This window comes from Macrosteles quadrilineatus, unplaced genomic scaffold (genome assembly GCF_028750875.1).
Source record: "Macrosteles quadrilineatus isolate MER2022 unplaced genomic scaffold, UCM_ALF_1.0 Scaffold_5__1_contigs__length_97177068, whole genome shotgun sequence".
In the NCBI taxonomy this organism is placed as follows: domain Eukaryota; kingdom Metazoa; phylum Arthropoda; class Insecta; order Hemiptera; family Cicadellidae; genus Macrosteles; species Macrosteles quadrilineatus.
Window position 1 is genome coordinate 61,914,767 of NW_026542598.1, and position 1,153,433 is coordinate 63,068,199.

A 1,153,433-nucleotide genomic window follows, 5' to 3' on the forward strand; every position below is an offset into this window, starting at 1 on the left:
TAAATCCAGGGGGTTCATTTAATCAATTATTCATCAATAATACTGCATAATATACATTTCAGAAATGTTTTGTTAAGATACTTTATTAAAGTTTAGTAATTAACGTGTTGATTACAGTGAATGTAATATACTAGCTATCCCGTCTGTGTTTTGTTATAATACATTTATGTAAAGGATCCCCAGTATGAGAAACAAAGCTATGCACACAAACTTACAGTACAATACGATGATGGAAAAATCCAAAATCAATATCATTGCAAATTTGTTTACCGTCGGAAGACACAAAGTTTCGATACATTTTATATATGTTGGACCACTTATTATCAGCTTGAACATGAGTGAATTTTTATTTGATGAAAAAACTACTTATGAATATGCCTATCATAGATAAAACTTCCCGAGTGTTATCTCAGTAGACATTTATGGGTAATTAAGAAATGTCTGTTAGTAACGTACGAAAGTGAATAATTGTAATTTTCAAAAATATTTCAACTATTATGGTTGAATTGTATTTCTATAAAAACATAAAAACTGAAAATCCCTTAAGCAGAAGCAAGGCTGAATTATTTGAAGTCATTTTTCAATACCCCTCTACCTGTTTCAAATTTCATCGCACTTCATTTGGAAGTATTGGTAAATCGTGTAAACAAAAAATACTCTTTTGCTGTTGTGTATTAGTATGTACTTAGATTAAAATTTAATGTTTTAATATTGGTAAAGACTTTTGTATATATAATTACTAGCTGTTACCCACGGGTTTCACCCCGTTTGCCATCATAAGTATTAATAAAACTATTGATTGGTTGAGTTAACCTGAAATAAACAAAATACTGTAAAAGAAACAAATAATCACAAACGTAATAAATCGAAAGAATAACAAACAAATAAGTAGCCTACTGTACGAGTGTACAGCTGAGGTATGTTTAACATTAGGTATATGAAAAGTTCCCTTTAGAAAGGAATTACGACCTTAAAGGGCAATTTATGACATAATGGATAGTTTTGTGCAAGGTTCTCGTCATGACGAACATTTTAAGTATATGGTTTATGGGGGTGTGACTTGTAGTTTTCTCAAAAGTTCATGGGTACTTTTGGCTTTATATACAGATAATAGTGAGTATTTAATTTATTAACTATCGGATTTTTTATCCTAAATTGTATCCTGACAAATACGAGCTTTCTTCAAATGCTCGTTTCTAAGTCTGTACTATTTCATTAACAATAACAGAAAGTAAATTGTAAGCATTAACTATTATAAATTAACGAGGAAGGTTTCAAGGGTTTATATTCCATAACGTTAACCTATATTTAGTGCTAAATGTTTATTTTTAGGGTCGATAAAAAACATAACACAAGTGTGTTTGAGAACTCGCTGAGCTAGTTTTCCCTTCCGTCAATAGTTCATCACAAGTCGATGAACAACATATAACAATGTTACAAGTTGACAAGCTCTGACCGGCGAGTGGCGAGTTGTAACGTGGTTAGATCGTGGATTTTTGGCCTCCGAAGTTGGCTTCTTTGCAGAAAATAAGTCTTTCGTTCTATTATTTGCTTATAGAATATTGGTTTCTAAAACAGTATGTCGAACATCAATTAGCTTAAAATAAATATTTAAAATGTATTACAAATAAGTAATGGAAAATATTCTAAAATGACGCATGTTTAGGGTACGATGACCAAAAAAATTAGTTTTTTTTAACAACTTAAACACAGCCTAGCTATTTAAATTACTGAAAGACCTTTGAAACACTTTGTACACTGTAAATAACTGTAGAATATTTATGTCTATTGATAAATTTTAATAATTATCACATAGATTTTAGTAAGTGTTGTTCAAAGGTTTATTGCGGACATTTTCCATCACGAATGTAAAAAACAATACACAACGTTTTGGGATCTGGAATCTGATCCCGTCCTCAGGTGAAAAAAACTAAACCCAAAACCAATAAACCAACAACATTGCATTTATTGCAGGTTTGTTGCAATAAACCTTTGAACAACATTAACTCACCATCACCAACAATGAATTTCAAACGTAGTAAGTGTTGTTACCAATAATGAAAAAAACTACCCTTGACTAAAAATTGTTATTATTTATTCTTATTCTGATTATTCTTCTTCCTGTTTTAATAGGTGGACTATACCATTATTAGATTGTTAAAACATCGAGACTGAACGGGTGTGAACCTGGGCCTCTACAATCGGTCTTGCTCATTTTTGTACTAAACCTCAAAACGTGGAAAAATTTGAACTTGGAATGATTATTTGTATTTATTTTATATTTTTGTGCTCATGATACTTACTTAATTTTAAATTTATCCACAAATGGCGTATGGTTAATTGTAAGAAGTAACAATTCCATTCTTGCCATATTTATATTCAACTGTGATCTCGTCTCTTGAGGCGACAAACTTCCAATAACGGTTTCTCTTTACTTCCTACTCTTTCTAATAACATCCGAAATTACTTCCGATACCACCATAAAAACCTACAATTGCATCGTTGAAGAAAAACTAAAAAATAATCGATTACCATTATAGATAAACGTTGTAAGTTCCACATTGTTTCGTCAGAATACACATTTTTTCCTTATTCGATGACTATTTAGTTGCAATCGTTCTACATAGTAGGCTAACAACACAAGCTGAAATATTATATTACTCCATTTTTATACGTCGCTGACATTTCTGGGACAGGCTGAGAAAAACAATGAAATGCTCCTTTGTTTCAGGTAACATATTTTTCAACCATCTACCTGTACCGGTAAGGGACTTGCCTATTTCAAGTTTCAAAGCAGTATTGCAGGACTCGTTGTTAGAGAGCCCTTTTTATAACATATCAGTACTTTTCATGTAGGCCTACCAGTTTTGTAATGTTTTGGTAATGAGTTTGCACTGCACTGCTTCAAAACACAAAACTACATTGTGTATGGTCATTTTGTCATTTGTCAATCATAATAAAAGTCCTTCATTTTACCATTAACACAGGTACAAACCTGTATAAGAGCCTGGTTATAGTAAGTTGCATGGATATTTTTCTAAAACATAAGAGAAGGTGGTCTGGCTACCATCGACAAGACAACAAAGACAGACTCTTCATAAGCATAGGCCTAATATGAGAGGCTGCAAAGATCTGATCATCTTGTGAATTAATTAGTAACTATTGCAAATATGCAAATATTTATTTCTGACCACAACCTGAGTAAACGGGTTTCCTTTTTACAATACAACTAACATATGACAATACGGTGATTCGTTGCAGCTTCTGATGCTAGTTCAGTGCAAAATAGAATGTTTTAATTGCTTGAGTCTTATCATCGATGACAAATCCTTGGGATCAGATTAAGACAATTTCAAGAAACTGCTCTGTTAGGTTCATGGGGTTTTTTGAGATTACTCAGTAGTACTACTAGTACTAGTAATTTAATAAACGTTTATACTAGTTTAGCAAACATATCAGTAATATATATATTTCAAAAGTTGCTTATCCTTTATTATTTGATAGAGGGTGTTTTTACCCAACCCAAATTACAAGTACAATCAAAATTCATATGTTGGCAGCCCTGATTGTTTTACTTAATTTACGATCCACTGATATGCATTTTACCATTTTTGTCAACATGGTTTTATTATTCGTAGTGATTAAATTTTTTATGACTAAGGCTCGACATGGTGCTTTCACCAGCTCAAAGTATAATATGTATCAATCAAAAATCAATCAAAGTATAGTAATATGTATGAATCAGACATTAAAAATAAATGTTTTATGCCAAGAAGTGTTTACAATTAAGTTTCCAAATGATGTTCCAGTACTAATAAATCAAATACAGTATGCCCACGAATATTAGAACAGAAAGCTCTATGGATCATAAGCATAAAAAGTAACGCAACTGCCCGAATCATATACTTAGTATTCATGGTATAAACTAAAAAGATCAATAATACAATAATATACTTTACATTACTTTAATCAGGAATGCCAACTTATAAGCTTCATATGTCTGTAAATAATGACTCTCTATATTGTAATTTGGGTTGTGTTAAAAACACCCTGTATAAAGCACACTACACAGCCTGCTGGTGTACCTGAAATACAAGTTGTAAATTATACTTTAAATATGAGGGAAACATTTTGACGACATTAGCTCACCGACATGATAATTAAATCAACATGGTCTTTAGATTTTAAATAGTAGGACGATAAAGTTTCTACTTGCACTACAGTATTCCATCCCAATGATTACATATTCCTCTAGAATGAACAACCACAACTATCACAACATTGCAGTGGTCTATATTCGTAACAACTTTTACACAACACAGGCTTACGCCCCCTTTTCAGCGAAATAATTTTGTTTGACGAATAATTACACTTTATTTGAACCATGCATATTAGTGCGTATAGAATAATAATTATTCAGTTGGATCATTATTTCATGCTGCTTGTTATATGTGAGGTAGGAAGTTTTTTGTAGTTTATAATTACAGCATTTCCTTGTTATTTGCATATCGCATGCATACGTACGTAAAAAACTTGGCGTTATGTTTATTCATGGTACTATGTAGACCAGTGCTTTACGAGTATGGCTAGACTTCGGATGCCAATTGTTTTAAATTTATTTTTCAATTATTCTTTGCCATACGGTACTGTAGCACATAGGGTAATACATCGCTTGTGGTTAGGTTAATATTTTATATAGTTAAAAATCAACAGTAATTAAAACAGTCTATTTATTTTATCATTTTAAACTTATCGGCCCCAAATTTATGATTACAAATGATACGTATGTTTTCATATCATTGTTTCGTATTGTATCTACCATCATGTCACATGTTTTACCCCTAAATGCTCCAAAACCAACTTTTAGTATGAGTAATGACTAAGCTTGGCCATAAAAAGTTAGAGTAATAACCCCTTTATTCGAATTTCAAGCAATTGATATGAAAAAAAAGGTATTAAATAAAGTCTTCAATTCTTGGCAGAGGATTACCTGTTTCAACATTCTTCAAATGGTAATACGTTTACCATTGCCTGACTGTGTCCTTCAGTAGTATTAAAAGTTAAGAGATCTTGAAGATTGCTCTGGCCGCCACTTGCTTGTGCAATACTACTTCAGTGGCTACAGATCAAAACACAGACCAGTAGTCTATATAGTGACGGTCATTTAGGAAACCATATTAATGTAGAGTATCTCACAAATTTGAACACTACTACTCAACAGTGTCTAAAAACTAAACTATAACGTACATACGACACCTCATAATTAATTAGGTTGTAAGACATGGATTAGAAAATGTTAAAAATACAAAACCATATGCTCAATGATATCACAATTCAACCATTGGGTGCTCAGTGGGTGAAGGTTGTCTTCGATGCCATGTCAGCTACGATAGTGGCCATGGCGTGGATCTGAATCCTGCCTGCCTAGAATGTCTATCACCATTCTATTCTTGGGCTTAACATTGACATATAAATAAGTACTACATAGATTAAGCCAACGCCCTTGTGAATCCAAAGCCTTACGTAAATCAAAAGGTTCGTAAATCAAATACACTTTTACGGTGTGTTTGACTACGTTTAGCTACCTTCATGAAAAGATTATTTTACTAACTTTTAAACTATGACAACAAAATAGATCTAACGTACGTCCCCTGATAATACAACCCAAGAAAACCTTTACACTGTGAACTTTTTTACACACAAAAGAGAAAAAATTTGTATACATAAAATATGCCATTAATTTGTCACTGAACACTTATTAAGCCATTTCAGTCATAATTAGTATTGTTTAAGGTCGGCGCAGCAGATTTTTTTACTTTAATAAAAAAAACTTTTAAGTTCACTGCAGATACGAATTCACTTTAAGTGAATGCATTACTTAATGAATGGTGGTCCGATAGTAATTAAGATTTATCCAGAAAACGTTTGGCTGATAATTGATCTAATGACAGTTAAATATACCATTAGATCAGCTGTTTTCTCTGAGATCAATACCACGTACTGCACTGCTGCAGTCATTTGTTTTGTATTTTTCTTGTTTTGGAGAGAAAAACGTTATTCGAGGATCACTCTTTTTGTGTTCATATTATACTAGTAAATTATCTTCACATATTTTTACGATTTAGGTATCATTTTACAGCCTATGATTTAGCGGAGGGACGAATGTAACTCTAAAAGGTAATTTCATTTAAGGCATTTCATTTATTTCTAGGGTTCACTTTCAAATATCCAGTATTGCTGAACAACTTTCTTCATAACGTGTTTAAATTTTAATTGCAATTTGACAACAGCTTATCCTTCAGTTTAATGTCTAACCACAGTTAGATAGTAAATAAGAGACGAAAAATTTCACGAAAATGTGGTATTGATCACCTAACAACTGTCTTTAAAAAATCAATCTTTGAAAGGACAATGGATTTTTTGGCCTCGAAAACAAGTTTTGGTCTCTTATAAAGTTGCACAATTTGCGCACGGGCCCCCTAGTCACTCACTGTGTATTCGTCATGCCGCAATGATAATTGTCCATACTTTTATTTTTTCCTACAGTTACATAACAATGTACATGTTCTCTCACTGATTTGAGAAAGCAAAGTGGCCAATTCGCTCATCAGTGAGACAATGTTAACATTGTCTCACTCTAATTACTTTGTCTCACTCCAGATTTTCAACGTGAAGGCACGAAATAGTGAGCGCGTAACATGCAGGCAACGTCGTATGCCCGTGAAATACGTTGGCAGCACTGGCTGTAAATCAGCTGGTCAGCTTTTGTACTGTTGTATTTGTCACTTCACAATAAATGTTATATTAAAAGTTCACTTCTGTGTAAAAATAGGTTATGTTTCTTCACCAATTTATTTGTTTTATGGTAACTGTAGGAAAAGTATAATGTGCAACTCGAGTTCAAAGTACAATTGCCTCACTCGAGAAACCATTCCTCACTCGCCTACGGCTCGTGAGTAAGGATTTCTCTCGAGTGAGTCAATTGCTCACTTTTCTCACTAGTTGCACAAATAACTAATGTTATTAGTTTTAATTCTAAAAACGTAGCGTAAACATTAACCGATCCTATTGGGAAATGGGCAATATTAAATTTTGTTACACATTTGGCATTTACTGAAATATGTATGTAATCAAAAGTATACAATATATCACTCGCTTACATGCGTGAAATCTTCCTCCTCGAGGGGTCGAGTTTATTGGTTTGCCTTCAACCTCATAGTTAAGTGCACTGCAAATTGTTCAGTGTTATTTTAATAAGCGTTTTATCATTTTTTTACTGTTAGTACACTTTTTATTAATAAAATCAATAGACTAACCCTATCATAAATGTGTAGTTAGTTGAAACCAAATAAAGTACACTAGCATCAAAAGAAAAAAAAGTAGTGACACTTTTAATGGTTAGTATTTACTTTCATATTGGAAATTAACAAACTTACGAAGTAACTAGTACGTAAATAAAAAACCTTAAGAATGAATTATCGCTAATTAAGATTTTGTGTGGAGGGCAATCTAAAATAGAGTTAGCTTCGTACGCTTAGGAGTCCTAACTTTTAATTTGAAAGATAAACCTATTAGAACCTATAGTCCTAAGTGGGATCCGCTCGAACAGGCTAGAAAATTATCATATAGCCAAAATTCGTTGGTAATTAATGGGATTTTAACAGAGATCCAGAAGAGACTCTTTTTCACTCTAACTTTTAGGACTCGCCACACAGCTTTCATTAAAAATAAAATGTTGTATTTTAAAACTCGTATTCGTCTGCCTGCAACTGCAACACCCAGGTCCACAACCAATATTATTATTTGGCCAAATTATTGTTGTTAAATCTTTTCTTCTCCATGTATTTGTGTGTAAACTCATAATTACTTTTCATAACCCCAGGTACGAAGAGAAACTTGAAAATTAACCTATAGTTCACAAGCAGAGTACATTTAACGGAAAAAATAAATTCTTGATGGCAATCACAGGTGTTTTGCATCTTATATAGTTATAGAGGGCAAGGATAATGCTCTAGAGCAAAGAATACTCTTCAAGTATACTAATATTTTTCACCCAGCGAGGCTCAGTCACTTTAAGACCCCCTTCATTTGGTACGTTAGTTTAAATTAATACAAAGCATACCTATATTTACAACCCCTTAATTAATTACCATACGATTACGTAGTACTTGGTGTTAAGCTGAAACAACTTAAACGTTAAGTTATGTTTGTTAGTAAAAGCGTTGCGTAAAGAAGAGCTTACTGAAAAGTAGTTGAAGATGTTACTTCAATATCTTCTCTTGTAGAGGTTAGCTCAATCACTGAATAATTTACGTTGTTCATATCCAGGTGCTATACAATTTAAAAAAGCTGTCGATTATTTTTTGTCAACATAAAAACTAATACCTTTGACTATTATAATAGTAAATGCTAATACCTACTGAAAATGTGCTATACTTGGTCCACAAATAACTACTTCTATATGAAACTACTCGATAAAGTAATAAAATCTTCATAAAGGCGATGCAGATTTACAGGCATTGCGCTTTTTATCGTTTCAATTGAACACTTCCTGAGTATAAACTCTCGTATTCAGATATTGGACAGGTAACTAAAAACAGGTAATTTAAAAGAACTTTTCAGTTAATATTTAACGTGTGTAAAAGTTTCAACCTAAACTTAATATACTACTTGTAATCTATTTATATTATACAATCTCGGCATTTTCGTTTAGTAATTTTAAATGTTTAACCAGGTAGACACATTTTACCAGAAGGTTGAAGATTAAAAAATTACAAAAAATATCTAAACTATTTACTTTGATAAATCTCGATACAAATATAACCTGTTCATTTTTCCAGTAGTTAATGAAAGTCGTATCACCATTTAAAATAATCTACATCACCACTTCCACTTCCCTCGGGTTCGGTTGACGTCGATGGTTCCGTCACGGGTGTATCAGTGGTAGGTCCTGGGGTGGGTCTCGGAGGAGGTGACGGTCTAGGTCTCGGTCTGGGCCCGGGGCCTGGTGGATGGGTAGGCCTAGGTCCAGGACCTGGTTTGGGCCCCGGTGGACTGGGTTCCGGTTTGTCAGTAGGTTTCGGTCCGGGCCCTGGTTTAGGTCCGGGCCCAGGCTTAGGTCCGGGCCCAGGCTTAGGTCCAGGTTTGGGACCTGGACGAGGGGGTTTCGGTGGTTCTTCCTCACTTGAATCACTTTCCCTGGATTCACTGACACTCAATGATTCTGCGCTGGAATCACTGCTTTCATCGGATCCTTGGAGCAGTTCTGACTGCCTCTCGTTAGGTTTTTGAAATATTCTCAGTTGAGATTGATGCCATCTTCTCAAGTTATCTAAGTTGTCGTCGTCGTGGTTGTAGCTCAGTTTGCTGCTCACTAACTGAACCTGGAAATGTAATGTAATCGTAATATAAATCTATTTACTAACCTAGGACCAAGGAGAGATGATATGGTTCTTAAAATCTACATATGAAAATAGTTACACAAAACCCTCCCAGTATTGTAATAGTAACGTCACTCAATTATACAATTTAGGTTTATACAGCTTTCTTTGGCTAACACGATCGACTTTTGTTAGGGTACAAATTTTAGTAGTAGGGCAAAAACGTAAATGTGATTTTTCTTGTGGAGGCCAATTAAATTTTCTTCCAAAAGTAACTCATCGAAAATTCGAACGTCAATGGATGGAATTAGTACAAAGTGACCGGAGCTACATATGTGGCGGGTTCTTAATCCACCCTTGAATTTCAGCCCAAAAAATTTTGCAGTTTTCACTCTCACCCGGAACAAACACACGGATACAATAACGGAAGACATAAACCATCTCGTCTTCATAATTATACACAGCTGTATTTCTATCAGCGCATCCCTGTATCTGTTTGCGAAACTTTGTTGAATACAATAATTTGAATTCGAAAAACTCACTATGAACAAGGTCAACACATAGACGTGTTTATGTCTCGGAATACACCCACGGACGTTTAAAGTTTCGATGAGAAGCAGTAAAAAGTAAATATTACTATATGACAAAGGTGATAATTTCACTTTATAATATGTTAACCTAGCACTTTGTGGTCAGTTGTTAATTTAGTTTAACAATTCCCTATTGAATCTCAAACAATATTCGCTTATTACAATTCGTTTCAACCATGGATTTGTGAACTACATTGCTATAATGCTACAAATGCATAGCAAACTCAACCAGGTTTACTGTAAAACTCGTATTAACTTAACGTGTATTGACAACTCTGTCTTTACAACTCGAATAGATTTTAAATAAATACACTAGCTTCTTAGCAGCAACATGTTTTGAGCGGGTATTTGGTATTTCTAACCGTTTACTTGTACAAAAACTAAAATTAGTTTTCCTATAACAAAAAATAAGTTATACGGTACACTTTAAAGCAACCTAACTAACTTATTATGCAAAATGAAACATTAATGGACACAACTATTTTATCCTCTAAACCTAACAGTTTTCTGACCTGATTAAAATAGTATACAAGACGATTTTCAAATTATCCTAAAACCTATCAATTGTTTATATAAAAGTGCTTATTTTGTCCTTAGCGCGTAGGCTACTACACCATGAGAACTATGTTGAAATTTTACTGGTTAACTGGTTAACAATGTCTTAATACAACTTTTCATCGTTTACTAATGTAAAACTAAAATCCAACAATTCTGTATGAACATAAATTTTCGTTAATACTCACAGAAAACACTGAAGCGAACACAAAGAAAATCAACAGAGAAACACGCATTTTAGACACAGTTGATTAAGTATTACACTAAAAACTAGCATTGAGATTGGTTTTATAGGCTAACTGAGATGTACTAGAGTCTAGAGTTCATTTTAATCCTTTGATTACTGTGTTTGTTTCGTTCAAGTACAGCTTAACAGGGTTAATACCAGAAAATATACGATTCACGTCATTCTCGGTACCCGAGCAGCTAATCTTATCTAGTTAACCTACAGTAAATTAGAAAGGAATTACTTTTCTCCTAGAACACTCCAAACAGTTTGTTTTCGACGATTGTGTTTTTCCATGCATAACTAAGCCATTACCTCATGTTGATAAACAATGCTTTTAGCGAATTTCCCTATAGGGAAGTAGCTATTACCGTAGGTGGCACGGTAAGACCTAGACCTGGGACCGATTTATTTTTTCATTTTGATGTCCCCAGAGGCCAAAAACACCATTCGTTCAAATTTTTATATATGTATATATATATATATATATATATATATATATAGATTTATATATATATATACGTCCGTGAACGCGATAACTTGAGTAATTTTGGTCCGATTTTGATGAAATTTGGTTTAAAGGTGTAAAGCGAGATAAACTTGAATGAGTTCGCGAACCAGCATGATCGGACCATGGGAACGGGGCTTTAGGGGGGGTTTTATGGGGTAAAAATTGGTTTTTCTCACTTTTGACCCTCAAAACACAAAATTTCCCAATTTCTTTTTAGACCTTTTTAAAGACCTTAAAAAAACAAATAATTTAGTATATAAAAGTATTTTTGTTCGATTATTAGTAACGGAGAAAATTAAAAAAATTGTAAATTTAAAATTCCCATGTTATTCTTATGGAGAATATTGTCAAATGTTGTAATTTGCTTGTTTATGGATATATTTTGATCAAACTTGGCAAATTTATTTATTTTGTACTAAGCTATCAATATTTTACTCAAAAACACACTTTATTAGGTTTCTTGTAGCAGCAAACCTAGGTACTCGTCAAACCTAATGTTATTAAAATATATTTAATTGAAAATCAATTCAGACAAATGGAAATTCGCTTAGTCGGCAGGTTTGCTGCGGCGGGGGTATTTAATTTCTCATTGAACTGGGTGTTGAGGGGGTGGCTTCAGCTTCAGCATATTGGGTTGTAATTAAAAGATAACAAAATAAACTAATCGCAAAAGCATTGCTTCGCCAAAACTAGATAGTAAATGTGTTTCAAATCGCTTCGACTTAAATGTAACCAAACAATTTAGCTCATTAAACTTGTACACACTTACGCAACCACTAATTCCGCTTTTCAATATTTTTTTAGTTTAGTAAATATTTATGGTTTACCTTTCTAATTTTCAACATTTTTACAGGGTCTTAAAACGGGGAATGGTAATTTATTTTTTGAGCTGTTGCAAATAACGCAACCAAGTTTTGTACATCAGTATTTTACTTAAAAACTACGTTTCGAGGCAAAATAAATTTTTCCATTATACTGGGGACGTCCACAAATAGTCGGAAAGAAATAAAGAGCATAGGTATGGTAAGGTAGTTAAACACATTAAAGTAAATATCTCTATTACAATTACGAGGAATATACCAGCTTAATTAGCTTTGTGAAAGAAGTTCAGTTTCGTTAGTTTAAACTTCCACCATTTTGGCTAGGATGTCATGTTTGAGGGACTTCCGTGTTACTAACTAAAGGCTATTTAGTTAAACCATATGTTGAAGTCGAGTCGTAACCATATTTAATAAGCCAAAATAAGGCCAAGCTGTCAGGTCGCGCCTCATTTTCCCTGGGTGAACAAGTAAAAATCTAAGTTTTCAACTACTTATTACCCCCCAATGCCTTAACTTGATGTCACTTGATGTCGCTTGATAGGAAATTATAAATCTAAGCAGAAGTGTTCTAGACATTTTTTTACAAAATAATCCATTTGTAGTAACTTATAAGTAAATTATAAAATTTAAATGGCCACCATATTGAACCAAAAATATATTTGTTCACAAAAATTGTTGCTACTTCGAATCATACACCAAATTTCATAAAAATATACATTTAAAATGCTGTAGCTAAAGAAAATGGTAGATATCTCGCTAACAATGCAGTTTTGGAAAAAATTACATTCTTGATTGTAGTTTTATAAACTTATTTCTACTTTTTTGTATGTACTTACTTACATAGTAAAATTCCAGGGGTTTATTAATCGCAACATATTTGAAAAAATCCGTTTATATATCTTTCAGCAATGTCAAAAGTCTGTTTCTGTGGTGCAATCATACAGTTTGTCAAGTACAACTTGAGAAGTAGCATGTGTAGAGAGAAACTTCCCTTGCCTCGGGGTGGAACAAGTTATCGCCACAGAAATATGCGTCAAAGGAACCAAGCTTGTTTGAGCTCCAGGCCTTGTGGCTACATACCAACTACAAGCATGCTCTACGCTATCTGGATATCGCTAAAAATTCACCCCAACTTATCAGCAGTTTAGCAACTATGAGTTTGACGGATGAAACTTATTTCCTTTATGATTTATTTGATCATACAGCCATGGGCTTCCATTTAACTGTTCCATAAGGGGGGAGGGGACTGGAGGGGTAAGGAATAACCTGCAATAAAAAGAAGGGATCATCGGTTCTACTCCGAAAAATGTTTAAAATTTATGTAGCTGATTTTACAAAAATACATAGATTTGCTTGGTGTATTGTAAATTTATAGTTTATGCATAATTTTAGAATTTGTAAAAATAAGCTAGAGTAGGGTTTTGTAGAGGGACTTGAGCCCCCATGCCCATATTGATGGACCCCTCAACTGATGTCCTCAACTGATGCTTGATAATTATAGCAATGGGCTATGTCGCATTAGATTAATCAAACAAATTATTTTATTTTATTTTATTTTATTTCAAAAAGTCCCTAACAGTTGTAGGCTATGTATATGATTTAAAAACCTATTACCTCTAAAACAGGGAAGCATTTCATTGCTTTGCCCATCCTGTGTCTATTTATAAAAAAACATCAACAATCTGTTTTATAAAATAACATATTCTATCATTCTTCAGACCTCTTATGGCTACTTCACTCCCATACGGAAAAGAACATTTTCATCTAGTAATATCATCGTTTTCGTATTTCCATACATCTCAGTATGGAAATTTCAAACTATTGAAAGGTAAATAAATTGTATAGGTGATTTAAAGTTTTTAAACTGTAATAATTACAGTAATTTTGACAGTTTTATTGGATGTTGAATATTACACAAAGATTAGTTAATGGAATTTGTCATAAATTATTACTGTCAAGCAAGAATATCTGTTGTAAAAAACTAAATACCCCCGCCACAGCAAACCTGCAGACTAAGCAAATTTCCATTTGCCTGATTGGATTTACACTAAAATGTCTACTTAAAAATATTACATTTATTTCCTACTAGCTGTGTACCCGTTCTACGCACGGGGATCTTATAATATTCAGTTGAAACCTTCTTATATAACGAACAGCAGTTGGTTTGCATATTTTAAGATATGCTGGCCAAACTATTATACATAGCTTCATTTTATGTTGTTTTTTGTTGTTCCGGATCGGTATGACAATCAATAAAAGGTTAAATTACCTCTGTGTCTGCCGGTCGATCCTATAACGGTAGGCTTACTTTTATTTTTACTATCTGATCTCGTTTGCATGGCTCAATCACGTCCTGGTTGAAGTTCGTTCGCTACGCTCACTCACCTGTATGTTGGAGCTCGTTCGCTGCGCTCACTTTCCTTCAGGTTAGCTCGTTCGCTACGCTCACTTGCCTTCAGGTTAGCTCGTTCGCTACGCTCACTCGCCTCCAGGTTGCAAATTAGCTGTTGTCATAAATGTAAAAGAAATAATAGTGCTAGTGCTGCACCCTGTTGGTAATCCTTGTAACTTTAATGCTATTGAACATCACAGAACAGAACCAACTTGTTTAATTGAAACAGCTGTTAAGATTCAATAATTTCATTTCTCATAAGGTTAACATGGGCTTCCAGAAATTCCACGTCAAAAATCGACAAAAACTTGATTTTCAAGGGTTTACTGTTAAATATCTAACTGTCTCATATTCGATGAAATACGTCTAAAACCATCTCATATATGTATAGTATTTGGAAAATAAGTTTCAGGCGGGACAGTGCTATAGTTATTGAGGAGTAGTTGTAATAAAGTGCGTATTTTAGCGTTACCAAGAGAATGACAGATAGACAGACAGACAGACAGACAGACAGACAGACAGAAATTGAGATAAGGTTTGATTCGGTTTCTCTGACCTATGAAATGTAAAAATAACCAAAAAGTTCATTATTCTAAGCAATGTACAGACAAAACTCTAATTTTATTTATATAGATTTAAATAGAATTAGTTTAACAAGTACTTAGGTTTGCTGCATCAGGGAGGGTAAAACAGTTTTTTTTTTTTTTTTTTTTTTTTTGTAAAATGTTAATAGCTAGTGAGAAATAAAAACATTTTCCAAATTTGATCAAAATATGTTCATAAACAAGCAAACTACAACAGTTTACTTGTTCTCCATAAGAATAACATGGGAATTTTAAATTTACATTTTTTTGGAATTTTCTCCATAACAATTAGGCGCATAATAACGCTTCAATATACTCCATAATTATTTGTTTTTTTAAGCTCTACAAAATAGTTTGGAAAGAAATTGCTAAATTTTATTTTTTTTGGGTCAAAATGGGAAAAACCTATTTTTACCCCATAAAAACCCCCTGTAAACCCCCGTTCCCAAAATCCGATCATGCTGGTTCGCGAACTCTTTTGAATAAATGTAGGTTTACACGTTCATACCAAATTTCATCAAAATCGGATCATTTTTTTATCAAAATATGTTCATAAACAAGCTAACTACAACAGTTTACTTGTTCTCCATAAAAATAACATTGGAATTTTAAATTTACTTTTTTTTTTTAATTTTGTCCATAACAATTAGGCGCATAATAACGCTTAAATATAATAAATTATTTGTTTTTTAAGCTCTACAAAATGGTTTGGAAAGAAATTGCTAAATTTTATGTTTTTTTTTTGTTGTCAAAAATGGGAAAAACCTATTTTTACCCCATAAAACCCCCTGTAAACCCCCGTTCCAATAGTCCGATCATGCTGGTTAGCAAACTTGTTTGAATAAATGTAGTTTTACACGTTTATACCAAATTTCATCAAAATCGGATCATGTATTATAAATAGTTTACACATAATAAATATATAAAAATATTAAAACAAGATATTGCAATTGACAGGATAAAAATGAATTCATATCACAAGGACAAAGTACAATCAATTTTTCTGAAAGTTTCCTTAGAAAATTATTTAAACTCAAAGACTGGTATGTGAAATAAAATTATAATTTGTTGTAGACTTTTATGCATTGATAATAACATGCATTTTAATGCATTGTGAAACAAAGCTAATATGTGGCTTAGATTCCAAAAGTTGTTTGTGTCTAGTTTCATAATTATGAGTTTTTTTACAATTTTCAAGTAAGTAAATGTTTTTAATGAAAAGTAACAAGTGTAAAATATAAAGGGCAAGAAGGGTCAACAGTTTGATTTTTTTTAAACTGGATCTACATGATTTTCTTGAGCTGATGCCGGCAAGAATGATGTTAAGATGAAACTAGAAACATTTCTGAAATTCGTCTGAGCGCTTTACATTTCTTAATAAAATGGTACGAGTTCCTGCAGCCTTGAGACAGTTGCCAGTTAAAATACCAATGTTGTACCAAAGCACCGAATAGCCATGCCACTCTTGTATCTGACCATGATTTAAAAAAAGGAATTAATGTAAATCTGGATCTCCTTTACCTCTTTACTTAGACTTAGTCAAGACTTCTACCAGAGCAATGTTTCCTTCATGAACAAAAATGTCACTTCAGAAAGATGAAATCTTATATGTGATTTTCTCAGGCGAAGAATTTACATTCTGAATAAATATGGAATTACCATCTTAATGGTGCTTCCCCATGAACACATTTTTGAGGAAAGTGGACGCTTTGGCCAAAGGTGCTATCCAGAAGTGAGGAGGCTGGCGTGGGTTGCCAAGCACCCAAACCCTGCAAAGCCAGTTCCTCCAGGAACCAGGATGTTGAGAAAAAAGCAGGGCGAGGGCGGCACCCCCAAAGCTGACTCTAATGAAGCCTCCAGGAAGAAAGGTGGAAAGAGGGGGCGAGAGCACCTGACACATGAGGATGTCTGGGGCGAGAAAAAGAAGACGGGGACGAAAGAGGTAGAGGGCTCGGGTTTTTCAGAGAGCAACGGTACCCACCTATTCGTTGATACTGTCTGTGGAGAAGATGGCCATCGCCAGATCTGAACACCCGGACAGGAAACGGACGGAGGCTGAAGCCAACAAAATCAAGGGGGAGCTGTCCAGGTGGGCCATTCGTGGCAAAGACATCAAGATAAGCAGCTGCCATCTTGAAGGCAGAGCCTTGGTGGTTGGCTGTGCTAATGCAGCCACAGGAGGATTGGCTGGTCAAACAAGTTCAGGAGCTGAGTCCTTTCGGGGAAATCTTGCTACAGCTTGCTCCAGCCAGAGACCTTGTGAAAGCTGTGAAGGTATCGGGCGTTTGTTCCCATCTCAACGGGGGCAATAACCAAGAATGACGTGATGCAGGGCCTCAAGCTCCAGAATGACCTTGACACGGACCACTGGGCGGTTGTCGGGGGAAACTCAAACCCTGACAGACAATAATTCCTGGTCATGATAATGGCAACATACAGTCAAAGAGAATGCTGCAGACACCTACCGGATGCGACCTGGTGGTTGGCTTCATCAGCGGCCACTGGTTATTCCGCGGACATCCATACAAGGTGGGAATTCAAGTTGAAAGCCTCTTATGTAGGGAATGTGGTGAGGAGGAGGAGACAGCCTTCCGCATGATATTTTTATGTGCCCAGCCCTACAAGGTCTGCGTATGAGTAGGTACAACCATTGTACCTACTACTACTGTAGGCTACAGTAATTAACTTTTCCGGACACCAGCTGATTATAATAATGTTTATTTTAACCCCGGTATTTCATAAACATATATCAAATTATCAGTGAAAAATTTTTCAAAACTAAATCTAATCAACTTTTTTTGCTCAGAAATGTATAAGCCATGGTTTTATTCATGATAAAACCATAGCTTAACATGTTTAACCTAAAAAAATAAAAGATATTCTGTACATAAAAAAATAACACTTGGTAACATGAATGTTACTAATCAAATCACAGTCATTAATTCTAATAGGTCACACTAAGCTTAATTCTAAAGATAAAATCACAAACAAAGTTTGATGATAAGTAGTCTAATGATAGTGTAAGTATGTATAAGCATTGACTAAGGAAACGTATAAGTATTCCAGTGACAGTGAGTGGTTTAAAACATAAACATAACCTGTTGGAGAGAATTTGAGTACCAATAGTGATTGTCTAATCGTCTGGTAAACATTTATTTTTGGAACTATACTCAGTTTACAAAATTAAAATTTACGGTTTTGGTAGAAGAAATCTATTCCCTACGCTTTATCTTAGTCCAACAGCTGAAGTTTGTTTGCCAAACAGCCAATCAGCTGCAACATAGGCATTAAGCAAAAAAGTAGTGAGGGACTTTCCCTCAAATCGCCTAAAATGTGTGAACGGACTATAGTAACGTATTATACTGTTGCTTAGTATCTAAGATGGACACAGTGTGAGGTAAAATAATGAGATCTACAAAGAAAGTATTCTATGTACATTTTATTTCTATATTATTTAAAAACTTCAGAACAATAACTTTTCAGATGCAGATTTATATTGGTTTAGCTTTTCTTCACTTTCCTCTGAAAAAGAATGAGTCGATTAGATAAATTAAATTAAGAGCAACAGAAAGATTCAGGGGGATTCAGGAAAACAGAGTGTATTCAACTTTTCTACGACCAAAGCCACTGTAACTGTACTTCAATCAAGCTCTAATATTCGGTAACAGAAGAATTGTTTCCTTCAATCTTCAAGTAAAAAAATAAGAGTTAGAATGTTGGTTGATGAGGAGATAGTAGGTACTATAATGTCCTTTAAGTTTGGAATGTTACACAATCTGTACAAGGGATAAATCAGCATTTTACAGTGGCACAATATATCTGTGGTTCAATTGAACGAAGTTCTTTTTATTCATGTTGAAGCCTTCCGGAATTGGTAATCAATTATAACAGGTTACGTACCTTGACGTCCACAATTCCTTTGTCAAACTTCTGATGACTAGTTTCGACTACTAAGTAGTCATTTTCGAAACAGAACGTTAAAATATTTCATTCATTGAATGTAGTCAAATCTTCTTAAATACGTTGAACACAAACACAACACAGCCACGGTAGACATTTAACATAGTTGGCCGGCCGGCGCACGTCACTCTTGGCTATACGGAGTCCAAGGGTACTTTGGGATTTTTATAGGCTATGGACTAGCAGTTACCCAACACGCGTTGCTGCGCTAACAACTATTATTTTAAATGGTAATTTGTTCTTTACAATCTATATCTTTATAGGTGTATGAATATATAAGTTTTTACTTTGATAAAGGTTTTTACTTTTTATCTTTACATATTTAATACAGTAGGGGAGAATTTAAACGTTGTTGAGTGCACAGGTGTGCCGCCATTGGGGTTTAATATATTTGGACTTATCTAAAAGTAAAATAGTTTTCTGTACTGCATTCTGTGGAAATATTGTGGCACTATTCCAAATCATGACTAATACAGAATGTTGTGATTATTCAAACCAACAGTTGTTGAAAGTAAACATCTGCTTTCAAATAAATAATCTGCTGATTTATTTGTAAACATTGTAGTTGCAAAAGTCTGACATTGGACCCCTTATAACCCTCTGGAGCAGAGACCGTTCTAACAAGAGAAACACTGTAGCTGTTTGGCTCTAGGTAAACTGTGGTACTAGGTAAGCTAAGAATTCGACAACCTAAACTTACCTCGGCTGTTGTTGAATATATCCTCAATGGCATTTTTATAATCCTTTAATGTGGCGGCGAGCTCCTCAGGAGGGTTCTTGAGGTCAACATCGGGATGTGTTCGGCTCAGAAGATTATTCACGTTCTTGTAAGACTGGTTTGCCTCCCACTCGTAACACTCCATGTCCTCCAGAGTTTTATCCTTCTCCCAGCTTTCGACCCTCTGAAAACACGGAAAACAAACAAATTTGCATTTTCAATACCTGAGAGTAGAGTATGGTCATAAAACTTTGATAGTTGATCAAAATATGAGTAGGCATACAATATTCTTTAACTGTACTCCCAGCCTAGTAACTTCTGAGACTTTTTTTGTAGGAAGAAAGGCACGAGTCTGGGATTTTTTTACATTCTTCAGGCTAGACCTATGGGTTGCATCATTATCTCTTAGAAAATCCATTTTTGATTTGGCGGGATTTGAATTTGGGACCTCTGTGACTCTACCAATAGACAAGCTCGCTCCCCAACACTAGTATAGTGGTCAGTACCCCCCCCCCCCCCACCCCCCTGTCACTTCAAGACATTGGAGATATTGGATTTTTAGAAAAAGTTTAAAAAAAGAACCAAAAACTCAATCGATTTGTATAATATATTTTTTTGTTTTATATTTAGGATCATTTCCGTGCTTTCCTTTAGCTGAACTCACAGTATAGTAAATATTTCATTTTGTTTTAATAAATAAAAAATATTATACTTGGTAAAATTTAATGACGCTGGAATAATACCTCCTTAATTTTAAAATAAACAGTTAGTAGGCTACTGACCCAGCATTCGTAAAAAGGAACAGTTAAAAGGTACCCAGATCATAATAGAGCATATAGCACATAGAGCACAGTCATAATACTATTTCCTGAGTCTCCCTAGTTTTAATTTAAACTAGCTGTTACCCACGGGTTTTACCCCGTTTGACTTCATAAGTATAATGAAACTATTGGTTGGTTAAGTTTTTAAGCTGAAATAAACAAAACAGAATACAGTAATACAAACAAATAATCACACCTGATTTAAAAAAATAACATACAAAAGTACAGCTGAGGTATTTTTAACACTAGGGTGGTCTGCCGTTACACTTTAGACGCATAAATGAGCGAAGCATTATTTAAAGATTGTCAATGGCTAAAGCAGATAACACCCTACAAAATGTTCCCTTTCAACAGATTCACCGTTTGTTTGCCCGATATTATTTAAGTTCTAAAGAATGACAAATTTATCTGATAGTTCATACTGTACCTTTGTAGTGAAACTGGCCATCCTAACCATCTGCTTGTACTTTGTAAATGCGCATAGCGGGATGTACTCGTGCAATCAACATTTGTTCTACAATCGTCAGGTCAGTTAATTCGTTCGGGACACTTGACACATCCATATTATTTAACGCCGTGAATTTAGTTGCATTTGAACGACAACGTGAACAAATCGGTGATTGGTTTGAAGCTGTTAGTTGTTGGCGATGACAGTTAGTGCAAGTGTAAAATTTTAGTGCATCTAATTCATGTTGGAATTGATTAGCTAACTGCCTATAGTAGCACACCTACTCAGTTATCAATCACAAAAATATATTTTTCGTCGTACTGCAGCAAAAACATCCGTTTTAATGCATGGGTTGTTGTGTGGTTGTGGGTGTTTTATCGTATCAGCTTCTTCCGCCACTGCTTTATCTGGTTCTTCTTGTTCACGACGCCACTCTTTTACAATTACAATATTTGCATTATTAGTGCGACGACCAATATTACAACGTGGCCTTTGAGGCGTGCTCAAAACAAATATAGCAAAACTGTTACTTCCATTGATAAACTGTTACATTCCAACTTTAACCTAGGATGAAAGTAAACATTGAAATGTAAACAAAACAGTTACAAACAATTAACATATGTTTATCTTATTTAAATGAAACGAGATAAACCCATATGTCATAAACCCAATATAGTTTTTATTTCAACTAACATTAAAATAACAAGCGAAATTGCGTGACCCGTAAAATAAAATCCAGAAGGAAATTCGCAAATATTTTTTACCAAAACATTGTGCTCAGTATTCTTTAGCTGTTGGCCAAATTTCATATCAATTGGCCAAGCCATTACATTCTGATGCTCTTACAAAGAAGTTACAAAGTGAGGGAAAGTGAGCTTCGCTCAATTAGGTATATGGAAAGTTCCCTTTGGAAAGCAATTACGACCTTATAGGGTAATTTATGAAATAACGGATAGTTTTGCGCAAGGTTTCTCGTCATGACGAACATTTTAAGTAGGCTATATGGTTTATGGGGGTGTGACTTGTAGTTTTCTCAAAAGTTCATGGGTACTTTGGGCTTTATATATAGATTTAACAGTTAATACTGACCCAGGATTCGTGGAATAGAGCAGTTAGAAGGTACATGGCGTAGTCATAGTTTTGTTGCCGCAACGGGCATCTGTCGGCGGTGATTGTGACAACATCCGTCTTCTCATCATAGTGATCTTGTAGCAATCGAAGAATCTTATCTTTGGCATGCTTATCAAGCGGAAGCCTGTTCAGTTTCAGCTGCAATAAACTTAAATTTAGCCAGCTCAGTATTCCTAAACTCCCTTATTTAATACTAACAGATATCCCTCTTATTTAATAAATGTAAATAATGACAAAACAAGGTTAATTACAAGTCTATCCTAGTTTTAGATTTATTAAGGAAATTGACAGGAAAGCAGGCTTACCTTTAAATAAGTCCATAGAGACACACATATATATACAACAAAAAAGTAAATTTTCAGAAATTGGAGAGCTCTTAGGAGGGTTCTCCAGTGTTTGAAAATGTCTACTTTTATGTTGTATAAATTTGTGGATCTACGGACTTCTTTAAAGGTAAGCCTGCTTTCCTGTCAATTTCCTTGATAATTCCTGGAAAATTCCCTATCTTTTAACTAGTTTTAGATTTGTTTCAGGAGCAACATTTTACTCGTAATGACTGGATGAGCTTTTTTCATCTGCATTTAATATTTACAAATCTGTTCAACAATATAATATCTTTAAAATCCTATAGTAATAAGCTTCTACAGATGTAGTAAACTGCACCACCATAGTCTATCGGGATGACTATGCATGCAAACCTTTTGATTTACTACCCCATACTTAATTCATACAAACATAGGGTTCCTTGAAAAGTGTCACTAACAATACTACGTAATTATTAGCAACCTGATTGCTCACTACAGATTCAAGCTACGGTAACTTTAACTCCAACTTTAATTATCCAAACTCTAAGTACCGGAATCACCAATTAATTATCCAAATCACTTACAGAAAGTATTCTAAATCCTAAAACCACAGCAATAAGAATTGTTATTAAAGGAGACAGAAGCTTTGTAGCAACAACATCCTGCTTGTTTCCCATTATCATCGTCTTCCATGATCGCAACTAAATCTTTAATATCTCCCCAAAGTGAGGTAAATAATTGATCACCAATTGCAAACCCAAGGTCTAAATTGTAGGTTGGTTTTCTTGCCTACAGTAAGGGCCGGTACACACACACCGAATTGGACGCATGTGAGTACGACTGTTCGTGTCGTGCTGGCATACGACAAAGTCGTGTTACCTCATGACAGTTGTCGTATCGGTATACGACTTAGCAAACACAACAGCGAACTCTACTGGCTTTAGGACTACTCATTTGTGAGGATGTCGCTGGAGGAAGAGGTTCTCCTTCTCTTGTTAAGGAGAAAGCGTCGACGTAGAAGAAGAAGAATCCAAACAGATCCTTTTTTACTTGAGAGAAGGACAAAAGGACTGTTTGGTGTATCGTTTGACTAATTGAAAAGTGATGGGAAACATTTTTCATTTCCCAAACATGGGAAACAAAGTTTTTTGGATATTTCAGAATGTTGCCAATGTCATTTGACATCCTGTTGGATACTATTAGGGGCAAAATAAGAAAATTAAACACGTAAATCAGATTGGCTATTATTACGTTATGACTATTATTACATGAGATTGACAACCCTAAGCCGCGCAAAAAGCGTGATTACGCGCAAAACGGCAACACTGCTGGCGGGGCAGGGTCTGAGTTTCCCAGCGTGGCGCCCCGCAGTCGTGTCCTGAGACGCATTAGTGTGTATACACCAACGCGACAGCCGTATAACACCATGTCCCACTTCGACTCAAAACAGTCGTGAGCCCATATGACCCGACTTGCCTGTCGGACCCCAAGTCGGTGTAGGGCGCAACTCAAAATTTGTCGTCCACGACTTCTGTCGCACTAGTGTGTACACCCCCATGCGACTTCCATTGCCTACTTTGTTTCTCTACTTGTCGTGCAGATATACGATTTCTTGAGTCGTACAGGGGCACAACAAAAGTCAGTGTGTGTGTACCGGCCCTTAGCACATATAAACAATAGTAGGCGTGACTGTGATTGATGTTTCTGAACCACTGCTAACCCTGCCTCCAATCAGACTAAGAGTGTCTACAAATCTAGAGGGTCTAGACTGTGTACAGGGTAGACTGTATAGAGACAAATGGGTCTATTTTTAATGTCTGTTGTTAGTTTTTAACAAAAAACCAAAACCGAGAATTGATCGAAAATGTTGGTCTTAGTTTATTTGTTGCTATGCAATCATTTTGCCGAAATCATGGAAGACAATTATGTTAGCGATCACCGATCACAGGTACATCCACAACTTTTCCGCAGTATTTCTTCGGGATGGAGGGAGATGATTATGACAGTGCAGCACGATCACATATTATAGTATTGATGACATAATTAAGTTATTTATTATAAATGCACAGATCTAAACAACTTAGAATTAGTGTGGCTTACGCTAAATTATAAGCAGGTAATTTTTATTGTATCCATTCAAAACAAAAAATTATTGTAACCGACAATTGATAAAAATTTCACGGATTTATCACTAGTTTTTCTCTTTTAGGGGTTTGTGGTTTCTTTGAATGTTCCATTTGTCAACAAACATTATTAGTAGTGGATGTGAACAGTACCAGAAAGAATAATACAGGTAAATTATCAGTGACAACACAGGGACATGAACCCACAACATCGCTGCCTTGGTTCTCAAGTATCTTTCTTTATATCATTTTAACTAATATAACCATTCGCTTATTATGATACTAAGAGATACACTGCATATTGTAATAAACAGTACAATATTACACCCTTAATTGCAGTAATTGAATAAATACAATTAACTTACGAATGTACAAAAACTACCTTGATTGTCACAATCCTGGCGAGGGGGTCTCTGATGGTGGGAGAGGAATGGCAGTAATCTGATGATATAACCTCTACAGGGAAATGATCTTCGCACTTCTCATCTGTTTCAAGCCCCACTGGCCATGGCGTACAGAATTTCTTAAGAGCTTCGCAATGCTTCTCGATAGCAGGCGGTGTGAGATGAAGAAAGTTGGGTATTTTCATGAGTTCCGCGTTACCAAATTTGCCAGGTGCTGCCTTCTTCTTGCCGTGGCCTTGGCGGATGGGAAGTGGCACCACAGCAGGGTGAAACGTACGAGGTCCAGGCCAAACTGATGTCCAATCCTGGTCTTCCTTCATCAAGGTTGTTCTGCAAAAAGAAAACTAGCTAGTAAAAAATGGCATGGTACAATTTTAGCGAATTTCCCATATAGGCATAGGTAGGCCTATCCCATATAGTAAGCTACAACTGTGGTGAGAACTACACCAGGGACCCCTTTACTTTATTGTTTTGATGTCCCCAGCGGCCAAAAGCACTATCCGTTCAGATTCATTTATATTTATTTCATATACAGTGGAGTCACAATAATCCAAACTTCAGTAATCCGATAATCCGCTTAATCCAAAACCTAAAAAGGAGTTTTTTATTTTTTTTTTTCTTTTCTTCAGCTGTCATCATCATTTTTTGTTTGTGATGACAATTAGTTGTATCTCGTCGAAGTATTCTGTAGCGTCCGAGCGGCCAGGCGAGATAGACATGTTGTAGTAGGCCAATGGGCCAAGTTAACATTGTGTGTTGTTGTTTCATTATTATGTGTATTTTAGTAAACATCTATATATTAATTTGAAACTGTTTTTCTTTGTGACAGCTATTTTGAGAGAACGGCTGGACGTAGAAACTCGGTAGAGGTGTCTAAAGAAAGGTCCAGGTCTGTAGATGAGCCATCAAAAAAGAAACATGGAGAATTCCCTCGGGGCTCTGCCCCAGTGGCCTTTAAATTCCCATCCCATGTTATTCTTATGGAGGAAAACGAGGTTTTTGTCACAGCTAATTTGAGAGAACGGCTGGCCGTAGAAACTTGGTAGGGGTGTCTAAAGAAAGGTATTGGTCTGTAGGTGAGCCCTCAAAAGAGAAACGAGGTAAATTTCCTTGGGGCTCTATTAAAGGGGGGGCTCTGATCTATTAAAGAGGTACCTAATAAAACTATGAAGGTTCAACAAAAATACTTTACTAAAAAAACAGATTTATCATCCTGTAATCTTACTAATATCTAACAAAAAACCACTAAGTGGTAACACTTCCCCCGCCAAGTCAGCAACCCAAAAAAGACAATAAATCACCACTTTTCCGCCAAGTAAAACAATGTAATGTATGTAAGTTTGGCAACTTGGCGGCAGACTTTTGCTTGTTTTTTTTCATTAAAGTTACGTTGGTGGATAATTTCACAAATCAACTTCTCTAATTAATTAGTCCAACTAAGTATAATAATTTCGAGGTAATCAGTAAATATAAAACCATCACTATTATGATTTTATGAAATGTGACACAAATAAGGTCAAATTTTGTAAAATAAGCTCTCATCTAGCAATGTACTATTGGGAGAGATACTTGCTCAATGAAACTAATTTTATGGTATTTTTTAAAGTGATCAAGCAAAAGTCTGCCGCCAAGTGGCCAAACTTACATACATTACATTGTTTTACTTGGCGGAAAAGTGGTGATTTATTGTCTTTTTTGGGTTGCTGACTTGGCGGGGGAAGTGTTACCACTTAGTGGTTTTTTGTTAGATTGTATTTATTTTTGTAGAAAATTAACAGTTAAAATAAAAATCCTCTTTTCTCTTATATATAGACCAGGGCACGACTACACATAAAATGCATTGGTGTTACATAAGTGTTCCGATAATTAAACCCGTATATCTAAAGACTAGTGTAAATTGAGCCCTTATTAGAGAAGTAAAAATGTAATCAAACAGATTAGGTTTGTTAGAAATAGCATAAGGCAAAACAAATATTGAAAAACTCATTTTTATCCTAAATTTACATATCACTTTTTACATTCACTTTTTTGCTTGTTTAACATACGTAGACGGATTTTCCCGATTGTTTTATTTGTTTTAGTGTATCAAAACATAAAACTAACCTTATTTAGTTAAATAAATTTTGGCAATATTATGAAGAAACAATGTTAAAACTAACCTTAGTACTAGTACTAAGTTTCAAGTTCCTAGGTTTCATATGTTTTGATAAGTAGTATTAAACTGTTAAAAATGACGAGCTGCTGTACCAGTGTACCATCGGTACACTGCATTTTTCAATGGAAAGTATCGGGGAATATCACTGCTCTAAGTAATTTTAAATAGTAAGTAGCTCAAATCATTCGGTATACCTGAAAAAAATACTTTATAAAAGTTTTAAAATAATTTTTCAGCTGATCCTATGAATTTCTCTAACATTTTAAATTAATTGAGATTTAATCGCAGCTGATCCTTCTTTTGTTTTGATTTTAATCCCATGTTATTTAAATGGGCCAAAATCGTACTTTGAGGGCTTGCCAAGGGTTTATGGGTCAACGCACCGACTTGTGACCCTCAAAAGGCACATCTACACGCTAAGGGCTTTCAAACAACATAAAAAACATTAAAATTGAGCCAGTGGTTTGGGCTGTAGGTCCGTCAACATTTAAGGAGAAGAAGGAGAACACGGAAAATTTGTGAATTTTCAAACTAGTTTTTCTTGGCTCAAACACAACCTTTTTTTAAATTCTTTTTTTTATTTTGCCAAGAATGATTGCCCCTATCCAGTGGATGAACAATTATTTTAATAGCTTTTGTTTCTTCAGAGCTATAGACGAGTAAAAAAGCCACTTTGTCACGTCATGTATATATACACTGCAGCAGCTGTGTACCGCTGGGGGACTTGGCGGGGCGGAACGCTGCCGCGTTCCTTAATTATAAATGTGAAAGTTTGTGTGTTTGTTTGTTTGTTTGTTTGAAGTTCAATCACACATTAACGACTGGACGGATTGGGCTGAAATTTTGCATGATGATAGCTCACATGCCCGATTAACATATAGGCATATTTTTCTCTGAAAAATCCTTTCGGGCTCCGCCCCAGTGGCTCTGCAGTTTCCCATGTTAACCTTATGAGTATTCATATTTAAAGGGAATTAAAGAATTTTGTCAGCTGTTTCAACTAAAAAAGTCGGTTCTATGATATGAAAAGCATTAAAAAGTTATAAGATTTACCAACAGGGTGCAGCACTATTATTTGTTTTGCATTTACCATAACTACAGCAAGCAGCAACAAAAACTGTGATATGCAATGAGAACTGTCAAAGTAGGATTGTTTACAGTTATGTTTATGTTTTTAATTTCATGAATAATTTGTGATATTTTGCAAACTTTTAATAATTTATTCTTCTCTATTGTTTAGGTTGAAGTGGTAGAACATTATGACTATGGTAGATATGTAATACTATGGCATAACGTAAATTTAAATAAGCAAATTTTATCAAACGGTGTCCTCCCCCATTGAAAATGCAAATGCAAAGCTCGAGTATAACTGCAATAAGCGTTTTATACTTATATGCCGACCCCGTACGAAGTTCGGGTACTCTGCTAGTATTTTATATATATGTAGCTATATCAACATTTTAAAAATAAACATGGGAATTGGTGTTTGAATGAAAGTGCTTCAATCTGTTATCCACAGTCATGACCCGACCCAGTGGTGGTTCCAAGGGAGGCTACAGGGGCCTCCCCTGTAAAGAAAGTACCAAACGGTTTTTAGGAGGATATGGCCGTAGCCTACAGTATGGTTACAAATTTATGAATGCAATCGTCATAGTTTAAATTTGTATGTACTTACTTATGACGAACAACAGGTTATGAAATGAAATGAAATCAAATCAACTTTATTCATACTTTGCAAACATGTGCACGAATGGCGTCATTACATTGGATCAAAATCATAATGCTTAATCCTAAAAAAGTAAAAAAGATATAATCACTATTGAAAAAGTTCTTATTCTAATATATTATGTAAGAGGAAAAATTTGTTCTTTGAATACAGGGGATTGGTTAAAAAGTATACATTTTTAGATTATTTTTAAATTTTGTAGTCCTTGTGTAGTCCTTTAGTTTTGTTGGAAGAGCATTGTAACATTTTATACCCATATACATTGGTTTTTTTTTCCAAAAAATCTTAATCTATGTGAAGGTGTTGCATAGTTATTTCTGTTTCTGGTACAATATTGATGAGAATCCCCTACCAGTGAGACATTATTTGAATTTTTGACAGTATATAATATACATTGATAGATATAATAGCTATATACAGTCATTATGCCTAGTTCTTCAAATTTTTCCCTAACAGAATCTTGCCAACCCAAATTTAACATAATGCGTATTGCTCTTTTCTGGAGAATTAAAATTTTGTCTAAATTAGCTTGTGATGTTCCTCCATAAATACTTATACCAAAAGATAAATGTGAGTGAATATGAGCAAAATAAACCAATTTTAAGGATTCAAGTTTACAAAATTTTGATAATCGATAAAGTGCAAATAGGCCTGTTGACATTCGATTTGCCACATGATCAATATGATCATTCCAGCTTAATTTACTGTCTATGTATAATCCTAGAAATTTAGTGTTCTCAACAATTTGTATATCTTCACCGGCTAATTTTAGTGCTGGGTAATCTGAATTGGTATTAGTTTTTAGATTAAAGCGTGTAAAATTAGTTTTGGAAAGATTTAGTAATAGCTGATGATCTGAAAAAAAGTTATTGATGTTCATCAAGTTATCGATGGCAGATTTTTCTATCTCATGAACAGATTTTCCGCTTACAAGAAGATTAGAATCATCGGCATATAAACAGATGGTATTCATTGTTGAATTTGAAATAACATTGGGTAATCCATTGATATATGTAAGAAATAGTAGAGGACCCAAAATAGAACCCTGTGGTACACCATGTTTAATTGTTCTCAACTGCGATCTTGTTTTAACCATCTGGTTATGATTGTTTAAGTGTGTAATTTCTACAAACTGTTTCCTATTAGTTAAATATGATTGAAACCATTTTAGTGAAATTCCTACAACCCCTAGTCCTTCCAATTTTTTTAACAATTTATGATGAGATACACTGTCAAATGCTTTGCTTAGGTCCATAAATATTCCAATTACTTTATCTCCCCTATCTACAGAATCAATTATTGACTCAATATATGTAGCAGCCGCTGATATTACAGAATGGTTTGATCTAAAACCGTGCTGCTCTTTATCGAGTAGATCATTACTTTCTAAAAAGTTAACGAGCTGATTATACATAGCTTTAATGGGAGTTTTGATTGGAGACAGTTTTAGGCGTTTAAAATAGCTTTAGAAAGTCACTAATATACTTTTAAAATATTAAAAAAATTTCCGGGGAGGACCCCCAGAACCCCCTCTTATTACCCCCCAAGCCCCCCGGGAGCCCCCCTTGACAATGTCCTAGAACCACCACTGACCTGGCCCCCCCCCCCTGAAAGTTTGTCCTGGCTACGGCCTTGATGATCGGAATATGGGGACAGGGTTTTTAGAAAGTTTTATTTTATAGGATAAATTATTTTTCCATTTTGACCCTCAATTTGACATTTTGGTAAATTTCAAAATTTATTTATTTCATTCAAAGTTACAAATATTTTGCTAAGGAACAAACCTTATAACATTCATTGTAGCAGCATCTAAACCCAAATGTGTTGTGGATGCGCCGAGAATCAAACCCATCCCTCCTACACCCAAGTCTTATCGAATTATGGTCTAATGTTTTTCAGTTAGTCCACAGATTAAGATTTCTTCTGTATGATATCTAAAGTTATGGAATTACATGGATGGATAGTGTTGCGTTTTGGATAATCGTGTTGGACATTTAGCAACCGCAGGGTTTAGAAGCTAAAAAACCGCAATTTGTTTAACTCTAACTCCTATCGTAAGGCCTACAATTTGAATTTATCATCACTATTTTTACTCAGTTCTATCAAGAAGATTTTGCAGTTGTTCACGGTAATGAACATGTTAAACTGGCACATCACTGGCAGATGGGTTTTTTGGATTTTTTGCAGCACTCCAACCATAGGACATATGCTACAATTGAACTAAACAAGGCGAGGGAGTGCCATTTACCAAAGACAGCCATTCAAAAATCTCCTGCATCTACTTAAATAATTTAAAACAAAACATTATTCTAAGAAAGTTGGAGGGATTTAATTTGAAAAATAAGATTTTATAGTACAGTAAGGGTAGCCTTTCATATCTGTAGTCAAAAACAACCGAATCGAAAATATTTATCGATATTTTCATTCGGTTGTTTTTGACAACAGATATGAAAGTCTACCCTACAGTAACACTGTTTGGAAAAAAACTATCAGCAAGCTATAAAATAAATACCTTGGTGGAGGTACCTCAAACTTGGTTCTCTGTTGTCGTGATTGCCGCTTTTGTCTCACAGTCACTTTTTTGAGATCTAATACTCTAAAATCATCTGTGAAAAATATATACAGTTAGGCTTAATCGTTACTTAATAACTAAAATTTAAAATGTTAACTATACAGTGTTGTAACTATTTATAAATAGTAAAAGCTAAATCAAGTAAAAAGTGTATTATTTCATTAACATAAAGAATTGAAACTAACATAAACAATAACGATTCAAACAATAAAGATCATATGATCAGCTGGTAATTAAAATGCAGTCTAATTTATTTATTTCACTAGCTGTACCCGCTGGCTTTGCCCCGTTTAACTTCATAAGTATTCGCATGGCTCATTCACGTCCTGGTTGAAGTTCGTTCGCTACGCTCACTCACCTTTAGGTTGAAGTTCGTTCGCTACGCTCACTCACCTTTTGGTTGAAAATTAGCTGTTGTCATAAATTTAAAAAAAAAGGTTGGAGCTCGTTCGCTGCGCTCACTTGCCTTCAGGTTAGCTCGTTCGCTACGCTCACTCACCTTTTGGTTGGAAATTAGCTGTTGTCATATAAATTAAAAAAAGAATAATAGTGCTGCGCCCTGTTGGTAATCCTTGTAACTTTGATGCTATTGAACATCATAGAACAGAACCAACTTGTTTAATTGAAACAGCTGTTAAGATTCATTAATTCCTTTTAAATATGAAAAAGCATAAGGTTAACATGGGGAACTACAGAGCCACTGGGGCGGAGCCCGAAAGGATTTTTGAGATAAGAATATATGCTTTAATTTTAATCGGGAATGTGAGCTATCATCATGCCAAATTTCAGCCCAATCCGTCCAGTAGTTTATGTGTGATTGAGCAACAAACACACACACACAAACTCACAAACTTTCAGATTTATAATATCAGTAATCCGTGGAATTACCCACTACTTTGTGGGTAATTTTAGGTGCATTGGGTAAAAATTGTGTGGGTAAAAGTGGGTAGTTTGGATATTTGAGATTTAAATGTGTACTTTGATTTTAATCTAGTCAATATACATATATTTTTTTCTATTCAAAAGAACCCATAAATTATTTTAACAATATAGTTATTAACTTATTGCCTATGTGTGAAACTGAAAAGCCTTTCCAGTTTTGATTTTGAAAAAAATGATACTAGACAATGAGCTATTAGAAGTCGTAGGTATATCTAGCGCTTGTACCAGAATGGAGTGTTTAAATATAAAAAAAGTCGTTCCAAAATTAAGGTTGGTAGCGTGGGCATATTAGCATAGTGTCTTAAATGTTTGATTTTGAAACACATAGAAGACATAATATATCTACTATCAGTGGCTGTTCCCAGGGGGGGGCTTTATGGGGTGAAGCCCCCCATGATATACAAAAGCATTAAAAAGTTATAAGATTTACCAACAGGGTGCAGCACTATAATTATTTTTGCATTTATGTCAAAGTAAGATTGTTTACAGTTATGTTCATGTTTTTAATGTCATGAATAATTTGTGATTTTTTTGCATATCTTTAATATAAATTCATTTTTAATTATTGTTTAGGTTAAGTGGTAGAACATTATGTCTACTGTAGATGTGTAATACCATAGTATACCATCAATTTAAAGAAGCAAATTGTATCAAACTTTGTCCTCCCCCATTGCAAATGCAAAGCTTGAGTATAACTGCAATAAGCATTTTAAACTTATATGCCAACCCCGTACGAAGGACGGGTACTCTGCTAGTTTAGTCATAAAAGAAAGGTGGTTTTTGGACACAGTAGACACAAATAGCAAATTTTCCTGGTAAAAAAACCTGACCTTAATAAAACAATACTGGTAACAAAACATACAACTTTAATACAATTAATTACCTAGCTATCAAACAGAAACCATACCAATTAACTTAACTTACTTATGGTACTATTAAAATAAGATAAAATCTACTTGATTACAATCCAACCGAAAATATTAGTTCAATTGGTTGATGCGGACAATTCGACTAACTTATGACAAACGATTCAACCAGTAGTGTCATATAGGCCTATCAAAGTGTTTCCCTAGGATTTTAAGTGTAAAAATACTTAGGGTATGGCCTAGCCTACTTAAGTATAAGCACAGAAGACATACTACTATAACCCAGAATGCTAACCGCATGTTAAAAAGCGTGAAGTACTCGGATGCTGGTGGCGCTGCCTACGAATTGACGGGCAAAGCTCTCTCCGAGTACTTAACGCTTTTTAACATGCGGTTAGCATTCTGGGTTATAGTAGTATTAGTATGTTTTCTGTGGTAAGACACATGGGATGAGTTGATTGGTGTGAACCTGGCAATAACTCCAGCCATAAGTAGTGCGCGCGCCCGAAAAATCTATTGCTGGCCGATTTGCGGCGAAATACGGCCGCGTAACATAATACCGATGATGTCACCAGATAGAGGACAATTTAACGGACACGACAGTATCAATATCATGTACCTGGCGGATAAGAAAGAGGGGGTAAAGTCAGCAATAAGTAGTGGGCTTGCCCGAAAAAATCTATTGCCGGCCGTTTTGCGGCAAAATACGACCGCGTAACATGAAACCGATAATGTCACCAGATAGAGGACACTTTAACAGACACGACAGTATCAATATCATGTACCTGGCGGATAAGAAAGAGGGGGTAAAATCAGCAATAAGTAGTGCGCGCGCCCTCAAAAATCTATTAATGACCGATTTGCGGCAAAATACGGCCGCGTAACATAATACCGATGATATCACCAGATAGAGGACACTTTAACGGACACGCCAGTATCAATATCATGTACCTGGCGGATAAGGAAGGGGGGGTAAAGTCAGCAATAAGTAGAGCGTGCGCCCGAAAAATCTATTGCTGGCCGATTTGCGGCAAAATACGGCCGCGTAACATAATACCGATGATGTCACCAGATAGAGGACACTTTAACGGACACGACAGTATCAATATCATGTACCTGGCGGATAAGAAAGAGGGGTTAAGTCAGCAATAAGTAGAGCGTGCGCCCGAAAAATCTATTGCTGGCCGATTTGCGGCAAAATACGGCCGCGTAACATAATACCGATGATGTCACCAGATAGAGGACACTTTAAACGGACACGACAGTATCAATATCATGTACCTGGCGGATAAGAAAGAGGGGGTAAAGTCAGCAATAAGTAGAGCGCGCGCCCGAAAAATGTATTGCTGGCCGATTTGCGGCAAAATACGGCCGCGTAACATAATACCGATGATGTCACCAGATAGAGGACATTTTAAAGGACACGTCAGTATCAATATTATGTTCCTGGCGGATAAGAAAGAGGGGGTAAAGTCAGCAATAAGTAGAGCGCGCGCCCGAAAAATGTATTGCTGGCCGATTTGCGGCAAAATACGGCCGCGTAACATAATACCGATGATGTCACCAGATAGAGGACATTTTAAAGGACACGTCAGTATCAATATTATGTTCCTGGCGGATAAGAAAGAGGGGGTAAAGTCAGCAATAAGTAGAGCGCGCGCCCGAAAAATGTATTGCTGGCCGATTTGCGGCAAAATACGGCCGCGTAACATAATACCGATGATGTCACCAGATAGAGGACATTTTAAAGGACACGTCAGTATCAATATTATGTTCCTGGCGGATAAGAAAGAGGGGGTAAAGTCAGCAATAAGTAGTGGGCTTGCCCGAAAAAATCTATTGCCGGCCGTTTTGCGGCAAAATACGACCGCGTAACATGAAACCGATAATGTCACCAGATAGAGGACACTTTAACGGACACGACAGTATCAATATCATGTACCTGGCGGATAAGAAAGAGGGGGTAAAATCAGCAATAAGTAGTGCGCGCGCCCTCAAAAATCTATTAATGACCGATTTGCGGCAAAATACGGCCGCGTAACATAATACCGATGATATCACCAGATAGAGGACACTTTGACGGACACGACAGTATCAATATCATGTACCTGGCGGATAAGAAAGAGGGGGTAAAGTCAGCAATAAGTAGTGCGCGCGCCCTCAAAAATCTATTAATGACCGATTTGCGGCAAAATACGGCCGCGTAACATAATACCGATGATGTCACCAGATAGAGGACACTTTAAAGGACACGACAGTATCAATATCGTGTACCTGGCGGATAAGAAAGGGGGGATAAAGTCAGCAATAAGTAGTGCGCGCGCCCGAAAAAATCTGCGCGACTTGAGTGGCTGCGCATAATAGGATTATAGGCCTAATACTTTATGGTAAAAGTTGGTGATACAAAAGGATCGTCAACCAGTCTAGTCGTAAGTTGTCAGTTGTCACGGCTTTGAATGATCAATTTATTAACATAAAAAACGAATTCTCAACTCTAGTTGACCTCTACAGCGACAGTCTAGCCTCCCTTCAACACAAAATTCTACACGATTAATTAATTCACTCCCAATTATTACACTTATACATCCAAATACAGTTTACACCTTAGACTTGAGGAACTACACTACTATCATCAGATTACAGTTAAAACTCAGACATACTACGCTAAATGGTTCAGATATACATATTATTATAATTGTGATTGTTATTAATATTCTTTATGCATTGTTATGGTTATTCATGGTCATTCTGCATTGTTATTGTTATTGTATGTCATAGTTTTATAGCTGTTATTGTTGATTGATTGTATTGATGCAATTGCTGATGAAATGTTGTTTGTTGTATAGTTTAAGTCAGTCTTGGAGCTTATATAATCTTAACTGATTGTATTAGTGTAAATGGCATTACAGTAGACTCCCTCTAGTTCGGCCACCTTAGGACCGGACCACTGGCCGAACTACAAAACGGCCAGACTAACCGGATGTAGTGCATTTTACATAATCAAAATACAAATAATAGTATTGCGCATTCGTGATATGTTAAGTCAATAACCTTGGTTCAGTAATAAAAACTGTAACGTTTAAAATCACGCCTACTCAAGCAAAACAAAAATTACACAACACTGTACGTACAGCAATAAATCACGTAAAGAACAAAACAATAGAAAGTCTAGTACTGCAAGCTACTGCTACCGTAGTCAGAATAGGCTACTACTACATGTTGTTTCAGAACATAAGAATGTCGATAAAAACATTAGACAACTCATAAAACAGCATAAAATCATAGTACTTAGTCTTAAAGATAATAACGACAGTCGTAAAATAGGATAAAGATAACAAAATGGATGACGTAAAACTCCGCTTATTCTTTCTTCTTTGTTCTTCTATTCTTTCTTTGGTTTCTCTTCATCCACAAATTCAACAAGTTGCCATGGTTACTAATCACCCAATCACAAACTGTTGTGAGATAGCAAGTAAGTGCACAGCAGACATCAGTTGTGTAAAGACTAAAGAGCAAATGAGATGATTGTCAGTGCAAGCGGATAGCTTGACCTTGAAGCTAAGATGGCTATTTCTTTGTTTTGCTTTAATTTATTTTTGTCAAATAAACCATGGTGTTTCAAAAACAATAATGGGGGAACCGGGCGCATAAAAAAATGGTCCGAAATATTTAATTATACACTGCATTTCAACATATAAGACCAAAAAAAACTTTTATAAAATGTTCTCGGTATTTTTGAGGTTATGTAACATAGTTTTACATAGGTAATACTTATTGCTTACTTACTTACTTACTTACTTATTACTTATTGCTGACTTTACCCCCTCTTTCTTATCCGCCAGGTACATGATATTGATACTGTCGTGTCCGTCAAAGTGTCCTCTATCTGGTGATATCATCGGTATTATGTTACGCGGCCGTATTTTGCCGCAAATCGGTCATTAATAGATTTTTGAAGGCGCGCGCACTACTTATTGCTGATTTTACCCCCTCTTTCTTATCCGCCAGGTACATGATATTGATACTGTCGTGTCCGTTAAAGTGTCCTCTATCTGGTGACATCATCGGTATTATGTTACGCGGCCGTATTTTGCCGCAAATCGGCCAGCAATAGATTTTTCGGGCGCACGCTCTACTAATTGCTGACTTTACCCCCCCTTCCTTATCCGCCAGGTACATGATATTGATACTGTCGTGTCCGTTAAAGTGTCCTCTATCTGGTGACATCATCGGTATTATGTTACGCGGCCGTATTTTGCCGCAAATCGGCCAGCAATAGATTTTTGAGGGCGCGCGCTCTACTTATTGCTGACTTTACCCCCTCTTTCTTATCCGCCAGGTACATGATATTGATACTGTCGTGTCCGTTAAAGTGTCCTCTATCTGGTGACATCATCGGTATTATGTTACGCGGCCGTATTTTGCCGCAAATCGGTCATTAATAGATTTTTGAGGGCGCGCGCACTACTTATTGCTGATTTTACCCCCTCTTTCTTATCCGCCAGGTACATGATATTGATACTGTCGTGTCCGTTAAAGTGTCCTCTATCTGGTGACATTATCGGTTTCATGTTACGCGGTCGTATTTTGCCGCAAAACGGCCGGCAATAGATTTTTTCGGGCAAGCCCACTACTTATTGCTGACTTTACCCCCTCTTTCTTATCCGCCAGGTACATGATATTGATACTGTCGTGTCCGTTAAAGTGTCCTCTATCTGGTGACATTATCGGTTTCATGTTACGCTGTCGTATTTTGCCGCAAAACGGCCGGCAATAGATTTTTTCGGGCAAGCCCACTACTTATTGCTGACTTTACCCCCTCTTTCTTATCCGCCAGGTACATGATATTGATACTGTCGTGTCCGTTAAATTGTCCTCTATCTGGTGACATCATCGGTATTATGTTACGCGGCCGTATTTCGCCGCAAATCGGCCAGCAATAGATTTTTCGGGCGCGCGCACTACTTATGGCTGGAGTTATTGCCAGGTTCACACAAGTGATGAGTTGTGCATGTTTAACTTACCAGTTCCTTGTGAAATTTGGGTTGTATCTCTGCTGCTACTTGAGTCCATTATAGTTTTGAAACAAATGTCAAAATCTCTCTCATTGGACAAAATACGATTATAATTAATCTTCAACTTTGATGCTGACAGCACTTTTACTGTATGTTTGCTTATCAGACTCAACATTTTGACGGGCCTCCAAGAGTAACTTAACTTAGGCCTATTTTCTACTTGTCACTCTACTTGTTATGTCTCCTACTTGTTACAGTAGGTGTTCTTCTACTTGGTGTGTTGGAAACTCTTCGGTATTCGAATATCAAAAGGCCTTAAGGAAAAGATGTGATGAAATGCCAAAATGGACTAAAAATTGGGAATAAATCTATTCGAAATCAATTTCCTCGACTTTTTTAATCCAAAACAACCCCTAGATCTAAAATACATTTATTAGATTTGATTTTCTATTAGTCCTATCCTCATTCTTCAGATTCAGAATGAATATTCGGAATAGGAGCTAGGGGGCTTAGGGCCTTCACTAACTTTGATTGAAAAAAAAACAGTGAAAACAAACAAGAAAACTTAACCTAGCCTACAAGTTTTAATTCGACGGTCGCACACGGCACAATCACCATCGCCATCGCCACACACTCGGCAGACAGCTACCAGGGCTACCAACCTACCACCATCTACCTACCACTACCACTACCACCAGTCTATTACCATTGTACCAGCATTGGTCCAATGTCCGTACTCACCTATAGACCCACGGACCACGGCCACCTTTAACTACAAGCCGCGGCCTGGTAGAATTGACAACGTTGCAAGTGGTGTTGTCTAGCACTAGACGTCCCATAACATGGCAGACAGGTGACATCATCTCATTAATTCACTTTTTATTGATTTAAATGTATGAACATAAATTTATATTGTAAATAAAACATACATAATTGAAAACCGAACCAATATGAATAAAAAATCCATGTCTGTACATTTTAAGCGGAACAATATTGTCATGGTCCAGTAACCAATCTTTCGTAAAAAACAAAAGTACCGTACCATATTAGCTCATGATGGAAGGAAAATTATCTGCTTCCAAACAAAACAGCTGTTACACCTGCGACGTTGCCACTTTGAATGCCGCGGCCTGAATTTTTTTTATTTTAGGGTCAATTTCATGATTTGCACTTTACTTTACGGTTCGTTTGAATAACTAGAGGACGGGTTATTGTTTATGATTAGATCGTTTTATTCGGTAAAACGAGGTTTTAAAAATGACTGAAATAACAAGAAACAAATTAAACAAAACTAAAACATGACCTCTACAGAGCACCGGGGATAACTAACAGAAATCAGAATCAGAAATATTTATTTGTCATTGGACATTACAAAAAATGCATTGACAATTGTGATGTATATAGCATGGCTACAGCTGTAGTAATAATAGAGATCGATGGGCTACAGAGAGGCCAGATCGAAAGGCCAGGGCGAATGCTACATTATTGTTATGAATTATTATTGTTTCCATCTTGTTTTGTTGTATGAATGTAAAAATGTAGTTGTCCGTTGGTATGTAAAATAATAAAATAATACAGTCAGGCTAGACATTACAAATAACATGTCCAATATGTTAATTTTTAAGGTGTCAGCTCCGTGGATTACCAACAGTATGGAATGTGATTTAACAATAAATACATTTTATAAATAAATATGATAATTTCACAAAGAATCTATATATTAATTTAAAACTGTTTTTCTTTGTCACAGCTATTTTGAGAGAACGGCTGGGCGTAGAAACTCGGTAGGTGTCTAAAGAAAGGTCTTGGTCTGTAGATGAGCCACCAAAAGAGAAACATGGTAAATTCCCTTGGGGCTCTGCCTCCATGGCCTTTAAATTCTCATCCCATTTTATTCTTATAGAGGAAAACGGGGGTTTTGTCACAGCTAATTTGAGAGAACGGCTGGGCGTAGAACCTTGGTCGGGGTCTCTAAAGAAAGGTCTTGGTCTGTAGATGAGCCATCAAAAGAGGAAAGAGGTTAATTCCCTTGGGGCTCTGCCCCAGAAGCCTTTAAAGTTGCCTCTTCAGATTTGTTTACATTACGACCATATGCAAAATTCTACACTACTTTTTAATGCAACAGCTGTTAATATTTAAATTGAGATTTATTGAATTTGTCAAAATGAAGTTCAGTATTTGCAATGGATTTTTTTATTTTAAAATTGATTTTCTTCTGCATCGTGTCATGTTTTGCAATATAATGTTCTATTACCAAATCAGTGGAAAATCCTAATATCACAGTAACTTTTAAAATTATTTCTTATGGAGTTAACTATCTATTGTATGGGTTGGTTTCTGCCTTTTTTACCACTTCTTGGAGATTGTACGTAGGTGATATTCTTTGGCATATTGCATCACAAAACTTGGGTTAATGTAATTATTACAATGGAAAAGAGCGAGATATCCTGGACAATTTGATATAGGCTAAAAATAAAACTGAATTAACACTGTGCTACATTTCTTGAGCAATCATTGAAATACCGATTTGCAAACAATGGAAACATAGAAAAAGTCATAGAACAGAACCAAGTAGAAGAAATAGAAATAATGTTTTTTTACACTAAAAAAACAAGATTAGGTTTTTGAAAAAAGATAAAATATTTACAAAAGATTTTTATTATATCTAACTGTTGTGTAGATCGTGAGTATTTGCATAATCTTTAAACCGCCTGTAATGCATCGCAATTGCTCGAATTCGAGCAACAGGTACACTAGTAAATTATATAAACCAACAACAAAATACATATATTAAGATAAAAATTTCTAAAAATTAACAATTGCAACAGATGTTACAACAAATGAGGGACAATTAAAATATAAACAACAGTAGACAAGGCCCTGCTAACAAGAGATAGAAACAGTATACCACCGCTAATAGACAATTAAAAGATAAACAACAATATAAACTAAACTAGGCTTTGATAATGAGTCTAAAATTGAACTTCCTTTACGGCCATGATGTCGTCAATAAAAAAAAGGGTTTCTTAAGAGCCAGTCATAAAATTTACTTAAAAATAAGGAATGTCTTCCTGGATAAAATTGAACAGTCCTACCATAGATTAAACATACTCCCCTTAGGGAGTATGTTTAATCTATGGTCCTACTCAATTTATTAAATACCTTATCGGACATTATAGCTCAGTGGACATAACAACATGACTTTTCAATGTTGGTAACAATGAATTTGGCTTCAGGTGTTCCATAAGGATGAGAAATTAACTCAGGGTGTTTTATGGTTTTATCTATTATTTAAATCAAAGCCTTAACTTATATGACTAAACGCTTATATATCTCTCTTAGGAAGCTAAGTTACATGACAAATAGTTAAACCTGCGGTAAAAACAAGAAAAATACTGTCTTAAATCAGGTGATTTTTTTAGGGTAGCCGGCAGTGGCAGACAACTTTGACTTATAACCTAAGAACTAAATGAAATTTAAATGAACTAATTAGACCTGTTTGTTTAAGTTACGTAGTTTAATCTAAACTACTCTAATTATTATTGATAGACTATCAAATAATGCCTAAAAACGATTCCAAATCTAAACAATCATATCGGACTGCTTGGGAATCGCTGCCAGACTTCAAAGGTAGGCCTAGGCAAAGTTGTGATGTAAATAGGCCTACAATCAAGTAATTTCAGATAATTTTTTTTTTATTTTATTTGGGTACAGTTTCTTAACTGGGCTATGCTAATATTGATTGAAACTATCGATTCGATTTGTAAACCTTCATGCGATTTTTTCACCATCAGCAAGTTTGGTTGGTTAGGTTAGGTTATGATAGTTTTATTTTATAATAGATATATTTAAAAATGTCGATTATTAATCAATATTTTCAATTCGATAGTTTCAATCAATATTAGCATAGCTCAGTTAAGAAACTGTACCCTTTTATTTTGCTTCCAACGGTCATAAGGAGGTAGTTATGCTCCTTTCATATCATTCAACATTTCACTCGCATTCGTTATTACTTTTTGTTAGGCTAATTAACTTTCAATTTTTCAATATTGTATTATTTTGTATTATCAGCAAGTCAACTCTGAAAAATGGTGTAAACGTAAACAAATAAATAAATAACTAGCTGTCCTCACTGGGGCTGAGACCGAAAGGATTTTTGAGATAAGAATAGGTCTTTATGTTAATCGGGAATGTTAGCTATCTTCATGCCAAATTTCAGCCCAATCCATCCGTTTTACTAATCCTGCGGAAGGGAATTTTGATCTTATTTTGGCACCTTGTATTATAACTGTGCACATCATTCCTTGTAGTGAATTTCTGCTGGTTATCATGGACAGTTTACAAATGAAAAGATGTAATTAGGTACGGTACTGTAATCTGTCAAAATGCCCGTCCGTACTAAAAGCGGCATACCGTGATCCCTTCTACCACTCCCTGTGATAATATGCAAAGCCTTCTTCTGCTGTTGTAGGACCTTGAGGCTGTCAAGTGCATGGCCTCATAGCGACCATATGAGATCCTATGGCTGTGGAACAACGAATGGTATACCACTATCAAATAGGATTCGGGGACAAGTTTAACCTCGCTAACCTCTTACAAATGTTGTCAATATGGTCTACCCAGGTTCATTTTGGATTAAGAGTAAAGCCCAGCAGTGATACATTTCTCGACACTTGTTCAAGTGATGGCGTTAGAGGGCATATCAGTTTCTTTGTCTTATCGTCACTAAGCTTAGTCATGTTATGGTTAAACCATTCTCTAGCAGCTGCAAACAAATGCTCAGATTCTTCTATCGCTTCGTTTGGACTTCTTCCAATTGTTACAAGTGTCATATCATCGGCAAATTTTAGCGCCCTACCCTCCAACTCTATGTCATTGATAGCCACCTTACTTCATCATAGGTTATACATCCTTAACTTCCACAAGTGGTTAAACATTGACTCATCAAAGTAGTTTTGCATGGGACAGTCACTTAACCCTGCGGGGGTCACTTTGTGCGGGCTCTAACTAGGCAATAGCCCATGCCTTTTTTTTTGCTTATTGCTCAGTGTGGTAGCTAGGTGGCTCAGTACCCTACGAATTAGAGGTCACTAAAACCTATTATTGTGCCGCAAAGTGTTGATGAGTGAAGGGGTGCAGTTTATTTGTTCTCATTGTTACATATGCTACAACTGTAGCCAGTTCAAGTGTTTGTGGTAGGTGGTAGGTATGAGTTTTCCTAGGTCAAATATCAATTGAAACCGGCTTATTCCTTGGCTCAGTGAGTTCCATCTCTATCTTACATTTCTTCAGGTCTCGTGGTAAAATTAATTTTTGTTTGTAAAATGTATAACATACCGTATGTGTATCTTTTTTTTTTGAACAAAGAAGATCTAAATAACAGCATTAAAAGGGGAGCGTTTCATAAACTCCAAATTTCACAAACTCCAATGCTTAAAATATTAAATGAACAGAGCGTTTCATAATGTCCAAATTTCATAAGCTCCAAAACTATAACATTCAAATAATCACTGTTTCACAATGTCCAAATTTCACAAACTCCAACAATGATTTCACAAAGTCCAACGTTAATATATTAATTAAACAGAGCATTTCATAATCTCCAAATGTCATAAGCTCCAAATCTATCATCATTCAAATAATCACCGTTTCACAATGTCAAAATTTCACAAACTCCAACGTTTAAATACTAAATAAACAGAGCGGTTCATAATCTCCAAATTTCATAAGCTCCAACAGTACAGTCTGGGCCAGAAGTCTCTACAATGGCTGGCACGGTCAGATAGCAGGCCCAGTAAACCGGGGCTCAACTACTGATTATACGTATATTTTAATGATTGAAGAACACTTATAGCTGTGTGACTCAAATATGTGTTAACACATAATGTAGCCTACAAATTAAAGTTACATTTTTATATTTTTAATATCTTTAATTCAAGCTTACAGCTGAGTTTCTTAACTGTTCTGTCTCTCAATTAAAAATCCATTACAAATACTGTAAGAAGTTTTTTACCAATGAAAAATTTTAAAACATATAAATATATTTTATAAGTACCTATATTTTCTAATAGCTGTTAAAATTTCATGATGATTACATCAGTAGTTTTTTGTGTGTAGAAATAGCCCGTTGTTAGAAAAGTGCCGAAAACCTTGTACTTTATTCATTCTACCCACTAAAAGGAGGAGTTAAAAGTTCATAAAAAGGTAGAAACAAACATACATAAACGCAGAAATACATTTTTATAAATAGGATTTAACTTATACATCATATTGTAAGTATACTGGTCAATACTTACACTGGTATCAATATAAGCTGAAACTCGACTATTTACACCTTTTTACTCGACAGCAGTCTCGTTTTCTCTTTTAGTTTTAACTATAGGCCTACCTATCTATCTTGACACATACATAATTTGATTACGAGTTTGTTTATATATTACAATAATTTGTTTAACATTTTAGCTTTTAGGGACTTATGTCCCTACAAGCTACTAGTTAAATCAACGCCACAATAAATAAACTTGGTAAAATATAATTTAACTAACTTGTTAATCTGTACTAGCTGTGTGATGATTTCTAATATCCTTGATATTACAACTTTGATCAGCTGTCCTGGTTACTATGCAAATTTAACTTGTTTATTTGTGTTGTTCTGTAATGTTGGTTTTTACTCAAATAAAGCCTTAGAATTTGTAAAAGGTTTATTCATTATTTCAACAAGCTGACAAAATTATTTAGTTACTTTTAAAATATGAATGCCCATAATGTTAACATGGGAAACCTCACGGCCAGGAGTCTGAAAGCATTTTTGTGATAAGAATATGTCTATATGTTAATCGGGAATATATGCTATCACCATGCCAAATTTAAGACCTATCCGACCTGTAGTTAATGCATTATTGGACTTCAAACAGACAAAAAACACACAAACTTTCACATTTATAATATTAGTTAGGAAGTACGATTATTAACGATTATCCATGTTGCAATATATAAACTAATAACTTCATTGATACGTAACTTCATTGATAGTGTAAATCAAATAAGGAAAATGGAAATTCGATTAGTCAGCAGGTTTGCTGCAGAAGGGGTATTAATACCAATACTTTACACTCTTAACAAAGCAACTATAGACCAACAATGATGTTTCGTGACGCGCCGCTACAACACTAGAACGTGTAGCGCCTACATACCAAACCACGGCAACCTCTGCAGCGACTTCTGGCAGAGACTGTACCGTTGGAGCTTATGAAATTTTGAGATTATGAATCGCTGTGTTTATTTAATATTCTAATCACTGGAGTTTGTGAAATTTGGAGGTTGTGAAACGGTAAGTATTTGAAAGTTATATTTTTGGAGTTTATGAAATTTGGACATTATGAACCGCTCTGTTTATTTAATTTAACGTTGGACTTTGTGAAATAACCGTTAGAGTTTGTGAAACTTGGACATTGTGAAACGGTGCTTATTTGAAAGTTATAGTTTTGGAGTTTATGAAATTTGGAGATTATGAATCGCACTGTTTATTTAACATTTTAGACGTTGGAGTTTGTGAAATTTGGACATTATGAACCTCACCCATTAAAAGTATTCTCTTCCACGTGCTCTTCCCAATTCAAAGCATGGCTATAGCAGCTTGTCTTCAACTATTATTTAAAATACACAAATCTTTAAAGACTAAAAATAGGGTAGGGCCTACAGTTCCGCAGAGAACTATTAAATATCATCGGATTTAATTTTAATTCAATATACATTTTTATATTCTATATGCATTTTATTGAATGTAAATATTGACTTTCTGTTAGCCTACAGGTCTTTCCAAAAAATGGGCCGCCCACCACTCTTTCAGTGCGCTGCGGCATTTAGGTTAGGTGAATTTAGTTAAGCCACAGAGAAGTAAGGAACAGAGGATGCACTCCATGGTACACTTAAGTGATTTCGTCTAGGGCAATGTCCAACACCACCCCCCTCGCCATCATTTACTACAACACTCACAGTAGAAGAGGACCTGGTGCCCTGTGTGATAGAAATTTCCTCACAGTGCTCACCACTCGGGCTCTTCCGTGCTCTTCACACACAAGTATATTTCCAGCTCAACATACCAAAGGTGAAAGCGCACAGTTGTCCTATAAAAGTGTTTCCTCTGTGTCCTTACTTCTCTATGGTTCAGTTTCATTTATGATGGTGACAAACAAGGTAGGCCTACCATTTACAAAATTTACTTTTTTCAAGTCATGAAAAAGAGAACAAATACAAATTGACAAATTTATCTCTTTATCAATTAGGCCTACAGAACATATCAAATTAGTTTTTATAAATGTTACCTAGTTTGTTATTATCATTAACTAAGCCAAACTGAACCAAACTAACTGCCACGGCACAGTGTGAAAGAGTCTTTTTGAAATGGCCCAATGGATAAAAATGATTGAAAAGTGAAAACTTTATCCGATACGATAAATGTCGCAATAGCCTATTATTTATTAATATGTTGTAGGTTCTCTGCTGAACTGTACCTCCTAAATATATATTTTATGCAATTTAGAAGAGAAGCAGAATTTAGTTTTCTATAAGGCAAAATTAGAATGTTGTACTACTAATTTACGACCATAATTACGGTAATGGTCTTTGGAATGGAAATAAAATAAATTGTATAAGTTAACCTATAGTATAGGCCTAACTTAGGTACATTTCAATCTAGTATCTTGAGGTAGTTTTTTATTTTGTTAGGTTGGCTGCGAGCGGTCCCAGAAAACCCAACCAGAGCCTTTTGCAAAATATGTAACAAAACTTTGTACGCTCATAGGCTTGGCTTACTTCACCACATGAGCACTAGGAAACACACAAAAAAAGCAGAGATACAGTTTACTCAGGTAATAAAAAACTTGCAAAACATTTTATTGGTTTGTAATTTTTTCTACAATATTGGTTTGTAATTTTTTTACAATAGACTACCTATTCACATAGTCTGATCATGCTGGCTCGTGAACTCTTTAAAATAAACGTAGGTTTACACGTTTGAACCAAATGCCATCTATTATACACGCATATATACAAAAAACAAGAAACTGAAGATGAACTTATTGAAATAGATGCAGCACTTAGACTTCAATACAGGGTGACCCAAAAACACTGAACAACTTTGTTGCAGTGTAAATATTTTAATAACAGGCTTATACAAATTTTAATAAAAGTAATGTAACAAAAATATTCTTAAGTTTTTCAGGATATAAATTTAATTTTAAAATGTCAACATGGCTTTCATAGTTGGCAAAAATAGTAACTTATAGGGACATAAGTGGACTTTTAGGGACCCCCTTAAAAGCTCGATAATATAAAACAAATTATTTTAATATCCAAACAAACTCAGAAATATATTATCTATGTGTCAGAGTATAATATCCATATAGGGCCTACACCATTTCTTTTGTGTAAAAAAAGTTTGTTGTTTGTCTTTGTTTGCTTTTGTTGATGTCATTTTTAATAGGTAACAATTTAAATTACCCCATAGGTTTAACCATTGACTATAACAGGAGGTTTAACTCTGCTAAAGGCAGCAAAAATGTAATTGTTTGTGAATAAATATCTGTACTGGTTTATTAAGGTATAATCATCTCATGTGTTACAGAATGAGCAAAACAAGTCCATGGAAGAAGCACAATGTAACAGTGGTATAGAATTAATGCACCCAGGCTTTAACACAGAAACAACTGTTATTAATTCTAGCATGGAAGAAGCTCCTAACCTATGCAATGACTCTTTGGCTAATTCTACACAGCTAGAATCAACAGTCGATAAAGTTACAAAGGTTTGTTGTTAGTTTCTTAAGTTAAGGTTGGAGAAATCGTTAAAATATGTTTTATTAGTGTAAAGACGTACCTACTTCATTTGATTTGGTTAAATGTTAGTGATATTATTTTGTGATGAGAGGTTTAGCTTAATTTCTGAAAGTATCCCATAGCTTGTATCTCAGAGTATATATTACTACATATATATATATATGTATATTATGAAAATTTTTGTGATTAGGCACGGCCACCTTTAACAACAGGCCGCGGCCTGGTAGAATTGGCAACGTCGCAAGTGGTGTTATTTAGTGACAGACGTCCCATAAGATAACATGGTAGACAGGTGACATCAGCTCATTAATTCGCACTTTATTGATTTAAATTTATGAATATAATTTTTTTATATTGAAAATAAAACATACAGAATTGAAAACCGAAACCGAAACAATATGAATTAAAAATCTATATCCGTACATTTTAAGCGGAGTCAATATTGTCATAGTCCAGTAACCAATCTTTCGTAAATACACAAATACCATTAGCTGCTTCCAAACAACACAGCTGTTACAACTCCACTTGCGACGTTGCCACTTCGAAGGCCACGGCCTGGAGTTAAAGGCGGCCGTGGATTAGGGCTACTGATTTGATATAGAAATGCATTATTAAAAATTAAATACCCTTTTTGAAAATCAATGCATTTCTATGTGTATATATATACAGGGTGAGTTTTAAATGAGTTCCCCCCCCTACTTTATTCTACATTTCTTAAGATATCATCTCCGGACCACGTCAGATCATTGTAGAGTAGTAAGTACTTCATTTTGACTGGGGTATACATTTTTGGCCGCCATCTTGGATCCGCCATATTGGATACAAAGTTTTGTGATCCATTATTTCAAACTAGAATTTTACGCTGATTACAATGCCAAAATTAGTTTTTAAATATCTCGATCTGTTCTAAAGTTATGAGGACTCTTTATACCTATTTTTTAGCCCATTTTAACATTGTGCATTTACAAACTAAGACCATAATCTCAAAATAATAGTAACTAGATAAAGATAAGTATACACCACCATTCAACCTATGTCGACCTATTTTCACTTGGTTATGACGGATGTAATTTTTTCGGCCGCCATCTTGGATCCGCCATTTTGAAATGTGACAAATTAATTTAAATATGAAGGTGGTGTTGTGACCCATCGTTTTGAGCTACTTTTTTATGCTGAACTCAATGCCGCAATCCGTTATTCATTTGCATCTTTGGTTTTTGAAATATTGAAATTTTAAATAAGAGTATTTCATCAAGAAAGCTTGGTAACCAAAAACGGATTGCGGCATTGAGTTCAGTATAAAAAGTAGTTCAAAATGATGGGTCACAACACCACCTTCATATTTAAATTATTTGATCACAATTCAAAATGGCGGATCCAAAATGGCGGCTGAAAAAACTACATCCATCATAACCAAGTGAAAATATGTCGACAATGAATGGTGGTGTATACTTATCTTTATCTAGCACTATTTTGAGATTATGGTCTTAGTTTGTAAATGCACAATGTTAAAATGGGTTAAAAATAAAGTTATAAAAAGTCCTCATAACTTTAGAACGGATCAAGATTTTTTAAAACTAATTGCAGCATTGTAATCAGCGTAAAATTCTAGTTTGAAATAATGGTTTACAACCCTACCTTTACATTTGGAAAAAAAACTATGTACCTATCCAATATGGCGGCCAAAAATGTATACCCAGTCAAAATGAAGTACAGTACTTACTACTCTACAATGATCTGTTGTGGTGCGGAGTTGATATCTTGAGAAATGTAGAAAAAAGTAAGGGGGGAACTCATTTAAAACTCACCCTGTATATCTGTCTTTAGGAGGTCTTTCCATTAATTTTCTAATACGGTATGAAATGGTAAGCGTACGCTATTCTACTGTTATCCAAAATGTGTGTGTTGTTCTGTCTTAAATAAAAATAACCTATGTATTTTAATAATTTTAAAATTATTGCTGGAACAGGTGTTTCATTTATATAAATCAATGACTCCATATCTGCTATTTTGTTATCCTACCCTCTCATCATGCCTCTCATTTTGTCTCTCCCATTTACCCTTGTATTAAGTACAACAATAGCAAAAGTAAAACTGTAGGTACTGGTAGTATCTCTGTAATTTTTGAAAATATTCAGAATCCTCTTTCTAACTAATAGACATAGTACGTAAGCTTTATGTAGGTATTGCTTTAAGCTAAGACTGAAGTTTCAAGGATTCAAAATATAAAATCATTTAGTGCTTAAGCTAAGCACCCCAAAATTGTTTCTATAAAAAAACTGCTACAGTGCTAGTGTAATATTATTTAGTTCCATTATTCTTCAGTAATTAAAAGGTCACTAAATTTTTGCAGAGCATTTCACTGCCTCCTATCTCAACACATGTTTTAGATAGTTCAAGAGGAACTCCAGTACCTAATCTCCGTGTCAGCTTATACAAACTTATTAACAGTGGATGGACTTTGATCAGGGAATGGTAAGGAATTTCAATACAGTACTATCAATTTCATCACTTTGTGGTTTTTTCATGTGTTAGACAACCATTTTAAAATAATTTATTTTTCTAGTTATTTTAGAAAAGCTACAATAGTGACATTTTGTTGTATGAGTGTTTGTTAATTAACAATAACAAGAAGGCTATATTTTCATGTAAAGTAAAATCATAGATAAAACATATTCCCTTAGTAGATTTCCCATCCTTATGGAACAGCTGAAGCCAATTTTATTGTTAGTTCTGTCCGGTTTTCTGTAGATGTCGTGTTTTGTTTACAATTTGTTTCTATTATTTTAGGGTTAGTTTCTCATTATTTTGGTCTCACTGTTTGGTTGTATATATATAGCGTATATAGAGTTTATTGTTTATGATTAAGATATTTTTAATTGGTTAAACGAGGTTTTAAATTACTGAAATAACAAGAAACAAGTTATAGACAAAACATGACATCTACAGAAAACCGGACAGAACTAACAATAAAATTGGCTTCAGCTGTTCCATAATGATGGGAAATCTACTAAGGCCAGGGCCACACTTGTAATTTTTATCTAGCGAGACTGTTTTTTCCGTTTTCACGTGCGATGCACGTGGAACAGTTTGACCGGGGCCACACTCGTCTTACGAGATAGGTTTTTGGGCAAACCAGTGAGACTGATAGAGCATGCCACACTGGCAATAAAAATCGTCCGTGTCCGTGTTCCGCCTCCCCCCCTCCACGTACTAAATCAGTCAGGTTAAAACTAGAAACGTCCGTGGAAAAAATTCAGGGAGATAAGATGAGTGTGTTCACTCCCATAAGCCGCAATGCCCCGCGACTAGTTTTACGTGCAACGCCCGTGGAATGTTAGTAGAGATTACACGTGCAAATTCCGTTTGTCGCATTCACGGACGTTTTTACTATAGTGTGGCCTGCCCCATATACCGTAATGTATCTCTCAAACCCACGGGTAACGCCCGTGGAAAAAATTCAGCGAGATAAGATGAGTGTGGCCCCGGCCTAAGGGACCATGTTTTATCCGTGGTAAAATTCTCCAACTTTCCTATCCTCATAAATTTCTATTTTGCTGTCAATAGGCTACTGAATACTTCTTAGTTAACCTTCTTAGAATACAACATAAAAGGTGGTAAGATATTTGGATATAATGTTTTAAAATATGTGTGAGGAGATAAGAATAACTCTGGGACACCACAATTTATTTTTGAATTGTAATTATATTATGCTTATTTAGCTCTTGTGCATAGAATAAAATGGAAAAGTACCTACAATTGTAGCGATAGCTACATTTAATTGTAGCTGTAGTTATAGCTAGCTAGGTACTTATGACCGCAGGAAATTATTTGAATTAAGCTACGATTGAGACAGATGATGATAACTTTACTGTGATTACGGGAGACGATTATGTTTCTGTTACCGCTGAACAATATCAGGATTTTGTCACAACCACGGAAGACAGTGGTGATGTTTCTGTTACTGAGTAAATTTTGTTTCTTTAACTGAGAATTCTCTTTCCAATAACTAAAATAGCGAGCTGTGTTATCGCTAAACAGCATTGCGGGAGTTGGCACAAAACACGTTTGAAATTTTAGTATGAAAAGTACGACCTGAACTACCTGGATCTTTTTTTACTCATGAATTTTTTCTGGTTGGACTGGTGGACACCCTGTAAATACTCAGTATGATCTTATATAATAATATTGGTGAAGTTTTGATTTCAAATTTACACTCAGTATGATGTTTTTATAGGGAACGGTCATTCACTGGAGGATTATAAATCACTGTTGCTCTCACACTACATTATTCTTTTACCATTATAATATTGGAAGCGAGCTGGTCACTATCTGGCTCAAATCCTGCCAATCACCAATATATTTTATCTATGTGATTATGCCGCGACCCTCTCTAGACCTAGTCTGAAGTAATTTGAAGGTTCTGGATTAAGAGTCTAGTGTCCTATTAAAGCTCTGACACAGTAAAAGATTGCTAAAACCTTTCACAATAACTTAGACGTCATACATTTCCAAGAATTTAAACACTCATCTAGGGATTGTTATTTAATCCATGCCTGATGGACAGTTATCAGTACAGCACTGTGCTCACATTGTTTAGGTCAAATTAATTTTCGGTACATTTGAAAAAGGTATTACAATTTTTCAAATAAATAAAAAAACGCTAAATCAAATAATATTCTGTAACAAAAAATATTATTGAACAATTATTATGTCCAATCGCCAATCATAAAATATCACATTAATAAAATGAAATAGCGTATTGTAGACTGGGACGGTAGCGTTGTCCTGTAATCCAGCTACTAGGTCATGAATTGTGGATATTTATAGGCATACACTGAGGATGTGATATTCCCTGGTGTTGATTAACGTCCACACTAGTGAGTACTACGACTATCCGCAGTATTATCCTGACAATTAAACCAATATTCGTTAATTGCAAGGCAAAAATTTGGTTTAGATTCCACTATAGACTACAAGATCGCGCACTCATCCTACACTCATTTCCATTCATACTTGGCTTAAAATACCTACATTCGGATGGTCGTCATTTCAAAGTAAAGTATTTATAGTATAGAAAGTATTGAACAATAATTATTATGTCCAATCAATTTATTTTTCAGTGTTACAAATCCTTTAGGAAGATGCAACGAGTTTATTTCAAAAGAGGAATTCAAGCCAGGACGTTTCAAGCTACATTATGATGTTGACAGATATTTTGAACTTCAGAAGCAAGATTATTTTTTCCCGTTTGTCGAGGTCAGTATGTGTTGGTACTTTATAATCACAAAAAGATAAAAACAGATTTGGCTCCTAGATAATTAAATTATATTATTTAAATTTTAAACTACAACAGTTTACTCATTCTCCATAAGAATAACATGGGAATTTTTAATTTACAATTTATTCAGTTTTCTCCGTAACCAATAACCGCACAAAATTATTCCCGTATACCAAATTATTAATTTTTTTTAAGTAGCCTACTTTGAAATGGCGTAAGGTGAAATTGGGAAATTTTATGTTTTGAGTGTAAAAAATGAGAAAACCCCATTTTTACCCCCATAACACCCCGTTCCCATAGTCCAATTATGCTGGCTCGCAAACTCATTCAAGTTTATCCAGCCTTACACCTTCAAGCAAAATTTCTAGCTACTTCCCCATAGGGGAATTGGGGAATTCACTAAGAGTATAATGATACCATGTATTATCATTTATCAAGCTCGTCTTCCATGTTTATTTTCACTTTAACTGTTGTGCATTTATGATCTTCCTTACCATATACATCTGTTTACAGATAGTTTTTGATGTTCGGTCACCTCTTGAGCACTATCACGTTCCTCTGATCCTGAGCCCTTTTGGATATTCAACTTATCGAGGAAGTTAAAATGAGGAGAGGGACACCATCAAACACCTTATTATTAACTGTAACTACTGTATCAATGAATTATAATAAAATAATATGTAAAATTTTAAGAGTAAAATTTTGAGTAGTTTCTCTTGTATTTATAGCCAGCCAGAAAAGTGTCAACTTCTTTCATTAGGCCTAAAGCAGGGTATAGACCGGGACAATAGAGAAGGCAAATAAATTGCTGGCTGCAAGTACTGTCCATTACGTCACTTGCCACATGTTTTCCTATACACCAGGTAAGTACTATCGGTAAGTGACAATAAAGGACTTGCAGCCAGTCTGCTTTGAGTTCTCGAGTGAATGGTGTTGAAACTTAAATATAATTTGTGTTGAGCATGTCTGATTTTCATGAAGATTTTTGTCAGCATACTTAATATGACGTCTGTTCCACAATAGTTTGTGATTTTGAAAAATCTCTAAAAACCTAGTGTTTGAAAAATCTCTAAAAACCTAGTGATGTCTTCACAGCTCCACTTAATGATTTTTTCATCTCAGCAGGGCCCTAATTGTGACATTTTAAATAAACACACTTTCGCTTCTATAAACACTGATTTCACTTGCCTTTCTGCTCTACTGGCGGCAAGTGCATAGCAAGTATACGTTTTGACAGGAAAGTTCTGGCCGCCAGTGTGACCCACTACTTGCCGCGAAAAAGAAAAAATCATTAAGTGGAGCTGTGATGACATCACTAAGTTTTTAGAGATTTTTCAAAATTACGAACTATTGTGGAATATATGTCATACAGTATTAACTATGCTGACTAAATTCTTTATGACAGTCAGACATGCTCAACACAAATTATTCAACTATCAACACTATTTACTCCCGAACTCAAAGCAGACTGGCTGCAAGTTCTTTCATTGTCACTTGCCGATAGTAGGCCTACTTACCTGTAGGAAAACATACGGCAAGTGACGTAATGGGCAGTACTTGCAGCCAGCAACTTGCTGCCTCTACTGTCCCCGTCCATACGCTCCTTAAACTTTATGACTCTGCTAAATAAAAAGATCTTTTTTATTTAAAGAGTCTGTATAACCTTTGAATATGGATATTATACTCCCACATTAATATGATAATTATTGTGACCAGTTTTAGTATAAATACCCCCGTCGCAGCAAACCTGCCGACTAAGCGAATTTCCATTTGTCTGAATTAATATTTAATTAAATCTATTTAAAATACATTAAGTTTAATGAGTACCTAGGTTTGCTGCTACAAGGAAACTAATAAAGTGTATTTTTTGGTAAAATATTAATAACTTAGTATAAAATAAATAAATTTGCCAAGATTGATCAAAATACGTCCAAATAAGCTAACTACAACATTTTACAATATTCTCCATAAGAATAACATGGGAATTTTAAATTCACAATTTTTTTAACTTTCTCCATTACCAATAACCGTACAAAAACACTTTGATATACTTAATTAATTTGTTTTTTTAAGCTCTTTAAAAAGCTTTAGAGAGAAATTAGGAAATTTTGTGTTTTGAGGGTCAAAAATGAGAAAAACTATGTTTTACCTCATAAAACCCCCCGTAAAATCCCGTTCCCATGGTCTGATCATGCTGGTTCGCGAACTCATCAAAGTTTATCCTGCCTTACACCTTTAAACCAAATTTCATCTAAATCGTACAAAATTTACTCAAGTTATCGCATTCACGGACGTATATATATATATATATATATAAATCTATATATATATATTTAAATACATATATAAAAATTTGAACGAATTGTGTTTTTGGCCTCTGGGGACATAAAAATGAAAAAGTAAATCGGCCCGGGTCTAGGTCTTAACCGTGCCACCTACGGTAATAGCTACTTCCCTATAGGGAAATTCGCTAAAAACATAGTTTGTATATTTTAAGAAACTCGAGTGTGTAAAATAAAATGTAATTTAGCTTGGAAGTAAAAAAATAAAATTTTTGTAAACAATCGCAAAACAGTTAGATTCAAAATTAGATTTTGTAGAGTCAAATTAATGAATTGTGTGGCCAATTGCAGAAATTACTTTGTGCTGATCTTTGGATCTTGTGATCTGAAATGTTAACTATGGATCTTATGATTTTGGATGTTGAGAAGTTCTCCTGAGCAAGCATAGGAAAGCCAGAAGGGAAACGATTATTAGGAAGGCACAAGAAGAGATGGTGGGATAGTGTCTCCAAGGACGTCTGAGAAGTGGGGGCAGCAATGGAAGTGGCAGAAGATAGAGAGCAGTTGTTGGTGCGGCCAAATCCCGCCTTGGGCATGAATGGTCATGGGAGTGAGTGAGTGAAGTTCTCTTGAAGAGAAGGTGTATGTTATTTGTTGGAGGGTATATTTTGTTTATCAAACTATGTAGCGTTATATACAAATATAATGTGCAACTCGTTTTCAAAGTGTCTTTTCTTCAATTTAATAAAATTGACATAGGCCCTACTTGGCAAGTCTCAGTTAACGCTAAGCTCATGTTTAGAAAGGTGCCATTTTGCTCACTTGTTGGACAAATGACAATTTACTAGTGTACACGTTGCTCAAAATTCGAGCAATTGCAAAGTATTTCAGGAGTTATTTAAAAACGAATAGGTCATAATTTCCAATTAGTTTTTAAAAGTGTCAACTCAAAGATTATGTAACTAATTCAGTAATTTTTTTAATTAGCGATACAATTTGTTCACATAACTTAAGAACTACCTGATTTCCTGCATAACCTGTCTGTCACAATTTTACTTGCTTCAATTTGGATTCTTTTGGTTAGTTGCTGTAATTAACATCAATTATATTTATCTGAGAAAATGCTGAGTTAAGAGGCCTGATGTTGTTCAGGTAGTTTTTTGTTTCTCTTAACTGTTAATAGTAATTAAATCCTTCTATGCAAGTTTTAGTAAAAGCTTCTTGGATGTAAAGGTTTCTTGGATCATATTGTTCGAAAACCACTTGACTTTAATGAGAACCCTTGTCGTAGGGTACCAGTTTTATTTAGCTTTAGGGAGGGTTTCCTCTGTAATTATTACTAAGTTAATCCTTGTTTCCTACTAAAAATAAAATGGTAACACTGGCTAACATCCTCATTTATTGTTTTGAATCTTCATCTTGTAGGCGTTCTCCATTATATAGCTAATAACGATAATAAATTCCTTAAAAAAAACATCATCTCTACTTCTTCTACTTGGTGGCATTCTGTCTTTTCTATGATTCTATAGTTTGCAAATTGGTTCTTTCAAGGATTCCTCAAGAAATAAAGTACTGTGTCTATTCATTTTTATTTGGTGAATTATATCACGTTCTCCAGGCTTTCTTGATTTTTTCCAATGTAATATAGTATGTACTTGTGCAAACCCAAATTCGAAAAATTCAAAAAATAAATATTTTATTTTAACGAAATCAGTAAATTTTAAACATAAGTGGTTTTCCTTGAATTCCAAAAATAAATATTAACAGCAATTAAATTATCCAGCTGATCATAATGTAAACAAATTGTTCTTTGTAAGGATTACATACTTTAAAAGCCACTGGGGCAGAGCCCAGGAATAAAAAAAAAATATATAAGGTCAGTTTGCAAATCTACGGGATACGTTCTTTTCAATGAGATGTGAATGGTAAAATCGTTTAAAAAGGGCGAAGTTCAAAGGGCAAATTTCATGTTGGCGTATTAATTATATAGATATAAATCTGTTTTCTTTTTTTGACCAAAGTTTTTTGACAAATACTTAATCTGGAATGTTTCAAAACAATGAGGTGTTAATAATCTTTACGACAAAAAGGCCTTTCTGAGCCTTTTAAAAAGATTAATTATGATTGTAAATCATCATTTATAGCAAATTATGTTATAACACTAAATATGATAGCTAAAATAAATTAGGTACAGGAATAAAACTGAGGTGATATCTCTTTCATCCACCATTCCTTTAATAATCTGACAATATTAAAATGCCCCTTTCCTATTAAAATACAAAAAATTAATAAGTCTTGAATTAATATAAAATAATACCACAACTGAACATTTAAAACCATGTTAGATTCATATTAAACCTTAAATAAACCATTTACAAAAGAAAAAATAGGAAAACTAGAGTATGTCATTGTAAGCTCATAAACATTAATACATTACTATAAATTAGACAAAGAAAATTATATAATATTAAACAATATTTTTTAGTTTTCACAATTTTTTTAATGCATGTTCAAATAATTTGAAGTAACTGCCGTAACTGGGATTATTTTAACACTAACCAATACATGTAAGCAGGTGAGAAAGTATCGTTGTAATCAAACATATCTATTTTCAGAAAAAATTTTATGATGTACTTTGTCCAAATTGATTTTCTCTGTTAGGTTTTCTACAGAATTGAACACAACATTTATTTCAACTAATCAAGTTGGATTGTCAAATCAGGCCTTAAATTATGGAATTCTAAATCAAATGAACACAACATTGTCATTATCATTCTTTGCCAATAGTATCATTAAGAGTCGGCTGGAGTCAATAATTTTGCATTGCTGTTGACCGTCAGGGCATCAGATGCCAGGCGAACAATGGTTGTCCGAGCGCCGATCAGCAAAACATACGTTCACGTTGAAGCATATTAATCATGCACCATAAGCTTAATTAACAAGTAGAAAATTGTATGTGATTCTTAAATATATTTTCTGTGTGTATTATTTTTCGGATCATTTAAACAAGTTTAAGTCAATATACAAAATAAGAACAATTAAAATTAAATACCCCTGCCGCAGCAAACCTGCCGACTAAGCGAATTTCCATTTGTCTGAATTGATTTTCAGTTAAATATATTTTAATAACATTAGGTTTAATGAGTACCTAGGTTTGCTGCTACAAGGAAACTAATAAAGTGTGTTTTGAGTAAAATATTGATAGCTTAGTACAAAATAAATAAATTTGCCAAGTTAGATCAAAATATATCCATAAACAAGCAAACTACATTTGACAATATTCTCCATAAGAATAACATGGGAATTTTAAATTTACACTAGCTGTGTACCCGTTCTACGCACGGGGATCTTATAATATTCAGTTGAAACCTTCTTATATAAAGAACAGCAGTTGGTTTGCATATTTTAAGATATGCTGGCCAAACTATTATACATAGCTTCATTATACATAGCTTCATTTTATGTTGTTTTTTGTTGTTCCGGATCGGTATGACAATCAATAAAAGGTTAAATTACCTCTGTGTCTGCCGGTCGATCCTATAACGGTAGGCTTACTTTTATTTTTACTATCTGATCTCGTTTGCATGGCTCAATCACGTCCTGGTTGAAGTTCGTTCGCTACGCTCACTCACCTGTATGTTGGAGCTCGTTCGCTGCGCTCACTTTCCTTCAGGTTAGCTCGTTCGCTACGCTCACTTGCCTTCAGGTTAGCTCGTTCGCTACGCTCACTCGCCTCCAGGTTGCAAATTAGCTGTTGTCATAAATGTAAAAGAAATAATAGTGCTAGTGCTGCACCCTGTTGGTAATCCTTGTAACTTTAATGCTATTGAACATCACAGAACAGAACCAACTTGTTTAATTGAAACAGCTGTTAAGATTCAATAATTTCATTTCTCATAAGGTTAACATGGGCTTCCAGAAATTCCACGTCAAAAATCGACAAAAACTTGATTTTCAAGGGTTTACTGTTAAATATCTAACTGTCTCATATTCGATGAAATACGTCTAAAACCATCTCATATATGTATAGTATTTGGAAAATAAGTTTCAGGCGGGACAGTGCTATAGTTATTGAGGAGTAGTTGTAATAAAGTGCGTATTTTAGCGTTACCAAGAGAATGACAGATAGACAGACAGACAGACAGACAGAAATTGAGATAAGGTTTGATTCGGTTTCTCTGACCTATGAAATGTAAAAATAACCAAAAAGTTCATTATTCTAAGCAATGTACAGACAAAACTCTAATTTTATTCATATAGATTTTTTTTTATTTCCGCCGTTACTAATAATCGAAAAAAAATTATTTAATATACTAAATTATTTGTTTTTTTAAGCTCTTTAAAAAGGTTTAAAGAGAAATCGGGAAATTTTGTGTTTTGAGGGTCAAAAGTGAGAAAAACCAATTTTTACCACATAAAACCCCCTGTAAAGCCCCGTTCCCATAGTCCAATCGTGCTGGTTCGCGAACTCATTCAAGTTTATCCCGCTTTACACCTTTAAACAAAATTTCATCAAAATCGGACAAAAATTACTCAAGTTATCGCGTTTACGGACGTATATATATATATATACACAAGTCTATATGTATATATATACATATATAAAAATTTGAACAAATGGTGTTTTTGGCCTCTGGGGACATCAAAATGAAAAAGTAAATCGGTCCCGGGTCTAGGTCTTACCGTGCCACCTACGGTAATAGCTACTTCCCTATAGGGAAATTCGCTAAAAGTAGATGGCAAATCACATTTGTGGTTTCAATGGCTTTAAAATGGGATATTTTGCAACTTTTTATCTTAATAAACAATGCCGTAATATGCTTCAACCATAACAATGGCGTTATGGGCAGAAAATCCAAGATGGCCGTCGGTCCTGCCGACTCTTAATTGTTATATATCAGATCTCAGGCATACAATGGTAATAAATTATCAAGAGTTGCTGTCTGACCCATATTCCCTGTACCTTTTTTGAACCATATAAGTTTCCACTCAAATCTGATGAGGTTTTACCTGGTTACATTGACTATTAATAGTCAAAGCTGGTTATCATCAACATCCCCTCTGATGTATTGTCTGAGTTCAGTTTTTGCGATGCTACTATTGTTAATTCGTTTTGGCGAATCACTACTGCAGATGGTGTTTCATTTATAACCAATTTTTCATTTTTTATAGGAATTTGAATCCCTTCCAAAGCCAACAAGAGATCTTTGGCAGCAAATTTACCTTTTCCATCAGGTCCAACACATCTGTATAGGCCCATCGTATCATCTTCAGTCATTTTAACGATTGGGAATATAAGTAATTTCTTTTGCTTTTCTAGTTCTTTTATTTCTGCCTGTAAGAGAAAACCAAGACGAGGAGTATCACTTATAATCTTAAATGCTTCTGCCCAGTAGTGTGCTGTAACATCTCCTTTAATACCCAGTGTAAGGTTGAATGTTTCCACGTTAATTGCATGTCCAGCACCGGCTTTAGCTGCATCAAGCATTTTTGTATACAAATTTATACATTTTAAGAATTCATCTTTCACAAAACCCAGGTAAGCCTCAAGTATGTCTTGTACATCTTTAAGACCTTCTTTTTGTAGCTGGTTAGCTACTTTGTTACTGATTTCCAACAAATCAGAAGTCACTGGATGAATATTTTCATCACTGTTGCCTTTCAACATATTGTTTTGCAAAGCACTTTCAGTTTTAGCATTTCTAAATATCGTGCCAACTTCCGTGTTCACTGTTGCATGTATAGCTGTTGCATCAACAGGGGTTTGGAATTTTTGATTGTTTTTTCGTGACTCTTCCAGAATCTCATATGCCTCCAACTCAGCAGCTATCACTTCACTGTTAACTCGGTGTGTAACAGCAAGAAATTTATGTTGTGCCCATGCTGATGCTTTTTCAAAGAAATGAGAAACCTTTGTCTTGATCCAATTATATATCTTCCATAAAGTATCTTTTATCCATCCGTAAATCATAGATATTTCTTCTTTGAAGTTGTCATTTACCGTAGTAAGAAATCTGAAAAGTTGAGGCAAAATATCTATTAAATCATCTTTGCCTGATTTCAGTTGCTGAACCAGAGTCACTGCTTTCAAAAACATGATTCCGTACTTTCGAATACCAGGAACATACTCATTTGCTATACTTAAAAGTGAGTCTGCCTTCTGAGTGTATCTATCCACAGGAGGAATAGTGAAGAAAAATGATGCCACGACCAATCCGACACCAGCCACAAAACCCAAGCATTTCCAAAAGACATTTACGTTTTGCCTCAAGGCAACAGGAGATGAGGCAAAATCAATCTTCAACTTTTTCCCAACATTGTACAGACCATTAACAGGAAAACAATACTGACAAGGGGGTAGATCATTGTTGTTGAAAAATGCGTCCCAACTGTTGAATAATGTAAGGTTCATATCTATGTATTTTGTTCTCTCATTGGATATTAAGACAAATACCGGCATTTTGCAGAGGGTTCCATTTTGTTTCATGTTAGTGACAATGACAATAAAAGAGAGCTTGATTTCTTCTTCACATTGTTGATTTATGATCTGAAGACTTATCTCACTAGGGGTTGAATGTTTGGTTTTATTCATTTTTGTGTGTAAATTCTTAATCGAGGATACTTCTTCCATTAAAGTCCTTAAATTAGTCAATGATATTCTTTTGTATGGTTCCTTGAGTGATTCAAACACTTTGAACTGTTTTTCAACAGCTTCCAACTGCCATTCATCATCTGCCATCTTGAGTTAATTTGGTTCTTTACCTGAAACAAAACCAACTTTTTAAATTACAGTACTTACAATATATTCTAAAACGCATCGATTTAGAAGATGATTCTCAGAAGCGTCACAACCGACTGTAGATCCGGTTATCTTAATTACTATCGAGTCTTGTCGACCTATCCGTCACTGACAGTCAACACCAGAATCCAGCTGGTGTTAAGAGTCTTGTCTCTCTTAACACCAACATCTTTTTCATCTACATCTACATCTTTTTCGGTAGATTCTAAATGTATCTTACACGGGGTGTTGAAAAGTTTTTAAAAAGAAGTACTTGGAGCCTGAGTAGCCTAAACCTGCAGACCAAGTGAATTTCCAACTACCTAGCTGGCTTTTCTCTGAAATATTCCCTTAAAACTGTCAGATTTACTATCCATTTAAATAAAAATTATTTTTAATGAGTACTTTCTGCAGGGAATGTAATTAAGTGTGTTCTTTATTTAAACAATAATAGCTTAGTATGAAATAACATAATTGGCAAAATTTGATCAAAATATATTCCTAAACAAGCAAAATACAACAGTTTATTTATTCTCCAGAAGAATAACATAAGAATTTTAAATTTTTGAAAATTTCTCTGTAACCCATTTGGCATAAAACGCTAATCAAAATACTAAATTATTTGTTTTATTAAGCTCTACAAAATACTCCAGAAAGAAATTTCAAATTCTATATTTAAGGGGATCAAAAAAAGGGTAAAACCAATTTTTACCCCATTCCTATTGGAATGGGCATAACCAAGGGATCATGCTGGCGAACTCGTTCAGATAAACATAGGTTTACACGTTCGTTCCTATCGAATCTCATCAAGTTATTGTGCTAACAGACATATCATACATACAAAATTGAATGGTTTGTGTTTTTAGTCTGGGGACATGTAAACGAAAAAGTAAATCGGTTCTGGGTGTAGGTCTCATCATGATACTTATGGTAATAGCTTATACGGATTATACTCACACCACACAAGAAACCACCAGATATTGGCTGCAAAGCTCTAAAACCACTCCCACTGCACGAGGAACTTTGGAACTGGCTCTTTAATCGACCAGTGTACGGTACTCAATCAAGGAGTCTTTTGACCTGAGAAGGTAATGGAGAACAGAATAAACTACCGGTACCTAAATTATTATTGTAAAGCAAAAACAATTTTCTATTTTTTTTTTTATTTTGATGCCAATATATTTCTTAAAGAAATTACTAAAAAAGATGGTGTCTAGTCTACTGTATTTATTTTTACAGTTATCTGATGTGCATCCACTTGACTGAAATAATATATTTCGTGCCTAGGGCCGAAGATGAGGTTTTGCCCGCTCGAGATAGTTTTTAAATTTAGGACGAAGTCGAGAACTTAAAATGATTGAGAGAAGTCGAGAACTTAAAATGATTGAGAGCTGCAAAACCATTTCGGTCCGTGGTACGAACGCTATTTTTCACCACACTACTCTATTACCACTATTCACCACAATAATAATGCACACTGATATAGTCAACACAACCACAACTTTAAGGTTATGTGAAGAAACAATTTAAATAATCAGCAAAAATAATAATAAATAGTTGCTAGCAAAGAAAACATACTACTACTAGTAGTACGCTTATTCTGCGCGTAAAGGGATGAGTGAACGTAGGCACAAAAATGGAAGAGTCCACCCACACCTAGCCTACTTACCGGTGTCACTGGTGAACACAATGTAATTTGTTTGAGCAAATCAACCAAATCTCAGTCGACAACAATCCTAACTTCTCGTCCATTAATTAACCAAAGTCATTGGTTGCAGATGCACTAATCTAACTGCCGTCAACGGTTCCCACACTCCGCACTGCTCGCCTTGACTACTTCCTTCACCACTTCCTTCGTCGTGGACCTGTTTCCCTCCCTTCCCATAGCATTTTAGTATCACAGATAAATTAATCTAACTGTCACAAAGGGTTCCCACACTCCACACCTCTTGCCTTGACTACATCCTTTATCAATTCCTTCGTCGTAGACCTGTTTCCCTCCCTTCTTATAGCATTTTAGTATTGCAGATACATTGATCTAACTGTCACAAAGGGTTCCCACACTCCAGTCTGCTTGCCTGGACTACTTCCTTGACCACTTCCTACGTCGTGGACCTGTTTCCCTCCCTTCTCATAGCATTTCAGAATTGCAGATATATTAATCTAACTGTCACAAAGGGTTCCCACACTCCGGACTGCTCGCGTTGACTACTTCCTTCACCACATCCTACGTCTTGGACATGTTTCCCTCCCTTCTTATGGCATTTTAAAATTGCAGATACATTCATCTAACTGTCACAAAGGGTTCCCACACTCCGGACTGCTCAGCTGGACTACTTCCATCACCTCTTCCTACGTCGTAGACCTGTTTCTCTCCATTCCCATAGCATTTTAGTATTGCAGATACATTAATCTACCTGTTACAAAGGGTTCCCACACTCACGGACTTCTCGCCTGTACTACTTCCTTCACCACTTCCTACGTCGTAGACCTGTTTCACTCCCTTCCCATAGCATTTTAGTATTGCAGATACATTAATGTAACTGTCACAAAGGGTTCCCACACTCCGGACTGCTTGTCTTAAACTACTTCCTACACCACTTCCTACGTCGTGGACCTTGTTTACCTCCCCTTTCATAGCATTTTAGTATCGCAGATACATAAATCTAACTGTCACAAAGGGTTCCCACACTCCAGACTTCTCGCCTTGACTACTTCCTTTATCACTTCCTACGTCGAAGACCTGTTTCCCTCCCTTCTTATAGCATTTTATTATTGCAGATACATTATTCCATCTGTCACAAAGGGTTCCCACACTCCGGACTGCTTGCCTTGACTACTTCCTTCACCACTTCCTTCGTCGTGGACCTGTTTCCCTCCGTTCCCATAGCTTTTTAGAATTGCAGATACATTAATCCAACTATCACAAAGGGTTCTCACACTCCGGGCTGCTCGCCTTGACTAGGTACTTCCTTCACCATTTCCTTCGTCGTGGACCTGTTTCCCTCCCTTCCCATAGCATTTTAGAATTGCAAAAATTAGCTGTTGTCATAAATTTAAAAAAATAATAGTGCTGCACCCTATTGGTAAACCTATTACCTTTTTAATGCTATTGAGCATCACAGAATCAAATAATTGTTTAGTTGAACCAGCTGTTAAGATGCTTTAATTCCATTTAAATATGAGTACTCATAAGCATAGATAAAACATACTCCCTTAGTAGATTTCTCATCCTTATGGAACAGCTGAAGACAATTTTATTGTTAGTTCTGTACGGTTTATGTAGAGGTCGTGTTTTGTTTACAATTTGTTTCCCGTTATTGCAGCCATTTAAAACCTCTTTTAACCAAATAATACGATCTAATCATAAACAATAACTTGTCCCCTAGTTATATAACCAAACAGTACAGCACAAATCAAGAAATTAACCCTAAAATAATAGAAACAAAGTTTCGTCGACACTAGCGCCCAAGTGTCACGTACATGAACTAGACACGAAAAACGTGCTTCAAAATTTACAATGGGATGAGAAGTCTACTTGTGATGGTTAGTCTATGTCATAAGGTTAACATGGGAAACTCCAGATCCACTGGGCGGAGCCCTTTTTGACATACTGCACCCAACTTCACACAAACCACCCTTGAATAATGCCATAGATTAAAAATACTCCTCTTGAGGAGTATGTTTAATCTATGATAATGCTTAATAATGTCTGAATGTTTCATTACAATCTGTTGAGCGGTTTTGGAGTCCATAAAGGACAAACAAACAAACAAACATACATTGAATTTTATATATATAGATATTTCTAATGTAAATGTGAATTTTAATACTGAATATAAACTGTATATAACTGCCGACTAATATTGATAAGAGTTCAATTTATTATTCTTATAGTTGTGAAATTATAATGACATATATTCATACTTCATAGACGCCAAACTGTTTACTCCACAAATGAAAGAGTTTAGAGTAAAAGTCGTCCTCTCTGTCTTAAGTAGACAACAAAATTGTTGGTCGCAAAACGTAAACAAATAAAAAGAAGAAGGTAGCTTCTAATGTTATTCTTATGGGACAAATTAAAAAATGTATTTTTAGGGTTTTAAAATTACTACTGAGCGGAATCGTCTAGAATTTTAATGGTGTCTTTACACTGGTGTCCTAGTTATCTGTGCAAAATTTGAACGCTATAAGTGCAACAGTTCTTGATTTTTTAGGTGTGAACACAGTCACACACACACTCAAGCAGACAATTAATCTCTGACTCCGCTATACACGACACATAGATTCGTTCACTTCGTTCACTCATCTATTACCCAGAATGCCAACCGCATGGTAAAAAGCGTTAAGTACTTTGAGAGAGCTTTGCCTGTCAATTCGTAGGCAGCGCCACTAGCGTTGCTATACTGAGTCACGCTGAGTGCATAGCAACGCTGGTGGCGCTGCCTACGAATTGACAGGCAAAGCTCTCTCAAAGTACTTAACGCTTTTTACCATGCGGTTGGCATTCTGGGTTATAGTAGTATGTTTTCTGTGTTGCTAGGCAGGGGTGACAATAAAACAATTCTATTGCAATGCTATGGATTCTGATTGTGTATTTAAAAGTAAGCGGGCAGCTGATTTTGCGGCCTTAGGGATGTAAAAACCTGCTCGGTCCCCAAATGACGACGAAAGCTGGCATGGCCAGCAAAACGTAACTTTCAGCCACTAAATAACGTATGTAAAACAGCTGAAAACATCATCGTGTGGTGAAAAATATTTTTATAATTTTAAAAGTTGAATTGTTACTGTAGTCAATCAACAGTCATTCATCAGTTGTGTTCAAAATGTTAACAATAACTATGTACCTGTGACCTGTGTACACCTTTAATCCGTGGTATTATATACAACCAGTTTTCTTCGTGTACACCATTTTGCCTAGCTGCTGCAAGCTTACTTTGTATTTTTACGTCAAAAATATTGAGTGTGACAAAGTAAAAGAGGGTAAGCAAACTGAAACAACAAACCCAATCCCGAAAAAGCAAAGAAAAAAATGTGTAATGTTAAAATAAAACTTTAAACAGAAACCCCCAGCTAAAGTTTTAGGCAACCTAATGTAGTGTTTATAGTACAACTGTATTAGGGAAATTAGGTAAAAGAGGATGATTAGTAAGAATAACACGTTTATTAAACAAACAGAATAATAAACATTAGGATAATTGAAAGGCACATAATTAGCACTCTAGTTTTACATGTCAGAAGACTTAAATTTGTAAACGTACAGCACAGCATAAATATTACAGTCTTCAATTAAACAATGTGTGTTAATATTTTTATTGTGACAAATCAAATTCATTGAATATCAAGCTAGCATTTACAACCCTAACAGAAATTTCAAAGTTTTAATACAAAATACAAGACATTACATGATATCTGACAGTAGCCAAACAAACTTGGATTTATAATAAAAATAAATGTTTTCATTCAATTTTCAGTTTGATATAAAGTTGTATAAAATAAGTCTTGTGGTTATTGATGGTTCTGGAAACATTACACAATACTTCAATTAAGGCACATACACATCACATTGTTTTAGGTACCTTTTTAGGGGGCGTTTTTTGTTATTTAGACTTAAGCAGTGAGCCACAAATACAACTGGAGGGAGGTAGCACTGAATGAGAGAATTGAGACATTGGCTGCCATTGTTACAATGGGTGAAGTACATTGTTGTACTTAGTGCTGTACTTAGTGCATTGGAACTAGAATATGGAATTGTATTAAAGCCATGAGCCAAATGATTTGGCCGATTACCCTTGTTGGTACTAAAATATTACAATTTTACAGCATGTCTAATTTCTAGCAATATTTCCGTACCAGTGCTACCTCCAGTTGTATTTCTAGCTTAGTGACATAAAAGATTAAAAATGTTTTCTCTAAGTTTTGTCAAAAGTTGTATATGATAGGCCTAGTAGCATTTTGTTCACTTGAATTAGTTTAATTGCAAAACAGCTAAGTTCTTAATATTTTATTTGGCCCACTCTTTGCTCAATGGTAACTGAACAAAACAAAACTTAGGCTACTTATTTATTCCAAGTTACATTTATAGACTAAACTAATTCAGGGGCTACAAAATGGAATTTCGTTACATTTATAAGTTACAGGAAATGGTCCTAGGTAGGTTATAAAAGTTCTAATGTACCAAAAAGATTAAAACTAAGATAAATGTAGTTTTACAATCACACTATTTCCAATTATTGGTTTGAATACTATTCTATTAAATCAAACAGGCCTATTCAGGGCATAAAATAACATGTTAACTGGGTGAAACCAGTGCTGAGATTTTGTCGCCCAGTGACTATGGGTGGTGCCAGCATATTTTTTTAATGATTCACATTTTAAATGTATTAGAATTTAAAAAATAACATTATGTAAATATTTTAGAGTATTGAGCTGTGATTTTGGCCCAAGAGGTTGTGAAAGGAGCCTTGGCCTGTTACAACATTCTAGAATACATAATTAAGTGAGATTATAGGCCTATGGACTATTTACAAGCAAATAAAATTGAAAAATTCATTAAAAGATACGTAGAAATGTTGTGATTTTCACTTAAATTTATGGAAAAATTTTCGGGTGGGACCTTTTTGATGAGGGGGGGGGGGTATTAAGTCCGGCACCACTGTCGCCCAGTGGAAATCCCTTAAAATAAGCTCTGGGCCTATTTGTTATTTTCATTACTGAAGTAAGACTTTTAAGTGGCCAGTTAGAGGGACCTCATAATGACAACTGCGGACTAAATCAAATGTGTTGGTCAACATGTCTTTCCTAAACTCAATAAAAAAGTTGACACACAAGGCTTGCCATGTGTGACAGCATTTTAATCTAAATTGAAATGTCACTTTGGCTACTAGTTGCACAAATAAGTTTACAATATAAAATAGGTACTATGAACACCCCCATTTACAATCACGTGTACAGTTATTATTATTATTATACTTAAGTATTATTACAGTTCTGTATAGATGGAAAGGGGAGATTACTACATCCAATAAATAATACTTAGCAGCACTTACATAATCACATTAAAATGCCAATAAAAGAATACGATAAAAAATGTGAGCTTAAAAAGAATATTGCCATGTGTATGAATATCACAAATACGACACCAAACATTATCATGCTGGCACTTCTTCCCCTAAATGTATTAGTAACACTCATATAGATATATATTTCCCTTGTCTGACTAAAATAAATTGTCAATCAAAAGGTTGTCAATTACTCTTATTCCTCTTAAAATTAAAATAGATCAGACTAGACTCATTCTTTGGCACTTTATATTTTAGTAGTAACTATTATTATTATTGTAATAAATATTAACAGCCATAAATTTTAATAACACTTATTTGTTTTCATGGGATTCACTGATGTAATTTAACACCTAATTAAAACTTGAATAAACTGAGTTTTTACTTACTCAAACAAAATAATTGATATTGTGATAAAGAACACAGATTGTGACCAAATGAATTGATGAACATAATAGACTTTACCCTTTACTTTTCATTTGGTTTTAAATACCAACTCAAAGTAATTATGTGAACAATGGTTTAATTGCTTTGTTATCTAGAACATCTGATTCAGCAGCCAGCATTATTTATTAGTCAGAAGATTAAACGACTAGAATCAAGTTTCTACATCAAAAACCTCTACACTTTTCTATGGATTAATTTTGGGAAAAGCTGGTTAAACCATTCGGTTTAGAGTTAACTAGCTAAGAGTTAAATTAGCACCTGATAGCATTTGATATACATTAATTAGCATTTGATATACATTAACCCATTGACGACAGATTTTTTTTTAAATTCATCCATAATATTTTTTTGAAAATGTCCTTTTATGTTTATAAACGTACATGTATTTCAACAGACTTGTCCATACTTAAAAAAAATCTGTGTCCTCCTCTGTATCAATTTAAAAAGAAGCAGAGCAGATGTTGTGTGCAACCGTTTTGAAATTACTAATGCTGTAACTTCCACCCAAGCCGCGGACACTGCTTATTTAAGGTAGGTCCTCCACTCCATCTAAGCCATACATTAACAGCAGGGTGTCCACAAAAGATTTGTCATTAATTTCCATGACTTTCCATGACTATCCATGACCATTTACCATTGATTTCCATGACTCACGAACTAAACACGCAAATTATAATACAACATACACACACAAATAATACTGCCTGGACATGTTATTTTGCAGAAAATACTGAAATATGTAATAACAGATAACAATGGAGTACAATAGGTACAACAATTAACTAAAACAAACCGAAAAATCATAAAATAATACAACTGTAATAAATTGAATTGTCGAACATCTGTGAAAAATCCTAAAAAATGCTACAACAGTCCGGGTTACGGCTGACTAGAGCATTGAATGGTCCCCTCAAATCCATCCATAATTGGAAATTTCCATGACTTTCCATGACTTCTTGCCTATTTCCCTGACTTTCAATGACCAAAGTTTTTTTCCATGACTTTCCATGACTATCCCTGACTTTCCAGAATGTGGACACTCTGTAACAGGCTCAATATGGATTACATATGTCAGGGATTTGAACCCGTGCATGTAGAAAAAACTTGAACACTACACTCATCAGACTTAGCCAACTGAACTATCATGACACCGTCGGCCAAACGGGTTTAAGCACACGATGACACTAGCGCTTGCAGGCTAGATTCAACATTTAAAAATTAGTTTTTTTTAAATTTGATTTAAAAATTATATGTACTAGAGGGCTGGTGGGTTAGCAGTATGACTATCTCGCGGCGAATTGAGGTGATGTGCTAGACCTGAAAGTCGTTGTCAATGGGTTATATTTGGTATTATAGATTATAACACGCTTGGATCAAATATAAACGCACCTGATTTCTAAAATAAAATCAATTCTGAGCATTGTTTAGGCCTACTTTACTACCATTATTAAACCTGTTGCAGTGTTTTCTTCTGTTATACCACAAAAAACTACAATTTGTACATTTGGTTGATCATTGATTGAAAACATGACTATGTCCTTTTCTTGGATGCGAGAAAGGTTTTCTGCATCAAGATTAAGGCGTTTGTTGTCAACAACAATGGGCCCCACAGCATCTTTTACAACAAGGAGTAACTTATCTAAGGACAATTCACCTGTGCCATGAGGACCGTAGTATTGGTACATTCCAGAAGTTAAAGCTTCCCACACAGGTATAGTGCTTCGATCTTTAGTGTTTTTCATATCTTTGAGCTTGGATTTGATTTTGTAAATAGTACTATCAGTGGTTACTTCACTTAAAATTTCTTTCAATATGTGATTACTTACTTCCCCTCGTACCCCAAGCATGCTATGGAATATTTCAACACTGAATCCATCCCCTGATGCTGCTTTAGCTGCTTTTAGGGATTTCATGTATTCGTCAAGTTTTCTTTTATGCTCGCTTACAACGACATGTTTTACAGAATCTAATATGTCTTCAAAATCCTCAATATCATTGCAACACAAATTACTTGCATCAATAACCTCACTGCAACTTTTCAGAAGGTTTTGAGTTTCTGGATTGAGGTTATCATCATCTAGGCTTTCACATTCATCATTGCAGTCGAAACTGGCGGGGTTGTAATCCAACTTCAAACTCTCATGCAAACTAATAACCGATCCTTCAGCTTCATTGATCAATAATTCCATCTCATCTTCCATATCAATTACTTTGGAGCAAAAAATCTGTTTCAGTTCCTCAGAGGCAGTTTCAAATAATTTGGAGACAAATTGTAAGAATTCATCAATAATTGAACTGAAAAATTTGTTTATCCGGTTCACAACTTCCAAGATTTCATCTTTATGGTTGTTGTACAGTTTTATGAATTTTTCTCCCAGATTTTTCAACAGAACAAAATCAGAAATTTCATGAGTTCTCCAGCACATTACATCATGACCGATAGATTGGCATGTATAAAGAATCTCTTGCAATCTCGGAGAATATGCTTTCACAGCCTCAAACAAAAGCAACTGTAGGGTTCCTGATATTCCCACCGTTGCAAATTTATTGGTTTCCTCAGAAACATTAACTGGTAAACCCTTTGCTTTTCTTTTAGCAACTCGTCTTCTTAAATTTCTTTTCTGAGTCTTGGTCAACTTCTTTTGAGATGATGCTTCCACTACAGCTAGATTCATATTGTTAACAAGCTGTGATGTCGCTTTTGCTGAGGCAATTGCATTGCAAAGAAACAACAACTCACATGATAGGTCAAAAACATCTTTCTTCGAAAGGCTCCCTTTGTTGTACTTATCAGCAAAGTTGAAGAGGTTTTCTACAAAGCCAAAACCGCTGATCACAAGAGAAGATGCTGTTAGTGCGTGTAATCCAAATACACTGAGCTTACCTAAGGATCGACCACTTTCAACTACTTTTTGAGCTCCTCTGAGTGCAGCCATTTGCGACAAGCCAACTGCTGATGATCCAATGGCCATCCAGGCAGATCTGGACTCTTGATCTTTCAGTCCGATGGATTGATCATGTTTATTCCTATCATACAAAGAGCCAACACTCCTAGTTACACTGTACACTCCAGTGCAGAGAGCAGTAGCTCCTGCTGCAGAGAGGGCTACAGGTGCCACAGACACAAATGCTCCTGCAGCAAAAACACCTGCAGCAGCTACGGCTGCCACTGATCCAGCTGTGTCCAAACAGTTTGTAGCTTTGTTGAATAGCTTACTTGCAGGCGAAAAGGCAAAGCCCACAACAAGTTCTTTTTCCATATCATACTCTCCGCCTACTGGGAAGCAGTATTCACATTCAGGTAATTTGTTATTTTCAATAAACATATCCCAGTTCAGGTAAACTCTGGAATTAATATCAATGAATAAGTTCCCAGTGTCAGTTATAATCCTAAAAACTGGCGTTTCACATAGGGAGCCTTTGAGATTGAGGATTAGTATTGTACAAGAAAATTTGATTGGATCACGATCACTCTTTTCTATAATTTTATCGCAGATAGATTTTATGTGCTTCAATTCCTCTTTCTTATACCCCGTGTTGTAATTTGTACTGCTGGGCAATTCTTCTGGTTTCCCACACGTAGCATATCCCACTTTTTTTTTAAGCAGGAAAAGGTCTTTCTTATCAATTTCATCGCAATGTCTTGATCCCAAAGTTTCATAATAAGCAGCCTGCTTTTCAATAGCCAGTTGTTTCCACTCTCCCTCTTCCATGATAAGAGTAACTCCTGAAAAACAATTAATTATAATGAAATTTTCTATCAAAATTGTTTATAAGATAGGTTTTGCCCTATCTTATCCCTATCTTTGACCCTAAGGATTTGTTATGCACTATTTAATTTTATGATTTTAAATGTTGCTATCTAAATTATCCTTGTATAGGATATAAATAATTAATAAATATAGTTGTATTTAGACCACACCACTTGGCAAACACATCCCTACCCTCCATTTACACTTCATGGGTGTACTTGATTTTAAAACACAATCGGTGACACACAGAGTTTTTTTGGGGTCGTTTAAACATTAGAAAAACAATGTTCTTTATATATTTTATTATGATATTCTGTATATTTGCATTACTTTGTAAGATTTCGAGTGTGCCAAGCCTATCTGAAAAATTGAGTTACTTCTTTACAAGACTATAAGATTTGTTTTCATCTAGCATATTTTCAGTTTGCCTGTAATTAGACATCATAAAATAATTGAGATGGGAAATACCATTACTTTGCAGTAATAGTCAGGAACATTCCTTAGCTTTTCGGTAATAGGTGAAATAATACTATTGTTTTTGTTACCTATTACTTCCCTTTCCAGTACATTTCAGCCGGTCGTTCTTTTGCAGGATTATCTTTAGTTACTTTAATTCCTTTTACAAGTCTATTACACCTTGATTATTGTAACTTTCTATTTGCCATGGGACGAAAATAGAATTAAATTATTAAATACAAGACTTGTAATACTGTTTTCAGCATCAAGTAATCTTTTCAACATATGCTTTATCTTTATAAGTTTATTCAAACGATCCAGAGGCCATCATGAAATAAAACAAAACTTCTTTTCCCAGGTAACACGTAAGCTTACGGCAAGCCTTGTCAAAGGCTTGTCTGGAAAGGCCTTTTTATATCAACTTGTGCCAGACTTGTGGCACGCTTGTGAAGAAGGCTTACGGGGAACAGCTTGGGGCCAATTCGTGGAAGGTGTATCACGACAAGCAACGTAGTTGTAATTTTCATCCATCGCAGCGCTAGCGGCGCTAGTCAGTCTACTACACAACAACAAAACAACCGCCATTTTATTTGTGTTTGTTTGGCCGTCTGGCGTCTGCGCTTGTTCTTTCTTGTTTTCGGTTAAGTGTTTATTTTTCCTTAAGTTTTGAGTTTATATTTCGCGTTAAGTTTAAATTTTTAAGTTTATAAAGTTTGTATACAGCCCTAAGTAAATTTATAAGTGCTTTTGGTTAATTAGTAGTTTTCCTCGGTGATAACTTTGAAACCTACTGCGATTTTCAGGTGAGTAGAATAACCTAGATTTAGCAGTAAGTTAATCAGTAATTTTAAATAAGTTAAAGCAGCCAACTTAACTTAAGTTTATAAGTTATTAATATAATGATTTAAGCATCAACCGTTTGATTTAGAGCCTGGGCCTAGTCTAGACATAACTCACAAAAGTCTTACCGGTACCTAGCTAAAAGGCCTGCCCTAGGCTATTTGATTTATGATTTATGTACATCAGATGTACATTTATCACATCTTATACCTTCTTAACTTTTTTAAAATCTGTTTTCACTTGATCACTTGAAAAATTGGCAGTCAATTTAGTGTTTGTTAAAAACTTTTCCAGGAAATGTTTTAATAATGATTCATTATTGGTAGCCCAATAAACCTGAGGGCTGATATAAATGATTTGATATAAAACTGCAGCACATTTTATTCTGTCACAAAGTGTCAAAACACCTAGTAATTTGCTATTGGGAATGTTCATGTTCATTTGTTATGTTAGGGTCCCATAATAACTTAAGCTACTTAGCTAACCTAACTCATGTGTTAATTAGCACCTCGACTGTAGGCTGCTAGCCTTGATAGACTCTACTAAGTCAATCAAAAGGACTAGGCTAAACATAGGCCTACCCTCCCTGGTACTTACAGTTTCACATAGAGCCGTCTGCAATAAGTTTTTGGATGAGTAAGGATAAAAGTTAACTTAGGCCTAAGTTACTTATTATCAAAATGATGCGTATTCTTTTCTCGCACAATAGACTTTGCCCTCGTGGCAAGCTTAGCACTTTTCGGACGAAATAAGTAAATACAGTGGAACCTTGATGACAAGTAACAAGACCCTCGATAACAAGTCACCCTTGATAACAAGTCTCATTTTTAAATCCCCTAGAATTTATTTTACCCCTAATCACATGTTATTGCAAACCTCGATAATAAGACAACCTTGATAACAAGTCTTATTTTATAATCCCCTTGAGAGCCTTTTTATCAAGGTTCTCCTGTAATTCTTACTTAGCCTATAATTTTTTTCGGAACATTCCAAAAAATTTTCTAGCATCGAAACGCTTAAACGTCACTTTGCTTTAGATCAAGTTATGTAGGCCAAAAGATTATTGTCTCCCGCGGTCACATAAAAATCCTGAATACCCCCTACAGTAACGGAACATCATTATCGCCTTTCTCCATTTGTGGAAAATCTTGACATTAGGTAGGGCTACATATATTATAAAAATAGGCTATGTGCCGGAGCGAGCTTTTGTATATAGTTTGCTTGTTTGTAGATATATTATGTTGATCAAATTTAGCAACTTTATTTAGTCTATTTCACCTTAATATTAACATTTGCTCAAAAAAACATATTTTTGCATTCCCCATAGTAGAAAACCTAAGTACTAGCATAGACAAAAAGAATTAAATATAAAAAGACCGTCAGCTGTGCTGCAGTTACCATAGGTTCTGGCGCACACCGCTGGGAGCGCTATGCAGTTACGGCCTACGCACTACGTAACTACATGGCGCTCCCATCATTGTGTGCCAGAACCTATGGTAACCACTGCACGGCTGACAGTCTATATTTAATTCTTTTTGTCTATGTTACTAGTTAGATCTAACTTTATTCAAAATATGCTTTATGGAAATCTTTAAGCATAAATCCAGTTTAAGACGAATTGATAGTCTGCAGGTTTGCTGCTTCAGGTGTATTTATGCTCTGGTACTTTACTCATTTTGTATGTTTAGTGCACCTTTTTCTAATTTATAGATGCTGTCAGGAGAAAACATTGAGAAACATCGGCTGAGAATATGAAGAAGGAACTCAATCAAGAAGTGGCTGCAGCAAGCCACACCCAGATTGATGAAGAGGTATTTTTTCCTATTTCAATTTACGGTACCGTACTTATTTCTTTGTGATAAGAAATTATTATGAGTAAAGGGCGTTTATAAAAAAACTCCTCATTTACTAGCACCCGTCACCATAGCAACATTTTCCGTAAGGCATTGCAGCTCTAGATTTTTTCAAATTTTATGTGCCACAGTGTTGCCAACAAATGCTGACCAAAAATTTACAATTGGTTGGTACAATGAGTTGAACTGTTATTAAGGAATTAACTTCATATTTCCAATCTGTTAAGATATGTATTTGAAAACCCCAAGAGTTCTATTGACACCCTGTATTTAGGTTGCCATTGGAAACTGTACAAAGTTCTTCTGTTAGTTTGGATATTGTACTTAGTAAAAATGCCATTTAGATTATTCTAACTCTATTAAAAACATTAGCCATACCTATAAAACATTGATAGAACCAGTTAAATTCAGGGTTTATTTAACCTTTTTACCTCACATTTGCCTGTCCACATGGGCCTCAGGTTTGTGCATGGAAAGTTTATTTCAGCACTAGTCTAGTCAATTAGATTTGAATTTCAGTTATATATTGAGTTAAGACCCCACTGAGTGTGAAAAAAACCACATGTAGCCTATATGTAGAGTGGTATTGTATGCAACAATTGTTTTTTACCTTTAATGTCTCATTTCTTGCGAAATCGGCATCGTAGACTATCTTGAACGCGCGGCCAAGTCAGTTTACCGAGTAAGATAGAGTAGTGCGGCCGCGCAAAGCTCATTTCGGTGGCAAAATTCCAAGCTGACTATTCTCCATGACTGAGCATTTCGCTTCTTAGGCCCGGTTCACACGAGCAACTTATCTAGCTAACTAGGCTGTAACTAGGTAAGCCCGAATGGGTAGCGGACCAAAGGATACACCGGTTCACACGAGCGACATGTCAACGGACTAGGTCGTAGGTGTGACGTAAATGAATGTGCATCGATAAACGATGTTTTTAATACATCGATGTTTTCAATACATCAATATTTTCGATACGTTGACATATTTCTGGAAATATTTGATGTTTTTGCGTCAATGGTAAGTGAATTTTTTTTTTTACATTGATGTTTTGGACAATAACGATGTTTTAAACAATTATCGAATCATTTCAAAACTAAATTTGCATTGGAATCACCCAACAAACTATCATTTAAACTATTATAAAGTTTGGTTGAAAAAACATCATTGTTTAGAGTGTATAGGGTCAATATAAAATTATATTATAAACCTATTAATCGGTTACAAATTTATATTTAGCTTATTCCTATATTTGGACTTGTAATACTAATAATAGGCCTATAAAGATAATTGTTCCAAAGAAACGGTTGTTGCTTCATTGATTCAATACAAATATCGATATCAATGTTACTCGGATCCATCACTGGCGACAATGAGAACAAAGGGAAGAATGCGAGCTGCAGCGTGACGACCGATCGCTCCCATAGGGGCCATACTGCTAAGCCGCTAGAGCGGGCGACTGGGTTGCTGCCATGAGTGACTTGGAAGCGGGGCCCGACAATAGTTTGGGACACCAAGCTCGAACGCGGCTCGCTAGTCGTCGCCCTACGCTTGTGTGAACGGTTCCATTTAATCCGGTAGTCCTCTACCCAGTCGGGCTTACCTAGTCACAGCCTAGTCAGCTAGATAAGTCGCTTGTGTGAACCGGGCCTAAAATGGTAGTATTCATTAGTCTTAGACCGTCTCTAATATTAACATCACCCATTCCTGTCTCAAATTTCCCAGTCATCTGTTTTATTAGTTAATGATACTAGATCTAGTATAAATTAATGATATTCTATTTTTTTCTATATTTTAATATCATCAGCTGATTGGTTAATTATTTATTGTTTTCTGTTGTGAGTCAGTTGTCCAATTTATTGTTTTGTTTTAGCGTTTGTACTTTTTACAATGTTCAAATATATTTCTAAAACGTTTAAAATTTATTGAATTTTTACTTGAACTCCTTTAAAAAGTCAAACATAGGTACTTTTAAAATGTTTTGAAGCTAATCCCTGAAAGCTATAACATCTAATAAAGGTTTAAACCTACAGTACCGGTATGAAATTTTTCAAGTGTCATGGAAAAAGGTATAGTGATATAGACTTTATAAACTGTAAAAAGCCTCTATTTTCTCATTTCAGTCCGACCAAAATTAAATTTATTTGGAAACCTAAGTAAAGATATATTAAATTTGGAACACCATGCCCATAGTTGTTTTGCAAATAATTGGCTCACATACAAAGCAATATTTGAAACATTTATCTCATCATAGGAATAATAAATATTTTCAGATCTAAAGGAAATTATAATCCATAAATTTGGCAAAGTCACATAATTTATTGAGGGAATACATGTATGGCAACTTAAAAAAATACTACAAAACATCAATTTTATTGAGACAACAAAATATTTTTAATTTCTGTTTTTCAGGTCTAACAGACAGCAAGCAACACCCGCTGCTGAAGAGTGTTCTGATGACTGAATACTGTACGAATTGTAATTTAAACCTGTGTAAATATTTTCAGAATATAAAATGTTAAGTGCACTTTTACTTTGTTTGATTTCCATTGTCAAAACTTCTCTGATTAAGATAATTTCTCAATTAGTTTGAAATCAACTGTAGGTATAGGAATAAATTTGTTTCATTTTTTGTCATTACAGCTTAGTAAAGCTATGTAACTAATACAGTACTGTGTTACTGTTAGGTCTATTATATGGAGTCAATTTAAATTCAACCGAGGAGTTAGCTCTGTTTAGCATTTCTTCTAATAACATTCAAGTTTTTCTATTAGAGGCATTTATATAAAATTTGCTTTGAGTAAAAATTAAACTACTGATTTAGTTCTGAAAGCTGTATTTAGGGCACATTAGACTTCTGATAACAAGTCTGATATTGCCCTACTTTACCTTACAAAGCTATCTTACGGTTAGTTTGTAGGCATTTGACAAAAATAATTTTTAAGTAAAATACCTTTTTGAAACCCATAGCCTACATTTCTTAAAATGATTGTATTCTACCATGAAATGAACAGTTGTCATAAAACATATTTATTTATTGCTCAGTGCTTTATTTTGGCTTTTAGTTAGTAATTAGTTACTTTTATTTTCAAACAGGATCCAACACATTTATCTCTAATTAGCCTACAGTCCCAAGTCTATTTTTAAAACCTATCATTCTCTATCTGGCAAAGTAAAAAGTTTTGTTGGCCAAACAAAATTTAATTTATTTTACATACATTACTATGAAACATAAACATAATGTGCTTCATTTTAATCTGAGCTATATTTTCAATGATTTATTAATTTGTTTTATGGAACAAAATATATCTGTTACAGTTTCTAAGTTCTAATAAAAGGCCTGTGATAAGTTTAAACAGAAGGCCTGTGACAAGTTTGAACAGAAGGTTTGTGTCAAGTTTAAACATAAGGTGTGTGGCTAGTTTAACCAGAAGGCATGTGGCAAGTTTAATCAGAAGGCCTTTGACAAGTTTGTATAGAAGGCCTGTGACAAGTTTAATCAGAAGGCCTGTGGCAAGCTTGTCTGATGGGAACTAGGAGGTTTGCTACAAGCTTGCCCCAAGTGTACAAGCTTGCCGTTATACACTTGTAGCAAGTTTAAAGGTTTGACAAAAAAGGTTTGTGACAAACCTTTCTCAAGCTTTTTTTGTTGCCTGGGTTTTATCTTCATTTTTTTCAAATGAAGATTAAAAATGGATTTTAATAACAAAACTGGTATTTTTTAATTGAAAGAATGTAGGATGACAACAAATCCGGCCTTAGGCTGCTCCTACATTGGAAGTGGAATTTTTTTCAAAATGGGGTGCCGTCTCCCGTCCTACACTAGGGCCTGTTGTGGTGGTGGGAAGGAGACTAAAGTCAACTTCCGGTCTGAAAAAGCCACTTCCGGTGTGATTTTGGATTTGAAATTATCACCATTTGGTAGACTGTACGCCCAATTTATTTAGTTCTGTATTATTTGTTGTTTGTAAGAAAAGGTTTCCCTCATTTTTAAATGGGTGCACGGGTGGTTTTGGACACCCGGTATATATTCCATAAACTAGGTATTCCACATCATATATAGGTTAGAGTTCGCAAACCAGCATGATCGGACCATGGGCACTGGCTTTCATGGGGGGTTTATGGGGTAGAATGGAGTTTTCCAATTTTTCACTCCAAAAATATAAAACTTCCCAATTTATCTCTAAGACCATTTCTCTCTAGACCATTTTGAAGAGTTAATAAAAACAAATAATTTAGTATATTGAAGTGTTTTTGTATTGTTATTGGTAAGGGAGAAAATTCAAAAATGTTGATCAAACTTGGCAAATCTTATTTATTTCATACTAAGCTAGGTAGTCTTTCAATTATGTTTTACTAAAAACGCACTTTATTGCCCTCCCTGTAGCAGCAAACCTAGGTACTCATTAAACCTAATGTTATTGAAATAGATTTAACTTAACCTAGCCTAATTGAAAATCAAATCAAGCTAATGGAAAATTGCTTACTTTACAGGTTTGCTGTGACGATTGTAACTTATTTAGAAATTATGCATATTAAGGTGACCATAGGAACCAATAGTAATTTATATGCCTATCAATAGAAACTAGATTTTTAACAGAAAACAATGTTGCAAAAAATTTTTCTGCGGTGACCAAAACTGAATAAACTATGATCGTTTGAATTTTATTACTGTAAAGTAATGCTTATTGTCTGCTTCTCTGTCACCATTATTAGGTTAAGTGAATTGAATACTAACACAAACATGAACGATTAAAAGGATCGTCTAGGAAAGAAGAAGACGGCAAACATTAAGTTTTTACGAAGAGGACAAAGCAGTAACTTAGAGGCATTTGTAAATGCAACTGAGCGTTGATTAAGTTATTGTGAACTCAGTTCTTATTTACACATGCGAGATAGGTAGGTCGGGTGTTATGTGGATTCGTGACTGTATTAAGTGTTTTGAAGTTAGGTTTAGGCCTATGTGAGATTAAGTTAGGAAGGTAAAGTTTAGGTTATAATGAATCAAGTTGTTGATTTAGGCCTAAATTATAAGTTATGTTATCTCGAGACTGATTTTGGGTTCTATCCATATCAAGTGATCCATAAATAAAATAATTGGTTGCTTCACCATTTTTTTAATAAATATTATTTTTATCCTAGATACCTATATCAATTCTGGGTTAAAAAGTGATTTTAATTTTTTTTATCTCTTTTGTTACTCCTACGGCAGCCATTTTTGTTTTGCGGAACACTCAAATTTTTGCTCATGTAAGGGTTTGCGTTAACTTGCATAACTCGGTAACCATGAACACTAGAGTGATGAAACAAAAAGCATTTTAATCTGGAAGAAACATCCTAAGTATTAGGGTATGTTCAGTTCATATTTATTGAAATGTTTATCAAAAACAGTTTTCAACCCATCTCAACATTTCATAAGAAAACAGAAAAATTTCAACTTTTGAAGGCGTATTACCATTGGAACTTATAAAATCTCAGACTTCTTGATTTTTTTTGTGTGTAGCAACTCAGTAGAACTGTTTGAATTTCAAATATTAACCCTGAGACTTAATTCCATTAAAAGTTATAATTTTTCAAAAACTGAATTTTTTTGAAAAATTCAAATTTTGAGTCTCAATATCTTTGTTGGGACAAAGTTTAAAAGTCTGAAATTTTTACCAAAACCCCACTGAGCCCACTTTTTATGTGGTCATTATGGTTGTTATAGGCCTACAGTAACTGCTGTATGAATTTCATCTTTGAGATTTACTTTTAAGCTAAGTTACAGTATCATGAAAATTGCAATAAATTCATAAGCTCGGCCAACGCGGCTAGTACTGTAGGTAGCTTAAAGATTAATTTATAAATGTAGGTAATTATTTTATTAATGTAAACTTATCTTAATGTATAGGCCCTACATTTCAAAAATCCAAAACAGATTTTCAACTTAAACTTTGTACCCAAAGTACAAATTAGCCTATATGTAGGCCTACGGTACTAAAAATATTTAAAAATTCATAAAAAGTCGCCATTTCATCGAAAAGTATTAAAGTATTAATACCGTAAATCAAATCCTGCAGAATTTTAAGTTTTATTCATCATTCAATTTAAATAAAACGTAGTCAATTCCAATAAAAAGTGTTTATTATGGTATTTTGAAAAGAAATAACTCATATTCTGAGGGAACTGATAAGAGTCTCCAGTCCCCACAGGAAGTCGTAAATGAGTCACAAAACACAGAATTTCATAACAAAATAATTCATTTTCATAACAGATGAAGAAATCACTCAACACTACAACAACAAAATCCTGGACCGATTTGAGAACTGTTTAAAGATTACTGGAACAAGAAGCTTACTTTGTTTTAGGCTTATTCCTGTACAGTAAAACAGACAGTAGTAATGTTAGGTGCTTCATAACCTCACTAGCAACTGAATATGAAGTTCATTAAACATCAAAAGCTGTAAAAATTACACTTCATACAAAAGACTCTATATTGCACGTGTGTATGACAATCAGTGGTGTAAGCAGTTCAAAAATGATAAATACAAACAGTTCTACTGAGTTGCTACACACAGAAAAAAAATCAAGACTGAGATTTTATTTGTTCTAATGGTAATACGCCTTCAAAAGTTGAAACTTTTCCGTTTTCTTATGAAATGTTGAGATGGGTTGAAAACTGTTTTTGATAAACATTTCAATAAAATATGTAGGCTACTGAACATAATATTTAGGCTGTTTCTTCCAGATTAAAATTCTTTTTGATTCATCACTCTAGTGTTCATGGTTATACCGAGTTATGCAAGTTAATGCAAACCCTTACATGAGCAAAAATTTGAGTGTCCCAAAAACAAAAATGGCCGCCGTAGAAGTAACAAAAGAGATTAAAAAAAATGTAAATCACTTTTGAACCCAGAATTGATAGAGGTATCTAGGATAAAGATATTATTTATTTTAAAAATGGTCAAGCAACCCCTGTTGGATCACTTTCAAAAATACTTGATTGGTGTGTAAGTTAATTCTTGTCAGAGCAGAAAATCCTTTGCACCATTTTTTTAAGGTAAAAACTCTAGGTTCTTATGATAGCCTATATAATTACAGTACTTTAGTATTATCCGGAGGCCACCCTTATACAGCACACTAGCGGTTAAGTTATGTTATAAATATAATTGTTGTAGGACATTCCTTGTTTCATTATGAATCAAACAATACCAAATGAGTCATACTTTCGCTCGCTAAATCCCGACCAAGTAGGCCAAGGTGAAGTCGTTAACCGGAGCGGACACATTCACCTGTCATAGCCTGTATCTGGTGTGGCAGCTAGCAGCAGCGACGCCTTCAACTCGATCCTCGCCGACATCGCTGCCTTTTGGCAGGCAGAACTCAAAGGCCGCTAATTGTAATCATGTCACTTATGGACAGTAAGTCAATTAAAGTAGCCTATGTTCTTTTCATTTATGATAACCCAACCTAACATAACCGCCGCAGCGCGCTGTATAAAGATGGCCTCCAGATAATACCAAAGTACCTAAAGTACTATAGGTTCCCATAGTCACCTTAATTTGCATAATATTACCAGGTACCGTAGCCTATTTATTTATACCATACAGTATTAAATTTAAAACTATTACTTTATAGCTTAAGTTTTTAAATATCTAACCAAATAAATATCAATTAAGTTTAACTTATAGCCTACAGTTATCATTACTCATTCGATAATGTATCGCAGGTTCACTGCGGAAAACCCAAAGTTCCAAACATTTTGTTCCACATGCCAGTGGGAAAAATGTCAAAAATCGTGCGCAGACCCTATTTAAATTGCATTATCCTATTAACCAAAATGTAGGCTAAGTTCAACTTATAAGTTGAGTTACCTATAAATAAATAAAAAGGCCTTTATGTACAAGCGAGTTTCATAATCAAAAGGATTTAAGTTTACCTACTAGATTTAGGTTTTAAATAAAAAAATTCAATTTGAATTTTTAAATAAATAGCCTAGGGGATTAAATTAGCATATCAGCGTGAAACTGGCAATAGAACAGCAATAACCCATTCCACTTCTCCTACCGCCCCTCCGACGAATATACGTCACAGTAAAACGTCACAACAATGATGGCGTCACAGCAGGATTCGTCACAAAGCAGCTGACATAACCTCCAAAATATCAAGTGGCGGGAACTTTTTTTTGCGAAACACGGCAAAGATGGTGTTTGGCGGTACACGCACAGCGTTGATTATGAAGGTTGACTAATATGTATGTATAAAACTGTACAATACGCTGAATGAAATTAAACTACTATTTCATTATTTAGAGAATAAAGGACAATATTAAAGACGTTTGAGGTTATTTAAAGTAGTAACCACCCTCAATTTTTTCCAAATGATAAAATTATTAACTGACTACCATAAAAACCTATTGCAGGCATCTCCCCTTAAGTTTTTCTCTCGTTTTTCTTTTGATACATGTTAAACACATGGTTATGAACAAAAAATGACGTAGTATAGGTTAGCTTACTCTTTAGTAGTGAAGCTAAACAGCTTGGAATGGACTTCATGTGACCTCGGTTGCACGACGATGCTATTACTCAAATTTTTGTTTTATATGTCTATTTACATTATGTAGAGCATATTGCACAACACTAAGCACTTTTTAGCTAATTAAGTAGTTACCGCATCGATTTGAATCCAAATGAAAAATTACCTAAAATTACTATTTGACTACCATAAAAACCTATTGCTGGCAATTCCCCTTAAATTTTTCTTCAGTTTTTCTTTTGATACGCGTTAAACACATAGTTATGAACAAAAAATTACCTCTTCTAGGTTAGCCCACTCTTTAATGTAGCTATGTATCCTGGAATGCACTTCGTGTGACCTCGGTTGCACGCCGATGCTATTACAAAAATGTATGTTCTAAATGTCTATTTACATTATTTATCTGGTATTGAACAATACTGGGCACTTTTAAGCTTATTAATGTATAAATCACCTTGATATTAATACAAACTAATAAACTACTAAACTACTAAAATTACTAATTATCGTAAAAACCTATTGCTGGCATCTCCTCTTAAATTTTTTTCTCGTTTTTCTTTTGATATGTGTAAAACACATTGTTATGAACATAAAATGACGTAGTATAGGTTAGCCCACTTTTTAGTAGTGTAGCTATGCAGCCTGGAATGGACCTCATAATAGAATAATAAATTACCATAAATTTCTATTGCTGGCCTATCCCTTTGGCACGATTTTCTTTATTCTTTCAAAATATGTTTATTACATCATTACGAACTAGAAAACACGTCGCCTAGGTTAGCCCACTCCTTTATAGTTGAGATAGGCCATTTTGATTGTAGCTGGTGTGACCTCGGTTCCATAAGAACCTAATGTACTAAAAATAAACTTTTTCGTTTATACAAGTTAGTTACACCTTAATAAACAATCCCTAACACCATTTCGATAAAAAATATTATTATTTATAAATTTAATGCATTATTTAAAATCTGCCTCAATAGAACAATAAATTACCATAAATTTCTATTGCTGGCCTATCCCTTTGGCACGATTTTCTTTATTCTTTCAAAATATGTTTATTACATCATTACAAACTAGAAAACATGTCGCTTATGTTAGCCCACTCCTTTATAGTTGAGATAGGCCATTTTGATTGTAGCTGGTGTGACCTCGGTTCCATAAGAACCTAATTTACTAAAACTCAACTTTTTTCGTTTATACATGTTAGTTACACCTTAATAAACAATCCCTAACACCATTTCGAAAAAAAATATTATTATTTAAATCAATTTAATGCATTATTTAAAATCTGCCTCAATAGAACAATAAATTACCATAAATTTCTATTGCTGGCCTATCCCTTTGGCACGATTTTCTTTATTCTTTCAAAATATGTTTATTACATCATTACGAACTAGAAAACACGTCGCTTATGTTAGCCCACTCCTTTATAGTTGAGATAGGCCATTTTGATTGTAGCTGGTGTGACCTCGGTTCCATAAGAACCTAATTTACTAAAACTCAACTTTTTTCGTTTATACATGTTAGTTACACCTTAATAAACCATACCTAACACCATTTCGATAAAAAATATTATTATTTATCAATTTAATACATTATTTAAAATCTGCCTCAATAGAACAATAAATTACCATAAATTTCTATTGCTGGCCTATTCCTTTGGCACGATTTTCTTTATTCTTTCAAAATATGTTTATTACATCATTACGAACTAGAAAACATGTCGCTTATGTTAGCCCACTCCTTTATAGTTGAGATAGGCCATTTTGATTGTAGCTGGTGTGACCTCGGTTCCATAACGACCTAATTTACTAAAACTCAACTTTTTTCGTTTATGAACATAAACTCTATGAACATAAAATGACGTAGCCTAGGTTAGCCCACTCTTTAGTAGTGTTGCTATGTAGCCTGGAATTGACCTCATGTGGCCTCGGTTGCACGACGACGCTATTACACAACTTAATGTTTTATATGTCTTTTTACATTATTTAGCTGGTATTGAACAATAGTAGGCACCTTTTAGCTTATTGAAGAAGAAACTACCTCGATTTTAATCCAAAATTAAAAAATTACCTAAAATTACTAACTGATTACCATAAAAACCTATTGCTGGCATCTCCTCTTAAATTTTTTCTTGTTTTTCTTTTGATATGTGTTAAACACATTGTTATGAACATAAAATGACGTGTTATAGGTTAGCCCACTTTTTAGTAGTGTTGCTATGCAGCCTGGAATGGACCTCATGTGACCTCGGTTGCACGACGACGCTATGACACAAATTAATGTTTTATATGTCTATTTTCATTATTTAGAGGGTAATGATTAATACTTAGCAGTTTTTAGCTAATTAAAGTAGTAACAACCTTGATTTTTACCTTAATTGAAAAATTGCCTAAAATACTAACTGACTACCATAAAAACCTATTGCTGGCATCTCCTCTTAAATTTTTTTCTCGTGTTTCTTTTGATATGTGTTAAACACATTGTTATGAACAACAAATGACGTAGCCTAGGCTAGCCCACTCCTTAGTAGTGTTGCTATACAGCCTGGAATGGACCTCATGTGACCTCGGTTGCACGACGACGCTATTACACAAATTAAAGTTTTATATGTATATTTACATTATTTAGATGGTATTGATCAATACAAGGCACTTTTAAGCTTATTAAAGTAGAAACCACCTTGATTGTAATCCAAATGAAAAAATACCTAAAATTACTAAATCTGACTACAATAAAAACCTGCAAACCTGCAGAGTAAGCGAATTTCCATTTGCCAGATTGGATTTACGCTAAAATGCCTCCTTAAAAATATTAAATTTATTTCCTAATGGATTAGGACTAATTTCTTATTGTTTTAAGTGATTTATTACGATTCTTATAAAAGTGTTTTAATATAATTAGTTTAACGATTACTTATAATTAATGTACCGGTACCCAATAGGTTTTTATAGTAGTCAGTTAGTAATTTTAGGTAATTTTACTAACGAGGTCACATGAGGTTCTTCCAGGATACATAGCTAAACTATTAAAGAGTGGGCTACCCTAGAATAGGCATTTTTTGTTCATAACCATGTGTTTAACGCATATAAAAAAAACTAAAGAAAAAATTAAGGGGAAATGCCAGCAAGTTATTAATTTTAGGTATTTTTTAATTTGGATTACAATCAAGGTGGTTTCTACTTTATTAAGCTTAAAAGTGCCTTGTATTGATCAATACCATCTAAATAATGTAAATATACATATAAAACTTTAATTTGTGTAATAGCGTCGTCGTGCAACCGAGGTCACATGAGGTCCATTCCAGGCTGTATAGCAACACTACTAAGGAGTGGGCTAACCTAGGCTACGTCATTTGTTGTTCATAACAATGTGTTTAACACATATCAAAAGAAACACGAGAAAAAAATTTAAGAGGAGATGCCAGCAATAGGTTTTTATTGTAGTCAGATTTAGTAATTTTAGGTATTTTTTCATTAGGATTACAATCAAGGTGGTTTCTACTTTAATAAGCTTAAAAGTGCCTTGTATTGATCAATACCATCTAAATAATGTAAATATACATATAAAACTTTAATTTGTGTAATAGCGTCGTCGTGCAACCGAGGTCACATGAGGTCCATTCCAGGCTGTATAGCAACACTACTAAGGAGTGGGCTAACCTAGGCTACGTCATTTGTTGTTCATAACAATGTGTTTAACACATATCAAAAGAAACACGAGAAAAAAATTTAAGAGGAGATGCCAGCAATAGGTTTTTATGGTAATCAGTTAGTAATTTTAGTTAATTTTTCAATTTAGGTTAAAATCAGGGTGGTTACCACTTTAATTAGCTAAAAACTGCTTAGTATTGTTCATTACCCTCTAAATAATGTAAATAGACATATAAAACAAAAATTTGAGTAATAGCATCGTCGTGCAACCGAGGTCACATGAAGTCCATTCCAGGCTGTTTAGCTACACTACTAAAGAGTGAGCTAACCTATACTACGTCATTTTTTGTTCATAACCATGTGTTTAACAAATATCAAAAGAAAAATTAGAAAAAAAGTTAACAGGAAATGCCAGCAATAGGTTTTTGTGGTAGCCAGTTAGTAATTTTAGGTAATTTTTTAATTTTGGATTAAAATCGAGGTAGTTTCTTCTTCAATAAGCTAAAAGGTGCCTACTATTGTTCAATACCAGCTAAATAATGTAAAAAGACATATAAAACATTAAGTTGTGTAATAGCGTCGTCGTGCAACCGAGGCCACATGAGGTCAATTCCAGGCTACATAGCAACACTACTAAAGAGTGGGCTAACCTAGGCTACGTCATTTTATGTTCATAGAGTTTATGTTCATAAACGAAAAAAGTTGAGTTTTAGTAAATTAGGTCGTTATGGAACCGAGGTCACACCAGCTACAATCAAAATGGCCTATCTCAACTATAAAGGAGTGGGCTAACATAAGCGACATGTTTTCTAGTTCGTAATGATGTAATAAACATATTTTGAAAGAATAAAGAAAATCGTGCCAAAGGGATAGGCCAGCAATAGAAATTTATGGTATTTATTGTTCTATTGAGGCAGATTTTAAATAATGCATTAAATTGATAAATAATAATATTTTTTATCGAAATGGTGTTAGGGTTTGTTTATTAAGGTGTAACTAACATGTATAAACGAAAAAGTTGATTTTTAGTAAATTAGGTTCTTATGGAATCGAGGTCACACCAGCTACAATCAAAATGGCCTATCTCAACTATAAAGGAGTGGGCTAACCTAGGCGACGTGTTTTCTAGTTCGTAATGATGTAATAAACATATTTTGAAAGAATAAAGAAAATCGTGCCAAAGGGATAGGCCAGCAATAGAAATTTATGGTAATTTATTGTTCTATTGAGGCAGATTTTAAATAATGCATTAAATTGATAAATAATAATATTTTTTATCGAAATGGTGTTAGGTATTGTTTATAAAGGTGTAACTAACATGTATAAACGAAAAAAGTTGAGTTTTAGTAAATTAGGTTCTTATGGAACCGAGGTCACACCAGTTTAATTCAAAGTTACCTATCTCAACTATAAATGAGTGTACGAACCTAGGCGACGTGTTTTCTAGTTCGTAATGATGTAATAAACATATTTTGAAAGAATAAAGAAAATCGTGCCAAAGGGATAGGCCAGCAATAGAAATTTATGGTAATTTATTATTCTATTATGAGGTCCATTCCAGGCTGCATAGCTACACTACTAAAAAGTGGGCTAACCTATACTACGTCATTTTATGTTCATAACAATGTGTTTAACACATATCAAAAGAAAAACGAGAAAAAAATTTAAGAGGAGATGCCAGCAATAGGTTTTTACGATAATTAGTAATTTTAGGTAGTTTATTAGTTTGTATTAATATCAAGGTGATTTCTACATTAATAAGCTTAAAAGTGCCCAGTATTGTTCAATACCAGATAAATAATGTAAATAGACATTTAGAACATACATTTTTGTAATAGCATCGGCGTGCAACCGAGGTAACACGAAGTGCATTCCAGGATACATAGCTACATTAAAGAGTGGGCTAACCTAGAAGAGGCAATTTTTTGTTCATAACCATGTGTTTAATGCGTATCAAAAGAAAAACTGAAGAAAAATTTAAGGGGAATTGCCAGCAATAGGTTTTTATGGTAGTCAAATAGTAATTTTAGGTAATTTTTCATTTGGATTCAAATCGATGCAGTAACTACTTAATTAGCTAAAAAGTGCTTAGTGTTGTGCAATATGCTCTACATAATGTAAATAGACATATAAAACATGAATTTTAGTAATAGCGTCGTCGTGCAATCAAGGTCACATGAAGTGCATTCCAGGCTACATAGCTACACTAGTAAAGAGTGGGCTAACCTTGAATACGTCATTTTTTGTTCATAACCATGTGTTTAACATGTATCAAAAGAAAAACGAGAGAAAAACTTAAGGGGAGATGCCAGCAATAGGTTTTTATGGTAGTCAGTTAATAATTTTATCATTTGGAAAAAATTGAGGGTGGTTACTACTTTAAATAACCTCAATCGTCTTTAGTATTGTCCTTTATTCTCTAAATAATGAAATAGTAGTTTAATTTCATTCAGCGTATTGTACAGTTTTATACATACATATTAGTCAACCTTCATAATCAACGCTGTGCGTGTACCGCCAAACACCATCTTTGCCGTGTTTCGCCAAAAAAAGTTCCCGCCACTTGATATTTTGGAGGTTATGTCAGCTGCTTTGTGACGAATCCTGCTGTGACGCCATCATTGTTGTGACGTTTTACTGTGACGTATATTCATCGGAGGGGCGGTAGGAGAAGTGGAATGGGTTATTGCTGTTCTATTGCCAGTTTCACGCTGATAATTAGCATTTCTAATTATTTTCTAAAATTTGTAATCCCATTTAATGTTAGTTTTAAGACATGTTTGTGCTAAAAACCAGGCAAGTAATTTGAAATACCCGAAATCAAGAAAAAATTCAAAGTGGTGATCGCTTTTATTACACTCACAGTGTTCAAATTAAATTACAAATATAAAAAGTAAAACATTTTCTTCCCTATTAAGTTTTTGGTTTTTTTATATCATGCTAAGCCATATTTTGAGGGCTTATATTAAGAAATATCAAATAAACTTTGAGTAAAAAGTGAAATCTTTCAGTTCTCACATCCTCTGATGCCACAGTGCGTAAGTTAACTTCCCTAATAATTTTTTTAACAGTTTTAAAACCTTTTAGATTTTTGTTTAAGTTAGGCTACGGTATGCAAAAATATGTTATACCTTTATACCATGTATCCATAGATGACCAGTAGTGACTGGATAGATTTCGTCAAATAAGTTATTTGTTAAAATACGGTACTCATATTACTTTATGATTTGAGTACCTTATTTGATTATAATAGGTATAAGTTAAGCATAATCAATCACAATAATAGCAGGCCATAAAATAAAACATTCATCCATCAACCGTTATATTTGCTTAAAAACATATTAATAGCTTAAACAGTAAGTTACTTATCTTTAATTTAACTAACTTATTCGTAACTTACATGAATAGGACGAGTCGTCCTCTAAGTTGGTTAGGTTTCTAATATTGCGATTCTATTTTAAGTTCTTAATTTTGTTTACATGATGTACTTAGTTATAAATAAATCTTTTAAGTAGGCCTACATAACTGCTAGGCTACCGTATTTCAGTAACTAGATATAGAATTTTCTTACCTATGACATTACATATAGCTGTCCTAATCGGTAAATGTGTTTCGTTGCTGGTTTGGTTAAATGTTATTAGTATAAACACAATGCCCCCCCTCCCCCCGCGATACGGGGAGCGGTCGGCTGGCTGGCTTCAACAAAACTCGAGCGTGTCCTCTCCTTAATGTTTAATCCTCCTATGGCTAGGCCTAGTCACAATAGCACAGGCCTTTAATCTACCATAGCCTACATTTAAGTTAGGTCTAATCATACTTACCCAAATGAAGAAAATAATAAGAATTTGAATGTTCAAGGTAGCCTAGGCCTCGGGAGATGAAGTTAAACTTCAGGTGGAGTATAAAATCGGTTAACTTGAAAGGAATAACTTCATTCACTTGCGCAGCATGTAAGCTCAAGACAAAATGAACTCATTGCTATAAATAGTTCACACAGTACACACAGATGGTCAGCTCAGTTTGTAAATTATCCCAAAACAAAATTACCCACAAAAATATTGACCTGTAATAACATAATTGTATAATGTATAGAAATATTCAATATTCTTAAGCGTACCTATGTTAATATTTTAAGCCCAACGTTTCCTAATCCCTTTCTTCAAGTTTCAAGAAGACATAAAGTTACATGCCGTGTTGTGTTGCACTTGGTATTTGCAATTACTCTACTCCTCCTCTTCTCTACTCTACTTTGATTTTGACTTGACGTTGAAACTTTGTCTCTGTATGTCTGGTGCTGGTCGGTGTTCTCTCTGCTAAGTGCTAATATAAGACAATACTCAATAATAGTCTCTTCGAAAGCTTCTCTTTCTACTCTAGTCATAGTCTACTGAACACTCTGTAGTGAACAGAAACAGAACACGTCCACTTGCAGCCAGGTCGTGGTCGTGGTTTTAGCCTCGACTCACACATCACAAGACAATGACATTCTTCGACAATCTGGTTTCTGTCTGGTTCAACTTGAACCACCAATTATAAACTGGTCCTGGTCCAGTCCCGGTCCCCCAGACTCCCAGTCCTGGTTGGTCCAGTCCACTGAGCTATAACGATACACGTATCACCAAAGTTAACATACATCTCAATTACTAGGTGGCGTTTGCAGAGGCATCCACAAAATTGAGCGGAGTCATCAAGGGACTAGCGTCTGGCCTGGCGGTACAGAGAACCAGCAGCCAACAGAGGTGGGGGTAGGAGCCTTCCCCTCATTTATCTGCTTCATTATTTGCTTTGGCTTTCTGCTTGATGCCCTAGCTAGACGGCGTTGTTATTGTTTGTTTATGCATCATAACTTCATAACTTGTTCGTTCGACTTTTGTCAAGGAATGTGATGTGATGTGAGTATTATAATGGTATCGTATTATTCTATACTTATTTTCTTTAAAGCTATTACAGTGTCTACGATTAAATTTAATATTTTGAGTGTCCTTAATATGTAGGTAGATAAGTGGCTGTAAAACAAAAAGTTCTTGTAGTTTGTGATTACAGTTAAATCATGGAAGTAAGTATACCGATGGTACATTTTTATTTTAAATCAGGTACTTAGGCCCTACCAGCAAGAAATATTTTTCTATTAATGTTCACCTTTTATTTTACCATAATTAACTTATACTTAGAGACATTCTTGTCTAGCTTATTTCCTTCTTGATCTACTGATCTAACGTCATAGGGGTACACTTCCATATCTGTTGGCAAAAACAACCGAATGCAACTGAATATTGATTATTCAATTGTTTAAGTTAATTCGATATATGGTTTGGTTAGTTAGGTTAGGTTAACCTTACCTAACTAACCAAATGATAAGTATATCGAATAATCGATATATCAATCGATATTACTCATTCGGTTGTTTGTGCCAACAGATGGAAGTGTACCCCGTCATAGCTTAATGTTGGTTTATTGGCGGTTTTACATACATGACCAAAATAAACTAACTATAGTAACTTAACTTAAATTTAACTTAGACCTAATTAAAAAGAACATACTTTAATTGACTTACTAACCGAATTTGACATGATTACGGCTAGTGGCCCTTGAGTTCTGCCTCCCAGAAGGCAGCGATGTTGGCAAGGACTGAGTTGAATGCATCGCCGCCGTTATTTAGCTGTCACATGTACTCCACCAAGTAGGGGCAGCATGCTGCGGGGGTTAACTTATGTTAGGTTGGGTATCATAAATAGGCCTATGTTTGTAAGACTTTCCTTGTTTCTTTATAAATCTAACGATACCAGTCATTAACTTACTCAGGACACTGAACGAGCGTGGTGACAGGTCTGGTCAACACCCTGACCTTAGCCTACTTGTAGTGGATTTGGCGGGTGAAAGTATGACTCATCTGGTACTGTTCGACTCATAATGAAACTATATTTATTTGAATAACTTCTTGATCGGCATTGTACGTGTTATTATATTTACGGAAAGTAAATAAAAGAAACGTCTTATAACACTTAAAACATATATTTACGCTTATACTGTTACTCACAAGACGGTAAATATACAAAAAAGATGGTAAGTGGTGATCGATTTCGATTGGACACTCCAATCATCATCAGACCCAATAGGCGAATGCTCGCCTATTGGCGAACATTGGACATAGGCCTATGTCCAATCAAAATCGATCACCACTTACCATCTTTTTTGTATATTTACCGTCTTGTGAGTAACAGTATAAGCGTAAATATATGTTTTAAGTGTTATAAGACGTTTCTTTTATTTACTTTCCGTAAATTTATTTGAACCCAACCGCAGCGTGCTGTATAAGGGTGGCCTCCGGATAATACCAAAGTACCGATCAGGTTAGGTTAGTTTAGTTTAGTCAGTTATTTTAGGTTTCCAGTAAAAATATTTGGGTTTTAAATACTGCTACATGTGCGCCTAACCTAACCTAAGAGTAACGGGAAATTACAAAAATGTCTTGCCGGAAAGCAAGTATTCGGAGGTTAGGTTAGTTTAGTCAGTCATTTTATGTTTCAGGCATAGAGATTTGGGGTAGGCCCTATAAATAGCTATATGTGCCCTATATATAATGCTATATGTGCCTAAACTAACCAAACCTAACTTATGAATAGCGGCTGCTAACAAATTTAACGTGGAACACCCTTTAACCTTCAAATAGTCGCCTGCTAAGAATCCTTACTTTCCAGCAAAAAATGCTTGCATTTCTCAGTCACTACTAACCAGCAGAACAATCAACGGTAACGTGAAAAAATTGAAGATGACCCATACTTGGCTCAGAATTACCAACATAAGTTACTTACTCCCTTAGGTTGCACTTTGTAAGGTTAGATTAATTATGGTATATTATGTTAGGCTGAGTTATTTAGTGTAAAGTCACATCATAGGCCTATTGAGTCATCAAAGGATATAATGCGCTATTTCGGGAAATGATACATTGACTAAATGTTTTTTTTTTTTCAAACAAATAGCCTAACATCATTTTTCTTATTCTTTTTCAGATGAAGGCGTACAAGTGTCTGTACTGTGATAAAAGTTATGGAAATAGAGGTAGTCGTAGTCGACACACAAGAAATGTTCACAAAATTTGTGATAGTGGTGAATCCAGCGGGAATTCTCAAGCGAAGAAGATTAGGCCTACGTGTCAATATTGCAACAAAGTTTTTTCAGACAAAAGCAATTGCAACAAACATATTAAGGCAGTACATAAGAGGAACTTGAATGGTGAAGTACTCCTTGACTCTGAGAAATTGGAGTGTCAGCATTGCGTTAAAGTGTTTAGTTCTAAATTTAATTATACTCGCCACATTTTGACGGTTCACAAAATAGACTTGAAAGATGATTGTAAACTCGAATCGGAGAAATGTTCATGTGTATTGTGTGACAAGCAATTTGCAGATAAGGGAGACCTACAAAATCACATGAATGCAATTCATTTCCCTCAAGGAAATACTATTTCTAAAGGGAAATATTGGGAACAGGCTTCTCTTGAGGGCAGGTTCAAATGTTCTAGGCCTAATTGTATTGCAGCTTTTGCAGAGGAGAGATCTCTGAAATTGCATGTACGAAAACATCACCACAACTTTGGTAGAAAATGGAAATGCCCTCTTTGCCCTTACACTGCAAGGCAAAGAACAAATGACATCCATCGTCATTTCGAAAAAAATCATGACATTCCCCTAAGAAAAGAACACCATGTTTTCAAATCAAGAGAAGAATTCATTTCTTGGAAATGTGAAATGGAAAAAACAAGTGTGTCTACTTACAGAAAAAGATCGTCTAAAGAAAACTATTTATATTATCAGTGCCATAGATGTGGTTTTTATAATTCAGAAGGTCGAGGTAAACGTCACATAAAAATATCAGGGACATGCAAAATTAATGGTTACTGCCCTGCAAACTTAACAGTGAAGATAAAAAATGACACTCTTCATGTTACTCATGTTGTAACACATGTTGGCCACAAAAACGAAATAAAACATAAAAAACTTTCGAGTGAAGAGAGGCGGCTCATAGCGCTTCAGTTGGCCGATAAAAAGCCACACGAGGAAATCCTAAAAAACATCAGAGAATCAATTAGCAATTATCAACTGCAAAGGATACACTTAACAAATAAAAAAGATATAGTAAATATTGAAAAGAGTTTCAATTTACACCATGAATCAGTGAAACACCCATTCGATCCGGTGAGTATTTCATCTTGGGTGAAAGAAATGAAAAACTCAACCACTATAGCACATGTTAGTTTTAAACCTCAGGGTGTAAAGGACCCTCAATATCCTGATCTTCAAGAAAATGATTTTTTGCTGATATTTATCACGAATGCTCAGAAAGCCATGTTGCAAAAATTTGGAGCTGATACCATTTGTATAGATGGAACACATGGTTTAAACACATATGATTTCCAACTGTTTACATTATTAACTCTAGATGAAACGAGGGAAGGATTCCCTTCAGCTTTCATGTTCAGCAACAAAGCCGACATATCAGTAATGAAGATATTTTTTGACTGCATAAAATCAACTGCAGGGGTTATAAAACCAAAAGTCTTCATGTCGGACATGGATGCAACCTTTTATTCATCCTGGAACCAAGTAATGGGACAAGTAGAAAATAGACTTTATTGTTCATGGCACGTCTTGAAAGCTTGGAGAAGAAAATTAGGAGAGGCCATCAAAACAAAGGAAAAACGTGAATATGTTCAGAAAATATTACAAACTTTAATGTACGAACTAGACATTGACACGTTTCACAGACTTCTGGAGGGATTCCTATCTACACTGAAAGCTGACGATGTTTTTCATGATTTCTTGGAATATTTCAGCAAAAATTATTTATCAGTTGGACAGTACAAATCATGGGCATATTGTTATAGAGTACATGCTGGTATAAACACTAATATGTCTCTGGAAAGTTTCAACAGGGTGTTGAAGTATTGTTACCTGAAAGGGAAAAAGGTAAGACGGTTGGACAAGACACTTTGTGCGATATTGAACTTGATGAGAGACAAAATATTTGATCTTCTTATTAAAATGCTTAGAGGAAAGCTGGTGAGGAAACTTCAAACCCTACGGAAATGTCACAAAAGAAGTTTAACTGTTGGAAATAATCAGATAATGGTGAATGAAAATAAATGGCTGGTAACTTCTTCGACACAAACAGAGTTTTATACAGTTAAACGTGTAAGGCAATGTAAAACCTGTCAGTTACAGTGTTTTAGTTGCAATTCATGTTTTCATGAATTTGTTTGTAACTGCATTGAAAGTGCAATTAGGAATAATATGTGTAAACACATACATGCAGTGGCAACAATGGTCCATCGGGTTCAAGAAGAACACAACTATATGAGGTGTGATGGAACCAAAAATGAAGGGTCAATTCACCGTGACCTTGAAAACGATGAAAATCAGTTGGAATTATTGAATGAAGTGAGCAGACCTACAGATAAAAACTTGGCAATTGAAAAGAAAATTGCAAAAGCAATGGAAGATATAGCTACAATTACACACAACGTTACAAGTCTAGATGTGGCCTCTTATTTTGAAAGAGAAATTACAAGAATCAAGACAAATATAGAAGCTATGAATGAGCAATCTATCCATACTTCAACTTTACAGGTAGGTCCATATGTTTTATTAGATACCTGTTTAAGTAAAAGTTTCAAGCTGTTAACAAAAAATTATGTTCGTTTAATCATTGGTAATCTTGTAAATTTTAATAAACTACCAAACAACATCAAAATCAGAGGAAAATAATAATAAATTTAAAAAATTACTGAAGAGCTTTTAACAGAAAATGCCTTTTACATTGTTAAAGATTTTATGAACAGCGAATTTTAATCAACAAAGTGGAAGTTATACGCTTCAGTGTCTAGTAAATTAAATCAGCTGCTTAAGTTATACCATATGTTTCAATAATTATACTATGTCTTGTTGAAGCAAATGAAGTTATTAATGTTGTTACCTCAACCCTCTAAAATAATGAATGACATAGTGGTGGGAATCACCGAATGAAAATAACCGAATCAATCGGTTATTGATGCTGAATAGACTAATTCGGTGATTTTATCCTGGTTCGGTTAAATTAGTCTTACCGAGCGATTCGGTTATTTAGTTATTTAGTTGATTTAGTTTGTCACATCATCAGGTAACTAAAATTTATTCGGCGATTCGTACGACTAAAAATCACCGACTGACGCTAAACGACTAAATGCCATTCAGTTTCCCATAAGCTGAAAATTAGTTGTGGTTTGTGACAGTGAGTAATGACTAAAATTGATTCGGTGATTCATTCGACTAAAAATAACCGATTGACGCAAAAAATAACTGATTGATTATTCGGTCATGGAAACCATTCGGTTATCCCATCACTAGAATGACAGCTAGTAACTAGATTCATATTTCCTACAGATGGTGTTAATATCAGATGATTTGAGTTCAGTTAGTAGATTAGTTACTATATTTACACCACGAAACCAGTTTGCCGATTAGGTTATTTTTAAGTACGAACACAACTACTTTAACAATCAGCTGTTTTGTTAAGAGCGTACAGATAGTTTCCGGAAAGAAAACTAGACTTCTATGTATAGTAGAAGGATCCGCTACATGGTTTTCTTACACCATTACTTAGCAACTGTATAAGTATTTATGAGTCTGATAAATCCTTTGCCTATTTGTTGCAGGTAAAGGGTGTGCTGCCTAATGGCAATGAAAAATTTGAACAACAAAGAAAGTTTTTTCGAGCCAAAAAAAGGACTATGGCAAAAAAAATTCACAAAATTTCAACTGAAGAACGGAATGCTCTTGCTTTGCAACTATTATCAACCAAAGATGCTGTAGGTTAAGAAGTTTCTAGGCTGATAAATGAGGAAGGCTCTCATGAATGAAGGACTTAGAGGTAAATCCCCATTCGTTCAAATTTTAATTTTTTAGCCTATAGCAATATAGGCTAATATAATATACAATAATATATAAAAATAAATTTGGTTAAAATGTTTTTGTGGACCCCACAAAAAAATGCTTGCGGACCCCTATGGGTTTGCGGACCACACTTTGAGAAACTCTGGCCTAAGTTCAACATAATAGTATAGGCCTAAGTTTACTTCAATTAAAATATTTTAATCTGAGTTAAACTTAAAAAGTTATAACTCTACTTTTTTTAAAGTATTTTATGGACAAATAACGTAATCGTAACTTAGGCCTAACTTAAACTTAACTTAATATTTTTTTAAGTTACCTTAGTTAAATTATCGAATAAAAGTTGCATCTGATGATATAACATAGGCCTTTTGTAGGTTTTCAGAACTGTAGCTGGGAGCTTTGACTGGGAGTTTTAACATACATATTTTATAACTAAAATAACATAGGTCTAGGCTTGAGTTTAGACACAGTTATGTAATAAAGTCCTTCTAAGGACTAAAAAGTTGTACACATCGGCCTACAGCTGGATTATTTTTAACCAGAAGCGGTTAAGATAGGCACTGTAGGGGTGGCACTATTTTTATTAAAAATATGAAATCCTGCAGATTCACCTACGGATTTTACCGAAGTGATACTGCCGCAACGCCTAAATAATGTAATTGTGTTTTATACATATTGTGGGAAGATCATATTATTGTACAGTATTTGTATATCATTGTAGGAATAAATTAATTTTCATTAAACAGGCCTACACTGGTTGTGAGTTAAACTGCGTTAGTTTAAATTTTGCTTACTTGCCTATTTTTTTTTTTTTATGCCAGATACAAAATCTATCATTTTGGTTAATTATTCTTAAATTTAATATTGATTCTATTTGTTTTGACTTTTTTCAGATGGAAAAACCTGCCACTGTAGAAAATGGGGAAGAGACGTGGCATTTTCAAATGTAAATGTGTTACCTATGTAAATCTTTAATATAAATCTATTTAGGCAAATTACCTCTTGTGTTTTATTTTTAATTTCAAAGAATTTGGAATTCCACATAGTTACTGAATAGTAATAATAGGTAAAATTGTATGGTTGAAAACTATGATCTACTCATCTTTTCCTGCTCTTTTATAAAAATAAGTTTTTAGATGGTATCTCGCTTTTTTTATTTAGAGAAGTGTCTTGGCATTTAACAACTAGAGGTATTGAAGTTATTAGATTATGCTGTGATTGTGAAAAATTATCTGAAATATTGGAAGATTATATGTGCTATGCATCTCAACCTAAAAAAATTTGAAATTTTTATTACATATATATCAAGATATCTTTGCAAGTGCAACATTTTATACTTTTAAATAAAAAAATTTAACAAGCCTTGAGTGTCATATGCTTTACTTGGATAAGTGAATCCTGGTAAAAGCGTATGAATTGAATTTACAGAAATAAAAAAGAGCTTGTAAGTGGCTAAAAAAGATTAAATTCTTGGACTTTTTAAGTTTTATGTTTCAATTTTTATTCAAATTAGATATTTCAAGTTTTATTAAAATTAGATGATTCGAGTTTTATTCAAACTGGAAGAGCGGGAACATTGACGCATGAGTTTACGAACCCATCCGAGCAAACTTGATTCAAGTTTGTAGATTTGACAATCAAACTTATTTCAAGCTTTAATCAAGTACCTTTTGCTATCTGGGAATGTAACTATTATGAAAGAATAGGCTTGGATTTTGAAAACAAATGCAAAAGTTTTCTTTCCTTCAGCCAAGAATCACTGCCTAACTTAATGAGAATGAGTAATTTTCTTTCCTTAGGCATCTTTCAAATTCAATGGGCACGTCAATAAATACAATTTAATTACTAAGTACAGTAGAACCTCTTTAATCCGAACTAACTGGGACCGCGGGTGGTTCGGACTATTGAATAGTTAGGATTACAGAACATACTGTTGTTTTTAAATAACAATAGCTAAAACAAGGCTAAAATGGATCGTAATTGCTATGGGAAAAGATAAAAAATGCTTTATAAAGTAAAATACAGTGTTTATTTAATACAGTAAAGACAGTGAATAAACAGAACTGAACATTAAATAGCCTATACAATATAGAACTACTGCACTGTGTAGGCCTATAGAGTACACCAATGAGGTGTTCGGATTAGTGAACGTTCGGATTAAAGAGGTTCTACTGTATTCCAAGGGAAGGAAAACCGTGCAAACACAACTGCACGTGCTTTTTAAAGCGCAAAAGAATCCGCCTGTAATAAAAATACCCCCGCCGTAGCAAACCGGCGTACTAAGCATATTTCAACTTGTCTGATTAATTTTTACTAAAATACTTCCATAAATAAATCATATTTATTTCCAATTTAAAAAAACATTAGATTTATTAGACGAGTGCTTAGGTTTGCTGCTACAAGGAAGGTAAAAAGTGTTCATCAATAGTATAGGATGAAATAAAGTAAATTTGCCAAATTTTATCAACATCCGTATACAAGTAAACTACAACCATTTTCATTTTCTCCATAAGAATAACATGAAAATTTTAAATTACACTTTTTTTTAAATTTTATTCGTAACCGTTAGGCATACACCAGCGCTTCAATATACCTACTAAATTATTTCTTTTTTTAAGCCCTACAAAACACTTTAAAAAGAAATTGCAAAATTTTTTGTTTTAGGGTCAAAAATGGGAAAACCCCATTTTTACCCCATAAACCCCCCTATTAACCCCTGTTCCCATGGTCTGATTATGCTGGTTGGCGAACTCGTTGAAATAAACGTAGGTTTTCACGTTTGTACCAAATTTCATTAAAATCTGATCATTTTTTTTCTCGAGTAATCGCAAAAAAATATTATATCGGTCCCAGGTCCATGTCTGAACATAAGTACTACGGTAATAGCTTAGTCCCTATATATGGGAATTTCGCTAAAATAAAAATAAGTTACAATAGGTTAATTTGATTTGTATCTCAAAGTATTCTGTAAGATTTCATGCTCCTACTAGTTTTCACACTAGTTTCTTATAAATATCTATAATTTATCCCAAAATAGGCTTAATAGCCTAACAATTGTCTTGTGTGAATTCTTGTCTTAATAGACAAGACAAGCTGACAAGCAGATGAGACGAGTCGAGTAGATAGACTTGGACAAAGGGGGGGAAACAGGCGAATGAGGGGAAGGCTCCTACCCCCACCTCTGTTGGCTGCTGGTTCTCTTTACCGCCAGGCCAGACGTTAGTCATCAAGGGTTCATATTATATTGTTTTTGTCATACTGCAGTAAAAAAACAGTCGTTTTTAATGCATGCATTGCGGGTCTAAAGTAGCGTGTTTACTCTTTAGGGAGTAAAAATAGTTTTTAGCCTCTATGGAGCAGTGTTGCCACACAGCTTCGGAAGAAATCCGTCCTCACAAGCATAAAAATCCCGCTTTTTCCTCTCTAATCCGCGCACAATACGTTAAAAATACGTGCACAATCCGCGCACTCTGTAAATTAACCTGAGTCTAATAATATAGTTCTAGAAAACAAGTTTTCCATTAATTTTTTCACCTGTAACCACTGAGCTAAAATTATAACTGGAGGTAGCACTGAATGTCAAAGATGCGTGTCGCCAGCCGCCATGTTTGCGTGAGGTGTGAGTTATAAAGAAGCCATGTAATTGGTTAAAAAAACTCACTGCTATACCAGCCTAGTTATAGAAGCCATGTTATTGGTTAAAAAAACTCACTGCTATACCAACCTAACAAAATCAGCGACACGCTTTCCACAGACTTCTGCCATGGCAGTGCTACCTCCAGTTATAATTTTAGCTCAGTGCCTGTAACGAAATGTAACACTAAAAATATTTTACAGGAGGTTTACACTTGCCGTATGTGTGCTTTCAATATTGATTGAAAAGATACAAAAAAAAATATTCCGTGAAAAAATATAATGCTATTATTAATACGAAAATTTAAAAATTACATTATTCAATTAAACTAAACTCATTGTTCTGAACAAACTTTACCTATAGCAGTTAAAAGTTTTTAGAAATCAATAAAATGCAATATTCTCCTAAAATATGGGGTTAGAGTTAAATTAAGGCATTAGTTGTTGGTTTTCTCTTATTTGTGAGCCATACAAACAAACGAAATTGGAAAACAATGTACACAAACCCACAAAAATAGGTACTTTTTGTTTTCAAACTAGCCTTAGCCTGATGGACGATGTTACCTTTGAGAATAAAAGTGCATTATTGTATGTCAATTATTGTTTTCAAAACTAACCTAATACATGAATTGTAATAGTATCAAATATTATAAAGTTGGTTAGTTCGTTTTGTTTCTGTTGGTTGGTACTTTGAAATCATTTCATTTCATTACTTTGTTTTGTTTCTTTGTTTGCCTGTTTTGTTAGGTTAGCAGTGTTGCCACAAACCAACGTCTAGAGGAAAATCACTAGAACGGGTAGTAAAATATCCCTAGAAAACGATTAAATCTCTAGAAGTGACAACCTAAGGACGTATTACCATAGATAAAACATTGGTTAGTCTATGGTATTACGTAGAATTAAAGTGAGTGAAGAGAACAATAAATGTACACAAAAAAGATCATCGATCATTCTTGAATGCACTATAATCCTTAGTTCATATACTCATAAAGTGCTCATCTTGAGTCACAAAGTACAAAGTGTCCCGATTTGCCGTTGAAATTCCCATATATTTTAAAATACTTTACAATTGGACGAAATCCGCGCAAAATCCGCTCACAAGCCTAATCCGCACAAAAATCCGCGCAGCCCCCCAAAATCCGCGCAAAAAGCGTAATTACGCGCAAAACGGCAACACTGCTATGGAGTAAAAATCATCTGTTGTCAACTCGGTTGTAAATTTCGATTGTAAACGATTGCATGTATCTAAAATATGTATCGATTCGCGCTTCGTAATCATTTCAACCTACAGTCTACAGTCTCTTCCCATAGCATTTTAGCATTGCAGATACATAATCCATTCCCACACTCAACACTGCTCACATTTACTACTTCCTTCAACCACCCCACCCCCTACGTCGTGGACCTATTTTTCTCTCTTCCCATAGCATTTTAGGATTGCAGATACATTAATGTAATTGCCAAAGACTGTTCCCACAATTTGCATTGCTAGCCTTACTACTTCCTTCACCATTTCCTACGTCATAGACCTGTTTTCTTCCCTTCTCATATAGCATTTAAGTATTACAGATACGTTTATCTAACTGCCCAAGCGGTTTCCCCACTATGCACTGCCAGCCTTTACTGTTTCTTTCACCATTTCCTATGTCGTACGCATGCGTCCATCCCTTCTCATGGCATTTCATCATTGCAGATACATTAATATAACTGCTATTAATGGTTCTCTCACTATTCTCATACTTTACTACTTCCTACGTCTTTGACCTGTTTCCCTCCCTTTCCATAGCAATTTAGGATTGCAGATATCTAAATCTAATTGTCCTAAACAGATCCCACACCCGGAACAGCTCGCCTTTACTACTTCCTACGTCACGGACCTGTTTCCCTCCCTTTCCATAGCATTTTAGGATTGCAGATATCTTAATCTAATCGTCATAAACAGTTTCCACACTCCGGACAGCTCGCCTTGACTACTTTCTTCACCACTTTCTACGTCACGGACATGTTTTCCTTTCTTCCCATAGCATTTTAGGATTGCAGATCCCTTAATCTAATCGTCATAAACAGCTTCCACACTCCATACTGCTCACCTTTACTACTTCCTTCACCACTTCCTACGTCACGGACCTCAAGCTAGTGCCGTCATTTGATTTATGATCCATACCGATTCTGTTCTTAATCTGTGGAATAATGCTATCAGCTATTTCTTTATCTACTGCATTTAAAAGTCAACAGCTGATCATATATCTTTGTTTATGTGTCAAGTACTGCTTCCATAAGGATTACATTGAAACTTTGAGACCCAGTGGGGCGGATTCCTGAGAGACTTTTTTAACGCCATATAGATGTTGGCACTCACTGATATGGTCTTTATCACCATGCAAAATTTGAAAACGATTGATTCAGCCGTCTAGGGGGAGTTTGCATATTACGAAATGCATAAGAGTCGACGTATAAGAGCTCCCTTTCCATAGCAATTTAGGATTGTAGATATCTAAATCTAATTGTCCTAAACAGATCCCACACCCGGAACAGCTCGCCTTTACTACTTCCTACGTCACGGACCTGTTTCCCTCCTTTTCCATCGCAGTTTAGGACTGCAGGAGTCTTTTTCAGGACACACAATTTCAATTTTGAAAAGATTGTGTCCGCCATTTTGAAGTTTGTTTTTGAGGTGTTTCCATTGTCGGATTTGGTCTGATTTTGGATATGTTATAGAGCTATAATTTCCAAACAAAAAGCCATTGTGAAAGTTTCTGTTGAAATTTTTTGGCGTCGGTCAAGTTTCCCAAACATTCCAGTTGAAATGCTTTTTGAAGCTCGTTAGCCTTGTTAGGTTAGATAGTGGATACTTTTCCATTTAAAGCCCAGCTGATAATGTCGCTGGATAACCTTTAGCCACATAAAACATACTGATACTAGTATACATTCCGGTGGGACACACGGAAAATTTCTCAGGTGCCGTTTGACGGCACTATGCTGCGTCTGAAGAAACAGACAATTTTATAATTTTTCTATTATTAAATTAAACTGCCATAACCTAACCAAACGAGCTGATAATGAACAAATCGAATGAAGGTTTACTAATCTGAGAAATAGTTTTGTCCATAAAATAAAATTATAAATACCTATAATTAAATTTTATAATTTTTTAATTATAAAATTAAACTGTCATAACCTAACCAAACCAACCAAACTTGCTGATATGAAAAATTTTTTTGACAAAAAGCTAGTGCTACCCTGCTACCAGCGGGATTTGAACCCGGTACATCGGATTATCAGCCCGACACGCTATCCACTACACCATTGAGGCCGATGGCTCAAAACCATATCGTTGCGGTAATGGTGTTCCCTCAAAGTGACGACAGCAGTTAGTGACGTCAAATGGCACCTGATAAATCTTCCGTGTACCGTTTTGGTATACATTCTGTGCTTTAGCTGAGCATTTCCTCCACATGTTGAGATGCTTCCCGTCACGAGCAAGTTTACTCCTTCTAACCCACATCCACCTTTAACTACAGGCATAGATAAAACATACTCCTATGTTTTATCATAGATAATTAAAACATACTCCCGTTTTATCTATGCTACAGGCCATGGCCTGGTAGAATTGGCAACGTCGCAAGTGTTGTTGTTTAGTGACGGACGTCCCATAAGATAACATGGCAGACAGGTGACATCAGCTCATTAATTCGCTCTTTATTGATTAAAATTTTAAATTAATTTATGAACATAAATTTATTAAAATATTGATAATAAAACATACAGAATTGAAAACCAAAACAATATCTTACTAATATTATAAATCTGAAAGTTTGTGAGTTTGTGTGTATGTTTGTGTGTGTGTTTGTGTGTATGTTTGTGTGTGTGTTGCTCAATCACGCATAAACTACTAGACGGATTGGGCTGAAATTTGGCATGATGATAGCTCACATTCCCGATTAACATCAAAGCATATTCTTATCTCAAAAACCCTTTCGGGCTCCGCCCCAGTGGCTCTGTAGTTCCCCATGTTAATCTTATGATTTTTCATATTTAAAAGGAATTAATGAATCTTAACAGCTGTTTCAATTAAACAAGTTGGTTCTGTTCTATGATGTGCAATAGCATAAAAGTTACAAGGATTACCAACAGGGTGCAGCACTATTAATTTTTTTTTAAATTTATGACAACAGCTAATTTGCAACCAAAAGGTGAGTGAGCGTAGCGAACGAACTTCAACCTGGAGGCGAGTTAGCGTAGCGAACGAGCTAACCTGAAGGCAAGTGAGCGCAGCGAACGAGCTCCAACCTAAAGGTGAGTGAGCGTAGCGAACGAACTTCAACCAGGACGTGAATGAGCCATGCGAATACTTATGAAGTTAAACGGGGCGAAGCCCGCGGGTACAGCTAGTGAATCTATATATATAATTCCGTAAGTCAAATTTTTGTAAAGAAATTGTGAGTGACTGGATGGCCGTAGAAGGATGGGAGGGGTCTTATTTTAAAGGTCTTGACGTGAATTTTGAGGGAAAACTATTCATTTTTCTTATTTTTTTACCATAAATTCGCAACAGAATAAAACTTTTCCCATTAAAACAACATGGGGTTTAATTTGTTTACATCTTTTGAAATTAAAACAGCTGTGCCACAGATTTGAAAACAGTGATCAATACACGCATTTGGTTTACTTTTAGCCAGTCAACTATGAAATGTATACTATAATAAAACTGAAATATTGAAGATTAGTCAGAAAAACGTCTGCATTCTTTGTTTATACTAGCTGTGTACCCGTTCTACGCACGGGGATCTTATAATATTCAGTTGAAACCTTCTTATATAAAGAACAGCAGTTGGTTTGCATATTTTAAGATATGCTGGCCAAACTATTATACATAGCTTCATTTTATGTTGTTTTTTGTTGTTCCGGATCGGTATGACAATCAATAAAAGGTTAAATTACCTCTGTGTCTGCCGGTCGATCCTATAACGGTAGGCTTACTTTTATTTTTACTATCTGATCTCGTTTGCATGGCTCAATCACGTCCTGGTTGAAGTTCGTTCGCTACGCTCACTCACCTGTATGTTGGAGCTCGTTCGCTGCGCTCACTTTCCTTCAGGTTAGCTCGTTCGCTACGCTCACTTGCCTTCAGGTTAGCTCGTTCGCTACGCTCACTCGCCTCCAGGTTGCAAATTAGCTGTTGTCATAAATGTAAAAGAAATAATAGTGCTAGTGCTGCACCCTGTTGGTAATCCTTGTAACTTTAATGCTATTGAACATCACAGAACAGAACCAACTTGTTTAATTGAAACAGCTGTTAAGATTCAATAATTTCATTTCTCATAAGGTTAACATGGGCTTCCAGAAATTCCACGTCAAAAATCGACAAAAACTTGATTTTCAAGGGTTTACTGTTAAATATCTAACTGTCTCATATTCGATGAAATACGTCTAAAACCATCTCATATATGTATAGTATTTGGAAAATAAGTTTCAGGCGGGACAGTGCTATAGTTATTGAGGAGTAGTTGTAATAAAGTGCGTATTTTAGCGTTACCAAGAGAATGACAGATAGACAGACAGACAGACAGACAGACAGACAGACAGAAATTGAGATAAGGTTTGATTCGGTTTCTCTGACCTATGAAATGTAAAAATAACCAAAAAGTTCATTATTCTAAGCAATGTACAGACAAAACTCTAATTTTATTTATATAGATTTAAATCATATACTCAAGTTTCATTTTTTCATGCTTTTTATTTTCATTGTCGTGTTAAAGGAATAAACGACATAGAATAAATATTCTGTATAAATAATCAAAGAGTCGAAATTAAATCTAACCTGTTTTGTTTTTATTTTTAAATCATATGTTCAAGTTTATTTTAAATGATGTTGTTTTCTTTATATTTCTACACATTTTAAGGTTAAGGTTGTGTAAATATATACAACTAAAATAACCTATAAATGTTATTGGTTCTAAAATGGTGTATTTGCATTCCTTCGTAAGTAAATTTTTTTAGTGCAGTGAATATAACAACGTAGAGTAATCATATTCGATCATACTTTTATAAAATCACCAGGGATTCAAGATGTTTTGGTATGTAGGCTGCTGGATATATATTCTTTTCATTATAAGTACTGTAATTAATATGAACGCCAGGGGAATACCACAAAGGCGGGGAAATGTTCATAGGAATGACAGTGCGCGTAGGAGAGCAAGAGTAGATAATGACGAACTTAATCAAGATATGTTACAACCCCTTTTTAGGAGACCCATGGTAGACGAGAGAAATGTAAAGATCCATGATGCAGGATTACTGGACCAAGAGTGCATTCAATGTAGTGCTCTTCATTTTAGAGAAGAACTAACGAATAATCATTTTATGACATGTTGCCACGGCTCCGTGTTTAGCCCGGACGTGTTTGACGCGGACACCCTCAAAATGGTGGTGCGCGCGGACGGACGCTTTAGAAATCCCCGCGCCAAGGCCGGTTGGGTAATTCGGCACCTTTCGCCCCCATTATCGAGTAAGGACGCTCGGTGGCGTTTACCTCACAACACAAAGATTTATAATTATCTTAACCAGAACTGGCCCGTAGCTACCAGTGGGAGAAAAAACTTTTATTTATTATTAATTCCATTCGGATTTCAAAAATGAAACATTATTATTATAAGACCTGTATAATTGCAAGCACGTTGCAATGTGCAACGGAATCTATACTATTATAAATTATAAATATTGGTTCTAGTAATCACTTTTAAATTTAACAATCTATCTATCTATATATATAATACGCTAAGCCGATTTTTGTGAACAGAACTCCTCCCTCATTTTTGGACCGATTTTGATGATTAAAGTGTCAAAAAAATTTCCCTGATCTGTAGTTTTGCAAAGTGTTTTTAGTTTTTTTTATATATTAATTAGTTTGGGCAGGATCTTCCATCAAAGTTGGATTTTCTCCCATAAGATTAACATGGGGGAATGTAAATATTTATTTGGAAACTTTGTTTCCACTAATTTGAGAGAACGGCTGGGCGTAGAAACTTGGTGGAGGTGTCCAAAGAAAGGTCTTGGTCTCTAGATTAGTTATCAAAAGAAAAACTACGTAAATTCGCTTAAGGCTCTACCCCAGAAGCCTCCAAAGATCCCTCGACAGATTTGTTTACATTTTGGTCATGTGGATAATACTTTTTAATAAAACAGCTGTTAATTTTAAAATTGTATTTTAAACAACACACATTTATTGGAAGTTACTGAATAGTCTAAAAAAAGTATTTGCAATGTTATTTTCTGATTTTAAAATTGATTTTCTTTTGTATCATGTCATGTGTTGCAATATAAAGTTCCATTACGAAATCAGTGGAAAATCCTTTTATCACAATAACTCTTGCAATTATTTCTTATTGAACTATCTTATATCTATTCTACGGGTTGGCGTCTGCCTTTTTCACACCTTTTCCCTATATTTTATCATATTATTCTAGACGGATCATCATAGGTTCTTGAGATTATTGTCGACATGCTTTCAATCATCGGAAAAATCTTCGATTGCGTAATACTAACAAAATAATACAATTGCAGAAGGGCACGGTGCCCATTTGAGCAGTGTCTATATTTTGTTAAATCAATAGTGGTTTACAGCAACTGGACAAAACATTTTACAATCTATGTAGAAATATGTGCATGGTTTAGAAAGTCATTAAGCTGGAAAACTGCAATATACTGCAGACTTTTCACAGAGGTCACTTCGATGTATTCATTCAGCTTAGTGAAAACATAATATAGATATGTATACAAATGAGAACTTGAACTCTTAAAGAGCCTTTGAATGTTTTTAGACTAAGGGTTGTGCATGTTTACTAGCGCTACTCAGCAACAAAAACCATTTAATTTATCTCTAAAATATATATTCTTAAAGTGCACTGAGCAACATCCTAAAAAATCTATGTAACTTAACCATATAATATAGTTACAAAATGCTCAAACTCGCATTGTGACATTTATAATTCGGCTTATATTTCTCCAACAGAAAATTCATCTGCAGAAGAATTTTATTGTGCTCTTACCGTTTCTAATAACATCAAAACACAACAACCTTGCCTAAAATAGAACATATCTTGACAAACTATTTGTAGTGGCCTATATTACCGACCGTGGCCCACTGGGTTGGTAACATTATTGAAAATAACACCACATTTTGGCTGTGAAAATGGCCCTATGAGTAAATACTTTTTAAGCAGCTACTGTCATGACAGATAGGTTATATTCCTTTGAAACTAGATCACATTATCCTTTATAAGATACGTTGATTAACAATGCATGTGAACGTCAATATTTACGTAAAAAGTAATTTACATTGTTTTAGCGAATTTCCCATATAGGGAATAAGCTATTACCGTAGTACTCATGGTAAGACCTGGACCCGAGACCGATCTCATTTTCCATTTTGAGGTCCCTAGAGGCCAAAAACACCATCCGTTCAAATTCATATATATATATATGTCCGTTAGCGCGATAACTCGAGCAAAAATGATCCGATTTTGATGAAATTTGGTACAAACGTGTAAACCTACGTTTATTCGAACGAGTTCGCGATCCAGCATAATCGGACCATGGGAACGGGGGATTATGGGGGGTTTTATGGGGTAAAAATGGGTTTTTCCCATTTTTGAACCTAAAAACAAAAAAATTTGTGATTTCTTTCTAAAACATTTTGTAGAGCTTAAAAAAAGAAATAATTTAGTATATTGAAGCGCTGTTGTATGCCTAACGGTCACGGAGAAAATTCAAAAATAGTGTAATTAAAAATTCCCATGTTATTCTTATGGAGAAAATGAAAATTGTTGTAGTTTACTTGTTTATGGGTATATATTGATAAAATTTGGCAAATTTATTTATTTCATCCTATACTATTGATGTATGGTCAAAAAACACTTTTTACCTTCCCCGTAGCAGCAAACCTAAGCACTTGTTAAATCTAATGTTATTTAAATAGGGAATAATATGTCTTATTTATGGAAATATTTTAGTAAAAATGTAATCAGACAAGTTGGAATTCGCTTAGTCTGCAGGTTTGCTGCGGCGGGGGTATTTTGCTTTTTGGAATTGCCACATTACTATTTTATTCGCATCATTTGTTGCCAATGAAGCTGCACGACCATATAAATGAGGAGGCCCCTAACAGTTCAAGAATAAAAGCCAATTTCACTTCAAGTATATTCCACTACACCTAACATTCCATAGATAGATTATATTGACAACTTTATGTAACTGATAAGGCTGAAACAACTAACTGACATCCCCCATATGTCTAGGAATTCCACCTTTAACAGTAACCACACAACCAAATTTCTCAAAACTGTGCTAGAGGGTTATTCATTGGCACAGAAGTACGATATGAACTGACGCGACGTGACGAAGGAAAAATCAAACTTACACTGTAACGGATGTACCTCCCTTTGAAGATAGTACGTGTCTTCCCAACAAACAGATTTTTTCCAAATAAAATCATAGATTAATCTGCATTACACTGATGAAATCACGGAAGTGTTTAGCTACAAAAGATCCACCAATATAATTTTAATGCTATTTAAAGGTTCTTCCAAAGAAAGAGATACCTGATAGCATACTAACAACGCCGATGACTTGCAATATGGGAAATATTTTATTCATTAAATGATCAACCATATTTTGGTAACTAACGCAATTAATATCATTATTGTTTTTACACTTATTAATCTTCAAACAAGCTAAATGCTCAAATTATGTATAATTTTACTCAATTTATCGCAGTTAGATGAATTAGCGTAAGCCTTGAAAGTATCCGTCGATTTCGACGGGTTTCACCTAGTCTATTATATCTATTATATTATTAAAGTGATACAATCAAATTTTATGTAAACGCTTAAGGCCATTTACCATATAAAAATATAGGCATATAGCATATCAAAATGAAGCTTAGAGTGTGTAGATTTGCCGAAAAGTATTGATATCCATGGACGAATTACCTAAGGGCTCTCCCCCACTGGCTGATTTCCAAAGGGCTACGCCTTGCATGTTTTGGAAGTTAACATTATTCGATTAATTTAGTGAACAACAGCTGGCCAATGCAATTGACAATATAGGTTGTTTGTTTAAATTTTTGTTTACTTATTTTTTATTTACTTTTATGTTCTTAAACGAGGTACGGTGAATGGACAGTCAGTGAAGCTATTTCTAGCTGTTTGTTACAAGTAAGTGATTAAGGTGTTCGAAACACGATGAATATGAGATAAACAAACCATTTATGTTGGGTATTTACTCAGAGGAGGTACAGAAGAGGCTACGATGACAGCTGTGAGCTTCTTATTAGCTGAGGGAACGCCATTACCGTAACAAAACGGACAATAGCCATCGGCCTCGGTGGTCTAATGGTTAGCGTGCTGGGCTGATATACTGTAGGTCCCGGGTTCGAATCCCGCTGGTAGCATTAGCTTTTTGTCCAAGATTTTTTTATTATCAGCAAGTTTGGTTGGTTTGGTTCGGTTATTACAGTTTAATTTTATTATTAAGTCATTATAAAATTTTAATTGAGCAATTTCTAGTTTTATTTAATAAACAGAATTATTTTTCCGATTACTAAACTTTTGTTATATTATTTCTTTATCAGCAAGTTTGGTTAGTTCGGTTAGGTTATGATAGTTTAATTTTATAATTAAAAAATAATAAAATTGAATTTGAGGCATTTATAATTTTATTTTATGAACAGAACTATTTTTGCGATTAGTAAACCTTCATTGCCAAAGTGCTCTCTACTACAGCGCTGTTCACGGAGGAATTTAGAACTAAATGCCTCATTCGTACCTCCCCTAAGTCAGACCCATGTATGTTGTTCGTTCCAAGAGGTTATCACCGATCTTTAACATCAGGTCGCCAATTCATTGAAAAATATTTAATTAAAGTATTAAAGACGTCGTGAAAGAGAGCGGCGAGCTCAGATACAACCGTACCCACCTCGGCCACCTTAGACGTAAGGTATGAAGGTTCCACTGCCTTTGACATCCTTTCAGATGACAATTTCTCGAACTTGGGCCCTTGCAATGAAATGGGGAAATTCAAAGTTGATTAAATTAATTTAGACTTCTGTTTACCCATGAATTCGTGGGTAGAACCTCTTGTAAAATTAAAAAAAATGAAAGTAAAGCCTTTAAATTTTAGTATTACCATAGATAAAACATACTCCTTGTGTTGGTTAGTCTATGGTATTACATCAAATATTGCACATGCTTATGAACAATGAACCTGAGCATGTTCCATAACAATTTACTTGATAATGATTACTTAGGTGTTGTCTATTTTACAATCAAAATTTAAACTTCACTTTTAGTCCTGAACCACGGTTGGGAACAAGACTGTTTCATGATTCTCAGCCTGTATTTTATATACTGCTTTACTGCGGTTCCGGATTCTTTTAATTATGACACATCCATATACTGTATATTAACTAGGTGGTGTTTGCAGAGGCATTTACAAAATTGAGCGGAGTCATCAGGGTTCCATATAGTATATTGTTATTGACCTTCACCATTGAGCTTCATAATTATTTTTACCAACAATTTTAAGTGAAGGAAGAGAACGTTTGTGTAAAGATAGGTATTGATACACGTTGTTCGTAATGAAGGGGAGTAAAAAACACAGATAGAGATGTAATTTTAGACATTTTTCCCTTGTCTGTGGTTCTAGCTAGCTATAACCTAGAAATAAATCCTTAACAGTTTCGGATTCCACCATTTTGGCTACTAATTACTGCATAAGAGGACAGATGGTGAGTACATCAGCGAACCACGAAATATATACGAAAAATATCGTTAAAAAAGTTATATTGACATTCACATTTGCATTGATTCAAGCGTTTAAACCATAACCCATGTGTTCCACGTTTATAATTGTATAAGCAATCGGAGCTGCACGATTTTTATTTCAGCTGCAGTTTTTTAATACGGACAAAATGAGAGTTTAAAAATAAGAAATTAAAAAAAATATTATTGTAGGCCTAAAACTAAAAAAAATATATAATTATTTTTTTAATTAAACTGTCATAACCTAACCTAACTAACCAAACTTGCTGATAATGACAAAATTGAATGAAGGTTTACTAATAGAAAAAATAGTTCTGTTCATAAAATAAAACTATAAATGCCTCAAATTAAATTTTATATTTTTTAATTATAAAATTAAACTGCCATAACCTAACCAAACTAACCAAACTTGCTGATAATGAAAAAATTAAATGAAGGTTTACTAATCGAAAAAATAGTTCTGTTCATAAAATAAAACTATAAATAGCTCCAATTCAATTTTATAGGGTTTTAATTATAAAATTTAACTGTTATAACCTAACAAAACTAACCAAACTTGCTGATAATGCAAAAATCTTGAACAAAAAGTTTGTGCCCCCGATGGGTTTCGAACCTGGTACCATAAGTTTAAATGCCCGGTACGCTATCCACTAGACTACCGAGGCCGATGGTTTCACACAGTTTCATTGCGCTAATGGTGTTCCCTCAGCCAATAGAATGCTCTCATTTTGTTCTTATTAAAATAACTGCAGCTGAAATAAAAATTGTGCATCGGAGCTGGGCTATAATGCCGTTATTGTAAATACAAAATTAATGTAGGTTAAGATAAGGTTTCCGTCATAAATATGACATATTTACGTAAATAAAATATACATGTTGATCTTTAATAGCTTATGTTCTTTATTTTCATACCTACTAATAATTGTTGCGGCACTTGATGCGCCAATGTTTTGGTAATAATACAAACTAACACTTTCAACTAAACTATGATTTTATTGATGTAGATATGATATAAGCAAATTATATCAGTGGACTGTATAGTGAAACTGTAATAAATTAATTTCTATAACGAAACTACTAAATGTGGATTAAGAGTCATAATTTAAAACGAATGAAATACGTGAGATGCTGAAAGAAAACAATGTTACTCGGCTGACACGACAATCAGTAGGCTACTAATCACATAGACCACAGACCACATAGGACTACCACCCCACGGTCCTAGATAGAAAAGGAGTTTTTGTGACCGTATTTGTTCTTTACGCAGAAGGAAGGTCTCAACTGCTTTGTTAAGAAGCCGACTAATTGCCCTAGCAGAACGAATGAGTGGTTTATGCGATCGTAAACAACTCTAGATGTTTGACAATATTTGAAATTTAGAAACGTAACTATCTCCTAACAGCATAAATATAAATATACCCAACAGATTAATTAAATACACTCTCCCCAACAATGATTGTTTCAAGCAAAAAATACTCATAAATAAAAAATGTTTGAATGAACAGTATACAAGTATTTGACAAAAATCGTTTACGCCATCTTTAATTTTGGACTTCAGAGACTCCGATTTCTTTACACCGTTTCACTAGTAAATGCACACAATTCTTAGTCAAAATAACCAATCTTTAATTAAGCAATTTTCTTAGGGTTGCCTTACGGATTTACTCGACTATATTCAAATCTTTGAATTATGTTTCAATTGTTTACTTATTAGTTCAGAATATTTTGAATACACAGAAATGTATGTTGATGACTAATGCTGTGAATACAATTCAGTGACATAAGAACCAAAAATCTATGTAAATAATACACCCGCCTCAACAAACCTGCAGACTTTGCAGAATTTCCATTTACCGGGTTCGATTTTTACTAAAATATTCATAAAAAACTGTAAGCTCTACAAAATGGCTTGGAGGGAAATTATAAAACTTTGTTTTTTTTAGGGTCAAACATAGGAAAAATCAATTTTTCACCCCGTAAAACACCCTAACAAAACGAAAAAGTAAATTGGTCCTGGATCTAGTCTTACCATGAGACCTACTGTAATTGCTATATGGAATATATGGGAAATTCGCTAAAATTAGAGTTTTGTCTGTACATGGCTTAGAATGATATATGTTTCGGATAGTTTCATCGTATGGAACGAGTCATACGATGGGAAAGCAGAAACGCGTGCTTACTCAATTTCTGCCTGTCTGTGACGCACAAGATGTTATTTTACGCTCTCTTCGACGGGAAAACGAACAAACATATCACGATGAAACTATTTTGATGTATTCTCTACAAGCTTGAGAAGGCTTTTAATTACTTGAAACGTGCCAAAATGTAAACAACTCTGTGGAGGGATCTTTAAAGGCTTCTGGGGCAGAGTCCTAAGGGATTTTGCTTAGTTTTTTTTTTTTGATAACTCATCTACAGACCAAGACCTTTCTTTGGACACTTGTAGGCCTACCAAGTTTCTACGCCGAGCCGTTCTCTCAAATTAGTGGGGACAAAGTTTCCAATTAAATATTTAGATTCACCCATGATAATCTTATGGGAGAAACTCCAACATTGATGGCCTGTAGGGAAAAGCCGGAGGACTTTTATTACAGGTATTGGTGAACGGGGTGTCTACACAAAAAATACTTTATTTTGACTCGTCGTTTGTAAAAATCCGTCCATTATTAACGGAGGAGTAGTGTTTCGTAGAAATTGCCTTCACGTATTATACATATAAGGATACTATTATAAAGAAGAGGTGGTGTCTGTGTGTTTGTATGAGATAATCTCAAAAACTACTGAACCGACTGGGCTCAAATTGCACACAACTGTAGCTACAGCTCCAAGGATACATATAGAACTATTCCCGCTTCGATATTGTCCTAGGGCTCTGCCCCGTGGGCTTTCAAAAATTTGAGGTGAGAGATTTAAAAGTAAATATTGATTGATGGTATCCATGGTAACAAAGAACAAACCTACAAAGCTCAAAAATGTAAACAAGCAGAACTAACAAACTGTCAAATGAATTTTGATTTCACAATGCCACACAGCTGGTTCAAACAAATTAAATACTGCACGAATGTTAGAACAGAGAGGGTAAGGATTATAAATTTAAAATAATGATGTCACTAGCCCTATTGTAATAGTAGTTTACGCAACGATTGCGTAAAGACTATTAACGCGAGTTGCGTACACTACTTTACCTACGACCGTTTTTTAATTACTATCAATCTGAATTTAATTACTAACAATCACTACTGATAACTTATTAGAGAGGTTATGTTTTCGTGTATTGTCATTGCCACTGAAAGTGATGCAACGACTTGTTGTATAATCAGTTGATTTCCTGTAATTACGTGTTTGTTAAACTTCGTTAAATATTACATTGCTACCAGCATTCTTACCATAAATAATATTGTATCAGGTACAATTCGGCAAATATTTCATTTATTTTTGGATTTCCACCAACTTAATTAAGCATACACGAGTATCAACATGAACAAGTCGGATCAACAATTAAATTGGTCAACTGATCAGCTGATCAGCTGATTAGTTGACGTTCGAAGCATTACAATTTTAATTCTTTTCTCTCAATACTTGAACCTCATTGGTCCGTTACCTGTGTTGATATGAGAAAAACTATGCTGATATGAAAGTAAACAGCTGTAAAGTGAAACTTTTCAATTCTAAGAACTGGACTGAAATGGCTACTTTAAAAAACGGTCGTAGGTAAACATTATTTAACATTACTTAAATGGAGCTGTCAAACCATAATATGTTAATGTGATTTCATAAGTATATGATTCTTTCAGTTACTTCATTTGTTTATGTTTATGATCTATTATACTGAGTCTGTTCTAATATTTGTGAAATGCTGTAATAATGTTTTACTGGGAAAAATTTGTTGTAAAAAAATCATTTATAGATACCGGTATAGGAACTAATTAATATTCTACAAGGAACCATATAGGCAAAGGCTCAATCATGCTTTTTGATTATTTAAATGAATATCTCTTAATGTATTACAGTACTATCATTAACATAGTGTATAACATTTAAAATATATGCAAAAGTATAATTCATTGGCCACATGGCACCAAGAAACGATTCTCCTTGTAAACAAATAAAATTAAGTAGCTGAACAGCATTCCTGACAACAGCAGGAGTTTCATAACAATGTTTGTTTCCATGTTAATCTTATGGAGAAATACGAAACTTTAAAGGGCCCCAGGCCTCTCTTAAATTATTTCCCTAAAAAAAAGTTTCCTGCACAACTTCACCTTACGCTCTTTTAAATGAAACCAAAAACATGTCAATCGGTTCAGTAGTTTCGGAGGAGTAATTGTCACAAAAAAACCTGCTTGCGTATTAAATAAGTACGAGAGGTCGTCCAGTGGTCGAAACTCGACCAAAAATATGTAATGTACTCACTTCTCTATTTTCACCCCGCACTGTAAATAAAACATGTGATTGGAGTATCTTCCATTTGTTTTGATTTCCTGTTTATATTTCGTTGTTATTTCGTCACCAGCATGGCAACGCATAAGATCTATGTTAATTTTTTCAAATCTTTAAACTCATTTTTTGTGCTTATCTTTGAGCCTATTTAAATTTATAAAGGGATTCTGCATACCTACAGGAAAATAGCTTTCTAACGGTATGCGTAGATTTTCCCTACGATGCACACGAGCTGAGAAAAAAGGTTTTAAAGAAACATGCTTGCCTATTAATATATAGATAGATAGATAGATAATCATTGCCGTATCAACCTAGGCCCTTATCGTGAGTTTTATGAGGTTTATTTCTTTGAATTATTTTGGTGTAAACCAGTAATATATAATCCCCCTGCCGCAGCAAATCTATAGACTGAGCGAATTTCCATTTGCCTGATTATAATTTCACAAAAATATGTTAGAAAATTACCCATAATTTTCCATATTTATTTATATTTTCCTTTTTTTTCTATTTTTTTGTTTGGAACTATTGTGATAGCTTTTCGTTTATAGTGCAAACCATTAAACACATTCTTTTATTATACCTTTAAATCCATCATTGGTTTTGTATCGTAGGTAGGCCGAGCCTAAATAAGTATTAACAGTATGAGTTAACAAAAACGTACTATTATCAAGTTAAGTAATACAGTTAAATTTTGTTTCTAAATTAAATGGTAGGAGTGAAACCAATTGGTATTTTCAAAGAACCTATGTGTATCTTTTGCATACTGACCCCGTTGCAAGGCACGGGTATAGCTGCTAGCAAATACGAATAGTAGCGCTGATTTGCAGTAGTAATTCAATAAAATAACAAGCGACCGGCTGACCGGCACAACTAATTGTGACCAACGGGATTGATTTATTTAGTATCTTATATGCATTAGAAATCATGTACTACCACAAAGTCTTCTATCTACATCAATTACAATTCCATAATACCCCCACCGCAGCAAACCTGCAGCCAAAGCAAATTTCCATTTGTGTGGCTTTATTTTCAATTCAATATAATTCAATAACGTTAGGTTTAACGAGTACCTAGGTTTGCTGCCTACAGGTACAGGGAGGGTAACGAAGTGTGATTTTTAGAAAAATATTATTAGCTTAGTATGAAATAAATAAATTTGCCAAGTTTAAAGAAAATATATTCATAAACGAGCAATATTACAACAGTTTACTTATCCGACTAAATATTATAAGTAAGAAAGTTTGGATTTATATGGATGTATGGATGGATGGATGGATGGATGGATGTTTGTGACAAGTAAACGCGAAGAATACTAAACCGACAAGGTTGAAATTTGGTATGACGATAGCTGACATTCCCGATTAACATATAGACATATTCTTACCTCAAAAATCCTTTCAGGCTCCGCCCCAGTGGCTCTGGCCATGGAGTGTCTCATGTTAACCTTATGAGTATTCATATTTAAAGAAATTAAAGAATTTTGTCAGCCTTTTCAACTGCATAAGTTGGTTATGATATTAAATAGCAAAATAGCATTAAAAAGTTATAAGGCTTGCCAATAGGGTACAGCACTATTATGTTTTTTGCATTTATGACCACAGCTAATTTGAACCAATTAGCAACAAAAAGTTGTGGTACACAATGAGAACTTTACTTTTTTCCATGGCTTAGGTGCAGTGGTAGAACATTTGGGCTATGGTAGATGTGTGTTACACTATAGGATACCGTATAAATTAAAAGACCAAATTGTCTTAAACCGCGTCTTCTCCCATAACTGCAATAAACATTTATACTTATATGCAAACCCCGTACGAAGGACGGGTACTCTGCTAGTTATAGATAAAACATAGTCTCTTAGCTATTAACCTACAAAATCAGAGCTATATTGCTTCGGTAGTTTAGGTGTGGTTGAAAGAACTGGGCGCCGGGAGGCAAAACGCGATAATTCCTCGGACGATTCGGTAACGGGGATATTTCCCGCGAGCCGGGTAGATGCAGGGAGACGTCCGCTCAGTTACCCACCCGAACCAGTTTTGTCCGGCTCACGCACTGTCCGCCTCACGCACGTCCGGGGGAAACACGGCACCGTTGCCACAACGGACTTATTAACCTTCCTCAGTCAAAAACTAATGTAGAACTTAAAAGTTTGTTTGAAGAGAGCCCACAACTGTATAAATTCATTCGACAATGCAACAGTGCGATGGCTTTTGCTTATTTTTCAGCCAGTAAGAAAGATATTCCAGGAAAAGGGCCATACTGTTTCAAAATTCAAAGACAGATTTATCGTTCAATCTCAGATTTGCTGCCTCAACATGATGAAGACCCCGTGTATGGCCAATTGTACATTATTGACACATCAACAGCAACAGAAATTCGTCAAAGGCGTCGAGAAAATAGTGACTTAAAACCTGAAATATTGTCAAAACTAGCTGAAATTCTATTAGAAAATACATTTGCACAAATTTACAAAAGAGCTTCGGAAGAAATGGTTGTACAAGGTGACAGTGAATTAGAACTTAGGTTTGTAGACAGGATGAATATGGATCGTCGTAGGTATAATAAGCCTACTGCAGATGAAATTGCAGGTGTCTTCAATTCATCTGAAGGCGAACCTCCAATGAATTTTTAAAATTCCAAACAGGGAAGCTTTTAATTATCCTCATTAACCACAAGACCAAAGCTACCTTAGTAAACCAGTATTTATTCACAAACAATGATATGTTTGCTGCCTTTTCATGTTAAACCACTGGAGTGATTCAAATTATTTATTGAAAATGACATCAACAAAAGCAAACAAAGAAGAACAACAAACTGGTTTTTACACAAAAGATATGGTGTAGGGATGCCTATTCTGACATAGATAATGTTATTCTGAGTTTGTTTAAATACCGGTATTGCAAAAAGTTGTTTTACATTTGAGCTTTTTAGGGACTTATGTCCCTACAAGCCACTAGTTAAAAATCTATATCTGTACATTTAAGCGGATGCAATATTGTCATAGTCCAGTAACCAATCTGTCGTAAACACACAAATACCATTAGCTGCTTCCAAACAAAACAGCTGTTACAACACTTCTTGCGACGTTGCCACTTCGAAGGCCGCGGCCTGGAGTTAAAGGCGGCCTTGTTCCGACCCAACGGTTTGCTTCCACAAACGAGTCATTAAAGTTGTCACACATACACACTCTACTTGACCATTTAAGTCAAAAAGAGCTTTGTAAGTGAAGTTTGGTCCGACTAAAATGCTGTTCACAAAGATCCTAGTGTTCGAATTTTCTTATATTCGACAGTTCAGCCTATTTCACGTTCAGCGTGTTTTTTGGCTCGGCCTTCGTGGATGTCACGTCACCATCTTTCCTTTGGAGTTTTTCCTCCAGCAGCCCAAGCCCAATTCGATACGTGAGTTCAAAAAATAAATAATCGATGGTAATTATTTCACACGTGGCCTTCTATGTTTTCCTTCAAGCCTCTACGTACAACCATTGACTGTACAACATATCGAACGTATCAACCAATCAAAAACAAGCACGTTTTGTGCGAGTCGAGACCGAGTTTCAAAGTTGAAATACCGGAACCGAACCGAACCGATCGAGCGGCTGTTGCTATGTTTGTGTGTGTATACTGTGAAACAGTGAAACTGAACTGTTACTGTTAGCTGAGCTGGTGCTTCATGATAGGTTGTTCTGTTGTCATTATTAATTACATGCGTATTGTTCAGCAGGAATTTTAAAGTTTCACGGTTTCGGTCTTACTTACTATAGTCTAGAATTTATACATTAATCTACTTGCTTACTTTCAGTTACATCTTACATTTTAGGCCTCTAACGTTTAAGTTAGATAGGCTATAATAATTAATTATTCACATTTCTTTCTAATACAGGCTAGGCCAGTTACCTGCTAGGCCTATACTTGTAATCAAAAAGGAATAGGCCTACAAATTCAGTATTGGTTTTCCTAAATTAATTTGTTGGCTGCTACTTAGTTACTTAGTACTATGACTCCTCTTGATGTGAAAATTGGACAGATGTGGTTTTTTGTGGTCTTTTCTGCTGCATACATTATTACCAGTACACACACATTGAAACGAGAAGACTGTGAAGGTAAGTTAATTTAAATTAATTGTTTGGTTTTGCCTGACTTCCCATGTAAGTTAACACTTTTGAAGCAAAAAAACGTGGTACTGTCTGTTGAGATGGTCTACCGACTAATTACAATGTTCTGTGTCCAGTCAAGTGATGTATCAATCAACCTTTTGCTATGATACTACTGTACATTGATTTTAATTAATAACTTAGCTATTTACCTTACAAATGTAGGCCTAGTAAGAGCGTTTTTACATCACGCAGGTGAATGTTGTGCAACGAGCGGAAGCGAGTTGCATAATTCACCCAAGTGATGTAAACAAGCTCTTGCGTAACGTGTAACGTACAAGATTTTACCTGATCCGACAATATTCAGGAGGTTACGAACAATACTTTTCATTATCCATTTCACTCGTCTTCTAACAGTAGGCCTAACGTTCATTTTCAAACAAAAGCTAGGTTAGGAAAATTCTTCCAAGCATACCAATAAGTGCAGTGAAAATGCTAACTTCCTTAACATTATCACTAAACTTAGGTCTTTCAAACTTATACTTACCATGTGTTTTATAGGCATAAGAATAGGTAGGAATTTACTTAAACATAACTTAGTTAGCCTAAAAGTAAATTTTTTCGTACACTTTTCATGTTTTTGTTTTTAGATACCGTAGGCCTACTTAAATAACTAAATTTGATACAACTTAAGTTCTAAATATTGGATTTTAATCATTAAACCATCAGTTTGCAGGGAATATAGTGCCCTCTAAATATTTAGGTAGTATTATAACACTAGCAGAGTACCCGTCCTTCGTACGGGATTGGCATATAAATTGCTTATTGCAGTTATAAGTTACAACAGAACTTGCAGTTGAAGTTGCAGTTTCAAGCTTTGCGTTTGCAATGGGGGAAGACACGATTTGATCAAATTTTCTTCTTGAAAATTTACTGTATAGCCATAATATTCTACCACTTCACCTAAACCATAGAGAAAAATAAATTATTAAAGATTCGCAAAATATCACCGTAATTCTGAGCAATTACTTGGTCAACCCCAATTTTTTTCATACTTTACTACGGTCATCAGGAGGTTCTCAGAAAGCAAGAAACATATAATTCAAGGCCCGCAAGGCCATATTACAGGTTGCCGAGCGATAAGAAGGTTCAAAGTTTAAGCGATAACAGTGGCTTGCGGGAGACACGCGGAAGGCCAGTTGTGACAGTACCGTTATGGCTATGGCTAGTGGTTCCTCCGACAATCCTCCCGGCGATTACTGAGTTAATTAATAACCTAACTTAACCTAACCTAACCTAACTTATTATGTTTTTTTAGTCTCAAATACATCTCTAAGGCCAATTGTAACAGTACCGTTACGTTACGTTAGGTTAGGTTAATTAATAACCTAACTTAACCTAACCTAACCTAACCTAACTTAACCTTGCGGGGCTTAAATTATATGTTTCTTGCTTTCTGAGAACCTCCTGATGACCGTAGTAAAATATGAAAAAAATTGGGGTTGACCAAGTAATTGCTCAGAATTACCAATATCACAAATGAATCATGAAATTAAAAACATAAAAGTAACTGTAAACAATCCTACTTTGACAGTTCTCATTGCATATCATAGATTTTTGTTGTTGCTTAGTTCAAATAAGCTGTTCCCATGAATGCAAAAAAAGTTATAAGTAGTGCTGCACCCTGTTGGTAAATCTTAAAACTTTTAATGCTTTTGCATAGGTACCATAGAACCAACTTCTTAAGTTGAAACAGCTGACTAAAAACTTTTACTCCCTTTAAATATGAATTCTCATAAGGTTATCATGGGGAACCACAGAGCCACTGGAACGGAGCCCGAAAGGATTTTTGAGATAAAAATATGCCTATATGTTAATCGGGAATGTTAGCTATTAATCATACAAAATTTCAGCCCAATCCGTCTAGTAGTTAATGCGTGATTGAACTTCAAACAAACACACAAACTTTCACATTTATAATATTAGTAAGATTATCTTGATTTAGGCCTACTTATTACTTTTTTATGGGTCATTTTGTAATAGAATCATGTTAGTAGCATAAATCGTTTTGAAGATATATCAAATTTAGTAGTTAAAATGTTAAACAACTGATTAGCGGGAATCGCACGCTTAAAGCTACACGTGGTAGTGTAACCATTGAGATACTTATTGTTGAGTTATAGATCAATTGTTGTTTATGCAAGCATTTTATTATTATTTATTATATTATTATGTTATTATTATTATTACTGAAATAAGACAATGACCGGATTTTTTAAAACTAATTTCCGTATTTTTCTTAATATAGGCTAAGCACAAAAAAAAACAATAGACAAATTTTAAAAATCAATTTTTTGAAAAAGAAAATTCATTAGGCATATTTCACTGCCATATCCCCTTAAGTTACATGGGAAGTCTAAGGGCGGTTCAGGAGCTCGGGACTTAATGGTCCGCGACCAGACGTTGGTCCCGGACTATATAAGCGACGACCGAAAAATGGGTTCACGAGTCAGAGCCTAATGATTTATTGTTGGTCGAGACCAAATCCGTAGCAGAGCCTAATGACAGGGATTCGCAGGGAATTTCTGTTGTTGAGACGTTGGTAACAACCAGTAACAACAGTCTGGAAACACATGTGAAGCCACTGCTGCTGACATACGCACTTCCATACAATAGGATGATTGTGAAAAAAGGCTGAACCAAAACGTCCAAAACGATTATTTTTCTCCTATTTCATTGTCCCAATGCTCACCTATGATATAATCTATCTAAGTTTATTGATTTATAAACACAACAATCCACGTTTGTATGAAATCAGATAATGGAAGTATTTAGTGAAATAGGCCTATATTTTTCTGTGTGCATTATTATAATTCAATTAACCCTTTCAGTGCTATGTATTATATCATTGTTTTAAAAAATCTCTAAGGGATATAGAGAGGAAGGTTATTTAAAAAAAATTAGCAAAACGGCCATTGGTGACCTGCATGTTCATAGGATACACTAACAACCACTTAGCTAAAAGATTCGCCCAATCCGATGATTTCGAGGTGTATGTCTAAACCAAGGATTATGAACACCTCACTATGCCCCAGTGGTTGTAGTATATCGCTACAAACACACAGGTCATCAATTATTTGCCACACAGGACGGGATTCGAACCCGAGCAGACGAATGCCACTGGCCAAGTGACACACGCCCTAGCCTTCTCAGCTATCTGTGCTTGAAGAATGAGGAGTCAAAAACCGGTATTTAAGCTGACGCCACCGATAGCGAACAGATAGCGCTACAGATGGTTGTTCAATGGGTTACTAGGTAGCAGCACCAGTTAGTCACGGACTATTTAGATGATTTTTTTTAGTTTAAACACAACATTGATCATAAATGTGTTCCTGAGACTTTGCTGCAAAACATTAGTTTCCCTAAAATTAAAACTAAACTAAACTAATTAAACTAAATTAATAATTACAGTAACCGGTATTTTAAGTTCATAAGTTGACCTGAGAAGGATAACTTAAATAATGTAAGATTTACCAGTTCCAGGTGTTGATGTGAAGTTGCTTTGCACAGTACAGTTTGCTTTATTTTTTAGGTAGCTTTGTTGAAAATGGTACAAAGGATTGTTTAGAAATTAGGAATGTGATCACCCAATAAACTTGTGTGTGGTTGATCTTGTCTTTAAATTGTCTTCTTTCTTGTTCAACATAACTTAGAATTGTTAACTAATCAAAACATTTAATTTCAGTTTGTATAAATGTTGTGGAGCGATTCAGCAAAGGACTGACAGATGATCTCAAAACAAGTCAAAGAACAATTGAACATGAATTTCGGAAGTTTTGCAAAACCATAAAAGATGACAAAGAAGACAGATTTGTAAGTAGCCTAGATTGTTCTAAAGAAGATTGCAAAAACATTACCTAATAAAGCTTATGTATGATATGAATATAAGTTAACTTATGATTCTAATAGTCAGTTTAATACAGTAGTTTTAAATCTAACTAAGTTAAGTTGATTGGGGTCCGTGGGTCTCTGAAATCTCCTGGGTGGGGTCGAGCCAACTGTGAGCAGCTTAGAAATTGGCTTTCGGGACAGAAATGATTTTTGGGCCAAGATCAGGATAGGTCATTTAGATTATATATGTTCATGTGCGTCTGTGAAGATTGTAAGATCGTAAATTCAGAAATTGGTTGTTATTGTGAGGGATTTTTAAATTTCCTCGGAATTGGGGGAGACAATCAGGATGTCCACAATCGCAAAATATGTTCACAATTTTGTTGTAAACAAGAAGGATGTTAATGATATTGTAATGGTCGCCGGAGACAATGATGAGGTGCCTATGAGCAGACCCCTCTGACCCCACGCTCATGAATTTGCCTAGGCTATGTTTACAATTTACCGGTTCGGTATAACAAGAGACCTTAAGGTCAACATTTTTTTAAAATATTGCTCCATTATATTAAAGAGTAAAAAATGTAGTCCACACCCCTTATAAGTAACCAATGTTGGCAAATTTACCATTTGCTGCCACATAACAATACACACAACAATTCAAAACAATGTACTGTAACCTATTGGGTTTATTGTGAAGTATTCAATCTCAAGTAAATAACGAAAACTTGTATTTCAGTGCTACTATGTAGGTGGGAAAGAAGAGTCAGCCACTGGAATATTGGGAGACCTGTCATGGCCAATCAAAGCTTCAATGCCAGCAGATGTTGTGTGTTCCAAACTCAACAAGAAAGACTCACAGCTCTGCGCATTGAGATACGGTACGTATGTAACTTAGTTACAAAACAACCTATTCCTTGCAAGAAAGTGGTGTAATAACCTACTACATTAGTATACTTGTACTAGTAATTAAACACTTGTGCCCCTTTGAACAAGTTGAAGTTTCGAAAAAGAACACTGGGATTTCAAAAGGACATTCCTTGGGTAGGCTGGTAGGCCTACTATTGAAGATAAGTAAACAATTTATGTTAAATTGAAGGGTAAAGATTAAAGAACAAAGTGTTATCTATTTTGATGACATTCTGAAAAATTTAATGACATTTGGATTGTTATCAATCTTATTTGATCATAAAACTGGCAAGGTCCGTACGTCTAGAGCAATTAGCAAGCTTAATCTGATGTTTTAATAGATTTTTGTAGGTACTAAGTCTCAATATTTGACCAATAACATTGTAGAGTGTCTACAGGAGCACTAATGAATGCATTGTTTCATTACGAAAAAATGTTTTCAAATAGCTGGCTTTTAAACAAATTGTTTAACAAATTGTTTGTTCAAATTAGCTATACAACTTTTAAATTTAAAAAAAAAACCAAGAAGCTTTGTGTATTTGTTTGCATTGATGAAAATTATCGTTCACTACTCGTCATGAAGGATCCATTTCCAGTGCTCGATAGTTGTTTCTATGCTCGGCTTCACCTCGCTCGTAAAGTAATATACTATCATTAACTATAAGATACTGAAGTAGACATCCCATCTATATGGACCAGCTGTCACCAATTTTTTTTATTAATAAAGAACGTAGTTGTGTGAGCCAGTCACAATATGCCCTAGTGTCTGAAAATGCAATTTATAGGCTACCTTATTTTTTGTCACTGACCAGGTTGATGGGTAATACTTGCCATAGCTTAAGCCATTCCTTAAGTTAGGCTCGGGAAAAAAGTTTGTGTAGGCTATTTGAGAGAGTTTGGTAATTTAGATCATCTGTCAGTGGCTCACATCAACTACAACGATTTTGATAAAAGATCTGGCTACAAATTGGGTCTGACTTAGGGGAGGTCCGATTGAGGCATTAGTTCAAAATTCCTCCGTGAACAGCGCTGTAGTAGAGAGCAGTTTGGCAATGAAGGTTTACTAATCGAAAAATAGTTCTGTTCATAAAATAAATGCCTCAAATTCAATTTTATTATTTTTTAATTATAAAATTAAACTATCATAACCTAACCGAGCTAACCAAACTTGCTGATAATGAAATAATATAACAAAAGTTTAGTAATAGAACAAATAATTCTGTTTATTAAATAAAACTAGAAATTGCTCAATTAACATTTTATAATGACTTAATAATAAAATTAAACTGTCATAACCGAACCAAACCAACCAAACTTGCTGATAATAACAAAATCTTGGACAAAAAGTTAATGCTACCAGCGGGATTTGAACACGGGACCTTCAGCATATCAGCCCGGCACGCAAACCACAAGAACACCGAGGCCGATGGCTACAGATCGTTTTGTTACGGTAATGGCGTTCCCTCAGCTAATAAGAAGCCCACAGCTGTCATCGTAGCCTCTTCTATACCTCCCCTGAGTAAATACCCTATAAATTTAACATGAGGATGGAATGTCTAGTTGTATTAACAGTCAAAGATACTACCTTGCCCCCAAATCGGGTGACTAGTAGTATAAAAAATTGTGGTTTTAGGAAGATATTTTTGATTAGTTTCTTGGTATTTAACTAGAATGCATTCTTTACAGAGAAAGAAATAGATCTCAATGCAGTCGATCTGAAAAAGCTGAAAGTTAGAGATTTGAAGAAGATTTTGAACAAGTGGAATGAAGTATGTGAAGGTTGTATAGAGAAAAGTGATTACATCAAGCGAATTGAAGAATTAAAGTCAACATATGTGAAAGAGGAACTTTAAGTGTTTCTTTAAGCTTTAAAGGACTGGATCTAATTTATTTATTTTCAAGACATATTTTTAAGTCTTTTGTTATAATAATAATACCTTTAAAAATATGTGTTTTTTAATGTCATAAGTTCCCAAACACTATTTTAAATACTGCAGTGGAATTGTTGAACATTGATTGGTAAAACATTTACTATATTTTGCCCTAGATGTCGATGATCCAAGGTAATGGTGTGAATAATATAAACCATAGACAAAACATACTCTCTCAGTAGATTTGTCATCCTTATGGTTCAACTGGAGAAAATTGTATTGTTAGTTCTGTCTGGTGCCGCTAGGACCAAGTTTTCTTTACCATTTGTTACTTATTATTTCAGTTATTTAACCCTTCGTCGATGTCTTTGATTTTAAAACACGGTGACACACAGAGTTTTTTCCGGGTGTTGAAACATCAGACAAACAATGTTTTATATACATACATTGATATAAAAATGTATTACAACCATGTATAATAAATTAAATTGTACATTATTTAAATTAAAACACTTACTTAAAATATTTATAAAATATATAGCAAACAAAAACAACAACACCATCAGTGACTCTTGGGGCTTCAACTGATTATCAAAATAATGCTCAGTTCCTAGAAAAATGCACGTGATACTGTTACTCCTAATTTCCTAAAGCTGTTGGCTGACTGGTGATAGGCCTATCACATATTTGTCTATAAAAACAAATGCGCCTGGAGGAAAACTCTGTGGTGTCACCGACGAAGACTTGAAACCACCTTTCACTTAATAAAATTACATATTTTACTATTCATAAACAACAGCTTCTCTTTCAGTTATATAAGAGTAAAATAAATGACAATTAATAAAAAATAAAATTGACCCTAAAATAATAGAAACAAAATGTTGTTGTCATACGCCAGTGCACCAATCTATTTTAGCGAATTTCCCATATAGGGAATAAGCTATTACCGTAGGTCTCATGGTAAGACCTGGACCCGGGACCGATTTACTTTTTCGTTTTGAGGTCCCCAGAGGCCAAAAACACCATCCGTTCAAATTCATATATTTATATATGTGTCCGTTAGCGCGATAACTCGAGCAAAATTGATCCGATTTTGATGAAATTTGGTACAAACGTGTAAACCTACATTTATTCGAACGAGTTCGCGAACCAGCATAATCGGATCAGGGGTTTATGGGGGGTTTTATGGGGTAAAAATGGGTTTTTCTCATTTTTGACCCTAAAAACTTTAAATTTCTTAATTTCTCTCTAGACCATTTTGAAGAGCTTAAAAAAACAAATAATTTAGTATATTGAAGTTTTTTTGAATGTTCGGCTACGACTGTTTGACTGTTCAATGCTGACTACGGAAAAAATTTAAAAAATTGTAAATTTAAAATTCCCATGTTATTCTTATGGAGAATAAATATTTTTTAATATATTGAAGAATAACATGTTACGTGTATTCATAATATTACATCCCTTCTAGATAGTTTTTTCCTCCTTGGCAATGGTCAATCGCTGCAGCTGCAGCTTTGTTTCAGTAGATCTGTGATTAACTGAGTAATTGGTTGTACAGATGACATAACTGAAACTAATATAGCTATAGTCAATTAAAGCCCCTTCACACAGAGCTGGGTTTGTACCGCTAGAAACACACATGAGTTGGTACATCTAGCCGCTGGAGGGTTTATACAGTTAAATATGAGTGTAGAGTGGAGTGAGATGATTTGTATAGCTTCATTTCTGACTAAAGTCAGCTGTTAAATTAGTCAGGACGTAAGGCATGTGTGAAGAGATACCTGATTACAATGAGCTCAGTCATAGCCTCCTTAATAAAAGCCCGCTGCGGTTGTTGTGGCAGTCTGTTGCAATAATAATAATAACAACAAACGTGTGAACATAAACACAGTGCAGGCGCTCCATTATAAATTAGTGCAACAGGTGTGGACTGGACAACAGTGCTTCCACTTTGTCTTGACGTGGCCTTGTATTAAGGAGGCTATGGCTCAGTAGAGCTGAATGCCATGAATAACATACATATACTGTGTGGTTGTCTCCAAAAATAATCTTGTCACTGAAACAGGTGACATCAATCAACACCCTGTATATAGTTCACGGTTTAAGTAATGTAAACTTAACATTTGTCAGTATCACTAATGGCGGTATACCAATTCAAGCTACATTTAGCTACATAATCAAAAATTTTCCTTAACATCAACAGCTACAACAAATTAAGCCGGGTTTTCCTAGGCGGGGAGAGCGAAGTGCGTTGAAGTGATTTTAATGGTGGTCCGCTACGCTTCTCGGAAAATATTACCTATGATAAGAGGAGAGCAGACTCCGCGCCTAGGAAAACCCAGCTGGGACTGGCTAGGTATTGGAGGATATAAAGAAAAGGCCCTGGTTTCGGATTTAAACAAGCTTACAAGCTGAAACTGAGCTAATTGAGACCTTTATTTACAGACAACCAACCCTTGTATGTTCCAAAATACATTCTGGGGTAATAGGCCTAGTTAAGTAACGTATATAAAATAAAGAGTGGTAAAAAAATATTCTGGTAAGCAGTCAGCCAAGAAATGTCTGACATAATTATTAGTGAATGATGCAATTTAAGCATGCATAAGGTTTAAAATTTCAAGGTTTTGAAATTAATTTACAAAGTTTTTACAAAATAAATATTTAATATAAGAGTGAAATTTACAAAAATCAATCAGTCTTCTTGTCGGTCACTTCAAAAACAAAACCTCTTCTTCTCAAGTCTTCTTTAGCCTCAATTATTTGCTGAAATGAATAAAACTTGAGTTAAGTAGTCTAGAAATACAGAAACTCTACAGAAATAAAAAAAATTATTCCTAATAAAAAAGGTGGGTCCAAACATACCATTACACACAAAATTAATTTAGTTTTATTTAATAATAAAAAGTGAACAAACATTTATGTTAAGTACCCCCGCTGCAGCAAACCTGCAGACTAAGCAAATTTCCATTCGCCTGATTGGATTTACACTGAAATGTCTTTCAATTATTATTATAAAAATCAAGCACAATTTTTGTCCGTGGAACTCGTCCGTAGTTTTTCAGCCAATTTTGTTAGTTTACAGCCCATTTGAAAGATTTCATTAGGTAGATGTCATATAAGGTCTGACAAAGTCCAAGGCTCCACTAGATAAACAGGCCATGCTGAAACGCAGGCAGCGCAACAATACATCACATTGGTGGATAGTTGTACTAAATTTGTACCATTAAAATCTCACAAACAGCCAGCTCATTTACCTAAAACTTAAGGGATATGGCAGTGAATTTATACGAATCGATCCAATAGTGTGCCATCATGGATTCTGCAGCTTGGCCTGATTTTTCTAGTGGGGCCTTGCTCTGCCCCGGTGGCTTTTAAAGTTAAAATGTTAATCTTTTTTGTTTGCATAGGTTCAAGCTATTTCTTTTAACAGCTGGTTTGTTTATGTTGTAATGAAAACTAATAATATTTGAGTTATTATATGGCTCAAGTTTTTTTTAAACTTGATTTTACTATTGCCTTCTTTTTTAATACGCACTTCTTTAGTACTCTTCCCTGCTTTTTTTAAGACATGCCACAGTGTCGCCGATCAAATATAGATAATTGTAGCTATATTTAGCTGAAGCTTCATCTGGACTCAGTGTGCTAACTCCAAGAATTAACTTGCGACCTTCTGAAACTATGCTCCCTTTTGCGTAGGAAAGGGCGCAATTCTCTATTATCCCAGCATTTGCAATGACCATCAACAATGCGTAAGGACGGCCAATTGGCAATGTTTTAGCGTATCTTCCGCAACCTGTGTTCGGATACTGACAGCTCTGCCGCCAGTAGAGCAAGGTATTTTGGTGAGCTACGGTTTTTCACAGAAGACACTTCCAAGCAGGATGATTAAGAAATAATCATCGTGTTACACTGAAAATATTGTTTATCGTAAACTGATTTGAAATTAAAATATTTACTGTTAAAGAATGTAAAATGTGTATTTTTTACAACAATGAGCGAATGACTTTGTTCAAGGTTTATTGCAAAATAAAAAAGCTCTGACGTTCACTGATAATTAGAGGTTATGGGAAATTAAGACAAATAACGTGCTTAACGTAATTGGTTGTAGGCAATGCCGTCCTTCAGTAGGCCTATGTTTAAACAGCTACATTTGGAAACTTTTCTACGTAGTTTAATAAACTCGCACTGGGACGTCCTAGTTAGTGATTGTACTGCTAGTCCACAATGTTAATTAACTCACCTTTTGTAATTCTTTTGCTGCATCATCACAATCATTAAAAGTGTAGACTCGCCATAAAACAACAGAAGCTGCATATATCTGGAAGCACATTATAATCCATAATGTTAGGCCTAACTCTGTTCCACATCAACAATCCAGTTATGTACCGGTACATATTTTGTTATAGTTTACACACAGAGAATACGCGTCCGGTAACCTGACGTGGATTAGGCGTCTGGCAGTGAAGTCACCGGGTTGTAGGGGCCCAGAACGCCATTACCACAACGATACGATGTACAGCTATCGGTCTTAGTGGTGTAGTAGATAGAGTGCTCGGCTGATATGCAAGAGGTCCCTGGTTTGAATCTCATCGGTAAAATTAACTTTTTGTCAAAGATTTGGCTTTAAATGTAATTTCTTCTTAAGTTAACTGGACATCTTTTGTTAGAATTTTTTGCATTTATAATTTTATTTTATGAACAGAATTTAACCTTCATTCAATTTTTTCATTATCAGCAAGTTTGGTTGGTTAGGTTATGACAGTAATTAATTGATAGACGCCTAATCCACATCCGGTTACCGGACGTGTATCCTCTGCATATAGTTTATCCAGTAACTTACCTAAGTTTTAGTTAGGCTACAACTTTTTATTTTGTGATTTAAAAACAATTCTGTTTGTTTTACATAGTTTAGGCCTATCTACTGGGTTGAAGCTTCAATTTATTTTTTGGTTTATTAATTAGTTCAGTGAAAACCACAATTTAAATATGTTACAGGAAGTTTGGTTAGGTTAGATTATGGCGCTGGACCCCTAATCCAGTCGGCGTATCCTCTGCATAATCAAACAGTAACTTAAAAGGCTGCACTTTACTTTAGGTCCTACACAAACCGAATGAAAATATCAATTACTCGATTGTTTCATTCGATATATCGTTTGGTTAGTTAAGTTAGGTTAACCTTACCTAACTAACCAAACGATATATCGATCGATATTTTCATTCAAATGAGTGTAGGGCCTAAAGTAAAGTGCAGCCACTTAAAACTATACTGTAGATTCAATCAATAACCAAAACCAAACTTTCTAAACCAATTGTAACAAAACAATGGATAAGTTTTAGTACGTAAGATGGAATAACTTAAGTTAGATAGTAACCTAAGTTACTATGGAGTCAGATATTGGTTAAAGTTTTGCCAATATTTACCCCAAATACTCCGGCTAGTAGCACTGGTAGGGCAACGATGAAGTGCATCCATTCATTGATAAATGTGGAATCGAAAACATTTGTCACAAGTGTTGCCCAAAATCCTAAAAACAAACAACCTCCAAATAACCACTCCAATAACTTGGTCATTTTTAATGAACCTACAGTAACAATAAAACAGCAAGGCGATAGAAAGTAATAATCTTTAATATCTTCCAAGGTCAAAGTGCAAAAACAAAACCTCATCAGCTAACTAAAACGTTAATCTTCACTCGACTTATCTTAAGCTACAGAGGAGCAGAGCACATAACCATAACAACAACAAACTTTCATGGCATGGGCATAAAATAAAATAGATAGACATAACCTCAAACAGGACGGGTCTTTCTCGTCTTTCTAACCATCCGACTGACGTACATTTTGCAACTATCTTTTTAGCGTATACCCGGGCCACGGGGTTCTATGTAACTGCACTGTTTTATCATCTCTAATGCCTGTCTGTCATTGATTATTGAGCACTAAGGTAAAGAATTTGCTTTAGATGGTTTGACTTTTCATGCAAGCTTATTTGTTTGATTATTGTGAGCTTGTACCGCTTGAGTAGCTGACATTGAAACATGTATTTTAATATATTATGATTAATTTAGTTCCTGATTATTGGTATTTAAATAAATGAGTCTGGTTAAAGAAACAGCTGATCTTAGTCAGTAACAAGCTACACAGATCATCTCACATCACTCCACATTCGACACTCATCCTCCACTCATATTTGGACTAAAAATTAAAATACGCACCCAGGTGGTGTCCCCATCTCAATGATTGGTAATTATTGATAATAAATTACGTTTATTTATATCAGATCAAATTCAAAATGCATTATGTTTATTAAGCTTTTGACTTTGTTATCTTTTTTTGTAAGATTTTTTTATATCCAGGGAATTAGAGATTATGCTTTGGCGCATCACTGTTTAACCATATGCAGATTTATTTTTAACTTATTTTAACTTTTAAGCTGCCTTGTTTAAAAGCTCATTTAATCAAGCACCAAGTCAGAACATCGAGACGCTCTTCTATTCTTGCAAACACAAAAAGCGTTTGAGAAGATTACAGTACCCTATTGAAAAATTACAAATTTGCTACAATCGTACGAGACTTTCACTTTGACGGGTGACGATGATGATGTCCCCGCGGTCACGAGAGACGATAACTCTATTTCTCCACTATGAGCTGCGTTTACGATGACATATCCACGATTGGCGGAAGGGCTAACGACTGTGGCAGGTAACATGTATTATTTTATTGAATTATTTTTGTAAAAACCTAGATTAGGTATTTTATTTGTTTCGAAATTTGCCTACTTTCACTTTATAAATTGTAAACCATACAGAATGTAGAAAAACTAGATTTAGCCTCCTTGACCTGTTGGTGTGATATTCTTACACGGAAAAATATAAGAAATGTATCTTAAAAAGAGAAAGTAACGAATTAATCTTATCTGTGCTTAAAATAAAACAGTTAGTTAATCTTTTTTTAAAGCTTAATTATTTCAATAATAGAGTATTACTCTCACTCATATACACACACACAACACGGTACAAGTTTTGCAATAAGTAAAAGAAAAGAATAATGACGTCCATGTCACTGGCCCGGCCATGACGGAATTAGTACATATGAATTATGCTAATATTTAGTACCTATTTCGTACTATTTAGTACCAACAAACAAAAAATTAGTACCCCACTCGGTACCGGATAACTAATTAATTTAGGATTCCGGGCCAGTGATACGCTGGCCCGGCCATTTTCGAATTTGATCCTAATATTTATACCATCATTTAGTACCTATTTCGTACTATTTTGTACCTCCATTAATATAATTTATACCTCAAAGAAAACCAAGCTACGGGCCCATTAACTGTACAGGTCAACGACCCCTCAGCCCGGCCATGTCGTAACCTATGGTTATAAGCTATACTACTATTTAGTACTTATTTCGTACTATTTTGTACCTCCATTAATATAATTTGTACCTCAAAGAAAACCAAGCTACGGGTCCGTTAACTGTACAGGTCAATGACCCCTCAGCCCGGCCATATCGGAACCTATGGTTATAAGCTATACTACTATTTAGTACTTATTTCGTACTATTTTGTACCTCCATTCATATAATTTGTACTTCAAAGATAACCAAGCTACGGGCCCGTTAACTGTACAGGTCAATGACCCCTCAGCCCGGCCATGTCGTAACCTATGGTTATAAGCTATACTACTATTTAGTACTTATTTCGTACTATTTTGTACCTCCATTCACATAATTTGTACTTCAAAGATAACCAAGCTACGGGCCCGTTAACTGTACAGGTCAATCCATTTTTCAAAATCAAGGATAAAATCGTGACTCCTCAGCCCGGCCATATCGGAACCTGTAGTTTTGAGCTATGCTACTATTTAGTACCCTGTTCGTACTTTTTACATATTGTATGTGTAATCATGTTATTGTTAGTGGTTAATTACCCCTCAGCCCGGCCATGTCACAGTTTCTAGTTATAAGGTATGCTATTATTTAGTACTCAATAATTAACAAGTGATGCAGTTATTTGGTGGTTATCTCCAACTATTTAGTTCTTCATATTAAACAATATGCAACACAATACAACAATGCAACAATATGCAATATCATACAACCCAAGTAATCAATGTGTCGAGTTTTAGGCTATTTTGGTGCGAGGGGACTGTGGTGATTTTTTTATACCATTCAACATTAATTAATAACATAAATTAATCGCTGTTGGCCCGTCCTACGTACGGGAATTTAGTAGTCAACTATAACTCATAATATAATATTATCAATATATTATTGTTATATATTGTTTTATATTATTGTTATTATATAGTAATATCAATATTTCTAGAATGTAGAATGTTAGCGTCGGCTGCTAGACTTTTTACAATTTTAAACTTATATTTTAAAAAACTGAAACCCTAAACTAAAATTATGGCTTCAACAATTCCCTAGTTTTCAAAATTATCTGTCTTTCAACACAAAAATCTTGACATTGTACTGATGAGCACAGAAAGCACAGTGACACACATTCTGAGCAAACTACTATATGAACTTCCCGTTGTTGTGGATGAAGTAGATTGCAACTACTGTAGTTCCAGGACATCACAAAAAGGGTTTTGTTTACCTATTTGCCTCACAGCTAACCTACAGGAGTTAAGTACTTACTTAAACCAAACACTTGAAGACCAACGCAGCCAATGCAAGAAATGCCAAGAGTCCAAAATAGTGAAGCGGATCTTATCAAAGACCTTTTTAATTATTGAGCTGGCGGATTTCATTAATACAGACAGAGCAAGTGGCATTTTAAGGGAATATGAAGTAAGTATATACTTTAGTAGTAAAACGTTCTTAGAGGAAAGTATTATTGAAATAACTGAACTGTTCATAATAAATGTTCATGGTTTATCTGAACTAAAAACCTCTGTTCCAGGTTATCCTTGATTTAGATTTGTTAGTATTGCGTATATTCATAGGAAAGCCATGTAATTACCACAATACATTTTATAAGGCGTAAGAAAAATATTTAGTAAGTTTTTAAATGCTTGCAATGCATTATATTGGACATTCAATTATTTTTAAAGGACATCTTTAGCTGGGAGTTTTGTTTTGTACGAACATGATTCATTCACACGACATGTGTTATATAATGTAGGTATTTTATTGTGTCTTATATAATTCACAATATTCGTTGTTTTAGACGAAACCATGTGAACTACCAGCTACCGTAGTAGTTCAAGAAGTTGAATATATATTAAGAGGATTCTTGGGGTTCTGCGGAAGAACAACATCTTTTACAAGTGTTGGACATTACGTGGCATACGCTAGAAGATCTAACGACACATGGGAACTCTACGATGACACCAAAGACTCGAAGAGTTTTGTCTCTCCTAGTAAACCAGTGCCGTGTCAAGTTTTAGTTTACTCCATTTAAATTATCACAGCTAAAGAATCTTTGTTCGATTGACATCAAATGTACAGAAAGGCGTTATGCATACTGACAATAACTCAAAGTAATAATAGTAACATTTTCAATATGTAAACTTATGAAAGTGTAGTGTGATTAACCTTACAAAACTCGTTTTGACTTTAATAAAATGTTTCACTTGGTACTTAAAATGACTTATATTAAAAGTTCATTCAGAATTGTTTTAGGACAAAATGTAAATATAGACAACATAAGATTGTTATTAATACACTATTTTCATGAGTCGTAATCCTAATTCCCTAACTCCATAAAAGGTCAACTTTAATTTGATAATATACACAGAAAATGAAAGATAATTTGTTTAGGCTGCACTTAAAAAACAGGCTGTTGACGTCCCAAACTCATTCGATTCACCATATCGATCGATATATCGATTATTTCATTCGATTTATCAAGTTTGGTTGGATAGGTTAACGTAACCGAATAAAGTAATCGATATACAGTATCGAAAAATCTGTAGCCTATATCGATGTGTTCATTCGAATGAGTGTAGGACGAAAACTAAAGTGAAGCTAAATTTTAAAATATTACACTTTTCCTGTTAGTCTAGTTTAAAATTGTTTGTTAGTTTGATATATTTTAATAGCCGGTGTTAAATAAAGGCATTCCTCATAACTACAGATTGAGACATGGTCGGGCTGAGGGGACATTGGCCTGTACAGTGTACGTGTCAATAGCTTGGTTATCTTTGAGGTAAAGTTTATTTTAATGGTGGTACGAAATAGGTACTAAATGGTAGCATAGCTTATAACCACAGGTTACGACATGGCCGGGCTGAGGGGTCGTTGACCTGTACAGTTCACGGGCCCGTAGCTTGGTTTTCTTTGAAGTACAAATTATATTAATGGGAGGTACAAAATAGTACGAAATAAGTACTAAATAGTAGTATAGCTTATAACCATAGGTTACGATATGGCCGGGCTGAGGGGTCGTTGAACTGTACAGTTCACGGGCCCGTAGCTTGGTTTTCTTTGAAGTACAAATTATATTAATGGAAGTACAAAATAGTACAAAATAAGTACTAAATAGTAGTATAGTTTATAACCATAGGTTACGATATGGCCGGGCTGAGGGGTCGTTGACCTGTACAGTTCACGGGCCCGTAGCTTGGTTATCTTTGAAGTACAAATTATATGAATGGAGGTACAAAATAGTACGAAATAAGTACTAAATAGTAGTATAGCTTATAACCATAGGTTACGACATGGCCGGGCTGAGGGGTCATTGACCTGTACAGTTAACGGGCCCGTAGCTTGGTTATCTTTGAAGTACAAATTATATGAATGGAGGTACAAAATAGTACGAAATAAGTACTAAATAGTAGTATAGCTTATAACCATAGGTTACGATATGGCCGGGCTGAGGGGTCGTTGACCTGTACAGTTAACGGGCCCGTAGCTTGGTTATCTTTGAAGTACAAATTATATTAGTGGAGGTACAAAATAGTACGAAATAAGTACTAAATAGTAGTATAGCTTAAAACCATAGGTTACGATATGGCCGGGCTGAGGGGTCGTTGACCTGTACAGTTAACGGGCCCGTAGCTTGGTTTTCTTTGAGGTACAAATTATATTAATGGAGGTACAAAATAGTACGAAATAGGTACTAAATGATGGTATAAATATTAGGATCAAATTCGAAAATGGCCGGGCCAGCATGTCACTGGCCCGGAATCCTAAATTAATTAGTTATCCGGTACCGAGTGGGGTACTAATTTTTTTTTTGTTGGTACTAAATAGTACGAAATAGGTACTAAATATTAGCATAATTCTTATGTACTAATTCCGTCATGGCCGGGCCAGTGACATGGACGTATCAAACTACTAACATGTCGCAACCAGAGAGCGCATAATATTCGCAACTCGCAACAATGCTGGTCAACAGCTGAGATGTTAAAAACTATATCTGTTTGTTATTCTACTTTATTATTTTCAATATGTATTATTTGTCTGTATTTGATTGTTTAAAGAGCATAAAGTAAAGGCTATGACATGTTTTGTCTCGCAAACCCTTCTTTGAAACTACAATAGCAGAAAACCACAATAATATGTAATGTACAGACTTTTCTATTTTCACACCACATTGTACATAAAACATGTTATTGGAATTTCTTCCATTTGTTATGATTTTCTGTTTATATTTTGTTGCTATTTCGTCACCAGCATGGCAACCCATATAACCCATGTTTATTTGTATTACATTTCAAATTCATTTTGTGTGATTATTTTTTAGCCTATTTTAATTTATAAAGAGATTCTGCACATCTACAGGTAAATATATTTCTAACAGAATTCGTAGATTTTCCTACGATGCACACGAGCTGATAAAAAATGTTTTAAATAAACATGCTTCCATATTAATATATAGATAATCAATATACAATTCATAAACACGCAGTGGACGAACTATACAAAAGAATCCATAGTTTGTATATTTTAAGGAACTCGAGTGTGTAAAATAAAATGTAATTTAGCTTGGAAGTAAAAAAATAAAATTTTTGTAAACAATCGCAAAACAGTTAGATTCAAAATTATATTTTGTAGAGTCAAATTAATGAATTGTGTGGCCAATTGCAGAAATGACTTTGTGCCGATGAGTTTGTTTGTGCTTTTAGCGTTTTATGAAAATCGCAATAATAAATTGAGATGTAAAAATATGAAAAAAACTATATTGTTAATTATATATGCGTTGCAGCAACTCTGGATAATATGGGTCATTCTATTTTTTTCCTAATGGTTAGTTTGAAGTATTTATTTCACTTGTACCACATTGCGGTATAATTTACAATCAGAGCATGAGCGGTCATGGTGTCTGTAATAAATGGCGTTATGATTGACCGTTACATGCGTCGTCATGCTCGAAGGACGTCGGTTCATGCTCCATGGTCAACGAGCACTATGGTCAAAGCGCCCAATCCACCCATGCAACGTAATGGTGTCCGTATGTGGACAGCAATTATGTATACATATAACATGTATACATTAGGTTAGGTTAGGTTGTTTTTAGGGCATTTAGTTAAGCCTTCCGGTTTTTCATAAACCATCAATAAAACAGCATTGCGTTCTATATACCAACCCAAAATGGGAAAAAGGGAGTGTTGCACTTAAATTCCCCTTTTATCAGAGTGTATGAGATTTAACTGTTTCATCGACAAATTGCTTAAAATTATGACGTTGAAAGCTTAATTTTGCCAAATTGACCGGGACAATATTAAAATTTTCAAAAAGGGCTCGCAAAAATGTTTTGCTCCACTCTACGCAGTCCCTTGACTGCGAACAAATACGATTAATATGGATAAATCAGTAATACCAATAATACAGTTACTCAAAGCTACATTTGAATCGGCAAACTTCGAAAGACCTATTATATTAGTATTAAAAATTCCTGACCTTATTTTTTACATGTTCTCAATTTGGTCATGAAGGTTAAGCTAGCTGTTTAAAATCAAGCCAAGAAACTTGACAGTACAGTATTGATAAATAATGACAGTGATAGAAAATAGCTCTTTGTAGCCGAGGAAAAATGGAAGCAAAGCTTGTTTTTTAAGCTGTTGATCTAAAATTCGAGCATTTCAGATATTTACTAAAGAAGCTTGTTGCTCTAAATGTAACCCTCAGTCGGTCTTCCTGTTGGAAATACGCGTTCATACATGTTTGACATGCACTTTTAATTATCTATTCATAAAAGACGCATTGTTAATTTTCACCATCTGCCTGTTATCTTTTCTCGTAAGCAAGACTGTATGAAGTGCTCATGTTTGCTAGCAAATTTCCATGGCTGCACTGTATTGACCGCAACACGAGAATGTACAATAATTCTTTACCAGTTTCGCGTCATTTCGCGTGTCCAGTAGTTCAGTGTGGATGAATTATCATAACAGCGGGTCAGATACAGTACATAGCTATAAATCAGCGAGTTGCCAGCTGTGCGCAAGCGCGCCGGATCAGCTGTGTTATTGATCTACCCGCCTTGGCGCCTTCCCGGACGGTGTTGTGTCACTGGTGTCGATGGGTCACTAGTCACCAGTCCTAGTCCCTATCTAGACACCACTGCACCACTGCACTATGGTGTACCTCGACATCCTGCGATGACAGGTAAATTGTGTAGTGAAATGTGTCTAGCTTATCAAATTTAATCTGGGAATTAATTGTAATTGGTAAAACAAACGTTTTTTATACTGTTGTCCAAGCCTTAGTTGCCAAGTAGTATTGTCAGATGCAGATGAAAGAAACTGTAGCTTAAAGTAAACATATAGGCTATTCTATCCTGAGTAGGACCGTGTCTCTTCAAGGTTTTTTAGCACTGGGCTTTTAAATGTTTTCCAACACGAAATTGGCGTTTGGTAGACCAGGGATTGCACGTTACTTTGAAAAACAATAAGAAACTGAAATAAATGGTATCAACGATATGACACATACTTTCTCCCATTAGCCTGTCAACAAAAACAACCCTTATCATGGGTAAGCACTAAGCAGAGGGATGAACTACTTATGATTTGTCATGTGTAAAATCACCAAAGTTGCAATACCTTGATTAGAACCGTAGTTTTTTACACAAATGGGAGTTGTAAAATTTTTTTTAGTTAAAAAGACTATAACATACTGAATTTTAACCAAAACCGGTCGAGTCTTTTTTAAAATCCGATTTTCCGTTATTTTATGGGTTTTTATCTTATGGGAAAATTGCAAACGTTGCATACACTTTTGAACCGTAAGTTTTACTGCATTAGGAGTTGTACCATTTTGTTTTAAAACTACTAGGACTGTAACATGCTAAACTTTAATCAAAATTGTCGGGCTGTTTGATTGGAAAATCTGATTTTTCATGTTTTGGGGTTTTATTGAAAAAATAACCCCCCCCCACACAAAAATTTAAAGTTAAAAAAACTTGGAGATACCATGGATATGGATTAGTGCCCACATACAAAATTTTGAAAACAATAGTTCTTCCATAATACTATGTATATGTAGAGAGAGTAAAAATGAGTACCTATTACTTTCGATTTATTGCTGAAAAACAAGCTTTATGATTAAGTAGTTTACTTAGAACGGCTTCGATTTCGTCAAGATTACATATTTATAATTGGAATTTTTTATAATTGAACAGCATTACAAACAACAGCATTACCTACATTTAATGTAATTAATTATCATTTATGCTCTAGGTTATCCAAGCATTTCAATAATTATTAATACTCAAATAATCTAAATGGGGGCGCGGAGGTAGATAAGAAAGTATTACCATTTCAAACCACTTTATTATTATATTTCTGTTTAAACTACAGAACACCAAATTATTTTTTGTTTTGGTTTTCAAAATTAATATGAATTTATAATTACGTCCGTGAGTGTGAATTTACATCACAATAGAGATTCTGATTACCTTATAATGAAGTACAATGTAATAGTGGAGACAATGCAAACAAAATACAATAGTAACAAACATACAAAACACCTAGCATCTGAACGTAAACAATGGTAATGCAAATGGTAGCATTGTAGTGCTGGGGCAATGAGTTTTTAAACGCACGTAGTTGAAATATTGGTTGCATTGTCCATTTCTATTGAGGGTAAGTGCACCCAACTACGAATATGATCCTCTGATGTGAGATATTTATGCCTATCCATTCTCATGGATTAATATATAAATGATCTTACTTTAAAATCTCATTTTTGGATATAACATTTCATTATAGTATGAGGTGTGTCTCTCATGAGCTTTCAGTTTGTTACCAGTTAAAGCAAATCGAGTCTTTAAATGTTTTCACGAACATCACATTGTTTACGCTTTCGTCGCACTTTATAAATTCTATGTCATATAATTGGAGAAACGTTTACGCACGCACTTATTCCAAAACGGCTCCAAAACTATTTCCTTTAAATTGCTAGAAATAAAATAAAAGTCGTGTTTTAATTGAATTCTTAACTGGGCAACACATATGTGCGTATGACCAAGGCCCCACTAGATGACGACGGTTGAACGTAGAATGTTGTGAGATGATATTCTGTGTCAAGTCTATGTAGCTTTGTTACTGACTAAGATCAGCTGTTTCATAGCCAGGACCATTAGCCCATTGCTCCACAGCTGGGTCAAGTTTCGATACATAAAAATAGACAGCCTTTTCTCAGAGTCGAACCGACGACCTTTTTGATAACACATTAAAAAATAATCGTTACCGGGACTTTCAGTATTTCGTAGGCAATTTGGAAAGAGGAGCATACTCAAAACTCTGCTAGCTTCTGCTGGTGAAATGAAACCATCAAACAATTCTCCACAGAATCGCATTCGATTGGTTGCAAACAAATGGGAAAGTGTATGATTAGTACTCGCTATGAACAATGTCTCTATGACTTCCTTGTGAAGAGAGGCAGCGTGGCAATGGCCATTATTGTCAGTTAATTAGACCAGAGAAGGTGGCAATGTGATGTGAAGTGGGCCTGGGAGGGGCAGCCCTTTGTTGGTATCTGGGACTCGTCCATACGAGTTGTAAATAAGGAGCAGCCACTCCGATAAGTGTTTATTTTCACTAGATAAGAATACCCTCTAATGCCAATTCCGGTACCATGAAATTCTAGAAATTATGGAATAGAGCTAGAATCTTCTAGTTTCTTAGAATGGCAGAGTTGGATATGTTGCATCGTTGAATGGATATGTTGCATTGGATATGTGATATCGTTGCATGTTAATTTACGACCATCTGACAACGATTCAAATTCAAATACAGCAGATTCGTGAAAATAGTCGGAGCAATCAGGCTGCCTTTCACACCAGATAAGAAAACCTTTTGAAGTCGATATATGAAAATCTATGAATATAAATTGAGGCTTCTATTTATTTATTTATAAACAACTTCTCCATTTTACAGGGAAAATACACGATTTCTGTGTGGCAACTAACTTGTTGTGTTGAGTACATAAGTAGAGAAAGACCTATGCAAGCAACAAGAAAATTAAATTTCTTAGAATTGGTGTTGTTGGGTAATATATTATTATCTTAGCTTTATTATGCATTGTTGCTGTTCTATTCTACGATTTGACAACGTACTATACAGCAGTTTAATGAAAATTAACAAAAATGTGCCTCTGTTGTGTTGTAAAAGTGAAGTATTACTTGACAACAAAGCGTGGATTAAAGTAGTGACGTCAACGTATTGATCTACATTGTTAACTTTGTGTAGGTCAACTTACCACTCAACGCCAGCCTTACCTCGTTTGTGTTACACCTTTCAACTCGTTGAAAAAGATGGGAGTTAGTTTGTTGAAGACAGTTCCAATTAAATCTTTTAACAGATTTAATGTTTAATGTATTGCGAAAATGTTTCTAGTAGCAGTTTAATGTGGACGAAAAAAATGTCACTTTGTTAATTAAACGTACCAAAACAAATTCCCGTCACATTTTTAAAATCAAATTGCTGTATAACACATACATTTTTATCGCTCTCCGTATGTTAAACATTTCTTTATAAACAAAATGTAAGTAGATTATATCAGCAGTTCCACCATAAAAACATCAAATTGAAAGAGTCAGCTGATATAACGATCAGCTGTTATTTATGTACATTGTTAGAATGTGATTTGTAGACAAAATTCTCTTGTCGCATAAAACCTTCGAACTAAGCGTAAGCGAATTTGTTACGTATCATTCAAACAAGTTAATAGTAAAATAATTATTTAACTTACAATATTTACACACGGTTTAACCAAATGACATTGCATCAATGAGTTCTTATGCTTACTGATATCGATATGAGGTAACTTAAACAAACATTATTTGATCAAATTTCAAAATCTTACAATGAAATCAAGAAATTTGTCAATAAATAAGCATCAAGATATATCAATAAATAAGCAGCCTACCTTAATTTTAACGATTAATTGGATACCATTTAAGGATCGATAATAGCTTACTGCGTTTAGCACTAGGTTGCATTCGGTAACCAAATGACGTGGAAAAGGAGTGTTTGCAATATTTATTTTACATATTTTAAGCTGCTTTTAATGGGTTTTTTATGTAAAAATTCAAGTGATAAATTCGTGCTACAATTAAACGTATTTTCTATAGTTGGTTGTGTTCGCGAACCAATGTTTAATAATACAGTCCAAGTCCATATATAATTATTGAATAGCTGTTCTCCCCGCAGATAAATTATATAAAACGATAAAAGATGTAAATTAGTTCTAAAATTTCCCTGACATCTGTAGAAATTCTGAAACTCAATTAATATAAAGAGGATAATGCGTATTCACCATTAAAAAGATGCGACTACTAACCTGCTTGCGTAACAGGTTAATAGTCTACCACATCAATAGCAGTAGCAGAACTTATGCTATTTATTGTGTCTATCATCAATCATCACTATTGACATAATTTAAAAGTTTGTTCCATGTTGATCAGAATTACAGTCCAATCACGTTACACAGTTTTTGTTTTGCTTCCAAATTAGGCTATAATTATTCCATGCTAGTCGTGTGCTAGTGGGTCATGGGAGATAATACACAGCGGATCCGGAAGTTGGAGAGGAAGTAGGAGCCTACAGTTTCCTCCGGCAGATGGCTCTAGCCTCGCGCCCTCTGTTAATTTACACATTATTGTTATCACGCAGTTGCAGTTGTTTGTTAGCGGGCGTTGATCAGTTGAGCTGGTTGGTGCGTAGCGCAACAGCGTGAAATGTAGTTCATCGCGTATTTACTGGTGTCTGGTGTTATTCCCCCTGGGTGTCAGTAGGCTAGTGTTGCAGGCCTAGTGTTTTCGTAGTGTGAAATGTGAACAATACTGTTCTGCACGTAGTAATGTCTCATTTGTTAATATCTGGTTACTTGATGGATCATATTTTGGCCACAATTTGAGATGTCGAGTTTTTACGAGTGTGCTAAATACGGAATGTACGAATTAAACTGGTTAGTATTATTTTGTTGCTATTGCATATTGGAACTAGTACAAGCTATACAGTGTTCTAAAACCGAGTTTAAATTATGTAATTCACTTATAGTATTAAATTGTGTCTTTACAAATGATGGCATTTTTATATTAATTTGAACGGATTGTGTTTTTGGCTTCTAGGGACACGAAAATAAAAAAGTAAATCGGTCCCGGGTCCAAGTCTTAAAATGAGACCTATACGGTAATAGCTTATTCCCTATATGGTAAATTCGCTAACAAATAATTTAGTATATTGCAGTGTTTTGTTCGGTTATTGGTTACGGAGAAAATTGAATAAATTGTAATTATTATAAAATTCCCATGTTATTCTTATGGAGAATAAGTAAACTGTTGTAGTTTGCTTGTTTATGGATATATTTTGATCAAACTTGGTAAATTAATTTATTTTATACTTAGCTATTTATATTTTACTAAAAACCCCACTTTATAACCCTTTCTGTAGCAGCAAAACTAGGTTTTAAACTTATTAAACCTAACATTATTTAAATAGATTTAAATGCAAATCCAATGCTGTACTGAAATGGACATTCGCTTAGTCTGCAGGTTTGCTGCGGTGGGGATATTTTGTAATTAATAATGAAGGTACACCCGTATTATCTACTCTCCATTAAAAAATAACGATTGTAATAAAATCTAAATACCCGCCAAGACTACGTAATCCGTTAAACACTCTATCGTGGTTTATTCTGTGAGTTCTTGTTATTTTGTGAAGCCCAGACGTTGTGCTGTTGAAAAACTTACACAGATTACGGTAAGTTTCCATTCGTTATCTTTTCTAAATGAGGGATGGCATGGTCACCTTAGCGGGTGCACCCTATACCTTTAAGTCCCGTTCACAAAATTAAGGCGGATTTAGAGGAAGGTCCCCCACCATTTTCCTTTTGCTTAAGGCTGCGCTCTACCCGTCTGGCGCGCGCGAATGCAAAGGGTTTAGTTCTTCCTGATTGTAGCCCCAATTGTGAACCAATTTAAAAGATCTTGGTGTCATATTTTTTGTTAAATATTATTGTAGTTTTGCCGTTTTTTTTAAAATTTTGATAGTTTAAAAAATGTTGGACTCAAAGGTTGGTAAAAATGTTAAAATACGCGTTTTTTATCATAGGTTTTAAGTTTTAACGCATACAAATAATTTTTAGATAAAAAAACGGGAAAAGTGAAATAGATTCTTAAAAACAAGAACCTGCCGTTAGTTTACTAAAAAGTTGGAGAATAACTATGTAATCACGCAGACTCGAAAGGCTTGCAAGCGCTCTTCAAGGTGCTGTTCAATGCAATGGTATAGGGACATCGGCGTTCGGCAATCTACGTATTGAGAAATCCGAGATGAGGTAGAGCGCACCCTTAATGTATGTACTGTATAGTTATTTATGTTTGACCAGACCAGATAATACGTTTTTCGCCATACTGCAGCAAAAACAGCCGTTTTTATGCATGCGTTGCCGTTGCGGGTCTAAAGTAGAATTAATTTCTTGCCCATACGGAGTAAAAATCAGCTGTTGTAAACAGTTTAAATTTCGATTGTGGCAATCGTATCGATACAATCATTTAATATATATACAGTATATATAAGTATACACATTAAGTCGGGTTCACTCTTGCTATTGTACAATGTGACCACTCAGATTCTTATAATAGCGTTGGCTAACCTGTGGCTGTGAATGCCAGCAGCTGATTTTGCTAACGGTTCTTCTTCATTTCACTACATTCATTGGTTGTTGAAATTAATTAATGTGCTAATTGCTAGCATGCTAGCTAATGCGCATGCGACAGCAACGCACACACATACACATTTTACAATTCACACAAAAAATACTACTTGTTGTGTAGTAAGCCAGCTGATTTGATTGTCAAATATTATTTATTTACATTTTATTGTTTATGTTTAATTTTGGACGTTAGATAAATCAAGTGGTTTTTGATATTTCTGACTTGAAAGAAGATTGACGTTTGATCATGTCAAATTATGACATGTATGCTTCTCATTTTGCTTAATTAATTGTCATTAATGAATTTAAAAAGTCAACAGGATAATTTTATAAACATGATATCCTAACGATTTAAATTTCTACAAATTAGGGTAGGCATATTCATGCATTTCTGAAAGTACGTGTCTAAAGCAAACTATGCCTAATTTCTTTTCAAAAACTATGAATGATTTTGTAAGCGAATTTAGTTTGCATAAATACCCTTATTTCATAGAGGAATTTATTGTATGACACAGCCGCTAATTGGTAAGTGTAGGCTAAGTTACCCCTATTAGGCTAGCCTACTATAACTTGTAAGTTAAAGGACCTCTTTTTAAAGGGGACTAGGCCTATTCGAAAATGGGAAAGATGCTGAATATCGTGTGTCATGCTTTTGAAGTGTAGATATAGCCTACGATTTGAAGTCAAAAGAAGCCTAGTAAGATATGTGTGATTTAGCCTAAACTTAATTGTTGACTTTTGGATAGGCCTACTGAATATTAATGTCTAACTTAGGCATTAAGTTTTAATAGCTTATAGTTCTAACTTAATAGGCATAATACAAAGGTGTGTAACCTGCTTAAGTAGGCCTACATCTATCTAACTTAGCTTAACTTGAATAAGTAGTTTGCCTTAAAGATGGATAGCTTCACACATCCAAAATGTCGGCCTCTTCTGTGCCTCTAACTTAGTCTCACTCATTCAACGATGCTGTCATCACCCGATGACCTAGATTTGACAAACTTCTTAACATGTTAAGCCTTATCATACTGATAACCAGTTAGTCCTAGCCGCAAACTTCGTACAGTAAGTTAAACCTTCTCTTAACTGACTCTAACATGACCTGACCTGGGTTGGATAACTTAAAAGGATGGTTAAAACGGGCAATCCCTAAAAACTTGAAACGCTGAAGAGCTATTAATTTGAAATTTTTAACTTTATCATCCTATTCTGTAGTCGTGTGTGCATTATTTACAAAATAAACTACACCCGTACCATAGACTACGGCACCTTAGTTTTCATGGTAATTATATCGACCTCCGGACCTCACGCAAAATTAAAAATTTTGTTTTCCAAAATGTTTGAAATTTCACGCTGATTTCAAAAATGATTGTCGTTTTTTTCGGAAACGTCCCGTTTTCCCGGAAAATGGGAAAAACGGGAAAAATATTTTTTTTTCTCAAAACCCATGTTGTGGGTACTCAAATTGTGCGGAATTTCCTCCTGAACAAGGATATGTAAATTTTATTACGATCGGACCACTATTAAGTAAAATATCACCGAAAAACGGGAAAACGGGGGAAATTTTCTTTGCTCAAAACCCATGTTGTAGGTACTCAAATTGTGTGGAATTTCATCCTGAACAAGAATATGTAGTTTTTATTACTATCGCTTTTAAGTAAAACATCACCGACCGGACAGGTTACCTAACCTAACATAGGTTTAGATTAGGTTAGGTTAGGTTAGAATAGGTTAGTTTAAGTTAGGTTAGGTTAAGTTAGGTTAGGTTAGGTTGGTTTAGGTTAGGTTGAGTTTCGTTAGGTTAGGTTAAGTTTGGTTAGGTTAGGTTAGGTTGAGTTTTGTTAACCTTCGAATCTAATCCTGTTTAGGTTAGGTTAGGATAGGTTAGTTTAGGTTAGGTTAGGTTAGGTTAGGTTTATTTAGGTTAGGTTGAGTTTCGTTAGGTTAGGTTAAGTTTGTTTAGGTTATGTTAGGTTAGGTTGAGTTTTGTTAGGTTAGGTTAAGTTTGGTTAGGTTAGGTTAGTGTAACCTAACTTAACCTAACCTAACTTAGGAACTCAGGTTAAGTTAGGTAAGTTTATCAATAACATGAGTATTTTAAGTAAACTAACCTAAACTAACCTAACCAAACTTAACCTAAGCTAACCTAACCTAAACTAACCTAACCAAACTTAACCTTACCTAACCTAACGAAACTCAGCCTAACCTAAACCAACCTAACCTAACTTAACTTAACCTAACCTAACCTAACCAAACTTAACCTAACCTAACCTAACGAAACTCAACCTAACCTAAACCAACATAACCTAACCAAACTTAACCTAACCTAACCTAAACTAAACTATCCTAACCTAACCTAACCTAATCTAAACCTAAGTTAGGTTATGTTAGGTTGGGTAACCTGTCCGGTGATGTTTTACTTAAAAGCGATCGTAATAAAAACTACATATTCTCGTTCAGGATGAAATTCCACACAATTTGAGTACCTACAACATGGGTTTTGAGCAAAGAAAATTTCCCCCGTTTTTCGGCGATATTTTACTTAATAGTGGTCCGATCGTAATAAAATTTACATATTCTTGTTCAGGAGGAAATTCCGAACAATTCGAGTACCCACAACATGGGTTTTCAGAAAAAAAATATTTTTCCCGTTTTTCCCATATTCCGGGAAAACGGGACGTTTCCGAAAAAAACGACAATCATTTTTGAAATCAGCGTGAAATTTCGAACATTTTGGAAAAAAAAATTTTTAATTTCGCGTGAGGTCCGGAGGTCGATATAATTACCCAGGCCTAGGTTGGCCTTAGGCCTACCTATTTATAATACTTCCGTTTAGTATTTGACAATACCTAGGCTAAGTTAAGTACATGGATTGTTGATAAAATTTTATATTGTTTTATGCAAAATAAAGAAATAATTGTTAATACTGGTACGGTATTTCTTTTAGGAGGGGTGGTGGAGGCAAGATGGCAGCCACTTCCATGCGAACACATTCCCATACTCCTCTACAGACCATTAACCGTGGAAACTACTTCATGAGACCGCTCAGATCTTCTGTGCCAGGTAAATCATATGTTAGTCATTTTGTCTGTCTTGCCTCTTAGTTTCTACCATGCATGTGCAAGACCAGGATCCCAGTTTTGCCACTGATAAAAATGGAAACTGATCCTTACTTTCCGATCTTACCTCAGCTTTTCAAAGTGCTAGTGTAGTAAAATTAAGAAAATGACAGGGTATTAGGTTTAATACCCTGTGGGCGCCTGTGGGTTTAATTTAATGTCTCATGCTCGAGATGAGCGTGCAACGCCAATTGTCACAACACAACAAGAAACTTCCCCTCCCTTCTACCCCTGATCACTCTCCCCTCCTAGAACAGAGCAGTACGTTTTATTGTACCGTATCATATTGGCATTGTTTTGATGATTGTTGATAAGTAAATGATTATGAGAGTTTTAGGTTTAATTTATAATTAGTGCAGTAAATAAGAAGAAAGTATTATAAACAGTTGTTAGTGTAAATATTGAGACATTGGATTCGTTTCGTAATCGGAAATGAATGAGTAAAACATTTTGCAAGCCGATACTAAGAAAACAATGGCAGAAAAAATGAAACCGTCGGGCAATTATTATAGAAAGCGTAAGGTGAATTTGGAGGAGGAAGATAAAATACCCCTGCCGCAGCAAACCTGCAGACTAAGCGAATTTCCATTTGACTGATTTGATTTACACTGAAATGTCTACTTACAAATATAATATTTATTCCCGATTTAAATAGAATTAGTTTAAAAAGTACTTAAAAGAGTTTTATGCTGCATCAGGGAGGGTAAAACTGTTTTTTTTGTTTTTTTTTTTGTAAAATGCTAATAGTTAGTAAGAAATAAAAAATTTTCAAAATTCGATCAAAATATGTTCATAAACAAGCAAACTACAACAGTTTACTTATTCTCTATAAGAATAACATGGGAATTTTAAATTAAAAATTTTTTGAAATTTTCTCCGTAACCATTAGGCGCATAATAACGCTTCAATATACTAAATTATTTGTTTTTTAAGCTCTACAAAATGGTTTAGAAAGAAATTGCCAAATTTTATGTTTTTTGAGTCAAAAATGGGAAAAACCTATTTTTACCCCATAAAACCCCGTTCCCATGGTCCGATCATGCTGGATCGCGAACTCGTTAGAATAAACGTAGGTTTACACGTTTGTACCAAATTTCATCAAAATCGGATCATTTTTGCTCGAGTTATCGTGCTAACGGACACATATATATATATAAATATATAAATATATATATATATATATATATATATATAAATATATAAATATATATATATATATATATATAAATATATAAATATATAAATATATATATATATATATGAATTTGAACGAATGGTGTTTTTGGCCTCTAGGGACCTCAAAACGAAAAAAAAAATCGGTCCCGCGTCCAGGTCTTACCATGAGTACTACGGTAATAGCTTATTCCCTATGTGGGAAATTCGCTAAAACAAGCCAAATCAGTGAGTAATAGGCTTTAGGCCTATAAAAACTTATATCGTATCCAAGTTATCCTGTAAAAATTGATTTCACATTTAGAAATAAATGGGCCATTCTTCAGAAAAGGACAGATTTCAATTTTTTATTTTTATTTTTTTAATTTTTTTAGATATTTTAATGTATGACCCTTTTTAATATTTACCCATTGCAATGGTCACACTAAATAAAAATGACTTTCCCAGATTTTTAGTATTTAAAAACTAGCATGTCCATGGAAGTGACTATCACAACTGCAAATTTTACAAATAAAGTTAAAAAACAAATATAGATTCTAGCAAATAGGTTAGGAACAATGTTTGCTCTTATTTTTGTAGAGAAACACATAAACTACTGTAAATTAGTGTGTTAGGTTTAATTGCATTGCATAATTAGCTTTAAAATGTGGTAACAGAAGTGACTATGTTAGCTCGACGATCAATTAAAACTCTAGTTTCACATGGTATAAACAACTAATAACTGTAAAGAACAAAACCAAACAGATTCTATGTTCAAGATGGTTACTTCTTCTCTGTAAAAAATAGTGGTGAAAGTTGGCCAGAGCTGCCTGGTGGATTTTTTGGAACTATTTATGCCTGTCCACAGATGTGATGCAGGCTTTGGTGACCGAGTTTCTTTGTTTTTTTTTTACACCTTTAATAAAATGGAAAAAGTAAAATAAACAAAAAATTATAATATTCAATGTCTAGATAGCCAACAGCAATTGGGTTTCATAATTTTATTTCACATTTGTTAGTAAAATCAGCTAATCTTAAGCTAAACCTAGAGGGGGTGACTGTCCACAGAAGTGATATGTCACCTTCTGTGGACATAAAATGTTCATTAAATTTCATTTAGATTTTTTTCTTCTTTACATTAAGTATAAAAAAAAACTTTTACCTACATATTTAACAAAAAATTATGTATTTATTATCTTAATTTTTATTTATTACTCCTTGGTGACCGTAATCTGTCCTTTTCTGAAGAATGGCCCAAATTGTTTACTTTGGGTTTTGCTAAAGTGTATATGATTAGTATAAGTGTAAAAATGTTAAATTTTTTTGAATAATAAACAGTAGTTGAAAAACGTGTTTTATTGCAGGTATTCTTCTAACCTAAACTCATAAAAAAGTTCTTACAAATTCTTTGGAAAAAAAATTCACAAATATGTAAGGTTAAGCTACGTTCATGGTGGGTTGGGTGGGAGGGAGGAATTCTAGGTGGCGCTGATTCGGGTGTTCGCTTAACTCTGAAAAATTCCTATAACCGGCCCTGTAAGAATATATATTTTCTCCTTTAATACTTTTATTGAAGATTACCTACGTGTATACAAATTTTTTATTTGGTTATCAATTTTAAGACTGAATTTGTTCCAGGAAAACACAAAAGTGCAGTAGAACTGCTTCAAGAGTCAAAATGTCTATATGTGAAATCTGAGGTTGTTTTGGATCAGCGACAGCAGTTGAAGAGTTCCAGTCCAGATAACATCCATTCACCCTTTGTAAAAGGTGGCTGATAATTTTTAAATACATTGACTTTAAGTTTTGCATCATGTTACAGACTGAAAATTATCTTTTAAGGTTAATACTATTAAATAATATCTTTTTCAGTACAATTTTGCAAGGCAGTTTAATTTTGTACGTAACTTACTACAATAATTTATTGATAACTCTGAAGGATCTGTTTTTGTTACTATTGTAGTCCCGTAACCATAAAATAGAGTTTAAAAATTAAAAAAAATAATTGTAAGCAAACTACAATAACTGCTGTTGCTGGAGTTTTTAAAGTTAGATGTTATGGTAGGTAAAATTCTTATAACTGTCTGAACTCCTCCTTGCATTCACATGTTTGATACTTTTATCTCTGATTGTTTGCTAGTGCGAGGCTCGTCCCACCCCACCAGTGCTCAACTGAGACGTTCTTACAACTCAGCTACCTCCACCGACCAGCTTCAAGCCAAGTTACGAAGACTTTTGAATGCGGATTCTAAGGAAAACTTGATTGAGGTAAAACCAGTTGAAGATGTGATATGCATAGCCTGATTTATTCTGATAATTTTTTAATGTTTTTTCCCACTGTTCCACCTTTACATCCTAGGACACTAGGTTCTAGCCCTAGTCCTAGAGGGTCGCGGCATTATCACTTGGATGAATCCATTAGTGATTGGTGGGATTTGAACCCGGGCTCGGAAGCCCCACACTCTACCACAAGATAAGTTCGCTCCCAATATTGGTAGTACCTCTGGATTTCAAGCCCACTAGGACCTATAACTTTGTAGTTCAATGCTTAGAGTGCTTGCAATCAATCAAAAGTTTGCCAGTATGGAGCCTGAGATAAGTCAGTAGTTTTTGATGGTTTATCGGTACGAGCTTTTAATATGAAATGAAATGAAATGAAATGAAATGAAATGAAATGAAAATCCTTCTTTATTGAGGCGAACTTAGGACCTCATGGTCCTTTCTTACAGTTAACCTCTAAATAATAATAGTAATAACAATAATACATGATATGAACAAAAGTAAAATACACATTTCGTAACATAATTAATAATAAACAACATAACATACATTTATTTTCCTAGCATACAGTCACACACACATACACTCTTTGCAGCAGCTAAGCCTAACGCACGCCATCCCGCCACGCCACTACCATCCGGTTGAGATAATATTCTTTCAGTGTCGCCTTCAGTCGGGATCGGTTTTCTATGGATTTAATGGCATCGGGTATAGAGTTCCATAGGCGGCATGCTGTGACTACAAATGATTTATTATAAATAGTTGTTCTGTGACGAGGAATGCGCAACGTAGACGAGCCAGAGCGAGTATCCCTTGCACCTCTTTCATTCAAAAATTCAAAATTCTTTGCAATGTAATTTGGAATTCCAAGATTGATAGCCGAATGAGTGATTGAAAGTATTCGGAGTTTTCTGAGGTCATCTAATTGCAAAATTGATTCATTTATGTAATAAGGTGTGACGTGGTCGTCCTGCCTAAGGTCAAACAGAAATCTAATACAATAATTTTGTGCACGTTGTAGTTTTGTTGCCAAAGCCACAGTCATATCATTAACCACAGTGTTGCAGTAATTGAAGTGTGGAAACACAAGTGATTTGACCAGTAAGAGTTTAATGTGAAAAGGAAGGAGTCGTTGCATCTTCTTCATTGTGTGAATGGCGGCAAATACTCTTTTACAAGTATCTACCACCGCGTCAGTCCAGTCTAATGTGCGGTTCATCAGCAATCCAAGACTTTTGATTTTGTTTTGATATTGCAAAGTAATTCCATTTACAGTGAGTTTTGGTAAATTGTCTTCTTCAAGTTTGTTTAGTAAACGTGAGTGACCTATAATGATTGGTTTTGTTTTGTCAGGATTGAGTCTAAGTCCATTCTGTGCTGCCCATTGAACAATGTTGTCAATGTCGTGATTCATTATGTCTATAGCTTCATTTATATCGCTGACTTTAAAATGAGAATAAATTTGCAGGTCATCAGCATAAAAATGAAACTTTACGTGGTGTAGTACTGTACTAATGTCATTAATGTAAACAGTGAAAAGTAGTGGGCCAAGAATTGAACCCTGAGGAACTCCACAGGGAACATTTCTCCAGTCGGACGTCAAGTTGTCATGACATACACACTGCTTTCGGCTCTGAAGATATGATCTCATCCATTTTAGTGAGTTATCAGAAAAACCTAAAAGTTGGAGTTTGGCTAGAAGAATGCTATGATTTACAGTATCGAAAGCTTTGCTGAAGTCAAATAAGGTTAAAATAGTACATTGGCTGTGATCCATAGCAAATCGTATTTCATCAGTTATATGGAGCATCGCTGTTTCAGTGCTGTAATATTTAGGAAATCCAGATTGGAAACTGTTGAGGATATTGTTTACTGACAAGAATTCGGAAACTTGAGAATGGACAATTCTTTCAAGAGCTTTAGAAAGAGCTGGAAGAATACTAATTGGTCGGTAGTCTTGCGGATGTGATGGGGATGAGATCTTATTCAATGGGCGGACAAGCGCAGTCTTCCATTTTTCTGGGAAAATACCTGATCTGAGTGAGGTGTTGAATATGAAGGTTAATGTTGGGAGGAGAGCAAACAAGATACGTTTAATCAACGAAATCGAGATTCTGTCAGAACCAGTGGCATCAGACGTTATCCGCCTTATAGCCTTCAAAACATCAATCTGCAATATTGGCTTGAAGTTAAATTGAGGAATAGTATTGGGCAAGTGACGTGATTTTAACTGAGTTAAATGGTTCTGTACTACTGTGACGTTTGCATTTGACGAAACTGATAAGAAAAAATCGTTTAAATCATTCAATGGTATTGCTATTGGAACAGGTTTAACTTCTTTTCCAAGTCCAAAACGTTTCAGATTACGCCAGCGAACAGCAGAAGATTGTTTTCCTTCGGAAAACAATCTATGAAAGTACTGAAGTCGAGAGTTGCGCAAATGTTGTTTAACTTGATTTCTAAGCTGGCGATACTGGGCCATAAGCCCCTGGTCTCTAGTTCTTTTAGCTCTGCGATGGACTGAATCCCGCCGAGCCATTAACCTAATAATCTCCTCAGTGATCCACGGAACGGGGCGACTTTTACTAACCCTACGGTTCACAATTGGAGCGTGTTTGTCGTATAATTTTATTATGGTTTCATTAAGTGAATCAACCATATCATCAACTGACTCCAGGGTATGTATGGAGTGCCAAGGTATAGATATAACTTCTGACAAAAACTCTGCTTCATTAAAATTTTTAAAATTTCTGTAAGAGATGAATTTTTGTTTGGGCTTAGGAGCTCTCATGGCAAGGGCGCAATAAATTAGGTCATGTCGTGAAATGGCAGGAACTGGAAGCTGGCCATGGTGGACTGAAAATTCGGGATCACTTAAAATAATAAGGTCTAGTATTGTATCAGCTTCAGCAGTGTGATGCGTCGGGTCCAGTGGGAGTATCGTCATGTTGCAAGAGTCAAACATGTTTGTCAATTGTCTGCAGTAGTAACTTCCAGGTTTGAGTAAGTCACAGTTAAAGTCACCCATGATCAAGACACGACTGTAGCCTGGCATGAGGCGCAAGAGAGAATTTTCAAAGTCGGCCAGATGACCCACTCCCGGAGGGCGGTAACATGCCCCCAGGAGAAGAGCATCTGAACCACACAAACCAATTTCTAAAAAAATAAATTCGGGTTTCGCCAAGTACTCACCCGGGGACTCGCACAACTGCCTGGCTTGCAAACCATCTTTTACATAGACAGCGACGCCACCACCTATTTTTCCCAGGCGATCATTTCTGAAAATTGAATAGCCAGGCAGTGCGATCAATCCAGATGAAATACTTGGCTTCAACCAAGTTTCAGAAACTGCAATAATTTCGAAATTTTGAGGCCGAAAAATTACTCTGACTTCGTCTATGTGTTTTGAGAGTGATTGGGCGTTGATGTGAGCGGCTTTAAATTGTTTGGAGAAGGGAGTGAGGTTGTCGATAAGGATCTGAGCGTTATCAGTAGGGAGTGGAGTGGGCGGGGGAGGGGTGACTGAGGCGACGCTGTGCAGGTCCGCTATCCTGGACCTACAGCTCGGACCCGCGGCGAGGCGCCGACGACGCGCACCGACGCAGCTGCAACAAACACATTCACACGCACACACATTCCACGGACATGCAAGCTTGCAAAAAATAAGTATAAATATTTACATGTAACATTAATCCTTTCTGGCATTACAGTTGAAATTAAACCGCAATGAACACATTTATACTCGGCTCCTGACTATTGACATTAGATAAAAGAAAACAATATTTACTACCCTTAAGGATTTGTTTAAACTCCTGCTAGTAAAATAATAAATTAAAACGATAAATTAATAAATGGTCCTCACTAATAATTAAGCTGGTATTTGTCAGAGCTACACAAAGTGTATCACTTCAACTTTTATTCTTTATTGATAAGCAGGTTAAAATACTACACAACTGTGTTTCTGTTTCAATCTAATGATAACGCATAATAAATGGTAAGATTATGTGGATCGTCCCCCCCCCCACGAGCTTTGCTCAACATTTTCTCAAGAACACTATGTTGTATGTTTGTAGCCCTAAATAGCTATTTTTTCCCATAGATGTAGATCTACATCCAAAAAATCCAATTCTCCCTTAGAATGCCATTTTTAAATTTTTGTTTAGAGCTTGGTTGAGTTCTAAAAAAGTTAGTAGGCCTAAGACCCTTTTTTAGCTCATCTGTAGCTTCTTGCTTATCTCAGGCCCTGTTTTAGGGTAAATATTGCCCAGGGCTGCAAACAGCTGTGGCTACCCCCTGCGGGCTCTGCAGAAATGGGGGCCCTCCCCCAGAAAATGTTTGGAACTAAAGGAGCTAAAAACGAGTTTTAACACTGTTTGGAGGATGAAATACTGAGTTTTGAGAATTTGGTGCTCTAGGATATAGCCTAGTCATACCACAATAAAAACTGTGGCCTGGTTTATCTAACTTTTCATTTCTTCTTCTCCTTGCTCTACTTTAATGTCATGCTACTGCTTAACTTCCCTAACACATTTGAGTGTTTTTGACAGTCATACACCATCTATTGACATCTCAGATGTCTTTCAGGACGGATAATTACTTGTTAATTGTTAGTACAGTGGATTCATGATAACAAAACCCTCGATAACAAGTGTCATTTTCAAATCCCCTAGAATTTATTTTACCCCCAATTGAAACCTTTTTGCAAACCTCGATAAGAAGTCGACCTTGATAACAAGTCTTGATAACGTGTCGATTTTCCTACAGTCATAGTCTATTCATGTTTGTATAGTGAGACGACGTTGTCAGAACTTATGAACCAAATATTAAAATATTAAAGATTAATAAAGAGCAAAATCAACATTGTTTGCGTAGGACACCTGTGTGAAAGAAGAAGTGAGAAGGTCTCCACAGCACTACCAGAGGTCAAACTCTCACAAGCCGACACAGCAACATGCGAGACACAACCACATGTGTCCAGTTCAGCACAAGTCTCTGCCAGACCTACACGCAGCCACTAGCAGTGGCAGTGACTCTAGTGAACCTGCCAGCTGTGAATACGTCCTGTACACCAACAACAGGTGAGGGATCAGAAACAGAACTTGATAAGAAAATGGATTGTTTTGAATCATTACATTTTAAAAGGAAAATGTCTACACTCTTAACCCTGAGATGAAGTCCCCCTAGTCTAGAGCAAAAAAAAGCAGAAGGTCGGCCTTCATATTATTAGGACATTGCCGATTGCACATTTCCAGGTTTTTCAACAAACTCATACAATGCAAGTGCTGCCTAATTGCTCTTCTAATTGGGAGCGTGTTATTTAAAAGTGTGAGAAGGAAAGTTTGGCTGTTTCAATTTTACAAGCAACCCCAAAGCCAAGTGAAATGAAGAACTTTGTCACTGGAATAACATTATATTGTTTACGAGTGTTGTTCAAATAAATTTATTATTTATGGGGGGTTTTACACAGTGAAAACGGGAACTGTGCATACATTTTGATGACGTGAAAAAGTCTGTGAATTGTTTGGAAATTTTGTAATTTAAGATTTAAATAATCACTGCCAATAGCTTATGAAAGAGCGTACATTGATCAAAAGTGTTTCATTGGTAAGAGTTTTGCATTTTTGCCTCATATGTGAAAACCACAACACAGGGATTGAAGACAGAGTTGCTGTGATCACAACAGATCTGTTTCCAAAAGCGGGGGATAATAATGATGCTGTTTTTTCGATGTTTTGAGATTCACTTATTACACATTGGTCAGTAAAAACTTAATGTAACTTTGCACCAATTAACAGATGATTTGGATATATTTACTATCTGACATGCCCCCCCCCCCCCCCCTAACAACTGCAACGTATGAGGCCCGCCATCTTCCTAATGCTGTGCCATGTAGATTAAGCCATCATCAATAGGCATGTGTTCTGTTTACACCTAACAGTAACAATATGTCTCTATATCAGTTCTCTTCTCGGTATCAGTACTTTTCCCAAGAACTTTGCCTTCAGGTACCCACCATTACTAACTCAAATCCAATTTAGATCTGTATTCTGCAATTACGTTTAGAAAAAAAAATTACACTTAATTACTAGTTCATAAAACATTTACACTGATTGAAGCTGAGAGCTTCATTATATACATAATCAGATTAAATTAATTTTTGTAAAATTTACAACATTATATTTTGTTTGTATTGGATGTGGCACATGTCCAAATTTAAACTTTATTTTGTGTAACTGAAATAATTGTTTTTTTCACAGAAAATGCAGCTCGTCCAGACAAAGCACCAATGATGAGATAAGTGTTGAGTCTTCAAACAGTAGATCAAAACCTCTGTCAAGCCAGGTAAAATATTTGAAAATATAAGATCACACTTTTTAGTTCAAGATCAACTTTTTAGTTGAACATATATTTTAGTTGAAAATTAGACAAACTGCCAGAGCCTATATCCATGTCCCAGTAATATTTTCCTTTTTTTTGTGGAGATCGATGAAAACACGTACTAGGTTTTCAGTCTCAGGTCCACAAATTGAGCAGAGAAACAACAAAGAAACAAAGAAACAAACAAAGAAGTAAACAAATAATCTCATTTCTAAATAAAATTGCTTATATAAAAAAGATTATAACATAACAATAAAAAAAATGTAATAATCAATACAATACTTCATCATACAATTATCTAATGTGCATTTACTGTTCTTGTTTATGCTTGTAACTATCTCCTCAAAAAAAGCCTCAACTAGCAAAATGTATGAACCATTTATTATTCATTGTTCTCAGAGAAGTTCCAAGTCATCCCACTCAGGTAGTTGCAGACATGGTTTGGTGTTAGCCTCCCCAGTCAAGTCCAGTGTGAGCTATGGAGGATCAGCCGGCAAAATGGAAAATAGGTATTTATTTGGCACAGAGTGTTTTCAATAGTGTAGCTGTTTTATTGATTAAATAATGGGATTTAAGTAATTTGGACTTAAATGCTGATCACGAATGCTTTTAGCTATAGCTTTTAGCCAGCTGGTGTTAGGAGACATGACAGTCCTGGCATAATCCATCCTGTTATGAGGGTTACACACTGGTGTCGGGGTCAAAGATATTGTGTAGAGTCTGATCAAATTGAATGAAATATGGATCTCTTCGGCGAATCGTCTTATGCCTTTTGAATGTATGAGATATATCTCACAAAAGATGTTACAGGCATAATGTCATAAGATGTTAAGGCATGGTTACACAAGTGTGCATTCATACGAATACGGTACCAGCCTTGCATTCATACGCACAGTACACAAACTACTGAATTAGCACAATCTGACGATAGAAATGAGGTTTTGTACACCTACAACTTTTTAAAAATTATCTAGTTATACAAATCAACATAAAATATATAAAGGTTTAGGATGTAACTTAGAGCTCAAGGAACTATGGAATTAGAATTGGCCTATTTCCCTATTTGTAAGAATAGCAGGTGCACCTGAATAGGAAAGAGCCCAAACCGTCGCAAGAAACACTAAACTTTATACTATACACAAATTAGAATAGCTAAAAAATTAAATTTCCTCAAGTTTTGTGTATAATATTCTTGTTCTATAACTTTCACCAATGAAAAAGTGTTGGCTTCTTTACAATTATTTATGTTCAAAATCAAAAAGTTTCTTTTACTTCTTAGATAAGTAAAAGAAATTTGTTTGAGACCGAGCTTTATGACTATCTGTAGCAACACGGCCAGTTTAGTGGGACTTGTGAGGGTTTCTTTTGAAGGTTCAAACCCTGCTAATCACTATTTTCATTTTGTTATGGTCGTTTGAAGCCCACTTTGCACCCACCTATCAAGCACTGTAATATAGTACTATATTATATACAGTAGACTCTCGCAAATCCGGATGGGCCTTGTCCGGACTCCCGCTAGTCCAGATCGGCAATCGTGTTCTTTTTTTAGTGGCACAGTATTATCAAATAAAGTCCGGATCAGCAATCGTGATTTTTTTGCAGCACAGTATGTATTATCAAATGAAGACATAACTAACTTTACGTTTCAACGCCTTAATTTACTGTGCGAGCAAGCCCGCATCACATTAATGGCATATTTTTTGCGTCATCAGGCGTTCTTTGCAAAATCAATAATCATAGTTACGACGACATGTGCCATTTTGGGAGAGGGAGGGGGCATGTCATTAACCTCTGTCAAACAGTCTGCTACCTGTCAGAACGCTTATTGTGTTCTGTATTGTGATAAAAAGAGTTGTGATAAACGTAAAAAGTTGTTTGTGACAGTTGAAACTGTAGCCGACTGTAATTTATTATGATGAGTTTTAACTTGTTTTAGACGCTCCCGTTTGTATGTCAAAACAGCTTGCCATAACGGCAAGATTTACGAATATTTGCTCGACTTTCAATAGTCCGGATTTTTTATAATCCGGACAAGACGTCCACCACATTAGTCCGGGTGAGCGAGAGTTTACTGTAGGGTAGTTCTATGTGAACAGTCTTTGCACTAGGGATTTACATATACAAAATCCCATACAACACCTTTTGTATGTTTCCTACAGGAGGCCTGAACCACTGTGGGACGAGACCGACCCAGAAGCAGACGACACAGCCAGACTGAGGCCTATTCTGAGGTCAAAGTCAGATGTTGGTCACCGCTACACCAAGCTCACCCCTCCACCCCCCACCCCAGCCAATTTGGACACATTTTTTGAACAGCTGGGACTGAACTCTGCTGATTTTCAGTAGGTGTTATAGTATTTTAACAGCAATTCGTTTTTAGAATATAAACACAACAATCATAATACTTTTCAATGAAATGGCGACCATACAAAGTAGGTATTTTAAGCCAAGTATGAATGGAGATGAGTGGCGCGATCTTGTAGTCTTGTTAGTGACTAGGCCAAGAGGGGCATACATTATTTATACAACAACTCTAGCAAATCATTGAGTAACTGTAACTGCATTAACAATAATTTTGTGGAATGTTTAGCAGTATATTTGTTTTGAGTGCAATGTTGAAATGAAGTACCTAAAATTTTTATTGATTTTTATTAACATTTTAATTAGGCTATTTTTTGTGTGTTTTTACACCAGTGGCATTTTTTACGTTTTGAAAGGGAACGGTCCAAACCCTGGTCTTGTTACTATCCAACGTCAATCTTTTTGTTAGATAGCATCATTAATTAATAGCCCAATGACAAAAATGGCATCTGGGCCTATAAAAGATCTCGCTTGGACTCGAACCAGTGACCTTGAATGGCGATTTTGAGTCATTAACCGATCTTAAAACTAAAATAATAAATCTAAATAAAAAAAATTATGCGTAGCGACTAATCCTTGTCTTATCAGCAAAGATTTTAAGGGTTTTTGTTTTTGATTCCCTTATTAAAAATACCACGGGTTTACACACTTAAAAAATATACATGTATGCTTAAAAACTGATATTTAGGCCTATCCATATTCATAGTCTGACAGATTGAATTGATTTCTCAGTGTGATATCAAAACCGAGTTCCCAGACGTCATCGCCAGTGTTCTTCTCCGACACGAGTTCCGTAGACTCGTTTTGTGCCACCAACCAGAGCTACGGCGGGAGTGAAGGGGCTGCTGGCTCATCGGGAGAACTGCCTTCCATTGTCGAACGCAACGCTCGGATCATAAAGTGGCTTTGCAACTGTCGCAAGGCGCAGCTCTCCCTCCCAGCTAAGGGGGTCAGCTGATCACTACATCAAGTGATTTGCCGGCTCAGATGTACAGGATAAACCGTCTTTCAAATTGTTAACTCATCTGTGTTTAGGTACCGTAGATGTTAGTGAACTGTTTCTTGCAGATAGCCTAACTCAGTTGTGTGTGTAGAGGTATATTCGATTGGAGGTTGAAAGGTGTTATTCTCTGTCAAACAGATGTTATTGCCGTTTTGGTCATCTCTTTGGATTGAAAATGTAATTAGTTTAACTGGAGAGATTAGTTGTGTTTGGAAATTTAGTGATGAATTTTGAATATTTTTTAAATTGATGGACAAACTTAATATTAGGCTACATCCTGTTAATTGAATTTGTCTCAATTTTTTGGGATCTGAATAAGAAAATTCAAACGTATTTTGATTTGGATATTTTTTAATAGAGCCTTCTGATTAAGTAGTATTTAAACTTATGATGGCATGAAATGAAGTAATAAATATAGCTTAAATACAGATTAAACAGTTTGTGAATAACTGACGTGATCCTTACAGTGTCGCTAAATAATGTAAAATATGTTCTTTTACATTGAAAAAAAGTTTTTATTTTAATTTTAAATAGAGAATGTATTACAGTATCTAAATTATCTCGGGTCCAGGTCTTACTCTGCCACCTACGGTGATAGCTACTTCCCTATAGGAAAATTCGCTAACAAAATGTATTTATTGCCTGATTACAATTATTCTTTAAAACTATGGCTAAATCTAAAACACTAAGTGTTTCTGGTATCATGGTATGAAAATAAAAATAAACTGGTTTTGATTTTTGAAATACATGAACCTCATAGCCTACAATGAACACATGGAACTGCAACAATAACAGTGTGGCAACACAACCAAATAAATATTTTTAAATTTAATAAATTTTAATTATAGTAGTTACTCTAAAATCTGAACATGAATGAAATAGGTGAGAATAATTATTTAGCTCGTTAGTGAAATGTTAAGTTACAAGTAGACTAGCATAATAGCTAGGCAAAGGCAAATGATAGTAGAGGTGGGTTAATGTGATAAAATGTACGGTAGATATTTAAAATGTTGTGTTAACTTCTGAAAGATGTTTCTACTGATATATTTAATTTATTTACTAAATGGCCCCTTCCTTTGCTCTTCTTCAAAGGTATATTTTTTGTTTGGGCTGGTTCTGGTTTAAATTTTGTTAATATTAGCTATGAAGAACATGTTAGACATAGTTTATTTATTGTTACCATAACTGCATTTTTTAACTGAATGTGAAGTATTCTGTTGTTGATCCGATTTTTGTTTATCCCTCAATAGGTTTTGTATAATTTATATTATTGTTATATTTGTACATTGTTATGGTTCTGATTTTATATAATTTATAAAAGAGAAGTATTTAAAACTGTACATTGTTTGTTGTCTTGTGTAAAATGATGAGTGTATCATTTTGTGGAACATTCCATGTACTGGTACTTAATTTGTTAGAGATTTTTTAACGTTTGTGTTTAGTTGGTTAGCTAATACAATTTTATCATTAAGTAACATCATATTTACAAATTAATTTGTATATATTTACACACAAACCTACCAGACATACATTATTGCAATTCTATACTTTTGATTTGCAGTCTTTTGCAAGTTCTACAGTATATCTGCTGATTAAACTAGTTTAAGCTGCAACCAACGTTAAATGACAAAATTCGGCTGTCTCCTTCATTTCAGTGCAATGTTATAAAAACTTATTATATTCATATAGGGCCTAAGTACAAAAACATTGTTTCAATAGTGACAAATTTTAAAATAATATTAAGTAGCCTTGTGTGTGTGTAGTCATTTTGTGATTTTAAATTTTAATTAATAACATTTACCTTACAAGTTTTTCTTATAAATCAAGTACGCCTAGTTATTATTATAATTTTGTTTTAATATTAATTTGGTTTGTAGAAACTTTCTCTTAAAAAAAAAAAATAAATAAAACTACCATTTAGTTGATTTATTAATAATTAATGAAATGCATTGATGTAATAAAATGTTTTTACATTAAAACATTACAAATTAGAATAATTTAACCTTTTGTTCATGTTCAATGGAATTAAAAGTGCAAACGGCTAAACAATGAATCTCTAATCTTTGCTTTTAAATGCAATATTTTTAAGAAAATGTGTACAATCCAGGTGATGTGTAAATGTAGTTCTCCTTAGATAAAATTATTTCAGAAACATAAATAGGACTTTTAGCTATAGTCAACTCATCAACATGTACCCTTCTTTCCATTTTAGTTGTGTAAAATATAAAATATAATTAATCCAAGCCTTAAAACTCTAAAATTTACTGTGATAGAAAAATAAAGCTGTAAATAGAATCTCATTATATTTCTCATTTTAATTTATATATTTACTGATGTACTGTATTAGCATTAGCACGTAATAAAGTATTGATTTGTTAATCACTTTTTAATTACTGTACTCCCACTAATTCTAATATGGTGTTATTTATTATTTAGAAAAAAGTGCTTAGCCTACTCTGTCAACTAAATTATCAGAAGTTCTGTTTGAATTGTGCTCATGTGCTAGAGCTTTCAAAAGTGTGGCAGTGACAGACTAATAATTCTCTGTTGAAATAATCAGGCTGGAAATATAACTGTAAAAAAAATACCTGAAGGGATAAGAAGCAAAAGCAAAAGTTGATGGCATAGTGAAAATGAAATATATCAAAGCTCATATTAAGTAAGCTCAAATAATATTAAAATTTGTCATTCGGTTCAGCTTATTGATTTATCTAATGTACTTGAGCATATTTTATTTTAACCAACCCTATATTCTTACATTTCAACTTTGAGCTATGTACGACTTGTCATGGAGCTTATATGATCTGTGACAAGGATGTTACAACTCACAAAGATAAATAAAACTTTCAACCACCAAAAATGCTCATTCTGTCATGATGATAAGTAGTGTGCAAACACCGGATTTGTCAGCACAGCGTATTATTAACTTGTCTGAAGAGATTAATGAGCACTCTTAATGTAACCTGCTGTGTCGTACAACGTGTTGTTGCTTGAAAAAGAATGTAATGTCTTAAGGTGCAATGTCACTGGTGCGGCTGGAATTGCAGTCGTCGGACGATCATCGTTGGACGATTATCGCTCAGCAATAATCGTTGCAGTAGGCATTGTCACTGGTGCGATTATTATACAATCGTTCAGTTGCTTCTTGACTGTTGCCGAGTTGAAGTAGTGATAGTGAATTATGAGTTTATAGGCTTTAAAAAAATAAGATTCTATTCAGATATTTGTTACCTGTATATAGCCTCGGTGAAGATCTAGAAGATGGAGAAATTTTGGAAATAAGTGTTCCAAGACTTAGCACACATAGTACCTATAATTACAATACGATTAGAGGAGGGGCACTTCGAAATATACTTTAATACTTTTCAATTGACCATAAAAAGTAGGTATTTTAAGCCAAGTATTAATGGAGATGAGTGTATGATGAGTGGCACAATCTTGTAGTCTTGTTGGTGACTAAGACCGACTTATTCCTTAGACACAGCTGATAACTAATAGCTCATACAGCTAATGGCTCATACAACTAAGGGACCTACAGTTTATAGTGGAATCCGAACCACATTTTTGCCTTGGTATATACGAATTGGTCTAATTTTCAGGATAGTACTGCGGATAGTCCTAGTACTCACTCGTGCAGACGTTAATCCACACCAGGGTATAAATAGACAAATATTTGCAAGCTGATGAGAGAATGTTTTTGAGTTCTTCAGACTTTCAAAATGCCAGTTTAAGTTTTTGTCTAGTTTGATGAATGAAGATTTTAAGATGACTATTTAAACTACATTCCCTCTCCAATCACAAGAGATGGGGAAATTGCTCTTGGTAGGATAGTTTATTTATAGCCTACTCGTCAAATTTTTGTATTAAGCTTATGAACTATTAGAATGCTTCAGTATTATTTTTTTCAGACTAAAACATGTTGAGTATAATAATATAGTAATACCCCAGTTGCAGCAAACCTGCGTACTCAGGGAGTTTCCAATGCATTTGTGTGTCTTAATACTACCACATAAAACCAATTAGCAAGTATTGTATCATAAAATGCATTAACAACTAAGCGATGTATAACATTGTAATTATTCTCAATAAGAATAACATTGGGGCTGAGTACACTCGGAGCACTTTCTCGAGAAAAAGCTGTGAATGCTCAAAAATCGTCCAACGACTGCGACTCTGACTGCTCCAGGAGACCTGTACGATAGACGTCTTACGACTATGATACGACTGCGGCTACAGTAGCGTCAGTGACAACTGTGCCATTGAAAACAATGCAGCAGGCGCTCTACGATTATCGTTCAACGACTGTCGTCCAATGACTGCAGTTCCGGCCGCACCAGTAACAATGCACCTTTAGTCATTGTGTATTTCTACATAGGCCCTTACGAAACAACTTTATGTGTGTTGAAGACTAATATAGCTGAATTTCCACAATATTTCCTATTAAGCTACATAGTGCAATGTCACAAAATCAATGAAAACGAGGATTGTTCTATTTAAGAACTTTTTAGCGAATTTCCCTATAGGGAAGTAATTTAGCTATTACCGTAGGTCTCATGGTAAGACTTAGGCCCGGGACCGATTTACTTTTTCATTTTGGTGTCCCCAGAGGCCAAAAACACAATTCGTTCAAATTTTTATATATGTATATATCCTACTAATATTATAAATGAGAAAGTTTGGATGTATGGATGTATGTTTGTGACAAGTGAACGCGAAAAATACTGGTCGGATTGGGCTGAAATTTGGCATGATGATAGCTCACATTCCCGATTAACATATAGGCATATTCTTATTTCAAAAATCCTTTCGGGCTCCGCCCCAGTGGCTCTGGAGTTTCCCATGTTAACCTTATGAGAAATGAAATTATTGAATCCTAACAGCTGTTTCAATTAAACAAGTTGGTTCTGTTCTGTGATGTTCAATAGCATTCAAGTTACAAAAATTACCAACAGGGTGCAGCACTATTATTTCTTTTACATTTATGACAACGGCTAATTTGCAACCAAAAGGTGAGTGAGCGTAGCGAACGAACTTCAACCTGGAGGCGAGTTAGCGTAGAGAACGAGCTAACCTGAAGGCAAGTGAGCGCAGCGAACGAGCTCCAACCTAAAGGTGAGTGAGCGTAGCGAACAAACTTCAACCAGGACGTGATTGAGCCATGCGAACGAGATAATCTTGAAAATTAAGAAGTTAAACGGGGCAAAGCCCGCGGGTTACAGCTAGTATATATATATATATAGATTTATTAAGGAAATTGACAGGAAAGCAGGCTTACCTTTAAATAAGTCCATAGAGACACATAAAACATCACAAAATTTTATAAAACATCAGTAATTTTTATGTGTCTCTATGGACTTATTTAAAGGTAAGCCTGCTTTCCTGTCAATTTCCTTAATAATTCCTGGCAAATGCCCTATCTTTTTATAAGATAACCTTAATATATATAGATTTATATATATATACTAGCTGACCCGGCGAACTTCGTATCGCCTAAGTTATAGGTTTCCCCTAAGACAGACCGATGGAAAGAAAGTACCGTTACGTTTAATTTTCAAGATGATCTCGTTCGCATCGCTCAATCACGTCCTGGTTGAAGTTCGTTCGCTACGCTCACTCACCTTTGGGTTGGAGCTCGTTCGCTACGCTCACTCACCTTTAGGTTGGAGCTCGTTCGCTGCGCTCACTTGCCTTCAGGTTAGCTCGTTCGCTACGCTAACTCGCCTCCAGGTTGAAGTTCGTTCGCTACGCTCACTCACCTTTTGGTTGCAAATTAGCTGTTGTCATAAATGTAAAAGAAATAATAGTGCTGCACCCTGTTGGTAATCCTTGTAACTTTAATGCTATTGAACATCATAGAACAGAACCAACTTGTTTAATTGAAACAGCTGTTAAGATTCATTAATTCCATTTCTCATAAGGTTAACATGGGAAACTCCAGAGCCACTGGGGCGGAGCCCTTTTAAGAATTTCGAAATGGGAAATAGTTTACGTCCGATTCGCATACCTACAGAATTTACACACCAAATTTCATAACGATCGGTGAAGTCGTTCCGGAGGAGTTTGCAGACAAACACTGTGACACGAGAATTTTATATATTAGATATGTGTCCGTGAACACGATAACTTGAGTAATTTTTATCCGATTTTGATGAAATTTGGTTTGAAGGTGTAAGGCGGGATAAACTTGAATGAGTTCGCGATCCAGCATGATCAGATCATGGGAACAGGGTTTTATGGGGGGTTTTATGGGGTAAAAATGGGTTTTTCTCACTTTTGACCCTCAATACACAAAATTTCCCAATTTTTCTCTAAACCTTCTTAAAGAGCTTTAAAAAACAAACAATTCAGTATATCAAAGTGTTTTTGTACAGTTATTGGTTACGGAGAAAACTAAAAAAATGGTAAATTTAAAATTCCCATGTTATTCTTATGGAGAATATTGTAAAATGTTGTAGTTTGCTAGTTTATGGATATCTTTTGATCAAACTTGGCAAATATATTCATTTTATACTAAGCAATAATTACTTTACTTAAAACACGTACTTTATTAGTTTCCTTGTAGCAGCATACCTAGGTACTCGTTAAACCTAATGTTATTTAAATAGATGAATTGAAAATCAATTCAGCCTAATGGAAATTCGCTTAGACGGCAGGTTTGCTGCGGCGGGGGTATATTTGGTTGATCATAGGAAATTCCTTTAAAATAAGACATTTTAGAAAATAAGAAATATTTATTTAAAAGCTATGAAAATGACTGACATTGAGGCAAAAACAAATTGTCAAATCAATTGTACCTGACCATTCTTGACATACTCTGACACGGCTTTGTAAGGTAGTATATGTTGTGACTTGTCTTCTAAGCTGACTTCTTCCTCTCTGTTATCACCATCATCAACAATAACACCTTGAACATTAGAGCTAGCTTTTACAAACACATGACTCTCTAGGTTCGGGTTGATCATGATCTGGTTCGTGTCAAGATCTTGGAGACTTTCCGGCAGACCGACAAACAAAGATTTAAAATGCCCATTTAAATTTGTTACATATTCTTTGGCAAAAGAGAATTCACTAGGAGAAAGATACCGGTCACCCGGATCACGTGTACTTTCATCTTCAAGTATTTTCAAAGCGTAAGTCTCAATCTTATCGATGCGAGTTCTCAAGTAGCTGGTAATTAGGTATCGTATCCTGTCTAGTTCCAATTTGTGCAAGCCCACACGAAAATCGTTTTTATCCAATTTCTTTAGGTTCTCTTCCATATGATGAATTTGTTCCATCATGCAATCCACTTGCTCTATTTTATGGGGAAGTATTTCTGGGCTGAGTTTCTCGTTTAACCATGCTTCTTCGAGAGATTTGAGAACACCTGCTGCAGTTACGACTTCATCATCTGATAATGTTTCGTCAAAACTAATTAGGTCATCCATTCTGAAAAAAACACATTTTTTATTTGGTATCAAATGCACTACTAAGTGTTAATATGAAATAACATTAGAATTGGGTTTAAAAGATTATAGGACTACCAAGCCCACTGTATCACTTCACCAACCTCTATACCAATACCTAAAAATTACAAAAGATAGACTTGAAAAATAGTAAAATAAAGAATTTGATTTAAATTAACAGTCTATGAAACAAACAGTGTGGCTAATCGTAAATAAAATAATATAGGTACAAAAGTCACCAATAACCTGCCACACCAGCGTCACAGACTTACTAAGTGCCTACACTTATTCCTCAAAATAATAAATTTTATCTAAGTTGTCCAGAACCTTGGACATCTTTGTCTTTGAAGAATTTTAACAACTGAACTAATGATATCTCTTTATTTTATTGTAAACTGAACTTTTGTTGAAATCTAGTCAACAAATATATATGTTTCTGTATAGAGAACCAATATTGTACTAAATGATTTACACTCGTTACCAAGCGAGAATCGTGATTAACTCGTGGTAACTCGTTACCAATTGATCGTCAGCAAACATAATCAATTTTGAATTTAAGGTCATGGGCAAGTCATTGACATAAACCAAGAAGAGTATGGGTCCAAGAATGGACCCTTGAGGTACACCATCTGTAATTAATCTATAGCCTAATCAGACTTAATCCCAGTGACTGCAAATTTCCCTACACTGTTTTCTGTTAGATGGAAATGAAAACAACCATTTGATGGTCCTGCCCGATATACCATTAAACTGCAACTTCCGAATCAGTATATCATGGTTTACACAGTCAACACTCTTGACGGGTCACAGAAGAGACCAGATACATTCTGCGACCTGTCAAGAGCATCCGCTACCTCAGATACAAAGCTGAATATGGCATCTACAGTGCTTTTACCCTTTCTAAACCCATACTGAATCATGTTAAAGAGTTGACATTTATTTTAATAAGTAGGTAGCTTACTAAGGTTTGCTGCTTCAGGGAAGGTAGGCCTAATAAGGAGTGTTTTTTTTATTGATTGATAGCTTATGAAATGAACAAATTCACCAAACCAAAATTAAATCAGTCCCTGGTCCGAAACTTACCATGAGACCTGTGGTAATAGCTTATTCCCTATATGGAAATTCGCTAAAAGGTGTAAGGGTGGCAATGGGAATGGTGAAGGCTGTAAATACCTGACTTGATACCCCCACCGCAGTAAACCAGCAGACTAAGTAAAATTCCATTTGCCTAGTTGGATTTTCAATTAAATCTACAGTATTTGAATAGCATTAGGTTTAACAAGTAAAGTAACCTAGGTTTGCTGCTACAGTAAGGGTAGGTAACTAATAAAGCGGGTTTTCTGGTAAAATTGTATAGCTTAATATAAAATAAGTAAATGCTTGCGAATTTTGATCAAATACATCCATAAACAAGCAAACTACAATAGTTTACTTATTCTCCATAAGAATGACATGGGAATTTTAAATTACAAACTTTTTGAATTTTCTCTGTAAGAAATAATCTAACCCTAAAACAGAGAAAAGGTTTTAAAATGCTTAGTTGAATTATTAACTTTTGATCACTTCAACTTACCTCCGGTTATTGATATTTCATCCAGTTTATATATACTAATATTTTCAAACGTTTTATTATAAATCACAGTAAAAACTTAAGATCAGTGTTTCCACACGACCAAAAAAATAATCCCGCTTACTGGGTCGAGAAATCCCGTTTTATCCCGCTTTTAAATCAGTGAAAAACCCCGTTTTATCCCGCATGATTTTTTTGGTACAATTCCTAGTATTAAACTTTACGTATCATTTTTATAAGTTGCTTAAACATCACTATTATATTTTGCTACAGTATTTAAACAATTTGAGTTAGTTTTTCTCTAAAATTGAGTAGAAAAAAATAAAAATAGTCGTCACAGCCGAAAATCCCGTTTTATCCCGCATCCCGTTTTAATCCCGCTCAAGGTCTAAAAATCCCGTTTTCGGGATAATAATCCCGCGAATGGAAACACTGCTTAAGATAATAGGCCTATCTTTAGTTGTTTTTGAGGTTAGGTTCTTTCTAGAGGTGGGAACAAAGTACTGGAATCGTTACTTTGTAATCATTACATGGTTGGTGCTAAAGTAATCGTTACTCAAGTATCAGAGTACCGGTTCCGATTACTTCGTTACAGTAGCAAATCGATGTGCCTGGAATCGTTTAGAGAAGATGATTCCAAGCCGTTTCGATTCCGTAAATGAGTCCAGCTACCAGCTTGCTTGACAAGCGAGATAACCCCATTCCACAGTCCAGTCCAACACTTATAAATATTGCATTGAAGTTGATCCCAAAGAGCTTCGCTTCGCTCCGCTTAACTAACTCCGCCACCACCTCGCACCCGTGGGTGAACAGTTGATATTTTTGAATGCGAAATCCAAATCAGTTTATAGGATTAAATTAATCCACTATGATTTTAAAAAAATGTTAGTTAAAATTGTGTTGATTACAATTAATGTGCAAAAACATATCTCGTAGTTTTGCTTATTCTAACCTTCCTTAGAATGATTTAATTGTTACAAATTGCTACAGTAATTGATTGTATAAATTTGTGTAATAATATACAAATTTTAATTAATTAATGATAGATTAGATGATTGATTAATTGATTAATGATTAATAATTCATTAATCCTATATTTTGGAAACTCATTTAAATTGTATTTATTGCGATACAAACCAAAAAAATATTTATTTGGCTTCAGTAAACTTTGATTCAAAAGGCGTTACTGTAACTGGAATACATCGGAGTATCAATACCATGACGATTACGAGTGCAATCGGTCGATTGCGGCTACTCTGTAACGGCGGTAACGAAGTAATCGTTTGGAATCGGAACGGTTACTTGTAATGAGTCCACGAGTGTAGCTGGAATCATTGTAGCGGCTACATCGATGGAATCATTTAGCCCATCTCTAGTTCTTTCATTCTAGGGTTTAGGTTTAGGTTATATTTTTACTTATTCTGAAAAGTGAATATCGCTTCACAAGCGCGGGACTTTTTTTTCTCTAATTTCCGGCTAAAATGTCTTAACCATGCAAATACTAGAAGAGTTTATTATTTTTTTAGCCTATACTAGCAATCACTGAGCAGGATGATTATTTGAATGACTGATTATTATAAGTTATATTATAACATAATACATTATAATACAACACATTATAATATGATACATTATAATACATTATAAGTTATATTATAAGGTAGCACTAATTTGCTTTGAAATTTGACTAATTTAAACTTTATGTGGTTTTATAATATTACTTTTAAGGTATTTTACTGAAGCAAACAACATAAATACACAGGGTGAGTTTTAAATGAGTCCCCCTCTACTTTTTTCTAATTTATTTTTGTAAGTTTACCTAAAAATGTACTAAACTACTTTTTTTACATTTTATTTAATTTACAATCTGTTCAACAAAATAGAACAATAAGCAAATATGATAAAATTTAAATACAGTAGTTAGTATTTATCCAACAATAAAACCAACACACGAACTTTTCATATTGGTACAAAAGTTTAAAGTCCACAAACTCCTAAAAACGACGACTTTAGTTTGGATCCAAAACATGGCATCTTTTCAACTAAGTTAATGTTGCCAAATAAATTTAAAGCATGGTAGTTAGTATGGTACTCTAATTTCTTTAAGTATTTTTGTCACTTAACCTTGAAATTTCTTCTTTGTTGACCGTTGGGGTTCGACTGTCCCTGTGAAGCACTTCGTTATTAACGAACCGTGGTGCCTGTAGAATGTGCCTTAGAACCTTAGATTGGAATCTTTGGACGACGTTCACATTTGATTCACTTGATGACCCCCACAGTTTGATACTATACGTCCACACTGGTTTTAGAATAGTTTTTAATTTAAGCAATTTATTTTCTGTTGTTAATTTTGAATTTTGATTTAATATAGCCAAGAAAGATGATAAATTAAATTTTAAATTTAACGAAATTCTCTTGTTCCAGATGTGGCTTTTCCAAATAAGTATTCTGTCAAGGGTCATGCCCATTTAACCTCATTGCTCTGTGAGATTTGAACGTTATTTATGGTAACTAGAGGACACGTGTCTAATCTTGTAAATATATTGTATCCGGACGCAGATTTACTCTCATTTACTTTGATCCCCCATTTTTAGCCAATCGGAGAGATCATCGAGTCCAGTCTGTAACATTTGAGAAGCTATCACAGGATTTTCATGAGAGGCTATAATAACAGTATCATCAGCGAAGGTTGCAATTTCGACATTAGGATTTTCAGGTAGGTCCACCGTGAACAATGTGTAGAGAACGGGGCCCAATACACTTCCTTGGGGAACTCCCTGCCTGTTTGAATTTCGTGAAGTGGGGTAACAATATCATCAAATTTTACTCTGAAGTGTCGATTGAAAAGGTAAGACCTCATGAGATTGAAAAATGTGTGGGGAAGAATGAGTTTTAGTTTGTAGAGCAAACCAGTATGCCAAACTTTGTGAAACTCTTGACTCGTCAATGAAACGACTTAACAGAATACTTTTCCATATTTAACTACTCATAAGGTTGGATGTAAAAATGTATTATTGTAAACATAAACATTTACCGGTAACCTTCAGTTTTGTGACGTGTCTGATAGGTCTGACACACAGCTGGCTGGCGAAAGGCCTCATGAAATTTAAAATTCATGAAATTTATTGGTGATGTTTTTATTTTAAATTTATATTCATGCACATTATTATTACATCACCGTTAATTTAAGATACCATACTACGATACTACCAAATTTTAAGTCTCTAGCATGTTTCTAAACTGTTCAGATGAGCACACCAAAGTCGACCACTGCTATTCTAATGCTATTCCCCATAAGAATAACATAGGGGGGAAATCAAAGCCCCACTAGAAAAAAAGTGTTTCTAGTGGGGCCTTGGGGAAATTCGAGTTTTCGGGGGGTCAAAATTTAAAAATGTCACTTTTCATAATTTTCCTGGGGGTTTGGGCTCAAGATTTACAAGCGTGCCAAATTTCAACTCCCTAGCACTTCTAGAAGTGCTCAAACATGTGTATACCTTAGTCAGTTACATATGCGATATTTAGTGTTGTATAGTCAATGCTTCTACCTGCCCCTCTCTGGGTACGCCCATGCTGTAGTTGGTGGGAATCTGGGAACTGAACTGCCAAACTGGGAGGGAAAATAGATAGCGCATTAATTTGCCAATTAGCCAATTGCCAGGCCTTTGCCTAGCCAGACGACATCAACAACAACAGGAACAGAGTGAATCAACAGAAGACAGAAGACTGTTTCCGTCTTTTCTTTCTCTACTCTAGTCGTCTAGCCTTTGTTATCCTTTGAAGTGTCGGGAGAGCTTCGTAAAACTGTCTTGTCATTTCATGAACAAGCAGTGGAACAGCCTCTAGTTGTACATCAACACTCTTTCTTGAGTTTCTGTGTCTGCTGAAGGCTTCATTAATTCTGAAAAAATCATAATAGTACACTTGGGCTCGCATAAGTTGGGACGAGGCTGCTACAAAAGGTTGGTCTCTGCTAATAATTCCAGATTTTTTTTTTAGTTAGTTTAAGTATTAAAAATTGTGTTTAGATTTTAGATATACGCAGAGGATAGGCCTACCGGATTAGGCGTACGGCAGTTACTGTCATAACCTAACCTAACCAACCAAACTTGCTGATGATGAAAAAATCGAATGTAGGTTTTAAATTCTGTTCATAAAATTATAAATACAAAAAATTCTAACAGTTAAGAAGAAGGGTACAGTTTCTTAACTGGGATAGGCCTATGCTAATATCGATTGAAACTATTGAATTGAAATTATTGATTAATAATCAATATTTTAAAATATATCGATTATAAAATTAAACTATCATAACCTAACCTAACCAACCAAACTTGCTGATGGTGAAAAAATCGCATGAAGAATCAAGAATCAAGAGGTTTAACTTACTATTCGAATCGATAGTTCAATCGATATTTGCATGGCCCAGTTAAGAAACTGTACCCGAAATGGCATTCAAAGCAAAATCTTTTAACAAAAAGTTAAAATTACCGATGGGATTAAAACCAGGAACCTCTTGCATATCAGCTGAGCACTCTATCCACTACACCACTAACACCAATGGCTATACACCAAACACCGTATCGTTGGGGCAATGGCGTTCTGGGCCCCCACACCACAACCCGGTGACGTCACTGCCGGACGCCTAATCTACGCCCTGTTACTGGATGCGTATCCTCTGTGTTAGATTTAAGAGTGTTGCCAGCAGTAAGTTGATAGGCCTAAGTTATATTTAGCTTGACTTTCATAGCCTAATCCCTAGCCTTGGTCATTTAGCTCTCATTGGATTCAACAGGTTAGGTGAAGCAAGGCCCCACTAGAAAGCAGGCCATGCTGCAGGATCCATGACGTCACACTAGTGGATAGGTTTCATTGATAAATTCATTGCCATCACAATTCCCAATTGTTTTAGGTAAATAAAAAAGCTGGTTGTTTGTAAGATTTTAATGGTAAGAGTTTAGTACAACTATCCACCACTGTGACGTAAATGTTGCATGTTAGTGTTGCGCTGCCCGTGCTGCAGCATGGCCTGTTTTTTTTAGTGGGGCCTTGGTTGAAGCCTAATAAATGGACATTTAACTAGGCTAAATTGAGTGTCTACTAGGGATGAGCATTAATAGTTCATGTTTTGAAAATCAATGTTTTTCTATCATTCGGTTCGATGTTTTTTACATCGATAGTAGCCCAGCCTAGGTTAAGGTACACCACGAACTGGACTAAGTTAGACCTAGAGACAAGTGTAACTAAGGCCTAAAGTTAGAGTGAGGGAAATAGGAAAGTTAGGTAAACTACATTTCTGAGGTTCTTGTTCTAAGCTAACTTACCTAAAAATCAATTTAAGTTATATGGTATTTGTTTACTCTAAGTTAAGGGGCTTCTAACTTAACGAATCTTGAAAAAAATGTTTTTTTTCCTCATTATTTGGCCTAGCCTATTTTCAACACTTTTTACATTATTTGGCACTTTAGGGGCAAACGCCTATTTCACCCTGAAAATCGTGTTAGAAAAATGCTAAAAATCGGCATTAATTTTTACTTTTTATTATTTTTTTAATACTTTTAATGGGTTTTTACTAACTTATTATTTAGGATATTTTAAAGGCTCCACTTCATTAGGCTACCTATCTGTCCTACACAACTTATTCGAATGAAAAATATCGATACGGTATATAGCCTAAGTTAGATTATTCTAAGTTATATATTGATTATTTCATTTGGTTAGTTAGGTTAGGTTAACCCAACTATTCAAACCTCATATATCGAGTGAAGTAGAACAGATAGCCTACTAAAGTGCAGCCATTTTAAACACTTTTCCCCTCTGGCACTTTTTTGGCAGTTTTTTAATGATTTTTCAAAGCTGATTCTGGGTAAAAACAGCAGTTGCTGAAAAAGTGCCAGAGGGGAAAAGTGAATGTTAGTTACCATTAAGCCAATGATAACTAAGGGACCTACAGTTTATAGTGGATCCCGAACCACATTTTTGCCTTGTAATTAATAAATTGTCCTAATTATCAGGATAGTACTACGGCCTTTGTCAAAGTGTTCATAATGGGTCAATAAACTTGCCTAACCTTCAAGCTTATTTTAGCTTCAATGTAAGTTTAGTAGGCCTACCTACTTGAGTGTAGGGCATTAAACATATTTTGGTAACATATAATTTAGGCCAAGTTTATTATTTTTATAACATTGTTTTAAATACCGTAGCCTATAAGTTAAACATTTAAGTTATTAAGCCAAATAAGGAACATTAAATTAGCATTTTGAATTTTCCAGTTTTTCACCAGATATTTATTATATTTGCTTTATAATATATAAATTTGTAAAAGATCCACCATCACAACTGATATTGTTCCAGTTCAGTGTTCACAAATGTCAGTCCAAAGCTTGCATCTGAAACATAATTTTATTTTTTATTTAATTAGGCCTAGTTTAGTGTGACAAATGATTTTACACAATGTGTATGCACTATTACATGTCCAGTAAAAAAATATACAGGCTATATATACACCTGAAGGGGGGGGGGTTGCCCTCTTCGTCCCCTCAGGATCCGCCACTGACTCATGAGGGGGGTAAAATTGTGGCCCGTAAACTACTATTTTAAAATATGATTTGTTCTAGTTAAATTAACTACTGTAAAAATCTAGTCCAGGTAGGCTATACTGGTGCCGGTACAGTAAATCCAAGGTTAGCTTATTCAACTCATGATGTGCAAATAAAATTAAGTTTGAGGGCAAAAGTTTACCCCTGTTGGCTGTGACGTCAGTTTTTCTCTGGGGGTAAGATTCTGCTACTCCACACACACACAAACCACTTTTATTGGGCTCAAGGGGACCCACAAACTGATATTTCCATCCAACACTCAAAAACAAAAACTCATAAATTTTGACTTGAACAATTTGCCTACTTTCTCCATTAAATAATGGGAGGAAGTAAAAAGAAATTGGTAATGTTAAAACAGGATCTTTTTTAAGGTAGCCTAATATAAGATGACATTAAAACTTCATAAGTCAATAAATTTGGGGAAATATATATTTCTCACTTATTGTTAGAAGAATATAAAAATTAACATTTAAGTATTACCTTTGTTTTGATATCAATAAAAGTACTCTGCACTCTTTTTCTTAGTTTTTCACCAACTTCTGCATAGTAAACACTTTCAAACTCCTCTTCACTCATAAACCGAGATATCAATAATTTTGCTTCAGATCTGAAAATAAAATTTTTATTAATAAGACCCACAATAGCAAGTCACCTTTGATAACAAGTGTAATTTTCAAATCCCCTTGAATTTATTTTACCTCTAATTGACATGTAATTGCAAAATCGATAAGAAGTCAACCTTCAAAGATTCAAAGATTTATTTTCCGTTAAATATTTACATTAATACAATAGGCTTCGTCACGCTTATAACTAGAACAATGCAAATTCACAATGCAAGTGCTTCACAAACTTACATAAGAATGACAAAAAAATATAAATATGAACACCTGATTTGGTCAGGGTGGAAGGTACAGCAGTTAGGGGTTTAATAGGGCAGAAAAGGTGTTGAGGTTGGTGTTGTTAAGTTCATTAGTGTGGTAAAAAGGATGCAGAATTAGGTTGCTATAACCTTGATAACAATTTATTTCATAATCCCCATGAGAGTCTTGTTATCGAGATTCTGCGGTAGTTTATTTGTGTTTGAAATAATAATTCCTTCTGTACTGATTTAGAAATGATTTCTATATTGAGGGTGGATGCTTAAGCCCCTTAAAAACCTTAACTTACCGTAGTTGTGAATTACCTGACATTAATGTTGCTGTCTGCCAGCAGCAGTGCCCCAGTTTCAATGATTCGTTTGCACGTATCCCTCAAGTGTGGGTGAGTCAGAATTGTGTTTGGAGTTTTCAGAGCTACAACACAAGATAAGAGCCTTGCCGTTGCTGTCCGCACTAGTGGGTTGTTATGTCTGAAAAAGTTATTCGAGGACTAAGTTATTTAAAGCTATTATGGTTTTGCAAATAGGTAAATATTCATTTAATCACGCCATTTTTTATGTTCTGCCTTCTTATGAATCCAAAATCCTATTTCTTATACAATGATTCCACCCTGGATACTCAAATACCATTAATGGCAAATAATAAATAAATAGCACAAATGCCTTATTAAAATTGCATCTCAGAAAGAGTCCACAAATTTCATCAACTTCCTAATCCTCTAGTTTTTAAAAGGTGGGCCTCCTCCACCAAGCTTAGCCTCACCTACCAAGATGAGATTTGGAGCCTTGATCTTCTCGCTTGAGCAACAATGCCTTAGACTTTAGACTGTTCTGCCATTGATCAAACTAAACTGCACAGTAAACGCAATACACTAGCATAGTGATTCATGTAGGTAGTAGCACATGTGAGATACGATTATTATTTTCTTTGAGTTATGTTTCTCCTAGCTTAACTGTTCCGTAAGTGATATTGTTATGTTACTCTTGTCCGGTCTATCACATTTTAAGAATTCAAGTCTATTGTCACTCTATTAAGTAGGGCATACATTTGTTGAATACATAGGGCATTTTAAAATCAAATTTATTATAATTTTTTTTAGCTTGATCTTAGCAAAATGGTTTTAGTAGCTTTAGCCCTGGTATGAATCTAGAACATTCACCTGCATCAGCACAGTTGAAATACAGTATATCATACTCACATTGGTCCTTTGTCCACAATCGGCCGCACTGCTTGTGTTGTCTGAATGTATGTGACCATTTTATCTAAGGCGTCATTGGCGTACAATCTGATTTCTTTATTACTGTCAGCTGTTCGGGCCAGTAGTGAATGAACAATTTCATCAAATTCCTATAAATAATGAACAAAATGACAAACGAATGAAGCACTGTTAAAAATAACCAAAGAAATAGTATTCTTGTTCTATATTTTTTTATGATTCTCTCTAAACTCCTTCCTTGCTCTCAAATTTGATTGTGTTTTTATTTTTTCCAATTTTTTAAATGTTAACCTTGTAAGACTGAGTTTTGTTAGACTGATGAAACCAAACCCATCTAATTATTCGTTTTGTACCTTTTCTCTATACAACTCAATTTACTTTAAAAACATGCCTACATTACGACTCCAGAATAAAAGAAAAGTTTTCATATAGATACTACCACAGAAGACTTCAAAGTATAATTAATAAAAGAACAAATTTTCTATAACATGAAAAACATTTCCAAAATTGAGCAACCTTGTTATTCTGGCCTAATTGGCATAGGTACCATATACAAAAAAGAACCAAAGAAACAAACAAATCTCTATTAAAAAATGTCCAAACATATTTTTAACTGTGTACAAATAAGGAATAAGTCGTATTTAACATGTACGATCTTTCAGAATTTGCAACAAATTACCATTTCTCAAATGGAAAACTTTATGAAATCATTATTTTGTCGTAGAAAATCTACTAGTTTGACAATTAAGTGTATTTTACTTTACACATCCTACAATAGGATTAAAATAATAAACTTAATTCAGATTAGTGTTGTGACTACTTCTGCAAAACTGGTTCCAACCCATTTTAATGTATATACAAACCGGCCGGCAAGTTGAGCGCATGTGTGCGAAGAACTCGCGTGATGCTTGGCAAGCAAACATGGTGATGTGCGGGCGGTGGCCATGAAGCAGACAGCTGATTGCTCGGTACACAAGGCTCATGTGGGGCTCCAACTCATCTGGATATGAGTGTGCTAGTTGGAGGCATTCCTCCAAACCTGCTTTCTTTGTCTGCCTGAAAAATTATTAAGAATCGTCATTCGTTATTCAGCTTTGACAAATTTGGACTAGCCTGTCAAAGTTCAAAACGACCATTGCCAGCCGCATAGAACTGTGACTTCAGATCATCTGTGTAAAGCTATAGAGAACTAACTTAAAATCATTTAAATCTTGATGTAAAGAAACTGGATGGGGCTTTTAAATGGACGTATAGTAGACTAGGCTGCTTATAGTATGTCTGTGGGAGGAACTGTCAATGTTTGAGACTAATACCCTGAAATTGTTTGTATCACACACTAACTCCTCAATGATCCACTGCCGACCTGGCAAAAGCCTCGCCTCAGTATTAAGTGCTGTGAACAAATATAAAAGGCCTGCAGTGCATATGGACATAATGGTTGCAGTTCTTACCAGTCGCTTCTGTTGAGTTTAATGGCAGCCAGCCTTGCAACATCTTCTGGATGTTTGTCAAGCTGTTTTGTAGTCAGTAGGAGATTACCCATATGAGCGGTTCTGGAACGATAAAACGTTATTTTTTTAACATTAATCTTTATTTGACTTTATTTTAAAAAACAATTTTTTATCATAGTAAAACATAATGTATAATCTTATAAAATGAATCAACATGATTAAAAGTAATTGTGTTTATACCAACAAACTCTATTCAAACTCAGTTTTATGTAAAAAGAGTTATTTATGGATTCCTAAAAAAATGACAAGTAGCCTATAAAAAAAAAACATTTATCCTCCCCAGCCTCACCATTATGTTTTATTCTTTTCTGTTTGTAGTGAATTTTTCCCCTTAATGCCACAATTCCTCCCAAAAAACAGCAATCTTAACAAGTATTTTAATATCGACTTTGACAAAAGAATTTTTTATTTTTGCTCTTCATATTTTGTACTAAAATCCTAGAAGGTCTATCAGTGATTTCTTGGCTGATTCTATAAATTTTACCTAAGCAAGGTTTATATAATCCTGGTATCTAACAAAGATGACCAGACTTCATGTAAAACCATAAAATGTCTGTAAATTCATGACTACATTATAAGTAATTTAAAAATCTCACTACTTTCTTTGCTATTGAAAGACTGTACACATATTTATCTGAATTTGAGTACCTACTTAACCTAAGGACTGGAAGTACAAACATTAATTTAGAATTGGTTTTTGTCTGTGGAAATTTGTTTTTGAGTCTCAGTAGTTTTTAACTTACATATTGCTCTTGGAATGTTTAGTTGAAGATAGTCTTCCCATAGAGTTAGGCACGTGTACTGGGGGAAGTCTTGCCACTGGTTTTGAAACAGTCTGGAACATTACATGCAAACAGCCTAGTTTCATATAGTCAGCGTCTGTCGTATATCAGGGTCCTTAAATATTCTGGGAATGTTTCATTTTTTGAACTATCCTGATAGTGAAACTAAACTTAGCCACATAAGTACCATACCTAAAAATATACTTTTTGGAGAAGCAATTATGAACTTTTTTGTCATTTTGTGGATGTAGGAGTCGGAAGAAAATCTTAAACGAGAGTCTGAAGGCGGCGATTTGAAATTTTGGCTGGGGTGAAACTTTGAGTTTGGGCACAGTGTTTCCCTAATAAAGACCTTTTATTTAATGTTATACTCAACCTATGCTTTCAGTTAAGATTTCCTTCCGACTCCTTGTGGACCATCCCCAGTTTGATTTAAAAAAATTGTGATTTGCTTAAATAGGATAATTTTTATGTATAATTTGCAATACTAAAATACCCCCGCCGCAGCAAACCTGCAGACTAAGCGAATTTCCATTTGACTGATTGGATTTACACTGAAATGTCTACTTAAAAATATAACATTTATTCTTGATTTAAATAGAATTAGTTTAACAAGTACTTAGGTTTGCTGCATCAGGGAGGGTAAAACTGGTTTTTTTTGTAAAATGTGAATAGTTAGTAAGAAATAAAAAAATTTCCAAATTTGATCAAAATATGTTCACAAACAAGCAAACTACAACAGTTTACTTATTCTCCATAAGAATAACATGGGAATTTTAAATTTACAATTTTTTGAAATTTTCTCCGTAACCATTAGGCGCATAATAACGCTTCAATATAATAAATTTTTTGTTTTTTAGGTCAAAAATGGGAAAAACCTATTTTTACCCCATAAAACCCCCCGTAAACCCCCGTTCCCATGGTCCGATCATGCTGGATCGCGAACTCGTTCCAATAAACGTACGTTTACACGTTTGTACCAAATTTCATCAAAATCGGATCATTTTTGCTCGAGTTATCGTGCTGACGGACACATATATATATATATATATATATAATCCTTATATATATATATAAGCATTGTATATAATCCTTATATATATATATAAGCATTGTATATATATAATGGCATTGTTAATGCCATTTATTTATAGAACATATAGTTATATAAATATATATATATATATATGAATTTGAACGGATGGTGTTTCTGGCCTCTAGGGACCTCAAAACGAAAAAAAAAACCGGTCCCGCGTCCAGGTCTTACCATGAGTACTACGGTAATAGCTTATTCCCTATAGGGGAAATTCGCTAAAAATGAAAGGTCCCAGAATTGTTTAGGTCTTTTTAAGCCAGATGTATGTTTTTGATTTTGAATTGTTACATCAAAGTTCTTAACACCTCAAAAATTCACATTTAAGGTTTGTTTTATTTTTGTACTTATTTTAAATTTGCTACATAGCCTTTTGGATTTGCTTCTTTCTGATTGTTTACCAAAGCAATTTATTTTAAAATGAATATCCAATTAGTTAGGAAGTACCTAGTAGCTCTTTTAAGTTCCTTTTAACCAGTAAAGTATAATCACTGATGAATTTGTTAGGTAGGCCTATCATTAGACATTTTAATCATACCGTACTCCAAATAATGCAAAATAAAGATGCTATATTGTATTTACCGATGCAATCACAGAATCTGACATTCTACTGAGTGCTTTGCCATCATTTGCTTTAAACAGCTGTTCCAACTGGTAATGGGGACGGGGTTGTGATATAGATGGCAGAGGACCTGCAAAATAATGAGTTTAACTTATCAGTTAGTTTAAATAACTGCCACAACGGTAAACATTTTTGCATCATTTGTTTGATTCTTTGTCCTGTTCAGCTAGCTTCCAGGTTATGATTGTTGTTTTAGACGTCCCTTCATAAAAGGGAATTTCCTATAGACTTATAATAAAAGGCAATTTCATTTTTTAAATATTTAACTTTTTCCAAAATTTTAATTACAATTCTAATTTATTTTAACACTCAGGTTTATATTTTTAAACTTAACAAGCTTAGGAGCCAATTTCAGAAAAGGGTAATTCTGAACAATTACTTGGTCAACCCCAAACTTTTTCATATTTTACTACAGTCATAAGGATGTTCTCAGAAAACAAGAAACATATAATTCAAGCCCCGCACGGTTAGGTTAGGTTAGATTAGGTTGGGCTAGGTTAGGTTAGGTTGTGATTAACCTAACCTAACAGTACTGTCACAACTTGTCTTCCGCGCGTCTCCCGCAAGCCACTGTTATCGCGTGGACTTTGAACCTTCTTATCGCTCGGCAACCTGTATGATGGCCTTGCGGGGCTTGAATTATATGTTTCTTGTTTTCTGAGAACATCCTTACGACCGTAGTAAAATATGAAAAAGTTTGGGGTTGACCAAGTAGTTGCTCAGAATTACCCAGAAAAGTTTGTCAGGCATTAATTTTGTTCTATATTATAGCCTATTGTTGTGACCATATTATACTGTTTTATGTTCATTGGGCTATTAAACATCTCATTTGTTCATGCCATAGTCTGTTTGATGGAACCTGTCCCCTGACCCTCCGTCTACCCGGGGTGGACCGAACCTTAAACCATTGGCCAGCATCCAGGTAGATCTCCAGTCAGAAGACATGTTCCATCATACAGAGTATAGGCCCTTCAATACTAATATAAAGTCAAATTGTTGATGCCACACATGTAGCCAGATCACATTCATAACATACATGTTTAATTAGTCGTCTTGTCTTAGGTACTCTAGCGATTTAATTCTAGTAATGGTCTCCAAAAAACTTACAGCATTTTCCATTGTTTTCTGAATTTTCTTCTCGCCTCTTACCATCAATGAATATTTCAGGCTTTTGAACTTCTTCATAGTATCCTAAAAAATGTTGGTGAGCACCTTATAAATAACAATAACTATTAACTTATACCTAGACTGGATAAATGTTTACTACTTTTAAAAATTACAATAAGAATAAATGAATAAAGTCAAATAGGATCAAATAGGATTTTAACTATAATATGAAACATTATTGTACAAAAAATATTAGTTTTATGGTGTCTGTGCCTAAACTTTGAATTAATTTCTAGGTAGACAATATACGAAAAAATGCATGTACCGTAAGTTATCTTAGAAGCAGAGTTGTTACTACAATAAAGTATTCTCTAAAGAGAAAAGTCGTCCTAGCATAACATTTTCATTCTGTTTGCTGTTTTTTTTAGCTCTTTTTTGTGAGGACAAAAAACTAATTGTACTTTCAACAGAAAATATGTTATTACCTTTTCCATTACACATAGAGCAGATAACTATCTTTTTTGGGTTCTTGGTACTTCCCATTTCAGTACATGAATTATCCTTTTCTATTTTTGGTTCTCCTTCCCCATTCATTCCTTGGTATCCCTGTGTAATTGCCTGTTCTTGAATGAACTGCCCCTCTCCCATTGTTATTTGCTTTTCACCGGACAACTATAAACAAAATAAAAATTAGTAGCCTAGATAATTAGTTAAATTTCCCGTTAAATTGCTTTCTTTATCTGTATTTGTTAAAGAGAGTTGCAAACTATTTTTTATATCAGAGGTTTGTAGGATAAGGAATTTTAGGTTAAATCTTGACAGTTACAATTACATTTTCTTTATGTAGGCCTATTGTAACTTACTTAAACCTTACTGCTAGATTGAACGTTTTATACGTACCATATTAAACTTTAAACACTAGACTAATAAACTTTAAAAATAATTTAGAACTTTTGATTTTTAAGAAACTTATTAAAACTTTATTACATCAAAATTTTATTTCTCTGGCATAACAATATTATTTTTAGCAACAATCTGAAAATCACACATGGTAAATTAGATCATATGGTTTTGAACTGTAGTATTTAAGTATTTAATTTAACCAATGATTATAGAAATAAAATCATTTCAGTAGTATTATTGTTAAGATTATAATAATGGCAAAAGTAGCATGAAGCCGTGTTATTGTAAATTATTGTAAAATATGTATAAAACAAATCTTTACAATAATGTTAAATAACCAAAACCCACCCATTGACTTTATTTCATGAATTAAAAGCTTAATACTCAGTGACATCTGGTTCCAATTTAAAAATAAGGTAAACATTCAACTCAATATTTTAACTGTCATTTTGTGTCATATTTTGTGTTTTTTGTTTGCATACAATCACATGATGTAAAAATAATATTTTTAGGCTAGGTAACTATATTAAATAATGAATAAAAATCTTTAGTTCCTTAATTCTATGTACAGAATGACAAAAATATTATATGAACTTACTATGTGAAAGAATAAATAAAAGCCTCTAACTAATTTTTGTAATTTTTTTTAGAGATCAGAAATGGAGCCGATGACATTAGGATCACCTGTGGGAAGTCCGGGAACTCAGAATCCTTCGTCTCCGTTTTTGCCAGGTTTTTTGATGGGGGACCCTGCACCTCAACCAACCAGTCCCACCAAGACTCCCCGCCAAGTTCACTTTGCCCCCACCACTGCGGGGTTATCAGCCACATCACCTCTGACTCCGGGACCAATTGGACCCACTTCACTCAACGAGAGTTTTTCTAGGTAAGAGTCATATTGGTACCGTAAGTTTTAATTTTTGGTTTTTGTATCTGTTGCATTTTGTATGAAAGATTCACACATAAATTTCTAAGGGAAATTGGAGAAAATCATTGAACTTTTATACGATATGCTGGGGGTTGAATCTGTCTCTCTTGCTACAAAGACCGAGACGCTAATCACTAAGCATATTCTTCCTCCCAAACAAGTAATTGTAAGCCTTTTACATATTTTTCTATGACTTATCGACGTCAACTACAGTATATATTTTTACTGTGTGATGCTGAAAGTTGTAATGTGTAGTACGGTAACTGATTCAGGCCACTTGTATTGTGCTAACAAAGCATCTGGAACCTATGTATGAGGATTGTCCGTAAATGAAGATTTCCAATGAGGGCCAACTGCGGCCAAGTGAGATATATCAAATAATATGACATTAGTGCTTAATTACTATTTCTTTCCTAACCACTATTCTAGTTCCTAATTACTATCTACTAGTTCTAGAAATATTGGGAGGAAAATTCAATGCTTTTTTCCTTAGCTGAGGTCATTTATCCATTTGTTTAAGGTAGTGATCAAAGTTAGGGAATTTTTGCATAAGGATTAGCCTACTGCATGTGTAACTCTGTCCTGAACAAGAGATTATTGAACTGATAAGATAATAAGACCAATAAGGACAATGGTAAACCGTAGTAGTAGTAGTCTTAAACATGCTGATCCATATCTGTAAGCTTAGGTTTCCTTAAATAAAATTACCGTATGATGGACACCTACTGCCAGCCTCATGGTACAAATGTTTAGGCACAGCCTTCTGTTAACCCTCTAGCGCACCATTTTCACGTCCATACCCTTTTCCCCAAGCACAAAGCCAAAGTGCAACGAGATCATTTGAAACTAAACCATTTTTCATTTACAGGTTTCACAAAAACCAGAGGGAGAAGTCCGGGGGGCCTCCTACTGTAGGGTTGTTTGACACGTTAGACGTGACTGCTTCTGCCCTACCCCCCTCCACCCCCACCACCCCATATGAGCCAAGCGCTCAGCTGATGCACACACCACAACAGAGCACGAACCAATCGTGAGTAACATGTTTTATGTTTGACTTTTGGACACTAGGTAGCCTTTTCATTCCATTGTAAAACCCAAAACCTTTTTTGGTGTTTGTTTTGTGGCGCAGACTCATTTTTACCGTAGTACTCATGGTAAGACCTGTTTTCTCTTATTTTGAGGCTAAATTTTACAGTGTGTGCTGTACTCTCCCTTAAATTTGATCTCTTTGGTTGTGATACCAGAGGACAAGTTGTAGTTAGTTTACTGTTACATGAATAACTTAATGTACCAACTAACTATAACTCAGTCAAATAACTGGCTGTTCCAGACCATAAGGGCTTTGTCATAGATCTAAACAGTTTTATATTACACACCTTGTGCCTTTGTGAAACCATGTGGTGGCTATTTTTGTATGTAACGTCTGCTATGTACTGGCGGGCATGTGTTCAGAGGTAGAAAGTTTGAAACTAAGTATTAAAAATAAAAACAGACTAATAATAGTGATTCAAACCATACTCTTACTTCATAAAACAGGTAGGCCTAACAACAATATTTTCTCTCATTCAGTAACTCTTTTAGTATTTTAAAAACTAATTTCAAAAGGTATTTTAAAATTTTAGTGGTTATTTATTATAATAGGTAAAACCCATAATATGTTGAATTTAAACAATAGAAATACAAGAATACCCCTGACGTAGCAAACCTGCAGACTAAATGAATTTCCATTTTTTGTCTTTTGGATTTTCACTAACAAACTTCTTTGAAATGTTTAGATTTATTTCCTATTTAATTTAATAACATCAATTTTAATAAATACTCAGGTTTGCAGCTACAAGGAAGGTAATAAAGTGTGTTTTTTATTACAAATTTAATAGCTTAGTATCAAATAAACAAATTTGTCAAATTTTAACAAAATTTTATATAGACTACCTCTTAGAAGAAAACTACAACAGTTTATTTATTCTCCATAAGAACGACATGGGAATTCAAAATTACATTGTTTTTCTTTCTCCGTAGTTATTAGTAGTACCGGTACAAAAATGCTTCAATATACTTAATTTGTTTTATTAAAGCTCCAGAAAATAATTTTGGCAAAGAATTGCTAAATTTTATATTTTGGGGGTAAAAAATGAGGAATACAGTACCTATTTTTTTACCCAATAAAACACAGTTCCCCTAGTTCGATCATGCTAGTTCGCAAACTTGTTTAAATAAATGTAGGTTCATCTGTTTTTTGCTTAGAATTAGTCAATTTTTATCTGGGCTATCTCCACAATTTTAAATGCAAAAATTTTCAACCCCAAGCAGGGCTTTCATCCAACCCTATGGAAAAAACAACCCCAGTGATAGCCACTGGGTAGACTTTGAACCTAAATCCAAAATTTTTATGGTCAATCCTGTATGGGATAAGTACACACAGGAAATGGTAATTGACTGGACTATCTAACACACGTGGAGTTTGTTTTGATACTTATTGTTTTTAGTTTTGATTTACCCACTTAAACATTATATTAAGTCAGCCAAACAAAACCCTCTGTTTAACATACTGTTGCTTGTCCTCTGGTACAACCAAAGAGTAAAGTGCAGAATAAAATAACAGAAACAAATTTTATCAACATCACACTCATACATAACCAGATATAAAGCTTTAAATATTACAAACAAAGAGATATCAAATATACTTGCAGAATACAAAGTTCATTGTATTACATAGTGATTTACCACTTACCTATGTTGGAGTATCCCTGCCCTGTAGATGTTTGACCTGTAACGTCTTACAAAGCTTGTTGGTATAATTTATCACTCATTTTGAGGGGATGGGAGGAAGGGTTAAAACCACCCCCCTGCTCTATACAGGCCTACCAGGACACCACAGGGGTAAAATCCATCACTAGGCTCAACCATTTCGAGTATGTTTGTGAACAGTTAAGCTACAAATATCATCATTTTATTAAATTTGCTGCATATTATTTATAACAAATTGTACATGTAAAATTCGTTCTTAGTTATAAACTAGATTTAATTAGGTATTATTATAGTTGTAACTAAATAAAATAATATAATTTTGAAAGTAGTGCTTCTTCACTTAAGTGTTAATTTTTTCTTTAATATTGTACATCGTGTTTTCAATGCTTGAGCAGTTATAATTTATGACATAACTGACTGACTAACTATGCCATGCTTCATTGTTAACGTGTCAAATTAAACTTTCAACCATAGTGGTTTTTTTAGTCGTCTCAAAGGTTTGGAAAAAAACAGTAATACATCTTGTTACACCTACTCATTCCCATTGACAAACAACTCAGTGCAAATTGTACTTAAAATATAGTATATTCAGGTTTGATCACACTTTGTGTCTCTAAGCAATTTTCATGTCCTATTGAGGTTTCTTGCATGACTGTGAAATTTCACAAGACATTGTCACAAACGTAGCTGATTGTTTCCGCAGGAGTGCAGAAGAAGGTGAACGTTGGGTGACAGTTTTTGGGTTTCCACCAGCCGCAGCTTCATCCGTCCTGGGCCAGTTCTCTCAAGTGGGGCACATTATTGAGCACAGGTAAATGTATAATTTGATTTTTTAATGTTTTTTAAAATTTTTGATTACCTGGTTTGAATAATTCTTTGAACATTTGTGTTTATTTATTTTTTATGTCCTTCTAGGAGAGTTTTCTTAGCTTTCAAAGTCTATTTTTAAACCACCAAAACTTTCAAATTAGTCCTATGCCGAGATTTTTGGTAGATTGACATGATTATTATTAGCAAATCTACTTTACTTTCTCACGTTTTAATATTGAGCACTTGAATCCTGCATAGTCTAAAACACCCTACATACACTATACAGGGTGAAACAAGTCCTGGGACGGTTAAGTATTTCAAAAAGTAATATAGATAGAGCATCAAAACTTGTTACACAGTTACTCTGCATTAAATTTTAACACATTATTCAAAGATGCGCTACCACTTCAGGAGGACGGCCCGCTAGGAGTCAGAAGAAAATCTTAAATGTAAGCATAGGTTGATATGCACATCAAATTAAAGAGATTTTTGTTAGTAAAATACAATGCCGCAAAACCAAACTTAAACAGACAACAGAGTAAAAAATGACAGCTGTTCAAAGATGCATTAAAATTGCATTGCTATTATACGCTACCTCGTCAGGGGGGCGCTCGCTAGAAGCTGGAAGAAAATCATAAACGTATGCATTGGTCGATATGCACATAAATTAATTAAAGGTCTTCATTAGTACTGGGTATAAAATGGCTGCCGCTCAAATATTCAAAATGGCAGAATCAAGAAATATTTGAACGGCTGCCATTTTTGACTTGGTTGTCTGTTTGAGTTCTCGTTTGTGGCATTGTATTCTACCAACTAGTAAAAACCTTTAATTTGATGTGCATATCGACCTATGCTTACATTTAAGATATCCTTCTGACTCCTTGTGGGTCGGCCCCCGCTGAAGAGGTAGTGTATCAAGTTTTAAAGTTTTAACTTTATTAATTTTTGAAATATTTAACTGTCCCGGGACTTTTTCCACCCTTTATGTGGACAAATATGTAGTTAGACTAATCAGATTGTTCCTTCTGTCTATGCTATAATATAGATAACATGCACATACAACTTGCAATCAACAAGCAGATTTAAACTAACTCACAGGTACCATAGGGGAATCCTGACAACAAAACTATGCATTTGTCTAGTAAATTTGCTTATACTACTAAAGACAACTACTAAAGAAAACTTAAACTCTATCTTGATAATGCAAAAAAAAGCCATTAGAATTATTCGTAATTTACAACCAAGAACTTCAGTTAAAGATTATTTTAAATTAGAAAACATAATGACTGTTTATGGAATGTATGTTTTTGAAACAGTTTTATCCATAAAAAATAGATTTCAGGAATTGGAGCTAATCGGTAACAATCATGAATATAACACCAGAAATCGGGGCTGTATCGCAATGAGCTATCACACTCTGGAACTTTTCAAAAAGAAACCTAAATATGCTGGTTCAAAATTTTATAACAAAATTCCAAAAAGCATAACAGATGAGGTGTCAACCAAAAAATTCAAAATTAAATTGAAGCAGTACCTCATCAGCAAAGCTATATATTCTTTCGATGAGTTGTAGGAGGTAATGTCAATTTTTGCATATATTGTTAATTCTAAGAAACCTTTGTTTTTTATTTTTCAATACCTGTATATTTGACACTATTTATGTACGGTATGTATTGTATACTACTAACAAATAAAGATTATTTGAATTTGAATTTGAATTTATAAACATTTTACGGATGAAAGGACTGATTTACTCTCAGATTCTATGATCACCACTTGGTGTACTGACCTTTTTTTTTGGTGTAACTAATTTGTTTAACTCTTAACTCCTTTTAGATTTCCCGGCCAAGGCAACTGGGTGAACATCTGCTACGCTAGCAAGCTTGATGCTCGCCGAGCACTGTCGTACAATGGAAAGGTGCTCTCCGGACACACCATGATCGGAGTTGTACCCTGCAGAGACTATGTGAGTAATTATTAATAGAATTATAGTGGTGACACGGCCGGTTAAATTGTTTCAGAGCGGGAACTGAGAAATGGATAAATAAATAAATAAATAAATAAAAATGCCTTTATTTCCGAGCGTCTCTCAGTACAAATATTACTGTTTTACAGAGTAACTCAGGTCAAAACTAACTAAAAATACAATACTATTATAATACAAGACATCGTGTGATAAAATAAAAATCTATATCTATAAAAGAGGAACTATGTATGTATGTATGTATGTGTGTGTGTATATACGTTATGGACTCCGAAACCGCTCGACAGATTGTAATGAAACTTTCAGGCATTATTAAGCATCTTTCAAGGATGGTTCGAGTGAAGTTTGGTGCAGATCCGTCAAAAGGGCTCTGCCCCAGAGGGTTTTAATTGGGCCAATGTCAGACTTTTTGATCTACAATGTTTACAAATAAATATAATTTAAAAGCAGATGTTTACTTTCACCAACTGTGTTTTGTAGGTTTGAATAATCACAACATTCTGTATTAGCATTAGTCGTGATTTGAAATAGTGCCACAGTGTTTCTACAGAGTGCAGCACAGAAAACTATTTTACTTTTTAATAAGTCCAAATGTATTAAACCCCAATCGCAGCACACCTGTGCACTGAACAACGTTTAAATTCTCCAATGTTAAATATTAAAACATAAAAACCTTATCAAAGTATTATAAACAATTAAAGGGCTGACTTTTTTTAAATTTATGACAACAGCTAATTTGCAACCAAAAGGCGAGTGAGCGTAGCGAACGAACATCAACCCGGAGGCGAGTAAGCGTAGCGAACGAGCTAACCTGAAAACAAGTGAGCGCAGCGAACGATTTCCAACCTGAAGGTGAGTGAGCGTAGCGAACGAACTTCAACCAGGAAGTGATTGAGCCATGCGAATACTTATGAAGTTAAGCGGGGCAAAGCCCGCGGGTACAGCTAGTATAAAATATATACAGACTGTCCCAAAAGTCCCGGACCGGTTCAATATTTTCTAAACGACAACAGATAAATCAATAAGATTTTGCACATCAATGCCACACTTATAAATCTACTTTTTTAAGGGACTATCAATTTTCTGTCATATCATGGGGACGTCCCGCAAGGAGTCAGAAGGAAATCTTAAATAGAAGCATAGGTTGACATGCACATCAAATTTACCTTTACCAGTTAAATTAACCTTTACTAGTAGATTACAATGCCGTAAATTCAAGCTCAAAAGAACGCCTGAGTAAAAAATGGCAGCTGTTCAAAGATTTCTTGAACCTGCCATTTTGATTCTTTGAACGACTGACATTTTTTACTCAGGCGTTCTTTTGAGCTTGAATTTACGGCATTGTAATCTACTAGTGAAGACCTTTAATTTGATGTGCATATCGACCTATGCTTACGTTAACAATTTTTTCCCAATTCCCAGGGCTGTGCCCCCAAATGCAAATTAAATGAATCTTTGAACCACTGTCATTCTTGACTTGGTTGTCCGTTTGAGTTCAAATTTGTGGCATTATATTCTGCTAGTAAAGACCTTTAATTTGATGTACATGTCAACCTATGCTTCTATTTAAGATTTCCTTCTGACTCCTTGCGGGACGTCCCCATGATGTGACAGAAAATTGATATTTCCTTAAAAAAGTAGATTTTTAGGTGTGGTGTTGATGTACCAAATCTTATTGATTTATCTGTTGTCGTTTTGAAAATATTAAACCGGTCCGGGACTTTTGGGACAGTCTGTATATACAACTACTTTACAATATTAATAAGTTTTTTTAAGTTTCTTTTAAAAGCCAGGACCCCCAGCTGTTTTAGGTCCAAGGGGAGGTCATTGTAAATCTTTGGGCCAAAGTATGAAAACCCTTTCCTTCCCACTTCCAGGCGCACTTTTTGAAAGTGGAGCAAGGCGTTGTGCCGGGTCTCGCGTTGGGTCATCTCCCCACGTGCCACAAGCCTTTCCACCAGGTACTTAGGCTCTTGCTGAACCAAGACCCGGTGGATGAGGCTACAAGTCTGCGCCCTGCACACGGCACCCATCGACAGCAACCCCGCAGCATCCCGGAATGGGGATACGCGTTCACGCTTACGGATACCGTAAACAAAACGAACGGCGGAGTTCTGCACTTTTTGCAAACGGGACATCTCTTCCCTTGAGATGCTGTTTCCGAATGCAGGGAGACAGTAATGGAGCACTGACAACACTAGTGACTGTACCAGCTGCAGCTTGGCTGTCTCTGGCAGGATGTTTTTGTACCGGTACAGACCACGCAACCTTCCCAAAGCCACCTGGGAAACATAAGTGATATGGTCCGAGAATGTGAGGCCACTGTCAAGTACCACACCCAACGTCTTGACAGTATCTCTCACCATTAAAGGGTTTCCTGTGAGTTGAACGTGCATGTCTCCATTTGCAAGTCTGTGAAGAGTAGTGGGTGGAGCAATATGAAGAACAGTGCATTTGTCAGTGTTCAATTTCAAACCATGTTTGCGTGACCATTCACTTACTCTCACCAGATCAGAGTTCACTCCTGCAAAAGCTTGCGCAGTGGCCTGAATCTCGTACGAGAAATGCAACTGGCAATCATCAGCATATGAATGCACATTGCAGTGCCTCACACATCTGGACAGATCTGCAGTGTACAGGGAAAACAAAATGGGCCCCAGACAACTCCCCTGAGGTACTCCCCTTGATTTCTTAAGGGGAGGTGAGATATCGGTACCCACCCTGGTCACTTGCAGTCTGTTTTCCAGGTAAGATCCAAACCAAGCAATTGCATCACAATGAAAACCAAAATGTTTCAATTTTGCCAGGAGTAAACTATGGCTTATGGAATCAAAGGCTTGCGAGAAATCAAGCATGACTACAGAGCTACACCTGCCTTCGTCCCTTGCCACAAACAAGTCTGCAAACATATTTAGCAATGCAGTACAGGTGCTATGGTTCTTTCTGAACCCTGATTGTAGTTTGGGAAGCAGATTCTCTGCATCTAAAAACTCTGCTAATTGGTGAATTACTAATTTTTCCAATATTTTGGACATAGCTGGCAAGACTGATATTGGCCTTAAATCATTAAAGTTCGAGGGAATCTGCTTTTTGGGCAATGGATGTACCATACTTTTCTTCCACGCCTGTGGGAATTCACTCTTTTCTAGAGATACATTTATTAGGTGAGTTATTGCATCAATCGCAAATGGGCTGACGGATTTAATCATAATAATAGTCATATCTAATACGAACAATTTTGGCTAGTGACCAAGAATATGAGGTTTTGTAAAATAATTGAGTAATTGTTTCAAAATATTAACCCAATTCGAAGTTATGAAATGCTTTGTATGGGAGGAATACCAATTGATCCCTTTGTAATGCACGTACGAATATAAACAGTTCCAATTTATACAGATTACTGAGGTTACCATTGTAATATTACAACCACTTTGTACAAGGGTCGTGACATGCACATGCTGACCTGTTCTGCACAAGGATGTAGGATAAGGATGACATTCTGCGCTTCTTGCTTTACCATTTACCAAAAAACTGGATTTAGGGCCCAATTTACAAAAGAAATGGTCTAATTTTTACAGTTTTTGCCAGAGTATCAAACTCATAATTTTTTGGGTTATGTCTCAGAATAAATTGAACTATATGAATGGCTAAGACGCACGTGCAAATATGCAAATAAACACAAATAGTTATTTGATAATTTTATTAAACTTTAATTCAAATTTCAAGTTTTTTACATTATTCTTGCTATTTTTTTAAAGATCAATTATTCAATGAGAAGACCTGTAGTTCCAAGATACAGCATGAATAATAGGCAGACTTTTCTTAGAAGGTGCCCCTGTACAGTGAGTTTAAATATGGTTTTTAATGGAATTATTGATTATTATCAAAAACTAGTTCAATACATTTTAAAACTTCGATTGTTTCCACAGAATCGTCTTCACCTATAACCCATTGTAGAATATCATTTTGCAAAACTCTCATTTGAATCACTTAGTAAAGTATTCAGCATATCATGGTAAACTAGTGAGAAAATTAGTTAGGCCATGTCCATTTTCTCCTCAGACCTTAGACCTTCATTATAATATAAAGTTGAATATTCTTAGACAATTTTTATATTTTTTGTGCCAGAAATAGTTTAATTTAAACTGAAATTCTTTGCCAAATCTATTTGGCATTCCAAAATGAAAGTTCTCATTGAATTTCAACTGCATGCCTATTAGTTGTTGTTTTAGCAAATTTCCCTATAGGGAAGTAGCTATTACCTTAGGTGGCACGGTAAGACATAGCCTATGCGTGGGACCTATTTAATTTTTCATTTTGATGTCCCCAAGGGCAAAAAACACCATTCCTTCAAATTTTTATATATGTATGTTTTATAATATAGATATAGACATATGTGTCTGTGAACACGATAACTTGAGTAATTTTTGTCCGATTTTGATGAAATTTGGTTTAAAGGTGTAAGGGGGGATAAGCTTGAATGAGTTCGCGAACCAGCATGATCGGACCATGGGAACGGGGTTTTACAAGGGGTTTTATGGGGTAAAAATTTGTTTTTCTCATTCTTGACCCTCAAAACACAAAATTTCCCAGTGTTTCTCTAGAACTTTTTAAAGGGCTTATAAAAACAAAAAACAAATGATATAGTATATAATATAGTACCGTTATTGGTAACAGAGAAAATTAAAAAATTGTAATTTTAAATTCCCATGTTATTCTTATGGATAATTTTGTAAAATGTTGTAGTTTGCTTGTTTATGGATACATTTTGATCAAACTTGTCAAATTTATTTATCTTATACCAAGCTATTAATATTTTACTAAAAACACAATTTATTAGTTTCCTTTTTACAAATTTACTAACTTTTTACATTTCAAGACTTAAATATTTTATCCTACACTTGTGGTTACAGACACAACAAGGCAGTGCGTTGAAGGATATGACGAACATGTTCAGCAGTACTGCCACGCCGACAACACCCAAATCCCCTCAGATGACTCGTCTGTCCCAGCGACGGTTGGTAACATCCCCCACTTCACCGTACGCTCCGTCTCCCCGGGGCGGACGTCCCCTCAACATGACAGCCCAAACGGAAAATGAGGTTTGTGTTAACCTATTTGTTAATTTTGATAGGTTTGATCTTGCTGTGAAAGTAAATGAGGTCACAAGTTCTCGGTGATAAGAAAATAGGTCCCAAAGCAGAACTACGGGCGACAGTGTGACATTGTCGCAGAAAGACGAGGAGGGCTGCAGAAAGCCCAATCTGCCCAACTATTTTCTTGAATTTTTGTTTGTTTTATTTTTTAGATTTTTTAATTGGAATTTAAAAAAATATTTTATTCACAGACAAAGGGCCACATGGCCCTTTCTTACACTTAACCTATAAATGTATACATGTTTTTGCAGAAAATTTTACATAACAAGTTAGAAAATTTGTTTTTTGCAGAAAATATTTCTGTAGAAAGTTTACAACTTTATTTTCTGCAGACAAATTTTCTATTCTACAAACAGCGATGCTCCAGTCCTTCTATAGTTTGCCAGTACATACTTTAGAATAAATAATAAGCTGTTTCATGTTTAAATAGTATTTTCGAACATCGCTGATATCCTCCTCTATCAAAGCTTCATCAGGTATGAATTAAATGAAAATCAACAGTAACATCTTTTGAAAAAATGCCTTGTTAGCGAGATATCAACTTTTTTTGTACTTAAAATATGTTTCTAAAACTAAACCAAATTTCATAATGATATCTTTAATAGTTTTAGAAATATACATTTTAAATACTAAAAATACAAAATGCTGAATATCTTATATGCAAAGCATTTCTTGAAAAAAAGTTTATTCTTAATTTTTGTTTTATTTTGACTCATAAAACCTTTTCCTGGATTTTGGCTATTTACTTACGGGACACCATTTGTGTTCTGGCAGTTCATATAGAACTTTAAGTATTACAGCTGATACTGTCAGAGTTCTATTCATGTTTTTAGTACATAATGACCTCAATACACATGCTGTGTTACTAGATGTATACAAGCTGTTATTAGATAAGTTACTTTTTTACCCATGAGGATTTTCCAGCGAGCATTATTAATTTTATTCTGGAACATTATTGTGCTACCTGGAGATCAAGCAACATCATTATAAATATTTCTTGAGCTCAACCTCATATTGCCTTATTAATCATAGAGCATAAATGTACTAAATCAAATGTAAATTAAAAATCATGCCGATCATAGCTAATATGAATAAACAGTCACTACATATGCCATAAAATTTCTTTCAAAAGTATTTATTTGTTCTTTTAACGCTGTTTAACTCTGGTAATATAAAAATGTTTGTATTTGTTGATAGAAATTCAAGATTTACAATATTTGTTACAGGTGCACGGGTCACAAAATACGCCAACAAAAAGTACAAGTTTTGTGACAAAAGCAGTGGATTATGTATTCGGTTGGTAACACAAGTTTCCAAGTAAATCAATTTCAACAGACTTAGGTATTATCATATTTCAACTCTACTTTCTTGGACATTTTAGCATTTAATGCTGTTGTTACTCGTACTATTGACTTCTAAGTTTTATACACTTAGACCTAACTATTGTTTTGTGATTATGTTTCTTATACTGTAAACCTATTGACGGTTGTTATATTCTGACACCATTGTTATACTGCTTTACATTATATGTTGTAATTTTTTTAAGAAATATACATATGAAAATTATTTTTAATATTTTTTACCCACTTAATTAAGTCGATTATTATATTTTACTGGCTGACATAAAAAAGTCAACTATTTTGCAATACCAACTCTCAAAGTTAAAAAAAAATGCAAAGGTCTGTGTGAAAGTTAAACCAAATTTTAAATGGACGATTCTTGACTAAAGCGGGGTTTTTTCCTTTGTTGTTATGCCTGTGTGATTTTTACAACTAATTCATACAGCAATGCTTTATAGTAGTACCTACTTAATGTTATAGGTTCTTTAGTTTCAATTATTGTTGTAATTGATCTAATTTCATTATTTGAATTATATTTCCTAAGAAGTATAACACATATTTTTAGTAGTATTATACTTGCCGTCATTGTAAGGGTTTCAGTGATATTTATATTTTTATCATAAAAAATCAAATTTTATTGGCCTTAATAACATACAACATTAATGAATTCTGTTTTAACCTAAGAAAAGTCATGGTGGGGTTTTTGATTTGTAAAAGTAGAGGCATCCAAATGTGACATAAATATTGGTTTACAAGATATCAAGAGTTAATGAACCATTGATTAAATTATAAGAACCTATTAATATAGATGGATTTTCACTAAATGCAGAAAAATACCTGATTTTCTATTAAAATTTTTTGTTTTCTTATTCTACATAATTACTCAATTATTAGTATTTCCAATCTTAGTAGAACTAATTCAAACTGAACCAACACATTATCCAACCAACTTCTTGACATGCTTGAATAGTGCTACAAATGATGTGCGGATACTTAGAAATCCCCAGATTGAAAATTATTGAAATGAATCTACTAACCAATGCCTTCAAAATTCCTTACATTCTATTGAAATAAATACTATAAGTTCTTAATTTTACCTCTTTTATACATATATAGAGGTCATTAGAACGTCTGAGTCTCTTTGCCTCCTTTTGAACTATTTCACTCCATAACCCCGAGCCCTGACTATCGTTCACTCCACACCCCCTAAATCAATAATTTGGATTTATACCTAGTTTGGATTTAATCATACTAGTTAGCCGCCCGTGCTCCGCCACGGGAATATTGTCAAATCAAATAAAATCATGTTTATTTCAATAAGTAAATACATTGTTACAATACTTTGTCAGTAAAGATTTCATAGTTATGCAATGATATAAATAAATAAAATAATATACTAACATAGTCATTAAATATGAAATGCCTCACATAGGCTACTACCCGCGCGTGAGAGATTTCCGCTATCAGGAAATAATAATATTAGAAATTTAAAAAATAGATAAAATAAAAGACGTAATAATTAACAAATACTGTTTATCTTTGTATTTTATTTAGGGACTGCTTTTTTATATGAAGTAGAACGGATAGTTGGGCCTGTATAAACTATTTATGTTAATCAAACCAATATATTAGTTTAACCAAATGAATGTTTTAAATTAATTCGAGTTACATTTGAAAAATAAATGGTGTATGAACTGCACAATGCTGATAACCTACCTAATAAGCTACTTATGCTATGGAGATAGGGGGTTATTGTATATTCCTACATTCGTTGTTTTCTTGTTCATTACATTCATTGTGCGGAATAAAGATAGTAATTTAAATCACGCATCAGCAGTTGGCCGCATTTCACGGATCTTTGACCCATTCTATGAGTAACAGCTGCGTATACGTCGTATAGGCTATATCATAAAGTTGGGCATACTTTGGTTCAATGTCAGAGGGTGTTAACGAATCCGATGGTAAACGGAGCCCCGGATCTTAAAATTATATAGACTACCAGAATGATGATTCATCTAAGTCTTATAAACCATTGCAAATGCAGAGTTGTAAGATCTTATATTATTCAAATAGTTTTTTTGTTTCTTTTACTTTATTTATAGCCTATGTTATAGCATGTTGATAAGATTTTCTATGAACTCAGAATGTCGATAAGGAGCTAATTTTACCTTCCCCTTGTGACAACATAAGGAGAAAATACTTGTGTCGTGTCCCTGTTAGTCTGCTCTGACTCTAAATTTGCAGTAGTAACAAATCCAATCTAACGACCCCAATTCAAAAGAGTTGGCGTTTTTTTAAGAACTTCCAGAGCACATTTAACACCATCACTGTTATTTACTTTTTAGTTCCATGGTTCTTCACGTTTTTTCGTTCTGGTTGTCTCTTTACGCACAGTTTCCACCTTTTCTTTTTCTTTTTGTACTTTTCACACCCTGGGGATTATGATAAAGTTGTATAACACTGTAATGACCCGAGTCAAATTTGCCTTTAAACATCAAATCACACACTTTTTTTCGCCAGAACCGAAATTGTAAGTCACAGTTTCTCAAGCAACTTCCCTGTGTGCCTACTGGAAAAAATAGTTAGGGTATAGTTCACTGATAAAGGGAATACATATCCAGAATACTCGCCATCTCGTGAAGGTAAAGATTGGTACTACTGAACGTCAAACACAGATCTTAAGTAAGACTCATCATCACCTACGGTAAAATGTTTGTATGTTTCCCACTCATTAGCAATTATCTGCACAACTTGCAAGTGGATTTCCCCATGATTGTTCTGGTGGGATAAATGATTTTGATCAGAACAAACAGTTTCCGTCCCCTACTTTCAGTATTATTTCTATACTATATTAGAATAGAACACATTGAATTGTATTGTAGGGAAAAAGGGAAAAGAGTTGGGAAAAAGGGAAAAATAATTTGGGAAAACGGGATAAAGGGAAAAGTAAAGGGAAAAAAAGTTGGGAAAAAGGGAAGTATAATTTAGGAAAATGGGATAAAGGAAAAAATAATTTGGGAAAACGGGATAAAGGGAAAAGTGTAGGGAAAAGGGTTGGGAAAAAGGGAAAAATAATTTAAGAATACGGGATAAAGGGAAAAATAATTTGAGAAATTGGGATAAAGGGAAAATTGTAGAGAAAAAGGGAAAAATAATTTGGGAAAATGGGATATAGGGAAAAGTGTAGGGAAAAAGGGAAAAATAATTTGGGAAAACGGGATAAAGGGAAAAGTGTAGGGAAAAAGGGAAAAATAATTTCGGAATACGGGATAAAGGGAAAAATAATTTGAGAAATTGGGATAAAGGGAAAATTGTAGGGCAAAAGGGAAAAAAGTAGGGAAAAAGAGAAAAGAGTTGGGTAAAAGGGAAAAATAATTTGGGAAAATGGGATAAAGGGAAAAGAGATGGGAAAAAGGGATAAAGGGAAAATTGTAGGAAAAAAGGGAAAAATAATTTGGAAAAATGGGATAAAGGGAAAAATAATTTGGGAAAACGGGATAAAGGGAAAATTGTTGGGAAAAAGGGAAAAATAATTTGAGAAAATGGGATAAGGGGAAAATTGTAGGGAAAAAGGGAAAAATAATTTTGGAATACGGAATAAAAGGAAAAGTGTAGGGAAAAAGGGAAAACAGTTGGGAAAAAGGGAAAACAGTTGGGAAAAAGGGAAAACAGTTGGGAAAAAGGGATAGAGGGAAAATTGTTGGGAAAAAGGGAAAAATAATTTGGGAAAATGGGATAAAGGGAAAATTGTAGGGAAAAAGGGGAAAAAGTAGGAAAAAAGGGAAAAATAATTTTGGAAAATGGGATGATGGGAAAATTGTAGGAAAAAAGGGAAAAATAATTTTGGAATACGGGATAAAGGGAAAAAAAATTTGGGAAAATGGGATAAAGGGAAAATTGTAGGGGAAAAGGGAAAATTAATTTGAGAAAATGGGATAAAGGGAAAATTTGTAGGGAAAAAGAGAAAAATAATTACGGAAAATGGGATAAAGGGGAAAAAGTTGAGAAAAAGGGAAAAGTAATTTGGGAAAATGGGATAAAGGAAAAATTGTAGGGAAAAGAGTTGGGAAAAAGGGAAAAATAATTTTGGAATACGGGATAAAGGGAAAAGTGTAGGGAAAAAGGGAAAACAGTTGGGAAAAAGGGATAAAGGGAAAATTGTTTGAAAAGGGGAAAATAAAGGGAAAATTGTAGGAAAAAAGGGAAAAGAGTTGGGAAAAAGGGAAAAATAATTTGGGAAAATGGGATATAGGGAAAAGTGTAGGGAAAAAGGGAAAAATAATTTGGGAAAACGGGATAAAGGGAAAAGTGTAGGGATAAAGGGAAAAGAGTTGGGAAAAAGGGAAAATTAATAAAAAGGGAAAAATAATTTTGGAATAAGGGATAAAGGGAAAAATAATTTGGGAAAATGGTTGAAAGGGAAAACAGTTGGGAAAAAGGGATAAAGGGAAAATTGTTTGAAAAAGGGAAAATAAAGGGAAAATTGTAGGAAAAAAGGGAAAACAGTTGGGAAAAAGGGAAAAATAATTTGGGAAAATGGGATATAGGGAAAAGTGTAGGGAAAAAGGGAAAAATAATTTGGGAAAACGGGATAAAGGGAAAAGTGTAGGGATAAAGGGAAAAGAGTTGGGAAAAAGGGAAAAGAGTTGGGAAAAAGGGAAAATTAATAAAAAGGGAAAAATAATTTTGGAATAAGGGATAAAGGGAAAAATAATTTGGGAAAATGGTTGAAAGGGAAAAGAGTTGGGAAAAAGGGAAAAAAAGGAAAATGGGATATAGGGAAAAGTGTAGGGAAAAAGGGAAAAATAATTTCGGAAAATGGGTGAAAGGGAAAAGTGTAGGGATAAAGGGAAAAGAGTTGGGAAAAAGGGAAAATTAATTTGAGAAAATGGGATTAAGGGAAAAGAGTTAGGGAAAACGAATTTGGGAAAATGGGATAAATTGAAAATTGTATGGAAAAAGGGAAAAACAATTTGGGAAAATGGGATAAAGGGAAAATTGTAGGGGAAAAGGGGAAAATAATTTGGGAAAATGGGATAAAGGGGAAAAAGTTGAGAAAAAGGGAAAAGTAATTTGGGAAAATGGGATAAAGGAAAAATTGTAGGGAAAAAGGAAAAAGAGTTGGGAAAAAGGGAAAAATAATTTTCGAATACGGGATAAAGGGAAATGTGTAGGGAAAAAGGGAAAACAGTTGGGAAAAAGGGATAAAAGGAAAATTGTTTGAAAAAAGGGGAAAATAAAGGGAAAATTGTAGGAAAAAAGGGAAAAGAGTTGGGAAAAAGGGAAAAATAATTTCGGAATACGGGATAAAGGGAAAAATAATTTGAGAAATTGGGATAAAGGGAAAATTGTAGGGCAAAAGGGAAAAAAGTAGGGAAAAAGAGAAAAGAGTTGGGTAAAAGGGAATAATAATTTGGGAAAATGGGATAAAGGGAAAAGAGATGGGAAAAAGGGATAAAGGGAAAATTGTAGGAAAAAAGGGAAAAATAATTTGGGAAAATGGGATAAAGGGAAAATTGTAGGGGAAAAGGGGAAAATAATTTGGGAAAATGGGATAAAGGGGAAAAAGTTGAGAAATAGGGAAAAGTAATTTGGGAAAATGGGATAAAGGAAAAATTGTAGGGAAAAAGGAAAAAGAGTTGGGAAAAAGGGAAAAATAATTTTCGAATACGGGATAAAGGGAAATGTGTAGGGAAAAAGGGAAAACAGTTGGGAAAAAGGGATAAAAGGAAAATTGTTTGAAAAAAGGGGAAAATATTTGAAAATTGTAGGAAAAAAGGGAAAAGAGTTGGGAAAAAGGGAAAAATAATTTCGGAATACGGGATAAAGGGAAAAATAATTTGAGAAATTGGGATAAAGGGAAAATTGTAGGGCAAAAGGGAAAAAAGTAGGGAAAAAGAGAAAAGAGTTGGGTAAAAGGGAAAAATAATTTGGGAAAATGGGATAAAGGGAAAAGAGATGGGAAAAAGGGATAAAGGGAAAATTGTAGGAAAAAAGGGAAAAATGGGATAAAAAGAAAATTGTTGGGAAAAAGGGAAAAATAATTTGAGAAAATGGGATAAAGGGAAAATTGTAGGGGAAAAGGGAAAAATAATTTTGGAATACGGGATAAAGGGAAAAGTGTAGGGAAAAAGGGAAAACAGTTGGGAAAAAGGGATAGAGGGAAAATTGTTGGGAAAAAGGGTAAAATAATTTAAGAAAATGGGATAAAGGAAAAATTGTAGGGAAAAGGGGAAAAAGTAGGAAAAAAGGGAAAAATAATTTGGGAAAATGGGATAAAGGGAAAAGTGTAGGGAAAAAGGGAAAACAGTAGGAAAAAAGGGAAAAATAATTTGGGAAAATGGGATAAAGGGAAAATTGTAGGGAAAAGGGGAAAATTGTAGGAAAAAAGGGAAAAATAATTTTGGAATACGGGATAAAGGGAAAAATATTTGGGAAAATGGGATAAAGGGAAAATTGTAGGGGAAAAGGGGAAAAAGTAGGGAAAAAGGGAAAATTAATTTGAGAAAATGGGATAAAGGGAAAATTTGTAGGAAAAAAGAGAAAAATAATTTGGGAAAATGGGATAAAGGGGAAAAAGTTGAGAAAAAGAGAAAAGTAATTTGGGAAAATGGGATAAAGGAAAAATTGTAGGGAAAAAGGGAAAAGAGTTGGGAAAAAGGGAAAAATAATTTTGGAATACGGGATAAAGGGAAAAGTGTAGGGAAAAAGGGAAAACAGTTGGGAAAAAGGGAAAACAGTTGGGAAAAAGGGATAGAGGGAAAATTGTAGGAAAAAAGGGAAAAATAATTTGGGAAAATGGGATAAAGGGAAAATTGTAGGAAAAAAGGGAAAAATAATTTTGGAATACGGGATAAAGGGAAAAATATTTGGGAAAATGGGATAAAGGGAAAATTGTAGGGGAAAAAGTAGGGAAAAAGGGAAAATTAATTTGAGAAAATGGGATAAAGGGAAAATTTGTAGGGAAAAAGAGAAAAATAATTTGGGAAAATGGGATAAAGGGGAAAAAGTTGAGAAAAAGAGAAAAGTAATTTGGGAAAATGGGATAAAGGAAAAATTGTAGGGAAAAAGGGAAAAGAGTTGGGAAAAAGGGAAAAATAATTTTGGAATACGGGATAAAGGGAAAAGTGTAGGGAAAAAGGGACAGTTGGGAAAAAGGGATAAAGGGAAAATTGTTTGAAAAGGGTAAAATAAAGGGAAAATTGTAGGAAAAAAGGGAAAAGAGTTGGGAAAAAGGGAAAAATGGGATATAGGGAAAAGTGTAGGGAAAAAGGGAAAAATAATTTGGGAAAACGGGATAAAGGGAAAAGTGTAGGGATAAAGGGAAAAAAGTTGGGAAAAAGGGAAAATTAATAAAAAGGGAAAAATAATTTTGGAATAAGGGATAAAGGGAAATATAATTTGGGAAAATGGGTGAAAGGGAAGAGTTGGGAAAAAGGGAAAAATAGGAAAATGGGATATAGGGAAAAGTGTAGGAAAAAAGGGAAAAATAATTTTGGAATACGGGATAAAGGGAAAAAAAATTTGGGAAAATGGGATAAAGGGAAAATTGTAGGGGAAAAGGGGAAAAAAGTAGGGAAAAAGGGAAAAGAAATTTGGGAAAATGGGATAAAGGAAAAATTGTAGGGAAAAGAGTTGGGAAAAAGGGAAAAATAATTTTGGAATACGGGATAAAGGGAAAAGTGTAGGGAAAAAGGGAAAACAGTTGGGAAAAAGGGATAAAGGGAAAATTGTTTGAAAAGGGGAAAATAAAGGGAAAATTGTAGGAAAAAAGGGAAAAGAGTTGGGAAAAAGGGAAAAATAATTTGGGAAAATTGGATATAGGGAAAAGTGTAGGGAAAAAGGGAAAAATAATTTGGGAAAACGGGATAAAGGGAAAAGTGTAGGGATAAAGGGAAAAGAGTTGGGAAAAAGGGAAAATTAATAAAAAGGGAAAAATAATTTTGGAATAAGGGATAAAGGTAAAAATAATTTTGGAATAAGGGATAAAGGGAAAAATAATTTGGGAAAATGGGTGAAAGGGAAGAGTTGGGAAAAAGGGAAAAATAGGAAAATGGGATATAGGGAAAAGTGTAGGGAAAAAGGGAAAAATAATTTCGGAAAATGGGTGAAAGGGAAAAGTGTAGGGATAAAGGGAAAAGAGTTGGGAAAAAGGGAAAATTAATTTGAGAAAATGGGATTAAGGGAAAAGAGTTAGGGAAAACGAATTTGGGAAAATGGGATAAATTGAAAATTGTATGGAAAAAGGGAAAAACAATTTGGGAAAATGGGATAAAGGGAAAATTGTAGGGGAAAAGGGGAAAATAATTTGGGAAAATGGGATAAAGGGGAAAAAGTTGAGAAAAAGGGAAAAGTAATTTGGGAAAATGGGATAAAGGAAAAATTGTAGGGAAAAAGGAAAAAGAGTTGGGAAAAAGGGAAAAATAATTTTCGAATACGGGATAAAGGGAAATGTGTAGGGAAAAAGGGAAAACAGTTGGGAAAAAGGGATAAAAGGAAAATTGTTTGAAAAAAGGGGAAAATAAAGGGAAAATTGTAGGAAAAAAGGGAAAAGAGTTGGGAAAAAGGGAAAAATAATTTCGGAATACGGGATAAAGGGAAAAATAATTTGAGAAATTGGGATAAAGGGAAAATTGTAGGGCAAAAGGGAAAAAAGTAGGGAAAAAGAGAAAAGAGTTGGGTAAAAGGGAATAATAATTTGGGAAAATGGGATAAAGGGAAAAGAGATGGGAAAAAGGGATAAAGGGAAAAGAGATGGGAAAAAGGGATAAAGGGAAAATTGTAGGAAAAAAGGGAAAAATAATTTGGAAAAATGGGATAAAGGGAAAATTGTTGGGAAAAAGGGAAAAATAATTTGAGAAAATGGGATAAAGGGAAAAGGGAAAAAGGGAAAAATAATTTTGGAATACGGGATAAAGGGAAAAGTGTAGGGAAAAAGGGAAAACAGTTGGGAAAAAGGGATAGAGGGAAAATTGTTGGGAAAAAGGGAAAAATAATTTAAGAAAATGGGATAAAGGAAAAATTGTAGGGAAAAGGGGAAAAAGTAGGAAAAAAGGGAAAAATAATTTGGGAAAATGGGATAAAGGGAAAATTGTAGGAAAAAAAGGGAAAAATAATTTGGGAAAATGGGATAAAGGAAAAATTGTAGGAAAAAAAGGGAAAAATATTTTGGAATACGGGATAAAGGGAAAAATATTTGGGAAAATGGGATAAAGGGAAAATTGTAGGGGAAAAGGGGAAAAAGTTGGGAAAAAGGGAAAATTAATAAAAAGGGAAAAATAATTTTGGAATAAGGGATAAAGGGAAATATAATTTGGGAAAATGGGTGAAAGGGAAGAGTTGGGAAAAAGGGAAAAATAGGAAAATGGGATATAGGGAAAAGTGTAGGGAAAAAGGGAAAAATAATTTGGGAAAATGGGTGAAAGGGAAAAGTGTAGAGATAAAGGGAAAAGAGTTGGGAAAAAGGGAAAATTAATTTGAGAAAATGGGATTAAGGGAAAAGAGTTAGGGAAAACGAATTTGGGAAAATGGGATAAATTGAAAATTGTATGGAAAAAGGGAAAAACAATTTGGGAAAATGCGATAAAGGGAAAATTGTAGGGAAATAGGGAAAAGTGTAGGGAAAAAGGGAAAAATAATTTGGGAAAATGGGTGAAAGGGAAAAGTGTAGAGATAAAGGGAAAAGAGTTGGGAAAAAGGGAAAATTAATTTGAGAAAATGGGATTAAGGGAAAAGAGTTAGGGAAAACGAATTTGGGAAAATGGGATAAATTGAAAATTGTATGGAAAAAGGGAAAAACAATTTGGGAAAATGGGATAAAGGGAAAATTGTAGGGAAAAAGGGAAAAGAGTTGGGAAAAAGGTAAAAATAATTTTGGAACACGGGAAAAAGGGAAAAATAATTTGGGAAAATGGGATAAAGGGAAAATTGTAGGGAAAAAGGGGAAAAAGTAGGAAAAAGGGAAAAATAATTTGGGAAAATGGGATAAAGGGAAAATTGTAGGAAAAAAAGGGAAAAATAATTTTGGAATACGGGATAAAGGGAAAAAAATTTTGGGAAAATGGGTGAAAGGGAAAAGAGTTGGGAAAAAGGGAAAAGAGTTGGGAAAAAGGGAAAATTAATTTGAGAAAATGGGATAAAGGGAAAATTTGTAGGAAAAAAGAGAAAAATAATTTGGGAAAATGGGATAAAGGGAAAAAAGTTGAGAAAAAGGGAAAAGTAATTTGGGAAAATGGGATAAAGGAAAAATTGTAGGGAAAAAGTAGGGAAAAAGGAAAAAGAGTTGGGAAAAAGGGAAAAATAATTTTGAAAAATGGGATAAAGGGAAAAATAATTTAAGAAAACGGGATAAAGAGAAAAATGTTGGGAAAAAGGGAAAAATAATTTGGGAAAGTGGGATAGAGGGAAAATTGTAGGGAAAAAGGGGAAAAAGTAGGGAAAAAGAGAAAAGAGTTGGGAAAAAGGGAAAAATAATTTGAGAAGATGGGATAAAGGGAAAATTGTAGGAAAAAAGGGAAAAATAATTTTGAAAAATGGGATAAAGGGAAAAATAATTTGGTAAAACGGGATAAAGGAAAAATTGTTGGGAAAAAGGGAAAAAACATTTGCTTAATTATTCATATACTCTTCTATGGAATATAATACTTTGCACACCAAGTAAGTTTTTAGTTTTAGTTTAAATTTGGAACTGTTTATTTGACACTAATTCTTTTGGCAATTTTCTGAAATAACATGCTCCTTTGTAAGATTGCTTCTTTGTGTTTAGTCAGCATTTATTCAGCAAACCATCATGAATTGTTCAAACGCTTTGAACGTTGTTTATGTATCAATAGTTCGTGGCCTATTTTGGTAATTTTTATTATAAATTACCAATCTAAATCGTCTGTATAGATTTACTGTACTTCATTTCATATAGCAACCCGATTCATATAGCATTTCGACAGAATTTCGGGTCATCTTCGGTCCAAGCAAATATAAATTGTTATGATAACATTTTATGACATTAACAAAGATTTCAAATACTAATTAGTGAATTTCCCTATAGGGAAGTAGCTATTACCGTAGGTGGCACGGTAAGACCTAGACCCGGGACCGATTTACTTTTTCATTTTGATGTCCCCAGAGGCCAAAAACACCATTTGTTCAAATTTTTTTATATTTTTATAAATTTTTTATATACTATGAACATTTTTTATATAATGTCCATGAACGCGAACTTGAGTAATTTTCGTCCGATTTTGATGAAATTAGGTTTAAAGGTGTAAAGGGGGTTAAACTTGAATGAGTTCGCGAACCAGCATGATCGGACAATGGGAACGGGGCTTTACGGGGGGTTTTATGGGGTAAAAATTGGTTTTTCTCACTTTTGACCCTCAAAACACAAAATTTCCCAATTTCTCTTTATACCTTTTTAAAGAGCTTAAAAAGAACAAATAATTTAGTTTATAAAAGTATTTTTGTTCAGTTATTAGTGACAGAGAAAATTTAAACAATTGTAAATTTAAATTTCCATGTTATTTATATGGAGAATATTATCAAATGTTGTAGTTTGCTTGTTTATGGATATAATTTGACCAAACTTGGCAAATTTATTTATTTTGTACTAAGCTATCAATATTTTACTAAAAAACACACTTTATTAGTTTCCTTGTAGCAGCAAACCTAGGTACTCGTTAAACCTAATGTTATTAAAATATATTTAATTGAAAATCAATTCAGACCGGGCACACAGCTAGTGCTTATTAAAATTATCATTTAACAGTCTTCAGATTTTACAGTTGGTTGAGAAGTCATTGCATTACCCCCAAAAAAGAGTTAAATGATATTAAGAATGGTGTGGTTCAGTATCAGCTATTTATTTTTTGTATTCTATTAAAACCTACATGATTAAAATTATAACTTATAAGTGTTTTACATTATTATTGACAAAAGATGATTTAATAACAAAGTTTTATCATTAAATTGTTCTGTTTGAGTGTGATGAACTATGGATTTATTTAAAACTTGTAGATATAAAGCTGTAGATATAAAGCCTGTAGGTATATATAGTCAATGATTAAAGTCAAGTTTGATGGGTCGATCTATAGTTATAAGGAACATGAAAAACTTGAAAACTCTAAAAAATCACTAATAGACTGGCAGAAGGGAATTTAAAATTCGTAACCTCTATTTGTAAAGTTTTCTGAAGAAACGAATACCAAATAGTTTTGACATTTGTTTACATCATTCATATATTTCTTGCAGTATGCAACCTCTATAAAATACAATAAAAAATATCATGAAATCTTCCTAACTGTTAGCTAGGTCTACAGAGCAAAAATAAACACATTCCTCCATGATCTCAAGTGCTGGATAAGAAATTGTTTTGCAAGATTCTAGCAATAAATATTTCCACTTTGGTATTATTGATATGTTATATTAAATTGAATTTTAGCTACAAATTGATTGAAAGCTCCTAACTAATTTGTGGTAGCTGAAAATGTAATAATTTTACATGAAAGAGGTCAACAGATAGTTCTGAAAAAAAAAACCTAAATAACATCCATTAATAGACATTCTTAAGCTAACTCTAAGGCTGTGGCAAGACAACAAAATATTGATATTATTCTCTAGTGCAGAACAATAATTTTCAATTTTTATTGACAGGTTTTGTATATGTACATATAATTTGGTTTGATTTTACTAGCTTTACAAACCCTCTTCTTTGCAACACAAAATGTTTACATTATGTCCATACTCTACTTCTGTGTCCTCATCACACAAAACATAACGTGAGATCATCCTACAAAACAATCACCAGTTGCCCACTCGAGCACAGTTTTTGCCTGGGCAAGTTGCAGTTTGGCCTATTTATGGAACGTCTGGAACATGTTAACTCAAGTGGTACTCCAGTAAGTGACTCATTTCGACTGTTGTATTGGATACAAACACCACTGATGCTGTTACACAATCAATCAGTTACTGATTGTTGATAACATGCTGCTGATTGTTGTGCTGATAGCTATGGTCACTGTGGTAGCTCAGCAGAAGTCAAATGTGGATTCTAGCAGCGGGTTTTTCAATTCCGGTCAAGCTAAAAGACTGAAAGATACTTCAGGAAGGCTGGAGAACATGGTGTTGAAGTCCAAGGTGGAAGTGCTTGGGCAAGTTCTCAAAAAACAATTTGAGGGTCTTGTCGCTGCTGAGAAGAACAATGTGAGTGTTGATTGTTTCTTTACTTTAATTTACTGTTTGATTACTAATATAACTTAAATATTAATTTCAGGCTTTAAGAGTGAAAATTTAAAAACGTACGTTTTCAGGAAAAGCGCTTTGCAAATTTTTTTCCCCCTTTTTCAAAACTTTTATTATTATTTTTATTTCATTAACGTTTGAAGTTTCATAAAATGTCCATGGTAACGCAATATCTTTGGTATTTTTTTAAAAAAAAGAGCATCTTTAGTAGAAAAACACAAAATCCTGTCACGACCATAACAGACGTTTAAATGAATATTAAAAATAGTTAATATTATTTTTATAACTATGTTTTGCTATAAACTAATTTACTTTTATGACCATTATACAATAAAAATGTCACTGAGCTTTTGGTATATTTGGTCTTTCTAAAAAAAAAATAAAAAAACTCAAAAAGTTGAAAAAGTTGAAAAAAAGCCATTAAAATCTTTTTAAGTTTGTATAACTCCGAAAAAACTTACCTGAGACCCGAAAAATCGTTATGTTTGTATAGAGGTGTGCTTCTTTTGTGTATAAAACATTGAAATATGACGATCTTTTAATTTTTGAAATTTTTATGATAGAAATCATATACGTGATGGTCAGGGACAAGCGGTACGGTCGTGAATTTTCTAAAATAATCTAAATCTTTTTAAACAATCCTTCAATTATACTGTTAGTTATAATAAAAATAAGTGTTTCAATTGAACTAAACTGTTCAAATTACAATTATATTCAAGTTATTGTCACGACCAAACACACTAAAATCCATAAGGCTGGATTGGTCGTGAAAAAACCCGCGATGGTCGTGAAACTTTGGTCTTGAAATTTCGTGTTATTTGGCTCTGTTCTGGCGGTAGCCCTGCACCTCATGTTCGAGGATACAAAGTGAACTTCTAGGTTAATCTAGCAATTGAAATATCTTATAAAGAAAATTAACACCATGTCTACTTCATCGAATGACTACGTACGGTCATGGACACACCAAAATTACAAAAAACACAATCTTTCCTTTATTAATCTTGTAATTCCTCCTTTCAACTCGAAACGACCGGCACTACAATCCTGACGTACACCCCGAACTAGTCTCTAAAACCAACTGACTCCATCGACGCCAGGCTTGCCACTGTCGTGCTCCAAAGTTGAAAATTTTTCCCAAATGGTCGTGACGCCAAATCAAGGGACAGACTTATTTTGTCATGGTAGTCAGTTCGCAATGACAATAAAATTATAATATGCTCATTTTTTGTAAGTTTAATAACCATTGATGACATAAAAATATGGCTTTCTATATTTCGGCATGAATAAATAGTATAAAAACAGCGTGAAAGTTGGAAAATGTACCCTAGGGACACGTCATGGTCGTGAATTTCGAGACTTTAAAAATACGAAAAAAATACCTAGAACCTATTTAAAACCAAATAAATGTGTGTAACATGTTGCCCCCGTCCCCAAAAATATTAAAACACATAATAATAAACTACAAATCCAGTATCTACGAAGTAAAAGGCCAGGGACATGAAAACGTACGTTTTTAAATTTTCACTCCTAAGCAGGCTTAACTTATAAATTGTAGGCATCCCACTTGACTACAGTAACACAGAAGAAAACACAAAGAACAGTGTTTTCTTCTGTGTTACTGTAGTGAAGTGGGATGCCTACAATTTATAAGGTAAGCCTGCTTATCATATCGTCTCCTTAATTCTCAGGCAATAAGCCGTTTCCAATCAAACTTAAACATTAATTATTGGTCTTTAAGGGATATTTTCATATCAATTTCTTAAAGATCATTAAAAAAGAGTTAATACATATCCTTGTTTTTGGTGAGTTTTTTCCTATTCAAGCGATTTCATAATAAACCCTGTACTGTTTAAGGTCAATTCAGTGTTTTAGACGGAAATATGAATTATTAGACCAATAGGGCCACATCTGCTATAAACCATACAATATTTAATGTAAAGAGGCCAAGTGAATAGCTAAATAGGTTTGGAGCACTAATTTTTTACTGTGCACAGTAGTTGTAACATTTCAAATCATTTCTTACGTGTGCAGTTACAGAGTATAAACACTATAAACCTTTAAGTAAACATAATTCTAACCATATTCTGTATCACAGTATACATGTCTACAGGCTGGGCTGAGCAATTTCTTTAGAAATTTTACTGATGTATTGGTTTTAAGTTGCCAAATATGAGGTTTTGCTACAAACGAGATTCTGATTCAAAATGAAAAATTAAGGGTTTGCAAAACACTAGTTGACCTACAATGGTATGAACACATTTTTTCAGCTATCTACAAAATAAATAATAAGTTTTCAAATTCAAAATGAATAAAATGAAAAATCTTGTGGAAGGGAAAGTTCTAGGTACGATATTCTAAAAGAGGTAACTAAAAACCAAGAATGTTATTAGTTTAAGGAATACATAGATGATGCATATTGGACATTGTCAGTTATTAAGTCAAATCTGTCTATAAAACTAATTGTTATGACACAAAGGGGGGACAGTGTACAAAGACAATAAACAATAGACAAATTTTGGATTACTCTAAAAGGACATTTCTCTCATGTGCAGCAAAGTGTCACTTCCCACACTAGTTACACAAATAACTATTTCATTTCACTAGTTAAATGGAAAGTACTTGTACTTGTACATTTACCAGTTAAGGAGTAGTCAAATATTTCAAACAATTATCAATCATTGAGATGCCACATAGGTGCATATTTTAAGCCAAATATGAGTGAAGGATGAGTGTAGAATGGCCTGAGATTATCTGTGTAGCTGTTACTGACTAAGCTCAGCTGTTTGATTATCCAGGGTCTTTATTTGAAGCCCAATGATCAGGAACAGCTGTTTCCAGTTTCAAACCATCAAAAAGCTACAGTACTGACTTTTCTTAGGACCAAACCGGTGACCTTTAAATTGCTAGGCGAGCAATAATCACTCGGCTTCCCTACATTTATATTCAGATAGGTACCAATATACAAAACCTTCCAATCTCCATTCTAAGCGTTTTTATTGTGTTTTAGAAAGTAGAATTAGTGTTTCTTGTGGATGCTTCATCAAGCGTTGGTGCAGAAAATTTCCAGTCCGAACTTCAATTTGTTAAGAAACTATTGGCAGACTTCTCGGTATCCTACAACCACACCAGGGTGGCCATAGTGTCTTTTGCTTCTATTGGGCAAGTGGTTAGTACATTAAAATTGTTTGCCATGCAAGTGAATTTTTTATCTAAGAATCTCAAACTCTTTCAAGGGAAAGCCTGAACAATATTGCGTGAGATCTTGCATTACTGTATAATGTTTATTGATGTATTATTAATGCATCATCATGTGCTGGCTAAACTAAGTGGTTAGAGATTAAGACTTGCTGGCCTAAAGGCCTGGGTTCAAATCCCACTATTGACCAAAAGCAATGTAAATTACTCTATGTGATAACAATGAATACAAACCCTTTAAGAAGTGAAATGCTTAAATGGAGAATAGTCAGACTTGAATTTTGCCCCCAAAATAAGCTTGTGCGGCCGCCACTAGGATCGCTCACGTGGCGGCCATGCCACTCTATCTCTCTCTCTGTTGTCTCACTCTCTCTCACTCAGTCAGCTGACTTGGCCGCGAACTCGCGATAGTATACCTAGCGGCCGCTGCGGGAACTAACCAAAATTCAAATATTCCCAGACTGAATTTTTAACAAAGGCATTGCGTTTCTTAAAGGGTTTGTATTCATTAGAGATAATTCCTGTGCACAGAGAAAACCTGGATACTTCCTGGATAGGAAAACGATTCATGTGAATTGTCATCGTATTGGAGATCTTCCACAGATAGAATATTGGATAGTTCAATTTGTATTACGAATATCAATTCATAATTACTTTTTAATAGCAGTAATTAGCTTCATTAGAAATTTCCTTTTGTTTTGTCATAAATTCAATTGGTAAATTTCATTGGTAATTACCAGCACTCAACCAAAAAAGCAAATATTACTATATTTTCGTACTTAACTAGTAAAAAGCCCTTACTTTTTTCCAAACCACTGTTTTATAACTGTGTGTGAGGCAGGTAAGAGAAGTTGATCTGATGAGTGGACCCTCGGAACAAGAGAAATGCAGTGTTTTTCACCACAAGGTCAAGTATAGTGGAGGAGGCACCTACACGCTGGGAGCCATGCTGGAAGCTCAGGTAATTGATGTGGATTCATTCACAATATTTTGGTCCTCTAATATTAGCAGTAGCACACATTCAACTTATTAGGCCTAACTCATAAATACATCCTTGAGTCCATCTTTATCTTTGAGAATGAATTCCAGTATATCCTTCATTAGGGAAGGAATTGTGTTTCGGAAAATGGAAAGGGAAGTCATCCAAGTAAATTTTACAGTGCAAGCAGTTTTGTCAAATTGGGTAATAGCTATTTACCTTACAAGTGTAGTAAGAGAGTTTTTACATCACGCAGGTGAATGTTGTTCAACGAGCGGAAGCGAGTTGCATAATTCACCTAAGTGATGTAATCACGCTCTTGCGTAACGTGTAACGTACAAGATTTTACCTGACCCGACAATATACAGGGGGTTATGTATAGTATTTTTCATTATCCATTTCACTCATCTTCTAACAGTAACGTTCTTTTACAAACAAAAGCTAGGTTAGTGAGTTTTTGAAACTTTACTTCATTCGTGATGTAAAGAAGTTGTATACATCACGCTTGGGATAGGGAAGTTTTAACATGGCGGGTTAGGTAAAAATATTTATTTTTACGTTTCAACTGAATTCAATTAATCATTCTTTCTTATAGGGGTTTTAAGGTGATGGATGTCTTTAAGTACTCAATTTAATGACCTATGTTACCCCCTTTGCCACTCAAACCTAGGTTTTTGGTCTCGCAACAAGTGAATTGACTTTTATTAAGTGTATTAAAAAAAATCTCAAACACCTTATTAATGGCACAATCTATCTAGTACTGCTATTTTCTTCAGAACTATGAAGACAAAATGTATGAAAAACATATATCAAAAGAAAACATCTTCATGTTTCAGGACATATTATCTCACGCTCGTCCAAACTCTCGTAAAGCCCTGTTTCTTGTTACGGACGGATTTTCCAACGGCGGAGACCCTCGCAATGTTGCGAAGTCTCTAAAATCTGATGGGGTGACAATCTTCACCTTTGGAGTTCACAATGGCAACACTGCTGAACTGTTTGAAATGGCCTCAACTCCTGGCGAGGAACACTCGTACATTCTAGACAGTTTTGAGGAGTTTGTGGCTCTAGCCAGAAGAGCTTTGCACAGAGGTAAAGGATTAGTAACCTACAACATTTCAAAAAAACAACTCTAAAATAACTCGCAAATTTCTCTTGTGAAATTGAAATTAAAATTATATTCACTAAAATCTGAGGTAGAGCTGGTACACTGAAGTAGACATCCCTTTTTTTGAACAATCTGAAGCCAGATTTAGAACTTTTAAAATAAACATATCCTAGATTTGGTTTTTTTTTTAGAAATTTGTATGTTATTGTTTGTTGTTGTTTGTTCATTTGATTTCATTGGTTTCAGACTTGACAGCTGGGTCATATGTTCCAGTGGGAGACAGTGCTTTGTGCCTCAACATCTGTGGTCCCATGGCCAGGTTAACAAAACTCATAGATGTCATTTGTATAGATTATTTTACCTAACCCGCCATGTTAAACTTCCCTATCCCAAGCGTGATGTATACAACTTCTTTACGTCACGAGTGAAGTAAAGTGAAACTCACTCGGTGATTGAGTGTTTAACTTAAAAAATATACCTCTATGGAGCTAACGACGTTTAACGCTAGAAATCAGCTGTGCGCTTGAATTTTATTGTTATGCTTTGAAGAATTTTCCTAACCTAGCTTTTGTTTGTAAATGAACGTTACTGTTAGAAGATGAGTGAAATGGATAATGAAAAATATTGTTTGTAACCTCCTGTATATTGTCGGGTCAGGTAAAATCTTGTACATTACAAGTTACGCAAGAGCTTGTTTACATCACTTAGGAGAATTATGCAACTTTGCTTCCGCTCGTTGCACAACATTCACCTGTGTGATGTAAAAACGCTCTTATTTAAGTGTACATACACATAACATATTAATTTACTAGGTATAGGCCTACAGTAGATAGTTCAAAAACCACTCTCACTTCCTGAATGTTAACTTCTTCCTCATACTTAATCTTTTTTGAAATTATTTTTCAAACATCACAACAGTAATAAAAAATGTTACAGGTTGTATAAAAATATGCCAATGAAAATGAAATATCTGGCTGCAATTTTGAAATTTGCAAAATTGAAATAAGTATATTCTCTCTAACAATTTAGTTTAGTTCAACAGTACTGCAGGCACTATCTATCTTTTTAAGGACAGCAAAATTTAATTGAGATATAAGCTTAAACTTGGTACTCTATGATGAATAAACAAATTGTGATTATGGTTTTTGATATCGTATCAAATGTTTGCTAGTGCAACATCTTGCTACATATTAGGTTTAATTTGATCATATTTTTATCCAAATAATAGATTCTCAAGTTCATTAGATCTTAGATGATAAATGACAAATTAATTCAAAATCTTTCTTGTACAATCAGTGAGATATCATATTTTTGAAAGTAATTTATCTATCAAAATATCATGTTTTTGGTCCTCATATTGGAAGATTTACAATAATTATTGTCTGTGGTAAATACAAAATTAACTTAGTATTACAGGTGTTCCTGTGGACTCCGCACAGGACAATATGAGTGTTTGTGTCCCCCAGGACATTACGGTCTCGGAACAGCTGATCAGGAACATCCTTGTCTCCGTAAGTTTTCAGTAACGTATTTGGTAACAAACATTACTTACTTATACTTGCAATATCCTACATTAAGTGCATCGCTGTTTACACACAAATACTTTTTCCTGTGTACTTTAAATTGATAGATTATCTAACTTTCATGTATACATGCAATGTTATTCATCGAGATATGTGTATATTTTGGTCTGACTCAAACAGAACACTGGGATATTACACTACCTTTAGATCTCACATATTAAGTTAAACTAAAAAAAAAAGCTTCTTCGTCCACTTACCAGTAATTGAATGTATGTTGCACAAGACTATTTTTATGTGCCAACCGGGTAAACTTTTTCAGTTTACCTAACCTTTGAGTGATTTCAACAATAAGCACATAAAACCTGCATAGCCTTAAAAATTCATTTTATGTAGTAAAATAGTAGCGAAGTGGTAAGCTGAACTATAGGTTAAACTTACACATTTAAAGTTAACTGTGAAATATTAATTGGTCTTCGGGAGATGATTTCGTGTACAGTTCTACATTTGAATTGTACTATATGTACATAAAACATTGTTGAATTGTGATTGGAATGATGGAATGCCAAAGATGGAATGCTACAGTCCAGCAAATATTTTTGCCAGTTTGCTGTCATTTCCATTGACCTAATATCTTAGTGGTAAGTTGTTAAACAATAATTATGTAGATTTTGTTCATTCTGTACAGGGCCAAAAACCAACAACACACACCCCTGGCACACACCTGGTTAAGTGTTTATTGAGTTGGTGGTATGTTCATACTAGTCGGGAAATTGCTTGTTCAAACCTTAATAAAGTAATTAGATTTTTAGATGGTTTGAAACTGGACTTCTCTGTTCTAGATCATTGGACTAATATTCCTGACTAAATAAATAGTTTAATATTTTTCAGTTACACAAAGCTATCTCACCCATCCTACACTGGTGGTTGTGTTCTGATAGTGATATCTCTGTCATAGCTTGTCCTAACGGCACGTATCACAATGGCAGAGTGCCGGGAGATGTCACCTTGTGCCGACCTTGTCCTGATATCAACCACCAGACACTCGGACCAGCTGCAGACGAGGGTCATTGTGTCTGCAAGCCTGGCTTTGTGGCCAACGGATCGTCTTGTGAAAGTTAGTCTCTGACATTCAATCGTGTGCTGATTTTTATATTTTCTAATTCTCAAAGATGTAAGTTTATTTTTTGAGTAGGTATCTCAGTTGTTAGTGCAAAAACAGATTAGCAAAGTTGTGAATTTCCATTCCTGCATATTGTTTGTTTTGCTCGATGTTTGATTTATTTATTTGTGTTGAGAAATAGGTAAAAATATTTGAGGCTGCCAACCTCTGTTTGTAAAAAAAATATTTTTATAATATTTTAAAATGTAGATAAGGATGTAACATTTTACACTATTGTGGATACCATTTTTATTGATTACCTCTATCACTTTACCTCTATTGAATATTGATTATTTAATACCATCTCAATCATGTATTTCTTGAGTCCTTAGGAGTTGATTAGGACTTTTCACTTGCACATTTAAGAAAGTTTGACTCCATTTTCAATTAACATTACTGAGTGGTGATTGTGAACCTTGCATTCATTCAATGTTAAATAATTCTAGTATGGGTGGGAGTTAAAGAAAGCTAGCTGAACTTTGTAATTTTTTTAGAGCTGGGGTCTCTTTTGACCTTACATTTGTCTGACTAAAAAGGGTTCTGAAGTTTGTTTGGAACTTACCAAGCAAAGAAAGGTGTGAGCCATTAAGGTACAAGACTGAACATTATTGAATTACAAGTAGTGGCACCAGAACGCAAATCCTCAACATCGCTTCCTTGGATTCAAAGCCTGTCAGGCTATCGATTGAACCACTGACTCACACAATTAAGGATCCTAATTTAAATTCTTACACTTTAATATGCAAATCAATAGTATTTTTGATATTACAGTTGTAAAGTGTCCGGCCCTGAAAGTCCCCAAGAATGGCCTGTTTGTCCGAGGAGCTTGCAACAATGTTGTCAACGCAGGATGTGGATTACGCTGCAAAGTCGGTTATTCTCTCATTGGCTCCAGTGTTAGGCTATGTCAGCAGGATGGCAGATGGTCCGGCAAGCCACCAAAATGTGTTGGTAAGTCTAGCCTTTACAACCACTTTTTCCCCTTAAAATCTTCATATCTCAATTTTCATATCCTGGTCTTTTTACTTTCTAATGTCGACTTGTTGGTAGAAAACATTATTAATTGGTAGCAATTTATTATAAATGGCATCTAGAATATGGGTCCAGAAATGGTTTACCCTCAGGATCAAACCAGCAACCTTCAGATTTGAGAAAAATGTCTTTCACAGGAAGCTTTTAAAGGTACGTTTCCAAATTGGCAAGCCATAAACTTAATGTTGCATGTTGATAGTTTTCCAAACCAAAAATCCATTAATGCTGATTATAAAATATTAATTTTATTTTTTTAACAAGTGCTGCAGCCCCTTGAAAATCATGGTACTAATATACTCTCTAGGTATATTAGGAAAGGAAAGGATGTCTGGCTGAATGGGCTGTTGCAAATAAAGACTTTTAAACTAAAACAAAAATAATTCAACTTTAAGGACTTACGATCCTTTGTTCAATAAGTGAACTTGCCTTTAACCATGTTCCCAGTGAAGAGATGCCCCCGTCTCAGACCCCCACCCAATGGCATGCTCACATGCAGCCCCAAGGTGTCGAGAGAAGAAGACTTCCCAGTGGACGCAGAGTGTAGATTCTCCTGTCACCCTGGCAGCCATCTTGTGGGATCTCCTGTCAGGTCTTGCCTTCCCCTGGCTCGCTGGGACGGTCTCCCAACATCTTGCAAACGTAAGTTTACCTTTATTGCTCTAGCTTTTAGATACCAAAGAATAACTCACCTAGAGTTCTCAGATATATTACAGGCTGTCCAGCCAACCTGAAAACAGGAAACACCAGGAATTTTACGTGAATTTTGATGACCAGGAAATAATCTTTAAACTGTGTGCATGAATTTTTGTAAAGAACCAGGAAAACTAGATGTTTGAATAATGGCCGGAAATTCTGCCCGAAATAGCAGATTTGAGCGAATTTCCTTATAGGGAAATAGTATATAGTAGGGAAATAGTAGTATAGTAGCTACAGTATTACCGTAGGTCTCACGGTAAGACCTGGGCCCGGGACCTTTTTACTTTTGAATTTTGATGTCCTTAGAGGCCAAAAACACTATTCGTTCGTATTTTTATATATGTGTATGTATATTATGTGTGTGTGCGTGAACGCAATAACTTGAGTATTTTTTGTCCGTTTTTGATGAAATTTGGCTTGAAGGTGTAGGGTGGGGTAAAATTGAATGAGTTCGTGAACCAGCATGATCGGACTATGGGAACAGGTTTTTACAGGGGGTTTTATGAAGTAAAAATTGGTTTTTGTAATTTTTGATCTCAAAACAAAAGAAAAAACCCAATTTCTATTAGTACCATTTTTTAGAGCTTAAAAAACAAACAATTAAGTATATTGAAGGGGTTTTTATATGGTTATTAGTCATAGAAAAAGTCCAAAAATCGTAAATTTAAATTTGCCATGCTATTCTTATGGAGAATAAGTCAACTGTTATAGTTTGCTTTTTTACGGATATTTTTTGATCAAACTTGGTAAACTTGCTTATTTTATACTAAGGTATCGATATTCTACTAGAAAACCACTTTATTTCCCTGTAGCAGCAAACCTAGGTACTTGTTAAACATATTGTTATTTAAATAGATTTAATTGAAAATCCAATCGGGCAAATGGAAATTTGCTTAGTCTGTAGGTTTGCTGAAGCGAGGGTATTTTTAGTATTATTTAGTTGAAAATCACGACTGCGGGAAATTATCCCGAATAATGGACGTTGATCATTTTAATCATTTCGTTATAAGTTATTTAATATTTTAGTGAATTTTCCTTACTCCTTGAAAGAAAACTTTACTTTTTCAGCCATCAAATGCTTGGCACTTCACAAAGTTCCCAATGGTGTTTGGTATCCAGAAGAATGTTCAACCAACAGGAAACTTCCTTTTGGCCAAAAATGTAAAATCTTGTGCAACAAGGGGTTTGACAGAGAGGGACCAGATGTCCGGGAATGTGGACTGAAGGGATCTTGGACCAATAAGAAAGAAGTCTCCAAGTGTGTAGGTGAGTACTGGCATTGCTTAGTTTAAACATACCCTATTATAGGTTATTAAATTGTAGAAAAAGGAGGATAGCAGCTAGCTTACCTTGAAAGTGTGGGTAGGCCATAGAACAAGTAGAAAAACACTGTGCACACAATATTTTGTCCCCTAAGGGACTATTAATATAGGAACCTATTATAGATTAGGAAGATACTGTAGCAGGCTTACCTGAATGGGAAAGAGTACAATCTGAGACAAAAACAACACTTAACATACATATACAAAAAATTATAATACTTCACTTTCATATAAAAAAAGAGGGAATAGTACTCTGGTCAAAAATATTATGGAGGTTATTACAGAGTGAGTAGTCTGAAGGTTATGGTAGAAAACATTTCATTTGACATCCTAACATTTTTTGAGCATCTATCTAACATTTAATATAGTGAAGAAGTTCTCCCTTTCTTTTACTTTAATAGTGACGTATGTTTAGCTGATGTTAAACCAAAATATATATATGCGGTTTGCATCTATATTGTATCCGTATTGTTCAGAAACAACAATTTGTCTGCATTTAGAAAATTGGAACAACAGTGTATCTGCGTCCAGACACTAAGTGACCTTAGGTGCTTCTTACAATTTTATAATCTTCCCTCATCCTTCGTAATACTCACCAAGATTTCAGAAAATAAAATATATGTCACCAAATGTCGCCACTAGGTGGCCTATCTAATATACAGTATATTGTAGAAATAAGGATTTAGATTATTCAGTTTACTGTACGTACAATGTGCCACACAATGGCTATTTGTCTATAATTTCGACTTTGGGACTTGGTACATTCTGTTTTGAGTTTTTGTCCATGCTAATTAAACCTTTTGTTTCATGTACGTAAGAGTATTATAGGAATAGTCTTTTAAAGTCCCCTTTTTTTATACTTTTAATGTTTAGTTTATCCTATTTTACCTGTGTCACCACTTGAACCAATGTTCTAATTTACCTGTTTACCATGTTTCACATGATGATATTTACAGACACATCACCTCCGATTCTCACTTGTCCAGACAACATCACAGTTCAGACAGACCCAGGAATGAGTTATGCTTCTGTCACATGGTCTCAACCTGAACCTCAAGGTAACCTTACACTTACATTATAGTTATCTAATGAAATCAGGTTGTTAAATTAAATAGACGGGCTTAAAATTACGGATCTCTAATGTGTGTGGGCAAATTTCAATGAGAATTAAAACCTATAGCGAGGGTTGTTTGACTAGTGCATTTATGGAAGGAAGTTGTAAGGTTGGGTATTTTTTCCAAGACTACCTGGTATAAGACAATTAACCAATTTTCGGCAAAAGCCAACAAAGGTATATGTTCTATTCCAAGATACCTCATAAAGTCTTTTGTTTAAAAATGCAATCAACATGAACTCTTTAAGCTGAATTATGTTTTACCCTCAGTGGTGTTTTGATCCTTTTGAGTTAAAATTTTAATGAACCTCTTTATGTGTATGAAAAATTAATAATTTAAAGAGTGATTTTGTGATGAAAAGTTTTAAGGTTTTTCAATGTTGGATATGTATTAGACAACATAAAGCTTTTTCGCTTACCTATTTGTTGTCTTACCCTAACATTGTAGGATGCTAGGCTCTAGCCCCTAACCGTTTTACACATTACTTCAGGCTAGTCCTAGAGTTCGCAGCATTATCACTTCGATAAAGTCCGTTGGTGATACGTAAAATTTGAACCCAGGACATCGGGGATCAAAGTCCCGAACTCTACCACTTGACCAGCTTCTTCCCTTGTCTTCAGCCAACATATATTTTCTAATGAATCTCAAAAAGTCTGTCCATTAAAGTAAAAATGTCTTAAGATCAAAACTGATACACTGTGCTTATTTCTATAAAAATATAAAAAATCAATTATAGTTAGAAAAAGCAACTATTACTATCAGACCATTTTTCATGGAGTCCTCTAATTATATTTTTCCAGATAACTCCAACACCTCTGTTTTGTTGTGGTCTGACCCACCAAGTGACTTTCCAATGAAACTTCCCATCGGCAACACAATCATCAGCTACGTTGCAACAGACTCCAGCTACAATCAGGCAGTCTGTGAATTCTCTGTCACAGTAAAAGGTACGTTAGAGACTGGTTATAATGCCTAGGTCAGGTGTTTTGGGAGTTGAGTACAATACATAAAAAGAACTATGCAACGTGAAGAACAGTACTTCTACATATTTATATTAGTTATTTTTCCAAACTTATTCAATATATTTAGGAGACCGTCAACTATCCAAAAGAATTGTGGCAGAGGAGGTTTGGATGGTAAATTTGTTTTACGAGAAGTGGACGCTCCTGCCGGCCACTCTTGTAATGTTGGCATGGCTGTAAATTTGAATTTGTAGTTTTTGGCAACGATTTTGGTTAACTGACGTTCGGATAATCGGGGCTCTACTGTATTACAATATTTATTGAACCTTTATCTGAAAAATTATATTCAAAACACTGAAGAAATATATAAATAATAATAGGCATACAGCAATAGAGTATTGTGCTGGGTTTGACTTAATTGTTTATGTCTCTATGAACAAATTGGTGTATGCCATACACCGGTCTTAACTTAAACTGTACCGTTCTTCATTGTGCTGTACACATATTGGTTGAATTACATTTCAATGTTTTTCTTAATATTAATCCTTGTAATCTATCAGCGTATTTACTAGAGAAAAGAATTTATTTTAAAAATAAATACGTCTGCCTTAAAAAATAAGGTTGCCAATGACACAGAAAAAAATTTACACTTAAAATATTGAAGGGTTATAACAGCTATAAGACTGATTAATTTTGATGTTACTGACTAATTAATTAAGTTACTGATTTGAATTGAGTTACCTGAATCCTTTAATTTTACAGATACAGAACCTCCGACTATAGAAGATTGTGAGTCACCACCGCCTTTTTACCTGTATGTTAATTTAACTGCCAATTTATCTTCTGTGTGGCCCCAGTTTAGTGACAATTCAATGACAAAGTTGTACGTGAGTATTAATTACATTATAGTATTGATACCATTCTCATAGATCCTTAGTCAATATTTTTCAACTGTCAATAAAAAAATAGAAATATATCTTACCTCTGCCCCCCCCCCCCTGAAACCGAGTCCTAAAAACAAATACTTATTAAGTGAACTTGTTAACACTATTCGTGCTGTCAACATGTTTGAACATAAAAGTTGCATTTATTTCAATGTTAAGCAATTGCGGGAATTCCCGTCATCAGCACCCAACGTGTTAACTGGTACATTTTTGCTCTGTAAAAAATAAAAAAAATAATCCTCAACATTCTGTCAGAATATTCTTTCTTTTCAACCTGTTACAGATAAATTCGTCTCACATTCTGGAGGAGTTGACCACTGGTACTACTGAAGTTATGTTCACTGCTGTTGACAGCTCAGGCAATTCTAATTTCTGCACTATGAACTTTACAATAGTAGGTAATGAAAGTTCTAAATTACTACACACATTTACAAACTTTACAGTTTGTTTAGTTCTTATGAACAATGTAGTTGTCTTAGTATGGCTGTGTTCAACATCTGGATATAGAGTTTACAATTTTTTTTTTTTTTTAAATAAGCAACTACATGCACCCTACTTAAAGATCATACCTCTGGGAAGCAAAGTCTGGCATAGAAGCTTAAGGCACTATTCGAGGCTGAAAAGTTTTAGTCTAGGATTTTCTTAGTCGATGATTTTTATTTGATCGCTTTACCAAGTAGATTGCTCAGTTTCATGATATGAGCAAATTAAGAATCCAATATTCTACAGCATCTGTTATTGAGCTTACGCAGAGGATATTAATCTGGGTTTTCAACACAGTACATTGTACTGAAGGTTTTTTACAACTTTTATCCCCAGAAGCCAACTGAAGAAGCCATGCACACTTCATAGCTTACAAGTTCATCTTGTTACCTTTTGTAACACTTACCACCTTTTATGGCTCTAAAACCAAGTTGGATGATGAAAAGGTTGTTTTTATAACATAAATTAGTTTGCCAAATGTTAACTATTAATTTAATTTCTTCTAAGTGGTATAAGAGTTACAACATTTCCGTTTCCCCTTTTTCATTGAATACATGTGTTCTTTACTCCTAGATGAAGGGTGTAAAAATCTACCTCCCCATGTAGTATCCAACTGCTCAGATGAGTTCTGTGTCCTGTCTTGTGAGGAAGGGTACATGTTCACCACGGCTAACTCAACGATTGAAGTTCCTTATCCTTGTGATGAATCTACACTCCCTCAATGCTCAGGTGATGAAACTCAAGTTATTTGAAATTAAACTTTTTAGTTCAAATTTCATCTCAAAACAAAACTTTAAAATAGTACTTTATAAGTTATCATAAGATTCATAAGAGTTGCATCTTTGTCTGTAGAAACTGAAGTACCTAATCAAATCGTGCAGGAGGGAAGTTTTACTTTCGATCCAGTATCAACCGATCTTTGCAATGACTCTAGCTTTTTGAATCAGGTAAGTTGTTATTTAAATTGTTGATGCTTGAATTATTTATTATTCTTGACTTAACCTATACATTTCTGTATGAATCTATTACACTTAGATATGAATTGAAAAAAACATTGCCTTTTGCTCTCCCCAAAAAAGTCTAATAACTATATTCATCAAAGTGAAAGCTTGCACTTGACAGTTCATGGCAAAACTGATTTTTTCCCACATTTTATTACCATCAATTTCTTGCCACACAGTACATTAGTTCATTACAGAACCAACCAAAAACATTAGAAAAATACTTTGTTTGCTACTCTAACTCTATCAATATATTCATACAATTTTTTTGGTTAAACATTAGATGTGTTTCATAATAATGTGTTGCAAGGTGAAGTCATCCTTCAGACAGAGCTTGGAGGATGTCTGCAACGACGTCAGTAACTGCAGTGTCGGAGTAGAGACGGAATGTGAGGGTGTGATAGAGTCAGTGGAGGAAGAGTCCAACTTGGTGATCGGTAGAAGGAGACGATCCATTCCAGCCAGACACATCAACGTCAACTTTAAACTGTCTGGTGAGAACTTTGTCATTGAGATACTTACAATCTTTATAAATTATCTTTAAATTATCTCATGGATTATTTCATTGGAGAAGTTTTTAACGGGAAGGTTCTCTTTTGAAAGACCTATACTTTTGATATACGAGGGTTGTTTTTTAACAAGGCTCCTCGCTGCTTACTGGTATAATTTGTGAAAAGAACCACACTATTTGCAGCTCTGTAGCTTACAAGTACACTTTGCTGTGTCTGTAGAAAAATTTTAAAATTATTTAATCTCCCACCGCATGCTAGATAAGGTCAGTAATAGGTTTTTTAACATCGAGAAACCTTTCACCTGCAGACATTCATCACGAGATGACTGAAGGGGCCTTATTAGGGCCACAAACCTAATACAATGAGTGAGAGTAAAGTGCAGAAATGGGTTAGTGAGTTTAAAAATGGCTAAACAATTTCCATTTCGGAAGGAATTGTGTTTTTGGAGGGTACCCAGACTTCTCATAGAATATCACAAAGAAAAACGTTGATGGATGTTGCCATGGGATGGTGGTCAAGAAACGTATCACTGGCCTAGTGGCCTTATCTCGCATGTGTCGGAAGATTCAATAATGTTTGCTGCCAGTGTCAGGTTTTATAGATTTTTTTGCATCAGCCGCTTATTCAGGTTGTATATTTAATGCTAATGGAAATAGTCATTGCTGGCTGTAATTTTCAGGTAAGTTCTCTGAGGAAAATACCCCAGAGAAGTTATCCTCGTTGGCGAAGAACAACACAATACTGCAAGGTATTTCTAAAAAGAAGGCTGGAAAACTTAATTTAAAACCAGCTCATGGAGTTTGTCTTCCTGGTTCTATCTACAAGAAGAGCCGATGTGGTAAGTCTCAACTTTTCAACAGTTAGGTATAAATCTTGCGTTTTATCACTTGTACTCATAAAAAAATATAAAAAAAACACACCAACGCAGATAAATAAACACTTTTTATGCATGTCGAGGATTCACGTCTCGATCCCGCCACTAAAAAAGTCATTCTTGTACTATATTTATATATTGATTTGCTTGATACTCATACACAGACTTTTTAGAAGCACATGTGAATAGAAAAATTCAGAGTTAAAAGGATAAAGCCAACCAAAAAAGTTAGAATTTTAATTTATTTTTGGTTTCAGTCAAGTGTCCACCTGGTACGTACTGGAAGGAAGGTAAGCGCAACTGTGTGGCCTGTGGGTTTGGAACCTATCAACCATTACCTGCTCAACTGGACTGCCTTCTCTGCCCCAATAACACCTCTACTAGAAAACTACATGCAAAGAATGTCCTGTCTTGCAGAGGTAAGCTATAATAAAATTATCTTTCTATCAATTGTCTGTATTTTTCTTCAGGTACTAGTCTGGAATTGTTTTTCACATTACTTCAGGTTAGGTTTAGAGGAGGGTCACAGCATTATCACTTAATTAAAATCCATTATTGATTGGTGGGGTTTGAACCCTGGACCTCGTAGACCGAAATCTTACACTCTACCACAAGACCAGCTCGCTCTAATTTTAATCAACGTTAAAAATTGCTTTCAGTGACCCAAACCGTCTCACCATCTAACATTTACTTAGTTTTTGTACTGTATATAACACAGATAGGTAAAACAGGTTAACATGTTGAGTGCGGTTGCACAATGGCCGGCGATGGCCGGTGGCTAATGCGCTGCGAGGTTAAGTGCGCGAAAACATTTAAATTTAGTTTCATCCAAATGAGAGCACATTGTAGCATGTACTGCGTTCTAATCGTTGTGGACATAGTTGAACAAGAACCCAACAGATAACATCAATAAACATAACTGCTATCTGGCGCTCAGTATTGCCAAATGGAGGGGAAAAGCAGGAACGAAAAATCCCAGATATAGCACCAAAAATACCACAAAATAAGAGTTAACCACAGTTTTGAGGTTAGAATGAGTCTTCGAGTGCACACCCTGGTTCTGACCCTATGAGGGGGTTAGCTGCCCCTGCCCTCACAAGCTTATCTGCTTCCTCATTTCCCTGAACACCTTGATTCCAGGGAGTGATAACTTGTTGTTCTTTCCCAACAGGTTCAGACTTTGCTGGCAATTCCCTACCATCTTAGAGCTGATAAGTGACGAGCTCAGTCTTCCAATGGCTGCCTGGCTATCTGAAAGGATAACAATTTCCCTTTTTTGTATCCTCTACTTAGGTTGAATTTGTTACACCTTTCAATAGCCTCAACTTTAGCCTGAAAAACTATTTAGAAAACTAAAGCTATTTAGATTTATTCATAATTAATTGTATTATTTTGTATATTTACCGCTAAATTTCTTCTTGAAAATAGGAAGTTTCTTTTGAAACACCCCATGTAAATACAATTTGTTATTGTTTACACTTGACACTAACATTGCAGGAGTCTGCCCGGCAGGCACCTATGGCTCTGGGAGGGGTCATCATGCTCCGGGACGAAAGGGAGTCAAACCTTGCCTCTCATGTCCTCTCGGCACCTTCCAGCCAAACCCTGGCGAGCTGGCTTGTCTCAGGTAGATCAAAATATAAACATGACTTAGATTTTCGATTTTATAAACGATAAACATCAATAATTTGTAGGGTGTATTATACATTTTATCACGATGATTAGAGTACCTAAAACATAACAAGATTAGTAGACAAACCCAGCCGGTGCTGAAAAACTCTAAAGTAAACATTCAATATTATGATGAATTGTTTAAAACAAGAATAAAAAAATCCCTCCAAAAAAACAAAAACAATTCTTTTTCCTGTCACCATCGCTTTTCCTATTTGCCAAACGTGTATTGCCGGTTTCGCTTGTGCAGACTTGGCCATTGTATTTGCCTACCCTCTATTTGTACTAATTTATATTTCCTTTCTGGGTTTGTGTACTAATCTAGTTATGTTAAGGTACTTTCTCGAACATGAAATCAGAATCAGACTCCAGATCCCGCAAAACGTTGTGAAATTTTTCTTTACTAATTAATTGTGATGGATGTTTGCAAATTATAGCGAATCTGTCACCAACAGAGTGTGATGATGTAAATTACTGATCTCTGGTGAATAAGCAAACTGTTCAACCGAGCCGAACTGGAAAAAAAAAAAACAAATTGTAAACTATGGCATTATGTCAAAGTAACATAAACTAAGGGAGAGTTGTATCACATTCTGTGAGTGGTTTATTTAACTCAGTGTTTTTAAAATATAAAATTCAATTTGCTACATATGTTCCTTATACATTGGATATCTACTTCAATAATACAACTGACCAGTAATATTAAACACCTGACCAGTAAAACACTTAAAATAAATTTTACGTCACACTACATTATTTTGACAAACTTCTCACGCAAGGATTTAGTCCAGAAAACACTATTAGCTGTTTGCCGCCAGCTTATTCAAATGGGGTTTCATTGCCTACTACTGTACTGTAATGAGTTTTAGCGGACACCAATCAGCTGATTATACTGTATTTATAGGTGGCAATCAGCGAAACGGCACACGGAAGATTTCTCAGGTGCCGTTTGACGTCACTAACTGCTGACGTCACTTTGAGGGAACACCAATACCGCAACGATACGGTTCAGAGCCGTCGGCCTCGGTGGTGCAGTGGATAGCGTTGCGGGCTAGTAATCCGAATGTTCCGAGTTCGAATCCCGCCGGCGGCACTTACTTTTTATCAACAATTTTTTCATATCAGCAAGTTTGGTTGGTTTGGTTAGGTTATGACAGTTTAATTTTATAATTAAAAAGTTATAAAATTGAATTTTAGGCAATTATAATTTTATTTTATGAACAAAACTATTTTTAGATTAGTAAACCTTTATTCGATTTTTCCATTATCAGCACGTTTGGTTAGTTTGGTTAGGTTATGACAGTTAAATTTAATAATAGAAAATTATAAAATTGTCTGTTTCTTCAGACGCAGCAGTTAGTGACGTCAGCAGTTAGTGACGTCAAACGGGACCTGAGAAATCTTCCGTGTGCCCCACCGGGCAATCAGTGGTTATAAACAAAAACATAACCTCTCTTAGAGGTTATGACTAGTGTTTTTAAGTCCTTTAGTTGGTGGAAATATATAAGGATTTGTACAGATTTAGTAGTATGGCGTAAACTATCGTACGTAACTCGTTCAAAATGTGTGTACCGGACTCGTATGGTAATCCGTCACACTCATCCGGTAAACACTTATTTTTAGGACTAGTAACTTAATATACTATTTCAGTGAGGTCTTACCAGACTATCAACAGAAAATTCAAATCTATAATATGACAAAAACTTCAGGTTGTTGTACTCTAACTACTTGTGATGTTAACAGTTGTGGTGAAAACAAGACGACCGCTCGGCGAAGGTCCACTAGATCCGAGGACTGCCACCTCCCACCCTCCCCTTGTCTGCCCTCCCCCTGCCACAACGGAGCTACCTGTCTACCCAGAGGCTGGCAGTCCAGCTGTCAATGTCCTACAGGCTTCATAGGTATCGATTATCTTTATTTACATTTAACTCTTTTACTCAGTACAGTTTTAGTTAGTCAGAACTTTCCGTGATTAGTTGCTTTAATTGTACTTCACGCAGAGGTGATGAGGCATTTTAAGTAATGTGGTTATTCAAACCTACTTTAGAAGCACATAACACACCCATAATTGATTATAGAAACAAAAATTAATTTTACCTCTTACTTTTATAACATTCTCTTTATTTGGATTGAATCAGAACAAAATTATTAACTGTACTTATTACGTCAATTATGTAAAAATTTAAATTTGAATACAACATTTAAGTGAACACTGTCGTTTTTGTTGCTAAGGGGTACTTCCAAAAGAACGATTTACTTGGAAGAACCTACAACTTTCCTTACTATTGTGTAAATAACTCTAACCGTTTGCTACTCAAGAATTTACCACTGATGTTGACTGTGATTTGTAACATTTACTACCAATACGATTATTTTCACCAAAAGACTTAATTTAAATTAAATAACCAGTCTTAAGAAAAATTTTGGTAACATTTAACTGTATTTTCAGGGGCTCACTGTGAGATTAGAAGAGATGAATGTCAGTCGCAGCCTTGTCTCCACGGAGGCTCTTGCGTAATAACTGACTCTGGACATGTGTGTTTGTGTGAGCCAGGCTTCACAGGCAACAACTGTCAGGTACTGAGCCAGTGACTCTACCTATGAAGTATGGAGATTACCTGTGTAGCTTCGGTTACTGACTAAGCTCAAATATTTCTCCAGCCAAGACTATTGATTTGCCTAATGATCATGAACGGCAGGGCCATTTTTGAAACATCAACCTTTTTATTGGATCAAACCAGCTACCTTTTGATTGTTCAGTGAGCACTACAACCACTCAGCTACTCAGACATAAGGATAAATTATCTCAAAGCTATCTCGTAATTTAATGCGAGGGGAGTGCGTAATGCACATTTTAATAGGGTTCAAAACATGTCTCCGAGGCTAGACAAATCCAATGCAATACACCATTAGCTTGCAAAGATTGAAAATGAATCGTCCTAAAGAAGATTACCTTTTTGTTACCGTTCGTCCTTCCGCTCGATCATAAGCTTTAGAATGATACATCAGTCGTAAAACTTAATAAGGTAAGATGGCTGAAAAAGGGGCGTTAGATGTCCCTTCTACATGGGATGAGAGAAACCCCTAATCATATTTAGTGCATAGGTAGATTCACATATCACCTTGACCATTGTTATTACATGCTGATTTGTTGTATTTTCCACTTTTCCAGACAGACATAGATGAGTGTGCCTCAAACCCCTGCCTCAATGGAGGAGAATGCACAGATTTGAACGCCTCCTTTAAATGCCACTGTCCTCCTGCTTTTGAAGGTAAATTATTTGAACAAATCTTATTTGAACAAATCTTTTAAATATTAATTTATCAAATATTAAATATTAATCTTTAATAAATGTAATTTAAAACTGTAATGAATAGTAGGAAAGGCAAGCTAGGTCGATAACCTGCAGTTAAGCATTTCATACTAGAAAGTGTCCTGGAAATATAAACACCAAGTTCTTTTTTACTCAATAGCAGATTTGATTACAAATAGACAACGATTTGTAGGGAAAGGAAGTCGGCAGGTCAGAGTAGGGATGTTGATTATACAAAAAAAGTTGAATGTGTTTAGGTTTAGATTATGCTAGGACATGTTAACAGTTGTATGTGATACAATAAGATAATTCAGTTAAAGGGGATTGTGTTAGGGTTTTAACAATCAATAAAATTAGTTATATGGAGTAAGTTTTTGTTTTTGAATGTTGATTTGAAAAGATAATCAGTAATCTAGTTTACTTGTATAAGTGTGTAATTTGTTGAGACATTTGCCTTAGAAGTTGAGGTGTCTACATTAGCCTAGGCCTACAGTATGAATCTTTTAAACTCCTATTTCTACAGCTTCTGAACATACAAGTTAAAGCATTGACTAAGACAAGTACACACCTCATTCCATTATAAAATCTGAAGCCTCTTTTTATGTGTTGTTTTTTTTTTAGGCAATTAGTGTCAACAAATTCAGTTTAATTTCTGGCAAATCCACAACAATTTCAGAGGCTCGAACCTTTTTTTCTTTAAAAGCATCTGAGTTTATTATTATTCCTCAGATAACTAAGTCCTAATTATATTACAAAGGCTTCTTAAGAGCTATGCTTGATGTGTAAAGGTAAAACCGAGGAAAAAATAGTTTGTGCATATCACTAGACATTATCTGATCACAGGTGAGTTATGTGAGGTGGACGTAGATGATTGTGCCACAACCCCCTGTAATGAGGGTAGCACCTGTGTAGACCTGGTAGGCAACTACTCATGCACCTGTGCACCTGGATACACGGGCCGCAACTGCGAGCTCGATCCTTGCCTCAACACTACGTTGTGTCTACACAACGGCACCTGTCACCTTGGCGACAACAGCTCTTTGTCTTACTGGTGAGTGATATAACAGCACCTGACACCTCGGTGAGTCTTTGTCTTACTACTGAGTGGTATAATAGCACCTGCCACCTCGGTGAAAACAGGTCTTTGTCTAACTGGTGAGTGGTATGATACAACCAGCCATCTTGGTGACAAAAGCTCTCTGTCTTACTGGTGAGTGGTATAATAGGCTAATAGCACCTGCCACCTTGGCAACAACAGCTCATTGTCTTACATGGTGAGTGGTATAATAGCACCTGCTACCTTGGCGATAACAGCTCTTTGTCTTACTGGTGAGTGGTATAATAGCATCTGCCACCTTGGCGACAACAGCCCTTTGTCTTACTGGTGAGTGGTATAATAGCACCTGCCACCTTGGCGATAACAGCTCATTGTCTTACTGGTGAGTGGTATAATAGCACCTGCCACCTTGGTAATAACAGCTCTTGGTATAAAAGCACCTGCCACCTCGGTGAAATCAGCTCTTTGTCTTACTAGTAGTTACTAGTGAGTGATACAATAGCACCTGCCACCTTGGCGACAACAGCTCTCTGTCCTACTGGTTTTCTTACTGGGTGTCTTTTATTCTGGTTGTATTAGTGGGATTTTAACAGGGAAGCCAAACAAAAAATGTTGGTTGGTAGAGTTTGTCCCATTTTGCTGGTCAGCCCAGTCAGTAACAAGTCGCTTGATATCAGTAGAGATAAGAACGTCAGATTCTTAAAATAATGACAATAATGATAGTATTTTTTGCCAGACCTTCTTGAGTAATTATTGATAATTTGATTCTAAGGTGTGAGTGTGAGCAAGGGTTCACCGGGAAGCATTGTGAAGAGGAGTTAGACTTTTGTACTCCATCCCCCTGTCAGCACAACAGTTCTTGTGTTGGTAAACCTGGGAGTCAAGACATCCAGTGTGTCTGCAAACCTGGTTTCATCGGGGCACATTGCGAGACTTGTAAGTTTTCTCAGGAGTATTGTTAAATGTTTTCATCTATCAAAGATATATTTTTCTATCAGCCACAGGTTGGATTTTATTTAACAGAAACCTGAGTGGGTTAACAGAAATTATTTTTAAGGGATAAGTTAGGGCGCAGCTGGCTTACGTGAGAAAATTAGAGTCTAGGGTAGGGACTAATAGATTTACAATGATGACTGGTCACAAAACCTAATAGTCTTCATCACTCATCATGACTCTTCATGTTACAGGATTATCGACCTTAATAACACCCTTTATGGCTACAAATTGTCATATTATAGTGTGAATAAACACTGTGGAGATGTATTTACTATCATTTATCTATAATGTAACAAATTGGTTCTTGCTCCAAAAAAATGCTGCTTGATCCAATATCAACTTGAAACCATCGTAAACATGGTGACCAGCTTTTAGCGAATTTCCCATATAGGGAATAAGCTATTACCGTAGTACTCATGGTAAGACCTGGACCCGGGACCGTTTTTTTTTTTAGTTTTGAGGTCCCTAGAGGCCAAAAACACCATCCGTTCAAATTCATATATATATATATATATATATGTGTCCGTTAGCGCGATAACTCGAGCAAAAATGATCCGATTTTGATGAAATTTGGTACAAACGTGTAAACCTACGTTTATTCGAACGAGTTCGCGAACCAGCATGATCGGACCATGAGAACAAGGGTTTATGGGGGCTTTTATGGGGTAAAAATGGGTTTTTCCCATTTTTGACCCAAAAAACATAAAATTTTGCAATTTCTTTCCAAACAATTTTGTAGAGCTTAAAAAAACAAATAGTTTAGTATATTGAAGCGTTATAATGCGCCTAATGGTTACGGAGAAAATTCCAAAAAATTGTAAATTTAAAATTCTCATGTTATTCTTATGGAGAATAAGTAAACTGTTGTAGTTTGCTTGTTTATTAACATGTTTTGCCCAAATTTGGAAAATGTTTTTATTTCTTACTAACTATTAACATTTTACATAAAAAAACACTTTTACCCTCCCTGTTGCAGCAAACCTAAGTATGTGTTAAACTGATTCTATTTAAATAGGGAATAAATGTGATATTTTTAAGGAGATATTTTAGTGTAAATCCAATCAGCCAAATGGAAATTCGCTTAGTCTGCAGGTTTGCTGCGGCGGGGGTATTTAAACTTAGGACATTCTTTTAATAATAGCCTTAAAGCTAGGGTACTGTAGCTTACTGGATACTTAAAAAAACACAACTAAACCAAGTGTATTATTTAACATTGTGACAAGCTGAAGACTAAATTAGCCATGCAGCAACAACCCTGCATACTTAGGGAATTTATATTTACTTGATTTGTTTTCACTAAAATATTTCCTTAGACAAAACATTTCAGATTTATTCCCTATCTAAGTAACAATAGGTTTAACGAATACTTAGGTTTGCTGCTACATGGGAGGAAAAAATTGAAATCTTTGTTAAATGTGAATTTTTAAATACAAATTACTATGGAAAACGTAATTTGCAAAATTGTATCTATAAACAAACAAACTGCAACAGATGACCTTTTCTCTATGACTATTACATATTATCAATTATCAATTACATAAGATGGGGACACCACTATGTGCGTATTTTAACCCAAATATAAGTGTAGGATGAGTGGCGCGATCTTGTAGTCTTGTTAGCGACTAAGGCCGACATATTTCTTAGACACAGCTGTTAATTAATAGCCCAAACAGCTAATGACAACTAAGGGACCTACAGTTTATAGTGGAATCCGAACCACATTCTTGCCTTGGTATTAACGAATTGGTCTAATTATCAGGATATTACTGCGGATAGTCGTAGTACTCACTAGTGCGGATGTTAATCCACACCAGGGTGTATCGCATCCACAATGCATCTATATAAATATCCACAATTTGTGCCCTCCTAGTAGCTGGATTACAGGATGTCGCCACTGCCCCAGTCATAGGAAATTTAAAAGAACAGTTTTTGTGTAAATTTCCTCTAAACCTTAAATTGTACAACTGCTCTTCAATATACGAATTTAATTGTTTTTTAAGCTAGCTTCACAATAAACAATAATGAAATTTAAATTTTTGTTTAAAAATATTTTTTTTTTATGTCAAAACCCTATACCATTTATTGTTCTTGTTAACATATGTTTTATTTACATTTTATTTCTAACATGTGTTCAAATTATTCTTTTGTTTACTTGTTGAATTGTTTATGTTTACTTACAGATTGTGATTTAATAAAAACTTACTTTATATTTTCTTATACAAAATGTGAACTTTTATTAGTAAAATTAGTGGAATCAACATTTTCAATCTCTATGGAAAAGCGATTCTGTATTATATAAACTTTTAAATCCCTCTTGATTAGCACTGTAAATGTCAGTGCATGTGATGTGTCAAAATAGAATCTCAAAACCACCAAAATTTTGAATAGGTTTTGAATACAAGATCAAGAAGGCGTTAAAATCCATGGAGGGAGAAAAGGGTACGCTGCCAAATAAAATCCAAAGGCTTGTAATGCAACTGAGGCAATCCCCGAATTCAACTGGTACATCAGCATACCACTTAATGTTTGGAAGGAGTGTACGAACAAACCTCGCAATAATTGTTCCAAACTTAGAACCGAACAAATTTCAGAACAAGGGACTCCAAGTCGGTATTAAAAGGAATTTCAAAGTTGGAGATAAGGTTCAAGCGCGGGTATATGTCAATGGATCATCCAAGTGGTACTCGGGCTATATAACTGAAAAGCAAGGACATGTAATGTACGTAGTTCAGCTGGAAGATGGGCGAATAACTAGAAGACATGTTGATCAGCTGATTCTTCGCAGAGTGCCTCAGCACAGTAAATAGAGGAGGAGGTGTTAACATATGTTTTATTTACATTTTATTTCTAACATGTGTTCAAATTATTCTTTTGTTTACTTGTTGAATTGTTTATGTTTACTTACAGATTGTGATTTAATAAAAACTTACTTTATATTTTCTTATACAAAATGTGAACTTTTATTAGTAAAATTAGTGGAATCAACAGTTCTCATTACTGGATCAAACTCATTCAAGTGTATCCAGCCCAACACATGGTTAATTTAACAAGATGGGTGAAGTACTGAACTTTTTACAAATGTATTGGTAATGCTGTAACTTTAACACTGAAGTAACAATTGTGATTTCTTAAAATGTTTTGTGCTGTTTACAGATGCTCCTTCAAACTATACCCTGACTTTTCCTACTTCGGGTACCACAAATTATGTTAAAGTAAAAGGACCGGCTGGGAATTTGGAAGAGGTAAGACAATTTATTGCTAATATTTTTATTCTGACAATGAAAGTATATATTTTCTACCTCTAAAATAAGTTAACTGCTTCATTAGTGCTTCATAATTGACAAGTACCATAGTATTTTAGGTACTTTAGGTATATCCAATCCTAAACATCCATAATGTTCTGTAAAAAATATGTTAAATGAGGGCATGGCTGGTCTAGTAGGTGGAATGTGGGACTTCTGGGTTGATATCCCGTTAATTGTCAACAGCTTTTGGTTAAGTTATTACAGTGACCCTCACCTTGTGGTCCATATTAAGCTCTTGATCCACTCTCTGTAATATATAATTCCCTCCACTTGTTTAAATGTAGCATCTAGTAATTTATTACCTTTTCTTTATATGTATATTAAAAGGTGGATTAAATGGACCTCTTTATCTTTTTTTACATTTTTCTAAAAGGTAATTAATATGAAATACTTATACTTTATACTTTTTAAACAATATTTTAGAGTATATTTGGTTTATCTGTTTGAAATTGCAGGTCAGTGTTTGCCTATGGGTGAGAACTCAGGATCATTTCAACTATGGCACAATACTCTCCTATGCAACCCACGATCATGATAATACATTGACTCTCACTGACTACAATGGGTATGTTATTATTCAAGTTACTTGCCAGTTCCTTCATGGGTGTCTTTTATTTGAAAACGCGATCAGTGACTCTTTTTCAGTGAATTTTTTTTCTGAGTATTGAAACATTTTACAAACAATTTTATACATATACTAATACCAAAAGGTATCAAAACCATGTATAATCAATAAAATAGTACATAAAATAAATAAAAACTCTTACTTTTAATTTTTATAAAATATATAGCAAACAAAAACAACAACACCATAGGTGACACACGGAGCTGGGCTCCATGCTAAGCAACTCTTCAGGCTTCAACTGATTTATAGGGGTTTTGCGGAGGAGGTTTGAGAGCAAAATCATGTTCACTCGGTTCTTCGAAAGAGGCAAGTGAGGTACTGTTACTCTTAAAACTGCCGACTAGCAATAACACATATTTTTCTATAAAAACAAACGCGCCCGGAGGAAAACTCTGTGGTGTTACCTATGAAGGGTTAACACTATGTAAATACTTAAATTTCCATTTCATCTTTAAATCTAACTTTAGTCCAGGAGCAAACTGCACATATCCAGCTTCCGTGGGATTTTTTGTGAAGGGAATGTGTGACTATGTGGAATCTCTTTATTATATGTCACATAATGGTGTAGTACCGGGTGTTTACCCTCAAATTACGGGGTTTGGTTTTTATGACGTCTTAAATCCAAGATGGCCGCCATGTGTGACATCTATTCATTTAATTGATAATAACTCTTTCCAGAGTAAAATAATCGAATTTTAATTTATACCATTGAGTTCAGCTCAAAAAATCAAACAATTTGGTGTTTTGAATCATTGCTCTATGACCATTGGTTACCGAGATATTGAAGGTGGAAAACACAGAACATTGTCCCCAAGCAAGACCCCACTACCCCCATGTTATCCTTATGGGGAAAAAATAAAATTGTATATCTAGCTTATTACTCAGCATATCTTAATAATAATTGGTATATGGCTTCATTTAGTAGAGATATACTTGATTATGGCCTAAAATCCCCCATTTTTACATTTCTGTGGCAGCAAACCTGCATACTCACTTCCCATGTTATTCTTATGGAAAATGTTGTGCATGCTTGTTTATGAACATACGTGTTGAGAAATGTTAATGTGTGGCCCCATTTTAATTATTTATTGAAGCATTTGCAATTCGTTGAGTATACAGGTCTGCTGCCACGGGGGTATTGTAGCAATAAAAAAATCTCACAAATGATAGGTATAAAATAAAATAGACTATAGTTATGGGTCATATGTAATTTCTTGTGATTTTGAATTAAGCAATTGTTGTATGAGTGGTGGTGATAGATAGGTAATGACATATAGAATCGTGTACTACCGGGTGTTTTGTCTGAAAGTGTGACCTAGCTAGTGTTTTTGGCCCGCCGTCTTGGATCCACCATGTTGGATACTAATACAAATTTTTAAATCTAATGCTGGTGTTGTGACTCATTAACTAGATGTTTACGCTAATTCCAATTCCGAAAACCGTTTGTAAATATAGTTTTTCGTTTCGAAGATATATTGAAAAGAAAACTCCCCCCCCCCCATACATTTCTTACGGACGTTTCGTACTTTGATTATTTTTCAGATTATTTTTCTCATATATCCAGTTCTTATTATTGCTTGTAATTCGTTCTATTATTAAAGTATTTAGTGATGTAAGATCTTTTATATAAGCTATCGATCATTAAAATCGGACGAGTTAGAGTTGAGCTATGAACCACAACACAATATTAAATTTAACTTTTTCCAAATCCGTTTTTATTAAAATATTTATATCTCGGGTTGTTAATACGTCAAAGGGTTCATTCTAGTCTCAAATTACTCAGTAAATGGTTGGTTTAAAATTTGATTAATCACTAAATGAAATCTGACTAATTGAAAATTAATCATGGACCTTTATTTATTATTAATAATTATTTTTATTTTGAAATTTGTCTTTGGTTAAAGCAATTAAAGACATGCAGGGCTGGTCATCAGGGTTACAACATTTGTTTGGTGTCAGTACAAAGTAAATTATGTGTGATGAGGCATATAAAGACATATAAGGCATATAAGAGGTTCCACGTCTAAAAATTGTAACACTGATGACCTTACGAAACGTCCGTAAGAAATGTATAAAGGAGAGTTTTTATTTGAATATCTCTTCCAAACGACAAAAGATATTTAAAACATATTTCAGCATTGAAATCAGCGTGAAAATCTAGTTGATAATGATGTGTCACAACACTAGCATTGCATAAAAAAAGTAATTAATATCCAATATGGCGGATCCAAGATGGCGGCCGAAAACACCAGCTTGGCCACACTTTCAGACATGTCATTACCTATCTATTGCCAACAATCATACAATTGCTTAATTCAAAATCCTACAAAATTACATATGCCTCACAACTATGGTCTAATTTATTTTATTTTCTAATACCTGTAATTTGTTTATAGTTACAATACCCCCGTAGAAGCAGACCTGTATACTCAACGAATTGCAAATGCTTCAATAAATAATTAAAATGGGGCCACACATTAACATTTCTCAACACGTATGTTCATAAACAAGCATGCACAACATTTTCCATAAGAATAACATGGGAAGTGAGTATGCAGGTTTGCTGCCACAGAAATGTAAAAATGGGGGATTTTAGGCCATAATCAAGTATATCTCTACTAAATGAAGCCATATACCAATTATTATTAAGATATGCTGAGTAATAAGCTAGATATACAATTTTATTTTTTCCCCATAAGGATAACATGGGGGTAGTGGGGTCTTGCTTGGGGACAATGTTCTGTGTTTTCCACCTTCAATATCTCGGTAACCAATGGTCATAGAGCAATGATTCAAAACACCAAATTGTTTGATTTTTTGAGCTGAACTCAATGGTCTAAATTAAAATTTGATTATTTTACTCTGGAAAGAGTTATTATTAATTTAACAAATAGATGTCACACATGGCGGCCATCTTGGATTTAAGACGTCATAAAAACCAAACCCCGTAATTTGAGGGTAAACACCCGGTACTACACCATTATGTGACATATAACAAAGAGATTCCACATAGTCACACATTCCCTTCACAAAAAATCCCACGGAATACAGTTTGCCCCCCGACTACTTTGTACAGCTTAAGATTTACAATTGGGTTTTGCTATTATCTATAACATTTTAAAACCACAATTTTCTCCAGTTTGGTGTTGTACATCAATGGTGAGCGGGTAGTCACTGACATCACAGCCAATGACGGCTACTGGCATCACATCTGTGTAGAGTGGACTTCAGCTGATGGTCTATGGAATGTCTACAAGGACGGGACATTGGAGGATGGAGGAACTGGACTGGCAAACAACAGCTACATACCAGGTAATGTGAACAGACAGTTTGAATATCTTTAACCACAGAAATGCCAAAAAAATTTCAGCATTCATTAAGTGTTATGTGTTTAACAGTTTGTTTATAACTGTGTGGCCTAATGTTCTAATATTTTTTTATTAATTATTGATTGTCAATTATATTGCTCACACACCTTTTTCATAACATTTATTTTTAATGACGAGAGCAACATAGTCAAATGGCAACAACCATTGTTTTCTTAGTGTATTATAGGAATTTATCAATCGTTATAAGTGGGAAAGCTCAAAGCTACATAGTCAATATTTTAATGTTGATTTGAATGATAAGTCGTTACATTTGCTACTTGATTGCGCGTCTAACCAGGTGTACCAAACTTGTGAACTGTGATTTGGTATATCTAACCAGTTCAGCAAAATCACTAAAACTTGTCTGCTAATGAATTTACAATTGGGCATTATTCTATTTTCATTTTTTCCTTTGGATATTACAATTTCTCTCAAATTAAAAACAATATCCTTATAACCGGGAATAGCTTTCAGGCGCAAATGCACCAAATTAAGTATAATATTTAAATGGATGTTGTAATCTGTACATTATACATTACCTCTTATTGGACCCCATGGTGGTTGATTTGTCTAATTGAACTTTGTTGATACTTTTGTAAAGGCCACTATCCCATGTAAACAGTGTTGAGTGTGTAGGAGGAGGAGTGATGGTGTTGGGGCAGGACCAGGATCTTGTAGGAGGAGGGTTCAACGCAGCAGAGTCGTTGGTTGGCCACCTGACAGGGCTACACCTGTGGCGGGGCCGCCTAGGTGGGGACAAGGTGCGCCGCCTAGCCACTCTGTGTCAGGCGCAAGAGGAGGGCGACCTGTACAGCTGGGGACAGTTTCATCAAGGCGTTCACGGCCACGTAGAGGTGACTGACATGATTGATTGTACGTTCTTTGTGTTTCTTGAGTATATAACACTGGTACCTTAAGGTTACTCACAGTTACTTTCAGTGATATTGCTCGGAAAACTTAAAACTTATCTCTCAACCCAACTTATTTATTGGTAACCATTCACTTCTAAAGAAAGTAAACAATGTTAGGGTTATTAAATGACGCGCAATGATGTGGATATGGAACATTTTATTGTCTATTATAGTTACTACACAACAGCACACACATGAAGTAACGAGGACATTACATAACCTCACAACCGACTCCGGACATAGGAAGAATAATACATTCATTCTTAGAAGAAGAAGAAGTCATATAGGCCTAAGTTACATAGACACTTGATAGCCTAAAGATTGGAGCATGTACTATATGACAAGAATATAAATTTATATACTCTCTAACACCACCCCTTAAATTTATATTCAGCAAAATATGTAAAACACACAGAAAAATTTACTAGGCCCCTTTAAGAAAACAATATGTTAGGCCCTAAACTAACTATGCCTAACAATTCCAAAATGTTGTACACAACTCTCATGTTTAACTTTTGTTAGGGGCTTGGTCAGAACATCTGCTAACATTTCTTCAGAAGGTAGATACTTAATACAAACAACCCCTGATTCAACATGTTGTCTCAAAAAGTGATACCTAATATCTATGTGCTTTGATCTAGCATTAGTTACAAAATTCTTTGTCAACTGAATAGCACCTTTGTTGTCACAATATACATCAAATGGGTTCAGAGCACTTTTTGGATCAATTTCTGAGATTAACTGTCTTAACCATAACAATTCTTGAACTGTAAATGACAATGCCATATACTCTGCCTCACAAGTGGACAATGCTACTGTTCTCTGTTTTTTGCTGAACCAAGATATTAAACTACCAGAACATTTTAACAAACAACCTGTAACAGAATATCTTTCATTTATTTTGTTTCCCCAATCTGCATCACAATAGGCTATTACATTTTTATTCCCTTCCCTTGAAAATTCCAATTTAAAATTAACAGACCCTTTTAAGTACCTAAAAATTCTTTTAACTGCTAACCAGTGTAACTTACTGTAAGAGTTATTGAATCTACTTAATAAGTTGGTAGCAAAAGAAATGTCTGGTCTTGTTATTTGTGACAAATACAGTAAACTACCGATAGCTTCTTGGTATGGAACACTCACCATGTCCGTCTCTTCGTCACTTACTGTCGTGAAGTCCAAGCCTGGATCAAGTGGAGTAGTTACTGGCTTCGCTTCGCTCATACCGAATCTCTGTAGCACTTTCTTGGTGTAGTCTTCTTGAGAGATCCAAATTTTTCCAGCTTCTCTGTTTCGAGTGATGGTCATGCCGAGACAATGGTTGACAGGTCCAAGGTCTTTCATATCAAAGTGAGTCTTGAGAGTACTCTTCGTCTTTTCCATGGATTTCTTGTTGTTCGAGAAGAACAGCATGTCATCGACATATAGAGCAATAACTTGTAGGTTATTTCCTTGTCTTGAATAGTAAACACACGGATCAGCTTGAGATCTCGTAAAGTTCAATCCAGATAGCACTTCGTCTATTTTTCTGTTCCAATTTCTTCCAGCTTGCTTCAATCCGTAGACGGCTTTCTTCAATTTCCAAACGTTTCCATCCTTTGAAGTAGCGATCTCTTTGGGTGGTATGACATAGACGTCTTCATGAAGATCTCCGTACAAGTACGCTGTTGTCACATCCATGTGATCTATCTCCAAATCTTCTTTGGCTGCCAAGGATATGAGGTATCGTATGGATGAATATTTCACCACAGGTGAGAACGTTTCTTCGTAATTTATCCCTTTTATCTGGCTACATCCTTTGATTACCAGTCTCGCCTTGAGAGTTTCTTCTTGGTTTTCACATGCAGGCTTAATTTTTAGTACCCATTTAGTTTTCAATGGTTTTACACCTATAGGTAGGCTAGTTTCTTCAAAGGTTTTGTTTTTTATCAAGGAGTGTATTTCTTTGTCAATACTTTGTTGCCACTGTTTTGATCTTTCACCACTTAGGGCTTCTTCTATGGTGATTTCTGTATCATCATTTTTTTCACTGTAGTATATTACATGATCAGGCCAAGTTTTCGGTTTCTTCTGTCTAGCAGATCGTCGTGGTGCTTCACTTGGTACGTCTTCATTTTCAAAACCAAGAAAATCTTCATCATCAGTATCTTCATCTTCATTTGGGAGATTATCTTCTGCATGATGTTCGTTCTCTTCAGGTCCATCTTCACTTGACTCGATTTGTGCTGAAAGGTTTACGTTGTTCTCCTGAACTTGCTTATTTAACTTTTGACTGGTCTCAGGATCCTCTTCTTTTTGGTTTTCCAAAAATATTACATCCCTAGAGATTGTAATCTTGTTTGTCTTAGGGTCGAGAAGTCGATATCCCTTTGTTGATGCACAGTAGCCTACAAAAATAAATTTTAGTGACTTTGGGTCCCATTTCTTTCTTTGCGTTTTTGGTATCTGTACCATGGCGTTGCATCCGAATACTCTCAGGTGAGCTAGACTGGGTTTTCTCCCATGCCATATTTCATAAGGTGTTCTATCTCCAAGGATTGCTGAAGGCGAGCGGTTTGTTAAGTACACAGCTGAAGAAATAGCCTCAGCCCAATATATTTTAGGCAAGTTTGCATCAAACAACATTGTTCGAGCTTTTTCAACTAATGTTCTATTGGCTCGCTCCGCGACTCCATTTTGTTGAGGGGAGTAGGGAGTCGTAAGTTGGTGAACAATTCCTTCAGAAGAAAGATAGTTCTTCATTTCTTCATTGACGTATTCGCCACCATTATCCGATCTGATTTTCTTTATTTTCGCTCCCGTTTGTTTCTCGACCATGGCTTTGAAACTTTTGAAGATTTTTGTCACCTCAGATTTTTCTTTGAGAAAATACACATACATGAGTCTTGAGAAGTCATCAATGAATGTCAAGAAGTATCTTCGTCCGCCGACAGATGCAGTTTCCATAGGTCCACAGAGATCTGTATGTACAAGGTCTAGAATATTTTCAGAGTACATTTTGCTCCGTTTGAAAGGTAAACGTGTCTGTTTTCCCATTATGCAAAGCTCGCATGGATCTTCCACTACAATATTGTCGTCTAAGCCTGTGGATATTTTAGACAGCTTTAACATACCTTTCCTGTTCAGATGGCCTAATCTACGATGCCATAAAATACCTTTATTCTCAGAATAAAAACAGTTTTTTATTTCTGTTGTATTCATACAATAAATTCCATTTTTTAGATGAGCTGTTGCAACTAAATCACCTGTCTCATTATTATGAACATAACCCCCACTTTTGTCAAAGGTTACAGTGTGTCCCTTCTTAACTATCTTACTCACTGATAGTAGGTTAACTGCCGAACTTGGTATGTGAAAAACATCATTGGCTTCTACTTCTACAACTTCACTACCATTATATAGCTCAAGATCTACAGTGCCAGAACTATCTGCAACTAGATCTGAACCATCTGCTGAAACTATTGTACAGCTATTTGGTTTTAGATTGCTAAGCTTATTTACATCGTTTGTAATGTGCGTGGACGCACATGAATCCAAGTACCATAAACCTTCATTATGGGTACGCCGATGACTGTCTACAGCCAGAAAAGCATTTTTCTTACTTGTATCATGGCTATTTTCATGTTTGTACTCATTAGGCCTACTTTTATTGGGCCTATCTGAGAATCTAGATTCATTAGGTCTAAACCTACTGTTTTGGTTAGGCCTATTAGATTTATTGTTACTACCATTTGATTGAGGGCAATTCTTAGCTAGATGGTTAGGCTTATTGCACCTAAAACATTTTAGCGGTGTCGACTTATTAGACCTAAACTGTTTATTGGCATAAAGAGCAGATTCACCGGTCCAGTCCTCGGATTTCACATCCTGAAGGAGCTTTACTTTGATGGAATCACCAGTGATAGGTGTTCCCGAATTTTCTAATGCCATGATCATCGGTTTGTAGTGATCAGGCAAACCTGCGAGTAGCAAGGTACCAATCCACTCCTCACTAACATTAAATTTCATTTCATTTAACTTAAAAGCTGTTGTTATGATTCTATCACAATAATCATCAATAGACTTACATTTTTCAAGCGTGGTTGTGACTAAGGTTTTTAGTAGGCCAACTTTCCTTGTTAAGCCAGAATCCTCAAAGGCCTTTTCCAGGGCGTTCCAAGCTTCTGCAGCCGTTCTAGTGTCTCTGATGTGAGAATAATTAATCTTATCCACAAATAAAACTATTCTTGAATGGGCTTTCTTGTCTTTTTTCTTCCAGTTATCACTGATGGGGTCCGGTGGGGTTTCCTCTATGACATCCCAAAGGTCATCATGTACGAGATAGGCCTTCATTGCAAATTTCCAAGTTGAGAAGTTTTCCCTCCCCTGCAGTTTTTCAACAATAGGTAGACCGGAAGAAGCACTCATTTTTTGTCGGTACTGTCTTCAGAACAAAGAACAAAAGTCTCACGTAGTCGCACACGGCACAACCTATGTGTAGGTTAGGATCAATCGTTACTTGCGAACCCGTGAACAAACTGATATCACAATGTTCCAGTTATTAATATCCATATCCACAAACGGCCTCTGGGCCCATAACCATTGTTAGGGTTATTAAATGACGCGCAATGATGTGGATATGGAACATTTTATTGTCTATTATAGTTACTACACAACAGCACACACATGAAGTAACGAGGACATTACATAACCTCACAACCGACTCCGGACATAGGAAGAATAATACATTCATTCTTAGAAGAAGAAGAAGTCATATAGGCCTAAGTTACATAGACACTTGATAGCCTAAAGATTGGAGCATGTACTATATGACAAGAATATAAATTTATATACTCTCTAACAAACAATAACAAAAAGGTTTAGTAGCGTGGTAGATATTAATTATGAACTTAAATACAAACTCTGGTATGGTAAAATCACGTTGAACCCTAACTCCACCAATGGGAATCTGTCTACTAAAGACTGGTGAGTCGGTGGCTCAGTCGGTAGCGTCGCGGACTTTGGGCCCAAGGCAGTGATGTCGTGGGTTCGGATCCTGGTCACTGCCACTAAAATTTACCAGTACACCTGTACACCTTTGTACTGTACCGGCTCACTCCTTGCTTTGCTGTAAACGATCCACGCACGGGCGCTTAGTGTATGTGGACGGGCAAATGCAAGGTTAAAAGAGGCCGCCAACCTCTTTAAAAAAAAAAAACCTCTAGCTGCTAGTCACAAAATGCCCACCTTGGTCAAGCACATGAGTCTACCAAAATCAACAGCAAAAACTTTGCAAACATGCAAACATGCAAAACTTTCCCAAATACCCCCTCTTTATAATTTGATCCTACTTATCAACCTATAATACCAATAATAACCTGAAACAAAACCTGTAACTAAACCTGTTACCTAACCTGTTACTAAAATCTGTTAGTGTTTACAGAAATCATAGTGGTCAACTTCTAATAATTTATTTTAGGCTTTTAGAGTAGCGGTTATTGGCTTAGAAATAAACTAAGGGAGATGGTATAATGGTTAGCTCATAGTGTGTTAGTTCAACACAACTAACTTACCAATACTCATAAAAAAATCGTTTTATGAAAATAAAAATATTTTAATTTAACCGACTGCATTTTTAATGAAAGGTTTAATAGGCTAGAGAAATGTCTGCAATTCTGAAGGTAGCCAGGAATTCTGTTAATTTATGTGTTTAGTGTAAAGCTTTTTTTTCTTGTCCCAAAGTGGACAGTTTTCCCATTGAAGTAAGCGTGCTATCCTTACCAAAATATTTTGAACCTTTAATCCATCCTTCAAAATTTATAGATCTTTGGCGTGTTCCAGGTCGGTCCGCCGACTTTGTGCCAAGGATGTAGCAAACTGTCTCCTCCACCGTTCACATCAATTGAATTGTCAGATACTGGGGATATCGCCACCTACACTTGTGCTCCTGGCTACTCTTTCAAGTTCTACTTGAGCAAAGAAATCTCAAGAACTGAGAGAAAGTGCTTAGTCAGTGGAGATTGGGAGGGCAAACCTCCTGTTTGTAGCAGTGAGTATAGTGTAATGCATTAACTAGCAATGTTTGTTGTATACCAACCGAGATGTGTAATGGATTTTATTATTGTACCTGTGATGAGAAAGCTGACAAGAGTTGCTTTCATTCTGTTTTTGGAAGTTGGGGAATTCACCTTGCATAATGCTGCATAGCATACATTTTACACAGAATCAAATACTATTGTCAACAAGCTATTGGACTTAAATTTCTTACACAAGATTCAAATGTAATACTATATCACTTACCTTTTCCCATAAAAAAACACTTCCCAGATCAGCAGCATGGCTCAAGAACTTGTATTCAAATTGGAACATGTTTCAGAAAGGAACTGTGGCTTCCCAGGATACTTCCCAGCTGGTTGGATAATAGGAAGATCCTATTTCTATGAGAGCAAGATAGAATATGTTTGTCAAAATGGATACCGGCTTGTAGGTGATAAGACAAGAACCTGCCAAGCCAATGGGACTTGGAGTGGTGATATTCCATCTTGTCAAGGTATTATTTAATTTGTTAATGTACCAATACATTAAACTACAATCTTTATTCATTGGGTTTATCATTAACTTTGGATACTACAAGTAGCTAGACTTGTAAAGGACATTAAAATCCAATCCAATATGGGTCAGTGACGTAGCCAGGATTTCAAAATAGGGGGGGTCGGACCGGGGGGGGGGGTCTGGGGGCCCCCAGGTAAAAGGAGGTCCAGGAAAAATTTTAAAAATATAGGCCCTAAAATGGTATTTTTTTAGCTCTCTTGGCATTGAAAATTATCAACCCCAACGTCAATACAGTATGATTACATAATTTTTCATTTAATTTAACAAAAAAATATTATATTTAAGACCGGAAGGGGGGGGTCCAGACCCCCAGGACCCCCCCCCTGGCTACGTCACTGTATGGGTGTTTCATGTTCAGTTCAAATGTCCTCAATGTTTAACCAGGCCAGAATTGGTATGAGTAGCCACATAAGTAACAGGTATGAGTATGACCCTCATAAAAGGGTCTGAAGTGTGTTAGAACTGTTAGAAGCAATCTGCTGAACATTTTTATAAGTTCTAAAATTATTTGGTTCAACTCCATTTTATTTAACTGATAAGTTTTGAGGTTGAATTTATTTTGCTATGCATGAACTCATCTTTACCTTATAAAGCTCAAAAATAAAATACACAATCCCAATGGTGAAAACACAGTATAACCTCATGCCATTCCCTTCGCAATTTATGTTTTTCAAAATAAAATGAACCTTTCTTTGGATCAACCCAAAACCCAACATTAATACCACTGTTGTGTGCTCCGTTTTTATCTTATGTCTACAAAATATATTCTAGAAACATGTATCTAATGGTAAACTTATCTGTTTAGGAGGAGACTGTCCAGATGTTTTTGTCCCTGATCATGGAATGATGTGGGGAAGTATTGAGGATAGCTTCAGACTGGAGTTTGAGTGCAAATCTGGATATGAACTTCATGGAAGTGAAATAATCACTTGTCTCTCCAACAAAACATGGAATCACGACCCTCCAAAGTGTTTACCAATAACATGCAAATACCAGAACAAGTAATTCTGACTAACTGTATGATTTTACAATAGGTAGTATTTCTAATACTCTAATTTAAAGAGATTTAGTTTCTTTATAAACACTATACCTGAAGTAGTTTTACTTTCTCCCCCTAACCCATAGTACTCAAACATTTTTGAGTTTGAGTTTTGAGTGGATATATCCGTTTTAGGCCCCCCTGAACCCAAAAAAGTGGTTTTCGATGTGATGTCTGTCCGTGTGAGTGTGTGTGTGGATGTCTGTATGTGTGGATGTGTACAGAGCTACAGACCAAACCTGTTGTCCGATTTTGATGAAATTTAGTACCGTATTTAGGCACTAGTTCATGGTATCTTCAGGCGTTTTCTTTTTCATTTTTTTAAAATTTTGATTTTTAATGGCAATTTTACCATAAAACTTATAAAATAACGGGAAAATCATAATTTCTTGAAAATGGCCTGAACGATTTTGATGAAAATTTAGTATGTTGCAGTCCTTTAAAATTTGAACAAATTTTACAAATCCCATTTTCGTATAAATTACGATTCAAAAGTTCCCTATAGCTATGACTAGGACTATAACTTATGTTATTTTTCCATAAGAAAACCATAAAATTACAAAATTGGATTTTAGAAAAAAACCGGTTTTGATTAAAGTTAATGTGTTTTGGTCCTTATTATTCCAAACAAAATAGTACAACCCCCCTTTGCTGAAAAATTATGCCTTAAAAGTTATTGCAACTTTTGTGATTTTCCCTGTAAAATATAGTTACTCCCCCACTTACCCATGATAAAGGTTGTTGGCAAGCTAATGGGAGAAACTATGTGTCAGATTGCTGATACTGTTTATTTCATCATGGTTTTCAGGCATAATTTGGAAAGCATTATTGTAAGCATGCCTGTTCATTGTTACTAGGTACTTAATGTACAGCTTAAATCAAGGCAACTATTTTATTAGTTAGTAGTACAACATCAAAACAGTTTAAAAGCCAGTGGTCATAAATGGCAACATTTCTGCTATTAACAGTCCTTATATTTTTGTTGGAAGATGAATGAATGTACAATAGTATATTACACTAGAAGGGCAGAAGTGTGTGTTTATGGTGGTGTTGAATGTTGCAGTGTGACTGACGCAGTAGTGTTGTCTGGCCCTGGTTTGTTAGAGGCTGGACATTATCAGTTGACCAGTGTTGTGCAACTCAGTTGCAAGGAAGGTTACATCTCCAACACCAGTCTACACAACATGAGCTGCAACTACGGAGGCTGGAGTCCGCCACCTGTAGATCTAGGATGCATATCAGTTGTGTGTCTTCCATTGAACATCACAAACGGTTCTCTCATCGCTGAGTCTTACACTCCAGGTACATTTTAATTAATGATAGTTCATCACAAAAAGTGATAACAGTTTATTTGACTAAAGTATAACTTTCTGGATGTATTGTTGTTTGGTGAGACACTTTTGTATCAGAAGAAATATCAATTGGACTTTTTGTGGGTTTGGCTTTCCCATGGTGCAAAATATCAATAAATGCTACAGCCAAAGTAATTTATTTCAAACAATAAAAATAATTATCTGGTGGGAGTTTAGAGTGCACTAATTACATTCTGAATGTATAAAATTAATTTTGAAAACCTGTATTCTTGATCCAATATAAATTGTTATCGTCATGTCGATTACTTACATCAACATCAGAGATAAGATTATCAGACTTTTTTCCAATCCTTTTTTTTCCTTTTTTTACCAGTGAAATTTAAAATCAAACAATCAAATACGCTTATAAGACAAAGCAGTTCAAACTCCTGAAATATTTGTGGATTTGCCTGTCTCCCATTTAGGGATCAAATCTGTGCCTCCCTCACACCCAGCTGTCTGAGACAGCTCTAACCACTAGGTTAGCTACACAGGTCATTTTTCACACCATACCTCATGCATAACACAATCTATCAGTTGCTGTAACACTAAGTATCAATGTGTAGGAAGCAGAGCGTCAGCGAAGTGTGACAGAGGGTTTGTGGTGAACGTTACTGCTGATGTGTCCTGTCTGCCGAGTGGAGAGTGGAACCCTGCAGTCAGCTGTGTGAGAGTGAGATGTCCGGAGATTGTCACCAAACATCTGACACTGCCCAGCAGTGACTGGGGCAAAGTAGCCATTATCCAGTGTCCCCCCTCCATGCTGCTCATAGTGGGCGGAGCCAAGGTGGCTGAACAAGAAGTTAGGTGGGTTCTGACTGGTAAAAAATAGACCCAAGGTACATAATGTTGTAACAGTATTGTTACAATAATACAATAATTATACATAATACAATAATTGTGTAGATAATACAAAAACAAAATAGGCTAGTCGGAAAACAGGTATTATAAGTTGAGAAAAACTTAGGGATCAAATATTTCTCCCTAAAACTCACTCAACTACTTGAAGAAAAAGAAATGTCTTAGTCCCTAATGATTTATGCATAACTAGCAATCAACAGCAACAAGTCTTTTTAAACATAATTAACTCTTTGAGGTGCAAGCTGCTACCTATTATCCCTAATCTACTGCCTTCAGAATTCACTCCATATCTCCTTCTCAGTAACTTCTTACTTCGTCTTCCCATCCCAACTACTTGGACCCTTAATGTACTATTCTACTCTTGGAGTTGTTTTCTGATAAATCTCTCATTAGAGAGTTATTTTATTTCTTGGAAAGAACTTTTACTAAATATTCTTTATTATAAATGAATACAGCCCAAAAGCTTCATTACTTTCCTCATTATAGTTTTTAATTTACAGTTATTTTTAAATTTTTTGATAACAATTCATCTCTAAGATAAGTTTAATAAAAAGAACAAACATTTGTTTTGTGAACCCCTGAATTTTTATCAGATGGGAATGCAGTGAAGATGGTCTGTGGAAGAATCTAACAAAAGCACCAGTGGATCCTCATATATTAGAATGTGTTGCCAAGATGACGCCCTGTGCCCTACCTGAGGTATTTTTGTTGTGTGTTTTTATACGCCAATGTAAGGGAAAGGTCAATACTCAGGTTATATTAAAACAACTATTCTAACCTAACATTGAATTTTAAAGATAATTCTGTTAACATGTGTAGTTTTAAGCTATGTTTTTGCAACCTAAAGTTGTTTTTAGTTAAATTTTTGAAAGCGAGACTCTAATCAAATATATGCTAGAAATGAATAATGAAACTAGATATGTTTAGAAAATGGTGATACACTGAATATTACTAAAGATGTATGTATACACAATAAAAATTACCAGTGTACTATATTTCGCATATTAGTCCAGGACCTGACTAGGGTTCTGTGTGCATGTCGTGTATAGAGAATTTTGCTTTTGCATTTCAATATAGGTGTCTTAGGAAGTGTTTTCCACTCGGGTGTCAAGTTCGCACCTGGTACGTTTTCGAGCTATGATGTCATAAAGATGGCAGCTCGGCAATTTTTAAATGTGTATATTTCGCAAACCGTTTAACGGATCGGTATGATTCTTTTTTTGTTTGAAAGATATTTTTACAAACTATCTTTTTTGTATTTACACATTTGTTGTAAACTTAATATTCACCGCACAATATTGAAAAACGTCGTTTTTATTGTTATTATATTTATTGTTTTGCTTATAATTTCTTAACCGCTGATAAAATCAAATACCACCCGTGGCAAAAGTTTCAGATAATTCTATACCCTTTCCAATGATACCAAACAATATGTGATTGGACCTAAAAATAAAGCAAAGAGATTGAATAAACCGTAAAAAAACACTGAAAGTGGTGTACGGTCCGGGAAAGATTTAGTCCTGGACATGACTAGGGTTCTGTGTGCATGTCGTGTATAGAGAATTTTGCTTTTGCATTTCAATATAGGTGTCTTAGGAAGTGTTTTCCACTCGGGTGTCAAGTCCGCGCCTGTTTCGTTTTCGAGCTATGACGTCATCAAAATGGCGGCTTGGGCAATTTTTAAATGCGTATATTTCGCATACCGTTTAACGGATCGGGGTGATTATTTTTTTGTTTGAAAGATAATTTTACAGGAAATGTTTTTTGTATTTACACTTTTGTTGTCAACTTAATATTTATCTCACAATATTAAAAAACGTGGTTTTTAATGTCATTGTTTTTTAAATTTACCTCATAACTTGTTAAACGCTTATAGAATGAAATAACTACCCATTACAAAAGTTGTAGATAGTTTTATGCCCTTTCCAATGATACCAAACAATTAATGTTTGAAACTAAAATTAAAGCCAAGAGATTAAATAAACCGTTAACAAACACGTAACATGGTAGAAAGTCCGGAAAATATTGCGGCTGGAACAATTCTTTAAATGCGTATATTTCGCATACTGGTTAAAGAACCGGGATGATTCTTTTTTTGTTTGTAAGATGTTTTTTAAGCCTATCATTTTTGTATTTACACCTTTGTTGTTAACCTACTATTTGTCAAAAAGTTATTAGCAAAAGTAAAATAAAAATAACAATTAAATGTACATTTATTAATATTGTGGGATAAATAGTAGGTTAACAACAAAAGTGTGAAGACAAAAAAGATAGGCTTAAAAAATATCTTACAAACAAAAAAAGAATCATCCCGGTTCGTTAACCAGTATGCGAAATATACGCATTTAAAGAATTGTTCAAGCCGCAATATTTTCCGGACTTTCTACCATGTTACGTGTTAGTTAACGGTTTATTTAATCTCTTGGCTTTAATTTTAGTTTCAAACATTAATTGTTTGGTATCGTTGGAAAGGGCATAAAATTATCTACAACTTTTGTAATGGGTAGTTATTTCATTCTATAAGCGTTTAACAAGTTATGAGGTAAATTTAAAAAACAATGACATTAAAAACCACGTTTTTTAATATTGTGAGATAAATATTAAGTTGACAACAAAAGTGTAAATACAAAAAACATTTCCTGTAAAATTATCTTTCAAACAAAAAAATAATCACCCCGATCCGTTAAGCGGTATGCGAAATATACGCATTTAAAAATTGCCCAAGCCGCCATTTTGATGACGTCATAGCTCGAAAACGAAACAGGCGCGGACTTGACACCCGAGTGGAAAACACTTCCTAAGACACCTATATTGAAATGCAAAAGCAAAATTCTCTATACACGACATGCACACAGAACCCTAGTCAGGTCCTGGACTATATCACGTTACATTATGATCGAATTTCCCATGTTAACAATTTGTTTGTATCACAATTCCAGAGCCCGCAGTTTGGTTACATTGTCCCTGATGATCAGAACACCTCAGAGTTCAATGAGGGACATAAACTTGAGGTACAATGTCGCCAGGGTTACGTGCTACATGGTAGCAACTTGACTGTGTGTAAACGAGACGGCACTTGGACCAATAACACTGTCTGCAGAGGTGATTGCAACCAATAACTTGAGATAAGTTGATAATTATTTAGTTAGGTAGAATCTCTCACCAAAATTGGGATAGGTGACTCCTTAGAATATCTGCTTCTGAACTTACCTTCCTACTAGTGTCCACTTACCCAAGTCTAAAATAAGTTGCTAGTGAAAGTACCGGTATTTCAATTGAAGAAGCAATCGGTTACTGTAAGCTAGTTTATTGTATAGGTTTTGACTGTAAAAGTTTTGCTTCCCACACACTTTATTTTAATACTGAATCATTTTTAAGCCTCTGTGATTATCTTACCTTTTTGTGCTCCAACAACTTAGTTCCACACTTGACTCAATTGAGGGGTTCTATTTGTTATTCTGTTGGTGTATGTCATACAATACAAAGTGTTTAAGTTACAAACAAATTAATTAGTTATACATGAGTAATATTTAGTAGTTGTTATTGGTTATATTTCCGCTTCTTAACAGTGAGTACACATTCACCAAACTAGATCTCCATCTAACTAAATCCATCCTTACAAGTTTTTCCTGCGTTTGAGCTTAAATATAGTCTTAACATATTGCCTAATAGAGTATGAAATGAATAGACTTTATATAATTACCAGCCTGATAAACCACTATAAAATAATTTAGCTCATTAATTTATGTTTGAATGTCTACAGCTGTTGACTGTGGAGATCCGCCTGTGCCTCCTCTCACACAGCTGACTCTAGTGTCCAGCACTCTCTACGGCAGCCTAGCCAAGCTGCAGTGTGACCCGGGCTACCAGGCTTATGGCGAGATGTCCCTGCGCTGCCAGACCAACAAGCGGTGGTCTCGCTTCCGAGGCAGATGTGTTCGTAAGTGCTTATGAGTAGAAGTAACCATTGCTACATGAATGCATGATGTTGATTTTACTGTTAATCTCTTTGAAATGAACTTAATTGACTTTCACCTTTGTGTGTAGATAAAAACCAGACATTCCTATTTCGAGTTGTAGTCAATCTATTCCAACCATCTATTCCATTTTTATGTTGATACAATATAGAGAAATGTTGAGTGTTAGTAGAAGAGTAATATCAACTTTAAACAATTTTCAGGTATTTCATGCGGAAAACCTTTGTTACAAGATGGTGTCAATGTGATAGGAAATGCTTACTTGTATCAAGAAAAGCTTCAAATAGTCTGTCCAACTGGTAAGTCAACTTGAATTAAATTTTCAAACCTTGATTAATAGTTGTTTTTGCAACTAGTAAGCAAAGTGAACAATTGACTCACTCGAGAGAAATACTTACTCACGAGCCGTAGGAGAGCAATTGCCTTGAGTGGGGCAATTGCTCTTTGCACTCGAGTTGCTCATTATATTTTTCCTACAGTTACTATAAAACAAATAAATTGGTAAAGAAACGTAACATATTTTTACACAGAAGTGAACCTTTAATATGACATTTAATTATACAACAGTACAACAGCTAACCAGCTGATTTACAGCCAGTGCTGCCAACATATTTCACGTGCATACAACCTTGTCTGCATGTTATTCGCTCACTATTTCGTGCCTTCACGTTGCAAATCTGGAGTGAGACAAAGTAATTAGAGTGAGACAATGTTAACATTGTCTCACTGATGAGCAAATTGGCCACTTTGCTTTCTCAAATCATTGAGAGAACATGTACATTGTTAGGTAACTGTAGGAAAAATATTTAACGTGGAGTTTAATGCCGCGGTTAATTTTTACCATAGGAAAATAAGATTTCAATTATTTAATTTTTTTAAACTAGCTACAGCTGCTACATATAAATGTGATTTTTACTCAGGAATATCATAAGTCAATAGTACATCAACCATGGATATAGTGTTACATATTGAATGTGTTTGAAGAAATCGTAAAACATAATAAACACATGGCTGTTACAGGTTCAGTTATTTCTGGAGATGAGTACATAACATGTGAAAAAGATGGAAAGTGGAGCAGGTCACCTGAATGTATCAAGATTTAAAAAACTGAAAACAAGAACGTTGAAAGTTGTTAGAAATAAAACATTTTATGTAACGTTTGGACATGTCAGTACCCTTGTTTAGCCAAAAATGTATTTAATGGTTGGTAGTCATGTATTTTATCCAATAAATTAATTTCAATTCAATCAATTCACAAATTTTAATTATTATATGCTTGGTTAAAACTATTTAGCACTTTTTTTATACTTAGAAAGTTGTAGTTCCATCCTCAGAAATGAAGCTTTTTGATGTTTTGGAAAACCAATACTGTCATCATTCATTGGGCACTCACTCCATTTCTACACTCATTTTTTTACTCATATTGTGGTTAAAATATGCACCTAGGTGGTGTCCCCATCTCAATAATTAATTAATAATTGAATCTGTGTCCTTAAATTTTACAGCATGAGTATACTATACAACATTGCAAAAGTAAGCTTAGTGCTTAGTGACCCAGGAAAATCACTTAAAGAATGGTTTAAAATACCTGTCCATCGGTGTTCCAACTGTCGTCTAAATGGAGTCATGACCTCGCATCTACCTGTGCTCTGTCGTACTGTCCTGTGGGATACTGTCCAGTTGTATACACAGTAATATCATTTGGTTCTCTCATGTTGTATGTTTTATGCTACGGTTTGTGTTTAATGACGACCTCAACTTGAAAGATGAGCCATTCGAATAAGCCTAATGATGAGATTTTTATCTTGAAACTGGTTGCCAATGAGACGACAGTTGGAGTACTAAATGGCAGGTAAATTACACCAAATAATCCAATCAAGCAGCTGTAAAATATTTCTTTCTTTTAGTTACTTTGAATTAAATACATAAAACATAAAAATCCCAATTACCTATAGGTTTGCTCTATCAAATTTATTAACCATTCAACTACATGTTGCCATCAATAAGTAATAATGATGGACAGTCTTAGGAGACTGCTGACCATCTAATAATTAAAATACTATTAATAATTAAATTCTAATAATTAAAATCTAACTGCAGATTCTTTGAATGAGGTAAGGGAAAACAACTCTTGGAACCATGTCAACGGATAGACACATGCCTCATTAGGGGCTCATAGACTGGATGCTGCAGTTCAATAAGTAACTCAAGTTTGACATCAGGCACCGAAGGGGAATACTTAGAAAGTTACATAGTAACTAAGTCCACCCTGATTCAATCAATCAATTGATTCATTCAAGTTTATCAAACATCTCAAAATCATACAATGACTAGACAAGCTGTTACTATAAAAAGTACCAAAAGCAGACCAAATATAAAATACGCAATCCACTTCTTGTTTTTCCAGCTGTGGGATATCACAGGTCGATCTAGGAACTGTTGAATCCAAGGTAGGTCCTGGAAGACGTCTTCGTACAGGACTATTCCTGTTCTGTCCATACATGATGTGACTGTACCCTGAGATAAAACTCCATACAATACATTCCCACAAATCAATGGTCCACCCGAATCCCCTCGACATGGGGAGCCATCCGAGAATAAAACCGTGAAAAATGTTTTAACTCTACCTAGAAAACTTGTTGATAAATCCACAGGGATGAGTTTCAAGACATGTGAACCTCCATAACCTGCTGAGAAGCAAGTCTGGTTTGTCGTTAAATGTTTCGCTGGTAGTTTTGGGAACTCTGGTCGTCCTATGGATGTGTGGGTGAGTATTGCCAAGTCGCAACCATCGCTGAAGTTAGGGTGGACGAACACTTCATTGACTCTCCTCACAGAACCCGTCAAAAGCTTGATCCTAACTTCAGTAGGTTCGTACAAGGATTTGTTGCGGAAACAGTGAGCTGCTGTTAAAACTGTGTCCTCTCTGATCAAGGTACCAGTACAAGTGGACTCTACGTAGTAACCAGGCTGGAAACGTAATTCTTGAATGGAAATTATTAATACTACAAATATTGCATCGTGTAGTGTTGTATTAAACATATTTACATGAAGGATTTGTTTACAAGGAATTTTTATTACATTGTTTTCAGATACGATTGCTATAACAACAATAAGAATATTTCACTTGAACAATTGATAAATTTTGTACTGATAGTTTGGTTTATGAAATAGCAGTTAGGTTCAAACCATTGCAATGGTGTACCCCCAACAATGGTGCAATGGTGTAACTCATGGTGTATTCTTCTAATTTGCCCATTGCTACAGCCTTTTGATGGTTTAGACCTCTGCCACAATCCCCCCTTTCCCCAATCTTCATCTGTGACGGAATTTTCAACATTTTTTACTGGTGTACTACTTAGTTAGTAAAAAAGATGTCACATACCCCTTTAGTTCAATTGATAAAATATGTTTGATGGACGGTTCTGTTGATTTACTATACAACCATGTTTTTTCAGGATGTTTTTTTTTTATTGAATGAACAAAGTGATTACTCATACTTGTACTTGATACATCTCATATTTGAACAATTACTCAAGGATGACTTGATTTATCAACTTGATGTATGGTTCCAAGATTCTTTATCATAATATCACGAGTAAGTTAGTTTTTGGAGAATATTTGTTCATTCTTAAAACATCTTTTTAATTTTGGGCCAGAATAAAAACATTAGGAGCTACCTTCTTTTATTTGTTTACTTTGTATGATCTATAATTTGATCTTACTTGAGACAAAGGGGCCGACTTTGTGTCGCTGAACTCTTTTATTCATTGAGTCATTTTATGCATAAGAAAACTTACATTGTAATCTAACATTTCCAGAAATCTATATTGAAACGTTGAGCTGGCAGGAGTAAAGAAATTGACTGATATTCAATACATAAGATAACATTAAATAAGTTTAAGTTATGTTAAAATTAAAATACCCCTGCCGCAATAAACCTGCAGACTAAGCGAATTTCCATTCGCCTAAATTGATTTTAAATTAAATCTAATTAAATAACATTTAGGTTTAACGAGTACCTAAGTTTGCTGCTACAGGGAGGCTAATTAGTGTGTTTTTTAGTAAAATATTCGTAGCTTATAAAATAAATAAATTTTGCAAGTTTGATCAAAATATTTCCATAAACAAGCATAACTACAACATTTTAAAATATTTTCCATTAGAATATCTTGGGAAATTAAATTTGCAATTCTAAGAATTTTCTCCATACAGTAACCAATCACCGTACGAAAACACTTTGATATACTAAATTATTTGTTTTTTAAAGCTCTTTAAAAAGGTCTGGAGAAAAATTTAGAAATGTTGTGTTTTGAGGGTCAAAAATGAGAAAACCAATTTTTACCCCATAAAACCCTGTTCCCATGATCTGATCATGCTGGTTTGCGAACTCATTCAAGTTTATCCCGCCTTACACCTTCAAACCAAATTTCATCAAAATCTGACAAAAATTACTCAAGTTATCGTTCACGGACGATATACAAATACGGATACATAAAAACACACACGGATAAATAAAACTTTGATTGAATTGGGCTTCTAGGGTCATCAAAATGAAATGTAAACGTTGGTTTTTGGTACGGTACTGGTTCTTTTCCTTTTAACCATTGGTAGCAGCAAGAATCATTTTTACGTACCAAAACATCACAGTAATTTACAAATTAGTTATCGTTGGTGTTGCACCTTATTTATTACAGGCGTATTCAATTTAATTGATGTCTTAGCTGTATAAGTTTTGCTTTTTCTGTCTGGATTCCAAAATGTTAGTTTATGCTAAGAAAACGATAACGCATTTTAGTAAATCATTTATCCAGCAAACCATAAGAATTGTTCAAACGCTTTGAACGTTGTTTATGTATCAATAGTTCGTGGCCTATTTTGGTAATTTTTATTATAAATAACCAATCTAAATCGTCAATAGTAATAGTACTGTACTTCATTTCATATAGCAAACCGATTCAGATAGCGTTTCGAGAGAATTTCGGGTCATCTCCGGTCCAAGCAAATATAAATTGTTATGATAAAGTTTTATGACATTAACAAAAATTTAAATACTTATTTTATATGTACTTTGTTATGCTTGTTAAAGCGTAGCAAATTCCCTAATTAAGTTCTGTATTTTTTTGTGTATGTCTGTTGGTAACGCATTAATGTCCTTATTTCTCAGTGTTTCACGGAAACGACAAGAGCACCTTGATAATGAAAATGTCAACCCGAATAAAGTGTTAAATTATGAGGTTGAGGTAGTACCTTAAATACTTTTAACCATTATGTTATAGTCCTTTAAATTCTGAACAAAATTGTACAAATCCCTTTTCCGTATATTTACTCTCACCACTTACACATGATAACGGTTGTTGACAAACTTATGGGAGAAAGTATGTGTCAGAATGCTGATACCGTTTATTTAGTTTAATCATTGGATTTAACATATGGACCAACAAGATCCGGGTGACATTTAATTGCGAAGCATTCGTTTTGGCTGGAAACTGTCAGATACTGTATTTGCGAAGGAATAGTTTTGTCAGCATACCGTATCTGAAAGTATGCAAACCAACTGCTGTGCTTTATATAAGAAGGTTTTAACTGACTATGATAAGATCCCCGTGCGTAGAACGGGCACACAGCTAGTTATTTAAACATAGCTAATTTGAACTAAGCAGCAACAAAAAACTGTTATACGCAATGAGAACTGTCAAAGTAGGATTGTTTATAGTTTTTTTACAGTTTGTTCTTTTATTTCATTAATAATTTTTGATATTTTACAAAATTTTAATAATCTATCTTTCTCCATTGTGTAGGTGAAGTGGTAGAACATAATGGCTATGGTAGATGTGTAATACTTTTGTAATTCTATAGCATACCGTAAATTTTAGGAAGATAATTTTCTCAAACCGTGTCTTCTCACATTGCAAACGCAAAGATCGAGTATAACTGCAATAAGCATTTTATACTTATATGCCAACCCCGTACTAAGGACGGGTACTCTGCTAGTATATATATATATTTAGTTTAAATTTAAAATTAAAAAAATAAAAACTCAAAATTCAAAATCCAAAAGAATTAAAACTCAAACAAAAATTTGAATGCAAATAAATTTAAAAGTCCAAATCAATGAATTCACTGATTGAAATGTCCATGTTCAAGTCCACGTCCGTAACTCCAAATCCCAAAATCCAAAATCCTTAATTTCCATATCCCAAAACCCAAAATTTCTAAATCCCAGATAAAAAAAAAAAAAACACCGAAAAACTAAGATCCATATAAAAATCCCAAAACCAAGATCCCAAATCCGAAATGCAAAAAAAATATTATTTAAAACTCAGAATTCAAAATTCAACATTCATCTCTAATTCTGAACTTAGCATTATTAAATTATAAATTATTAGTTTTTGGGCACTGGCTTTGGATTTTGGATATTGGGTATTTTGGGATTTTGCGATTTGTATAAAGTACAATATCATATGAAATCTATTCTCACTATTACTTATTTTATTTATATCTGTTTTAAAAACTATGATGAATTTTCAAATCTATTTACACCAGAATTGGGGCAACGTCAGATCATTTCTCGCAATAGCGGCTGCATTCGTGAGCATTACTTTTTGTGGGCTCGATGACACCAAGATCGTCTCTTGTGTTCGCGGCAACATCCATGATTATCTTCCGCCATCACGACTACAATTTAATCATCTCCCCCGATCACAGTAAAACCTGTGATATCCCGCAATCACGATTTTCCTACAACTATAATATTATGTAAACAGAGTATTAATAAAACTCACATGAGATTAGACTTGCAGATATTAAAAATTTTCCTAATTTCATACAAGATCCATATAATATTTCTGATATTGCCGGTTTACCGATCATCTGGACACCCTAAAATAACTTTGTGGGTCTGGGCCCACCCCCTAGAACCGCTTCTGGCCTTGTGAAACATTGACTTAATTACCAATAGACAAAATTAAAAAATACCCAACATTGCCATTCACAGAATCATAAATTATAGTTGTTCCTTTTTATAGCCTGGTTTGATTGTTTTAACTTGGAACAGTAGGACAGTTTAGATAAGAAAGGACAATTTAGAATGATAGGATGAGTGATATGTGTACTCTGTCAATCACTGGTATAAACACCAGTAGCTATCAGTTGCAATCAGTAGACCCTAGACACTTAGACTGTGGGAGACCTGACTTGACAAGGACCTGACTTCTTACCATGTAAGTTTGACGAAAAAACTTTAGATACAATTTTTTACCCACATAAAAACATACTTTATCTTATTCTCAATAAATATCTTTGAATGGCATAATAATGGATCCAAACGATTTGAAAATTTAACTATATGAAGTAATTTTATTATTTTTATTTTTAAGTAAAAGCTTATCAGTTTAATTGTAAAAATTGATTTTTAAATGACGTTCCAATACAGTTTGTAAATACATTTATAGATACAATGTCAAGTAATAATTAAACAAAAATAACTTTTAAGGTGTTAAAAAAAATTAGAGTTGGAAATTAGCTTTATTTGGTTAGGCTACCTATGATTAATCCGTGTAAGAACAAAGTTTCTAAAATAAACTTCAAACAAATAATCATGATTACTATACATTTATACTATTAAATAGTTTATTAAGAAGAATACAACATTATCATAGAGGGTTCAAACCAGCAAAGTCGAGTTAAATGGGTGAAACAAGATACAAAATGTTATAAGAATGTGTTTTAACACAGTATAGCCCAAATAATGACAATCATCTAAATTTTTTCTTCTAAAATTTTTATAGAAAACAATAATTTACTCAAATTTCCCAAGCATCAAATTATATAAATTTACAAACAAGCTATAGAAGTGATCCTCAGCATCACATTCGTTCACTTAATAACAATAATTGACAGTAATTTTGATTGTAGCATAGCTAATTTATATCAGTTTCAGATACAATAAACAACTTGCCAAATATCTTTTGAATAAGTACGCTATATGATAATATTATTTCTAACCTGCATTCTGACACAGCAAGTGCCTCCAAGATTTGCAAGATTTCAACATGTGTAGCTTGTGATAATGTGAATTTAATTACCAACTAATAGCAACTGTCTACTCATCCAATTGCGCAATTATATAGACCAAGTTATCTATGTTTCTCAAAGTCGGTGCTCAAGAATAATGCGAGCAAAATACAGAAGCACTACATTTTTTTGAAGGAATATTGACGTTTTTTTTTTTTTTTTTTTTTACTGCAGGTGTTTGAAAAACTATTTTAGCCAGATATGGTAATTTTTTTAAATACAGTACAGGTATAGCCAATAGCCTATAAAATAATCAACAATAGGCGTACAGTTGATTTTAATTAGTAATATTGTGAAATAGCAATTAAAATAATCAACACTATTGTTGATTATTTTATTTGCTATCTGCACGATACTAATAACAATATAAATCAATAAACCCATAAAATAACCCATAAAAAAATAAACGCATAAAATGGGCCTATGCGTGCAGTTGATTTTTATTAGTAATATTGTGCAGAAAGTCGAAAGTGCTAAGAATAAATATTTTCTTCTATATAGTCGACTCTTATGTAGTGCAAAACCCCACACTCTTAATTTACTTAACAAACATCTTCAAACGGACGATCAATCTATATTGATAATTTCTACAATATACGTCAGTAACAAACTCATGATTTTAAGATTTGTTATTCAGCATTGTTGCAACCCTAGTCGCGGGGATTGTAAAACTCGCAACAATGGGATCGTCAAACAACGTGCTCCCGACAGCTGTGCGTCGAAACTACAAAACGTCAATGTCAAGGCTCTTAGTTCAATATTTTGTTTATTGTGTTTTGCTGTTAACTGCTCTACGTATTTAAACAATCAATTTATCCTAACTCACATCAAAAACCATACACATTATGTATATTACCATGATATTACATGATTTTTTAGAAAGAGCATATGTTATTAAAATTGAAATAGAAATATAATTAGTTTTGAAGTTAGGCCTAATAATATTTTGAGACTAATAGGACAATTTGACACCTTCAAGAAATATATTAAATTCTTGAATGTATTAAGGGGCAAATATATTACATTCAATGTAGGTAGTCCAAATTTATTTTGCGGCAGGCATTGGGGGGATGGGCACCCCTGGTATCAGCATAATCTAACACATACATTCTCCCATTAGCTAATGTCAACAACCTTTATCATGGGTAAGTAACTATGATATTTTATAGGAAAAAATCACAAAAGTTGCAATAACCTTTGAACCGTAATTGTTAGAGCAATAAGGAGTTTCACTATTTTGTTAGAATTAGAATTACAAAGTCCATAACACATTATTTTAATCGAAACCGGATTTTTCTTCAAATCCGATTTTTTGTTATATTATGCTTTTTTTATGGGAAAATAACATAAGTTACAAAAACGTTGGAACCGTAATTTTTACGGAATGTGATTTGTACTATTTTGTTCTAAATTTAAGGGACCATAACATACTAATTTTAGTAGAAACCAGCAATTTTCTAAAATCCGATTTTTTTGTCATTTCATGGGGAGATGACATAAGTTGTAATAACTTTGAAACCGCAATTTTTACGGAAACGTGATTTGTACCATTTTGTTCAGAATTCAAAGTACATTATAACATACAAAATTTTTTTCAAAATCGTTCAGGCCATTTTCGAAAAAACTAGATTTTCCGTTATTTTCTGATTTTTATGAGAAAATCACCATTAAAAGTCAAAACTTTGAAACAATGAAAACTCGCCTGGAGATACTACGCAAAATAAATTTGGACTACCTACATTGAATGTGATATATTTGGCCTTTACATTCAAATTTAATATATTTCTTAAAGGTGTCAAATCCACATATAAATCCCAAAATACCCATGAACTTTTGAGAAAACTACAAGTCACACCCCCATAAACCATATACTTAAAATGTTTGTCATGACAAGAAACCTTGTGCAAAGCAAAACTATCCATTATTTTGTACATTGCCCTTTAATGTCGTAATTCCTTTCTAAAGGGAACTTTCCATATAGGCTACCTAATGTTAAAAATACCTCAGCTGTAACCTACTTATTTGTTTGTTATTCTTTCAATTCATCTTATATATTTAAAAAATTTGGTTTTTCTTTTCCGAGTTTGTTTGGCTCTTCTACCCGACCGATTTTCATGATTGAGGTCTCAAATTGAAGTACTGCACGCACAGATTTGCCATCAAGCATCGGCATAAATGTATCTATAATCCCACTCGACATATACGTATATGAAATTTGCTCCCCATGTATTTCTTATGGGAGATAAATTTGGTTTCTCTTTGCCGAGTTCGTTTAGTTCTTCTACCCGACCGATTTTCATGATTGAGGTCTCAAATTGAAGTAATGAACGCAAAGATTTCACATCAATCATCGGCATATACTTACCTACTGTATTACTCGACTAAAACATATTTAGTATAATTTTCGAATTCTTACATCAATTTAAGATGTATTTCACCAGTTATAATTATATAATCCTATATATTTTGGTCTAAGAACTTTCAGTGAAATATCGGCTTTTATTTAAGCGATTAAGATACTGCATTACTCAATAAAAAATCATAAATTTGATTATTTCTCAGATATTATATTTATTTTAACGATGCTGAGCAGCATGGGTCCTCTAGTTGTTTATGATTATACCTTTTTATTTGGTAAAAGGGGGTTTTAAATTACTAAAATAACAAGAAACAAAATTGTAAACAAAACACGACATCTACAGTGCACAGGACAGAACTAAAGATAAAATTGGCTTCATGTTTTATCTATGCTTCAGCTGTTCCATAAGGATGGGAAATCTACTAAGGGAGTATGGTAAAAGTTACACCATTTTGAGCGTTTGGTTTGGAGGATGATGACTTTTTTTAAATAATGGGATCGTGATTGTATATGATACAGTGTAAAACCTCACTAACTCGACTATTTGTGGATCCGGAGATTGTGGAGTTTGGGGGTTGTCAATTATCCAGAAGATTAACATTTTTAATGGTTTTTTTGTAAATGATTTCATAACAGACCAATTTTTACATAGAAATTTATTACTTAAATAAGTATTTTGACATTATTGAGTAAACAATCTTCAAATAAACGACGGAATTAAATGATTAAATGTCTGGAATCCCCCAATTTCCAAATATATGTATTATAACAAATATATAACAAATATTATAACAAATATATATTTGTTATAATATATGGTATATTTGGATTTTGGGGGATTCCAGACAAGTAGTTTTGGTTAGAAACACATAAAATATTTATTAGGTAACCCTTTACGACTTCCTTAATTTATTATTGGTTACAGTAGAACCTCACTAACTCGGTAACTTGACAATCAAAAGCACAGGCGCACACAAAAATCAGCAATTTTTCTAGAACATTTACTGTAGATTTAATTTTAAGTAAAAATTTAATTTCGTCGTTTATTTGAAGATTGTTTACTCAATAATGTCAAAATACTTATTTAAGTAATAAATTTCTATGTACCCCCCAGAAAAAATCTGCTGATGTCACATCAAACCCCCCTCTGTGTGCACCCCTGAATGATACAGTTTATTCATTTTTTTTTAGCAAAATCCAAGAACTGCTGCTCTAGGCTTCCACCAATCAACTTCTAATCTTCCAGCCAAATTGTTCTGATTTTTCGATTAATTTTAACTGAGACAGTCAAACAATCTGATTTCACTAATTATAAAAAACAAAAGTTCACATTTTTTATGAAAATACGAAAATAGAAATTATTTGTTAATCAATCATAATCTGTAACAGTATATCTTAAAAAGAAATCAACAAGCTAACACACAATTTGGTTTGAACATCTTTTCAAAATAAAATGTAAGGAACTTTGCATAACTAAAATACATTACATAACATAACATTAAGTCTTTGAAGACTAGTCATTGAACTAAAAACAATAATACAAATATTGCACAACACTTAAATTGGTCTTGTTCTATCACAAAATAAACAAATAGAAATTATTTGTTAATCAATCATAATCTGTAACAGTATATCTTAAAAAGAAATCAACAAGCTAACTCCCTAGCTACGTTATCAGAGTGTATTTAAACACAGTGACTTGTGCCATCTTTCCCCATGTTTGCAAGATAAGAGCAAATAAGTTGATGCATTGGGTGCTGGTTTAAGTAAATGTTTATTTCCTATCTGATAAGAAAGCTAATTTCCTCTTCTAATGATCAAAACATCGGTTTCTAGGAATCCTCCTCTATTTACCCAGTCTGTGAAAGTTTGAATTTTGTAGGAAGTGTAGCCTACAGTAAAGAAATAAAAAACAAAATGATCAAAAATGCTTTGGTGTTGTAAATGCTATAATAATAATTATTATTTTTTTATGAGTAAGAGTTTGTAGGAAGACCCCAATCACCCCTTAAATAAACTATTTTTTCTTGCCTATGGTTGTAAATAGTTTAACATATTTTGTTTTTCATATTTTATGAGTTTTTTTATTGGCCAATATTCTGTAAGCAACCCAACTAGCCACAGAGAATAATGCTTCCTTTGATACTATGAGTATAAAAAATAAACATTGTTTCACTTTCTTTGTATTTTGTTTATTGTTTTTGCTAACAATAAACAATATAGTTTATTAATAAAGAATATAGTTCTAAAACATTCTCTGCGTTAGGACCCCTGAACCCCCCTTTTTACTAAGGGTGATTCTTACCCTACAGACTCCCGCCCCCCTTATGGAACAGTTAGATGGACACCCATACAAAGGAAGCTTTTTAAGAGAAAGTTGTAGAAACTCAGTAATACTTTCCTGTGAAGATTCCATCTTCCTCCTCAATTAGGTGCAAAATTTAAAATTAATTATTGCATTATGCACGTTTAAGTGCTATCAACTGCTACAAACTCTTTTCTTGGTTGAGTTAGTTGTGTTCCTTCTTTCTGAATGTACTCCTAATCCAAGAAGGCCTACTCTTTCTCCAAAACCCAAAATAAATAGAGATACTAATTAATTGTTATGTTCCAGGCCCCCAGTCCAGGTAGAACAGTCTTACTGCACCAGGGAGCAACAAGCTTACTGTGATGTTTACTCCAACAAGTCCTGCTGCTGCCAGAGCAGTCACACTCTGACTGGGAGAGTATCCAAAATGACCTTGTACGATGAGAACATATCATTCGCATCCAGGGGGTTCTCCTCCATCATTATACCTTCTAAAGGTTACCCCCCCAAAAACACAAACAAATCGTCACTTCCACCTATCACGTCTAAAACATTGGAAAAAAGTTTCAACTACAAAAACCGTTTGAAAGGAGCACCTACACCTGAAGAAAAACTTAATCCTGTATCCACTAAACAGAGAAAATCGAGTGACCTACAACCAAAAAATAAAACCCACGGCAGTTTTGAAATCACCAAAAGGTTGTCAAACATTTTCATATCAAGGAGAAAGGTGGAATATAAACAATTCTCTATGAAGAAGGAAGTTAACTCTTCAAAAATAGAGTGCAAAAAGATTATTGAAAACTCAAGGTCTTTGGACATTGATGTTACAATCAAGGATGAAGTGTTGAACGATAACACGTCACCAAGTAAACCTACAGAGCTTTTACACCCAGGGTGGAGAAGAGTCCCTTGGAAACCTCACTTTGGGTGGACAGATGCACACCAGCAGCTGTGCAAACTCCTCCGCAAAGAGGTAGTTATAAATTTGATTATATTATTTTATGATCCATATTGCTTAAACAATTAAATCAAGGAATAAAACAAACTGCTAGTGCCCTTTATTTAAGCCATTCTGATATAGTTTTGAGTACACAAACCAAACTTTTGACCATAGAAATGTCTAAATATTGGCTGATCACTATACCAATTTTTCTTTAGAATGTTGAGACTTCATTGTATAAATTTGAGCAGCATTAACTAAATGAGTTTTTTGTTGTTGATTCTTTTAAAATGTGCTGTTAGTCTTTATGGTTGTGATTCTTCTCCTGGTGGCCAGTACCCTACCTGAGGATAACATTGCAGTTTGCTGAGAGCTGATAAAGGATATGAGTACATTCGCATACCTGTTTTTTACTTATCTAATATCCCATCAAATCCTTATACACCATCTAACGACAAAAGAGAATATTCCAATGTCTGTTAACAGGATGCAAGTATAGATCCATGGATTTTATTTTGATAAATTGTACGATATTAGTAAAATTAAAAACATATTTTTTCAAGAATTTATGATAGATTTTCAATCTTTGGAGCCAATCTATTTATGATGAGATTTGATTTTGTTTTAAAATTAATTTTTTCCTTCAAGGGGAAACTATTTATTTTTGCAATTTTGGGAACTTCATTCACGTAAAACATAAAGGTGTTCTGTAGTTATAACATTGATCTACAGTATGAAAAGACTATATGTGATCTTATGTCAAATATACAAATAAACTCTTTTGTCTTTTGTATTATGTTTTTTATTGAATTATTGTACCATATTTAAGTCAAGATGTTCTCTGTTGCAGATCACGGATGGCAAAGTACACAATATTTACTACAACACAGGAGAAGAACACGCCTCAGCCAAAGCTCTGCTCAGTGGACCTTCAGTATCTACTGTGTCAGATGTCCTTGAGGTGATAAGGAAAACAGCTGAGACAAGGTCACCTTGGTTTTACAAGGTTACTTCAAGATCAAGGAGCTCCTTGCAAACCTCCCCTTATGATGCTGATGGGGAAGACTCTGTTTGACATCAAACTTACTTACTAAATGCTGTATATTTTGTTTTATATCTTTATAGAATAGTGTGTTAGCTTATTATTTTTTAATAAACAATACGTTGTATTTGCCAATGGCCTTCACTTATAGCTTCACTTTTAAAAAGTTTATGTAAAAGTCGTATTTGAATGATTGATGATCTTGTCAAATTTTATACTGTTTGAATGCTAAGATACCACCTGATGATAATGCAAATTAGTACCACATATTCTGGTGGTACAGAGCACATTTAAATTGTAGTTCCACTTGTCTACTAAACAATTAGCAAAGTCTCTCAGAGCTTTATTTGTTTTACTGGCTTTGACTATTGATACAACGTACTGGGAAACACCCCTATAGAAGGCATAATAGTAACTAAATAAATTGGGAAGTGATAGAACATATTTTTTGTAACTTTTTTAAAAAATGTCATTAAGTCCTTCATATTTAATGAAAAGAAGAAAGTATAGATCAACATGAGCACCACAAATTCAGGTCAGGTACTCAGGTAGTATCGAGTAAGTTATAAACCTGGCTACCAGTGTACTTGCTGCTCTACTGGGAAAGTACATTAAGTTCATTGTCAATGGTTGTTACTTTGCCATCCAAAATAAGCTAGTTCTAATTGTTTTAATTTATGGTGTCATCTTATCATCTCATAACAGTGTATATACTGTTGCTATCACTGACAACACAGTTATTGTTGTGTGACTGTGATGAAAACCGTTTATGTGATTATTTTATTAGTTCCGATATCAATAGTAATAGCTTATAGCTCAATTCACCCACTGAAAACTGCCCTAGATTACAACTCGCTTGATAAAAATATAGTTAAACGTATGACAACGTCCAGCAAAGATGTATGGGAGGGAATGGTGGATGATATTGTTTTTTACACCCATTCTTTGGTAAACTTGGTTGGTTCATTGGAACAAAATGTTACCAAAGATGAATTAAAAGCAGCTTTCGACTTGATGGACGGAGGAAAACCTGCTTTTATAGATACACCAGTAGAAGAGGAGAAGGTGATGAAAAAGTTAAATTTGGAGGAATTTGATATCTACAGGTTCACAACATTACGAATGGATGCAGTGAATCAATGGAATAACTTTGTTTCTTTTGTCAGGGAACTAAAGGCAAATCAAACATATTGGAAAGGCAACTACAGTAAAACATTATAGTACTTAGTTATAGTGGACATTTAGACTTGTTCCAGTCATACTAATAAGGTTTTAAGAGATTGTGTATGGAGCTGGAGCGTTTGTATTGTATACTTTTTATTTTAATTTTCATAATAGTTTTACTTGTTATTCATCATATTATGCTTTTTATTTGGTATGAACTTCATTGACTTTTTAGTTTTAAATATACAGTACCGTTATTTAATTATTAATTTTATATTTGATTGAACCTCAACAGCTCTTGGTTCAATAATAGTTGTATTGTAAATTTATCACCTATTTTTATAAACGGTTTGAGAAGTATGAACTTTATAGTTATTTTTAGATTGGGGTAAATTCCATTAGCTGTTAACTTTTGTGCATATAGTTTGACAATGAATTCTCTTCGTCTTTGTGACCCCATGGAAGGATCGAGCTTGTAGGGAATTCTGAAACATCAGTTTGTAGAGATAACGATCTGTATTGTCTTAAAAATGTCTTTAAACTATTAATTTTTTTTATAGAATTAGTGAATGGTAAAAATTTTAAGATTAGTGGGCAGCATAATGGACTTGACCGATTGTTTAAAATCTCTCATGATCAGTACAGAAAATAGGAGGAGCAACCTGGTCTTGTGGTTAAAGCGTGGGACTTCGGTCCCTGAGGTCCTGGGTTCAAATCCCGCCAAATCACCAATGGATTTTATCTAAGTTATAATGCCACAACCCCTAGGTCTAGTCTGAAGTAATGTGAAAAACAGTCCCAGGGGCTCATGCCTGGCGCCTTAGGACAAAAAGGTACAGAAAATAGAGCACTAAGAGGCATATAAATATATAAATGTATTTGAAATAAATGGTATATCAGTGCTTTTAGGCAGATTGATGAAATAAAAGACAAAATTAATATTTTGATTGCAATAATTTAAACACAGTTGTACAGCGAGAACTAAGAAAAAATCCCTCAAATTTCTTGGGTGGGTATGAGCTAGAAGAAGTACAAAGAGAACCGTAAGCATAAAATTATACCTAGACCATAATTCAATCTTTATGACAATACAAGGCTGTATATACAGGTACAAGAGTTTAAGGTAATCTCAAAATCAATCTTGCTGAAGTGTAAAATATTTTCTAAAATAATTTAGTTTAACAAACAATATTTTTCTTTAGTTGAGTGAAAGAATACCCCTTTTAGTAAAAAATTGCATTATGATTTGATGAATGGATGTTATTTACACTTACAAATTAATCACTTAGAAAACTAAAAGTATTTCGGTATGATTTTTCCTTATGCCCAAACCGTTCATCTATTAGCTGTACGCCTTTGAGAAATATTTCCATGTAAGCGGTAGTGATACTGCCTTTATGCCGATCTGAAAAAAATCCCATAGACCTCTGAAGTTAAAATGATAACCCTGTGTTATTCAGGATACAAAATCATCATAAGGAAAATAAAACTATATTAGCTGTTATAAAAAGGGATGCATAAAAACATTTGTCCAACAACTCTCTAATATGATATATTGAAACCTAAAACTGAATGTCCATTTATAAAAATGTTCACATAACGTTTGCTATATAAAAACCTTTACTGTATATAAAAAGAGTATAGAGATCACATCCAGTCAGACTTAATCGTACCTTGTCTACAACCAACTCACTATAACTTTGATCAAATCTTATTTTATTACTAATGCAGTCCAGTCTCTTATCTTGACAATGTTTACTTCTCCTTCTCCGTTTGATTTATTGATTGAAACAAGCTGTCATTGATTTTAGATATGTCTAATAAGATTTCTTTCCTTCCAGCATGTCTTGCGTTATTCACAGTATTTCTAAATTTATCAAGTGTTTATAGTAGAGCATTTCTTCATTTAGCGGACGACTTCAAGAAACTAGATGAAACATTAGTAAATTTTATACAGAACCCCACTATTGATGGTTGGGAGGATAATTTATTAGAAATGGGCTTCTATGTAAGAAGTCTGCAAAGGATGGTTCGAGACTTGGACGCTGGCCTTACTTTAGGAACGTTCAATGAAGCGGATAAAGTTTATAGTAGCGGAAAACCAAAATTTATAGACAAAGTTATTGACGATGACAAGTACATAACAGAGCTTAGGATTAAGGATGAGCAACTCGAAAGGTTTTACTACATGCAGAAGTTTGCTCGAATAGAATGGGAGGATTTTTGTCATATGATAAACCACAAAAGGTCTATGGCTCAGCTACTGGTTTAAAGAAGAAAAATTACGTTAGAAAAATTTAGTGTTACAAGAGTCTTAAAGAATATAGCCAAAATGCTGGACAGATTATCTAGAATTATTTATAACCTTGGAATATGTAGATTGAATAAACTTCTGCACTCAAATAGATACTTATTATTTTCTTGGATTTTTTTGTAAGTAATGAGTGTATATTTAATAATTGTCAAAGGAAAAATTAAATCACTACATTTTATAAAAAAAATCAGTAATGCATAATAGTCTAGTTAAAGATACCTACAGAATTAAAACAAATTGTATAAACAAGTATAAAAGTATGTAATCAAAATGTTAGAACATTTTTTAAATCTAAACTGATGTTATTTCTGATAATAATTTGTTTCTAAAATATTAAAAAAAAATTCAAACTTCAAGTTAAAGTATGTCATGATAATTTAACGAAATAGGTTTACAGTAACAAATATTAACAGTAAACAGAAACCAATTTTTTATTGTTGCATGACGTACATCTTATATATTTATAAATTTGATTTTTCTTTTCCAAGTTGGTTTGGCTCTTCTACCCGACCAATTTTCATGATTGAGGTCTCAAATTGAAGGTCTGCATGCACAGATTTGCCATCAAGCATCGGCATAAATGTATCTATAATTATCTATAATCCCACTCGGCATATACGTAAAAGAAATTTGCTTTCCATGTAATTCTAATGGGAGTTAAATTTGGGTTTTCTTTGCCAAGTTCGTTTGGCTCTTCTATCGACCGATGTTCATGATTGAGGTCTCAAATTGAAGGTCTGCACGCACAGATTTGCCATCAAGCATCGGCATTTAATTATCTATAGTCTAACTTGGTTTATACGTAAACAAAATTTGCTCTCCATGTATTTTTAATGGGAGTTAAATTTGGTTTCTCTTTGCCGAGTTCGTTTAGTTCTTGTACCAGACCGATTTTCATGATTGAGGTCTCAAATTGAAAGTATGCACGCACAGATTTGCCATCAAATATCGGGATATATTTTTATCTATAATACCACTCGGCCTATACGTAAACGAAATTTGCTCCCCATGTATTTCTTATGGGGAGTTAATTTTGGTTTTTCTTTTCCGAGATCGTTTGGCTCCTCTAGCCGACCGATTTTCATGATTGAGGTCTCAAATTCAAGTAATGCACGCAATCAAGCATCGGCATATACCTACAGTATTATTCAACTGAAAACATAATTTGTATAATTTACGAATTCTTACATCAATTTAAGATGTATTTCACTAGTTATAATTATATAATCCTATATATTTTGGTCTAAGAACTTTCAGTGAAATATCAGCTTTTATTTAAGCGATTAAGATACTGTATTACTCAATCAAAAATCATAAATTTATTATTTCTTGGATATTATATTTATTTTAACGCTGCGGAGCAGCATGGGTTCTCTAGTTTTAATTAATTTAGTTAAAATAGTACATAAACATCTTCAGAACATAGTTCCACATTAATTTTGTGTTTATCAATTTACTCAGTACTGTATACCTTGTGCAATCAATCGCCAGCAATTATTAAGTTAAAAAGAGATAGATAATTAGGGCAAATCACATCCGTTACAATGTAGGCTACTTAAAATATTATTTGCCTTAAATAATATAAATGAATAAAAAACAAAACCAACCATATTTTATACTTTATATTTTAATCAAACATTCAATAAATTCCAAAAATGGAATTTTAATATTCGCATTACATTTATTTACAGCAAATTTTACGCTTAATCTTTTTTCTTGCTCATTAAATGTACAAAAACCAAGTTTAGACAGTTAGTTGTTATCAAAAATGTCCTATGAAAGGAGCCAACAGATCTGATTGATTGTTTAAAGCCCATTGTAGATTGAATTGATATTGTTGTAGTAAAGCAAGCACTATTATAGTGAACATGATGAAGTGTTCAGTTTAAAATCAATAACTGCAACAGTGTATGGTAGTCTTATTGTTTACTTCATTTCGTCTGTTATATAAGTAAAGTATTCATGACTTGTCAAAATTACTTCCAAACGTGTATAATTTTTGTTTTCTTCTTTTCCAAATCATACAGCCAAGGTATCCTCACAGAGCCTGAACAATTGAAAGAATTAGACACGAAAATTACTGTGTTTTTAAAAGATCCCACAAAAGAAGGATGGGAAGATAACTTGAAGGACATTGATATATTTTTGCAAAGTATGAAAAACATGATTATGGTTTTAAACGGAACGTTACCCGGCTTAGACTACACGTTCCTGGGTAAAGTGGAACAGTTTTACAATTACAACAAGCCAGTGTTTATAGATCTCAACGTTGTTGAATATGAACTTCAACCTGTTATAAAAGTGTCTGACGAGGACTTCACAAAACTTTGTTGGGCAAGGATATACTGTGAGAAGGATTGGGAATTGATAGAGGAAATGCTTAAGAATAAGAAGAAGCAGGGCCACATTAAGGGTCAGTGGAGCCCTGGGCAAACCCACGAGCAGCGCCCCCTTTTTTCCTAGTGCTGGCAGGTGGTGGTTTTGGGGGCATCCAGCGGGCGCCCCAAAACCACCGGCGCCCCTGGGCATATGCCCAGTCTGCCCATTTATAAAAGTGGGCCTGAGAAGAAGATTAAAGTGTAGACATCGCTAATTGTTTTAAAATTGCTTTAGGTAGGTAATGTAGCTTTTTCTTCCTTCTGAATTTTAAGACTATATTTTGTCAAATTTATTTGTCAAAAAGTTCTTAATTTGTGTAAGTATTTTAAGCTAACAAATTTTACATTAAAATTTTTTGCACCATTCTGTGTAAGTCCGTCTCAATGAAAATAATTAAATGTCTATTAATTAACACTGTTGTTTTATTTATTTTGTGTGTTATATGCCAGTGTCATTTTTTACGTTTTGAAAAGGAACGCTCCAAACCCTGGTCTCGTTATCAGCTAACGTCGACCTTTTTGTTAGATAGCATCATTAATTCATAGCCCAATGACAAATGGCATCTGGGTCTGGAAACAATTTCACTTGGATGGGTTTGAACCTTAAGATTTGAAGGCGAGCACTATAACCACTCTGCTACCCAGACAATCAAATGACTGAACTGTTGGATCATCGCCATTATAAGATTGCTAAAAATATATGATACTGTATGATCACAAGGGATATAACTTTTTTCAACACAAGATACACTTTTGAGACAAAATGTTTAAAGTAAGAGATCATGTTTATTTTCAAGCAAAAGATTCTTTACAACTATCTTTACAATTGATGTAACCCAATACACTTGATTACCCCAAACTAAGGTACACCAAATCACCACAGTTTAAGGTACTCTAGATCACAACAAACAAAGTTAATTAAATGACCATAACTTCCAGTAGCCAATAGTATACAGGCTAAGGGACACCATATTGAGCAGAGAATCTTGTCATTTATTTGCCTATTGGGTCTGATGATGATTGGAGTGTCCAATCAGAATCAATCATACCTTACCATCTTTTATATGTATTTATCGTCTTGTGTGTCAACAGTATATAAATTAAATATAAACATAAATATAAATAAATGACAGAGTATTTGTTATTCAGTGCTACAATTATACTAAGAGCCAAGGTTCAATAAGATTAAGTAACTCATTACAACTTAAATTGTTCTAACCTTTAGTTTGACCTTGACTGTGATAGTGCACCATGTAAAGTCTAACACATCAACACTCAAATCATCAAACCTTTCAATGATGATAAAGTTAGTTACTGTAGCATGTGCTATCTTCCTCAGTTTAGTATACTGCAAAGACTTTTTAATTGAAGTAGAAGACCTTAAGAAGCTTGATGAAAAAATTGCCTCCTTTCTGAAGAATCCCAATAAAGAAGGATGGGAAGACAACCTAAAGGACATAGACTTTTTTGACGAGAGTATGAAAAAAATGATTCAAACAATGAATGCCACTTTTGATGGGTTGACAAAGTCGTATTATCAAAAAGTAGAGAAGTTTGTAAAGCACGGAAAACCATTGTTTATTGACACAGACGTTGTGGAATATGAAGTTCAACCTCTGATAAAAGTGACTGATGAACAATTGAACCAACTCTATTGGAAGAGGCTTTACTGTGAACAAGATTGGGAACGACTGACAGAAATGGTTATACTGAAAAAGCAAGTAGAGATCATACTTCCACCTTAAATAGCCCTTTTAAACTCAAATAAACATACTAAGTACAGTATGTCGAATATGTTATTTATAGAAAAACCAATATAGGTATCTAAATAACTTGAAATAACAACATTTTAAGTACTTGATGATTAAAAATTTCTTTAGGTAAACATTGTGAATCTCTAAAATTGCATAAGCTACAAGTCGATATCAATACTCACCTTTAATGAACATCATAAGGTTTACCCGGAGAAAAATCTTTACCCATTTAATGAATCTGGAACCAGCTAACGTTAATCATTTGACCTTTACCAAAAATGGTCCAGGCCAAAGAAAAAGTTTAGTTAAAAAAATCTGTAATGCAAAGTGCATCACTCTATTCTAATACATTTATACTTCATTACCGTATATTATTTATATTCAGCAAAAAATTCGTAATCATGTGTCCTGGTGGGTTAATTATGAAGTTTTGCAACACGAGTATAATTTTCTGAGTTTAGGTTGATTGGGTCAGATTAAAATTTACAATTAAAGTTACATATTATTCACATAAATTAATTTGCTTTCTTTAAAAAAGCGTGTTCATATTTTACAAGCTAAATTGTAATTGTTTGTGTACCTTCCACATTTATGTTTCTTGGACTAGATATGAAGTTTAAAAAAATCTAGAAGAGTGAAGCTACCTATTATTGTAAATAAACTTTAACGAATGAAGCATGCCTTTTTTGAGTGGGGAAATTTTGAGGTGGGTAGGTCTTGCCACAGCTCCTAGACTAGACATCTAATTAAATACACAATGAAAACTGCCTTTATTGACAGTGTGTCTTTATAAACTGACAAATTAATCGTTCATAGATTGTACACTGATAGGGGAAAGAATGTCATACTGATATTGCGCCAAAAAAATGCCATGTCTACTGTTCAAGTATTTGTTGTTATTTATATAGCTTCTTTATTAGAATTGACTTTGGCTCACTCCGTAGTTGCTGAATACAAACACCTGGACAAAAAGGTTATGGAGATTTTGTCCAAACTATCGACTTTAGAAGAATGGGAGACAATGTTAAAAACCATTGAGTACTACATCATGAAGTTAATGAACTATGGTTTGAGAATATCGCAAGAGTTAGAAACTGATAAGGTTATGGTCAATAAAATAGTCAATAATGGAAAACCAAGGTTCATGAATGTTACTTTGAACGAAGAGGAACTTAAAGAGACATTATTTATACCAGAGAAGAAGATAAAGGAATTTTATAATCTGCGAGCTGAACTGACCAGGGTTTGGGATGCATTTGTAAAAATTGCCAAGGGAATGAAATGGGTAAAAAGAACTAGAAAACCATATATTGTACAAGGTGCTTTTCATGGAAGAAGATTAGGAAGAAAGAAAGGAGCAAACAAACCTTATATACCTAAAGACAAAGAAGGAAATCAATTGGATTCAGAAGAGATTGACAATAAAAACAGTTTATATAGTAGTAGTAGTTTGTCAGAATCAGAGTATGACTAAAATTCAGTGTTGCTATTTTATAGAAAAGTGGAATAATGTTTGCTAGCAAAGAGCAAGTTTCCAAAATCTCCTAGGAAAACTTTTTTGTAAATTATTTTGTTAGATGCACTGCAATTAGATGATAAAATATCCACAAATCACCAAATTAATTGTGAATGCTTATATTAAATGTTATATTATAGGACTATTATATCAAGAAGAACTGCATGTATGAAATGAATCAATAATTCTTTAAGGTTGGCCCAGATACGGTACTCAGCCAATCAAAAAACTCATATACAATGCTGCTGACTGTTATAGTCTACACCAAGTGATAGAGGATAAGTAGTTTAATTATCCTTTCACCTTGTATAAATATCTAAAAATCCTTTTTTAACGAGGAATTACTTTAAGCTTAATAGTTACTACCATAGTAAGGTCAATAAGTTTATAAATATCCAAAAATTACTTTTTAGAGTCTTAAGCAATCAAAAACATTATATTTTAATTGAGTTGTTAAGCTATTTTTACCCACCAATGATCCATTTAGATTTTTGTGAAGTTGGCTAAATAAAGCACCCATTTAACCATTAGCATTTAGTTGGCAATCCACTTTTACATTAGGTTTGATTGGTTCAACTGATTTGAAGCAGTTTCAACTGATAAGAGAAACCAATGGGATGAATCTATTGCTTGGATTCATAGTTTTTAGTTATGTTTGTATAATACACAGTTTTGAGTCATCGAGCAAAGAGTATAAAAATTTGGACAGAAAAATTGCCAAAGTGATAATGCAACCAAGCAAAGACAAATGGGACAAGATGCTGGAAGCCATGGAATTTTACCTAAATAAACTAAAAGACCCAGGATTGATATTTGCTCAAGATTGTGAAAAAAATAAAGTGATAATACAGGGGATTTTAACAGACGGCTGTCCTAACTTTGTGAACTTGGCGGTGGATGAGGATCAGCTTTTGAATGAGGTGGAAATCTCTAAATCGCAGTTACAACGATTTTATGACCTGAGAAGTGATACCAAAAGGACCTGGGAGGAGTTTATCAGTGAATGTGTGAAACAAAACATGACACAAAGTGATTAGTTTAAGTTCAAAAATATTGTTAAAAGTTTTATAAAAAAAAAACAAGAATGTTGGCTAAACAACTATTTAAAAATTGTTTATTCAAATCTATGGTAAGTAAATTTTTTACTCCCATTTTAGCTGTTCAAAAATTGATAGTTAGGATACTTTTAAATTTCTTTCGATGAAGTTCTACTAGATAAAGATGATATATTTAGGTATACTTAATGCTAGAAAATCAAATTTTAGGAGTTTATAAATCGAAAAACAAGAATTTTGGGTGTAGTGTAATGGGACTGAGATATTTCAACATTAGAACATCTCAGTATTAGTACTTATGTTTTGGTGTTATTAATAATAAATTGTCATCATAACAAGGCATATTTGCTCAAAAATCTTGGGCAAAGTAACACTAAATTTGACGAGACATCAACTCTCTGGACACATTCTGATATATAAGAAGCTCCAAAAACACTCTTCAGATCCCTTGACAAGTGATTCTCCAGATTTACGAGGTTTTTTAAGCAAGGAGATAACTCAAAAAGATCATAGGTATTTGAATATGCTGTTTTGACTGTGACTGCCAATAATTGGGTAAGCGATTGTAAAAAACCGATGCATACATTACATATACAGCAGTTTTACCCTACTGCATTAAATAACTATAAATACTTATTAGGACCATTTAGATGTATAATGTAAATAAGATTGAATTAAGTTACCTAATTAAACTGCATAACATACACTTTAATGAATGACAATTTCAATCCCTAACATTTGCCTATTTGCTAATGTATAATTTGTTTATAATTTTAATTCTACTTACTTCTTTGGGAAAATCCCTGATTGTTGATGATTGGAGGAAAACAGACAACACAATATGTTCAATATTAGAAGAGGTAAAATTTTTTGAATGGGATACCATGTTGCAAAGCATAGAGACTTATACCACACAGCTTAAAAATATAACTTCACTTCTTCCAGCGAAAGTAAAGGAATTATGGCATGAGCTCAATCCTATCATACGTAATGGAAGACCTCGGTTCATAACGGTTCCAGTCTTTGGACCAACATTAAGGAGGAAGCATAATTTGACTGATGTACAAATTTTCCGAGTGTGGTCATTGCGGCATCTCGCTGATCAGGAATATGACCGTTTTATTCATCGTATGACGTGGATGAAGAAGAACAATTATTTGGATTTTTTGAAAAATACCACTCATCCCAAACAGTAAAACACTATAAAAATAAGACAAGGTATGTGCTTTCATTTATTGTATCGAGTAAGTTATAATTATTAATGTCTATAATCCAGCTTTATGGCATTGTAACCACTTCTATCCCTGGATGTGTGGTGAAATCTCTCGTGTGATGCTGTTTATTCTTCCTATCCTTATACTCTTGTTCAAACTGTTCCCACACGGTGTTGGCGTCGGTCCTGAGTGCCGAGAAGTATGAAATGTCGTCCAACGTCCATTGGAACATTCTAACATATCTTTCTGGGTCAAACTTCCAATCTATGAATCTCGGTTTGCCATGGACATGCAGTTCAAAGCATACATCCCACAGTTCTGCTGGCTGCATCGGTTCCACCATCTGCCACACGACGCCAGCCATCTCGCCGGTGTAGAACGTCACAAACCTCTGCATCATACTCACTTCCTCCGATGTAGCAGCTCTGTCCATCAACATGGTTATGTTGTTGTCCAAGCATTTGATTTCTTCAAGCGTAGTCAGAGAAAAGGTGATATGAATAAAATAGGTAAATGTAATTGAGATTTTTAGATTCATGTTAGGTGTGGTGAGTAACAAGAAAGTTGAGAGAGGTTAAAATAGCTGGAGGTTTTGTCAAAGCTATTTTTGGAAATTTCTTTTTAGTTACACATTTTCCAACTATCATTTTGGTGTTATGTCACATTGCTTTAACAGTATAGCTATAAACTTTTATGTTATTTCTGTCATACCTGTTTTTAACACTAATTACCATTAAAAATGTATTTAACAAAACTTTTAAAAGAGTATGGTTGTTATGCTACTTTTTTTAGTAGAACCTTTGACTAGAACGCTTCACTGGAGATTTTATTTATTTGCCTATTTCTTTCCAGGCTTTTTTTATACCTACACTAACAAGTTGTAGGCCTCTTATAATGTGTATGTAAGTTATTACTGTTGGTAATAATTTGAACTTAATACTAAAGATAAAGGTTATGGGAGGGTGGGCCACAGTGGAACAACTATGTTTTTTTTGTATTTGGCTAGTCCACCAACTGCTGCACTCTGTGAATGAACTCCAAAACTGTTTGTCCATCCATTCATTGGTGTAAATGGCTGCCTCCATTTAAGGAAGAGACATTATTCATATTATGATTTTGACACCTTGAAGTTATTTTTCCAGGTTATTTATTCACAACTTTAACTTCTATTTGCAGTTATTAGAGATAAGTGTCACATACCAATATAAAGAACAACTCTTTTTAAAACAATTTTAGACTAGTTAGCATATTTGTATAAAGTTATTAAGTGGAATTAGGCGGGTTACACACCGGTATCGCAGATATAATGTCGCCAATATTTCTGATATCGCGGGCATGATGTCTGCGACATATAACAAAATATAACCATGGGAAGAGGCACGTGCTGGCGACATGACAGTGAAGGAATCACAACATTCATTAGTTTAAATAATGTAATCGTCAGAAGAAGATGATGTGTTTTTGCTGTTGTTCTTTCTACAAAAACATTACAGATAACTTCATGGTAATTTTTCCAAAATACATTGTAATTAATTGTATTACAGTACTTACGTAATTTCCTTATGGTGTCAATTAAAGTATTATAATATCATAATACTACATTTCACACCATAAGGCAATTAAGTAAGTAAAAAAGCGCCAAAAACTACTAGAAACGTGTTTTGCGCATGCACGGGCCCAAGAGACAAGAGACATGTCTGTCCAAACACCACCTGTTGGTTCGCTCGAGACACACGTCTGCGACACGAGTCGCAGGCAACGTGTCTGCGACACTGGTGTGTAAAGCTCCATAAGCTAACATAGGTTGGTTTTCGAGGGGCATGTCGCAGGCACGAAAAATATCTGCGACATCATGTCGGAGATACCGGTGTGTAACCCGCCTAAGGGTTAGTTTTTCTGATCAAACAGACATGGGCCACAATGAAACAGTTGATGCTGGGCCACAATGGAACTGTCCCTCTGTGACCCAACATCATGTGTTTCATTGTAAAAAATATTACCTATTATATGGTAGTTTTAAACCCAATTATGGGGGTTTTCCATTAAATTATCCTTTTTGGAAATTTATCAATAGCCAAAGTCTTGAAATGGCTGTTCTCTTACAGATCAATATGTCAGGAGGAAGAAAGTGAATTTTTACATGCTTACTGTAAACTAATTATGAGTAGAACCATTTGAAAATGTTAGTTTTTACATGTAGGTATAAACTTGTGGTGAATGTACGGTATTTTCAGGGCCACAGTGGAACACCTACATAGGTTTCGTAAAACAGTCCATAAAAATCAGTCTCCATTTAATTATAAATTTTAAAATATATTTAATGTATGTGGAAAAGGTTGTTCTCTAGTACATTTATCTTCTAAAGCTGTTAACCAAACAGGTAAAAAAAACAAAATTGTTTTGTAATTTTTGTTCCCTTGTGGCTCAAACTTTCCTCCATGATAAATATTTTTAATGATGATAATAATAATAACAAGCATATATCCTGACATGAATGTATACTCTTTTAAAAGCTTTTACAATGCTTACGGTATGTATTTTTATTAAAGAACACATGAAGTTGTATACCTTTGTACATTACTTGATTTCACAGCATAAACATTACTTCCGTATAATTCTATCATAATAGCTCTTATATGGTTTTTTTGTGTCTGTGAGAAAACGCATACATTTAGAGACAGTTTAACTTGTAGCTGGTTGGTATAGTAACCATAAAGGAAACCAATTAATGTAACATAGATACTTATTATTCACAGTCATTCATCATTTAATGAAAATTAGTGCTAGAACCAAATAGTAACCCTGTATAAATGGTATGGCTTTACTAACACTATTACCACAATATATATTGATTACAGTTTGGGATCTCTAGTTTGAAATCCTTAGAATGTAGGGGAAACTCTATCCACTAATACCATTGTTATACGATTGCGGTGAAGTAAGTTTTCATTAGTAAACAAAAGTTTTGATCAATATTAAACTAATACAGTAGTTGGATTTTGAATATATATGCATCTTCCAATCAAAGGTTTGAAGTTAAAGGGTCTTTTGAATCCTCACCTTCTTCTGTATCGTCTTTTGGATTCACATGTAACCTCACGAGATCCTTTAATTTTGTAAACTCCTTCACAAAGAAGTCCCACGCTTTGCGTGCGTCTTTTCTAATGTAGTTGAAGTAGTCCACTGGCCCATCCTTCCAGCCAAACCTCGCTTGCATGCTACCAACATCACATTCGTGTTCTATGAAAGGAGGTTTTCCAAAGTTCAACACATCCTCGTACACTTTCCATCTATTTTTCAAGTCGTTATGCAGTACAATATCCATCGTATTCTCGTTCATTCCAACTGTATATTCACTGAAGAGTTTTAACATTTCATCACCGTGTTCTTTCCTAGTACCTTTGTCCATCAGTTGTATTATAACTTCATTTGATAGTTTTATTTTAGCTACGTTGTAACAAGTCTTGTCTTTTTTTGCCTCTTCATTTATTAAACTTTTTATTCTCTCTCCGGATGTAAGTCTTTTCTCCGCAGAATCCATTACAAGCCAGGAAATATTGTAACAAGCACAAAAATTAATGTTTACTACTAAGATCAAAGTTTTGAATTTCATTGTGGGTAGAAAAGAAGGTAGTGTAAAGGAATAAAATAATATATACCTGTCTACATTGCGAAAGAATTACTAGTTTCTGCTAAAACAATGATCAATTTCACCTCATCACCAAAAGAAGAATGAACTATTTGATAGTTCCACTACTGCTTCGAATTTTAATTCAAACACAATATTACAATCAATATTACTTTTAAATAGGGTTGGGCGATTAAATGTTACACAATAAGCAATGAAAATTACATGTAACATCAGTTAAATTGTTTTAACGCAAAATTTCTTTGAAACTAGATTTTTTTGTGCTGGAGTACAATATCTTATAATTTTAAAAACTAATACAGTAGGGTTATCAAATTTATAAAGCATGTGTAACTTGTAAAATTACAAACATATTTACCTCAATGATTTAAGTAGTTGTATAAAAAAAGGTACATTACCTAATTCACCAATTTATGATGGCAATTATTTTTTAATTATTTTTCACTACTAGAATACTTAAGTTTAATTTTTTTGTAGTTCTCAATAAATTCAGCCCAAGCACTTCTTGCATCCAGTAATATATTGCTGAAAAATGCTTCATCCTCATCAGACCATTCAAAGACTTTTCTTTTCCTTGTCAGATCGGTCTTGTGATCTAGGAAATCTGGTTTGCCATACTTGTAAATAGCCTCACAAACTTTCAGTGTTTCTTCTACATTTACTCCTTTGACGATATTCATGGTAAGTTCTATCAGTCCACCAGAGAAGAGTGCAATATCTTTAAACAGTTGAGAACTATCATTTACACTCCTTCCAGTCTCCATGATCTCTATGATTTCATTATTCAGTCTTTCTACATCAGAAATATCAAATCCAAGGCACAATGATAATGTGGACGTCAATAAAACAATCAGTGACAACATAATAAATAAGGATAAAATGTATTTTAAAACTTGCAATAAATTAAAACTTTTTATTTGGCTTTTACTAAGAATGGTAGTTATTGTTTGTGCATATTGAATTGTTTATCAGTGTTTAATTTATTCCTCATTAACTGATCTGCCTCATTAAGAACATACAAACTATCATAGTTGTTGTAACCTCACCATTCAGATTGTAATATATGCCAGGACAGTTTTTGGCCTCTTTCTGTTTAGTTATCCTTGCATATATGTGTGTAGCCGTTTTGTTATGTTTATAACGTCTGATTCATAAACTTTTGGGCTTAAAAGTTGACAAAATAGTACATACTGATCACTTACATAATATCGGCAGTTTTTGTATCGATGGTGGCAAACAGAATATCCATTGGTGGGAAGAGCTGTCTACTATGTTCAGTCACGTTAACCATAGCTTATTGAGAACAAAAAGAATATTAACTTTCAGAACATAGTGTGCACAAACCATCCCTGCTCTCAACCCTCTTTTGAGTATTGAAACATTTAAAATATATTAGAGCTGGTAAAATTTTGTTTTTAATGGCGTTCGGTGTCGTAAAGAACAGAAATCATTTTTAAATGATGGTTAGGTAGCAAAAGCATGTATTGCATGATTAGATTTTACAGCTTAGATTACAAACACTTAATTGCTTCAAAAAACCAATTCTGTTTTAGTATTTTACTAACACACTATTGATACTTGCTTGTAGTGAAAATGAGCAACCGGTTTATCTTTGCACTGTAAGTAAGCGTTCACAAACTTTGCCCAAGTAGTGTTCGCATCTCTCATAACCTTCTCAAAGTACTGAACACCTTCTGCTTCCCATCCACAAACAGATTCTAATTCAGTCACATTGTAGCTTTTATCAATAAACTCTGGTTTTTGTTGGTCTATAATACATTTACCCACCTGTAAACTTAGGGTTTTATTGTAGTAATGAAGAATTTCCAGCATTGTAAAGTGTAGACCACCGATAAAATTCCTCACAGAAGCGATCAAGTTTTCACAATCTTCTTTAGTTTTCAGATTACTCATCAAGTTTACAATTTTACTGTTTAGTTGAGCAACGTTATTCACATCAAACCCACCAGTGAGTTGAACAGTGAAATGTATGACAAAAATAAAAGTAAGTATCATTTTTGATCATTTTTCTGCGTTGACTTTGATCCTTAACAACATTGTGGTAATCTATAATCCACTACCAGTGAAACACAGTTTTAAATTCTAATAATGTGTCATTTAACTTACATTGATGCATACTTAGTTTATACATCATGCAGAGCTTACTATCTCTTGCAATCATATGATGAGAGGTGAAGGACAAGACCAAGGTAGATCTGATAAGAGTTCAGCGATCAAAAAATAATAACAGAGTATCGGTAGTTGTTTCATAGAAAAGGATATGATAGTCCACACAACATGATTCAAGCTTCAGCAAACACTACATTTGCGGAAGACTATTACAAGACTCATTACCTGCAAATACGGCATCAAGAAGACGCGAATGAAGTGAACATTTGATAAAATCTACCAAGTGTTTGAGTTAAAATGAACCGGTAATCAGGGTACTAAGGCTAAGAAGGCTGTTTACAGCTATGTTCATTCTGGATGTGAATTTTGATTGAATAATATTGGGACGCCTAATTTTAACTTATTGTTCTTTGCTTGAAATTTTTCATTGGTTATAGAATAGTTGGTATAATATTTAGAAAAATATTGCAGATATTTTACATTACAATTTTACATGTAGGCTTCTATTTGCCATAAAATATTGTATATTTCTCATTTTATTCTGACACTAAATTTTATTTTGTGTTGTGAATATGGTTGTACTTTAAGCATGGCTGCTAGGGTTTAAATGCCACAGCCCTCCATATAAATTCAAAAATTTACACATTGCAACTCATGGTATAGTTTAGTAGTTGACAAAAAAATCCTATATGTCATTATTTAGGAACCTTTTTTTAAATAACAGCGACCTTTTCAAGATTTTATAATGAACAGAAATGTTACAGTATAATAATTATTATGAACTCTAAAACATAGCATGCACTAATCCAATATCATGAACATTATCTTATCAAGAGAATAGGAAACATTCTGCCTTATAAGAATTTTTTGTAATAATTATAAAAAATACATACAAAAGTTATTTTAGCTTATTATTAGTTTTTCTAACAGTAGCCTGTTGCATATGTGTTGCATATATGGTATTAAAGTACATTTTTACTTTGATATGCTTGGGTGTGGTTGTGGTTGCAATGAATGATATCAACGCACTTGAGCGCTCAGCTGAAGCAATCCAACAAATGCTTATAGATCCACTGTTCCGTTTAGGTGACAAACTAATGTGTGAAATTCATGAGTTCAATCTCAGCTTGGCAGACCTTGTATCAGATTTGAGAGAAGAATCACAAGATGCAGTTGAATGTTCGAAACATTTGTACAAAAAAGGTGAACCCGAGTTTGTAAGTTATAAGTTTAATGCCTTTGTGGTCAAAACAAAATTCGGGTGGACTTCTCTTCAGTGGAAAGGTTTTATAAAACTAAGAGAGAGGACTAAACAAGTATTTAAGTACTTTTGCAGTGTATTTGAAGCTTCTGTTCCTAAATAAAATAATTACATTGAAAATATTGAAGTAAAACACCCACAGAACATTTTAACGATAAAAGAAATTTCTGAGTGTTATCAAACCACAGTCTTAACTCTGGTATTCCTCATAACTCACAAGTTTCCTTTAATGGGATTGGTGAATGATTGGATCAATTTTTTTCCGAAGATTCATCACAAAAATATACTGCATAAAATATTGGGTATGTTGCAAAATTGGTGCTTAGAATCTTGGACTTGTGTACAAGAGGGACACAGGCGACCCCAGACCCCACAGTATACATGGACCATTTGATCACTCTGGATCACTCCCCATATATATTGCCAAAACATATAGAAAATAATTAGAGTTTCTAGAGTTAAATCATGAAGAGAGCTAATCTATCTAGAGGTGTTTAGAGGTGCTAACCATGAATCTTTACATTGATAACCTGTTTAACAATATTAACAAGAGTGCATTTAAATCTGAAAAATAAGAGGTTGGAAAATATTTAAATGTCTTTATTCTATTAACAACATGGAGGCAGTTTAACTGCTTGCGGAAATACGCCTTAGTACTGGGAGGTACCAACCTGAGTTGCAGTTGAAGTTCAGTCAGGCACACTTGTGGTATTATTTTTAAAATAATGCTATCTTCAGGCACGTGTGCCAAGCTGAAGGTGAGAATAAGCTGGACTTTAGTTAAGTAAAATTTAAAGTTCAAGGCAGCTTAATTATACCATTACTTGTACACTGAATACAAATTTTACTTATGAAAGTTTGAATGTGGACACTTTCAGTATCACATGGTATACTACAATCTAACAAATTACAAAAATCACACAATGAAATGGTTATAGTATAGTAATTACCTCTACATAAGCAAACTACTTTTAAGTAATGAAAACTGTGCAGTGTTGCCACGCAATATTGTTGGGGAATATTAATAACATGAACAGTAAGTAAAATGACTATCACAATGTGATAAAAGAAGAGGCCAAATCTTACTCAGACTAACATCAATCATGAAACACTTTCACTGTTTAGTAACTTTAACTGTTGCAATTGTTGTGGACAGTCAATCACCTCACTTTGCACAAGAACTGAAAGAGCTTGACAGACAAATATCTGAGCTTCTAGAAGACCCGACTCTGAAAGGCATCGAAGATTCCATCCACTTTATGAATTTATACTGTATGGAAGTCAGTGGCCTCAGTATGAAGCTGGACAACGATCTCGCTGGACACATGATGAAGGATTTGATCAAGTTTTACAGACAGGGTAGACCAAAATTTGTTGACATTGACCTCAACGAGTATGAAGTGAAAAAGCATTTACTTGCAAAAGATGAATTACTGACAAGGTTTAAAGTTGTACAGTCAGACGCTCGAAGTGCTTGGGATGAGTTTGTGACATGTCTGATAAAAAAAAGTCCTGATCCAATATGACATAAAATATAAGCAGTGTTATTGTTAATTTTTAAAAACACCCTTATGGGTCCCAAAATACTCATAAGTCATGTAGTAAAGTGAAGTGTTGTAACCCATAGTGGCATCCAATACATATACCTATACAAAATGCATTTACAATACTAACATACATTCAAAATAACTATCTTCGGAAAGTATTAAGCTCTATGCCCAAAACTGGTAATGTACTACTCCTTGAAAAATACAAATCTCGATATGTATTTATGCAGCAAGAACAGTGAGGAAGATTTTCTATCCAGGACGTGTATAAGTATAAGCATAGACTAAGCAACACAAGTAGACTCCTCATCCCATTGTAAATTTTGACGCTTGTTTTTTGTGTCTAGTTCATGTACGTCCACACAGATCGCTAGTGTAGAGGCAGGGGCTTCTTCAGAGGTAGAAGGTAGAATGGCAATTACAGTTCTGGGAGTTTACACTGATGCAGGTTAAACAACCTGTCTATATCTACCTGAGGAGAGCTCTATCTGCCATTCTACCTTCTATCTCTGAAGAAGCCCCTGAAAAGGGCGAAATATCAATCATCAATTATTTAAGATGGGGACGCCACTATGTGCGTATTTTAACCCAAATATGAGTGAAGGATGAGTGAAGGATGAGTGTAGGATGAGTAGCGCGATCTTGTAGTCTTGTTAGTGACTAAGGCCGACATGTTCCTTAGACACAGCTGTTAATTAATAGCCCAAACAGCTAATGGCAACTAAGGGACCTACAGTTTAGAGTGGAATCCGAACCACATTCTTTCCTTGGAAGTTAAGGAATTGGTCTAATCATCAGGATAGTACTGCGGATAGTCGAGTACTCACTTGTGCGGACGTTAATCGACACCAGGGAGCATCGCATCCACAGTGCATGCCTATAAATATCCACAATTCGTCACCTCCTAGTAGCTGGATTACAGGACGACGCCACCCGTCCCAGTCAGTTTAATGTGTACTTTTTATGTGTTCAATTTACCTCCTGGGACTCTTTATTCAGGTGAGTTAGTTGTGTATACTTCCTTTCTCCTAAATAATAATTCTAAAGCCAAGTTGTTTTTTTCCCTCAAAACTAACCTTTTAAGCTGTATGGCCATTTCTCTAGGTGTGCCTATTGGAAAGCAACATTAAAGACTCTGTTTATTTGTAATTTGAAATATCTGAAAATAAATTTTATTCAAATTTTGATTTTATATTTTTAAGTGTGTTTCAACTAGGCCTACTACAATTTTATAGGTACATAAAAAAAAAGTTTATTTACTTTTGGCTATAATTTTGTGTTCTATTATTTTGTGTTTTCATAAGAACCGTTGCTTGAAAGCTTTTAGGTTTTAGGGTGAGGTAACATATCAATTTGTTTGCAATTTGTTTGTCTAGTGGTATTTAAGTTATGGTTTTTAGAACTTACTTAGACAGTTTCCTGTTCAATTGAGGGACAGTATGTCTACCAAATATCAGCGATTCAGTAAAATCATTGACTTTTGGCTTTTGGCTATTCAAAGGGAAGATTCACTCAAGTAATATATAATATAAAGACACAAACAAAAACTATAGTAGAGATTAACAAGGTAAATTTTGCAGTGAGCTAAATTTAAGCTGAAACAATTTAAACATAATTTTCCTGTTCTTTGTTTGTAGTTCATTTTTGGTAGTGGGTGTTACTGGTTAAGTTATACAAGAGACTGTTGCAGAGATTTACTATCACAATTATTTAATAACTTTAATAAAAATGTTGTGCGTGTTATCTTTCCCTGAAAAAACATGTTTTCCTTGTTTTGTGTTTAAAGGAGAAGGCTAACGGGAATGAATGATGAGAATCAATTCATTAACTTTGTGTCTTCAATTTATTTGCTTCTAGTGGGCTTTAATGGCTCCAATAAAGTTGTATAGCCTAGTTGTACTAGAAGATATAATTTAATCACATATTGCATACCTACTAGCTAAAGATTCAAAACGAAACAAGTTTTCTCTTTTCTAACTCATTCAATAGTGTGTATACAATAACTTCTTCACAACATAAATGGTATCACATAACATTATGCAATGTGTTTGAACCCAATTCAGCAGTGTTAGTTACAGTGAAAATTGTGCAGTAAGACATTGGTGACAATGAGGTGGCTGCTGATTGTATTGTTAGGAGTGTGGTGTTGTGTTATCAGTTCTGGGTCTGAACACTTTTTTACCCCTCAGCAGTTAAAAAATTTAGATGAAAAGATCATAAGCTTTTTAAACAAGCCGACAAACGCGAGTGATTGGGAAACTTTAGTTAAAGATATGGAAAATCTCGTTGAACAGATAAAAGTTTACAGGAGACTCATGAGGGACAAGAATGACCAAGAGATAGTGCGCAAATCTTACGAAATATACCAGACGGGGAAACCGAAATTTATATATCACACCATGAGCGAACCGGAGATCAGGGATGCAGCTCAGGTTACCAAAGAGGACATGGAACACTTTCACATCCTTCGTGACAAGATTGACAATCTATGGGACGAGTTTTTAGATATTATCAGTGAAAAGACTGGTGAGATCTTGGTTTATGAGAAGCCTCCAGGGTTTGAAAATTACGATAATGGCTATGGGGGTGGCTATGGGGATGATGATACCCCTGGTCATGGGAGAGGATGGGGATGGCAAGGTGGGAGGGGAGGAGAGTATGGCCGAGGTAGAGGCAGGGGGAGAGGAAGAAGAAGAGGTGGAGGGGGCTACGGAAATGACTTTGGATCACGGTACCGGTAGAGTGAAATAAGTAACATGTGTTTTTAAAAAATTCAAAAATTATTAAAAAACTGTCGAAAGACTTGGAATTAACAAAACTCCTTGGAAATTAGGAAAAAGATAATATTTCAGAAAGCCATTCCCCCTGCATTTGTTTGCTGTGGAATGTTAAGTATCCAGCTTTTAAATTAAATGTTACAAGTCACCAAAATTGTAACAGAATACACCATTTACTGAGGTGCAATGTTCAATTTTTGCTGTTAATATCAATGTTTTTTGCGTGAAGGATAAAAAAGGTGCAGATTAACTAAAAGTTAGTCAACAGTTTCATCAGCTAAACTGTCCAGCTTGTAATAAATTTAATCAATATTGATTTACAATATAATGAACTTTAGTTTGCTTGAATGGAAAAATAATTAAAATAAACTCATAAAATGTTTTACTAGCTTTGAGGATGAACTTAGTAACACAATGTGTTATTGATCTATTGCTACAATTGAACAATTAAGATTATGTGTTAGTCATTAATCCAACAGATAACATGAAACTTGCTTTTCTGGTGATACTGTTTTGTGTTTACCAAAGTGAAACTGTATTGTGTGAGTTTACTCCTGAAAAAGCAATCAAGTTAGCAGATTACATGAGGGTGATGATGAGATATCCAAAGTATGAGTATTTGCCTCACATCAGGAAATGCCTCCATATGTACGCTGGGATACTGAGCTATCTAACTCTCAAATTGGAAGAAGAATCAGATGATTCATCAGTTGAAGACTTTTATTTATTTGGACCTCCTAGGTTCATGACAATGCCGATTAAAGACAGGAGAGTACAAGAGTTGAAGAAAACTTACAAATGGGACGATCGAGACCTGAACATATTTCTGGAAGAGTTAAATGATGCTAAGAAAGTGTGGAGGGAGTTTTCTAGAACAATGTTATCCAAGAAGTCGCACATTTCAGCAGAACCAGTACCTCACAATAGTTTAGTAATAGATTGAGTGGACTTTATGATATATCAATTTATGTAAATATCAAACTAGAATTAAAGAAGAAGTTTTATATCTTAACATAGGTCAAACACAACATAAATCAAAAGTCTATAGGTATTTTCTTGCTGAATACTACAACCAGATACAGAAATTTTGTTTAGTTATTTTTTTTTGGGCGGAGAAAAAAATACTGGTAGAATATATAAGTTGAGAAAGTGTGTAAAGTTTGCCAAGATTTAAGTGAAAAGACGAAAAATTTATTTCTTATAATTTTACTCTAAAATCTATACAACAGAAATTCTTACAAAAGTATTGATATTTTCTTATTTTATAAGGATTTAAAAGTTTTTTAAACTTAATGAGGTTTGGTAAAATAGATCTAACTTGCATACCGTAGTTATATCAGTGATATGTTGTTTGATTGTCATTGAAATGAACACTACAAACTGCATCACGATTTGATGGTATAGGAGATGGTTGCGATTCTGCAGTGTGAAATGAATCATTTGAGATATCCAAATCACTGTCCTTACTGTCTTGAACCACAGGCGGTTGATTATTATTGTTATTAAGGTTCTCCCTAGCAGGTTTTTGAACCCTTGTTAAGCTATTTAGTTGAATAAGCTCAAAGTCAACAGCGAATAAAAATCTTAAAACAATCCAAGCCAAACCCAATCCCCAGAAAAGAACCATGAACCACACCGAGTGCCTTACTGATATTAATCCATTAGAAAGTCTCTCCCCAATAGTTTTACTACCAAATTGTAAGCACAAGATATCTTCCAAGTCTGTTTTATATGTACTCCATGCTCGCTTTATACTATTTAAAAACACTTTTAGGCCATTTTGGAAAATAATAGCTGTATAGAAGATCGAAGAGAACGATACCAGGTTTAATATTATAGTTGGGATTACTATTCTCCAAGCGTCTGGTATTTCTCTGCCAGCGCCTCCTCTTCCACACATCCAAAACATAATTGTGAAGAAGCAAGCGAGCGTCGTTAGAATGACTGGGAAAAACATAACTATGTTACAAGACTGGTCGTTAAACTTGGAACGCACAATATCAACAGAACATGGCACATTGACGTCCATTATACTGTTATTGGTTGGGACTAAAAATATCTCTGCATCGAGTACACAGTTGTGCTGCATCACCATAACTACGTCACTGAAGTAAAACACTAACACAAAACTGGAAACTATGCTGCCGATGTAGAAGAGCATTTGACATACTTGCCAGATTAAAGGTATTTCACTTGGATCTTTGGCTTGTAAAATGTGAGGTACACCGTTAATCACTGCTACATTCATCTCATACATGATGTAGTTTAGGCTGTAACCTGTAATGTTGGTTAGAATAAATTATTATTTATTGACATTGTTAAACAACAATTTTTAACAGCTGTGAAGTTTTTTATACAATTGGTTTTGTAATTAACCAGCCAGCATGTGCTTCATGTTTATTTTTGTTCTGATTAACTACATCATGCCAAGTCATGGATTCACTGTTGATCATGCCATGAAACTAAGTAAACAAATTACTGTAATGCTACAGTCTCCAAAACCTGATTATAGACTTAAAGTGACAAAACATCTGAACATATATGCTGGAGTACTTAGTTACATAATTTTGAAATTAGAAGACGTGTCTCTTGACCCAAAAGTAAAGAAATTATACTCATCTGGAAAACCTACATTTATGAAGATACCAGCGGAAGAGAAAAGTATGGCGTTTAAGAACATTTTTCAGTGGAGTGATAAAGAGTTAGACTTGTTTCTTGAAGAGTTTGGACACATAAAGCAGTTGTGGGAAGACTTTGAAACACTAGTGAAACAGAAAGAAGGTGAGGTATATCAAAATCCTAATTGTTAACTTATCATTGTGCATCAATAAACCAAAGCTGATACAAACATACACCATTTTACTACAATATCAATTATAGTTCGGCCGCTTAGAAAGCGACCTCCTCTAGCATCGGTTTAGCATTAGCGTGCAGGTCGTTTTTTAAGCGGCCGAACTATAGTATGTAAAATTGTACAGTAACATATTATTTTGTGTTATTATTTCCAATACTGTAATACTGTAGTTTTGTTTTTATCAATAACTGAAGTGATACATTTACCATACCTATATCTAGCTAACAAACAATTTTGAAGGATATCATAAGACACCTAATTATCAAATTTATGTATATAGTATCGACATTTGGATTCTCTATATTAATAAAAGATTAAGGGTATCATAGCATTATTCAACGTATAAACAAGTGACACATTTTGAATCTCCAGCTACGATCGCTTAAATCTATCTAATTCAACCATGTTAATGACATGCAGACACAATTAAACGAGGTTTACTTCTTAGGCTTGAGACTGATATCTGACTTTTACTGCTAAAAGTGGACAGAAAGTCAAAATCTTTTAGTAGTCTTGAGTTTTTAAAAGAATCTTTTGCTCATGAGCTTCAAAGGTTGATCAGATACAAGAGTAACAAAACTAATTATACTGCTCAATCCACAGTTAATCAATCGTAATTGTTGTGAGTATGACTAAAAACAGTTGTAACTTAGATGAACAAAGCCTGGGAGTTCATGTTGAACGAATGCTCATTGGCTTTGGTTGACCAGTTTTGTGTTTATAAAAAGATGTGGGAAAAAGTAAAAATCTGCTTTATAAGATCAATAAATAATCCATGGAATTTAAAGAGCTAAAGAAGTACAACAAAAGAATTACACAAGTAAGTGAACAGCTAACAGAATGAAGTGATTACCGGTTAATGTATATGTGGAGTCTTTAAAAGGTTATTTAGAACTAAATACACAATGTGTAATTGAAAACGAAATATTATTAATCGTTTATCAAAACAATAAACCCTATAGTTTCACCTTAAATTTATAACATTGCTATGTACATGGATTAATTTATCCTCAGCTTGTGTATAAACAAATTTACAGCATTTTAGAAAATAATCTCACTTGAATTCATGGCCCTGGACCGAGTATTATTTGCTCTTCTGATTGGTTTGTTTTGGTATTTTCAAGAATACGATATTCTTTAACAAATTTCCCCCATAGGGAGTGTGTTAAATCTACAAGCGTGTGAAATTTCAATGACGTCTCGTTGTTAAACTCAAACACTTCTTCACACTTTTCATAAACGTCATTTGGTAGCTTAGCAAACTTTGGCCCCTCTGGTCTTTTATTGATGTAAAACTCTGCAGCCTCTTTGGCACTGTGTCGCAAATTAACCATTTTCTCAATCAGATATTCAAAAAGCTCTACAAACGAGTCCATATATCCGAGAACTAACAAACCTCTCTCTTTCGTTGGTTCCACTATAAGCTTCTTCAAGTTTCTGTCCATCCTCAACAAATGGTTTCCATCATGCCAAGCTAACACTGGCAGAATCAAACACACACAACCTAAAACAAGCTTCATTTCAAATTTATGTTCACTGTCGTATGAAATTCATTTCTGAAGAAGATCAGTTGATTGCCGAGGTCATTTAATTAAAGTATTTTAAGATAAGATTTACAGGCGGCCAAATGTCTTTTCTGTTTCAATGTGTTTTTAAAAGAAGTAATATAAAAATTAGCAATCATTCACTCATTAGTACTTTGTAAGTACGGTAATTAGTTTATCTCCTACAATCAGACATTAAAATATACACATATCGCTTAACAGTTTCTGTATATTGCCTCCATTTCTGTGGTTCACTTCGTAACGTTTCTTCTTATGAATCCTTTTGGATCTAATGAACAAGTATTCTAGCATTCAATTGTGTTAGTTAGGGGGAACAACTAATCAAAAAACTTAGCAATGAGCATTGCTAAAACATGATTTTTTTTGTATTGTAAGCAAAATTTTCAGACCTGCTTTTGTAATGCTCAGCACTTGCATCTGTTTCCTCAAAATAATACTGTATCTTTGTTGCTCCCCAAAAATTAACTGAAGACACGACAATGGTGGTCATTTGTGTTCATATGCAATATACCAGATACCCTACAACAGTTCCTTAATTTTTCCTCTTCTTCTAGGAGGTGATTATTTGAGTTACAGACCAAAATCTTGTAAACATAAATAGGCAAACAATTTGTACAGCGATTAATTTTTCAACTATACAATGATCTCTTCCTGTTCTCATGTATGCTAGAATTTACAGGGTGGCAATCTTTCAACATAGCAAAGGATTATTGTAGGTATTGTACCTGTTTGAATGTAAACTGTACCTAGCAATATTTTAGTTAGCTATTGTTGATGTTATGCAAAGTAATATTTCATCAAGACATTTTTAATTGATCTTTTTCAAGTATGGTACTTATTGATAGATTATTATAGAGTATTGAAAAATACTTATTTTTAGGACCAATAAAAAAGTCAATATTAGGTCAAAGAAAAAATATGGAATATAAAAAAAGGTTTACTATGAGCTTTTTTATTTCATATTTTATTCAATTAAAACATGAAATGGACTTTTCCTATGCATGGTGCATCACTTCGACTATTTAAGGTGTTTATCATGGTTGAGGTCGAGCTGTTAAGCCATTACCCTTAGGGCACAGGGCGGACCCTTTTGGTAAGGGACAGACGATTCCTCAGGGAGCTCTAATAAAGGGGATCTGCATACTTTGCAGATGCTCTTGATAAATGTTGGGTTAGGTGTCTAGAGGTTTTTTTCCAAGTCCAAGTCTGTTTGACAGTGGCGACTTGCGCCACATCTCGTGAAGCCCCTGCTCGCTAGGAGCATATACTTCAGGGAAGCTGTGGGTTTAAGCCCTGGTAGCCCAGCTAGCTACCTATAGACGTCAACGTCGTTCTGGAGATTTACTCGGGGAACATCCTCAGCAACCAGGTCCCTGATATGCTCCCACGGAGAAACATCCGCCGTCTCTTCAAGTCTTGCTCGAAGGCCGTCGATGAAGTCTCGGAGAGTCGCAGTGAAATTAAAAAGAAAACTCATGTGACTGATGATGTACATCAGACTGTAAGGTCATGTCTAATGATGATGATGATGATTAAGTGTTAGTTGTAATTACAAAGGTCAATTGTTTACTACATTGTATTACATCAGATTAAATAACTATTACTTTTTAAATAGCAACACCGTTGGAGTTACGTAACGATGAAATTTGCAGAGCAACCATTTGACAGATAAAGTTAACAAATAAAGGTCCACACTTCAGTGTATTTACAGGGTAATATTTACAAGTTAAGTCATGACTCCAAATCTTTCATTATACATATTCTCATTACTATCATTGATTCCATGGATATTCTCTTCAACAAGACTAGCTGATTTTATGATGCTTCTAGATCAAAATATCACTGAAATACTGTCACATCCAACTAAAGAGCAAGGCGAACCACTTTTGTACAATTTGGATGAATACATCGCTCATCTTAGAGATGTGAATCATTTGCTTAGGTTTAACCCCAAGTTTATGTATCAGACTGCGAAAGTGTTACATGAAAACAGTGCTCCACAGTTCCTGAATGCAGGTCTGGACTTGGAAACTCTTCACAATATCTTTGAGTGGGAAGACTTCAAAACTGATGCCATCAGTCAGTACATTGCGGAGGTAAAAAATTACACAGAAGTTTTCAAGGAATTATTTCCGAAACTAAGTGCTTTTGAATATGGAAAATATGATTATGAAAGTAAAGAATGAATTTTTGTTTGATCTTTTATGACCTTTAATTTCTTGTAAGACTGTGAGATAATGAGAGGATTATTGGTAACTGGTAAATAGGATGAGGACCTTTGTGATTAACATTCCGCATGAAACATAATAGTTTGGGAACATAGCTAATTGTGAGGAGTGGGAATTGCCAATGTGGGGTGATAATGTTATTGGTTTGTGTTGATTGACGAACCATAATGTCTAGTTTTTAATTGTATTTTATTTTACCGGACATTTCATACAATGAAAGTTATTTTACTGAATAAAAAAGGGGGTAAGAGCCATGTTTAGTCCCTAGTTGCTCTCAAAACTCTCAATAAAAAAAGAACATTTCAATGTAAGTTATTTCAAATTGATATTATATTTGATTACAGTACAGTATTGGATTTGTGCTGAAACAATGCAATAGCATGAAGTCATTTTAGACCTCTCTGTACACAAGTGTCATATTATGTTCCAGCTAAAGGAATAAGTAAGATAATAGGTAGTTTTTTACCTTTCTAAGTCAAATAAAACTCTACTTAATGAATAAAAAAAATTTATCATGTTTCAGATTTCTATATTTATTAATTTAGAGGATACTCAGTTTATATTGTGAATTGTACTAATTAACAGTGTTTTATGCTTAATAATAACAGATACAATTGAATTATAAACCTGCTTCAATTGAACCCAAGATGAAAGCCAGATATTCCTCATAATTCCATAAAATAAATTATCGTATTACATTTTTGGTGAAGAGGTTCTACGATACCAAGAAAGTAATGTACATTTTTTTCTTTTAATATTTGGAACCTCCAGGTTCCGGCATTGTCACATATGGTAGAGTAATTTGTGATTGGCGGGATTTGTACCGGTTCCTCTTGGAGGGAAGGGCCATGCTATAACTTGACCAGCCTTGTCTTACACATAACTCCATTATGAAACTAAACAAAGCAATTAAACACACTTGTAGATTTTCCATGATGGAATTATGTTAATTGTTCTAACATTATTTTCATTAATTCATTGTTTACAAGTTTAGTTACGCAACCAATCACATAGACCTATTAAAATGATATTAAGTTGTTATGTGATATTTTTCACGATTCATTTAGTTCAAAGATAAACAGTGGTGTAACTTACAGAAAGTTAAACTTGAAACAGGACTTTGTATACGTTTTACATATGCAGCACTCCTAGAGTTTTCCATAATGCTGTTTCAATATTTTTCTCTCTTTATAGTTCTTAGAGACACTATTGCATTTTCTGCTTTGGAAAAAGACAAAACTGAAACAGAAACTGTGTCTTCGCCAGAAGTTGACGTTAAGGATATCGGAACACATCTGGTGAAACTAGACGAGAAAATATTGAGAATGTTGATCTTGCCAGAAGCAGGCAGAGGAGAAGAGCTTTTAGAAGATTTAGATAGTTACTTCAAGAATCTCAAAAGATTGGATGGACTTGTGGTACTTCATGAGCAGTCTGCTTTTCGACCGGCCAAGTATCTTATAGAAAACGAGTGTCCTAAGTTTGTGTCAGAAGCTTTCGACGTAATCAGCCTCAGAGAGACCTACAACTGGGATGCGACTCAGTTTGCTCAATTCCGGGAGTATCTGTTGCTGATCGCAGGTATAGCATCCAAGTTTCCAGATGATTTCAGCCGGATGAGGGTGGATGTTGAGACGTTGTTTGAAAAACCTTAGCAGAATTGAGCTGTGGTCACACTTGCTATGTAAATATGTACAAAGATATTTTAGACTTGTTTTTTTTAATGTAATCTTTTTTGTACATAAACATTGTGCTCACTCTTTTGGATTTGATATGAATGTTTGTTTTTACTTTATTTTAATTTCAATAGGGATTAAAAATGAAGAACTGAAGAAATGAATCCGGGAGTATCTGTTGCTGATCGCAGGTATAGCATCCAAGTTTCCGGATGATTTCAGCCGGATGAGGGTGGATGTTGAGACGTTGTTTGAAAAACCTTAGCAGAATTGAGCTGTGGTCACACTTGCTATGTAAATATGTACAAAGATATTTTAGACTTGTTTTTTTTATGTAATCTTTTTTGTACATACACATTGGGCTCACCCTTTTTGATTTGATATGAATGTTTGTTTTTACTTTATTTTAATTTCAATAGGCATTAAAAATGAAGAACCACATTGTGTTAATCGTTTCAAATTTTCTATTTTGAATCCAAAACTAGTATATCCAATAGTCAATGCTAGTATTTGTTAAAGAATTTACTCTAAGTAGATTTGTTCAGTGTATCCTTAAATGAAATTGACGATTTTATGTCTCCAGTATTGTTGACATAGATCTCCTTCTTTTAAACAGTGTGAGTTATTTAAGAAAGGAATGTTAGTATTCCAAATATCTAGTTAAGCAGGACTCCACAATGAGTCCTTATAGTAATGGACATCTTAGAACATATACAACACAAAACACAGCAAATTATTATAAACAGCATAACACCTCAATAATATGACAACAATGCTGAGGGTTTGATTTTCTGAGCAATCACTTAATATCATTACCGTTCAGTTTTCATTCATAATTTACTTGCTCCCCTTACGTAGATACCAAGCTAAGGGGGTAGGTCTTCAGTGAATGGAAAAATGGTTCAAAAATATTAATAAGATGAAACGGAGTAAGATTGTTGTCAAGGCAGGCTATGAGTGTTACTATCAACTGTTATTTGCCGTTATTGGAAAATTAAATATTTTTTACTGATTGTATGGATTGACTCATTTTGGACAAATTCAAGAGACACTATTAATCAACAACAAAACTAAAACAATTAATGAGCAGATTTTGTCATGCCACCATTTACCAAAGCTCTAGTTTTGCTTTTCGCGAGATCAAACAATAAAATGCTTTTAAGAGTCTGATGTAAGCAAGTTAAATTTTATTCTTGAGTACAACAATGTGGTTAAGGTAAAGACAAGTCAGATTAGATAATTTTTATTAAAAAAAACTTGTTAATAATAATGGTTGTAGCAGTGTTGTAAGTTCAACTAGTAAATGTCTTCTTGCCACAGAGGGCAATGAAAGAACAATGCAAATTCAAGGGCTAAAAAGTAATGGCTGTTCTCTTTGAGTTCAATAAAATCATCCCCCCTACTGTTAAATATGTACACAAGATTTCTCTTGCAGGTACAGTATAATCATAGTTTAAATTATCTGATATTTAACTTGCTGAGAACCATGCAAGTATACAAAACTTCTGCTAGTGGAAGCATCAGCAAGGTATAAACTGCTGTAGCATGTAGGATGATTTTTTAGCTACTTTCTCGCAAAGCAATCTGTCTGAATTTGAATGGACATTTTGCATTGTGAATAATTAATTTTCAAAATACAAATCACCTTGGCTTAGGTTTGAAGGAGACCCTGGCACGAATAAGGTAGTAGATCTATCTAGAAAGAATCCTTTATAACTATGTTCTGATTTTTTATACCAATCAAGTAGAAAACAAAAGGTTATTGCAGGGTGCAACCTCTGACATTTGTTTGTGCAAATAACATACAAGATAGCAGAAGTTAATTTGATTACCAAATGAGATCAAATGCAATTTTTAAATTATGTCAAAATCTTTTAAAAACTTAGCTTTGAGTTTTACAAATCTAAGAACACAGGAAGGAATAAACAAGTTAGTATGGTGGTAATTTATTTAGTTATCATGAATATATTGTTCATTCAAGAATGTTTGGGTCAGAATGTTAGCGAGGACATAGGCCATTTATTGGTTGACTTGGATAAGAAAATTTTACGAATGTTAATTTTACCAGAGAAGGGCCGCGGTGATGAATTGTTGGACTATCTGGAACAGTTTTGGAAGAACTTTCGTCATCTAGATGGCCTGGTTGTGTGTAACGATCAAAACGCTTTCTGGTCAGCAAAAAAAGTAATGGAGAACGGGTGTCCGTCATTTGTAGAGGAAACTTTTGATCTGACTAACATGAAGAAGACATATAAATGGAGGACAGGCAGATTATACACGTTCAAAGAGTACCTTCTGATGATAGCCGGGCTATCGCAAAAGTTCCAGGATGACTTTGCTAAAATGAAAGTTGATGCTGAAACTTTGTTTCAGCGTCCTTACAATAATGAAAACAAACCATATTGAAAGTGGGCAGGATTCAAAGTACAGTTATGGATTGATGTTTGTGTACTACTACTATTAAAATGTTGACAACTAAATAACTCTCTAAAACACACTACTGTATTAATCAAACGAGTCCAACATGTTGATGTAAAATAAAACTAATAATGCACAGTTATTATAAACATTTGTAAACTCCTTCACACTCATTGTCCAACTTTTAATTTTCACATCCCACTAAATTTAAATCATCACCTGCAACTGAGTACAACTTTGTAGCATTCAGTAATGTCTTAACTTATCTGTCATTGCAGCCGTTAGATTTATACTTAAAGCAAAAATAAACTAAACCTTAAGACAATATCACATGTTAACTAACACTTTAGTAAGTATGCAATGCTATTACGGTTTCATCTTGGTTAGTTTTATTATTGCAATATCATTAATTGTGATAGGAAATTCATTTATATGCAAAGAAGCTGCCCGGCTTGTGTCGTTGGATAAAAAAGTTGGCAGAATACTAAGCTCACCCCTCCCTCAGAAAGATGACGGTGACCGCTTGTTGGCTGGATTAACCAAGTATTGGGACAGACTCAAACACTTGGACAAACTTGTACAATTGAACAAGACCTACTACGAAGATTCAGCTTTCTATGTTTTGGAGCAAGGAATCAATAATTTTGCACGCACAGAGTTCAACATAACCAAACTGGTGGAAAAGTTTGAGTGGGATGAAAATAAGTTTAGCCTTTTTAATGACACGATGAAAAAAATTCAAATGCTAGGAATGATTTTCACTTTCCATTGTAAAGACTTGATTTATACAAGCTTAGCTCTTGATTCTGAATGAACGTAAAATGAATGTGATGTAATTACAATGCAAGATTATAAGAGCATTCAGTTTTAGTTGAGTTTGTATTGTAAACCTTGGTTGATGAAATGTCAACAATTATTTTACGCAACAAACAAGGTATGAGTTATTTTCTTCTTAAGATATTTCAAATTATTTTATTCAGGAGTTATAGTTAACAATAATGAATGTTTGTCTTTGAGACAGCTAGTCCTATGAATTTAAGTATAAAATGTTTGAAATTGTCTGATTCATATTGACTTTTTATTTTTATCCCAAACAAGTATAAACGCATATAAGGGACCAATTAAAAAAACAATTAAACCAATAAAACATAAAGCTAGAACCATCCCAGAGGTGGAGAAAGTGTTGAGTAAATTTTGTGAATTTCCTCAGAATTCAAGTTATCCTTAGCTTACCAGACAACTATACATTTTAAACTAACTTTAAGGCGGAGATCAATACAATACAGATCTATAAAACTTACAAGAAATCTAACACAGAATAGTGGTATAAACAACCTTCAATTTTGGGATTCTAAAATTTTACTATGATATGTGACAAATCAAGCCCCCTTTTTTGGTTGAATATTACTGTATTTTTGTAAGAACATTTTCCTGCTCTAGACTCAAACACACACTTAAATTGAAGGTAAAGTTGTGTTATTCAGCACTAATTAGACATGACTCTCATTTAAAGCAATTTTGGTAAAAGATCTTTTTGTAAGGTAGTCAGTGACTAATAAATAAGTAATGCAAAGTGCTACGCTAAACCTTCACTAAAACAAACTGAAGTTTAGTTTAGCTGGTTCTGTGAAATGTTTAGCTACAGCAATTTGAAGTGTTTAAAGCAATAATTGAATAAAATAGTGGTGGAGAGTGGAAAGTATTATTTTAATAACACATCTAATCCATCTATTATATAACTCTTATCTATTATATAATATTTTATTTATAAAGGGATTTTTAGTATTATTAAGGAAGATTTTCCAACACCTATCCATCTTGATTTTTATGAAAGTGGTTTTTATGGTTGGAATCAACCCTATTTAAGTGATATAAACAGTTACTCACCTTATCTTCCGACATTTAGAACAGATCATTATAAACTATTATCACAAAAGTTCCAATTTAGTCAAAATTAGTAGAACTTTTATCTTATTTATGTGTTTCAGAATTCAATTCTGCTCTTTTACCTCTAAAACTAAAATATTATTTAAAGGGCATTAAAAAACATATAATAATTTACTTTGGCTGTTATACATCAGAGACAACTACGCTGTTTCATTTGTAATGATTGAGTAAAATCAAATTAATAAAAATACTAAAGAGAACTGAAATTATTAAATTACTTACTCGCATGCATTATTGTTTTAGAGTTGATAACATAAAACGTAAAGAGATTATATTATTGAACTAAATATAGGTTTTGCTAATTAACATGAAAAACTTAGGTGAAGCTTTTTCAGTTAGACACATAGGTAAATATGTTTTGAATATTTATTTCTTGATCACACTTTCATTTGCTATCACTTCAAATTCTACTGGAAAAGAGGTATTTTCTTTGCTCAGACTTGATAAGAATATCTCTACAATACTGACTCACCCTACTCAAAATGATAGCAGAAATATTTTACACTACATACAGACATTTTGGGAAAATTACCTCGCTTTGGATAAACATGTACTGGAGAATAATCATTCCGTTCTCAAATCTGCTTATTGTCTGTTGAACCAGAGTATTCCAAGGTTTATTAGACTGAATATTGACGTCCCGGTTCTCGCAAGAATATTCCAGTGGACTGAAGATGACGTAACAATATTCTCACAAAGTTTCTCCAACATCACACGGCTAAGTGCAATGTTCCCAGAACATTTCTTATTGATGGTTGCACATCTGAACAAACGATTTGAAGATTTCTCCTACGACTCTGGTTTAATAGTTGATTCTGATTACTGATATAGCTAGGAGCTAGTTGGTCTAGTGGTAGAGCACAGGGCTTCAAGTCTTCAAGGTCCCATGTTCAAATACGCCACAAACATTGGCTTTCAGCAATGTGATATCATTGACTATTGGTTACTGAAATATCAGTAGTCAAAGGTGATATACTGTGACTTGAAGGCCTAGGCTGAAGTAGTGTGTAAAACAGTTCCAAGCTACAGCCTAGTGCTCTAGGATATGTAGGACGTTAAATACCAGCATCACTTTGTGTTATGTCATTACTTGTTGTGATATGTATATGTATATTTCAAAGATTTCATTTTGGTCAAAAAGGACTTTACAGACTAAAAATGTGTAGATGAACTTCACAACAGATGTTACTTTAAGGTAGAACTTTGCAATATTTTAAAGTTCCTACACTGTGAACTTGAAATATCATCTTAAATAACCTAATTGACACAAGAGCATACAGTCTGTGAGGCACAATTTTACAAAATAAAATACAGTAGTTTTAGGATGATTTAAACTTAAAGAGTAAAATTTGTAATTTTGCTGGAAATATAAAGCTTTATGAGATGTTTAAGCTTGGAATATTGGTGGAGAGATGGTGAGAAGATTTGTGAAAGATATGGAATAACGGAATCCAGTCATATTACTGTTGGGTCCTTAACTGATACATTTACCAAATGACTTACAGAACAGTATTTAATTTCCTTTGGTCAATAGGAAATAAAAATAAACTCTCTACCTTATCAAACTTTACTCTACCTTTTGAAGATTAATTAATGAAAATATATTGGAATCTTTCCACAGACCTTCGGAATAAGAACCACAAAAAGTGAGTGTCCGTAAACCAAATTCTGAAATTGTTTACCTCTTCATTTGTCCATTGAAACACATCCACCAAGTAATTCGGGGTAGGATTGTATTTCAAAAACAAAGGTCCATTATTATCCTTCAAATGCATCACCGATCTAATGTATGCTCGGTCTCTAATTTTTATCTTTACAATAAGCAAGTTCAACTGATGGTTATAACACTCTAAAGATCTTGTTAGATTACAAACATGTTCTTTCAGGGGACATGCTAAAATCTTGTTTATATCAGTCTCCAGTTTGGTTAACTTGTTGTATAGCGCTGAGGCTAGTTTGAACTGATTTGTCATATTTCGCACATTGGGAGCAGTCGACTCACTAGGAAGAAGCATAATATACAGGAACAGAATCATTGCACTAAACACATATCCGACAGAGAGCAGTTCATCCAAATGTAGGTCAACTCACTTTCTAATCAGAAAGCCAAAAAGATTACAATGCATATAATTTATTTCATGAATTTTCTCTCTTATTACTATCCAAATGAGACATTATGTGGGTAACATAATGGAAGCTGGAAATTAATTTGTTGAAGTAAAATACTGTCTTTAAATTAAAACTAAATATACTTTTCACAAGCTATAAATATAACACCCATAGAAGTTTAAACTTGGTGGACATGTTATTTTAAATCACCAGTAATTTATTAGATCACTCTTAGATTGGTGATTTTAATAATTAAAGGTAATACTTACAAAACTATAAATAGAAATTACTTTAATTAACGTGTGATTAAATAAACCTTACAAGATAAGTTCAGATTGTTTTATAAGAGAAGCTTCCCTCAAAACCTATGGATAACCTTACTTGCCTTACTCAGTTGTGATCCTCTCACATTCTGACTGAACAATTTTTTCTTCAATGCTCTGAGTTGGTGTGTACATTTATCACACAGCTTTCCAACCCATACTTAGATTATCTGATGTATTAAGATTTTGAAGATTTTATCCTTTACCCAGCTGCTTCTGTTCGTTGTCAATGATTAATAATCCAGGAAAATTTAGAAGTTGATTTTTGTCCTTCCGTCAATAAAAAAAATATATAAAATCTGTCATAACTATTCATATGTAATTTTTTACTTTCACTTGACCCTAAACACACCTGACATGCATAGACTCCCTCTTATTGGCATCAGTTTGGTACCCAAGTCCACTCACAACAAAAGCAACTCATAAACTGGGTCACACACACCATTGGTATGTCTAAAACCTTGTACAACATGTTTTTCTAGAGTGGTTTGATACTTGCAATGAATATGTTATTGATTCCTATTCCTTTATATTTTTTATTGTAGTACTAAGATGTTTATTTTGTTTAAACTCCTGATGTTTTTTTTTTTAAATTCTGGACAAAGGTTACGTCTTAAGGTATTCTAATAAGATGGAGTTTATTATAGCTATTTTAAGTTTGTGTTTGTAAGGCTTAACATTGTGTAGTTAAATATAGGCTGACTCATTGTTTCTTATCCGCTTTGAAATCACATTCAGTTGTAAACTTGGTTCTAAAGATGAGCAGATACAAACATCAACATAAGTTAGTGAAACATTTAACACTAACAATGTAACATGACATTGTTTTTCATCCTAGCACTTGCATGCATCCCATTTACTTTGCAGATAAACAACCGCACGAGATACTCAAGCTACGTGAGCAGAAGAATCAAACACAACTCTGTAGAAATCTATGAGAAACTTTTCAGTTTAGAAAACTGGATCGACAGTTACTTGTCTTACCCAAATAGTACTTTGTTTGCCGATCTCAACAAATGTTTGGAAACATACAATCAGCTGTTTAATGTGATAGTTGTCAAAGTGAAAATAAAGGACAGAATGTACTGCAGGTCTGTAGAACGATTGGTGGGGCAGCACGGGCCGATCTTCCTTCGGTACGATTACACCTTTAACTTTTTGATACGTTTTTGGGGATGGAGTAAAGAACAAGTAGTGATACTGCGGATTTGGCTTACTGATGCCTACTTCACCTGGTCTTTACTTAAGAGGTTTGTAGTGAAACATTGCTATCCTATCAGACTGTCACATCATTTATCTGAGACTCAAAAAGGTTTGGGTGTGACAACATATAGGAGTAAAGAAGGATGTGTTAATGTCACTAACAATGAGTTTAAAGATAACAGTGATGGTGTTAATGTAACTAGTTGTGTATAGGGTACATTAATTAAACCAAGGTAATGGACTCTTTTATTGCTAAGAATTTATCTTTTTAGTGATTGTTTATGATATAGTGTAAATTATGTCTACTTTTATTGAAATTATTGTTAGTTGTGGTTGTTGGAATAAAAACAATGTTTTCAGCTTATGTTTCATTGGTATAAGCTCTCCTCATACATTGTTTAGTTAATGCAGAATATGAAGGAAAATTAAAGCCAACTTTTTAACACGGTTATTTAAAACTGTCGCCCAAAGAAAAAAACACGTCATATGTAATCTGTTAGGAAAAGTGTATGTGAAAAAGTAGTACAGTAAAGTCTGGTTGATCTTGATTAATGTGGCGGTGTTTAGATCCACATATCCAGGTGAGGCATAACAGAATATATGCAATGAATACAAACCTTAAAAGGAGTGCATTGCCTATGTTTAAAATTCAGTCTAGGAGTATTTAAATTTCGGATAGTTTCCGCGGCGGCCACTAGGTAGCGAAGGCGCTACTATCTCGAGCCCGTGGCCAAGTCATCTGACTGTCACTCAGTCTGGGAGAGTGAGAAAAAGAATCGGCTTAAAAAGAGAAAGAGAGAGAGAGATAGAGTAGCGTGGCCGCCGCACGAGCGCATCCTAGTGGAGGCCGTGTGAAGCTCGTTTTGGTGGCAAAATTTGAATCTGTCTGTTCTCCACAAGCATTTCGCTTCTTATAAGGTTTGTATAAATTTATATATGTCTACTTTGCACTTTTATTTAGACTTACTTGTCTATAGTAGGTATGAGTAATTATTGTATTGTATTGATAATAATTATTGACGATGAGGCAGGTTATATAAGGGAAATGGAAGGGCAGAAACTTAAGGTTTCAGTGCCCACAGAGGTAAAGTACGGTAAGTGAAGGTATGCACTGGAAGGTGGTATGGTTGACTATACACTTCTCAATTGACTATATATTCTATCTACTTGTACCGGTACTTATAATCGGTGTGTGAATCGGCCGCAAATCTCACTTCTACGCTTTCTACATCGACAAAATTGCTGTTTTATTGTAAAATAATCTGGTTTAAAATGCATATTGCATAGGCCTATAAATTATCGAATGAAAAATATTTGGTCACGTGACATCTGACTACAAGATGATTTTTCACGTTAAAACTAACAGAAAATTTGTCAAAATTTATACAAGTAATAAAACCTTGATAAACTTAACTGTTTTGAATTATACACAGTTTTAACTGACCACTCGATTCCTGTACGTAGAACGGACCAACAGCTTGTTAAGTTTTAAGTTATAAAATGTTTAACAGTTCAAGCCTTTTAATCAATCAAAAACACACTTTTTTTAAACTTGTATTACTTTGATGATCATCATTTGTATTAATTTAGAACTGGAATAAATTAGAGCATCTACTACTGTACTATTGAAGTCTCATTATAAAGATTACTTGGTAAAGAGATTTTCTATTCCAACTGTCTCTCGTGATTGTCTAGTTGAGCACGCAGGATTCTCAAGTGAAGAGGTGACAATCGAGAGCTGCTGTAAGGGTGCATTGTATGCACAAAAAGAAATAAAAATAAACTTTCTTTATAATTATTTTATTACAAAACAAAAAGAACACCATGATCTTAAAAATTGTATCCTTATGATAAATTAATTAATAATATAATACTTTCGTTTAATAATAGTAATTATAGTAATACTTATCTCTAAATATAATCTGTCCAAAGTAATTTTAAATAATATTGTAAATATAACAACAAACAATATTGTTGAAGGTGGGTACACATAACTAATTATATTCGTAAATTCGATTTTGTACCTTGTTTGAGTCTCACCATGGACACTTTGGTGACTGACGTGGAACGTTTCCCCCACACCCTACTTACTTATTTACAATAAATCACATTAAAATAACAGCCTCAAAACTACATGTTTCCTATTTATTGAAAATATACGTTTTATTGGAAAACTATTGTGGTAATCTAATCTAATTCAATATCACATCTAACACATAGAACTGAGGGAATAGACGAGTTTTGAAAAAAGACACGAAATAGAAGTGGCTCGTTTGGCACTTGTATTGAAAAGTTCTGACGAATGAAAAACCAAAGGCTAATAAGAAAATTAAACTTACATTGGACAGACTATAAAGACATCTTACACATATACAGTATTCTAAAAAAATGACAAATGCACCATTTTTGTGAATGAACACAACAACTCGGTTTAAGTAAACTAACAACGTGGGGAATACATGGACGGGCTCCGGATCTTCTGTCCCCTGAAGACTTATTACGCAACAAATATGGTTGAGAGTGCACCCGATTCCCAAGCTCTAATCTTACGTGATAGAGGAAATGTAAATTGAATAATAAATATGTTCTCAATTTCAGTTCATGTACAGCTAACTGAAAAACTTAAAATTATATAAAATCGACAATTTCATTTGTCATTAAGTAGCACCACTACCAGTCTTAAAAAAATACATTTTGTGACTAAACTCTTTACACCGAATAGTCCATACTTTTAATTTGTAATTTATGTGACATTTTAGACAAATGTGAATATTTTCAATAGTCAAACCTTTAGCATCAAGTTGACTAATGTTCCGAAACGTGTAAAATCCTTAAAACTTTACCAAGCGTTTGAAATTAAATTTGTATAAGCCAACTTATAGAGCTCTAACATGCCTTACGGTGAAGGTGAGTCGAATGTTGTGAAACACGTATGAGCATGCTTGCAAAGTCAACCATAACTTTGTTCCCATAACAATGAGTGCAGGTTTCTCGCATTCTAGCAAGAAGTGTGACAGAAGACTAAGCGTTTGGGAGCTACATCTTGCCTGTTGTCCGACTTTCTGTTTGATAACAGTTGAAAATCCGTAAACCACTCGTAAGACCACTTAAGCGGCCGAATTAACATGTGCTTCAAAATATTTTTTTTCAAAATGTATCAAAATCTCAATGTGGTTTGGGGATAACGACTTGATTCTTACAAACTTCATCACCAACTATAATATAAATACAAAAAAATTTACTTTAATTTTCTCATAACTGTTGAATATCGATGCAGAAAATATTTCAAACACGTACTATAACCTTTTAATATTAAAAACTTTAAAAAGTCCGATCACACGTGACTTGCGTTATATATATATATTATGTAAAACCGTACAAAATGGCTGTATTTACCTTTACTAGTAATAGATGATGAAGATTCAAACTACAAAAGGTATATTGGAAATTTCAAGGAGCTAGTAACATGCTAGAGACATCAATGTTAGGTATGACAGGTCAAACAGGTCATACAAACTCAATGTAACAATAAGTTTATTTATTTAACATTGGGATTTTCCATCCGTTCTGAAAGAGATGAGATTAGTAGAGATCCGTGCACACATGTAGAGAAGAGAGAGAGAGGAAGAACAATGAATTGTCTTCGATACCAAGCAAGAACTGTCTTAATTTACGGTTTTAGAAAACCGTATTATTATTTAATAAAAACCGTAGATATTATTTGATTTATTACTTTTGAATTACATAATAACAAACATAACGTGGCCATACAATGATTATTAAATAAATTAAAGGCAAGTTTATTTAATGGTGTAAAAGTTGCACCTAACTACCTTTTGAAGTAATAATAAATTACGAATAGATGATCAATGTCATTTGTATTAAAACCAAAGTATAAAGTCAGCTAAAGGGCGACTTTATAAACTGAACCATCTGTTCTTGCTTGGTGCCGAGTGAATTCATAAGGAATATAAATGGAAGTATCGTGAAGAGAAGTAGAGAGAAAGAAAAGAAGAGTAGCAGAAGAAAGTTTATATATTTTGGTTTCTACTAGAATACTCTGTTATAAAGAAAGCTGATAATTTGTGTTACAGATTAGAGATTACATAGCAGACAGAAACTAGACTAAAGGATCAGGCCTCCACCTTCGAACCCAAACCACAACAGACTCAAAGCTCTGTTGGTGGTAGAGTTGTTCAACATATTGGTCCTCGGTTCAGAAGTTGGATGCCTCTAGTCTACACATATCTAGCAGCTACATAGTAGAGTAGGTAACGCACATTCACACAAACACTCTTAATATATTTTCATGTATTATCATTTATAAAAGAATATTGGAAATATATACCTATTATCGTACGATTTATTACAAGCTAGATTGTTTGATATATAGATAAAAGACAAAGTATATCTCTGAAGATGCTTTTAAAATATAGGTAAAACGTGCTAAATGACTTTCTTTTCGATAAAAAGAACGTTAGCCTAGGTTTAGAGTAAAGTTGATCCCATAGAAGACACGAGGCACAGTGATAAAGGGGAGAAATCGTTCAAGAGCTACCAACTAAATATCTAGTAAAGCAATAGATCAGAGATAAGTACAAAATACAACGCAAACACAGTCTGTTTGTGGACTGCAGAGTCATTATTGGCACATGATAACAGTCAAAGACAGTTCTGACCTGTTAAGTACAAAGTTACTACAAAGGTTCACACAGTAACACATAGTGAGGAACTGCAAAGAAATGTACAACCTTGACAGTAAGCAGTTCAGGAACATTTTCATAAATTACTGTGTATATTCTACTCCGTAGTACTGTAGTACTTAAATAACAAATAATTTTAAATATATATTCTTGTATACAAACATTTCCCTTAACAGTACCAAAATACAGTATTTGTAACATAAATTGTGCATACTGATTGAATGTAACTGCCCATCTCATAAAAGCGTTATTGACTTGCGACAGTAAAATATGAGAAAATTGTGCCGCTTAATGTTGATAGTAAAATAAAAATATACAAGAATAAGAATATGGAAATTAAAAGAAAACACGAAAAGCGGAATAATGAATTTTATAAAGCAAAACATCTTAACAACACACAACACACAATTTTATGATAGAGAAATGAAATAATAGAGAGAATCCTTAATATATATACAATCAAATAAAACAAATTGAAGAGGAAAGAGGGATCAGAAGAGTAAGAGAGAAAGAGTAATAAGAGAAAAGGAAAAAAGAGAACAGCAGATGCAGAGAGAATAGGTCTAGAAAAAAAACTGAAATAGCTACAATACATAACAAAATGCTTTAGATGCTGAAACATAAGTGTATAACATGTTAACTTCAAAATACCCTGCGTGTGCGATAAGCGATGAATTGCAAAACTCGTTTTGTGAAGTTTTGCGCAAAAACATTTCTATATCTTGCTCTACAACTGAGTAGAGCATTAAATTGACGTGGGTAGGTTTGTTATATCACTATTAAAAGAACAAAGAATTTTATTTTACAGTAGAGTTCATAATCGAACCGAATTTTAGAAAAAAGCTTTGTTCGGTAATTATTTGCTAGTTTCATGGGAAATAAATACTTTACATGATATGTTATAAGCCTATTCAAGAAACAACAACGATAAACTTGTAATAAAATAATGAATGCCAGAACGAACGAACAATCCTGTCCTACGGGTACTCTGGTGGTCGAATCTGTCTCGCTCCCTGAGTACCTTTTTGGTCCGAATTCAACACTACTAAATCAACTTAGATTATGATAATCCTCGCGGGAACGGGTTCTAATCTAATCCCTACCCTGTTCTCTACAAGCTACTTCATATTAACAATTGTAGGTAAATAGATAATATAAACACACCTAAACTACTACAAGAACTACCCGACGTTCATTATGCAACGACCCCCCTAGAAGCTGGCAAACAAAAAACATTGACAGAGTCTTCGTGTCGAAAAATAGATATAGGCTATGTATATTATAGATAGATATAGTAGGGCAAAGTATGATTGTCAGCCATTGATTAAGATACATCCATGATACAAGCGTAAGGGCTTCTACAAGTATAGATACTGGGTACAAGGTGATAGTATTGAATCGCTTTAGAGCATGTTTATCACAAAATGAAACATCATTAATATTTTGAATGTTAATTAAACAGATCTTTTTAACAATATTTGCAGATTGAGATTAGTTAAAGCTACAGCAACATTGGTCGTATTGTAAAAGAATAGTTACGTTCCCCAATAAGGTACAAATATAAGACATATAAAAATATTTTAACTAAATGCTCTCAATAAATATTTTAATTATCATTTGGTTTTTGTTCATACCTTTGATTGATTGTACGTTACATATTTTTCTTTATTTTAACAATATTTATAACTTGTTCTGACTCCTCTTTCCATAACCTTATCTCCTAAACTAGAGAAACAATTATTTTTTATAACTTTTAAAATACTACCTAAATCATGAATACAGAATGCTCTAAATAATCAAGACTGTATCAAAGAAGCAATAAATAATCACTGTAAAAATTAAAATACTTTAAAAATATATTTTCAAGACAAACATAATATTCTTGTTTTTGCATTGTAACATGTTTGCATTACCGGGCTCTGTTTTACTACACAACAGTTGCGTAAAATTAAGATTACCAAAGTAGAGTCATACATTTTTATTTGGCCCCGAAGTTTGGGTCGTCATATCCCACCACAACTTATAGTACACAAGCCTTCCTTCAACAACTAGGAAAGAAAAATAAATAAATAATAATACAAAATCCTACCAATGTATTGAAACTTAGTGTAAACACAATAAAGTAATGATACGATTTAACAACTATTTGTTGCGTTTTGATCGGTTTGTGTAAAAACTGATAATAAGTACCGGTACACATTTACAAAAATAACTCACTTTTAACAATATTTGATCATAATAAAATCTTCTGTAGCTGAAACCAGATCTCATCAACAAATAGCTGTTACAAACCACTTATAAGTAGGATAAAAATATTAATAATACTTTGAAATACTTATAGTTAAAGATTATTAAGACATGAATAAGATTATAAAAGTTATATCGTTCACCACGGCGACCATAAAACATGTAATCGACAAGTTTAGTGTTACATACACTAAGAAATAGAAATACTTGTTCAGCGTAAGAAGTGAAGAGTTTGTGTAAGTCGCGACAGAAGGCAAAGATAAATACCCCAAAATTACAAACAATACAGTAGTTGATTAATTCAAGATTAAAGAACACTTCTTTGTATTTAATCAAGGGCTCAAACACTTAAATCCATTGCAGAAACACTTATGGAAAATACAATAGAAAAATCTGAAGGGTAATCGCTAATAAGTATTAGTTGATAATTTGAGTAAAGATCGTAGGAGACTCCGAATCAGGAAATTAATCAGGCGTCAAAGCCAACTTTAATATGATCTACAATCTTTGTCTCTACCCTAATCTCTAATCTTTCTAATGATAAAATAATTCATACAAAATACGATATGTATAATCCAAGTTATTTAGACTCTGATCTCGTGGCTCGCTAAGCCGTAACAAAGCGGTTTTGCACATTGTCATTGCGTTCTCGTAGAAAACTCAATTTAATACAAACATTTACCCTAATAAACCTATAGAAACTAATCGACATCTGTGTTGTTGTCCGAGTAAGTAACAAAATAATTTTACACAATAAACGATATAACACAGAAAATGCCCTACAAAACATCTTAATAATTAACCTCACTTCTTTTTACAAACACTCCACTTCGAGTGCCACTCGACTGTCACCGAAAAAACGAACATAGAAACCTGAAAACTGCGGCTTCAGTCCATCTAACATTTGGCTAACGGAATACTGGGAACGTACGAGTTCGATCAAAATAACAAAACTGGTGAAGAAACTCAGAATGTCGATAGGTATGTAACAAGTCCGTAACACGACACGGTTTCTTCAATTACGTCATCTAGATGTTGGATTTGGAGAAAGATACCCTCAAGTGATTCTGTTCACTGAGCTGGTAGTTGTGCATTTTCTGAAACAAGCAAAACAGATGATTATAGTACAAAAAATGCACAAGTGTTTGGTTTGTATCAGAACTTCTCAGTGTTTATGTGCATGATGGTTATAATAGTCATCATCAACATAACTGTTTCATATGCCAATAAAAAGTGTGGTTAGCAGTTAAAACAACCTATTTCCTTCACTGTACTCTTAATGTACTAATTAATTTAACTTGATTTATCCATTTTTACTTCACTTCTTGATTAATATTGTACATGTTGGCGCTGTTATAGGAATGTAATAATGTAATAAAATATATCTTCTAACACTATTTTTGCAGTTGTTTTATATTTTGTTTATCATTGCTACACAACCCAACCAAAAAAATACTGAAGACACATGAAATTTTTGGTGGTTATCATTGGCGTCAACAACTGGGGTCATAACCAAAACCAAACATCTTAAAGGTTTGGTTTTTAATTGAACGGTTACCAATGCTGTACAAATAAAAATTGTACAATTGCATAATTAAGAAGGTAGTCAGTAACATAATTAAAATTAAAAAAAATTAACTTACAATTAGTGCAGCTACAGCATCCTCCATGTTGGCAAGTTGTATTAAAGCCATCCTTTTGTCTTTCCTATACAAACATTTTTTTTAAATTAAACATTGTAAAAACTGAAATAATGCAGCTTTTTTTAAGCAAAATATGTTAAAGAGAATTTTACAGTAACTCTAAATTAATTTAAAGTTTTTTTTTCATTAAATAGTTCAAGTATAGTACAATGTATTTTTTAAAATAATTAGTGCAAAAGAAAATGGAAACGATCTTCCCAATATTTTGCTGACATTTAACATTATTTTACCATAGGTCAGCAACAATAGTTTTAAAATTTTTCAGCTAACAGCTGAAAATCCTTAGAAAATATTGCACACCATTTATACATTATTTTTCCTACAGTCACCCGACAAAGTTGGCTTCCTTGTACTGTTTATAGTACAGAAAGCTGCTAATTGCTGCATATTTATACTTTTCCGTACGGTTTATACTTTGCCGTACGGTTTATACTTTGCCGCACATCAGGATTCCAACGAAACAACACAAAACAGCGTGGTTCTATTATGCACGTAATCCGTGTACGCTTGGAAATAGGTTGGCAACACTTAAAGATAATAATACTATGAGCAGCTGATTGACTATTATAACTACGATTTAACCAGTCATTTCGTGTTTATAGTTTCGGTATTTCTGAACTTTCTGGACTTTTCTTTTAAATGTTTTTAAAACATTCCTACGATCTTAATAAACAAGAAAATACCTTTAAAGCATTTTTTTAGGCACGGAAACCACTTCAAATTACAAAAACATACGGAACTATATTCTCAAAACGCGGAGCACATTTCTTGCCGAGGAAAAATAGCGGAGTGATACGGACCGCGGGTACTACTTTCTCTAGGGCACCATTTGTGTTGCCAGCTGAACCTAAAAACGTGTTGTATAGTGTTTGAAAGACTAATTATTTATATGCTTTATAGTGACTGTAGGAAAAATATAATGTGTAACACGAGTGAAAAAGGCCTTTGCTGCACTCGAGATCATTCCGCACGAGCCGCATTGCTCTCGTGTGCAGCAAAGTGCCACTTTCACCACTAGTTACACAAATAACTATTGCAAAACTCCAACAACAACAAAAACCTAGTAAACAACATTGTGGATCAGTGTTAGTTGTCTATCTTCAAGTGGCATATTGCTATACACATTTTACACGTGATATAGAATATTATATGAATTGCCATAACATAACCCTGTATAATTATGCCCCCTGTATTAATGGAAAACAAATAACACCCTCATTACATTTCTTTTAAATCGGTTTTGTAAAGTTAGTTAGTAATCTATCTTGATTGCCTTCATTTGTTAAAAAATATGCCTATTTTGTCAAACATTTTTGCTTGGATAATATTTGATTCAATAACTTTCATAGTAGAATTGCTAAACTTACGGGAAGAACTTGAAAGCTTTGACAGTGAACCCATGTTTGGTGAATGCCTCCTTCATCTCCTCTTCTGTGACAGTTGACCTAAAACAGATAATTACTCTTATAACAACTAATCTATTTGACAATAGGATCTCATAAGGGTATTTAATAAGAATTGATTTCTTAATGCCTATTGATGGATGGTGAAAAAAACCTAACTACATTATATCAGGTAAAATAGGTAAACACCAATCAGAAATAATTATAATTACAGTGGTTGCAAAGTTCTTTTTGGAGATAAATAGACAAAATGTAATAAATCGCTTTCAAATTAAGTGACCTTCTCACTCGTTTAATGATAACTTTCTCTAATAATAAAATAAAACAGAAATACGTGAGAGATACATAAAGAAATCTGCAATAAAACAAGCCTTTATAATGGTTTTAAATTACAGCATTTGAAAATGTATCTGGCAAGGAGTAAACAATGTAACTGTCAAAATATACAAATGTGTGTTCTATTAAATTAACGAATGACAACTCCCATACGTACGGAATGTTGGAGAGATGCAGGGTTGCTGAAGGAGGGTAGATGTTCTGGTAGTTCTTAGAGCCAGGTTTTTTGAAGCGATGCAGGTTGGAGGAGGTGTAATCCTTGGTGAGTCCTGCATCGGGCTGTCCTTCCTTGGGCAGTTGTACTGTCTGATGTTTGGAGGGCATCACCCTCATCTGCTTGCCGTACAACTTGAGCTTATCGAGGTGAGTCATCGCTGTAACAGACAGTAACTACCTTAGAAGAGAGTTCCAGAAGTTGAAATAGCACATTCAAAGTTCTTCAGAAGGAAGTAGTCCAGAATGTTAATTACTATTTCCCCCTAAAACTAAACAAACATCTTTAAAACGGTGTCAGTTGGGCTATACCATGTAAAAAGCTTCTCTTACATCTTAATCTCTGCTCGTCTATCTTGAGGGCGAGAATTTTTTAATTGGGACATCGAGCATATATAGACTTGTACTCTTTTATGAACTATGTTATATCCTAGATGTCTAACCAGTGAGAAAAAACCCTAAAAATCTTGAGAAAACTACAAAATTAGTAGTCATCTCTTGAATAACATCCGTAATCATTTCCAGAAATCATGGTACAGCCAGTATCCATGACCATTTCCTGTACTGACGACAATATCCGTGATCATTTGCCACAATCAACATCTTTTTACGTAACAGAATTATGTGAAAAAGAAGCAATGTAACACAACGGATGATTGTTTACTACAAGCTATTGGCAATTTTTTATTTTAATTCGCTCTCATGAACAAAAGTATTGTACAAAGCGTTTTACCGGTCTTAAAAATGAACATAATTCCCTATTTCCCAAGTTGGTCATCACTTTGGACACCTTTGCAAATATCATAGCACACTGTCGCAGATCAAGCTGTGACAGTGCAAGTTACCAACACAATTAAAACAGTACTAACCTAGCTGTGCCTGGTGGGGCTCTGCCATCTGTATAAGGGCGCTGTCCTTCTTGTTGTAAAGGATCTTTACCCTCTGCACATCCCCGTACACTCCTATAAGAATGTTAGACACTCTGTAAGACTCTGTGTTTACAAAGGAGCAAATCGCACAGGTAAACTGTATTCATATAATCTATTATATTATTATTAAAGTAATAAATTTAATAATATTTTGACATTGATTTCCAACATAAAAATATTTTATGCTGTCTCACCTTTTGATAGAAAAAAATCTCTTTATGAAACTGTAATTTTTGGCCTTTGTTTTGAATGATGTAGCAGTTACAATAATTAAAGGTTTTTGTATAGATTTTGATATGTGTTACTGGTTCAAAAGCATTATCCATTGACTGTGGATAGAAATATACATTCCATGTCCATGTTCAAGTTGTGGCCATTTTGAAATCAAAATCAATATTGTTGAAATGAGCCTCTGGTAACAAGTGCTGCTGTAAATTTTGTAATTTCTGTTGTAAACTCCTTTTTAACCAAGCCAAACTGAAAGATCCACCTATTGTTAGCAACAGCATATTTTATATCACGTAATCCTCTGTATGTGGCTCATTCAACTATAATCCAAACAAAACGGCAACAACTGGTTAGTATAAATGTGATCTCCCCAATGGTATCTTCAAAGCCAATGCTTCAACTTAATATTTGTCATGTTCTCTTTTTTCCGTGAACAATCCAGCATCCGAGGAACGCTGAATGTTAGTCAAAGTACTATACTAAAGGTTCTAAACATAGAAAGTAGGAAAGCTAGTTTCAAATTGTAGCTTAAAGCTCTAACAAGAACATAAGCGAGCAGGCAACTGTAGAATGGACTAAAAATAAAATGAGAGTAAAATGGAGCTAAAGAGAGATAAAGAAGTGAGTTGTGACGTACCGAACAGAGTAAATAGCGCATCGGGGGTGATGACCTGTCGATACAGCCGCAGACGAGAACAGAGAACAAAACACAGTGTTAAGGAATAAATCATAATAATAGAGTCAAGCATAGCAGGAGTGCCAGAGGACCAATGCGAGGTTATGTTCCTCACAATGAAATGTTTGTTGAGTGTTTAAATGTTAAAAATAGTTCAATAACTGTTTGAAATGTTCCCAAAAATGAAAAACCATTACCATTCAGAACATTTATTTTTCTTTGGACAAAAATTTGTCTTTGAAAAAATATGAATACTGGCAAACCTTTTATTTTTTTATAGGATGGTTTGTTTGAATATTGCTTTAATTTACACACAAAAACCATTAAGTAGTTGCTGAATTATTGTTGTGATATTTTAACCTTCACTTAAGTCTACAAACAATCAAATCAAACAGTGCTTAAAATATATTAGGTACTATAACGTACATAAGTTATATCATGATATGAACGTCAGCATATTACGATTCAATTTTTAAATGGATAAATCTTTTAAATTAAACTATCATTGAAGTAGGCAATAAACTAATAAAATATATTATTTGTAAAGACAATATTGCTTGTGTATTTTTTAAATATTTTATCAGTAAAAACTTTTTATATTTTAAATTATAAATAATTGGTTAGTTTATTAAATGTAGCACCCATGTCATATTCCAAATCCTCTGGCTTTTCTTAGATAGAGTAAAACAGAGATAAAAGTTAAAGCAACAGTATACATAATGTTGAGTGGAAAACCAAATCTAAAATAGCTACAAGGTAATTAGAACCAAATAAAAATTTGAAAACATTTAATGCAGATAAGTAAGATTATGTAGTTTGAAAACAATTAACAACTAAAAAGACAAGAGAATACAGTACATTACTCATTACAACTAATTTATTTTGATGAGAGATTGCCAAGTATTTGCATTGAGAGAATGCACAGAATATCTAGAGCCAGGGCATGAGATAGCTACTCAAGAACACTGGTTTGCTTGAAGAACAAGAATAAAATAAAGAGATGTACAGAACAATTATTTGTAATTCTGGTAAATAGTAAATATTGAGGGTTAAGCTTTATACAGTAAAATTAAAATATAATTTATATTTTACACAATTTTTCCACTATTTGAGCTACCGTATTTAGGTACCCTGTACATTTTTAATTAGGTGGGTGTGATATAAAAAATAAATGTTTCCACGTGACGTAAATCATGGCATTCAAAGATAAACTAATCAACAATTTTAGAGGAACAATTTTTTAACTGAAAATATATATTGTAGCTACTGGTAAAATAATTGTTTATGTTCATAGTATATTTATTCAATGGTAAAACCAAACCGGATTAGGGTTTGGTGTAAAGTTTAATAAAACAATATTGCTAAAGATTAAATAAACGTGTTAATTTCAACGGTTTTTGTCAGAGAGCTTTTGTTATCGCCAATTAACAGACAACTCTTTTTGTTTCCCAGGAGTATTCTAAAGATGTTAAAAGGGTAGACGTAACAGAATCCAGACAAAAGAGTTGAATAGAGGGCGAGGGTTTGTGGTGGCGTAATCCCTAGGGCGAGTTTTCGCAACGCTAAAGCTACCACTAACAACCAAAACGATCCACTGGCACATACATCTTAGCTGGAAACTTTGTATATTAATTACAGGGAGGAAAAGATCCCTTTGGGCCAAAACCTTTCTTTAGCACACCACTCAAACCTCGGCTCTACACAACTTTTACAACGTAATAACATGAAAAGGCCGGAGAAAACAAAGGCTCTCTTTGGTCCCTAAAGATTAATTTTTTAAGTGAGGTTATACAATGAATCAAGAAAACATCCCTGTAAGTTGCTTTGATAATCTTAAAACTGTGGCAATTAAGAATTAGTCTTGTTTTTCAAGATTCCCTCATCTTTCTATTAAAGCTTTCATGTTCGCCTTTCAATGGCTGAAAATTTGAATCACAAAATAAATATATGACTATTTAGTTAACCAAGCATTTAAACTAATATAAACTAAATTTTACATATTGCACTGTCATCTAATTCTTTATGACAGTACTTAAACAGTATTAAAATGTTTAATTGCGTAACGGGGTTAATAATTTTTTAATCCTGAGACTCAAAAATTAATTTTCATTTCTTCGAATGTGTTAACCATAAATCCGTTGGCTAACAACAAGTTTTAAATATTATTACAAAAAAAAGGTTTATTACAAAAATTCTATTACAAGGAAAACAATAAAACGTTAGTAAGAAAAATTCATGTCTTTCAAAATTCACTGCTCTAAATATATCCAAGTCCTTCAATGGACCACATAAACCCCTAACTTATCACCAGGTATCCTCTCATTTGGAAGAAAAAGTTAAAATTACAAGAACCATTCACCTTGAAAGCTTTACACTCAATACAAGTATGTAGATTCTGCTATGGAGTTACTACGCAACTACACTATACTAAAGTTTTATACAATGTCAGGAAACAGTTCTCACCTCCTCATTCAGGTTGCCGATGAGTAGTACACAGGTGGTAGCCATGGCCCCCGCTAGTCTCATGCCCCCCGCAGCAGCCAACGCAGCATTGCCCCCCGCAAGTGGGGTGAACCCCGCCAAGGGTATGCCTCCTGCAAAACAGGTACATGTTCAGCCTACATTGTTTTGTGTAGGACTAACATCATTTGTACCACTGTAATAAGATGTTTTTGGCAGCTTTCATTTCTAAAATGTTTTTTATGTAATTAAAAATAATTTGTGGATGTAAAACTGATTGCAGGTCCTATACCTGATAGAAGTTTCCAGCTTCATTGATGTGTGGATTTTGGATCGACTGAATGATCTAATACATGTTTGAGTTTGAGTGTTTTCTGTGAACGAATTGTGTAGTTAACTGTACTACAATGGACCATTTTGATAGATGACAGATAACTTAAACCTTTATTGTGTGATCTTAGGTAAGTCTGATCTTAACAAAAATCCTTAAAACAAAGATTAAGCTACATCCTTAGGGATTTTTAGTTAATTTGAAGAACATACTTGAAATAGCTACCTATCCAATCAAATCTCAAAATACAAAGCACTTCAGATATTATTTTTACTTTTATTTTGACAAGCCAACATGTTTTAGGGTGAATAAGAATACACAGTCCGCTGAGTAGTTGGGCTGAGTTTACTGATCTGTGAACTGTTGACAAGTTTTTAACACCAACAATAGGAAAAACTGTATTCAATATTTTCAAGAACGAAACAAATTTATTTTGGTAGATAGCAGAATAATATTAACTTTTAAGCCATACAAGTTAAATATGAGATCAAATTTTTGCCCTGCCAATATTAACTAGGTGTAGCTCATTCTGTAAATTTCGTATAACATATATTTTTAGTTTGGATCCATGGATAGCTTTTATTACACATATAACTTAAGCCGTGTTTACCATGTAAGACACACAACTGCCTAATCAGTTTCATAACAGATATTTATAAGAGTATAATCAACAAAACACCCATTCTTAATTTAATCTTCTAGGCCAACATCACTACAGTGGATCATAAATAAGAAGACCTTTGACCTAAATAACAAGCGCCCTTGATAACAAGGCTCATTTTCAATTACCCTTGATTACATGCTATTGCAAACCTTGATAAAAAGTTAACCTAAGTCTTATTATTCTTAAAGAATAAAAATGTAATACGTTATAACATTGAAAGCGTTACATTAAGCATACTGCATGCAATAGAGTACATACAGGTCATGCACAAGTATGGTTACACAGACAACTAGAATGCTTAAACATTTGATACAAATAATGAAACTGCTTTGTATCTTAAGTGTAAAGCAAGACAACTATCTTTATTTTCTTTACCAGTTTACAAACGTAAAATTTTTTTTTTTGACCGGCTATTTTTGATTTTCTTCAAAGCATTAGTGTTGACTAACATCAGTAGGAAATGGTTGATCAAGTTTAAACCCTTGTCTTCTTCCTATTCAACATTGAGCTGTTGTGTGAAAGATATTTATTTATAGACACATCACAAATTGCAACTGGGTGCACAATTAAAAATATAACACAGTTATCACTTTCTAGTTATTTGGCATAAAGAATAACGACTTGACCAAAACTTTGATCTGATGAAGCCAAAATGATTTCTGCAAGTTGACGACACAAAAGCTGCATGCAAGACATGGTGAGGGTGAACTGAAGTGCAATGACTGTGGACAGTGAAACAGACAAGGCATTTCATTGTTCATTGCACTGAAATGTATGTGAACCATGTCTCGTCGGGTTTAGAGTTAGACATAGATTAAGTATTCCACTTAAACTGTTTAAGGGGTTCGGAGGTTTCTTAAATTTGTATTTACCAGCCTGAAGAAACTTAAAAGGCTTGTGCCGACATAATTACCGAGAGATGAGCTTGGATCAGTACAAGAATTAACTGTAGAGACAAACTTTAAGTGACAGCACCGGTGCGCAAGCCCATAACATCACTGAGTCGTTTTTACAATTTATTGCAATAGCATAACCAACACACCATTCATGTTAGATCAAACATAGCCTGAACAAGTTATCAAAGAAACATGGTTCACATCAGCTTGTCATATCTGCTCCAATATCTACAGTCATGTGTACTGTGTAGTGCAAGGATAAGTGGCGGAGTTGTACCTCCGACGGGCGAACCAGCGTAAGGGGCAGCTAACGGGGATCCTAGCCCGTGGAGAGGGGTGAATGGGGACGCAAGAACACCCTGAGCCCCTGAAACAACATATAGTCTAGTCCACCAAATCGCAAGTCGCATATTGTATTTACCCGGGAAAGAAATATTCGAGAAAATTCATCTACAAAATCAGAGTAGGTGGGAAAACAGGGGTGGTAAATGATCTGGCACTAGAAGAACTACTATTGGGGGTTCCACTACAAAAGTATATAATATTTAATGCGTTTCTTATTGGAAAAAGGACGGATGACTGCCTAAGCAACGCATAAGGTTACACGATGACAATTTTATTAATTTGTTGATTCACAGAATAATTTTATATTCTAATTAATTTATGTTATTTTGATCAATGAGGGTAAGACCACAGATTAAACAAAATAATCTTTCAGAATATTTATGTTACGAGATATATTTTGGGATTGAAAACAAATTATAAGTCGATTATTTACAGGGAGATTTGTTGAAAAGGAAGAAAAAGACTACTACATACGATACAGAAGAGAAGAGAGAAGAAGAAACAAGTGAACTAAACAGTAGTTATTAACATAATAATCAATCTATAGTATTTATCAAGACCCTAATTTTTAGAAGGTTTAGAATTGAAATATTATTTAAAGATTTATATGAAAGAAAGTAAAGCAATGGATTATTTATGAGTAGGATGACACCTTCCCAAAGCCGCCTCATGCATTTTCTAATTTGTAAGTAACTTATATACAATTCAGTCGTAGACTGATAACGTACTTTCCAGGTTGAGGTTTGGAGCGATGACGCCATTGTTCATTGCAGCTATCCACGACTGAATTTCTTCACCAACAAAAAACATTAATTTTCACACATGTTAACCCTTACTTAGATGTAAACTTTATTAGAATACAGATAAAGATATTTCAAGAAGATTTGTAAAGTGTTTAAATTAAAGGGGAAACACACAAAACTTTAAAAAAGATTAAGGCAGAAGTAAAGTCAACAGTCTAAATATGTACCATTAATCTTTGGCTACAATTAAATCAGGGTGATATTTTAAATTTTCAAAGAAAACCAATCACTTAACTTTACTTGTGCCTCTCATGTAGTAAAAAAAATAATAGAAAAACAAACAATACTTTTTGTAAGTAACTTAAAATGGGAAATTTAAAACTAAAATACAAAAAAATAATACAAATATGGGAATTTTTATTAATTTTTTAAGCATATTTTAAATATAAAATTACTGGGCTATGATATGAATTAATTGGTAGCTAAACTATAAAGGTAAAAAGTAAACAAAAACAAAAACTAAAACCCAAACACATTTTTTTAGGTTAGTATCAATAAAAACTATATATTATTATTTAGTATAAAAAGGAAAAAAACATAAATAACAAACATCTATCAGTACAGGGTAGTCGTTGATGGTCAAAATATTATATTGCAAGTTTTCAAAAGAGATCCATACAACGTAAATATACAAAAAGTGAATGCAACATGCTATGTGTGTTATGTGCTATGTTGCAACATTTATTGGTTGTTCAAAAAGTGGACTTTCTCATTTTTTTTACGATGACCTTGGATTATAAGATAAGTTCTCTGACCTGCCTAATATTCATTAAGAATTTGATGTACTTCACTTATTTTATATTTTCTTAATTAATAACAACAATGTCCCCTTTAACTTGATACTGATAAATCACTGTGTTCTGATAAACTGGGAATCTCCCTGTTCCCGATTAACTGATAAATACCCATTTTCTGAAAAATATTGTAAACCCCCTCTCTTGAAGAGTTTGTTCTCTTATAATGCCCTAATATGCCCCCCTTTTCTGATATTCTGATTAACCTCCCTGATATATGCATAGTACCCTTCTCCTGAGAGAGCCTACACTCTCTTAATGTACTGACAAGTCAAAGTTTTCTGATAGACAGATAACTCCCCTCTCTTAATAGAGCCTATCCTCTCTTAATATACTGATAAGTCCAAGTTTTCTGATAGACTGATAACCCCCCTCTCCTAATAGAGCCAATCCTCTCTTAATATACTGATAAGCCCAAGTTTTCTGATGTACTGATAACCCCCCTCTCCTAATAGAGCCAATCCTCTCTTAATATACTGATAAGTCCAAGTTTTCTGATTGACTGATAGCCTCCTCTCCTAATGGAGTATATCCTATCTTAATATACTGATAAGTCCAAAAGTTTTCTGATGTACTGATAACCCCCCTCTCCTAATAGAGCCAATCCTCTCTTAATATACTGATAAGTCCAAGTTTTCTGATAGACTGATAGCCCCCCTCTCTTAATAGAGCCTATCCTCTCTTAATATACTGATAAGTCCAAGTTTTCTGATAGACTGCTGATAGCCCCCCTCTCCTAATGGAATATATCCTCTCTTAATATACTGATAAGTCCAAAGTTTCCTGATGGACTGATAACCACCCTCTCCTAATAGAGCCAATCCTCTCTTAATGTACTGATATGTCCAAATTTGTTGATAGACTGATAACCCCCCCCCCCCTGCACTCCTAATAGAGCCTATCCTCTCTTAATGTACTAATAATTCAAAGTTTTCTGATTGACTGATAACCTCCTAATAGAGCCTATCCTCTCTTAATGTACTGTTTAACCACAGTTATTTGATATACTGATCAACCTCTATTTTCTGATACATTGATCACCCAATGTACTGATAGATGTATGTACCAACTCCCCCAGCCCAGCAAACGCCTTGCCTACCTGCTAGTCTGTTGTGGTCGCCCTGTGTGAGACTACGCCGCGCTGCCTGTAGCGCCGGACTGCCCCCGCCTAGTAACAGCTGAGGTAACAATTGCTCGGACAGCGCAACCCCGTCAAGCCCCGTCTCCCCGTTGGGCAGCGAAGGGTTGGTGTAGTCCCTGGACTTGTCGTTGTTGTACTTAACGTTGAGACTGGACAGTTTGGAGTATTCGATGCGCAGTGTACAACATGAGTTATAGATGTTCTGACCGTCGAGAGACTGTAAACAATAAGTGATTTTTTTAAATACACAAAATAGAGAAAGAAAAATAAATGGACCATGTGACTGTATTCTGTGACATTGGTCGGAGTGTAGAATCACCGATGAAGTTCTTAATGACTACGAGGGGGCATGGCTTTGTTTATGCATCAGATTGATCATGAAATGGTTTATTTAACAACCTACAACGTTCATGGCGAGATCATGCACCTCTGGTATTATGAGGACCATCTCCTTTCTCACAATAGTTTACAACTTTTCATGGTGTTATAAGTTAACAATTATTTATCAAAACAAAATTTGACGATATGGTATATTCAAGAAAATTTTGAGTACTGCCACAAATGACAAATAAAAGTCACTATATCATATTGTCAATACATTAACTAATTTTTCAATTGTGGATTCTATAAAATTGTTGAATTTTCCATTTAAACAAATTTTGTTACAGTTAAAATTTCATCTAATGAATTATGTACATTAGCAACATCTCTTCATTTTTGTGAATGATACAATTTTTCTTACTGTTAAAATTATCAAGGAAGATTATCAGGTAACTTGTTTTAAGACAACAATTGAGACAACTAATTATGACTTTATCAATAAATCTAATAATTAACAGCTATAAGAACTCTACTGGGAAATACAGAATAGAAAAGCTCGAAATATTAATAAGGATCTCGTACTTTGAAAGAGACACAATTGAAAACTGTGACGACAATGGGAACAGATGGAGAGGGGAGGGGATGGAAAGGAGAAATGTCTTATTTACATAGAGCCCGAGCAGAGAATCTTCAAGAGGATGCAAATCGTACAAATCCTGTACATAATACAGCAACCCACACAATACAAAGCGGCTGTGAATATAACTTGTAAACACGCCAGGTCAAGCACAGGAAAGGTAAAATTAACAACAAATTAATAAATGAGACAGTAAATGGTAGAGTAATGAGATATGTTTTCTAACAATATGCGACCTAAGCCTTCTTACATCTGCTGCGGGGTTATTATTTTTTCAAATTTTAATCATTTTACGGAGCCGAGTATGTAACGAGGTTCACGAAACCTTTCCCAAACACGGCTTTGAGATATAATCATAAAGAACGTGGCTATTGTTATTATTTAATGCACGGAAATTGTGAGGAAATGAAGGAGGGAGCAAAGGGAGGTAGCGTTCTATTTTTAATGTACTCTTAAAGCGAGATAAAATTAAGAGAAATGAAGACTCACTGGGCAATGTCTTCTTCATTACAGAAAGATATTTTACCTCTCGACTTAGCTTTGGTTGTGTTTATCTCAGAATGTAAATTGTTTTCGTATTTCATTTTAAATTTGCAAATAATTGTAAATGGAAATGGAGGTAAAATTTCTTTCATGAGTTGCAATATTTGTCTTCAAAATATAACTCTTCAGCTTGTAGGGGTTTTTTGAGTAACCAAACAATTGTTTAAATAATAACAGGTTAAAATTTCTTTATTAATCTTTTTAATTTTTCAAAAAGCTATTGAGTCTGAATTATGTCAAGTTACTAAAATACACCTACACATTTTAAGCTCTTGTTGATAAATTAAATCTAATAAATAAGATTTATGAATACAATTATGGAAAAGATTTTTACCCTTACAGGAGAAGATCTGGGGAACATGTAATCACTTTATTTGGAACAATTAGTGTGTTATTGTTTTAAGTTTGTTACACAGTTTCATTGTTTCCAATGAAAAAGGTTATTAAATTCAAAACAACACCACAAACTACCCTAAAACTTATACTCAATTTAAACTAAAATTTATCAACACCATTATTAAAATTCAAAATTAACCCTGACTGGGAAGAGAGAATTAATCTGAAGTAAAATATAAAGATAAAGACAAATTTACAGACGAATGAGCAATATGATTGAATGTACTACTTCAAAAGTTCCCAGTGATCATTCCGTACATTCTCCAAATAAAATATAGCCCTCTATCGCAGCCCGAGCATCTGAATCCTTATTTCCTCCCCTCCCTATTTCGGTTATCATTCATCTCTTATAAAGAAAGCTTCCGAAACAAACCTCAAGCTTTTCAGATTCAATTCTTTTATGAAGTATCGATTTATGGATGTAAATTTAACAGAAAAACAATTAGAGGGATGATGAATTGTTGGAGCCGCTGCAAGGATTATGGGATATTGGAGATTACTTTGGTTCGGAACAGTTACAGTTGACGTAACTTACCAGTTTAGCTGACTGAGCTGTGACAACATCTGGGTACTGGATAAGCACTTGGAACGAATCTGTAACACAAGTAATGTTTACAGTGCAATAAAACTAACTGTAGTGGCACAAAAATAAAATGTACCTACTGAACCTGCAGTACTAAAAACAGGATACAACACTAACATGGTCTTCAGGTCTAACATCTTGGTCTAACTGACGATGAACATCCTAGGAGTAGGAAAGAGCAATTGTACTGCTATCATTGAATGAAATTACTGTGATTTTGGTTTCTTCTACTCATCACAAGGTGTTAGTGATGTGAAGGAAGTATATGGATATTGTTTTTAAAGTGATACAGTTAATTTATTGTTGTGCTAATTCTAGGTTGGGGTGCTAACTTTTACACAGATATTCTTGACTATTTTGTAATACATAGAAAATACATTGTTAATATGAACCCAGAGGAGAAAATAAATAGTTTTATTTTGAGTTTCAAAAATTTTGAATTCTGAAAAAACTATTAAAATGACAAATTAAAAAATACTTTGAATGGAATTATATTGTTTAACAAACTTAGTGGCAGTAATTAGCTTACAATAAACTCAAATCAAAACTGATTCAATTTTAAATCACATTCTCTTCCACATAAACACCTTAGATTAATATTGAAAATCAACTAGGCTATAACAAATATTTAATGAAACCAACCAAAATTATACTTACTGTTTTTGGTGAAGGTTACGATTTTCAAAACTTTTCCAAACCGAGAGAAAATCTGGAACAAACAGTTGCATTAAAAATCGTGAATACTACCTACTAAATGATTTACTTTACGTGTTGGTGCTGCTCATACATAAAAGGCCCACATACATATTACCTTAAATTAAAATGATTACTTATTTTATTCTATACCTATTTTTTCTTTACCATAAGGAGGAAAAAGTAAAACTTGTGAACATTCAAACATTTTATAAACTTTGAGTAACTAAATTTTAATAACAGCAAGATGTTCAAAGTTAATGAACACCTGTTGTCCTTAACAGATTAATTAGCTTAAACAAAGTTTGGCGCTTGAAAAATATCAGAAAGTAAACTGTTACTCGGTAAAAAGTGAAAAGAGCACTTATTGAAATTAAGTTTTACTCAGGATTAATCTGAACAAAGTGAACATGAAAGAAGGGGTGAGAATAAAGGGGAAGGGGAAAGTTAGGTAAACAGGCTACAAACTTTCTGAGGCAACATGTTGTACATTTGCTGGTTATGTTCTCTATTCACATCGTGTAGGCTAATTACTCATTTTATTAGGGAGCAATTCATATGTTAATTTAATTATTTCAACAGAGTAATTTACATGAGAAATTACAGCCAATTCGGTCAGAAGTGTAGGTGTAAAACGGTTTTGCAGTAAATTAGTTCAACTCTAGGACATAAATTCGTACCACATTTTCACTACTGTGGTAGGTTTATGTTGTAGGTGTTTATACTGTATTGCTGATTAAATCTAGTAGAGCAAATTGGTTTTGAGCAGAAGGGTAATACGTATAGTTTAATTAAGATTGTGTGTGAATGTAAACCAATATAATTTTTACGTTTAATATGTACTTGAGAATATTATTGGGAACATATTTTAGAGCATGAGATATATCAATATGAATTAAACTGCTAATTTACAGTATTCAATACTTGTCAATTGCAGATATATGTCATAACGAGGGATGTGGCTTCCTCAAACAGGCTACAATTTATGAAAAAAATTGCCTTTTTAAGACTCACTACAAACGGTTTGGTCTTTTGTTTGAAAACTGACTGTAGTTTAAAATAAAATGAAGGTAATTTATAGCTGTTAAACTGCAATGTTTAAAATCGATGAAAGCAAATTGGGCAGCAGGTTTGGACCTTTCCTTTTTCATAATTATTGTTCTTCCATTTGCTAGATCATAAGCATTAAAATGACACCAATAATAAAAATCTTAAAATGGACAGACGAAAAAAGGATATTAGGTACAGAGAAATCTGTTATTGTATAAAGTGAACTATTCATAAGACATACTTTCACAATGGAGATGGACCCTAAACAATAATGCAACTATAGTGTATTTTTGTTAAGAAATTAATTCTTACATAAATTAATCAACTTATAACAATGCAAAATATACAACTAAACTCAATAAAATTTGTGACGAAATCCGTGATAGGCAGACAATTTTTTATGAACTTAACAGAAACGCTATAACTCAAAACGTGCCAATTAAGACAATACAAAATACGTAAACAGTTTTAGGGAAAGTAAAGCAAGCAAAGGTCGAAAGAAAACACTCGAGACAGTGGAATCCGTTGTTTTAGGGTCACAACAGGGATAAACCCACACTCTGAGGGGATGAAGAACGTTTTAGGAGGAAATTTCCCCCGAGGTTTAAGAAATAAGATGACTGGCCTGGTCACCGTATTGACAGATTTATAAGGTAAGCGGTTGAATCGAATCACCCATTGACTAATCATATGTCCTTTCAAAACATATTGACTAGAGACTTATGGCACAGTTCAATGTGCTTTGGTGGGTGGTTTGAGTAGCTAACACCTTTGGTATTGACATAGACTAACCAACACAAGTAGACTTCTCATCCCATTGTAAATTTTGAAGCTCGTTTTTCATTTCTAATTCATGTACGCCACACTGGGCGCTAGTGTCGACGAAATTTTGTTTCTATTATTTTAGGGTTAATTTCTTGATTTGTGCTTTACTGTTTGGTTAAATAACTAGGGGACAATTTATTGTTTATGATTAGATCGTATTATTTGGTTAAACGAGGTTTTAAATGACTGTATTAACGGGAAACAAATTGTAAACAAAACACGACCTCTACATAAACCGTACAGAACTAACAATAAAATTGTCTTCAGCTGTTGCATAAGAATGAGAAATCTACTTGGGGGAGTATGTTTTTATCTATGGTATTGATTTGTAAGTTTGTTGTGGGAGTTTTGCTCAATTCACCAGGTTTAGGCATACTCATTGCTTTGTACTTGGTGAAGATTTATTGTGACAAATAACAGTGACATGTTAGACTATTACAAAAGGAAAATATATTTCGAACACTGTACCTGAACAAGTTTGGACTCCTATGAAACCTTCAATTTACCTCTCTACCTAACCGAGTAATTCAAAGAATAACCTATTATATTGATAAATTTGAGAATGCCTGTCACTCTGAAAATGTATAAATTAGTCGTGTGTCTAAAATTTAAAATTTGAGAATTTAAATAGTTGTTTTCTTGAGCAAGCAATTAAATATTATCACATACCTTTTATGTGATATAATACAGTAAATTGCTTAATCGACCAGGTAAGTAAATCCATGTTCAATACATTTATCGTGTACCTGTCTCCCCCCCCCTCTCACCACTCAGCACTCCTTGTTCATTACACTAATTAATCCCACCATTTTGAACACTTTATCGATCGGATTCAAAATGTTTAATGACTTGGGTCAATCGACATTGTGTATTTGCCGAACAATATTAATGTAGGACTTGATTGCTTTGCATTAAAATTAAAAGTAAACAGTTTGAGTGAATTTGATTGAAAGTGGACGATCGATGGATCAACCTGTGCGAGTTCACCTGTATCAACATTTAACGTGCCAGTGTGATTCATTTTTTCCTCGTCTATAGTTTTTAGGAAAACAAGACAAAGGTAGTTTTTAAAGGAATTACATTATTACAGTTGTCAGGAAATTCCTTTTTAGTAAAAAAATCTAGAGATTGTCTTGAACAATGTGTAGTGAATGATAATTTCTGATAAAATTAGATTTGAACAGGGTTTTGATGTTCCTTACAAATATTATAAAAAATTCACAAGTGTTGGTGTAGATTAAAATACATTAAAACATCCTTATTCTACTTTGTATTACGTAATGCATTACATCTGAACCTGTTTCCAAAATAAAGCACGTGTTTATTCAAGTGTAGGCCTGTTTTACAATGGTAGGTATGAGTATTTCAATGAGGTGTTAGGCAAAATTCTTTAAAAAGATCCCTAATTAAAGAATCTCCTTCAAATCTATGAAACTTAATCATAAAATGTTTTTATAAATAATTGATAGGTGAAAGATATATTCAAAAAATAAATATTGGAATAAAAAGGCATCAAAAGACTTTGTAATAGTTAATTATATTATTTCAAAAAATTGTTGAAGTTATTATTTGAACTACTATGAACATTATTGTTTATTGAAAATCTTCCTACTCGGTCCACAAACGAACGTACCAGAAAAATAGCTTTACTCCCATTGTAGATAACAAAAGACAACGGCTTGACAATTCAAATAAGAACCGGAATTTTACAAAACAGCAGAAATACTTTTTACGAGGCCACAAGAGGAAGCGAGTAATCCTTTTACCTTCTTCGCTTCGCAGCTTGTCATCTTTTACAAACTTTTTATTTGCTTTTCATTCCCTTTGGCAAGGTAAATATCTGACTCATGTGATTGGCCGTAGGGACGCTCTGCTCTCAGTCAAGACGCTTTAGCTTCCTCAAGATTATTCAATACCAGCTCCAAACAGACTGTATTGAAATCAATCAAGTACATCATAATATCCTGAATCAGTGAGGACAAAACATGATGATTTGTGAAAAAAAATAATTAAAAACAGGGTTAACGATTTTTTTATAAGTAGGTGTAAGGAATCAGTTCGATTTGAGACTTGTGTTAGAAATGGTAAAAAATGATTGAACGGTATGCATTATTATAACAAACTGGACTGTACGGTGGTAAACGTTAGAACGATTTTGTCAGGGATAGCCTATTAATATGGCCAACATTGCAAGCACGACTTTATTATGTTTTAAATAGAGTCCTAGTTCCCTAGCATATTTGAAGCTCATAATAAGTAAGTATAAAAAAATTGAAGGATTTGATATTATTTTTATTACTGAAATACAGACACATACGTAGGTGCGTATTTTATGCTGAATATAAACAAGGTGAGCGTTGAATTGAGCTAGATGATCCATGTCAATGTTGTCACTGACTAGGAGGATCAACTGTTTCGTTAGCCAGGATCATTTATTAGCCCAATAATCAGGAACAACTAGGTCCAGTTTCAAAACATTAAAAAACTACTGACTTTTCTCAGAATCGAACCGGCAATCTTGATTGTTAGATGAGTACTATAATAGCTACTCAGCTATCTAGCCAGTAAAGGATGTGACTAATACACTATATTTGAAAAGTATAAAAAATGCACATATACCCATAAAAAATTCTTTTTAACTTTCTGTAAACTTGAAAAATGTCATATCTTAGCTTGTAGAACCATAATTAGGGTTATATCAAAAGAAATTAAACCAGAAAAAACTTTCCCCGATTATAGAAATCCTCTAAAAACAGAATACCTCCAAAGAGTAAATTTACAAACCCCAGATGAACAAGGGAGATTAATCTCTGGGCCAATGTTGTGATCAAATTTCCCTCTTAATCCCCCGTCCCTGATGAGCGCCAGCCAAAAGGTAATGGATTGTGTTGAGTGAAGACTTACAAACAAACTCCGACTCAACAATTCATCTCGTCTAATTTAGCGACAAGTGACGTTTAAATGTTATCAAATGTGACTACGCCGAGTGAACATCCTTGTATTGTATTGTGTCTGTCTATCTCCTACACACACTTTCTATACAACAGGATAACAGGATACTGCTAAATAGGGAATTATCCAGTTATCAGGGAAGTGAACCTGTGTGAGTTTGGGGAGTGAAAGTTGTGTTGATGTTGTAAGGAACTAACACTGGAGGCGAGTTTATAAAATTATTATAAAATTGACAGATGTATATATTGATGTTTGTAGTAAACTTTGTAGTTATTGGCAAGGTTTACATTTTAATGAGCTCAATGGGAACAATATTTTTTCGTCAAATTAATTGCCTTATGAAAACTTGTACAGCCCCCATCAAGTAATTGTTTATCACAAACTGCAAAGTAAATACAAACTAATTTTACACAGGGAATTCAAACTTATGTCCTCCTAATTGTTTAAGTTTCTAAAACGGACTGCAAAACACTTACAAAATAATTATTTTAGCATTTAATAATCGAAAATACTATTTGCTGTTAACAATTCCATAAAAATACAACTAGATTAAAACCGTTGAGAAATCCACAAAGTGTTGGTAACAAATGCATAATATTGAACATTTTCTAGAAAAGGCTTCACAAAGATGCAAAAACTTACTATCCCTCACATCATGTGTATTTTTATAATCAATAAAACCACAAATTATAAAAATCGCAGAGAAACACCAAGCTATTTCAGACGAAAGTATACCTTTCAGTACTCAAGGTAGTTGAGAAGGTTGTATCGTCGCAGATTTAGTTCAGCGTAACCAATAAATGGCAAAACGTAATGGTAGCAGAGCGTGGTTGTGCCTAAGGTAGATGAAGGGGATGGGGGAAGCTTTTAATGGCTACCCGACCTCAGTCTTAGCGGACCACAGGGGAGGTTTTAAGCTAAAGGAAAATAAATCTCCTGTTTTGATGGAGAAAATATTAAGAAAAGTGTTCCCCAGAGGCGTGTAAAGGCCGCGAACTCCTTTTAATTGTTTAACCACTCGCTGTTGCGTATTCATGACTGGATGAAAAATAACAAAAGTTACGACAAAGACAAATTAAAGAAGGGGTTAAGGTGTTAATGGCGACTGAATTAACATGGAGTTCTGCGATTTTACAGGTGATTCCAGCAATGGGAACAGTTATGGTAATGTTATAGCTTTGTGTAAAATATTGCCGGGGTGAAATATTTATTCGACCTTGTGAGAGGGAAGTTTATTGTGAAGAGATAACACTTTCAGACTATTTTTTGTAGCGGAAACGATTAGTATTAACCTCGAATCACTAATTCGAATGAACATTGTGTTTGTTTTGAATCTATGAATAGGCCTAATAAAACAGGGCTAACAACAAATATAGGATGACTTGAGGAAATTCTTATATCCCTTGGAAAAAATGTAAGGAAACAATCATGATGGGTGAAGCATTAGTCTAAGGTAAAAGTGATTTCCGCAGAAAAAATTAAATACAGCAAAAAGTAAAGTATTTCAATTCAGTTTTCTCACAACATTCGCACTATTAGAAGTCCATAAATGAAATAGGTGATCGAGCTAATCTTTTTTTACAGTAAATTAATTTAACGATTACATGGTTTCTTCTTCACATCACTCAGTGAAATAAACATTGACAAATAACGTTTAAAAAACTATTACTACCACGGTATTTTAGCACTAAAATTATACACACATGAATGCAGTGAAAATTTTTAAACTAAAAAAGTATTGTTTTGTAGTATAATTGTTGGATATAAAATTATAGGTCTATTAATTGTTCACCTATTTTATCAACAGTTGATATACACAACAATCAATTATTTTTCAATCAGAACATCGAAGAAATATAAAATACGAAACCATCCAATCCAAATCAATGTCCTTAAACATTTCGAAAACAACTCTACATCATTCCACCGTTGACGTATCAATATGCGACTTTATTTAGCCCACCTCCCTCAAACTCCCCTTGCATATTTTGCCTCTTGTTAAAACACTCAGCTCCTCTAAGAGAACGCAGGATTTCAATGGGGGAAAGAAACAAAGCGTATGATATTGACGATTCCCAAGCGACCGAGTGTCAAGATAGAGATATATTGTCACCTGCCCTCTACTCTCTACCCCTTCCACCCCCCACTACCCTTCTGTCCGACAGACTTACGAGCACGTTGCTGTTTATGCCCCATCCAGGGCCTATATTTATCCATACGCCACTAAATGACTGGTGCTCCATATTTTCATACGGATTATTTGTGGCTCCCCAACCGGTCGTCTATCAGTGTTCGCGATATGTTATTGAGTACATTTTACTTCTTTCTCCGATAAAATGATGATTTCTTTGGGCATTGATTGTTGCAAAATTGTAAATATGTTATCTATGTGCAAAGAAAATATAATAAAAAGGATGAGAGCTATGTAAATACTGTATTATCATCGAGACGGATATAAATATTACACAACCGTAGGCAACATTGATTACGTATAATATTTTAAATAATTTTCCTATATTTATTTTTGGAATTTTATGATTTATTTTTTTCAATTGGAGAAAGAACTACGGTTATCCTTCCTCACCTTAAAAGATTCCAGTTTGACAACAATCAAGTTATCTCAAAAGACCCAAAACTATGAGGCTAGGATAATTTTACGTATTACGTGAATACACAATGTTTTGTGTCTATCTCTATGCCAATGACATTTTTAGTTAGGGAACAATAACCCTTGTCTTGTTACTTAAGTTGACCTTTTGTTAGGAAGCATGATTTATTGGCAATCTAATGACACACATTTATTTTCCTACTGCGAGTTTAATTAGCCTATTATAATTAATTTTCATTAGCCAACACTTATACAAGGGTAGGTCGGGGCAAGGCGAGGCACCGAGTGTCTGAAAAGTTGGACTCATGGTAGGCTGGGGACCGTTTGGAGTAATGAGATAAAGTCACAGTAGCTGAGAACTCCTTATTGCTCCGAGTCCCGCAGTTTGGTGTTGTACCGACTGTATTATCTACAATCAAGTAGAATAATGTATTCACATACGAAAACGTCATTTGTGATTTATTTGTAGCTGGTCTTACACTGACTATGGGTATCTCTATGGAATGAGAATGTGAAAAAATAACGTGGTTCTTTCTTTATAGCTACTGAAAGTAAATAAAAGAAACGTCTTATAACACTTAAAACACATATTTACGCTTATACTGTTACTCACAAGACGGTAAATATACAAAAAAGATGGTAAGTGGTGATAGATTTCGATTGGACACTATAAACATCATCAGACCCAATAGGCTAATGACTTATTGTCATTATATTGATTATTATATCGATATTGACTTATCGTCATTCGCCTATTGGGTCTGATGATAATTGATCGACAATTTATTGACAGTAAAAGTTTAAGCGTAAATATGTGTTTTAAATATATTATTTACGTAGATATTAGTAAAGCTAATGTACCAACCTTTGTTTTTTTTTCATGTAATTGATTTTGGAAATGCATTTTTTTATGTACCCCTTGAGGGAAAAATCAATAAATGATGATGATGATGTTTTAAGTGTTATAAGACGTTTCTTTTGTTTACTTTCCGTAAATTTAATAACACGTACAATGCTGATCAAGAAGTTATGTATATCTAGTGTAGAGGACAGTTTTTTACATCACTATTGATAATAGAAGAAAACTAAACCATGAAACTTAGTTTCAAAAAAACTGTTCTAAGTGATATTTCAACAATATCTGTACATTTTATAGCATTATCAAATTTATGTAAAGAAATCAACCGCATATAAATAAGTTTTGATCATTGTAGTTTTTTTTGTAAGAATAGAGTGCGATCGTTATATTTATTTATGAAAGGTTTACCTCATGTATTTGGATATCGACGGGGACCTTGGATGAACACCGAGAGAGTTAGAACAAAGACTTATATGCTGGACGAGTTGTTTGAATTGATTAATAGTACTCAAGATGACAGCTTTGTATTTACTACAAATTTATATTAACCATAATAAACTATTTATATGAAACATAATAAACGTGTTTTCAAAATGTATACTATTGTATTCGAGTTCTGTTCGCATCTTAACATATTTCTGCTTCCAACGTTTAGAGTCTTAATGGGTGAATTTATCTTCTAATGGCCTTGCAAGTTCCGATGACTACCTGATGATTCTATAATTGCCAGATACGACATTTATGAGCACACTCGTAGCTGACCTCGGTCTTCTATTTCTCCGTATCAGAGATGATATAAAAGTTAGCGATCCTCCCTAGACGGCCATTACGCTCTCTGTCACTTATAATCATTACTTGGTCTTTCTCACACACCTACTCATCCTCTATCCCTTCCTTTAGTTTGTAGGCAACAGTGACAAATATCTCATGGGTTGAAGATACAATATGTTTGATTTTCGTGTAAAGATACGGAGTTATGGACTTGCGTTTGAGTAAGCTTTTTTATGGAGGCAGGGAAACTTTAAATGTACCATATTCTAATTGTATTTACAACTTGAACCAACGCTGAACCATGAATTTTAAACAAAGATTTCTTAAGTAACGAATTGTCAATTAAAATCAATAACAACTGGTCACTTGTGAGAGAAAATAAAAGGATACACGATCTTAATTAAAATTACATTTTTTCCTACGATTGTTAGAGTTTTCAACTTCACATTCAAGTTTTACCCTAAAAAGCATGAATGAAAACGAGTTGTAACTTACTTCTTAACATTTTAAAATTACTCATTTTCTTTAAAATCTCATTTAAACACATGTTACATTTCCACCTCACAGCATTTAGCTCGCGGTAAACACAGTATAACTTGCATTGAGAGACGTTACAAGTGTACTTCTAAAGTAATTAGAACCCTTTAGGGGAGTGGAGTAGAAATAATAATGAGGAGACTGGAATGCCTCGTATGGGGGACGCTTGGTGTGTTGTGTGTAGTGGTGTGAGAGTGTAAGAGTTCTGTAAGTGTGTAGTGGTGTGAGAGTGTAAGAGTTCTACAAGTGTGTAGTGGTGTGAGAGTGTAAGAGTTCTGTAAGAACGAACCCGTTCAATATAATCCTTGAACCATACATACACATGTTACACATTCAAAATGTTGATGTAGTAGAAGTATCCATAAATAAATATCGTGCATCGATTGGAAGATTACACGGTTAAACATTTTTTAATCGCAGTTATTCACTTTATTCTGAATTCACTCAAGGTTACAGGTTGTACAATTTTGTTTTAGTGATAGTATGGAAAAAACGAATAAATGTATATCGTCACTATGAAGTTGAATGAAAAACAAGGTATTTGGGCACAACATTGGCCTGAGCTATTTGAACTATTTAAAATTCATAGATTTGAAACATGAAAATATTATTACACGATTTAAATAAAAACTACTATGTTTTCACACAGTAAAAACATTATGTTTTTCCCCTTTTAAAATGGTTTATTTTAAAAGGGGAAAACATAAATTTTATTATTAACTAAATAACATAACTAATGAGTGTACATAATTAAAGGTGATTTCAGCGATGGGAACAGTTAAAATGGTTATGTTATAGCTTTGAGTAAAATATTTGGAACATATGGATTTTCAGGGTACAGGATATGTTTGGGGAACAGAGAACAATCGTTCCTACAAAATGTCAGGACGTGTACATGTAATTGATAAAATGGGGGATTGCTAAAAATAGCAGTTGAAAATCAAGTTATGTATATTCTAGAGAGGATTAACTTCCACATTATTAGTGAATAAATTTGATCTCATAAATTCCAACAACACATTGATAACACGAACCAATTACATAGTTTAAATTCCATCGTATAAAACGTAACTATCCAATCCACGTTGTAAAGTCGTATGAAATTTCAGACAATAAGTTCCACCATTAAACCCAATCACAATAAATCGAGTAATGAAACGGGCGGTAAACCATTTAATATTGAAACGGTTTTTACTGTTCATTTGGTCGTTAGGCAAGAATGTCTGTGAGGGACTGACTAACTTTATAAGGTGCTCACATAAACTCAAGATTAACAAAGTTCTCGGTTATGGCCGTGTAAATAATAAATGCGCCTTAACCAGCGCGCGGTTTCGATAAAAGCCAAACACCTGTTTTATCATTATCAGCTGGCTTTATGGCTGAGTTTCTTACAAGTTTAGTATTTCTCCAGCGTTCATGGCGCATGATGCCGAGTTAATGTTTAAAGCGACCCCCCTCCCCCCCTTACCTACCGTGATGTACTATTTACGTGGACCTCCCCGCCAACTGTTGGCTGTTCCCTTTATTGTCTTAACTTGTTGTTCTAGTTTTGCTGTGGAGTTTGAAATGGGAGAGATTTAGGTGATTGTTGAACATTTTTGAGCGTAGCTTACTTGAAATGTTAAAGGTTTTGGGGACCCCAACAGATTCGTACCACTGTTATGAATTTGGATCTCGGCTTGATGTTGTTAAACTGAAGGTACAGCCACCCATGATTTTAAATATCGGGTTTCTCAAATGAGAGTTAAACATCCATTTTCATGAAACATAAATGTTTAGTAATTACTGTACCACCTTGCAGATGAATTTAACATTACATATTGCCAACTCACATAACTAGGTCCGGGTTTTACCCGTCTGTAGCTTCGATCGATTATATACCTGACCCAGCTGTTCGTTTTCATTAGCTATAATGAAGTCTTGGTTTAAAGAAACAACTAATCTAAAAAAAATACATATATCATCTTATTTTATTTTACACTCCCACCACAATAATGCAATTTAAAATTACGGACCTAACTTTGTTTCGATGTCTCAAAAAATCAATTGAATGTACACAATTGAGTCAACTATACACGATTACAAAAACCGACGTAAATAAACAACCTTTTCGCAACAATAAACACTTATATCCACGAAAACACTGCGATATGTTTGAATTTAGAAATGACGTGAAGCCTCCAATGAACCAGAAGTAAGGTTATTCCTTACAAATATTCACGATAGCAGAGAAGTGCTGTCAAGTATAGGAAGTAGCGTCTGGTTGGCGGGCCGTGAATATCTCTCTATCCGCCGTCCCCTTGAATAATCCCCCACAAACCCCTTGCTTTAGGTCCACAGTCCGCTTCTTATCTGTCTTGTTTGCGTTTCGTCAATAGCTTCATTTGAGAGGTAAACACTTTAAATGCAGGTTAAATTTTGATGTAGCAATAGTTTGTAATATATCCACGCAATAATAGGTTATATATTTCAAAAGTTGTATACAGACTAAGTGTTTTAGTGAAATATAAAATTGTGCTGTATACCTTTAATTTTCAAGACTTAAAAATCTGAAAAGGCTTTCCTGAACACGCGTAACTGATCCCGTTTAACTGTATAAACCTTAACTGTAACTTCGTGAATAAATAGTTAAAACATTGTACTATTCTCAAATTACAGATATAATAGACACCTTTACGATGTATCTTCAATATTTAGAAAGTGGCTTGGAAAATAAACCATACTCTGAGGTAATTAAAAAAAAAATTTGATGTAGTTTAATATGGAAGTAAAAATGTAGCAGGTTTTACGTACATGGGATATTTTTTACTGGCTTGTACAGAGCGGAATTAATATTATAGAGTCGTATTGTTAGTTTAAAACTTTTTATTCAAGACTTGGATACGTCTAAAGAATTTTATTTATTGAGCTTGGACGGTATTTATAAATTTACACTACTCTTTAGGTAAGTGTTATAATTTATAGCAACAGTCTTCAGCTTAGAACCGTACCAAACCCGTAACAACTCCGACAAGATGAAAGCAATTTCAAAAAGCCGCTTCAAAGAAATTTGATTTGCAAAAATGAAATTCGTTCCACATTAAACTGCCTAAAGTGGATTGTTTGAAAAGTGTGGAATTAAAAGAGAAACAGGAAAGTTGAGCTCTGAAACTAAACTGGAAGTCGAACAGACGGATTATAATGTAAAATATGCCTCGAGGTTCGTAAGTCAACAAGTCCACGTTAAAGAGTTAAGGGGAATTATCGTCCGGCGTCGGTTTTTCTCTGTTTGTTACCCATTAATGGAGCTTAGTGGCCGGCGATGCTGAAGCAACTAGTTGCCTCTCGCTCTACTGACTTGAAGCTGAGATCAATAAGTTGACTGTTGAGAGTCTTATTGACGGTCAATTTCCTGCACAACTACTGTATGCGTGGATACGAACACAAGTTAATAGGCTGTTTTTTATGGGAAATTGTGAAAAACTAATTTTTTCACATTAAGGGGATTAATATATTCTCTTGTTTTCTGACGTAATTAAATAAACTACTGATCTGATAGGTTTTGAACGACTTTTTGGTGCAAAGGTATTCAGAAGGTACACGGAAAGAATATATTTACGAAGAAGGTATTTAGCAAGGAATTAAGAATGACTAAACTATTAATGTTTCATTTCACCTATTACTATATTAGGATGAAAGATTAATAGGAGATAAATTTGATCATGTTTTGGGGATTGGAAAATCATGTTTAAGTAATTTATTTTGGGAATAAAAGCCGATAAGAAGCTTTGATTAAATTAACGTGTTTTTAGTTCTGTTAAGCTATTTGTTGATTTAAAATCAAACGTTAAATTTTGATAAAACCATTTATTGGATTTAATTAGGAAACGTATTGTAGTTGAGGAAACAAATTATGACTCTAATATGTTTATAAATAAAATAAAAATATTTGTATAAATAAATAGTAAAAAAATAATTTCAAAGTATTAACAGGTTAACAGAATATAGTAGGGGAAAACAGAATGAATAAAATATTTTTAAGGAAAATTACAAACGATCACATTCTATTAAAATAAACACCCACATGGAAATAACAAACACATGCACAAAAAAAGAAGGTAATGTTATTTTGACATCACTACACTATGGTGTCAAAGGGGCTTTGTTTAAGCCATGTTAAGTTTAATTAACAAACAAAGTGTAACGTCAATAAAAAAAAAAACAAAGCCGAGTTTAGCTCAAATGTCTGGCTACGGTTAAGCTTGTCAGTATGAAAACGCTTTGAAACGGCTATAGAGATTTTGGTGTGTGTTTAACTGTTGCAATATTTATAAAACAAGATTACCAACCGGGGATTATATGCGAGTCAGATTTTATCATGGGTTTAGAAGTTACTTTACATTTTGGAGATGTATCAAAGCTGTAGATCCTATCACACAGTAAAAACTTTGGAGGCTTTATGAATATTTTGTGTAATTTTTAACTCATAGCATGACAATGCGCTTAAATGTCTTTAAATAGACGTTTATATCGTACAAACGAGAAAATATTTAGTTGCAGGAAACTGCGCAAGGGAAATATGCAGTAAATTGAGAATTTCAATGCACTGATAGATGATATGATGTACTAAAACTATTTTTTTACGTTTTTAAACAGCTTTATAAAATACATTAAGATGTGTATGATGGAGACATACGATTAACAACGATGAATTTAGAAACTGACTACATTTTCTACCTCATAACATTGAAACAAAATATTATTCACGTTAAAAACATAGTGAATTGTTTGAATATCATTTCAATTATTCGAAATATTCAGAGATGTTTTCGTTACAACGTATTTACGTAAAAATTCTTCCAAACTTGCATCTTTAGTAAAAGGCATGAACTATACAGTTTAATGCTTGCATAGGAGTGTTTAACTTTATTTTAACCTCTATATTTGAAGTTATTATTAGTAAAAATCGGTTGATGTGCATAATATTTATGTTGTACCCACCTGTATATCGTAATTTAACAACTTCGTTTATTTGTATACCGTTGTAATTGTCTAACATAATTAGATACAATTAATTCATTTTTTTTGTAAAATAATAAACGACGAAACAGATCAAAAGGGTGGATTTAATATTTTATTCAGCATTGCCTCCAAGATTGATTTAAGACAATATAAAATAAGATTACGTACGTCGTCAATCCTAGTATAGTCTCAGGCGAATAGTTTCTAAACAGACGTTTCATTTTCAAGCCTTGTCGTCTAAAATTATTTGAACATGATGCCGTCGTCAAAATACACAAATATACCAACACACGGATACATTAACTTAACAAACAACTGATTTAATATATCTTTAATCAACGAGGGCGAATTTTCCAACCAAACTATAAACTCCACACCCTTGCGCTAAAATTTACGATGAATAACCAATGAGTGTTTCACAATATTCGGACATGTCAGCAGGTTATACATTTGATATCATAGAGGCTGTGAGGGGGGAGGGGGGAAGGCAGGTATTAGTCTGGAGCTGGGGGAATCTCCCGTCCTGACAGTCTGGAAATAATTAATAACAGGTGATGCCGTCGGAACGGTCGGCATTCTGCTTCTGCCTTACCCCGCCCTGTATCTCACTGTCTGTAGGCCGACGATCGATGGGGAAACTGTATAGGAACTGAGTATAGAGAAAATGTTACTTTTAAAACACTTGTGATGCTTTTTAGTGTCCTTCCTTCACACTTTAGGACGCTAGAACCTAAAGTGGTTGCGGAACCGTTTTACAAACACTTCAGGCATACAGGGTCGTGAAATGATTAAAATATAAAAACCATTACCTATGACGGGGATTGAACCCGAGACCTCAAAAACCAAAGCACACAACCACTAGACCAGTTTTCTCCCACGGAATTTTAAGTAAGGGTAGTAGCCATCTGGGTAGGTGAGTACTCATAGTGTTAGTCTAGTACCTAACTATATAGCAGCCTTCCTGGTAAAGAGGAGCTTCGATAGTTCAAAACTGAACCTAACCGTAAAGGTACATACAGTACAACCAATAAATGTATTTACCAGATGGATTCATTTTTATAAAAGGGACGCTGAATATTATACAAAATTACTTAACTGTAGAGTAAGGTTGGGGAGCGTAATTCGTGTAAGATTGAGCTTACGTATTAAATGGTCCTGGCTAAATAAACGGTCTTAGTGCAGTTACAGGGCAACAAAAATAATTTTGACATATTCTAAAGACACAGCTGTAAACACTTTGGATCTAATTGAATGCCGTAATTTGATGTGAAAACGTCTCTATTTCAAACCTCCCAAATCGGTAAATGCAAATAAAACTGTGTTGTTGTGCTTTTTTTGCTACGTTATTTTGCAAGGACCAGTTTAAGTATTTTATTGCATTGTAAAATATAGGATGAATAAAAATGTCCACACATGTCAAGTAAAATAGAAATCGTCCAGTGTTAATCTCAGTGAAATACAATGTAAATATTGTATTTTATTATTATAACTACACTAATAGTTATAACGATTAGTAGAACTAATCAATTTGCAACAAAAGTCATCCCTTACCTTCATTCAAACCGTAATACATTGAGAAATAAAACCGCGACCTAATATAAAATACATTGCTGTAGAATAACCAATTACATAGCGAACCCGACTAACCATGCATAATAGAGAAGTAGGTTGCCCGGCGGGACTTAAAAACCGTAACTTGATTACTCAAATGAACAGAACGACTGGGGGGAGGGGGTGTATAAGCACCAACATTTGTTGTAATTTCCAAGATCAACAAGGCTAGAACTGGCGCGTGGAGTCTGAGCTGTGATATTACTGCAGCGATGAAACTTTAACTGTAGGATAATGTGGTTGAGTTGTGGGTATATTGTGGCTGAGATGTGGTTAGAGTGGCAGTTGGATATAGAAAATGCGATTTTTGAAGTGGGTAAATAATTATTTACATTGATCACATTTTTATAGAATATTTATACATGGTAAGCTTTTCATAGGTTTTCGACAGCCAAAAAGTTAAATTATTAATGTTTTTGTGTAGTGGTGTTATAAAAAAATTGCTACCAGGATAACGGGATGATTTATCATGAGGATATATTTTAAGAGTTCTTAATAAAACTAAATTGGAATTTTACGTTATGGTGGATGTATATTCAACATTAATTAAGTTTGCGGAAAATCACCTATATTTAGTATGTTTAAAATATATTTGTCTTACTATATAATTGCTATTCTGTTGTATCATTGATCTAGGTAGGGGTTACAAGACAAACTAATTCCGAAAGAAATAAAAAGCAAAACCACCGATTGTGCAGAAAAAAATTCCGAATCCAATCTTCTGAAATATTTTTACGACGAGGACCATATGTTCGTCACAACCAAACGTAGTTCTTCATATTGAAATTGAAACTGACAAAGTTAATTACTTATTAATTTGAACAACAAAATCGCTCAAAAATGTTATGAATAACAAATTTTATCATCACAACATCGGCAACGTCAAAACACCATTATTTAAAACGATGAACAATACATCAAAGGAAGAGAACAAAAATTCTCCCGTGAGTCCAAAACAAAACACGGTGTACAAATTGGACGATATCTTTTGTCATCGCTGCCTAAACGCTCATGGTCCATGCAGTATTTGGACGGTTCGGACGCTCTTCTCCTGGGACTCAGCAAGCCTTAATCTGGGAGCTCCGCTTGAATATTTCAACTTTGCGAATCCCCAAACAGTCAATTATTCACCAAACTGTTGTCCATGATCACAGGATGAGGGGACATATCAACAGTCTTGTTCTTGTAGGTACTTTTGTTACTTTCCATTATTATTTATGTCAATGCTATTAAGTAGGCCTACAGTAATTTGTTTTAATTCCGGCTTAGTACAGACATAACATCATACAAGAGAAAAACCTAAGAAAAAATTAATTGAAGTGGTTTTGTACATTTGAGAACGTCACAACTTCAAAAACTGAATCCCATAAAAGTATGATCATGTTTGATTAAATAAATGTCAATTCCTTAAATCATGTTTAAATTGAGTACACAGTGCTAACCTAAAAGGGGAATTTGTATAGTACAGACATTTGATTTAAGTTGAGTGTAAATATAATCTTATACGATAATCATTCGTATTAATTTAGTGAAAGCAGTTCTCCCGTAATACAAACGAGTTCTAAATTATCTTATTTCTTTTGTTTTCTAGAAAGGTGGTACTACTACAGGTTAAAGTTGAAACTACCGAACCGCAGCTGTATCTTATAGCTAACAACTAATTGGTGACTGGCAAGATGTTAACGTTAGTTTTCAGATCAGAACACCCGCGCTCTAACCACTAGAAAAACTCTGCATCTATTAATATTTTTAAGGGAATATGTATAGGCTATTCATGAAAGAATGTCCATTGCATATTAGGGTCTTTTAATTTGGGATGTTGGCAATTCTTCAAATGAAATAAGAGCATAAGGTGTTACTGGAAGATATTGACTATGGTGTTTAAATGTACACAGTATGGTAAGTTACTTGTATGCTATGATGTTTACTTACTTGGTAGAGAACCTCTAGTGTGATGGGGTACATCATATGTTCGATATGACCCTGACACAGTATGGTGAGTTACTTGTATGTTATGGTGTTTACTTACTTGGTAGAGGACCTCTAGTGTGATGGGGTACATCATATGTTCGATATGACCCTGACACAGTATGGTGAGTTACTTGTATGTTATGGTGTTTACTTACTTGGTAGAGGACCTCTAGTGTGATGGGGTACATCATATGTTCGATGATGACCCTGAGTACAGTGTTAGGCCCGCCCTGGGTGTCGGTTTGGCCGGAGAGAGCTTGGGCGGCTTGTAGTGCGGCCTGGGCTGACGCGTTCTGTAACAAAAAACAACTTGTCAAAAACCACTCAATTGGTACCATTGAGGGAATTTGTATTGTCTATGTCCTAAAATCAATCATGAAACACATGCAATATGGCAAGGACTTAATTTAGCCTTAAATGATTACATTGACACTTCCACCTTATTTATGTGATATCATTTGCGAAATTGTTTAGCTACTTAAAAATCCGTTATATATTACGATTGCAAGTTATAAAAGAAAAAAATATAAGTTTGCAGCAAACATATACATTTAAAATTTTAGTCAAATTGCTGGATAACCAACTGAAGGCGAGAGGCATGATAAAGGAACTCGGATGCTTTACTTTAGAAGTTTTTGCAAAGGTATCTTTGGAAAGTTAAGAGTTGTTTGCGATGGAAGGTAAGACACTTCTAGAGAGACGACCGTGCCGTGGGGGGAAGGGGTAATTAGAAATTAGAGTGACAATTCGCTAGGCCGACCCACCGCTTATAAATAATGAGATGAAGCCAAATCTGTCGGTGATGCGGCTTCAGGGCACAAGTCTTAACGAAGGAATTTGCTGATGACGATTAGGGTATTTAGAAACATTAGTACCGTGGTTGAAAATAAGTTATACTAAAAAGATATTGTAAAACCTATAGAATAGTTATGATGTTAGATGAGTAGTAGACCGTTGTTCCAGGTATACAAGAGTAGAATAATAAACATCCAAAGAGCTTGAATTTTATGTTCGGCAAAAAAATGTAATGCTCTTACTAAGTACCGAAAGTAAGTGTAGCCTACAAATAATCAAAACAATTTTTTACTACACCCCACTAGGAGCCGTACAAAAAAACATGAATTACGAATCGAATTCCTTTCCAATGTTTTCAACTGAAATACGGTAGACAAATTTTCAAACTTCGAAAAAATCCCAATTAAATTACTTTGGATTCTTCACTTGATAAAAAGCTAAGCTGTTAGGTACAACAGCAAATTAAAATTAATCACATGCTAAAACTTAGATACACCACCTAACGATTGACTTGATATATATTTTTTTAATTATTTCGCATTTTACACAAACAACTTATAGTATAAACAAGCACCTGGTGTATAAACTGTGGTTTCCATGGGAACATCAATGCAGTAATGAGAGGCGAGCAGGTATTAGAGGAGGGCTTAGGACAAAGTATCAATTTGGGGCATCAACTGGGTTCAATAATCAATGCGTTAGTTTCTTGCCAACTACGCTCGTATACTTTGAGTAAGCTCGGAAACGCTTTCACTGGGAGGGGAAAGTTTCAGTTCAGTTTCGTAAATGTCTCTCATCTACTTCCACTTTGGCGTTCCGATGATGAATTAAAATTTAAAATTCATCCAGGGACGTGAAGTTAATAATTCTCGACGAACTGATGCACTCTCCGTTAGCTATTATTAAATCATACAGCATAACTCACTTTATCTCCAGACAGTGCTTTGTTCAGTTTAAATTTACCGGATAACGTAGAGTGACACTAACGTATTTCGAGTAACTGGATGTATTACAATTTACTACTAATACCCTTTGACAAAAGTGTAAACCGGATGATATTCCCTTGGATGCGACTTTTTAATTTGGATAAACTTCTTGTCACTTTTGACGTTCTCTTTGCCGTTTTCACAATTAAAACATCACGGGGAGTTTCGGTCAAGATTAATTAATAGCGATTATTTTTTAATTGTTCAAACGCCAATTTTAATTGTTTTTCACTCGTGTTAAATGGCGAAACACTTACGTCATTGGATGATCTTTAATTTCCCTCAAGCGAGTATTGTCAGTTTCCAGTCAAAGTGATATTTAATTAAAGTCCAACCCCTTTGGTGACCAACACCCGAGAACATGTAATTACTATGGTGTATACAAGCAGTATTGCTTACAACCTGCAATTAGTTGCGGCTAGTAAGACGACCAGCTTCCATGAATAGATATCTGTAACTCAAAACAACCCGAATCCGTGGCACTAATTTAAATTCTTTCTCGAATTAAGTGTTGACTAATTACCAACCTTCTATAGTAGTACATCGAGCGAGCTTTTTAAGATTGATTTGGTTTGAGGCACTGTATTTTACCAATAGAGACGTTAAATCTTACTAAATATCAACCGATGCTTACATTTAAGATTTCCTTGTGACTCCTAACGGGCCGTCCCCCTGAGGAGGTAGCGTACTGAATATGTGTTAAAGTGATTTTGATGCCCAGTAACTTCGTGCCAAGTTTTGTAGCTATATCTGTATTATTTCTTGAAAATGTTTAACTGTCCCTGGCATATTCTCCACTTTGTATATTTGGTAACATATTAACTATTAGGCCTACCACATATATTATTCTATACAATTATTCGTTATTTACAAAGTCAGAAACATTGATCCCTCCCTGTTGTACCCTGACAAACGAAGAGTAACATGGGACCAATATAAAGTCTTCATAGAGGTGTAGCGAGCGGCGGGACCCAGGTGTGGCTAAGTATAATCACGCCACACATCACATTGTGACGACAACGTAAAACTTCCCCATCTTACAGCTCAATCAATTCCTCATGTGTCTTCCGACCGAGCAGAGTGGAGTAACGGTGTGGAATGTAAAAAAAATATTTGAAAATATTTTCTCGTAATAACATTTACTGTTAGTGTAACTTAAATGTACACTACCTGTAATCCCGATTACATAATGGGAGTTCTAGTAAACTTCACTAATTCATACTTGTAGAGATCATTTGAAATTCCCATAGAGAATAATCCGAAATATTATCGTTTTGACAAGCAACTTCATCCTGGATGGATTCTGGAACTAATGGATGGTATTTAAAAACGCGTACGCAGATTTTTTACAGGGTAGATCAAATTTGATATCAGAAAACCCTGAGATTAAAGAGTAATCAATGTCTAGGTACTCGTGATGTGATTAGTACCTAGTTAGAATGTACTAAAAGCGAGTTTCATTTCACTTGTACCTTTTTGTCATCATAACTTATTATTTTTTGCTAAAATCAACACATTATGTTATGTTCATAAGGCCACAAGCACTATGGTAAAAAAGTTCTACTCTTCTTTGAATTATACTTTTAAGTTCTCAATAAATGTTTAATGCAACGACCCTGTAACACCTGCATTTGGCAAAGTATATCTCACCATGTCGAGTTCATCCGCTTCTCGAAACTAGTTTTAGTAGTTTATTGATGCGTTTGGAAATCTAAATTGGAAGCGATCTCTAATTTGATACAGTAAAAGTTAAAACATTTCAAGATGATAACGTTATTTACAAAATTCAATAAATTTCGCAATTTTACACATTTATACTTAACATTTCCGCCAATCATAGGTGATAGGTGGACATGATGCACGATTGATATTTTAGTTTTCATGGCACAACCCTCGTACAGGATTCACAGTATTCACAGCGCCATATGCAACAGCCGTAAACCCAAGTCCCACATTATAAATTGATAGTACCGAGATGGCTGGGGCTTTACGGTGGTTTCAGAAGTGATGGAGAGGTGATTAAACCGCCATCACCTCCTCCAGCCATCACAGCAGAATCAGCTGATAGCAGAACACTACTAAAACACCGGGGTGTATTTAATATCAAGCACAGTTCAATTAGGTACCGAGAGCACATAGAGTTAAATTACCAGGCTTAGCATTGAAGAAACAATCAGTTCTTAAGACAGTTTGCTAGCATGGGTATGCCAAATATTTATATTTTATATAAAATATCACTTTGTTAATTTTCAAACAACAAAAATATATTAGTCCCTAGGTATTTAAAAGTAACAAAAGTTTTTGCATTTTATTAAACCATTTACAAAAATTGATCTTCTTGAAAAAGCTGTTTAAAAAATCTGAATGAAAATATTCACGAATAATATTGTGAACGATATTACAGGTGAAAAATACGTAAAATGTTTTGACTGTTTAGCCGAAACCTATTATTGTACCTAGTGTGTTCATAAAGAGATTCAAATACATTACTGTTCTAAGGGTATTATTGTACTGATTATTAATAGTTAATAGCGAACGGCTAGGTTTTAGACTAGCCATCGAAACAGAACAACCATTTTCGGATTGTTATTTTTAAAATTTCTAATTTCGTCGTAGCATTCGATAGTTTTGCTGACGCCATCGCTTTGGCGTTTTGGTAGGTTTGTCAAGAAACGCTATTTTTATAAAAGGTTTAGTAAAATACAAAAGAACTTTAATGGAATGATACTCACGTGCATTAAATCATAGTCATTTTAATACTTAAAAAACATTTGTAAAGTGAATGTTAAAAGAAAATTGATTCATGCCCAAGCTCAATTAGTATTTAATAGTTTTAACGAGTCGCATAACCATCTGTCCGTTAAACATTCTGCGACGCCAAAGTTGGTGTTTTAATTCTAATGTTGTTTCAAGAGGGTGGGAGGAGATACTGAAAAGAAGTTTATCCGAATTAAAAGTTGTTTCGGGTTTTAATTAAGGAGGATGAAGCCAGCTTCAGTTATCGTCAAAGGGATTTTCATCACGGTTTCTTTTTTATTTGTCTGCCACTGCACTCGTCTTACCTAGTCATTTGCACAGACATAAATATTTTACATTATTGTTGTGTTTAAATAGTTTAGGTTATTTCTTGACTCATACCATTGACTTTATATCTACACGTGTAGATATGAAGTCAATGCTCATACTGAGCAAGTTATCATTTCTATTAGTTTTATTGATAGGTGGTCGTAAGGTAGATGCCAAACCAAACAGTCAAATCGGTCATATACGATTAGCACGATTAGTAATCAACGGAATTTACACCCGGCCCTTTAGGCTTAGAGCTCAAAGTTAAAATTACAAGGCCAGACCACCTACGAAAACAACTTTCTCCCTACACATTTTATAATATAAATTAAAAAAGCAAAATATTATGTTCCCTAATACAAAACTCAACACAGAATGCAGAAGTTTAATTTTTGGGAGAATAATGTAAAATATTGACGAGAAAATGAAACACCACTTAAGGAATGAAGTGTATAAAACTTCCCCTCCCAGCGAAAGCGTTTCCGAGCTTACTCAAAGTATACGAGCGTAGTTGGCAAGAAACTAACGCATTGATTATTGAACCCAGTTGATGCCCCAAATTGATACTTTGTCCTAAGCCCTCCTCTAATACCTGCTCGCCTCTCATTACTAAATTGATGTTCCCATGGAAACCACAGTTTATACACCAGGTGCTTGTTTATACTAAGACATGGGTTTAAAAATACAATTTTCCATATTTAAGTTAAAAAAATTCCAGTTGGTTCACACCAAAATCAGATATGTGCACCGTTTGAATTATTGTCTCAAACCATAATAAACACTGGAACAATTGACAGCTTATTTGGTGTGACGTTCAAAAAGAAAAAATTATATTTTAAAACTCTGGTAGCTTAATCGTTATAACAGTTCTCACCTGTTCAAAAGACCATCGGTACAATCCTTAGACAATTTATAAACTGTTTATTGATTACAAACTGGGCCCAGCAGCTGTCCATGACCATCGAGGTTTTATTGATTGTGTTTAGAGAATGGCCCAGGCTAGTGAAATAACGCAGTATAGTGAGTAAAAAAACTACGTAGGGCATTTCACTCCATGCTATTGATTTGGTTTTCATATTTGGTTGAAATACGCCTTGTAGCACCTCCATCTCAGGAGATCATAGTTCAGTTTAATCTAAACGTAATTAGTTACGTAGGGCATTTTTCTCCATGCTATTGATTTGGTTTTCATATTTTGTTGAAATACGCCTTGTAGCACCTCAATCTCAGGAGATCATAGTTGAGTTTAATCTAAACGTAATTAGTTATGAAAAAGCGAATGAAAAAGACAATGATTGCATTGATAAATAATTTATAAAAATCAGTATATATTTTGTAAATATTACCACAATGAAGGATATTTTACAAAAGTAAGTTTGCCACGCTAAATGTGGCAGTAGGTAACTGGATTTTTCTGCTCGAAAATTTGATTAAAATATCAAATCACACCTGAGTGAAATTTTTCAAAAAAAGCAGCAAAAGTGATATTGGCCGCTAATCTCCGTGTGCAGTGGGTTTACCTCTTTCATCAGTTGAGGCCGCCTCACCGAGCCTCAGACACGTTTCCATCTTCACGTCTTTTCACCACTGATCTCTACTCAATGCGAATCCTTCGCCGCATCACAAGATCGTCAATCCCAAGCGTTAAAGCCTCGTGTAATTATTGGATTTCGAAGCGAAAAGGATACGTGAAATAACCACATCCGATCGGCTTTCGTTGCGCTATTTTGGTGCGAGGTGATATTAGTTGGTAAAGTGTGAATTGAAAGTTTGGGGGAAGTAAATGGGCTTATTTAGTTATTTATTCGTGCTTGAATCTAATTTGCAATTTTTTTATATTTGTCAAGATGAAAGATATGAAAAGTTGCCGATCAATGTAAACAGAAAATTTGTTATTTTGTTCATCGGGGAATTGACAATGGTAATGTAAAAAAGATTGCTTCGATACAGTCGATGATGCAACGGAAATTACTTACAAATGAAATTCACGCAAACAGCACGAACGTTAATTTACAAAACATACATAACAGTAAAAATAATTATATATATTATGCGTAAAATTTTTTAACGAATTCAGACTTTTATAAATAATAAACCATTCACCCAAGGATTAGTAATATTACAATGTCTTATTTTCAACATCGTACATTATAACCATATTATGAAAATCCAGATTTATTTTAATTTATCTGATTTTAAATACATAGAAAGATTTTTTAATATATTCAAAATAAACAGAAGTGGATATTTTGCAAAATTTAAAACCCCAACTGTTTGAGAAACAGGTAGGTAACAACGGCTGAATAAAAACAACTTTATATCCACGTAAAAGTTTGGAAACACAATGCGTCTTGAATGTTAAGATTTGAGCGACGAAGTGAATGATTGAAAGTACAAGTTGAGTGAAATGGTGTTCCTTCGCTCCAAAACGACCTCCCCCAACCCCTTAACACTACACTTTTGGCGGGAAGGGGAGGGGTGACAATAACGACGCTGGAAATGCACCTGACACAAAACGTCTTGCAAACTTGGCTACTGCAACAGAAATGTCCTTGATTCCTAAACAGTAGAATCGAAGTTAAATATAAACTAGATATTCTAATTGGTGATGAAAATTGTTTTTAACCAATATTTTTTCATTACATACATTTATTAAAGAACATACGAAGAATCAGTAAATACATAATGACGTTTGGTAAAGAAGACAAAAATTATTTAACGTTAATTTCGACATCAAACCATGTATAGCTATTTATATTTTTAAGGATATAAACAATCATCTTAGTGTTTCCATTTTACTCATCGAACAGAATTTAATAAAAATACGATTAATAGGTTATAAGTCCATTAAAATATGTACTCTTTAATTATATTTCTTATGATTTGTGAACAAATAAACATAGTGTACAGCACTTATATGCACTTTTGAAATCAGCAAATTATAAATAATTGACACTAACAAAACTTTTAAATGGCTAAATACTATTGAGATAAAATACATTGAACGACGAAACGCTAAGGGGTGTAGTTCAAAAATAAAAGAAATAACTTTATTAATACACTGCTCCTAAGAACGGTCACAAATGTTAAAAAGTAATTATATATGAGTATGGAAAATCAATTTAAAATAAAGTTTTAACAATATAAAGCAAGTTTAAAGAACAACCCCTTCCCCAGCTCAATAAATTATCGAACAAAAACAATCATTAAAATAAGATTAAATTGAACAAGTAATAAAAAAAGACAATATAGACAGTATCGAACGGCGGAAATCCACTCAAAACAAGTCTAAACGCCTTAAACACTCTGCTTTTTAAACGTAATTAGGGTAAAACTGGCGAAAAGGGGAGAATAGCCAATTACCGGCTGATAGCTGTCAATAAACGTTGAGAAACAATTGTTCTAACGACGTAAATAAAGACAATCAGATGGGATGAGGGAGCAAAGTGCTCTCGGTGACTTCAAGTGCTAAATCATTGCGAATGTTGGCGATTTGTTGTTGACTTGGAATCCACCGAAGCTTATTGGAGTACTATTTGTAGCATCATTAGTATTGCCTACCTTTAATACTACGGTTCAGGGACACAAGCACATGAGCCAAGTGGGAATTATCAGAAGTTCTACTATGTTATCGCATATCATCCTAACATCAATCCCTAGTCCATATAGTTGAGAGCAAACTTTGAACCAATTAACGGACATACACGGCCAATTAACCTAATGGCACTACACAAATATTTGAAACAAATTGTGAGATTATATACAATTCTATGAAAACATAAGTAAGCATAAGTATAATAAGTAATACTTATTTTTTCTACCGAGATAATAATTCTAAGAGAAAATAATTTATTTATAAAAATAAACACGTCTGCCTTAAAAAATAAGGTTGCCAATGACACAGAAAAAAATATATACTTAGAATATTGAAAGGATTATAACTGCTATAAGACTGATTAATTTTGATGATGGCCATGTAAAAGATTTCTCATCATAGTCAATGAACCTCTTAATGTTTCATGGATGATAATTTTCGAAAAGGATCTTTCCAAATCATAATATTTCCATAAGTCCAAAAAATACATCAACATATAACGGAACGGTATTCCAAATGTTATATAACTCGGGGAAACAGAATTGTATGATTTTTCTACCAGATATTTAAATAATTTGGTTCCACACGTTATTAATGAAACACAGAGCTTTAAAATTATCACATTTTATTACAGGCTACAATGCTACCTGCCAATAAGTTAAACAATCAAAACCACATTTAAACACGAGAAAAGCCGTATCGTTCAAAGAGAAATCGTTTAAACAGGTAAGTCATACAATAATTTACGCCTAAGCCACCAAATATAAACAATCCTCTTACAAACAACACTTGAAATTGTCATGTTTCGGTACAGCCAACAATTCAACCAGCTAGTGAGTTAAACGTTAAACGCTCCAGACCCACATTTCAAAAACGACCAAAACCGGAGTTGTGTGAAGATAAATTGTCAAAACAGGTGAGTCATACAATCGTTTAAGCCGCAAATGTAAACATACCTCTTATAACGAAGTGAATGTCGATGCAAATGGGCCAAAAAACAAGCATTTTACCGCCCGGGATGTAACCGATTTACAAACGTAAATTAGGTTTGGCCAGCTGTAGCTGGAGGGGGAGGGAGGGTCCATTCGGACGGCAATCGCTGCGAATATTACTGGAGGAAATGACGAAATAACCAGTTTAAATCTTAGATTGCTGCAGTACTCGTGGCGGCCATGGGATAGTAGAATGATCGAAGATCACGTATTTTGTAGTAATTGTATATACAGACTTATATAGGTAAAATAACACAGAAATGGGAAAAATTTTAACTAGAGTAATGCTTCAAACTATTTTGAAGTAATTATTTTTACGATAAAATGCAATAATTAAAAATATTCGAATTCATTGTAAATACATAAATCACTATATTCACTAAACAAAAAAGCTAGGTAAGATATTTTATTTTGCATATAGAGTATATGTTTCCAGGCTAATTTTCTAGCACCTTTTTCAATGGATGAAGTGTGCAACGGCATGCGTTTGACTGAATATAAACAGTTTCCATATTCTTCTATACTTACAACACGATTAACCTTAACAACCCAATATCATACACTCATAGTGGTAACACTAAAACTTAACTAGCATCATGCTGTTTAATAAGAGGTAATAAAATTTTACTTAAATAAAGTAAAAAAAAAAAAAAAAAACTTAAACATAAGCCTACTTTACCTTCAATATTTACCACATTAAAAATAACACAGTAATTAATACAGTATCAAGTAAATCAAAACTGTACATAGTTAAAAAAAACATTACCTTGAGTAATTCTAATTTAAAAAAAAATTGCTAAACATATTAAAGTTTATACACCCAGGGGTTGTTACAATTACCTTGGTAAATCAGAGGTTAATAAAGTACGAGTCGTAAAAATACATAAAACTTTCTAACCGTTATAACATTACCAGAAACGCGTCGCAACTCGGATCAACAGTTTTTACCTCATTCGATACGCGAGCACAAATAAACAGGAACACCCTACGCAGTTACATTAACCATTAACATTGTCAGTTAATTAACAATTTTCGTCTGGTAATTACCTTGGGGAATGGAAAACTCTACTAATTACACAAACCACACACGAACCGCAGATATAGAGTCTGTGGCAACAGTGGGGGGGGGGGGGGGGGGGCTCGCGGCACATTGTACCTTCTATAGCAGAACGCTACTGAATATAACGGTGACACAAGCTTTGGTAAATACGTAAACTAAAATATCGTGCGAGTCTGAATATAACTTAAGTGTTGTACAGGACGTTTCATAAAATGTATGCTAACTTGAATCTGCCATAAAAAAATAAAAAAAAATAAATAAATTTTAGTTACCTCTCCGTTTGACCATTGAAAATGCTACTTGAAATTCGTTAGAATTATTTATCTTAATCAGATATAAATTACCTTTGTCAAACAACATTCGCGTTTACAAAGAAGTTAGATTCAATTTATCAATTGTCACAACTAATATTATTTTTTTTTTAATAGAGGGGAAAGTTTTTGTTTTAGTACAGAATGTAATGTCAACGCAATGGGAAACAACAACCACATTCAATAATAGGAATTTCGTCTCGCATAAATAAATTCCAGCCCGGATTCAAGGGGAAGGAGCCGTGATAATAGGTAGTGTTATAATTAACAAACCATCAAACAAAGGAAACCGGCTTTCACTTGAATAACAACAATAGGATGAATCGGGAGCTAAACAGCATCTGTGTTTTGTTGCTGGACCCCCCCCTCCCACGGCAAGGTACTGATAGCATGAGAACCTACGTGTGAGTTGCGTACCTTGCTTTATATCAATGTTAATGATGATTCAAATATAAAATAAGAAAATAGAACAACGATGTGTGTTAGAACTACTACTAAAAATCCTCCTTATAGTGATAAATCTAATGAATAGTTCCATGTATGAGGTGAAATCTACAGTCAACAGTCATATAGTACGACCTAATATATAAAATACAGAATATTTAACACAGTTGAACATTTTTGTGAAGTTACAAATATTAATGGGTTTTGGCATTTATGTTATAGAAAGCTTATAGAGTTTAACTCCTACAGGGCAACAATAACTCGCCCATTTATTTTTGTGTGTATTTTGTAAGAATATGTGTAATTGGCTGTGTAATAAGATTGCAACGTTTTTAAATTTGGACAACAGGGGTCAGTGAAGGTTTGTAATCGATGGTTTTTCAAATCAAGATATCCTGATGTATTAGTATGCGTCATGTGAGTATAAAGAAAAAAAGTTAATGCAATAGTTGTAACATTACTATCACAAAAGACAATTAAAAGAAATGCAATCAGACTGTATAAATAATAACTTTATCAATAATTAAACTAAAATAAACCAATCAGATGAAACGAAAACAATCAAAACTCTTTGAACTCCAAAACAAGACCCAGAAACAATCGGCCAATTAATATTTGAATCGAAAAAGAAAAACAATTAAACAAATATCGCCTTTGAAAATCGAGGCGAATGAATATCGAACCATAAATAAAGGTAAAAAGGGCAACGAGACAAAGGGGGAAAGGGAGAATAATGCAGTATTTAATAGGAGGGAAACCACAATATGGCATTAAATTGGTGGGAAGAGTTGGGGAGGAAACAATGGACTAATCGGGGTTGGAAAAATACAGTTACACGAGGTTCATTCAGCGTTACCTGGCCACTAATGGCACACATACGCACACGCACACGCACACGTATACATACGTCAGCATCAATCACAGACCGCGTGTATGCTACGTGCCTGGCCGTCATAGTGTTTACATAAACTTGATAAATCTGCGAATATACATTTATAGACTGTGTTGGAGAATTATTTGACATGGTTACTTCATGACCGATGGGTGTATGGACATGACGGATAGTTCAAGAATTAACTTGGTTATGTACGAAAAAATATATAACAAACTATGAACAATGAATCATAATATTGTAGGGATTCCCTAATAATAAGGTCACTGACTAAAATTTATTGCGAACCAACTTCAAGCGGATACAATAAAGAAAACAATTACGAGTAAAATGACATAGACGCAGAAAGATATATAATAATCACTGTTACTAGGTTCGAAAGTTTGTGGAAACCACAATTCGTAAAGCAGTACGTGGATTTCACTTCTCACAGCCGAGGAACGAGTTTCCAACGCAGAATATGTAAATCTAGACGATAAACCATGCAGTTGGTCAAATGGAAATATTACCTTCACAAACTGCCGGGAGTAACCTAGCCTCTTGCCCTTACAAGAACTACCTAAAACTCTCGGCTACTTCGTATAAGATCCTGTAATAATAAGTTAGCACTTATTTTGGTTAAATCTTTTGTAACGGATTTTTGCTCTGCAATTTAAGTTACAGTTGCATGAAATTTGAAAATGCAACTGAATAACAAAACAATACTAGTTTAACTATTTAAGTAAAAAAATCTTAGTTGATATGTGATGAAACTACCTAACTCGCAATTAAATATTTTTTTACTTGTATGACAATTTTTTTATATATTCTGATAGTAGTAAAATCTATCTTTTAGAAAATTACGAATGAGGTTAACGATTTTACCGTACAAGAACATGGGGTGTAAAACCACCCCAGTCTACCACCGTAACAGCCCTCACCGGGGCGGATAACCGATTAAACTTTGCAGCCGAACGTTAAATATAATCCACCAGGAGATGCGATTTATTTATTCATGATCGTAAGGAGGCGAATGAAATACCGTTAAAGACGACAAAAGGAGAAGCGGGGGAGACGGTGGGGGGGGGGGGGAACCGATGGTCGGTATGAAAATAAAACAGATTGAGAGGATCAATTAGCATTTTAAATAGGCAGCCAAAGATTTCTTCCAGCATTCCAATAAAACAACTTAGTCAAAAAGGAAGTCGAGGAGGGGTTTCATAACAAGTAAAAATAATAAGCCTTTAATAGTAAGGGTGAGTCGGCAGTAGGGGGAGGGGGGAGGGATCTTCTCTCTTTGTCGTGACGTCACACGTCGTTTCATTATAGAGGAAACATTTAGTTTATAACTTGGTTGGGAGTTATCATTTTTTTAGTAATGCAATGGGAATATTTCTGTAATCTTGGTAGTATTCTTAACCACGATATCTACTGATTATCTTGTAAAATATACTTCTCTATGACATAGCATAAAGTAAACTGTTTTAGGTTTCTAAATAAAAAAACATGTATGAACTTTCACGTTTTATTATTGTTTAGTTTGAACTGTATCACCAAGTACGAAATAGTTTGAGTTTAATTAAAAAATTATTTCGTAAATTCTGAAGCATATTTAACTTTTTATAAAACATAAATAATAGTAATACAAGTAAGACCTCAATTCAAACACACCTTATTCACAAAAATTATCAAGATAACGCCTGCCATTCTCGTGCGGCTTTAGAAACCATGCAGCTGAATCACGTCTGCCCAATTGCAGGCGTTATTATCCAGTCACTGCGTTTTCTACGATACAAAGAAGAATAACTGCGTAAAAACATATATATTTACAAATAAAAAGCTATTAAAGCAGTGACTATAGCTCTTTCGAATGGAGAGAAAATGTCAAAAACGTCAAGCTAGTCCTTTAAAAAAATTAGGTCGTCATTTAAGTTAAGAAAAATAACTTTAAAACACGATTGTACTGTAGAAGGCACAATTCTAGTTTTTACCACTGTGCAAACGCCATGATTGGCAGTGATGTAGCCAAAGGGAACTGTAAGATTTATGCACAAGTAATATAATATTATAAAAAATTACAAACAAGCTTAACATTTCAAAATGCTAGGTAAATTCTAAATATGCCTAATACGTAATTTATATACAAGTGCATACAATACTAAGGATACTTTTTCTATATGTTTTAAAAACCAAACTAAAATTTACTATATGTATTAAATTAAATTCGTAGAACTAAACGGTGCATGTGGGGTGTGACATATGGTATATTTGAATACCTTATCCATAACATTATTTTGTTGACAGTTAGCTTCATAATATGTAACCACTAACATTTGACAATATTATAGGATAATGTGTATATATTCAAAAACACGTTCGAGACATTTTTTAAATATTTTCTAGATATTTTACATGTCTAGCAAATATTTTGGTAAGTATTTAAGCAAATCCAACTCAGTCGAGGGTTGCTATGGCATGACGTGGCTACATTTGACAAGGGGTTCATTACGTCAGTGGTAGAATTGGACGAGTAAAGTGAAAACAGAAGGAGGGATGTCGAGCCCCGGGCTATGCTTCCACATGATATACCCCTTTGTTGGGCTACAACGCCTAATATACATGTGTTTCGTGCATTTGTTCGAAAATTTCACTAGGAAAATTTATAAATTTTCTCCTAAACACGACCTTAAATATATGAAATTGTTAAATAATATAAATTTATGTTCATTATTAAATATGTGCATTATTGTTCGCAAATTTTACAAAAAATTCCACGTATTTCTTACGTGAAACACGAACTAATATAAAATTATTTTATTAAATTCTTTAGTTCACTTCGAAAATTCACCAATGTTACATGACACAGTATATAATTTTGAAACAATTTTAATTCCCTGCCAAATAATAGCCAACATCGAGCGTACTGATAACATTATTTATCCTACAAATGATCAAAACTGCTTAAGGGTAAGAAAACAATGTATTTACAAAAATCTTATAGTAAGAAAATCTTTCTACACATTGTTAAAGAAGTAGAGTATTTGAACTTAAACAACGAAAACCTAAATTTGAATGGATTAACCTGTGACAAATAAGCGTCTACGATTGCTTACAAACATCACCGATGCTTTCGGAGATAAGAAAAAGTCACTTATTGATGGCAATGGTTAGATTACAATTACCGATTGATGTATATTGAAATTTATTAACCTTTAAGTTTTTAATGGAAATCATCAAAAGAAAAAAAAATAATAATACTTGACTTAACCTTTGAAACATAAAACTTTAGTGTTTGTAACCCAAACTTACAACCGCTCTTAACCTATGCATTTATGTAAGGGGTTAAAGATTCCAAAGATGTAAAGTGTAACGGAATGAGTTATGGCATAGAAAGATTATATAAGGGGTTAAACGTTTCTATAACCATTCACGTGTTAATACTAAAACTCCCATAGCGTATTCTAAGTGTTTTCTAAGTGTGAAATAAATCTAAGGGTTTATGAAGTGCCTATTGTGTGTTTAACTTAGGCCCACCAATAATGTCTGAATAATGAAATCATACAACAACTTAACCAACTTAGTTGGCATTTATGTGAGCTAGAATAAGGCTACGTTAGTACTTTGGTAACATTTAGTACGTTGGTAACTTTAAGCTTTATTGTTACTAACGCACAAGGATACACTGGAAGAGTTACCCCATAACGATGCGTAGATGATGAACATGTTATCAATACCTGAGTGGTCCCAAGGTGTGTACCAGGTGTCCAAAACTTGCCCCTGCATCCCTAACTAGCTTATCAGCTTATCATCCGGCGCAGGGTCATTTAATCGTTTTGGCAAGTTAAAGCTTGTTAATCTACTACCTTTTAAATTAGGCCGCATAATTAGGGTGAATAAATGGTAAATGAGCTTAGAGAATCCTGTTTTATTAACTAGCAAATAAGTTTCCTCTTTTGTTTGTCAAATTTTTACATTATAAGTATTTAGTTTTATTTTTGATATACTAATTGTTTCGGCAGACTCATTCTAAAGTAGTTAGTTTGTTACATAATCTAAGGTGGTATATTGAACATTTTATATTGAGTATCATGTTTCATCTTTTGTTCTAATGGACGAACTTGTATTATTTGAAAAGATACATCTCAGAGCTAAAGAAAAATTTAGACGTACGTAAGGCTTTAATAATGATCTAAAAATATTTAGAAAATTTCGAAAACCAACTAAATGTATCGGTAGAAAACTTTTACTTTACAAAAGTAAATTAGGTTATTTGACTTGTTAGACAAATAAAGGCTACATATTATTGTTAAATGTTAACTTATAGGAAGATTAGGTCTGCGCGATTTAATATATTAAGAACTTTTTACATTTTTAAGAATTGACGAACTTTTATTCATGGTACCTATTAATAAAAAAAAACTAAAACGCAAACGTCTTTTTTTTTGCTTGGCAAACTTGTTTGAACACAATTATACAGTAACTATTAATAGGGCCAAAAACAATGTGTAACACACTACGTGTGTGGAGGGGGAGGGGATATACAACAATGGCAGACAAAGTCGTGGTCGCTCACCCCGCCGATCAAAATTTAAAATTCAATCTAGAACAATCTTACGCACGTCCCCAGCGTATAAGAGCGCGATTGGCAACAGGCCATGAATTATATCCGTGTGAGTTAGTCGATATTTCTCGCCATTTATTAGTTCTGGGAGTTATCTTTGAAAGATATCAATTTTAAAAAATACATATGCAATTTTTTTAATTTTTTAAAAGATGAAAAATGAGATTTGATGAAGGAGGAAATACTTCTATTGATGCACTAAATTCTACGGATTGGTTTTGTTAAACCAATTGTATGTTGTGTTTTAGATTGATAAAATTTAATGCATTCAATGCTGCTGGTCTAACCGTATTGAGTGGAAAGAATGTTCAAAATTGCCTTGAGATGCCTTGAGATGATAACGCAAATTAAGTGTAAAATACATATATACAAATCATTCTAAAACTATGAACCGTCTAAAGGTGCACGAATTTCAAAATTAAATTAAATTAAGGTAACACAGTACTCAAAAATATATTTTTTTTTAATTTTTTTTTATTATTTAGTTTTGTAGAACAGACTTTTCTGAACACGTAGATAATAAAAATTAAGGAAGAAAAAAAATATTTTTAAAATTTTCAGCTACTTTTATAAATATAAACTATTGCAGCCTAATTTAGCATGTCCAGGGTCCTACTACTAATCAAGACGCAGAGGGTACGCCGTCAAATATTAAATTTGTTTAAACATTTTTTATTATTTAGTTTTGTAGAACACACTTCCCTGAACACGTACATACCAAATATTATGGAAGAAAAAATTATTTTAAGCTATACAGCGACTTTTATCCACTCTTACTTTAGCATGCCCAAGGGTCCTACTACTACCCGTGACGGGGGTACTTTTGTCGTTTTCCGAAAGTCAAGTGGTTTTTAGTCAGGTACACTTTTCTTCCTCAATTATAATCCAATTTCAATAAAAATTGGTGTGTGTGTTCCTCATATGATAAGGAAATATAATACGAATCAGTTTCCATGACAACCAAAAACCTTTGAAATAAAAAAATGTTTTATGTTAAAAAATTACAAAATATTTTATAAAATTTTTAAAATCATACTAACAATTTAATTTCGCTCAAAAACTTTTTTTGCTTCATATTATTGTTGGTGATAATGTATTAAACTTAGTACAAAAATTTCAAGTTGATAGGTTAATATTTGTAAAAGTTATGTGTACCTAAAAACTGTCATTTTGACATGGGTGGGATAGGGAGTACTGTGTCACCTTAAATTAATCGGCGGCGTGAAAAAAGAACAAACAAGTAACCTAATTTCACAAACAGGATAATCTAATAGATATATTATTTACTTATTGACAAAACATAATACAAATCAACAAGAATATCTTATCCAAACGTATTCTGAGAGCGAGGCCACGCAAAACCCATGAACGAAAGAGAGAGATAATTGCAACGCTTTTTCTTAATACAGCTAAATTATGAAACTAGTGTTGACGTAATCAAATGAATCTTAGCCAATAAAGAAACATTACTAGACTCATCCGTGTAAAGTCCTAATTAATTGCAAAATATCACACATACTTAAAGTATTTTTTGACAACACACTCCTCTTACTGAAAGTAACAAGTAAAACCCGATTACGATGGAGGTATGTGTGTAAAAATGGAGTACAAAAACATTTGAATAGGTAATTATCAGTCGAGCACCAAATGAAATATTTTTAGATATCATATCGAAGGGTTTGTGGTACAACGGTTTAACGACTAGTAGAATTAACTGTCGTGTAATTCGGTTAAGGATGAACATTTTGGGTAACATTACAGCATATAATAGCAGGGGGGCGGGACGCGCTTACAGCTTATTACGGGGATAAGTTGGGCTTCTGGGGAAGTTTCAATCTCAACTTTGAAAGAACATTAGTCCCTTCCTGGACCCAAGCTTTGTCTCCACATAACAGATAAGCCTGGATGTGATGTAAAATGATTTTATTAGGTTTAATTAGTGGATTATTTAGCTGTAATAAAAAATGTTGTGAACACGTCCAAGTAACTAAGAAGGAAAGGTTGAGGTTTGCTTAGTATATTTTGAAAAGTCCTATAAGTTGAAACATACAGTACTTATAAGTGCAAAACGATTTGTTTACTTCAATGCAGTTTCGTTTTTCACCAAATTCGACTCCACGACAACAATCTTTAGTAGCTAAATAGGAGTTTTTATGTCTGATAAAAATATTTAAATTAAATCGTAACAATGTCGACGTATTCTGGACAAAATGTATGTACAAACCTCTACAAATTAAGACGTTTTCCCAAAATACAAGTCTTCAATAACAATTAAGAATATCGGATACATAAACATTACAAATCAAAATTTTTTCTACAACAAATCTCAATCAAACTCTTCGAAAACTCAATAAAAGACATTCGACCAACAACATGCCACTAAACAGAACATCAACCATCAACAGGTCTACAGCTGCAATCTTATTAGATGAAAGCTGAGTCCATCTACCAGATGTGAATCACATAAACAGTGAAGCACTTGGTAACACAATAAACTGCGAGAGAGAGAGAGAGAGAGAGCGAAGTAGCAATCACTGTAGGATTGACGCTTGTGGCGAGACAGCAACAATGTTGCAACTACGGAGGAATCCGTCTTACTTTGGGGTAACGTGATAGTGTGCAGTGAAGATTATGTAGGACTCAGTACGCTACGTAAATATACTTGTAGCACATTGAGGAAATGTGAGTGAAAGAGAGAGATGCAATCGATTGCTATGGTGAAGCGTAGATTATTACCTTATGTTGTGTTTAACAATGTACGAGTTGTTAAGTTTGTACACAATGCAAGTATTCCTCTAGCACATTTAGTAAGGAAGAATAGCACATTTTAGGAGAGGTGGTGTAATAACTACAGAAAAGGAATGGTGAAGGGCTCGCCTTATTTTTTTCCTAACATTAATTTGTACGGAATACTTAAGAATACAATCCACTGTTATACAATTAGATTGAAATATCAGGGTGTCCACAGAAAATTTGTCATTAATTTTCATGACTTTCCATTACCATTTACCATTAATTTCCATGACTCACGAACTTTACTCGAAAATTATAATATAACATACACACACGAATAATACTGCCTATACAACTTATTTCGCAGGAAATACTGAACTATGTATTAAAAGATAACAATGGAATACAATAGGTACAACAATGAAGTAATGCAGACTCAAAACTCATAAACTAACTGTAATAAATTGAACTGTCAAAAATTTGTGAAAAATCCTGAAAAAATGCTTCAATAGTCGGGGTTAAGGCCGACTAGAGCATTGAATGGTCCCTTCAAATCTATCCATCATTGGGGATTTCCATGACTTTTTTCCTATTTCCATGACTATCCCTGACTTTCCAGAATGTAGAAACCCTGTAATATGTTTTACTTGCAATGCTTGTTTAAGTCTATGACCAACCCCTCTATGGGCGTGGTTGTATTTTAAATTACATCGCAAGAGATACTTTTGATGAAAAAATAGGTTTTTATTGTTTACTGTCTAAAATCTTTAAGTTACTATTTCTAATTATCAAAGAAGAAAATATGATATTGCTATCCAAGCTTTGCTCCAAGCAAATGCAGAGTTGTAAACATTCAGATTCTACTGCATGATGACTACTGAGCACGAACGAGCATTGACAGCCACCAAACAGACTAATGAGGCCTTCGTAAAAATCGAGCTTCGCCAAACAATACAGAGAACGCGTATAATTGAGTATAATGACGAGGGACGCGTAGTTGCGTGGTGTATGCCTACTTGACGAGAGGGTCGCGTAGCTGCGTGGTGTAGTCCTACTTGACTAGAGGGTCGCGTATCGTTCTAGGACCATTGCGAACGAGTACTACAGCCACAGCATACAGCGTGTAATTAATTCCAACAATTATGACCTTACACAAAGTATGTATTAGCTTGGGGCAACTGGGATCTCCGATTTCGGACAGTGGACTTTGTGAAATGAAACATCGCACAATTATATTTCGTCAAAATTAGTAGTAGATTGCATATAGTAGATTGTAGTTTATGGTGAGTTTTCACTCGTGTGAGTTCGTTCATGCATGATTGTGAAATACAAGTTTTTAAGTTCCCTCGGGCAAAGTTTGACGTTTTAGATGTAAAATGAATACAGTATAACGTTTTGCGTCACATGTTTCATACGACTATTGATGACGATTTTTTGTGTCATCAAGTACATTACATAGTTCTACATTTCCATATATTACTGTACATGTTACATGATGCAATTATTCGCATTCCAAAACTTTGTTTAAAGTTTGTAGTACATACACACTGCGTACGTAACACAATTTGCGTCCTATATCGAGATAATAAGCGGGTACAACAGCAAAGGTGTCAAACTGTTGACGAAGCGGATGGCAAGATGACAAAGGAGGAATGTTGGCGTCTGGATTCCTTTAGCCACTTTGTTTAAGATAAATTAACCTTCCGCATAATAAAGCCGTCGTAGACTCATGTAATTAGAAACCCGGGTAAACTTTGGTTACAAAGTCCAATATTGGCAGGAGTGTGCCCAGTTTGATTAACCCAGTTATAAAAGAGGTTAATTTTGCGGAGAGTTTATTTAAAGCCGGTATTATTTCTTGCATTTTATTAAGAGAAGAATGTGCACCAAAGTTGTTTTATTGTGTTTTAAAATAAACGTGTTATATACATCACTTTTGAACCTAAATTTGCAAAACAATTATAATGCTTGCTTTGGTTTAATTTTGACAGCTTTTTAAATATAATAACTACTACAGTATGCACACTATACTATGTACTCATTAATTAAAAATATTATTATTTAACCTCTCTTTTCGTGGTAATGCTAGAACATGGAATTGCAATCCTGCCTTTAATTGTGAAACTTAAAAGAAAATCAGAGAAGATTATGAACATTTGCAACTATAAATATTTGAGAAATACATTACATCGATTGACATTTTCCGAGGCCGAATACGAGCACCTGACATTAAGAAAGGAACGCTCTCAAATTTAGCCGGAGAGTTTAGAGTTATTTCATAATTGTGACTGCACTACAACCCTTTAAAAATGTGCATATACAACCAACGTAAGTAATAAGACGAACCCTTATTTACGTAAATGTTTTTACATTTTAGCTCAAATTCTACTCCAAACATCAAACGGCTTTACCAACAGTAATGATTCGTTAATACCTTATAAAGGGGTTAATGTCAAAACTGCAACACGGTAATTATAATGAGCACTAAAGTCCTAACACGGTGCGAATCATAAACAAAACACAGGGGGAAGGACCACAATGATCGTGCCAATGGATATTTCCATCACGGCAAAACACAGAGCTTGTACATGTTTAATTAAGCCTGTTTAATTACTAATGGCCGTACAAAAATAATTAACCAAGTGATATTATGCAAATAATGATAACGGATATCTAGCGCGATAATTGATTCAGGTGCGAGAATTATGGGATTGGTTTACAGCTGGATTAACATAGGTTGATTGAAATTGTTCACGGACATTTGGAAACGTTGACGTGTGTGTTGAGCGCTGATAAAGTTATAAATCTCGTTCATTATTTGTTATTCACTTCTTATTCTTTGTTATAAAATGATTTGAATCGAATTTAAATTTCGAAAGTAGGAAATCGTTGAGGTTATTTAGTAACTTCCGGATATTTGAAGATCAAACAGAGCCTAAATATTTCACATATTTGGCCTTGAAAACAGTAATATCGTATGTTGAATTTTAAAATACAACAAGACTGCTGAAATATTTGTAATTGTGTATTACGGTTTTTGCTTATTCCAAAATGTTTTTTTTAGTAAAGCTTGTTTAGTTTTACTACAATTAACGAAATACAACGATGATTTTTTTAGTAACAATGCAATGCACAAACTAATAATAGCTTCATAAATAACAGAACAAGTACAATGAAGGACTTATTCAATCTGACACTGGCTAAGGAAATATAAGTGTGAAGAGAGAAAATTTCACTAATAATGTCTCACCTAAATATTAAATATCTAGTTAATCTTACATTACGGTTTTGACAAGAATGGTATGTTTAAAACAAGGATTTAGTATTTCAAAAATTTGATGATGAAATGGTAGTTTTTTGAAGTAACACGAACAAATGTATGCGCAAGATTTTGTGATAATATCCCTCTTAGAAAAGTTATATTCTGAAATGATTCCGAACCATATGGGACGTTCATCTTTAATTTACTTAAAACCAATAAATTTTTAAATCCATCCTCCATATACTCTCTATGAAACATCGAGGCGTTCAGAAGTCAATCTGACTAAGTCCAATTTTTTTTCAAATTGAGTTAATAACACTGTTAGATTGCCTAATGTTGTAGGCCTAGTAGAGGAAATCAGTTTTTCTGACGTTTCAGATATTGAGGTTAGGCCTAGCCCTGAGGACGTTAGGGGCCGTAAACGTAAAAGAAATCCCAGTGATTGGAAGAGAGCACGTCAGAATAAAAAGAGAATTTCAGGCCAAGAATATGAAACAAGATCGGGCCATACTGTGGCTGCTAAGATATTTAGCGATAAAGAATGTAAATGTGCAAGGAAGTGCAATGAAAAAATATCATCACATGACAGACAATCTCTTTTACCTCATTTTATAGCTTAACCAAACATAATGAACAAAACATATTCCTTAACGGTTGTGTAAAATCAAAAAATGTTAAGAGACGTCGACCTAAGAATGAGTCTAAGCCTCCGCGGAACCACACCTTTTCATTTTTCCTCAGAGTTAAGAATGAAGATATACAGGTTTGTAAAAAATACTTTAGGGAAACCTTCCAAGTGTCTGATGGCCGAATACATAATTGTAGCACAAAGAATGATGTAAACAGCATCACAGATAAGAGGGGCAAGTTAGTTCCAGGGAATAAAGTTGACATTTCAGATGTTGTAAATCATATCAAGTCTTTTCCTGCGTACTTTAGCCACTACACCAGGTCACACAACCCTAACAGAAAGTATTTGAACTCTGACCTCACAATCAAAAAAATGTATGATTTATATGTGTTATGGTGTGGTGAAAACCAAAAAACGCCGGTTAAAGAAAAAATGTACTACCATGTATTTTCAACTAACTTCAATCTGCATTTCAAACCACCCCTCAAAGACACCTGTCAAGTGTGTGATGGTTTAATTACCAGACTTTCAGTGGCAACTGATGAAGAAAAGCAAATAATCCAAACTGAGAAGGAGCTGCATTTAAGAAAAGCTGAAAAGGCTAGAGAAAGTTTAAAAGAAGACAAGGATCAATGTTCTGAAGACTACTAGGTGTTAACCTTCGACCTACAGAAAGCTTTGGCTTTTCCGAAACTCTCAACATCGGTAGCATACTACAAACGAAACCTGTATGTTTATAATTTTGGTGTACATGTTTGTAACGAAAAAAAATCCTACATGTATGTATGGCCAGAAACTGAGGGATCAAGAGGATCACAGGAAGTCAGCTCTTGTTTGATAAAACACCTATCTCTTCATGCCAGCAATGCAAAACATGTTGTCATGTACTCTGACTCCTGTGGCGGGCAAAACCGCAATATTAAAGTGGTCCTATCTTTAATGAAACACCTTCAAACTGGAAGTGGATGCACTGAAATTATTGATTTGAAGTTCCTTGTGCCAGGACACAGCTATCTCCCAAATGATTCTGATTTTTCATTTATCGAAAAAAGAGCCAAGACTACTACCAATATCTTTTCTCCAAGGGATTGGTACGACATAATTCTCAGCTGCAGGAAAACAAACAAGTATTTCCTTACAGAAATGAACCACGATGACTTCTTTTCCACAGAGACCTTGGAAAAGTCTGTTACCAACAGAAAAAAGACTATCAACGGCGAACCGGTCAACTGGCTATCCATGAGGTGGATCCGAATTGAGAAGGATGAACCATTTGCATTTAAGTTCAAAAGCACTTTCATGTCAGAGATGCCATTTGCAAAAGTAAACATAAGAAAGAAAAATGAAAACGGACGACCTTTGGCGAGCCTTGCTAGTGTTACACAAGAACTGCTGTATCAGACTTCAAGACCCATTACGATGCCGAAGAAGAAGGACATGATGGACCTTTTAAAATATATACCACCTATTCATCATCAGTATTTTAAGGACTTGAGGACTGAACGAGGGATCTTACAAGGCGAAGTTGAAAGTGACGACGATTGCATTACCTACGCAGAATGAAGGACTTGTATTTGGCTTGAAACCCGTATTTATGTTTTATTAAATACCAGCATTTGTATTTAAATGATTTGAAATAATAATTTGGTCTTTTTATTTGATTGAGTTTAACTTTTTGTGTATTTGTTAAATAAAGTATCTTTTTATTCAAACCACTCAGAATGTTTTATAGAATCTTTTCTGTTGGCATTGTGACTAACTCCATTAAAAGTAACAATTTTTTAAATTTCAAGAAATTTGAATTTTATAATTATGTTAATATAGGTTAAATAGTTGGACATTATTGTAACACATATGTTGAGCCTAATAAAAATTTGCTAAAAATTTCTCAGAGTTTTCCATTTAAACATAACTTTAATTCTCCATACTGCACATTTTCATTGATAGGACTTAGTCGGATTGACTTCTGAACGCCTCCACAGACATTTTAAAAATAAAGCAAACAAACATACAAACTGTTCAAACGAAATAAATACAATTGTGCCATCGCTAATAATTAACCCCAGTGATGGAATATTGGGCAAATAATACCAAACACAGGCAGTGTTAGTTGATTCAGTGGGCAGGATCATTTTGGATTTGTACAGTTGAATTGGCATTGCGGAATATACAGCCGAGTGAGGCGGCTGTGATTAATTATTTTAGTTTGTTCTATGACAATAATCGAGAATATGTTTTTCATATTAAATTGAAATAGCTTTTGGCGAGTTGACGTGTGTGAGTATGGCATTTCAGTAGTCCCTAAAGCGATTTACTATTTCAAGTAAAAATGCCAACGATTAAAAGGTTAACATCTTGTAATATTATAATGACCACCAAACACATATTTATAATTTTCACGCTCTTAATGCTTACTTAAACTACATATTGCTCAAATGATTTGACTTCGAAAATTTGTGTGTATATATATTCAAGTATAAAAGAAATGACTTGACATTTCGTGGGATTCAAACATGACCTGACTTATGTTTAACAAGGTTTAGGTAAAAAACCTCCCGTTTTAACTCATTACGGTTCAAGCTACAAATTAAAGAAATTTCAATTTACCTCTTTATGATATGCATAAAACAGCAATGAAAATTACGTCGTAAACCCGAAACATTAAATAATTATGTGCATTCAGTGAATCACTTACAACGTGGGGCGTAACAATAAAACTGTTAATTAATTAAGTCACAGTAACATAGTGGCTGGCTGTTAGTTGCAATGTAGTTGATATTTTAATTACACTTAAAATTATTTATTGAGTGTTTGCTTTAGTTTAACACCGTAATTAAAAAGAAGTTCATAGTGAAGGCATGTTTCGAAGTACTAAACAAATTAACAAAAAAAATTTGAACGAAAATTATCTGATTATTTATTATTTCTTATGAACTGTTGTACAATCGTGAACAAAATGAAGAGATTTCCACCATCAGCTAAGAAATATATCCCTGTAACTAAAAATAGTAAAAAGTACAGTAGGTTCTATTCGATTCCGACTGGTACATTAAAGTAGAAATAATTTGATTATTTCATCAATTTATGACGTGATTGAAGTAAAAATGCCATACGATCCAATCCTTTCGAGAGCTTCACGAGTAATGTTTCAGTGCACCAATGTCAATTAGTTGGAGGATTTCCTCGATATATTAGGATTCTTTGCGCTTAAATCTTTGGTTAAGCCTATACAAAATGAAAAATTTGGATATTGATTTTGTATTAACATGAAATAGATTTACAATCCAAATCCATGAAATTATAAGAAATAACAGTCGAACGCTCTCTGCGACAACCGGACAGAACAGAGATTAAAACTCTATCCTTCTGATCCATGAAGATGACAAGTCCTTCAGGGAGTTCATGTACAGTGTAACTTATATTTATCTAAATATAATGTAATCTACTCACCGCATTGCTGTGCGTCTGATCAGTCTTTAGTTCCTTGTGGTTGGAGAACTGCACATAGACAGCGCGGCCTCGCAGTTGCGCCATGCATGACGTGAAATACGTCACCATGGTCGACGCGGCCACCTCGTCCGCCATCTCCAGGAAAGCCTGTAAATAAATACAATTATTGAAACTTAAAGAATAAATTTACGTTGTGTTATCTAACACATGTTGGACAGTGATTAATAAATTAAAAACATCAAGTACATCAATAGAGACAAATTGGAAGAATGTAGTGAAGGAAATATCAGGCTGGAAAGACTAATACATATTTTAGTCCTTTATCTTGCAAAATTTAAATATCACTCCCTCGATGTGATGATGAACGCGTTAGAAATAATTTCCAACACTTTTAACCAATAACACCTTGAGAAACTATTAGTACACAGTATTGGTTCAGTATATTTTACTGTATATTATGTAACTAGTTCAGTACAAGATTATTGGTTCTTTCAAATCGAAGGCTGGGAATGAACACAATTTTTTTGAAACCCTCTAGTGGTTGACACAGCTAAAACTATAGTTATTACAACACTACAAAAGAAAACTGCCCCCCCCCTCAATATTATACATTTATTTTACAAATCCATTATAAAAAAATCATCTTTTTAAGTTAGAATCTTTACATAATTTTTTTTACTCGTATATTAATAAAATGATAACTCTTAATTGATGGGATACACGATCTGTTTATAATTGATAGATTCAAAAGCAAGAAAGCGATTTAAACATTTTGATGGTCAGTATAAATGACGTTTTAAATCCACATATTTTGACGTCCTGACGTTTTGGCGACGCGACGAGTGACGTGGTCCAATCACTGTCCAGTTATAAACCGCTCGCTGATAACTTGTCCATTTCCTGCCAACCGTCCTAAATCTGCCGCCAGCGCGGGAACAGACGCTCGGTTCTGGCGGGTTTGTTATCGAGGAGTTAAAACCGGTCATAAATGTACTGTACGTGAAATTAAAATAACGTTGGTCAGTAGAAGTGGGGTCTGCAAAGATAAAGCCACAAATGTAGTTAACGTAAATACAATTGTAACAAATCAGTATATATGTTACTATATAACAGGTAGCAGCGACAAATATTATTACAGGACTAGGCACTCCAATGATTTAGCAGAAGCTCTAACTGTATTTAGAGCGAGATATAAGGTAATACATTATTTAAAACAGCTTAGTAATATTTTTTACGTAAATAAATACAATAACAAAACCTGTAACGATAACGTGACTACATTTCAAACAGTAGCATTTAATATGTAGCATATTGATTTCCTTGCAATTTCACAAAAAAGCTTAAAGGAAATATTGAGGCATTTAGGATTATTACGTCTTATAAGTACAGGAATTGTAAGTTTTTATAAAATTGTTAAATGTACTTCCAGTAAATAAAATTAAAGTTCACCTTAAACCTAAAATTTTATATTTCACCAAATACACTCCATGTTATCATCTCTAATGTAATATTTAAATAGGGACCCTTCATAACTTATATTAAATACAACAATCCAGAAAGGAACAAAGACTAATTAAAAATAAAACACTAATGCCTCCGGGGACATTTGGAAAACTCATTTTCCGTTTCAAATCAAGAAAAATAACCTCGGAAGTACACGTTGAGAGTAACTAAAACAAATTATGTCGCCGAACTCAAACAATGAAGCTCTCTTCAAACAGACGGACTCATTTAGGTGGAAGTTGAAACGACAGTCTCTGCAATTTAGAAAACTCTCTTTATGAATAAATGACCGAGATATTAGCGGAGTTCTGGAATCTCTCGGGGTGCAGAGCCAAAAGTGACGGCGAGATCGAGCGAGTCGCTGCCCGCTCGCTTCGACGAACAACGACACTAATCGACAAAGACAAGAACGGCTCACTTACCCCGGAAACAAAGAGTCAATCGATTCCTGCAAATCCGACGGAGGCTTCTTGTCGAACAAACGATAAGGCGGATTAGGGTTAAAACAATGGCTCTTTATAAGCAGCTGTTATAAAGTTTGGCACAATGAGGAGATTACGTCATCGCAGCGTCGCGGCGTCGTCCGAGTTGACAACTTTATTATCTCAAACTTGGAGTCCGCCGGGGCCGGGATGAATCGTTGATTTGCTCTTGTTGGACCTTCCGATGGGGTTTGAATATTAAAAGTATATTACAACGCATTTACAACTGTATATCATAGCTTTATGGGCTCACAATAATTAAATTATTAAAATCAAAGAACAACGTGGGCTGTTTTTTTTTCTTAGTCAATCGTGTACTAGAAAATTATACGAATAAAATCCCAGCATTTAGGTAAAATGGCTTTTGGAACATCTACAGATTTAAGTATAAGGTTCCATGCTGAAAAACATACTTTTAAACAGTGAATTTTCCGGATTAAAATAAATTTAACACGGATAAATCAAAGTAATGTTGTCCAAAATTGATTGGATCGGAAAAGAAGAAATTAGCAAAATACTGCTTTGCAATGAATATTATTAAATTTATATTTACTAAAAGGTTGTGCAAGGCTAAGGTAATCCACGAATACTAAAAAAGAGCAGGTATGGATCATAAACATTAACAAATGACGTTGTTGGCTCGAAAATAAACATTATTTAACGTTGCTTAAACTTCTAACTGTCTAAACATAATATGTTAATGCTTTAAGTAGAGGATTCGAGCCAGCAACGTATTTATGATCCTCTACCGGTTAATCTCTTTAAGTATCCGTAAGTAATTCATAATTATAATCGAATTTTATGTAAAAATGTGTCTTTTTATCACGCAGTTTGCTCCTTTTGGTAAATATGAATATTTGTAATACTGTATAAAGATATGAAGATATTTTAATGTAGGCCTATTATTGAAAAATAAAGGTTGACTGTATTTAACCAAGGTAATCAATCAAGTGAGTAAGAGTGACTTAAGTAAACTATTTGCAGGTGTAGTGGCTCGACTTGGCTCATTGGCTCTGGAAGGAGGCAAGATCAGGGACATCGCCATTTGCTAAATTGCTGCCCTCTACTCCGACTAATTCGCATAACACGGACATTACAAGATGCTATCTTGCAGAGTTTATAGGTAAAAGAGATTAATACATCTGTTAGACATTACAGCTTGTACGACTACATAAAAAAAGCAAAATATAACAGGGTAAATGCAACAGACACTCGTTTAATTATTTATGAACACAATAATACATCGACACAAGAAAACTTATTTAAATTTTCGATCTTGACACAGTTCTTAACTGGAAAATTTATGAAGTAAAATAATACGTCTAATATTGACTTAGACAAGACATCATTTTGTAGACCCCTCGAGGAATAAAATGCTCCCTACCTTACTTTCTCCCCGCCCAATCTTTCCCAAACATTTAATCATAGCGGAAAAAAGCGAAATCCCATTACGGAAACATTATCTTTAACGACGATGAATTAGCGGGAAATTCAAAACAGAGGGGAGTCTGTAACAAAGTGAATTAGGGGAGTTTTGAGGCGATGTTTTCAGCCCAGACAGTAGCGTAAACCACAAGACAAACCAGCAAGGAGTGGTGGGAGGGGGGACGGCCGCGAGCAAGAAAGCATCATTAGCAACATACATAGACGAGGGCTCGGCTTTTTGAGGGGAGTACTACACAATACTACAGTGGTCGTTTATACGACATGGGTACATCAGCATTCCCCGGCGGGACTATGCTGACGTACCGTTGTTGTGAGCGTAACGCATGGGACGCCTCAATGATAACACATGCTTCAGATGCCAAAATCCTAACAATATTATACCTAATTGATTGTAACGCATCGGCCGTCACTATGCTGACGAGCGTAACACTAGATCAAGCTTATTTTGACGTACTAGTCAACACAATGCTGACACGTACTATTACATTATGCTCAGCATGATAGGTCACAATGTTGGCGTGCAGCAGTATCTTATGCTTCTATCTTATGCTGTGCCAAGGCCGCACTAGATATACCTATATCTAGTGCGGCATTGGCTGTGCCGAAAGGTTTGGACGACTACCATTGGTGTTCATGTAAGTAACGAATGTTTCAAAACATGTTTAACAACCAACAATTAGTCGATGACGAAATGTTTGGTTAGTCCCCTAGCTAATTAATGTAGGCTATGTAGTGAAAATTAAATAATTATATGGATGGGTACCGACATAGCCTAGTATGTAAAAAAATACATATCTGCAGATACATAAAGCTCAACATTTAATGGACACTTCACCAACATACCCATAAAGTCATTTATTAGCAGAATACAAAAATTTTCTAGACCTAGTGTTATTTTAAGTAGGTCTATGATTTGTATGTACAAAAATTATTGAAAATCACGTTAAACTTGGACGGTGCAAATGGTAATTAAACACAATGTGGGGCAATCGAAAATCTATAATTCGAGAATACTTGGTTTACATAAAATGTACTTTTGACATATAACAGAGGACACATCGACGTAGTCTTCAATGATTCAGCAACGAAAGTAAACTCCACACCGCATATAAGCTCCTCCGTATTCTAGACAGGACAGAAGGGGTAGGACGTACATCACCAGGTAAGCCAGCGGGCGAGCACAAATCAAGGGGTGACTGTGAGAAGAGGCCCCCGAGACGTCGGCACGGACGTGTAAATCAACGGGTATACGGTCACCTGCCTTCCTACTCGGCGCAGCTCGGTGGCAAAGAGTGTCATACTTGTTTATTTTATTATTTGTTAACTTCATCTGCTCGCCATCATAGAACATTCATTTGTACAGTAATATAAAGACAGTGAATTTTACATTATGAGTCATACGGACGCTGATGTATACAACTACATAATATGCATGTTTCTATATGTTTAGTATAAGTGATATCGTGCGATTGGTCTAAACAGGTTAAATTTGAGCAAGTTGTGTGAGAGGTGTGAAAACACAAATTTCTCGTGGTTGCACAGTCCTGTGTATTTATTTTTTTAGTCCTCTATATAATAACAATAGTGAACAAGAAAGCTACAAAATGAACCATACTTAGCTCTAAACTCACCCATAATTCATAATTGGGTAAAAAACCAGGAGGTCCATCTTAATCATTGATTGGTAATGACAGCGCCTGATGAGAGCTAATAAAATCACACGACTATACTTCCGTACATAGAAACTAACGTAGGATCTTTAGTGGAGAGAGTGCTCCTCACCATTCCAGTGATATATCATTTATGTTTTTAATTTAAGACCCTAGAGCGTAATGAGGGTTTCGAATCATTGTTAAAAACTAACGGTCAATGGCGATCTTCGGTATTTGAACCTGGGCATTCAGTACTGCGCTCTAACCAAGCAAGTTTTGACCAATTTGCAAATCTAATACAAAATGCAAAGTGGGTCAAAATTTACAAAATACATAATAATATTCTCGTATTCTGAAAAAATAGTTTAGATTAAGCTAAACGCTCACCAAACGAACGAGGAAGTACTCAAACAATTTTTCAAATCGTTGATGAGTCAAAACTTGCAACTAACTGGTATCGTACCTTGTGTATATTTTAGGCATTGGAGGTCGTCTAGCACACTATTTGAAGACAGATTTCAGCAGTTATATATTATTACATTTTACACTGTGTTGTGTAAGATTGCCACAATAAATTAAAATTTATCACAATTACAAATGAATATTGGAAAGAGCAAAAATAAACAACAAAGTAAGAATTATCCATAAAAAATACAAGGCATGTTTGTAGGAACGAAATAATCCACCGAAATCACATCTTAGAAATAAAACTCGCAAACACGACAACAGGGTGGTCAAGCGGAAGGGTTGGAGTCGAGCTGCTGAGGCGAGAGGGTGCGTCAGCAGTGACAGACAAGGTGTTCAGCAGGACATATCGCTGCTGACGGACGCCCGACCGGAAACTACTCTGAGCGCATCGGAAATGAAGATGGCGCTCAAGATGGTTTTTCCTCAGCACTTCACTCCGGAGATGGAAATAAAGAGGTGAAAATTAAACACTGTTGCAATACTAGGGTGAAAGATATTCCACATTCCATCACATATATATTCACATATATATAAGATATTCCACATTCAGTTCCAGCATTGTTGTAATTTATTTGAATATCTTTCTGTCAAAGCACTGTTGCTACATTGTTCCGTGGGTGACTGTTCTAAATACTGTAAGAATAAATTAATATCTTATGGATTTTGTTACAGGGTCTTCTCCAATTCAAGAAACATTTTCTTAACTTGACAGATCTATCTCTTATAGGTAGTATTCATTCATGGGATTACCACAGAGTTCAACTATTAGTTATTAGCGGAATTTGAACGCTTGGTTCTCCAGAAAAGAAGGTCCGCGCTTTAACCAATAGATCAGCCGGGCCTTTTGTCACAAGAGCCGTTATGTATGCTTACCAAGTTGCTATAGGTACTAGTTGCATAAGTATTAAACCAATGTATATTTAATAAAAATGTACCTATTTATTTTTTGGTTTTTTTTTAGAACAACTGTAAATATTTATTAGATCCCCGTTATAGTAAATTTGTAAAACTAAACTTGAATTTTTTAACAGAATTTGGCCACCGAACAAATATTTTTTTATGTTTTCGAAAATGATTAGTAGGGAGTAACCCCTCTCTAAAACCCTCCACAAAAAAACCAACACCCTTCTCATGATCACATCGCGGTGGCAATCACAATCAGATGTTAGTTTACACGTTCGATCTAAATTTCATAAAAAACGGATCATTTGGTCAAGAGTAATCGTGAAATAATATATTTTTTTTTATATATGCGACCCACAAATGTTACTGTACGAGTTACAATATTTGACTAATTAATTATTTATTTGGTATAAGTTGTAATTTGTAATATGTATGTTTTCATAATCGAACACAAAATATAACTAAAAATACCTTTATGTTTGAAACCCTGATGATATTACAAAACAAAAACGACTTACTACACAAATATGATTTGCTTTGTCAAAAACTAAAATAACTTAAACCTCTGTCACGTATGGGAATTTACTGAATTCCACGATATATTTCGCCGAACTAACTGTATTAAAATAGATTAAATCCGGCTTCATAATAACTCTGATATTGCGGGACAAAGAAAATCATATGAACACATTGTTTGACAAAAATATCTAATTAATTATACTCGTTACCCCGGGCACCGTCAAATGAATATTGTTGTTTTAATAACAGTACCTGGGGACCGAGCTTTGCTCGGGGAAAGTCATTAGTTCACTCTGAAAGCAGTCTTAGTATTGGAGATACATAAATCCATTCCCAAGCTCCACACGGCTTGCCTTTTACTGCGTCCTACACCATTTCCTACGTCATGGACCTGTTTCCCTGCATTCCCATAGCACTTTAGGATTGTAGATACCTTAATCTAATCGTTATTACTGTAGGCGAGAGTTAAGAAGTCCTCTGAGCCAAAGCGAACGCAGCAATGTTTGTATGTTGCCGCGCGGTATTTGCAGGTGTTCTTTTGGTTTTAACGCAGTGGATGTGAGCCTTGACTGCCGCGTGGAACATGAGTAACCCGCTCGACCCGCCTAGATCTCAAGTAGCAAGCGCCTGCATTTTTAGAATAGGCCAGGACTCAGAGGACTTCTTAACTCTCGCGGACAGTAACAGATCCCACACTCCGGACAGCTCGCCTTGACTACTTCCTTCACCACTTCCAACGTAGCGGACCTGTTTTCCTCCCTTCCCATAGCATTTCAGAATTGCAGACACCTTAATCTAATCGTCATAAACAGTTCCCACGCTCCATACTACTTGCCTTTACTACTTCCTTCACCACTTCCTACGTTGCAAACCTGTTTCCCTCCCTTCCCATTGCATTTAAAGATTGCAGATACCTTAATCTAATCGTCATAAACAGTTCCCACACTCCGGACTACTTGCCTTGACTACTTCCTTCACCACTTCCTACGTCGCGGACCTCTTTTCCTCCCTTTCCATAGCATTTTAGGATTGCAAATACCTTAATCTAATCATCATAAACAGTTCCCACGCTCCAGACAGCTCGTCTTAACTACTTCCTTCACCACTTCCTATGTCAAGGACCTGTTTCCCTCCCTTCCCATAGCATTTCAGGATTGCCCATACCCTTATCTAATCGTCATAAACAGTTCCCACACTCCGGACAACTCGCCTTGACTACTTCCTTCACCACTTCCTAGGTCACGGACCTGTTTCCCTCCCTTCCCATAGCATTTTAGGATTGTCCATACCCTTAGTTAATCGTCATATACAGTTCCCACACTCCGGACAGCTCGCCTTGATTACTTCCTTCACCACTTCCTACGTCGCGGACCTCTTTTCCTCCCTTTCCATAGCATTTTAGGATTGCAAATACCTTAATCTAATCATCATAAACAGTCTCCGGACTGCTCGCCTTTACTACTTCCTTCATCACTTCCTACGTCACGGACCTGTTTCCCTCTATTCATATATTATTTTATGATTGCCTTTACTACTTCCTTCACCACTTCCTACGTCGCGGACCTGTTTCCTTCCCTTGCCATAGCATTTTAGGATTGCAGATACCTTAATCCAATCGTCATAAACAGATTCCAGACTTCGTACTGCTACCCTTGACTACAATGTATCGAGTAATCTTCAGTATAATCTTTGCTCAATATTAACAAGTGATGTTTTTCCTTTTGTACTGTATTTGTAATTTGCTAGTATACTGTGGGTAGTTGGCTTATTATGAACACATGCTACAACTTCAAGTCTTTTGTTTACTTTTTCCTTGTTATTTAATTCAGCCAACATGGTTACCTAGCAACCCATAAGACTAATGTTAAAAAAATGTGATTTTCAGTTTCATTTTTCTACGTAATTAGATTTTTGTTGGCAGTTCTAACTGCAGTAAACTCGTTTTTAGGACAGAAATAAACTATTTGCAACATTTGAAGAAAATCGTCGGAGCCGTTTTCGAGATCTTGTTTGCAAGCAAGCAAGCAAGCAAGCAAGCATACATACATACAAGCAAACATTGCTCGTATTAGAGTATAGGATAAAGGCATTCTATATTAATATTGTTAATTAGTTTGCGAGAAATGTTCAGCGAAATTGTGTTTTGCGGCGAGCAATGGAAAATGGAAAAAGGTTTATAGGAAATGACAATCGGAGCTTACGTAACTCTAGAAGCATTATATACTAGAACCATAGACGGAATAGAAGAATAAATATTTAGGATATGTAGTAGGTTTATCCTTTTTTTATTACTTTGAAAATAATTTATATACTGTACATACAACGTATTGAGATAAAACGATTTGTATTGTAAAAATTAAACGTAATTGCAGTTGAATCCTTTACAGCTACTTTTGGAATACATACATAGATTCAGATGAGGCTGTAAAAAGTGTACGGTAATTAAAAGTAATATATTTAGTCTTCAGGTTTAGGGGTTGTAGGCAACATTCAATCACAGAGTGTCGACTGGGGTAGGTGAGGGGGAGGGGGTGGGTTTATCGGCAGTAAGCGACAGACGACCAATAAAATGTGGCTATCATTAAACGAGAAGACAGGACACGAGCCTGGAAAATGATGTATCGTTGGTAAATAAAACGGGAAATTCGATCAACGTGAAAATGATTCTCTAGATAAAACACGGCGTATAATAACATAGTGTTTCATGATGAGGTAAAAATTACAAATTGAACACACAATGAACGTGTTCAACTTAATTTAACACAACGTTGTATAACGTCTAATGGTCTGACTAGTATAAACTGGAGATGTAATAAAATTGTAAATTGAACAAACAAAGAACGTGTGAGACGTAACTCAAATTAACACAACGTTGTATAACGTTTAATGGTCTGATAAGTATGAACTGGAAATGTAATAACATTGTAAATTGAACAAACGATGAACGTGTTTAGGCCTATCTCAATTTAACATCACGTTTTTATAACGTCTGTCTAGTATGAACTGGAGATGTAATAACATTAAAAATTGAACAAACAATGAACGTGTTAAGAAGCAACTCAATTTAACACAACGTTGTATAACGTCTAATGGTCTGACAAGTATGAACTGGAGATGTAATAACATTAAAAATTGAACAAACAATGAACGTGTTAAGAAGCAACTCAATTTAACACAACGTTATTTAACGTCTAATGGTCTGACTAGTATGAACTGGAGATGTAATAACATTGTAAATTGAACAAACAATGAACGTGTTAAGTCGTAACTCAATTTAACACAACGTTGTATAACGTCTAATGGTCTGACAAGTATGAACTGGAGATGTAATAACATTGTAAATTGAACAAACAATGAACGTGTTAAGACGTAACTCAATTTAACACAACGTTATATAACGTCTAATGGTCTGACTAGTATGAACTGGAGATGAAATAACATTGTAAATTGAACAAACAAAGAACGTGTGGAGACGTAACTCAATTTAACACAACGTTGTATAACGTCTAATGGTCTGGCTAGTATGAACTGGAGATGTAATAACATTGTAAATTGAACAAACAATGAACGTGTTAAGACGCAACTCAATTTAACACAACGTTGTATAACGTCTAATGGTCTGACAAGTATGAACTGGAGATGTAATAACATTAAAAATTGAACAAACAATGAACGTGTTAAGAAGCAACTCAATTTAACACAACGTTATTTAACGTCTAATGGTCTGACTAGTATGAACTGGAGATGTAATAACATTGTAAATTGAACAAACAAAGAACGTGTGGAGACGTAACTCAATTTAACACAACGTTGTATAACGTCTAATGGTCTGTCTAGTATGAACTGGAGATGTAATAACATTAAAAATTGAACAAACAATGAACGTGTTAAGAAGCAACTCAATTTAACACAACGTTGTATAACGTCTAATGGTCTGACAAGTATGAACTGGAGATGTAATAACATTAAAAATTGAACAAACAATGAACGTGTTAAGAAGCAACTCAATTTAACACAACGTTATTTAACGTCTAATGGTCTGACTAGTATGAACTGGAGATGTAATAACATTGTAAATTGAACAAACAATGAACGTGTTAAGTCGTAACTCAATTTAACACAACGTTGTATAACGTCTAATGGTCTGACAAGTATGAACTGGAGATGTAATAACATTGTAAATTGAACAAACAATGAACGTGTTAAGACGTAACTCAATTTAACACAACGTTATATAACGTCTAATGGTCTGACTAGTATGAACTGGAGATGAAATAACATTGTAAATTGAACAAACAAAGAACGTGTGGAGACGTAACTCAATTTAACACAACGTTGTATAACGTCTAATGGTCTGGCTAGTATGAACTGGAGATGTAATAACATTGTAAATTGAACAAACAATGAACGTGTTAAGACGCAACTCACTGTAACACAACGTCCATAGGTTTGACTACAATAAAGTGCAAGTGTAATAAACAATAATTTCGCTAACAAGTTTTGATAACTGATTTAGAAGTTCTTATGACTATGATTTTTCCGATGGTATTGCTCTACCTAAATAAGTAATCAAACTTGGTATCGGTTTTTGTTGCAATACAAACTTCACTAAACAAATTGCACCAGATCAAACTTCTGATTTTGTCCATTGTTCTTTAGCATACTTGGAAACTGTTTCCACTAAAAACACAGTTTATCTTCTCTTCATTCTGTCCAGGAAATCGATCCATTCGGCGGCAAATGGAATTTTCCAATCAGATAAATGGACGGAAATTGCATTCAATCAGCAGTGTTAGGTGCGTTTTTAATTTTCCATTAACCGTTTGCTTTCCCGCCGGTTTTATCGGGAGCAGCGCGGCGCTCGCACGGAGCAATGTAAACAGAGCTAGTGTGATTGGTTCGGGAACAAACAGGCAAACAGGGGGTGGTAGGTGTCGGGGTAACATACAGTAATGCAAACAGCGGCGGCGAGATCACCGATATAGCCAGTTTGGAGGGAAAAATCCACTAACATACAAGAACTTGCGGACGCAGCGTATGTAACACACACGTGTGTGAGTGTGTGGTCAGCATTTGGACATCAGCTGACCGCTGATGTGCTGATAGTGATTATGTAGAATTAAAATAGGATTTAGCGAAACTTTGAATATAAATATGGACAATATTGAAAGTATATTTTTTCAACGTATATTAAAAAGACTGCACACTTTTTATGCACTATCCTAACTAAACAAAATTCTAAATTGAATGAATGAAACAAGAAATAAAATCTAAATAGGGGTATTAAACACCAAAATATTATGATTACATTTAAAATCTGTATTCTTTCAAGAATTATTCGTTGTGTAAAATTGATTATGGTACACATTCAGCTAACATAATGACCATTTAGCTATTTGAAATCGGTACTGTACCATATACTATTAAACGAACATGAGGCACCTGATAGTATTTTGACCCTCCGTAACATAATTTCGTTCAACTATATTCAGTGAGCAACGGGAGAAGGTATAAAACATAAACGAACGCCAATAAAAGTGAGCTTCGGAAGGCGATTACCGATGCACAAATTGGGCTACAAGATGCACGCGAATCCAATTTCCCCCAGTTTTGGGAACCAGTTTGTCTAATCCAGAAGATTAATAGCAGCAGAAAACATTAGCTGTAATTCCTTCTTTCTGCGGTCCGACCCTTTGCGAATCAATAAGTCGAGGATTGAATTTAACATGCATAAACCTTCCGGGGAAGGGTAATTGTTTTGAATTCGCCGAGATTGGAACGTAAACCCATTCGAGTGGAGTAGTGATGTGAGCTACTGCATGATGATGACGTAAAACGATACAAAATTAAACGTGTAAATACTGTAAGAGTACGAGTGTATGAGAGTATACTATGTAGTTTAACACTGTTTGACAATGATGTAAAACAATACGATACCAAACGTGGATATGTCTGTGGTTACAGCTCATCTGCACAGTATGAGAGTATACTATGTAGTTTGACACTCACTGCATGACGTCGTAAAACAATACGATACCAAACGTTGATATGTTTGTGGTTACAGCTCATCTGTATTGTATGAGAGTATACTATGTAGTTTGACACTCACTGCATGACGTCGTAAAACAATACGATACCAAACGTGGATATGTTTGTGGTTACAGCTCATCTGTACTGTATGAGAGTATACTATGTAGTTTGACACTCACGGCATGACGTCGTAAAACAATACGATACCAAACGTGGATATGTTTGTGGTTACAGCTCATCTGTACCGTATGAGAGTACACTATGTAGTTTGACACTGCATGACAATGTCGTAAAACAATACGATACCAAACGTGGATATGTTTGTGGTTACAGCTCATCTGTACTGTATGAGAGTCTACTATGTAGTTTGACACTGCATGACAATGTCGTAAAACAATACGATACCAAACGTGGATATGTTTGTGGTTCAGCTCATTTGCACAGTATGAGAGTATACTATGTAGTTTGACACTCACTGTTTGACAATGATGTAAAACAATACGATACCAAACGTGGATATATTTGTGGTTCAGCTCATCTGTACTGTATGAGAGTCTACTATGTAGTTTGACACTACATGACAATGTCGTAAAACAATACGATACCAAACGTGGATATGTTTGTGGTTACATCTCATCTGTACTGTATGAGAGTATACTATGTAGTTTGACACTGCATGACAATGTCGTAAAACAATACGATACCAAACGTGGATATGTTTGTGGTTACAGCTCATCTGTACTGTATGAGAGTATACTATGTAGTTTGACACTGCATGACGTCGTAAAACAATACGACACCGAACATCGACAGGCCGTTACATTGTGGATACATTTCTCGCTACTACTTCTCATCTCAACCAAGAGGTACTGTATTCATTAAGCACATTAAAATTTCCGCATGATGATGTCTTAAAACGATACGAAACCAAATGTCAATTTCGAGTGTCTTTACGTCTATTTATATGTTTGTGATTAGATCTTACTTGTACAGGACATCTCTGTACATAATGTATACAACACGGGATACTCTTTTAGCCTGTGTTAACCCATCAATTTCCACAAATCCATATACGTAACGATGATGTCACGCTTGTTAGCAGTCTAATGGAATATATGATGACCGCGCACGCGCCATTTACCCACGCGTGATGTATAGACTGCCTGTTGCCTAAGTGAGAGGGAGTTACCATTCCTCCCCCCTAGCCACGTTAATATATCATGGTCCGACCACAACCCTACAACTCTACAACCCTCACCTTACAACCTCGTCTTAACCTCGCCACCTTTGACTGTTTTAGTCTACGGTTGGTTTCTTTACACATTGTGTCTGTGTAATGTGATTTCAAGAACCTTGCATAACCTTTGACTGTACCAGTCAACGATTGATTTCTTTGTACATTGTATCTGTGGTGTATGATTTTACGAACCTTGCACCCTTTGACTGTTCTAGTCTGCGATTGTTATAATTAAATGTTGGGCCTCCAATGAACAAAATGTTATTGGAAAATTGGGTAAAATTAAAATAATGAGGTAAATTAACTTATTGTCGTCACATAGTGTAATTACTATGTAGACGGGGGCGTCGCTAACACAGTAGTGGCGTATCAATACATTAACTTGAGTGCAATTAGTGGAGTACGCATATGTGTGTTGATAGAGACAGCATTTAAATAGGTAAACAATTAACATGGAGCTGAACTAACGGTTATTGACTAAGCAAATATAGTTAGGCGAATAGAAAACAAGATAAATTCGTCCTTACCACTAAAAATTGAATGGAAAATGTTGAATAATTGTATAACAATAAACAATTAACTATACCACGCGTGATTTACTAAACGGATTAACCGAGGGTGATATTGTAGGAGATGTTTGACAGCGAGGTATCCAAATAGAATTGCATTAGCCTCATCGCAACGGAGCGGATAGGCCTAATGAACACCACTCAGCGTGAGAAGGCACCTAAATACTCACATCTGGGAGCGAAAATATTATGACTACGTTCAGCGAGGATGTATTTGAATTAGAAGTCTGTAATGAAAAAAATACTTTACCATGCATGTTTAGGGGAAGTGACGTATGTGGATATTCCAATGTTTGTAATTTAATTATGTTTAAAATCGCCAGATATGTAGTTAAACTAAATTATTGCCGCAGAAATCATATTGTAAACAATGACCGAATACGTAGTACTGTGATGACTTACTAATACTACATTTACAGCTACAGACCTAGCCTTGACATCAGAGGTACAAGTTTATACTATTAGGACAATAATCTACCATTTACCTAACATGGAAACTAGAATGAACTCATAAATGTTTATTAGCAACTAGATTTGTGTCAAAAGCGGTACTCGTACTTTCTATTGAGAAATTGTTGATATATCCCAGGTTTTCTTCAAATTGGATTGTATGGCAAGACGGTTTAAAAATATTAAACACTCAGTACAAGCAGCAGTATAAAAAAAATCTCAGCTTATTGATTGCAATATCGACGAAAAACGAGTATGTTGTTATTTTTTAAGCAGGCATTTAATTTTGTTGGTAACACTGGTGAGATAACACACCTGCATACGCTTTAGAGAGAGACAGAATCAGGGGTGGTGTTATGGCACATGGTAAATACGCTGACACTACTACTGTGTCCGTACCTATCGATGTTTGCACATCTGACCCACAGTTAATTGTGAGTGTGCGTGTGTGACGTAATTGTAGCGACGTCACCACCAGTTTGTCTCTGTCTTTGCGTCAATTTGCGATCCCCTGTGTTGCCAAACAGCCCCGAGCCTACCTGACAAATCCATTTCCATAACAGTGACGTCACGCCGTAGTCACCGATGTTGCCAGGGAAGTCAGACTCATTAATACCGATTTGCACGTCGCGTTTATCCATTGTGCGCCTTTCAACCGTCTAATACAGGGATCAACATTACCGCTGGTGGTGTTGCTGAGGAAGACTATATTAGTGTTGCGAATTTAAATTACAAAGATGGTTTTAAACAGGCGAAACATCAATAAGTATGTAATGTTACTTTATTGGAGTCATACTTTGTTTTTTCATCCTTTAAAGCTATACGAATTTAAACTAATTTAATCCTAATCTTGTAATATTTAAGACCACGCAGCTTTGATCCTCCATCTATATGGACTAGCAGTGGCATTTGCCGATTTTGAATTCATATGGAACATGGATGGATGAGCATCTGCCAATAAATTTGCCCTTTAATTATAATACTATGATATGACTTAAAAAAGGCTATACTCACAATTTAGACGGACTTAAAGTTTTTTTGTAAAACAATGTAATATAGCAAAGAATGATTAATTCTTTTTCATAAGCGCAATCTGTCGGTGAATCGATTCATGGACGTTAATTGTAGACCTACAATAAAACTGACTACATGGAAATTAGATCCAAAGTATTATTTCATTCCCTGACAAATTCGAATTCTATATAATTTTCTCTTCTATAACAATACATCTTATATGCACCAATGTAGTTTGATCAAAACTATTTTCTCGAGGTACCTTATACGTACTATTCACGTTGATAGTATTCTCAGCTACAAGCTGTGTCTTCTAACGAGCCGTAGCTGCGTGTAACATTATTTACATTAGTAGTTCAATTAGCGCAAGGCCGTGTGAGAGGGTGAGATTTTGTGAGAGAGTGCAGGTGGAGGGGGGGGGGGGGGAGAGGCAACGTAAATCCAAACCGACGCCTTGCGAGAGCGGGATTACAAGGGCCTATCCTCCGAGACCCAAAACGGATTTTGATCACCCGTCTCGGAATAACATCCAAAATAGTATAAACATTCGAGCGGTATCATTTGTGGCTCAGGCGCGCCGAGGTCTCACACGTAGTGTTGTTTACCTTGCGTCTTATCTCCCTTTGTTTCCTCAAGTGTTTATATCGAAACGAGGTAATGCGACATCCTTTTTGTTCAACAACACTTGATCATTCGATAGTTGTTTGCAGAGTAGTTGTTTTCCAAGATTCAAGTTAGATTACATAAAAAATTCGATTAATTAAAAAGATTTCCGACACGATTTTCATTCTTTGGACTTTATAAAATCCTATTTGATTGGATGATTTTTATTTTTGTTTTTTGTTATACATTGGACTAATCATAGACAATAAATTACTAATCATTCTACAAAGATAAGGATAGAAATGCTATTTTAAAAATAGGGAATAACGTGTACAACAGTTTATTTCAAGGCTGAAACCTATGCAATTTCATGTTTTGTATGTACCTATAAATCATTGACAGTTTTGATTTCAAGTTCAACGTTTCGTTTGCTACATAGCTTGTAAATAGTTTCCAAGTGGGTTATGCATTTTTCCTGGTCAGAATGGTTATTTCATTTCAAATTAAATGCGTAAAATCATAAAATATTATTAAAAAAAAAAACATCTAAGCAGTCAAGCAAACATGTAGGCTTTAAGTCACTAACAAGACTACAAGATCGCATCACTCATCCTACACCCATCCTTCACTCATATTTGGGTTAACATACGCACATAGTGGTGTCCCAATGTTAAATAATTGATATATTAATGGGTCAAGATATACCTGTATACCACTGACAAAAATGTCTAGGATTACAGACATATGTAGATCTAAAGCTGTTGATTGGTAGAAACATGTCGTCAAAGGTGGTCAGCCGCCTATAAATGGCAGCAATAGCAATAACACAAGGCTGGGAGGGCAAGGGCCTCTGCATTAATGAATATCTCCATTGACAGCAAGAGAGCTTCATCATCGATATTGCTGTCTGTTTGTCAATAAGTGGGATTGGACACTTGAAATTGGCGCGACTGGCTTTGCTTGTTTAAATATGACAGCTGAAAATGCAAAATGCTTTTAGACGATCCGCAGGTTTTAACATATTTTGAAAAGAAATTCCACCAAAGTAGCGTTAGAATTTGCAGGAACGATAGTTTGTAATGTTTTATGACTCTAACAGGGTTTCATGTTTGTTCATAGGTTAGGTTACTCGATTGAAAATTGTTGTATTTTGAATATTATAGAGACTTCAGGAAACATTAACAGTTGTATTAGCCGTACCTAAACCTAATCTATAAATTTACTATATTCTTCACATTTGTATTTAACCACTGAAATACATTTCAGTATTAGTATGATGCATAATTAGTATAAGATGTTCAAATCCAAATTTTTCAGTAGTTTATGTACAGTACTCTGATTCTCAAATATTTTAAATGAAAAACCGGTTGTAGCATTGTAGTGTATTGTAATCAATTACAACGATTTCATCACAGTAATATGGTTTTCATTCGATAGCCTTTTAAATAACAAAATCACGAGTTATTCCCGTTGACAAAGCATCCAGACAAATAAACTCGCGCGCGTAAAACATCCCCACTATGGCCAACTATCGGGATCCGATGCTTTCAGAGAGAATCGGCTGAAATGAAACACGATAACATCGGCAATGAAGGATGAAAGGCACGACAAAAAGAGTAACGGAAAAACAGATCGAATCAAACGTCAATAATGGAAGCTCTCAACGCAGGTATGGCGGATGGTACAGAAAGAAAACTAATGCGAGCATTCCCGCACTAACGGATTCCGTTTGAGCGGCAACAGCGGATTATCAATAACCCGGCGTATTTCAGCGTATTTGTGCAGATCCGCTGTCATATTCAATAACGCGTTTCAGCTACAAAGTGCATTAATCGCGTCAAAGTCTCTATTAACGAAATCAACAAAGAGGCAGGCACGCGGGGAGGGAGGTTTACAAACCAATCCATCACTCAATGACAACAGATGACGTTGCGATGATTACGAGTGGGGGGAGTTACCACCCCCTCAGATCAGGTAACTGTATTACCTACGTAACATAAATGTTTGTGATCTTGTGTTTGTAGCTTTGTCATGTGGATCGGTGAAATTCCGTTGAGTGGAGATTGGTATTGTTTAATGAATACCTATTTACAAGTCGTTGTTTGAGTTCAAAATATGGATAGAAATCCAATAACGAGTTATCGAAGTAAAATCTTAGTTAAATAGCTTGATTCAAAAGCTGTTACTATTTAAAGATGTTTTGATTGATATTAGAAGAATTGACAAGCAAATAAAATACACTGTGTACTAAAAAAAGTGGGTTGATTTGCACTATTTAAATAAAATTCGGTTTTACATTTAATGAACGTCCAGGGCCATATCTGAATGCTATATTTTTCTTTTATGATAGAACAGAGAGCACACACAGACCTCCAATCCTAAAGGGGAATATTAAATTATCTCCTCAAAGCTCCCGCACACAATAAAGGACAAGGAAGTGGACGGACGATGTAGTGCAGAAGAGGATTTGTTCTAGTCGTTTGTAATCCTGGGAAAACAGGAGATCCCGCAGGATGATGTGGATTGTGTGGTTCGGGACTCCGTGGTCCCCCCTCTCAATGCTTACATGCCGCACACTCGCTCAAGCACTCACTGCTTTCCTTATATGCTTTACAATCACTTTAACACTCACTGCTTTCCTTACATGCTGCACACTCGCTCAAGCACTCACTGCTTTCCTTATATGCTTTACAATCACTTTAACACTCACTGCTTTCTTTACATGCTGCACACTCGCTCAAGCACTCACTGCTTTCTTTACATGCTGCACACTCGCTCAAGCACTCACTGCTTTCCTTACATGCTGCACACTCGCTCAAGCACTCACTGCTTTCCTTACATGCTGCACACTCACTTACGCACTCACTGCTTTCCTTACATGCTTTACACTCACTTAAGCACTCACTGCTTTCCTTGCATGCTGTACGCTCGCTCAAGCACTCACTGCTTTCCTTACATGCTTTACACTCACTTACAAAAAAATAATGCTTTACACTCGCTAAAATTGTATTACTGAAAGCTTTGTTATCATCTACAGTATTACAAATTGATTCAAACTATTAGCCGAATGGTTAGCCATTCCTGACAGATCGAATTTGACGAAAACCTAAACAACGCAAACATTAAAATAATAAACGTCAAATGGAAAATTGAATTGTGAAAATAGCCATTGAATAATAATCACCGTGAACAGTGATTGTGAGCGTAAATGCACGGGTTCAATGTTAATTAAATTGGATCTAATTAACTGAAATAACACGACTACTTCTGTGTATGTTAGTGTAATTAATTAGGTTACTGTTAATTAGCTAATGCACCCTGTAACTTCATTAAACCATAATTTTGAAGGGGTTCATACAGCTAGAGTGGCAGGGTCGAAGTGTTTGGTAGCTAGAGTAAATATAGGACGGTTGGAAGTGTATATTGAAATAACTGTGGGCCGTGTTATAGTTCGAACGCCAATATTAACTTTGGTTCAAGGTACAATACGTCAAGTGGTTTCCTTGTTGTATATTTATGATTGTAATTATCATTTTTCATTACTTTGCACATTTTGACGGATACAATTATATTTTATCTAGATTACGACGAAATGATTAGGAATAAGTTAACTTGTCCTCGTGAATGATTAACCCAACCATTGTAAGTTATACACAATCACAATAGTGCCTGAATACAAAATATTTGAAATACTAACAAATATACAATTATATACAAGTAACAAAAAAATATCCAAAACAAAAAACTGATGATGGGGATAAATTGATCTTTTACATGTTTACTATTTGACAAGAAATTTCACTGTGGTACAACATGAAGTACAGTAGTACTACAGTGAAAAGTAAAAAAAAAAAAAAAAAAAAAAAAAATGGAGCAGCTCTTGTAATGTATAATGAGTGTGAACTTGCTCTCCTTACCTCTACTGACACACTGCCTTCTACACTAAAACATACCCTCAATCATCCCCAAGGTACAAACTTGTAGCGTTGATGGGTTATTGATACCACTTTGGTAAACTATCTACCACCGCATTAGGGAAAGTTATGCATGGAAGCAGAGGGACTTAGCTCTAAGATAAGGAAAAGTTCAAGAACTTGTTATTTTGACATATACTAATTATTATATTTTAAAGTTGTTTTACATAGCTAAAATACGGTAACAATTTCATAATTTTAACAAAAAACACATTTAAGAGGCTAGTAAAATATTTTACGAGTATACAACATTTCCTTGATTGTTTTTAAGTCTGAATTAAATGCAGTTTCAGATATTGTTAACACGAGGACGATAATAAATCCTAATGTATCAATCAACTATTTTTTTTATGTGATACTTGTTACTTTATGTTCTAGTTAAGGAAATTCACTACTGAGAAATTCCTCATGGCCTCAGTCAACTTATCCTTTTATATTGATTGGCAAACGAACCTAAAGCTTAAGGTGGGCTTTAGATCCTATATTATCAAATAGCTGAGCAGTCGGTAGTGGTAGGGTTTAAAACTGAGTCTTCGGGTCCAATAGTCAATAATGGTACTACTTCGTGTTCTAAATCCCATAACCTCATATTTGTTGTTGATGCCAATGAGCAAGTTGATTCCATATTTAAAATATGACAATACAGATTATTCAACCTTACATCTGTTGTAACTCAGTTTATCTATTTAAAAAAAAAGCTAATACTTCTAACAAAATAAAATAACTGAACACCAAGTCATACAGCAAACGAAACGGTTTTACGCTTTAAGTGTTCAAATTGCATCCCAATTAAAACAGTTCCTAAATCCAGGTCGATGTTATAAAACGGGCCGAGTTTTAATTATGAAACTTCTGGCCGTTTAAAATTCATAAAAAGGTTCAAAAGCCATGAACAAGCGTTACTGTAAACACGCGGTCGGTCTAAACAAACACACCAACTGTTAAACGAGGGAAGAAAAAGTGTTGGTGGTTTGGCTAATCAATTAGGTCACATGACAGCTGCGGTCTCTGGGGTAGCAAACTTGCGTTCTCTCCCCCACAACACCATCCCTATCCATCTTTATATTACCTCTATTAATTTGTGAAGTTATTGATGACAGTTACTTTTTTTCAATCCATTATTGCCTTAGCAGAAATTTGATAAAAGTAATTTCACTAGCACTGTGATTTTTTCGATGGTTACTTAAGTGCGTGTTTAATAAGGGAATTGGCGAAAACACAATAAGTGCAGTAGAAAGATCGGTGGTACAACATTTACTATGCCTATGGTTTGGACTGAGAAAGTATATGCCTTATGGTACAGTTTACTACGCAACCAGAGATACTTTGAATAGATATTCGGAGATATTTTGGTTTTTTAATGAAATATTTAGAACATAAAATACGCAATTGCGATAGAACTACTATTATTGCGATAAATAAATATGTTAAATGCTTAGCTACAATCATGACGTCAGCGAACGAATTACACAGTTCACAGTACTGTAATAGATCCGATTCTAGTTGAAGGACAATCAATGTTAAGAGTAGGCTAACAAGTTTGCTGACCGCAACGGTAATTGTGCCATCAAAACGTGGAACTGTTCACACCAGTTAACTGACTACTGTTCGGTTTACAATTCATTGGCTGTGTTGTTGTAATTAGACCAATGTTCTGACAAAAAAATATTTTGATTTGCTGAAGAATTAGTATTTTGGTCTTTAAAATGGCATATTAGTTTGTGTTATCAACATGTATGGGAACAAGCTAGTGTAAAGGACAAGGTTTCATACAACAATTTTTAATGAGTTGTTAAATTAAATAGTTTCGAATTAAACTAAGTAAGCTAAGTAGGCACAACATATATTTTTTTATCAGTGAAGAAGGTGTAATTGACAGAATAGATCAATTTTTACACGTATAAAAGCTGCCCTACCGTATTGGCCATATATTTTGCTTTTCAATATAGTGTCGTTTTAGTTTTTCCAAAGGCAAGTGGAAAATCATGTTTATTAGTATGTGCAGGAAAATAAAATATATGCAAGCACATTGTAAGCTGTGTGTAATATTTTTAAGTGTTACAGTTTATTATGTAAGTTTATCACGCATTGAAACAAAACACAGGTATCTATGTGGTATTTATTATTAATAGGAGTACCACTTGTAGCATTAATTTCAATGACAAAAGTCATATACAATTTAATTTGTTCCAAAAAGGGCTACTAAAACCACAAAAGTGTAGGTTTGGTAAAAGTTTGACTTTTTCTTATGAAATCTTGTACGTTTTCAAACATCCCAACAGATACCCACTCTCCACAGACTATTTTCAAACAAAAAACAATAACTCAACACCCATTAGCGAGGCGAACAGTTTTAAACACAAATAAACATTTTTAACGAGTCGGAGGTAAAGTAAGTTTCTACCCTCACCGTAATCAATTAACACATGACTGATGCGTCCCTCAGGAATCGGCGAATTTGTGTCAACCGTAGACCTCGCTCAATCCATCCTCGTAGATCAAGCGGATTAATTACCTTGTAAAGGCAACCTTTGCTGTAATTACTTTACAAGACGTTCCTGTAAAGCCGGTCCTCCAGCAAACCACGAGTGACGTGTATTTGATTGGTTCTGAGCGGGATTGACGAGATAGAGATTAAATAACACCTGAGCAAACCTGAGTATTTTGGGGTTGTCGTGAGGTGTTTCGATGTTTTTAATATGATTACAAAGTATTTATCAATCAGTGATTGCTCTGGACTGGATTCGTCATGACCAAAAGTGAAGCATTAATTTCGTATACAAAGGGTAAATATATTGAATCTACACACATAATACCTTTTTCTCAGGATAGAAGTCAACATACTATAGCCTACCCATGTTAGGGTTACAATAGATTTTAGAGAAAAATTATTAAGATAGCTTAATTGAGCTACCGTGAGTGTTCAGATTATTTTGCAAATACTGATTCATATCAATTACCCCCAAACTGTTAACATCATCATGCTGAAAATTTAACTCATATAACCTACTGTACTGTAGTACGGACAACCCATAAAAAAGACTCACTTACAAAGTTTAATATCTCAAATTCAATGGTTAAAAAAATTTTCTTATTGTAAATTTCCACCTAAAATGTTATTATGTACATTTAACACTTTTTTGTGTGTGTGAGTTTTTTTTATATATAATGGGTGAAAAGGGTAAAGCTGATATTTACACATAGCAATGCAACCCACTATTCAGATATATATCCACTTCACCCTTACCTATTCTATACAGACTTTACTAACAATTGTACAAACGATCAAGCAATGTTCCACCGACATTAGATCCCCACACGAACAAAGTCTGCCCGATTCCAATCCTATTTGTACGTGCGTGCCCCCCCCCCCCAGAATTAGGGGGTTTTATATCCTAGAAGGATTAACGTCGGGTCAAGACGCAGGTACTCAAGGGCTACTTAGGGCAGAATTACCCATCGTCCCACTAAATCCCATTCGATGGCTGGGGCTGTTTTATTACTTTACTCGCATTTAATCCGACCTGTTAGACAAGCCCTAAGTGCTTTTTGATTACGTGTAACTCTTTACATTTTTATGCTGATAATTTGTAACATTTTTATTTTCCTTTGGGAAGTTCATATTCTCATTTTTCCACTGTCCTTTCCTCGACTAAGGTGTTTTTGTGTCTATATTTATATTGTTTTGTTACTATAAAAGTTCACCTACAGTAATTATAAATCATAATATAAGTTTGTGTAAAGGATGTTCTCAATCACTAGGTAAATGTATACCTAATTAAATTATATATTTAAGTGATGGTATCATAAGATATTAAATTTAAACAAATTTATGGTTAGGATTTTTTCGGAAAACTAAGGCACTCAATCTTCTGCCAGCAATAAAACTGAGGAGGATTAATTACCAGGTGATATAATTTTCCAATTATCATTTCGCAAGTTCTAGTGAAGAAAAGGGAAAATTATATTCCCTAAGGTAGAAGCCTTCCGTAATGAATTTAATTAAGCGCAATGGCTTATACAAGGGATTAAGATCAAAGCTACAAGTCGAGCTTCAACAGAGCGAACGATATCTCGTCTTAATTTAATACATCCGCTATTAAAGGTTCGGATATGCTGATTAATGTGTGCGTTGTTTTTACTGAGAGAAGTATGTTTACAATACTGAAATTATATATCTTGATAATACGTTCAAAAAAGGTGGGGAAATAAATTCACTTAGTGATTCCTTGGGTCAAAATAAAGAGAAAATTAAGGATACATTTTTTTCCAAAATAAGCTCGTTAACCAGATGTAGACCATTATGTATTTTTAACATAAACACTTTTATCGTTTTATCTTTTAATTTTTTCGACTAATCTTTATGTCACTTGGGATGTATGTTAAGGTAGAAGAGACCCATGTTAGAAAAAATAAATCATCTTCATTCAACTTAAAATTTCAAAATGGCGGTCATTCAAATTTTTTAAACTTGAATTACACAAAATTAGCGGATTTTATGCAAAATTTCAAGAACACTTTTATTTAGAATTTTTAACTCCCTATCAAGCGGTACCAAGTTCATAAAGATCGAATAAGAAATTCTATAAATATTACGGCTTTTGTTGAAAAATGGGGCGAACCGGACCATCTTGGCCTTATTCTACCCCATTATACAAATAAAAATCGTAATATTTAAGCTATTTTAATTCGATCTTTTTGAACTAGGTACCGTTTGATAATTAAAACCATTTCAATTTTTTTTGTTGAATCAAGACGATTTTTGTTCTAAACGTATCTTTTCTACCTTAACATATATACCAAGTTACATAAAGATCGTTTGAAAAAATGCAATGATAAAAATGTTTATGTAAAAAATACAAAATTACGGATATCTGGATAACAAGGTGATTTTGAAAAAAATTATTCTTGATTTTCACTTTATTTTGACCCAAGGAATCACTACGTAAATCGTGTCCCCACCTTTTTTTCAACGCTCTGTATTTACACGCTGAAACAAAATAGAAACAAGAGAAACTGTTAAAACATGTATACTGATTCATATATTTCCCGAAAATATAAACCGATGGTGTATTGTATGTAATGAAATAATTCCAAACAGCATTGGAAATAAGGTAGCGATAAAAGCACTCCATCAATAATGGTATCGATCTGGCGGTGTAACCGAGGTAATCCTACGGTACAACATTGCTTTCAGCCACAGTTAAAAACCAGCGTACATTTCTATCAAAGGTTGTTTGTACTATCATTGTAAGATCATACTTGCAATTAGGGATGAGGAAATGGTTATAATGTCTCAGCGAAATTATTATGTGTTCTGTAAATGTATGAAACTTTGGCCGTGTAAGGAAAAATTGCTTTCAAATAACACACTAGTGTTAAGTAATAAATTTTCCTGTGTATATTAAACCGAATTGTAAATAATAATTAGTTAATCAAGTTAACAAACTTGTAACGGGTCAAATGTGTAGGGGGTAAAATAACGGCTAAACCACGAACATTAAACAGCTAAACATAAGTTGTTGAGTAAGCCTAGTCGCGACACTAAACTGACATCGTACCTAACCTCAAATTCCAAGACCGCAGACGACGTTGGTGTCAGTTTGGTTGTTGGGCTGTTCGACTGCGTCTGAGGCCGGGCTACGGGAGAGAAGATGAGCAGCGGGGTCACTTTTGAGCGGTACGCGGCTGTAAGCCTGTTAAAGCTGCCATGCGCCTGCCTTCGCTGCCAGTTTTTTTTCGGTTTCTGTAACTCGTTGACCAATCAGGAAACGTTTTAACTTTCGTCTCGATTCGGAGATGAAGGTGAAGGAAGAAGAAGATTTGTGAAGATTGTCATTCGTATTCCCGGCTTTTTGTTGAGGCATTCGCTAATTATTCGTCCTTTCGTCTTCGATTTGAAGAGTTTTCGTGCTACTACTTCGTCGTAAAAGTCACAATAAGTTCTGTGGTGCATCGAGTGCGCGAAGAATCGTTTTTTGCAGTATTATTACTTCGTTTGGTAAGTTGTATAATAAGACTTAGACAACTTAGGTTTTTCTTTCGGCAGAACTTTGTCGAAGTTCATAGGCTAGGCCTGATTCGCAGACCTCGTCATACGCTTTAACCAACTCATTTAATTAAAGTATCGGAGTTGGTGACAGATCATTTCGATTAACGTTTCGTAATCCATATTTGGGACTTTCTTTTTAAATTCTTAAACCCCTTTGTAAAGTTCACAAACGCCCCGAAGTTGGCCCCAGCAGACAGGTTTCTGCTTGATAATTATTGCAGAAGTTTGCTTAAGTTGAACACGTGGGGAAGTTGAAGTTTTAGTTTTTTTTTCGTATCAGCTCCTGAAGCAGTTTTATTTTTAGTTTCAGTTTTTCTCTCGTTTCGTGTCTCACTTGGACAACTTAAGCCAACTCATTTTCTTGTTTAGTAAATTCAGACTCTGTGGGAGTTAGGCTAGGTTAGGCCTATCTTGTACTAACCTTGTTTGTTTCAGGTTGACGACGTAACTCCGTAGGTAAGCGGAGTGACTACTTAGCTTACTTGTTGATTTGTTAAGTTAGCTAGTAGTGTGTCATTTAGATATTTGCCCACAGAGTCAAGTCAAAATTATTTATTTCCCCACAAGCCCTAGGCTAGAGTGGTGATTTCGAGTAGGGTGTTTAGTAACCCGCAACGTTCGTCTCGAGCTCTGACAACCAGGGCTATCAAATTTAGGCTATCCGAATCACTATCGACTCCTGGGAAACTCCCCGCGACCAGACTAGGGCGAATCCTGGGATCCTCGTTTTATTACCGGTGGCGTAATTTCCCACTTGTCGTCCGCCAGGAAAATTACGTCACAAACTATAGATTTTCATACGTGGCCCCGTAAAACATACAGTTGATAGCTCATACAATGAAGTAAGTGATATCGGAGGCTTAGGTAAGTGCAAAGAGTATATATTTACAACGAATTTATATTATGGGATTGAGTAAATGAAACGATAATAAAATGGGTTCTTTTCATTTAATTCACTACCAATACTTTTTTATTGTGAATTCCGATATTTTCAACAGTTAGCCTAGTTATGAATATATCAATTATAAAATGAAACTATTCTTAACTAACCTAACCAACCAAACTTTCTGATTATGAATAAAATACTGGTAGTGAATAAACGGAAATGCAATAAAAAAGTATTGGTAGTGAATTAACGGAAACGGACCATAAAATGTATTTAATAATATTTGTTTACAATGGGATTACTACCTTAGTACAATAGAAATATGTATTCACAACTGATGCCTTTTAGATGGGGCTTAATGGCAATTGATTGGGTGTACAAAGTGGTGTGAACTAAGTGTAATGCATTGTAATTACAACTAGTGCCTGGAGAAAAGGGTTTAACAAAGTGCAATTGCAATAAGTGTTAACTGGTACATACACAACGATGTAATATGCGCAAGAGCAATTTGTATTTACATCTTGGTACTTGGTGTTATCCAAGTAGAATTGAAACTTAGGGGTTGGAAAGTGTTTAGATTAGTAACATTGCAAATTTTTTTATACTGGTTCCTCAAGATGGGGTGCAAAGAACTATATAATTACAACTAATGGCTGGAGGAGAGCGCTTAAATAAGTTCAATCAATTGCAATATGTGTTTCCAACCGGTGGCCTGAGAGGGCTTAACTAAATCAAATCGCATTTTGTATTACAACTAGTTACAAAAGTGGGATGGCTAATTGCAGTTGCATTGTTCATTTACAACTCATTACAGGATATAGGTAAATAGCTGAAAATTGCATATTTGCCTACAATTGCGTTCAATAGTGCAATGGCAATATCTATTTCAAACTGGTACCAACAGGGAGAGAGCTTAACTAAGTGCAATTAGTAGTAATATATGTTTACAATTGGTCAATAGATAATGCGTAATTCAATGCATAAAATCCATTAAATATCAATAAATATCCATGGTTATATCCATGTAATTTTAGAATACACGAATAACGTTGCCAGATTTGTAGATCTATATTATAAAGAGATTTTAACTACATAACATAACCCCATTTTAAAATGACCACACCATGAGCCTTTATAACTACTATATTATATGAAATTGTTTACACGTTTTCCCTCACATGATCCCCCAGACCAAGCCACTACCCTTACAATGATCGTCTGCTGCAAGTCTGCACACTGTTGCTCACAGTATCACTTCTCGAGCACGTCGCTTTCCTCCCCCAACTAAATCCAATTTCCTCCCTCGCTCCAATCTGCTCCTCACCGGTGTAATCGTTTCTTTCATTTTTTCTTTGACAATTGATACGGCCTTGATGTAGTTAGAGCTACATCAATCCTTTAACTTTTATAGGTAGGCTAAGCTGTAAAAATGTGTTTCCATATGCAACTTTTTATAAATTTTTGACTGGATTATTAGATTTTTATACTGGAATTCATGGAAAATGTAGTTATGTAAATGTACTTCTAACTGAGTTTACCAAGTTATTTTGTTCAGTTATTCATTTTAAGCAGCTGAAATTATTGTTCTGTTTCGCTGTTTCAGTTTCTTTAGTTTAGCTATAGATAATGTTTGGTTGGGCTTAGTGGTTTGAATTGCGCATTTGCTAAGGGCTTAAACTTAATTTCGAACCATATAAAAATATTTTTAGGTACCTAATTTTGTTTTGATGTTAAACTTGAAATCAATGTATCTTTTGAGATATGCAATTCTCTGAAACGATTATACATTTTAAATAACCTGCAAAGTTCTTTTTTATTTTGAGGTTAAAAAAAGTCTGGACGAACTCGAGATTTTTAAGTCCCATAAAAACACATCTATTGTCGACCAGTAAATATTATATTATAAACTAGCAAGAAAGATATCTGGTACATACAGATACAATTTTCACGATATACCACGTTAGTAAATCAATATGTATACTTTCAACTACAAAATATATATTCGCAAGATATAATGCAGGCTACGCAGGCGGTCAGGGAGAGAGGCTTTGCTGCCCCAGAAGTCAAAGCTGGCTTGTTTCACGTACTTAACTGTACCACCAGAGATGTGTTTTTGTACTCGAGCCAAAGTCAGCCTCAATAAATACAAACGTCCAAACCGTTCTTGCTGCTGAACTAGTCTTGAAACTCAAGTTTCCCTCTTGGACTGATTTAGTTGTATAAGAAATGATTGGTTAAGAGAAAGGCATAATATGAGAAATTGAGGACAGTCAGTGGCTCAAAATGTTTAGACGTTAAATTAATTATGTTATCAATTAGCGTTATGAATTTAAACCCACTACGTAATGAATATCCATTATTGATTTAGTAACATTATACACGATCAAGTACCGCATTAAAGTTTTACTGCAAAGTTAAATTGTAAATGTAAGGATGTGTTAGGTGATATATGGTTCTTCAATTTGCATCACACCAAAAATATAAGAAATTAAACCAGTACAACTGCTATACATTTAAAGGAGTGGTTAAGAGTATTTAAACTATTGACAGATGGTTTGGCTATTTAGTAGAAATAAGGTGTATTTCAAAGCAAAAGCAATTCTATAGCACGTGTTATAAGGTCAAGTCCTGGTTATTTTTAGCTATAATATCAGTGGAATATTAAAAAGAGGACATTATACACTTTCAAGCGAAAATTGTCCAAACCTCCGTACCCCTTGAATTTTGTAGATATCCCGAATATCCAACTCCTCTCCATTACCATCTCTTTCAGGCAGTGCAATAACTTTTCTATTTGCTCAACTCGTGTATTTGTAGCTATAATTCTCCATAGGATGACTTTGACTCAATCGCCTCCGCACGCATTGTACGTACTCGTATGCATTAAAGCGCAAATGCGTCACATTATTTCCACTTGTTGGTCAAACGTTTACCCTCGCCTGTCTAGTGTGTACTGACCACTACACGATGACTGGCCGGATACTCAGCGAGCCTGTCAAGTGTCTGTATACAGTCTAGGCTAGGTAATGTATGCATGGGGAATACTATGGGAATAGGAGCAGTTATTTAATTGTTTAAATAGTTACCTGGGAATTTATCGTCTTGGGTGATAAAAATTGGAGACGTTTACGTCAGTGTGAAAAATGTTGAAACTTGAAACGATCTTTGTAAACAGTCAACAAGCACCAAAGGAGGTTGAGGGAAGGATACAAATTCTATTAAAAATTAAAACATTCTTCTATTTTAAAGTAATTCTTTAAAATCTACAGAAAATAATTGGAAACAACACATCTTTTAAATGAAAGTATTAGGGTTTGTGGGCTTTGTGTGGAGAGGACCAATTTTTAAATATTGGTGACTCCGAATTAAAATCTCTGGAATGATTTGTTAGTTGAGTTTAAGTAGAAAACGGTGTTAAGAAAATAGATCAGATAAGGGTCAGTTCCTCTTCAGTAAGAATAAGGAATTTTTCTTCTATATTAAAAATTTTTTTAATGTCAACAACGAGAACCGTCTACTTTGTAGAAAAATGTTGATGGCTTTGAATAAAAACTACGATTGCAAAGAGTCTTATAGAGAAATAATAAGCCATTTTTCTGATTGCAAGTAGGGTAATTCGTAAGAAGGTATATTTCTTGAACTGACAATCATTGATGACTGAGCCAAATTACAATTTTTGACTATAAGGACATTGTTGGGGCATTGGATGAAATAGACCATTTAAATCTCCCTAATCTTAGAGTACTATGGTGATGGGGGTGGGGTATTTCTGCGGGAGCGGTGGTGAAGAATGTTGGCCTAAAAAGAACTTTTGAAGGACGAAGATCACCTCTTCAAGGATAGACGTTTGTGAGGATACATTAAGAAAATATATAGTTTATTCCTACCTGGTTCTTGCCCTTGAGCACCAGGACGTTGGTGACTCGGCCGAAGGGGATGCCAAGGTGGATGATCTCCGCCTCAGTGACCTCATTGGGGATGTTGCGGATATGTATCACCTTTGACGGTTTGTTCTCTCTCGTCGCGCCGTTCGATTTGTCTAGCTTGGCCTGCAAACAAAACAATACACATAAATAAATGGCTGTGTCAAGTAATCTGAGAGCGAGTATGTAGTTTGTGGATTGATGTTAGATAAGACTTGGAAAAGGAGATTGAAGGATATAAGCTTAGGAATTTGAAGAACAGGAAAGGCAGCGCTAGTGGAACGATTGAACCAGAGGAATGATTAAACTTGAATAAACTTGTTTATGTGCGATTTAAAGTAAGTTTAAAACTTACAAAAAACAATTAACACAAGGGATAAGATTCTTGTACTGTATATATAAGAGCATAAAAGAAGATTGTTTGTTTACATGTTAAAGTTTAAAGTATTGCGGTACGTTTACTTTAGTAAAAAGTGTTTTTAAGTAGTAGAATGAATCAGGTTGTCATAAAAAATGTGTGCGTGTTAAATCTATCCGACACAGGCTTTGCAAATTTGTAGCGACAACAATGGGTAGGAAAAGTGTATTAACGCGCAAAACATCAAGTATTTAATTTTACGTACAATATTAGGTGCCATAAAATCACTATGCCACATTATTTTGAATTTCCACCATATATACCTTTCTAGCATACTAGCACTTAATTGTGTGTTTTTATATAGTAATTTAACTATACATGATACTTGTATGATGAAATATTGTATTATAAAGCCGTGGGATTGACCACAAGGCCATCAATGGCCGCAGGATGCGGTGAGCGGTGTACCGCACCCTTAGTAACATACTGACCCATCTCCCCCCCCCCAACTTGTGTATGACGTCACAGCATGGGGTGGGAAATCAAGGGAGATCTGTAGAGCTCCACCGCTATATTGCAAGAACAATACCCCCATTATCACAGGTGTTTTGGAAAACTATAAGAATTGTTACGATTATCAATGCAATTTTTAAACTCCCGTATTATCAGTTCATGTGTTATAACAATTTAACTCATGCAGTAAAAAGCTGTGCTGTATTCTCAAATTCTGTAGAAGTCAAAGTAACTTACTATATTACTCGATTATATTACTATATTACTCGACATCAAACGTATTATTTAAGAAAAATCTTCAAATGCAAATTGTATTGAATGGATAAGCAATTTAAGAAATATTCTCGACTTTCCTTTCCCTAAATGATACAGAAGTTGTTGGTTACGTAAATTATCACACGAAAATTAGAAAAAGTACCAAGCAATAGTACAAAAAACAAGAAAGAAAGTAACAGTCAAACCAAAATTCAGTCATCACTATTATAGCAAAAATCAATACATTAAATACGCAACTGTACATAAAATAAAAACTCCATAATTGAAAACGAAAACTGTATTTTAAAACCAGCGTAAACAGAAGTAGCAACAAAACAATGACGTTAACCAACATATTTACCCAGTTAGCGCGGACAGTTTGCGTTTTGGCGGGACGAGGGGGGAGGGACCACAAATTAACGAGGGATATGCAGTTAATAATGGCGATTGTGGGGAAAACTGTGGTGTTGTCTAACATAACATTGGTTATGGCGGAGCAGAGTGTGGACAAACCCTGATGTTATTGTACGAGTCCCCAGGTACTCCAAACCAAGGGTACGGGGGGAGGGTAGCCCCAGGCTAGTCCATGTTGCCACAACATTGCCGATCCTGCTACATGGCACATGCACAAATATACGTTCACCCTTGGCGAAATTCGGTATTGAGTTTTTCTCATAGGAGTTGTTTTTAAGATTTTTCAATTAATTATTTATTGTCCGGAGGATGTACGGGTGTACTTTTGTCTCTGTCAGAATGTAGAATCAGAGGTAAAAGTCTCGTACTGAATATTTTATTGTATAACCTTAAAAATACATGGACACACCGTATAACACATTTTAAATGATCGAAACAGTAAGGTAAAGTTTAACATAAAGTCTTCTAAATTTCGTGAGGCGTTTGAATGAGTACAAAAACGATTCGGCCAGGTAGTTTAAGAAGACGTTTATACATTTAGGATTAACAAATTATGTTCATCAATTTCTCAATTGCATTTTTTCATCATCACAGAATCTATAGATTTCAATTTGGGATTTTAACATGCTTCGTAGTGTTAATCGATTGTATGTAAAATTTATAATCCTAAACACTATTTTATTGTGAATATGAATAATAATGGGAATAATTCATCATAGAGCAAAAATTAACAACGGCTTCACGTGAATGGTAAAACTTTTAGTTTTGGTACTTTTCGTATTCAAACCCCCTAAAAATTACAAACCACAAAAAGCAATCAAACGTACAAGCAATGTAGCAAGATCGACATAGAATAAACAGATCCGAAACACTTTCTGATAAAATAATCAAACGAAATCGCGAGGATAACTTTTAACGAGGTAACTTGGGAAGGAGAAGGAGTCGAAACTCGAGCGATGCAAATAAGCAGTGGTAGGCTACAAAGCTACGTTTCATTAGCTTTAAGGGGCTTTGGAGTGGAGATCAAATATACAGTCTGTGGTTGGTTGTCATACGCCAAGGACAAATGAAACGATAATGTGATGAGCATTCGATGCGATAATTTTTAGTGCTGGAATTGTGATCTATGTGATACCGTTTCCTACATGTAATATGAAAATGTAATACAAAAGATTATGGTTGGGTGCGATTATTTTAACTTTCGTATATGATATTACGATACCAGTGTTAAGATATTTTGATAAGAGAAGGGACTATACATTATGAGGATGGGTCGGAACAATATTTTTAAGCCTTAGTCACCAACAGGACTACAAGATCGCACCACTCATCCTATGCTCATCTCCATTCATACTTGGCTTAAAATATCTACATTCATAATGGCCGGCCTTTCATAAAAAAGAATAAAAGTATTAAGTAAACAAGATTGTTTGACCGTGTTACGGCACAACGCAACTAAAAACATTATTGAACGGAAGGCACGAAGTAAAAAGATGCATATAGAAAACTAACCCTGTAAATATCAAAGTTGACTATTTAAAATGCGAGGCAGGGAAGGTTCAAGTTGAAGACCCTAAGAAGTTGAGTCGACACAAATCCAGTGTTTCTTTTCAATTTCTGATGACGGAAAAGAATTATGTAAATTAGACTAAGATGACAATCTTTTTAAACATAATACGTGATCCAATCACAGTATAGCTGTGCTCGTGCAAGCAACTATGGAATTTGGGGTAATGAGTAGTGTATTTTAACAGGCTGATCTTGCCAAACAATGTATTAACCCATTATATCATAGCGCGTAATTATAATAAACTACTGAGCCAATCAGATATGAGAAAGAAACCAATCCTTCGTCGATTGAATGCGAGTATTCTTCCATAAACATACAAGGACTACTTTAATGGTTTTTTAAAATTTGAACGCAATACGATACGAAAACTTTTATTGACAATTAATGATCGGGCAACTACACTGCACAATCTAACCTGGTTAAGTTTTAATTTAAAAATTAATACCACTCCATTCTTAACCAACACAATTATGTTTATGTTACTGATATATAAATACACAGTTATTTTAAATGAACAAATAGTTTTTTGACAATTAAAATATACATGTAAACTTCTCTTAACACGTATTCAGCTATATGTGATCACACAAAAGATTATCCACCGTTACAGCTAAACGTTACGTACACTCCATAGTCCATATGTTACATTTAGTTTATTGTTAAAGCGTTATGTACAGTTATGTTTCGCCTGTACTGTACACGTTTACAATATTAATGGCAAGTCCATTGCAAACGACTGTTGACAGTGGTCACGTATATTGTTTAGCGAGTGAATCACGTACACGCTATTCTCGACAATCGGCCACAATTGCTAATGTTGGAGGTCATTTAAATAAACACGATTGATGCTAGCGAATCGGATCATCCCATTGTAAAAAAACAATTTTTTTGTTGGTTACGCACATTGTATTACCGATAGTTAATGAGTTACGAATGTGTATTCCAGTATTAGTGAGTCACGATTTTCGATATAACTTACACTAGTATTAATATATATTTTCGATTTACTTCGAGATTAGTACGTACATCCTATAGTGAGTCACGTAAAATATACGCACATCCCAATGATAATGAGTCACCTAGATTTATTATCGATACAGCAAACCCGATTGGGGAGCGAGCAGGGGGAGCGAGCTGGCGTAGTGGTTAGAGCGCGGGACTTCAGCCCCTGAGGTCCCGGGTTCGATCCCCGCCAAGTCACCAATGGATTTAATCCAAGTGATAATACCACAACCCCAATGTCTAGCCTGAAGTAACGTGAAAATCCCAGGCTCGTGCCTAGAACAAAAAAAGTATACCCTATTGTTAGCAAGTCACGTAGATTACGTTCATTGATTGTTACCGAGTCACGTACTGCATTATCGACAAAGCGTCACGTATGTCACGTGTGCACAGAGTGAAACACACCACATGTCACCCGCTGGCCTCCCTTTGACGACCCCAGTTGTTTACCAAGGGGCAAACAGGCGACGCCCCTATACTGACGATACTCCTCACATTTACCAATTAGCTGATTCCCCAAAGGGTTGCGGCCCAAGGGGTTGGAGCTTTCCTGTGTTTGATTGTTGGGAGCTAAATGAGAAAAATGTATAATGGGGTTGATACCTTTTTTGCGCTAGATCTTGCGGTGACAAGTTTTAGTTTGTCAGGATGATAGAATGTGTCTTTTTCATCTCTATTTAATTACGGGGTTTCCTCAGAGTTATTATTTTTATAGAATTAAAGCTCATATAGCAATTAAAATCCAATCATTGTATTAAACTACGTGTTGACACACTACGATCCAGAAACATTAGATATTTCATTATAAAATCAGACAACAGATCTCATAGCTAAAATAAAATTACTACTAGATTGCAATGCATAAATATATTATTATGGCCGATTTTCATCCAAAACCCAATCAAATAGAATCGAACAGTCGAGTTATTCCCTCTCGCTTCAGTTAGAAGCTTGAAGATTAATGTGTACCTCGAGTCGCGGCCAACTTCTCAAATAAGGTGACTGCAATGAAACTGAGTTCTCCAGGGATCTCGCTTGTGTCATATTTTAAATTCCCGGTACAAGGGAATCCAATTAGAAGCTCGAGGTTCCGCTTCCTTTTCGGAATTAAACATCTTCGTCGCTCCTGCCTCACCTGGACGCTACCCTCCGAAAACCGCGTATAATTGGCGCGGAAAATAATAATAGTCATTAACTATTTTTTGCAACCCATTTTTCTCGGTTTTAATTTACCTCTACGATTTTGATTAATTGTTACGGGAGCGCTGAATTACCGCGGAGGAGGGAACAGTTTATCTTTATTATACAATCACTTCTGTTTTATTAGCACACTCCGCTTTTATTGCGTGTATTTATTTCCATTCGTGCCCCGTTTGAAAATGTTACTGAGCAGAACGGACGTTTAGAATTTGATTTATGAGTTACACATTTCATTAACCATTCGTTGTTTTTTGACAGGAAGCATTTTTTATAGCTGATATGCTGTATAATTTGCATAGGTGATTTAAGTTTTTTTCCGACATAATTCACATAACTTATGATAAATATTCTTTACGCCACACTACATTATTTAGACGAACTTCCCACGCAAGGATTCAGTCCAGAAAACAGCTGTTTGCCGCCAGCTTATTCAAATGGGGTTTCATTGCGTGATACTGTTCTGCAATGAGTTTTACCGGACACCAATCAGCTGATTATACTGTATTTGCGTAGGTAGCAATAATTGGTTATAAGCAAAAACATAACCTCTCTTAGAGGTTATGACTAGTGATTTTTAGTCCTTTAGTTAGTGGAAATATATAAGGATTCGTACGGATTAAGTAGTATGGCGTAAAATATCGTACGTAACTCGTCCAAAATGTGTTTACCGGACTCGTATGGTAATCCCGTACTCGACTTCGTCTCGCACGGGAACGACCACACTCGTCCGGTAAACACTTACTTTCAGGACTAGTAACGTAATATACTATTGCATGAATCATTTCACAAATCTCTCTGTAAGTACATACAAATGCAAGGTAACAATACTCATACTAGTTTACAAAATTCAAGAACCAATAAAAAACTTTTAAACATCAAACTTTTATTGCGAATGAAATTCGACATAACTAAAAATACACGCTTTTACCAAACGTACCGTCAAAATTTAGAAAGGGATTTTTAATTTAAATAACCGAGCACACTTGTTACGGCCACATTGTTTGTCCAAAGTGGAGAGCACTTGAAAAGAGAGATCGTTTATTGAAATCCAACAACAAAGGACCATCGACCCGCCAAGCTGACCAGTAATTAACAGCTGATTGTTGTTTTTGTCGTCGATCAGCTGATCGGCTTTGTAGTTCCCCTAGCGTACAGCATGCGTTAATGTATGAATCATACGTGACATGTTACTCGACCTGACCAAATCACTGGGAAAATAAACAGCTGATTATGTTTTATATTGACAATAAGCTGAATAGCGTTGTTAAATAAAATCATGTATGTGACACTGAAATCGATTATGACAATCGTTCTGAAATTATTTCCTTCAAAAAGATGTTCAACGTTTGGATTGTCTAATTAATGTTTTAGTATTAAAAAGGAAGTTAATGACAATATCCAAATTACTAATGGTCTTTTTACACATAACCCTAGTGATAGAAAATAGTTCAAATATACTGTGAAAATACACTTTGCATCAAATCCCAAATACAGTAGTCGCTAGATAGGAAGTGAAACAGCCCTATGTTGGTTAAACCTCAAGATAAAAATCAAGTGAATAAGTACACATATGTATTGTATAGACTGTTAGATTAGTCAAATGTTAGTTAGCATTACTTAAAAACCACTACAACAACTTAAGAACTGTTTTGCATTTTTTTCTCGAATTACGTGATTTTTAAACTGGGAAATTATCGAACATAAATTGACGTTGTATGTATATTACTTCAAATCCCGGTGCATACTACACGTGAGAGATGAATACATACATACAAACCATCGGAACATTCTGCCATTCTACACGACTTGTATTTGAATTGCTGATTTTAGTTTTCAGAACGCTATTCTTACGTAACCGAACGTCGGTGGATCGACTTGTTCTGTCTACCAAAGTTGCCTTTACATTTAGTTTTTTTTAAATATATTTTTTATTTTTTATAATCAATGGTTAAGTCAGTTGTGACTGTAGCCATTATGTTTTTAGCGACATGTTCCTCAAAATAACACCAATTCGACAATTTTAACCAAAGTATTTTACTATTAGCTGCTTCAGCAAAAGGCTGTACCATAGATAAAAGGAGTGGCTGTACTATGACATTACTCTATAACATAACTACATTCAAACAATTTTTATAATTTTCTCACAGTTTGGTGTGGCGAGAGGGGTTGTAAATTAATATTGTGTAAAAGAAAGCCTGTGTTAGAATTAAGTGGTAAATATGGTGTCTAATACAGGCTGAATGATTACCAATAATAATATCCCCTGTTTTATATACCTGAAAAACTGAACTTGTGTACCTAACTAATTCAATAAACGTTGTTTTATAAGTTTATTCGGCAAGTTGAAAACACAAATTGAAACCTACATAACTTTACAAGAGAAAAAACTTCAAAACTATTCAAAATTGTTGTATCTGGTGTATACTAAGTTAGTTGTATGGCATATTATTAAAAAAAAGTATAAAAGTTTCCAAAGTCCTGCCCACTGCTAGTTAAGGAGAAGTAAGAAGGGAATTGTGTTTCCAAGACAATTAGATTTGTTTCTGAAGCACTTTGTTTTACATTCGTTCAGACGGGAAGACTTTCAGTCAGTGTGTCTGGCCAACGACACTCGGTATCTGAGTAAAATAGTGTAATCATGATGCGCTCAAGAGCACGAGATAACTATGGTCCAGTGCATTCGGTAAAAGCATGTTTAACCATTGTATTCAAACTAGGAAAACACAGACTACATTTAGGATAACAAACACTTAAATTAATAAATAACTAAAACCAAATTAATGAACGAGAACTGTCCCCTGAATTGTCAACAAAAATATAAGTTCTAGATAATAAGCTATGGTCTTTGGAAAAATCTAAAATTCAAGCATTAACATCCATTATTGTGGTTTACTAAGGAGAAACAAAATCAAATTTCAAACAAATTTTAACGATTTTACGATAGTTTGCTAAGCCAATGACAAAAAAGTACAAGTAGTTATCATTTTTAGCAAATTGTAGTGTGAAATTTTATTGTAGGTAATCAGCAATCCACAGATAATTCTAACCTAGGGGGGGGGGGGGGTTCATACGTTAAGCTCATGACTTCCAGGTCACAAAATAATTATTTAGCCGATAGACATTAAATATTGGCAAATTTAAACTCTGACTCTATGTACAAACTCCAACTCTTTTAGAGGTGTGCATCCATTCAACAACACTGCTGTAATTTATCAACCTTATAAAGTGACAAAGTTAATACTTTTAACTAGACCATGTTATAATAGTTTAACTGTGCAAATAGCCGTTGTAGGTTTTAACTTCAGGTACAACATTTTATTAAAATATGAACTCTTTGTTAACAATTTGTTTCAGAGAAAGAAAATGTTCAAACATTGTTCCGAAGGAGAGACGTCACCTGTTAGAAATAAGAACTTCCGAGCGAAACACCTTGTCGCTAAGCTAGCAACTGTAGCAGACATTTAATTTTACTTTCTTTGTAATTCTTGGAACTCGCTCTCCTGAAGGTGTTCAGTCTCCCGAACTCTTTGCGGAGAAAATATGAAAAACTCAGAGTATATACACACAGCTTAATGTGCTTCAAGAGTTTCGATACAACAAAAAAGTGAAGATCCAAAACTCACTAACTGTAAACTGTCTGTTGACTCATAAAATTCAAGAGAAGTTTCGATGACTGGAGTCTGGTTTGGGAATTAACTTTTAGTGAGGAGCGTTTCGATATTGCACCTTGGTAAAATAAATCAAGAAATTTGTAAACTCAAATCATTATACAGAGAATGGCAAGTTATGAGAAGCAATTCAAGTTACAAGAGTTATTTTGAAATATCATGATGTTTGGTAGAGCAGTTAAAGTGTGAGCATAAAAACTCAGGAAAACATCTATAAACATTTTAGCTAGAGTTTAAAAAATGTTGAGATTGGGTGGTAGAGTAATATAAATAATCTGCAGTTTAAAATAACTCTTCAGTAGGTGGTTCCCTATCCCAGACCAGATATGATTTATCGAGAATGACTAAGAAATAGTCATTCATGGTTTTTTAAATAATATTTTTAGTACTGTATTGCTTTCCAACAACGAGATTTTGCTATAAATAATCTACAAGCTACAAGAAGCTACAAGAAATCGTAACACATTTATCCTGTTATATCGCAATGCAAACGATGACCTTCTTTTGCAAAAGGTATTAAATCTTAATTTGTATAGCTTGGTCTTTTAAGTAGGAATGCTATTCCCTTTGGAACGGTTAGTCGTACTATTTATTACACACAACCGTAAACTTTCATTACTATGCACCACTCTTGAACTCGCGTGTAAATGATAACTGCACATTACTATGCACCACATTACTACTAGTCTGTAATTGATTACTAAACATTACTATGTCGCGAGTGTTGGTAATAAAGCTAGTCACGTGAATATCTCTGTAAATGTCAACTCAGTAATGTTTCACAATACCACATCATAATCACGACCAAACTTCACATTACACTGGAAACCTTCGTGCCGTTATACCGTGTACGAATACGAACTTTTATATAATTACTGTATACATTTTCAAATAGTTTTGTGTTTCTAGGAGTGTTATTCTTACCAAGTAATTGTGCCCCTCGTCTATTCGGATAGTTTACCAAACAATTAAGATTGCAAAGCCAACCTATTCACCTACCGTAAACAAAGCTACACCAAACAGTAACATGTGTACAATAGGCAACATGTTAACAAACCGGCCAGAACAATGGCGCGAACTTGGCAAGACAAACACTCAAGTTGGCTACTGCCGACCGATCTGAACAATAACTGAAAAAGATTTCATCGAAATAACACGTGTAAACAAAGTGGGCATGAATGGAATCCTGGAGCCTGTTTACAAAAGTTGGGCATTGGTTTCATCACTCGAGGGGCACGTACGAACAGCCGATTCTCCTCGATTCTACCTCTATCGGTGTTAAACTGTTGGATTTTTTGTGAAAAGGAGCCGTGATTAGATCGTTATTGGTAATAATTTAAAAGATTTTAGTCAAGTTAAAAATTAATTTGTTAGGAACAAGTGTATACATGTTTTTGAGTTTTTTATTGTTATGAAAACTTCCTAGATTGATTAATCCAAGTTAAGTATTGATAATTTTTTAAGTTTTGAAGGTATGTTGAAAATATTGATTCACTAAGAAGTAACTCGACCTAGTAACTCGATGTGTTCATTATAGTTTATCGAACACAGCACACCAGTAGTAGAGTGTTTTAGTGTACATGAGCTAAAGGAATCGCCAAACCTACAACACAAACTGTATAGCGACGTTAAACCAGTGCGGAGTCTGTATACAGCTGTTGATACATAAAAGACAATCCGGCGCTGAGTATCAGCATTGAGTATAAACCTACCTTAGGTTAGGTTTATACTCAATGGTATCAGTAACATAGCCTGTAAAGCTCTCCCAAACTTACAACACAAACTGTAAAGCGACGTTAACCCAGTGCGGAATCTGTATACAGCTGTTGATACATAAAAGACAATCCTGCGCAGAGTATCAGTAACATAGCCTGTAAAGCTCTCCCAAACTTACAACACAAACTGTAAAGCGACGTTAACCCAGTGCGGAGTCTGTATACAGCTGTTGGTACATAAAAGACAATCCGGCGCTGAGTATCAGTAACATAGCCTGTAAAGCTCTCCCAAACTTACAACAAAAACTGTAAAGCGACGTTAAACCAGTGCGGGGTCTGTATACAGCTGTTGGTACATAAAAGACAATCCGGCGCTGAGTATCAGTAACATAGCCTGTAAAGCTCTCCCAAACTTACAACAAAAACTGTAAAGCGACGTTAAACCAGTGCGGGGTCTGTATACAGCTGTTGGTACATAAAAGACAATCCGGCGCTGAGTATAAGTAACATAGCCTGTAAAGCTCTCCCAAACTTACAATACAACAAAAACTGTAAAGCGACGTTAAACCAGTGCGGGGTCTGTATACAGCTGTTGGTACATAAAAGACAATCCGGCGCTGAGTATCAGTAACATAGCCTGTAAAGCTCTCCCAAACTTACAATACAACAAAAACTGTAAAGCGACGTTAAACCAGTGCGGGGTCTGTATACAGCTGTTGGTACATAAAAGACAATCCGGCGCTGAGTATAAGTAACATAGCCTGTAAAGCTCTCCCAAACTTACAACAAAAACTGTAAAGCGACGTTAAACCAGTGCGGGGTCTGTATACAGCTGTTGGTACATAAAAGACAATCCGGCGCTGAGTATCAGTAACATAGCCTGTAAAGCTCTCCCAAACTTACAACAAAAACTGTAAAGCGACGTTAAACCAGTGCGGTGTCTGTATACAGCTGTTGGTACATAAAAGACAATCCGGCGCTGAGTATCAGTAACATAGCCTGTAAAGCTCTCCCAAACTTACAACAAAAACTGTAAAGCGACGTTAAACCAGTGCGGGGTCTGTATACAGCTGTTGGTACATAAAAGACAATCCGGCGCTGAGTATCAGTAACATAGCCTGTAAAACTCTCCCAAACTTACAACACAAACTGTAAAGCGACGTTAACCCAGTGCGGGGTCTGTATACAGCTGTTGGTACATAAAAGACAATCCGGCGCTGAGTATCAGTAACATAGCCTGTAAAACTCTCACAAACTTACAACACAAACTGTAAAGCGACGTTAACCCAGTGCGGGGTCTGTATACAGCTGTTGGTACATAAAAGACAATCCGGCGCTGAGTATCAGTAACATAGCCTGTAAAGCTCTCCCAAACTTACAACAAAAACTGTAAAGCGACGTTAAACCAGTGCGGGGTCTGTATACAGCTGTTGGTACATAAAAGACAATCCGGCGCTGAGTATAAGTAACATAGCCTGTAAAGCTCTCCCAAACTTACAACAAAAACTGTAAAGCGACGTTAAACCAGTGCGGGGTCTGTATACAGCTGTTGGTACATAAAAGACAATCCGGCGCTGAGTATCAGTAACATAGCCTGTAAAGCTCTCCCAAACTTACAACAAAAACTGTAAAGCGACGTTAAACCAGTGCGGGGTCTATATACAGCTGTTGGTACATAAAAGACAATCCGGCGCCGAGTATCAGTAACATAGCCTGTAAAGCTCTCCCAAACTACTCGCGTTAGACGAGTTGCCCAAGTAAGGCAGAAGCATTTACATAATCATCCTCAAACTGTTTTGTTCCATCAGAAATTCATTTTCCTCCCCAAAATCTACCAAGTTAAAGCTTTAAGCCTTTGTAATTGTGGATTCCCCTCTCAAAATTACGTTGCCTTTCGCCGCTTCACTGTTATCGTCAGTCCTTACCTAAATTTTGTATGACTTGTCGAGACTCGGAGGTTAAATAAAAAAAATCATAATGAAAAAATATTTTGCAGACTAATATTATCTTCTGTTGATAATCAATTAATTGTATATTGTATGAAAACATTTTTTATTTGAGAGTAAGAAAATCGTAATATAGTGTTCTTCAAGGCCAAATTAAAATAGTAGGAATTACCAACTTAAATGGATAAAACAGTGTTTTCCAGCATTTATACCTTTTTCAAGGTTGTCAGTTCTGCATTTTCAAGTACGATGGCACGTTTTTAATAAAGTTACAAATGGATAGCAAAAATATTATCTAGGCCTATAATGAGTGATTGGATAACCGAATCATAAATTATATTTGAACGGTTGAACTGCATCTACACAATCTAGCAACCACCCTTCTGAAACCTTTATTGTCCGTTTATCGACGTACGAATAGTTTGTATAAAGAATTGGGCTTTTATCTTGGTTGCCTTTTCAAGATGTATTTGGTACAACACAAGCTTCCAATTTGATTTAAATTGTATTTTCTTCTATATAAACATCGTATGAAAACAAGCTATGCAGTATACAGTACTCCTACGATTTAATCGAAACAACCAAATATACTAATTTTAAAGTAAACTTAAACAAAACTGAAAGCACACAAAAAGACTAAAAATTAAAACCCACCGCTATAAAAAAATTCTATACTTCATAAGTGTAATACCCAATTGATATTCAAAATAAATGTAAATCCTCAAAGCGTTTAGATTGGAATGTTTTGGTGAAATCAAATCATCAACGCTACACACAAACGCTCGGATTACCTCAACATACAAATGAGAAGATTCCTGCACCTACAGTTGTCATTACCCTACTTGTGTTAATGGCTTCTTACCCCCCTTCCGACCCCCTTTTAACCCCCTTCGATAAATCACACGCTCACACGCACGCAACACGCTTCTCTCTCACTTATTACTGCCATCTCTCATGCGTCGTGAGTTGGCACGAGTATCGGTAAAAGGTCCTACATGCTCCAAAAACTACGATTTGTTTCGGTTAGGAGTAATTAATTTAATAAATTTAGATCAGATTTAATAACTGTTGTTTAAGCAAGTCGAGTCCTGTTTGTGTTTACTTAATGATTTATTGGCTTGACAATTTTGATTTAGCTCTGTAAAGGGAGATATTTTCATATGTAGGCTACTCAGACATACGTTTAAAACGTATTATTATTCTCATTTTTTGTCTTCAAAATCTACTATGGCGCCTGACTGTCAAAGTCACACAAGCTAATGGCCTGACAATATTTTGTTTTTTGTTTTGTTTTGTTTTAATTTTTTTCCAACCGCTCAGAAGGATTCAATGTTTGTGTCTTAATACTGGTAACGATAAAATGCAATATACTTATAATAAATCGTTCTATTTTATGATCTAGATCATCCTCCAAAAAAACCTACTCCAAATAAGAAAACAAATTTGACTTTAACGTTGATCTTTTTTAATTTGATTTCATCTAAATCTCAAAATTAATTTAAATCTTAAATTAAAGCCACAGTATACATAAACATATTCAATTTTACCTGGATAAATATACATCCTAGCTTGTGATTCCCCGTATCTACGTGCTTAGACCTTGATCTACTTTATTTGATAACAAACATAACAATACAAAGATAATAATCAAATTAGCAAACATACGAAAGCGGAAATAACGACTTGACATTTTCGAACAGCTCGTCATAATTTATCAGAGACGACAATAATATAACTTTTAAAGGCCAAATTAAGACCTATAACAACGTAACGCCTAATTAGCCCCTTAGGTTTACGAGCGTTACTCTCCTGTAGGATACGATGACCTGCGTCACGGCAGAGAGGGGATCAAACCCCGGAACCTTGATCTGCCCGATAGTGAGGGAGGTTCTGTAGCGGAACGTTACTTCTAATTAACTCAGCAGGCTAAAGATTTAATTAGGTAGTTACAACAATAGTACTAATTGATGTGGTTGAGTTCGTAGTGGGAAGACATTATTTTTAACGATGCTTTCGCCCGCAGAAGTTAATCTTGTTTAAAATATACAGGTATTGGAATTGAGACTTCGATTTGAGCAGCGACTTTATGATGATTTTAGCAGTAAAGAGAAGATAAAACTATTGTTAGAATGATTATGGTTGATTTAAACTATACTGAAGGGATACTGAGAGTAGTTCTGTGGAATCAAATCAATTTAAGTTTTTTTGTGTTATTTAATTGTTTTAAACGAATACCTATATCCAGAATGTTTTGGTCGGATTGTTATAAACAACGTAAGTATTTTGAATATCTTTAGAAAGGGCAATACAATTAATTATGGAAACAACAATAACTGAAGCTTTAATAGGAATCAACACAGTATAGTATATGGTTAGATTTAAACATTAAAAGTATCTTTATTTTATGGAATTTCCTTCAAATTAGGTTGACAATCCTACTAAAATATTCATTCAAAGTGAGGCAATATAAATTATAACAATACAACTATTTTTAAAACATAAATCCTCTGATAAACCCGAATGGGATATAATCCCCACAATTAGTTATCAACCCGATAATTCCCTAATCCGCAAGCAAATGTCAAATCCACAATACAAAATTAAACAGGAAGGTAGACTCGGCATTTAAAAACCAGCATCAGCAAATGCAGAAGAATAAATCGGCTTTCTAGCTCCGGAACAAGCCCGGATCCGACCGGATGGGCCATATATAAACCATAGCTAAGACGACTGCTAAAGTATGCATGTGGGGCGGGAGCGGGCGTTCCACCCCACCCAGACAATACGCGATTGAAACAATGCACGCTGGCTTTTACTACACCTGCATTAACGCACATATATAATGCAAAGGTCCATACTCCATGGAGTCGCCGGCCGGTTTGCTTTTTGCCGCCGAAACTGCACAAACTTCAGTCCCGGGCGGGAGTCGATTGCCACAATTACTTCCACCCCCGTCACTTCCCTCGGCCGAGCTAACTGTTTTCATTTAGAGTTGCTCTCAGTACTGGTCGAGATTGAGTGATTTGTGGAGTTTTGACGTTCCGCAGAGGAACATTAGTATACATTGATGTTTTAGTAATATAACATCTTCAGTAAAAAGCAGTGTTGATTAAATTGTTATTTTAAAGTATCACTGATATACAGATAGGTTACTGTATAATGAGATGAAAGCTGAAGAGAACCCATGAAATGTCGACTTGAAACAAGAATTATGTGGCCCAGTATATTAGGAGTTAAGAAAATGAATACCTATCATGCTCACTAACCTTTACAGGTATTTATTATTCCGATTATACCAAATTCTTAGTTTCTTTGAAATTCTATGTCATGTTCCTTTTAGAAAATATACTTTACTTAAAAAAAAATAAATGACGAAACATTTTTTTTTTCATGTTAAGAGGTTTAGTGGGAAACAGCTATGCATCATAAAAATAGGTTATCATGTTTTAATGTAGAATACCGCTGATTATGAGCACAGTTCAGGCAAAGCAATAAACTTAGGCCCGGTTCACACGAACGACAAACCTAGCAGACTAGGCTTGGACTAGGTAAGCACTAGGTAAGCACGACTGGGTAGCGGACCACAGGATCAAATGGAGCCGTTCACACGAGCCTAGGACGCCGACTAGCTAGTCGTGTTCAAGCTTGATGTCCCAAAACCTAGTCGGGCCCCCCTTCCCAGTCCGTCGTGGCAACTACCCAGTCGCCCAGTCGAACTGCGTAGCAGTACATGTAGCCTTATGGGAGCGTTCACACGAGCGATCGGGTAGTCGAGCTGCAGCTCGCATTCTTACCTTTGTTCTCATTGTGCACCAGTGATGGAACCGAGTGGTTTTGATATCTATATTTTCACCTAGTCCGTGGACATGTCGCTCGTGTGAACCGGTGTGATCCTGTGGTCCGCTACCCAGTCGTGCTTACCTAGTCCAAGCCTAGTCTGCTAGGTATGTCGTTCGTGTGAACCGGGCCTTAGTCGTAATTTATTTTTTACTCAGTAATGTATAAAAACATGAACACGAGATGTAGACTTTTTTGTTTTGGTAATCATTAATGTAGCAATTTATTTTTACCACAGGTATATGAAGTTTTTAATCGAACACACATCATTGACCTGCATTCTCGTTACATCCACTATTCCACAAAAACTCATGTAATAAACTATCTTTCACGTGTTATAAGCAAAGTATCCCATGATTATATGTGTGAATGGTGTTTTACAACACGACATCCACCAATCACATCCTAATGCATCCTATAATAATAGCTTGGCACTAAATGATGATGTTATCCGCTATATCACTTGGCGTTTTTGTATTGTTTCAGTTTTATTTGAAAACACGGAACTTGGACAAAGGAGTGGATACTAAATATTGTTCTAAAGCAAACCATTGTTTTTAATGAAACATTTTAGGCGTGATCGTTCATATCTAAATTATTTTTATCATCCAGAGATTCGTTGGCGATATTAGTCGTATTTTAATGCTATAATAAAAAATCAAGTTTGGACACCAGTTTAATATATGAATTGAATCAAACTAACCAAATAGTATTTTTACGATACGACTAGGGAAAATGATACACCTTAGTCGTGCAAAGGAAATGAAAGTCAGGATTAATTTAAGAAAACAGCATTTTTAGAAAGTGTTTCTGTAGCCGTAGAGCTATTCGAACGCACTATTTTCAACTAAGTTGACAAGCTGCTTTGTACACTCAGTTTCAACTAAAGAACCGCTTACAGAGATGGTGAATTGATGAAAAAGATCACAGTAAACTAAAAATAAAATATAATATTTCTTCTGTTAAAAATAATACCCCACAATCCTTGATTTCCAACAAATCCACCTCTATAACAAAGGCGGACCTCGTCGCCATGTTCGCCGTACCTGGCTGTATTTTCCCTGGCCTGATACACGGTCGTTGTTTACGTCACACGCTGTGCTGCTTGTATGCCTGCAGCTCTGCTTGTTATTATATACACCTGCCAGCTACTCTGCTCCTCAGTACACGACGAGGCGCTCGCTGTCGCCTAGCAACCAAACCCACGCCTCATCCGCCTCACGAGAAATTCTTTAACTATAAATGCTTATATAAACATATTTTGATAATACAACTTATTTTGGTATATTTCTTTTGTAAAACTTCCATATATAAGATCATTTTTGTCAAAGTGGCGATTTTATATTTTAATGTTAAGGTATTAGTGTATTTTGGCTTGAAAATAGTTCATTCCAATATCTATCATCGGGTGGAGTCAGATTAAAATTTTAAAAACTGAAAAATTGAAGCACACGAAAACAACTGAACGTATTTTTCTATTGCTACAAACCTGCTTAAGAACCTCTTATGATCATCGGCGAATTTGCATTAACAAATATTCCCATGGCAACAATGTCAAGTGTTCCAAAGTCTTCATGGATATAATAACAAAATTCAATGCACAATGGAAGTAATTCCGCAAAAGAACCGCAATAACTTAGTTTCTACAAACACACGCAATGTGTGGAAACAATAAATTTTGTTATAATTTTCAGATTCCAAATTACTTAAGAACATTAAAATCTCAACAAGAGGGGAACGGACCCGGGGTCTATGCATCATAGAGAGCGACTTATAGCTCAACTGGGAAATCCCACAGACACCGGCGTTGTATGCCGAGTACTTTCGCTGATAATATAATGAATACATGACAAATTCCGTGATGAAACCCCTGCGGCAAGGTAACACCCTTAATATCACATGAGATTTAATATATAAATATTTGAAATAGTTCTAATTTATAAAACGGGTTCTTAAAATTGTGTACACTCATATTGTGCACAGGGTGAAATGGCCAATAGGAATCGTGCCAGTTTGTACGTAAGCAATGTTAAAATTAGTTTTGTACCAAGCTACTATTCTTACATTATGTATACAATTATTTGCCAAAGCTATTGTTTGATCTCCTGTTGTTCTTTTATACATTTTCAACATACTTTTCTCTTATTTCATTCTGTTAACAATTCTAAAGTAAGGCAAGCGATCAATTACCTTGCTAGATCAAAGCCTGTTGATCAATTATCTCAATTATAGTCCACAAAATATCGTTATTGATATCATTGATATAATAGTCCCTCAATTTCCGTGAATAACCATCTACTAGTTCTAAAATTAAGAACTAACATTTACTCCGCCGATGATTTTACCTTTATCAACGTCCACTTACGATTCTTGTCTACAGGTTTTGATGGATTTTTAATCCACAATTCTTACACATTTCTTTGATTCCTGCTTACTAATCTTTCGACAAATATCTAAATTCAAACTAACATTTTCCACACTATTGACATATTTCACCCAACCCCTATGTTTGCACGTCTTCACGAAGACATAACACTTTAGCATCTGCGTGTATGCCACTGTTCTGCTCAGATGTGTATCTATAATTAATACCTAGTAATGGCTTGTAACCGCCCACCGTACAAGCAACTACAAGCCTTGTAATACAAGTGGCTTGAAACTGGTGATTGTCCCTGTCTTGTTAGGAATCGCCTCGACACTTGTGATTGCTTCAGTAATCAGATACAGTTACTATCATACGAGGAGAAGATGAGTTTTAAGGATCTAATGTATGGATGTGATCGCGTAAAGGAATATTAACAACAAGTTAACAAAACTTTAAAGATGTTCACCAATACCTAAAATAAGTTCTGAATTCTAAAAGATGCAACTATCCTCTAGAAAGGGAAGTGGAAGGACGCGATAAATTTCATCCCGGTTTATGTCACGATAAAGATGTCAACGCGGTGATTTTTGTTTACTGCGCGCCCTTAAATTAAACAGGACGATCATGAGTTTCTTTACAATTTGGATTAACTGTTTAAGTTTACTGTTTAACTAGATTACCCGACCCCTCTCATGAAAAAAAACTTGCCAGTAAAACAAACTGATATTTTCTTGGGATGTAAAATAAATGTATTTTTATTTAATTGATATTAAACACCATTTCAGGCGAAACTCTTTTTTTAAGACTTTTCCTTTATGTAATTTGATATTAATTTACCCCGAATGGGCTAGATTATAAATCGAAGTGTCGCTAAAATATTTCATCAAAGAATTATCTTTCCTTGCGAAATGTTCTCCTTTTTATGGGTACAAGGTCAATACGTACAAAACCTTCATTTATATAATTGTCACTTACAAAACAATAATGTAAATTATTCTTCTGCTATTCTGTATTACCTTTGACCTGTTTTGCCTGATTGTCATACACGATTGTTTATACAATACTCTTCGATAACCATCAAAAATGGCACAGATGAAACGTATGAATTCCCATCAGCTTAGATTGCTTAATTTCACATCCATGTTAACATGCAATTTGCTTCACAATACCCTCTCAAACCTTCCATAGTAAACGAAGATGATTACTTTATATCCAAACTGATTCTTAGAAAAATATTACTAGGTTAAATGCCCTAATACTTTTTGGTGCGTATTGCCGGATAATTATTTAAAGTATCTTAAATTTTAGAAATTTTCACGAATGAGGCGAAAGAGTTGGAGGAGGGGACTTCAAAGCCTGACACCAACCACTCGAAAAGCTGCCTCAATAATTATGATATTAAAAGTTAAAAATCTTATCTCGCTAATTACTTAAACTTGTCCACCTCCCCCCCTTCCCCCCACCTGGGAGAGGCTTCGTCCACGCGGGAGGGATTCATTAGACTTTGATTCGCGATGTGACAATGAGAGGGGAATTGACGGATTTTCCAAAAGCCGAGGCTTTATTAAAGCAGTGAAAATCCAGATTTGATTACAGGTGGGACCCCGGTTTTACTCAACTAATAAAGACTTCAAACGTCGACATTTAATACGGGCTCGCCGGATCGTGGTGTAAAAACAAATTGATTTGGCTTATATGTCGATATAATTCCCTGATAGGATGAACACTACTGCCGAACGTATTGCCTAAAGCTGGGATGAAAGTTAAAAATATGACACAATTTTGTTTTGTGTAGGGCTTACGATATGGATTTTAATATTTAGCTCTTTTACACAATGAAGTAGAAAATGCGAGAATATATTTTTTTATCAAAAAAATTATATCATATAAGAGACAATAGAAAAATTCTTTTTGTATTAATATGTTGTTGTGTAATCTGACGTTCAATTAGGTTTTACCTAAATTAGTATCGGTTAGTGAGGTTTCATTTTCTTTCAAATCAGTAAAAGTAAGACTCAGTGATATTAATGAGGTTGTAACGAAATAATTTTCATTTAACGCAATAAAACTGAATAAAAGGTCTTCAAACTAGTTTAAGTTATGGTAATTATGAACATATTTTTTCTGTAATGCAGAGATAGAATGAAATGTCTTAAGTCTACTAAGTTTTGAATTTGGGGTACTTCAGTCATGATACGATCAGAATTTTCTATATTAATGGGTTCAGTAAAAGTTGAAATCAGTTATATTAATGGTATAACATGGGTTAAAAGACATTTGTTTAATGTACTGATACTAATTTAAGAACTTTAGTCTAAGTTACACTAAGTTAAGTTAACAACAACAAAAGTATTTTCTCTCCCGCACTGATATTGTTTTAAGGGTTTAATCCAAGATACATAATATCACTACATTATTTTTCTGGTCACTACCCTATCCTATAACGCTGAAACGATATAAAAATGTATAATCCTTGTATAGCAAGTGACGAGTATCGGCAAGCGCCTGAAGGAGTTACCATTACACAACACGACGTTCCCTTGTAGCAGCCGCCAGCTTACTTGGTCGATACGATTACATGGAAACAAGGGGAACAGCTTAAAAGTATGTTAATTACTTTACATAAGGTACAAAAAATGCAGTAAGCTTATCAAGTAATTAAAAATTCTGGGTAGATTTAATTAACATTTTCGCAAAATTAATCAGACCTTCACATTTTAGCTATTAGAATATTTTGTAAGAAACATTTTTTTAATAAATGTTAAAGTTTGCAAATTTTTAAAACAAATCACCGTCACGAGGTTTTGTTTTTTTCCATTCAGTGGTTTTTGTATAAAAAATCAAACTCTAGTTCCCTCAAATATTTATGAATAAGCCAGGGAACAAACCCTGCACTCTTACACCGATTACGCTAATAATTTGGAAAGCAACACGTAGAAAAACATATTATACAAGAACATTTTCACTGAAATAATAATGTATGATTTCATATCGTGCGGGTGATACAATAGATTATAGTAAAACAAATTATGTTATAGGGGTTCTCGTTGCGTAAAACATTATACACCCTTTGGACTCTTTGGTCTTCTTTAGTCGTACAACCTTCAACGATTTCAAACTGATAAGTAAATGTATCCAAAATCAGCAACACTTCTCACAACACCCCGCAGCATACAAATCGTCCATAACAAACGTGTATTATACGCGAGCAGCGCTAAAGTGAGAGGTTTCCAGTAAAAAGCCGTTTGTTTTCCATGTCGGGGCGTTTCCGACATCAAACGCGCATTTTGGATGTTCCGAAGACGTATGGATGCATCAGAATGTGATTCCGTGTTTGTTTATGTAAGGGAGGAATGTAGGTAAAATATTATTCAAAGGGACTGGCTCATGTGTTATGTATAGGATAGGGGCCTCAATCAACCAAGTTCCGGCCAAAGCTGGCAACATTGCTACTGATGTCCTGCTACTCCGCTAAGTGATTTGGAAATGTATAAATAATTGAACATTCTTGATATCCAGGAATTATGTTGATTCGATGGGGAAAATGTAAAGCTTGTCAACATACGCAAACATGAAACATGTAGCCATTTATACGCAGAAACAAAAGTGTTTTTCAGAATATTTTTATATTTTGGTTTTCTTGCTAGAATGTATTTAAAAGCTTTTACTTAGAATGTTGTAATTTTACTTCCTTACGCTTTTCGTATTACCAGCGTACAAAAAAGCAAGTATGAGAAACAAATAGTAGATTCGACATAACAATAAATTTGCACGGATTATTGTACAATACGACATTTTTACGAGCCCTTGTTTTCTTTCTACATAACTAGAAGCGATCTTTAAACCCCGCGTATTGCGTTCATCAACTAGAACGCAAACTTAGAACTATTTAGAAGATTCAAACTTCGCACTATAATGATTTAAAATTGAACATGTAATGACAGTTGGAGGCATGGAGCTTAACTTTGCCATGCATTGCGAATTAGCTTATAGCACCATTTTCCCTTTTAGGTTTAGTTCTTTATTTTGTGTCACCTCTGTTTGATGAATTCAATTAATTTATGTGCAATACACAAAACCATAGGGCGAGAGGAGTCCGAAGGAATGTAATGTTTTTACAAGAAACGCCTATATGGAGTTAGCGGTCTTTATGAGGTGAATGACACACAAGACGAGGTAATATTTTTTTAACCCTATTACCATTTAGTTCATACTATGGATCTACTTTTTATGCCCAACCTTGTAATTCATCGACACAACCACTATTTACAAAATACATGAACAAATTATATAACCACTTAAGTACGAAAATTAACAAATCATGTAATTCAATGTTGAACCAACAATAACCTTTGTTAAAATCCTCAGCATTGCACATACTAAAACCGCACCAAAAACGATTGAAAGCCCCATTCTTTACGTTTGAACCCTTCAAAGGGCTACACTAATTATCGTAACATCAATACGGTTCCAACAGGTGGGCAATGGGCATTGTCTTGTATTGCTACAGGGTTCCTGCATTGGCACGATTGATATGTTACAATACCACAGCTGTAGACAATGTGACAATGGTCCTGTCAATGCTGTGCCTCTTTACGCTCATTGTCGCCGAAGCCGGAGTAATTAAATATATCGAGTCGCCCATTGTATACAGGGGTTTCGTTGATGAATATTTGCTTTATTGAGTGTATTAGTGGTTATTTTCATTGCGTATTATTTATTCGGTACAATAGTCATTTAAAACAGCAAATAAATGGCTTTTTAAAAGTTGTCTTACAGTTGCATGGCTAATGATAAAAAAAAAAATATGATAATATATCCCGAGTAACCCTTGCAAGGATACATGAGTATTACACGAGCGTTACGTTGGTATTTTTAAATTGTACGTAGGTTACTTGTGTGGACATTAGGATCTATTAAAGCCATAAGTTAATAAGACTCGTTGATGTACCCAAGCATATAATATTTGGATAAGCGATCACGTTACACCGAGTAGAAATTGACCATTAACATATTTTTGTTTAATATTTAATATTCATAAAGTTAAAAATATTTCACTTACAATATATATATTTACTAAACAGCTACAGTAGTTAAAAATGTTGGAGGACTCACCTTTTTGGCGTCATTGTTGTTGTCTGTGTGGTTGGGCTGAGGGCTCATAGCGCCTCCATTGCTAACAGCACCGCCCGTCTGGCTCAGCAACTCGTCCGAGCCCCTCTGTAACAATAAATATAACTGAACAACATATAACAACTACAACAGCATGAAACAACAGCACCGCCCGTCTGGCTCAGCAACTCGTCCGAGCCCCTCTGTAACAATAAATATAACTGAACAACATATAACAACAACAACAGCATGAAACAACAGCACCGCCCGTCTGGCTCAGCAACTCGTCCGAGCCCCTCTGTAACAATAAATATAACTGAACAACATATAACAACAACAACAGCATGAAACAACAGCACCGCCCGTCTGGCTCAGCAACTCGTCCGAGCCCCTCTGTAACAATAAATATAACTGAACAACATATAACAACTACAACAGCATGAAACCAGTCTAATTTCTTAACAGCACAAGTCAATTTAGGAACTATTACGCACCCCTTTGTAACAAAAAAATATAAACTAAACAACATGTTAAGTTTCATCCGACAGATCCGACACCTTGAGAAGATAGTGATTTTTAAAGATTTTGCTTTCGAGCTTTGAATTCTTCATTCTTTGATAATAGGCGAACATAATTACAAATAACGTAATACATTACGAAGTAAAGGCTGTGTAACTATTATCAACATTACTACGATATTTAGCTACGTTTATAAGCAAATTATGATCGAGGAAGGAGTTTTGTGTGATTCGTTGCGAATAAACGATTAAGTCTTAGTCGTTGTACGCGATTCTGATATAGCTTTCAGTGGGTTCTACAGGATTGTGAATGATGGATGATTCGTTAGCAATAGAACACAATCAATATCACTTTCTAAAAGACAAAATAAACCAAGTTTTAATAATTTGTTACTAATTAAGCGACCCATAAGGAATAAGATTTAGTTTTGTCGTATCATTGTGTAAATTTCTTAAAAACATAATACACGGTGCGGAAAAGTAATCTCTAATACGATTGCAATTCAAACAATTAACTAAGAATTATCCGTACATTTTGTAGTAAAACTACAAATGTCTTACACATATGCAGGCATATTACACAGTAAACATGTAAGCTCAAGGATGGAAACATAGTGCTCAAATGGGAGATAAAATATTAAGACGGGGGAAACAGGAGACGACCGAGAGAGGCCCGGCTTGCTACAGACTTCACCACCAATTACTCCAAGGACTTGCTAATTAGGGCTAATCGGACTACTTTTATAATGCAGGTCGATAGTCATTATAAATAACTTAACCGGTTCAAGAGAGGCTGCGTTGGCTTCTTGTTATCTTCTTATCCACCTCTCCCCTCTGAATTGTCATCTCGTCGAGTTTCAGCGATTTTATCAGTAAGAAGGAGGGACGTTTCAAATTGTGTAGTATTCTTAATATTGACAAGGAAAACCAGCTTTAAAAAATCGCATCATAAATAGGGAAAATACGACAAGTAGGTTCTTTGATTTATGGATGATTTTCGCGAAGCATTTACTATGGTACACATTAGTTAATATGCAATGTAGTAAAAATAAAAATTTACTGCTGTTGTCCTTTACACTTATTTATTAATAATCTTATTTTGTAATTTCAATTAAAACAACGTAATTACAGCCTGTGGTGGCATATTTATCGATTGTTAAAAAGTTTTAGGGAAAATAAAGTAAACTACTCCACTTACATTCAATGCAAGATTTAGCTACAACAAAAGAACAAAAGTTTCACCATATGTGTGAGACAGATTTGTAGAAAAAGAAATCACACAGTAATCTAGAGATCCAAGATCTGATGCTACGAGTGTTAGGCGATGTGAATAAACATGCAATGCAACACGTGTATTTACACATATCGACATGGATACATAGAAGAATTTATCGTTAAATCTATCGATATCGCTGAGACGACAGGCGTGGTTGTATCCCAGGTGAGGCTAAGCCCCTCTTAACCCCGAGACTAGAGTCTTAAGCGTCTTAACGTTTTCTAACCGCTTAATCGAAACATAACACCAAAACAACACTGAACTTTGTAGAATCGATACCTCTTAAGAACCATGTACCAGGTAAGCTTAGAGACTAAGTCTTGTTAACAAAAATGTGTACACACTTGTACGCTTAACACTAATAATTGTGGTAAATTGTGGTAAAAATAGTGTTAAGATTAACTTTAATTATTGAGTGTTCAAATTATATATTTTGTTCATCGTACGAAAAGTGTAGGCCTACACCACAACTAAAACCGATTTAGGAAAAGACAATGGCAAACATATTTTTTAAGAGGAGAGCTGAACGAGCCAAATAATTATTTAGAGTGAGGAAATCGAATATAAGAAGTTAAATATAACATAAATATAAATATAAGATATATATATATAACATCAATTGATATAAGTAGAAATACAACTGCATAAGCCACTGATTACATCAACTGTTAAAATATATTAAAAAATGGATATTAATTTTTGAAGTTGTAATTTGCTTGGACAACCATCTATGCAATGCAAGTGCACCACATTAATGTAATCTAAATTATGAATAGACCCTTTAGGAGAAGAAATCAAATTTACAGACAAACATACTGCAAACATTTTAATTATTTAATACAATCCCCCCGCTGCACAAGTTTAAAACCACTGAACCGGTAAAACGGACCGTACCGAATGGAATAAGACAACAATGACGATGTAAATAATAAATGGCCCTTGACGTTTGTAACCACGGAGCCCCCTCGTAGGGGGGGGGAGCTATCAGGCTGTGTGAGGGTTGTTTATAGACATCTCAACTATTTACAAGAAGGGGGTAAGTGAGGGGGGGCAGGGGGGTGTCAAAGTTGGAAACTTGGCTCACACTTGTGTCACATGTAAACTGGCGTGAATCGTTACTTACACCTTTACTCTGATAAACTCCGCGTGGTTTGTTTGGTTTGCTTTGAATTCATCTGTTTTAGTCGTTTAAAGAGATTTAACTTTTGTTGAATTTTATAAATTTTTTTGTCTATAGAGTCGCAAGAACGTTTTTACATAGTAAACCTACATAAATGTTGTATGATTGATTCCGATCGTCATTCCTTTGGGGGTTGAAAAGGAGAGATTGGCAATGTAATTTATCTTGCGTGCGAATAATAATGTTGTAGTGATGATTATTATAATAAATTGTAAAATGATTGTTGTGTTAGTGTCGTGTTTCTTACATAAAACTAATTATTACAGTCTTATAATATTTTGAAATATACATGTCTTACGACAGCAGTATACAAAGAGTTTGCTCAATGTAACAAGAATATTTAAAAACGTCAATTAAGTATTTTTATTTTAGTGCTATTCCAATAGTTTAACGAACATATGATAGTACACTCAATTCCATAGAGGCCCACACACTTGCAGTAAATGGACCTTAAACACCTAAATAATAATTAAATCAACTAAAATTACTAGATTCAATTAAAAAAAACTTAAACCATATCAGTTCAAAACACTTAAAACTGTTCAGTGCTTGTTGAACACTAACAGCATCATAAGTACTTAAATTAAACAATTAAAATAAGAAAATTATTGTGAACTAATTGTGCGTACAAAAACGAAAAAAAATCATGTTGAACAATAAAAGAAGTAAAATAAAGAAACAACACCAAATCATTGAACGAAGGCTACAGGAGGGGGGGAGAGGCTTTGAATTGCTTTGATTAATATTCCAATGGAGTGTTCTCAATTAGGCCGTTCACAGTTAGCGAGAACGTATCACAGCCACTTGTGGATTATCAGATTCCAGATGCTTATCAGTAATTCAAACAGCCGACGCTTCCTTTCAAACGCGATATGATTTTGTATTCAGCGGTGATGGTTACAGAAGCCACGTGATGTGCGCTGGCAGCGCGCCTGGCGACGCAATCAAGCAATACAGCTACACAGCTCTCAGGCGGGTATTGCCTAGGCGCGCCTTGCCAAATAACGAGGTGAAATAACAATTTTTGAAATGAATTAAGTGCGCGTCATGGGTGTCTTCCACAAAATCACCCAACTAAGTTATTATCCACTTGTCCACAGAATACTGGTTTAGGACTAAGTAGGACAAGGATAATGATTCTATGTTTCTAAGAATGTATGATAAAAGGAGAGAGAGGTTTCTTTATTAAGTAAGTTCATAAATCATACGTTTAGACTTGTAGGTTTAGTAGCAATAGACCCTTCAGTAATGAATTGTTCATGGATAGAAAACACCTAGTCAACGGCGTAATTTCAAGGACATGTTTTGCTACTAAAACGAGGTAGTATGTTTAAATATCAAAATGGAGTATTTTTTTAGAAAACCTTACGCTAACAAGGGTGATGTGCCCTAACACAAAATGATCGATAGCCCACATGAAAAACCACATATACGATATACAACACATGAATGAGTTCAAAAACAATATTCCGTAGTTTCAACGTGAATATTACATAAAATACGTATTAAAATTTCATAAAAACACGTTGTATCCAACCGCAACATTAACCACGCTTCAAAAACCTCGGTCCTACGAACCCAATCTCTAATAGTTTCCATAATCGAGCGGGCAACCATACGATACAAACGCTGACCAAAATAAATACAAACCAATAAAACCCGATACAAATAAACCCAGAGCCGCGATGCGGCGCCATTTTGGTTTGCAAGCTTCCATAAAAAGGTATCACTGGACCGTAATAAAACTGAAATACGCCTGAAGCGAACTTCCGCTGGACTCGATGTTTGCATTTCAAACCGAACTGTGGGCAAAGAACAGAAGACTACAGCTGATCTGAACAATGAATAAATTAACGTGAACTGTATGGAGGTTTTACCCCACCACTGACCACTTATGTGAGGTCGGTCATTTTGTGGTCTTCGATCTACCACGGGGGGAGACTGAGGTTGGGTACTTACTTCTACATCTTCTGAACACTTGTAATAGGTAGGTATACAAACAAATATTAGGCTGCTATTTTACAAATAATATAACAGTGAATAATATTGTGTGATAGGTTTAAGTTTAAAATATATTTTGTATTACTTTCTTATGAATTATACACGTTTTGAAACTACCTTACTGAATAAACATTATTAAGAGAATACTTTTTGCATGTACATAGGTTTTGTAGGATTTTCAATGAATACGAATGATTTTAAATGCATTGATTGTTATTGATGTATGAATTCATTGTATGTTTGGGTGAATTGATTATTTAACCAGATTTGTTGATTATTTGACCAGACAAGATTCGGTCTATTGGGTCTAAGAATTTTCTCTGATAGAAAAAAATCCGCCAGGACAGAAGATCTCTTTTATAACCACAATTTAATGAGCATATCTAACCATTCATCTGTTAATTAATAGGCTTTAATTTTAACCGCATTATAGTCTCAAGAGGTTGGTTCGTTAAACTCGTCTTAAACAACACACAGGTTGACTAATCCCACCTTTGCTGATCTTCAAACCTAACCTAATCCCAGTTTCTTTTGTTTTAAGAGAACCTATGTTACACTTAAGCGTCAATAATTGTATTAGGACAATGAATAAGCAACACCCAATCAGAAGGGATTATAAAATATTAAACTTGTATCAACAATAATTTGTTCTATTAGATTTTCAATATGTATTATGGATAAACTGTTATAAATTTCAAATTCGTCGTGATTTATAATAATGCTCATCAAATACAGCTGGTAACCACTCAAGACCCTCAAAGAATGAGTGAAATAAATCCGAAACTTTTCCACAGTAATTTAAAACTCCGTTTGAACACGAAATCAAAGGAAACAGATCGATTCTGATAATTAAGACAACTGCGACAAAGTACCATCTCGCTTTCATTGAATGGGAGACGACCGTGGAACGGGGAACGGGGGACGGGTTGGGGGAAAAGTGGTTTTGGAACGAATTAGTAGACGGACGTGTGACGCAGCTTGGGAATAAGTGCGAATTGATTTGTCAGAAGGTAAAACTCGACGTGAATAACAACTCACAACCGAGCGTGGGGGAAGTTACGCCTGATTAATTTCAGATCTGACAGCGATACGGAGTCGGGATGTCATTCCTTTAAAACCGGGATTTTACGTGTCGTAAGATGAGACTCGGTGTCGAGCGTCGCGCGAACGTTCTGGAGAAACTGGAAATGTGTGTAATTGAATTGTGTTGAACTTGTAAAAGAAGCGTAAAATATTAAATTGAAAAATATTTATATTTGAAGATGATTTTTCAGGCTGTGAATACAATAAGAAACGTGTGACTCCTTGTGTGGATAAATACTTGTAGTAATAGGCCCAACTATACCCAACTAAGTCTGTGTTTCAATAATACTCATAATGTTAACCTTATTCCTTAAATCTAGGAAAAATATGTTTAGCTCATTGTTGTGGGTAGCATATAGCAATCCAGTAAGAAATTAATGACACGGTTATAGGTTACGGAATTTAATGAATAGAAATGGTTTTATCCGTTCCTAGTACTGACTTCTATTTTTTATATTTTTAATGCCGATAAATTTTAATGTAAACTATTCAGGAATACTGCTCTCACTCAACTTAAACCCAAATAAATATTTTAGAACCTAAACGCAAACAAAATTCATAAAATGTTACAGGACTTTTACTGAAATATAGCCACTAAAACCTAACATAAAACAGCCATATTTTACCACCAACATAAGACACAAAATGTTCACATTTCTGTTAACATCGGAGGTTAAAGGTGACATTCCGTTTATCAACATAACCCCAGGTGTGTAGGATGCGCAGCCTGAGTGGGAACTGGTAAAGTAGAGCTCAAGAGCGATCAATTTGCGGCCAAACTGAATGTACAAACTTCCGACTTCTTTAAAACTTGGACAGTTTTCACCCACTCCAGAGGCAAAACAACAGAGAAGTGCCTCTCGCAGTCCAATAAACAATTTTCTGTTTATCTCTAACCCCGACAGTTTATATCTTGAGTAGACTTTGGTGTCAATGATGGGTCTTATTACGTTTAAAGTCTAGGATTCGACGTTGTGTTTTAAATGCTTACTTGAAACTTGTTATGTTGCAGCATAAGCGTATAGTAATGATAGTGTATAAGATTATGGGATGCATAGCAAGTAATTTTATTGGAGTCTAACATCCAGAAAATTATGTATCTAACCGCAGTCACAATAAGATCCAAATTTCATACTACAGTTATATCTATAGATATATCCAATACTATATATAACAGATGATTTTTTCAAACAAGAAACTGGCTGATCTTTCATCTAGAGACGTGGGTAAACTCACAAAAGAGTTAACATCAGCAGCAACGAATCGCCCAACCAGTGTCAACGAGAAATCCCTGAATCAGAATCAAATTTGAAACACTTATATAGACAAATTTGATTGCTATTAAATTTGTTTTCAGGCACTGAAGGGGAAATCCGATGGATACTACAATACCGTAAACCCACCGTAAACCCTAATAACTAGTCACTCGATGGAAGAACTTCTAATAGTCATCTGTTAGCAAATTAACAGGAGTATATTTTTAAGGTTTTCAATTTCATAACTGTGTGATGTTCTAACACCTAGAACCGGGAGCGAGCTGGCGTAGTGGTTAGAGCGCGGGACCGGAACTTCAGTCCCTGAGGTCCCGGGTTCAATCCCCGCCAAGTCACCAATGGATTTTATCTAAGTGATAATGCCGCAACCCCTAGGTCTAGCCTGAATTAATGTGAAAAACAATCCCAGGCTCGTGCCTAACGTCCTAGGACAAAAAAAAAACACCTAGAACCAATCATTCTATGATAAACAACTTTTAAACTTAAGGCAGCATATTTTTACAATTGAAATTCATGAAATATACGTCGGAATGCGAATTTTAAAGAGAGGTTAAATATTGCATTGATTAAAACAAATTCTAGTCGCTCATAAACCGACACAAATATCAATAAATGAGAGAATAACACAGCCAGTATTGGTAAAACAAATAAACAACGACAATGAGTCGAAAGTCACCGAGATCACCCCGCCAGCGTGTAATACAAGCAGACTAACGACCAAATAAATACATATGAAACATCAGCCACAAAACCAGCGCTAAATAAATAATCCGCGAACGCGCGACGCGGTGCTTCCAACTCGATATTTCGACGGACGGACGAGCGAAATTAAATATGCCGTGTGTACGTAGGATTATTGTGAGCTTTGGGACAGCCGCCATCTTGAATATAATAACATCCTGTGTAGAATAGGTAAAAAATGTATGAGGGATGGGGGTTAATTGTTGGTTTAGTGTAGTTTGCGAAATACAAAATTGTAGAGAATAAAATAAATTATTCACCAAGTTTACTATTCAAACTTATAATTTATATTTTTGCTAGTCGAGGAAAATGTATTGGTTGCATTACTTTCAGCAGCAAAACCTAATTTTATAGGTATACATACATATAAGTATACATTCTTGAATTCTTATCAACTCTCTAGTATAAATAAAAACATGCCTAGTATTAATATTTGTGTTTTGTTTAAACTTTATCTTTTTGGATGAGGTTATTTTTCAATGTGCATCAATGAAATTATGTACACAAAATTGTACTGCTAGAACAAATTTTACATATTTATAAATAGCGTAAGTCATATTCGGACGCAATTTGGATTAGAACTGTACACTTTCTACACAATAAAACCCACAAGTTGTAATACAATGTTTGTTACCAATTAAATATATAAAGATTGGTACTGAAAGATCCAATAGTGATTTTATTGATATTGCCGTTCTGATTGATTTGTCAATATTTTACAAAGCTCCATCACGTATAACATTTTATTTTTTAAGCAAAGCACTTTGATTAATTGTTTAAACAATCAATGTCTGTAATCCGATTGTTCGGCACTCAGCTGTATTACAACAGATCTTGTTCGTTTTGTGAACGTTAAAACGTTGTGACAATATTGCTACGTCTTTTTGCAACATTTTATCTGATGGAATAATAAACTAAGTGAATATGTTGTGACGAAGATGGAAGCATTGTCCGTTGTTTCTTTCAGAAAAATGAATGTTTGATTTTAGAAATTATCAGTTATTCAAGATTGAATAATGTGTTTAGTTGGTACATTGCTGGTTGAAAAACTGTGGGTTGGTTACGCATTTTTGTGTTTAATTCAGTACTAATAGATGAAATATACTTTTTAAGATATTACCTGAAAACCACTATTTAAATTGTTGGAATCAATCCTTAGGTAAATGTTATACTTTTATACTTAAAAACTAGGTAAAATCGTAACAATAATAGACACTTAATTAGTTTAACACATGGTATATTTACATATCATACAAATTGGAATCGGAAAGGTATTTTAAGACCGATCAGCATTTATAATCTTCAAGAGTGTTGTAACACAGAATCTATAATTAACGTTGAACTAATAATAAAGTTTTTCATTTGCAATCCGTGGTTCATTGTGGTATAAAACATCGAATAGGATCAGAAATACCTATATTGTAAATTCCCCAGACTACACGACTAGAAATAGATACAGATTTCCATTGTCTGACAGAACGTGCGTAAATTCTATGTGATGAGGTTTTCGTAATACTAAGAAAATTACTACAAGCAAATAAGTAAGCGAGTATTTTGAGGGCGGTTACAGACAACCAAAGTGAGGAGAAAAAATTAAAATACTTATTCAAATTACTTATTTGTATTTGTTTTATTTAAGGAGATTTTAGTTGGTGGTCTCTTTGACCTTGCACTTGCCCATCCAGATGGACCACAGAGACATGTACACGGAACGTGGCCAGCATCCAGTAAAGCAAGTGGCGAGTGTGTACAATACAAGGGTAAAGTGTTCTGATAAAAGGTAGTCGCAAGTACCAGGATCAGAACCCATAATGTCGCCGCCTTAGGAAGTCCGTGTCGCTACCGAATAAACCAAAGACTCACTCAACATTGGCATATTCCACTTTTATTCAATTTAGAATAATCCATTTATTCAAAAAGCTTTCCATGAGCAATCTTGAATGTTCAAGTAACCTAAGTGAGTTAAATTAACTAATTTTCTGCTCAACAACAACTCATTTACCGCTGTCCAGGAAGGTGTGAGTTATCTATTAGTCATCTCCCCCCCCCTCCCCCACATCACATACAATTGATTATTCGACCGTTATCAGCTGCGGCATGACGTTAGTGCCCTTATCACCAGGACAGATACAAGTAACATGCATATTACCTAATTAACAGATGGCAGTGTGTAGATTACTACGCTGTCACCTAGTAGGTCAATTTGAAACTTCAGACTTTATGGATGAATAGTTTGACATTTCCAGAGGACAAGTTTTAACTTTGTACACCTTGTACGAAAATTAATCTGTTATTAGCAACGTAAGTTTAGGATCGTATTCGATATCCATTTGGAAATTACGCAACCATCTAATTTAATAAACTTGTAAACAAGTAGTAACCAAAAATTATGATTGCATTTTTAACATCTTATCCTACACTTTAGATGTATAACTACTTTATATGTTGAAACAAATAAGTGACCAGTCTTTAGTAGTATGAAACTAACGTTGTGCAGTATACTCACGAAAAACCTCATCCACTCTGTAACACAGAATGACCTACAATACTACGTGTGATCCGAATCCTCGGGTTTCGAACTGTAAGACCCGATCCAAACATTTTTTTGTGCTGAGATAACCATGGCCAAAACAGACCAAGGACTTGTCCTTACTATCCAAGAATCAGTTATATGACAGATCCAGTACAATATATATTTTCATACATGCAATACAATTACACTATCTCAAACAGTTTAGTAAATATTACCAAACACACAAGATAACACTATCCCCTACAAAGGGAATACACTAAACCGCTGATCAATTACAGATCGCTGAATAAAACATAGCGCACATGTCGTTAAAAGCGGAAACCGGGCGTAAAAATCACTTTGCGAGGGTAAAACGAAAGAAAGCAATTAGCAGAAAACACACGGAATAACGATCGGGGCCTTCAGCGTTGTGAAAATGCAAGGTGGCAAAAAGAACGGATCGTGTGGAGTAGGGATTGGGCGTTCGTTAGCGAAGGGCAGATAGGTCCTGTGTTTTTGTGGGTAGCTATGCTAATGTGTGTTTGCTCATCGCCACCTCTACCTCCGTTGCCCGCATACAGGGACATCTGAGCCGGCGGCTTTTTAGGCCCATCAATGGATCGAATTGTAATTTACATTTACTTTTGTGGGCCGTTTGGTATGGGCGTAATTTCGAATAAAATTGTTTAAAGGAACTGTCGATTTTATTTTTCTTTTCAAATATAAATATCTATCTCATTGTAAACGTTAATATGGAATCAATCCAATTCAAAATTGTACAGGGTGTCCACAAAAGATTAGTACAATCTCATACCTACGTTATATAGTAATTTTTTACCGAACGATGCTCTACCTGTGTTGGTAGTTTCGGCCACATAACGACGATTTTTTCACACAATTGTTGGAAAATTTTCTCGTCTGAAGAGATATTGTGACCTTAGATTTTAAGTTTTGACTAAGAGGTATAGATGAGGTTGGCAAACAAACCAACTTCCTTAATATCCTGCAGTACCACTTAATAGGGTTGACCCTTATTGTATGATAAATAAGGGACATGGTCTTCCAGAAAAATATGTCTGTTGATTAGTTAAGGAAGAAAATTATTAACGCATTTCTCTAAAATTAAATATACAAAAAGAAACATTTTTAAACATGAATACAACTGGAAATGGCGTTATTTGGAATCCTGGAGAAAGGCAGTCAAAATTACCCCTCTTAATTATCAACTGAGATGATTTTGACAGCTGTGCAATATCCTTTAATCACCCAACAAGGAGGAATCACACAGAGTGATGTCGAAAACAAAACTAGAAATACAGTATAATAAATTAAATTTCTCATTAAATCTTCATTAAATCATTATTGAATGCTCATGGGTTTTTTTAATATTTTTCCCCTATGTAGTAATATAAAAGTTTGAACCTTAACCTTTGAACCTAAAAGTTTGAAAATCTTCTAGTCAAAGTTTTCTATTTTAAGTTACAATAGTTATTCGAATAAACAAACTCAGCAAAAAATAGGAGTAAAACTAAACGTTAGCATGTAACCGATACAACAAACAAATGTATAACATCGTGTGTTGAAAAGTAACAGTGTAGCTAATGTATGAAATTGTACTAATCTTTTGTGGACACACGGTAGGCCTTCTGTATTTTAACTTACATTAGATAAAACATGCATACAGCTGGAAAATCGGTCTACAACTTAACCGTGTGTGTGGTTCCTATAACCACACCATAGAGAGCTATCAGAATAATTATAAACGGATCATCTCATCAACACTTCGATTAGTAGTGCAGAAACTATTGTGCTATATTACCATTCGATTCCTGTGCAGTTGATTCCGATGATTATTAGACGATTGACTGATTCGGATGATAAAGTAGGTAATTTAGATGGTAAGAGTAGATAAATTACATGATAGAGTTGGGGATTCAGGTTATTGTGTAGGTAATTCATGTCGTTTCACATTGTTTTAGAGTACCTTAGTGTATGTAAAACATTTCCAAAAAAACTTTTAAATGCACCACGTAAACTGAATACTCAGGTTCTTTATGGTTATTTTAAGGTATTATTGTATTGATTTGTTATCGTATCTTATTTATAATAATGGGAATTAAAATGTATTTAAGATCGTAAAATTTAACAATAAATTATTGTTTTGAAATATTTACAATCAATTTGTTTGTAAAATCTGTATATTGGAAAAACTACTATTAAAGTATCTTTACAGAAACAATTTAACCTGAAAGCCAGTCATAAACATTATTCTAGTCACTTGATAAAGTTAAATCGCGCATATTATTTTTGAAATGACAATAATCGCTAGGGTCGAGAGGGATTGGACGTGTGAAGCAATGAATACGAATGAGATTGCAGAAGGGGCGAAATTGATACGACGAATTCTTTCCGTTGCCGATTAAAACTTTTACCAATATTTTTCCTACAATATTGGGCTCACGCTAAAGTTACTGAATATCATGGACGAGCCAATTTAAACGTTTTTTTACTCATAAAAAATTATGCAATTAACTTTTCCAGTTTAAGTGAAGCAGAAAATAATTTATCAGGAGGAATTTGTCCAATTAACAAATCAAGAAGGCGCTAGGCTATGAAACATTCAGATCGCAGTTCCTATGCATCGTGCCCCATGTTGATAACATCATGGCATCACGCTACCAGAATGATAATCATAGTCCGAAATGACACACCATTTGTTGATTTGGTCGTTCATATCCATTAGTATTTCACGTGGCCAACAACACTAAACTCTACTAAACCTTTGATGGTGTAAAGGCAAATTAGCGCGGTTAATATTTTGAAAACTTCATTGGAAGTAGATTTTTTGTGTGAATAGATTCAGTCAGTCGTGATTGTTTTTAGAAATGCCCACTGGGTTGGAACCCACGTTCAAATTAAACGAAATATTATTTATTTGCACGGACTAAATTAAGATATTAGTGACTAAAGACTTTGTAGCTTATTGAATAGGTAAATTAGAAAAATCTATGGTGACATCTAGTACGTATCTTCAATTGCGAAGTAGACTATATACAAAATTCACATCCATATAGTTCCACGATTAAAAATAGTCTAGAAATAAATTTAATTTCAATTCTACCTCTACTGAAACCCGGTCGAGCAAATAGTAAGCACATATCTGGATATTCACATCGAAAAGCGACATTGACATTACAAAGGGAATACAAAACATACAACATGCGGCAAGGAGCGGAGTCGATGTTATGGGAAGTTTGACAGGCACTCGTAAAAGTATATCTCCCGGGTAATAACTTGACCATTTTACGTCAACGGCGGGAAAAGAGATGCTATGAATTTTCTTTGCAGTTGTAAAACGTCTACATGTCCGTCGAAATATCTTTGTAACATCAGACGTCGTGTGTGTTAAGTATATTGATGTTTTATTTGATAATTTTACCTACATATTTACATATGTGTATAATATTTTAACTGTTCAGTTACGAGAAACATTAAGATTAGTCAACTCAATTATGGTGATTATACATAAATCATTGCGGTTTTGTCTGTTTTAACGTTTTGTTGCTAGTATAAATTTTCAAGAGTAATTAAACATCACTACTAGCAGCTCATTCATATATTGCCAAGTTTAGGCGTCCGCTAGGGAGTAGCATCTTGGGTTTCGGTCAGGTACAAAGAGACACTTCTTAGCGTGTGCGTCATTCAATTTATCTATAAATTAGTTTTCCATGTAAGCTATTAACGACAATAATTATTTTTAACTATACTTTTGTAAAATAGTTTTGACATATTTGCCATGTCATATTGTAATTTAGTAATAGCATTACCTAGCAAAAGGCGGACGGTAGTTATCACAACATGTTTTAAACTACGTACAAACAAAGCATTGAGCAAAACAGACAGTAAGTTTAAACATACAACAAATCCTTCAAACACATTGAAGAGAATACTTTTAAATTATCTTTACAACCTGTAATGTATTTTTTAGCTTTCAAAGCTTCCCCATTAAATGGGACGTTGATTTGTATACATACAATAAAAACGTACAAAAAAATCACATTTTTGTATTTTGTAATACGTGGTTTAATTTTTTACAATTTTCAACACTACTTCTAAAAGAAAGTTACGGTAAACTTTGAGCGCCAAACACTAACCCATAATTCAATTGAGGTTCTTCTTGTGATAAAGAACAATGACATACAGAACGGCCAGGTAATCCATTAAGGAAGCGCGTAGCTCGTAGCGTCATCATGTTGTATATGTAAACAATGAAGTTGTGGGGTGTTTCCCCCACAACAAACAACCCCCACATAAGGGTTCACTAATCTCGCACTGGTGTGACAAGAAGACAGTGCAGTGCGACTGAATAAATCAATCCACAAAACGTCCGGGGCAGAGTTTGCAAAAATGTTGTCAAACTCTTGATACTCAATGGAGCGCGAACTTACAAAACAAGTGATTACGTCCCTTGAAGAATTCCCGGCAACTTTTCTCTATTTCCTTTAAGCAATGACGGAAAGGTTTTTACTCGCAGATTGTCTCGAGAGTTTTTCCACCCGGATTTCTTTTTAAGGACTCACAAACTCGGGGGCTTTTTACGTATTATCATCAGTAATGAGGCAATCGCTTATTTATACGCAACAGCCTCTAATAACGTTTCTTTGTAGCGTGTTTCTTTGTTTTGACGCCTTCGTTTGTTGCTGGACTTATTATTGGAAGACGTCTTGGCCTGTCCGCCGTCTTTGCTGAGGAAGTTTACATTTTTGGCACTACAAATGGAGTTTCAAATATTTTTAAATTTAGAATTAAATTTTTTTTAAAGTTGATACATGTGACCATCCATTTAAAACTTAATGAAATTTATACAGCTTAGTATTGTGAATGTACAGCATCACATATAACTTAGACGATATGGCATGATTAAAATTAACATGATTACATAATTTTGGATATTCATAATATTTTTTCAAATACATTAGCCTAGGAATTACGCTCCGATTGTGGTGCTAAATTGTTTCCTTCAACACTCGCTTGAAAAAATAAAGTAGTTAAATCAGATACATCTAGTTTCTACACAAAATAAATTATTAAAGAAAACATAATCATGATAATATACAATCCTAATTATCCTGATTAATTGTCAATCAAGATATCAGGGGATTACAATCGCCTTTGTATCCGTCAGTGAGGTGTCGGGGTGTCAGTAGCAGGCCTCAATTTGGCCAGGGACGGTTAATTGCTATGGCCTGGTTATATGCTGTCCACTATACAGTATACACACTGCCCACTACAGTATACACACTACCCAATACAGTGTACAACATACACAGTACAGTAAACAGTATACAGTATACACTGAGGTGACTATCACATAGTTTTGTTCTGCTATATAGTGCAGTACACACATCGTTCTCTATGGAAGTATGACGAACAAACCGGCGACTAAGTCAAAGCATTTTCAAAAAATCTTCGCTCACACCGAGGTTGTCAAAACATTAAACAAAAACGCACGAACATTTAAACAAGACATACAAACTAAATACGGTACTAGAATACTAAAATACTAGAAATACTTGACTACAATTTAATAGTCGCACACACTTTATGTATTGCCTAAATATTCGTGTGTTCTTGTTAAATGTTTTTACGACCTTGATATGCGCGAAGATTCATTTTTTTTTAAAGGATCCTAAGAAGGACGTTGTCAACGTAACGATCGTCATCCACCCCTAGAGGAGGTATTAAGAATCACTAGACCAAATCATGCTAATTTAATCTATCTTTTATACATGTATGTTTAAGTGATTATTAAGTGACACAAAAATTAAACTGTAATCCCTTGAAAAGTTTACTCAAGAAGCTGTAATATTTATATTATTTAGATCATCATATAATTAAGCTTTGAGATACTTTAAGGTAACCCAGCAGTTAAATATGATTTTTTTTTTTATAATTTAGTTTTGTAGAACAGACTTTTCTGAACACGTAGATAATAAAATATTAAGGAAGAAAAATATTTTTTTGAAATTTTCAACTACTTTTATTAACTCTTGCAGTTTAATTTAGCATGCCTGAGGTCCTACTACTAATCATGACGCATAGGGTACGCCGTCAAATATAAAATTTATGTAAACATATTTTATTATTTAGTTTTGTAGAACACACTTTCCTGGACACGTACATACCAAATATTATGGAAGAAAAAATTATTTTTAGTATTACAGCAACTTTTATACACTCTTACTTTAGCATGCCCAAAGGTCCTACTACTACCCGTGGACAGGGGGTACTTTTGTCGTTTTCCGAAAGTCAATTGGTGTTTAGTCAGGTACACTTTTCTTCCTCAATTATAATCCAATTTCAATAAAAATTGGTGTGTGTGTTCCTCATATGATAAGAAACAATAATAGGAATCAGTTTCCATGACAACCAAAAACCTTTGAACTAAACAAACATTATATGTAAAAAAAATTACAAAATCTATATCTATAAAATAATTTATAAAATTTTAAAAATCATACAAAGAAATTAATTTTGCTCAAAAACTTTTTTTTCTTCCTATTATTGTTGGGTAATGATGTATTAAACTTAGTACAAAAATTTCAAGTTGATAGGTTAATATTTGTAAAAATTATGTGTACCTAAAAACTGCCTTTTTAACATGGGCGGGATAGGGACTGCTGGGTTATAAAAGTATTATTTTACCATAGGAGAACTACAATAACTTACGTTTTGGAGTCAAACGAATCTTACCTAGAACAAAAATAAAACATTAGGAGTACAATTGCATATTCACATTTACTGTAATTGTCATAATAACACAGATAATAAAGTAACAAAGGTCAAACGTTAGATACAGTTATTTTCCTCAGTCGACACAATGGAAACTTACACAAAATAACATACTTTGAAGCTTCCTTAAACAAATATGTATATAAATTACACCAACAGAAAAACATAACATAACGAAAATAAAGTATAAATTACAAGGGTTTGAACGCAAAGCGGGGTATAAACCATTAACATGACGTTGGTCAATCGGTGGATTCGTCCCTCGGTGTTGACCGTGTTAATTGTCGGGACATTGCGAGCTCAATTTGGCGCGTTTAGCCGGCAAAAGCGCGGGTAAATCATCTCACAACGACACGACTGTTTCCCTCGGCGACAACCGTGTAAAAATGTTGTCCTGTTGGTGAAATGTTAACTAATTTTTTAAACCAGATCTTCGTAAACAAAGCACATTTTTTGTTTAAAATATTGCCAAGCCACAGCAGGTTTTAGTATAAAATTTATATCGCTCATGCGTTTAAACGAAAAGCGTTTAATTACAAACAATTCAACATAAAAAGCCGAAAGACATTTTGAAAGATCGGATATACTTGGACATAACCTTCAAAAGACAGCATTTTAATAAAATAAAAGCACTCCCCTGCCATTACCGTTCAAAGCCAAATCCTTTGACAAAAGCCAAATTTGTCCGAGATCAAGTAAGATTTCCTCTGTAGGGGAGACGAGGGGTTACAGAAGACTACATTACTGAGACACGAGGAGTCTCGCTCTGGTTATGCTAATCTGCCGCATAGGAAAACGATCCACACAACACACCGCGGCTTACATTATAAATCCATTACAGCTACACTGACACCCGTGCTGCAATGGTCTCTCTCTAACGTGCCGTCCTACTGTTGTAGTGCTCTCTCTAACGTGCTGTCCTACTGTTGTACTACTCTCTTCTACGTACCGTCCTACTGTTGTACTACTCTCTCTAACGTGCTGTCCTACTGTTGTACTACTCTCTCTAACGTGCTGTCCTACTGTTGTACTACTCTCTCTAACGTGCTGTCCTACTGTTGTACTACTCTCTTTAACGTGCTGTACTACTGTTGTAGTACTCTCTCTAACGTGTCGTCCTACTGTTGTACTACTCTTTCTAACGTGCTGTCCTACTGTTGTACTACTCTCTCTAACGTGCTGTCCTACTGTTGTACTACTCTCTCTAACGTGCTGTCCTACTGTTGTAGTACTCTCTCTAAGGTGCTATCCTACTGTTGTACTACTCTCTCTAACGTGCTGTCTTACTGTTGTACTGCTCTCTCTAACGTGCTGTCCTACTATAGTGCTACTCTCTCTGACGTGCTGTCTTACTGTTGTACTACTCTCTCTAACGTGCTGTCCTACTGTTGTAGTACTATCTCTCTAACGTGCTGTCATACTGCTGTACTACTCTCTCTATCGTGCTGTCCTACTGTTGTTGTACTATCTCTCTAACGTGCTGTCCTACAGTTGTACTACTCTCTCTAACGTGCTGTCCTACTGTTGTACTGCTGTCTCTAACGTGCTGTCCTACTATTGTATTACTCTCTCTCTAACGTGCTGTCCTACTATTGTAGTACTCTCTCTAACGTGCTGTCCTACTGTTGCCTATTGTACTGGCCTACTGTTGCACTACGTTCTTTATTTAACTGCCCTACTGTGTTATGGTTTTTTTTAACTCCATTACCTTTCCCTCGAATTGAAACTTTAAGATTCCTAACCTAAAGAAATGCTCCCCAAACACAAATACTACCAAAATGAAGCTACATCGTGACTGAATCGCAATAAGATGTAGACGTGATGCATTGACTGCTGGCGACGACTGAGGTGAGGGTCTAATGGAATTTCACGGTTATGAGGAGCTTATAGAGTAACGGCTAATGCAGCATCCGATTATACGAGACCCGAGGCAGTACAGAATAGACAACCCTTGGATCACTTGCTGGCTACTGTCTGCTGCCTAATGCACTCCTATAACAGTTCAGGGGAGCCACAACAGCGGATTGTAGAGGGGTGGTAATGAGTATTGGAGATTATGGCAAATCACGCTGCCTTGATTTATTACTACAAGAGTTGTGGTCAAACACTCGACATAAAATAATGTTATGTACAGACTTCACTATTTTCACCCCCATAAAATTAAACATGTGATGATTTTGTAGCAGTCTTCCATTTGTTTTGATTTTCTGTTTATTTATCGTTGTCATTTAGTCACCAAAATGGCGACCCATAAAGCCCATTTCATTTTAACACGAGCTGAGATATTTTTTTTAAGAAACATGCTTGTCTATTCGTATATAGACTATTGTTGAAATCGTTGAGATGGTTGTTCCCTAACATGGTTATACACTTCAGTTTGAAATCTTGACAATTTAATTTTCTCATAGTTTTTAAAGAGTTTAAAGACTTTGCTTTAATATTCATTACCAGGTAGCTCTACTAACACTTGAACCTACTGGAATAAAAGACATTTAGATAGAAAAACCGTACACCAATATTTAACACCCGAAGCCAAACATGGACAAAGTACGGTTTATTTAGGAGTTCAAATTTAATTACTTAAAAAGTATGAAAATCTATTTTTGAAAGATTTTGTATTTAATGACTGTGTTTAAATATTTAAATTTAAATCACTGTATGCAAAAATTCCAACGTTTCGAGTTTGATAGGAACTAATAATTGGAATATCTTCTCGAATATCCATCGTAACTGGCATACCTGTGATTTTGGTTTCCAACCCCCATTCAGGAATTTACAGCAAAACAACGTCTGCTTTTACGGTAGAGTCGCGCAGTGAATACCATCAATAAAAAAGGCAAAATAAAAATAAAATAGCTAGCGGGTCTGTTGCCATTTAATACCAGTATTCCATTATTCAAGAGAGTAAAATATCGAAATCACGCGGAAAATGCCGAGTTGATGGGTGATGGCTTCACTGCTAAAATAAAAACGTAATTTCAGAGCGAAGCTGAAATGAAATACGTCTTTCTAATGAAACACTTGCAATAGCTCGCCCAAGTGTTATAGGTTCATGTTTATTGAAGTTTTCCATGTATAAGTACTATTTCAAACAAACACATAAAGGTAGGAGATACGGCTGTAAAAGGGTAGAGTACAAATTGATTTATTAGACAGTTTCAACTGCAATGGTGTATAAGTTAATTAAGGATTTAGTACTTGTTCTTCCCAAGAGCTATATGAATCCTCGTTATGATTGCCATAACTAGTATATTACAGCTTTTCTGAGTGTTCCGAGAGATTTTGAAGAGCAATTTAACTTTGGTCTTGACCTATGTTTTAATTCGTCATTAAATTTTACTATGGGTCTGGACTAAATGGAATGCTTAGAGATGCATCTTAAGATAACTTAAGGACAATAATGTAGATGTAAGAAATTCAAAGATTTGTATGAAAACAAATTGAGAAATTGAGGTTTCGCTCTGCCTAACATCAACAACTGACATCATAAGCCTACGCATGGTACTGTGGTGTACAAGTACTGGTTGACTCCGTGTGCATTATTTTGGTATTTTCCATATAAATTTAGGAAATTCAGTAACTATGTATTATATTGCTAACTTTTAGACATAGTTTTTTTGTATAAACATAAAAAATCAATAGTAAATGTCGACATATAAAACAGTTCGTCCATATCTGTACTGCTCTCTATACAAAAAAAATACCACCAATTAAGGTTAAAATGAAAATGATACAATTTACCGAAGAGGTTCCCTTTTTCACGGTACAGTTATTTCTTCAATACGCATGGAAAAATATACAGGATACCATAGTTAAAATTAGTTTCGTAATAGGAGATACCAAAGATTCTTCTGTGTTTAACACGACCTAACATAATTGTAGGTCTATGGCTTAGATGATAAATGTGTCTTCTAAATTAAGTAAGAAGGAATTGTAGATTAAACACGAAATTTCATCCTGGAGCCCTTCGTTTAAACATCGCAACAGACTTAACCTTGGGCCACATGAAAATTATGTGACCCGAGGGTTGGAGCCCATTTTAAATTATATATTTGCCCACCAAAATAAGATAGGCCTGTAAGCCAAGGTGAACTCCCCTTGTGTTAGGGAACCATAATCAAATTTCCCGTATGAAGAACTCAAAGCTACGCCAGGCTTACAGACTTGTAAAGGCGGACGACTCTGTCAGTATCTCTGACGTCTATGTTATGACGCTCGGTTACCATCAATCTTGCCAGTTGACGTAGTGAGGGAACGTTAACAGCACCATTTTGTCGCACTCTTACCTCCTGTTGTAGTTCTACCGTTACTTTAAACATTGATTAATGCATTTATTAAGTTCAAAAAATGAACTTAAATGTACCCAGTAGTTACTATTTGGCATCAAACATGGCTAAAGCCAACACACTACCTATACGCTCTTACCCTTGTCCTAATTCTTCTTTTCATTTTTTATATTATTAATTTTATTTATTAAGCAATGAACAACTACAAGGTATGTATAATGTTGGATAACAACTTCTTAGGCTCCAAACATCCTTAATAATTTAGAACCAACCTAGTTTAAAGGTGGCACCCATGCGAATTTGTTTTACAGTTTCTTTCTCCAACAACAATAGTACCAAAAACACAGCACCTAAACGTTGCACTCACACCTGTTCTTATCCTACCGTTAATGGATTTATTAAATCACGACTAACTACAAGATATCCATAATATACCAAGTAGTTACCACTTAGGCTCTAACGATGCCTAAATCACATTGCATACACGTCAGGTCTTACCTTCCGACCGTTTCCTGCAAGTCACTTGAATATAATTTATTAATTTAATTAATTCAATATGATCAACTAGAAGGTATCTATAATGTAGCCAGTTCCTACTTAGCTCCAAACGCACCTAACACGACACAACACCTGTAGAATGCTCGTGGTCGGGGAAGTTATTTCATTACAGACGTCAATCCCTATAACCAGCAACATGTATAAACTTGGGTTGCGTTTAACACACTTGTGCTGGATTGTTTTAAATGGCTCCCTTCCGGAATCTCATAGTTGAAGTTCTGTTATATATTTAATCAAGCTTAAAAATTGCAATTAATTAAAATTATTTAAGCTTTAACTAGGCTTTTTTTTTACATTGCACGATACAAATTTTTAATCCACAAAACATATATGCTACCTTTGCAATAGCAATTATTGTATCATTGTTTAAAAAGATAATTTAAATTATAGTTTAGCATAGGGTATATATATATCATAGCTTTGAATTTATTGGGGAGTTTTAAGCTATGATGGAAGTAAAAAGAATTTAAATGAAACTTTTGAAGAACACGTTCTTTTGTTGCCGACCAAAGAGCTACAAAATTGCCCCCTTCTAATTCGTTAGTAATCATTGACTAGTTCAATAAAAAATCAAAACACACAGGTTAAAACTAAAAATATTGTCCCCTTCAATATGGTTAGTAATTTAAGTAAGACTATTTAAGTAAGAAATAAAAACACACAGGAAAAAACAAAACTACCCGTGGCGCAAACTACAGTGTTTCCAGTTAATATGTTCATTTTCAATATTAGATTAGACAACGCAAAACCTACGAAGTATCTTTATACATGAAACTTATGAAAAACACGTTCTTTTGATGCCGACCAAAGAGCTAAAATATTGTCCCCTTCAACTTAGATAGTAATTATTGACTAGTTCAATAAAAAATAAAACACACAGGTTAAAGCTAAAAATAATGTCCCCTTCAACATGGTTAATAATTTAAGTAAGACTATTTAAGTAAGAAATAAAAACACACATGAATAAACAAAACTACCCGTGGCGCAAACTACAGTGTTTCCAGTCACCATGTTCAATTTTAATATTAGACAACGCAAAACCTAGGAAGTATCTTTAAGAATTTCGATGAAACTTTTGAAGAGCACGTTCTTTTGTTGCCGACCAAAGAGCTAAAATATAGTCCCCTTCAACTTAGTTAGTAATTATTGACTAGTTCAATACTAAATTAAAACACAAGGGAAAAAACCAAAACCACCTATGGCGCAAACTACCAGTGGTTCCAGTCATTGTGTTCATTTTCAATATTAGACAACGCAAAACCTAGGAAGTATATACAGGAAGCATCTTCACATTCATTCAGATTAGAGATGAATCGTAGAAAACAGTAGTGTTTTTTGATTGAAATCAATTATAGGTGGGAAATTTTGTAATAAAGCAATTTTACGGAAATTTCACTAAACCAAACGCTACACCTGCCAAATTTAAATGTATGGTTATCCTCACTTAATTCACTAAGCTAAAAATCACTTCTAAAGTAAAAAATACGATTTTAAAACTAAAAACAATACACAGCGCTTGCAAACGACACTACGTCACGTCCCGCGCTAAAGTGAAAAGATTACACAAAGTAAAAATAGAATTACGAAAGCAATTTCAGCGATAGAGACAGAGGAGTGATATAGAGGTCGGCCCACAAAGACAGGAGGAGGGAAAAGAGAGGGCGAAGGGGTGGATGTCAAAAGGTGGCTCTTGTCAAAATATCGAGAACACGTGAGCTGCAATGACACACAAGCACGATAGTGTGAGTGTGTATGTAGCTGCACGTGTGAGTGAATGGTTCAGTCTGGAAACAACTGCGACACTTTTCACTGTCCACCGTCGACCACTCCTCTTGAGTCATACACTTTTATATGGATATTCTTATGATACAAACTTTATACGTTGTAAGAGATACACCATTTTCTTTAAGTTTGTCAAATGTTTCTGCAAAATGTAGATTATTGACATCACAATGATAACGATACCTTGGTACAATATTTTTTTAGAAACTGAAAAAAGCTTTGTAATATTATCGTCTGTATATGTTGATATTAGGGAATTATTATAGCTATTATAGTAGAATAGGAATTGTACATAAATAAGTTAGTTTAAATGGATATGGATGAAATTTTCCAATATGCAAAGATCAAAATTACAAGAATAACATCCGAATATGTATGGGCGCGTTAACATGGTATTCTGAAAAAATGGCTTTTGAAACATTTCAGTAAAAAGCTATTAAACACTGGGTGGAATATATTTTCACCCCTCAAATTCATTTTTCAGATACAAAGATTTAAAAACCACTGCAAATTCAAATAAAATCTCAAAGTAACACAAGATTCGACAAAAACACTTAAACACATCAAAAAGCAAACCCCCTAAACACGCTAAGGGATGATTCAGTATTTTTTATCCATTGAAAGACGAAAAGCAACACAAGTTACAAGGGGCGAAAGGTTCAACTCGGAACTCCCCATTGAAGATCTTGTAAAGGATCCATTTGATTAATTAGTACAGCAGAAACCAGCGTGAAAGCAACCAGCGCTGACCACCAACAACCCGCATAGAGCACTAAGCATTGAGTACAGAATCAATGATGATTAATTAATTTGCAACAGCCGAAAGTAATGAATAGTGCTCGTTGAGTTTGCTGAAAGATTAGTGGAGGAATATTTTGAAGGTGGAGATTTTCGCCAAGAGTAAATGTTGAGATTTTCTCGTTGTAACGAGTTTGATGAAATTCCGATTTTATTTTTGGTTAGATAATTAGGTAAACATGTTTATGAGTAATTTGTCTTGAATATATTCAAGTTAGGTTGAACTATGCTAATATACAAAGCAGAGAGAATTAATTAATTAAAAAATATATAACGACGAAATAATAGCACAGAGTAGACAGGATATAATGGAAGAAAACTTGTATATTGGTACACTTTACACAAAACAATTTTACATACCGTATATCTTAATTAACCAATGTGTTAGTATAGTATCTATTATTCGCAATCTCTGAACGATCAACAATCAAAGTAGCGAATAGGACTTGAATAATTTCGACTTATATCGCTGGAGTCTTATAATAATATATTTCTTTACACAATTTTAAAACTTAAACTTGACTACAGCCAAAACAAAACTCACAAAACTAAATCTCTAACTCCACATAATCATTACATAGGTTAAAATTCAGAGTGGACAAGTATTGAAAATATTAGTGATCACTTCCTATCACTTCCTATTGTATGTCTACAAAACTTACACAATTTCCCATAAAAGTACTCAAAATCAACAAAAATCTGCATTTCTTAAATCCTGTGTCTCTTGGCGAGAAAAAAACGCTCAAGTTTAAAACAATGAACTATCAACCTAACCGTGGCATGTGTAAGGTTCTGGGAAACGTTAAACATAACATGTCATACAGATACAGCGCTACTGACGTGCGGTGTGCGGGGGATTTGACATCAAAGCGCACTTTTGACGCACAATTTCGTATATTAGCTGTCAGGCCAGTGTCCATTGTTTCGACAGCAGGGGAAGAGGTTCCCCCTCTGTACTAGGGGCGATATGTCCTTCATTATAGAATTACACTAGACCACCGCAATCACAATTATTGTGTAATTGAAATTGTCGATTTGGATAATGATTGGTATTGCATTTATCGATTGGAGCTTTTTGGAAGAAATCGCAATTAAAAATTTGCCACTTTGGATTTATTTATAAGATGAGGCTAGAGCAAAAGTCATTGTTTTGTATTTGCAATCGAATATTTGGATAACGTTTGGTATTGATGCCATCGATCGATAGGATCTCCCTGGTAGAATTTGCAATTAAAAGTTTCGCCTTCGGATGTTTCCTTGAAGACGAAACGACAGGAGTGAACTAATTTGTTTGCTCTCTTTTACTGAATGTTTTACAGATTAGCTTGAGTGTCTGGAATGAAGTCGCTGGTAATTTGAAGAGTATTTTTGCGCCACATTAATATTCAAATTCGGAATATTTGTATTCGGAATTGTAAATAGAGTAAAATTTAGTTTATACATATGCATAAATAAGGCTTTAGAATTCAGCAATGGTTAATGATCTACAAATACGTTACATTTATATCTTATTGGGTTAAGTAACACGTGTCATGTTTAGTTTTTAGTTTGAATTAAAATTGCAGAAAAGAGTCCTGAATTGTATTCTATATTTATTAGCAGTCTTTCTTTATTTTTTTATTATAAATTTTATTTAAGTGCTTGCACCAATAGCACTGTTAATGTTTGTTTAAGGGGACGGTCCAAGCCTTGATATTGTTACTATATTACGTTGGTTTTTTGTTAGATAACATATTATATATATTTATATTGATTTGATTTTTTTTTTATTTGATTTTAACAAGCCATTCCTAATTTCGGATTCAATAAAAGTGTACAACAGGCTTTAATTAATTATTCCTCAACAAAGATTAGCATAGAATAAGGTTTTATCACTAATTCTTTGCATCATATTTTCACGATGATATATTTTAATATAGTTTTGATATAAATTGAAATGCTGTATGGTTTATAGAAAAACATGTACACGGGGTTGTCAGTAAAAGATCTGTACACTACGTTTATCTGTATTCGAGACAAATGTGTTAAAACACCTTATCTTTCTTCGTAAAGTTATTCTTAAAAGTGCGTACCCTATCATAAAACCTAAGAATCTTCTCACTTTACAGTCGAAAAGAAGATGAAACACAAAAATGTGACGATAGTAGAGACTCGGGGATAAAAAGTGATTTTGAAGTCCCCTCAGACCTGACCGGTCACTTAGGAAGAAATTGGTAAAAACCGGGTTATCCAAGCGCACTGTGGCGGGGAAAGAGGAGAGGCCCACTCGAGACTGCCCCCCCCCCTCGGCCCCCAGCCCCCTAGTGACGACCCTTACATGACGCAGATAAAATACGACCCTTACCTCGCTAGGTCTCAGTCTGACTCGCGTTTTGTAGAAATTCTGTAGAATGATAATCGGTCGAAAATTTACTCGTGTTATTGTAGGCCTACCGGTATTTTAATTTTTTTTAATTGTGAACCTTGGTTACAACTTTAAGAATATATTTATAAGTGGTTCAAAGTAATTTCGGTTACCCGTAACGATTCTGAACGTCGTAAGAATTCTAGTTTTCTGGACCCCGTACCACTTTCGATAGGAAAGCAGAGATACGTAGCCATGTCCAGTTATTAATTTAAGCAGGGCATGTTAAAAACTTCTCGACTTAACTATACAGTATAATCACCGTAAATAAGGTTTCCGTTGTCTACAATCGAAATTTAGAAACAAATTTGAAAATGGCATGTAAGAAAAGCTTGTTGAGGTCATTTATTTCATTTAAACATTTCAAGCTAAAACAACTACAAATCAAATAACAAAATAAATGTTAAACCATCTCGTTCGATGTAAAGTAAGAGGAAATCGCTAAAACACATTTTAAAATGTACAGTCTATAAATATTTATATCTTTCGACCTCTTTACAAACGAATGAAATGTTAAAAGAACACGTACACACTACAGTACGAAGTAGCATATCAGGCTAAACTCATTACATCGCCGTAATAAGGTCAATTATGCTCATAACATATTTTATCGGTCGAGACATTAACTACATATTGTTCCGAGACTTGATAAACGCGTTGCTACAGATTACAGACCTTGGTTGCACGTGAAGTGTGTTGTTGCAAGTAGCAACACTGGCGAAACATGTTCAATAATGGAACATGTAGAAATGGGAACTACGTGTTCTGTATTAGTTTTGATTCCGTGATGCTAGGATAAGAAAAAGAGTAGTTTTTGTAGCCATAATACTCAGACATGTTCAATTTAGGATGTGTCAATATTAAAATATTCAAAAAGAAAGAATATTTCACTAACTTAGTGGTCAAGAGTTAAAAACTGGCGTTAAACCACTTTAGGAATAAAGATAATTATTAAAAATCCAATCCATACATCTCTATCACACTATCACTATAACTATCAATATTACTATCTCACTTTATTACAATGCACAAACCACTCGTTCAAAATACTAATGCAATCCATCGACTCGTGTTCTTATTTTACAACTAAAAACCTTTGTGGATATTGAGGAATTAACAACAATATATAGTTAGATTATGTACGAGTGTAGAATTTTGTGAGGAAATAGTATTACATTCAACTTAAATAAACTAAATAGCAAACCTTTTAGAATTCACAATTGTTTGTTATTTGTTTTATTTTCACAAATGTTTGTACTACAACAAGTGCCATGCACAAATCTCTAACAATAAAAGAAAATTAGAATCATGGAAATACTGAAATATATATAACAAATTCTGAATCGTATATACATATGTTTTTAAGTAACTCATACAACACATACGGTGGTTTAAATATTGAATGTTCCTTGGCAGTTTGGCATTAGCGAGAGTAAGGAAAGATAACGGATGAAGTACTGTAGTCCGTCGCACGACATGCCACACACTGGTTTAATGTTTTCTGCTAGAAACAATTACATTTACCCACTAGGCACTAGACGTTAGCTCTGCACGCACAGAGACTTACACTGAAAACAACGTACGATTGTTTCACTATTGTAGAAAATTATAAGTTAGGGTTTTTTTTTTATGACGGTTGATATTCAGTGTATAATTTTGATATTTATTAAACAACGGTATAACAAATCGTGTTCATGTTCATGTTTCGGTCAAGGACATAATTGTTTTAATTCCAATATCAATATTTCCAAATCCCTCATCTTTCAACTTCATGTTTTCAATCTTATAAGCCTTGAAGCTGAATAAAAATGATTAAATGGAATTTTCGTTCAAACTATTAAATTTTTGTTTCCGAAGTAGAAAGACATCTCATTCTTGTCTACGTATGCATCAGCTGAATCCAGTTTGTATAATTGAACGAGTCTCTTATAATTTGCTTATGTCAAAATTATAATATTCTCACCAACGATCACAATTAGTTTTCGTAGTAAGATCGTTGGCGTGACTTAAAATAAGCTATATTTTCCAAAAAGGTTTTATTTCAGTTTGAATAGATGAGAAATTGTGCTCTATCGACAGAAATTATTGCCTGCCTTCAGCATGGTCTGACTGATATCACAGCTTAATAAATTCACTCATACAAATAGAAAATCAGACCACAACTAGCATAGGAATGGGATTTATTCTTGCACTTTCAATAATAAAATCTCAAAACATAACAACACTTCTTTGTTTGAAGTTCATTGTTGGTGATGGTGAGTTAATGTTGTTCAAAGGTTTATTGCGGACATTTTCCATCACGAATGTAAAAAAAACAATACACAACGTTTCGGGATCTGGAATCTGATCCCGTCTTCAGGTGAAAAAACTTAACTAACACATTACAACTAACAATACACAAACGCCCAACCTAAGTTGGAATACACTACCGAGGGTAGTAGTCAAAAAATATGCACTGTATAGCAGTCAAGTCATGATACAACATGCAATTAATAACAAATCACAAAACACTATAATCTATAAAAGGTTTACGTACAAAAAACTCACACAATGGAACACTAACAACACCGTACGCTATGACTCCACCAATGAGACTGAACCTACATGGCTAAAGGATAGGGAACTTAATTGTTCAATAAATAGGGAAATAACGAGTTCTCCTCAAAATTCGCACGTTATGTTAACTCGTAGTAAAACTCGTGATATGAATAAACATAATTAACACCCATCTTGCGGCATCGTACATCGCTCCGCCATTTTGTTGGTTTTACTTTTCCAGGGACCGGAAGCCATTTCTGTTGTCTCCGTGTTTCCGATTGGTCAGCCATGTAGGTTCAGTCTCATTGGTGGAGTCATAGCGTACGGTGTTGTTAGTGTTCCATTGTGTGAGTTTTTTGTACGTAAACCTTTTATAGATTATAGTGTTTTGTGATTTGTTATTAATTGCATGTTGTATCATGACTTGACTGCTATACAGTGCATATTTTTTGACTACTACCCTCGGTAGTGTATTCCAACTTAGGTTGGGCGTTTGTGTATTGTTAGTTGTAATGTGTTAGTTAAGTTTTTTCACCTGAAGACGGGATCAGATTCCAGATCCCGAAACGTTGTGTATTGTTTTTTTACATTCGTGATGGAAAATGTCCGCAATAAACCTTTGAACAACATAACAACACGTCACAACAAATTCCATTCAACAATACAGACAGAAAAACAGAATTGACCAGGACAATAATAGAAGTTCTAGTTGTTTGCTCTCATATACCATCGTACAGAGAACATGTACAAATAGAACAAGATAATTTGTACCGTACAGTGAAAACACAATTATCCCTTGAAACAGATTCGATTATCATTGAATTAGATTCCAAGCCAACTAGAGTCAACACATCTGAACTGAACCGTGTGCAAGTTATAACGTCTGCAATGAGTCCATGGGTTAATAGAGGCGAGATATACGTAATAAACTGATCCAAAACGGTCAAACGGGCAGCAACAAAACGGTCAAACGGGCAGCAACACAACGGTCTGGCATGGGACCAACACAACATAGGGTAGAGAACGCTTTGAACCGAGCTGCCTTTGATAGTTCCGGCGATAGTTCTGTCTTTGTGACAACGGGCGATAGTTCCACTGGGAGCAGAGCGAACTGAACAGAACACCACAGCTGCGGGGTGAACCGTGTTGCATCATGAGAATAAACGAACCCTAAGTTAGTAGTGGTTTGGCTAGAATAGTGCAAAGAAACATTGTATATTAATTATTATAAACTGCAAATTGTGGAAAATTTAAATTACGTCTTTATACCGTATCAAAACAAAAAATAATTGTTAAGACTTTTAAACGAAAATTTTTGCTTAGTAACTACACTGTCTCCCAGGGTACGTACCTAAGGTTAAAGAATACTATTTAATTACGTTTAGCAAAATATCGAATCTACAGTAGCTTTTAAAATACTTGCATTACTGTTATTATCTTATTATTGAATTCGTATGAAGATGTGATGAAATCTTAGTCCTAAATATTTATCTATAACACAAAAAGTATATGTATTCAAACCTCTAGCTTCTAGAATTTTAAGACAAACTACAACGGTTATTGGTTTAATAGAAGTACTCAACATTATAGATACGGGTGAAACTTTCAACTACCACTGTGGCCTTAACAATTAATTCAAATCAATTACAAATTGAGAATGGGCTTGACATGATAAATCTTTCGCGTGGTTATTGTACTAGAAAACAAGAACTTTTACATAGCAACTACGCAAAATGATTATTCCAATGCGACTGATCAAACTGTATTGTACAATAATTATCACACTAAACTAAATATTTTTTTAACTTGGGACATTTTCTATAATTTCAGACATCGTCTGTAAACTGCTCTCAGGATAACTCCACGATCTCGCTGTCAACCATATCTAGACATCACTTGCTAATGAAACACTGGAATTGATTAGGTCGAAACAAACGATTGAAAGCACATTCGCATTACACGCGCTATTAATCAACACTATCATTATCATTAGGGACTCGTCGACCAAATTGATCCTGGGAAAGATGGATATGTCGCTGGAGCCAATTCAATTACGAATTTCATTTGCAACAGTCCTCGATCGAGACATGTTTATCCCGAACACACGGCACTAATTTAGATTAAACCTACGTCCACCTGCGATGTATAAATGTGCGTGTGCGTGTGCGTGTGTAAGTGTACGTATGATATGATTAAGTCCTTGTGAGGGATTAGGCGATGAATGCAATGGTTAGGGAAGTTTGGTCGTGATGAAATACGGGTTTGTTACACGAGTTTGTTCGAGTTGATGGGGAAAACTTTGAAAAAACTCAAAATTAATTATAGTTTAGTATAGACTCATAGAAAGGAAAATTTCTTGGAATAAAAAAATTGTATTGACTATACAATTTTTCCTTGGACTCCATTTATGCATTCTCTTTCACCTTTTACAAGGTTAAAAGAATATTACTCCGAAAGAATTCGGTGATGCTTAAGTAATTCATGTGAGTAATCCCACACGTAATAAATCCAATTGGAATTTTTTTTTTTGCAATTGCAAACAGTTAAATTAAAAAAAAAACACACACAAACACAAGATGTTTTGGAATAAAACACAAATCTTCATTGAGTGGGTTTATATTTCATCCCTTGGACAGACATAATCAGGTTGATTACAATTACATGATCTAAAACTTCAATTCTTTACAGTTTTAACGTCCGAAAAGTAGAATTTGTTCTGTGGTAGTATGGTCTACATGTCACTACAGATGAGAATGAATGATGACAATCTTTGAAAATAAACGCAAACCCAGCTAGAACGTTTATAGAGGAAATAAATTCCTTGAAGCCAAACATGAATCTTTCTCGCTGAGATGCTAAATTATCATCTAGACAAAATTGTAACCGATTCAACTTATTACTAGATCGAAATCTTATTTTACTTTTTACAATCGTCGTACTACGTTTGTAAAATATTCCAACTAAAGGCTTGATGGCAAGTCGTGGAGAGCAGTCCTAGAGTGCTGTACCTGTCCACACTTGGGCTAATTACCTTTGTATAATTGCTTGGCTTTTCGCCAACGGAGTGGTGAGGAGGGGGGGGGGGGGTTGCAGATTCATTCATAGTAAGAATACGTATTGTCTAAGCGAGGGGGGACACTAGAGCTGAGTTTAGCTACTGCACAGATAACAGGTCTTAAATGGTGAATGCATTTTATAAGTCGTATGAATAATCTTATGACACAAAATGCAATTTCGTGTTGTCTAGCATTTTTTGTTTGGGTTTTTTCGTAAGGAAGCGGTCCAAATAGTTGTTTTGATACAATACAATCTAGACCTTACGTCAGATATAATCATAATATGATAACCCAAAAAGGAGGGTTCTGAATCAAATCGAACCAGGAACCTCCACATAAAGGCCAGCACTATAAGCACTCGTCGAAATAAACGTATTTACGCTCTACACTGTATACGATTTAACATAAAACACCATGAAATTTGATTTGTAAAGAAAGATTATGACTTTTCAAAAGAACAAAGGATTCAGACAAAAATAGTATGATGGAAGTACTTTTTAAAGTGCTAAACCGGTGGACTAATTTTGATTTCGAATCGTAAATTGGATGCCCATAAAAAAATTGAATAACAACGTTAAAAGAAAACATAAAAAACTAAGCCCGCGCATGGCACCAAGATTTGTAGACTTCATCTTCGGATACATTACTGGAGACGAGGCACCCGTACTGAGCCTCAAATTTCAGGTAACGCCGAGACCGCGAGTTAATTTCCTCGCTGCGGTTTTGGAGACGAAGGCCGCGGATGTCACGGTCACGGGCGAGTGGTGAACTCTAATTGTGAAGAATGACCGTGGATTGAAGGTGAGGGTCAGCCGACACGCCGCGGTAGTAGAGCTAGAGAGGCGCCGGAAACATCAGATCCATCAGAAATAGTAAAACCTAGAGACACAAGATATCAGAATCAGAAGATTCCTCATAGACGATATGATATATCTATCAAAGCCGCTAAAGATAATAGAGCCATCAGAAATAGTAACACTTTGAGACACAAGATATCAGAAACAGAAGATCCCTTAAAGACGATATTATATAGCTATCAAAGCCGCTAAAGATAATAGAGCCATCAGATTCATCAGAAATAATAAAACCTAGAGACATGAGGTATCAGAGTCACAAGATCCATCAAATACAATATTGCTATCAGGGCCACTGAGGATGATAAGCCCATCAGAGGAACATGGGTCATCAGATCCATCAGAAATATTGAAACCTGGAGACACAATAGGTACCGGAATCAGTAGATCCCTCAAAGCCGATATAGCTACCAGAGCCACTGAAGACAACGGACATTAAATGCACATGGATCTCCAGAAACATCAAAGACGCTAGAACTATCAGATGTAAAGAAAATACCAGAGGCGAAATAATAATCAGATCCAAATAGAGTCATCAGAGAAGCTGTAGTAATCAGTAAAGACCAGCCAATGGTAAAGGTATGAACAGAATCTTCGCAGGCAATATTAGAGCCATCGAAGTCACAAAACCAATAGAAACCAAAACCAATGCATTAAAGACCATTAACCGCCAAACGCAACAGCGTGAACATATCCACCTAATAAACTCCAGCGACCAGTAACAGAAAAATCATTTTTCGTAAGAAATAGTATACTCTTATTCGTAGTTGTTGCCACAGATTAATTAATTTGTGTTCTAAAAAAATTGACATATACATAGGCAAAACCAAAACATTTAAAATATATAAGAAGCATAATAAATTTGAAATATTGCTTACTGAAATAGTAACACCGCAACCGTTTATTACCTGCAACAAAATCATAATTATTAGTTTACTCAATAAAATAAACTATACAAAATTATTAAAACTATTTTAAGACCAATATTGATTTTATTTTATAGTAAAAGTATCTGAACAGACGTTTAATATCTTCATTGAGTATGACTAACTGGATCGCAATTCCATAACATAATTAGACTACCTGTCTGAATGAGCGAACAAGATAGTAAGTAACCATGATCAACCTATTGATAAACACATTTTACGGTAAACTCACACAAACCGGTAAACAAACCACCACTCATCCATTAAATCCATTCAACGCATTCCCTTTCAAACGATAAACATCGTGCACAAAACACGTTGTAAGCACAAACACAGATTGGCTGAGGTACGGTTGAGGTTCCTTTGGCCCAAGAATGATTTCCTACACAAAATGCAGACGATTCCTCAAAGGAAGCACATTTTAATCAAGCGAAACCGTAGCATAGCGAGATTTAAAACCTGCAACTCGGCTTCGCGGCTCCTTGAATGGTTCCAACTGCCAGAAATATATTGAAGCCAGGCTGCTTGTCAAATAAACAAACTGTCAAGCATAAGTGACGGCCAAATCTGATTTCGTACAATTTTTATTACGTTGTCGACGTAGCATTTATTGTCATGTGTAAAATGCTGAATGGATTTTTCAGTTGTTATTTGTAAACGTACATAAGGATATTTTGTTTGAAGGAAGATGCATTTTTCAATACATTAAGAACTACCTCCATTCTGTTTATTTATTTGGTTCTCACACGTAATGGTTACACACAACAATCAATTATGTTCGGTTTTCTATCAAATAAAAAGGTTGGAGTTACTTAAAAACAAAACCGATCAGTTAAAAAAGGAGGGGTTAACAAAGTATATTGTGGAGTGTTTGATAAGTTTAGAAAAAAAGTATCCACATTTTAAAACATGAAAATGGGCAATTTCTATTACAAGTAGAGCTAAACACAAATAATGTTGTATCAGCGTTGTACACTACAATTAAACTTTAAGAAATACTGTACATTTAAAATGTATGAGGCTTGTTTATGGCTATAAATATTCCGATCAAAGTTGGTAATTTACTTATTTTACACCTTTATGGTATTATCGTATTGACATTTCGCCGGGAAACTTTTTCGCCTTTCTTCTTCTTCTTTAACGTAGTTTCTCATCAAGCATATTGTGGTTTAAATAGGGTAAATCCGAAATATTTAAGGAAATATAGTGAAAATTAAATTAGAAAAATTAATGGAAAATCACTTAGTCTTGCTGCGACGGAGGCAATTAATATTATGTTGCCAAAAATACTTGTTTTCTGACATCTGCAATGAAAACATCTAATTCACAATACGGGATAAAATGAAAACAAACACAATTTGTTTGCAAAAACATGGATTTACAATTGTTCTGGCAATTAAAGCAATTAAAATAGAACATTCTCACGAGGTCCCCTACCCAAGCCCTGGAGGCGAAGAGAGAAATTGTGATCAGGCTCAGGCCAGTAATTAAAGCTACAGGCTCATTAACACTGAATGTGTTTCAACTTTTGGGGCTTCGCACAATTATTTTGAGCCTTTCGAGCAACTGAAACATTTACAGGATTAAATTTGATTTGGAAACGAAACGGCTAATTTAAAATATTTAACTTCTAAACAAATTTTTGATCTATTTGAACAATTTTTGAGTGTTATCTAATGATTTTATTTAGGGTATATTAATTTATTTATTTATATAGCGTACATTATTTGGCGTATACATATTTTAAGGAATACTGTTATTTGGTAGGCTATAGTTTTAACGATGTTGGATAGGTATATTATAAATAGCGTGTGTCAATTATTAGATTTTTTAAAGGATGCAAGCCTACAATTTCCTTTTTAGAAAAATATGGATGACAAAGTTTTTGTTTTAAAACACAGTTTTTTACATGTAGAGATAAGAAATTGATCGGTAAATCATTTGAAACAACACATTTGCCAGCGTGTAAACCTTTATGACTACATTTGGTTTAACTATCTACAAAACGTAAGGCTACCAAAACTAAAACTTATAATAGCAAAATTTATTCCAAACATTAAAAACTTACAAATTTATACGATAACAATATTAGGTGAATTTACGATTTGAAACCATTAACTTGTATAGTTTTCTCATCAAACTACATCCTATAAAGGGCTATCACTGATCATTGATGTTTCGCAGAAGATTTGATTAACAGAACAACTCTGTCTCAACAGCATCCACAGGACCAGGATCAAAGCTATTGGCTACGTAAGTATGATTGTTTGATACCAAATAAACTGCCCCCCTCCCCCCCCCCTCGCCACCTGAGAGACCACAGAGGGCGGCAGGCTACCAATATTGAATTGTCCTCCCCCATTGGCCTTAGCAAATTACGGACACCAGTCTATAGTTAATTGTTGTATAGGTTGTGGCAGCGTAAGATGATGGTCTTGATAGAATAGCAATAAGTTCTGGTGTCAATGTGATTGATTTACTCGCAAAATATTATGTTTATTTTACAATCTAGAATTGTTTATAGTGAAGTTATGACTACTTACTGGGCAACCGGTATGGTATATGTATGACTGCAATCATCCACGGATATGATTGTAAATTATGATTTGAAATTTTAGAGGGCCTATTAATAATTTTCTCATTCTATACTTCTGTATATAAGTAAATTAATAGGCAAACTTGTATCTGACTTTTATTTTAGCCAATACCTGTTATTGTTGGATTTGTTTTTAGTCGTAATTTCTGTGAACCCATCCTTAGCTATAAATAATTCCAGGTGTAATGCATTAGGTTTTCTTGTTCTAACCAAATGCATTGATTGCATGTTGAAAAGGGTTTGAACATTTCAGTGAAAAACATGTAAGGAAAAGTTGTAAATTTAAGAATGGGCGAAGGTAGGGGGGAGAAGGGCTGGAATCCAGCAAAAAATCAACTTCCATTGTTAAGATTGTCCTTTAAAAGATAGTACGTTAGTTAAAATTTTTATCCATGCATCATAACCAATTGTCGACTCCTTAATTGTAAATAAATCAAGGTAACCATCTTTGAAGTTATGATTTATAACATTACCAAGTTTTGTCAAATTCATTGCGCACTTTGGACATGGAGTCCTAACAACAAACATATTATTCAACTGGAGTTGCATTCACCGAGCCCACATGCAACATCATAATCCCATTTAACAGTTCCACAGATGTCTATAATAGCCAAGCATACAAAAAGAAACCTGTTACTTTAGCAACAAGTTACAAAAGTTGACCTCTCTCGCCACCGTATAACACGTCGGTGATTGTTGAACAACGAGAAGTCTAATTGCAATATTGTCCACACAAATTTCGTTTGTTTATTTACCGGGCCGGCCGCTCCCACAAATTAGATCAAAATTGGTTTGCATGCGGAATTAGAGCTCCGCCCGCCGCCACCCACTGCACGCGCGCCAAATGTTCCGCGGGATTTATATAAGGGTAAAAACTGCGAGTCTAGGGTAAACTTGATTGTGTTTTTACATCATTTACGCAGGAAATTTGTAATTGTAGAGGAGACTAAGGAAAACAATGGCAGTTTATATTTGGTTAAACAATAATGCTAAACAAACTTTTGATTATGTTATGATGAACCTGAAAACTAGATAGCCTGATGCCAAAGTATTATTTTATACAGCAGGTAAAATTAATTATACTACATAAGTAACAATGCCATTATGTTTTTGTGAACATAAGCTAGCTTTTACTATTTATACTTAAAGATAAAATAAGCGTTCATAAATAAATTGCTAGTTAGGAGAAAAATGCATAGCAAAATTTTTAGAATATTATGGGACATATGGATGTTGCACTGTCAAAATGATGACGATCTATCGTATTAAGTGGTTAAAAGTGACGATAGAAAGTTGTTGATACTGTATAACCAAATGAAATGCAACCAGTAATTCTATTGAATTGTTCAGCTGTTATTGGATGAGCACACTCAAAATAATACTGATAATCAAAGAAGTCCTTGTGATATAATATCGGCTGTTATTTGAAAAGGGGTTTATGTAATATTATAAGTATAGATAATATCATACTATATTTGATGTGCATTATGAGACAGATAAACAAAATAGTACATGTGATTTATATCAGCTGTTATTTAAAGGTCAAAATAAGACAGGAGAAGGCGGTCATCAGGTGATTGAATCTGTTTTAACCCTCCGCCATTAGACGGTGATGGTTATTCCTCCAAATTGGTTCCCACTAACTACGGTATACCGTAATGGCGAGGGTTTCGGGTTAAAAACTCCCTAATAGGATATCCGAACCGGATTCTATTAGTGTTTGTCTCACTAGGGCTGGATTCACTTTAAACTTGTCCAAGTTAGTGAGGTCGTTTCGTTCTTTTTTGGCATCAGAATCATTATTTTCTTCACCTAATTTTTCCATTACCAATTTAATGTTCTGTTTTTTTTATATTTTTTAAACAGGATCTAAATTTATATATTTTACGGATATATTTTATGATTTCTACATGATTGGACGTCCGGAATCTTATAAAGTAAAACGATTATATCAGGGGGTTTTCTTTAGGTAAGATCCTTGACAGTTCCTCGCCTAAGAAACCAACCATGTTTTATTTAAGGATGATCTTCGATTAATGTAGATTCCGTACCACCCTTACAATTATTTCGCAGAAAATCAGCATCTTGGTTGGTGGAATTCAAACCCAGGAATCGAGAGTAAAGGTCCTTTGTTTTAACTTTCAGGTAAGACGCTGGGGAACCGGAGTTTTGCCAACGGGTGTCAGGTAGATGGGGGGTTATGTCTCTCGGCCACCTCTTGGTGCGGAGATTTGCCAACGGTGGTGGTGGGAGAAAGAGTGTGACGGAGGGAGGGAGAGCGATTGTCAGGGTTGTCTACGCTTGGCAGTTATGCACTTGTCGCAGTGGGTTAGGTTAGGTTAAGTTAGGTTAGGTTAGGTTAGGTTAGGTTAGGTTAAAAATTCAATACATTTCCTTTCACAGTCAGAGGTGCATAACTCCATTACTTTGAATACAGTCAGCAACCTGCCTGGTTTGTCCACCCCTAGCGGAAGCCACTCTCACGGTCACGTGTAATTGCTCTCGCTCAACCCACAACCGTTGGCAAAACTCCGCAGTATGTGGAATTCATGGATGGGGACCCTTTCTACCTGATACCCGTTGGCAAAACTCCTACACTCAAGACGCTGTTAATACTGTTAATACTGTTCAATGAAATGGCGACCATACATAGTAGGTATTTTAAGCCAAGTATGAATGGAGATGAGTGTAGGATGAGTGGCGCGATCTTGTAGTCTTGTTAGTGACTAAGGCCGACATTCCTTAGACACAGCTGTTAATTAATAGCTCATACAGCTAATGGCAACTAAGGGACCTACAGTTTATAGTGGAATCCGAACCACATTTTCTCCTGGTATATAGGAATTGGTCTAATTATCAGGATAGTACTGCGGATAGTCGTTGTACTAACTCGTGCGGACGTTAATCCACACCAGGGAGTATCGCATCCACAGTGCATGCCTATAAATATCTACAATTCGTGACCTCCTAGTAGCTTGATTACAGGACGACGCCACCAGTCCCAGTCATATTCGTAAACTGTTATAATAATTACACGTTGCTAACCAGCTTTTTAAATTGTTGACAAAAGATCGATTACATTTAAATGTCTCGATAATTCATCAAACTTACTTTAAGATGCTCAAAGATACTTTGTGGGACAATATTCTATCAATCTAAGTTATGTTGTGTACGTTGATAAAAATCTTCCCAGCCCATTTAAGAAACAGAAACGTTTAAGCAGAGGCTAAGCTGAGAATGTCCTTCACAAAGGAAAACACGACAACAAAGTACCTAACTGCATACAGAAGTAACGAATCACAAGCAAATAAACTAGCCTCAACTCCACAAGAAGGGCGCTTTGTTCCGGTTGTGTATTCCTCTTCAGCTAAGTACCGCCTTCAGTTTTGCGCCAGTTTTTGCATTGTTTCCGGGAACGATTTTAATACAGCTGGATGTGTGTTGGTTCCATTACATGTAGGTGTATTTAAATTGAGTTAATCATTGGTAAAAAATATAATAACAACTACAAACAGGTTTGATTATTGTTCATTATACAAATTTACTTTTAAAGGGAATATGCATTATAGTTAAAGAGTGCAAATATATATTGGCTAGGGCAATGGAATTCATTTTTTGCGTTGTTTAATGCTCGGTTGAAAACAAAACCTAGTCTTGATGTGTTCATTTTAACAAAAATAAAAAATTAAGGTATGATATAATTATTTTGTAAACAAATACTGAAAAATTAACTGAGTACATTTTTACTTTTTATTTATTCACTTATTTTTGTATTCAAAGGGTCGAGTGAATTAATCGATACAATTATATACATACACCTTTTTATCTGATTGGTCTTATCAGAGGGTTTTATAAAAATGGGTTTTGCTTAAGAACCAGCTGGTTTTATTCAGTAACAAGGCAATTCAGTAACCTATCATCCAATCAAAACTTATCTCCGCCTTAAAATATGTAGGCTATGTGTTGAGGCGTCATACAAATATAATCTAATGTTTACATAAAATAAAATAAAATGATGACAAAACAATTAAGTCGGTCAGGACACGAGTGTGCAAGATTAAATGGTCTAAACACCATGCAAAAAATGAGACCATATTTTTTCCATTTTTGGTTTTATAAATAATGTACTCAAAAAAGACCTGTTCTGATATGATGTCGAATATCCTATAAAAGAATACAATACTCTCGAAACAGCCTCTACACACGCGATCTCACGCACAAACTGTAGATTACGCACGCTTCGGAAACTTTTGGTTCCTCTTCACACCAGAATCACTTTCACCTAAACTGGTGGAACATAAGTTGTGTAAACGTTGCAAACTGCTTTCTATCACAGAAAATCATAAACATGATGCCATAACATGTAGGTGAAAAAAAGTTGTAAAATGAACACTCTTTGATGTATTTATAAAAAATGAAAAAGAGGGATTGCGCCCAGAGCAACAATAAAGTATAACGACCAATCAAAAGAACATTACCTTTTTTGTTTTGCCACAATGCTTATGATTCATCTTTTACATTCAATGGGTAAGGTGCTTACATAATTTCCAAACTTGTTACCATGCTAAAAAGGTTTTTTGTCAAGATTGAAGTATAATATGGTACATAGCATGGAAATATATTACTTGGTAATGGAATTCTACAAATATTTTTTCCAGTTTGATTAGTGTTATAGAACATAAGTAAGTTTAGTGAAAGTTATTACAATTGTAAAGGTAGATAGACTACAACATTTAATATTCAGCTGCTAAATAAAAAAAAATAAATAAAAAAAACTGAGCGTATCATAAACATGGATTACATTTTAAGTTTAGATGAATGGGGTTTCCTTGAGTGTATTTGCATCCATTAAACCAATCATTTCAAATAACCATTTAAAAATACCCATCTACCTAACCTTAAACCAATGACAAATTTGACAAAACTGCAAACAGTTTGTATACCACTACAATAGTGAGCAATACGATTGTTAAATGCCGAAAACATTCAATTGGATATGTTCTGGGAAATAATAGTTAAACAACAAAAAGATATCCCCAAACGTCATATCGATTTTCAAACTAACATTCCACAAATTCTTTATACAACCCACAGACAAAAATCAATTGCCTTGACAAATAAACAAATTCACAGTAAAAAATGAGCCATTTAAAAATTAAATCCCCAACGATTTAAAAACCCAACAATGGAGCTCCGGCGCGGCGCCCACCCACACGAACATCTGGCTTGTTTTTACCCGCCTTTGAAGACCAGATGGTGCGATCTGGCGGGTATAAATAGTTGTGTTTGTTACTATAGAGAGATGGAGATAGTGAGGGAGTGAGAGGGGGGAGGAGATCTTAGCAGCTTATCAGAGTATAATTAGCAGATCAGTACAAGTCTGAAAGCAGATTTGTGTTAATTACATGTTGTCTGTTTCAGTATGAATTAACTTCCTATTGTGTTTCTGCTTTTTAAACCCTACATATCCTCAAACACGTGAACAATGTGAATGTAATAAAACTTAGTGATGGTCCTTTTAAATAATAAAATAGTTAAACGATGAGTTGGAAATCAACAGGCTTTTGGTAAATTTAGAAGATAAATTCCAAGCTCATAAAAGAAAATCGTACCTCTCAGCATTACCGGTATGAAGTAGAATGTATACAATGTAATCCTTGAAAAAATTCATAACATTATTTCATGATTTAAATGTTAAGTTGGAATGTTTTTCCGAATTATTTTACCAACCTTCTTTGTTTTTAGCAACCCTCTCCGGGACCATTGAAATTATTCGTTTCATTCAGTCTGCAGGTTTGCTAGTATGGGGTATTTAAGTGCATGTTTCAACAATTGATACACTGTCGGTTGTTCATTGCTTAAACTAATCTAAGTGTAATAAAAATACTAAGCCAGACTGTATCATAAATAATTAATTGATGACTCGTATATAGGACAAGATTTTACTCGTTCCCAACCGTGGGACTCACTCTTCTGAAACTCATGTGACCGACTGTAGACCTTTAACGATAAATTACATTATTAGATTACGAATACATTAGAGTATCGTAACACTAGCATATCATTACATCAAAATTAATTGGTCCTTGACATAGACTGAGCAACAATTCACAACTTGTCTAAAATCATTTTCATCCAATAACCGTAACACTACCTGAATGTCCAAGTGGCCTATGTAATATGCAGCAGTGTCCAAGGTGTCAGGTTCCTAATGGACACCGACCTGGAGTGGTTCTGGACCAGACTTTGGATCTTGGACCCAAGGCTGCTAAGTAACCACAAGTCATCTTGGCTGGGTAATGTTACAAGGCAGTGAAACAATTATCCGTTAGGGATAGTTCAAGTTGGTAGAGTACCTGCTTCAGGGGGATAGCAACAGAACATACTGTACTTCCTTGTGGGCTTATGGTACAAATATAATGCGGGGATGGTTCAGAAAATGTTTCTGTGAAGTATATGTGGAAAGTGTGTAGTTGTTAACTATTTGTATTTTATTTTTAAACTATGTCCTTGATACAAATCAAAGAGCACAAGTTGCAAAACGTCCCCAAAATTACTGTTCATTTAGTCGACATCAAACGCACTCCAACCTATTACTACATTAATCACATATGAAATGGACTTTAGTTTTTAGAAGTTTCAAAATCCATTTATAGCAATAAATAGAAGTTAAAATATGCAAAAACCTAAAGAGCACTATTTAAAGGTATTGTACATACAGCAAGAATAGATATAACTACTTCTACTATTCAGCAGATATCGAAAAGTCATTTAAAAGTAAGCAAATTGAGATGAAATATAATTTTAAGTTTTAAATCAATGTATAGTTTTACAGTATAAGGCAAAATCATCATGTTAGGCTCCTAAAAAAGGGATCTACGGACGAAACCATTGAAGTATGTAAAAATTACCATTTTCCATCAACCTAAGAATATTTTTCATTTTACTACGTTTTATAGGAATGGGAACACTATATGAACTAAGACATTCAACAAAATACGATACATCTGAATTCATACGTCAAAAAAGGTGTACGGCAACAAGAATGAAGTAACATTCTTAAATTTGTGTCAAACGAAATATTTTTTCAGCTTCATGACGAAAATGCAACAGTTTTTTTACCACCGATCATCACAGAATCTGTTTACCAGAGAAGAAGAAGAAATCAGCCCCAGGTTGGGCTGGTGTTTGGGTAAACATCATCGATAAACTGAGTCGTTTATTTGCCCTTAGATTGGCGAGGCTGACTCTTTTGACGGAGACGTATCAGTGGATTGCATTCCTCTGCAGTCGGGGAGGAGAAGAAGAGAAATACCGATACAGGGGATACCCGGCACACCAGCTCTGAGGTACAGAATCGCTAACATTGCACTGATCTTAGGTAGTGTTTCTAGCGAGCAGAGAGTCCAAATGACTAATTCTATTGCTTTATACATTTTTTTGAGTTATTAGAAATTGAAATTTGAAAAAAGGAAAGAGAGACATCTAAAAATAGTGTCTCGCCAACTAAATATTTATTACTCATCAATCTACAGTTTTTAAGGTTTGGACCACTAACCACTATGTGTTTTTCTCAGAGATTGAATCTTGTGTGATCAATAAAATATCAATCTGAAAACTAGAACTCCGAAAGCATTGTTACTTTAATCTAAAACCTGCGTCACTGAAGTACCCATTGTGACATTTAACTGAACCTACAACACTTAAATCACAGACAAGGTAAACTAGATTTCTTGCTCTTGTGTTGAAAGTATTCAGAGTAACATATATCTTAAACATAAATGGTTAAGCCACTATGAACGTAAATATTAAAGATTATTTGCATTGTAAACATGAATTGCAGTGAAATGTCGTCACAACACAGGCACAACGAATGTTATTTACATCAACAGTATCAATATTTGGAGAATAGCTTTCAACAACAATTTGAATAATATAATAATAACAACCGTCACAAAAACATTAAAAGCATACAAATATAAATTAATTTATTTGATCTATTCCTAAAACACCTGTCTAAACATCCATTGTAATAACTATTATTTCAACTCAATCAAGAATCGCAATAAAATAGGTCACATGCACAACGAGTAAAACATATAAATGGATTCGTAATTGTACAAGCACCGTAGGTATTAAGTACAGTTACAGACATGCAAGTATCGAACTGCAGTTATTCGATACTGCGATAATTATATTCGAATCAGATAGCAGAGTTTATGGTTACAGGTTAATTTATTAATTGAAATACACGTTGAGATCAGGATCGTTTACCAAAAATATTGAACATTGGTATATAACTTCCAGGAAAAACTATACAAGAATACAGCAGTCTTTTCACTCAATTAAGTCCCTTTCAAATTTTAAACTTGTCGTTCTGGATTTCGTGTAAACATAAGAAGTATGAGTATAACAGAATCGCCTACTACGGGAGCCTTGTGGGGAAGTAGGTAAAGTATAATCAATAATGAGATGGGCTGGTGTACTTGCATGTTTTATAAGCGCCTGCACTTGAATAGGATGCTACAGTGGGAGCAGCAGTGTGTGTGTCCTGCATACACTAGTGAACAGGCGCTACTCGTACACAATACAACACAACTTATTGCACTACTACTAGGTTTGTTTGTAATATTTTTTTATAATTGTATATAATATCTTTGTAACTTACAGTTGGGTAGAGTAAAGCCAACGGGTACATACCTGAAAACAAACATGTTTGTTAAATTGAGTAGAGTTTAGACGAATTGCTAAGACAACACCGTAATACATAGTTGTCTACAACTACTGTATTAAGTATTGTTAATGACATCACTAATTATAACTTTTAATAATAACTAAACGCTGACTGGTGGCACTACTTATCCTTCCTGGGAATTTAAGCTTATAATAATTCATAATTTTATAAGAATTCACTGTTTAGCCGTTACATTTAAAAAAAAAAACGTCTTTTTGCTGAGTTTTATAAGTAAGAGATTGATAAATAAACAAATAAATATGTTCAATAATGCAAACAAATGAATTTTTTCACACCAGAAAAGTACAGTTTTCAATTTCTTAAATTCTTTTATTTCATCACAGATTTCTATAAATTTTTAAGATATGTTCTAAAATAATTTGAATCTTAAGTATTAAAAATACACAATAATTAATAATGTTTTGTTCGAAAAAAAATTTCTGGTATAGCCTAAAATGGTAGCTTTATACCAAGAACCCTTCCTACTCGTAGAATTCTAAAAAACACCGCAATTGGTCGCAAAATGGTACATTTTTTACAGTCCCTAGATGTATAAAATCGACGGTATAATTTTGCTCGCAAATATTAATTAGTTTTTAAATTACAAAATTAAATCCAAATATGTTAGAAATAAATGTTAAATAGCCCAATCTGCCAATGTCGTACACATATTCCAACTGCGCACGTTGTTAAAAACCAGAAAAGGCATTAAAAGCAATCAGTTTGTAGAGAAAGCATCACACAACAGTTACAAAGCAATAACAAGGTCCATTGTTGTTCAGGTCGATACATATTATTGAAATCAACCGAGGACAAAACCCTCTTGTTTTGATGTTCGAAAACATACATGGAGAACAAACACCATTTTACTGTTTGATATAAATATACATAACGATACATACGGTTCTGTGTACAGTATAATAAACTGTGGATTAAATGCGTGGATATTTTACATAGGTTCATTGGATATTTGACAATGGCACAAAGGATGGCTACAGGTTTGTGGACGACGTAGCAGGTAATGTGGATATCAAAGTAGGATTTGTTTCCTAAACCAAAATTAAGAAAGCCCCAAAAGTGACGACATAATTCCGAATTTTCGCTGATTAGTGTTACACAAAATCCAACAAAATATATACCAGAATCAAATTATAGCACTAAAATAGTTATTCGGTAATATAGTGCATTATCCTCGGCAATCTGGTGCAACATGGCAACTATGGGATTAATGCACAAGTTATGTCAGGTTTACAGTTTACAGTTAAGTGCGACCATCGAGGCACAATCGTAAAAGCGGTCTAAACATGATAATATGTAATACAGTAATGCCGCCATCACTAATGTGGACAGCTGCCAGGGTTTATACACTGGTTATGTGAAATCATAGTAAGCTATTTGTGAAACATATCGAAGGTAAGTGAAATGATTAAGATATAATCAATAGGTGAACCTAGTGGTATCAGAGTATGTAGTCGGATGCATCAACTATAGACCAATTACCATTTTACCATTATTTGAAAAGTATAAACATTTTGTATTTTAGGTTATGGCTAGGCTGCTATTACAATTTCAAGTATAAAGACTGAAAAAAATATTCTTTATTAAAAAAAAATATATATATATTTTAAATCAGCATAAACAGTAGGTATAAACTAACCAAAAGTGAAAAAAAATTCACATCAATTATTTATTACGATTGTAATCAGCTTCCTGAGTCACGGGACCATAGGTGATGTTAAGAATAAAGATGCACACTCTATACTAGTAATTTTTAAGTTTTAAATAAATACATTTAAAAATTTGACAGTTTTCATTTGACACTGAGCTTTTACTTAGCTAACCTTGTCAACAGATCGACGATTGGTACGGACAAGAACAATTTGGACAATTCTTAAGTTAAAAATATGGTAAAATCACGCAAAAACACAAACACCAACATGTAAACACACATCCCAGCGTTATTAACACTCAATTTGGTTCAGGGTAAACACTTTGAATGACAATATTTTGCCAAGCATAACGAAGGTCAACACTACATCGAGCAGGCGGGGGTAGCACGGTTAATCATTCTATTTAGCGGTCATTATGTTTTAGTGTTTGTCGATCGGCTCATTAGCTAAATAGCAAGCCAACGTAAACGACTGTCGTAACACTGTAGTGCGGACGTGTTACTAGTTATATGCAATGTAACACTGTGTTACACGGGTGTACAAGGTAGGGTGTAATATAACATTGACAGTACAATATACGGTGTAAACTAACACGGGCACAGTGCAATATAGAGTAATAGTATCGTAATGTCTTACTAGAGTGCTAGATTTAGGAAGCGAAAATACAATACTGGACTGTACAATGGTGGAGTGGAGTAACTTAACATAGTGCATCACTGGTAGAAAGTTAAGTCAACTGTAACAAAATAATGTCTTGTCAAATATCAATCTTACACCTTGTTGTTGCATATTCATTGCGAAAATATGTACGTCCTTTAAAAGTATTGTACAGTAGTGTCAACAGTCGCAATGCTCTTGAAGAATGTAATAAAACACATTGTTGTAAAACTATGCATTTATGAATTAAATGCGTTGCAAAGAATGATCATAAACAAAAAGCGTTAATACTTGATTATTAAAAGGTTACAAGGTTGTACAAAAACGTTATGGAACGACGTATTGAACGTGTTAAGAAACTAAATATACTTTTGAGCGATTTTGTAATATTTAAACATAGTCATGTTGTATCACAAAAAGAATGTATGAGTCAGGTAATCTACTATAGTCAAAAAATTATCAAAAAAGGATTGTACAAAAATATACGATATTATACTCGGATTAAAGAGAAGTTATTGTGTAAACTAGAATAAGATACACATTTAGTACTATGCTAGCTAATTTAAATAATATCACTTTGTATCTAAGTAATTGATTTAATTTACGACTCCAAACGTTTTCAAATTTAATTATATCTAAAACAATAAAATAATTAGCAAATAACAACTATTTTCCACAATTTGTAATATAAATCTTATAAATGCAGTTTGCGAACACTGTTTACAGTGAAACCACAATGTAATAAGATTTTATTCAAACGAACGTTGTCAATAAAAGAAAACACACGAAGAGTAAATTAAAACGCATAATGAGGTTTTTTAATTAGGTAAATATTAGTTATGGCCGACACACCGATTGGAAGGTTGACCAAACAAACAAGATACATAATGAAGTAGAGACCGATAATTGTTATTTGGGGCTGTGTCACATGCAGTGTTGTACAATTCTTAGGGGATGATTATAACAGTGTAATTAAATATAAATAATTAAGTTTGAATATGATTGAGGGTAAATTATATTATTGTCATTAAAATGTAAATGAATTTATGACAAGCTAGAAATAATATAATTTTAATTACTTTTATACCAACAAAACCGCATAACTAATTTAATTCGATAACATATTTGATTTTGAATTTACATTGTAATAATAGTCACTATTGACTTTGAATACTGACAAGAAAATTCCATAGAGTCAATTAAAAACTAGTCAGGGTGTGTATTTTGTTTCCAAATTAAAAACAAATTCCATACTTTTAATAACTAGTTTTCCAACAACTAGTAATGTCTCGATACCGATAAGTTAGTTTTGATAAGTTCCGTTACTTTTGAGAACACTTAATCACTTGGATATTCTTCTCATATGCTCTATTTCGGGTCATTTTTGCAGTATGCGATCTTCTCTTTTGTTATAAATCCAGAATACAAACAATAGTATATTGATGGATCGTTCATGTAACTTTAATTACGCAAGTCTGTGATATAAAAAAAAATAATCGAAAAAAGAAAAACACAATATATATATGGAATAAATATACACATGGAATAAACTAATCTTAACAATTTCAAAGAGAGTTTGTTCAATCCATGACATTACTTCATGTCGAAAAAAAATAAATGTGGCAAAGGGTAGAACAATGTTGTACATTGATTTGTTCTATATGTAAACTTATTCCTCAACCTATTGCATTACGAACAAATCCTTTTTAAACAGAAACATAGCCCGCAGATTAAGTTAAATAATCTATTTAAGACTGCCCGTGTTTTCTTTAATTTTTTTTTTTTTTTCTAACGATCAATAATTCCCCTTAAAATTGCATGAAAGGTAGTAAAGAACAACAATTGGCCGTCATACGTCGAGCAACATGTCGATAAGGCTGACAATCACACCAGGGGCTATTAGCAGAACATTGTATTTGTTTTGCCAGTTGTGTTTTTGCCTGGACTTGTCTCTGAACCCGCGTTGACAGGTCAATTGTATGTTTTTTACTGTCTAACAACAACACACCCAACCTCAAACTCTGACAGATACGATATGAAATATTTCATAAAGCAGTTGTAATTGTACGTAACGATACATGTTTTCGATATTGTCGGGGTTTTAATTTATCACTTTAATGTCCGTTTTAGCGAATTTCCCTATAGGGAAGTAGCTATTACCGTAGGTGGCACGGTAAGACCTAGACCCGGGACCGATTTCTGAAAATCAATTCAGACAAATGGAAATTCGCTTAGTCGGCAGGTTTGCTGCGGCGGGGGTATTTAATTTCGGAGTATTTACTTAGTAAATAACTTTCACTGTGTATTTTATAAAATTCGGTTTTTATAAATCCAAACTAACATCTGAGAGGGATCTCACAGAAAATTACACCAAAATAAAAAAATAAGCCTTTTATAAAAAAATTTGTATCAAACAAAGGTACCTTTTATCATTTTATTAAATGAGAGGTGCAACTACTAAACGAACAAAACTAAATATCATCATCTAAAATAATTGATAATCGTTAAAGATACGACAAATATATAAGTGAACATGTTTACGGGTTTTTTTGTGTAAAAACTGATAACAAACATTTTGTTCAATGCTAAAGAATCTTTATAGCAAACAAGTTCAGAGATCTTAGCTACTTTACACAAAGTATCCTATAATATGCTAATATTTATTGGAAGAAATATTCTAATATTATTATTCATGTATTATATATTATTTTGAATTATGTATTATTATAAGTCAGACAAGTATTGTGATTACTGGCAAAATCATCGTCATAGAGGCAAAAAAAAAAAAAACAGTACATTTAGAAACAAACATCGTCAAACACACGTAAAGGCGGTCATTGTACGAGCGAAGCTGGGAAATGGCGAACGCAGAGTTCCTTGTTTTCAAAACAATCCGGTCACTTAACAGTTTTGAAAGCGTTTAAAACGTTTTTCCGAGTTGCGGGGAGCGTAGCCCCAGGTGATGTGGGGGAGGGGCAGGACAGTCGCTATCAAAATACATCAATACCCCCTCACAGGGGGAGAGGGGGGCTACTCTCCGCAACTTTTTCAATATCAGTGTTGCACACGTGTTTGTGGGTCCGAGACCCGCGGACGTGCGCCAAAGTTCATTCACTACGTGTACAGTAGCCAAGGGAAACTGAACCGTACAGTAACACGATGTCATGCAAATGCAGTAGAAGTGTTTAGATTGTATAACACAAAGTGTAATTCTATATAGATCGGTGACTGATTTTTAAAAGCTATAACCTATGTAGAAATCATATTTTGCAGATTTTTCTGTGCCAATGAAATATTTGCCAATTATTACGTGAAAGTAATTATTTTCTGTTAATACCATAATTTGTAATAATAGACACTAGCACAAGAGAATGCGTATGTCATAAATTCCAGCCTAGTTTGGTTTCAAATAAGTTTGCAGACTTATGCATTGTCAAACGAGGTGTCTTTAATATACAATACTATAGTTGATAAAAGCTAAATTTATAGCTTTTCTTCGGGGTTTTTTTTTTTTTTGCTCTGTCATAATCTTTATTTGCAAGAATGCGAAGATTTACAGTTATTACCAAGACGATAAAGTTCAGTTTCAAATATCTAAAGTGAACATTTTCTGTTCCTCAGTACAATGGCCAGCGCTGGACACTGGCCAATACCGTGAGTTACTGACTGCAAACCACGTGCTGGCCTGGCACTGAGGCTATATACTACACAAGGTCTAGTGCTACCAGATGTTTTGGTCTTTACACTGGTTTTCATTCACTCTAGAATAGCACGCTTATTTGCACATCTGTTATTAATTAAAAGGGAAAAATAATCGACCTACCTGCTTCCATTTGCATTATTGACTGACAAAAATTTAACGGGATGTCTAAGGGTAAAGTGTTCTCCTTCTAATTATAATGTTTTTCGATCCGTCTCAAACGAGTTATCGAGTGTGAACATAGTTTCCAAATTAGTAAATAGGCCAATAATTAAATGTTTAAACGAATTAACTTAATGTCAAAGTTATATGGTTACAAGATTAGAGAAGGCCGTTCCCTTCAGAACAAATCCCAGAATAAAAAAGTGTCTTAGCTATTTACAAGTTTAAATAAATAGTTCTTATGCTCCTGAAGTTGAGAGGTTTTACCGGTTTGGGAATTTATTCGCTACTGTTTTTACTGACATCAAGATAAAGGATAGTGTGAATGCGTACCGGTAACTAAGATATGTTGATTTTCAATTATACATCTTAAACGATCATAAGCTCAAACCATCCTAGAGCCAAAAAAAAATTAAAAATCAAGCTATGTCGTATGTAGTCTTAAATTTAGAATTATAAAGCTTGTTACACACAATGACAGGTTTCTCAAATTCTTGCTATCCTCAACAAAAGTTGGAACTTAACATTTTAGTACCACTAAGTACCCATAGTCGGTGTCCAGCCATGTGGGCTTACAGAGAGGGAACAAAGCGCGGGGACTGAGTCTAAAATTATCCTTCACCAGTAGCATGTTTATAGCGGGAGTTTACGTTTAACTCTATGTTTACAAGTCTGCATCCGGCCTCCATCTTGTCGACAGTCGATAGCGGGAATAAACTAGGTATTTGTGCGGGAATCGTTTTTTGAACTACGTTAAACGAGGGTATCATTCCATTGTTTTTCAACTTTCTGACAATGATATCGGGAAATATATTGATGGCTTGCTTTGTCGAAGTGCGTCATCTCACCATGTTTAATTTGATTAAATTTGGAACAATATCAATCGCTACAAATCAATGCATTAGTAATTTCTGAAACGTAATGAAATGTAACTTAAAACTGTCGAAATCCCTATGTAACCAGCACTGAAATTCACAAGCATAGCTTTTGTTGAGCATCGCTGACTGTGCTGCACTCCACAGGGATTACCACCTTCTGTCGACGATCATTGGAACTGTTTCTACATGTTCCTGTCTACGATCGACATTTTGTACTTTTCCTTTATACAAGTAACGTTTTATATTGTAAATATCTACAAATACATGCAAACTGTGACCAGCTAAGAAGTTGGCCTTATTTGTACTCAGTGGTTCAAAGAGTAGTCAAATGTCATCTTTAATGGTAGGCCTATTTGCAATAGAATAAGGTAGAACAACTTGGAGATATAATGCATGTATGCGTTTTTTGTAAATGACAGATTAATAAACTATTGACAAATCATGTACAATCTCGTGGTAAAACATAATCTAACAATCGAATCTTTTCTGCAACTAGAACCAAAAATCGCAACGCAACGTACGCGAACAAAGGAGAGCACGAAGAGCGAAGACGTGGTCAATAAACTGATGGCATCTGAGAGCTGAGAGTCGGCAGTGGAAGTCATTCATCTGGTGTGGGAACTGGCGAGGAGTCGCGGGCATTCCGAGAGAGTGGCCAAGGTCTCTGCCCCCCTGGCCCCCCAGGACCATCAGTGTACCGTGAACACGACGTTCTGGCTCTGTGGCTCCCCTTTATCTGACTGTGCTGTACTGCTGTAGTGCTGCAGAAGGTGAAGGCTTCCTTGACGAAAGTCTAAAGGAGAAAGAATGACCGTTCTCTCTCTCCTTTAGACTTTCGTCAAGTCAGCCTTCACCTTCGCAGTACAACACAGTCAGATAAAGGGGGCCATTTAAACCATTATGGAACCCAAATACTTAACGTGAACGTATGTTTCTTTGACCGTGAGCCCAGAGTGACGTGTTGGCTAAACTACCCTATACTTTTGTCAATAACTATTGTAAATATTGTGAAACTAAGCAATTAAAATATTCTTTTTCAATTCTTTCTTGTGCTGTTCCAGTGCAAATAATCAATTTTTCATTGGAGAAGGTTGGAAAAGAGAGGTAGATCATCTATTTTATATCCTTTTATACACTAAAAATGTACCTTGAAATGGAACCATATTTTACCGTAATCTTTATGATTAAACTATACCCCAAAATGAGATTTGATAAGTTGACAACTCCTAAAATAAATGCGCAAATTTAAAATATTTCAAACCATGAGCGGGTGCTAAAAGTTGCATTATTTCTTTAAAAGTTTGAATGAGACTTAAAAAAACCTCAATATTGCTAAGAAAGAAGTAATATTATCAGTAAAATCAGCACCGTCAAAGAAAGACGTCACGATCTGCATTAGTGCCGTCTAAGTCTCATTAGATGTGATATCCCTGAGGCAATCAACAGCTAGGGACGGAGACGCTGACGTCATTAATTTTTCGCCGATAAGTTTCTCTTAGAGCTGTCCAACTGTCCAACCCCTCTGTCCAGTTAATGGATAATAACGCGCCATCGAGCCAACCTCACCTCGCCTGATTTACACTTTCCTTTTTACTAACAATTTACTTACGAAATCTTTGAATGCAGAAAATGTATGCTTATTAATGTATAATTAATAGCAATTTAAAAATTAATTGTATCACTATCTAAAAGTGTTGACATTTAATCAGACCCGTGTAGTCAAGGACCCATGAGAAGACCGATTCACACGCAACTCAGCTACACAAAAAAATTGCAATTCTACGTTGAAAACAGTGATAATTTTGTATGGCATCTCTGATGTATCTCAGTTGTTTGTGAACTAATTTTCAAAAAAGTCCAATTAGTTTTCAATTTCTCAAAGGAGTTCATCAGTTTTTAAATTTTCATAGATTCATTGTAGTTTTTGTAGGATAAAAATTAAAATGGCAACGTATTTGTATTAAAATTCTCTTAATGTCTTTAGCAAAAATGGATTGAATTTGAAACATATAATAGTTTTTAACAAGACTAAACAATAAAGTCTTAATAAAATAAAGACATAAGAACAAACAAAAATACTGTGTGGAAATAAGGAATTGGCCGGCCTGAGGTTCGTAATAGAGACACACGGTGAGTTTGTTTGAAAAAAAAATCAAGTAGAGTTTAAAAGAAGACCAACCAGAGTATTAAATAATTGTTAATTATGTCGTATAGCCGAAAAACAAAGAATATGAATTTTTGGTGGGAAAGGGAGGGAGGGGCTGTAAACTGAAAGTCAGTTGACGAATAGAGTGACATATGAGGATGACGTCATGATGAAGTCACTAAGGAGGTGACTGGCTGTAGTGATGGAGATAAATGAGTGATGTATAAGAAAACAGTAATTTGTAGGGTTACCAGACTGTCTAATATGATTAATAATATATACACGAATAAGTTGTACACAGAAAACAGAATTTACCTAATTATACTTTAATGTAGAGTAATGTAGTCATTTTGTAAGGAGGTTATTACTTGAGTATACATCACTAAGTATCAATAAACAGTTTAAAAACTGACTAATTAGAATTTCCTGACAAGAATATATCATGCCAACACAAAAAAAAAAAAATTAAAAACGCTTACTAAGAGTCCAATAACAACATTTTTCTAACTCGAATGCTGAAATATACTACAAAAATTCTGCACAAATCATTAAACACGTTTCAAAGGTTAATAAACGGTATCAGCAATCTGACACATACTTTCTCCCATAAGCTTGTCAACAACCTTTATACGGATATATAAAGGATATGTCAACTCAAAACTCGAATATTTTGACGAAAACAATACTTTTACCATATTATACACGTATAGGGGGAGAAAGTAAAAATAGTTGAACCTAAATATTTATCAATTCTATCGAAATCTTTAACATTCATAGACTAATTAAGTGCAAGAATTCAAAATATAGCTAACAATAAAAAAATATATCTCCCATGGACACCATAATCCACCCCTATCCAACGCATTTGCCACTTCTCACAACTGTTCCCAGAGTAACATATTCCAAACATATCCCATGACTTCGAAAGTTAACGACAAATTCAACGATTTACGAGCCCAACTTACGCGAGATTAACAACACCGTGTGTCCGTGTTGACGACAGTTACTAAGGCCGGACATCTCAAACTCCTCAGCGATCGCGGCTTACAGGATTACTCGCTAGATGGGTAAAGCTATAGTTGAAAACAGGATTACTCACTTTCGCGCGGAGAAAACAAACAGGGCTTACTCGGTATAATGGGATTTGCCGGCGAAAATCGTTACAGGTAACAATATCTGATTATGAATCCCATCAATACGGGCCAAGTTTGCTCGCTTCGAGTGGTCTTGATACGCTCTTGTTGATTCCGCGGAATTAAATTGTATTGGGAAATTGGGTTTTTGTAATTTTTGAGCTGGTTGAAGGGAGAAAATAAAAATTTACAAGATAAATAAAAATAAAATCGTAGAACCCATAAACAATTGATTCCATATATTTACTTGATTACCAAATTCAATTTTATGAATATCAAAAAGCGATTTTGTAATCCGCAATAGGGCCTATGAATATGACTAACGCTCATATTCGTTAAGTAACAGATAAAAAAAATAATAAAGAATCCATTTATCTTGGGGTAAAAAAACGTTTTAGTTTTTCATGAGTCGAAACAGAACCCATCTAGATACACAGGTCACAGTTGATTTAATAAATTACAGTATTAACATATTTTGGCCTCTAACAAAGTTAGCCATGATTAATTTAACTTTCATCCTTAACCTTCTTTGCTAAAATGCGCAACATAACGGGTTAACGACGTACAAATCAAATATAACTAAACCTATTTTATGAACAGGATAAAGTTCCAGTAATGTTATTACCAGTAAAAAAAGTATTACTCGTAATATTATCCAACCTCACAATTATTCTTAAAATTATTATGAAAACGAATAACACAGATGAGAGAGTAATCTTAATTATTTTACTCTGTGCAAATAATTTGTAGTTTTTAATAAGCCTAACGATTCCTTAGTGTGTTGAAATTGTACTCATACAGGACAATCTTAAATTTATCTTCGTCAACTCAACATGTCCAAAAGCCTTGCAAAAAAGATGTTTACCAAAACAAATGCTAATTATATAAAAGTTATAGTTGCAATGACAACCGATGTACACAACGACAATCCGAATAGTTCTACATCTACTAGCCGCTAGGACGGTGCGGCACCGGGCTCCGCTCTCTGGAGAACGAGTTTTGTCCTTGAGTGTACCAGGTTCTCCACTCCTGAAGGTCAATAAAGGTGAGATGCTGTGCTGGAGTCGCTGGAGTTGCATTGTGTCTAAACTCCACATCCTGCTCCACCGGTGACGTCACAGTTAAATACCCACAGTCACTACTGGAGTTTGGTTACGTCGGTGTCGTGTTACCGGATGATTCTCTGGGTTAGCGAACTTATGAATGACGTTGGAATACCGATATTGTTTGGAATTTTGCAAACTAGACTGTGTAGACATTTTGAAAATTACACTGCTCGTAGTCAAAACTAGAGTTTCGTTTCTTTTGTAGTGTGACCTCTTGATGATTATTATTGTTGTTATTATTGTTATTATTATTTGTTGGTGAACTTAAAAACCAAAACGTTGAAGTAGGAATATAGTTGTAAAACATTTCATAAGTACAACTACTCGTTAGAAATGTTTACGAAGAAATGGTTTTGAATTTAAATGCCCACCACCAATCGAAAATGGACATTAATTGAAAAACATTTCGTAGGCGATTAGAATGCTATATGAATGGTACATTAACATTAATTTTTATTTATTATTTATTTTAGTTATTTTACTAGACTTTTAAATACAAAGCAAAATGTAAATAATGATCGACTCATAATTGTTAGTTGAATTTACAATTTTAATATCTAAGCCAAACTATTGACTAAGGAGAACCAGCACAATAAGAGAATTTCTGAAACCTTTGCGTTTTGTATTTATTTACAACATAGAACAACGTTCATTATAAAAAAGTTCAATGAGTACTACAGTTTTATGATAAAAGAAACATATAAATTTGGGAAAATTCTATAAAAAAAATAAATAATTAACAAATCCTTATTCGGAAGCATTTATAGAAACACCAATCTAGGCTATATTAAATTAATTAATACGTCCAATTCCATCATAACCAATACTTTAAACTCTGTAAGGATAACGTAGAATATAATGTACTGCGGTTATCGAATATGATAGTAGTCTTTAGGCCTACAGTTCATTGAGTAATTTTTTATTTTGTTTTAGGAGAAGCCCCATACAGATTTTTAGGTTGTGCACCACTGGACACAGCCAAATCCACATCCCTGTCCCACGGCGTGCAATGGTATTGTACAGGGGCAAGCACCCGCGGCCACTGGGCAGTGACCGCCCGGAACCACCGTGAAGGGCGAAGCCCCCCGCCACGGCGAGTTAGCGACGCCGATGGCCATGGTCGTTATGTGAGAACCACGTATACATTGTAGTATATGACCACCAAGCTGTGTGTACGTGCTCTGTTGTCTCATTAGTATATCACATTGTAGAACCGGGGCCTACGATTAACAGAGTGGGGAGATGCTTATTGTACTATCCAACTAATGATTTATCATATTGTAGTAAGCCTTGGAAGTGAGATATTATTTAGATTCAGATGGAGTTGCTTTATCGAGTTGCAAATCGTTAAACGAAACAGAAACTCAATATAAAAACCAACTGGAACAGTTATGACTAAGATTCAATTGAATATGGTTGTTATTACTAAATACATATTTTTTATACAGAGTTTTCAGTGCCTCTGACATATATTAATTTTGGTCACAACACTTTAGAGACGGAAACCCCCAATAAACTAAACAACGATGTACGAATGAATTAACTGTTTAAAAATCGTTCCTCCAATAAACTGCGCGAAAATAAAGACGATAACACGGAGAGATAGGGAATGAGTAGCAAGGTGTATATATTTAAAACATAATAAAAAATTAGATTATGTTTTCCACAGAAATCTTTATCTTTTAGGGGGTATTTATACAACACTTCAGCATGTCAGTTTCTGTACAATTTTTAACGAATTTGAAAATAAAACAAAAGAAATCGTTATACGACTATCGATGATAGTGGGTTATGTAAGGAATTTCTATGATTAGGTTAGGACAAATTCACGCTGTTTTCGACAAAGCCATTTCTAAATTTAATATGTAAGAATATTTGTTTTCTCTAATTCAAACGGTGCTGTTTAACTGATTTTTTTTTTTTACTTGGCAACACCATAAAAATGCAAACGTTTCCAACGTAAACGAAAATTTAACTCACGATAAACAACGGATGTGTAATAAACAACTATTTGTCTTACTGAATATCTATATATTATTTATTTATAAAAGAAGACCACACAGCATCATGTGGGGCCTATATAGGTGGGCGCCGGCGATCTTATGGTGGTTCAACATGCGATGTAAACAAAGGGCTTAATAAACTATCGGCCACCACGACATGCATGTCGACCATTTATAAATAAACCTTGTTTTAACGCCTTCAACGACTGGATAGTTAAGATTACAGGTTACCTACTGTGGTATTAAGCACAATTTTCCATAAAAAGGGTTATAATCTTCCATTAAATGGATGTGTAGTAATAGTTTGTGGGGAAAGGTTCAAAATATACCCAGAAAGAAACCAAAGATTATCAAACAAGAAGAAAGAAACCAAAGATTATCGAAGTTGATAAACAATATAAAAATATGAGTGGAGGTACCATAGCTAAAAAAAATGTGTTTATAACTTTCTGCAAACGATTGATGAATTTAGAATATTTGCAAATCTCATTGAGTACCGGGAGGGTTAAAATTTGTACGATTGAAAATTTATAATGAATAATCATTTTTATTACGAAAACTGTAGAATAAATATATAGCCTACACATCATAAAAGAGTGAATTATCTAATAACTCATTACCGGTACTCGTACGACTTAAATTGCACGTAACCAATAAATACATAAAACTGTTTAATTATTTTATTTTCTATACATATAAAAAAATCTAATGATAATTCATTATACAAAGAAATCAGATGAACTTTTTGCAACTACTTACTAAAAAAATACAAATAAAAACCCTAACTGAAACACGTTTACACTAATTTCACAAACCCCAACTTTCAACTCTAAATTTGTCCCGGACGGAACAGCTTTCGGAAGTTTCCGTAAACCGAGTGTCTTACTTAAATCTTTTCAGACAAGGGATTTGACTTGTTTAAAATAACGAGTTGGGTGAAGACGCGGAGTAAAAAGTTGGCAATAAGCGGCGACTCTACATAATAGAGGCAAGTTTGAGACAATGGGCAGTCATTAGAAAAACCGGGACTTGGGAAAATGTTTGGAAAGTTGGAGCAACATCGCGGCGCGATTAGTTTTTAACGCATCTGACTCCAACCATTAACGGAAGACAGGCGTCAACGCGTTATAGTGTCAATTGGAGGACATAAGCCGACAGGCAGACGTTATAGTTTATAGGTATTTGCCAAACCTTAATTACCATTCCTTATTAAATTTTTTAAATAATTTACTGGTTTAAATATTTATACATTTTGTTATATTCGTTACGCACTACTTTTGGTAACGATACAATACAGTTCCAATACAGTCCAATACAGTTGACGAACCTCTTGTCACCCAAAACACCGATCTGTTTATAAACCTACACATTAAACTGGGCTCCGAATCACGTGGTCACGGACACAAGGTGGGATTGGCAAGAGTCTACTTTGCTGCGAGGAAGGTGTCACAGGTTCTATCAAACAACTCGACCATTCAAAGTGTATTTTGTTTACGTTAAATACAATATAAACCAATTTATGGTACAATCTGTAGTTGTTTAGATATACATAATCAAACAAAAATATATTTCGAGCGGAGAAACAATATTTTCCTTCTTATTTAGCACTATGTGATATGTTGGCAGCACATAGTATGTATTACATGCTACTTTAGTTTAATCAAATGATGTTTTGTATCCCAAAATATAGACAGAGCGCTCAGAGATACCGCCAGCGATATAACGCAAATATCGCCGCTGTACCCCAGTCCTGGCGGCTGGCGCATTCACTATTTATCTTGCATCTGTCTTATCTAATTGTATCTTATCTAGGCTTGCATGTGACTTAAACTGAACGATAACCTTTACAGCATTGTCTTAACCGCGCAGGCCATTCGTCTTTGCGAACAGTATAGGGCTAAATATATTTTTTTATCTATCAATGAGGTGTTTATACATTTTATTGACGCCACATAAACTTTTAAAACACTTTTCTAAACATAATTCATATTTCATTGCACAAGCAGGTACATAAGTCAACGAACTATAGAGGTATACACTATGCACTATACAGTGGCCACAATGCACGTGTATGCAGTCATGCATGGTTGACTAATTCCTCCTTGTTTGAGATAATGGCTATGCCACCGCCTGCATGAAACTCATTAATGGCCCGTACTACCGCCCAGTCTGCTAAGTATCTACAGTACTTCGATATAACACTTTTATATACCAATTATTTAACTTTTTCGAAAATTCAAATGATCATAAGAATACCTTTATAAGATATATGGCTAGCTTTACGGGCTTTACGAGTGAGTTTGGCTTAACGGAAGTCATTGTGTTACACTGTAAAATGTAGCACATGTTTATATTTTATTTTTAAATTTTCAGTAAATAACTTTTTTATCTTCTCTCAGTAAGTTTAAGTCATGAATTAAACTTATCTCTGGCTATTAAACTTATGAATCTGCCAAGCCAGAGGATTAGAATTCTGAAAAGTCTCCAAAACCATCGTTGGATACCGTTTAATACTTGGGCTAGGTGTATATGCAGCACATTTTTATATTTGGTTTTTAAATTTTCAGTCAATAACTTTTTCATCGTCTCCCAGTAAGTTTTAGTCATAAATATTTGGCTATTAAACTTATGAATCTGCCGAGCCAGAGGATTAGAATTCTGAAAAGTCTCCAAAACCATCGTTGGATACCAATTAATACTTGGGCGAGATGCATTACGAAGACAAATGATTATGATAAAACATTTGGTATTTAGTATTGTAAAAGGGGAAAATGGCAAAATATACGTTCGCAAGTAGATTTTAATAAATTGAAAAAAATTACACGATGAATTCCGTGATTGCAATGCCATCCTACCTGGATTATTTTTACTGAATAATATTGTGGAAGTATTAGAATATTTCAAATAAAAGATATATTCATCAAATAATATATGAAGTTATCATAATCATAAACATCAAACACGATTGCACGGTGTTTCAAACAAATATCATTAAGAATACAGTTTATTGTGGTGCCTTACCAAATATGACTGGACAAATTGAATAACTTCGTTTACCTGAAACAATAGAAAATATCATTAGAATTTGTACAAATTTTTTAGTAATAACCTAGTAAAAAACCAGAGAAAGTGCATAGACTAAAAATGAAACCAGTTTGATTTACATCCCTATTACAACTATGTTGTGTTCACGTTATAAATTGCATTTTAAATCGCGGTAATTTAAATTATCATATGCCATATCTACGAGCAATTATACACAAAGACGAGAGCAATGAGTGCGACAGAGATGGAAGATAGGCGGCTCCATAGGTGTGACGAGGAGGGAGATAGTAATCTATGTGCGGGGGTGTGGCCCATAACCGATGGACGCAGCCGGAATCAAACTCGCGACCTTGGGTGGTTCGTAGACCCTACAAGACTTGTCATTGTCACAGATTCAGCTCGTATAAATCTTTTAAAGTTGGTGTTTGCACAGACCTAACCTCAATGTTACTTAGCCCTAGCTTTTGGCCTAGTGGAACATTGGTACGTGAATTTTTACCTAGAAGTGCTACTCGCTCTCGTACTTTTTTAGGGAAGGGACTGAACAGTGTAGCCTACTCCTAGAGCCTATTTTGGGTAAACCTGAACACACTGATTTTCACAGACCTGAATATAATGAAATAAAAAAACTTGAGTGTGGCTGTGACTAATCCTGAAGTTAGTAAACCTATTCATTTCAATGTATGTGCTATCAATATCCAGTGTATTAGAAATAAAACTCATGAACTCGAGTTTCTCTCTGATGTGCATAAATTGGATGCTCTCTGCGTTTCTGAACACTGGCTACTGAATGAAGAGACAAACTTTTACTCAAATATCTCGTGCCTTAATCTTGTTTCTAGCTATTGTCGTGTTACTCCCTGGGGTGGTGTTTCTATTTATCTTCATAGAAAATGGGAATACTTACCACTGGATTTGAGTATGTACTGTGAAGAATTGCATGGTGAGTTTACAGGTATCATAATCCCTGATTTAACCCTTATAATAGTCACAATGTATCGCTCGCCTAATGGTAGTTTTGAGAGGTTTTTCTACTTATTTGAATTATGCTTGACTTATCTAGTCACGTTGAACTTCTCTCTCATAATTGGTACTGATCACAATGTAAATCCCCGCTACTACCCCAACGAGGTAAAAGACTTTACAAACATTCTGAGAAGCTTTAACCTTTTTTTTAGTGTGGATGAGGCAACCAGGGGAGAATCTCCATTGGACACTGTCATAACTAATATTGACAGCTGGAATTACAGTGCCTGTGTTAGCTCTGACCAAATATCTGATCATAAGCATGTGTTTTTTAGACTAGACTTGACCAAATTAAGCCCAAAACCTGAGCAAGTGGTTAAACCTACTAGAACTGTCTCTTTCAGGGTACTTAATGACACGAACACAGACAGGTTTTTGGAGTACTTAACAAATCAGGCCATAGTATGGTATGATGATATATTATCACAAAGTTTTACTTTGACTTTTGACAGCTTCTTTAAAAGCCTTAAAGATATTTTTGACTTTTGCTTTCCTCTTGTCTATAAAACATCCAAATCCAAGCCTATAGGTGTAAGTAGAGGTGTTCCTAAGTCAAAGAACTGGTACACCCCTGAACTTGCCCAGTTTAAGAACTTCATTTTAGCTATTGCTGACTGGTCCAAAAGCATGCCCCACCTACTGCCTGAACTCCGGAGATTGAGAAGGGAGTACCGTACCAGGGTAAAGGAAGCCAAGCAGGTAGCAGTGGCCACTTCCATCTGTGAGTCACCCAATCCCTGTAAGGCTGCGTGGGATCACATACGAAGGTTAAAAGGTCCTACTCCTGACCCACCCAGAGATTTTTCTAGTGCAGATGAATTTAATCATTTTTTTGTAGAGTCTGTTGATGATCTGGTTAAAAACTGTATACCTTCCAGACCAAATGAAACCAATCCTGCTAGCCTTGATTCTATACCTATTTCCCAAGCTTCCTTCACCTGGCATCCTGTTAGTCCTGAGACTGTAATTAAGATTGTGAAACGTTTTAAAAGCTCAAAGAGTGTAGATTATTATGATATGAATGTTGAGCTCTTAAAGAAAATTGTATATGTCATTGCTCCTATGATAGCTCATTTTGTTAACACATCTTTTGCAAAAGGTGTTTTTCCTGAAACTCTTAAAATTAGCCGAACAGTCCCCATCTACAAAAAGGGCCCAAAAGATGATCTCAAAAGCTATAGACCAATATCTATAATTCCTATCTTTGCCAAAATTTTTGAGGCTATTATGCTTGAGCAGCTGTATACCTACTTTGAGGAGCATAACCTTCTCACCCCTGCTCAATTTGGTTTTAGAAAGGGAAAGTCCACTGTCCAGGCAGTAGACTTCCTTGTACAAACTATTCTGAACGCCTTTGAAGCTAAGAATTCTCTATCTGTAATGATGTGTGATCTGTCTCGTGCGTTCGATTGTGTGTCCCACAATCTTTTACTGTCTAAATTTGAAAAATATGGAGTGAGGGGTAATGCTCTTTCAATCCTCAGATCTTACTTATCTGATAGAACGCAAACTGTCTCTTGGAATGGAAGCAACTCAGGCCAGCTTAATGTTAAGTATGGGGTACCACAGGGCTCTATACTGGGTCCTTTTCTTTTCATTGTTTCAATGAACGATCTATATCTCAGAGTTGCTGGTAATGTACTGTTGTATGCTGACGATACTACTCTCTTTTCTGGTGACAGTGATTTCGGCGTTTCCAGGGCTGCAGTCCAGCAGTTGTTGGAAACTGCTTCTGTTTGGTTCAGAGAGAACAAACTGACTCTAAATGAAGCAAAAACTCAAACCATTACATTTAGTCTGTCTAAGAAAAAGCCTAATGCTTTTGATCAGCCTGCCAAGCTGCTGGGCTTTGTACTTGACCCGCAGCTAAATTGGACAAACCATATCGAACAAATTTGTAACAAACTTAGTAGGGTAATATACCTACTCCGACGTCTAAAAGCTGACATGCCCCAGGAGTTTGTACGTCTCGCATATATGGCCTTTTTCCAATCCCACCTACAGTATGGCACTAGACTCTGGGGACATGCGCCTGCTGTAGAAAAAGTTCTGCTTTTGCAAAAAACAGCTGTCAGAGTCCTCTGCGGAGCCCAGCAGCTTGCGCATTGCAAACCCTTGTTAATAGAAAACTGTATAATGTCTGTACATAATGTATATATTTATCAATGTTTATTAGAAATTAAGGCTCAGGAAGACACAATGTGTCTGAACAGTAGTGTACATAGCCATGCAACCAGGAGCTCTTCTAATGTACATAGACATAGGGTTAGGCTAACCAAAACTTTGAATTCTTTTCCTGTTGCAGGTATAGCCTTTTTTAACACCATACCTCTGCAAGTAAGAAGGAAACCTGCAAAAGCTTTTGCTAGGTGTGTTAAAGATTGGTTGGTGGCAAACCCATTTTACTCCTTGCAGGAGTTCTGGAATTCAGATACCCACACAATGAATTAGAAAGAAATAAAGAAAACAAAAATACATACATATATTCATACTACCTAAACCTTGCCTACAGGTATGAGTGTGGTTTTTTTTTTTTTTTTTTTTTTTTTTAAGTTTTCCTTTTTGCTTTTTCTCTGCTTTGTTAATTTTTATATTTTTTTCTCCGCTGCATGTTTTACAGTGTTGTTTTGCAGTTTTTTATTTATTTATCTATTATGCATGGTGTGCTCTTTGGACATTTGTACGTGCTCTTTGGACATTGTTTTGTGAATCAAGAGGAATGCATCTCTGTTTTGTATTTTAGTTTAGTGTTAGTGACTTGGCCAATTGTTATAAACTGAACGGCTCAATAAATCTTGAATCTTGAATCTTGAATCTACAGTCTTGAATCAGGAGAGTTTGGTCTCGGTGTAATTTGAGAGATATTTTTGGTGATGTTACGTGCTAGTGGTACTAGTACTCTACGAAGGATATACTTTGTGCTAATGTGTTTTTTTTTTTACTAAAATAACGTTAGCTTGTACGAAGGGTTTTGGAAAAGATGATTAAAATGAAAAAAAGTGATACAAATTTATTACTGAGGTCAATTTTACAGCCTTTTATGATAAGGAAATACAGTTATTATTCTAAACTATAATTTAACAATCCTCAATATCATGATGTCATCTACAGTTGTGTTGGAAATTCCTCTTGAAATAACAATTGGCGAAACACATTCATACATTATAGAAGCAATTGTGCTATTTCCAAGAAGAATAATTGATTTAGCTTACAATTTATATAAATTGAGACGGTGTATAGTGTAAAGTAAAAATATTTGACATTTAATCACACGATGGGAACTATAAAATATTGATATAAACACTTTCCAAAAATATTCTTACGATTATATAAAAAAAATGAAGGGCAAACAAGACTTTTTCCAAAATATTTATGATTTTTTGTAAGTGAAAACTACTGTAATAAGTGTCAAGCAAGCCATTGTTAAAATCAGATGTAAAAAAATAAAAACAATTAAAAGATTAATGGATCTTTCTCTTGTGATGTTTTTAAACAAATGGGAGCTTAATTGTAGACATAACTACAGCAAAAGCTGGCAACTGGAGACGACCCAAAAATGAATGAAGCCTGCCAGGGCTATAAACCCGGTAGACGGTAGACCACCCATTGAGCGCACGACGCCTAATTTAATCAGAGTTTGTATTATCATATCAGACATAAACCCCTTCTGGCCGTAAACAGCAGTTCTCGTTTGGACGGCAGATTTATTGTTAGCGGCCTACGTCTTGTTTTCCTCAGCAAACCTCTGAGCTGCTGAAGAATTATTTGAGGCCCATATTTCACCAATATCACGGATTTTTTTATTTTTTATTTTGACTTAGATTACTTGCACATTTTTTGTTTTACAGACGAATTTAACTTTAAAAAGTAAAGTAGGAAAAACTCAGTATTATATTTTGGAGGTTTGACACATTCATTATGCCAATGGCTTCTTGCGTTCTTGAAAAACTGAACATTAGTGATGTAGCTGTCTACTGTAACTATACCGTCAATGATATTATTTGTAGCATGGTCAGGCCAAAGGGAGGGGGGGGGGCAGTGGGGACTGCAGTACCCCTCTTTAGCGTAATACATCAAATACCTAAAAATAAACATGACAAGGTTTGATTTTTTTACGTCATATCTCCAGATTTCCCTAAATGCAAGCCCATTTTTTTTCAGGAAGGATTCAAGAATAGGTGTTTATGAAATTATTTGAAAGCAGCCCCCCATTTCAACTGCTAGGATCAGCCCATGTACTGGCTATAGAAATAGATTAGTTTTTCTCTTAAACAAGGCCAGTTTCAATCTTGTACATTTGTTGAACATTCCGTTGTACAACTTGAATATCTCATAAACATAACTGAAATCTGGTAACTTATCACAGCCAGCTTAGTATCTGACGGTAATCCGGACAAATCTGGCTAGGTCTATACATTTGTCTGGTGGGTTCCGAGCCACTAGGACACCAGACTTGCATCACAGTTGCAGTAGTTGTACAGCCAGTGTCCTGTCCAGTGCTGACGTCAGCCCAGCATCCTGACCTTGCTGGACCGGTTCTCTGACTCCGCGGCTGTGACATAATGTCCGATCATCTCCACTGCGGCCTAGGGCGGATTCCTCTGTTATTGTAGCCTACCGCGCCGCTCAGCCTCGGCCGCTCGGTACTGTGCTGTGGCACTCGTGGAGGAAACAACACTGTATCGTGTAAACCTTGAGATTGTTAGGTAAAACTTAGGTTATAAGTCAGATAAAATTTACTACCGTACCAAAAAAACTTGTTTATGGTTATGGTAACGGTCTTGGAGAAGCGTTTTTTTAGAATTGGGGTTCAATTATGATAAATTACCTTTCAGGTCATCTATAAACACTTATATTACGACACGTGTACTCTGTTTCTAAACTGTAAATTAAATAGAATAATAATCAATGGAATTCAACTTTGGGTAAATTCACTTTTCAGAACAGTCTATCACGTTTTTGACAACTATAAATCACATATCACATAACATATACTGGAGCACAACCTTTCCCTTTCATCATAAAAATCCACTTGCTGACAATAAATTGCTTGTTGTTTAAATTGTGTTAAGAAAATAGTACCCACATCACAACAACAAAATTCTAAATTAATAAAGATAGCTTAAACGTAATAGATCATTCGATTTTGAACATGTTAGGTTAACAAAAAACTCAACGTGTTAAATACAAATTGTATACGTTATCCCACGCCAATGACTAAAAAAAAATTTAAGTTAACATTCAGGTCTTTAGTTGGAAAGTATAACTGATTGGTAGCTCTTTGACCAGACATATGGGTCTAGCAGCAACCCTTCCTCAGGATCAAATCTCAACCATCATATTCGAAGTCTATAACCACTCAATTACGCCAACAATTAAAGTGTTATGTGATCCATTAACTTCAGTAAGATTCTCTCAAGTATCACACAACACAGAGTCTCTACAGTGATAGCCAGCAACAGTGACCTGTTGAGGAACAGGTCGATGTCGATGCGGAGGAAATCACTTTATCGCCACACGCACGCACACGATCAACAGGTCTTCAACCCTTCTTGGAACCGACTTATCCGGCGATCATCTAGGAAACGAACTGTTGCTTCTCCGCATCTTCCACATCTCTTACAGAATCTGTGGTGCAGCAACGACGCGGCGTATTGTTGATGTTACACAAAGATGGTTAAACTTGGATAGCAATATCGTACGATGAGTTCACTAATCGCGTCGAAGCCTTTGGCAATGTTTGGCCTTTTTGTAATTGAACTGGACAGTTAACAAATTAACCTAACCTAACCTAACCTAACATAACCTAACCTAACCTAACATAACATAACCTAACCTAACCTAACCAAACATAACCTAACCTAACCCTAGTCTCAAAAAATTACACCTCAATATTTTGTTATATGTTATAATAAATTAGTTCAATTTATAGCTCATTGAGACATCAGAAGTAAGGAACTACTTTTTCCAAGAAAGCCGACATAGAATATTGCATAGTTACAGCTGAAAGGAATTATGTGTGATTTTGATTTGTGGGGGCAGCTAACATAAACACAAGATTAACCAGTTTCGTAATATACTGGGACACGCTGCCAAACGTCACGATGCACAATGAAGAGTATGTATGATGAAATAATTCTTTATTGTATGTATTTAATTGAGGAATGATTTTTACAACTTTTACTAGATACAGTACGATCTGTAAGAAAATTAAAGCCACTAATGACATATTATGTACATATACTAGTTTCACATTTATTATTTTCGGGACGTTATTAAACAATTATAGAACAAAAAAAACGTTCCTGGCTAAAGAACCAACTGAACTTAGTCTGTGGTGACAAAGTTAGTTAATGAAGCTCAAAGTACTGTCTGGAAACTAATATTTATTTTTAAACAATCCTTCACTCGTAGAGTTCCCTTCAAAATAATGCAAATTAAAAAAAAAAACTGTACTTGCAAACAACAAACAGGGTTCACCGTTCGTCGACCTCTATCAAAGCACTAAGGCCACAACTAGTCATACTCACGGATGCTAACGTATGCTAAACAGGTAATTTATCTCCAAGCTGGTACTCGGGTACTTTGGCTACAAGTGGCAACTGTACAACACTTCAGTAGATAAAGTTATGTTACAAAGTTGCCCAGACTGGTAAATCGTTTAGAATTATTACAGTCGTTGAATAGGATGATTTAGTTGTTTGTGGATTTGTGAAAGGATATCTAACTACTTATGGGTAATATGTTTAAACATGTTGAAAGTGGACACACAATTAAGATCTTAAAGGAAAAAAATGTTATATTGGATGTGGTTATATAACAGTAGATCAACTACTACGTTATATAAAATTTGATATGCAAGCTCCGGGAAAATGTACTAAAAAATAACGTAAATTATGAAGAAAACCGATCTTTCCGCACAAGAATATTTAGTAAGCTAAAATCCAAAAAAAAAACAATTAAATATTAATCGATTGTAAAATAATTAAACTGGGTGTAAAATTATAGTTTAATCAAATTAATTTTAGTGTGAAATTCGACCCAAAAGCACATTCCGGGTTCAGAAGACGAGGCTACACGTGGGGGTGGTCTTATCTTCACCAAACTCTGATTATTAATTAATAGTTCGAGTTTTGGAGCGGCAACCTTGGAATTATAGGGACGCACTTTGGCACGTTAGAAACCCTACACTTCTGTGAAATATTAAATTAGTAACTTTCGTTTATCTAAAAAATAAATTTAACATCAGCGACTGACATTTTTTAAATGATGAAATTTTCTCTTTTAAGTTTAGACCTAACAATTACCAAAAACATAACACAATTAATTGCCAAATATTGATATTCAAATCAAGCTAGATAAAACTCAATGTCTTATTAAAATTGGTTAAACATATTTTAAAGCACAAAACTAATTAATTAGTTATATATTTTTAAGTATATTAATTAATCATAGTTTTATAAATCGGAACCTTAAAGTAATAAAAAATTGGTTTCGTACAAAATTTAAAAAAATAATTGGGATTAACATTTAACTATTCAAAATTCGGTAAACAACACTGCATCAACTACAGGGCAAAAATGTGTTTGTTTTCTTTTAGTAAGATAATTGAAAAAAATCTATAACATACATTCGAAATGATATAGGTATCCAATAGAAATAATAACGTAAACTAGTGATTTGTATTTCCCAATATAACTAGTGTCCAACATTTTATTTCGTACAACAAACCCAACAAAAAGAGACATAATATTAATTCCGGCAAGTGTCTGGACAGGTTAGTTATGTTAGATTAGCTTTTAATTTTCGAGTAAATCCTTCCCTTAATTATATGTAAATCCCGGGATTAAACGTGGAAGGATCATATAGCGACTTCCCCTGCATTGCCCCCCCCCCTCACAAAACAACCCTTGTCTTCAGGAGGGAGGGTTTTGAATCACCTGACACCAATATATTGACAGCATTGCATACCTTCTACAGACACAATTTCGAAAAGGGTTATATCTAATTAAATTATTTTTCTATTAGTATTAAAATCTAGAGTGTAAGTCATAGTGTATCTCCTTCATCTAACTCTGTCAAAATTAAAATAAATAATAAAATCAAGTAGAACCAGAGAGTAGTTTACGCAACGCTAACCTTTTAAGATTTACAAGGGAGTTCAACGCTCAAAACAGTTTTTATTTATTATTATTATATGTATCAATTAAAGAAATGTATAAATAAACTGTATTGAATTCCAGCTCGTTGAATATAATGTTTATAATTAAAGGAAACTCACAAAGGGACATACATCATTCAATATCTCAATTTCCATAGTACTTCGATTCATAACCTATATTGAGTCGTGTAATAAATTAGCTGATTACAAAATTATAATTGGAAATTTCAAACCAAATCAATAGAGTTATATAGTCGGCTGTATTTAAATGCCTTTTTTGTGCTTTTACGTAATATAACAAATTTTCAATAATAAAAAATAACATTAAAGTTAAATGTTTTTTTTCAGTAATACTAACATGATTTTATGTTTTTTTTAGAATACTTATTACTTTTTAGAATACTGCGTGTATTTTTAGGGATGCCTAAAAAAAGAGTTACTGGCACTATTATCAAAAGAGAAAGTAAAATATTTTGCAATTTCAATTTAAAACGCATAAGTTAGTTTCCTCTTATAGTTTTTCAACCACCCCAGAAATTATTTTCAGAAACAAAAACAACTGCAAGACAAAAAACAGTTTCCATTTCTCGACAAAGCCAATGTAAACGACGCCGGGGGAGACAGAGCGATGAATGTTTGTGTGTCAATAAGATTGAGAAGGCAAACATTGTTGCGAAACGCGGAGACGCGCAAATCGGATAAAAGTTGAGTCAACGGCGATGCTTGCATATCCTGGATAACCTGCAGCTGCGGTGTAGGAATACCAAGACATGGGTGGAGAATATTAGGATAGGAACACTGCAAACTCATTATTTGAGATGATTAGACAGTGTTCTTGATGAAGATGACAAAAAAATAGTAACGTCACTGAGTGTAAAAAATGTTTGATCTGAATTGAAAAAGTGTTACAGTCTAGTCTACTAGCTGAGAATAGTCTAATATAAATTAGTCTACCAGCAGGGCAAGGGTAGGGCAAGATTCCTGTATAAAAATCTCATCTTTTGTTCAGTGAGTACGGCACTTAGCCATAATGTCCTTATATCCATCACCATCTAAGCACTCACTGAAAAAGAAAGAATTGAAATATTTGATTTTATAGTCTTTCCGTACTCAGGGAATTTCGCCATAAACCTGCGATCAAATTTGATATTCATACTGTAACATAAATATAAACATACGTTTGAGTCCTAGTCCATTTACTATTTCGTTTTACAAATCAAGTGCAAAAATACATTATATGAGAATTTAAAGTTAAAACAACAATTAAATAATTAGTTTGTTAATCTAAAACAAACAAATACAATAAAAACATTTCGTAATATTTTCTTTACAATTTTCTTGTAACTACGTTACCCTTTTATCCCGTACTATACTTGTAGCCAGTGAAAACAAAAATAAAAACAACTCTATTCACAACTTAGCGAGTCCAGTCTCTTCACTTAAAATACAAGTTACCGCTCTATGTTGCGCCCTAAAATAGATTTGAACAGTAACTTAAACCATTTTACCTAATAAGCTCAGGATATGATGAGGAAGAAAAAATGACATAGACCAGGTATCACGTATAAGCAATTGAAAGAGCTCTTAAAAGTTTACAGTTGCAATTGTCACAAATATACTTGTCACAAAATTACACAGTAATTTATGGAAATAATAATTTCAAAATTTAGTATTGTCATTATAAGATAAGATTTCTTGCTAATGTATTAGTTATTTTTTGAAAATCTAGTTTAGTTTTTAGTTAAAAAAATATTTGACTAATAAAACTCACTGACATTTTTATATTTCAAAATTTAAGCTGGTAATGAAAAACTTAGGCAATACATTAGCTAGAGGACTTCTATATCTTTAATTTGACATGACAATTATATCTTTACAACAATCGGAAGAGACGTAATACCGCCACAAAGTTAACATTAGTCTTATGGGACTAAGATTCAAGATGGCTACCACTGATGAAAGCTCTTAAAGGTTACGCAGACGTAGGCAATAAGGTAAATTGCAATTTAATACAGGTATTAAATAAGAATACAAATCAGCCAGTAGGAATTTAATCTTACTAAACTCGAAAATAAAACATAGTTAAAACAGTTAACGGTTGGTAAAACTATATGGGAGATTATTTTAGGTAATTTTAACGTATGGACATGTTACTGGAAAACTACCACCCACTATTGAAGATTTGAATATTACTGAAGACTAAGCATTCTAAAATTAAACAGAATATAAGGTAACAAACACATAATGCACATGCGGTTTTACATAAGGTAAATAGAATAACAAAAAATCAAACACGCTAAAACAGAGACAAAAAACAAATCAACAGAATCAATGCGACCAGCATACTCGCTCGATCACACAAAGGGTTAAGATTGAATGTTATACAAGCAAATAACTTGATTAACCTAAGACGTAGTGGGGAAGAAACGGCGCTAATGTTTCGACTGAGGTAATTTAGGGTGAGACTGATGAGTGCATTCCATCTAGCTTTGTTGTCTTTGTGTAGTCTGACTCTGACTGTACTGTGACATCAACTGTCTTCTGTACAAACTATGAGTCAGGGGTAGTAGTATGTGCAATGCAACGGGATAGTATACATCTACAACAATTGTTGCCCTTAACAAATCATAATACGATTTTAAACACATTGTGTTCAATACATTTAAAATGTAAAGCATGTACATATTTTATTCATAGATAAACTCAAATGTATACCTATTTTGCCCATTCCACCACTATCACTTTGAATATACTTGAATCATACTTTTGTTTCCGTTTTCTTTCCGATCTTAAAACCTTATGTTGCCAGAGATTTTAAGTCACCAATATTAGGGATGCTATTTCAAATAACGATACTTGTATTTTTATGGTTTACACATAGCCCACTTACTATTACACAGGTAAACGAGACGCATAAAATATGATATTAATGGATTTTCACTCAAATATGAGAGATGGGATTATAAGATTGTCTATTCTATTTTTTCCATTGCATTTATCACATAATTATAAATGAATGTCAAATCACATTTTCACCGTTTGCTTCAAACGTATTTCATTATTCATACGCCCAGCAAATCAAGGACTTGACTGTAGTTATAATTATACAGTGCCTTTAAACGTTTAGGCTGCTAAACCAAATGTATTTTTGAACACCGAAACAAACGTAACTAATCGTCTAATCATGGTAACTTAATTGTAAACAAAGCAAACTAGAAAGCAATGCATGTAAAATAAACAACTCTAAAAAACAGCTCCAAGGAAAGTAGTAGAAAAAACCATTCGAAACAATGCGAAACATGTTGTAGATTTCTGTTTTAAATTAATAAAGAGATATTGTAGACATTTTCACTTAAAAATGTCCTTATTGAAGTGTCACTACATAAAGTTTGTGATACAACCATTGAAGTAAATATAATAAAACACATTTACTTCGACGGATACAACGAAGAAGAAAGATAACTTGGCAACCCTTTAAAATGTAGCAAAACCACTTTGATCTGAATCCATTTGTAGAGAACAGAGCATGGTTAATCAAATTTTTGTCCTAAAACACTACAATGAAAGTAATTTTTTAGATGAAAATTGGTGGAGGTATGAGGAACATTACAGACAATAGTTACCTTTTCTTCCAAGTAAGAATAACTTAAAATTTATTCCACAAATTAGTAATGGTATTTTAGCCACACACTCGGCCCGTAGTTCAATTGAACTCAAATAATGTTTAATCACCTCAAATTGAGTCCTAAAATAATCAACTTTTTATCCATTTTCTTCACAGACATTTTTCAACGTACATGTTAATTGGCCAGGCACAGTTTAAATGCCTATTCCAGTTTGCACATACCTACAGCTACAGCAGCCCATCTCCCAAACGTGCCTTGGGGTGTGGGAACGACGCTATTATGTACCTGGTAATTTAGCCGAGCCAAGAAAGATGACGACATTCCATCAAGCTTTGTGTTTGTGAGTGTAATCGACCTTGTCTCTGTACCTCCAGCACGACATATGTACGTTACAAAGCAGCATTGGGGGCCGAGCTTTGTGTTTGTGAGGGTAATCTACATTGTGTCTCTGTACCTCCAGCACGACATATGTACGTTACAAAGCAGCATTGGGGGCCAAGCTTTGAAATTTTGAGGGTAAACGACCTAGTCTCTGTACCTCCAGCACGACATATGTACGTTACAAAGCAGCATTGGGGGCCGAGCTTTGTGTTTGTGAGGGTAAACGACCTAGTCTCTGTACCTCCAGCACGACATATGTACGTTACAAAGCAGCATTGGGGGCCGAGCTTTGTGTTTGTGAGGGTAAACGACCTAGTCTCTGTACCTCCAGCACGACATGCAAGTTACAAAGCAGCAATGGGGGCCGAGCTTTGTGTTTGTGAGTGTAATCGACCTTGTCTCTGTACCTCCAGCACGACATATGTACGTTACAAAGCTGCATTGGGGGCCGAGCTTTGTGTTTGTGAGGGTAAACGACCTTGTGTCTCTGTACCTCCAGCACGACATATGTACGTTACAAGGCAGCATTGGGGGCCGAGCTTTATGTTTGTGAGGGTAATCGACCTAGTCTCTGTACTTCCAGCACGACATGCTAGTTAAAAAGCAGCAATGGGGGCCGAGCTTTGTGTTTGTGAGTATTATCTACTTTGTCTCTGTACCTCCAGTACGACACGTGCACGTTACAAAGCAGAACTGGGGGACGAACTTTGTGTTTGTAAGTATAATTGACCTTGTCTCTGTACCTCCAGCACGACATATTTTATTATGTACGTTACAAAGCAGAACTGGGGGCCGAGCTTTGTGTTTGTGAGGGTAATCGACCTAATCTCTGTACCTCCAGCACGACACATATACGTAACAAAGCAGCATTTGGGGGCCGAGCTTTGCTTGTTGTAAACATATTAATTTTACTCTACATAAGTACGTTTTTTAACTCCACTGAGCCCACGAGGTCAAACTTCTATTTAATATAAGTGGTTAATAACTCCCTCCTTAGTATCCAAAAACTCTTTACTGTAAAAATCAATAATCATAAACATCTTTTTTGTTTATGTATAACGCGAATAATCCCACCAGAGTAACGCATTGGTGTAAGTAAATTAAATTTTTAAGAAAGCGTTTTCAAAGCTTCCTTTAACAAAAAAGTTCTTTGTTCAAGTAATGACAGTTTTACACGATTCGAACTACTGTACGTAATACAACATTATTACAGAATTTACAAAATTGACCTAATATAAATTACAATCCCGTAAAAGAAGCGACACGATGTAAAACACTCAACGGTGACTTTGCCAAAGCACTCAGCTCGCGTAAGGGATGACTTTGATGATCCGAAAGTGTCGAAAGCCTGAAAGAATGCCCATAACTCGTACAGGGGGGGAGGGGGGGAAGGTGCACAAAAAGGTAATGGATGATGCGAAATACCAGTTGTGAGGAGTTGATAGTATTGTATCAAAGGAAGGTAATGGGTTTTCCTCCTCGTGGAGATGGTGACTCCAAAACGTTTTCTGTTACATTTTGTCATTTCTAGGTATGAGAGGGAGTTTGAACCATGAATGGATATGGTTTTGTAAAATAAGCCAAGCTTATTCATTTGATGTTATTGTTATGAGTACTATTTAAGGGGGTTTTCCCATTACAATTATATTAAAAATTTGCAGGTTTAAAATCAAAGCAAGAATCGATTTTAGTTTTGTATATTTTCAAACGTTTTAATTAAATGTTTTTAATTTTAAGGTGGTCCTAGATCATTAACAATGTTTGTAAAAAAATATGTATCACTAAAATTATCGTCCTTTACAATTGTAAAGAGTTTGAGTAAAATATGTAACTTTAATACATAAATACAGTTATTTTAAAACTTAATTACACCTATCACATGATAATTCATACTCATCTTCTGATACTCGTGAGGCAATTTTTTGTCAGTGAAAATGAATAAGGATAGAAACGCAGATACAAAGGATTTGCAAATATGCATTAGAATTATTAACTTCGCTTGTGTAGCAGTAATTTAAATAAATGAAACACTACTAATATTCACAGGCCTGTAGTTGACTCACAGTCCACGGATGACCATGAGTTTTCTGATGCTAGCAATGCAGTTGTTGTTGGTAAAAATAAATGCTGTAGGCTTATCGATAGAAAAATGTCGAATCGAAGAATTTGCAGGTTAGCACGAACATGATAGTAAGATTTTTTTCAAAGGAGAGATGCTGATACCAAAATTTAAGGTTCGAATGGATAGTTCTCAAATTGTCTCACTGTTCGATAAGATCACAAAATCAATCGTCTTCTAATGCTTGAGATTTTTTTGTTCGATAAAAAACCCTATGAGAAATATGAAAGTTGGCATAAGCTTGAGGATCTTCTGTAGGGCATCGATAGCAAAATCTTTGTCAAGTTGACTCACTGTTTGCCGCATGATGGTCGTCTTGTGAAGCTCGCGAGGCGGTTTTTGTGGCGGTTCATCGTCCTGTAATAACGCTTCCGCCGGTCGCCGTCACGGCAGCTAGCTCACCTCATACTTCGCCACCTCGCTGACTACGACCGATGCTATCTCTCCGATAATGATTCCTTCAAGGTCGGCCAAAGCCAAGGTCGAGTGTGGAAAATACTAGTGGCTTCAGGAACGCTAGGAAAACTTAGAAGACTTTTTATTGCGATCAGTTAGATGATTTTCAATAGGTTGTCCAATGTCCATATATGTATGGAAACAGTATTTTTTGACATGGTACTATATGTAGGATGATTATAAAAGCAGTGATACTTTTGTAAACAAAAAAGTGGAGTAATAATCGTATTTCCAAAAAACATATACAACGCTGTTAAGGTTATGCTTTGGAAATAAATGCCTGATCAAACACCGTAGGATATTGAAAAACGTATCAATTTTTAAATTTTTAAAATTCAAGATTTACATAGGTGATTTAAATGTTTGTAAAATGAATAAAAAAGTAAGAGAAGATGTACGAAACGAGTGAAATGTTCAATTAAGTTTTAATTGATTGAAATTATCCACTGATCAGAATATTAGACTACTGATTACAGTTCAAATACTGACATCTATGTAAAAATTCACCAATTTGAAGTTATAAAAGTTATAAAAGGTTCAGAGAATTCTCAGCTTCACTCCCTTGTCCCAGTTATTCAGGGCCATCTTCATTTGTATCATGTAATTTTCGTATTTCAGCTTATTGTTGCAAATAAGGATGATAATATCTCTTACGATGAATTCGTAAGCATTTACACATAGTTTATATAAATAAAGTGTTTTCAGGAAGTAAATCAATGAATGAAGAAGGAAATCAATATTAACAATAATGGCGCGCTATTGATTTTCATTTTTCATTTCTTTTATTTTTGTAAGGTTCATCGCACATAAATTGCTTCCGAAAAACTTCTTTACACTCACAGCTCTGAACAAAACTCTTAAAAAACTTAACTGCAAACCTGCCAACCAAGTTTTAGTCAACCGCACATCAAATCTCCACCAAAATAACCTTTAAGAGGAAAACGAAAAATCGACACCGCAAGTATCACATAAAAGGACCGCCCATCCATCATAAATTCAATTCGCCAAGATGTGGCGTTTACAGTATGGGATTACAGGGACTCTAGGGTACATGGGGGGGTACAGGGGGGATACAGGGGGGGGGGCTGGACTCGCCTTACGTATTCAGAGGGTGTTTGGTCTCGTAATCTGACCAGATGGGAAAGTGACTTAGCAAATGGGAAACTCGGGGTTGATTGGATGACTCCCATTCCCATTGCATTTCCCATAACCTCGTGGTCAAGTTGGACAATGCATTGTCACGTGCTGTAGCAATCTTCACTCGGCCTAAGTGCGTCTGGCTACAGATTTGATGTGGATGCAATTTCAGCGATGTTGTTCAAGCGATTTGGGGGGATATAATAGATAGACATGATCAATTAAAAATGTTTTTTTTTAGTAGAAACCGTAAAATCTTTCCTGACAATAGTTCAACTTCTCTTTGATATTTAGGCAACATTTGGACCTAATACACCACAATTGTGTTATAGGTTAAGATAAATGCATTAAAACCTCGTAAGAGAGTCAGTGAATTAGGAAATGTTCAATATAAAATGGGAAATGTATCGATTTAGTTAGATGATTATTGATGAATTTATTCTCGGATATTTAGCTTTTACTTATAGAGAGCTCCAACGTTAAGATGATAAGGCCTAATAGTATTTTGAAAATTTTACTTTTAGCTGCAAAGTATTATAAACAAATTACCTATTACAATAACGTTATTTATTTAAGAAAAGCATAGGAGATGAATAATTTTTTTAGACAGTTTAAAGTAATAAAGTTAACATTTGAGAAAGTCCTGAAACAATAAAACTACATCAGCTAACGACGACAAGATCTTTAAACCTTACATAATTTCAAGTAAACCCAGATGTGGCACAGTACTAAAACCAAGTACCAGACACTTTCCCACAAAACGTCACCTGGCTTGACAGCCCTAAAAGTGCCGTTTAAGCGAGTGATAAATCCAAGATAGCAATATATCAAAGGAGGTCCCACCCCTCCACCCTTCGCGCGCTTATCACATTAACTGCTTGTTAATTGCACTTTATTGTGTTATGGTCTATAGTTGAATAGATACAACTTCCGTATCGGAGAGGTGTGGAGGGGTAGCGAGCAGTGGGGAGACTGCCATTGCGATGTTGCCGCGTTGTTAGTCGCAGTGAGCGGGAACTGCAACTTCCTCAATCCTCACAGACACAGAATATGCGCGCCAGCGCCAGCTTACAACAACGCACGCAGCGTTACACTGAGTGCTGTGCTGTAATTTCGTGTTATCTGTTGATAGTTAGAGAACATCTGCTGATAGGGAAGTGCTGTAAACAGAACAGCTTAGAAGTACAGAAACATTTGTTCCAAAATAAATGATTCCCTATGTTTGGAACGCTCTTTGATATATTTACTGACTTCTGGTGGGAAACAACATTTCTGTTGTAAACCCAAAATATACTGTGAAATACACATGTGATGACTATTCCAACATCAAAAAGTTTTTTTTCTAGCTTAGGGGACTTCTAAACTCTCGCGGACAGTATACTGTACTCGAAGTAGTCACTGTCATAACACTGGAGGAACTGCACATGTGCGTGCGGGCGTGGAGATGCAGTGCGATATGGCAACAGCGCCTGTTGCTATGGAAACCGCGTCAGGCTCTCCTTGCTCTTATTGGTCAGGTAGTCAACCTGGCAGTTCTCCCTCTTACTCGAACGTCAGATCGCCCCACCACGCCGATACGGAAGTTGTATCTATTCAAGTATAATTACTGGAGTCTTGTCGACTTTAACTCTTCGTTTAGCGCCTTCAGACCCTCAGACCCGATCACGATCCCCGTAAACATAATTATCACATAAACCCGCTATCTTCTTTGTACAGTTACGTTTTATTGGTATTTCAAGTGTTTAAACGCTTGAGTGGATTTATAATTGTTTTAAGGTGGGTTTTAAGTTTAGCGGGTTACCTTTTAACGATTATTTTATAGAAACTATTCCATAAAACCTGTGTGCTAAATATTACATTTTAAACATGTAAATTCATGCATTCAAAAGATTAGGCCTACTCCAAAATACTACGGATTAAATATTATCATTAAAATTTTTTACGTAGTCTACTGCCAACTGAGTTTAAGTGGGGCCTACATTATAATAATCGTTTACATATATTTTCACTAACTTTTTACAGGTCCAACAACCACTCTCAAAAGCAATCGCATTTATTATTTAGTACTAAAATGTTTAGAATAGGCCTGACTTACTGATTCAGCTATAATTTTTCACATCTTACCAAATTAATTTATACGGTAAAAAGTAATGTATATGTGTAAACGTAAAAAATCGGTATATTTACTTACATTGTTGATGGTTGCTGTTTCCTAGAAATCTTTACAAATCTGACTCTATATTCATGCTGTTGGTACTGTATTAAATTGAAAACCCTCTACCAGAATAACTCCCGAATTAGGAGAACTTATTTTTGATTTCATTATACGAGTACCAAGTAAAGTTTACATTATTAGTAGTTTATATTAGTAGTTTATAACAAAGAAATATCGTAATAAACGTGTACACGAGAACGCCATGTTAGTGTAAACACAAACAGTAACAACTGAGGTAAAAATAGAATAACATAGCTTATACTGAACAAATTCAGTAAAAAACGTTTCCTCTCCAGCACAGTATGAAGTATCTGTAGCTGCAGCCACCCCACGTGATGGTCTCACCCTGTAGTCCTTTGTTGCTCCCCGTGGCCTATCTCCCTCACCATCCATCACCCCCATGCAAATGCATTCCTCCTCAAACTAGGCCACGATTGATTATTGATTGCTTGTTTAGCAAATCTCCAATCTCTCGTGAATTTATGACATTTTCAATCATAGAAATAAGCACGAAAATCTTTCTCGAATCGATTTCACTTTGAAACAATTATTTTTTAAATTTGTGTTAAAGGTTCCCAACCCATCATGTATATTCATGGGTTTCGTGGTAAACATGTCGAATTGTTTCATAAAATTACAATTTTGTGTGCATATAATTGTTTAGTATAGAAGTCTACATAGCATATGTGCCAATAGTTTCGTGCTTCAAATATACTTTTTTTACTTGAATATACAATATACAAGCTAAAAACACAGCCAAATATACAGCTAAATACTTAAATATACAAATTAAGTATATTTAAGGGGACATTTAGGGTAATGAATAATATTCCAATTAAAATTATAATCTCACCCTCTCTAGGAAACAATTTAGAAATATATAAACAAATAAGAGCTAGTTGAGACGTATAAGAGACACTTATGGTGGAAATTTGATTTATTTTAATTGTGACTCGTAAAACAATAAACACGGACCAACTTGTGTACGATAATACCGATTTCAGGTTAAATAATTTCATTGGACATTATGAACGTACCTACAACAATTTATTATTATAAGTCATGCTTCTACATACGTTCTAATTTGGTGCCTGCAAAACTAGCCAAGTAGGTATATTATACAAAGCGACAAACGGATGCATACTGCACTACACTTTAGTAGGCCACACTTTCGTAGCCATTATTAACAAATAAAACAGAAGCTCACTAACGCACGACATAACATATTTACGGTGATGGCCAGCTCAGTGCCATAAATACAGCTGAGCAGTCCGCACTAAATACTCTGCAGTTTTATTTGTCCATTGTAATATTCAGTTTACACTGAACGCTGTCGCTGTGGCTAGCGACGTTTTTATTTAATATTTTAAAATTACATCGCTCAAAGGGTAGAGTTGAGGGGAACAACAAACGATTCGACCCGTGCCGCTCCCCTCAAACCCGATCTGGTCCATAGGGATTGGGTTTGAAAACCCCTAACTGAAAATAAAGGGTCAAGCTGATGCAACGAGCAGCATTCACTGTTAAAGGGTTCGAATCGTTTGATTGAGTGTTTTACGTATATTAGGCCTATCGTGATAATGTAGAATGGTAGATTGATTTTTAGTTTGACATTTTATGATTTAAATGAGTCGGCTGCATTTTTATAATTAAATGTTTTCTAAGCTATTCCAATTTATTACACCACAGCTATTTTGTAGTTGATCAGTAAACTATTTCAGGACAATTTAATAGAAAATTATCTTCAACAAAATTAGTTTTTTGTTGAATTAGGTGTCAACATATTTCGACTGACATAATTCACCTAGTCCACGAGAAAAATACTTTATCTTACGACTGTATCCTGTTCACTCATCATATTAAAGATTTAAAATGAATCTAAAAAAAAAACTACACACTGCAGATTACGTTTAAATTGCGTGCCAAAACGTATCACCATAAACATTTTAATGTATATAGAACCACGAGACGCGGACTGGAAACTTATTTCTGAACCTCTTCTTTGAAGACGACCTATTTGCAAGCGCTTGTTTATGGCAGACGAGAAAACACAGAGCTGAAATACAGGGATTTAGTCTTATTGTGTTGGTAAAACGTTAAATAGTATGTGTATAAAAATAACTGTATCATAAAAAGATAACTATTTCATCCAAGGATTTAATATAATTATAGTAATAAACCGGTAAACAGGTGTGGATAAAATTTAAACACAAAAATTAAATTAAATTAAAACATTTGCATTTGTTCTATGCAAAGACAAACTAAAGGGATAAGTGTCGGCTTTATTTTTTATAATTCTTTTATTTTATATAGGAATTTTGGACGGTTACAATAACATGTATTACTTACAGATTTAAAGTGCAGTCACAAACTTACATTGCAATTGATTTGAAAAATCTTTTTGGTTTGATTCCATTCGATCTACACAAAATACAAATGATGAATGCGTAGTAATTGTTTCATTGAGTGAACAACGGTAATACAATTATAACTATTACGAACCATTTAGTTATAAAGTTTGATTGATTTCTAAAAATGAACACGAAGCCGTTGCAATAAATTATACATTTTCTGTTGCAGTATTTGGGGCAGCACATGAGTGTAATGCGTAATATGGTCAGCGGGTACGCTCCGACGAGCGTATACGAACGTAAAACCAACGTATTAACTTTTATGAAGCATTAAATTCCGCCGTGAAATAAAACTGTTGCCGGTGAGATAGATATTGAGATGACGTATTAAAATATGGCCGCTATGAGTCGTGTCCGTCTCCACTCTCCACCCGAGCTTGTCGTTTATGGACTGATTCATTATTAGTATATAAACATGGACTTTGCGTTGTATATAAAGAGGTATTGATTATTTTATGTTACTGTAAAATTGCTTAGAGTAGTTAAAAACCTTCGCACATGTGACTATTTTTAGAACATGTACAAACAGTTACTTTACCAATGATTCCTGTTATGATAACTTCACACGTACTTTTCTGTCGATGATCGTACAATGTCTATTGAAACCAGCGACCACAGAATTGAAATTTTGATTCTGTGGTCGCTGATTGAAACGTACTACTTAGCATACACTGACACATAAATTATATTAATTATTATATTCACAGGAATAGAAGAAAGCCTTTGTTGTATCCATCTATGTAAATTATAAAGGTAAATAAAAGTGATTGTACTACTGTATTTACAAAACAAAAATAATCAGGACGACTAGGTTTTATGAAATAAATCGACAATCGGAAATAAATGTGTGTTCATTTTCTTGTAGGTTTATAAATAATACTAGGGGTATTCAAAATGAGTCATTTCGAACAATTGCAAAAGATAACATGTAGCACTACCAATAACATAATTGACTTACATTGAGTAATGAATCGGTATTTGTACGTTTCTGTCTGATATTAGTCCTATTTCCCCGGTAAAAATTCAAGCTTAAGCTTTGAACAGCAAATCTCTTAATTTATCTTCGTGACCAATTAAAATTACACACATACTGAAAAAATGTACAGTATTCACAATGTAAGTTTATGATTCCAAACAATTAAACGTATAATACTAATACTATGTATTATTTAATTGTATTCAACATTTAATTCCATAGTAAAAAGCACAGCACAAAATGAGTCAAGCTGTCAACAAACCACGCATGAAACGCGATTGATAATCAATTAATCGCAACGTCGGGGCTTTATAAAAATTGACGGCAACTGGAAAAGTCCATAAAAACGTCCCTTGCCACTCTACGTGCTCCATTAATAATGCAGAGTTTGCAGCGGGCGGGATCGGCTTGTTTTAACGCCAATCAAAATATTTGTACAATACAGAGGGAGGTAATGAATTGAATAAGTCTCTCTCACTGCTAACTTGACTTAAGGGTCCGCTCTGAAACGTCTGGAGGACTGGTCGAATTCAAGCAAAAGGTGTTACTCTCGGGTTTGGATATTGTGGGTGACAAACCTTATGTACTATTTACTCTTGGGTATCTACATGTGGACGCATTTATTTTCCCTAAAAGACAGCTAAAGTAGGTTTTATTTGTAGTTGTCAATGTTTTTCATTGATTTCATATTATCCACGGGTTTAGAAGTTGACTCATTATATCTGTGTACGAATTAATAATTTTATAATCTGTATTCCTGGATAAAACATGTAAAACGTATTATAATTAACTTTTGTTTAATTGTTGTAGAGACGGTCTTGTCTCCGAAATCCCTTCCACTGACAGTTTGTCAGAGACGGACAAGTTCATTTTGAATACGCGTCAACGTTTCCATATTAAAACTAATTTTGAAGTAAATAAAATACTCTGATTCGGATTAAATACATTTTTTGCTTCCTTCGATTGATTATTTAACAACTATTAATTGTGATAACACAAAAGGTGTAATCTGGGGGTGTAATACGTAAGAAATGAACGTTTTATAGAGACATAAAACAGTTCCCGAGAAGATATACTGTAATAATATAACCGGATATGAAAAAAGTAAAGAAAATACACTTTTAAATAAAATACCTCGTCAAAAATTAAGTCAACGGTATTAGCAATCATAAAAAAAATGTATTCGGGTTCCTCCGAAATAAATCGACATGATCTCAGTACACCAAAATAGTGACGTATGTACATGCCTTAACCCAATCCTATCAATTTTTAACATCAGCTCACATAATTGTGTTTTCCCCTCTATATAGAACACTACTACAACACACCTCCTCTGTCTATCTCTAGCGCCTTTTTCGGACGTACAGAGACGTTCAGCGACTCGCCGCTCCGGCCACTACTCGCCATTATTTTAACATAATAGGCAAAGCCAAGGTTAACCAGTTACCTCTCCTCTCTCTCTCTCTCTCATTCTCTCTCTGTCGCACTTTCCATCTCTTTTTACACAACTTGCAGTACACTCTGTGCTAGCAACGTATCGTCCAATGCTGGGTCCGGTACCCGGTGTTCGGTGTTCGGCCCGAATACATTATCTGACTCGCAGGGGAGTATGTGGGTCAATTTTGATGAACTGTGAGGATATTATGTTGAAAAGTAGGTGATTTTGACGAAATAAATAGTATTTTGATATTAAAAAGATTTTTTGTGTTCTGATAATTGGATTATGATAGATAACTACTGTTTATATCCGTCATGTTTTTTTTAATTCTCCTAGCTTTGTTTTGAGTATATTTTGGTTCAATGTGGAACATTTGCGGTAAAACGTGTAATGTTTGAACAAAAGGTTTTTACTAAGAATGTTGTAACTAAGATGTGGATAGTCACAAATTACTCGTTGAGAAAGTTCGTTTGATTTTGAGTTTGCTTCATACGGGTTTCGTCGAGAGGATTTAAAAACATTTTCCAAGGGTATTTTGGATACAGATTTTTTAATTATTATACTACATCATAATTTACTCGAGTTTCCTCTAATATATTTACGTTCGTTCTTGATCTTCAATAAAATTATATACCCCCTTAAAAATCCCCTCGTAACAACCAATGACAATCCATAATTTTGCGAAATATGGTTATTTTTCTCATCCCCCAGTGAAAACTCTACCGGTTCATCTCAGTCGTTCAACAATTTGAAACAAAAATATGCAAAATAAAGCTAAAACCTCTACCCCATTCATTTCCCTTTGAAGTCTTTATGGTTCAAGCTTACCGTACAAATTTAGAGGAGTTGATTTGGTTGATCATGTTTAAATAATATTACAACGTATAGTTTTATTATTTGCAGAGATCGCCTAATGACCATCAACACTAAAATTTATTTTGACGGTCAATGAAACCCACACCTTAACCAAATAGCCACAAATAAATCATAACTTAACGAAAATTATCACCCCTTTTGTGTAAATCTCTCCAATTCTACCTTACTAACTCGTCATAGATTCACATATCGAAACAATAATAGGCAGAATAAAGTTAGAATAATTTTCTTTATCATTCATTGTGTTATTACGTCATCACATTAAAAGAGTCGAAACTTCAAAATTATCAAAATTTTACTGGAATCCTGTACTTATCAACCAATAAACACAAAAATTTGAAAAATACCATTATATTAAAAAAAATCACAGGTTTGACATCACTCGCAATGGTCTCACATCGAAACAAAATACGCCAAATAGAGTTAGGAACATTTTCTCCACCATTTCGCTTTGAAGTCTTTATGGTTCAAGCTTACCGTACAAATTTAGAGGAGTTGATTTGGTTGATATGTTTAAATAATATTACAACGTATAGTTTTATTATTTGCAGAGATCGCCTAATGACCATCAACACTAAAATTTATTTTGACGGTCAATGAAACCCACACCTTAACCAAATAGCCACAAATAAATCATAACTTAACGAAAATTATCACCCCTTTTGTGTAAATCTCTCCAATTCTACCTTACTAACTCGTCATAGATTCACATATCGAAACAATAATAGGCAGAATAAAGTTAGAATAATTTTCTTTATCATTCATTGTGTTATTACGTCATCACATTACAAGAGTCGAAACTTCAAAATTATCAAAATTTTATTAGAATCCTGTACTTATCAACCAATAAACACACAAATTTGAAAAATACCATTATATTAAAAAAATCACAGGTTTGACATCACTCGCAATGGTCTCACATCGAAACAAAATACGCAAAATAGAGTTAGGAACATTTTCTCCACCATTTCGCTTTGAAGTCTTTACAATACCGTGTCGAAACTTCTCATACAAATTGAGTGGGGTTGAGGGTGATGTATTCGCGTGAAACATAAACACTAAAAGGCTCAACGTCGAGGATGCCGCGCAAAGGGCGGTCTAAGTTAAATATTCATTAAGAACCCCTTACTTATCCTCATCTGCATGCTCTGAGGTTTCGCAGGACACTCTCAGATCTGCTAGGATTTGGGGCTTCAGACACACCTTGTGTACAAAGTGTGGACATGATGACGTTTTACATCGTGTTTTGGTGGGTAAAATGAAGAGTATTGTTTTAAACCATTCTTGAGGTAGCTCTCCGCATAGCTTACTCTTCGTATAATTATAGCCTTTCTGGAACCCTTTAAATTTAAACGAAATGCTGCTGTCATGGTTATGACTGGATCAAACATTTTTATTGTGTAAATTGAATACCTGCCAAATAAACATGGTACAATACAATACCATGGTACAATAATATAATATTTATTATGCAGTTTTTACACAATCAACATTTTAATTGAACTTTTTTGTGAGGTGACTAAGACACGACGTATGACAGAATCAGCCCTCGGCCGCTGACTTTGCCTATGCCATTCGCTTTTCTGCAATAGCACATAGATTATAATGTGATTTACTTTTTATCGTAGTGTGGTTGTTTGGGTTATTCGTGTGTTTATAATAACATTCATCTTCAAGACCATGACTCCTTGCATTTCTGAAGCATAGATTTAAGGACATATCTCGGTGGTGGCCTCTAAGTAGCTTTGTGAGACACATAGCGGACCTTGAGTGACTCACCATATCAGTGGTGTCCTGCGACGTGTCCTGAGGTCCTACCACGACCAGCTGCAGGTCCTGGCAACGCTTGTCCTGGCTCTCGTTGTCCTGGGGGTACAGATATCCCGACGTCCTGTTCAGCAGACCATTCTGGAAGATGAGGACGCCGTTGTGTGTCTGGGGAGGAGGAGGGTCTCTGTTGACGATGGATATGCTGGTGAGGCCGGGGTGGACGTAGGGTGCGGGATGGTAGAGGGGCGAAGACCTGACCAGCTGCAGACTACACGCGCAACACTGGGAGCAACAGCAGTAGGAACAGTTGGGGTTGGCTACGTTGGCGGCCGCGGGAGTCGTCAAGAAGTTGGAAGGGCTGGGGGGTAAGTTGTAATAGGATGAGGGGGAGGGGAAAGAGAAAGAGTGGTAGAACGTGATGATGAAGATTGAAACCTCACGGCGACTTTGTCACAGGTACTGGAGATACTCACTCTAAGTATAAATCACTCTATAGTAGGCCTTATAGAAGAATACGAGAGCGGAGTGTAGTAGAAAAGTGCAGAGTAGAAATATGTATAAAAGTCGAAGGCGAGAAGATACGAGTCTTATAGTTGAACGATTGTCGAAGACGATTGTATAGATCGAGAATAGAGTTAGAAAATAGAGATTCGAGTACAGCTAAGAAGAGGCATCGACTGATTGTCAGAATAAGGATACAGACTAAGAGTTAATCGATACCTAAGCGTTAGAGTTTTCAACTTGTGAAAGAATGGTACATTAGATTAGACTTACGAAGACTTAACGTAATATTGCACTATGTGTTTCACGATCACAGATATACACTGAATCTTTCTGATTCCGAGTCACTAACTATCACAATCGCACATCACCCTGTAGAAGTATCAAAAGTAGAAAAGAAGAAGACACGAAGGCGGAACACTTCAGAGTAGAGAGGAAGTCATAGTAGAGGAGAGGAGGAATCGAAAGGGGTGATTGTCCCCGATCCGAACAGACGACCTTCAGCACCCTTCGAGGGGTCGGAACACTAGAAACCGTCCGACGTCCGACTGTCCTGGATACCGTCCGGAACTGGAGTGACTGTGTGCGGCGGTCCCAGGTGGTTATATAAACTGGGACCGCGCTGAGCCACCATTGGCTGAGCGCACGCACGCGCATCACCGCGTATCGCCCAGGTACAGAGGAGGGGGCGGGGGTACCTGTATACACATACACTCACACACATACACAAACACACCCCTCCCCGGCTTATTTATTGATCATTATTGTTCCCATTTTATATCCGTTTTATAATTTCGATTCGCACACTCGCACTAGGTTAATTGTACGAATTTGTACGAAGAAAATCAATATAAATACTGTAGTTAAGTGGTAGGCCTAAATAATAGTTGAAAGGGGTAAGGGGTTCCCTTTGAAGATTGTTAGACGTAAACGCAAGCGTACATAAACAAATTTCAAAATGAAAAACTTTCAGGGGCATTTAATAAACTGAGGGTAATTTCAATATCGTAAACTGCAGATGCTAGGGAACTTATCTATTAGTTACTTCTGTGATACATTCCTCCTTCTTCAATTTTTTAATTTTGTGAGTCGTAATAATGTCCATAAGATGGTGTAAAGTTTACTACATCCAAAATTAGTTTAAAATGATTAATTTTATATTATGCACCATAGTGAAATCTAAAGAGATTAAATCAAGTTTAGGTGTGGAACTTACGAGATCACACAAATCGGACTAAATAACACATTAAATTACAAAATATCAATGGCTATTGAGATCGGGCAAAGGTAATCGGTTAACACTATTTACTATAAACAATCCATGCATAAAAAAAAGGTGTTACAACATTAAAATTTCTTCCTGACGATGTATCAAGGAATTTCAAACATATTTACCACAATGATTTTTTTTGCCATTTTTGTTAAGGCAGCAATTAGTTGTGTATAGAAAATCAACATTAACTTGATTGTTCGTGCAAATTTAACTTCAACAACATTAAAATGATCCTAATAATGTAGACCATAAAAAACTCTGATATTGTACTAACATGGATACGTAATTTTCTAGAAATAGGTTTACGCTATAACGGTTATCAAATTTACACAGATAAAGCATATAATTAGTTGTAAAAAATGAAATCCATAATGTCAACTTATAGTGTCAATGAAATATTACAATAAGAATAAGAATACGAGGGTGTAGTGATACAATTGATACACAAACACAGAATACTTTCACACAGCTTGCTTGTATACACGATATAGTATAACAACGCATTATTTTGGTCAATAAATTATTATTATTTAACAATAAGGTTGATAAAATCATTTTATAACTTATAATTAAATACGGATTATATCTGGCCGTAGGCCTACTTTTGGTTGATAGGCCAAGGGCGCAAAACGAAAAATATAATTCGCCATAATTACCTGCAGCCTGGATACAGACACATGTTAACAAGTATTTCTTAAAAGTTAAACGAAGCATTTACATTGTTATAAATTACTCATAGAATCATTTCATAGTAATAGTTACTACATATAATGATATAAGCCATGACTCGTCTATTAATAATAGGTTTGAATTTTCTTGATAAATATAACTAACCCTTGGAAATTAAACAGTAGTATTTCAAGAATTGTTAATTTAAAATATTGATCATGTATTAATTCAGCAGGTTTATTTTAAAAATCTATTGACCAGTGTGAAATCCAAAAAGAACAGTGTATTATTGTAGTTTCAAGTATGGTTTACAAGTTTACCACATCAAGTGAGAAATCCTTGTTAAATGAGAAGTTAGCAATCAATATTTATATATTCAGTATATATATATATATACAGTATATATATATATATATATATATATTCAGTATGTAGATGTTTTATCAATATATCAAAATATACAATGACCCAAACGTAAAATAATAACAACAAACAAAAACCCTCAGTATTAAATTATTTAGTATCAAATCGGTATTCAAATCTCCACCACGGCCAGCTGAGAATCAACCACAAGTCATGTTGATGTAGTCAGCTTTTCATCCCTTTTTCACCCCCCCCCCCCCAGGACGGACCGTCTCCCCATCTTACGAAGCTCGCTGGTCTTTTGTTTACACTTCATTATACCCCTCCTAAGCCAGATTTCATTACTTCTATACATTTTGTGGATACCCACTCCCAGCCGGACTTGATGCATTAATATTCTCTCTCATTTCATCACTTCCGTCTCTTCTAGAGAGGTTCTGAGAGAAATACGATGTTTGACGAAACAGACTTTGCATTAACCTACATTTTACCTGGTTTCATTATCATTGCGGTTATACAAAGATTTTATGTTTGTTCACGTTTTATTGCTAGTTCATTTTGTAGGTGGTATAGATTTAAAACAATGTCAGAGGTAATTTGTATGCTTTTAGTTGGATAAATGTACATTGGTATAGTTATGTTTGGATTGATTATAAAAATAAGTATAAAATATCCATGCGTTTGCTTATATTAAAAAATGAATGGCATCGTAGACTAGAGGTTAACTATTCATCCTCATGATGAATATTAAATAGTGTAGAATTAAATTAAAACTTTAGTTCGGCCGCTAATATTGAGTGTACTGACACAAAATGTTCTTTATATTTATTATATTATCAATTATCTTAGTCATTTGACTTATATTGAATTGATTATTGATGATTGATTATTGGTTTTTGCACCTATTGTATAATATGCATGTATATATTATTATTGTTCAATAAATAAATTGATTAATTGATTGATTGATTAAAATTCTTATTTAAGAATAGGCAGTTTTTCAGAACAACATGTCAGTTTATTTACCAATATTGTTTCTTCATATATTAACAATTTATAAAAAATACATGTGATACCTGATCTTTACAAAACGTTGCACAGCAGAAAAGATTAGTCGATGACGTAAATATATGAAAATTGTCATGGACAGTATTTTTTTACACTAACTTTTTGTATCATCCCTATCTTGAAGGGAAGTTGACGGTGAAATGTAAAATTTTAAATGTAACCCTGATGGTACGACAATCTAAAGAAAAAAAATGTAACAGGAGCACACTACTACACCTTGACAACTTGGTCTGACGCATGGTCCACGCGCATGGGTTTTGGTGTTTTGTATTCGCAATGTAGTATGATCAAAACCACACGAGTTTGGTGCTTCGTTTCATCATGGTATAATAATTGTAAAAGTTCACCATAAGTAACCAAATTGAAGCATGTACAATTTGATCAATTATCAAATCAATGACAAATTATCAAACTAACCACCGAAGAAGAATGTGTTAAGTTAAATGTTTACACTATAAAAATACGTTTTGTTACAAGAGTATTACAATCTGTAATCGAGAAAATCAATTATTAAAAAAAGTCTTTCGCTTATAAACGCGCTAAATTATGCAGCATGCAATTTGAAATAATTTATCCATACAAATTAAAGGACGTGTTTAAGTGAAATCGCCAGCTATATACATCATTGGTTAAAACTATGCCGTTCCATCGAAACGGTGAACAATATTTGTTTGTTGATAATGAAATCATATTCTTTAGCAATTTTATTTGTTATCAAACGCAAGTATTATTTCAAAAGCAACACATCGAATAATAGATTTTAATTTATATCCAGTACAGCAACCATGTACAGTACGATGATAAGGTTGCGGCAGTAGATAGTTGAAATATCCGTCGTAGGGCGGCGTTGATGGTCTGTGACAGACTGCAGAGATACATTACGTCAATACACAGCGAACTATGATGATACTTCTTTATTCCTTATTTTCCCTTCTTGATCGAATATTAAATAACAATTAATTTTCATTGAGGAAGAAAATAAATGATGACACCTATTTCAAAGTGGCAACATTAATTTTAAATGGAAACAAAGAAAGCATATAACAATAGAAAATAAATATTACACAGATGGGTGAAGGTACGCAGATTGTATGTGAGGTAACGTAAAGTCATAAGTATTTTTACTCCCAAAGGGATTGGCAAAAATACATACAACCTTCAAAATTTACTCGAAGGGTTTATTCACTTTTGGTAACAAAATTTAAAATAACGTTAGGTTGTACAATATAAATGGTGATAAGAAATACAAATTATTATTTACGCCATACTACACTGTTTTAACGAACTTCCCACGCAAGTATTTAGTCCAGAAAACAGCTGTTTGCCGCCAGCTTAATCCAATGGGGTTTCATTGCGTACTACTGTTATGCAATGAGTTTTACCGGACACCAATCAGCTGATTATACTGTATTTGGGTGGCAATGAGTGGTTTGGTTGTAGACAAAAACATAACCTCGCTTAGAGGTTATGACTAGTGATATTTAGTCCTTTAGTTGGTAGTAATATACTGTATAAGGATTTGTAGAGATTTAGTAGTTATGGCGTAAACTATCGTACGTAACTCGTCCAAAATGTGTTTACCGGACTCGTATGGTAATCCCGTACTCGACTTCGTCTTGCACGGGAACGACCACACTCGTCCGGTAAACACTTATTTTCAGGACTAGTAACGTAATATACTATATCACAAGGAGAATGTACTATACGATTTAAGGAAGCCTTAAAATAAAGTTTTTGGCAGCTATACGGAGCACTTTTATTGTTTAACATTTTAATTCCGCCCTTGATAATTCTCCGAACTATTAAGTGAGTTTGCCTAATACAAAATACTACAATACGTCAACCTATATGAGCCATGACAGGTTTTAATTATTACCTGCAATATTTATACTTTTAACAAATATTTTTTCAATCGTGCCACTAAACTAGTTTCATGTCTATGTTTTATCACAGATTAAATTGGTAATTTGTTTATTTAATGTAACCATAGCTAATCAGTTTTATTATTAAACCAAAATTAATTATATTTACATTTACAAAACGAATCGACAGTAGTTGCTCAACTGTAGTTTTAATATTATTTCATTATTAAAAAGTTACTAAATAACAACATTGGATTTTTTGAATCTATAGTAAATACAACCTACTATTAGATTTATCATTAAGATTAGGTTGTTTATCTTTAATCGTTATATTTTTCATTGATTAATTATTTTCATGATGTACTTTGTTTTAAAATATAATTACATAGAACCATTATTAAAAAGTTCAACATCTAAATAGCTTACTTATCTTTAAAATATTTTACACCCTTAACAAAGAGCTCATAATTTTTTTCACTTGATAAAATACATCCAGTTCCGTTTATTCGTGTAAGAACCTAAATTTATTATGTAAACAAAACAAAACTATGAGACTTTTATTAAAAGAATATATTTATTATTTCTGAAGTGTGTCTTTTATTTTTCTGTCTTATAGGGACCAAAATATTTATTATTTATCAAAACAACACAGAACACTATATCGAAAGTGGTTATAGCTGTAAAACGATGCATTGACTCCTATCATGACATGTAGGTTTATATTAAAAAATAATCGGCGTCTCTCATGAACGAAAAACCCCTAGAACTAAAACACTACCTTCAAAGGAGAAAAATTCTTCCTTAAAATACATTTAAAATAACATAAAACTTTTTTTATTTTCTAAACTTAATTTCCTTATCTGTTTTACCAAACCCCCATTTTAGCCCCCAAAATCCAAACACTGCTACAATATAAACCAAAACCAAAACCGCAACCCCACAGACACAGGGCAATAACGGGGTTTGTAATAACGAAAAGACAAGCGAAATTAACCAAGTTACATCTGGCAGTAAATGTTTGACGAGACAACATTAAAGGATTGGAACCGTCGAGTCGGTTTAAAATAAGAGTTCAAATATTTATGTTGGAATTCCACTCCAAATATGAGCAAGTCGAAGTTATTGTCAGTGTTTGTTCTCTACGATTCTCTGGTCTCTGTACTCGGTTGTTTCATTAATAACCACGTTCATTATAGCAATGGCGATATGAGCAGACGGAGCCGGCTGTGGTACAATACGTGCTAGTTGTGTAACTAGAATGTGTTTTACAAACAGTTCATCGTTATTATATTTGTTGTGTGTATCTTAAGTAGCAGTGAAGTTGAATTGATCAAATTTAGATTACCTACCTTAGTCCAAAAAGGAAATTAAATTTCTTATATGAAATTGGCTTTTAATGTATTTTATGTTATTTTGGCTAACATTAGGGATTTTAATTTGATAATTATTTAAATAACCTTAGCAGTAGAATAAGTCAATATTATACTTCTAACTATGATTTTCATCCCAGATACCTTTTGTCAACAGTTTAAAAGGTTACAATTATTTGCATTTAGAAAAAAGGAAAACCAATTCATAACATTTTGTTAAAATTTAAAAAAAATTAAAATTACCAGAGATTATTTATTTTCTAAAATGAACCTGCTATTTAACTGGCCGGCTGGTAAAACACATTAAGTACAAACAGTTTTAGGAACAAATTCAAAAACGTTATTAGTTTGAACTTTATTTAAAAGAATTGTACATTTAAAACTCATGTCATAGGTTATTTGACTTAATAATAAAAATAAACTTTGAAAATGTTGTCGAGGTACATCTAAGAAAAAGTATAATTCCAATGTGAATAATAAGAATTGAACAAACAATTTATACTTACCAACCTTCTTTGAAGGATAAGAGATAGGGGCGTGCGTACCTGAAAACATAAATAAATTAGCAATTAAAAATATGCAACCAAAAGGGACATTTTACTTTGTTTTGTTTTAAAATCCTTAAGCTAAGAGAACTAATTGCATTAAAAGGTAAAATAAAATATTCATATTGTTGTATGTATTTGACAATTTTCATGTAAAACAGAACTTTGTATCTGATATACGCTAGCTAAATAAAGACGTTGTTTATACATTTATTTTATTCATTTATTTTAACTACATTTACCAGGAGTAATATAATATTCTACATGATAAGGTAAAATGTATATTTATTTTACTTTATTTTCATATACAGTATTAGACTAAAGTTTTCATGCAATGTAATTCTAAAAGTACAAAAAGGCTCAGATATGATTTTTTTTATTTTACAAGCGCTTTCGAAAACTATGTTCATCTTTTAGGCTTTGTTGAAAACTAGAAGAAAACCCCGTTTTTATTTCTAACAGATCTTTGAATTTGATATACGCTGGCTAAATTTCGCGTAATTATGTTGATTGTTTATTTCATTTACTTATATTAACTTCATTTACCATGGATGTATCTCTACAGATAAATCTATAAACGTCTTTAAACGTTTATACTTTGTAGCACAAATACATAACTAAGTTTGGATGTAAAGGTTATTTATAACTGGATAACAACCCAGAAGGTAGAAAACCCCTTGGTAGACCGAAACTGAGATGCTGGTACCAAGTAGAAAAAGACCTCAGACAGCTGAAAAGAAGGAAGGAGGACACAGGATGCAGAGATGTATATCATATGGAGGCAGTGTGTTTAGGAGGACAAGTACTGTACTATTTAGGCCGGGTACCAATGGCCAAAGCAGTAAGTCAGTAAATAAATAATATATGTAATTTATTTCCTAAAGATACCATGAACACATACATTCCGTTTTGTAAAAAGTATCTAGAGTATAACATTTTTATTTTTGGATATTTTTCAGCCGATCTTTATAAAACTCTTAGTAGGCTATGTAGGTTAAGGTAGAAAATAACTATGTAAGAAAAAAACTTCATCTTGATTTACCTTAAAATCTCCAAATGGCGGCCATTTTGGAATTTTAAGTTGAATGAAGATGATTTTTTTTTCTAACATTGGTCTTTTATACCTTTACTTACCTAGATACCAAGTTTTATAAAGATCGGTTGAAAAAATCCAAAAATTAAAATATTTATGTAAAAAATACAAAATGGCGAATATCTGCTTAACGGAGCGATTTTGTCATTCTTGATTTTCTCTTTAGTTTGACCCATAGAACCATTTCCCGGAGTTTAGCTGTTTACTTACGGGACATCATGTATAAAGGTTGTATTAATAACAAACTAATGTACACTACAGATATTCCACAACCAACAGTTTGAGATCACACAAACAAAATTGAACGTTGAATACAACATCAAGTTTTCAGTTTTCATTAGAGCTCCAGTATATTCCTCACACAATTTAGATCTAATAGCACACAAAGCCTAGCACAGTGCACACAATATTTATATTATCTGATATTGCCGGCCTATATGGCTGAATCTAGTAACGGGAGGATATTGCACGGCAAGGGAGGGAGACTATTCACTACGGGTTTGACATTTTATTAATCTCTTTCTCATCTTTGCCGCCTGAATCACATTAGAGCCAACCCGCTTACACGTGCGCGACTTGTTTAACCTTAAAACGTGATCCTGGACAATAACTGATGTTTGTGATTATGGAAACTGGTTAAAAATGATTTAAGAAACCAACTCATTTAGTAATAGGTAAATTCGGTGAAATTTATGAATTAAACAGTTGAATAGCTTGAGTTATAAAGTAGTTTCAACATATCGGTCTTTCGCGGTCGACTTAGGTACGAGTTTTTTTAGAATGACATTTAATTAATCCGAATATGGCTCAGTCTGAGAAATCAAAATAGTAGTTATTTCACAGATTTTCTAGTTATTCCTTGGCAAAACTATTAGTAAAGTGGTATTTGATATTTTTGAACTGTTTTCAATTGTTAGTGTTGAATGTTATTAAGGTGACAATTGTTAATACGCTTTTGTTTGCAATCATGTTTAATACACCATTGCACTTGCTCTAATGTGGACGAAAATAGTTTGTTGTATTTCATCAAGAAAAAGATTGTCTGTTGTAATCATCAGCATTTAAAACTAATAAAACGGAATTACACATAGTAAAATACGTGCAGTACAATACATCATAATAGCTAAGAATAAGCCCGAATAGTAGCTGGCTTGCAATCCCCCTTCAACCCATTCACATTACGCTTCTTCAGCTTAAATATACGCGGTATTTGAAACTGTAGAGAAGTAACGCACGTTAGGAACTGTGCGGAAGCAACTCATATGAAAGGTTAGTCTCAGAAGAATGCGCAAGTTGACCAAAGAAAGCGCAAATTATGACAGTTCTAGGAAACCGTATAGACCTATGATACGGCTGGCTTGTCTACACATAGTGCCGCCGACAGTAGCTGCTACTACTGCCAGTCTGCTAATTGCATCGATGGCTCTAGGCTGGCGAAGTGATGAGAGCGATGGTATATGCCAAAGTGAACAAGCAGGAGAAATTACAAGATTATCAAAATTCGTCGTCAAATAAGAATTGTATGTTTTGAAAACTATTACTTAACTAACACCACAAATACTATTGTTTTAAAGTATTGAAGCGAGTACAAGTCTGTAGTATTGAAGCGATTGACGTTGGTCATTTCAATTAATCTCATCCGTTCGTTGAGTCTGAAACACGATTTGCTGTAGATTTTGAGTAAGATCATTCTAGAGGCCATTGAAGGTAAGTGAGTGTTATATTTTACAACTTGTGCTTAACTCTGATGCTCTCATTCTTCGATTAGGCCACATGATGTCAGGGGTCACTGGTACAATCTATCTCCATTGTGACATATTTGATATATATTGTCTATGTAAATGTTTACAATACAAGTGTAAATATTTCGGCAAGTGTTGGAAGATTTTTTTATATTAATCACACAGCTGCTGCCTTGCTCTTTAAAGACATTGCAAAAGTCAAACTGGTCAAAGATAACATTACAAAAATCGCTTTTCAATTGATTACAGTAGCTTTTAGTAAACAAAAGATTCCAACGTCTAGATTTAGAGATCCATTCTGTATAGTTTCTCGATACGTGAACAAAAACTTGAAGAGGGCTTCAAATCATCGATTTATGGCATTAACATAGCTTAAAGATTGTAGTGATATTTTGGACTTAAACACGAAAAAAAGTCGGAGGTCCACCTTACAAACGACCACATTAACCTCTTCCCTACTCAAAATTATCCCAGTAACAGAACAAATACTGTTATATGTTCTCGTTATGAAAGTTCCACAAGGAATAAAAACTATAAATAGTTTCTGTTATCAACACTAAAACAGCGCTCTTAGCGCTACGATTGTGGTGGCGCAGGCGCACCGCGCGGCAACGCTGTCTGCGTCAGTCACGACACTGCGACGTCGCAGTCACGCCGAGGTACAGTCATGCGCGGTCAACATCGACCTTCTGCAGACCATCGCAGACTCTGTGATTCTTGTTATATAATGGTAAGGGTAACAAATTGTTTGAACTGTTGGAGGGGGCCTCAAATATACTTTACCAGTACCAGTGGCTCAGAAATGACAGAATCATAAATTCGACTATTGCTGGGTGTTTGGTGGGATTTTAACCCGAGTGCCCACAGAGAAGTCCTGTGCTCCTCTTGCCACTGTACCCGCCACGATCTGTATTGAAACTATCATTTTCTATCTCCTAGTTTGGATGCACCTTCTGTATTCCCTCGTTTTCACTAATAAACTCGTAAAAAGCAGTTTTTTATATAATCCGTTCCTAATTGTAAACAAATATCTTGATAAACGTCATAAGACTACTTGAGTAAAACTTATAAACTTACTGTACTGTATTTGTAAAGTACTTTGGTCTTAGTTACATATGCTTAACTGTTACTATACCAAAATCGGTTATTAAAATGAAAATACGACAATGTGTTGTCTTATGCAGTAGTTTTGAAAATAAGTACACGTTAGGCATAATCTGCAGCTTGTACGGCTATGGTAATACACTAAAAAGTACAGAGTCTGCATGTTTCAACCAAATGGTTAGAAGTATTGGACTATAGAGCCTTTTCCTTTGTGAGGCATTGACTGAGGCCCATTACCATGGTCGCACCGCGGAACTAAACCTGCTAGGCACATCGAACTCCCCCCCCCCCCACAGGTACGATGTGCCCCCTACAATTGCCCCCCCCCCTTCATGACTCTCGCTACACATGTCACAATAAGACGACGAAAGACAGTGGAACATCATAAATAACCACCATAATAAGCGTGATTGTTTATAACCTGTTATATACCTCAATTCCCAATATAACGATGAAAATAGTTTTAACTATTATTTCATAAGCGAACTGATAAAAAGTGGTTCTTGGCCTTGCAGAATATTGTTTCTATACCAATTCCACTGAATTCTACAAGTAAAATATCGCGTTAATTACAATTCAAAAGTTAATTACAAAAGTCATTATATTTCATTTAAAGATTTCAATTCAAAGATTCCAACAAAGTAGTACAATATAATATACAGTTTTGAGATCCCGATTCCTACACAAACTACGTTGTAACATGCATTTAAGGGAAAATCTACATTCTAATCATTAATAACACGACTTTAAAATCCAAAGTAGTTTCGATATACCGTACGTATTTTTTGTCAGAAAATCAGTGCACATCAATCTTTTGATTCTTTTGCGTAATTTTTACGTATTTTGCATGAATATGTTATGCATAAGTAGATTAAGGTTTTACAGCCTAACTGTTACAATTACAACCACACTTCAATTATTTCTAATTTAGATACTTTGTATTAATTTTACAATTGTTATTTAATCAAATATCGTTACAAAATCGTAAAAAGGTTTGTTTTAAACTTAAGGATATTCCCTTGGACCCCCTTTAGAGTCATTCAATCCTTGATACATCCTATAAGTACGATGCAAATCTCACAAATAGAATCACGCTGTAACAGTTTACTGCCAAGTCTCGGCAAATCTCTCAATCTGCTAATGCTACACAGCCGCCTTGCGCCACTTGCACTGTATTATCACACAACACACAACAATGGTGCAATAAAGTAAATTGTTTTTCTCAGAATTGCAGACTTGTCGTTTTAACCCCGTCAAAGGGCTTTAAAATCTAATACTACACGCATGTGTTAATGTCTTTCTAAAAACGCTAATGTTAATGCCTTGATTGCTAAAACGTTTTCCGTCTGTTTAATTCATCATAAAGAGTAATAACGAATGGATTCTACTAAATTTACAGCATTTATTACATAAATCGCACAAAATGTGTTCCTTAAAGCCGAATAGAGTTGTGTACGATTGATTCAATTCGCACCAAATCACTTTTTTTCCTTCATTGCTAAATACCACTTACAATCACTAAATTTGAGTTTTGGATGTTTCGATGCAATAGGTTTTTTTCTCTCTTGATCTTGTTAATATTTTGGCGAACTTCCCTATAGGGAAGTAGCTATTACCGTAGGTCTCATGGTAAGACCTAAGCCCGGGACCGATTTACTTTTTCATTTTGATGTCCCCAGAGGCCAAAAACACCATTCGTTCAAATTTTTATATATCTATATATATTAATAAATAATACACCATAGTACCCTTTTTTTAAATTATTTTTAATGACTGATGCATTTCGACACTAAGGTCATGGTCACAGTCTTTTACAATGTTATTAAATCTAATATGTAAACAAAGAAAATAAATACAATCACATGTTTAAATTTTAACTAAATCTATCTTGACTTGGAAAATTATATAATTAAGAATATTGTTATACCAATGGTTTTACTTATTCATTTTTTCTTAATTCTTGGATTTTATCATAAATTGGGTTTAAATTTTGTGTTTGCATTATGTTAAGGATGTTGCTTTCATTTTTTCTTGTTGCTAGATATATGTGTATCTTCTTTTACATTCATCCTTTCTCCTTTTTGTTCATATTCTAAAATTTTGACACTTTCTTCAATATTTCCATAACTATGGTTATGTGATAAAATGTGTTCCGCGTACATTGATTTTTGAGTTGTCATGTTGTTGGATTTTACTGATTGAATGTGTTCTTTGAATCGGCAAGAAATTGATCGCCCTGTTTGTCCGATATAAAATTTAGAACAATCTTTGCAATTGATTTGGTATATTCCTGGTTTTTCATATTTATTGATTGGTAGCCGATTATTGTTGGACATTTGTTGTATTAATCTGAAGGAGTTATTTCTTGTTCTATAACTAATTTTGAATTTTGACTTGTCAAATGTTTTTCTTAATGGTTTATCGATCGAGGTACTGAATGGGAGACATATAAAGTCTTTTTTTCTGTTTTTCTTCTTCATTCTTGAGTTTTTGTTTTTTGATTTTGTAGATTTTCTTGTTTATTAAATTAGGGTTATAGCCATTGGCTTTTGCTATGCTTTCTATGATTGATTTTTCGGTTTCATAGACTTGTCTAGTCATTGGAATTTGGAGCATTCTGTGTATCAGTGAATTAAAACTTGCCATTTTGTGTTGCCACGGGGCGTTGGAATTTATCGGTATAACGAGGTCTGTTTGGGTTTCTTTTCTATAAATTTTGAATAAATGTTTTGAATTATTTCTTGTAATTGTCAAATCTAAAAAGTTGATACTATTAGTTTGTATTTCTATTGTAAATTTTATTTTGTTAGATATTTAGAACCTATATATATATCCATCCGCACGATAACTTGAGTAATTTTTGTCCGATTTTGATAAAATTTGGTTTGAAGGTGTAAGGCGGGATAAACTTGAATGAGTTCGCGAACCAGCATGATCGGACTATGGGAACGGGGGTTTATGGGGGGTTTTATGGGGTAAAAATAGGTTTTTCCCATTTTTGACCCTAAAAACACAAAATTTCACGATTTCTTTATAAACCATTTTGTAGAGCTTAAAAAAAACAAATAATTTAGTATATTGAAGCGTTATTATGCGCCTAATTGTTACGGAGAAAATTCAAAAAAATTTTAATTTTAAAATTCCTATGTTATTCTTATGGAGAATAAGTCAACTGTTGTAGTTTGTTTGTTTATGAACATATTTTGATCAAATTTGGAAAATACATTAATTTCTTACTAATCCACAGTACCTTTTAATATTTTACATTAAAAAAACTTTTTTACCCTCCCTGTTGCAGCAAACCTAAGTACTCATTAAACTAATTCTGTTTAAATAGGGAATAAATGTGATATTTTTAGGAGACATTTTAGTTTAAATCCAATGAGGCAGATGAAAATTCGCTAAGTCTGCAGGTTTGCTGCGGCGGGGGTATTTTTATTTACTGTCATCATTAAGTGTCTTAGTACTCCTGAATGTTTATGGACCTGTGTATGACTGTATCAGCAACTCATTCCCAAACACAGACGGATAGTCTACTTGGGAATTATTTTTCCTGTACACACACAATTTTTAACAAACATGTAACATTAATTCAGGAATAAAGAGATTTTGATTTGATTTGATTTGATTTTACAGTGAACTAAATAATTGCCAGAGTTCATGATAGAGTTGCAGTGCATAAAGCATTCTATGATGAAAATGTGATTGAAATAAAATTGTGTACCTTAGGAGAGTAATTATTATAACTTCAAACTGATAAGACTCGTGGCAATCAATGTAAACAAACAACGTCTGGGTAGTCGAGTGGTGATAGTGATCATCTCCAAATCTGAAAGACGATAGTTAGGTTCGTAACGAGATTGATAGTGAACCCAAAGAGATAAGGGATAATTGATAATTGGCATACTAGGGCTTTAAATTACGGTTGATTTCCAACGAAAATTCTGCGTTAAATACTGCAGTAACAAGATCACAGATTGAACAGTTTTCTTCGGGAAAAACGTTAAATGTGCTAAGCGAAAACCTCTGTAAACAGAAAACAAAATTCACAAAAGATAAACCTAGAAGATTAGTTTAACTACACGAAGTATCGGGCAACAAATATAGCTTACCAAGACCTCAAAAACAACTTACAAATTTGTGAAAACATGGACCGGTCGTTGTCGGTCTCGTGATCACTGTGGGGAACGGCACCGGCATTAACATGTCCACAGAAACAATCGCGGAAAATTGCGAGTAATCCAGCTGATAACGGGTCATTAGGGAATTCCGCGGGAGATTTAAATGCCAAGGTCGCGGGCCGCGGGCTCACTCCGCTGTACGGCACGGGAGGTCCTGCGTCCAGTGTGGATAGTTTTGGGGATATTTTGACTGGTACAGGATAGTGTAAGAAGCAATGATGGTATAGGCCACATCATTGCATCGCACACTATCGAGGTACTTGAGGAACATAAAGAGACAAACCTATTATAAGAGTCAATGATTTACAATATAATTTATAGCAAAAATTGACACGCAGGATGGGTAGCTTTTGGTTTATCGCTCCCAGGGTGACAGAACGTCAGATAATAATTAAGTATGAGAGATGCTTTTGTTTTAAATACGCCTTGTACGACAGACTATAGTCATTTCGAATAATATTAATATTAGGGTTTTGCAAAACAATTAATTATGAAAAAAGGTTTAGAACAATTTCAGGATAAATTAAGATAAAAAAACTCAGGATATTATTCTTTTTAAAATTTATGTATTGAAATTTTACATTCTTTTCCTGTATAATCCTGGGAATTCAACTTTACATAAACGCACTAAAAAATAAAAATCTATATAATTAATACGCTACATGAAACTTTGTCGGTTGAACTCCTCCGCCATTTCTTAACCGATTTTATCCATTGACGTCTCATTGGAAAGAGCGTGCCGCGTAGATTTGCAAACTGGCCTTTTATTTTTGAAAAAGTCCCTTGGGCTCTGCCCCAGTGGCTTTGAAAGTTCCCATGTTATCCTTATGAAGAACATAATTGTTTACATTTTGATCAGCTGTATAATTTAACTGCTGTTATTTATTTTTCAATTCAATGAAACACATTGAGTACGTTTATTTACTATTTGAGTTTGTTTAAACATAACCCCCAAGTCGAATAGTGTTACTATGGTTGTATCTTAAATTTGTGTATTTATCGTTGTTTTGTGTCACTATGACGGATCGTGTTAGCATGATTGTAACTGAAATTTGTGCATTTATCGTTGTTTTGTGTAGATATAATTTGTTTATTTGTTGTTTTTTTTCTTTTAAATGCCTCCGACGCGACGACAACGAAACATAGACAGGAGTTTAATCGTGATAACGACCGCAACTACAGAACAGTGGCGCGTAATAGGTTTAGTAGTATGTTTTCTGTGTTTAACTCAACACATTCAGCACCTGACCCTGGCCCAACACTACCCCAACACGACTTTCCGTTCTCAATTGGCCCTCTATCAATCACCTGTGTTGCCTGTACAGCAAGGTATTTTGAGAAGGAGAAAACCGGCCGGAATGCTTTAGGTTTATCAATAACGAAGATAAACTTGGTCCGAGTTACACACCGGTAATCTTTGAGTTGACTCTTTTAAACTCATTGTAAATATGACTGTTATTCGTTTTGAAATAACTCCTGTAATACTTTGCAATTGCTCGAATTCGAGCAACATGTACACTAGTAATAATTAAAGTGATGTAGGCATAGTGGGAGTTGACACCAATATACGTTCTAGGTCTATTAGAAGTGACGTGTGTTTGCATTGCACAGTTTGACACAGTGTGTCACACAACATTGAACAAAACAAAACGAGCGAAATATGTTTAGTGCAAGAATGCGAGTTGGATTCAAACAGCAATCTATTTACTAACGGATCAAAAATAACACATGAGCAATCGAAAAAATATTTTTCAATGTTATGCTTAAAAAAAAGTATTTATATTTATAACTTAAGTTTACAATATTTAGGAGTAATAAAATTTATATACTAAATCTGTACTGAAACAAAAACTTTGATCTAACACAAATGTGTTATTTCGTACGAATCATACAAGATTGCATCAGAAGACACCCTGCAATGAAAGGCAGCCTCGCCCGCGACAAAGATGTACTGAGGCAGGCATCAGAGTTATTGGAGGCGCTGAAAATCTCACAGCTAACCGTCGCAGTGGAGTAAGAAGTAAATAATATAAAATTACAATTATTTTTGTAAATGATAAAATTCAATACATAAAAATTCATAGGCAAACCTGTAGGCTACTTCAAATTAAACTTCTTAGGAAGATTTCCTATAGGGTTTTCAGAGGTTTGCTCACATATGGCTGGTTAAAAAACGCAAATAATGCTGAGCTAAATTGTAAAATAAAATTAAACATACAAACAAAGTTGTTACACAATGTTCAAAAAGTAACCAGAAAACTCACCTTTTAGCAAAAAATAAAAATAAATAATGTCTAGCGATAATTCCAATTAACATATTATAATTAGATATTTTACTGCATGTATAGAAACATTATACATTGTTTCGAGTACCTCAGCATGGTATACAAGAACGAGCAAAACCGACAAAGGTTTAGCAAAATTAAAAAATCTAAAAAAGCCAAAACAACTTTAGCTAAACCAACAAATCTTTACGAAAGCTAAATCGAGAAAACCGACACAACTTTAGTGGGACCAACAAATCATTAGTGAAATCAACAAATCCTTCGCGAAACCAAAAATCCTTAGCGAAACCAACAAATCCTTAGCGAAACAAAAAAATCTTCAGTAAAACCAATAAGTCTTTTATACAGATACTAGACAAATATTCCATTTCAACAGGATAACAAATATTTGCCTGATTAATTACACTGCAAATACCTTGTTGATGAGTCACACAATTATTAATTCAGTAAACGTCCGCAGACTCCCCAGGTGCGATAATCTTTGAGAGATAACTCGGGATTGGCTGATGATCTCACGACTGCCTCAGGCACAATACAAATACATTGACACACGTATATGTTACACACTCACACAAACGCGTACAAGCACGCACGACTGTGTCTGTCCTTGACTCTGGCGACAAAGGATCAACCTCCTAGATATCCTCTGTTTCCAACTTCTGTCTTTCTCCTTTTCCTCATGGTGTGTTTGGTATGTAAAGCTACTGCTTGTTATGATGCCCAAATCCAAAAGTTGTGAATTCCTTGTCAGCTGGAGATAGTGAAAATGTCTCGGATATAAAACAGTTTAAAACCGTTGAATCAAAAAAATACTCTCTTGCTCTTGTTATTTTTGCTGTGTTCTCAAGCATTCTGTATTCTGTATTCTGTCACCAGTTACCTAAAAAGTACTTCAAAGCGAAATTAGGGTCTACATAAAAGACTATGGATATTGGATATATACTTCCCATCCCCATCCTATGGTGAAATAAAAAGACGGTTATGGTGTGTGATTCATTGCACGGTAGTCCTATTGTTTACTGGCTTACACTTTGATAGTCTATTTAACAGTGTGCTAATTTGGCTATAGGCTAATACTCGAGGACAAGCAAGAGTATGCAAATAATTAAATGCAAATAATAACAATAAATCACCCCCTTTCCTCAGTAGCAGAAATATAGAAATCATCAATCAACTGATGGTATAAATGAGTAATAAATCTTTAAAGCAGTATTTTTGTCCTTATCTCAGGGAGTTTTCAATATTCATAAATATCCTTTCGTCAACTAGAAGAATTTAACGTTTGTCAATCTAGATATCTGTATGAACAATCAAAGTTTAGCGTTACAGAATCAAGTACAACACAGCTTTGATTAGCCGCAATAAACACGATATTGACATATTGTGGTGTATAGTGGTACAGTGGCCAGTTTAGCAGGTATAATTGTATGATTGGCAACTACAATATTGTGATTCTGATTGTGATTGTCAGTGACTGAGTAGAGAGTTTTCAATAATGCAAGCCAATGTAAGCGTGGTCGCCAGGCAACCAGCCCAAACTGACCATAGCTGTGTATGATGGACAACTTGGAGAGTACAAATTGGAGAAAATGCTGTGAAATAGTGGTATGAATACAATCAATCGTTGTCCATTAGAAGTCGCAAACTGTTTGAGAAACAATGATATTTAGAATTTTTTTATCTAACACTAACTGATCACAACTGGTTATGAAGAACAAATTGTAAAGTGAAAATTGAGGAATATTACGTGAAATATTTCTTATTACATGTAACCACGTCAATTCAATTACTTTTCATTAAAAGGTAAAACGGATATTTTATTTGGTTAACGGATGAAAGTTTTCTTTCAGTCACGTAATGTGGTAATGTGCAGGTATCAGAAATGTCATTATGTTTTTAATACCCGCCTAAGCCAAATTAAAACCATAAATTTTAAGTATATATAATTAGGCTTGAATATACTACAAACTATACTTCACATAGCTTAAACAGCTTGCATCTGCAAAAAATGTGGAATTCTTCAGCTGGTTTGTTTCTAAAATCCACACGATTAAGGTTTGCCAATATTTCTTCGCATACCTTTCAAGTTTGCTTTAATTATTACTAATGGTATTTATTTTTCTTATGCTAAAATACAGACTCGCATCAAAACAAATGTGGACAAAATGTCATAAATGTATTTTTCGTCTGCACATTGCAGATAATAAAACCCAGAAATGAGTTCAAGTTTATATAAGTAAAATATCAGTTTCTAGATAACAAAACAAGATTAACAAAAAGATTGGTAATTAGCAATAGTTTTAAAATACATTTACTTATACTGTATTGTAAGTTTGCATTGGATTCTTGAACGGTCACTATTTGATGCTGTGTCAAAAAAGTTAAGTATTAATGGAAACTTTGGATTTCACGAAACGAATATAAATGCACTATAGGTATAGTATTCAGATATTTCACCAATTTAATTCCAAAATAATTTAATTAGTACAATTATCATTTTAATGGAGCTCAAGGATGTAAAGTACTTCCTTTAACAAATTTCAAGGTCTTAAAATAGTTACCTGTAAAACACCGGTTAAGCTAAGGTAAAAAAGTTGGTTCGACGAAAATTGTACAAAGGCAACAGATTTTGTTAAAAAAAAATAAATGAAGAAGCCAAACTGCGCCAACAGAAAATTAAAAGGCTTCGTTATACAGTTGGGTATCAAATACCGACGGTTTTCCGTTTGAACATTTTTTTACACTTCACGTACGAAACGCAGTTACGAATATAACACTTGATTTTGGACAGAATTGAAAATCCTGAAACCTGTAATTGGACAAAAGGTTTTCCTTGAGGGAAAAAGTAACCCAGTATATAGCACATACTGTAAAATACGAGTACACTTTAAACTCAAATAACAGAATACTCGTGCTTAACTCAATAATATAATCAATGGGCGAACAATATCGATTTTAACAATATCAGTAAAGTAGGAACAAAATATTTAGGTGAAGACGGTCCTATGTGATCGACTTGATTAATTAATTAATGTCTGAGACCTAATTAATTCTTCAGAACCCCCTAAATCTATACCCGTTGCATTAAGAGTCTTTTTAATAAATACTTTAGGCCTATTTCCTTGGGGAAATCAGCTAAATGTGATGTTACAATTAGCTAAAAAAAAAGTTACAATTAAAAACAATATGACCTAATTTCTATTCATAGCATTGAAACAAATCACATATGGTATTTTGTAGTACACACAAAAGGCGAATTTGTTTGAACGTACAAATTAAAACATTAAAACACATTTTAAGACGTTAATCTGTATCTGCTTATAGAAACGTTAATATATACGGTATATATAATCATTTCAAAAATTATCAAAAGAGATTTTCAAAGTCAGTAACTGAAAATCAGCATCTTAAGCTATATGATGAAATGTCAATTTTTTACTCCAAATGAAGACTCAAAATGATCGTAGGCACGGATAGTTTGATAAATATTCACAACAAGGGCAGCATGAAATAATCGACCGTCCAAAAGACAAAACTGTTTATATTTCAATTGACAGTGACAATTCAAACTAAACAGAATGACTAGGCAACTCTTCACACGACAAATAATACAGAACGTCGGGAGCTTTCCTGTAAAATATCAACTATACTTGACCATTACCATTACCCTAATTTAAGTATGCTTAAAACACCTACAATTTTGAAATGGTTTGCCATAGTTTGCTCGTAATCTTTAATTAGTACATTTTATTCACTTTTCCTCGTAATTTTTTTTAGGTAACCTATGGCACAATTTTTGAGATTTTAATCATCACAAGTTTAGGGAAAGGTCCATTTTGCAATTAGTTTACGGGACATGCCTATTTTTTACGTTATAATAATAAACCCAAATATTTAAACTATTAAAAAAAAACATAATAACACCATACTCACGTTGAAACTCTATTCCGGGCCTGAACCGCATATTACACGCACTACACTCCACTACAGCACACCTAGCACTACAGTAGTATATGACTACAATCATCACCCTCCCTAGCGGGCCCTTTCTTAACGGCCCCAACTCAGGGAATAATGCCTTTTTGTTATTCACCCAACTCTCTCCTTGAATATCACGGAACATTCGGCGAAACCGGAAATAAAAACTTGACGGAATTAGACCTAGGATGTTCCCTTAACAAACACGTGTATAAGAAAAGCTGGGACGAATCAATGCATATTGTCGTAAAATACTTAAACGATTTTTTTTTTTGAAATTTCAAGGTTATATGAGTAGTTTTAAAAACATATGTGAAAAATAATGAACTTGGTATGAACTAATTGGCACTCTTATGACTTCAACAAATTAATTGAATAAATAGCGTACGTATACTTTGACAGCGATAACCGATGTTTTCTAACTGCTATGTATTATACATGTTGCTTTGTTTGGAAAACACAGCATTAGCTGGAAACCAAAACTACTAATTTAATTGCACTAGTACTGTATATACGACTAAAATATTTTAAATGTAAACCCCCTTCAAAAGACACCTCACTTTGATTTGTTTACAAAACCTTAAAGAACGGTGAAAACTAGATGTCGCTATCTCTCCTCTGTCCAAAGTTGTAGCCCGTCAAATGTTTAGTCCAGGCAACGAAAGGATATAGAGGGAAATGTTTGGAACACAATTTCTGACTTCGTAACTTTGTTTAGTATAGTTAGGAGGTTAACATACCAAAAGTCCCCGCCTCTAGCCCTTGTGCTGTGGGGGAGGGGGGGGGGCTTGAAGGTACAATTTTTCGGTTTTTTGCTGATATCTCGGAAATCATGCGTCCAAGCGAAATTATGCTAATATACAAAATGAAAGCTTATTAAATTTCCAGCAAGTTTGTAATTTACTATTTTTCGATATCTTGTATGGTTTTCGCGTTATTTGCCATCAAAAGTTTGTAAATTTGGAAAAATACAATTTTTCCTCATGTTTTTTGTTCTTTTTGACAAGTTGCCTCTTAAACTATGCACCCTAAAAATAAATGCTGGGCATAGGGTTGTAGAAAATTAAATTCCCTTCAATAATATATATGACTTTACTAGTTTACCTCCTTCCGTTCAGATTTTAAAGCAATTTAACCGTCAGTATATAAAAAAATTAATTTAATTAAAATTTGAGAAAATTAAAATCTAGTGTTGAGCAATGAATTTGAAGTCTTGCAACAGCTGTTGACTACTTAAAATTTCAATTTATCACCTTACACAGCCAACTAATTGGTTCTAACATTCACTATCAAGTAGCTAAGGTGAGTGATGGGCGTCTAAAAATAGCACAGATACCCTATAGAAAATATATACTTGTGGACTGCCTAACCAGCTTCCTCACACTTGATGATCTAGCTAGACTATTGTAATGGGAAAATATTATAAAAGTGTCTATATGACACTGGAAACCAATCACAACCATTAAATTTAAACAAAGATAAATTACATATTTAAATGAATTAATATAAAACATTACATCAGAGCCTACTTTTCTACCCCTTGCTATCTTAGTTTAATAAGGACTACCATCCTCATCATTTTTATCCTTTTTTTCTCCATCGGACCGGACCTATTTTGGAAATGGTATACTGTTTTTCTTTATATATTCTTAGTCATCTTTCCCAGGGACAACATTTTGACATTTTTGGCATACTGATTTTAGGCTTGCTTTTTTGCTCCCTGATTTTGCATGAGTACAGTTTTATGTGCATAGGCAGAAAACAATTTTGAGAATATCCTTCAGTGTAGTTTCATGCTGTGTGTGCTCTGCTACAACAGAGTTTTTATTATTCTTTTCCACTCTTACATAAAGAAGGCAGGTTATTTCCCAGCCACAGCTGAACCTTTTGGAATGTACATGATAGGAAACGATGTTTAAAAGCACCATCAGTCGGAGGAAGACAAGAGATATTAGGCTTGATGGAGACCGTCGATTTAAAAATTGACTTGTACCTGTATAGATTGAGGTTGAAGTGCACGATACCTCTCTCGCTGATGCCCATATCAAATCAAGATGTACATTTTCCCTACCTTTTGTATTTGGGTGGAGTTGGAGAGGGGGCGTGAAAGACATATGATGCATTTTGGGCCACTGGGGAATTCAGATACAACTTCGCATAAACAACCTTGCTTTTCTCAAATGCTGAAGATTTTTTGTCACATCCAGTAGAATCGCGTTCAAAATATCATCTAATCCTTGTTAAGATAGTTTATGGTGCGAGAAAAAGATGTCCCTTACCTTCTTTCTTATAGAATAAGAGGATAAAAACAATTATGAGCATGGTAGTCCTTTCCAAACTAAGATAGCAAGGCTGAATTGATTCAATAGTAGGCTAAGGCTACTCACTAATGTAATGTTTTATGTTAATTCCTACTTAAATATGTCAATTGTCTTGGTATCAATTTTATGGTTGTGATTGGTTTCCAGTGTCATATAGATGCTTTTATATGCATAAACACGGTTATAACACCATATTTTCCCATTACAATAGTCTAGCTAGATCATAAAGTGTGAGGAAGCTGGTTAGGCAGTCCACAAGTATAATTTTCTATAGGGTATTTGGGTATTTTTAGACGCCCATCACTCACCTTAGCTACTTGATAGTGAATGTTAGAACCAATTAGTTGACTGTGTAAGGTGATAAATTGAAATATTAAGTAGTCAATAGCTGTTGCAAGACTTCAAATTCATTGCTCAACACTAGATTTTAATTTTCTCAAATTTTAATTAAATTAATTTTTTTATATACTGACGGTTAAATTGCTTTAAAATCTGAACGGAAGGAGGTAAACTAGTAAAGTCATATATATTATTGAAGGGAATTTAATTTTCTACAACCCTATGCCCAGCATTTATTTTTAGGGTGCATAGTTTAAGAGGCAACTTGTCAAAAAGAACAAAAAACATGAGGAAAAATTGTATTTTTCCAAATTTACAAACTTTTGATGGCAAATAACGCGAAAACCATACAAGATATCGAAAAATAGTAAATTACAAACTTGCTGGAAATTTAATAAGCTTTCATTTTGTATATTAGCATAATTTCGCTTGGACGCATGATTTCCGAGATATCAGCAAAAAACCGAAAAATTGTACCTTCAAGCCCCCCCCTCCCCCACAGCACAAGGGCTAGAGGCGGGGACTTTTGGTATGTTAACCTCCTAACTATACTAAACAAAGTTACGAAGTCAGAAATTGTGTTCCAAACATTTCCCTCTATACCCTTTTTTTAGCATTCGTTGCCTGGACTAGTTGTGGAAAATCGATGGTAAAATTTGTTCGTGATGGTATTATTGGCTACCATTTTGGATAGAGAAGAGATAGCGAACTCTGGTTTTCACCATTCTTTAAGTTTTTGTAAACACTTCAAAATAAGGTGTCAAGGGGGTTTGCATTTAAAATATTTGAGTTGCCCCCCGAATCCCCCCCCCTTTTGAGGGGACATTCAAAAACTTCAAAATCATAAAATGAAACTTCCTGCCAAGATTGTACGACTATCAAAAGGATATCTCTGTATATTTACTTGGAAAAATATTAGAGGATGGGGGGTCTTGACTTTTAATTCACCCTGTAGTATTAGCAAATATACGAACAAGAATGCATCGTCGAATGTTTGGAACTATGAATTAATGTGAGGATTCATCTTCTTGTGTAGGGAAATACTGTATAACCACTTACCCAATTACATTTTTAAAGAAATAGTTTAATTACAAACGGTGACTAATTTATTTTTGATCGAAATTAGTTAAACCAACTTATTTTGGGGAAAATAATTTTCACCCCCAGCCGCCTGTTGATGCCCCCCTTGGAGGGATGGGAAAAGCTCGTAAATCTGGAGGCACGCGAGCCCCCCCCCCCCCAGACCCCTAAGAGGGGTGTGCAACAAGTCCGCCATATAACACGATTTGGACGCGATAGCTGCCGTGCTGCAGCCCATTATAACACAATGCCTAACAAATGACACACTTCTGGCTGAAATATAGCGAGCAAAACCGAACGTAGCAAATCTACAGATGTTTCTCGTCCGTTTATTATGAGGAATCGTCATATTCCTTATGATTAAACCTAATTTGGTAGTGTATTGGGTTCTTTGAACTCTGTTTAATTTTTTGGTAAATGAGAGAGCAAAATTGAGTTGGATTGGATATTAAGTGCTTTGACTAAAATATATATTAGTAAAAAATCAGAATGATTGATAGCAGATTTGTACGTCAAATTATGAATATAAATTGGCAACCTATACGTTCAGCAACAGCACCAGCATACAATGAATTCATAGATTAAAGTTAAAATTGTAACTACTTACAGTCATAACTTTTAGTCTACAGAAAAATATTTTCGTAATTTAATAAACCTATCTGCTACTTATCCTAGGTACTGTAGGTAAGTTTACGCGGTTCCAGATGAAAAGTGTACTGTCATTTACCGGGTCGCGGCATAATGTCATACATAGCCCATTAGTGTTTGGCGGGATTTGAACCAAACTTTTCTGCACTATAGAATCACACTATATCAAATTTCAATACATACAATAGTTGTCATAAACCTCAATAATATCTTTTGACTATTAAAATTCACTCAAACCGTCGAGTCAAATTAAACGAAAATAACAATGTACAAAATATAAAAAATATATGTTGGCATAATTATACGTTATGCTGTGATAGTCTACATTCAATTTGTTTTATTGGCTTTTAGGAAAGGTTTTACCATATTTTCTGAAGTACATGACTAACAGTCCACATGGCACTCGACCGAACACGTGCCCCAAATGTTGTATAAATCCAAACAACCAAATAAATCTTACAAAATGGATTGTGTACGATTAGATAGACGCATGACGCAGGAGTGATAACACGGGCTTATCTCTGTTTTGGCCACAATATGACTAATCGTGTGAGGTGGGAATCTGCTACAACTGAAAGAGGTGAAACAATAGCCTACAATACTATCTCTTATCAATTAAAAAATACCTTAAACAATATTTATCGTAATTGATTGGACACAGCCAAATGAGCACTGACTTTTTATCTTCTTTATATTATGTTTGTTTAAGGCTTCTTCTGTCTCTGCGTTCAGGTATAGCTTCGGAAGGGGGGAAGGGTAGAGTTAAATGATTATTTTACGTTTTTCTTAATGCTTTAGCACAATTCCTTTGAAAGAAAACATACATTTATGTGTGTTTTTAGTTCATCCTTTAGCAAATCAAGACCTCTCCAACATCCAAAAATACCGTTCCAAGTAAACTTAACAGATGAGAGCAGTTTATCCTTACTGCAAAAAAAAACTTAAAAGCCGGTATTAGGTAAGAAGAATGGAAATCAGCACATGTGACTATTTAAAGTGATGGTGTTCTTGGATTGTTGCATCCTCTCTAGCGTTACGATAAAAATTACTGTTGTTCAGCATTTGAATTCCCCTTTCGCTAGGACGCCCGGCAGGTCAAATGTTAGCATTGGACATATTTTATACGTGTAAGTGACATAACTGACCTACGCTCTTATCAAACCTGCAGTCTGGTTTTGTCCGTGGTCGGCCTAGCACGATTGTACATAATTTTTGTAAATCTAAATGCTTCCTTGTGTGTTTATCTGTAATGTATTATTGACAAAGGCAAGTGCAAGAAGATGTGTTTGAAGATTTTAAAATGCGGTTTTTCACCCAAAACTATCTTCATCATGAGAAAATATAGGGTTAATTGACGACAGGTTAGTAACTTCATTTTATGTAAATTAATAAATCCTGGAGGCAAATATGTATAAAGTAAGTAATTAATCTATCGTTTTACCTTTTTCCAGTACACAATTACATGTTCCTGACAAAGTCTCATAGATATGTACACTGTACAGGTGTACTTTGTGGATTGTTTGTTTACAGAAGATAAACAGGACCAGTCAGTTGTGAAAAGCTCAGTAACTGGCCTCATCTCACAGTGATGGTCTCCTACTGGGCGCTACAGGAGGTCTATGGCCATCGTCACGCCTGTATAGCCTGTATTGCCAACTGTATTACAGGCATTGTAACCAGTCAGTGTAGTCGGTAGTTGTGAGAAGCTCAGTAACTGGCCTCATCTCACAGTGATGGTCTCCTACTGGGCGCTACAGGAGGTCTATGGCCATCGTCACGCCTGTATAGCCTGTATTGCCGACAGTATTACAGGCATTGTAACCAGTCAGTGTAGTCGGCAGTTGTGAGAAGCTCAGTAACTGGCCTCATCTCACAGTGATGGTCTCCTACTGGGCGCTACAGGAGGTCTATGGCCATCGTCACGCCTGTATAGCCTGTATTGCCAACTGTATTACAGGCATTGTAACCAGTCAGTGTAGTCGGTAGTTGTGAGAAGCTCAGTAACTGGCCTCATCTCACAGTGATGGTCTCCTACTGGGCGCTACAGGAGGTCTATGGCCATCGTCACACCTGTATAGCCTGTATTGCCAACTGTATTACAGGCATTGTAACCAGTCAGTGTAGTCGGCAGTTGTAAGAAGCTCAGTAACTGGCCTCATCTCACAGTTATGGTCTCCTACTGGGCGCTACAGGAGGTCTATGGCCATCGTCACGCCTGTATAGCCTGTATTGCCGACTGTATTACAGGCATTGTAACCAGTCAGTGTAGTCGGCAGTTGTGAGAAGCTCAGTAACTGGCCTCATCTCACAGTGATGGTCTCCTACTGGGCGCTACAGGAGGTCTATGGCCATCGTCACGCCTGTATAGCCTGTATTGCCAACTGTATTACAGGCATTGTAACCAGTCAGTGTAGTCGGTAGTTGTGAGAAGCTCAGTAATTGGCCTCATCTCACAGTGATGGTCTCCTACTGGGCGCTACAGGAGGTCTATGGCCATCGTCACGCCTGTATAGCCTGTATTGCCAACTGTATTACAGGCATTGTAACCAGTCAGTGTTGTCGGCAGTTGTGAGAAGCTCAGTAACTGGCCTCATCTCACAGTGATGGTCTCCTACTGGGCGCTACAGGAGGTCTATGGCCATCGTCACGCCTGTATAGCCTGTATTGCCAACTGTATTACAGGCATTGTAACCAGTCAGTGTAGTCGGCAGTTGTGAGAAGCTCAGTAACTGGCCTCATCTCACAGTGATGGTCTCCTACTGGGCGCTATAGGAGGTCTATGGCCATCGTCACGCCTGTATAGCCTGTATTGCCGACTGTATTACAGGCATTGTAACCAGTCAGTGTAGTCGGCAGTTGTGAGAAGCTCAGTAACTGGCCTCATCTCACAGTGATGGTCTCCTACTGGGCGCTACAGGAGGTCTATGGCCATCGTCACGCCTGTATAGCCTGTATTGCCGACTGTATTACAGGCATTGTAACCAGTCAGTGTAGTCGGCAGTTGTGAGAAGCTCAGTAACTGGCCTCATCTCACAGTGATGGTCTCCTACTGGGCGCTACAGGAGGTCTATGGCCATCGTCACACCTGTATAGCCTGTATTGCCAACTGTATTACAGGCATTGTAACCAGTCAGTGTAGTCGGTAGTTGTGAGAAGCTCAGTAACTGGCCTCATCTCACAGTGATGGTCTCCTACTGGGCGCTACAGGAGGTCTTTGGCCATCGTCACACCTGTATAGCCTGTATTGCCAACTGTATTACAGGCATTGTAACCAGTCAGTGTAGTCGGCAGTTGTAAGAAGCTCAGTAACTGGCCTCATCTCACAGTTATGGTCTCCTACTGGGCGCTACAGGAGGTCTATGGCCATCGTCACGCCTGTATAGCCTGTATTGCCGACTGTATTACAGGCATTGTAACCAGTCAGTGTAGTCGGCAGTTGTGAGAAGCTCAGTAACTGGCCTCATCTCACAGTGATGGTCTCCTACTGGGCGCTACAGGAGGTCTATGGCCATCGTCACGCCTGTATAGGCGTATTGCCGACAGTATTACAGGCATTGTAACCAGTCAGTGTAGTCGGCAGTTGTGAGAAGCTCAGTAACTGGCCTCATCTCACAGTGATGGTCTCCTACTGGGCGCTACAGGAGGTCTATGGCCATCGTCACGCCTGTATAGGCGTATTGCCGACTGTATTACAGGCATTGTAACCAGTCAGTGTAGTCGGCAGTTGTGAGAAGCTCAGTAACTGGCCTCATCTCACAGTGATGGTCTCCTACTGGGCGCTACAGGAGGTCTATGGCCATCGTCACGCCTGTATAGCCTGTATTGCCGACTGTATTACAGGCATTGTAACCAGTCAGTGTAGTCGGCAGTTGTGAGAAGCTCAGTAACTGGCCTCATCTCACAGTGATGGTCTCCTACTGGGCGCTACAGGAGGTCTATGGCCATCGTCACGCCTGTATAGCCTGTATTGCCGACTGTATTACAGGCATTGTAACCAGTCAGTGTAGTCGGCAGTTGTGAGAAGCTCAGTAACTGGCCTCATCTCACAGTGATGGTCTCCTACTGGGCGCTACAGGAGGTCTATGGCCATCGTCACGCCTGTATAGCCTGTATTGCCGACTGTATTACAGGCATTGTAACCAGTCAGTGTAGTCGGCAGTTGTGAGAAGCTCAGTAACTGGCCTCATCTCACAGTGATGGTCTCCTACTGGGCGCTACAGGAGGTCTATGGCCATCGTCACGCCTGTATAGCCTGTATTGCCGACTGTATTACAGGCATTGTAAGTGTTATGACACCTCTGCCGTGGCAACGATGATACAATCGTGAAATACACTTTGATTGAATTCTACAGCACTTTTTAATAAAAGGTTAATATTGTTGTAGGAAGCGCATCCGCGCACCTACATGACACTGAATTTAGATTTTTAGGTAAAATGCATAAATAACAATCTGTGGTTTTCTTACAATATCCACCCCCAAAAGTTATTTTAAGGAGTTCCTAAACAGAGGATTGGAATACAGCGAATAAAACATGACTTGAAAATATAACTCACATCAAAATGTCTAAGCGTATTGTTGAACCCTTCCGTGGCTAAAATACGTATTGACCTGACACTACCGACTTAAATGTACGATGTTGTATTTTAAACTGAACAATAACATTAGTATTAGTAGGTATAATGTAGGTTAAGGTACAAAAAATTTAAGTACTTTGGATAAATGATACATGAGCACATCAAGTTAGCAACTTAACACAAATAGACTGTTGGCTGCATTACTGTAGTGTTCTTTAGCAAGAATCTATCTTTAATTGAAACAATCAACAGAATATTTGCTGCTTGGTTATTTATTTATTTATAATTAAAGAAATATTTTTTTGTTTTAAACATGTAAATTTGGAATAGGATTCACTGATAGTATACTCTATGTACTAATCGTAAGGGTTACGCACACGTGTTAAATTTATTAGTGCCTTCTAACAAACAAAGCTTTACAAAATTAGGTGTCAGTAAGTGAAAAAAATAAATATTTAAAATTATTATACGATTCCTTTAACAACCTGTCTTAAGAAGCGATATTTTAAAATTATATTTTGAAAAATTACTATAGATTATCAACTAAAAATAACGATGTATTTACTTTAGCAGAATTAAGTATTATAATAGTTTAAAAATCTCAACTCCGTCAAGAATAGGTATTGATTCCAATAAATTGACTACTTAACAGTTCCAAAGTAAAAAATCCATACGTAGATAAAGCTGTATGGGAGTAAATCAACCAATACATATTTAAATATAACCCCTATTACTAAATGTAAACACGATACAGTTAGGGGTCGTAAACGATTATTTTTTTATTGAAACAAACGTATTTACGTTTAATGCTAAATCAGGAATAAAAACCTATAAGCATCAAATAAATTATTTTTTTACCATCCATATTTGTGTTTATTGCTTCTAAAACAATATTTCATTTTAATACAATGCCAAATCTGGTATCATAAGAATGATAAACTGAAATAAAAAACCTCTTATAAAAAGCACAACGGAAATTCCTTCCCTATAAGTGATCAAATCGCCCCTTAACGCCGAGGAGTGCAGGAGGGGGAGGGGGGGGGGGTGAATTTGTTATAAGATGGTCCATGAGCGGCGAAACACAATGGCGCCAATTTGCCATTACCCTGGACGCTGCCATTACATTATTACAGTGCATTCTGTATATTGTGTAGTGTATAGCACACAATACGTTGTATATTGTCAACTAAACTTAGTATACAACTACTTGATACGGTGTACGCCGTATTGTTTGGAATTGTAAACTAGTTTGTGTAGTGAATAAGTGATAAACAAAATCGTGATAAAGTGACTGTAAACTTAACAACCAAATTACGGTTTGTAACCTTTATACAGTCTTTTTTCAGTCTTTTTCTTTTTCAATCTTTGCTCAAAATCAAGAGGTAGTGGGATTCTCTTGAACTAAGAGGCGACATCCATTCCTACAATACACGTAGGAAAAATGTGTAAACCTAACCAAATGTTAGGTTAAGTAAGGTTCAGATGTCAAATGATGTTCTTAGTAACAAGTTTTTTTATTAACTTCCTTTGGTAGTACGGAACCTGCCATACCCAAAATTCAGGAAAGGGGTTGAGGGGCTCCTTTTGGCAAAACCTTTGTACAGGGTTAAAGATTTTTTATCTAAAAGAAGACAATGTAAGTAGATTTTTAACTTCTAAACCGTGTGAAGTGTGCTGTTTTGTTTCTCTGCATGGAGAGTTTCAAATTGTTTTATATTGGTAAGAAACCTTGTACTTTTTCTTGTCTTAAGTTTACGTTTTCTAATAATGTAACCTTTGCATTTTGTGGAAATAAAAAATCTTAATCTTTATACTTGGGGTTCACGCCCAACGAAATTAAATATTTAAAAATAGTTGGAAATATATAAATATATACAAATATATAAAATACATGGATTTATTGTACAAGGTGTCCCGGAACTTTCTACTAATATTTTTGGGTATCGTTACTGGTTAAGAAACATATCTAAATGGTATATTTAAATTGTCCGAAAGTTTTTAGTTACTCACACAGCTGTTATTTTGTTAATCCACTTATTAATTTTTTTCTAAAAAAAGTGGTTAAACATATGAAATTGGAACTATGTGGAAACATTTAGGACAAAAGACGAAGCTACAAAAAGATTATGACAATTTTCGAAATTCATAAAACGAAAAAGCGGCCATAAAATAAAATGTTTGTAAAATCAATGGTTTTTGAGTTATTTAAGAAACAAAATTATAAATGGCCGCCATTTTGTTTTATGAATTTGGAAATCTGTTATAATTTTTGTAGCTTTGTCTAGTTCACTTGAATGTTTCTGCAAAGTTTCTATTTCGTACGTTTAACTATTTAAAAATAAATAAGAATAAGTGGGAAAAATGGCGGTGTGAGTAACTAAGGACTTCCGGACAATTTAAATATGATAATATTTAGATATGTTTCTTACTCAGGAACAATGCACTAAAATATTGATAGAGAGTTCCGGGACACCCTGTTTATGGAAATGTGAAGTTAGTTGCAATTCGTTACATCATATCTACGGCCCAACTTAAAACGTCACTCTCAGCCCTGGTAGGCCCACTTAAAAAAATACGGAAACAACAGTACCCTGTAGATGCAGATGAAAACAGCGCACTTAGCGTTTGACAAACGACACAGGTCTGCTAATGTAATGGGTAATGGAACAAAACACAACAAATGGTGCGTTGTTGGCGTTGTTGGCCGCTTGAGGTACATTACCTTGCGTGTTTTAATTGTAGCGAAACACCCTCGCACCCTCAACAATGATACTTTCTACAGGTCAACGCGAAAAACACGGAGGGATTATAGTAAAAAATGCCCCAATGCATTAACGAAATAATAATACAAATCATTCCAACACATTTTGTACACATGATGTGTTTTATTCTAGCACAATTTACTTGAAAATCCTCTGTAATTTGTATAAGGTTCTACCGTCGTACACCTGCCCACTATAGTCTTTAATTTTCTCCACATAAATAATGTAATTCTATTATTATTTCAGTCAGGATGAATATTATTCAGAAATAAATTACGGTTAATTTCACATAAGACCAAACTTAAGATGGCTAATATATATAGAGAAATGTCAAATTGTGGCTGAATATGTATATTGTGGTCTAACTTTAATAGAAATAATGAAACATCAATCTAGACAAAAAAGAATCAATTTCCAATTTTTTTTTATAACAGATCAAAATAATGGAAACGTGACACTCAAATGATATGTGATATAAATTAGTAAAGTATGGTAGTAAACTGTTAAGGGAATAATATACAGGATAACACTTCTGAAATGTTTTGAGGGTTTGGATTGTTTTAAAACATCAACAGTGTGAAGACAAAACCAATTCAATAGGCCATCCAACGGATAGAACCAATAGACAGAAACTACCTCTCTTTTATAATATTACAGGTTAGTTTTGTAATTTTGATAACTTTTAAAAGATAATTAAATGAGTTGTGTAAAAGTGATCGATGGGTCTTCGGCGATCTCTTGCAGAATGATCGATCTGTTTGCAACTTATAATTAAACTCTCTTCTCTGACAACGCAGTACGCTTTTACTCTATATACGGTTATTGTTGTATCAATTAAATACATATAAGTATGTATTATGTTTACTCGTAAAACTGTAAATTCATAGTTAAGTAAATATTACAGTAGTCTTGTTTTTCTAATAGTCCATCTACATAAATATTATGATTCTATAATTGTGGTTTATAAATTAGTTTTAAACACATAATCCAAAAAAGATCATACATTATCAGTATTAACCATTCAAATTAAACCTGCGATCCAAGCACAATAATTAAGCTTGTATCACAGGTTTGATGTCACTGTAATTAAAAATGTGTTAAAAAATATTTAATGATTACATTTTTATGTGCAGCAGTTTCTTTGCAAATTTAATAAAGCTGCAAAAAAAGAAATCATTAAAGTTTACTGAAAATATTTTTAATTACAACGACACGCTAAAAATTCTCAGTAATTAATTTATCCTGCTCATTATAAGGCAAGGAATAATATTGAGCTAAATTATTTGTTTTTTAGCGTCACATAGCTAACATATCATCTAACTGAGTGTACAACCCCTGCTAATCTCTCATCTCAGAAACTAATTTATAACAAGTAGTTAAGGGAATTATGAAATCACGATCCCATTGTTCAAAATACTTTGGAAAAATTATACTGATCTGTGTTGTATGCTAGTCGCGGGGGTTACCTCCCGCAATCTCCGCGTCCCGCCACCTCCGTGTCCCGCCACCTCCGAATTTCAGAGTGACCCCTATAATCCTCGGTTACTACCTGCGTTAATATTATGGTTAATAATTAGTTAATATTTCTGGTTACTGCTCGATACTTCATTTGCTGATATGCTGAGTTATTTTAATTCTGTTAAAAAAAAATGAAAAAATAAATTGGATAAAAGTTGTAGTTTAAGTATTCGTACTTTTACCTTGTTTTTCTGTGCTTTAAAAACACAAATTTCAACAAATTTTAGGAGGACATACACTATAATGATGAGCAATAATACGGTTACATTTGGAGCACACGGAATATATTTCAAAATTAGACATTGCATTATACCGGACCATGGTTGCCTTATCATTTCATCCCGATGTATCAACATAGAGCACGAAAGGTTACACATCACACTGATAAAAATTATACAATTTTTGCTCCCAATAACAATTAATTACAATCCAATTGAGGTAATTGCACGTATATGAATTCCCTCGTTGTATCAGCGTGGTGTAATAGTAAACAGAGTGAAAGCTAGATATGGACGATATCAATATTAAAGCATTCAATTACCACATCCACCCAAGGGACGTTGCGTTGATGTCGCGTCAATGGCTGCCGCTGCTGTAAGCTTACCAGAATATTGCACATACAGCACTACTAGTAAGGGTAGTTTGGGTGCTAACTATTAACACGTTTAGATTTAGTAACTTGACACTAAATTGCGTAGTTTATCATGACCATGTTGTGAGATGAGTTGTGGCTTCATGTATGATGAATCCTAGTATCACGAAGCTTCCGTTGACTGAAATATCGTCTGGAGAATGAAAAGTATTTTTTTCTTTGTGGTCAAAGTTGTTGCATTAGATTTTGTCATAAAGTTGTCAGTCAAGTTTCAGGAAATATTCGAGTTATACGCGTGCGAGGCCCAAATGCAAGGAGTTCCCGAGCTTGCCGCCAAATCGGCAGTTCTTAGCGTACAAACGCAACAGAAGCCAGCGGCGGTGGTATTGGTTTTAGTTTATAAATAAAGATAATAATTTTTTCTTCACAATTCTTTATCGATTAACTTGAAAAATCGTGGAATAATTTTATCGGAGTACTAGCTGACCCGGCGAACTTCGTATCGCCTAAGTTATAGGTTTCCCCTAAGACAGACCGATGGAAAGAAAGTACCGTTACGTTTAATTTTCAAGATGATCTCGTTCGCATCGCTCAATCACGTCCTGGTTGAAGTTCGTTCGCTACGCTCACTCACCTTTGGGTTGGAGCTCGTTCGCTACGCTCACTCACCTTTAGGTTGGAGCTCGTTCGCTGCGCTCACTTGCCTTCAGGTTAGCTCGTTCGCTACGCTAACTCGCCTCCAGGTTGAAGTTCGTTCGCTACGCTCACTCACCTTTGGGTTGGAGCTCGTTCGCTACGCTCACTCACCTTTAGGTTGGAGCTCGTTCGCTGCGCTCACTTGCCTTCAGGTTAGCTCGTTCGCTACGCTAACTCGCCTCCAGGTTGAAGTTCGTTCGCTACGCTCACTCACCTTTTGGTTGCAAATTAGCTGTTGTCATAAATGTAAAAGAAATAATAGTGCTGCACCCTGTTGGTAATCCTTGTAACTTTAATGCTATTGAACATCATAGAACAGAACCAACTTGTTTAATTGAAACAGCTGTTAAGATTCATTAATTCCATTTCTCATAAGGTTAACATGGGAAACTCCAGAGCCACTGGGGCGGAGCCCTTTTAAGAATTTCGAAACGGGAAATAGTTTACGTCCGATTCGCATACCTACAGAATTTACACACCAAATTTCATAACGATCGGTGAAGTCGTTCCGGAGGAGTTTGCAGACAAACACTGTGACACGAGAATTTTATATATTAGAAGATTTGTGTGCGTGTCGATAACAAATTAGACAATTACTGTAGTAGCTTGTTAGCAGTTTAAAATGTATTTTCAGTTTTATTTCAGACCTAGATAAGAAAAATATAAATACACCCTAAAATCTTAAGATTTATTTTCATTTTAAATATTATTAGTGAACTTAAGAGCTTGTGTACTCCATAAAGTATGAATCCTAGGAGAAACCCACCAAAATATTATATTTTCGGATTCCCGAATTCGATGGGTTCGTTGACCACCAAAAGTAGCAAATGCAATGAGAAGGGGCTAAAATAAAATGGAAAAAGAGGGTAAAACTATATTTTATAGCTCAGCGAACGCTATTACTGCAAGTCTAGATGCAGAAACCCTGCTGTAACGTCACCAACAATACTCCTACAGGGTAACCGCTCAGTCCCTCAGGACTCTGTGTCTGATATCCCACAAACACAGACCACAACCAATGGCGACCCGGGAATTGTCAAACCTCGATGATGTGATTGCTTATGTATCCCGGATATGCTGCTGGAGGAACTTCCTTGAATCATCCGTCAAATATTTACCGACCACAAGACCTATCAAACGTTTGGCTTATTTAACCTCTGAGGTTTGATTGTGTTTGAATGTGTAAAAGGGTTTATTTGGTTGTGGTTGAGGAAATTAATATGTGGTTTGGGTGCTTTGTACCGTACGTGTTTTAGTGGGCATTTTAACAGATAAAATGTTTCCCTTAAAAAAGGTAATGAATTTCGCAAGGAGGTCATGAGAATGTTGAAAGAGTGTAGACATGCACAAACTACGAAATACTGAAAAATACTGAGTCAAAGTCACGCGTGAAACTTTTACGTATATAACCTGATATTTAAGCAAAATTAATGTTTGAGGCACCAATAGAATAATAAATTTCTTCTCCACAAAAATAAAATATCTGTTTGATTACAAGCATAACAATTATTATAAAAATGTGTTTACCTTTATGGGCTGTGGTGACGATGCGAACATTCCATAGGAAGAGTTGGATAGTTTAGGAACAGTGGCCGATGAACAAGCCAACATCGTGTGTTCGTTCAGGCCCCGTCCTACCTGTCAAACAAAAATCACATTAGTGTCACAATTTTACAAATATTTTTACAGGTATATTGAATGCAGATACTTTATATAATAATTCAAGAGAGTACTATTGACAAATCTTTAGACATACCAACTATATAGACTCGTAATTTTGTTTAATCAGAACATGGTTCAATAAGCCCCGGATACAAGTTTCTATTTCTCCCTTGGTTTTTGTTATTGCGATTGTTCATGAGACCTAAAATTGACAGTACTTTACAAAGATGTCCTTTCAGTATCGCTTGTTTACCAGTTGGTGTATTCGACAGAAATCACTTATACATCAACACACTGAGACGTTACTTTTCTATAGATTAAACTTATCATTTAAATTTGATGATAACGTCTTCATTTATTTCAGATTCAAAATATATTAAGCAAATTCGAGAGTGCGCTAACGTAAAATTACTAATTTATGTCGGATATGCCATAATTTCAAGGTTAATTGTAAGATAAAGTGTATTTTATGTCACATTAACTAACCCAGTGACAAAAACTTCGAGAGGAAATAGAATTTTGGACTGTATCGTAACCTGTAAGTGGTTTGCCACACTATGATCTTTTCAATTTAAACATTCTACATCTGGTCCATAAAGAATACATATTATGTACATGTATGTATGTAAAATTCAATAATCATAACTCAGTTCAATTACGTAATTTTTATTCTGTTTTATATGTTTTTTCAAGACTGGCTACAACAACATTGCAATTGAATATGTATACATTATATCCATAGCCAAAGATAGAAGGCTACAATGATAGTAAACGTTGCAGTAAAGACGGTGACACACTATCGATCTTTTTCCCGAACAAGACCCCGAACCGAGCAGGGAGAAGGGAGAAGGGAGGTCGAAGGGAGGATGTTCGATAGTGTGTCACGGGTCCGTACACCGATCAAGACGCCGAACAAGACATCAGGCCGAGCAGGGAGACGAGCGCTCTGGAGGCGGTTTTTTGGCGAAAGATCAAAGAAAAGATCGGTCCGATGTACGGTCCGATGTACGATAGTGTGTCACGGTACATTTTTGCCCCGTACATCGTCGCGAGCGCCGCACCGAGCGGCCGCCTGCGCTAGCATTGATAGTTCTGATTTAATATGACAATTAAACTCTTTAATTGGTAAAATAAATAAATGTTGGGTAATATGTTGCCGTTATATATTATAATCATTTAAGATGTAATGTTTGTGGTTTGTTTGGTCAAGGTTGAAAGTGTAGAAACCGTTAAATCAATTATATCAATAATATTAAGGTTGAATTAAGTAATTGATGTTGACTTAAATTCTTTCAAAAATAATATAAACATTAATATTATTAAAGGCAATTAAAATGATCATTCTGTAACGTTATTTCAGCAAGGTCAATGCACCCCCCTCCCTCTTCCACGGCACTGCCTCCGCGCTCTCACTCGCACACACTCTCTATCTCTCTCCAAACTTCCTTTTGCCGCGCTCGGTAGAATTCGTCTGGTCTTGGTCATGTTCGGGGAAATGTTCGGAGTAAAATTTTGCTGATATTTATCTCCCTTCTCCCTTCTCCCTGCTCGGTTCGGGGTCTTGATCGGGGAAAAGATCGATAGTGTGTCACCGCCTTAAGTGGTAAGTACAGCTGAAGCTGACTCTTGCTGCCACCTAGCGGAGAAGACGTGCAACTCGCAACAAAGAGGGACTCACGCCGCCGGCTGACTCATTCATTACTGGCCATTACTACTGGGAGGGGGGGTATAGTCTCGTGCTCTTGTACAAACATCACCCACAACACTCTGTGGACCTCCATGTACCGCAAGCGCCGAGTAATTGTTATTGGTACAAAAGGATACGAATAATTCAATATCTGGGAAGCAGGCGCAGTTATCAATGACATCTAAGGTGATCTTTGTTCGTTGTTTGTTGGGCATGAACTATATTCTTGTCTAGCATCTTCAACTAAGTTAATTCACCATAGTTACGTAACCCATTGACAGCACGGACATAGACCATCTGCTAATGTTAATTACAACACACAAAGTAGATCGACATGTCAGTCTGACATAAAGGTTGAATGGTCCCACTCACTGTCATCCTGTCATCCCAGCATTACAATGTCACTGATATCAGGCCAATGTCACCGACCACGGCATAATTAAACCTATATTCCCAACCTTCCTCGACCCATCGGTGTAAGTGATTACAATTAGGAAATATATTACTGTAGTTATAAAATTGTTTACAATGTACGATGTTAAGGCCATCGAAGCTGGGTAGCATTGCTTGCCTATAAAAAAAAATAGTAAATAATCAATAGAACGCTAGTTCGATCCTGAGACAAACATTAGCTTATGGATGGTTCGAAAGTAGTCCTATCTGATCTTAACCATGAGCTGAATAATTTGTAAAGTTTAAACAGTTGGTCTAGTTAGTAGCAAAGCTAACATAGTTCATTTCACTCTATTCAACACTACACCTAGTTGCGTATGGAAGATGGAAATTTATAAAGGATCAAAAAATAAATGGATCGTGATACATTGGAAATCAACGCTTGACGTAAAAGAATTTCGTGGAGAACATGAGCGCTCCATGAAACACAAATAACAAATAAAGCAAACATTTTTTATAAAATTAAATTTGTATTGTAGCCATATAAAAACGTCAAATTGAATCGCATTACCTTTGAAAATAGAGTGTAAATAACTAATTACACAGTGGGGTAGGAGCACCGTAATTAAAAATAATAGAACTATGAGCTTTTAAGGATGGGTAAGGTTGGGGATGGGGCGGAAGTAAAATTCAGGATTCTAAGGGGGCGTACAGCAAAAAAGGTTGAGAGCCCCTGCACTAAATGTCAAAATATTACGTCTCTTAAAAACATAACATCCTTTAAAATTTCGTAAATAACAGAGCCTGGGTTCATGTACAACATTGGGATTTTGTCTACTTTACTTTGTTGGTGTATCACATTTGTTAAATTTCAGTAACATATTTTTACTTCTGTCAACGGTTTGCATTTCCTTCTTCGGAATGTTTTTGCCATTACCAACACCGGCTGTAGCCATGAGGCAGAACGAAGACGCATGTAGAGTTCCACTAGGTCCGTCGTTCCACCTACAGACTGCTTCGCCGGAACCACGGACTGTGGGCCATGGGAACCTAGGAACCTGGTGGACTGTCCACTGTTCACCTTGACTTACAATACATCGTAGACAACAAAGGAGTTATAATTACTGTGGTGGAAATGCTATTGAATTTTAAACACATACGCTTCTTATTGAAATTGAGTGAAGACGCTCGACGCGTTCTGGCCGTAAAAATGTAGTCGCTCATAGTGTGGTACTGTAAAAATTGTTTTTCTGTCTTAGCTTTTGATACTTTGATAATTTATGATACATCTAAAATTCTATAGTTTGGTTAACATACGGTAGTTAATTTTAAATAAAATATGTTTTGCTTTAAAAGAACGTGTATACTACATAAATAATAATTGCCATTAGTGCTGTCAAACTGTCTAAAATTCTACGTAGGAACTGACCATCTACTTCACTCCGTAGTTAAAAATAGTAATTATTAACTTGTAGTATATAGGGACTGTGTAAAGTAACTTGTCTACACAGAAAACAGAAAAAAATATTAATGCTAAAAAAGAGTAGGCATTTACTTAAATAACAATGATGGTTTATTTAACACTCATCCTGAATACAATTTATTTTCCTCAGTTAATTTAGTGGTATAAATATTCCCAAACCCATAACAAATCCTGTACGAATGCCTGAAGAAATTTGGAGGGCTACAAGAAAGGGAGATTCTTGAGAGTCTACATAAAAGTGAATTGGCGTGACGAAAAGTTTGTAGAGAAGAGGCAAAATCGCGATAAAAGTTTCTGTCATCCCTAGGAGTTTGAACCGGAGCTACTAAAACGTTTAGGGTGAAATGGTCCTTAACATGTGATGGCCAGGGAGCAAATCCACCATCATGCTTTCAATGTTGTTAAATACGAGTATTTCAAGGGGAAATGTTCTGTTGGAAACCCGATTAGAGATAGATAATGCCAAATTCGTATTGGAATAAAATATAAAACGTAGATATAATATAAGAGTAATGTCAGTAGTTAAAATAGGAACATGAAGTTGGGAAGGTGTTAAAGTTTAAACGAGACATAGATTAATACCAAAGCTTTTTATAATTAAAAAAGTGAATATTGGTCCAACCTGAATTACATGGATGCATCAATGATGTAAAGAACTATACAGGGTGGTAAAAAAGTCCCTGGACAGTTAAATATTAAAAGAAATAATGCAGATAGAGCTACAATACTTGGTACAAAGTTACAGGGCATAAAACTATATTTTAACACATATTCAGTGATCCAATAACTCTTCAGGGGGACGGCCCACAAGGAGTCGGAAGAAAATCTTAAATGGAAGCATAGGTTAATATGGCAGATGTTCAAAGATTTCTTGAGTCCGCCATTTTGAATCTTTGAACGACTGCCATTTTTTACTCAGGCATTCTTTTGAGCTTGAATTTACGGCATCGTAATCTACTAGTGAGACCTCTAATTTGATGTGCATATCGACCTATGCTTACGTTAACAATTTTCTTCCGATTCCTAGGGCTGTGCCCCCTGAGGATAAAGCGTATAATAGCAATGTAAATTAAATGAATCTTTGAACAACTGTCATTTTGTGCAGGGTCAACCTTTTGAAGTGCGGTTTGTAGCATTGTATTCTACTAAAAAAGACCTTTAATTTGATGTGCATTGACCTATGCAATATTGACCTATGCTTCCATTTAAGATTTTCTTCCGACTCCTTGTGGGCCGTCCCCCTGAAGAGTTATTGGATCACTGAATATGTGTTAAAATAGAGTTTTATGCCCTGTAACTTTGTACCAAGTATTGTAGCTCTATCTGCATTATTTTTTTAAATATTTAACTGTCCAGGGACTTTTTTACCACCCTGTATATTATAAAATATATGCAAACTTGTATCTAGTGTGTTTATATCGTTGTGTTGCATAAGTACTTGTTAAGATAGATAGTGAAGTCATAAAACATAAGATCTTTAATACTTTTAGTTACATTGAAAAACAACTTCATACCAATTTGACGTAAGTATTAAAACACATTATTTCGGTTAAGTTAGATTTTCAACCTTTTTCTGCAGTTTGGCTTCCGTTAGAAGGTCTAAATTAAAATTTCAGCCACGATTGTGTTCAAATAAGCGCATATTAAAACTCAAATAGATCTACTAAACCAACAATATCAAGTAACCTAAGGGTTTTGGGCGCCGGGCTACAAGGCGGCGTGGGTGTTAGCACACTCGGCCAAAACCTCCCGATAGCTACTAAAAACCGAAATAGCGCGAGTTAGTACAGATTAAACCAACCACAAGCAGTTTCACTTTATTTAAGTGGTGCTTCGAGCAAAAATAAATAGCCCGGTCGTCTTTCCTTGCGATAAATAAACCATTAGTTCGCCACTTCCCTGTATCAGTTGGTAAATAGTGCACGGTTAGTGTTAGTTGGGAGAATCACTATGCACTAATTATTTTGAATATAAATACAAAATCTTCAGTAGCAATTAAACAGTATCCAAAACATCATACTGACACATTCTCAAATTTAATAAGTTGAGAATCTTTACGAAATATTCTCAATGCAAAATTCATACCACTTCAACGTTTAAGACAGTATCAGCATTGAAACTGTCAATTAGTAAGTAAAATGTTATCAATAACTGGGAGAACACAGGCCTATAGCTATCTAGAGCATGGTATTATTTTGGAAGTATGAAACAGATTACATCAGTCGATATAAACATTTCATACACATAAAGTACCCTATTAAAAGAATTCCTAGTTGAATGAAAACCAGACCAATCTAACATAATATAGCGCGTATAGTATATACTCATTAGCGTTGAGCACCCAGAATATACCAAAATCACACCAAAAATGTGTAATAGAACGAAAGAGGACACAAATATACTAAAAAACCAAACACAAAAATTATTACGAAAAACCCTCTCCTACGATAATTATTGGAAATAATTGCACTGTTTATGCCATGTAAGAAATGTACTGTATAAAGAAAGTTAGGTACTACAACTTATTCACTCGATTAAAATGTTACCTAGTAACAAATCCGGTAGTTAAATGAACTCAGCACCTTGGCGCTCAAAAATCATTTTTATATTGCAGAAGAGTTAAGATCCCCCAAAAATATCAAACCAACCCCCCCCCCAAAATCAAACCCCCCCCAAAAAAAAAAAAAAAAAAAGAACGAACATCTATTTTTCCGCTATGAGAGAAGGAGTAACAAAAAAATTAGGGTTTTCTAACTTACTTAAATTATTACAATGTAACAAAACCTGTAGTTATATCACAACATGCGGTGCATTATCTACACACGAGAGCATTGCAGCCCCGGGCTACAGTATCAGACTTCACTACTGACCGGTGTATTAATTATTGAAGTCACCCCCGGCATCATGCGAGCACAAGGTACGCTGGACCGGCAGCATTCAATTATTGAGTTTTAGTTATTTATAAGCGGTGAATAATCTATCTATTGTCCGATATATTCTAAATTTGCCCTTCCGGCTGGGGGTTTTATTATATTGCTAGTACAATATGGATGAAATGGAATCCGATTTGGAAAGAATGTAATGGAAGTAAAATCGTTGGTGTATTTTGGCCACGAAACGAACTATTGGCTTCTGCAAATTAATTATAGGACTAAAATTGTACGTTCTATGTCGTACTTTTGGGACAAGAATCCAACTATTTTGCCAGTTTACGATCCAAAGAAGTTTTTGAATGGAAGTTTTTGTAAAATTAGAAGTTTGATCGGATAACCTGGGTAGGCAGGACTAGTTAGGTTACTGTCAAGCATCAAGCAAGGAAAAACCTTGTTGACAAGATACAATTAGAAACATTGAGTAATATTATTATATGTAAATGGAAACCCTTTTTTGCATACTTTAGATTTTAATGTGGAAGTTAATATCTATTACTTGTATTTTTTTATTAGAAGGTGTACTATTGACTTATTAAATTACACGGGATTTGACTAAATGGTCAAATACAAAAATTATAACGCTGATAGGTTAACCCAACAATTAAAACGTTTATTTAAAATAGGTAACTTACCACATGAAGCTTCGTCACAAGCTTTCAACAAGGAAGTGGGTACTCAATAACATATCTCCTCAAAATAAATACAAAGTATTAATAATGTGCCGCAATAAAAATATGTTGTGTTTTTTGATAATATAATTAACTGCTACTAACGTTACATATAATATTATAGTACTTCATAGTTTATCTTTTGATACTACATCTTTTTTTTTTTATTAATAAAAGTAAGCATCAAGACATGGGCAATAATAGTTACTCAGCAACAAAGCAATAACTAGGCAAACTAGGCACCTGTCATATCAGTTTGGGTCTGCAATACATCGAGTCAATGATGATATGATACACATGTCACTAGATGACGACCAGGGGGGGTTGATGAGTCTGTATACTATTCTGTCTGTTAGACATTACAGTATATGTTTTAACACATTTTGATATGATACATTCAATAAAGTAACAACTAAGTCATTTAATTTGATAATTCTTTTGTTTTATTTCAATTAAATGCTTTAAATTAATAGGGCAAACTTGAGTGTGAGTGAATGTATATTGGAATGAGATTATCTGTGCATTTCGTTTATAGCCAAGCTGTTTCCAAGGCCAGAGATCAAGGACATCTTGAGCAACTTAAAGGCATCAAAATGCTGCTGTCTTTGCTTGGGATCCAACCAAATACGCCGTGATTCCTAAGGAATCACTGTAAACACTTAAGATGTATTGGTATTTGTATATATTATCGTTTGACAGCGATATTTAGTTTTCATGTACATCTTGACGACTGCCAATACGCGGTGCTTTCTGTCTATGACAAAAAAGATTTTTGATTCTATATGTTAGACTAATACATGCTTATCGTCTTAAATCGTCAGTGCTTGTTTTTCCACTAACTAATAACGAATGCCTGGCTGTTTTACATTAACTATTGAAATCGCTGTTAACTAAAGATAAGTATCAGCTCATACAAATTTCATAATGATTACATGCTTTTCAAGCATGTAATATGTGTATTATATATTATATTTGAATATATTCAAGTTAAGCCATAGAACGAATACAGAACTTCATACCGTTCCGTGTAAAGGCGCAAACACTACATTTGTAAACACTCATCTGCGGTCTAAAAACAACGGAAGTTTGTATAACGCACAAAAAATTTCTATAAATAGTTCATAATTCGCATTCTCCTGATTACGACACAATTACGTAAAATCCCTGGATTTAGCAATAAACTGGAAGAATGGAACATCATAGAGTCACAGCAAAAGACCTGATGGGTTCGGTCAGGTCAAAAATTCATAAGCCATTAGAGCAGCCGACCTGAACACCACAACCCTCCATGTATTAACTATAGGACGGGATGTGATCGGGTATGTGATTGGATGTGCTGCATTGTGATCTTGTAAATGATTCGTCGCAGTAAATCCGATTCGGAAACAAAGCTTCATAAATAGCTGCAGCTGGTTTTCACAATAGCATAACTGAAATAGCTCTCACCACCGTTATATTGACGTATGAAGAATATTTGAACTTTACGCGAACAGTGGTCCATGATAAAATACTTTACCCACGTTATTTTCGCTGATATAAAAATTAGGAGTATTATAAATATGCACTGTACCGATGAAACTTTGCAAATTCCACGTAGCCTAAATGCGGGTACGTAGGAGTTTTTGTTGAACTATTATCACATTGATATTAGCTTTTTTTAAGTTAGGAGGTTGGCAGTAAAGGGACGCTGAAACAATTGGTCATACACGACATATTATCTTACAATGCCTACATTATTGTTTACTGAATTAACATTTCCAACATTTTTTAGATTCTCCGATAGCTGAAAATAAATATAAATTTATGTTTCTTTACACTAATTATGTTTATGTGTCTCCAGAGTTACCGTTATATGAAACCCCTTTATGTCTAAATGTTGTATCTGAAATGAGAAATTTTTTGAGAATCAACTGCCTGTGAACAGACGAGTTACTTCGAAAAGTGACCGTTCTTTCCGACTAGGTTTTACTTCACAAGTTTCCACTACCACAGGAACCGAGGAATGAGGAATCACAGTACTTGATAACGTGAGTTCCTAATAAACGAGCCCTGACATTGTCACACAGCTATAGTGAATTTAAGACAGCTCTTGAAAGAAGTCCACCCTTATCCACAAGCCAAGACCTCTAACTGGATAAGAATTTTAAATTTGCTAAACCGAAACAATCAGAGAAGCTACCAAAACAATACACCTCACTGCCGTATGAAGCGCGATTTTACTTCAAAGACCCACTCGCTCCAGAGATACATCAATTTGAAGGGTATAAACTGATGCGCGTCCGACAAAGTTTTTAATTGAGTTGCCTTTAACGTTTGAGAAATAGTTGTTTGGAAAGAAAGATTCAACGGAACCTGAGTTATTATCCGGTCTCAGAGGATACAACTTTTGTTTAGTCTTTTATATTTCCATTACCATTGGGTAAGGGTAAAATTGAAATATTTATCACTACAGTTATATATGTATATATATATATATATACGCTTGATTTAATAACCGTATGACTGAACTAATTTAACATCAGGCAATGTTTAATTGAATACAAAATTCCGAAATTATTTGTTTAACAAGCCTAAAAATTACCACTGTGGCACGGTACCTAAAGGAATAGCAAAACCCAGGACGAAGGTATATAAAACGAATAAAATGATGATAAAATAATTTATGTAATAATATGAATAATTCAAATCCTCCAGGATAACTCGATTTAGAATAGCACCTTAGAAGGTTTTCTTCTGTCAAACGACCTTATTAAGATACATCACTTAAAAATAATTGTTAACAAATAGGCCTAATGATTTTTTTTATTGTACAGTAAAGGAAAAAGATGCTTTGAAGAAATTTAAAATTATTTTCCTTAAGTGCTCTGTTATTCATTATTTGTTAAACAGTGTCTATATTATAGTATTCGCTAATTCACTAGAGCACTGGCATCAAAAGCTCATCAAGTTAATACGTGTTTAGCCTAAAGTTTAAACGACGTAGTGAGGGAATATTCCACCTAAACAGCAACACCGATAATGTAATCTAAGTAAGGTTACAAGAATATAACAAGATTCCCGCATTGTCTAACGCTGAATTACCGCCCGGGCGAAATATAATTAACCTGGGGGAACACAATGGAACAATGTGGCTGTCTTCTTTGCACCTCGTCGATAATAAGACTGAGCTTTTACTAAGTGACAAAATAAATAAGGTGTGAGTAACTGCATGAAACAGAGAATATAAATAATTTAAATCCAATAAAACATTTTAAGAGTTTCAAAAAAAAAAATTATACTAGATCACATATTACACACCCTACTAGCTCATCATATTTTGTTAATTTGGAAAACCTTAACCATAATGGTAGGGTCAGAAATACCGGGAACTTATTTTTCCCAAGCTCAAATTATTTATTGGTTATTAGTAGATTTTAATGTCCTCCACAAAATCATTCGACTTAACCCTTCTCACAGTAGTTGTGGTAATTAATCTTTTCAGTTATTATAAAATAAAATTAAGTCTGTAATACAAATTTCTACTTGCCAACCAAATTGAAACGTTTAAAATGATCAAACCAACTGCCACTTATACTGATAACCCATTACCATCATCCACAAAAATGTTGTTTGGGATGTATAAAAATACTAGCTGCTACACCCGTGCCTTGCAACGGGGTCAAGATGCAGAAGAGACAATTTTGGTTCCTTTAAAATAATGGCAAGCAGCTTGAGAACGCTAAAGAGAACTATTATTTTGTTCTTTGGATCTGCTGTATGTACATAAACTTTTATTAATTTATTATTAGTGTTAACTGGCTACATAAACAACTGTAAAAAATCGATCCATTCCATGTATTTCAGCTTTTTGTTTCTGCTTGGAACAAATTAGCTCTTGTATCTTTTACTTTGAATTTTAAGCGTTAATGCCAGCAAGAGTTCTATTTCTTTAATATCCACAAAAATGGCTGTTGTTTTAAACGAGCTGAGTAAAAATCGGCATTAGCTACTATACACTAATACTATTCATCGTACTATACATGCAACTTGTCTATAAAAAATAAAGTTCAGAGGCTCGAGCACATTTTCATAATGTATTATGCCTTCCTTGGTCTTCTTTCATAATGTTAGGAATAGTAAATATTTTGACTAATACATTTCACTCTTCAAACTATGCATAAGAAACTATTAAAAAATGAAACAATAAAAATTCATAACTGTAGGTAAAAATTAACAATATTTTAAGCTTATATTTTTGTCTGGTTCTAAATTTTGTTGGACCAATATTAAATATATATTCAACAGTTATTATTGTCAGAGACAGAAGAAAAGTTGCAAGTTTCTTGAAGATTAAATACACTTCTTGTTGTATCTTAATCAATAATTAATACTTTTGTGAAAAGTAAGAAAGTTTTATGATTTATGGTTTCATAAAGTGTGCTACTAGGAAAGGTGATGTTTTACTAATATTAGCACAATCGAAATTATTCAAAATCCGTTGGTGCCATTTTAAACTTGAATTAATAAAGTTATTAATAAGGCTTTTACTTAAACATAATTGCAAAAATATATGTATAAAGTAAAAATACACAACTGAATAAACTGATAGATATTCGAACATTAGTTAAATTAAAAGCATGGATTATCATTAAACACGTCCGAGAAATGACTACCGGTACCAATTATCGTCACCCGTTTATTGAAACATAGTAGAAATAATAAATGAATACATAATGATGTGTTATCATTATAAACAACATGACATTTAATCAACTCAAGTCCGCCTTAGTTTCCGTGTAGCAACCATGATCACTACTACATGTGCAAGCTTGCATTATTAATATGGCCTTCATTTCTCATTCTTTATGTACTGAGCTGTATCTTCTTAGTATCGTTGATTATACAACTATGACGTTTCAGGTAAAAAAATACTGTAGTACAACTAGTAACCGCAGATAGTATAACTTATTATTTAGTGATTTAATATTTCGTCTTAGCCACTTCTCGAATCGTTGATATAAAATCAACTCTACAAAAATTGCATTTAGAAAATTATAATAAAGTAATCTTATAGTAATTCTGATTAGTTGATGTAACTCAATAAGAATAAATCAAACGTATCTTACTTTGTTAAGTGGATTACTTGGTCTAATGTTATTCGTTTGATTGTGTATTATACTAAGAGAGTCATTCCAATTTTAAGGCAACGCTAATTTTGTTTTGATTTAACATTTGGTGTACCACATTTTGGTTTTGATTCAGCACTTAGTTAGTAGCCTACAAAGGTTTGGTATTTATTGAATCTAAATGAGTAAATATAACTTATAAGATCACATTTTATAATTTATTATAACTTTCATTGTTTGGTTTATCTCAATAAGCCTATACACACATTAATTTGAATTTTTAAGCTTTCAAAATTTTTACAACCCAACTACAGTATATAAAATAATGTTGGCTACTTCAAAATGATAACTTAAATAAAAGTAACTGTTTTATAAACTAATACTGTTAATATTTATTTTTTGCACGGTTTGTATTCAAAATTTACGTCTCTGTTATTATATGTATATTATAATTATCATATTGGTTAGTCTTGTATGTTAAACATCTCTTTTGTAATTGTCATTACTTTGCAATATTCAACAATTTGCAATATTCGTTAATTGTTATCTAGTTTTTGTATACGTTATTTTCTGTCATATTATTTCCATGCATGTTATTTACTTATTTTTTTCACTTGATATCATGGTTTTTCTGTTCAGATGTATATTTTATTGTAAGCATTTCTGCGTAGTTGCCATTGCTATGCAAGATAAATATTTATTTCTTAAGAAAGCTTCTACTCTATCACAATCAGATAAGTTTTAATATTGTTCTTCTTTTGTCAAATACTCATACAGCCATGAACATTTATGTATTTGTTGTAATGGTGTTTATCGTGTGAATAAATAAATAACACTTATATATTTCCTTACCAATCTATATTGATAATTTTCCATGTTTTTCACTGAGGTCGTAGCAAGTTTCCCAAGACAAGGTACACCGCCCCGCCGCGCCGCGAGCGCAACTTTAGTTAACAACTTCTTTATCGGAGCTGGGGTTATATACTTTGGCAACTTCATGCGCTACTTGCTTGTTTAACACACCTCCACCGTCGTCAATAGTGCATGTTGCTGCGGCGCATAAAAACAATATTGTTAACATACTGTAGTAGCTGCTTCAGTCTATATACTTGTTTACAAGTTGTATTTTTGCTACCACTATTAAATATAGTTTTTTATTAGTCGTTGTTAAAAAAATATTCCAAGTTTTAGCAATTAATCTTTGATTTAATTTCGGTTTGAAGAAACTACAGTACTATTACCACGGCTGGCTGTTTGGCCCGCTCTTCGCTGAAGTTAATGTTTAACTACAAAAATAAGTTCACTACCTTATAATTTACTTTGTGAAAATGTATAAAATAATAATTGTTTAAGATTAAGATATAATTATTAAAGTACAAAATAAACTGTAAAACAAGTTTTCCTCAATTCTGTAAGGAGGACTTGGGAAGTTAATCTTATTTGTTTGAGAACACGGACCCCCGTCTATCAAGGTAAGACAACTACTCCGCCTTAACCATTTATATGTTTCATGGTAATGATTACCTTGGTCTGCATAATTTTAAGTATTTTTAGTATGCAAAAATTTTCATTTATTCCTTCTCAATATATATTTACACTTCGTGAATACATAACTCTGTACAAGTGTACAGTATAAAAGTTTTTTTTTACAGAATTCTACGATAAATTATATTTGTAATTAACATTCTGTATCCTATGAATAATTTATATAATTTCATTCCATAGATTGAGATATACCGGTACGTAGTTTTTTAAACGTTCTTTTAATACGTAGTTTTTTTTACAACAACTCTGCTAGTTCAACAGTTATCATGTTCCATAGTTATAAATAGACTTTTAAACTATTTTGCACCCTGTTTACATTGACTTGTTCTTCGAAAGTTTTAAAAGTATGCAAAAGGTATTTGCATTTAATCCCTCCCTGTATATTGACACTTTGTGAATTGATAACAATGTTCAGGATAAAGCTGTTTAATAGTACCCAACGACAAATTATATGTTTAGATAATTTTATCTCTCAAATTAAGATAAGTAGTTTCATTCCAAACAATATGATTTCCAAGATAGATGAAGTGTATGAGAACGTCTGATCCTTCGCAAACTCAAGGAAACGCCACGGGAAGTACTGATAGCGCGATAACAACCGGAAGTTGATTAACATTTCATCCAGGAAGACCAAGAGAAACCCTGAGTTACTGAACAACGATCACGTAAAAGTAGGGAATAAATCGTAGTTGTTTGGTTTATTTCCCGTCAAATAAACCTAATTAGGATGTGCCTAAAAGGTAAGGTAGAGAGTTTAGTAGATCAAGCTGTACCATCAAGAAATATAATGCGATAAATTTAAAATCACAGAACTAAATCAAAGACATCAAGCTAATGAACCTTACCTTTAGGTAAACCAGCCTAAAAAAAAATTACAAAAAATCATCTTCTACGTACTTTATAACTTCTGCTTTCCTTAACAACCAGAAAATCGATCGTCGCAAATTAAATAAAGCCCTTGTTTGTATTCCTAATGACCAATTTTACTTAACGTAAGTGTCAAGTTCGCTGCTTCCGAGAATGTTGGATCCGTTTTTCTTGTCTTACTTAAAAGTCATTATTGCGAAAATTACCACCGATTATTTTATTTTTTAGAAAGTTTAACTTATATATTTTACATAGCAAAGTTAGATACGGACATTTATGTTAAATTCAATTGAGAGTATGGTAAAATAGTGATAACTATCACCACTGACTATTCAGCAATTGAAAGTTTGTTGACTAGAACCCTAACTAAACCAATATTTTTTTGCTGTTTTTTTTTTTTTGTAAGGTATTCAGCATACATGGGTGTCTTGTTTATTGTAGAAAACACATCGTACTACGGCTATAGCTTAGAAAAAACTCAAAACACACAATGTGGAAACACTATACTCACGTTCAATCACGTTATGCTATTATCACTCTAACAATTGACTTGACTAAGTATCAACAATTGACTTAAAGCACAAGCACAAAGACCACTAAATGCCAGCTCATACAGTAACTTTATCAGCCACAACACTGGATACTGACTCATGACGATAACTTTTATTAGTCACGTCAAAGAATGAAACTCGCTGATCTCGGCACCCGGACATGTAAAGTAGTGTTACATCGCGAGTGACGTCAGCATTGTCAGTAACAGGTACAGGTTGTCATCAGAATAATGTCCCAGGAGTAAGGGGAGGATCTTAACATTTAGAGGAAGGACCAGAGTCGCATGATTTGAATCGTGTAAGATGGTGTTAATCAAAAGAGTTTTCAGCCAATCATCATACTGTAAAGCATGGCGAAGTGTAAAAAAATCGCCAGGGGTATGAGGAACATGAATCTATCCAAAGGTCTCCCAGCCATCTATAAAAACACAGTTTGTACAGTTGCTCTCGCCTTTCCACCTATCACGTTAATCGATAGTGTATGCAGATAGTATCGATCAGGAATATTACTGGTGAATACGTCAACATTTAAACCAAGCCGAATTGAGTATATTTCATGGCAAACCATAGAAAATACTTTGCGAAATCAAAATACAACCTCCAGTTTAAAGACAATAGAAAATCTAAAGCAGTGCACCTTGTAAGTGGCTTATTTTTTTTTTTAAATTTAGCTACTGCTGGCCGACAAGATATTTACTTAAAAACCAATGGTAAGAATCGAAAGAGACAGAGTGGCGAAACTATAGCCTTGTATCCGATCGTTTTCTATAATAAAGATGTATTAATTGAAAGCCTCATTTTATCACTGCTAATCCATTGACTGTCTTAAGCAGTAGTGCAAAAACAATAGACACTAAACTACTGAATAGCACTTTACGGTTACAGCAAACGCTCAAAGGCTCGTAAAATCACCGACCGTACAATTTTCCCATCAACACTTTAGCAAGCAACTTATTTGTAACTTTAGCAGCAAATGACAGGTTGATCAATCAAGACCAAAGTATTTCACACTTTACTGGATTAGGTACTTCACTACAGAGGTAGGCGGCGCAAGCCAAACACTTGGCGAAACAAAAGAAAGTCAAACTGCAGTCTGCGTGCCTGTTGAACAAGATGCAACAACAACAACGCTGGAGGTTGTAGTTCAACAGTAATGACCAGGTGTCAGGAGTCTTCCCACGCATCGGCAATCTACCTGACAAAACTTTCCCTTCCTTGATGGCCCAGAGATCGCCTACAGTAGATTTAAGTTAGCATTGTGTTTTTCAACCCCTGTGTACCTTGTCATATTTTCCCCAAAGACAAATTTGTGTATTAATCAATGGTGGATTTTTATTGACTTTGTGTTATGTAATTCAAAAACAGAATCGTAGTGTCTGGTCAAATACTCAATTCTTGTCTAATAAGATTCATTACATTCTACTCCCGAACATTATAAACAGTAGTAAAGCTTATATCTTTGACATGAATAAAAGTATCGTAATGAGTCAGATGTCAGTATCCAGTTGTGGCTGATAAAGTTACTACATCAGCTGGCTTGAGCTTGTGTTGAAGCTACCTTTAATTTTGAGTGGTATAATATAACGTGATTGAACGTGGTATCCGATATTTTGCGTGATTTAAGTTTTGTTCTATATTTTTAGTGTTACAATTTTATAATGAGAATTTAAATGATTATTTTTGTGTTTAGGTCAGTTTTAACACTAATTTAGTCTACATGACTATAAAACAGTTTCAGTCCCAGGCTATACTTGTACTAAAGACAACATTAGTTCGCCTGCAGTTGATAAAATTTGACATGATGTCTTGCACCTTATCAGACCCAAAGTAAAAAATGCCCATGGAGCAAAAACCAATTCAAAAAGCGTAATACATATTTTTGCACAGTAAATTTAAGTTGACTTTAGCTTTCTAATCCATCAACAATAATGTTAAAGAGAGATATTTACATAATGTTAAACAAGAAGAAATATATTAATCAAAATTGAAAAGATGCACCATCTAGGTTTTTCACATAGTCAAAAATATTTTATTTCCTAGTACAATAAATGCATCCAGCAATTAGTGTCAGATAGAGATAGTTTTTCTTGCACAACATTTGTTATTTCTATCGTGTAGATAGTTTGCGTTTACAACTCTACCATAATCTTTTACTCCTGATTACCTTTATTAGAAACTTTAAATGTGGAGGCACCAAGAATTCTAGCCTTTCGCCAAATTACACTTGCGCCTTGGTTTATAACCACTACAATATCACAGTGCGTTTTTTCCACCCGACTCATGAGTACAATTTCACCGGTTGAAATACCGTGGTGTCCTAACAATGACTACAATCAAAGACAACACTTAGCATTTGCCGACATCGTGACTGAGGCAAGTGACAAAGTACTTCTTAGGTTGTGATTCTAGTTTTCTTACGAGCTATACTTCTATGTTATCTTCTTGGATAAAACCACTGTTTCGCCTCCTTTGACTAGGTCAGGCTGGGTTGAGATACAACAAAAATAACTTCGGAAAAACACATTTTACTAATGAATTTCACCATTAACTTGGTGTTTATATAGTCAATGATGATACGTACTATTATTTTGTGAATTCAAAACCTACTATTTCTAATTATGTTTTATAAACTATTGTAAAAATGGAAAATTAGATGAAAACCATTTAGATGAGTTTCCATTACGGGATAAAGGGGGCGGTTAAAAAATACAACAATAATAAAAAATAAAAAATATAAATAATAAAAATCTGTAACACGTTAAATTTGGTAAAAATATTTGTCTGGGTTATCATTTTACGATACCATACTTTTCCGAAGTCCAGTAAACAAATATAAGATTTTTTAAATGTGGCTGAGGAATCATGGTTCCCTCAAAAAAAATCCTCAAGGGTTTAAAATCTTAATTTTGGGGTTGAATTGAATCACACAAATAAAACTACTTCAAATAAAAATCTTCTACAATTGTATGGAGCTTTCATAAATTAACGCAATGATTATATTTGTGTCAATGACCCAAAGGCAAAGTTAAGAATCACAACACCACCGGTCTAGTGTTCAGTACGCGGCCCCTTTTTACTGAAGGCCCGGGATCAATTCCCGTGCATTACGAGTAACTTTTAGCATAGATAAAAGGACTCCCTTTAATCTATGCTTTTAGCAATATGGTAATATCGTGTCACCTTGGTTAGGAACCATTAAATCCTGCTCTATGATACGATCTCGTATCTATGATCCGAATTATGGTAGTTTCTGAAACGAAGAGAACTTCCTATGTTTTGGAGATCTCTCCTTCAAGCCAGATGATGATACTTTTACTGAACACGAAAATGAAACAGCACCCTACATTTTGCAACCTAGGAGCCTAAAGTTGAACATGAAAGGGCATCTTTTAAAAAACTTTCAGCAAAGAGAGTTAAGCTGAGAGCCGGCGGGGTCGCCTCTTGCAGCTCCGTGGATTCAATTACACTCAGCTCTTCAAATTTTGCAAAGAAAACAAGGTATAACAGCCCCAAGTATTGTATTCAATTATTGTACCGACATCTTTTCATCCCCCTTCCATTGTATATTAAAAGAGCATCTGATGTATGTCAGAAGCAGAACCTATGTGAGTTTTACAGCTCGATTGTGCCTTTTGGTTGAAATGGGGAATAGTGAATACAGGTTTTAAGGTTGGCTCACTGAACAAGGTGGTTGATTATGATCAAAGTGATTTAAAAAAGTTTAATGATTATTCTTATTGTGTTGGAAGTGTTATATTAGTTTAGAGATTTTCCAAACACCTCATTATGACTGGCACGGGTGCTCACACTATTTGTTGTGATATTGTAGAAATTTCTCAGATGAACAACGGCATAAATGGTTTACAAGTTACAATTATTATTATTATTAACTCCACAACGTAAAAATTACGTTCATGAATGATATCAATTTCACGAGTTTTTAATTTTCATATTCATGGTAAAAATCTGTAGTCCTAATAAAAATTACTTGATGTACTTTGAAAGTACTTGAAATTTACTGTACTTATTGTAGTGTCTTTTAGTGACTCAAAGTTTTGCGCCTTAAAAATTATTAAGGTCACCTCTAGGACAGACTTTTGATTTTTATATCTGTAAATATGATGTTATTTATTTATATTGTGTTCTATTCTTCTTACATTACTTCTCATCATATTTCATTAAAATAATATTTAGCCCGTAGCAATACTTTTTATTACCGGTACTTAATTAATACAAACTAACTCTATACACAGAGCCAAGCACGTGTGCCTTCTCATTTAATTGTTATTAAAGGAAACACTAAACAGTCAATCGCGGAGGCGCGAGGAACAGACAAAGCATTCTATTTTTGAAGTATGTATCCGGGGTCAGAAATAGTGCTCCATTTAAACCACTGGCGATAGAGCGATAAAGCAAATTAGGCAGACATAAAGACGGCGTGTCGGCGCTAGAGCATCACTTGGCATATACAGGGTGTAATGTAAACTTCCTCAGCGAAGAATCAGTATTGGTTAGAGTTGAGACAATCATAAAGCTTTTACTGCTGAATTTTGGAATTTAACCCCAAACGTTTAATAATAACATTGTTATTAACATTACCTTATGTTAATTAAAGTCGAAAAGCGATTAACTGAGGTGGAGTATGACCTGTGTTCTTCTTTTTCCAAAATGCAGCCATATTGAAAACCAGAAAAAGACGATTAATTTTAGCAAATTATTTGGCAAATTTTTTACTATTGTTCACATGATTTCTTCAATTAAAGGTGACTTTTAGTCCGTCACAAAATATTGAACTGAATTTGTACTATACGTATGTTTTTTGCACTAGTATCTTCCAGTAATCGGTTCACTCATAATACTTCAATAACGTTGATATTTTACACATTACGAACTGTTGCTCTAAGATTTCACTTATCTAGATGTCTAAATGGAGCAAGAGAAGAAAGATAGTAGAGTAAGAAGATTTTAGCTGTAGTTATTAACTGTTTTACTTAATTACTACAGTAATAAGTTACTTGAAATCATAAGGAACTTGTAATGGACTTTCTCACACTTTTTAAACTTTCATACGTATAATTAGGCAGGAATTAAAATACAGAGACTGAATCATTCCTGGCTGTAACCGGCTGAAGAATGTGTTACTTTAAGTAAGTTAATATATATGTCTGATCCAATTCGTCCTGCTGGATCAGCGACTCACCCTGACTCCCCACGTCGAGAGGGTCTGCGACCTCGCCAGGAAAGGTCTTGGCGCCATCCGCCCGCTGCTCAGGTCACGGAAGTTGTCAACGGCTGCAAGAGTCCGACTCTACACGGCCCTGCTTCGGCCTGTCCTCACGTACGCAGCCCCTGCATGGTACCACCTCACCTGCAGAACCGCTAGACGGAGGCTGCTCGTCGTCCAGAGCAAGGCTCTTCGGCAGGCGACAGATTCTCCCTGGTACGTGAGGAACTCCGTCATCAGGGACTCCACAGCAGTGACAACTCTCCGAGACTTCGTCGACGGCCTTCGAGCGAGACTTGAAGAGACGGCGGATGACTCTCCGTGGGAACACATCAGGGACCTGGTCGCTGAGGATGTTCCCCAGCTTCGCCCCCGGATCGACGACTAACTCCCAGAACGACGTTGACGTCTACAGGTAGCTGAGCTACCAGGGCTTGGACCCACAGCTGACGAGAAGTATATGCTCCTAGCGAGCAGGAGCTTCCCAAGACGTGGCGCTAGTCGCCACAGCCATATACACCTGGACTGATCCAAATAAATCGAACGGATAGCAAACAAGGATTCTTTAAAAAAAAAAAAAAAATAGTGAATAAAACATATTCTTCATTAATTATTTTTTTCTCATTAATTTGCACACAGTACTTTTCTTTATACCCAGGAAAGCTTTTCCTAATACAGTCTTCAAATTTAATATGAATAATCTCTTCTCAATTAGAAGCAACGATATACAATACCAAGGCAAAAATGTGGTTCGGATTCCACTATAAACTGTAGGTCCCTTATTAGCTGTATGGGCTATTAATTAACAGCTGTGTCTAAGGAATATGTTGGCCTTAGTCACTAACAAGACTAAAAGATCGCACCACTCATCCTACACTCATCTCCATTCTCCATTCGTACTTGGCTTATAATACCTACCTTTGTATGGTCGCCATTTCATTGAAAAGTATAATATAAAAAAGTATAAAAAACACTCCGGAGTGTTGCGTATCGTTGATCAAAAGTAATTTAAAATAATCTAAAGCTTGGAATGTCTCAACTGCCATTGGTTCATCCCGTCAAATACCCTCCGAGGAAAACATACCACTAATGTAGAACTTCTAAAATTAGACACACAGGTAATTTGCGCTTTCTGATTCAAATCAGCCTCACATCCACGTTTACATTAGCAGAACTAACGAGAACTCCTGAGTGGTGTCCACGCGTCTGCTTTCAAAGTCCCACCAAAATTACACCTCATTTCGCGCCAAAAGATTACTTCTCTCATCTTTCATAACAATTAATTACTCGGGTAGTGAAAGTAGAGATAAATGATATTCAGAGCTGCGACGGCGGGTGTTCTTTGTGTCTGGGACGACACCCTTTCATAGCAGGCTCCTGTGAAATATCTCCGCTAATAATACAAAGAATGGACTCCGGGAAGGAAAGACTAATATATATTTAGTAATTTAAATCAGAGTTTATTTTATTTTTTTTTTGTAAAAGAAAGAGCGAAGGTTTCTAAGACTGAACTCCTGTTGTGATTTTGTCATGCGAAGCCAAATTACGACATGTATTCGTAACCAATATAAAAATTAGCTTCCGAATTAGCTTCACACTGTTTTGTTACAGTCGTTACAAATATAATCAACTGTTGGATCTGTTACGATTGCGCCAATCACCTATCAGTGTAGACTGCTAAAATCACAATACCTTTCAACTTTAACACCACCTAACGAAATAGGTATATATTAACTATTAATGTTAGGTTTACTATTAATTTTTGGGGGGTTGGGATAGAGAATTATTTAGTAACAATCGTTAGTCGAACACTTCGCTCTATATCTTGTTCTCAACTATTTGTTTCGTTGTTTTATGCAGCTGGACCGAGCTAAGCTATTTTAAATGGTATTTCAAATACTTTATGAATACAAATCTGAGAAAAACTAACGTTAAACAAACTTTCGCATAAGGGATACACCTAACTAAACTATATTTAAAAATAAAATAACAAATATTTAATCACTCTTGACAAGAAATTACCATAACAGTTTTAAAGACTTTTCACGTGACTTGTAGATATTTCTCTCTCCAGGCGAAATGTTTAAACTGTTCTCTCATTTTTCCGTATCACGCCAAAGTTAATCTGCAAGCACCCTCAAGGATTGTAAACTGTAAATCTCCAACCGCCCAAAGCTAATGAGAATGAGGTTTAACAAGGGCTGATGTGACGTTATGACACCGCTAATGTCCACAAGTTATGATGGGTGAAGAGTTAGCGGACAACGTCACGCAGCAGGTGGCCGCACCCAGACATAAAATCAGGGTTAATTTCGAATACAGAATCTATGCCTTCAAACAAGTTTAAATTTAGAACAGCCGTGCTGTTTCCAGTCAAAAATCTCAAAAATCTTTGAGCCATTATACAACACCTGTTCATCAAGCTCCGGGTAAGAAAAGAGTACAAAAAAACATATTTTATGTATATTTCATTACCAAAGAGCTTGAAGTGTCTCCTTTTGAAGCGATGTTGAATGGCAAAACGATAATCAGGGCGAGGTAAAAAAAACACTACTGGCACACGTAAAAAAAAATTGTTTTCGTCACAGTAGACTTAAACTGTACCAAAGCAATAAATAATGCTTTAACTGAGATATTATTGCGATCAGATATTTGACCTAGTCTCTACGTGCCAAAAGGTATCAAGTAAAACTACAATTGTTTTCACTCGGCATTTGAATTCAGAAATTAGATTTGGGTCATAATTCATCTTCACAAAATGTGCTCGGTGCAGTCAATGTATGCACTAGGAATCTCAAACGAAATCATAATCCCAATAATCCACTTAAAACGTATCTGTGCATAAATCATCTATTGAAATTCCACCTACAAAACAGCTAACCACTTATACTTGAATGGCTTACACCCACCTAAGGATATACATTATTCAGATAGTCTATGGGCTTTTAGCACCCGCCATTGCCAAACTTTAGTGTGTTGTAAAATTACACGGCCGAACACCTGATTGTTTTATCGCCGTCTCAGGATGTATCTTTGATGTACTGACATTGAGGCGTTAACAGCCGTTAAAACTGGAATCTCTGGTCTACCAAAGATTCGGTGAAATTCGGTTGTTTTATTTTACAGAGAACAACAATGTAGCTTCGTCCCGATTTCACTGTGCGATATAGTTATAAAACTATTCATTGTTGGTGAAATCAATCCCCAACTATGGGATTTTTAATTGCTTGTTGTGCACAAGCATTGATTAGACGTTACGTGTGTATTTACAACGATTTTAATACTCAAATCAAAGTGAGCCGATTGAACCGGATGGTTTGAATGAAAATGCAAACCAAAGACTACACTTTCAGTTTTTTTTTTTTTTTTTTTTTTTTTAAGATAACGAAATTCTGCTACAGCTAGTCTTAAAAATTGTTCAAGTACAAATCAATAATTTGGCAAAATCAGATTTTTCTCTGATTTACAATGTTTGTCTTCAGATTCAGTTAGTAATCTATCTTCGATAAGACCTATCATTCAGAATGTGTTTCTGACTCAATATGGACGCATACAATCAAGTATAAATTGGTCGTATATTTTTTTTTACTTTATACTTTTCTTTGAAATGGCGACCATACAAAGTAGGTATTTTAATAAGTATGAATGGAGATGAGTGGCGTGATCTTGTAGTCTTGTTAGTGACTAAGGCTACATAAAACATACTACTATAACCCTAAGGCTGACATTCCTTAGACACAGCTGTTAATTAATAGCCCATACAGCTAATGGCGACTAAGGGACCTACAGTTTATAGTGGAATCCAAACCACATTTTTGCCTTTGGTATATACGAATTGGTCTAATTATCAGGATAGTACTGCGGATGGTCGTATTACTCACCCGTGCGGACGTTAATCCACACCAGGGAGTACCGCATCCACAGTGCATGCCTATAAATATCCACAATTAGTGACCTCCTAGTAGCTGGATTACAGGACGACGCCACCCGTCCCAGTCCTAAATAATCCCAATATATAAATCAGGGGGTTAAAAATTCCAATAATAAACCCAAACCGAAATTAATCAGATCCACTCGTAGTGGAAGGAGTGAGGTAAAAAATGTTTTACCAATCAAATAACGTTCACCCAAGTATTTCGTCTAACGAAAGTATTTGTAACATTTCCAATATTTAAAAGCCTTCGCAGTATGTATTTCAACCACTACATTGACGTAGAGCTTTGTACCCACGTATCAGATCACTATTACCCGAGCAGGGGTTGGTGGAGGGGTGGTTTTTCAAATTTGATTGATTCCAGGTTCATTACCGCGCCCATTAACGGGTTTAAGGGTCGCCCATTACATTACTCTGATCTGTTACACGGCTGTTGTGCGCCGAACACTGTTATGTTTTGTTGCCAGTTTTAATTGTTACGTTGAGGTAACGGTTATGGGGGAGAATAATTTGCTAATATCTAGGGAAAGTAAAAAAAATAAAATTACTAAAGATTATGTATGTGTTCGAAAATATCCACAAGATAATACAGTAATTAGTTTTTTTGTACAATGCACGTTAAAAGGATTTAGTTGAGTTTAACTGTCTTTCAAACAGATGTAGAATATAGTATTTCATATATTTTTCTAAATATAACCTATTAAGTAATAGATTACACAATATTTTATAAAGCAGTAGAAAAGGCAGATACATCAACTTTGGAAAACAATTTTCCAAGGAGTAGGCCTACCACAAGTAAGACTACCACTTGGAGGACCAAGCAGTGAAAGACTTCTCCAGACTGAGATCATCATTAGAAGAGGGAAGGGATAGAAGAGAATGGGGGTTTAAGTGGCCACTGAGGTAAAGTGATAAGTGTGCAATGGAAGGTGGTGTAGCTACTGCATTTAAAACCAGTAACCAGTGTGTGAATCAACCGCCAATCTCACTTCAAGAATTTTAAAATCAACACAATCACTGTTTTATTGTAAAATTATCGGATTTAAAATGCATGTCGTGTAGACATTCGGATAAAAGAAATATATAGTCACGTGATATTTGATTACAAGATGATTTAAAACTGCCAGAATGTTTCTTTATGCGTGTAAACTAGCTGTTCTGAATTACATTCAGTTTTAATCGACTACTTTATTCCCTACGTAGGACGGGCCAACAGCTAGTGTTTAGTAATTACTTGCATTTTGTTTAGTCGACAATTATCATAACGTTTTCGCAATTTTGATTCAATTATACACCTTTAATAAATTTCTGCACCTTTGGCTTTGCAATTCATTCTTAGGACACATTTAATGTAACAGATAAAAATAAGGCAGGAAACATTTTAAAATACCGCAGCCATATGGAAGTTGGGTAATTTCACAGAATAGCTAGAAAGCTGTTGACCCACTAGGAATGCAATGGTAATATGACGGAGGTAAGAGAAGAAAAGTTAGAAAAACGTTAACGCTACCAAGATAAACAAAATCATCTAAGCGATGTATTAGTAGGTAGTTTGTTATAGAATTTCGTTTAATGCATTAAGATGTAGAGGTTATTCCTGCATTCGTTTAGTTTAATCTTGTTACTGATTTAGAAAACTCTTTTTTAAATGTTGTTCTTTTAAATTAAACTAAGGAGACAATCTTGTACAGCTTTTAGCCGTTGTGACAACAAACTCAACTTAGTCGCTAGGCCTACATTAAACAATGTTTACATAGCAACTCCACTTTTGTCTTTATATCACCAGTTCGAGGTGTTAAACCTCACTAAGACCTAATTTCACAAATTCCAAGATAAACACTCAACCCATTTTCCAAGAAGGCCTTGCTAATTGGTGCGATTTTAGAAGATCTCCAAACCACGAACAGCACAAGGCCACAAGTCAATGACTACAGAAATGCCTGTAGAATCGTCCGAACATTTTAGCGACCTTGAATACCTCTGGTAATGACATACTGCAACAGAGTAGCCCGGGTCAGTATTGTAGTATAATAACTGGTAGCTTCGAGCTAGATCAGATTTAGTGCCTTCTATGGTCAAATCGCATAAGAGTGATAGGGCGATGGGAGGTAATGGCACTGAAATTGATTTAACCCAAAACAATGACCCAAAATTGCATTCGTTCTGAATTGGCATCAAACGAGGAAATAGAAGGTTGCAAAAATAAATTAATATGACAAAGAGCATGTATTGAACAGTAAATACTTATTGACTCTGCATATGATGAGGGATCATGCGAAAATTGGCACAATTGCCAGTAAGGTAGGTAGCAGACTGAAAAACCTATTAGCAATTGTCATTGAGATCTCAGTTATCAGTAGTAATAAGTCATAACGTATGACTAAGAATATGAGTCACTAAAATTTCAATTTAATGTAATAAATGTTTAAAATTAGCGTAATGCTAATCCCTTAAATTCATTTGAAGCTTTAAATTACCAAGATAGACAAATATTCATGTACACACTACGGTTTGATGCCAAAACTGTAAATGTGATGCAGTTTAAGGAATTAAAGGGATTTTCATAAGCAGGTGGTATTTACCTATACCACTTTATCTATCCATCGGTATATTTTAAGATTTAAAAGTACACTTTTACTTAACATTGTTAGTTAGTCAAATTATACTAAGATAAAAACATTTGTGAACTATTGCCTGGATTTAGATTTCATAACATAAAACTAAAGCATGTAAGATTTTCCCGTAATTCAACATCAGTGCACCATCACCGCTAGCCATACAATATACACTTAAGATTTATAAAAATACGTTTCCTAGCAATATGAATTGAGTCAATAATATGGACCTTTATCTTATCCAATGTAGATTTAACACAGTATATACCTTGTCACAAGCCCAGGACATGGCGGCCGCAGCGGTAGTAGCGTAGGAAAACAAAACCAAAACGACACTGTATCTGGGATGACATTTGTCGTATTGGCCGTATGGTAATGCCTATTAACACGCCATTATGCTCCACTCCTTGCCATTCTTATGTTAAACACCGGATATGTGAACATGTGGAGACAATAACTCCCGTGCTGTGGAAACGTGATGTACTTGTAGGTGGAATTTTCAATGGTGCTGGTGAGAATATATTTTACGGGTATTGGAGGATGTTTGTAGAAATAAATATGCTGCTATGAACGTGTGATGCAAAAATTTACAACCAAACAACCATTGTTTCACCAGTTTTCTCAACGTCAATTAAGAACGTTTTGCTGACGTAGTTTATAAAATCGCCTGTTGAGTTATTTAGTTTTAACCGGTCTAAAATTCGTGGTTTTAACCGATTCCTAAGGGTTTTCTATTAAATAAGTTTTTTTTTTCTTTTACCTACTGGCTGTGTTACAATTTAATTAAAATTACTGTACTATCGATTATTGATTTTTGTTTTAAATGCACTATGAGAAGGTAAATCTCAGTAATTTTATTTTCCCTTTTAAGTGTGTAATTAATAAGTTGTCTATCAAGAAAATACCCAATAACACAAATGTTGTTTTGCACGTTCCAATGGGAAATTTATTTTATTATAATTTCCATGTTGTAAGATGTCAATATTTGTATTGCAAAAAAGGTTCAGCTAGTAAAATAATCGTAGGTAAATTAAAATTAATTAATATTTTTTAACAATAATTCTGTTTTGCTGTTTTACACATTTATCAGTAGCTAAGTAGAGGAAAGGAAACTTCCTAAACAAATATTTCATTTTCAAATGCAAAGTTTCAGTACAATCGTCAAACAATATGTATCCTACCTATAACATAACCGTAGATAGCCCAGCATTTAGTAAATCTAAAAAAAACAAAAAACGATAACATACGATCAATTAACAGAGTCATAACGATTACTGCGGTTCACAGATCAGCTGTTAGAGCGATAAAGAATCATTTACAGTCGATATTCTCTGACCTGACCCAGGGATAATTGGGGGCACCTCGGCCAATTTGTAACCTGCACCTCACGCCGCTTCTCTGAGATCCCTGGGCGGGGATTTTATACTTTTGGCGGGATAAAAATAGTAAAGTTTATCCACAATACAGAGTTTAGTGCTTTCTCTGCAGGAATTTATGAATGAAAAGGGATTCCATGTGTGTAACAGATTCGAGGTTTAAAAAAATAATCGTTTCCAAATGATAAATCCATAAAATATGTAGTCTATAATGACTACATATTGACTACATATGTTGACTACATATTGACTACATATGTTGACTACATATTCACACCCTTGACAGTACGAAAACCAAACTTGTTACGTATCTATTGTAAGACAAGTCTGTTCAATGGATATACGTATTTGCGACATGTGTTATTTTGACAGAAAGTGACAGAAATTGCAACATGCAGTATATTTTACTATTCTGTCCGAAAGTTTAGTCCATCTATTTCTTGTGTTTTCCGATGGATCCTGGCAACGAAACTGCTTAGATATCTACAAAAAAGGAATCATTAGGGCGTGGAAAGTGATTTTGCAGAAACACTGTTTGGGATTAAAACAAGAATTTCGTTTACATAAAGTAAAATAATAGAGAACGAGATAACGAATGCTGTAGTACTCATCGAGGTAGACTTCTGGAGTGATCGCTAAATGGGGCAAAAACGGTCCGTGCTGGAAAGCGGTGGTAGGCAAGAACGAATTCGGGCGTATGTCAGTATCGTGCGCGCTGCAGTTTACTCGCTGTTGTAGCTCGACGGAAAAGCTCCAGTCAAATAAAACTTATATATTCTTAATCTACATAAACATCGGATTCTGACAGTATAAATATCTTTTATTGTAATAATTATTTCGAATTTTAATAATTGAAAATATAGAAGACTTACCAGAGACTGACATGGAAAAGTCACTAAGTGAGGAAAATTTTTATTTTTGGGTTACAAACAAACTTCTAGCGGGAAAGTTGTAGCCAATGAGTTGATCTTAACTTTCAAATCAACCAATTTGTGATAAAACGATTGGGTCATTATTAAATCGTTTGGAAACGAGCGTGAGACGGTACCGCGCCGCCACCGCGCGGCCACTCCCGGAGTACCCGGTCCCGGTTGTGTAGCTTTGTCGATATGCATTTTCAGAAAACAATCTAGAACGTTTATTAATAAGTATTTGTATAGGATCTTATCGAAAATACATACTTTCCTTTCCACATGTACTTAAGGAGTAAAATTAACAATCAAGTTTAAGATTAAATTTATAAATTTGTTTTCAGCTAAACAAACGACCAATGTTCATTCAAATTAAATTGATTATTTGCCATACTTTAAAAACAAGAAGAATATTTGGAGATTTTAACGGGTAAATTTCATGAATGACAACCCGAAATCTGGGATTTTTCGTGAATGCAGTGGTAGCACTGCCAGGCATTGATAGGATCGAGATGTTTTTTGTTTGTTTACGAGCAGCGCACACTTGAGTTGGGCGTCTTATCATCTCTGCCATCGTTTGTTGATATTTTAATGCACTGGACTTTCAGTTTTAAAATGTTCCCAATGTTCCAAGATGGTAACATCATGTGCAGCTATTAATTGTACAAATAGGCAAGCAAAGGGGACGACCATCGGATTCCACAGGAAAATAAATACAAAGTTTTCGGATATATTGTAAAAAATTATAGGTTTAATGTCTTGAATAATATTTCAAGTGTTTTTGAAACAATTTCCTATTTACTTAATTTAAATTATAGTAGATTGGAAATAATAAGCGTTAATAGCAAATTTTGACCATTACAACGCCCGGCTGTCCCTCGAAAATTGTGCAATCCAAACGGAAAATTTTTATTTCGTTTATTTTTATTATTGTTGTTTTGAGACCAGCTCAAGTAATAATCTACTTGCAATTAATGTAGCTTTTTTCAAAATATACTACTTTTCCCGAGTTTAAGGAGTTTTAAAAACCACCCAGCAAATGGTTTAGACGAAGTAAACCATCGAGTAATGCTAATTAAAGCAATTGGTAGTTATTTTTAAAGGTAATTGGCCATCACAAAGCCAGGGAAGCTACAAGTGCTTCCAACTTGCCTAATCTTGGGTTAAGACAAAAATTAACCAAACTGATTTTGTTTAGAAATGTTTAGGATTTAAGATCTAAAAATCTAGACATAAATGTTATTAAGGTGTTAATGTTTGTATATAATGTTTTTTATCTTATTTGAGTTCAAATAGATAATGTAGCCTATATTTAATAATAATAAATTATTTTGATTCGTTGAAAGTGTTCTTATTGCCTTTTATTTCATTTTAATTTATAAACATGAGACCAATCTCTAATTATTACAGTAATTGGACTGTTATGACCCTCTATCCAAATTTATTTCAAAAGCCAAAAAATGTTTGAAAATATTATACAAATGTGTTAGGGAAATATTCCAATTTGTTTTTAATAAAATAAAATAAAACATGTCACTGACAAGAAAATTACACTAAAAGTTGAAGTTAATCGTGTTTTAAAAATATACCTGATGTGAAAGTAAGAATGAAATTAATTCCGAAAGAACCACAATCTATTAGAGAATACAATTCAATCGTTCATTTGTCCTAAAAAAAATCATGTCGTCTGGAAACAAAATAAAAGTAGGCGCGCGTCGCGATTTTCCCTATCCCGCCCATCTTAGCGCTGGCGTTCTTGCCTACCACGGGCTGCTCACAGCTACTCGCGGCCGGACCGAAAAACGGTTCGCTTCAACACGGGTGCGATCACTCCAGAAGTCTACCTCGATGGTAGTACTCAGTGTATTCTAAAGACCAAATGGATACGATTTGCATTTGTTGAATCAGAGGTCTTCTCTGCTATTAGATAACACGAAGTAATGAAAACTACCCTGTCTATCGAAAAAAATACAAAATGGACATGTTTTTTTATATACAACAATGTAAACAAATTCTAGATATGAACCTATGAGTTAATAAACTAAAAAAATAATACCCCAAGTGCTTTCTAAACTTATGCTAACTCTTTTGTACATAATGACCATAATGTCCAAAACACGAACCAAGACAAACAAATTAATAGCAGTAGCATGAAAAGTATTATATTACCACAATCGGAAACGAAATACAAATTACATAAATAAGTCTTAACTTAAACAGAAACCAGTCAAAAACGAGTTGAAGCGCCGAGGGGTAAATGTATGCAATTCACACACAAAAATCTCTAGACTATTGAATGAAATCGTATAGATGTGAAATTTAGTGGTCTTTAGCCACAATGGTCGACTAACCTAAAATTATAGAGTACATAACTAAATTAAACAGAAACCAGTCAAAAGTGCCGGGGCTGGGGGGCTAATGAATATGTGGCTGTAGTGGTGGCCGCAGCGGCAGTGGTCTCTTTGACTAGCGCCACCACCCGGCGACGGCGACCAAATCAACTAATTAACTCCTGCATAACTTATGGAAACCGACACGTCCTTAGGTCAAACCTGGCTGGGTAATTCACTTTGAGAGCTGAGTGGGTAAAATGTAACGTGATGAATGGTATTTTTAAAGCTGCATTGAACATGTGGCTTATGGTTTTCCGTGAAATTTTATCAGCTACAGGCAGAGGAACTATCGTCCAAGAATTGTGGTAACATTTTTTTATGTTAGTTTCTTTTGGATTTATTGAATTCAAATGTAAGTAGGGGTTTAAAGGCAAGCATACTTTGAGGTTCAAGTTAGATTTGTTTCAAATTAAATCGTAGTTTGAGAATTATTATTACGCGTCAGCACATCTTATACACCGTGTTTATTCACTCTTTAGTAAAAGGCTTCCTTGCAATAAATTAAACTAAATTAAAAGACATATAAACAAACTACGCGTTAAAATTAAGTTTTGTTTCTAAATTGACTGTATTTATTAAAAGCGTATACAATCAAACGGAGCAATCTTGCGCGGACATTGTATGATACAGTAGTACGATCAAAAATTAGCAATAGAATACTCATTATTGTGGTAAATAATGGAAATAGTAAGGTTGAATATTTGAGGATAATGTATACGGTTCTCCATAAACATTATATGTTGTGTCGATAAAACTCGTGAACCACGATAATCGTAGGACGTAAAATGTCAACAAGAGGTGTTTCAGAAATATAATGAAGCTGTTAACTTTGAATCTAAGAAAATATTTACGATATGGGGTTTACCTTTTGAACAACAGATACGATTAGTAAATTGTAAATTCATCGCGAACAAGTGCACTAGTGTTATCTAAAGATATGATTATTTTTATATGGGCTTTGATTTATCATGTAAAAAAGTTCATTACGCATTAACACTCCATTCCAATGTTGTAGTTAAAAGTTTTAGAACTAATAGAATTTAATTTAGTTTAGCTACTGACAGGGGGTGCTACTGCTACTGCTGTCGCATAGAATCTATATTTTTCTTATACTTACAAAAAACATTGTACTGAACTGTGGAAAAATGTAGCTACTGACAGGGGGTGCTACTGCTACTGCTGTCACATAGAATCTATATTTTTCTCATACTTACAAAAAAATTTTTAATAAGATGGTACTATATTTCTTTGCTAGAAAATTATCAAGCATTTCTCGTCAACAATTTACTCTAATAGACCTATTAGAGTAAAAATATGGGAGGAGAAATACGTTATTCAACAAAATCCAGCAGGATCTTGTACGGCTCGTGCTGTCTACCGTGACGTAACAACGATAACGAGATAAAAGATAGTTTGTGTCGTGACGCGTGCCGTTTCCCGCGCTTTTGTCACGTGACACGGGCGGAACTTCCGGTCGCATATGACGCCTACTGGTGACTGGTGAGATTCACTGATGTCGCCGGCCCCTAATGACTGGGCGAGGGGCGACGCCCTGCGACAAGCAATCTCGTAAAATACTCTATAGGGACGTCGACAAAGCAAAATACAAAACCTAATGTTATTGCTGTGGAATCATAAGTATCGGAATAATTTCAAACCCCGAAAAATACGCAGTCAAAATTGGATTGTTGTAGGACGGACATATTATACAGGGTGAATAAAAAGTCAAGACCCCCTCCCCCCTAATATTTTTCCAAGTAAATATAAAGAGATATCCTTTTGGTGGTCGAGCAATCTTAGCAGGAAGTTTCATTTTATCATTTTAAAATTTTTTAGTGTCCCCCCAAAAGGGGGGATTTGGGGGGCAACTCAAATATATTTTAAATGTAAACCCCCTTCAAGTGACACCTCATTTTGAAGTGTTTTACAAAAACTTAAAGAATGGTGAAAACTAGAGGTCACTATCTCTTCTCTATCCAAAATGGTAGCCCGTCAAATGTTGTGGAAAATCAATGGTAAAATTGTTAATATTGGCTGCCATTTTGGATAGAGGAGAGATAGCGAGCTCTGGTTTTCACCATTCTTTAAGTGTTTTTAAACACTTCAAAATGAGGTGTCACTTGATAGGGGTTTCCAATTGAAACATTTTTAGTTGTCCCCCGAATCCCCCCTTTTGGGGGACACTCAAACATTTTAAATGTAAACCCCCCTCAAGTGACACATCATTTTGAATTGTTTACAAAAACTTAAAGAATGGTGAAAACCAGAGCTCGCTACTCTATCCAAAATGGCAGCCAAAATTAACAATTTTACCTTGATTTTCAACAACATTTGACGGGATACCATTTTGGATAGAGAAGAGATAGCGACCTCTAGTTTTCACTATTCTTTAAGTTTTTGTAAACACTTCAAAATGAGGTGTGAGGCCTTGAAGGGGGCTTACATTTAAAATATTTGAGTTGCCCCCCAAATCCCCCCTTTTGGGGGGACACTCAAAAATTTCAAAATGATAAAATGAAACTTTCTGCTAAGATTGTTCAACCACCAAAAGGACATCTCTGTATATTTACTTGGAAAAATAATAGAGGGGGGGGGGGTCTTGACTTTTTATTCACCCTGTATTATATACGTAATAGAGTATATACTATAATAGGGTAGTTTGAGAGCGATGTCGAATCCTATCAATAATTAATTGAATCAACACATAATCTATTGTTCGTTTCGAAATCACTGATTAATTTGAGACTAAACCTGTAATATTCAGGGTTTAACATCGGATACGATTATTTGTCACGTATAAAATATTCAACCCCCAGGAATGGTTGTAGGTTTATCTTTGTAGAACGGTTAAAATGATACTTCTCTTACAATGCAATAGTGCAAAAGTTAATAACTGCAATAGTGCAAGTATATTGATCGTCTTTTGAGTTTGCTACAATAAGAAATCCCTATTTATTGTTTGGATGCTATTTCTTGAGATTAAAACATAACGAACGTGGAAATTTTAAGTAATATGTTGTTATATATTAGACCAATACAGATATTTGAGTGGTGAAAAAAGTTTTAAAACACTTTTAACGGTTGAAATTAAATTTAACAAGGTTTTTTTGTACAATATCATCATTGAACCTCCTATTTATATACAATAGTTTGATCGGCCTGGTTCGAGAACTCATTTAACTGGATGGTAGTTAAAACGTAACCCAAATTTAATTGCATCCACTCATCTTCTAGAGCACAAGATCTAGTTTCAAAACAACTTTTCCCACCACAGTTTGCACGACACTTGAATTATTCTCCCTAAACCTAAGTTATCCCGTGGGAAAGCCGAGTCCTGTCGGCCGGTCACGCCGCGGCGCCTCGTCACTCTCTGTTTCTCAAACTCTGGATGACTCAATCCCGGTCCTAATCCATTGTCCGCGACAGATCGAACATAACCCACTTTGGCAACGAGCTGACCATTGTGCGCTGACAGCCGACTCTACATATTTCACTTTTTTTCACAACAATCTTCTCATCTTTAAAATTGTTCTTTGAATGACTCAAGTCTAGTGAGCACGTAATTCCTATTGTAGGAACATTCGAATCTACGTTTGAGATCTGTTGTACGAAATATCTATCGCAGATGTACATACTATCCAAAGTTAGCAGTTCACTATAGGTTACGAAAGCGTTGCATAATTAATCTCCACGAGTGGGCACTTCACAAAAACACTGACTATTGAAGACGATAAAAACATAGATAAAATAGCATAAACACATAAGGCCACATGGCCAACGCTAGATTATGAGCTCCATAAAATCAACCATCTTGTCTGTTCTTTGCAACGAACACATAAGACCAATTTTTGGTCTATAGGGTCGTTGGTTCTATATGGATGTTACTTTTTAGAGATTTTCTTGGATGGGCCAATATAACGTTCTTGTTCTGTGTCATTTGAGAGTGTGTCTACAAGGCCCAAGAGATTATGGAAGCGTATCTACGATTACCCAGACAATAGATCAAACGCAATTTCGGACTATTTAAATTTTACTCTTGCTTTATCTGTTTATACTATACAGCTTAAATATGACGGGTATGTGTCTCATGATGTTAAAACATAACATATATCCATACATTTCAAATCATCAGCTTTTATTCCTTTGTCACTGTTTATATGAAATGTTGATTGCCGAAATCCAAAGCATGGATTAATAAATTGTGAAGACATGCCAACCATAGTTCAAACATAATTTAGGATAGGTTAACAGTTATGGTAAGAGAATAACGAGTTTTTATACATAAACGTCATTGTGACGTATTTCTCTTACGCCTGTTAACATCGCTCGTTGCTGTGTGTTACGTTCAAACGAAACCTTAAAAAAAATCCACCCCATTCCCTTTATATAAATGTTCACAACACAACACACAATGAAAAACCCGTAAGACGGCGCCTCCGTAAGACTCTAAAAAGTGAGTGAACACATTTACCGAAGAATCCTTTATACTTTTAGTTCCATCTCTTAACACGTCTTTAACTTCTAAAAACGTTTAACCTTGTTAAAAAGACGTTAAACACTGAAAGACTAAACAGTTTTTGTATACCTTGACGCTGGGGTTGCAAGCGGCGGAGCATCCGAGTGCACTAATGTTGTTGATTACAACGGCTTACGCGGTTTAATTATTATTGCAATATGGCGGTCGCACACAAGGCAGGGTCTCTGTTCCGATATTGTTCATTACTGTTATAACCTGCCACAACTCCGGCATGCTACATGCACTGCACAGTGCACATGCTTGGCTGAACATGCCGTCATGCATGTGTTATATGGTCTTTAGTTTTTATCGCGTAGTAAAATTGTGTAGTAAGTGTATTTGGTGTTAGATATGCATGAAGTGACAAGTGAGCATCTTAATTTTTGCGCTGTCAAGGCTTTTAAGTTTAATCTAGAAGCAAATATCAATAAGTATATTGTTTTATTGTGCTTGTAATCATGTACATACAATAGTAAGTTTATTGAGTGTAAGATGTGTATCATTTAAATGTTGTTGTGATATGAAGTTTCCTTGCTGTGTTTTTGTAAATATCTGAGTATAGTATGATGTATTTCTATTCATACTAGGTAATATTTCCAGCTGACAGTCAAAGTAAGCGTGTTCACTTCACCTTTGACAATGGATGTATTACTGTGAAGTATATATTACAATTTAAACTCTAAGGTGTAATTATTTACTTATGTCTATAAAAAATACTGAATCGCCTACTTATTCTACTAATCTACAAAATAAGCATGTTACAGTGTCAACTAGACCAATCTTATTCCGTAGCTCCACTTTCCCCATCTACTATCATTTTCAATCTGTTATTCAACACTAAAATTACCCAAACAAACATTTTAGTCGGCGGCACGGTCCAGTAAAGACTATTGAATTTCTCGTTGGTCACGGTCCCTTGGTCCGCTGTGGATAGCACGAGCCACGGTCGACATTGGACACTGGCTGGTGATAATGGGTATCAGTGGGGCGTGGAGCGACAGACGGACAGACAGACGTCACGGCACATCGGTCGTGTGACACGCTGAAAACCGACGTTACGTCAACGTAATTAACGTAGTGGACGTAGCTGTTAGGAAAGACGTCGAAACTAAGTTGCATAGTTCCGACGTTAGGTATGAGTAGAAAAATTTGAATTTTAAGAAGTGTTCTGTAAAGGGTTTACTAATCCTAGAGCACGTACATAACACCTAAAACCAATTGTACGTATAAAGGACGTAGTGGGCGTAACCATAGATAAAACCTACTATTTGAAATGTTCCTAACTGTATTAAAAAAATATTCCAACGTCTATTTTCAACAAAACATTATCAGTCATGTAGCCAAAAGTAACGTTCAAAACACGGGTGAGCGCGGATCATTACATAATATTCTCGAACATATTGCGGCAGATATTATGTTCTAGCCAAAGAATCTCTACTGAAACATTGGATTAAATGTTATAGAAGAAAAGTGAGAGATTTCTAGGACTTTAAATATGGTCGAAATTTGTATCTACCCACTTTCTACTCCTGTTATGAAATATACTATTATAAGAAACTATGATCGTAATTACAATTACACTAACAAGAAGTAATAATATTAACAAGATAATTCACAAAATACACAATAATTATAAAAAAAGGAACACATGAACAACCACAGCAAAGCTTAAAAACAAATCAGTGCAATTCATTGAACGCCTAATACACGTCATTATCTTTAACAATGTAACTAGACAATCAGCCAATTTACAAAGCAAATAGGCGTCTTTAGATAAACAGAGTAGTGATTAGAGCTGAAAAACACTGCTGGTTGTAGCAAACCTGCATACGAAGCGAAATTATACTTGCTTCATATAATTTTTCATCCCCACAGCAACAAAATACCGTTTATTATTTAAAGCCACGTCCATAATAAAAGAAATTTGTAATTAAAAGATTTTGAAATTGTAGACTATCGTTGATTTTCATTATTGTTTAGACTTCGGATGGCTGGATTAGTACAACATGAACGTTACGTTATATTATCTAATTTGGCATTGTTTTCACAAGTAACATTGCAAATTATTAGGTGTGACAAACGCTAAATTGAAAACAAAGTATAAATGTAATCTAATTAAACTAGTTAATAGCATATCAACTAATTTCATTCAAATGTTATTCATAGCTAAATTGCAAATACAAAATAAATAGTTTCATATGGTCGTTACATTAAGACTTGTACAAGCAAATATAAACGGTTGAGGGATTGAAACTAAACATTAAACAAGTGTTTGAATTTGAATTGTGTAATTAAATCCACTGTTATTAGGAACTGTGCTGATGATCAACTGGTAAAAGCGAATTGTTTTATACGGTTGTTGGTTGTTCAATGGTTTCCTGGCGAAGTTTTAATATAAATGGTTTTGACCTTGGACAAAAAGTCGAGTGAATTTCTGATTATAATCCATATTTTCTAGCCCCTGAGCTGGTTCTATAACTAAATTGAAATTTTACCTTTTTTCATCCAGCTCCTGATTCATTCAACTTGTTACGGCCGTTTCAGCATCACTGTGCCATCGTCGGACTGTTCAGCCAAAAGGCGTCGTTAAAACACAAAAACATATACACGAAACACACACATATTTGTCAAAACGGGGTTTTGAAAACAGGCCTGTTGAGGATAGTACATTCCCGAACTTGAGCAAGTAGCTGAGTCAGCTACTTGCTCAAGTTCGGGAATGTACTATCCTAAACCTGAAACGGCCGTAACAAGTTGAATAAATCAGGAGCTGGATGACAAAGGTAAAATTTCAATTTAATTTCTGATTCTTGAGAATTTTAAATTTTAGCATTGGATTAGAAGTAATGTGTATGTCTGATTTACTAACTCTTATAATTGTGCATTGTATGTAAACATGACTATAGTAGACAAAAATCATGACTTTTTAGTAAACAAAAAAAGGTGAGTCGGTGGCTCAGTTGGTAGCGTCGCGGACTTCGGGTTCAAGGCAGCCGTAGTGTCGTGGGTTCAGATACTGGTCACTGCCACAAACTTTTATCAGTGCAGTTCACCTTTGTACTGTACCGGCTCACCCCTTGCTTTGCTGGATACGTTCCACGCACAGATCTGTAGTCTATGTGGACGGGCAAATGCAAGGTTAAAAGAGGCCGCCGACCTCTTTAATTAAAAAAAAAAAACTTTAAAGAAATTAAATGAAAATATATTTACATTCTTGTCCTTATAACTTATGTTAAATAAAGCTACGGTATAAGCTATATTACGAGCTGTTACGGAACAGGAATAGGCAGGGTAAAAACACCTTTAACACTGGAAAGTAGAATCCATTTTTTAGACAGATTTAAAACAAACATAAGTATAAAGAATAGTGTTTGCTACAAAGCATCTAGTACAGGCTAATAAGCTCCTACCAAAGGAAAGAACCGGTAGAAATATAGCTAAATATTTCATTCTTGACCAAAAAATCTGAGAATTCTCGATAAATCTTTTACTATTGAAAGTGTATACATCCCATTCTAAAACAACCTGCAATGAATTATAAATCATTGTACACTACAATCACAATTTCAGATCAAATTCCACAGTACCAAAAAGAAAAGAAAGTCGAATTTTTCTGCAGCGCACGACAGAATCATTCAATTTACATACAAATTAGCTACAGCCATAGAAAAAAACATACTGCCTTGTGTTGGTTAGTCTATGCTACAGCTAGCTGTTCCATAGGTGGGATGTCTACATCAATGTCTAGACATTGCCTACTCCAACAAAAGGCCGCGGAGAGGGAAATGTGGCAACGTCGCAATTTCGGCCTACCGAACCAGCCGTAAATTAATATGGTGCGTCGGCGAGTAGACGTGGTTGCGGCGTTGCCACATTTCCCTCTCCGCGGCTTTGTATCAGAGAAGGCTTAGGCCCCGGCCACACGAGGCGAATTTAAGCCGCGCGGCTTATCTTCGCGCGAAGTACCTGGCCACACGGGGCGGATGAACCGCTTCCTGTTGGGTTTTCCCAGTTTCAGTACTCTATTAAAGCATAGTTCAGTTCACTCTTTTTAGTCATGGACGAAACACGTATGTTAGTTTGTGCATTAGTAGTGTGTGGTGATCTGAAACCAAATATTAACAGAAATTATTGGGTCCATCCCTTCTAACGGAAAAACCATTTTTGTTCCAAGCACATGCGAAACCATAGTTCGGAGTTTTTTGGTTATTACCGTATGCCTGCATTATCTTTGACCAGTTCAATAAGCTTGTATACACCACACAACCGGTAACAAACACGCAAAACAAACTAAAAAACCACTGGTAATGTCCGAAGAATATCTCCAATAAGCGCGGCTGCCGCGCGGTCGAACCGTATCGTGTGGCCACTCTCATAAGACTACGTGTGTCATCCCCTCCAACGCGGCTTAACTTCGCGCGGTCGAGGGACGACATGGCGCGGCTCAATCGCACATGCGGCTTAACTTCGCCTCGTGTGGCCACTCTCATTTGATTCAGTGTGTTGTCGATCCCCTTAACTTCGCGCGGCTTAACTTCGCGCGGTTAAACCGCCTCGTATGGCCGGGGCCTTAGGCTACGCAAAGTCAATGATGGAACTTATTTACAAGTTGAGAGGACAGAAGTACCTGGCCGTTGTGATCCACCAGATGATCCAGCCGCAGACTACTGAGAGGTCGTTTCATGTTAGTAATAGAGTCAGAGTCAGGTAATGTTTGATAGAAAAGTAGAGTAAAGTGAAGACAGACGAAGGCGACAGTTTGATCCCAGCGGTACAAAGGCACAAGAGGTTAGTCAGCGATCACGTCGAGCTTACCTGCAACAGACAAACAGGGGTGGATTAGAATTATAAAAATATATGATTATAGACAAATAAAAAAATAGCTTTGATAATAAAACTTTAAATCATCTCCAATGGTTTTAATACGGAACTTATCTCCATATATTGGACCCTGAATATCATTGAACAAAGATACTCGAATCATCGTGCACCCAGAAGAAATTGAAAGATAAATCATAACAAATAGTAATAGAATGCATGTCTTCAAATCTTAGTTACAAAAACTGAAACGTCGATAGTTTGGATTTAAATCCAATGTCATGTGTGGCATCTTGCCCAATTTAAGTGTAAAAAATGAGAATAAATACAATGGACACCACTTAGCGTTATATATTTTAACAAGGGGAGGGAAATAAAAAGATTCCGCTAATAATAAATAGTAAATTTTTCAGTATTCAATGGTTAGCAAAAAATAGAAGTAGTTTTTAAAGAAACTTATGTATGATCGATCGATTCTTCGCTGTGGATGATGTTAGTAGAAGGAATAGAATTAGCAGGTATGATTATGTTTAAGCCTGGTAGATGTATTTATTGTTTCAAGGTAGTCGTGGACGTTTACAGTAACTTCGTATTGTTATAATCTTAATATCGAAGTGTTCAGTAATAATCGTAAAGTTAGTTAAAAAGTAACGTAAGTTCAGTTGAAATTTTAAATAACTACACGACAAATCCAAATAAAATATCAGTTCGAAATAGCAGATAGTAGAACACCATTTCCACAACATCCCCCAATTCACCATGTTATCTAGAAAGAAGTTAATTTCTCTTTCGAGCCAAATTTAGATTTGATATTCCAATCTTACACAATTGTTGTTTAATATATGCTGTAACAGTCAAAGGAGAAAGAAGGTTATTGAGTTGACTTCATACAAAATATATGAAATTTAAATTTAATTCTCAACTTACTAGTAATTCTTCTGCCACCCAGATATATTGTAAACATCACTAAAGAATACAATGAAGACGTAAACAGCTACTCCCGTTTCGGATATTAAAACCAGCAAATAGATGTCACAAGGAACCCAATATATATATATATATATATATATATATATATATATATATATATCAGGTGTAAGTAAAACGTCCCCTCATCTACGTCTTATTAGGATCCACAACAATGCAGCCAACTGCTGGCGCATGACGTCACTGTGTAATTGGCACGCCTGTGACAACATGACGTCACAATCACCTGGTAATGATGCTGAAGACTAGAGCCACCTGATACATCACACCTGCCACCTGCCACCTGCTAACTGTCTGGAACCGCACACGCCGACGGGGGGAATATTGAACCGCCACGAGTTTTATGACCGTCCCGAGATACTTGAACCGCCACGATCATTAGTGCGGATTATAAGGGTCAGTTTTGCAGGGTTGAAAAACAGTTGAACTGCCACGCGGGTTCTGCAGGTAGCGAGGGAACTTTTTGAAATATTTATCCCTCCAGTTTTAGATATAAGATGGACTAAGAGTCAAGATTTAAGGAACAATAATAATTCAAGCAACCAACTGTAGTTATTAGTACAGGTTATCATAATACAATAACTCTAGTACAGTTATCATATTATTATTATAGTATAAACCGTGCGACAAAGTAAGTAAATTAAGCAATTAGCAGCTTTTTGTACTATAAACAGTGCAAGAGGAACTAAGGTAGCCAACTTTGTCGGGTGACTGTAGGAAAAATCGTTTTCACCCTTATCAACTATGCATAAAATATATCACTGATTTTGAACTGCAATTATTTTTATAGCTGACGGACAATATGGATAAAATTGTGGACTTAAGAATTGCGGTCAATGTAACTCATAACATGGTTCCTCAATGCATTTAAAGCTAACTTTTAAATAGGTTTAAGTTGGCATAACTAGTACTTAACATGGTTATACAATTTATTAAAAACAACTATCTTATCGAAAGAATTAAATCAGTTTTGTTCATTAGGTCGTTGAATCCTGGAAAATAACTGGTTTGTTATACATTTTAGTTGGCTTATAGTTAGTATATATTTTAGAGCCAAGAATTAAACAAGTCTGGAATAAATATAAAAAATATTACAGTTGAACATTCCATAGTTGATATAAGCTTGTTATCAATAAATAATTCGTAATACTTAAGATACAAATTGTTTGTTGAGGATTTATGCAAAAACAAAGTTTACCTGCTTACTGCATACTTATGTTAACAGTTATGTACAAATGTAGACATACAAATGAATACCACACCGTCTATACTAAGCGTGAATTCTCCAGGTTGCCAGAAGTTTTACCCTCTGTAAATATTTCTAAGATTTCAGAGAAATGGCGATGTACGGAATGGAATTTCAACCCCCCCCCCCCCTCAAGAAAAATTATTTGTGTCGCCAAGTCATAGTTTTACCCCCTGTATACATTACTTAGGTTTCACAAACATGTCGATGTATGAGGAATTTCAGGCCCAAAATGAGGCTAACACAAAACACTGAATTAACGTACAAACATAGAAATAAATAGTTAATATGTTTCTAAAAAAAAAAAATAAATTAAAAATAGGAAGGAACTATGAGAAAAACGAATATCCTTAATACTTACATTGTGTTTCTGTACAATGAACTACATAGTTTTTTTGCTGGCAGTAGCCTTGAATCTCCTAGCTTGCCTCCTAGTCCGTCCTATATCTAAGTGGGAAACTGGAGGGATAAATATTTCAAAAAATTGCAGAACCTGCGTGGCAGTTCAACTGTATTTCAAACCTGCAAAACTGACCCTTATAATCCGCTCTAATGATCGTGGCGGTTCAAGTATCTCGGGACGGCCATAAAAATCGTGGCGGTTCAATAACAGCCGACGACGGGGCGGAATTGGACTGTTTATTTTGACTATAGTATATGATTAGTAGTAATAGTATTATATGATTACTTTTAGTGGTCGGGGAGTTGTCCAAAATATAGTAGATCTCAATAATTTAAACATACGGCGGAGTTTGGGCCCCTGAGATTTGAAGACGAAATTTGCGTACTTAAACCAATATACCTGCCGTTTTCCACAGTAAAAGCGCCAATTGTTCTAGAATAAGAGCAATCGTAGAGGGTTGCCTTAGAGTTGTAACACTAGATTTAGATGTAATGTAAAGTAATGTAATGTAAGAAGCAATATGAAATAAATACATTGTGTCTTTTGGGTGGAAGTACCATATTCAGCAATAATTGAATAACAAACTTAATTTAACTTAATTTATTAAATTACTAATTAGGCTATCTAAATTTACGTTTATAAAAAATTCTGTATTCTGCAAAACAAAACTTATTATAAAATTAGTTTTTGCCAATTTATATTTTATTGTTTTCCATACCTAATACCAGTATCATAAAACAAATTCACGGAGAAGAGCAAAGTTTACACGGGATTGTGTATTCACTCTTCCATCCCGGCAAAAGTTGAAACTGGCCTTAGAGATTATTCCCCAAAAAATCTCAAGCGCGAATGCTTTTCTTTTTTGATGCAGGGAAATCACCTTAGACAGGAATATTTTATTGGTTCATTCACATTCTACGCTGTCCATTAAGAAGAAGCACACACGCATGCGGAGTATGTACACTTCAATAGCACTGATAAATCATTGTATCAAAAACATTAAGGATATTATGGAATTATTATTTATGGAATTACTATTTTTATTTAATTACTGACAATCAGTCCGTGTGATTTAATTTGTGACAAATATGGGGCTCATATAAATAAAACTACATAAAACCCGTTCAGAACATAGCTTACTTGTACGATCAGCTGTTCTCAATCACGATCACTATCAGCTGATTAGCCAAACATTGAGCAGTATCAGCTGTTCCAAGGCCGCAACAATAGTGTTAATGTAGGCTGTTGCTATCAGCCCATATCTCACCCATGTTTGTGGTAGTTAAATGTTTGTAAACCCAATATTTGCTGTCGGTGTGGAAACCGACTTGTAAACCACTTAATTTATCAGCGGTACTTTAGAGCCTCTTTTGTTGGCAATACTGTCTTTTTTTCTTCGCTTATATCAAATTAAAATTATAAATCGCTTATTTATTTAAATTTTACATCGTTCATCAACCTTCGTGGTGGTGTAATTTTCTTTCGGTGGACAATTTATTTATACGAGCTACGAAATTAAGATTTTGTAAACAAACGTACGCATTGTCAACCAAAATAACTATATTGGGTTGACGAGATTTTGTTATTATTCTTCCTGAAATTGCAATGATATAATTGGAAATGAGATTGTCCTTGACCTACGGTGGTCTCCTCGCTATGCAATCACTGGCCGCTAATCAACCTATTGCGCAACACTGTTCATACCTTTTCTACTTGGTGTACGTAAAGTAAAATAAATATATTTAGAAAATAAATCAAACTGTTTATTAAACATTAGGTAAAGTAAGTGACGGGGACCAATGTTCTGTGACAGAAAATGTTATGTACATATTTTACTTGTTCCCAAGATCGTAAGCGTTATTTGCAGTATTTACCTTATAATAAAGAATCACTAACAATAAACAAAACATAGGTGAATTTCTAAAGGAAAATATAAATAGGAATTCAATTCAATTCAATTCAATCATTTATTTTCACATGACGTTTACAAATCGAGCATAGCTGGGAAACATGTAAAATGGTCATAATATGTTTATGTATCATATGTTTATGTATACATAAAATACATAAAACTATAATGACTACAAAATCAAATAAATACATCACCTGAAAAATCATTTACTTTATAATACGCGCTCTGTCAACCAGCAATTTGGCAATCTTCTTTCTTGTATTTTCCCAATGATTCTAGTGATTTAATATTTTCAGGCAGTTTATTATAAAATTTTTCCCTAGATATTGTGGAAGGGTTTCAAGTGAGGTAAGTCTGTGAATGTGATCTCAAACCTAGGGTATAACGAAAAATTATACAGCGATTCTAACAATACCTACACATGGGAACAATACAGTATTTCCATTTATACTACCGACGTATTTTGTGATTTCTTAGAAACGCCCTAGAGCAATCTCATTTCCTTACTTTCCTTACCACCTTTAATAAAATCGGTCTGGCGCCAAATCAGCCCTAGTCCCGCCATAAGGACGTATGCAAATACAGCGCATTTACCGGTAGAAATGTCAACCCCAACCATTAACTTTACATTCCACATAGGTCTAGAGAGTCTATGTACAACAGAGACGCTAGCGTTCATAAGAAGTGTTCTATTTTTACTGTACTTTTTGCAATCTTTGACGTAATCCATTACCTGATAAAATCCTAGGTGCACATAATCCGTCATAATAGTGTTGTCCAAACGACAAACTCCGTTATCTACGATTGATCTGACAGCAACACACGCTACACAGGTTTAGAACGCGGTTATCACAAAATAACGTTACCCTCAACAATACCTCGGCCAAACATTAGCATCACGACAAATAACAATCTACATTTGTCATGGTTGTAATCGTACAAATAATACATCAAGAATTACCCTGAATAACGATTTTGATAGCAGATTTGGTATATTTATCGAATGTGTAACGCCCCACTTAAACTAATATTAATAATCGATGGCTCTTTGGGCCTGTGATTCACGATAAATTGTCTCCTCTGGTTAAATTAAGTAGTTCAGTTGTCGTTTCCTACACGAACGGTTTCACCGTTACAGTCAACCAATCGACAATAATCGCCAATATCGTAGCTTAAACGCCAAAGAATAGTGTTAGTCAACTTAAGGAATTTAAAATTTCATATGTCAAACGTTTACTTGAGTGAATACTTTACCATACTTTTAAGTGGTAAAAAAACTGACTTGAAATAATGCCTGACCAGAAAACTCTCAAAAATCCACATATACATTTTTATATGTCAAAGAAATGTTTGATGCTGGTTCATTTCCTAACACAAAATATGCATTTAAAAAAGTGTTAAATCATTCCCAACACTTTTTGTTGAATTTAGAAAATATCTCAGTAAATAATTCCAGTAGCAGGTCTGAAATTCAACTTAAACTCATCATTTGCAGGCTAAGAAAAACTCCTAACAATCCAAGCAAGGTATGTAAAAGAGTACATCTATCTTTACAGATTAGTTTATTGTATACAAAATTCATAAATAAAATATTAAAAAATAGTTTATAGTTGAAAAATCCAGTAAAAACCATAACCAAATACAATACAGTAACCTACTACTGGATTCAAACCACCTTTAAACACAAGGTTAGTTTTGGTTCCATGGAGACTAAAAATTCAACTACTTCTGTCTCCTAGAAACAAAATCATTTTCTTTTGAACATTTGATAGTAACAGATCAATTCTACAATGTTCAACGTAAAAAGGTTAGTGTGTGGTTTAGGCACTGTATCGACTTGGTGGTTCATCACTCGGAATCCTCCCCCACCACCACCACCACCAAGCGAGAAGAAGTTGAGGCTTTGGGTCCCGATCTGGACTCAGTGAAGAAGAAGAGAAGAGACTCAGTCCAGGGAATAGAAGAGAAAGGCCCTGGACTGGAGATGTGGGAATGCACTTGGGAAACTTATAGTGCTCAGGACTTAAGGAAATTATTAAACAGAAACAACGCCGGAGAGGGAGAACAGAGAGTGCTCTGGCAGAATAATCTACGAAGAGTTGTCACCAACCAATACTTGTGTGTGGGGCTTTGCTGAAGGAAACATCATCACCATTTACTCATTGCACTGTCAGTTTGTAACCAATGCTCAATTTGCAAAAGATTAAAAATATTCTCATACCCAAACTGAGCTTATGAGTTTTATAAGCTAGTTTTAAAACTTAAGAAAATGATATGTAAAACTAGGGGAAATTGAAAAAAGGTAGAATGACAAGGAAATGGGTTACAGTAATAACTCTACCTAAACTCAATTCTGTGGTCACTGGAAACCCCCTTTTTTATTTAATAATGGAATAATCAAATGGGCATGAATTACATGTTTCGATACCTTTACATCTGATTCGCTTGTAATTAAAAATCCCCATGTTATTCTTTATGGAGAATTAAAAAAAAACTGTTGTAGTTTGCTTGTTTATAGATATATTTTAATCAAATTTGGCAATTTTGTTTATTTCGTTCTGAGTTATCAACATTAAAAAAACACCTCAATGCCTTCTCTGTAGCAGCAAACCTAAGAATTCATTGTTATTTAAATGATGTATTTAAATGTGTTCAAGTCATGTTATTTAAATAGAAAATAAATCTGACAATTTAAAGGGAATATTTAAGTAGGAATCCAGCCCGGTAAATGGAAATTCGCTTAGTCTGCAGGTTTGCTGCGGCGGGGGCAATTTCAGTAGGCCTAAGTAGTTTATGGATTGTCGAGATGCCTTTAGGAAATGTAAACTCTCTTATATATGACTATTTATTTTTTTATTTGTTAGACCAATCTGTTTCATAGTTCAGTGAAATCTTTTACAATAAATGAACTGTATACAATTAAAAATAGTGTACAATAATAAAACCTAAAATTGAATTCGTTTCAACCATCATACTTTCAACATGCTTTCAACGTAACAATGTCATAACAATTATTAAAAAACACATTTACAAGTAATATTATTCATTTAGATTGACAAACTACACATACATTATAAATAGAATTATCTTAATGAGAAACTGCAAATATTGCCGAGCATCAGCAATGAAATCTGTTACTAACGTTATGAGGACAAATTCGACAAAAACTTGCAACAATAAATTACAATCATTACCACGATAACTTTTAGGTAAACCCGGTTGGCATTTCTAAATGCTCAACACCGAAGTCATGATATGTCAGAGTTGCAAAACAATATAAGACGCTTTCAATGCAAGGATAACAAGTGTGTGTGACCCAGTGCGCAACAGTTGAAGATAAAACCGGATTCGTTAATTGTTTATTTGCTTGCACAGCACTTACAACAAGTGCTATCCCACGAAAAAACTGCACCTAATCGTTATTTGAATTAAATCGTCAATTACGTATTCAAACACATTTTATGGAACGAGTTTCTTAACCATGAAATTTATATATTCTACGTATGTCTAAGAATCTTAAACGAGTGATGGTAAAATAAAAAAACTAGGATTATTTAAAAAGGCGATGGCATTATGCAAGGGTCTTACTAGTAGGTTAGCCCCTACTAGTAAGATACCCCTCCTTAGTATGTTCATTTGTGAGAGCCCCGGTGTCTTCTGAAAAGTCTCTCATTCCGTGAGGTCTCTGGGCGCAGTCAGGATGTTGACTTTTTTCACTTATTCCCTTCTTAAACTGCAAAATAAGTTAACCTGTGGTCTAGGCATATCATAGAATTTGCATATTCAGTGACAACGCAAAGAGGAAAACTATCTTGGAAAAAGATTTTCTGTCGGCAGGCCTATTCAATTCAATCATTCTTTTGCAGTGCTAACTGCATACCAGGAAAATGTGATGAAACTCCTTCGCCTTTAAGGATTCAAATTTGGAGGAGAACCTTTTCCTGTATCGAACCAAAGCTCCAAAAATTTGGGAACAATTCAGGGTCAGACTGAAAGGACTACTACTATGATTATACGTCTTATCAGTTTGCGATTAACCTGTTGTCAGAGTTAAAAGGTGTTGTTTCAGATATGTTATTTTAGCATAAGAGTTTTCCCCACAACAGTTACTATACTGAAAAACACTTGAAAATTCAAAAATTCATTATCTGTTCAATTGACGTGAATGAATCCTACTTGTTAAAAATACATCATCAATACATCATTAAATACACCAAGTATAAACCCTATTTAAAATAAACAAAACGTGGAATTACAAAAACTTGATACAATTTCCATGCCAAGCACGCTCGCTAAGTGATAATAGCCTATTATCGTGCCTTATCAGTAGCGTGACCGCCCAGTCGCGTCAGCCGCCGCCGCGCCGCAGCCAGCTAATGCGAAATTTGCTAAGGGACTCTAGTATTTATGGATGCTACTTCTTTGTCACGGCACGCATCATTGAGGATGCGAACCACTTTAAATTGTAAGGCCCAATTCACACAGAACTCTAAAGAACTTCATTTTGTAGGTTGAAGAACTTCAGTTTTGATTTGGCTGCTCTATAATTGAAATCTGACGGGAGTGAAAGATATTATACTCACTATGGATAGGTATGCCATCGAATTTTTCATTTAAGATTTAAGTCTTATTTATGATAGTAAATTGAGTTTAGTTAAAACTTGAACTTAAACTTTAATGTGTTTTTCAAATTAACTTAGCACTGGGAGAAGCAGCTGCAGCAAATCGGAGATACCTTGTCAAAAATCATGATGCAGAGAAAAGCACTGGAGAAAGTGAACCCCAACATGCAAACCATGAAAAATGCTTCAAGAGAGAAGACGAGGAATAGTTTGGAGGTTCGGCCATCATAAGTTATTGACGATAAAGACATAATAGTAAGATGATTTGGCTTTGCAAACGGATGAACATTAGATTGGGTTAAATTGATTAAACTGAAGAAAATATATTTGGTTTTTTGTAAAGAAGGTCATGTTTTTGGATTGCATAATTTAGAGCGAGAACCAATTAAAAGTGAATAAAACAGTAAGAAATTTGCGTACATTCTGCATGTCAGTAAAAGAACAAACGTTTGATCTATTGGCCCTAGCTCATAAACTCATCGCCCCCGCTTGTATGGACCGAACTTAACTCTACCGGACGCTAGAAAATAAAACTATTGAATAGCTTGCGTTCTTTGACAAAGTGAATGACCTGTTCTTGCGTAAAATGGCGAATGTATTGTTTAATACATGTGCTAAAACATCCCAGTAGTCATCAAAGGATATTAAAAAAAACTCCCCTACGACGGAAGCTCTTTGCGTATGAACACTCCTTCCACAGAAGCAATAGAGTAATTATTATATCTTCGAAATTGTAAGTTTTCTGGAACAGATTTTCCTTATATTCAAATATTAATTGGTTTTAATGTCAAATTTGTGACAACTGATTTACTTCAAAAAGGTTACAGCACTGAAATCAACATATCATCAATAATAATAAAAGACTTGACTTTTAAGCAAACATACCTAACTGCCACATAACATACCTACATACACATACCTATATATAGTCAATGGTTTTACTGTAAGTATAATATCTTGCATCAATTTAAAATTATTATTATATATAATTATATTTTCTGTAAAAGTACAATTAATTTTTTATTTTAAAGATGGCCAGGGAAAAGTCGATAATACATTTAATTAATAATGGCATTGCACCCAAAATAATAATTCAGTCCTGTCGTGCGTATCTTTATTTTAATTTAAACGTTTAACAATAATATTCTAATTTAAACTAGATGAATAACCAAAATTTTAAAAATTACACCTTTCTTCAGGAAACAATAGTTTGTGCGCATAAAATATTAATTGTAACATAACAGCCTATTTTTACGATTTTTTCCACGATTTTATTCATTTCAGTATTTAGATCACATCCGTAATGTTACCAATTAATAAACTAGTGTGACAAAGATGTACTAGATTATTTCTCTATTTAATTCTACACCAAAATTAAATATCAGATCTAAATACCCACGTTGGGAGGGTCTAGTTGATAAACACAATTTAAAGTTAGTCGATATCACCAATGTAACCAACCTTGCTGAAAATAGCTTCGATTTAACTTGTTTGGTTGCATTTACATGTTTAAGGTATCTAGCTCACTCCTTACCACTTAGCAATTTATTACATTAGAACTTACATCATATGATGAGAAGTCTACTACACAACACTAACCATAGATAAACTTAGACATTTTAACACGATTATAACAAAAGTCAAATAAACATTCCAAACTCGGGATCTATTTCAAAGACTCGAACAAACAATTTAGTTATAGCATTGACTATGAATCCTTAAGGATTCATAGTCAATGGTTATAGTGACACAATGTAAGTCACAGAATGAAGGAAAGATACGACGATCTGGTTTTCAGTTTCGGCCGAATGCCAAATAGCGACGTTTGACTCCGTAAGAAATTACTAGTGGAGAGGATCTATGTAGAACTACGTTCATCCATTGAGGTCAAAAGCTTAGCTAGCATTATCTTGTCTGCATTTATCGTCTGCTCCATACTTACAACTGGACGGGTAGACTAAATAATGAACTACGCGATTATATGAAAGAAATAAATACAATTTTTTTAAGACTTAATATTCATTTTGTCCTATAATGTGTGACTTGTGTTAGAATTTGTTATCCGTAAAAAATATCCAACGATGATTACCAAGTAAACGTTAGTTAGTTGATTTTGTTGCTCAAATGAGGAATACAAATTAGCGATTTCTTCTTTTTGTGGTTAACAAAAGGAATGCTAATTTATTTTATTCAATATCAGTAAAAGGAATATCCAACCTAAAATCAATAAAAATTGCTGATCAGAAAGGAATTTAATTTGGGTTTTAAATAATCGTTTCAATAAAATAGCTTATCACATAACAACGTCTTAAGAAATGATAACCCGTAAAAATTCTTCCACCCGCTCAGAATCGTCTTGTACATAACCAATATCGTCTTGAAGGTTTAGACCAAACATGTGGTGTTGGTGAGAAGGTGCCAAATGTCGTATAATTAGTGTGACACTTGTACCACCTTCCTCCAACTCTGTCGCTGACAGTCTGATCTCACAAGATATTTGTGTTAACCCTGTATTTTGCATACATTTATTAAGCAAGTAAAATTTATTGGCGTAACTCATTCGACAGATTTTTTACTTGGACATAATAATATATGAACACTTAATAACGTCAGCTTTCCGTGTATGTATTGTATTCACTAATAAAGTAATAAAATTTCTATGTTAAAATTATTTTTAAATTTCGATCCCTTTCTGCAACCAATAGCGAACAACTATAGACTAAACATTCTACCTATGATTTTTTTTTATTTAAACTCCCCATGAGTTTTAAACAGTTTACTTATTTCAAATTCTTAAAAGTTGTTGATTTCTTAAAGTTGGTTCTTAAATGCTTGTCCTTGACACCGTTCACGTTTGAATCTTAAAAATACAAAAGCCACCTCTTAAAACTTTTCATACATCTTAATCAATAGTAACAGAACAGTTTTCGATCCGTTCTGGGAATGCTGTGGTCACAGTATTTTGGACATAAGAAAATTGACGTATCAAAAAGTATAGCTTCCCTTGAGTAATTTTATAAACCGTATTTTACATTAATTTAATTCTTACCCCCAAAAAATCTATGCAAATTCGAATAGACTATGCATCTGAGAACATAACATAGAGTTATGCCCCTACAAAGTATTGTATATGCTATTTCCATTAGAAACCAATCGAATGAGATTATAAATATTTTATAGATTTTTAGGTCAATTTTTTTACCAAACACACAACATTTACGACCAATTGAAACCGCATGACCTCTGGATCATCGTAAGGCTTTACTGATTTACTCTGGAATTTGGCGACTTTACAAAGGGAGGCAAATGGATTGTTGAAAGCTTTTAATCATTTGAAACGTTTAATCGTCGGAATGTGTAACACACTTATGATTTGAAGTGTGCCAAAAATGTCATCCTCTATACAATGTCTGGCAGAAAATTTATTAAACTCGATGTCGTTGAATATGATGTCAAACGTGTTTTTCTTTGCTTTATGACAGTTACAGAGAAAAACTTTACGAATACGATTTACCATCTTTGAAAAAAGTGACCATGATTGTATGTTTAAACACGATAATGATGGGTTTACATTTGTTTCCTTGTACGGTGAACATTTTCAGAGGAAAATACAGAGATGGAGTGTGTGTGTGCTATTCAAACACTGACAAGGAAAACTGCCCAAACCCATACCCATTTGCATTACATTCACGAGAGACAGGGTTCATGTGGTTGCAATTTAAACTATGTACAATTACTGATAATCGTGTGCAACTCGTTTTCTACATCACCTGAGTTATAACGCCACAAGTAACAATAAATCAACCACACACTCAACGCTAAGGTCAGGATGGCTTTGATAATCACCCATTGTAAACTAACGGCCTTTTCCCAGCTTCCGCGTTATAGCTGATTGTCTACACTCGCCAATTTATTATTTGGTGGCGCAACACCTACAATGAGAGTTGCAAAATCAGGAGATTAATGGTTTTATAAGATACGTTATTATCCACAGTGGAGGACATCGATAAAAGTTCTATGGAGCCCTCTTAGAAATATAGAAGTTGAGGAACATTTTAAGACCCAATTAAGATACAATATGAAAACAAAAACCTGTCCTGTATGAGTTGGTAAACAATCTGAACCTGATTTGATAAATGTTATTGCTAAGGAAAATTATGACGAAAAATCAAAAGTTCATCCAATTTAAGAGAGGAAAAAGACCTACAGTCAAGTTTTGCAACACTTTAGAAGGTTTAAGGAGTAGGCTCAATTTAATTTGCAATCGTGATGGCACTTTTTACAAAGAAATCGTAAAAAAATTAATAACTAAACCAGACGAATACAACAAATAGAAAAACAGTTCTACATGAATAAATTATTATTACACTATATTTGAAAAGAACTAAGTAACGTCCTAAGAATGCTATTAGACAGAATATTTCGTTGAAAATTACCTTTATTCAAAAATTCTACAGTTGTACACTGTAGACAAATTTTTATACAACCTGAAAAAGTATCAAGCTTAAAAGCTGTATTGTAATGTGATGAACTTGTCTTTTCCAACAGTAAATGATCATTATACACAATTAAAAGAATTTGAGCCAAGAAAACTATTGGCAATGAAATTATCGGAAAATAATCATGAACCACACGAGAAATTGCAGAAAACAGTTACCTTCATCCACCTATCTATCACAATACATCTTCGTACTCACATACCCCTGACAATTTACCCGCCAAAATACAGAATACATACATCCCTGAGGAGCAAACATGGTCCGTCATTCGTCACTTGCAAATGCTGTAAACATAATTTCTAGTTTTGCCGGTTCAGTTGCATCATACGTTCTCGTGTCAACTGCCAAGTGTATTTATTTGTGATATCTAACACCGATAGCTCGTGGCTCGTCGCCAAGGGAAAGACGTTGACGTTATTCGCAACACAGGTGAGTACGGTATACAGTTCACTAAAAAGAAACTAGAATTGTCAAGACAGGGAAAAAGTGCTTCATTTTTACCAATTCAAATACTACCAAATCCTATCCAAATTATTTATATTACGACTAATTGTTCTGCCATTCTTTATTGCGCGATGAGAATACATAAGAGGATAATGAGGTTCTTGTAAAACAGCCACAGTGTCATTTTATAGCCTACCGGTGCATTTGATTCGTACTTATTTTAAATGTTCGTAATACGTGTCCTTGCTGCAAGAGAAATATGTATTTTTTAATTAAACTTTAACCTGACTTAAAGGACAAAATTAAGAGACGTCTATATAATATTTTGTGCAAAAGACAGAATACAGAGCTGCAAATCTGTTTATGCAATTAATTATACATTTTTAGAATCCAAGATGAGCAAAGAACAAGTGTTTTTGATTGAGGTGATATCTTACTGACTAGAGGCTAGTTCCACAGCCAGCTGAACTCGTAATGCCAGATAAACTCGTCTCGTCAAGTCGGTCCGGACTTAAACAAATTTGCAAGTGCAATTTTAAAATACACCTACATCACAACCTATATGACAACGCTCACATAGATGACCTAGTGATAAAAAATCTAACTTAATGCGGTCTTCACAGAAACACCGGGTAAAAAAGAAGTAATAATAACCTTTGTAAAAATAGAACTGGAGGAGTGAGAATCGCTATATCGGCAGCTCACAGATCACTGCAGGTCCGAGTCTTGGTGACAGTGTGGACCGTATATCATCATGTTGGCCTCTAGCCAGCACAAAGGTCGAAGGCCATCCTCGAGCTATCTGCCACAACGCCGCGCCGCATCGCCTCATTGACGGTGAGACACTGACAGCTCACAGATCACTGCTGCAGGTCCGTGTCTTGGTGACAGTGTGGACCGTATATCATCATGTTGGCCTCTAGCCAGCACAACGGTCGAAGGCCATCCTCGAGCTATCTGCCACAACGCCGCGCCGCATCGCCTCATTGACAGTGAGACACTGACAGCTCACAGATCACTGCAGGTCCGAGTCTTGGTGACAGTGTGGACTGTATATCATCATGTTGGCCTCTAGCCAGCACAACGGTCGAAGGCCATCCTCGAGCTATCTGCCACAACGCCGCGCCGCATCGCCTCATTGACAGTGAGACACTGACAGCTCACAGATCACTGCTGCAGGTCCGTGTCTTGGTGACAGTGTGGACCGTATATCATCATGTTGGCCTCTAGCCAGCACAACGGTCGAAGGCCATCCTCGAGCTATCTGCCACAACGCCGCGCCGCATCGCCTCATTGACAGTGAGACACTGACAGCTCACAGATCACTGCAGGTCCGAGTCTTGGTGACAGTGTGGACTGTATATCATCATGTTGGCCTCTAGCCAGCACAACGGTCGAAGGCCATCCTCGAGCTATCTGCCACAACGCCGCGCCGCATCGCCTCATTGACAGTGAGACACTGACAGCTCACAGATCACTGCTGCAGGTCCGTGTCTTGGTGACAGTGTGGACCGTATATCATCATGTTGGCCTCTAGCCAGCACAACGGTCGAAGGCCATCCTCGAGCTATCTGCCACAACGCCGCGCCGCATCGCCTCATTGACAGTGGGACACTGACAGCTCACAGATCACTGCTGCAGGTCCGTGTCTTGGTGACAGTGTGGACCGTATATCATCATGTTGGCCTCTAGCCAGCACAACGGTCGAAGGCCATCCTCGAGCTATCTGCCACGACGCCGCGCCGCATCGCCTCATTGACAGTGAGACACTGACAGCTCACAGATCACTGCAGGTCCGAGTCTTGGTGACAGTGTGGACCGTATATCATCATGTTGGCCTCTAGCCAGCACAACGGTCGAAGGCCATCCTCGAGCTATCTGCCACAACGCCGCGCCGCATCGCCTCATTGACAGTGAGACACTGACAGCTCACAGATCACTGCAGGTCCGAGTCTTGGTGACAGTGTGGACTGTATATCATCATGGTGGCCTCTAGCCAGCACAACGGTCGAAGGCCATCCTCGAGCTATCTGCCACAACGCCGCGCCGCATCGCCTCATTGACAGTGGGACAAGTGTTTAGAAAGAGTATAATTACTCCAACACGGCATAATGGGATTTCAAGAAGTATAAGGTACTATATATTTCATGTATTATGTATATTTTAAACTTCATTTTTTGTATTTTGGAAATCACGACGCAAAAAAAAGAGCCGAAAGAGCTGAGTTCTTATAGCCGAAAGAGCTGATCAAAGTCCTACCCCGAAACCAAGCTCTTTTTAGCATGGAACAGAGATGACTGCGGTTCACTGCGTAAACGTAACAATCACATGATCTCAACCTGTGATGACAAGTCGATCACAAACACGACAAATAACCGTTGATACATCCTAGCTTTTGGGCGGCGATAGTTTGAGCACCAGCCAAACATCTGGAATGATTTTGTGATTTTAGATTCAATGCTCAAGTGAATAATTGTGTATATGGAATAAAACAGAGCACATGAAAAAATAATTGGTAATATAACGGAAACTGGCTTTGGTAAAACGGTAAAGCTAATGGAAGTAAAATTAAATTGGAATTGAAATTAAAAACTTTCTGGGCTCTCTTCGGAAGACCCCAACTGGCAAAGTCAAAAGTGAGGTTTAATAAACAACCCTTTAGGGAAGCAATGCTATGACTTATGAATTAGACAAAGGTTGGATTTGAGTATTACAAAGCACAAACGTGGAAACAAATTTTTGGTAAAATATAAGTTGTTCTTATTTCAACATTACTTAAGGGGAATTTTCCACTATATATACACATGAAACAAAAGCTACAGCATTAAGGCTAAACATAAACTTAACAACATTGCTATACAATAAGGAGAAAAGAAAAGGATGAAAGTATTCCTGAGTGTATGAATGTCACTAACAGTGATTTAACCGTCTGGGAAGATTGTGACCCTCCCCATTAAAGAGATTTAGATTTTCACAGCTGTCGCGATTCAACCTGCTCCCGTTCAAAGTGGTGCATTGTTCAATGTAGGAATCTCTTTAATGTACGTAGCCTTGCCTTGGAGGCACCTGTTTGATTCAAACCCGTTGTTATCAGTAGAAACTATTAACAGAAACTGCTTGTAGTATGTTTTGTGTTTACAAGTTATCATCTAAGTTTATTAGGCACATTTTTATTAAAACCGTGTGATGATCTTTGCATGAAACTACAGTATACGCAGAAACTGCTTGTTTTGTTGTTTGTAAAAGATTTGTCGGACCTTTTCCGTTACTTCACTGCCACTAAATAAGTTGCACGTAACCCAAGCCTAACCCCAGATTATTATAACATTTGAAATAACAAAAATAGTATATTTCGTACCTAGGGCTGAAAATGAGTAGTTGAATGAATGAGTTCATTTTTTGCCGGCTCAAGATGAAGTCGAGAACTTAAAACAATCGAGAGCTGCAAAACCATTTAGGTCCGTGGTACGAACGTTATTTTTCGCCACTCTATACCACTATTACCACTATTCACCACAATAATAATGCACACTGGCAACACAAGTACAACTTTAAGGTTATGTGATGAAATAATTTGAGGAATCACAAAAAAATAGTAATAAACAGTTGCTAGGTAGCAGTGACAATAAAACAATTCTATTGCAATGCTATAGGTACTGATTGTGTATTTAATATACACTAGTGTCCCTGTTGCTCGAATTCGAGCAATTGGTAAGTATTACATGCGTTATTTTGAAAAATCCATAATTTCTGATTACTTTTAAAAATTTGACTCAAATATTATTGAAATACTCAAGATGTACATAACAGATCGACATAACAAACATTTCTTGAAAATATCTGATCATTTTTCAAAAGCTGACGTTGTTTTTTTAGTGTTTTCTACAAATATCCTTACTGATAGCCGCATAAGGTTGTCCATAATAACGATTATAAATTCTAAAAAAAAATATTTCTATATCTTCTTCTTGGTGGTGTTCTATGACTTTCCTATCTTTCCAAAGTTTGCAAATCGGCTCTTTCAATTCTTACTAAGAGTTTTCTTTTTAGTATTTCAAATTATCCAGTCTCTCCCGCTTTTTTCCATTGTAATATTTACGCCAACCCCAATTCAAATAAAAAACATTTCATTTCAATCAAGTCAGTAAAGTTTGTAGCAAACTGTTAAATTAGCAAACTTAATGACTGTTTACAATTAACATATGTTCTTCTTCTCACTTTTAATTTCTGACAACAGCTGGAGTTTCATAACAATTTTCGTTTCCCATGTTAATCTTATGGAGAAATAGGAAACTTTAAAGGGCCCCAGGGCTCCACTCTCTAATTATTTCTCAAAATAGAAAGTTTCCTGCACAACTTCATATGACGCTCTTTCCAATGACACCAAAAACATATCAATTGGTTCAGTAGTTTCGGAGGAGTAATTGTCACAAAAAACCTGCTTGCGTATTAAATAAGTATAGATTCATGTTTTAAGAAAGTTAGCAGGCAGCTGATTTTGCGGCCCTAAGGATGTAATAACCTGCTCGGTCCCCAAATGACGATGACAGCTGGCATGGCCAGCCAAACGTAACTTTCAGCGACCAATTAACGTATGTAAAACAGCTAAAAACATCATAGTGTGGTGAAAAAACATATAAGTAGTGTTTAAACAAAATATGTCCAAATATCTCTAGGAATTCTTTATAGGGACTGTCCTTAATAAATTAAAACATTAAACACAACCACTACGCATTCTATAACAATTCAAACAGAACACGTTAACTTAGGCCTAATATACAATTTATATTTAGATTATTTGATAAGGAATCTTTCGGTATCCTAGCTTCAGCCTGTTGACAAATCAACACAATACTGGCACGATAAAAACAACTATCCATTCCAAGGCTTGACAAATCGCAAGTCTTCCAACGCATTAACGCAAGACCAATCCGACACCAAGACAGCTCTTCTATCTAGAAGGCAGTGCGAAATTAATCACATACAGGAGCAGCCGTCCATGTAATGCTTGGGCTGTGTCCAGCGTACAGCATACGAACCTGCCTGTGTTCAAAGACTCATTGTGTGCTAATGACGTAGGTTCATAGACGTGTTAAGTGTTCATGAGGTTCAGACAGTTGTGTTATGTATGCCTGCATGCACTACTCGCTACTACTACTGTGTACGTATTCAACACTGTATGGTGTACAGAACTCCGGGCCATGTCGCTTTAGGAATTAGACCCAGTTATCAAACGAATCATTTAGTGAAGATACTATAGACTGTATAGACAAATCAACAATTCATGAAGAATATGAATTTTAATAGTGGTTATTACAAGAATTATTATAATTCAATGATTTGTTACGAATTTCCTAAAACAAGTGTGGAAAACATGGCAATATCAGTCCTATATGCAAGTTTGGTTAGTTTGGTACAAATTAGTGCTGCAAGTTTGAGGCAGTTGTAATTGTTTTTGTTTTTTTTCAGTATTTTCATTGTAACTGTAACAATATGGTGAAATTAAGAAACAAAAAGGTCAGAATTCAAACGTCAAATCGTGCAAGAAATCTATTTTACCTGCATATATAGTACAACTACTACTGTAATAAATTATGCTCACCATGTTAACATACAGAGGTTAGTAGGCCTACTTACTGAGTATACAACAAAATAGCAAAGATATAACATACTCCCACGATAGTTGTGTGAGGGATCCTAATGCCCTGCATACACCTACAAATCTTGACTTCTATCATCTATACAACTTTATTGTCAAATAAAAAGGTAACCTCCATAAAATCTTTCGAGCTAAATACAAAAGAGTAATATGTGACAACATATGTGTGAACGTGTTAAAATTGAAATCCGGATGCGATATGTGGCCAGGAGGATTTTATGAGGTGATAAAAATGTTGTAAAGCTATAAATGTAACCGAAGAAATATGACAGGGGCATAAGCCGGCGAGGGGGAGTCGCTTTTGGAACTGCTTGCATGCGTTATTTTTGAGACTATGGTGCTTAAGCTATTTCAAGTGTTAAATGCCAATAGGGTATTACCCTAGAGTAATTACTTATAATGTTACATGTAAAACGTCTTCAAGTGCAGATTGGTTTGTGTTTTTAATAACTTAAATATTAGCGTTAAGCTTTCTTAAATTTTTTTGTTTAAATGTGGGTAACGTAGATATTAGGCGTACAAGTTATATGACCCAGAAACTGTGTATGTAATGTGGTATGAGGTTCTACTAGTAGCAACATGAAAAACTACTGTTGTTATAATTCTGTATCTAAATAAAAAATAAAAAAATGTCCAGCAATGTTTGAATGTATTTTATTTTAAAGTTAAAATGTAGGAACATTAATCAACAAAACCAGATCAGAGGACTTTGATACGAGATAATTTTCGGTTGTAAGCTTACTTTAATTTGGACATCAAAATTTTAGATTGCTATGCTGCAAACAAAACTAAAGACGTCGGATTTTTCTTAATTTTCCCGCTTATAGTTAATTAATTTCAAATGTTTAGAAGTTTAATACAATAACTGGAAAGCACGGTTTTGCTAAAAAAAAAAACATCGATACCTTTTATAAGCAATCTTTAACATTTATTCCATGCATATTTAAAATAATGTAAACCTTTCATTCCGTGAAATTAATTTTATTGGATAACAAATTGATATTTGTAAACAGATCCATTCAAAATCATGCAAAAATAAAGGTTGCATCAGACTCAGTGTATTTAAATAACCCTGTTCGGTTAAGTAAAACTTTGTATTTCAAGAATGATTGAGGAAGTTCTTGAATCAAAATATGTAACGAAGACTTTTTCCCATGAGTGAATTAATGAGTGATAGAATGAAATAGTCAGTTCTACATACCACATGAACGGGTAACATACACTATTCTTAGTAAAAAAAGCTAGTTATACGATTTTAAGCAGATTCCTTTAAAAAGTAATTAAGAATTTTTAAATATTGAAGCATAGTTTATTTTCTAAATGCCGAGTATATATACCATCAGAGATTAGAGATCTACAGGTATCTCTTCCAGTTTATAAACGTTCGGTAAGCAGTTGGCTGTCGGAGATTGGGCTCGATCAGTCTGAGACACTTATCGGTTCAGTATACAATACCTAACAATAATTATACACAGGTACACCAAACAATATTTAGCGTACATATATCAGTAACTGCAACTCCATTCACTCGACTACCTTTTATTTAGCATTAACTGTTCCTGTAGCTGTCTCATAGCTTAGTTGTAAATAGTATTTTGATTAATTTAGTTTTAATTTTTAAGAATATTTCTAATTTGTAATAGAGCTCGTCCCGTGCACAGGTCTTTTACGGCCTATGCGGGACTATTGTTCGTATTTTGTATATGTATATATTGTAAAAATTTTTTGGAAATAAAGCAGATTTGATTTGATTTGATTTGATTTGAGTAACTTTCTGTAAGTACTATCCTTAAGAACAACAAGACCCCGACTCCAGTTTCGTTTCCAGCTTGGATTCAACACGGAGGGGGAGGGGGAAGGGGGGAAGGGGGAAGGTGTCTATAGCGGACAGCCAATAGCTTGTGACATTTATCATCCGGTCACCATTTATCAGAGACACAATCACCGCAACAATTACACGGGACGCTGATATTAATACACTCTGCTTGCATTAATATCTCTCGCTCCCTCTACAACACTACACGAGTCTGGACCACTTAGAGCAAACACACCTACATATCACGGTCACATATCACTTGATTATTTATTAGCATATTGAGATGCTTAGAGGCCAGTGGTCGAAAACTCGACCAAAAATATCCAATGTACAGATTTATTTTCACCCTACGCTGTAAAAAAAAAAAAACATGTGATTGGAATTTCTTCCATTTGTTTTGATTTTCTGTTTATATTGCGTTGTTATTTCGTCACCAGCATTGCAACCCATAAGATCCATGATAATTTTTAATGATTTTTGATTTTAAATTAACTTTTTGTGCTTATTTTTGAGCCTATTTTAATTTAAAAAGGGATTCTGCACATCTACAGGAAAATATCTTTCAAACAGTATGCGTAGAATCTCCCTGCGATGCACACGAGTTGAGAAAAAGGTTTTAAAGAAACATGCTTGCCATATAGATGGTTGGTAATATTACTACAGGGGATTTCGTTACTTGGAAAATAATTTGAGTGACCAATAGATTAATGTACAAAACATGTTTCTAGCTTTTTTAAACTTATTCTTACAAATATATTAAATCTGAAAGTGTGTAAATTTGTGAGTATGTCAAATTGAGATTCACGTGGTAACTAATGACACAGTTGATCTAAAATTTTGCACTAATACAGACAATATACCACAGACGGACATCAAATCAAATCAGTTTTATTTCCACAATATATAAAAAAATTATAATATTTCAAAAAAATAAAATACGAATATATATAGTCTTGAAGCATACAGTACATTGTTTATAACATACATACATACATAGGTACGATATATTTCTATTTTGATGTCCCCCTAGGCTGCTGACGTGCTAATTTTCAAATTTGCCTTGTTTTCTTATAAATAAATTTAACATTAGGATCACCATTTCGCGTTAACTGCAGGTTTGCTGCAGCGGGGGTATTTGTTTGTAATTGGGATAGAGCAAGCAGATTTCGCAACTAAATGCAAAATCTGAAACGTGTTCTAAATGCATTTATTGTTTAGCTCTATGATTAAAGCACGCTTAAACCATAGATAAGACTCCCTTGTACTGGTTATGTATTGGTCTATGCTCAAACGTAGATCTTGTTAGTGTAACAGAAAATCCAATTCACTTCCTCGCAATATTAGCACGTTCAAGCCACATCTTAGTGAATTTTAAGCCCGTATGGAGGGATTTGTTTATTACGACTCAGCTGGCATTACATTGAATATTTTATACACTTCCCCCGCAATACCACCATATCCGGGGGTTAGCTAACTTGAGTGTTCCTTCGTATAGAATGTAAGAAAACATGAAATTTCGTAAATTATCACTTAACCAATGCTAGACTGTAGATGTTCTTTGATTAATACTAGAGGTCATTCAGTGGTCGAAAACTCAACCAAAAACGTACAGACTTCTCTATTTTCACCTTACTCTATAAATAAATCATTTCTTCCATTAGTTTTGATTTTCTGTTTATACTTTTGTTGTTATTTCGTCAACCACATGGCAACCCTTAAACTCCATGTATTTTTTTTCAAATTCATTTTGTGTGTTTATGTTTGGACCTATTTTAATTTATAAAGGTATTCTGTAAATATACAGGTAAATATCTTTCCAACAGTATGCGTAGATTTTCCCTGCGATGCACACGAGCTGAGAAAAAAGGTTTAAAAGAAACATGCTTGCCTATTAATATACAGATTTCATAGACAATGCTCATGAGGTGTATATCCACAACTCTTCTTCTAGTTAAATCAGATTTAAGATATAACATTATTTTCTTTATCACTAGACCTTTAGACCTTTCAAGCTATACAATATGTAAGTAGCTTTATCCTCGATATACGAATTCTGCGATATTTAATTAAATAACCACTAAATCAAAGACAAGAAAATTGTTAAAAGAATTACTGAAGAGAATTTATGTTGAAGAAGTACGACTGATTTTAACAATGGTGCCTCCTACCTCTAAGCCTATATGTAAACAGCTGTATACATTGTCAATGTACCTGACACTTGTTAAAATCTGTATTTATTTACACACAGATTATTTTATTTACTAGGATTTTCGTCACTAGCACTCGGTACCGTCAATTTTTGGAATTTAATTTGCTATGACAACCGATTATAATTTTAAACTATGAAAAACCCGTTATTGGGGAAAAAATCCCAACAAATTAATCTCTAAATAGAAAACAGCAACTTGGCCTCCATCTTGAATAAAATGTGTAAGTAAAATCTGGTTTTTATTGGCATGGACACTTAACAAAGCTTGAACCTGAGCCAAATCTTGGCGATCTAATGTGTTATATCCAGCAACAATGAATGCCAAGAACTGCATTTTTATTTGTTTAATTCATCTTGAGTAAAACTTACTTTACCAATGTCAAAGCAGAGACTTACCTGTAACAAAGAAAATGCATAAGATTATGATTCACATTAGTAAACATTAGTAAACATATACATACGCACACCGGCTTAGACTAGAAATACAACCAAAACAGTATTACAATACCTAAACTATAACGTGGAATGAGTATTAACTTATGTCATTTTAATACGAGGCATATTTTTTAAGTAAGTACCGTTTTTAATCTTCTCCGTTCCAGCGCTGCGATTGGCATTTTGGACATTTGTTCATGATGAGCAACGCACTGGGTACTGGGGACAGTGACGCTGCCCAGTGCGTTGCTCATGATGGACGTTGGTGGGGCCGTCTTTAGATGCCCTTACCCACTCCGTCACCCATAAATGTTCTCGCCATACACCTCACTAAGCTGTTGACAAATTTCAATGGCTTTCACACCTTTATAACATAAAAATCTAATTACAGCGCGCACTTCACAGTCGGCGGCAGTCTCAATTGGCGGCACGATTTTGAATGCTCGATACCGGATGTAAACACGGCCGATTTTTGTCGAATTTCCGGCTAGGGCTTGCCAATAGATGCACATATACAGCGAAGTGTGTCATGATGGTAGTTACTTTATTTTCAAGAATATATAAAGTTAGATACTGTAGTTAAAAACTACTGTTAATTTTTTAACATTTATACAGATAGGCCTACAGTATTCACTTTTCTACATCTCTATCGCACGATCCAAACTAGCTTTTAAGCAGTAATTTATGTTGCATATATCATAATTGTTCTTTTTAGGAAATATCACCTTGAGAAAAAATTATATGTACTAAATTTTTATTAAAAAATAAAAACTATCCTCAAATTCAACAAATATGTCATACTAAAGCACAATCAACGATTTCACCGATTGAATTATCTTTGAGAAAATCAACAGATCAGAAAACACTGGTATTTAAGTCAGGACACGAATATTGCATCGGCAAAAACAACTTTTGTCTACTCTGTGTCTTCAATTTAAATTGGTCTACTGTAATCTGTGGCAACAAGTGGAAGAACTGATTCAAAATTGACACCGGTCTCCAAAATATCAAGTTTATCCGGACGTTAGTTAAAACGTTATCGTAGTGTATGCCTACTACTGATTTATGATAAGAACTAATAAATGTCATTCCACGATATGTGAAAAATACATTATGTATAAATTGATCATGACAAATTGGTTTTTTAAGACAAAACGTTTCTTCATACATTCACACGATGCTACACAAATATGCAATAGAGAAATGGCATTGTACCTAACCAAATTTGGAACTACCTCGTCTTTAAAACATCCTTCAACTGTGAATGTAATTGTATTATGTTTTTGTCTCTGTGTGAGTGTGTGCTGACGTAAACCATAATCTGGGAACGATCTTTGCCGGCAACTTGGCACATGCCATGTATTATTCATGATCAAAGAATTTTCCGCTCTTAATGAAGTCGCGGCGTTATGGCTTTAAATCTTACGATAGGATTTGAACAGAAATAGCTTAGTGATAACATCATAGGAAACCGTCACTGCAGCAAACCTGCGGAGCAAACGGGTTACGGGTAGCTGAGTAGTTACTTGCTTTTGATAACAGATCAATGCCAAATTGTTTATTCTATACGTGAATATTGGCAATCTAAAGTAGTACGGTAACTTACAAGTTTTTATTGCTGCAGTATATAAGACACACACATTTACTGTATTTGTACTTATTGTACAGTAAGTATATTGAAAGATTGGCGATCGTGTCAATCTACTGCAAATTCAATTCAAATCACAAATATTCATCAAAATATGTCGTTGAAGAAGTGCAATAAAGATATAAAAATTTTATCCATGAATGCGTTTATGGTTCTTTATGATGGATTTTATGATAAAATATTTGTACTTATTTTTAAACAAAAAAACTCTATCCAATGAATCTTTTCGGAGTATACAATTTTAGTGGATGATATTTTCCTACTACGCACTAGGAAGGAAAATATTCTGAAGTAAATCTTACTACAGTTCTAAGAATAAAAAATTACGGGGTTGTCCCTGAATTTAAAATCCCTTAAATTAAACACTTTTAGCGAATTTCCCTATAGGGAAGTAGCTATTACCGTAGGTGGCACGGTAAGACCTAGACCCGGGACTGATTTACTTTTTCATTTTGATGTCCCCAGAGGCCAAAAACACCATTCGTTTAAATTTTTATATATGTATATATATATATATATATATATATATATATATATATATATATATATACGTCCGTGAACGCGATAACTTGAGTAATTTTTGTCCGATTTTGATGAAATTTGGTTTAAAGGTGTAAAGCGGGATAAACTTGAATGAGTTCGCGAACGAGCACGATCGGACCATGGGAACGGGGCTTTACGGGGGGTTTTATGGGGTAAAAATTGGGTTTTCACACTTTTGACCCTCAAAACACAAAATTTCCCGATTTCTCTTTAGACCTTTTTAAAGAGCTTAAAAAAACAAATAATTTAGTATATAAAAGTTTTTTTGTTCAATTATTAGTAACGGAGAAAATTAAAAAAATTGTAAATTTAAAATTCCCATGTTATTCTTATGGAGAATATTGTCAAATGTTGTAGTTTGCTTGTTTATGGATATATTTTGATCAAACTTGGCAAATTTATTTATTTTGTACTAAGCTATCAATATTTTACTCAAAAACAGACTTTATTAGTTTCCTTGTAGCAGCAAACCTAGGTACTCGTTAAACCTAATGTTATTAAAATATATTTAACTGAAAATCAATTCAGACAAATGGAAATTCGCTTAGTCGGCAGGTTTGCTGCGGCGGGGGTATTTAGTTCATATGTGATATTGGTGTTTGTTTTTTTAACTGAACAATTCTCTTATGTCATCAATCAGGAATGATTGATATCATTGTTCTTAATAACTATATTAGTACCCAAAGATACAAATTCCGTATACCACCACTAGAGGCTTGGTTCCCCAAGGCAGCGTGATATATTGTAAGCAACTCACTTACGCCTCTCGAGCCTTTGGGAACATTTAGGGAAAATTTACATCCAATTTACTTTCTACACCCAAACTTCAACATGTTACCTCTGCTTAGTATGATTACCAATAACTGAATGATAAAAAATGGTTTACGCGTACAGCAAGTTCGATATTAACGATATGCCACTTAAAATATTAGTGTCTAAGTTTTGTTATACTGATTCAGCAAAAAATTACTTTTTGGTTTTTGCTAAGAAACCTGACCAAATTCAGCTCTCTGTGGACTATGGAGTTAAGCTACCCCACCCCAAACCAGAGAATGTTTTTATATGGCAATCGTTTGTACATGGCTCAGTCACATGACAATTTTCGGACCTTTCTTCCCAATAAAAATTACAATTTACACCAACCAACATCAGTGAATAACATAAGTATTTAATCATTTCGATTGAAAACAACATTATCCCAGTTGATAGTTTTGAAGTTAAAATAACTTAATGGAGTAAAAACATACTACAACCCAAAAGTCCTCAACAGCAAAATATATGCACACAACCTACAGATAAAATTAAAATAAATTTAACCTGTATGGAATTTTAACATTTGATATTTCCTCTGCATCATCAAAGTCAGCTGGGTTACGACTAACTAGTTAGAACCTCAAGAAAGTTTAAACAAATGTCTATAGTAAGTATTAAGCAGGGACCATTTTAGATTATCGGAGGTGCTAAAAACCACGTGGCCAAATATACTGAATCCATCCCTACAGACACGGATGTGCAGGTATAAACATGAATAAACATCTCGAATGTTGACCGTTTAGTGGGAAATATTGCCAATATTAGACCGGTCTCTCACGGGATCTGGACAATTTATCTTCTACAACTTCCCAGCATCTCACTCGCACATCTCACACGTTCCAGCATTAGGCATGAGATGGACCGAGACGGTCAATACATGATGTGCTCTGCAATAGAGGATGAAACATTTCTAAAACCAATCGGTATTAATTTTAGACTTAGTAGCCGAATGAAAAAATCTTGCTGTTAGTTGCGATGGTTTTTGATTCAATCAAGACGATGATCGGCTCTGGGCTGGTTGCCAATGCCAAATATCATTGGGCAGTTGTTTGATTTTGATTTCCAACAATAATTCCATGTAAGAGCTACAGTAATGTTTGGACCGTTCCTTGAAATAACTATTTAAAGATGCCATTCAATTGATAAACAAAATCAATTAAGAAATCCCCTATTGCAATAAGTATTAGTTAGTACCAGTACTTCATTAAAGACATATTTGTATTCTTTACGTTCTTTTCTCGGTAGTAATTAATTTGAAATTAAAATTAAGTGTTATATTTTAGCCACCCTTCAATTGCTTTCAGTTAACCTTCATCCGATTCAGAGATGAAACCCAGTACCTTACTTTTCACGAACGTAAAACACCACACACAAGTTATTACGTTCTGTTGCCACAATTTTTTTTACGCGAAAGTTAGAAAAGGGAAGAAGTTGAAGAAAGTAAACAAATCAGCTTAAAGTGTTGACAAAACAGATTAATTGCGAAAGCCTAGTCGGCGTCACGAATTCTATTACGTCTGGGATTGTCTGACACCACATCAACAACCGTACTTCCTTGGGAGAAACGCGGAGGTTGCTGAATAACCGCTAGGAAAGTGACATCCTTCGGTATAGTAACTTTGGTACTACCTACCTAGAATGCAAGTTTATTACTGCAAGTTATAGCAATGATTGCGGTTAAGAACCATTTCACATAACTAAATCCTTGTGCCTAACGTGAAGGAGAAAGGCAATGATGGAATTGATGGTATTTACGTGTTCCATTCTAGAATGAAGCCAACAAAAAGTTGTATCTTGGAACGGGCAAAACTAAAGATATCAAGGACAAGGACTATAAGAAAAAGATCAAGTAGTGTTTGAACTGTGTGGTGCGTGCATCACATGATATTATCATTTTTAACACATTAACTGATTTAGTTCAAAATTCACTCGAAAGATAAAAATAGGATCAGTGATTTATCATCGGATCTTTGCATATATGCCTCAACATTTAATAGGTACATACGTAATGGCAAAATTAAATTAATATTTTTGCCAGTTACTGGGCGTTTTAACCCAAAAACAAAAAGATGAGTGGAGAATGGAGATGCCATGTTTGGCTTTCTTTAGTTCTTTAGTGAGGATAATTATTTTATCATACAGACCAATAATTCATCATATAGACAAATAATTCAAAACGTCAAAAAGATACTGCGACCTTTCTAAGAATCGAACTGGCGATCTTGCAATAATTATTTATTCACATCTACATTCAAATACAGGTAGAAAAGTGCAATAAGAATATTTACTACTAATAAAACAAATACCAAACACAATTCACACAACATATTCGGGCTGTTCAAAGTGCGGAAAAACAAACAGTCGGTCTAGCAAAAGAAACACACAAGTGTATGTGTGAGGCGGACGATATGATTGTGAGAGCAGGATATTTATAGCTTGTTGTCTGGGCTCTCCTCCCCTCTTTCTCTCCCCCTCCCCCCAACAAATCCACTGACAAGAGGCCAATAATATTTCCTATTTATTTAAACAGCGAGCCAAACAAAATAGGCCACAGACACAGAGTGTGCTAAATATAAGATCTTACGACAACTGGGAAGTCAAAAGATGATACGTTTAATTATAAATCCATATGATAATGTTACACAGGAACGAAAATAAGGTTAGGAAATCGTATCAATAAGTTAGTTATACTTTCAAATTAAATGGATGCTAGTTTTTGTCGTGGGAAAATCAGTTTTAGACCAGGCGGCAAATTAACAACGGGTTAATGAATTTCTATCAAAAAGTTTGAAAGAACATACAATTTTAAGAATTCATGTATGCAATAACTACTAAAAAATGAAAAATCGTATTTCAACCGCACCGCAAGACATAATTATTGTAATTATAAACGTATTGAGCATAAAATCTTAATATGAGTATCAATTTTGTATTTTACGCTCAGACTTTTAATAACGACAATGCATAAATAGATCAGATACTTAACTAATTCAAATGGTATCGTACGACAGAGACAATGCAGGTTACCACGGTCGTGTTTAATTGTCCAATTAAGGGTTTTTACAGTTAACCCAGATTGTAGGTTGAGGTTGAGGTTCCCAGCGTACAAGAAGGTGAATGAACGTGCGCGGGAACGGAAGTGGCAACCGGAGAACTGCTGAACGCGGTCCAAACTACAGAAACAAACATTCATTGTGTCTTCTAGACACTATCCACTTGACTTGGAACACTACAGTCCTTTGGACCATTATCTAATTGGTTAATATTTCCGGTCATCAAGCAAATGGTTTGAAAAAGTTCTTGTATGAAGCAAAGCCGATGAAAAATTAGCGAGGATCGAACTAAGTTGCAGCCTACAAAGTTCGAAGACGCTCTGGTAGTGGATTATATTGTTGTCATTAGCTGCATTAGCTAGTTAACTAGCAAACAAAAAAATTGAAATTTGTATTTGATTTATCATAATGGATAAGCTCAAAGAATTCCGCGTTCTTTGCCACATAGAACAATGTTAACCCTGTTTGGCCCTTTGAAGAAAGTCAGCTGCATCAGATACTAACGCCACAGTAGATTGAAGTTCAAATTCTAACAGTTAAGTTTGTTAGAAAGTATCGATAAAGGATGTTTGCCAAAAGAAGGTTGAGCCTTGACTAGCTAATTGTTTTTCATAAAATATCCTATTTGGCTTAAACTGTCGTGAAAACAGTCGATTCACGACTGTGTGACGGGGAGAAGTTCATAACTGTTTAGTGAATGACATGAATCCTACAGCGGTTGAGATGTTTGAACAAAGTGTTAAGTTATAGGCATAATTTTATTATTACTACTGCACAGTTTGCTGTCACCTATATTTAGCCGCTTGGCACCCATGCTTATTGCAAACACATGCATCTAGTAAAGGTGCAAACCAATGTTATCGCAGGCAAACGATAAGAATGCAGAACTGCGATAAGATTCCACGAATACTGACAATAATCTTTATCTGCTCGCTAGGAGAAGCAAACGTCACCAGTTCATTTATCAGCTGAACGTTACCAAGCAAAATGTTGATGAACAATTAAACTATAGTTTATACGTCATAGTAACGAGAAAAAAATTTAAATCCACTTACGAGAAATATTATATTTTCTTTCACAAATTAAAAATCCGTTTACTTAAATAGTTTACAGAACTAAAATTTTAATGTAGGCTTACTTAGACGATTCCGCTTTTATAAAGGAGTACTCATAAATCAGATGTGTCACCACAATTTGCCTAATAATGGAAAATTGGCAAGAAATCTTACTTAGGTACCTAATAATTAATAAATTAAGATTTATCTTACTATCGTTGTGGTTAACTAGTCAGATTTAGACTAGTACGGATTCACAGCGATCTGCAATCCAGTTTTACACGATCAATATTTTTATATTGACAAAAATATTGAGAGTACTACCTTGAGATTGATGGTTTGACGAGCAATATTGATGAAAATCTAGAAATCGTGAAATTTTGCCATCAATACCGGAAGTTCACGAAGGATATTGACAATAATTGAAGTAGGAAATTAAAGTACATGCATGTGCATCAATATTATTGTCAAACCAGTAATAATGTAGTAAAAAAAAAGATAGCTTTAACGATCGTTGCAAGTGACATAACTGCTGAAAACTTCAGATCTTCAAAGCTTCTTCTAGTAGCTAGATATCGAAGGGTCAAAAAAAGCTTTTCCTCAACAGTTGCTCGCATGTTTGTATTATTTTTGCTAAATATGGCTTTATGGCTATGCGAGTAACAACTAGAACTTGTCTTCATTCTTTCTTAGGTAATTGTGGTAGTCTCCAGGGTCACTCAACGAAATTTCTTCCAACAATCTCAAGTATGTATATTCTCCACGTTTAGCAACCACATCCCACTTCCACTCCTTTACCCACTTCTTACGTTTTACCCTTCTTTTTAAAGCACAGTGTAAAATATTAGCAAGACATGATATCTTCTTGAAGTACATTTTTGGTACTAAGCAAGTCCTGGATTGACATAAAATATTGACAATATTATTGACCGTGTAAATTTTAGCCCGAAATACGACTCAGTTTGTATGGTTTGACTATTGTCTATTGTGTTGACTATTATTGACTCAATAATATTTTATTGAGTCGATCATATTGTCAATAATATTGATCTTGTAAGGTCTGCATAAATGTAGTAATGTCAACAATCTATTAGTTTATATTATTGAGAGTACAATAAATCCTACCCATCTCCAATCATAGAGGCGCGAAAGAGTGAATCTGGTAAATAAAACAACGTTCCCCACTCGGCATCAGACCGTACGTAGCATTGGACAGGTACAGCATGAAGACGTGGGATTCTGAGAGTGTTCCAACCACTGGCACGGTACGTATTTTACTCAACCTGATGAAGGTATGTTTAACTACTTGTTAGTGGACAGCTGTACCTGCTGGTCACAATTTATACTAATTAATTGCGTTCCGAGAACACTCTTACTTCCCGATGTTTGAATGATATTATCGTATTTTATTTTCAACTGCGAATACTGTTACAAAGTTCTTATATTTTTATGCAAGTGTGTATTTGATGTTTTATGAGCTATCTGATTTAGGTTAGTGTGTTTTTCCTTTAGTCCTCGGGAGTATTTTCTATCTAAAAAGAAATCCTCTCTTGTCCAGGTGGTCTTGCACTTCTAGTTGAACTTACTTTTGGACTTCAGGAAATGTTAACCTCCAATTAGAATAAACTTTTATCTTTACGAGTGTTCTCTATGTAATAGTCTCCTTTTAAGTTAAAACCCTCTTCTTTGTGAATGACTATTAATACACATGATAGCAGAAACAGATCGGTAGAGTGCAGCAATATACCAGATGTTTGCACAATTTGTAAACTAATTTAATAAATTTCAAGAAATTTTTATAGGACTTTCCCTACCAGCCTTTGTGGCAGCTGATAAAATTGTACATTCTTTCCCTCCTGTGTTTGTAGTGATTTTAAATCTTCTAACTAAAATGCATATAGTTGTGAAACAGCGAATTGTTCAAACAAAATTATTCGTTAATCGTAACTTAAACTATTCCTAGTATCATTACATATTTTTACTAATGTTAACAAATGTTAATCCAAAGTATGAAGGAGGCGGCGACCAGTAGGGTACAATCGCATTGTAAACGTCTACTTGCACGTCACATTATACCGCGCGTGTAGGAAATGTGACGTTAATGTGACTTGGTAAGGACATCTACTCGGCTTGCCAGATACTCTGCATGATCACGTAGCTATGTGACTCTTCAAACACAACAAACACTTCCGTGTACCCTCGTCACAGCAAACCTGCTTGAAGGGATGAGTTACATGGTTTAGTGTAGGAAATGTGACGTTAATGTGACTTGGTAAGGACATCTACTCGGTTTGCCAGATACTCGGCATGATCACGTAGCTATGTGACTCTTCAAACACAACAAACACTTCCGTGTACCCTCGTCACAGCAAACCTGCTTGATGTGAGGAGTTACATGGTTTAGTGTAGGAAATGTGACTTGGTAAGCACATCTACTCGGCTTGCCAGATACTCTGCATGATCACGTAGCTACGTGACTCTTCAAACACAACAAACACTTCCGTGTACCCTCGTCACAGCAAACCTGCTTGATGTGAGGAGTTACATGGTTTAGTGTAGGAAATGTGACGTTAATGTGACTTGGTAAGGACATCTACTCGGTTTGCCAGATACTCGGCATGATCACGTAGCTATGTGACTCTTCAAACACAACAAACACTTCCGTGTACCCTCGTCACAGCAAACCTGCTTGATGTGAGGAGTTACACGGTTTAGTGTAGGTAATGTGACGTTAATGTGACTTGGTAAGGACATCTACTCGGTTTGCCAGATACTCGGCATGATCACGTAGCTATGTGACTCTTCAAACACAACAAACACTTCCGTGTACCCTCGTCACAGCAAACCTGCTTGATGTGAGGAGTTACATGGTTTAGTGTAGGAAATGTGACGTTAATGTGACTTGGTAAGGACATCTACTCGGTTTGCCAGATACTCGGCATGATCACGTAGCTATGTGACTCTTCAAACACAACAAACACTTCCGTGTACCCTCGTCACAGCAAACCTGCTTGATGTGAGGAGTTACATGGTTTAGTGTAGGAAATGTGACTTGGTAAGCACATCTACTCGGCTTGCCAGATACTCTGCATGATCACGTAGCTACGTGACTCTTCAAACACAACAAACACTTCCGTGTACCCTCGTCACAGCAAACCTGCTTGATGTGAGGAGTTACATGGTTTAGTGTAGGAAATGTGACGTTAATGTGACTTGGTAAGGACATCTACTCGGCTTGCCAGATACACTGCATGATCACGTAGCTACGTGACTCTTCAAACACAACAAACACTTCCGTGTACCCTCGTCACAGCAAACCTGCTTGATGTGAGGAGTTTCACGGTTTAGTGTAGGAAATTTGCCTTTAATGTGACTTGGTAAGCATTTTAATGTATAGCGTATGACTACGATTTATATTATTCACTCCATATACACCTTTATTATAATTATCGTCAAGATAAAAATCGGGTTTTCACAGATAGGGTAAGATTATACTGTATTTATTTTGAGACTACATGTTCATTTAAATACAAAGTATTAATTTGTTCTCCACAAAAAATGACCCCAATTAAAGCAACGCAACTGTTATCGTTCTGCCAGCATAAAAATCTATCAATATAAACTGTAAACGTTGGTTGATATTTTGAATTATAATGTATTCGTATAGTCTTCCATTTACGATTTTTAAGTCATAAGACCTCTATTTTTCAGAATGTTAAAGTAGGCGTCAGAAGTCAAAATTATTAGTAGCCCACTAAGTTATTGATTTTCAAATTATGTTTAAAGAATATGAATTGTATTTCTTGGACTAACGTAACTACAATTTACAAATTCAACTATAATTACTATCACTTGTACATTTAAACTAAAAGGAGAAAAAATGTATACTCATGTAATTCAAGAGTCATTGATGCAACACTGACAAGCTTGACTTTACAACATTCGAAAGAATGATTCAGTATGTTTAGCTATGTGTAATGATTAAAATTGCAAGAAACGACGCAGCAACAGTTTATTTCACATTATAAAACTAACCACAGCATTTAAGTGCATCCCTGAACTTTCAACTAGTAAAATTAAAATTCCTGAGTTATTATGCAATAAAGGACTGGGATTGTAAGTACTTACACAAACTACTTATCGACGATGACTATTTGCAATGCATTATTATTAACATTACTCAAACGCGACATTATTGTGTGACACTATTATGCGTTTATTGTGTTTGTGGTTCTAATAAAAATGCATTTTTATATATCAATCTTTAAAGACAAATTACATGCAATCAACGCAAACTTTTACTTGATAATGGTAATTTCTATGCATCTGCTTTCCATGAATCGCACACAATTTAGTTGAAAACCTATATCTTGGCTAAACCATCATCAAACGCGAAATCTTTTGATCGACCGCCAGCTGCATAAGTAAAAACAGATCTGACGACGCGCTGTTTGATGAGCGAAGCTGTTGGGTAAATATAGAATAGCATAAGAACAACACGTGCACAAAACACATGAGCAAAAAATGTAAGATTTATTACAAGTCGCTATTAAGTGAAGATATGTCTGCTGCCGTAAATATGTTTCTTTTTAGTGTAACCTTTCCTCATTAGTAACTTACATGGAAAGTTATACACCCAATTATCGGCGAATTTCCCTATTTTTTTGGTCCAGATCCCAAAAAAAGGCTAAGGTAAAAAAAAAGGTAAAACAAAGGCTGCTAACATGTCTGCTGAGTTATCATGATGTTTGTCTCTTTGATCATGAAGTTGAAGTGTTTTCTTGCTATTATATCTATTTCCCACGACTTATAAGGGCTAGTGATCAACTCCTATAATCATTCAAATTGGGATTTCAATAATTAAATACAAATTTCTAAAATACTGTAAAATATCATAAAAACTTTAGCTTACTTGGAAAATGGGTTTTCAAATGTTTAGTTAAACGTGAATTTAAATCTGATTTCTATCAGAAATAATATATCATGGTCTTGTTTAAGTTACATGACATTTTTTACAACTGAGTTTTTTTACTGTCTTTAACGTTTTAACTACCAACACGACGTATACACTAAATAGTGTAATTATTACTTGCATAAAACGTAAGTAATAATTACATCTGGTTAGCCCAGTTGATGTTGATCTAATTACCGTTGTGATCATAATCACTACATGTATCAACAGTAACCGTTTTCTTCATATTAAAAGGCAAATGATTTTCGTTTCAGTAAAAAGTTTTAAATAGTTTTTTTTCACTATTCCACTAGATACTTTATGCTAGATGGTTTCCAAAATACCTCTTGGCGCGTTTACCCACTATATTCATTATTCTTTCTGTCTTGTGATTGTTCCACAGCCTCCTAGACTGACAGTGTGACTGTCTCCACTGTTTGTGTTGGACAGTTGACGCCACGGCCTTCTTGATAGTCGTCGACAGTAAACATAACACAACAGATCGCATTACAATATACAGACACATGGACTGTACATGTTCTGGGAACCTCAATACTGTAACAGTCTTCACTGCACGTGATGCCGGTATTTTCTGTGTATTTGTGTAGATGGAAGTACAACCTGAGAATTGAGAAAGGTTATACAGTTTTCGTTGATGATGTATAAAAAAAACGCCCGTTGTCACACAACATGTCCGAACCTAGATTGAAATTAAGATTAGTTAGATCACTCAGCGTGTTTATTAAAGATCCTGCTGATAAGTATGACAACTTTATGCGTCTTTTCTCCAAGAGAAGATAAAGAACATTGATACGCGGATTTAAGCAGTATTCGTGGAATCTTATCAAACTGTAACAATTGCTTACACCACTATACGAGCTTGTGTTTTAAACTGATTAAATTGAAGTAGATCTTGTTTTATTGCACACTAAACTAGCGTTCTTAGAGCCAAGGGGTTTTCTGTAGTTATTTTTCACTGTTTGGAGTTTTGAAGTAAAATATCCTGCCATTGTATCATATTTGCCCATTCATTTAGTTTAATTAATTCTTCGGAGAAACCGGAGGGAATTTTTTCGTGGGCTAATTCAATTTCCATTTGTATTCATAACTACAATATTATTATTTCTGGTTAAACCAAAAAACGAATTACGCATGGGGCTAAATTTGTTTAGCAAGGGGATACGTTTAAATTCCGTTGTGACACTGACTGTACAACATACTGTGGAGTATTGTATTACATGATGTACGTTTGACCGAAAATAGGGAAACGATAATAGTTGTAATTAAACTTTTTACTTGTTGGTGGTTGAACTCAATAGAAAAGGTAACCGCAACAAGTACAAGAATACTTTTCACTAAAACAGCTTAGAGAAGCTATTTATGCTACAATACTCGAAAAGGGCTACGGACCAAGATTGTTTTTTCTCCAAGCGTGATTGGCTGTCAAGCCTTTGACTACTTCAGTCTAGATCTCTGGTAGGATATATAAGGGATGGCAGCACATGGTTCCTTGCAGCCTTAAACCATAAACACATCAATCACAAACCATATACTGTACACTAGTTGTCATCTTGACATGCAAGCTACGGTTTGCTATATAGAGGAGCAAAGGCTGTGCAGGATGATATCAGAAATGAATATGTCTTTCTCTTAACAATTTCCTCGTTGTGTCGAGGTTTTTTGTATCCTCCTGAATTTACCAATATTTAAAGATAGATTTAAGTATTGAATACAGACGTAAAAATATTAAGCTTTGTAGTTACAATGAATATAAAAATCGATTTAATACTCAAAACTAGATATACTGGAAATCTACCCTACTAAATATAACTGTTGAGATTCGTGAATTACGTACTACAGTACTATAGTTAATATATTATTAACTATACTATTGAGTTATTGTGTATTTTAAGCTAAAAAAGACGTTACATTTACAAATTCACGATGTTCGATATGCAATGATATAATATGTGATAGTTACACCACACCTTACCATAGTGCAAAATGTATTACGTAAGTAAAAAATTAAATATCAGAACAATATAAGACGAAGAGGGCATTTGTGTTCGTCTAATATCAAACTACTCCAAAATCATGATATTCATTCAATTTTTCAAAGTCAGGTGTGTAAAATATCATTGACTATAGTACCATCTAGAGGCAAAGCGTATGCCAAATGTAAGGCGAGTGAAGTGCTTCAAGCTTGCGACAATTCAATTATCTACAGCGTAACAACACGCTGATAAAACTAATTAGTACATAACTTACTTACTGTTAACCTATCTAGACAAACAGACCTACTTACAGTATGGTAAACTGGACAATAATTTTCCATTTTAGTTTACACATTTAGTGTATACAAATAGAAAACTATACAGCTAGTACAGAGTTACACTCTGTTGTTAGCTTGAATTTGCGTAAATCTTTGCCATAAAAGCAGCTACTTCATGTTAATGTAATATAATGCTCTTCTTAATTATAGCATTGATTTAATTAAATTCCATAATCAAACACATTTAAAGTACTTAGAGTAGATGTTCCTAGAAAGAGGCGAATTAGATTGTTATGCAAATCAATTCAGAGTACTGAAACACTTCCCAAGCTTGCTCGATTTTGAGAACATTCTTAATCATCAACTACATTTTTTTAGCATGAAACTTTCCAGGAAGGCATATCTCCGAAGTTAAAAATTTAAAAGTTTCTCGTCCAGCATCATCAGTTTTAGAACATGTGTTTAAATGTCACCGCTAAAGCTGTCACCAGGTCTAAATATACACCATCTTCCCACAGCCACGTAAATCAGGTATTCCACTTGACACACACTTATGACCAGATCATATTTTTTTATGTGCGACAAGCCTACCGACGGCGGCCTCCTATCAACTCACCCGAATTGCGCACCTAATCCAATTTTTGCACGCTTGATTCTAGAGCTGTTCTAGCACTTTGTCATCTTCAGTCTCCTTCAGTACCTTCACCAGCTGGCACTTGACCCAGGCTGTCCTTGGAGAGGAAAGGTGCAGGTGAGCCAACAGCTGTGACGCAATAGTGACGTCACTAGCGAGGTCACGTGATACAGCATCTTCTATACATATCTCACCTCACACACAGCTGATGCAAACATGAGGAGAAACTCGCCCACTTCATCATCTCTTGGGAAATTGACTTTAGTAGAAACGTCAAGTGGTGCGAGTTAACTGAATATTTACGACAAACAAGATATTTGTCAGACAAAATTGCAGTATGAGCACTTTTGGAAATCAAAACTTTTAGATCTTTGGTATAAATATTTTCTTTATTTGCTGCCCGTATTATGAAGAACATGTTTTAATAGGTACGGCCTTAGCAATTAATATCAAAACATACGTAATAATATTAGTGCCCTTCTTTCATAAGTTCTTTATAATACCTTCGAATTATGGCTACCTTGTATTAGTTATACCGAGGTAAATAAATAATCCATGAAATTACTAAAACAAAATCATAAATTTAATCATTGGTAAGACTGAACAAGAAATAGAGTACAGTATTTTACTTTGTATGTTGGTAGTTCTAGATGATAAGTAATTCAAGTTTTGTAAGTAAAGTTTACTGGAAGTTGTGGTCTAGAGACAAGTGGTTGCTGTAGAATTTAATATTGTTTTATAATAAGATTTCAGAGAATTTATTGTATAGGCTATAGCACTTGTAGAAATCATTTTTGGATTGTTATGTAAAGTAAAGTATAATTTCCAAATCGTTTTTTAAGTATTTTAACAAGAGTAAAAAACTAGCAAAGTTCAGACAAACCTGTAGATTTTTGTTTTTGAGAAGCACATTTTCACTAAGCACTGTAAGGATCTTAAATCCACTTTTAATTATTAGAATTTATAGAGAATAGTTTTATCACCTTTGTTTGATGTTTCCAGACAGAATTCACCCACTTGGGGTTTCAACCTTGGGGTTTCCACTTTTGGGATTCTAGTTCAACATGCCATTTTGGGACCACTTAATCCAGTTCAGGAAAATTAAAGTAAGATCTAACCACTTTTTTTAGTTTATGACAGTACAGCAATAATAATAAGTCTTTATATAAGACTATTTTGGCCTATTTTGATTTATTAATTTATCTCACGCCTGCAACCAACTGAATATGATTTAAAGTATACCACCTAATTGGCAAACTTTGTGGGGGTATATACGCCTAGTCACCATAAAATTTATTGGAGATTATTTTTTAAAGAGCCATTCAATGGGTTGTTTGAAGGTGGAATGGGAAGCAAAACTTCATTCCAATTTGATAATAGAAAATCATATTATTTGAGGGAAAAAATCTGAACTATTTAAAAGACTTGAGTGACTACTTGACACGAGCTTGCCGGATATTTACATTATTAAGACTTAGGAGTGCTACTTCTATATAAGTGTTCTCGATGTAATCAATACAAGATGCACAATGATTGGATTTGATTTATCCACTTTGAGATGAGTATCAAAATCAAACAATATTGTAAGAGCTTAAAACTTATAATTAGTACAAAGCTTGAGATTCGTATTTGGTTTTAGTATTGCCTGAATTAGTTTTTTTACAGAAATTTACCCGAGAAACCTAACTGGTGTTGTCGTATATGGTGATGAAGATTTCGCCAAAATATACTTTCATTATTAGAAGAAATAACGGTACGTGACTTTTTTTTCAAGGCAATTCTTGATGACTACGGGTTGTCTAAAAATAGTGGTAAACACAACTGGTTTTTATGTGATTTTTACTTTTTATCCATTAAATTGTTAATTTAAAATACCCTTAGTTAATTTAGCCCCACTCTTGAATTTACCTAACATTGAATTCTGCGTGGATTTGAACTACTATACTGGACTATTAAGGTTTAGAAATAATTCCAAAACATAATAATTTATAAACATTAAAATATTATTTTTAGCAAAAACTGAACAAACTCAACGTTTTAATATTTAAAACACACTAAGCAGCCTGTTCTGTTTCGAAGGTCATTCCCTTTATGAAAAAGTTCAAAAGTAGTCTGACAGAGCCTCTCAAAAACAAACTCATTTATTCTCTTAAGAGCGCCCTTTGACTGCGCCAGGGGTCAAGAGGGCGTTATTGAGGCGATCAAGTTATTCATAATTATGCCTCTGCTTTAACTAACAATCCGTTTATGACTATTTTTTCATTTCGAAAAAATCATAAAAATTTTTTTATTATTACATTTTATTAAAAACTTATTATTTTTATTATTTATTTATTTTTTTAATTTTATTATTATTTTTTTATTACATATGTTAATTTTATAGACTAACTCAATAATACCATAGACAAATTGTCTATGATATTACACACATTTGCAGTGGAATTTTTAGTTCTACAGTTGTACAAAATAAGCAAGTCATATTTAGTTACTAGTTAATCCAATGAAAAGTTCATTTGCGACCTCAAAAAATTCCAAAAATAGACGCGCAAAATTTCAATTGTATGGTCAAAACCTGAAGTCATATCAAGATTATAGTGTAATAGGGAAAGATAAGCTTGATTTTTGAGTTCACGTAGGGAACCAGAAACTCCACAAAGCGATTTTAAGGACGTCTAGATGCATTTAAGTGCATTTTTACGAAAGATTTTTTGATTGTTAATGCCAACGATAGGATATAAATTTCGTGGTGTGAGTAAGAGAATTGCTATAAGAATAACTTTTTGATCTTTTGGAAAGTACCTTTAATTTCACAATTAACTCCAACTATAGGTATACCTAATTATTATGCGCAGCGTAGACAAGTTCCATGAGAATTGATAATTGTTTTAACAATTATCTTCAATATCCAAATGTGACAAATACGAAAATGTGTACTGTAACACACGTTTCTTGCCATAAACTATTGAATTCTTTTTACAACAACAGATTTTACGCCATTAAAAAAAAAAAACAAGCTTGCCGGACATAATGGATGACTAGTTGGGTTAGTTTAGTTAATTGTTGTAATTGCAGTACGTTTGACAAATATAAGCCACCAACACAGAGAGTTAAAGTTGTAAGATTTTACGGGCGAGAACCTAATAGTAGAAACTTAAATAAGGTACTTTAAATTCTTCCCGAACTTTGAATCTATAGTATCAAAATTTGATATCCTAGCATTCTTTCCCTAACAATTTATTTCTCAAGATCGAAAATTCAAATTATACTTAATCAAGAGATGTATAGTAAAAAAGGGTAGTTTTAATTGGACCATTCCCTCGCTGCTATAAAGCTTTGTCCGCAGTCGGCTCAATGAAACGATTCCAACATGCAAGTTATGTAGCCTTTGCCCCGACAGCTATTCCTGCGATGCCGGCAATGAATGCACTATTGACTACCTATTGCGCATCCTGCATATTCGCTACGGAGCAGTTTGTATCATAGACAATTATCGAAATTTGATGACGTAATCTCGAGTGTTGAAAAAACTGCTATATTATGCTCCCCTACCAAAAAAATATATAAAGTTGAAAACAAAAATTAAAAAGTTATAACGGGGTGTAAGTACTAAAATATAACTACGATGAGATTGTTCAGTAACACGGAATACTTGTTTGTGTCTATATTTCAATACAGAGGTCAACAACAATTTTTATTTTTAACCACAGCAGCAGTACACAACAGTTAATGAGAAAATATGAATAAGTTTCATGGACTATTTTATCTATTATACAACTGAAAATTCATTATCTTGTTAAATAATATTTAGTTACCCTTTAACAAACTGGAGCCGAACCTCTTTCTGCTATACAAATAAATAAATCCGGGTGGGTAAACAAAAAAATTAAATTTACATAAATTCAAATTTTATTTATTTTGTATAGGTTTTACATTGAGGTTGTCGCGTTTATTGTTTATTTATCTCACTAACAAAAAAACTGAACCATGTTTAATGACAATATAACCAACTTCTTCACGATGGTTTACTACGCAATGATGAACAATTAAACATTGACATAATGATTTACGAAGCGAAAAATACGAAAATATAATAATTAGCCTCGTATTTTCCTAATGATTAACTTTCCCTAATCCAACACAATTTGCATCAAGTTGATTTCTAAAAATAAACGAAAACTTCGTCCACTATTAACAAAAAAAAATAATTAATTGGTTTTAATTGGTAAAGTCGCGAAAGGTTAGAAAAGGAAAAATACGTAAAGCTGTACATTCTACTTATTTCCTTTAGACTAATTTTATCAACCATTTTTCCTAGAGAAAGGCATATAAGCCTGGACTATTTGTCGGACTATCTCACGATTTAAATACGTTTTCGTAGTGTAGTGGTTATCACGTAAGCTTTACACAGTCAAGGTCCCCGGTTCGATCCCGGGCGGAAACAAATTTTATTATATATTTCATCGTAGCTGTATTACCACCTTTCCATGTTTTTGCGAATTTCCCTACAGGGAAATAGCTATTGCCGTAGGTGGCACGGTAAGACCTGGGCCCGGGAACGATATACTCTTTCATTTCGATGTCCCTTGAGGCTAAAACACTGTTCGGTAAAATGTTTATACATGTATATATATTTACCAGCATGATCGGACCATGGGAAAGGGGGTTTATGGAGGGTTTTATGTGGTAAAAATTGTTTGTTCTCATTTTTGACCCTCAAAACACAAAATCTCTCAATTTCTCTTTAAACCATTTTAAAGAGCTTTTAAAAACAAATAATTTAGTATATTGAAGTGCCTTTTTAAGGTTATTGATTACGGAGATTTTTTCAAAATATCGTAAATTTAAAATTCCCGTGTTATTGTTATGGGGAATAAGTTAACTATTGCAGTTTGTTTGTTTATGAATATATTTTTTTATAAAACTTAACAAATTTATTTATTTTATACTAAGCTTTTAATATTTTGCTGAAAACACACTTAATTACCCTCCCTGTAGCAGCAAAACTAGGTACTTCCTAATTCAAATTCAAATTCAAATTCATTTATTTTCTCAAATTACAGTTTTGTATACAGCACAGAGTTGTTTGTATTTTCTTTTAAACAACAAAATTAACCTATATACATATCTTAATAATATACCTGTCTTGTATACAGTGAATAAAACATCTCGTATGCATATAGGCCTAACATATATATTCTTAAACTAATATTTACAAAACACAAAAGACAGAAAATTTCATAACTCTATAATACTTGTTAGAAATAAAAAAAACATTTAAACTGCAACCGAGAAAATATTGGGCCTCTAAGGCAATGCCTGATGAGAGGTTCCTTTAATCTCTATCTAAAAATATTTTGTCAGCAATCCAGAGATAACAAAATTAAACTGAATATTATCGGTCTTTTAGATTGTGCTGGTTTCTTATTTTAATACACCACCACCGGTGCACTTGACATTGTCCAAATACACACACAATTAAAAATTAAAAGTATTTATGGTATCTTTTTGGAGGAAAACTCACATAATAACTATACATAACTAATATACGTATATATATATATATATATATATATATATATATATATATATATACATACATATATACACATACACACATATATGGGCAACTATGTTAACAAAGTAAACAGTAATTAATATGTTACTCTTCATAGTAATAGAAACAATATTCAAACCCATAACGAACTATAATTATTTATTACAATTAGAAAAGAATAGAAATTCAATTTTACTACTTTTGAATACTAAACATAAAATCAACATTCTGTAAGGTTCTGTAAGCCATGTTTTAAGTTTGATTGCAAATATCTTTTTGGAGTTTATTCTTTTGATACTTTCTGGTAATTTATTTAACATTCGAGGAGCTATAAAATTGTAAGACCGTGTATAAAAAGTATTGTTAGGTTTTGGTACTCTATAGTTTTCAACATTTCTTAACTTCTGCTTATACAAATTGGTATCTTCTAGAGGAATACTTGTACCATAAAACATTTTTAAAACTTTAAATACAAAGAGATATTTTAATGGCAAAATCCTTTCCGAATCAAATAAAGGCTTTGAGTGTTCAAATCTATCTTTATGGTTGATAAGTCTCATTGCATGTTTTTGTTGAAGAAAAATTACATTTAAATAGGTTTCAAAAGTACTTCCCCACACCACTATACCATATTCTATTCTACTTTGAATGAGAGCGAAATACAACAAACGCAAAATGTCTTTAGAACTCAAACTTTTAAAAAAGTAGAAACAGCGAAGGACTCCATTAATTTTTTCTCTGAGCTTGCCAATGTGTACTTTCCAACTAACTTCATTATCTACATATACTCCTAAATACTTTAAACTGGAAGCCCCGTCAACAACAGCACATTTCGATCTGACACAAGCAGCTTGTTTTCCTAGACACTCTACACACTTATAATGAATTTGACGATCAAATGATATTGTATTTCTTAAATTAAAATTAATATATTGAGTTTTTTCTGGGCTGAGTAACATATTATTTTTGGAAAACCACCACTGCAACGCTTCTAAATCTTTGTTCATAGAAATTTTTACTGCACTCCAACTTGATTCTACATAGGAAATAGCCGTATCATCAGCAAATGATGTTAAATTACCTGCAAACCTACCCTCACAAAGATCATTTATATAAATAATGAACAGTATTGCTCCCAATACGGAACCCTGTGGTACCCCATTTTTTATTGTACCCATATGACTTGTAACCGAATTAATTTTTACACATTGACTACGACCTAATAAATAACTTTCAAACCAATTTAATGCTACTCCTCGAACTCCACAATCAAACAATTTGACTAGTAAAATATCATGATCAACCGTGTCGAATGCCTTTTTTATGTCCAAAAACAGGCCACTTACACATTTTTTACTATTCAATCCATCATAGATATCTGACATAAAATTAACAAGTGCGTTTTCAGTATTTAGCCCTAGCCTGAATCCAAACTGTTTCTCGCTGAAAAACTCTGTTACTTCCAAGAACTTTAAAAGTCTTTTTTTCATTAATTTCTCAAAAATCTTAGAAAAACAAGACAGAAGTGATATAGGTCTGTAGTTGTTACAGTTAAATCTTGATCCATTTTTATAAAGTGGTATCACTACTGCTGTTTTTAGTTTTGTTGGAAAAACTCCACTTTCAAAGCTAAAATTTACTATGTACACCAAAACGTCAAGTATCTGTTGAGCAATATTTTTAATTAATGTTGTACTTATACCGTCAAACCCTGTTATGTAATGTTATTTAAATAGATTTAATTGAAAATCAGGTTGATGGAAATTCGCTTAGTCTGCAGGTTTGCTGCTGCAGGTGTATTTTATTGTGCTACCTCAGTACATACTTACTTTTAAACGTGTCTGAGCCTTTCTCGTAATTCAAAAATAATAGTTTTGCATATTTTTTTAATATTTGTTTACATCTAATCAAAAATGTTTAATAATTCAATCAGCTTAGTCCTAAAACAAAAAAGCCAATGTTGCCTTAAAAATCGAGTCAGTGTACAAATTATGATATCCTCCACGAAACCGAGTAGCCATAAAAACTTGTAGAATTAAAAGACCCGCCGAAAGCCATATTTTCAATCTGATACTCGAGGCAAGACGAGACAACGTAAAGTTGTACAAAATACAAACTATCAAAGCCGAGTGCGGCCGCTGCCATGTTATTAGCAGAGTACCCGTGGCCAGGAGTTATGACTTCTTTTGGTCTTTAACATTCACAACTTTGCTGATGTTATCGGGATTAAGTAATTACAAAAAGTCTCCTCAACTAGAAGCATGTCATTTTACTTTTAGGGAAACATTACTTGAGTAAAAGTTAAGAGCGAGTGTTAAAAGTTTCTTGTTTTTATGTTCAATTCAAGATTTTTCAGGTAATTTATTGTTTATTACTCCTTCATAGTTTTTCTTCCTTACGGTTTACCTACAGGCTATTTGAAGGAATGTTTATCTGGGTAACGTTCAATCACTACTAAATAAATTACCTATTTGAAGACTACTTTTTTCTCTAGAGTGTTAACCAACAGGTAAACCAAATGATTTTGAAATATATAGTTTGAAATTCCTTTATTTCCGAACGTCTCCCAGTACAAAAAATGGCTTTTCATGGTGACCCAGGTCATTTAGTTCACTCTTGAATAACTGCTTCAATGCTCAGAAAAAATGTACTTCAAATGTGACAATGGGATTATTAGTAAACCTTTTGTATTTTAAGTATACAGTAACAAATTAAGTTCCATTTTGGTAATTTAGCTCTTTTTTTAAACAATTAATTAAATAATTTGACTAGTACAGAAATATTTTAAAAATTCTGATTAATGGCTATTTTACCATACTTATGCGGAAAATATCATCTTTATGCAGTTGGAATCTGTCTTCAACTAAACAAATTAAATATGATCGTACGGTGTAACTAGTTAAACACCTTCTGCGTAAAATAAGTTCAAAATACAAAATGCCGCATACAACCCCCAAAACCATATTAATTTTAAATCACATTAACTAAATTCAAATGAATAAAAAATTATAAAAACAATAATAAAAATAAACTAAATTATAACTAAAATCTAATGTGTAAGTGAATTCAAGCGTATGGTGTTAACGCAGCTACTCACTATGGCAAGCAAGTGACGAAACTGAAGAGATAGAAGGAGATAGAACTAGAGACGTGGATTAGAACAAGAGGAGAGAAGACTGAGAGAAGATACGAGTATCTGAAACTGAGAGCAATCAGTAAATATCTTACCCGCCGTGTGGTGGCGAGCTGCCCGGTACGTCCCACTGAAAACCAACAAACACGTTAACACAGAGAACATTGTAACTGAGAATTAGATACCCGATTATTTACAACTTCAATCAAGGACCACTCACGAGTTTTCTCCTAACATGTACGACGTAAGAAAACAATCCCTTATTCTACACTTTGCAGTTTGCAGAAACCATTGCTCATGTTTTGACGTCCACAACAAACATGTTTTGTTCTAACAAAAAAAACTTCTAAAGTTGGCGGGCTGGTTGACGGCCACGTTAAAACCAGGAGTAGACACTACTCTTCTCCTTTAATGTATGACCTTCTGTATCCAATAGTCAATGGTATGACATAACTTTGCGTTTACTCATCTACATAGACCTCGAGCCTAAAGCGTAAAACGTACCCATTAAAAGCAAGGGATGAAACCAAGACCCCACTACACTACGTAAACTGACTGAGATCAGTTTTGTGAGGAGGCACTCGGGTCAATCGTACGACATGCTGCCTTGCGTTAGTAGGACGTCGTACTACCGATTCAAAAGTGAATAGATTGAACAATCAAGCAGTAAGTTGTTGGTAAACATTTATAATACCAACATCAACATGATGAAGTTTTCTGGTGGGCAACAACTTCTAAATTGAAGTTCTGGTCGATTGATGTCAGCTCCAGGTAGCTAATTCGACACAGAGTCGTGACAACGGCATACAAAGGAATTTTCGGAATAGGCCTAATCAAGCAATTTAAGTATTTCTTATTGACTCTTAAAGAGTCGTAAACTCTTAAAAGAGTTACCGCAACTCTACAAAAACCATACTGATGTCCTATAGAATCTCTTCCATTTTCAATTTCACGTGCTAAAACGCTGAAATGTGATTGAAACATAGTTTTATTACCATTCACAAAACTAATAACTAATTTCTTATGAGTAAAAAATATTTATAATTTGTCTACTACATGTTTAAAAATCATGCTTTTGACATAATACTAAAAAAAAACTCCTTAAAATAGAACGTTGATACGTAGTTAAACACCATTTAAATAACAAGTTTTGTCTGACGGTATTTGTTTTACCGATTTTTATGTTTTTAAAAGGAATGCATGTTTATTCATAGATCATTATGGATATTTCAACATACGCTAGTACGTCGTGTTGAGTAGCAGTGCTGGGTGGTCGCTACGCTAGTTAATGAACTCAGTTTTGGTGGCTCAGCCCACGTATCTCACACGTCCGCGAGTGTCTAGGAGTCATTAGTAAAGAGCTGGTTATAAACAAAACACACGACTGGACCCTCCCACTCAGGGGCCATGCTTACTTCCCGTCTCTGGGAATGAAAACTTGTATCAATCGAACGATCGTTCCTGAATATAGACAATATAAATAAACTGCAAACTTACGCTGTGATGCGATGCCATGAAAAGTTGTATGCAAATTAGAGGTATTTGCGTTTTTTATCTCTTAATTGTTGAGTTCTTGTATTTTATAGGATTCAAATTGAGCTCATTCATACACCAAAAATCTCCACGGTAAAAATAACGAAAGTGTCAATGAGATTAGCCCATTGAAATGCTTAACACCACCGCATTTGTTGGAGGATGATTTGGAGCAACACAACAAATTAAGAATTTTAAAACACTAACAAATTACAACATGTCGTAGCAGACAAAGTCCTTTGGTCTTATGTGATCGCTGGTTGTAAGGTAAGAGAGGATAGCAACGATCTACTAAGTTTCTTTCTAGCACATTTTATCAAGTTGTTGCCAAACACGGTAGCTCAGTAGACCAGTCTTGGACTGATAGACTTTTCATTGCTGATTCATCTGCGTTATTTTTCGCTGCAGTCACTACATTGGCTTGCCCATTTGACTTACATCATAGAATTATTACTGCATAGAACAGGAGCATGGTAAAGCAATGCAAAAGAACGGAAAAAGGCGAAACTTAAGATTATGGGAATCTAGTGTCATAAATTATAGAAAAGTGCTACAATACTCTTCTCTATGGCGTTCCCACCACGTTACAAGCTCCGGTAAAAATTGTACAATTTCCATAACACCTATAGTACAACTTCCAACGTACAAGATGAAGGAAGTATTTAAAACTCCCATTGTTACCAACTAAAATATTCATCTACAACAATATGTTTCTTGAAGGGACCGTATTTTACACGCACAATAGATGAAGACAACAGCGACTCGTCCCGAGCTCAACAATGTGTCGGGGAAACGTGGAAATAACGAATACGTCTAGCGACACGGTCTGGCGACCCGGGAAAATGGACTAATCGTTAGACAATTAATCAATGTTATACTTAGACATGTGGAACTGGCGAGCGTTCAATACTTGTGGCATTTACTTGTACTCTTTAAGTAAGGTATTAACTGCTTCATTACCAGTTACAAGTCTGGGAGCCGAGCTTTGCTTATCAAACATGTGTACCTCCCTAGACATGTGGAACTGGCGAGTGTTCAATACTTGTGATCTGCATGTACTTTGAGTAAGGTTATATTAGCTCCATTACCAGTTACTAGTCTGGGTGCCGAGCTTTGCTTATCAAACAATAATTCATTTGCAAGTTCTTGCAAATTCTTTCGCCAGAAGGTGCCGAGTTAATCCTGGAAGCTCAAGTATTGACATACAATATAATTAAAAATTTAAACAATAGGTGTTTACAAATTTTGTTTTCCATTAATAATACCATAATTCAAAGGTTGTACCAGGAAAATTAGTTTTTTAAACTATCATCAGAGAAAACTCTAGTTATTTACACGCTCAAAAATAAATGTGGTGCCGCAGTAATTACTTAAGGAAACGTTCCGCCAACAAATTTAAAAATATCCCCCAAGAATCCTCACGTCACAGATGATGGGGTTTTAGTTCTAGTCGAAGATTAGGGTGTGTCACCCTCAAAATAGCTCAATTGGTTCCATCCCTGTTCCCCGTCTGCCCCGAAAGATCCCAACTTCCTTTCGATGGACCACAAAAAGGCTGCTGCTACCGACACATAGTATCCAGCAATACACCAGAAATTTAGGAGGATGTAATAAAAAAATATAAATTATAGGTTTCATTTCAAACCACTCCGAAAATTCACAAGACTCGCTGTAAAAATAATATAAGTAAACTGACTAATTACACTCATTCGTAAACAATTTAAGAATGGAAGTGACAATCTTTAGTCATACCGTTGACTATATATGCCTTCACTATATATACATGTAGGTATATATAGTCAATGGTTATACTTAGGGCACCAATACATTCAGGAGCGACGAAACATACATGAATACATACTGTAAACACATACCTGAATCCGTAATGCAATACGTTAGATTTTATAGTCTAAATTCATACATAGTTTTGTAGGTAAAATTAAAATTACCGTATTAAAATACCGATATCAGCAAAACTCTATGAGGTAATCTTTCTCCACTACATTCATGCAATTGGGCATATTTAAATGAAAAAATTGCTTGATTAATTATGTTTATGTTCACACTCCAACGCAAAATAAATCCAAGAGAACTAAGCAAACTCAAAACCCCTAAGCCTAACTTATTACTTATCTCATATGCTTACAATCCTACAAAAACTTCCACATTCCCATTCCACCCCACGATCTACAAAATATCCCACATATGGGAAATATTCCCGGATGTAAACCACTGTTTTGATGTACAGTATCCCGTTCTTCGTCCCACAACAATGACTCTTCCAATGTGTGGGTGTGGGAGAGGAAATGACACTGACCCTCCTCATTCTCAAGTATAATGACTTGCTTGAAGTGCAGCTCAAAGATACCACTTGATGCTCCAATACATACACGCCTTATCATTTAAATATTGTTAAGCTGAAGAAAATCATAGTGTCAGAGGAATGTATTTTATGGTTGATAAGAGCTGCGGCTTGTCCCTAACGTTTGTAGCTTAAGCTTGGTACTTGAGAGTATCGTCTGCACTTGAATGGGATTGCATCATGTACCATATGAGAGATAAGTGTTGACGAGTACGTAGTGCAACTACAGTACAACTAAACTACTTCTTTTAATACATACTTGTACGTCGATACAACTACGGCTACCAACTCAATGCACACATCACTTCTGATTCCATATACAATAATCTTAACATTCAACTTAATCACTGTATACATGTTAAAATGAATATTCTCGTTGAATTTACAGTGCTCTAGAAAAAATACAACTTCCAATATTTGTACGATATACTCAAAGTAACATCTACATTTACAGCTAATTCAACAGATAATTTAATTTTGCAATATTTTATTAGGCCTAAGAAAATTTTTCTAGTTAACTTGCATTTTTTCTCAACTAGCATTACAGTACAGCAATTCATTTTCTATGTGCCTTTGTATATTTGTAGTTCCCTATATCATTTTTCAGTACTAGATGAGTGCAATGACCTATCACACTAAATTAATCATCAAACTCTTTAACAGCACCATTTTGAAAACATTTAATCATCCTATTCTGGACAATATTCCCTTACAACAATAAGGGAAAATCGATTCAACCATTGTGCTGGATGAATATTGAAGCTGATAATGGAGTAAGTATTTTAATAACGACTCAATTAGCGGCTAATTATGCGGTCAATTAGCAATTCAATCATGGAAAAGCACTCAGAGGTGGACAATAAATATTTAAACACAATATCCTATATTGAGAGTGCTGTTACATGGAAGCTTCTAAATTAATAAACCTAATGTCCGATACGATGTTTTATTTTAAGTAATTTCAAATAATTATAGAACTTATGTTTTAAATTACTGTACATTCCTACCATTTAATTTTTAATAACACCTAGTAACTAAGCAAGTGTTTTAGTATTTTTCAAAACCTCACTTTAACTTTTTAGTATTTATGCAATCCAAATTGCATTTCACACCACGACTACTATAACATCGGTGGACGAGGATAACCTCCTACATTGAATTATGTAGCTGGCTCCATAGTAACTTTGTAAATAATAGAGCGTTTAAAATAAAAATACCCCGCTGCAGCAATCCTGCAGATTAGTCAAATTTCCTTTCACCCAAAGAAATAATCTAAGTGGAACTTGGTCCTTGGGGTACTAACAAATTAGGGAAATCAAGCATACTTATACGGTACACAGATAACTCAAACGTTATGTCAACTGCATTCGATTTCAGGTACGCTTTCTGTCAAGTGCATTCGATTTCAGGTACGTTTTCTAAATATCATACTATACAACTCAACTACATAATTTAAGTATTTTTCACATTTCAACTAGAAATTTACACTTTTTATCCCATTTAACAGCGCAATGATCGGTAAGTGGTAGACGAGATGGATAGACATTCAGTTAACGTACATAACACAGTACTGTACCACTGTACTAGCCTGCTACTGGCCGCTTGCACATTAATACAGTATATATCCGACGTTAATCTGTTTATTGACTGGGATGCAACCCTCTGAGCTTCCCGATGTACAACTAGACAGCAACTGTACTTATAATGGACTTATAAATGCACTTCGGAACAAGAGGTAAAATAATACATTTGTTATAAATATTGAAATATACATACAGTAAATGATTCAGTACAGTAGAACCATAGTTTGATATTGATATAGATTTTAGACCGGGTTAACTTACCAAGTGTGAAAAAAGGCTATTTAACTCTAGCTAACGTTATATTACAACCTAATCAATTTCCATTAAACAAAACGAGGGTAAAATGTATGTTAACAGTTAAAAATGTATAGGTTACCCAGAGCACTGCATGCTATTGAGGTCTGTCTGGACACAAGCACAGAATACCTAGTAAATTCATTAAATCAGTTTATGACAGGCTCAATCTTAATTAAAATAATTCGTTGACCCCGTTAGGTTATTACGTGAAACATTTTTTATCAACAATAATAAACATTCATGACTTAAACTAAGAACATTTTTAGGGATGATATATTTTTTGGGAAGGGGTGATAAGTAGCCTAATTTAAGTAGGTTTATAAACGGTTAAGCATCTGTTGAAGTACATAAAATTTATAGTTTAGGGTATTTTATTCATATTCTCTGTTAATAACTTGATTCTAAGAAATATTATCTAAATTCACGACCAGAATTATCCAGGTTAGCATTGGAGATTTGAAATAGCACAACTGTATTGTATTCAATTTAGAATACAAGTCCAACTTCAAGCAAGGCAATAAGTATATTTCAACAAGAGTACTGGAAGTGCGTTTGTCAGGAGGAATGTCACACCCCCTATTTAAATTTCAAAAGTTGGCGCCGCCGAGGGAGAGGAACAGCTGTCTGACGCGCAGGCTGGCCAACGTCGCCAGATGGTAACACAAAATTCCCCGCATTTCCCTACTTACTCGTGTCCATTAAACTAGCGAGTAAATCTGTCCAACAGAAATGAATAGCCCATTGTTTAATTTTCTTCTCAAATTGGAGTTATTTTAATCTTCAAACTGTTAGCAATTCTGGCACGTTTTATAATAAAAGGCAAAGATTTACAGTAATTGTTGTTTCAAACATGTGTTCAAACATGTTTTGAGTTCAAACATTTGTTTTTGTAGGCTATTTGATTTTAAATAGTTAAGTAGTAGTAGATAGAAGTGTATCAGGTACTTCTTTAACTACAGGTTTATTTATTTAATTAATTATTTATTTATTTCTGGTCTTTAAAAAACAGTTTGGCATGATAAAAATTGTTACATTATGTCATTATTTTAATGTTTTAAATTCACTTTTGATTGACTTAGTTTTTGTGCATTACTTGGTGGTTTGTGAGGTCTTAAAAACAAAGTATATAAATCAAACTATCAACCAATTTTAACTACAAATCAACCAGTGGTTTAAATAGCGATAAAAGTAAATAAATTTTACCTCCGTTTAAAACCAACAATTTTAAAACCAAAAGTAAAATGTTTTATTGAAAATAACTCTAAGATTGTAACCAAAATAAAATTGATTACAATATGTACAACCATAGACAAATATTTTTATTCTATTTGTCTATGGTACAACATAATTACCGGTACAACTTAAAAAAAGACTATTTGTAAAAAGTTAAAATTACAATTTTGTATTATAACAGGTTACGTACCTTTACGTCCACAATTCCTTAGTCGGTATTCGTTGACTATAGTTTCGACTACTGCGTAGTCATTATCAAAACGGAACGTTAAAATATTACATTCGTTGAATGTCGTCAAATCTTAATACATCGAACACACAAAACAAACATAACACGAACACGGTAGACATTTAACATAATTGGCCGGCCGGCACACGTTCGTGTTATGTTTGTTTTGTGTGTTCGATGTATTAAGATTTGACGACATTCAACGAATGTAATATTTTAACGTTCCGTTTTGATAATGACTACGCAGTAGTCGAAACTATAGTCAACGAATACCGACTAAGGAATTGTGGACGTCAAGGTACGTAACCTGTTATAATTGATTACCAATTCCGGAAGGCTTCAACATGAATAAATTACAATTTTGCTCTAAGCAATTATCATTTTATGGAATAAATCCATAATCCTATCAGAGATTGGGCACGTTTGTGCGAGTTTACAATGGCGCGATAACAGCGATAAGCGAATGTATAGTGAGCAGGTCGTGTAGGCTACATGTAGGGCCTACCTACAGGATAAAGTGATAACTAACAGAGAGATAAGTGGCAAATGAAACCAAAAAGTGGATGAAACAACAACTTTCATTGTCTACGTTTTCGTTTAGGTGCGTTAGTTCTGCCTAAAGCCAAAGGTTTGCGAGAATCCTGCTTCAAAAATGCAAATTTTAACATTTCATAAATCAATCGACAATTATATGGACCTTTTGTGCAATTGAAAGCTTATTTCGAGATTCCTTCAAAACATTGATATTTCACCAATTAAGTCTAACAGTTGTTTACTAAAATCACTGTCCCTCGAAACAGCCTCTGTAACCCAGAAAATGGGTTTGATATCTTTAACAAATCAGTGTTGTTTCAAAACGATAACTGGTTGCTACTATTGGATTAATTCGTTACGAAAAGTTCTAATCACTTTTGTTGCGGATCTACAATGCTGTAGATTTCGCAAGGAATGACAATTGTGCATATTTATTTCTAGTTAGAGGTCCATCGCACCTTAATTTCGTAACTGCAGACTGAGTAGGCAAGGGGATCTACACCAAACATTACATCATCTGTAGGAGTAAGTGCCGCGGAATGGTCACCAATTGATTAGCATCTCGGTAGTAATGGCTGACGTGGGCTCGAAGATGCATTACACTACTATGCTACTACACACTACAGCATACACTACTACATATACACCAACTACTACACACTACAGCATACACTACTACATATACACCAACTACTACACACTACTACCATACTACCATACACTACTAGCATAGGGTTACACTATTACCATATCCTAAAATCACTCGAGGAAATGGTGTTGATGAGGTAAAAAAAGTTGGATTAGTTGTAAAAAATAGATCTGGTATATTCACCACATCGAAAGATTTAACACATTTATCAATTTAATTTTTTTATGTAAAAGATTGGAAAATGAAATAGGCTACATTCTATTTTTGGTCAGCTAATTGTTTAGTCTTTAAACTGCGTAATTAAAACTTAACGAAGGCAATCGCAATGGTTGTCATACAAAATAAATGCAAACTTTTACTAGTTGTAATTTGTTCTCGCATAATTAGCACTAAGAAGCTCCGTTAATAGAAATATCTTAATTCTAGCTAAATATATCCTTGAAGGCCTAGTTGCTAGGAGGAAGCCTTGATCTGTAATTACAACAATTAATTCCCGTTCCGAGTTCAACCATCAACATGGTTCTGGTGCCTTGGGCCTTGGTGCAGTAGGTGACTAGGTCTCTCAGGTGTACATGCCCTGATTCTTTCTTGTCTTTGGCACTGGAGATTTGCTAGCGTAACCATTACCATTGACTTGAAGTCGGCAGGGTTTATATTAACCTCCGTTTCAATTTTTCCTACACTCATCTCCATTCATATTTCATTGAAAAGTATATAGTATATTACGTTACTAGTCCTGAAAATAAGTGTTTACCGGACGAGTGTGGTCGTTCCCGTGCGAGACGAAGTCGAGTACGGGATTACCATACAAGTCCGGTAAACACATTTTGGACGAGTTACGTACTACATACATACTGGTTTACGCCATACTAATAAATCTGTACAAATCCTTATATATTTCCACCAACTAAAGTACTAAAAATCACTAGTCATAACCTCTCGCCACCTAAATACAGTATAATCAGCTGATTGGTGTGCGGTAAAACTCATTGCAGCACAGTAGTACGCAATGAAACCCCATTTGAATAAGCTGGCGGCAAACAGCTGTTTTCTGGTCCTTGCGTGGGAAGTTCGTCAAAATAATGTAGTGTGGCGTAAAAGAATTTTCAGCCCAGTGAGAAGTTTTGCTGATGTCCAGAAGAAATTGTATACACTAATATACAGATGAGTCAGATCGATTAAACATCATTACACTCAGTTTCACAAATATCCAAGTGTCACATTGTCCATCTACTCAAGTTCCACTCATATTTTCCCACGGACGCGCCAGTCTCGATACAGTTGGTCCACTGAACCCCGGTGTTGTGTTGTGGCTACATACACATTCCATCTCCGACAATCGCCTCTATACCCATGCAAGTTCAGATCACAAACACACGTTCTCCACACTAGACACGGTGAAATGACAGACTAGACGCAATCCTGCTGAAGACAAAGGAACAGCACGTCACGGCGTTGGACGATTAGCAGACTAGCCGTTGAGTTTACATAATACTGTAGTCACAAACTATCAACAGATTAAAGATCTTCATAGATTTATCATACGGCCAGTTGAACACATGGCTATTCTCAAATTTGTATAGAATACCATTTAAATAATGCTCCGAGTCCTTAACCTAGTATCAAAAAGGTTACACTAGTTCAATGATTGTACGTAAGGTTAATGATGGTTTAAATAGTTACGTATGCCATAACCTAACCTAACCAAATTTAGAAAAGGGGGAATAATAGACCATTTACGTTACATAAACTGAGAAAGGGAGTTAAAATTACTTTTGTAACACTCCACGAAAAAAAAATTATTGTTAGAATTTGCAATTAAAATTGTACGGGAATCACAGACTGTAGACCTACCAATGAAAACAAATGTATGAACTAATATCGTATTATAGGCCTTGTACTTTCTTTGATCAAGCAACACAATAAATAATACCCAAGTGTGTACAGAAAATGCCAGATAAATGCATAACATTCTCCAGAAGGCCCGAAGAGAAAGTTTCTATAAAGTGTACATGGGGGATGATTTTATGTTTACTATTTTTTAAAGTTATTTTTTAAATTTAAATACTTTAATATAAGGTAATACATAGGCCTATACAAACCATTGCTTCAATGTCTACACATTGTCAAACACGAAAATTGATCAGTCCAATCACATACGGAATGTTTCCGAATAGCTGAAATCAGTCCAAGCGGAAGTTTCTCACGAAGAACTGTTTTGTGAGAATATTGTATATCTGACTTATAAACTCAACAAATTCCTGACGTAGCATTCAAGTACAATAAATTATCGAATAATTGTAACCAAACTAACGTTATTTTACTTTTATTAATTTTTTCATTGAATTTTTAAATGCCTGTTAACTCTGCTAAAAGCTTTGTACCACTGCATGGAAGCAATTACTGTACTAAACAGTTGCTTTCGTAAAAGTAATCCTCAAAAAAGAAAATCATCCCAAAAATTACTTATATCAGGAAGTAATAATTGCTGGACTATTTTTTTACATTTAGGATGCAATCATGGCCATTGCGAGAGCGGAAGTTGATATCTAGAAATCTTTTTATAACAGCCATGAAAATAGTTTTTTTTTCTTTTTTTTCAAAAAACCTGAAAACAAAGAAATCGTGGATTTATTGTTTTAAGAAAAATGGAAACTAACGTTCATTAATATAACGATGATGATGATGATGATGATTGATGATGACTGACAGCTGGATTCACTAAAATCTATTTTCATCCTTCAGACCTTCCTCTGGATCGAAAACATTAAACTTCCAATTTGCAAGAGACATTGCCCGCATTTAATCTATTTTGTTTTAATAAATTCAACAAATTTGAATACTCAAATTTTAAAATGACTTCTGATGAAAATGCCTCCTGTTAAAGAGCGACTAATAATCTATAGCGATAGTTTACCTACTACTTCTCCAAAAATTACTCATGTAGTCTACTCAATTCATCACCGATGCAATAAAAATGGGACCATAAGAAAAAATCAATATTGAAATGACCAGGGGTTGGCACGACTGCAACCAGATGCTAGGGGCGAATGCAAAGGGAGGGAGAAAACAAAAAAGGCGGGAGACGTCTACACACAGAGTAGTGAGTGAGTAGCAGTGTTTCCATTTGAGGGATAAAAATCCCTTTCTAGGGATATTTAGGGCATTCGAGGGATTGAAAAGGGATTGAGGGATAACTAGGGATAATCAGCGAAATTGAAGGATTTTTTAGATTTTCTAGGGATTTCAGGCCTTTGACATTATAAAATTGAAATATTGATAAAATAATACATTATGGCTATATTTCAACAAAGTTAAGGACCTATTTTGGCTAATTTTGCAAGGTATTGATAACACATTGATTATACTACTTTTCCCTAGGTTTTGGTAACAAACAAATCGATTGTAGCATAGATAAAAGATACTCCTCAAGGAGTATTTTTTATCTATGGTTGTAGGTAGTGGTAGTGACGTAGTGTTTCAAAGTCGGAACACACAAGGGAAAGAGTTTTAACAGTCAACACTGCACGAAACAAGCAAAGGGCTGGAGTCGGTCGGTGGAATGGAATGGCGGATCTAGATTAGGCTACTGTAATTTGTTTCTATCTTAAGCCCTGTGCCCTGTGTCAATGTCGAATGTTTGTTTTCGTTTTGATTTTGTTTGCCGGTGATTTCTGTGATGCTTTTTGGTTAGTAAGTAACTTGGTGTAACCTTTTCACCAAGGCATGGTGGCCATTTTTGAAAAAGACAAGTTTGAAATTTGGACACTTGAGTAATATTTTTGAAACAATTGTAAATACTTATAAATTAAAATTGTTAGGTAGTTTATAAAATTTTAAAAATAATTATTTGTTTAATTTTTTAGTTAATTAATCTTGTTTTGCACAACATAGACAGTTTTTAATCACGGCTACCTTTAATTCCAGGCCGGAGGCCGCGGCCTTCGAAGTGGCAACGTTGCAAGTATAGTGTTGTAAAAGGTGTTTGTTTGGAGAACGCTAAGCTAATGATATTTATGTATTTTTTTAAGAATGCGAAAGCTTGGTTACTGGGCTATGAAAATGTTGACTCCACATTGAATGTACAGAAATAGATTTTCAATTTATATATTGCTTAGGTTTTCGATTCTATATTATGTTATATTATTTCCATGTTAACTTATAGGACGTCTTGCGCTAAACAATACTACGGTACTTGCAACGTTGCCAATTCTACCAGGCTGCGGCCTGCCTGGAGTTAAAGATGGCCGTGGTTTTAATGGTACAAAAATGTGTTTTATATAGTATTACTTTATAAATAATATGGGATATTGAAGAATACTATCACCAGTTACCATATTTTACGTGGCTATACATGATATCATATGATATCCATTGGTATTGCTGCAAAAATAATAAGTTATCTAGATTTGATGAAGAGGGACAATTGGAGGGATTATTAGAACACGGACTAGGGATAACTAGGGATTTTTTGACGTTGGCCCAGGGATATTTCTTTCTCGCGGATGGAAACACTGGTGAGTAGTCTACCTGCGCCCTGCGCCGTTCCATACGAACGAGGGAGGCTCATAAAACCAAACCCAGACAACAAAGCCTGTGCCGTGGCTGCTGAGGTCAAACACCATTGGGAATATTGCTAACGGGTTGTTGACAATGAATGAAAGTAATAACATGCAGTAGTTTACTAAATCGAACAAAATAATCTGTTTTATATTACACCGACAGTCAAGTCAATAGTCGATTACAAAAGTGTAAATTTGTAGGATGATGCAATTCAGTAGGCGGGGACACACTTGTCATACACCCTTCCGATCCGACTCCGATCATACTGCGGTACGACTGTCGGAGAGGGGAATGGTACATAACTTTGAACGCGGTTGTTTACACCTCTCCGACACGCGTCACGTCATACTCCGATCCTACTCCGATTTTGACTCCGATCACGCACCGACACTGCAGTCTATTCGTTTGTCGGATGCAGGACGGGTAGTTTCTTAAAAATAACCTTTTTTCTTAAGGTTTAGGAACAATGGTTTAAGATAAATATATGCCGATGCTTGATTTGAAATCTGTGCGTGCATACCTTCAATTCGAGACCTCAATCATGAAAATCGGACGGGTAGAAGAGCTAAACGAACTCGAGAGAGAAAACCCTATAATAAATGGGCACTTCTGCTTTCCTTCCATGCAGAATGGACCCAAATTCTCCGTTTTCCACTGCCCTCCAGAGATGTCTGACTTTCTTCCTCTTCATCTAGACATACCGCCACCATGGCTAAATCCTGAATACCAAAGTTTTTGAACATACAGTATTTATCACCTTCTGCACGTAGTTTACGTTTACGAATCAGACTGGCGAGTGTTGATATCTAGAAGAACTTTCAACAGTCAAGAGTCAACATGGTATACTGCAGTGCCGAGCAGTGCATACGTTTGTCGATGTCACTCATCATTACGGACTAATAAAATGCAATACTGTACAGTATTTACTGGCATAATAGAGGAATGGGATACATTTGGGATCTTCCTAAGTATCGCAAATGTTGTCACACAATATCAAAAGTATAATTAATCCTATAGTATGTTATTGTAGTAATACTTTCGGACATATCGTTATAAACAGACGTTATATTTAAAGTATTAACTTACAGTACAATCATTATGCTCGCATTACGCTCTTGCTGTGTGATAGTACAATACATACCTTAGATTAAACATTCAATCAATTAAAATAAATACTTATGTTGTAGTTAAATCTTTAGAAATATTTAAACCAAGATTTCAAGCATCAAGGGTATTTCAGACTAGAGATGAATAAAATAGGATTTTCAATGCGAATGGGGTACTGTACTTCATATTACTTGTGTACTGTCATGGTCTATGAAATGTATCTAATTGTAAGATATTAAACCAAGTAGATGGTCAAACTATTTTTCGATCAAGCATGTGGTCCACGGCGCGATTCAAACTGCTTTAACTTTTACGTGATTGAAAGACAGTTCATTCATAGCTTAAGTATTTCTACTACACATGGGATCTATTGCCCATATGTACCTACTATGTACACAAACCTTGCCCACCTTGCAGGTTCTAACCATTTATTTGCGATTCCACTGCATACTTAAGAAAATTTAATATTTTACATTTCAGTAGTGATGGGGATGAGTTTCCCTCGACAATGGGATAAAACGGGATATTTATGGCACGGTGTGGGATTACTGCTGATGACTCGACGCGTCACATTCCTCTAGCGACCTTTGTCCTTGTGCTTGTACACGGTCGTTCCCCCGTCCTTGTGTGTGTGTTACACCTATGTGTGAACGATCTACTAACACTAGTCTACCATTGTGGCAGAATACATGCTTGAGTTGAAAGCTAATGATACAATAAAGTGCCTGCCGTTGTAGTAGGCCTACACACAGTCTCTACGGAATATAGTTAGTCCATAGCATACATTTACATTGTCGGAAATGTATATTACTTGACATAGAGCCTAAAAAAGTAAATTGTGCTGAGAATGAAACGCAACCTTGGCGTTTAGAAGATGTTGAATATTAGGATGTTCTAAAACTTTGGTTTCCTTCGGACCAATTCTAGCTAAGGAAACGTGTTTCATACGAGCATCCTTAGTACATTTTGAAAACCATGTAATATCCCGCTAGGCAAGTCATCTAATGATATTGTGGTGCGTTATTAATGGTGGAATGCGCATATTGGGCTGACTAAAGGACAAAGAGCATTTATTATTCTTGGAATGCAAAGGCGTTTTACAACCCAAAGCGCTCTCTGTCAACATATATTAAAATGCCACTATGACGGGAGTTTTGAATGCAGTATGCTACAGCATATTGTACGATAGTGCGTAGTGCGCGCTGGTAGTGCGTTATCAATGGCACAAGGAAAGCGTAGACCGGAACTTATCATCAACGTTCCAAGAATCCGAACCTAAGCGCACGTGTTTCATATTAGGCTTGGCACATAGGGGGAGAATTCGGTTTCTTCTTTTGCGACTTTTTAGATCTCATTTACGAGAAACCATAGTGATGTGCGTACTCAAGTATATTCCATACACCCACTTCCATGCGTGCAGTTTGTATTTGGTCCCTACCAAAGAAAATAGAACCTAAAGGTTAAAGGTTAAAGGTAGAACCTTTAGGTTCTATTTTCTTTGTCCCTACTCATGTAGGCCTACCTACTTGTGCTGGCTTCTCATGAATATATTAAACTTCGGACCTCCGGTCTATGTACTAATTGTGCAGAAAGATAGTACTATGGAATGGTGTATCATTGACAACATTTAAATACTGTACTCAGACGCGAATTTAATATTCTCGTCTAAAAAATAACATAAAGCCACCTTACTCCATACCTTGCAGGTCATTGTTTTAAGAATTAAAAAGAGGGCGTTGTCAGACCAAGCTATTCTTCGCAAGCCGAGTTTTGTTAATTGCTTAACATCAACATGAGAGTACAAACAATCCCCTCGACTTTAAGTCATTAATTTCATTTACTGGAGTTGTTTTCAGTTATTTATTCAACAAGCGAATTGTTTAAAAAGACACAATTCCGGAAATCAAACACTTTCTTATTATTTTAACAGGGATAAACAATTATGGTTTATACGTTTTAAATCATTATTTTCCAGACAGAACAGAATTAGTGAAAATTTTTAACTAGGGTATTTGTTAAACTAACTACGTAGGAGTAAAATAATGTATCAACTTATCTCTCTCAATTGTTACAACTGAGTCAAAAGTATCAGTAGATTACATTTGGAGACAAGTTACTCTATGGAGCTAACATTGCAAAGAGAATAACAAGAAGGCAGCTGGGGCCTGTCAGCTGATAGGACGCGGCATGGCGGGAGATTGGCAGCCGGAAGGAACAGTGACGTCATGTCCTTCTGATACCACTGTCGCTGTCGCTTCCCGCTGATTCTGTCTGTCTTTGCTTTATTGATTTTAACCTAATTGTGATCATGTCTCTTTTTTAATTAGGCACTACTCAAGTAAAAAACGATTGTTACGTACCGTACTAACTAGGGTGGAAGTTTTAGAGTTCTTCTTTGAAATAAGGAATTATTTATATCGGTGATTGAAAATATATCTCACAAATTTATTTTCACAGAAAAATATTCTTGGTGTTACTCAAACAATATGAAAATTTCGCCATTTTCATTTTAATATTTAAACTCGTCCACGTGACTAGGCTATAGCTAATAGCAAAATGTTATGTACCACTTTTACATTATTAATAGTAAACATTTTCAACATAGATAAATAAACAAATAGCCTACAAAACATTCCCAAACGCAACACATGATATATATATATATATATGCTAGTGTTTTATTGTGCAGCCTAAGTTGAACACGAAAACTTCTGTAAAAATGCAAGTAGACAGATATAAACTAGATTTGAACCCATAATATTAAGTTATTCTAGCTTTATCATTGAATAGGCCAGCCTTGGTTAAAATAATATAGATCAACACGTAATAAGCCTACAGTACTTCAATTTATAAGAAGTCCTTAAATATAACTTATAAAAAATTGCACGTCAAAAAGTAAGGAACTGCAATACTAATATAGGCTATAAGAATGTTATAGAAAATGTCTACTGAATACAGAGTAATTTCTCCAAAACAATTTTAGGCTATAGGCCCTAATAACGCAAGAAAAATCTCTTATATACAACATAATTCTGATCAATTGAAATTCGAACTAAAAATATCCATATTCATCTACAAAAGCCGGCGCTCTTCTAAAAACAACGCGCATTTAACACCAATTTATTATTCAACGTTAGAAATGATCGTAATTTACACACGCGAACAAGTGCATACTGCTACTTTATCTATCTATCTATCTATATATTAATAGGCAAGCATGTTTCTTTAAAACCTTTTTTCTCAGCTCGTGTGCATCGCAGGAAAAATCTAGGCATACTGTTGGAAAGATATTTTCCTGTAGATGTGCAGAATGCCTTTAAAAGTTAAAATAGGCTAACAAATAAGCACAAAAAATTAATTTGAAAACTTCAAAAAATTAACATGGACCATATGGGTTGCCATGATGGTGACGAAATAACAACAAAATGTAAAAAGAAAATCAAAACAAATGGAAGAAATTCCAATCACATTTTTTATTTACAGTGTGGGGAGAAAATAGAGAAGTCTGTACATTAATTATTTTTGGTCGAGTTTCGACCACAGGACGATCACTAGTCTAAATAAATAGGCCTACTGTACAAGGTAAGCAGAGTCATTGCAGAATGGAGAAGCGCGAAAACCGTGGGAAAGGGATAAGCAGACGAAAATATGACAGGCAGGAAACAGCTGGCGCCTTGTACTGTACTACTGTACTAGAATGATTTCTAGATTGAATGTTTGTCAGACTATTTTACACAATTATTCAGTATCGTGTACAGTGTGTAAACCCCTTAATGCCCTTTGCTCACTATCGTGTGGACAACCATTGAGATTTTTCGAATAAAATTGATAACTTGTAAATTTGCTAACTAACAAAACCAAGCTAGAATGTCTTGATTACTCATTTCCCATTTCCTAATCCCACAATAACATTGCAATTCGTAAAAAATATTGTAAAATCGTACAGTAGGCCTAGTATGTAAAAATATAGGCTACATTGTATGGAGAAATTTACACAATACAAAACGCTTTCACAATTAAGTTTTAGATTAAATAGGGGTGGATTAATTAGTGAAACAACCCGTTGAACGTCCAACTTAAGAAACGTACCTAATAAAACGCAAAAACGGTAATAAGATGGTAATTCATTTTTTAACAGTGCATCCAAGATATGCAAGGGAAAAGTCAATAGTAAATGTGTTTAGTGAATGGAATTGAGGGACCCAGAGAAATTTAGAATTTAAAATTATCGTAGTATAACGTAGAACGTAGACCCAAAGTCACTGTACAGTGTACGGTACCGACAATGTTTGAAAAACAAAGTTCATACCCGGTTTGTACCCTAAATGTTTAGACAGATATTAGTGGTTTTCCTAATCAGCCAGACAATATAAGAAAGGTATCCAACAAACAACACGTCAATAACCTAGTACATTTAGCAATAAATGAACCCTAAAACAATAAAACATACTCCACAATCACATTACAATGATTGTCGATTTAGTGCGTAGCCAAGTCGAGACACCCCTTTCCTGAAATGCAGAGAAATGAAAAAGCCCAAGGCCATGTCGTAATGAGTGGCAAACCCCGAGAAATTAATTCCCAAAAGTGGTGATTAACACAGATACTGACAATAAAATAATTCAAAGAAAATTAAATTAGGTGATTTTAACTACTGTACTGAAAACAACAATCAATTAATTAACTTAAAAGTAGGTAAATTATGCTGGTGGAATTAAATGAGATTTTGGGCAACAATAATAACAGTGCACTATTGCCAATTTCGATTGCACAATGTAATAAAACAGTGAAATAACTCAACATCAATCATTAATGAAATCACATTTCATGACATAACTTTACCGCTCAAACAAAAGCCGGCATAACAAAGCGTGCCGCATCGTGCAACCATAACCTAACACAAAACTTACAGAAATATTCCTCGGCTAGTTCCAAAACTGGGGTTCACACAACATAAACAACATTCACACACGCCAGTTAATCCAACAACTGATAACGATACAACGCAAACGCACTAACAACGAAACCAAACTAACTGGAAATATTAAAACAAGTCGCGACCACGCCGGAGACGACACAAAAACCTTGAGTTGCCCCCCTTCTCTTGTTTAGACCCCTCCCCACCCCCCTCCACTAGTTGCACGGCATGTGTTGGTACTACCAACCTACATCGACTCGCAGCACGAAATTCCCGTTGGAGTTTACCATGTGTTTTGCTGCGGGGGATTTTCCTGGTCGCAAAAGTGGAATGGTAGTTCGAGTGAATTTATTGTCCTGCAAAGCGTTGTTTTTACGGAACGTTAATAACCGATTTAATACTGGATATTGATCTAATTTCTACTGTTGGTGACCTATGTTGCTCAACATTTGTTATTTATGCTGAGATGTGTACGTAGATCAATAAAATATTATTCAAAAAATTGTAATCTACACATTGATTTTTAAATCTTAGTTCATAGTTTTAATAAACTAATTAATCGGCAATGTTAATACACAAACACATTTAATAAACTAATTCATCGTGTGTCGGTGTCATAATGCAATTAACATTTGTTTTACATCGAATAAAGCTTTTTAAAGTAAATCACTGCAGTAACATACTCGTACTTTTGAATATGTTTTATTAATTTCATGGAACACCGGTGGTCATCCTGACCTATTTTCCACAATTTAGGATAATTAATTGTTAGTCCAGCGATTTAATATTTCAATACTCTGGAATAAACCTAATTCTAAAAAAGTAACATGGTTATTTTCACAGTATGCCCATATACGCTTTATATTATTTATAGTTAATTAAGTTTAGTTCTATAATAATAGACAATAGTCCAAAATGGGGAGTGCTCATTGTTTCCTATATCATAAGCATATTTTTTAATGATGCCAATATAAAATAAATAACAATGTAAAAAATCAAAAATCCATCCACGAAAACACATTTATTTGTTGTACTGTAGTTATCTAAACATTGTAAAAATACAAATAAAAACATACAAACATAAACGCAGCGAAAACAATATGTAATTTAGATTAAGACAGCATCAAATGGAAGTAGGAAACAAAAATACAAAATTCCCGTACATAAATACTACAATTATCTTTTACTGTAAAAAGGGAGATAGATTTCTCAGCAAAAAGATAATTCCCATGCCGGGAATCGAACCCGGGCCTTCTGGGTGAAAGCCAGATATCCTAGCCACTAGACCACATGGGAGCTGGTGAGAGGGGCCGAATAACCTCATGTTAACTGATTGGAAACATGATATGCTTAAATTGCTTACATTTCTCAGAACATTATTGTTTAGATTTAAAATTACCACGGCCGATCGGTCCTTCCACTCTAATTGGCAACTATTATAGTATCCCTGGTGTTATTTTGTTCAACCATTTAACCTACAAATATTACTGTTAATCACGCATAGCCTAACCAAAAGGTTAACAAACTATATAACGTATATCTGTAAAATGATTTTAATTGTTTCTGTGTACAATTTTAGAGTAAGTTTATAATTTATAACTCAACTATTTATAGTGTTTTGAATGGACTCGAGTAGGTACGCATTTTAATCGTCTAGAACCAACTTCATATTAGCATTCACATCATGCATTTGGTCTACAATAAATTAATTGATTGTATGTATTGAATAAGTAGGCCTATGTAGTGTCATAAGTGCGTTGAATATCATCGAATGAATATTACGCCAATCAATATTTTAAATATTTTACGAATATCACAAAAGATATTGCATAAAAATGCTATGAAAGTATAAATAGTTTTATGATAAACGATGGGACGCGGCTGGTCTCGTAGAGCGCGTGACTTTTGTTCATCAGGCCTGGTTCGAATCCAGTTCATCACAAACGGCTTGTAATTGTTGACCCAGAGGATTGTGACCTGACTAAAGCCATCGGTCCATTTACCCAGAAATTTAAAAAAAACACAATTGGTCTTCAAGATGGGACAGTGAGAACTTTCTCTGCATCAGAGCCTTCTTTCAACTTTTCCCTAAGATGCTATGAACGAGCTCGGAGTAGTTTTAACGAATTTCCCATATGGGAAAAAGCTATTTCACAATACTTCATGCTATAATGTTTATACCTAGGGGTTGCGGCATTACAACGATCACATACGGCATTATCACTTAGATAAAATCCATTGTTGACTTGGCGGAATTTGAACCAGGGGAGTCAGGCACAGAAAACATACTACTATAACCATATTATATACTAGTATAACCATAGGTTATAGTAGTATGTTTTCTGTGAGTAGGGACGTATACTGAATGTTTGGTGTACTGGGTATAACCGGTATAACCATAGAATAATAAACACCATCTATGGTAATATATTACATTACTTAATTTTCATTACTTAATTATATCACTTCATCTTTGGTATAACCACCAGATCCATCCATTGCTAGAAACAATGTTGTAACTTCAACTCCATAAATTCTTCACCTGGCCCGCATGACCCGTATATGTTACTGATCCAGATATTACAACTAAACGTTGGTAGACTATAACATACACCATCACTCAATATACTATATAGTAGACAGGCAGAGCAGACCCGAGGTCTATAGACAATAGACATAAATAATGAATAATAAAAACTATATGTAACATTGGTGATGGGATGCCTTTTGACAGCCCGTCTACACATGCTATTACACTCCTTTTACCTATGATATTACGTCGTCGAAACCCAGGGCTACCGTAAAAGTCAAAGTGCTGGGATCCAGCACTTAGATCTTACTTCAACGAGATTATTGCACCTTTACTGAATTGTGTATGGTGATTACTTTCCCACAAAGTAAAGTAGTACAGTGCAGAGTAGGTGATGGATGAAGATACCTCACAGTACAGTACCAATTATCGGCAGCGATATACCCGATGACGTCACAGGCTCAGCCTTCACCTACTGTTGTGTTTACACAATATGGCTGCATTTATCCTTCGCATCATCCTAGGACCTCTGTTGGCTACACCCTTCACATCAAGGGCCACTCTTGTCAAACATAAAAGAGAGGCTAGGTCTTTGACAGGAAACGATAGCAGTAAATAAATAAGCGTTTGCTATAGTTAGCTAGCCTAATGGGTTACAATGTACATGTTCATTAAGTCCATGAGAACATCTCACTCCCCAGTAAAGAATAGCCACTTAAACGGTTGGCCTCATAACAGCTTCCTAAGATTTCTAAATCTAAGTTATAACGTTTCAAGTTAACTAATTTTATGCTAAACCATACAAGAGTAACCATTGTTTTAAAACAAAATCACAAATACTTACAGGAAAATTTAATATGGTTCCTTAAATTAGACACAAAAAACGTCACCCTTTTCACCACTCAACAGAGCGTGCCACTTAATTTTAACTAGACCAAATATATGTAAAGTACAGGATTCTCTATTTCCACCCCACACTGTAAATAACGCATGTGACTGGAATTTCTTAAATTTGTTTTGATTTTAGCGAATTTCCCATATAGGGAATAAGCTATTACCGTAGTACTCATGGTAAGACCTGGACGCGGGACCGATTTTTTTTTTTTCGTTTTGAGGTCCCTAGAGACCAAAAACACCATCCGTTCAAATTCATATATATATATATATATATATATTTATATATATATATATATATGTCCGTCAGCACGATAACTCGAGCAAAAATGATCCGATTTTGATGAAATTTGGTACAAACGTGTAAACGTACGTCTATTCGAACGAGTTCGCGATCCAGCATGATCGGACCATGGGAACGGGGGTTTACGGGGGGTTTTATGGGGTAAAAATTGGTTTTTCCCATTTTTGACCCAAAAAACATAAAATTTAGCAATTTCTTTCCAAACCATTTTGTAGAGCTCAAAAAAACAAATAATTTAGTATATTGAAGCGTTATTATGCGCCTAATGGTTACGGAGAAAATTCCAAAAAATTGTAAATTTAAAATTCCCATGTTATTCATATGGAGAATAAGTAAACTGTTGTAGTTTGCTTGTTTGTGAACATATTTTGATCAAATTTGGAAAATGTTTTTATTTCTTACTAACTATTCACATTTTACAAAAAAAAACAGTTTTACCCTCCCTAATGCAGCAAACCTAAGTACTTGTTAAACTAATTCTAGTTAAACTAATTCTATTTAAATCAAGAATAAATGTTATATTTTTAAGTAGACATTTCAGTGTAAATCCAATCAGTCAAATGGAAATTCGCTTAGTCTGCAGGTTTGCTGCGGCGGGGGTATTGTGTTTATATTTCGTTACCAGCATGACAAACCATAAGACCCACGTATTTTTCTTTAAATTTTGAATCCATTTCTTGTGCTTATTTTTAGCCTCTGCATATCTACAGGAAAATATATTTCCAACAGTATGCGAAGATTTTCCCGACGATGCACACGAGCTGAGAAAAAAGGTTTTAAAAAACATGCTTGCCTAATTAATCTATAGATTATTATATTGCTGTTGCACAAGGAAACGAGATACACCGTGGTCACACTCTTAAGTTATTGTTTTATTTCTTTTCCAGCCGTCAATTAGATTAACCAACCTTGTCAGAAGTATATCCATTGGACGTATTTTAAACATAAAGATTAGGTTTAGAATTTGTTTCCAGAACCCTTTTCATATCGTTGAAGGCTTGGAATAGAAAGAATCCCGATTTATAATTATGTAATACAGACAGACCTAGATTTTAAAACAGTAATATCCTAGATGAACTAATATAGTTATATTAATTAATTTATGGTACTATACTTAGTTCAATCGACCACAAAGCCTCAACCAAGTCTGCAGTGAGAGTACGTGGTTCTTCTTGGCATTTCCATTCTTGCCTACTACATGTGGATATGGACTTCTCACGACGTAGATTAGGGCCTACTCATGTCACGATTCTAGGGGTTTACTTGTTTACCAAGGATATTCTATTTTATGGTATATTTATTCCACTTAATCCCTACAATCCGCCACCAGCCAAATGTTACCGGTAGGTAAAGTTTGCATAAAACACCATTAAATATATATACCTTAACCACATTCAAACATTCTCTTGGGCATTGGGTTGCGTAAGTACCACATTTTTTACCATTGATTGGTTTTTAATACAAGTTCACTCTCATAGGATAGGATAAATTAAAGCAATATTTAAGAATGCATGATGAACGAAGAAGTAACTCATTGGTAGACGAATCTTAATTAAATACAATCGGTTTTAACGACATGAAAAATTAATAATAATTGTCTGGGTAGCCTAGTGGTTAGCTCCTTCAAATCTGATGGTCGTTGGTTCGAGTCCAAGCCCAAGCGATTTGGTTTCTGGACCCAGATAAAATTTGCAATTGGTCAATCAAATCGTGATGACTAACTAGTAATGAATCAAAACACTTTTTACTAAGACGAACAAATGACCAAAATGTACTTTAACAGTCAACCTCGTCAATAGGTAATTTAAACTAACAATGCATTGATATGACATAAGATAGTACAGTTACAATATCAGGGTTGGACTCTTCCTACAAACGTTAATAAGAACGCTAATTGTGTTGAAAGAAACATAATCGAAAACGTTATAATAATAATCTAACAAGATTCCCGTAGCTTCTAGTTTCTTCCTGAGAACATCTTTTTAATAATCAATACAGGAAAGCGATAACGATTCCTTGAATTCAATGGGAGCGTGGGGACGGAAATGCAAAGCGAGCAAGCAAATAGAAACAAACATACTTAAACATTCAAACAGGAAGTCGAACACAGAGACAAGGGAACGAATACGTGGAAATGGTTTATAGTTCCCGATATGCTTAGCGTTTATGTTTTATTTTATTTATTTTTAAACTTGTCTTCGCTTACCCACACCCCAAAACGCATATCTATATTTTTTTATATAATATAATGTTTGCTTTTGTATCTTCCTATTTTTTTATAGTTTTGTCATAACCAACATTTCAAGAAAAGCAGTTAGTACTCATGACGTTATTCTATGACAAAGCAACAATATAAGTCTGCAAATCAGTCTAAATTAATGAATACGAAGATCAGAAATAGATGTGGCGATGGCTCATGCAACCCAATATTGAGCCAAATGTTGATTTACAAACAAGGCTAACAGCTGTAACTGTGAACCAACTGACACCAATTGTTCTATAGACTACCGGGGGCTTGGACAAATTTATAGTGTACAAAGTAAGTGTGTACTGTAGGTTACACACACACACACACACACACACACATCCCCGGTTACAAATCTTTGTCGGGACACCTGTATAAAACACAGTTGTCGGGACTTTTGAACCAAACATCATTATATACCCACTGCTGTTCGTACATTAACTAGGTAAAGGTAGATTTTCTTTACACTCCATTTAAATGTCAAAAAACCTTAAAACTGACTGTCGGGATGTCCCGACAAACATACAAGTGTGTTAATAGCCCCGACAATAGTAAAAATGTGTTTGTCTGCCCGACAAACATATAAATCAAGAACTTGACACTTTCTGTGTGAACCAACTGCAGATGAGTCATTCCAACGTTGCCACATCGCCTGGTTTCTCAGCGCCCAGGCTACGCACCCCCCTCGCGCTTTCATGAGTGGACTGCCGGCCTCACGTTGCATTCTATTGCGCAACGTTTATGATCAACCCCCTCCCCCAACGTCCTTACGTCATAGACGTGTTTTTGCTTAACGCTTATCGACATACAGCATCTTTGATTGCTGGTTATATTATGTTAGGGAAATATTTATGTTTAAAATCGTTCTGTATGTGTGTCATTTTATACATGTACAGAGTGACCCGTAATTAAACAACAAAACTCCTGGAAATAGTTTTATATGTCAAAACAAGGTGAAAATCAAGAATAATTTTTTTTCCAAAATCGCTTTGTTTGCCAGATATCTACTTTTTCTTATTTGTTTTTAAACATTTGTAGCTTTGGCGTTTTTAGCCGATGTTTATGAAACTTGGTATGTACGTTAAGGTAAACAAGACCAGTTTGAGATAAAAACAATCATCTTGATTCGACGAAAAATTATAAAATGGCGGTCATTTTAATTTTTAAAACTTGAATTACTCAAAAACTGCAAATTGTATGAAAAGATGCCACGTATATTTATATTAAGCATTATTAATTTCCTATCAAACAATACCAAGTTCAAACATTTGGAATAAGAAATGACTCAAGGATAACGATTTTTAATGGTAAAATGGGACAAACAGGAATATTTTAGCCTTTTTAACCCAACAAAAGTATTCTTGGCATTTTTCATAAAATTTTCCGTTTTTGAGTAATTTAAGTTTTGAAAATCAAAACTGCCACCATTTTGAAATTTTGAGTTGAATCAAGATGATTTGTTTTTCTAACATTAGTCTTGTTTACCTTAAAGTAAATACCAAGTTTCATAAAGATCGGTTAAAAAACGTCAAAGAAAACAAATGTTTAAAAAATACAAAATGGCGTATAGGCCTATCTGGTTAACAAAGTGATTTTGGAAAAAATGTTATTCTTTATTTTCGACTTATTTTGACCCATAGAACCATTTCCCGGAGTTTTGCTGTTTACTTACGGGATATTCTGTATACAAGGTATCCACTGACCGGAAAACTTAAAAAAAAAACATTATGCGCAAATTTGTGTTTCAACAGGGAATTTTCAAATTGGTGATTTGCCACATATATTCCGTTCTTGAGCAAACTCGTAGCTGCAGTAAATGTCGCCGCTATTGTTACATATTTTATGTTCTTATCTTCTTTTATCTTTGATCTTCTTTTATGCCTATCGCAATCGTTTATAACTTTTACGTATCTTACGTAACCGCGGAAAAAAACAACGACGCTGTAATTGGCATCAGCTTTTGTGTTTTCTATTGTGATTTATATCGGTGTAAACTAATGATAACGTCGTTGCTGTTATTTTGGTATTGGTCTTTGTGTATATTGATGTCGTTCGTACGTAACTGCTGGAAACGCCACAGCTGTTATGGTATCGGCGTTTGTCCTTGGAATCGTGGAGAAAATGTCGCTTTGACGTCGCTGTTGACTGTTGTTGATAGGCTACTGGGTTTTGTGTTGTCTATCGCGAACGTTCCTAACGATTGCTTGCGCTGGGAAAATTGGTATCAATCAAAAAAAAAAAAATTGTAAAAAACGTGGTCCTTATGGGTTGCCATGCTGATGATGAAATAACCACAAAATACATAAACAGAAAGTCAAAACTAATGGTAGAAATCACAATCGCATGTTTATTGGGTGAAAATAGAGAAGTCTGTAAATTTTTTAATTTTAGTCTAGTTTTCGGACGACCTCTAGTTATATAAACTGTGTGTTTGAAAAGTCCCGGAACTGTGTAATGCATTTGTTTAAATATTGTTTAATGTTATGTTCACTTTTTAGTGCTACTTTGATGGGGGCCCATCAGGAGTCAGACAAAATTCACAATGCCACAAACCCAATCCAAGCGGACAATGGAGTAAAAAATTACAGCTGTTCAAAGATTCCTGTGATTTATGCCCCCGCTAGAAGCCGAAAGAAAGCCATTATGAAAGCATAGGTTAATGAACATAAGCTTGAAGTTCTTTATTAGTAGAATACAGTTCCGCATTATTTTGGGCTCAAAATAACAGCTTGGTAAAAAATGACAGTCGGGCAAAGATAAAAAATGTCCTGTATTTGAGCAAGACAACAGTCCTTTAGCTTATTTAAATTACCAAATTGCAGTATACAGTAGACCCGTCTTACTCGACCCTAATGGGACCGGACTAAGTCGGATAACGCAAAAAGTTGGTTAAAACGGGCAATCCCATTATTTCGAAGTTGTAATTACATTATTATTTATAAAGTAAACTACACTTACCTCCATTGTTTGAATTGATAGAAAAATCACAAATAAACACAAAACACGGTTAAGTCAAATACTTTAAGTGGTATAAATTATACTTGTAGGTAAGAGTCAATAGAAAAAGCTTATTTTAATAACTTTGGTACTCTAGGCTAATATTAATTTATGATTTAGAAATCTATCGTAATACAGTACAGAACTTATTGTCGAAATTGAAGATACAAGACACACCATTTTGTTACGACACACAGGATGATTTATGGCCTCTCACTGGAGGCTCCAGTCACAGAAACTATCTTGACCTTGGAGTTGTTAGCCTTCATCCCCTGCCCTCCATACAAGTTGCATTTTTCGTTTACTCAAGCGATCAGTTAATTAGCTATAAAAATTGTAACACACTCTATGAGTTTGCCTCACAGATAACAAATCAGATGTGTTTGTGCTTGATGACAAACTGGCAACATGCAATATTTTTGGGATGAATACCAAAAAAACTATTCCTAGGCACATCCTGTGGAGATAAGTGTGGGAGCGGAAATCCCCGAGATTCCTAGAAAGTGGTGGTTAAACCGAACTGCTCACGAAGCAAGGTTGGTTAAAAAAACTGTAATATTTTACAATCAAGGGTGGATGATCCGATTATCGGTTAATGCAATGTTGGTTAAGAGGGGTTGACTCTATTAGTGAATAGACATACCTCATTTAACTATTAACAAAATAAATAAGTAATACAAAATTTATAATAGAATATATAGGCCTACAATTGTTGCCTACTACTCTAAGTTTCATCATGTGAGTTGTAAAAAATGTGTGGGAAGAATTTAAAATCTCATCATAAAATTTCAGCCATTCAACTAGTACTTCATAAAACTAGTACAATTTTTTTAATAAATGACCTTTTCATTATATGACCAAAACAGTCATAAAACCACTCAGAGTTCATTTTCCTACTACTGGATATTGAAGATTTGTATACTAAAATAAGATAAACTTGTTGCCTTGTTTACACAGGTAACACCCAACTAGGTAACAAGGTAACAAATATATTCTATTATTATTATTTATTATTATTTAAAGCTTCAATATCCGGTAGTAGGGAAATGAACTCTGGTCAATTTGCGAGCAAATAAAATATTCCTACGATTAAAAAAACTTAAAGTTAAAGTTACTGAACACTATCGAGAACATCAAATTTAACAAACTATGCCTGAAGAACAAAGTTGTGCCTAACTGCGTTAAAGTGACCATTAACAATATTTCAAAATCAGCACAAATTGCAAAATTAAAAGCAGAGACATTATGGATTACAGGAGAAATATATAATCACTTTATGGCAAAAAAGACATGATTAATCAGGAACTATATAGAACACCTAATTATCTAGGCAACATGTTAGATCCTGAGAACACAGTAGGTCTAATAGAAAATATTAATGACAAACTGAATAATATAATCAGCAAGAAAAAACAAAGTCAGAAGAACAAATTAACAAAGCTTATCAACAAATACAACAAATTTAACACTAACAACAATACTCAATGCAAACATGAGTTTTCCCCAAAACTTTTAAACAAAACTGACATATTATTTGAAGACAAAGAGACTAACCTTCTGAATAAAGGGCTTAAACATTGTCTGCCACCTCCCCCAAACGTGAAGAACCTAGTTAATGAAGTCATCAATACAATTATGTATAGTTTTAGTAAATGACAAATTAACCAGATACTGTACATAGTCCCCAAAATTAGACAAAATGCAAAACGTCATAAAAACCAAGACCATCTAATAGCTAAGCTCCCACAAACGTGAAGAACCTAGTTAACGAAGTCATAAATACATAGAGTTTTAGTAAATGACAAATTAACCAGATATACATAGTCCCCAAAATTAGACAAAATGTAAAACGTCATAAAAACCAAGACCATCTAATACCTAAGAATATAAAAAAAACTATCTGAGAACCACCCAATAGTAACCAAGCTGACAAGGGAAATACAACTGTCATAATGTGCGAAAGTGATTATGATATGAAAATAAACCAGTTCATAGCCAAAAACAATATTGAAATTGTAAAAAATGCCCCTACCCCCAAATTTCTTAAAGAAATAAATTCTAACATTAACAGATCGAAACACCTACTTTGTGAAAAAATAAAAAGACAACTCAAAATAACAGCCCCCTACGCACCAAAATTCAAAGGCTTGCCAAAGGTTCACAAGCCAAACATACCCATCAGAACCCTTGTAACTACACGTCAGCACCAGTATATAGAATAGCCAAGAAACTAGACAGAATAATAAGTAAATAGGGTGAGTTTTAAATGAGTTCCCCTCCTACTTTTTCTACATTTCTTAAGATATCAACTCCGGAACCAGTCAGATCATTATGGAGTAGTAAGTACTTCATTTTGGCTGGGTATAAATTTTTGGGCACAATCTTGGATCCGCCATATTAGATACAAAGTTTTTTTTCAACTGTAAATGTAGGGTTGTGACCACAATTCGTTTTTAAAAACCTTGATCCATAGTGCTAGATAAAGATAAGTAACACCACCAGTCATTGTCGACCTATTTTCACTTGGCTATGATGGATGTATTTTTTCGGCCTCCATCTTGGATCCGCCATTTTGAATTGTGATAAATTATTTTAAATATGAAGGTGGTGTTGTGACCCATCATTTTGAATTACTTTTTTATGCTGAACTCAAAGCCGCAATCCATTTTTTTGTTATCAAGCTTTCTTGATGAAAAATTATAATTATTTTATTTACAATGTCAATATTTCAAAAACTAAATATAAAAATGAAAAACGGATTGCGGCATTGAGTTCAACATAAAAAATTAATTCAAAATGATGGGTCATAACACCACCTTCATATTTAAAATAATTTATAACATTTCAAAATGGTGGATAAAAGATGGCGGCCGAAAAATATACAACCGTCATAGCCAATTGAAAATAGTTCAACATTTACTTTAGGTGTTACTTATCTTTATCCAGCACTATTTTTTGATTAAATTGTCTTGGTTTGTAAATGCACAATGTTAAAATGGGCTAAAAATATAGTTATAAAAAGTCTTCATAACTTTAGAATGGATCAAGATTTTTTAAAACAAATTGTGGCATTGTAATCAGCGTAAAATTTAATTTGAAATGATGGATCACAACCCTACCTTTACATTTAAAAACAAAACTTTGTATCCAATATGACGGATCCAAGATGGCGGCCAAAAATTTATACCCAGTCAAAATGAAGTACTTACTACTCCACAATGATCTGTCGTGGTCCGGAGTTGATATCTTGAGAAATGTAGAAAAAAAGTAGGGGGGTACTCATTTAAAACTCATCCTGTATGTTTTAAGTGCTATAAGATGTTTGAGAAAACAAAATACTGATTCCCCTATTTACAAGATTTTAGCTATTTACAAAAATACATTTTCTTTAGTCTGGATCTAAAGGCTGGCACACCCAGCATCTTTAGGTAACAGGGGAGGTCATTGTACATTTTAGGCCCCAAGTACGGAAAACCTCTCTTTCCTAATTCCAACCTCACCTTCGGGAAATGTGTTTGGGATCTCGCTTTGTGTTTGGGGCAAGGTGTCATCTGTTACGCAGATGATACTACACTGTTTGAAACTAGTAATGAACTGGGAGATCTTGAGGAAGCCATGAAACGATCTCTTGAGGGGGCATCGGCCTGGTTCCGAGCAAATCACTTTTTTCTAAATGAGACAAAGACTAAGTCAATAATCTTTAGCCTAAGAAACTTAGAACATAGTGTGAAATCTGTCAAACTTCTAGGCTTACATCTCGACAATAAAGTAGACTGGAATGACCAGATTAGCCATGTTTGTGCTAGACTTTCCAGAGCTCTGTGTCTACTCAGAAGACTGAGATATTTTCTACCAAAGGACTGGCTGAAAACTGCTTATATTGCTTTCTTTCAGAGTATTTTATTGTATGGCCTAAGGCTCTGGGGTGCCGCCTCTGGGGTCAAGAGAGTTCTGCGCTATCAAAAGAAAGCAGTTAGAGTAGTAGCTGGTGCTGATTACTTGGACCATTGCAAACCCATATTTGTAGCTGAGAGCTTAATGACAGTTTGTAACCTCTATATTTTTCAGTCCTTGATCAAAATCAAGAAGGAATGGGATTCTCTTGAGCTGAGAGGCGACATCCATCCCTATAATACACGTAGGAAAAATGATATCAATTTACCACATGTTAGATTAAGTAAAGTTCAGATGTCGAATGAGATTCTAAGTTATAAGTTTTTTAATAAACTTCCTTTTGCAGCTCGGAACCTGCCGGACCCAAAATTTAGAAAAGGTGTTGAGGGGCTCCTTTTGGCAAACCCTTTGTACAAAAACAGAGAATTTTTTGATTTGAAAGAAGAACTTGTAAGTAGTTTTTTTTTAGTTTTTCAACCGAGTGCTGTGTGCTGTTTTTTTCCCCCTTCTCTTTGCATGGAGAGTTTCAGGAATGTAATTCTTTATATTGGTAAGAAACCTTGTACCATTGTCTTATTTTAGTTTTTATTTTTTTAGCTATAGTTGACTGACGTTTTCCAGCAATGTAACCACATTTTATGGAAATAAAAAATTCTTGATTCTTGAAATGAAGCTTTTTGTCTTGTCGGGTATTGCGCTGAGACACCCGATCGCGGGTGATCAGTCTTTCAATGAGGTATAGATTTTATTAGAGGTAAATAGCTTGGCATACGATTAATTATTTTTCGTGATTTTTTTAACTTAACATATGTTATTTAAATACATCCCTGTACCTATTAAAATAAATAATAACACAACATGTAAGTTAAATATAAATATAGCCTATTTACTATTTTGGGTACAGTTTCTTAACTGGGCTACGGAAATATCGATTGAAACCATCAATTGAGAATATCTCTTAGTAATGAATATATTTAACCTACTTATATAAGTTTCAAAATGAAACTGTAATAATCTAACCTAACCAACCAAACTTACCAACAGTGAACAAATCGTTTTGATAGTTTAATATATATTAGCGCAATTAAATTAATTGCAAGTTAGCAAGGCCTAAGTTTAACTAAATTGGTTCTATAAATTACTTAGCCTATCAATTGTATGATTTGCCATAAACGTAAATTACTGAATTGATTTGATTATTTTATTCCATTAGTTTTTCAGTATTTGGTGATCTTTTTGTACGGGAATAATCGGAATAACTGACTGAAAGTTATTAAATTCCTCACCGACATAAACAATAACAATAACATAACCTCAACTAACTTCAGTGAGTTGAGAGTTACTACAGTAGAAGAAAATATATCGCCATTAGGCAGACAACAGCTTCAACTACAACGCTGTCTATGTCAGAGGAGCAACCGCAACATGCAAGGTCAAGTCCGCTCCACTACACGACACGACCGCCAGCAGTCAGCACTAGAGATGATGCAGAAAACGGTTGGAACTTCGAACTGGCAACATTGCATCTCTTCAACATGAAACCTGCATTTGAAGTGAATGTCGGGACAACCACACACTTCATTAGTTCCGCAAATCACCACTGCCGCGCCACCGTACGTGTGAGATATAGGGCCCGACTAAGATAGACATCACTGACTCCGGGGGCGTACATTGACTGTCGGGACATTTAAAACAAAATTTTCTAAGTGTTTCTGGGACCCGATTACGACGTTTCAGGCATTCTTTGCTTGTCGGGACGTGTGTGAGTCCCGACAACCGTGTGTTAGCCCGACTGTCTGGCCGTATGCAGGCGTGTGTCCCGACAATGATATGCAAACGTACGCACACACACACACACACACACACACACACAAATAACTGACAATCTGAATTTCAAATACTAAAATTCAAATAACTTAACTATTAAATTGTCTGGTTTTTTTGTAGATTTTAAATAGTTGTTTAAGGTAAAAGAAAATTGCCTTTGAATACGACTTTCTCTGTAGTTACACAACATATTTCGTATTACACTTGTACAAAATGCATTTTAACAACTGACTTTAGGATAAATTGTTCAGCTTTACTTCACTACATTGGTTGAATCCTTACGTATTTTTCTGGTTATTTATTTTTGGAAACTTAATAGTTGCCCATCTCATAACTTTAAATCATCTTGTGAATAAAAAGTAGTTGGATAAAAAGTAAACCATCTTAAACCAAAAGTATTTCTGCATACACCCGTGCTTTAGTGTAGTTCATAGAATGACGTATTATGTGTCTAACCATTGTATTGTGGTAATCAATCTGAATACATTAGGTAGTTGACGGGTGACATGACAGGTATACATGTGTATTGTGGTAGTGTTATGGGGTAGCCTGTATACTGGGCTATATGGTTACAACACTAACATGTACCGACGTTAAAGTACATTGATGCAACATTATTGGATGAACCGTGAAATTTGGGAGGGTAAAATTTGCAACAAGAGTTGCAAATTTCATCAAACTCGTTAGACAACATGCTCTCTCTTTAGAAAAACATTTAACTTAGTAATTTGAAATTGTCTTAACTTATTTAACCTCTACTCCCTTCAAAACATTTCACGGTCCATTAAAACATGTTATGTATTTTAATTATTGTATTGTACATCTATTATGTGTATAGCAGTATGACATACATGTGATCTATTCTATTGTAAAATTGATGTGGTGTATGTCTGTCTGTCTGTCCGGCTGCCACGACTTACAACTAAAATACTTAACAGACTCAGCCCAAATTAAGCACAAAGATTGTCCATATACCTATGAATGTCATAGGACTATTCACTTCCCTGAGTTCCTCTCTGGCTCCGCCCCTTGGATGTACAAAGTTTTGAGGTGAGGTTATAAAAAGTAAATACTAATTAGTCTCCATGGAAGCATGAGAAAATTCACAATGTTTACCTTTGTGTTTACATTAAATCAGAGCTGCCAAATGCTTACTTCAGACAGCTGATCCAAAGAAATCCTACTAATATTATAAATGAGAACGTTTGGATGTATGGATGTATGTATGTTTGTGACAAGTAAACACGAAAAATAGCTGGTCTGATTGGGCTGAAATTTGGCATGATGATAGCTCACATTCCCGATTAACATATAGGCATATTCTTATCTCAAAATTCCTTTTGGGCTCCGCCCCAGTGGCTCTGCAGTTCCCCATGTTAACCTTATGAGTATTCATATTTAAAGGGAATTAAAGAATTTAGCCAGCTGTTTCAACTAAAAGAAATGGTTCTATGATATGCAAAAGCATTAAAAATTTATAAGATTTACCAAAAGAGTGCAACACAATTATTTTTTTCATTATTTATGAAAACAGCTAATTTGAACTAAGCAACAACAAAAAACTGTGATACACAATGAGAACTGTCAAAGTAGGATTTTTTACAGTTATATGTTTTTAATTTCATGAATAATTTATGATTTTTTGCGAATTTTTAATAATCTATCTTTCTCTATTGTGTAGGTGAAGTAGTAGAACATTATGGCTATGGTATATGTGTAATACTATCGCATACCGTAAATTTGAGGAAGCAAATTTTCTCAAACCGTGTTTTCTCACATCGCAAACGCAAAGATCGGGTATAACTGCAATAAACATTATATACTTATTTGCCAACCCCGTACGAAGGACGGGTACTCTGCTAGTTAAATATATTTTACACAGCTATGTGGTAGGATTATTTAATCTAAAACTTTATCATAGATTATGCATTCTAAATCTATTTCAATGATTATGAAACTGATTTTCGTTGCGAAGCACGGGTACAGCAGCTAGTAAGTTAATAAATATAAACTGTTCTCTATGTTGCACAATTGGGCTAAATCATTATTGGCTTACGAATAGCTGTTAATATTGTACAATGTCAATTCGTTGAAATATTCCAAAAGCTAAATTAAACAGTTTTTAAATCATTCGTAAAAAAAATCTTTCAGTACGTACATTGGTTGTAGCATGTCAAAAAATGTCAAAGTAAATTTAACACTCCATTCACATCATTATGTATTCAATCCATCTTATTTGTTGCATCACCAGCAAGATCATCAGCTTGCAATATTTTTGCAACAAATAAATCTAAGTGACTCACTCACAAAATGAATGTAAGCTTCGCTCGTGTCGTATGATTTAAGCTCAAAGGCATTTTATTGACTACAATGCTATGACGCCACATGCAATCGTTTATCATGTTGAGGTTTTGCTGGTAAATGATGGTGAAAATTGACAATGACAAACGTACAATTCCCATCTGTTAGGTCAAGGATATGTTGACTGCTCAGGTAATTCAATTGCCAAGTTTAGTCTTGCAATTTTGTTCGGTCATTAATTACAACAAATTGATTTGAAGGGTTACAGTATGTGAAAATGGACAACATACTGCAAAGTTTTACTTTTTGTACGAAGAATGAAATGATAATGTATAAGGCTATATGGTTCCGAATATTATCCGAATCAACTATTATACGTTTGAATTGACAACAATTTAATTTTCAAAATGTGCTCCAGAAATAGATGGATTTTAAACTTAATTTTCAATTCATGCGTTTTGGTTCACCCTAAAGTAGTTAAAGGGTGTAGTTTATTTCCAAAATCCTAGGGTTAAATAGGATCAGCACATATGCTGTGCGTGTCCTTACGTAAACTTCGATTGAACAAAATCGAATGTGTTGACATCGATGGTTGAGAGTAGCTATCGATTGTAGTTTGATGTTGCATCGTTTACGGCTACTGTACTTATATGTTTTAACAAAGTACTTGCCAGTTGCCAATGATGTTTATATCATTTAGTTATTAAGGTTTTTTTAACCAATTATGTATCAATATTGGGCTGACAATTTTTCCTGTCTTTAATGAGCATATTAGGCTTTTAAAGCATAGCGTTCAACGACCTTTGAAAAAATTTATTTTGCAATCAGTTTCAAATAAATAAATAAATAAAACATCAAGCAGGTAATGCACATTTCACTATATAATTTCATCATTTCCCATTCATTTGTTCCTGGCTTGATAGGATTCGCGATTGTTTAATTCACCTGGACGCAAATTCCAAATAATTCATCCACAAACAATTTGAGCGTTCGCGATTAGACAATTAATTATTTCTGGAGCACAAAGCAATTTAAAGTTGCGCTCCAGTTTTGTTTGTGCGTTTGATTACTACCTGTGTATGTTTATTAATTAAAATGTCGACATGACGTGAGCGGGGGTGCCTTTGTTTTGGGAATGTAAAAAGTATTTCCCTCTTGGCAATGGCAATGTGACGTTATTAATATGAGAACGTTCAGGTTCTTTGGGATTGGGAATCTATCATTGTGTGATAGAAAGAGAACAGATACGTGATCAATGGTTGTACAGTAAAATGAGAATAATACAGTATGTAGAACAAGGTAGTAATTAAATCTTTGTTACATCAGGGTATAGATCATATCTATATGTTGTTGGCATGGAACATAGTAGTTTAGATCAACTGATGAGAACTGAGCGAGCTACTGTAAACATTCTTTAAAATAAATTTGTAAAACTGTAATATTTTCTTTTTCAGTTTTAATACTAAGGCAGATTAGATACGAAATATGAAGTTTTCGTTACGTGGACGTTTCAGTTTATATTGATGTAAAAATGTTAACAAAGGACATCTTTGATTGCACACTATGTCGGATACTCAATTTACTTACGTCAATTGTCATTCTATTCTAAACCACCACACCACTGTTCGATATTAATGAAGTGTCTAGTTTGATTCATAGTAAAATAAATTGACCATATTTGAGAACGCTCCGCATTATCCCCAACTTATATTTAAGTGATGGTCCGGACTTATCTTTGAACATGGAATAAGACATAATCGAACACATCAACTCGACTCATCACGTAATTAGCTATGTAATAAATACGCAAATTTTGCATAACATTAACAGATTTCTTAATCGTCCAGTGAACCTAAGAGCACATAATAAATTGAAAGAGTTGGTAGTTACAGAGTTTCTCTTGATCTCCACTGCAGCCAAAAAAGGCGTCTCTGAGTTGAGCCTGCTGAGGGTCCTTGGTGAAAGATAATTTTGTAGGCTATATCATGATCATTCCGTCTATATTATACTAGGCCTACTATACCTATAATTATATATTTTTCTCTTTGAACGGCACTTTATTGGTTGGATGTTAACGAATTTCTTTGGTTTACCGACATTTGGTATCTGAATCCATCACTAATACTGAATATTAAATTTACATTTTTAATAGAGAAAAAAAAATGTAAAGATAAACAACGAAAATATACAACTTTTTTAAGAGAGCATTTGACTAAGGTGTTAAAGAGCAACAAAGGTTATTAGGCGCGGAGGTTTTAGCGCAGTTGTAGACGATGATGTCAGCAATGTTGCGCTTGTGCCATATTACGTACAATAAAGTCATTAACCAGCTTGTCTGAGAAGCTGTATTCTTTTACGAGTTGGATTCTTCAGCGATCCGAGGTGCGGTACACTGAAGTAGACATTTATTACAAGATGCTACAAGTCAATACTGTAGTATTCAAGATTTTACAAAGCCAACACTGCCTCAAAATTCTCCCATAGTTTTTTACTTAAAACTGAGGGATTTCATAATAAAGATAGACGATTTTCTGTTAATGCCACAGAGGAGAAGTAGTATTACTTCTAATCTATGTTAACTTTGAAAGTTACTTCCATAGCCTAAAATATGAACAGTTGTTTCTGATTTGTATTCATAATTTTTTTTCACCTTCATATTTTACATTCAAACTACTTCAGTGGAAGCAGGAGGCATAGAACCCAATAACTAGACAGAAATACAATTATTCGCTGTGGACACAGCGACAAAATTGCCGTGACAGGAAATTCCCACCAGCGCGGCGCGGAGTCAAAACTAATGGCAGGTCTCACTATTCGTGCGCTGACACATCCAAAAATAATCAGAACGTTTTCGCCAGCCATTTGTCAAATAAACAAGAAGCCGATTGCGCTGGTGGGATGAGTAATGAACTGTTGCAGTTCTAGGAACCTTCTACAGACGGTGTCTGTTGTCTGTGAGGTATGTCTGCAGCAGCATTTCTGTAGCAGACATGAGTACAAACACCAGCTCAGGGTGTTATAACATTGTTATTCTAAACTCAGGCTTTTATGACGAAGACAAACGTCATAGCTACCAGTCTACAATGTAAGTTAAAAAAAATGGAAAAGAAAAGGCCTTACACAGATAGTTTATATTCCGCTGGTGGTAACAATGTTACCGTCTTTTGACAATACAACACATGAACTAATTAATAACTTTGTATTGGCACTGAATACAATAACTAAGACGAAAACGTGTTTGTCCTGGACATTATTTAAAAGTAGAATTCCTCCAGCTAACATACGAAACCCTAAGACTAATTATGGCTCAGTTACAGCCCAGTTATGAAATAGGGCCATAATGACCAAGAAATACATTTCTTGGACAGGAAAAAACATCTTCAGAGAAATGTCACAGACAATGTTTTTCGAAGATTCTTCTAGGCCATTAAAATACAATAAGACGAGTATTTTCTGATACTCATTTTAGCACAACCATGAACATTAAGAAAATTGACTTGTCATTAACACTACAATACTACGCTTCATACACCACACAAAGGAGTGTTTCATTATATCCGAGTGCCACAATGTCAACTAGTCTCAAAATGACCAAAACCTAAATTAGAGGAAAGTGGCATAACGCGAAATTGTCTCAGAATGTCCAAATTCCATAATACGAGTATATAGGACAGCCGTTGTCCAAATATACGTTTATCCATATTCTCCCTCTGACGATTACTTTTTCATCGCATGAAACTCACTATTGGAACTTGGAAACGTAAAGTGTAATTTCTAATATCTCTAATCCACTTAGCCACTTCACATTTGTCCGTCTGAGGGGCTATGAGGACCTGAAGGACGAAGGGCCCGACTTTAAGAGCAGAGCAAACAGCATTTACCGATCACTACCAGCCAGGAGACCAGGTATACTACAGGAACTATCGACAATCTTATCCTACCGAGATAGGACCAACTTTTGTGTTGCCTCTAGAAATTAATTGGACATAATTAAATAATTTATTGATCAGCATTGTATGTGTAATTGGGCCATTCACCTATTGGGTCTGATGATGATTGGAGTGTCCAGTCGAAATTAATCACCACTTACCATCTTTTATACATATTTACCGTGTTGTGTGTTAACAGTATAAAAGTGTATGTTTAAAGTATTATTTGATGTAATTTTACTTTCCATTGACATAATTGTATTTCAACATGATCCTCTGTGTCAATGACCAAGTCTGTAAAAGTGAACATGCATAAGGTAATCACAAATAATTAGTATAACTTTATAATTCATGTATTAATACAATCGATGTTAAATTTATATATCTTTGTGGAAAAGGGAGTAAAGTTAGTAGTGTTCCTGGATAATACACTCCTACTATGTGTAATTAATTTTAGTTCATTGAGTGTCTCTAATAGGTTAATGTAATTTAATTTACACTTTTATTCTCTATTGAATAGTTTGCTTAAGTACGAAGATTCCTTGTTATAGGATAAAGGAACAAGTTTTGTCCTAGTTATAGAAAAATACCAAACGGACAATCCATTAATTGTCGGACATTGGCCATATTTACAAAATATATATCTACAAACAACCAATATCGTGTTATTACTAACACAATTTTTAAACAAATATTATTTTGACTGGCATGAAAATAACGTAAAATTTGTAATACCGAAATTAAATATCAGTTATAAACACAGAGGTCAAGGTTTTTTTTAGGCACATGTTTCCTCAAAGTCAACATAGCATGCATTGTTTATAACAAATATTATTTGCATACAAAATACAAATAAAATCAAAACCACTATTATTGAAACACTAAATAACACAATTTCAATTCGATCTACCTTTAAAATAACCCAAGCCACTATGTAAAAATATTTGATCACTGCAACTTTATGATGTTTATAACACTTTTACCATAAATTTATTTTGTTTAACCTTATTCGAAGAAGGATATGAACAAATTAAATTTTTGTTTCAAGCCTTTTAAGGGAAATGATATGGTACATGCTACACTGAGAGATTCTAAATAGCTACGTTACATTTCAACAAATTCTTCCAAATAATAAAGAAATTTGTTCAGAGGAGAATACAGAACACTTATCCTCAACCACAAAGATTATACACAGGCTGTATATTTTCAAATATACAGTAATACGAAAAATTTAACAAATATTTCAGAATGCAATGTAATATGTTATACTGTTTCAATCAAACTCTATCGATTCTAGCATAATTTCCTTCAGATCGAACCGTATATTCGGTACAATGGCCATGGTAGGCAGTCTGACGGTCCGACGTTCCGAAGCCCGCGGTGGTTTCGCATTCAAACAACAATGTGCAGTTTAAGGGTGGTTTCAGCGCTGCCTCGAGGGGCTATCAAACTCATTTCCGGCGCTGGGGATTTCCGGTTCGCAAGACTGATGGGGATTTGCATTTTTGTTGGGAAATTCATATTGCATGAAAATATACTTCTATAGCATACCGAGAGCAATATTTGTTTACTCTAAAACCATTTAAAATATACAAATTTAAATCTTCATTTTTGCAATTAGCATATATTTTATACAAATTTTTCTTATTTCTGAATAGTATCTACTGTTGACTGTTACTGTTTATTTGGATTTTATAGTTGTTTTATTCTGTTTTATTCTTCAGTTAGTTTACACACTTCATACACAGTAGTATTCTTAACACACAACAGTTTAAAAGACTTTTGTTTGTCTCTGCATAAAACAAATTGAAAGTAAAATCAAGCACAAAGTCATTTTTTTTTTGTGACAATCTCAAGCTTTCCCCAAGGGGGGCATCCCAAGGTAATAGAGATTTCAACTTTTAATAAATTTTGAAAATGTACATGATACAATTAAAATTTAACGCATCACAACAAACAGAAAGTGATATTTTTATGTAAATTAGATTTTTCAAAGTTTTTCGAATTTTAAATAAATGCGGTGTGCTAAAACTAAATTGTACTGAAATGTTTATAGAAATCGAGTTAGTTTTTCTGCTATGAAACTCAATTCACAATTTACTTACATAAATAAACCATAATTGAAATGGCAGGTTAGTATTATGTTTGTTCGAACCACAAATACAACAATGTAATTTAAAATTTAATACTTTGGCAAAATAAGATAATATTTGTAAGTTATGTGACCCATTTGCAACTTTTATTCAAACTTCCAATCTATAAAAGTTCCAAAGCTAAGCACTATGAAGATAAATGTAAACAACACCTAGCTTAATTTACAGATTTATAAGTAGACTATATAAACAAAACAAAGCCCTTATTTATGTGATTGATTCTTTATAAAACAACACAACAATAGATTTTTGCTTACATCATGCATCACAACGAGTACATTGGTAAGATAAGGTAAGGGTTTTGATATTGTAACATTCTTTAACTCTACAGAGATAAAATTTAACTATCGTTAGTACTAGTGGTTTTTTAAAAATTTAATTCAATCATACACGATCTCACAAATTATCAAGGACCGTCAAATGCTGGTCAACCTGTCCCTTCCAAACTGATGTCGACTAAGCTAGCAACAAATGATGTAACGAATACATTTTGCTCAATGTATTGGATCAGTTTAAAATAATAATATATGATGTATGTTAACTATGATGTGTTGAATGTGCAGCATATGCTTCGCTCTGGAGTTGAGTGGTTCACTACTATCGACCCTCATATCATAACACAACTCCTCATATATGTACCCCCTCCTACCCTTGTTGTATACATCTACTTATTTATTTACTGTTCATTAGCACCACATCCTCCTACAGAAGCCGGCAGCTCAGGTCTCGTGTATGCTTTTAGCTATTTGTAGAGCTTTCAAAATCCTCTTATTGTCAATAATTTACTGTCCAAGTTACCCAACACTTTGTTTAGGAAATAGTTGTAATTTACTTGTTATTAATTAATCTTAGATTTTCAAAGAATAAGTTTTTGCAATGAATATCGAAGTGCCAAAGCTCACTTGTATTCTAAAACAGCGTATTTAGCAATTTAACAACAATTCAATGAGTAAATATAACTTTTTATAGGTGCATTTTATGGGAATACGTAGATTGTTTTAGTCCAGTAAAATTAGACATTTTGGTATGCAAAAGGTCGGGTAGTTCTGATTTTTGGATATGTTGTTAGTATTGGGCCCATAACATAAAATCCAAGTTATCCACCTCGAGATGCTGCCGCTCGCCGCGGGGCGCGCCACTTGTTATCGAAATATAAAAAATATGGCAATTCCTATTGTTTTTCACTCAATCTCGCGAACCACTCATTTTACCGAAAATTTTATATTATTACATTAAAGAAGAATAAATTTGTGCCAGTTTAAGCCCAACAGCAAGTATGTAGCGTAAATAATGGTCAAAATACAGACCATCAAAATAAATAAATTTCCCAAAGACCGATAAAAATTGTGGTTTTTTTCAATATTTCCACAATATAGTTGTTTGAAGCAAACACCGTATTGATTTAGAGAGTATGCCAGTTTATTTGCTATTAATAGAAAATAAATGAAAGTATGAATAAAAATACCCCCACCTCAGCAAACCTGCAGACTAAGCGAATTTCCATTTGCTTGATTTGATTTTCACAAACCTATTTAAATAACATTAGGTTTACTGGTGCCTAGGTTTGCTGCTACAGGGAGGGTAATATAGTATATAAAATAATAATAGTATGATAAGAAACAAATAAATTTACCCAATTTTATAAAAATGTGCCTATAAATAAGGAAAAATCAATAATTAAAAATCTTCGCTATTGGAATAACTTGAGGTTTTTTTTAATTTACATTTTTTAATTTTCTCCGTAACCAATAACTGTAAAAAAACATTTTAATGTAGTAAATTGTTTGTTTTTAAGCTCTACAAAATGGTCTAGAGATACATTGTAAAATTTTATGTTTTAAGGGTCAAAAATACGAAAAAACCGTTCTTAACAAAAAACTCATAAAGCAACCGTTCCCATGGCCTGATCAAATCAAATCAAAATCTGTTTTATTTCCAAAAATTTTTTACAATATATACATATACAAAATACGAACAATAGTCCCGCATAGGCCGTAAAAGACCTGTGCGCAGGACGATCTCTATTACAAATCAAATTGGAAATATTCTTAAAAATTAAAACTAAATTAATCAAAATACTATTTACAACTAAGCTATGAGACAGCACAGCTACAGGAACAATGCTAAGTAAAATGTAGTCGAGTGAATGGAGTTGCAGTTACTAATGTCTGTACGCTAGAACTGATAAGTGTCTCAGACTGATCGAGCCCAATCTCCGATAGCCAACTGCTTACCGAACGTTTATAAACTAGAAGAGATACCTGTAGATCTCTAATCTCTGATGGTATATTCCTATACAAAAAATTCGCAATATAAAAAGCATTGATAAGGTTTGCAGACTCTTGAAAACTCGGGGTACTTGCATACCTACATTTACAGCTTTTGTGGTGGGATAGATATGTGTGATTGGCGTCACTACCAAATCTTGATTGGAGTAGGTATATTAATTTTTTTTTTAATTTTTTTTTCAATAAAAAAAAAATTAATATACCTACTCCAATCAAGATTTGATAGTGACGCCAATCACACATATCTATCCCACCACAAAAGCTGTAAATGTAGGTATGCATATACAAGTAAAGTTTTGATAAAAAGTTGACGCACCGAAAGTAATTGAGTGTTTTGAATAATAAATTTGTAGGGTAACGCCTGTTTGAATTAAAAAGCTATTTTAATAATTTAGTTTTTGTATGACAAACAGTGGCTTTAAAATATTGCTACTAGCTCCTCCCCATACTATAATTCCATATTGAAGTACCGATTGGACAAATGCATAGTATAACATTTTTATTTCATTAATGTTAAGAATTTCGCGTAAGTTTCTAAAAACATAAATTAATTTCCTAAGTTTTGTCTTATACTTCAATGATCATGCTTCGCGAACTCGTTTTAATAAACGTAGGTTTACATGCCGAAAAACAGACTTTCAAAATATACCTTCAACGGCAAAACTACTCTTCCCAAAGCTGTCAAAAGTTTATACATAAACATTTAAGCTAAGCTTTGGGTACAATACTTTCACATGAAAACAAAATAAAACAGTTTAACATAGTTAACAGTTTATTGAGGCTGAAAGATCAGGCAAATAAGATCTTCCAATTACAATCACTCTACAGATTTCCATGCAGCGGGTAATTTTTCCACGCCAAGTGCGCCCATCTGTACAGGACATGCTGAATATGAATTGAAATACAGGATTGATATTGAAGAACACAAAAAATTCACAAAGATCGGAAATTTCACTAAAAGACGTACAGACAAGTTCTGGTGTGGAATTTGGTCTGATTAGGCCATCGAACAGGCCCTCATAAAGATAATGAAAAGCTCTGGTGGATTGACTCGGGGACGAGGGATAACAGACAAAATGTTGTAACTTGATGGGCGCTTGGGATGATCCGTCCTCATCAAATCTGTAGGAAGTTGAAAAAAATGACGTCAGTTGAACATTAACAGTGAGCAACATGTTGACGTGCGCCATTCTCGCATTGCTCGAGACCAACGGAATTGATGAAAAGATTCAATAGTGGTTTCCTCAACACACACCATTCAATATAAATGATATACTGATTATTAGAAAATTTCCCTTATAGGGAATACGCTATTACAGCAGGTCTCATGGTAAGACCTAGACCCGGGACCGATTTACTTTTTCATTTTGGTATTCCAAGAGGCCAAAAATACTGTTGGTTCAAATTTTTATAACATATATAAATATATATATATATACCGGGTGTCCGAAAAAGACTCCATAGTTTTAAACATACCTCACGATACTATTGTTCAAATGGATGAGTAATAATCATTTCGTGCTGTGTAGAGTATACTTCAAAGTTTTAGTTTCGTACGTTGGCAATAAGTTGCGTACACCTATTTGACCTTGAACAAAGTTTTGGTAATAAATTATAATACAAATAATAAAATATTAATGATAAAAATGAGTAAAAATAGCTTGCATGTCTGCAGGGCTACAAATGGTTCGCATATTGAGGTGTGATAGTGTTAAAATAACTTTTATTTTATTACCTTTCATAATGTATCAGCATAGCCTTCTCTATGGTATCAGTCGTTGAACAATAGTTTGTATATAGTACAATAAATATAATAAATTTTCAAACTAGGTAAGTTTTTTGGAGACCCTGTATCCAAAAAAAAAAAAAACTAAAGATTTTACTAAACTGTATCCAAAAAAGTTATTATCGTCCGTTAGCACGATGATTCCCAAAAATTATCCGATTTAGTGGAATTTGGTACAAACATTACTTTTGTTTGTGAATCAAGAGATGGACTATTTATCATTTACTTTGTATTGTAAGTGACTTAGCCTATTGCTTTTGCTTATTGGCCTATATAAATCATTGAATCATGCACACGTACATTTATTTATTAAAACGAGTTCGCAAAGCATGATCGGCATGATAAGGCCATAGGAACGGTTGCTTTATAGGTATTTTGCCGGTAAGAATATTTTTTTTCATTTTTAACCCTCAAAACATACAATTTTACAATTGTATCACTAAATAATTTTGTAGAGCTTAAAAACAAATAATTTAGTACATTAAAATGTTTTTTTACAGTTATTCGTTACGGAGAAAATTAAAAAATGTAAATTAAAAAGCCTCAAGTTATTCCAATAGTGAAGATTTTTAATTATTGTTTTTTTCCTTATTTATAGACACATTTTTATAAAATTGGGTAAATTTATTTGTTTCTTATCATACTATTATTATTTTTTATACTATATTACCCTCCCTGTAGCAGCAAACCTAGGCACCAGTTAAACCTAATGTTATTTAAATAGGTTTGTGAAAATAAAATCAAGCAAATGGAAATTCGCTTAGTCTGCAGGTTTGCTGATGTGGGGGTATTTTTATTCATACTGTCATTTATTTTCCATTAATAGCAAATAAACTGGCATACTCTCTAAATCAATACGGTGTTTGCTTCAAACAACTATATTGTGGAAATATTGAAAAAACCACAATTTTTATCGGTCTTTGGGAAGTTTTTTTATTTTGATGGTCTGTATTTTGACCATTTTTTACGCTACATACTTGCTGTTGGGCTTAAACTGTCACAAATTTATTTTTCTTTAATGTAATAATATAAAATGAGCGGTTCGCTAGATTGAGTGAAAAACAATAGGAATTGCCATATTTTTGATATTTCGATAACAAGTGGCGCGCCCCGCGGCGAGCGGCAGCATCTCGAGGTGGATAACTTGGATTTTATGTTATGGGCCCAATACTAACAACATATCCAAAAATCAGAACTACCCGACCTTTTGCACAGCAACCCCATATTTTCTGACAGATTTACTGGACTAAAGTCCAATCATAAACACATAACCCATTAATCTGAAGATTTTTATTACGATAGTGAAAAAAATGTTTAAGTTATCTCCCATCACTTGTGTCATCACTTTCAGGTTCTAAATTTATTAAAAAACATTAATTTAGTAAAAGTGTAAAAAATGTTTATGTGTCATAAATGCTATCTGTTTTATTTTACTCTTGCATACCAAGACTGACTTTCGGGATTCAAATTTATATAGATCAAAAGATCATTGCTTAGTCATATAGATCCTACGAGCTTAGCCTTATCAATACAATACATACTTAAATTAGACTAGTACATATTTAATAATTCCCTCCACTAAATATTCAAAAAGTCTTTGCTAATAACGTTCCCCATCCATGATTGAGGACTCCCCATATATGTATCTCTTGTTCTTCTTACATACAAAGGCTTGCAGAGGAATGCCCATAACCTCTTCTTCCATAATTATACACGCCCTAAGCTTTGGCCTGAGGACAATTGTAAACAATTACCCATTCACAATTTCACGCAATTCTGCGCTGTTCTTTGTAGCATTTCTAATTAGGGGTGTTATCTTCGTGTGTTACAAATTCGCCCTCGTAGTAATCCTGATTGTTGTTTCTGTCGGCTAATTAAAGAGGCGTTTAGAATCAACCGTATGTGTAAATTAAGCTGTATTGTTTGGTTAAAATATAGTTTTAATTCAGACAAACCCTCCCTAAGATGGTGTACGCATTTTAGGGAAAATTATGGTGTTATAAATCATGCAAATAATTAATTTGACACAACTCAAAAGCAGGTTATCAATCTCAATTCTATTGCTATATACAAAAATTGTACCTAGGATGATTGAATACATTTATTAGAATCGGCCCAAACAGCATTGAATGTCTGCTATACACACACTTTGTGATTTGGTGAACGGTTATTTCAATTATTTTTCTAGTAAACTTGAAATAAAAGCACATAATATATTGTTTACAAAGTAAATGTTGCTATACAACCGTCTTAAGAAGCCATTTGGGTATATTGAGCCAATTTATTTCATAGCTTTAATCCAACTTGATGCAATAAATAATAGTCCAGTCAATCCGTTGTAAAAATTAACCATACGTGGACAAAATTGGCGACTGAGAAATTTTGTCTGAAATTTATGTTTTTTTGGGCGCTGAATCCGAATCTGAAGTTGTTCAAAAAATATTTCTTGAGCGTTCCAAGATATTCGCAAAAAACATCAAAATTTTAGCACTTTTTTCAGTTTTTATATTATAAGTCGAAAACTCTGAATTCTAGCAACTTTTACCCTGTTACAAAATGAAAGTGGGCAAAATTTCCTTCAAAATGCACTATTCACACTTGAAAATCGATTAGAAATAACCTCCGCTAGAGCGCATTGAAAATTGGTTATTTTTCTAACTTTAAAAAAATTCAAGCTTTTGGTATCGTTTTTAATATTACTCAGCAAAAACCCACCCCCCTTCCATCCCATAACTATCTCAGCCCCTTCTATCTTATCAAACGTATATTGGTTGTGTTGCTAGCCTAGTGGTTAGCGTCTCGGACTTCGGTGCGGGAGGGACGGGTTCAATCCCCGGCACATCTACTAAAACATTTATCTCTCGTAACTCTCGTGAAATGCCACTGGCGTTGAAAAAAAAGAAAAAAAAACTCCCCCCCCCTTAGCATAAAATACCCTACCTTACCACACGCTCTCCCCAAACCCACACCGTTCATTTTACTTATCTTGAACGGAATGTGATAAACAATGTTAGAGAGGTAGGTTTCTATGGTAATGATTACAACTTGTTCATAGTTCAGATTCACTATATCTACATAACTAACATTATTTTTAAAATGTACACGTATAATCAAGTGCTCAGGCGGGGGCGTTTAGGCCCTGCGCAAGATGGTCCTGACTGTGGCTCTGGCGATTCTTCTATATCATCTACTTCCAGGTTGTGCTCATCGAGTTCCTCGTGGTAGTCATCAGGATATCTCTGGTCCACGTTGCTGCATTCAGAGGCCTCACAATGGGCACAGAGTCTAGAGCAAAATAGCCCAGCCTTTCTGCAGCTACATACTTTAGTGTTATACTTACTTTTATACTTTATACTTTATACTTTCTTATGAAATGGCGACCATACAATGTAGGTATTTTAAGCCAAGTATGAATGGAGATGAGTGTAGGATGAGTGGCGCGATCTTGTAGTCTTGTTAGTGACTAAGGCCGACATTCCTTAGACACAGCTGTTAATTAATAGCCCAAACAGCTAATGGCAACTAAGGGACCTACAGTTTATAGTGGAATCCGAACCACATTTTTTCCTTGGTATATACGAATTGGTCTAATTATCAGGATAGTACTGCGGATAGTCGTAATACTCACTAGTGCGGACGTTAATCCACACCAGGGAGCATCGCATCCACAGAGAATCCCTATAAATATCCACAATTCGTGACCTCCTAGTAGCTGAATTACAGGACGACGCCACCCGTCCCAGTCTGTTGCAGCCTTTTTGGCATTTACATGCAATAATCGAAAGTAAGCTTTCGGGGGCTGGAGGCTTCGTGGATAGGATGGGCTGGAGTCCATTGACAGTTCTTTTCCAGCCTAGGCTGAGGCTGATGGCCAAGCCATATCTGGACCTGAAGGTAGACCCTCAGGAGGTGAATATGAGAAGCGTTCGTTGTGGGAGGCAGGGATTCCATTTTAACCGAGTTCTTGAAAAATGCTGTTTTGTATACCTTGTACCTTGTATACCTTAGGTCGTCCAGGTGTGTGCTGATAATTCCCCCGTATAAGGCTGCTAAGAAAGACTCTCCTGCCTCTAACATGGAATCCTGATTAAAGGTCGGGTCAGGGGAAGGTGTCCTGAAAAGGGCCAGCTGGGAAGACAGTTGGGGGTGTTTGTCCAGCAACTTCAAACCCTTAGCCTTTCCTTGGCCATATAGTGCGGACGTGGTGTCACAGCCGGTCACTGCATGATCGAAAAGGTTGTTCTGGGCGATCCTTTCACTGACCAGGCTCTGAGGATGGTACCAAAATTGGTTTGGCTTTCCCTCTCCTAGGCTTGGAAAGAAATACGTTGGCTGGTGTAAGCCCACTAGTAGCACCAGAAGATCGATATCTTCTCCGACAACAGTGACTGAACTACTTTGAGCAGACAGATTGATGGCTGTAGTGATGATCAGTCGGTCCGCGTCCTCTTCTGCCTGCTCACACCATATATTTGAATTGGCAAGCTTATCCTTGAGTAGGGATATGAACCGATTCTTATTCATTACCATAGAAACCTACCTCTCTAACATTATTTATCACATTCCGTTCAAGATAAGTAAAATGAACGGTGTGGTTTGGGGAGAGCGTGTGGTATGGTAGGGTATTTTATGCTGAGGGGGGAGGTTTGATGAGATAGAATGGGTTGAGATAGTTATGGGATGGAAGGGGGTGGGTGTTTGCTGAGTAATATTAAAAACGATACCAAAAGCTTGAATTTTTTTAAAGTTAGAAAAATAACCAATTTTCAATGCGCTCTAGCGGCGGTTATTTCTAATCGATTTTCAAGTGTGAATAGTGCATTTTGAAGGAAATTTTCTCACCTTCCCTTTTGGAACAGGGTAAAAGTCGCTAGAATTCAGAATTTTCGACTTATAATATAAAAACTGAAAAAAGTGCTAAAATTTTGATGTTTTTTGCGAATATCTTGGAACGCTCAAGAAATATTTGTTGGACAACTTCAGATTCGGATTCAGCGCCCCAAAAAACATAAATTTCAGACAAAATTTCTCAGTCGCCAATTTTGTCCACGTTGGATACGGATTGACTGTACTATAAATAAAATGGCGTCTGAAGGCTACTTAATTGGGTTCAGACTTGTGTTTAGCAGTTTTATTTATATTTCACAATTTGTCAAAGGAAATAAGAATAAAGCATGTCTCGTATTATATAAACTTCAGCATTTCGTAACTTTCCCAAAGATTAAGTCTAAGCAATGATAGATCTAAGTGTTGAAACTCTCTAATTTTCTCAGAAGAAAGAAGGACAAATAATTAAAGCACGGAGTAAATAATCTATCGATAGATTTCGTTGCTCTGTGATTGAGGTTAGTCATCGCGGAATCACGAGTCAAAACTGAGACTGAACTGAAGACTGAGAACCAACAACTGTCATATAGCTTATTTTGTAAAACGAATGCTTTACGATTTATGTAATATCAAAATTATTGTCAAAGCACGTTTTTGATCATTCTCAAGGAGATTATGAAACTTACTGAGATTCTGTACTTGTCTGTAAACGTCTCTTAACTGGCCGGAAGCTATAGACATTTGACTTAGTTATATTAGTAGGCCTACTGATGCCTAGTAAATGAATTCATACGGGTTAATTCTCAAAAATGGTGCTTATTTGTTATGTTACGTGGACTAAGGAGTAGTCTGATTATTTTTGTGTTTATAGAATATTTCATACAAATTTGCGAAAAAATATAAAATGGTGGCTTTAAATAAGCTATATATTATGTCCAAACTTCGATTTATCTAATTTGAAATCGAATAAGATTTATTGACTACAGTATCATTATATTTACACTCATTTCTCTTTCATGTGATTGTGCAACAGATTTCAGCTTCAAATGGAAAATTTTAAACACAACCAAAATAATGTAAATATTTGAAAAATAACTAGTTTAATGCACAAAATTACTATTTATAGCACAAAACTTACATGAAACATGTAGGAATAATAATAAAGGTAAAAGTGTATACAAATACAATTTTTTAAAAGGAAGTTCTTTGAAGTCAATTTACCATAAATAATCAGAAAACTATAAAACTTCAGGTAGATTAATCTTCTTTCTTAACCAAAGATTTACCACTGAGAAGAGGTAGACCAAAGACTAGCGAACGCATATAGATTTATAGACTGTGGTTTTAGATTTTGTTAACACTTGCGCTAAAGTCGGTGGCATACGCAGGTTTAATATTTTTTGAGGATTCACTTACGATTCGCAAAGTAAATTCCTGGATGAAAACAGTTTGCATAATTTTCATACCCAGAACTGATGTGTGTACGTCGGCCTGATCAAACTATTAACTCAAAGTACTTTTCCCAGTGTAACCCAACCTGATGCCTGGGAACGTCAGTATTTATAGAGATTGCATATCACTGTCAATGGCCGAAGTCCAAAGTCAGCAAGATAATGATATGCGGCAGGCCTGGTGGTTGTCTTTGGCCTAAGGCCAGTGGCAGATGGACGTAGTTCGTCGCATTTGCAATAGTTTTGTAAATAAATGTGAAAATCGTGTAATGTTGCCATTGTCTTTCTCAGCAGGGATAGAGGTACATTAGCGCACTTGGCTCGTACAATGGGCATAGTTGGTTATTGTTATAACGTAATATGAAGTCTGTGAATATGTGTTAGGCAATCACAATCATATTTTAGAAAATATAGGGTTGAACTGAACGATGTTTGGTATGCATTCAGCATTTGTTCGTAAAATGATGTATGGTTAGTTTTTAATCCACCAGCAATCCAAATTAATCCATGATTACGGTACTATAAGATAGGATGTCTGGCTAAATTTGTACTAACATAATTATCTGGACCCATAGTAATGAGAAGAAATAAAACACATCGAAACGTAGTTTTATAAATAGTGATTATAGAATAAATGCTGTTCTTAATATGCATCTGTAGTGTATGTTTATGTCAAATCAGTTAGAATTTGTGGATGTGATTTCCTAATATCACAGAAATAATCTTCTATATTGTTCTATACTTCAAGAAGGGTGAGGTTCATAATGTCCAAATTTCACAAACTCCAACGTCTAAAATATTAAATAAACAGTGTGTTTCATAACCTCCAAATTTCATAAACTCCAAAACTATAACTTTCAAATAAGCACAGTTTCACAATGTCCAAATTTCACAAACTCCAACTTTTAATATCAAATAAACAGAGCGGTTCATAACCTCCAAGTTTCACAAGCTCCAACGGTACAGTCTCTGCCATAAGTCAATCGAATTGGCGGGATACCGAGGCTGACGGGCCGAATGAACCTCTCTGTTTTACACAAACATACATTCACTCATCCTGCTCTGCTACACTTATTTGTTAACATACAAATTTCAAATTGATATATTATTTTTCTGGAAAAACCAGTGCTCATTACTGTTTTTACCTTAACATAATTTTTATAATTTATTTAGGCAAATTAAAACAGATGATGGTTTTTAACACCATAAAAAACATGAAAAATGTAGTAAGCGAGGAACTTTTTTATTTTTTGGTCAGGAAAAAAATTCCTGCGGCAAAGTTTTAGATCAAAGTATGAATTTTATTTTTTATTTGAAGCTTTTTTTGATACGGAGCCTGCTTGTATCATTTTTAAGCGATTAAAAATAGGCATAAAATCGCTTGGCGCGGCATTGGCGCTAGGAGTTTGGCCGGCTCAGCATCAGTTTACGGGATATAGAAACTGAGTTTCTAGCATTTAATTATCATTATATTACATCAAATATGTCATTACATTACGAAGAATGGTAACTTAATTTACAGGCGTATGTTTGTGCATTTTAATGCTTACCGGTAGTCTATAGCCTAGTTAACAAAATTCTTTGATATAAATGCTTCCCCGATTGTAATTTCGGAAATTGTCTTCGTGAAATATGAAAAGGCATATAAAGATGTGGAGATAATTTAAGTTCTTGGTAAAACCCACTGAATTAGCGACCTGGCCCAGTTATTATTTCTACTTTTATTCCTCTTTCGTTAAGGTAAACTAAATTAGTGTAAATGCATCCCTTTGACTAAACTTTACCCTAGATTTGGTTCTGGTCAAAATAATATAAACAAAAATAGAAACTACTCTTATTCTAAGTTTATGTGGTGGAATTCCTGCTAAAAGTGCGATTGACTTTACATTCTATCGAAATAGGCCTATTTAAAACGTTCAGCGGGTTCATAGTTGAGACCACATTACAATACCTATTTATTTGCTTCTTCATCCTCTTTAGCCATTTAGTTGTTAGATAGTATTACATGTTATATTCAATGGATATATTATGATTTTATTTTAAAACATTTAACGAGTTTATATTCATCTATATTTGAAAAAGCTAATCAACGGCTCACGTCTAACATTTTTGCCACTGCAGTGCATGGTTAGGGTTTGATTACCCATTTGTCGAAACCAATCACGAAATTACGTTTCTCCAGCATTGACAAGCATATAAAGAAAAAGAAACTACCTCAAAATATTACTGTTATAGGTTTTCCCTGTACTTTATTCATACTATGCATGCTAGTCTATATGATTTTAACCCCTTTTCCTTTGAGAAACAGAATGTACCTAGTTAAAACCTTCTCCAAACAAAATTAATAAATCCCGCTCACTGGAACTTGTCATAGTAATTGCTTTAGTGAAAAAATATATTGTCTCTACGAACTTTTTTAGTTTAATTCTCAGGTTAGTTCCAGAGTAGTCGTTGAGGTCATTCCACTTTAAACAAAATATTGATTAAACACTAAAGTAAGCGTCAAATGTTTACAGAAACGTTTAGAATATATCATCTCATTATAATGTTTTTGAAATAAAAACAAAGCAGGAGTTTTCCATTTAATATTGAATCCATAATTAATTAGTGAAATTAGTGATTTGTGTTAAAATTTTATTTGGCGTTTTCTGGTATCTTGGTTTTGTTGTTAAAGTTAGTGATGGTAAAAGGCCTAATTGAGTTCGCAGTTTACATGCCGATTTTGCCAATACTAAACGGCCCAATCCACTGTCACCTTTCGTATGTTGTATAATACCGATAATACATGTAATACATGGGATGAAATACATGGGATGGATTGGGCCGTTTAGTATTTTTATTACAATAGGGGTAACCGTCATGAAGTGAAATGTTAATGTAGTACAGAGTTTAGTAAAAAACCTATGCGTGTTAACAGTAACAGTTTTGGTGAAAACGACTCTTTGATATATAAAAAACTAACAGTAAACCGTATATCGATCCTTATTTAGTCCACGCAAAAACTACTCGGATTAAGGATCACCCTACTAAAACAAAGGTTCTACTTACAATTTTATCATTTGTAATCGTATCATTTGTAATGCAGTTGTATTGAAGAATATATTTCCCTCGGAAAAACATAATATGTTACACCGAGTAGTAACTATGTTACATATACTTTTTATACATCGAGTTAAAAGTCGTCCAAAACCCGAAAGGTAAATCACAGAATAAATATAAATTCACAATAGGCCTATAAATAACTTGACGTAATGTTTAGTGTTACGTAACCATTAAAAATGTTAGCAGATCATCCACTATAGTACATGTATACATATTGTCATTTCTTGTGTAATTTAAAACAGATTCTAAGCAATGCGTTCACCTACGATGAAACTTAGCAGCATTTAATTATTGCAATGGTTCTACGCATCATCGACTGTTTTTACTTAAGGTCCATTTCCTATCCTGCGACTGTTACGACTCTAGTCGCGCGGCTCGAGCCGCGCGGCTGAAAAAATTGACTGCTTTAAGGTCCATTTCCTATCCTGCGACTGTTACGACTCTAGGCGTCTAGAGCCGTACGGCTGGAGACGCTTGTCTTATTTCCTATGCCGCGACTCCTGCGACTCCCACTCTAGTGTGACTAGTGCAGTTGCACTTTGACCGTCATGGAAGAAGCTTTGGTAGCGTACATTTTAATGGAAGAAGGGGAAGAAGAAGAACTATTAACGTGCCTTGTTAAAAACAGTGAGCAACAGCAAACTAACCCATTGTTCGTTGCACGACAAAATGGGGGATTCCAAAGAATTCTTATTCAGAGACATCTTCTTCAAGATGAAAGTATGTTTAGGAAGTTTTTTCATGTCAATATATGTCAGTTTAATTACATTTTATCGTTAATCGGAAGTGATTTAGAAGGAAAACCAGACGTTTTCTCGCACATATGCATCCTTGTTTTGGGGGTGTTTGGGGTTAAAAACAGATGGGTGTTGACGAACAAGTTCAATTAACCTTGAATCATCCATGATTTTGAAGGCACACACTTGAAACTCAGTATTTAACTATCAAAAACCACACAATCAAACAACTCAGTATACTATCAATTCGCACCTCAACTCCGTATGTATGAACTATTTCGTTACAGCCGCGCGACTGAGCGACTGAACTGCTCACGGAGCAGTCCAGTCGCGACGGCTCGAGCCGCGCGGCTCGAGTCGCTTCAGTCGCGCGGCTGTAGACGTTCGATAGGAAACGGTTGCATTTACTTTGCATTAAAGCAGTCAATTTTTTCAGCCGCGCGGCTCGAGCCGCGCGACTAGAGTCGTAAAGGTCCATTTCCTATCCTGCGACTGTTACGACTCTAGTCGCGCGGCTCAAGCCGCGCGGCTGAAAAAATTGACTGCTTTAATGCAAAGTAAATGCAACCGTTTCCTATCAAGCGTCTACAGCCGCGCGACTGAAGCGACTCGAGCCGCGCGGCTCGAGCCGTCGCGACTGGACTGCTCCGTGAGCAGTTCAGTCGCTCAGTCGCGCGGCTGTAACGAAATAGTTCATACATACGGAGTTGAGGTTCGAATTGATAGTATACTGAGTTGTTTGATTGTGTGGTTTTTGATAGTTAATACTGGGTTTCAAGTGTGTGCCTTCAAAATCATGGATGATTCAAGGTTAATTGAACTTGTTCGTCAACACCCATCTGTTTTTAACCCCAAACACCCCCAATACAAGAATGCATATGTGCGAGAAATCGTCTGGAGACAGATTTCTAAAGAAACTGATGTACCAAGTAAGTTTAATATTTGTTTATTTATTTAGTTACAAGAATAAAGCTTCTTCCATGACGGTCAAAGTGCAACTGCACTAGTCACACTAGACGTTGAGTCGCAGGAGTCGCGGCATAGGAAATAAGACAAGCGTCTCCAGCCGTACGGCTCTAGACGCGCGGCTAGAGCCGCGCGGCTAGAGTCGTAACAGTCGCAGGATAGGAAATGGACCTTAAATGCAACCGTTTCCTATCGAACGTCTACAGCCGCGCGACTGAAGCGACTCGAGCCGCGCGGCTCGAGCCGTCGCGACTGGACTGCTCCGTGAGCAGTTCAGTCGCTCAGTCGCGCGGCTGTAACGAAATAGTTCATACATACGGAGTTGAGGTGCGAATTGATAGTATACTGAGTTGTTTGATTGTGTGGTTTTTGATAGTTAAATACTGAGTTTCAAGTGTGTGCCTTCAAAATCATGGATGATTCAAGGTTAATTGAACTTGTTCGTCAACACCCATCTGTTTTTAACCCTAAACACCCCGAAAACAAGGATGCATATGTGCGAGAAAACGTCTGGTTTTCCTTCTAAATCACTTCCGATTAACGATAAAATGTAATTAAACTGACATATATTGACATGAAAAAACTTCCTAAACATACTTTCATCTTGAAGAAGATGTCTCTGAATAAGAATTCTTTGGAATCCCCCATTTTGTCGTGCAACGAACAATGGGTTAGTTTGCTGTTGCTCACTGTTTTTAACAAGGCACGTTAATAGTTCTTCTTCTTCCCCTTCTTCCATTAAAATGTACGCTACCAAAGCTTCTTCCATGACGGTCAAAGTGCAACTGCACTAGTCACACTAGAGTGGGAGTTGCAGGAGTCGCGGCATAGGAAATAAGACAAGCGTCTCCAGCCGTACGGCTCTAGACGCCTAGAGTCGTAACAGTCGCAGGATAGGAAATGGACCTTTATCCTAAAATCGACGCACGGCTCGAGTAAATACGGAGTGAGGAACTGGAACTGCTACCAGTGCTACCCGGCCTCGAACGCCGGAAGTGGCGCGGAGGGGGGACGGTCGGTAGTGATATCATAGACTAAGCTATGATTTATCTATGGTGATATCACTGAATCTAAATATCAAGTAGCATTATCCCTCCGTACATCGTTATATATAAACATCGAAAAATAAACAATTCGATTTTAAGGAGTATATTAACAATCTGTTTTCAATTAGCCAATTTGATATCTTGTCTAAATCTTTTCTTATTTTTAGTTTCAGCTACCTTTTATTGAAAGCTGAGCACACAAGAGCTGTGTCATCAGCATAGGCAAATATTTTTGAACATAAATCAAGCTCCAGCAAGTCGTTTATATATATCAAAAAATAATGGGGCCCAAAACCACTCCTTCAGGGTTGTCAAATTGCAAATCAAGCACTTCACTCAAAACATTATAATCAATCACGAGAAAATTTACAAAATGAATGTAATTTATTGTACCGTAAACACCCTTGTTTGTATAATTGTTCTTGCAGTTGTATTGAAGTAGTAGAATATGTTAAATATCTAGGGTTGTTTGTTGATCATCATTTAAAGTGGGAGCAGCATGTAAAACAACTTTCAATTAAATTAAGGAAAATAAATTATGCTTTATATCACTTAAGAGACAACATTAGGAGTGAGCATTTAAAAAATGTATACATCTCCTGGTTTGAAAGTGTGATGAGATATGGAATAGTACATTATGGGGGTACTTATCCTACCATATTACAACCTGTCATCACGAACCAAAGACATGCACTGAGGGCTGTTTTTGGATTTAAAAAATATGATAGAGTAAGTTATCTTTTTGAACATGAAGAGCTTTTAACCTTCAATCAATTGCACGTATACTGTTTGATTATGTTTGTTTTTTAATATCCGTACATGTTTAAAATGAAACCTGTCAATAGAATATCTCGATCAGCACAATATTACTTGTTAGCAGAAAGCTTTTTTAAAAAGGAAACTAGTAGGCATCAGTTTTGTTTTCTTGGTCCAACATTTTTTAATGCGTTTGTAAAAATGTTCGGTAATGAAGTTTATAATGATAAAAGGTCTGTGATAAAGTCAAAAGCTTTGTTGTTTTCTATCAATCATAATATAGCATAACTAATCTGTAACTTATTTTTAGCTTTGTTTTAGATAAATAACTATTTATATTTGCATGTAGAATTTATTGTCTTTCTAAAAACCGTGTTCTTATTAAATTATTCTAATTTGTCTAAGTGTTATTTATATGATTAAAACTGTTGCAATAGGAAATGTCTACTATCTGTTCTGTTAAAGTGACAAAGAAGGAAAAATGAGCTTTTTTCTGCCAGAAACAAGAAAATGAAATGTATTAATAAAAATATGTTTTTCATCCTGCGCGTGCTTTGCATGTCATAAGGGATTATGTATTTAATAAAAAAATTGCATTAATTAAAATTGTTTGAATTGAATTGAATATATACATATATACAAATTTTAACGAATGGTGTTTTTGGCCTCTGGGGACATCAAAATGAAAGAGTAAATCCATCCCGGGTCTAGGTCTTACCATGCCACCTACGGTAATAGCTTATTTCCCTATAAGGAAATTCGCTAAAAATGACACCAAAAATGATTGAAGCAAAAATTTTCAGTGGTAAGTTTAAAGGAGAAATAGTCATAATCCAAAGAATAATGATGATATCATCCGAATTACCCTCTGAATTTAAGAAACTAAAATTTCCTTTTTATCAGTATTTTTACCTTTTTGGTAGCCTAAGGTGTCCAAATTCTTATCTCCTGCGAGACGCGTTTCGCATTAATTACAATGTGTGTGACCATGGTTGAAAAACTGTATATATGTTTGTGTTTCGTGAACTGTACGGCTGTGTTAATATGTTTTATAAACTGTGACAACCATTTATATGGGCAATGTTGAAACCTGTGACAGCGACTGAAGATGCATTGTAATTAATGCGAAACGCGTCTCGCAGGAGATAAGAATTTGGACACCTTAGGCTACCAAAAAGGTAAAAATACTGATAATAAATAGGTGTCTAGGCTAATATCTACAAATTTCCTTTTTGTCTTGCTTTCGCAATAACCATTTTAAGACACCAGGGGCAATCCCTGAATGTCGTCGGTTTAAATTTAGAAAATGCATGCTTTCACACGGACAGCTGTACCTACACATATATATACAAATATAACAATTTTAACGAATTGTGTTTTTGGCCTCTGGGGACATCAAAATAAAAAGTAAATCGGTCCCGGGCCTAGGTCTTACCATACCACCTACGGTAATAGCTACTGTACTTTCTTATAGGGAAATTTGCTAAATAGAATCTAAAAACTATAAAAGGTACCTATCTAATAACTTGTTGAATTATTTACATTGAACACTATTTTTAAATAGAATATGCAATAATCGTTACAACAACAACAACTTCATACCTTAATATTTTTTTATACGACAGTCAAAGACTCCACTGTTTGTGATTACGCATTTTTATTGGTAAATAAAAGGTATACAATGCTTAGCTCTCCACTGAAAAGGCAAATCAAAATATAAATTATCACCTTGTCAAAACTTTAACATTATTGAACTAGCCACATTAAGTTGCAAAGAGAAACGAGACTGCTGTGAGTAAAAAAGTGTAAATACTCGAGTATGAGCTTTTATTGAAACGTGACCAGTATACCTACAATATAATGTATAAGTTAAATCCTACTTATAAAAATGTATTTCTGCGTTTATGTATGTTAGTTTCTACCTTTTTATGTAGTTAAAACTCATCCTTTTAGTGGGTAGAATGAATAAAGTACAAGGTTTTCGGCACTTTTCTAACAAAGGGCTATTTTTGCACATAACAAAAAACCACTGATGTAATCATTATGAAATTTTAACAGCTATTAGAAAATATACTTATAAAACATATTTATATGTTTTAAAAATTTTCATCGGTAAAAAAATCTCTTACGATATTTGTAATGTAATAATTGGCTTTTTAATTGAGAGACGGAACAGTTAAGAAACTCAGCTGAAAGCTTGAATTAAAGGTATTAAAAATGTAAAAATGTAAATTTGATTTACACATTGTGTGCTAACACATATTTGAGTCACACAGCTGAGTGTTCTTCAATCATAAAATGCACGTATAATCAGTAGTTAAGGGTAAAAACACAGTGGAGCAGGGCAGGTAGCTGGTAGCCTGGCTGGTCGCTTACTCGCTTAACTGCTGGTTACCTGGAGGGTAGCTGGGACATACACACAGTGGCGCTCAGTACAGTCGCTTGTCAGTCGCCGATACTAATATTATCACTTATAATATTAGTGGTATAGGATAAACTTTTGTTTGAATCCTAGTTCATTCGCTATTTCATTCTAAAGATCGTTGAGTACGTGACGTTTGTGGTGATCCGGATGATGGGCTTGGTTCCACAACGGCACACGGCTAAAACCTCTGATATTAATTTGTCTACGTCCATTATTGTATTTCATGTAAACATAACAACAACCACCAATTAAATCAACTAAAATAAACAACACTCCATATACAAAGAATGCGCAGTGAAAGATTCTGCGTTGAACCTGCGAACACGTGGCTGTCAAGTTCTGCTATTTGCGCATGCCCCAGTCGAACCTTCCCCGCTTGCAGCTCCCAAACAATCGACTTGGCAATTCTTCTAGCTTGCCGCCTAGCTGCTACCATCTCGGCTACCTGCTAGGCGCGACTGTGTGTGTACCCATAACAACGCGTGCTTTAATTCTAGATCGCAGTAAGCGAGTAAGCGACCCGCCAGGCTACCAGCTACCTGCCCTGCTCCACTGTGTTTTTACCCTAAGCGCTGGCGAACGGTGCCTGCTATCTGACTGTGGCAACCACTGTAGAGACTTCTGGCTCAGACTGTACCGTTGGAGGTTATGAAATTTGGACATTATGAACCGCACTTTTTATTTGGTATCTTAACGTTGGAGTTTGTGAAATTTGGACATTGTGAAACAGTGATTATTTGAATTTTATAGATTTGGAGCTTATGAAAATTGGAGGTTATGAACCGCTCTGTTTATTTAATATTTTAAGCGTTGGAGTTTGTGAAATTTGGAGTTTATGAAAAGCTCCCTTCAAGAATACTAATGCAATATGCAATACATTTCACAGTATGATAACAAATATACAGGGTGTCCCGGAACTCTCTACCATTATTTTAGGGTATTGTTGTTGAGAAAGAAACATATCTAAATACCATATTTAAATTGTTTGGAAGTCCTTAGTTACTCACATAGCCACTATTTAGTTTTTTTCAAAAATTAATTTTTCCTCAAACGTAGCCTAGTTAATGGTACGAAATAGAAACTTTGCACAAACATTTATAAAAACTAGACAAAGCTACAAAAACTATGACAATTTTTCAAATTCATAAAACAAAATGGCGGCTATTTAACTTTTTGTTTCTCAAATAACTCAAAAACCGTCGATTTTACAAAATTTATACAATAATAAGTGAACAAACAAAATGGCGGATGTGTGAGTAACTAAGGACTTCCGGACACTTTGAATATGATATTTAGATAGGTTTCTTACTCAGGAACATTGCCCTAAAATATTGGTAGAGAGTTCCGGGACACTCTCTATACCGACGACGATTGTCAAAGACTTTAACAGTTATGGTTTGATTTATTATTAAATAGGACAAAAATTGGTTTCGAATAAACAAACATTGAAATTAATACCAAAACACTTCCAGCGAGTCATCATCCCTAGATAGAGCTTAGTTTCAGGTTGGTTTTGATGGTTTTGTCGAGCACAAAGTTGTTCCCATCCATCATAGGCGTCTTGTTTGTCTAAAACACCTTTGACCTAAAAACTGTAATTATGATACTTAGTTGAAAGTGAACTGTAAATTCTCGACTGATAGACTGGGTTTTAGATTTAAACAATTAAAAATATTATGTTGTCTAATGTATATTAATTATGAAGACCTTTTATTGTTGTAAGTTGTAAGAAGAATGTGTGTTGTAAAACAAGATTAAGGAAATCGCAATCGTTATCTAGAGTCACCCTAGAAGCAAAAAAACATATAACAATAAACTTTAGTTAAGAAATAGACAAGGATGAAAAAAGATTGATTTTTATAAAGAACAATTTATATTATTTATATGGATTATAGATAAATATACGCCGATGCTTGATGGCAAATCTGTGCGTGCATACCTTCAATTTGAGACCTCAATCATGAAAATCGGTCGGGTAGAAGAGCCAAACGAACTCGGAAAAGAAAAACCAAATTTTTTAATACATAAGATACTATATAATTATCAAATAGCTTTACCGATTAATCTAGCACTTGCTTTTAGTGATTAATAATTGATTGGTGATTGTTGTAATCACATTAATTGTTTTGCTTAACTGATAAAAATATTTAATTTCTTATCATAAAACTTGTAAGTAATCAGACATACACTGTTTTAAAAATTTCAAATAATGTCAACTACGAAAACAGCCATTTTAACAGTTGTCGATGTCACATGACCATTTTAATGTACCACGATTAATGTACATATTCAAGATATTTCATCACACAATTTATGTTTTATCGTTACGGAAGCAAACTAATCATTGTGGTTCACATAATTCACTCACGTTTATTAAAAGATGAAATATTTGCTTACAGGTAGTATTATTCAATTGCCTCACAAGTTTCCCCATAAGGAAGATAAGGACCTGTTCGTCTGAGGATGCGTCGTGTCATCCTTGACCTCGTAATACTTTAACCCTTCACCACTGCCTGACTATGTGTTTATCATCGACAATTCAAGATATCCCGCACATTGGGAGAAAATCCCGCTGTTTCCCATATTTCGCAATTTTCAATCCCAATTATTACTTACCATTCTATTACTCTCTCACTTGTACTATTTGTTATTGGTGGATTGGTTAGGAATAGGTACACACATTATTACTTTAGATATACCGATGTTTCATTTTGTAAAAATTATTTTTATCTTTTGATCACATTTTAAATAAGTTACATTCAACGTATCCCTTCGCACATAGTGGCATCCCCATCTTAAATAATTGATAATTGACGTGGGATTATAGCTGTTTAAGTGGAAAATCCACATTTGCAGTCTTCTTGTCGTTTTGCTTATACTCTGGTAGTTTATATTCGAGTATGCAAGGCACATCTCTAAATGTGAATTTGTTCTATTTAATTTAGAAATGTTAAACCTGCTCGGAATCAGAATCTATGGTGTAGTTTACGTAACATAGTTTAACAAGATTTGTTTACGTTTTTCCGTATAGGCCTACCACATATTACAAAAGTAATTATCAAACATTAGCTAATGTTTAACACAGTCTAATTACACTTTTCCTTAATCTCTTACTGTAGGCCAAGTTTCTTTTTTCTCAGTATTCTTAGCAATCTGAATATTCACCCTTAGGGGTGGTTTGGGAGCTCGAGCCCAGCTAGTACGCGCCTAGTGTTAGACGCGCCTAACTTTAGTCCCCGGACCAAAAACCAGGCTTGGGAGCTCGCGCCTAAGTTGAAATGGTCGTAGATCAAGTATAGTCGCGCCTAAGTTGCAGCGTAGCTAGATGTACAGGGAATCGCGGGGAATTCAGGTTTTGACGTTGGCAACGGCCATTGCAGAACCCGTTACCGTTAACAACAACAAAAGATAAACACTTATTGAAGATGGATACAATTTTATCTTGGTATATCAATGGTGGCTAATTAGTAGACTATGGTGTATGTTTCTGCATTTGTACCATTGCAAAAATGTAGTTTTGTAAGATCGTTGTTTTACATCCCAATGACTGAAGAACCGCAATTGTTTATATTAAATTCTTTTAAGATCTAACTTTATTTACACTTTACGATTTATAATTATTTAATCAATTGTCCTTAAGTACTACTAGTTGTCTTTTAAGTACTACACCTTATAAATACGTACAGAGCAACATAGGATTAACACCGGAAACTCGGTTTCATGCAATAAAAAGCTTCAAAATTAAACAGTAATTTACCAGTATAATATAGGGGTATTGACAAAAAAAATAATAAAAAGTAATTACGGAGGTTATGATTGTGTGAAGTCAAGGTAAATGTAAAAAAAATCTTTTAATACAGTAATTAGAATTTTTTTTGTCAATTTAAAATATTTGTTTACATGACACTCTTTTATCTAATTTTCGTAGGGAAGTATCTATTAACGTAGGTAGCACTTAGTTCCGGGACCGATATACTTTTCCATTTTGATGTCCCTAGAGGCCAAAAACACTGTTCGTTCAAAATTTTATATATGTATAGCCTATAAATGTATTGTATATACGTCCATAAACGTGATAACTTGAATAATTTTTGTCTGATTTTGATAAAATTTGGCATGAAAGTGTTAGGCGCGATTCTCCTTAATGAGTTCGCGAACCAGCATGATCAGACCAAGGGAACCCGGAGATGTAAAGGATAAAAATAGTTTTTTTCTCAATTTTAACCCCTATAACATAAATCTTTGTCTTTAAAATATTTTAAAGAGTAAAGAGTATAAAAAACAAATTAATATCTTAAAATGTTTTGTACGGTTATTGGCTACAGAGACTTATTGGTAAAATTGTAAATTTTAAATTCCCATGTGATTCTTATGGAGAATAAGTTAACTGTTCTAGTGTGGTCGTTTATGGATATATTTTTATGAAACTTGGCAAATTTATTTATTTTTTATAAAGCTGTTAATATTTTGTTAAAAAACACACTTTATTACCCTCCCTGTAGCAGCATACCTACACTGTAGGTAGTTTCAGGTGCTTGTTAAACCTAAAGTTATTTAAATAAATTTAATTGAAAGCTCTATTAGGTTATTTGGAAATTCGCTTAGTCTGCAGGTTTTCTGTGGCGGGTTATTGATATACTGTATATATTTTCTTATACTCCAAATAATCTAGGTACTCCATTTTGATGTAACTAGCACTTGGTCAATGACACTGAACTGAGCTCTATTACAACGCAATTAAAAGATAACGATTATGACTGTGAGCTATTTGCAGTTTTTTATGTTTTGTTTACTATCTCTTCACTCTTTCGTAGGGGGTGAGTGGGGGGTAGGCATGTGGTTGCTAATTATTTCCTTACTAATAAAATATTTATAATTAAGGTACGGGTGCTTATAGCTAAACTCTCAGTTGAAAGAAATTCTATTTAGGGTCCATATGTGTATTGCAGTTAACAGTAAAAACAAAAACCAAATAATCTTTCGTTAAATTTACCTTTCTGCAAGATTTTCGTTTTATTTTGAACAACAGAAAACTAAAAAAAAGTTTTATCAAATATACTTTGAGAGTAATGAAAATGTTCGGAATTTAATAACTAATTCCAATATAACATCCTTTTAGTTAATATGTAAACAATTAACTTGCTAATGAGCTAATACCGGCATGATGTCGACTTAGACCTGCCCCCTGGCAGGACTAAAGTTGGGGACTAAACTCACTGATTTTTATGACGAAAACATATCTCTTAGTCCCGAAATTGGTCTCCCAAACCCACCGAGACTATCTCTTAGGCTGGCGCCTAAGTCTACTTGACTCCCAAACCAACAATATTTAGGCGCGAGATTATCCCTGCACAAGTTAGGCGCGCGCCTTACTGATCCCGAGCTCACAAACCCGTTTTCGAGGCGGCAGCCTAAAATACCGGAAATATCCGGATATAGTCGCGGACTAGCGCTAATACCGAGCTCCCAAACCGCCCCTAAATTGATCTCACACTGATAAGTTCGATCCGATTGTTGTTGATTTTAGACTATGTCAATCATGTATTTTAACCCCAAAACAATCACCAATTTTACATAGAACTAATCCAACAGCTTATAATATCAAAAACTGGCTAACACACAATGCTAGCAGTTGCATCATTCTTGAGTAAAGAATCTAACAATCGAGACAATAAATCATAGATTAAAGGGTAGGCCTAGATATGTCCACTCTTTAATCTATGATTAAATATAACTCGAGTGGCCGAGTTCGCTTCTTTTATGAACAGAACTATTTTTTTCGATTAGTCTTCTTTCAATTTTTTTTCTTAGATAGTTTTTATATTATCAGCAAGTTTGGTTGGTTAGGTTAGGTTATGACTTAGGTTAGGTAATTTTATAATTTTTCTAAAATCGACGTGAGGGGCTCTCCCACAACCCCCCACTCCTTCGAAGAAGAGGTTCTCATCGGTTTTTGACCATCCTCCTAATACCGTTCTAGGGTTAATATGAGTAATAAACTTAATTTACTGCTTAAAAATGCAATTGAATTTCCTTTATTTAGGTTGGAAAACTAGAATGACAAATACTATGAATCTTAAGAACTTATGATATCCTATCACTATATAAACAACAAAGAATATAGAACGTTAATATTAGCACCCCTTGTTAAAGTTTGATTCAATCATTGTATGTTACCGTGTGCACTGCGTGTTTGGCTACAGCTAGTCCAAATATCTGTTTTAGCCAAGTCCAAGTTGTTGTCCAAGTCTGATTTAGAATCTAAAGTCAATGATATTGCAGTAGATATTGTAACAATACATACCAACTAGAGATGAGCTCTTCATAAACAACATACCGTACCGTCCAAAGTGAGAATGCGTTTGTTCAATACCCAAACATTCCGGCAATGATATAGTGTAATCATATCTTCTTTATACATATTTCAATGTCGTTACGTTTCATTATAATACGATAAATTAATTTTGTAAATTTTGTAATTTTGTAATTGGTCGAATTATTCTATTTTAAAAGTTTATAACGAATCATGAAGAACGCTTAAACAAAAGTGGAAAATCATAACAGAAAGACTACCAAAATGATTGTCAGGTAATATTACAATTCTTGTCCATAACTCATTTCTTTGTAATCTTTGAAATTGGTCAACGTGTATTTTTTTATCAATCCCCGTTTTCTAGTTTTACAAGAACAACATTTCCTTATTGTCAAGCGTTTATCCGTCCTTTTAGTGTCTGAATTAACAGAGTAATTCCTCACTAACATTCCATAAACAATAGTGAATTGCCTCTTGGAAACTTGCATTTACGTGTCTTTTAAAAGTTTTACTACCAACGCACCAGAAACAATTGTATGCTTAGATTTCCCTCTAACATGTGGCTGTGTATTTCTCTGAAGTAGAATGTTGAGCTTTGTTACAATCTTTTGGCTAAGTGTTAAACCTATTATCAACATATCTGTTTCCATGTAAAAGGTGCTTCCAAGTCAGAACCATCCATTCATATGTTCTTAAAATGGGTTACATTAAGCTTCAAAATTCAACAGATTAGGTTATTTTTTGGTAAATTTTTGTTAGAGCATTTTCTCTGATACTTAGTACTATATGAATGTAGTAGAGATAGCACAAGTGTTATAGCTCGCTTTCGCCTAAAATATTTGCTTGTAGATCGCGAGGGAAAATCGAGGATGATTGAATAAAAATCTGATCCTACCCCAAAACTTGTTTCTGTGAAAATGAACTGAAAACCTCCACCAGTATTATATCTAGAAGGGAATAGACAGTCTAATTTACAAACGATCAGTAGGTTTATATACTCAGTTTCAAATTACGGTGCTTCTACAATAAATACGTTATTTCTACTTTTATATAAGTTCTACACATAAAAGCCATGCAAATACAACCAGAACATAACACTACATTTATTTGAAGTTACTTACAACTCAGGGACGTAGCGCTTGCTTAGAGAATTCATAATTTACCTAGAAGCAAAGAATATTGGTTATTTAACGATAATTACAGAATTTTTACTGCTAAGCAAATATTACTTTATATCTCCTATGTCATAAGTTTCACTGGACAGAATGTCTGATGGTATCTGCCTAATTTACAGGATCATCAAGTCAATGACAGAGTTGGAAAATTAAACATTTTGGTACTCTGCTATTTAACATATCTTGTACATGTTATTTCTGTGAATTGAGTTTTCCAGTTCTTGATTTCATCATATATTAATGTTCTTTGATTTAATGGCATACACCTTTGTAAATGTGTAGATTTGCAGATAGACCATATTAACTGCAACACAATGTTAATGCAGGCTGAAATGAAGGGGATAATTAGTGTTTTAAAACTGTTTACAGCGTTATGGTTAGTCATAAATTATTTTTATAAAGCATAAAGGAAAGAAGAAGTAAGGGGAAAACCCGGTTATCTTATTAGTTTTTAAAAGTTTACAAAACAGCAGATGAAAGATCAAACATTCCATTACAAAATGAAGTTTTCATATAAAATCCACATCTTATTCACTAACTCTTAAATTTAAAAAATCTTCGCTGAAATTTACCAAGAAACAAGTTGAAGTCTCATCCATCTTAAAAGAAACTTTGAATTCTCTCTTCCAAGTTTACCTACTACGCAACATACGACAAAGTAAAAGTATTAAGAAGTAAGTAAACAAATTGATTTTATACACTACAATCATTAGAGATGGGCTGCAAAACTGTAAAAAAATCGTTTAAAGTTAAAATGTTCTCATTTTATTAATTCAGTCCATGAATTTGCTGTGATTTTGTTTTTCTTTACTTGCATATAAACTTAAATACGATAAAGTATAAGATCTGAATGGGAGTATACTTTTCAATTTGTCCTAGTTATTTTAACAAGTTGGGCCTAGGTTGTTGAAGCTCAAAGTATTAAGTTTTGAAAGTAAATATTGTTTGCCCTCCATGGCAGCAAGAGGCAAACTCGAAATGTTTAAATGTACAAGCACAACTGTCAAATTCACTGTAACACTTTCAGCTTTTTTCCTATGTGGGAAATTCGTTAAGACACATTTTATCAACATTAATGCAATCAGGCGTTACGATTAGAAAACCCTACATTATCTACTATTTTCTCTAACCATTTTTACTACCTATCTAAATAAATAAAAATAAAGTACAATTAAGACTGTTTATTGAAATATAAACAAAAACTGTGGACACATCTTCAAATACTTTGCAATTGCTTGTTTTATAAAGATTGTTCTCGTCTACAATAATCCTATTCTCTTTTTTTATTTGTTTATTTTTCTTGCTTAGGGTAGCTTCAAGATCTTGCAGCTTATCTGAAGATAGGAAAGTTATTTAAGAGGTAGGCTATTTCTTCCTCGTAGTTTTTTGAGTTTTTCAGGTAATAGTTAGTAATGCATCTTGGGTGATTGTGCTCTGTAAAAACTCGTATATTTCTTCAATCATTCTCTTGCGTCGTGTTAACTGTAGTCTATGTACAAAATAACGTAGGCTTGAAACACAATAAAGTATAAACACACACTCCCATGGTATATTCACTTATAATAAACAAATCATCAATTCAAATCAAACCGACCGGATTTGATTATATTTTATTTTAGCCTTGTATTGGCTCCTTCTGAGCACTCCGGGGAAGACATTTTAGTATGGCTGGTTCGAGGAGTAGGGCTAGCCTAGTATACCTATAAAATAGCCAAATAAATTAAACATGTTTTTATTATCGTCTACGAAGCAAAGGTTTTGACACCAATATCGCACGGCTATCAAGAGCCCCGAGTGAAATAAATACAGCAGCTTGTTCTGAATCAACTTGGACAGTAAGAATTAAAAGAAAGGAAATCTTTATAGAGCTTTGCTTCAATGTTGATGTAATGTAGAAAATTGTAGATTTTTTGTTATAGTTAAATACAGGTTTATTCATGTAACGAGAAGTTTATTGTGTTTCCGTTTATATGCAAATTATTGTTCCTACTTCATCTTTCAAGGGTCCTACTGTTACACTGCGTGGTTACAGCAGCCACTGCCATCTATTAGGTAAAAGAGAAACTCACGCAGTACATCGGTAAAGAAGACTTCATCGGTAAAGCAGATCACACCGATAAATTACAGTATATAATTTATTCACAATTTCAATGGTAACTCTACGGGGTTTCTGAGTATAGAGTTTCAATACTACATACTGTGTAGTATATGCTGTATTTATTGGCTATATTATAGTCAATGGTACTATGTATAAGCCTACTGATACTGTGTGGTTTTTCAAAAATTCTTCAAGGCTTTATCCAGGAGTTAAAAACCATCGATATATAACAAAATTAAAATTGAAAATGTACAATGTGAGCAATTTTATATAAGTATAAGGAATATTCTATATGTTGGTACTCTTAAATCTTTTATCTACATAGTTAAAAGGATTTCAAAATACATTTATGGAATGGATTCTTAGGATGTGTGTGGTGTTGGGGTTAATTTAAAGCACCAAAACTAATCAAGAGATGTGACATAACTTGACTTAAAATTACAAATTCGAACATAACTTTCAGTGTCTGATCATGAATCTAGTTGTTCAAGATGTAAACAAAAAATCACTAGAAATAGAAATCACACAACCATGGAATCTTTAAGTCGCTTGGAGATTTTCAATCTATAGTTGTTGTTCACCATTTTCCTTAAACAAAAAATATAGGTTGCAATGACAAAATGTAGATGATCGAAGTGCGATTGAATAAAAGCCCTCCTCACCCGTGAACTTATTGAGTTGGGGTGCAAAACCCGGCAAAATCAAATTTTTGACATCATAGCAGCACAAAGAAAATCGACTGGTAGAAAATTACTGACACTATTAAGTAAACGTTCACACCAATGGCTAAACTTACTAGAATAATTAAAATACCACCCCCCCCCCGCAGCAAACCTGCAGACTAAACGAACTTCCTTTTGCCCGATTGGATTTTCAATTAAATCTATTTAAATCACATTTTGTTTAACAAGTACCTAAGTTTGCTGCTACAGGGAAGGTAATAAATTGGGGTTTTGGTAGAATATAATAGCTTAGTATAAAGTAAGTTAATTTCCGAAGTTTGATAAAGATATATCCATTAAAAAACCAAACTACAACAGTTTACTTAATCTCCATAAGAATAGCATGGTAATTTTTTATTTACTATTTTTTCCATGACCATTAACCGTAAAAAAAACCCTTCATTATACTAAATTATTTGTTTTTAAGCTCTAAAAAATGGTACAGTACTAAGAGAAATTAAAGAATAATCAAAGAATCAAAGAAATAAACAAACTGTTTTAGGATTTAAATACATGATGGTTGTTAAATAAACACTCCATATTTAGTCAGCGACATATATAAATTGTTGTTTTTATTTTTTCGAAGGGGCAATTTCTAGAGAGTTGTTTGATTCTAAGTTACCTTGCATGCAGCTTTTGTTCTTTTAGAAATCTCTACGCGATTTTATTGTATACACGTGTGATTTTCACCCGCGTCCGCGTCCCTACGCACTCCACAAAGCTGCACTTTAAATTTGACGGGCTGTGTATGTGATATAGTGTAAAAAGACGATCTCCTCCACAATCCTCCTGAATATTACCTTTTTGTTTTAGTGATTAAACCCAATTTTGTTTTGTTCATACTGCTATATGGTACTGCACATTCTAATGCAGGTGCTGCTACCTGTTGGCTTCAGTCTACATCAGTGAAAACGCTGGAACTGTCGGTAAGGTAGATCTGACTTGGCAGTTAATGAATATACGAATACATCCGAAACGACAGTAAAATAAATGTGTCTCAAAGCTTTCCTGCTGCTTTTAATTATACGGCTTTTCAACATTAGATTGATATTAGATTACAAAAAAGACCTCTATGGAAATTTCTATTGCAATAATATGTTAAAAATTTTAATTTAGCAAATAAGTAAACAATATAAGAGCTAAACTTAATAATTTAGCATACATGTATCGTAACACAAAATTAGTATATGTCATGTTAGACACTTGACTAATAAATTGACTAATAAAGTTTTAGGGTCTTGTGCAAAGGAAATTTATTTTGCTAAAAATAACACTGATTGGAAATTCAAGTAAATTATTTTATCCATCGGAAATAAAATTACATGTCAACTCGCTTTGATATAACAAAAGTATTGTACATGATATGTACAGTAACATATTAAAATGCTAACGTTTATATGTTATTTACTTATTGCTTTAATTGAAATGTCATGTCAGTAGTACAAACGCCCTGCAATATTACACAATTTGTAAAAAAACTAATTTTGACGTCTTTGTAACAGATTGAATTTGTTATCAATCAAACAATTTAATTATTTCGATTTGTTATACATTTGTTTGCTCACGATAAACTAAACTGATATTTTGTCACTTATAAATCCATTTACCTCTCTATGTCTACAGTACCTATGATAGAAGTATAGAAAATAATTTAGCACATAGTTGTTATCACTGTTTTTACTAATATAATAATTACGGATTCATTACCTTTCGAATACTAATTGCTGTACAAAAATGACGTAGCTGTATAGCTTTAGATTTGGAATGTTAGTTTAAGCAACAATGCTACTGTCATACTGTTTTTGGAATTGTTTTTATTATAAATTATAAATTCATAAACCACTCATGTGTAACGGACATATATCAGAAGATAATGCTGAATTGATATTAGTAACGTACTCGTTCTTTATATATAGTTTCCTTTATATTGAGAATGTATTGGAATTAAGATTGACAAATTGGAGTATAATCTATGAAAATACAAGCAGGATCATGTGCAGGGACAATCGAAGTTACTAATTGTTCTTTTGGTTTAGAAAACGCCTTTATTATTGGGTTACTGTACACATTAAAACATTTTCTCAGTTTGTCAGTTTGTTGACTAATTTGCCTTTCTACCACTAGCATTTAGGATTTCTACCATCTTAATTTAATAATTAAATAATTTACACCACGCATGAACATTACACTAAAATGCCAATATTTCATTCATATTTGTTGCGGCGATTATTTTATTAGATTAAAAGGCATGGACACTAAAACTTTCTTAAGCCTAAAATTTTGTGAAAAAAAAACACTTTCAATAATTTTCAAATTGAAACATTCCAACAGCAGCACATTGCCCCACCCTGCATGTACCGTACAAAGCACACCCCGAGGCTATGCTGGGGAGACATAATTACCTTGTGAAATATAAACAAGTGATTTGATCAAACCAAAACAGATGTACCGGACATCACAACTGTGCTCAACACGGACAGGGATGTAAATGGTCAACGTTGTAATTTTTTACCCCTTGTGCAAAAATGTGTATTACTTTGGACCTTGACTATACGAGGCTATAAGGTTGTTCATTGTCCGATGAAATTCAAACGGGTTAGCAAGACCATCCAGGTGATGAGATTGTTGTTAGTAATATAAACAAAATGTACTTAGTTGTATTAAGCACTCGACAAAGTGTGCTGTTGTACATTACTGATTTTTGTCGAAATCAAAAACTTATAAAGAAAACTAATAGGATGACTTGTACTTGATAAGCTATAACATCTTTTTTGGCAACAAAAAATAATAACAAAAAATAAGGCAGAAATTACACTTTTATACTTTTACGCATAAGTTCTTTTTGTTTCGGTACCCAAAAATCAAAGGTGTAAGCAATTATTTACTGTATCTAATTTTTATATTTATTTCAAGAAAATAGTCAAATTAGAAAAGATATTAAGACCACCAGTTCTTAAACCAATGCTATGAGATTGATATTTGCAAACAGTTGTCAAACTTTATTATTTAATGAATAGATTGTGTTTTAACTGTTCAGCTCAGTTTAAATGACTAGTTCAAACGACTAAACATTGACGTATGATTTTCACAATTAGGGTCTTTACAACTGTACATTAGCTGCAAATAAAGTTTACATTGATAACTTACTACAGTACTATCCTTCTTAAAATAAAAATAATAATTGTAGTCACGAAATGCTAGTAATGGAGTACAACTAAACAATGCTTACGAACAAATTGTCATCGAACGCGAAATATACTCCCATGTTAAAAGACACCTTAAATATTAGCAGATTCATCTCCCTACATAACCAAAAGAACCAATTCAGTAATGGTTTTAATGCCACTGGCATAACTGTTAATACCACAGTTGACCAACACATTTGTGGTTTACCAGAACTGCAAGAGAGCATTGATGGTATACCATGATAATGTCGCCGGTTTACCAAGGTATGTTTGGTTTGGTAGCTTCTGGTATTCGGTTGGTAGTTGTTCTACACGGGAACAGTGGAATGCAGTAGTAGCATATACAGTACGTGCATGCAATGTGAAAAACTGTCATCGAAGCTAGTTACATTTTACTCGTGCTTCACAATGGAGTGAGGATTTAAAAGTAGGATACTTGGACCCAAAAGTAGGATTCATCTTCCACTGTAGAGAAGATTTACAACCCCGCCATTAATTATAGAAACAAAGCTTATCTGTGAATCGTAGTTTTGTAAATAATATAATAAATGAGCTGTGTGGCAAAATTATACCACAACATTTTTTAAATGCAAAAAAGTAAATTTAAATGGCTAGTAAAATATTACATTACAAATTTTCAATATCACTTCAAATCGTAGTGCTACACCCTATAGTATAGGACATTTTCTTACGAATTACACATTTGGTAAGTAATGTGTTGTTTGGACGATACAAACGACCAAATATGAAACATTGTGAAACTTTTATACCAACCAACAATGTGGTGTTCAACATCTTACTTAACAACAAAAACATTACCCGGAAAACAGAGCTGCGATATTTCAATGTTCACAAGACAAGTAGAGGGCGCAGGTGGTGAGCAAGTTTTGTTTTGTGTAAGTTTTAAAACACTCGCAAGACTAAGGGGTGCCATCATAATCCCTCTTGAAGGGTTTCAAATACTTTCTTTTGTGAATTTATTTTCGTAAACAACAGTATTAACGGTCACCTTTTTTGTATGAAACGAAACGATACTTGTATGTTTACTTTCGGACCAGTAACATAATTAGTTTATGTTTATGATCCATACCGTGTCTGTTCTAGAATACCCATCCTCAGTTGATACAACCCGAACAAATATAGTTTTCGAGTAAATTTGGCAGTCATTAAAATATGAGTTGGTGGTAGATATGTACGGTATTTCATTTCCATGCGCTAGGTGGTTTCCTTTGTTAGAGGAAACACAATTTTATCAACCGTTGGGTAACTTTAAACTCATATATACCAAAAATAGTCAATTACATAAAATAGCTTACATTAATATGATAGACTAACATATGTGTTCTAGCTGTATGTGTATGCTCAATTCATTGTTTCAATATCGGCGGTTTTGTGGGTCGGCGTGGTGAGCGGCGGGTTTATAATGTAGTAATATTAATTTGCCCACACACGGTAAACGCAACACCAGATGATTAAGTGGGTGGTGGAGGGGGATGTAATTATTGTGCAAGTGAAATACAAACAGCTGATTTGATCAAACAACAACAGCAACATAGGACATGCAGTTGTAGCCATTGGAATTGGCTAAACACTGTAAGTTTGACAGAGAACATCGGAATATTATAATGTAATGTAACTATAGTAACTGTCTAGATCCTCTCTGTAATATTAAACAATATAGGTGGTTTGTCTGTGTATATTATGTTTGCTGTGGGTGACTGAATAGATAGAGTACTGAACCGACCGGGTTGAAGTTAAAAAAGATTGCTATAAAATACGCCTATTTGCTAGCTTAGCTAACACACAGTCCTACCCAGTGGCCAGTAACCATATCCTGAAACCCTTCGGGATAGGCCATGGTTGCCCAAGCTTAAGAGGTAGAGCCTTTGGAAGTTCATATTTATTTATGTATGCGAAATTTATGGGTTCATGTTTAAATTTTAGTTCCTTTCATGAACAATTAATCAAAGATGACTTTTTAAGACTAAGTGAAACGATTAAGTTTTGTTACCATAAACAACGGACACCTCCGCGCCCCCTCCTCGTTGCGTAGACTACACACTAACACACTATGAATTAATAAACTAATTCCCTTCCACATGATTATGTTATCAGGTGTGTATCGAACATCTGTGAACGTAGAGAGTGTTGGTAGTAATTAACATTTTATAATCGTATAGCGTACTAAGACACAAATTTATCCGACGATGGAAATAAAATAGTACAGCACTTACATTAAATACAAACATTTACAAATGTAAAATAAGCTCCTTCCGTGATCAAATGATGTTAAGTTACAATCAAGAGTAAAATATTTTAATTTAGTTTTTTAGGGTGAATCTAAAAGTGAATATATTTTCAAATTCACCAAATTTTAACTAGAAAAGATCTAGAACTAGAAAAGACTAGCCTCTTTTCTTGTGTAAAATACACTTTCCTTAACCAATGAAACACGTTAGTATTGTCTTGGGTTGCCAATTCTCCGCAAACATCATATGTTAGCAAGTTAGACAGCATTACCACAGTAAGATTAGTTGAGTTTGCAGACTTAAACCTTAGTTAATGTTTTCGCTAACCACGCGTAAGGCACCTGCCTGAGGCCGCCAAACCTAATATTGACAATTGAATAAGACGACAACTCCAACCCTAGTAGTAATATACTGGCTCTGTTGTGATTTATTACATTTGTTCCCCAATTTAAGCATCTCTCGACGTAGCCTACATATTTCGACATTACAAGTTTTGCTTATTATATAAGGAGCGACAGGAAATAAATCTTAAAGCTAAATATTCTATTTAGTAGCAAAATCTGGAAAGATAAGTCAATTTACAACATTTTGACCAAATCAATGTCCTGGATACAGTCTTCAAGCATACGTAACTTCCTAAAATATTTGTGTTTCGGTATGTGTGTTCAAATTTACAGTATAGATTAATGAAATAAGTTTCTACAGAATTTTGAGTGAGAAGTTTTTCAGTTTTAAATTCCAAAAGATGTGTTTTTGCTAGTAAATGGGTAATGTTAACTACACTTATGACTTATGACTTTGTATCTGATTGGATATGTACTTTAATCCCACAATAAAACAATTCGTCAGTTTGACGCACGAACCCAAAAAAACGTAGTCCCTGGTGAAATGTTTTTACATGATGTAAAAGCACAACGCTCCACGTTGATTACCAATGTCACAATCAGGTATAATCTGGTAAGCCATTGTGAACCGTAATCCTCTGAGCAAAGAGTTTAAAGTCGCGTCACCTGTGGAGTGGATTACTGGATGTATTTGGTGACTGCAACTCATTTAAATATTCTGTGTGGATATTAAATAAACTAAACGGCTTTAAAATAATCGTTTCCAGTGTTTTAGTAAACTGTATACTGTTTTTATTGAACTGGCAAACTACTTAAACTGGTGTTTAAAAATTTCCCAGATGCAACAAAGTTGTGATGTTATTACACCATTTTAGTGAATGTAGAGTTCATGGAAATTGTATACATTTTGTGAATCAGTTAGGAATAAAAAGAATTTTGTACATTAAAGGTTTAATCTATACAGGGGTCATAAAATTAGGAAAACAATCGGCGAAAGTTTCAGTTGACCGGGTCAGTTATATTTTAGTTACTCCGATGGTGGTTTGCTGCAGCAGGTGAGTATTTCTGTAAGTTCACCAACGCTGTCATACCGTCGCCTAAGATGTAATTGGCCACAATTAAATGATAATTGCAATGTCAATAGTCAAATCCTGGGCAATGTTGTATTTTTACATGCTATTAACAACTGATAGCTACTGTAAGATAACCTTCTTTGAAGCGTTTCCATCAAAACCTAAAACATTTAAAAAAAAGTATAACAATACGAAAAAAATTTGACCTGCCGTGACCAGGATTCGAACCTGGGTTATTGCGGCCACAACGCAATGTCCTAACCACTAGACGATCACGGCTATCTGGTCATGGTACAAGACAGTGTTGAGGAGGTTTATGGTAGAACGGAACGGACAAACGGACCATGAAGAAGAGGAAACAGCGCACCGCGCGAAGCGAGAGCAAGTGAGAGAGTGAATGGACCAGATATTCTCGGAGACAATGACTTGGTGTACACCACACTAGTTCTTATCTATAAAATATGTTATGTTTGGATTATATAAGCTACTGTACTACAAGATATTGGGATGTATATTTTCATCATACTGTGCACATTGTCACTTTGTGTTTAATTTGTTTCAGAGGCATTGGCTTTTCTTACAATATTCGTAACGGAATAATCCAAACCATGATCTTTAATGATGACACCTTGGTCCAAAATTGAGTTCGCTCAAGATCTAACCAGCAACCTTCAGGTTTTAAGGCAAGCACTATAACCACGTGGCTACCCTGACACACACATTCTCTTTATTGTACACATACAGCTACGTAACACACTAACACAGACTATCCCTATTGAAAGATTTCCAAAGCTGAAGAACGTATCTATATAAATAAAATTAGAGTTTTGTCTGTACATTGCTCAGAATTATATATTTTTAGGTTATTTTTACGTTTTATACATTAAAGAAGCAGAAACGAGTCTTATCTCTATTTCTGTCTGTCTGTCTGTCTTTCCCTCTGTCTGTAACACTCAAGATGGCATTTTACGCAATCTTCTCCGTGAAAACCAGAGTACCTATCAAGATCCAAGTCATTTTAATGTATTCACTGAATTGGCGATAGTGTCTTCAGTGATTAAAATATAGCCTCACTACTTTGTAAATAAAATTACGGACGTTCAAAAATGCAGTTTTGTGCGATTTTTGTCAAATTTTCGTATAATTTTTATCACGTAATCGTCTATGAAATAACGAACAGCTGTTCGGATCAAGATTATTTTTTCTAGCTGTCACTGATATGTTTACAAATGTTGTTTACAAATACCGCAACCATTTCGAATCACGTTTTGAAAGTAAATCCTAACCAAGTGAGATTAAAAAGTTTTTCTTACATAACGGATTTAATTAATCGCAAGTGCAATAATATAGTGTAATAGTGTAACCGTAAATGAAATTAAATAACTAGGCATCATCCAGATCAGGAACCAAAAATTATTTGTGTATAAAATTGTTCTTGAGTTTTGATAACCAGAAAAAAGACCTTGAATCAGTGTTGTTAGGGCTGGGACACTTAATGATCGTCGCACAATAGCTTACAAACAAGGTTTCCACACATTGACGGCGCTTCAATGGCGATTGTAAAGTGTGTAAAGTAAAAAAATCACAACTGCAGTAGGTGATTGTAAAAGAGGTTTACGGATGATGCTAAACTCGCTTTTCCAATGTGTCACTTTCTGTTTCTACTCACCGTGTAATGCAATCGCTGGACCATACATCAAATAGGCACATAGCCCATCTCTTGGGTATATACGCCTACCCATTTATTCATCTAACAACCTATTTTCGATGACGATCCTTGATACCAGTACTTTTCCATAGAATTCATGGCCTACCTACTTAAGAAATAAAATTACAAATGTCCAAAAACCCAACATTGTGTGAATTTTGTCACATTGAACTGACTACTATCAAGATCCCCGTACGTAGAACGGGCACACAGCTAGTTGCATTCTAAAAGAAAACATAGGCCTTAATAATAAACAAATAATATACCTAAGTAAATATTTTGTGAATAATAGTTATTTGTGTATTAAGAGTGCAAAGTACGTCATTGCCGCTCGAGAACTGTAGATGGCCGCAATAAGATTTAGCTGAGTGTCACCATACATTTCGAGAGCGGCAATGACTGTGCTCATAATATACACAAGACTTTTTCCCCCACCAAAATTAGCTTATCATAACACAAAGATCAACTTTTTAGCTGTATATAAAATGTCATTTAAATTATGTTATTAGCTATCACTTGTCAACGTACCGGATTCGCGGCTGTGGTAGGTGTAGAAACAACAATGAAATCAGCTGATTGGCGAGTGGGACTTGTCCATTCCCACTCTAGAGCGGCAATGAGTTATTTTGCGTACTCTTCACAGGTATGGCAATGTGATTATTTCCATACAGGAATATTTAAAAAGCGAAGTAAGAAAATCACTAGTGCCCATGGCACTATTTTGCAAGAATATGCACAAAGCCATGATATTACGCTGTAATAAAAATAATAAAAGAATAAGAGGATTCGTTTGTTACTTAACGAGAAAATTGTTCATCACTGTTGATATTTTTATCGATAGATAAATATAAAGTTTGTACTGTACTTACAACTTTATCACACTGTACGATTACCTGAAACAAAAATCAAACTTAGTCGAGGCTTCCTGGACTGTAAATGTTAAAAAAATTTCAGCTTTTTTATAGGTATAAATAAATAAATTAAACTACAACACTTTCTAATAAGGGGTTATTTTACAACTGTATATCATATACTATTATCTCAAATCTACTGATAGATGAAGTATTAAGATTCTATTAGGGAATTGAATTTAAACATTAGATTTACATTTAAAAACGTCAAAGTATTATCCAATATTAATGGATATTATCCTGAACGGAGGGCTTAGAATTTTAAACAGTTACATGGTAAATGTATTGAGCTTCAAATATCAAGTTCACAAAATATTATTAACTTAAAATTTGAATTAATCATAGTAGGCAACGACACTTTTCCCTGATAAAAAAATAGTCAGTCTATTTTCAAATAGTTATAAATGCAGAATCTAAGTGTATGTATTTCCTTACTGATGATGGATTTCCTTACTGATGGATGATTGTAGCTCCAGAATATGCTAACTGTGGCAATCTGTGATTAGAGTCATAAAATAACATTACAATTTAAAAATAAGCCAGGAGAAATGATAACATTCTAGACAATAAATAAAAATAGGTTTAAAAAACTGGTTGGAATAACAGTTTATTAAAGTATCCGCTTACCTGCAGGTTTAATTCAAAGGGGGTTTAATAACTTACTTAGAAATATAAACTAGTAGATTGAAAAATCACATTATTCCCTTAAATAAAGGAATAACTAGCTATTCCATTGCTAATGTTAAACTTCTTACCAAAAGAATTTTGTTTTTGAAATAGAATAAATGGTTAAATGGTAAAATCAATCGTATTGACTATAGTTGTTCACCAAATTATAAAAAAATTATCTTAAGCGAGAATGTAACAATGCGTTCACACTTTTATTTCAAAACAACCACTATCTTAAAAACATTTGTTATCCTGATTCATTTAAGGCCTATCGAAATTGACGTGTGTGTGTAGTAGTTAAGTGATTCTGACAGATAATAGTTCATTTGGGTATTTTTTTTAATTCAAAAAGTACCTAAGAATCTGCAATGTATGAACGTGCGTTGTATTAGATGCACAAGAGGAAAGGTAAATGTAAGGATAAGCCATGTATTATGTAGGCCCATTAGACTTACTTCGTCATCGCAGAGGATTTCTTGTTCTTAGTTTCTTACAGTAATCTCCATTGAAAGCCCTGGCCTGTTACGAACATTTCGGCCACCTTATATTTGAACAATATTTATTTAGACGAAATAAAGTTGTACAAATAGATTTGAGGACTTATATGTGTTAGTTGTACCTTCGACTCTAAATATTTGGTCAGTAAACCTCATAAAGTCTTTGATTAGGTAATCAATAATCATATGACTTTGAATCAAATTTCGACTTAATAAGTTCTACGGAAGGTTCACCCCTTACACTGTAATAACCATAGAGCTGAAAGCTGAAAGACCTTCTTAAATTCCTCTTCAGATCTAGGTCTGTACTTCTAGTCCTAGTCGGGCTTACAGCATAATCCTGGTTTCATCATAAGAGACGTGAAAGATTCTACGTAAAACTAAAAACATTTACAAAAGTACGAATATCATAAACATTATTAACTTATCAAAACTGATAAAAATGTCCTGTTGTATACAGTTGTTTGAAATCTTAGTCAATTGAACATAAGAAGATAACGTCAGTTATAATCTAGTTACTGATATATTAATTGACAATGGCTATATATTTGTGGGCCTGAAGAAAGAGTTGTATGAATATCAACCTCATAAAGCTTGAGGTTAATCGTGAAGGTTTCATAATTATTGTTAAATTCAAATCCTTAGAAAGATTCATTCCGTATTAAATAAAAAAAACATGACGACTTCACGACCCGGGTGGAACTCACCGAGCATACGAACTTCAGAAAAATAAAAAAAAAACACAAACGAATGTTTGCTAGAAAATAGAGCTGAATGACGGGTTCTATTCAATGGTTCAGTTTGATGAGGAATCACTAGGAAAGCTGGATGAAAAGTCCATGGATCAGAAGAGAAAGAGGCCAATTAAAAAACGTCTTCACACGAATGGATTAATCATCATATGGCTTTTAATAAATGAGGTTCTTCAACACAGAGAAAGCTCATTAACTTACAGTCATATATTTATTTTCTAAATATAATAGATGGACCTACAGTTTAAATTTATCTCTGAGCCATAAGGATTAACGTGACATACACAGCTATTAAACGCCATCGGTAAATGGGATGTAAATTTGGATATCCAGGAGCTATAAGTACCACTGACAAGTAAGGTTCAGCAGGTATACAATCTCATTATAAATAATAAAACATTTAAAATTCTTTTAACACGTTGGGTGCTGATGACGGGAATTCCCGCAATTGCTTAACATTGAAATAAATGCAACTTTTATGTTCAAACATGTCGACAGCACGAATAGTGTTAAATGTGAAATTATAATCTATTTGCGGCACGGGCTGCAGTGGCAAAAGTTATTTTAACTGACCGTCCAGTCTATGATAACAACAAGAGTCTAAACATTAACACAACAAATCTTTCAGCTTTATTCTTTCTCAAAAGCCACAAATTCATCCAAACCCCCTCCAGTTATCAGTGTACAAGTTTTAACGGTAATGAAAATCCCGTTTCGTAACATAGAACTTCTGATTTATTTTCATTATGTGAATCCAACCGTTTGAAGGGGTTCTTAAGCATGAAACAAGCGGCACAAATTAGTTTATGAAACAAGCGAATTACTCTCGTAGCCTGCAGATATGCACTCACACAGACAACGTTACCTTTAACATAACTGAACATTTAGCTACTCAGAGAATATACAGAGTGCGCGCCTTTATAATACACTCTTTAGCAGCACAGAGGTCTGTTTCTTCTTTGTAGGTGAATTTATATTTTCATTACTCTATTTCGTATTTATATAAATTCAAGTGTTTTTTCCCTGTTTTACGTCCTATTTGTTCTGTGTGTTTTAATTAATCGTTTAAATAACTATTAACGTAACGGTCAGCAGTTAAATAAAACAATTAAACATTAAAACATAAAACAAAATATAAAATACGAATGCAAATTTTTCACATAATGATACAACGCGTAACCTGAGGAGTCATGCGGAAAATGCGTTATACAAAACTAAATGTATAGTTTAAACTTTTAATCCTAAACTCGTGACATTAGAAGATCTGCAATTCTATTAAATACTAATCTATCTAGCTGATATTTTTCTCTCTCGTTCAGGGCATGACGAGTACCAACGATACGTCTATTTGGTTTTTGGAAATGTAAAGAAATCATCAAACATTGTATGAAAGGATAAAATAACTTCTTGATCAGCATTGTAGGTGATATTTAATTTACGGAAAGTAAATAAAAGAAACGTATTATAACACTTAAAACATATATTTACTGTTATACTGTTACTCACAAGACGGTTACATAAAAGATGGTAAGTGGTGATCGATTTCGATTAGACACTCCAATCATCAGACCCAATAAGCAAATCGCGTAAAAATATGTAAGATGTGTAGGCTAATACAAGACGTTTCTTTTATTTACTTTCTGTAAGGAAAAGTTAAGATATAAAGTTAACTAGGTGCTAATTTCATCTCTAGCCTTTATTGAGAAACATCACTTGTTAAGAAACTATTTTAAAATTAAATGGTATAAGGAACTTAAATTTCATAACTTTTTAATTCAATTTAAAATATACAAAAATTAACAAGTGGTTTACAATTATGTGTAACAATGTGAGAAAAAATGCATGTAAGAAAAATTTGCTGTGTAAAATTCTACAAAATACAACCTAAAACGTTATCTACAATAATTCAACGCTTTTAGCAGGTCCACCGAGTCCATTCATTATCTGACATTAAGTCGATCAATTAGTTAGGGATTTGACAGACAGCCCACGAGAGACACGACTTTCAACTCTTTGTCAAAGGGATTAAGGCTGACAATGGCATATCACGTGATATCTTGTGGAGCCACTGATAATAATATCAGGTAGAATGACACTTTCATTTTGTCCATTGATGGCAGTATTTCTTTTATTAATACTAATAAATCATCTGTTCATCAATGATTCTATTGATCAATTCATTTAAATCAATGATGATTTGGCGATGACAATATGAGTTAGATTTAAGCCAAATGCAATGAGAAAACAGGTTCCTAGAATTCGTACTCACAATGCGTTAAAAAAAAAACTATACTTACTAAGTATTTACTTAACGAAAACGATTTTTTTCATGTGTTTAGCTTGCAAATATGCACGTATGGTGCAAATAGTATCGCTAAATATGATGGTATGGTATTTTTAAAATTCGTAAAGGTTTATTTATTTATTTTTTTGCAAGCCCTTTTTACGGACACGACGGAAATGGAGATACAGCATTTTATCAACTAGCTACTAAAAAAACATTATGAAACAGTTGGACTTGAAGGAGCAAGGCAACGAAAGTGAGACAGTTAGTAAAAAAATGTGTAATTCAAGAACACAATAAAGAAAATGCATAAAACTTATCGTTACCGAACATAACATCAAACATATATTCAAATCTTCTTCATTTGATTCAAAAGTATAAAATGAACGCATAACATAGGATATTCAAACGTCAAAAAGTTCCACTTTATTGGAAAATGATAAATGGAGGTTTTTAAGCAATTTCTATTTTTACCAAGATAATCACTTCATAAGTTTAAAAAGCCAATAAGTATTGCAAAGAGATCATTTTTCCAAGCAACTCATTATGAAGTTCCTTTTATCTCTTCCTACTTAACAGTTAATTAAAGAAAAAAAATCATTCGTGGATAGTCGACACCATATCCAATGTAATTTAATGCGTTTTGGTATAATATACGTATATATTTTATAGAGTTTTACTACATTCTTTTGAAATAGGCAGCATATTTTACCGCCACTATTTCCGTCTGAACCATAACCACTATAGGGTTCGAGTCGACAATTAACGAAAGACCAAATAGGGAAGGGAAATGAAACGTTAAATGGAAACTACTAACAGTGGCCTTCCATAGGTTTATTATTTACAGGTGCAGCCATTTGGTATTTCGACACTAGTTTATTATGTATGAGGACATAATTGCTATGAGACCGCATGAGCCAGTGGGAATAACGCTTTCAATACATCAGCCAGCCCTAGCAGAACCATTAATCAAAATGGTCTGTAATATTCCGTGCGAGACACTTAAAGCTTTGGGTAACGTGTTTTGTTATATATCTGTTAGATATTTATTTTAGTGTCAGACTAAATGATGTGTTAAAATGTTCCACCTTTAAATAGCTACTTTAATAAAATTTCCTTTAATAATTATTTTTAATCGTTCCTTCACAAAAACTTTTAAAAAATCAATAGCGTGGTTATATATTTAAAAAAATCTCAATTAGCTGAAGAAGTGTAGCTAATATATTTTGTCATCTAAAGGAACATAATAATAACTATTGTCAGAAACAAATAGTAGGGTAACACATTTGACCCTTTCCAACATTTTCTAGATAAAGTTTGGTCAAGCATTGACACACAATTCAAACCATTTTCAATTAAGTTTAAAAAGTACCTAAGAGAATTTAGTTAACATTTATACATATGTAGTACACCGGTTGCTACCAAATATTTTAATTTTATTAAATTTTAGCCTCCTAATTGCATTTAAAAACTATAAATTGGTGTAGACTGTGTGGAGACAAAACCATTTGCCCAATCTCGTCGTGTCCCGCTTAACAACAGTATAAGTTTCTCGTATTTGTCACCTAAATAGTCATGTTTTTATGCGTGTCCTATTTAAATTAATGTTGACGATCTTCAAATGCAGGGACAAGAGACATCTAGTTGCGAATTGAAACCACTTCACATACAGCAACGTTCCATATAGCATAAATGAAGGTCATAACCAGTTAGTTAATAATACAGGGTGATTCAAAAAGGACTTTACAACTTTGAAAATTCATATAATCTTATTAAACAAGGTACAGAGCTGGTTTTGGTGTTGTTTTAAAGGAAAACACTTCAAGTTTTTTTTTAACCTTAAACTAAAGATGTCCCATGTGACTTCCGTTGGATTTGGGGGAAATAATTATTTAGGTATAAAAAAAATAGTGAAACTCGTTGAAAATTTGAGAGAAATTTAAAAAAATTTGAAAGTAGGGTGTTTTTTGACGGTGAAGGAGTGCGATTTAAAAAAAAAAAAAAAAACGCTTAGTCAGTGTCTTGTAGGAAATTTAATTCCGAGCCTACGTTTTTCCCTCAAATCTTTTCTAGCTCTTGCCGTTTTCGAGCTATAGCCGTTTGAAAAAAAAACGTGTTTTGTCGTTTTCAGAGGTCCGCCATTTTGGATTTTTGGGGGGATTAAATTTGAAAATGCAACTTTTTGGAATTTTATGGGTGGTTTGGGACCAAGAACTACAAGTGTGCGAAATTTCAACTCCCTAGCACATCTAGAAGTGGGTGTATCGCACCCACAGGAAAAATCGCAGCTCAGAAGAAATGTCCAATAATAGCCTTGAATTACTGTGTACTACGGATACGTTACGTAACGTACCATGTTACTCAACATATGAAATTTCACCTTTTTTACTTAAATTATTAGTTTATAAGGGTAAATGTCTGCTTGGTTTGAAAATTATCTTTTAAGTTGACAGTTTACGTTACATAACGTACCATGTTACTCAACATATGAAATTTCCATAACCTTTTTTTACTTTAATTATTAGTTTATAAGGGTAAATGTCTGCTTGGTTTGAAAATTAACTTTTAAGTTGACAGTTTAACAACAGTTTTAAACTTTACAAAATCCCAACTCATACCTTCAAAAAACCCAAAATTCCCAACTTTTACACTTTTCAAAGATGATTGGGGGGATGGCTCCCCCCACCCCCCTTGGAAGACGCCCCTGCCAGTAATCAATGAGCGTATATTAGTCAAGAGAAAAACACATTCACGTTCTTCGCAAGTAGTTGTAGTATTTTTAAAAGCGAATGTAACGCTCAACATATTCTATTTTCAGATGCGACATAGGAAAGGTAGCTATACGGAGTAAGCCATGTATTATGTAAGTCCATTAGACTTACTTCGTCATCGCCGGAGATTATCTTGCTGCAAGTTTCTTATATTAATCTTCGATGAAAGGTTCTTCCTATTTCGGGTATTAGTTTCATCCTCCAGCTTTATTTATTTCCAACATAAACGGAGTTAGTCAAAGCTATGTACAATACGTTAAAAATAATTTTGTTCTTAATATTTTTTATGTATTTGTTTATTGAATTCGACTGATTAAAAGCATTTAATTCATTGAGTTAGTACCTCCTGGTAAGCAGCTAACTATTTCAAAAACACTGAAGTAAATAAATTGTAATCACAGTAGTTTATTTTTGCGATAGCATTTTAAAATTCAAGTCTTATTATAACAGTGGTTAACTAAAAAAAGTAATATTTAACATTCCATAGCTCAAAACACTCAAGCTTACAAAAAATGAGGGTGTTACAGTCAAAAAGAGTAAAAAATTATCAATAAATATTTTGGTAAACCATAATTAGAAGACTCTCTATGAAAGCAAGTTTCTCCAAGGTCTCAGGAAAATAAAGATATTTGACTGTATATACTATGAATAAATAGAAATTATACTTGTACAAAAAGCCAAAGAAGTAAGATGAAATGTAAATATTGCATATAAGAGGTTTGATCATAGTGGTATTAGATATAATTGTAGGGGATACACACATCTCTATAGGGACGTCTTGTGACGGGTGAGCTGGAGATTATGTCTACAATCTAGAGATGTATCGATGACAGCACATCTCTAGTCTTGCGGTTTTCTGGGGGTACATAGAACATTACGATATGAGATGACTTCTTCTTAGAATTTTTTATCATACACCACGGAGAGTCTAGATTCCTTACTACATTCAGGGTGATTGATATAAGTGTGCTAGCTGTTTTATTCGAGAACTATAAGAGATATCAAAAATAGTTAAACAATAAGTGTCTTGGATTTTTTATTTTAAAAACTGTAGTCAAGTCAAAAAATATTTTAGCCGCCATTTTTCCAATTCGGCCGCTAACTTTGATTTTTCTTATGCAACATACTGTATTTTATGATGTATTCCGGTAAAAAAGAAAATGTAATTTTAAGACAATTTTACTCTTGTGTTTTTTTCCATAAACCTAACCATTTCAAAGATAACCATTTAACTTTTTTACATATCTCTTATAGCTTTCGAATAAAACAGCTGGCACACTTATATCAATCACCCTGTATAGTCAGGAGATTAGATCTTGTACATATTGATGGAGCTATGTTGGTTTGATGACTCCTGATGATCTCAATAGCCTTCTTTTTTACAGAACAAGTTTTATAGCTACGAAGCTATTTAGAAATAGTTACATGGAAATTGCAAATATGTATTTGAAGATATTTGCCATTTTACCATTGCAATTAGCAGATAAGTAACGAATTCAAATTCTTATTGAAATACCTTTTTTTAAGAATGACAATCTTTGCCAGTCGCATTGCAAAAGTCAACATATTTGTATCGTTCAAGGACAGACGATATATTAAAGTCTTTTTAACTTTGTCTTTTTAACTTTAAAAGATTGGGTCTGTATGGATATCAAGTTCGAAAATTCTTCAGTACAGACTAAAAAGCACTCTCCCCTAAGTATCACTATAACAGTTTTTTAATGAATTGGGAATTCCGATTGCTTTAAATTTTTGGGTGACTTATCAAATAGTTTTGATTTTGGGAAGCTGTTATATTTCATCTATTGCATTGCTCTGTAATCTATAATCTTTTGTTATTTGCATTTTTACTACCTAATAAGTAACTATAAACTTATGCACCTCACTTGATAAAAATTAATCATACAAATGTACATAAACACCAAACGAGGCCTGTTAACTACTGAATAGCATTATGACAAAATGTAATACCGGATATTCGGTCAAATTAACCTCAATGGTACCAACTTAACAGTGATCATCCCCGGACAATAATCCAAACGTCAGGGAAAGCCAGCTTAGCCAGCCTGTATATTACATATCACTTTGAGGATTATTTCTGTTAATTACAGTGGATTTGTAACCCCAGTCCGCGGGATTCACCCTAGACCCTTCTACTGCAGGTTGTTGTGTGAATTTCTCGTACGTCATTTCATATTTAAAATACTCACCAATTGATAATCTAATGGCCAATTTCTCAATAATCGGGAAAATAAAATAAACATGTCATAGCTTAAATTATTTAATTAGTGGTATAAAATAGCTATTTAAGCTTTAAACAGATTTTTCAAATATAAATATGTCTGCTACCTGCGTATCATAGGGTCATTGGTTGACCTACTGTATTAAGAAAATGTATTGTTGTTTTTGTGATTCGTTAAATATCTGATAGCGTCGTTTTTCGGCTATACATACCAGAATAGTACATAATAATACTTTTGACTATTGATAGTACTAAACATTCTATCCCATGTTACAGTTGTCACCAGTTGTAGAATCAAAATGAAAGTTGTTAAAATGACCATCAGAATGTGCTGTTGTAAATTACTGATTTCTGTCAAATATGTCAACTTATTAACCAAGTCAAACTGTGTACAAGACTTGTGGCATCTTTATCTGTAAACTATGTCAAACCAACTACAGTATCTCAGTAACAAAAATAAGAAATAAATACAAATTTTGACGGTTGAGCGACGAATTACGAAAACAAGGAGCGATGTCCACAAAAACTCGGCTCACCTACTTGGTTTGCTTGATACGTTCGTACGGTAATTACTATCTGCAAGAACGGCCCGAGGCCTATGTGGACGGTCAAAATGCAAAGAACAAAAGAAACTGTCACCCTCTTAAAAACTAACACGAAACAAATTAATAATCATCCCAGCCAAAAAAATATACATTAATACATTAACATCTCATCTGCTACTCCTCTCTAATATATGTTAAGATATTTTATATTAAACAACTGTTTATAGACCACATTGAAGTTTGAACTGCACCAAGTTAAATGCACCGAGTTTACAACAATAACCACCAGGTAGGGGTATTGACCTAGTCAGTTCCTCCAGGCTAATCAGCTAATTTACTTGGTCCGTTTGTGCAGCTGCCGCCCTTCAGGCCACATTTGGGGTAGTTTGCAGTAGAACCTCCCCTTACACCCATATACTCATAACTTTTCCATAGCGTAGTTAGTTTTTCGTAAAAAATATTGAATCCTCATTCTTTCCTATTTTTAGGTAGTTTTGCAAAATTTTAGTAACGTAACTTGTAAGAAACATAGAACGATGTTCTCAGTTGACAATGTGTTTGTGTTCCATAAACGTACCTAAGATTCTGTTCGGAAGTTAAATAACCAATCAAAATCATACAATTAACAGCGAATGAATGAGAATGTTTATGTCTGTGGACTCAGATTTTTTTTTAACAACAGATATTTTCAAGAATTATGCAACTTATGTCGTGTGTTGTATGTGTTTGATGGAAGCAGCTCAAAGGAATTTAATGTACGGAGTTGTTTTATTTTCAGTGACATTCTAACATGCTCTTCTATGCTATTGTTCTAACATTCAAACATAGCCTAAATTGTTACCATAAATACAGATAGTTTTTGTAATCCATACAAAGTAATGCTGGAGTTTTGTTATTGTTACAATAAATTTATATGACTTTTGTTATTTATTATTATTATTAATTTTATTATTAGTTATATTATTTAAAGTTATTGTTTGATTAGTTAGTTAGTTATTTATTTTGTTATAAGTTTTGTTATTCGTTATTTATTTTATTAAGGTTTATGATTTTTTTTTCAGAGACTTTCCAGGAGAATACACAGTAGGTTGCTCTTTTAAAGCATGTTCCGTCTTGTGCTAATCCGACTATGTTGAAATTCGTTTCGTACCAATTAATTTGAAAATGTGTATTGATAAACATTTAAACAAAGACTAAAAAGTTGTTCCAATAAGTAAAGTAAAAATTTTATCTACTTTAGTATTGCAGATAGTTTTGTTCATGATCAATTAAATCTTGAGTTTACAAAAGAGTAGAATAGTTTTTTTATGTAACGCCCCTAATCTATGAGTCTGATGTGAGTTCACACTTTTTATCCAAATATATACAGGTGTTCCTAGGCAAAGACAACAAACCTATTGACAAACATAAACCTAGCATATTAAGAGAAAGTCCATAACTGGTGATCTAATACAACAAACAAATCCACTATAATTAACACTAAGCGGATATTTAATGGACTAGGATCACCCCTTTGACATTCGGATGTATTGGTATAAGGGGGTTTGTGACAAGAGGAGGGGGGGGGATATTCAGTGTGGTCGGAGTCAAAGTATTGTTATGCAGGGTAATTAATTTGCAGGTATTAACACTAATGAAAATCTATTGTTATCCTTAAGTTTGCAAATAAATAAAATTGTCACGGTACAATAACGATTACTTTAGCAGGGTTTGAATAGAAGACATTATTGAAATCTAGAATTAAATCCTTTAGTCAGAAGTGGTTTAACGATCACTAGTACTTAACAATGTCTCTAGCAGTCATTAGACAACAGTTAATCCAGACAATCCCAACTACGGTTTAAATGACTAAGTTTTGATACATCGACAAAAGGTCCCAAACACAAAATGGGAGTTCATGCTTCTATGTAAAAAGGCGTTCACAAAATGTATACATAACAATTTTCTGGAGCAAAATCTTTCAACTTTAGCCCCTAATTATACATGTGTTTTAACACTTACCCGTATCTGGTTGATTAAAATCTTTGTTAGAGTGATCAACATTTATTCATAGAATATTTATAGTTTTAAGCTGTTCAACACAATTTAATGTTTATATACTACGACTTTCAGTTAATAAATTCATGGTATACTGTAAATGAGTCAGACATTAAGTAAGATACATGACACACGATTTCTATACTACCAATATAAATTAAAAGTTAGAAATCAAGCTAAATTTTCTGCATGTAAAACATTTCTCCAGAAATGTCTCTCTTCATAAGCTTGCTCTTAGATTGACTGGTCCCAAAAAGCTTCTTAAAAATCAACTTATCATCATATTTATCATGTGAAATTTGCAGGTTGCGAATGGACCAAATTTAGAGTTTCTAAAACCAAGCTACAAAATATGTACTGTCAAACACGAATAAAGAAATTCACCTGCCTCTCTCGCCATTTTGTATGCGTGACATTCTGTTAATGAGTAATTCGTCATGGAGCTAAATGGACGAGGTATGTTTGGTCAAAGTTCATCCATCAATTAACGTACACAACACATCTCTTTTGATGGCTCACCTGGTTAATGACATCTCAAGCTGTAGGCTTTCACTTTTTGAATTTAACCCAATTTCCCAAAGTAAGAGTCGTGTTTTCCCATATTATATTTACATTACACAATATCGACAAATTCTTAAGACATGTCTTATAGTTTACGGGAGATTTCTTTTCAGTTGCATGATTATAATATTTGCGGTTAAGAGAACGGATTTTTTACAGCTGCATATCTTTAAGTAGCGCAGTTCAATTACAGTATTTTTTTATTTTCAATCAAACTACAACTTATAACTGGGAATAAAAACTGTATGTCTAATTTGCGGTATATTTATCCACAGCCAAAACCTATATGGTTAAAAATGATTAGAATATGTATAAAAATTAATAAATCGCGTTGTTTACAAATGACGTTCAGAGCTTCTTCGACATTCAATACAATCGTATACATGTTACGTCTACGAATGTATGATTATCTTCAATTAATGGCTCAGGCTAAATGAAGGCAAGCCGCATTCATTTGCATGAAACTTTCCATTCTATCATAAAATAACATTGATATTTTCGAAAGCATATTTTTGAGTACACAAATTTCATTGTTTTATACGACGTAAATATATGTTTCGATAAATATTACCACAGATTAAAAGAAATCCTTTTATCTATTACATTAATGGCGTAGCATCTATCTACAGTAGTTATACATAGCTCCACAAATAGCTATCAAAGGGAACTATGGGAGTTAAGACGACAATTCAGCCAAGACCATAAAGTGAACAATGGTTCCTGAGGTATTTAGAGCCAAGCAAGTTTTCATGTACAAGCTGTATATTAAATGCCTGGGAGTCTATTCATACACTCCATATTTGAGCTTAGTTGTGTTATTATATTAATAACACTTGACACATCATATTCATCAAGGATTTCAGTAAGATTAAACACCCACAAACTACAAACCTTTTTACATCATTCAACTACTAATGTCTTACAGCTTTGCGTAAATTGTTATTTCTAAAGTACGTTCGTTTAGTACAGTCAATGTAGGAACTCATTCATGTGTAGATTTGCCTACGTAAGTATCATTATATAAATAAACATCGGGCCTAATATAAAAATAACAGATTATAACTCGGTAAAAGTAGTTTACTTAGTTTATCACCTCTATTGATGATGGAAGTTTTTTAAATAAAGATAACTATTATCCTGCAAAGAAATCAAAATCATAATTTGGCTTCCACGTTCTTATGTGTACATTTAAAAATGTGAAAGATTAATTATAACTGAATTTCACTCTTTGTAAGATAATGTAACTATAACTGCAACTTCCTTACCAGAGCCCCTGTAAGTGTTTAATCTTTGCCAAGTTTTCCTTCGTAAGTCTCGTTAATACCCCTTTTGTAAGTGGATGAGAGTGTGGGATTCAAGAATGAAGTTCCTACTGAGAAACTCATACAAGCCATATAACCGAATAAATACCTGAGTTGCTAAGTGGTTATTCAGGTCGCTCATGGGCTAAATGAGGCCCCTCGAGAAGTAATGTATTGACATTAATTCTTAAATAATAATGACATGACACTAGAATTTCAATAAGGCCAAAAGAGTAATTTTTGAACAAGTTAGAGAAGGACTACAATTCACACAGTTAAAACACTTCGTTAAAAGTATATACATATGTCCCACGAAAACTGACCCCGTGTCAATTTAACCAATCTTTCACAACCAAGCAACATTGTGTTGGTAGTTTTTGAAAGCTGTGGCATTCCTTAACAATTTATACTTTTACTTCCTGTGTCAATTTACTACCTGTACAAATTAGTAATATAAAATCGTAATTTTTTAAATCATGTATCTCTAAAATTATTGAAGAAGTTATCTTATATATGAAGAAGTTGATATTTAGGAATGTCCTCTCTGTATTCACTTTCCTAATTACAGCATAATCAAGTGGGTACCACCACAAAACACCATTCACGGGTTACCACTAAGTTTACAAGGCTTGTGGTAAAGTTTCCTATTGTAAAACCTTATTATAATCCTTCCTTTGAAAGCGAAAGCGGAAGCACAAACTTTTAAGGATGGATTATATGGATCAACACACTTATTTACTGATAAACCTCCAAGTTTAACCCGGACAAAACATCCTGTTGTCTTACTCCTACAGATAAAAGTTCATTCAATTCGATTTTTAGTTACAACATAAAGAACTATTTACCCTGGTTTTTGTAGTGAATTGTTTTAAAACATGTACATTCTAAGTTTCCTACTTATGAATCTCTAAACTGACCTACAAAGAAAGAACTTACTCACCTTTAAAATGTGTTACGATTTAACTTTGTATGTCGATGAATTAGAGGAAACATTGAAAAGATTATAGGATGAAATATCGTAACGAAGTAAGCATCAGATCCGAAAACAGAAATACTGAAATAGTACAATTAATGATAGGCGAACAGATGCTTTGATTGAGACACTAACACATAAAAATGCGTTGAAAATGTTCATCAACTTTAAATCAAAATCAGTCAATCACAAGTTAAGTTACGCAAAAACCACTACTATACTGAAACATGCTCAGTTTCTTCAATAATTTACCAACCACAGAACAAATACTTGATCAATGAACTTTTCGTAACGTGCCTATTTATATCTATTTTCCGCACTCAAACCACTATGACAACCTCGTCTTCCTAAATAAACATTATACAGTATTGTTGTATTTTCAACGGCATAAAGCATATGGTCATTAAATACAAAAGATCTGAGTCTGTAGCACAGTTAAAATAAACCTCAAATTTGCTTATTTTAACGGCCCCAAAGTACAATCGCGAAATTGGAAAAAACGAGTATTTACCTTAGTAAGGGAAGGTACTGCGGTTTATATAATCACCAATGCCCCCTCTAAAAACCCAAATAAGAGTTTGAATTCGGTGGTCAGCAAAAATCAGGTGCAAGGGGTTCTGCTCATTTCGTTCACACGAACTTGAGTTATTGTTTAATTAAAGTTGTTATTTTACCTCAGGCCTGATAGCCACTGTGTTGATTCTGTAAATGAGCAAAACGTCAGGTTGTACCTAGAATGATATTATTTTACCAAGAAATATCCGTAACCTGAACATTTCAATGCTGAATACAAACACTCCGGAAAAGCTAACCATTTATCATTCATCGAGATGCTATATAATTATAGATTGTTTAAACGTTATCAATAATTCCTCATGTAATATATCACTAAGTTCATAATTGATAATAATCAAAATTAATTTATCACATCAGCAAACAGTTAAAGTTGTCTTAAATTCTTTGTACATTTTCAAAATGAGATGACTTAGAAATTTTAATTGCGAAAAAATCTCACTTGGATCGAGAATGTAAATACGTGTTAAGAAAACTGTTGAAACAAGTTGGACTATTTTCAAAATAACGCGATTGTTTTTTCTTCTTTTTTTAGGAAGTGTACAATATTCTTGTAATTTAACATTCTCGTATTCACATTCTCGATCCAAGTGAGATTAAGTCTTCAAAATTTGAAACTGTACAAAGAACTTAAAACAACTTTAACTGTAACTACACACAGCACTTTTACAAAATGGTGGTGTGACAACAGGACTGAATTTGACCTGGTCCGTTCTGGGTCCGCAGGCGCAGCCATGCGGATAATTTCAGGGGTGCGACATTAGGACTGAGGGAGATCTCCCTCACCTCGTCGGTTTCTTCCCGTTCTCCCGCGGCCAGCACCCTTCTTCCAACCCTCACAGACACAGGCAAGAGAACTAATCACCCAATGGAGTCGTTCACTAGGTCGCTGAGAACGCATCACCTCATGGAATCGTTCACCTAATTGCTGCGTCGTGTTTTTGAGAGAACTCGACAGTGCAGCATATTCTTTCCAGTTCAAAACTAAAATGTTTAATCACTCTAACAGTTGTTATATCCATAAAATAATGAATAAAATATAGGCTCTATTATTTAGTAAGTTACATAATGTATAGTGAATGGAAAAACGAGGAGTAAATTAAAAAAGCTGTTTAGTTGTACACTGTCTTAAATATTTAAAAAAAATTGGCTATTATTTTCCGAATTCGTTTAGCTCTTCTACCCGACCGATTTTCATGATTGAGGTCTCAAATTGAAGGTATGCACGCACAGATTTGCCATCAAGCATTGGCATATAATTATCTATAGTCTCACTCGGTCTATACGTAAACGAAATTTGCTCTCCATGTATTTCTTATAGGAGTAAAATTTGGGTTCTCTTTGCCGAGTTCTAGCTCTTCTACCCGACCGATTTTCATGATTGAGGTATCAAACTGAAGAAATGCACGCACAGATTTGCCATCAAGCATCGGCATATAATTATCTATTATTCCACTCGGCCTACACGTAAACAAAATTGCTTCCCTTATATTTTTTATGGGAGTTAATTTAGGGTTTTCTTTTCCGAGTTCGTTTGGCTCTTCTACACGACCGATTTTCATGATTGAGGTCTCAAAATGAAGACATGCTCGCCAATAATTGACAAATATTTACCTACTGTATTACTCGACAAAAAACATAATTTGATATATTTTTGAGTTCTTACTACAATTTATGATGTATTTCACGAGTTACTATACAATCCTATATATTTTAGTCTAAGAACCTCCAGTGAAATACCGCCTTTCATTTAAGCTATTATTTATTCAAATCGGACGAGTTTAAAGCAAACGTAAGGTGAACAACCAACAGAAATATTATTTTCCAAAAGGGTTTTCTATGATTAAAATCAATAGCTCCAGTATTGTGCATGTTTTTGTACATGTTTAAAACTAAAAATAATTAGTAAATTATAGGCTTTAATTTGAGCTATTGATCGTTTGAATCAGTTAAGCTCAAGATACTGTGTTACTCAATCAAAAATCATAAATTTGATTATATCTCGGATATTATATCTATCTTAACGCTGCGGAGCAGCATGGGTCCTCTAGTTTACTATTATTATCTGATTGTATAATAGAAGGTGTTCCATAAGTACAAATTAGTTTTAAGAGACATTTTACAATTGATTTACCATCTGCAACTACAAGTGGGAAAGCAAATGCAAATCGACTACAGGCATCAGTTACTGTTAAAATGTATTTATATCTATTGCTAGGATTTAATGGACCAATTATGTCAAGTTGGATTCGTTCAAATATTTTGTTAGTGGGAGGGATAGGATTAAGGAAGCCATACTTCTTCTTCGGAGGGTTCTTTCTTTTCTGACAACTTTCGCAGGTTTTCACGTAGTTTTCGACATCTGTTGACATACCAATCCAATGATATCTTTCTTTGATTTTTCCGAGAGTCTTGAATGTACTTAGATGTCCTCCTGATAACGGTGAATTGTGGTACTCCTGAAGGATGTTGTTGACGAGTTTTCGTGGTATTGCTATAACATGTCTGTGAGGATCAGAATCGTTGTACATTCGGTAGAGTACACCATTCTCCTTCTTGTAATACGTGGCCATTTTCCTGTACTTTTGTTCCACAAGATCAGGATTTTCCAAAGCAAGTAAGATGCATTTTAGGTCATCGTCCTGAGCTTGCAATTTCTTCAAGTCCACGAGATGAAGGGCATTTACTGAAGTAAGGTTGAAAGTGAAATCCTCTTCTATAGTCTTGTCAACCGGATTTCTGCTTAAGAAGTCAGGCAAGACTAAGGATTTACCTGCCTTGTGAGTAATTTCCAGGTCGTAGTCACATATTAATATTACCCGGCGCCTCCACCATGCACCATGCGCTCTCCCATGCCTCACTTTAAGTTTAAGTTTCCTAAAATGATTCACTCGCTTAGCTTAGTCAAGAGGTGTTAGGTTAATGAGACATAAGACTGCTTAAGGGTGTTACTCAACGTGTAATGAACAAGAATTTAAATTTAGAAAAAACAACTAAAGTAACTAAGTGTTACAACAGCAAAAGAAAACTTAGAAAAGACAAAAATCAACAATAATAAGATAAATTAATTTACAACATTAAATTTACAAGAAAAGAAAATCAATTGAAAATTTAAAAGAATTAGTTACTGACAAATTACATGACTTGTATGTTTGACAAAACTTTAGTTATATATTTTATTCTTTTTACATACTGTTAATTGTCCCAGAAGCACACGCACCGATACACGCACTCCCAAACTCCCGATCTTCTTTCTCCGGTGGCCCGTGGTGATCTCCTCGATGTTTTCCTTCAGATCCTCCAGCTCCAAGAGTCGTCACCCCTCCATCTTCTTCATTAGCCCTTCTCATTGGCTGATTACCGATAGGGTGTGTGGCTTATAGGTTAACGGTGTTTCTTGGAAGTCAGCCCTACCGGTCATCGCCTAGCTCACATCAGCTGGGAAAGGAATTTGTAAATCGATGCTCATGCTACTGTTCAACTCTGTTCACACCAACTGGTCGACTAAGTGTAATGTGAACAGAGTGTCTGCATAGATGAGCACCGTGGGTACGGGGTTAATCCCCTTTCTTACAGTAGTTAAAACGACTTGGCAATATAGTTGTATTTTAATTTATTAAGCAATGCAGTCGTGGTGCTTTTCATCATAGGCAGTATGCAAAATAGGTAGATGTTCTTACAAGCTGTTGTTGAAAATAATCTGTACCACTATTGATGGACTAGTGATGGAATCCTGTTTACTTCGTACTCATGAAAATCTTTCTCGTTGCTTGAATAGCTTTTATACGTTTATGTATAGCAGCTGAAAACATTATTATTAGCTAAGAAGGCTGATATTTATTTTCCATACAAATACCTGTATTATCATCGAAACTTTACTATGTCTGAGTGGTCCTAAGCAATTCAGCATATTCCTAAGCAATTATCGAATGATTAAGCTAATTCGATTGTGTAGTTTCTTCACAATGTGGGGAAAATAACCTCACCGCTCTAATAAGTACTTGTACTGCTCTAGTTGTGATGGAAGATTATCTAAAAAGTAATTCCCATTGTAATAATATAAATACTCAGATCATTTTTAGCGAATTTCCCATACAGGGAATAAGCTATTACCGTAGGTCTCATGGTAAGACCTAGACCCGGGACCGATTTACTTTTTCGTTTTAAGGTCCCCAGAGGCCAAAAACGTCATCCGTTCAAATTGATGTATATATTTATGTCCGTTAGCGCGGTAACTCGAGCAAAAGTGATCCGATTTTCATGTGTTTTTACCCTAAAAACACAAAATTTCACAATTTCCTTTGAAACCATATTGTAGAGCTTAAAAAAATGAATAATTTTGTATATTGGAGCGTTGTTGTATGCCTAACAGTTATGAAGATAATTCAAAAAAATGTAAATTTAAAATTCCCATGTTATTCTTATTGGAGAATAAATAAACTGCTGTAGTAAGCTTTTTTATGAATATATTTTAATCAATTTTTCCCCATTTTTATTTATTTCATACTAAGCTAACAATATTTCAATAAAAAAACACACCTCAATACATTCCCAGTAGCAGCATACCTAAGTACTCATTAAAATTAATGTTATTTATCTTAGGAAATAAATCTGACAATTTTAAGGAAATATTTTAGTATAAATCCAGCCAGGTAAATGGAAATTATCTTAGTCTGCAGGTTTGCTGCGGCGGGGGTATATAATATTCTTTATGTGTTCTGTAACTCAAACCTTTAAAAGTTAGTGCTTTATTAACATTTCATCCACTATTACTTCGAAGGATCACGAAAAACGAGGACCGTAAAGCTCGCAAGTGCTTTTACAACCTTTGCGATGTTAGATTAACTACCTTTACTCACCTCTGCACATCTCGGTATCAGATGAATTTTGTACGTAAAATAACGGGGAAACCCCGAAATTCGTAAACGGTATAAAAAATTATATACCGTCCCTGAGAGAAAACATTTTAGCAATTTATACTTTCGTAAAGAAAGCTATACAATTTAACGTATCTTAAAGCCCTGAGATACTGCAGTTAGTAATGGCTATACTTGTATTCATTAATTTTTTATCCTTTTTTAAAACAATCTGGTTGTTTATTTGTTTTACTCTTATCCTAAGTTTCTGGCTTCAGCAGCACTATAACGATTTGGTTATCCAAGTCTAGCTATATCTCTATAGAAATATACATACCAATCATCACTCAATTTTACGTAATAGGCGTTTTAGGCGTAATAGGCGTAGGTTATTGATGATGACCGTATGTTTTGTCCATGCTATTACTAATAGCATGAACAAACATACGGTAATAGCCACTGGTATATAATAACTTTAAATTCAACCACTCTTCATTCATCGGTTTATACTAGATTAAACCATATAAAACATGGAAGGAAGGTGGGTGTTTAAAAAACAAACCGAGTGATGCATTTCAACGTTTGATCGAAACGTAAGACCATTATTTGAATGGGCGTGAATCAGCATTGAGTAGTTAGTATGATAATTCACCGGACCTGTGCTCAAACCATGTGAACCACCACACACAACAGGGAAACTATGTTTAGACAATGAGAACACAAAGATCGCTCTGAAATTACAATCGGTAATGGCTGTATTTGCATTCGTCCAATGTTTTCCCTGTGTCAAACAAACTTTTTCGTCATTATATTTTACTGCGATTCCAAGTTCACGTTTTTCGGAAACCTTTTATTAAAATCCATTTTTAGCCCCTGAGCTGTGATATTAATTAAAAATAGGTATTTACCTTCGTCTACAGCTCAAACTGTTGTAACTTGAGTTACGGCCGTTTCGGCATTATAATGTCATCGTCAGACGTTGAACATTCAGCTGAAGTAACGTCGTCATAGTTAAAACACATAACACGAACACGAATAACATTTTACAATTAACGAAAAGACAACGAACCGCTGTCGCACACACGGTACCGGTTGACATTGCCGCGATCTGAACTGGATGCCTTTTATTATCTGAAGCATTTTAATAAATCCGTTGGTAAAAGATGTTTGACCAAATAATTATTTGGTGTCGTACAGGGTTTAGTGTATTCAGATTACATTTTAAAATGTCCACAATAACATGTACCTAATTACAAAATAAATCGTCGTCGTTGGGTGTGTACTTCTCTTCCTAGAAGCACTAGCTAGTTTAACACCAGAGAAAGCTTTTACTATCAAAACCATAGAAGATTATTTAAATATATAACAAAAGCCAATAATTCTCAAAATCTTTGTTCATAGCTGATTTTTGTTTGAGGAAAATCAAATGATTAGCTGGTGAAAATAACTCCTTGATACCGAATTCTCCTCAAGCAAACTATCAGTTCTATTTCATGTAAAAAATTAAACAACCCCTAAATAAAATACAAAGATAAACAGTATTTGTTAATTATTATTTCTTTTATTGCTGACAATATTCCCGTGGCGGAGCACGGGCGGTTAACTAGTAAATATCAACATTACAGTTATTTTGGTTTCTTAAACACTATGGCTAATTGTATAATTACCGGGTATTTATATACCAACCTTCCATTCGAAACTTTCGATAGGGTTACAATAGTTTTTCCATTATGTTTTTGTATGCATTCATATGTTTATGGCAGTCCACGGAATTCCTCATCTGGATTTTGGCCTTGTTGTGGATAAAGAAATTTCACATAACTATTTTTCACCCTTTGACCTTGATTGCAATTGAAGTATTTGTAAAACTAATCAACGATTACGTTTTGATTCTAAAATATAACCATTTTTTTTAAACTGTTCTCAATTAAGATTGAACCCGACGTTTTAAATCAATATTGTTGAACGCTCTTATTGTAAGAGGAGATCAAAGGTGACCGGCAAGGCATGGTAGGGAATTTATTTAGCGAGCAGCCCAACAAAGAAACGATTTCATTAATGTGGAGCCAGTCAGTTGCAGACGTTGAGTTAACTGATACAACTTTATCAGAGTTTTTCCACCGGTTTTAAGAAAACTCTGAAATTCACTCTGGTTGCTGTAGGTTTAACGTGTAACATTCATAACTAGGTGCTTGCTATTGTAACTTAAAACAGAAGATACTCGATTTTGTGGTTGACTGAGTTTCTCAAATTTGCAAGTCTCTTGAAGCTCTTTTACTCTTTTAATGCTAGGTAGTACACCGTTTATAAGGGATGTGTATGGTAATCATGTAAATTAAACCTATTTAAAATTTATATACTGTTAACAAAATGTATATGTCTACTTTTCCTTTTTCTCTCAATTGAGACGAAATATAGTTTATATAGTATGCAGTTGTTATGTTTCATGTTTTCTATCACTATTGTGATAAACATTTCTGATTTTCGTTTATTCAATTCTTAGTTTTCTGTGAAACCTGAATAATTTAAGTTTTCCTTAGGTTTCTTTTACTAATTTGTTTGACCAACATCTATATTTATTTATTTGCTTGACTTGAGCCGACAACTAACTATTATGTTTTACAGTTTTTCTGTTTTAGAAATATAAAAAAATCTTTGAATGTATTTAGGTGTTATACCTAAAAAAGGATTTTTCATTTTGTAAATTGATGAAAGCTAGTATAATTTATTAATAATATTAACTCTTTATTAAGCATAAAGCCCATGATGACACTGAAAAATATTATTTATGTGTAAACAAAATATGAAGCATGTGTTACGGATTCTTGCCATCACTCGCTCCAATGAGGAGAAAGATATTTTAAATGGTTATTACAAAGTTAAATCGCAACTCGCAAAAATTGTCTATATTTTAAAAATAGTTTTTTAACCACATGGATGTTTTACATTATACTGTATGATTCACGAAGAATTAATGATTATTGTTTTGTTTAGTGAACAAAGCTGCCATACACATTAAAATGAATATACATCTTAACTAAAATTTTACTTGATTAACAGGTAAAAAATCGCGTCTTTTCTTATATTCTTGGCGATCCTTCCAAGCTCGTTTGCATGATAGTAAAGTCGGTGTAAAAACCATCTCATTACGGAGAAGTAAGCTGTCTGCTGCACTAGACAGTTAAACGATAAATGTTAGGGTAAACTCAAACTTAACTCTCCACTGAATGTTTCAAATTCATATTTTTAACAATGTCAACATTTTTGTGAATTCCGAGCAATTTGACATTTTAAAAGAGTTGTTGGCGACTTTAATACCTCACATGCTTATTGTTCTAAGCTTTTAATCAACTTTGAGCTTCGCATGGTGTCATTGGATTGTTTTTGTGTAGATAATCTAGTATTTTCTTAAACGTGGGAAAAACACCGTTAAATATTACCAAGCCAGCTATTATCTATCCGTCTCATTTATTATTTATCACCTTAAACGATGTATTGGAAATATCAGGATTAATCTATTGAAGTTACCGAAAGTATGTGAATTCACACAAAATAAGCATACAGTAATGGCAATTTTAAAATTAATTTTAGTTTTCACTGTATTCTATATTAATCAACCACAGTCTTATATTATAGGAGGGTATTGTTGATTATTTGAGGGAGAGAAAAGGTGGATTTTTGTGAGGGATAATCAAACCATACTTATCTTTTTGCTATAAAAAGGTTTTGTTGTAAACATACGGAGTAGTCTATTTGCACGCAAGTCTACAAATATTGGGGTTTTACACATGGTAAATACAGTGTTGCGTGTAGACCTACTTACACTAGTTGAGTTGGAACTCAAATTTTTTTCAGCATCATAATGCTGTCGCAAAATACGTTTTTTTGCGTCACTAGGATGTTTTCTTCTTTTGTTGAAATGGTTTTATTGACAAAAATTGCGTTTTTCAAACTGTGAAAAAAGAGGTCATTTACGCTTCTTTTCGTCCTGTGAATCTGGAGATTAAGTAAGTCAAAAACGTTAATTTAATCATTTTAAGGTTTGTGTATCACTGTGCTATGTATAATTGTTGTCAGTGCGTAGCAACTAGACAATAGCACATGCAGTGTAAAGATTTCAAAAATTCAAAATTTTAGAGTCCTTATATATCTTACTAGCACACAGCCATTTTCTTTAGTTATCAAAATTCTCTAGTTCAAGAAGTATTAAATTTTAAATTCCTTAAAAAAAATACACATGTTTAATGCATAAGTGAGCTTTTGATTTTATAAGTTTTTATTTTTCTATTGTCAAAATTGGAAGGATAAATAGTATTTGTTCTAAATCTTTTTTACTGTAAGGTCTTTAGCGAGCTTACATATGTTCATTACTGCTACTAACCATTCTTTATCTTAAAAATTGTTTGTAAAACCGATTAAAATTGCTCTCCACGTTCTTTTTTGACATTTGTATGCAAGAATCATGATCAAACCTCATCCTCTGAATGTTCATATTGTGATTTGCATCTAGTTTTTTATATTTATTTTTGCTAAGAGTTTAAATGAAATGGGTACTGTTCAGTTTAGCATGCTCAATAAGTTGTTTCTTGTTCTTGCGTAAATCAAGAGTCCTGCCAAGGATATTTACGACTTCAAGTTGTTCTAAGTTCTTGCAATATTTAAGAGTGTAGCTGCATCAGTGAGGGAATAGACTCTACAATAATTATCAGAACACAAACTGGTACAGTAATACATTTAAACTAATTTTATATCAATATGAAGATGGCATAAATTTGTCAACAGTAATGTCGATAGACACTGTAAGGCAGAAATTGTTTTAGACTACCGTTAGTGATTATTTTGTACACCAAAAGTACCGTAACCTTCCATAATTTTACAACTGTGTAAAAAAAGCTGTAAAAAGTAGTTCTTTAAAAAAATAAATGAAAATTAGCTTGAATTCATGTTTAGTAGGAAGCACAAACCTAAACTACAATTAAAATGTTAATTTATGTTTGACAATAGTTATTTGTGCAACTAGTGAGCAAAGTGAGCAATTGATTCACTCGAGAGAAATACTTACTCACGAGTCGTATGCGAGTGAGGAATGGTTTCTCGAGTGAGGCAATTACACTTTGCACTCGAGTTGCACATTATATTTTTCTCCAGTTACCATAAAACATATAAATTGGTAAAGAAATGTAACATATTTTTACACAGAAGTTAACTTTTAATATGACATTTAATGATACAACAGTACAACAGCTGACCAGCTGATTTACAGCCAGTGCTGCCAACGTATTTTGCGTGCATACGACCTAGTCTGCATGTTACGCGCTCACTATATCGTGCCTTCACGTTGCAAATCTGGAGTGAGACAAAGTAATTAGAGTGATACAATGTTAAAATTGTCTCACTGATGAGCGAATTGGCCACTTTGCTTTCTCAAATCAGTGAGAGAACATGTACATTGTTAGGTAACTGTAGGAAAAAGTGTTTTTTCTAACCTGATAAACAAATCGAATAGAGTTTAGTTTGAAGTACATATTTATAATTGGCTTAAGCTATTGTTTACGTGCAAACAGAACTAGGATGTATTTTGGTTGAATATTCAAACTACAATTAGGGTTTCACTCTGCTATTTGCGTTACCCACAATTCTGCAGCCCAACTACAATAGAGTACCCATGCCTTCCTGTATCCTTCCAATATCCTGTCATTGGGGCTTGTGTGGTCCTATATTGGGCCGTGTGCCACTGTAGGCTACCTATATGTAGGGTGTTCTTATGAAGACAGGTCTTTGCACTATTGCGATATTTCAGGAATAAACTGTATAAGTGCTTAATATGTATTATGATTTGAGATTTTTACGTAGATATTTTAGTTCAATTTTGAGATACTCACAGCTTTATTAATATTACAATTAACTGTATTATAATAATTATAGTAAGGGAGGTAAATATGAAATTAAGATCAAACCCAATTAATCCATCCCTACTAATCTAATTTACCATAATCAATGGTTTGTTGTTCATAAAAGTGATAAATATTTCTGTTTTTACAACTAGATTCTTGTTAAAAAGTGTAAACATATTTCTGTAGAGATATTGAGTAATCCGTTGGCGTATGTATATATTTGCGTTATATATACAGTGGTTAGAGCGTGGGACTTCAGTCTCTGAGGTCCCGGGTTCGATCCCCGCCAAGCCACCAATGGATTTTATCTAAGTGATAATGCCGCAACCCCTAGGTCTAGCATAAAGTAATGTGAAAAACAATCCCAGGCTCGTGCCTAGCGTCCTTAGGACAAAAAATAGTGATATTTGCAAAACGCGTTTAAAAAAAAATCAAATCACTTTATTTTAACGAAAAAACATATTTTCAAGGAATAAATCCGTTTTCTTTTTAACATTTAGCCTATTAAATTATCTTCTCGTTGTGAACTTAAAAGATCATTTATTAATCTTCTCCTTGGTCATCTTTTTCGTAGCCACTTGTTTCCAAGAACCATTCATTTAATAGTTCTACAAAACTGTCAACCATCGGCAATAGTATCTAAAATATTTATACATCTAAGGTTTTATAGTTATTTTATTTTCAACCCTTTTAAGTGCCTTGTTTCTGGCGTTCAGAATCGGATTTGGTAATTGCATTTAAAAACCAATTGCATTTAAAAATTAATTGCATTTGGTAATTGCATTTAAATAAGTACTGTATAGCATTTTATACATGACATCCTAAAGTGAATTTCAATACGCATGTAGGATAATTAAGCTTGTCTATGCCATTTAGTTGAAATTCTATTGTTATTTCAATTAAGCTTGACATAGTTGACAGACAGCCAATTTGCTGCTCATGAACTAATTTCTGCAGCTGGTTAGTCTACAAAGAGACTGCGCAGCCGGGATGTTTAGCCTTAGGGTTTCTGGCAAACCAGTGCCTCATTAAACAATAACGAGATTGCAGAAATGGAAAGGTTTTTGTGTAATTGGGGTTTGTTATTTCAATTGAAATCATATTTGATCCAAGAAGAAATTATTTCTTGGAATATAGAAAGAAAATTATTAGTATACTTTTTGATGGAAGTCGTAAAAGTAAGGATCTATTTTATGGATAACAATTTGAATTTTGTGTATTTATAAGCCATTAAAGTTGCATTCTAATTCGAATTTTCCAAAGCATGAAAATAGAATTCCTATAGATTTATACTAGGAAATATAAAATAAATAGGTTTAAAAATCCAATAAAAACCACAAAGGTTGAAGGTTGATTTTAAAATATCAGTTAGTGAAAGTGATGTTGACGAGATAGAAATGAGAGCACAAACTGTTTGTGCTAATCTTTTGCCACCAAAATCAAAACAAAGGCACCATATGCAATTACAAACCAGCAATTCATTAAATGGACGAAACAAAATAAGGTTAAATTGATAAATGAAAATGTTCTTCTGGTTTGTCTTGAAAACCTCTTAACCACTTTTTCACCCAACTCGTTGTGGACCACATATTCGATGCTAAATGGCATTAAACTAAATGACATTAATAAAATAGGTTTGAAAATCCAATAAAACATTTAGTAAGTACGAAACCAAATATTGATATTTGTCAGTTATGAAGCAACTACCATCTTTGGTTTTGATTGCGTCATAGGTCACTTCAACCACTGATATATGTTTACCAACCTACAACCTTTTACTCTTAGTTAAGGGTTGACCCAGTTTTAACAATTTATTAATTTTACTTTTGAACATGTCAGAACTAAATTCTTAGATAAAAAGAACAAGCGAGGCTATTATTCTATTTTTGTTTGTATGAAATATGTTTTGCCAATTTAGCTGTTGTTTCACATGGACAGCATAGGCTGGATTATTTTGTAAGGTGGTGTGACAACAGGACTGAATTTGACCTGGTCCGTTCTGGGTCCGCAGGCGCAGCCATGCGGATAATTTCAGGGGTGCGACATTAGGACTGAGGGAGATCTCCCTCACCTCGTCGGTTTCTTCCCGTTCTCCCGCGGCCAGCACCATTCTTCCAACCCTCACAGACACAGGCAAGAGAACTAATCACCTAATGGAGTCGTTCACTAGGTCGCTGAGAACGCATCACCTCATGGAATCGTTCACCTAATTGCTGCGTCGTGTTTTTGAGAGAACTCGACAGTGCAGCATATTCTTTCCAGTTCAAAACTAAAATGTTTAATCACTCTAACAGTTGTTATATCCATAAAATAATGAATAAAATATAGGCTCTATTATTTAGTAAGTTACATAATGTATAGTGAATGGAAAAACGAGGAGTAAATTAAAAAAGCTGTTTAGTTGTACACTGTCTTAAATATTTAAAAAAAATTGGCTATTATTTTCCGAATTCGTTTAGCTCTTCTACCCGACCGATTTTCATGATTGAGGTCTCAAATTGAAGGTATGCACGCACAGATTTGCCATCAAGCATTGGCATATAATTATCTATAGTCTCACTCGGTCTATACGTAAACGAAATTTGCTCTCCATGTATTTCTTATAGGAGTAAAATTTGGGTTCTCTTTGCCGAGTTCTAGCTCTTCTACCCGACCGATTTTCATGATTGAGGTATCAAACTGAAGAAATGCACGCACAGATTTGCCATCAAGCATCGGCATATAATTATCTATTATTCCACTCGGCCTACACGTAAACAAAATTGCTTCCCTTATATTTTTTATGGGAGTTAATTTAGGGTTTTCTTTTCCGAGTTCGTTTGGCTCTTCTACACGACCGATTTTCATGATTGAGGTCTCAAAATGAAGACATGCTCGCCAATAATTGACAAATATTTACCTACTGTATTACTCGACAAAAAACATAATTTGATATATTTTTGAGTTCTTACTACAATTTATGATGTATTTCACGAGTTACTATACAATCCTATATATTTTAGTCTAAGAACCTCCAGTGAAATACCGCCTTTCATTTAAGCTATTATTTATTCAAATCGGACGAGTTTAAAGCAAACGTAAGGTGAACAACCAACAGAAATATTATTTTCCAAAAGGGTTTTCTATGATTAAAATCAATAGCTCCAGTATTGTGCATGTTTTTGTACATGTTTAAAACTAAAAATAATTAGTAAATTATAGGCTTTAATTTGAGCTATTGATCGTTTGAATCAGTTAAGCTCAAGATACTGTGTTACTCAATCAAAAATCATAAATTTGATTATATCTCGGATATTATATCTATCTTAACGCTGCGGAGCAGCATGGGTCCTCTAGTTTACTATTATTTACAAAATCGTTACTTGCATTAAAACCAGCTCAGTTTGAACAAACAAATACATTTAAATAGGGTATACAGTTTACCCAAAGACACTTTAAACTTTCACTTTACACTTTTTAGCCGGGGTATTTTGCATGTAGACCTAATGTGAATTTAGGCTTTTCATATTAGTAAATTTATGAAAATTTAATGTTCGTCATGGGCAATATATACGTTTAAAAATAGTTAAAGATATGAAAGTAAAACCTAAAATTAAACTAAAGTAATTATTAGGTTGTTAGTTAATTTTGTAGTACAGTGTTAAATTGTACTACTGTATTGATATAAGGAGTAAAGGTGTTGTTGACGTTAAGTCGTATTAACTGGGTTTATTTATTTAAATAATGCCAACTTTAAATATTTGGTACAACTTTCAAGCATAGAACTCACTACTGTGGACATACACCAACAACGCTCTGATTTTCGTTTCAGTACAGTGTGGTATTGTTAGTTTGTGGAACGCATCTCACGAACTCCCTGGATTGCGGCAAATGCAGCTCATAGAATTAAAATTTGATGTCATAGGGTTTGTTGTGGACGGATACTGATCTGTTATTTTCTGTGAACATATTTCAGAAAGTTCATTGGCATTGGTGTTGTAGTACATAAATTATTTCTCAGTAATCCATTACATACGACCTAATAGCTGGAAGGTCCAGATTACAGAACATTGGGAACTATGAACAGAGGAAAGGGAATGTGTGACCCTTCCTGGAATTCCTAGCTCGACGCAGACGTTTCTCTTTGTTAACTATGCATCAGGTGAACGGGATGTTGGTAAATAATAGAAAATCTCAATAACTAACGGTACCAAATGTTGTCATGGTGAAGTGTTGTTTAAGAAATAATAAAACATTTCTTTACTGACACTAATATATTTCAATCCTCCAGCAGTGCTTGCTAAACAGAGGATGAGGATACTGTCCATCACATTGCTAGAACTTAAGTAAAAAAATATTTATACTACTTGAATTTACATGCTACATCAGTGACACACTTTTGATTGTCATTTATATATTTAGATAAAAAGATACATTTATGATATTATACGTTCCAAACAAATTAAAATATTGTAATTTTAAATTTCATGTAGTTTCCTGCTTCAACGCGAGGTCCGATATAAATTGTCGTTTTCATTCGTTTATGGTTTTCAATTTCGATAACTTGAGTGGAGTGATTGATTACATCATCTTTGAGTTGACTCTTTCAAGTCATCGGAAATTATTACTGTTATTCATTTTGAAATAATGCCTGAAATACTTTGCAATGCTCGAATACGAGCAACAGAAGCACTAGTTTAAAATAATAGTTGTTAGCGCTGCAACGCGCACCCGTAGAGTATTATAGGCCTACATCGATGCGCGCACCGGGTAACTGCTAGTAATACATAAATATTTAAACAAAAACTGTATGGATCATAAACATAAATAAATGGTGTCGCTTGCCGAAATGTAATAGTAATTTTCATTACCCTACACACGAAAGTACCTACACTTTTTGAGGTCGATTCACACATAACAGTTACGACACGTCACAGTTCAGATATATCAGTCACGTCACAGTTAACCAAAATATTCTTTAATGGATTTTCTATTGCTTTATATACACTCATCTGGCGCAAATCCGTCAGTCGCTCTCTCGGCGTCCGTCAGTCAATTCCAGATTTCTTTCTACCAACATTTTTGGTTTTCGGCCTCCTGTCGGACTTGTTTGAGTTGAGATTAGAAAAATAGTGGGGTTTTTCATTTAAATTACCGAGTTTGTATTTTAAGTACTGTTTGTAACAATGGACAAGATTTAGGATGAGATTTTGATAGAATATTAAGTTTTAATTTACCATTTTTCACTGTAACATCACTGTGTAAATATAGTAACGCAGTAACGCAAGTCCGACTGAAACCAAATGAATGATCCTGACAATCCACAACACATTAATTTATGTTACAGTCGATGGTAAAATTACTCGTTCCTACACTCTATACTTTTATAATTTGACTGAGAAATTTTGGATTCAACTGAGACTGAACTGTGACTGGTCTGTGGTGGAACTGTGACGGAACTGATATAAATGAACTAAGAAAATACAGTAGGTTATTTCCGCTACTGCAGCAAAATTACATAACGTTAACTTTCTGTGCATTTGTGGTGCACGGAACGTAACCTGTATGGGATTTTGCTGTGCAGACCCCATATTGAATAAACAAAGGTATTCGTATTGTTTACAAGTTTTTCGATATCGTAATGAAAAATAATGTTAAATACTCATCTGAAAAGTGCCATTGCGGGTTCGAAAGCTTTTTCCAAACAAATAAATCTGGCTAATAATTATCATAAAATTTGGTAACTTATGGATGATAAGCATAAACAAATGACGGAACTGAACGAATCTTATACTAACTAGCAACACCGGGGGTGTTAGAAACTCTTTGCCATATTCTCATAATTGCTTGTATTTGGAATGATTTAACTAACATCTGTTATATTCTTTGTTTTTTTAAATATACACAATTACAGTCTACTTAAAGCCCTTTAATTATTTTACCCACGACCGTTTTTTAAACGTAACCATTTCAGTTTAGTTCTCAGAATTGAAAAGTTTCACTTAACAGCTGTTTACTTTCATAACAGCATATTTCATTTCATAACAGCATAGTTTTTCTCATAACAACACGGGTAACGGACCAATGAGATTCAAGGATTGAGAGAAAAGAAGTAAAATTGTAATGTTTCGAACGTCAACTAATCAGCTGATCAGGATTTTATTCGTTGTAACAATTGACGTACAACACTTTGTTTTAGTAAATACACTTGTTAGTAAGCGTATTTTTAAACATAAAATCATAAAGGTCTTAATGTAATATTTCAATGAGTGCATCGTCATTACTTTTACACCATCCTAGGTAGCCTAAATAAGTGTTTACAATCTGAGTTAACAAAGCGGACTTTTGAATCAAGTCAAGTGGTACGGTTGAATTTCGTATCTAAATAAAATGGGTGATCAAACAACCATTTTACGGCATTTTAAAGGAACCAAAATTGTCTCTTCTGAATCTTGATCTCGTTGCGAGGCACTGGAATAGCGGCTAAATTATATTAATAAAGACGAATGCTAACAAGTGAACGATTCCATGAGCCGATCCGTTCACTATCCCACTAGTTCACTATGTGTCCGGGGGTAGGGTGATGGGAATAAGGCAGGGAGAACGGGGAGATTCCATTCAGTCCTAATGTCGCACCCTCGCATTATGCCGCACGACTGCCCCAGAGGGCTCTGGCTGGCCCAGGTCAAATTCAGTCCTGTTGTCGCTTTACCGGAGGATCTGAAGGAAAACATCGAGGAGATCACCACGGGCGGTGTCCGGAAAGATGGGGACGAGGAAACTTAGGGACACGGAAACTTGGGGACAAATCGGGTTTTGAGCCGAGGGGGAGGCAAACGGAGGCTGACTAAGCTCTGAGAACGACTCTTTAAATCGACTCGTTCTCTATTGTTATTGTACCTAGGTCTAGTTGTAACCATCGAAGTATATAACACATTGTTGTGTTATATACTTCGATGGTTGTAACTACGACACACTTGTTGTATTTATATCTAGTTCTACCTCCCCTTACATTTTTCACCTTGTTTAAATGGTTACTATTTGTAGAGCTTAGGGACAACAGATTTAGTACATTTAAGTGTATTTGTAGGGTTATTTTATTAATCACGGAGTAAACCCGAATTGTAAATGATTATTCAAGCATACATTTTTTTAATCAAAAATGCACTTGAATATTTCTAAAACAGTAGCATCAACTTCGTGATGATGTTATAGCCTTCAATTTATGATATACGACCGTGAACATGGACGAATTTCTCTCGTTTGTATTAGAACAATAATACAATATAATTCAGGAACAACCCGTGACTAGCTATTACTGAGAAAGATTAAAGAAATGCCTGTTGTAAAATGTAGTCATAGGCATCTGGTACAAAGTATTCCACCTATTGTTTAATCCAAGCAAACCCAGAAACATTCAGTACTTGGAAAGGTAAAGGAAATATGAGTGAACAGAATACATCGATGTCCCGTTAATCCCCTCGCACGTTTCTCCGAATCGACTTCATTTGCAATTTGCAGATTTTCCTTTCAAACAGGCCAGTTATTGGGGTGTCAGGTCACTCGGGTCAGTTAACTTTTGTGTAGTTGCGAGAGTGTGATTGACCTCCAATTTCCAACATAATTATTGTTTTGGTTTTACGTGGCAATCGCAAAACAGGAACTCTAAGGATCAGCTGTTTCTGAATTCTTAAAAGTGGTGGTAATTTAGGCCTAATTTATTCCTTCGTCGTCAATATATACTGATTGAAATATTTATATACAAAATTACCCAAAACACTGATTTGTATGATATTAGACACGTTTTCTTCAATTCTTTACTGCGAACCACACTTACCAAATACCAATAATGTGACGATATAATATTTCGTCTAAAAACAAATGCCGATCTGTTTAGAAATGTGTTCTTCCTACAAAATTGCACTTGTATCTTTAAGTTATAAGTTATTTACAATCAGTGACGTGTTTTGGAATCACTTCCAGGACAATTAATTTAGTGACAAATTTTACACGTTCGTTATCAGTACAGGTTTTTGAAAAAAAATGTATTATTGGTTCAAAGTACCAGTAAACAGTACAATCGGTACATAACTAACTCATGTCACAGACTCGCGGGCAAGAATAACTCGTAGTAGTGAATCAATAGTACTAAGTCCTACAATGAAATACATTTTGATCAATTTTTGATCAGGGAGTAAACATAATTTTTATTCTCTAGGGAGTAAAAATCAGCTGTTTTTTAGCGAATTTCCCTATAGGGAAGTAGCTATTACCGTAGGTGGCACGGTAAGACCTAGACCCGGGACCGATTTACTTTTTCATTTTGATGTCCCCAGAGGCCAAAAACACCATTCGTTCAAATTTTTATATATGTATATATATATAGACTTATATATATATATATATATATATATATACGTCCGTGAACGCGATAACTTGAGTAATTTTTGTCCGATTTTGATGAAATTTGGTTTAAAGGTGTAAGGCGGGATAAACTTGAATGAGTTTGCGAACCAGCACGATCGGACCATGGGAACGGGGCTTTACGGGGGGTTTTATGGGGTAAAAATTGGTTTTTCTCACTTTTGACCCTCAAAACACAAAATTTCCCAATTTCTCTTTAGACCTTTTTAAAGAGCTTAAAAAAACAAACAATTTAGTATATAAAAGTATTTTTGTTCGATTATTAGTAACGGAGAAAATAAAAAAAATTGTAAATTTAAAATTCCCATGTTATTCTTATGGAGAATATTGTCAAATGTTGTAGTTCGCTTGTTTATGGATATATTTTGATCAAACTTTGCAAATTTATTTATTTTGTACTAAGCTATCAATATTTTACTCAAAAACACACTTAATTAGTTTCCTTGTAACAGCAAACCTAGGTACTCGTTAAACCTAATGTTATTAAAATATATTTAACTGAAAATCAATTCAGACAAATGGAAATTCGCTTAGTCGGCAGGTTTGCTGCGGCGGGGGTATTGTTTTTTTTTGTGGCAATCGTATCGATATAAATTATTTATCGATCGATTTATTAGGTAAGGGTTTAGCCCATTGTTATCGATTGCTCAACCTATCGATGGTACGATGAACTGTAACACAATCGTAATAGACGAAATGATTGAATCACTTACTAAACAGCTGCTTATTTGCATTGACAGAATTCAAAACAAGCTGGAATTCGTTTTGAAAAGTTATCTTTACATAACAATTATTATGTTTTCTAGCTTTGTTTGTTAATTAATTATGAAATATGACAAAAAATATAGTTCACCGCACGGTCAAAAAGAGTCACTTTAGGCCCTAGCGATGAAATATGCTATTAGTTACAACTATCTATAAGAGAAAATAAATTCGGTCCATCCAACTCCAAGCTAACATCTACATATTAATATGCAAGCTTGTTTCTTGAAAACCTTTTTTCTCAGCTCGTGTGCATCGCAGGGTAAATCTACGCATACTGTTGAAAAGATATTTTTCCGTAGATGTGAAAAATCCCTTTATTAATTAAAATGGGCTAAAAAAACACAAACAATTTAATTTTAATTTTAATAAATTAATATGGACCTTTTGGGTTGCCATGCTGGTGACGAAATAACGCAAAATATATACAAAATCAAAACAAATGGAAAAAATTCCAATCACCTGTTTTATTTACAGCGTGGGTCAATATAGAAAAGTCTGTAAATTACATATTTTTGGTCGAGATTTCGACCACTGGACAACCTATAGTTTATTTAAAACCTTTACATTAAAAAAATTATAAATTTATTACATTAATTTATTACCTCAGCCTATGTTGGGTAATTTATTGCCGAGAGATATATAGTTTGTATTTTACTTTTAAGTCTAATTTATTTAAAGGTTTAGCTTTTAAACCCTCCCCATTAATGAAACAAGCAAATCAAGTATACTGTGAAGTTACAAATAGTTAAACAATAAAATTGGTCAGTTTTTTAAAATGTTCACCAGTTCCACATTTCACATTTAAACATTCAAAACTACTTGAACTCGATAGTATGCGACCGTTATTGCCAAGTGTTCTACGAAATAGACCCCCCAACGGACGACATTCATTATTTCCCTGTTCTGCAAATTCATTGAATAGAAAGAATACTGAACCTCTCAGAGAATTCGAGATAGTTTTGCCAATGTTAGACCTTCCACGAAACACAGGTCCACTGAACTATACCCCAATCCGTTATGTACACATATTTAAAAAAAAATACATTGGACCATTTTCACCAATTTAGTGAATATAAAAAAAAGAGTTTAATCCCGTGGCGGATCCAGCCAAGGATCCCTTGGCCAGAAAATCTTTAACCATCGTGTAATATCATATAACATATTTCGCTTTAATTTTACAAAGCCTTGTAAACCGATTTGAACCGCTTAAAAAAAATACTGAATTTTCGTTGAAAATATATGTCAAAATATTCAATCTTGACCGCGCAGTCCTATAATTTTCCCAGAGTAGGCCGCATAAAATATTGTCTTCTTAAGCGTTTCCGAAAAAAAAATTACAGCGGATCAGAAATTCAGAGATAAAATGTCTATCTGACATAAAAGTAACCAAATACACGCAATGTGCAAACAAAAATACAATTTATTTCATAACGTTTATCGTAGGCCTACACAATCACTAAAGTATTTTAATTTTAAACTAATTATAACAATATATCTTAACAATGTGTCATAACATTATATTCAGTAATATTATTGCATAGAATGCATTTATATTTTCTGTAATATATATTCAACTTACCCAAAATGGGTAAAAAAGAAGCTAGCAAACCTAGGCGATTAGGCCTGGATCAATTAGAACTTGTCTGACTTTTAACATTTTTAGGTTTACTGTTTGGAAATATTCAAATTATGATTTTAAAGTCAATCCCGTTACTGTAGCTAAGCTCTCTGTGAACTGAAACAGGGGAACGATTCGTTCTAAAAGAGTCGTTTAAGCCTAGTTCAGCTAATCTCTCCCTCCCCCCCGGTCGAACCCCTATTTGGCCCTAACTTTCCGTGTCCCTAACTTTCCTTGTCCCCATCTTTCCTAAACTCACCACGGGCCACCGGAGAAAGAAGATCGGGAGTTTGGGAGTGCGTGTATCGGTGCGTGTGCTTCTGGGACAATTAACAGTATGTAAAAAGAATAAAATATATAACTAAAGTTTTGTCAAACATACAAGTCATGTAATTTGTCAGTAACTAATTCTTTTAAATTTTCAATTGATTTTCTTTTCTTGTAAATTTAATGTTGTAAATTAATTTATCTTATTATTGTTGATTTTTGTCTTTTCTAAGTTTTCTTTTGCTGTTGTAACACTTAGTTACTTTAGTTGTTTTTTCTAAATTTAAATTCCTGTTCATTACACGTTGAGTAACACCCTTAAGCAGTCTTATGTCTCATTAACCTAACACCTCTTGACTAAGCTAAGCGAGTGAATCATTTTAGGAAACTTAAACTTAAAGTGAGGCATGGGACTCGCACTACTTTTACTCAGGTATTCAAAATGAGTCAAAAGAATTTGTGAAATATTTAGCAAATAAAATTAAGATATTCTCCTGCCAAAGAATTACGTTATTCATGGAGTAACGCTTCGTACAGGTTTACAAAACAATTAGGCCTAACCAAATTTACATACAAATTGGACCAGCTGTTTACATGATTGAGTAGCCTGTGTGTGCAGCCGCCGCTCCCACTGTCTTAATAGCTGTTTTAGCATTTAAAATGGGGGTTAAACATACTTTCACAAGGTCGTTAAAAAAATCCAAACCAAGTATTTATATTGTGGATAAAATTTAGCGTTATTTTATTTAATATTTCAGTTTGAATATTCCGGTGAGAAAATTTTGGGGTAGCTGGACTTCTGTAAAAATAGGCATCAATAACAAAAATCCCTGGTAAAAGAAAGAAAGAAGGAAATCAAGAAAAAGAAAGAAAGAAAGTATATTATAGTAAAAGGAAAAAGGCTTAAAGGAAACCTGGAAAAGTTATTGTGAAAAATCTTTGGCATTTATTTGATATTTCCTACATTCAGAGAACGTGAAATTGTAGGTGTTATTATAAAGTAAAAAATTAAATATTTAGTTAAAGCAAGAATATTTTATATACTTGAAAAGTTGATCAATCAGATGAGTTGGAAAAACTTGATTTTCATCACTCTGTATTCAAAAATAGCCCATTTCCATACATCTGAAATCTTGGAAAATCTTCAATTTCCATACACAAAAAACAAATAGTGATCAGCTGACTTTTCCTGGCATAAAATTACTTTCGCTACACAAACAATACTTTGCCTGACATCAACAAAGTTACAACTTAAGTTCCCGGTTACTTTTTAGTTTGACGAAGTAGTTTTTTTTAATCGTGATCAAAAGTATCGTTCAATACTCGTCACGAAAGTCCCATTTCAGAGATAGTGTTTTACATGCGAGTCGAAGCATGGGAAACACTATCGAGCCCCGAAATGGGTCACTTTCGTGTCTAGCAGTAGAATATACTATTTTTTTAAGTAGGTACCTCCTTTTTGTCAAACTACTGTAAAACAGCTGTTGAGAAAATGCATGCCTTGAGTGTTAAAGAATAGACTAACCAACACAAGTATATATGTATATGACAAATAAGGGAGTATGTTTTATCCATGGATAAAGTCTAAAGAACCTTCTCAAATTTGCCATATTTGCTAAACTAACATTCACCTACTTAAGAGAATAAACATTAACAAATATCTAGTTAAGCGTTTAAGTACCGGTAACACATGGTAACGAATATTTCTAAACTAGGTTCACACTATTTATTCCATTGCAGACGTAATCGTTCACGTAATCTTTCCAGCGCATGAAATGATACAAATGCATGATATTCTTTTACCTAGATAATCGACACACGCATTCAAACGCATAACACACAAACGTTCTATATGAAAGGGACAACCGTGCCAGAGGCGAAGCGCGATGTTGGATCCAAACTCGGTTGATGTTCAAACACATAAACACCTGCTTGTGTCTGAAACATAGACACAACGCTCGTATCCAGGTCTGTGTTTGTAGCAGAGCATGATTTGTGGCGGATTCAGTTAAAGGATCTGGTTGCGGTACATTATATAACTCGTCAAAGTAGAGAAGTAGAGTTTAGTGTAAGTAAAGGGGAGATTAAAATGTATTGGTTAAGTTCTCCTATAAGTTTGGCAGCTACAAAAAAGGTTCCCACCTAGGGCCTATGTGTTTTCTACTGTATCATAAAGAAAAGGTAGTATCTGTAAATTTATTAATAGTGAGCATAAACCTATACAACTGACTGGGTTGAAGTAAACAAAGATCATGAACCAAGGCCACCATATAAACTTTTTTACTTCATCCAAGGTTAGAGGGTGGAGCTTTTTAAAATAAATATTGATTGGTCTCCAAGACAAAAAATAAAAATATCAATATTTGCAGTGAATAGTTCGCAATTTATTTTGTTGACATTAAGTGATTAATTATATTGATTAATCAACGTAACAACAATGAGGTATGTGAAATTAATTAGGACAACACGTTTCTAATGCAAGTAATTACTATAGATTGGATATTATTAACATGTTAACACTTAATTATACAACTATATAGCTTAAAGCAATTAGGACATTGATTACACTGCTGAAACAATGGGAAATGTTATTTTTAAATCCATTGGCCAAACACACCTACTTATATTTCGTTGATTTGATTGACAAATCACAAGTATTTATTACTCCTAAAAATCTATATCTATAAAAGAGGAACTATGTATGTGTGTGTGTGTGTGTATATATACGTTATGGACTCCGAAACCACTTGACAGATTGTAATGAAACTTTCAGGCATTGTTAAGCATCTTTCAAGGATGGTTCGAGTGAAGTTTGGTGCAGATCCGTCAAAAGGGCTCTGCCCCAGAGGGTTTTAAGTGGGCCATTGTCAGACTTTTTGATCTACAATGTTTACAAATAAATATAATTTAAAAGCAGATGTTTACTTTCACCAACTGTTTTGTAGGTTTGCATAGTTACATTCTGTATTATCATTAGTCATGATTTGAAATAGTGCCACAGTGTTTCTACAGAGTGCAGCACAGAAAACTATTTTACTTTTTCATAAGTCCAAATGTATTAAACACCAATCTCAGCACACCTGTGCACATTTAAATTCTCCAATGTTAAATATTAAAACATAAAAACCTTTATCAAAGTATTATAAACAATAAAAGGGATGACTTTTTTTTAAATTTATGACAACAGCTAATTTGCAACCAAAAGGTGAGTGAGCGTAGCGAACGAACATCAACCTGGAGGCGAGTAAGCGTAGCGAACGAGCTAACCTGAAAACAAGTGAGCGCAGCGAACGATTTCCAACCTGAAGGTGAGTGAGCGTAGCGAACGAACTTCAACCAGGACGTTATTGAGCCATGCGAATACTTATGAAGTTAAGCGGGGCAAAGCCCGCGGGTACAGCTAGCGTTATTATAAAATGCAAATATAGGATTTAATAATATTGTATGTAAGAACTGCTACAGCAACTAGGGATGATTAACCATTAGTTTCTCGATCTGCCCAAGTTTAAAATATAATATAATAGACTAGTTTTCTCATTTTCCTTGAACGTTTTCCACACGTTCTCCTCATTTTTTTCTAATAATATTTCTTACAATATTCTTTAGAAAAAAAGTTACAAACTCATAGCAAATAATTCAATCTATATGTCTTATACACGTATATCAGCATCTATATTATTCAATAAGCTATCGGTATAACAAAAACTGTTATCATGATTTCCAGAGAATAAAACCAATACAAAAATTGCATCTTTAAATTTTTCTAAAAATAAATTAGCAAAGGTTTTATATGGTACAGTTTACAACTAAACACACTGGATTGGTAATAATGGTATATAAATTACCAATATAATACCTGGGCTTCTTTAAGCAATTCATCTGATGGATAGTGGTTTATTTATCGTATTAATATTACAATTTACGCAATACTAAAGATACTGTAAGAAAGGGGATTAACCCCGTACCCACGGTGCTCATCTATGCAGACACTCTGTTCACATTACACTTAGTCGACCAGTTGGTGTGAACAGAGTTGAACAGTAGCATGAGCATCGATTTACAAATTCCTTTCCCAGCTGATGTGAGCTAAGCGAGTGAATCATTTTAGGAAACTTAAACTTAAGGTGAGGCATGGGACTCGCATGGTGGAGGCAGCCGCACGGCGAAGGCTGTCTTTGCATTTTAACTAAACAGTAACGATCCTACATTTATTTTAATAAACTATCTTGAAACAAATTATATGACTTGTGAACTATTTTAGTTTATTTATAGTCAATTATAGTCACTTAAGTTAATATCAGACTCACGAATCGTAAAATGTATAGGGTGTTAGTTTAAGATTATGAAACAAAACAATATAGGCCACTAACTCAAATAAAAACACGTATCTTAGCTAGGCCCATAACCTTAATAAAACCACCAAATGTAACAATAGCTTATGTAGGTTTGTCACATTACTAAAACTTAAAAGATAATTTATGGATTTAGATTTTGAAATTGTTAACATTGACATATATAGCTTAAACAAAACTGAGGCTTTACAACTAGCTTGTCAATATAAAATACAACTCCCACCCATCCCTGAAACCGAAACCCTAGCCAACCTAAGAACAAAATTAGCTTTCACCAAAGATGTTTTCAAGACTGCATTTAGACATCCAAGTTTTGCTGAGGCATTAACAGACTTGTTCTTTAACAACAAACTAGAAGACAAAACAAAAGAACAGTTTAGAGATTTGCTAAAATTCAAGAAAATCCTTCAAGAACCAACATATGATACTATAAACACTTCTGACGACCTAACACAACCTAAACCTGAACATTCACAAAACCTTTATGAAAACAGGTCAATAATAGAACACGAACAATTGTTACATAGCTTTAATTCGTTAAACTTAAATCAAGAAACCCATCAAAATCACAACCAACCAGAAACCCCTAACACATCAACACAAATAGCATCTCACCCTAAATCATATATAACCAACAAAAACATGGCTGATGAGTCAAAAGAGAAACTTCCCCTAATAAAAGCAGGCACATACTCAGGTCTTCCTTCAGAAGATGTACATGAATTTATTCAAAAATTCAATATTGCATCAAGGTGCAACCATTGGTCCGAAAAAACTAAAATTGAACTTTTCCCCACACACTTAACGTCTACCCCGTATAAATGGTTTGCACTCTACAAACATGAAAACAATGAAACTAGTTGGGCAAACCTAGAGTCTGAATTTATTAAAGCATTCAGCCCAGTTGCATTAATTGATGACTTACAAACGGTCCTTGAAAATCGAACACAAGGAGAAAATGAATCTCCAATGCAATTCCTATATGAAATCATTCACCTTTCCCACAGAATAGATCCCAATATGAATGATGCAAAAATAATAAAATTCGTAATTCAGGGAATAAAACCGGAGATTTGTAATGACCTAGTGAGAATGGAAAACAACTCACTTAAACAGCTAAACGAAAATCTGCTAAAAATTGAATCTCAAAGAGCTATTAGGAATAAAAATCAGAGAAAATACCAAACCTCAGCTGAACGCGTTACCCTAATAAAACCTCAAACAAAGTCGGTAACATATGAAAATGACGAATTAGACAACTTAAAATTAGAACTTAGGGACATAAAAGATACATTATTAAGCCTCAAGGTCAAACCTGATGAAACAAACTACCCTAGGGACAACCCACACAAAGAAACTTATCATCGTTCAAGATCCACACAAAGAAGAGACATTTCCCCTCATCCCAGATATGACAGGTCAGCTGAAAAATATAGGCCCAGAAGCACTTCTCGAAACTCACAAAATTTTTCGAGAAGCTCTTCACCTCACAATTCACAACACTCGAACAGACAACCTATCCCAAGAACCAGATTAGATTATATATCACCACACCGATCACAAAACACTCCACTCTTTTGTCACATATGTAACATAAACAATCACGCCACAGAAAATTGTTGGTACAATGCTAGAGCTAACCGTAGGAATCCAAAATACTCAAATACACCTTCCAAATTTTGTGCATATTGCAAAAGAAATAACCTAACACCTCTTGACTAAGCTAAGCGAGTGAATCATTTTAGGAAACTTAAACTTAAGGTGAGGCATGGGACTCGCAATACCTAACATTTTCCGTGGTTATTTTTTTACAAAGGGTGCTTCTTAGTTCTTTGGGGACAACGCGATGAATTTGCGTGTAGCAGCGTTAAAACTACTTCGCCAAAGGCATGCGTTTAGATAAAAATGAAGAGGTATTTTTTTAATACCTTTGAAACATTAAATATAATGAAAAAAATTATGAGATGAGAAATCTTTGTACATTTAAAACTGTTTTATCTTATTTTTGTTTTAAAATTGGTCGTCTTAGAAAGTGTTCCATTGATATTTGTTGCAAAATTTCCTTATTAGCTTTTACACAACAGGGACGATTAGCCTTATGTATCATTACAATCCATCATGTCATAATAATAGTGGTTTCGAACTAGATAATTATATTTAACTCTTTATTACCTTCCTTTAGGGAAATTCGAAAAAATATACGGCAGTGGACGTATAGCTATTCTGCCAGAGGTACATAAATTAATTAAAAATAACCCTCATTAAACACCCTACAAACTCCAACATAAATAATAATTCATACAATGACTTTTACTGGGGTTTGTTCTTTTATTCTTTTAAACAATAGACTTAATTGAAAACTGCATGGGCTACATTTTAAAGTAGCTCGACTCCCTTGGCTTACTGTGTATTGTTTAATTATATTTTACTGTGGACTTTTTACTGGAGCGAATTTCAACTTTTACAGCTGAGAAGTTGATGATTTGATGTTGTACACGGTCAGAATATGAAATACCAATATCATCGCGTTGGTGTTGATAGTCAATTGTTGAAGCGCGACTTGCATATTTAACAGATATTGGCATACAAAATAAGCCCCAAGTTAACAATTAATTTGATGTCCTAATTAATTAAAATGCCATTTAATTTATAAGATGTGTGTATTACCATAGATTAAACATACTCCCTTACTAAGGGAGTATGTTTAATCTATGGTATTACTCAGACACTCTTGTTCGTGAAAAATAGTAAAAGAGGTTTCTTACGAAGAATAAGTTTTTTTATCTCTTAAGATGTACGATAGATTTATTTGTAACAACTAATTGTATTAATGCCAAAAGCATAGAAAGTTCCTTCAGTAGTTTTGTTAACTGAAATATAATTTGTTAACAGTAGTATTTTTAAGTTAACTGACCAAGGACATTTTGGTGAATAAACCTAATGTAGCACGACAATGAAAGGTATAAAAAGTTGCATTGTGTATAAGAATCGGACGAATACAACTAATATTTAAATAAAAAGTATCAGAAATCCGACACAACCCTTATCATGGGTAAGGTGGGAGCAACTATGATATTTTAGGAGGAAGATTACTGAAGTTGCAATAACTTTAAAACTGAAATTTTTACAGCAATTGGAGTTGTATGATTTTGTTTAGCGTGAAAATGATTATCACTGAAAGTAAATACTGGTAAACAAATACCACCACCATAACAACAAGCCAACACTTGATTTACAGCAAAGTCACAATAGTACTCAAGAACTACTACCAAACACATTAACAACATAACTAAATGTATTGATGGGAGATTTGGTCAGTTATGGATAATTGATAACGTTCCAATGGTTTTACACCATTGAATTACGTAGTTGTATGTTTGGTATTGTAATTAAAATATTGTTGCTGGCATTGTGTGGGCTTGTATTTTTTATGGGGGTTTAATAACACGTACGATGCTTAAGAAGTTATTTAAAATGATTATAACATACTAAATTTTAATCGAAAAATCGAAATACTTTGAACTTTCCGTTATTTCATGGGTTTTTATGGAAACATCTCTATTAGCCTTCAAATAAACATTTCAAATAATGAACCAACCAAGATACCATAGATAAGTACCAAATTTCATCGAATCCGGACTAAAGGTTTGGTCTGTAGCTCTATCACATCCACATCACAAACACACATCCACTCATATAAACACTAGACACCACTTCGAAACCTAGTTCAAGGGGACCCAAAACAGATATTTCTATCCTAAACCCAAACTCGAAAATGTTAACGAAATAATAGTTTCTCCATATAGAGGGTGATTTTTTTATTGGTGCGGTTTTTAAAACTAAATAAAAAATGAAAAACAACCTGCATTGACATAAAAATGCGTTTATTTGAACTACAGTGTCATGACATTAACGTTTAAAAATGATTTCTGGCATATGGGCTCCATTCCGTTCGCGTAGAAAGCCCAATCGAGAAGTCCAATTTTCGAATACTCTTTCCAGCAGCTGTGGTTGAATTCCGCCAATAACTCAACGAATGTTAGCTTCCAAGTCATTTAAAGTTTCAACGCTATCGGGCTACGGGACTTTTTCGTTCCTCAGCTAAACGAACTTGAAGTGGATTTAGAAAATGTCTGGTTCCAACAAGACGGCGCGACGTGCCACACGGCAAACGACACAATTGGCCTCTTGGCAGAAACATTTGGTGAACGTATCATCTCATTAAGAGGTAGTGTCAACGGGGACGCGGAAAGGTCGCCCCCGGAAACATCACCCCCCTACGTCATATTGACGTCAGAGACCGGGGGGTGATGTTTCCGGCCGCGAACACTAAATTTCAGTTGCAGCATGCACTCGTCGATATGACGAGTTATTTTTGAGTTTGCGTATTAATTAGATAATTATATTCACTTATCATATACAATTACCAGATTTTCTAATTAGAATTGATGTTAACCGGATACGTTAACCCCGATCGTTTTCAAAATGCACACCCCGGAAAGGTCCCCCCCTGCCATGATCTCCCCCGGTATACCTGCTGTAGGGCTTGGGCTCGTGACTCGAGCCAGCTATTGTTCACAAGGGTAGAGACTGTCCCATATTACCACCGCTCGACTGAACTCGCAAGAATAAGAAGGATTTGGTATTATTACGCAAGTTGTGGATATTAAGATAAATACAAATTAACACTTTGATATTGTGCTTTCTCTAGACATTTCCCCTAAATTTGATACATCAAATGATGTATAAATTACATATAGTTTTTTTCCGTCAACGTATAAAATGTATTTGAAACACGTGGAAATGAAATAAAATGTTTATAATAGGCCTAATAGTGACAATTAAGTAAGGAATCAACTCGTATTAATATGAGCATGCTTCAACCACTCAACATCATAATACAGTCAGTACACACTTGACAAACATATTTTCACATTTCCTAATTCTTAAATTGTAAACATTGAGCAATAAATGCTGTATATAATTTTTATACATTTAAATAATTGTCTGGATTGTATGGTAAAATAAATGCATTGAGAGTATTCCTGATTTGATATTGGTGAAGGACTCTTTCCCGTAAAAAGGATTTTGAAAGTAAATATTGGTTAGTTTCTTCGGCAATAAACAGGAAAAAGCTCACACTGTTTACGTTTGCGTTGACAGAGAAGCAAGCAACAGTGTCACATTCACTTTATTTCATGATTTCACACTGCTGATATTAAATAACTAAATTGACATTGAAGTAGTACAGTTATTCCATGAACGGTCGCCAATTGTTTTGAAAGTTACACATTTAAATCTACCTGCAGTTCGCAGAACATTAATACGTATAACTTAAAAGTTTGCAAGAGAACATAATCCTAAGTATAGTATCCACTATTCTCAGAGTATTGATTTATGGAATTCGTCTGTAATTTGCAGACTATTAATTCGTAGAGTACAACTGTATTTATAGCGGGAAGTATTTTTTGTAAAATAGCTTAGACTTCCCCACTTCAGGTATCTCTCCCAAGAATACCTGAGCCAAATACGTTTGTTTAACATAGTCAAGGAAAAGTATAGTTAGTTATTTACTAAAGTCAGTTTCATCTTTTTACCATAATTCGTACATTAACATAATTCATAATTATCAGTGTTATCTAGCCTATGTACTTAATTAATTTGGAAGGGGTCAATTTGTGACAAACAGAACGCCTCGTTGAATTTTAAACAGATTTTGAAAATGTTATTGTAATTTGTAAAAAGTATACTCTGAAGTTTGTACTAACATAAAATCAGCTCAAAATATGGTAGGGGATTTTCCCCAGTGTTTTCTAGAGACCTGCTACACCGGTTCACATTTTTATAACCCTCGAAATTTTGGTATATCGATATAGACTACACACATTCTACAAACATGACATAACTTTCATGGCATACACTTATAGGCCTACTTACACAGATTTGATTTCAGACAAATCTTGATTTTACCCAAGGGTAGAAGTATTACAGATGTATAGTTCAAATCTACAGATTTCCTGAATACAAAGATCCGTTACGGTAGGAAAAAACAACATTTAAAATTGAAACAGTATGCGGGCAAACACCGACGATCAATATTTAAGTAAACTACTTGTAACATAAAAACGTGAATGACAGTTTGAAACCAGCTGTTAGTCAAAACAGCACTGAAACGACTTTAAATTATTAGCGTCGGCTGCTAGACTAAAAAAAATTAAACTTAAAAAAATTAAATCATGGCATTGACATTCCCTTCCTTAGAAAATTATATTTATTTCAACACAAAAATCACGAAATCGCGAAAGTGGTTGATTCAGAATCCTGAAATGAAAAAAAACTCTGTCACGTTTAAAAATATAATATATCACAATTAATTGCACACTCTAGTGGAAATCGATGAAACCCACCCATATGAATTCTTGCTTATCCGTTTACTTTTCCACTCTTTGCATTTTTGTACATGCCAAGTCAAGTCTTAAAACATTACATTTAAAACAATTGTATTAAATCTTCCATAAATTACAAGAAACAGTGACTCATCCATTTTCCCCGATTCCGAATATTTGTGCGCAATCTTGGCGACTTATGTTCAGTCTCCAGCATTTTGGAGGTGTTCGCAATTCAGACACACCCGTTCCCATAGTCCGATTATGCTGGTTCATGAACTCGTTCTAATAAACATAAGCCTAGTCCACACATGGAGACTGAGTCGGCCGACTGTCTGCCGACTGTGCGCGGACAGTCGGCAGACAGTCTGTCAACACAGTTTCAGATACAAGTTTCCGATGTGTTTTGCGTCCACACTAGCCAGCCAGTGTTTCCATGTTTGTTGGTATGGTGACCGAGGAGGACGTAATAATATCCTATGCGGGCTTCATTTTTCTGAGCCATGGGCCTATGAATCTAGGAAGAGACTATGATGGACTCAACATTTTAGATTAGGTGGAGGATTTAGTAACTTCACGAGGTTGACTTAAAAGACAGTCACGAGGTTGACAGTCTCTTTAGAAGGTTGACTTCTAAAGATTTTGAAATTTTGCTGGGCTTTGTTGGATTTGAAGAGATGAACAATTCAATAAAATGTCATATAATGATATAAATCATTGAAAACTAATTCCAAAACTTTCAAGAAACTCAATCCAGCTCTTTTATTACCGCCCAAAAATCGTAATATTACCGCTTTGCAGTTTAACTAAATGGACTGAATGTTGAACACCTTCGGCTTGTATCCAGTCTCCTGTCTCCAGACACGTCCACACATGCAGACTTGAGACAAAAGTTTTGTCTCTTGTCTCCGTGTTTCCCATTCGAACGGGAAACAGAAAACACTGTATTTTGTCTCCAGAAACACCGAAATTTGTCTGCCTACAGTCGGCCGACATACTGGAGACAAAATAGCAACATACTGGAGACAGTCGGCAGACCATGTTTCCGCAGACAAATCGCCATAGGCTTACACGTTTGTAACAAATCTCATCAAACTCGCAGCGTTGTTGCCCGAGTTACCGCGCTCACGGTCACATAAACAGGGTGTATTTATAAAGTCGCACATGGGCTTAATATTTTCAAAACGGCAATAGATAAATCAATAAGGTTTGGTACATAAACACCACACCTAAAAACAACGTTTTAAAGACTGTCAGTTTTATGTCATATAATGGGGACATCCCGCAAGGAGTCAGAAGGAAATCTTAAATAAGAGCATAGGTTGATATTTACAGATAACCGTAGGCATATTCTACAACTTAGTAAAACGTTATTTTTTGTATTAAAGCCATTTCTCATTTAGGACACAAATGATTTTTCTTTTTGCTTTCTTTATTTGTTGTGCTCTTGGTCTTTAATGTTTACTAGGTTTATAATGATTTATTTGTTGCCAAAACAATTTAAGAAAATATATTTAATTATTTACTTACATTATTTTTTACGTAGTTAAAATGACTAAGTATTTGGTTTGATAATTTGAAATATTATCAACATATTATCAACCTTTTCCCATATAAGAAGGTGTCCAAACATTACCAAATAGGTAAAGGTACTACAGTAGCAAAATGTGTATTTATAAAAAGAAATAAAAATAAGAATAAGAAACGAAACACACAAATTTAAAGTGCGTAACACAAAAAAATTATCTTTATGCTTTTTTCTTCTTTTTTCGCTCTTGATTTTGATTTTGATATATTTTATTGTTTTAAATTATATTGTAAATAAAGTTTGTACCGGTACTGTATAAATTCCTTGACACTTTGTAGAATATTAAATTGTTATTCAGTTATATTTTTGTATTTTCTTTCCATAATTAAAATTATAGGCCTAATAGACGATTTAGTACTCATTGTGTGTATTTATTTCTCAATTTAAGTACCTGTCTTCCAAACTTTGTTACAAAATCCTAAATTTGTGTTAGCGAATTTCCCCTATAGGGAATAAGCTATTACCGTAGTACTCATGGTAAGACCTGGACCCGGGACCGATTTACTTTTTCGTTTTGAGGTCCCTAGGTGCCAAAAACACCATCCGTTCAAATTCATAAATTTGATGAAATTTGGTACAAGCGTGTAAACGTACGTTTATTCGAACGAGTTCGCGAACCAGCATGATCGAACCAAGGGAACGGGGGTTTATGGGGGGTTTTATGGGGTAAAAATTGGGTTTTCCCATTTTTAACACTAAAAACTTAAAATTTAGCAATTTCTTTATAAACCATTTTGTAGAGTTTAAAAAATAAATAATTTAGTATATTGAAGCGTTAGTTAAGCGCCTAATGGTTACGGAGAAAATTCCAAAAATCTGTAAATTTAAAACTTCCATGTTATACTTAGAATAAGTAAACTGTTGTAGTTTGCTTGTTTATATACATATTTTAATCAAATTTGGAAAATGCATTCATTTCATACTAAACTATTATCATAAAAAAAACCTTTTTACCCTCCCTGTTGCAGCAAACCTAAGTACTCGTTAAACTTTGATGGTTCAAAACTGGACCCAGCTGTTCCTGATCATTGGGCTTTAAATAAATGGTCCTGGCTAATGAAATAGCTGATCTTAGTCAGTAACAAAGCTACACAGATCATCTCACACCATTCTACACTCATATTTGGGTTAAAATACGCACCTAGGTGGCGTCCCCATATCAATTGATATTGATATTGATATATATTGAACTAATGTTATTTAAATAGGGAATAAATGTGATATTTTTACAGAGACATTTTAGCGAAAATCCAATCAGGCAAGTGGAAATTCACTTATTCTGCAGGTTTGCTGTGGCGGGGGTATTTTTAATTATAATTGGCACTTTGTGATACATTAATTGGAGTATATACGAATGTTACTATCGTTTAAGCGATGTAATACAAGTTTACAGCTCAAATTTTCAAATTTTGATTACATATTAAAAATTTGAACTCACGTATATTTTCCCCTTAGTAATTATGAAACATAATTTTGCAAACTTCAGTAGCAAAAAGGTTTTCTAAACATATACATCTTATAACAAAACTAATTTATTGGTATATCAACACTGATTGCAAGTCCTCTTCTCGATTTAAAGTGATTCTGATATTTTGATTATACTTTCATTATATTTTGACTCTATTCCAGTGATATGAAACTAGCCTAGGCTGTTTCAGAATTAAGGTACTTGTTGGCATAACCTTTAGAATAGTATCATTTACATATTTGTAATTACTAACAATTAATTATTTCGATAAGTTTAAGGGATTAATCCCCTAAAAGATATTATTATGTTTATTCTTATTTAATAATCTGTTTCTAATTTTCAAATAATTAATTAAATCGGGGCCAAACCTAAAGCAATGCGATTCATTTTTAATACATTTAGAAATTATTCTATTTTTAACAAATGTGTTGCTTAACAATTACCATAGGGTGTAAGGTATACTGATGTTGATAAGTATAACTACCATTTAATGCAACAGAAAAAATGTATACTTTACGCATTATCGTTGGTTATGAATTAAGTATAAAAGAATCATTTTTTAAAGTCAATCTTTGCTCGCATTATTTAGTTGTCTTAGAAGTTCATACACATCTAAATCTACTGATTGATATTCCACCACAGCGTCTGCAATTTTCTTCTGTGGAAAAGCTGTTGTCCAAGCGACAATAATAATGAACGAGCGGCCGACCCTCAGAACAATGGACTGAGGAGGACGGGCAGCAGGTAGGCTGCCGAGCAGCCCAGCCCTACTAGGGGTAGCGTTTCAGGGGGGGACGATTCCGGGGTGTACATAGGGGATGCCTTGCCGGGGAAGACCTTTCCGTTTCTACTTGTTTGAATTAAAATTAATAACATAATTAGTTCATACCAACTAGATTTTGATAAATTACTTGTCAAGCCCTTGGGGGGGAACGATTCCGGTCGCGGACATAGATTTTATACCAGCTGGTTGTCTGGTTTCGTGACGTCACGTTTAGCCTGGGGGGTGATGTTTCCGGGGGTGACCATTCCGGCGACCCGTGTCAACTGGCCCCCACGGTCGTGTGATATGACGCCAACAGACTTCTTTCTGTGGCGATATGTTAAGTCTCAAGTATACGCTGACAAGCCACAAACTTTAACCGCACCAATAAAAAATCACCCTTTACTATTTACACGGGGGGACAGGAACAGAAAAAGATTTATAATGACATCATTTAGCTTGTCACATTGATATTTTTGTTGCTCAACACAAAATCTTCAGGACTAAACTTATTGTTAGTTTTTCAGTGTCTACCTATTAGAATGGGAAGCGAGCTGGCGTAGTGGTTAGAGCGCGGAACTTCAGTCCCTGAGGCCCGGGTTCGATCCCCGCCAAGTCACCAATGGATTTTATTTAAGTGATAATGCCGCAACCCCTAGGTCTAGCCTGAAATAATGTGAAAAACAATTCCAGGCTCGTGCCTAGCGTCCTAGGACAAACAAAACTATTAGAATGCAAGTTTAAATATTTTAAGTTCTTGATGAATGTGCAATGATTCAGATCATGGAAAAGTTAAATAAATTAAAAACTCATATCAAGGAATGATTACAGCAGAGTAAAAAACGTTTCAACGTAACGATGCAATCGTTAGCTATTACGAACTGAACGTTGTCACGTATAAAAATAACTACCCTCGTCCTCCATGCAATACTCAGTGTATACTGTACGTGATTGCAGATACCTGGCACTCATTAAATGCAATCGAACAGCTGCAATTGCACTCATCTGCAATACAGCTCAATGTTCAACAATATAGTAGTTCATCTAGCTTCATCTATTAAACTCCAATAATTTGTAATTCATTTTCTGGACCAGGATGGATAAATAAATGGAATGATAGGCTATTTTTTGGACGGAAAGAAAATAAGAATTCAGCATGGTTTATAAAACTGTTAGCATGTAATGTAGGCTATGGTATTTGTCGTGTCACAAACTTGGCCTTTGAAACTGTACGTCCCGTCTAAAACCATAACTATTCAGATATTTTTTGTACAGTTGTTAAAAACTATTTTGTTTTTCTTTTACGTTTTTATGTACGCAATATTAAAACAATGTTAATTTTTTTTCGATTTTATAACTTTCTAACAACCTAAGTATCTAGCACAATAAACTGTAGATTTATATAATTGATTCATCTAAAACGTTTACTTCTCTTAAAAAGTTCTTGCAATTGCAAATAATAAAAAGCATTGCAACTTATATGAACAAAGTACCATATATTATCTCCTCATACAACATGAAAGTGCACAAACCATCACGCATTTCAAGCATATTTAGAATAGTTGTAAAGCTATGTTACTGAAATAAAAAAGTACCTCTTTCATTTTTAACATTTCTTTTCAGAAAGGTTTAAAAGATGTCACAACTCTGGTGGCTTGTTTAAGGATAAACAAAGGCAACAAAGATGAGAGAAGTAATTAAACAAATACCTGACAAAGTGACTGTCTCAACATGGGGGCCAACAGACATGGCGTTTACTTGTAACTCGTCTGGAAAACACTTTGAACGCGACTCTATTCTTAAAACTCTGTAAACGTTTTCATCTCCGTAAAAGTTAATTTTTAGAATGTTTTTGTCAAACATCATCCTTTACCATTGATTGTTATGCAGAATGTCAAAGTATTGTACTGTTTTTTGAAATATTGGATTTTACATCTCGCTGAACTATTGTTTGTTTCCTTGTAAAGATTTTCATGAGGAAAATATTCCGTAACATATAAAATAATCAATATTGCCTAAATAGTACGCCTACGTTTACTATTGACTTTGGATACAAATGTAATATGTTTATTCACGACTAGGTATTCATAATTTCTCCAATTAGGCCATGAGTGATTCATTTTAAATTATGAAAAAACACATTTTCGATAATTTTTGATTAAAGAGTGTACTAAGTTTGACTGTTATTTAGAAACTGAGTTAAAATAAAGTCACATCATTTGGCGTTTTATGCGCTCTTCCTTTTGTATAACAGACAGAAGTAGCACACAGACCGTAAATATTACATGTCCTCCGCAATGAAAATATATAAATAAAAATACATGTCAGTCCATTTTTCTTTATTAGTGTGGATATTGAGAAAAATTAGGTAGATCTTACACTTAAGGATCAACTATAAACATATTTTCCAGTACTGTATTCTGAACGGTAGTGCCGGTCCAATTTGAAACCATCAGCAAATTAGATTTAATGATTCTGGTCCCATCGTAAAACATTTTGGTATTTAGCATTACTGTTATATTTATCACATGACTCGAGGGAATTCATAATACAGGGTGAACACAAAAGAAGTGAACAACTTTAATAAAAGATTACAGGAAAGTTATACCACCTAGGAGAATGTGAAATACACCATTAGAAAGCTAAGATTCTCGAGTTTTTTCCCATATATTACAAGTGCTCAGTATGGGATCCTCGGCTTATTTAACACACATCTATTCTAAAACTAAATTCTGCCCAAACTTTTTCAAGAATGGTCTCTTGACACTTTGTACTGCAGTAGTAGTGCGATTTCGGAGCTACATAAGGTTTAATGGCAAAGGAGGAACAAAAACTTTGTCTTTCACATTCCCCACAAAAAAAGTCACAATTGGACACGGGTGGCAGACTGAGTTCTCTCTAATTCTAACACAGAAAAAGACTTTTCTGAGAGCGTTTGACCATTTTTAAACAAATCAATAAATAACATCTTTTGTCACATGTTTGTATTGTTGACAGCAATCAGCTATTTGAGACAAAACTTAAGGTGTTTTCCGACTCACTGGTACCAACCGCAGCGATGTCAGATCCGTAGTTTTCGATAAATTGATGTTCAAAGTTGTTCACTTCTTTTATGTTCACCCTGTATTTCTAAACATTTCTCAGAAAAATATAATAGGCCCTAGCTTAAATACGTCAAACAAGGCAGTTTTAAAACAGTTTTAGTCTAAACCACAAACTAAATCAGCCTTGGCAAACATGATAAGCCCAAAAAAAACAAGCCACAGATACTGTTTACTACAAATTACATTCGAAAAACAATAAATAAAAATTCCATTCAATAAATGACAACAGTCCAAATTAATGGGCGACGTTCAAAACCAACAAAAAGGATGTAAAACTGGAGTAAAGGGAAGTTAATTTAGAGGCAATTAATCAAACCAAGGAGTCTGCTAGAACGAGACGCGATTAGGAGAATGAAAAATTGATGTCTGGCTAAAATAATCCCAGGATATTAACTAATTGTTTCGGAGAAAGCAGCGACAGTTGGATCGGCGGTATTAATTCAGCCTCATCGGCTTAGGTAAATTATTACGAGATCGATGTATCGGCAAAGTTTAATTGGTACGTGTGACCAAAGGGGTGGCCAAATATTTGGGCAGAGGGAGACCTCGTATGTGTTAATCTGTGGTGGAACGGGGCAAGTCTTTGGGACAGGAAAATTGGAATCGAGATTCTCGTCCTAATATGTAAGATGTTCTTTGGTTTGTTTTTACATTATTATGGATGTGGAGCCAAGCATACCTTTTGTTTTCACATCATATGAGTGTTCTCTATTCTAAAGATGGAAAATTATTATGAATGTGAACACCTGGCATATAAACTATGTGTATGTGATATATGTCACCAGTTGTTCCAATGTTACTAATTTTTAAATTTTCCGAAGTGAAAATTTCAAGAACAGAAAAACGATTAAGAAAAGCGAGTATAAAGATTATCTTGTAGGCACAGTTTAATTCTTCGTTAATAAACCAAATTTGTTGAAATATGTAAGAGTAGGGGGAAACGATTAGAGAATTAAGTGACTATACATAGCTGACTAATAGAGCCCGTTAAGTTTTTAACTATAATACATTATTTTACCTGAAAACATTATTTTACCTGAGTTTGTTTTACGATATTAACGATTTTTAAAATGGGGCAAACCTGACTAGCTTTTGCCATATTCTACGGCTCTTCTACCTTAACCTACATACCAAGTTTTATAAAGATCGATTGAAAAAATCCAAAAATAAAAATGTTTATGTAAACAATACAAAATGGCGTATATCTAACGATGCGATTTTGGAAAAAATGTTATTCTTGATTTCTTCTTTATTTTGACTCATAGAACCATTTCCCGGAGTTTGGCTGTTTAGTATAGCTTTAAATTGTTGATTTTTTTCGGATTGTATCGAATCATTATTTATTTACAACAAATCAGCACATTAACAACTCCCAATTGTAATTCTCCACCCCTTTCATTGTGTAAAACCCTTAAAACTGACAATGGGGCAAACATTACCTGTCGACGTTTTATTCATTTTTTACCGGATCAAAAGTGCATTTCCAGATTACGAATGTGGGGAATACTCTGCCCCAGCGCATCAAAGTTGCATGTGGCCCATTATGGGGCTACGCGGGCTACATGGAACGTGACTACAAGCCAGGCTAACTTGTGTGGTCTGGCGATATGTGGGGCAGCTCGGCCACTACTCATCTACTCTAATGGAATTGCTCGTTGAGATGCACAAGGTATTTTATATTCATGATGCATGTTTTATATAAAAAGTATACCTATGACAGTTGTTTGTGAGGAATGTATATATTTTTGGTAGCAAGGAAACACGTTGTTTTGTTTAGCAGTCTTCAGAACTATTTTTTTAAATTTAAACCTCATAAAATATTTCCGCAAGAGTATCCAACACGCTAAGGACTTATTTTATCTCAACCATATAAGTCGTTCTAAAGTTTTAACTTCATTTTGAAAATCGCCAGCCCAATGGTCAAGACAATCTACGTTCCGTCTCAAGCCCTGAATACGTTTAAAACACTTTAACTCAAAAAACACTGGTATATAAGTTCAATAATTTCTCAATTTTTAAATTACTTCTACTGTATATTTTGAGTTTTTGTGATTATAAATCATCTCCACGCTAAAATAACGAAAACTAAAAATTAAACTACCCTTAACCTTGCGGGAAATGTTTCTTGAAAATCTGTGACAACTATGCTACAATATTTTGAAGTTGTCACACCCATGGTGTTGTTTGACCTAATACTTTATAATTATTACTAATGTTATCAATAGGTTTTATAAAATTTGTTTATTAAATAATGTTGACTAAAAGTAAAAATCAATTACTTAACCCCAAGGTTGAAACAAGGGGTTTACACGGTTCTAAAAGGAAAACCAAGAAAATGTTTATTTCAATTTTGGTAAACGCAACGTTTAAGAGTTGATAGAATATCCATTACAAGTCTATTTGACCGGTTTGCCTTACGTGTTTACTTAGTTACCGTATGAAATGACAGTGGCACAACAGATTAAAAGAAACATGTTTTAGTATAAAAATGAAATTTTAACAAAGGTGCCATTTCTAACCACCTAGCTAAAGGTTAAAAAGTTGCCCTTATAAATATACAAGGCCAAAAAAAAACAACATCATTCATGTTCTGTATATTAAATACAACATCAAATTTCCATATGGACACGGCAAAAGACTCTTGACTGCTATCTATACAATAGTGCATATTTATGTACCATTCCAAATATTAATTTATTATTGGAACGACTTAAAACAAATTTAAAAGAAACTAGCAACAGAGCCCGTTGTGGTTAAATACAACGGTCTCTGGTAAAATCATTTTACTCCCTAATATTAATGGTAAAGATTAAGCACATAGCATTAGAATAACGCACTTAACATAAGGAACACACTTTAAACACAAATACAAAATGTTAACAAAGAAAATTCAATTAAATAACAACATAAAAAACTGTTAAATTATCAACACATGTTTCGTTTGATTAGATTGTGCATATTGATAAACCAATTATTGTCATCTATCAAAAATATTGGTTTTTCTTTTCCGAGTCGGGTTAGCTCTTCTACCCGACCGATTTTCATAATTTTGGCTTTAACTGAAGGTATAGACGCACCACAGGTTTGCCATCAAGCATCGGCATTCATTTTGATATTTCGAGTTATGCACAAAATGCGTCCCTGTACATTTCTTATGGGAGTTCATTTGGGTTTTTCGAGTTCGTTTGGCTCTTCTACCCACCCGATTTTCATTATATTTTGGTCTTAAAATAAAGCTTTGCAAGCACATATTTGTCATCAAGCATCATCTTCAATTTATCTAATGTCATCTCAACGAAAAAATATAAATTTTATTTTTTAAATTTTTACTTCAAATAAAGATGTATTCCATCTGTTCTTATTACCCTCTATGTTCTGGTCGAAAAACCTTTAGTGAAATACCAGCTTTCATTTGAGCTATTGATTATTAAGATTCCAATCTTAAAGATCACAGATTACAGATAACAGATCACAGATCATAGATAACAGATCAAAGATCACATAATCCTACCTAAAGCACACTGCTGAATCACGAATCAAAAATAATTATAATCGTTTTAGTACTTATCTGCAATCAATTATAACTCATATTATAATTGAGTAACTCATATTTTATGTAAGTTATTTTATATGTCTTGGTCTTAAAATACTTTAAATACCTTGAGATATTGATAATTTTAATCAGTTAAGCTAAAGATACTGTCTCGCTCAATCAGGAAACATAAATTTGATTATATCTTGGACATTGAATTTATTTTTAGATATATATATACTCAATTCTAATTACATTGTTCTATTTGTTTTGACCTAAGAACCTTCAGTGAAATACCAGATTACATTTGAACTATTGATTATTAAGATCGGACGTAACTAAAGCACACTGCTAAATCACGAAAAACCCAAATTGTAAAAAATCGAGTTATTTATCATCGATTTATAATTCAACGATCTTGCTTGCAACCTTAACAGTAACTGTCGACGTTGATGGGTTTAACCTAGTAAATCTTGAAAAAATCAAACTTTCATAATGATTTGCAATTATACACGAATTAGGCTTTCCAATGACCTATTAATTAATAAAAATGATTCAGTAGAACTGTAGATTTAATTGTACAAAGTTTAACAACAACGCCTTTAAATTAGTATTTTCTCACCACTATAAATTGGAAAGTTGATTAACATTTTTGCAAATAACTTTTAAATGGTGAGGAAATCGACGATAGTGGATGGTGAGATTCTGATGGAGAATAAAATTTCCTACAAATTTCTATCATGTATTTCTTGAAAATACTCAATAAAGGCAGCCTAAAGTTGGCTACAAATATAAACTTGGAAATATTAACTTGGGAAAAAGGCGTTTTTAATGTATTATTGTTTATTTTTAATTTTTCACCTCAATTATGTAATAAAATCAAACTTTCATAATTATTTACAAATTCACACAAATTAGGCTTTCCAATGACCAATTAAGTAACAAAATCGGTCCGGTAGAAGTCTAGATTTAGTTGTATAAAGTTTAAATTCGACCAAAGTGGATGTGATATTCTGAAAGAGAATGAAATTTACTACAAATAACTACTGTGCATTTCTTGAAAATACTTAATAAAGGCAGCCAAAAGCTGGCTACAAATTGAAACTTGAAAACAGAAACTTGAAAAAGCAGTTTTAATGTATTTTGGTTATTTTTACTTTTTCACCCCAAATATTTAATAAAATCACATTTTCATAATTATTTGCAAATCTACATGAATTATGCTTTCCAATGACCCATTAATTAACAAAATCAGTCCAGTAGAAGTCTAGATTTAGTTGTACAAAGTTTAACAAAAATATCTCTTAACTGAGTATTTTCTTATTTACTATAAATTCAGAGTTGCTTATATTTTTTGCAAATAACTTTTATTTGAAAGAGAATAAAATTTCCTACAAATTGATACCATGCACATCATGGAAATACTCAAAATAAGTAGTCAAAAGTCGCACCCAAATAAAAAGTGTGAAAACACCGTTTTCAATGTATTTGTTATGGAAAACATGTTTATTTTTATTTTTACCATAAATCATAATAAAAACAAACTTCCATAATTATTTGCAAATCCACACGAATTAAGCTTTCCAACCACCCATTAATTAATAAAATCGGTCCTGTACAGCTCTAGATTAAGTTGTACAAAGATTTTTTAAACTGAATTATATATAGAACTAGCAACAGAGCCCGTTGTAGTTAAATACAACGGTCCCTAGAAAGTAAAGTAGTACATAATATATGCCCTTGTAAGTACCTGAACATTTTTTTAAGAATGAAATTGTTTAGAAAATAAACTTATTTTCTAAAAGAGTAAAATAATGAAAAACAAATAAAATTTTACAAAAATATTTTATTTACAGTATTTCTTTGTAAACAACATTCTTTGTAAAGACTTCATCTGATTGTTTTAATAATCTTCCTTGTTCTTTGCCAGGGATAATTTTAATTTTTATGTCTTCAAACCTTTTAACCCTTGATATTGCAACATACAATTGTCCATGGCTGAATACTGGTACTGGAAGGTATATCCCAACTTTATCCAATGTCTGGCCTTGCGCTATGTTTATTGTAATAGCAAACACTAATTTTAAAGGAAATTGCCGTCTTTTTAAAACAAATGGTAAATCTGTGTCCGTCTGTGCTAAGTCAATCCTTGGAATTAATACAATTTCACGTGCTGCTGATCCAGTTAAAACCTCAGCAATTATTAAATTGGGCTTGAGTTCTTTAACAATTAATCGTGTGCCATTACATAACCCCCGTTTTGTGTTAAGATTTCTTAGCAACATTATTACAGCTCCAGTTTTTAAATTTAATTTGTGTATTGGCATTCCCAAATTAAGGATGTTGAGGAAGTTGCATCATCTCTGAATGAAGTGTTGGTCAGACTATCTTGTTCTGTTTCTTTTTAATTTTCTGGGTCTCCATCCTTTTGATTGCTTGATAAACACTTTTTTACCCCTTGGAGTAAATCTTTATCTATACTATAATTTGGTTTCTTCAATTTATTTTCATGAGCTGTTGATTCACGTCTGCCAGAACATGTTTTACTTTTTCTATTTTTTGATGCACGGCCACGTTTTGATTTTGGTAAGATTATATCCTCTTGATTCTCAGGCATACTATTGTCTATCAAAACATCGTAATGCCCAGCATCCACATTTCCTGAGAATCTTGTGCCTTCACCAACCGTTACAAAATAATCCAATTTCTCAGCATATATTTTGAATTGGCAGTCAAAAACTCTTGCTGCAGCTTCGATTTCGACATTACCGGCGTATTCCCCATCTTTGGTCATCAAATTTCTGTATTCCGTCGCGTTTTTTACTTCTAGTCTATATGTCTTATCCCCTACGATCAAAGGACAATAGTAGTCCCAGTTATTGACGACTTCATCAACTATCGTGGATCGTATATCACTGTATCTGGATTGAGATTTATGGCATAAAAATGAGACACTTTTAAAGAAACAGTTTCCATCACCAACCATGTAGTGAAGAGTAAAGTTATTCATTTTTCAACTAATGTAAAATATTGAGTTTACAATTAACAGTTCAAAATAATGAATATTAAATACTATTTTAAACTGTGAATTATAAATTAAATTTGAATAATATATAATTGACAGTTTAAAATAATAATTTTTGGTTATGAAATCCATACATCACTTAACTTATCAATACTTATTAATGGTACAGATTAAAAACATCACTTTAGAAACACACTTTACGGACCTCAACCACCAATTCAAATAGTAAACAGCTAAATGTAAACAAAGAAAAATCAAGGAAATAACAATAAAACAATCAGCTGTTAAACTATAGGTTAATACATGTGTTCCATATGATCAGATGATGCATACTGGCTAACCCATTATTACTACCATAAATTTTTTCAGATTATTCATACCGGCAAACGCATTACTACCATAAATAAATAAAACTCAAACTTTACTAATTATTTGGAAATCTACACAGATTTTATTGACCTATTAATTAATAAAATCGGTCCAGTAGAACTGTAAATTTAGTTGAAGAAAGTTAACAAAAATCTCTCCAATTCAATATTTTCTCACCACAATAAATTAGGAGGTTGCTAAGTTTTTTTGCAAATAACTCTTAAACGGTGAGGAAATCGACCAAAGTGGAAGGTGATATTCTGAAAGAGAATAAAATTTGCTTCAAAGTACTCTTAGGCGTTTTTTGAAAATATTCAAAAAAGGCAACCTAAAGTTAACTATAAATTGAAATTTTTAAATATTAACTATAAAAAAAAACAGTTTTTAATGTATTTTTGCTTTTTATTCTTTATTCACCACAAATATTTAATAAAATCAAACTTTCATAATTATTTGCAAATCTACACAAATTAGGCTTTCCAACGATACATTAGTTAACAAAATCGGTCCAGTAGAAGTCTAGATTTAGTTGTACAAAGTTTAACAAAAATATCCCTAATTCAGTATTTTTAACAACTAAAAATTTGGAGGTCACTTATCTAATTTGACAATAACTTTTAAATGGTGAGTAAATCGTAGAAAATGCACGTGATATTCTGAAAGAAGATAAAATTTCCTACAAATAACTTCTGTGCATTTCTTGAAATTATTTAATAAAGGCAGCCAAAAGCTGACTACAAATATAAACTTGAAAATAAAAACCTGAAAAAAATGTTTTTAATGTATTTTTGTTATTTTTATTTTTCCACCACAAATATTAAATAAAATCAAACTTTCATAATTATTTGCAAATCTACATGAGTAAGGCTTTCCAATGACTCATTAATTAACAAAATCGGTCCGGTAGAAGTCTAGATTTAGTTGTACAAAGCTTAACAAAAATATCCCAAACTCAATATTTTCTCATTATTATAAATTCGGAGGTTGCTTAGCTTTTTTTCAAATAACTTTGAAATGGTGAGGAAATCGACCAAAGTGGAAGGTGATATTCTGAAAGAGAATAAAATTTCCTACAAATTGATACAATACACTTCTTGGAAACACTAAAAAAAGGCAGCTAAAAGTCGCACCCAAATAAAAAGTGTGAAAAACACCGTTTTCAATGTATTTCTTATGGAAAACATGTTTTTTTGAAATTTTCACCATAAATCATAATAAAAACAAACTTTCATAATTATTTGCAAATCTACACGACCTAAGCTTTCCAACGACCCATTAATTAATAAAATCGGTCCAGTAGAACTCTAGATTTAGTTGTACAAAGATTTTTAAAACTGAATTATATATAGAATAGATAGATTAGTGTATTGCTGAAATATACATGGAAAATACAAGTACGGAAATAAAATATGTTGGGAATCAGCTCTATATTGACAAATATGTATAACATTTTAAAATAAAATTTTCTTAAGTATTAAAATATCGTGCATCAAAAGAATATTTTAATAGGATAAAGGTTAAAGTTGTCATTGCGTTAAGAAAAACTGTTCATTTTTCGAACTGGCTTTTCACGTTGTCACTGAAATGACATTTACCGAATAAGGATTGTCGCATAAAAAAAAACACTATATTACCCTTTTTTAAATAAAATAAAAACACACTTACCCAAAACCATCACCCTTTCACTTCACAACTACATGTGTTGATGAACAATTTACAACAAGAGCTATGGATGCACATTCACTATACAAAACATGTTGTTAAGAGGTTTTGAATGTACTTTTGAAACATAGTGGGACAATCACATTGTCAACCAATATCATTTTTTATTTATTTTTTCTATATTATCCCTATGCAACCTGTGGAGTATAGGATGTTCAGGGTTTATGGTAGAAACAAACTACTATACTCCAAACAACTCCAACTCCAAACAATGGAAAATCATCCAAATCTATCACTCTCAATCCCTATATCCTTTGAAAAATTCACAAAACGAGCCAGATGAATTCTAATCACGTTGTTAAAAGGTTTCTAAATTGCACTGAAAATTGGGATAGTGACATTGTCAATCAATATAGTTTGTGATATTTGATACAGTTGGTCACAATGGCGGCTGGAGGCGGCTAGAGGCGGCACGAGGTGGCGGGGGCGGGGCTGGAGGCGGCGTTATGACCCACGACTCGACGCGTTAATCGCTACACAAAGAGAATCGGCAACGATCATGAATTATGATAATATCACTCCCCTCTCACATATCTATTATTTATTTACACTCATTTATATTTGCAGAGGCTCGCTCAGCGCCTGGCTATTCCGGTCGCGCTTTCATCTACGCGATCTCTCAGCCACTGTTTTGCGATTCCCTCTGCGACGGATTGTAGCATGTTGTTAATTCAGCGGAGATGAAAAACGCCGCATTCATATATTGGTTACCTGCGATGCTAAGAGCCAGAAAGGTGTGAGATAATGGCTGGAAAGGTCACTGTTTTAGGGACTGTGTGTCGTAGATATGCTTGCATGAGGTGTAGTTTACAAGGTGCTTTAATACTGCAAATGTAACTAGAGTAAATGTGAACATTGTGGTCGTTTTGATGACTCTGAAACCCAGCATAATTTACTTCAAAAAGCTCCACTTTAGAAGTTCACGGGGCGTAGCCCAAACGGATTTCAAATACATGAATAGAATTAATAAGCGTATGTATTGGCTATTTTCATCTATTTTTGTGTACATCAACTTAGTTGGTGCATGGGTTTTTGCGCCAACCCGAAACAAATAGATAAACAGACAGAAACTATCTATCTACATTTTAAAATACCTACGGAATATTTATATCCTATGTGATTAGTTAAACAGCAATTTCTAATGTTACCCATATTCAGACCAAAATGTTAACAAATACTAGCCTCATTTGCCAATGGTTTTCTTGGTTTCATACTTTGGATTTTGCGAGAATTGATTCCATATCCTGGACTTTTAACAGGAAACACTGTTGTGGTTCAGTTCTCTGCGGATGGCAATTATCATGTTTTAGAGCAAAATTAGACAAGAATGTGACGAATAAAAACCAATACTGAACACATTGTGAGGGAGGAAAAACAGTGTATGACTGTTTAATAATATAAAATCAACCTGCAAAAATATATATACACTTCGAGTTCCTGTATTCTAACTAATGTAACACTCATAGAATGGTACATTCTCTCATCTAAAAATACCGTCAGTTAGTTATCTAATTTATCCCCTATTTTCCTTTACTAAAAAACCCGTCATGCTAAATTAACGTTCGTGGACCAGCAATTGCCCTGAAACTAATTTGCCATCTGTTAATTACTCCGTTTGAATTTAATTATTGCTGTCCTAATCATCCCCATTGCTTGATCCCATAACACAACCAATCAACTGACCTATACCTTTATACTTTTCAAAGTGAGAGCTCAAAATATTAAATTCAGTACAGTAGAATAGAAGTTGTATCGAAGATTAAAGTTTTTTTAGTGATACTTAATTAACCACTCAACAACTGTGAGATCTTTGATAATACGTTAATTGAGCGAAGCGAGCGTAGCTCTTTGGGATCAACTTCAATGCAACAAATAAAGCAACATCACTCAATAACGGCTGAACACATTTCAGCTAAACTTAACAAGATTACTTAGACTAATAGTGAGATGGTTAATAAACAAACAAATTTCAATTAGATAATGCTAATGCAATTTAAAACGAACTTAAAATCTCCAAATTTTAACATTAGGCTTATGGGACTAAAGTAGCCATATGACAGTTTTTTGTTTACAAGAAAAATGTAAACAAGAGACCCATAAGGTATTTCTGATTTTTCTAGACTTTTCTTTTAAACGTTTTTAAACCATTCCTATGATTTTAATAAACAAGAAAATGCCGTTAAAACATTTTTTTAAGGCGCGGAATTCACTGAAAATCGATAAAATATACGGAAATACTTTCTCAATGCGCGGAGCATAAACAAGGAGCGGAGGGATACGGACCAGTGACTACTTTCTTGGGAACCTATTTGTGTTGCCAGCTGATTAGAAACAGCCAATGTTAGAAATCAGAATTTAATAAGCGATATATCAAACTGCATCGAAATCGATATTTAATCCGATAATACATCACTGGTTATATTATGTTGAATTACTTACATCGACGGTGCAGAAAGTTATTACACTTATTAATAAAACGCATATTGAACACTGATCTAATTTAGGCATGTGGGGAAGGTAGGTCGGGGTTTATGAGTATTCGTTATACATTCAGTGTTTTTTGAAGTAAGGTTAGATTAGGGAGGTAAAGTGTAGGTTATAGGTAGGTGATCGAGTTGTTTATTTGTGTTGCACCATATAATTTTTATCTTTTGGAATAGTTGGTAAAAACAACAAGATGTAGTAAAAACAAATCTGAATTATTATAATTTTAATCAATAAAACCAGCATTAGTACATCCATTGACTTTTTTACATTTAGTTACTTATACAAATATCAAATCACGTTTGTTCCGCTCAACTGGCTTTCACCTCTCTGAAAGCAACCCTAGTTAAAAGTGTATAACAGACGTACCGTTCGTTGGACGTTTACTAGAAGCGTATGGTGGTAAAGTATTCGAGGTATGATTGCTCTTTGACAATGAACTTCTTTTTTTCTGATCGTGTGATCAGACTTGTCAAATTTTGAGGTTAAATAAAAAGAAAAGAGATAACAAAACCATTAAAGATAGTCAATGTAAGAACTTACAAACGAAATATAAAATCATCACTAATGTCCCAACTAATAGTTTATCATGTCGTTTTATGTGACGCGTGTGACATGTGTTTGCATATGATGCGCTGGAAATGAATGAAGTTTACGTGATGTGGTTAGCTTTTCCTAAGAAACTAACTTGGCCAAACTTGCCAAATGTTGCTGTTGCTGTTGTTGTTGAACTTAGCCAAAAAACCACGAAGAAGACTGCTTTGATAATAATTCTTCTTCATGAGAGTCTTGTTATAGAGGTTCTACTGTAAAGAGCCAATACCGCACAGACCGGTACGATCTGTTATCAACAGACAAAGCTCTATATTGCCTGAAAAATGACTTGGCTATAAACCCCTCTAAGACGATGCAGATGAATTTTAGCAGAAGACTGGAGAACATGCCTGAAACACCTGGTAATTCGGTTGAAAAATGTTCAAACTCTTTGGTGTTACTATTGATGCTGATCTCTCCTGGACAGACTATATATACAACTTAAGAACACTTCAGCACTTCAGTGCAGTTGCGCAGTTGCAGTTGTTCTGTACACTGACCTCGGACCTTCCCAGGAATGCAGATTTTCACCCATAACAGACCAGAAGCACAGACAATACAGGGTTTCCATAAAATAATGGTGCGGTTTAATTATGAAATAAAAAGATAACGAGAAGAGGCACAAAAAACTATTTATTTTATTGGATTCCTTACATTAAAAAGATTTTATACATATCTAATAAAGCTCGACATGGCCACCATTCCTAGCCCTGCAGACGTCCAAACGATAATCTACTTCAGCCCACACATTTTGCAACATTTCTTTTGTCACCTTTGAAACTGCATGAATGATTCTTTCCCTTAGGTGGTCCAAATTGCAAATTTTTTGAGCATATACTATGTTCTTTACATGACCCCAAAGAAAAAAATCGCATGGAGTCAGGTCCGGGCTCCTGGGGGGCCATGCTATAGGACCGTCTCTTCCAATCCACCTGTTCGGGAACTAACATCTAAAGCATCTCGAACAATTGTTTTATAACGTGGAGGTGCTCCATCCTGCTGAAAATAAAGGCTTTTTGCATTTTCCATGTCGTCAAGTAGAGGAAAACAATAATTTTCTAACATGTCCAAGTAAACATTTCCATTGATAGTTTTTTCAGCGAAGAAAAATGGCCCAATTACTTCTTCTCTGGACAGGCCGCACCAAACGTTTATTTTTGGTGAGTCTCTTTCCTTTTCAAAAGTTTCATGAGGATGCTGAGCTCCCCAAATTCTTACGTTGTGCCTATTAACACAACCACTGATGTGAAATGTGGCTTCATCTGAAAAAAACTACTTCATTAAAAAATGATTCATTTTCTGCCATTTGGTTCAACATAAATGTAGCGAATCCTGCTCTTTTTATCAAATCTGTTGTTTTTATTTTTTGAAGAAGTTGAATTTTGTAGGCATGAAGATGGAGTCTTTTGTGTAAAACTTTGTGAAAAGTACTTACAGGTATTCCTAATTCAAGACTACGGCGAGGGAGGGATTTCTTTGGACTTCTAACACAAGATAGTCTGATGTCTTCAACTGTCTGGTTAGATACTGGTGGTCTACCAGGTCTACTTTGCTTTTTAACTGACCCAGTGTTTATGAATTGCTTACTCCAACGATTAATGTTGTTTTATGAGGCGGAGCTTTATTGAATGTTCTTCGAAATGCCCGTTGCACTAAAGTCACTTACTTTAACTCACTTAATAACAATACACACTTAGCTTTTTCCTGATCTGAAAACATGTTGGTCGAAAAAACTCAACTTATTGATTAAGAAGAAGTGTTTTGAATAGTACAACAATCAAAACAGCTGTTTTAACAAATGTGAACAAAACTGTTTGAGCTACTAGATACAGGGATACCAACAGAAGTCATTTAATTTGTCTTATAACAGTTTTACAGGATGTTAAAACCGCACCATTATTTTATGGAAACCCTGAATACTTTAAAGTTTATAGTATTATTTATTGTTTATTATTATTATTTATTGTTTATTATTATTATTATTATTATTTATAGGTTTATTCCATTGTCTGTGCCAGAAGAGTAACAGATTTCAACCTTCCTGCACACCATATACAACGCAGTTCAGTGAGAAACCATTCTGTATCGACCGCAAGATCATGCACTGCCTCAAGTCCTCAAGATTGTGATGCGAGCCTTGCTGGGGAAACGACCTGTTAACTCAACCAAAGAATTTTTTAATCCCTTACAAAAATACAAAGATAGAAGACGAGAAAATGCCTGTAAAAACAAACATGACGCTATTGAAATTTATCCATTGTCTATTGCCGGACGGGCAGTTGAGGTTAAACATGAATTATATACTGGGTTGTATATTAATGTATTTCAAAAATTTTAATTAAGGTAATACGTTTATAACATGAAAATGACACATTATTGTTCCAAAAGGAAGTGAAATATTATATGTCAACTTTGGAGTAACTCAAAAGGAAATGGGGTTTGGTGCACGCCTCGTTACTTAAAACTCTGGGATATTCTTTCTTAATTAATCTTTTAGCTTGGTTATGTAGCACAATAATAACATTTTGTCAGTTTTCCCAAACGTTTTGTTAACAATGTAATCGACAAGGTTATAATTAAAACTTTTGTGACCAAAAGCGCAATGATCCCAGCTACCTTGTTACAAAATATATCCACTAATTAGTTTGTCTGTCCTTTGGGAATTTGTCGTCTATTGAGCCAATAATAGGTGTGTATAATTACTCTAGGAATAAATAATGTAGCTGCAATTGAGGGATAATTATATGTATTATGCGTTTCATCCAAAAGTTAATACTATTATGATAAATAATTGTTTGTTGTCTTTGGTAGAGGTTGTCAAACTATAGAAAATAACTAGAGCAATAATGGTTTTCTATTAAAACTGTCCTTTAATCCAATATTTTATGATAATTTGAACCTTACCTAGGCTAATCAACCAAGAGTTTTTAGAATGAGTATTTTCCAGTTAGGTAACTCATTTATCGATATTCTGTCACAAATCTGCCCAATACTCAAGTCATTTGGCACAATCATGGTGCATTTTATAATTAAAACCCATCAACGTGTATTTATAACGCGTGTGTCGATAGCATTTTCGACTGAAATTTCCCATCTTCCTTCACACAGGTATCACTTTATACCTACCTTTAAATTTGAACATTTTCCAAAAACTACCCTTAAGAGTCCTTGGAGCCTAGACTTTCTTACTCATCAAACAATTTAAAACCTACAAAGCAAATTTATAATCCCACATTATAATATATATTTAAATTACAATCACTTTGGTATTTGAAAACATATTTTGGGGTGGTAAATAACTCTTCAGCGGCTGTTAGAAAATAAACATTAGTTCTTGTGGCGGGCAAATCCAAGTTGGCCGTTGGCTTCCATGGACTCCCTTGGAAATACATTCAACACAACAAACAACATTTCCAATCCCACAGTATACTATATATTTACATTATAATCACTTTGGTGTTTTAAACAAAATTTTTGGGTGACAATTAACTCTTCAGCAGCGGTTTGAAATTATACAAGATGGCCGCTAGCCTCCAAGGACTCTTATGGTAAGTTTTGGAGATAAAGAAAAACAAAATTCTACGGAGTTGAAATAGAGGGATTTAGTTGTTACGAAAGAACTACCTAATTTAGTTTGGCCTATATACATTTTGTACCGGTGGTCTGTGGGTCCTCACCGGGTATTTGCAGATAAGAACTAAATCAAATTTATAAGAGCTGTTTACAAAAAAAATATTGGCATTTTACGAGTTGAGATAATATTGTTCGAGCATAACTAAATATACGTCTTCATCTTTTATGTAAAAGTTTCAGATACTGGAAAATGTATCTGAAACTTTTACATAAGTGTCGAAAGGTTGACATAATATTTTACCATACTCGTATAGAGTGTTAAATCAATCATTTTCTTACTATTTTCATAAATACTTTTGGAAACCCTAACTATCTTATCCATGGAGGGAACTCATATTCAACTGTAAAATCAACTATATAAATATTTTTAAGAGCAATATCCCTTTGTTATAAGCAGTCGTACAGCTAGACATTTCGCTTTGATCTCATCTGTCTGTTCATGTTCTATGATCAGTTCAACATGTTCAATGCTCAACATTCAATGTTCAGTCAGTTCTCTCCAGACTGTCAGAGGAAATCATCGGCAATTGTGCAGAATCAACTTGCTTTATGTGTTTGACAGTTCCCTCATCCTGTATAGTTTAATATTTTAGCGTATTTGCGTTTCAGAATGTTAAAGGGTTACTTCCACTTTTGAAACTTTGTTATTTTGTACAAAGGTTCTCCAAAGATCATTTTTGGTGCATTCATTGTGTTCGTACTACTTGAATTTGGATATAAATTACGACGTGAAATTTTAATTGTAATTTAATTGTATCAAACCGTGAAAATTGTTTAAATCACAGTGCACTTTTGTGAAAATCACTTGAAGGACATCTAAAGAACTTTTAAAAGGTAAACAATATACAGTGTGTAAATTAAGTATGGAAACAAATCTGTATTTTTAAAACTGAAATAGATAGAAATATTCTATTTGTGGCAATAATAGTTAACAAAGATTCCGCAATTTTTCACATGAAAAATATTTTTTACCCCCCTAACAGGGTAGGTGGTAGGGGGTGACTTATTTTTTTCAAATAGCAACCCCTATTGAGTGACCCCTCATTTTGAAGGGTTTGTCAAAAGAAACACAATGACGCAAATCCGAGGTGAATATCTCACTCCTAGCCCAAATGGCGGATATTCCAAAATTTGATTTATTGTACGTGAAAAACACCAATTTCACAAATAATGGAAAGAAATCTGTATTTTTAAAACCGAAATAGATAGAAATATTCTGTTTGTGGAATTGATTGTTGACATAGGTTCCGAAATTTTTTTAATTAACAATATTTTTTCAACCCCTTTAACAGGGTAGGGGGTGGGAGTGACTTATTTTTTTCAACAACAACCCCTATTGAGTGACCCCTCATTTTGAAGGGTTTTTTAAAAGAAAAAGAATGACGCAAACCCGAGGTAGATATTTCACCCCTAGCCTAAATGGTGGGTAATGAAAAATTTAATTTTTGTAAAAAAAAGCCCATTTTGGAATATCCGCCATGTTAGCTAGGAGTGAGATATTCACCTCGGATTTGCGTCATTGTGTTTCTTTTGACAAACCCTTCAAAATGAGGGGTCACTCAATAGGGGTTGCTATTTGAAAAAAATAAGTCACCCCCTACCACCTACCCTGTTAGGGGGGTAAAAAAATATTTTTCATGTGAAAAATTGCGGAATCTTTGTTAACTATTATTGCCACAAATAGAATATTTCTATCTATTTCGGTTTTAAAAATACAGATTTGTTTCCATACTTAATTTACACACTGTATAAGTTTATATTTAAATACAGTAATATAATAGAAAACGGTTATTGTATTGAAATTGTAACTGAGAGAACTCTAAAATCTTGCATTCAGAAAAATAAAACATACAACTGTAGAACTACAACTTACAACTAGAACCCTATCAATGAAATAAAAAATGATATTGGGATCGAGCTGAATTTGGACAAGTATTCGGCACTTAATTAAACCTCTAAAATAGGGTGTGAAATAGGGTGTCACATGCTTTACTTGTTGTTACAGTGGAATGTGTCACAAGTATGGTTGTATAAGAATTGGTTTCATCATCTTAAGCGTAACACATTATAAAATTAATCAACCAATATTACATCAGATCATGAAATAATGCAATGTTTAGTGCTCTTGGCATGTATATTATACAACAATATGAAAACTGTAGATCATATCAAACAGGATATGTTGACCATGACACTCCATAAGAGGTTACGATACAATAAGACAAATTGTTGTTTTACGAACAGATTTTGGATCACAAACATCAGACAATTTCCATTGTTCTGCTACAAACATAGACGAGCGTCGTGTCTATGTTTCAGACACAGGCAGGTGTTTGTAATGTGTTTGAACATCAACCGAGTTTGAATCCAACATCGCGCTTCGCCTCTGGCACGGTTGTCCCTTTCATATAGAACGTGTTTGTGATTGTGAGTTTCATGTGTGGCTTGGTGATGGTATAAAGTAGTAAACAAATAATTGTTAGTTCATGCAAAGTATTAGCGAACGACAAGAGTGATGACACTTTAAAGAGAAAATAAGCAATAAGTGGTTTCCTCACAAACATCTTAGTCCAAATTTTTCAACAACTAGTAGCTGACTAGTTTCTAAGTTTTGACAATGTTGCACTTGGAATGAAAAATTTGAATCTTTCGCTCAATATTTTTGACTTCCGGCGATGTCCAAGGGCGAACAACATTAGAATAGAATACAAATCGCGAATACAATGTAGTGAATGAATTTAGAATAAAATTGATTGCTACTGAGTTTTAACAAACATTACGTAAATTATTTAATCAAAAGTAGACCAACACAGTATATGATTGAATTTGAAAGAACGTGGTATTTAATACACCCCTCTCCACGCATGTTTATGTAATAATGTAGAAAGCATAATGTTTTATGCATGATTGTGTGTTTGATTGTTTTAATTTCATTCTGATATCTCGTATCCTAAAACAAATTTTATATTAAAATAGTCTATAGGTTTGTAAAGGAAAATATTAAGGTTGGTTCTCAGTACGCAAATGGTTTGCTTTTTACAAAATCAATCCCTTGAACCCACTAGGATATTCAAAAATGTACTTAAATTTGATGTAAGACGCAAAAAAGTATTTTTAGAAGAAGAAACTTAAACATTCAAAAAAATATTCTGACGGTATTCATTAAAAGCTGGTAATTTACAAGCATTAAACTAAAAAAAAAAACTAAACTATCCGAATCTTAAGACAATATCATATATCGGAAATGTATATATATTTAAAAAAAATTGGACAATAAGTAAATTACAGTACTCAGGTGATTGAACATATTTAAACATGTCACTAAACTATGTTAAAACAATTTATTATATTTTATCAATACATTCAACTAAATGGAATTTAATTAAACAATAACCATATCTCACTGATAAATTAGAAACTAATGGACTAGAGTGTCCAACAAAAATATTAACATCTATTCTTGTAACGGTTTATTTAATCAAAACAACCCCTATATTCATTGAATTTGTAATCATACAGACACAAAAGGAACCCATGTCGAACCATTACCTCTATTACTGATGGCAGAATCCTCGCAATGACAACAAACGTAAATACAGCTGGAGATTATCCCAGAGTCAATGACGTCATATTTATTAACCGGCTCTGATTGGTCCCCGTAATGCTCTTACGTAATATCCGCTTCCGCTCTATGCCATGCTTGTATTTAATTCCGATATGCGTTTCATATTGGAAATTCGACGACGATTTTCACCCAAATATACTTGTTATAGTTCCAACTAACTGAAATCAAAATGAACAAATACCATGCTTTGTTTATCATTTTTGTTTTCGTTCTTTTGTTTATTGCACGCTGTAAATACTCACAGTTTTGAAGATAATTGTCTTTGTGATACTTTTTAGTTTCAATATTATGAAAACTCGATTTGAAAATTCAAATACTCTTGTATGATAACTTATGCTAAGCGAATTTAAAGTAACAAGCGATGAGGAGGAGGGACTAAAATGTTCCATTGCAAGTTTAAATATGTAACCTTCTTCGGTATTTATAAAAAGAAACGACAAACAACAGTGAGCATTTTTAAAGACGACATTGGTGCAAACGATAATGGAATGCTTGACATGTAACCATTGTAACCTGTTGGTGTACAGGACGAATATAGTAAAATAAATTGTGTTCATAGAGTAACCTGATAAAGTTGGCTTCCTTGCACTGATCATAGCACGCAAAGTAGCTAATTGCCGCATTTACTTACTTTTGCCGCACTAATTTTCTTTTGTCACACTCCAGTATTTCAATCAAACAACACAAAACAGTGTGCTTCTATTAGGCACGTGTTATGTGTAAGCTTGGGAAAAGGTTGGCAACAATTAAAAATACTACGACTACGGTCAGCTGGTGCAGCGTTTCCCATTTTGTTCAGCGCTTGGATTTAACCTAACCTAAAAACATGATGCAAATACTAATTTTTTATATGCCTTATAGTAACTGTAGGAAAAAGATATTGTCTAACGCGAGTGCAAAGTGTCACTTCGCACACTAGTTACACCAATAACTATTGTCACTCAAGATAATGTTGATAAAAATTTAATATCCATCAGGTGACCCCTCTAATTTTTAAGTCAAATGATCATCAATATATTTAAATAAGTCATTTCGGAATAGATTTCAACAATACAAGAGATAATGTTTTATCTTAAGCGGATCCGAATAAAGTATAAGATTGACTATTGGATGTCAAAGGTATAGCTTAATAGCCCTGTTGCTATGGCAACTACGATAAAAGTTACTTGCCTATCTATATACTTGATATAAAAATCTAATGGTGTCTGTCTGTATTTGTATTAGGGCCTACTATTTAACGTAAAAACTACTGAACTGACTAGGCTCAAATTTTTACAAAAATATGGTCACCATACCAAGGGTGGTAATAAGACTATTCACCCTACTAACCGTGGGCTTTGGCCACCCAAATAAAGAAAAAGAAATGTAAATAAGGGAGATTAATGTAAATCATGTATGTGGAAATGTTATTTGAAAATTTGGTAAGATTTCCACATATCGGCCTACACAAGATGAAAAATTAATCAAAACCAAAATGACGGGTTCCACTACTTACCAGGTTAAAAAGCCATAAATGTTTCTGTAAAGGTCATAAAGGTTTCATTTTGATTCTAAAGCGTTGGCGGATGTGTAACTATTTCATACAACAGATGTAGGCCTAAAGATCAAAATGTTTCTATTGTGTGATTTCCGATGCAAAGCACGGGTACAACAGCTAGTACTATCATAGACAAAAATGGTACTATATAGTTAAAACCTCGTGAGTCATTGTTTCGGGATTGTTATGAATCGAAATCTTACGGTCCTAAAGATATTGTAGTATTTAACACTATTCGTACTAACTCGATAGACTTAAAGGTGACAAGTTTATATACTTAAACTCATGGGATCCATAACTACGCTAACTGCATTAATGTTTGTATGTATAATAATAAACCCCCGTTATAAATCCCACTTAGACCTTTGTGAGAAAATTATTTTTTAATCCAACAAAATTATTGTATTGCTCATAACAAAGGTCAAATAAGTTAAACGTATTTTAATGTTTCTTTAGCATAAATTAAGACTTTTATTATTGAAATCTAACCCCGTTGGGTAATTATCGCTTCTTTAAATTAAATTGAAATCAACGGTTAATTACATTAATGTACCTAGCATTTCAATAATCAGCATAAATTTTCATTTGCAAAGCTAATGACGTCAGCCTCAGAAGCCATTTGTTAACAGGATTACAAATAACTCATTAACATATTTAATTCCATTACGTGGACTTTAAAAATAAACATAAATCGATTTGCAATCATTTGCAATCATACGCGAAATGTTTAATGTTTCCTGACAAATCCGATTATATGTGGTTAATTAATTAAATCTGTTTCGTACGTTTTATGTTCATCTAATGAATAAACTGTACATGATAGTAACTAAAAAGCTTTTATTGTTTAAATCAACAAGTTTTCACACTAAAAAATGGATCTAGAAAATTGATATGCTCGTGTGTGTATGACAACATAATGGGATATAAAATTAATAAATATTGTTGCTGGTGTTTTAGAATCGTTTTTTGCAGAAAACCCATAACCGACATTATTTTCCGATTTTGCCTTTTTTATATTTTAATGATGTACAAATTGGAATACATCGTTTGGTGCAGAAATCACACAACTGCGAAAAATCTTAAATATGGGGGTTTTGCCAAAAGTGATTCTTAAGAAATGTTAGCATTGTTTATGCAATGGGTATAAAATAAAACAACACTTAGATAGTTCATGGCGGTTGAAAGTATAACTGTTCCGTACAATGATAATTAGGCCCATTATTAGGAATTTTAGGATAACAGACCTATTATAACTAAACTAAACATATTTAATACATCGATGCAAAAAGGTTCCATAAAAGTTGACAGCTTTGTAAGAAGTTTAACCTCTTCTCTATTCAGCAAGTAAATGAGCATATACCGAACCAATACCATATTGAAAGTTCAACGTAAATACGTATATTGTAAGTAAATCAAACACTGAAGATACTCTTATGGAATCCACGGAGTAATTTTCAAACAATACTAAATATAGTACCTATATAAAAATAAAACATAATATAGTTAGGGACCGGTAAAAAGACCGGGCATTCCCATTATTATATTTGATCAGACCTATAGCCAAACATTTTGTATAAACTATTTCTTGTCCTGCTTAGAAAATAAAATAATGCAGTAATAAAATAAAAATTTACTTACACAAGTTGAGAATGATCAATTTACTCTCAAAATGGAAAGTTACGTAAAACATCCCTTCAGGGGTAAAGAGGCGTATCTTTCTTAAAGAGAGAAATGTTGCAAACATAATCACATGCTGAAGATTTACACTTTATATATTTTTTATTGTGCTTTCATTACTTAAAATTTTTTAAGATTCCAAACGATGGATGCACTCGAAATCAGTCTTTTGAAACATCCAATACTGAATCCTATAAATCTACACGTGAATGGGTTTTGTCCAAAGATTCTGAAGTGGCTTTTCGTGATTGATCTCTGTAAGGAAAGATAATTTATGAGGAGAAGGGAATGCCAACAATTAGACGTTGCCTCTTTTGAAGTTAGTATTTTTCTTCAAAGGCAACACAAAACTTTACACTTCTTATACAGCTGTTACCTTGTTAACAAAGTGATTTCAATCCAGCGTACGATTGTATGAAACACGAATGTAGAACAAAGATTCATCACGAGATGTCATTCGCATAACGCATTTCGATGTGAGTTTTGGCGGATCCATCCGAAAGCTGAGGTCTGTTGAATCGGCTGTTCGTCCTAACCTTCACGGACAGATGTACGAGAACAGAAGTTGTTATCAAAGAGTTTAAGCGTTTGGTCTCTCGGTATCTGGTCAAGAGTTATAGCTTATCCGCACTCTTCCACACTGCTCTATTCTGCAATCATATTTATGAATTGCACTTGCATGGTGTTTATGTGTTATAAACACAGTTAGCTGTTAGTTTGTACATCAGCCAGACTGCGATCAAGTTGCGATAGTATTTTTCGTTGCACGATGAACATAGTCATAGTAAGAAAATCAAGTGTTATGTAAGTTTCTCTTAGAATGTGGTGCTTAACTCAATTTGAAATCCCAATTTCAATATTTAATCAGTTCCTAAACCCTGAAGCAAATTTATATTCGTATTTTTAAAGCTCCTAGAACTTTGTGATCCGACTCATCATTTCCTGTTTTTTTAACACTCGATATCTGTAGCTCTCTGTCCCAATTCTCGTTTCCTGTTTTCAATAATTTCCAATGATTAGACAGTCTGAGTCTGGGCTTGTTCCCAAACGTTACAAGCTGAAGCTCCACATTTACATCACTAGAACAGCTGAACAATTTATGATCTGTTAGTGATACCTAGACTACCTAAACCTAAGCAGGTAATTCAAACATTTTATCGCAAGAATGTACCTATTCAAATGGTATTTTTGAGGGTTTACTTTAGTATATTGATGTTAAATAATTTCATTGGAAACCATTTCAATAGATTTTGTAGTTTGAGGTAAGCTCATAAAAGTTTTTAAAAAAGGTCCAGTTGTAAGTAAGACTGAATTATTAAGACCACCTTCATTGTTTTTTGGCCACCTTTGTGGTTATTATCATAGCAAACTTAAAACAAACTTCAAAGTATATCGTTAACAAAAACCTTTAGTTATTCATTCTCTCCTTAATTTGCAAGTTTTAAGTAAAAATTCAATTCACGTTTAAGTATTAACTGGAGACTCATACTACTTTAATTAGTGTATCAGTTAGGTGTTAATACAGTGTGTACGGTCATTATTCACTGTGCCTTTGATGATTAGGCTGTGGTAAATGCACATGGCCGTCACCTGGAGCACATAAATGAGAAACACATTGAGGTTGGAGCACATTAATATAGAACACGTTGATGTTAGAGCACATTAATCTCCACATTAATGAGGGTCCGGTCTCACTACGGACTGAATACACTAAATGCTCGGAGCCAGGGCGGAAACGGATATTAGAGCCAAGAGGATCACGTGATCACACGAACCAATCAGAGTGGCTGATAAATATGACGTCACCTACCTCTGATTAAACTATCTGTTTACACTCTTAGAGGCGAGCTTCTGTGTTTGTGTGGCTGCTAGCATAATATAAAGGTCCACAGAAGCTTATACATACTGGAAATCACAATTTGGCGATAAATCACTTTTTGTATGGTCAAACTTCAAATGGGACAAAAACTACGATTCCTACCTTTTCGTTATTGTTTTTATTAATTCTTGTTTATAACCTAATTACATGATTTGGGACGTGTCCAGAATTTTGATACAATGTAAATAAGTATAATTTTATAACCCAACGTAGCAAATATATGCAAAACACTCAAAAGTTTTAAAACTGTTTGTGAACTTAATCAACTATGTCTCTAGAATAATCGGGTTTCTTCTAAAATATTTTTTTAGGTTCTCAACGATAGACTTAAACTAAGTCAGTAAGGTTGTGTATTATTACGCCAATCACATATACACACTCTGACGCAAAACGTAATTCCACCCAATTCCAGGAAACTATCGACGTTAAAATGTAAATCGTGGACGACCTACTGACTGTAGTCATAAATAAAAACATATTAAAAAAACCTTCAACACCATGTACTTTGTAAAACTATAACTTACCTTTTGGAAATATTTGCTTAATCCATATTTGCTAAGTGACCTATTACAAAAAATAATTAAACCTTTTCCCTACACAATCCTCCAGGTTTAAGTACATGAACAAATATTAAACACTTAAAACACAGAAAGCGAACAAATAGCTGAAGCGTGTAAAGAGAAATAGAAAAGTGTGCGAAGCAAGAGAAAAGAGAGACATACCTTATGTCCGGCTACAAGACTTTCCCTAGGGAAGAAGAGGAAAGTTAGAGACAAGAAATAGAAAGAACAGATGGGAAAAGAGAGAAAGATACATAGCAAAGGCATAGAATATAGCTAGTCTAAAGCATAGTGAATCAAGATTAAACCTGTATTTAGATCTAAACATAAGGTTGCTACAGATCTACCAGAATGTCGCCACGAATTCCTTAAACTAAGAGGACACAGCAATATTTTCTTTTGTACAATCTTACATATAAATGGCATCTGATCCTTAGACTTAAACATTTGAATCTGGTAAAAAAATAAGAGTCACATAATTTTTTCCAAGCTTATATGAGCGTGTAAGAGAGTAGTTGAAACCTTGCAGTTACATTGAAATAATTTGTATAACACAGGTGAAGCTTTATACCGCATTAAGCCATAATCTTTCAGATGAGATAGGAGCTCCTGGTTCGAACCACTCTTGCTTATTTACAGTTTTAAATAATTACATACACTTGGTTATTTTGGCTATTTCCTCCAGATTTATTCATCTGGTTTCTAGTAAACCAAACAAACTTGACTCTACACGTTTTCTATCCATTTACAAAAGTAATACTATTGTGGGTTTTTTTGTACAGAAATCTACCTAGTGACATTCATTTTATGTTTTATTTTATGGCCATAATCCACTGTTAATAAAACAAACTGGATTTCTTGATTGTTATCATTTACTAAAGGATTTGATTACGTTAACAATGATTACTGGGATAAATTTCGTCGATCTACAATATTTTTGTCCTAGGATGCTAAGCACGAGCCAGGTATTGTTTTTTACATTGCTTCAGGTTTGACCTAAGGGTTGCGGCACTTAGATAAAATCCATTGGTGATTTAGCAGTATTTGAACCCGGGACCTCAGGGACTGAAGACCCGCGTTCTAACCACTAGACCAGCTCGCTTCCTATTTTCAATACATTGATAATAAATGAAATATTAGTTATCTAAAGATAAAAATAATATTTTGATGCCAGGAGAGCGTTTTTGTCAACGAAGGACTTCTATTTTTTATGCACAATGAACTCATAGATTAATAATCTATGATACAAAGAAATACTGTAGTTTACAGTAACGGAAATTACCTGATGTGTAAAGTAAAATATAAATTTCACTTCTAATCCTACATAAGGACTAAAATACACTACTGCCTAAAGAAAAATTAATAAGGTAAAAAAAATTCAATTATACACAACACAAAAATCATTCAATTCCACAAGTAGCATTTCAATAAGTAGGAATGAGTATTTCCATAATGCGAAACAGTTACAAAAGTCGCATTATAACCTACGGTTGTACGGTACATTAAGTTGAGCATAAAAACCTGAAACTGATGTTGTGAACTCAATTCTTAAACAATACTTTCTCATCTGCTTTTCATTCGCAAAACAGGAAATTACCAGATCCTGTCCATTCTTCGGCACCTATTAACTTTAGCGCTGCAAGGTCCATTACCCAATTACTCTAATATTTTTCTTCCATGATTAATTTTCAGGGAATTTAACAGACTTAATTCTTTCCCCACAATAATCACTATTTATATTATTCGTTCTCCATAATACTAGTTGCAAAAAAATATATTTCTATTAATATTTGCATTAATTGTATCTATTAATTCTCTTCTTTTGCCTATGCTTAAGAATATTAGCTATAACAACAAATTATTAATGCAAAATTTAAACAAGTAGGCCTAATATACGATGTTGGGTGCCTCACTAAGAACACATCAGGATTTTTACATAGTAAAAGAGTTAGCCCTGATTAGCAAGCTTATAGTTACGTAAATATTATTTGAAAAATGTATAAAAATAATCTTATTAAGTTACTGTGATTATTAATTTTGAGCTAGCAGCAAACCCTGTCACTACGTTGAAAAAAATATGAAATATGCCATCAGTTTGGATTTTATCGGTAACGCAACCTACTTTATATTGGGATAAGCAATTTTGTATGATAAGATTAAGGGTAAAGTTATGGTCAGCTGAATCTTCATGAAGAAAACTCTATGTGAACGATAAGAGCCTGCAGTAAATTCCATAAGGACGAGATGGCTTTTTGATAGAATAATGGGAGAAAGTATGTGTAAGATTGCTGATACCGTTTATTTCTTACAACATGAACCGGTAGATCATTTTATATCATACCGTAGTTTAGTTGAACTAACATTCCGTATATTTTTGAATACCTTCCCATTTTTTATGTGCGTAATTAATTTCATATATTGGCAATAAATATATTATTTCGTCTAATTTATAGGAGGAATGTTCCCGTATATCCACTCTATTCAGACATTTCAATATCTGGTCTCTAAAACGTTAGCAAAATGCAAAAAAGATCAATCTTCGTAAGTTCTCTCAGGTTAATTAATCTTTAACAAGAAAATTAATTTATCAAGAAAGAAGGAGAGGAGGGACGATCCGAGCGTCAAAATTAATTAAGTTAACATTTTTGACTCGTTAACGGATAACAATATTGTTTACCCTAAGTAGCCCGTTGGAAATAACATGATCATCTTTATGTATACACACAACTTAACTGACATGTTTTGATATCAAACAAAACGTTTAAAAACGTATATTAATCAGTAGTGAGGGAAATGGCAATGTCTCCCAAAATAACAAGTAGTAGGTCATATTTAATAAATTTGGAATGTTAACTAAAACATAAATATATCTAAAATATAAGAAATTGTTTGGTTTTTTGGCCAAAATCAGAAAGGTTGAATTTTTTTTTTATTTTACCGCAATTAGTGCACTCACTACTCACGCTTGTTTTAATTTCTACGCCATAGACTTTCTCTGTAAGGCCCCGGCCACACGAGGCGAATTTAAGCCGCGCGGCTTATCTTCGCGCGAAGTTAAGCCGCGCAAAGTGCCTGGCCACACGAGGCGGATGAACCGCTTCCTGTTGGGTTTTCCCAGTATCAGTACTCTATTGAAACATAGTTCAGTTCACTCTTTTTAGTCATGGGCGAAACACTTATGTTAGTTTGTGCGTTAAAAGCGTGTGGTGATCTGGAACGTTAACATAAATCATTGGGTCCATCCCTTCATAACGGAAAAACAATTTTTTTGTGTTCCAAACCTTTTACGAGCACATGCGAAACCATAGTTCGGAGTTCATATGTATCAAACATTGTTTGAACACCACACAACCAGTAAAAAATACACAAAACAAACTCAAAAACCAGTGGAAATGTCCGAAGAATATCTCCAATAAGCGCGGCTGCCGCGCGGTCGAACCGTATCGTGTGGCCGGGGCCTAAGAAAAACATCCATATTAATTGGCAATAATCATTTTTAACGAGCTATCAAAAAGCTTGAGCAAAATATCTTAATTATTATATCTTAAAACTTTTCCTGATACAGGCTACATATTTTGTATTACTTCGTGTAGTTTTAAGCTTAGTTCTAAAGAATTGTTGGAAAGGCAGATTATCTTGCGTTTGTTACTTTTTTCTAAAGTTAATTAATCTCATCATAAATTTACTTCGACTATTTGTGTTCATTGTACTTACAAAGAAGTAATTAATTTATATAGTTTGAATAAATTTATGGAATATCCACTAATAAGTTAAATTAAAGGTGATAATTCACCTTCGGAGAACACTTAATCATTTTCTACATTTCATCTTCAATTCATGATGATTTAATGTGTTGTTGCTTTAATTAATTTCAAGCACATTATACAACAAGATGGAAATAATTTCCTGTCTGTCAAAAAGGTGTTAATAAGAAGATAATGAGGAAGGCAGGGGCAGGAAATTGTCCTTACTTAATCCATGTCCTGCAACGGGGAAAACAAAGGAACCGATAGCACTGATGAGTAGGGGCCACAAATAACTTAAATTTGAAGATTTTCGCAGATTTATAACCAGAAATATTACGTAAAAGAGTGATAAAATCTCCCTCCACATGCGTGTGTGACCTTATTATTTTGTTTCTAAATTAATTATTTTTGTTTAAAATTTATGTAGCACCGACATCTAGCTTGCTAGCCTTTGCATTTATATTGTTGAATATGAAGATATTCGAACTAGTGAGCCAATTTATACATCTCATAGACAATTCTGTTTGTATCCTATGCTGTATAGTACGCATAGTGATAATATAGACGCATGCGGAAAAGCCTCCCTATCCAGCACTGCACGTCAATCGGGAAAATTAGTCGAAATGCAAATTGAAATTTATAGCAAAATATGATGAATCTTGCAATGCTATGCTTTGTAATGTTATTTCTATGAATATTTATCTCAATAAAGACGTTTCCACGATCACACGATGGAAAAATAAAATCCCAGAACATGATTTTAAAAGTGGTTAATACTGACTTCGTATATTCCAACGCGAAACTTTCATTTTTAATAAAGAATTACGCAAAATCTGATACATAACAGTAGTGTGAAAATGTCTTGCCAAAATCATCAAACGCATCGTAACGAAATATCCATTACGCAAATAAAAAATACATGTAGAACGTAATGCTAATTCCCTTGTTTTAATTAACATAGATAAAAAGTACCACAGAGCCAAACATTGGTGGTCTATTGTCTGTGGAAGTAATAACTAATTTTACAAAATATCCTAACGTGAAGAGGGAAAAGGCGATTTAAATTGTAAATCTGATTACATGATTTTACTACCTAAAATGGTGTTTACAACTACCACCTTAAAAAATAAAAAGTATGTAGGAACACGGAAATAATCTCTGCTGCGTGTAGAGTGACATGCCGGTTTTATCTTGATCTCTCTCTCACTCTTCAATTAATTATTGTATGTTCTCTCCCTATGTCACACATTGTTAATTATACAATAATCTGACTCATAAAAGATGCATGACGCCATCGCTGACGTCATAACCAACATCCTACGTTTGACAATATTGGCGTGAGCAAGTTGATAGCTATGCGTAAACGCAGTGGTTCTGAATCCACTTTGAACCGTAGGCCTCAAATAGCTATTTCTTGATCATTACAAAAATAGTTAATGCTTCGGTACAAATAGCTAAGTCCGTAAAGCATGTTACAAGACTGTCTGTGAATGACACCTATAAATATTAATTTGCACAAACGTTTGGACTAACATTTGACGGATTTACGAAGAACAAATTTACAACTGAAGCGCTAGAATCAGGAAACAAAAAGACTGAATCAATAAACCACATTCACAACATTGGTGTAAAATGTAAAAATATATGAATGATTCACAAAGTGAAAGAATACGACCAATATGGCCAGTACCAACCAAAGTAGAAGGCATTTCGTAACTGTGTACGGAGTTTTAAAACATTGCCCACTTTTGGGTAAATTTTCAAGGCACTCAACCATACACGAGTGGCATAAGTCGGCTTCTAGTCGCGAGCAATAACCATATCATAGTGCATCACACTTAACTTCTGCTAAACTGCTTTTCTCAACTTCAGCATCACTTCATCTTTGAATTGCCATGTGGTGAGCAAAGGCATTATATAATCAAGCCTAGCTCTAAGGGATCTCTGGGCATCACTTGATGATATGCGCTCAAGTGATAAGCCCGGTCACTTGGTATCTACGATTATCCTTGTCCGGGTGTCACAGTCCATGCCACTCAGCTGACTATCCTCAGCTGTAATATATTGTTTAGCTAATAATTATATCAACTTAAACGGGGGAAATGTTAATTTCTAATCCATCTCTAAGTGAAGCTGGATCGACTTCACTATTTTGTTCCCGGTCATCGGTAAGTTGGATAAACTTTTTTGGATGGTCTCTCAGTTAAAGCGTATTTTTATTTTGGTAAAAAGGCACAACCTTAATTAAAACACTTGCTCGTAGATGGGTTGATATAACCCTGGATGCCATGTTTTGACATTAATCTTTTCAAAATATATATTTTGACATTTGCCATTAATTTACTTGGTAATCTAACGTGTTCTACGGAAATTCCATACGTTAAGAGAGAGAGAGAAATACAATTTTCCTTACTCCGAGAAACTGGTTGAGCTGTCGCGTCGTAGGATTGACTAGAAAGTCAATGGACATGTCCATGAAAAAATTTCCAACATTCCCATCGGTCCCTTAACCTTAGGCCTATATATAATACGTAAAGGCGATTTCTATGAAACACTACTCAACCGTTAATAATGGAAAGATTTTTACAAATGATGTGTTAAAAAAATGAAGTATTTTATGTAGACTTCACCAATTCATGTAATAAAAGTCCTCGGGCTTTGCCCCACTGGTCATCAAAATCGCAATGAAGAAAAGATTTCTTATGAAGAAAAGATTTTGTTTACAGTTTCGGTAATTGGAGTATCGAATGGCGACCATACAAAGTAGGTATTTCAAGCCAAGTACGAATGGAGATGAGTGTAGGATGAGTGGCGCTGATTACATTATTTTTGAGTTGACTCTTTTAAGTCATCGGAAATTATAACTGTTATTCATTTTGAAAAACGCCTGTAATACTTTGTGATTGCTCGAATTCGAGCAACAGGTGCACGAATAATTCCTATTTTTTGTCGTGAATATGGAGACGTTTAGGGCAGTAGTGAAAATTATTGCCTATTGAACAGTTCTTCGGGTTTTAATTAATTGCTACAAAATAAATACATTATCCTACGCAGGAGTAGTAATCATTAACGATTTTTCAAAATTGACCTCTCTATTATCAAACCCCACCCAATTGCTTAACATTATTTATAAAAACGTATAAAAGATCACTGCTGTGTTGACAAGTTCTCAAAGACTATCTTGCAGCTTTAGGAGCTTAAGTATTAAAGAAGGGAGAGGACACGGTTTACAGACTGTGTCTGATATTCGATTTGCCGCATCACTGGCCAAGTCTTCAGTAAACATAAGACAGCGCGCCACGTCGTCTCGGACAACACATTAGTTTGGTCTTGTACTCCATCATTAAATTCTTACTTGAATTACCCCTGCCGCTTTTCTACTCTTAACTTTCTACGTGCAAAATAAATCAGTTTTATTTATGTTTGTTTTGCGGGACGCGCTCACTGGCGTGCCAGGTAAGGGGGAGCAGTTTACGCCCGTCGCATCTTACCTGCATATCAGCCAGTGCACAATCAATACATTTTTAAATGTTGACGATAGCTTCGTAGAGGGATTTAGGGACGGCTTACCTTGCTTGAAAGTGTTACTGTATTTAAAACTGAACTTACAGCTTAACACGTTCTTTTGTTGATCGAGGATCAAAACACCAGTAGTGGTTGATGAAATTTGACACAAAGTCTTTAGTACCGAAGTCTGACACCTAAATCAGCACCACCATATAAGCAATTAGAAATAATCAGTAATTTAAATAATTAATCATCAATACGGTTTAGGCAAAATTTATTTGCCAGTTCAGTCAATCACTTTCTTATTGATTTTGTTTAAATGATTTTTTTAAACGTTTTTTTTTACGGGTCCTTAGTACACTATGACAATAACTAAACCTTGCGCACATTACGTATTATTCATTCATCAACATCATGGCGAATCAAATGTTCGGCTGCAAAAATTACTCTGTTTGGTTGATTACTGAGATTAGAAAAATGTCAGATACATCTAATGGCTGTGCCAAGGTTACCATAGGTTCTGGTGCAAACCGCTGGGACCGGTTCCAGCGGTGTGCGCCATAACCTATGGTAACCACAGCACGACTGACAGTCTAATGGTATGGCTCAGATGTTCAGCAATGTTAAATTAACAATATGTTTTGGAAAGTTTCAAATAGATCAAGGAAATTCCTAAACCACCAATACAATGGAATACTGGAATTATTAACATAAATTTTCTACGTTACCTTAAAGTACATGACAATTCTATTAGGTTTTCGTGTAATTATACTTCATATTGAACTACGAGATCATCGTTCCACAGCAGAAAGATTATAATCCGCGCCTTGCAGAGCTCGTAGGCAACTTGGGTACAGCATTGGTGTTGCCGTGTTACTCATACGGGCGCCGTATGCTCTCAAGAGATCGTACAATTTACCATCGGTGTCTAAAAATTGACTTTGTATATTGCAACTAAACTTCAAATTCTATTGTGAAATGTGTAGCCTGCTGTGATGTGTTTCTTGGAAGGCTACACATTTAATTGTCTTGACGTCGACAAAATTTTTGTTTAAATTCTTTGTGTATAGTATATTTGAGAGATTTTGGTTTTACCATTCGGTTATGACACCACAGGACAAGATAGTTAACATATGCGTTTTTTTTAGCTTTGAGAATCAAACCATCAAACTCTACAAAGTTGGACATAGACATGTTTTTTTTTATACCGATAAAAGAATTATATTATGAACATCGTCTAGTCATACAAGGTAGACGATTACAAATGTAAATTTAATCTCCTATTCTTTACCTCTCTAAATTCGCGAACTGCGATCGCAGTGAGACCTCATAAAGAATTCTGTTTGAAAGTATTTGTTACTGTTTTCCTCGCCTAAGCTAACCTTTGCTCTACGTTTTGGTCGATAAACCTTTTGTTCTTTGAACCCTTTTCTACACCTCTGGCAACAGTCTGAAATAATTAATATTCTCAGCCCTGAGAGAGTTTTAAAACTACGCTATCAGCGAAGAGAAGGGTTTTATCCACTTGGTTTAACATGGTAAGCATGATCAAATAGGTCAAATTGAGGTTGCCTCGGGTTTTAACGTTAATAAGTTTTCTCAATGTAAATCTGTGTAATGTAGGAAGTTCCACAGATAGAAGACGTATTGCAGCATCATTGTATATTTAAATACATTGACATTTTACAATTTTAATTAGCATTTTTATTTTGACTAATTATATTATTGCTAATGTGTTGTAAAATTAGTATGTTATTTATTACGTAATAAGACTTGTTTAATCATTTTACAAATACCGAAAGAAGGAAGGTTGAATTAAACATCAAAGGTTATGCAAACATGTTTACATCTATATATATATAATACGCTAAGCCGATTTTTGTAAACAGAACTCCTCCCTCATTTTTGGACCGATTTTGATGATTAAAATGCCAAAAAAATTGCCCTGATCTGTAGTTTTGCAAAGTGTTTTTCGTTTTTTGATATCTTTATTAGTTTGGGCAGGATCTTCCATCAAAGTTGGTTTTTCTCCCATAAGATTAACATGGGGGAATGTAAATATTTAATTGGAAACTTTGTCTCCACTAATTTGAGGCAACGGCTGGGCGTAGAAACTTGGCAGAGGTGTCCAAAGAAAGGTCTTGGTCTGTAGATGAGTTATCGAAAGAAAAACGAAGTAAATTAGCTTAGGGCTCTGCCCCAGAAGCCTTTAAAGATCCTTTCACAGATTTGTTTACATTTTGGCCATGTGGACAATATTTTTTAATGAAACAGCTGTTAATTAAAAATTGTATTTTAAACAACACACATTTATTGGGAGTTACTGAATTGTCCAAAAGAGGTATTTGCAATGTTATTTCCTGATTTTAAAATTGATTTTCTTCTGTATCATGTCATGTTTTGCAATATAACGTTCCATTACGAAATCAGTGGGAACTCTTACAATTATTTTTTATTGAACTATCTTATATCTATTTTACGGGTTGGTGTCTGCCTTTTTCACTCCTTTTCCATATATTTAATCATATTATTCTAGACAGATCATCATAGGTTCATGAGATTATTGTGATACATGTTTTCAATCATTGGAAAAATCTTTGATTGTGTAATACAATACAAAATAATACAAGTGCAGAAGGGCACGGTGCCCATTTAAGCCGTGTCCATATTTTGTTAAATTAATAGTAGTTTACAGCAACTGGATAAAACATTTAACAATATTTATGTAGAAATATGTGCATGATTTTGAAAGTCATTAAGCTGAAAAACTGCAGTATACTGCTGACTTTTCAGAGAGGTTACTTCGATGTATTCATTCAGCTTGGTGAAGACATAATATAGATATGTATACCTAAAGAACTTGAACTCTTAGAGAGCCTTTGGTGTTATTAGACTAACGAAAAGGGTTATGCATGTATACTAGCGCTACTCAGCAACAAAACAATTTAATTTATCTCTAAAATATATATTCTTAAAGTGCACTGAGCAGCAGCCTAAAAAATCTATGTAACTTATCTATATGTAGTTACAAAATGCTCAAACTCGCATTGTGACATTTATAATTCGGCTTAAATTTCTCCAACAGAAAATTCATCTGCAGAATAATTGTATTGTACTCTTACCGTTTCTAATAACATCCAAACACAGAAACCTTGCCTAAAATGGTACCTATCTTGACAAATTATTTGCAGTGGCCGTCCATTAAGTTTATGCACTGTTTTACTGTTTTTCACTGTTTTTTATGTGTTTAACGTTGCAGTGGTCCATTAAGTTTATGGACCGTGGCCCACTGGGTTGGTAATATTATTCAAAATAACACAACATTTTGGCTGTAAATATGGCCCAATGAATAACGACAGAAAGGTCATATTCCTTTTAAACTAGATCACATCATCCTTTATAAGATACGATGATTAACAATGCATGTAAACGTCAATATTTACGTAACAGCCAATTTACGTTATTTTTTTGCTTTTTGGAAATGCCACATTGCTATGTCATTTGCATTATTTGTTGCCAATGAAGCCGCACGACCATATAAATGAGGAGGCCCCTATCAGTTCAAGAATAAAAGCCAACTTCACTTCAAGTATATTCCACTACACCTAAAATTCCGTATAGAGATTATATTGACAACTTTGTGTAATTGATAAGGCTGAGACAACTAACTGACATCCCCCATGTCAAGGAATTCCAGCTTTAACAGTAACCCCACGACCAATTTCTCAAAACTGTGCTAGAGGGTTATCCATTGGAACAGAAGTACGATATGAACTGACGCGACGTGACGAAGGAAAAGTCTAACTTACACTGTGACAGATATACCTCCCTTTGAAGTTAGATCGTGTCTTCCCAAAAACCTGTTTTTTTTTTTTTTTAATAAAATCATAGATTAATCGTTGTTATATGAATTGGCGTAAACCTTGAAAGTAACCGTCGATTTCGACGGGTTTCACCTAGTAATTATATAATGATCTTATGATTTAGATAGGTACTCAACAAAATCATTCTCAACTGCAGTACGTCGGACACTGTCAAGAATGTTTAGTTCTTCTACTGCGTGCCGCAATTGTTGACCTTTGAAGCACTGAAGGTAACGAGAAACGTATGCGAACGAAATTAAGATCAGAACAATAAGGATCATTAAAAATCATTAAATATGTTTGGAAATATTTTAAACCTACAGTTAAAAAACCACCGATCTTTCATCCGACACGTGGCACTTTAATTAAACCTTCACTATCAATACATTATCATTATCAATAGGTTTAACCACATATTAGAAGTAAATTAATCTATCTGCTTCGTTGTCTTTACCACTTGCAATTGGACTGATATTTTGTTTTTGGTCAACTTAAGTTTTTGTGGCGTATGGACTTATACATTGTTGTTTTGTAGATAATGGTCCCTACATGGCTTCTAATCACAAAGGCACGCATTTATAGGTAAGCAGCTGTTGATTGCAGGAACCTGAACCCGAGTCTCTAGCACAGGAGTTCCGCGCTCTATCCTCTGGACCAGTCATGCACAATATCTTTAAACATTCAATCGAGCTACACAATTTGCACAATATTACCCTTATCACACACATAAGGTAAAGTAAATTTGCTTTCCATAAAAAGCGCACTTTAAATCGCGATCAAAAACAAATTCTACTTTTGCAAGAAAGGAGAGAGCCTATTAAGCATTCCCTCAGGGCCGGGTATTAATTATTGGCGCCAAAGGTGTACGAACAAACGTTTTTATCAGCTTGAAACAAAGCAAAGGTGAACTTACGAGGGTGAAACAGCGACTCTTTCAAACAGAATTCGTTAAAGCGCGCTCCAGCATGTTTGTTTCCTTCATAATTTGAATGGCTAATGGAGTGAACGAGAAGCGCTATATAATATTCCGCTGCTAATGCAGTAAAGCCTCCTTATATAATTATTCACAAGGCTGTAGCACCATTAGTGTCAATATTTTAATGAAGCCCTCCCATCGCTCGTTCTCAGTTCTCGTCAGGTTAGGGACGCAATGTAGAATTTAAATACAAACTGTTTACTAGAATTTCAGTATTAGCGAATTTCCCAATAGGGAAGTAGGTATTACCGTAGTTGGCATGGTAAGATCTAGGCCCGGGACCGATTTACTTTTTCATTTTGATGTCCCCCGGAGGCCAAAAACATCATTCGTTCAAATTGTTACACAGGGTGATTGATATAAGTGTGCGAGCTATTTTATTCGAAAGTTATAAGATATATATGACAAAATATTAAATTGTAAATGCCTTGGATTTTTTATTTTAAAAACTTTGGTAAAGTTAAAAAAATAATTTGTTCCGCTATTTTTCTAATGTGGCCACCATTTTAGATTTTTCTTATGGAAGACCCTATATTTTTCTCATATTTTTTCTCAGCATTATTTCTCTAAAGCTACTCGTTTAGGAGTTACGGCGTGTTAAAACTAAGGAAAAATGACTTGCTGTGTACATTCTGCATCATGTAGCTACTAAACAAGTACGTTTAGAGCGAAAATGCAAAGAGGGAAAAGGTCTTAAAATTGCATCTAGATTCTAAAAACATAACATATACACGGGTTTCATATTTTCAAATTTCCCTGCCATTTTTGAAACAATGGAATCAAAATGTTTATGAGTGTTATTGTCTTTTATAGATTTATATATGTGTCCGTGAACACAATAACTTTAGTAATTTTTGTCCGATTTTGATGACATTTGGTTTAAAGCCCTGCACACACCAGAGCGATACTCCATGCGATACTGGAGCGGGCGCGATACTTTTTCTTGGAAATTCTCTTGCGATACCAGTGGTCCGTGCGATACCATAGAGCCTTATGGAGCCGCACACACCAGAGCGAACCGCGATACGCGATACCGAGGCGAATGCGATACCGTAGCGATAGTATCGCGGTAACGCTGCATGCACTGTTTGCAGCGCTGTATCGCGGCGATACCAATGTGGCCAAACGATGAACTACTCAGTTTTGTCTTTTCTCTGTACGTGTAAAAACAACAACATTTCGTGTATCACCGAACATTTACTTGAAGTTGTTTATACATACCCGATGCACTATGATTTATATCACGTTTTAGCAACTAGAAATTTAAAATAGGGTTCGTCTTCATTATTTGTTATTAAACTACGTTTTTCTAAAGAATTTACAATAGAATTCCCAAACATTCAGACATCTTGGATTTATTAATTATTTTAACACTCAAACATTTGATTTGAATTATCAATAGTTTTTCCAGTGCCGCTGTCAATCCAATGTTGGGTGATTGAAAATTAAGAAGTTAAACGGGGCAAAGCCCGCGGGTTACAGCTAGTTACTATTTAATAGTTCATACAATATTGTATTAGCTATAGCACAGCATATTGTAGAGGTTTTGCTAGTCAGACTAGACGAACTAGAGAGATGGTAGGTAATGGTAATTGTAATGGAGGTGGGTGGAATGCTAATTGATCCGTCAACTCATTGAAAAATATATCTACATACCAGTCTTACCTTAAAGTGATTGGGGAGCGAGCAGGCGTAGTGGTTAGAGCGCGGGACTTCAGTCCCGGAGGTCCCGGGTTCGATCCCCGCCAAGTCAAAAAAAATCAAAATCAAAATCTGCTTTATTTCCAAAAATGTTTACAATATATACATGTACAAAATACGAACAATAGTCCCGCATAGGCCGTAAAAGACCTGTGCGCGGGACGAGCTCTATTACAAATTAGAAATATTCTTAAAAAATTAAAACTAAATTAATCAAAATACTATTTACAACTAAGCTATGAGACAGCTACAGGAACAGTTAATGCTAAATAAAAGGTAGTCGAGTGAATGGAGTTGCAGTTACTGATATATGTACGCTAAATATTGTTTGTTGTACTTGTGTATAATTATTGTTAGGTATTGTATACTGAACCGATAAGTGTCTCAGACTGATCGAGCCCAATCTCCGACAGCCAACTGCTTACCGAACGTTTATAAACTGGAAGAGATACCTGTAGATCTCTAATCTCTGATGGTATATTCCTATACAAAAAATTCGCAATATAAAAAAGCATTAGTAAGGTTTGCAGACTTGAAAACTCGGGGTACCTGCATACCTACATTTACAGCTCCTCTGGTGGAATAGTTATGTGTGATTGGCGTCACTATCAAATCTTGATTAGAGTAGGTATATGCAAGTAAAGTTTTGATAAAAAGTTGACGCACCGAAAGTAATTGAGTGTTTTTGAATAATACATTTGTAGGGAAACGCCTGTTGAATTGAAAAGCTATTTTAATAATTAGTTTTTGTATGACAAACAGAGGCTTTAAAATATTGCTACTAGCTCCTCCCCATACTATAATTCCATATTGAAGTACTGATTGGACAAATGCATAGTATAACATTTTTATTTCATTGATGTTAAGAATTTCGCGAACGTTTCTAAAAACATAAATTAATTTCCTAAGTTTTGTCTTTAAATATTCAATATGGGGTTCCCATCTTAACCTACTATCCAATATCACTCCCAAGTACTTGTAATGATCTACTCTCTCCAAATGTAAACAACCACAGGTAGAGACACCTGGATCTCCACAAACATGCATCACTAGTCTGAGGTTGGTGGGAGGCTTACTACTTTGTCTGAGGAAAATTGGCATATATTTTGTTTTTAAAACATTCATTGATAATACATTTTGGGAGAACCATTTTTGAATAAGGAACATATCTGTTTGCGCTACATTGAATGTTTGGTCCCAAGTATTACCTTTGAATATAACTGCAGTGTCGTCGGCAAATAAAAAGAGCTTTCCTGTGATTGGAAGTTTGTCTAAATTATTTATGTAAATTAAAAAAAGGGATGGTCCCAGCGTACTGCCCTGGACAACTCCATAGTCTATTTCACGTATATCGCTAAAATTGTTGTTAATAGAAACTAACTGGCTTCGTTTATTCAAATAACTACTAAACCATTTTAGGGCCAAACCACGAATTCCGATGCATTCCATTTTATTTAAAAGAATATTTCTATCAATGGAATCAAATGCCTTTGCAAGGTCAATGAACACAGTCAATGCTTTTTCATTTCCGTTAATACACTCCGAAATATATTTATTCATAGCGAAGAGAGCATCACTAGTATTTTTACTCTTCCTAAAACCATACTGGCATTCTGATAACAAATTATTATCTTCCAAATAACAGTGCAATTGTATTTTGACACATTTTTCTAAAATCTTAGACATAACATTCAACAGGGATATTGGGCGATAATTGTTTAACTCTTGCTTTGTGCCAGATTTATACAAAGGAACTACTTTCGCTATCTTAAAACGGTCAGGAAATTGTCCTGAGAGAATGCTTAGATTAACTAGGTGTTTGAGTGGAGGTATCAGTGCCGGAATATTATTTTGTAATAAAATCGCCGAAATTCCATCTATACCAGGAGCAGATCCACCACGCAAATCCCTAATGCACCACTCAAGTTGGCTGTCGGTGACCGGCTCTAGCCGGAACTCATGTCTGACTCTGAACGCTGAATCGTCAATCAGCGGAGGTCCAGCCAGTTGCGGTATGCGTTGGGCAAGATTCCTACCTACATTTGTAAAAAAGTTATTAAACGAGTTTGCTACTTTTTTTATACCGTCCTTATCGGATTTCTCATAAAAATGACTTAATGGAAATTTTTCACGAATTTTCTTTATACCACTTATTTCATTTACTATATTCCAAAATTCTTTTGGCCGTCCAGTTGATTCGAGAATTTTGTGCTTGTAATAGGAAATTTTTGCTGACTTGATTTCTCGGTTTAGCCAATTACGATAATTACGGTAGTTGACTTTTAAGTTTTCGTCGAAAGGGTGCGTTTTTACACGTTTACTTAATTTATCACGTTCACGTATCCCACGAATTAGATTGGTTGTGATCCAAGGCTTTAGTTTCTTATGCCTACTGGTTTTATATTTAGACTTCGTCGCTTGGCATTTAAGATGGTCAAAAGTACTAATAAATGCATCGCAGCAGAGATTAACATCATGCAGAGCCAGAACATGGTCCCATGGCTGACGCTCAATCAGCTCTTGTAGCAATTTCTGGTCTATGTAAGTGATTGTTTCGTTGTCATCTGTTTTTGTGTGTAGATTTTTAGAAGAACAGTATTCAAGTTTAGCAACAATAGCATAGTGGTCAGTAACATCTGTTTTAAGTATGCATGAACTTATTGCGGAATAATCAAAGTGATTTACAAATAAATGGTCAATACAGGTCTCAGATCGTTCAGTTACTCTTGTCGGTTTGTTTATGTAATCAGTAAAGCCAACACTGTAAAGTATGTTTAAGTAATAGTCTTTTTCAAAAACATTTTGACAACTATGTAAAATGTCAATATTGATGTCACCAACATAAAAGTAAGTAGTGTGTTTATTAACATTGCTATAGTAGTTGTTTAGATCAGTTACGAATGAATGATAGTTCATAGATGGACTACGGTATATGGCTACTACATTAAAGTGTCTGTTATCAGTGTAAAAGTCTAATTGTAATCCCGTCGCCTCACCCATTGATATATGTTGTGATGTTACTCCAAGTTCAGTTTTACAATACACAATTACACCGTCGTTTCTGTTCCAATGTATTTCAGTTGAGTACAAATCATATCCCTCCAAATCTGTCAAATTGTTTCCACATTCCAACCACGCTTCAGTAAGTACAATAAAGTCAAATTTTACTTTCAAGTCTTCAAGAAGAATTAATACATTATCTATATTTTTATTATAACTGCGAATATTGAAATGAATAACTTTTAAAAACCCCTCAGAGGGTTCTAAGGTAAATAAATCCGAAAATTGTCTATAATTATCAAACTCCATACAATCATTGTTCCTGTAGCTGTCAATACCAAGTATGTCATCGTCTCCGTCCATGTTAGCTGTCTGACACGCGCCAAGCCGTTATACATTACTACACACAAGGGATTAAAATAAAGCTAGAAATAAACATTGATAGCAAAATATTAAAAACAAAACAAAAGAAATCTAACAGAAAGTCTACTCTACTCTATTTTATTTTAACATTCTATGGTTTAGATAAAACTTATCGGTCACATCAGTTTTGAAATATTTCGGATACGGAATCAGGTTATTTGAGATATGCACAATCGCGGACGATTGCGATATCTAAATATTCTACAAATATAGAATGCTATGGAAAAAATGGGAAAAATGCACAACATCCAAAAATGTAGGGAACTTAGATTACTGTGTTGATTTTAAATTTTTTTATCTGACCACCAATGGATTTTATCTAACTGGTAATGCCGCAACCCCTAGGTCTAGCCTGAAGTAATGTGAAAAACAATCCCAGGCTCGTGCCTAGCGTCCTAGAAAAAAAACCTTAAAGTGATTGCTAGCCGTTCTTCGGCACTCGCTTCACGGTAGCGGGTACTTTCCTTTTCGATAATGCCAGAAATCAAACTCAGCAACTCGTCAAAACATTCCTGATTAATTCCAGAATATGTAGAATCTTGTTTAATCTTTTCTTAACTGGGTCATGAGCGTATATGGTACTCGACCAAATCGCAGCCGTTCTTTATTTATGTCGTATACCCACATTTTCCTTGCTCTCTCATCTTCTATAATAGCACGGCTAGTTAACAGAAAAGCTTCTTCTTCATCAGACCATGTCATAGTTTTAATTTTACACACAGTACAGTATACAAACACTAACTATAACACAACACTTTTGCAACTAGGGAGTCTCACAACCACCGCACCCTCTGAGGTGTACTGGCTTTCCCGCGCGTCCCTTTCCCGCTCTGGTGTGGAAGCACCTGTTTTCGCTGCGATATTATCGCCCAAGTATCGCAGATAAAATTCTAGGAATAGTATCGCGCGTCCCCAGCGATAAAGTATCGCTCCGGTGTGTACAGGGCTTAAAGGTGTAAGGCGGGCTTAAATGAGTTCGCGAACCAGCATGATCGGACCATGGGAACGGGGTTTTATGAGGTAAAAATTGGTTATTCTCATTTGTGACCCCCAAAACACAAAATTTCCCAATTTCTCTTCAGTCCTTTTTAAAGAGCTTAAAAAACAAATAATTTAGTATAAAAATTTAAAAATGTTTATTTTAAAATTCCCATGTTATTCTTATGGAGAATATTGTAAAATGTTGTAGTTTGCTTGTTTATCGATATATTTTGATCAAACTTGGAAAATTATTTATTTTATACTAAGTTATTAATATTTTACTTAAAATCACACTTTTTTACCCTCCCTGTAGCAGCAAGCCTATGTACTCATAAAACCTAATGTTAATTAAATACATTTAATTGAAAATCAATTCAGGCAACTAGAAATTCGCTTAGTCGGCAGGTTTGCTGTAGCGGGGATATTTAAATATTAACCTAATTTTTGGCATGGCCCAATAAAAGTATTGGATTATTATTTCGCGCTTCGATACTTAACATATTTTAACAAACAGGATAGTGGATAGATGGTTGGATACAATGTTTAATTTAAGAGAGGATACATGTTCTTCAATCGGAAAACATTAAGAATCCGACAAAAAACTAGTTTTACAAAGGCAAGAAGTCTAACAAACTATGCTTTTTTGTATGTACTCGAGACTCTAAAATCAACTGTAAACTAAGAAAGCTTTAATTTAATCTCCCAAATTCCAAAAAAATGTACTGTATATCGTCTTTATTTAATGATTGTTAGTAAATGCAATTATTTTTATCAAACTAAAGTCAGTGTGAAAATTTGTTTTTTAGGATGCCTGTTCAAAATTTATTTAGCTTTAAATATATAACATTAGAAAAATTAGATTAGATTAGAAAAATATTACCAAAAAGTCTTTAAGCGAGCTTGGATGAGATAATTATAAATTTTACATTTGTATTACTGGGTGATAGCATTGTAGGCATAAGCCTGCAGAGTTTGAGCTGATAAGAAGCATTGAAAGTTCATTAAAATATTAATTAACGAAGTAGAGACCTAAATGGAATGCTGGTAGGGGTGTTTTGCTTAAAATGTGATTAACTAAAATACATCTCTACTACGTGGGTCATGACAAAAAGAACAACTACTAAAAATATCAATGAATTTATTCAACTACTGTATTTAAAACACTGTGATGATATTTAATTTCCAATGAACGTGCATACATTACATTCGGCTTTTAAAGTGTAAAACAAAGTTTGATGCACACATATAAATGCCAGTCAAATAGCTTAGTATTTATCACGTTGTATTTAATGGAGTACATCCTTAGAAAGATAAAGTTCGCACGTAAATCGAAATTCTAGGTTAAAGCTTTAAACGCCATTAACTTGTACATCAAAGCTCCCTTAAATGTACGTTTGAGTCAAGTATTAGAGTAAGTGGGGTCCTGTGATAGCTCTGTGGTTTTATTATACTAATCACCTGAGAGGATCATGGGAAAAGCTGAACTTTACTGAAACACACTTCCTGATAAATGTCACATTCAGATAATTTAAACCTGACTCATCTCAACTGATCATCTGATATGTTGTTATTTGAAAAGCAGTGAGTGCTAAAGAGCTAAAATACCAAATTGACTACCAAATCATTTAAAACAAGACATAAAAAGCACTCCATTACTCCAATCTATATAAATAGAATTAGAGTTTTGTCTGTACATTGCTCAGAATCATAAACTTTTAGGTTATTTTTACGTTTTGTACATTAAAGAAACCGAAACAAGTCTCATCTAAATTTCTGTCTGTCTTCCAGTCTGTTACGACCCAAGAGCCATTTTACGCGGCCTGCTCCTGAAAAACGAGAGTACCTATCAAGTTACAAATCATTTTAATGTATTCACTGGATTGGCGAGATTGTCTTTAGCCATTAAAATATGGCGTCACTACTTTGTAAATAAAAATACGGACGATTAAAAACCCAATTTTGTGCGATTTTTTGTAAAGTTTTCTCCCAATGTTTATTACATATTCATGTGTGAAATAACGAACAGCTGTTCGAATCAAGATTATTTATTCTAGCTGTCACTGATATGGTTACATTGAATGTTGTTTACAAATACCGCAACCAATTCCGATCACGGTTTGAAAGCAAATCCAAACCAAGTAAGTTAAAAACGTTTTTCCTTACATAAAAGATTTAATTAATCACAAGTGCAATAATTTGTAGGGTAACCGTAAATGAAAATAGAGATTCTTTGTGTATAAAATTGTTCTTGAGTTTTGATAACCGGGAAAAGACCTTGAATCAGTGTTGTATATGGCTGGGAAACTTAAATTTTTTCAATGAGCGTTTCAGTCGAGACTCGGCATACGACCGACGTGCGTCTACTGTCCATAGTAAAAATAAAAGTAGGCCTACCCTGTATTTATGTTTTATTCGTCATGTGTATAAGTGTACAGTTCGTGTATGTATTTCAAAAACACCAAGACGCACCTAATGGGGAGGCTCAAGACCTTATATTAGGACTGATGATGGCGATTTAATTTCGCCGAAATGCATCTCCTGTAATAGGATACATTAGGATCGACCGGCGGACACAGGTAATTTAACCTTTTATTGATTGTCATACCGTTTCGGAACAACAACAAACAACATAAAAATGAAGTTATGTATAATAGTTTGGCCAGCATATGTGAAAATATGCAAACCAACTGCTATTCTTTATATAAGAAGGTTTTAACTGAAATACTATAAGATCGCCGTGCGTAGAACGGGTACACAGCTAGTTAACTATAAGGAAAATAATACATAGAATATTATTTTCGGATGTCTTTGGATGGAAATGTTAAGTGTTTGTCTAAAACTATTACAAGCCAAAATAATTAAGAAAGACAGGCCAATTTTCAAAAGGACAATTTTAATTTGGAATTTGAATTACTTACAAGAAAAGTTCAACAACTAGAATCATGATACAGAATACAGAGGGAAATTATTTATGGAAAAATGTTAACTTCCTCAATGTCACAATGTTAAATTTTTATTTTCAAAATCTAAATCAATCATTGTAACCTACCTTACCTCACATTTCTTTATGAAAACAGCATAAATAAAAATAAGAGATGAAAAATTCAGATTGAAATATATAGCGACTGTTGCAAAATCTATGTGAGAGGCATAATATACTGTATTTATAAAGTCTGTCTGCCACTTGATGAAAATAAATATTCGTTTTCTTCCTCTATATGTCACTCACTGACATCGTATGATCTCTATTTCACAAATCAACTTAATTTTACCCAACAATATTGATAATTGATAGATAGAGGGATAAACTGTTTTAATTTTAGAAAAGCTTTTGAGAGAAACAACATTTAAATTTCATAAAAAAAACATGTTTAAACTCTTTCTAAAAACAAATGTTGCAGATTTTAATTATGAACTATGAAGTTTATGCCTACATCATTGATACTGATGACTAAAGGAAGTTTGTTTTCAGGTTGATAAAAAGTGAAATGAAAACCTCACAAAATAAACATTAGGAAAGTTAAAGGGGGAGGATAAGTTAATTAAACATTTCATAATTGTTTATCAGTTTGGCGGTAGTGGCAAGCCTGTAAAACAGAGCTGATAAGGTGCAACCAAAGCTTATTGAAATATTAATTAAATTTGTGGCACAAGTAAGACTGAACGAACATGCTGGTAGGGCAACAAAATTAACTTTACTTGGGAAGTAAGCCTAAAGGAAATCAAATAGAGCTGGGGAGAAAGTTTAAATTTAAGAGAAAGTTATCTAGTGATTAGTTTTACAGATTTTATATTGATTTGTGTTAGTCACAATGATGTCAAAACTCATATGTTTTTGACATATTTGAAAATATAAGTGGTAATGGATGAAAATGCAAGATCAAAATTTGTATCTTTGGAAAGTACAAAGAGAACAGGGTGAAAACTGATAACCATTTTGGAATAGCCAAATGATAAAAACACCATGGTTCAAAACAAATTAATACACTCGAGTAAATAGAAATATATTAAATAAGTACTTAAGTAATAAGTTAAGTATAAAAGTACATAATTTTGTGCAGGAATTGGGGTCAACCATGACTAAAGATGTTGAAGCTTGCATGATTAAAACAAGATACAAGAACTGAAGCTAGATACTTCCCTTATTTGGTTAAAGTGTTATATTTGAATATAAATCTAAACTCCCCACCCTATAACAGCATGGACACTCATAAATTAATAAATTAAATTAATCATGCAGGGAAATTCTGAGAGATTTGTGTAACAGTTTGTCTAAGGGTATACCCTAAGAAACAGTTGTAATAATTTTGTTTATTAGTTTAGAAACAAAAAATTTTTTTTACAATTTTACTAACCGATCAGCATTACATTGCTATACAGGTTAGGTATAATATAAGAAAGTAAAAAAATAACATTATTAATTATATTAACGTAGGTAGAGGTCTGCTATGGCTAGCCCCTCAGGCACTTATTGTCACTGTTTTAGCGGGTCGGACTGTAAAGGCGCTGTCCACCAATGAAACACAAATGAAAAAAATTGTTATAATAAAACATCTTGAGGCAATCTGGGTTTTAGTCGGAGTATCTGGATTTCAGAAGGTTGGCCTGTGTTATAAAATCCAATGCTGCTGGTAAATGGAAGTTTTATAAATAATTTTGATGTAATTTTCTTTATGAAATCTTCTATAGGTATTTTTCCTAGTTCTAAATGTATTTGACGGGTTCTAACATACCAGAGACATTTTAGAATTATCCTTAAAAATTTATTTTGAAATGTTTGCAGTTTAAGAATCGAGCTTGATGAAGCAGTTCCCCATACTGGGCAGGTGTATAACAATAGTGGACGAAGTGTTTTGTATAGAAGGGTTCCATTCTTAATAGACATACATGATTTTTTGTGATTAAAGGAGACAAAGAAACAAAAAAATAGACCTTATTGTAACCATCAACACCTGTACAACCAATCCAATCCATCCACCTGTTGTAAAGGAATAAAAAAATACGTTTGTATATCAATTGTACCAAAATGTCAATACAGAATAGTCAAAGAAAATCATTTTTGCTAAACTACTGTGAAATTACCTGTTTTCGTTACATGTTTATTACCTGCAAAAGTTCATTATTACATTCGGAAAGAATGTTAATTATGCAAAAGTAGTTCACTATCTTTTTTAGTTATCGCCTACTAAGAAAACAAAGATTTCATATTGTTTTGTCAACTGTTTCAATTTGCAACAACCAATGTAAATATAAACTTCTACAATGAAAATAATTAGTCTTAAAGTGTAGCAAAGACTCGTTTAAATTGTCAAGTCAATTTAAATAGGTAAATTATTCTACCATTGATCTTAAACAAATTTTCTAAAACCTGTATTACAAAAAAGTCATGATTCAAAACCATATGAGAAGCAATATAAATAACATTCTGAAAATAAACACTATTTAACAAACAGTGAATTTTGGTTTCTATAGAAACAATTTAATTACATTATTCAATTCTTAACACACAACTGAGAGGCAGAAAATATAATATGATTAAAATTAATTTATATTTCATAGGCCTAAATACAATGATACAGGAAGCGAGTAGAGGGAATAACAAATAATAATGAAGAATGTAAGAAAATTTAGCACAGGAAGAAACAAACTGAATTGACACCTCACACAGAGGAGAGGTGTCAAGTTGTCAAGAATTGTAGCATGAAAATTATATAAGGCTTCATAATGGCAAGATACATCTACCATACTACAACCTGAACTGAGTAGACCAGCAGTAGAGGATATCATGAACTCTAAGAACATGGATGAATGAAGAGGCATCAGAAAATATTGAAGGTACAAAGTTGGAGTGAGATAGGAAATATTCCAGATGAACAGAGTCAATTTGTATATCAACAACAGACAGACAGGACAACAGAACAACAGAAGAGGACAAACATCAAGGACGGTAGATCTGAAGAATAAGAAGAACGAAGTCAGGAAAATAGATTAAGAACAATTTAACTAGTGTTAAGTATGAGTCTAGTATTAAGTATTGTTTATTTAGTATTAATAATCTTTGTAATAGTATTAATCTGACCGAGTGAGGTGGCATCATGATGCCATTTCACATTCGGGAGGTCTGACTATCGGAGGAGAGTTTGTACGGTTTCTTTCCTCACTAAGGTGAATGCCGGAATGGTTCCCTCAAGGGCCGTACCCCGCCAGGCAGAATGGAAGATAGAACTCAGTTCTAATTCTGTTTGGTTTAAGAAACCCCAAAGTAGGTGGACCTTATAAAATAAACATATTTTTCCTTATCCTTGTTTTTCAGTTCTTGTTACTCATTAACATGTATCAAGTTATAGAATTATAGTTGTGGAAGAAAATATGTTTCAAGTGTCTACCAATTGAAAATACAGTTACAATTTAGAAGAGATATACACTAAGAAGAGAAATAAACTCGCATTCTTAAAATGTTTTGAAAACCTTTTAATACAAAATTTAGTCAGTGGACCTAATTAGTTTGAGTGTTACATTTCATGAACAATGAAAGAACCTAAAACAATCCAAGAATGACCGACTACACCGCTTCAATAAAAGAATTACAAATTTATGAAAAGGGTTTTTGAAATTTCTCCTTCTGTAATTAAGCATCCCCTTTTGTAGGCTGCTTGGATTAAACTAAAGAGACCCATTTATGCTGAAAGAAGTAGCATTTCTCAAATTAGTTTCAAGTTAAAAAGTACAATAAGGCTTTGTACTGTGGCAAATGTAAATATTAATTTAGAAAGAAAGCTACCCCGGTCTTTGTTGAATGAAATTTCATTAGACAGAGGAAGTATTTTTAATAATAGAAGAGTTTCCTCACGACAAACCTAACCTAATTTTATCTTGAAGAAGAAATACTTGGACTGGAATATAATAACCTCATTGTTTAAACACAGACTAGTCACTGTGGTTTAAATGACCAATAAATCTATCAATGACTTAAAAAAGCAATAACTTAGTTAGGATCAATTTTTTAGAATCAATGTGATGTTATTTTTATTATATTAGATGTTGCAACCTGTTCATATTTGGGAATATAAATTTTTACCATCTCACAGGATTGAGTTGCTAGCCAATTAAGAAATTAGCAACTGTATGTACAGACCCATGACTTCCAAGTTTGAATAATTCCAGAAAGAATTGTTTCTTAATCGCTTAATTGTGCTTACTTATTGTTGAGTCAAAGCCAAGGATTACGAGCTAAGGGATCGTTGAGTGTAAGTATCCCGCCCATTTGAATATACTGCTCTAAATTAATTCATAAGACTGCCCACATTCTATATTCTTAAATTTAATAGTATTTATGTCTCATACCTGATCCAGAGCATTCAAACCACAGTTTTCAAAATGCCATGTTTAAAAACAAATCAAATCATTCAAGGCATAACAATTAGTTTGCTTCCCGTTTGTTGAACAATAGGATGATAACTGAAAAAAGAAAAAAAACAACTGGTTCTAGATAGTTCTTACTTGGAGTGGGCCTAAAAGAGTTAAGGAGGCCATGGTGTGAGATTTGTAGTTTAGTTATTGTACTCTGTATCCTGAGTAAATCGAATGTTTATAATCACGTGCCAATTTTACGCAGTGGGCATCAAAATGTTTGCTTCATGGAATGAATATGTACTATCCAGGATACTTGATTCTTGTTTTTATTTTACCAATTTACCAGTGCAGTATATGTTCCAAAATTAAACCACTTGAAATCCGACACATTTTGTACTGCAGCATTCTTGGCAGTCCTAAGCGCCGTCAGAAGTACGGATACAAAACAAGACTGTGGAAACATGGATCCTCTCTTCCGCAGGTACTGTGTGAACTGTTATTTGTGGGCCAACTTGTGACAAATCATCCTACTGTTCGGTACCTGTTGTTAATTTAATCTAGTTTCATACCATCCCAAATGCATAGTAGTACTCCAACTATCCGAATCAATTGGTACTGGACCCCATTCGAATAATCAAAAATATTGGATTTTACCGAAATTCAGAGTCTTTTTTAGGCAGAGTCGTGCCGAGATTTAACTATTGCGATCACAGAACGCGTCTGCGACAACTTTGTGAACGGTAAATTTACGCTTTCTCTGCAAAGGCGGACACAATTATGTATTTCCATGACCGCGGGAGACGATGATGGAGTTAACACGACCGTTGGTTATATTTTATCATTTTGCCGTGATCGCAAAAACCATGACAATATCTCCGTAACCGAGGGAGGCGATGATGGTGTCAACACAATTGCGAGACAGGTTTTAGATTCTGCCGTGATCACGGTTTATGCCTTCTCTCATAACGATTCTTATTTACCAGTACTGTGGTTTTAAATTTTGTTATTATTTCTGTAAGTAATTTGGATAATCGGCAAATCAGATGGGTGCAGTTCTACTGTAGTTAACTGCACTAGAGGAACGGTGTTAATCCGCAGTGTTGAAATATATACCATAAAATTTACTTTTCTAGGAGTATTTTATATTACGGCCAAGACAAACAAAATAACTAAAATAAAAATAGAGTTAGACATACTTATCATTGATTGTAGATAAGTCTTAAAATAATGAAAAAGTGATTGTTGATTCGTGATCCAGCAGCATGCTTTGCGTACGCCCAATAATAATAAGCCATAATTAATCAATAGCTCAAATGAAAGCTGGTATTTCACTGAAGGTTCTTAGAGCAGAATATATAGGATAATGTAGTAAGAACTGGTAAAATAGGTATTTCTTTCCTTAAATGAAGTAAGAATTTAAAAAAATCTAATTTAGGCTTTGCTTTTTGGTTGAGTAATACAGAAGATAAATGAATGATGATGCTTGATGGCAAATCTGTGTGAGCATACCTTAAATTTAAGACCAAAACATTGAAAATCGTTCGGGTAGAAGAGCCAAACAAACTCGGAAAAGAAAAACTAAATTTAACTCCTATATAAGAAATGTACAGGGATGAGGTTGTTTTTGTGCATAACTCAAAATATATGTAGATAAATGAATGATGGTGCTTGATGCGTGCATATCTTTAATTCAAGAAAAAAAATATGAAAATCGGTAATATATGGGGTCTAACCTAGATTAGTAAGTAATAGTCGTATTTTAACTAAACATTTGCATTAGGGAAAAATAAATTTTTAAAAAAGTAGATTGAATGCAGCACTTTCACAAATTTACATCCTCCTGATACCAGGAGGATGTCAATTTCTAAATGTCGGATTATTCAATTATGGCGGATTACTGAGGAACGTAGGTACCTAATTCTTGATCTCAAGATTAAAACGGTCATATCAACACCTTAAATAGACAAAAATATGACCAGAAAATTATCCCATTGGAAATATAGCCAATGAAGTGTTGGTCATAAATGTCGTTCCTTTGATATTCTACTATTTTACGAGGGTTTCCCATAGATTGAGGTGACCTTTGGACACAACTGAGCAAGCTAGCTGATATCTAACATCAGTAACGTGTTCTTTACTAGGTACATTTATAACTAGGTTTTTGTAGCCAGTTTTCACCCTTACGCAACGATGAGACTAGTCTTAGTATCCAAGAACGATGTGAAGGAAATTCGACACTCCTGCCAAGTATTTAAATTTGCATTCTGTAATAAGGTTTCTGTAAGTAGATTAACACCTGTTGAAATTTGCCAGTTTAGGGGTGTGCACAAAAGGAGGTGCGACTCAAAACTGTGCAACAGAACCAAATTTACATTTTGGGGGAGCGTATGGATTTCCTTCACAAAATTTTTAGCCCAGGGGTTACGGCATTATCACTTAGATAAAATCCATTGGTGACTGGGCAGGATTCAAACCCAGGACCTCAGAACCTGATTCGCACGCCCTACTTCTAGACCACCTCGCTCCCTGACATTTTCGGTTACTACTGTATGACAAGACTGATTGTAGCATTGGGGTAGAAATGAGCTACAATAGGCCTATTAGTGGGTGAAGTCAAGAACACGTTACTGGTTTCAGATTTGAGATAGCTCGCTTTCGACAGGAGATTGACGTCGGAACAGCCTTGAATAATTTTACTAAAATGGGCTTATTGTAAGCGTGTAAATTAATTGGGTTTTGATCAAAGCTATCAGTAATATAACTATTTAAAATTAAGAAAATGTGGTTTAGGTTAGGACCATTGTTGAGAGATGGGTGGGCATCTTTTAATTTAGGGATATTTCGGGACTTTTGAGTTAAGTTCTGCTGTTATCTCAAATCTCCTCCACCACCCTGTAACAAAGAAAGGACATGCTAAAATAAAAATAAATCATGCTAAAATTAAAATAAAATAACCACTTAAGCTACATGCATAAAAATATAAAATAAGTCCAAGTAAAAATAAACAATAAAAATTATAAAATCAATTCCATGCATAAAATAAACTGAATGAAGGCTAACTGTAAATGTTTGACGTTTCAAAACCTTAAGGTTTGGTACCTGGCTAATAGGCATTCTGTGTTATAGCCTATTAAACTTTTTGTAAATTATTTGTATTTCTATTGGTATTACAGTACTATGGTAAATTGTACTAGTTGCGCCTTTCTTAACTTGTTAGAAACTAAATAATAAGTGGGAAGCCTTACTGAATGGAAGATATTAGAATAAAACTTGAGATTTGTTTATAGTTTTTTAAGTTAGGCATATACCAAGTCAAAACTTCTTTCGCACACACAGGGTACTACAGAACAACTAAAATATAATTACAGTAGGCCTACTGTAAGTTATTAGAAAACATATAAACTACATTTGTAAGTTATTAATTTAATAGGTACCCAATGAAAAATGGTACAGCAACTCATACAATACTATAATACCAATGAACTACCAATGACCGAAAAGTAAATGCAATGTAATCCGTTTTAGTATGAAGCTGCGTTTGCATCGGAGATTATGGCAAAATCTTTAAAACTGTTGTTGTAAACTCTGTTTAAAACAAGCACTGTAGCCCTCCATCTTCAAGCACTGTCAACGTCTTTAGTGAGCGTAGCGAACCAACTTCAACCAGGACGTGATTGAGCCATGTGAACGAGCTCACTTATGAAGTTAAACGGGGCGAAGCCCGCGGGTACAGCTAGTTACATATATATACCAGTAATTTCTCTTGTAGCAATGAAAAACTATTAAACATAAACTAGTGTTCTTTTGGATTTTGTAAAATTAAAACATGTGTATTTCTGGCGCAACCATGGCTTTAGAGGTAATTAGGTTTAGGCTGGTGTTTTAAGTAAGTTATAGGTGGAGTTTATGATTCAAACCCATGTTATTGCAATGGTTCTGTTGTTCAAGATATTGACCTGAGGATCTCACTAATGTTTTAACAACCATGGTCTACTTAATAAAGTTTTCCTGGGAACAAAATCATTTAAACCTACTAAGGAGAGGAAATAACGACAACAGCACATCACTCTGAATCTGATAAGATACGTTGGGGTTTGGGCTATAGATCTGTCACAGAATTGTTACCCATAGTTGCCTGACAAACGGTTCACACGAGCGACACATCTAGTTGACTAGGTAAGGAGGACTAGGTAACGGACCACAGGATCAAATGGGAGCCGTTCACACGAGCATACGGCGACGACGAGCCTCGATTAAGCTTGGTGTCACAAACCATCACCAGGGCCCCGCTTTTTAGCCTAAAAAATATTTGCTAATATTTTTTAGCAAATGCTATGGAAAGGTCCTAGCTTTTTAGCCTTTTTAGCCTGGGATATAATAACACAAGAAAATACCACCACACGCACATCTCATGTAACACTTGACCCTAATGAACTAAACACATATTTTACAGATTCTGTTGAGGAACTGGTCAACCAAGTTGGCCAAACCCAAACCACACCCAGTGATCTGCTGGAATCCAATAAACAATTGGACAACATTTCCAAATTTAAATGGACATCAATCACACCAGATGAGGTAATAAAAACAGTTTCAAAATTTTCAAATTCAAAAACCATGGACCATTTTTGGCTTTCAAATTATATAATCAAGAATACTATACACTACATTTCTACACCCCTCTCTACTGTATTCAATAGTTGCCTCCGTAATGGTTATTTTCCTGATTTACTTAAAATTTCAAAAGTAACTCCAATCTATAAAAAGGGCGATAAGAACCTTTGTCAAAATTATCGTCCAATCTCAATAGTTCCAATTTTATCTTAAGTTTTTGAAGCTCTCATGTTGAAACAACTCAATAATTTTTTTGATTCCAATAAGTTGATGTCTGACTCTCAATTTGGTTTAAGGGCTGGTAGATCAACCACTATGGCAGTCTCTCACATTTCCAATTACATTATTAATGCTTTTGAAAATAAAAATACTGTGTCCATGCTTCTTTTTGACTTAACAAAAGCTTTTGATTGCATTCCGTTTGACATTTTGCTGACAAAACTCAAATTTTATGGACTTAATAAAAACTCAATAGACATAATTGAATCATATCTGACCAACAGGAGGCAATTTGTTAGTGTAGAGGGTAAAAACTCAACATTGACAGCAATTAAAGCAGGAGTTCTGCAGGGCTCGGTCCTGGGCCCTTTTCTTTTCATTGTCGCAGTCAATGATCTTCCATGTAACATCCCTATTGACAGTGTTATATATGCAGACGACACCACAATTTTTACTTCTGATAAAGATCTTGTAAAGCTCTCAGAAACACTTTCTAATGCAGAAAACAGTGTTTTAAACTGGTTTTCTACAAATAAACTCATCTGTAACCAATCCAAAACCCAGAAAATAGAATTTTCACTCTCTTCAAACAAATTAGACCATTCAGTCAAACTTCTTGGCATTCACCTTGATAGTAAATTAAATTGGAAAATTCACATCACAAATTTAAGCAAAAAACTATCGAGAGTTTCATGTCTATTCTGGAAACTCAAGTCTTTTGTTGACATTGAATATCTCAAACTAGCCTACTTTGGACTGTTTCAATCCCACATTCAATATGGAATCCAACTTTGGGGCCATTCCCCCCATGTTCATGAGCTTCTAGCTTCTACTAATACAAAAAGAAGTCATCCGCACTATGTCGGGGGCTGGCCCTGCGGAGCACTGCAAGCCACTTTTTGTCAGACTAAACATTTGTACAATCATTAACTTATACATCTACAATGTACTTATATACACTAAAGCTAATCTCAATGAGTTTTCCACCAGGCAGAGTTACCATTTCCACCATACACGAAACAAGGAACAACTGGATATACCACATCACAGGCTGGCCATCACAGGTAATTCTTTTAAACTTAATTGTGTGAAATTTTATAATAAGCTGCCTGAGCCTCTTCAGGCAGACAGCCTTTCTCTTCCTCTTTTTAAGTCAAAAATTCATAACTGGCTCATAACCAACCCATTTTACTCAGTTAAGGACTTTATGAATTATAAAATTAAAGCCGAATCTTTCATACTGTAAATCAAAAACTCTCAATCGTTATTCTTCATCTTTGTTATCTATAGATATGAACATGTTTAGTGATATTTTATTTTATTTAATGTAATTTGACAATGCCTATTCCTATGTACAACTTGGTCAATGGCAATAAACTTTCTTATTCTTATTCTTATTCTTATTCTAGTGTCGCACCTCATCGAGGCTAGCCAGTCAATAGCTCTAGCGGCATTGCAGTAAACTTAGCCATGTATCGGAGCGTGGGGTAGCGGAATTTCATCCCCCTGGAATTTTACCCCCTGGCCATATATAGGCCTAGAAATTAGTGTGAATAATTAATTTTCTTCTAAATAAATTGTTTTTATAAGGTCAATTGATAAATGGTTTATGAAATGTTCACCCAATTGTCATTCAAATGAGCTACCGGTACACAGTTTGTTTACATACATACTAACAGTTGGCCCGAAAAGTCAAATCCCAAAACTCGAATAGGCCTATCAAAATCAAACAGGGAAACCAAGTTTTTAGGTTGAGATTACAAATAAAGTAAGATAGGCTACTTACAGTAATAATAAAATGTTTACTACGTACTCACTAATTTCTATATCTGCACAGGTGGTAAAATTCCAGGGGGAAAAAATTAAAAACAGTTTTTGTACTGAAAGACGCTCGTAAATAAAGGCATTTTTATTTAATTATTTATTTAATTCTGGTGACCCGGGAGAGTTCACACGGGCAATCGGTTGTCACGTTGCAGCTTGCATAGGCCTAATTGCTTTTGTTTTCATTATTTACCAGTGATGGATCCCAGTGGCTTTGATGTCGATATTTTCATCGAATCGATTGATAAACGGCCGTATCTTTGGAACACTATTTAGTCTTTCACAATGGGTACCATGACAAAATCAAGAAGAAAAATGCATGAGAGGATAATCATCATGTTTAAAATTATATTTAATGATCTTTTGATTTTACTTTAATAAATGTTTGGTTTAGGCCTACATTAGACATTATTGATTTTAAAATAGCGTTATTGATTGAAAGTAAGTTAGCAATGTTTTAAATTGTGTAGGAATTTTTGTTAAACTGTATTCATTACAAGTCCAAAAATAAAAAATACTCCAGCAGCAGAAAACCTCCAGACTAAGCGAATTTCATTTACCTGATAGGTTTTCAATTCTATTTAAATAAAATTAGGTTTAACAAATACCTAGTCTGCTGCTAAAGGGAGGGCAATAAAGTGATGTTTTTGTATTTTTTAGCTTCACATAGGCTAAAATAAATAAATTTGCCAAGTATATTGTCAAAATATATTGATAAACAAACTACAATAGTTTACTAATCCATAGCCTAAAAATAACATGGGAATTTTAAATTTACATTTTTTTTTAATTTTCTCTGTACCTAACCAATAATTATTGTAAAAAAACACTTCAATGTAGATACTCAATTAAATTTATTTTTAAGCTATTTAATATTGTTTGAAGTTTTTATCGAAGCTTGCTTGTTTATGTCACGCTTGCGATCTAGTTAGTGAACTCTTCGCTCGTGTTAACTGGTGTGTCGCTGGGCGGCAGAGAAAGCTATGTAGTCAATGTCAGCCAGGTAGCTGTGTCGCTCATGTGTTGTGTTATATACTTCGATGTGTGAACCCTGCCTTAAACTCTTTGTTGTAGTCCTCACTCACCCACCTACTTCAGATCTTGTCTATGAGTCAGTGAACAACTGTACTGGTCTTGAAGCAAAGAAATTAAAGATAACTTTGTTTAAGTTACAACCCTCATAACACAGTTGACAAAAAAAGTCATAGAGCCCTGAAAAGTTAAAAGCTGTGTGTCAAGAACTGTGCGGTACGGTAAGTTAGGTGTGTCATAGCAGTGTGCAGACGCTTTAGTAAGTTAACTTAGGCTACTCAGGAACATAGGGTAAGTATGGATTAGATGATAGCCTTACCAACTATTGACTACAACAGATTTCTACGTGGAGGATAATTTTAAACAGATCACAGAGCTCTGGTCATTTAGGTTAAAATATGCCTACTTGACTAGCCTAGGCTAGAAACTATACTTGAGATAAAACTTAATCCAGTGTTCGAATGCAAGGAGACCAACTCAATTTCATCTCACCCTTTGTACTCAATTACGATTATTGATTTAAGCATCCATAAGACAATGTTTTTAATTAATGCTAAGCTACAGGCCTAAGCCTAACTTAAAATAACATTTAAGAGACTGTTAGAGGGGCAACATTAAACATATTTAGGCTACATTAAGTTATGTAAGTCTTGACTTACTTTTAACATCATTCAGTAAAAGCCAATGACGAGAATTAGGTCTAATATAGCACTTGAATAATATTTGCGAATCGCAAGTGGTAAAAGACTCTTGGGTGAGTCTTTTGACTAGGCCTAGGTGACCAATTAATTTATGACCTGACTAGGCTACTGAGCACTGACATCACTAGGCTTCTTTTAAAGTAAATTCGCGAAAGGTCAACTAAATTATAATAAAAATGATAATCGGATGGGTTAAAATTTGACAACCTTGGATCTGTCTGTAACTGTTTTTAAGAGCAAAAAGTGAGGTTAAGTGTCAAACAAGGATCAAGATAAAGTAGCCTTAGTTAGGAGGATTGGTTTTTGTAGACAATTTTTCTTAATTCAAAGGAATTCTTGTAAGGTAAATGCGGGTCAAGTTTACTTCCGAGCAGATTATTCACAACAATATTACCAATGACGAAGTAGTTAAGTTAGTCATAATTTCCAGACAGGGAACGGGAAGCAGTAGGATGTATTGACGTTCTGGATATTTTAGCAAAACAGGATTATTACAAAATAGTTAATACAGGCTTACATATATTTTTAATTAAACTCACCCGTTGACTTGTTGGTTGTTCATTACACAAAAAAACTAATTTCAAAATAAAAAAATAATCTAACTACGATCACATATAAAATCACGTTGTTTCTACACTGAACAACAAGTGGCTCCCAATACGACGACAAACGGCGCAGGTGGTATTATCTGGCGCCAGATTTGAATTGAAGAACGTAGTCTAAACTAAACTGTAATACTGTAATAAGATATGAACACGAATACATTTCGTCCAGCCATGCTGCTTCGGAAGTCAAATTTAAAAGTTCTAATTTATTGTATTAACACTGAGAGGTGATAATGGAACAATATACGAATTCCCCCATCCCATCCTATAATACTCCTGTCTTGTCTTCTTACCTCATTGAGTAAAGTTTGTATACTTCTGCTTGCTATGTTTCCAAATCGGCACCAAGGATTACCTCCATACGTGATGGGTATACGGTATACAGTACCTAATTTCTGCTTCAAAAAAAGTCCTAGACAAGTATTATGGTTACAAAAAAAATCTATTCATCTCACTATAATTATGAATTTAAGATTTTGCAATTTAACATCAGCCTTGTGGGTTGCCATGTTGGTTGTGATATATCACTAAAAATGTTAAAATCAGTAACATGCTTTTTTATATCTATACGTAGCACAAATCCGTCATGCTTTGATCACGACGATTTACATTAAAAAGCTAAATGATTACAAACGTTGTATCTGATAGAAAATAATACAATATCAATTAATGTTCTGTAAAAGTAGGTACAAATCGTATTGGTTTATTAAATCTATTCATCGTACCGGTATATCATAATTAAAAACTAACTGAAAATATGTGACTAGTGAAGTTGAACGGTAAGGACAAAAGGGGAGCTTCTTCATTTTACAACACTGTGATCCTTTCACTTACTAGGAGTTTCGGACATATGAACATTTGATATAATGAACTATATAATGATTTTATATAATACTGTACGTATAGTCCAATGTTTTGAAAACTTGTCTGTCATGTTTTCTAAAAGTTTAGAATCAGAATTGATTACTGACGGCGGGTCTAAAATCAAAGCTAGAAGCTTTGTGAAATAGATTATAAGTTGTATTGTATATATGGTACTATTCAGATTTATAATATTAGTAAGATCTCGTAAGATATACAAGCCAATATAATATCCTGATCATTGGGGCATTTTTGCCTTGGTATACGATGGTGGATTTTTTCAGATGAGGTGTAACAGAGAGTGTGTTATTCAATCAAAAAACTGTACAAACCCATGTTTTGTATTGATTTGACTGACTTGCGTTTGAATAACACAATCGATTAGATTTATTATTCTGGCAATATTTACATCATCAGGTGTTTCTGAAATAAATAACCCTACAGTATTCTGAGTATAGAGTATCGTCATTCTGTTATAGAAACAAGGCGTTAGAAAGTCGAAGAGTTATTAGCAAGAGGACTTCCCAATGCGCCCACTCTTATCTCTTACGCACCGAGTGAAATGCTGTATTATCAAGATGTTGGATGATGTTGCAGTCATCTTGGAAGTTATGTACGACTACAAGACAATGCAGTCACAGTTGGCGAGTCAGCTGACGGTAGTTCAGTGAAGCGAGTTTACGTAAAACAGCTGTTACAATATACATAATTCTAATCTCACTGAACTATACAGATAAAAGAAAAAGATAAAATACATTTTGCTAATACAGTAATCATATTATTTAAGTGTTCTTGTTAAAGGTGTAAAATTCTATATGCTTAAATAAAAATTCTATTAAAATTCTATTTTGTACCAGAACACCGAAACAAATGAATATTGGAAACATAAGGGCATTTTAGGATGGCATCCCAGCAAAATACTATATACATCCATATATAAATCAAAAGTACTCATGGACTTTTGAGAAAACTACAAGTCACACCCCCATAAACCATATAGCCTACTTAAAATGTTCGTAATGACGAGAAACCTGCGCAACGATATCTATTTTTTCACAAATTGCCCTTAATCCCTTTTTAAAGGGAACTTTCAATATATCTAATGTTAAAAATACCTCAGCTGTACTACTGTACTTACTGTATTTGTTTGATATTCTTTCAATTTATTAAATATATTATTTTATTAAAATCAGGTGTGATTATTTGTTTGCATTACTGTACTGTATTCTGTTTTGTTTATTTCAACTTAACTTAACCAATCAATAGTTTTATTGTTACTTTTTTTAAATAAGTATTTATTTACAATCTATTCTATACTAGAACAATAAGTAAATTTCATAAAATTTTAACATGGGTTGGTTACACTCCATCAAGTGCAATAACATACAAAAACTTATAAAAAGTTTAACTAAAAACTATTTGGAAGGTCTATCGGATTAACTCTTCTGACCCTATATAATACGTAGCTTCACTATTATCGAGGAGGTTAACTGCCAGGAAATTTGGATGGCTTTCTAATTTTCTTTCATATTTTTCGCTTCGTTTTTTTATTTCTTCTCTAATATAGGGTAATTTTGTATCTTGTTGAATAACTTTTATTTCTTATTAAGTCAAACGGGTTGAAGCCCGAGGGTAACAGCTAGTTTTTATAAATTTGGATCATGTTCCTATTCCTCTTGAATGGCCAAACGATTGATCAGTCTTGTCAAAGTAGGTACCCCCGTATTAACAAAATATATTTACATACAGCATACGTAATATAAGATATTGAGACGAGCATTTTGTGTTATTTCCTATTTCTGTTTATAAATTCTTGCTCGAGGAAGAGTAATAAAATATTTTATCGGCCAAACAGTCATAAATACAGTAATACAATTACTTTTCGGTAAAAGATTGGAAATGGTTTATTGTATTATTTTTGAAGTGTTGTAGGGAATAAACATTGAACCTATTTTGAAGGGGAAAACACGACGTCCTTGTTACGGGAATTACTTATTAAAATCTGTGAGTGTCATCGTTTTACAATTTTACCCTAATAACCAATAACCTTTTATCCTCAAACCGTCTCAAGGACATTTTCTTAATTCTTCTTGTTGTGAAATGTGTTAAAATCTGAATAACAAATATCCCCACTGCAGCAAACCTGCAGACTAAGTAAATTTTCATTTTCCTGAATTGATGTTTATTAAATCTATTTAAATAACATTAGGTTAAAAGAGTAGTTTTGCTGCTACATGTATAGGGAGGCTAATAAAGTGTGTTTTGTAGTGAAATATCAATAGCTTATTATAAAATAAATACATTTTCCAAGTTTGATCAAAATATATCCATAAACAAGCACAATACAACAATTTACAATATTATCCATAAGAATAACATAAGAATTTTAAATTTACATTTTTTAAATGTTTTCCGTAACCAATAACCACACAAAATCACTTCCATTTACCTCGCTTGATTACTATTAAAATATTCCCTCATAATTGTCAGTTTATTTCATATTTAAATAACGCTGAATATTTTTTGTCGAAAAACTGATAGAAATTCTGTCTACGATATTTTTATATATGTCATGATTTATCGGCTGTGTACCAGGTTTTGTAATTGAAAGACATTAAATGTCTGTCCAAAGACAGAGGTGTAATAATATCGGTAAACTCCAACTTTACGTCATCCACAAGCACTCAAGCACTAGACTAGGCAATTGTTTGAGCTTGGAAACAACAAAAGGAGAAAATGAGTCTGTTTGACATTCTCTCTTAAAGTCTTAAATGACGCTCGAAGGACAAGATGGACCACACACTTTTGTTATGAGCAGATGTGTGTTACCGTGTTAGCAGTGAAATTTTAAGACTGGTCTAAGTAGAAAGAGAAAGTAGTATGTAATCTGTTGCATAAGGCAGGCACGGACGAGTCAGTAGGTAGAAGAAGGACGCGGACGCGAGATCTAGAGGACATAGACCTTATTCTGTCGACTGTGCAACAGAACAGCTGACTATCAGCTGATATGGCTGTGTTTACTTTAGCCGTTTTAATTATTTTGGGGTTAGGTTTGAAAATCATCTCTGGCGGGCAATTTGCAAGCACAGCATTAGCATTATCGTCATCTCTTCAAACAGAAATTGAAGGTATGATTTATAGTTATTTTATTATCATATAACAATATTTTCTAGGTCATAAAACACAATCTTTAAGAAGAGAATGTCAGCGTCCTTGATCTGTTTTTATAGATAAGTTACATCTATGAATACTTTATTTTTCTATAGGTACATACAACCAAAGAAAAACATATTGGCTCTCCTGTATATTATTACAAGGTTAACGAACTCAAATCATTTTATTGAACTAAAGTTGACAATTAAATATTGCATTAGCTAAGTTAACCATGGTCATAAAACAGCCCTGATAGATTGTTAAAAGGTATGCATCATTTACATTTTTCATCAAAATTTTGTGTTTTGAAAACTTCTATCTGTGATGGTGTTAAAGTTGAATTTTTACTGCAATGTTTATTTAGGCTACTATTGAGTTGCTTTTAAATATGCACAATATAATCAATTATAATTAATACAGTAAGTCTAAAGTGACAATTCGTTTGACTAACTTTGTTTGTAAACAAATACCACTGTATCCTAGGGTTGCTCTGGAAAGTGTAGGCCTATTCCAATGTCTGTCTGATTGTTAAATAAAAATAACTAACACTTCCAGAAAAATACCCAAGTATTCATGTTGGCAAAAGAGCAGCATCTATGGGAGCAATTATTCTTGAAAGGATACATCGGAGACAAGAATGGGTTCAAGAAAGAAGACGATCGCGGAAGGAAATATGTTATGGTGAGACATCTGATAATAACTTTGACTCTGGACATGGGACATTGAACTATGAACATCTTTTTAAAGAAGTTTTCTAAATATTTTAAATAGCATACTTACAAGTCGCTAGGGAGGTTCGAAATGCTGTTCCACATAAAAGTGAGCTATATTAGTATTGGTTTGTACAGTCAGTGGCATATCCCCCCCTTGGATATGCCACTGACTGAGGGTTAGGGGTTTGAACCCCCCCCCCTTGACCTTAAAAAGTGATTTTTTACAATTAATTTTTTTCTATAAATCTCTTTTATATGTCTAAATATTCTCCGACTTCCCCCTCCCACCACCAGTATAACTCCTCCCTTAGGATCATCCTATTTACGCCTACGTGTACAATATTGTATAAAACATTATTTAACATATAGAAATTGAAGGTTATCAATACTAAAAAAAGGAATCGTTTATCTCAATCTCAAAAAAATCTTAGGTAAGTAGGTAACGCCAAGGACTTTAGGGCCCAAAGCAGCGATATCAGGGGTTCAGATCATGGTACTGTACCTGCCACTAAATTTTATCAGTACAATTCACCCTAGTACTATACCGGCTTTACCCACCGGTGCATTTCTAAATAAATTTTACACACAAGACCTAAGCCTATGCATACCGGCAAATGCAAGGTTAACCCCTGCTACAGCAAACCTGCCGACTTAGCGAATTTCCATTTGCCTAGATTGATTTTTAATTATTAATCTATTAAATTAACATTTATGTTTAACGAGTAAACTTACCTAGGTTAGCTGCTACAGGGAAACTAATAAAATGTTTCTTATTAAAATATCAGTAGCTTAGTATGAAATAAATGAAAACGTCAATTTTAATAAAAATTTATCCATAACAAGCCAACTACAACATATTATATTCTCCATAAGAATAGCATAGGAATTTTTAATTAACAATTTTTTAAATTTTCTCCGTAACCAATTATCTTACAAAAACACTATGATAAAATACTAAATTATTTTTGTTTTTTTTTTTAAGCTCTTTAAAAAGGTCGTGAGTTTTAAGGGTAAAAAATGAGAAAACCCCATTTTTACCCCATAAAACCCCCCGTTAAACCCCGTTCCCATGGTCCGATCATGCTGGTTTACGAACTAATTCATGTTTATCCCGCCTTACACCTTCAAACCAAATTTTATCAAAATCGAAAAAAAATTACTCAAGTTATCGTACGGATGGACACACATATATCTATATATAGATAGGCTATATACATATACAAAAATTTGAACGAATGGTGTTTTTGGCCTCTGGGGACATCAAAATGAAAAAGTAAATCGGTCCCGGGCCTAGGTCTTACCGGTAGGTAATAGCTACTGCCCTATAGGGAAATTCGCTAAAAAGGCCGCCAACCTCTATAAAAATCTGTGTTTAGGTAAAAAATGATCAAACAGGAACCATTAAATGAAAACTCTTGAAATATTTTCTGATCAGTTGGGTGGTTTTACTGTTTGGTTATTGTCTATTGTGAAATATCCAATTTTAGAAACTAGTAGGTTAAAAGGAGCATTGATTGTTATGTAACTGTGCCGCTAAGTGTCGGACTATGAACCATAGGTGGTTAATGATTGCCCTGTGACAACTTCGCCTGGTGGATATTGTTCAGACTTCATTCTATGAACAAAGCCAGTTACCAAAGACACTGGAACCTAGTTTCAAGAAGATATTCTTTTTGTTATTTTTTTATATGTTTTTGATAATAATATATAGAAGGTCCAAGTACAATAATCTGAAGGTTTTTATCACTCTTAGTGGATGGTCAAAAAAGATATATACTATACAATGTATGCATCAATAAAATATATAAACTTCATCTGTTCTGAAAACTTACTGGTAAATCCTTTTTTCAGACATAGTCGGCTGTTTTGCAAGAGCAAAGACAACATCTCCACTCAAAAAGAACCCTCAATCTCCTGATGATGTGGATACAAAGTTTCTGTTGTTTACCAGAACCACAGCCGTTCCTATGGAGCCTGAGGAGTTGACGTACGGTGACAAGCGGCAATCAATCGTCAACTCTTCCTTCGACGCTAGTAAACCCACCAAGATTGTGGCTCATGGCTTCAAAGGCAACACCAAACACAAAGCTGCACGCAACTATGTCACCATGTTCTTGAAAATGGCAAGTAAATTAATTCTTGATTCGCTAATTGTTAGATAGGCCTAGTTCATAAAATAGTGTACTAAATGTAATGTATAGAAGCTATTTAAATAAATTGAGTATTTATTGTTTAGTTACTATTGCAGGTAGTTATTCCTAGATGACCCGTTGCTCAAAATCGAGCAAACCTGCAGCTTGTAAAAAAATAAAGAAGGAAAGCATAAACAACAATGTACACGTACATTTTATAAGGAGTCCCAACCAAAGTCAGTCTTCGGTTGGAAACAGAAGAGGGTAAGGAAGTGTATCTAACGACGGATCTAAATAGAATACTCGTATGACATCATTATTATTAAAAAAAGATTCCTCAGGTCAGGTGGTTTTCTGTTTTCACCTCTAGAAATAGCTGAGACATCTGTACAGGTAGCATCATTGTTCTGACCTTTGTCTTTTATTATGTACGCAAGAATCTCAATTGGCTTCTCGGAGCTCTTGTCCCTACAAATTTTTGCCACAGTCTTAAAAGATTGGACAAATGTGATGGTGTTTTCAAGGTGTGGCCCTATTTCCCGCATGATATTTGCAATATATTTTTGTTTGAATTTTGTTTCATGCGCTCTTGGGTTCCGGTGTCAATGTCGTACATATGTAAATCTGTGCATATTTAAGAGGAATTAGAGAACCTACTCGGTGGTAAAAAGAGTCATATTTTGATATTGTAGATCCCATTTGTGATCCTCTCATCTAAATGAGCTTTGGAGGTAAGAATGGCAAAGGGGGAATTGTATTGATAAATGTTATCAAAATAATTTCTGGATGTAAGTCTCGCAGCCCTGTTTTAGATTAGGAGTTTCCAATAAGTTCCTTAAGTATGGTGAATTCCGCAAATGAGATAATAAAATCTTTCCTTAATAGCAACAAATAGTAAAAACTTAACTGTCTCAGGTGGTCTTTTCTTGCTTAAAATGTAAGCCACCACAATGTAAACATTTAATGTTCGTTTGTCGGAGGTTGGATTTATCACCCCCGAGGTCTACTGCTGCTCTTGTTCCATCCGCCAATCTGGGAGGGTGTTGCAAGCGTTCACGTTCATGTTCCCGGCCAATCGCAGTTCTTCGTCTTATAGGTGGCATTTGATTTTAAATTCAAATAAAATATGAAAGTTAACCAAATAACAGAAAGCAACACTTCACAAAAAGTTTTTGATACACGTTGTAAATTACATGATAAAATGGTAAGGTAAGGTGACTGCACTGTGAATAAGCACTTTTAAACATTCACTTCCTCATACCTAACTGTAACCAAAACTACATGATAATTTGGTAAAATATGATACAAGGTAAATCAATAAAACTATTACAAACAATTAGTTGCCAAGTCTAGTTTGAAAATCTTTATTTATTTACCACTTTACCAGACTTAGTAAGCAGATGTTAACTTGTTCGCTGCTGAGCGCTAGATGCCGGGACGGCGCCAGGAGCTGAACCAACGCTTGCCGCTGCGTAACATTGCTGCCGATCCCCACGAGCTGCAAAGAAATATAGGACGCTCGTGACGAGCTGGCTGATCCATGGCTGATCCATTGTTAAACAACAATTCGGAACGTTCCTAGCTCCTGGCGCCGTGGCCTGGCTGACGTTCCGGAACGTCCGTAGCAGCGAACTGTTAAATTAAAAATATAAATTCTGGCTCCGCTCTGGAAGTAAAGTCCTGATGTCTTTGGTTGGTTAACCACTATTTCAAACTACCACCACTATGTACATATGTTTATTTGTAAACAAAATGAATTGAGTTTGATTCAATGTCAACCAATAGCGCCATCGTGCCAAAGCGTGATTCCCTTTCATAATATTCTGAGACGTCTTTGCACATCTAAGTGAAAATACCTTTAATTTGACACCTCAAACGTTAAAATCCATCCAGCCGTTATCGAGTTATGACTGTGAAAAGAAGACTGCTTGGATATTAATAGATTGAAATTGACTATTTATTTTACTTCGAAAGATAATTTAGCGATTCCATGTTTTCTTCATTCTAAATTCTAAGCTGGCTTAGCGACCCTTTCCAAAAAAGTATAATTTAATATAAAGTCATTGATCTGAGTGGTTGGACCTAAAAATTGACAAAATATTTCAGTTTAGACTTCTAACTACTATATCAACCTAGAACCTATTCCATTTTTTGAAGATACCTTTAGGACATAAAATGCCTGTTCTTTCAACCTTCAATCCTTCTTCAGTAAGCACACTAAGTGAGCATGAGCAGTTAAAGCCAAAATGGATACAGCTATGCCAACCTCTGAAGCCATTGATAAGGGTTATGCTAAAGCCTTGTAAGACAGCCACCATTATTGTCCACCCACCAAGAGTAAATTTTGAAGCATTATCTGTTACAGTAGTGCAGGAGAAATTTATGAGAAAACTTGCTGAGCGGGTGGAGAAAAGTTAGGTGTGAGTGTACTATGCATGAATGGACTCAAAAGTTTAAAAGCCAAAATGACGTTCATGATTGTTTGAAATCCTAAAATATTTCATCACCTTTACACTTTTACAGATTAGTTACGTTTTTCACCTAATGTTTCAGGAGGATTGCAATGTGATCATGGTGGATTGGCAGAAAGGTGCTGCAGGCCCATCATACCCCATTGCTGCTGCCAACACACAGCTGATTGGTCGACAGCTGGCCCTGTTGCTGGCAGACATTGTGTCTCTAGGAGCAGACCCTGCGTCTATACACATCATAGGGTTCAGTCTGGGAGCTCATGTAGCTGGGTTTGCAGGACGTGCCGTGCAACAACGGGGAATACACATCGGAAGGATTTCTGGTATTTATTTGCATAATGTTAAGTTTATGCTTTTGTATGATGTTATAATTGTAACGCTTTTCCTCTCAGCACTAGATTAGTCTATATTAAAGAAAACACCCAATGTGGATGGGATAACCTGAAAGACACAGCCAAGAGCTCAGTGTGGTGTAAGGATCTGAGAAGGATACTTCCGACAACTCTTTTGATAAGTAGATAATATTTAAACATGCCTAAGTTCAATAGTACAACCACGGGGGAAGGAAGCGGATAGACTATAGACTAATTTTGCAGGCTGGGAAAGTTTACTCAAGACATTGATGATAAATCAGTTTTAAGTCCTGTCTTTGTAGTATAGTAGCTATATTTTTTCTGTTATCTAGCTTCAAAAACTTGAATTGTAGTAATTACCTATTTTTATTGCCTTTGTTCTTGAGGTAAAGGTTTCTATTCACCCTATCCAGTTCAAAGTCAAAGTCAAAACATTCTTTATTCAATATATAGTGTAAAATTACGTTGAGCTTGAATGGTCACAAACTAAATTCAAAATTAGTTATAGTTCGGTCGTTTAGAAAGCGACTTGCGCGCTAATGCTAACCAATGCTAGAGGAGCTTGCTTTCTAAGCGACCAAACTATAGTTGTGGAATTGGTTTGTTCCATCCTTGATCCTTACTGTCCTGAATCACAAAATAAAAAAGTAGTTCTATCGACAACTATTCAAATAATCTTTCAGCTACCTAGTTTACTAATTGACTTCACAAAATGTAATTGAAACTAAACTAGGCCTATACTAACTGACCAACTTCATGAAAAGTAAACGTAAAAAAAACGTAAAAACTTAAACGTAAAGTAAAATTATTCTAGAAAAGCAACATTTTCTTTAAATCAACCAAGTTATTGCTTCTTAATTAACACACTTTTCCATTAAGTGGAATAAAAAGTACTAGCTGCATTCTTTTTTGCAAATATATCTTAATTGTATGCACTGTGCATTACAGCATATGCTACATAGGAAACATTCAATGGTACACTTAAGTGGTGTCTAGCAAAAGTAGGTAGCAAAGCCCAACACTGCCCTCCTAGCCTTCATGTACTATAACGCTCACAGTAGCCCTATGCAATAAAAGCCCTTGTGTGTAGCCCTTGTGCAATAAAACTTTCCGCACATTGCTCAACATTCGGGCTCTTCCTTATCATCCCATAAGCAAGTTTCTTCTGTATCTTACTTCTCTGTGTTCTACTGTAGATTGTTAAGTCTGTAATGCAAGTGATTGTGTTGTCAGTGTTGCCCAGGTTTGGACCCTGCCTCTCCGTTGTTTCGACAATCGACGGGAGCGTCATTTCCTCCTCTTAACCGAGACGATGCCAGCTTTGTGGACATCATTCACACAGACGCTGCTAAACTTTGGCCTGACGGCTTCGGTCTCTATAGCCCTTTAGGACACGTAGACTACTTCCCCAACGGAGGCCAGAACCAGCCGGGCTGTGCTTTTGTCAGAGCTTCACTGATAGTCAGCCACTTTGGTAAGTGTTGCCAATAAAAATTAAAAAGAAATAAAAAATCCTAAATTTCAAAAGGCAAATTCAGGGCCAACCAATATACATATATTGCACTTAACCAATATATTGTCCCAGAAAACAGTATTTATATTACCACATATAAGCTGAATTTGGAGATCATATTTTTATGGAGATTGTTCCACAGACGCAGACATTTACAACAATATCCCTGTCATAAGCTCTACTCCTAAAGTGAATTATGAGCAACGTGAAAGCGACAATAATGCATGACCTTAAACTACTTTCAGCAATAAAGCTAAAGTCTTTTTCAAGATATTTTGATAATCCATTCATTCTGTATGGTAAAATGGAAAATGTTAACAAGAAACTTAAAAAGTCTTAACTAAACTATCCAAAACATCCAAAACATTAAATAAGATGAAGTTTAATATTCACCAGCAAGAAAAAATCAAAATGATAACCCAGAATGGAAATGAAATATGATGACAATCACCCGCTAATCAATGTGTTTTGCATTACAGAAGGTCATGTAAACTCGAGTGTCGTCTGCAATCACGCCAGAGCTCATCAGCTGTTCCTGGAGAGTATTACCACAGAAGGTTGTCAGTTCTCAGCCTTCCGCTGCCCAGGAGGCCCTGATGCTTTCCAACATGCAGAGTGTTTCCCTACCAGATGTGATGTCAACACTACAGGTAGGGTAGCCAACCATACAACTGAATAATACCCAAAATTGATTAAGTTTATTTTTTTTAGCCATTCAGATTACAAGCCATCACCAGCTTTATAGAACAACTCATGTTATAGCCTCGATCAGACAGGGCTAATGTTAGCAGCAAGTAAATGTTAGCGCAGTATTAATAACTTTTAGATCAGCATCATTCAAGTTATCAAATTAACTTAAAGTACATAAAAATGTATATAATCTAAACCAAGATTGTGTTTAAGATTTGTGATTTGTGAGATTGTGACCAAGAAGCAGATTAAGCATTTGTGCCTTTGGATCATGGTGGAGAGCATGCTCAGCTGGCTGGATTCAGACTTTCTGTACAGTTTACTAGGCCGCTATGGTGATTCGTAGATAGGCCTACTGCTGTATGGTACGGAAGAATGGACAGACACGCTCAACAAGGAGGTATACAGGATGCGCCTCTCACCCTCGGGGTAGACCACTTTACGAACAGTGTCCAAACCTACTGGGTGGGTACTGGAGTCATCCCTGTCAAACCTTCGGTGGCGAGGATGGAAATTTATTAGTTCAGTGGTGGGTAGGGGGAGAGGGCCAGGCAAGAAGAGAAGAGAGTACCTGTACCTACTGGCTCTGGCAGGATAGCTGGCAACAAGAGAAATGAGGACACTGAACTTGGCCCTGGCAACTGATTCAGTTACTCCAACTGTGGGTCAATTGGCAATACAGAGAGGTGATAATTACATTACTTAGTTTCTGACAGGTCACAACTATTTCTGGGCGGGGACAGATGGACCTTGTAAGTTGTAACCTAGGAGATCGTCCTTGAACCGTTTAGGTTGTAAAAATAGTTATAGCCAGAAACAGTGTGAGCCCTGACGGCTTGGATCCTATGTTGACCTGACCTGTGACGCTTGATGTGAAAAAAGCACAGATGGGGGAAATGAGACCAACAGGGAAGAGAGGTTCTTCAGTGGGCGGTTTGATCAATTCAGGAGTTACACACAACAGGTTGGCCATCTATATGTGTGAAAGCATTTTCCCTCCTTTACCATAAAAAAAGGTGGGGCACATATAGGCAGTATGGATAAAGCACCATTATTGTTAAAGAGCTGACGGTTCATTAGACTCAATCTAGTATGTGACAGTACTGACAACACTATCATGGGTCCCTTCTTATGTTGTCGTAAGCCTTCTGAAAGTCAATAAATAAGGCATAAAATTCTTTATTGAACTCCCAATAATTGGCTACTATTTCTTTTAAGATAAATATTTGATCAGTTGTCGATCTACTCTTCATAAACCCCGCTTGATGTATAACTATCAACTCGTGTGAGTATTGTTCTAGACGGTTTAAAATAATTTTTGTCTAGACGGAAAAGCCAACATAATTTTGTTAGATGTGTACCATTTTGACAATATGTGTAGGCATATATAATCGGATATTTAAAGAAATTTAATTTTTATTTAAAGTAGAGCTTGGTACAATTTGGATTAGCACAAGATAGGCTAATCAATAGAAAACCAATCATTGTCATTTGATTTCAGGTCCAGGTTGTGGCATCATGGGCTACCGAGCAGACAAAACAGTGGCACGAGGGCCTTTATTCCTTGTCACTAGAGACTCCCCTCCATTCTGTGGTAAGTTTTTAATTATCAATGAATATAGTTTGTATGATGAATAAACTTTATTCTTATTTATGGTATTAACGAAACAACATACTTACTTAGGGAGTCCACCAATTGATAAGAAATTGCCAAACTATGTTTGGTTAAGCTTTACCCTCAGTATGTTTACATCTAACCTGTAGTTTTTTAGGTTAAAATCAAGCTTTAAAATACACACAAATTGCATCTTTAAGAATGTGTCACTTGCTGTTGTATGTTCACAGTTGTCGCACCTAAAGTCACATTCAATTGTCAAACGTTTCAATATTCAGGCATATGCAGCTATTCCCTCTCCAGCGTCTTGAAATTTACAGATAAAGTTATAGTGATGTTATCTACATAAAATAATACACTGCTGAACAAAAAATATAATACAAATGTTTTACTGACAAAGAAAAACGATCTTCGGGTCTTTTTATCGCCACTCTCTCCTGTGATCGCAAATTTGTTCATGAAAAATTTTGAAGAGAAAGCCATAAGTTCAGCAAAATTAAAACCCACAGTCTTTCTGAGATACGTTGACCACACTTTTGCAATATGGCCGCATGGACCAGATTCATTAGACACCTTCGTACAGCACCTTAATTCTATCAACCCCAAAATACAATTCACTATGGAAACTGAAGAAAATGGATGTCTACCCTTCTTAGATGTACTGGTTATTAAGAAACCTGGGCCATACGGTGTACAGGAAAAAGACTCACACAGACTGCTACCTACACTCAGAATCCCATCACCATCCTATGCAGAAATCAGCAGTTCTGAACACCTTAGCTAACCGAGCTCTGAAGATATGTGATAGTGACAACATTGAAACTAATGCAAATATGATTGAAATTAAATATTGTGTGTGTATTTTGAAAATCAATCAATTGTAGCTGGATAACATAAATATATAAAAAACATACTGAACTGTTTTGTTTATATATTAAAGGAAATATTTTCTTGTATTTTATGTTTACTTCAGAATAAATGCATTATGAAAATAACACACACAAATGTTCTATATGAATAGAAAAATAATTTAGTTTGATATTATGATAGGGAAAAGAAGCTAGTTTAGTATTAACACGTTACTTTTCCAAGTTAGAAACATTTAAATGCGTTATAATCTTTTTAAAGATACTCGTTAATACCACTATAATGCCGATCTCTGATGACGGTAATAAAATAACACTTAACGCATAACTATGAAAAAGACATGCAGATTAACACCTTTAGTTATAGATAGTCACCTGCAATATGGACACACTCTTTCAATTTTGTATCAAAAATCATCATAGAGCCGCGCCGACTTAAAATACGTGAGCTTGCCTAATACAAAAGTTTACTTTATTGAAGTTATTTCATTCTTTTTAGAGCATTTTGAAGTCGGTCGTATTTTTTTACAAAAATAAATTATTTCATGATTTTTAGTGACTGTATAATTTGTTATATATTAATTACTTGAAGTTTTTTGATAAGCAAAACTGCTTGAAACAATCAAAAGTGCCACAGAACAATCATTATTTTTAAACTGCTTGAGTCACCTGTTCAGTTTACATAATCAATGGGTATAAAAATTAAAATTTTTGGATTTTCCTTTAAAAAAAAACAAAGATTTGTCCATTACATTAGGCCTAATGAAAAAAAAAAGAATGTCTTTCTTAGAGACATTGAAATGCCAGACATCGTTTCCTGCAATTGGTGTACTTCTACATTATAAAACGAAATACAGTAATGTCTCAAGCCTTTTGGAACAATAAGAAAGTTATTCCTCAGCCACCAGCACTAAAAAATCTCTTAAAAGTAGAAAATTGGTTGTTATCACGTATATTACCTTTGAAAAATACGTGTATGAAAGATTGGTTCAGCTAAAAGTGGTGTAAGGGGTAGGTGGTTTTGTTTGCTCAAGATGTAGTTGAAATTGCAAATCAGCTTCCCATTTCCGAAGCAGGCATAATATTATAGACAGTGAAGAATATTAATAAACACTCCACGTCTTCAAATGCATGTTTAGTAATAAAAATATTTAACACTTTTAAGACGATTGACGATTATGCAATCTCACACCTCTTATGTCGTTTAAGGAATAATTGCATCTAATTTATGTTTAGACCTCTTTTACGAATGCTTTGGTTTTCACAATACACCTTAAATTGTCAATATCATACAGCTATTCACTATGTTTTTATAAGTCAGAACATTCAATACTCAAAACAGAATCATACACAAATCAGGTCAAACGTTGAAATACCTTTTTTATAGTCACCAAAACAAAATGCATTTTTTCAATGTAACTTATTTAGTCTCCATGGCAAGAAATAGTTTAATAATCCATATGAAGCAACTGTTTCATGAAGAAACTGTCTGTAGCTTCATTTAAATGGTTTTAACTAACAGCTGTAGGAATGTTATTATTATTTATTGCCTTCTCTGCTCAAATGTAAACAATCTGCACAAATGTAAACAAAATGAATGTTGAATATTTAAGGTTTTCAGAATTTTTCACCGAAACAAATATTATACTTAAACATAATATATAAGGTACCAAATAGAAGCTCTCCTGGTTATTTTGGTGGTGGAACCACACTGATCGGTAAAAGAATCACAGAGAAATTGGTGAACATACATAGAAAAAAAAAACATCGCCACAAACAAATTGAGAACCTCCTCATTTTGTTGGTAGTGGGGAAGTCGGTTAAAAAGCATCACAAACACAAAAGTGAACTATGACAAAATAATAATAATTTATTGGAACGGCTGAACGGTACGGTATTCAAGTAATACATCAATAATGATTGCTTTTCCAGGGGAGCAACTCCACGCTACAGTGAAGGTCTCACAGAGGACCTCTGCAATGAGAGGATACTTCCAGTTATCTGTCAGACATGGAAATGAGAACACAGCTTTTGAGCTGTACTGTGAGTGAGTACATAAACTGTTAAACTATCTCTGATGTTTGGAACTGTTTGGTTTGGGTTACTAATGCAAACAAAATTGATAATATTGTAGACCTTGAATTGTGAATTTGACCAGACATGAACAAGGTGGCGGGCAACTGAGGCAGAAGAGAAGGATCATAACGGACAGGTGAGGGATAGGACGCTATCGGTGATTGGTTTAATGCTCAACCAACGGTATTAATGTATTTAACTGAATCATCCGTTACATCACTGTTGCCAATACAAATATAAAATGTTATAAATCTATATGCATATATTACGATTATGTCTTTTGTAAAAGCTTCATAGTATGATCATAGTTCCATTCTTGGTAACTTTTTCAATCACATTTGGAGATTAGTACTGGGACTACGTTACTACGGATTTTATCTAAGTGATAATGCCGCAACCCCTATGTCTAGACTGAAGTAATGTGAAAAACAATCCCAGGCTCGTGACTAGCGGCCTAGGAAAAAAAAACTATGGTTCCAGGTTCATTGGTTCTTTTATCTTTTTTTAAATTTTTTTTTTATAGTTTTCTTTATTCTTATTCAAAAACTTACAGAAATCGGTTTTCATGGACAAATAATTGAACTTTTGAAATCTTACTTAAGCGTTAGAAAACACAGAACAGTAATTAAAACCGTCTCTGGGAACAAATACTCTTCTTAGGCAAATAATAACTATGGAGTTCCGCGAGGCTCAATCCTAGGTCCTCTCCTATTCCTCACATATATATTAATGATTTATCTTTTCATTTTTCAAGTGAAATCTGTAGCTTTACCCTTTATGCAGATGATACAACAGTCTGATGAGACGAGATACTGTTAAAATGTTACATGATGATGTCAAAGAAACAATTGAAGAAATAGCAAATTGGTCTTTTAAAAATGGCTTACTTTTGAATGAAGATAAAACTAATGTTTTAATTTTCAAATTGAGAAATTCAACCACTGAAACAGAAACTAATGCCTCGCCCACAGATGTAGTAAAGTTTTTAGGAATATATTTGGATAGTAAACTACAATGGACAGAGCATATTAATTTTCTAAACAAAAAACTTAGTCCAACAAGATATGCTTTAAGTGTTTTAATTCAGGTTACCTCCTTGGAAGTATGTAAAAATGTTTACCTAACCCGCCATGTTAAACTTCCCTATCCCAAGCGTGATGTATACAACTTCCTTACTTCTCGAGTGATGTAAAGTTGAAAAAAACTCACTCGGTGATGTAATGAAACCCATTTAAATAACATTGAGTGCTTAACTTAAAAAAATATACCTCTATGGAGGTATCGACGTTCAACGCTAGAAATCAGCTGTGCGCTTGAATGTTATTGTTAATGCTATAAAGTATTTTCCTAACCTAGCTTTTGTTTGTAAAAGAACGTTACTGTTAGACGATGAGTGAAATGGATAATGAAAAATATTGTACGTAAGCCCATGTATATTGTCGGGTCAGGTAAAATCTTGTACGTTACACGTTGCGCAAGAGCGTGTTTACATCTCTTAGGTGAATTATGCAACTCGCTTATGCTCGTTGCACAACATTCACCTGCGTGATGTAAAAACGCTCTTATTACACTGAGGCATGTAGAACCAAAAGCAGGTAAGTCACCCGAACCAAATTTTCTAGGAGAAGCCTAAAACTATGTCACATACTTGCCAGCAAACAATATACGTCCTTTAACCTTAAAAAATAGTAAAAAAATCATTGTTTATCATAAAATAATATTATATGGGTGTTTCCACATCAGATTTTGCAATAAAATACTTTGAAATTGGAGATACCTGGATTTGGAAATAAAAAATGGATTTACTTGTTTTTGGAACTTAATTAAGAGGATTTACTTGGTCATGAAAGTTACTTTTGAGATGGTCACTGGATTATCATGCCAACTTTGGTTTGGTGAATCAAAATAAAGCATTTAAATTATTTGGAAACATTATCATTAGTACCTGGCGTAGTATTAGTAGGCTAAATGATGGATTTTCTAGTGATTTGCTGTAGGGAGAACTGTAAATGTATACTGTAAAGATTTATTTTGTAAATTAATTTACGGCAAAATTCCAAACTTATGGGTTGGGTGTTAAATCATAATATTGCCTATAACATATTGTTACATTACAATCAGAATTATTGATCTAGCCTAGGATATGTATGGTTGAAATTGGCTATGTTAAATCATTAACTGTTGGAAACTGAAGTAGGACCAGCTGCCGCACAATTTTTATTAAAAAATAAAACAGCCCTGTGAACCTATTCACAGATTGTGCTGATGTCTAGAATTATATTTTCTACCTTATTTTTTGCAGCAATAGTACATACATAAACTATGCTAATGTTTACAAGTAATCGTATCAGCTGGACTCAAAAACCTAAAAAGTTCACAAATTCGACAGAATTCAGCAATTTACATCAGCACAATCTGTTGGTGGCTTAATTCATTATGTCAATTTCGATTTTAAAACTGGTGACACATTTAAAATGTGGATGAAATGTCTAAATCTATCAATAATCAAAGGATAAACTTTCTAACATGAATGTATTAGTCCTATAGATTCAAGAGTGGGCAGCTACCGCAATAGTGACAGTGGAATTTAACTTCTATAATTTAAATATAAATCGTTCTAGTATGTGTACATAGGCTGTTACTAAAAATGTTAATAAGTTCTGCATATTAAAAAGTACACATTACAGATATGAAGGAACCATAAGTATTATCAATTTCAGACAGCAGCAAACAGCTCACTGTAACAGCTGTTGGGAGGAGCTGTATTCTGATTGGCTACAATGGAGATACCTGTTGTTGGTTTGAACTGTCAATGGATTTACCTTTATTTGATTCTAACAGCAGTTTTCAACAGAAAAAAAGGGGGTCTGACTTTCTGAGGGGAGGTACAAATGAGGCATTTAGTTCAAAATTCCTCCGTGAACAGCGCTGTAGTAGAGAGCACTTTGGCAATGAAGGTTTACTAATCGCAAAAATAGTTCTGTTCATAAAATAAAATTATAAATACCTAAAATTCAATTTTATTAATTTTTAATTACAAAATTAAACTATCATAACCTAACCGAACTAACCAAACTTGCTGATAAAGAAATAATATAACAAAAGTTTATAGTAATCGGAAAAATAATTCTGTTTATGAAATAAAACTAGAAATTGCTCAATTAAAATTTTATAATGACTTAATAATGAAATTAAACTGTAATAACCAAACCAAACCAACCAAACTTGCTGAAAATAAAAAAATCTTGGACAAAAAGTTAATGCCACCGGCGGGATTCGAACCCGGGACCTGCAGTATATCAACCCGGCACGCTAACCATTAGACCACCGAAGCCGATGGCTATCGACCGTTTTGTTACGGTAATGGCGTTCCCTCAGCTAATAAGAAGCCCTCAGCTGTCATCGTAGCCTCTTCTATACCTCCCCTGAGTAAATACCAAAAAAAGGTCTGGATATATATTTTTTCGCCACTAACCATTTGGACAGGCTTGTAGATCTGTTTCCAATGTATTATAAACAGCTGCCACCTCAATTTTGACAAAAATTGGACATACCTGCTTTTGGAACTATATGCCTCGACTTGTAATGTAAATAGCTATAATTATGCTTATGTGTACTCTATTTTAAGCTATGGTATTATGTTATGGCGGACAGCCACATTTCCACAAAGTTTAATAAAAACAAAAGTCAATAATCAGAACTCTTGCAAATAACACCAAAACAACATCATGTAGACAATTGTTTCGAAATTTTAAAACTTTAACTCTGACTTAAATATACGTTTTTGAAATTTAAAAAATGGTTCATGGAAATCCTGGTATGTTTCAAAATTATCTTAGTAATCACTCATATTATTAATTAACAGCTGTGTCTAAGGAATATGTTGCCTTAGTCACTAACAAGACTACAAGATCGCGCCACTCATCCTACACTCATCTCCATTCATACTTGGCTTAAAATACCTACTTTGTATGGTCGCCATTTCATTGAAAAGTATTAAAACATTATAATACCCGAAGACAAGACATTTTTCAATACCCCACTCATAATTAAAAAAAATTTATAAGTCCTCTGTATATGGGGTTAAAAACTTACAATAAGATTCCAAAAGCAATTAAACATAGCAAAATTTACACACAAAATCATAACGGTTTTAGCAGAAAAAGCATATTGCACTACACTCTTGAGGAATTTTTCAACGTCTCTTGGCAACAGACACCCATTCTCTTATCTACCTCACCTAACAAACAGTTCCACCATGCTGTAGCTTTTGTACCTTACTGGCTAAATCTTTAGTTTTTTTTATTTAGAATTCTTGATTTGTTAGAAACCTTGACAATGTACCTGTCTGTGTATTATGTTTGTAATAATTGTAACAGATGTTATGTGCAATAAAGAATTGTCATTTGTCATTTGTCGAAAGATCCAGGGTGAAATAATTCTTGATTCTCCCCATTACTCCATAAAGCTCATCCATTCAAAGCTGGGTGAGGGGATTAATATTATTGATGAATGTAAATGTAGCTAATATACCCACATTCATCAGGAACCTAACGATTCCTATATTCATATGTAATTATTATTGTTATTGGCTTTAAAATACTTCTAAGATTGCAGTACCACTCCAGAATTGTTTAAGCATCCATGGATATTTTAACAATAGAGTTATTGGAAAGGGACATGTAGGGGACAATGTTGCCCCAAAGACTTAGACAATAGTTATTTGTGCAACTAGTGAGCAAAGGGAGCAATTGACTCACTCGAGAGAAATACTTACTCACGAGCCGTAGGCCAGTGAGGAATGGTTTCTCGAGTGAGGCAATTGCACTTTGCACTCGAGTTGCACATTATATTTTTCCTACAGTTACCATAAAACAAATAAATTGGTGAAGAAACGTGACATATTTTTACACATAAGTGAACTTTTAATATGACATTTAATGATACAACAGTACAACAGCTAACCATCTGATTTACAGCTAATGCTGCCAACGTATTTCGCATGCATACGACCTTGTCTGCATGTTACGCGCTCACTATTTCGTGCCTTCACGTTGCAAATCTGGAGTGAGACAAAGTAATTAGAGTGAGATGAGCGAATTGGCCACTTCGCTTTCTCAAATCAGTGAGAGAACATGTACATTTTTAGGTAACTGTAGGAAAATATTTATTTTATCTAATTGTAGAATATTAAATAAATATATAAAATAAAATTCAGCGTAAAAATATAAAGGATAGGTAGTTAAATTGTATACATAATGTGATCTATGGTATTGAACATATATTGTTTTCCTACAGTTACCTAACAATGTACATGTTCTCTCACTGATTTGACAAAGCAAAGTGGCCAATTCGCTCATCACTCTAATTACTTTGTCTCACTCCAGATTTTCAACGTGAAGGCACGAAATAGTGAGCGCGTAACATGCAGGCAACGTCGTATGCGCGCGAAATACGTTGGCAGCACTGGCTGTAAATTAGCTGGTCAGCTGATGTACTGTTGTATTTGTCACTTCACATACAATACAATGTTATATTAAAAGTTCACTTCTGTGTAAAAATAGGTTATGTTTCTTCACCAATTTATTTGTTTTATGGTAACTGTAGGAAAAGTATAATGTGCAACTCAAGTTCAAAGTACAATTGCCTCACTCGAGAAACCATTCCTCACTCGCCTACGGCTCGTGAGTAAGGATTTCTCTCGAGTGAGTCAATTGCTCACTTTTCTCACTAGTTGCACAAATAACTATTTCTGGTTAAGAGAGTAGAATGAAATACCCCCGCCGCAGCAAACCTGCCGACTAAGCGAATTTCCATTTGTCTTAATTGATTTTCAATTAAATATATTAATAACATTAGGTTTAACGAGTACCTAGGTTTGCTGCTACAAGGAAACTAATAAAGTGTGTTTTTGTAAAATATTGATAGCTTAGTACAAAATAAATAAATTTGATCAAAATACAAAATATATCCATAAACAAGCAAACTACAACATTTGACAATATTCTCCATAAGAATAACATGGGAATTTTAAATTTAAAATTTTTTTAATTTTCTCCGTTACTATTAACAGAACAAAAATACTTTTATATACTAAATTAATTGTTTTTTTAAGCTCTTTAAAAAGGTCTAAAGAGAAATTGGGAAATTTTGTGTTTTGAGGGTCAAAAGTGAGAAAAACCAATTTTTACCCCATAAAACCCCCCGTAAAGCCCCGTTCCCATGGTCCGATCATGCTGGTTCGCGAACTCATTCAAGTTTATTCAGCTTTACACCTTTAAACCAAATTTCATCAAAATCGGACAAAAATTACTCAAGTTATCGCGTTCACGGACGTATATATATATATATATATATATAAGTCTATATATATATATATATATATATATATACATATATAAAAATTTGAACGAATGGTGTTTTTGGACTCTGGGGACATCAAAATGAAAAAGTAAATCGGTCCCGGGCTTAAGTCTTACCATGAGACCTACGGTAATAGCTACTTTCCTATAGGGAAATTCGCTAAAACTGTTCCAGCCCTGTATCACACTTTGCAAATTCAAGCTGTTTTGGGAAATGCAGTGCCATCTGGCTGATAATAATGCACTGTGGTTGTTACAGCATTTCCCGATTGCCGGTCATCCCGTCCCGTGTCACTGTGTCAATGACTTAGTCATTCTTCACTGCTTCATTGTCTTTATGTTTATATTGGAGCACAAACATAGGATAGGAACCCTTTGCGGTCGAATGGCGAGTATAGGTCGCCGCCCGCCATTTTCCCGGCTGCTCAAAAATAGAAACCTATACAAAAAAAAATTCAAAAAATCAAAATAGTTAATGTTTGCAGTTGAATGGCGAGTATAGGTAACCGGGCGCCATTTTCCCGACTGCTCTAATGGCAAACTATACTCTGCGAAAAATGGGGACAAAATTCGACCTCAGAGGGTTTTAAATCAATAAATTGTAATTATGTTTCATCTTTGACTATTGATACAACTTCAGTATCCAATAGTCAGTAGTTTCATTGTTTGTTTTGGTGCTGCGAATGAAATAGGATTTCGTAAATTTAATTTATCCTCAAAATGTTCGTATGATTTTTTGTTTAAAAAGATAATTACCAATTAGCCTACATTAAAAATAATAAATTATTTACTTTTATTATTGTACTTGATTTACTACCACACACAATCTTTCTTGGTTATTTAGCTATCTCAAATGACACTTTATTAATTGGAAATGGCATCATTTCATATATTCCATACCCCCCTCACCACTGGTAAGTTAGCGGCAGAATTAAAGAATCCATGCCCCCAACAATCAAGGTCTAGCCCAGACCATGACTTCAAGATTCTTTTGCTAACCCAGTCCTCAGATATAAACTGAAATGCTAAGTGATCTTTATTGTTTAGGTTGAAGGACGCTATCCAAGGAGGGTTGGAGCTACACAGTGTAGCTGCTGCCAAGTACAACACCATTTCCCCCAGTGAGACTCCTGTGCTGCAAGCCCACCTCAGCTACAGGTCCTTGGAGTTCCAGAACCCGGATGCCCCAGAGACTGCAGTCGGGGACAAAGTTTACATCGACACCATTTCAGTCGCTGACCTGCACGGCAACAGGTAAGCTCTGTCACCGATTTATTAAGTCTGACAAAATTACTCTGTGAGTAGGTGAAGAAAGGTTCATTAGCTAGGTATCTGCTTGCCTGGTAATTAGATGGTCGCTAGTTTGACCCTAAGAATAGTCGGTAGGTTTTGAATGGTTTTAAATTGGATCCATTTCTTAATCATTGGAGCCTGGCTAAAAAAGCAGCTGGTCGAAGTCATCAAAAAAGTAATCATCTATTCCAATTCCATTTAACACTCATCTTCGCCTTTTGTTGAAAGCTCAATGGTCAATTAAAAAAAAACGGATATCTATCTAGTTTTCAACCTTTAAAAAGCAACTGGTTTTTAAGATCAGACCAGTATCCTAGATATTACAATACTACAATACTAGCTTACTAGAATACAATACTAACAAGATTTCTCATATACTAACTTTAAATAAAAATATTGTACTATAGGAGGTATTAAAGAAGTCATTCATAATGCAAATGTTTTGGTTGCTCACTTTTAGGGGAAATAGAACCCTAGAATGATTCATCATTGAATGAAATATTAAGAAGGCCAAGTTGTGACAAGCATAACTTTGCGATAGCAGAACGTGTCTGGAAAGATTTCTCAATAGAAAAATTCAAGCTTTCGCTGCGATTGTGAAGGACATTAGGCCTATGATTTTCCGAGACCGTGGACGAAAATGATGTCTACAAGACCAAGGAAGATATTCAATATTTTGCTGCAATCGCAGAAAAAGATTACGTTGTCCTTGACTGTGGGAGATGATGATGACGAACCATGGAAGATGTACAAGATTTTGTCACGATCGCAAAGACAAGTTTCCATGACTGCAGGAGATGTTAATCATGTCTACTTGCCCATCTATTCATGATTTGGTTGCAATCACGGAAAATGATTAAGAGTTTCCATCACCAGGGGAAACGCTAACGATGGCTACTTGATCGTGAAATATATTTTACATTTTGCCACGATTATGTAAGCGACTATGCGGATATTTTCTTGAACGCGGTAGACGATAATGGTTTTTGCAGGATCGTAGGACGTGTGAATCGAGTTTCCCGCTTTTGTGTCCCAAGTTCGTTTTCCTGGCTCAGGCCAGAATATTTTACCTCTTGGCTATCGTGCCTCATCATCACCAGAAAATGATTGAAGAAAAGTAGGGGTGAGATATTGTTTAATCATTTGGGATAGCTTCTTACAATACTTCGTTTAAAACCTCTTCGGTGGCGTATTTGTTATTCGTTTAATTTATTCCCTACTTCCATGTTCCACGGATAGAGCAGACAGAGTTGGGAGCATCTCTTTTACTTAAAATGTTACAAATTTTTTGCAAGTGGATTAGTTGAAATCCCTGTGAGAGAGTGGATATAGAGATAGGTGCAGAACAACAGACATAGTAGAAATTGGAAAATCAACATGCTGAAATTTTTCAGCATGGATATATCGAGTGGATATATCTTTTGTGGATATATCGAGGATTAAAACCGTTCCTCTCTCATCAAAGTCAGAGATTTTAACCATTAGGCTAGTGACACACCTTGAAATAAGCGTTGTTGAGGGGTTTGACGGTTTTAGCATGTGCTTAACATGCTCAAATGTTTGTAGCAGGAGTTTTACTGTAACACTGGTAAATTGCACTGCGCGTAAACATTGGCGAGGTTAAGGTATGCTTACTCCCTGACAGCATTCAGATCCCCCCCATATGTTTGTCACTGCGGGAGCTTTGTAAGAGATTGGAAATGTCTTATCAGGACTGTGGAAGATTTATTCTTTCTTGTTAACAGTGTTAACCACCTTGACTCTTGGCCTTGATGATTGATGCTTTCAATCATCCACATGACCAAGAGAAATGTCAAAGACCAGTTAAAGGCTGTGGATTTTTTATCTACGGTTGAACCTGAGGCTTGACTATTTTATCTAGCTTGGAGTTCTCAGTTCGCTTGCTTGCCAAGTGCTGACAACTGCACTATGTACTACAACCACAGTGCAATGTATGTAGTGCACTAGCTGCTCTTGATTTAGTGCAACTAGCTTGCCTTATTTTCAGGTTCAAACAAAGGTGTTACCCTCTGCTACTAATATTAGTAGCACCCCCAGGGCAAACAGACATTTCTCACATGTACCTTTTTAACTTGCAACTATTGTTTTGTAGGTGGTACTACTGTGGCTTGAACACTGTCCTAGAAAACAAGGACGGCTCATCTTTCGTCACGGTTTTGGTTCCTTTGAGCCTCAAGAAATGTGTTGTGTAGCAATTTGCTTCCTGATGTTAAATTTTAAAGAGTGGAAACGTTACTTTAGGCGTTGGTCTTCTTAACAGGATTTACCATGGATAAAATTAATGTCTGCCAAGGGTAAAAACACATAGCATTGAGTGGCTATGATTATTAAAAAATAAAAATAAATTACTATAGTGTAAAAAAAAACTTATAAAAACTTATTTTGCTATCCCATTCCATTATTTTGCACTTTCCCTTGCACATTAATTCTTCCTTTATCAGCCTGAATACTAACTTTTTTAAGTGTAGAAAGATATAAGCTTAGAGATCCATTCAGGTCCCTTTTTTGGAGGAATAATTGCCCTCTGTAATTGACTGATATCTACAGGCTAGACTCTAAACTATGTTGATGATTCGAGATTGATTCAGAAACTGTTGCCTTTTGAATCAGCAGATTGTCTAGATTCCTACATCGCTTGGGATTTTAGAGATGGATACTGATTGAATACCAAACATCACTATACAATAACTCAGTAATAAATGTAGTGCCTAGACAGCTTTAATAGTGCCTCCTTTTACTAAACTATCTTACTTTGGTTAGCTTAGCAGTGATTAAGCAAAATGACAATAATGAATGAGGTAGTGCCAACATAATTCCATCTCATATAGCTATGTCCTACCATAGTTTTGGTGTACAATCATAGGATACAGTATGTGTTTTTACTCAGGAGCTGTAGTGGAAAAAAGCTGGACTTTTATATACAACCATAGTGGTTGACAGTGTTTGTTTATTCAACTATTACTCCAACCTTATAATGTCGACTCTGTAAGTCGTACAAAAAATATATTAAAAATGACTTATTAATGTTCAATCAAATATTATGGGTATTTATTAAGGAACCGTGAAACTAAATCCTTTTAAGTTATATTCTACAAAATAGTTGATGATTTACTTAAGAGAAAGGTATCCATTTTCAGGATAGTTCACTTCCTTTATCAGGTTTTCTCTTATTCTGTATAGTTTTATAATAAAGAGACACAGACATAGGCTTACTTTGTATTACAATCTGCCCTTAAATCCCAATGAATCTTTCTTTTGTGTGATAAATATTCAATAATCTCACAAAGTCGTAGTATAGCAAATAGCATTATCCTCTCTTTAATATTACAATTAGAGATAGTTAAATCTATTTTTCGACAGGGTTCAATAACTTTTATAAGTTTTAGGAATAAGAAGTGAATTGAGTATCCAAAGAATTATCATCATGTCTGTAATAATTGAATATGCCAAAGACATGTCTAATCTGAAATAATTAAATTGCATGGCTTTCCTTTTTATTTAAAAGAATACAAAAATACAAAATTATGACTTGGCTTAAGCCAATGAAATTTGATATCAGTGCCGTGTTCCTTACTTCTTCAACTACTACTAATGCCAGATCCAACCACTATGTGATCGACCGTTTAATCTCTTCACAATAAGTTAAAAACCATCTGAAGAAAAATCAATGCTCTGCCAATTTTGAATCATCTTCTGTGATCACTGTGGTCTAAGGCAGCGTTTCCCAACCTGTGGTACGCGTACCACTAGTGGTACGCAACGGTGACTGCGGTGGTACGCAGTGACGTACGAGTAGGCATAGTAATTTCACCATTTTTTGCACCGGTGTGCCACTATTAACAATTAATTGACCACCGGCAACTGTAGGCCTATCTAGTTAAACAATACATTAGAACAAGGACGAGTTAATTTGTTAGATAGCTATTACAGTTACTGGCTTATAACAGTAGCAGTCAAGTAATATGTGCGAGATTCAAAATTCATGCCCCCAGTCATCAGGCGATAGGCAGTACGAGTACAGTACATGCACGGATTCGGAAATGATCGGGATGGCTCGGCACTCGGCTCGTCAGCGCTGCGATTCCCCACCACAGTTCATTGACCTCTGTAGTCGCTCACTAGTCAGTCGCTACTCTATTTCTGTCAGTGTCAGTTTAGTGGAATTCACTGTGTGATTCACTGTGTATTTGTTTGAGGTTAGTTTCCTTTGTGCTTACGGTACGCTGTTGATATGGATAAGTTTTTAAAACGAAGTCAACCTGGTCCTTCAACCAGTAGTTCTCAACCTAAAGTTTTCAAAATTAGTGAGAGTGAATTGAACACTGTTGGTGGTCCTTCAACCAGTTCTTATGGGTCTAAAACTATTCAAAGTGATATGAAAACTGTTGGCAGTAGTTCTGAAGGTACGGACACGCCTACTGAACGTGATGTAGCCCCGACTAGTAGGCCTACTCAGTCATCCAAAAGTACAGCTAAGGTAATTAAAAAAGAGATCAGACGAAAGTACGACCCTAGTTATTTAGCTTTTGGGTTTACTTACACTGGGGATTTAAATGAGCCTACTCCACAGTGTGTTATTTGTATGGAAACATTATCCAAACATAGTATGAAACCGTCCCTTCTCATGAGGCATTTCAATACAAAACACCATAATTTAAAAGGGAAACCTGTGGCTTATTTTAAAAATAAAGAAAGTGAGCTTAAAGGTAGCAAAAACACAATGAGCTCATTTTCATCTCTTAACACTCGAGCAGTTGAAGCATCGTACAAAGTAAGTTTAAGAATTGCTCAAGAAGCTAAACCACATACGATTGGTGAATCCTTAATCCTACCTGCTGCCAAAGATATGGTTTCTTCAATTTTAGGAGAAAAAGAAGCAAAGCTGCTTGATGTTGTGTCGTTATCTAACAACACGGTAACACGAAGAGTAAAAGACATGGCGTTAGATGTCAAACGCATGTTAATCGAGAAAATAAAGAAGAGTCCATATTTTTCACTGCAAATTGACGAAACAACAGACATTACAAATATGCCGAATTTGCTGTGTTATGTTAGATATGAAGACAGTAACAGGGTAAATGAAGACATGTTATTTTGTGAGATATTACCGACACATACAACTGGTGAAGACATTTTTGTTAAATTAAATGGTTTTATAAATGAGCATGATCTGGATTGGAACAAGTGCGTGGGACTTTGTACTGACGGAGCCGCCGCAATGGTAGGTCGCCACTCTGGGGTTGTGGCTAGAGTAAAACAAGTAGCCACCCAAGCAACATTCACTCACTGTTGTTTGCATCGAGAGGCTTTGGTAAGCAAAAATTGCCCTGAGAGCCTAAAGAAGGTTTTAAGCCAAGCTGTTAAAACAGTAAATTTTATCAAGGCACGTGCTTTACATTCTCGTTTGTTTGCAATACTGTGTGATGATATGGGTAGTTTGCACAGACAGCTATTGCTACACACCGAGGTCAGATGGCTATCGAGAGGAAAGGTTTTGACTCGTCTGTTTGAGCTACGCAATGAGGTTTTTGTATTTTTGTCCGACAAAAACTTTGAATTTAAGGACTGCTTCGCAGATGAACTGTGGATGAGTAGGTTGGTGTATCTGGCAGAAATATTTTCAAAGCTCAACGAACTCAACCAAAGTTTGCAAGGAAATAACAACACCCCTTTTCGAGTTAATGACAAAGTATCTGCAATGAAAAAGAAGCTGAACCAAGGAGCGAAAGAAGCAGAAGAAAAAAAGATTTCACTGTTTCCTACTCTTGAGAGTTTTGTTGACGAAAATGACATCCAACTTAGTCCTGAATTTCTGGCTGACATTAAAAACCATTGTCTCAGCTTAATTAACAGCTACAACCTTTACTTTCCTGAGGACTTGAATGAATATTCCTGGATCCAAAACCCGTTTGCAGAGATAGAAATGGCACCAGACAACTTGACTGCACCAGAAAAAGAACAGTTGTTTGAACTAAACTGTGATTCGGAACTTCGGCAACAATTTTCAAGAATGATGCTTGTGGACTTCTGGGTCGAAAGGCGTGTGGATTACGGACAAGTAGCTGACAAAGCAGTTAAATTTTTGCTTCCATTTTCAACTTCATACCTGTGTGAGACAGCCTTTTCATCTCTTGTGTACCTTAAGAACAAATATCGAAACAGACTTCTAAATGTGGAAAATGATCTCCGTTTAAGGCTAAGCAATCTTCGACCAGACATTCCAAAGCTAGCTTCCAAAATTCAAGCTCAACCTTCTCATTGACGTTTTTTTGTATTCTGTTGTCTTTTCCATTTTTTGTTGCAATAGGCCTATGTGTCATATCTAGAGCTTGTTTCTTGTTCATTTTACTGTAATTCATTAAATGTTGCAACACTACACAGAATTTTATATTTCATCCTTTTGGTTGTAAAGATTAGTTAGGTTTACACAATATTAAAGATTTTTCCATAGTTAACTAGGTATTCATACTTCACGACTAGGTGGTACGTGACATTTTTTGGTCTAGTGAAGTGGTACACCAGTAAAAAAGGTTGGGAAACACTGGTCTAAGGAAGCAACACTATTGATGTACAACCTCAGTTGACGGTTACAAGCATGGAGTAAAGTGTTAAGATGTAAACAATTCGTGTAAGGAGCGAAGTGAGTTTCGTGGAGGTTGAAATGATGTCGGCCGGATGCATCATGGTTGTTATCAAGGTTGTTCATCAGTCTCGTTTGAGACACTATTCAAAGTAATGGAATTTCGCTCTTGAATTACAGTGTAAGAATAAGACACTGCCTAATGATAGGGGACATCTCTTAAGACTATTAAGTACAACAGTAAATTGGGATGGAAAATGCCTGAAATAGTAGTGTATGAAGTAAACAACATGGCGTTGGTCTCAGATTTGTTCTAGCCTTGCTGGCTGCGACAGGAGCTTGATACAGACCTTAATCTACAGACAGCCCTCACATTAGGGTGTGGAAACAGCTTTATTTATTTTGAATTAGATGGATGGAAAATGTAATGGAAGTAAATTAAAAAAGCTAGACCAATTCCATTAGACATTTTAGTTGTATTTATGTTATTGCCAAAATATTTATACAACATCTAGCATTAGAGGTTGCCATTTTGTAAACCCGAGTCTTAACATACCTATTTTGTCTTAGTGATATACTGTAGCCTAATGAATACATACATAATGTGCAATGCAAATAGTATTATAATTAAGTATTAGTTAAAATAAACAATCTATACTTATAGATTAGCATGTTTTCTTTGACCCTACGCTGTACGACCCAGTAATATTTAATCTGTGATTGACTTCACTAGACTTAACACAGAAAAGTTACTCATTTCAACAAGAAGGTAAAAGGTATGTCAGTAACAGAGGGATGCAATTTTACAAACTATCATAGACTTTAAATACTGCAAGAATTTCACCTTTCTTGTAAATTATGAAGCCCTTAAGGCTGATTAGGCTTGTATTCAATTTGGGTTAATTTTGAGTAGCTGATGTTGGCTATATTATTTTCAATCATTTTATGACAGTGTAAAAGTTTACTATTACAATTAAATACAATTTTTAGTTTTAAGGTATGTAGGTTTTAAAGGACACAGCAGTCTCTACTTATACCTGATAAAAAAATACTGTAACAATAGTTTTCAATTCCTCAATAAGGATGAAAAAACTATAAGGCTGGAGGATATGTAATCTACAATTTTTGTTTGAATAAGCATTATTGTATCTCAGTAAGTTAGGAAAACACCCACAATTGGTGTAAGCAGAGGTGCTAAAATGTGTCTAAATTCCTTTGGGGCTCTGCCCCAGTGGCCTTTAAATTCCCATCCTATGTTATTCTTATGGAGGAAAAACGGGGTTTTGTCACAGCTAATTACAGAGAAAGGCTGGGCGTAGAAACTTGGTAGGGGTCTCTAAAGAGAAGTCTTAGTCTGTAGATGAGCCATCAAAAGAGAAACAAGGTAAATTCCCTTGGGGCTCTGCCCCAGAGGCCTTTAAAGTTCCCTCTTCAGATGTGTTTACATTACGACCATATGCATACATTTACACTACTTTTGAATGAAACAGCTATTAATATTTAAATTGTGATTTACTAAATTTGTCTAAACTAAGTATTTGGAATGGTTTTTTTTCTGATTTTAAAATCGATTTTCTTCTGAAACGTGCCATGTTTTGCAATATAATGTTCTATTACCAAATCAGTGGAAAATCCTAATATCACAGTAACTCACAGTAATTATTTCTTATGGAGTTAACTTATATCTATTGTTTGGGTTGGTTTCTGCCTTTTTTACCACTTCTTGGAGATTACAATAGAAAAAAAATGTTTGTTTTTTTAGTTTATAATCGTTATTATAGACAACCTAATGTGGCTATGAGTGGGGAAAATTTGTAGAAAAGACTAAAACACAAGGTCAGCTTTTGAAAAAAGATAAGATATTTACAAAAAATTTTGATTATATCTAACTGCTGTGTACATCTTGAGTATTTCCATAATCTTTGAGTCGACTCTTATAAAGTCATCGGAAATTATGACTGTTATTCGTTTTAAAATAACGCCTGTAATGCTTCGCAATTGCTCGAATTCGAGCAACAGGTACACTAGTTTTAAATGAAAAAGTTGTCTTCCTTGTTGCTTTTTACATTGTACTACAGACAAAAATAATTAAATAAAGACTGTCAGCCGTACTGCGGTTACCATAGGTTATGGCGCACACCCCTGGGAGCGCCATGTAGTTACGGTGTATGCGCTATGTAATCACATGGCGCTCCCAGCGGTGTGCACCAGAACCTATGGTAACCGCAACACAGCTGACAGTCTATATTTAATTCTTTTTGTCTATTCGTTTTTGTAAAAAAACTAGGAAATAATTTACATAGTTACATTTTTTAGCTAAATTAAAAAGTACTCTATTTTGTTTTAAAATTGTTGCCTTATCCTACATATAAACTTAATTAATAGTATTTCTAATTCCAAACTTAGCCCAACTATTGTTGTGCACTTTGAACCAACACAGTTTACCCAATATCCAGCCAACTTCTTGAAATAAACTTGTACGTACCTGAATAATGCTGATCATATTGAGAGGACATTTAGGGCTTATTACAAAAATAATTAAGGTTATAGCCTAAGAGTTTGTAATTTTACAAACCTCTTGTGGTGCTCAGGATAGCCCCTTCTCTGACTCCATTCTCTTTTCTTGGTAGGGGAATGAGATGCCATCTGTTTCGTCTTCGTCTTACATCATTCCCATTACTCAATGATACTATGCAGGATCGAGGTAGATTGCATGTAGTTCTTATGGTTCCATTCGCACTTATATCTTTAACCCAGATCCTCTCTCCTACTGCTAAAGGTGGAAGTTTTTTGACGCCTCTTCTGTTGTCAAAGTTTTTCTTGACTCTGTCTCTTATTTTCTTGTCTTCAACCTCCTTGACCCTCCACACAATGCAGCCATGATGATTATCTCTTCCAGAATATCAGTTGACTAGAAACCCCCCCCCCCCCTACGTCCCAACAGCCCTAAAACACCTCTACACAAACCCTTAGAAAACCCTATGAACCTACTTTCCAACCTGATTGATGTATGAGCAAAGATTCATTGACCCAACCTCACCTTTCACTCTCGTTCGACAATAACTTTCTTAAATACCCCTGGATGGACATTCTAAAAATTTCTTTCAACCAATACACAGAAAAAAAACAACTCTAAACCATTTTAGCCAGTGGCCACTTTTTTAAGTAATTAAATAGGACAGGTCATTAGATCTTCCGACTTTCGCTGCCCCCCTCTGACCTATTACACCCCATAACCCTGGCCCTGACTAACCTACCATTATTCAGCCCTTGTCCCTGACTCAAAAAAACCCTCCCTCCTTAAACCCCCCTCTAACCTACATTTTTTAAATTCCCATGTCCCTGTCTAGCCTAAAATATTTTCCCCAGCCCTGTCAAAGACGGAAGTACTAAGGACCTGTTTGATTATAAACAAAATGTAAAACAAATATATAAATATTAAATATTAAATTTTAATTTTAACAACATAAAATTAAATGCCCCTATCACTGAGAAAGCTATAAGTTCCCCTCCTTTTAGATGTATGAAAAGATGTAGATTCAATTGACTGTAAATAAATCATTTGTCCCTACTCTACGACAGATACCGCAGAAAACCTTGTGGATAAAAAACCTCGGAAGAGTCTATCAACAAAAATAACTCAAAACAATTATTCCTTTCACTCTAATATAGGAAATACAAAACATATACAAATCAAGTTCCAGATTTTGTGGGATGGATTAAAAGCTAGAGGTAATATTCGACTGGACACATTTTGAGGAAAGACAACAGTTCAATATAAAAAATACATGAGGAACTGTCCTGAAGGCAGAAGACAAGCATGATGGTAGGACCAGGTTCAGAGAGTTATAAGGATTGAGAAATGTGGGGCTCAATGAAGACAATGTTGCAGACCGAAACCACAGTAGAGGCAGTTTTGATGAGGTTAAATACTGATTGTAGTACGAGTGGTGATTTCAGTAATAAGTAAGCAAAAAAAAGACTGGTCATTAGAACTTTTGACTTTTGCTGCCCCCCTCTGACCTATAACCCCATAACCCTGGCCCTTACTAACCTACCATTAATCAGCCCATGTACCTGAGTAAAAAATCCCTCCCCCCTTAAACCCCCCTCTAACCTTACTTACTTACTTACTGCTGTGGCCACTGGTACCCTAGATGGTACTTGGCCTCCCCAACACACTGCCTCCATAGGTCTCTGGTTCTTGCATCTTCCTTCCTTCTCCCTAACTTCCTCAGGTCTTTCTCCACTTGGTCGAACCATCTAAGTTTCGGTCTTCCAAGGGGTCTTCTACCTTCTGGGTTATTCCTCAAGATGTTCTTTGATAGGGAGTTGTCATCTTTTCTTAGAATATGCCCTGCCCATCTCAGTCTTCTGCTCCGTACCTCAGCGACAATATCCGGATCCTTAAATAATTCTCTAAGTTCCCAATTATGTCTCAATCTCCATTGTCCATCCTCAAAAATCGGTCCGTACACTTTCCTCAAAATCTTGTTCTCAAATACAATAGCTTTCCTTTCTGATTTCTTGCTTAAGATCCAATTTTCTGAACCATACAGGAGAACTGGTCTGATGATTGTCTTATAAATCCTGAGTTTGGTGGTGTGGGATATTATTTTTGAAGTTAGTAACTTGTGACAGATCGAAAAACTTGTTTGTACTAGGTTTAATCTATTTTGTATTTCTAGCTCTTCATCATTATCGCTGGTGAGGATGACTCCCTAATACTTGAAATTTGTTACTTTTTCAAATTTATACTCTTCAATTTCAATGTAGTTGTTATTTTGGTATCTTGGTTGGTCATTATCTAATTTTCTTCCATATGTCATAAACTTGGGTTTCTCTTCATTTATGTATAGCCCCATTTTTCTTGTATGTTCAATAAGCATTTTTGTTACATCTTTCATTTCTTCTATATTATGTGTAATTAATACTATGTCATCTGCAAAAGCTAGCAAGTTTATGTTTGTTCCTATCTTAATCCCTACTTCTGTCTTTCTTGTTTCCTGAAGGGCCCCTCCAACCTACATTTTTTAAATTCCCTTTCCCTGTCTAGCCTAATAGATTTTTCCCAGCCCTGTCAAAGGCAAAAGTCCTAAGGACCTGTCTAATTCCTAAATATTTAATGTAAGTTTTGTGACCTTGAGTGACTTTTATATCAAAATTATCTATTATCTATGAACTGGCTGTACCTGCGGGCTTTGCCCCGTTTAACTTCATAAGTATTCGCATGGCTCAATCACGTCCTGGTTATATTGGACTAGACATATTTTGGGGAAAGAAAACTCAATAGTAAAAAACCACATTGAGAAATATTCCTAAAGGGTAAATGGGGTAGGGTGGTCATTTCAGTAGTAAATAAGTAAGTTTACAGGTCATTTAAACTTCCAACCATCGATGCCCCCCTCTGACCTATAACCCCATAACCCTGGCCCTGGCTATCCTAGCATGATTCAGCCCTTGTCCCTGAGTCAATCAAACCCTCCCCCCTTAAACCCCCCTCTAACCTACATTTTTAAATTCCCACGTCCCTGTCTAGCCTAATACATTTTTCCCTGCCCTGTCTAAGATGGAAGTACTAAGGACCTGTTTTATATTTTACATTTGTGACCTTAAATTTCTTTTATAACAAAATTCTCTATGAAAAAGACACATCAAATCAGATGTAGGGCTGTACTTATAGATCCGTTACCGAGAAACCATTTGTCCCTCCTCCAAAAAAGACCCCAATAGGAAACCTGAGGAAAAAAACATCAATAGTTCTTTCAACAAAAGTAACCCAAGACAATTCCTTGCACTCTTAGCAGTTATGTTGGACGGACACATTTTGTAGAATGAAAAGAACTCAACAATGAAAACATTTGAGAAATGTTCCTGAAGGCAGAAAGACCAATTGATAAGCCAAAAACAAGATGGTGGGATCATATATGAGTGAAAATTTAAAAACGTACGTTTTCAGGAAACACACTTTGCAAATTTTTTTCCCCTTTTTTCAAAACTTTTATTATTTTTTTGATTTCATTAACATTTGAAGTTTCATAAAATGTCCATGGTAACGCAATATCTTTGGTAGTTTTTTTTTTAAAGAGCATCTTTAGTGGAAAAACACAAAATCCTGTCACGACCATAACAGACGTTTAAATGAATATTAAAAATAGTTAATATTATTTTTATAACTATGTTTTGCTATAAACTAATTTACTTTTATGACCATTATACATTAAAAAGGTCACTGAGCTTTTAGTATATTTGGTTTTTCTAGAAAAAAATAAAAAACTCAAAAAAATTGAAAAAAAGCCAATAATATCTTTTTAAGTTTGTATAACTCCGAAAAAACTTACCTGAGACCCGAAAAATCGTTATGTTTGCATTGAGGCGTGCTTCTTTTGTGTATAAAACATTGAAATATGACGATATTTTAATTTTTGAAATTTTTATGACAGAAATCATAAACGTGATGGTCAGGGACAAGCGGTACGGTCGTGAATTTTATAAAAAAATCTAAATCTTTCTAAACAATCCTTTAATTATACTATTAGTTATAATAAAAATATGTGTTTCAATTGAACTAAACTGTTCAAATTACAATTATATTAAAGTTATTGTCACGACCAAACACACTATAATCCATAAGGCTGGATAGGTCGTGAAAAAACCCGCGATGGTCGTGAAACTTTGGTCGTGAAATTACGTGTTATTTGGCTCTGTTCTGGCGGTAGCTCTGCACCTCATGTTCGAGGATACAAAGTGGACTTCTAGGTTAATCTAGCAATTGAAATATCTTATAAACAAAAATTAACACCATGTCTACTTCATCGAATGACTATGTACGGTCATGGACACACCAAAATTACAAAAACCACAACCTTTCCTGTATTAATCTTGTAATTCCTCCTTTCAACTCGAAACGACCGGCACTACAATCCTGACGTACACCCCGAACTAGTCTCTAAAACCAACTGACTCCATCAACGCCAGGCTTGCCACTGTCGTGCTCCAAAGTTGAAAAATTTTCCCAAATGGTCGTGACGCCAAATCGAGGGACAGACTTATTATGTCATGGTAGTCAGTTTGCAATGACAATAAAATTATAATATGCTCCTTTTTTGTAAGTTTAATAACCATTGATGACATAAAAATATGGCTTTATATATTGCTGCATGAATAATTAGTCTAAAAACAGCGTGAAAGTTGGAAAATGTACCCTAGGGACACGTCATGGTCGTGAATTTCGAGACTTTAAAAATACGAAAAAAATACCTAGAACCTATTTAAAACCAAATAAATGTGTGTAACATGTTGCAGTTGCCCCCATCCCAAAAAATATTAAAATACATAATAATAAACTACAAATCCAGTAGCTGCGAAGTAAAAGGCCAGGGACATGAAAACGTACGTTTTTAAATTTTCACTCATATATGAGAAAGTTAGGGCCTGATGAGGAGAATTCTGTAGAAGTGGGGTGATGACTATCTCAGTTAGTAAGTCAATAAGTATACAGGTCTTTAGAAACTTCCGACTTTTGATGCCCCCCTCTAACCTACCTCACCCAATAACCCTGGTCCTGACTAATCTAATATTATTAGTAAGCCCTCGTCCCTGAGTCAATTGAACCCTCCCCCCTTAAACCCCCCTCTAACCTACATTTTTTATTCCCATTTCCCTGTCTAGCCTAACACATTTTTCCCAGCCCTGTCAAAGGCGGAAGTACTAAGGACCTGTTTTAGTTAATTTTTGTAATCTTGAACTTTTTTCATAACAAATTTTCTGACCGTAAAAAATATTATCAATCCACTTGCTATTGGATGTATGTACTGATTGAGATTCTTTTGATGAGAAACAATTCACCCCTACTTTAAGACAGATGCAAAAGAACAACTCCAATTAATTGCTTCTTGGCACAGCAAAACAAGTCTTCTCACCAGGACAACTGGAACATCTGAACATCAATTACATGGTTAAAATATGGTTTAAGTATTACCTTGAATTAAAATAAATTAAAAATAGTTCTTTGATACGACACATTGTTTAAAATTGAACATATATTTATAAAACTGAGGCATGTAAAATGTTTTTGCAATGGTGTTTATCAACGATATAAAAATGTCACTACCAGGCCCGCTTTTATAAATGGTCAGACTGGGCATGCCCCCCAACCACCGCCCGCCCACACTAGGAAAAAGTGGGCACTGCTTTTGGGTTGGCCAGGGCTTCACTGACACTTAATGCAGCCCTGGTCACTACAAAAGTAGTGTATGGTAAAAACCTTTGATCTAGTTTAAGAACAAATTTGTATTCTTGAAAGGTAATCACAAACTGTTATAAAATTCTTTTTAGGAAGTATTTCCTTTACTTTGTGAAATCATTTTTAGAAATTGTAATATTGTCTTTATGATTCTTTTTTTATATCTTAATCATACTATACTAGTTATTATAATTTAAATTAAATTGCTGAAGAATGATCATAAATACTTACTTTTCCTCCACTTTGTTGAGACCCTTGAAATTCTTCAAGAAGGTGGCTGGACCCAAAATTATGACTTAATTGTTTTGATTACTACATTAAAACTGTGTTGGTTCAAAGGCTAAACAGGGAAATTACAATGGTAAACCTAATAAAGTTAATATTCCTGCAGTTAAGTTTAACAATGTAATTTTCATTTAAAATTAATGATTAGTTTTTTAGTATGCTTTAAATGAGATCTCTATAACGTATCAGATCCTCTCTACCAATGTAAAGCAAAACAAGAGCTGTGTGCAATCCTTATTAAACTCACTAATGTTGTCAACTTCCACCCAAGTGGGACATTGTCTATTTGGGGTCTATTTCCACTCCAGCTAAGCCACACAGTAGCCAATTCAATATGGAGCTGTACAGGGATTTGAACCCGTGCATGTACTGTAGGCGAGAGTTAAGAAGTCCTCTGAGCCCTGGCCTATTCTAAAAATGCAGGCGCTTGCTACTTGAGATCTAGGTGGGCCGAGCGGGTTACTCATGTTCCACGCGGCTGTCAGGGCTCACATCCACTGCGTTAAAACCAAAAGAGCACCTGCAAATACCGCACGGCAACACACAAACATTGCTGCATTCGCTTTGGCTCAGAGGACTTCTTAACTCTCGCCTACAGTAGAAAGACCTCAACACTTCACTTGTCATATCAACGCCTAAGCCAGCTGAGCTATGCTACCTTTGACCAAACAGGTAGATTTATTTATTTATATACGGCAAACACCATTTTACATTGTACATTGCAATTTTTTACAGATGGCCAAAAAAATATGACGTAATAATACATGCGTGTGACCATTACAGCTATCTACTACCTACACTTAAAATTAACGAAACAAAGTTGAGAAAAAAATATGATTGCCACTCTAAGTACCTGGTAGCACTAGTGCTCATAGGTTACATACAACACATTACTCAAAAGTCAGTGGGTTACTATAGTACGACCATATCGTGGTGAAATATGGCATATGGCTAATGGATTAATAGTAAAAATAACTATAGTAAACCTAATCGAGTAAGTTATTATCCCTGCAATGAAGCTTAACAGTTATTCTTATTTAACCTTAATGGTTAGTTTTTTTAGTGATTTTTAATGAGATCTCTAAAAATAGATTACTAACAATTTCAATTCATGCCATGCCCCCCATGAAAGGTTGTCCAATTATTCACCTGGAAAATTTGCTTTAAATGCATATTAAATGTGAGTACTGAGCTAAAAATAAGTTCACAAGATCAGGCAACATAAGGGTTTTCGATTATTGATGAAGACCACACAGATTTTTATGCTGGCATCACATGTGCAATACATAAAAATCAAAATTAACATCAAAACATTATTATTTTGGTTAGCCTTAACCTTAGCTAAGTTCTGATAGCTATAGGAGCTAAATTATATTTATTTAAGTACTGGTACATCTACAATCAATACAATAAATTATACCATCAACTGGATGGAATAATTGTAGCTGTATGTTTTATTCTTCAGTAAGCTACAGAAAATGTCCATGATAGATGACATTTCATATTGCTCTCAACCCTTTTAATATCTCTACTCTACTTGTTACCAAACCATACTGCATTATATCCACTTTACTATTACCGGTATATTAAACTCAAGTCTCTATTTCTACTAAAGAAAATTAATCCCATTTTTCATTTAAATTTTTACGATTATTTTGAAATTTCTAATTTAATTTTCTCCCAGGGTTACTCACAGTCTGGTGAATCCTCTGTCTATACAAAGCCAAGAATTAGACTGCATCCAACTGTCAAGTCATCTTCTTTACAATTTAAATTTTGTTTCAACCAATGTTTCCCTGGAAACAAATATTCCTAAATAGTAAAGTTATTATAAACAGTTAAAAATAGCTGGCTAGCTGAATGGTTATAGTGCTCGCCATACAATTAGGTCCCTGGTTTCATAATTAGAAAAGTCTTGATGTTTCAGAACTGGGCTTAGCAGCCATAGTTCACCCGACTCTTTGCATAGTCCCAGTTTGTGTCATTCCAAAATACACTATTATAGTTTTTGTAAGTAATTCCAGTTCTCAGGAAATAAAATAACTTGGTTTAAAAGCGAAAAATACTACATATGTGGCCATAACCATAGAAATTTAGCCTGGGAACACCTGGTGCATTTAATCAGAACTAGGCCAAGTTTTGCCAATGCCCTAAGAGTGCACACTGCTATGTCTAGCCATTAGGTAGTTTATTACACAACCTAGACTAAAATCCGATTTAGGTTGTTATTTTTGGCTTGGAGGAAGTTCTGAACAAAGTATGACTGCTTGTCCTAGTTTTCCCTCACCCTGCATCATACTCTTACAAACAGATTGAACCGAAAGCACCCTAGGATGTTGAGTGATCTCCAGGCGGAGCATATCCCAACATGGGCAGCAGAAGAGCATGTGGGAACACCAGGGCAGTAAATGCAGTTTAGATGAACCAGCACTTGCCCATCAAGTTCAGGTACAATTGGAAATTGCCATGACCCTGGCATTGAGCTAATACCAAAACTCGCCATACTGCCGTTCCACCTACGGTTAGACCTGCCTTGTGATTCTAGCAGTCCATTGACCTTGAGTCTCCTGTTCCCAGCTCTCGTGCCATGTCTCCAAAGTGCGGGGGCGGTCTTAAGTTTTTGCAGCGTCCTTACCAACTCAGCTTTTATGTCTCTAGTAGCTTGTATTCTCTGCTTCCAAGGGCTTGATGAAGAGAAGTGACTCCAGCAATAAAATGTTATATTACATTACAATATCAATATTACATTAAATGTTGTATAGTGCCGTCCGACGCTGCACTCGTGCAAGCCTTAACTAATACATTTCTTTGTTGAGTGTCTACTCACAGCTCAGAACCGTAAAGAATTGCACACTGGATTACTACAGACATCTAAGCCAACATTGGCCTTAATAAGTATACTAAGAGGAGGGACACTTATAGCAGCCTTATCATCTGTACAGAAGATCTAGTCCCAGCTCAAACTTTTGTGCACCTTGACACCAAGGTTCCTGGCAGTTCAAGTAGTTTGGACAACTGCATTTCCCACTTGTAGCTGAACGATGGTGTCAAACTGATACTTCTGAAGGATGACGATATCTGTCTTGCTCAAAGCAAGCGACAGACCATTCAGCCATCCAGGCATTTAGGACTTGCATTACATAGTTCATTTTCAGTTGGGCCGTTGAGCTAGTTGGTAATTGTTGCGTGTAGCGATGAGGCCTTTGACGTCATCGGCATACTCTTAAAGTCTTCAAAACACATAAACGAGACAAATAAATAACAAAAAGGAACACAAGCAAACACTAACACTTGTACGTACAAATAACACTGTATGGCCATAAAACTATCAGCGCCACTGCAGGTTCAAAACAAACCGACATCTTACAGCTAGTTGATACATGTTTGTTTTGTTCTCTTGAGTTGCATAAAAGATCTAGCTAAGACAGGATTTGATAAATGTGTCAAAACCAGTAGCCATTAAGACTACCATGGATTATGTTGGCATTATGGTACCTATTTATTAACCTCTAGATTAGAAATTCATTAATTGTTAAGTAACCCGGAAGGCAACACCCAGAAATGAAGAATATGAATATGGTACAGTGTAGAATGTATGAGTTGACAGTTAATTTATTCTTCTACAGTAGGTATTTTTGTTAGAATTCCACAGAAAAATGTTCTAATTGAACTTCAACTTGATTGTTAACTTTAAACACAATCTAGAAATTGGTTTATTTTTAAACTAAAACCATAAATGGAGCTTTCTTTCTTTTTGGAGCTTCTCTTGTGTTCTAACCGAAAGTAACTTACTTGCTCACCTGCATCTATTATTCATAATTGGGAACCCATATGCACTCAATTCTTCCTCCTGTTAAGTAGTTTAGTTTCTATCTAAAGATTGGTTGATTGAGTAAAATCCATGGAAACAATATTATCAAATAACATCCACAGCATGTGGTTATGGATATAACATGTTAACGTACTAACACGTGCATAACCCATCGATCCCGAGAAAATGTTCATTGATCTCGACCAGTGTGGATGGGTGATTGTCTACTTGTCCTTCAGTGCAAATGTTACAACTTCGTCCTTTTTGACAAATATTCATTCCCAAAACAAATAAAATAATATACTACTCAGCAACTGACAAATGTGTGGACAGCTCCTGATGCTCGAAAATTGGCATATACCAACACAAGTAGCTCCCTACTCGCCAAATATTTTATGCTTGGCCAAGTACAAATAAACGGTATCAGCATTCTGACACATACTTTCTCCCATAAGTTTGTCAACAACCTTTATCATAGGCCTATTGTGTAAGCGGTGAGAGTAAATATACGGAATTGGGATTAGTATAATCTTGTAAAGAATTTAAAGGACTACATACAAAATTTTTATCAAAATCGTTTTGGGCCAGTTTTGTGAAAATCCGATTTTTCCGTTATTTTATGGGTTTTTTTATGGGCAAATAACATAATTTACAATAACATTTGAACCGTAATTTTTACAGAAATGGGATTTGTACCATTTTGTTTAGAATATAAAAGACTATAACATACCAAATTTTTATCAAAATCGTTCGGGCCGTTTTTGGGAAAATCCTATTTTTCCGTTATTTTATGGGGTTTTATGGGAAAATTCCCATAAAAAATTAATTTTTTTTTAAATGAAAAAACTATCAAAACTTTAACACATTCACTGCTAATGATATGTAATACTTTTATAAATGGCTAAAAAACATAAACATTAACATGATCATGTTAATTGAGTGACAATATATCTTTAATTAAATAAATTTTATACTATAAATTGTGGATTAAAATATATTACTGTATGTAATTATATACATCATGTATTATATATCTGCTAATATACTTATGACGCACAAGTGCGTCATTAGCAGTGAACGTGTTAAGGACCATAACATACTATGTTAAATTAAAACCGGATTTTTTTTTCTAAAATCCTATTTTTCGTTATTTTATGGGGTTTTTATGGGAAAATAACATAATTTACCACAACTTTTGAACCGTAATTTTTAGAGAAATGGAATTTGTACCATTTTGTTCAGAATTTAAAGGGCTACAGCATACTAAATTATCAAAATCGTTCGGGCCATTTTTGAGAAAATTCGATTTTTCCGGTTTTTTATGGGGTTTTATGGGAAAATCCCCATTAAAAATCAAAATTTCAAAAAAATTTAAAAAAACGCCTGGAGATACCATGGATTAGAACCTACATACCAAATTTCGTCGAAATCGGACCACAGGTGTAGTCCCTAGCTCTGTACACATCCAGACACACAGACACACGCACACACAGACATCACTTCGAAAACCACTTTTTTGAGTCCAGGGGGACCCAAAACAAATATATCTACTCAAAACTCAAACTCGAAAATTTTTACGAAAACAATACTTTCTCCATATACTATGGTATAGGGGGAGAAAGTAAAAAGGGGAGAGCGACCAGTTTAGATATGTAATTTGATGAAATTAATATGAACAACTAGCCTTGTCATCAGCTAAGTTATAGTGGCCCAATGCTGACAATTGTTGGTGCGAGCCACACAGCAGTGCCAACCTGGCTGACTAAAGTCAGCAAGAAAGTATCAAAGTGCGCGTCTGATTTGAAGTGCAACACAAAAAACACACCAATTCTGTCAGCCTAAGCCACCTATTGTGTCCCACCAAGCTCTGCCACAAACAAGTCAGCCCAAGTCAGATTTTGATGAAATTTGGTTTAAAGGTGTAAAGTGTGATAAACTTGAATGAGTTTGTGAACCAGGATGATCGGACTAAGGGAACGGGGGTGTATGGGGGGTTTTATGGGGTAAAAATAGGTTTTTCCCATTTTTGACCCTAAAAACACAAAATTTCACAATTTATTTCTAAACCATTTTGTAGAGCTTAAAAAACTAATAATTTAGTATATTGAAGCGTTATTATGAGCCTAATGGTTACGGAGAAAATTCAAAAAAATTGTAATTTAAAAATGCCCATGTTATTCTTATGGAGAATAAGTCAACTGTTGTAGTTTGCTGGTTTATGAATATATTTTTATCAAATTTGGAAAATACATTAATTTTTTACTAAACTAAAGTACATATTAGCATTTTACATTAAAAAGACACTTTTTTAAACCCTCCCTGTTGCAGCAAACCTAAGTACAGTACTCGTTAAACTAATTTTATTTAAATAGGGAGACATTTTAGTGTAAATCCAATCAGTCAATTGGAAATTCACTAAGTCTGCAGGTTTGCTGTGGCGGGGGTTGCTATTATAGTTTAGTGTGCCAATGGTTTTTAATTTAAATTTTTCACTTTTAAAGGAAGAATTCAAAACTCTTAAATATAAATTTTTTTACCTCAAAATATCATAGCAAGACAAAAGAGATTTATTTCATTGCAATCGAGTTTATTTTTTCAAATGTAACTCTTCAACATAAAAAATTCAGAGGTTTGTCAATTATTGATCTTGTTTGCTTTATAGGTTAGTTACTTGTTGCTGCCCCGTTCTTTGCTTTTAACTTCTTTGCTCATCCTTCTATGACTTTTAAGCACGATGCTGTCACCTGAGATTTAGTCTTATTTCTTTGTGTGTTACGCCCGAAGATTTTAAAGTTTCTTGTTGCTGCCCCTTTCTTGTTTTTTGACTCCTTTGCTCATCCTTCTTGGGATTTTGAGCATGATTCCTTTGCCAGAGATTTTGTCCTATTTATACTTTCTTCCTGTGTTTGGACCTGAGTTTTTTTAAGTTTCTTGTTGTTGCCCCTTTCTTTTCTTTTTTCTTCTTTGTGCATATTTTGCGCCTTTTGGACATGATCCCCTAGCCTAAGATGCGATTAATTCTTTCTTTGTGTGTTTCGGCCTGGGTTTTTCTACCCCTTTCTTTTCTTCTTTGCGCGTGTTCTACGCCTTTTGGGCATGGCCCCTTTCTTTTCTCCTTTGCGCGTGTTCTGCGCCTTTTGGGCATGGCCCCTTTCTTTTCTTCATTGCGCGTGTTCTGCGCCTTTTGGGCATGGCCCCTTTCTTTTCTTCTTTGCTCGTGTTTTGCGCCTTTTGGGCATGGCCCTTTCTTTTCTTCTTTGCGCGCTTTGGTTCTTCCTTAGCCTGTTTGTTCACTCCTCCTTACTGTCCGGCTGCACTGTTACCCTAGATGGTCGTGGGTGCTTGTGTCTCTGTAGCTTGTGTGTCTTAATGGTCCCCGCTGGGGCCCTGCACCTGCACCTCTGGCCAAACGTCCTGTAAACATATTTGCACATACATTAGTAAAATGTATTTCTGGCTTGAACTCATAGTGAATACTTCTCAGTTCCAACTAAATAAAGACCAGCTAGACTCGTTCATGGAAGGGATCTTTGTTTGAGATTATCCTCTAATATGAGACGTACAATCTAAGGATTAAATGTCAAGTAAATATATCAATTTACTTGAAATTTAATCTTTAGATTGTAAGAAAATAATCATTGGAAAACTCAAAAATATAAGTCTAAAAGTTTGTATTTTGATTATGAGTAACCACATTTATTTTCACTCATACTGCTATTATACATAATATTATGCCAAATTTCCGTATTTAAATCTGAAATATTTCTCTTGGCAGACCCCATGCCATTGCTTTTAAATACATAGCATTAATAATATCCAATCTATTACTGTTTCATCGAACAGTGTTTTTGGTTTTTATGATACTCTTTACATGATACTTCCATTCTTAAACTCAATCTTTTGCAAAAAATTTCCTAAGAAATTAAACTACACTTTTAACGCTTGTAAACTCAATCAATATGAATACTCACGTCCAGCTCCTCGTTCGCAGGGTAGAAGATTTGGCTGTCGCTGGACGAGGAGCTGACGGAGGGGCTTGGTGTTGGGGCGGGTGATGGTGGTGGGGTTGGTGCAGGTGCAGGCGGGCGCTCTCTGGTCATCCAGAAGTACCCCAGCGAGGCAGTGCAGCCGGCAGCGTGCAAACAGAGGATCGGGTGGTCCCTGGAAATGTATTTATTTTAATAAAGACAACCTTTTTTATCGATTCAATTACTAGATTTAACTGAGGGTGCATGTAAGTAGTGCATAGTTCATCCAGTAACATATCGTTGGTAACAAATAAAAAGATCGCCACATAAGATTCTCCAAATACCAAGTGTTCTATTTCCAGTAATGAGACTTTTATGAGTATAAACAGACTATGAGTGCAAAATTGACCCTATAAAACATTTAAAAAAATCAAGTGCAAGAAACAACAAAACTTTTAGTTTCTTAATTATAATTACATACACTATTATTACAGTATTACACCATTAAAATGCACTATTATACTATTATTAATTATAATACATGGAATCATAATTACTCATCCAATCATTCGTAAATGCCATTAGAATGAGTTAAGTTGAGGAGATTGAAACTGCATTATGTTTAGTTAACAGTTAGTTTGTTATGAGTCGATTTTAATCTATTTTAATCTTGAGTAAAGATTTTAATCTTTACTCAATACAACTAAAACACACAAACAAAATTATCCTAACATCTTACAATACTACAAACATCGAACAAACACGTTTTAGCGAATTTCCCTATAGGGAAGTAGCTATTACCGTAGGTCTCATGGTAAGACCTAGGCCTGGGACCGATTTACTTGTTCATTTTGATGTCCCCAGAGGGCACAATAACTTGAGTGATTTTTGTCCGATTTTGATAAAATTTGGTTTGAAGGTGTAAGGCAGGATAAACTTGAATGAGTTCGCGAACCAGCATGATCGGACTATGGGAACGGGGGTTTATGGGGGGTTTTATGGGGTAAAAATAGGTTTTTCCCATTTTTTACCCTAAAAACGCAAAATTTCACAATTTCTTTCTAAACCATTTTGTAGAGCTTAAAAAACAAATAATTTAGTATATTGAAGCGTTATTATGCGCCTAATTGTTACGGATAAAATTCAAAAAAATTGTAATTTTTTAATTTCTATGTTATTCTTATGGAGAATAAGTCAACTGTTGTAGTTTGCTTGTTTATGAACATATTTTGATAAAATTTGGAAAATACATTAATTTCTTACTAAACTACAGTACCTTTTAACATTTGACATTTAAAAAAAACTTTTTTACCCTCCCTGTTTCAGCAAACCTAAGTATTTGACAAACTAATTCTGTTTAAATAGGGAACAAATGTGATATTTTTAAGGAGACATTTTAGTGTAAATCCAATCAGGCAAATGGAAATTCCCTAAGTCTGCAGGTTTGCTGCGGCGGGGGTATTTTAATATTATAAGACAATATGGTACACCAAAATATAATACTATCTTTCTTCTCTTTGTGGACTCAAGGAGAGGAAATTTCCAAATGAAGAAATTGTGTAATTATCTTTAATGAAACAACATAATTAAACTGTACATTATAATATTGATAAAATCATTACTCACCGAACAAAGTTAAGGACCATGATGAACGTGGAAAATTAGAAAATAGTAAGCAACAGATAAAACTTGTAAAAATAGAGGCTATAAAAATATGCTAGTAGTTCCAAATGTTGTAGAGAATACTCTGACCTGATGGTTACCATGGATTTGTAAAGTTGTAAGTAATAAACTTTGTTACCTATGTTGAACCTTTGATTGAACTCAATTTGGGAATGGAGAGATATTTTTGCTATTCACCTACTGTAGGCTGCTAGACATAAATTCGTGTTGGATACAAAATCCTGAGCTAAGTCCATCTTAACAGATAAATTAAAAGTTGAATCTTAAACATTTCCAGGTGCATTTAAAAAGAGATGCACCAATCTTTCATACCCTAGGATATTTGTTTAGAGCTGGTTGTAAGCTGGCCACCATAGAGATCCTTCATATGAGAAACAAAAACAAAAAGAAAGAATTACTAACCAACAGACAATATTGAACTCTAATTACTGTGGACGGACCTAGATAACAGTGAGGTAGGGATCTCATACCAGAAACGTTCTTCGGATGGTGTGACTTTCAAAGGTAGTCGGGGGAGAGGAAATAGACAAAGTGCCATAAATCATCACATCAAACAGTTACAGCTACAACTGCTCCCAAAGCCAGAGAGTGCAAGCCACTGATATAAGAACTCTGACAATGGTCAACTACTTGTGTTCTGCTCACTCACAAAATATTCTTACCACGGAACCAACACAACCCTGCACCTTAATCTCAACGAAATATGAACATCCAAAGTGAATCTATCAACACTAGGTCCACTTCTTCTCAGTGACGACCTAGAGATGACAGACGAAGCCACTCACAACGAGGTGGAGCACCGGAGAAGAGAACAAATCAATCACTGGATCATTAATCTAATCAATTCATCCCAGAGTGTTCACAAGACTTGGGTAAAGGCAGCTTTGAAACACATAGTAAAGGTAGGTAGATTGAATCTCCTTTCTGAATATTACACAATAATTCAAAACCAAACGCAAGCAAGGGTCATATTGAACAAGTGATAGACTAGTGTGTATTTAGAGCAACACAAAAACTGATCTGGGATTTTAATTTTTTACATAGATTTTGAATTGTTAACTAGAAAATGAAAAATAAAGGTAATGCACAAACTTAACTCAAATCTCTCTTAACTTATTAACTTACTAACTACTAAAGTGAAGCAGACCAATCGTCTACAACTTAACAAAGACCTATTCACTACAAGTGTATGCAAACATGCCGTACCTACAGATATTCAACCCAGTTAGCAAACCTTAATCATACTAAATCTTTTGACCCTAAAACACTTAGCAAAACATTAAAAAACACTCCAATATTCAAGGAAAATATGAATAAATGCAAGTCATGAGCAGGTAACAAACAATTCCAGTTATTCCTCCATATCAAGCAATCAAACTTATACTGTCAATAAAATGATAAAACTTGTATTTACTTACCGGACGATGTCCAAAATCATCATGAAGGATGAAATCTAGAAAGTGTAGACGTTAGAAAAATGTAAAAGTTTGGACAAAATGCAATACGATGTGACTTTAAGGACCACAGAAATAGCACTGAAAATATCGTTGCTATGGATTTGATAAAATGTACTTTTATTGTTAAAATCTTATAGAATGGCATGACGACTACCTTTGTTCAGTATAGATATAAAAATCTATTAAATGTATTAAAATGTGTACTATAGTTAGATCTGTATTTAATTTAAATAACATTTTCTTTGTTTTTATTTTCTTTACAATGCAGGTGCTATTTACCAATCAAAAATTATAAATTTAGTTAATTCTTATTAAGTAATGAAAATACTGATGGTAGGCCTACCATTCTCTACACATCCTAACAGGAATATTAAAGCTTTTTATATTGAACATATAAAAAAGTATACCTCACATTTAAAAATAAGTATATGTTTAATTTATAGAAGCAATTAATAACCAAGGCAGATTAAAACAAATTTTTCTAAGTATTTTTTTATGAGTTAGATAAGGATTTGTTAAGGACGTTTAAATTTTGTACGTTCAAAGGGATAACTCTGGTAAATCATTGAAGTTTGATGAAATTATGCTTAAAAGCGACCATATTGATTATAGTGACCTGATATTTGGAAAACCTAATCAGCTATGGTATATAGTTGACTAATGCAGTTTAAATTGCAGTTTTTTGTATTGCTTGGTAGTAAGTTTTCTGTTTGGTATGGCAGTGGCAGTAATTCAGCTTAAACGGACAGCTAATCAGCAAGACCACCGAGAGACCATTGAAATAAGTAAATTAATGTTGTATTAAGTATGTTCTTTTAGTCATATGATTTATTTGTGTTTAAATATCTTTTGTTGACAGATGATTTTTGTAAACATGTTTTGGTAAACATTAGTTTAGTTGGAAATAGAGTTTGTTGAAACAAGATGTGTGTTTAATATTCTTGTATTAGAAATAGAACATGGTGGCAGCTTAGTGGATTTTTATCGAACTGAAAGTCTAAAACCACGCATAATGTCAAGTAAGGGCAGAAAAAAACGAAATACTCGGAGGCAAAGGTATGAGGATAACGGTGAGGACGACACCCAAAGTGAACTCAACTACGTTTCAGAAATGGACTCTAGAAAGACTAAAGATGAGTCACGAGGTTTTGCATTGGGACATACGAACCGAGAAAATGATGCAGCTATGTATACTCCTACTCCGATGGTCAATATCACGTTACCAACTCCAGAAACGTTCTCTTTTACTCCGAATGAGTGGCATTCCTGGAGGAATCGCTTTCAAAGGTACAGACGGGGTTGCGGTCTGGATAGCACTTCCGACGCTCGGCAAATCGATGTACTTTTGTTTGTAATGGGTAGTAGAAGTGAAGATATTTTCGATTCGTTTTCACCAAAACCTAATACTTATGACGAGGCTCTTAGGGCCTTTGATGAATACTTTGTGCCAAGACGGAATATAATTTATGAGAGATCAAAATTTTTGAGACACAAGCAAGGGAGTGATCCATCTGAAAAATGTATAACAGATTTGCATGGCCTTGCGAAAACGTGTGCATGGGGTGAACTAAATGATGAGATGATGCTTCTCGTCCTCATTATTGGTATGCAAGATGAGGGTCTGAGTGATAGACTCCAGCTGGAATCTCAATTGACTCTGGAGAAAGCAATTAATACCTTGCGCCAACATGAGGAGCTAGAACGCCAAAAACGTGAACTTGCCAATACCAATGTTTTTTTGGTAAATAAAACGTCAGTTCAAAACGGTAAACCGAATCGGACAGAAGGAGTTTGTGACCAGAAATACATCGAGGATGCAGAAAATACAAAGAAGTGCAGGAAATGTGGTTATGATTGGCACGGATCACTGGACGAATGTCCTGCTAGGAAAGCCAAATGTGACAAATGTTCCGAGATTGGACATTTTTTTCGATGCTGTCCCTACCGCGAAAAGTGGATGAGAAAAAACAAAAACGTTGTTAAAGAAATCGAACAGCAAGTTTCAGACTGTGGAGATCTACAGGTTCCTGGGATTTTCATCGGGAATATAGAAAACAATGACAGAGCCTGGGCCCAGGAGGTAAAAGCAAGCTGTGGAAACCAAGTGTTAGGGCTTATAAAATTTAAACTTGACACAGCCGCTGATGTAACCATGATTCCAGTAGGAGTTCTTGGTGATTTTATTAAGACTCTGCCTCTAGGAAAGTGCAAATCCCCTGTGTACAGTGCAAAGAAGAAAGAACGAATCAATATTTTGGGAACTTTAAGGCTGAAGCTTGAACATAAGGGTGTATCAATTTATGATCATGCGTATATTTCTGAGGAGATCACTGTTCCACTTCTTAGCAGACGTTCCTGTGAAGAGCTGAACCTGGTGAAGAGGATCTTTTCTGTAGATTCATCAGATATTGACTGGGTTACTGAGTACCCTAATTTATTTCAAGGATTGGGAAATATGAAAGGAGAGTACAAGATAGAAACGAAGGAGAATGCAGTTCCTTATGCTATATCTACCCCCAGGGTTGTACCAATACCTTTAAAAAGCAAGGTGAAAGAGCAGTTAGAGAATATGCTTGAAAAAGGAGTGATTGTCCCAGTTGAACACGCGACTGATTGGTGCGCACCAATGGTAGTTTGCGCAAAAAAGAGAGGTGGGGTTACGATCTGCGTGGACCTATCCAAACTCAACAACAGTGTGAAACGTCGGTTTTATCCTATTCCAAAGATTGAACTTTCATTGTCCCAGATCGCGGGAGCCAAGTACTTCAGCAAGATCGATGCGAATTCCGGTTTCTGGCAACTGAACCTTGCAGAGGAGTCTCAAGATTACACAACATTTATCACCCCTTTCGGGAGGTATAAATTCTGTAAGGTACCTTTTGGAATTACATCTGCTCATGAAGAGTTTCAGCGCCGTATGTCAAAAGCTTTAGAAGGGGCAAAGAACTGTTTAGTGCACATTGATGACTGTTTGATATGGGGAAGAACGAAAGAGGAACACGACGAGTGTCTTAGAGCCGTTCTAGAGAGAGTGCAAGCTAATGGAATCACTTTGAATAAGCAGAAGTCTGAGTTCTGCAAGAAGACTGTGACATTTTTGGGGTTTGTGCTGTCTAAGGAAGGAATCAAGCCTGATCCAAGCAAGGTACAAGCAGTTGTGGACTTACCAGCCCAAAGTAATGCTAATGAAGTCCAGAGATTCATGGGCATGATCACTTTTCTGGCTAAATTTATTCCGAACTGCAGTGAGATTTTAGAGCCAATTACGAGCTTGTTAAAGACTAAAAACGATTTCTTTTGGGGACCAACTCAGGAAAAAGCTTTTGTCACAGTGAAACAGATTTTATCATCAGAGCCATGTTTAACTGTTTACGATCCGGAAAAGCCCTCGATTCTTTCTTGTGATGCTTCAAAAAAAGGTCTTGGAGCGGTTTTACTACAAGTTGAAGGAGAAAACAAGAAACCTGTGGCATATATATCTCGGACTCTAATGCCTGTTGAAGAAAACTACAGTAACATTGAGAGAGAAGCGCTTGCGTGCACTTGGGCAAGTGACCTTTTAAAATGTTTCCTGATGGGTAAAATGTACACAATTGAGAGCGACCACAAACCGCTTGTCTCAATTTTCAAAAGACAAAATTTGGACGAGCTCTCACCGAGGCTACAGCGATTCCGAATGCGTATGATGAGATACGATTATCGCATGACCTGGACCCCAAGAAAAGACCTTGCCATAGCAGATCTGCTATCGAGATGTCCTATTCCGGCTAATGAAGATGGCGAATTGACAGAAGAAGTGGAAGCCTTCGTCCATGAAATCAGTATGATTAGAATAAACACTACAGATGAAAATGTGACAAAAGTACTTCACTCACAAATGAGGGATCCAATATGTGCACAACTCAAGCTAAAAATTTTAGACGAATGGCCTGGAAAATCAAGTTTACCTAATGAGATTCAAGAATACTTTAACGTGAAAGACGAGTTAAGTTGTATTGATGGGTTATTGCTTCGAGGAACTCGGATGATAATACCTCATGAACTACGAGCGGAAATGCTTGAGAGGCTTCACAGTGGACACTTAGGAATCACAAAAACAAGGAAACGTGCTTTGGAAACCATGTGGTGGCCTGGAATTTCTCAAGAAATAGAAAGAAAAAGCAAATCGTGTCCAGTGTGTATTCAGAACTCAACTAATCACAGTGAACCATTGATTCCAGAACTTATGTTTGGAGGGAAAATAAGAGACAATCTTCCATCTACTTTGGTTGGAAATCCTGTGGAAAATAAAGACTTTTTTGAGAGGGAGAATAAGTACCAGTCGAAGTATAAGATGCAATTTGATAAACGACATGGAACGAGGGGTTTAAGTGAATTAGAAGAGGGAAGCATGGTATGGATCACAGATCTACGTAGACATGGTAAAGTAGTCAGGAAATTGAACGAACCACGTTCCTACCTTGTGGACATTGACAAGAAAACCATTCGACGAAACCAGAAGTTCTTAGTTCCTGCACCATACTACGGAGAAGATTGCATTCTTTCAAACTGTTCATCTACGGTCCTTAATTGTCCATCTAACTCACTACGGAAGGTCCATCAAGATACCGAGGCGGTACCGAGCTTCATGAAGATGTAGACATCTTGAGGCGGGATGTTGTATTAAGTATGTTCTTTTAGTCATATGATTTATTTGTGTTTAAATATCTTTTGTTGACAGATGATTTTTGTAAACATGTTTTGGTAAACATTAGTTTAGTTGGAAATAGAGTTTGTTGAAACAAGATGTGTGTTTAATATTCTTGTATTAGAAATAGAACAATTAATTAGATTGACCAAATGTTATACAGCTAAAGACACTGATATTAATTTAGTGTGAGTGGGTGGCAGCAAATACCTTGAAGCTATTATCATAAAAATCTAGAGGTTGGCAAGCCTTTTAAACCATAGATAGGTTTGTGATGATAGGCCTAATATTATAAATATTTTTTTTTATTTGACCAAAGTAAAAATTAGGAACGTGTAGCCTATATTACTATAGACTAACCAACAATAAGGGAGAATGTTTTATCTATATATACATGCATATATACATATATACAGGGTGTCCATAAAAAACGTTTCAGGACATTGGGAAATGAATCCCCATATTAAAAGGAAGAAAAAAGTTTATGGGAAGGTATGTCCGAAAATGCATATTTACCCAGATATCCGCCATTTTGTTTTTTATACAAAAATATTTTTTATTTGGAAAGTTTTTTATACGATGATTTTAAAAATTTGGGAAACAATTTACCATACACAAGACCTTTAATAGAAAAATAATAAAGTTGTTCAGATAGTAAATTTCAAAATGGCGGCCGTATGGATTTTTCTAACTTAAATAACTTAATAACGGCTAATTCTATGAAAATATGTCATGGATACTTTTTTGCATTTTTAATTTTCTATCAAAGAATACCAAGATCAAAAAGATCAGACAAAAGATAACTGGAATATAAAGTTTTTTTTTTAATAAGGCAAAGTTAGTCGGGGAACCCTTAATGCCTTATTTTTACACAAAAAACGTTATATTTCAGTTATCCTTTGTCCGATCTTGGTATTGTTTGATAGGAAATTAAAAACGCTAAAAAAAGTATTCCACACATTTCTTCATAGAATTAGCCGTTTTTGAGTTATTTAAGTTAGAATAATTCAAACGGCCGCCGTTTTGAAAATTACAATCGGAACAACTTTATTATTTTTACTATTATTGGTCTTGTGCATGTTAATATGTTTACCAAATTTCATAATCATCTAATAAGAAACTTCACAGAAAAAAATATTTTTGTATACAAAACAAAATGGAAGATATCTGGGTTAATATGGATTTTTGGACATACCTTCCCTTAAACTTTTTTCTTCCATTTCTATGGGGATTCATTTCCCAAAGTCCTGAAACGTTTTTTATGGACACCCTTTATATACAGGGTGTTTCACGGGAGCCCAGACAAACTTTAGGAAATGGTTTCTGGGGTCAAAACTGGTAAAAAATGCCCTGTAAGCATATGTCCTAAACTCCTTTTCTAGTTATACGTAAAAATATGTTTTTTTAGGTTTTCAGTGTATCTGTTGAACATTTTGACCTCTAGATTGCAAAATTGACAAGATACTTTGATAAAACTTGCATTGATAGATAGAATATTACATTTCAAATAGGTTCCATTACTATTTTGTAAAAATGTTGGTTATTGCTAATAAAAATATTTTTTTTTTTGAAAAAATCTAGATTAAAAATTATTTTACGTTTTTGACAGGTCTTCATGACGTAGTAACCATTCAAGCTTTTGGCTTGCAACTTTACCAAAAGTAGTAGAATTTAACGGAAAACAAGGAAATATGAATTTTCGTATACCTTTTATTGGGATTATTTTTGTCAAAATCTAAAATATTGTAGAAATTAATAGTCAGAAATTAATAAAATAAAGCAAAATTTACAATACCCCTGCCGCAGCAAACCTGCAGACTAAGCGAATTTTACACTAAAATGTCTACTTAAAAATTTTACATTTATTTCCTATTTAAATAGAACTAGTTTAACAGGTACTTAAATTGATGTAACAGAAGGGTGTGAACCTACTGAAGGCTGATTCGTAACTGTGGTTGGGGATTGCAGTTTGTTTCTTAACACCACTTCGGTTGTAAATGTACAGCTCTTCAATTTCACTTCTGCTAGTTGCTAATTGCTAAATATCTTCTTCATCAACTAAAGATTCGAGTTCAGATTGAGCATTTTCGAATCTGTTCCAATACGTCCGTAATGAAGACATCCGCACTGTAACTTCATCACTACTCATGTCTTCTCTCACTGTTTTATTTTGTACAATTGCATTGTAAGCTTTACTAATTTGAATTTTGCTTGCAGTTAATACCTTTTTAAGCTTAAGTACCAGTACTTCACTCATCCTCGTCGCCTATATTGTGTCTAAATTCAATAAACTTTAAACGTTTGAGAAATATATTTGAACATTAAAAAAATTACAAACACTAAAACAAAACATTAAATTGTACAACTGACTCACAAAGAAAAACAATAAATAATTAACCATCCAGCTGGTATTAAAACACAGGAAAATAGAATATTGTTAGTTGACACTGGATTGAATATATATCAGATATGTATAGAATTAGGCACTTTGGATGTATTAGCAATAAGCTATTTAACTATACAATACTAAATTCAACTATTACTTTTTAAAATTTTCAAAATTACATAAGTAAAATAGTTTTAATTTTTAATGTCTTACATATTATACTTTTAGCAAATTAATCTCTAAACAAATCGTTTATAACATTTCCAATAAATCTCAATTTCTAAATTTCTAAATTTTCTAAACAAATAATTTGCTAATTGAGGAAAACCCCTCAAAATATTAACCCCACCGAAACAATTTCCACTAATTAATTCTGTTAGAAACCCATCCAACAAAACTAATTAACACATTACCAGCGAAGGAGACAAGCAATTCGGGAAAACGAATCAGCTAATAAATTGGCTTAAGTATTTAATCCATCTGGTTGTACGGTGCTGCCGCGAGCGGGGGTTGCCCGAACTTGGATGTCTTTGCCCAATCGTTAAGTGGCAAGACACGGGGGTAAGCCTAGCGGCGGTATTCTCTCTCTCTCTCTCATATCGAAAGTTACGAATGCCGACCGAATGGATTGATTTTTTTCTCTGCGAGTCTCGGAACTGTTTAGTCGAGTGACATCAGTGAGTGTGAAGGCATTGACACCTCTAACCTGTACAGACTGTGGTTATCACTTTGTGGTGATAGTGGCGGTATTTAGTTTATCGGAATGAAAGACCCGTTCAAACCTTGTGGCATATTGTGGTGTTATTATGGATTGACAATAAATTAGGTGAGTGACATTAATTTTTATAACTGTCTGTGGTTTTGAATATTGATGAATTTTTACGATGTGTCTAAATTACTTGTTGACATAGGTTGGAAAATTCTGAATCATAAATAAATGATCAGAGTTCCAATCATAAGCTGTGTGGTTGAATATGAAAAGGCTTTTATATATTGTTGGTGCACAAAATAGTTAACATCTGCTTATGTGTATGCATTGGTTTAATAAGCGTCTATATTCAAAAACATTGTTCAAATTATCTACCGAACGTTGTCATCTATTCTAGAAATTAAATACTGGAAAGCAACCTCAAAACCAAAATAATGTCAGTTCAATATCTAGTCAAATATTTTTAAATTTTAAGGCATAACTTACTTTTGGTCAAAAAGGTTCATGATATCTTAGTGTCATAATATTCAGTAAATTAATTACCTATGTCCAAATACATTCATATAACATATTCAGTTTACAGGGAATAAAAAAGGTATATACTGGATTGACATTTTACTATTGCAGCACGTATAACTAGTTTCTTTTTTAACACCACGATTATGATGGTATTAAATTATTTTTTTAAATACGCAACTAGGTGTCGTCCCCGTACCAATGATTGATAATTGATAATTGTAATATCTCTTACTGTGAGTCGAGATGTTATAGTGTTAAATTCTTTATACCATCAAACTCCTTGGCTATAAACTATTTTTTTCCTTAATATCTCTAGGAGGCACGGATCAGATTTTCGAGAGAAATCTCTCAAAAATCACACATCGTTACGATTTCATATAAAAAACACAAACCTCAAATTTAACAGTTTAATGACTAGTGTCTTCTTTGGACGAAATCTCCTGGGAACAAACTCGATAAAAGAAAAGGAATTTCGTCCTAATGATAATTATTAATGGTAGCAAAATGTATTGTGTCCAACCTAGAAAAAGTATGAATTGTCTCTAGAAAATATTGCTCATGTTCATGAGATTCAGTACTGTTATAAGAAACAGTATGATAATAGATTGTTTAGTCCCCCAGAATCTTATAATCATTATGGCAACTCATTTTTCAATCACCTTAATTTTGCAGGATAGTGTTGCGTTTATTTAAATAGTCTATTTTTACGCAACGCATTATTTTTACGCGCACATGACAACAATGCATCAACGTATAAACAGCTGATTACAACTGATGATTTGAAGCCTTTTAAACATAACACACTCTTCTTATATTACGACATTATGTGTAGGGAATAATTGTAAATATAAAAATATAGATGTGTCTCAGAGTGAAAGACTTGAGCAACAGTAAGCCCAAGTGATAGTTCACAACATAGTACTGTTCATAACACACAAGTTGTGTTTTTTAATAGTTCCAATTTCCTTAAGGTACGAATTAACTCTATAAGGATTCTATAAGCAGTTATAAGCTTACATGTACAGTTAAGTTCGTTTAGCCGTTTTATTTCTTTCAAAAGAGAAAAAAAACTTTCTAATGTAAGAAACATCTGGGTTTTATTTCTTTAACTTAAAGACATCATAAGTTTTGAACATCGGACATTTTAAGGAGAAACAATTTGTTTTGTAAGAATCACTGAAACATTTATAACAAAAACTGAATCACAACAACCCTTAAAAGTGGTTTCAATTGTTTCTATAACAAACTTAAGTTTATTTTAAACAATAATGAAATATGTTCAATGCATCACCCGTAATATTAGATTTATAAACACTGATGACATACTAACACTTCTTTTTCCTATGAAAACTCTGTTTCCAAATAATTCATTGTTACTGTTTTAGTATTTGCCAATATATGAATGATAGCCATGGTTAATTGACAAACGTTTACGTAACTACGTCAAATTAGTTCTCCACATTTAGTCAACAATGTTTGATTGTGTGAGTTTCAGTTAAGAGTTAAAATAAGCATTACTACATTACAGTTCAATCATTTGTTAGAGAAACTAGTTGTAGTAAATTCATGTTGAATTTTTACAGTTTTACTTAACAGAACATAAACCTAAATACAGTAAGTCAAAATGTAATACAGCCGCTAACAAAAAAGGTGTTTTTTTTTTCAATCAAATAAGGTTGTTGTTACAGATGTTGTTTAACATGGACAGCTCAATGGACCCAAGTTTGACTTATACATATACAATTATTGTTTATATTAGCGTGACGACTTAGAGACAATTAATTAAACTCTGGGCCCATCTTAGATACATTAACACTTGCGTCGAAAAATGTAATCTTACTATAATATCTTTATTTTGTATACAAAAGAAGCTATTTACGCCATATCTTGGATTTTCACCATACAGAGTAGTTAGTTTAGCAGTTCAGTCCAGTCCATGTTGACTGCGGCGTCTCGCTCAGCTTCTCTTCAAGTTCCTGCTCCTCCTCGGAGCATATACTTGATGGGTTTAGCCCTTAAACGTAATAGTGTTATGAAGATCATACTGTGAACTGATTCAAACAATACATTATTACTTGTATGCGGTTCAATTATTTTCCACTGACTGGTTTAAACTACTGCAGTTATAACATCGATTTGATATCTGACACTCTCTAACTCATACTTAAAATTATACACTGAAGTAATGATTCCAGCGTTCTTTGGGGTTGACGAAAACTACTACCTGAATTAAAACCCATTGGAAAATGTTCATTTATTACATGGTAATCTTATACCTTTTCAAGGTGTACTCCTCCATTTATAAAAAAAAAATACTAAAATCTATACACAAGGCTACATAAACAAATTAAAATTACGAACTTTTTTCATTTACCAACCACATCCTATAAACTCTTTAGGTTTACACGAACCCTCTTAAAACTAAATTCCTCATTAAAAAATTATCATACAATAGATACAGTAAAATTATACGATGGTAGAAGAGTTCAATTTAGATAATTGAAACTAATAACCAAGCAATTATTGGATGCAGACTAATTAAGAAGGAAAGACAGGATTGAACAATAATATCGCAAAACAGTTTAGTTGGATATACATGAATTATTTAATCATTGGTGTATTTGGACTGATTTGCAAGAAAAAGGTGTATACATGACATCTGCTGTGAAGAACAGCTCCCTGAGCAAGTTGGGAGTTGGCTCGGCAGTTTGGGGCAAGGGGGTTCCGATTTCTTTTGAGGGTGGCAAAGGCTGCAACGGCGCTCGAGCGAGTTAATGACTTTTGGGGCGGCGGTGAATAGAGCCCAGAGCCCCAATATGAATCGTTTGGAGCTCCCATAATCTCGCGACCAAGCAAGAAGACTCGCAATTTAGTTCTAAGCTGTGAACATGTCACAGATTCCACAGCCTCTGGACGAATGTTTTTCGATGAAAAGTTGGTTTGCTGAGAAATTACTAGTTTTATAAGAGAAATACAGATAATCCTATGAGAAGAGTTACACACATGAGGTTTTAAAGCTGAACTCAGTAATTGTTGATCGTTAAGCTTTCTGGTATGAACTCAGTTGTTATACTTAACGAGTTTGTTAAGCTTCCACGGCGAGCTCAGCTGGTTTTGGTAGTTAACATTTCGGAGCTAAACTTTGCTGTTGTGACCAAAGTGTGTATTTCTTTACGTTTTAGTTTTTGTCTACGTTTTGGTCCACAATAGCAATACAGCAGAAATTGTTATTTGGTGAAGAATTATTAGAAGGTTATTAATATTGCGACTGTATAGATGCGGAGATGTTTAAGTATGATTGATGTTGAAATACGTATGCTTATACAAATTTAAATTTAACATGATTTAATCATTATATTAGTTCAGGTAGGCCTACAGTTGTTATGTTCTATTTGTTAATATAATTTATAATATAACTTGCTGTTCTGCACGTATTTTGACTTTTGTTTTGCAACACATTCACTACAAATCATTCACGTCGCACGATGTAACTCTCACCTATCAATATTCTTTGTTAACTAAGTAATACATAGTATAAAATAAAAACATTTAAATTTTGCAATGTTAAACAGTTCGTACCACTGTAGCCAGTGCTTGAGAAATTCTAATACAGCTTCTGTAAGGCCTACCTCTGAATAAAATACAAGTGTTTGTATTATAAATGGCTGCTTCACTTCTCGACGGTGGTTTTCGAAAGAGTTGTTCGAAAGGAAATTTTGAAATTAGAGTTAAACATAAAGTAAATTATGAATGCGATAATTATGGTAAAAATGAAAAAAGATAGCTGCTATTTTAGTTTGTTGTGTGCAGATTTCTTTTACATTAAGTCAACAAGATATCAGTTTTTGGGAACCTGATTTGAGCTAAAAGCGTTAACATTTTAAAATGAGGAGGAGAAAACTTCACTTTGAGGCGGGACATTAAGTAAATATGAGAAATATAATATCGAGGTATTTTATTTTCTTCAATAACGCTTGTTAAAAATCGTTTTATTTTTAAAACGTCACACAAGGTTTTGTTTACAAGGTGGAAATACAAAACTTCACGTTTCAAACTAGTTTGAGACTAGTTCCTACAAACACATCCTGTGAGAATAAAAGGGTGGAATACTTCCACCCAACCCAACTCAACCACACAATAAAAATTAACTGGGACTGTAAAATGAACACTTCGGAAAACTGGACGGATATCTGGCAGCAATTATAAAATGTTTGGCAGCGATGCCCCTAGGTAGGGGTTGCCAGGGTTACGGATCAATGGAAGCCGCAGAACTGTCCTCCGAGGCTCACGAGTTTTAGTTTGACTGATAGAACTCGCAACTTTATCATTCGGTGGGTTTGCGGTTTGCTGCGTCTTGCGTCTTCCTCCTTTTGTGGCTGATCGTCTGGGTTAAAGCTATGAAATGAATATCTCTATCTCCCTCAGTGTCGTTTAGAAGCCAAGTTGGCTGGTTTCGAGTTTCCCGATAATTGGCCCCAGGTTTGGCTTCAAGCCCGCCGCACGCACCTCCACGTCACACGCGAGTAATCACGGATCAAGGGCTTTGTTTTATTTTGAACGGATTCAGCTGAATGAGTTTGTAATTCCACAAAAATATCCATCCTTCAATACAGTATTCGTAAATTTTATCAGATTTTTCCAAACAAAATTTACGTTTTGTAAAAGGCAATACTTGTAGGAGAGTTTGGTGTCTTAAACGTAGTACAACCTAGTACTATAAATTCACGTTCCACAACGTGGACGCAGGAAAACTGTCTGCAAGGTGTTCAACGTGGGTTTCTTACAGTGAAGGGATGTTGGCTACGTTAAATGAGTGGCATTTAATAGGAAACACTCGTACTCTATTTCCTCAACTTGAACATTAAAATGTGTGATTTCAGATTTCTGATGGTATATTGTACCTGACAGAACCAATATTTTGTTATGATTGGTGACTGAATGTGTTGGTTGAAGTGCCGGTGGTCATGAGTAAGCTGAACACCATTTTATTACAACGGAGCAAACGGGTGGTTCGGGCTCATAGTCAACTGAGTTGCCACTCTAGATGTAATTTGTACTGGCCGGATACGCCCGGTTGCTTTTGACTTTCTGTTTTCGTGTAATCTGTGTTTTTTGCCCCACCTTCTTAGTCTACGATGCTTGGTTCAAGCCCGAAACTGTTTTACACATTACTTCAGGCTAGTCCTAGAAGGTCCTGGGATTATCACATTGATAACCTTAATTGATGATTGGCCAAATTTGAACCTGGGACCTCGGGCTCTGAAGCCTCGAGCCCTACCACTAGACCAGTTCGCTCCCCAATCGTGCGTGTTAACAATTGTAGTGTAGTATTTTAGAAAAGAGTCTATATCTCGCTCTTTACTGTGATATAGCTTTTATCACAGTCACAGATGAGGTGATGGGGGGGGGGGGGTGACACTCTTGACCTGACGCTGACGGGTTTTAAATTAAGGTGTTAAAAGCGGAACATGACATTGGTTGTACATGGTAATATGTTCTAGGTTTAATGGTTTAATTTACAGTTTGATTGCTTTATCAAAAAATTGTTTTCAGCATTTTGCGTCTAAGTAGCATACAAAATAAATCATGACGCATGATAGGCACTAACATTTTCCATAGATACTAAAATTATTTTTCTTACTGTAATGAGTCGATCTCTGAAAACGTAGTAGGCCTACCTACTAATGAGGCATTCCCTATGACGTGGAACGTACCTTTTCCACTGCCAGCGTTGGGAAAGGCCTCGCCTGGAGGCTCAACAGTCAGTAGGACTGGTGCCGGGCCGGGGGACACGGTCATACCGATGATGACGGAGGGTGAGGACAATTGGACCTGTGTGTCACATTACATCCAGGGTATTCTCCGTGCCAAGAAGCTCGAACTTGACCGGGATGCGGCGTAGGTCAAAAAGTATCTAAATGCCAGAAACGGTGAGAGCCCTGAGGGCTTAGGTCACATGTTGGCTTGACTTGAAGTAATGTGACAAACAATTCCAGGTCGGTGTCCAACAGAGTAGAGGGGGCTTTTTAAGTGAGTAGTCTGTGATAAATGCAGGAGTCTCACACTACAGGCTGGCTACATGTGTGCGTAAAACCATTTTCCCTCATCTCCCTTAAAAAAAAAACCCCCCTACTAATGAGTCCAACCATTTATAAGGTTGAAATATCCTAAGTACCGTCAGAACAGAATTAATTAAATTCTACGGATACAAGTTTTGTCTTTCGCGCAGCACTTTGTCATCCATTGCCTTCAATATAACTGCTGTGCATTATTGTGTATGGAGCTCAACAAATATTTCAACTTTATATCACGAATTACAACTCAAAGCGATCTAATATTATCTTAGCATTGTTTCAAATTCCGTTTCTTGAATAATTTTATTCAACTCTCAGCAAGTATTTTAAAACTTCACTTTCTTTTCCCACCAGTTTTATTCCTCCAGAAATTTAGAGAGGTGAAGCCTGTTTCTTGGCAGCAGAACATTAGTCGACTCGTGTTATTTAGGGTGAAAGATATTTCCAGATCACAAACGAGGTTCATCAATAAACGCAAGGGAAAATGGAAAGGTTGCGGTCGATATGGCTAAAGCGACGGCAATTCCATTTATCTTAATGTGCAAAGACAATCAATAAATCATGCGACCAAAGTTTGTCTTGCGCGGGCTGCGGAGGCGGAAATAGTTCCTTCTCAGGGCCGCCAACCCCTGGCGATGAAATTATTCAAATATATACTACTCTGAGGAATATATTACTTACAAATCCGTGCTCCTCTCGTCGTCCATTGATAACATTTTGTTACCGGCTTAACAATAAGATATCATGTTGCATTTAAGAACATTTTTAACTCATCCGCGAATACAATTTTTGAAGTTGAAAATATACTATTAATCATCATAAGCCAGAAATGTTTTACGATTTGATCGTTTCAAATATGAAAAAAACATGATAACTTGCCTTAAATTGTAGGCCTAATGTCTTACCTCAAGGCACTGGCCAGGAAAGCCAAATTTCAGAAAAGGTGAAGGGATTGCGGATTTTCTTTGTACTTTGTATCCATTAGTATTGTAGGTTGTAGTTTATCTATTTTTAAAACGCGAATTCAGAAATACGTCGATTGACTTGGATGTCCGAACCAAATGTAAGCATGTTTCAACAACGGAAATTTGGTATGTATCGTGTCAATATGCTCTTGGATTTTTAATGAATGAAGAACAATTAGGCACAACAATTTATGTTCTAAAAATGAACTTTTTGGTTTCGTTTGTCAATGTGTCTGAATTGGCTGTAATTAAAGTAAGCGATAATGTAAATAAAACTTCACAAGTGGTTCCAGCAAAAGCTAACAAATTGTTAGGTTATTAACCTTTTGCAATATGAAACATTAAACTCGATATAAGGTTGAAAAAAATATAGTTTAGTCAAGTATGTCTAAACATTATGACTAATACAAATCCCAACAATGTAAAATATACTAGAATCTGTTTATTTTATAATTAAAAAAACAAACTATTATGTCATTTTTTTCTAAGATTTTTAAATTTCGGGATTCCGGGAGGAAGGTTTACCAACCAACACAACAACGGCGCTTCTCCGACCTTAATAATACATTTTACAAAAATAATATTTCTTTCCGAACTACTATAACATGGCCTACTTTTACAAAACGGGTTTTCCTCGTAGCCCTTTTGGTGGTGCAAGAGCGCCACTTTTAATTACCCCGGTTCTCCCAATGTCCACACTGATGTACATGGTTTCATCACCGAGAAATGACTAATGGCCACCGAGCTCGTGTGTTTTAATCACGCCATGACGTGTTTCCCACAACATTACCTCTTGTTTCACAGTTAAAACTAGATTGAACGCTAAGAGAGGGCGAAGTCATTGGAACGTGTACACTGCAATGTTACATCGCGTGAAACTTGTTTACAAACTATCTTAATACTGTGGGAAATGTGCAAAAATTGACTTTTTATTCAAGTCTGATTGTGCATAAAGACCTCGTAGTTAAGGCTATAATCCTGATTAAGAATTACTTTGTGAAAATCATCGAACTATAGTGTGTCTGTTGCGGGGATCCCCTTACTCAGAGATAGTTCTCGCCTCTCAACGAGGCCCAGACTCTTTATGGTTCCTAGCAAAGTGATTATACCTAAGCGAAAGCCATTGGTGTTGAGCGGAATTTCAAACCCGTAGTTCCAGGGCGGTCCCGCGCTCCAACCAACATCCCTCCAAACAACCCTTCGCCATCCTCAGGAGAAAAACTATACAAACACCGTGTTTTATCCTTTGTGGAACCATAAACACAAAAATGTACAACTAGTGTGGCACTTCAAGATTATTAGTGAAACTTGAACATTACAGCACATTAGTGTGAACAAGAACATTTAGAAACACTACTGGATAATCTGAGGTCCAGTTTGGAATGCGTTTCATGTCTGATGTAAGCTGGTGTGTCTAAATGTGTTTATCTTAATTTTGGTGAAAAATGTTACTATTTGCATTCATTTCCTAATGAAAAATAATAGTTGACCAGATTATATAAGATTATAAACGGATTAAATACAGATTGCAAATGAAACACGATATGACTTTTTTACACTACTTTGTCTAATCGATTACAAGAGAAATCGTTTCCAAACGCAGGTGCCATTTGTCATTGGGCAATGAATTAATGGTGCTATTTAAAAAAAAGGTCGATGTTAGATAGCAACAAGACGAGGGTTTGGACCTTTCAAAACGTATTTTGTACAATTGGCGTAGAAAACACACTAAGAACTACAAAACTATTTTGGAAGGTACACTATTAAAGCTAAAAATGCGTTGCTCAGCTTGGACTTTAAACGATTGAAATCCTTAGTTCAGATGTCCTCAACCCAAACCAATGGGTACCCAATTCATTTAAATACTGTAAAAAGTGTCTTTGAGGGAAAGTTTATGATTTGGCCCATACCAAGAGAAGAGCCCCACCTTTATACACGCGCTACAGATTTTCTAAGCGTGAAATTAACTTCCCTCTCAGACGAGTTCTTTCTTATTACTCCAGCCTACAAGTTGCGCTTTGTCTAAGTCAATTTTCGAGTCTGTAAAAATGGTAATAATATATTTCTACATTTAAATTTAAATTCTGATGGGTCTATACTTAATTGTTGTCGGTACAATGTAACAGCATTAGTATAGTTTCAAAAAGTGTAGGCTGATACATGGCATTATAAAATTATACAGTATATAGAATACAAGTATGTGGGTATTTGGTCGTTTTTATAGTTAGAACAACTTATATCTCAACAATGCAACAATAAAATCGTTTTCGTTGACTTTAATTTACTGAAATAGATCACTTTTGACTTTAGATACATTTACATTATGAAAAATAACTATCAAAATCGTAATCTTGTACATTTCCAGCGTAGAACTTAAAAAATCTATTCTATACTGTTTTAATACGCAAGCATGATTTTTGTGACAATTACTCCTCCGAAACTACTGAACCGATTGACATGTTTTTGGTGTCATTGGAAAGAGCGTAACGTGAAGTTGTGCAGGAAACTTTCTTTTTAGGGAAATAATCAGAGAGTGAGGCCCTGGGGCCCTTTAAAGTTTCGTATTTCTCCATAAGATTAACACAAGAAACAAAAATTGTTATGCAGCTCCAGCTGTTGTCAGAAATTAAAAGTAAGAAGAAGAACATATGTTAATTTTAAACAGTCAATAAGTTTGCTAATTTTACAGTTTGCTACAAACATTTACTGACTTGGTTGAAATTAAATAATTACTATTTGAATTCGGGTTGGCGTAAATATTACAATCGAAAAAAGCGAGAGAGCCTGGATAAATTGATATATTCTGTAATGTACATCTTGAGTATTTCCATAATCTTTGGGTCGAATCTTTTAAAGTCATCAGAAATTATGAACGTTATTCCTTTTAAAATAACGCCTCTAATACTTAGAAATTGCTCGAATTCGAGCAACAGGGACACTAGTAAATAATTATCGCCCTAAATATTGTAAACGGGTAAATATAAAATTAAATGTAATGGTAAACTAATCTTCAAATGAAAATAGCCACCTGAATTGAAACTTGAATTTGTTAGAAAAAAAAACAATAAGAAAAAAACAATAAGAGTACAGTACGGTAAATTCTAGTTATGCCGTATTTAAACTATATTACCCTACAGACGAAAACCACCCTATTATACTTGGCAATAAAACGAAAGTTTTAAATCATTGTACGCTTAATCGCTTATTAAAGCTAATTCCCATTATAATGTATCTAAGTATTCATCAACGTCTCATCTAGCCATTTCTGTTCGTGCTCAGTTTCAATCTATTGTAAGTCAATGAATTTATTGTTAAGTCTTGTGCATGTTTAACCTAGTTTTTCTGAAGATTAAGTTGTATTACATTTTACTAATGTGAAGATGCAAGTGTCCGTTATAAATTTGATTTATATCATTGCAAACAGTTAAAAGAAAGCAAAATGTAAATCCAGTTTAAACATTCCTAATAATAAAATAAAATAAGCAAGACATGTTCACGTTTAAATCAATATCAAAGGCTTAACACATAAAAAAAGACTATATTTTACAGTAAAACAACCTTCACTAAATAAACCATTAGTTTATATTAATTGCATAAGAATGTAGAAAGAAGTAAAATAATTAATGGACGTATTTGGGCAATGTGTACGAAACGTGTTAAAAACGTGTTTACCTGACGATAATAAAGACCGTGATATGTGCAATATCACGACAGCAACATGTGCTATATCACGTGCTTCAAACAACAATTAGTCTCAATTACAGGTAATGTTTGGTTACATGTGATATTGTGAAATGTCTACTCGTGGAGGGCTTGGCACGTGGTGCTCATGCCAATGTGTTGTTCCATTTTCTGTATTCAATTTGTGTTGTTAGATAGACTTGTCTTAGTGTTGAACAAATGTGTTCAGAGTGCTACTTTCTTATGGGTCACAGTAGGTCAAATAGTGTCAATGAAGTTCTTCATTGAAACAATTTCAACCACCACTCAAATGTTTGATGGGATTTTTCACATTTTCATGAGATAATATAACGATTTAGGGATAGTGAGAAAAGTTGTACACAATAGCAAAGCAGTATCGGGTGGTATCTTATCTATCTCGTTTTTAAAGGCATATATGCGGTTAAATTACATGAACGCATTGTAATGTGTAATGATAAATCCAATAGTAGTATTACGAAAGGTGATGGAAAATGAAATAAAAATTGCTTTGTCAATGTTTAAAAGGAACTCAAATTACGTTAATCTTAAAGATTTGTGTGCACTTTTCAAATGATATTCTTGGGTGTATCAGGTATCCGGGCTCTAAAACCAACCTTAATCTGTAGCAATGACAAGTTTTAACATTGGGTCTCTACAAATTTAATCAGAAGTGAGGGACGACCAAGGCATGGTTTAGTGTTTTTCGCAGGGATTTTGCTCTTAAGGGATTGAAATATAACTAGCACAATCAATCACGGCTACGCAAATCAACAGAAACAGACAAAGTTTTAAATCAGTCAAAGAACTAAATGATAAATACCACATGACAGCTAATTCAATTTGTAATATTTAATTTACAGTTGCTTTGAAAGCATTGTACATTTTTTTGGAATTTGAAGCCCTCCCTAAAAGATTTTTGTAAGCTATCATTTATTTATTTATGTGTAAGGAATCCCAGACAATACATTTATGTGCTGATTTCTGGGAATTTGACGATGGACCCTTAAATTTATTCCCACGGATATCAATTTTTTTATGTATTTCCGATTAGGTGTTTGAAATGTAAATTGTGTTATATTTAAATCTGAACAAATTGCATCCAATAAAAAACAGATCGTTTCTGGTAAATACCGTTGAATATAAATCCGTTTTGAAACATAATACACTATGAATTTCGTAAAAATTAGATAAACAAGTTAGGTACTATATCTAAAATTAAAAAAAGCACAAGAAAAATTTACCATCAAGTTGTATTGACCATCAAGTTGTACTTGACGCATATTTTTAGCTTAACATTAATTAGTACACATCATGCTTTCCCAGACATCACTGTGTAAGCTGGAGGCGGGACTGCGGGGCTGCATAGTACAGTGGCGATGCCAGGTTTTATCAATACATGTATGTAGAGGATACAGCCCGGGCTGGCGTGAGTTGTATTTGAATCATCTTATAGTAGGAAACTGGGGCGCATACACATCTCTACTTGACTAGAAGTTTCCTTGAATGGAAATACTTTTTCGTTTCAAATACTCTTGGGATACTTAAGTTTATCGTTTAATATATTTCAAAATGTACAATTTATTGATAGGTTTATTGAGCGGAGCGAGCGAAGCGAGCGAAGCTCTTATACGTCGACTCTTATGCATTTCGTAATACGCAAACTCCTCCTAGACGGCTGAATCAATCGTTTTCAAATTTTGCTTGGTGATAAAGACCATGTCGGTGAGTGCCAACATCTATATGGCGTTAAAAAAGTCTCTCAGGAATCCGCCCCACTGGGTCTCAAAGTTTCAATGTAATCCTTATGGAAGCAGTATTTGACACATAAACAAAAACATATGATCAGCTGTTGAATTTTTAATGCAGTAGATAAAGAAATAGCTGATAGCATTAATCCACAGATATTAGATCAGGAACGGTATGTATCATCATAAATATAATCAAATGACGTCACTAGCTTGAGGTCCGTGACGTAGGAAGTGGTGAAGGAAGTAGTAAAGGTGAGCAGTCTGGAGTATGGAAACTGTTTATGACGATTAGATTAAGGTATCTGCATTCCTAAAATTCTATGGAAAGGGAGAAAAACAGGTCCGTGACGTATGAAGTGGTTAAGGAAGAAGTAAAGGTGAGCAGTCTGGAGTATGGAAACTGTTTATGACGATTAGATTAAGGTATCTGCATTCCTAAAATTCTATGGAAAGGGAGAAAAACAGGTCCATGACGTAGGAAGTGGTGAAGGAAGTAGTAAAGGCGAGCAGTCTGGAGTATGGAAACTGTTTATGACGATTAGATTAAGGTATCTGCATTCCTAATATTCTATGGGAAGGGGGGAAAACAGGTCCGCGACGTAGGAAGTGGTGAAGGAAGTAGTAAAGGCGAGCAGTCTGGAGTGTGGAAACTGTTTATGACGATTAGATTAAGGTATCTAAATTCCTAAAATTCTATGGGAAGGGAGGAAAACAGATCCGCGACGTAGGAAGTGGTAAAGGAATTAGTACAGGCAAGCAGTCTGGAGTGTGGAAACTGTTTATGCCGATTAGATTAAGGTATATGCATTCCTAAAATTCTATGGGAAGGGAGGAAAACAGGTCCGCGACGTAGGAAGTGGTAAAGGAAGTAGTAAAGGCGAGCAGTCTTGAGTGTGGAAACTGTTTATGCCGATTAGATTGAGGTATCTGCATTCCTAAAATTCTATGGGAAGGGAGGAAAACAGGTCCGCGACTTAGGAAGTGGTGAAGCAAGTAGTAAAGGCGAGCAGTCTGGAGTGTGAAAACTGTTTATGACGATTAGATTAAGGTATCTGCATTCCTAAAATTCTATGGGAAGGGAGGAAAACAGGTCCACGACGTAGGACGTGGTAAAGGAAGTGGTAAAGGCGAGCAGTTTGGAGTGTGGAAACTGTTTATGACGATTAGATTAAGCTATCTGCATTCCTAAAATTCTATGGGAAGGGAGGAAAACAGGTCCGCAACGTAGGAAGTATTGAAGGAAGTAGTAAAGGCAAGCAGGCTGGAGTGTGTAAACTGTTTATGACGATAAGATTAAGGTATCTGCATTTCTAAAATTCTATGGGAAGGGAGGAAAACAGGTCCGTGACATAGGAAGTGGTAAAGGAAGTAGTAAAGGCGAGCAGTCTGGAGTGTGGAAACTGTTTATGCCGATTAGATTAAGGTATATGCATTCCTAAAATTCTATGGGAAGGGAGGAAAACAGGTCCGCGACTTAGGAAGTGGTGAAGGAAGTAGTAAAGGCGAGCAGTCTAGAGTGTAAAAACTGTTTATGACGATGAGATTAAGGTATCTGCATTCCTAAAATTCTATGAGAAGGGAGGAAAACAGGTCCGCGATATAGGAAGTGGTGAAGGAAGTAGTAAAGGCGAGTAGTCTGGAGTGTGGAAACTGTTTGACGTTTAGATTAAGGTATATGTATTCCTAAAATTCTATAGGAAGGGAGGAAAACAGGTCCGCGACGTTCGAAGTGGTGAAGGAAGTAGTCAAGGCGAGCTGTCCGGAGTGTGGGAACTGTTTACGACGATTAGATTAAGGTATCTGCAATCCTAAAATGCTATTGGAAGGGAAGGAACAGGTCCGCGACTTAGGAAGTGGTGAAGGAAGTAGTAAGGGCGATGTTTGGGGTGTGGGATCTGTTTGTGACCATTAGATTAAGGTATTTGCAATCCTATGATGCTATGGGAAGGGAGGGAAACAGGTCTGCGACGTAGGAAGTGGTGATGGAAGTAGTTTAGGTGAGCTGTCCGGAGTGTTGGAACTGTTTATGACGATTAGATTTAGGTATCTACATCTTAAAATGCTATGGGAAGAGAGGGAAACAGATCCGCGATGTAGGAAGAGGTGAAAGAAGTAGTAGTAAGGTGAGCAGTGTGGCGTGTGGGAACTGGAAACCGTTTGTAGCAGTTTTAATGTATCTGCAATGCTGAAATGCTATGAGAAGGGATGGAAGCATGCCCACGACATAGGGAATGGTGAAAAAAGTAGTAAAGGCTAGCAGTACGGAGTGTGGAAATGTTAGCGGCAATTAGATTAACGTATCGGAAATACTAAAATGCAATGGAAAGTGATGAATACAGGTCCACGACGTAGGAAGTGGCTTAGGAAGTAGTAAAGTACAGTGTGAGATCCGTCTGTGGCAGTTAGATTAATGTATCCTCAATACTAAAATGCTATGAGAAGGGAAGGAAACAGGCCCCACGACGTAGGATGTGGTGAAGGAAGTAGTAAAGGCTGGCAGTGCAGAGTGGGGGAACCGTTTGGGCAGTTAGATTAATGTATCTGTAATACTTAAATGCGTTGAGAAAGGAAGAAAGCAGGTCTATGACGTAGTAAATGGTGAAAGAAGTAGTTAGGCTAGCAGTGCAGAGTGTGGGAACTGTCTTTGGCAATTACATTAATATATCTGCAACCCTAAAATGCTATGGGAAGAGAGGGAAACAGGTCCACGACGTAGGGTGTGGTGAAGGAAGTATTAAAGGTGAGCATTGTTGAGTTTGGGAATGGATTAATGTCTCTGCAATGCTAAAATGCTACGGGAAGAGACTGAAGACTGTATGTTAAAATTATTACGAAGCACGAATCGATACATATTTTCTATACATGTAATCGAAATTTTTCAACTGAGTTGACAACCGCTGATTTTTACTCCATTGAGGCTAATAACTATTTTTACTCCCTAAATATTAAAAATGCTACTTTAGACCCGCAACGCATGCATTAAAAACTACTGTTTTTACTGCAGTATGACAAAAACAATATAATATGAACCCTTGATGACTCCACTCCGCTCAATTTTGTGGATGCCTCTGCGAACGCCACCTAGTAAATACTACATGTATCGCCTATCTTGATATGTTATGGTTATTATACATAATATTGGAATTCTCTTTTAACCATAAGTTTTACTGTTATGTAAAAATTAGCTTTATTTAATTTTTGCGTATTTGAATTGAAATGCCAAACTCTTATGAAGATGGGTTTGGAATCTACCAATCTTATAAAATCTTTTTGTATTTTTCTACTATTCGTTCAAGCGATAGGAATTTACGTCAAACCTTAAACAGATTCTGATCATTACTGAACCACAAATTATTTTTCAAGAAGGCTATAATATGGTAGATAATTATAAGAAAATTTCATGGAATTTGAAAGTAAATTCTTATAACGCAAATCAGTATGAAAAATAGTTTTTAAATTAAGTTTAAACATTGTAGTGTATGCTAAAGTTATCAATAACTTTTGTTAACCTTTTAGTAACCTTTCATTAAGTTGAAAACGATTTCAAATTTCAGATTTTTTTTCTACACTAATACACTTGATCGACTATCTAAAGACTTTAATTCTTTATCATAACTAAACAATTAATTTTAAATATTTCTTAAACAAGTGGCTTTTAAACATTTTTCAAGCTGAAATACTAACATTAAAGTAATACTACAATAATCATCACAATCAGAAAACTTATTTGAATTATATATATATATATATATATATATATATATATGCCGATTTTCTGAAGGATTATTAACGCTCGCTGAGGGTTAAACGTTCTGGTAATAGGAAGATGTGGTTTTAACATTGAACAAACTCTGGTAAATTAACCAAGTTTTGGAAGAGGAAACTCTGTTGCATTAAAACCGCATCCTACAAATGACTCCCTTTCAGTACAGTAGTAATGCTACGCTGTAGTGGAATACGGACGTTTTAAAACGATTACATGATTTTAAATATTTTTAAACACGATTAATTTAAAACAGAAAGGTCAATTAATTAGGAATAAATCAAATTATATGATGACCTATTACTACTTGAAGGCATTATTTATCTTTCTTGTATTGCTTGTAGAAAACACCGACAAAAATTAAATTCTGATCTTTTAGAAATTCAAACGGAATATCATGCAAAACGCCTTCCTTTGATTAGGCTGAAACTAAATAGAAATCCTAATAAACATCCGTAATATGAAAAAAATATCGCAATTCATGTTCACTACTTTCCAACATTTCAAAGTAAATTTCAACACAAATATTCTACACATTTGAATTTTACTAACTTTATTATATTCATTTATTTCTTTTGCAGTGCTTTCTCATCCAACCAATAATTCACTCTTGCGATTTTCTTAAATCGAAAATAACTTCTAAAATTCAATAAGTACCGCAGGAATTAATAAAGAAAGAACATTATTGAAAAAGGAATTTTGTAAAGTTTAATTTTGGAATCATACAGATGTACTTTTTCACAATCTCTGCTGATTAAAGTAAATAATGTTCATACTTCATCATAATACAATTTAGTAACTTCAAATGCCCATAGGGTGGAGGCATGAATATAAAAGTTACATGTTAATGTACATTTTTACAAAATGTTATTACAATCAGAAAAGTATATTTGAAGAAATGTTTACAGCTATTTTTCTACTTGAATACATTAGTGTTGGATACACAAAATACACTCATTGGACATTGAATACTGAGTTTATGCGTGGCAAAACGACCATGTAACCAAATATTGGTAGGAAGTAAATAACGTAAGTTGAAACAACTGGCTAAGCTAGTGTTGGTTTACATTTTCACCAATTTTCCCGGCCCATTTATTATTGTTGATTCAACAAGAGAAATTTACTGTGTAGATTTCAGCTTTGTGTTTGTTCGGTAAAACAAAGCGATAATTAATTTAAAAGTTTACTCTGTTTGGATTAAGTTTGTAGCACACAAAAGCGGTTAAATCCATGTTACTGGTATGTGCATATTTTGTAGAAAATGTATTTTAATTTGTTTTATAATAATGTAATTTATTTTATAAACCATCTAGACTAACCAAGACCAATAAATATATTTCATGATTTTGTTAATTCGTAAACACTTATTATAATAATAAAATGTAGCCTGTTTAAAAATACTTTTTACCATTATTTTATTTTGCAATTAGTTAAACACTGATATTTTCAATATAAAATTTTTTTTCTTATTCAGTTACGCACTAAGACCACATTTTGTCTCGCAAAACGGAATTGTAATTAAACCCTAGTTATTCACGTTTGGAATAAATGCGACTTTTTAAAAGTATTAGTCTAAGCTGACAGCATCGGTAAACACATTGCGCTAATATTCTTCACCTAACACATACAATTCCATCTCGAACCACGAATTACTAATGAGTAATCATATTTGGCAACAAAAAATGATACACCATAGTTAATATATTATACAAAAACAAGTAAATAAATGAGAATTATATAATTAGCAGACAGAAAGAGGATTGGAATAACCACTAACGGCATTATAATTCAGAAAGATAATGTACAATTTCTCAAATTTGTACTCTGAAGATGTAAGGAGCATACGTGATATTTGTTGTATATTTGGCATCAAAATGTTGTTACCAGTGTATCCACTGACGCTACAAGCAATGGCAATATTGTTCTGGATGGATATTGTCCAACTCCACTACAATGAAGGCTATTGCCAACTTTCCGGCCTAGAAATGTGATACCCCTTTGATCAGATGTATGACATGTTTGATTATTTCTCTGCCTGTGCATTCACTGAATATTTCCCCTAAAAATTATGTAACGTGTGTAGTTTAAATTTTACATTTGAGTTATAACTATCATCGAAGTTTTTTAAGCTTCAAAAATAAATTTCTTTGAATAAACAGAACAAAACCCTGTAACTATTTATTGAATTTCCAAAAACTACAATGCAAATTGTTGTTGTTTAAAATAAACAACTTTTCCAAAGCCATTGTTAGTTGTGACTTATTAAACCCCCCCCAATTTTGACGAGTTGATATCATTTAAACGAATATTCCATACTATGAAATATCCAGGACTGAAGTATGATTCTATCGCTTGATGATTTGTAGCTCTAATTGATACTTCTATGAACTGACTCAATCAATGGTTGAATGGTTAAATTATTTCACAGTAGATATAATATAGCAATATGACCCCACTTTCGGCGTTTTTTGGCCAATTTTTAGAGGATATGGAGACGTTTATAGGGGCACTGGAGACGTTTTAGAGGCTATATGTTGGCATTTTTGCACTTTTTCTACGAGAAAAATTGAGGATCATTTTTTAGCCACTAATTTCAAAAATCCTGATCTTTGCCCACAAATCCCTATATAGTTGTAAAACCTTATTTCCTACTTATTCCCTATATATATATTTGAAATCAAGCTTTAAAAGCTATTTTATTTATTTATTGACCCACATAAGTGTAAATTTAGAGTAGATATAATACCAGAATATGACCTCACTTTCGGCGTTTTTTGGCCCAGAACTTTTAAAATTTTCGGCGAAAAAAATGTCCGAAGCCCCAGGAGCTTTTTTTGCCCACTTTTTTAAAGACCCAGCTCTCGACCTATACACCCCTATATAAATTTTCTACTTTTTAATACTAAAAATTACGTCTGGAAATGGTGAGCTTTTTTTTGGCCACTTTTTAAAAAATCCAGCTCTTGGCCTATACAAGCCTATATAAATGTTCAATACCATTGTATAACACTATATCTATATTGTTTCATTTCAAATCCACATCCATTCACATGTATATTCTCAAAATCGATTGAGGTTTGCACGTGAACTCGGGCGCGCTCCCGACTGCGGCCGCACTCCATGCCATGGTCAGGCTTCTTGCTCCCGACTCATGGTCAAGCTTCTCGTCTCTAGTGGCAGCTCTTGATGAAGTCTTGGGTGGATGACCTTCTGTTGAAGAAATGTTTAGTTGAATTTTGTTAAATTTGTTAATTTCTAGTAAAAAATTTTGAAATCTCTTAAAATCTGGTTACAATTTTTTGACATTTTCCAAAAGTCTATATATAGAGGTGGCATCAGCCCGAGACCTCATTCCTAAACATGAAGCCGTCATGTCAACACTGCTCCGTGTTGCTCTCCAACAAAAGTAACCTGATTCGCCACTACAAGGTAATACATAAAATGAAGGTGAAACTGTGCAAAGTTTGTGATATAATCTGTGATAATAACATGGCTCTAAAATCACATATATTACAAAATCACAAGAGTTGTAGTTTTTGTAAGAAAAATGTTGTTGGTCATTTTAGAAGACATAGAAATTTTTGCAATAATTGTCCATACACAATGATTAAATTTATTGGTGAGTCGATTAGAGCTGACCTTGAAAATACTCTTCAATCTTGTCCTCTGCCAATAAAATGGACTTTAGTAAGGAGAATCAAATTTATAAAATATTCAATGGATCAAAATGGACAATTAGTTCATGAAAAAGAATGTATTGCAGATTTTAGAAGCCTTACTATCCTAACCATTGAGAAGAGAGATTTAAAGCATCAAATTGAAAATGCTCTTTTAAAGATTGACACTTCCATGCACAAATACCAAGCCGAAGGTAGTGGATGGATATATGACTATACTAAATATTGGCAGTTGCACGTTTACAAGTATAAGCCCCTAACTCCAAAGTCATACATTCCCACACCAAAAAGTATTAAATTGACAAAAGCAGTTTTAAATATAAAGAATGTTGATAATAAATGCTTCCTTTGGTCAATTTTAGCAGCTTTACATCCAAGGAATGCTAAACATGCTAATAGAGTCTCTAACTATGCACCCTACGTAGGTAAGTTAAATATGACAAACATAAAGTATCCTGTTAAAATATCTGATATAGATAAATTTGAAAGACAAAATAATATAAGTGTTAATGTATTTGGAGTTGAAGACCAAAAATTTATATATCCATTAAGAAGAACCAAACTGAATAGTAATGCTCACATAGATCTATTATTATTACAACAAGGTCGTAAATCACATTACTGTTTAATTCGTGATTTTGATAGGTTAATGCTACGGTCTACAAAATATGACCATAAGAAGTATTTTTGTAGGTTCTGTTTACAACATTTTTACACTAATGATAAATTGGAGCGTCATATAACATATTGTAAAAACTTTGATGCCCAACGAGTGGAAATGTCTAAACAAGATACATTACAATTTAAAAATTATAAATATCAACTTAAAGCCCCATTTGTAATTTATGCTGATTTTGAGTGCTTTATAAACTCCAATATACATATTCCATCGGGATTTGCATTCGTTGTAGTGAGAGATTCTAAGATTATTTCTGAAGAGTTATATAGTGGTGCAAATGTTATGGATGTGTTTTTCGAAAGGTTATTTGAGACTTATGACTTCATTAAAAGTCAAATGGCGATATATATTCCCCTTGTAATGACTCCTGAGCAAGAGGTATCTTTCCAAAACTCAACACATTGTCATATTTGTGAAAAGCCTCTATATTTTGATAGGGTACGGGAACATTGTCATTCAAATGGCCAATACCGTGGAGCTGCCCACAATGATTGTAATTTAAACTATAAAGTAACAAAGAAAATACCAGTATTCTTCCATAACTTGAAAAATTATGATGGACATTTAATAATGCAACACTTGGGAAAGTTTGATCGTAAATTAAATTGCATAGCCAAGGATATGGAAAAGTACATTTCATTCTCTGTTGATGATTTAGTATTTTTGGATTCCTACAACTTTCTATCCCTTCCATTATACAAATTAGCTTCCAATTTAAATACATTTAGATTCATAGACAATCCACTACTACAACGCAAAGGCGTATTTCCCTATGAATATATGACAGGACCAGATAAGTTTACAGAGTCTCTACCCCCAATTGAAACATTTTACAGTACTTTAACTAAAGAACATATCTCTCCCAATGAATATGAACATGCTAAAAATGTCTGGACCCATTTTAATATAAACAATTTACAAGAATATCATGATTTATATCTTAAAACAGATGTATTGCTACTGGCTGATGTGTTTGAGACATTTAGAGACCTGTGTTTAAAAGATTACAAACTTGACCCCGTACATATGTATTCACTTCCAGGACTAACATGGGAGGCCTGTCTTAGAATGACTGGTATAAAATTACAATTATTTCAAGATATTGACATGCATTTGTTCATAGAAAGTGCAATCAGAGGAGGAGTCAGTATGATTTCCACACGTTACGCTAAAGCTAATAATAGATATATGGGTGAACATTATGACCCCAATCAAGAGAGTGTCTATTTAATATATTTAGATTGTAACTCGCTATACTCCACAGCTATGTGTGAGACACTACCCGTGGATGGATTTCGTTGGACTAATGAGATAGACTACAAATACAATCAAAATGATGAGTTTGGATACATTTTAGAAGTTGATTTAAAATATGATAAAAGCTTACATGATTTACATAATGACTACCCATTAGCACCAGAGAAAATGAGTGGCAAATTAATACCTAATTTAAATGACAAAACTAAATATATTTTACATTACAAAGCATTACAAAAATATGAGGAATTGGGTTTGGTTGCTACAAAATACCATAGAATTTTAAAATTTAGACAGTCCAAATGGCTTGCGCCCTATATTAATTTTAATATTGAAAAACGCAAATGTGCTAAAAATGAGTTCGAAAAAGACTTTTACAAATTGTTAAATAATAGTCTCTTTGGTCGAACAATTATGAACCAACGCAAGTTTCGTGATATATATCTCAAGGATGAATCACTATTAACAAAATATGTCAATAATCCAAGGTTTGATTGTAGCAAAAAGTTTGATAACAATTTACATGCTATACATTTAAATAAATTAGTTGTAAAGTTTAATAAACCAATATATTTGGGAATGACCATTTTGGATATTAGTAAAGTAATAATGTATGATTTCCACTATAATTATATGTCAAAATTTAAGAACAAAAGATTTCTTATGACTGATACAGATTCTTTAATGTATTCTATAGTTACAGAGGACTTTTACAAGGAAATAGAAAGTGACTTGCACTATTTTGATACCTCTGGATATAGTAAAGACCATTTCTTATACTCTGATAAAAATAAAAAAGTCACAGGCAAGTTCAAAGACGAATTAGATGGTCATATTATGTATGAATATTGTGGTTTAAGACCAAAGTTATATTCTTATATTCCTCTAAAATGGTTATATGAAGAAGACAAGCAAGCTTTAGAGGTGAAGAAAGCTAAAGGAGCTGATGGTGCCACTGTTAAACATCTCCTTAGACATCAACATTATTTGAACTGTCTTGCAACTGGGCAAGATTACTATGAGAATGTGACAAGAATTAAATCTACAAATCATCATCTTCAAACCTTAACCATGAACAAGAAAGTACTATCATTTGACGATGACAAGAGGTTTATTCTAGAAGATGGCATCAATACGCTTGCGCTTGGTCACTATAAAATTGATCAAACATAAATTGTATGTGTAGATATATAATAAATGCAAATGTTAAAAAACTCCAGTCTTTTATTTATTTACCCTTACCACCCTCTTGATAGAATTGATCAAACATAAACCTATATTTGCCATTATTCTTTGACCTTTCTTTGTCTATTACAAAAAAGCCATATTTAGTTTTATCCCAGCATTGGTGGCAGAGATTTCTAAATTGGTTAAATGAAAAGTCATTACCAACATGATTGTTATATACATGTTTTAAATTTAAATCATCTTGTTTAAATAATATTAGGAAATTTACATTATCACGTAAATGTTTGTGTACTTTGCTGTAAGATTGACACAAGTAAAAACAGTTAATATTTTTATGTCGACCCATTGAAAAAAATTGTGTAATATTTTGACTATTTATGTCATCAAATACAACAACTGACTGTGATTTTACATCATTTGGTGTGATTTCACAGTCAGTACACGTGTGTAATTTCACTTCGTCACACAAACTAAATATTTCAATTATTTTTTTATATTTTTCTTGTTCTAAAGATTTAGATATTAAATATAAGTTTGTAAATTTTAATCCTTCCTTTCTTACAATTAAATTGTAAATTACAACCGTCTTCCCACTTCCACTTGGACCACAAATAACACATCGAATATTGGTAGGAAATAGACCCAACTTCTTTGGTATATTTTCCTTAGTATGTACTATTTTAAATTTATGTTTTTGTTGAATAAAAGACATTTTTTATATAATAAAAATGGTGAAAAATGATAATAAGAAAACATGTAAAAAAGGCAAAGGTTTATTCTTAAAGCCTTACAGGGGTCGAGGGCTATTGAATACTCTTATAAATAATCTTCCATTTCCACTTCACATACCATCATATCGGTACTGTGGACCTGGAACGAATATACGTCAAAATCTAGCCAAAAATGTACCTCCAAAAAATAAGTTAGACTCTTATTGTAAAGAGCATGACATATTCTACATGAATAATCCCGATACCGCTGCTCGGAACAAAGCAGACATGAGATTAGCAGACTTAGCTTGGACTAGAGTAACAGCCAAGGATGCAAATCTTGCTGAAAGAGCAGCTGCTTATGCCGTGACAAATTTGATGAAGGCAAAAGCAAAGATGGGAATGGGATTAAAATTTAATAAAAAATATGGACAACTACCAGCTGTTAGAGGCCGCAAAAGACGTGCCTCACTTCCGGGGGGTGTACCTAAAAAACGAGCTAAAAAATCTAACACCAAGAGTAAAAGAGTGCGGAATAGTTAATTTAGACAGTTCATCTGGCACACATTGGACAGCATATCGTAAAAATAAAGATATTGTAATTTATTTTGACCCATTTGGAATCCAACCTCCAAAAGAAGTAATTAAATATTTTGAGGGACATAAAATCTTCTATACTACTGATCAAATACAAGATTTAAATAGTTCCATTTGTGGAATTTTATGTTTATCATTCATAAAAAATTTTTGTTTATAAAAATGGATTCATTTACTATAGCATTTTCGGGTACAGAGCCAGAGCTAAAGTCAGTGTTCTTTCCTCCCATTGAATTAAATGATGATTATGTAATTGGATTAGTAGATTTTCAAAGTTATAATTCTATATTTAATGTTAAAAAACCACTAAATACTTTAACATATTACAAAGTAGAGAAAATAACATTACCAAAGGGAGAGATCTTAGTTGATGATTTAAACCAATTATTAAATGGTAAACTTAAAGTTATAATAGATAAAAATGGAGAAGCATTAATTAATACTAAATCCAAACTTTTATTTAAAGGGCTTATTCCAAAATTAAATCAACTTAAAGGCAACAAATTAACCATTGGAGAAGGTGATGATGTTTTCTATTATGACCACAATGCTCCAGTTACAATAGAAATTTCTGAAGGGACATATGAGGTGGTTGAGCTTGCAAAGGAAATTCAAAAGCAAATTCCAAACTTTTTCCTTACAGCTAATAATAAAACTATGAAAGCGACATTACTTTCTAGCCACGTGTTTGATTTTACAAAACCATGTTTAGGGTCTGTTTTATTGGGATTTAAAGGTGTTTCTACTCCTGGTGTTCAGTTTGAATCTACAAATAAAATAAACATTAATAATGTAAATGTGATTAGAGTAAAATGTAATATTGCAAACGGGTCCTATTTAAACGGAAACAAATCACACACCATACATAGCTTTTATCCAGAAGCTCCTCCTGGCTACAAAATTATCGAAGTTCCAAGAAATATTATATATTTTCCTGTAAATAAGAGAAGTTTAGATGTTGTCAGTATTACATTTGCCGATCAGCACGACAAGGCAATTGACTTTAACGGAGAAGAAACTACAATTACTTGTCATATAAAAAAGATATGAGAATTTATAAGAATTTATCTATAAGTGCACAAAATGCTAGGTTCCTACGATCAATAGGACTAAAGTTAAAATTTTCTATTAATAAAAATGGAAGATTTTCTAGACGTTACAGGGAAATCCCAATTCGACGATAGTGTGGTTAAAATTACAAATCACTCCTATGTTCCCCACAACACTTTGGCAATAAATAATTCTGATGAAATTCGAATATGTATTAATAATCAAGATTTGCTAACTCTCCCATGTAGGAGTTATCTGTATATTAAGGGAGAAATTGAGAATCATGATAAAGGTCATTTGATAAATAATGCATTTGCGTTCTTATTTGATGAAATTAGATATGAAGTTGCAGGTAAAGAAATAGACATTGTAAGAAACCCAGGAATTTCTAGTCTTATGAAAATATTGAGCTCTTACAATAAAACAACTAAATTGTCAAATGTGGCATTTGATTCTGACACGAATTTAAAAGAGTTCCATAAAGGTGGCAAGTTTAGTACATGTTTGCCATTAGAGCTGTTAATGGGTGTATTTGAGGATTTTAATAAGGTATTAGTAAATGTCAAACAAGAATTGGTGTTGAAAAGATCCAAAAATGATTTGAATTGTATATTAACAACCACTAGTGCTCCAGCGAGTGGCACTGCTGATACGATTCCTAAAATTACACTTAACTCAATTCAATGGGTGATGCCACACGTGATACCATCAGATGGGGAAAAGTTACAATTACAAAAGATGTTATTGCAAAATAAAAATTTGCAAATTGCATTTAGAAGTTTAGAGTTGCATGAACTTCCATCATATCCCAATACTACAAGACATACATGGTCAGTAAAGACATCTTCCAGTTTGGAGAAGCCTAGGTATATTATATTTGGTTTCCAAACAGCTAGGGATAATAGTGCACGAAAAAGAACTGATGAATTTGATCACTGTAAATTAAAAAATCTCAAAGTATTTCTAAACTCTGAATATTATCCTTATAGTGATTTAAATCTCGACTTTGAAAATGGAGATGTCTCTAAAGCTTATGAGATGTTTATGAGATTTAGAGAGACTTACTATAATACTATCCCAGATCCTATGATAAGTAGGGCTGAGTTTATGAAGAAATATCCACTAATTGTAATAGACTGTTCTAGACAGAACGAAACAGTGAAGGAAGGAATTGTTGATATTAAATTAGAGATTGAAACTGCAGAAAATGTGCCAGCAAATACATCTGCATATTGTTTGATAATACATGATAAAGTGTTTGAGTACAATCCTTTGTCAAATGAGATAAATAAAATGTAAATAAAAGATGAAAAACATTCAACAAGAATTGGTTGACTCTGCAAATCAAATACGAGAGAAATATAGAGCTTTAAAACGTGGCAAGTTTCTAGAGGCTGAAGAGAGGTTTCAAACATTCCAACCTTTAATAGAGCCATTACAAGAATTAAAAAAAATCTCCAAAACAGAGAGGCCTCGAATGGAGATTCTCCCAATGACTCCATCTAGAATACCAATAATACCAAGATTGCAACCATTACAACAATCTACTCCACAGAAATTAGATTTTGGTCTTTTAGCATCAGACTATTTAGGAAATTACCTCAGTAAAAGTAGTATGACTGACACTACATATGGTATTAGACGAGAAGCAAATAAATTTTTTATTGGAAATAAGGAAGTTGACATTGCCAATGATGATGTTACAATTGCAAATAAAACCTACAAGGGGACAAAAGGTTTGTGGCAATTGTTAACTTTAAAAGAACCTGAGGATTATACTCCGGCTGATTTGCAAAATTATAAAGAAATTTTGGAAGCTACAAATGGGCATTTAAAGAGTTACAAAGATGGTGCACCAATTTCAAGTAATAGACATACTAAATATCTTAATATAATTAAACCTCTTTTTAAATCTGTTGGTGAAGGTTTGAGACAAGTGACTGGTAATAAAATAGACTATATTTATTGGGATGATCCTAATGAGCTTGTAGATAGGTTAAGACTTCTTTGGCTAAGTCGCCAAGCCGGTAACTCAGGAGTGGATAATGAAATAGATTCCATTATTGAGGAATTAAGAGAAAGTGGAATTATTTATTAAATAAAAATATGTTTATAGATAAATTTTATCGTTTATATAATCCATATAATAAGCCTGCAGAACCCAGGGCTAGTAGTGAACCTACTTTAAATTTACAAGACGATAGTTGGAATGGTTTAAACCGTAAAATTGGTAATGTTAAAGATGGGGAGTTTGTAGATGATGTATCAACTTTGGGACAGACATTAACTAGAAAAGGTGATGTCTTTTTACAAGGTAAAACTAAATATGAGTTTTTAGAATCTAAGAATAAAAATTGGAATGCTAAAAAACTGAAAATTACTAATGTGGGAAAGGGTGAAAGTTTAGATGATGTGCCCACTTTACAACAGACTTTAATACGAAAAAAAGATGGTACATTTGTACAAGACAATAATAATTATGAATTTTTAGAATCAGAGAATGGTGTTTGGAATGCTAAGAAACGGAAAATTACTAATGTAGAAAAGGGTGAAAGTTTAGATGATGTGCCCACTTTACAACAGACTTTAATACGAAAAGAAGATGGTAAATTTATACAAGACGATAATAATTATGAATTTTTAGAATCAGAGAACGGTGTTTGGAATGCAAAGAAACAGAAAATTAGTAATTTGATGGAAGGTACAGATAGTAAAGATGCTGTGAATGTTTCACAAGTTCCAAAAATGGAAGCAGGCTATTGGAATTTTAATAATAAAAGGTTAGTACGTGTTAAACCTGCCATTGATGACACTGACTGTGTTACAAAAGAACAGACTATAACTTATAATAAAAAACTATATTGTTGGGATGCCAAAAATCAATTTATAAGAAATCTACCAGAGGGGAAACATTTGGATGATATTTGTCTAATGTCACAAGCTATGCGTTATGATGGATCGAAATTTGTGTATGGAGAAAAAAATTTTAATTTGATGGAATACAATCCTGATTTATTAGTTGCTGACCCCACATCTTTGAGTGGATTTAAGTATATAGATAATAGACCATATATACCAGAAAACTATGTATTTAAAAGAATGGAAGATAATCTATTGATTGGGGCTAATGGTGATGTATTTAGAGTTACAGGAAAGGATGATGTTATAAAAAATGAATAAAATTGCATACGAACTTCATAAGCCTGCAAGAAAGAATTTCATAAGAAGGTCTTTCAAAGTATTAGGTATAAATGAAACCATACAAATAGATTTAATTGATATGCAAAACTATGCTAGAGAAAATTCTGGCAATAAATATATTTTAACTTTAATAGATACATTTTCTAAAAAAGCTAATGCTGCTCCACTAAAGAATAAGACAGGGTTAGTGGTTACAGAAGCCATTAAAACCATTCTACCAAAGGGGGTTAAAAACATTCAATCTGACAATGGAAAAGAATTTTTTAATCAATATTTTAACAAACTAATGAAAAATTTAAATATTAATCACTATCACACATTTTCTACAACTAAGGCTGCAATTGTAGAGAGGTTTCAGAGAACTTTAAAAAATTGGTTATATAGGGAATTTAGTGCTCAGGGAAGTTATAAATGGTTGGATTTACTTCCAAAGTTAATTCGAAAATATAATAATAAGGTGCATAGATCTATAGGAATGAAGCCTAACCAAGTGAATGTTAAGAATAGTAAATATGTGCATGAGAGGTTGACTTCTAAAGTAGAGCAAGTTAAAAAACCAAGATATAAGGTAGGCGATAGCGTAAGGATTTCCAAGTATAAACATGTTTTTAGTAAAGGTTATACTCCAAATTGGACAGGTGAACTATTTACAATAGCAGAAGTTAAGAATACAAAGCCTGTGACTTATATCTTGAAAGATGAAAATGGCAATATAATCAGGGGAGGCTTCTATACAGAGGAGTTGTTAAAGACCAAGTATAAGGACATGTATTTGGTAGAGAAGGTAATTAGGAGAAAGGGTGATTCGTTGTATGTCAAATGGCTTGGGTTCCCAAGTAGCCAGAACTCGTGGATTTCCACTAAGGATGTCCAAGGGAGCACATTATAAGCCGGGAGCGCGCCCGAGTTCACGTGCAAACCTCAATCGATTTTGAGAATATACATGTGAATGGATGTGGATTTGAAATGAAACAATATAGATATAGTGTTATACAATGGTATTGAACATTTATATAGGCTTGTATAGGCCAAGAGCTGGATTTTTTAAAAAGTGGCCAAAAAAAAGCTCACCATTTCCAGACGTAATTTTTAGTATTAAAAAGTAGAAAATTTATATAGGGGTGTATAGGTCGAGAGCTGGGTCTTTAAAAAAGTGGGCAAAAAAAGCTCCTGGGGCTTCGGACATTTTTTTCGCCGAAAATTTTAAAAGTTCTGGGCCAAAAAACGCCGAAAGTGAGGTCATATTCTGGTATTATATCTACTCTAAATTTACACTTATGTGGGTCAATAAATAAATAAAATAGCTTTTAAAGCTTGATTTCAAATATATATATAGGGAATAAGTAGGAAATAAGGTTTTACAACTATATAGGGATTTGTGGGCAAAGATCAGGATTTTTGAAATTAGTGGCTAAAAAATGATCCTCAATTTTTCTCGTAGAAAAAGTGCAAAAATGCCAACATATAGCCTCTAAAACGTCTCCAGTGCCCCTATAAACGTCTCCATATCCTCTAAAAATTGGCCAAAAAACGCCGAAAGTGGGGTCATATTGCTATATTATATCTACTTTTCACGTACTTTCAATACAAAGGTACACTGTATTATGTAGTACTTCAAACCATAATGATAGTTATTTACATTGATAGGGGTATCTGGTGCCTGGGGAGGATCACTCTTTCCACCCGATAATTTTACCTACAGTCAGGGGCATCGCACGAAAAAAATATTTGGGGGGAGACACTGAATTTCCCAACTATATTACTCGAACTTTATTAGGCTACACGAATTTCACAACTATATTAATATCAAGTTTTAACAGTAGCCTAAGGATATTATTTTACGTTTAAATCCTCTTTACAGCTGACATACACAAATAACAAGAAATTAAGGGCTTTCTCACAATATTGGTTTTGACTGTCAATCTTCATTGTTGATTGTGTCTTAAGTGTCTTAAGGGTATTCCATACCCCCCAGCCCCCCCGGTATAGGGGCTACTCCATCCCCCCCCCCTCCAAAGCCATGTTCTTGTTACGCCACTGCATTTTGTACACCAACAAAAACTATGCATAGTAGACTAATATTACCGGGACGTGTGAGGCAGCGCCGTGCATCTAGAATAGGCAACATTTGTTGTGTACTCATATTGCCTATCTGCGCCGTGCTGTAGTCACGCTGCAGTATTGATAAATTAACGTCTCTTCAAGTTATGTATGGTATGATCAATTTCACACAGAGCTATAAATAGTTATAGTAAAATATACATTATGTATATTGTAATAAATGTTTTTATTGTAGGTCGGCTAAACCATTACAATTGAATAAAATAACATTCTCGTGTACTAATACTGTTTTGTAAAATAATAGAACATTTCCTTACATGGCCTAAAGTGAATTTTGTCGACCCGAGCTGTATTGTTAGTACTTATGTGTTTTCCATTCAGCTCTGCTAATAGATGCGAACAGCTGATTCGCCTCCTTGACTTCAGCTGATCCTATTTTGTCCTAGGGATAAAAATAACTACTTTAGCCCTAATCTATTAATTGGAAACAGCCGTTATGCTGCAGTGTGAAGAAAAACCCCTATATTTTCTGAGCATAAATTTTTTTACCAGACAAAATAATTATGCATAACTACTTTAAGATTACTTTTAAGAGTTAAGCGCATGATCAAATACACTAGATTAGTCCGTTTCACGTCTTAAACAAATGTATGTAACCTTTGACTAATGCTAATAGTCAATGATATAACCTAGAAATATATGGTTTCATTATATCCAGCGTAGCGCCAACATATTGTAATGGATGAAAAGGAGCGGAAAAATAAAGCATCGGAGGCCATTGAGCAGCTCTTACAATAACTTATAGCCGGAGTCTCGCCCTACAGCATTGGCAAACCTATAACTAAAACCATTGACCTCTTGTCTTGGTTATACACTGTACTGAGTTTGACTATATAAACTTGTACGATTAAATTGGTATATAAGTCATGTTTGGCACATCAGTTTGTTCTGTTTTGAAGACACGTCCTAATGGAAACATACACGGAATCGTTTATAGCATTTTAAAAACCTACTAGCAGATACTGATAATCATTTACTGGTTATCTAACACTGCAAGATATTTCACTATTTAAATTGGTTACTATAGCACCACCTTAATAATCTTTATACAGTATATGCCTGTATATGTGTCGTTTATACTTTTCCAAATTGCCGCTCCCCTTTAAACCTTTAAGAAATTTGTTACTCACAGGGCTCTGGCTCCAGACTTTTGAAATCACCATTTTAAAGCCTAAGAAGGTAATTTTATTGATTGCCTAATGTGGGAATAGTAAGAATATGGGAATACGTAAGTAAGTTACCTATACGTTTATTTGCTTCGTAATGATACCGATTAAATAAAATACTTTGTGTTTATAAACAATGGTGATACTAACTGTTTGTAGGCTAATACTAATTGTTTGGTGACATTTAAAGTTGTTATGTAACTATTCTAGGTTCATAATCCACTGCAAAGCCCAGGTGAAAACTACTTGAATCTTAAAAAGCCTAGTTAAAAAAAATGCATTGCTTGTAAAGCAACATTTGCACATGAACATTACGTCTATATTCACGCACACGATTTTATTTATTTTTAAATAACAGATTTGAAATAAATTCCAAACAATCGCAAATGTTTTTATTTCCCCCCTCCTGTAATGCTAACCGATTAATCTTGTAAATGGTCATGTTATGTAGTTACGTAGCGATGCAATAAGCGAGTTTTTCATATGCAAAGCAAGCAGCGCCCGGCGGCGCTATTGTAGAAGCCGTTCTCACTATATTTATGGACCCATTTAGCCCAACCCCCATTGTAAATTTCAAGGATCTCTGACCTGCATTTTAATAAGGACTTGATTGATTCAAATAATTAAACAGCAGTAATTTTCTTGTTAAATACACAGGAATAACTTATAGGTTTTTATTCTCAAATTATTATTCTAGAATTAAATTTGATTATATTATTGACTTGAATATACAAATCTGTAGATTAATAGCCAATGATTATATGTAAAATTAAAGTCCCACCCCAATCTAACCTTTGCTAGTTTAAGAAATTAAAAACATCTTCGGTTTGAGTAGAGCAAGTTTTTGAATGTGGAGAAAATGATAATGTTTGATACAACTGTCTTCTTTCTAGTGAGGCAAGCCATGAAAGCCATAGCGTTCTTCGACAAATTAAACTTGTGTAAATCATAAATCTTTTCATACGCACACACTTTCAATCAAGTCAAACTGGACGAGCAACAATATAAATTATAAAGTTTTGCCGTATCACTTATCGCAGTATCTAGAACGGGAAATGGAGGTTCATTAGAAGGACACTTTTTTTTTACTTATGTTATTAAAAAAAAAGGTTGCAGCCACTGGTCTACATATGGACTATCCACGTACGTGTACATATTGTAGTTCCTAACTAATGTTAGGAAAACTAATAATTTAACTCATAAACTCTGCTCAAATTAGAGACATTCATGTTTAAGTTGTTACCACGAGTGTTTATTACTCATAGCAGGTTAGGACGTGTGGATTTCTAAAATAACTTTTGTGTTTTAGGTAACAACAACAAAAAAAGATAGGATCCAGGATTAAGGTGAGGAAAATTTTTAACTGTCGGCATATTTCTAGTTTTTCACTCAGCTCTTATCAATTTAAATTATAACATTAAGTTTAAACCCTCTCCAAACATTAATATCATTCACCACGTTTATTTAAGTATTGTTTGTACCATAACAATTGTTACCCAACGGCAGAAAGCTCCATGGTTTTCGGTGGTGAGTTGAAAGCAGTTTTGTCAATGACACCAGTCCCATCTGTAACTGTCAGAAGTCTCTAAAGCCATCAGCACTCATTGTTAGTAGTCGGGTCTGTGGGGAACAAATCTTATTCATAGGATATTACAACATTTCATATAACATTATAAGTGATTAGATTTTTACCGTGACGTACTAAAATCACATTTTCTGTGAAGGAATCCGTCTAGCACCATCGTAATCATATTTGTAACTGTCAGCTGAAGCATCAAAATTGTTTTATTTAGTATTTGTTAATTTCTATACATTTAGTGTTCAGCCGATTAATTTTTTGACGAATGGTCGCAAATTAAGAAAAAATTAACAAAGTGTGTTATAAACGAAAACCTGTGAAATTACTGGAAATTATTGGATTTTTAATACTAAACACAAACAAATTACACTCAACCAAAACCTCCAAATGGGATTAAACCATAATCCAGTTTTCGGCCAAAAACATTCTAGCAGGTATTTCAGGAACAAAGCATTCTTTCCTTGAAGGCAGTTCCTTTCATCTTTAAAATGTCATTTTAAAAGTTACACAAAAGAATTTCTCTGGGAAAATGGCAAGAGAAAAGTTAATAGGCCATGTATTATTCATATTTAATGTTTAACAGAACACGACTTAGAAACAAAAGGTAAACCAATAAGTAGTATTTTACTCAATGCTTCTTTTGGTTATTTTTATTTACTATGTAGTGGAAACTATGTTAACGATATTTTAAAATGCCATACTGGTTCAAGGAAATTTACAATTTACAATGTTGCGTGTATCAATGGTAGAAACTCTCTGTGAACTCATGACTTTACATAAAAATTGATCCTGACAAACGTTATTATAACGAATCCAAACTGTCGATCAATCAGACCCAAATAAAAGATTTTTGGAACAATTTTCTTGTTCTTGGATAAGTCTTTTAAGGCACAGACACATATTTTTCCTACATTCACCAGACAAAGTGGCTGTCCTTGCACCGATTATAACACATAAAGCCAATTGCTGCATCTACTTACTTTTGCTGCACACTTTTTACGTTTGTCGCACAGTTTTTTTGCCACACACCAAAATTCCAACCAAGCAACGCAAATCAGCGTAGATTTATTAGGTATTTTATACTATTTTTCCTTTGCCTAAAGATGCGAAATCATGAATAAAAATTTATTATTTGCAAGTAGGTACGCAGTTAACTAAAATAATGATATGCTGAAAAAAAAGAAATTGTAAACCAAGTTAACGGTTTTGTTTATTGAAGCTGTAAACGTTATTAATGACAATACCAATTTATTTATGCAAAATACTCATTTATACTGGTGCCATTCATCGTGAAGGAAATTGCACATGCTGTGTAGATGGTTCTGCATTACACATAATAACATGTTAGATAGCATCGTAAACAGCTAATGTAAATCTTGACAGAGCTCGCATGCTGATGTTAACAGTAAATATACTTGTAAAGGCTAATTGTTAAAGGGAAGGAGACCAAGAAACAGCAATGCAATCTGCTTCAAACACGCAATTGTAGTATGTGATTTACTTGCAGCTTTTCATACTTAATAGAAAAAATGGTTGTTTTATTTCAGTGATCAAAGAAAAGCAAATGAAACTTGGCTTTTGTGGTACCATCTCGTTTATATTATGTAGTATATTATATTCAAAGAGGGCATTAAAGGGGGTATCATTTTTAATAATCCGTTTATATTACGACGTTTTGAAATACTGCGATTCTAAGATCACAATAATTACAAATATACCACTAGAATATCTAAACGTAATACATTTTTGACTACAGTATGTACTGTATTTTAGCTGAAAATGAGAGAGGACCGCTTAGCCTTGTGGTTTTAGTGCAAGACTTCTGTTCTTAAGACCCGGTTTCAAATAAATATTTCTAAGGCGTTTAGCTTTGTAATGATGATAATAAACATAGGAATACACCTTTAAACTGTAAGTCTGGCTTAAAGGTGTCTAATAAAGAAAATATAAATGTTTTCCATAGGTAGAGAAGGAAATTTTTTTTATTCCAGCACCACTACCGGATAAGAGATTACGTTTTACAGGTTATATACTGTACATCGATGCGTTTTATACAAACAAATATGCTACTCCGTAAAAAATTATCAAAAAGTTTAAAAGGAATCTAAGTCAATCGATAATGTCACTGAGTTAAACAATTTAAATATCACGAGTTTCAAATTAAGTTATGTAAAGTTTCAAGTGTGTTACTCTTTTAGACGGGTGGGTTTATAAGGCAATGATACAACAATTAGACGAGCACAAAAAGGCGGGAAACACATGTAGGGACCGGAAGACAGCCAACCGGACGCTACTTGACCGGATGTTAACCTTATCGCACGCTTTGCCACATCTTTAACCCTTATCAGTAGCTTAATTACACTAATAAAATGTGATACGATCCTGTGATCACCATTCAGTATATTTTAGAAACTAATCAGTGAAGCAATTACCATTTATGCTAAACAGAAAGTCTACTAAATAAAATTGCATCTATAATTACAGGCTTTAAATGATTTGATTTTTAAACAAATTTAAGTGGAATAATTTACTTGCTTGTGAAATTATCACAGAACATTCGCCCATTGGGTCTGATGGGTGTGACCAATCGAAATCGATACGCTTGAATGTAATCATCGATACAATTTACCATCTTTTATATGTATTTACCGTTTTGTGAGTAAACATTATAAGTGTAAACGTATTTACTACAAGTGTTATTTGAAGTATTTTTGTACTTTCCGATAAAATATACCTCCATACATCCAATCAAGCTCAAAAATTTGTCAACAAAGCTTATAATGATAAAAAATAACAACTCACTGAGCAAAGCTAAACCACTTTTCAGTAATAAGAAACATTAACATGATTAAAGATACAATACTTTAGTAAAAAAAAATAATTGTCAAATCAGCTGTTTCGCGTGAGTCGCGGCGCCTTCAGCTAAACATTCCTGTGTCAAACCACATTCTCCGCTGAATATTTTAAGGCCTTAAGCTTCAATAACCACGCTTTGTTCAAAGTTTCCTTGAAACTCCAGCCAGCGAAAACTCAAAGATATTCATCATAAAATTTGCTAAGAAACTTTATTAAGAATAACGGTGCTTTTACAGTAGCCGTTAAATGTGTTAATTGTTAATTCTGGTTGGTTGTTAATTCGTCAATGCTTGTGGGGTTATAAATGTGGATATCTTTTAGTATAGTGCTGTATTTGTATCTTAAAGTAATTATTGAAATGATTTACTTTTATTTCGGAAAAGTGTTCATACTGCACGTAATGGCCACGTGTTAAAAAGATGAAAAATATGGTTAAGACGTGTTAATTGATCAGATAAGTAAACAAAGAAATCCGATTAATAACAAGTTAATTTTGTTGTTTTTAATCATAAAACCGTCTCCTTTCATTGTTACTGATTGTAAACCGAACGATTTAAGTGATTAACCTTTTCGTAAACTTGATCGCTTAGTATTCATGCAATATTATCTATCAGCAAACTTCTAACGCGAATGTTTATTTACCAGATTGCATTTTTATTAGAAAAGGAATGACTTGTGTATTGCATCGTAAATCGTATTCCTTTCTGCCCAAACACCGCACTAAGATGAGCATCGTCGCTGCAGCCTGTAGAGCAGACCACTCCACATTCCACACTCAGGATTCACGTTACATTCCCTTTGTCCGATTGGATTTAGGCGTCGAAACGTACATTCCCAACAGCAGCATATAAGTGTCATTCCGATTGATAAACAATCGCATGGCTTTTTTATCGATACATTATAAGCTACAGAAGCAGATTTCTTTGCCTGAGAGATATATCGTATTTTATTTTCAAGAAGGGGCATACAACATAGATCAGGTTCCGAGTCACTGTCATTGATGGTGGATGAAATATTCCGGGACTCTACTATTGATGAAATCCCACATTCTGGGCACTCACTAGCGTACCCTTTGGTAATCATACATCTAAAAATAGGTCGATGTTAGTAGGAACAAGACCAGAGGGCTGTTCCTAAAAAACTAAGAAAACGTTAAATAAATAAAAAAAAAACGCCGTAGAAAAAACACAAACAACATGTTTATATTATTTATTGCAAAGTAACATAAATAAGGTAACATAATATCATGAAGAAAAGCTGATATCTATTTTTTGCTTGATGGTATATCAATTTTATATTTGAGTTCAGTTATAAATAACTCAATTTGAAAAATACAGGATCTTCGACATTTTGTATCATTCTAAAATATATAAAGTAATAAACATTTACGTCACCGATGTCACAACGTAAGGGTATACTATAGGTTTAGGTTATACCTTAGGTTAGGCCTTTAACACTTCTACGAGTGTCGTTAAGGCTAATTACGCGAGTTGCGTACACTACTTTACCTATGACCGTTTCTTAATTACAAAAAATCCCTACTCATAGCTTCCAAGAGAGGTTACGTTTTCGTTTATAACCTCTCATAGCCACTGATTGTGATGCAACGACTTATTGTCCCAACCACTCACTCATTGTTTAAACAATTAAAGTACTATCAACAGATGACTAGTTGACGTTCAAAGTATTACAATTTTACTTCTTTTCCGTCAATTCTTAAACCTTATTGGTACAAACTTGTACTGTAGGGTAAAAAAAAAAAAACATTGCTGTTAAGTAAGTATAATGTTAAGTGAATCTTTTAATTCTAAGAACTAATTTGAAAAAACGGCTAGTTTAAAAAACGGCCGTAGGTAAAAATTGTACTACATGAGTGTATAAGAATTTTTTAAGGAAATATGAAGGTTATAAAATGTTCCGTTTAAAATCCCTATCTACAAACACATGTACTGTTTAAACCACGAATGTATAACTTACCTTTTATCGATCTTAACAAGTTAATTTTTTTTGTAAAAGATTTATTTCAGCCTAGAAGTGTGTATAAATTGTGGTATAGAATAATGTTAATCTTTCACGATATGATTGTTAAAAGGAAGTAGATCCTTAAACGATTGGTTTGAATGACTACAACAATTAGCATTGTTTAGCAGATTAAATCCGAAGAGAGGGATTGAGCTCATGTAGGAGAGTTCTAATAACCTCCCCAACCTAAGTCCTTACCCTCTCCCATCCCCCCCTCCGAGTAGTAGCTCTCCACTGTTTATTTGATCCCAGGTTAAGGCGACTTGATAAAATTAGCAGCCACTCAAAACTACCCCGACAGTCTCCCTTCGCTAAAAACCCTCCTTGAGTAACAGTGTACACAATTAATGCAATTATAAACAATTGGTGATGGTTTATGTTCTTCATTCTATAAAACCACATTTTTTTACTGTTACACGTTTAAATTTTCTACTTTATTTTTTCTTTCTTGGGTCGTGAAAAAGAGAAGAAGAATTTGGTTTAATCAAGCATAGTACAACTACTTATACAGACGCCATAGTACTCGTAGAACTACTAAATGGACTACGGTGTAATTGTATAAAAAAAGTGTCATGACAATTTTCTTTAGTTTAATTTAATCTGCGGTGTGGCAGGATTAAAAAGTAAATGTATCAAAATTTAAATAGAGGAAAATAAAAACACGAGTTTTCTTTTAAATTTATAAAGAATAATTGACAATGTAAATAAGTTATTATTTTATGTATTGAAACTGTATGCAGTGGAAACATTAAAAGATAGACGACGGTAAATGTTAATCCAGGAGGTAAATAATATTCATAATAATATAATAACCACCTTGAAGCTTTAAAATATATTTAATTTTCTTTTTGCAACATTGGATACTAATTAATATTTACCTTTAGTCCAACTTTAGAACTCCTAAAACCGACCGGCATGCATGGAAAGCTCAAAAACATTGCGTAGTAATGCTTAGGGGCATGTGTTAATAGTAATTCAGGACACGTAGATTATCTTTGTGCAAAGTTTCAGCTACATGGACCAGTGGTTTAGGCGTGATGAACGTACAAACACAGAGACAAACAGACATTTGCATAATATTATACATTTCTAACCAAAGGCCTGCTGTCTTTATCTCAAGATTGATTTCGTTCGATTTTTCCAATACAATCTCTCGAAATGCTTCCAATACCGCTGATGGCTTGGCTAGGGCAGGCTCAGAGCTGTATTAGTGTATATCAATGTCAGACTGCCTGCTTACTGTCTGCCTCTTTGAGGCTACAGTTTCAGTTTGTATCGTCTCGGGTTTATATTTTGAATGGCTATAGTTTTACTGGAGCATATTAAGCACGTTGAAAAACTACGGATACGGTTTGGATTAATTTTACAAAATGGTTAATTCAATTTGTAAAGAAAAATATCATTTGCAGCCTTAATTGAATCTACTGTATCTCAATGATTAGCGCGATCAGCAGGTAAACTTGAAGTTTCTGTTTCGGCTAGGGAAAGTATGAAAAGTTTCAAACCAACCGAGACTTTTACGATCAAAATACAAAAATCAGATTCAGCAGCGAAACAAGAACTCATACATCCCAAGATTTTAAAATGTTTAAACAAATAATTTAATACCATCTTATTCGATTTCCAAAATGGTCAAAGTGTTAAACACAATAGGCTTATCGTGCTTTTCTTGTAAAGGATTTTTCCTTACGTTTTGGATAACAATCCAATAACGACTCCAATAACGGAGATTTGATTAGTGGACGGATATACTGGAACAGGGGTAGCTTTTTATTTTCCGGCCTTTTACAATTAATTGTGATTTGGCCAGTTACACGATGTTTTTATTTAAATTTTACAAATAGTCGAATTATTGATGACAACGGATACGTATTGGCTAACCTTTGTTTACTACAATGATGTCTGAGTTTGAAAAGGGCTATATTTTTCTAAAGGATATCTTACTTTGAACACATCTTTTGATATCCTGAATACCTAATTTTCCCTTAGGTTAGTAGACTACCTTGCATGGCCGCCCGAGTTTGTAGTATTAAATACTTCCTTAAAATTAGGAATATTTTATGCATTCTCAACCGCTAATCACTCTGCAACTATAATGTTATAATGTAAAAGACTGCCAGTTTGATAAAATACCCTCGCCACAGCAAACCTGCAGACTAAGCGAATTTCCATTTGCCTAATTGGGTTTTCACTATAACATCTTAAAAATTCATATTTTTATTCTCTATTTAAATAACATTAGTTTACCGATTACATAGGTTTAATGCTACAGGAAAGGTAATAAAGTGGTTTTTAGTTAAATTGCAATAGTTCAGCCAAGTTATAATTGTGTTTGACAATTATAACCAGCGGTCAAAGTTAAGCACGCTATGGAGCTCGACAATGCTACAACTCTGCCTGCAGACACGTCAAACTTGATGCCATCAAGATATCCATCGTTGATTAAGCTGATATAGTATACTATATTCAAGGTATTTGAAGGATAAACAAATGATAGTTAGGCTAGCCTGGTTATAGTTGTCTCTGGTTCCCTCTAGCTATATTTCAAGTGTCTCAGTTAATCTTTTATCTTGTATTATCAACCATACCAGAGAGTGTTTTTGTTTAAGAATGCTTCAAAAGGGAATTAATAAATATAGCCACTAGAAATTGGCATTTTGTGTGGTTTTTCCTCAACAAAGATGTTATAATTATTAAACAAATAATTTGGTTCTAAGTAGTTTATTGATCTTGTGTGTCGCAATAGGTTTTGGAGAGCAAAATAAAATATTCCTCAGTCACTTGAACTGAAGTTGGACTGTTGACAAAGCTAAGTATCTGCAGTAGAATTCTTCTTAGATCGGCACGATATTTGAAAAAAAACCTAAAATATATAGACTAGTCCATCATTTAACAGCTATTTTCAAGTCTTAAAGAAGATTTTTTTGTTTGCTAAGTCCCTTTGTAAATTTAAACGAATTGCAATAGCTTGATCTAATGGATCTGTGAAGGGTTCTTTTCAGGAGTCGAATTTAACCAGACAATTGCTTGTAATCAAACAAGTGACTGGCGAACCTCTGGTAGGTGGGGGGGAGGGGAAGTGACGTCACAGGGTTGGGGGAGGGTTGATTAGACAGCACTCACCTTGTACGAGACAACGCTAATTTTTATTGGCTAAGAGCCCACTTTACAGTAAAATGTTAATCAAGTTTTCTGTGTCTTTTGTTGGGGATTATTTTTGTTGTAAATTGAAATTTGTAATTTAATTTTGATCCCTATTTATCTGTAATACAGCCCGTCACGAATTGTATGGAAACGATATTATCATACAGCAGGATCGAAATTCTTTTAGCTATACTGATTTAGACAACTAATGATATCCCTCAAAAATATGACCGTATTAAAAATCAATTTAGTCAACTTTTGATTTTTTCAACTCCTCAGGTAAATGATTGCGAGGTTGAGATTGGGCCTCATGTTGGCCGTGTTGGCTGGTCGAATGAGGTCGCTTCATATTAATATATTACCTTCTTTATAAGTTAATAGTATCAGTGTGAATATATCGAATTGCGTTGAAAGACGTATTTTTTGTCCGAATAACGTAACTGCTTAACGGCCATTTTCTAGCTCAAATTGGAATTTTTCATAAGGTACTGGTATTTTGAGTTTTTAAAGTGCCATAAACTCCAAACTTGTGGTTTTGATTATATTATGATCGACATGCTTAAACTTTCCACCAACAAATCATTGATTATAAATGAACTGTAGTGAGTGAATTCATTAAATCAACATATATCGGTTTCTCAACTCTTATTTTCGTGACCAAGATTTTGCACACGTTTCCAAACACTTTTCTACAGACCAAGGGTATTTTCGGAGTTTCCAACCCCCCTCCCTCACCCCTCCCCACCACCCGCTACAATTTGACGTTATGTTTGCACCTGTGGGAGGGAAGGGTCTAAATTATTCCTCACTCGGAAGCATTGCAAGCGGCCCTAAAGTAGTACTTTAATACTTCACATGTAAGGTTTTCCATTCCGTGGATTAAGCCAGGAAAACTGAGGCGATTAAAAATCATTAAGACGATAAATTTTTACTGTGATTTCGCACAAATAAATCTTTTTCCAATTTTGGGTAGATTTTTCTAAATGCAGACATATTTGTACAACAGTACTGACAAAGAATGGTCCTGAACGATGATTTTCTAAAGCGAGAATTGCACCGAGGAACCTCCCCCAAAACAAGGCCCTCAAAATGGGCACTAATGCTTTTTATATTTAGTACTACATATACACTACGGTATATTTAGTAGTAAAAACTTGCTTGGTTAAGGGACGGTTTGGGAGCTCGGTATTAGCGCTAGTCCGCGACTAAGAACCGGATATTTCCGGTATTTTAGGCTGTCGCCTCGAAAACGGGTTTGGGAGCTCGGGGTCAGTTAGGCGCGCGCCTAACTTGTGCAGGGATAATCTCGCGCCTAAATATTGTTGGTTTGGGAGTCAAGTAGACTTAGGCGCCAGCCTAAGAGATAGTCTCGGTGGGTTTGGGAGACCAATTTCGGGACTAAGAGATATGTTTTCGTCATAAAAATCAGTGAGTTTAGTCCCCAACTTTAGTCCTGCCAGGGGGCAGGTCTAAGTCGACATCATGCCGGTATTAGCTCATTAGCAAGTTAATTGTTTAGATATTAAGTAAAAGAATGTTATATTGGAATTTGTTATTAAATTCCGAACAATTTCATTACCCTCAAAGTATATTTGATAAAAGTTTTTTTTTAGGTTTCTGTTGTTCAAAATAAAAAAAAAATCTTGCGGGAAGTAATTTAACGAAATATTATTTTGTTTTTGTTTTTACTGTTAACTTCAATAAAAATATGGAGCCTGAATAGAATTTATTTCAACTGAGAGTTTGGTTATAAGCCCCCGTACCTTAATTATAAATATTTTATTAGCTAGGAAAAAATTAGCAACCGCATACATACCCCCCCCCCCACTCACCCCCTACGTAAGAGTGAAGAGATAATAAACAAAACATAAAAAAACTGCAAATAGCTCACAGTCATAATCGTTTTCTTTTTATTGCGTTGTGATTGAGCTCAGTTCAGTGTCATTGACTAGTGCTAGTTACATCAAAATGTAGTACCTAGATTATTTGGAGTATAAGAAAATGTATATACAGTATATCAATAATCCCGCCACAGAAAACCTACAGACTTAGCGAATATCCAATAACCTAATAGGACTTTCAATAAAATGTATTTAAATAGCTTTAGGTTTAACAAGTAACTAAAACTACCTACGTGTAGGTATGCTACTACAGGGAGGGCAATAAAGTGTGTTTTTTTACCAAAATATTAAAAGCTTTATTTAAAATAAATAAATTTACCAAGTTTCATCAAAATATATCCATAAACTACAAAACTACAGTTAACTTATTCTCCATGAGAATCTCTTAATCACATAGGAATTTTAAATGTAAGATTTTTTTAATAATCTCTGTAGCCAATAACCGTACAAAATATTTTAAGAGACTAATTTGTTTTTATGCTCTTTAAAATATTTTAAAGATAAAGATTTATGTTTTAGGGGTTAAAATTGAGAAAAAAACTATTTTTATCCCACGAAACCCCGGGTTACCATGGTCTGATCATGCCGGTTCGCGAACTCATTAAGGTTTATCGCACTTAACACTTTCATGCCAAGTTTTATCAAAATCAGACAAAAATTACTGAAGTTGTCACGTTCATGGACGTATATATAATATATTGGCTATAATACATATATAAACATTTGAACGAATAGTGTTTTGGGCCTCTAGGGACATCAAAATGGAAAAGTATATCGGTGCCGGAACTAAGTGCTACCTACTGTAATATATACTTCCCTATAGAAAAATTAGATAAAAGAGTGTCATGTTTAAAATTTTTTAAATTGACAACAATTTTTTTGTAAGTATTAAAAGATATACCTTTGCTCCACACAATCATAACAACAATTACTTAAAATACTTTTTATTTTTTTATTTCCGTCAATACGGTACCTATATATTATACAGGGCAATTAATTGCTGTTTAATTTTAAAGCTTTTTATTGCTTAAACCGAGTTTTAGATGTTACCGTTCCACACACAGGGTAATCTTAGTTAAATGATTAACTAATGTTTTTGGTCTCTGAAAGAAATCATATTGATTTTCAAAAGCCTATGTTGCTCTGTACGTATTTATAAGGTGTAGTACCATAGATAAAACATAGCCGTCAATGAGATGTAAATCAACGATCATACAAAACTACATTTTTGCAATGGTGAAATGCAGAAACTTACACCATAGTCTACTAATTAGCCACCGTTGATATACCAAGATAAAATTGTATCCATCTTTTGTTGTTGTCAACGGTAACGTGTTCTGCAGTGGCCGTTGCCAACGTCAAAACCTGAATTCCCCGCGATTCCCTGTCCATCTAGCTGCGCTGCAACTTAGTCGCGACTATACTTGATCAACGACCATTTCAACTTAGGCGCGAGCTCCCAAGCCTGGTTTCTGGTCCGGGGACTAAAGTTAGGCGCGTCCAACACTAGGCGCGTACTAGCTGGGCTCGAGCTCCCAAACCGCCCCTAAAAGTTTTATCTACCGCCTCTTTATCATGCAATTCAACACCCATGCAACAGCTAGGTACAAACGGAAGCAAACTGAATGCGAAATACAAACATTCGACCTAGTCTTGACTGTCGCGTGACCGTTGGTGGTATTCCGCTGTCAGTCTTTGCTACAAATGACAGGCTCTGTATACACGAAGCTGCGATATTTGGTCAATGAAGAAATAAATGCTTATTCATTCTCCAGTTTATAGAGAATCCTCCGTAAACTGACAGCTATTTGGATAAATGGTAGGATGTAACTTAAGGTCTAAGGAACTTCGTTTGATGGGTAAGCTGCAATTGGTGGAGGCTTTTGAAATTCACTAAATATTATCTGTCATAGAACACTGTTTGATGTTGATAAAATACATTGTAAGACAGAAATTGTGATTGATTTAATAAAATATAGAGCTGCATGTGTAAACCCATAGTCTATTTGGGTTAAAATACGCACTTAGGTGGCGTCCCCACTCAACGATTGATAATTGATAATAAAATATTCTAATTAAATGTACTAATATACTAAATAATGTTTATTAATGTATTATTGTCTATTATTATCTGCACATCAAAAGGTTTCATGTTGACTGCCATCTTGTTAAATGTGCAGAATCGTATAATTGTACATTCCCAGATGGTTTTATTTTATCTATTCAATAATTATTTTACATAACTGGATCTTTTTAAATGGACTCTAGAAATTTATTGTACGTGAGGGGCCCTAAAGGAAAATTACCTTTTTAATTTCTATTCGGAGGTGTGCTAGATCATAAGCTGTAAAATGACACCTCAATCGTAAAAATAGAACGGCTGGAAAAGGACAGCAAAAGAGAACACCCTTACTGTATGTATATGGATAAACAACTATAACAAAACGCAAATCCAATCTAGGGACGCACAGATAAAAGCCACATTATTCAAACTGTGCAGCTTTTTTTTTAAATGAAATACGTCAAGCCAAAAGCAAACACAATTCATTTTACAAGTTTTAAAAGATCCTTATCAAGAGGGAATCTGAAATATTGAATATTAAACGTTAAAATCGCGACAATATTTACCGGATCGGAGGTATTCAGATTCCAACAAAGGCGTCTACTTCCTTCAAAGTGCGAACGTTCATTTACATACTTTGGCTTTGTAAAAGAGTGAAAGCAAGCTATACATGGCTTGACTCCTCTACCTCTTCCTCTTTCATTCTTTTCTGAGTAATAACTGCACTACAAACAACATAAAGTTGAATTAAACCAATTAGCATTTTAATTTACTAACATAATGCACTCACAGATAATAGCTTGTTTTCCTCGATTAGGGTTCGTAATGGAAACAGAGAATGTTAATGGAAGTGTAAAACGATTTGTTAACAGTAATAGTAAGTCGATTAGTATGTAGCTACTGAAATTGGCTTAGCTGATTTGTATTCCTATTGTTGTCCTCATTACTTTAAATATCATCGAGTAAATTTTTCTGTGAGTTTATGTTACATACTATGATTTTGAAATAATTTAGAAATTTAGACATTCATAAGGATAATAGCACAAGCCCTTCATTTTTTTATTTTATACAATTCTATACTTTGAATTATAATGGTATAGTAAATAAAAGTACGTTAGAAGCAAACGAGTATTTTTATAATCAAGACACAACTGGATAAAATGCTATGAGATTTAAATCACAATTTCCTTACTAGGAGTATGTTTGTAGATATTTGGGGACTGTCCTGAAAATGGAGAATTATAGTGCAACGTAATGTAAAAAGTTAAATATTATTATTAAATAGGAGTCGGCTGTTCGGAAGTCTGTCCTTGACTTTAAGGTGATATTTAAAGAATCGTAACCTCCATGTATAGTATATAACACAGAAAAATGTAACCAAAACAGCGTATGCCGTAGCTCTATAAATTAAAATTAAAATTTAAATAACAATTCTAACTTGAAAATGAAAAAAATATAGTAAGACAGCCTTTTAAATCTAATAAGGATTGCATTTCATAATTATTTTTCTTTAGAGATAAAGTGAACTCAAAGAAACCAAACTTTTTTACTCTGGAAATAAAGACGAGAAATAATAATGCTGTTTAATTATAATATTCCAAGTAAATTTACCGTCAAATGTAGGCTAGTTGGCTAAACCGATAAATGTAAGATGATTTTTTTTTTTGTGATTATAGCATTGCAAAACATATATTAGTTTGTTATAAGTACAGTCTAGGGACTATTGAATTTTATCATAAAAACATAATTATTTTAAAAATACGCTAGAAAATGTAGTGATTAATGTTTATAACATTATCAAATACTTTTACTTTAAATTATCTTTTACCTTCTATTGCTTTAGGTTTTCTTGCAAGTTACACATAAATGTCATATCCATAATTTATTCGATGCATAGATTCCATTAATTAAATCTAAGCTAGAAGACTAAATAAAGTAAAATCGTTGATTGAATCTATTACAATGTGATTATTACATCATGGGTATCAATATCAATTAAGTAACCATGTTACTCCTACGTCTTGGTTCACTAATGCATACATTAAGAGTGCCTTATTACACTAATCGATTCATCGCGTGGTAAGATCTTAAGAGACACTTACTGTAATTCAATTACCTAGACCATATAAGACATAATTACCTAGACCTTATTTGACATAATTGTTTTACATTTTGATCACAGTATAAGTCTTTAGTTTTATAAAAGATACTGATTTTGAGAATGGGAACTTAGTGTTTTGTTTAACATAGTTGTTATATTTACAGTTGAATAATCATTTAAGAATGTCTAACAATGAATAGATTAGGATCTGCTTGTTTTTCCCGGGATGAGGTTGATCTAGTTATGAGAACTAGAGACTTCTGGCCTGAGTGTCCTAGTTCGAATCCTCGCAATCGCCTGTATATTTGATCTTGGTGATAATTTCATTGTCCCCATGGTTCGGAGCTCAACTTAACCTGTGTCCATCCATTATGTACAGAAGACGGATCTCATGAGAGTGTATAACTTCCTCTGTCTTGAATATCTCCTTCCACTAAATAAAATGGCATCAGCAAACTTACACATACTTTCTTCCATTTAATTAGTAACCAAATGGGTAAGCGGAGGGTGTGGAGGGTAACTAATGAACTATGAAACTTTATAGGGAAAAACTCAAAAAATACAATAACTTTAAATATAACTATTACAGAGTTTGAGTTCATACAATTTTGTCAAGGGTTAAAGAGACTATAACATTGAATTAAATTTTAATAATACATTTGAATCAAACCCATTGGTGCAACCTTTGAAAAATTCGTAATTTTATGGAAAATCGTTATAAAACTAAAAATAACAAAAACCCGAAAGATTCTTGGATATACCATGGATCACCACACTAATACTCTAGTACCCACGCTAATTAGTACCCGCTTACTCATTATGATTAAGCAAACGAGAGAAAGTATTTGTCAGTTTGATGGTACCGTTTATTTACGTATCCTCCACAAAAACCTGTAATTTTTTTACAAAAAAGATATATTACACGAATATTTGGGTTGAAAATTACATGATAATTCAAATAACTAGAGATATGCGATCCGCTTAATATGAACTGTCGGAGTGTCGGTATCAGAAGTATTTAGGGATGGGTACAACAGGAGGTAGTGTTATGAGATAACTGAGCCTAACAAAGCAAGCCTCAAGGCCCTCACGGGAGACATGGCGAATCGTTAATCATCGTACAATGTGTAATTTCGGTAAACAATGTATACAACCTTTGTGTCAGAACTAATTTACGATAATGCTATAGCAGTTTATAAAGGAAGCAAGCTGGTGTAGTGGCAAAGCGCAGGGTTCGGTCCCCGAGGTCCAAGGTTCAAATCCTGCCAATCGCGAATGGCTATGAGATAACTCTGTGATTCTCTGAGCTTAACCTGAAGTTACGTGTAAAAAGATTCCAAATTGAGCCTTACGAACTAAGATTTTAACGCTGGACATTAAAGCATAACGTTATTTGAAATAGAACATAATACTTTATAGATAAGAGACATATAATTGACTCCCTATTTTGTTATCCTATTTGGGTGGAAAAATATTTAAATAAAATAATAATATCACATAATCTTTAGGCAAAATAATTTCTAAATTCTGTTTTTAAATACAGTACACTGGAATTTTTTACCTTGCAAAATCTCTTAAACTCTTATAAGGTATTTTGTGTTGTTGTAAAAGTTAAACTTATAAGCATCTTAATTAAAAAAGTGAAATCTTTTCCAGGTAATTTGAAAGTTTTCATTTACGTGGGTTTACTTGGTACTGCATTTCTTAATGTTCTGGTGTTTCCTTAATCGTTCCTAGCATAACTATGTATCGTTATTAATTATCCTGGTAGAATCAAACCCTAATAAATGTAACATTTTACTTTTTCCATTATTACAAAGTTTCCAAAATAAATGTACAGCTCATAACGAAGAGCACAAAATAAACAGAGACATATTCACAGACTAAAGAGATATTTTTATTCTGTGTCATGAGTGTTCAAAGTAGGTGTTGTTGCAGAAATAATTATTTTAAAATACCTGAAATATTATTATTTTGTTCACGAAAATCTAACTTCCAAGTAAGGTCATAAGCAAGTTACAATAGTTAACTAAAAAAAGTCCTTTCTGTCCTGAACGGTATATTTTTTTCACCACACTATGATGTTTTTGGCTGTATTACATACGTTAATTGGTGGCTGAAAGTTACGTTTTGCTGGCCATGCCAGCTGTATGGTGAATAGTGGTAATAGGGTGTAGTGTGGTGAAAAATAGCGTTCGTACCACGGACCGAAATGGTTTTGCAGCTCTCGATCGATTTAAGTTCTCGACTTCGTCTCGAACTTAAAAACTATCTCGAGCTGGTGTAGTGGCAAAGCGAAGGGTTCGGTCCCCGAGGTCCAAGGTTCAAACCCTGTCAATCGCGAATGGTTATGAGATAGCAAAACCTAATTTTCGGCCCTAGGTACAAAAAATACTATTTTATTTTATAAACATTCGCATGGTGAAGCTAAGATTACGTGTCTCCACCATTCGAGTATATGATGCTGATATTCAGATTAAAATTGTTGTGAAACAGATCTGTTTAGTTGTAGCAAAGTTGAGGGAAAAATGGTGTATATGAAATTTAGTTGACATTGTAAGTAACCTACCCATGCGAAACTGGTACATAAAAATACAAATGCGTGCGATCTGAAAGTAAAAGCTGAAACACTGAGTCTTCTCCCCTACTCTACAATATTTGATTATGTCTCACAGTCACTTAAGCTTTCACGGCAGTCAAAAGTATGTAAATTCGTTTGGTTATTTTGTGACAAACATACATGCGTGAACGATGTTTCCAATTGGATAAAAATTGTTTAAATGTTATCATTAGACGTTTAAATGATATGTAATAAATAAACTGTTTTGGTTTATTAAAGATGACAGTCACAATGAGTATTTCATTTTTTATCCATTTACAGCACTGTATAAATCAATCCAATAACATCAGAAGGACTTTTCCATCAATAAAATGATACAAGTCACATCTAGAGTACACTATAAAACCCTTCACCTGCAAGAGTGGCCACCAGGTGCTTTGTCCTGGACATTACCAATATATCAATTCCTACAACACATTACCTCTAGTTTACAGCCCGAGGCTCAGCGTATGTTACAGCTATAGCATTGAAGTTGTAACTCACTTATAGTCATTTCAACTTAGTTATGGAAAAAATATAAAAATACAAATTTTTAGTTTTAATTCCTAAGCTGATCCTATGACATTTCTTTTGGAGCTGGTTGCCGTAGGTGATTTATTGATTCAGATGAAATAGGTATATCTTAAGAGCACAAAGTAAATGATTGTGACGTCACCTCAGTCAGAAAAGGGGTCTAGACAACCCAAGTTGAATTTTTATATTTTAAACCAAATTTTTCGCGAAACGTTATCATTCTGTCAGCTAATTTTACTAAACTAAAATGTTGTACACTATTTACCTTCATAGGTTTCCTCCCAAAAAGGGGTTTCATCGTAAAACGAACGTCTGTTACTGGGGCATTGAATATTTGGTCTGATACAATTGGGTTAGTGTACTAGACTGTCTTTAAACGATATGATGACCAATTAGGCTATTGGTCTAAAAATTAAATCTAAAGAACTGTTTTTGTAGCAATTTATTACCAATTCCTATCTACTTGATTATTTACATCAAAATACAAGTTTGTTAAGATATAACATTAATGTCATCGTCCTTAGCTTTTTTCTTGCTAGTAATAAACATGTCTATTACAGGACAGCAATGCATGTCTTGTAAAACAATCGTTTTCACTGTTGTATGACGAAGAAGTGCTAGTGATATGCAGACGGCTTAATCACTGGAAACACTTCAAAATAAAGCTTTTGAATTTATTAGGGTGGAAATTAAACATGAGCATGCGTAGGTTCAAACCATCTCGATTTGCCGGAGGTCGATTATAAGGGGCTTAAGCCCCTAGAGCGACCCTTCTGAGGGCAGCCAGTGAGGTGGATACCTTGATTACCACTTGGGCAACAACAAGTAAAGTGGTTCGTGAGATTAGTATGGGTATTCAACGATTTTACTGAATTAATGTTGATGGGCCTTAATTTACTGTTTCATGTTTTGTGATATTTTTAAATGTTTGTTGAACAGTGTTGCTTAAAATGTGTTTACTGTGTTATTATTAAAGACAAACCGAAACCACATATCATAGATGAAGCTATTATACGTGTTATTTCATCTTAGGTTATAGGGATTGTATTGTCCTATTTCCAACAGCTATATATAAATTCGTTCATGTGGCCATAACAGCTAAATTTTGAAGATAACGAATTTTCTACTTACATTTACGCCCTTTGGCAATGATACAACAATGACTCTAACGCATATAGTTGGTTGTTATTTTGATGGGAATAAAACTTTTTAACATATTTAGCCTACTCTTTATTTTGAAAAGTGATCCTTTTACTTGATTTTAACACTATTAATCTATTTGTTTTATTTTAACTTAGACAAACTACAATGGATACAAAACTTCATTAACTAATTCTTCAAGCCGTGTATTTAGTGACAAAATACATAAAATTATAAAGTTCGAAAAACATAAATTTAAGTGCCAAACCAACGAGTTTGGACAATTTCAGGAATTGTCAACTATACACACTATAGAGCTGCATATTTACATATTACAATAGTTAAAAAAAATACAAATAGTTTAAAAATCTAAATACTAATTGTTATTTACAATTTTGTGCTTGATTGGTTATTTATAAAGTGTCATCATTCAATAAAGTAACTATGCGTCAATGTAAGTATTTCATTATACGGAAAGTAACAGTCCAATTAAATGAGAAAGTAAAGCTAAGGGTGTCTAAGGGTTTCACAAAAGATTTCATCTGACTTCTTTGTGGTCAAATTACTAACGCCGTTTAGACCTTTTAACATCCAAAAGGTTTATTTGACGATTTACCTGATAACCTGATACTGTTGATAGAGATTCACTTGATATTTTTTCGCAAGAACGCTATTTCGTAAAGTGTGTAGCTTTGTGCTATATGCCCTTTATCTTTTTATGTATTTTATTTTTTTATTTTTTATACATGAAAACATACAAAATAATGCCAAGATCAAAACACAGTTTGAATTAAAATTAAAAATACGTGTGATTTTACCTTAAAATGTTTTTTGGTCGTGTAAGATCGTAGCACAAAAATCGGCTGTTGAGTCTGAGTTCTAATCCCGCACATCACCAATTTCAACACGTTTAGTCAACCCCTAGAGTCACCTCTGATTTAGAGTCCACCCTAAGTAGCAAATATACGTATCTACAACACAAACATAATTCTAGCTCATAAAATAAATGTAGAGCATTTGAAAAATATTATGCAGGATGTTTTTATCTTGACCCCTTTAAGTTATTCAACCGCAATGGAGTAGCAGAGTTTATAGTGCAGAAAGTAAACAGGCTGGTCGTGAGGAAAAGCCAGAAGCTCTTTTATGGTTAAAATCTGGTCCCAGCTGCTCTTGATCATTGGGCTTTTAATAAATGATCCTCGCTAAGAAGCAGCTGGCCTTAGTCACAGAGCTTCAGACTCCGTTCTATCTAATAGGCAATGGTTCTATATACATAAGACATAAGATCAATTTAATTCCTTTAGAACTTACAATACAAGTCATTGGAAAACGTCTAATTCTAGTACATAATAAAATATACATTAAGATTTATAAATAAAATAATTCCTTCAACATCATACAATAGAAAAGGAAATACATACATAATGTGACCTGAAACCTACCATACAAAGAGTGAAAAAAACAAACAGCACACTCGGCAAACCATCAGTAAAAAAAAATATCTTGCATATTCTTTTTTATTTTATAGAATTCATCAATACTATCAATTGGGCTGGCCAGGAGGAGACATTTGGCCCCTTTTGAACTGTTTATTTGGAAGTTTCCGGGCTGTACAAGATAACACATTGAATAGTTTAAGGCTTACAATGTCATAGTTTCTTTGTAATTTCTTAAGCCTAACAAAGGGAACATTTACATCCTGTTTACTTCTCGTATAGCACAAGTGGATGTCGCTCCTGAGCTCGATAGCATCCACCTCCTCCTTAGTTTTGATGAGGCTCTGGAAGATAAAGAGATTATAAACTGTCATGAGGGATTCAGCCTTAATAATTGTATACTCATCTTATGATCGGAATGTGCAAAATTGCTTCGATGGTATAATTTTATAGATGTGATTTACACCCAATGTTCATTTTGCTACACTCTGTTCAGTACAGAGGTATTTGCACTTATGAGTTTTTTAATGCTATCAGGTTAGCTGATGTTAGTCCTATAAACTATGATAGAACAGTATATAAATCATTGATTTCACCTTACATCAATTAGGATTGCTGTTGCAGTTAAGTAGTAATATTTAAATACATACAAAAAGTTAAGTTAACGGTGAAAACATTTTACATTGAACTTTCAAGTGCTTTAACCCGCTCTCTGGATCGCTGACTTTTGAAAAGTGTGAACGCGTAAGTCCCAATGTAGCGTAAAGCAGCGACAAAGCGCTCAGACTCTATTGTGAGGTGCACAAAGACATACGCGTCTGCTCCGGGTCAAAAAATATGGCAGCGAGGCGCAGCAATTGTCAACTATACACACTATAGAGCTGGATATTTACATATTACAATAGTTTAAAAAATACAAATAGTTTCAAAACTGAAACTGCTATTTACGATTTTGTGCTTGATTGGTTATTTATAAAGTGTCATCATTCAATTAAAGCTCTCAAATACCTGTTTGACCTTCATTTGAATACTTACTGAAATATATTACGTCCATTCGTTTACTTGATACACCACATCAGTGTTTTACTCATGGACAAGATAGTTTAAAGAGCTCATTATAGTGTTTTATGTTATATTTTTTTGTTCAAGTTGTCTTACTGTCACGGTTATTTTAGTTAGCTGAACTTTCAGTTTAACATAATTTAAGTGTTGGTGTATAAAAAAGAAACCGGTATTTTACAGCAATTCACTCTATCTGCGATTCGTCTGAGCACAGATAATATAACCCCTACTAGTGCCTACTAGTTTGTGGCAAAGACAAATTAGTAGATACCGTGTTCTATAATATACTATGCTTCGCTCCATTGACTATGTTTAAGTACTTTTCATTCTCAACCTGGCTAATACTAACACAAGAGTAAATATCCATTGTCCTACGTAAATGGTGCTAATGCATTTAAAGTATTAATGTAGGTATTTGTATAAAGTTTAAGTTCAAACAAACTACCTATTAGTGTGCCCTGTGAATGTTTTTAACAGTTTACGATTACAACCGTTATACTCTACCCGTACTCGTGCTGTCCCAGTTACATTATTGCACTTTTGACGCTGTTTGCAAACGATAAGTTCCTCATTTGCATTTTGCTCCTTAAGCCTCGGAAATGAGTAACAATCCCTCTCCTCCCCCCTCTCGCTTGTAACTCAGTTTTTCTAAGTGGCTCAGGTCTGTAACAAACGAGCGCAACAACTAATAAAGAAGTTTCAGACTTTGTAAGAATCCAAGTTATTTAATTAAAATGGCATTCTTTAGGCAGTGTTTCTTTTCTTCCAGCTTCCAGATGACACTCCAGACGGGAGTAAATTCGCAGAGGTATGTGAATATTTAATAACTTTTGTAGGTGATTATGTGTTGAAATATAAGTGGAAGTCAACTTTAATCACTGAAATATAAGTGGAAGTCAACTTTAATCACTGACAAATGATTTATTTGAATGGCTAGCAATAACAGTGATCCATCTATAAGTCCGTATTTAGATAAGTTAGAGGATATGCATTACATCCTCAATAGCTACGTTAACATTTATATCCCATTACGTGATTGGATTTTGCATAAAAATGGGAAATCTTTCCCCTGACTTTCAAAGTGTCTAGAACAAGGAAAACGCTGTACATTACGTCGCTTGCTCTCCATGGAGGCAAACACCAAATATTTGCTCACTACATATTTTTTCCCTCTTGTTTATTATTGTACTTATCAATGCACTCCTTTTTCGCAAATGTTCATGTTCGTGAGATCGACTTCCAACTCCTATTCTATCCACTACGACTAGAGGTACTCCATGCCAACCCCTCTTTTTTTATAGATATTTGTCACAATGAGGATCTGTTTAATAAGTGAAATATAATCTTTTTGATCCACGACTCCCCTTATTAACCTACCTCCGAAGGTTATAACGATTAAGGTCCATTTAGATCTGCTCTACAACCGTTTCTGCTCTGGGGTTGGTGGGAATTTTAATGACATTATTGGAAGTTTAAAAGGGAATCGACATATAATCGCTCTTGTGGGTGTGGGAGCTTAATATAAAAATGTGGAGCACTTATTTTCATCCATTTTTAGACAGTCTAATGCTAAACATAAAATAAGTAAAATGATAATATTATGACATGGGTTGGACACTTCAAACAGCAAAAATTCTATATTTGTACAGTTGTATTAAGTGTTACAACTCTAAAATATTTTGCAAATTGACAGAAATATTGCATTTCTTATGGAATGCAATGTATTAAGGTTGCCAAATAACATTCCTTAAGCGATAAGTTTGGATATTAAATGTATCTATAACTATGGATCTATCATTGTATCACATTTACAATACAAGAAATTGTGGAACTAGAAAAGAATTAAATTACTGTTGAGGATGATGCTTATACAATGAAAATTAAAACAATCTGCACTTTATTTTTGTTTTCTAAATATTTTAATAAATACTAAACCGTTTATTAAAACGATTTTGTATTAATTAAAATATTTAGAATATCAAGATATTAATCCCTCCGTTTCGACACATATTAATTTTGTACAAAATTAGTTTGAAATCAAAAAATGCCAAATGAAACAAAAGTATTCTCCGCCAAACGAACTCAACGAAGTTAAATAAGTTGTTATTACTTCTGGAGAATCGCAGTTACGGAGTTTTACTTTTTAATTGAATAACTTTCGAGTCGCTTACTAAAGACGTAAACTCGTCCAAAACTTATATTATTGGCCGTTGCAGTTCTGGGTATAAGGAGATAACTTTGATGAGAAAGGCGAAGGTATTTAATATTTAAACCCCGAAACAAAATTGAGGCATTATTTATGAGAAACAAAAATGCATTTACGGAGAGAGCGGGATGATTTATAGGCGATTAAAAGGGCGCTCCCCTGACTTACGTTAATTCATCTTACGTGTTTTCATATACAGGGTGTCCCGGAACTCTCTACCAATATTTTAGGACATTGATCCTGGGTAAGAAACGTACCTAAATATCATATTTAAATTGTCCGGAAGTCCTTAGTTACTCACACAGCCGCCATTTTTTTTAAGTTATAAATTTTTATATAAAGAATGGTTAAACATACGGAATGGAAACTTTGCACAAGCATTTATGACAACTAGACAAAGCTACACAAAAATTATGAAGATTTTTCAAATTCATAAAATAAAATGGCGGCCATTTAAAATTTTCTTTCTTAAATAACTAAAAAACCATTAATTTTACAAAAATTTTAAATGGCCGCCATTTTGTTTTATGAATTTGAAAAATCGTGATAATTTTTGTGTAGCTTTGTCTAGTTGTCATAAATGCTTGTGCAAAGTTTCCATTCCGTATGTTTAACCATTCTTTAGAAAAAAATTAATAACTGAAAAAAACAAAATGGCGGCTGTGTGAGTAACTAAGGACTTCCGGACAGTTTAAATATGATATTTAGTTATGTTTCTTACCCAGGATCAATGTCCTAAAATATTGGTAGAGAGTTCCGGGACACCCTGTATACCCGATGGTAGGTTGTAATCCAAGGATTGTTAACGAGCACCCTTAGATTGATGGATTTCGTCACTGGACCTGAATATAATTAAAATTAAAAATTTAAACTACAGTTAGTAGGCCATTAAAAAATCACAAAATCAGGTAGACACAGATTATTTTGAATAACGGTTTAATAATAGCATAGCTTTTAAATAACCCTTAGAACAAGTCCCTTTGTAAAGCAAGCTCGCTTCATGTGAGAGACCTCATCAGTTTTTTTTGTTTTCTGGTTGGACCAATAGTTGAGGGGGGTCTTTCAGCTATTATGTAGCTCGTAGGATTTGAACCTAACCATTTACTGCAGAATTACTTTACAGTACCGCGTTGCAACCACTAGAAAAGACGCATGCTTTTATGAACAGCGTCACAATATAGTAAATTAATAATTGAGACTAATAAATATGTTGCGACGTTTTAAGGCATATAATACATGTCAAATAAATTTAACATTTTGAAATAATCAGTCTGATTACCCTAAAACTCATAATAATGTGCTTCTGAAGTCAACTAATGGATTTATACCACGGCGCGGATAGGCAATATGGACACATATCATATGTTGCCTACTCCGGATATACGGCGCTACTGCAGCGATCCATGCTTTAAGTGCAAAATTCATGTCTGGTATTATACGTATTCAATACATCTTACTCGTAAACAAGGCATGTTTGGTATCAACAGACGTAGTTCTACTATTATTTTATATATTGATCAAATACAAAGAGGAACAGTTGTCACACTAGTTGAAAACAAATTTTTCCCATTCGCTGCTATAATTCACCAAATAAAGATATTATAGTTATAATTGAAAATAATTTTGAAAATGTATCACTACCCAGTGAGAAAAACATTGAATGGCCAATAAAGGTGTTATTATATATTCACATAATGTTAATTTTATGTTATCTTATTTTACAAATGTGAAAGTTTGGATATTTGGTAGTATTCTTAGTTTTTAGTTCATTTTAGGTTAGGAGCTTTCGCTCCTACTTTTTATTTGTTATTGGTTATTGTTACACTTCTTTTTAATGCTTTTAGAATTAAGTCTACCTGCCAAAATACTCTTGGTATTAATAGGTACCCGCCACAAACCGCCTTAGAACTAGTTTCATAATTCTTTGTACTCAGAAAACAAAACTTAAGAAAAGAGAAAAAATATGTTAACTTTGTTTGTCATTTTTTGTAATCTATTGGTCCTCGCCGACAAGTTTTGTAAACTTGGCGAGGCCATGCTTGTAATATCTTTAATATATATTATATTTTAATTTGAATTATATGAATGGTTTTAGGTGGGTTTATGGTGTTTGAGGGATTGTTGTGGATATGTTTTAAGTAATATCTTACCTAAAGACAGGATCAGATTAAATACCCTAAAACGTGGAAAACATATTTGTTTACTACTTGTGATGGGAAATTTCCGCAAGAATCTTTCAAACGCCAGTTGTGAGTATACCATATTGACATTCACGTTAAAATTATTGAAAAAATGAGCTTACATTTTGCAGACATTAACCTACATACTGCAGATGAACGCAGTCCTATTTTTCTGAAACTCTTCCAGGGCTCCGCCTCACTAGTCCCCAAAGCTGCTATTTCATCCATATTACATTTAGAATTACTTTATAAGCATAAACTAGGTGTTTGAAAATGTGTATGTTCATATTTAAATACACTGTGTAAATGTGAGTGTTATTTTTAATGAGGGCAATGTTTCAGTAATGAAAGTTAGTAAAACGTCGTTTTATTTCAATTTTGCCTATAGTTTTATTTGGAATGTGTATGATCTGGTAAAACAACCTGCATCAAAGAATTCGGGTAAAACGTCTTTATTGTATGTGATATCAATATAATACGGAAAGTAAATAAAAGAAACGTCTTATAACACTTAAAACATATATTTACGCTTATACTGTTACTCACAAGACGGTAAATATACAAAAACGATGGTAAGTGGTTACCATCGTTTAGATAGTAATTACCACTTACCATCGTTTTTGTATATTTACCGTCTTGTGAGTAACAGTATAAGCGTAAATATATGTTTTAAGTGTTATAAGACGTTTCTTTTATTTACTTTCCGTAAATTTAATAACACGTACAATGCTGATCAAGAAGTTATCAATATAATGTAATTTATTTTATTACTACACTATATATTGTAAGAATTGTTGTGCTGTATGAACTTAAAATTTAAGTATGAGTTTATAAGTACAAATTGAGCTCAGTACCTTTTCAAAATTAATCGTATAGCTACAATATATCTAAACACGCATTAGCACCAATTTTACATGGTACTAGGTAGCCTATGACATTTAAACCCATTGCCTTAACAAAAAAACATCATCAATGTATGTAGTGGTAAAATTTAGTTTTAATCATACAACCAATGATGGATGTAGGCCTATAATCATTTCATGCAGCAGGTCTAACGAACCAGCAAATTCTCTTCTGCATCCTCTTCTCGTCGTGAAGTATAGCGGCTAGTCGTTCATAAATTTAAAGTTTGCTATTTTTAACAATAAAACTCACTATTGAATATCACTACAGAGTAGAAAATGTAGTTCGCCCTCTATCAACTTCCAAATCGGCAAAGATTTCGTGCAACACTCATTTCTCCACAGACCTATCGCATGTTGTGTCTGTCTGTCAAACTTGGAGTTGTGAAGATAATCAGTATCTACTTCGAGAATAAAAGTCAATCGTGAGCTAAATACTTTGAAACTTATTTTAGCCTTCATTCTCCTTGACAACACAAATCTTTATTACGCTTTGTCGCATACCTGTTTTTAGTTTTGTACGAAATATGTAAAATGTTTCTTGTGGGTAATTTTTTTTGTTTTACGTTCCTTAAAGGGTAACATAACCTTGACATTTTACAGAGAAAAGGAACATTGATAAAACATGACACCAGTAAAGACATTATTTTTGAAACTAAATTCTTGTACGATAAAAAGCTAAAACAATTGTTCTAAAATAGATATAGATTCGTATGCTCTAAAAAAATGTCCTTTCTAAATATTACTCCCAAAGATTCGTTAAATTGGTGGAGTATTACATTTTATACGAATTGTATTTTAACACCTTACAAATTCTTAATTTATCGCATTTAATCGTTCATTAATTCTACTGGTCACAAATTAATACAGGACCTTAGCTCGAAAGTGGTGTGTACGCTGTAAGAGTAGTGTACTTCCAAGAATAATTTACTTGCCGAAGTGTAAGTCCAATGTTTTTACGATGTTCTTATGCTGTTTTAATCCAGCTCATTGATGATTAAACGGTTACATGTTAACGGTTAGCCCTCCGTTCAGATGAGGCTCTATTTTTTAGAGAGGCTAAGAAATCTCAAGGGGCTTCCGATAAATCTTGGAGTCTTGAATTAATTCAGAGATGGAATCACGAGAGCTGTAGATATGTGATCTCAGGGTGTTTGGGGGATTTATTATGAAAGGCTCTTTGCGTGACGGGGGATTTCAGCTCAAAACACCCTCAAAACATCTCCTCCGTCTGGTACCAACCGAGTCGGATCTATTATAACTTATGAGTCCCAGTACTCCGTCAATTATAGCGGGAAACAAATCCCCGTGAGGGAATTTTCGCGGGAATGCAACCCTGGTAAAGTGGGCCACGCCACGCGCCGATATCGACCTGTGTACTAGCCGCGCAGCAAACATCGTAGGGATTACTACGAGTGTATTTGCTGAGATGAAAACATCCGGTTGTTCATTAACAACAGCTGCACTACAACACTACTAACCACCTTCCCCCTCACAGCCCCCACCCACCTACCACAACTGCCCACCCACCCGTCGTTAATTGTTGAGTGATTGTAGTAATAGAAACCGACGTCTTTGATTTCGTTGTACGAGTTTTTACGAGGGAGAGTGTAAGAATCTTACGGAAATTTACATTCAGAAAAATCAAACCCCCCTCCCCTTTAATTTTAGTAGTGTGTTAACGCAATATATAAGTCAAGGCTTTGTATTTCAATTACTTTTACAATAAGAGATTAATTAAACTATTTTAACAATCATGCGTTATGACTTCGAGTTCGCTCAAACTAAATTTAATGTATCGGTAATTTATATTATGTACTGTTCACCACAAAATATATTTCACCTACATTTTATAATGTGTTGTATAAATTTGTGTAATTCGGATTTTAAAATTTTGTTTTGAATTTAATATTATTTTAAAAGAGATTTTACAGTACTTTATTCTTTTACAAATTGGAACCCAAGTCGCAGTTCACATTTTGCTTGATACGACAAAGTTAATTATGAATCATATAATATTTAGTGAAAAGCGCACGATTTAAACACTAAACATGTTTGTTTTGCATTTAACCAGAACCCTGCGGGTAGTGATATAACGCGCAAAGGGTGCGGGAAAATTGCTTTAGCTGGAAATGTTCTTGCACACCTAAACAAGACACAATTATTTATTCAAAGACTCAGTTTATTTACTCATTCGCGGTAAATATTGCGTTCTCTTTGAGCGTGGTGTGTGCTTCACCGGCTGGCACAAGTTTTATCATACTATTAAATTATACGTATATGTATTGAGTAACGCGATCATGTAAAATAGTAAACAAAAAGAAAGACTTTATTTATTATGTGTTTTGGGTAACACTATTTTAAAAAATAATTAAAATTATATTATTATACCAGTATTTATAATTATTGTGTTAAATAATGTATGCTCAGTTTATTATGATAATAAATTATGTTAATTGTAATTTCGTAGTCATTGTATGCAAAACATTATTTGATAACTTTTGTGTTATAGCAGGAATTTAATCATTATAAATTAAAGTTGTATACGATCCATGTGTGCTAAAGTTTAAAGAGGTTTTTTACCTTAGGGATTTTGTATTTTTTTTACGTTTAAATATTCGTAAAAGAGTATTTTTCAGTTTCAACTACTTTTGAGAGACACAGTTTATTGTATAACATTATTTTTTTTTTCAAATAAACTCAAACACATTAAATGTTTACTCATTATGTAGGCCTATGTTAAACAGATATCGTTAAGGAGGAAAACTAATGAATTTAAATTACTTGTAGTTGTTCCTTGTATAATATATTCATTCGATTCAGTAAGTATTCTATCGTGTGGCAGACTTGACAAAAAATTAGATATAAAACACACTGCGTTCCATGTAGCAGTAAAAGTGCTCATTGAGAATAATATATCAGATTTGCACGTTATGAAAATAACTTTGCAGTACACACTGTACATTTCCATTAGTTGTGTTCCTATTTACTTAAAATGTAATACACTTGCAATGCTAAGGAGCTGTACATTGGCTTAGAAATCTGAATATTTTATAATTCTTATAAACTTAATCCTTGAATCAATACTTTTGCCACCTATCACCTAAATTAAATGAACACAAATATTTAAATCAATCTTACATTTAAAATTTAATCACATTTCACCGAAGCAAAGCTCGGTCCCCAGGTATGTTTTTACAGCGGTAAGTCACGTGTGGCACATAGAGGTCGCTCTGTCTCTCTTTGCTGGCTTTATATTGTTTACAAGACCCAGGATCATAATTCAGAGACACGTGCTCGACCTATCAATACAGTAGCGAACCAAACCTTTGCACTCTCCAGCGATGGAGAAATGCTGGACAGTAGTACGGTTGATTTGTACAATATGTAATATTAGTTTGTAAATTCTTTATAGGTTAAACAAAAAAACCAAGTTTGGAATAACTGTTCATGTTGTGGTGACTGGGGACGAGGAATTGCCAATGTTATATTAAGGTATTGTGTCTGTAAAATGTATTACGTTTTCTATGGCAAAAACTACGTTCACCATGTTTTAACCTCGCAGCTTTACTTGCTGATGATGTCAATGGAACAAAGGGTAAAACAACTATTGTGGTAGACTGTGAATAATTATTATTTGTAGTATAATACACCAACCTGGCAAATAAATTAACCAAGGGAAAATAAAATTAAGGGTTTCCAATAATAGCTAACCTCAATTCAGTATTCTGTGTAGCTTAGAGGTAGCCAAGTGTGGTCAATGTTAACGGAAACACCCGATTCAAAACTATCAAACGATAGTAGTAGTAATGCTTGAAAACTAATACCACTGATAATAGAAACTAATTTGCATTTAATTTTTCTGTTCTAATACCTTCAAAGAGGTAATGTCAATAGTAAGATATGCAGTAGTACAAATGGATATCATATCACTGTGTCATAATAATCTGATTATATTTATAATAATTTATTTCATTAGTTAAAAAGTTCTTGACCAAATAATGTTGTTTATTTGATTTAGTTTAATTGCATACCAGTTTAGTCGAGCTACTTACAATGGTATTACTTAAAACGTTTCCTTTAAAATATAAGTACTAAGAAAGCGTTATACGATATTCCGCATGAGTATCCTTAATGTAAGAAGGTCGAGAACCGTGGAAGGTTAAGAGACGCTTCTCCGCTCAAGTTTCAAACTGCTGTTAAACTTGACAAGTGGTAAACTAGCAATTTATTGCGCTTTTGTTGACTCGGGGCGAGAAATCATCGGAGCTAAGGAAATTGAATATATAGAAGTTATATCGGATACTATATGATTATTAGAAAATATATATTAGAGTTAATTGTTGTCTATGTTGATGAAAAATGTAACATGTATGTCTAATCGGTTTCAGAAAATATATATAATAATAAAGGTAAATCAAATAGATAAATAAAAATTCATTTACAAATGTACCATTATATTCTTACTCATCACAAGGTACTCATCCTACACTCATCTCCGGCTTAAAATACCTACTTTGAATTAAATGGTCACCATTTCAATTAAATGTATTAAAGTATCATGTAAACAGTTCTGATGAATAGATTACTCTATGTCAAACATTAAAACAATTGCCAAACATGTATTGTACACGTAATATCTTTGATAAATTACTAAAAAACTGGCACGTTTAATAGTTTTTCTAAAATTGTAACTTCCAACAAAAGAATGTTATTCAATAGTTTTTTTTTCAAGCTTTTACAAATAAAAACATTCGAGTTAAACTGGATCAAAACATTACATCAAAACTTAACAGGGTACACAAACTTGTCTTGTGTTGTGCATTCGTTCAATTCAAAATACATACACCAGTTAAAATTAAATAAAGTGATAACCTTAGAAGTGAAATTCAAGAAAGCCAAAAGATTAAAATTTCCGCTAACCAATTCAAAAACACATGCACGAGACTCAAGTAATGATATATCCAGCATGTCATAATATTTATAGGCAAGCCTAAGGGTACCAGACTTATTATTTTCCCCTCTTTACATAAACATGGGGGAATTCTACCGTGATGTGAAGGTGCTTGAACCCTGGCGCGTGTTAAATCTTCTAATATCCTGAGTAACAAGTGGGAGACTTCATGGGACCTTATATAGCTTACAGGACTCCTGGGATGATACGGGAATAACCGAGAGAGAAAGAGGGAATGATGTCGGGAGGAGGGGAAGAGCACATCAAGGAACAGCTTCCTGGCACTTCCTGAGAGGGTCCTCAATTTTTGCGGGGCTTTCAGCCATAAATCAAGGAAACACAATCTTTATTGCAATGAATCTTGAGACATAATTTGAAATCATGGTATGACATAGAGATGATATGTAATGCATTGCGTCTCTATTCTTTTGATATTGATTGCTCTCAAGATCCTTCAATATTTCAGTACACCTTAGGAATTAAAAAGCTTGCGAACATATTTTGGGCTCAAAGAAAACTTTTATATGATTCTCAAAATATGTCTTTGATCGATTTTGGTCATGTAACGTACTTTGTAAAACAAATCTTCTTAAACATTCCATTTGTGTATATATTAAAAATAAGGAACGGGAATAGTGGGGTTCCTGATTTGGTTAACATGTTGTATTTTAACGAAATAAGATACTAATGGAGTAATTCAATTCACTAACTGTGACTTATCATATGCATTTTATAAATTGTTAAATGTTCTCTAAAGCATCATCGGAAGGGATTTCTTTTCACACTGATTCATATAATGTAATCATACCAACTTATATACTAATGTATACATTGTTGTAAGCTAAACACAAGTTGTACCGAGTCAATGATTCTTATGTACCATAATGTATGCCATAGGGTGTTCACGGGCGGACATAGCTATAAATTAGTTTTCATGTATAACATAGCTGTATCAACGTTCGTTTATTGCACAACGCTCTACTTTCTAACTAAATAAAACAACCGCCCCAAACCATAGATATCTATATAACAAATAACACAAGTTAAATCTAAAATAGGAAATGGTCAGTGAACACTGATATCTTTTAACCAACCCCAGTTGTTACATGACATATCAATCTAAATTACGTCTATTGACGACTTGTATTTTATTTAAACAAATTTAAGTGTAATAAAACCAGACAGAGTTTCTCCGTTGTCTTACAAAGACGGAGCGCCAGCGAGGGACACTGTGAGGGATGGAGGATCAGAATGAAGGATGAGCCTGTGAAGGATGACATCCCAAGACAATAAGGAACACTCCACGCCTGCTAATTGTTTATTCATTTATTTCCCTGTTAAAATAATTTATGTTTCATTTAAAACCCATTGAGTCCTAAAATAAACGTTTTATTCATTACAAGACTGGATTGCATTTATTTTGGGTTGAAATGTTTAAGTTCAAGGAACCAATTTATAAGAAATGTTATTTTCTTATAATTAATCACCTAATTTTTGTAACAATAAGTCTAACTCTGAAATCTAGGTAACATTATTTTTAGCCATCAAAATCTTTATCAGTCAATAGTTTATAAAAAACCTCTTCATTTGCATATACCGTAATAATACGGGGATAAAAAAACCTTTTCAGTACAATATGAACATGTATTGTTCTATGTCGAGTATATTATTATTTTAAAATCGTATTTGACGTACCACGTGTTCATAAACATAGGCTTATATCGCTTTATATGAAACTTTAAAACGACAGGTACTAGACTAGTATTTTCACAAATTATTTTTCATGTTAAAAATTAAAATCTGAATCGATCCGAAATCGTTTTAAATCGTTGATTCTCTCGTACAAACGAGGCGAATAAAATTAATAGCCTCATAAATAACTTTAAACCTTTATATTCATTTTAAACTGAACGTCGAGTCCCTGGTCTCCCCAAAATGATGTTATAACTGGCGGACATATGGAGTGTAAACGGGGACATAACTCACATGGCGGGGTAATGAATTTCAGTTTGCCTCATTATAGGGTATTTAACAGAAAAGCGCTTGCGCGGAGGGGTAGGCAGGGTGGTTTACGGGGGGGGGGGGGTATTCATAGGTGTCCAGGGAAAACGTAGTACTCGCCATGCATCGATAACTGAAGCTAGCGGCAAAACTGGTATACGAGCTTTGACCCTGTGTGGACACTGTTGTAACAGCTGATAATGTGATGTGAAAGTTTTGCCAACATTCGAGATACAGATGATTGTTGGATGTACAAATATAACGAATTTAACGTTGATTATAGATCGATACATTACATTGACGTAAAAGTATTATCAAACTAATTTTTTGGCCACGTTATAATAATAATGAAGGGCCATATCATTTAAACTATTCCATCTATGTTTCATTCCTTTTAGACAGTATCTAAGTCATCTTTGAAAGTTTACCTAATTAAAAAATACATAAATATCCATTAGAAAGAATATATTAAATATTATTCATAATGCGAACGAAGAAATCGACACTAGCACTCCTGACAAACTGAACTAATAACAAAAAATTATTGCACGATATCAAATCTTGGACGACTTTAGAACTATCAGTTCTTTAAAAAGCTAAACATTAAAGATTCCATAACTTTTGAGGTAAATAAAAATATGAAATTGTATGAACAATCCTTGTTACCACAAATAATAATTCTACAGTGACCGATTTATGACCTAAACTGGGACAACTTTATAAGATCTGTGTGCAAAATCACTTTACCAACTTACATTACTTGACCTTATTTCAACACTTAATTGTGTAAAAAAGTAACCGGTTATACAGGGTGATTTGTACTCAGTGTGACAACATTTTTATGGTGTAAGTACAAAGTAAATGAAGTGTGATGATGCATATCAAATGTTCCAAGTCTAAAAATTAGCTTCCCAAAAAATTATTTTATGTTTTTAAAAAATAACCATGCTTTTTAAACTTAATACAGCGATTTCTCAATTACCTGTATATGGATTTGAGTAGATAATGTAAATTTCGTGTTCTACATTAAATTTTGAACAAGAATAATATAAAATGACGGAGGATCAGTTGTAAAAACTCCATTGTAAATAGATTCAAATATAAAAATTAAGATGTTTGATAAAAATTTTAAAAACAATGGTCTATTGCATTTTTCACACCCTGTATACAAGAAAGTGTCGGAATATGTTAAAAACTGCGCCATTTTATAAGCTTTCCAACGATATGCTACACTATTGAGGTTTAGGTCTGCTTATGTCCGCTTTAATGGTTTGAAGACTACAAAGCATTGGTGTCTTTATCATTTAAAACACAGAAAGTCGGCATGTATTAAGCAAAAGTTGTATTTTTGTTTCAGCTTGAACAGTAAAAACAGTAAAAAAGTTCCCTGTTTTCTGGTATTCAAACCACTAAAACAAACAAAAAAATATCTAAACCTCAATAGTGTAGCATATGGTTGGAAAGCTCATAAAATGGCGCAGTTTTTAACATATTCCGACACTTTCTTGTATACAGGGTGTGAAAAATGCAATAGACCATTGTTTTTAAAATGTTTATCAAATATCTTAATTTTTATCTTTGAATCTATTTACAATGGAGTTTTTACAACTGATCCTCCGTCATTTTCCATTATTCTTGTTCAAAATTTAATGTAGAACACGAAAATGACATTATCTACTCAAATCCATATAGAGGTAATTGAGAAATCACTGTATTAAGTTTAAAAGCATGGTTATTTTTGAAAAAACAAAACTATTTTTTGGGACGCTAATTTTGAGACTTGGAACATTTGATATGCATAATCACACTTCATTTACTTTGTACTTACATCAAAAAAAATTTGTCACACTGAGTACAAATCACCCTGTATTTAAATAACGGTTCGCTAATTTACACGCGCCAGATAGTAAACTAACCTCTTTTTACACAGAATCTGCGATAAAAGTTTATGGATTTGGGTTAATCTTTCCAATACTTTTCTTGTCAAATGTAAACCACAGGTACATTTGTTATTTAAAGTCCAATACAAATCTTATAACCTCCGTAAATTGTACCTTTGAATATTTGAATATTTTAAATATAGAAAGACAATCATAAGATTTTCATTTACAATTTTTATTTGTAAATTAAATTTTTAAATAATATATCTGAATAGTTTTACCAGTTATACACTTTAGCTTAATGTAGTTGTACATAGATACTTAGTACACTCTGTTCAGATTAAGCTTCAATTCTACTAGCAAAATAATCGTCAACGATTGTCGTTTGAAACACTAACCGTTAAAGATGAAATCGTCACTTTCCCAGGTGTTTCAAATTACCTTAATTAAAGAGCAATAACACGTGTTACGATTGTGACGTCACAGGCGGTAATGACAGACGGAAGTTATCGGTGGCAAGTTTACCGGAAGTCTGTAACAAGGTAACTTGTCAGCTGATTCGACTCCTCTCCGACTTGCAAATGTAACTTGTTACTGACTGTTGTAAACGCGAGCGGAATGTTTATAGAGTTCGAATCTGGGTAGGGCTTCTACTTCGAAATATGTGTTAGTTAAATGTAGGTTTTGTGGTTGGATGAATACTGGTAATAATATGGTTGATTTGTTATAAATGTAAGTATGTTAGTGAATACCAAACTCAAAACTTTATAAAGATTTAGAGTTAGATGTGAACTAACTCTAAATGGAATGTTTAGAATGAGAAATCTGAAGAAAGGAGTGGTATCTGTACGTTTGTATTTAAGTTACGTCCAATACTATTTTTTAGAAGGAACTGATGCATTTTAAAAAGAATTATATCTTAGGAAAGAAGGAACGTAGAGATGCATATGGAATAGCAATGGTTTGTCAAACGCAAGGCATTATAGGAAAGGTTTTTCGTTTACTTTAATATTGTTGAGAATTCTAAACTTCTAGGATCAATTAAATCCATTGCAATGGTTGTAGTTTCAATAATAGTTTTCTATCGACAAACTGTTAATTTCGTAGATGATAAAGAACTGGGTGAATGAACAATATGGCTAAAAATATTTCTATCACTAAACACCTGCTATATTATGGAAACTCTCTTAGGGAAATTGAGGAAAATCGTTATATCAATAGAATTTGTGTAAAAAAGTTATGCAAATATGTTAATAACTGAATTTGTACTAACTTTAAAAAAAGGGATAAGCTGATGTATGATTGTTTTTCTACTTTAGCGATGCATAAAGGAACCTCTTTCCCGAAACTCCCAGTACCAAATGGTGTTTATGTTTGGATTCCATGAAGTTCTTGTCATTCCAATGGGTGACTAAATGCCTTGAAGATGATTGTAGAGTCCAATTAAAATCAATCACTTCCTACCAGATATGAGGATATTTTCCATCTTCTTTTAAGTTTGTACAAGTGTAAGTAAACTTATCTTTAAAGTTATACGGAGTGTTATTTTATAACTGTAAATGTAATAATTACTCTGCAAATAAGCTGTTATCAATCATTTTAGTATATCATTCGGTTCCTGGATATTCGTGAAATGGTGGATTCAAATGTTTATTATGTTTAATAACTAATAAAACCCAGTAAAACTTGTGTAAACCAGTGACACAACACAAATTAAATTCAAAGTACCGTTACATCGTTACATGTAAGGGTTTCGCTTCTTACATTCAAACACTTGAACCATGTAGATACACGTGTTGTGAGGGACGTTGGAAAGCGTGGTAGGTGAGAGAAGCGTGTTTTTGCGTGCGTTTTATCTGTCGTGTCGTGTGTTTATTTGCTCACCGAGGCGCTAAAGCATCAGCTGCGCTTTGTCGAGTACAGTAGTACGCTCACAAAGTGTTGGTACGACAACGGGAAAATACTTCGGACGAAAACAATTTAATCTTAACACAAAGTTGACCCTCTCGCCGCTTAAAAACTACCTACCTTGTATGAGAGTGCAGCTTTCAACCAATGTTTGTTGCAGGATTATAGTGTGTTCGGGAAAAAAAACTTTTACTTTGAGTTGTCAATGGATATCTCACAGAATCAGAATTATGCTTTTAAAATTCAATACTAGGTATTTGTCTGACTTACAATGTCTATATTAGTCATGTTTTGTTGCAGGATATTCATACAAAAAGACAACTATGAAAGTACTACCCTATGGATACTTGTGTTTCTAGAAAAAATTACCATACTGTCCTAGGTTCTTACTCTTGAGTATTTACATTCCCATGAGTAACTAGGGTTGTCATGATGCCAACTAAAAAATTACTATTATGTGTTCTTACACTCTTTGTCGTTATATTTCATGTTTACCGTTAAAAATTACATTCCTGAGTTAAATTTGAATTGTCATTCTTAATACTGTAATAGTACTTAAGCTGAGACTGTATTAAGGACTGAAACAGTTACGTACAGGATTTTTAGTTTTTATTGGTACTGCATTATTCGTCAGCTAAAAACCAGCCATTGTGAAGACGTTTTCCCTACAACATTTGTAAGCTAGAATTTATTACAGTACTTTAGTTTAGATCATCTGTAACAAATTATTGTGCAGAACAGGTGATAATATCAACCGAGATATAGTATTTAAAGTGTTTAACCCAAATATTATGTTCAAATATTCACGTGTTGACGAAATAATGAAAAATAATATTTTTGTACTACACCTGAAACACTGGAAATTACAGTGTGTTCTGAAAATATTTTGTTCAAGCAGAATATTGCCGTTAGTTAACAACTATAGAAATAAATATTATTGTGTAAAATATATTTTACATATTCATTCAACATATTAATAATGGAATCCACCCCTACACATATACAATGCGTTGCTATGTTGCCAGACGGGAAACGACCCCCAAAACACGAACCCCAGCTCATATTCACCCTATTACAACATATCACATTTTTATTCTGCAAAAGGAAGGAAGGACGTTAGGGCAGCTTTTATGACAGTTGTAATGTGTCCTGGGTTCTGGCTTTGCCGAAACCCCAACTGTGTAATATTGTTTACTGTGTTAAATACAATGATTTCATCTATTTTTTTTATTCAGTTACAAAGATGTAATATGTTACATATTTTTGTAGGCTTAAGAATGATCAATTATATTTTAATAATATTTTTAGAGTTTGTTATATATAGATTTTTCCGATTTCAGTAGGATTTTGCAACAGGGAACGCTAAACGCTTCTAAGAAAACGAATGTTTGTGGAAATTTTAAAAATTATATTAAATTTGTGTTTACAAAATGGGTGTCATGTAAACATATAGACTTTATAAACGTTTGTAGAATCTACTTTTCAGAAATGCTATTGTCATGTGTAATGAAAATGTATAACCTAAATTTTCGTTAATTATTTCATGTCTACAAGTAGGCAGTATTATGACAGTTTAAATACATATGAATAGAGTATAAAGACATTTATAATAATAAACTATTCCTATAACTTGTTGTATTGTGACTGTTCATTCAAACAAAGTCTTAAAATAGAGACGTATATTTTCCAAAAGTTTGGTGTTATCTTTTAACAACAACTGAAGGTGAAAATTAACGTCAAGAGGTACACAACAAACGAAATTTCCACCGAGAAAAGCTGCAATACATCATTCCTCTACAAGGAAAAATTTTCTCCGAGAGTAGTAGTGGGGTGGGAGCAACATTCCAACTTTTATGTTGATATAAAATGTTTGTTGTTTTCAGTCTCCACTTGGATGATTTAAACTTTCCTAACCGAGTTGTTGCGGATTCTTAACATGCACACATTGTGTGCGTAGCAAATATAAACATTCTTTCCGCTAAATAGTTGTATTTTACACTATTGAATGGAAGAAAGAAATATAAAAAAGTTATTAAACCCGTTGACAAGTTTTTTGTTCCCCTCAGATAATTACGAGTGGTTTCGGAGCTTCGTTGCTCCATTTTCAAACTGGATTGAAAAAACTGCGATACATGTCACGAATAATATTTATAAACACTGAACATAGATCATGGGGAACATAGCATATTACATTAAAAATATTACTAACAAACTACTTAATTCGTTGAACAGTTTTCTGTGGTTCAATGAAGCTCTAAATCTAGCCATGATTAGACTACAGTGACATGTATCCAGTGGTATCGTTGCAATTGTTTTGATGAAAATCGTTATAACCAAATCAGAGTTCTCTATTTAATGTAAATGTTTAATTTGCCACGGTGATTTTAATGTAAATTATTCTCGTTTTATAATCCATAATAACTCTAAGAAATTAATGAAATATTTGGATTTTTACTTCACAGTAGAACTACCGAATGATTTAATACTCACCAGAAAACAACTGAAACAAAATGTAATCATTCACCGTGTCGTGTAATAAGAAAGTAAGCTATGAGGAAAAGTTTTTATCGAGTAACCCAACTGTCCTTCATCTTGAGTCATTATTCATAATTAGTTATTATTATGCTTTTCAGCTAGGCCTATAATAGAAGTAAAAAAAACACAGATAATTCCGTTGCTGAAAGTCAGCTTTTTGTCCAGCACATATTAGCAGCTTTAGTATTGAAGTTATGAGTCCATCCCACCCTAACATAGCAAGAAATCAACCTTCGGGGAACCATTTTGGTTTATAGAAAGTTATTCTCTCTACACGTTTAGACGATTATTCATTTCCTTGTTCAGCTAATACATAGTTTGCAGGAATAATGTTTTGGAAATCTTACGATTCACTAGAATTATAAGCTGAAATAACATTAACCTAGATATTCAAAATCGTTGTTTTTATAAGATATTCCCAAACTTATCGTAAATATTTAAATTAATATTATTACATAAGTTCAAATACTTTTACTTCCTTTATAATCCTTCCTTTATAATTTTTCTTCCTTTAGCTAGTCATATGCCAAACACTATGATTTATGGACTATGAATTTTTGTTTGAAGTATATTTAAAAAATGTTTGATAATTGAAAACAAAGTACTAAATTACTAAATTGTGGTTTCATGACCTTTCTAATGACAACCTGTATTATTTAAGAATTTCCTAAAATATTCATAATTTTAGCACCACTACATAGAATCTTAGTTTTATCAGGTGTTTTCGCCGTGCTCACAAAGTGATAAATCACCGAAGTAGGTTTAACATGTAGGATTAGTTCGAGTTGCCCTCTCCTCCCTCTCCTCCGTGAAACATCTTATACAAATCTTGAACTAATTAAAAATAACTTTATACTAAGTGAAATAAATACCTAGATTATTTTATTACATAATCGAGTTTGTGAAAGGAGTTAACAGCTTAGGATGGATTTTGGTTAAAAATATAAACACTATAAAAATATTAGGTAATGAATAGGCTGAGGATTTTTTCTGAGAAATGCAAACATTAACTTAATTGATTGGGTCAGAATTTTACACAATAGCAGATCAAAAAACACCGACTAACAGATAGGCAAACATGTCCTTAAAATCCCTTCGGGTTACACATAAATGGACTCTAAATGTGTATAGTAATTATGACGAATATTATAACTGAGAGGGTATAGATCATAAGCATAAACCGATGACGCATCTGGCCTGAACCCTATACTGATTACTTTAACCTGGTTTGGATAGTTTCATTTAAGTAATGCTAAACAATGTTTACTTTCGGGCCAGTGACATCAAATGTTTATGTTTATGATACACGCCGTTTCTGTTATAATATTCGTGGTAATTATTGATTCTCAGGATAATTAAAATAACCAAATCACAAAGCTCTACACACAAAGCTATTTACACAAAGCTCTGGAGGGTTAATTTTTTACCACCCCACAGCTCATTGAAGCTCCTCCCACCAAATATTATAACACTAAATGGTACATTGAGTGATGTTTCTGTACATGTTTGGTGAACGGTTTTCTCCAGTAGATTTAAAGAACCACCTTCTTTTCTGCGTTCTCAATCCATCGCGTTTTGCAGCACGTGTAAAGCAAGTAGTTTTCTTATAAATTTTAAGAGAGGAAAGCAGCAAATAATACATCACATCTGTCACATTGATGTGTTCACGGCTGTGTCTGCATATTAGATGTCTGCTTTCCGATACAACGTTTTATCATATAATCCTCGATGTGGATAACCCGAGATATATAAGCAGCTTGTCTTGGATCTACAGGTTGTATCGTGGCGGTAAAACTTGCATTTAAAAAACTTTATGTGCAGTGCCTCGTGTATTGCATTTTGCTGAAGTTTATTGCATTTGAAGCATTTAATGTGTTGATCTTGTGTTGTTTGATTTATTTAGGCTTTATTGGCCTTAGGTGGTAACACTGAGCCACCATTTGGTTGTTTTGAAGATAACACTTAGTTCTTGGTAACCCTAACATTTATAAAAATATTTTGGACATATTTATGCAATTACAAATGATTAGGCTATGCAAACGAATCTCAAAGTAAACATAATTACCTTACAATCTCATGTATGCTACCGCAATACACATTTTACAAACACATCGAATAACCCTGTATATTTCACGCAGTAGCCTACACACCATATCATAGAAAGTTTAAAACCTAAAGCAAGGAAAGCTTCCGCGGGGTTCGCAAATTTGTGTTATTTTAGTAAATGAAAAGGACAGGCTTACTTAGGTAAGAAGATTACAGGCGTGGCGAAAACGTCGGATTTACCGTTAAGGTATTTAGCAGGGCTACATTTTACTCTTTTTACTAGAATTACAAGGATGCGTTCTCTGCCTTTCTTTCTCACTGGTTTATCCCCCTATCTTATTTGCCTCGGTAAATAAACGCCTTACGTAATTAAAGTTTGCCTTTTATTTTACTCGTATCTATATCTCCTGAGCTATAGAACACGTCAGTTTTTATATTTGATCAATTAAACAAATGAATCTTAATTACGTAAGGGGAGAGGTAGTAAAATCGAATATAGTGAAAGAAGTAGATCTTCAGATCAGGAAGATCGGGTTTAAATACACCTCGTCATCATGAGTTATTTTCGATTTTTGATTCATAATACATTTGTTTTGTCCATAAAAATATCAGATACGAATGACATTTTTAGAGACGAATAAAGTTGATCAGCATAGCGGGAGGCCAGCTATCTCTCGTCGTATCCCATTCGATATTCTCACTGTCTACAGACTGCATATTGAATGAATACATTCTTACCCTAGCATATACCTTCCCTTTTTCGAACCTTTGTTATTTTGGTGTTTTACTGTTGACTATCAGCGCAGACTGTAAGCGCACTAAGCTGATTCTAGTGTGTTGTTTTACAGGAGGTAATGTGGTCACACGGCACTACAGTGTCGGACTACGGACCAATCACGAGCAGATGCTAGATCTACGCAAGCGCACTAAGCTGATTCTAGTGTGTTGTTTTACAGGAGGTAATGTGGTCACACGGCACTACAGTGTCGGACTACGGACCAATCACGAGCAGATGCTAGATCTACGCAAGCGCACTAAGCTGATTCTAGTGTGTTGTTTTACAGGAGGTAATGTGGTCACACGGCACTACAGTGTCGGACTACGGACCAATCACGAGCAGATGCTAGATCTACGCAAGCGCACTAAGCTGATTCTAGTGTGTTGTTTTACAGGAGGTAATGTGGTCACACGGCACTACAGTGTCGGACTACGGACCAATCACGAGCAGATGCTAGATCTACGCAAGCGCACTAAGCTGATTCTAGTGTGTTGTTTTACAGGAGGTAATGTGGTCACACGGCACTACAGTGTCGGACTACGGACCAATCACGAGCAGATGCTAGATCTACGCATGTGCACCAAGCTGACTCTAGTGTGTTGTTTTACAGGAGGTAATGTGGTCACACGGCACTACAGTGTCGGACTACGGACCAATCACGAGCAGATGCTAGATCTACGCAAGCGCACTAAGCTGATTCTAGTGTGTTGTTTTACAGGAGGTAATGTGGTCACACGGCACTACAGTGTCGGACTACGGACCAATCACGAGCAGATGCTAGATCTACGCATGCGCACCAAGCTGAGTCTCGTGGTCCGTCGAGCTGCTGTTGACGCTATGCTTTGCTGTGGCAGGAAAAAGGTAAGATTTACTTTTTATCTATGGTTTCTTAGGTTAGGTCATAATTTTCTCAAGCATGATGGGTTTTTATAACTAGTTTCGCAGAATCATTTGTCGTTTCATGCGTCCTCGATTTAGTTCATTATATTTACAGCTTGTTTGATACTCTATTATGTTTTTTACATTGTATTAGATTTCACAGGGGGAGCGAGCTGGCGTAGTGGTTAGAGCGCGGGACTTCAGTCCCTGAGGTCCCGGGTTCGATCCCCGCCAAGTCACCAATTGATTTTATCAAGTGATAATACTGCAACCCCTAGGTCTAGCCTGAAGTAATGTGAAAAAAATCCAGGCTCGTGCCTAGCGTCCTAGGACAAAAAAAGTTAGATTTAACAAATCCATTCATTATTTACTTAACCCCTTTTCTCACACGAGCAACATGATTATGATAAAAAAATTTGAATTAAAATGAAGAATCAGCTATTCAATCTAAAATAATGGTTTATGGATTTTACTGATACAGGTACTTATAGTGGTTGATATTACCTTGTTACTGTTCAAAACGATCCTTTGTAGTTTGTTCTGACTACAGCTGTTTTGTGCTTCGGATGGAGCACATCATCAGGTCTGAATAATGTCAAATACTCATTAAATATTCCTCGTGGCCGAGTTCGTCAAAATTTTAATAGTAAACTAGGGCTCCCCCCTTGGTTGAAAACTTGACCAAAAGTATTTATTGTGCAAACTTCTCTATTTTCACCCCACGCTGTAAACAAAACATGTGATTGGAATTCCTTCAATTTTTTTGTTTTCTGTTTATATTTTGTTGTGATTTTATCCCATGTGATTTCAACCCATAAGGCCCATGTTAATTTTTTAATTTTTTTTTTACATTAAACAATAAGTAAATATGATGGCATTTTTAACAATAAAATAAAAATTGGAATGCATGAGTTAAAATAATTTTTTGTTCTTATTTTTGAGTCTACTTTAATTTATAAATAGATTCTACACATCAGCAATATCTTTCTAACAGTATGCGTAGATTTTCCTTGAGATGCACAGGAGCTGAGAAAATGGTTTCAATAAACATGTTTGTCTATTAATATATAGAATTAGCATCATGTTAAATCTCCATAAGAAATATAATTAAACTACTATATCTTAATTCAGATTATCCAGAGGCCATTCTATAATGAAATTTACCATTCAGTGAACGTTTTTATGAGCCCAGTGTTGGATTGATCAACAATGTGCTGAACATGTACTCCATGACGTTCATAGCACATTTTATATCAACCAGATGCTACGCAGCTTAGCAGGTGACACAAATAACAAAGCTTTCTCTTAAATTTAATTATTAGTTTAATTTTTATAAGGTGATTTATATGCAAGTATTACACGTTTTATGTACATTTCAGTGGTTTTCAATGTAAAAAAAAAACACAAAAAAAACATACTAATATGGTTGTACTTTATGACAAAATTATTAGTCTGATTAATTATGATTAGAAGCATAATAGTGATAATTTCTTATCCCTTCTTGGTCAATGAAATGAAATTACTGACATTCAAAAGACTGTAGGATTGATTGCCTGGCTACTATCTAATTCTGACCGATTGGTAAAGAATTCACTGGCCAATATTTAAACTCTTTTATACTTCGTTCCAAATTAATTCCAAAAGGTTGATTACTTTCTAGCTGAAATGGTTTAAACTGAACTCGGTGAATTGAACGACAACATTTAAATTTGAAATAAGTTTTACGTAATATCATTAACTATTGGTACAGAAGGTAATATTATCATAGAATAAATAAACGCCATTTATATTAGTTAATCTATGATATTATTCTGAAATAGGGGTCTATTTTTTACATCGAAAAAATTGTCTTGTACAACGTATAGTGAACGAAGAGAAATTTCCTCAAGCAATACTAATTCATTAATCCGAATTTACTAAATGTAGAGTGGAAAACAAATATTCTCAGTTTACAGTTAGTAGGTCCAATATATTTTCAATACATACGATTCAAGAAGTTTACTTGTTTTGACCCAGTCGCAGCCCGCACCGCCATTTTGGTCAGATGTTGACGAAGTGTATACCCCCGAGAGCTACAAATCTCATAGATAAATGTGGCCTCGCAAACTGGTAATACAAGAACTGTCGGGGGAAATAAAAACGTCTTATTTGCAATCATCAAAAACCCTGTTGTTGTCGAGTACTTTACCAAGAAAAATCGTCATGAGACCGTTTACGAGTTTAAATTACCAACTTACAATCATATCACTAGTTAAAAGTAATAGTGGAAAGATTAAAAACGCGTTTCGGGTTTAGTTACACAATTTTTTAAGTGTTGTTACATTAGATCCATATCATGTTAACCATTACGACTTGCAATAATTAAAACAAAATAATAAATCCTGATTTAATAGGCCGTACTCGATGCCTTTTGTTTTATTACTTTGGATTAAGAATGAAGAAGAACTTCTAGATGTTATTTTCAGACCAACGGAAAACCTAGTTACCTGTATTCATAAACAGCTCTTGCAAAAAAGTTAATTACGTTTTTTATCCAACGTAATAGGATGGAGTACATCTTTCACAATTTCAGAAGGTATGTCTGACAAATTTGAAAAAGTGAAATTAAAATACGTTAAGATCTTCAATATTACCCACGCATTGTGAATAAAAAGTGGTATTAAATTTGTCCTAATTTGTGAATTCGATAAATTTCTTATCTTATGTATAGAACGATAAGGTGATGGTTGGGGTGATATTAAACTAATATTTCGTGTAAATAATGTATTTATCATTTGTTGATTTCGTCTGTATTTCTATTAATCAAAACTTTAATTCTCAAATAAATCATGAACAAATGGTGACACGCATCTTGACGGTAAACTAACTAGAATATAATAAACCCGAGCGGAAGATAAAAGTTGGGTTTTTGTGATGTGATATTGGCAAAGTTAAAGCCGAACCCAGGCTAATGGTAAAAGTTAGAAAACGTAAACTAGCTTATACCACTCCTCTAAAGATGACGACGTCAAGCCAATCCAGAATGCCGATAAAAAATATTACCTTTTATTGATTTCCCCCCAGCTTTTATACCTTATTCAACATAGATCTCTAAGAATTTCTTTCAAAACATCCTTATTGACCATATATTTTTGTTTGAGAAAATGTTTAAATTCAATGTCAGGTTTGTATTTTAATTTATTTAGTACTGGCATTCTTATATATTTGCACGTATATACTTTCGGAAGAGTCGCTGTAGAATTAAACTAGTTATAATATTGATTACTCTAACTTTAAGTATTTCAAAACCAGAAGTTTCGGGGAAAACTGGATTAGTGCCATCATAATATAAATTTGACCGATTACTACAACTTAAAATAAAAAGCATGAATCTTACATAATTTTACGCAAATTTTGTACTTTTACGAATATTACTGACAATTAATTATTGTAGTTGTAGAACTTTTTATTGTTAAATACGGACGAAATGTTGTTTATCCAACTCGTAATTTTATCATGAACCCTTTTTTAGTTAATTTATATTTTACTGATAAAAACCATTATTATTGTCATATTTTTTGTCTACCAACAAAAACGTGATATTATACGGCATATATATAATACATGAAGGCATAATACGTGAAGGCGATTTCTATGAAACACTACTCCTCCGATAATAATGGACAGATTCTTACAAACGATGTGTCAAAATTAATTATATTTTGTGTAGACGCCCCCTTTCACCAATTCCTGTAATAAAAAGTCTTCGGGCTTTGCCCCACAGGTCATCAAAACCCCAATGTATTTCTTGTAATTTTATGTCGGAATAAAACCTTTGTAACTATTCCAGGTGATTCTCGAGACAATATCAAGGCCTACTTTATAGCCTTGTACAATGTAGGGCATGAGTAGTTTAGTTCGCCACCCATGGGACTACATGCAGCTGTTTACAAACTGTTAACGAACACTGCCTCTGTGGGCCTCTCAACATCTTGATATTGGACTAAATAGCTTATTTAAGTCAACCATGTTAGAGTGAAAAAAAAACATGATACAATTGCAAGGTAAACCAGCGTAAAATCAAACATAAATAACAAATGTATATAAAACTAGGAGTACGCTCCGAAGTCACGTATGAGAATGAACGAAGAACATTTCATACATACAAATAAATTTTCAGAGTAGCCATATTCATATTAGTAAATGTATATAAATATGTGTAAATCCTTCAAAAAGCCAAATCCAAGCCACTTATCCACTGAATGCCTTGTATGTATTAAGGATACCAACGTAGTCTCCAGAAATATCAGTAAGACAGATCATCTTCAATGTCATGATTGTCTATAAGTCGGATAATTATATAATAAAATAAACAGTTACCTTGTTCAATATCCTTTGGAATTGTTGGATGACGACAGGTGTCGTGACGACAATCACATCATCAGGCCAATACTCGTAGTATATACATAAAGTTTTTACCGAACACTAAACAAAAACACATTATATTTACAAAATATTTAAATACAGAAACCATCGCGATGCGTGCACGCTTACGTCGAGCCGGCCGCGACTGGAGTTCCGTCGAAGGTCAAGGTGACGTCATCTGAAATCAGCTGATCGGTGGTTTCAGTTTCCTTTCTCTGTTTAATTTGATGATAGTATCAAACAACTCGTTCGCCTGACTATTGATTTTGTCATTTAAAATATGTTTTGTTTTTTTATTTAAAGGCCTTACCGGTATATATTTCAAAATTTTCGAGAGCTGTTGTTTTGGCTGTATTGTTGCATGTGTGAATTACTGTCATATTTTCTTCGATTTTTGAATAGCTGTGGTTGCTACTGACTAGATATTCGGCGTAATTAGACTTTTGAGTGTGGGTGTTTTTTGGTAAATGCTCTTTATGTCGGGGTTTAAATGAGCCCAATGTCCAGTACTAGGAAAATGAACCCGGGTAATTATATCAGTTTATAATTTTAATAAATAAACCCACTGTCCTGGGGAATAGAATCCGTATCAAGAAGTCATTAATTTGTTCGTTCGTCACCATGTGATCCAGCTATGTCAGCTGCCAAAAGAAATGTCGGACAATGACATGATTAAAATACCATCGTGTTAGCATAACTCAAAAGTTGATTCTTATTTTTATTTTCTACCGCTAATTTTAAATGCCAGGTATCAACCAGAAGTACTGAATCCCAGGTATTTTTTTATTAATCGTTATTCATGGATTGCATTGTATAGTGACGATAATTTATGTGAAAAATAAAATGGGTCTTTCGAGTGGGCGTATTGAAAGTAGTTTGATATAAAATTAACAAATTAGTTACAGAAATTTCCAATGCATATACAATACAGATTACAGTAATATACGAGTATTATTGCGACTGGAATTAATTACTTCAGAACTACACAAATTCTATAACGTATTTGTAAAAACAAAAAAATGTATTTTTCTATAGTTATGCAATTAATTAATTACACACGTTTTGAATATCAAGTAAGGATTCAATTAATATTTATCACAATGTTCAATTAAAGATTTACAAGAAAATATAGAAATATTATCAAGTAAGACTGTAGTGATTACATGTTCGTAAGCTTATATAGGACTTAATTTGCTTGAATGAAACATCATCCACCATCGTCAAAGTATTGGTAGTGTGTGTATGAAAGTGTAGGCCTACGTACGTGTGCGTGTGTACACGATTGCAAAGGAAATTATCTAGGCTGTGGAAGGTCCAAATTACGTAGTCATTGGTTATCTGACCGCAGTGCCAGAGTTATGTCACTTTCGTGCGATATGCCCGTATTTTCACAACATCCTCTTTCTTTGCAGTAGTCTACTGCAGAACTGAAAGTGACTATCAATAATCAACTGGTTAAGGAGCTAAGTAGTTATAAAGTCTTGTTTTCCATTTACAAGGTAGTTGACGATAATGCAACAATATTATTAAGATTCAATTCTGAACCCAGCTGAAATGAAGTGTACTTCTTGTACAAATGTACTAATCGAAAAAACATTATTATTAAATAACAAAACTATGCAAAGTAATCACTGCATAACATTGTTTGACTATAAGGAAAATATGGTTGACTAACTTGGGTTTCTTCTCCTACTCGTAACTAGCCTCAAAGGATCAAAAACATAATTATAAATTAATACGTGTAAAAATCAATTTTCAAATTTAGTTTTGCATTGATCCTAAAACATCAATTTATGTTTTCATACATAACAACACCGAGCTATGCACTTTCATATGTGTAGAGTAGTCCTACTTTGGAGGTCTGCTTTTTCAGGCAAGTATAGATATCTAAAAATTGTATTTATTTATTGAATCCCATGTAAAAAAATCAATCAATTTTTTAACTTTGATGAAAAAGTGCATTTTCTCATGTTGTAAATATGTGCCGAGTTTGGTTCTCGCTACTGCAACGCGTTAAAAAGTTAACTGGGGGAGGTTCCAGACTTTTGCCTAGCCCTGTATGTATACGAGTACAGTACGTTGGAAAGTAACTAGATAACAGGTTTAAACTGACTTTCAATACATGATTTTTTTCTATTCGCACAGAATAAAAAAAATAATATTTTTCACTTGGTAATAAACCAGTATCTGACCCAAAAAGAGAAAGAATTAAGTCGAAAGAGTTTTAGGTGTTTAAAATCTGATCCAGGTGTAGATTATGACACTTTGTGAATCACGAAGTTTTTGCTTACCAAAATAATCAGTAAAAAATCCACACATCACGTTTTACCATATTTTATAGTATTTAAAAGTGCTTCTTGGTCCTGAAAAGCCCCAAGCAAACCTAGAATAGATTATACTGTGTGTAAACGTCTTGCCTCTTAGCTCAACAGCCAAAGCATTCACTAGTAATGGACTTTAATATATAAAGCTCACCTTTGCGTAACTCATGTTTGAAATCCTTCATTATACAGACAGAAAGGGGTTTCCAAGGTACAATTTTGATGTCAAAACACAACAAGTGATGAATCGTTATTCGCTACTCCGCGCCGCCATGAATACATTGCAAAGCTTCAGTTTTCCTACTTTAACCATCCTTTAACTTCAAAATTCTCTAGTACAGTAGCCGAGAATAGATCATGAAAACAAAACTGTTGACTGCATTTAGATATTTCATTTTAATCCTAAGCTTTTTTGTGTGTGTCGGTGTGCATATCATGTCCGACAACTTCGGGTGCAATGCTACTGAAACTGACTGAGCTTACATGATTCTTGTTTTAGATTAAAGTCAACATTGTTAGTTTTTTACTTTGTATTGCGCTGCATTTTGTATTGCTTGGTGAAGAAAGTGGTAACTTTGCTAACAAATGTAACCGTCTATCTATCTACGGTAGGGACAATTTTCCAACAGAAGTAGAAACGTCGAGAAAGAACTTAAGGGACAATGTATTTGTATTTCATCTCTTAACTGAATGAGATTGAGGTTGAGGTAGGTACAAAACTTGAGGGGTTTAACTAGTGCGCAAAATGACGTCTTGTTGTATTTTTGAGAAAGCTCCCACCTTAGGGAAAACATTTGTCGACATCTGCACACTGTAACACATATCACTCAGGCTCAAAATTAAACTAAATAATTTATATTGACTCAATTTGTAAGCGAAATAAAAATATTTACTTAAAAACAAAGTAATGGACTTTCGATTGTGCGTGAAAACCGAACATGTAAATTTCTCAGTCTAGCCACTGAGGATGCCACTTCATAGTAAGGGTGAAACGTCTGGCAGTGAAATACAACTGACGACGCGGTTGACCCGAAACCCATGACAATGGATTTCAATAAAGTAAACGTAATTATTCTCAACAGAGCAAGGTATATATCTCCAGTGTCCAAAGCTAATATCACCAAATTTCTATAAAATAAACAATATTTAGCTAATAACATGAAGTATTGTTAAAGCGCAACATGCAATCCATGCAACGTTAATTAGCTGACAGGCTTGATAATTTTTTATCTAATATGCCTTAAACAGTATTCTATTTGTTGATAATTCAGCTTAAAAATTATTTATAGATGGATAAAATAGTCAACATTATAAAAGGTGTTAAGTAAATATCCAATTGCCCGAATTAAATAAAAACAATATGCATACTTTTCTATGATATAGTACACGATTACTTTATTTTTTAGTTAGCTGTAAACGCCTTGTCCTGAATAAGTCAGTATCGAAGCATTGAAGCAAAATGTCAAACAAAAAACTGCCGTTTCATCCAAGTGGGTCGAGAAATTGAAAGTTGGTCAGAGAGTAAACAGCCAAAAAATATTTTATGAAAAGTTTAACATGAAAGGCATATAAAAGTTTCTAAAGAGTTCTTCTTTGGCCTTTGAAAAGTAAAGCTGCGGCTTTTAACTTGGTTAGCTCACTTGAACAGTATATGTCTACAAAGACTTCATTTCATTGCGAGTTTTAAATTATTAAGTTCAAAGCTCAATTATGTGTATGATATATATTAATTGGTATCTTAACTGAACGCATACAACTGAGTAGTATTTACTTATAAGTGTTTGAAGGAATTCACCATTTACATCATAAAACTAATTAAGGGGAGTCGATACTCAAATTAGTGAAAAATCTTCAAAAATTCAAAATTTTTTTCCTAAATTATTATACATATCTTTTTACATCATAAAAACAACCCAAAATCATTTTTACATACATGTATCTAGGAGAAAAAAAATAAAAAAAACTATTTTACGGTGTGACAAAGACAATGTAACCAAAGGCTTATAAAAAGGTATGAGCATATGTTATTCACAACTTAGCCCTAAATAAATTGTAGTTTATAGCTTTTTGCATTCTCATTTGTTTGTTACCATGGCATTGTAAAAAAAACATTGCCAAAAATGGTTTTTATTAAAAAATGCTAATTATTTTGTATAGTAAAACACATCTACCGGAAAACTTCTGTTTCCCGAAAGTTGTGTTTTTCCATGTTTCAGCCTAAAAACTTTTATATTCCAAAGAACCTACTTGAGCTACAGTTCTGAAATTTTGTAAACACCTTTTGCATATAAAAACCTAAAAGAACACGTATTTTGAATCCATTTGGTAAAATTGTTTGTTATATATAAATTAACAAAAAATTTTAATTTTTTTAAAAATATTCTTAAAATTTCCTGTTATTTAAAAAAAAGTAAATGTTTCTGTAATACAATAAAAATACGTGATATTAAAGTAAATTTATGCTGAACAAAAGTATACCATTTCCATTTGTGTAAGGTTTATGGTTTTTTTAAATGTAAATTTTAAAAATGTTTCGAAAAAGCAATAAAACCTACTTTTAGGGCACATAAAAAAAAATTTGTATTATAATTTTGTTTGTTTTAGGTCTTTCTTAAATATAAAATCCAGATACAAAGTAAAAATTAGTTAAAATAACAATTTTAGCGATTTCAGTAGCGACTCCCCTTAATCATTTTGATTATAGTGTTATACACCTAAGATGGATCAAATATATTTTCCAATTTAGGCCTAATGTCATCGTAACAATCACTATGGTGGATTATTTACAAATTATTTTACAACTACAGTTGTTCTGTGCAGGTTACAAGTTGTTAATGAATCTTTTAAAATTGAGAATTCTTAGACTTTTTGTTTTGTTGAAATTCAACAATTGCCTCATTAAATGTTTAGTTTAGCTATGGATAGTGATTACGTTTGGTATATTTGTACAAGTAAATACAGACTGTTTTCAATAAGAAACCACACTATCCTAAATATTATCTAACAGATAATGGTAAATTTCCTTAAATATTATTCTCCAGAATCCACAACTAATCAGTATTCTAGGTTACTAAAGGTCACAAATCTTTCCCAGTCTGTTATCGCACTTGTAGTTGGTGCAGTAAGATTTAGTGATGAAGTAACAAACGCTTTCTTCGACGTTACTCCACCATTAACCATTTTAACGTTTATCAAAAGTATAGTGTAGATGTATAAGTTCAAGTAGATTACTTAAGTATGTTGATGAATCAAAAACTGAAATAATTATTCAAATCTATTCAATTGTAATGAAATGGTTAGAACATTAATTTTACAATATCTGTACGTAATTCCTTTTGACAACTTTATTTATTTTGATATTATATAGTCATCATCTTACCCTATACAAACACATACTAAATAAACGGTATCAGCATTCTGACACATACTTTCTCCCATAAGTTTGTCAACAACCTTTATCATGTGTAAGCGGTGAGAGTAAATATACGGAAATGGGATTTGTACAATTTTGTTCAGAACTTAAAGGAATATAACATGTTAAACAGTAATTTTTACAGAAATGGGATTTGTACAATTTTGTTCAGAATTTAAAGGAATATAACATGCTAAATATTGATCAAAATTGTTCGGGCCATTTTTGGGAAAATCCTATTTTTCCGTTTTTTATGGGGTTTTATGGGAAAATCCCTATTAAAAATAAAAATTTCTAAAAAATTAAAAAAAACTATCAAAATTGTAAGGACTATAACATACTATGTTAAATCAAAACCGTATTTTTTTCCAAAATCATATTTTTCGTTATTTTATGGGGTTTTTATGAGAAAATAACATATTTGACCATAACTTTTGAACCGTAATTTTTACAGATATGGGATTTGTACCATTTTATTTAGAATTTAAAGGGCTGCAACATACTACATTTTTATCAAAATCGTTCTGGCCATTTTTGAGAAAATCCGATTTTTCCAGTTTTTATGGGTTTTTATTGGAAAATCCCCATTAAAAATCAAAATTTCAAAAAAAATGAAAAAAATGCCTGGAGATACCATAGATTAGAACCTACATACCAAATTTCATCGAAATCGGACCACAGGTGTAGTCTCTAGCTCTGTACACATCCAGACACACAGACAGACACACGCACACACACACACACGCACACACACACATACACAGACATCACTTCGAAAACCACTTTTTTGGGTCCAGGGGGACCCAAAACGAATATATCCACTCAAAACTCAAACTCGAAAATTTTGACGAAAACAATACTTTCTCCATATACTATGTATAGGGGGAGAAAGTAAAAGTCCGAGGTCCTAATGCTAATTTACATCATCTAGTAAACTTTCACGTTTTGGGATGAATCTGTCAATCCCTTGGTAAAAAAACTTGAAATGGTTAAAAATGGAAGGAGACAGAAAACAATAGGACCAATAAATTATCATGTCATTATTACAAGTTGATCAGAAATGTAACCCAGAAACATAACGCAACAAAATCGATTGCATCGTTAGCCAATCCAGACCAATACACTGACACTACTCAATGGACAACTACCTAATGAAAAACAGGAGTGTGTTTAAAACTAATTGCTTTTAAAGCCAAAGTCATACTTCGGTTGTTCCATTAAAATCAGTTGAATTTTTTATAAGACTCGGAGTAGAACTTCTCCCATTACAGAACTTTGCAATGCTAGGTGGCAAAACATTTGGAACTGCTTGTACTGTTTTATCTCAAGAAGGAAAAGTACAAGGCTTTAGCCAACGCTTCAAATTAACTGTTAATTACCAATGATCGTCAATATGGTGTTAATTTTAAAAAAATGAAAAATACCACGTTTTGTATGTTTGATATTGTAATAAGAATATTTTAGACAAAAATGTAAAAATTTTACTATTCTTACTTATTTATTTTCCAGCTTACTGCATTTCTAAAAAAAAACATCATGAGTCTATTTTGCCCTATTACACCTTAGAATTACGTAAACTAAAATCATTACCTGCGTCAAATAAAAACATATCAATTTGACCCAAAAAATTTCGGTAAATCCATACGCTACACAGATATAATTGAAATAAACCAAATTATTTGTTTTCTAATTTAATTAACTGTTTTTCCACCATCGCCATTTATAAAACCAGTACTCTTATATAACTATTAATTTGGAAAGACGATCAAATAAATTACCTAAAGAAATGTGTTTAACATTTCAAAATGTAAAAAAATACGATTTAAAATGTTAGAATAAAGTAGGATATGTTGCCACTATCTATACCCAGTAAATGTACGGTCAACTGTTTGAGTGGCACAAATGCAATGAATGCGCTAACCGTGTACTGCATGACGTTTATAGCACATATATCACAAATATTTCACATAACCCTGCCTTTCGTCGATCCGACTGTTGTTGTGATCTATCACTCCATATCACACAGAGTTTTAAAATTAGAAACTGTTGTGAATATTTAATAATAATGAATATGTCTATGTAAAACTAGCCTATTAGTTTATAGTAATAACTACATATATTTTAATGTATTTCCCAGAAATTTTAGTGATGGCTAAATGTATCCATAGTAACTGAAAGGGTTTGAAATTTAAAACAGCTACTTCCCTAACGGGAAATTCGCTAATAGGAAAGTTTTCCAAATAATTTTCTTTGTAAACACCCTTTTCAAAAGTTAATTTTGCTTTAAGTTAAGAACCATCAACTTCTCTCTGATATTATAAAAACTATTGTATTTGGGAACGTAATCGATGCAATTTTTAAACTCATCCAAACTTTATGGACACTATTAGGTAGTATTTTGAGGTAACTGTTGCTCACGGATTAAGTTTAATCAATTTTATATTTAAAGGTAAGAAAACGTTGTATAAAAGAAAATATGAAAGGGAAAACAAGAATATTAGTAGCCTAAGGAAGAAAAAACGTGACAACTTCAACGCATAATGAATAATTTAGCTCAAAACGAAATGTGTAACAATAAGGCTTTGAGTACTTATACAGTTTGCATATGTCTGTTTGGCAATCGTCCATATTTAAGAAGATTGGTTCAATAAAACGTTGTCTAGCCGAAACAATACAGTGCAGGAAACGACCTTTGCAAATTAAAACTCGAGAAAAAAGCCGAGAATGACTATTGTATCTTCAAACGTCAAAATGATTCTGTTTTATACAAATTTAAGGTACAGTCGTATGTAATAGGTATGAAGGTGAAATATGAAAATAGCAATTACACGAAAAAATTCCAGTAAAAACAGTTTTTAAAAGTCCTACAGCGACACCACAGTTATATAAACTTAACGTCTCGTTTAAACAAAGTGGCTTTAATACAAAAACAGGTTTAATCCCTTAAAAATAATAATTCTCTCCTTAATTTGTTTTAGTTAAGCAGAAACTTAACTATAAGTCTTGACCTCTCCTTTATTATTGCAATTTAACCCTTTTATTTAGTTGAATACAAAAAAACTTGTTTAAAAGTAGGTACATCTATATGAAAATAGGGATTGGCATGGGGAAACTAGTTAAACTTAACGAAAATTCATCATCAGGCTGAGTAGGACGTCCTTCGCCTTTGTTAAAGAGGAGTGATATCACACGCAAACATATACGAAACTATCATATACGTTAAACCATCAATATGTAAACACTTTGTGTTTATATTCGATGCGTTAAATAGACGAAACCATGCAACGATGTTGATTGAAATCAGGAAATGGTGTGAGACAACTGATTAGTGTGATGATGACCTTGAAATGAGGTGACAGGGTCATCTTGTGAAGGTGCCCAGTGATTACTTTTCTCTTAGTCAACAGTAATTTCAACTCAAATTTCATCAAAGATGTTTTAAACATTTCGCTGTGTAAACCAGTAAGTATTCTTTAAGACTGGATTCAGCTGAAAATTAAGGCAAATCACTTATTGTTCGTTGTTGTCAGAAGGTGAAAGCCGTGACAACAGAACACAGGTGACTTATTCTAACTAGACAATAACATTCACTTCTGCATGACTGTTGAAGGAAGGTTAAATTATTCAATCATTTTTGATAGGCGATTGCAAATTTGGTACGAGATCCACTCAATTGGACTGGGGCACAATTTATGCTGGGGAGACATCATGAGTTGGAACACACAGCCCATAAATCTATGTAACAAAACCCTCAGACTGATATCTTAACTAAGGATAATCCCCTGGAGCAACGCCAGCTGACAGATCCGATGGATGAGGCTCGTGTGGTCTGCGTTCAGAGTAAGTCATTAAATCAGCAATACTGAAGAAGAAAAGAAATCCAACAGATTTATTAATAAATAGATTTAATCCGTGACATGTATAATGGCATGATCAAAAAGATAGTTTGACGATGATGAAAGTTGGTGCTAAATAGATTGACTCCAAAATTGAAAACTTAAGGAAGGATGGAAACAATGAATTTCCTTATATGGAAAGTCAACAATAGTCTAAGCTAATTTACAAAAATCCATTCGACTTGACCAACTAATTCAGAAAAATCTGGCTTTTGAAATTCTTAAAGAAAATTCTAAAATGTTGTGGAGAAATGGAAATTTCACTCCAGATTAAGAACGGCCAAAATTCAAAACAATTTCTATTTTCGGTATCGCGTGATAAATAGTGAGTAATAGGAAAATATTTAAAGGAATGTTAAAAACTGTTTATTCTACCTGATTATCTCTAATATATTCTCAACTACTTACGTTCTCTGCATAAGACAGTTCTGAAAACCACATACTCACATAGTATATGTGTTTTAGGCCTTAGAATAAGTTTTATTAAAACTTAAAGAAATTAAGTAAGGCTTCATTAGATAGGATTTTTCAAGAGTAAGACTACCCTCGTTAATTTTCCTTCGTTGGTTAACTGATAACGGTGACAAACCAAGACTAGACAACGATAGTTGATAGAAAACCTTAATAAATTGCAGAGAACAACTATTAAAAACAAGTTGACATTGGTTTATAGTAAAGCGCAATGTAAAACGACACAAATCACATTCAGACGACAAATTACTCTAATTCTGTGAGGTAAAGAATTTACATAATTAATCCAGATGGCGAATGTAACGCTAATGAGTCAGGAGAGAACGAGTCAACCAATTCTAACTTCCTCAACTTCTTGATCTCCCTGACTCAAATATGTATCTCTTCAATGAATAGTTTATTTGATGCTAACTGGTAGGTTTAAACGTTTAAAATAACGTTCTATACTATGAGGAAACCTAGGATCAAAAATATTTCCCACTGGAAAAACTGTGGTTTTCATTAAAATGTGAATAAAAATAACTTAGTCTACTGAAATATTTTATTTATACATTTATAAAAAAAAACTCAGGTTCTTAAAATGTTAAAAGATGTTTACTAAATCACTAAACCTTGTTTTAAATTCGGTATAATTTACCTATCTATATTCTTGAGTGTGGCAGATTGCGTGAAAATATTATAATAATACTTATGGTTCTTACCGTCTACGCAATCAGGGTGATATTCCACCACGGCCGTTTCGGAGATAACTACATCGTCAGGTGCGCAGTGGTACACTGAACTATAGTCTTGTCACATTTAACGCGAAAAGTCATCATTTGCATTGCGTCAGGGGTTGAATAAATAGTACACATGTAAAAACAGGACGGACACACGGAAACACGAATACACGAAAAGATTTAGAGCGCGTGCAAGGCTTGAAAACTGACGACCGACCGAGTCGGTAAGCCGACAATAGTTTAGTGTACGCACCTGACGATGGAGTCATCTCCGAAACGGCCGTAGTGGAATATCACCCCTGATTGCGTAGACGGTAAGAACCATCTATATAATTAATACGCTACACGAAAGTTTGTCGGTTGAACTCCTCCGCCATTTCCTAACCGATTTTATCCATTGACGTCTCATTGGAAAGAGCGTGTCGCGTAGATTTGCAAACTGACCTTACATTTTTGAAAAAGTCCCTTGGGCTCTGCCCCAGTGGCTTTGAAACTTCCCATGTTATCCTTATGAAGAACATAATTGTTTACATTTTGATCAGCTGTATAATTTTATTGCTGTTATTTACTTTTCAATTCAATGAAACACATTGAGTACATTTATTTACTATTTGAGTTTGTGTAAACATAACCCCCAAGACGGGTCGTGTTATAGTCCTCGCCACCCTAAGTTGAGGCAGCCAAAGGTCGCACTAGATATACGCCGTGTGGCCTTTGGCTGCCTCAACTTAGGGTGGCGAGGACTATAGTATGGTCGTATCTTAAATTTGTGTATTTATCGTTGTTTTGTGTCGCTATGATGGATTGTGTTAGCATGATTGTAACTTAAGTTTGTGCATTTATCGTTGTTTTGTGTAGCTATAATTTGTTTATTATTTGTTGTTTATTTCTTTTAAATGTCTCCGACGTCCGACGCAACGACAACGAAACAAAGACAGGGGGCGCAAACGTGATAACGACCGCAGCTATACAGAACAGTGGCGCGTAATAGGCTTAACTCATCACAGTCTGAACCTGAACCTGGACAACTTCAACTATTTGGTTACAAATGCGCCCTAACACTACCCCAAAACGACTTTTCGTTCTCAATTGGCCCTCTATTAATGACCTGTGTTGCCTGTACAGCGAGGCATTTTGGGAAGGAGAGAACCGTCCGGAATGCTTTATTTTTATCAATAACGAAGATAAACGGGGTCTGAGTTACACAGCGGTAATATTTGAGTCGACTCTCTTAAACTCATTGTAAATATGACTGTTATTCAATCTGAAATAACTCCTGTAATACTTTGTAATTGCTCGAATTCGAGCAACATGTACACTAGTATGTATTATTATAACAATTAATTTACCTGGTGTTACTTTAAAACACAAAGTTTTTTTAAAATAAATGGAAGCCTTTACGCTGCAACGATGCTTAGCCTATTTTCATGTAATTGCTGTTTCTAAAATTCCTTTGATAGATAAATTAACTGAGTTTCTGTCCAATCTGCGAAAAATTGATGATAATGACGAAATCGTGAAATCAGACGAGATTTAAAATCCAGTTGACAATAACTTAGACACTTCGTGAAGCAGATAAATATTATTTCATTTACGTTTGCAGAAAACCCAATTTTGCATGTTCATGAGAAACCACAAGATTTCAGTTGTTTAATTAGAGGTTAGAATCTGGTTGAGCGAGTGGAGTTCTCGGTAATACGAACCACAGCTATTATTAATAAGTCTGCCATATAGGAAATTACTGGGAAATCAGTAAATACTCCTGTATATAATGCGAGCATGGCATTTTACCAAACTTAATAGATTATGTTTTAACCATGTAATCATTGTAAACTATGATAACAAATTGTAATTAATTTTTCATCAAACATTTTGCTACAATATTTTATAAATACATATCCAGTCATTGAGTAGTGGAAGTTCAACAAAATTGTTTCAAAAGGTTTCTCAGTGGATTTCATTACTTTTATACCTTCACACAACACAAAAAAGTCCTGTATATATATACCTACATCCTATATCTAAAGGTTATTTTAGGATTTTCTCCATGAATCTATTTTGGCGGCCATTTTGTGGATTCAAATTAAGTCAAATCACATTTTAAGTTGCAGATTTAGTTTCCCCACCCTTGTAAACATTAAAAACTATACACTACACCCTATATCCGGCAATAATGTTTAATTTTTTTTTTAGCAATTATTATTTTAATATAACTACCCTAATAATAGGTACTTCCTCAAGTCAGATTTCGGTAGACTTTTTTGTGTTGTGTGGAGGTACAAAAGTAATGAAATCCATTGAGAAACCTTTTGAACAGTTTTGCCAAACTTCCAAAAAACAAAACTTCAGTTTTGTTCACTACATATTTCTCTTTAATGACCGGACTAACCATTGAGAAATGCAGGAGTTCCAGAAGAATAATCGACGGTTTCACAGAATTTCCCACGCATGAGGTACAAACAAAGTTATGATAGCAAATTACTTTCAAGTGTCTGCTTATTGTGCATTGGTCTTCGAGGGATTCCAAATTATGTCATAACCCATTGGTCATCATCAGCCGCCCTTAGCAACACATTCACATACGTTTTAAATAAAAGTTCATACATTCACAAACACCTGTTCCTTATTGAAAACATAACTGTTGTCAACAAAACGTTTCAAACATTTTCCGGTATTATTTGGCTTTATTCTTCCGCATTTGCTCTTGTCATATACTGTGGGATAAGAGATATCGACGAAATTCCCTAATTAAGTTCTGTATTTTTGTGTGTATGTCTGTTGGTAACGCATTATTTCTCAGTGTTTCACGGAAAGGACAAAAGCACCTTTATAATGAAAATGTCAATCCGAATAAAGTGTTAAATTGTGAGGTTGGGGTAGTACCTTATACTTTTAACCATTGTGGAAGGTAACTTTCAATTATAGGCCTACATTAGGGCTATGCCTCATAGATATATAAAGAATTTTTTAGTTTAATCATTGGATTTAACATATGGACCAACACGACCCAGGTTACATTTAATTTCGAAGCATTTGTTTTGGCTTGAAACTGTCAGATACTGTATTTGCGAAGGTTTATATATAATAGTTTTGCCAGCATATCTGAAAATATGCAAACCAACTTATGTTCTTAATAAGAAGGTTTCAACTGACTACAATAAGATCCCCGTGCCTAGAACGGGCACACAGCTAGTTGTGAAATAAAATCGCCTGACAGCCTAGCTACCAAGATGTATTCACACTTATCTTTTTTTTACTTATAAATCTACAATCATTTTAGAACATAAATATAAACAAACATATTCCGGTTAAGTAAGCAGCTCGTTTGTATCACAGATTACATTTTGAATTTGTATTCTCTAAACACAATCACACGAACCGCTCATTCAAAATGAACTAAAAGAATACTACATTAACTTCTAATACATAAACCTTTATTAGCGTAACCAAAGTACATCAGAAGGAGAGTGAAGTCAAACCGAGAGAAGTCCTCAAGTTTTTATTAGACAGTAATTTCGTGTGTATTCATCCCCATTATTGCGATGAAACGCAGAGACAATTTCGCAGAACGCAGACGATATTGCTTTGCAAACAAATTATATTTCAGAGGATATTGAAGATTGCTTTCCACGAGTAAAGCGTGTTTATTGCTTGGGTAATTGCCGAGATTTGTCTTCACCACGTAGTTTGGGTTTAATCTCGTATATTATGGATTTCAAATACTGCACAGCAAAGTGTTTGTAAACATTTTTGTGGTCTTCACTCACTTTTATTATTGTCTGGTGACATCCAGGACGTGTCATAATGTAAGTAAGACACATACACAAACACACATCACACGCAATAGTAACGGAGGCCAAGTTCGACGTTTCTTGGAACTCGAAAAACGCCGCTTCTTCAGGGTTAAAAACTTAATTTTTAACCCACCACTCGGGTTCGAACGTCTAGCCATACCTCTCAGTCCACAAAACTATTAACAGCCACAAAATACTTACAAATAAAAAAACCTCGCCTAATAGCATGTAAATTAAAAATAGTAAACTTTGTTGGATTAAAACTTTTATTTCCTTGGTGTACATATGTTTCGGACACATATGCACGGTTCAATGTGATTTCATAACGTGTGTAAAAATCTTTGCACTAAGATCTGCCCTGTATGTCTAATAAACCATCGGTGTACTCAAAAACTTATATTACACATTTTAATAATTAAATTCATTAACGTAAGGGGGGAGGGTAACCAGCACACTATACCACTAAATTAGGATTGGAAAGTGATGAATTGAGAATAGTTTAGCTTATTTTATTTTGAAAGACATGATAGGAATTTGAATAGCTAACTTTATAATACTTTTTTTAGTTAAGTAAGTAATTATTTAATATTTTTGACAACTAGAATTGTCGAGTGGTTAAAGTGCGTGCTTTTATAACCTGATGCTTGCGATGTATGTATATCTTGAACAAAATTAGAAAATCTTCCAAGGTTTATTCTCAAACAAGTTACCATTTTACATTGGGACTATCATTTTTAAACAGAAATTTTGATGTCACGTTCACACTGGAATGTAAAGTTTCCTTTTACAATTATATAGTGAAAAAGATAGTTATGGATAGCAAAATAAATATTCTTACGTTACAATGAAGCTGATTCTAAATTAAGAAAATTAAACTGACACTCTAAAAAAAATCAAACCCTCTGTGTAATATTCCAATCAGTTGGATGTAAGTACAAAAATAGTTAAGAGTTGTTTATATCTAGACGTCGTAAATTTGAGACTTAACAGTTTCCATGAGTACGAATTAATAACATACCCAAGCTTATGAGATCTTTGAAGGCCCATGGGGTGATACTAAGCTGTCACAAACACCCAAAGCTCATCATCATATTATACTCTGCAGACTAAGCAAATTCAAATTCACCTGGCTAGATTTCCACTAAAATATTCCCTGAAGTCACGGATGAAAAAATTAAAATTTTGTCAAATTTTGGGTTTTTAGTCAATGCTATAGAGCAGACTATCATAAAAACGGGCTTTAGATTTGTTTTATTTCTCTGTTAATTGTTTGGGCCATGTACTATTAAATAAAACAAAATTCCTAAATTTGATTTAAATACATCCATAAACAAGCTAACTACAACGGTTTATTTATCTATCTATACTACAGTATTATAAAATTAAGGTGGTGCCTGTCTGTCTATCTGGGCAGCTGTCACGACTAAAACACTAAACCGATACAGCGAAAATTAAGCACAAAGATGGTCCACACATCTAGAAATATCATAGTTATTCACTTCCCTGAGTTCCTCTCGGGCTACGTCTCTTGGATGTCCAAAGTTTTGATTCAAGTGTTTCAAAAGTAAATATTAATTATTGGACATGGAAGCATGAGAAAATTCACAATGTTTATCTTTGCGTTGACATTTAAATGTAAAAATCAGAACTGCCAAATGCTCATTTCACAATTTCAGACAGCTGATCCAAAGAAATTAAAAAAATTTTACACAACTATGTGGTAGCATTATTTAATCTAAATCTTTATGATATATTATTTATTCTAAATCTATTTCAATTATTATGAAACTGATTTTCTTCCCGTTACGAAGCACAAGTACAGCAGCTCCTTAAAAAATAACATGGGAATTTTTAATTTTAATTTTTTTGAATTTCTTCCTTAAGTGTTAGGCATAACAACACTCAATATACTAAATTGTTTATTTTTTAAGGCCCACAAAATGGGTTAGAAAGAAAAGAAGAAATTTGATGTTTTAGGGTCAAAACAGGAAAAACCAACTTTTACCCCATAAAACCCCCATAAACATTGTGAAGTAGTAAAACGTTATACAAAACTGTTACATCATAAATAAAATTATCTAACTATCCTTTAGTTATATGATTTATATTGATACGACATCACATTGACCCAAATTCAAGAGAGTGATATATTTATGATATTACACAAGTTGTTACGATTACAAATCAGTGTTATGCACAAAGTTGTCGATTCTATAAAAATCAAATAACTCAATTCAAAATCGTATTTCGGTTTGTATTTATCGGTAAGCTGTTTATAGTATAATGATTGGATAGGTATTCGTTTTTATTTTTATTTTTATTCACCATGTATTCTCTATCATTGGAACCTCTATCTACTATAGTCCCGTACCGCTTCAAATCAGTTATCCATACATTAACCCCCTTTTCAAATATGTCGAGATTCCTAGCTCTGTGCCTACGATCATAGTAAATTCTGCATAAACACTGTAAAGTGTTTTTCCATAGAACACCATAAATTATATTCAGCATAAATGTTATCTAATTCATGAAATTTTAAGTTCTTTACCATGCATCAACCTCAAAACATGATCTTAAGCGAGAAAAATGTCATTGTCGTTCCGTTTTGCGAGAGCGAGTATACGGGTTTCGCCATATTACGATTTCTATGCACATTTTAGGTGCAAAAGGTACTCATACAGTTTTCTTTAACTTATTAAACATTTTGTATTAAGACTTATCACCTCAGAATAGTTTAAAATCCATGGAAATACAAAAATGCACTTTAAAAGTTTTGAGTTTTATAAAGTTACATACAACATGCCAGTTAAATTATGTAGGCTACCTTCAATGAAAAAAAAGCTTAGCTTGTTGGTCTCCATCATTTTAATATTTCAACGTAATTCATAAGTCGTGATATCACAGAGTTTTCTCGCAAATTAACTTAATACCCGTACTAATTGAACGTATAAACAGAAGTGACATGTAACACAGTTCACAGTGACAGACTGTGGCGTGATCTGTTGTCATTAAACAAAGTAATGACCACAACACAACATTCTTGGATTGAACAGTCCTTCCGTGTGAACAGCACGATACCAAGTTATAGCTTTCCATTCAAACTGCTTGGTTACTTTACGGAGTGTTAAAATCTGCATATAATTTACAATACAAAACATTATCGAATTGCATTTGTTCTCTCGGGTAAGGTTGGTATTATAATTTTAATATATCTTTAGACGTAACTTTTATTCCTGAAATCAGCAATTTTATTCCTGGGGATGGATAAGAGGGGCGGTTGATTGAACTTGTTCGTGGGATTGATCATTCGAAGACAATTTCAAAGTATGATTTTGTGTAGTATACTTCCTTCTCAAAATCTAGGTGGTTTGAGGGTAAGCGATTTCATCCACCTCCCCTTAACTTTGAAACAACGTCCAACAGCTGATCTGCTAATGTTAAGCTAAGATTAAGCTAATAAACATCGTTGGGGGGGGGGGTCTCAGGAAACCCTCCCCTTAAACCGTATAAATTTAGTAAATGGTCAGGAGTTAGTTGTGTATCGAGTGTTTTAGTAAATTTAAAACCACTATAAAACTGTGTTTCTAAACTAATGTTTGTATACCTTTGCTCTTTGGTTCTAAAACTAAATAGGTTATGGCAAAATGTTAAAATCTATATATAAAATAGGCAAGCACGATATTTGTCGGCAGAACTTCTCCGTGGTTTCTCTACCGATTGTGTTAGTTAGTTATTGCTCATCTGAAATATCTCACTGAGTAGATGTTATATAAGTTCTTACACGCTTAAAAAAAATAGTAACCTGGGCTCAGCCCCAGTGGCTTTTAAAGTTCTCATGTTTACTCAAGTTACTCATGTTCTCAAGTTAAATATGAGAAAAATTTTAAGTTAACATCCTTAAGTCTTACTGAATATGAAATAGACATTAAACATACATTAAGTTTTACAAAAGTATTTGCATTTGTTTTATAATGGTATTTTGTAGTAGTCCTACCCTGTGTAGGTCTATATGTATGAATTCCTGTATGAATATATTTCGATGAAACTTTTGGTGTTGAGTTATAAAATCAATTTTTACTTTCTCATCCTATACTGTTGTGACTTTGAATTAATAAGCACACATTTGAAGAAACTCTTTTATTGAAAATTGTTATGATTGACTATAATAAAGTAAAATGTAAACATTGAAAAACAATCATCATCTGTCTTGACCTTATTTGAATTATTAACTAAATCATATGAAGTCAAGATAGACTAAAAGATATGACAGTCTTCCCCACTAATTAAGAACAATCTTTTTCAATCAAATCTGGTAGTCTCTAAATCTTGAGGGCATGTGACGCTTACGCTGTGGTCTGGCGTTGGTATTATCAGCTTGCTCACGATGTGGTATGACATTCTCAGCTTGAGCTCTTTCTGCTGGAGATTGTTCTTCTGGTTGCCTTGGTTCTGGAGCTGCAACTGGATCTGGATTCCCATGTATTTCTGGTCGTCTTGGAATTCTGGGAACATCAAACAACTGCGTTGGTCCGAATGTAACATTTTTCGTTTTTGGACTCTGTACCAGCGTTGGGCGTAGTTGATTGATGTGCCTCTTCAGGATTCTATCAGATGAGTCGAGAACTACGAGATAGTGTCTTTTCCCAAGCCTCTTCTTTACTTGACCAAACTGCCATATGTTTTTATTATTGATGAAAAGTTTGACCTGTACCCTCTCCCCCACATATAGTGAACGTGCAGGTGAAGACTGTGTAGTTGAAGGTTGAGGTTTGTACGGGAAAATGGCATTTAGTCTTATCCTTATTTTTCTGTGCAGGTAGAGTTCCGCCGGGGACTGACCACAAGCTAGCGGTGTTGCTCTGTACCTTTGTAAAATATTTTGAATTTTGGTTTGGATTGGAGTTTGGTCAGTTGAGACTGCTTTCAGGCGATTCTTTAGTGTTTGGATTGATCTCTCGGCTAAACCGTTTGTTGCCGGATGCCCTGGAGCGATGAATTTCTGGAAAATACCGTTTGTTTTGCAGTAATTTTGAAAAATATCACTTTTGAAAATGGTAGCATTATCTGAAACGAGTACTTGAGGATATCCATGACATGAGAAAATTCCTTCTAAAAGATTAATTGTGTTCGCACTAGTAGGTGAGTCTTTGATGATTTTCACCTCCGCCCATTTAGATTTTGCATCAACACACATGAGAAAATATGTATTATCAAGCGGTCCTGCATAGTCGATATGAACCCTTTCCCAATTCTCTTGTGGTGTATCCCAGGGATGTACTGGAACTTTGGGAGGGCTGTGACGTGTGAGAGCACATTTTTCACATCCTTTGACAATACGTTCAATTTCTTTGTCGATACTGGGCCAGTAGACGTAGCGGCGGGCCAGCTGTTTCATTTTTGTTATACCTAGGTGGGTATAATGAAGTTCATTTAAGATTGATGGTCGTAAGCTTCTTGGAATAATTACACGATCTTGGCGAAATAAAATCCCGTCAACCAATGTATATTCTGTTTCATCAGACTTGTTTTTTAGATCTTTTACAATTCTTGATAAGTCTGGATCCTTTTCTGTTTCACTCCTTATTGTTGAAGCGGTTATGTGTTCATCTGACATCTCGAAAATCATTTGTTCGTATACTTGGTTGACTTCATTGGCAATGATTTCATCAACAGTCGAATTTACTTGCTGAAGTGGAGCTCTTGAGAGGCAGTCAACATTTTCATTTTCCTTGCCAGGTTTGAATTTTAATGTGTAGTTGAACCCGGATAAGTAAGATGCATATCGGAGTAAACGTCCTGATGTCATTTGAGGGAGTGCTTTGTTGTGCTGGAAAATCCGTGAAATGGGTGCATTGTCAGTTACTAGTGTGAAGTGAGTCCCAAAAAGGTAATAGTAGAAATGTGACACGCCAAAAATAATAGCGAGGCTTTCACGGTCTAATTGACTGTAATTTCTTTCAGAAACTGTAAGAGAACGAGAAGCATATGCAATGGGCTTTTCTTCTCCTTCTGTGACATGACTAAGCACGGCTGCAAGTCCTGTAGGGCTGGCGTCTGTAGTTAGTACTAGAGGGAGAGCCGGATCGAAAGGTACGAGAACTCGATCACTGCAGAGCTCTGATTTGATTTGTAAAAATGCTGCTTCACAGGATGAATTCCATTCCCATTTCATATTTTTCTTTAACAGACGTCGCAGAGGATATGTGATAGTTGAAGCATCAGGGATGAAACGTGAGTAGTACGACACAAGTCCGAGTAGACGTTTGACCTCTTCAGTATTGGACGGGCGAGGCATCTGTTGGACTGCTTGAATTTTCGTTGGAGATTTACTAATTTTGTTGAACTCTACGACTCGTCCTAAATACTCAATTTTTTCTTGAAAAAAATGAGCATTTGTTTCTGTTGACATGTAAATTGTAATCAGAGAGTCTCTGTAGACAGGCTTTTAAATTTTCACTGCATTCTTCAATGGTCGAACCATGCACAATAATGTCATCAAAATATGCTTCTGTCTTATGTAACCCCTTTAAGATCTGAGAGAGTATGCGGTTGAATTCTGATGGTGCAGTTTTGATGCCAAAACTGAGTCTATGTACTCTATAAGTACCTCTGTGAGTCGTCATTGTCTGTATCATGCTAGATTCTTCATCCACCTGGAGATGTAAATAGGCTTTGTAGAGGTCAAGTTTGCAAAAGTATTTTGAATTGCGCAAACTGTCAATAACATCATCAATACGCCTTATAGGATGATTTGCTTGAATTAGACGCTCGTTGACACCGCATTTGTAATCGACGCAGAGGCGGACACCACCGTCTGGTTTAGGAATGACAACCAGTGGCGATCCCCAATCGCTGGCCTCCACTGGTGAAATGATCCCTTCATTTTCCAGTGTGTCCAATTCCTTGTTCACTCGGTCGGTTAAAGCATGTGGGACATTTCGTTCCTTAACAAAAATAGGTTTTGCACCATTTCGAAGCTGTAATGACACTTTGAAGTCTGGAACGCATCCAATTTTCTCTTCAAAAATGTTGGAAAAAGACTGAAAGATTTCTTCAGGAGACTGGATTCTTTTGATTTGGGAAATTTGAGTGCTTTGATTTGTGTCTTCATTCAATTTGTTCAGTTCGATTCCTAGGGCTCTTATCCATTGACGTCCCAAGAGTGCTTCGTGTCCTGTTGGAACAATGTGGAGTTCCTCTTTGACGCAACGTCCACAGTAAGTAACATTTATTTTCACTTTCCCTTCAGGTTTGATAATATTACCTGAGTAAGTTCTGAAAGCAATGTTAGTTGTTTCCAATGGAATGTCCAATTTGAGTTTGTCGAAATCATTTTTAGCTAGAAGTGAGAATTTTGCTCCTGTGTCTACTTCGAATTGTTGTGGTTTACCATTGAGATTAACTGTGATCATGTATTTGTCTGAATCGTTATTTACTTCAAACAGATCTAGTAACTTTGGGCTTGAATTGACATTTGTTACTTTATTTAGTCCGTAATCAAAAAATTTCGATGTAGACTCTGTAGGAGAACAGCACTGGATGTAGTTGGCTGCACTGGGAGAATTGATTTTCTTCTGTTCTGCGATAAGGGTCGAAATGTACACTTTAGATATGTGTCCTTGCTTGTTACATTTGTTGCACTTGAGCTTAGATTTGTCGGTGCGGCACTCGGATGCTTGGTGATTGTCTTTTCCACACCTGAAGCAAAGATTACCAATTCCAAGAGATTTCAGATCTGGACGTTTTCGAGAGCGTGAGGAGTGACCCTGTTGCTGTCTGGAAGGTCGTTTACCGGCTTGGAATTGAGATTTCCTTGCATTATGTGAAACTTTATTCACATCGTCACATATATTGAAATTTGCATTACTTGAATGTGAACGTTTAGACAGTTCCCTGGATTCAATTTTTGATGCTTCGAGGGCGATTGCTCTGGTAAGGATTCCTTCAAAAGTAGTTTCAGTTGACTGTAGAATTTGTTCTCGTAGCCAGTCATCTCGCAAACCTCGAATAAACTGGGCTCTCAGGAAAACTTCGGCAATTGAAACTGTCTGGTCACATGAACACTTGACAGAAAATTCACACTCAGCAATATCACGTTGTAGGGAAGCCACGAATTCTGTTATTGATTGGTGTTCTTTTTGAAATACATTTAGAAAATAGTGTTGAGATACTACAACGTTCTTCTTAGAAATCAATAACTGCTTGAATGCTGTGATAAGCTCATCATAGTTGAGACTTTTCAATTGTTTCTCGGGGCCTAGAAAAGAATTAAGATTGTTATAATGATCACTGCCGTGCCGATAGAGATGCACAGTAGCTGTCCAATCTTAGTTGAGTCTGTTAGGCCTTTCATGGTGTAATAGTTTTCAAAACGTTCTAGGTAACATGTAAATTTTTCTTTCTTTGGATCATAGTTTTCAAAAGGAGCCACATTTGAGTAGTTGACCCGAGGTATCTCAGTCTGTTGATCATTCTGTTTTAAGACAGTTTCTAATACTTCTTTAATAAACTTGTTCTGGTTTTCTTGCTGTTGTCTTTGTTGTTCTTGAAAGATAGTAAGGAATTGATTGAACTGATCTGCATTCATTTTGAATACAAAATAATTTGAACACAAATTCTGAAAAATTTAGTAATCTTACATGTAATAATTCTGTTTTTCCTTCGTCGCCAAATAATTGTTGTGACTTTGAATTAATAAGCACACATTTGAAGAAACTCTTTTATTGAAAATTGTTATGATTGACTATAATAAAGTAAAATGTAAACATTGAAAAACAATTATCATCTGTCTTGACCTTATTTGAATTATTAACTAAATCATATGAAGTCAAGATAGACTAAAAGATATGACATATACCATAGTATATAGAGAAAGTATTGTTTTCTTCAAAATTTTCGAGTTTGAGTGGATATATCAGTTTTTGTCACGTCATGATATGTAATTAATAAAAGCTAACAATGGTACACAGTGACCACACTTATTCAACCCTAAGCAAACAGCTGATACAATCTGGAAGGCCCAATACAGGACTGTTGGTTAGCAACAATAGAGTTTATTATTCAACGGTCGATACGGCTTCCATCGTTAACAAGATATAAAACGGTGTGCACTTAGAGTTTGACAAACTTTATGTCGTACTTTGCACCTCTACTCAGCTAATATATACTAAAAATCGTATGGATTTTGACAAGGAAACTTTTGATGTTTATTTATTGCACTAAAAATGTAATTTATTTATGTACAAAATTAGCCTATTGCGGTGGGAATTATTTCTAATTATAAATAGGTAAACAAGAATATTGTAATGTTGCAGTCAAAGTTTTAACCCTCCTCAACGTTGGTTCTTGAGGCCATATCTAAGAATCACAGGAGCAAGCTAATGTTCCGGAAACTTAATGATAATTATGTCTTCAAAGTCCTCGATCTTATCTGTCTAGTCCTTACTGGCGCTCGCTGAGAATTTAAATACGAAACTAAGGTATTTTCATTAAAAGATGTAATCACGCACTATTGCAATTTGCAAGTGTATAGTTTAGTATTCAATTTGATTACTATGAAGCTGTAGAGTTTTTATTAGAGAGAAATTGAGAATGTCCATTTGCTTTGGATACTTTTGTAGTCCCGCAGTATGTATGCAGCTGTTCTTTTCCTCAAAAGGTGCAGCTAAAATAACCTCATATTGAGTTAATACTGATACTTTTCAAGTTAAACTTGTCTTTTTTATTACTAGTTTATTATTGAAACCCATAAAATAACGGAAAATTTGGATTTTCTCGGAAATGGCCCACACGGTTTTGATAACTTAGTATGTTGACTTAGTGTATATGTTGACTTGACTTAGTATGTTATAGTACTTTAAATTCTACAAATTCCATTTCCGTAAACATTACGATTCTAAAGTTATTGGAAATTATGTTATTTTCCCATAAAAATGAAACATTGGATTTTAGAAAAAATACCGGTTTTGATTAAAACGAGTATGTTATGGACCATAACATTTTGAAAATATGGTATAGATCCCATTTCCGTAAAAAGACTGGTTTCAAAGAAATTGTAACTTATGTTATTTTCCATAAAAACCCCATGAAATAACAAAATATCGGATTTTAGGAAAAACCCCGGTTTTGATTAAAATTAATGTGTTATGTTCCTTATTGTTTCAAACAAAAATAGTGCAACCCATATTTTGCTGTAGGTAACAATTACGGTTTAAAAGTTATTGAAACTTTTGTGATTCATCCCTATAGAATATTATAGTTACTCCCACCGCTTACCTAAAGGTTGTTAACAAACTTATGGGAGAAAGTATGTGTCAGATTGATGATACCATTTATTTTTTACAAAATTATACTCGTATCAATCAGTTTGCGTTCCAGTTTAAATTATTAAAAAAACATATTTCTATAATATGACAAATGATATCCATATTACATTTGTTACATTTACCAAAAATACTTCTAAATGTTAATTTTTAAATTAAGGTTAAATAAAATGTGAATGCTTAAAGTTTTAATAGTAATATGTTTTTAATAATCATAAAAAATTACTTGTTTGACATGAGTATCTAAGTACTGAATAAAGATTTTCCGTCTTAACTTGCGAAAAAAATACCGCCTAAAATCTGTGCAAAATTAAAGTAAATATAATTAAATAAACAATAAGAAAGAAGCGAAGTATAACAGGCTTAATATTTTATTTAACTTTTTTATCTAGAATATTTCAAAAGCCATTGAACAACAGAAGAATGAGAGGTAAAGAAGTGAATAGGCAAAATAAACTACCCAAATCTCATTACTTGTCGAGATGCTGCCAAGTTATTAAGGCAGCCATTTAAACCTCTTTATATCCCTTTTAAACGATAATGGCTAAATGTTTACTTTCAAGGAGAAAATTGCGTTTGTTAAAAAATATTTCGAAACTAAAATATAAACTTACAGTAGTTTTTAGTGAATCAGTTTTAGTGCTATTTCAGAGCATTAAGAGACTAAGGATTATTTCTAGAAATAATTTAAACTTTATGGAGTTTTCAATGGGCACGCTAAAGTAACTGGGAGTAAAACGGATCTTTTTTTCTTTTTTTGAACACTCAGAGAAGATTAATCAAGCCTTAAAATGCATTTCAAAGCCGTTAGTACTATAGAGACGTCACTGCATTCTTTCTCTGAGGGATTATTACATTTTTAATTTCAAACGTTGTTCAAAAACATAATTTCTGGCTATATTTGTCAGGTTGTAGTTAAGTTAGAGTATGTAATCGTTTAAACACTAAATTCTGGAACCAAGTTGTCTTTGGTCATTGGGGTAAAAAATATTGGCTAGATTCAAACACAGCTGTGACCTACCTAGGAGGGTTTGATCTCATTATTAGTGTGTAATTTGACACACTGTTAAACACTTCAAAAATTATCTTCTATAAGAAAAACTTAATGACTTTTTGGATAAATATCAGTGGAAATATTCTGAATTGTTACAAGTAGTACAATTAATTACAGGTTGTAGAGAAAATAAAAAAAAACTGTACATTTAAAGTCCCAATTTAAAACGTGTTTCTTATTGAAAAGATAAGTTGTTGTAGTTTGCTTGTTTAAGGATATATTTTAATTCAATTTGGCAAACCTGTATTTTTTTACTATACTATTAAGTTGACCAATCATTCATTCATTCTCCGTATCAGCAAACTCACTAAGCCTGATATTTAAATAGGGAACGAAAATCTGATAGGACAGGTTTAAAGAAATATTTTAGTGAAAATCCTATCAGGCAAATGGAAATTCGCGTAGTGTACAGGTTTGCTGCGGCGAGGGTATTTGTGTATATAAAGACAGCTCACTCAGAACAGTAGTAAGCTGACTCTGCCGGAACGATAGAGAAGGACTGTCGACATCATCTAACAGGCACTTGAGTTTGTGAAATGGCTGGTAATAGCTTTAATCCTGGATCAGGCATAGTGCTTAGTCTTGTTATGTTTTTTGAATAAAAATTACACCCAGATCCTGTAAAGTCCGCTAACAAAATTGTACGGGTTGAAATGTTGTGCATCTGTAGACAGGGTGGAATTGAAATCACACATGACATCTTTAAAATGTACTGAGCTACTCTGGATCATAAATCCTAGTCTAACTGTTACATATTTCCTAAACTTGAAGAATAACTACGTTTCATTACTATGACTCGTCTCAGCCAAAAATCCTTATTAATTAATTGTTTGTTCCTCTTATTATACTGTTTACTTGCTCGGTATGACGCTTTGAAAATTGTCCTTAATTATTTCATGGTTGGGAAAAAATCGTTTGTTGAAAAAATAAAAGAGTGATACCGTCAACATTATTGTGACCTGTTTTACACTTTTTTATTGAATATAACACGCCTAGCCCCTATAATGACTATAAATACAATAAAATGTACAACACTTGCATTGAGGTGAGTAACCCCTCTAAATAATATTTGTGTTTGAAATTCAAATAAATGTGCAAAACCTTTGAAGAATTGTCGCTTTGAAGATGGTGACTTTTTCTAAGTAGGTTTAAGGCCAATTGGTTTTATTTAAATAAGCGGTTTGCTATAGTGGATAAAACAATATACAACATAAATTTTTGTCGTGGGACAGACTTTTTTAATGGAAAACCCGCCATTTTTTAACTGCAAATTTAGTACCGTAAATATTATTTAAAATTAAAATGAATTCATTTGATGATTGGCATGGTTTTAAGAAATAAAGTTAATTAATCTTAACTATGTATGGAATACATTTAAGACAAGGTAATGGAAAACTTGCAATGTAGACTTCAATTTATAAACGCATAAGGATTGCGACTATAAAAATTAGATTGTAAAACACTCTGAAAAATTATACTGACAAACATATTTTAAACTAAGGAATATGAAAAAAGGTTAGAGAGTTTTCCCGGGCGAGTTTCCAAGCGAGTTTGAAGCCACATCACAAGCTGAGTTTCATTTCACACAATTTGTAAACCACCAAATCTGTCCACTTGTCCCTACTGCACATTCCTGCTGGATTTTCAGCTTTTATTTATATTCTCGAGAGTGAAGTGGAATGAAATTCTCTCTGAAAATAATCGAGAGAAGTTACAATCACTTGCTACAATTATTTGATGATCTGGAAGTGGAAATTTTTAATTTATTCACCGTATGTGTAAATTTAATTGGAGATACTTTTTAAACTGACAAAATAATAGCTAGGTAGTTGCATAGTGGTTATATCGCTCGGTTGTGTCTTCAAATCTGAACGCTGCATGTTCAATCCCAATCTGAGTCGATTTCAGATTCAGGCTTTGTAATTAGGCTATCAATGAATGATGCTATGTAACAAAATTTAGATCTTGAATAGTAATTAGACCAGTGTTTGGAGTGCATCTTGTACTTTTTTATATTTATTTGTTTTTAAAATGTATTTTAAAGTACGTATTTTTTACATACATTGGAAAAGTAAAAGTACAACTTACATGATATACAAAGTGAGATCATTGCTCACATTATGGAGTACAGCGTACGATTGCTCAATTCACGGTAGTGGTCATTACTGCCAACCTAACGACATATAAACACGCTAGTCGCTAGTGGTATGGCCTCTCGCCCACTATTACTGGACTCACACGAGTACACCTCATAGTGTGGTGAAGTTCAGTTGGTTGAGAGCCCTTCAGGATGATGTTGCTGCTTCATACATGTGTAGGAGTGGTTGTAGTACTCAACTTATAATCAGAAGGATGCCAATTCGATTCAGGACAAATTCAATAGGTTTTTGGTGACTCGAAACTGGTCCCAGCTGCCTTTTCCTTCATTACATGAACCAGCTTATCTTAAGTCAGTAATGAAGCTATATCAAGCCATTCTACACTCGTCCTCCTATCCTATCACATTTAGCTTGAACTACGCAACAAAAACCAAATTCTGTCCAAAGCTATAAAACATACAATTAATTCAGCTCCTGGCAAAACGAGCAACGCAGATTGATTGTTAACCAAATACCAAAGATCATTAGACTTCATTGTAATCAATTTCATTGACGAGTAAATATATTTTTATTTAGTGGAATCCCTCATTCTTAACAACACTTGGATATGAAAGTTTGGAACGATATTTGGCAGAAATAGAACTCACTTAGGAGTTCAAACACTTTATAAAAACACTGTACTTTTACTAAACAAAGTTTACCTTTTCAAACATGAAAACAATTAACGCCTGTAAGGAACAGTCGGTAAACAGAAGTGGAGCAATTTCGAGGACTGTCGAACGCCAGTTGTAGTTGTCGTTGTTTAAGTTAGACCACCGAAACCGCAACAGACTGTATTGTACTTCCTCTGCAGATGCCTCCTCTGTCATCTTTCCTGCTTCGAACAAAACAAAACACTCATTAATAAAACTCAGTACCTAGTTCCATAATATATCAACCTTAACGATTTACCTCGGGGCTTCGGTCCTGAGGTCCTGAGTTAAAATCCCGCCAATCACCAATGGATTTGATCTAATTTGGTAATGCGACCCTCTACGACTAGCCTGAAGTAATGTGACAACAGTTTCGGGCTAGAACACAGCGTCCTAGGATGTGAATGTGGGACAAAAACCCCTAAACGTTTTTCATACTCAAGTTTTGTTTACAAATATGCTGCCTGGAAAAATACAATGTCTCGTTATATTCCCAAAGAGCAAACTTTCTTGGTACTACCAGTAATTTTATTTTAGCACTTCTATACCAAAGCAATGTGTGAATGTGAAAGCTCATATTCTATCGAAATCAAGATTTGACTTTTTGTGTTTATTCAGTTTTTGAACGCCCAGTCCATTTTTAATGGGTATTTTCTTAAAAGTTGTTTTATGAAAGAAAAATGTAATAATACACTAAATATTTTTCACTTAAGGCTGTGTTAAATATCTTCCATACAACTCATCTTAAAATCCAATGACGTTTGACGATACATACTAATTGTCATTTGTGCACATCTATATACAAACATGCTCATCGTGACATAAAGCCCCAAAAACAAATTATATTGATGGACTGACATCAATATAGTTCAAATTGTCAATATAGTTCAATATCAATATAGGTTCATACCATCGACTTTAAAATTTAAGTAGGGTTATATTTTAACATTCTACCATAAAATTCAATTGTAAAATAAAATCCTAGACCTGTTTTAACGGTTGAGAACTCCTTAAGTTACAGTGCACTGAAGTCGAAAATTGGTCTTTCTTTTTAAGGCAAATTTTACTGTGAGCACTATACTTTAATTTAAATATCTGATCGTACTGTTGGGTGGTAGCAGTTTGAAAGCTAGTAAAAAATTAAGTAAAATACATAATCACGATAGTAATTCTTTTATCAAATACTAGCTGTTGTACCCGTGCTTTGCAACGGGAAGAGGACACAAAATATAAACATTTTAATCTTTACATCTGTTGCATATAATAGTTACACATTCCCCAACGCTTTTAGAAACAAAATTAAGCTTTTATGGCCTTAATAGAAACGTTTAAGTTATGACTTTTAAATCTGGTAAGTAGTGGATACCACCATTTCTTCTCCCTTAATAATATATATTTTTATTTATTATTGACATTTTATATTTCAATTTTAGGACTAAAAATTAATAGCAAATACAGTATATGTTTCATTGCATCTCTGATTCTACTCTACAAAAATATTAAAAAACATCTTAAACCAGTTTTTTTAATCAGTTCCATCGTCTATTGCCTTTATATTTTCACACTTACCATTAAGTAAACATAGTAACAGATATTTCATTAATTTTAGAAACAAAAGAACACTGCGTACTGCTTAGTTTTATGATATTTTCCTTGGTTTAATTTAATCAGTGGTGTGGCAAAACACAAATAATAAATGTATCAAATAAAGTTAATGTGAACTGAAAATTATGTTAAGATAAAATAAGAGTATTTTGTATTACCATTTTATAATTAAATATAGTTACACATATACAACAGATTTTAGAAAACAAAAATCAACGTACAATTTAGTTATTGATGATATTCTTTAGTTAAATTAAAGCATAGATTTAGCAAAACACAATAACTTAATTTACCTAAATATACATATAAAAACAATGTGATGTGCAAGTTATGTAAAGTTAATCTAACACGCATTTATTTAAAGTAGCCTCCAAATTCATATAAAACATCTATACATTGTAATTTTCATGCTGTTTCCATGAAATCATATTAATAACATTATTTTATATAACTTAGACGCTTTAAAAAATCCAAAGCAGAGCCGGAGTCGAGACAGCAACGGTTATAGAATCTTTTTTTTCTATAATCATTGACATAGTTTTAGAATAAATAATCCATGATAAAAGGTTAGATTAAAATAAACCTACCTCATAGTTATGGAAAATTTAATTTCTTTGTATCAGCTGTCTGAAATTGTGAAATATGCAGTTTAGCAGTTCTTCTTGTTTACATTTAAATGTCAACGCAAATGTAAACAAACATTATTAGTGTTCTCATCGCAGCCATGGAGACCAATCAATATTTACTTTTAAAATCTTCACCTCACAACTTTTAAAGCCAAAGGGCAAAGCTTACGGTCAGTATTGAAATGTGAATAGTCATATAATGGTCCTTGGTATGGTAACTATATTTTTGTAAAATTTTACCCCAGTTTGTTCAGTAGTTTTTGCACCTATTAGTAACACACATACAGACAGACACCATTAGATTTTTATATAATAGTATAGAAGTATAGATGTTCTACGCATAAAAACGTGGGACATTTTTTATAGACTGAGATCAAAACCCAAGTCTTGTTAATTTATAAAGATAAACACTTTTTCTTTACTGAATTCCTTTCTCTAAAATACCTTCAATAATCTAAATATTATAAATATATCAACCAAAACACAACCATTTACAGCGAACACAGAAGTTTTCAAATTCTCTCAAAAGTTTCGAGGTTATTTGAATGTGGACATCAGGGTTTCTTATCCCATTTCCTTTCATCTAACAGAATTACGACAAGAATAATAAAAGGACTCACTAATCAGCTTTGTTCAGGAATGAGGAGGTTGAGGAGGTTGATCGGATTAGATTGTCAATGGTATCATTAGTGATTAGACCGCTACTCGCTCTGTGACGTCAGGCTATGATCAAATCTGCCTTTGTCTTTCCGATGAAATTCACAGAAATGTAAAGCGGTTTCCTGAATTATGCTGATTACGTCTGTTTTAATGTACATAAAAAGGTTCAAAGTTGCATTTTAATAACTCGCGTAAATTTTTTTTAAATTTAATCATTGATTATAAATTATAGGAACAACAAACATAAAAAAGTAGTGCAGATTGTGTCCCGCAAAAAATTGTTTTTATAACCAACTTTGCGAAAATAATTCCTTTTAATACTTTATTTTGTTGGTTGACATGGTTATAGATTGCTATTAATAGAAAAATGAGAAGAACTACGTAAAGCATGTATTCGTGACATGTTTTGTTGATTAATCCGAGAGCTAACTAATCATAATCGTTTCAGAAATGTAAGACAGACCACAAAATGCCCACAAACTAATTTATTATCAACAAACGATTAATTTGTATTATTAATTTACATTGAAAATCAACTATCTTCAAAATCATCATAGGTCGAAATAATTTAAGCCATTAAATGTTCGAATATATTCTACAACAATAACCATATCATTATTGTTTTTTTAACAAGTGAATTATAAAGTATGAGGGGTTTCATAACACTGTATGTTCTCATTTCAACTACATTGACCTAATTGTGGGATGGTAGCGAGTGGCAGTAAACCAGACAACTTATCGTTGCCCTAGTACCAGACATTCCTTGTCTGTGCGTTTGGCATGTAACATAACCGGGTTTACTACTACTGTAAACTGAATACAGTTCGTTATATCCAGTTGAAAATGCTGTGGCTTAAATTTCAGATAGGATGCAGATCTTTAAGAGGAAAAGTATGTTTTTTCATTTTTACAATAGACGAATAATTAAATATAGACCGTCAGCTGTGCTGCATCACCCATAGGTTCCGGCGCACACTGCTGGGAGCGCCTTGTAGTTGATTTTTACTTATAACAAGGGCAATGGGCACTAGATATTCTATTTTGATTTAACAACTGACCAGAGTGTAAAATATAAGGTGGTTGTTCGTTTATCAAAATTTGTACGTGATACATTTTCGGGGTTTTGTTTGTTTTGGTTATTGTCTACGTCTGGGGCATTTTTCTAAATTTTGTTAGATAAAAAACCTGCTTTTTTTAAGTGGTCCAAACAAACCCATATTATTTGTGGGTGTTACGAGAATCAAAATCGTCCCTCTCCTCTCAGTATCGTTCCAAATTATATTTTAGCCAAAGGCTGGATGTGCAGCCCTCTGCTATGCCCTATATACTGTTGTGGCGACAGTAAACAAGAATGGATTAGAGAGGTCATGTTGTTTTTGTGAAACACAAAACATATATCAGAGATGAATATGTCTCTTCAGCTTAGCCTGCTTGTTGGTCGGACTAGTCTGAAAAGTTGGGAGTTCAAAATAGCAATTTAAAATACAACACTGTTGGAAAACTAGAATAACATTTTTTGGCTTAGTAGGGTTAAAAGCTCTTATAATGTTTTTTACTATGAGAATGGGAGTTGAAATTCATACACTTATTTTCAAGAACCCGATCTTAATGTAATATTAAGTACAGTGGTTGAAATATTTCATTAGAAATATTGAAATATTTCATTAGAAGTAGCAATGATTTAACATAATATGAAAATACATTTTGTTTTTTAACCGATGTGTTTTTTTTCAGGTCAGTATTTCCCTGAGTGTATCCAAACCGTGAGTTACATGTTTATAAATACTAGTGTACCTGTTGCTCGAATTCGGGCAATTGCGAAGCATTACAGGCGACTCAAAGGTTATGGAAATACTCACGATCTACACAAGAGTTAGTTAGATATAATCAAAATCTTTTGTAAATATCTTATCTTTTTTTCAAAAAGCTGATCTTGTTTTTTTAGTATTAAAAAAACTTTATTTCTATTTTTTTTACTTCATTTTGACAAATTCAATAAATCACAATTTAAATATCAACAGCTGTTGCATTAAAAAGTAGTGTAGAATTATATGGTCGTAATGTAAACAAATCTGAAGAGGCAACTTTAAAGGCTTCTGGGGCAGAGCCCCAAGGGAATTTACCTATTTCCTCTTTTGATGGCACATCTTCAGACCAAGACCTTTTTTTAGAGACCCCTACCAAGTTTCTACGCCCAGCCGTTCTCTCAAATTAGCTGTGACAAAACCCCCGTTTTCCTCCATAAGAATAACATGGGATGGGAATTTAAAGGCCACGGGGGCAGAGCCCCATGGGAAGTCACCATGTTTTTCTTTTGATGGCTCATCTACAGACCAAGACCTTTCTTTAGACACCTTTACCGAGTTTCTACGCCCAACCGTTCTCTCAAAATAGCTGTGACAAAGAAAAACAGTTTCAAATTAATATATAGATTGTTACTCGCCTCTATCATAATATCTGTTCTCATCAATCTAAGATACGTAGTAAATCGAGTCTAACGTTATATTTAAAGGTAAATACTATGTATGTAAGGCATGTACAAAAAAGGAGTGAGGTACTGTGTATCTTTGCTACTGGTGGAGATTAGCTGTTTGTTAACCAAGACCTTTGGTCATTGATACAATTAGACATTCCATCCCCATGTTAAATTAGTTGCCAGTTTTTAATGAAAATGGGCGTAGTTGTTGTGAGCCTCCAATAGATTGCGCTTTGTGAATTTCTAGTTTTCAGTCGCATCTGTGGACTTTTAAACCAAGTTAAACTGATAGGATTACTAATCAATTGTAAACTACACCATTAATGACCACCGAACCACTCAGCTACCAGTTTAGTAGCGACATCTTAAGTAAAGTCAAATGCCTCGGTAATGCAATCTTGACAGAATTTAAATTGTAATAATTCTTTTCCTTTTTGACTCAGTGTTTTTAACTGTCACCATATGCACCAAAATAAATCTGTTTAGGCCGCCTTCACACTACTAACCGTGCTCACTGTGGCCAGAAAATTTTAAAAGCATAGAGTTACAAATTCGCTTCAGGTAGGTCGTCTATAAATAGATAAAACTCATGTTAACTAAACTAAAATAAATATTAAATCAAGTTACGGGAGGCCTCAAATGGTTTGTTAGTATTAATATACATTTAATCCCTAATTAAGTTTATCAATTTAAGTCCTACGAATCAATATTTTAAATCTTTGTACCCTATAAAAGAGATATTTAACTGTTTAAGAGTGATTAAGAAACGTAACACAGTGTGCATAAGCATACAAGTTTTATTCTACATCCAGGTATGTACAGATATACTTAGTATAAAATTTATATGACATCTACAAAAATCGACATATTTACAACTATCTCAATGCTATACAAAAATAAACGATATAAAATTCATGTGAATAGTGAGATGAGAGAGTTTATGGTGTTATTTTCCGGATAAACACCAACAATACCCAAGCCACCGATCTGTATTCATTACAATGTTTTCAATAGTTCTACCCTAGAGTTAAATCTTGTTTAGATATTGTTTGTGAATCTGTATTGAAGTTTAAATCCATTGCACTACAGTTGGGATCGTACTTGACAATTCCAAGTGTAAATTAAAATTATTATCACCTCTGATTGTCGTCGTATTGGTCACTTAATTTTTTTTACACAATATTCACTGATTTACAGATCTAGTGCATCCAAAGATAGCCTTAAATAAGAAATATATGAGTTATTTTAAATCAATAAATATATAGTTTACTGTTGTATATTTAATTTTTTTACTTTTTTGGGCAACAAAGTAGTTTACCATCAATATTTGGTTGCAACGCGTAATGATCAATATTAGGTTAAAATGTTCAGTAATGTTTTAGTATGGTTATAAACTAACTTAAGTACCTACACTAATGAATCTAATAACTCCCACATAGTTTGAATTATTAAGCTCGAAAACGTTTCTATAGACGTCTGTGGTGTAGTTTAATTCCAAAAGTACTAAAAATGGGTATTGTGTTAATTTACATATAGATTATGAATTAAATATGTATGTGAAACCCAAACAGATACCACGACACAAAAATTCATAAGCTACTCAAACATTTGTATACAACTCTAATTACAGTATAGTGTAAATTATTGCTAAGAGAATCACTACGGTTTGATGTGTGTTTGGTTAAACTTGAATGATATAAACCGATGAAAATCATTTTATCGGATTTTTGGGATCACCAGAGCAAACACTGACGCTTTAAAATCCAATCACCAACATAAACAAATGTCACTTCACATTCGCTGATCTCTGGCCATCACTTTATTATTATTCCGTCATGAAAAAATGTTAACTTAATAACCTGATTCATACCAAGCTTATGGAATGAATACGAATGGCCTGTATGGATCGTTTTGTGTTTTATTTCAGAGAATTGAACAAATCGTCCTTGGATCTTGAATTTCAAGATTTTTTTTTAATTAGGATATACCCCCTTGCGTTTGGAACAAACACTTGACCTCTGCCGTTATACGACTAAGATTATGTTTTTTTTTGTTTTTTTTATTTCATAATTAATCATTCATAAGTCGTCTTATAGCTAGGTTAGTTTGGGTTATGTTAGGTTAGAAGTAGAACTGATACATAGCCTAAAACGTCATAACATTTCAGCCTAAAACCATTATGGTTTAACAAAAAACATCCCGAAAGCTAAACATTTAAAGGTTAAAATATGTTTGCCTACGGCCTTTTTTTAAAGTAGCCGTTTCAGTTAAGTTCTTAGAATTGAAAGCTAGCTGTCTTCAGTGTTACCACGCGAATGATTGTCAGGCCCAGGATGAACTTCTATGACTTTTGCTAAAGGCCATTTTGACGGAGGATATTGTTCGTCAGTAATAAGGACTATTGATCCTACTTTAAGTTCTGTGTTTGTAAATCTCCATTTATATATTGTCTGCAGTTGCTGAAGATATTCCCTTGACCACCGTTTTTCAGAAACTTTGTAACATTTGCTGCAACAACTGCCATCTTGAAAGTCTATTAGTTAATACTTCCTTGAGGTCTGGTTCTGTTTTGATATGCTGTTGTCCGGCTCGATTTAGGTCCAATAATGTTAATGATAGATTGTAAGATTGATAAGATTTACTCAATAAAAGAGATGAAAAACAATAGATGGTTTATTAACATGGTTGAGAACAAAACTGATTAAATGTAAACAAGTAGTATAAATAGATAATAACAATTAATAAAACATATGGTTTTATCTTCAAATGGAAGGCAGTAGAGAATATACATACAGTACTTCTAAGAGATTTATCCAAAGACAACCTCTAAAAACCAACTTGTCTCTAACTTTTATTCAATTTAATTTGCTAATGGAAACAAGCAGCTGTTTAGTAAATTACTCAATCGTTTCATCTATTACGATTGTCTTAGTGTACATCACACTATATTATATACGAGGCAATAATTAACTACAATCAATTAAACAATCTATACATAACTTTGATAAATATGAATTTACAACTCAGTTGAAAACATCTGATTTCTACTCCCTAGGGGCTAAAAACTATATGCATGGACCCACAGCATGCATAGAAAACTGCAGTTTTGCTGCAGTATGACGAAAAAATATGTTTTGTTAATAAATGTATTACAATTCTAAAACACTCTTCGAATTAATTAATTTTTATCAATTGTGCTTTTTTTCATTAATTGGTTGAATTGAAAGAGGTGCTAAGAGGATTTTGATTTTTTGTGTTTCAATAAAAAAAAACCAACTGTCAACGCAAACATCGGAAGTGTTTTATATTCGATCAATAAAACAAACATCTCCTCGATGTCGACGACCACTGTAGATTTCCAATTGGGTTTATCCTTTACTTTGTCACCAACTGTGAAATACGAGTATTGTGTATCAAATAATAAAAAAAATGTATAATTCAGAAACTGAATACACTCTTATTCATAAGATGTATGTAAAGTGGTATATTATTTTACATACGAACGTTTTTTTTTAATATCCGTTTTAGTTCAGTTCTTAGAATTGAAAAGTTTTCATGATTTATTTTCATAACAGCATAGTTTTACTCTGACAACATGGGTAACGGACCAATGAGGTTCAAGGATTGAGAGAGGAGAAGTAAGATTGTAATGATTCGAACTTCAACTAATCAGCTGTTCAGGTCAATTTAATTGTCGAGTGTTTTATGTACAATTAGTGTTTTATGTACAATGTTTCGTTTCATAAATGTCAGTGGCAATGAGAGGTTATAAACTAAAACATAACCTCTCTTAGAATTATGAGTAGTGATTATTAGTAATTAAAACACTGTCGTAGGCAAAGTAGAGTACGCAACTTTTATAAATAGTGTAAACGACATTCGTAGAAGTTTTTAAGACACTCGCCAATGCTCGTGCTGTACTTTTAATTTTCTACTAGTTTCGTTAATGCTATCTTTACACACGTAAACTACTATTAACAATGCGTTATAGCGTTATAGTGTTTTGACAGTTTAGTATTTTAAGATGTTAATTACAACTCAACAATTCATACTACTGTAATTTAATAAACCATAACTCCAGAAATAATACATTGAATTGAATCCTGTGTTGAGTCAATGTGTACAATGGAATAAATAAACAGCAAAATGTTAATGTTGTTCATTTATTGGAGGAACATTGTCCTATTGACAATCAATCCTAATATATTATAATTTTTATAGCAATATAGCGATGCAATGATAGTGTGTTACATAGCTAATGGATAAATAGGCTGCAGTAGTCGAGAACTGCTATGCGACATTGTGCAACTGGTGGTGCTTATTGCAAAGACAAAAGTAATGTAAATTGTTTGTTTCAATGAAGTAGAAACATAGAATAAAAATCGGTCTCATTATGATGTGCTAAGTAGCCTATAGTTGAAGTTAAATTAATTTTATATTACAGGGTGTTCTGTGTTGTCTTTACATAGGTAAATAATAAGCGTGAAAATAGATTAGAATCTTTCATTTTAGTATTTAAAAAATTAAATAATTATCTTAAGAACTAAAATTTGAAAACATAAAGCATAAGGAATACCGAGAAGTATATTATAGTTCGGGTGATTGAATTCAAAATAACTGTACAATTACGTATTGATTTTGAATTTCCCGATTGGGAAATTATTTATGCTTATGAAATATATGGATTTTTGCAGGAGTATAACATGTGTCTGTCCATGACCATACTTCGACGATTTATTTGATTGGTGAAGTATAAATGGCCATACTAAAAATAAGGTATTCATTACGGTTTGGTTTTTAATTCGTCTATAAACGATGAGGAATATATATTGAGTATTAATATTCAAATATAGTAGGCTAATAAAAGGTATCTAGTTACAAAAACTTTCCATATTTAGAACGTTATAATAATATTTTGGTTGCAATTACATCTGCCATCAGATTGTTTCCCGACATCCATCAGATAACAAGCACATGATGGAGTTGGCAAACTCGAGAAGTTACATACACAGTTTAAAACTTCACCTCATTATGAAGGTGTAGTTTACAGAGTAATGTTTCCGCTTGTCATATTTATATTGTGAGATTGGTTACTGTAAAGTTTTAATTTCAAAGCTACTGTATCCTTTAGGCGTGAAAAAGGTTATAACCTCTTTGTTAAAGCACTTTTTATATTATATGTAAAAACATTAGTTCGACCTTTTCTAAGTACGGTAGGTTATGGAACATAAGTTTTGTGTGAAGTTGAAATCGTGAATAATCGTAATGCTCCATTCAAACAATAGAGCTAAGTTGGATAAAGCAATTCTTAAAAATGCATTAGGGAATAATTTTATGTGTAGTTTTTAAGCATGTCTACTTATTGCAAACCTTTGACGCCAAAATAGATCTCCCAGTTTTTTGCTGGAAGTTTTCAAAACAAATGTTTCAGATTTTAATGTATTTATCCACAAGAAAGACGATATAATTTGCGAAAGCAGCCTGAGTGAGTATAAATGCATATACTGGTTGTTCTGAACATAGTTCATTGTACCCAGATAAAACTTTTTAATTAGTGATGAAATCTAAACTAAAACACACTAGGAGAAATTACCTTCAAATGAAAATAAACACACATAAAACATGTAGAATTTAGAATAATGTGAAAACTCTACGTAATATCTAAAATCGGTAGTTTATATTATATTGTAACGTAAGCATTTATCGCTGGTTGGCATTTAACAACCAATTGTCATCTCGTGAAGCCGTAACTTCGACGGAATTAACACAGGGGTTTATATGGGCGAAAGATCGCAGTGAGTGAGATAAATTTCACCAGCTTTTAAAACGATCACCAAAACAAACAGCTGATAAGCTTAGATTCAATCTACGCGCAAACAAGTGTCGCCGTGTCTTTGTTAACATACAATCGGCTTTACTTTCGATTCGCTTTTATATTGTTAGTGTCAATTTCAACTGGCGATGCTTTATGACACTTCAGTTCGATGTATTTAGTCTTTTACGTGTTTACGTTAAAGATATACAGACTGTCCCAAAAGTCCCGGACCGGTTTAATAACTCCTAAACGAAACAAGCTACAGTTATAATTTTTCAGACATGATTCCTGGCTACAAAAAACTATTTTTTGATGTGTTAGTCACTATTGCCCCTGCCCCCAAAAACCAAAAATGGGGGGGTTGCCCCACATTTTTAAATGTAAACCCCTATCGAGTGACCCATCATTTTAAAGGTCTTGTTAATTAAAACACAACAGCGCAAATCCGAGGTCGATATCTTGCTCCTGTCCAAAATGGCTGACCTTTTAGTGCTTCTTATGGTAATGTAATTCCAAATTGACCACCATCGGTTGTATTAAACTTTTAAAAATTTTATAATTTTAAAAGAAAGTAAACACAAGTACAACATAGTTTAAAGTATAAAAAAATGGTCACACTTGGTAATAAAAACAATTTTTTTTCTTTACACACAAAAACAAAGTTTCTTACCAAAGAGATGATATCCAGGGTTTAGAGTAAGTGTTCGAACTAACTGCTTTCCTTCCACAGTCACGCAGTGTGCTAGTCTGTAATAGTAATGCTGTACTACATTCTGTATCATTTCCCCCGGTATTTGCTGAGCTTCGTGTGTTATTCGTTGTCGAAGTTCTATCAAGTTCTGGGGCTTCGTAGTATAAACTTTAGATTTAAGATAGCCCCAAAGAAAATAGTCTAGGGGGGTCAAGTCAGGAGACCTGGCAGGCCATTCAATTGCCCCTCGCCGGCCTATCCAGCGGCGTGGAAATGTACTGTCAAGGTACGTGCGGACATTTATTCCAAAATGGGGTGGCGCTCCATCTTGTTGAAACCAAGTTTCATGATTTTCATCTCTTGCTGCTTCAATTGCAGGAACAACTTCATTGAGTAACAACTGGTGGTAATTGTTGCGATTCAAATTTTCTTCAATAAAAAACGGTCCTATTATTTGGTCTCTGAAAATTCCCGCCCATACATTTATTTTTTCCGGGTACTGGGTATGAGCTTCACGCTTCCAGTGTGGGTTATCATCTGCCCAGTATCGACAGTTGTGGCGATTTACAGTTCCATTTAGCATAAAACTAGCTTCGTCTGAAAAAACTACATTATTGATAAAATTTTCATCGTTTTCAATTTTTGTCATCATCAATTCACAATATTCTACTCTCCTGTCAAAGTCATCCTCTGCTAGTTCCTGTACCAACCTTACTTTATATGGATGATATTTGTTGCTGCTCAATATACGGTGTATCGAAGATTTACTGATGTCATCCAGTTGTTGGGCAGCTTTTCTAGTAGAGTTATGTGGATCTTCTACGAAAGCTTGTAACACTTCAATAGCTTTGTCATCGCCTGAAACTGATTTTGGTCTGCCTGATCGAGGCAAATCCTTAACACTTCCCGTTTCTTGAAAACGATGAACGGTTCTTACAACTGTGGATTTCGAAATAGGTGGCCGAAGGTAATTTTGTTCATTATAAAGATCTGCAACTTCTTGAAATGACCTAGTCAGGTTACCATAGCCTCTCATCATCAATATTGTTATTCTTTCTGATTCACTTAATGACATAATGAATTATACTTAAAAAGTAAATAGTCATAAACTGATAAAAGTAAGAAAAAATATTAATAGTTTGCGAATTATTAGTAATAAATTTAAAAATTAACGCTGGAAAAATTAGACAACATTATTCTAAGACACAATCTCATAACTGAGCCATAATATCAAATGCTGCAGGTATTGTTTTGTTGATGCGGGGTTTTCCAGCAATGATAAGGATTAATGAATGTAGGAATGTTAAGGATTAAGAACTCAAAGTAGGAAAGTCCCAAAATGTTATCTGTTTCCAATTGTTAAAGGGCCACCGGTGTTTATTACAGCGGAAAAAGTAAAATATTTTAAACCCGTAAATGTGTATACTTTGTATACGATACAAAATGTTCAATTTTTAATTACATAACCATAAGAAACACTAAAAGATCACCCATTTTGGACAGGAGCAAGATATCGACCTCGGATTTGCGCTGTTGTGTTTAACTCAATGAGACCTTTAAAATGATGGGTCACTCGATAGGGGTTTACATTAAAAAATTTTGGGCAACTCCCCCATTTTGGTTTTTGGGGGCAGGGGCAATAGTGACTAACACATCAAAAAATAGGTTTTTGTAGCCAGGAATCATGTCTGAAGTATTATTACTGTAGCTTGTTTTGTTTAGGAGTTATTAAACCGGTCCGGGACTTTTGGTACAGTAACCATAAGAAACACTAAAAGGTCAGCCATTTTGGACAGGAGCAAGATATCGACCTCGGATTTGCGCTGTTGTGTTTTAATTAACAAGACCTTTAAAATGATGGGTCACTCGATAGGGGTTTACATTAAAAAAATTTGGGGCAACCCCCCCAATTTTGGTTTTTGGGGGCAGGGGCAATAGTGACTAACACATCAAAAAATAGTTTTTTGTAGCCAGGAATCATGTCTGAAAAATTATTGCTGTAACTAGTTCCGTTTAGGATTTATTAAACCGGTCCGGGACTTTTGGGACAGTCTGTATAATATAATTTAACGTAGTTTGACTGTATAATAATTTTGTAATATTGTTGGAGAAACCCCTTTGTTGGAGGCTAAACAATTTTTGTATACAATCTAATTAAGTTCTAATTCCGAGGCGTAGACCATCAGTTGATCCATAAAATGCACACTCTAACTATATTATAATTTTATGCCATGATAATCCACCTCAAAAGATTCACAATACAACACGATTATAATTCCAAACTAAGTTAATTTATCGCCAAACCACATTCACATTTTAACAAGGTTATAATTGTAAGACATCACATTATTCTCAAACCAAAATCCACAGTTTAACCTAATTTCAATTCAAAAACGTGTTATTCATGCTAACATTGCTAACCCAATGAGTTTAGAAACAACCCTTTATCACGACTTTTCTTTTATTACCTAAATCTCAATTAATATACCACTATTTGAAGTTATAATGTTTTATGTGAGTAATCCAAGGTAATTAGAAACGCTCGATATAAACTAAGAGGCAAGGGCTGTAGAGTGGACGTATGGAGGGGGTGAAGAGCTAGGGGAAGAAACATGTGTTCTTCTTTGTACCCAGCTTGGGGACTGGTCGCACAATGTACGTGGCTTGTGTCATAATAAGATCTGCGAAGGACACCAAAGATTGTGAAAACTGCACAAAACCAAAACTTTTTAACATGTATTTCCTACCCATGGAACTATGAATTGTACTATATTTGAGTGTAAGATTTCAGAGATTACAATTTTTTAAATCAGCATGTTTAAATGTTGAAGTATTTTGAGATTTAGCTATTTAGTGAATGGTTTAAATCTGAGCTATATCCTTAAAAAGCAAAAGCTTTTTGCTATTTCTGTTAAGAAATAATATACTGTTACTACCAATAAAAAATCCTGATATATTTAAAATAAATTAACTACTCTAAATGGTTTGTATTATTATTCATATTGGATTTATGAAAAAATTTAAATCTCAAAACATTACAAAATGTTACAGTAAAAAATTACCAGTCATATTTGGAGTGCAGCCTCGTCCCTAGTTTTAACAGTAGATAGCCACAACTTCCTTTTAAAAGTATTCCCCAATAAAACTGTTCAAGCAAGATTTACTTAATTGTAATAATTATTATTACTAGAGGTCGTCCAGTAGTCGAAAACTCGACCAAAAATATATAATGTACAGACTTCTCCATTTTCACCCCAAATTGAAAATAAAACATGTGATTGGAATTTCTTCCATTTGTTATGATATTATGTTTATATTTTGTTGTTATTTTGTCACCAGCATAGCAACCCATAAGGCCCATGTTAATTTTTTAAATTTTAAAATCATTTTTGTGCTTATTTTGAGCCTTTTTTTAATTTATAAAGGTATTCTGCACATCTAAAGGCAAATATATTATACTATAAATGTATCTATATTATAAACATATCTAACAGTATGGGTATATTTTTCCTGCGATGCACACGAGCTGAGAAAAAATGTTATAAAGAAACATGCTTGCCTATTAATATATAGATTATCGCTTATTATAGAAGTTACAATGGACCACCTTCAAACATCATGCAATTTCTGTGTAACGAAATACATCAAAACCACCAATTTGCACAGTTCTATTGAAATATGTTAGGTATAATTTTCTGAATGTAAAACGCCAGTAACCGAGACCAGCAATTGCTCAGTGACATGCACATTCCCATGAATGGAGGTTCTTGCATTTTAATATCCTCACGAGACAGCACGTAAATTGGTTGGCTCTGGCCTTTAACATCGTCGCTTCTTAACAAAACTCATTCATTTTGTCCGTCTTCATTTGATAAAGGCTGACTAAATGTTTGTTCATTTAGAATATACTCTGATCAAATCTATTTATTTCATACCACGAAACATAATAAACAGTCAATGATTCGTTTTTAAGTATTTGTGTTTGACTAAAAATCACACTTAACTGCATTCCCTGTAGCGAACCTAAGTACTGTACTCGTTTAACCTCATGTTATGTTATGGGAATAAATTTGACATGGTAAGTGAAAGGATTAAGATTCCCTAACCTATCATTGTTCATAAAAAATGAGCTTCATAAATATTTCTGTCATAAGCACAAGAGCTTATAATTTTCGTTGAATAATTTTTTACAACAATAATAAGGCAAATGAAAATTCACTTAGGTGCAGGTTTACTGTGGCGGGGGGCATTTCATATCGATGTTATTTGGAAATGGAATTTTTTCTTCTTATACTTGAAGACCTTTGATAGCCGTATTTATATTTTGACATAATATTTATTTTCAAACTAACCTTGCCATTCAGTATATTGTTCAGATGTTATTCAATGATGATATTGATGAACTAGCAACATGATTGACACAAACCTTTCCAAAAATAAAATGCTCTTTTATAAATTGATTACTACATTACTGATTTCTCATACTAAGAACCGATTAGAAATGTAGTTTTACAGATCCGAACGTATCCTAATAGTCCTATTACATATTACGTATCCTATTACAGTTAGTATCTCACATTTCAAAAATAGATTAGTCAATTTGAGGCACGAAAATTCGTAGACCAAATCTCTTAACAACTAACCTATTTGTCAGTTCAGTCATTGTCAACTGCAAGTGCAGTGTGTGTGTAACCCTCCCTATGCCATTATATATTCATGAGTTTCACATTAGCACATGCATTACACTTGGATGTGACTGCATCACATCAATCTCATGCTTTAACTGATAAGTGATTTTGATGTCATTACTTTTTCAGTGTTTTATAATATGCTTTTAACTGTAGCATAGTTATAAATATCTCGAGTTGTCCCATTATCCGGGTTTACTATTTTGATGTTGATATAATGTTATCCAATACACAAACATTTCTCCTACGGATAACGTGATATCCGAACCACAGTGACAAGGCAATATCGCATAAAGAGATCCACGTGTGATTGGAGGGAGTTGAACTCGGATCTTACGGACAGAAGTTCCGAGTTTTAACCTATAGACCAGCTTTATACCTTAAAAACGATTTTTGGTTGGGTATTTTTAGTTGAATTCTTCATTTTATCTGTTAAATTAACTAACCAAATGGCAAACACTGTAATACATTATGCACAACGTGAAAGGTACGTCCATGCTAATCAAATTGTATCTCTGTCATTCGTATGTTTGTGAATCTTATATACCCTACTTTAAAAATGTAACTTCTTCATGGACTTTTGGTCTTTAATCATTTTGGCCACTGACAGCTCTAACATAAAAATATTTCTAATGGTCTTCGCTTTATTAGCTTTTAAATGAGCTTTGTAATCATATTTACAAGTTCGGTACCGATTAGCATAGTTTGTTTACGAGTATATGAACACCTCTCATTTGATATGAAATTTGAACACAATGGTCGTCAAAACAAATCAGATTTACTTGGAAATAAAAATATCGTTCACAGAAAATATAGCACAAATAGGGACCTCAGCATTGATTGAATAAAAATATATTTAAAATGCGATTTAATTTAAAATTGCTTGATATTTGTTTTATAAGGAGACGTTTATACGTTTTTTACTCCAGCTTTGAGCTTTACCAACAGTAGTTTAAATGTTTCCTTTTCAAACAGTAAATCATAACTAAATTTTGATAATACTGTATTTGAAAATTCTCATAAAAACACGTGATCCAAACAAATTTACTTTAGTAATGTCTCGTCACTGACATCACATAGGTACTCACTGGAACCTTATACAAGCTTATACTATGGTCATCACTTGCTAACCAACAATTCTCGATGTAGATTGTATAGATTTGACCTAATTACATTAATACAAGCATTACCATCAGCGTAGTATGATCGTGATTGACAGCCTTCTCTATCTGCCATTGTAATGGTTGTCCTAAAACACGTGCACAGTATTTATTTATTCGTTGAGTTAAATATTTATAGTATTTCTGTACACGCTTCATATTTGAAATGTTACTATGAATTACGTACTTAGATCAGGCTATGTTAGGCAGCCTATATTAATCTAGGTTAGGTTGAAACATTTTGGGCTTGGATTTGTGATAGGTTAGGTAAGATAAGTTACTGAAGGAAACATAACTTATTGTTATGCCCCTTGATGGTTAAGTATCTGGTTTGTCTTTTCACAAATATTATAGTGATGTTTTTATATGAATCAATATGGATTTATCCTGTTACCTGTTACAATTTCAACATGCAGCATTTTTATGAACAAAGTTTGCATTTAAATAATGTTGATAGTGTCTTATATTTATATAAACTATAAACCCGAGTGATTATTCAAAGTTTGTAAGTTTAAAGTCTCTTGCATCTCTCGATATTTTCCAAGAAATATATTCCTAAGTAAAGAAAACAAACTCTAGCGAAGTTTGTTTGCTCTGAAGTTTATGAAACTAAACTAGTAAGCTTACTTAGCCTGAAAACTTTCTACTATAAATGTTATGACCAACCGGTATTTGTAAACCACCCCTTATTTTGCGTTCTATCATAAACCTAATAAGGATCACGATCTTTTAAGAAAACCGTTCGCACTCTTTTTTTTTAGGTAGGTGGAATGCGTTACGCACTTCCCGATACGATGAGCGCACCTCCTGGAGCGCCCGACGTGCCGGGGGAGTGTGGGACTCCTACGGGTGTCACCGCAGTATACCCACTAAACCACCTACCCCCTCCCTGTCCTTGCTCCCGGGAGGGCGGTCGCAGCGTAGCAGGCTGGTGCTGTGCTGCTTGAAGATCTTGCTGGGGTTGTCATCTCTAGAAGGGGTCTCTCAGGCGGGGCGGCGGGTGACGCGTCGTTCTCCGCTGGTTCTGGGGGTTGGCTTCTCGAAGTACTCTCCTTCGTAGCTCAACCGAGAGTGGCCGCTCGTCTAGTTCGCACTCTTACCGATCTTATGTACCGTATTGTATAGGCGTACCGTAAAGTACAGGCGTACCGTATAGTATAGGCGTACCGTATAGTATAGGCGTACCGTATAGTATAGGCGTACCGTATAGTATAGGCGTACCGTATAGTATAGGTGTACCGTATAGTATAGGTGTACCGTATAGTATAGGCGTACCGTATAGTATAGGTGTACCGTATAGTATAGGCGTGCCGTATAGTATAGGCGTACCGTTTGATGAACCGTCTCCTTACGGTACGAACCTTATTCAAGAGGTCGTATTTAAGCATTTTGAAATCTAGTTAAAAAAATATATGTTTTTCTTATCCTCATTTTCCCTCCACATCCAGCTCCTTACAGTACAAATCACATTTTCAGGCAACTATTAGAAAATGTTACAACATTTGCCATTATTATTTATATCGTTCCTATTATTTGACTGTTAACATTACCAGGCTATTGTCAGTCCTTTTGAAAATAACCATTTATTCCACAATATTAGCTAAAAATTTCGTATTACTAGGCATTAGTTACTGACATTTAAATTTTACTTTGGAATAGGTCTACGACCTCTCTGATTCCCTCTTAAAGATATTGAACATTATCAACTAAAGAGTTAAGACTCCAAACTATGTATGCTTAAAACATGTAACTTACATGTAACAATAACTACTATTTTATTCTACATCTTTACACAATCTCCAAGTATCTACAATATTGTACAGACCCTGAAATCACATAAGAAAGTTCCCTAGCGGTTTGATCAAACAATAATTAACTAGTTATTTATATTCATGTCTCGTTCGCCTGATGAAACCCAATTAATTATGTCGTCGATCGCAATTAATTGACCTAATATACGGAATGTAGCTGTAATCATATTGACATCCGGCACGCTTTGAACTCACGCTTGCTAACAATGTTGGTAAACCAGGTAAATAATTATTTACTTTTTCTTGTCTATGCCTTTACAAAGTCTGAATATCATTCAACCGATTTGATTTACGTATGTTATTTATTTGTTAATTTTCTTATTCGTATCAACGTTAAATCAAAAGTATATTTCAGCCACTCCGTTATGACAACCTCATTGTAGAAACTAATTCATTTCTATTTATAAACCAAACTAGGGCTTTGGTATCCAAGGTTCATGGTTCGAATATTGTCAATCATCGATGGATAATGCCGCAAACTCTAGGATTAGCCTGAAATGTAAAAATAATCCTGGACTAGATCCTAGCAGCCCAGGATCCTGTAAAGTGGGATATAAAAAATAAATAGCTACTTCTTTTTTTAATTTGAATGTGCAAAATCTAGTACACACTCGGACAATAAAATCTGTGATACAATAAATGCCACCCGGCGGAGCATTGCAGACTGACATCCAGATACAGTGTTGGTTGTATGGTTAGTTCAACATTTTATAAACTTTTTATTTAAAATATTATGATAATTTGCACAGTGACATTGTTATAAGCAAACATCACTTGAACATAATTTAGTTTATTCGTGTTGAATGATCGATTCGAAATAAAAAGCAAAATTTATGAAAATATTGAATTAAAAAATTCTTGCTGTTAAGAGGTGTACTTCTTTGTGTTTTCCTGATGAGTGTAGCCCAGTTTGCTTTTAGTGTATCACGTACATATATTTCCTTGTGAATATGATTACAAAGTGTTTAAAAGTATGTTTTATCTAAATAAACAAAATGAATGTAACAGTATTGAGGGCGCGATACTATAAATTGGATTGAATTGGGCATTTTGTATTCTTATTTCTTTTAAATGACAATGATTATCTGATCAACTCATGCATTGACAAAATATTGACTTTGCATACTGAAGCAGACACCTCAGTGGGACAGCTGTGTATAACAAGTTTTGACTGAACAAGGATACGGGTAAATAGGTTAAAATTTAAGCTTTCTGTTCTCATTTTGTTTTGTTTTTTTTATACAGTGACAGTTTATTTAAGTAAAAATACTCAACAGAGTATACTGTAGTATTTTTTTAGTTTAACATGATAGTAGTATGATCATTTGCTAAGCAATTGCATGTGTTTAAAAAGTTAATGTGCTCGTATAATAAATTGAACTGTATTTTACAGCAACACATTTTGTTCATCAATTTAATTAAGCTATTTTTATAGGCTAGAGCTTTATTGAAGCTTACATGAACAACTTAAATACTTCATGATTCACATGGAATTCAAAATAAACATCTGCTCACTTAAATTTTTAGAACCACCTCACTTTCAAAACCACTCTTATTTCGAACATTTTTGCTTTGTTCTCCTATGGTTCGGAATATTTTTTAGCTCGAATACATCACATAACCACATTTTCTTCCGGTCAAAATGTTTAAATTTTACATAAACAATACATTTATATCCATACAACACTTTACATCCATTTCACCTATTGATGACGCAACCAATTTACTATCATCGCAGGTGCGAAAGCTGCATGTCAACTGACGATTAATATCAATCCCCATCATTATTTACAATCTATTGTCATCGCCGTGTAAATCCGCTGGTAACCGCCACTTTCCCGCGTTGGCGTCATTAATCGCATGCGTCACTTTGGTGGTCTTTGACTTTCCCGTGGCTCATACATACCTCATCACATATTTGTGAGTTAAGCCGAGGCTTAGTTTGCTTAGAATTGTTGTTTCCATTGTTTTCTTTGAAATAATTAGGTAATAATTATCCACATCACAGCAATTGAATATTCTCTGTTCTTATGCAGTATACGTTGATTAAACGTTAGTATTGGTTGTATGCAATGAGTTACACGAGTTAAGGTATACGAGCATCCTTTTCAACACCTAAGTTATATTCCAAAACCAACAATGATTAAATAGGCCCCGTAGTTAACAATACTTATTGTACTTAAAACAGTATCATTAGCATTGACATTTGTCTTACGTAACTGAAAATATACAACCCAATTAGCTCAAATTTGGTACTTTTAACAACCAGGTAAGTGTGATGCCAGGTGTTTACCCAGGTAAAACCCACTTTCTTACATAGTTAACACACATTGGACTCTATTTATGGTTTGATCCGTACAAATATCACACAATATTCTATACGACTTGTAAATAGATCTCAGATTGCTCAAAACCTATGATTTATACTGGCAAACTTTGTATTAATCATTGTCAAACAAAGTTACTCTCTAAAAGCTTCTTGTTAAAAAACAGGGCAATCACGTCCAATTTCAAATATCATTGAGGCTCAAAGATTGTGAATAAAAAGTTCATATAGATTGTTAAACAGAAAATTTTAATTCCCGTTGGTACAACAATAATTATAAGTTAGTGGCTGAAGTGAAGTAATTATCCAACCCAAACAAACATCACAATCTAGTTGATAGAAATAATGTGACCTTTTTAAGCCTCGTTTAGACAGGAGTTTTTTAACACCTTTTTTAAGCCAAAGTTTACAACAATACAAAAAGCTATACTGCGTTCACAACATTTAGAGGGTTTTAGGGGAAGCAATCTTTACCTTCCACTTGATACCTCTAAAACAATAACTAAACAGTTGATGTTTGCCGAAACGTCAATCAGCTGCGCCTAATTTTTTTCGAACGAACTATAGTTTTGTAGAAATGTGTTTCAACAGATTTAAGTGTTTACGACTGAACTTTTCACATTCACACCGGACCCCTGAGCTCACAACAAAATGTTTAAAACTTAAGAATAAGAACATGTTAAAGATATACAGATTTTGTTGTGCACTCTGAAGTTAACACGGATATAATATGAACACAACCCACTATTTGTTGAAAAAATTTATATTTTTAACCAAAACATTCAAAAGGTATAAGATTTATACTGGACATATTAAAAGTGGTGAGTATTTGTTCAGCTATGTTAATCTCGCATACCAGCATGCTCACAAGTCTACTGACCCACTATCATGGCCATTCTCTGGCTCCATTGTCCTCTACCAATATATCTCAGATTTATTCCAAGCTGTCGTGTATTGGAATAGTCAAACGAAGGTTCTACTTTCAAACTTACCAGACTTTTCCGATAATCTGGGAAACTCTCCTTATTGGCTGAAAACACTTTGGTTTTGAACCAAACTTATTGATCTTATAGTTTGTGTAAAATACAGTAGTTTTAAGTACAAGTGGAAACCCATTTTTAAATTATACAGTGTGTAAATTAAGTATGGAAACAAATCTGTATTTTTAAAACCGAAATAGATAGAAATATTCTATTTGTGGCAATAATAGTTAACAAAGATTCCGCAATTTTTCACATGAAAAATATTTTTTTACCCCCCTAACAGGGTAGGTGGTAGGGGGTGACTTATTTTTTTCAAATAGCAACCCCTATTGAGTGACCCCTCATTTTGAAGAGTTTGTCAAAAGAAACACAATGACGCAAATCCGAGGTGAATATCTCACTCCTAGCCCAAATGGCGGATATTCCAAAATTTGATTTATTGTACGTGAAAAGCACCAATTTCACAAATAATGGAAAGAAATCTGTATTTTTAAAACCGAAATAGATAGAAATATTCTGTTTGTGGAATTGATTGTTGACATAGGTTCCGCAATTTTTTTAATCAACAATATTTTTTCAACCCCTTTAACAGGGTAGGGGGTGGGAGTGACTTATTTTTTTCAACAACAACCCCTATTGAGTGACCCCTCATTTTGAAGGGTTTGTTAAAAGAAAAAGAATGACGCAAACCCGAGGTAGATATTTCACCCCTAGCCTAAATGGTGGGTAATGAAAAATTTAATTTTTGTAAAAAAAAGCCCATTTTGGAATATCCGCCATGTTAGCTAGGAGTGAGATATTCACCTCGGATTTGCGTCATTGTGTTTCTTTTGACAAACCCTTCAAAATGAGGGGTCACTCAATAGGGGTTGCTATTTGAAAAAAATAAGTCACCCCCTACCACCTACCCTGTTAGGGGGGTAAAAAAATATTTTTCATGTGAAAAATTGCGGAATCTTTGTTAACTATTATTGCCACAAATAGAATATTTCTATCTATTTCGGTTTTAAAAATACAGATTTGTTTCCATACTTAATTTACACACTGTATACAAACTGCTTGTTCAATTTTTAAGGTTGTGTACTTTCTTTACTTTCAGTTTGTCGTTGTTACATGGATGTTAGAGGTTGACTTGTTAAAAAACCTAATTACAAAATCGTATGTATTTTAAAAATGAAAATAAGTTATTGCCTTGAGCCAAAATATAAGGATTTTGTTAGAGTTGAACAAAAATTGGGCAATTGAATCTATTTATAAATCAAAACAAGCTTATAGAACGCTAAAAAGGGAAAAAGTTATGTTTCACTTTTTCGACAACTAACTGTTTAACTCTTTTTTGTAACTTTTTTGACTCTCCATTAGTTGTATTACAAAGATGGTGGTGTTAGAGTGTTAGGTTTTTATCAGATCACAAGAAAGTGTTTATTGGATAAAAGACTTTAACACGATAATCATCATATTATTCGTCTCTTCTATGGCGTTATAAATACGCAGTTTAAGGGGTCAAGATTTTTCTGCTAACTTGATACCCTTGTACAACAAGGCTTGACATATCAAGTAGATGACGGAAGCAGTAAGATTCAAACTATTTTTAATCTAAATGCTCATTCTGGGGTTACAGAATAATTATTAGCTTTTGGATGAAAACTGTTCTTTTAGAGCTCAATCGAATCGAATAGTAAAAATTGTGTACTCTAATTCTATGATTTAAGGATAAATTAATTGTTGAAAATGTGAAATATTTTACCCTAAAAATTAACGATGACATTAATAAATGTGAAATATTTGTAATGCAGATTAAACTAATATTAATTTGTAAAGCTAGTACGGTGTTTTAATTTTTAATCGTAAAGTTATATTATTAATTATTTATAGATTAAACGGCGTATCATTTAAGTCTACGTAACGGACAACTTTAATTTAAACTTTATCTGAATCACTGATTTTGGTATTTTTTATGTAGTATTTATTATGATTTTAAAAGATTTATAAAATACAATCATCATAAAACGAGAGATAATACAAGAAAAATAATCCGACCCCTATATAAGAGTAATCAATCAAACTGTGAGGTTAACAGAGACATTTCTCAACCAGGAATGTGATTTGCTAGGTTTTTAATTCATGAAACGGCTGTGTTGTGTCTCGTCTCGTCTTGCCCCACCAAAGCACAATCCAGGTCTGGGAAAATCAAAACTGGAGTGGACAGATACTACGGGATACGGGAGTAGAATGGGGTGGAAGGCGCATGCTCCCGACAGTGCTCCCCGCCCGCGAGCCTCGTTCAGTCATGGCCGTTTTCCTTCGTAATCGGTAAAAATGCCGACAATTCTTGTGGTTAATTACTACGCTTATTTTATCAATTAATACTATATTTATAGTCGAAGTTATTAGTGTAATATTATGTGTGATCGGGGTTCCAGTTCCGGCTGCTTCTTCACACGAAAGGTGAGGGCTATTGTGAGTCAATAAACGCTAAATTCATCAATTATATTCATTGCACAGTGAGGATAGTGTTTCTACAAACAAATTCTTGTTTTAGAGTAAACTTTTTCAATTGAGGTTTCAAAATTTTTTTGTAAATTACGATAGAATGTAGTCCTTATAATTAAACACTAAACTGACGATTTCAATTTTGAATTCTATTATATTTTATTTCAGTGGAGAGCATAATTTTGATGATAATTATTAGAATTGAGGCATTTTTATAAAGAAATTGAGATTCATGCAAATTTAACACGGTCTGTTGGTACGACGTTATTGGCGCTAGATTGTACTAGTGTTGTCTTGGTGATGATACTTGGGACTTGAGGAGGGAGTCTACTTCATTTCAGAGTCAATTACTTTTCAAATTTATACCTCCTGACCTCTTCCAAGGTGGTTGAAAAGCTCAAGATTCTCTTTACCACAGTATATAATATACATGTGTATAGTATAGAGCGACATAATTCACAAGGCAGTGTCAGCAATGACTGAACTAACAGGTGTTAGGAAGATCAATAATTTGACTTCCGTTCGTCTGCACTCAACTGACTCAACATCAGCATTTTAACCAATCAAAAACAGTTTGAGTATAAACAAATTCCGAATCTGTCAAAATGTTATATTCCTACTTAAATCCTCTGTCTGTGTCTAGAATTCCATCATATTTCTATTCTATTCTTCTAAGTCGTAATATGTATATTATTATTTTGTTGTTGGTAAAGCATTTTTAGGTTACAACTGAAGATAATCGTGAAATGTTTGACTATAGGTATGTTAAAACCTTATGTATTTTAAATTTTTGCTAACAAGTTAACCACAGAGAGGCTCTAAAATACGAATGCAAAGGATAGTTTCCAATCTACATAGCCTTAAAATGCAACCTCTTTATAGCCTAGGCCTATTTATTATTGATTTTGGCACTTATTTGTTTAACACGAGGCACTCAATTTGTAATGATAGTCTTTTTATTCTTGATCAATGCCTAACTGTGTTCATGATAAACTGTTCATAACTTGTGTCACAGCCCCTACTTTTAATGGTGACATTTTGCCCCTTCTCAGCCTATAGCCCTATCGCTTATGTTCTGAGTGAATGATACAAAATCATGCCTATTAATCCCTCTTAAATATCCAGCAATTCTTTTGTAGTGGAAGTAAATTAGCCTTGTTAGTGGTAGTAGGGGCTGCACTTTACTTGACGTCCTACACTCATTCGATTGTTTTTTCGATTCGATATTTTCATTCGATTGTTTCATTCGATATATCGTTTGGTTAGTTAGGTTAGGTTAACCTTACCTAACTAACCAAACGATATATCGAATGAAGCAATCGATTAATCGATATATCGATCGATATTTTCATTCGAATGAGTGTAGGACGTCAAGTAAAGTGCAGCCGTAGTAGGCTCTCTTGATTTGAACTGACGACCAATAGGCTATGTTAAATTAAAAGGTTGTGGTTTTCCGCTTCACTGTTTCATGGTTATTTTAGGCTTGGCTTTGGCTGTGTGAAAACCATTGTGGGTTATATGCAACCTGTAAGTCTAGGCTAGGCTTTAGTTAGGCCTAATGTTATTTGGGGTACAGTTTCGCAGAGAACCTTCAATAAGTTATATTATTGGATTAAATTTTCATTTCATATTGATTAAAATATGGGTAATTAAGTTAATATCTATCACGGACGTCTTGCTAAAATTATATTTTTTCACTATTCTTATGCTAAATACTTAACATCCTGAATCAAAAATGATTGTCATTTTCCCCGGAAGAGCACCGTTTCTCCGGAAAAGCGGAAAAACAACGTAGACCCTAGGCCTATATTTAAGTTAGTCCCGTGACTGTATTGGAGGATCTCAGTGAGCAGAGATTAGGGCAGAGTGTTATGTCATCACAGTAGGCTATTGGTTTACATCTGAATTAGGCTAGACAAAGCATTAGAAAATCAAACTGGAGCCTAGCGTTCGTCACTACCACTCCACTATCTGTTAACTCAGTGGTAAACGTGTTCAGCAATTCTAAAATTATGCGTTAATCAATCAATCCTTCAAACTCACTTTAGGCCTTAAGTTATAGCCTAACTATAAGCCAAGCAAGAATGCTTATTTAAAACACTGATATGAAAGACTTTTACCTCATGACCTAATTTGACGGTTCAGTGTTCAAATTAGGTATAATTTGTGTTTAAATGAATTTCACACTATCCAAACTAAGCTTTTTAATTTATATTGTTTGTCTATAACTTAGTGATATTGTGTTGTGTTAATCAGGGGCGAGAGGCGACTCCGGACTTGGCCACTAGTCCGCGCCGCCAAGCCCAAGGACAGGGAACCAATGGTAGCACGCGGCCTAAGGAACCACCACCCATGGTTGTGCAGGGGGATTTCCGAAAGGTTAGTAAAATAGAAAAACTTGGATATTCAAACCTTAAAGTAAAGTCTAGGTTGTAAGTAAGGTTTTAGTCTTTGAAGTTGACAGTATAGAAGGAAATCTTTTTGAAATTCATGGCTTGTCAGACACAAACTGTTTTGCTATCCTATAAGTCTTTGTGATCAGAAGAAACATCCTTATTTCCGTTTGTTAAAGCTAATTGAAGGAAGACTAATAGGTAAAAATTAGGTAAAACAGCCAAATTTAACACGGTTTAATTGATTTATAATCTAAGTTACTCAAATTCAATATGATTTAGAGCTTTAATCCCTGATATTCATAGTGATTTACCATTATTCTCAACCATTTGTTTATATAACTAATATCTTAAACACATATTTTTGCACAAATTAAAAGTGTGTTGGTATGATTGAAACTTGAGATAGGCATATCAATAGGTAGCAGAACCCTTCATATCTGACCTCAGCATAACAGGATGATCACATCAGGTATCATCAATAGCTTATATATCCATAGGGTGTGTGAGCGACTCGATTTTCCAGCTGAGTCAAGACTATACTATAAGCTTGAGTCGCGGAATGAGCTTGAGCAGAGCTTTTACGATTACATTGTAATAGCGATTGTAGGACTTGTCTGCATAAATCACACAATTTAAAATGTCACGCTTTTACATAGATTAAGACGATAAAGTTTCAGTGATCAAAGCAGACTATGATTTCTGCGACAGCGGGAGATGTCAATATTTTGCCGAGACCCCAGAGACAACGTATTGACAAGTGCTGATGGACATGGTAGATGTCCAAGATTTTGCCACGATTGTGGACAACAAATAATGACAAAACGGTCGTAGGAGATTTCCATGGTTTTGTATAAGTATGTAATGCTATGTATAGGTATTGCAGTATGTCTACAGTAAGCCTATTACAGTTTTAATTTACGATTTCCAGTGAATCCTTAAGTACAGTACATAAGGCTACTCAATTTTTTTCTAAAGAGATTTGATTTCTTAGAGATTCTGTCGGCCTTATTTATAAGGGTTTAAAAAATGTTATTTCCTAGGTGAGCGGGATCTCCAACGAGATATTTCGGCAGATCGAGACAGTGGAAAATGACCATGACGCAACAACAGCTGCGGCATTGGAAGCAGTGGAGAGGAGGGGGGAGATGGTGGTAAGACTGTTAGACCCAAGGCATCTCGGTCGTGCGGCTGCTGATGTGGATAAGCGATACCTTGCATTGCAGGTTAGTCTATAATGACCTGTAATAAATTGTTGATAAGAACACTGCAGAGATTTGCGAAATGTTTGTTGCTAAATTTTTGAAAGATGACAGTTCCAAACTTTCAGGATTTGACTCTCTTGCATTCAGTTACTAGTAGTAAAATTATTTAGTTGGTTAAGCACCTGGTTAAGGTTGCAGTAATACTAAGATGCAAACATATCTCTAGCTTCTTTATTATGTTCATAAAATAAGGAATAGTGTGGTTAATGTGCTACTGACTGAACTTTAGACAAAATGAGATTTTAGCTGCCACGCTTATCAAAATGTATCTAACGTTTTGTACGATTACATGTGGAGTATAATTCTTAATACATAATAAAGAGCTAAAATGCAATAATGTAAAACAAATATTAAACCCTTATGAACTAAAACAAATTTGATCTAAAGTTTTATATATGTTTTAATCTTTATTGCAAACAAATAGACATTTGATTTGCAAACAGTATGTAGTAGAAAGACATATTTAAAAGATTATGGAAATCCCTAACATTGTACCTTATCTAGTTTACACACAAAGGAATATCTACTAGAAATAATCACACACTTCTAGTAGACAGTTTTCTCACTACATACTTTGTGTAAGAAACACAGCTACAGGCTATGATTTAACAGTTATTGATCTATTGTGCTTATTCTTTTTAATTGTTAGATGTGTACCGGTAGCTTAATTTTAGGAGCTTGCATCAGAAAAAATTTAAATGCGCTATTAATGTAACATTTTCTAAATATTGAGACTTGATGTACAAGTAAATATTTTATTTCACTGAAATTTGAAAAACCTTACAGCATTAGATTTTTGTGTGACAACAATTCTTATGCACCACATGCTTAGACAATGTCATCTGTTTTGTAGAGTGCTAGTTCAGAGTTTTTATCTATTTATGTTGGTACACAGGACTCTAAGTACGCCGTGCACATCGTGGAGATTGTCAAGAGGCCGGGTCAGACGCTGGGTCTATATATTAGAGAAGGCAACGGGATGGACCGCTCTGATGGAGTGTTCATCTCAAGGATAGCATTGGAGTCTGCTGTGTACAACAGCGGTTGTCTTAAGGTAATCATCATGTCCCTTTACCGTAATATTGTAATTACATACAATCACACAAACTCAGCGTAATACAAGGTTGTTGAGTTTAAGAAACTATGGTTTAAAAAAGTACACATAGCTTAATGTACATTTTGTCATTCTATTTAACATGCTTACAGCCTAGTTGCTACATTTTCTACAGTAGTTCATGGTTATTCTGCTGACTGACTTGCTAGAGTACTAGCCAGTGCTGCTATAGTCTGGTATGCCTTGCAAGTCCTGGTTTAATGTCCTCATGTCCAAATGGCTTAGGCAATGTACCATGTAACTATTGAAGCTACCTAGTTCCATAGTTTTGGTTTTTCTGGGTCACTCACAGGGTTTTAAGTAACACCGGCCCTGATTTGTGAGAAACTTATGTACCTACTAAATTTATTCCTAGAAAATCAGGACTGTCAGCTTATCAGATGCTAAGTTTGCAGGACTATACTGTATTAGTTAGTTAGTGTTCAATTTTTCACACAGAGATGATGAGTTAAGATTTTTCAACTCACAATTCGTAAATCATTGACTTGTTCAGCATAGTCAAAAGGAATTGGCAGACATTGCAAGCAAACGACAGATATTGCTAGCAAATGGCAGAAATTGCTAGCGAATAGCAGATGTCGGTTGCAACATAGACAAAAAGAATTAAATATATAGACCGTCAGCCGTGCAGTGGTTACTATGGTTACCATAGGTTCTGGCGCACACCTCTGGGAGTGCCGTGTAGTTACGTAGCGCGTAGGCCGTAACTACATGGCGCTCCCAGCGGTGAGCGCCAGAACCTATGGTAACCGCAGCACAGCTGACAGTCTATATTTAATTACTTTTGTCTATGGTTGCATTTAATTGAATTTGTTTTATTTTAACTATTTTTTATATTCCGAATTTTATACCACTAAAATAAGAGAATGCACTATGAAACTCAATATAACGCTCCCCAGCCAACGCTTTTCTTCTGACGTTGGTTCTAAATTTAGCAGTGTTTTTGCTAATCCCTCACCAGTGGCTGTTCTAGAAGGCGTCCAGTAATCTGGCATGTTCTTTATGGCACCGCCAACGTCCTGAACAGGATTAGCGAGCGCCTACTGTATTGTGCATGTTATTAATGGTTTTTTGACAATAGGTCGGGGATGAAATTCTGGCAGTGAACCTAGTGGATGTGACACGGATGAGTCTGGACGACGTTGTGATCATCATGAGCATACCTCGGCGGCTAGTGCTAGTGACCAGACAGCCCCGTGGAGTGTTGAGTGCGGCGCAGCAACAGAGTCGTACTTTGGAGCCCAAGCCGCCCCCCGTGGTGGTCATCAAGAAGGAGCTCACCAGGGACGACGAGCCTGATGACGACGATGATGAGAACGGCCTCAGCGACCGACGGTACAACATGTGAGTGTCTAAAATGGGAATCACAGTGCTAATCAATCCTTTAAGGTAGATTTTTTCGGTGCGTATAGGGTTAATACAACCCTTTGAGCGGTTTTGTTTATGGTTAATACTAACGGCTGAAGGAACAGCTGATTTGACTTGACTTGGGATTGACTTGGGATGCTATAAAGAAGACTTACCCTCATAGGACCAAATGTAGCATATTTTTCTGTCAAAATAGAACAGTAGATTTTAATTAGATTTAGTATTGTATTATATATGACGCTATTTAGGCCTACTGTACAAACTATGTACAAACAAATTAATAAAGAACTATGACTATGACTATGACTATAACAGTTAATGAGCCATTACAGAGTGTGCAACAGATTCTGTTTTTGACGTTAATTTTCCATACTATGATTGTTAGTGTGATAAAAAGGTGTTACTGTTTACTTTTTAGTCCTTTCAGTTTATTTTGCTTGTTATTTTTCTAAAAGAGGAGGCGTATTTTAACAAAAATCAGTAATTGGCGTCAACACAATTTATCCTTAAAATGCTGGCTACAGAACACAAGAATGTAATCCATCCATTCAAAGTCTCTAAGAGATGGTTATTGCAGATCACACGGACGCCATACTGACAGCCTGCGCCGGGACATGACAGGCAGTCGGCGCACACACCGTGACGAGCGTGACATGGTGGGAGGGGGGAGAGAGCGCATGCAGACGTCTCGGTCTCACCTGGCGCTGGGCGTGACGTCACTGAGGTCGTCACAGCAGAGTCTCAACATGCAAGACAACAGCGAGCTCAACAACTACATGCTGGGAGGTGGAGACCTGTATTACAACTCTCGCCCTCATCAGCCGCAACACACTGCCATGAGTGTGAGTAGTGAAAATATACAGTTGACTCCCTCTGTTTTGGATATTTTTAGTTGAGAAAAGGTTATAGGATTTTCATCCGTATAATGAAGGGATAACAGCTAGCTTACCAGAGAAGAAGGAAAAGTAGGTTATAGAAGACAGAAGACTCATAAAACACGTGTTTTATACCCAGGGGGTCTTTTACAAGTAGGCTATATACGAAGATAGTTCACAAATTGGTTACGGTAACAGCTGTGAAAGCAACCATTTTGTGAGCTTAGTGTGTCTTCTGTGTGTTTTAGACCTACCCGTTCCTAGTCCAAAGTTAAGCTAGCTGCTATCTCTTTTGGATGTATCAGGACGAGACCTCAAGCTAAAACAAGTCTCAACCATCAAAAGTTAGGAAAAAATTAATAGTTGCGTTTCCAAACCACATATTATGTGTGGAAAATCAGTTAACTTGAGTATTGTGTTAAACAAAAGAAATACGACAAGATAGGTAAGAAAAATCAGTTTCCCGTAAATTAGACTATTTTAGATTATTGTTTATTGAAAATTTAAACAATTTATATTAATCCTTGAACATAAAAGTGAAGAGCATTGTAACATTTAATGATGCCACAACAATAACAAAACATGTCGCAATCGTAATGACCCAAAGGAGAGATAAAATAGTTTGCTGGCATCAGTTATTTGTCATGTATTAGTTACATAGTTTAGGGGTTATGATGGATTGATTTTAATAAGTGAACAATATACATTCTCGCAGGAAATGCCTTACTACTGATAATACGTATAAATCATCAACAAAATACCCTGTATTAGTGCTGTGCACATGTCAAATGTTTAATTTCTTATTAGACTACTGACTACTAATACGACCAGATAAATAAAATCCTATATATTTACTTGTTCAGTAGTGTTAATAACCAAAGTTCAAAGCTCACAGAGTAAAATTTACTTCCTGCAACATATCTTAAAAACATTTATTTTACAAAAGTGAATATCTGCCCAAATTATTATAATTATACCTACACAGGTTCAAATTTAAAGAAGTTTGAATATTTAGACTCTTTGGCTAATATTCCTTTTTATAATGAAGACCCATATCTACAGTTAAATCATTTCCTTAATGGCTGTCTTTGTAAGGTTGTATCAGTGCATAACAATATTTTAATAAAAGAAAAAAAATAGTTTTACCTTTTAAGAGTTAGACAATAGAAGTAACTGAGACAAGTGTACCATTTGTGGCGCCCTAATTCTTTTCATCACCAAGTCATTAGTTTTGTTCAATACACATTTCAAACTTAATTGATAAATATATTTACCAAAACGTAGGATATAGGTTTTAACCATTAATGTTTTGCAGATCCATTCATTGAGGTTGATAAAATTAGTAAGTGACTTTAATGACATGGAAGTAAACGTTTAATTAACAGACTCTTGCTACATCAGTTTATTATAGTTTCATACTTTGTTTAGGCTAGTGTAAATGGTCACTGCTGAGTTTCCCATAACTGGTATTTTAGAGCATTGAGTTACAAAAGTAAATCTATGCTCACTTGGTGTAAGATTTTGCTTTACTTTTAACATTGTGTTCCATGTATTTAGAAAGCTTCTTAAGTATTCCTATCTACTGTAACGTTACTAATTTCTAAAAAGACAAATGTATTTCAGCCACAAAAGCTTACGCTGTACAATGCAAAGCTCTTTTGTGAATATTTGAATCAGAGTATTGTTTTGTAGTTATTTTCTATAGTGTTGTAGATACTTAGCACAGGTATTTGGTTGAGCTGACGTATTTACTGCTGGCTGGTAGTTTAGGCTATTTGCTGGCAAAACTCGCCCCAAACCGCTTTCACATTTACCATTCAGTATAGTTTTCAAAAACCAATCTTAAAGATTTGATAAAAACAAAGCATACTTGAATTTCTGTTTATTTGGATTAACTTTTTCAAACAACATTTTTATACAACTGCACGAGAATGACAATTAATTCACAGACTTATTAATTGGTTGCCAACAAACAACATGAAAATAGCATGATACCCTTTAATTTTTCACTTTCAAATAACTGCATGGATATTTCAATTACCTCCATTAAATAACATTTCACTTGTGTATCAATATTTTGTTTTAAATCATTTAAAAGTAGTTTTTTTTTACCTAGGAAAACAACCAGTAATTATTCACTCTTTGATTTCACTATCAAATTTGTCCTACAATTTGTAAATCTTCAATAAACAGGAAATTGTTTGAATACTTAAATATGAGGAATCCAGATATATGTAATTCAGCCCTCTTTCCGGCAATGTAATTTACCGACTCAATTTTCTTCTTCAATTTGAATCCATGCACATACCCTGAAACACTTAAACATAATTAATTAACATTTTGAGAAGATATACAAATTTCACCCAGGAAAAAACTTAAGAAACTTTTTTAGATTAATTTAAACTAAAATGTTTGGTTTTACACACTGACACTACAGTATATTGGGGTCGTAGAATGTGAAGCAATAATGGGGTTGTTATTACAGTTAGATAGAAGAACAAGCCACGGTAGCAACACATGGTCTTATCAACCTCCTCCACCCCCCGTAATCACAGAACAACCAAAGGCTCAGCATTTCCAACCGTACGATAAGGCATATCCTAAAACATTAGAATCCCTTGCTGAAAAAGTGAGTACCCGTACAGTCTAGTGTGTACAGACTAGGTGTAGCCTTCCCAGTAAATGTTCTTAACTAACTGACAGCCCCACACCCCTTCCTAATGTAGAACATAGACACACTCACCAGTAGGTCATTAGCACGTCATGCACTCTGCACTCGCACTCATCCCACCCTTAGGTCCCTCAGCAAGAATTGTTACTCAGGTGCTTGTGTTCTGCAAGGCGTCAAGATGTATGGCGAAGACTGAGTGATGACGTTAGGCAGCAGCCACCTTTCCTCGTGAGACGTGTTGGAACGTGGTTTGTTGTCATTGGTTGCTTTATTTTCTTTTACAAAATCTGCTGTTGCTTTTCATTCTCAGCATGTGTGACATGACAAGGTGGCCACCACAGCTGTGTATGCAGTGACGTCATCACTCAGTCTGTCCTACCAGATATATATCTTGGCCAGGCGTAACCAGGATTCACAATTCATGCACTTGACGCACCACTGCTATTTTTGGATGCAATTTTGGTTTGTTGCCTCTAAGCACAGTGGTTTTGGACAGTAACCGATTCTGGACAGAACTTGGTTTCTATTCATGGCTTGGTGAGGTTCAAGATTCAAGGTTTTTATCGTTTTTAAGCATACAAAGATGATACGTTGGACATTATTAAGTCAAAATATAAATCTGCCTATGAAACTAAACAGCAGGACTCGGAAAAAATTGTACAAATTGACCTAGTTGAAAAAATTAAATGGAAAGATTATGTTTATAAATCTATTATTACTCAAAAAACTATAAATCATTATCTAAATTTAATTTTAACATGATTTTAAACTTGGTTTGCGGCAATGAGTTTTACAGGGTAATTTTGAAGCCTTAAACACCATTTATCAGAGTCACTTGTGACCAATATATGTAATTCTAACCTTACTTAAGTGTAGAGCATTAAAATTACTATGTGTATTGTGTAATCAATAAAAGATAGGTATCCTGGATTGAAAAAAAATAGTGTAATAGGCCTACCAGGAAACACATTATGGTAGAAGTAAGCCTGCACAGTATAGCTATTGGCTTCAATAAACTGGATTACAAGGCTTAAATGCACCCATGCGACTGTAACTCGTCTGAGTTATTTAGATCAGAAGATTAAATCAAGCTATTTATTTCTGTCACAGTTTTATCTTATTTTTTCATGATATTTAAAACGTTAAAAGTAAATTTATTCCTCCACGATCTGTGGTTCAGTGTTTGGATTTTTACCCTGGAAATGTTAAAATATAGACAATATTTTAAACCGTTAATTGGTTCTGACCAAGGCCAGCTGATTGGTTTCAACCAAACCAAGGTTTAAAAGGTGATGACAATCACCTATTAATATTATCCAAAGGCTTTCATCTATTGAAATGTTTAACAGTTTGGATTGTCACCCTGTTGTGTTGCGATGATTATGACTGTAAATCAAATCAAATAAAATTATAGTAACTTTAAAAATTAATTGACAATATAGTACGGTATCTGTGAGTTCATCAGTAAAGTACCAAAATGTAATTAGTTTGTCATCTTTCAGCAGTACAACCCCTATTTGACAGTGGACCTCGATATCTCGAATCTGAAGGGGCTACGATAAAAATTTGAGTTACCACATCAGGTTTGTCGAGTAAGCGAGGTTCCAGTTATGAAAGTGCTATACGGAAAATTTAAGATACCGAGGTGTTGGATTCTGACAATGATGTTACAGTATAACCTTTGTTTATAGCTCAACTTTTACATCCCAAATCTCTATAAAATCTAGCTCAAGTTACTTTTATGTACTGAAGGGTTACTGTGGAAGCAAAATAACAAAATTTACCATGCATACATGTTATACTTAATGTTCTTCTCTTGCGAAATCGGTTCTGATATAGGAATGTTTTATCTCAACATTAATCAACGCACTCAAAATAATCTCAATATTCTCAATAACTGGTAAACTAACAGTTTTAGCCATTGCCAGACAAACAAAGGAAGTTGAATTTTCATGTCTCGATAGGAATCAAAACTCACCTTACTTGCACTGTACGGCATAACTTCAAGTAATTGAGGCACATCATGTAAACTTCCACTTTTAAAGGTTAACGTTGAGTTATGGAAGCTCGATATCTGGAAAATTCTATAAAGGTTGAAGCTTTGGTATTTCCGTTGCCCAAAGCAAAGCAGCCTGAACACATTCCTCATTTCAGGCCCATATCAATTCTTTCAGCACTATCAAAACTGGTTGAAAAAGTGATGGCTAGCCAACGTGAGCCTTTTATTGAAAATATATTACATGATAACCAGTCAGGCTTTAGGAGAGTGTGATTTCACCTACACTTAATTGAATTCACAAATAAATTGTGCAATTTTTATAGCAATTTTCCCAGAACTTATAGCAATGACTACTTGTGTTCTCTCAAATTTGAAGGCAAAATTCCAATGGGGTTATGGTTAATCTATTATATAATTACAGGGTGAACTTTAGACTTATCTACGGTGTAGAACCTAACACAAGTTGACACTTCTAGCTCAGAAATGTTATATGCCGATTAACTGAAGTGTATACACTGTAATGTGTCCAAGAATATATTTTCAATTATTTCCTGATTAAGATTCACACTCAACATAGTGTCTAATACCTTTTTAATTACATGCCTTAAACTATAGGTCTATTTATCAGCGTAACAAACTTAACTATACAAGGTGGGAGAAAAATTATCTTTGAAAAGAAGAATCGTCGCTGCAAAAATGTGTGTGATAATTTAATTTAAACCATTCATGATGAAACTAGACAGTCAAATGTGGTGTTTCTCCCTACAATATGCTAGACCCACTGACGTCAATGTGTAATCGACAATGTGAAAACACAAAACATTGTAGATAATAAAAATGGTCTTTGGGATGCAACAAACCAGAGGCCTAAACATTTTTTGTCATCAGGGACGTGGTGGTACATTATCTAAGTTATGTCTTCTTCCCACCTTACAGTAAAATATATCATCGATTTCTTCTTAAAGTTTTGTGTATTTAATTTTATGTCCAAGTAAAGATTAAAGTTTTATTGAGACAATACAGACAGGGTTGGGTAAAACAAAACCCTGTACAGTTTGAATTTGATTCAGCTCGCCAACATAATGTTAACTTTAAAAATGATCATATCTCTAGTAACACTACAATATGCTATATACCTTTATGAATCTGTGCACAATCAAGGCAACACTAAATAAGCAGACCGTAATGCTCCTCAGGCATGACGTCATCCATAGGCGACGGAAATGACGTAATGTTATTTTTTTGTTATATTTTTCGTTTTCCAAGAAAACAAGCAGCTGATCACAAACGGCAAAAATTACGTTATTGCCGTCGCCTACGATGACATCATGCCAGAGGAGAGCATTACGGCCTGTTTATTTAATTTGGCCTTGGCACAATCCATAAAATATATTCAATTACAGTTTTGTATATTTGAATTCCCCCAGGAACTATCAAATAATGTATAATCTTAAAGAATATAACAATACTCTTCAATGCTTTTCCTGGAACTTTAGTGTTTATCATACTTCGATTACACTGTCAAACAAATTATTTCAACTATCAAAACGACAAATTGACCTCAACAATATAACATAATAAACTTAAAGAAAACAAAACAAAATTACTAGTTAGCTGATCATGAGAAACTACACACCCCCGTAATGTCAACACAACTTTAAGCCTAGGGATTATCTAAACTTCAGATTATTTTCGTGTGAATTATTTTCGTTTTGGTCTCAGCCTACAAAAGAAAAAATTTAAAGGTGAAAAAAGTAGTATAGCTGTTTCTTAGGCCCTTTGAAGTTTCATAAAAAGTAATGATTTTATCCTAACAGGACTGACTAAACAATGTTTTTTTTACTATCCTTCCCATGGTATTTGGATACCTACCTAACTTTGCTGATTTCACTTCTCATATCTTATTTACCTGCTTCTATTCTGCATGGTGCATGAGCATGAGACACTTATGTTTATTTTAAGTTTCCCTTTATAATTTGTCTCTACATTTGTATGGACATTGATGTATTACATCAACCACTGTAAATTTAAGCATTTAAACAGATTATGCATGGCTTTTTGAAATTTCAGAACCCCAAAACTCTAAATCTTTGAGCAACACAAAGCACAAACTGTGTAATTTTTTATTCTCATTTTTAAGCAAGCTCATTTACCCTACATCATGTGTTTTGTTTGTAACCTTCAGTCTTCATTCCCTCTCAAAATTATATGTAACTGTATGTAATTATGTAAAATTGTGAGACAGCCCTTTGTTAAAAGAAAGTTTGATTAAAAAAATAACTAGGCCTAACACTTATTGAAAATGTATAATTTATTTTTTAAGCAGTGGTTTAAGTAATGCATTGAATTAAAAGTTTTAATGATTAATTGTTGCACTAATAATTTTTTTATATAGTTTTATATGTATTTTCAGTCATAATTGTGAATTTAATTTTATGGGTGACGTTTTATGATCAAAAAGTTATTTTAGCCATGGAAGATTGTTGGCTAACTGACTTTTGGATAGGTACTGAAGTAAATCTCCAATTTATATGGATCATATAACATCATTTTTGTTATTTAAAAAGGTCAAACCAAGTAAAAAGGTTGACAGTAGCTCACTCTGTAACTCTGTTTCAACTATGATTAAATTGATAAGTGTTTACACCAGGTCTATTCAGATACACTGGTACCCAAAAGACAATAGTGTTTGTGAACAATAGAAAAATTCTCAATTTCCATCGCTGTGACAAAATTTAATATAGTGAGCATATTATGAAGAAAAAATTAAGAGTTAGAAAATATTGTATTCTTACCTTTGAGTGTGAACATTTATTTGTTAATTAACTTTTTTCTGCAAGAGTAGTCACAATCCCAAATCATGTAGCTTTATGGCAGGTACACAAGGTTGGTATCTCAAGTCAGTTGCTGTAAAACTGATAGTTTGATGTGTTTTGTAGGTTCATTCGTTCTACCCCAACTCGAGCACAACCCCGGTGAGACGCATGTCCGCCACGTCGTCCACCACTCGCCTGTCCTCACTACAGTCACAATACTACGCTCGGCCCAATCAGAGAGTGATCACTAGATCTGGCAGCGACCAACATCTGCCTAGAGTGGAGTATGATTATGGTGAGTCAGGGATTGCATTACGGAAAAGTATTGTATATTTAGAAATTTAGTAAAGGGCTGGTCTAGTAGTAAAAGTGCCGGAGTTATGTTATAGAGGCCTTTGTAGGAATCGCACCAAAGACAGAGAGCTTTTGACGGAGGTTTGTGTAGTGAATATCCACATATCTAGAAAATAAAAAAGGATAGATTATTTAGACAATGATAACTTTCTCTATATAGCTCACTCTGTACTGTATACCCAAACTCGTACCTTGAATAAAAATAGGCTTTACCTTTGTCAACAGCTCAAACAGTTGCAACTTGTGTTACAGGAGTTTTTGGCATTTTCATCCTCAGACATTGAAGATTCAGCTGGAGCAGTGTTGTCTAAGTCAACACACATAACTTGAACTAACATTTACCAAACATGCAAAATTACAAACAAACAGACCTTTTGCACACACAGTACTTATTAGTTCAGCGTCTTGCTCAAATCATGACAATGCCAAGCAACCAATACTGTGTGTGTCACAGGACTGTTCGTTGTTGTTATTTCATATAGGTATGTTTGTTGAAAAGGTAGTTCATGTTATGTTTTGACTTTGACAACGCTGCTTCAGCTGAATCTTCAGGGAATGTCTGATGATGGCAATGTAATGTTGAAACAGCCATAACACAAGATACAACTGTTTGATCTTTTTACAAATGTAAATCCTGTTATGTTTGACGTTTGTTATATCACAGCTCAGGGGCTAAAACATAGATTTCAATATATAGCTTGAAAAGTTGAACTATATATTTTCAAGAATGCTACAGTGCAAATTACTTGATAAGATTCTGAAAACGAACAACATAGGACTATTTCTGATTGTATTATATTCTGTGCAGGTTCCCCCGCCACAACACACAGGCAAGGCACTCACAGTTTGCTGCGGTCTAGTCTCAAGCCAGGGACAATCAGCAGCTACTACACTGACCGCAGTACACATGGCAGCTCACACAGCAGGTATATCATGAGATCATGGACAACTGGGTTCAGTTAGGTTTGCAATAATATTCAGGAACGTCCCTTAGCTTTTCAGTCATAGGTGAAATAAAACCTTTATTTTTGTCACCTATCACTTCTTTGTCAAATACGTTCCAACCCGTCATTCCAATGCAGGGTTATTTTTCTGCCTATTATTCTGTTGGAAATTAGTTTCACAGAAAGGCTATAATTTCCAGATGGTGGCAGTTAGTAGAAAGACATGATCATTGTTACTTCACTCACTCGTTTTAATAGTCTAGACGATTTTACAAATGTATTCTCATTTAAAATAGTAAGCAGGGGGGAATCCCTACTACAAGATGGGATTTTCTTGTAAATCGATAAATTATGTCTGTTGTGCTAATTCATTACAGTACCTTTACCTAGTTAAATACTTATTCAAGTCCAATTTTGTCAATATTTTATGTATTATGAAGAGTTGCTTGATAAATATTTTATGAGAGAAAAAAAGAAAAATACCATGATTCCTTGAAGGTTATTAGTGTCAATGTAAATCATTCAATCACTTTGACTAAATTCTACCATTAGTTTAAGTTTAAATAAATATATGGAATAGTAAAGTTTTATAATAATTTGTGCTTCTTTACAATTGGAAATTAATAACCGGTTTGTTGGGCAGTAGGCAACCGATGAGTGTCAGTGGGACGCTTGGACGTCGTCAGCGGTCGCTGGACTACGCATCTGACACGGAGGCAACTTGTAGCTCCTACTATTACTACAGAGACCGGCCTTCTGCTACAGGTAGTCGGAACACTGGTAAATCCTACACAGATATTTTATTTAAAAGACTATTAATAAGACATAGGTAAAGCTTAACAGCATGATAGCTGCAGTGTTGTAACTAGAATTTCTTAGTTAAAATTACATGCGTTTAGATAAGGTATAACTTATTGGTTACTTTTTTGGGGGCTTCACTCTCCTTTTTTTAATAATACATATGACGATTAAGTATGTGTCGTAACTGATGAGTCCTGGATACAAAACAGCCAAAAATGTGTGGAAACCCACCGAAAATTATAATAGAATTTCTTACTTGAAACTAAACCCCAAAGTTTGATAACAAATTTTAGTTTGACATTAATAATAATGTCCTTTAAGGGTGTGTACATTACATACTTTACTCCAATCATCCTGATTCAGACCTTTTATTTTGTAATGTGGGAAATAGGAGTTGAGAATTTTCAACTGTATCTTTAAAATGTAGTCCATTGAGAAAATATAAATGCTTAGTCGTGGAAGATTTTTACCCTACAGTGTGTCCTGCCTATATAGTTCTTATGGAAATTTTCCATCTAAATACGGACATGGTAGCTAGTTTGAATGGCCAGTAGGTAACAGGCAGTTGAGAGTTCTTCTAAAAGAACAAAAAGATAAACAAATTATGATAGCTTAAAAAAAATTGTGGACTTTTTTGTCTTGCTAATGTTTCCAATATTCTTATAAATTCACCATGAACAATAATTAATTTCAAACAAAGAAGACATAGGCCTATTACATGAAATGAAATATAATATAAAATAGGTTTACCTTACGTCGTCAATCCTAGTATTCTCAGGTGACTAGTTTTGAAACTGACGTTACATTTTCAAGCCTTGTTGTTCATTAAGGAGCCTTTGGTGCATTTATGTAAAATATCTAGGCTATCACTACAGCTATTGACGTGGTTTTCATTTATCAGGTAAACACCAGTTAAAACACGTCTTAAATGAAAAGTTAAATTTTGGTTGCAACATAGTATTTGACAGGATCAAGGACATTGATAACAAAGGCGCTCATAATCAGCTGTCTCACCCCCTCCAAGGTCAATGTCACCAGACCAGCGGCAGTCGGTAGCTGAGTCGTTTCCGCCGTGCTTGTTATTCACATTTTTCGTTATTAAACGTTATATCTGTGTATTTTGACGACAACATCATGTTTAAATAATTTTATGTTAGACGACAAGGCTTTAAAATGAAACATCAGTTTCTGAAACTATACTAGGATTGACGACGTAAGGTGCGTAAACCTATTTTATATTGTCTTTAATCAATCCTGGAGGCAATGCTGAATTAATATAAGCGAGTCTTAATATCTCAAACAGCTGGAGAACAACCTATCCTTGGACAGGCAGTAAGTCAAGTGTGTTGCAGGAGTGTCAACATTGTCGCACATGAGTTCTGCCACACCAAACAGTATTACCAACCCCGTAGCAACACCACGGGGCATCAGCCTGAGGTCCAACTCTCTACCAAGGGACAGTAGAGGATCTAGGAGTCATCATCAGATACCTTCACTAGCTCAACACACTGTCAGGTAACAGTCACGTCATTTGAGCCTAGGTTTGAGGAAAACGCATGATTCATAGCTAATCGAGAAAAGCCAAACCACATTGATACGAGAACTTCTTCAGTGGTCATGGTGAAATCTATGTCTTCCGCAATAACAGCAAAATCTAGAACATCTTTAGTAGACATGACAAAATTTTGAACTGCTTCCGTGGTCACTTCAAAATTTTGACCATCTTCCACAGTCATGTTGGAATCGTGAAAGTTTTTGAGGTTACGGCAAAATCGTCTCAGTGATATCATTGTTTTCGATGATTTCCTGAATGTCAAGTGACGGGTGACACGATAACTCTTGTAAAAGCTATCCAATATTGATGAAATTTGAATCAAACCAACATCTACTTCAATCTGATCATAGAAAGAGGGGTTTTTCTTTTAACCCAACAAATCTTAAGGTTTTTAATCAACTTTTTCAGTTTAAAAATATTACACTTTTTGAAAATAATTGATTTTATTGTATTTTTATTTTACACCTATTGTCTGATGAGATATTAAAAGTGTATGCTATTTTTACAATGTTTTAATCTTCTTTGGATTTTTAAAGATATATTTTCTGCACACACTTGTTAAGATTGCCACAGCTTATTACTTTGCTATGGATCAAAAAGCATACCACACACAGTGTAATAAAAGTTTAAATTTGTAGGTTGATTATTAAAATGTGGCTAAAGAGTCTTTAGAATTTTGTCTTTATCTTTTTAAGTAATGAAAATTTAACAAAGTAGGACGTGTCCAAAGTGCAGAGGATGCGTCGTATTCATGACGTCACAATAAATGGTACAAGTAGTAGCCTCACAAAATAACTTTGTATACTGATTTAGATACTAAACAAACTTATGATAAATTTTGTTTGATACCTTATAGAATTATGGTCTAGCCAGCCCTTGTAACATGGTAATGTTATGTTCAGTTCCCGGCAGTCCAGTGGAGTCAGGTTTGAGAGGGACTCAAGGTCACTGCTGGACCAAGATGACAGTGATGGAGCCTTGTCTGCCCCTGAGTTGCCCATCGCCAGGAGAAAAGAACGAGGTACGTTCGTGTAGACACTACCACCTCTGTGTTATATTGTGTTTAGTGTTAGCTGGAGTAATGTTGGTTTGTAATTTATGAAAATATGCATACTCAACAGCCCCACCTTCACATCCTAGGACGCTAGGTTCTAGCCTGGAACTCTCACATATTACTTCAGCCTAGTCCTAGAGGGTGGTGACATTATCATATAGGTAAAATCCATTCGTGATTGGCAGGACTTGGACCAGGGACCTCAGGCTTCGAGCCTCGAGCTCTGCCACTAGACCAGCTCGCTCCCCTGTTGTTTTACATTAGAGATATCAATTATGAGTTTATCTTTGTTGTAACAGAAAAACTTTATTCTTTCTCACAAGGTGTTGCTAGCAAATCTTTTCTAATCTATTGTTTTCCTCACATTTTATATTCTTAATTGTGGAACGAGCTCCCCAAAGTTTTTGTTTTCATACGAGTATATGATCCCCAACTATAGTAGCAAAAAATTATAAATTTTATGCTGAGTTAAGAAATACAATAATGGTATTTATTTCTTACAATCATTCTATAATGACAAAGTATAAATGCAACAACTTTGACTGTTTTCTTAGAAATCATTGGTAGCCTATTTCATTGACTATCCACTCTACTAGATGTAACCCCTGGTGCATCGGTATGTTAACACAGTTTGTAGTGAACCTATTAAGTATTAAGTAGTATTAGAAAGTGTGTTTTTGTAGTTGAATGTTGGATAGTACAAAGCAATAGAACCATCGAATGCCTTCGGTCCCCTACCTCATCCGTACCAATATCCACTTTGCAAACCGATTGGCTGCTCCTTTCATTTAGTCCATCATGCGTAAATGTACAAAATATATAGCTTGTCCAACTTAAACTTAACGACATTGATTGAACTATAAAAAGAAGAAAATACAACACTGATATTTTTTAGAGAAATGAGAATAATAATTTGTCTAGTAAAAAGGTGTACTTAAAGTTTTTTTTATCCCTTTAGTAGGCCTAAACATGTAGTATTTCCACCTCATCATCATGGGTATGCATAATGTTTTTTAAAACCCTTTACTGTATACTTTGTGTAGCTGTTTGTCCATAGTTGAATGTGCTGCACGCGTAGACCAGACCACTAACAGAGAGACGGAGCGCTGGGGTCGCTAGAGTATGTGTTGTGTGTAGGTCTCTCATCCGGTGTGTTCACAGCAGACGAGTACCGCGCTTGGTTGTCACGAGCGCCAAGCACCAGTGCCATCTACGAGAGGATACGAGCGCGAGACAACATAACCAGCGCCAGTGTGCTGCGACAGAAGGGCCAGCGATTCACATTCAGCGCCGAGAACCTGCCTGAGAGGACCCGACAGGTCTGTATATTATGTTGTTTGTTTGGATTTTATTTTTATCAACAAACAGAAAAATCGTGAAAATATAAACTGAGGGTTTACTGATCTTGATTTAGGACACGCCATCTTCATCATTTTACCAACTCCAGTTTGCTAATGTGATATGAACAGACTGTTTCATCCTTGTCTCTGAAAATAAAGTCCTCAGAAGGAAACTTTTAGTGACTTCTATAACTATAAATGTTTTTGTCTTCTGTAAAAAAATTAAATACTACAATCGTTTTTACAATATTGAGTATGATCATCCCCATATTGCTGGGGAATTGTAAATATTTTCTGCAGTCCTAGAGAAATTTTGAACATCTGGGTCACAGAAAGATTGTGATCATCTTCTGTGGTCACAGCGAAATCATGAACATCTTTCAAGATCACAGAGAAATCAAGAACGTGTTTCCACGATCACTGTAATATCATCAACCTCTCCTACAATTAAAACAGTAAACATCACGTGCAATTTTGTCAAATTGGTAGTTCTCCATTTTGCATATTCACAGATACTCTCTGTGATCACATAAATAGAATCTAAGCTTGTCAAAAAAAATTTCTGGCCAACTGTTGACTCGATCCAACTTCAAAAAATTGTGGACCCTTGAGACCCCTACTCCCTAGTGTACATAAATGGTCCTAACAACCATGAGTGGTTTTCCTAACTAAAGAACTCATATTTTTTGTAACAAAGCTATCATCTCATGCATTTAACACTCATCTAGTTTGAAGCCATATTCTATTTACTCCACTTAGCTTCACCTTAAAAAATGTGCCCTAGTGTCAAATAAAATAGGTTTACATACCTTACGTCATCAATCCTTATTGTAGTATCAGGTGTCTAGTTCCCACACAATTGTAGTTTCATTATCAAGCCTTTGTTGTCAAACACCAAATTATTTAAACACATGTCGTCGTCAATATACATAAGTTTTACATTTAGGACACACAAAAAGAACAAATATATTAAATTGTTTCGATTTAACAGCAATTGTTTCGAACCTAGTCTGAGACTACAATAAAGTTTGATGACGTAAAGAGTAATGTAAATCTATTTCATTTGCCATAAATCAATCCAGGAGGCAATGCTGAATATAAAACACCCTAGTGTGTTGCAATGTAGAAATTAAATCCAAAAAATTGTTTTGAATAAACTGTACTGTGACTTAATTGTCATGTTGTTACAGTCAGAGCTGCTGTACTCGTCGTACAGGCCGGGTCAGCTGGCAACGATGGGTCCCATCACACCTACAGGCACGTCTACACTGGACCGACACACACTGTCCCAGCGCTCGACCTCGCTCAGACGCATGAGGCACCTGCTGGAACTGGAGGCCAAACACCTCGGAGAGCGCAAGGCTCAAGACGATCGAGCAAGGGTACTGGAGATTAATCCTGCAGGTTAGTTAGCAGATCTCTGGGACCAACTGACCATCCAAATATATGTCCCCCTCTAAATTATAAGTAGTTTATAGATTATCATGAAAAGAATAACTCTGCAGGTTGGTTAGCAGGAATTGTCGTGGATGTTTCTGTGGCATAAATAAGTGGAATGACGAGGAATGAGTATTTGTAATGTATTTCATAGCAAAAATCCAAAGTTTATAGCAGATTAAAAAAATAACATTTTTCTCAATGAAAGATAGTTTTTTTAGATTTAAATGGTAGGAAGGTTAGAATTTTAAATTATCTGAAAAATCTTGCAGGATTAATTATGTCTAGGAAGAGAAACCGTAATTTGGTTCTTATGGATTGATGATATGCCGAATGTAAAAAACTCCTGTTAAAAAACTTGTTTATTGATTTTGAAGACAGAAAAGTTCTGGTCTGTTTTGAAAATTATTGATCGGATCACTTCATAAATTCGTTTTTAATGAGCTCTCTTAGTCTCCGACTTATGTTCATTTATATTTAAACAAAGGAGTTTTAATTGCTTTGACATAAATAGTAGATATGGAAACACTTGTAGCATTTAAGCTGTTTTATTATATTATATTATTATTTGTGTTGCTAGCCTAGTTAGTGGTTAGCGTCTCGGACTTCGGTGTGGGAGGGACGGGTTCAACCCGGCACATCCACTAAACATTTATTCTTTTGTGACCCCTTGTAAAATGCCACTGGCGTAAAAAAAAAAAATTAAATTAAAAACACCATATTGTGTATAAGTGTAACGACCATTAGGCTAATATAGTGTTGTGTCTACAGAGTTCCTAAAGTACAAGATGGACAAGCCAGCCGGAGTACTCAACAGTGAGGTGGCTGGTGTCAGTGGACTGTTGTGGATACATCTGCTGGCTGGCCGCGGACTTAGGTCCTCTGTCACATCATCATCAGGTCAGTCCTGTACAACTCATACTGATGGACATCATTACTTGCGTTCACAGCATAACTTTGGCGTTGGCCAAGTTTGTGATGGCAATATTACTTGCTGCTACGATGTTTGGGGTGACATTGCAAGCTTTTCTGCACAACCTTGCTAGTTTTAACTTCAACTATAACATTTTGTTTGCGGTGACATAGTGAGCTTTCTACTAACGTTTTTAAAAGATTTTCTGAACTTTATTTTGGAATAGGTGGATTTTCAAAATAGTGGGACTCTACTTCCAAGGAACCAATTTATTCTCTACTGTGTTCTTCCCTGTATTCAGAGCTATGAGTGTAATGACTTGTTACTGATTGTACAGGTGGCATGAGAGACTTGTACTGTGTGCTGGAGTGTGACAGAGTACACAAGGCCAGGACTGTGGTCAGGACAGGTGATTTGGTGTTTGACTGGGACGAGACATTTGAACTGGACTTAGTGTCCAACAGGGAATTGGATCTGTTAATATACTCATGGGATCCACAATACAGGCACAAATTATGTTATAAGGTTGGTAAAAAATGTGTTTATTACTAGTTTTTTTATTAGCTGAATTTGTTTGCACTTTGGTCTATTTCCAGCTATCAATACTCATAATTCTTACTGCATTCAGCCAAACAATATAGTTTAAGCCCAGGTTGTGAGTGTTTTTATTTTGATTGAAGGGTTAAACCTGAGTGGCACAAGAAACACTAAAGCTTGATCCTGTACACAATATTTGGAATATTTATTTTCACTGTCACTCACATTATTTTTATTTAAACCTTTTTGACTAAAAATTATGACGGTAAAGCGAAATATTCAAATTTTATGAGTGTTTTATGTCATAAGGACTCTTTTACAATCAGGTTTAAGCCTGCATCCCATCAAAAAATCCTTAACAGCTGCATAGTTACTAGTTAGTTCTATATTCACTGGTAACATTGATTTTCTACAGATTCATTTCACTATTTCTTTGAGTGTCATGCACCATTACAAAAACCTGAGTGTCATATTATTGTAAAAGAAAAACATTTGAAATTTTCCAAGGTTTTGATTTTTTTAACGAACTAAAAGTTATTGGTCTAACAACATAGAGTTTACAATCTCAAACGGAATCTTTTCAAACACAAGAGTGTACATTCCTAACCATTATTCGTATATCAGTTGTTTCTTTTCTTTATTTAGGCTATCTAACCAAATTTGAATACACATGTACAGATGTAAAATAAACACTATTTTAAGTTTATCTAATCAAAGTAATGTTTACATTAAATTATTAATTGTGGTATGATAACTCCATCCTGTCGCAGGGCTCGGTACATTTGGCGACTCTACTGAGAGATTCACCCATACACCAGCTGGCACTCAAGATAGAGCCTCGAGGCACACTGTACCTTCGGCTCAGACACACAGACCCGCATCACACGTTCCTCAGGAGAAGTAAACAGCTGTTACTGCCCTCACGGTCTGGCGTCTCTAAGTCACTCGTCTCTGGTCAGTCAATCATTTATTTATTCAACTACAATTTTTGTCACGTCTCACCTTCACATCCTACGACTCTAGCATGGAATCGTTTTACACATTTTTTCAGGATAAGCATTTGAACCCGGGACTGTGAGCTGCAATCTTTAGTTGACTCATCTCTTAGCTTTTCAGATGTATCAAATCAAGTTTTTTGCTTCAAGCACTACATCATATTTCATTTATAGTAACATGTGTACAGTGTACAGTAAAAGCATCAGACATTACATACTTTTGAGCTTTGAAAAATATGTGATAGGCTTTTGGAATGTGTTGGTGGTTCGTTTTTTTGCAGTTAAGTTCTTAGTCTGTTTTAAAAGACAGCATAGAATTTCATTTTTTGCTAGTTGCTAGAGACAGCAACTAGATTATTAACGATCTGGATTTTTGATGTCAAAATCATCAATGGATCAATGTTCTCCTGAAATGGTTTTACGTCAGGCAATATGCTTTGTCATGAAATCATCAATCAATTCATTCAAACATTACTGTTTTTTTTCTTTAAATCTACTTACACCATAACATGAGTAAACTCAGTGCATTTTCATGTTATTGATTGTTTTCCAAATTATTTCATAGAGAAATTTAAAAAAACAATTTGTGTGTAATTGAAGTAAAGAGGCCCATTTTTTTACACTTAACAGATACCATACCACACACTAACAGCTGTTGGTTTAAACTTCATATTTCAACAAACACACCAGATAGAATCTGAAATGTTGTGTTTGCAGGTATATTCGGCACCGAGCTAGAGACAGTTGTCAACAGAGAGAACTTGACCGGTGGCGTGCCGGGAGGCGTGGCTACCTCTGTCACCTTGGCAACTGGCACCAACACCTTGGTACCCATCATAGTGAGACGTTGTGTGGAGGAGATTGAGAGGAGAGGACTGGACATCATAGGTATGTCTGTTTGGACCAATGCCAAAAAATAAACTTGACTTAAAATTAGTGGACTGTGGGTTTAGTGACGTTATATTATCTTTAGATCAACATAACTGGTCAAACATCAATGACCTTTCCTGATTGAACTGTTGATGTGATAGATAAAACCACAAAACAAACACAGAATAGATGTATGCAGTTATACAGTTTACCCGATAATGGTGAAGTGTGCCATGGTCACATAAATTATTGGGCAGAAATTGTGTTTTTTGTGACAGGCGTGTATACTTCTTATTTGAAAAACACATTTCTGTTTTGTTGATGTTTTTTTTTTTTTTTTTTTATAATGTTACAGTTGGTGTTTACTGTTTATTGATGTTGGGAGTATTTTCAGGCCTTATTTATCGAATAGGCTAATGACAGTAATTATTTTGTAGGTCTGTACCGGTTATGTGGGTCAGCCACCAAGAAGAGGATATTGAGAGAAGCCTTTGAGAGGAATGCGAGAACTGTCGACCTATCTCCTGACAATGTTCCTGACATTAATGTTATCACAGGTAGGTTTGACTGAAAACAATAACATAAGATACTACCTGAGGATAACATGGCAGCATTATCCCAACGGGGCAAAAATACAACAGTTACAATACAAATACAGCAGGGTACATTTCCAATTGATGTATTATTTTCTTATTTCATCCATTACAATGTTTTTGCAGGGGTACTGAAGGACTATCTACGAGAGCTACCGGAGCCTTTGTTCACAAAGTGTCTTTACCAAATGATGATCGACGCATTGTCTGTCTGTCTGCCAGACGACCCTGAAGGCAACGCCAAACTCATGTTTTCCATATTAGACTGCCTTCCTAGGATTAACAGGGTATGTAAAAAGCCGTAGTTCTGGATTCCATTTTACCTTGAAACTCCTCTTTTAACTTTGGTTTTCCTTGTCAACATCGCCCTCAAAGGCTTATGTATGGAACATAACAATAAAAATAGCAAAGACAGAGATGAACTATTATAGTATAAAAATGTACTGTAGTGATAAATTTGTGTGGTGACCCCAGATCATTTTGATCAACCATTCTAGAATTTACAAAATACACATAGGGATATCAATTCCGCAATTCCGAATCTCAGGATCCTGGGATTAGCGTATTTCAATCCCCGGAACAACGGGATAGCAAAACCAACGTTTTTCTTTTTTTCTTTTTTTTAATATGAGGAGTTTTACTTACCAAAATAAAAAAAATATGTCTAATCGCACTTGAAACATATTAGTTATGTGTCGGTTCGATTTTTTGAAAAAAAAAATTTTTGAAAAATTTTAAACAATTTACACACGTCAAAATTTATTTTCAAACAGCTTGGTTTTAGAGGTGTGCGGATACCCGAAACATCGGGTAGATACCCATCTATATTTAATGTTTAAAAAAGTTGGAACAGAAACACTGGAAAGGCAAAACAATAGAAGGGGTTGGGCAATGAGCTCGAAAGGAGCGCGGGTCACCGTGATTCGAGTGGGCAGTGGGAAGGGGTGGGTGCTCTATTTAGACCTTGAAGATATTTTTAGACTTGCACCACTTCCCTAAAAGGCTGACGAGGGGGATAACATTCGCAGGGCAATGATAAAAAGGTATTTTTCGGAAATACCACTTATGTGACGCCAAAACAATCCTACCAGTACATATTTTTAGCCTCTGTAGGGACATGAAAATATTTTATTTTGATTGCTTATTTAACAAGGTATATAGCTGATTCTATATTATGACCTGCTTAGGAAATAATATGGATTTTATATTTTGTAATTTGGTTGTCTCCTCATGTACGTGTTTTTCCAGGCCACACTTATTTACCTGATGGACCATTTGGCACTGGTAGTGTCACAGTCTGAGCACAACAAGATGTCTCCTCAGAACCTCGCTGCTTGTTTCGGTCCTGTGTTCATGCTGCAGAGCGAAGGCCCGGACAAACCTCTCGACTTCAATCAGCCAATCAACGCTCTCCGCTACCTCCTCGAAATCTGGCCTGTCAAGTCAGGTAATGTAAACACTGCTGTTAATGTGAGTTTTTTATTTGTGAGTCAGCTGTTCTTGAAATTATGCAGATTTTATAGAGCTTAGTTGATGTCTAGATTGTTTTTAAAAGGAATGTTTCAGCTGTATTAAAAAAAAATCATTCCCTCTGTTAGTAGTGTGAGGTGTTTATTTCGAGTAGGGTCAACCTATCCTAAACTTACCTCCGATTTGCTCGGACAGCTTGAGTAGTCCAGGGTTCTCGCTAACAGTCTCCGTCGCTCGCTAACCGCTTCTCGATCTTCGTAGATGGTACCTTTGTCGTCCTACACGCACGAGTATACTATGGTTGTATGTCAGCACAACGACGCACTGACTAGGAATATATCGGCACTAAATACGATACTTCTATGTGAACTAAAATACGTGACCAGCTTCTAGGCCTAACAAAAGGTATCGCTCCTCAAATAAAAACAATACTCTCGTAGTGAAATACTATGTCGTCACACGCAATAACAAAATAATAAAATTAAATACTTTTGGATAAAATAAAATAAAACCAATTTAGATAAATAAACTAAAAAGTGTAGGCTACTGTGGCACTGCACTCGCAGTGCCGGCCTGAGAAATACAATACGCTAATCTCTTACAACTAAGGTGATCGTAAAGAATATTAACTTCTACTCGCCAAAGTAAAACGGGAAAATAATACTAATAATGTAAGGATACAATGCAGTACTTACGCCTGTCAATACTTATTTCGCTTAATATTATCGCCTTTATTTTTGCGCTCGTTGCGTATCGCATCCACGACTTATCCTCGCCGCAGGTCCGCTATATATCTCAGGAGAGGGTGTGTAGCGAACATGCGCTTGCCGTCGACTGTCTCAAGAAATGTCCACTGTCCGCTGGTCTCGGCTTCTCCCCACCACGTCTACGTCAGCGCTCCGAGGTCGCAGCGGCCAAGTCACGAACTAGGAGGCTTGACTTGCCGTGGACATGTTTGATATTTTTGTCGAGCGCGCTCAAACCTTCGCGGCCTTAAAATAATTAAAACTAACCCCCCTAATACAATTTGACCATTACAGTAGTTATCTATATATTTAATACGGGACATGAAACTTTGTGAACAATAAGGCTTTTTTGTTTTAAGATTTAACCCCACATATTATATACCAAAATTAGGGATGGACGAGATTGGATTTTTAGTTCGAGACGAGACGAGACGAGATTTTTTATTTCTCATAAAATTTCGAGACGAGATCGAGACGGGATTTCCCTTCTCATACACAACGAGAAATGCACGTTCGGAATTTTTACCTGATTTTGTAACATTGTTAGATGACTGTTTAAATACAAAAATAATGATAATAGGCAAGAATAATTACAATCTTTTTTTAAAAAAACATCAGCATTACATTTTTTTATTAATCACGCCTAATTTATTAAAAATGCGTACGATTAGGAAACATAGTGATATCAGTTAGGATAGAGTTCAACTTATCCTAAAATAAAATAAATCATAAAATAAAATACTAATTTTTATAAAATAGTTACTTGTTTTGACTTTTTTAATTAAACATTCCTCACACTGCTAACTCTTAACAAGACTTCTCAAATGTTATTAAAATAATTAAAGTAATATTTACATTTGAAGAATTAATTAAATAAGAACGCCTTCGCAAAGGAAACGCAACTACAACACGCTCCTGTATTGCGGGTATTGCATTAACTTTCTGCAGGCGTTTTTAATTTTTTTTTTTTTATTTGTTTTTTATTCTCGTCTCGATAAAAATCTCGGCCAAAAAGAAATCTCGTCTCGTGTAACGAGATTTAAAATTTCCCGGAAATTTCCCAAAATTTTGAGACTTGACCATCCCTAACCAAAATGTTCGTCTAGGTGTGTAGATGTGCAAACTGGCTTTAGATTTTAAAAATATATCTTTTTAAGGGCTTGGGCTGCCCTCAAAGTTCCTTCCATAAGGATAACATTGTGATTGATTTGAATGTTATTATATTCTGAAACAGATGTCAATTATATGTTTTAAAAAAATCCCAGCTGTTTTGTTTGGTTTTGAAATGTAAACAGTTTGCATGTTTTTTTTTTAATAATTAGAAACCTGGCAAAGAAATGTTACCTATAGGACACGACGGGAGAAAAGTTTTACATTTTATTTTCGTTTAAACATGCCAAGGACCCGACGACAAAGAAATTTTGCCGGTCGGACACGGCGAGTCAACTTACGGCAAGCAATGCAAAACGTAAGGAGCCCAGACGATGAGCTGGAACAGTGGCAACGTATACTTACAAAATTACACTGACAAATACGAGAATTCAGCCGCACGCACTTGGCGAGATGGCATTAAAATGTCAGAAATGTGGTGCGCTACATTTTAAAAGAAAACAAAGAGGACGAGGCGAAGGATTTTCATCCTGCTGCCATAAAGGAAAAGTGAATCTACCACCATACCGAGAAAGTTATTATATCCAGAACCTACTTAATGGAGCAAATCATTTGAGCAGAAACTACAAAGAGAACTTTAGATCGTACAACTCTGCGCTCACAAAAGTCAGCACTCTAGCTAAAATAGAAGAACATAACGGTGGAGGGCCTTTCATGTATAAGGCGCACGACACAATTTATCACTCAATTGGCACCTTTCAACCGTCAGAAGGGGAGCATTCCACATATGCCCAAATTTATATCTACGACGTCGAAACCGCTGTTCAAGAAAGAATGCTAAACAAAGCTAATGGCTGTTTTGCAGCGCTATGAACTGCTGCAGATTTTGACACAACATTTGGTTGATATTACGCGCAAGTTTTCAGCATGATGAGCTCCATCCTGCAAAATACTCCTACTGACCAGCAAAAAGAACTTAGAATGCATATAGCCAACGATCGAGCTCAAGACCAACGTCGATACAACAACGCAACTTCTAACGACGATGCTATAATATCCTGATTTATTATTCGTGCGAATTCTTGCGGGTTCACCTAGTCCACTTAATAGATGGAAGCCTGCTTTTAGTATTTTTTCACTAGCCATAAATCGTTATACTTAGCTGTACATATTGTGACTTGGGTTAGTTAGACTATGTGGTTATGACAGTGTTCATCAGGTCAAATTTTCACAGGCAGTCCGCGAGCTATTGACCGCTACACCAGCCCCTCCGCTCCGCCCCCCCAAGGCCTCGCCACTGCCACTGCCGCCCCCTCTGCCAGTCAAACCTCCCGGGTTCTCCCCTCTGAAGGGTGGCGTCGTTCCCACTCCCTCCAAGGGGATCCGCAAGCCTCCTCCTGCAGGTAACACTGGTGTTGTAGTTTGCACTATCTTTGGTTACTTTACCAACCTTTATTCCTGGGAGAACATAGAGCTGCAACAAATGTCATACACCTCACATGTTTCCGAATAAACTTGTTTCACCTCTCCCCAACTCTTGCTTTTTCAACAGACTTACTCTCAGTGATTTTTGGTCTTCCTTTTCTCAAGTTCTTTTGAGACTCTGTTTTAGACTCCATTTTTTTATATTTTTTTTAGTTTTGAACTCTTATTTACAAAAGATAAAACCTTATGAAATGCCACTGACATTATAAGAATAAATTAAACAAACCTACAACTAGTTCCACACTTTACAAAAACCAAGTTGTCATACATACAATCCTTTAGCAGTCCTAGAACCAATAATCTACTTTTTCATTTATTAACTGTTAAAGACATACCATATTTGACTAGAGTATATGTATTAACAATCAACCAAGTATCTGTACAGACTGTTTTGTCAGTTCCAGCCCGATGTACGCCAGTCGTCGTAGCTTCCCCGACCAGTGAGTCCTCCCCGGACGATACTGAGGAGCCAACTAGTGATGGTTCGGTGAAACGAACCCCCCCTCCAAGGGTGTACCAGCCCCAACACAACGGCCAGAACGGAGTCTCTACCCCTCCCGCCGTACCCAGTCGCAACCACAACCGCCAAATTTTCTCTAACTCCAATAATTTTCCTCACAATTTATCGGTTGAGAAGTCACCACAGTCGCCGGGAATGGGGGGAGCCTACGATTCAGACAAGTCCTCTCCAAAGGTGAGCCCAGGCTTCGTTAATGGAAAAAATAATTTCCAAGAGGAGATTCCAGAGGGCTCGACTGCCGAGACAGAAGAGCTTTCTGTGGAGACGCCGAGTTCATCGACCGGAACCGAAGAAGATTCTAGGAAAGAAGTCGGGGAAAGAGGGGTAGAAGCAGACGAAGAGGCTAGCGATGATGAAGTTGAAAACGACGTCATGAGTCAGAAGTAAGAATCGGACGCGGAAAAGAAATCTTCACTGCCATACTTATTTATCTTAAAAACATTTTACCTTATTGATTTGAATGTAACGGTTTTTCAAATTTCTAACTTCAATATCTGAACATATTGTTTTCTAACCTGTACATAATCTGAATAACCTCTGTTTGTTCTATATGTAAAAATTTAGTGTCGGTTTTGTTAAAAACAATTTTTTTAAGAATGAAATCGGGCACAAAGTTGTGTATAAAGTGCAGATCTCAAAGCAAACAGGGGCTCTAGTGTATAAAGATTGAATGAATATAGGTAGGTATTGTGATAATTAGAACAATTTAAGAATGATAGCAATAAATAGACCACCTGTCGGTGAAAATTGGGCTACTTACGTTATACAGTTATCATTTGTTGATAGTATATTCACTTTGAAATAGCTATACTATATAATGATATTATGTTAGCCTCTCAAAAATGCAAATATACATGTCTAATCAAATAAATCAACATATAAATTGTGAAATGAATTTTCAAAACCTTAACAAAAACCTAAGTGTACAATAGTTTATTGTGGTCAAAAATCCCAACTATACAAATTATACTATTAATAACTATTACAAATTATACCTCGAACTATGTCAATTACCTTCTAGTGCTTTCGCAAAGTTAATGAGTCTCGTTATTGTATGTAACCAAGTTATAAAATAATCATACATGCGCTATCAAAGACAATAACTTGTTAAATTTTCGCTTGCTAAATCTTTGTGACTGCTTGTGTTTTTGAGAGGTAAAGTAATTTACTAATTCATACAAATTTTGTCCCACTTTACTTAACAGATACTTATGCTATGACACATAAGTATGTTTTTCTTATTATTTTACATTGAATTCAAGCTAGCAAAATATATCAAGTTGAAGTATTATATACTTCCATCTGGTAAAATAAATGTTACAACAACTTCAATAAATAAACAACTTCCACAATAATTAATCAAAAGTTACGGTACTCATACTTATTGACATTTAACTATAACCAATTTATACCCATTTAAATTTGATTATATTATAAAAATTATCAGCAAATCTTTGCTCCCATATAAGTATTTCTCTGAGTTTTTATTAAAATACTGATTATCAATAGGCTACTGTATAAGAAAATGCCTATACAAAATAATACGTTATAAATGAGATTGCTATTTTTTGTTTTGACCTCTAGAATAGGAATTAATTTATTCTCTTAATTAAGTACTTGTGTGCTTTATTTCTGCTCAATTTATTAGTTTCAGGTTTATTACGTATTATTAACTGTATACCCACCAAACCTTTATTGAAAATTTGTTAAACTTAAACAATTGTTGTACTTATAAATTATTCAAGCTTTTCTTGTTGGTTTCAAAAATCAATTAAAATCGGAATAAAAATCAATGTTTTCTTTAGTTTGATTGTTTTAGCGAATTTCCCATATAGCGAATAAGCTATTACCGTAGTACTCATGGTAAGACCTGGACGCAGGACCAAATTTTTCTTCTTTGTTTTGAGGTCCCTAGAGGCTAAAAACACCATCCGTTCAAATTCATATATATTTATTTATATATAAATATATATATATTTATTTATATATTATTCTTGAAGATTTCTTGATAGCCTTATGATAAATGACACAAGAAACATTGAAAATTTTCGTTTAAATCCAATCAAGCAAATGGAAATTCGCTTAGTCTGCAGGTTTGCTGCGGCGGGGGTATTTATAATTCATAATGAAAAGTAATTTCTCAAACAATGTTTTGCATTCATTAGTTTATTACTTAAGGAAATATAAAAAAAAAGCTTGGATTAATTAACGATTTGTTCAAATCTTGATGTCGTTTGTAATATAAAAACAACACGAGCTTGTTCTTGAAAAAGTGAAAGATGTTGAGTGTTAGAGAAGCACAAAAATAGGAAACAGATTTTGATCTAAGTTTTATATTCCTCATTTGTTTTAATAGGTAACAGGGCAAAAGGGTATTTTCCATTTTCATAACCAATGCATCAAGACTGATTTTCATATACAAGAGCAAGTTAAGACCCTACTTTTTGTATTTATGTACAAAGACAAATAATTTCTTTCGTGTTCCAAGAATAAAATGTGTTTGGAGAAATTCATATAGTATTCATGAGACGAATTTCCACCAAACATGCTTTTCCTGTTTCATAACATTCCATAAGTATTTTTGAATAATCAGTATTGTATTAGGAATTGCCTCGGTTGAAATTTTCCGTTTGGATATATTTTTCTGTACACTACTAGGCTTGCAAAGAGCTTTTTGTTGATAGAATTTTTTTCTCAAGTGTAATGTTGAAAGATTTTTTTTAGTTTTTTTACACTTTTTATCACACAACATTTTTTATTTAGTACACAACATGTTAAGGTTATGTAAATAAACAACTAATTACTCTGCTATAAAATAGAAATTGCAATGTTTATGTTCATAAGTGTATGAAACAAAAGTAAACTTAATTTATGTCAATTGTATGAAACACAATTAAGAGTAGTATCATTAATAATTGTCAACTATAGGATGGTACAAAAATTAAATTCCACAATGTACTATATGTAAAGGAGCTTAATTTATAATTAAAGATCTGAAGGTACAACAAAGGGCTCAAGGGCAGCAAGTTAAATGAAAAGAATTATATTCTTAAATGGAACGGATTGACTTGAAAATTGTTTAACCTCTTCCAACAGCCTGCTTAAAATTAATTTGCATTTCACTTGCTATCGATTTTTACACAATGAATGTAATTAGAACACAGAGTATACTATAGTCCGTTCAAAATATTAAGGCGGTTTAAGGGGAATGTTTGCTGGCTGTTATTTCATAGTTGGGGCGAAGTGGAGGGCATGAAATTGCTTCCCCTCAAATTGCCTTAATTTTGTAAACGGAGTATAACTGGAACTGTATTTGAAATTTAAGTACTGAATTCTGATAGTTCAGTCTAATCAAACCTTTAAAAAATGTGTTATGTGGTTTTGTACCCATAAAGATCCATGTTTACACCTTAACTACATTGAAATATGTAACAGTTTGAAAAGATTTAAGCTAATTTGTTTCTTTTATTTATCTCAGATTTCTCGACTTGGCCACTGCACTTTGACAGTTTAATGATTGAATTAATTATATATGTTTATTCTGTTTGTGTCAAAATTGTTGTCTTGTCTGCAATGTGTCTGCCCTTATTTGATTTCTCTATCCAAACAATTGAGTAACATCACCTTGCTTAAAAAATAAGTTTACTTGTACATCAAGTGATGAAGTATACTTTGATTTTGCTCATGAAACGTAAATGGAACAAGTCAATATTCAAACTCTGCCTCTGTTATGTGACATAGCTTGTGGTAAGAGAATACACTGGAAACCTTAGTATCAGTGGACGTTTATGTCAATGTTAGATTTAGTCGATATATTGTGTTCACAACGCTTCGATGGAGTGACCATGCTTGCTCGATGCTACACATATCACGGGATCTACGACGTCTAAGAGTGAAAGAGTGTGTTGCGAGTGTTGATTTATTTGTTAGAGTTTATAAGCGTCGATGTGATTTAAGTTCTAGTCAGAAACAAAGAGGACGGTGTTGTATAAATTGAAATGTTGAATTTATTGTAAACAGAATGAATGTATAGTGCACATATGTCGGTAATTGTACAGTGCACAGCACTATTATCGACTCCTTCTGTTTTGTAATGTTATTTTGTCTTTCAGTTGCAGTATACAGAGTTTGTTGAAGGATTATGTACAAGAGTCGCTTTATTCAAATGTTCAAAACTTGTTTTTGCTCCATAATCTGGCTTTTCCTGGTATCTATTGTTCAAATAAACTGTTCTAATTGTTGTTGTTGAATTATTTAATACTTATTTTTACTATCTAGGTGGTAAGACCTCTCTCTCCCTTTCTGTGTTTTTCTAGTATTGCTTCAAAAAAAATTCTCTATTGCTCAAAACATTACTGTCATCAAGTAGGCCTATTTAATTAAATAAACATCAAAACTTGCCATTTAGGAAAACTTTCCATTGCCAAGAAGTTTCAAAAATAGACAATATTGCATTGCCAAACATACCAGCTAAACAAGAATAAATTAAGTAAAGACAAATCAGGATGACCAAGTTTCTGGATAATCAATTAGTTGTGTAAAGGATTATTTTGGAGATTATAGGTTTCATTCTCTAAATGCTTGCTCTTTGAAGTCTGATAGTAAATGTAGACAAGGTTTCAAAACAACCATTAAGTGCAAGGCTGGTGACCTCGATGATGATTTTGTCTCATCATGATCTGACACCAATCATTATTAGTTATCTGCTATATTGTTGTCAGGGGTTTAGGTTATGGGAGTTACATTACAATTAAAATTTTTATGCTCAAAATCTACATTAGGGCCTCATTTTTTTGGACCTACATTAGGGCCAATATCAAAATCATTGGTTTTTGACATGCTTTCGCCAAAGTCTTATCTTTGATGTTATTGTGAAAGAAAGACAATTTTAAAATTTTTTTTGGAATCCAGTAGTTTTTAGTTGTCTCAATAAAAAAATGTAAGGTTTAAAATTGGGAACTGCAGTCATCAAATTAATACCAGTATAAAACATATCTTTCCCGATATGTCATCATATATGACCTAATTTGATTATGTCTCAACTCATGTGACCCTAAGCCTCCTCTTTTAAACAAGAAGGGAGAGAGGGAAAATGTAAAATGAAGCAGTTATCAAAATAGATTCTATTCGTAATTAATTCATATCTAGTGTTCATAACCACAGTTAACCATGGTTATAAAGTATTTCTTTCCAATTGTTATCTGTACCTAGTAAACAAGCACAAATTTGTTCATGGAAATTGTGTGAAAGTGATTAATAATAAAAAATTGTAAAGCTCCATTTCTTTTGACAAAACCTACCAAGAATGGTTGCTGTAGAAAACCTTAAAACTTGTCTACTCAGGCCCTGCTCCTTCGATGTGTAACATTCTTGTTTCAAGCTAAATCCAAGTGTATCGAAACAATTTCCCCAAGACTCGCCGGTTCTGTCGTATTTCTTCTCTATGTAAATATTCTATGTCAGCTTCAATCTTCCTCTCAACCGTCCTTAATTTTGTCTTTGGGAATGGAACTTTTATGGACATGGTGCAATACTTGAAACTATCCTTAGTGTTAAAACAGCTACTATATTTAGCTTGACAGAGTATTATAGTAATGTTAATGCCATGATATGTCTAATTAGATTTCTTATTAAAATAATGTGAGTGAACTCACAATCTATACCATTGTGTTGTAATTTATGCCTCAGCCCTTCCATTATTAATTATTTTACGCAAGGTATTAATTAGCATTTTTCAAATCCTTTTACAACACTACAGGGGAGTGAATAGGTGAAGAAAGTGATATTCATTCTTAGTGACCAGTAACATGTAAGTAGCGATATTTATAATGCAGGACAATATGTGATAATTTCTCACCAAATTTTCACTATTGTATTTGGATAAAATCGTTATTTTGGGATGGGTAACACTTCCCAAACCATCTCTAAGCAATCTATCTCAGTAAATCTAATATCAATATATCTCAGTCAATATAAAACTTAACCTGAACTTTATTTAGAATGATTTCCCAAGATTAATATTCTGTGTAAAGATTAATTCAACACTTCTATTTATTTGTTTATGTCAGTGGCACTTTGTACGAAAGAAAATCAGAGTAAGTAGTTTAAATTCTACTTTTCTATCAAACCCTACCCTGAGAATCGATACACTATATGAAGTAGCTGAAGTAGGTACAGTCATCATTTGAACAAATAAACACATATTGCAAAAATATATTTTTTATTACAATACTGTATACACATATGGTTCAGAGCAATGCAATAAAAACTATTTTAAATAATTGATAGAAAATGTTGTCATCTGCATAAGGAACATATAAAATATTAAACATTAACAAAATGTTATACAAAATACCAAATTTAATACAATAAATAACTTAATTTTAACCAACGATTTAAATAACTAAATTCGTCATCAATCACAATAAAGATAAATTATTATGTTACATTGGAAAGCACCCACCTTCTTTGCGTTGGCTCGAAAAGGATTTGACAACTTTGATAACATGTATGGATTTAACGTCATGTTTACACCAGAGTTTTACAGGAAATGTTTAAACCAGTAGTGTCACAAGGGCCCACTAGAAAAAAGGCCATGCTGCAGAATCCAAGACATCACACTAGTGGATAGATTTGTTCACTGCAATATCCCATATGTGGTTTAGGTAAATAAGCTGGCTGTTTGTCAGATTTTAGTACAACTATCCACCACTATGACATAGTGTTGCGCTGCAGCATGGCCTTTTTTCAAAAACGTGTTGATGCATATTAATCACACACCGTAAGCTTAATTACCAAAGAGAAAATGTTACGTGATTCTTAAATATATTTTCCGTGTGGATTGCTTTGCGGATTTTTCAAACTTGTGTTTTAGAGGCTGAGAAAACCACAGCTTAAGTCAATATATTTATGTATTCTTTGAGGTGTTGCCTTTCAGATTACTTAACAATATTATTCTAGAGGTTAAATACCCTATTGTTGAAACTGTAATCCTCTGTCATCTGGATGGCGACCGGTTTCGACAACCATGGTGTCATTGTCAAGCCTTAAAGACGTGTTGTCGCTCCTAGGAGGTGGTCATAAAGTCTTGAAAACAAATACACGAGACACGCACAAACATATTTACGAATAAATAACACAGTATGGCCATACAAGAACACTAATTTTCACGGCACGGCTGCAGGTGCGACAACACGTCTTTAAGGCTTGACAATGACACCATGAGTGTCGAAACCTTTTGCCATCCAAACGATAGAGGATTACAGTGGCAACAATAAGGTATTTATCCTCTAGAATAATATTTATTTAGTTTTAAAAAATAATAAAAATTAAAATTAAAAAGTGGATAGCAAATCACATCCACGGTTTCAATAGCTTTAAAATGAGATATTTTGCAGCTTTTTATCTTAATAAACAATGCTGTAATATGCTTCAACCATTAACATTGCCCTTATGGGCAGAAAATCCAAGATGGCTGGCGGTCCTGCTGACTCTTTAAGTGTATTCATAAGAATAGCATGGAACTTTGGAAGCCGTCAAGGCAGAGCCCATAGGAGAGTATTAAGATTAAAAATTACCATGTCCTAGGCCTGTGGTATGTTGGCTCTATTCATGGAAAAAATGTCTCAATTTTGCGTATTTTGCACATAATTGACCATGAGACAGATCTGTAGTCTATGTGGACGGGCAAATGCAAGGTTAAAAGAGGCCGCCAACCTCTTTAAAAAAAAAAAAAAAAACACTACACTTTCAAATGAGAAAGTCATTGTTGAATAATTATGCACTTAAAAAATAGAACCGCCCTATTTGCTTGTCAACAATTATTTATGAAATTGAAAACATAACTGAAAATAATCCTACTTTGACAGTTCTCATTGTGCATCATCACAACTTTTTGTAGCTGTTTGCTGTTTAGTTCAAAGGTTCAAATTAAGCTGTTATGAATAAAATATATATATATATATATATTAATAGTGCTGCACCCTATTGGTAAACGTTATAAATTTTTAATGCTATTGAACATCATAGAACCAACATGAATAAATATTCATAAAGTTAACATAGGAAATTCCAGAGCCACTGGGGCGGAGCCCAAAATGATTTTTGAGATTAGAATAGGCCTATATGTTAATCAGGAATATGAGCTATTGTAATGCTAAGTTTCATCCCAATCCGACCAGTAGTTAATGCGTGATTGAGCTTCATCCAAAAATGTGTGATTGAACTTCAAACACACAAACTTACAAATTTAAAACATTAAATAAATAATAATAATAAGCATGATTTAAATAACATTAAATTTAGTGAGTATTTAGGTTAGCTGCTACAGGGAAGGACGAAAGTGTTTTTTGATCAAATGTCAATAGTGAGCCAATAACCATAATCTACAAACGAACAAACTACATAAGTGATTTTTGAAGTGATTCTCCATTGATAGAGAATAAACTAAAATAAATAACATAACTTAACAATCTTAACTAACAACCTCGATCCTAACATGAGTCATTTACAAATAAGAACAAAATGAATGTCTTTATACATTCCAACAAATAATACCAATAGAAATGGATAAAAATTACAGTGTGATTCACAACGATTTTATTAAATCTTTCATAACAATTTTTTTTTACATTGAGATCTGTTCATTTCAAAACGTTTAGAATTATAATAAGTTATCATTCAAGGCTAATAAACTAACGTGTGTTATCAGTTAGCTTCATTGTAACAGATATAATAGTAGTAACAAAAAAAAACATTTTGAACTTACGATTAAAAGACAAAGTCTCTCGTTTGCTTCCTAAGTCAATGCATCTGATTTTGAATCACCCTGTATTTGTAACATGAAAAAGACAAAATTATCAAACTACATGGTAAAAAATAATTAACACATATAATACTGATTATATAATAATCTAAAAAAGAATCATAGATAAAACTATAATATACTAATGTGATGCAAAATAATACTAGACTGTAATTGTTTAAAGCTATTGAATAGAATTTTGAAATTAGCAGTTTAAAAACCACACTACATTTTTTTACAATATTGTAAAAACTACAAATTCCATTAACTAATGCAACTTATTTTGGTTGTCGTTGCCTAGTTTTATGCCGTATTTTGTTCAGTCAAAAACAACGCATTCAGTCAAATTTTGTCCACTAAGTTTAAAATATGACAACCAAGTTTAAAGTGCTCACCTTCAAACTAAAGGATGTTGGTTCGCTTCCAAGTAAGATGAACTCTGGACCCAGATGACATGGTCTTTAGACTATCAGTTAATCATATCTAATAAAAGAGGGTTTGGACCGTTCCCTTTCAAAAAAGTAAAACATGGCAATTAAGTAGAAAAAATTAATTAAAAATAATGTATTAAAAAACAACCAAGTCATACCGTTTAAAGCTAAATTAGAAATTATATGTTAGAAGATAATAACTTTATTCAGGCAAAGTTAACAATAAATTGCAAATAGTATATAGAGTAGAGATAGGCTCTTAGTATATGTGTGACATTCAACTTATTACAATTATTGTCAAGGCGCGGACAGAGAATTAAATTGAAACTAAGATGATTTAAAATATCATGTTTGTAAAAAGTATAAAAGTCAAGAGTGTAAAAGATTATTTGAAATTCGAGAAATGTACAAATTTAAGTTCCTAGTTTTTAATGGTGCATACAACATTGTCAGTATTCTTCACAAACATATCATTGTTGTAAGAGCCTTTTAAGGGAGGAGTTCATGAAAAAATCTTTAATTATAAGCCAAAAATATTGAAACTATTTCTGAATATTACCATACAATAAAAAAAATTGGTTGGAATTTTTTCACCCCCTGTGGTGGAGAGGGTATTTTTCACTTTTTACAAGGGTTTACCAGATTAAAACCAATAAAAGATCATTTATAACTTTTTGTTTCCAAGTGTTTCTTAAAGTATGCTCTGTGATCGGTAGGATGGGTTTGGTTTGAATACAACAATTAATGGTTCTATACAATTTTTATGTTTTAATTTGGATTTTTGTAGAAAATTAACAACAAAATTAGTATTAAAAATATGTTTTATTATGTATTCCTTCAAACCCATCCTACAGATCATAGAATTGAACAAGCTGAACAAAATAAACCAAAAATCATCTCTCTATCTCTTCTAGAAGCGGGGCTATACTGTACTTGGGTAAAAGATACAAATTTTGGGAATCCACAGTGTCTGCTGTTGGGCCTTTATCTGAAAGCAGCTGTTGGGCCCCCGCTCTTCCAAAATAAATAGGCAGTCAATATAAGAGACCAATATATGTTAGCATAAAGGTTATACTATATGAATTAAATAGGCTTTAGGTGGATGAAACAACTAAGTTTTAGTCAGATTGTATTACCAAAATACTCAAAACAAAATGATCCAATGAATTATATGATAGAAAAAATCTCCATGCATTATTGACTTAAATGATTTTTTCCAAGGTTAATACAAATTGTACGGTCTTAAATTTTATATTTGGAATTTAACCTTGAACCAAAATATGTAAAAATATCGTTATAAAAATTTTTTTCATGAACTCCCCCTTTAAACTTGCTTATCAAAATTAAAGAGCCTTTAAAAATCATACTGTCCTGCAATATATAAATAGTTCGTCTTCAGGTAGCTGTGTACATTTTAGGAGATATAAATATTTGATTGGCAATCATGTATCAGGAGTAAGGTCGTTTAACCTTGCAACAGATTCATAATCTTCAGTAATCATGCGATAGTCTATGACCGCTTGACGAGGCTTACCGGTACACTTGAGAATATGTTTGTCACAAGTTTGTTTCCACTTGAAAGATTCACCGCAACGCGGACACGAGTACGGCTCCACACCAGAATGTATTCGTTGATGTGTCTTCAGAGCAGTTTTCTGGCCAAACGATCGTCCACATTCTTCACAACTAAAGGCTCGCTCCCCCGTGTGGACCACTTTGTGATGCTTCAACGTCTGACTGGTTTTAAAGCCGATCCCACAAACATCGCAGCAGTATTTTCTTACTTCTGCATGCACGATTCGCTTGTGAACCCTGAGCGCTCTACCGTGAGGGTAACTTTTCCCACAAATGTCACACTGCACCGGCACCCCAGAGTTGTGGACCCATTTATGGGAGTTCAGGCAGCTCCTGTCTGGGAAGAACTTTCCACAAACTTCACAAATAATCTGCTTAATGTTTTCCGAATGTTTGCTTTTTTTGTGACCCACTAAGGTCATCTTGTTTTTAAATACCTTTCCACATACATCACAAATCACTGGAGTCTGCTGCGAGTGGTGCCGAATGATGTGAATGTTTAAATTGTCCTTTTGAGCAAATGGCTTTTCACAGACCGGACAGACGTAAGGTTTTTCTCCTGAGTGTAGCACTGAATGTTTCATGAGATTACTTTTCTGAGTGAACAACTTGCCACAAATTTCACATCGGTGATATTGATGTCCCGTATGTATTCGTTCGTGTCTATCTAACTGTTTCTTCAGCTTGAAAGCTTTACCACAGAATGTGCATTTGTGAGTTTTCTCTGTAAAATGAGCTATTCTCGTATGAGCGTTGAGGGCACTTTTGTCCGTAAAAGTTTTGGAACAGATGGAACACACGAATGGACGCTCTCCTGTATGTGATCTTATGTGGGACTGAAAATTCCAACTATGTTTGAAAGATTTATTACAAAACGTACAATTGAATGACTCTTTAGGATGCACTGACTGATGTTTCTTTAAGCTAATAGGTTTTTCAAAATGTTTGTCACATTGCTCACAGTAGGTAATTTTCTCATTTTTTGACCCTGAAGGTGTTTCATCAGACTTAAATGAATCTACATTATCACAATCATCACCAATTTCTTCATCCTCCTTGTTTTCTTCATTTTCATAGTTTTCATCAATGTTTGTTTCTTCTGTACAACTATTATTATTTTCTATACCTTCACTCTCTTTTTTATCCAAATTATAAAGCTCATTGTCCTTTTCATTTTGATTACCAAGAGCCAAGCCATCAGTCCTACTAAAGAAACTATTCACATGAAAAACAGTATTCAAGTAATTTGACTTGTCAGGAACATTTTTCTCTATAAGCTCTTCTGTGTAGTTTACTGATATTCTACTTGATTCCTTTTGGCATTTCCCTTCTTGTTGAGTCAAATCTAAAAGAGCTTTATCTTCCTGGCTGGTTTCCTCTGTCAAATTGACAAAGGTTGGATGTGGTTCTTCAGATAAAACAACATTAACTTCCTGAAAAATAAGTATTAGATCACTTTATTTAGTTTTAAATTGTTTGATCTCAATTTTAGTAGCTTATCAAGTTATAATATTGTAAAAGTTGGGCTTGGTATTTTACTTTAACAGTTTAAGTTAAGGAAAGAGAGGTTTGTATTTGTGAATAGGCCAAAGTGCAGTTTTCATGGACTTTTATGTACTCTACTCTTACTCTTTGGTACATGTTAAGAACCAAAACAAAAACATTTACCAAAAATCTTGTAGCATTAGGCTACATTTTATTCAATTTGTTTCCTTGTTTCCTGATCTTGGGAAAATGTCACAGCTGGAGCGATAAGAAAATTGTGGAAAAAGTTATGGACATCGTTAGATTTTGAAGAAACGTCTTAACGAAAACGACCCAGTTAACTTGGGTCGTAGAAAACACGGTCGAAGAGGGCGTGGATGAATGGATGGTGTAGTGCAGAGACTCTGACTGACACAGTGACGCAAGATAATGTTCAGGGCGACGAGGGGGAGGGTAGTGATAACGATTTGACCTTGCCCTTTGCTACTTAGAACAACGGTCTACTGCCACGCCTGCAGATGTAATGTTCATGAGAAAATGGCGGAACTACGCGGCAATAATCAAAACTACAACAAATGAAGATTCGAGGTTTCATGTCTAAGAACAAGTAGGCATAACTAAAGTTCATTTTTCAGTACAGTATGTGCAATATTTCTTACAAAATAATTTTTGTTTTATTTGTCTTTTATTACGTTTTGTTAGTTTAATCTTCTACTAATAAAACAAACCATTGTATTTCTTAATTGATTACTTTGTTTATACTTCATTTCAACTTATTTTACCTTTCCCACTGTGTTTTGTATAGTGCAAATTTATTGAAAAATAATATCGGGAACACGTTTGGATTAAGCGAACGTTCGGATTAACTGGGTTCGGATTAGCAGGACTCAAGTGTATTTAGTTTATTATTAGACTTATAGGCTAGAAGTGTATCTAGAAGAAATAATTGAGGAACATCAGGCTGGATTTCAAAGAAAGAAGATCCACTACCGACCAAATATTTGTTCTAAAAGAATCAATATCCAAGTACTGGAAGTTCAATACAAAGCATTAAGAAATAGAAATCTAGGTATGAGCATTAAATGGGGACTTATATAAGAGAACTGGCAATTGTAGATAATGTTGTGTTTAGTGTCTGAGGACAGAGATTCTAATAGATAAATAGGAAATGAAATAAACAATGAAAAGACTGAGTTGGTATATTTTGGCTGGGGGGGGACAATGGTAGGGTATCTTTTGAAGTATTAAACCATAAATTTGAACAAGTTGAAGAGTTCAAATACCGAGTGCAAGTAAATTCAGAAACCTCAACACAGTCGCAGCCAGTCGGAATTCTATCCGTACTAACTCGGTTCCAACGTTTGGACGGCCAGCTGTACTGGCCAATAAGTATGTACAAATACGCGCCAACCCCGTACAAAGGACGGGTACTCTGCTAGTGTTTCATAATAATTTGTAAACTAGTACAGCTTACTGGTGGAGGGTCCACAGATACTGGTTCACTAGTCAGCGTTTCACAGCTTTGAAGGCCAGGAAAACTTTGCACACCGTCAGTCCAAGAGCTGTCAGAGAGATATACACCATTCTGCAACATTGAATCTTCCTATTGGTATTGTACACACAATTATAATTCTTTGAGGTATTTTAAACCACTGAACTCCAGTATTTTACTCTTATCCTATCCATCTAAATTTCATTTTGGAAACTTAAGTTTAATTGTACACCATACTTGCTTCTACTTATTTCTAAGTAAAATCACACTTTGTCAGTGAACTTAAGTTTAAACTACATGTGTTAGTTTGAAGATTCAATTACAGTTGGTTTTTGTAAAATGATAATTGAAGAAATCTTACCAATATTGTAACAATATTACTTTTTTTCCCAAGGACGCTAGGCATGAGCCCAGAATTGTTTTTCACATTACTTCAGGCTAGACTTAGGGGTTATGGCATTGGCATTATCACTTAGATAGAATCCATTGGTGATTTGGCGGGATTTGAACCCCTTGAACCGGAGTCCCGTGCTCTAACCACTAGACCGACCTCGCTCCCCACAATATTACACTAAATTACTTATTATCTTTAAATTTGAAATATTATTACTCTAGGCCTACTGATTTCTGTTGAGTATAGAATTACAGGGTGAGGCAGACCACCAGTGCACAATGTAAAGCGGCCAAACTAATCGAGATAGATCGATCGTAACAACTTAAACCTCCATATTTTCACCCCAAAGAAATTAGGGAAATTGTTTTGAAATCCCCCCTAACAAATGGATGTGGGGGTAGTTTTTGGAAAATGTTCAAATTTGTCCACTGGTCATTTTTATAAAAAAAATATTTTAACTTATCTTGATGCTCATGTACAGGATGTTCAAAAATGTCTAAAATTTAGGATCTTACAGTTAATTTTATGGCAACCGCCTACATTAATGTAACAGATCACAATTTCATCCCAAATTAATGAAAAGAACACTCTGTAAATGAGTGTCACGATAAGTTAAAAATTGTTCATCAAAATTTTCAGTGAACAAATAGACTACCCTACCTTTAAAATGAGGCATCACTTAAACTACCTCGACATTAGAAAATTTTCCATAAACTACCTCCATCCCCCAAAAACTATCCTTTTCGTGTGTTTGGGAGATTTCAAAATAATTTCCCTAAATTCTACAGGGTGAAATAGGGGGGTTAAGTTGTTACGAACGATCTATCTAAATTGGTTTGACCACTATACATTGTGTACGGGTGGTCTGCCTAACCCTGTTCCTGTATAATAATAATGTTTGCTAAAATACACATTACGGATTGCAAAAATACTGTACAACTTCTTACCTTGATGGCTGAAAGAGGCTCATTTTTAACATTTTCTGAAGTTTTGTCTACAGTCGTAGATGTCAAAACATCTCCCTGTAAATTGATTATTTGTAAATGTAAATTCTTGTGCAGACACATTTGCGAAACCAGCAAAACGTGTAATAATAAAATTGAAACCCCTAATCAATGAATTTAAAAAAAATTTAATTTTAAATACCCTTTTGACATGATGAAATTTTTAAAGATTATATTGACCTTACTATTATAACTAGTTGGTAGACGTATTACGATACTATATTTTATTGGTACTGTAAAATAAAGTTGGTAGAAATGGTTCTCTAAAATAAAAACAGTTGCAAACCAAACCTGTCATTAAAATGTACTCAATGATCATAGATTGAAACTACTTTCTTGCATTATCATCCTTAACTATTAACTATGAATCTGCAGATGACAGTTTTATACAGGTTTTAAGCAATTTTCAATCCATGTTTCCAGGGGTGCTTTGTTATTCATTTAGGCTACTACTTATTTCTTCTTATACAAAAAAGTTAACAAACCTTTTTCAGCAACATTGAGTAAGTGTTTTTAAAATATTGAAAACATAACTCATATTAACATTGGAAAACCTACATACAAAAAATAAGAACGATAGACAGTAAAGAAAATATAATCCCACATCAGAATAAAATCGACACTTTTCATGTTGTGATATTAAAAAATCGGGAATGTTGCACGACGTCCAAGTGCCACGACGTCCAATAATATTTTTCCAGTGCCACGACGTCCAAAAAGTATTTTTTTAGTTGTTGCACGACGTCCAAGTGCCACGACGTCCAAAAGTACAGTAACTGCCAAAAATATAGTCTTTCTACAAGCTTTGGACGTCGTGAAACAGCGCACTATAGAATTGTAAAAAAGTATCATTTGCACCACGTCCAAAGCCTCTGCCAGTTGCACGACGTCCAAGTGCCACGACGTCCAATCAATATTTGACTGTTGCACGACGTCCAAGTACCACGACGTCCAAAGTGCCTGCACACAGTGAACACTGTTTGCCGACCTCAGTGCATACAGTTCGCATTGCAATTATTGAAATATTAGTTTTGAAGGCGATTAGGCCTAGTTAACTGTTTGAAAGTTGTCAACCGCTTCGTCTTCGATTAATGTTTAAATTATTCAATATTCAATGGTTCTAATTGAACTAATTATTGCATTAGCTTAAATTTTTTATATGTAAAATAAATACTATGTCACCGTAAAATGTAATGATGCAGTATTTCTGTTGTTATGATTGCATAATTGATTTCTACAAAATAGAGCTATGTCATAGAAGCGAAATAAATAAATGACTACACTATTCACTATATTGTATGATTAATACAATAAATTAATCACTAGCCCAAAAGTAAATATGGTAGGTTTAATGTGAGTAGTGGTAGAGTTCTAAGTACTTCAGGAGAATAGAATTGTCATACTATATCAATTGGTAGCAAATTTACTCGTAAGATCAAATGTATGCACAGTTTTATAACAGCTGTAAGACTTCCCATTTAAGTACCGGTGTCATTGAAATTGTATAACTTCCATTGAACAGAAATGAGATAAGTAGATATTGATACACAGATATATGAATTTTCATACACTTATAATATGACGAATTCAAAAAAGGTTTATCCGTCAAATGTGCTAAATATTATGTAAACTATAACTTATCAACTTTTTAAGCTATAATGATGTTACTACAATGGTCAAAAATGTGAAACATGTATTTTTTAAACTAAAAGAAGGGTTTCTTTTAGTACAAACCTTGCTCTATTAGTGCATACGAAAAATAATTTCACTATTTTACGAGATCAATGTTTGACAACAAATGGTTGAAGCAGATATTCAGAGAGTGTCTCCAGCTGATGCAGAAATAAAAACGTATTTTAGCCATAGCACAGACAATATACAGGGTTAGTAAAAAGTGTGGAGACCCCCTGTTATTTTTAATGGCCCATACAAGAAAAACTAAACTCGGCACACCTTTATGGCATGTTATGAAGTACTTTTTGGGCATAACCGTCACTTGGTGTACATCCCCAAAATGGGGGATTTTGGGGGAAACTCAAAAATTTTAAATACAAAGACCTATCGAGTGACCCCTCATTTTGAAGGTCCTGGTAAAAGAAAACCAAAAACGCAAACTAGAGGTCTCTATCTCAATCCAGTAAAAATGGCAGCCAATTGAAATTCTCGGAAGTTGAATTTAACTTGCAGCTTTCCAAGTCTGGAGACCCCCTGTAAATTTTGTAGCGGCTCACACTAGGAAAACTAAACTCTTCACACCTTTTTGGCATGTTATGAAGTACTTTTTAAGCCTAATAGCCACTTGCTTACCAAACCCAAAATGGGGGATTTTGGGGGAAACTCAAAAGTTTTTAATAATAATCCCCATCAAGTGACCCCTCATTTTGAAGGACCTGGTAAAAGAAAACTAACAACGCAAACTAGAGGTTTTTATCTCAATCCAGTAAAAAATGGAAGCTGATTGAAATCTTTAGAAATCGGAAATAACTTGCAATTTTAATTTCAATTGGCTGCCATATTTTACTGTGTTAAGATAGAGACATGTAGTTTGCGTTGTTAGTTTTCTTTTATTATTACCTTAAATATGAGGGGTCACTAGATGGGGCTTATCGTTTAAAATTTTTGAGTTTCCCCCAAAATCCCCTATTTTGGGTTTGGGAACTTATGAGAATTTCAATTGGCTGCCATTTTGTACTGAACTGAGATAGAGACCTCTAGTTTGCGTTGTTGGTTTTCTTTTACCAGGACCTTCAAAATGAGGGGTCACTTGATGGATCTTTGTATTTGAAATTTTTTAGTTTCCCCCAAAATACCCCATTTTGGGGATGAACACCAAGTGGCGGTTATGCACAAAAAGTACTTCATAACATGCCATAATGGTGTGCCGAGTTTAGTTTTTCTAGTATGGGCCGTTAAAAAAACAACAGGGGGTCTCCACACTTTTTACTAACCCTGTATAATACTATAATAGTAATCTATCTATCTATCTATACTATTATAAAGAAGAGGTGGTGTCTGTGTGGGTGTGTGTGTCTGTGTGTTTGTATGAGATAGCCTAATCTCAAAAAGTACTGAACCGACTGGGCTCAAATTGCACGTAATTGAAGCTACAGCTCCGAGGATACATATTATACAACTATTCCCTCTTCGTTATTGTCCTAGGGCTCTGCCCCGTGGGCTTTGAAAAATTTGAGGTGAGAGATTTTAAAATATTGATTGATGGTATCCATAGTAACAAGAGCAAACCTACATAATTTAAAAATGTAAACAACCAGAACTAACTGTCAAATGAATTTTGATTTCACAATTCCACACAGCTGGTTCAAACATCCTTATATATAATACGTGAAGGCGATTTCTACGAAACACTACTCCTCCGTTAATAATGGACGGATTTTTACAAACGAGGTGTCAAAATTAAGTATTTTTTGTGTAGACTCCCCCTTTCACCAATTCCTGTTTATAAAAGTCCTCGGGCTTTGCCCCACAGGCCATCAAAATCCCAATGTATTTCTTATGAAGAAAAAATTTTGTTTACTTAAACTGACGAATAATTCGTTTTAAGTGCATATAACACTAAAACAGCTGTTCATAGTAAACACATTATACACTCAAGAGCTTTCGTTTTCAGAGTGAGTTTGTTGTCATTTCAGTTTCGATAATAGTGGAGTGAGCGTTCGTTTTCAGAGTGAGTTCGTTTTCAGTTTCGATAACTGAAGTGGAGTGATTGATTACATTATCTTTGAGTTGACTCTTTTAAGTCAACGGAAATTGTGACTTTTATTAGTTTTGAAATAACGCCTGCAATACTTTGCAATTGCTCGAATTCGAGCAACAGGTACACTAGTATTAAATAATGCTCGGATATCAGAACAGAGAGGGAAAGGATTATAAATTTAAAATAATGATGTTAATAGTCTGAATGTAAACATTATTTTACATTACTTAAATGTAGCTGTCAAACCAAATGTTAATGTAATTTCATTAGTACTAGAGGTCGTCCAGTGGTCGAAACTCGACCAAAAATTTGTAATGTACAGACTTCTCTATTTTCACCCCACACTGTAAATAAAACATGTGATTGGAGTTTCTTCAATTTGTTTTGATTTTCTGTTTATATTTCGTTGTCATTTCGTCACCGGCATGGAAACCCATAAAGCTCATGTTAATTTTTTTCAAATTTCAAATTCATTTCTTGTGCTTATTTCTGAGACTATTTTAATTTTAAAGGGATTCTGCACACCTACAGAAAAATATCTTTCTAACAGTATGCGAAGATTTTTCCTGCGATGCCCACAAGCTGAAAAAAAAGGTTTTAAAGAAACATGCTTGCCTATTAATATACAGGGTGACCGTTAAATCTTAGGTCGGCTTTATAACTTTTACTCGACAAACGATATCACAACCACATTTGGTATACCGTTACTGGAAATTGTAAGCTACTTTTCTGTGTACATGGTGGTCGGATATCACCTTTGGGGGACGGCCCGTCGGGGGTCAGAAGAAAATCTTTAATGACAGCCTATGTTCAGTTGTACATCATTCTAAAGGTCTACTTCAACTGAAAACAATGCCGCAAACCGCACTTCAAAAGGTTGATCCTGCGCAAAATGGCAGATATTCAAAGATTTTCAAAATTAGCCAATTTCTTTAAATTAAAACACTAAATTAAATCTTTAAACAACTGTAATTTTTAAACGGATGGTCCTTTTGAAGTACGGTTTGCGGCATTCTTCTTTGCTTAAAATTCCCTTTAAAATGATCCCCATAACTTCACATTCAGTGATCCAAATAACTCTTCAGGGCGACGGCCCACAAGGAGTCGGAAGTAAATCTTGACTGGAAGCATAGGTTGATATGCACATCAAATTAAAGGTATTTATTATTAGAATACAATGTCGTGTGTTGTTGTGATATGTGTTTAGTGGTGTAAATGGGAGGTTGGGGTTCCCCCCGTCAGCGTGCTGATGGTCCCCTTCCTCCTGGCTATCGATGGCGGGTTCTGCCTGTCAGGGATTAGATAGGTCCCGAGTGTTGCTTGCACTAAATGCGTCGGGGCGCTCTACCATGGACCTCTAGGTCCCGACCTAGTGGAACCCAGGTGGAGTGACGCTTAAACAAGCAGCCGGAATCCCTGGTTAGGATTGAGGGGCAACCCTCCTTCCGAAGGGTCTGCTTCGGCAGCCGGCGAGCCTGATGACCTTAAGTCATCCGCCTATGATGTGCTAAAGGTTGATGCGTAAGCTTCGGCCTACATCATGGGGCCCGGGTATGTCCTAAAGGATAGGTACCGGGTATGCAGTCAGGGGGCTTCGGCTCTCATGACAACAATAAATGTATAAATGTATAATGTATGTATATGTATATCGTTTGTCGTTTAAAAGTTATAAAGCCGTCCTAAGACTTAACGGTCACCCTGTATAGATATGATTCTTTCAGTTACTTAATTTGTTTATGTTTATGATTTACTAGCTGTACCCGCGGGCTTTGCCCCGTTTAACTTAACAAGTGAGCTCGTTCGCATGGCTCAATCACGTCCTGGTTGAAGTACGTTCGCTACGCTCACTCACCTTTTGGTTGCAAATTAAATGAATGATTAAATGAATTTATTTATTTCCATTGAGAACAAACTTACTACATGCATTTTGGCTGTAATCAAAATTTAAAAAATAATAGTGCTGCACCCTGTTGGTAATCCTTGTAACTTTAATGCTATTGAACATCATAGAAAAGAACCAACTTGTTTAATTGAAACAGCTAAATACTGTTAAATTTTTAAAAGAATTTCTTAACTTCTTTTTGAATATGAAAAATCATAAGGTTATCATTGGAAACGCCAGAGCCACTGGGGCGGAGCCCGAAAGCCCGATCAGAACAAAAACTACTTAGTTTTCCTATTTAATGCCCAAAGAATCGGAGTACCAAATTTCAGCCTCCTAGGTAAATGGGAAGTGGAAGAATTAGTGATGAGTGAGTGAGTGAGTCACAGTCAGTGAGGGCTTTGCCTTTTATATATTTAGATTATACTGAGTCTGTTCTATTTTTGTGAAATGCTGTAATAATATTTTACTGGGAATAATTCGTTTTAAAAGAAATCATTCATCATGGATATAGGAAATAATTAGGATTCTATAATCATTGCCCTATCAACCTAGGCCCTTTTCCTGAGTGTTATGAGGTTTATGTTTTGATTTATTTTTGTGTAAACCGTAATATAATCCCCCTGCCACAGCAAATCTGTAGACTGAATTTCCAATTGCCTGATTATATAATTTCACTAAAATATGTTAGAAAATTATCCTATTTTCCACATTTATTTATATTTTCCTATTGTAGCGAATTTCCCTATAGGGAAGTAGCTATTACCGTAGGTCTCATGGTAAGACTTAGGCCCGGGACCGATTTACTTTTTCATTTTAATGTCCCCAGAGGCCAAAAACACCATTCGTTCAAATTTTTATATATGTATGTGTCCGTGAACACGATAACTTGAGTAATTTTTATCCGATTTTGATGAAATTTGGTTTGAAGGTGTAAGGCGGGATAAACTTGAATGAGTTCGCGATCCAGCATGATCGGACCATGGGAACAGGGTTTTATGGGGGGTTTTATGGGGTAAAAATTGGTTTTTCTCACTTTTTACCCTCAAAACACAAAATTTCCCAATTTTTCTCTAAACCTTCTTAAAGAGCTTAAAAAACAAACAATTCAGTATATCAAAGTGTTTTTGTACGGTTATTGGTTACGGAGAAAACTAAAAAAATGGTAAATTTAAAATTCCCATGTTATTCTTATGGAGAATATTGTAAAATGTTGTAGTTTGCTTGTTTATGGATATATTTTGATCAAACTTGGCAAATTTATTTATTTTATAGTAAGCCATCAATATTTTACTAAAAACACACTACTTTATTAGTTTCCTTGTAGCAGCAAACCTAGGTACTCGTTAAACCTAATATTATTTAAATAGATCAATTGAAAATCAATTCGGCCAAATGGAAATTCGCTTAGACGGCAGGTTTGCTGCGGCGGGGGTATTTTTCTATTTGTCGGTTTGGAACTATTGTGATAGCTTTTTGTTTACAGTGCAAACCATGGATGTATGGATGTATGGATGGATGGATGTATGTGACTAGCAAACGCGAAAAATACTAAACCGACAAGGTTGAAATTTGGTATGATGATAGATGACATCCCCGATTAACATATTCTTACCTCAAAAATTCTTTCAGTCTCCGCCCCGGTGGCTCTGGCTCTGGACTTTCTCATGTTAACCTTATGAGTATTCATATTTAAAGAAATTAAAGAATTAAATGTTTCATTCAAACTACAAGTATATTACTTTTCCGAGAACTAGCCTTTATCAGGACTTCCGCTCCCACGCTAGTTGGCAACATCAACTGTGCTATGTGAAAACAATAAATCTTGAGTAAATATACTGTAATGTTGAATTTTGAGGTTGTGGTGTTCCTTCGTAAACACATTCAATTATAATCTAGGAATATGTAAATTTATTGTTATACGTTAACTTTATTGATATTCGATTCGCTACAGTACTATAACATTATATATAGTATAGTGTTATAGTACTATAAGTAAAAGGCACCTATAACATTTTCAATTCATGTGCGTTGTATTTTAGAGTTGGGAAACAAAAGAATCCTGTGTACAACTTATTTATATGATATTCTCATTGGTTGCAATTTAATAAGTGGTGTAGCAAAACACAAACACAAAATTTATTGAAATAAAACTAAGTCAATGTTAAGTGAATACAGTCCACTCTTGGTAATTCAAACACTTGATAATTCAAAACTTTCGATAATTCAAAATGAAGGCTCAGTCCCTAGAGAATCTCTCAATATTTCAAATTTTTACCATGCATTTTGATACACTCGGTATTTCAAAGTCCAAATAGAGGGCAGGTCAATTTGTAACACGCAGTAATTCAAAGTTTCGTCGGAAAAACACTCTATAATTCGAAGTAACTCAGTAATTCGAAGTTTCGTCGGTTAACACTCTATAATTCGAAGTCATGTTGTAATTTGAAGTTTCGTCGAAAAAACACTCTATAAATCAAAGTAACGCAGTAATTCGAAGTTTAGTCGGCAAAACACTCTATAATTCGAAGTGATCTCTTCCTGTTATAACAGGAAACTATACAGTACAGTACATCCTGTTCCCATGGTAGGCTAGTGTTGGATGTTTTGATGTTTGTTTAGTTAGAGCAGTAGTCAGAGTTAGTTCGCTGACTTGTTTTTCTAAGTTGGCAATCCGATCTCTAGATTGCGCGACATCTCCTTGAGCACAAACGTAGTTGTCGACAGCTGATAGTTCAGCTATTGGCGAAATATATAGCGCTAAATAACAGATTTCTTTGCAACTACAGTAACTGAAAAATAAGCCGATTGTTTAAAAGTGTACTAAAATACGGTATGATGTTTTATTGTAACGTGCTGTACCTTTGTATGTATTAAACAAATGAACTCTCTGTAATTCGAATGGTTTATTTTTCTCCCGATAAATCGAACTCTTGATAATTCAAAACTCTTGATAATTCAAATTTATATGCTTGGCCCACCAATTTCGAATTATCAAGAGTCTACTGTACTATTAATAAACATATTTGCGACATAAGAACATTTAATGGAAGCCTAAAAAACAGTTCTAAAAAGGCATTCTATTCTTTATACTAGTAAAAAATTAAAATGAGGGTATAAAAAATAGTTTTCAAAGATCATGTTGATCAATGTACATTCATCTAGTCTTGAAAAAATAAGTATTTAAAAGCTTACTCCAAACATAATGAAGTTTATCGGTTGATAACAAAATGTCATCATTTTTCAAACCATGTAAACCTTATAGTTTTCCAACTGTTGCCTTGTTTATTTTTTCTTTTTATTATTTTTTTTTTTTACTTTATGATGTTTCAATTAATGGTTCAAATATTCATAGTATATATATTTCTGAACAAGAACATATACCCATGTATATATAACTAATAAACGTTCCATTAAGCATTTTACACGAGAGAACACTGTTCGGCAAGTAGCCGGTCATCGTAACCGGTCATCATGAAGGAGCTTGGACGTCGTGCAACAGCGCTGAGCTATATTGGACGTCGTGCAACAGTCAAATATTTATTGGACGTCGTGGCACTTGGACGTCGTGCAACTGGCAGCGACTTTGGATGTCGTGCAAATGATACTTTTTTACAATTCTATAGTGCGCTGTTTCACGACGTCCAAGTGCCACGAAGTCCAAAGCTTGTATAAATACTATATTTTTGGCAGTTACTGTACTTTTGGACGTCGTGGCACTTGGACGTCGTGCAACAACTCAAAAATTATGTTTTGGACGTCGTGGCACTGAATAAATATTATTGGACGTCGTGGCACTTGGACGTCGTGCAATGCATCCAAAAAATCTATTGTGTCTACTACATTCTGGATAAAAAAATCATGGACAATTCCCATACACTTAAGGACACTTTGTCGTAACCTTTGTCGGTACGAAAACCGAATATATTTTTCTGATTTGTCAAACTGTATTAATCTTATTCTTCACTGTAGTTGTACCAGAGAGAAAAGTGTCGTCGTCACTGTACGCAATTCACTTAATTGTGATATCACGGACAAAATGAAATTCACAAATGACAAAATATAGGATTTAATTTTAAAAAAAAAAATGAACTAAAATGAGCTTCTGGGGACATCAAACTTTAAAAGCATATCGGTCCGAGGTCTACCATGTCACCTACTGTACCGGTAACAACTACTTTCCTAGTAGGGAAATTTGTTAAAACAAAGTTTCTTGATACCGTATCCAACACATACTTATCCTTTGGACACTTTTTTTTTACAACTACAAAGTATGTCCAGCAAACCTATGCAAGGGACAAACTAGTGTGATCATGATTATAAATTACGAAAATTACTCTGTTCACAAAATTTAGGCGGTTTTAGGAGAAGCAATCTATCCCCCCGATTTGATCTTACCTTTAAAACAATAACTCGACAGGTGAGGTTTGTCAAAACGTCAATCAGCTGCAACGTATGTAAAAAATGAAGTGGGGGAACTTCCCCTCAAACTGCGTAAATTTTGTGAACAGACTTTTGCGTGATAGGCCTGATTGAGAACAAATCCTGTTGATCAACATTTTTATTTTATTTGAGGACTTCAGTTTTATATTAGCTACATACCTGAAAAGAGCAAACTTGTTGTCTCAAGTAGAAATCAGACTTTTCTACTTGAACTTTAAACTGAAAGAATGCTTCGACTTTGCTCAAACACGATCGACATATTAAGGGGGGTAAGCCATCACCCTCATACATCTGAAAATAACATTAAAAGCTATATAATTTTAGAGTATCTAAGAGTAAGAACTTTTAATTTTACACAGCATGTTTTAAGTCCTTGACCGACAGTTTCTGTTAGTGTTAAGGTGACACGTGGTCACACACACTGATGGTTTTCGTTTATGTTGAAAACTTATTTTTTTATTACTTTTTAATGATCAAGTGATGTGGTTAATGATTGTAAATTTAATTTCAGACTATTTTAAGGTGTAAGTTAGTCAGTATTTTATTCATGGATGGTTACAGCACGGTCAAACTTATCAAACTTGACTTCAGGACGTTTTGAATTCCGAGATCCACGGTTAGGAGATATTATGTGGGTTTACTGGATCCCTGACGAGACTAGCAGTGAAAGTGAAGTTGACGACACTACAAAGATTCCGACTTCATTTTAGCAGATCATGAAGAACAAGAGTAAGTTATGTAGATGACAGTTCTGAAGAAGAGGATCATGTTTTGTTAGCAGAGTAGCTTCTCCAAAAGCTATTCAAGCTATAGTCTGTTCATCAAGAGTCTGAAGTGAAGCACCGCCTCCTACTAAATTTATGGCCTCAGCAGGCTGGGCGACAATTTTAACTTCCCACGTTTTATAATCACCTTAAGAGTTAGTCAGTTAGAGTTAGGATATAATTTTGATATTTTGATTCGCGCCTGGTTATTAAGTTAATGGAAATTTGTTTAACCTTTTGATTAGTACCAGTATTTTGCAATAATCAACTATCCTACATCAATTTGTATCAATCTGTATACTAAGATACTCTTGCAACAAAACCAATATAAATTACCTGTTAAGCCCTCGTTGTTTTTTAAAATTAGCCTACTTTATTATAGACAGTTACAACTTTGTGACATATTATTCCTATTTACAGAAAGTAGTCTATGAATTAACACAACATAAAATAAATCTATTAACAGTTTATCAATGTGTTATAGTATAGTTAAATATTTGGATGACTAATGTTTTGCTAACTTAGGAGAAAAATGTATACAAATAACAACAAGAGAGTGTTAAACTAGATGCAATTAGGATATGTGGTTTAGAAGTAATATGTTGGTCATTAACATATAGAAATAGAATGTGATGAATTGGGAAATAGATACACGTCGTAGATAAACTTGGCAACAATTCTGATAGTATGCATTGGAATCGTTGGAGGATAGAAACATTTTTGTAAGATAACAAAGTCTTCTTTAGGCCTAATTGAAACATGTTTTTATATCAATCGGCAAGTAATTAAAGAAAGTTGGAGCAAGATAAAGATAAAAGTTTTTGAAAGCTGTTGAATTTGGTTTAGGGACTTACACATTGAAACATCTTCAAAGGGTCAATGCCCGAGATCCTATGGTGTGGCGATCTTCCCCTTTTTTATCATAGAAAGCTTTTAAAAGTTTAAAAACATACAAATTTCTTAATCTAAGTAATTTTTAATCTTTAAACAAATGTTCGGAATGTTCGAATTTTGTTTTGTTGGATACTATGCAGACAAAATACTTCTGTATGGTTATTATTAATTTTAGGTTCGAGTAATATGCTCCTCCCCACACCTCAATGTCATACTCGATTTTTGAACTCATCAGAGCATATAATATATAGTTCTCAAAACATTTTTTCTACAGATTGGCCTCAACATTGATACCTGGCTGGGTAGCTGAGTGGATATAGTGCTCGCCTAGTAATCAAAAGGTCGCGGGTTCGATCCTGAGAAAAGTAAGTAGCTTTTTGATGGTTCGAAACTGGACCCAGCTGTTCCTGATCATTGGGCTTTAAATAAATGATCCTGGCTAATGAAACAGCTGATCTTAGTCAGTAACAAAGCTACACAGATCATCTCACACCATTCTACACTCATCCTTCACTCATATTTGGGTTAAAATACGCACCTAAGTGGCGTCCTCATCTCAATGATTGATAATTGATAATTGAATAATTGATAATTGAATTAAATTAACATATAAAAAATCCGGATATATTTCAATAATTTTTGTCTCGCTGCCTCAATACGTATTATCCAAGATAATTTTGAGTCAAACATTTAACCCTAGATATTTTATTGATTTTACCTATTCAATGTCCGCGCATTGACACTATGGATCCATTTTACAATTTAAAGAATTATATTTTAATGGCTCAGCAAACTAATTATACAAGACAAATTGAAGATTATGTATTTTGTTTTAGGACTCATGACCACAAAGTTTTTTGTGAACCGCACTCTTGGCATCTTTATATCAGCTTGCATTTCTTGTCTAAGCTGCTCTAGATTTGAACTGCTGTAAAACAGTGCAGTATCGTAAGCAAACGCAACTAGTCTACCATTGAATACACATTGTTTTAATGTTATGGTACGACAGCTGACATACCACTGACCCACTGAGCGCATAAGGGTTTGACGGGGAAGATGTGAAGAGAAAGTTGTTTCGAGGAAACGACTCTGATTGAATCATCCCCCAAGTCGCACGACAAAACATGTGACAACCTCTACCCTCATTGGCCCCAACCCACCGCACGCACTATTGTGAGGCGGTGCTTTACTTCATACTCTCAATGAACAGACTATAATGACGCTGAAATAAATAATTTAGTATTGAGAGGACTAAACTTTAAAACGCCTGCTAGGAACATCATTAGGAGCTTACCTCGATTACATGCGCACAAGCTAGAACACTAGGAAACCAGCCAAGCAAAAAAGAGGTACCGGTAGGTACCGCAGTTATTATTTTATTCATGACATAATTACGAACATGATCCTGATAAATACAAATGTCAAACTTGCAACTGAAAGAGCTGGTTTCCAAGTTACAACTAAGAAAAACAACTATAGAAACGAAGACATTGAGGGGCTCAATACTCCATTTTGGATTATTGTTAGCATTATCAGTTATATCATCTTCAGATGGAGAGAATATTTCATCTGTATTTATAAAATATCTTTACAGCAACTTAAGTTAGACGTTTTTATTCTGCAACTATTTCCATTAAACGATTTGAAAACTTATGTGCCTACGCTTTGATGATAGGACTCGTAACCAAAAAAGAGTAGGTACCGTAACAGATAAAGCTGCTTTTATATAGGAGCTGTTTGGAAAGTTCATCATAAACGGTAAACGATTTTGCTCCATAACTTCAGAGATATGAATTGATGAGATCCTAGTTCCATTTTGTGGACGATAGGGGTTAAGTTTTGAGTCTACATGCTCAAAAATCTAAGAAATTGTACAGAATCAAAATTATATGTCTTTAGGTGACTAAAACCTCGTAAGTTATCTTCTAAATACATTTATATTCCGTTTGACTAAGTATTTCTACCTCAGTAGAACAAGAGCTTTGACATGCCAACTCAATCTGTGATAAAACTTTGCCGGTCAGTAAGTTACCTAATTGTTTACAACAAGGACATTTAAGTTTAAAAAAACAGTAAGTTAACAAAACATTAACTCCAGCGGATAATCGGTTCAGCTCGCTTGAGTAGGTAACTTAATAGATGAATTGCTGAAAAATCTAACATAATGACTAGAAAATTATCACGGAAGAATTACTTCAAATCCCAATAGAATTGAGAAGTGTGGCAACCCTAATCTGAACTCTTTAGTGTTCTTAAGAAAAAAAATTAAACTTAATAAGTTTAGACAACTAATATTATCAATTAGCAGCACACGGCAGCACAACTATCGAACTCACAGAGTGTGTGACCTGGTCTGCCTTGCTGCCGGATCAGCCACATTCCCAACATTTATAGATCCGTTGTCTAACTATTAAAAACTATTTCAATATGACTTCCGTATCTGTTGTCAAAAACAACCAAATGAAAATATAGGTAGATATATCGATTACATTATTCGAATGTTTCATTTGATACCTATATCGATTTTTCAACTGTTTCATTCGATATATCGTTTGGTGAGTTAGGTTAACCTAATTCAATAACCAAACAATATTGAATTAAACAATCGATAAGAAATCAATCGATATTTTCATTCAGTTGTTTTTGACAACAGATACGGAAGTGTACCCAACTGATAAGTGTTATAGGCTAAGCCCAAAGGGATTCGAAGCAATGCTTCACTAATAAAATGAATTAAATATATAGCATAGGCCTAACGGGAAAAAAATGGGACTAGGCCTAACCCTATATTAGATTAATTCATTCACTAAATTTTAGTAGGGGTCTACCTATGTCGGTCTTTTTTTAAAACTCCTAATGAAATTAATTAAAGTTATTGAACAGCCTAGATGAAAATTGTCTTTAAAATACCCAATCTCCCCTTAGTTTATGCCTTCTTATATTAAAATTATCATAACCTAAAAAAATTTTTACCTGTACATTAGCTATTTGCATAATTTTATGAGCCAAGAACCCAGATCTGCTGTCGTTATAATTGGAAAATATTGACACATTACCACTGCCATCCAATAAACACAAGCGGCATAATAAGTTTGGACTGTAATCCATGTTGACTGACATGTTTAAGTTACTGTATGTTAGTTTCTAATTAGTTATATTTCCCAGTTTTATTCGAAGAAGGCCTAACAAGGCCATACCTTACTATGTTTTGTGTTATTTTAAAAATTGTTTAGGCTATATGGTTAAGTTAATACATTTGTATAAACAAACTATCTCGAATTGCATGAAATAAAGAAAAAAAGGCCTTGTGAACCTGAAAGTCAGTGTTTTGTCTCTTGCTCTTCTTTCTTTGAAGGAAGAGAAGAATGCAATTCACCCTTCACCCCACCCCCCATCAAACTCCGCACTTCTTTCTTTCCTTTAATTCCTTTCCACTTGACCTTGCATGCAGCGGTTCTCCTCTGTTTTTTTTCTCACTGGGATGACAGACAAGTTAGTTAGTACCATTGTCTGCCGCTTGTTGCCGCGCTCCGCTGTGTCTGGCTAGTGGCTGGCTGTCTGCTCAGCCACAGCCATACATATGGCTCAGCTCATTGCTCCTCCAGTCGTTTCCGTTTGTTTACTTTTTGAGTTGAGGTTAATATAGACAAGAGTTATTTATTTACTTAGCCGGAGTTTTTTTTATTCTTAATATTTTTCTTCCGATTAGGGTATTGTTTATGATCCATGTTAAGATGTTCTTCTTTTAAGAGGCCAAAGTATGAGGCAAGGCTGTAATTTTTAAAGGTTAAAATTTTAGGCTATGGTTTAGTTTAGAATTTCTTCCTTCAAAAATATGGGGTTTTCAAATCAGTCCCTCTATTAGTGCTTATGAATGTTGGAACCTTGGTAGGTTCTGGTAGGGGCTGTTAATTTTGTGCAGACTTAACTTAGTTAGAGTGTAACTCAGTAACTTACCGGTTAGGCATTACAGTGTGCTGGTGTCTATGTAGGTGAGTGTTTTAACATCTGAGCAAGCCTATGTGTGGATTTATTACGGAAAGATTTAAGTGAGGCTAGGGTATTTCAAGTTAACTTACTTTAAACTTTTTCATTCTATTTTTGGGACACTTCTTTCTGACACCTCTTATTGACAATTGTTACAATCAATTTGTCGCGCCTCAGTTTTGTGCACCTTTTTGACAATTGTTACAATCAATTTGTCGTGCCTCAGTCTTGCGCACCTTTTTGCCAAATATTACAAACAATTTGTGACACCATAGTCTTGCACACATTTGTCAAATTAAAAAAAAAACCATTTACTGAGTGGCAAGTCAAATGGCAGTTGTGTAAATTATAGGTTGGCCTACCTCGTTGAAGCAAAAATGCAGAGGGCAGCTCAAAAGCAATTTTATGTATTTAATGTCTCATTTTACTGTAATTGTTTTAAATTTAACTTAGTTCATCAATGTAACTTAATTAGAGGAACTGTAAAAAATACCTTTATTTAGGTATTTATTTTTCAATTCGACAATTAACTTATTGAGATAAAAATGTGTAAGTTAAGTTAGTCGGCTAAGTAAGATTTAAACAAATTGCAAATGAAAGTCATCTTCTTTTAGTTTATTTGTATCATCAATGTTTACAATAAACAAGAAAATTGCTTTTGGGCTGTAATGCAGGGTTCTGCTGTACTAAAAACCTGTGCATCAGATCACGTTCCCAATCCCGAAAAATTTAAGTCATTTTATTTCTTGTGATGGTTAGCAGTTGTTTGTAAATATTTTGAATAATATGATTTATTTGTATATACTGAAGTGAGATATCCCATCGATCTATATGGTCGCCAATTTGAACACAGTTGAATGAGCCATTCATAAAGTTCTCTAATTAGTGTCTAATAATATACTTCATCACTAGGGCCTAAAGTGTCTCTTTTTGACCCGACCTCCAGTTGACCCAATAATGCCAGCTGATTTGAAAATATCGTTTAGTATTTTAATTAGTGTCGTCAACGGGCGATATGGCAACGTCACACTAGCCTCGTCTTGTGATTGGCTACCGCCAACTGCAGACTCTAGTGGTTAAGTTACTAACATGGTAAAGGATTACCGGTACTAAACAATACTTTTCCGTAAGTAACTTAGGTAAGTTATTGTATCTTTTGTGTTAACCTTTCACAGAATTAATCAAACCTCAATAGGTGCAGACCTAACTTAGTTATGCATTTCGGTACTTTCCTGTTAAAGGGAACATTAATTATCAATGATTTCTTTTCGATATATCGATACTTTTGTTTTACTTCACGGTCCGTATTCCTTTAGTTTTAATATCTTCAAACGCATTTAAATTACAAATTAAAAAATATTTTATTGAGATGAAACTGTTCTAAACTAACCTAACATAACTAACCAAATTTGCAGTAGGCTTAATCACCATTTCAAAATTTTGTTTGATAACAGAAAAGGCATATGGGGAATAGGATAAGCTCATAAAAAAGGAAAAGGTCATAAAATGGAATTTTAAAACGTTACAGCAAGTTTGGTTGGTTACGTTGGTTTAGAACAGTTTAATTGTAATACCGGTAGAATATTTTTTAATTGTTATGTTGTATGATATTTTTTAGGTAGTTGTGTTGATTGATACTAAACAATATTTATTTATCCTTATCATTAAGTCATTAAGTTGGTCCTAATATAACTAACGTCTCAGAGACACAACTAAGTTACCTTAACTTAAAACCCTATGTTACATACCCTGTTTGTAATAGCTATTTACATAAAGTGTAGTAAGAGCGTTTTTACATCACGCTCTTAAAGATTTTACCTGAACCGACAATATACAGGAGGTTACGAGAAATATTTTTCATTATTCATTTCACTCATCTTCTAACAGTAACGTTAATTTACAAACAAAAGCTAGGTTAGGAAAATTCTTCAAAGCATAACAATAAAATTCAAGCGCACAGCTGATTTCTAGCGTTGATCGTCGTTGGCTCCATAGAGGTATATGTTTTAAGTAAAACACTCAATGTTATTTAAATGGGTTTCATTACCTCACCGAGTGAGTTTTTTCAACTTTACATCACTCGAGAAGTAAAGAAGTTGTATACATCACGCTTGGGATAGGGAAGTTTAACATGGCGGGTTAGGTAAAAGAATTTACCTTAAATTAAGTAAGTTTTCTAAATTAAAAATTAAATTCATCACTATCGGATTAATATTTAAACTTATGTACTGTGTTCTATGTGTATATCACAGTTGTTAAAAAATGTTGCGGCCTATCCATTCGTCATCCATCCACAATCAAATTTCAAGCTAAAGCTTGCGTTTGTATAGGACAGACTAACTTAGTTAGTAAAACACTTCAGTTTCACTTGGCTACCTAACTTAATTAAATAACTTGGCGTAAGTTTAATTATTTTTCCTGATTTTCTTTTAACTTAACATATTTCAATTAAATACATCCATGTACCTATTAAAATCAATAAGAAAACAACGTGTAAGTTAAATAAAACCCCCCTAAACTTAACTATAAATATACAGTATAGGCTATTTAATATTATGGGTACAGTTTCTTAACGCTAACTTAATATCGATTGAGAATATCTCTTAGTAATAAATATTTTTAACTACCTATATCAATTTTAAAATGAAACTGACATAATCTAACCTAACTAACCAAACTTACTGACAATGAAAAAATCGATTGGTATACTAATCAAATTGATAGTTTCAATCCATATTAGCCTAGCCCAGTAAAGTTAAGAAACTGTACCCAATTTTATGTAACAAAGATATAATAATAATATATAATAAATATTTTAATTATAGAAAATTAATTGATTTGTTAATACCAAGTTAGCGAGGCCTAAGTTTAACTAAATTGGTTCTAGAAATTACTTATCTATGATTTGCCAAAAACGCAAATAAGTGAATAGATTTGATTATTTTATTTCACTAATACTTTTTCAGTATTAGGTAATCTTTTTGTATGGGAAAAATCGGCAATTCCTCACCAACATAAACAATAACAATAACATAACCTCAACTAACTTCAGTGAGTTACAACAGTAGCAGAAGATAATATCGCCATTTGCATCTTGCATGCAGTGCGCCTGAGCGGCAGACGATAGAACTAGGCAGACAACAGCTCCAACTCCAACGCTGTCTAAATCAGAGGAGAACCGCTGCCTGCAAGGTCAAGTTTCCTTTCCACAGTCCACATCCACACCACCACACGACAAGAAAAAGAAAACAAAACAAAAACAAAGCAAAGCACAAGGACTAAAGCAGTCAACAGCAGCGTTGCCAACACAACTTGTTCATTTTACCCGCAAATTCGGTGGTAATCCCCGGAATTACACGGAATCAAGTTTTGATTACCCGGAAAATCCCCTGAATTCTAATTTTAAAGATTTCGGCCAATTTATTGGTAGAAACTGCGTTATAACCACGTTGTAACTTGTAACGGTGCATTGAGAGAGTTATTGTTATTAATATTGATCAAATCTGGTTTAAAACTATGTTTTATTTATGATTGTACTAAAGCACTTTGATATACCAAATTAGCAAATTAATTATTTGTTTTTTAAGCTCTTTTAAAAGGTACGGAGAAAAACTGGGAAATTTTGTGTTTAGAGGGTAAAAAATTAGAAAACCCAATTTTTACCCCATAAAACCCCCCATAAAACCCCGTTCCCATAGTCCGATCATGCTGGTTCGCGAACTCATTCAAGTTTATCCCACCTTACACCTTCAAACCAAATTTCATCAAAATCGGACAAAAATTACCCAAGTTATCGTGTTCACGGACACACACAAAATAAAAAAATTTGAACGAATGATGTTTTTGGCCTCTGGGGACATCAAAATGAAAAAGTAAATCGGTCCCGCGCCTTGGTCTCACTATAGATAAAACATCTATACTGGCAATATGTACCTACTATAATAAGTATCTGGTCCTGGTCTTAGTTAAATCATAGATGAAGTAATATTAAATTTCGCGGCTGTCTGAAGGGTATATTGTATGATTGTATTTTTCCAGTCTGTAATTTTCCTTGGTTTACATCGTCGATCAAATGCCAGGTTGGTGTCACTACCATTACAATTTCATTGGGCAATGATTATGGGAGGTCAAAACTGCTATTTTATCCTAGAGGTCTTTCTCAATTAGTGGTCCTATCGGAAAAGATCAGCTGTAAAAACTGTGAACATCTGCTCTAATATAAACATAACCTCAACATACAGTTGATGTAGATGTATAAGTATAACTATTGAATAGATAATTTGGAATTTTAACTTATCTTTGATTGTTCAACTTTTAACTAATGATAATAATATTTCCAGTAGGTCTACATGCCTAAGTGCTTTTTTGTTTTATAGTTGACCTTTTAAATTGTGTTTATAGTCATGCCTTGTGTGGAAAAACTGAATTTATATCAAGATAAATGTTTATCTTGTGTGCTGGTGGTCAATGCCGATAATGCTCCTGAGGTTAGAAAGCAAGTAATTTCTGGAGAACTTGAATGTGCAATAATAAAACCTAGTCTTATTCTTGATATTTTTCAAATCGGAGTTGCTGCTAATAAAGCTTTGCTAGCGGAATCACTTGGAAAACTGATAACAAAATCAATATATTCTGAAATACTCTTCAACCTTTCAATATCAACAAATATAAGTCAGTCCCTTTTGAAGTTTGGTATCGATGACAAAGACTGCAGTATGATTGTTGCAACATTTTCTGATGACAGAAATCTCAGTAATATTTTGGATAAAATCGAAGGCAAAGTGGTAACCATGTCAGAGTTGTGCAGTCTAACTGATGTAGGTTTGGTTAGGAAAACCTACAAAATCACAGACTCTGAAATGAAAGTCTCAAGTTTGCTTGATGTTGTAGCAAGTAAAATATCAACAAAAGACTTTTATGGTCACTAAAGTGAGGTAGGCTTTGTCAATCATTGTAAGTTTACTTGCAGTGGTAACTTTTAAACAAACAGTGTAGCCTAGAATAGAATTTTTTTATTTGTGTATTATTTTATGGAAATAAATTATTAATTTGCCATTGTATTTACTTTGATTGTGCCTTCACAATTAATTGGTATGTGCCTCACAGTAGTACCGTAATATGAACTAAATCTATTGTAGGCCTAGTCAATATAGGTAGTGTGGGTTAAGGCACGGCCACCTTTAACTCCAGGCCGCGGCCTTCAAAGTGGCAACATCGCAAGTAAGGTTGTAACAGCTATTCTGTTTGGAGGCAGGTAATGGTAATTTGTGTATTTTTTAAGAATACAAAAGCTTGATTACTGTGCTATGAAAATATTGACCCCAATTTAATGTAGGCGTACAAAAATAGATTTTTCGGCTGCACTTTACTTGACGTCCTACACTCATTCGAATGAAAATATCGATCGATTTATTGATTAATCGATTGCTTCATTCGATATATCGTTTGGTTAGTTAGGTAAGGTTAACCTAACCTAACTAACCAAACGATATATCGAATGAAAATATTGAATCGAAAAAACCAATCGAATGAGTGTAGGACGTCAAGTAAAGTGCAGCCGATTTTTCAATCTTTTAATAAATTTATGTTCATAAATTTAAATGAATCGCGAAATAATGAGCTCTGTCTGCCATGTTATCTTATGGGACCTGGTGCTAGACAACACCACTTGCAACGTTGCCAATTCTACCAGGCTGCGGCCTGGAGTGGTGTGGCCATGGTTCAGGTTGTCCTATTTTAGTACGGTTGGTAAAAACATAACCAAGCTTTAAACTCTTTAAACTCATTAAGGAACAAATAAGTTACAACAAATCTTTCCAGAGTGTTTCTATACACTATGTATTCAAGATAAATCGAAACATGTCCACTTATTGAGAAACTAAGTTAAATACGACCGCTGCAGAAAACCTATAGACTGAGCTGATTTCAATTAGTCTGATTGGAATTTAAAAAAAAATTCTTTGAAAAAGTCATATGTATTCCCTATTTAAATATAGTTAGATTTAACGAGTTGGCCTACTTAGGTTTGCTGTTATAGGGAAGAAATAAGTGTTTTTTTTTATATTTGTTTACAACATTTTATTAGTAGGCTTTAAAATTTAAAAAATTGTCAAATTTGATCAAAATATCCTAAAACAAGCTAAACACAAGAGGTTTCTTTTATACTAGGTGGCGTTCGCAGAGGCATCCACAAAATTGAGCGGAGTCATCAAGGGTTCATATTATATTGTTTAAAAAAAATTGTCATACTGCAGTAAAAACAGTGGTTTTTAATGCATGCGTTGCGGGTATCTAAGTAGCATTTTTAATAATAAGGGAGTAAAAATCGTGTTTAGCCTCTATGGAGTAAAAATCAGCTGTTGTCAACTCAGTTGTAAATTTCGATTGTAAACGATGTATCGATTCGTGCTTCGTAATCATTTTAACATATAGTCTACAGTCTCTTCCTATAGCATTTTAGCATTTCAGATACATTAATCCACTCCCACACTCAACACTGCTCACCTTTACTACTTCCTTCACCACCCACTACGTCGTGGACCCGTTTCCTTCCCTTCTCTAAGCATTTTAGGATTGAAGATACATTAATTTAATAAATTAAATACATTGAAACTGCTACAAACGGTTTCCAGTTCCCAAACTCCACACTGCTCACCTTACGGCTGTGGTACACCCCTGCCACTCCGTGGAAATGCAGAGCTTTCGTTTTACACTGATTGCATACGCTGTATATAAGTTAAGAACAAACTTAAGGTCTCGTTTGAAAGCTTAACAGTTTATCTACCTTTCCCTGTTTTTAGAATTTCTTAAAATTACTAAGGGAAGTATAAAAGACGAATCAAATTGTATGGAAATTGGGACTTTTCAAAGTAGAATTAGAGGTGCAAAAAATTTTTTTTTTAATTTTTAAAACTAGAGAAAGGTAGATTCAAGTGTGCCCTTCAATAATAAGTTTAGTTAATTTTAATAAGCTAATAAATAAAAGCATTAAGAGTGTAAAACAAACCGTCTGCAACCCCAAATTTTGCTGCCGTTTGGTGGTGCTCGTAGCGGCCAGACAGCGTAACTCTTGCGGCGCGCCCCACCCCTGCCTTTCCGTTTCCCCTCAACTGGTGAGGATACACGTGGTTGAATTGAAGCTTTGACATTTCGATACAGCTGTGTTTGTGAATTGTTGGAAAACATGTTTATGTTATAATTTTATTTTGTAAGTTGTTACGATGCCACCAACACGCAAAAAGAAAGGACTCTACCTCTCTTCAAAACGGAAGAAGAATTACGGAAACAATTTGAGAAAACGTCCTAAGGATAATTGTGAAAGTGTTTGGTAAGTGTACAACAATATCTTATAATTTGTAACGTTATTTAAATATTTGAGTTTCACTTTGATAATTTGTTACTGTAGTTGCAATTATACTTTTCGTCTAAAGAAACCCCCAAAAAATCCCCAAATAGTCTTACTAATTTATAGTGAAAAATGAGTAGATAAGCAAATGTCAGTGTCCTAGTGTTTGTATCAGTGGAGGTTCCAAAGGGCTAAATAGGCTAAAGCCCCTCCTTGTAGGCTACCCTGGAAAAATAGATTTAAACATACATTTCGTCCTTTAAACACGCAATGTTTTAAAACAGACATCAATATAGTTTTTATTAAACAAAATAAGCGACATTCTGTGGTCGCTGCGCGACAGCGAGGACGGGGAGGGGGAAACAGCTGATTTCATGTTCCTAGTAGTTGTCAAATTGTCTACAGGTAGCTGTGCTACCAGGGCTTAGACCCACCCCCACAGCAGACCGGAAGTATATGCTCCTAGCGAGCAGGCACTTCCCCAGACGTGGCGCTAGTCGCCACAGTCATATACACTTGGACTTGGTTGTCTGCTAGCTACTAACTTACAGTTACACTGGTATCAGCCATCAGCGGCAGCACCATTAGCCTAATTGACTATATAAACACAAGTGTTCCAGTTTATACAATCAATACTATTACTAAATTTGATACTATACATTTTGTGACACATCTATGAAATGGAGATGAGATGTGACCCCTCGGTATAGCCCCCTCCTTGACAAGGTCCTAGAACCGCCACTGCAAAGTTTGTATCATAGTGTACGAATGTCATAAAAATTTTTTTAACTTGTATAGGTAATTGTTTGTACTATTATACTGAATTTGAACTGTCAAACGCCCTGTTTTTTTGCAATTTTCTATCTGGGATAGGGTATTGACTTTCTTGTACGAAGGGGGGGCATATAGGAATTATAGGCATAAAAATAAGCAAACGTGTTTATATTTTCATTATGTCCTAATCCTATAATTTCCCGTCTATCTGTCTGTTTATGTTTTTCTTTACTTGAATTTAACATAACACCCACCCAGTAGATTATTTGACCAATATTGTTATGTATTTTGTTCATTAGGTTTGTGTATTACAATTACAATTTTTTTTAGCAATGAAAGTAACAACTCTGCGGATGACTCTCTAAACACAAATAACATAGTAGAGAGTGCGAATACCAGTCCACCTATTACAGATGACAGTATACTTATGCAAGTGGAAGAAGACAGTGATGACTCTGACTGGTTGGCGACAGTACCTACCACCAGCACACCTAACGTCTCGTAATTATTCTCTTAATAATTTTACTAATTATTATTATTCTTTGCCTTCATATTCATAGGCACTTTCTTCATGGGCAACCCCAGGTATTATTGTTATTGTTTGGCATTTCCATGAAGACATGTAACTTATTTCAAATGAAAATTATAAGCTGTAGGTACTGGCAAAATCATTTTAAAATCAGACGATTATATTTCAAATATAAAAGGTTTAATTTACCTGTTGCGTCAATTGATCCTTTAAGTTAGTTAAATAACATATAAAAGGTTTAATTTACCTGTTGCGTCAATTGATCCTTTAAGTTAGTTAAATAACAGTTATTTAACTAACTTAAAGGATCAATTGACGCAACAGGTAAATTAAACCTTTTATATTTGCATTACCTTGATCCAGAGGCTAACCCATCATGATTATATTTCAATAACATGTTATGTATAATACTTTAATACTTTTAATACTTTTCAATGAAATGGCGACCATACAGAGTAGTTATTTTAAGCCAAGTATGAATGGAGATGAGTGTAGGATGAGTGGCGCGATCTTGTAGTCTTATTAGTGACTAAGGCCGACATATTCCTTAGACACAGCTGTTAATTAATAGCCCATACAGCTAATGGCAGCTAAGGAACCTACAGTTTAAAGTGGAATCCGAACCAAATTTCTGCCTTTGGTATTATACGAATTGGTTTAATTATCAGGATAGTACTGCGGATAGTCGTAGTACTCACCCGTGTGGACGTTAATCCACACACTGAATTGGGCAAAAAATGTTTGTTTTTAAGATAGCATATGATATTTTCAGCCCACGGTTAGTATTTTAGCATTATTAGTCCATCATTGTTATTATTATTTTCTTTTCAGACATGCTTCAAGCTCTCGCAATACAGCTTATACGCCATCCAGTTCTATACAAATCAGCGGAAGGAGAATAATAGACGTTTCTTTTTTCTTAAATTCCATCCAAAAGTTGGGAACCCACGCGCCGTTTGATTGCAATTTTGCTGATATGGATATATGCCATGAGCGGCAGGTTGGCATGATGCAAGAGTACACATTCATTTGTAGGATGTGCAACAGGAAGGATAAAATAATGTCAGAAGATTGTTCTACGAAGTCCGAGTCCCTTAATCTGAACACGTCTATGGTTAGTTTAGAATTTATTTTTATAATAGTTTATTAGTTTATATTCCATTGTAATAAAATTATAATAATGATGTCCGCACAACAAAGCTCGGCAAAGGTGACTGACTAAAACTTAACTAAACATAGACTAAATAGAAAAAATCTCTAATACCACTTTTACTTATTTAACCAAATAATATAGTGAGACAAAGCAACTGTTATGTTTACTAATTGATTTAGATTAAATAAAACATCACCTCATTAATTTTGGCCACTTACAGCAAATATAATGTAAATAATAGTTATTTATTGCTTTTATAATTTTTTACATTTATAGGTGACTGCAATGACAAACATCGGTCAAGGGTACAGTCAACTCGAAGAGCTCTGCTGTGGACTTGACATGCCTTGTATGTCCAAACAAACATACATAAAACATCAAAATAGTGTGGATTCAGCCATCCATGATTGCGCTTGGCAAAGTTTAGAGGATGCTGCCAAAGAAGAAGCCAATCTAGCCATTGCTGCGGGTTGTGTTGACAACAATGGTATACCAGAAATTACAGTAATAGTTGACGGAGCTTGGTGCAAACGTTCTTATAGAACAAACTACAATGCGCTATCAGGAGTGGTAAGTTTACATATAATATCCTAAAAATTTATAATGATAATATAACATTTATAATATTGGTATGTAGTGCTTATAATTTTACCTTGCCGCAGTTATGTGTAAAGAATTTTGTATATTTGTTGTGTGGACGCCTCATGGGATGTCTTTGGAAAGAATACAAAAAGATGATGAGTTCTGGTACAGCAAAATGGAGACGCAATTGAAAAACTTTTATCTCAAATGTATCCTACCAGAACTCGTCGATCCAAGGCATCCCCGAGGTTTACCAGTAAGAGACAGATTCTAGGCCCATCCATATGTCAGATAATTGCAGCTACTTTTGTATATATATTGTTTGTATATTGTATATATGTTGTACATAGATTAATTGTATTTTTAAGAGTGTTGTCTATTGTCACAGGGTTTTTGTGAATTACAAGGTAAAGTTATTAGATGAACAAAGTGATTCATCAAGATAAAGAAAATAATAAGTTGTAAGACATATTGACTGAAATTAACTACTGTTTTATAAGTTGTTATAGATAGAGTGAGCTGGTTGAATTATAAACTGTACACTTGAGTCTTAATATGTTAAACTCCTTTGTATATTTTATTAATGATGAGTGTTAACTTATCTTAATCATTTATTGAAAAATGACACACTCAATTATAAAAGAACTGCACAATTAAACTCATGAAACTGTCATCTTTGTATTTTATACAAATAGAAAAAAATTATATTTATTCTTATTATTAAAATGGCACACTCAATTAAAAAAGAACTGCACAGTTAATCTCATGAAACCGTCATGTTTGTATTTTATTTTTAACCCTTTATTGTAAACCCACACTTAAGTACCTATCTATAACATTTTTTGATGGCACAACTTAATATGCAGTGTAATTAAATTTAAAGTTGTAAGTTATCTTATTATTGGAAAAGGAAAAAAATAGGATATTGTTAAAATCAATAAACGTTAATTAATGGCAACAACCAACAAATGTATGCCAGGTTTTACTAATCTCGTCCCACTCTATACCAGAGAATATAAAAACGTATACTAAACAAATCACGAGACATTTGCAGCCTTTAATATAAATATATTATTATTATTTACAAAAACATTAATCGGTTGTGCTTTAAATAGATTTTCAACGATTGTCTTAGAATGAAATGTACAGTTTTGATTAATTTATTACAATAATGTCAACGCATACAATAATAAGGCAACGCAATTCAACTCAATAACTCAAATGAAAGGTAGTACCTAGCGCTGCACGATAACGTACAACGTCTGGCGTCGAGGAGCGCGGGGGTCCATGCGGCTTGCGCCCGTACGCGAATGGTGCGTGCGTGCGTGCACTAGCGCTGCGTAGACGTAGTGGACGATCCTCGAAACTCATAAGTCCTCCCACCAATTCCCCTCCAACGGCGCGATTGACAAAACAGCGCTGTGCGCGGCGAACCTGAACATCGTTCTGAGATTTTCGAGCTGGGGTATACCACAGCCTTACTACTTCTATCACCTCTGCCTACATCGCGGACCTGTTTTCCTCCCTTCCCATAGCATTTTAGGATTGTAGATACCTTAATCTAATCGTCATAAACAGTGTCCACACTCTGGACTGCTCGTCTTGACTACTTCATTCACCACTTCGTACGTCGCGGACCTGTTTTCCTCCCTTCCCATAGCATTTTAGGATTGTAGATCTTAATCTAATCGTCATGAACAGTTTCCACACTCCACACAGCTCGCTTTGACTACTTCCTCTACCACTTCCTACTTCACGGACCTGTTTTCCTCCCTTCCCATAACATTTTAGGATTGTAAATACCTTAATCTAATCGTCATAAACAGTTCCCACACTCCGGACTACTTGCCTTTACTACTTCATTCACCACTTCCTACGTCGCGGACCTGTTTTCCTCCCTTCCCATAGCATTTTAGGATTGTAGATCTTAATCTAATCGTCATGAACAGTTCCCACCCTCCAGACAGCTCGCCTTGACTACTTCCTCCAACACTTCCTACGTCACGGACCTTTTTTCCTCCCTTCCCATAGCACTATAAGATTGTAGATACCTTAATTTAATCGTCATAAACAGTTCCCACTTTCCAAACAGCTCGCCTTGACTACTTCCTCCACCACTTCCTACATCGCGGACCTGTTTACCTCCCTTCCCATAGCATTTTAGGATTGTAGATACCTTAATCTAATCGTCATAAACAGTTTCCACACTCTGGACTGCTCGCCTTGACTACTTCCTTCACCACTTCCTACGTCGCGGACCTGTTTCCCTCCCTTCCCATTGCATTTTAGGTATGCAGATACCTTAATCTAATCGTCATAAACAGTTCCCACACTCCAGAAAGCTCGCCTTGACTACTTCCTCCAGCACTTCCTACATCGCGGACCTGTTTTCCTCCCTTCCCATAGCATTTTAGGATTGTAGATACCTTAATCTAATCGTCATAAACAGTTTCCACACTCTTAACTGCTCGCCTCGACTACTTCCTTCATCACTTCCTACGTCGCGGACCTGTTTTCCTCCCTTCCCATAGCATTATAAGATTGTAGATACCTTAATATAATCGTCATAAACAGTTCCCACCCTCCAGACAGCTCACCTTGAGTACCTCCTCCAACACTTCCTACATCGCGGACCTGTTTTCATCCCTTCCCATAGCATTTTAGGATTGTAGATACCTTATTCTAATCGTCATAAACAGTTTGCACACTCCAGACAGCTCACCTTGACTACTTCCTTCACCACTTCCTACGTCGCGGACCTGTTTCCCTCCCTTCCCATTGCATTTTAGGTATGCAGATACCTTAATCTAATCGTCATAAACAGTTCCCACACTCCAGAAAGCTCGCCTTGACTACTTCCTCCAGCACTTCCTACATCGCGGACCTGTTTTCCTCCCTTCCCATAGCATTTTAGGATTGTAGATACCTTAATCTAATCGTCATAAACAGTTTCCACACTCTTAACTGCTCGCCTCGACTACTTCCTTCATCACTTCCTACGTCGCGGACCTGTTTTCCTCCCTTCCCATAGCATTATAAGATTGTAGATACCTTAATATAATCGTCATAAACAGTTCCCACCCTCCAGACAGCTCACCTTGAGTACCTCCTCCAACACTTCCTACATCGCGGACCTGTTTTCATCCCTTCCCATAGCATTTTAGGATTGTAGATACCTTATTCTAATCGTCATAAACAGTTTGCACACTCCAGACAGCTCACCTTGACTACTTCCTTCACCACTTCCTACGTCGCGGACCTGTTTCCCTCCCTTCCCATTGCATTTTAGGTATGCAGATACCTTAATCTAATCGTCATAAACAGTTCCCACACTCCAGAAAGCTCGCCTTGACTACTTCCTCCAGCACTTCCTACGTCACGGACCTGTTTCCCTCCCTTTCCATAGCATTTTAGGATTGCAGATACCTTAATCTAATCGCCACAAACAGTCCCCACACTCCAGACAGTTTGCCTTGACTACTTCCTCCACCACATCCTACATCGCGGACCTGTTTCCCTCCCTTTCCATAGCATTTTAGGATTGCAGATACCTTAATCTAATCTCCATAAACAGTCCCCACACTCCAGACAGTTTTCCTTGACTACTTTCTTCACCACTTCCTACGTCACGGACCTGTTTCCCTCCCTTCCCATAGCATCATAGGTTTGCAAATACCTTAATCTAATGGTCACAAACAGATCCCACACCCCGAACAGCTCGCCTTTACTACTTCCTTCACCACTTCCTACGTCGCGGACCTGTTTCCTTCTCTTCCAGTAGCATAATATGATTGCAGATACTTTAATCTAATCGTCATAAACAGTTCCCACACTCCGGACAATTCGCCTTGACTACTTCCTTCACCACTTCCTACGTCGCGGACCTGTTTTCCTCCCTTCCCATAGAAATTTAGGAATGCAGATACAGTACCTTAATCTTATCGTCATAAACAGTTTCCACACTCCAGACTGCTCACCTTCACTACTTCCTCCACTACTTCCTTCACCACCAGATTCGTCACGGACCACCTCGACCTGAAGCTAGTGTCGTCATTTGATTATATTTATGATCCATACCGTTTCTGTTCTAATATCTGTGGAATAATGATATCAGGTATTTCTTTATCTACTGCATTCAAAAGTCAACAGCTGATCATATGTCTTTGTTTATGTTTCAAATACTGCTTCCATAAGGATTACATTGAAACTTTGAGACCCAGTGGGGCGGATTCCTGAGAGACTTTTTTAACGCCATATAGATGTTGGCACTCACCGATATGGTCTTTATCACCATGCAAAATTTGAAAACGATTGATTCAGCCGTCTAGGAGGAGTTTGCGTATTACGAAATGCATAAGAGTCGGCGTATAAGAGCTTCGCTCGCTCCGCTCAATTAAATTCAATTTACCTTTGCCTTTGGTTCATAGAGTCCATGGGCACTACATCTACAAAATTTAACGGTCATATCTTGTCTCGTCTAACTATCTCAGTTCAAAAGCGATTTGAGCAGGCAACTCATAAGTGTTATAGGGTCAATCCACCGCTAATTGACAGGTAAGAGGGTATTTTATGAACAAGAAAGACTCTAGAAAGAATTTAAAAACAGGATTTTGGTAAAAATAAATCAATATTTATCCTTTGAAAATTAGTTCAAAGCATAATACTGATTTTTGTTTGCCAAATATTTCAGTGTAGAAATTTCTAATAAATGAATTAAACAAAAATAAAAAATGGTTCTATCTGTCTAGCAAGCCTGAAGTTCTATTAGGAATATGGGAGGAAACAGTAAAATACAAATATTACAAAAGTATTTAATAACATTTCATAAAGTATAAAAAGGTTACCTACTACCTACAAAATACAATAAATTAGGAACAAATACACATCACAACTATCTAAGATTGTTGAATACAGTTTGGTGGTAATAAGCTATCTGTTAAAACTAATGATAAAATTTAACAACTACGAGGAACACTCGTACATAGGCACAGCTTTGCCCGAAGTAACCAACTCATTCTTCGGGCATAAGAATATCCTGGAAATAAATGACAGGTGATTAAATGTACATTGGCAAAACAGGAGTTAAATTTAAAATGTAAATTAGCTTGGATTAGAATGTTAGAAACAATTAACTCTTGCTGAAAAAATCTGTATGAATGCAAACTTTATATGTAGCCTACCAGTTATAAAACTTAAGTCAAACCAGTAAGGACCGGACCTCAAAATACAGAACAACCTCATTAAGTTGAACCAGTCAGGATCAAACCTTAACCAGTACAACCTCGTTGAATCAACCAGTCCGGTCTGGGACTGGAGATCCGTTACAAATGGATAGCAGCTAGCTCACGTCAGAAAAAGTCCAGCTAGGCCATAGTAGATAGGCCCTACGCACAGAAAACACATTATTCTATCAATCGGTAGATTTTTTCACGTTTATACAAGAGTTGTGTTTTGGACAAACAGGTTGTGGGTTTTCTGTGTGTAGGGCTTACTTTAACTTTTTATAAGGTAAGCTATCTGCTTTTTCCGAGGCTTGGTAACTACGTTTTGTAACTTGTATGTTTTTTGGGCCGGGTTGTTGGTACAACCCCCACAAGCCCTTGGAGGACCGGGCTCGAGTTGCCGGCCTTTCGTCTACCTCATAAGTTCCATTCCAAGTCAACCTAAGAGGTGTTTCCCACCCTGCACTACATGGAAGTAAATTGTACAGAAAGTTTCAAATATTTAGGAGTAACTGTAAAAAGTTAAAAATTAAAATACCAAGAGATACTAAGTTATCAAATGCCAATAAGTGTTTGGGAGCCTACAAGAAGTTAATCTCATATTTACAGTTGTATAAGACAATAATTCAATTCAACCTATTCTGTTATGTGGAAACAGGACATGGGTATTGTCCAAAAAAAAATAATAAAATCTCATGGTTTTTGAAAATAGTTTTTGAAAGTCCTAAGAAAAATATATGGACCAGTGCAAGAGGGAGAAATGTTGCGGATAAGGAATAATAGAGAGCTAAGATCACTCACTATACACCGACCCTGATTTTGTTGCAATGGTTAAAGGAAGAAGGTAAGTTAGATAGGGCATGTGCTAAGAAGAGAGAAATGAACAAGACTGTATGAAGTTTGAAGAGCCACACCTGGAGGTAAACATCCATTGGGAAGGCCGAAATTGAGATGAACTGACCAAGTATTGAACAAAATCAGGACGATAGGTGCATACATCAACTTGGCAGAAGACAGAGAAGGGTGGAAGAGGCTGGTACAGGTAAGTTATCTGCTATTCATTTGTTCTATGAATAAATATTTTCAACACCTCTAACCCAGCCAGTTTTGGCTGAATGGCAGAGGTTGATCTGATTAACCGAAAAAATCCCAAGCAAGACTTATTAAAAAAGACTCTGACTTACGTTTGTTTGTGGTCGAGACTATCTATCCTAACATGTTTGACATGAAGTGTTGCCAGTTGGAAGCGCCAGGTGAGGATGTTGAACGTCGTGTAATGTCTCCACCTCAACATCGCACTCTTCACTGGCCCCACGTTGGTCCCAGCCACCACTTGTCTGTGATGGCTGCCTGGTTTGTAATACTGCTCCCTGTAAACACTCACCAACTTTAATCACAGTTTCTTCCCAAAGCTGTTTGTTAAAGATGTAATTTTGATGTTTTAGGGTAAATCATTTGTTCATCATGCTTAAAAGATGTAGGTTACATGTAGGTTCATGTAGGTTACAATGTTCAAGTGATTCAAATCCCCTTAAGTGATTCATAACAGTCAGATAGTGATTCTACTAAACATGTTGTTCATGCTACCGTAGGACCGTAGGGAAATTTCATAATTTTACTGCTATGAGCAACCCTGAAGTGTCAACTACCTGTTTTCCCTGGCTTCTGGAACATTACAACACTCTTGTTTGTTTGCTGGACAAATCAATTTTGGAGATTTAAAATTGAAACACTGTTTTGGTATAATATGTAGGTTAGGTATTTAAACAACCTTTAGACTTTCCTATACCAGGCTTAAGAAGTGAATTATTGGCCAGCAAGACACCAAAAAACTTTTGATTGGTCAACATTATTTTTCTAATTTTTAATCTATCTGTTGAATGTGGAGGACCCTAACCAACACATATCATACAAAGACCCTGTCAGACCAGATCATAAAAGACACCAGAACAAGAGGTGTTGACTAAGAGAGAGAAACACTCACACCTGGTTTTGTACGATTACAGACATTACAAGACATCACACTTACTTGTACAAGCTGATTGCTGGAGTTTTATTGGTAGTTCCGATGATTTCAATCTCGAATGCTCCGATCTCACCGCCATGTTCCAAACTGGCGGATGAGTTAGAGATGACAGTTGTGACTCGGTATAATGATCCTGGAAAAGCGCAGTATTAGTTTATATGGTGTTAACATGACAATATGTGAGGTAATGTGTGGAATGGTTCCAAAAATGTACTTAGATAATGTCAAGTAGCCTTAACTACTGCCTGAAAATAAATAGATTACTCACTGCAGTAAGGCCACTCCGCTCCAGTGATGGTGTACAGCCTGACCAAGCTACGGTCGGTTTTCTGCCAGTCTTGTAGAAAGGACGTGTGGACAGACTGGACGGACGTTAGGCCAAAGTGGGCACACACCTTGCCGTCTTTCTAAACACACATACACAACACAAACTTGAGTTAATGCCAAATACAATGCAAGTAGCAATCTAGGTATTGGTAAAAAGCCAGAATTTGTTTGATTTTGTTTTTGGGAGGTTTAGCAGGCATACTTGTACTACAGGTGAATCTTAAAAGGAAACACATTCATATATTTCGCTCACCTTGTATGGATCACACTCAAAGCACTCCCCAGCCAAGAACTTATCGTAGCTCTCGCACTCGACTGCCAGGAAGTTGCACTCAGTGTTAACAGACTCTATGAAATACTCGTGACTCCTCATGTGATCACAGCCCAGGAATGTTCGCACACCTGTCAATAAGTGGGAAAATGTAGAAAATGCACTTTGTGGAAGTGCGGTGGATGAAGAAGCATAAGAGAATCTCTAAGATCAGTATACTATACACACCAACCGCATTACCCTATATTAAACCGACAGAAATTATTATACAAGATTTGTGCATACAATGAAACAAATTTGTTGGAAGTGTTCTTCAGAACTAAAACTGTAGGTAATCAAATTTAAGTCTCTTTGCGAGTTTTTGCGTTTTAGCCAAATGATCACTATTAAGTTTCTATCTCTACTTAATGGATATTTTAAAATTATGAGTGTTAAACATTTTTGCAACAAATATCATCAGTCAAACTAAAATAAGCCGTTTAAAATAATTTTAATGTTTTTTGTTTAATCAGCAAAGTTTTACCCATGTACTGACTTCAGAAAATTATCTCTCTGTCTGTCTGCCTCATCCTTAAAGCTGGGTTTTCCTAGGCGCGGAAGCGGAGAGCGGAGAGAGGAACGCAGAGAGCAGAAAAGAGATTAACATGGTGTTCCGATGTAACATGTGTACTTCTAGGAAAACAGTAACATTAAATTACCTAAGACAAGTGGAGTCCGCTCTCTGCGTTCCTCTCTCCGCTCTCCACTTCCACGGCTAGGAAAACCCAGCTTTAATTGTAAGCCTAATCAAAAAGAGGTCAGCTAGGCCTATATTCATTGTAGTTATGATTGATTCCACAAAACTGTCTGTATTCGACGAAGTTGTATACACAAGTTATTTCATGCTCACTGTGAAAATACTGTATGTTTATGTATTTTGACACCACATAATATGTTGCATATGATAAGAATACAGAATTACTTCATACAAACTTTTTTAGTGTTGTGTTTTATCAAGATCTAAACATACAGAGATTCATCTTTTTTTTAATTTTTAAGCTTTTTAGCAGTAAATAGTATAAAAATTTAATTAAATCTCTAGTATGTATATTTTTATACTCTATTTCAAAGTTTATAAGTTTGCTGTAGGGTAGTTAAAATGCAAAATACTCAATGAAGATATAATCAAGATTGGGAGGGCAAAAGTGTACCTTTAAAGAAGCTGCCTTTCTCTTGGTTGATGTACTTCATGACTCCCTCATTACAGCCGGGCTGGTCCGCCCCACCGTTGGGGTAGAAGTCCAAGTGACCAATGGGCTCCTCCATTCCCAGACCTGGCAACATTACATTCGTCAACCATTTTGACTTTTACAGGAGATATATTGTAGGTTTTCTACATCAACTTTTGTGAGAATTATTTACAGAAACCCTTTTAAAAACAACATAGGATTAATTACCTCCTTGAATGAATGGAGTGGTGTCCGAGTGAATGGTGTCAACAAAGATGGCGTCAGAGGGGTCTAGCCTCACGACAGGGTCTGTGTTACTAAAGTGAGGCTCAGCTGGGTCTAAGCCTGTAACACCAAAAGTTACGGATTAACTCCAGTAAAACTAAAAACAAATAACCAAACATCAACACTTTTTGTCAGGCCTATGCTTGTGTACAACAACAAAATGAGGGAAACCCGTAAAACCACCAACATTTTGTATATTTACAGACTCGCCAGTCTCTTACATTCTCCCTTACGTAACAATCAGGTTTCAAAGAAACAAAATATCAAATTTGAAGCATTTTTACCTGTAATTCTTCCCAATGTTAGACCAAATTTGGTCTTCAGATTGTTGCCCACATAACCAGCGAGATGTGCTCCCAAACTGTGGCCAATTATGTGGCAGAACTCAGGTTTCACACCAACTTGGTCCTGCAAAAGTATAAGCAATTGATTTTTTGTTTTTTTTTTTTTACATTTTATTAGATATAACTTATTGAAAAATCTTGAGTGTATGGTTGAGACATTGAAGTGAGCTTGAACAGGATGTTAACAAATGTAGAGTTTAGCAGTACGTTTTAAATTATGTATAGAATTATGCAGTGCTCGTTTGGTGGTGGACCGGGGTTTCGGTACCTCTCTTACGGAAAAAATAAAAATGTTGGCATAAACAGGCACTAATCACATTAAATAGGTTACAGTTCTGGCGGGCACCTCACTTTTTATAAATAAGTACTGGTATTATGGCAATCTACATTGTTACAAAGTAGACTTGAACCTTATTCCTAGGACAAACAGGCTTTCATATCTTCAAAGAGATAACACTACTTAATATTGCCGCTATTGAATATTAGTATCAGTATATAAAAAATTTGATAGCCAAAATACTGTTAGTATTAAATCAGAGCAATTAATAAAGATTGTGGGTTCATTCGTTCATTGACAAGGGCATTTATTAAAGCATCATAGACCACTGTGTAGTAATAAAAACATACAACTGAAGTTTATCACACATAAGATTTGAAGTAATGTGTGGTTCTTATCAATTCTAAGACAATGAACCATCAAGATCATCAATGCTGTGAGATCAAGATCATCAGTTCAAGGGAACATTCAGCGATAATAAGTTATCGTTAAGTCAAGTCAACTTCATAGATTATCATCATTTACAAAAAAAATTGGGTTGATAATGATTCTTCTCCTAGGAATCCAACAGGAAAAAGCACACACATCTATGGTTTATATTTGCTTAATTAAAGTATGATTAAAGCACCACAGCCCATTTATCGGCTGTGTTTCTAGGCTTTAGTAAAGAATACAAAACAGTTTTTTATAATCTTTGAGTATACAACTCAAGTGAACAAACGTAGCAAGTCTTAGGGTGGTAAAGGGTGTAATATGGAACAGTTTTGTTTCAATTGCCTTGTGCTTATAAAACATATTTGAATGTACTGACTCTCACCACCTTTCGCTCTGATGGTCTGTGTTAAAGCTTAAATCAACAAAATCCTCAGGTAAATCCTGTAGTGATTTGATGGTTACTGATGAAGGGTGTATGTACAGATTAGTGAGAGATTTTAAAATTTCTCAGGATGGGTTTAAAATTAAAATAACATAAATAGTTTGTAGTGCAGAACTTTGGCAGTTTCAGATTACTATAAAAGGTCTTCTGAAAATAGCTGATATTGCGAGACTAGTAAAAATATTGTCGAAAGAAAATCGTTGGCTGGTGGGCCATTACAGTGCTTACTCTTAATTCTCTTAAAAATTAAATGCTTCCAAGTTCAATCCAGTGCAATCAAAGTCTGACTATCACTCCCATGTCTGCCAAATGCAATGAAATCCTGATTTGACATCCTGACTTTTTAAACATTACAGTTTTAAGCAGTCTTCAAGAAACATTTTATATCGAAAGGCCGAAAAGGCGAACACACAGCTGGTATTCGTCTCTTGGAAGACAAACCATGCTTGTTAAATGGGTCAACAAACACCACGTCTGTGTGAAGAAATTGCTCGGTGGGCAAATCAGCAGATGTTCTCTCTCCTATAGTTGCAAAGGAAAAGGCCTGAGATAACGTGTGTTGACAGCCTCAATCGGACAACTGATGTGTGTTGGCATTTAGCTGTGGCCGAATTATTGAAAGTGCCGGACCGTTCGATATTGGGTTAAATCAGACTTTTACTGTATATTTGCCTGGTTAACACCCAACTTAACAAGCTTTATATAGTTTATACTGTGTCACATACCGACATGGCCTTGATGAGTAGTGCAGTGATGGTGCCGACCAGTCTAATGTTAGCCACAGCCTGGGTATAGGGAGGCTCAGACCCAGAGCCCCAGTCTACCACCACCACATTGGCATCATACCTGGAGAGTAGCTCTGACGTCAACCTCTGTAAACATACAACAGTCACATACAGACATGAGTAGTGCAGTTATGAATACATCATTGGAGTAGAAAGATCTCTGAAGTCCTATAGCCAAAATCCTATTTGGCCCCTATGGAAAAAAAACTGTTTAAAATGTCTTAACTTGAGATTATACAATTTTTCCTGCGTTGTAGCTTGGTAAATAGATTGTATAACTATTTGATAACTTATTGGTGGCTTATTTCATGTATTTAATATAAATATTTATTTTTTTAGGAAACCAAACAAAATATTCTTTATCTGACCAGGCAAAGTGAAATTAATTTTCTTTCCTATATAATTTTTTTTTTTTTTTTCAGGCCTATGGGTCCTGTAATCCTAACTTTGTAAGGTAGTCAAGTAAAAAAGTTCTGGCTTAGTACTTATAATGGTAGAGTTAAGAAATAAAATAGTTTGAAAGGAGAAAAATGCCTAATGATGAAAAAGTTAAAAGCCAGATAATTTACAAGCGAACCAGAATGTTAGCGAAAAAATATTGTTTATTTATTAGACAAATGAACCATTAAATGTATTCCGGTACCGAACATTTTTCCAAATTCCAACACAATGACAAAAGGAAAAATTAACATGGAATTGATTAGCATGGAATTGACTAATGTTAACCTAGAAATCAAATCTGCAGTTTGTGACGGATACTTTCTAACCCTTGATTCAATTTACATCGCTTAGTATATAAAAAAAAACTATAATCCTAAGTTTAATGACAATACCCTATAAAGTTATGTATGTCAAGGACTTCTGAAGTATTACACTAAAATTCCAAAACTGACAAAAGCTGGTTTTTGTAACAATGTGTATTGAAACTATCAAAGACGGGCATTCCCCTTTATCCAATAGAAATACGTTAGATTCAATATTTTTTTTTAACTTATTTTTTCATGAGAAACTTCCATTTATGCAGATTATCTGGACAACTCAAATAATTTGCAGGAGTTTTGAGATTTTGTCACAAAATCTCATATTGTGTCCTCGCATAGTACTTTTCCAGAAAATAAAGCTCTAGTGAAATTCATTTCAACACACTGTGAAACTCACTCTTATCCACGATTGGTCGCCACCCTCCAGAAACCCATGAGCAATAAAGTACACACGCTGAGTTGGGATGAGGTACGACTGGTAGATGGTGGTGGGGGCCGAGTACGAGAGGTGTTGACATTGCTTGGGGTTCTTGCGAGTGTACAGACAGTAGTGCGGGTTCACCTTCTCAGGGGGTTGGGGGAAGTTGGACACCGGGCGGTTGACATCTGTCCACGGATACGTCTTGGAGTAGCAACCCAGTCCGGGGAAACACTGTTCTTGCAGTTCTGCAGAAATGGACAATGTTAGAGTGTTGCAAAATTTCAAACATCCAAAAGTACACACCAATATTAATGCAGATAACCGTACATCATGCAAACAAAATTTTGAAACTATATCATATATTTTGCAGCACCTTAAATAATTGTCACCAAGCACACCTGACAATTTATCATCCTAGAATGGTTTTGCACACAAGGAATTGATAACTGAGTGTGTGGGTCAGTTTTAGTTCGTTATTTAGATGTATAAATAATATATGAATGAGTCAAAAAGTATACAATATCTTATTTCGTTAAGTATAGGTGGGAAGGGAAGTAGATTTTTCAACACTTAGACTACAAAACAGAGTGGCACTTCGTGAGTTTGAAGTACTGTACCTAGATTAAAAAGAGAATTATGCTTTAATTGCTTAATCTATCAGCAGCTGAATGGCAGACATGTATAAAAAGAAAAGGACAATAATTAAGACTATTGATAACCTTCTGTTGACACATAAGACATTGGCCTTTCCCTCCACTTACCATGACCAAGTTAATGGAACACAGCCAAATTCCAAGAATATGATAACTTTCAAGCTACAAACTGAATTTCCCAGTTTGTTAGCAATAAAATGTTTTTTGTACGGACATATGCGCTATTGTTATTAAAATATTTTCTTAAACTGAAACCATGCACAATATTAATATTGCAATTTGCTTTCTTAATACTCAAGATGGTAACAGGTACTTATTTTAATATTTATTTTCCGTCTTGTGTATGCATTAGGCCTAAAGTTTGGATGTGATGTAATATATTTGTAAAGGTTTATTCATTGCATAATTTTGTTTAGTTTTGCTTAATATGTGAAACTGTCTTCTAATTAGCCTATGTCTTTATTAGCATTGAGCCTATGTTGATACAATTACACAGATAAAATTACAGACATCTCCCAACACTAGTTGTTATATTATTTGCAATCATATTTGAATTATTTAAAAGATGTACATTGTCTATCAATTTCAACCTGTTCACAGATTATTATCACACCCAAACGGATACTGTATACTGCTGTGAGACTTAAATAGTAAATTTATATTGCAGTTTTTTGTTCATGTGTTCATGTTGTCTAAAGTGCCATCTTAAATTTACCCTAACATATCATTTTTAATCCAGTAGGAGTAGATTCTACCCTCTCAATGGTTATAGACAGAAGGATAAGCTAAACTCAACAAATAGACTGGTGATACGTGGCAACACTGCATAGTTGGCAACAGCCATGACAGCAGACATTTTGTAAACTCTACCACTCTCTCTACTCTTGACAAAGTGTAAACTCAACAAATGTATAAAATTTAGTAATGTTACAATACTATACAATAGTGAACATTGCTCACTCTGACATCATAGGTGACTTTAGTGACCTCTTCTATTGATTACACTAAAATTCTTCAGATAAAGTGTGAAAACAACATCTGCTGACGTCATCGTTGCAAGTGAAGCGTAACTAGAGATAATTATTTTATTTTTACTACGCGGTAACCTAATTTTTCACACCAATTTAGAATTAGTTTATTTTCCTGAGAAATATCTGGGGCTTCTGCTAAAAGCGGTTTTACTAACACAATGTACTGTAGATAATGCACTTTCTAGGTAAACTACTAGACCTACAGTGATGTGGTTGTGGTTTAGATCAAAATTTGTCCCACAGTTGTTTAAAATTGTTCATTAACAAAATTTACATCTCCCTATATTATTTTGTTATAAACAGTATTTTTATTACATCTAGCTGGTTATTATTCCCCTATCTTTGTAGGTCTTTATAAATCATACTTTGTGACCTACAGATAAAGATGGAAGTTCTTTCGCAGTTTAGCGTCTATCGTAGTTAATATAATAGAAATTTGGAGAATGCTTGGTAAATAAATAAAAAAAACTTCTTGAAAAATTCTTTCTGAATTAATCCTAGGCTAAACTTGACAACATACAATGGTGCTGTATCTTTAACAGACTTTATGTCAAGAACCCCACAATTTTAGGGTATGTGCTTCAATAATTTGACATCATATTCATTTAACTTAAACTTAAACACTAACATTTTCTTTACTTAATCAAAGATTTACAGTTGCCTGTTTCCCTCACAAAATAAAGATTTGGTTTCCTCTAAATAGATGACATCCCAATCAATGGACTTAAAATTGCATATAATTCTGCTAGACTGTTTATACTTAGTGGTAAACAGTAACAATAGTAATTCTGACAAGGCATTGTTTAGCAACATTTCAAAAACAGAAAGAACGACATTAGAAAAAAGTTACTAATCAATCTTGATCTTTCCATGGGTTTAAATTTTATTTAAATATAGTGCAACTTTAAAATGCCTACTTGAATAATTAAATTTATTTACTCCCTAAGGTAAAAAATATAGAATACCATCATTAAAGTCTTTTAGAAAGTAAAACTGGCCTGAGTTGTCAACTAGAGTGACCAGTTAAAAGAGATGACTTATAATTAAATTTAGAGAAAGTATTAATTTAACATTTTATCTGCCTGCTGCAACATCCACGGGAAAATTTGGTTAAATAAGGCACAAAATACACATTGAGGAAAACTTCTATACTTTAGTTAGTGAGATTACCACAAACAAAGTTGTAAGTACTTGAAGTAGGAAAGTAGTTCTGTTTCCTGTTGACAACAAAATCTAAGTGATTGTTGGTTTTTTTAATCTTTTTTTTACAAATAGGCTGTATCTTATCTAGATGTGTTCGCGCACACTCTTTATTTGAAGCGGAAGTTGAATGAACTATTTATAACCCAAGAATTGAAAGTAATTATCAACTGCTCAATTTACTTTGGGTGATTTGAAATTAATTGTATTTGTAAAGCTTTTAATACAGTACTGTAAAGATGAAAATATTAGACTATAATGATACAAAATTAGCATTACCTTCGCCATTTTCCACCTGTTTCAGTTTGTTGTTATCCACGTCCAAACTCACACTTGTATCATTGGGTAGGTTGGTGTTAGCAAGGTATAAGATGGTTTGCAGCAGCACAGCATTCGTTCCATTCAACATTTTTCACACTAATATAATTCTGTAAAAAAAATTGAAATAAGTAAATAACCTAAAAACTGATCACTATCAATGACAAACCAAAACAATAAAGTGACAAGTTGACAAACTACAGAGTCTCACAACCACATCAGAGAAACTATGTGTTCAATGATCTTGCAGCTTGTCTATCAGTCAACATTCTATTTGTTTTCCCACCCAGCATTTGAAGTCAATAAGATAATTTTATGAATATAAAAACATGTCGGCATAAGTAAACAAGGAACTATAATCTAATGCAAGAATATAAGAAAATTTTAAAGTTTGATTTGTTGCAAAAAAAATTTAAATAAATACTAAATCCCAAAATTAAAATAGTTTAACACAAAATAAATAAAATAATTCATAGAACATTTATTTAAGCTAACCTTGTTTTAAGAAATAAAAAACCATGTGCTCAAAGTTTAACAAAGTTGAAATTCCACAAAAGATAAAGTTACTCAATGGAATACTACTCAATAATGCTTCAATATGCTGAAGGCAGCTCTAATAAATGGAATATGTGTAGCGTATCAAAACAAACATTTTTCCCAGATAGTAATTTACGTACAAAAATGGCGCATTTCCTTTACGAGTTGTGAACTTTAACACAGTCCAAAGTCTTTACACTGTTATAAAAATACTCAGATAATTTTAAGAAGAGTTCTTAGAATAGAATGTGCGAAGATACGGAGGACTTTATCCCGAATTTATCTAATTTTTACAAATTTTTTTTTACTGATTAGGTTATTGTGGCATTTACCAATCAAAATTTTATGTGGATTTACCGACAAAGAACTTTATATTGGTGTCCTATAAATAAAACAAAATATTTCTTTATCGTTTTCATTACATACAACCTTGATCAAAATTATACATCAGCTTTTTTTATTAAGTAGTTATAAGCTAAATATAATATACAGCTAATATGTACCTAATATCCAATATGTAGCTACAATTTCTTAATTTTGTTGGTTGACTAGTTTCAATTTATTTTGTAAAGGGTGCTAGTGTCGACTTTTAACAAATGTCTCTACAAGGAAATAAGATAGCCTACTACCAATCTACCATAGTAAGACCTAGATCCAGAACCACTGCATGCACTTTTCCGATTAGCCAAATCAACCACATTTGTCCTTTCTGAGTCTCTAAGACAATCAAATCAGGTCAATCAAATTAAAATGCCTTTTTTCTGGAGTGCTTCTCGGTACAAAACTGGTTTGTAGATTAGCTTATGTCAGTAATTCTAAATTATATACAAGTTAACAATGGAAAGAAGTCATTTCATTCATTCATTTCACTTCATTCATTACTAAACAAATTGTCTATAGGTATCACTGTAATTTTTGTTGTCTTATTATAGGCCTAAACAAAAATTACAGGGATGCCTTGAAAAACATTTTCATATTTTCCTTGAACATGCTGAGGCTGTAAGGCTTATAAACAATAGTTTAATAAATGTCAAGTCTTGTTTTGTATTTACCTTGAGACGATAAAGGCACAAGATTATCATTATCAATTGAGATGGGGACGCCATCTAGGTGTGTATTTTAACCCAAGTATGAGTGAAGGATGAGTGTATAATGAGGTGAGATGATCTGTGTAGCTTTGTTGCTGACTAGGCCCATGATCAGTTGTTTCATTAGCCAGGATAATTTATTCAAATCCCAATGATCAGGGACAACTGGGTACAGTTTCAAACCATCAAAAAGCAACTGACTTTTCTCTTCTTTTAAGGATCGATGTGGCAACCTTTTGATTAAAAAGCAAGCAATATAACCAACCTAAGCTAAGCAGCCAGTCATCTATTCTAAGATGCATGTTGGTTTGCCACTTTATAAGTTAAGCTATTTTCGGTACTTTGGTATTATACGGAGGCCACCCTTATACGGAGGTGCGCTGTGGTGGTTATGTTAGGTTGGGTTTTCATAAATTGAAAGTATGACTCATCTGGTACGGTATCGTTTGATTCATAACAAAATGAGAAAAGTCCTACAAACATATTTATGATAACCCAACCTAACATAGCCGCCGCAGCGCACTGTAAAATATGTGGCCTCCGTATAATACCAAAGTGCCCATCTTCAAACCTTATGTTAACTTGTTTAGCCTATACTAAAAGCTATGCTACTGTATTCTTATTCATCTAACTTTAACTTAAGTTATGTAGGGTAGGCCCTAGTCAAGTCATAAGTTAACTAAGTTTAAACCCTACATACCTTACTAATCATGTGTAGGAAAGATAAGTACAAAATAGGTGGATTGAATCTAGTCACAGGAATCTGGCTGAAGGAAGCAAATATTAAGGTTAGGATTATCTTTTAGCGAATTTCCCATATAGGGAATAAGCTATTACCGCAGGTCTAATGGTAAGACCTGGACCCGGGGCCGATTTACTTTTTCCTTTTGAGGTCCCTAGATGCCAAAAGCACCATCCGTTCCAATTCATATAGCCTATCTATTATATTATTAAAGTGCTATGATCAAATTTTATGTAAACGGTTAAGGCCATTTACCAAATAAAAATATAGGCATATTGCACATCAAAATGAAGCTTAGAGTGTGTAGGCTATATTTGCCGAAAATTATTGGTTTGAACAAATGTCTTATGCGTTCAGCACCACTTAAATATCTTACACATAACCAGGTACACTTTAATGAATGTCTAGGTCACATTTCCTTCCCGTTGCAAAGCACGGTTATTGCAGCTCGTATATATTTATATACCTATATATATATATGTGTCCGTTAGCACGATAACTCGAACAATACCCCCGCTGCAGCAAACCAGCAGACTAAGCGATTTTCAACTTGTCTGATTACATTTTGACTATTTCCTTAAATAAGACATATTTATTCCCAATAATAACATTAGATTTAACGAGTGCTTAGGTTTGGTTCTACGGGGATGGTAAAAAGTGTTTTTTGACCATACGTCAATAGTATAGGATGAAATAACTATAGATAAATTTGCTAATAATTGTTTAGCCTATTGACGTTTGGTCAAAAAACACTTTTTACCTTCCCCATAGCAGCAAACCTAAGCACTTGTTAAATCTAATACTATTTAAATTGGGAATAAATATGTCATATACCGGTATGAAAATATTTTAATAAAAATGTAATCAGACAAGTGGAAATTCGCTTAAGATAGTCTGCAGGTTTGCTGCGGCGGGGGTATTTAAAAAATGTTTGTTTGGGTGAAATTTAATTACTGAATTTATAATAGCCTATAAGTCCAAAAGTTGCTAGTTAACCTAACCTAAACAATCATGATGTGTGAGTAAATGTGGGGCGTAAACTAAAGTAACTTACAGCCTCGATTAAATTAGGAGCTTGCTTTGGCTTCATTTCAGAGCAGGTAATGTATTGCATAGGGATGGATTCAATGTCAATGATAAGTAGGCGTAACTAAAATGTAATTAACTTATAACTTATAAACTTTATTTTTGTCTGTATTTTAACTTTTAATTGTAAACAAACAATTTATGTCGGGACTAAGACAAAAATGCACTTTAGTGAATTGAGTTGATTTATAGTAAACGATTTTGGTATCAGTGGTATGATAAATGAGATGTAGCTGTAGATCTAGCCTATTGATAAGAATTAACTTGCCGACTTGTTTAGATTATTGTTTGTCAATCTAACTTACTGTGAAAAGGTCTACAAAGTCATAATAACAGCAATCTACAACTCAATTACTCAACCAATTGTGGCAGTACCTGTTTTGTATTCTAATGAAGTTACACTTACGTATGATAGAATCCTCAGTATCTGGCTTATTTTCTCGACGCACAATACTTAAAACCTTAGAACAAAATTAGTTAACAAATTTTAAAATTGAATTCTACAATCACAACCCCCTTTGACCCAAGTTCCTGCACCTGGTAGCAAACACTTAAACCAAATGATTGGCTCCTAACCAAGCATGTTATTAAATAACCAATGAGAATGCGTATTTTAGTCACCTGATAAACAAGCGTGCAACCTTACGCAATAATTAAAATTCACTTATTAAGTTTTATACTACTGAGAAAGTGTATGTATTTGATCAAATTATCACTTTTACATTTGTATTAAAATAAATTATTCATGTGCGATTTAAAACCTATATTCTTAATTTTTTCATGAATTTACAACAACTTAAGATAAAACAAACACCTTGACTGATGACAAATGATTACCGTATTTAGAAGGTTGCGAATTCCTCGAATGAGTAAATAGCATTGATTTAATATATTGAATAGTAATATCATGCATCAGGCATCCTAGGTACATGGCGCTACATGAGGTTCATACAAACGTATTTACAACACACATACAAACAAAAGGAAAACCTTGCAACTTGCAAGGGAAATTATTGCAATTTAAAACCAAACTTAGTGACTATAGAGATTATATGTACATTCCACCATATCCATAAATATGTTCATTTACAAAGTGGTTTTCAAAACAAAGATTGAATTTTGATTTTCTAAATGAAAAGTATTAAAATTCATTTATAACTTTTTAAGGCGATCACGGGTAATAGAAATTAGTTCCCCCGTGATCCTGGGAGATGTTTACGATTTCACAACGATTACGGGTAAGTTCGACCTACTTACTTACATATTTACATATTTGAATTCGGGATCGGTGACCCACAAAGTTGGAATAGATTGTGTCACTAGGGGTGGTTAATTTGGCCTAGGGCCACAAGTAACTATTCTGGCACTGAATACAGTAGCTAGAAAGGACATGTATTTGTATATGTCTATATTGTTGTTCTAACTGCGTGAAATCTACTAGTACTCTTAATACTCTTCAATATGAATAACAAACAACCCCTCTTGTCAAACAAGATTATGTTGTTGAACCTTATAAAATATGAGGAGAGAATAGATACAGTAAAAACTGAGTACAGTCATAAATAAAACATACTCCCTTAGAAGATTCCCCATCCTTATGGATCAGCTGAAGCACGGCCGCCTTTAACTCCAGGCCACGGCCTTCGAATTGGCAACGTCTCTAATTAGGGTTGTAACAGCTATTTTGTTTGGAAGCAGCTAGTATATTTTGTGTATTTAAGAAAGCTTGTTTACTGGACTACGCTTTAAATGTAAAGATATAGTTTTTCAATTGTTATTGTTTCGGTTTTATTTATTTATTCGCACATACGGCAATCGCCATTTTACAAAATATGTTTGATTAGGTATACAGAATATTTTTGTTTTTAATTCAATATGTTTTATTTTCAATATTTTAATAAATTCGTGTTCATAAATTTAAATTTTAATCATTAAAGTGTGATTTAATGAGCTGGTGTCACCTGTCTGCCATGTTGTCTTAAGGGACGTCTGACACTAAACTAACCCTACTTGCGACGTTGCCAGCAATTCTACAAGGCCGCGGCCTGGAGTTAAAGGTGGCCATGGCTGATGCCAATTTTATCGTTAGTTCTTTCCGGTGCACTAGAGGTCGTGCTTTGTTAACAATTTGTTTCTTGTTATTTCAGTCATTTAAACCAAATAAAACGATAAACTCATAAACCATAACTCGTCCTCTAGTTATATAACCAAACAGTAAAACCATCGATAAAACATACTCCTCAAGGAGTATGTATATGTACTCCTTGAGGAGTATGTTTTATCAATGGTAAAACACATGAAATTGACTCTAAAATAATAGAAACAAAATCTCGTCGACGCTATAATATTGTAGCCACCTGTGCACCCCTCACCCGGACATGAATTAAACACGAAAAACGAGCTTCAAAATTTACAATGGGATGGGAAGTTACTTGTGTTTGTTAGTCTATGGTACAGTATACCGTCATTGAATAAACCTCTATGATACCATAGTCCAAATTACTCTGAAAAAGGTCAAGATATGGTTCAAACCGTAGAAAATAAATTTGAAAATACAATGAAAACATTGGTTAAATACCTTAGCACACTCTTGAAACATAAAGTCAACTAGTCACCAGCGTGAACCACACTTGAAAAACGTTTCAGTTTTGACAAAAAAATGGTGAATAATCTATTATTATAATATTCAAAGGCAATGGTAGGATGGAGCCTTTGCAGCCAAGCCAATTAACAACGATTAGTTAAATACTACTTAATCATTGTTTTAAATAATTAGAAAAGGCCAAGAGGGGGGGGAGAGGGGGAGAGAGGGAGAGAGAAATCTATATAATTTATTTATAACAAATTATTTTGCAGCAATACATACAACAATAAAATATCACATGGGTCACAATGACTTGTCCGTGATAGTCCTTATTTGGCTGCTTAATCAAAATTTAAGTTCTTCATACTTCACAATACATCTAACAATAACTTGGTAAAATAAACCTAAAAATTAAAAAAAAATTAAGGGGAATTATTTTAAATCTGTGTATGTTTTATCTATGGTTTAACTATGATGTCAAATAAAACATCTCACACTATCTCAACAAATTTCTGCACCTTCTACCTTCTACCATTGAGTATAAATTCTACGTACTTCCATGGTACTTGGTACTTCGTTATTCTCTGTCTTTGCCTTGCCAGCTGCCTCTAACTGTATCTGCTTTGTTCTCACCGTCGTAATTTTACGGCCATGGATGAGATGGGAAGTGAAGTAGTAAGAATGTGATCAGCTGTGAGTCATCACTTTACCATTTAGTAGTGTTTATTTTGCATGGTCTGTGACCGTCGTGAAGTTAGCGGCTCTTTTCATCGGCGCTTTTTCGGTTTGTAATAGATGTGGGTTGGTACTCCTGCGGACGCCACAAACGTGTTTTGCAGGGATGTCGGAAACACAAATCAATGACAATACGGTGCGAAATGATGTTTTTATATTTATATAATGTCAATTATACATTGATAAAACGTGTATACAAGTTAAAACTAATTAATTGACGTATTTTAAAAGGCATATTTGAGACCGTAGTGTACATTATACGTAGCTATGGCTTAACATAACGCGATCAATTAAAACTCCGAACATAAAAAGTGCATAATCTTTTTTCCCAAGCCCATCACATCAACTTTGAGCTATTCTAATGGTAATATACAATGCGTAGAATACTCAGTATAAATATGATTGAGGCAGTCCAGTGAATTACGAAGCTATAAGGCAAAATGTATATGGTTGATAGTAACTCGTATCAGGAAAAAGTGCACAATCTTTTTCCTAAGCCCATCACATCAACTTTGAGGTATTCTAATGGTAATGTACAATGTGTAGAATACTCAGTATAAATATGATTGAGGCAGTCCAGTAAATTACGAAGTTATATGGCAAAATGTATATGGTTGATAGAAACTCGCATCAGGAAAAGTGCACAATCTTTTTCCTGAGCCCATCACATCAACTTTGAGGTATTCTAATGGTAATATACAATGTGCAGAATACTCAGTATAAATATGATTGCGGCAGTCCAGTAAATTACGAAGTTATATGGCAAAATGTATATGGTTGATAGAAACTCGCATCAGGAAAAGGAAACAATCTTTTTCCTGAGCCCATCACATCAACTTTGAGGTAATCTAATGGTAATATACAATGTGCAGAATACTCAGTATAAATATGATTGCGGCAGTCCAGTGAATTACGAAGTTATATGGCAAAATGTATATGGTTGGTAGGAACTCGCATCAGGAAAAGTGCACAATCTTTTTCCTGAGCCCATCACATCAACTTTGAGGTGTTCTAATGGTAATATACAATGTGTAGAACACTCAGTATAAATATGATTGAGGCAGTCCAGTGAATTACGAAGTTATATGGCAAAATGTATATGGTTGATATTAACTCGCATCAGGAAAAGTGCACAATCTTTTTCCTAAGTCCATCACATCAACTTTGAGGTATTCTAATGGTAATATACAATGTGTAGAATACTCAGTATAAATATGATTGCGGCAGTCCAGTGAATTACGAAGTTATATGGCAAAATGTATATGGTTGATAGGAACTCGCATCAGGAAAAGTGCACAATCTTTTTCCTAAGCCCATCACATCAACTTTGAGGTATTCTAATGGTAATATACAATGTGTAGAATAATCAGTATGAGTATGATTGCGGCAGTCTAGTAAATTACGAAGTTATATGGCAAAATCTATATGGTTGATAGGAATTTGCGTCAGGAAAAGTGCACAATATTTTTCCTAAGCCCATCACATCAACTTTGAGGTATTCTAATGGTAATATACAATGTGTAGAATAATCAGTATGAGTATGATTGCGGCAGTCCTGTAAATTACGAAGTTATATGGCAAAATGTATATGGTTGATAGGAACTCGCATCAGGAAAAGTGCACAATCTTTTTCCTAAGCCCATCACATCAACTTTGAGGTATTCTAATGGTAATATACAATGTGTAGAATAATCAGTATGAGTATGATTGCGGCAGTCCTGTAAATTACGAAGTTATATGGCAAAATGTATATGGTTGATAGGAACTCGCATCAGGAAAAGTGCACTATCTTTTTCCTGAGCCCATCACATCAACTTTGAGGTATTCTAATGGTAATATACAATGTGTAGAATACTCAGGGTAAATATGATTGCGGCAGTCCAGTGAATTACGAAGCTATAAGGCAAAATCTATATGGTTTATAGGAATTTGCGTCAGGAAAAGTTTCGGTTTGTAATAGATGTGGGTTGGTACGCCTGCGGACGCCACAAACGTGTTTTGCAGGGATGTCGGAAACACAAATCAATGACAATACGGTGCGAAATGATGTTTTTATATTTATATAATGTCAATTATACATTGACAAAACGTGTATACAAGTTAAAACTAATTAATTGACGTATTTTAAAAGGCATATTTGAGACCGTACTGTACATTATACGTAGCTTAGGCTTAACATAACGCGATCAATTAAAGCTCCGAACATAAAAAGTGCATAATCTTTTTTCCCAAGCCCATCACATCATTTTTGAGCTATTCTAATGGTAATATACAATGTTTAGAATAATCAGTATAAATATGATTGAGGCAGTCCAGTGAATTACGAAGTTATATGGCAAAATCTATATGGTTGATAGGAACTCGCATCAGGAAAAAGTGCACAATCTTTTTCCTAAGTCAATCACATCAACTTTGAGGTATTCTAATGGTAATATACAATGTGTAGAATAGTCAGTATAAATATGATTCAGGCAGTCCCCTAAATTGCCAAGTTATATGGCAAAATGTATATGGTTGATAGGAACTCGCATCAGGAAAAAGTGCACAATCTTTTTCCTAAGTCCATCACATCAACTTTGAGGTATTCTAATGGTAATATACAATGTGTAGAATAATCAGTTTAAATATGATTGAGGCAGTCCAGTAAATTACCAAGTTATATGGCAAAATGTATTTGGTTGATAGGAATTTGCGTCAGGAAAAGTGCACAATATTTTTCCTAAGCCTATCACATCAATTTTGAGGTAATCTAATGGTAATATACAATGTGTAGAATAGTCAGTATAAATATGATTGAGGCAGTCCCCTTAATTACCAAGTTATATGGCAAAATGTATATGGTTGATAGGAACTCGCATCAGGAAAAAGTGCACAATGAATACAGTTTTCGGAAAAAGGACATTTATGCTTAAGGATACTGATTATTGATTATTCCATAGCCATGATAATTGATCTAATGCACACACAAAACAATAATAGGTAAATGCATCTGATGTACAAACAGAACTACATAGAAAGTTACCAAATTACAGTGATAAAGTAAAAAGTTCAAGATTCGTTATAATGAAGATTTTGAGGAAATATTTACGTAAACAAACTGAATAATAATAACAAATGCCCTTATGATTTTGACTGTATAGTTCGGCCGCTTAGAAAACGACTTGCGCGCTAATGCTAAACTAATGCTGGAGGAGGTCGCTTTCTAAGCGGCCGAACTATAGTAGCAAATTTAACACAGCTAGAATGTAGGAGGATTAAATTTTAGGAGGATAGAGGAAAAGCTCTAGTTTTGTTGAAGCCAGCCCGACCGCGCGCCGATCCGTTTTGTGTGTGTGTGGGGGGGGGGGATTTTTAGATACCTGCATTACAATATAATATTTTTAAGGCAACCGTACACGCCAACCAATTAGGACCGTTAGAATGTCATTTTAGAGATTAAGTTACTGAAATAGCAGTGAAGTATTTAAAAGATTTATATAGGTGTACATAAATCACGCAAACAAAATTAATAACTCATATTATGGAATCGGAATATTAGAAACCTACATAAGAGGAAGAATGTATTAATGAACAAATAATATGTACTAAGATGGCCAGTTAATATGGTTTTAAAAAGGCTTCATGTTTTTTGTCCTACTACTATCCATAAATCCCACATGAGAAAAATACAAGTCACACCCCCATAAACCATATACTTAAAATGTTTGTCATTACGAGAAACCTTGCTCAAAACTATCCATTATGCCATAAATAATAAATAACAGCCCTTGAGCCCTTTAAGGTCGCAATTCCTTTCTAAAGGGAACACTTATATACGTAATGTTAAAAATACCTCAGCTGTACTTATTTGTTTGTTAATATTTTAATTTATTACCTTATTAAATTTAGGTGTTATTATTTGTTTGTATTACTGTATTATGTTTTGCTAATTTCTGTTTAACTTAACCAACCAATATTTTTATTAATACTTATGAAGTCAAACGGGGTGAAGCCCGTGTGTAACAGCTAGTTGTGTTAATATAGATTGTGTGGTTCATAATCATATACTCAAATCATAAAAAAGTAGAAGTACCTATTTGAAAATATTTGCATAAAAACAAATCAAATAACTATAAAATAATGATAGGGTCTTCTACGTACGCACTGTGGCGTCAGAGGATGCGATAGCAGAAAGATTTCGCTTTTTAGTAAAAGCACAGAAAACATTCTACGCAAAAGTTTCCCAATCTCATCCATGTTTATTATAGGTAGCTACGGTTTTTGCCACTCGAGTGTTCTACCGTTGACTTTAAATCCTTAACGGTTCTGCCATAAGCTTCACCACTATTAGGTACTAGGCTTCACCGCAACATGTATATCCCTATTCGCATGCCCTCTCCTTAATGTTTAATCCTCCTAGGCTAGACTCTTAAGAAACCTCGACATTTTGATCACTTCAGATAAGAATCTTCATCACCCCCAGAGAAACGCTACAAACATGTTTTGGTAATATTCCCATGCTTCCCACGTTATTTATAAACTAGTGAACCTGTGCGGCTCAATGCCCCGCAAAATTACATATGAATTAAAAAAAAAATTCATCGTGTTACTTATATATTGGCTCAACGTCAAAAATTAAAAACAGTAATAATAAATCCTTAGAAGAGAAGCAGTCCAACCATTTTCTAGCTGTATGTGTATTTTATTTAGTAAATTAATAAGTGTTCAAGTATGTTATAGGGTAGTTACCTATTTTTAAAGATTTTTAAAAATACACGTAACAAAACTTTTTATCATTTCAAACCAATAGGCCTATGTAGAACCTGCTATGTGGCATATTTTGAGGGTCATAAAGATGTTGCTTGAAGAAAACACAATTGGTCTGGGTAAGATTAGTGCTGATCTTTAATTAAAGTGCTTAAGTTACTTGGCTTGGTGCTTTCATAACTGCAAACTCAAAATACACCCACAAGTATAAAAGAATCAAGTTATTGGTTGTATAACCTATTTTTGTGTAACAACATTATTCACATGAAGTAGATGATTTGTTTGATTTGTCGATCAGCTGTTTTGTTTCAAATGAATAAATAATGTCAAAGATTTGTGATTTTAAATACATAGATTATCATAGCAAAGTTTTCTAAATCATGGTTACTTAATCTCAACTAATTTTTACTATTCCCAGAATTAAAATAAAGTAGTAAGATCCATTATGAATAAGCATTAAGGTATACAATACTTAAATTGAAATGTAGTATACATCAACAGTCATAATACACAGAAATTATTATGTAGTATACTTTGACTATGTTCAAGTAACAAACATATGTTTCTGTAAATAAAAATTATCTCCTATGTTATCCTTATGGGGAAATACGAAATTTTAAAGGACTCCAGGGCCTCACTCTCTCATTATTTCCCTAAAAAGAAAGTTTCCTGCACAACTTCACGCTACGCTCTTTCCAATGACACCAAAAACATGACAATCGGTTCAGTAGTTTCGGAGGAGTAATTGTCACAAAAAATCTGCTTGCGTATTAAATAAGTACGAGAGGTCGTCCAGTGGTCGAAACTCGACCAAAAATATCTAATGTACTGTACTTACTTATCTATTTTCACCCCACACTGTAAATAAAACATGTGATTGGAGTTTCTTCCATTTGTTTTGATTTTCTGTTTATATTTCGCTGTTATTTCGTTACCATGGCAACGCATAAGATCCATGTTAATTTTTTCAAATTTTTAAACTCATTTTTCGTGCTTATCTTTGAGCCTATTTAAATTTATAAAGGGATTCTGCACACCTAGAGGAAAATAGCTTTCTAACGGTATGCGTAGATTTTACCTACGATGCACACGAGCTGAGAAAAAAGGTTTTAAAGAAACATGCTTGCCTATTAATATATAGATAGATAGATAGATGTGCAATTTGAACTAAATTGCTATATACTGTATATATAAAAATAAAGGGCGATGTAGAGCGCCGATAAATGGATACAATTTATATGATAGCAACTGCCGGTTTTGTTTAGTAGATTTGTACATTTTGTGTATTTTATTTATATTTGTTTCTATCACATACTAGAAGAGATTGTAATTAAAAACGTAGTACAGTTATTTTATTACGTATTGCTAAAATGCCGTATTGCTGTACCGTAAAATACTGTACTCTTCACCTTCAGCACCCGCTCGTCCTGTTACGTTAAGCAAATGGAGTTATAGCAAAAGCTTTAGTCTAGAAGGTTAGCGTCGGCTGCTAGACTTTTTTAAAATTAAAACGTAATTTCTAGAAAACTGAAACCCTAAACTAAAATTATGCCTTCGACATATCCTAGTTCTCAAAATTATCTTTCTTTCGACACAAAAATCGTGTGGTTGATTCAGTATCGTGAAATAAAAAAACCCTGTAACGTTTTAATATATACAAGCTATTGGCCCGTCATACGTACGGGAATCGAGTAGTCAGTTAAAATTGTGTTTAATTCAGAACAGTTCGTTATGCATTTTAAATTCGATAATTTGAAACCCCTGAAACAGTTCTCGGGAGCAGAGCATTCGATTTGTATATACATCAATGGTCTTACTTATCTCTGTGGTCTACTCATATCAACTAATCTTACTTGTTTCCTATAACCAATGACAAAATCATAGACTAAATCAAATAACCTCATAGTTCTATAGAATATTTTACCATACAAATATTTTTCAAACAAAGAAATTATACTAACTGGATATTTTACTATCAATTCTTAAACAAAATAGTCAATATTGATTTTGAATTGAGTTTTGAAGATAAAAAATAGTACAGTTATTTTTAATGCGTATTTCAAAAAAATTCTTTCAAAATCCCTAACATGGGTACCCTTAAAACGGTCCCAGGGCTAAGCTAAGTTATCATGGAATCGATGGTTTATAAACACTCCATACACGAAAATACAGTGATCAAACCTTTCTGAGTTAAATAATTGTAATCAAACCAAAATTATAAATGCATGTGCATTGAGCCTTTAGTAATAAGCTTGAATATGTTGCTACAGAGTTGAGTTTACAAACCTTATCAGTCTGTTAGTAATGATAATTCTTGTTATAAAAATTCTACATGTAGCCTATGTACCTAGTCTCATCTGGTGTCTGAGTTTATCACTGCCAAACAAATATACAAACAAGCCGACACCTCTTTTACACTTATAAAATACCAATATTGGGTTAAAGAATTGACTTCTTAAATATTTAACCATAGACTAACCAATATAAGTATACTTCCCAACTCATTGTAAATTTTGAAGCTCGTTTTCCATATCTAGTTCATGTCCGGCGACACTGGTGGCTAGTGTCCAAGAAATTGTGTTTCTATTATTTTAGAGTTAATTTTATGGTTTGTGCTTTACTGTTTGTTTATATAACTAGAATATAAGTTATTGTTAAACGGTTAAAAGGGGCTTCGCGCTCGCGGAAAGTCTTAATTCAGGTAGTAATCGAGGATTATAAGGGTCACTCTGAAAATCGGAGGTGGCGGGACGCGGAGATAGCGGGAGGTAACCTAGAGAATATCTATTTAAAGTGTAGTATTAATGGTTGCATATGTGTCATGGATTTTGCTTAGAGTAAGTTAAATTAATCAATTTAACTGATAAAGAAACACATTACGTTTAGCTGTGTGTCGTCAAGGTGTCGTTGACTTCAGGTGGAAGGTGAGGCACCGCAATAGTCATTTCGTCACTCGCTTGACTTCCAACTCCTTTGAGCGCTTGTGGACTCAGGGCCGGATTTCCCAATAGGCCCGGTAGGCCCGGGCCTATGGGCGCAAGGTCCCAGAGGGCGCACGGCCAAGAGGAATTTTTTTATAGGCTATCTAAAAATAAAAATAAATAGTCGTAGATGATAAAAAAAACTTCTGAAGTTCATAAGAAGACATTATTGTTATGAAATTTAAAATATTTTTCAGAATTACGCATCAATTTTGTTACAAAGTTGCTAACGAACATTGGTTATACGGGAGTAGGCTGTAGGGATGTTGACGTTGATGAGCGCCCAAGGGGTACGCATCATATTGCCATTGCACTGGGCCACTATGCTGGCTCGGCTGGCTCAGGCTCGGGCTCGGCACTACTGATCATAGTGATTAGGGGCGCAAGCGTGCTAGACATTGTTACCACCCTCACTTCACAAAACAAACGTTATTAACTAATCTTTTGATTAGTTTACAACAATCTGCAGGATCAAATTAAAATATATAATACGTTAGGTTGAATATTAAAACAACGATTAATTTACGTTTAAATTTAACGAAAAAATATTAATCTCAGTTTGCATTAGATTTTAGAAACATTCAATACCCTCCAAAGCACCATAAAGCTGTCATTTTCTCCTCAGACCTAAGGATCGGTATAGTTGGCAGGAATATTGCTCTGTTTTGCTTTGGAAATATAACCTAGATGCAGTACGGCCATAGATTAAATATTGCTCAAGTCGACTTCTTATGACATTGTTAATTAAAAATTTTTACATGTCTAGTTTATGTTGGTGATACTAGACGTTAGTTTTAACGTAATTTTGTTTCTATTTTTTTTAGGGTTAGTTCTATGATGTGTGTTTTAATTTCTTGTAATGTAAACAGGAGACGACCTATTGTTTATGATTAGATCGTTTTATTTTGGATAAACTAGGTTTAAACATAGATAAAACATACTCCTTAAATAACAAGAATTGTTTTCAGCTAATCCGAATTATGACAAATCTACTAAAGGAGTAGCCTATGTTTAATCTATGGTATCACGTACTGTATGGAGTTCAGGTTTTTGGGCCTGGAATTGGAATAAATGGCCATGTTTTTTTTCAGGAATTCTCGGTGGTTTAAGTTGTTTTGTTTAGTCCCACGGCCACAAACGTGAGCATTTATTAAAAGCATAAAATTGATAATAGTGTTTAAGACAGCATTTTGTTACGGCTAAACAAGTCAATAAAAAAAAACTGGCAATGATTCCGGCGAGAAGTGGTATTCAAGCAATTAACTTAGGCCTATGGGCATGATATAGTTTTTAATAAAGGTTTGAAGGAAAGTAACTGTGACCAGACTAGGGGGCGGAAAATTATTTGGGCCTAGGGGCGCAAAAATGCTAAATCCGGCCCTGTGTGGACTGGTCCAAATCGAAAGACTGCCTTTAAAATTAGAGTTAATTAGAGCCCGTTACTAATTGATAACTATTGATCCAAATTAAAAACTCCTAATGCACCTGTTTCATTGAAAATATTTTGGAGTAAAATTATAAGTTTCGCCTTTTAAATAGGAAAACAGTCACCACGTTAACAGTCACTCTTGACATCTATATATATAATACGCTAAGCCGATTTTTGTAAACAGAACTCCTCCCACAATTTTGGACCGATTTTGATGATTAAAACGTCAAAAAAATGGCCCTGATCTGTAGTTTTGCAAAGTGTTTTTGGTTTTTTGAAATCTTTATTAGTTTGGGCAGGATCTTCCATCAAAGTTGGGGTTTCTCCCTTAAGATTAACATGGGGAAATCTAAATAATTAAATGGAAACTTTGTCTCCACTAATTTGAGAGAACGGCTGGACGTAGAAACTTGGTAGAGGTCTCCAAAGAAAGGCCTTGGTCTGTAGATGAGTTATCAAAAGAAACACGAAGTAAATTCCCTTAGGGCTCTGCCCCAGAAACTTTTAAAGATAGCGTGACACATTTGTTTACATTTTGGCCATGTAGATAATACTGTTTCATGAAACAGCTGTTGATTTTCAATTGTGTTTTAAACAACACACATTTATTGGTAGTTACTAAATTGTCCAAAAGAAGTATTTGCAATGCTATTTTCTGATTATAACATTTATTTTCTTCTGTATCATGTCATGTTTTGCAATATAACATTCCATTACGAGTGGATATTCCTTTTATCACAGAACTCTTACAATAATTTCTTATTGAACTATCTTATATCTGCTGTACGGGTTGTTGTCTGCCTTTTCCCCCACTTTTGCTTATATTTTATCATATTATTATACAGATCGTCATAGGTTCACGAGATTATTGTTATACAGGTTTTCAATCATTGGAAAAATTATACAAGTGCAGAAGGGCACGTTGCCCCCAGTGTCCATATTTTGCTAAATTAATAGAAGTTTACAGCAACTGGATAAAACAATTTACACTATTTATGTAGACATATCTGGCCTAAAATGGTACCTATCTTGACAGATAATTTGAAGTGATCTATATTACAGACCGTGGCTCACTGGGTTGTTAACATGATTTAAAATAACACGCCATTTTGGCTGTAAAAAAGGCACAAAGAGTAAATACTATTTAAGCAGCTACTGTCATGACAGAAAGGTCATTAGTAGTCATGGCAGCGATCGGGCAGGAATTTGACCTTGAGATGATCTCAGCTGATTAGTTGACCACAGCTGACCACGTGCAGTAGGTGTTTGTATTAAATATTAAATTATGGATAAAAAGTGTTGGCCTGACCGGGTTTCGAACCCCGGTCTTTTTGCTGGTAGTTGGAGTCGTTACCATATGAGCCACAACAGTAATTATGGGTATGGAGTTTTATATCGGTAAATGACACCTTATACCTATACCTACTCTTGTACCTTGCATATACAGGGTGTGTATTGGAGATTTGATTTTAACATGGTTTGTTCGAATCTAACCTATGTTAGAGGTTCATGGGTTCGAATCTAACTAATGGTAACTGAGGTTTACTGGTTCAATCCTAACCTATGCTAGAGGTTCACGGGTTCGAATCTAACTAATGGTAACTGAGGTTTACTGGTTCAATCCTAACCTATGCTAGAGGTTTATGGGTTCAATCCTAACCAATCACTACTGTTTATTTCAGCTGATCACGTGATCTAGTTTAGAGGTTCACGGGTTCAATCCTATCCTAGTAGGATTTGTAAAAAAACCATTTTATATAGTGTATAATGCTTAAGTGGAACTTTACCGTTGAGCATGTTATGTTGATATTATATATGTGTATCTCTGTAACTTACATATACAGGGTGTGTAAATATTGGTTGGAGGTTCACGGGTTCGAATCTAACCAACCACTAATGCTATTATAGTGGGAGAATCCTAACGCACAGCTGTTTATTTCAGCTGATCATCTAGTTTAGAGGTTCATGGGTTCGAATCTAACCTATGATAGAGGTTTATGGGTTCAATCCTATCCTAGTAGGTCTGGAAAAAAAACACATTATATAGTGTATAATGCTTAAACCTTACTGTTGATCATAATGGTAAATGTTGGAGGTTATTTTATATAGTGTATAATAAATATAAAAACAGCTGAAAGAAGGCTTAAGTTTACCACTGAGTATAAAAATGGTCTTTGTAATGGCTATTAAATATCATATGTCAAACTTACATCTAATCTATGCTAAACGAGTTACTTAGGTTGTTTTTTGTATAGTGTTGTATTGTAGTGGGTGTTTTAGAGGTTTAATCCTTACCAATCACCAATCATTCCTGGTTGGGGTGTTTTTTTTTTATAGTTAACTGTTTGTTCTGAAGGTTTGATCTCTTGTATATGTAACATAACCTCACTTTTTACTTAATAATTTATTACTAACAGTATGTTACTCTGAGTTGAGGTATTAGTTTACAAATTCTCTACCGGGTTACAGCACTAGTGCTACCAACTACTGATTATATTGTATATGTAACATAACCTCACTTTTTACTTAATAATTTATTACTAACAGTATGTTACTCTGAGTTGATGGTATTAGTTTACAAATTCTCTACTAGGTTACAGCACTAGTGTCTAGCCAACTACAGGTTAGGTGCTCTTGTAACATAACCTCACTTTTAACCTAAACAAGTTTATAATATTGAAGTGCTAGTGTTGATGGTATTAGTTTACAAACTCTCTACCAGATTGCAGCACATGTGTCTAGCTAACTATTGTTAGCTGGTTATTTGACTGAATCATTGATGTTTAAATATGCTCTAGACAAGTTAAATCAACAAAATAATATATTTTTTAATCCAGATAGGAAATCACACTCTGATAAGACCTTAGTTGTCTCTGTATAGTGTTTTGTTGTAGTGAAAACCTCAGCTAGTATCAAGTGACAGTCTACAATTAACAGGTAAGTTTTTAATAGTTATTTAAGGTTATTCTATACCAACCATGATAAAAACTTTTAAAAAGGTGTACATTGCCACAGTATATCTTGAGGTATATGTAAAAATTGTTTCAACATAAATATTATGATAAAATTAAATACTTAAAAGCAGTACTATTTTGTTGTAAGTTTAAAAATTATAGTGACAACTTTAAGTGTTAAAATTATTTAAACTCTGAGGATGCATATGCAATTGAAAACACTGTTATTAAGATATAAGCGTTTATTCTATAAACACATTATGGTGTTAGTGCTTGTATATACGTACATTAGGGGAATTCCCATGCATACCAGTACATTTTATACTATAAATTCTTGAGTTTGTGAAAAACTGTAGATCTTCATCAGTGAGGAGGGACGTGAATCTCGATGGTAGAAAGGTGATTCTTTCCTCCCCAGAAGATGTGGTCACTTCCAAGACAATAACTGTAGTCCCGAACCGTGTGCTGACTCTCTTTGCCCCTTTGATCCTGGCCGGCTCCTTAAGGTCTTTAACAGGAATCTTCAATGGGGATGAAAGCACCTCACATGACTCTAGTCTGGCAGAAAGATCCATCTAAAATCATACAGTTGAATTAGTAGGGTAAATATTGACCTGAAAATTTGACAAGGTAAAAAAAGGTTAGAATTTCACCATAAACTATAGGTCTTTTAGTTGTGTCTGAGGAATAAGCTCACATAATAAGTCCATAAGATTGTGTTACTCATCTCTAATGGCTTAATAAAGTGTTATCACCATAGCATATTATCATATGTAAGGGGTAGGGATGGTTTGAGATATTCAAAAGTAATAATTTTATGGAGTAACAGACAATGTATGAAAAAGAATATTGCTTTGTTTCAACACTCA

General features: G+C 34.5%; 21 protein-coding genes, 1 long non-coding RNA gene and 2 other non-coding genes across 41 annotated transcripts; 11 read left to right on the forward strand and 13 right to left on the reverse strand.

The window, feature by feature from the left end:
* Positions 1 to 8,779: 8,779 nt before the first annotated feature.
* Positions 8,780 to 10,872, reverse strand: LOC128994999 (protein TsetseEP-like). Its single transcript, XM_054419864.1, has 2 exons — positions 10,714 to 10,872; positions 8,780 to 9,383 (listed from the first exon to the last, which is right to left on the reverse strand). The coding sequence occupies exons 1-2, from the start codon at positions 10,759 to 10,761 to the stop codon at positions 8,859 to 8,861; spliced, it is 573 nt and encodes a 190-aa protein (XP_054275839.1). The 5' UTR covers positions 10,762 to 10,872; the 3' UTR covers positions 8,780 to 8,858.
* Positions 10,873 to 18,479: 7,607 nt separating this feature from the next.
* Positions 18,480 to 38,866, reverse strand: LOC128994444 (28S ribosomal protein S35, mitochondrial-like). The gene is made up of 6 exons (XM_054419019.1): positions 38,255 to 38,866; positions 31,363 to 31,456; positions 24,948 to 25,299; positions 22,096 to 22,275; positions 19,720 to 19,921; positions 18,480 to 18,581 (listed from the first exon to the last, which is right to left on the reverse strand). Exons 1-6 carry the CDS (start codon positions 38,418 to 38,420, stop codon positions 18,523 to 18,525), a joined length of 1,053 nt encoding a protein of 350 aa, XP_054274994.1. The 5' UTR covers positions 38,421 to 38,866; the 3' UTR covers positions 18,480 to 18,522.
* Positions 38,867 to 41,681: 2,815 nt separating this feature from the next.
* Positions 41,682 to 54,056, forward strand: LOC128995123 (5-hydroxyisourate hydrolase-like). Of its 2 annotated transcripts, none has more exons than XM_054420028.1 (6): positions 41,682 to 41,875; positions 46,973 to 47,115; positions 47,871 to 48,050; positions 50,435 to 50,556; positions 53,205 to 53,340; positions 53,876 to 54,056. In XM_054420028.1, exons 1-6 carry the CDS (start codon positions 41,806 to 41,808, stop codon positions 53,963 to 53,965), a joined length of 741 nt encoding a protein of 246 aa, XP_054276003.1. In that variant the 5' UTR covers positions 41,682 to 41,805; the 3' UTR covers positions 53,966 to 54,056. The 2 variants fall into 2 exon arrangements, with proteins under 2 accessions (XP_054276003.1, XP_054276004.1); XM_054420029.1 differs by having other exon boundaries at positions 41,780 to 41,875; positions 46,957 to 47,115.
* A 6,214-nt stretch (positions 54,057 to 60,270) lies between these two features.
* On the reverse strand, positions 60,271 to 93,364 carry LOC128994079 (uncharacterized). Of its 2 annotated transcripts, none has more exons than XM_054418316.1 (2): positions 93,111 to 93,364; positions 60,271 to 62,406 (listed from the first exon to the last, which is right to left on the reverse strand). In XM_054418316.1, exon 2 carries the CDS (start codon positions 62,381 to 62,383, stop codon positions 60,671 to 60,673), a length of 1,713 nt encoding a protein of 570 aa, XP_054274291.1. In that variant the 5' UTR covers positions 62,384 to 62,406; positions 93,111 to 93,364; the 3' UTR covers positions 60,271 to 60,670. The 2 variants fall into 2 exon arrangements, with proteins under 2 accessions (XP_054274291.1, XP_054274292.1); XM_054418317.1 differs by lacking the exon at positions 93,111 to 93,364 and adding an exon at positions 63,380 to 63,491.
* On the reverse strand, positions 67,567 to 92,991 carry LOC128994078 (uncharacterized). The gene is made up of 2 exons (XM_054418315.1): positions 92,815 to 92,991; positions 67,567 to 73,657 (listed from the first exon to the last, which is right to left on the reverse strand). Exon 2 carries the CDS (start codon positions 73,641 to 73,643, stop codon positions 71,361 to 71,363), a length of 2,283 nt encoding a protein of 760 aa, XP_054274290.1. The 5' UTR covers positions 73,644 to 73,657; positions 92,815 to 92,991; the 3' UTR covers positions 67,567 to 71,360.
* On the forward strand, positions 74,596 to 79,353 carry LOC128994081 (uncharacterized). Its single transcript, XR_008490867.1, has 3 exons — positions 74,596 to 74,941; positions 76,689 to 76,789; positions 79,239 to 79,353. It is a non-coding gene; the product is annotated as an uncharacterized LOC128994081 (long non-coding RNA).
* Positions 93,365 to 96,123: 2,759 nt separating the features above from the next.
* Positions 96,124 to 100,919, forward strand: LOC128994741 (uncharacterized). Its single transcript, XM_054419496.1, has 3 exons — positions 96,124 to 98,619; positions 99,684 to 99,898; positions 100,815 to 100,919. Exons 1-2 carry the CDS (start codon positions 96,424 to 96,426, stop codon positions 99,843 to 99,845), a joined length of 2,358 nt encoding a protein of 785 aa, XP_054275471.1. The 5' UTR covers positions 96,124 to 96,423; the 3' UTR covers positions 99,846 to 99,898; positions 100,815 to 100,919.
* A 22,561-nt stretch (positions 100,920 to 123,480) lies between these two features.
* LOC128994778 (mesencephalic astrocyte-derived neurotrophic factor homolog) lies at positions 123,481 to 130,648 on the forward strand. The gene is made up of 4 exons (XM_054419543.1): positions 123,481 to 123,912; positions 127,649 to 127,776; positions 128,531 to 128,672; positions 130,387 to 130,648. The coding sequence occupies exons 1-4, from the start codon at positions 123,807 to 123,809 to the stop codon at positions 130,551 to 130,553; spliced, it is 543 nt and encodes a 180-aa protein (XP_054275518.1). The 5' UTR covers positions 123,481 to 123,806; the 3' UTR covers positions 130,554 to 130,648.
* Positions 130,649 to 133,214: 2,566 nt separating this feature from the next.
* On the reverse strand, positions 133,215 to 136,324 carry LOC128995384 (dolichol-phosphate mannosyltransferase subunit 3-like). Its single transcript, XM_054420395.1, has 3 exons — positions 135,993 to 136,324; positions 134,812 to 134,889; positions 133,215 to 133,334 (listed from the first exon to the last, which is right to left on the reverse strand). Exons 1-3 carry the CDS (start codon positions 136,236 to 136,238, stop codon positions 133,260 to 133,262), a joined length of 399 nt encoding a protein of 132 aa, XP_054276370.1. The 5' UTR covers positions 136,239 to 136,324; the 3' UTR covers positions 133,215 to 133,259.
* A 7,738-nt stretch (positions 136,325 to 144,062) lies between these two features.
* Positions 144,063 to 169,334, forward strand: LOC128995086 (protein FAM110B-like). Of its 3 annotated transcripts, none has more exons than XM_054419974.1 (9): positions 144,063 to 144,134; positions 153,634 to 153,749; positions 156,596 to 156,727; positions 157,098 to 157,225; positions 162,110 to 162,315; positions 163,495 to 163,579; positions 164,015 to 164,124; positions 165,775 to 165,957; positions 166,709 to 169,334. In XM_054419974.1, the coding sequence occupies exons 2-9, from the start codon at positions 153,653 to 153,655 to the stop codon at positions 166,932 to 166,934; spliced, it is 1,167 nt and encodes a 388-aa protein (XP_054275949.1). In that variant the 5' UTR covers positions 144,063 to 144,134; positions 153,634 to 153,652; the 3' UTR covers positions 166,935 to 169,334. The 3 variants fall into 3 exon arrangements, with proteins under 3 accessions (XP_054275949.1, XP_054275946.1, XP_054275947.1); XM_054419971.1 differs by lacking the exon at positions 144,063 to 144,134 and adding an exon at positions 148,699 to 148,937; XM_054419972.1 differs by lacking the exon at positions 144,063 to 144,134 and adding an exon at positions 150,921 to 151,211.
* A 4,372-nt stretch (positions 169,335 to 173,706) lies between these two features.
* Positions 173,707 to 176,092, reverse strand: LOC128995244 (DNA replication complex GINS protein SLD5-like). The gene is made up of 2 exons (XM_054420195.1): positions 175,998 to 176,092; positions 173,707 to 174,407 (listed from the first exon to the last, which is right to left on the reverse strand). The coding sequence occupies exon 2, from the start codon at positions 174,404 to 174,406 to the stop codon at positions 173,759 to 173,761; it is 648 nt and encodes a 215-aa protein (XP_054276170.1). The 5' UTR covers position 174,407; positions 175,998 to 176,092; the 3' UTR covers positions 173,707 to 173,758.
* A 3,585-nt stretch (positions 176,093 to 179,677) lies between these two features.
* Positions 179,678 to 203,897, forward strand: LOC128994696 (nucleoporin NUP35-like). Of its 2 annotated transcripts, XM_054419422.1 has the most exons (8): positions 179,678 to 179,956; positions 191,356 to 191,591; positions 192,502 to 192,663; positions 195,085 to 195,192; positions 197,028 to 197,157; positions 200,934 to 201,017; positions 202,089 to 202,277; positions 203,558 to 203,897. In XM_054419422.1, the coding sequence occupies exons 2-8, from the start codon at positions 191,365 to 191,367 to the stop codon at positions 203,633 to 203,635; spliced, it is 978 nt and encodes a 325-aa protein (XP_054275397.1). In that variant the 5' UTR covers positions 179,678 to 179,956; positions 191,356 to 191,364; the 3' UTR covers positions 203,636 to 203,897. The 2 variants fall into 2 exon arrangements, with proteins under 2 accessions (XP_054275397.1, XP_054275398.1); XM_054419423.1 differs by lacking the exon at positions 200,934 to 201,017 and having other exon boundaries at positions 179,679 to 179,956.
* On the reverse strand, positions 182,294 to 190,304 carry LOC128994695 (TOG array regulator of axonemal microtubules protein 2-like). Of its 2 annotated transcripts, XM_054419420.1 has the most exons (10): positions 190,288 to 190,304; positions 189,803 to 189,886; positions 188,656 to 188,765; positions 186,942 to 187,033; positions 186,139 to 186,240; positions 185,551 to 185,743; positions 184,670 to 184,818; positions 183,777 to 183,941; positions 183,074 to 183,200; positions 182,294 to 182,383 (listed from the first exon to the last, which is right to left on the reverse strand). In XM_054419420.1, exons 1-10 carry the CDS (start codon positions 190,301 to 190,303, stop codon positions 182,366 to 182,368), a joined length of 1,056 nt encoding a protein of 351 aa, XP_054275395.1. In that variant the 5' UTR covers position 190,304; the 3' UTR covers positions 182,294 to 182,365. The 2 variants fall into 2 exon arrangements, with proteins under 2 accessions (XP_054275395.1, XP_054275396.1); XM_054419421.1 differs by lacking the exon at positions 188,656 to 188,765.
* A 12,749-nt stretch (positions 203,898 to 216,646) lies between the features above and the next one.
* LOC128995642 (sushi, von Willebrand factor type A, EGF and pentraxin domain-containing protein 1-like) lies at positions 216,647 to 264,025 on the forward strand. The gene is made up of 39 exons (XM_054420659.1): positions 216,647 to 216,865; positions 219,912 to 220,070; positions 220,941 to 221,060; positions 221,915 to 222,170; positions 222,433 to 222,505; positions 223,603 to 223,697; positions 224,665 to 224,823; positions 225,640 to 225,819; positions 226,345 to 226,539; positions 227,665 to 227,862; positions 228,875 to 228,976; positions 229,834 to 229,980; positions 230,758 to 230,882; positions 231,223 to 231,337; positions 231,996 to 232,151; positions 232,275 to 232,369; positions 232,734 to 232,917; positions 233,615 to 233,773; positions 234,067 to 234,228; positions 235,307 to 235,436; positions 237,224 to 237,381; positions 237,930 to 238,057; positions 238,653 to 238,752; positions 239,638 to 239,845; positions 240,624 to 240,787; positions 244,001 to 244,089; positions 244,608 to 244,717; positions 247,917 to 248,089; positions 248,782 to 248,999; positions 254,877 to 255,084; positions 255,412 to 255,585; positions 256,453 to 256,648; positions 257,750 to 257,988; positions 258,605 to 258,845; positions 259,493 to 259,598; positions 261,839 to 262,001; positions 262,663 to 262,839; positions 263,080 to 263,175; positions 263,897 to 264,025. The coding sequence occupies exons 1-39, from the start codon at positions 216,647 to 216,649 to the stop codon at positions 263,977 to 263,979; spliced, it is 6,060 nt and encodes a 2,019-aa protein (XP_054276634.1). The 3' UTR covers positions 263,980 to 264,025.
* A 1,170-nt stretch (positions 264,026 to 265,195) lies between these two features.
* On the reverse strand, positions 265,196 to 265,974 carry LOC128995643 (trypsin-like). The gene has a single exon (XM_054420660.1). The coding sequence runs from the start codon at positions 265,916 to 265,918 to the stop codon at positions 265,196 to 265,198; it is 723 nt and encodes a 240-aa protein (XP_054276635.1). The 5' UTR covers positions 265,919 to 265,974.
* A 33,720-nt stretch (positions 265,975 to 299,694) lies between these two features.
* On the forward strand, positions 299,695 to 300,327 carry LOC128995644 (keratin, type I cytoskeletal 9-like). The gene has a single exon (XM_054420661.1). The coding sequence runs from the start codon at positions 299,695 to 299,697 to the stop codon at positions 300,325 to 300,327; it is 633 nt and encodes a 210-aa protein (XP_054276636.1).
* Positions 300,328 to 318,487: 18,160 nt separating this feature from the next.
* LOC128995177 (polypyrimidine tract-binding protein 2-like) lies at positions 318,488 to 851,619 on the reverse strand. Of its 10 annotated transcripts, none has more exons than XM_054420102.1 (20): positions 675,535 to 675,714; positions 608,456 to 608,643; positions 567,493 to 567,603; positions 440,403 to 440,507; positions 416,409 to 416,570; positions 384,734 to 384,880; positions 358,084 to 358,209; positions 357,878 to 357,889; positions 339,696 to 339,747; positions 338,991 to 339,049; positions 336,517 to 336,775; positions 334,549 to 334,611; positions 333,753 to 333,842; positions 331,588 to 331,718; positions 329,086 to 329,119; positions 328,161 to 328,253; positions 327,236 to 327,452; positions 326,707 to 326,784; positions 325,280 to 325,343; positions 318,488 to 324,733 (listed from the first exon to the last, which is right to left on the reverse strand). In XM_054420102.1, exons 2-20 carry the CDS (start codon positions 608,510 to 608,512, stop codon positions 324,665 to 324,667), a joined length of 1,929 nt encoding a protein of 642 aa, XP_054276077.1. In that variant the 5' UTR covers positions 608,513 to 608,643; positions 675,535 to 675,714; the 3' UTR covers positions 318,488 to 324,664. The 10 variants fall into 10 exon arrangements, with proteins under 10 accessions (XP_054276077.1, XP_054276076.1, XP_054276078.1 ...); XM_054420101.1 differs by lacking the exon at positions 357,878 to 357,889 and adding an exon at positions 656,630 to 656,664 and having other exon boundaries at positions 358,072 to 358,209; XM_054420103.1 differs by lacking the exons at positions 357,878 to 357,889; positions 608,456 to 608,643; positions 675,535 to 675,714 and adding exons at positions 817,247 to 817,271; positions 851,564 to 851,619 and having other exon boundaries at positions 358,072 to 358,209.
* On the reverse strand, positions 676,767 to 676,838 carry Trnae-uuc (transfer RNA glutamic acid (anticodon UUC)). The gene has a single exon. It is a non-coding gene; the product is annotated as a tRNA-Glu (tRNA).
* On the reverse strand, positions 735,367 to 735,438 carry Trnah-gug (transfer RNA histidin (anticodon GUG)). The gene has a single exon. It is a non-coding gene; the product is annotated as a tRNA-His (tRNA).
* A 3,765-nt stretch (positions 851,620 to 855,384) lies between the features above and the next one.
* LOC128994391 (pancreatic lipase-related protein 2-like) lies at positions 855,385 to 878,345 on the forward strand. Its single transcript, XM_054418932.1, has 10 exons — positions 855,385 to 855,618; positions 856,199 to 856,324; positions 858,208 to 858,479; positions 861,042 to 861,282; positions 862,556 to 862,786; positions 863,305 to 863,475; positions 865,017 to 865,109; positions 867,929 to 868,043; positions 875,482 to 875,688; positions 877,841 to 878,345. Exons 1-10 carry the CDS (start codon positions 855,498 to 855,500, stop codon positions 877,938 to 877,940), a joined length of 1,677 nt encoding a protein of 558 aa, XP_054274907.1. The 5' UTR covers positions 855,385 to 855,497; the 3' UTR covers positions 877,941 to 878,345.
* Positions 878,346 to 879,979: 1,634 nt separating this feature from the next.
* LOC128995645 (zinc finger BED domain-containing protein 5-like) lies at positions 879,980 to 882,010 on the forward strand. Its single transcript, XM_054420662.1, has one exon. The coding sequence runs from the start codon at positions 879,980 to 879,982 to the stop codon at positions 882,008 to 882,010; it is 2,031 nt and encodes a 676-aa protein (XP_054276637.1).
* A 104,531-nt stretch (positions 882,011 to 986,541) lies between these two features.
* On the forward strand, positions 986,542 to 1,078,050 carry LOC128995646 (rho GTPase-activating protein 100F-like). Its single transcript, XM_054420663.1, has 24 exons — positions 986,542 to 986,663; positions 1,047,456 to 1,047,578; positions 1,048,636 to 1,048,818; positions 1,049,753 to 1,049,911; positions 1,051,053 to 1,051,315; positions 1,051,917 to 1,052,181; positions 1,054,700 to 1,054,843; positions 1,059,824 to 1,059,995; positions 1,060,863 to 1,060,980; positions 1,061,642 to 1,061,778; positions 1,063,152 to 1,063,314; positions 1,064,257 to 1,064,375; positions 1,065,570 to 1,065,727; positions 1,066,939 to 1,067,152; positions 1,067,957 to 1,068,085; positions 1,068,436 to 1,068,623; positions 1,069,406 to 1,069,589; positions 1,070,348 to 1,070,518; positions 1,070,938 to 1,071,057; positions 1,071,220 to 1,071,380; positions 1,072,342 to 1,072,540; positions 1,075,654 to 1,075,676; positions 1,075,708 to 1,075,822; positions 1,076,303 to 1,078,050. The coding sequence occupies exons 1-24, from the start codon at positions 986,577 to 986,579 to the stop codon at positions 1,076,809 to 1,076,811; spliced, it is 4,104 nt and encodes a 1,367-aa protein (XP_054276638.1). The 5' UTR covers positions 986,542 to 986,576; the 3' UTR covers positions 1,076,812 to 1,078,050.
* Positions 1,078,051 to 1,086,987: 8,937 nt separating this feature from the next.
* Positions 1,086,988 to 1,106,630, reverse strand: LOC128995647 (zinc finger protein ZFP2-like). The gene is made up of 5 exons (XM_054420664.1): positions 1,106,280 to 1,106,630; positions 1,101,808 to 1,101,939; positions 1,091,552 to 1,091,626; positions 1,090,193 to 1,090,303; positions 1,086,988 to 1,088,666 (listed from the first exon to the last, which is right to left on the reverse strand). Exons 1-5 carry the CDS (start codon positions 1,106,424 to 1,106,426, stop codon positions 1,087,101 to 1,087,103), a joined length of 2,031 nt encoding a protein of 676 aa, XP_054276639.1. The 5' UTR covers positions 1,106,427 to 1,106,630; the 3' UTR covers positions 1,086,988 to 1,087,100.
* A 15,902-nt stretch (positions 1,106,631 to 1,122,532) lies between these two features.
* Positions 1,122,533 to 1,137,672, reverse strand: LOC128994278 (pancreatic lipase-related protein 2-like). Of its 3 annotated transcripts, none has more exons than XM_054418695.1 (12): positions 1,137,542 to 1,137,672; positions 1,133,644 to 1,133,792; positions 1,130,457 to 1,130,725; positions 1,129,239 to 1,129,385; positions 1,127,300 to 1,127,423; positions 1,126,959 to 1,127,075; positions 1,126,713 to 1,126,835; positions 1,125,505 to 1,125,653; positions 1,125,193 to 1,125,331; positions 1,124,928 to 1,125,057; positions 1,124,083 to 1,124,268; positions 1,122,533 to 1,122,711 (listed from the first exon to the last, which is right to left on the reverse strand). In XM_054418695.1, the coding sequence occupies exons 2-12, from the start codon at positions 1,133,771 to 1,133,773 to the stop codon at positions 1,122,639 to 1,122,641; spliced, it is 1,587 nt and encodes a 528-aa protein (XP_054274670.1). In that variant the 5' UTR covers positions 1,133,774 to 1,133,792; positions 1,137,542 to 1,137,672; the 3' UTR covers positions 1,122,533 to 1,122,638. The 3 variants fall into 3 exon arrangements, with proteins under 3 accessions (XP_054274670.1, XP_054274671.1, XP_054274672.1); XM_054418696.1 differs by having other exon boundaries at positions 1,137,511 to 1,137,653; XM_054418697.1 differs by lacking the exon at positions 1,137,542 to 1,137,672 and adding an exon at positions 1,134,178 to 1,134,244.
* Between the last annotated feature and the right edge of the window lie 15,761 nt (positions 1,137,673 to 1,153,433).

Bases quoted from the DNA above. Each gene is read 5' to 3' on its own strand.
- LOC128994696 (XM_054419422.1), top strand. From the start codon at position 191,365: ATGGAGCCGATGACATTAGGATCACCTGTGGGAAGTCCGGGAACTCAG. The intron at 191,592-192,501 runs GTAAGAGTCATA...TTTCATTTACAG, and splicing joins CTCAACGAGAGTTTTTCTAG to GTTTCACAAAAACCAGAGGG. The intron at 197,158-200,933 runs GTGAGTAATTAT...ATTTTTTTAAAG, and splicing joins TTGTACCCTGCAGAGACTAT to ATCAATTATTCAATGAGAAG.
- LOC128994079 (XM_054418316.1), bottom strand. From the start codon at position 62,383: ATGGCAGATGATGAATGGCAGTTGGAAGCTGTTGAAAAACAGTTCAAA.
- LOC128994391 (XM_054418932.1), top strand. From the start codon at position 855,498: ATGGCTGTGTTTACTTTAGCCGTTTTAATTATTTTGGGGTTAGGTTTG. The intron at 856,325-858,207 runs GTGAGACATCTG...TCCTTTTTTCAG, and splicing joins GCGGAAGGAAATATGTTATG to ACATAGTCGGCTGTTTTGCA. The intron at 863,476-865,016 runs GTAGGGTAGCCA...ATTTGATTTCAG, and splicing joins ATGTGATGTCAACACTACAG to GTCCAGGTTGTGGCATCATG.
- LOC128994078 (XM_054418315.1), bottom strand. From the start codon at position 73,643: ATGGAAGAGGGAGAGTGGAAACAACTGGCTATTGAAAAGCAGGCTGCT.
- LOC128995643 (XM_054420660.1), bottom strand. From the start codon at position 265,918: ATGTTTAATACAACACTACACGATGCAATATTTGTAGTATTAATAATT.
- LOC128995384 (XM_054420395.1), bottom strand. From the start codon at position 136,238: ATGAGGTTTTGTTTTTGCACTTTGACCTTGGAAGATATTAAAGATTAT. The intron at 134,890-135,992 runs GTAAATATTGGC...ATGTGCTTCCAG, and splicing joins TACTAGCCGGAGTATTTGGG to ATATATGCAGCTTCTGTTGT. The intron at 133,335-134,811 runs GTGAGTTAATTA...TATTCATTTCAG, and splicing joins CAGCAAAAGAATTACAAAAG to CAAATAATTGAGGCTAAAGA.
- LOC128994741 (XM_054419496.1), top strand. From the start codon at position 96,424: ATGAATGCAATTCATTTCCCTCAAGGAAATACTATTTCTAAAGGGAAA. The intron at 98,620-99,683 runs GTAGGTCCATAT...TATTTGTTGCAG, and splicing joins TCCATACTTCAACTTTACAG to GTAAAGGGTGTGCTGCCTAA.
- LOC128995644 (XM_054420661.1), top strand. From the start codon at position 299,695: ATGAGGTGGCTGCTGATTGTATTGTTAGGAGTGTGGTGTTGTGTTATC.
- LOC128995123 (XM_054420028.1), top strand. From the start codon at position 41,806: ATGCCTAAAAACGATTCCAAATCTAAACAATCATATCGGACTGCTTGG. The intron at 41,876-46,972 runs GTAGGCCTAGGC...TTATTTTGTTAG, and splicing joins ATCGCTGCCAGACTTCAAAG to GTTGGCTGCGAGCGGTCCCA. The intron at 47,116-47,870 runs GTAATAAAAAAC...CATGTGTTACAG, and splicing joins CAGAGATACAGTTTACTCAG to AATGAGCAAAACAAGTCCAT.
- LOC128994278 (XM_054418695.1), bottom strand. From the start codon at position 1,133,773: ATGTTGAATGGAACGAATGCTGTGCTGCTGCAAACCATCTTATACCTT. The intron at 1,129,386-1,130,456 runs GTGAGTTTCACA...GTATGTTTACAG, and splicing joins GCGACCAATCGTGGATAAGA to AGGTTGACGTCAGAGCTACT. The intron at 1,124,269-1,124,927 runs GTAAGTGTGATG...GAGTGTTTACAG, and splicing joins CCAGCAATCAGCTTGTACAA to GGAGCAGTATTACAAACCAG.
- LOC128994695 (XM_054419420.1), bottom strand. The intron at 184,819-185,550 runs GTTTGTATATAC...CATTATTTATAG, and splicing joins TGCGCTCAACTTGCCGGCCG to GAATTTGATGAAATTGTTCA. The intron at 183,201-183,776 runs GTAATTCACAAC...TTTTATTTTCAG, and splicing joins GACAGCAACATTAATGTCAG to ATCTGAAGCAAAATTATTGA.
- LOC128995646 (XM_054420663.1), top strand. From the start codon at position 986,577: ATGCTAGATCTACGCATGCGCACCAAGCTGAGTCTCGTGGTCCGTCGA. The intron at 1,064,376-1,065,569 runs GTACGTTCGTGT...GTGTGTTCACAG, and splicing joins CGCCAGGAGAAAAGAACGAG to CAGACGAGTACCGCGCTTGG. The intron at 1,071,058-1,071,219 runs GTAGGTTTGACT...ATGTTTTTGCAG, and splicing joins TGACATTAATGTTATCACAG to GGGTACTGAAGGACTATCTA.
- LOC128995647 (XM_054420664.1), bottom strand. From the start codon at position 1,106,426: ATGTCAGTCAACATGGATTACAGTCCAAACTTATTATGCCGCTTGTGT. The intron at 1,101,940-1,106,279 runs GTAAAAATTTTT...TGTTATTTTCAG, and splicing joins TGCAAATAGCTAATGTACAG to ATGTATGAGGGTGATGGCTT. The intron at 1,091,627-1,101,807 runs GTATGTAGCTAA...ATCAATTTACAG, and splicing joins AACAAGTTTGCTCTTTTCAG to GGAGATGTTTTGACATCTAC.
- LOC128995244 (XM_054420195.1), bottom strand. From the start codon at position 174,406: ATGGATGACCTAATTAGTTTTGACGAAACATTATCAGATGATGAAGTC.
- LOC128994999 (XM_054419864.1), bottom strand. From the start codon at position 10,761: ATGCGTGTTTCTCTGTTGATTTTCTTTGTGTTCGCTTCAGTGTTTTCT. The intron at 9,384-10,713 runs GTGAGTATTAAC...TTACATTTCCAG, and splicing joins TGTTCGCTTCAGTGTTTTCT to GTTCAGTTAGTGAGCAGCAA.
- LOC128995642 (XM_054420659.1), top strand. From the start codon at position 216,647: ATGCTGCTGATTGTTGTGCTGATAGCTATGGTCACTGTGGTAGCTCAG. The intron at 232,152-232,274 runs GTGATGAAACTC...CTTTGTCTGTAG, and splicing joins TACACTCCCTCAATGCTCAG to AAACTGAAGTACCTAATCAA. The intron at 259,599-261,838 runs GTATTTTTGTTG...TCACAATTCCAG, and splicing joins CGCCCTGTGCCCTACCTGAG to AGCCCGCAGTTTGGTTACAT.
- LOC128995645 (XM_054420662.1), top strand. From the start codon at position 879,980: ATGGATAAGTTTTTAAAACGAAGTCAACCTGGTCCTTCAACCAGTAGT.
- LOC128995086 (XM_054419971.1), top strand. From the start codon at position 148,888: ATGTCGAGTTTTTACGAGTGTGCTAAATACGGAATGTACGAATTAAAC. The intron at 162,316-163,494 runs GTGAGGGATCAG...TTTTTTTCACAG, and splicing joins GTCCTGTACACCAACAACAG to AAAATGCAGCTCGTCCAGAC. The intron at 164,125-165,774 runs GTATTTATTTGG...TGTTTCCTACAG, and splicing joins GCCGGCAAAATGGAAAATAG to GAGGCCTGAACCACTGTGGG.
- LOC128994778 (XM_054419543.1), top strand. From the start codon at position 123,807: ATGACTCCTCTTGATGTGAAAATTGGACAGATGTGGTTTTTTGTGGTC. The intron at 123,913-127,648 runs GTAAGTTAATTT...ATTTAATTTCAG, and splicing joins GAAACGAGAAGACTGTGAAG to TTTGTATAAATGTTGTGGAG. The intron at 127,777-128,530 runs GTAAGTAGCCTA...CTTGTATTTCAG, and splicing joins ATGACAAAGAAGACAGATTT to TGCTACTATGTAGGTGGGAA.
- LOC128994444 (XM_054419019.1), bottom strand. From the start codon at position 38,420: ATGTTGAGTCTGATAAGCAAACATACAGTAAAAGTGCTGTCAGCATCA. The intron at 22,276-24,947 runs GTAGTTTTTGTA...AGTTTATTGCAG, and splicing joins CCAGGATTGTGACAATCAAG to CTGAAACTGAACAGGCTTCC. The intron at 19,922-22,095 runs GTCAGTATTAAC...CCGTGTTTTCAG, and splicing joins CTCTATTCCACGAATCCTGG to AGGGTCGAAAGCTGGGAGAA.
- LOC128995177 (XM_054420102.1), bottom strand. From the start codon at position 608,512: ATGAAACGACCTCTCAGTAGTCTGCGGCTGGATCATCTGGTGGATCAC. The intron at 339,050-339,695 runs GTAAGTATAATT...CTTGTGTTACAG, and splicing joins CGTAACCTTCACCAAAAACA to ATTCGTTCCAAGTGCTTATC. The intron at 328,254-329,085 runs GTACGTCACAAC...ACATTCTTATAG, and splicing joins TGCGCTATTTACTCTGTTCG to GAGTGTACGGGGATGTGCAG.